Below are 1,153,433 nucleotides of genomic sequence, written 5' to 3'. Positions count from 1 at the left end.
GAAATTTTAGACTATTGTCTGCAAGCACAACAGAGTATCATTAATAGTGTCAGGAATTGGTGTTTTCCTATGGGATGGGTCTCAAGTTAGTTAATGGCTGGCCATTCCCTCAGTCTCTGGTCCATATCCCATATCTATATTTTTTTAAGAAAGACAAATTTTGGTTCAAAAGTTTTGTGGCTGGATTGGTGTCATTATCACTCCACTGGGGTTCCTGCCTGGTTACAGGAGGTGACCTCTTCAGTTTCCATATCCCCATTGAGTTAGAGATAAGGTCACGCCCATTGATCTTTAGGTTCCCCCCTTATCCTGGGTCTCTGCCTTTTCCTGAAGATGACCCTTACCTCCCCATCTTAACATCTACAGCTGACCCTAGACCTCCCCACACATATGTAGCAGATGTGCAGCTTGGTCTTCATGTGAATCCGAAAAACTAGAGCGAGGTCTAACCCAACATCTGTTGCCTGTAGTGGGGTTTGTTCTTCTATCTGGCCTCCCTTGTATGGCCTCACTGGGAGAGGAAGCACCTGGCCTGGAAGAGACTTGAAGTGCCAGGGTGGGGAAGATACGCATGGGGAACCCCAGCTATTCAGAAGAGAAGGGAAGGTGGGTTGAGAAGAAGGATTGTGGAAGGGGTGATCAGGAGAGGGACAGTGAGCACTGATGTAAAGTGGATAAGTAAAAATAAATTAAGTAAATAAATTATTTTTAAAAAGTATTCAACATCCTTAGTCATCAGGGAAATGAAAATCAAAACAATCCTGCGATTCTACCTTACACCAATCAGAATGACTAAGTATAAAATCTCTAGGGACAGTGCATGCTGGTAGGGATGTGGTAAAGTGGTAAAACTTCTCCATTGCTTGTGGGATGGCAAACTTGTACAACCACTCTGGAGGTCAATCTGGCAATTTCTTAGAAAACTGCAAATAGTTCTACCTATTACTGTTTTCTTTTGGGCTTTTACTTGAGATAGAATGTCAATATTCTACCCTTTACACTCACCATCTCGTCTAAGTTATGCTTCCTAAACTCCATCAGATCACCTACCATAAGTTGACAATCCCCTTTTCTATCTACCATCTATCTATCTATCTACCTACCTACCTATCTATCTATCTATCTATCTATCTATCTATCTATCTATCTATCTATCTATCTATCTATGTGTATGCTGTGTGTGTGTGTGTCTGTGTGTGTGTGTGTGTGTGTGTGTGTGTGTGTGTGTGTGTGTGTGTGTGTGGTTTCCAGACTGGCCTTATATCTGCGAGAGACACAGTACTTGCAAACACCTAAGACTACTGTCCATTATTGAGTATCTACTATTAAAAACTAGCTTTTCTTCACTTAACATTATTCATTTTCTTAAAACTGCTGAAATTTTTGCCATCAGAACAATATAATTTTTATGTTGATAAATTTAGCTCTGAAAAGAAACTCAGCATATTTCCTTGATTCTCCCACTTCCCACCAAATATAAAAGGTCTTTTATCAAAAATTAGCACAAGATGACCATCACAGGATTCCCATATTGTTTTCAGCCCCATCAGATCTTAACACCCCAAATTTAAGCAGAGTATTTGATCAAGATGAAAAACATATTACAGATTGAAAAAAATGAGATTCTGGAAATCACACATGATTCAAAGCTTCATTTTAGACATAAATTCAATTCTATCAGTTAATAAAAACAATTGTTATACTCAGAGCTCATAACTAAGTTGTCTGCTCTATTCTTGCCCAATTTAGGGTTCCTCTCCTCACTCTACACATGCTAAGTTCCTCTGTTTGTCTTAAGTATAGCATGACAAATGGAAACGTGACATCTTAGAACACAATTCATCATTTATGAAGTGTTGTGCTAATGTGTGCTTATGTGTGTCTGTCTGGATGGGGGTGAGGAAGAAACCCTGAGTGACGGGAATCAAGAGTGACTGCTGACATGGACTTGGTCATGTTCAGAACTCCAGGGTCACCTTCCAAGTTGACTATATTGTTTCCCAAGAAAGCATTACCTATACTTACTATTTTCATTAGACTTCCAGAAAATTCCTCAGAGTTCTTATACTTTTTGGTGATTATTTCTTCTTGTATATATTTTCAAAATCTGCATAAGTTACATGAATTGGACTTTTCTAGGTTATATCAAAGTAGGGCTAGTACTTAAGGAATATAACATAAAGTAATACTTACGAAGTGATACTATGCACAATGACCACGAGCTTCAGTGAAAGACTAAATAAGGTAAAAAATTTAACTGCTCAGATTAAAAATCTATTGAAATTATTTTTGGCTACTTGGGGTGAGTCAGCATAAAAGCATGTGTGTAACAAGCAAGGATTTGAAATAAATTCTAAGCAATGCACATACATTACAAATTCCAAAAGTAAGGTCACAAAGGTCTTCTACAAGCTCATAAAAATATTGTCTTAATTTGTTGTATTGCTAAATATAAAGTGGACCACAATGGGGACATAAAAATCAAACATTAAGGCTAGGTCTGGGTTCCAGTGAATAGAGCTCATGACTAACATGCTTGAAGCCCCAGGTTTTGTTAGCAGCACCGCATAAAACCTGCCGTGCTTGTGATATAAAGCTAGAAGTGTCATAAGTTCAAGATCCTCTTCAGCTAGTAAAAGAGTTCCAAGCTATCTTAGAATACATGAGACTCTGTCTCAAAAAGAAAAAAAAATGAAGTATTAATTTCTTATCAGTCTGGGAGAGTTCTAAATCAGTAAGCCAGAATGCCTGGTGTCTCATAAATGCCATTTATTGACAAATGGAATGTCTATTGATAAAAATTCTCACATCTGAAGGAACAGAAATGACAAACAGAGAAGGATGTGTCTTTGACAAATTGAAAGTAGGGACTTTATTGTCCCTCTCTAAGGTTTCTCTCTCCCATATTTATGTACTTTGAGGTGAACTTCCTCTTTACATCACCACAAAGAGAGAGATTTTGGAGGGAACACATTCAAACCATATGGATTATTTAATATTTTGTAATATATTTAAAGTCTAGATGCCAAGGTAAACTGTGTAATTTTATATCATACATAATCACTTAACTTTATACATGGTGAGCAAAGCCAATGCAGGTGGATATCAAAGGAGTGAGAGATGAATTCACTAGTTTACCACACTGGCATTCTGAATGGCAATCTTTGAGTTGCTTATGGAAATCTCTTGTGAGCAAAAGACAGCTGAAATTTGAGAGGCTAAAACAGACAAAAAGCAAAGCAAAACAAAACAAGACAAAAACCACAGTGGGGACATTTGTTTTGTTTAGGAAAGCACTTGTTTCCCTAATGGCAGTTAATCAGGAAAAAAATGCTTTTAAACATCAAGGTTTTAAAGGGAGAGAAAGGCTCTTGTTCATGAGGACTGGAAATAGAACAATAAAATTCACCCAAGAGAGCCAGGCTGCAATAGGAGCTGCTAATAGTAGAACGATCGAGCTAGGAAGGGGCCAAGAGCAGAAGGAAGTTAAATTGTACAGAAGAAATAACAGAAAAGTCAACCTAATAGCCTACCTTTTAAGCTCTCGTGCGGGCACGTATACACACACAAATAAAACAACAAAAACAAACAAAAAACACAACCAAACAACAACAAAGAACAGCAACAATAGCAAAATAGAAAACCAACCAAACAAAAAACCTAGAGACTGGTCCGGTAGGGCAGTGAGTTTTGTGGAAACAGCATTTTCATCCTCTGAAATGAGCCAGCAGGGAAGACTAGAAACTATAAATCAAGACAGTCTTGAGGGACCATTCCCACCACATCCCCAGTTAGCGGCTTGGGAGGGAAAATTTAAGTCACCCTTGAGTGCTTCTGTAATTGGATTTAGAATATTTGCAGTGATAAATCGTCTAGTAAAAATATTGATTGGAAGAATAGTGAAAGTAGAAAGGCCTAGGGATATACAAGAGGACCAAAAAACCTGCTTAAATTCTCGCTCAGCTATTAATACAAATGATCCCTGGGCCAAGCATCTCAGCCTCATTGAGATAATTTTGTTGAGATATTTATCAAGATAAGCTTCCATTTTCTTATCTGTGAAATGACATTTTAACTGTTTCATTTTGGTTGGAGCAAAATTATGAAGCCTAATAAATTATAATAACTAGAAAGGCTCTTCCTTGGTGGCTGGGACCTTCCTGTTCCTCGTGACCCATGCAATGCTCTGCCTAATGTTAGTCACTGCATATTTCTTCAATTTCTTTCTAGAATCAAGAAATTTGAAGAAGAAATGGTAAATTAGTGGAATCTCATAATCAGTAATATTGTTAGACTCTTCGCATTTGGAAAACGGTGAGGTTATCACAAGACTTGGAAGAGGTTTTGCATATACTGGGCAAGAAACACTCTTAAGGCTTTATCTTTTATTTTACTTTAGCCCAGAGTACACTGATTTTTAATTTCATCATCTTCTTTATATATTCTTTAAAGGCAAGCAAGCATTAATATATTAATATATCGCATAGTTAATGTAATATTAGTTTCTTCTCAAAAATTTCTAATATAGTATTACAGTAATTAGAAAAAGACTTTTGTCTGTGCTTGGGAACTAGATGTTGGAATAAATGGACCCATGAGGAAGTGAGACTAGTGAAAGCTGAAGGTGAGGAGGTGACGGTAATAGTCAGATACTCCTGCACCCTCATAGTTAGCTCCATCTTCTCTATTCTACTGGTGTCATGTTACCTCATCTTAAATCTCCTAGCTTCCATGATTGAAAAAACATCATACTGGAACTCATTTTTCTGTATGTTAACAAAAGTTAACAGATTCATTAAACAACAAACAGAATCAGAATATAGCCTTACAAAATCATCTTAGAGTATTTTTTTACTAACAGTCTATGTACATGAACTAAGCATGTAACCCAGGTATTTTCCTAGAAGAAAAAGTATACTTTTTTCCCTGTATTAACCACTAGAGCATTCAAGAAAACAAAATACAGGAGAGATAGAGATGGGGGGGAGGTAAAGGAGGGAGGGAAGGAGGGAAGGAGAGAAGGGAATCTCCAACCTATTTATTCATTTTAAGGAGATTTTGATAATTAAATGAGTGAGGGTGTAGATCAGTATGACGTGCTATGATTGGGTATAGTTCGTTTGTTTGTTTGTTTGATTGTTTGTTTGTTTGCTTGCTTGTTCAAAAATACCTGGTGCACTTTACAGGATAAACAGCACTGGCATTAAAAGTAACTTAAAGAAAAATAGAACTGAATAGGAGTGCATTAGTTTGAAAGAAAACAGTTTAGTACATGGGATCTTCTTAGAATTATCAGCTTTTCACACATCTTTACACTTCATGATGAATAGTAGGTGCTCATTAAATAGTTCTTGCACTGACATAAATAAAGATAGAAATACAAGTACTAAGGGTTCCAAGGGGTCTGGGTCTAAGGGGTCTAAGAAATGCTCACAAGGATGCCAGCAACACTGGATGTACAATTCTACATATCCAATGGAAAAGGAGTTGATTATGAGGGCTTAGTAATTCCTGACTCAAACAATCATGTGAATTAAGAGATCAGGTATCAAAATAAGAAGTAGGAGTACATTTTGGATGGTGGTCAAATGGCTTTTTACAGTTCGAATGATCACACCTCTAAGACATTGAGTGAAAACTTACAGCATGGAACTGAAAAAAAAATATTCACAGCCATAGAAAGTCCTGAAAACTTTAATTTATGTAGCATAAGGGACTTAAACTTAGTACACATGGTTTAGTTCTCCTAAACAGTGGTTCTGTGTGTTTTAGGACTTGCTCCCCTGCTATCACTAATAGTTTCAGACTACTAGATCCTAGTAGAGAAGCTAAAAGGAACTCTGAATTTATCCCCAATGTGACAGAGGACCACAGCCATATGACTTCCCCTTCCATGTTTTCTTTCAGTACAACATGTGAATAGAAATGTGATTGCTCTCCTTCTTACTATATTAAAATACAGACACATAAAGCACAGAGGTATGGATATGCGTTTTGTGGGGCCAGCTGCGGTTCTGAATCCTTCACTTCCTCCCACTCAGGTTGTCTAAAAGTCACTGCACACCAGGCTGAAAGGATGAAGTCGAGTCCAGAATGGGTGGGTTTCTTCAGGATCCCTGTCAAGCTAGGAATGTGGGCCTGAGTACTAGGGGGCTTCTCTGGGGATCTTAGTGTTACAGCTCTCTTAGAGCAAAGCCTTCCCTGAAACTGCTCTCTGAGATCTTAGATTGTGTGCATACTTTTATTCTGGGTGGGTTTGAAAGTCATACACTTTATTTGGGGTGAGCCAGGGCTATATATGGTTCTTGGAGAATGGTAAGGAGTTTTCAGGGTAACTGAAAATCATTGGCTAGAATTTTAAAGTTCTGTGAATACCTCATTTGCATGGAGAGGCCTTCAGTGACTTACAGGTCATTGCTGGGCAGGTTCTTATTAGGGCGGATTGGGGGAGGAAGTTTGTAGGTCTGCCAAGGAGTATTCAACTTTCTCAAGGTAGAGAGTGTGGAGACTCAATATCACCAAACAAAGTCAGAGAAAGGGAAGCCTTTCTGATAAAAGGAATCCACCATTCTGCAAAGCTCAGATGTGCTATCAGATGTGCTTCGACCTTAATTACCAGGGTGTGCCCACAAAGGACCTTGTTATCACAAAAAGCAAGCACTTTTCTTCATTTTTTAAATATATAAAATAGTTCCATCTACCATTGTAAACTATTTACATTATTTTTTGCTTTTTCTTTTTTTAATTTTATTTAATCTCTTTTAATTTTTTAATTTAATCTTTTCTTACAGTCCAGATTATATCCCCCCCTCCCGGTCAACCCCTTGACTGTTCCACCTCCCATACCACCTTCCTCCTTCCTCCCCCCTGTCTCCATGAGGATGTCACAATCCCCATGCCCCATGCCTCACCCCCAACCCCTCACCCCACCAGACCTCCCCACTCCCTGGGATCTCCAGTCTCTTAAGAGTTAGATGCATCTTCTCTGACTAAACCCCCACTGTCCTTTGCTGTATATGTGTTGGGGAACCTCATACCAGCTGCCTGTTTGGTGGTCCAGTGTCTGAGAGATCTTGGGAGTCCAGGTTAATTGACACAGCTGTTCCTCCTATAGGGTTGCCCTCCTCAGCTTCCTCCAGCTTTTCCCTAATTCATAGGAGTCAGCAGTCTGTGGCTTCTAACTAGATCCAAGCTAGAGAGTGTGGAGTGTAAGGCAAAAACTTTTATTAGGAGTAAATATCTGCATTTGACTCTTTCAGCTGCTTGTTGGGTCTTTCAAAGGACAATCATAATAGGTCCCTTTTTGTGAGCACACCACAGCCTCAGAAACAGTGTCAGGCCTTGGGGCCTCCCATTTTTAAGAAGGTTTGGCTGGGAATTTGCAATCTAGCATTTAAAACTTTCTATCTAGTCAATTTGGTTGTATAGCATGGAGCTCAGATACCATCTGCTTTTCTCATACATAATGATTTTGTAAACCAAAAAACCTACATTTTCTATATTTCTTTACACATCAACTTCTACAATCAAGTACTTCTTACCAATTAAGATAAACTTTGTACCAATATTTATGATTCTGTCCACTAATATAACTCTTCTTAGTACCATGAACATTGCTTTTCTGAGTAGACTCTCTCACAAACACTCTGCACTAAGGCATCATGTTAAAATCCATCCTCAAAGTTAGGTTTTCTTGGGGAACCTTGAGCCTACCACTTCTTGCCTATACCTGTGGTACTAGACATATCATTTCACTGTTGTTAGCCATAGTTTCTCATCTTTCCTAAGAAAAATAGGCCTTCCTTTTTGTCGTGGGGCTTGGTGCCATTTGTATCTTCCCCCTAGATTTTCATCTGTACCTAGCTCTGGACTGTTGTCTGCATGGGGCTCCTACTCATCTGAGCTAGCCTACTGAGCTCTCTTGTCTGTGGCGTCTCCCTGGAAACAAGCTAGAGAAGATGGAGTGTAAGGCAAGAGCTTTTTTTTTTTTATTATTATTATTATTATTAACTTGAGTATTTTTTATATACATTTAATGTTATTCCCTTTCGGTTTCGGGCAAACATCCCCTCCCCCTCCCCTTCCTTATGGGTGTTCCCCTCCCACCCCTCCCCCCCATTGCTGCCCTCTCCCCAACAGTCTAGTTCACTAGGGGTTCAGTCTTAGCAGGACCCAGGGCTTCCCTTCCACTTCATGCTCTTACTAGGCTATTCATTGCAACCTCATGAGGTCAGAGTCCAGGGTCAGTCCATGTATAGTCTTTGGGTAGTGGCTTAGTCCCTGAAAGCTCTGGTTGGTTGGCATTGCTGTACATATGGGGTCTCGAGCTCCTTCAAGCTCTTCCAGTTCTTTCTCTGATTCCTTCAACAGGGGTCCTGTTCTCAGTTCAGTGGTTTCCTGCTTGCATACGCCTCTGTATTTGCTGTATTCTGGCTGTGTCTCTCATGAGCGATCTGCATTCACATTTTGATCATCCGTCTTGAGTTTCATTTGTTCTAGGCATCTAGGGTAATTCAAGCATTTGGGCTAATAGCCAAAGGCAAGAGCTTTTATTACCTTCTCTAATTTCTAGGCTACAACAGACTGATTGCATCCACATACAACACTTCTCAGCTTCTGCCTGGTTATACTAATGATAAACCCATGGTGCAGATCCAACTCATGCTCCCTGAATCACCGCTTCATCTGTCTTAGGCACACAAGTCCTTCCACTCGGCTAGCCCCGCATCATCACATTATAGAGAGAATTCATTTTCTGTTCATTGCTTTTTAAACTTCATCTTCATCCTGTTGGCGCCAAGGAAGTAATTCAAGAGATTAAGCAAAAGCACTATCTATCATTAATGATTTAGAATATCTGGTGTTCTACTGTGACTTAATAATGGCTGGCATTCATTATAGCTACCTAACATAAATTAGTTTTGTGCCACAAACCTATGAAATTGCTTCAATTGTTCTCTTTTTACGAAAAAGGAAACTGAAAAATAGAGAATCTAAGTAAGTTGCCAAGGATCTCGCCTTCCGTAAATGGCAGCCGTGGAATTTAACCTGTCAGTCAAGCTCTGTGGTATTTGCTCTTAAGTCTTCCTATATTGTTTCATCTACGTCCCCACTAAGCCAGGTATTCTGTGCTCTATTTTTGCACACGTCTTTGATTCAGAGTTGCTCTCTATACGTCTTTATTCTCTCTCTGTCTTTTATTTTACATTTCTCTTCTCATCTTCATGGCTGTATGCTGATTACTACTTAGATTGATTGATAAAATACGGTTACCTTGCCTTTGAAAGGATCAGGAGAATGATAATGTACATATATACTCATAAAGCTAAGGACCGAAGTGTCAGTGTTTATGTCACACAAAGAAATAGAACTCATGCGTCCTTACCTGATGTAAATATGGAGAGAAGGGGCAGGTGGAAGATAAGGAAGAAAAATAAGAGGAAAATGGACTGTTATGTACAACTATTCTTCCCATTTCAAAATAGTAGAGCTAATAATGTAGTCTTAAACATAAGGTTTTCTAAGCATTTTTGAAATATAGAATATCATTTAATTCATTTTACTTGTTTAAATAATGTGTGGTTATTAAATGATATTATGTCACTAGTAAATATTCAATAAACTCTTTATTCTAAAATATTAAATTCAAAAAATTACTTCTTCTAAGATAGAGGTATGTCTTTTTTTTCTGACAGTGGTGCTTTTCAAGCTTACGTGAAGAGGAAAGAAATTCTTATAGGTGTGCTTTGCAGAGGAGATTTCATATATTTTCATGTTTCCGTAAAGAAAGAGAAGAAATAGAAGAGGAAAGGAGGTGGAGTGAATGGAAATTAGGACTCCAGGCAGTAGGAGAATTTTATGAATATAATATAATTTATCAAAGTTATTTCACAGAAGAAGTCATATTGTTACTTTCATTTAATACTTTAAGTTTGGGGTGAATTGAATTGAATTAATTTTTATGTTCTATTATAAAATTCCTGAATAAACCTATTATTATGAATGATTTAAAAATATTTGGTAAAGATTTTTTTAACTTATAGGCTTATTATAATTTCACTCCATAAAATGGATCTAAGAAGGAAAAAGAAATAACATCTTTGAAGTTGTAAAAATCAGTTACAAAAATAGTTTAAATGGCCATATTTAATAATAGAATAATACTTCCCATTAGTGGAATACATTGCAGATCATTAGAGTGTGTATTATTTTAAAGAGAGGTAATTCCGGGAACATTAAAAAGTTAAATATATGAAGAAAATTGTAAAGAGAGCTTACCAACTCATCTTCATACAAATTTATAAAGCAGAAGAGAACTGAGGACTTCAGGACTATATTTCATATCACTATGAAATAATGGGAATGAAATTTCAGTAAAAAGGCAGTCACACCCATCCATTACAACAGCTTCCACGTCATATTCGTCAAAATTGGGATCTTTAAAATGATGGTGGGCCCTAGAACAATACCCAAAATATAGTGAGGAAAAGACACATCCTAATCATGTAGTATCTTGTAGGTTCTTAATTATATGAAGCATAATCTAGATATTAGAGGTAGCTAAAATAGACTAAAGAAAATAACGAAGGCATGCAAGAATGTTAGCTGTTACAGCTTCGGAATTTTGTGACTGACGGTTATCATCTTTGGTAGTTCTCTGCGTTCAAAACCAAGTCTGGTTTTTATAACGATGATAAAAATGGGGAGCCTGCCACCTGTGGGTGAACCTGTTGAAGAGAATTAGAGACATGGCTTAAGACAGAGCACCTTGGAAAATTCTCACATTCTCAAATACAAACACATTAACGGGAAAGAGTATGGGAGGAAATGGGAAGAGGGAGAGGAAGAGAGAATAAAAGAGAGAGACAGAGTAGGACAGAGATAGAGATAGACAGAGACAGAGATAGAGACAGAGATAGAGATAAGAGAAACATATAGAGAGACACTCAGGAAAAACTGAGAGTCAGAGAGACAGAGAAGCTAGTGCATGATTGGAGTAGTGACAAAAAAAAAGAAAGGAAGGAAGGAAGGAAGGAAGGAAGGAAGGAAGGAAGGAAGGAAGGAAGGAAGGAAGGAAGGAAGGAAGGAAGGAAGGAATCTTACAAAGTAATTTTGCTGCTCTAGAGCCCAAGATCCTTCTGCATGACTCACTCTTAGAATCCAGAACAAGTGTTGCAAGAACATTGAGACGTAGCCTACACAATACCTCTACTTACAAGCAGAAAACTGTAGGCACAATGCTCCATGATTCAAAAATATGGTATGAATAATATACTACAGTGAAAAGCTTAAAGACAGTGCTAACATCTGAGCGAACAGAGGTCAGCCCAGTACTCATTATCAAGGAAGAGACCACAAACCCACTCTCCACTGTTCTCCAGTTTTCTTTTACTTTAAGGGCTCAATTATTTAAGTGCAAAATTTCAACTTAACAAACCATATTTATTCTTTCTCCACTCATATTTTTTAAGAATTTTAACAAAAATTACAAGTTGGCAAGGGATTAAGGGTGCCCCTGTGGAAACCTCTCAAGTGATGGGATGTTCGGGGTTGTCTGATCGCATTTCTGTACCTGCCATGTCCTCATTCTACCCTAAGCTTCCAGGTTCCCTGTCTCCACCTCTGTTGTCCCTCTCTTTACTTACTTCCCCTCTTTGTGCTTTCTTACTTACTATAATACTAATCAACATATTTGACTGTCTTAGTACAGACAAGATCATGTGTTGTGATCACTCCACCTAACATTATTGCAGTTGAGAAACTGCTTGAATTTTTTTTTATTTGTGTTTGGAGTGAACCTGTGTGTGTGTGTGTGTGTGTGTGTGTGTGTGTGTGTGTGTGTGTGTGTGTGTGTGTGTGTTTGTACCCATATGCATGCTCATACATGGAAGGCAGAAGTTTTTATTCCTTAGGAGACACCTGCTCAATTTTCCGTTTTCTGTTTTGATTTGTTTTGTTTTGTTTTTGATTGTTTGTTTTCTGTTTTTAAGGCAAGGCCTCTCATTGGTCTAGAGTTCCTGGAGTAGGGTGGAATGAATAGCTTGCATGCCTTTGCTGTCATTCTCTGTTTCTGCTCTCCCCAATCTGGGATTACCTGTGAACATCAGCACAGGCTTCCTGTAAGGCACTTTATAACCTTAACTGACCTTCTAGTCTGAGTTGATCGCTTTTAATGGTTAATATTTTATTTTCTTAGTGGACATGAACATCTTTTATTGTTTTTGTGTAATTAGCATTGTGCATTTCAAGAGGAGTTGAAGCTTGAGACTGATGCTTTGAGCATTGATCTACAATCCTACTCAGGGAAAAAATACCACCTCAAGCCAAGGACAACTTAGTACCATCAAAAATACTGTGAGCACTTCAAATGGAATAACATAGAGGGTCTGCAGCCTTTTCCCTCCATGTTGTTAAAAAAAATCCTATAAGTTACTTAATTCCAGCTTTAAACATTACAATGGAGAAACAAAACATAAATGAAAATTGAAGGCCACATTGCTTCTTTGAAAATCAATAATCCCATAGTATTGGATTCCAAAGAAAGAGACTTAGAATTGAAAATAATATTTATAAGAATGATAAGTGAAATAAAACATATATAAACATGAATTTAAAGGGAAATACAAACATGAATAAAATAAGTCAAAATAGGATATGAAAGAATAATCCAATAACGATTACTGCTAAAATATAATTGAAAATTTGAAAGTGAAATGCTACAAAAGCTAATGGATGAAAAATCATCCAATAAATAAAACCGAAGGAAAATCAAATCTCTCCCAGAGAGAATGAAAATAAAAAAAATACATAGGATGTATGGGATGGGCTCAAAGTGAAAGTAAGTATATATTTATGAATTTCATCATTAAAAATCAGAGACACCACAAATAAATAAGTTAATGTACCTCAAAGTCTTGGACAGGAATATAGAGACATAAATAACTGGAGGCAGAAATAAATAACAAATATGGGGGTAAAATACAAAAGCAAATTGAAAACCAAAATAGTAATGCAAAAATATATAAAAAAAAAACTAATAAAACGTTTATTCATTGAAGGACAAACAAAACTTATAAATTTTTAGCCAAACTGACAGAAAGATCTGGAAAACCTCAGAAAAATAAAATTAGAGACAAAAAGAAAAATAACACACAATGGAATACAATTAAGACATACTTTGTAAACTTCTATTCCAATAAATTAAAATATCTAGAATAAAACCTGCATAATTACCAAGCCACATGAACAAGCAAATTAAACTAAGAGCAAATAAACACGTACATATGTAAAATTCAATAAAATTGAATGATTGGTTATAAAATAATCTCCTAGTAAAGAAAACTTAGACCTAGATAGGAACAAATAATACCATTATTCCTCAAATTATTACATAAAAGACAGAGAAGCGGTGTTATTAAACTCTGTTTTCAAATCCAGTATTACTCTAAACTGAATTTGGATATAATGAAGGAAAATTATATTTCAGATTCCCCGATAAACATGCAAGTAAAATTCCACAATAAGACGCATAGCATATGAGTTTAAATATTGTTTAAGATATTATCTATTGTAACCAAGAGTACTGCAGGGTTGGCTTCAAATATGTAAATCAACAAACCAAATACATCTTCTTAATAGCTTCAAAGATAAATCACATTATTACCCAGTAGATATCAAAGAGGCTTCTGACAAAATTAAATATTTCTTTATGATAAAGCCTTAAAGAAACACCCGGAGAGAGGGCACAATGGTTAAGAGTGTTTGCTGCTCTTCCTGAGGACCCAAGTTAATTTCTAACACTCATGCTGGGCAGCTAACTACAGCCTGTAACTCTAGTGCTGTAGGACATGATTCCCTCTTGTGGGCTTTGTGTGCAATCTTCTCTCTCTCTCTCTCTCTCTCTCTCTCTCTCTCTCTCCTCTCTCTCTCTTCCATGCCCTTTTCTTCCCTTTCCCTTTCTCCTTACCTCCCTACACACATACACACACACACACACACACACACACACACACACACACACACACACACAGAGAGAGAGAGAGAGAGAGAGAGAGAGAGAGAGAGAGAGAAATCAGCACTGAGCTTCCCCTTCAATGAAAATAGAATGTATGCCACCCCGGTCACATAGACAATAAGACCAAGTCAGCATTTAATGGAGATACCTGCCTACCTGTGTACATTGTAGCACTGTTCATAGTAGTCAGAACATGGAATGAGACTAGATGCCCACCAAGGTGAATAGACAAAAAGTGTTGCATATGTGTACAATGTAATATTGTTCATCCATAAAACAATAAAATCATGACATCTGCATCAAAATAGATGCAATTGGGTTGTTTACTGTAAGAAAAATAAGACAGTTGCATCAAGATGAATATTTTGTATTTTTTGTCAGAAATTGAATCTTTGTTAAAATCACACACACACACACACACACACACACACACACACACGAAAAGAGAAATGGGTCTACATTGTAAATTAATATGTGTTAATTATATTAACCTAAAAGAGAAGAAAATAAAAATGTAACTACTGACCTATCAAATGGACTCAGAATTTATTAACATCATTTTGCTAGAAAATGTTGCCCAATATGCAAATCAATTAGGAGGAGCTAGTTACATGCTGCTCCCCCACATTTTCACATATTACTATTTGGGAATACTTGTTGACTGAGTGATGGAATTGACTGACAGACTCTACTGTGTCCCCTCAGTCTGGCTTTGAACTTGCTACCTCACAGAAAATAATCTTGAACTTATTTGCCTGCTATTGTCTATCAGCTGTTACTATGGCAGGCATGAACCGTCACCCCTACTTTATGTTGTGTTAGTATGGCAGGCATGAACCGTCACCCCTACTTTATGTTGTGCTAGTAATTATGTCTACTACTTGAATGCCAGGCAAGCACTTTGCCCCATGTCTTCAGCCCATATTTGGGAAATTTTAAAAATGTATTCTTTTATCCTGACCATGATTTCCTCTCTCTCCTCTCCTACCAGTCTCTCCCTCCTACCTCCCTTCTCCCGCAGATCCACTCCTTCTTCATTTCCCTTCAGAAAACAGTAGGCCTTCCAGGAATATCAACCAAACATAGCATAACTAGTTACAATAAGACTAGCCACGAACCCCCATATCAAGGCTGAATGAGGCAAGCTAGTGTGAGGAAATGGGTCCCAAGAGCAAGGGAAGGAGCAGAGATACCACTGCTCTCATTGTCAGGAGTCCTTCAAAAACACAAAGCTAGTTACCATAACACATTTACTGAGGGCCAACACAAACCTATGCAGGCTCTGTGATTGTCAAGACAGTCTCAACGATATCAGTCAGTATGAGCCCTTCCTACTTGCTTCTGTGGGCCATGTTCTCCTGGTCTCTGACTTCTCCAGCTCCTACTGTCCTTCCCCAGAATTTTCTGAGTTCCTGCCTACTGGTTGAGTGTGGGTCTCTGCATCCTGTCCTATCAGCTGCTGGATAAAGCTTTTCTGATGACGAGTATGCCAGGTTCCAGTCTACAAGTATACCAGAATATTCCACATATAAATTGCATGTTTATTTGTTGTCTTAGACATGCCTGAACATATTTCTTTTTAATTTTTATCTATGCAGATAATTGAAGATCCTTTCTGTAAAGTTACTATTTGCAAAATCAAATTTGTGTTCCTTCGAAAAATGTCTTATTTCAGCTAAAATTGGAATTGATCATGAGAATTTGTTGAAATTGACATCTGTGCCCAGAAGATAATATTGTCACATTATAAGATAATATTGTCACATTATATTTAAGACTGCAGTTTTTATGCATATGTACAATATGTTTTGCTCATGCGTACTGTCCATTTCTCCTCCTATCTCCTTCCTAAGTCTACTTCCCACTTCTCAAACTCTCTGAGCTTTCAAGGCGCATTTGTGTGTGTGTGTGTGTGTGTGTGTGTGTGTGTGTGTGTGTGTGTGTGTAGTGTAACAACTTCCTGTATTCAACTTGTGCTACTTAATAGACTTTCCCCTCTCCCTCAGTGAAGCAGATATAGGCCAGATTAGACCAGATTAAAAGTAAATAAAGAGCTTTTAGAAGGCAGCTCTCTGATGGGTTTACTGATCTCACAGGACGCTACAAATAGAGTCACACATCCAGGCTAAAGCAAGGAGGTTTATCATGTCAGCTATGAGCCTACATATGGTCAAAACTGAGCCCCTGGGCAGCCACTTTGGGGGGGGTCGCCAGAAACATTGAGACAAGGAGTAATGCTCTGTGAGCCCAGAGTTTTCTCTGTGTAGGTGGTGTAGGGGATGGAGGAAAGATAGGGTTTCCCAGCTTGTACAGGAGAAGCAGGCCTTCCAGTCTAATACTGCCTATAATCACAAATGAGAGACTTTCATATAGAGCATAATTGTCCTACCAGTGTCCAGACCCTTACAGAAAGCTGTCTTTCCTTCCCCGGAAGTTAAATCAAGAACTTGCAAGTTGCTCTGCTCTTAGTGCGTGAATACTGACTGGCATGATTTTGTTCAAGTCATGGGCAGGTAATCACAGCTGTGGTGGATTCATGCATACAATGGTCTTTTTCTTAACATGTAAGGTATATCTGTCTGACAAAGTGAAGTATCTTCATGGCAAATGTAGTTCTTCCTCAATACTTTCATTCCAACATGTCTTTATGATTTTGAGAGAAATGGAAGGAATTACTGACTTGGTGAACAAGGAACACACACACACACACACACACACACACAGACACACACACACACACACACACACACACACACACCTCTGGGGTATACACAAATGAAAATGACACTTAAAACACAAATTGCCTTCTTAATTATAATTTGACACAAAAATTTCAAATTAATAAAAATATCATATTACATTGATTATATTATAAATTAAAATATAAATAACTGAATCATGTTCAAGTAACATTTCTCCTTCACAATTGACTAAAAAGCACATAGCAGTGATCTATAAACACTGAAAGTTTATGACTATCCCTTCGTTTTCCGAGGCCTAGCTTATCCCTCGAATTATCAAAAACTACTTTATGCAGTTGACTTAAAATGTTCTTAGAATGTTTCAAAACTGAGAAGTCCTCCAAATAGACTTAGAAATGGACTTCATTAAAAGATAAAATCGCTGTGATTCAAATTTACTTCCACACCACTTTCAGTACCTTTATTGATACTTTGATGTTATTTGGGAAACTCTCCTGGGAGTCACAGCATCAGTGAACATAAAAGTGATCCCGAGCTTCTTAACTATGGAAAGATGCCCTCCGAATGAAACCCTACTTGTGCCCATTTATAACTGCATAAAAGGACAGTCATTTCCAGTAAGAAAAACGTATTAAAAAAGAGGAAGTAACAGTAGAACTCCTCGGTAGTTCTTAATCCTTTCACCTTGTACCTCAAACAGGAACTCTGAGAAGAGCGCCACCACAAGGAACTGTGAGAAATTGCGTCTTCTCCAGGAACTTCACTAGGAATCACAATGGGATTCCTAAATTCTTTTGAATCATTCTTTTTGGGAAACACATGCACAAAAACTATTATTATTCTTAATACCTCACTCTATCAGTTTTAGATGTGCAATATTATCACAGAGCAGTGGAAATGTTCTGCACATTCTTCTCCCAGAATTACACACAGAATTAGGAGGGAAAGTCATTTCTGCTCAGGGTGTTAAGAAGGAGAAAGCATAGAAAAGGTGATTGGACATTTTTAAACATGAAATGCTATGCTATGGTGATTTTTCTTCCTTCCTTCCTTTCTTCTTTCCTTCCTTCCTTTTTTTCTTCCTTCCTTCCTTTCTTTCTTTTTTTTTTTTTCTTTCTTTCCTTTCTTTTTTCTTTTCTTTTTCTTTTTTTTTTGGTTTGTCTTTTCTATTTATGCTGCAGGCAGTTTCTGTTTTCAGGAACTGGGGAGTTTGCCGTAGGCATCGGTTTGGCTAGGTTACCAGCTTCCCGTTATCTTTTAAACTCTAATCTTGGTGTTGCTAGGAAGGTATTTTGTAAAGGTGTCAGCATCCACAGTCAGATGACTTGAAGGGTAATCTCCTTGAGAATATGGTTGCGTGTCACTAAAACAGCTGAAGGCTTTTGAGGAAAAACGAGGTTTCCTGGAGAGAAGACAGCCTGTTTCGGTGGACATCCCCTCTCACGGCATTTCTAGCCAGCTGGCCTGCCTGACGCATTTGAACTTGGCATTTCTCACAAGCTCATAACCCACTGGTCGCATAAGATGCATAATCCATTTTCTAAAAAAACAAACCCCAAACTCAAAGCTTCTCCCCACCCCTTCTCATACACGGTGTAGCTTTTTTAGAGGTTTGAAGGTTCAGGACGCATTCAGTAGCCTAAGCTCTCCTGGAACTCATGGTGTAGTTTAACCTGCCCTCAAACCCAAGCGCTAGAGGTCCTTCTGCCTTGTTTCTCTCAGTCCCCAAATTATAAGTGGAACTCACCAACCTCAGCTCTTGTATTTCTATCTATTACATGTTTCAAAGGTTTTATAACAAAAAGACTACCAGAAACTATATAGGAAATAGTCAAAGAAGGATGAAAAAATTCAAGATAATGTTAAAGCATAAATAGTGTACAAGGTTGAACTAATAAGTAAAAAGATATGCAAGTCCCTAAATGTGCAATAACCAAGAAAAATTCAAGTTAATGCACAAATAAAACTCAAACTAATGCCGAAAGGATGGCTTTGGAGGTTAGAGTCAAAGTGTACAAACAATGAACATATGTCAAATACATAGAAAGAAAAATTCATCCTATCAAAGAAGTGTTAGAGGAAAAAATTTTAAATTACTTTAATTAGCAACTGGCATGTAAATCAGATGGTCAATTTATGAATTTTATATACCTGTAAAAGAAAACTGTATCTACTGACTAAAATGAATGCAGTCCAGAGATTTATTTGCCAATTAAATTATTATTGAAAAAAATCTAAAAGCAAAATTCAATATCATACAATACCTAGGCAGAGTTTGTAGAACTGTAGGGTTATATAAAGAAACCTTGACATTACTATATGATAGACTATATCAAAATAAAACTGAATCCAAGGAAGAAAGGAGCACACTGTAACAATTTATAAAGTCAAATCTAATGATGAACTAACATAAATACCAACTTAGGACCGTAAAATAACTTAGAAGCTTCAGTAATTGAACACAGAAAAACAAATTCTTGTACCTTACCCCATATCATTTTTATGACATGGTAAAAATAATCACTAATTTTAAAATTAAACAATCACTGCTTTTAGTTAAAAATAGAAGATAAACAAATCCAATTAAAAGCATTTATGATTTTTTTAAAACCAATAAATACCAAAAAGACAATTGACCAGAATCTTCATTGCCCAATTCATAAATAAGTTATAAAATGATCAGCAAGTTTGGGAACTATTGGTAGCATCACTTGGCAAGTCAGTTCAACCTACAGTGAGATACTTCTTCAGATCCACTAGACGTTTGGAACCAGAAAAGACAGGCAACACCAAACATGGATCAGGAGTTATGTTTCACTCTTAAAGAGTCCTTAAAATCTCACTTTGTAAATCCTGTAATATTTAAATATACTTTCTATAGCCAACTAATTACTCTTTTAGGTATTTACATGAGAGGAGTTAAAGCATATGTAGAAAGATGTCTCCAAAATGACATTCACAATAGCAATATCCACTGTCCATGACTGAAATCTGGCTAATTTCCATCTGTAGGTAAATGAATAAGACAAATGTGGGATGTCCACTTAATGAACTATCAGTGTAGTATTTAATATCCCACTGCAGATAAACTCCTCAAATGAAAGATTATGAAAGTCTCACATGAATTAGGAACAATAATCAGAGAGGTGACAAATCTGCTAATAAATGGATTGCCACTTTGAATTCTAAGAGCAACCCATTTCAATCCTTAGAAATCCTGCCTTTCCCAATGAATGCTCTAAATTTAAAAGACACAAAACAGTTATGAAGCCAACTTAGTTTGTAATTTGGCTGCCCACAGGATAAGCCTTTGACTTTTTTTGTGGGTGAAAAAGAAAAAAGATAGATTCCATTAGAAGGTTTCATAGAATACCTCACCCTCTGAATATCCAATGAGAATGACATCTAAATTCCTAAGATTATTTCCATACACACATTACTTTCATAGGAAAATAAAAAGTAGCCAGTCTTCTGTAGTGTGTTACTCTTCACTTGTCCTGTTGCTGTGAAAATCTCCTCACAAACGAAGCTTAAGTGAGGAAGGGTTTACTTTGGTTCACAGCCATCCATCGTGACTGGGAAGTCATGGCAGCAGAAGCTTGAGGAAACTGTCCACATCACATTAGCAATCAGGAATCAGAAGGTGATGAATCCCAGAGCTCAGCTCAAAGCAGTAATTCCTCCCGTTGTAGAAGGTCCCAAGTAGGCTTTTCCCTGAAAGAATGGGGACAATTTGAACTGTATCAAAATTTTGACTCTTTTGTTTATTATCTCAGATGAGCCAAAAATGTATCAGGATGCCTGACTGTGTTAGCTTTTTTTTCGCTGTGACAAAATACTCTAAAAAAATGAATCTAAGAAATCTATTTGGTTTGATGTTTTATAAGTTTCACTCCATAATTACTGGGTAACCAGGAAGCAGATGGTGATGAACATGGTACTTAGCCTGTTGCCTTCTTTTCCTTCAGCAGAGAACCGCACTGTATGGAATGATGCCATCAACAGTTAAAGTGTGTCTTTACACCTCCTTTATCTAATCTAGACAGTGACACACGGGTTCACATTCATGCTTTCTTCCAGGTAATTCTAGATACTGTTAAGTTGTCAACTATATAAATAATATTTATATTACATAAGCTCTTCACTACTGGTGACCCAAAGTAAATACACGGGCAGAACAAATGGCTAGACCTAGGTGCTTGGAGAGACGATCCTTGAGTATATCCTGGGGCAGCTGAAACTCAGTCACTCTCTAATCAAAAGTATAAAACTATACATATATATATATATAATGAGCTACTCTTACCCCTCTTTAGATACTCAATTATAAAGTCTATCTCTAAGAATACTTTCTAGTTTCAAATCTTCCAAATTCAAACAGCATTTTAGGAAACTTGGCGTTCATTTTTCTTAAGAATGTCAAGCCTCCAACACCTTCATCTAATAAAGTGAAAACAAGAACCTAGTATAGTATAGCACACACTGAAAGACCATTTATAACTGTCATTCAGGGTTTCTGTTTTCCTTTTTTACTTTTCTTTCATTCTTCTTTCTTTTATTATTATAATTTTTTTTTTAGAATTTCGCATGATAATATTGTATTTTAATTTTCTTTTCTTCCTTCAACTTCTCCCATATCCTTAAATTCCAATTTAAATCCATGGCCTTTTATTACTCAAATTATATTTTCACACATACAAGTGTATATGTGTAAATTTATAAATACAGCATATTAAGTTTACTTGGTGTGGCTCATAAGTAGATGTGCTTAGGGTTGACTGCTTGGAATTGTGTATACTCTATCAGGGATCTTCTTAATGGAGCAGATTGGTACGTCTGCACTAAGCAGTCATTAATAGCATTTAACTTCTCATCTAGGAGTGGGGCTTTGTAAGACTTCCCTTATCCATATCTCAAAATGTATTGTTATTTTCCAGGTCCTGTATGGCCAACATGTTATTCAATTTCATTTATAAACATGCCTCTTACAGAGAGGGCATTATCTCTCAACCAGTGTTCAATTAAACAGCAGCTGGTTACTCCCAAGATACCAAGTGAGGGAAGAAAACTTTCCCAAATAAGGGAAGACACACCCATACAGGTACAAGAAACACAGGAACACCAAGTAGATAGGACAAGCAAAGAAAGTCCCCATATTAGGAACCCCAAGGAACCAACTCAGATGGCTGCCCCTCCCACCAAAGCTACAACACCACCGGGGTAGAGCTACTCGACAGGTCTTAGCCACTAAGTAGATATGAAATTTTTTTAAAAAATGGGGGCCGGTGCTATATCTCCACGGTAGAGTACTTGCCTAATGCATGTGGTCCTGGATTCAATCCCAAGTATTAAAAAATAATAATAAAAAAAATCAACTTTAAGTAAAAAAAAAAAAAAAAAGTCCCCATAGCATCTATAAAGCATTTACTATATTGAACAAAGAAGAGAAAATTACATCACTTATAAAGGAAAAGCATCATAATAGTACCAGATTTCTCAGTGAAAAATTTAAACTAAGGAGGAGCTTGGGCAGCACAAGAAGCAGAACAGATGGCTAGACCTAGGAGCCTGGAGAGAAGATCCTTGAGCATATCCTGGGGCAGCGGAAACTCAGTCACTCTCTGATCATGAGGATAAAACTTAATTACTAGCATTCAAACCACTGAGTTTTAGCTTTGTTTGCTATGCAGCACATTATAGTAATTGTTAATATAAAACATTTTAATCATGTGGTTTTATTGTAGGCTATATAATTCATCAACTGTGCTAACATACCATAACAATTTTAAAATTAGTACAATTTTAAAATTAGTATAAAAAAATTGGAAAAGTATTTTCAATCATTACAACAAAATGTGGAATAAGACTCTTAATGTGTCTAGCAATTTCTAACCATATTGAAATCTTTCTTCTTTTTTTCAAAATATTTCCCATTTTGTATTATTGAGGACTAAATAAAATCATCTTCATGGAAGAAAAAACCTACACTAAGACAGTAGATCTCTAAGGAAGATTATGTGTGTATGAGAAGAATTTTATCAGAACAACTTATGGGTGAGGCAACCCAGGGCCAGAAAGACAGACATTTTTTTTTCTCTCATCTCCAGTTCCTAGTTCCAAATCCTCATGTGAGTTAACAACATGGAGTAACCACCAAACCCAGGAAACTATAAAGGTATCATAGGCACCAGGGAGAAGGCTTGAGAGTGGAATAGCAGGATATGGATGATGGGTGATTTACACCAGAAAAGCAGAGGAGGGGTATTAGTGGGGAGGAGGGAAAGACATCAACATAAATGAATGAACAAGGAGCAAACGGCATAGAGACTTACATTTATTTATGAATGCTTAGGCGTTATACCCTAGGCTTGTCCCCAACTAACTTATGTAACATAATAAACCTATTTATTCAAATCTACATTTTGTCCATCTCTCCTGCAGTTCAGCACCTACTTCTTCCTCCCTGTCTGGCTGGCAAGATCTACAACTGATTTCTTTCCCAGAGTTCCTATTTCTGCTTGGATACTCCGCCTTTCCTCTCCTGTCCTGCTATAGGCTCCCCATGTCTTTATTAAACCAATCAGAAGATGACAGGGAGGAATGCTTACATATTCTGATGCAGGTGCTGGGCAATTAGTTCACCAATACCAAAGTCTAGAAAACATTCAGTTCTCTGTACATAGATCATCATTTGAAAACACAAAGATAGTCTTTACACACGCACAGAATGATTATACCAACAATAATTTCTACCCAGTGGCTGGTAACCAAACAGATACCTAAATGGATTTAAGGCCCACTCAGCAGAAGAGAAAGTGATGCCCAGTACTGGAAATCTAGATAGTTTCCCAGAGCTAGTGAAATGATCATGGAATTTAGAAAAGGATCTACTGCCACAATATTGCTAGATCAGCTTTATTCCTTGCTACTCTCAAACTTTTATCTTTACACCCACAGATAGATGGAACTACCACCCCTTTTCAAAAAAGCCTCTCTCCATAAAAATTGGAAATGTCACAGAAAATCACCACTGAACACAAGGCAGAGATCAACAGGTTGTGGAAAAACCAGATCTAATAAGTATATTTATGTCCTCCATCTGTGGCTTAGGTAGCATCCTAAAAGAAGGGGTGAAAACATGGAAAGAACTTATGAACCAGAATGCCAGGAAGTCTGCTGTAAAACAATATTTCCTAGCAGTGATGGCATTAAAAGCCCAGGCACTTATCGATGTGCACACTAATGCAGAAGACGATTTCATGGGGTTCCATCCTAAGATGAAGAACTGCAGGCCACTAACGTCTACTGGGATAGTAGTAAGGGATACTCACCCTCTGCCAGGCATAAGCTCCCGTATTGGTTGTTCATTGCAGAGTGACCAGGCCTGAAACTCCATTTACCCAAGCGACAACAACAACAAAATGGATTTAGCATGTTGTGTTTATATATTGATATATACATATCTCGATAATTTAAAATAGATAAGGAATTTATCATCTTGACTAAGGGGACAGGGGAGATTTGAAGATAAAACACGATGATTGGATGGAATAAAGTGAAGAAAGACAGTATTATAATTCTACTTAAACTAAAATTTATTGTAAGCAATTTCATGAATAGAGCACTTTAATTATGTCGTCCCTAATGAATATTCATGAAATAAAATTAATTCTATTTTAAGCTATCTTTAAGATATTGATATTATCTTACTTGATGTTCGTTATCATTTTGAAATTTTTCAATTAAATCATTATTCCTATTTTGTTATTAAGAAAAATTAAAATATCTTGCTAAAAATGTTAATAAACAATGTTTACCGTGAAACATTCTTTTAATCTTCTATTTAATATTTGTCGAAGACAAATGAAAAATTTTAACTTTATACAAGTTATAATCTTATTTTCCCCTGCCATTTTAAAAATAGGTATTTGAGCCACTCTCATAAAATCAATACTACATATGTGCTAAAGAGAACATGAGTAAAATTTAACTTAAAGATTCCATTAAATCTGCCTCTAGAATAGCTCTTGAAAGTAAGAATATAATTCTCCTAAGGAAAAAATCTGAATATTAAAATCAGTTCGCCCAAATTAGTGACCCCTGATTTCAGAAAAAAAAATGTTTTGAGGAAATACTGCTTACACCTTTATTCAAATGTTAACTGCCCCAAGTTATTTAATGTGAAAAAGAAAAAGACAATTCACATTGAAAACTTCAAAATAGGATATTGTTTTAACAAAACTAAGGAAGATCTGAAAAAGTCATATTGAAATGTACTATTTTATAGGCTAATTAAAAAATATTACTATATTATTTTTTAAAATCAGAGTTTAAATGCAGGTATGCTGTGTGGTTCAATAAGTAGTAGTCCCTTCCAAATCCATGTTTTTAAACAAAAATTCTACAGTCAGGTGCAGTATGCCTCACTATGAATCTACTGTAATTGTTCTTAATTGCCCATTGCAGCTAGAATGTAAAACTCTATTCCTGAAAAAAAAAAAACAGCACCATTTGAATGAGTACACAAAGAAAGCAACCATGAACAGAGCTCCGTGTGTCTTCCTCCTGACTGGTATTCATTAGCACCTTAATTTACTATGAAGGTTACTGGGAGAGAAAGAACATGACTGGCCCAGCTCCACTTTTGACTCAGCCAATGCTCTTATTAGTTAAATTCCTGTTGCTATGATAAAACACCATGAACAAGACTGCTTGTAAAAGAAAGAGCTTGTTTGTGCCTTTGGTTCCAGACAGATAAGAATTCCCCATGGCTGGGAGATAAGACAGATGCAGTAGACAGAACAGCTTGAAATTTCCTCCAACAAGGCCACACCTCCTAAGCCTCCCCGAAACAGGGTCTACCATTGGTGGAGATCAAGTGTTCAAATATATGAGCTTATGGAAGACATCTTCATTCAAATCACTACAGCTAATAGGGAGGAATTTACTGTTTTTATTTTGCTAAATGGACATGTGCTCAATTCCCTTATAATTATTTTGATTTATACCAAATGATCTCATCCTTAAACATAGAAACATCGTTTGTTTGTTTTTTTTTTTCAAAGAATGACTACAAATCCAACAACTAACATTTGAGCAAAGTGGTGAGAATAAATTGGGCAATCATTCCTAAACAGAATGCTTTTATCCTTTCCAAGGCTCAGAGAACCTTGAGAAAAAGGAGGTGGAAAGATTGTCAGAGACAAGAGGATGGGGAGACATGCTATCAAATGAAAGCAGTGCTGAGAGGAAAACTCATAGTTCTGAGTGCTTCCAAAAAGAAACTGGAGAAAGCATACACTAACAGCTTGATAGCACACCTGAAAGCTCTAGAACAAAAAGAAGAAAAATCACCCAAGAGGAGTAGATGACAGGAAATAATCAAATTCGGAGCTAAAATCAACCAAGTAGAAATAAAAATAACTATACAAATAGCCAACAAAACCAGGAGCTGGTTCTTTGAGGAAATCAACAAGATAGAAAAACCCTTAGCCAGATGAAACAGAGGGCAGATAGACAGTATCCAAATTAATAACATTAGAAATGAAAAGGGAGACAGAATAACAGAAACTGAGGAAATTCAAAAAAATTATCAGATCTTACTACAAAAGCCTATACTGAAGAAACCAGGAAAATCTGGAGGAAATGGACAATTGTCCATACAGATACCAGGCACCTGATTTTAATTAAATCAGGATCCAATAAGCCATCTAAAGAGTCCCATAATTCCTAAAGAAATATAAGCAGTCATTAACAGTCTCCCAACCAAAGGAAAAAAAAGTTCAGGGCCAGATGGATTTAGTGTAGAATTCTATCAGACCTTCAAGAAGACCTAAGACCAATACTCTTCAAACTACTCAACAAAATAGAAACAGAAGGAACACTGCCCAATTTGTTCTTTCAAGCCATGATTACTCTTACACCTAAGCCATACAAAGACCCTACAAAGAAAGAGATCCTTAGACTATTTTCCCTCATAAATATTGATTTAAAAATACTAAATAAAATTCTTGAAAGCTGAAAGAAAACATCAAAATGATCATTCACCATGATGAAGTAAACTTCATCCCGGGATGCAAGGATGGTTCAATATATGGAAACATAATCCACTACATAAACAAACTCAAGGAAAAGAAAAACATGATCATTTCATTAGATGTGGAGAAAGCATTTGACAAAACACAACACCTCATCATGACAAAAGTCTTGAAAAGATCAGGAATTCAAGGCCCATACCTAAACATAGTAAAAGCAACTTACAGCAAACCAGTAGCCAACATGGAACTAAATGAAGAGAAACTTGAAGCAATCCCACTACAATCAGGGACTGTAGAAGGCTGCCCACTCTCTCTCTACTTATTCAGTATAGTACTTAAAATCCTAGCCAGAGTAATTAGCCAGCAAATAGAGGTCAAAGGAAGAAAGGAAGAAGACAAAATATCACTCACTATTTGCAGAAGATATGATAGTATACTTAAGTGACCCCAAAGGGTCCACCAGAGAACTAAGCCTGATAAACAACTTCAGCAAAGTGGACTTGAACAAGGGGACCCCAGTGGAGCAGTTAGAGAAAAGACTGAAGAAGCTGAAGGCATCTGTAACACCATAGGAAGAACAACAGTATCAACTAGCCAAACCCCACCACAGCTCCCAGGGACTAAACCGCCAATAAATGGGTACACATGGTAGTACTCATGATTCCAGCCACATATGTAGCACTGTCCGGCATCAATAGGAGGAAAACCCTTGGTCCTGTGAAGGCTCCTTTCCCCAATGTAGAGGAATGTCAGGGCATTGAGGTGGGAATGGGTGGGTGGGATTGTGAGCATCCTCATAGAAGCAGGGGGAGGGGGAGGGAGTATGGGAGAGTGGGGAAAGGGAGTAACATTTGAAATGTTAATACATATAATATCCAAGAAAATTTTTTAAAAAGAGTAAAAGAGAAAAGATGTAAATGTAAAAAACCAAAATTAGAAGATATTATAAAATATAGGAGCCATTCACTTAATATATTAAGAATGACATGGGGCTAGGATATGGGTCATGAGCTAGAAACTCTAGTTGTTCTTCCAGAGAGCCCAGTTTTAATCATAACATCCACATGGCAGCTCATAGTGTATATCACTTCTGTCTCAAAGGATCCAATGTTCTCTTCTAGACTTCATGGACAGAAAAACCATATGTTGTGCACAAATATACATGCAGGCAAAACACCATACACATAAAAATAGCAAAATATTTGGATTTAAAATAGCAAAATATGAGCAAAGGAGAGTCAGTACAAGGCAAGTTCTGTCAGAGTGGAGTAATAGACCTGTGCATTCTGAGCACCGTCGGATCTTATGCCTTTGAAATGTGACCAGAGCCCTGTCATGCTCTAATACTCTGTAGGGCAGCAGAATGATTGGAGAAAATATTAATTCAGACAGTTCTGGAGAGTCTCTATTTAGCAACAGCTGTATGACTTGCACAAACCTAATATTGTAGAAGAGGATTGATAGTGAAGCGACACATAATCTTTTGGTCATGGGGCACTGTTACATAAGTGCATCTGTTTTGTTCATTTCAAGACTGCCAGCAATAGTTTATTAGATTAAAATAAAGGGGTTGAAGTCAAACTACACGGTGTGCAACTGGAATGATCTCTTACAGCCTGTTCGAATGCGCTAGTGTGGAGCATCCATCCATCTATTAACGTGCATTTGTGCTTCTTGATGAAACAGTGCGGAAGGCTTGCAGAACTGCATAACAACTCAGTGTCTTGTGAAAAATGACCTATGTTAACTGACAGAAAAACAATTTTGCAACCTTCTTAAAGTGTGTGTGTGTGTGTGTGTGTGTGTGTGTGTGTGTGTGTATCTGTCTGTCTCTCTGTCTGTTTGCATGTACTTACATTTATTCATTGAGATGGGTAGAAAAAAACTTTGTCTTGTTTAATAACTCATTTTCCTACTATTTCCCCAGTATGTAAAGTGTTTTCACTCTTCATATTTTATTGTTCATAAGTAGAAATTAACGACTCTAACATCCTTAGAGGAAAAGATAAATGGACAGAAATGAAGACAAGGAGAAAAAGGATGATATGAGTCCCATAAGACAAAAGACCTTAGTACTTGTAAAATATTTTATTGTTTGTTTTGTCCTATTTTGATGTGTTTATTTTTGTTTAATCTTATTATATTTGTTTTATTAATATCCCTTAGAAGCCGTTTAGTTTCCTAATGATATACAGGAAGGGTATGGATCCATATTTATAGGAAACAGAGGGTAAAATTCTTTAGGATAGCCAAAATCATACATTATCAATACGAGAATAAATATAACACACAAAATGTGAAGAAGCAATATTATGTATTAGGAAATAGATCGAGAAATTAACGCCAGTGATTGGATTCTTGATCCTCTGTGAATAGACTTGAACATAGGAAACAACTCAGTATAGTAAATATAGAGACATTTTTAAAAAGACATATTCAAGATTCCAAGAAAACCAGCCTTTGTCCACTTAGTGTTTGTTTCTTTTTGGTAGGGTCTTATTTAGGGTTTCTACAAACAAAATGCTACAACAAAATATTATGAACAAAAGCAAGTTGAGAGGTACATGGTTTATTTTGCTTATACTTTCATATCCTACTTTGTCAGAAGCCATAATGGGACAAGATGATGACTGGCAGTTGATCTTCCTGAGATGGCCTGCTTCAGATTATTACAGAAGCTGCAACAGGTTCACCCTTACTTTGAAAGGCCATAAGGGACTTCACTTTAGGAAAGATTCCTGCTATTAATATGCTTTTCCTGTTATTATTAAGTATATATAGGAATCACTAAGTATTAGCACACCTCTTTGGAGCAAATTTCTGCATATCTATGAAGATGTACAGTCTTGTAGTGATGCTGTAAAAACACATAGATAACAAGTCTTAATGATGATCCTCCCACGTGTCATCAGTTAATTGTTCTTAGATAGTAACCAGATTTTTTTCTATTCAAAGCACATTCCAAGAGGTTGTAAAACAATTAACAAAAGGTCACAAAAAGGGAACTAATAATTTATTATAGGTGCTAGGACAGAAGATAAAATATTGACTGGGTTTATCTATACAAAACTTCACTAATAACTTAGCTATGGTTTTAAACCTTCAGTGAACCTGTCGAGCTGAGACAGGTGATGGATGTTTAGCCAGGTAATCATTCCTAATGGATATGCATGTAAACATTCTCTGTTGTACACTTCTATTTCAATTTATAATTTGATTTTTGTGTGAGAACTTGTGATGAAATTTGTAGCATGTGATCATGTATTCTGAAAGATGTATAAGTACTGAGGACAAAGAAATGAGAAAGAAGAGCAGAATTTTTTCCCTTATTAGAATTGTTTGCCTTTCCCTGCTTAGTGAAGAAATTTTTCCTTTTTCCTACTTAGAAGAACTTTTACCTTCCTCCCCACCACAAACTTAGAATCTTTTCACTTTTCCCTTTAGATAGCTTTCACAAGAAACGTTTTATAACTTAGTAATAAACTTTATAATCTCTTCTCAAAGTGTAACTTTTTCTTCCTGTGACTTCTAACTAGCAGGCTGGAAGTTAGAGTTCCTTAGCTCCTGTTGAGACAGAACAAAGGTCACTTTCCTTAATCCTCCTCTGTTACGTTACAGGTGTCAATTGCCTAAACCAGCAGCCTTTTGTTGCCCTCAGGAAGAGCAGTAAAGATTTTAGGACTTTTTAGGAGAAAGAGGAACACTCCTCCACTGTTGGTGAGATTGCAAGCAGGTACAACCACTCTGGAAATCAGTCTGGAGGTTCCTCAGAAAATTGGACATTGTACTACCTGAAGACCCAGCTATACCACTCCTAGGCATACACCCAAAAGATGCTCCAACATATAACAAAGACACATGCTCCACTATGTTCATAGCAGCCTTATTTATAATAGCCAGAAGCTGGAAAGAACCCAGATGCCCTTCAACAGAGGAATGGATACAGAAAATGTGGTACATCTACACAATGGGGTACTACTCAGCTATTAAAAACAATGACTTCATGAAATTCATAAACAAATGGTTGGAACTAGAAAATATCATCCTGAGTGAGTTAACACAATCACAAAAAAAGGCACATAGTATACACTGACTGATAAGTGGATATTAGCCCAAAAGCTCCGATTACCCAAGATACAATCCACAGACTACATGAAGCTGAAGAAGAAGGACGACCAAAGTGCAGATCCTTCAGTCTTTCTTAGAAGGGGAACAAAAATATTCATAGGAGGGGATATGGAGCAGAGACTGAAGGAATGGCCATTCAGAGCCTGCCCCACCTGGGGATCCAGCCTATTTGCATGCTGCCACCAAATCCTGACAATATTGCTGATGCCAAGAAATGCAGGCTGACAGGAGCCTGATATAGCTGTCTCCTGAGAAGCTTTGCCAGACCATGACAAATACAGAGGCGCATGCTAGCAGCCAACCATTGAACTGAGAATGGGGTCCCCATTGGAGGAATTAGAGAAAGGATTGAAGGAGCTGAAGGGGCTTGCAACCCCATAAGAAAAACAGTACCAATCAACCAGAGCTCCTAGGGACTAAACCACCATCCAAAGAGTACACATGGACAGACCCATGGCTCCAGCTGCATATGTAGCAGAGGATAGCCTTGTTGAACACCAATGGAAGGAGAAGTCCTTGGTCCTGTCAAGGCTGGACCCTCCAGTGTAAGGCAATGTCAGGGTAGGGAGGCAGGAAGGGGTGGGTGGTTAGGTGTGGGAAAGGGGATGATAACATTTGAAATGCAAAAAAAAAAAAAAAAAAGGATCCAATAAGAAAAGTTATCATCAGCATTTCAGTACAGTTAGAGAACAAGAACATCTAGAGAGCCTCAGACTTTAAGGCCATCACCAGAGTCCTACTGTGTACTCTGCCGCCACCCTTTCCTGGCTGGAGGCTCCAGGCAATAGTCCATCACTAAAGGAAATCAGAACAGGAATTCAGCAGGGAAAGAACATAGAGGCAGGAGCTGACGCAGAGGCCATGCAGGGCTACTGCTTACTTACTTGCTCCTCACAACTGGCTAAACCTGGTTTCTTATACAACCCAGAATCACCAAGGGATGGCATGACCTACAATAGGCCCCTTTCTCACCAATCACTGTTTAAGAAAATACCATATAAGCTTGCCTATAGCCTGATCTTATGTGGACATTTCTAAGTTGAGGCTCCTTCCTCTCAAATGACTTTAGTTTGCGTTGCCAGGTAGACATTAAAATAGCCAACACAGGTAGGAAAACTAATAGAAGTAATAAATGAAACTGTAGACCTGTGCTGTATAATATGAAACTACAAATATGTTATTTTCATAGAATATTTAGTATAGCCAGGACTTGCAGAATTTATATTAATGTTATATAATTATGCATACTAAAACCAAAAGGACTATAAAATATTCTTAGTGATGTCTACACTGACTAATTAGTTTAAAAGAGAATCTGAGGATTATAGTATTTTAAGTTTAATACACAGCTAATTTAAAGTTAATGTTCTGAGGTTCTGTTTCCTCTTTTAAATGCGATTGTAAAATTTTTAGATGTTAGATGGGCCTTGTTGAGAAAACATCATCATGACTATGTACATGTAGCAGACACAGAATAGTATAAATGAGTATTGAGCTAGTTGGGGGAATAGGCCTAGCTGAAGGCCTAGGTGCTTATTCATAAATAAGTAAGCCTCCACGAAATTATCCAAGAACAGAGCAGGACATAGAAAGCAAATAGTTACAGGGATTCATGTTTATTCTTTGCATTATACTTCCATAACAGAGTGTAGTTTTAAAAGCACAGAATCAGAGGCCTCTGAACAATTTTATCATATCAGTGATTAATAATGAGTCTTCTTCCGAAGACAAAACTATAATATTGTCTTTTATTATTTTTTCTTTTTGTCAAATTAGCTTTCACTTGCCATATTCAATTGCCATCGGTCATCATTATTGCTGAATAAGCTCACCCTTTCTTGTTCATTTTGAGCTCTGGCTGGCTGAATCAACTCAGCTGTTCTGCCTCAAACTCCTCTTGACTGATTCAATTCGGCTTCTCTCAGCTTCTCATCAAATTGCTATGCTTGGCCTCAAACTAACTCTGGTAATTTGTTCTAATCTTCTGGCAACTTGTTACTCTCTGGCATTAACAAACTCTGCACAAACTTACAGACAAGTTCAACTTCACTGCACTGACTGAACAAATTGAATGGACTAAACAGAACTCAGCTCCAATCAACTGAACTGACTATCTCTCTTCCTGCTCTGCTTTTAATTGGGCCCTTCCTCCTGCAGATTCTTGTGAGAGTTAGGCATATCCTCTCTGACTCATTCTCTCAAATATTTCTCTAAGTCATGTCTATGTCAGCTCCTCAAGTAGACATCATTGTTTTGCATTACTAGTGTGAACTAAGGGCATGTCTGTTTTCTTGCCAGATCATACTATAATCCCGTGTGTCTGCATCACGCCTGGGTCATATAAACTTAGAATGTCTTTAGATGTTATCCCTTGCCAAAGCAGCCATGTTACAGCCCTGAAACACGGAACACTTAAATATGTAATTTCTAAAATCTAAATTTATTTCTGTAACAAAAATTACATATGTATAAATGTGTCTCTACATAAAAATCATCTAATTTTTAAATAGTATCATGAAATTTCCTGAGAATTCCGAATTTGATGTAGTCTACCTATAAGAGCTGTTTAATGTGAGGTAATCTCTCTTTTCCCCTGCTACACATATTGCTCTGTAGAATTTCTTTTGCAGAAGATGACTACAGTCTAAATCACTTTCAATCAAACCTGTAAAAAAATCTAAAGTCAATTATTTTATTCCAAAGAAGACAGTACATCTTGACAGCATCTGAAACCACTCACAATTAGAATGATTTGTTAAAAGTAAGTCCTTTAGACTATAAAAACTTTAGTTTTTACTTAACTCAATTGAATCTATTTGAAAATTTTGGCTAAAAGTTTTGTTTCTTAGCACTTTCAATGAATTAAACCCTCAATCTAATTTTGTATAGTAAACCATTTTTTTAATTCTCATTTATTTTTCTCAACTAAAAACAAGTTATTATTTGTCTAACATCTTCAGTGGTAAAAGAAGAAAAACAGTGAAAATCCTTGATGTGTAAATTAATTTTAAGTGTTTATTGGAAAATCTTATGATGACTCTATTTAGTCTATGATTTGTCATTTTTCTAGCAGTTTGCAAATGACCCCATTTAACTTTTCAAATAGAAAATGGTAACTGCAAGATGATATCATTGTTTTTGTGATGATTCCATTATAGTGCTTACTCTTACTGTTATAGTGAATTACAACATTTTGGGTACCTTTAGCAGTAGAGATGCATTGAATTCTCGCCATCTAATCTCAATTTTTTTATCATTACCATTGTGACATTTTCTTCCTAATTTTGTCATAATTTTGGATATTATATCCATTGTTTTGAAGCATTTCTTATGTTCTAGTAATATCACGAAATAGTACAAGTTACTAAAGCACCTAGAGGTGTTTCTAAAGACTATTTTATTTTAATTCATGTGTCCAGGTGTATGTATCAATTTGTGTGTATGAGCACATGTGTACAGGTTCTTCCAGAATCCAGAGGAAGGCAGCTGATAAGCATGTGATGTGTGTGGTGGGAACTGAACTCTGGCTCTCTGCCAGAGCTACATGAGATCTTAAACACATTTCTCTTTCCCCATCTTTGACCTAGTTTTGTTGACTCCAAACTTTCTTGGTCGATCCCTCATTGCCTGAGCCAAACCAGGCACACTTGTAAAACTAAAATATTTTGCCATGGAGTACAGTTATGACATTTAAGGATTAGTAATTCTCTTCACATTTGTTTGCACTGTTTCTGAAGGTAGCAATTCTTTATTGCTTTTTGACATTTATTAACCCTATAAGTTGTGCCTAAAATAAATGTAGTAATAATCCATGTTGACATAACACATCCATCCATTATATGAAATTTTGTTTGAATTTGTTTTCCTGTCTAGTGAGTTTTGACATTTTTACAATCTCATCATGCATGCTCAATACAGTATTTTCTATTATTTTGTTCTTCTCTTTTACATTAAATTGATAAGCTTTTGTGTAATGGTAAGGGTGTTCTTTAGTTATTTTAATCTATATTACATTTACTGTTGTGCTCACTACTCTATTGTATATAACATAAATATCTTCTCTAGACCCTTCAAGTGTCAGGGTGCACAGTTGTGATCTTATGACCTAGGACTGGGAGGCAGAAACACAAGATTTGAAGCCTTATACATAGCAAGACCTTCACATTTTTCTTTTGTCAAGAAAGTCAATTAATGTAAACATTTCAGCCAGAAGCTGAAAACAACTCAGATATTCCAGAACAGAAAATTGATACAAAAAATGTGCTTCATCTACCCAATGGATACTACTCAGCTGTTAAGAATGAGTACATCCTGAGTTTTGTAGGCAAATTAATGGAATATCATCCTGAGTGAGAAATCATACCCAAAAGGACATGCACTCACTAATAAGCAGATATTAGCCAAAAAGTAGAGAAAACCCAGGATATAATCCACAGAATTCATGAGGGTTAACAAGCTGAAGGGCCCAAGTAAGAATGCCTCAATCTCACTTGGGAGGGAGAAGAAAGCACTCACAGGAGGGGAGAGAGGGAGGGACCTGGGTTGGGTAAGGGGACAGGGAAGTGAAGAAGGGGACATGATCAGGTATTGGATGGGGGGGGGGCAGGACTGGAGCCCTGAGGGCCAGCAGAAAACAAATGGAAACAGCAAACTCTGGAGGTAGGAGGTGGAGGGACCCTCAGGACTGAAAGGGAGGGACCTTAGATGAAATGCCCTGCAGTCCAGAGAGGGAAATTGTAGGGTCCCCCTCCAGTAGAAAGACAGGGCATCAGGTGAGGGATGGGGTTGCCATCCCACAGGCAAAAACTCTGACCCATAATTGCTCCTGTCTGAAAGAACTGCAGGGACAGAAATGAAGAAGCTGAGGAAAAGGAGATCCAGTGAGGGCCCAAATTGGGATCCAGCTCAAAGGGAGGTCCCAAGGCCTGACACTATTACTGATGTTTTGGTGTGCTAACAGACAGGGGCCTGTCATGACTGCCCTTCAAAAGACCCAACAAACAACTGAGTCAGATGCAGATATTTGATCCCAAACAATGGACAGAAGCTGGTGACTGAATTAGGGAAGCCTATGATTGAATTATGGAAAAGCTGGAAGAAGTTGAGAAGAAGGGGTACTCTATAGGAGAACCAGCAGTCTCAGTTAACCTGGACCCTGAGATCTCTCAGACAGGGAACCAGCAACCACGCAGCATATAGCAGCTGATATGAGGCCCCCAACACATATACAGCAGAGGACTGCCATGTCTCAGTTCAGTCAAAGAAGATGCACCCACCCTCAAGAGACTTGAGTCCCCAGGGAGTTGGGTGATCTGGTGAGGTAGAGGTGGGACATCCTTTAGTGACAGGATTGGGGAGAAGAGGTTTGGGATATGAAATCCATAGGGTCATAGGGTGGATGAAGACGGGGATAAAGTCTGGGATGTAAAAAAAGATTAAAAATAAAGATTAAAGAATAAATAAATAATAAAATAATTTTAAAAGGATTTTAATGCTTGATGCCCCAGTGTAGGGAGCTCCTAGGGCAGAGAGTCAGGAGGCAGTGGGTGAGTGGGTGGAGGAGCACCCTCATAGACACAAGGGGGAGGGAAGGGTGATAGAGAGGATGGGATGTGAGGGGTTTGCAAGGGGTAACCGGGAAGGCGATGTCATCTGAAAGGTAAGTGAATGAAATGATTTATAAAAGACTTTTTAAGATTTTAAGCATTGAAAGTAATTTTTAGTTCATCATATAAATATAATCTTAGTAAACTTGTAAACCAATGCATGTCAATGAACCTCTTTTATACAACCAACAATTATTATTAGCAAATGCTAGAGTGATCCAAATAAATATACTTGACATGAGGATCATCCACATAAATTTTCTCTATGAAACACAAAAACACTCCTATTTGTGTGCTTCCCTCAAATAGAGGGTAGCAACAGTTTCACACACATAATGTTAGCAAAATGTTAAAATTCTCATTTAATCCTTATAAAAATCGGAAGAAACTGTTTTAAAATGAAGAACTACCGTGCTTCTATGTTTTACTTTTGTTACAGTGTTCAGGCACTGCTGGACACCAGGCAGGGAAGGAGGAAGCAGTGTCCGGAGCAGGTCCATTAGGATTCAGGATGGCAGTGTTACAGCTCTTAGAAAATAGCTCTCTTAGACGAGTTTCAGTGCAACAGCTTGTGTGCATACACTTCATTCGAATCAAGGGCTATATATATATGAACCTCAGAGGGTATAAAGGAGTTCTTAGGGTGAACTTTCATTGAATGAGGCTTATGGTTCTAGGGATACCACATTTGAGTGGAGAGGCATTCAAGGAAGTTGACCCTGTAGTTTCTCCCAGGACACTGAGAGGATCCCCAGATCAGAAAGAGAAGAGGAAGCTCCACTAAAAAAAGGGAATCCTCCATTTTGTGTTGAACTCAGGGAAACTGTTCAGACATGGCAACTACAACCTTATTTGTGAGGTACATCAAACTATGTGTCAGGTGTTTAAATGAGTCTGTGAAGGCCATAGTGAATGGGCGGTTTACTTGAGTACTACTTTGTAACTATGCCTTAAGTTCAGTGCATTGAGTGCACCAAACTGTTCCTTTTAGGAGAATCCTAAATATATATCACAAATATATAACAAAATGACATAGTGTTCCTTATTCCAGAATAGCAATAGTTTTGACAGTTGTGTACACTTAGTCTATTATTACGATTGCTAATATTGGAAGGTTCCGTTCCAGTTAGCAGTTATCACTCCACTCTACTTTTTCTAACTTAGGACTATTGAAGCTTCTTGTTCAACTAAATAGTATAATTTTCATTATTCTAGTGATGCTATGGAAAGATGACATGTGGCACACTTCCTCTCAACTATGTGTTGTGCTGTATAGATTGATTAGTATGATGCCTTTTTAAAAAATAGACCAAGCATTGGTAATTACAGTACTTCACAAAGCACTGAAATAAATTGAATTCACTTAAAAAATAAGTTAATCAGTTGGATCATGAAGGGAATATTATTTTAATTTTATATGTTTCTTATGTAAATGCTTGAATGTTTTAACTACATGAATGGGTACATGTCAAGTATATTCCTGGTTTCTATAAAAGTAAGAAGGGGCAGCAACTCTCCTGAAATTAGAGAGAGGGAGTGGGTCCGGAAGGGAGGCAAAGTGTCAAGAAGCTATGAGGTGTAGAAGGAAAGACCATAATAGAGTATATTATGTGAGAAAACCTATTTTCAATAAAAGGAAAAATAAAAACCCAACTTTACTTATAGGAAAAAACATAATAGTGTTTCTGTCATGTGGGTGTGCCTGTTTGTGAGTGAGTTCAGAGGTCATCTTCATTTCTGATCTTTGTTTCCTTATTTACTTCATGACAAGCTCAGTATTTCAGAGATCTATTGCATTTGTTGCATAGAATAATTGTTAGAATACTAAGAGGGCAAGATTAACTGAATTGTTTATTTCCATCGGGAGTGTGATCATATTTAAGTTTCCATGTTGGTAATACAACACCAGAAGATTGTTTTTATTAATTCAAAACATTCAAAAGGGTCTTAAATTCAGTGAAATAAAAAAGTAAAACACTGACACTTAATCTCATGGTGGAAAAAAATAGTCTCTCCCTCTTCACCTTCCTCTCTTTTTCTCTTCCCTAGTCCAGGCTGCTCTCAAAGTCTAGTTCTCCTTGAATTTTGGAATTATAAATGTTGTGCCTGACTTCTAGTATTATTTCTGACATGCAATATCAGTGCATATTCGAGTAATGTATGTACTATGGACTAAGGGTTGTTCTAATGAAATCTTCAAAAGATAAATAGAAATTAGAAAATAAAGACAATAACTGGTTTTTGAAAGATAATAGGCAACACTAGCTAAAACAGACCGCATGAAGCAAACAATTCAGTCAATAGTGAGATAGTCCGAAAAAATTGAAACACTGGTTTAAGAAATTTCATATACTATCAAATTACTTCATCAATACTTTCAGTCTTAAATATTTAAATCCATAGAAGAAAACAAGTACAACAACTTTCAAAAACAAAGTCTTACAATTAATTTCTAATATAAGAAAATAAAAATAAAACAACCATATAATAAACTATTTGCTTGTCTAAGAAAGACATAATCATTAAAATTAATATCAATTGCCAGCTTATTCCAAATTTTCATATATATACAATGGGAAAATTGCTTTTGATTTGGAATGACTGAAAGTAATTTTAACACATTTTATACAGTAAGCAGATATCCACAGGATATTAGTAACCGTACATCCACAGGAACACAAGCATTCCAGGATAGAACAAGTTCACTGTCTACTGAATTATTTTCCATGCTGTACTAAGGCTTCCTGCTGCTTTCATTGATTTCTTTAGAGCAGAGGAACCATCCGCCTGTCTGCTAAGGTTTACTTTATGACAGGAATGTCTGGAGTGTAATGTCCTTGAAGAGCAAAACATATAATATATTTAAAATGTTCAATTTCACTGAAAATTGGGCAAAAAGTGATACAATAGTTCTCTTACAAATAATGGTAAAGATATAAATATTTAATATAACAAAAATCCTTGTTAGCTGAAATAATGAGATAGTAACATACCTTATAAATTCATAAAATATAATATAGCATGCATAAATGTTAACATGACTAAGATGTTCTAAGTGGTGTAGAACAATACTATAGAATAAGTAAAAGTAAAAACAGTGAAATTTTACATTTTTTCTGAGTAAAATACTCTGTTAATCCACAAAATTGATGTCAACAGAAATAAACAGTTTTTGAGAAAGGCTTTCATGTAGAACAGGCTGACTTTGAACTCACTATATAGGTGAAGATGACTTTAACTTTTTTAGCTCCATACCTTCATTTTCCCACAGACACTATGCCCAGTTCTATACTAATGATGAACTCTACTGCTTTATACATGGTAGTAAGCTCTCTGTGAGATGAATTCCATCTCCAACTCCCCAAGATGATTGATGATAATTGATTTTAAGACGGAATATAATTTGTATGTTAGAAGATTACAGCTCTAAAGTTTTACAACATACAATGTTGTTAATTAAATAAATACTCACTAGGGAAATAAACAGAACAAAGACATTATAGATAAAGTCAAAACGTTAAGCCTATTTTCCTCTATTTAAGGCAAATCTTGTATGGAGAAAGGAGAGTGACTTTTCCTTACACTTCACATTATAAAACAAAACAAAAGAAAACAAAAACAAACAAACAGACAAAAAACCCAATGCATTCCACTAAATATCTCCATGCTTCCATGAGCAGGAGATCCAACAATGGAAGCTAATTCTAGGCAAGGGATTCAAAGCAGAAATGATGCTTGGGTTAGAGTATTAAACAAAATGGGAGCTGTCCCTGTGCTTGTCTCTACTTCTCTAGCCCAAGGTTCTGAGTAGAGTCTTTGTGGATATACTAGTGACCCTGATGATATACACTGGCATGCACAGAGCAAAACTAATATCTGGGCTGAAATCTCCAACATCATTAACTACCATGCTTCTACCTCTATATGATATTTGCAGTCCATGAGTGCAGACTTTACCTGCCCCAACAGAAAGCCTTGGGGTCCACCTATCACTCTGATGATTCAGAAGATCTCTGATTTCACTAATACAATCTAAACACTTGGGGTTACAGTCAATCCTAAGCATTGTGTGTATACATTTCAGTATGAACTTCTTACTGCTTACTGTGATCTCAGGGAATCGGCATATAAGGGCTGCATTTTTTCTCTATGTATAACCATAGATTATACTATTGAAAATACAATACCTAGATTCAAATATTTGTCTCTCCACTTATCAGTTGTGCAAACTTGAATAAGTAACCAAACTTGTCTATCTTGAAATTAGAATAAAGAGAGCAAAAAATCCAGCTCCCATAGAGCAGGCATTTTGATGTAATCAAATATCATATGAAATAACTTACCCCAGTGTCTAGCACAAAGAGCTAGCAGGCTACATCTGTTTACTAAGGGCTTAGTAAGTTGTGGCTACTGTAAACATTGTGCTAATTCTTCACCAATACTATCATTTAATAATGTATGTGGAGTATGGACTGATTAAAGGTACGTACCTGGGTGCTTTTTGATTGGAGTTGAAATCCCATCAAGTAGAATTACATCCCTGGTCCTGAAAACCACAAATGGAATATCTGTACCACATTATCCTCAAAAGACTCAGAGACCATCACTGGAAAAGAGAGAAAGATTCTAAATGCCAGTGACCAGGAAGGACAGGAGATAAACAGTGTCTTCAGGACACAGCAGGACTGCTGTGCTCATGACCTCACAACAGTAGTTGTTTCCTGTACAAAAAAAGCCAGTTAATATTATAGCATGGATGTGTAAGACTGTCATGAATAGTCAACAGCAAATAGCTTCTGAGAGAGGGAGAGCTAGTTTTCCATAAGGTCGCTCAAATTGATGGCCACAGTCCCTCAAAATATAGACAATAAAGCTGGAGTTAATGTGTAGTGGGTAGAAAAGACACAAAGTTGGGGGCAAGGGATATGGCAATAGATCTTGGAGAAGTTAGCGAAAGAAGTATTGAATGAATATGACCAAAATAAATCAGATAAAATTCTAAAAACAATATTAGAAATTGAAAGAATTATCATAGATTCATTGTTTCATTTAATTAAAATCTCTTAACATTACATTTTATTTATGATCGTATATAAATTCTGACTAAATATCTTAATAAATGTTTAAAGTAATTTTAAACATTTATTAAATGAATAAATGAATGTCTGATCCACAATAGTATTTTCTTAAAAGACATTTTATGTTGGGATATGATTATGTACATTGTATATTTAGATGTTGATTTATATGCCGAAAAATCTAGTTGCAGACTAAACACTGGCATGGTTAACCATCACTGGTTACAATGTTATATAAACATTGGTTTCCCTCACCTCTGATAGGTTAATTAGATGTTGATCAGCCGATTAACTGGGTAGAAGAAAATAGAGCAGCACTTCAGATCCCAGTCAGGGGGTTTTAGGGGGATGAAGAGAAGAGGGATGAATTATGGGGAAACCATGTGGATGGACTAGGAGATTCACCATGATGTCTTGGTGAGAGAGCAGTCATGAGTACACACATGGACCAGAGCCAACCAGGGTAAGACCATTGGCAAGTAATGGGATATGCTGCTGGATAGTAGGCAGCCTAGTCAAGTTAGAACAGTTCAGCTTATTGCCACAAGCATGTTAACAAAAATGCCAGGTCTCTGTGACATTTATTCAGACACTAAAACGGGATGGAGTGGGAGGAAAAATAGCCATGAAGTTATTTGGGAGCAGAAGGGGCAAAGAGAAACCCTCAAGAACTACATTCACAGTTTTCTGGTTAATGAAACTAATCTATCACTATTTCTAGTGGCATGTCATTTTAGCATATAGACAGGATAAATGGACTCAAGAATTCTTCCATTACTCATTACGATGCCTACATATCACTCCATGGCACCCCAGCCATGTAAGGGAAAGAGTGAAGATGGGTAGAGATGCTGATGGAAAAATGAGCAGTGGCGTTGAAATCCTGAATCCTGGGGCGGGACTGCTCCCCACTTACCATCCCTACTGCTCACCACTGAGGTGACTGAGACTACACATGTCCTCTCAGAATACTTACAAGGACCTGAACCTATCCACATTCACTTTTGTTCCACTTTTAACTGAATTTTCAAGGATCCATATCCTTTGACAAGTGAGCTCTTTTCTTCTCTGAATATAGGCTTAAATTCTCACAATATTAAAAATAATTCATTTAACACCTACAGAACTTCTAAAAAGCATACACTTCTTGCTTTTCAGATAGAGTACTGCAGGGCAGCGGACAGTTACAAAATATCCTATTTTTCCTTTTCAACCACAAAAGCACATGGGTTCTAGATATCAGCATGTCTTCTCTTGGAAATCTGCTCTGTATCGGAGGATCTTCAAGTCAAGTGATTTTGCCAACAAAATCCATCCCTTTCCTATTCTTAGGTGGGAGCCTTCAGTACAGTGTGATTTTGAGCATCCTGGGAAACCAATCACTTCTGTATTGTTGAGAGCCTCTGTGTGTGTCCAACTCATAGCTCTCACCTGCTGCTTGTCCCTTCCAGAGCAACCTTGATTACAAGGGGCCTTAGTGCAGGATAGTGCTGTAGGTTTGTATTCTGTTTTTAGTATATGTTTTCTCTCTTACAGTTGTTATGACTTACGAAGATAAAATATGTTTGCGTAAATGTGTGTATACATGTATATATTCAGATTCTATTTTGTTAGTAACTTAATTTATTGTAAATTATTGTGATATGCTAATGAGAAAAGTTTTGATTTTTTTCGAAATTCTATGAAACCGTGTTCTTTTATTTGACACACTTCAACATGAATTAATCTTACTTCTCTTTAAATATTTTTAGAAATTACAAAGCTTCCAAATTCCCCCTTAATATTTTTTGAAGATATATGTAGAAAACACTTACAAAACTACATAACATGGTAAGTAGGTCACATAGATCTCCTGGAGGGAAGAAAACTGAATCATTTTAGTACGCTAAAGTATACTTGAAGCCCATCTTAAATCTTATTAGTGCTGAGGAGGAGGAAGCTTCTTTCTCTTTCCCTTTGGCTGAAAACTTATTTCCATAACAACTTGTTCCATAGGACTTGGATGGGGCAATAAATGGGAATTGGATCAAAAAACTAAAGTGGCATTCATAAATGTCCTCTACTGGAGATCTTTCCTTGGTTTGATTACCAAATTTGAAGTGACCATTGTGTCATGAACTAATTGCTAAGTGGCAAAGAGCTTCTGAGTCAGCATTGTTCATGTCTGGCAGGATCACATAGGCATGGGATTTGCAAATGCCAGCTTTGGCTCATGCTGGCTTAGTGTAATGTGTGAAAATCAGAAATGGGTGTGTCAGGCCAAGAAAATTCAACTCCGATTTTACATACATGGATAGGAGTGACTTATGCGACAAAGTGAAATGAATTTAGTAGTTTTCATAGTATTTTTATATGAGCACTTAATGGAATAAGAGATATATGCTGAACCTTTCCCCCTCAAATTTTATGTGTTTCTAGATAATTATACTGGTAACACAGTTAATATAGGGTGTACTATAAATCACACCCCAAAGATGGTTTACAGATATGCACCTTTCCATACACTCTACCTTCTGCTATTGATCTGCTTGCAATTAAGGTGGTCACAAATTAAAACAATAGTTTTAACTCGAGCCCTCTGCTCCATGAAATCAACATTGTTACTTAGCTTGTTACCTACCTCATACAGTAAAAAAACTGAAGTATTATCCCTCCACAGCAACTTGTTGCCTAATATACCTTATTGCATCTTAGTGACACTTAGCAATTGACAGCTTCAGATACATACTGCAGAAATATAAAGTTAGAAAGAACATGTTTCCAAAACTACTACAACACTATATATATATACATATGTGTGTGTGTGTGTGTGTAATTAAATGTGCATATTACAGGTTAATGGACACTGTCATGCACAAATTTTACTGTCTATAGAATAAAGTAATTTCCTAGCCAAGAACTATTCCTACCCAACTATACTCAGCAAACGATCCTCATACGTAGATTGATATTTTAAAATAATACATCATGGCATCATAATCTACTTAGAAAGAAGACTTACAATTTCAGTTGCAATTACCTATAGAATCAAAAGATGACAATGCAAAATATCTCAAATTTGATTAATCTAGGCTGTCTGAAAAGATTACATGTATACTGAGCCTTCTGACTATATGAGAGCTTTCCTAGGGTTACCACATTTAAAATTTATCTGTGACAATATGAAATGTTTACTTCATAAACTTTTGGAGAAATCAACTGTCTTGCAGAAATTTGAATAATTTATGAAGGAAAGAGCTAGCATTGTATTTCAGGACCCTGTCATATATGTATGCTGGTGTATTTTTCCCAGCCACTGCAGATTGAAGGAAATAAAATTAATGGATAATAATTATATGTTGGCTATTTGTGTAACAAACAAATACTGTAACTCAATTTCAGTTTCCGATCAGGAAATGTATGTAATGCAACCAATTTTGATTCCCTGGCTTCCAGATTCCCTACACTACGTTGTCGGAAGGAATATTTTAAAACTGAATGAACAATTCCAGTCTGTTAGTGGAGCTTGGGTTCTCAGGCTTACACGGCTTGTGCTCCTATCTGCTGAACCATCATCTGACCATTTGGAATGGGTTTTAAGAACTAGTCATTGCCATTGTTGAGGACAAAAGATGTTTCCTGGATGTGTTTCAGGGAAAAAGTTGGCAATCTTAGAGAACAATCAAGGTTACTAGTATAGCAAGCATATAACAACAAAGGAAGAAGTAAATTACCCACGAGCATTCGGCGTTGTGTTCTTGCTTCTATTTCTCTCTAACCAATGACTTCTCAAATACCAAAATCCCAAGGATTCATCTTATCTCCATAGCACCTGAGCACATAGATTATATCCTCTCAAGCTTATGCCATTCTCCAACTCTTTGGTTTTTGTTTTGTTTTTTTCTTTCTTTTCTGTTTGTTTGTTTGTTTTTTGTTTGTTTGTTTTCAAGATAGGTTTCCTTATGAAACAGTCCTGGATGTCTTATAACTCACTCTATAGATCAGACTAACCTCAAACCCACCGGCCTGCACCTGCCCCTGACTCCTTAGTGGTTGGATTGAGGCAATGAACCACCACCACTGGACTTCCCACCTTTATTGTTTCCTTTCATCTTTATTATTATATGGCCCATTACCATTCATGGTGAACCAAAACAAAGGCAATGCTCACTGGATTGTTATATATTCTGATTTTCACCTCTATATTTGATTTACTGAGTGTGGTCTGACTTTAATATATTCAACTTTTTCATAAATGTCATCAAATTCTATGATACATAATTTCTTATAATTTACTAATCACATATATATTTGAAAAGAAATTTTAATTAAGTAAATTATTGCTGCCCTCTCAAAGATAGTACATAATATTTCATAATTATAAAATTCCAGCATTTATTCATCTTTCTTTCACTAAATGTTTCTATGTTTATTTATAAAATTTTTCTGACAATTATATGTTAGGCATGTTTTTGAAGAAAAAATTTTCCAGAATATATTCTTCTGGAAATGTCTTTCTGTAGTTATTTGACTTCTATTTCAAAAAATACTATGGTATTTGATAGAGGAAAGAAAAATAGCTAGTGAAATATAAGCCTCCATGAGTAGTGCCAAAAATATATTCTGCTTTTCTTCCCAGCACTTTCTCTTTACTTCCAGCTCTTATGCTAGTTTCAACTATAATGTAAGGTATATGTAATTTAAAAAAAAATTAAGTCTACGTAATTATCAATCATCTCTTTTTGGAAATCACTTTGTTTTCCCACAACCTCCTTGGCTCTTGTGTCAGAGTATTTGAAAATTACAGGAGCTGGTTTGTTAGTTAAATTTCCTTCTATTCTTTTGTCCTATGGTCTGCTGTCTACAAATACCACAATGTCTTGATTACTTAATGAGTATTGAGATTCATGTCAATTAGAGTAGTTCTTTAAGCCTATCCTTTCGATTAATTTTGCTAATTTGCTGTATAAATGTTAAGCCTGGTGTGTCAGTTTTCTCATAAATTCTTTTGAGGTAACTGAAGCTCAATAGAACCTATTCATAAACCTGTGAAAATAGAAGCATTCGCAATGTAAAGCTGACTGCATGCGAGAACATGCCATGATCATTATTTCTTGTTTTGTTCATTTCTCTTTGATTCCACAAATATTTATGATTTAATATGAAGTTTGATAAGACTTTGTCAATGTTATATTGTTGATGTATGTTGTATGTCTCTCATAAAGTGTACTATTACATAGTGTAGTGTGTGGTTTTGAAACTTTTAGTCTTTCAAGTGTTCCTTTTTAATTTATTATTGTTACTGTATGGAAATTGGGTTGATTTTTGGATATCGATTGAGGGTCTGTGGTAGTCAATTTTTGCTAGCAACATGGCTGGGCTTAGAAGCAACTGGCAAGCACAACTTTGGGCATATCTCTGAGCATATTTTCATAAATTCATAGAGGTTTAACTGAAGAGAAATGTGGGCAGTGCCACCCTGTATGCTGGGGAAACTTACTGGAATTACAGAGGGCAACACTCACATTGTCATCAATTTGAAGCAAGAACAAAAGCTCTTTTGAGGGACTTTTATAAAGTCACTACTGCATTTCACGAGGTCCCCATCCTGGTGACATAGTTACCTCCCAAGTTTTCTCACTTCAATAAAGTCACTAGCAATAAATTTCATTTCCTATTTGAAATTTTGGCTAACACATTCAGATTGTAGTTCTAAGTAGCCTGAATTGATAATGGATTCGATAACAATCTCTATTCGATTTTAAAAATAAAATTCTAATTTTATTTTTCCCAATTTAAGCTGATATCGTTAAGACATAGACCTGAAACACTGCTACATTCATTTTTAACTTCACTGGGATTGCTTGATAGGTTCTACTAGATATGAAAAAGATTTTCTCCCCAATTTTTATACAACTTATTTCTTTTCTTTGCCATGTCAAGCTCCCCAATATTTTCCCATAATGCGGCATTACAAAGTTAGTGGTGTGGCCTTCCCTGGGAAGATTACTCCTCCTATGCTCATAATTCTTTAGGTGCTCTATACTACGCTATGAAGGATTCAGGCCTCCTGGATTGCTCCCAGTTCACATTACCATGTCTATTTGATTGGACCTGGTTAGCTCTTGTTTAAAGAGTAATATTGGTAAGTATGTGTGTAGCTTCAGGCACTCTTTGGCAGAATTCTTTTAAGTGGTACGTAGTTGAATAAACAAAAAAGAAAGAACTAGATTAATCTCATGGTAGGACCTTTTGTCAGCTAGAAAAAAGAGCTCATAAGGATACTGAGCTTGAACCTGGGTTATGGGGTAAGTTCTTTCCCTAGACTATGCCTGAATAAATAATCCACAAAATAAAAAATAAAATAAAATAAAGGATTGTGAAACTCTTTGCTATGTTCTTGATTTCAATTTTCAAGAAAATTTCAGACTATTTGAATGTAAGAATGACATCACTTTCCACAATACTTAGATGCTTCATAAAATTAGAAATAGTTCATTCCATCCTTAGCTCAATGAGAAGTTTGTCTGGACTGAATCTTTAATTTTGTCATAAGTGTTCATGAATTAAGGGGTGTGTATATTTCAAAACTAATACAGTAACTACATTAAATGATCTTCGTATATTGTCATGGATTGGGTGAAAGCTATATTCCTGGAACAATCATATATTCTTGAAAATGTTTATGATGGGAAGAATTCAGTTTGCTAATAATTTGTGTATATATTGGTTTTGAGAAAAATAACAATATTAGCTTCATTTGGCCTTGAATTCCTTCATCCTCATGCTTCACCCTCTACTGTACTGGGAATCCATATTGGTAACAATTTTCTAAAGTATTTTCAATAATGTTTACATTTTGTTTACTAAGAATATCTTCAAATTTATCAAGTATAATTATCTGCTTTTATAATCAGAAATATACATGCATACTAAGTTCCTAACACTCCTTTCTTCTCAAATTTGTATTAATTTTCTATTATACAATTCTGTGAGATAAATTTTATATATATATATATATATATATATACTGATTTATTGGATTTATCTGCAAAAACGTGTTTAGTCAATTCATTTCTCTTAATGTACATAAAATTTGTTTAAATATTCATAGATTCAACTTGTGATTTGCTAATTTTTGCCTTGCCTTTTTCTAGAGAATATACTGTTTACTAATCTATCAAGTATCAGACCATTTTTTTGTTGACACTCTGTCCACTCTTGATTTCCGGGATTGATGCATTTCAATTGTTTCTTTATGTTTTGCATGCTTCCTATGTCAGAGGCCTGGATCCTAAAACTTACATACTTTTACCTGTTAAAAAAAATCCAGTCTCTAGATGATTTAAATTACTCGATTGGAAATAGATATGCCTCACATACATTAAAAATGGGGTTTTATTATTTTTAAATTTTATTATCAAGTATCCCTTGTTATGTTTCTTTTCTTTGATATATGGTCTGAATATTGTTTCATTTTCACAAACTTGATGTTTAAAAAAGAAAAAAAACCTTACCGTTACTTCTCATTTAGTCCCAATGCATTTAAAGATTCGTCTGTTATTGTCTTCCTTTTGAAACGCAAGAAAGAAACACATCCTTGTATATTGTACTCACTTTGTACAGTTCTTAACTCCATTATATAACGTATGTCTTTTAACATCAAGTATATATGTTTTATCTTAGAACATAGCAGGAACAGGAGCAAGGAATTGGTGCATACAATAGCGTTGAATTTTTTTTCTCTCAATTTGATCTGTAAATTCAACGCAATCTCAAAGTCTCAGCAAACTTCTTTTTAGATGTCCTGTTGATAAAATCATTCAATATTTATATGGCAAGAAGAAGTACTAAAATAATGAAAATGACTCTTCACAAGGGAAGTGTGAAGTCTCACACTACCAGCCTTTCAACACTGCTCCAATAATCAGACTGCTATCGAAAGCAGCACAGGCATGGTGATCAATGAAACAGAACAGAGACCTCGCAGTGGACTCACACAAATGGAGGCAACTTATTTTGCCCAAACACAAAGCAAAATAAGCAAAGTAGTTGTGGCTCCCTATGCAAATAAATGAAGCTAGACACAGCTCGCGTTTTACGTCAAAAATGACTACACAGTGATCGCAGACCTAAGTGCAAATTGCAAACACACAAATCTTTTAGTAGAAACTATCTATCAAATATAATTTACAAATATGGTCAGACCCTGAGGTCTGACCATTAAATTCTAACCAGAATAATAAAATTAAAGAAAATGATGATAAATCTTATTCAAAACTTTAAAAATGTGCACTGCAAAGGAAACAGTTATAGAAATGAGGCTTCAAGCCAATTGGGCGGAAATGTTTGTAAGAGGTACAGTTGCTAAGAGCCTTATGTATGGCGCTGTGTGTATGTATATATGCCCAAATATGCATACATATACCCTGTTGACAAATAATTTGATGTTTACATAAGTTACTAAAATAATGAAAACAGTTCTATAAAGTGAAATGAAAAATTTTGACTCACTCTACCTGAATTTATATTTATTAACAAGCAGCAATAATCAAAATCATTATTGGCAAAAGGAAAAACATACTGATCGATCCTGCAGAATAACACAGGACAGACTCATACAGATATGATATTTATTCTTGAAACTAAAAGATTTGATTAATAGATAATAGATCTGAGCAGACACCTCATTAAACATTCCAAATGTTGCCAAGGACTCAGAGCATGTAGAACTCTGATGCATTGCTAATAAGAGCACAAGGTGGCAGCAAGCAAAGGCACTTCACGTCGTCTTTAAAAACTTACCGACAAGTGTGCAATGATGCTCCTTGATGAAGCTGGGATTGATGCATGTCAAAGAGGTGCAAGCCCCACTCAATGAGCTCTAGATGTCCAGTGCTTTGACAATTTGAGCAGTTAAAAAATGTGATATTGAATTATATCATAATATATACAGCAAATATCTATGAGATTTAATAATAATTAACATACAAACAAATATAGAAAGAGATTAATCCACTTATATGGCTTTTAGCAATTACAATTTTTCCTAAAAATGAATCTTCCTGGTATGGTCTAAATTGTCCCAAACACTACAGTAATTATTCATCTAGGCAAACCTTAGGAGGTGGAACCATTTGAAAGTGGTGAGTTTGCCTTCATAAACTGGTTTGTGTCTTCAAAAGAAATAACTTAGAAATTTCTTCATACCTGTCCTTCACCTCAGAAAGCAGGAAGGTCTTACTTAAGGACAAGCATACATCCCTCCACTGGACACCACATCAGCCAGCACACTGATTAATTTCATCCTCCAGAGCTAGAAAAAATAAATTTCTGTAGTTTACCCTCACTCTTTTGTTGTTGGAGAATCAGCCTGAACAGTTACTACTCCTGAATGATGGCTTGCTCTCAAAGGAATACCAGGAAGGGGGAAAAGAAGTCTTTATGGGTGGGAGATCAGCGAATCAAGGCTTTGACCAGGTAAGTCAGGGTAGCATCAACAATACCCCACAACAATAGTTTGATATTCTGTGCTATGAAAAGGGTATTTCCCAAGTCAAGCTACCTTCACACAACCTATTTCCCTTCTCTTCCTAGATTTGCTAACACTACATTTGCATGAACAGCAACAAAAGCCTTCGTTTTTATTCCCGCTGTGTTCCTCTTTATTATTCACAGGCATTTTCATGAATAAACATATTATTTGTCTCTTTACCTTGAGTAAATATCTCTAACTTCTGCTCTGCCTTGTGTAAACTTTCTAGAAAAACCAAATGGCATTTGCTTTGAACATATAATTGGTATGTTTGTGTTTAAGTTCACTACCATGGTATTTGGTTTCCAGCTCCGGAGCAGATTGCTGTTTCCACTATTCCACTCTGTCTCTTCTGTTTGACTTTTAGTTGTGTCTCTTTTGTTATTTATTTCTGTAGTTTTTTTATCCATCTTTAATTTACTACAATTTATCTTCACAGCCTTCTTTTTACTCACTATTTTGTGAACAAGCAAGTCTTTTTTCTTTAATTTTGTGAATTTTTTAACATTTTTAATTGTTTTCTTTAAATTTACATTTCAAACCCTTTCCCAGTTTCCCATCCATAACCCCCCCATCTTATCCCCTCACCCCCTTCTTCTTTGAGGATGTTCCCCCACCCATCCACCTACCCCTTCCAGTCTCCCTGCCCTGCCATTCTCCTGCACTGGGGGGATCCAGCCTTGGCAGGTCCAAGGGCTTTTCCTCCCATTGGTGTCTGACTTGGCCATCCTCTGCTACACATGCAGCTGGAGCCATGGGTCTGTCCATGTGTACTCTTTGGATGGTTTTAGTCCCTGGGAGTTCTGGTTGGTTGGTATTATTGTTCTTATGGGTCTGCAAACCCCTTCAGCTCCTTCAATCCTTTCTTTAATTTCTCCAATGGGTATGACTCAGGGGTTAAGAACACTGACTGCTCTTCCAGAGGTCCTGAATTCAATTCCAAGCAACTACATGGTGGCTCACAACCATCTGTAATGGGATCCGATACCCTCTTCCGGTGTGTCTGAAAACAGCTACAGTGTACTCATAAATAAACAATTCTTAAAGAAACAGAATTAATTAGCACTGCCCTGTTCTCTGTACTCTTACCATCTCTTTAATGCCTCATTGCTAAGACATGCCATAAAAGCAGGACTTATTAAACTACATGCAGTCTTCTATTCCCTTACACAGATGCTGCAGCTTCTGATGTTGCAGACTGGGGTTGTGTGGGTCTAAGCCTCTGCTCTTCCGTCATTTACAACACTTTTAGCCTGTGATAGTGCATATTTGCTACAGACAAAAATATTTGAAACTTTGCCTATGTGAAAATATCTTATTTTACCTTCATATTTAATGAATATTGATCTGTAGATATAGAAGTCTTCATGAATATTAGTTTTTCCTAATTTTGTTCAGATGCCACCTCAATATTTCTAGCTTCAGTCTTTCACTGGGTTTAATGTAATTATGTCTTTGTTTCCTAAATCTTTTCACTATAACTGACTTTCTTTTTCTTTCTCTCTCTTTTTCTTTTTTCTTCTTTCTTTCCATCCTTCCTTCCTCCTTCCATTCTTTCCTCTTTACATTTTGTTAGAATATGATTTTCTTTTCTTTTATTCATGCTTTTAGTATTTCAATCTGATAATTTCCCACAGTCAGTCAGTTTATAAGCATGTCAGTAAAATCCTTTAGTTCTGTGTTTTCAGATTTCTGGCTGTTTTTATATTTACTGCTTTTCATAGTTGCTTCTCCTACATGTTCTCATCTTCTTTTTGCATACAATGTTTCATGCATTTTTTATGGCTACTTTAAAATAGCTGATATTTCAACAAGATCTTTTAAACATATTATAGTTATTTTAAATTACTGGTTAAAATTTTATATATTTTTGGGTTGATTTTATCTGGATTAGTCTTAGTTGATTCTTCTTCATTTTTCTAAGAAAGTTTGCATATTTGCCAGAAAATTATTACCAATATATACTTAAATATTAATATATAATATATTAGTTATATATTATACTTTATTATATTAATATAAACAAACTTGACTACACCTGACAAGAGTAACTTATAAAAGGGTTCATTTTAAGTAATGATCCAAAGTTATGGCCCAACATAAAAATGAAGACCTCGTAGTGACAGAAGCCGTATGCAACTGGTCACGTCATTTCTGTGGTCAGAGTGGAATGCTGACTCTCAACACACTTTCCCCTTTTGGTTCAGTCTAGAACCCAAGCCAGAGAAATGCTGTCATCCTCAAAGTGGTTAGATCTTCTCCCTTTGCAGATGTGCAGAGAGATTTGTCTTCAAAATTATTCTTGATCTTGTTTAGTTGACTACCCACCACATATGTCTGCCAGTGAGCTGGGTCGATTACTTTTTATTATTATAGTTAGACTTATTTCAATATAGGTTTCAAGCTATCTGACAGTGGATTTTAAATATTTTTCAGGGGGTGAAGATATAGCTCAGATTTAAGAGCATTCCCTTTTGTTGTAGAAATCTTCTGACTTCTTTGAATACACTTGCAATGCCCATACACATATAGGCAAAACACGTATACACATAAAATTAAAAATTAAAAGAATTCCACCATGTCTCTTTGGCAAGTATGAAACTTACATATCTGAACATCTTTGTCTCCCTATCATAAGACTTCACATTCACAAACCCTGGAGAAATTGTGTGTGTGTGTGTGTGTGTGTGTGTGTGTGTGTGTGTGTGTGTGAGATAGCTGTGCATACTAGTTCACATGTCCCTGTATTTCATACATATGCATGCTCACGAAAATACCAAGGATCAGAGTCGAGTGTCTTTCTGTGTTGTGGTTTACATTAGTGTTTTGTAACAGGGCAACTCACTGAAACTGGGCGTCATGAATTCAGCATGATTCTCTTACCAAGGTGTTTCAAAGATCCTCCCATCTCTTCTTCCCCAGAGCTGGGAATATAGGATTATGCCATCATGCCTGCCCTGACCTTTCACAACCTTTGAGAAATTTCATTCACTTTGATTTCCCCACATCCAGCCAGATGGATTCTGCTTTGTGCTATTTGGAATGCCCAGCAAATCTGGAGCGATTCCTTCCCCTGTTCTGTGTGGTCCTCAGGCTTCAGGGATCTCTATGCATCTATCTGCACTGGAGCATTACTCACAGGTGTTCTCAGCTGTATTTCCTTCTAAACACAGGACACGGCTAGCTAGAATACTTTCTCCTAACTACCTGTTCTATTCTCATGACTCGTGCCTACTATATTAGTGCTCGATGAATACCTGCATTGTGTATATGTGTATATATGACTCCCTCAGGGTTCTAGTTTTCCATTCAGAATTTTGCATCCCCAACATATCTGAAACTCACAAGGAGGATACCTAATTATTCTTTCTGCCTACATTCTCTCCAATGCCTTTTCAGTGATGCCATGAGTTCACATCGTACACTCTTTATCTTTTCTTTGGGTACCATTCCAACCTAATTTCCAAACTATGGCATCTTATTAAACATATAAGCATGTTTTTCTTAGTCATAGCTATGGTGGCCCCTTCTCTCATTAAATGCTTCATTGTGTATAAAAGCAATAATGGATGATTTTCTCTAGACTGGGCTAAGTACTTTATAAGTTATAATTGAGCATGTTTCTTTACATTCTCAGAGTACTGATGAGTTTAAGAAACTATAACTCCTAGTTTGAGTGGGAGAAGCATCTTTTCCCAATTCTCTGTGTATCCTAAGTGGGACCACCATTTTTCTTCCATTGTTTATAATGTTTTCATAATTATCTTGAAACAATAGTTCAAGAAAGATGTCTTTAAATTGCAAGACTGTGATCTATTTTATTAGTAAGGGCTTACTGATATCAATCAGTCTAAAACCATTGAAAAGTAAATGGTTGTTTTGCTGTGTAAATTATGTCTTGATCCTTAGTTTGCTATGTCCCAGTGGTAAATCTGAATTACAGTAGCTGAAAAATACTAACATGGCTACCAACTATTAAGAGAAAATCCTGGCTTCCCATCAAGAGTGAAGAGGAAATTTTCTCTACACGTGAAACTGGAACAATATTGCTATAGAGCTTAGGGAAGATGAAGAATTCTAAAGTGTAAGTACAAAAGTCTAGGTAGGATTAAGGTAATTATGCAGACATGAAAAGTCACATTGAATACAAAGATTTATTGCTTAAGCCTAATCCTCGGGATAATAGAACACCAGTGCAATTCATTGAAATAATGAAGGGTCCATTCCTTAGACCTTATATAAAGCAATGTTTAAAGCCTACGAGAAGCTAAATAGTGTGCTTGACATAACCTGAATATTAAATACCGTTTCTACTTTTAAAGATATCCCTTTGAATACAAGCTTAATATCTTCAGATTATAAATTCTTAAGTGCTGATGAATTGCTTCATTGTTAAAACAAATTTATTCAATAAATTTCCCCAATGCACAACAGCCAAGTGCGTAGGAAAGTTGGTGCTACTGATTTTCAACAATGCATTTCTAGGTTCAAGTCACATACTTTCCTACCATTCGGGAACGTTCTTGAATACACATTAAGAATCAGAGTCCAAAAAAGGAAACAAATTTCTTGCTTAATTCTGAGTACAGATACATATATATTCAACAATTAAGGCTAATTCTCAGTAGTTAAATGAACTTGTTCTTATTGGGGACCTGGGCTTAATTAGCAGTACACACAGGGTGGAATACAACTGTCTGTTGTCCTCTTCTTCCTTTTGTGGGCATTACAAATGTGTGAATTACAAATATCCAGGCAAAATATTTAAACACATAAAAGTGAACAAAATAAACCATATTTTAAAAATACCTGGTTAGTTAAAAACACTACAGCCATAGTCGTTAGCATTCTGTCTAGGCTCTGCCCCACAGGTACCTGTCAATAGCCAGGTGTGCCTGACTCACTATAAAAGGGACTGCGTGCCTGCTCTGCTCTCTCCTGCCTTCTTGTTCTTGCTCTGTTCTCTTGTCCTTTCCCCCCCCCCTCTCCATTCCCCTCCCTACTCTCTCTCCACATCTCATGACTGGCCTCTAGTCTCTCTCTCTCTCTCTCTCTCTCTCTCTCTCTCTCTCTCTCTCTCTCTCTCTCTCTCTCTTTCTCTGTCCCTACTAACCTCCTCGACTCCCCTCCCCATGCCCTGATAAACTCTATTCTATATTGCACCATTATGTGGACGGTCCTTCCAGGGGAAGGAATGTCTCATCATGGGCCCACAGAGGCGCCTCCTTCCCCCCAGTCTCATTGCACATCCGCCCAACATATGCCTTCTCTTTATTTTTATAAAACACAACAATAGTTTAAAAAAATAAAGGGAAGAAGATAGATTTTATTTTTCCTAAGGACCTCTTTGCCAGACACTGTTACATCACTTTGGACTCCCAGCATACACATTTGAACCTGGTGATGCAGAGATCGGCATGCAACCTGAGCAAACACTAGGGTTAGTTTGAAAGTCGTGTGTGGGTGATTTCAAATTCTGTATTTAAGCGGAAACATGATTGTGGCAGGATCAGAAAGATAAATAGATAAGATCTGACTTAAAAGATAGTAAGTTTTCTCCTAAGCCCCCCCAAACAGACCTCAGAATGGGGAAAGGCACCAAACCATACAATTCTCCCAGAGAACATTAAATCAGCTCTTTCGCAGAGACAAGACTACAAACATCCTGGCAAGCCTATCCAACGATTTTCTCAAAGTAAACCAACTTAAACTGGGATTTAAGGTTACCAAATTATTGATGTCTCTGTCTGGGACAATCAATCAAATGAGGTATAAAATTGCTTCTTACTATAGCCTAAGGACACTTTATAAAATAAACTTTGGTTAAAATTTAGCTAGAAATCAGCAAGTAGCTTGGCTATCCCCCAGCCATGCTCAAGGCAATGAAAGAGTTGTCTGAATTTATGTATACAACTCCTAGACAGTGAATGAATAGGGAGACCTTCGGTTTAAAGACATTGGATTACCCTAAACTCCTACTCAGCTAGGAAAGACAACATCCTTTCTTTCCCTAAATAATGACCTTCCTCAAGCTATTGTCTGCAGATGTTCTTTAGAAAAGTAATTAAGAATCAGATTTATATGTTTTGATAAAACACTTAATTATACCTGCACTGAATAAGTAATGTCTCAAAGGAAGGATATATTTACCTAACATCTCTTTTATTTATGCCACTAAGATATGAATATTTTAATAAAACAATTAATTTTTATAATGAGGTTTATAATAACAAACTACATGTTCCCTAGAAACAGAAATTTGGTTTTTAAAAACTTAAAATGTACATTTAAACATACACATACAAAACCAAGTACCAAATTAAACAAAAAGTATCCTAAATTGCTAACATGTTTTCCATATAATTTTGAAATATTTAAGTTTAAATACTGTTTTCTAAGAAGAATTACATTTTCTCCTTTTCTTCTACACCCCCATCTTTCTTCTCCCTCCTGCATCCTTCCTCTCCTCCCCTCTCCCTCCTTGTCTCTCTGTTTCACTATATGGCTCAGGTTGGCCTCAAACTCAGGTAAGTATATGTAAAGTACACCCCTGCACTCCTGGAAAAAGGTAAGGCCCTGAAACAGCTCAAAGTTCCAGGAAGTCAGGTATTTGAGGATTACAGAAGAAGAGCAGTTGACACCTGTCCCTGATACCTGTAGATTGCAAAAGGAGACAACGACGCTACAGTTGCCTAAGGAAAACAATTTTCTGATCAATCACCCTTACCAAACCCTTATTCCAAAAAGCCCATCCCATCTTGATGCAATCTCGGTTCTCTTAAATTCTTGGCAGTGAGCGAGTGAGGAGTTTTATGACCTGACCATGGCATGGCCAGAGCTGTAGATGCAGATCCTGTTCTAGCTGGTCCAGATCATGGTAAAGTTGCATCCTTTTTCCTTCCTGCACACTTAACTCTTACTTAGCCTCAGACCCCATCCTCAGCCTCCCCAGGGCTGGTATCTTCAGCGTGCACCACCGCGCAGTGTTTGGAAGGTTCATTTCCTTTAAAAGCCTACGAATACCAGTACAAGTGGTTGGACGTTAGTTGTTCTCGCAAGTGTTATTTCATTTCAACATGTTCGCCGGCAGGATCAGTTCTAATGAATTTCCCAATCTTTTTTTTTCCCCCTCACGTAGGAGCTTGGTTTAAAAGAAGTAAGTCTAGTTGTACATGTTTGTGAATTTACCTATGAAGTTTTTATTTTTGAACCCAGGGGAAAAAATTTCCTGTAATTAAAAAAAAAAAAAAAAAAAAAAAAACATAAAACCAAAACCAACTAACTATCAAGGGACTTTCATTTCCTTGACCACTGAAGCAGATACTCCTTTCATTATGTGGCTCGATGCACAGAGAACCAAAGTAAATATCAATCCTGGCTAAACATGTGAGTTTAACTCTTACTTGTGTCAAATTTCAGATGAATGTTCCATGTTTAGAGCAGAGATCTGCAGTATTAGATAAAATGGTGCTTCCACCATGCTAGGTTCTTTTTAACAGATTCTATTACAGGCTGTCTGTATGATCCAGAAGGATTATCCCCGTCTCAGCCACAGTCATATTGTCTTCATTCAAGAAAAAGAAAAGTAGGAAACTGACACAAAATAAACAATTCCAAGTTGAAAATCTCCTGCTAGCATTTCAGAATGTGAGAACTAATCAATCAAGTAGTGTTGACACACAGAGACTTTATTCCAAGTAGTCGTCAGACAAATAAAATTTAATCTGTTACTACAAGGACAGATAATACTTCATTATTTCTACAATTTTATTGTGTCGTCTAGATTATCATATGATAGTCATTGCTTCAGACACCAAAAATTCAGGAGGTTTCAACAAATTGAAGGATGGAGGGAAGGAAAGAGCTATCCTCACATACTACCCTTTTTTATGTGAGATTTTTTATCTAAGGTGTTTTCTGCTGTCATCAGGGGGTTTTTATTTGCAGCTCACTGGACACAACTAAGTCCCATGAACACAACGGTGAGTTTGTAGAAGTAAAGATTGTAAGCGAAATGACTTTGCCTTAAATAAGGTTCTACCTTTTAAAGGAAGAACATTGGTGTTGAACTGAAATTTCAGTTTTGTCCATAAGAAATCTTATGAATAGGTACTGGTTAAGGCAGCCACGGTACTTACCACTGGAACAACAATGCTTTGCTGGTACAATGTGAAATTTCAATGAAATAAAGATACCAAAAACATAAAATTACAAATGTTATGACTGTATTAATTAGTGTAAAAGAGCAAATTCGAGCATGAAAGGATTTGTAAATATTTACTGAACAAGCTATTTGTATATGTTATAAACTGTTAAAATTTAACTAAAAGATATAACATAAAAATTTTATGTGATTTTTAAAATTTATTTTTCATTCCCTTACAACCAAATATCATCCCTTCCTCTTGTTCCAGTGTCCCATCACATAAGTACACATTCCACCTTTCCCTTTCCTTGAGAAGAGGAAACACGCATTTGGGTGTCACTCCCACCACCAACGACCCCCACCCCGTCCCTTCTACACCAAGTCAGTGCAGGACTTGGTCCATCCTCTCCCACTGAGGCCAGAAAGGCAGTCCATTTAGAGGAACAGGATCCACAGGCAGACAGGCAACAGAGTCAGGGACAGTCTCTGTTCTAGGCTTTGGAGAATGTGCATGAAGACCAAGCTCACCATCTGTCACATATGTGCATGGGGCCTAGATCCAGCCCATACTTGCTCTTTGGTTGGTGATTCAGACTCTGAAAGCCTCCAAGGGTATGGTAGATTAGTGACTCTGTGGATCTTCCTGTGGGGTCCTTCAACTCTTCCATAAGTCTCCCTGAGCTCTATCTAATGTTTGGGTGTACATCTTTGCATCTCTTTCTATTGACTGTTTGGTAGAGCCTCTCAGAGGACAGTTATGCTAGGTTCCTCTCTGCAAACTTGACAGAGTATCATTAATAATGTCAGGGATTGGTTACTTGACCATGGGATGGGTTTAAATGTGGAGCAACCATTGGTTGGCAATTCCCTCTGTCTCTGCTCTGTACTTGCCCCTGCACTTCTCGTAGGCAAGACACATTTTGAGTCAAAGATTTTGTGTGTGGGTTCCTGTCCTTATCTCTCCACTGGGCTACATGAAGTCACCACTTCGGAATCTATATGCCCTACTGCTAGGAGTCTCAGCTAGAGTCACCCCCTTAGACTCTCTGAGGTCTCTCCAATTCCAGATCTCTGGCATATCCTAGAGATTGCTCCCCTACCAATTTTCCTTCACTCTCCTGTGTTCTCCCTATACCTGATCTCTCTTTCCTTCCCCCTCCCTCTTCCACCAACTTCCTTTCCTCTATCTGCATCTGATATCTATTTTATTTCCCCTTCTGATAATGATTCAACCATTCTCCCTTGGACGCTCCTTGTTACTTGACATTTTGGGGATCTGTTGATTATAGCATGGTTATCTTGTATTTTATGGCAAATACCCACGTATAAGTCAGAACATACCTTATCCTTTTGGGTTTGGGTTAACTCACTTAAGATGATATTTTCTAGCTCCATCAATTTGCCTACAAAATTCATGATGTCCTTGTTTTAAATAGCTGAATAATATTCCATTGTGTAAATGAACCACATTTTCTTTATCCATTTTTTTTTTCAGTTGAGAGGAATCTAGGTTGTTTCCAGTTTCTGGCTATTGTAAATGAAGCTACTGTGAACATCGTGGGGCACGTGTCCTTGTGAGGTGATAGAGCATTTTTTCAGTATATTTCCAGGAGTGATGTAGCTCAGTCTTGAGGTAGAACCATTCCCAGTTTCCTGAGAAACTGCCAAATTGATTTCCACAGTGGTCGTACAAGTTTACACTCCTACCATCGATGCAGAAGTGTTCCCATTGTCCCACATCCTCCCACCACGAGCTCTCTCTCTCTTCTTAGCCATTCTGAGGGATGTAAGATGGAGCCTGGAAGTTGTTTTGATTCGCATTTCTTTGATTACCAAGAACTTGAAGTTTTCTTTAAGAGCTTCTCAGCTATTTGAGATTCCTCTTTTGAGAATTCTCTGTTTAGCTCTATACCCCATTTTTAATCCCATTATTTGATTTGTTGGTGACTTTATATATCCTGAATATTAGACCTCTGTCAGATGTAGGGTTGGCGAAGATCTTTTCACCATCTGTAGGCTCTAGTATTACCCTAGTGACAGTGTCCTTTGCCTTACAGAAGCTTTTTAGTTTCATGACATCCCATTTTTCAATTGTTGACCCTAGTGCCTGAGCCACTGGTGGTTTTTTTTTTTCCTTTTTTTTTTTTTTTTGAGGAAGTTGTCTCCTGTACCAACAGTTCAAGGCTATTCCTCATTTTCTATTCTATTAGATTTAGTGTATCTGATTTTATGTTGAGGTCTTTGATCCATTTGGACTTGTTTTTAATGACTGAGTAGCATTCCATTATATAAATATACCACATTTTCTGTATCCCTTCTTCAGCTGAAAGACATCTAGGTTTCTTTTGGATATTATGAATAAACTTGCTATGAACATGGTAGAGCAAGTATCCTTGTGGTTGGGGATTTAGCTCAGTGGTAGAGCATTTGCCTAGGAAGTGCAAGGCCCTGGGTTCGGTCCCCAGCTCCAGAAAAAAAAAAAAGGAAAAGAAAAGAAAGAAGTATCTTTGTGGGATAGTGAAGCATCTTGTGGTTATATGCCAGAAGTTGAGAGACAGTGTCATTGCCAGATAAACTCACAATGTCTGAGACTGTACACACAAGATCAAGCAAGTAAATCCAATATGTGGAAGGAGCTTCCCAAGTCCCACTCCTAGCTGAGGGAATAGAGAGCTGAGGGGAAAAGGAGACTCTAGATTTTTCAGGGAGATAGCCCTTTGTAGGCTATTCATGGTAGAGTGGATAACCCTCCATTTGTGCACATACCTGAATTACCAAGTTAACTAAGTAGGTACACACATACATACACATGCGTGTATGCACACACACACACACACACACACACACACAGTATGTGAAATTGGGAGAGAAATGTATCAAATAGAATAGGAAGAAGTTGGAGAGAATGGGTAAGAGAATGTGGAGTTGATCAGACCACCTTATATTCATATATAAAATGTTCAACTGTTAAAATGTATATAAATATATCTGCAATTTCTATAATGTATTAGATGAAATAAGAATATATAAATTTTATATTATTAGATGATAAAAATATTCATAAGTGGTAAGAAAATTCTTATTATAGTGAACACAAAAACAATGCCTGAAATAACCACCATTATTCACATGAAGTATAATTGAATTTATACCATCCAATATAACTCAGATTGATGGATTTCCCTGGAATATGACCTTTACATCGTTCCTGAAACTCAATCTAGAGAGACTGTACAGTCAGCAAATAAATAGCTAATCTTATAAACAACAAATGTGTCCTAAGTCTGACAATGTATATCAAAAGATATACATTGAAGCATTATGGTTAGGCAAAATAATCCATGGTTTTCATCATCCCCTTCACATATAAACAAAATCTATAGGTCCAATGGACACATATTCCATGAAATAGCGTTGGATAGAGCATCTCTTCACAGTAGGTAATTCCACTTGGAGAAACTGTAGGGAAAGTTTTTAGTGACTAATAGTTCCACTGAGGCAGGACAGATATTGTAGACCCAATAAAAACTCTAAGGCAATTTTTAAAAGAATAGTTTATTTTTGTTTTATATGTATATGTGAGGGTCTGCATGTATGTATGTGTGCCGTGTGCATTGTTGGAACCCAAGGAGGCCAGAAGAGAGTATCAGATCCCTTAGAACTACTTTTTCAAATAGTTGTGTGCTACCATGTGGGTACTATCAAGATAAAATTGAAACCCCTCCAGAAAGAGTACACGCTCTTGACCACAGAGACATTTCTACAAACATCTAAACCAACTGTTTCAAGTTGGGAAAATTATTCTAACACTAATCTGAAACATCAAATCTGTAAATTCTGAAGAATAATTAGGGAATTTCCCCAACTAAAGTAAGAAATATAAAGCTATTGAAAACTAAAGCCTGAGCCACAGTGTGATAAAAATTGATCAGTGGGACAAAACAGAAAGACAAAAAATTCATAAAGAAAGTGCCGAATAATTTGATGAAGTCTTAAAAGACATAATATGCATATTATGGTTTAAAAATTATTTTCAAATATCATGTCAAAGTTTGAGACTGTAACGATACTCAAAGGTGGGAGCTTTAAAAGTTGATTAGGGTACAAAGGCTCTCACCTCATGAATGATTTGGTCCTATTGTTGTAGAAACACGTTAGTCATTATAGGAGTAGAGGCAACAAAAATAGTCTGTGTTTGGCTCAAACATGTGCAAGGCCAGCCTCTGCCATGTATGCTATTCAAAAGAGATCTCTTCAGAGTAGCAGATTTAAATTAGGTCTTCCCATCTTGAAAATGACCAATTTCAGTTTGTATTTGTACAAGGGGAAGGCATGTGCAGCACACACACACACCCACCCACACACACACACACACGTGTGTGTGTGTGTGGGTGGGTGTGTGTGTGTGCGTGCAGAGGCAACAGTAAGTAGAGACTAGAGGATAATCACCATAATGTTCCTCAGGCAATCCTAGTTTTTCTGAAAGGATCTCAGACCTTACCAAGTAGGCTAAGCTGATGGCCCAAGGGAACCCCAAGGCTCTGCCTATCTCTGCTTCCCCAGCACTGACATTACAAGCATGTCTCATATAACTCACTTTTTAGACATGGCCTCTCATGATGAAACTCAAGACTCCATGCTTATAATGCATGCAGTTTACAAACAGACCTATCAGATGGCCACAGATAAGTTTTTATCACTTAAAAATTATTCTCTTTGTAATATTACGTTTTAAAGCAGAAAATGAACTGTGACAGTGTTCCTAATATAAGTGTGGCTAAAATTTTAAGGAAAATATCAATGATATCTTTTCCTTATACCATAAGCTAAACAGATAAGAAACAGTGAGTTCTTGTTCCCCTTTTAAAGAAGGAGTGAAGCATCCGCATTTTGGTCATGAAAGGGAATAACATTTGAAATGTAAATAAGAAATACCCAATTTAATCAAGATGGAAAAAATTTTAGTTATCAAATAAAAAAACAGTGAGTTATGACTAAAAATATTAAACATTTCAAAAACAAAAATACAACACAAATTATTATAATAATATGTGACAACTATTCTGAAAGCATGTTTTATAGATTTAATTTGATCAGAAACAATGGAAGAATACAATAAATGGCTATAAAGCACCTGGCCATGGCACACCTTTCGAAAGCTCAGAAAATACTAGGGTTTGAGAAATCACATTTCTTCATGCCTGTGTATGTTTATTCTTCTGCTTCCAAGTCGACAATTTGAGATTTTCATTAGTCATTTAAAATACAAATGGTTTATGCTGTAATGTTCCTAAATAATTTTTGATTCATATATCCATTCCATTTTGAGAAGCAAAGTGATTAACACCTTCTTATATTAACAACCCATCTTCATTTTATCACAAAATTTGTACACACACTAACCTCTTAAGATTTTTCTTTTATCCATTACTAAATTAGCTCTCTTTCTGATTAGATTATACAATATTTGCCTTTTATTGTAAAATTAAACTTAGCAACACAAGCATATTAGAAATCTATTAAGAAATTTTAGCATAAATTATTCATTTAAGAAAATGGAATGTGTCATCTATGAGAAAAACAGGTTATCAAATTCCATGTCCCTTGAACCTCTTCTTCAGTGAGCCAAACCAAGGTTAAAGAACTGTGGCAAGAAGTCACAAAGGGCCAAACCCAGAATGTGATGATAAAGTTACAAGTGCATTGGGGACTGAGCCAACTACTATCATCTATAGAGGGAACCTGATTCCAGTACATATATAAACATTCAATCATTATCTGCGATACTGTTTATATAAAAAGGTAAGCTGAAAGTGAAAGACCAGATCTTGGGTTTGGACTCCATCTTAGAGAACCTGACTTAAGGCTGAACTCAAGTTAAGCAGCAGGTCAGAACTTAGCCCTAGTCTCCAGGTTACTCCTCAACAAACCTGTGTCTAACACCAGTCTCCAGGTTATTCCCCAACCAATCTGTGCCCCTCAGGTTACAAGCCAGCCATGGTACTTCACTTCCGAACAACCACCAATCATGAAGAAAGCAGTCGTTAAGTTTATGGTTTGGATCCCAGCACCAGCCAATTATTTTTAAGGGCAAAAAAATCCATAATAACCCCCTAATAAGATGTATGCAAGGCTAGAAATACCCTTGGTTGGTTGCTTACCTCTAAAAGAATGCTTGCTTGAAACTGGGTTCAGGGCCTCATCCTCCCATCCTCCTGCATCAGAGAGGGCAGAGTAGCCCAATCTCAAGCTTGAATAAAGACCCTAGTACAATTGCACTAGGAATTGGCTCCTTAGTGGTCTTTGGGGCTCAGGAAATGGGCACAACAAACGAAGTCATTGCAAACTTTATCTAAACTATTAAACCCTCAACTTCCTCCTCTGCTACAAGCAGCACTGTGTAGCCACACCAAGGACAGAAGTAGTGATATGGGTTTAGCCAATTGAACTTCTGGCTTCAGCATATAGGAGATGTGGATCCTAGTTTAACTGTTAGCCAAGCCTAGGAATTTTCTGGTAATACAGTTTCAAAAAGAAACCCTTCTGGTCACTGATTTCAGTTGATTCTGATGACATTGAAATTTCCATGTCCTCAGTAAGCTGCTGTCTCCTGTTAGCTTCTGGAATAGTAAATTACATTAAATTTTAATCTCCAATGATACCTCAGGGTGCTCAATGCTACCCCATTGCCTCATTCCAGCTGTCCTATGAAGAAGTTACTGCACATCTTAAGATTGATAAGGCTTGTTTTTCTGTTATTAAGGATGAAATTGATTCATATTTTTCCTTTATTTCTTGTTTTAATATGACGATATTTGATGAAATAAATAAAAGGTCAGCATTAGGTAACATTGATATCATTTAACATTTCTGAAAGGTGACACAATACATACAGGTAGTAATTTCATAACCACAGAGGTTTCACTTCAGAATCGGTAAAAGTGCATGAGTGAGTAAAAGGCATAGGTGACCATGCAATGATGAAGTAGAATGATGTTTGAATAATGGAAATGCACACATTAAGTTGTATAAGCATTATGCTAACTCTTCATTAATTATGGATAGGTACATTATCACTTGTTTATATGTGTTATGTGTGCAAATTGATAAGTGTGCTTGTTAGGTTGTTTTCTTTGTGAACTTGACACAAGCTAGAGTAATCTAGAAAAACAAACATCAGTTGAGAAATTGGACTCTGTAGATTTGCCTGTAGGCAAACCTATGGGACATCTTCATTATTAGTTATTGATGTGACATGAGAGGGACCTGCTTACTAAGATGGCTCCACCCCTGGGAAGGTGATCCTCGTTGCATAGGAAAGCAATCTGCAAAACCAGGAAGATTAAGCCAGTAATCAGAGTTCCTCCACGGTCTCTGCCTCATTTCCTGTTTGCAGTTTCCTGCCTTGAGTTCCTTTTCCAACTACCATTCATGATAGACTGTACATTGTAAGATGAAATAAACCCTTTCACACCCTCCAAGGCACTTTTAGACTTTTGTGTTTTATCACATTGCATCCCAATCACAGCCCCCACCCTCCTCTCCTCCTAGACCCACCCTTACAAATATCTCCTCCCACTACCCTTCCCCCTCCTCCTCAGGGAAAGGAAAGCCCTTGGAGCCACCCCACCCTGGGACATCTAATCCCAGCAGAACTAAGCACATCCTCTCTCACTGAGGCCCAACCATGCATTGGTTATTCTTTAAAATATCTTCATTATCTTACTAGTCTGATTTTACATTTTGAAAATGCTTATCATTTGAGGAAAGATACTAAAAATAACTGAAGGGAATTGTGTAAGTTTAAACCAGGGTCACAAAGGGGGAAGGGTGTTCTAAATTTCCATTGATGTCTTTATGTTTTCCTAAAACTCACAGAGTTCTCACTTAGATGTGATGCATCTCTTATTAGTTGCTAGGAATTAGACGAGGAAATGCTATTAAGAGAAAATTTTCCACAGTATCAACCCTTCCATATCAGATCAGATTCATTTTATTGTACATAAGTTCAAGTGTCATTTTCCAATGAGCAGTTTACATGCAACACATACCTCATTCATAAATGCCATATTTCTGACAGAAGTTAAAACACTAATCTCCTGGGTTGGCATGCAGTAATTAAATTATTGAAAACTAGTCATGTTCCTTTAATGTCCAAAGATTATCAATGTATTTTCCTGATGAAGGTCACCTCAGAAGTCTAAAAATTCAGTTTTTTTGGTTTTTTTTTAGAAATATTCTCAGAGTACATGCAGATAGTGTGAATAGTGCATACATCCTTAGCTAAGAGAGGACTGACTTTGCACTCAGCTACTGCAGGACAATTCCTATTCATTTGAAAAGCCTCTTTAAAGGATGCCTTTGTTACAGGAGGCCTGGCCAGTTAGATGTCTTGCAATGTGAATTATCATGAGTGGAGCAATGTGGCATCCATTTAGTCCCCAATAGTCTGCACAGCTCAACCCTATGGCTAATCAAACGTGAAGTTCCAGTGAAATATTCAGATGCTGGTGGTGGAAGGAGCTCCCCTGACTGCCTATTGTCACCCAAGGAGTGCAAAAGGATAAAACTTCCTGCAGACAACAGAAGATCACCATCCTAAAGTACTCTTTCTCTGAACTGTGCCCTGCTGATCTTGTCCCTTGGCTCCTTATCATGTTTTCTTTTTCTATAACTTGCCATAGCTGCATGGTTTAAGAATATTACTTTCAATGAGCACTGTAAGTTTTACTTTGTGTAAGTTTCTCAAAATTTTGCTTAGATTTGGGAAAACGACAAACTGTAACTGGCAATTGGTATCAACAGTGAGTCTACTCTTAAGGATTGTCTCTCTTAACTTGACAGAGTCCCTTACATGTCACGCCCTCTACAAAGAACCACTTTGTTAATGATACTGTAGCAAATAACAATGCATGCAGGGATACATGAAGAATTTAGTGTTACAAAGCAATAATATACCTTCTAGCGAGAGATGTATGAAGTAGACAGAAACTATGAGACTTCCAAAGGTATCAGTGGTAGGACGAAAGAAAACTTCTGGTGCCAGAACCTGTACAGTGAGGACATATTGACTGGACGTCTACATATCAGATAATAACCTGTAAATAACAACAGTATGGAAGACCCAGCTATCTGAACATATGAGCATGAGCAGCAGAGAATGGCAATGATACATATTGAGCCTGAAATGCCCCTTAACCATGCTGAATCTTTGAGTCTTTGGATATTGATTGATTCAATCCAGAGGGCTGTGCGGTGACCAGTGGATTATTTCATCTATGAAGTCATGATTTAATGGCATTATTAGCAGGTGACAGAGCCTAGAGATTGGGCTCTGGCTAGAGGAAGTAGGTCACTGGGCTTGTCTTTGAAGTGTGCTATTTTGTTCCAACCCTTTCTGTCACTGCCTCTCTGCCTCCCAGCTGCCAGGAGATGATCAGCTCAGATCCATGCAGCACTCTCTGATATTGCATTCTGCCTCACTTCAGTCCCATAGCAATGGAGCCAGCTTATTGTGGGCTGAAACCTTGAGGCCATAAGCCAAAGAAACTTTTCCAGCTTCAAGTTGCTTTCACAAATATTTGTCAGACTAATATAAAAAAACAAAACAAAACAAAAAACCTACAATCTGGCTTCACAGAAGGTGAGCTCATTCTCCAATAAGCTTATTAGGTTTTCATGATTCATAGAAAATGATAAAAATCTTAGGACTATAGTACTTATGGAACATATAATCTGTTAAAAGCACTATTGGGTAGTCTAGCTGTTTTTTTAATATAAAATTAAAAGTTCAGTTACTTTGAAACTTACTTGCTTCTAAGAATTGTAAAATATCAAACACTTACTAGTCAAGGTGAATTTAAAAAATATAGCCATATGAAAAATTATATACGTTTAAACAATTTTAAACTATTTAGAAAAGTTGCAACTGTATTTAGACAATGTACATTCAGCAGATTAGTTTAAACATACCAAAAACTTAAGCTCCAGCAAACCTACATGATTCACTTTACAGAGTTTGAGCATGCAGCATAGTCTTGGGTTAATCATGATTTGATGTTTCTAGCAAATGGGTACTAAAAAGATCATCCTTTGAGCTTCTGGGGGCAAATATTAGAATTATTTGAAAGCTGGCTATTATAGAATACACTTGTAATTATATCACTCAGGAAATTATGCAAGAGTACTGCAAGTTCAAGGCTAGCCAGAGTTTTAAGAAGAGATCTTGTCACAACAATTAATAAGAATATAAATGACCAAAATAAGTTAATTCAAATATGTAAACTCAAGATCAGTGAATAATTAATCATTCACTGCTTTACATCTGTAATAGTAAATTTCTAAATGTTGTTTCCCTGTAATAAGACATACTTGTGACAACTATTTATTTTCAATGATGTCCTGGTTAGATTTTGTCAACTTGATCAAAGCTATAATCTTCTGGGATGAGGGAATCTTGAGAAAATACCCTCATCAAGTTGGATTGTGGACAAACCTGCGGCCATTTTTCTTGGATAATTACTGATACAGGAAGGTATGGCCCACTGGAGGTGGGACTATCCTTGTGTAGGTGGTTCTGGTAATAAAAGAAAGCAAACTGAGCAAGTTATTAGGCCAGTAACCAGCACTCCTCCAGGGCCTCTGCTTCAGTTCCTGTGTCTAATTCCTACTCTGCTTGAAATTCTGCTCTGACGTGCTGTTACTTAGACTTATAAGATGAAACAAATTCTTTCCTTTTCAAGTTAACTTTGGCCGTGGTATTTTATCACAGTAAAAGAAGCTCTAAATAGAACATGTATTGATCCCAGGTTCATGGGACATGGCCGTTGACAGACATGACCTCATGTTATGAGGAAAGATAATGTTGTATCATTTAAAGTACAGATTGCTCAGCACTCATAGAAATGTTCAATTGAAGTTTGGAAGTTAAGAATGTTGATATCGCCCTGTTCCCAAACCCCATGGGAGAGAGCTGATTGCCCAGATGTGTGGGCAATCCTGAGACTGCAGGGCAGGAGAGACCACCACTTCTGCCCACCTTTGCCCACAACCCTGGCCCAAGAGGAAACTGTATAGGGACTCTGGCCACAGGCAGATAGGGCAGTCAAGCTGTAGGAGCCCTGAGGTACAGACTGCGCCCAGAACTGAAGAGACCAGGTCAAAGAGCTCCCTGCACCCAAATCCCATGGGAGAGAGAGCTAGACCTTGAGAGGGGCAGACACACCTGGGAAACCAGAGGAGACTACTCTTTGTCCACACTTCTGACTCTAGAGGAAAACCCCTAGCACCATCTGGGCCCCCTGCTCACAGAGACCCAGAAGAAGTAGGAGCAGGCCCTTCTGGTTCCCGCCCACAGGGACAGCTGAAAGCCATTGGTCAGGAACTACTATAGGCCTGAAAGCCTATACCCTGTTCCCATAACTGGCTGAAAGAAAACAGTAAAACAGGTCTATAGCACTCCTGACACACAGGCCTATAGGATGGTCAAGCCACTGTCAGAAATAGCAAAACAAGGTAACACCAGAGACAACCTGAAGACAACAGGCAAGCACAGGAACCTAAGCAACAGAAAAAAAGACTGCATGGCATCATCAGAGCCCAATTCTCCCACCAAAGCAAACAATTTAGTGAAAATGAAGGTACAACATACCCAAACTTATGGGACACAATGAAAGCTGTCCTAAGAAGAAAACACATAGCTATGAGTGCCTACAGAAAGAAATCAGAGAGAGCGTGTATCAGCAGCTTGACAGCACACCTAAAAGCTCTAGAACAAAAAGTAGCAAATACACCCAGGAGGAGTAGAAGGTAGGAAATAAATTTAGGGCTGAAATCAACCTAGTAGAAACAAAAAGGACTATACAAAGAATCAACAGAGCAAAAAGCTGGTTCTTTGAGAAAATCAACAAGAGAGATAAACCCTTAGCCAGAGTAACCAGAGGGCACAGAGAGTGTGTCCAAATTAAGAAAACAAGAAATGAAAAGGGAGACATAACAAGAGAATCAGAGGAAATTTAAAAAATCATCAGATCCTACTACAAAAGCCTATATTCAACAAAACTTGAAAACCTTCAGGAAATGGACAATTTCCTAGACAGATACCAGGTACCGAAGCTAAATCAGGAACAAATAAACCATTTAAACAACCTCATAACTCCTAAAGAAATAGAAGCAGCCATTAAAAGTCTCCCAAACAAATAGAGCCCAGGTCCAGATGGGTTCAGTGCAGAATTCTTTCAGACCTTCATAGAAGACCTCATACCAATACTACCCAAACTATTCCACAAAATTCAGACAGATGGAGCACTTCCGAATTACTTCTATGAAGACACAATTACTCTTTTGCCTAAACCACACAAAGACCCAACAAAGAAAGAGAACTTCAGACCAATTTTTCTTATGAATATCGATGGAAAAATACTCAATAAAATTCTTGCAAACCAATCCAAGAACACATCAAAACAATTATCCATCATGATCAAGTAGGCTTCATCCCAGGCATGCAGGGATGGTTTAATATAAGGGAAACCAACAATGTAATCCGATATGTAAACAAACTGAAAGATGAAAGCCACATGATCACTTCATTAGATGCTGAGAAAACATTTGTCAAAATTCAACACCCCTTCATTATAAAAGACATGGAATGAACAGGAATTCAAGGCTCATATCTAAACATAGTAAAAGCCATATACGGCAAACCAGTAGCTAACATTAAACTAAATGGAGAGAAACTTGAAGCAATCCCATTAAAATCAGGGACTAGACTAGGTTGTCCACTCTCTCTCTACTTATTCAATATAGTTCTTGAAGTTCTAGCCAGAGCAAAAAGACAACAAAAGGAGATCAAAGGGATACAGATTGGAAAGGAAGAAGTCAAAATATCACTATTTGCAGATGATATGATAGTATATTTAAGTAATCCTGAACATTCCAACAGAGAACTACTTAACCTGATAAACAACTTCAGCAAAGTGGCTGGGTATAAAATTAACTCAAATAAATCAGTAGCCTTCCTATACAAAAAAGAGAAACAAGTTGAGAACGAAATTAGGGAAACAATACCCTTCATAATATTCCCAAATAATATAAAATACCTCGGAGTGACTTTAACCAAGCAAGTGAAAGATCTGTATGAAAAGAACTTCAAGCCTCTGAAGAAAGAAATTGAAGATCTCAGAAGATGGAAAGATCTCCCATGCTCATGGATTGGCAGGATTAATATAGTAAAAATGGCCATTTTAACCAGTGGAAGGGGAAGCCCTGGGTCCTGCTAAGACTGAACCCCCAGTGAACCAGACTGTTGGGGGGAGGGCGGCAATGGGGGGAGGGTGGGGAGGGGAACACCCATAAGGAAGGGGAGGGGGGAAGGGATGTTTGCCCGGAAACCGGGAAAGGGAATAACACTGAAATGTATATAAGAAATATTCAAGTTAATAAAAAAAAAAAAATGGCCATTTTACCAAAAGTGATCTACAGATTCAATGCAAATCCCCAACCAAAATTCCAATCCAATTCTTCATAGAGTTATGCAGAACAATTTCCAAATTCATCTGGAATAACAAAAAACCCAGGATAGCTAAAACTATCCTCAACAATAAAAGGACTTCTAGGGGGAATCACTATCCCTGAACTCAAGCAGTATTACAGAGCAATAGTGATAAAAACAAAACAAAACTGTATGGTATTGGTACAGAGACAGGCAGATAGACCAGTGGAATAGAATTTAAGACCCTGAAACAAACCCAAACACCTATGGTCACTTGATTTTTGACAAAGGAGTCAACACCATCCAATGGAAAAAAGATAGCATTTTCAGCAAATGGTGCTGCTTCAACTGGAGATCAGCATGTAGAAGAATGCAGATCGATACATTGTTATTACCCTGTACAAAGCTTAAGTCCAAGTGGATCAAAGACCTCCACCTCAAACCAGATTCACTCAAACTAATAGAAGAAAACTTGGGGAAGAATCTCGAACACATGGGCACTGGAGAAAATTTCCTGAACAAAACAACAATGGCTTATGCTCTAATCAAGAATGGGATCTCATAAAACTGCAAAGCTTCTGTAAGGCAAAGGACACTGTGGTTAGGACAAAACGGCAACCAACAGATTGGGAAAAGATCTTTACCAATCCTACAACAGATAGAGGGCTTATATCGAAAATATACAAAGAATTCACGAAATTAGACTGCAGGGAGACAAATAACCCTATTAAAAATGGGGTTCAGAACTAAACAAAGAATTCACAGCTGAGGAATATCGAATGGCTGAGAAGCACCTAAAGAAATGTTTAGCATCTTTAGTCATAAGGGAAATGCAAATCGAAACAACCCAGAGATTCCACCTCACACCAGTCAGAATGGCTAAGATCAACACCTCTGGCGACAACAGATACTGGTGAGGATGTGGAGAAAGAGGAACACTCCTCCATTGTTGGTGGGATTGCAGACTGGTACAACCATTCTGGAAATCAGTCTGGAGGTTCCTCAGAAAATTGGATATTGTACTACTGAGGACCCAGCTATACCTCTCTTGGGCATATACCCAAATGATGCTTCAACATACAACAAAGACACATGCTCCACTATGTTCATCGCAGCCTTATTTACAATAGCCAGAAGCTGGAAAGAACCCAGATGCCCTTCAACAAAGGAATGGATACACAATATGTGATACATCTACACAATGGAGTACTACTTAGCTATCAAAAACAATGACTTCATGAAATTCATAGGCAAATGAATGGAACTGGAAAATATCATCCTGAGTGAGGTAACTGAATCACAGAAAAGCACACATGGTATGCACTCATTGATAAGTGACTATTAGCCCAAATGCTCGAATTACCCTAGATGTACAGAACACCTGAAACTCAAGAAGAATGACCAAAATGCAGATGCTTCACTCCTTCTTTAAAAGGGGAACAAGAATACTTTTAGGAGGGGATAGGGAGGCAAAGTTTAGAACAGAGACTGGAAGAAAGCCCATTAAGAGCCTGCCCCATACGTGGCCCATACATATACAGCCACCAAACTAGATAAGATGGATGAAGCAAAGAAGTGCAGACTGACAGGAACCAGGTGTAGATCTCTCCTGAGAGACAGGCAGTATACGGCAAATACAGAGGCGAATCCCAGCAGCAAACCACTGAACTGAGAACAGGACCCCTGTTGAAGGAATCAGAGAAAGGACTGAAAGAGCTGAAGGGGCTTGAGACCCCAAATGAACAACAATGTCAACAAATCAGAGTTTCCAGGGACTAAGCCACTACCCAAAGACTATACATGGACTGACCCTGGGCTCCAACTGCATAGGTAGCAATGAATAGCCTAGTAAGGGCACCAGTGGAAGGGGAAGCCCTTGGTCCTGCCAAGGCTGGACCCCCAGTGCATGGGATTCTTGGGGGGAGGACGGTAATGGGGGTAGAATGGGAAGGGGAACACCCATATAGAAGGGAAGGGAGAAGGGTTAGAGGGATGTTGGCCTGGAAACCGGGAAAGGTAGTAACAATTGAAATGTTAATAAGAAATACCCAATTTAATAAAGATGGAAATAAAAAAGAGCTCTAAAAAAAGAGTGTTGATATCAAGGCAGATAGTGGATAACTGGTTTGTGATGTCTTAGTGGAAAGCAAAGGCTCTATGGGAGCCATATATGCTATTTTGAATTAAGAATATGTGTTTCTGGTCTTCTACAACTGAAAAAAAAAAGGCTATCTTTAACAAGAGAATATGTCCACTAATGTGGAACTTTTGCTTAGACAACTGATGAGGTTCTGGTCTGCTGGGGCTAAAGAACCAGCTGTATTTAGAAGAGGTCAGCATACTTGACTCTAAAGTCTGGAAGGTGTTTCCTCAGCACACTGAAACTGTGGTCAGAGGGACCCAAGGCTTTGTGCTGACAGGCAAGCTTAGTGATAGGTAAGAATTTTCCAGATGGTACTTTTCCAGGCATGAAGGGGTCATAGGGAGCAGTATATGAAGCCACGAGAGGCCCTTGAGGAAGCTGTAACCTCAGTTGCCATAAACGCCCCAGGGTTCGAGGAGTCACAAAGAGGCTTGGCGACCTGCACTAGGGTCAGAGTTTCTGTAAAGAGACCAGAACATAGATTACTGGTGAAGATACAGATCAATTACAACAGAACCTTCAGCATGTTAGAGAGCTGCAGCTGCAGGATGGAGTCAACTTTATCCTAGGAGACAAGCTTTAAGTGCTTTAGAGAGGAGAACAGGGGAAATAGAACTGCTCAGACCCTTTGGAGTATAGGACATCTTGAGTCCCATAAATCTGACACCGAAGTTCACATTTTGGTTTCACTTTGATCTGATCCTAACTCTAACCTGATTCTTCTGTCTTGAAATAAAGTATTTAACTTTTTTTTTTTAAATAGAAGCCCCTGGTTGAGAGTCTTTGGAAATCTTAGAGAGGATTTAAATTTTGAAAGAGACTTAGGATGTTTTAAAGTGTATGTGTTTTTAAAGACTGTAGAACTTTTAAAAGGTGAAATGCATTTTATAGTGAGATACTGTTATTAATATGAATTCTTGGAGATAAATAATAAAACAAAGTTTATAGTTTAATAGTAATAGATAATGGCATGTCAAACTGACAAAGGGTCAATTATCTTTGTTTTACTTGTTTTTTTGCTTTTGTGTTGTTTTGTTTTGTTTTTTTGTAAATAAGACATAGTAATCATTTGGATAATCAATTGAGAAATACCACCACACAACTATCCTGTTGGTAGGCCTGTGAAATTCTTTTCTTGAATATTGACTGATAAAGGCCCAGCCCACTAGGAGCGTTGGCATTCTTGGGAGGTGCAAGAAGGCAGGCTTAGCAAGCCACAAAGAGCAAAGTAAAGCAGTATTCCTTCAGGATGTCTGCCTCCAGGTTCCTGCTCTGACTTCCCTCGGTAATGGACTGTTACCTGGATGTATAAGATAAAATGAACCCTTTCCTCCTTCAACTTTCTCTTGTGTCTGGTGCTTTATCACAGCAATAAAACTCCTAACTAAGACAAATGTTAAAGCTGTCCAAGCATGCCAAGGGAAGTCACTAAGCTGCTTATCCAGGAACTCCCACTGGGTGACAAAGGATACTTAAGAGCTGTCGGGTTGGGGGTGGGGGGAATCAATCGAAAATCTAGTCAACAGCTTTGTGCATTTTCCAGTTCTAAACCCTAGGCTAAGTATTTCCCATGCCTTGCTTTAAAGGAAATTTAAACTGTTGATGATATCTGGCCAATAGAGTGATCTGTTAGAAGTACTATTCAGAAGCATTATCTGCCTCTTCAAACCACACTCCACCTTCTGAAGGCTGGAAGATGGAATGAAGAGGCTTCTTATTTTTACATTTAAGAAATCAAATTAAATGATCTTTACACTTTGCTATATATTTTATGATAGTACCTTCTTTTTGGGTCTTATAAGTTGGCTTACTTTAATTGCAAAGCCATAGTCAGACAAAATATGTATTCCTAATGGGCATAGGAGGGTTTTGCAGTTTCTCCTCCTTGGAGTTACACTGCAGTGAATGACAGCAAGGTGACAAAGGAGGCTGAGGTCCAGTACAGATCATTAAACATGTTCAAGGAAACTGGTAGACAGATGTGATCTGATATTTCAACCAGGTTCTTAAATCATTGCATTGTGGCAATAGATCTGAACTGAAGGAGTGAGAAGGAAGAAGCAACAGGAGAGGGAGAGGAAGATGGAGAAGAGAGAAGGAGGGAGGGAGGGAGGGAGGGAGGGAGAGAGAGAGAGAGAGAGAGAGAGGAGAGAGAGAGAGAGAGAGAGAGAGAGAGAGAGAACAGAAACTGAAATTAAAAAGTCATAGGAATTCCAGATTGTTTAAACCATTTTCATCAAATCTCACCTATGTAGGCAAGGTCGTGTTATTTAACATAACAGTAGAGAAGCAAGTGGTTATTATTGACGGCTGCCCAGGTTTTTTCAGCAGGCGACAGAGCTGAGCACCTCCCTGCTTTGGAGCCTTATCTCTGGAAAGCAGAAGCCTTGAGAACACAACTCACTCCATCTGTGTTACATGTTCTGATCCTAGCAGCTGAGGAACACAGCAGGTGATAGACTCCTAACCCCTGGGGAACTGGAGCAGTCAGACAGCAAAGAAATAAATACTTGGCACAGATACTTCCTTCCATCAGCTGTGTTTACACACAGGCTGCACTGTGAGATGCATGCCCTGCACCTTAAGTCACCTGATGTTTGAGGCTGTTGCAGAGTCTGGCTGACAGTTTACATTGTAGTGCACGTATAGATTCAAGAACCTTTAAATAATATGTCCTAGATGCTCGTTTCATTTCATGATAGATGACAATGGTGGCTATTGGATATGTTGCATTTTGCATCACTGTTCTGTGTGCACAAACATGGTCTTTGAACACTTACTTGTCCAAGCCACACACCGAGGCTCTCAGTAGCTGCTGTTTTCAAATTGCTTACTAGCTGTTTGTTATTGTTGCTTCATGGTGGTATCGCTATTGCTTTCGTTTCTCCTTGTTACCGCCAAATGGAAAGAGAGTAGGGTGTTCTTACTTCACACTTTTGTCACCTGATAACATATTCAAGCTGGAAAATGCACACGATGCGACAACTTCAGACTAGATGAGGGATCTGTGTAATTCTCATACGTGCTCATTTTATATATATTTATGCAGCATGTAAATATATTCAATCTTTTAAGGGTATGCGGATTGAATTATGTGAAATAAAATTCTGCTTTCCGATCATGAGGGATGGAAGACTTAATGACTGAGCGAGAAAAAGGGAAAGGATACTTGAGGTGGAAGTTGGTGACAGGGTGATAAGGGAGTTAGGAGCAGATGTTAGAGCTCTGGTATACCCAGTCATTTTCCCAAATGAGCATACAGATCTGCAGGCTTTCCTCTACATACAAATGATGTGGAGACGGAAAAGGAACTTTATATTTTTCTAGGTTCATAACTGAAATTCCTCCAAACAGCAGGTAAACAAGGAGGAAATATTAATTTATTAATTACATCTTTAAGCCTTTAAGCTATATTTATTTTATTTGGTATAGGTACAGCATGCTTTCGGAGGTCAGAGGAAAGCATTAGGTCAGATATTTGCAAGTCGCCATATGGGTATTGGGAACTGAAACAAGGTCACCTCCAAGAGCACCAAATGATCTTAATAATCAAGCCATCTCTCTTTTGTCTCTAGAAGTCGAGAAATAAAAACCCAAAGATAAGTTTGGAAAAATTATTTCATACTAAGTTTATAGAATTAGCAACACACTATAGAGAAACATGTCCAGGTGAAGAGAGTATGAAGAAATGATAATAAAGTTAGCAAGGACTTAGCAGCCCCTCTCCCACCCCCTCCCTTTCTCCTTTGAGAAGTTGGATGCACCTCCTGGGTGTTACCCCATTCTGCATATCAAGTCACTGAAGGACTAGGCATATCCTCTTACACTGAGGCCAGACAAGGCAGCCTGGGATCCATAGGCAGGCAACAGATTCAGGGACAGCTCCCTGCTCTTCGGGGACTCACATGAAAACCAAGCTGCATATCTGCTACATATGTGTGGGGGACGGGTTTGGGGGGTAGGCACAGCCCATGCTTAGTCTTTGGTTGATGGTTCAATCTCTGGAACTCCCCAACAGTCAGAGGTAGTTGACTCGGTTGTTTTTTTTTATGGAGTCCCTATCCCCTTTGGGTTCCTCTATCCTCCCCCAACAATTCCACAAGATTTCCCCAGGTGAAGGCAGGTATAAGATAGAACAAGACCTGTCATCGGATGAGAAGGAAGGATGGGCAGGAGGAAAGTTTAGGAGGAAGAGAGTGAAGCAAAAGGAGAGAGCAGTAGAGAGAACATGGCAGTGGATGTTAAGATTCCTCTCTGCCTATCTACAGGTTGTTATGATTATTCTTAAGAGGTGAATGTGTACAGGGTTTTGTATGTCTAGATGAGCAAATTATATGTTATTTAAGTGGGCAATTATATCTTATCAATTGGAAGAGAGGTGTTGTGTGTTCTTTCATGTGGCGACTTAATTGAAGTCAAGAGAGTGTGTGGTGGCTGGAGACACTAGGTCACCATGGAATTGGGATGTGTGTTTCTGGCATGGTGGCGACCTGCCTTGGGAACTAGATGGGTAGAGAGATTGTTGCCAGGCTCAGAGAGTAGCCATCAGAAGTGTGATATGGGATGGAGCAAAGCGGGTGAGACACTTGGCTGACTGAGATGAAAATATCAAACAGATGTAATGTGGCCACACGGTTCTGGCATTAAAGCAGGTTAAAAGAAAACCTTGTTTTAATTTTACAGCAACAGGTTATAGCATGGTTATCCTGCACTTTATGGCTAATATCCACTTATAGATGAGTACATACAATACTTGTCTTCCTGGCTCTGAGTTATGGCACTCGGGATGATATTTCCAAGTTCCACCTTTTGACTGAAAAATTCATGAAGTCTTTCTTTTTTTGGTTTTACTCTTTCATAACTGAGATTTTATTGGTCGAGGAGTAGAGTACACAGACATTCCAATTCTTATCACAAGTACCCAAACTCTGAAGGGTCACATTGTGTTCAGCATGCAAATGAAGAGCTATATATTGTTTTTCTTTGAACTTATTCCAGTGATGTTCCAGATTCAAACTTGGCAACTTTCCTTAAGACATCTCATAACAATCAAATGCTCATAATCCTCAATTCCACCAATTCACAATTTTATGCCACACACAGAACATACTCAAAATTTCCATCTTTCACAGCACATTTTCACAACTGTTACTAAATGGACTTCCATGACCACAGACACCACAGTTCTGACAGGGCAAGGGCCAAAGACAGGCTTTCTAACAAAATGGTTCTACTAGAAACAGGAGACCAGATATAACTGAAAATATTCACAGCCTCTTCTGATTCAGTCTCCTGTTATTTTCTGTTTGTACCAAAAAATAAACAACCAGCAAATGATTTAACCTCTTAAAGAAAACAAAACAAAAACAAAAGAAAAAAAAAACAAAAAAAAATCAAACCCTTACACTTAAAAAATGGGAAGAGGTGGGATTCACTCACCTTTTAAAAATGTTTCTAGAGCTATTAAAAAACTCGCATTTACAGAAAAGTCGATAAAAAAAAAAATCCCTCTGGATTGTGCAAGGAGGCGGGGCCACTGATAGTCGGACCTGGCTTCTTTCTCTTCTTCAGAGGTTGGACTCAGGTTTTCCGCCGTCTCTCCATTTTCTTACAGGCAGATCTGTAGTTTGCTGGCCGGTCACTTCAGTCTGTTTGCCCTTCGCTCCCCTCTTCCCTTTTATCTGCATTTTTGTCTGATTCTTTTCCTTTTTGGCTTTATGTCCACATTGGTAGTGGCAGACTTGGCTGACAGCCTCTAGGAGCAGTGCATGGGCTCCGCCTTCCCTGCTCCATTGGTGCTAACCTCCTTCTTGAGCATCTACCTTAGCTAGCAGCTCCGACTGGGAGTCACTTGCGACGCTGCACTGCCTAGCCGACACCACACGAACTGTTGCGACCCTGAAGTCTTTCTTTTTAATAGCTGAATAATATTCCATTGTGTAGATGAGCCACGTTTTCTTTATCCATTCTATAGTTGAGAAGAATCTGGGTTGTTTCCATTTTCAGGGGATTACAAATAAAGTTGCTATCAACATAGTTGAACAAGTGTTAGGTACACCGTCAGCAGTGGTATAGGTGGGTCGTGAGGTAGAAGTATTCCCAATTTTCTGAGAAACCACCAATTTGATTTCCAGAATTCATGTTCAAGTTTACACTCCCACCAGCAATGGCGGACTATTCTCCTTGCTTCGAATTTTTGCCAGCATTTGCTGTTGTTTGAGATTTTGATCTTACCCGTTCTGAAGGGTATAAAGTGAAATCTCAGCACCACTTTGATTTGAATTTACCTGATGACTAAGGATACTGAATATCTTGAAGCGTTCCTCAGTCATTCGAAATTCCTCTGTTAGTTAGATGCTTTTTGTATTGCTGGGTAATGGTCCCCATAACATCTATCTCCAGATCTCAAATCCCCTCTTAGTAGAAGATCAAACATAGGTCAAATGACCATTTCAGGAGCAGAGGGGTAAAGAAGGAATTCTGCTTTGTTTTCCTGATTCACTCCATGCATGAGGGGTCAGGAAAGAGAGACAGACCGATGAAGCTGTAAGCTGTGATTTCCAGGTTACTCCGCACTAAAATATTCATGCTTCAGGGTAGTGTGACCCTCCATCACTGTGTGAGGTTGGGTATACTTCATAGTCTATATACATCCCAGGTTCTCCACATTGAAACATGTCGGAAGAGAAGGTGAGAAGACAGTTATGAAAAGTAATTAAGAAAATTATCAGCATTTTTGAATCACATCACATAGGTATGCTAAATCTTTCCATCCCTGACTCATTCCTCCAAGCAATAAAGCCAACTCATCTGAATTACCAGTCCAGTCAACTAATTCCAATCCTTGGGATTTTGTCATAGAAAAATTTATTTTTGTTTGGCAAAGTGTATTCGTGATGTACTTCATAAAATTTGCATCCAGTACTACTCCCCTGTTTACTCCAGTCTTCAATGCCTGTCATTCAGGTTTCTGGAAGCAGACAGGCATTCAGAAGGGAATAAGAGGCACTGAAAACAGGACAACATTTGGTAGATGAAGAGACTTTTGAAGTCTCTCGTGGTATTGGTACACATTGCCTATTTTAGATTTAATTAAGGACTTAATTTTCTTAGAAGTATTCTTCTGATATCTGCAACCAGATACATTACTTTATAAATAAAGCTAAGTCCTTAGAAGAAAGTCATGCAATTTTGGTCTATTATATTCTAAACACGGCTTTATGCACATTTTGAAAAGAAATAACAGTTACGAAAATGTTAAGGAACTACAAAAGAGCTTCACTTGTGCATCTGCAGACTAATAGTTAAGGCTTAATACTCTCTGTTTTATTTTAGCTAGCAAAATTCTGGTTTTCTGTGCTGAATGGATTGGGTCCACGTAGCTGATTTTTCAGTCTTCAAGGTGAGTACATGTTAGGGATTCCTCATTATTTACAGATGATAAAAAGGTAAACTACTATGATTCAGTGGATCAGAATAAGATAGCAGCAAAAATGTCAATTTAGAATCAGCTAATAAAAACAGCTTTGCCTATTTCATAATTTATCAAGTTCTGCTATTTTCTGTGCAGGAGCCTTCAAAGCCACTCGTGAAAAGAAGACCAATGGGGTCCCTGAAGAGCAACAGTGTGGGAAAGGATTGAATTCCACTCAATTAGGCCACAGAGATATGGGGAAGAATGCCCGGCATTAGGGCTCTCAGAGTTAGAAAGAATTAGGTTGTTCTACTGTGCCAGGCAGGAAAAATCTGAGCCAGAGGACAAGGAAAACAGACTTTACCTGTGAGCACTGGTACAATACAGAAGCCTTTCCCGCATTGAAACAAAGGTTGGAAGTGAGGAGGCTGACGAAAAGGTACTAAGTTTTAATTCCAGAAAGAAGTTTAGGTGGGCCTTTGCAGATAAAGACAGCTGTATAACCAGACATGCGTGTCCAAAGCTCTAAGATTGTCACATGACATGTCATGATCTAAGTTCACAATCAAAAACTGCATAAGTGTCTCTCTGTCTCTCTCTCTCTCTCTGTCTCTCTCTCTGTGTCTCTGTCTCTCTCTCTCTTTCTCTCTCTAACACACACGCACACATACACACACACACACACACAGAGAGAGAGAGAGAGAGAGAGAGCTTTTTAAAATCATCACATATTTTAACAATACTATTATAACATTTCTCAAATCACCTTCTCAGTATTGTTCATTTAAGTTTTACTAATTGAATTTATGAACCAAGTGTGAGGTCACTAACATCTTGACTGTACTGTCTTCAGCTCCATCACTATAAACTATGCCTGTATTTATTTAATCTTACTGTGATTTAGCAAAATTAATCTTCCTGTGTAGCACTTGTACATATTTTCTTGAGATTATAATTAAACTTTTAATGACTATAATAACTTAAATGTTATAGTTTTTGTTTTTCAAATTGAACTAATTGTTGTAGGTCTCTTTTGCTACATTTTGGATTCTTCTATTTTCCAATCCTTCTCCTCTCCTTTTCTTCCCCTAACACTAGATAAGAGAGAAAAATATGATAGAGGGGACAGAGAAGAGATCCCTGAATAAAGTCAGAGGTTGGAAAAAGTGGAATTATTGTTAGAATACTTGTTATTAATTAGGGGAGTTGTGCTCCTTGGGGCAAGTTTGATCTTTGCTATCAAGATAATTCTTTTTCTTTCTTTTTGCACATGATTAATTAACAAGCCATAACCAACAGCAAACAAAAAACAACCAACAAGCCACCTATCAGGGCTCTCACATTTATATAACCTCTGAAAAGTCCCCAGATTTCCAGATGTCACACAGTCACAGAAGTTATCTGCAGTTGGCAAAATCAAGTCACTGCTAAAGCATGAGGGAAAATCATGGCTGCTGTGGACAGTTTGAAGCAGCCCATATCCCACACCTGGGATTAAAATGAAAACTTATTCTTATGATATTTCAGGGTTTTTCAAGGAAACCAAAAATCCATAATTCTCACTACTAATTGCGGCTGGCTTAGGGAAAACAGGATTGGTGTTTTTATGCTGCTTTTTAAGATTGTTTTTTGAGATCCCAAGATAATTACATACTTTCCCATTCCTTTATTAATTTTGCTTTGTGTAAATGTTGTATAAAAATATGAGAATCTTGCCTGCCTTGGTTTCTCTGCTCCCTTAATGTTGGGCAGAGGTCAGCCCTCATTTGCTTCATTCTCCTTTAAGCTTCCCTAAGTCTCACAGGACAAGGTTAACAGAGCATTTGTGAAGTATCATAGAGTAAACAGCATTGTGTAAGGTGTGACCCATATTATCTTCCTTTTCTGGTTTTGGGTATTTCATTTACAGTGTGATTTTGCATTGATGAGTCTTCAGTTCCCATGTTGATTTAAAGCAGAGACATTCTTCATTTTTGTCACAACTGTGGTACTTAAGGACATATTTCTAACATTTTCTCAGATGATTATTACTATAGATAGTTGCCAATTGTCATTGATCAGGTTAAAGTTGCCTCATCTTTTTTGGCTGGGGGATTTTATGAGGCAAACATGCCAAGTTTTGTTAGAAGCATTTTTCTGTTACTAGAATAAGTAATATTCCCATTAACCTGTTATTAGATAATATACTAATTGATTTTCTAGCACTAAACTACTATATCATGTTGTGGTCCATCTTGAATTAGAGCTCTCAATATTTTATTTGACATATTTCCTTTTCATCTGTACAAATTTTTCTTATTGTACTATTACTTGATATATATATATATATATATATGACATACTAAAGTGGATAATAGAGGATCCATTTTTAAAATTCAAGTGTTTTTTGTATAGTTTAAATAACTTATTTCTTAACATCGTGATTGCTTTTACTATAAAACAATTGATCCTGGAATTTTCTTTACAAGTAAATCATTAAATTTTAGTACACTAGTACAATTGCTGAAGGTATTTTCTTTCATTTTAAATGCTATGCCTCTCCAATTACTTTTTTCTTTTTGTGTCAAAGTTTGGGTTTTTTTTCTTCACACACACACACACACACACACACACACACACACACACGTATTTAATGGTTTGTTTTTGTCTCTTGTTTGTGAATAGTCTTCAATAAACAAATTCTCAGGCAGATGCTTCAGCTCATGGGTCAAGTACAAATTCATACTTCAAGGGATCAAAGTTCTGTCTCCAGGAGTATGAAAGTATAGAGCAGAGGGAGGACAGGACAGGATAAAAAAGAGAATTGAGGAAGGAAAAAAGGGAGCAGGATTGTTCACTGGCTAGGCAAGAGCTGTTGATCACGCTGTAGGATCCCCTATTTACTTTTATTTTGAGACATTCTCTCTGGAAGCTTCCCAGCCTGGATTTGAAAACTCTATATAATAAAAGCAGACCTCAAGTTTGCAGTGCTCCTGCCTCACAAGTATGAAGTACCTTAGATTATAGATTTCCACTAACAGGTCCAGCTCTCATCAGTAAGATTTCAGATTGTGTTGAGACAAGTTGTTCCCATACTTAATAGCTTTAGGGTCTATAATGTTTTCTTTTCTTCTTATATTTTTTTTCTTCTTTGTCCAAAATTAAGTGGGAACAGCTTGTGTGTTTTATTTCCAGGTCATCTATCCTATTCCATTGGTCTGCCTACTGTGTTTATGCTGATAGCAGGCTACATTTATTACTATAGCTGTGTAGAATAAATATGAATTTCTATATTTAGTATTACTTTGGCTATTCCTGAAAAAAATAAAAACAGATCTACCATATGATCTCATTACTTCACTCCTGGGCATATATGCAGAGAAATTCATATCATGACAGATATATTTGTCCTCTCATGTTTATTGATGATTTATTGTGTTTCCAATAGAGCTAACCTAGTTTTCCATCTACAGGTGAATGTATAATTAAAAAATCTGTTACATACGTAAAACGGAACATGCACAGCTCTAAATAAATACCATTGTTCATAGCATCCTTGTTCGTAATAGCCAGAAACTGGAAGAAACTCAGATCTTCCTCAACCAAAGAGTGGATACAGAAAACGAGGTTCATTTACACAGTGGAATACTATTCAGCTATTAAAAACAAGGAAATCATGATTTTTGCAGGCAAATGCATGGAGCAAGAACATATCATCCTGAATGAAGGAACCCAGAATCAAAAGGACACAAATGATATGCATTCACTTATAGGAGTCTAATTAGCCAAAAAGTACAGAATACCCATGATACACCCAACAGACCCAAAGACAGTAATCAAGAAGGAAGGCCCAAGTAAGGATGCTCGAGGAGAGGAGAACAAAATGATCATGGGAGGGATAGAGAGGGAGGTGCCTGGGTGAGGGAAGACTGGAGGAGGAGAACAGAGGGACAGGATCAGGTATGGGAGAGAGAGGAGAAAGGCCCAGAAGTCAGAAGAACGAGTGGAAATATGCAGCCACCGGAGGTGGGGGATGGGGTAGGAATCTCTAATAAGTCCCAAAGACCTGGGATGTGGCAGGTTCTCAGGACTCAATACAGGTGACCTTAGCTGAAATGCGCAACAATGGGGAAATGGAACTGAAGAGACCACCTTCAGTAGTCAAGTAGGACCCCAAGTGGTGAGATGGGGATGCCAAATCATCTACCAAACCTTCAATTCCTAATTGCTCCTGTCTAAAAGAAATTCAGGGTCAAAAATGGAGCGGAGACTGGAGGAATGACTGACCAGTGACAGGCCCAACTCGGGATCCATCCCATGGGCAATCACCAATCCCTAACACTATTACTGATGCTATGTTGTGCTTGCAGACCGGAACCTCAGTTGTTCTCTGAGAGGCTCTGCCCAGGATCTGACTGAGACAAATGCAGATACCCATAGTGAAGCATTGGAAGGAGGTTAGGAATCCCTATGTAAGATTTAGGGGAAGGATTGAAGGAACCGAAGGGAGCGGCACAACCCACAGGAAGACCAACAGTATTAACTAACCTGGAGCCCCGCGTGCTCCCAGAGGCTTAGCCACCAACCAAAGAGCATAGGCAGGCTGGTCCTAGGACCCCCAGCACACATAGAGCAGAGGGCAGTCTTGTCTGGCTACAGTGGGAGAGGATGTGCCTAATCCTGTAGAGATTTTATGCCGCAGGGTGGTGGATACCTGTTTGCGGGGGGAGGGGCGGGGAGTGCTACCTTCTCAGACGTGAAGGGGAGGAAGGATGGGGGAAAGAACTCTGGGAGAGGTGGGAGTAGGGAAGGGCTACATTTGGAATGTAAATAAATAAAATAATTAATTAATTAAAAATAGAAAAGACAAAAATATCAAATTAGAATTTTTTTTTCAGCTAAACGACTGGACCTAGTATAATGTTAGGCAGCATATGTATGTAACATGTAAAGTGTAGCATGTAACATGTGGGCTGGAAGAGAATCCTCAGATATGAATTCTGTAGCTTCTTTATCCAAAAAGAGAACTACATTCTTCTGGTGAGAGCAATAAATGATTGTCCCTTACTTTGCACAGGGTCCACCATGTGTAAATCACTGAAATTCTAAATTTCATTGATTGGATAGGTATAATCCTCTGTAATATAAGGGAGAGTCATTCACTTTTTCTATGTTGATATTTGCTATCTCAGTGCCATTTTTCTCATTAACTTACATTGTCAAGTCAGATAAAAATTCACAGATTGAATATGCATGCACTTTTCATGAATATATTGTTCCATAAGTCTACATATGGATACATATGTTGATATTTTACTGTATTACAATATGAGTCTTGTGATCAGGAAGAATAAATTCTTCAACCCGATTCTTTATTCTTAAAAGCACTCTGATGATACTAAATGGTTCACATTTCATAAAAGTTTTAGAATCTGCTAGTCAATTCATATAAAAGTCTTGGTGGTATTTTAGTTGGAATTCTGCCTGGTATGTAGCTCACACTGAGAAAAATTATATTAACAAAGTTGAGCTATTAAATCTGTTAACATGTTGTACATCTTCATTTAGAACTTTTTCTAAATTTCTCTCTTATTAAGATGAATGTTGTATATTTTAGTATTATTTTCACTTTAGTTCTTTACTTAGTACCTCTGTCTTCTGATGTATTCATCATGGTTCTTCTGTTTAAAATATTTTTCATGTTGTATCATGATAATTTAGCAAAAGTGCATACTAAGTTACAATTACAGAAAAATTTACTTCTATATACATCTCTTTCCTACCTCTCAACCTTCCATTTACTGTTGATGTTCCTTTTTTTCCAAATGTAATAACCACCAGAATGTATTGTTATCTCTTATTTTAACATTATATTTACACACATGTATAAGCAATACAATCTCATTGTTTTCTGGTTTAAAATGTTTGATGTAAGAAATGTACTAATATCCCAATTTTACTATTCAGTAATTAATATATAATTTGAATCCAGAAATTTTTGTCAGAGAAGGAAATATGCTTATTCCACGGAGTCAGGAAGTCATTGTCCCAGGTCTTCCTCTGTTTTATTCCACCTTGTTTGTGGAGAGAGGTTCTCTTGAATCTGGAGCCCGACTTAGCTCACAAGCCCTAGAGCACCCCCTATTTTCACTTCCCAAGTGTTAGGATTACATGCTCACATCAAGAGTCTTAACACATGGCCTCTGACTTTTTATTCCAGTCCTTTCTCTGGAAGCCCTTTCAGACTGTGTCATCTCCACAGAACCCATCTAGCTACTTTTAAGGTGTATTCTTACTGATTTTCATTTTTGTAATTATTATGCTCCTCGATGCAATGCTGTCCTTACTCTGCTTGAAGTTATCAGAGATTTTAGAACTTATGACGCATAAAATTTATTAAAAGAATGCAATTATTGTAGAATGGCACTAATTTTTGCCTTTAGTGTTTATTCCACATTGAGTTGACTTGCTTTTCATTTTCCCTGTATTTCAAATTTGGATGATATTTTTGAATTCACTGGTCTTTCATGATTTATCTATGTGAGATTATAAGTCAGGAGTATGTGTGTGTGTGTTATATGTTAATGTATGTGTTATATTTTTAGATTTTTGTCACTTTTCTTCAAATGTGTGAATATCCAAAAATCTTTTTTAAAAGTCTTTCTCTTCTCAGACTACTATGTCCTTAAGTTCTATTTGAATTACTTTTATTGATTTTCCTCACTGAATTGCCACACAATTTTCTCCTTCTTTGCATGTATAGTTTCTATATGGAGTATCCAAATTCTGTAAATAATATTGCATATTATTTGAGTTCTTATTCTTCCCCTTTTAAAACATTTATTTTCCTAGGCAAACACATAATTATGGACTAGCAGGATCACTGAAAGACTTGTTTTAAAAACTTTTGAAGTTGGAGTCATAAGGGATCCTTTACCTAAGATCTGTCTTAGTTCTCTGCTAAGGTCTGCCCCCTGTGATGCCGCCACTAGATGCCCTAGATGTTCAGCGTGTTGCGGATGATAGCAGAACAATGCTGTCCAGCTCTGCCTCGTCTCTGGAATTACTCAGCTCAAAGTTCTTAGTACACTTTCCTGTGCATTAACGATTTCATACTTAGTCCCATGCTTGAGAGAATCCTTTCCATGTTCCTGGGGATCTGCCTTCTGATACTTGCGTTCTCATAGGTAATCTACTTATACTTTATATTGTAGGTACCTCAGACTTCGCTAACCTGTTTCTTCATCTTAGTGAGATAATAGGAAATCATAGGATCACATGATTTGCTTCCTTAGACCATTCCTGTGTTATCCATAATGATATATCTGAAAATTTAAACTCCTATTCTCCACATTTGTTGTGTTTTAATGTTTGAAATCACCACAGCCAGAAACTGAATACTGTATCTATTCATTCTCAATAATATTTTGTTATTTGCTGATTTTGCGATTTTACATGTCTTATTTACTCTAAAAGTATCTTTTATTTGTCTGTATAATTGTTGTTGCTGATGTCTATGCCTCAGTCTACCAACCTAGTCCTAGTTCTGGAAGCTTCTAGCTTCTGTACAATCTAATCTAGGTCTAAATGTTTCCAGCTTCTGCGATCTACTGCTGAATAAGCTCACCTTTTCTTATTCTTTCTTAACTCTGGCTGGCTGGTACACTTAGCTGTTGTGCCCCAAACCCTTCTCCAAGTTGACTTATTCAAACTGGCTTCTCTCTGTCCCCTATCTTTTTGCTCTGCTTGTCCTCATACTAACTGTGACAATCTATTCTGTTCTTCTGTCTTCTCATTCCCAGTCTTCACTGTTATCTAGCTTTTCTCTCTGTACTGCTCCCTCTTAAGTAACTCCTCTTTCCTCTCTTTTCTCATGAGAGTTGGGTAAATCCGATTCTGTCAAATCTTTCTCTGATTCTTCACTTTGTCTGTCACTAAATTAGACATCACTTTGCAACATGAGTGCTTCCTTCTACACATGTACTTACCTTCATTGTTTGGGATTAAAGGTGTGTACTAAGGGCTTGTCTGTATTCCAGCCAGAGGGACTGAAGGTGTGAGCTAAGGGCTGAACCACACCATAACACAATCTCAAGGTTCACAGTCTGATCAAAGATCCTGTAACAATTTACTCAGACAAATGTGTTTGTAGTCATTTTTCTTCCATTTCTGATCATCTCCATCTCAGAAGCCCTTAGGAAGTGTAGTTCTGTGTATGCCACTCGTTTCTGCCAGCTCACAGTACCTTCCTTGACTTCTTTCCTCTCAGTCTTGAACTCCTAGGTTCACGTTTCTCTCTAGGGAGTATTTGAGGTCATTTCTGCTAGGAGGTTGATGTAGTGAGAAACGGGACCAGTTTACAGATAGAACGCTCCATTGCTTTGGATCTAATCTCCAGATACTAATACCAACAGTTTTCTCAGGCTAGCTGCAAGGTTCCCATGGTTTGTTTCAGGGAACACACTATCATTTAATTGCTTCTTGAGATTCAGGTCATATTTCTTTTGTGTGTATATTGGTTTATTAAAACGTGCACATTTCCCTATAAGCAACAAACTCACGTCCTTATTTCAGGGCATAAGTGTTGAAATACGATGTAGATTTTGTAGATTTTATGGAGCACCCAGTAGTTTTCCACATAGCCCATTTATGTTAATTTTGAAGACATTCTCTCTGTCTTTTCTGCTTTGGTTTTATGACAGTGTCCTTATGACTCTGTGTGTGTGTGTGTGTGTGTGTGTGTGTTTCTTTGTGTGTGTCTGTGTGTGTTGTGGTATGTTTATGTGTGTTTATGTGTATGTGTATTTATATGTGTATGTGTGTTTGTGTGTGAATGTGTGTATCTGCTATTTTGTGTGTGTGTGTGTGTGTGTGTGTGTGTGTTGTGTGAATTGCTTATACCTTTCCAGATGATTATGTTCAAACTCTTATCCCAAGTGATGATATTTAGGGATGATGTTTTCAGAAGATGATTGAATTACAATGATAGAGATTAATTAAATGAGATCCATTTCCTTACAAAACAAAACAAAATCAAAGCAAAACAAACATGCCAGTGATGGGCACATTGGAATGCACCTATGGATCAGGAGAGGAGCTGGGAGCAGGAGGATTAGAAGTTCAGGGAAATCATCTATATATGTAGAAAATGCAATTCGAGGTCAGTCTGGGGTATATGAACCCTGGATCTAAAAGATAAAATCAGCAGAAGTAATGATGGAAAGGATGGAGGGAGTAAGAAAAGGAAAGAAGGGGGATAGAAGGAGGCAGGGCATAGAAAGAAGAAAAAGATCCCAGAGAGTAGCTATATGCCATGTCAGTACAGACAGAAGTTTACTCTCTCTAAATCAAGAAATAACCAAAACACTGAATCCACCTGAACATTGACAATCTCAGTCATGAGAAACTTAAATAAATGTTACTTAAGTCATTCAGTCTATGTAATTCATTGTAATTACTTAGACTAATTCTGACATTCAGATTTGGGTAGTACAGAGGTGATGGCTAGATATGGAATAACCTTTCTGGGCATAGACATAGAAACTTATTTGCGGTGTCATAAAAAAACATAAATTGATTTCCTGCCAATACAGAAGTGTTTTATTAGTTGTGGATATCATAAGTTTCATGCATTTATTTAAAAAGTCAGAAAAAACTATTAGAACTGCTGTTGATTTGAAATTTCTTCAAAGCTACCTATATCCTAAGTGTATACCAAAGTAATAAACTGTTACATAGGAAGATTGTCCTTTATTTAATATATTTCCACTTTTATAACTTCTCTCTGGAATCTTTTCAAATATATCTACATTTAATGTCATTTACCTCTTATCACAACCAATTTCTTCTTTCTTGCTTCCTTCAATTTAAAACTACTTATTTTATAGTCCTTGTGTCAATCAAAGGCTTACCCAAGAAATAGAAATAGCAGATTTGTGTAAAAGAAGGGATTTATGATAGGGATTTGCCATTTGTATTTTTGGGTTCTGGGCATAAAGTCTTCATGGTCTTATTGTTTTTGTTTCAGGTGCTGGAATCATTCAAACAAGCAAAAAGGAAGAAACAATGAGTTTGAAACATTGGTGTCTTAGTTAGGGTTTTAGTGCTCTGAATAGACACTATGACCAAGGCAACTCTTCATGGGCTGCCTTATGGGTTTAAAGGTACAATCCATTATCATCAAAGCAGGAACATGGCAGTATCCAAACAGGCATGGTGTAGCAAGAGCTGAGAGTTATACATCTTGTTCTAAAAGCAAACAGGAGAAGACTAGCTTCCAGGCAGCTAGGACTAGAGTCTTAAAGCCCATAACCACAGTGACACAGTACTGCTAATAAGGCCACACCTATTCCAACAAGGCCACACCTCCTAATAGTGCTACACCCTAGGCCAGGCATATTCAAACCACCACAGTTGTTATCAGAACTTCTAAAACATACTAGAACTTATGAGGCCTGCCATTGCTCCTAGTGTCCAATTCCAAGGTGGGACCGTCTGCTTGAGTTGCTAACATGAGCTGAAATGCACCTGTCTCAGAAGGCAGAAGTATTAAAAGAGGTGATCTAGCAAGAGCAGTATTTCTGTGGCCTCACACCAAGAAGATCAACTAGCTAGCACACGGCTACCTAAAAGAGCCACAACACTAGCTGGAAGGTAGAGAAGGAATCTACTCATTTGTTTTCAAATCTTATACAAAATATCTATCCTGGCCTTCACTAATACTTTCAAGGGATAGGAAATTCTGAAAAAACATTTCCAGGTTTATTATACATGCCCTTTACAGTCTCTTCCTAATCATTTTCTAAGATCCATTACCCCCAACACACACACACACACACACACACACACACACACACACACACAAACTCGCACAAACTCCACATGTTTTCTTTGCAACATGCTTGTACATTTAATACGACTATTAAATCGATCTATTTGACACAGGCTGTTTCAGAAGTGACAGCATGTGACTGAGGAGGCTACCCCAAAGAGAATATGACATTCTTCTCCTTGGTATTTTTCTCACACATTCTGGGATAAATCAGCTACAAAATTACAAAGACCTTTAAGCAGTTCTGTGCAGCAAATTCTGTCACCAAAAAAGTGGAACCTCCCAGCAGGTAGTTAGAAGACTCCGGCAGTCATTTGAGTCAGCTAGCTTGGAAGCAAACACAAAATCACCTCTTGGTCTCTCAGCTTCCGCTAATTCTAGCTAGTCAGCCCTGACCTCTATCAGTGTACACATGGAATGGCAAACATGAGGGAACGTAAGCCACCTCCATCCTACTATATACTGAGTGCAGGAGGCACAGAAACTGAGGAAAAACAATTAGTCTCTAAGGCACTATAGAAGAAAACAATTAAATAGTACAATCTTCAGTCCTTGATATAACCTTTAATACCTTTGCATTTTTGTTACATATTTTAATTTATTTTAAAAGGAATTTACTGGAAACCTAAGTAGGTAGTTTTGTGTGAGAGTGCTTACCAACAGTATTCTACAATTCTTTTCTCCCAGATGCATGATGGGATGTACTGATATGATTTAATATAATTTGATATAGTTTTTTTCAGCTTGAAGATGTCTGGGTTACATGCATACAGTGTGTGTGTGTGTGTGTGTGTGTGTGTGTGTGTGTGTGTGTGTGTGTGTGTGCGCGCGCGCGCGCAAGCATGGTCAGTGTGTACCACAATACATCAACACATGTATATAAGTCAAGGGACAACTTTATTTATTTATTATTATTATTATTATTATTATTATTATTATTATTATTATTATTAACTTGAGTATTTCTTATATACATTTAGTGTTATTCCCTTTCCGGTCTCCGGGCAACATCCCCCCCCCTTCCTTCCTTATGGGTGTTCCCCCAACCCTCCCCCCCATTGCTGCCCTCTCCCCAACAGTCTAGTTCACTGGGGGTTCAGTCTTAGCAGGACCAGGGCTTCCCCTTCCACTGGTGCTCTTACTAGGATATTCATTGCTACCTATGAGGTCAGAGTCCAGGGTCAGTCCATGTATACTCTTTGGGTAGTGGCTTAGAAGGGACAACTTTATGGAGGTAGGTCTTTCCTTTCATTATGGGAACCAGGAATTATATTTAGATTGTCAGGATCATGAGGCAATTGCTTTAACCAGCTGAGCCATCTTTCTGGTCCCAGTACTGTAAACTTGAAAGCCACACTTACTCAGGGTTAGATTTACTGTTTTAGTTTGCATTTATCTAAGGAAATTACCTGATACAATGACTTGCTTGTGAATGAAGTGTTGGTGAATCAATCCTAGGAAGTCAAAATGAAAGAAGAAACACAGAGGGAGATGTGATCCATATGAGGCATCCACCATTTGGTCACAAGCGTAGCTTCTTGCTGTTGGAGAGGCTAGGGAAAAACTTGGGATTCTACACAGAAGGTTCTCAGGAAAGGAGCTGAGAGATATATTTGGGTTATTTTGTTGTTGTTGTTGTTTCATTTTTTCCAGCTTTTGACAACCATTGGTTGAACACCAGTGGATGTTATGCGCTTCTCAGAAAAAGCTGAGTGTTTTCAGTTTCCATGAGATTAGAAATTCATTCAATGTGTGGAAACTATTGACCACAGCTGCAGATAAAACCAATGACTGATTCAGAGCATACAATATAGAACATCAGAGTATTTCCTACATATTCTAAAAAGAACTTATTTTTATTTTCTTCTCTCTCTCTCTCTCTCTCTCCTCCCTCCCTCCCCTCCCTCCCTCCTCTCCTCTCTCTCTCTCTCCCTCTTGTGTGTGTGTGTGTGTGTGTGTGTGTGTGTGTGTGTGTGTGTGTGTAAGTTTAACTTCCGGCATCATTCAGAAGTTTTTCCATCCTTTTTAGGATTGCTTTCAGAGAGTCTCTCACTGGGATCTGAGAGTCTCTGCTCAGGCTAAGCTGACTGGCTACTGAGTCCCACGAATCCAGCTATTTCCACACCCCACACTGGCACTGAAAACATGTTGCATCAGACTCAGTTTTTACATGACTCATTGGGTCTGAATTTAAATTTGCATTCATACAGGGCAAACATTACACCAACAACCTATTCTCCAGTCTCCTGCCTGTAAAATTTTCTTATGGTTTAAATGTTCATTGCAATGTTTACTACTCTGTCTTAATTTGTTGTACTTGTGATCAAGACTAACCTCTCCCATGTTAGACCGCTCCCATGTTAGACCTCTCCCATGTTAGACCTCTCCCATGTTAGACCTCTCCCATGTTAGACCTCTCCCATGTTACACCTCTCCCATGTTACACCTCTCCCATGTTAGACCTCTCCCATGTTAGACCTCCCCCATGTTAGACCTCTCCCATGTTAGACCTCTCCCATGTTAGACCTCTCCCATGTTAGACCTCACCCATGTTAGACCTCTCCCATGTTAGACCTCTCCCATGTTAAACCTCTCCCATGTTAGACCTCTCCCATGTTAGACCTCTCCCATGTTAGACCTCTCCCATGTTAACCAGCTGTTCTTTTGGAGCAGCATTTCCAGCTCTTTTGGCACGTTTTAATCCATAACTTTGCATGTTTTAGTATAAGAATATATTCAGTATATCTAGACCAATACATTGGCAGAATGAATACGCCTGATCTTGCTTCATTACAGTGTGCAAATTGTCTAAAGAAAATACTTGCTAAGTTCTCTATCATTAAATTAGAATTTCTTTCCTCCATAGAGAAGGAAGTTTGCATGAAATCACACTTGATAGTATTTGTTAATGAAAAACTATTTTCCATTTAATATACTTTAATTATTTCCTCTCCCTCAATTCCTTCCAGATACTTCTCAACCTCCTCACCTCTCCAAAGTTATATTAAGATTGAGTCCTAATTGGCCATGTCAGGGATGATAGTGTGTTCTTGCTCCTGTAACAGAGGTATCAGTGTGTGGACTTCCATGAGTGTCATCGGTGGGTATGGGTATAAGGTTTGTTTGTATAAATATATATATATATATATATATATATATATATATATATATATATATATATAATAGTTCCCTTCTAATTAAAAATAGCAACTGTCTAGGAGTCAAGGGTGTTTCGGTCTCAGCAAAATGGTAAGCGCTGAGACTTTCAGAACAGTCTTAAGGTTGTAGGAAAGAATTGATGGGGCCTGACCTTTGACAATAGGTACCAATATCAATTGGCTTCTTGGTTACAAGGGGGGCCAAATCCCCCTCTTGGTGCTGTAACCCCATTTGGCTTGAACTCCTGCAGGTCTTATAGAGTCTCTGTAAGTTCATATATGGATGTATCCTGTTGTGTCAAGAAGACATTGTTTCCTTGGAGTCATCTATTACATCTGGCTCTTAAAATCATCTTTGCCTCCTCTTCTACATAAATTTTCTGATTCTTTTATTCTCTCCCCCACCCATTGGATATTTTTTAATTTGCATTTCAAATGTTATCCCCTTTCCCAGTTTCCCATCCATAAACCTTCTATCCCATTTCCCCTTCCCATGTTTCTGTGAGGGTGTCCTCCCCACCCCTTCCTGCCTCCCTACTCTGACATTCCCCTACATCGGGGCATCAAGCCTCGTCAGGACCAAGGGCTTCTCCTCCCATTGATGCTCAACAAGGCCATCCTCTGCTACACATGCATCTGGAGTCATCGGTCTGTCCATGTGTACCATTTGGGTGCTTGTAGAGAGCGGCGCGGCAAAACAAAGATGGCGCCGACATCCAACCTTGTCTGGATATAAACGACTTACAGCGCATGTGCAGGCTTGTCCCCTTGCTAGGGCTCCCTCTAGTGGTGAACAGCGGTACTGCACATGTGCAGTTTATGCACCAGGTGTCAGTTAACCGTTATTATGCTAATGAGGTGATTCATTCTCCACCAATCCCTGGAGGACAAGTAGTGGGGTGATCCAAGCCCCACCAATCCCTGAGAGATAATTAGCATACTGTTGTCTATATAAGTCGAGCGATTTGGCTGCTCGGGGTCCCTGTTCAAGAGAGCTGTAACACTAAGAAGAGCTGTAACACTAAGAAGAGCTGTAACACTAAGAAGAGCTGTAACACAGTAAAGGCTTGCTCACAGAAGAATCCTGTTGCCTCGCGTCGTTCTTGTTGGCGGGACATTGGGCGCGCGACAGGTGCTGGTTTAGTCCCTGAGAGCACTAGTTGGTTGGTATTGTTGTTCTTGTGGGGTTGAAAGCCCCTTCATTTTCCTTCAGTCCTTTCTCTAATTCCCTCATTGGGGTCCCCATTCTAAGTTCAATGGTTGACTGCAGCATCCACCTCTGTATTTGCCAGGCTCTGGCAGAGCCTTTCAGGAGACAGCTATATCAGGCTCTTGTCAGCTTGCACTTGTTGGCATCGACAATATTGTCTGGGTTTGGTTAGATGCATATGGGCTGGATTCCCAGGTGTGGCAGTCTCTGGATGGCCTTTCCTGCAGCCTCTGCGACAAACTTTGTCTCCGTATTTCTTCCTGTGAATAATTTTGTTCCCCCTTCTAAGAAGGACCGAATGGGTCTGCCTTTATTTGTGAACTGGTCTCTTGTATTTGCAGCTATTAATATTTGGTCTGTACATTTACTTTGATCATTTTGTATCATGAGGAATTTTTTTTCTGGTCCAGTTTATTTGGTGTTTCTTGTATATTGATAAATACCTCCTTCTTTAAGGTGAGGAATTTTTCTTCTATAACTTCTAATATTTGACTGGATATTCAATTCAACATTTTTGTCTTCAGTGACTTAGAGTCTCTTCTCCATGGTTTATAATCTGTTGGTGATGTTCACTTCTGAAGTTTTAGTTTGCTATTCTAAATTTTTCATTTACAGTTTTATTTCCATTTGAGTTTTCTTTGGTGATTCTATTTTTGTGTCTGGGAATGTTTTCTTTGCTCCATTCAAGTGGTTTTGTGTGTGTGTGTGGGGGGGTGTCTGTTTTCAAGGTCTTCATTAATACATTTGTTCAGATACTCTTTAAGGTCCTTGAACATATTCATAATTGCTATTTTGAAGACCCTATGTTGAGTTACATTTCTTCAGGGCCTATTGCAATGGGATTACTGTCTTTTGGAGGAGGTCTAGTGTCTTTACTGTTCATGTTTGTTTTGTACTAGGAGCTAGTCCTCTGGATCTATAATGTTTGAAGTACTTTTAGTGTAGATATCTTGTCTTGTTTTCCATGTGTAGGTATTCTCTTCTTTGGTTGTTGTTGCCCATGCTGGATCTTATACTAGTGTGCTGGCTATGGGATTCATGGAAAATCATGTTTCTGCAGATCTGCCGGAGATACTGAAGGATGAAGATGGGGTAGCAGGATAGGCAAAAAGCTGGGAGAGCACTGTTCTACTCCTCTGCTATGAGGTGGAGTTCCCAGGGCGTGGAGGTAGAGTTGGAGGAGAACTCAGCAGTCATGTTGCTACAGAACTAAGAGTAATTCTGGAGAGAACAGAATGGAGGGCAGGAAGAATGATGAAACCACGTATTTGTATTCCAGCCCTGTAAAGAAACTGGTGGATGGATCCTGGTAAAAAGTGTTTTTGTGGATAGGTAACTGACCCAAACGAATAGAGAGGGCCTGTAAAGAAAGGCTGAGAGATTGATAATAAAGAGCTAAGGGGGTGCTGGTTCCTCACTGGAGGCAGAATCTTCAGGGAACAGAGGGAGAGTGGGAAAGGGGGCCCCTGGAGAGACCAAATGAAAGTAGCAATACATTTGTTCAGATACTCTTTAAGGTCCTTGAACATATTCATAACTGCTATTTGATAAAAAAGTGGAAAGTATTATTTTATTAGAAGTAAAATAATTTCATCTCAAATTTGTCCTTAAAAGAATTCCTTGAGGGGTTGGGGATTTAGCTCAGTGGTAGAGCGCTTGCCTAGCAAGAGCAAGGCCCTGGCAAGGCCCTGGGTTTGGTCCCCAGCTCCGAAAAAAAGAAGAAAAGAAAAAAAAAAGGAAAAAAAAGAATTCCTTGATGTTTAGCTTAATATTAAAACTAATTCTTAATTTTAAGTGGTCATGTTACTAATTAACACCAATATAAGATATAAATTTATTTTGTCTATATTATAAAACTAATTGAGGATTTATCAATTTTTTGTTGTTGTTGAGAGACACAGCATAGCTATGAAGTTGCCCCATAATCCTAGAGTGCTACAAATATAGGTTAAGTATATCATTCTATTGTGTACACTATAAATACGTGGGTTAAATAAGTTCCTTCCACAAGTCACTTTATACTCATGGGAACTTCGTACAATATTCTTCTATTCCTTCTGTAGCTAGAGACCTTAGTTTTTCTTACTTTTTTGCCTAAATTGGAAACAATCAATTGAGCTTTCGCTTAGAAGAAACACATATGAATCTTCTTGATGCCCTAAATTGATGCACATCCTTTTATTGAGATTTTTCAAGTTCTTTCTAGTTTTTACTGCCTCCAAAGACACCATAATATTCAAATATGGCCAGTGGATACCAAGACTGGCAGTGCATTAAACAATGTGCTAGAGCTTTAGAGAATGTTCTTCATATCTAATGACAGTTTATAATGGTGACAAATACTGATCTTTTTAATAGATTTTCTCAGAGGTTACATACTCATTCAGCTGAGATTATGAGGCAACTTTATACCTGTGCTGTGACCCTACAAAAATCAATGACTCTGAATACCTCTATATGAGGAAAACAAATTTGAGAGTGTGAAGAACTATTACTTCAAACATGTTTCTTATCAAATTTATTCAAACTTAGTTGTCAAGTTGCCAGTTACTAAATTATAACTGATCAATTAAAATTAGAGATAAATACAAAATGAATCAAGGAAATTTTGGATTAGAATTTTTATTTACTTCCTGTGTCCTGGTATAATACACTCTAAAATAAACAAGAGAGAGCTTAGAGCAGTGGAATAAGCATTAATATTGTCACAAATAAGGATCCAGTAAATTCGTTCAGAGGAAAACAACTGTGGCCATGTTTAGACTGAGAAGTTGATGTGCTGTATTATTTGACCTTGACAGTGGTAAGACCAAAAGGAAATTACTTTGAACAAGATAAGCATATGCTGGACATTGGTGGCACACCTTGGGAATACCCTCAGGAAAGCAGGGGCAGGCACATCTTTGTTAGTTCACAGCTTACCTGGTCTACACAGTGAGGTCTAGAATAGCCAAGAATACACAGAGAAACCCTATCTTAAAAAAAAAGAAGGGGTGGGGGAAGAAAGAAAGAAACATAAGCACATTCATCCCCAGGGTAAAATGTTTGTGCTAACCCATTATTTTTTGATCAAATGTTTTTATATGTAAGCATACCATATGCATTTTGTTTTTGAATTTACTAATTTCATATTTTTATCTTTAATTGATGTTTTGACATAAGCCATTTTCAAATACTCAGTGTGAAATGTTTAGCATATGTAGACGCTCAGGGAACCATCATCATAATCACAGCAGTAAACATGCCCATTATCCCCAGACATGTCTTCTTTCTTGGTAAGGCCCCCTCCTTCTTCTTTGCATGGAACCATGGAGTACTTACTGTCACTGTAGATTGATTTGCATTTATGTAATTTATGTAAATGGAATCAAAGGATATGAAATCATTTTTGCCCAGCTTCTTTCACATAGTATAATGGTGTTTAGATTTGCCCTTGCTAATGTTTGTGTCAGTAGTTCATTGTAAGCTGCGTAGAATGATTTTTACAAATACACAAATATTCATTTATCCTCCAACCTACTGACAAAGATCTTGATCATTTCCAGGTCAGTACAATGGGACTGATGAGAGCACTGATTCATAACTACATTGATGAATGCACTGGTTATTAGTTTTGGAGATTTCTGATGTTAAATTTTATTTGGCTTTTACTTTGTAATTTTGGCACAGCATCTTCAATGTAATAGAACTCAATGTGTAATTAGACACAACCTGGATCTTCCTGCTTGACCTTCTTGAGTACTCGGGCAATAAGTATACAACATCCCTCCTTGTTCTTTTTAAGTTTAGAGGGTATGTTGTAGCTTTCAACAAATTCTTCATAGATGAGCAAACTATCTCCTAATAAAGAAGTTGAACTATGTTCCTCCTAGTTTTTCTTGTTGTTTAACTTTTATTTTACAATAGCTAGATCTTGTAGTACAATGCTACAGAGAAGTGGGAGAAGTGTGATGAAATATCTTCATCTTTTCATTTTGTAAAAATCAACTGGCATTTCACGATTAGTTATGATACTTCTGTGAATTCCAATGCATATATGTTTAAAGACCTTAGATCAGTGTTTATTCATTTAGTAATAATTTTCATGTCTTTGTTCATTCAGATTTATAGTGATGTTGACCCAGGATATCAGTTGAAAATGATTACTTCCTAAAATTAAGAGTTTATGTGGAATTAATACTAAGATATGCAATTAATATGATTAATATTATTATTCCTTAATATTTGATAAAATTGACCAGTAAAGGCACATGGAGCCCAGACTTTACATTTTGAAGTCAAGTGTTTAATGGAAAATTCACTTTCCTTAATATATAGGAACATTTAAATTACCCGTTTTGTTTCCAGGATATTCGGTAGATGATAGCTCTTTAGGAATCAGTCCACTTATTGAAATGTACTTACTGTTGTTTAATATCTAAGAACCTAAATATCTATGTTGCTCTCTCTCTCTCTCTCTCACACACACACACACACACACACACACACACACACACACACACACACAAAGATGGACAACTTAGTCTGTGTTGCTGTGTTGTCATTTGCTTTTCCTCTGTGATTAAAAACATTCTGACCAAAAGAAATTTGGAGGGGGAAAGTTTCTTTTTTTCCTAACCTGTTCTAAGTATAGTCCTCCATTGAGGGCAGTCAGGAAAGGGATTAAATTAGGAGCAGAGGCAGAAATCACAGAGAGAAGTCGCTTAATGTCTTTCACTCCATGGTTCACTCAGCTTGCTTTCCTGTAAAACGAAGTACCACCTGCCCAAGCATAGCACCACACACAGTAGTCTGGGTCCTCCTACATCAATCATTAATCTAATTCCACACAGAGATGCCTTTAGGTTATTCTGAAGGAGGCGTTTCTTCAGTAGAAGTTCTGCCTTCCAGATGATTATAGTTTGTGTCAAGATAAACTAATCGGGCCAGGCCATCTAGAATTTATCCTGGTGGAGGTCTGATTAACGTTAACTTGTTAAAATTTGCTTTACAAGTAAGCATAACATAATCACTGCATTTTAGAATGTCTAGAAATTTTTAAGTTTTGTTTCTATGTCTAATGGCCATGCAGCTGGTTATGAGGGTTTCTGAGGTGTGGTTTACAGTACCTTGTTAATGCTGGATCTGATTGTGTTCGCCTTCTCAGGGACTCTCAGTCTTGAGCTCTGAGAAAGTCAGCAGAATTTGTTTAGAATTTGTTTTCTAAATGAAAGGATCAATGGATCCTCACATGGCTGCAGAGTTGTAAGGCAGAGCTCTTAAGCTTAAGGTTGGGGCAATGACTCCTTTAGATGATGACAATAAAGTAAATATTGGTAATGTTTTCTACAAGTATTGCTTTAAAGACAAGGTTTGAGATATTTACATTGAGAGGTTAGTCAGCCAAGCTGAAGGATCAGAGAAATACTGTGCATTTATTGTAACATTGTCAACAGTAAATAAGGAAAAAAGATAGGTATTCAACACCAGGGGAACTGATAAAGAAAAAGAAAATGTAATTGTGTAGACAATTACATTTGGTGTAATTTGGTGTAATTCCGTTGCAAACTGGCACAACCACTCTGTAAATCGATCTGGAATTTCCTCAGAAAACTAGAAATCGATCTATCTGAAAACACAGCAGTATTTGGGAATATACCCAAAAGATGCTCCTACAGGGCACAGGGCATATGTTCATAGAGGCCTTGTTTGTGAAAGCAGAAGTTGGGAACAAGTCAGATATCACATGACAGAAGAATGGATACAGAAAATGTGGTTCATTTATACAACGGAATACAACTTAGCTATTAAGAATGAGGACATTCAGAGTTTTGGAGGCAAATAGATGGAACGAGAAAATATCATCCTGAGTGAGGTAACTCAGACCCAAAAGGATATGCATGGTATGTACTCACTAATAAGTGGATATTGGCCAAAGCAAAAAAGTACAGATTACCCAGGATACAGTCCACAGAAGTCAAATAGGACAACAAGCTGAATGGTGCAAGTGAGAGGACCTCAGTCCCACTTGGGAGGGAGAAGGAAGCAATCACGAAGGGGGGAGGGAGGCACCTGGGTCTGAAAGGGCAGTGGGGGTGGAGGAAAAGGGGAACATGATCTGGTTTGGGGTAGGGGGGAAAGGATTGAGGCCCCTGAAGGGCAGCAGAAAGGATGGAAACAGGAACCTTGGGAGGTAGGAAGTGGTGGGACCCTCCAGAATGTAAGATCTCCCTTGCTCATGGATTGGCAGGATAAATATAGTAAAAATGGCCATCTTGCCAAAAGCAATCTACAGATTCAAAATTCCAACTCAATTCTTCATAGATTTAGAAAGAACAATTTGCAAGTTCATTTGGAATAACAAAAAACCCAGGATGGCAAAAACTATTCTCAACCATAAAAGAACTTCTAGGGGAGTCACCATCCCTGACCTCAAGCTGTATTACAGAGCAATAGTGACAAAACCTATATGGTATTGGTACAGAGACAGGTAGGTAGATCAATGGAATAGAATTGAAGACCCAGAAATGAACCCACACACTTATGGTCACTTGATCTTTGACAAAGAAATTAAAATCATCCAGTGGAAGAAAAAAACAGCATTGAACTGGGGCTGGTTCAATTGGAGGTAGCATGTAGAAGAATGAAAATTGATCCATTCTTATCACCTTGTACAAAGCTCAAGTCCAAGTGAATCAAGGACCTCCACATAAAAACAGATACATTGAAACTAATAGAGGAGAAAGTGAGGTAGAGGCTGGAACACATGTGCAGGGGCTTGGGGAGATTTTCCTGAAGAGAACACCAATGGGTTATGCTCTAAGATCAACAATCTACAAATGCGACTTCATAAAATTGCAAAGCTTCTGGAAGGAAAAGGACACTGTCACATTAGGAGAAAATGGCACTACCACAGATTGGGAAAAGATCTTTATCAATACTATATCTAATAGAGGGCTAATATTCAATGTATACAAAGAACTCACGAAGTTAGACTCCAGAGAATCAAACAATCCTATTATAAAAAATGGGGTGCAGAGCTAAATAAAGACTTCTTAACTGAGGAATAATGAATAGTCATAAAGCACATAAAGAAATATTCAGCATCTTTGGTTATCAGGGAAATGCAAATCCAAACAACCCTGAGATTCCACCTTATATCAGTCAGAATGGCTAAGATCAAAAACCCGGGTGACTGCAGATGCTGGTGAGGATGTGAAGAAATAGGAGCATGCTTCCATTGTTAGTGGAATTGCAAGCTGGTACAAGCACTCTGTAGATCAGTATGGAGGTTCCTCAGAGACCTGGAAATAGTACTATCTGAGGACCCAACTATACCATCCCTGCTTATATACCCCAAAGATGCTCCAACATATAACAAGGACACATGCTCCACTGTGTTCATAGCAGCTTTATTTATAATAGCCAGAAGCTGGATGCCCTTCAACAGAGGAATGGATACAGAGAATGGATACATTTAAATAGTGGGGTACTACGTAGCTATTAAAAACAATGACTTTATGAAATTCTTAGGCAAATGGATGGAACTAGAAAATATCCTGTGTGAGGTAACCCAATCACAAAAGAAAACACATGGTATGTACGCACTGATAAGAGGATATTAGCCCAAAAGCTCAGAATACCCAAAATACTATTCACAGATAACATGAAGCTCAAGAAGAAGGAAGACCAAAAGGTGGATGCTTCAGTCCTTCTTAGAAGGGGGAACAAAATACTCACAGGAGAAAATTAGGGGACTAAGTATGGAGCAGACACTGAAGGAAAGGCCATCCAAAGACTGCCCCACCTGGAGATCCATCCCATATACAGTCACCAAACTCAGACATTATTGAGGATGCCAAGAAGTGCATGCTGACAGGAGACTGACATACTGGCTCCTGAGAGGCTCTGCCAGAATCTGACAAATACAGAGGCAGATGCTTGCTGCCAATGATTGTACTGAGAACAGAACCCCAATGGAGGAGTTAGATAAAGGACTGAACTAGCTAACAGGGTTTGCAATCCCATAGGAAGAACAAAGATATCAACCAACCAGACTCCCCCCAGAGCTCCCAGGGACTAAACAACCAACAGAAGACTACACATGGAGTGAATCATGGCTCCAGCCACCTATGTAGCAAAGGATGGTTTGTCAGCCATCAGTGGGAGGAGTGGCCCTTGGTCCTGAGAAGGATCAATACCACAGTGTAAGGGAATGCCAGGGCGAGGAGGCTGGGTGGGTGGGTGGGCAAGCACCCTCATAGAAGCAGGAGGAGGGGGAATCAGATATGGGTTTTCTGGATGGGAATCCGGGAAATGAGATAACATTTGAAATGTAAATAAAGAAAATATCTAATAAAAAATACTTAAGAACAAAAGAGGACTCAAAAGGAGTCCTTTAGATGAAAGGCCCTACAATGTGGAGAGGAAACTTGTAGAGCCCACCTCCAGCAGAAAGACAGGGCATCAGGTGAGGGATGGGGTTGCTATCCCATGGTCAAAACTCTGACCCATAATTGTTCCTGTCTGAAAGAACTGCAGGGATGGAAATGGAGAAGAGCCTGAGGAAAAGAAGGTCCAGCAACAGGCCCAAAGTGGGATCCAGCTCAAGAGGAGACCCCAGGATCTGACACCATTATTGAGGCTATGGAGAGCTCACAAAAAGGGACCTACCATGACTGCCCTCAAAAAGACCCAATAAGCAGCTGAAAGGGTCAGATGCAGATATGTACACCCATCCATTGAACAGAAGCTGCTGACCCATGTGTTTGAATTCCAGAAAAGCTTTGGAGGTGCTGAGATGGAAGGCCACCCTGTAAAAGGACCAACAGTCTCAATTTTCCTGGACCCCTGAGGTCTCTAAGATACTAGACCTTCAACCAGGCAGCATACACCAGCTGATATGAGGCCCCCAACATATGTACAGCAGAGGACTCACAGGTCTGGGTTCAGTCAGAGAAAATGCACCTAACCCTCCAGAGAATGAAGGCACCAGGAAATTTAGAGGTCTGATGGGTTGGTGTATGGAGTGGGAACATCCTTGTGGATTCAAGGGGTGGGGAGGAGCTATGTGATGGTGAACCGAGGGGTGGACCAAGAGGGGAGTAAAATCTGGAGGATAAAAAAAAATATTAACTAAAATTTAAGAAGGCAAAAAAAAAAAGGGGTGGTTGGGGATTTAGCTCAGTGGTAGAGCACTTGCCTAGGAAGCACAAGGCCCTGGGTTCGGTCCCCAGCTCCGAAAAAAAGAACCAAAAAAAAAAAAAAAAAAAAAGAAGGCAAAAAAAAGACTAGAAACAAAACAAACAACTATGTACCTAAAAAACTATAACATGTGTAAGTCTGTGTATAAATACACATGTGTTTAAATAAATCTTTCCTTTCTAAACTGACAATGCTCCTCTCAAGAAAATAAATCATTTAATAAAAATTCCAACACCAGGAAAAAAAAGGAAAAAAGGAAAAGAATTGCTGTTTTAAATTTTTGGTTGTTAACCTGAACCAACACTTTAGACAAGAACTTTGCTTCTGTCCCTTTGAATATTTATTCTAAACATTTAAAAAGAAATGTTTTGTGTTTTGCTTTCTAATTATAACTTCAAGGTTTAGCCAATTTCTCTCCAAAGATGTGTTATTATTTTCTTTGGGAAATAAAACAAAGAGGCCTTTCTTTTTAGCTATACACAGAAAATCTGTCATTTAATTTGTATCAAATTTAATGAGAAATTATCCAGTGTGTTATAAGACAATCTGCTGTTAATGAAGAATAGCAATTTCTGCTTAATGACTACTAAATAGCTTTATTGCCAAAATGCATCATTAATACACATTATTAAGTTGGCATGAATCTGAAATACAAACTGCACTAATCGCTTCCTTTTCATCGTCTCTGTTTTCCCTCTGTATCGTTGCATGCAGGTAACACCCACAGAGAGCTGATTACTCTCTCACTAACTTCTCGGAAAGCAGATGTCCACCACAGCTCGGTGGGCACAACAGCATTGCTCAAGTTGCCTCATTTAGACCATTCGAGAAATTAATCACAGAGGATGGGAAAGCACGTGTGTGTGTGTGTGTGTGTGTGTGTGTGTGTGTGTGTGTGTGTGTGTGTGTGTGTGTGTGTGTGTGTGTGTGTATTAAATTTGCCCTGGAAATTTTAAGTTTATAAATAAAAAGATAAGGCAGGCATTTTGCCTGTTTCCTCACAAAGTAAGTGGGAAGGCCAATCACAAATGTATGTCACACAGTGAGATGACTCTGGCCTGGAGCTCTACAGGCTCCAATGGGCAGAAAACGCTTTCCGAGGTATGAAAGTCAGAGCAAAATAAAGCTTAAATGTTAATTTCTTTTTCCTATTGTATTTCCTATTGGTGCTTTATTATGTCTCATGATTTCTTCTAGAGATGTCATACTTCAGTGAGAACAGATGTGATAGCATCATCATAGAATAAGTTCAATCGAGGAGGAGAGTAAAGTGAAGAAGCATCAGGAGTCACACAGAGATTTGATTACAGGGTAAAAGCAGGCTTTGCAGAATGCCATGGCAAAGCATGACAACTTCCCAGTCTTTCCCCTGCCTCCCATTATATTTTTCTTCTGAATAGAAGGTTCTCGGTCACTCTTTCCAGTCATTAGAATAATTCTTTGCAATGGGACAAAAAGTACAGCAATAATATTATTATTCCTTTTGAAGAAAATAATACATGAAAAAACAAAAATATTTCCTTAGATTTCAGATCTGAACCAAGTGTATTTAATTGATTGCTGGATAATGGTTAATTATGCATTAACATATAATTCTCAAAGTGTATGTCATTCTCACACACATGTGCGTGTACATATGTTACATAAATTATAACTTGCTTCGTACGGTCCTTTGTTTTCAGTGGCATATTGCCAATGAAATGAAGTAGTAATGGACTACTTTTCACAGAAGATTCTCTAGATTATTTTTAAATCTATACAATTAGAGACTGGAACTGTATTTATCCCTTTTACATTAAGCTTGTAAATCAGAAGCTCTCATTTTTATTTTCTGAAAATTTCTATTACTGTGTCCCAGTTTAGCCTATCTGCATTTGTAATGGATATATTGTGTTTTGAACGCGTTAAGTACTGTAACTTGACCTAATATGTCATCCACATTCGATATGTATGTTCTATATGGATAATCTCAAGCTAAATTTAGAAAGCTTACCTCTAGGTCAAAAACATTAGGCACAATCGTACATTAATTATAACTAGTGGCTGTATATTAAGTTGCATAGAAATGGTGAAAAAAATATTATAACATACTTGTGAATTTTTTATCTGTAGAAATCTTGATTGCTACTGTAGACTACAGCCATGTTTCTGTTGCTTACTGAAGAGTGTTAGCTCTTTTGTTAGCTTTGTTTAGCTCTGAACCCCATTGGATTGGCAGGATTAATATAGTAAAAATGGCCATTTTACCAAAAGCGATCTACAGATTCAATGCAATCCCCATCAAAATACCAATCCAATTCTTCAAAGAGTTAGACAGAACAATTTGCAAATTCATCTGGAATAACAAAAAACCCAGGATAGCTAAAACTATCCTCAACAATAAAAGGACTTCAGGGGGAATCGCTATCCCTGAACTCAAGCAGTATTACAGAGCAATAGTGATAAAAAACTGCATGGTATTGGTACAGAGACAGACAGATAGACCAATGGAACAGAATTGAAGACCCAGAAATGAACCCACACACCTATGGTCACTTGATTTTTGACAAAGGAGCCAAATCCATCCAATGGAAAAAAGATAGCATTTTCAGCAAATGGTGCTGGTTCAACTGGAGGTCAACATGTAGAAGAATGCAGATCGATCCATGCTTATCACCCTGTACAAAGCTTAAGTCCAAGTGGATCAAGGACCTCCACATCAAACCAGACACACTCAAACTAATAGAAGAAAAACTAGGGAAGCATCTGGAACACATGGGCACTGGAAAAAAATTCCTGAACAAAACACCAATGGCTTATGCTCTAAGATCAAGAATCGACAATTGGGATCTCATAAAACTACAAAGCTTCTGTAAGGCAAAGGACACTGTGGTCAGGACAAAACGGCAACCAACAGATTGGGAAAAGATCTTTACCAATCCTACAACAGATAGAGGCCTTATATCCAAAATATACAAAGAACTCAAAAAGTTAGACCGCAGGGAGACAAATAACCCTATTAAAAAATGGGGTTCAGAGCTAAACAAAGAATTCACAGCTGAGGAATGCCGAATGGCTGAGACACACCTAAAGAAATGTTCAACATCTTTAGTCATAAGGGAAATGCAAATCAAAACAACCCTGAGATTTCACCTCACACCAGTGAGAATGGCTAAGATCAAAAACTCAGGTGACAGCAAATGCTGGCGAGGATGCGGAGAAAGAGGAACACTCCTCCATTGTTGGTGGGGTTGCAGACTGGTACAACCATTCTGGAAATCAGTCTGGAGGTTTCTCAGAAAATTGGACATTGAACTGCCTGAGGATCCAGCTATACCTCTCTTGGGCATATACCAAAAGATGCCCCAACATATAAAAAAAGACACGTGCTCCACTATGTTCATCAGCCTTATTTATAATAGCCAGAAGCTGGAAAGAACCCAGATGCCCTTCAACAGAGGAATGGATACAGAAAATGTGGTACATCTACACAATGGAATATTACTCAGCTATCAAAAACAACGAGTTTATGAAATTTGTAGGCAAATGGTTGGAACTGGAAAATATCATCCTGAGTGAGCTAACCCAATCACAGAAAGACATACATGGTATGCACTCACTGATAAGTGGCTATTAGCCCAAATGCTTGAATTACCCTAGTTGCCTAGAACAAATGAAACTCAAGACGGATGATCAAAATGTGAAGGCTTCACTCCTTCTTTAAAAGGGGAACAAGAATACCCTTGGCAGGGAAGAGAGAGGCAAAGATTAAAACAGAGACTGAAGGAACACCCATTCAGAGCCTGCCCCACATGTGGCCCATACATATAGAGCCACCCAATTAGACAAGATGGATGAAGCAAAGAAGTGCAGACCGACAGGAGCCGGATGTAGATCGCTCCTGAGAGACACAGCCAGAATACAGCAAATACAGAGGCGAATGCCAGCAGCAAACCACTGAACTGAGAACGGGACCCCCGTTGAAGGAATCAGAGAATGAACTGGAAGAGCTTGAAGGGGCTTGAGACCCCATATGTACAACAATGCCAAGCAACCAGAGCTTCCAGGGACTAAGCCACTACCTAAAGACTATACATGGACTGACCCTGGACTCTGACCTCATAGGTAGCAATGAATATCCTAGTAAGAGCACCAGTTAAAGGGGAAGCCCTGGGTCCTGCTAAGACTGAACCCCCAGTGAACTAGACTGTCAATGGGGGAGGGCGGCAATGGGGGGGAGGGTGGGGAGGGAACACCCATAAGGAAGGGGGAGGAAGGGATGTTTGCCCGGAAACTGGGAAAGGAATAACACTCGAAATGTACATAAGAAATACTCAAGTTAATAAAAAAAAAAGAAATGTAAAAAGAAATACTTAATTTAATAAAGATAAAAAAAAGAAAACAAAACAAAACAAAAAAAGAGTGTTAACAAACCATCTGGCTGAGAAACTCCTATTCTACCTGGATAGAAATTGTGGGTAAACAAGAAGATATTCTTCAACTTCCCCTCTTCCATAGCTTCTGTGGGCCTAAGCATTTGACAATAGGGGTGACAGGCAAGTAGCAAGAGCAGCAAGTGACACCCTGTAGTGTTAGGGCTCTTGTGCAGGCCTTTCGCTATGGCTCTTAGCTAGTCTAAGGAAGTGGGCAGTTGCGGTCGTTGACACTAGCAGGTACAGAACCTGCTGAACAGGCGTAGACACATAATTTCTTTCCAGCCTTCTGTCCTTTCCCATTCCTAGTTCTCCATCTTCCCTGTACTTCTTCAGTCCCCTTAACTCCTGCCCTGGGCACTGTCTTGTCCTATTTAGATGCCTCTCGTTATTGGGTGCTATTTAGGATGTTTTTGCTCTTGCTTTGTGACTGCTGCTCCTTCTGTTGTTGGCTGACTGTCTCATTCTCATGTCTTCCTCTCTCTGTAGCTATCAACTCTGCTACTTCTGCCACTCGGTTTGTTGGTGTGCATTGTCCCTTCCTTCTTCCTCTGTCAAACAGCTGGCCACTGTATTCCCTCTGAAAGTGTGTTAAATATTCTACCTATGCTGTCATCCCACTTTATTCTGAAAGTGTGTTAAATATTCTACCTATGCTGTCATCTCACCATTTATTCTGATAATTTTAAATGTTGCTAACCTGGCACACACAATTACAATTAAGCATCAATAAATGTTTTCTTAGTATTTGAAACCACTGACTGTTAATCTATAGGACTGTTCATCAGTATTTGCGGCACCCATGTAAGAGCTCCCAACTCTGTAACTCTGGTTTCTTGTTACCTAATACCTTTTTTGTTCTCTAATCTCCTGCACACATGTGGTTCACATATACACATTAAGGAAAATAAACACACACACACACACACACACACACACACACACATACACAGGCAATAAATTTTAAGCAGGAGAAAAAGCACAGGAAAATTTTGCTTTTATCTTGACTCAAAAGGGAAAGAGTATAGGATGCTGTTTCACGGCACATTTCTCAAGGGAAACCAAAAGACCATATATGTAGGGAGAGAAAGAGCTTTTGAACAATGATAGCAAGTCAGAGCTTGTTTTTTGTTTGTTTGTTTGTTTGTTTGTTTGTTTGTTTTACAAGTAGCAATACTCATGCAAATTGAGGTTTGTTGTTAAACCAATCACCACATTGTCATGTCCCAGTACAATGCTAAACCACCAAGGAAACAGCTACCAGTTCTCTTGCTGGATCATTCAGAGTTTACCAAATAACAGAGTCTGGTACAAAGTTTCCAAAATGGTACTAATTGGGCCTAGACACCAATGTAGAAGCAATCATCTGTATTCATTTTGTCTATGTTTCTATGGAGTGTTTAAAACCATTACTCTGGCCTTAAGGTGGTTCATGGAGTGTTTAAAAACATCAGCTGTTTGACTCACAGTCCCGTCCACCAGCCTAAGACCACCAGCATGGCAAGGAATATTCCAGTAGTTTCCAATTGAGGAGATAAGTTACACACTTCCAAATATCTTTATTTTCAGGAGAGTTTTTATGAAAAAGAACTTAGTAATGATAACATGTTTTAGCAATGCTCTAATATTTAATACTCACCCAATGTCCCACAAAGAGATAAATCCCTCTCTTCTGTTTCTGTAATAAATCAATAAAGTAATAGGGAAGAAATCATTAAAAGATATATATATATATATGTGTGTGTGTATATATATATATGTATATATATATATGACTTTCTAATTATTCTCAACTTGTTTGCTGTATAATTATTCTCCAGCTTTCTAACTTGACTTAGGTAATTAGCTCAAATGTGAACAGAAATAGCAAACAAGTGATTGGATACCTCTCATCCCAGCAGGTCTTCCTTGTCTGTGATTAATAATCCTAATGTAAGATGCTACTCTGTGCTCATGAACTAAATTCTCACTCAAAACTCAATATCCTAGTCACTGCCATAAAATCATCTCATCAAACCCTGCTGATACTTTCCTTCTTCTGTGATTAGTTTGATGAGTCCTCATGGCTGGGATGACACTCAAAGTCTTCAGTTCTCTTCTCCTTGGGATACTTCCTTATATTCCCTGAGCAGTAGCCCTGGAAGGACCCAGAGGTTGAGGATGTGATGATTTTGACAGATGATTTTAAACTATATATTTTACTAAATAAACCATCTTTGTGAGGAAAGGATGATGTCCTGAGAGTGAATGTATCTGGCTCAGAGTAATGGCAAAGCCTTACCCTGCTCCACATACAGATCTTAAAGTGATTCACATTTATCCCAAACAACTGTATGCAGAAACTACTTGCCTGTCGAGGATTCCTACTGCGGTCATCTAACCCTCCTTCTCCGTAAATAAAAGCATTTCCTTGTTAAACCCACCCCTCCCTCAGTGGTACATAATAAATACGCATCACCATCAGAGCATAAAACCCACCTAAGCCACGCTCTTCTGTAAACGTGTCTGTCTTTTCTTCATTCCTTCCTTACCCCAGTCAGGTCAATTCCAAAGATGTGAAGACCTCCCCAGTACATCGAACCTTAATACAAACACTAGAAACAATGTTTGCTTGTGGAACCAGAGGTGCCATGTCTTACTTTGCAAAGATGTTAGTCCGGAAAAAAAAAAAAAAAAAAAAACAGTGATAATCGATGCTTGTGGTGTTAAACTGACAGGTGATGTAATCCCTTGAGAGCTGCGCCTCTGACCATATCTGTTGGGGATTATCTTGATTGCATTCATAGCTGTCACAAGACAGATCTTATTTGTAGATGATACCATTCCTTGAGCAGGAATCCTGACTTGTATAATATGGATAAAATAACCTGTATGCTAACAAAGATTCAGCCATTGTTCTTTGCCTCTTTATTATGGTTGATATGACTTTCCTCAACTTCCTATTGTAAGATGTTTCTGTCAGGGAACTTTATTATAGCAATAGAAAAAAAAACACCTTACTATATTTATGCTTGATCTCAATTTTGAATTCCCTCCATTTAAATAAAAACATCTTTGATGAAGACAATACAGCAGAATATCAAAAAAAAAAAAAAGTACACAGACTTTGAACTGAGTAGTGTGAAAAAGCAGAAGCCAGGTCATATAAGAAAACACATTTTAAAAATAATTAAACCTTCTACATAGGCAATGAGAAAACCTAGGGACAGGAGACTTTGAAGATATTCATACATATGAGAGGATCACAGGTGATAAAGCTATGTGGGTTTTCATAAGGCAGAAAAATAACAATTTGAATACAAATGCTAATCAGAGTCATCCAAAACTTTGCTTTTATCTCATGTAATGGTAGAAATCAAATGACATTTCAGTCATAAACCCAGTCCTTTCACAAATCATACACATTAAAAGGTGGCTAAACCTTTGCTTCTTGGTACACCTAATATCAAACATTGTTACAGTTATGAATTGTTTCAGTACTATTGTGAAGATAAAAATGAAGTTTCTAAAAATGATTTTGTATTTATTTTTAAGAATTCATAACTGTATTAAACAGATTTGATCATACCCAACTCCCCTTTCCAAAACCTTCCAGACTTACTCCCACATGATCCTGTCATTGTCATGTCCTTTTTGTAAAATTAACTAACACTCTGTGTATTTCAATCATATTAATCCCCTGTCCCTAGTAATTACAGTTCCAGCTCTCCCTTCCCTACTCACCCAACTTTATAAACCACTAAGTCCAATATTCTCTTGCCTGTACCTCCATGGAAGTACTGCCATATTGGTAACCCATGAAAGGCCATGTCCTTAATCATACACTCCCTATTACAAGTTGAGTCCTTGTGAGACTTTCCCCTATATGGAGAGTTTTAAAATTTCTTGGGAACTTTACTTGGAGGCTGACTTTTAATACCATTATAATTGTTAGAGTAAAGATCATTGAATGAGACTCTAAAGGTCATCTATTCTAGACCCTTTTTTAAGTTTTTAAGTTTTTTAAATAAATTATATCTAGATAATTACTAAATTCAGTAGCTACAAATTTTTAAAACACTATTTTTATTTTAATTTTGAAATTTACTGAACATTAGTAGATTTCCCCAGAATGGTAAAAGCTAACCAGGGTCATTTCTTGTTTTGTTTATTTGTTGTAGAGTCTTAGAAAACAAATATAGGCCTTTAAAATGCCAGTCAAATATTGAAACATTGATCTGCATCCCTAATCCTTCACCATTTTAAAATTAGTCTTATATTTCCTATCATAATATCTTCCAATATCATATATCTATTCAGAAAGAAATCATACTTTCTGCCACTTCCTTTCAGGCTGATGGTTCAATGTTTGAGGAAATATATAGCAAGACTCCACATTCCACCAAATAGTTTCCTCAATATTAAAGCAAAGTTAATTTCTCCAAGCGTTTGGTTTTCAAAATTAAAACTCACTGTCTTAAAGATGTATTCATACTATCTTCTCATTCCTTTTTTATATTAATGGTTCCGCTATTTTGTTTTATTTAACTCTTTATATTTTATTTATTTATTTATTTATTTATTTTGTGTGTGTGTGTGTGTGTGTGTGTGTGTGTTTGTATGGTGTATAACACCAAGTGACATACTCTATTGTAGTTCACCTCAACTGATGAAATAAGGTTTCTAAATGAACCTAAAACTCAATGTTTTAATTATTCTGGGTCATCAGCAAACTCTTGAAATCTACTCCCAATAGTTGTGTTGGTGGTATATATAACCTTACCTTTGTTTACTTTGTTCTGGGGCTTTGAATTTAGCTCTGCTTGCTTCCATGGAGACACTCTTACCCAATAAACCATTTCCACAAACTATTGCTGGTTTTTATTTTGATGGTTTTTTATTATTATTAATTATTATTTATTATTTTAATTATTTTTTTTGTGACAGGGTTTCACTTCATAGTCATACATAGTGTGGTACTATGTAGCTTAAGTCTGCCTCAGTCTCTCAACAGTTGACTTAATAGGCATGAATCATCAAACAGAGCAGGTTGTTTATTGTATACATTTGTGTATGGGAGGAGTTTATTGAGTACACAGAGAGAGGCACATGTAATGATACATGTACTGTCTGCCTGTTTTACTTATCTACATATTGCCACTTTTAATGCTCATTGTAATTTTGATTCACAGAAAGCATTATCAAGTTGTGTTTTCACTAAGTCTCAAAACATTAGCTGAAGATATATTTTCCTGAAATTATATTCTGATCACTGATCCTAATATTTCTGACAACTAGAAGTTCTAAGACATTTATATACTCTATCAGAATGCAGTTCAAGAATGGAGTCCTATGAGGAGAATTCTGGGTGCTCATTTATAAATATAACTTTTATTCACAAGATGTAATTATAATCTCAGAGGCTAATTGCTGAGTAAATTCACCCATTCTCCCTCTTTCTGAACTCTGGCTGGCTGGATCAACTCAGCTATTCTGGCTCAAACTCATCTGAAAGCTGATGGGTTCAATGTGGATTCTCTCAGCTTTTCACCGAAACTTCTCTGCTTGGCCTCAAACTAACTCTGGCTCCTTGCTATTCTCAAGCTTTAATTTCCTCTGTTGACCTGAACTGAACATCATGAATTAACAGATAATCTCATCTCCATTGCTCTGCACTCACTGCACTGACTCCCAACTCTCTGACTCTCGCTGCACTGCTCTGAAATGTCTCCCTTTCCTGCTGTGTCCTCATGTGAGTTTGACAGATCCTATCATTGAGTCAATTTGTCAATCTCTCTCTAGTCTGTCACTTTGTCTGACCCTCAATTAGGTGTTACTTTCAAACATGGCTGTTTTCTTCTACAAACTAATTTTACCTTTATGGTATATTCAAACGGCCAGGCTGCATCACAGCTGGATTACAAAGACCTGGGCTTTAGAATGTGATCCCTTGCCAGAACAGTCATGGTGCTGGATTAAAATTCCTCTACACTACCGAGAAAAGTCCAAGAAAACATGACAAGTATTTTATGACCTCAGTTTCTTAAAACACATAAAATTGTTCTTGGACTGTGGTTTGGTGCCCGTCCCTAGTAGAGCAGATAGGGGTTAGTGTCCTTCAGATTATTCATTACAGTTGATTATTGTTATTTGTTTATATGCGTCTATGAAAAAGCATGTTTTGGCCATATTAAGTTTGTCCTTGTGATTGTTTATACCTTGAACTCAAGAGAATATAACTCATGTGACCTTCCTTAACCCTAAGAGGATAAATTGTGTGATGCTCTGAATAAAGTTGGCCATTCACAAGACTTCAGTCTGTCTCAGTTTTAGACTCCAATCTCCCAATTTCCACCACCGTTAAGTCAGTAAACATTCTGTACTGCTAAAATCTACCAGTTCTATAAGGGAAAGTTAATTTTATAAATACAATTTTGCAAACAAAAAAGTGTTTAATAATAAGGAATATTTTGTACTTAAAATATTCAATTAGTATAAAGAAAAGTAAAGTTAAATATTTCAAAATCATGTAGTAGTCCAACATAAGTTTTAAAGAATTGTTATATTTTCATTTTCATCAGTAACAAGAAGAGAAATGTTTATGCTAATAATGCTTGATTCTCTGTAAGGAAGATGATGCAGTAAAATGAAAAGAGAACATGATATCATGGTGGTCTCTAGATTTATGACTTAAAAGTAAGATAACCGTTATCGAAAGTACATCCATTTCAGACATAGAACATGTAGAAATAGAACTGGAAATCACCTGGAAAGCCTGCTCTCTGAGGACTAAGTTTATAATATCAGAAAGTATTATGCAAGATACCAAGAGAGAAAAGCAAACACTAGTCCTACTCAGTAATAAAATCTCTGCACTACAGCAATGATGAACTTTCCAGTGTTTACAGTGGCGATATTGGTAACCAAAAAATATCTAGTTAAATTTATGGCTTACCCAATAGGAGGAAAACCATGCTCGTTACTATAAACATAGCCAACAGCCTGGGACTAGAGAAATTATAGACCCTAGAGAGGAATCTATTATCATTTTCCTAAATCATTATAATTTTCAAATGTATTTTAAATGCTTATCTTTATGCCTATAGAGGACTGTGATTCCCATTCCTTATCAAAACCCTTCTTTTTCACAGGAGACAAAAACTATGAGAAAGATGTATAACTGGTGATTTTTGATTATGGGGCTTCCATCACTAATTGATACACATACTGCCAAGTCCTGCATGACCCTGGAAGTGATAGTGTGATACAGTTTCCTGCCCCTGGGATGCTCAGAGCTAGCAAGACTTGGGTCTCCACAAGTGTTGACAATTGCTAGGTTTAAGGTTTGTTTGTATAATAATGTACATATTTTCATGTTCTTCCCTTCAGGGAATGCTCTCCCTGTTAAGGTTAATGACTCCATGATAACTGTGAACAGCTTGACTCCAGGAAGTGAAAATATGTCTCTGTGATGCTGAAACCTCTAGGACAGCCCTTAAGGCTATGCGGAAGAACTCTGAAAAACATGAGTTAAAAAACAAAAAACCAGAAAACCAAATATATATATATATATATATATATATATATATATATATGCAGGATTTCTCACCTATGGAAAGTATAAGGATGAAATATGAATTATATGAGGGGCTTCATGAACCTAAAGAACAGAGTCAGAAGATATTCAGGAAGGAGATAAAGAAATTTAGGGAGTGGTAGTCACAGGACAAAATCCTACCCAGCTAAACTTATTTGTGTTTACAAAGGCAGAGAGACCTCTGAGTTAATTTGCTATGTTAAAAGGAAAAAAAAAAAGGTACTTGCTGTCTCTTTCTAAGAATCGGGGAGCTAAGGTCTTCAAATGCTGATTCATAGGATAATCAGAAGGGAACTTGGGGTAGTGATTGAACTGATATGTAAATTAAAGATTGGTCCTTGGTCTGCAGGAGCTGAGCTATCTACAAAGCTGTCTGGAGAGCCATTTGTAGCAGAATGCAGGGTTGTCACCTGGTAACCACAACTGACTTTGAGTTGTTCTTCCACAGCTCCCAAGCTCCCATTCCTTAGGAAGTCCTCTTCAAGCCTACACTGGTTCTTTGGCAAAGTACTATTCAACCCCCTACACCTAAAACTCATTGAACATTGGAAGAAAAGTAACAAAAAGAATGTAAAAGCCAGAAGACCCTGATGTCTACTGTGAGACAGTATCTTTTAGACATAACAGAGTAGCTGCACTCATGAAATCTCAAAAATTTGATTGTCTAAACAAGACCTCCATAATGACAACATCTACTAACATGAAAAGACAGATGATTGAAATTTCACAAGGCCCCACACATCAACGAGAAGCTACAGGTAAACAGCAGGACTAAGAAAATGAGAATAATTTTTCTCCAGTTTTGAGACACCAAATAGATTATTCATTCACAAAGCACACATATGCATGAACAACACTAAATAGATTCAGTAGTTTTGTTTTTGTTTTTTTATATGTGTGTGTGTGTGTGTGTATTTGTGAAAAAAATTATGAAAGAAGACTTCATAAATTTGAGAGGTTATAAGGGAGCATAGGAAAAGTTGTAGGGGAGAAAATTATATATAGTACTCATGTGTGAAATTCTTAAAGAATAAAAAAAAATATTAAACATCAATGATTGTAGATTATGAGACTGTGATTTGCTAATATTTAACATTTTATTTTGTTTAAATTCTAAAATATAATTTTAATTAAATTATATATAATATAAATAAATAATATAAATAAATATAATATAAATTTTTTTAATTCCAAACAATAAAATAAATGATTAAAAATGTCTCAGAGAAGAAAGAGAAAGAAAAATGAAGAAAGCAAAGAAGAAAAGGAGAAAGAGAGTTGTAAGAAAGAAGTAGATCATAAAAGGCAGGAAGAAGATGGAGATACGACCAAAAGATCTTCCATGGAACTTCGTATAAAGCAGGAAGAAGCAAAGCCCTTTTTTTGTTGTTGTTGTTGTTGATGTTGAAGTTAAATTACTTTAGTGTTCTCCTTGGCTTCTCTCTGCTATGACAGAAGTCTGTATTTGTGGTCTTATTTCTCACTGATGTGTTCTGTGTATACATGTAACCCTAGGCAATATCCACTCTGATACCACATTAGTTTATAAATTTGGTTGAGGGAGAGGAGTTAAAATGAACTACCTTTGGAACTACCCACTCGCTGTACATAGGTTTTCTACTTGAAGATTAATGAAGGTTCATGGCATTCCTTCACTAAATTACACAGGTGTTAGAGTTGAGGAAATAAAATCTCAATAACAAAAATAATAAATTCTGTAATATAACATCTAGCAGAAAAAAATCTATAATGGGAAGTAATATAAAGATAAGTAGGAAGTTTTCTATGTCCCTTTTGCTCCCAAATACAATCAGGGCATTTCTATGCCCGCTCTAGCCCATTTTAGTTCCTGAATAAATGACACGGAGACATATTAAATTTATAACAATTGAAATAAAATAAATAAAATAACCAATAAAATAAAGTATTGTCAAAGCCTATAGTGCATTAAAAAATAAACAAACATAAAAGTAAAAGACTGTAAACCCTAAAACCAAACAGATGCTCATCAATTCTAAGACTCTGTAACCTGCCTGCTTCCAGCCTTGTGGTACTTTACTTGAAATCTGAGTCTTGACCAGCTTGCTTTCCTACATGCGTGTCCTCATAGTAAGTCCTCTTTTTCCCTCCAAATGGTCTGTCCACATGGTCTAACTTCTCTCTTTCCTTCCTCTGTGCTTGTTCTCTGTCTGTCTCTGTCTGTCTCTGTCTGTCTCTGTCTGTCTCTGTCTGTCTCTGTCTCTGTCTCTGTCTCTGTCTCTGTCTCTGTCTCTGTCTCTGTCTCTCTCTCTCTCTCTCTCTCTCTCCATATATATATATATATATATATATATAATATATCCCTCCCTCCCTTTCTGACCTCTTTGGGACACCCTGATTGGGACTGGAAGTCCCTCCTTCTCTCTCTCCTCCGTCCAGTTATTGACTGAGTCAGCTCCTTATTAACCAATGACAGGTGAAGGAAAACATTTTTTACATAACATTGAGATCTGAGATGTTTGACTATGCCAACATTCAGACTACAACCAAATGTCTTGGCATTTGAATACTCAGTGCACAGAACCTTCTCCCATCCAAAGTAATGTTTATTTTTTTGTTGTAGGGACACATAAATTAATATTTTAACAGTATGTGAACATTATAAAAGAAATTAAAAAAAATGTCATAGGCTCAGGTATTTGAATACTTGGTCTCCAAATGGTGATAGTATTTGGAGAGGCTATGAAACCTTTCTAGAAACAGTGGCATGCTAGAGGAACTATGCCTCTAGAGTTGGATATTAAAATTTTATAGTATTTCTGGGAATCATTGCTTTCTTTGTTTTGTGTTTATGGTTGGAGATGGGTACCTCACTCTCCTGACTCAGATGCCTGAAATTAAACTTCCCTTGCTGTTAGAGACTTCCTTTCATATCTGTAAAGTGAATAGGTTTTCATTTAGGAAAATTTTGGTCATTGTACTTTATCTCAGCAAGATAAAAATATTGAAATTAACTCTAGATATTTATTATAAAGTGAAAAAACTAAAATAAGAGGTATAAATGCTGAATTCCTTTAATTATAAAAAGTAAATGGAAAGCATGTTTCTAAAATAAATTTACATAACAGTCTGAAAAACTGCTAGAAAGAAGACACAGTATGACCAAATATTAATATACTATGTAGGTAGCTACAGTTATTATTGCTGAGGAAAGATGATTTCATGCAAAGCAGTCATAGTGGCCAATCACTTAATTCACTGGTCTAGTTTTTGTTTCATCAATATTTTGTTTTAATGCATCAAAGAAGCTGTAATAAAATGGAAATAAAGTGCTTAAGCCTCTGATATTATAAAACTAAAGTGTGAAATAATACTAAGTAACTTCTTTAGTCAGGATTAAGGTTACTAGTATAAATGGTTCAGAAGAAAGAGTGTCCATAATGCCTCTAATCTTTAATGTTTGGTTGCAGGAAGAGGAGGGACCAGTAGTGGTTTTCGTTTTCATGGCTGCTGGAAAGATTTCTCCAGTGGAAAGATTATCATCATGACAGGATGCTATCATAGGGGAAGAGTACGTTAGCAGTTGCTGAAGGGAAATCAAAAGTTCACATCTTGATTATTTAAATATGGCAAAAGTTTTATTCCATAAATCATTAAAAATGTGATAGGCAGTAAGAGTGGGGATAGATTAAGAGAAATAGGGATCAAGATAGATAAGGTGGGAAAATGAGTGCCTAAATAACTAGATGGCACAAGGAGGGATACATCAATTAACAGACAGACTACAGCTAACACTCTCTTATTTAAATAGAAAATGCTTTTTGTAGGGTATAGTTTCCCTCTTTGTGTTGGAGCTTTCTATCTCTTATCCTCTGGAGGACTGGATTTGTGGGAAGATATTATGTAAATTTGTTTTCTTCATAGAAGGTCTTAGTTTCTCCATCTATGGTAATTGAGAGTTCTGCTGGGTATTGCACTTGTGTTCTCTTAGGGTCTATATGACATCTGCCCAGGATCTTCTGGCTTTCATAGTCTCTGTTGAGAAGTCTGGTGCAGTTATGATAGGTCTGCCTTTATATGTTACTTGAACTATTTTCCTTACTGCTTTTAATATTCTTTCTTTTCTTTCAACAAACCAAAATGAAGATAGCAGCACAAACATAATTCTACTTCTAACAACAAAACAGGAAGTAGCAATCACTTTTCCTTAATATTTCTTAATACTAATAGAATTAATTCTGCAATAAAACTACATAGAATAACAGACTGGATACATAAACCGGACCCAGCATTGTGCTGCATACAAGAAACACATCTCAGTGACAAAGTCAGATATTACCTAAGAGTAAAAGGCTGGGGAAAAATTTTCCAAGCAAATGGTCTCAAGAACAAGCTGGAGTAGACATTCTATATTGAATAAAATCGACTTTCAACCAAAAGTTATCAAAAAAGGTAACTTCATAAAAGGAAATATCCACCAAGACAAACTCTCAACTCTGAACATCTGTGCTCCAAATGCAAGGGCATTGACATTCATAAAAGAAATTTTTCTAAAGCTCAAAGCATTCATTGCACCACACAAAATAATAGTAGGAGACTTCAACAAACCACTCTCATCAATGGACAAATCATGGAAGCGGAAAGTAAACATAGACACATAGAAAGAAACAGAAGTTATGAACCAAATGGTTTTAATAGAAATCTATAGAACATTTCATTCTAAAACAAAAGAATATACCTTCTTCTCAGCACCTCATGGTACTTTCTAAAATATTGCCAATATGATTGGTCACAAAACAGGCCTCAATAGATACAAGAAGATTGAAACAGTCCCATGCATCCTATAAGATCATGATGGACTAAGTCTGGTCTTCAATACAAACAAAAACAAGAGAAATCCTACATACATAGACAAATTGAACAATGCTCTACTTAATGACAACTTAGTCAAGAAAGAAATAAAGAAATAAAGAAAGAGAACTCCAAACCAATTTCTCTCATGAATATCAATGCAAAAATACTCAATAAAATTCTTGCAAACTGAATTCAAGAAAACATTAAAACATTCATTACCATGATCAAGTAGGCTGATCAAATCGAAGCAGGTCTCAGAAGATGGAAAGAACTTCCATGCTCTTGGATTGACAGTAAAAATAGCACTGGTGATGAAAAAAGCAATCTACAGATTCAATGCAACCCCATCAAAATTCTCACTCAATTCTTCATAGAGTTAGAAAGAACAATTTGAAAATTCATTTGGAATAACAAAAAAATAAAAATAAAAAAAAGGATAGTGAAAACTATGCTCAACAATGAAGGAATTTACAGGAGAATCACCACCTTTAACCTCAAGCTGTATTACAGAGCAATAGTGATAAAAATTGTATAGTATTGGTACAGAAACAGGAAGGTAGATCAATGGAATAAAATTGAAGACCTAGAAATGGATGCACAAACCTATGGTCACTTGATCTTTGACAAAAGAGCCAAAACCATCCAGTGGAAAATAAAAATAGCATTTTTAATAAATGGTGCTGGTTCAAGTGGAGGTCAGCATGTAGATGGATACAAATGGAAACATACTTATTACCTGTACAAGCTCAAGTCCAAGTGGATCAGGGACCTCCACATAAAACCAGATACACTGAAACTAATAGAAGAAAAAGTGGGGAAGAGTCTTGAGCACATGGGCACAGAGGAAACTTTCCTGAACAGAACATCAATGCCTTATGCTTTATGATTATTCAACAATCAGCAAATGGGACCTCATAAAATTGCAAAGATTCTGTAAGCAAAGGACACTATCATTAGGAAAACACTACAACCAAGAGATTGGGAAAAGTTCTTTACCAATCCTACATTTAATAGAGGGTTATCATCTAATATATGCAAAGAATTCTAGAAGTTGGACTCCAGAGAACTAAATAATACTATTAAAATATAGGGTACAGAGTAACTAAAGAATTCTAGCTGAGCAATACTAAATGTCTGAAGAAATACTGAACACCTAAAGAAACGTTCAACATCCTTAGTCAGCAGGGAAATGCAAATCAAAACAGTCCTGAGATTCCACCTCACACCAGTCAGAATGGCTAAGAACAAAAACTCAGGTGACAGCAGATGCTGGCGAGGATGTAGAGAAAGAAGAACACTCCTCCATTGTTGGTGTGATTGCAAGCTGGTACAACTACTCTGGAAATCAATCTGGCAGTTTCTCTGAAAATCGGACATAATACTGCCTAAGAACCCAGCTATCCTCCTCCTGGGCATATACCCAAAAGATGCTCCAACATATAACAAGGACACATGCTCCACTATGTTCATAGCAGCCTTATTTATAATAGCCAGAAGCTGGAAGGAACTCAGATGCCCTTCAACAGAGGAATAGATACAGAAAATATGGTACATTTACACAATGGAGTACTACTCACCTATTAAAAACAATAACTTTATGAAATTCTTATGCAAATGTATGGAATTAGAAAATAGGCACAAAATAACACACATGGTATGCACTCACTGGTAAGTGAATACTATCACAAACCTAGGAATACCCACGATATAATTCACAGACCATATGAAGCTCAAGAAGATGGAAAACCGAAGTATGGATGCTTCAGTTCCCCTTAAAGAGGGTAACAAAATACTTACAGGAGGTAAAGGGTGGGAGGGACTTGGGAGGAAAAGAGGAAGATTGTGAGTTGGCAGGTGGTGAAAGATACCCTGATTCCTGGATGAGATAGGCCGAATTCCCAAGGACCCTAAAAGGGATGGCAGATGACAGGAACATTCTCAGTCTCCCAGGAGATCAGGCCCCTCTCATGTAGTTACAGCCCCACAAAACCCTCTACAGAGAAGTTTGAGACAGATCAGTCACATTGGTCAACACCCCAATCCCCTCATCCACAGGTAAGGATGTGACCACAGGTGATGTAGGCTGAAGACAGATCAGTCATGTAGAATCAGGACCATGCCGCCAGATATCTAAATGAGGTACTCCCAAGCTCTCAGGCAAAGTCAATATGAAATACCTACTGTCAGACACTGACCCATCCTGAGTCTGTATTTAAGAATCCTATTCAGAAGCATTAAGTGTGTGCAGGAATTATTCCATTGTCTGAGAGCTTCTATCATAAGAGCTGTAACACCACTGCTTGGAGAAGAGATCTGCTCTCTAAAATCGCCATCAGAAGCTCCCCTGCACCCTTCACCAGCTAATCATTCTGCTGGCTCAGCCTGGCCCAAGCAAAGTAAGCAGCAGCAACGGAAACCAGTGCACAAGAATCACTCTGTCATCTGAGCGCTTCTGTCATAAGGACTGTAACACTTCTGCTTGTGGAAGAGATCTGCTCTCTTGAAATCGCCACCAGAAGTTTTCCTGCACCCCTGGAAGGCTAGTCAGTTCCCTGCTGCCTCAGCGGAGTCAGAAATGGAGGTGAAAGATGCCCCAACATATAAAAAGACCGTGCTCCACTATGTTCATCGCAGCCTTATTTATAATAGCCAGAAGCTGGAAAGAACCCAGATGCCCTTCAACAGAGGAATGGATACAGAAAATGTGGTACATCTACACAATGGAATATTACTCAGCTATCAAAAACAACGACTTTATGAAATTAAATGAGGCAAATGGTTTGGAACTGGAAAATATCATCCTGAGTGAGCTAACCCAATCACAGAAAGACATACATGGTATGCACTCATTGATAAGTGGCTATTAGCCCAAATGCTTGAATTACCCTAGATGCCTAGAACAAATGAAACTCAAGACAGAGGATCAAAATGTGAATGCTTCACTCCTTCTTTAAAAAGGGGAACAAGAATACCCTTGGCAGGGAATAGAGAGGCAAAGATTAAAACAGACACAGAAGGAACACCCATTCAGAGCCTGCCCCGCATGTGGCCCATACATATACAGCCACCCAATTAGACAAGATGGATGAAGCAAAGAAGTGCGGGCTGACAGGAACCGGATGTAGATCGCTCCTGAGAGACACAGCCAGAATACAGCAAATACAGAGGCGAATGCAGCAGCAAACCACTGAACTGAGAATAGGGACCCGTTGAAGGAATCAGAGAAAGAACTGGAAGAGCTTGAAGGGGCTTGAGACCCCATATGTACAACAATGCCAAGCAACCAGAGCTTCCAGGGACTAAGCCACTACCTAAAGACTATGCATGGACTGACCCCTGGACTCTGACCTCATAGGTAGCAATGAATATCCTAGTAAGAGCACCAGTGGAAGGGGAAGCCCTGGGTCCTGCTAAGACTGAACCCCAGTGAACTAGACTGTTGGGGAGGGCGGCAATGGGGGAGGATGGGGGGGAACACCCATAAAGAGGGGGAGGGGGAGGGGGATGTTTGCCCGGAAACCGGGAAAGGGAATAACACTCGAAATGTACATAAGAAATAATCAAATTAATAAAAAAAAAAAAAAAAAAAGAAATGGAGGTGGAGCAGCACCAGCAGTGGAGGCGGAAAAAAGCCCTCCCTCCCCTCCTCCCTTCCTTCCTTCCTTCCTTCCTTCCCTTCCTTCCTTCCCTTCCCTTCCTTCCTTCCCTTCCTTCCCTTCCCTTCCTTCCCTTCCTTCCCTTCCTTCCTTCCTTCCTTCCTTCCCTTCCTTCCTTCCCTTCCCTCCCTCCCTCCCCTCCCTTCCTTCCCTCCTTCCTTCCCTGTCCAAGTTCTCTTCCTTCTGAACCCACACACCTGGCTGGATCAGAGATCCTGTACAAAACCCCACAGAAAGGAAGAGAGGAGGCGGGCAGGATCAGGCATGGGAGACAGGGATGATACAGGGGGACAGGAATTTGAACAGTATATTGTAGCAATGAGATACGGTGAACTGGGTTTAGCCACCAGCAAGTCCCAGATGCCGGGAAAGCAAGTGATCCCATGACCCAACAGGGATGAGATTAGCTGAAATGCCCAACAAAAGGGAGGGAAAACCTATAGAGAACATGTCCAGAGCCCTGGTAAGGGGGTGGGGCCACTCACTCATCTCCAAATTTTTAACCCAGAATTGTTCCTGTTTAAAGGAAATACGGGGACAAAGTATAGAGCAGAGATGGAAGGAAAGGCCATTCAGAGACTGCCCCACCTGGGGATCCATCCCATATACAGAACCAAACCCAGACACTATTGAGGATGCCAAGAAGTGCCTGCTGACAGGAGCCTGTTGTAGCTGTCTCATGAGAGACTCTAACAGAACTTGACAAATACAGAGAAGGAGGCTCACTGTCATTGGACTGAGCACAGGGACCTCAATGGAGGAGTTAGAGAAAGGACTAGAGGAGCTGAAGGGGTTTGCAACCCCGTAGGAAGAACAACAATATCAACCAACCAGACCCCCCCCCCCAGAACTCCCAGGGACTAAACCACCAACCAAAGAGTACACATAGAGGCATTGTCTGGCATCCATAGGCAGAGAGGCCCTTCATCCTAAGAAGGCAGGATTCCCAAGTATAGGGGAATACCAAGTTGGTGTGGTGGGAATGGGTAGATGGGTAGAAGGGGGGAGCACCCTCATAGAAGCAGAGGGAAATTTGCTAAATTTTGAAGGTAGTGGAGCATTGATAAGTGATGGATATATTGTAAATAATTTTATTTTTCTCTAAATAGATAAGCATTTCATCAGTGGGAATTCTCATGATTCTACCCCCTAGGCACCGTATACCACTATCGTCTTAGTAACATATAGTCAAATGTCTGCTTCTTCTCCCATACATACTAAAATATGTCTCTTCCATGCTTTGAGCCCTAAGTATATGAGTTTTTGTAATCTCCGTCCTTTGATATAACCAGAAGAGTTCTCATGACTAGTTACACATGACAAAGCACTGTACTAGCTTACATGGCATTGGATGATCCTCAAAAGTCTCTACATCGTTCAATTGCCTGATACTGAGAAAAGAGAACAGAGAACACCCTCGGAGCTGACCATACCACCCGCACAGTCCTCACACTCCTTTCATTGTGAGCCTTACTAGCAAGTGATAATGTTATCTTCATAGATGGCTGCTGTTATGTCTTTGTTCAGGTTAACTCTGGTCTTGAATTTTGTTTTATGTTTATTTCTATTCAATCGGAAAACTTAACTTTTGTTTTCAAGGGCATTTTTTTCTTCAAATAAAATAGTTTTTTTTTCTTTTAAAAAGCTTTGTCTTTCAGAATGATTTTACTGTTGTGGCTCAGGCAACCCGAAACATATTATCAATAAGCTGTTTTCTTTGCATTTCTGCAACAGGAAGCTTGTTCACTTACAGATAATGTAGGCGTCACTGATCACATAGGGGAAAATGCATACCGTATTATTTCTGTAGCTTATCTAACTATAGATATTTTACTCAATTCTCTCCTCTACCACAGAGGGCTAGAATATGTACCTTGGGAATTCCAAGTTTGTCCTTTGCTTTCATAGTTAATAGGCATGTACCTGTGAGCAACATCTCCATCATCTGAGGAACAAAAGCTTCAGCTGCTTCTGTCACACATGTTAGCATTGGATCATGAAGGCAGTAAATTATATCTGGAAACTACTCCTCCTAAGAGAAATCTATTGGTTACCTAAGTTTCTGCCAACAGAAATAACTATAATCATGGAAAACTGCATTATGAAATGTGGCTTTTTTGTTTGCTCTTCCCACATGATTTGCTGTTGTTCCCCTGTTTTGTTTCTTTATATTTTTAACTTCTATGTCTGATGTACATCATTGCATATTTTTAAATTGGTATTATTCATAAGAGTTCCTATGTGTATATTTAGAACAAGATAATACATAAACTAGAAACCATTGGAAAGGCGAAATCAGAGCTGTAGAGGAATTGTAATCCACAGCACAGTTGCTCTGAAGGGGGTCTCATCAAAAGACCAAGGTCTGTGTGATTCAGCTGGGATGCAGTCAGGCCACACACCTTTAATCCCTCTGGATACATTACAGAAACGCACATAGGGCAGACTTTTAAGATTAAAGACGTTTGTAGCAGGAATCAGCCATGTTTGAAAGTTGTGTCTAATTGAAGGGCAGAAAAAGTGATGAATCAGAGAAAGATTTGACTGAATGAGTCAGAGATAGTATATGTCCACCTCTCATGAGAAAATCACAGGAATGAAAAGCTATTTAAGAGCAGTGCAGATAATGAAAGAAGAGAGAGAGGAGAGAGGAGAGAGCCCAACCAGAGCAACTCAGTGAGAAGCTAAGAGATTCCAGATTTAACAAATTAGCTTGGAGAGGAGTTTGAACCAGAACAACTGATTTGACTCAGTCAACAAGAGTTCAGATAAAAACTAGAAAGGGTGTGCCTTTCTAGGGTGTAGGAGGAATGATGGCCAGCCACCACCTTAACATAAAAGGGGCCTCAGAGCCACAAAGGTGACTCCTGCAGGAGGACCTAACTGCAAACTGCCTGACAGACTAAGACTCTATTGACTATTGTGATGTAGACAATGCCAGTCAGTTGGGAACTGCTGCTTGGAAGAGATGCTTGCTTTGGACCAGTGGGATGTGGGTGGAGGCTATAAAGGGCACCCTGGTGGATTTTAAAGGAGCTCCCGGCAATGCAGCCTCATTCAGAGAAGCTTGCTGTGAGGTTCTCACCCTCTAGGAGTCTGCCATTGATTCTTCGCCACCTCATCAGTCTGTCAGACTGGGGCACAGGCAGCATTTATTCAGCGGTACATCTGAGAGGAAACAAGCCTAGGTGAGCAGACTGAGGCTGGAAGCTGAAGCCTTCAAGGTCTGGGCTTACAGAAGATTTGGTCGTATGGAGGCCAGAAGCTTCCAGGCCTAGGCATACTGATATTGAGGTAGAAATGTTCAGAGCTCAGCTTAAGCTGTGTGATTGTACTGCTTGAGCGTGGCTCTCATCTCACCCCACATCTGAGGAAATAAACACATTTACACATAGCCTCTGGAAGAACTATTCACACGCATTTAGATCGTGAAAGAAATGAGGTAAATGATGACACCAGAGAATTAACAAGAGATTCATCGATGCAGGAAAAACAAATGCGTCCAGGATGCACATACCATCCTCAAGATCAAAACAAGGGGAGGTGAAAAGGAAAGACAACACTTAATTTCTACCTCTACACTTTAAATTAATGATAGCACACTAGACACAATTTAAAGGGAAGGTCGTAGGGTCTAGCAGAATGACTCAGTGATAAAGAACACTGACTGCTCTTCAAGAGAACCCAGATTTGATTCCCATAACTCACACAATGGCTCGTAACTGTAATTCTAGACTCAGTGATTAGCTGTCCTCCTTTGGGGTGTGAAAACACAAGATAGGCACTTGAGTGGTGCCCAAAGATTCACCTAAGTGTCAAGAACTCATCTTTCATGATAAAGGATGAAAACTAAATGATATATTGTTCTCATGAAAGAAATTTAGAAGCACAAAGAAAGAAGATGGAAATTGAAAAAAACCACAGCTATCAAAGATATAATATTTAAGTGCTCAGGTGTATGCTAGAGATTCTTTCAATAGGATAGCTATAATGGTGTGATAAATATCTACAGTGTAGAATAATAAAAAAGTTTAGGAATTAGAAGACTTCAAAAGAGCACTATTTGGGGACCTGGAAAGTTATCAGTCAGTAAAATTCTTGTCATGCAAGCATGAGAATCTGAGTTAGGTCAGATATAAGATATTATTCCAGTCTACTTCATATGATGTCTCTGAAATCTAATCTTTATGATCAATAGTTAAAATATGGATTGGTATAAATAGAATACACACACACACAGAGAAAGAGAAAAGATTTACCTTCATTATTACTAACAGAAAGTAGTCACAGCAAGACTGACATTTTCTTGAGGATGGAGGAATCTGTATGACCTTCCTGCAGGTTGAGCTGCAGAAGAAACAGATACATATAGGGAATCAAGAAATCATAAATGAATTACTCTGAAACTGGGCTTTCCTGTACATTTGCATCAAATTTTCTTGCCTTCTTTCTCAACCTGCTCATCTGTTACCTGTCAATTCTCTAATGTTTATATGTACATCTCAGACAGCTGAAGGCAAGGGGAAGTTACTTAATTTTTTAGAAATCTCCCAGTTCCCATTCAATGAGTAATATCATTAGTTTCCCATTTTTAAAAGTAATTTTTAAAATGTGGAAATAACTTTCAGATATTTCATAAGTATCAGCACACATGGTCTTTAATGGCTTTGCTCTATTTAGTTACTTTTGACCCATTTTGATTCTTAAATTGAATATTGCATTTGTCACTTCAAAAATACACTATTATTTATTGTAAAAATCTCATATACAGAATCTGTGAAAATGTGTAGATGGTAGGTTTCCTTCAGTCACATATTTGTACACAGACTTCTGTGTTTTCCAAAGTAGAAGAATATTTTGACTTTCAATGGCCATTTCAATGTTTCGTTGTGATATGTCAGCTTCCCAAAGAAATTCTTATGTGATATTGTGTGTTAGTCCACAGATGTCCTCAAAGGATTTGAGTACGGCTTCTTAGTAATAGTAATAGTTACTATCATCTCAAATGCGTATTCTTGAACTGTAAGTTCTTCAGCTACCCCTTGAACATTGTCTTCTTTGAAAAAATATCTTGTTCATGATTTTCCCCCTGAGTAAATAAGATACAAACAGGACATTAGTTACACTTATCTGTGACATCAGCCACCAGATTCACTGACAGTCTGTGGCAATGAAACTAAAGATAAGCCTTTAAGAAAAAAAAAAGCATTAAAAGCCTGTCAAAGATCCATTAAGTGCTGATTCCTCTGGGAGAGACGCATTCATAGCTTCTAGTTCCTGACGTTGATTAGAAGCATAGGATGTGAGGCAGCTCACTATTTGTTAGCCCCCAAAATTACACTCAAAAACATAAACAGCATCTGGCCGAATTCTGCTATCACGAGTTCTTTTAAAGCCAGGACAGAAAGGAAGATTCTCTATCTTATTTCTGTGTCCAACAAACTGCTAATTTCTAATCCTCTACAAAGACCTGATTAGTCAATGAACATATTTTGTTGATAAAATCTCCCCCAAACAATCAAAATGCAAACTACTTTATTTTGGAAACTATTGAAAATGTCTAAAAGACTTACATCTGGCACCCCAAACATTTCAACTCTCATCAAAACTCTGCATGGCCTAGTTTTTGGCCATCTTTCCTCATGATTATTCCCAATCTTTTTGGAAATAACCAAAGGACTAATTAGGTCACTTGTAGTTTGGCTTTCATGCCAGTCTAGGATCCCAGCTGGAAGCGAAGGCCCTTAGGAGAGCAATCACCATGTCTAACACTGCTGCTTGGCTTTGGGGATGATTGACATTTCAAGAGCTGAACAAGCTTAACGTTGACTGAAATGCATTGAGGCAGAGCTGACACTAGGAAATGAACACATTTGTTCTACAAATATTTGCCAAGCATTTGGTATGTGCTAGCCATTGTGCTAGGTGCTTGGTATGGGAGGAATGAAATGAAATAGTCTCCATACAAAACAATAACAACAAAAAAGCCATAAACTATAGAGTGTGACAACTGTGTGATTTACAATATTATATGGTGCATGCTATCCTTGATCCCAGGATAGAAGAGTTTCTAGAATACAATAAAGAGTATAAAATAAATGTTAAATAGAAAAGGAGAAAATCTTGGAAGAAGGAAAATATATAGGTACTATGGATATTTGTAGGAAAGCATAAAATAGGGAAAAGCATAAGCTGACAGGACATGCATTACCTTAAGAAAAACCAAAATATATAATTGCAGTATAATCTCATCCCCTTGAATCTCAGTTCCACAGGGTATGTGCTTCTTATTTTCTCTAGGATCATTCAGATGTTCCACATTTTTGGGGGGGAAGGGGAATGCCACAATTACACTTCACATAATACCAAATAAAATCCCAGTGTCCGGAATGAGTACATGTTTTTATATCATTCACCAGTGGGGTCCAGTATATGTCCAAATATTAAAAGCTATTTCCAGTGTTATTTGTTACCCTCGACAGCTTGATGATAAGACCCTATTTATTGCTGAAGACATCACATACTTTTGTCACAGAACATGGATAAATCGAGCTGGAACTCAGCGGGAATTTTCATTGTTAGGGAACTAGCATTAATTGAATTGGTAGATGTTATATATGCTATGCGATAAGAAAATAACCATTACCTTTGAAACGTAAGTAAAGAAATATATCTAATAAAAAATTAAAAAAAAGAAAAAGAATCATTAATCTCACACATATACAAACCCTGTGAGACACACTAAGGATATCTTTGCAAGATATGCCCACATATACAAGAGTGGAATAAATGTTATTTGACAAGCTCACTACTTTTTAATTGGTTTAAGAGGTGCTCTATGAGATAGGATACATATATAACACTGCCCAATAAGTTAAGGACCTAGGACTAGACATACTATGGGCCCTAGAGGAACACCTCATGGTAATTTTTTCCTAATTAGACATAGCAATAAATGGCTTCTGAAGCCCTGTTGCTGTATGTGTACATATGTGTACTACTCACTTGTCACCAGAAAAGCCTCTTCTTGCAGCAGATAATAAATAAACCAGAAAATCACAGAAATCCCCTAGTCTTCATATCTTTAGGTATGCGTTTAAATCTTTCAGATCTCCATGCTCTTTTCTGAACCGAGTTTGCTTGCCATCCACTGAGCTGTGTACAAAATGGGCAATACTCATAAGTTATTAAAATTTAATCCCATACTTTTATGAGATTCATGTAACTTAAAAATCCTATATCTTTCTAAAATTATCATCATTACACCATGCAAAATTTTATTATTAGTAAAGGAAACATTCAATACTCCCTTATTTAGGCTATATATGTTCATTGTTTGTCTTCTTCAGATCTCCATCACTACTAAATGATGCAGTTTTTATAATTTTACAATATAAATATTATCAACATACGTATGTTTAGGAAGCAAAAGAATATTTTTGCTTCTTCACACTAATGTTTCAATATAGCATAGGTAATACACCATACCTTTGTTTGTATTCTCAAATGTTAGTCAGGTCTTGACCCAAAATAGTCAGGAAAAACCTGTTGGTTGGTTGAATAGATGCATAGCTTGTGGAGAGTAGTGGAAGATTGCAATGAGGAGGTGAGTCAAAAACCAGTAAACCCTTTAGCCTTGCTGAGACATTTAAATCTCACATGAGAACAATATGGGAAAATGGACAACTTTAAATTTTGACAAACTAAAAATTTACATTATGATTCCCAGCAAAATTGTCATATGAAATAAAAATAATAAAATATAGTAAACTGTGGAAATGTTCTAGAGAAAACTCTGTATGCATCATAGCAACTTTGAGCTGAACATAAAACATTCTAAGATAATAATAATACTATTGAAGAATGCTCCCTCATGGACACTTTGCCTACATCTGTCCTGGCTGTGCATGTAATATTTTTTATTATTTATGTCAAAATCTTTTGTTGTATAGAGCATCAAAGGAATGTTTTGACACTAAAGCAAATTTATCTCAGTACATGAGAGGTATATCGGGAAGAGACAGCTTTGATCTCAAAAGTATATGCCTTTATTAATATTTGCCTATATGTTGCAGGCTTTGACATTTTATTTTAGAAATATCCAAGGCAGACTACCAACACATCTTACAAAATTCATTGAAAAGGCGTGATTGCCCCTTCTGACTCCATCTTTACATTCCTATCAATAAGATGTATTTATTTAATACTGAGGAAACCTTCATTTGGCAAGGGCAATGCCCCTTAGCCAATTTACTTTCTTTTGAGCCTCTAACTTAGAATGGTTTAGCTATATTTGTAAACTTGCTATTATGCCAAATAATAGAAATCCCATTGATTTATTAAATCTTACATATATCGTATATAAATTGTAAAATATACATGGTACTATGGTCATTTTGTATTTACCATTTAGAAAACTATTAACAAATATCTTGAAATTGTACTTAAAATTTAACTGTGGGTTTGAAGAGAAATATATCGGCTGAGCGTGTAGCCCTTACACATACAAGAGGGGTGTCAGCTTAAGAAATCCTTAGCTAGCAAGTCTGTGTCCTTTGCTACTAAACAAAAGGTTAATTGAAAAACATGTAAAGGCACCTTTTGTGTGCTTTTGTTTAAGAGACAATGTCTATTGCCACTTCAGTGTAGGTAGAGGTCAGAATGTCATACTAATGTTTCATGCAGTAGAGCTGAGAATGAAAAACACATTACTTTCACATAGAGCTTGGTTTAGTCTGAAACAATCTTGGTTTCTCTTTATCTGTTTGCTTAGTATCTCTCAGATTCATCAGACAAAGGTCTTTCACAAAGAAATTTCTCTTCCAACAATATCTCATAATTATTTGCATGAAGCAGTACACGAGTGGTATTTGCTCATATCCCAAGTCGTATAAAAATCATAAATACTAATGTGATACAAAATAATAAAAAATAGAACGGAATATTAAAATAAAAACTAAGCAAAAGTGATGTAGCCAATAACTAACAAAATTAAAAATTGGATAATACCAAAGTAGAACATTAGAAATATTCTCAAAAATAACTATTAATGATGGAGAAATCTTGTAACAAACAACATTTTTGTTTCTGTATTTAAACCAAACTTCCTTAAGCTTAAAAGGATATTAAATTACCAAAATATTATGACTATGGATTTTCAAATCCTATAACTTCATTCAAGTATTATGAAACAAAATTTATTTTCAATTACACATTTTATTTATGCTTTATGGACTTTACTTAACAAAAGTGAGTCTACTGATAGAAATATTTGGAATATGAGTGAGAACTCCGTAAGAAATACAGCATGAAATTTAATCTATGGTCCCAACACAAGGCATATTCAGGAAATACCATCTACATGTCATGCCAGAGTCAAAGTATACATGTGCATTGTATTTAGATATATGCAAATAATGTATCGATGAGAAACACCAATGACTATTCTACAGAGAATGTACATTAATGGTAAATCAAAACATCTTAAGTATAGAAACAAAAAATATTGCTTGAGATCATAATTTCCTTTCCATAATTCATTATCAGGGTTAAAAGATACTAGGAAAATCTATTGAGAATGAGGTTGACATTGATATGTATATTACGTATATAATATTTTAAAGTATGTTATCAATGAACAACCACAAAAGTTTTAGCAGCAAGAACAATAATAACTAATGTTTCTAAGAGTAGTATTATATTTACATTATATTTAAAATCTCTAGAAAATAATCTCCAAATAAGTTTAAATCACCCATTATTTTAAGTCATCAAAAATGTGAAAGTGTTTATTTATGACCAGTAACATCTGCCAACTAGCAAATGCTCATTGAAAAATATTTTACATTCTAATGTTACCCTAGCATTTTGTCTGAATTTATTAATAACTCCTAATGCCAAGTTCTGCAGGCATTACATTCTAGAAACTGTGGGTAGCATCAAACCATATGTGTACTATGTATTTTCTATATATACACATATGAGAACTAAAGTTTAATTTAATGATTGTACATAGTTGAAAATTAACAATAACTAATAAATGAATGGAAAAATATAAGAATACATGTCACATAATTTCTGACACCTCTGCCTTGCACTTTGGAGCCATTGTTTTACAAAATGAGGATGAAGTATATATAAACATTATGGAACTATAATAACACAGCTGCAAAATGATTAAGAAATAGCCAGCCTGGAACTGGAGAGGTGACTCATCGGTTAAGAGCACAGTCTGCCATTCCAGAGCTCCTGAGTATTTCCCAGAAACCACTTGGTGGCTCACAACCATCTCTCCTAGGATCTGATGGCTTCTTCTAGCATGCAGGTGTACATACATATAGAGCACTCACATATATTAAATAAATAAATTGTTATTTTTAAAAGTAGACAGCCTACATAGCATGAATTCCTTCAGAAAAGAAGGAATGACAAACATATTAAGTAGGACAAGATAGGACAACAAAAATTCCACCACAGCCAACAGGGAGCATACATGGGCCATTATGTATATCAGAGGTCTGCCTGGTCAGGCCACAGTGGGAGAAGATGTGCTTTATCCTCAAGCGGGAGGCTTGGTGTGTGTGTGTGTGTGTGGTGGGGGAGCACCTTCTTGGAGGCAAGTGGCAGGAAGAGTAGGATGAGGAACTTTGGGAGGGATGATCATGAGGAGAGCCAGTGACTGGAATGTTAAAAAAAAAAAAGACATGAAATGTGGACTCCCACATGCACTTCATAGTAACTTAGTGACCACTCAGGCTAGAGAATCAGTTCCCCTAATTCAACCCCCAGTCGTATACAGACTGCCTGTATAAGCCCCTTTCTCTCTGCCCCCATTTCCACGGTTCTAGTCAGATCCTGATAGGATACTGAGCTTTCCTCCATCTTGTGGGCCTTTCTGCAACCCATGTCCTCGTCTATACCCATTATTTATAGCCAGCTCCCTATACAGAGATACACATTCTATGACAGCCAACTAGTGGCCACAACTCATAGGATCACAAAAGCATTCCCTACTGAGCAATCTACAGCTACTCCACCTTCCTCTGAACCGGAGAAGATAGCGCAACCAAAGAACAAAACATACACCTAACAAACACAAGATATCAGTACCTCGTATGGTAGCCATCCCTATATCAGATGACTCAATGCAAGTACAATATGCAATCAATAACCAACAGGACTATATGTCTACACTAGAGTCCAGCAACACTATTACAGTAAGCCTGGACAAATGCAATATAACTGAAATACAAGACAGGAAATTTCAAATAACTATTACACACATGTTCAAGATTCTTACGGAGGTCATGGAAATAAAAAAAAAATCCATGAAAACACAAACTAAGAATTGACTGTAATGAAGAACATTGTTAAAGACATGGAAGTGGAATTATAATTAATAGAGTTCCCAAACTGAGGGAAAATGAAATGAAAAGTTTAAGACCTAGAACAGGCACCACAAAGACAAGACTCACCAACAAGAGATGAAAGACAGAATCTCAGTATTGAATGTTAATGACAAGAGAGATACCCCAGTCAAAAAAATGCTGTTTTAAAAAATTCAGACACAAAACATTCAAGAGACCTGAGACATCATCGAAAGATATACTCTAAGAAGAATATGAATAAAGGAAGGATAAAACTCAGACCATATTCACATAAGATATGAAAATGAAATCATGAGGAAAAATTTCCAAACCTTAGGAAAGAATTGCCTATCAAGATACAATAAGCATCCAGAACATCAGTCTACCCCACAAAGAAATTGCTCATGACATATAATAATCAAAACACCAAGTGTACAAAACAAAGAATTGTAAAAGGTACAAGAACAAACAACTTATGAAGGCAAATTGAATAAAACAATACCTGACTTTTTAATGGAGTCTCTAATAGTCAGAAAGGTCTGGAAAGATGTCATACAAACTCTGAGAGAGCACTGGTGCCAGCCTATAGTAATACACTCAACAAAACTTCCAATCACAATGCATACATAAAGACATTCCTAGATAAAATAAAAATTCAGCTCTACGGAAATCTCTAGAAAAACTCTCAAACTGCAAAGTTAACCAGAACTAAGAAAACACAAGGAATAAATAATCTAAGACTGGAAAATCAAAATAGGGAGGGAAACCCACAACAATAAAATAGCAGAAATATATAAGCGCTGCTCACTGATAACTCTCAATGCTAATGACCTCAATTTCCCAATAAAAAGGCACAGACTAACAGTTTAGATCCTTCCACTGAGTCCAATAAACACACTTTCATATCATCGATAAATGTCACTTCAGGTTAAAGTATTGGAAAAAAATTACTTTAAACAAACAGACTTAAGAGGCAAGCTACTACAGCCATTTTAATATCCAAAAAAATAGACTTCAAACCAAAACCAATCAGAAGAGACAAAGAAGAGCACTACCTACATACCACAGGAAAATCCCAGCAAGATTTTATTACAATTCTTTAACATCTATGCACCAAACACAAGGGTACCCAAGTTTATAAATGAAACCCTACTTTCAGCTTAAATCACATTTTATTAGTTAGGGTTTCTATTGCTATGAGGAAACACCATGAGGAAATCAACTTGTGCAGGAAAGGATTTATTTGGCTTATTTTCCACATCACTGTTCATCATCAAAGAAGTCAGAACAGGAACTCAAGCAGGACAGAAACCTGGAGGCAGGAGTTGATGGAAAGGCCATGCAAAGGTGCGGCTTATTAGTTAGCTTTCATGACTCTCTTGGCCTTCTTTCTTATAGAATCCAGGACCATCAGCCCAGGGGCAGCACCTTCAATTGACTGAGCCTTCTTCCATCACTCATTCAGTAAGAAGTGCCTTATGACTTGATCTTAAGGAGGCATTTTCTCAGTTGAGATTCCCTCTTTTTAGATGACACCAGAGTATCAAGCTAACATAAAACTAGCCAGGACACACACATTCATCCTCACATATTGCTAGTATATGAATTCTGTACCCCACTTTCACAGGTAAGTCATCCTGACAAAATCCTAAAAGGAGAAATGCATGATAAAACAAAGAACCTAAAAGGTATTTTTAGAACATTTCACCAAAACTCAAAAGAATATACCTTCTTCTCAGCACCTCATGGAACTTTATGCAGAACTGACCATATTCTCAGACACAAAGCATATCACAACAGATACAAGAAAATTGAAATAACATGCTGCTTCCTGTCTTATCTGAATGAGATGACCCAGGCCCATAAAGACAATAGGGCATGTAGTTTTTATATGTGGATGATAGCTGTTAAATCTTTTATGGGCAAGCCACAATCTATAAAATTTTAGAGACTAGGTATAGAGCAAGGGACTAGGAGAGAGATATGCCTTCTTAGGAAGAGGAAATAGAAAAGATAATTATGAATTGAAGAGAGGAAGGACTGGAATGGGGATATCAAATGGGAAGAGTGATGGAAGAGGGGTGAATGAAGCTCCTAAGGGTAAGCCAAGCTAAAGCTATGGGCCATTCGAAGACTCCTATAACAATCAATGAAGTAGAATACATACCAATACATAAATATATGGAGACAATATAAATAAAATCACCTTAAAATAGGAAAGATGGGGGCCAACATGACATCTCTTATCCCAAAGTGAAGCTTCTAGGACAAGGAATAAGTCCCATATAATCAAGTGCTTGGCCAAAGAGGTCCCATGGAACACCCAAACATCTGAAGCTATTTCCGAGGCAATTGGTTCCAGTAAGTAGGTAAGTTCCTGTGAGCAAGTTAAGTAAATGAGTGAGTGAGTGAGTGAGTGAGTGAGTGAGTGAGTGAGTGAGTGAGTGAGTGAGTGAGAGAGTGGGAGAGTGGGTGGGTGAGTAGTCAAGTGAGTGAGTGAGAAAGAAAGTTTGTAAGTGAGTGAGTGAATGAGTGAGAAAGGTAGTAAGTTAGTGAGAAAGTGAGTAAGTATGTAAGTTAGTAGGTAAGTTAAGTGAGTGAGGAAGTAAGTTAGTGAGTGAGGAAGTTAAGTAAGCAGGTCAGTTAAGTTAAGGAAGTAAGTAGGAAGTAAGGAAGTACAAAGACTGACAGTAAGGCCCCACCGCTGAAGACGATATTAAAACTTAGAATTAAAGCTGGTGCCTAGCTAGAGTCTTCGCTATTACTGACTAGTGTTTATGGTACTGGGGGGAGGATTCTGTACTACCAAAGGAGAAAGGTAAAGACTAACACAGCTACAAACCCTTACATCCACAATTTTGCCACCCTGAAAGATTTGCTAGTGTGATAGTGACAAAAAGTGTGTGCGACTAACGAACCAATATCTGATTTGACTTAAGGTCCACTCTGAGTTGGAACCCATTCAGACCAGGGACCTAAAAGAAAACCAAATACTAATGTTCTACTAAAGAAAGATAGCAATGGAATGACATTTGCATATACTCATAGATAGGTGTGTTGTTTGGTCATCATCAGAGTTTTCTCCTGTAATAGAAACAAATACAGAGCTCAGTAGGCAGTTAATGAACAGAGAGTGAGAGATCTTGTAACACTTAACCCTAACTGGGATGTCTCCATCAAATCCTTCCCTTCAGGTATGAGGGAACCCTGGAGAAAAACTGAAAGAAAGATTGTAAGAACCAGAGGGGATGGAAGACACCTAGGCCTTCTGAACTCAGCAGGACTGCCATGTATGTGAATGAGTGAGACTCAATGCACAGAGACATGAATGCACAGAGACTGTGGCAGCATCTGAAAGATTGTACAGGTCTGGAGCAGGTAGACTTCCAGTGCTGACAGAAGTAGACACAACTACCAGTAACCTACATCCCTAACCCAGGAGCTATTTTTAATAGACAATGTTCAGAAAAAAAATGCTGTCTAAGAGAGTCTTACTGGGAATACAAAACACTCCTAAGAGCTAACGCCATGCCAAGCAGTAGATGGCCAATATAAAATAAATTCAGTGTCAGGCTTTGAGATTCTAGGACACATAATGTTTTGTCAGTGCATTCATTTGTTAATTTAGTTTTTAAGCTTACAGATCCTAAACGCACGCACGCGCGCACACACACACACACACACACACACACACACACACACACACAATATCTTCCAGTTTTGTGTTTTTATATGATCCTCTGTTTATATGAGCATGTGTGTTTCTGTATCTATATGCGTGTCTTCTGCTTTTGGGGGGGATCTTTTTATGGTGTTTGTTTTTTTCCTATTCTCATATGTTTTATTCTGTTTTATTTTATTATTATTCTTTAGATGACTATCTGCTTTCTAAAAAGAAAAGGGGATTTGGATGGGAGAAGAGGTGGGAAGATCTCAGAAGTGTTGGGGGATGAAAAGAATGCATTTTCAATAAAAATATAGAAAAAATCAAATATAATCACTGTGTTATTTAACAAACAGTGAATACATCATGCCAAGAGAATTGGTCTTTGTAGTCAATGACAACTTTTTAAACGTTCTTTTTTTTCTTTTTCCTTTCTTTTTTATTTCTTTTATTCATGATGAGTTCCAAGAAGAGTTTAAATTGGATACTCATACTGCAGTGGAAAGTTTGTATTCATGTTTTAAAACAAAAATTACAGATGTGGAATGCTCAAGGAGAAAGAGCATGATGCTTCCAAAGACTTCATACAGACAATTTGTGTGTTGCTTCCTTTACACTGGAGGGCAGGACTAAGGATTGAACCTGTGATCTCATGCAAGCCAGTCAGGAATATTGTTCATTTGGCAAACGTGTACATCTCTGTAAGAAAATATATGCTTTGGTAGCTCTTATTAATCCTGGAATTAACAAAATCATTATTTTAATTTTTATTTTATTTTCTGTTAATTCAGATGTCGGTAGTCGGTCATGTGCTACTGACACTGTAGGAAACTCAACGAGAACTACCACGTTACCACATGAATGAGTTTAAAAAAATTTAGTGTCATGGCAAAGCTTATCCACTTACATGTAGGAGTGTTTTTGTGGCAATCATACAAGTAACAACTAGTGAAGTTTACAATTTTTATAAAATGTAGGACAAATGGGTAAGCAGCAGCTTTTAAATGTATTTGATTTGGAGAAACAGGGTTGATCAAAATGTTTTTTAAATCATCTTTTATGTTTGCATGCATCAGCAGGAAAGGACAAACCAGTGACCTGTTTATCTCCTGCTCTGAAATAGATTGGTAATCCATTATAATACATGCACAAATACTGCGCATTGCCGTCAGAAGACACGCATGAGCCTGCATGACAGGAGCTCTTCCCTTAAAGACAGCAAATAATAATGCAAACTGTTCATCATGTTCAGCGTTTCAATTTAAAAAGCGTGGCAGATTAAGGAATGAGAAAGGAGTTTGTAAGATGACTGGGTTGAAGGGCTAGATTAGGGATCCACATAAACCATGTAGATGTCAAGTGAGCTTGACAGCCTGCCTGCAATTCCAGCCTTGGAAGGTAGAGTAAAAACAGACATTTCCCCCACCTGTGTGCACAAATACACACAAATATGAATGCACACATACATAACACACAAATGAAATTGTAAGAAAATTTTTATAAAATACATTTCACTTATAAAAAATATCCACCTTCAAAGCAAAATATGTAACTAAGAACGGTATCAGGTAATAGTTCTTTCAAAATCTGGTGAATAAATATGATTCTGTGGTTTGTATAACAGGAGCTCATTACAGAGAAACAACATTTAAATTGATCTGTGCCGCAATTGCTGCCTTACTCAAGTGATCATTCTTCTTTACTGGGTTTTGGTTTTATCTGCACAACTGAGGAAAATTATTGAGCAAATAAATCACTCAGGAGCTCGGTAAAAGAACTAATTATGAAATAGACTTTACTTTTACAATTGCTGGGGACTGGAGTTCATGTACAACTCAGTGAGAGAACAATTGCCCGATATTTGTGACAGCCCAGGTTCTATTCATAGGACCACACACTCTTCTTATACACACACACACACACACACACACACACACACACACACACACACACTCATAAACACACAGATAAATGATAGATAATGAGAGTTAGCAATAACAAGGATACTTTGTGCAAGTGTCGAATTATTGTTCAAAAATAATCAAAATTTCAATGCATATCAATTTTATTCTGAATTATAAAATCTGATATAAGAAATACTTGTGTTACAAAAAATCCAATAAAAATGTTCTGACAAGGCCATTTGTGAGAAGTGCTAAGTCATAGGCTGAAGTTTAAGACATGGAGGGTATTTATAGTAAGGAGAGTCTGTATTCAATTTTAACATTTCACTGGAGATTCAGGAGTATTTATTGGTTCAACAATTTCAGCCCTTACCTGTCTGTGTAAAAATAAAAGTCAGGTTGACCATTAACCCTGAATTTTGCACCTTCAGGATTTGAATCTTCACTCCTTCCAAAAGGCTTTCCCCTTCTACCGTCAGTATAACTGGATTCTATCATACACTCAAACCTCAGAATCAGGACTAGGCCAGCTGCCCTGGGCAAATTTCTTCAGACAATGCTCAACCTATACAAACAATCCCTCTGCTTCCCCTAAGGAAACTAAACAGAGCAACATTTAGACCTCTATAGAGCTCTATAGATTGTTCTTAACCCCATAGCATTGATATCCATTCAGCATTTCATAATGCAACAATTTATAATTGCTGAGTAGAACAGTTAAAACTGCTTGTCAACTTGACAGTGCCTAGAATTAATCAGTGCATACGGCTATCTAGCTTCTGTTATCCTCTGGTACCGCCTACAAGAGAGTGTTCTAATGATCTGAGGTGAGAAGACTCACAATAATGACTTTTTTTTTCCCATTCTCTGGATTGGAGTCAAGAAGTCCATAAAAAAGGCAACGCTAACCGAGCAGCTGCTGCCACTATGATTACCCCAACATGACAGACCGTCCACGGAGCCACATTCACCCTTTCTACCTTACTTTGCTCTTATCAGAGTATTTCAACCACAGAGACATTACTGTTTGGTTCTCCATTCATTCTAAGTGCTTAGGAACATTTTTGTTGTGCAAAGGGCACTTAAGGAAATATGTGTTAAATTAAGAAAAATGTATCTCCTTTCATTGTTTGCTGTAACAAAATACATTGATTGGCTTAAAGTTAGAAATTTATTTTCTTTTGCCTTTCTTAGCTGTAGGTGCCACATCTCAGAATCAGCAGGTTTAGTTCCTTCTGAGGTCTCCTTCCTTGATTTTCACATAGCCTGGCTACTCTCACTTTGTGTTCTCACATGGCCACTTTCCTATGGACTTTCAGCCTACTGTCTTTTATTCTATTCTAATTATTCTTCGTTCGTGAACACTTCTCAGATTAGATTAAGGTCCACGTTATGAACCTCATTTAAAATGAATCATCTCTTTCAAGATCCTGTTTTCACATAGAGCCACAATCTGATACTCAACATACGAATGATCTGCTATGAGCATTTATCTTATTTGTTAAAATTTAAATATTGCAGTGAGGTAAAAGAGCCATGGCTTACTTACGAATAAATTCATCATCATCTGTTTAGTCTATCAATAACAATCTAATGTGACTAACAGGAGAAATTTAAAGAAAAATAATCTACAATAAGAAAATTAGTTCCCATTCATATACTTGTGAAAGAACCCCATTATTTTTTATGGTCATAAAAATTATTTTAGGTAAGTAGTCTTGATAAACACTTAAGACTGAGTATAAGAGAACTGGCGGAAAGGTCAAAGATGGATTCTGAAGTGACTGTGGCCAAGGGCAACATCACAGCTGTGGATGAAATCACACGGCAGAGAAATGTACCTGAATCCCATTCCAGAGACTCAAAGATGGTGATATTTCAAACTGCTGTCTCTTTTTCAGAAGTGGCTGTTAATTTGAGATTAAAATAAAGAAAATAAGTAAACAGTTTGCAAAGTGCCACAGAAACAGAGAATGTTCAATAAATGACAGAGATAAAAGAGTAGGCTATGAAAAGAGCTGAGTATAAAATATTACATTTATACTGGTAGATATATGGTTATGGATTGACGGTTTGTGTTGCATGTGCTTAGCATCTTTTCAGACTAAAACTATCAAAGGAAATGATCACATTTTCCTCTTCATATCCATTACCAGCCTCAACAAATTTTAGCATAACTAAGTTTCAAAGTCTCTCTAAATAGACACACACACACACACACATGCACGCACACACACACACACACACACACAGAGAGAGAGAGAGAGAGAGAGAGAGAGAGAGAGAGAGAGAGAGAGAGAGAGATTCATTTCAGCTGATAAGTGTGGCACATGGAATGCTCAATCCAGAAGAAATGTCTGTGCTTCTTACCTGTCTAAGACCTTCATATTTAGAGAATGACCCAAAGGTCATGCTCTTCTCATGGATGTCAATCACTAATTGGAAATTTGTGATATTTAAAGGCAGCATAATTGATGTCATGAAACCAAATGGCAACCATCCTAGACATAGTACTTTCTAGAACATTGGGAAAGAAGCTATCAGAATTCCTTATTAAAATTCTTGACTTACTTTCAGTGTTCTCTAAGTCAGGTTTATATGTGATTTCCCCTCTTCTCAGTATTGTGTATACATGTGCTTCTGTATGTCATACGTGTGGAGGTACCAGGGAGGTCAGAAGAAGCCCCTGTCATTGCTTTCTCTTATGGAGAGCTGAAAGCTTGCCTTAGAGGTCCAAATGAACTTCACTAGATAAAAGTTGTGAATATTAGAATTTGAATTAATTGTGAGAACTCCTTGAACTGATTCACTTTCCTCTAGGTCACTTGTAAGCTTATTATAATTTTTCCTAAGGAAAAATAGGTTATAATTTTAGAACAGAAAATAGAAAAAATTATTCTTACACAACACTGTTTATATCTATGACTAAATTAACAAAAAGGCCCTTGGCAAAAAAGAAAAGTCCCAGCATAGGTAATTTCACAGATGATGATGTGAATTTTTCTCATGCAGTTGTTTTAATGAGTCCATTGCCCATAAAGCAATTGTTCTTTTCCATTCTCAGACTGATGCCAGGACAAATTTAAAGGAAAATAAAAAATGCCTGCTGTCATCATTTGAAATGATTGCTTTGCTTTAAAAATGCATTTACTTTCTGTGTATACTCTTTCATCATCGTTGATATAAGAATTCACTCTATCTTTCTGCAAAAACTGTCACACAGTGTATTCTCAGTGAAGACTATTTATTCAAAATCTGAAGCCTTGCCTGGCTGTGAACCATGTGTAATGCTGCTGCTGCTGCTCTCCATGGTACTTATTATCTCTGGAACACTTTCTCAAGTTTTTGAGCTATCATCAGAGGATCACACCGTGCTCTGGCCTCTAGTCATCTGTGCCATCATTGAAACTTCTTTTAAGGGCAATAAAAAGAACAAGCAAAAACATTCCAAAGGCAATAAATAAAAGAATAAATAAATAAATAAATAAATAATTTTAAAAGATGCTTCTTTCCCCCTAAGAGAGTTATAGCACAAGAGTTTAAGGCAGAACTGAGCATTTACACAGGTACTTGAACTGAGAAAAATCATCACTGACTGGATGTATATTTGTTGTCCACAAACTACATAAAATAGGCATTTTTAAGAAAATGTAAATAGTAATGTTATGAAACAGATTAAATACGCATGTGCATCTATAACTTCAGCACTGTTTGAGAATGGTGGTGTTTCCTTTTCTAAAATATATGGAAGGCTATGAAATCTCTGAAGAAAGATGATGTGCTACAGGGCTCACCTATTCGTGACAAACATTTAAACTTTTAGCCCATATCTTTTGATACATGCTTTGTTCTACAGCTGTTCATCAAAAAGCATGCCCCTGGGTTTGTAACCATGTGGTACCACATAGTCTAAAAATTATTTATCAAAGATCTGCCATCGAGTAATGGCAGACTTAAGGAATGGAAGCCTGCCGATAACCACACGAGCTTGAAAGCCATGTTGGTTAAAAGTAACAACGACTTGAAGATTGATATCAGTATCCTCTCGGTAGCATTTGCAGCTTATGGTCTATCAGTCTGAGTATGGATTAAAAGTAACCGTTTAAATTAGAAAATTTGATCATTATCTGTATTTTCATGACCTTATGGTAACAGAGTCACCACAACAAGGGACTCTTTTTTGGTCTATCTAAGGAGGTTCCTAAATACTCTTTTCTGCCTTACCATTTGTCTATATTCAGGTTTCTTAATAATAATAATAACTAAATAATAACTAAGTTAAGATAATTAAATAAAATGATGGGAAAATGTTCTTATTTGACTGTGTGTAAAAAATTTAATTTCTTTCTTAATGTGTTAAACATGATACAATACTATTTATATTAAATAATAATGTGTATCCTGGGTATTCTGTCCTTTTTTGGCTAATATTCATACACTCAAAAACTTTGACCCAGAATTGCTCCTGTCTAAAAGAACTGCAGGGACTAAAATGGAGAATAGACTGTGGGAAAGGAGCTCCAGTGACTGCCCAACTTGGGATCCATCTCAAGGGGAGGAGCCAAGGCCTGACGATGTTACTGATGTTATGGCATGCTTACAGGCAGGAGCCTAGCATCGCTGTCATCTGAGAGGCCCAACAAACAATTGACTGAGACAGGCACATATACGTGCACCCAATCAATGGACTGACATTGGGGACCCCTGTGGTTGAATGATGGAAATGCTGGAAGAAGCTAAGAAGGAGGGTGACCCCCACAGAAAGACCAGCAATCTCAACTAACTTGGAGCCATGAGATCTGCAAGATGCTGCGCTACCAAGGAGGCAGCATACACTAACCAGCATGAGATCCCTGAAACATGTGCAGCAGAGGAATCAGCAGTGAGCGCAGATGCACCTAACCCTTGAGAGACTTGATGCCCTGGGGAATGGGGAGGCCTGGCAGGTGGGGGTGGGTTGAAGTAGGGTACAGACATCCTCTTGGAGATGGGGAGGAGGGATGAGATGAGGAACTGTGGGAGGGCAGACCAGGAGGAGTATAATGCATGGATTATAAAACAAGATTAAAGGTAATTTTTAAAAAGGTTAATCTGCAGTATAAAATCTAAAGAAGGAATTAAAAGAGAATAAAGACAGGTATAAAAAATATATAATAAATATAAGGTAATCAATCTTTATGGACACAAGAATATGTTGAATCTTGTACTGAAATAAAATATTTCATTCAGTCAAGACACAATTTATTAAAATTTTACCTGTTTATAATTATTTTATATTTAAATAATGTCCAACATGCAGCTAACCAAGTATAGAATATAGTATGTGTATTAATAGTTTGTTGGTTTACACTTTCAAACTTGGTCCATTTTTATCATCTCTAAGTTATTATTTGTAAGTAAATAATTTGACGACATATAGTTTCTCTGAGCTAGCATAATGTTCTTATGTCATCACGTAATTTTTCTATCAGGATATCGAGTTGCTTATTTCCTTGTTATTTATTTAAGACAGGTCTATATGTACATGAACAAAACACTTTGTTTTGTACCCTCCAAATCTAGCCTATTGACCGTGTTAAGTCTTTTTTTACTTTTAAAGGAAAAGTATTCTTGTGATCCACCATATTTTACGTAATTGATTTTGATGATCAATTTAATAGTTTCCAGGTGGTACTTTTTATTTAGGCCACAGGTGCTGAAAACAAATTGAGGACATTGTTTTTATTCTTTTATATATTTCCTGAACCATGAGTTTGATTACCTCTACAGTCTTGACTACAGCTAGTCAATTTCTTTGCTGATGTACTAGGAGTCCTGTTGCAAAGCATATTAACAGTCTCCAAAAACAATGTGAAGCCATATCAAAAGCATCTCAAGAGCACCTTAGTTATGCATTTCCTAAGTAGTATTAGTGCATTTGTCACCATAAAGAATGTATAATTATGCTTCTGGTTTCTGCCTGTGCCTGGAGCCTAACCGGTCCCACAGCTCTCTGTACCCAAATCCCCTGAAAGAGAGAGCTGGACTCTCAGAAGTGTGGAAAATCCTGAGAGCTCAGGGAGGACCTCAACTTCTGCTCACATTTCTGGCCCAAGAGTAACCCACCTAGTGCCCTCTGGGCAAAGGAAGCTAGGAGCAGTCAGGGGCAGATTTCCACACCCAGAGCTGAAAGCCAGTTGCCAGGAGCACTGAGACACCTGAGAGCAAAGGGAATTCCAACTCTTTGGCTCTAAGCAACCCACCTGGAGGCCTCAGGACACAAACCCAGGAGCAGTTTGGGACAGGACTCTTCCAGCTCCTGCCTGCGCCCAGAGCTGAACCAGTCCTACAGCTTTCTATACCCAGATCCAACTGTAAGAAAACAGGTTTAAAGGAGTGCTGACACACAGGCTTACAGGAGGGTCAAAGCACTGCCAGAGACAAGACAAGCTAACACCAGAGACAATCTGATGGTGAGAGGCAAGCACAGGAACCTAAGCAACAGAAACCAAGACTACTTTTCATCATCAGATCCCAGTTCTACCACCAAAGCAAATACTGGATATACAAACACACTAGAAAAGCAAGATTTGGAGTTAAAAACACATCTCATGATGATAATAGAAGACTTTAAGAAGGACATAAAAAGCTCCCTTAAGGAAGTACAAGACAACACAGGTAAATAAGTAGAAGCCTTTAAAGAGGAAACACAAAAATCCCTTAAAGGATTACAGGAAAACACACAACCAAACAGATGAAGGAATTGAGCAAAACCATTCAGGTTCTAAAAATGAAAATAGAAACAATAAATAAATCAAGAAGGGAGACAACCCTGGAGATAGAAAACCTAGGAAAACTCTCAGGAATGAAAGATGCAAGCATTACTAGCAGAATACAAGAGATAGAAGAGAGAATCTCAGGAGCAGAAGATACCAAGGAAAACATTCACAAAACCATCAAAGAAAATGCAAAACACAAAAAAATCCAACCCAAAACATTCAGGAAAACCGGGACACTATGAGAAGATCAAACCTAAGGATAAGAGGCATAGAAGAGAGCAAAGACTCCCAACTTTAAGGGCCAGTAAATACCTTCAACTAAGTTATAGAAGAAAACTTCCCTAACCTAAAGAAAGAGATGCCCATAAACAGACAAGAAGCCTAAAGAACTCCAAATAGATTGGACCAGAAAAGAAATTCCTCCCATCACATAATAGTCAAAACACCAAATAAACAAAACAAAGAAAGAATATTAAAAACAGTAAGGGAAAAAGGTCAAGTAACATACAAAGGGAGGGTTATCAGAATTACAACAGACTTCACAGCAGAGAATATGAAAGCCAGAAGATCCTGAGCAGAAGTTATACAGACCCCTATCAATTAGCATAGATGGAGATACCAAAATATTCCATGACAAAACCAAGTTTTACATAAAATTTTCCCACAAATCCAGCCCTACAAAAGATAATAGATGGAAAACTCCAACACAAGGAGGAAAGCAACACCCTAGAAAAAGCAAGAAAGTAATCTCCTTGCAATGACTCCGAAAGAAGAAAGATACCCAAACGTAATTCCACCTCTAACAACAAAAATAACAAGAAACAACAATCACTATTCCTTAATATCTCTTAACATCGATGGACTCAACTCCCCAATAAAGACAGATTAACAAACTGGACACAGAAAGCAGACCCAGTATTTTGCTAGCATACAAGTGTCTCGGTGACAAAGACAGACACTACCTCAGAGTAAAAAGCTGGAAAACAATTTCCAAAGCAAATGGTCCAAACAAACAAACTGGAGTAACCATTCTAATATTGAATAAAATTGACTTTCGACCACAAGTTATCAAAAAAGACAAGGAAGGACACTTCATGTTCATCAAAGGAAAAACCCACCAAGACGAACTCTTAATCCTGAATATCTGTGCTCCAAATGCAAGGGCATTTGCATTCATGATGAAACCTTACTAAAGCTCAAAGAACATATTGCACCTCACACAATAATAGTGGGAGATTTCAATGCCCCCCTCTTATCAATTTACAGATCATGGAAACAGAAACTAAAGAGAGATATAGAGAAACTAACAGAAGTTATGAACTAAATGGATTTAACAGATATTTATAGAACATTTTATCCTCAAACCAAAGAATATACCTTCTTCTCAGAACTTCATGGTACCTTCTCCATAACTGACCATAAAATCAGTCATATAACAGGCCTCAACAGATACAAGAAGATAGAAATAATGCATCCTTTCAGTTTACCGTGGACTAAGGCTGGTCTTCAATAACAAGAAAAACAACAGAAAGCCCATATAGACATGAAAGTTGTACAAAGCTCTACTCAATGATAACTTGATCAAGGAAAAAATAAAGAAAGAAATTAAAGACTTTTTAAAAGTTAATGACAATGAAGGCACAACATACCCAAACATATGGGACATAAGGAAAGCAGTGCTAAGAGGAAAACTCATAGCTCTGAGTGCCTCCAAAAAGAAACTGGAGAGAACATACATTAGCAGCTTGACAGCACATCTAAAAGCTATAGAACAAAAAGAAGGACATATACCAAAGAAGAGTACAGAGAAGGAAATAATCAAACTCAGGGCTAATATTGCCCAAGTAGAAACAAAAGGAACTATACAAAGAATCAGCAAATCCAGGAGCTGTTTCGTTGAGAAAATCAACAAGATACATAAACCCTTAGCCAGACTAATCAGAAGGCACAAAGAGTGTATCCAAATTAACAAAATCAGAAACAAAAAGTGAAACATAACAACAGAAAATGAGGAAATTCAAAAAAACCACATCAAATCCTACTATAAAGGCCTATATTCAACAAAACCAGAAAATCTAGAGGAAATGGAAAATTTTCTAAGCAGATATCAGGTACCAAAGTTAAATCAGAATCAGATAAACCATCTAAACAGTCCAATGACTCCTAGAGCAATAGAAACAGTTATTAAAATCTTGCAAATGGGTTTAGTGAGTAATTTTATCAGACATTCCTAGAAGACATAATACAAATATTGTCCAAACTATTTCACAACATAGAAACAGAAGGGACACTACCCAATACTTTCTATGAAGCCACAATTACCTTTATACCTAAAACACAAAGACCCAACAAAGGAAGAGAACGTCAGACCAAATTCCTTTATGAATATCAACACAAAAATGCTCAATAAAATTCTCAAAAACCAAATCCAAGAACACATGAAAACAATCATCAACCATGATTTAATAGGATTCATTCTAAGTATGGTTCAATATATGGAAATCCATCAACGTAATCCACTGAATAAAGAAATTCAAAGAAAAAAACACATGATCATCTCATTAGATGCTGAGAAAACATTTGACAAAACTCAACACTGTTTCATGTTAAAAGTCTTGTAAAGATTAGGAATTCAAAGCCCATACCTAAACACAGTAAAAGCAATATAGAGCAAATCAGTTGCCAACATCAATCTAAATGGAGAGAAACTTGAAGAAATCCCACTAAAATCTTGGACTAGACAAGGCTGCCCACTCTCTCCCTACTTATTCCATATAGTACTCGAAGTCCTAGCCAGAGCAATCAGACAACAAAAGGAGGTCAAAGGGATACAAATTTGGAAAGTCAGAAGTCAAAATTTCACTCTTTGCATATGATATGATAGTATATTTAAACGACACCAAAAGTTCCACCAGAGACCTACTAAGCCTGATAAACAATTTTGGCCAAGTGGCTGGATGTAAAATTAACTCAAACAAGTAGCTAGCCTTCCTCTACTCAAATGATAAACAGGCTGAGAAAGAAATTAGGGAAATGACATCCTTTACAATAGCTACAAATAACATAAAATACCTCGTTGTGACTCTAACCAAGAAAGTGAAAGATCTGTGCTCCATGGGCAGAAACAAGGGATCCACAGAACAAAATGGCTTTCTAGGCAAACGAAACCAATGTGCACATACACCAGACCAATACACATGTGTGCTTACACACACACACACACACACACACACACACACACACACACACACAAAATTGAATTTCATGTAAAGCGTGAGAACTGATTTTATAGAACAGCAATTGATAAGTTAAAACTGATTTATAATGACTGTCCAAATTCATGAAGGAAATAGGGGAAACTGCAGAACAGTTTTGCTGCCAAAGCAAAGGAAGCAAAATTAAAAAGAAACAGCTTTCTATTATTTCCCAAATCTTTGTGTAAAAATATCTAAGTGAACCTAAAAAAAAAAAAAATGAGATGCTGGATTTTGTAGGAAGATTGAAACCAAGTAGAAGGTACAACAACCTTTCCCAAGGTCATACGAAATTAAATAGGTATTCAAATACTAAAATACCAGCATAAAGGCTAAAGATTGAGGACCACAGTATTTGATTTTAGTATACTAGATCTAAAAGACTTATTGAAAAAAGCAGGAAGAGTTGCCTGAGTTACAACACCAAGCATCCCAACATGGAGATAGGGATTTTCTGCCTGGGAAAGGGAAAGAGAGTTAAGTATATGCCTTAGACTTCAAAAAAATTACACCAGGGGTTGGGGATTTAGCTCAGTGGTAGAGCGCTTGCCTAGTGAGCGCAAGGCCCTGGGTTCGGTCCCCAGCTCCGGAAAAAAAAAAATTACACCAACCTATCCAGAACTAGATCTAAAACTTGCAAAATCCAGTGGACTTCCACAATCAGTAGAAACTGAAAAGAATCTACATTAGGCCAGGTCACTGATAGTCCTCACTAACTCTACATGAACTATGACAACTATGACTAGCACAGTACAAAATCAGACTCCACTCACTGGGAAGCAGAGAAAGAAATTAATGAGAGATTCTTTTCTTGGAACACAGTAGCAGCTGCACTGCTGTTAGACTCAGTCCTCAATGGAAACTGAGGGAGGCTGCTTACAGAGGTCACAGCTCAGAGTCTCTGGACTGGCTTTACCTTCAGAGAGAGAAATCTGTATATCAGTGGGACAAACGACATTTGGCCACATAGGCATCAGCCTTGAAGTAATCCTGAGAAGTACCAATATCTTCTCCAGAGACCCTGCAGTCTCCTGCTAATATGAGACATGAGTTGTACCCAGTTTAGCTTCTGCCAAGGTAGACAAGAAACCGTCTTCACCAAAATTTTCCCAACACTAAGTAACAGTGTAGGGGCCCACTTGCTGGGCGTAGAGAAAGGATGAGAACACAAGATATGTCCTGGGAGTTAGTGGAACCTATGATGATGTCAACCTCAAGTACCTACATTCCAGATCTACTCACAGATAGTTACTAGAGCGACTCTAGTGCCGTGAAAGATATACAGTCTAGTTCATAAGAATTATATTCATCCAATATTATTCATAGATGCTATAGTAATCTCAGTATATGGGTCCACTCCAGCAATAGGAAGCCAATAATATCATTCACTGTGATTAGAATATAATATTATGCTGGTCTTTGGTTATATACTTAGGTCTGATATAGCTTGATCACTATGGTGGCCACAGATGTAAGACCAGTTCATCCTTGGTGAATCCAATGAGGCTTGTCTATAGTAACAAGTTAGCAACCATAGGCAAAGAATTTGGTCTCAGATGGCCAGTAAGGGAATAAATTTATTTTAAAAACATACTCATCTGATTCTGATCAGTAAGTCAGCACAGTGTCTGGGGGAACACATGGTCCTGGATTGCCTTGTAAACATTGACACAATGGCATGGGCCTGGTAAATCTGAGTGGGAATCCCCATCTTGTGCTAAAAAGAGTAGAATTGTATTTCCAGAGAATATAAATAGTATTCTCAAAATTTCTAAAAGCATACAAGCAAAGTCAGACCAGGAGACTATAAAAACTATCTGTTATGCCAGGAACCAGATAATATACCACTAACTGTGAAAATTTTTCAGGAAACCGTGACTTCACTGATATAGAAACTGTCTGGCCAGCAATCAGTGAGAGAGAACCAACAAAAACTTATCTATTCTAATGAACTCAAAAAGGTGAAACTTCAAAGAAAAACACAGTGAAACATTTCAATATTTTTAAAGGTTTTTTTATTTTATGTGAGTACACTGTCTTTAGACACACCAGAAGAGGGCATCGGATCCCCATTACAGATGGTTGTGTGGTACCATGTGGTTGCTGAGAATTTAACTCTCACCTCTGGAAGAGCAGTCAGTGCTCTTAACCTTTGAGCTCTCTCTCCAGCCCCTAACATTTCAATATTTTAATGGGGAAACTTGAAAAGTTGGAAGCAATGTTAAATTTTAAAGTACAATCCCTTTTTGTTGTTTCTGTTTATTTTTAACAAGACAGGGGGTGATTACAGGGTAAAAATTTCAGTTTACAGTCCACCATTTCCAAGAAGTCATGGCAGGAACTCAAAGCTATTTGTTGTATTACATTTGAAAACAGATAATGAATGTCTGCAAGCCTGCTTGTTCTTACTCATTGGCAAACCCCACGTCTTTCTACAGGTTCACAGTCCAAGACCTCAACAACACCAAAAACAAAATGTGACACATTAATAGGGTATTTCTACATTAATGAACATACCATGAATACAATCATTCCACAGATATACCCATAGACCAACCTGATCATGGTCAACCCTCATTGAGGCTCTCTTCCCAAGGACAAATTAGATATGGAGAAAGGAACACTCCTCCATTGTTGGTAGGATTGCAGACTGACACAACCATTCTGGAAATCAGTCTGTAGGTTCCTCAGAAAATTGGACAGTGAACTGCCTGAGGATCCAGCTATACCACCCTTGGGCATATACTCAAAAGATGCTCCAACATGTAACAAAGACACATGCTCCACTATGTTCATAGCAGCCTTATTTATAATAGCCAGAAGCTGGAAAGATCCCAGATGCCCTTCAACAGAGGAATGGATACAGAAAATGTGGTATATCTACACAATGGAGTGCTACACAGCTATCAAAAACAATGACTTCATGAAATTCATAGGCAAATGAATGGAACTGGAAAATATCATCCTGAGTGAGGTAACCCAATCACAGAAAAACACACATGGTATGCACTCATTGATAAGTGGATATTAGCCCAAATGCTCAAATTACCCAAGATGCACAGAACACATGAAACTCAAGAAGGATGACGAAAATGCAAATGCTTCACTTCTTCTTTAAAAGGGGAACAAGAATACCATTAGGAGGGAATAGGGAGGAAAAGTGTAGAACAGAGGCTGAAGGGACGCCCATTCAGAGCCTGCCCCACATGTGGCCCACCAAACTAGATAAGATGGATGAAGCAAAGAGGTACAGGCTGAGAGAAACCGGATGGTGTTTATCTCTTCTGAGAGACACAGCCAGAATATGGCAAATACATAGGCGAATGCCAGCAACAAACCACTGAACTGAGAAAGGGACCCCAGTTGAAGGAATCAGAGAAAGGGCTGAAAGAGCTGAAGGGGTTTGAGACCCCATATGAACAACAATACCAACCAACCAGAGCTTCGAGGGACTAAGCCACTACTCATGGACTGACCCTGGGCTCCAAAATTCATAGGTAGCAATGAATAGCCTAGTAGGGGCACCAGTGGAAGGGGAAGTCCTTAGTCCTGCCAAGGCTGGACCCCAGGTGAACCGGATCCTTGGGGGGAGGGCGGTAATGGGGAGGGGAACACCCACATAGAAGGGGAGGGAGAGGGGTTAGGGGGATGTTGGCCTGGAAACTGGGAAAGGAATAACATTTGAAATGTAAAGAAAAACCCCATAAAAATAATAAAAAAAAAAAAAAAAAAAGAGGCAAAATAAAAACTGCATTTCTACAAAAAAAAAAAAAAGAAGAGAGAAGAACAAGGGCATAGTTACAATCAAATCTAAGCAAAACCAAAGTTTACACCACACACACACACACACACACACACACACACACCCTCAGTTCTTGATGTCTGGGACCCACTCAGCATCATCTGGGCTTTAAAGGGGCCTGGCAGCTGCTAGCTTTGCTTTTGGGGCCTGCAATCTGCAGCACTCGCACGTTTCCTTTTTGTTTAGGTCGAATCTGCCCCATGGTTGCTGCTGTCCTTGGCCGTCATTCCATGGTGCTGGTATCTCTAAAATGCTGACTCTTCTACTGTGATTGCACTACCCTTTCCCCAGTAGCTTCTTTTGGGCTTTCTTTAGGGTCTCTATGCCTGGCACATGGTGTCAAGCCTCAGTTTCTCAGAATGGCCCCTTCAATCCTGGGCAATGTACTGCAACTGAAGCTGCACCTTCACCCGTAGCCTCCTCTCCTTGACTCTTTTCAGGGAACCCAGCCTTGCCACACACTACCAACTCTTGGCTGCTCTCTATAACCCTTTTATGCCTTCAAAACCAGTATCAACTGGGTGAACCTCACACTGCTAGGTTTGACTGCCAGCACCAAGTACAATGTTGGCCACCTCTGGAACAAAGCTTTGTGTGCTGACTCTAATAAAATACTCCCAGACAATTTCAAAAAAAAAAAAAAGAAAAAGAAAAAAAGAAATTCTTTACTTAATAAATATACCCCGAAACTAAACATGAAAGATGATGTTTCCCACATGGTGTTTTCATCAATGGGAATAGTTATTGGGTTAGCAAATAAGTAAAAGCTTTATTTATTAAAATAAATTAGTATACAAATAAACATACTGCCAACACAATATTTTGATACACATTGATATCCTTGTGAATATAATGTACTATATCACTCTGGTACTCAGAAATGTATTCTAAATTATTTTTATTTAATTTTCCTTCTTCAAAATTGGAATAGGTGTATGGGGACCACATTTTTAAGCTGCACTCATACTAAGAATGAGGGTGTCTAAAGGTTTGTTCAGATTTTGTTATTTAACTAATAACCACTTGTCTTAGAGACTTGAACAATTACGTTCAAAACATTTGTAAAATGTATTTAGAATAAGTGATTTATATTCATGTCATAAATTTTCTGTTGGGAGGCCTCTTCATATCGATATCTACTTTCTATGTAAGAAAAGTCCAGTCATGACTGGAAGCAAAATTATTTCAATTAAAGAAGGTATGGATAGAAAATTCTTATGTGCCCATTCCTTCTGACAGAATGGATTTAGGGATGTAATTTAGATTTATCTTCAAGACATGTTTTGAACTAACAGCGCAATGAATTTGGCCTTATGGAAGCTTTCATATAGAATTTTTAATAGATGGGGGACATAAGATATTTGAAAGAATATCATTGAATTACAAGAACTTTTATTGTTGTCAGACGATGTTTCAAACAATGAAAAGAGTTACTTAGGAAAAATTTCATCCAATAACACCTCTCTGTTTTCTTGTGAATTTTAGAAGAATAAGCACACCCTAACATACCTGTGTGAGATCCTTCATATATGTATAGGCATTATATAGGCATTAAAATATTACATATTTTAATTTATGTAAATATAAAAGGGTCAGATCATAATAGTTGCCAGTCAGGAATCTAACTGATAAGGATGTACATTAAGTAGGAACATTATGTCTGAGGAAAACAAGAATACCATGGGTGGTTACGTTTTAATTGTTTTCTAATGCATGTAACTATACCACACACATCATTGTGTTTTACTCAGCTTAGTACATCTCAGTTTGTTTGTTTTTTCCAGGATGATTCCTCTGGGATCTTCCTTCATGCTGATGGGTCACATGTAGATATTTCATTTGAGAGGCTTAGATGAGTTCCTTCATTGCTTCTAATCTCCAACCCATGTGAGAGAGTGGTCTTGGTCATCCTGGTAGCAATGCTTCATAGTCCTCCAAGCAAAAACTGTCACCTGATTGTGTCAAGTCCCACAACCATGACTAACACTAACAGACGATGATGTCAGGCTAACAAGCCTTGGAGTGTTTTTCTATACAGTGATAGATACATAAAAGCAGTGACATCTCAGAAAACAGAAGGAGTTGGGAACCATTTTTACAGGAGAATGTATTTAGGGGGTCTATTAACTAGCAAAATAAGGATAATCGCTGAAATGTAAATACTGATTCAAAGCCTATGAAATCAGAACAGCAAATTGTTCTTAAGCTAAGACTGAGAGAAAGGAAACAAACTATAGACAATTCTCATAGAAGTAACTACATTCGTTCTTTCCCTGAAAATTAAAGGACATGAACTGTTGGTACATAAATGAATATTCAATACATTGAAAGTCCTGTTGCATTTACTTTAAAAAGTATAAAACATATTAAGAGTTAGTTGTTTTTAAAATTATAAATACTCCTGTATGAGAGAGGGTGAGGTAGGGGTATTAAGCAAAAGGGAAAGTTGCAGTCTTGAAATAGTTTTCTCATCCTAGAATTCTTGCAGTCTGTTGCTATGGTGTCTTTTTGTTTACTCAGAGCAAATGCACCCCTTAGGATCATGATAATGCTTTCATTCTCTTTGAAGTAATCAATTGAAGTAATCAGTTATAAATAAGTATCTCACTTCTATTTCCAAGGATTACTTTATATTTCAAATCTTCATTGCTGTGTTAAGCAGGTGTGGTATTTCATTGAGTATGGAAAGCATTGTTAACAGTTTTTAATTTTATTTCTTTTGGAAACAAGGTCTCACTAAGCTGTCTAGACTGGCTTTGAACTAACTTTCTGTGTAGTTTATGCAGTTGGTGAACTTGCTATCCTTCTACACTGATGACCCAATTCAATGGGGCTGCAAGAGTATGCTACCAGGATCAGCGCTGCTATTTTATGTTATTTTCTATTATAGTCTAACAACGGTCATAGATATTTCAAAAAACTTTGATTCTGAATTCCAGAAATAACCTTCTTTGGTCTATCTTGTAGCAGTAACCTCTAATTTTATAATAATTAGAATAAATTATTACACTTAGTGAAGTATCTCCTTTTTCTAGTCACTTAGGGGCACATGAAGAACCAGATTGTTCTTAACAATTTATTCTTAAAAGCAAATGCAAGCAGCGTTGTATTTTCAGAAGCTGCTCCTCTGAGACCCACAGACCAAGAGGTTCCAGGAGGAAAAGCAAACATCTGTGTTTGTTGTACTAGGTAAACAGTGAGTGAAGCTACGTTCTACCGTTGTTTTTTGGATCTATCATTCGGACAGATGAAGAAGCAGCATAATAATATTTGTGATTTGAAGCATGTACTAGATCTATGAGACCACACAATTTTTAACAGCACTTTGCAATGCACAATAAAAGATTACTCAACTGGACATCCACCCACCCCATAAAGCTTTTAGGCCAACTATTTCTAGATGACACATTTTATACTGAGACCAATTAAATCTGTAAGATTACTGGAACTGAGAAATTTGTTACTCAATTAGATTAGATGTTGACAAAATTTCATCCCAGAGATTAAATGACTGAATGCTGTCAGGTGGCTAGGTGAGGTATGTACCATCGTCATTGAAAGAAAGTCCATAGGAAAAAAAAAGTGTAAAAAGGGGTTGGAGATTTAGCTCAGTGATAGAGCGCTTGCCTGGGTTCGGTCCCCAGCTCCGAAAAAGAAAAGAAAAGAAAGAAAGTCCATTTTCAGCAACTATTTTCCACACAGCAAGGCCAATTCTGTTTTGCTTTCATAAAAAAAAAAAAAAAAAAAAACCAAATGATTCAAGTTGCTTCCTAGAGGTATGATAATGAACACAAGGAGATATGCCTTGAATGTATTTTAAGGTACAGATATTTTACCAGTCAATTATGCCTTGAACTGTGATGATTATAGACAACAACCTTAGAAAGAGGAAGTTCTTATTATTGGAGTACGTATTTCAACCCTACCTCTCTGGGTCCTTTGAAGACAGAAGCTACCAATATGAACAAGGACATTTGTCTGCCTTATTATGGAGTCTGTCCACTAAACCAAATGGCCTTCAGTATGCATTCGACAAGGAACAAAAGTGCCTTCTTAGTTCATTTCCTTTCAGAGATATCCCTCCATACACCTCTCTCTGAATTCCTTCTAACAAACCTCTCTTTCCTTTTTTTTTTTTTTTCAAATTCCCAACCATCTGGACAAACTACTAACAGCTATTTAATTCTCACAGCCTTTCTATGTCTAGTTGTCTCTTAGTACATCCAAAAAAAACCAACCAAACGAAAAACAAACAACAACAACAACAAATGACACTGCTTTTTGATGTATATAGTAGAAGGTCACACCTCACTACTGAAAATGAGTGACCATTTTTTAAAACCAATTATTTACTTTACGTATAATCACAGCTTCCCTTTCTTCCTCTCCTCTACTCCCACTCCCTCTCTCTCCCTTTACCCCACACCCCTTTCCCATCCTTCTCCTATGAAAAGGAAAGTCCTCCCATGGACAGCCATCAGCCCTGGCATATCCAGTTACCACAGAGCTAGGCACATCTTCTACTGAGGTAGCCCAGTTCCGGGAAAAGGATCCAAAGGTAGAGAATGTAGACGGAGACAGTCCCAGCTTTTACGTTAGGAGTCCTACATGAAGACCCAGCTGCACAACTGTTGCATATGTTCAGAGAGCTGAGGTAGATCCTGTGTATGCTCTCTGGTAGTCAGTTCAGTCTCTATGAGCTTCAATGGATCCGGTTTAGTTGAAGCTGTAAATTTCCTTTTGGACCCCTCTGACTCCTTCAATATTTCCTCCTCTCTTCCACAGGATTCCCCAAGCTTCACTTAATGTTTTCTGTGAGTCCCTGAATCAGTTTCCATTAATTTCTGAGTAAAGTCTCTCTGAGAACAATTATGCTAGGCTACTGTCTGTAAATAAAGCAGAATTTCATTGTTTCTGGATAAGTTTCTTCTCATAGGTCTCAAGCTGGTCCAGTCAGTGGTTAACTATTCCTTCAAATTCTGCTGCATCTTTTATCCTTGCACATCTTGTAGGCAGGACAAATTATGGGTCTAAGAATTTTTGGCTGGATTGGGATCTTGATTGCTTTATTGCAAGTCTTGTCTATCTCATGGAACCAAGTGATTTTAGTGTAGAATTGCAAGTTTCTAACTATTAGCTATTAAACTGTGTAAGCATATTAATCACAGCCGTGTAGCAAACAGTGAAACAAATTTTCTTTTTCTATAAAGTCATCCTATAAATCATAAGATATTCCACCAGGAAGCCAGATGTGCAGGCCCCAAAAGATGGGGCAACACAGAAAGAACTGGCTTGAAATAAGTGAGCTACATTTGCTTATCCAATTTCTCTGGGCCTTCAGAAACTTCCTGAGCCAAGTCTCCTGTCTTCTCTGTCTATTTTATATATTGCCTTTGCTCACACTCAGGGTTCAGCCTGGAGAAACAGAAATATCTAGCTGATGATAGAAAGCTCATCTTTGTGGTACGTATATGTGCAAAGAGCATCAAATTCTTACCAGAGCCAGGGATCAAGTCAGAAACTGTTTCTCAAACAGAAAGTGGTTATCTGACAAATGAAGTATCAGATCACTTTCCTGCAAAATGGCTGAGGGTTGCACTGTGGTTCTTCTACAGGTTGATAGATTCTCTTGAGAACATTCTCATCTGCTCCAGAAACTCAAGCGTCATTAGATCAGCTGGACTCTAATTCCCAAGGGAAAACTACACTACACTGAAGCTTGGACTAATTCCTGATTCCTTATTTCTCTCTCTGGGAGATCAAGCAGAGTAGCAATTAGTGTACAGATTAAAGTGAGATGCAAAGTGAACTGTCTTTCTTTTCAAACTCCCAAAGCATCAACCAAATGTTTCTTCCCTAGGGTTTGGAAGAAAGCTGGTTATCAGTGACCATACATTTCACTCTAAAGTGTGGACGTTCTGCTCCTGACCACCAGGCCCTCAGACATTTCCTAGGAATAGTAATTAAGCCTGAAGCTTTATGAGGTTTGTCTTTGACTCTTTGACCAACATTACTGAAGCATCTAAAGTGTCTACTATTTCCAGCTTATCCAATGCACTTTGAATAACATCATCAATATATACATTAATGTTGATTACATGGGCAGTGTAATATTTTTCAAAGTTTCAAGGTGATCAAGATCTCTAGAGACTGCAATTAGAGCTGAACAATGAGTGTAACCTGGTTGTACACCTGTGCAAATTCTTTCTTGGGCTTGCTAAAAATAACAAAACAAAACCAAACAACCAAACAACCACACAAAAAAGAAACCACAAAAAGATCCTCAAACTCTTGGTGGTCCATGTACTTTCCTGATAAAAACACACAAACCAAAACCAAATCTCAGTCTGAATCATTAACTACAGTAGTCAAATAAATTATTGTCTAAGGTATGTTAAATCTCCCTCTCTCTCTCTCTCTCTCTCTCTCTCTCTCTCTCTCTCTCTCTCTCTGTGTATGTGTGTGTGTGTGTGTGTGTGTGTGTGTGTGTGTGTGTGTGTGTTTCGGAGGAGTACAGAGATTAAGAAATGACTCAGCAATTAAGAGTACTCAGTGCTCTTTCTGTGTACCAACACCTTGACCAGGTGTCTCACAACCACTTGTAATCCAGCTCCTTGGAACCCAATGCCCCTTTGTGGTCCCCTTTTGTGGGGGGAGCCCCCATACAGGTGCACATACTTACACATGCACAGATAAACAAATATACATAAACAAAATAAAAATAAAATCTTTCCAAAATTTTTTTAAAAAGATATAGTTAAATTAAATGAATATGTGATGCATATCACTAAGCTTTGTTTGTTCTTATTACCCTGTCTCTGTCTGTCTGTCTATCTGTCTTTGTCTGTCTGCCTGTCTTGCTCTGTGTGTGTGTGTGTGTGTGTGTGTGTGTGTGTGTGTGTTTGAGATATAACCTCATAACTTTAACAATCTTTCTGAAAATGTAGAAATGTTAAATTCCCTTGAGGATGTAATACTATTTATGGCTTAACAGCTGAATAGGCGCTCTGTACATTAAGGAAGAGGGAAGATACATTCAGGCTTAATATTACTATGAGTTATTTGAGGGCCCAGCATTGTTCTGGTAAGAACCTAGAAGAAAGGAATCCTGAGAGGAAGGATGATAGTGGATTCCCACCTCAAGAAATTTCCGAGGGGAAAGGAGACTCTATGTGAATGAAGCCGGGATGGCTAGAGACTACTCTTGTTATATTATGGTAAAAGTCTCTTTTGGTTTGGAACTTGAGATGGGTTGTTTAGAGGAATAATGGACAAAATTATTCAGTGGAGAGAATTTCTAGGTAAGAGAACCTTCAGACCATGGCATAGCTACTGTCTGCCACCCCTATCCCGGTCAACACTGAGAGAGAACAAAAGAGTGAAGCATAAAATAATATTAAAATTTTGCAGTTTGACGGCAGAGAACAAGTGATGTCAATTTGAAAGCAGAAGTAACTATTGGAGATCAACTGTCTTTAAGAGAAATCTTGTGTTTTGAACATGGAAAACAGGAAAGGTATAAAGCCCATTCTAAGTTACCACATTATAAACACCTTATACATAAACCACATGCATAGTCTATGTCACAGTGAATCAAAACGAGTATATGAATGAAAGCATGCATTCTATTACATTTATTACAATTGTTAGACATTCTGGAACTTCTCAGACTAAACAGCCACTACTTTAGATTCATTGAGGATTCCTTCTGGTATAACGCCCATCTAAAATTATGATTCAGTCACAGGCAAGTCAGAGCCACCTACGGCTCATCAGCACTCTCCACAGCCTGCCCAGGTTTCCCCAATAGCACCTTCTCCTCTCATTACAATATCCTGATCCACAAACTCAGCAAAATAACCTTTTCTACCAAAGACCCTGTCACCAAAAACCAAGGGCCACAAGTGACTCAGGCCAAAAGACCAGAAAACAGAAACCAAGGGAAAAAATACCCAACTTAAGACAAATCAAGAAATCCGCACCAACACCTATCATTACTGGAAAATCAGCTGCAGAGAGACCAGCATAGGAACACAATCGGCAACAGCCAGGGGAATACGTCACCACCACAGCCTCAGGATCCTGTTACATCACACACCGAATATTCAAACAGAGCTGAGGCACAAGAATATAACCTTAAAATCAACTTTACGAAGATGATAAATATCCAGGAAAACACAAACAAAGGAAGGGAAAAAAAAATCCCTTAAAGAAAGCTAAGAAAAAAAAACCCAAATAAGTGAAAGAAATGAATAAAACTGTTAAAGACATGAAAGTAGAAATTTAAGCAATAAAAAAACAACCATAAACTGGAGAAATCCTGAAAAGGGAAAACCTAGGTAAGTGAAGTGAACAGGAACAGTTGCAAGCTTCACCAACAGAACACAGGAGATGGAAGAAAAAATCTCAGGTGTAGGAGATAAGCTAAATTGATACATTGGTCAAAGAAAATGTTAAATTGAAAACATTCTATACATAAAACAGTCAGGTAATCTGGGAAACTCTGAAAAGACCAAATCTAAGAATGATAGGAATAGATGAAGGAAAAAAATCCAAGCCCAAAGACCCAGAAAATACTTTTTAAAAATCATAGACTAATTTTCTCTTAATCTTAATTAGGACATTTCTACAAAGGTAGAAGAAACTTAAAGAAAACCAATTATTGGACTAGAAAAGTCCCCTTTCCACTCAGTAATGAAAACACTAGACATATATAACAAAGAAAGATTATTAAAAGCTTCAAGGGTAAAAGACCAAGAGATCTCTAAAGGCAGACCTATTCAAAGAAGATCCTGCTTCTCCACATAGAATCTAAAAGCCAGAAAGTCCCATACAGATGTAAGGCAGACTCTTAAGAGAATACAGATGCCAGCTCAGACTACTATGCCCAGCAAAATTTTTAATTACCATAAAAAGCATTCCATGACAAAGTCAATTTAAACAATTCTGATTCACAAATCAAGTCCTACAGAAGGTACAAGAAGAAAAATTGCTACCCTAGAAGGTTAACTATACCCTGATAACCCAGGCAGTAAATAATATCACAATAACACAAACAAAAGAAGGGAGGCACACAACACAACACACACACAGACACACAGACACACACACACACACACACACTCTAACACCACCACCAATGACAAAATGACAGGAATTAACAATTATTGAATATTAATATCTCTTAATATCAGTTGACTCAATTCCCCTTTATAAAGATACAGGTTAACAGAATGGATGCAGAAACAGGATCCACTCTTCTTTTGCATACAAAATACACACCTCAACATCAAAGACAGCCATCGACTCAGAGTTAAGAGTTGGAAAAACAATTTTCCAATCTAATGGACCCAAAAAAGCCCATTGGTGTAGTCATTTTCATATCTAACAAAATAGACTTCCAATCAAAATAAATCAAAAGTGATGGGGAAGGACATTTCATACTCATCCAGGGAAAAATTCACCAAGATGGCATTTCAATTCTGAACATTTATGCTCCAAATGCAAGGGCACCCACATTCATTAAAGAAACACTACTTACTCCCCCATACCCACTAATAGTAGGAAGACTTCAATATCTCATTCTCACTAATATAATGTTATCTAGACAAAAACTAAACAGAGAAATAATGATTCTAACACATGTTATGACTCAAATGGATCTAACATATCTATAGAACGTTTCACCCAAACAGAAAAGAATATACCTTCTTCTCAGCACCTTACGAAATTTTCCACAAAACTGACCTCATATTCAGCCACAAAGCAAGTCTCAACATATATAAGAAAATTGAAATAATCTCCTGTATCTTATTAGATCACTTTTGATTAAAGCTGGATTTCAACAATAGAAAAGAAACAACAGGAAGCCTACAAACTTAGGGAAAGAGAACGACTCTCTATGGCTATTGGATCGATGCAAATATAAAGAAATTAAAAACTAGAATTCCATGAAAATATAGAGGCAGCATACTCAAACTTAGGGCTCACAATGAAAACAGTGTTAAGCGGAAAGTTCATAGTGATAGAGCACAAAGATATTCCTTATGTGACTCTGTTAGCCATGGTAACAAGGGCATAAAGAAGGAACACAACCTCAAGCATTGTTTTTCACTGATACAAAATTCGAGTACATAGATTCACTTTAGTGGCATCTTTTATTAGTTAGTTAATTAGTTAATTTTTACATTCCAGATTTTATTCCCCCCTCAGAGCACCCCCAGGGTTCCATATTCCATACCTCCCTGCCCTCCATTAAACCACACCCTCCCATCCCAGTCGCACAGGATGTCCTCACCCCACCTACCCCAGCAGAACTCTAAACTTTCTGGGGCCTCCAGTCTCTTGAGGGTTAGGTGCATCTTCTCTGATTGAACCCAGACCCTGTAGTTCTCTGCTGTATATGTGTTGGAGGCCTCATCTCGCTGGTGCATGCTGCCTTGTTGGTGATCCAGTGTTTAAGAGATCTCAGGGATCCAGGTTAATTTAGACTTCTGGTCATCCTATAGGGTTGCCCTCCTCCTTAGCTTCCTCTAGCGTTTCCCTAATTCGACCAGAGGGGTCAGCAGCTTCTGTTCATTGGTTGGGTGCACATATCTGCATCTGACTCTTTCAGCTGCTTTTTGGGTCTTTTGGAGGGCAGTCATGATAGGTCTCTTTTTGTGATTGCCCCACAGCTTCAGTAATGGTGTCAGGTCTTGGGGTCTCCCCTTGAGCTAGAACCCACTTTGGACCTGTCGCTGGACCTTCTTTTCTACAGGCTCTTCTCCATTTCCATCCTTGCATATCTTTCATACAGGAAGAATTGTGGGTCTGAGTTTTGGCTGTGGGATAGCAACCTCATCCCTCACTTGATGCCTGTCTTTCTGCTAGAGGTGGATTCAATAAGCTCCCTCTCCTCATTGTAGGGCCTTTCATCTAGTGTTGCCTCCCCTTTTAGATCTGAGAGTCTTTCACTCCCCAGGTCTCTGATACGTTCTATAGGTTGTTCCCAACCTCCCGAGGTCACCTGTTTCCATTTTTTCTTCTGGCCCTCAGAACTTCAGTCCCCCACTACCCCCATACCAGATCATGTTTCCCTCTCCCCCAACCACATCCCGTTTCCCTTCCCAACCCTTTGTGTTTGCTTTCTTCTCCCTCCCAAGTAGAACGGAGACATCCTCACTTGGGCCCTTCAGCTTTTATTCAGTTCTGTGGACTGTATCTTGGGTATTCTGTACTTTATGGTTTTTTGGGTTTTTTTTTTTTTTTGGTTTTTGTTTGTTTGTTTGTTTGGCTAATGTCCAATTTTTAGTGAAAACATACTGTGCATTACCTTGTCTGTGTTACATCACTCAGGATGAGATTTTCTAGTTCTGTCCATTTGCCTGCAGAACTCAGGCTGTCCTCCTTCTAAATAGCTAAGTAGTATTCCATCGTGTAAATGAACCACATTTCCTGTATCCATTCTTCTGTCGTGGGACATCTGAATTGTTTCCAGCTTCTGACTATCACAAATAATCTGCATTAAAAAGGTTCACTTTAAAATGAGTAGATGTATTTCAAAATGATAATTTCTTTTTGTTTAATGTTATACACAAAATGATTAAAATAATCTTTATGCTAACATAGTGGGTTACTTTTCAGGAGAATTTGGGGATATGATTACTGAAAATTTATGCTCTTAATTTTTTTTTGTTTAGACAAATAGAACACGTTTGAGTCAATCAGTTTGGTTAAAATGCATGTAATTTGGTTGCTTGAGAAGTCAGGAAAATAAATATTCAGGAAAATAAAAGTCATAAAAATATATATTATTTGCAGAATAAAACAGGAGAAGTTGTTTCTTTCCTGAAATCTTTTGACAGCTATAAAATTGAAGCCAAGAGAGCAGTATGAGTAATTTCCAATAAATTAATATAATGTTAATATGTCTTAGGTGTATTTTATTTTATTTTTGTTACATTTAAATGATGTGCATTGATGTAATATTTATTTGTTGTCTCTTTTATTATACAATTAGATGATATTACTTGACTAGGGAGACAGTGTATATATTTTCTCTGCATTATTGATTGAGAAAAGCCACCGAGATTTTCCTACAAATATGTCTTTCAAATGATGATTGACCAGAACATTTTAAAGGAACTTCCTGTCTACATATTTTCCTTTACAAACATTATTGATTTAGGACCTTGAGAGAGAACTCAGTCAGTGAAGAATGTGCCTTGCGAACCCAAGCATGAGTTTGATTTCCATAACTCACAAGTTAGAGTCCAAGAACTCACAAAATAAATAAATAAAGAAAGAAAGAAATATAGAAGGAAAGAAAGAAAGAAAGAAAGAAAGAAAGAAAGAAAGAAGGAAAGAAAGAAAGAAGGAAAGAAAGAAAGGAAGGCTTAGAGTAGTACCAAAGGTTTGTAATCTCAGGCTTATGAAGGTGGAAACACAGAGTTCCTTTACAGCAATGGTTCTGAATCTATGGATTGTGACCCAAAGGGATCACATGTCAAAGTCAAATATTTAAATTATAATTCAGAACAGTAGGAAAATTATAGTTCTGGACTAGCAATGAAATAATTTTATGGCTGTGAGGTCCCACCCTGGAGGAAGTGTATTAAACAGTGACAGTTTTAGGAAGGTTGAGAACCACTGTCCTCGAGGCTCACTCTTCAGAGAGATCACCCTATGTGCCAACTTCCCGGCCAGAGAACTGTGAGCAAATTCACCTTGCTTTTCCCCTTAAGCTTCTTGGATCAGGGAATTTTATCACACCAAAATTTAATTCAAACAGGCAGGGTATGGGTGATCAGAAAGTCTATTTTCACGCTTTACACTATTAAATACCTATGAAGCCCAAGTTTATATACTCAAAGCTTGATTTTTCATCCTGCATTATCATTGATTTTAAGTTCATTAATTATAGACTTAGGCTTGGTTCTACTTGAAAGTGGTTTTTTTTTTCCCCAATAAAGAACTTTAGAAAAAGTAAGTTGTCTGTGAAACACAGTGGAGTTAAGGTGGGACTTTGTCTTTAGACAATCATATACAATATGGTATTGTACATAAATGTTTGAAATGATGAGATTGTGTTATTTACTTAAAATACATATGATTAGAAGCTAAAATAATGTTTACTTATGTTAACATCAGAATTATCTGAAGGAAAATTTTATGAAATTGGCAATATTCCGTTGTTTTATCTGCATTCTGATAACTTCAGTTTTGAGAAAATTTATTTGCATTGATCTGTGTATATTAAATTTCATGAAGATTTTACAAAGGTAGAATGTGAAACTTAATGATAACAAATTTCGACATTTGTTGAAATTGTTTAACAGACCATGTGGGGTTTCTTATCCTTAGAGGATTGATGTTTGTACTTAATGATATAAACTTTTCATTTCATTGCCTTCATTTTATCCCAAAGATATTTAATATACTGTGGTTTTATTTTTATTCAGATCTAAAAATTTCATGTTTACTTTCTGATAGCTTCCCTGGCCCAATCATTATTCGAGTATTGTTTAGTTCCCATGAGTTTGTGTACAGTAGGCAATTTATATTTTGTTGTCATCAAGTCTTCTTACATTGGCGTAAGAGAACATAGCATGTTATTTCAATTTTACTTCATGTTTACGTCTTGCTTTGTGCCTTACTATTTGACAAATTTTGGAGAAAGTTTCATCATGTACTGAAAAGAATATGTATTTTTTTAATGTTTGGGTGGAAATTTCCATAGATATGTGTTAGGTCCATTTGATTTATGCCCTCATTTAATTCCATAGTTCCATTGTGGATTCCTTTTCTAGGTGTCCTGTCTACAGAGAGAGTGAGGCATTGAAGTCACTCTCTCTATAGTAGTGTGAATCTAAGGTTTGTATTGAAAAGGGTTTATCATGTGAAGCTAGATGCCTTTGTGTTTGATGCATATATGTTTAGTATTGCAAAATTCTTTGGTGGATTTTTCTTTTAAATAATATGATGTACCTTTCCTATTTATTCTGACAAGTTTTGGGTTGAAGTCTTCTTATCAAATATTAAAACTATGCTATTAGGGAGCTAAGAAGAGCCTGAGCTAATGAGTATTATTTGGATGAGTCTACCATGTTAGGGTCTCAAGGTGTTAACCTCAGAGAAATGGTGAAGACAAGCCAGAATGAAGCTCAGTAGGATAACAAAGTTTTCCTCAGGAATGAAGTCTGAGTCTTCATGTAGAATTGATCATGTATAGAGACTAGCAGCTGCTGACTCCTCCTCCTGGAAGTATACAGCCAAAGATTATTACCTTCAGAGAACTCTTACAGCTACTAGCTAACTCTTGCCTCTGTGACATAACTGATTCATGCAGGCGGGCACACACACACACACACACACACACACACACACACACACACACACACACACACACACACAAGTTCCAGGTAACAGAACCTAACATGATAATCTCCCTTCTACCTCCATTCCCTCACTGCTTCTAGTCTAGGTTCTAGAACACAAGTCATGTGAATAGCATAAATCTGCTTGTTTCTTAGTTCCATTTGCTTTGATCCTCCTTTCCATTCTTTTACAAAAAAAGGATGGTATTTATTGTTGATTAGGTGTGTTTCTCAGAGTCAGCCAAAAAACATCTATTGTTTTTAAATTGAGGAATTGAGACTAGTAATATTTGGAGGGATTTTTAAAAAGGTTTATATTAATTTCTGTCATCATACTGAAGTGGTGATTTTTTATGACATTGCTTTTGATTACCTGCTTCAATATTATTTGTGTGTTTTCTGTGATCTGTTGAGTATGTTTATTCTTCATTCTTCTATTAAATATTCCTTTTAGCATTTTGTGGGGGGGGTTGGGAGGGGGTATTACCATGGATGCAAATTAGGTGGATATTCTACAACAAAATATTCCTTGTTTTGTTTATTTTTCTTTCTTGTTGAACGATTAATAAATGAAATAGAAGAGTGGTCAATACATCAGAAGTACTAATTCTGTATGCTTTGAGAATTCTAACCACAAGATTGAAATAAAATAAAAATCCATTTTCAAAGCTGGCAACATGTCAAGTCCATTCAAGTTTCTTTTCTCTTGTTGTAGTGGGAGATATTTTATTCCTTCTCTTTTGGATATTTCAGAAACAATGAGAAGAGTGAGACAGAATTTTTCAAATATCTGTAGAAGACAAAGCCAGGCAAATTATTTAAGACTACCTGGTCACAACATGAGAAATATAGCCTCCAGCTCTGGGCTCCCAACAGCTCTGGGAGGAGGAAGAATAACTTACTCTGAAAGATCTAGAAACTTAAGTGTGCTAAGCCTCATCTTGAGAAACCACTAATGAAGCCTTCTGCACATAGATGTATTTCAGAGAGGACAATGCCAAAAATCAAGTACAAAAATAATACTTAAACTTAGGCCAGAATTAAAAAATATTGACACATTTAAAACTTAAGGAGAAATAGTTGAGAAGTTTGGCTAGAGAAAAGAAAGGAAGAGAAGGATGAATGGTGCGAGAGGGGAGGAACAGAATGGTGGAGAGAGGGAAGGGGAGGGAGAGAAGATGGAAGAAGAGAAGAAGGGAGGGAAGGAGAGAGGGAGGTAGGGAAGGACGGAGAAAGGGAAGGCAAGAGGGAGAAGAGGGAGGGAAGGATAGAGGGAAGAATGAGTAAAGGAGGGAAAGATGGAGGGAGGCAAAGAGGGAGGAGGGAAGGAAGGAGGAAAGGATGGAGGGAGGGAAGGACTGAAGGAGGAAAGGATGGAGGGAGGGAAAGAGAAAGAGGAACTGAAGGAAGGAGGAACTGAAGAGGGAGGGAGGGAGGGAAGGAGGGCAGACAGGAAGGAAGGGTAGAGGGAAGGAAGGGGAAAGGATGGAGGGCAGGAGGGAGGGGGAAGAAGATGGAGGGAAGGGAGGAAGGAAGGAAGGAAGGAAGGGAAACTAACAAAATAATATTTTCTGATTTTAGTCCTGAACTAAACTAAAGAATCTTTTTTTCAAAAGAAAGATAAGGAAAATCATAACACGTGCCCTGTTTCTGAGTTTGCAGTAACCAAATATTAAGTGGCCACCAAAGTTCACTTTTAGAGAAAAGTTTGCAGAGGCTCTATACTTTCTAGAAAATGTGTAACTGGGATGGAAAAGGTATAAGAACGCTGCATGCTACAAGTTACCATTTTGCTTATATTAATTTAGAGTCAAGAAAATCAATTTTATTCAAATACTGGACTATGTTCCAGGCAGCACTGCACGGCTTGCAAGATGCTGATACCACAGTAGTTTACCTGAGCCATGATACTCGTCAGGAAATTTTCACGCTTTACAAGCAGAGGAAGACACAACCTAAGACATCACTTCAGTCTGTTAATGAAGACCCAACCCTCATAGACACAAACCATCTTTTAGTAGAAAAATAGTATTTTTCTAATACACTTTTTGCAACATAAGGGTAAGGAACTGGAGTATAATGAGCACATCTCGTACAATAAATTTTTTGCAAGATGAAAATTAGTTACTTATTAAATGAGGTTTATGACATCTCGCATGTCATAGAAGAATGTAAAAAGGAAATAAAATGAAGTTATGAACATAATCGATGAATTACCAAAGACTTCAAGAAAAATTACAAATCAGTATCAGTAACACTCTAGAAATATTCACTTGAATCTGCAGTGGATTAAATGAAAACACGAAGGAACAGTAAGTAGACTCCTAGAGTGGATGAAAACTCAGGCTGGACTAAGTGCTACTTCTCAGCATGAATGAATGAATGACCAAATCAATTTCTGGAGCAGACGTCACTTGTATGTATTAATTCAAGGTGTATTATACCAATACATACATAATATAGGTTGATTCTATACAGTTAAATTACATAAAACTTTTATATCTAACATGAAAAGATACTTTCTATGTTCTTAAAATATTTACATGGTAAAATTCTTCCAAAAGACTGCATAGAAAATTTCAATAAAATTATAAAAACCACAGAGAGGTAAACATACATTAATCCAGTACAGTGTATTTGGTGCACCAGATAGATAATGTTGAAAAAAATTAAAAGCTTTTCCATGAAAATGTTAGTTAATAAAAATTTCAAAACAATCATTTTCGTATTACGTAAAAGAACTATAACGTATTTCAAAACACAGTAAAACAGCAAATTCCACTCTCAGGCCATCATCTGTCTGATGTGATAAATTCTTCTGTAAATAAGTGAAGATAGAAATAAATCAATTACTCAACCAGAACAGGTTTGACTGAAGTGGCACATATATTTTGAGTAAACAGAAAGAAGAATCATCAGAATGAAAGCAAAACAAAAAGATTAATTAGAAAATAAAGAAGAGTCATTCGCAAGCTCATTTGAAAACATAGACATTATTTCTTTGGGATCTCATGCTCTCCTGCAGCAAGTAACAAGTCTCACAGTTGTGGAAAGTCCTGTGCTGCAGAGACCATTTGATCTGCTCAGAGTATGAAAGGAAGATCTATAAGGCCCAATAAAAATCACCCCAAAGAAAAGATGTTGGTGACAGGCTGCAGCCAGAATCCTCTGCCAGTATAACATATTGTCCCATATGACTCCAGTCTGAGTGGCTTTAAGCAATGTCTGGGTTGTTTTCTTATAGCTGGAATTGCTTTCTCTCTAGAGTTGCTGGAAGTTCTTTGTATCTTTGACTTGAAGACTCATCTCTTCTGTCTCCCCCTCCGTTGAGTGGTTTTATTCTCTATGTCTATTCACTTTTCATCTTTGAGTTCCATGCCTTTTCCTTGCTGATCATTGAACTAGACCCTCACACATGCTAGGCAATATCTGCTTTGACTTACCTACATATCTACTCCTCTGTCTTCTCTTCACATGAAGGCATCTGCCGTTCTAGAATAAAGCCCCACTACCCCAGTATGATTTCATCATAACTAACCTTTATCTGCAACAGGTTTATTTCCAAATAAGATCAAGCCTGAGATTCCCTGAAGGACCTGATGGGGGACACCCCTCTTGCCCCCGTCACATCTTTTCTTCACTTTGTTCTCCTGCCTTCATGCTTTTTAAGCCACATATGGTGACGTGTTTGTGTAGTCTGATTTTCTTGGTTCCCAATTCCTTCCCTGGAAGTCTTCCACCTCCCTGAAGGTACCAATTTTCACTGATTTCCTTGGACTGTACTCTCTGCTAAGCCTTAAACTCCTTTGAATCTGCTCCTGGATTTCTAAGATAATGCCTTTAGTTCTTAGTCTGCCTTAAATAGTTTGTCTCTGATATTAGTAGTATATTTATAGAGGATTGGGATACTAGCAATAGTTAACATTTTAAAAAATATTTTGCTTTTCATTCTACATGTGCCACATAATCAAGAGAGGAAAAACATATAGTGAGGCATACACTGGAATGAATATATATATATATATATATATATATATATATATATGGAGAGAAGGAGAGAGAGAGAGAGAGAGAGAGAGAGAGAGAGAGAGAAAGAGAGAGACCAGAATCAAGTTTTCATTAATAAGCTGCACATTAGATGATTTAAACTATAGCAGCGTTTCGTTTCTATAAACCAGAAAGTGGAAGAAGCAGAAGATTGAATTAGCATGCATTTTAATATCTTTACAAGGAAGTTAAGATCCTTTTGACCTGGTGGGAGTACTACAATGAGCGGGGCCAAGTAGGGGGAGAAGAAGCATGTTAGATGTTGGAGGGAGCAGACACAGGGAGAGAGGCATGTTCTTTATACTTCACAAATTGAATGTGCAGAAAGTTTCTTCGAATCTTGCTTTATCTCTGAGATGAATGCTTCCAAAGCTGCAAATGAGATGCCCTTCAGTGGCTGGAGGGCTGGGGAAGCCTGACACTGAAAGGGGAGAACATTGGATTATTCTGATTCAGTGGCTGTAGTGAACATGGGAGACTCAGATGCATTAGGGTAAGTGCCAGAGTTGAAGTAGAGACAGTCAGTGGTGCAGGGCACATGGAGACTATTTCCCCCAGTACCACCCAACAAACCAACACTTAATAAGAACAAAAGGAGAAGTGTGCACGAACAATCCAGAAACCTACATTGTGGTTCCTATTTACATTTTACAACCATTGGCTGAGAGAATAGTTTGTCAGCAGGCTGGATAATCTGGTGGAGAATGTGAAATATAACATTTCTCTAGATATTATGCTGTAATGGCCAATCAAAACCATCCCCTGTTTAGGATCTAAATTTCCTTCCCTTTATTTTCTATTGCCTACACATCTGCATACTATTTCAAATCTCCTGGAAATTTTTTGTTAATCTCTATTTATGTCCAAACTTATTCACCAGAAACTGTATATTTATTTATGTTTTCAACAACATTTCTGATGTAACTTGGATACTGGTCTTTAATCTGCCTTTAACCTGGATTATTGTTGCCCCCAACATCATAGCTTCTTGTCATACCGACGCGTTTTTTTGTCAAGCAAGTTAGCCAAGCACAGTGACACACAGGAACTTCTCTCTATTAATATTTAAGCTGTGGAGTTCTCCCAGGATACAACAGGAAATGGAACATTTGAAAAAATAATCTTGAAGCAGAACTATGCTCTCAATTTTTCAAGTCTTCGGGAGCTATTAAGCTATTCCTAAGTACTGAACTTCCAAAACCTTTCAGATAAAGTACAAGAAAATCTGCAGGATTCGATGCGAGTGGACAGAAGTGGGGCAGATGAACTCTGACTAAAGCAAGTCATGTAATACTTCACCATATTCGTGCAACTGGAGATTGTAAGATGTCAGCTTATGCAAGACAGAAATCACATGTCATTAACCTCACACGTGAAAGGTCCCATATAATGGATATTATCAGAACAATATTGCAATTAATTCCTTGAGTGCCCCTTGCCCGATCCTGAGTACGGCATCTAATTTTCCTCCTGCGTTATGTCGTAAGGATCTTAAGGTCATGCTGTAGAGGTCGGGGCCAGGGTCTGCTGATGCCGGTGCTCAGATTTTCCCTAACGGAATTCATCCTCTTGCCCCACACTGAATATTGCCTTTGCAGTCCATAAAATGGTATCAGAATAATAAGAGTTCAAAGGAGCCAGAATTAATCTAAGGCAGGTTACTAAAACTACCAAAGCTATAATATGTAAGGGTAGGCTTTTAATCAGGGGCTCAAGATTAAAATTGGTACAGAAATCTGGAGTGGGACCTAAAATCCCGGACATCTAGAACTGAGGCCTAGAGTGCTTTGCTTTCCTAATGTACGGTTTATAAGACAATAACACTCTGCCAAATGAGTGACGGCTCCCTGAATTGTATTACTGCTTTTAAGCTGAAAATAGACTGTGGAGAGCTTCAACATTCTTGATTTCCTCCAGCTAGCCAGGCCCCCCTTAGCAGCAGCCATGCTGAGTATGAGGCCCTAGCCCTCCCTACCCCCTGCATCCTCCCAGACCAACATGTGCATATCGTCTTTGCCAGGCTCCTATCTTTCTTACTGGACTCTGGATTTGCTTCGTTCAGGGCTTCCTTTTGGGTGTTTTGTTTCTCTCTCTCTCTTTTTTTTTCTTTTTTCTTTTCTTTTCTCCATCTTTATTAAATTGGGTATTTCTTATTTATATTTCAATTGTTATTACCTTTCCCGGTTTCTAGGCAAACATCCCTCTAACCGCTCTCCCTCCCCTTCTTTATGGGTGTTCCCCTCCCCATCCTCCCCCCATTGCCGCCCTCCCCCCAACAATCTAGTTCACTTGGGGTTCAGTCTTAGCAGGACCCAGGGCTTCCCCTTCCACTGGTGCTCTTACTAGGATATTCAATGCTACTATGAGGTCAGAGTCCAGGGTCAGTCCATGTATAGTCTTTGAGTAGTGGCTTAGTCCCTGGAAGCTCTGGTTGGGTGGCATTGTTGTACATATGGGGTCTCGAGCCCCTTCAAGCTCTTCCGTTCTTTCTCTGATTCCTTCAACGGGGTCCCGTTCTCAGTTCAGTGGTTTGCTGCTGGTATTTGCCTATGTATTTGCTGTATTCTGGGTGTGTCTCTCAGGAGAGATCTACATCCGGTTCCTGTCAGCCTGCACTTTGCTTCATCCATCTTATCTAGTTTGGTGGCTGTATATGTATGGACCACATGTGGGGCAGGCTCTGAATGGGCATTGAGGCTGATTGCCTCCCTTTAGTCCTCTTCAGTCCATTTAAGGGGCATCCATCTTAATTTCTTATTTCTAGTTTTAACACTTACTCTTTTCATTCCCCTTTTTCCCCTCACACTAAATCCTCATTCAAAGCCCATAATATTTCCTCAAACTAGTTATTATCTTACACCTAACACTGCTGGGGAGATTCCAGTGCTCTAGGGTCACTACTTGCCCCCTGCCTTTTGGACACCCAGGACATCTCTAATACCATGTCATACTTCCTGTCTTTCCTAATTATCTGAAATCATCAGTTGTGAGTGATAACGCTTAGAGGTTTGTTTTGTTTTGTTTTGGGGGGAGGAAAGGGTTTATTCAGTTTCCACCTCCAGATCATAGTCCATCATTGAAGGAAACCAGTCAAGAACTAGCCTGGAGATAAGAGCTGATCCAGAGGCCATGGAGAGGTGATGCTCCCAAGCTGCCTCCTTCTCATGGCTGGCTCAGCCTGCTCTCTTATAAAACCCAGAAATACCATCTGAGGCCTGGCACCACCCACAGTGGGCTGTGCCCTCTTCCACTGATCACTAACTGAGAAGTGCCTTACAGCTGGACCTCATGGAAGCATTTCTTCCACTGCAGCTTCTTTCTGATGACTCTAACTTCTGTCAAGTTGAAACACAAAACAAGCGAGAATGCCTGCATGTGGAGTCTGAGCCAGAAGGCTAGGAAATTTGAGTCCACCTTGGGTTACTTCATGAGTTCTAAGTCACTACGGAGCATATGCGAGCTGCTCAGAGCAACAGATTGTAAAAAGTGAAACAATCAAACAGCTATGGGCAGATACCTAGAACTAGACTGGTGAGTAGAGACTGGGATGTGCATAAGCCTGTTAGTGAAGCCAGCCCTGAAGGTTTAATGGGATGCTCGTGGCACTGTACAATTTATCTTCCACTCTTCACCCACACCTTTTTCGTTTCCCTACAGTGTACTCTGACTTCTTGCCAGTTAGGTGGATGGTTTTACAGCTTTCTGCTACTTTTATTTTATCTAAGAATGTCCACATGACTTCCTTTCTCCATTAGACAACCCCCCCAATAAAACTGATTGCTGGGTAAAATGTCTCCTGTAGGAAAAAGAAACATGCATTAACTGTTAAAAGCCTAGGAAAGAAATTTCAAGACATTGTCTTCAATCTGGTAGGCGTGAACAGGAGTTGTCCAATGGATGCGTAGAGTTTTAAGATTGGAATCTATTGCTAAATAAAAAGAATGAAAGCCTGAGGAACAATGACTTTTGCTAAATTTTTTTATTGATAGAGATGATTTTGTATAGTGAGAAGGGTGGTTCCAATTTGGGAGATTTATCTACATTTATTATAATCTGGGGTAGTTTTTTTAAATGATTTGCTTTTTGGTCAAGGATATTTGGATCTCAGTTGTATAACTGAGTTATAGAACAATGGAGCTTACCAAGATTTAGAAATCAGAAGTGAACTTAGCTAAGACAGACGTTCAGACATGTAGCATATCAGGCTGGCTAATAGCCACACCAACGTGTGGTGTGGGTCAGGAATCTGTGAGCAAGAACTATAAAATAAACGTAGGTAGCTATGGGCTTTGTCTTTGTGTAGACTTTCATGGAGAAAAATAATGATTTTCTCATCCCTTTTTCCTTTTATAAAATAGCTCTGGGAGTAGTGTGGATGAGAGTTTGTGTGCTATAACTAGCTTCCAGAGGAATAGGAAGTAGAATAAATATAGCATGGTATTTGTATTATGATAAGGGACTAGATTGGAAAATGAAGACAGATTTGTCATTGAAGCTCTGTGTTTTTCCCTTCTGAGCTCTATATACAAATTAGTATCTCAATTTTTCCCTATTTTTTGAGACAGGGCTTTACTGTGTAGTTCATGTTGAACTTGAACTCATCACCCCACTTCCTCGACTCTCTGAATACTGAACTTACAGGCATATATCATCAGATCTTTCCTGTCTTATTTCTGTTCTACTAACTTGAGTGGATCCTATGAATCCTTCAGTAACATGTCTGGCCCATTCTATTTAGGTTAAAAACATAATCGAGAATAAAGATGAAATTAGTAAATATTAAATGAACACTTAATTAGGGGAATCTGTAGTTAATAAAAGTGCAACAGGTGACTAAACTGATTCAAGCTGTCAGGGGATAGCATCCAAATTTTGGTGAGCTGTTACCGCAACTGATAGGGTCCACAATTTTACATGCAAAAAAAGACAGAATGCTGTTGAATGGATCATGCTAGCGATGCCATGAGATTTGCTTAAGTTGATAGATCCCCTATAACACACATTCAGTACATAAGTATAAAGAAAAATCCCAGTGATCTAAAATATGAATCGCATTACTTCTGCAGTAAGCTTCCCTAATTGGGCTGATTCTGTAATAAGTTCTGTGATGTTGACCACAGTACCTTCTATGTGCTGAGCCATCTCCTGCCTGTCTCTCAGGCTCAGCTCAGGTTCACCACCTGGAGGCCTGAAGTAGCCAGTGCTAAGGTATGACTACAAAATCATGCCTGTTTGGTTAGTGCAGCATGAAGAACGGTAAGTTTCAAGAAGGAATTAATATGTTGGCTAAATAAGCTAGTTAGTTTATTTTGTAAATTATCTATAAAATGTTTTATAAGAGAAGAAAAGCCTCTATGGAGAGTTTTTCTTTTTACTGTTGTGCAATGCAATATGTGGTTGCACGTAACATTGTCCCTATCCTGTTTTATAAGATTTTGTGCATATCGCTTGCAGGCATGATACACATATTGGCCAGCACATGCTGGCCCCTAAAAGCTGAGTGAAGGAAAGAGTTACGTATGTTGGTCCTTTATTCAGTTGTTTAGGATGGTGTCTGCCACACGATAGGTGTGTGGGTGTACCCAACTATTTCCTCAATTCTTATCTCTACTAGTCAAACAAATTCGGAAGTCACAGGTTATCTACGTAGTTTCCAAACTTCTACACTTCACCCAGGGATCGCTGAGGGGGTCTGTGGTGACATTTTTAAATCTATGCAGAGATATGTAATATACATTCTGTGGAAATTAAGTCCCCATGTCTCTGGTGCTGAGTATTAAATTCTGACCACATTAGAACTATAAATATTTCTGAGTGCCTTTACCACAGTGACTGATCAGGATGATAGCATTTCCAATCGAGATTTGCAAAGGCTCACTGAGCGTATGGTTTCACAACTAAGAGTTAGAATGTGGGGTGCAATAAGGACGTGAAGTATGGGATAAAAACAGTTCACAGAGTCCTGTGCAAGATACACTCTGAGCCTGAACTTGAGAAAACTGGAGTCCCTGGAAGCCTCTGTGCTGTGATATGTGGGAGCAAAATACTTCTAAAAGGCCCAAAACATAAAAAAAAAAGACCCCCTCTGCAGCTCAGGTGACAAGTAAGTGAACAGCAGTCATTTTCTTTCGGAAACACCACACATTGAATTTGCTTCTCACGTGATACTTCACTCCATCTCGTCAAAGTGTCATCTCTTAAATGCAGGGTCTTCTACACTGTGAGCCATCCTTTGAGACCCTGTAGGATTCTTGTTTTTTTTTCATACCATGTAAACGCAGAGAGCAAGTACTAGCCCACACCCTATAAACATCATATTCACGATTCACCAAGCGAGGAAAGGGCCATAGAAATACTGAGGGCTATTCATTCCCAGTGCTTGGGAGTCCTTTCCCTCCCAGCCTCCAGCAGAAGCACTGCATGGACAGAGAGAGCCCACAATGGCACTGTATTATACCAGTTTATTATGGAGACAAATAAATAAATACTGCGCTCAAGATATCCCTGAAAATAACTTTCCACGTGTATAAATGCACACTTTTCCCCATTTCACTGACGTCCCTACCATATTTTGGCTAAGTGGACCTAGACAGTAAGACCTAATTTGAATAGGAAACATACTTGTGTAACTCAGATAGTCTTAGATATTCCCCATTATGTTTTAGATTATTAGTTTTACAACTGTTCTAGTGTAAATTAAAGATGCTTTCTCTTTCTGCTTATTTTGCAACAGGGAAATTTTTAAGTTCCTATCTCAAAGAACCCTGTCTTTCATGTAAGAGGGGCTTTTCCAAGCATTTAACTTTAGGAGGCATTATATATAAAACCGACTGTCTCTGAACTCCTGGTGTTCTTCCCTCCCCCCACAGCCTTCCTCTGTTATGATGACCATATTTCCACTAAAATATGACAGGGATGGAGAAGAATGAAGTGGCTTCCAATGACTTGGCCTGTTCTGCCCTCTAGCCAAGCAGAATGGTTCCTGGAAGACCTTGGACAGCAGAAAGGGGATTAAAGGTGTCCTGTAATTACCGCGTGTCTGAGGACGTAGCCGGCCCCTTCCTTTCCGTGTGCAAGCACCAGCGGCGGCATCGGAAATGAATTACCGGCCCTCGCCCCCGCGGAGCTAGGGAGAACCAGGGACTGCCTCGGCGGGGTGGAAGAGAGGCTGGGTGCCACTACCCCGCTGAGCCCATCACTGCTGTCCAAACTGATGAGCACCAGTGCTGAACCTGGTGAGCAGAGCTGGGGAGGCAGAGGAGGCTCAGAGGAAGGCGGCTGAGCCCTGCACTTGGCTTTGACGTCGCCGGGCTGCGGCTAGCAGCCTCGCGCTCTCAGCACGTAGCGCACAACGTGACCACACACAGCCTTCCTCCCCGGCAGCCCGGCAGCCTGCGCTCCGCGTCCGCCGTTTCTCCATCCTCCTCCTCCTCTTCCTCCTCCTCCTCCCTCCTATCGCCTCCGCGGTGCGCAAGCCCCAGAGTCAACCCAGGGATCCCGGGCGAGCGTAGGGCCCCGGACGCTCCTCTGCCCAGCTTGGGCATCTCTGCGGCAACTGCGGCCCACAAGGCGGCCGCGCAGCCGGGGTGCCCTCAGCAGGCGGCCGCTTCTCTGATCCGCTCCGGATGCCAGCACTCCGTTTGCCCGGGTGGGGAAAGCCCTTCTGCGGCTCCCGGGTCTAAACTCCCGCCAGTCTCCACCGCCCCCACCCCCTCCACCTGGCGGGGGCGGCGCGGAAGCGAAGAGGACGCGCGGTACGGGTGGGCACGCGTGGACGGTGTGCGGATCTGCTCTGCGCTCGGCATCCTCCCTCTCCTGCAAGTGGTGGTGCTCGGACTCTGTTTTCAGCTCCCGGGATTGGTGCTGCCACCAGGAGCACCCTCTTTGCTTGCGGGGCGCTCAAGGCTGTTTGGAAGAGCCGTGGCGGCGGCGGCAGCGGCAGAGGCTGGTGCCTGGCGAGCTCCAGACGGGCGCTTCGCTCCCGCTTGGACCCTTTGGTCCTCCTCTCTCCTCCTCCGCTCCCTCCTCCCCATCCCCCGTTTCCCACTCCTCCTCTTCCTCCTCCTCCTCTTCCTCTCCCCGCTCGGCGATGCGAGTCTGTGTCGTGTAACAGGATTGGCGTTGCAATGGCAACTGATGGAATGGGGGAAGGCAAGACAGCAGGGCTGGGGGCTCCGGACTGCGGGCGGGCGAGCCGCTGCCGCCGCTTGACGCTCCTCTGGGGACCTTCGCGAGTTACTTTGTAAAGGCGAACCGGGGCGAGGGAGCCCCGCTTCGTGCCCGGGTCAGAGGCCACTTCCTGCTCCCTGGCTGTCCAGCGCGGTTCGCATCGCGCGGCGACCCCGGGGCTTCTGCCCGCTCCTGCCACTTGCCTGCGACCGGAGCCTGGAGCCGCTTCCCCGAAGAACACTTGTCCTCGCAGCTCTGCTTCCCATCACCGCCCCCTGCTCCTCCCAGGCGTCTGCGATTTTTCCCAGGCGCCCGGTGTGAGTGCGGCTTGCGTGTGAGTGCGTGTATCAGGGTATTGTGTAGTGGGAGTGTGTTCGCGCGTGTGTGTGCTTGTACGTGTGTGTGCTTGTGCATGTGTGTGTGTGCGTGTGTGAGTGTGAGTGTGTGAGTGAGTGTGTGTGTGTGTGTGTGTGCGTGTGTGTGCACGAGTGTGGGGTGTGTAAGGCTCCAGCGCTCCGCTCACGGCCGCTGCTAGGGAAGGACAGACAGACAGCGCTTCCTCCCATTGCTAGCAGTTCCCGGGCACCTCGACTCGGCCCGGACACAAGTGGAGCGCGCCTTGCTGGCCGCTGCCCTCCAGAAGGTCCCACTGCGTCCCCCTTGGGCTGGATATGTTCATGTTCACGTGAAGATGGATTTAGTGTACGGTCTCGTGTGGCTGCTGACAGTCCTCCTGGAGGGAATCTCTGGCCAAGGAGTGTACGGTGAGTGGAATCGCGACGCTATCGTGACCTTGTGATTCCTAGGCAAGATAGGCTGCTGAGCTAAGATACACGACTCGCGCCGTTCCGGGGCCCCTCCTGGTGTGGCATTTGATTTACACTTCATCACGTTATTGGGAGCTGAAAGGAGGCTGCGAGCGCGCTGCGGATTGGGCTGCGAGCGGCTCCCCTGGCTCTTCCACTGGGGCTCTGAGTTGGGTCGGGCCAACAGCATCGCACTCAGAGGAACGAGTGGCTTTGCACTTGATTTATCCCCGCGGGGAAACATGGGCTCTTGCAGTCTTGGATTTAATAATGGTTTGGCGCGGTGTCACTGCCGCGGTTTCCCCTGAAGGGAAGCTTGGAATGTGACCCCCCTGAGTCCCGTAAACCTCTTTACTCCTTAATTCCTGAGAGGCCCCTCTCCCTGCAGGCGATCTCTTCCTTTCCACCTTTTAATCATTTTTTTTTATATATAAAAAAGTCTTTTTTTCCTCCTTTCTGTGGATGTCTACAGGACTTGATTTTCTGGCTCAGGAAGTGGGGTGACAGTTGAGTCGTATTCTGCACCAGCAGTTGCCATGAGCACTGACTTGGGCAGGGGAAATAGCAGGCAAGATTCTCAGTGCCAGACATAATTAAGGGACATGTTTGTGTGAATGGATGAGCAAATGCATGAATGAACTGAAGAAGTCCGTGCGTTGCAGCTCCAGGGCAGGACACCACTCTTTACAAACAGAACAAAATCTCAGCTCTTCACGGAAAGCCCATATCCAGGATGCTTCAGACCTAGGAAGGGGGAGCTTATTAATTGGAAGGCTTTGAAGTGCTCCCAAACAAATCCAGGTTCCTTTGCCTGTCAGCAGTTGGCACTCTTGTGTTTAGTCACTGAAGTCTCTCTCTCTCTCTCTCTCTCTCTCTCTCTCTCTCTCTCTCTCTCTCTCTCTCTCTCTCTCTCTCTCCCCCCGCTCACCTTTTACACATGTTCTCCTTGGTTGATAATAGTGACTTGTAATATCCTTATCTTCTAGGACAAGTTGATAATGCCCTAAAAGAAAAGGAACTTTTTGGGTCTTCAAAATATATTGCAAGGCTAATTTTAAAAGGGATAGTTTAGAGGATAGATCCGGCCAAGACTCCCCCAGAGCACACACCCTCATGTACTTGTAAAACGTGGAGTAGAAAACCCATGCAGTGCCTTAGACTCCATGTGGTCTAGTAACTGCCCCAAGGCAAATAGCCGAGTATCTGGGAAGTGTCAGCGATTTCCCTTCAGTTTCAGAACTGCCTGCTGAGTGGTTACTGGTGTCAGTGGAACTGGACTCCTCAAACTCTCTGGGAACCATGTGTGTGCGGCAGCTGGGGGTGAATGAGTTCGGCAGATCCCTCTGAGAACTTTCTTTCGGCTGTGTGTGTTTGTTTCATTCTTGGCAAACAACTACATCGTGTGTGTGTGTGTGTGTGTGTGTGTGTGTGTGTGTGTGTGTGTGTGTGTGTGTGTGTGTGTGTGTGTGTGTGTGTTGGGGAGCAGAATAGGGAGGTCCCCAACTGAGAACATAGATTCCTGCTGCTGCCACCTAGTTTCTTGTCTTCACAGTTCTTTTCTAGGCTCACTTTCTCCCACCTCTAAACATCTTCCGTTCCCCTTTTTTTTTCTCCCCTCTATTTTCCAAATCAAAGCAACTTGCTTGGCTGCAGCAGAGCCCTCATAAGACTTAGTGGTGAATGTTGGTCTTGGTCTGCTTAAATATGAGAGATAGAAAGCTTGACTGCTGATACCAGGAGGCGGGGCCTGGGGAGAACTAGGATTCACTCAGATCTCTGCTAGACTCTCCCCTAGCCCTAAGCAGCAGAGAAATGGAAGCTGGGCTTCCACCTAGGGTCAAAGACTGCTGGAGAGAAGAGCTGTTCCCCGGATTTCCTGTCGCCTCCTGTCCAAGTTTGTCTTTGTTTCTAATTAGACCAGATCTTTCCAACTGAAAGCAGTTTTTGCTTTATTATTATTATTATTATTATTATTATTATTATTATTATTATTATTATTTTATTTTAAAGTATGTGAGGTGTAGAGGTTGGAAAAGGGTGAGGAATGTTGGGATTGTAAAGGTTAGAGAGGAAATGTTCCATTTTTCTGACACTCTCAGTCTTCCGGGTTCCTTAGGCAAGTCCCCTGTTGGCCAGAAGAAAAAGGCAGTTGTAGATAACTAGGAACTGATAATTTAAATAAGATAATTTAAATTGTCTATGTCATTTATCAGTACAAGAGATTGCCTTTCCATTACTGAGTTCATCATAGTGACCAATGTTTTATTTTAATATAGATGTGTCTGTTAGTCACTTAGCTAGGAGTACACTTGGCTTTGTATTAAAAAAAAAATAATGAGTATCCTTATTCCATGATGTGTCACAGGCTATTAGGTGGATGAAGGAAACAGTGAAATATTAATTTTCAAATCTGTTTTATAGATCATAGGAGGTAGTCTTCCTAAACATTATCTTGTAACTTGCTAGAAGTGCAGAGTCAGGAGTAGGCCTCTCTCAATATCCTGCATCATGACCTCAACGGGTCTGCTCTAGAAGTCCTTACCCATCACTTTCCAGTGATTCCCACAATGTCCACTAAAGCCAGGGAACACTAGCACAGACTTCCACATCCTTGCTTTGACTTTGTAGATCAAGGTCTTTCTTCAACTAAAGTAATCTCACCTTTATGTTTAAGTTATTAATGATAAAGGAAACAGTTTATATTTAGTTAGTTGGAAAACAATTGATTTTAAAGAGATTGATAAAAGATTCTGTTTAAAGCTTTGAAGTGTTTTGAAAATTTTATATTAAGATCTTTGAAAAAAGATTGATTGAGAATCATGACGACTTGAAATACAAACTTAAAAAAATGTAGAAATTTAACTAGTATAAGTGTCGGCAACCCTCTAAACCTGCTATCCCCTTATTTACCCTCATTCACCAGATGCAAAACCATCCCCAATGCACATTGGGGATTTTGTTTATTATTTTTATTGGCATTAATTTTAATAACCAGCACTAAGAGAAAATAAGCATTTTCTGCTAAAGTGGGAAATGGCTTTCCTCTCCCACTTCCCAAATGAGAAATCCTGAGCACAAAATTTTTAAAAATCAGGTTTCAAGTTTTAGTAAATTGATATATTTGTTTTAATGTATGGATTATATCACATTGTTGAATATAATTTTCTCATTATGTTCAATTATCTTGAGTTAAAACTTAGTTAAATATAAAAGCTTTTTTTCCCCCAAAGGTAGGAACTTACACACATCAATCTTGGGAGTTGCTTCGTAAATTAGTAATATAGAGTTAGTATGTTGTGTGGCATTTGATTAAAAGAGACTTGCCTGTAAGTACCTGTCTGCCCTCTACTGATAATTCTGGTGGAATTATATTTTTAAATGGGAATTGTCCTCTATATTTAGTCCATATTTTGAATATTATGTAACATTAAGCTAATATAAATTATTTATATACACTTCTGAAAAGAAACCAGAAAGTATATAATAGAGTAACATAACAAGTGAACAGTTTGGGATGAATATTTTAATAAGGTAACACCTATTTTTATATCTTTTAATGATTTTTACATTAACATACCATCTTGAATATACAAAGTTGCTTGTTAGAAAATTACCCCAAATACTGTTAGGGGTTAACTTTTGTTTAAATTTCCCTTTTGCTCACATATAATCCAACCTAACATCTCATTAAATAAACGATGATCAGATACTTCTTTTTCTGGGATTATGACTTTGGTGCAGTCATCGTACCTTGTACTTGGGGAATTTATTAGGTACAGCTGGAATGTCAGAACGTGAACTCCAAAAATGTTAGGTGATTCTTGAAATACCTTGAGTTGGGTGTTCTGAAACATTTTCCTGCTAAAACATGTTTTGTGGATGTAATTTTTAATAACCCAATATAAAGAATTGTATTTATTTGCTTAAAAAAAATAGGAAAAAATTGGTCCATTGGCACACATTGCATTGTTACTCAGAAGCACCATTCCCATAACTTCTATGAGACTTAGTGCAGTCTTGTTACTGTATTAGCACAGAAAAATCCCCCTTACAATGCATACTCAAGCTAGGTCTAGATGGTTTGTATGGAAATAAGTCAATTACTCAGAACTGTGAAATAGTTAAAGTACTATCTATGCACAACTCCCGAGATGAAGACCAGTAAGTGGAATATGTTCATCAAACACAAGCGCTTGACACCTTGGCTGTCTTATATTAACTCATTTCAAGTAATATCAGCAAATCTCACACAGTTTAAACATGACACTGCAGGCAGTAACAGAAATGACTCGGTGGAATTGAGAACGAGGAGATAAGTAAGGCAGGAAGGTTCTGGGAGAGATTTCCAGCTGTCAGTGGGTTGAAGCTGATAAACAATTGATCAGAAAGGATAAGGTTGCAGCTGAAGGTCGGCCATTCATTAGGCCCAGTCCCAGGATGTTGCCTGCTCATAGCGAAGCTATCTTAAGGTGTGTTGATGAGGTTCTGCCCAGTGTGTATACAGATACTGCCTTTGATTGAAACATTTTAGGATGCCAGCCAGTGGACGAACTGATTTCAGCTATTTAGAGAACTTAACCTGAAACCACACTCCACACAATCAACTTTGACCTCTTTTCCTAATCTTTACCCACTGCCATACATTGGAGCCTTTGTCCATAGGCTAACCGACAAAGTTCTTCAGCACTACCGAAGGAAAGGATCTTGGTTGTTCTGCTTATCTGGGACATTTTGGAGGAATGCTTGGGATTATTTGGTGGTTATATTATTAATTATTAATTAATTAATTATATCCCACATGGCAAACAAGCTGGTTATTTTACAGTGTCATGAGCTCATTAGGACCTGTATGTCATTCCTGGATAAGTCTCCCAGTTGACTGAGAAGTATTTTAGATTGAGCGGGTTTTAAACCAAGGCCAACGTGTCACTTTATAGTGGACAAGTTGATATTGGTGGGAGGGTTCAAATCACAGAGGTGAAGACAGGGAAGTTGGGTAATACTGGTGAATCCATGACACACATGAAATACTATGAAAACGTTTTTCATTGTTGTAATTTGCTTGCTTAATTTTATTGATTCTGATAACGATCCTTTATGTTTATTTTGTGTATCGTGGAATGTTTGTTTTGTACTGTGAACCACCTAAAAACTTTCGTGAGAAGCCAAGACAAGTCTCTTTTGCTAAGAGAGGGATTGTTATTGTCCGCAAAATGTGTTATTTTAATATATTTTGGACTGGCTTTATAGAGATGTTATGCCTGATCCTTGTGGCTTCAGTTTGTGTCTCATTCAGAAAGCGATGGGAAGTCTTGGGTTGCTCTACACATAGTGAGGTAATTCATCATGCACCACCACTGGCCTGGTTCTCAGGTCTCTCAAAGAGTACCACAAGAATGGTGCTTGAGTATCGTAATCTGCAAAGGAAATATAAGCAAGTACATGTACCAGTTTAATCCTGCAACTGACTTTTACAACTGTGCTCTTCAGCAACTTAAGGCAACCTATAGATATGGACGTAAAAGTGGCAGATGCCTTACTGTATTGGATCCATTGATAGGTATTTTGGAGGAATATTCAAAGTATTCTTTTGAATGAATTTCAAGTAAAAATATATGAACATCTTCACTCATTATTTTTGCTATCTACTGAATGGTCTCACAAAATGAAATTTGCTTCGGTGACTGTCAATGTAAATATATCACTTAGACTGAATAAATTACTACATTCACAGAAATTGGTGCCACATTTTCCTTTTCAAATTGAATTTAAAAACTTTTATTATGTAAATTCATAAAGTTGTAAGAATAGACTGTAATATATGATTGAATCTGACTAGGACACATTATGTCAAGTTGGACAGTAGTTGGACGTACTATGCTCCTGGTGAAGTCTTATTTTTTTTCAGGTTATGCCTATTCCTTGAGTAGATATCTTTCTATACAAATTACCAAAACCATGAAGGCTTCATTGTCAGGGCTTATACTTAGCTCTTTGAGTTTTTATTCTTGTTTAATTCCATTTTCTCTTCTAACCTTGCACAAAGTCTGTGTAGATTCTCCAATTATCAGTTTATTTCTTCTTTTCTTCCAACACATTTATTATCCTTGTTTTAAAACATTTTGTTTTTTCCTCATTGATACCAACTATTGAATAAAGAAGGTTATTTATATTTTATAATACAGACCATATATTCTCTTAGAAGTCCGTAATAACAGACGATAATTTCTACTATTAAAATCATACTGTTTGCTGCTGTTTTTTTTTCATTTAATCCATATTATGGTAGAATAAAATGTGTTAGAAAATTTCACATCATGTATTCTGTCTCTAAGGGTTCTATGTCTACAATTCTTCTCAAAGAATTAAATGTTTTTAATGATCAAATCTATAATAAGGAATGGTACTTACCAAATGGGGTCACATTAGTGGCATGTTACCATATCATCAAAGAGAAAGTTTATTAATTTTCTTGTTGTAAACAGGATTAAATATTTGCAAATATTTGAGTGATTCAGTGGCATAGGAAACATGCCTCTGTGAAAGAGAAATGGTGCGTTCTTCATTAGGTACTTCAGATATTTAACAGACAGCATATAGGTATCTGATATATAAAAAAAATGAATAGGAGGTAAAGGCTGGTAGACGAATGTATTTGGCCTTAAATAATGGCAAAACAGAAAAATAATAATTTATTTTCTGAAGTAACTAGAACTTTGCTCAAGTGTATCCGAGCAGGTGAAAAAGAAAGAAAAAAATGCCTGTCGTTTGGCTGAAGGACTTCTTCAGGGAAGCCATTAATTAATTAAGATTGCCGGTCTGAAAAGAAGGGTGGGCCGGCAAGAGGCTCCTAAAGAGAACTTGTGGATTCTCTGGAACAGACCAGTTTCTGTTAACTGTGTTTAGGGCATGCGGAAAAGAGGCCTATCTTAAGCATCAGGGCCTTCCCTCTGCTCCTTCTGACTTTACTTGTAAACTCTGTCCATGATGGGGTAGATGACCTACTCAGGAGGATGGAGCTATTGTGTATGTTATAAGAAGACATCCTACATACCTAAATTTGTGGCTCGGTTGAGATTTAGGCTAGTATGGGGTAAATTCAGTCAATAAACCAACACAGATGCTATGTGTACTTGATGTGGTTATGTGATAAAACCCATAAACGCTGAAAGTAGATGTGTGAGAAATGCACCTTTTTCGGTGGGGGAAGGAATTACAGATAAATGCCGGTGTAGTTAGAGGAAGCAGACAGGTGGTCCTTCTAAGGGTTTGAAAATAGGTTGGCATGATATATGTAAAGAGGGGGAACACTGCTCCCCGACTTTTAGCTGGAGGGAAACTGACACAGAAGGGAAAGTACACCTAAAGTGGACACACAGCAAATAACAAGTAAGTTATTCAGAGCTTGTCTCAGTTAGAAGAGACATCGGTCTTCTAAGGCAATGCCATCATCCTGCAAAAATTCCAAGCATGATCTGTGAAATTAATTTTATTTTATGGAATTCCTAAAATATACTATGCTCAGATATACTATGTCTGTCATGATTCAGATTCGGTATATATACACGTAACTGAGCTGTTCCTTAGGTAGTAGAAGAGTTATCTCTCATTTCCTGGGAGATACTGAACTTTCGCCAAATCTTGGCACATTTGGAAAGCTTAAAACTTACACCCAATTCCTTTTGGAAGTAGAATAAAAACATCTTTTTAAAGGCTTTTTAAAATGTTGAAGAGAAGTTCTGTTCAAATGCAGAGAAGCATGGATGCAGAAGGTTCTAGAACATCCTGTTCTGTCCACATAGAGCCACTGAGGTGAATGCTTTGATGAGGTGAGATGTATGTCCACTAGAGTGCATTATTCTTATTCAGGGCAGTCTGCTGCCTTGGAAAATATTTAGGCCATGGGGCTTTCCTGCCCAGTTTGTGGTATCGCCTCAATTTTCGTGGGAAACTCAGGAGAGGGGTAGGGGTCAGTGTGCAGAGAAAATGGAATTACAGCCAAGGATTTGAATTGTGGCTTCATTTTCTCATTCACAGGATAGGAAGGAGCAAATGTGAAGAGTTTTCCCTCTTCTGACATCTACTTGCCAATTCTCTGGAAGTTGACCCACATCTGCCAAGTGTTTTTAAAGAAAGAATAAGAGGCAGGAAGTAACAAAGACGAAGTAACAGTTGCCCTTTTTCTCCTGGAAAATAATTTAATGTGTCAGTCCATCTGAAAATGACTAATTTTTATGATTATTTGAAAATTTAATCTTACATCAATATACGTGTGTTGAAATAGATCCATGAACCCTGTTTTTGCCTTAAGGAAAAAGAAAATTTTTCTTATCTTTTATTCTGAGATTAGTTGAAATGATGCAGTATAAACTTGATCAACTTGAATGAGATGAATATTATGGATGTGATGTAAAATAATTACAATTCCTAATTTAAAGATTAAAACAGATAGTGAGAAAAATAATTTCAAGAAAGATCAGATTCATTAGGGGGCAACTCATTCTGATATAAAATGACCAATATTGATCTCGCCCCAAATTTTCACCCAATCTTTTATAAAAGTCTATTAACTATATTTAACTGAAATAGCAAACTATTATTTAACTTCAAGCCATTATAATAGCCATATACAACTAGGAAGTGCTTTTGCTCATCATGCATTTAAATAAACATACACATACACGTATAGACACAACAATAATTAAAAATAAAGATGACATGAGTCTGAAAGAGAGCAGACAGGGGTGTATGGTAGGGTTCTGAGAGAGGACATGGAAAGGGAAGTGATATAATTACATTAAAAATCTCAAAAAATAATTAAAAGTTACCTTTTGCAAATACTGTTTCTATTTCTTGCAAATTAATAAATGCTCATGTTTAGAACTCTTATTTATATTCATAAAATTAATGAGATGAGTAAATCTCATGTTACCTGATGTGTTTATAAAAAGATAAAGAGAGGAGGAATATGTTTTGGTGGAGGTGTGGAATGGGGCAGTGGGGTAGCTTGGTGGGTCCATGCGGAGGCATCCCTTCCCTTGAGGGACCAGGCTCAGGACTGTACAGTATCGATAGAGTTTATTCAAGGCATGGGGAGGGGAGTTAAGAGGATAGTAGAGGCAGAGAAAGGCTGAGAGAGAGACAGAGACAGAGACAGAGAGAGACAGAGACAGAGAGAGACAGAGAGACAGAGAGAGACAGAGAGACAGAGAGAGACGAGGCTATGAAGACATGGTGAAAGAGGGAGGAGAGGACAGAGGAGGGCAGGAAGGCAAGAGCAAGAGAGATCAAGAGAGTGAGGAGGGAGAGGCAAGCAGCCCCTTTACAGTGAGCTAGGCACACCTGGATGTTGTGTGGTAACTGTGGGGTTTAGACAGAATGCTAAAGTTACCCATCTGAGTACTAGAATATAATGCATTTATGGATCAGGACAATTTTACTTAGCACCTACTGCAACACAGACTGATGTCATTACTTGTCAGGAATGTCTTCATCGTATGAAGTGAACAATGTTGAATCTCCTTCAGCAACTGAACACATCTACACAGTAAGAGTGAGACATGAAGAGCCACATTTTCAGTTAGCTTTGGAGTTCACTGACCTCATTTCTCAGATCTCAGAATTTGTGAACTTATTATGAAGAAGCAGTGTGGTTAAAGTTTTTCTGTTATTCTTGTGTTTGTGCCTTTCAGTTCATGCTTACTCACACAGTTACTGCATTTTTCCTTCCATTTTATTTTTTAAAAAATGTTTATATTGTATGTATGTATGTATGTACGTATGTATGTTGTATGCATGTATATAGGCACACGGGGAAGTCAGAGGACAACTGAGAAAAGTCATTTGTCTCCCACCATAATGTGGGTTCCAGGGGTCAAACTCAAGATTTTGCAGTTGCTGGCAGGGACACGTGCCCACACAGTTATTGTGCTCCCAGCTTTCTATAGGTTTATGTTTTATTATGATCTATGAGAATACCCTTGCCTTTCTTTATGCCAGAAACAATACATTCATCTTAAAGTCGTTTTTGTCTGTTTTACCTCACAGCTAAGGAGAGCTCAATCTTTAGTTGATACACCTCTTTTCTTTGTGAAGATTTTCCTAAATATGTATGGTTGTTTGTTTTTTTTTTTTTTTTTTGGTTCTTTTTTTCGGAGCTGGGGACCGAACCCAGGGCCTTGCGCTTCCTAGGTAAGCGCTCTACCACTGAGCTAAATCCCCAGCCCAATATGTATGGTTGGACTGGTGGGCGTCCCACCCTCCATTGCGACCATTCTTTCCTGAACAGTGAAGTGAATACTGACACAATGGCACTGAAGACTGGAGTTTAGAAGGCTGGGTCCCGTCCTAAAGCAAGAGTAGTTCATACTGGCCAGCAGCCTGAGATAATCCAGCCTGTTCCTCAGCCTGGGTATTCTCTGTTGGTTTCCTGTACTCCCTGTCACATTCCTCCAGACACTGTCTCCCTGTTCACTCTGATGTTGCTCTTGAAATCTTTTATCAGTACATTATTTTGGATAATGTTTCAAAAAGCATTTTTCCTGCCATCATTGAACTTTACTTGCTAATGCCTTAATGCTCTCAGATTATTTATTGGAAAAAAGGTTTTGAACCCTTATGTTTCACCTTGCCAGGTTCAGAGAACTAAAGAAGATACACACAAACACACATATACACCGCAAAAATATTTCTCTGTCTACAATGCATGCATGTTTTCCATAATAGAGTCATAAACATAATTCATAACTAGGCATAAAAAATCATAAATGTCCATCTTACAATTTTCCTTCCATTTTGAATTATCATAGTGGAAATATTCTTGGTTGGAGAGTACAATGCTTTTACGGATTATTCTATTTTGAAACCAAAGTGTCACTTGCATTTTCAGAAGTCACTCTTGGTTCTTCTATTAGTCTGGGCACTATCATTCTTTTCTATCTTCTGTAAGTTTGCAATTCACCAAACGTTTCTGCGATCAAAGGTACACACTCTAAAATACATCTACAAACCAAAATTTTGTAACTTGTTATTTTCCATGAGTTATTGAAGGCAATTTAACATAAAATATGCAGTTCTTTAAAATAAAATTATTGCTATACAAAAAATGCCATTACTCACATTAGTAAATCCCAATACTCTGAATTAGAATTCTATAAATAATATATACTATACCCTGATTTTTCCATCTTTATTGAATTGGGTATTTCTTATTTACATTTCAAATGTTATTCCCTTTCCTGGTTTCCATGCCAACATTCCCCTAACCCCTCCCCATCCCATTCTATATGGGTGTTCCCCTCCCCATCCTCCCCCATTACTGCCCTCCCCCAAGAATCTGTTCACTGGGGGTCCAGCCTCGGCAGGACCAAGGGCTTCCCCTTCCATAAGATATATTTAGAATTTGAAATTCAAACTGTTTCAATTACTACTGTCAAGTTTTTGGTGACTAAATTTAGAATGAAATATGATACCTATCTAAAAATAAGTGTTTGTATAAATTCAATGATTTGTGAAAGTTATCCTCAGGTAATTAATGCTTTTGCTTCTTGTGATTAAAACATGCAAATCTCAAGTAATATATGGAATTTAACTTGAGGGAAAATTTTAAGCATTAACCAAAGACAGACAGACAGACAGACACACACACACACACACACACACACACACAGAGTATCCCCAGTTCTTAGCATACAATTTTTATTTTTGGAATTGAAAGATGTGATTTTTTAAAAGATATTTTGAGTATTAGCATACATATACTGAAGGGTTTTTCTGACTCTGTTTTGGGGCAGATAGGGTATTTTAAGCCTATTCCTAGTTAGTAAGCACAGTATAGTGACCTACAAGAATGAAGACATGCCTCTACTGGGCATTTTGCAGAAGTTGTCTTCCTCCATCTAAAGCCATAGCATGTGGTTAAAAAAACGTCAGGAGTAGGACCTCATTTTCCCCACGCCGATGAACAATTACTGGCCTTGGAAGGATTGATAGTTAAATGTCATGTTTGGCCTGATTTTTGCCTTTGAGTTCCCTCTGGATACTACTGGAGCAGATACTTTGCACAGAGTTAATTGAGGAGACAATACCAGTGGTTTTCATTTCTTGAAAATCGTGTTGTGCTGAGGGAGAACGGTGTTGACTGCAAGCTCTGCTCTCCCCTTAGCTAAGTGAGTTCCTCAATCCTCAAAGCGTACAAAGGAGTGCAGCGTGGTGATTTGTTTAGGTGTTTAACTAGAGCACCGCCACTGCAAACGCCGTTTTCCTCTGCTTATGAATGCACTTATTGTGTCACGTACTATAAGCCATTTTGACTGTTGTGTAATTGATACAGAAACTGCTTCGATGGGAAACGAGTCCTAGCGAGAACAGGAAAGGTATTATGTTCAGCTCTCCTGCCATGCATTTCTAAGCAGCTGATATTTTCTTTAACTCATCAGCACCCGTAAGTTTTCAAAGGTGATTGAGTCACTCAGAATCTTAACTCTTATTTCAGTCTTTCTGTAAGAGAAGTGTCCCGATATTTATTGTACAGCTGTGGCTTATACTTGAAGATTAATCTGTTCTCTAGTCTAGTAAGTTCATATTGTCTTTCAAAGCAAGATCTCTTTATTTTTTTTTAAAAAAAGTGGACAAGTGTTTCCATTGAGAATTCATTCTCAAAACGTTTATTCTTTAACACTTTCCCCACATGGGATATGCTGGCTTATGCACACTGAGCATTGCGATCACATTGCCAAGTGATGTGGACCACCACTGTTTTATAAACATACTTCAAGTTAAAAATACAATCCTATGATAAAGAGTAGAGTAGAATAATGAACTAAGTGCAAGTTGAGACGAGTTCTCCCATGTTTGAGAGTACTTGCAGGATAATACTTTTGGCCCCTGTGTCTTGGTCTTCTTTAAGTTTATTCACTACACCAGATCTTAGATGCGTGCTCTGTTTTGGATGAAATCGAACAATGACTTTAGCGCTGAGGTATAAAATTATATACATAATAGTCAAGTGTATCTAAGTTATTATTTTTCTCATCTCTGATTATCATGTGCTGTTAATAATTGACAAATAAGTGAAGTCATTGTCTACAAAAGCTATAATGAACACTTGTAATCAAGATAAATGATGAACTATCTTATATATCTGAAAAAATGAAATTCTTGTGTGCAAAATCTAAAGCCCAGGTTTCTTAGAACTTGTTTTTAATTGATCCATAAACACATCGGGGACTTAAGTATTAAATTCTTGTCATTCACTTTCTATACTGTCATCTTCCCAGCCAACATGAGAGCATTATACAAGTATACGGCAAGGGCAGTGTTTTGTGCCATAAGTTTACTTTCTCAGGGAGTATTTATATACAGGTACTTATCACAGTATTATCAAGGAATGAATCTCTTAAAGGAAAGAGAGTTTGGAATAACAAAATAGGGAAGGCTGTTTCAACGTCAGGTGCAAGAGAGTTTTACACGGAGTGGGTAGGATTCTGTGACATTGGTGAAGGTTTTCAGGTATGTCCCAAAAGGATCCATGTACTAATTCCTGTCAATCACAGTTATAGGCTACTTTCAGAACACATATCAGTATATTTGAAATTTCAGGGAGAATGCCAGCTATGCATGGTCATGAGGTAAGACTCTTCTCTTCATACAAGAGGGGTCCTGCCTGATGCACTACCATCCACACTTTACATCTGCACTGCTCACACATAGCTGCTTACTGGCACCATTCATCTTCAAGCAGTTAGCAGGGGTAGGCCTATTGTCCTGGGAACCTAATAGAAAAGAGGTCATCAAGATGTACACCAGCCCCTTCCATTCTATCTAGTCTCAGAACGGTAATGGGTACACACCCAATGACTCCTTCTGGATGCCTCTTCCCATCAATTGAAGACTTGATGGCACAAATGGAAATGTTCACTGGATAATTCTGAAAGACATGAGTTTCTGAGTACCATGTCTTTTCTAAAGCCACAGCCTGAATGGATCATTTCTTGATTTTTTAAATTAACTAATTAACTAATTATTTTTTGTAAGATGTGACTAAGGAAGCATGGATATATTCTTAAGTGAGACACCTTCAAACCAGGGCCTCTTAAAACCCATCAGCGTTAATTAGGCTTGCTTAAAGGAAATTACCTCATTTCCATGTTTATTTGATATAAGGAGATCAAAGCAAACAGGTGTCAACTGTCAAAGAGTTTGAGATTTTTCACTGTGTACTCTGGGAAGGTCTTCTCATTCTAGAAAACAAATCTTTTTAGTCCCATAAAGCCTAGAATTCCATAGACAGGTGACACAAATACAAATTGGCTTCCTGGGAGCAGCCAGGAACCATATATATATACACCTTAGTTCTTAGACAAGCATATTCTACTTCACATTTATTCCACATACGGAGCCAATCTATCTGAACTGAGCTGTGGCTTGGTGGTTTTACTAAATTTCCCAGGAAACCAGGAGGCAAGTTGAGGGGGCTTAGTCATGGCATCACAGTAAATAGAGGTGACTTGGCCACCTTGGCCTGTGACTCACATGTCCAATCTCTTTGTCCTTGTTCTCTGTCTCAAATGTGCCATTTTCATCTAATAATAACAGATTGCTGTAGAAACCTGCTTGATTTTACGGATTGGCTGACCAAACACTGCTTATAATAAGTACTTTTGGCACCACTGCCTCTTAATAGCTTGTTTCCAGGCACTCTGCCTAAACAAAGGCTCCGTTGAATACCATCAATTGCTTTTAAATGATTTGCAGTTCTTGAAAATGGCTTGGGCTTACTTAAAACCATTAGATGTTTTTAGTTTGGGATCTCTTTTGTACCCTTGCTTGCTATGAACTCTATGAGATGCAATTTTGTTCATATCATTTATCAAAGAATTTTTTGTTTGTTTGTGGTCCTATGATGAGAGCAGTAGATTTCTTCAGAGAAACCTGTCCTCTGTGTGTGTGTGTGTGTATGTGTGTGTGTGTGTGTGTGTGTGTGTGTGTGTGTGTTGATCAGCATTCTTTCATTCTTTTGTGGTATTGGGTAATAGAATGATCATGTTATCTTTTGAACCCACTTAAATCTGTTGGAGATTGCGCTGCCTTCTTATTGATTGGCAATGTAAAATATAACAACTTGTCCTTTCATTTGGAAAGTTGTTCTTCACATGACCCAGTCTTGAGATCCTATAACTTTCACTAATGTTTCATTTGTCCTTTTATGGCTTCCAAAATGCTTGCTACTTTGTCCTTATCTAATACATATTATAAATTCTCTTGATATAAGAGAATGTAATATTCTTAACATCTATTGAGTACAGTATATATTTTCTTCTACTGAATTTATTATATAGAAGATAACAGAATTTTTTAAATCTTGGTTCTGGATAGGGGATGTGTACTGTTGTTTTTACCATGGGAGTGAGTGAATTTGTTTTTTCTCTATAGTTGTGGACAATAACTATGTGTTAGACAAATTTCACTGTATCATGAATTAAATTAGTATGAATTCTGCCATTGCAAAGGTAACACATCAACCTAGATTCCTATGAATGGAACTTCTTTTTATTTGACATTTTTTGAGCATTTTTGGTTGTTCTATTAATTAGACAGGCAACAAAGCAGAGGGCATCTGGATACTAAACACCTGCGTCTTGAGGTCATTACAGGTGGGGTTCTTGGCTTCTATTATTCCTTGAATGATTTACAGGCGCTGATTTCTTGTCTGTTTAAAGATGGAAGAATAGTTAACTAAGAAAAATGCCTCCACTGTACCATCACTTTTAGTCTGTAGTTTCTTATAATAATTCTTCACCACTGTTGAGAGTTAAGCACCCCAGATTGGTCTCTGCGGTTTAAGAAACCCTAATTTCCCACTGAATTTACAGACCCCTACAGATATATTTTTTGCTGTCATATGCTCACCAATGCAAAGGCCCTTGTCACTAATTCAGACATAGTGTTTTGGCAAAGAGGAAAGACCATGGCAAGGTAAGCAAGAAGACAGCCGTTTGAAAATCAAATAGGGTGGCTTTTGAGGAAACCAGTACATCTGGTATATTTATCCTAGACCTTGGATCATTAGAGTTGTGAGAAAATATTTTCTAAGCAGTTACATTAACTACTATGTTATTTTGTTCCTCACAACCCAGAGTAACACAAGAGTCAGGAATAGAAATTGATTGTAATAGCACTAATCTATCCCATTTTTAGGAATAGCATATATTTTGATTTTCAGCACTCACATCTACTGGATAGCCGGGCACCTTCTTCTCTCCAGGTGAGCACTTACCATGATGTAGGAGACTTTCTGTTAAATCAAGTTTTATCCAAAATTCTTGTTTATACGATTATGCACTGATCAGATACTCAGGAATCTTCCCTCAGGAACCTTCTCTATTCTTTGCAAAGTTGAGATTATTTCTATTTTTCACGATAGAGAAGCTCTATGCCAGAAGTAAATTACATTAAACTCATGATTATATTAGTTTTCTATTGCTATTGTACTAAATTACTACAAACATAGATATTTAGAGGCATAAAAATGTCTACCATATCTGTAAATTGGAAGACTGAGATGGGTCTTATCAAGGATTTAGCAGAAGTTTATTATTTTCCAGAGGCTGTAATGGAGAACTGAATCTTTACCTGTCCATGTTTCTGTAGGCTTCATATCTGCCTTGTCTTGTGGCTTTGGTTATTTTCCTCTCTAGTGGTAGCACATTGCTTCTCTGTGCTTTTCTTTAGTAGTCATATGTGGACTCTTCTTCCTTCCACTTTGAAGGACTCTAAAGCTTATATTGGACTTGATCAGATAACCCATGATAATCTACTTTAAAGTTTGCGAGGTAGTAACTGTAATTACATGAGCAACTTTAATTTCTGTTTCCCAAGCACTAAAGCATATTGGCTGTATCCATGGATTAAGGCATGAACAGTGTGTGAGGCAGGAGATGGAGCCTTATTCTGCCTTCCAGAGTAATGTATAGATTCTAAGTATGCAGACTTTTTAAATACATGAGTGCACCCCAGAAGTAGCCATCTAAGATTATTCTTCTTAAAATTATTATAACCTTAGCCTTTCAAATATTGCATATATTTGCTTCTGGTGTATTTATTCAAGTTCACATGGGAAAGACAGAATAACATGCAGTTTAAGAAATCTGTCATAGATTATAATAAAAATTTACTAGACAATTACTTTGTTGAAAACTACAGTCTACTCTTTTTGAGTAATTCATTGGTGACTATCATGTTCATGTGTATTGAGTTGTTTTTTATATCAAAAGAGATTTTTGTATTTTAGTGTATTAACTGCTTATATTTGGAATTTTGTACTGTGAAGGTTTAATTCCATTCTTCTCAGATTCTCAGTGTACACTGAGGTCTACTAGGAGAGCATTCGTTACTACATGGCGGTTGTACACATGCAGCTCCAGGATAGCACGCATGCCCACGTGGCTCCGTGATAGAACTTATACCTACACGGCTCCAGGATAACACTCAGACCACACAACTCCATGAGTTGTTTGCTGGAAATTAGGAGAATAAAAATGGAGAGAACATGGAGAATGATAGGCTGTCTCCTCTTTAACCTGGACCTAGAATCTGCCTCAGATTTCTTGTTAATTTTTGTGCTATGTGCTAATAATCATATCCAAACAGGCTACATTTTTTTTAAATTCATATGGTTATGTGTGCATAAAAATGGATTGTTTTGTGTGATTATGGAGGCTGATTAATTCCAAGATCTTCAGTTACAAATGGGAGGAGAACCTATGGTTTATGGTAGCCAGATCCAGGGTGCGTGAGACCCAAAAAGATATGTTTAAACTTGAATTTCTGTGTTAAGAATAACAGTGAACTTCTACCTCAAAGACAGATAAGAGGTATTCTGGATTATTAAGGGGGAAATCAGTTTTTGGTTTTTTGTTTTTTGTTGTTGTTGTTGTTGTTGTTGTTGTTTACTTGGTTGGATGAAGCCTGGTCATATCAGAAAAGGCATGGCTATATCTTTTCAAGTTTTAAACATGTAACACAACTCAAATGTAAATTCAAAAATCTTCACTTTAGTGAAGTTTAACCAAACATCTCAATATCTTGTTACTTAGATCAATTTATACAATACAATCAAATATCACATTTGCTTTCCTTTTTCTAAAACCTTCAACTTAATTCATTTTAGTTGTTTTATTATTACCTCATTAAACAGTTTATATCACCTTATTATTACTTCATAAAACATTTTTTATAGTTACCTGATTTAGGTTTCAATCTGCTTTGAAATTTATCAGATTATCATACATCGTGTCCTTGAGCAGTCATCCTAGTTTTTGTTGAATATGTTTGCGTGTGTGTGTGTGTGTGTGTGTGTGTGTGTGTGCATCTGTCAACTCATATGTTATATCTCTTTTCTGTTAAATTGTATACTATGCCCTCCCTCCCTTGCCTATCTCATTCTGTATGTTTATAGCACGCAGTACTTAACCTGATCCGACACAGTCATTTTGCATTTACTGGAGCTGAAGAATCACTGCATGGCTGCTGAAGTAATTTTTTTTTAAAGTTTTCTGTCATTAACCAATTTTATTACTTTTGTGCTAGGGATTAAACCCAAAACTATGAGGACTAATATAACACTGAGATGTATTTCCTGACCTTTTCTTTGGAAATAGGGTCTCAGTTTCACTAGTCTCAAATTGTAATCTTCTTGCTTCAGTCTTTAAAGTAGCTGAAATTATTGGTTCTTTCCATTATGCCCGAATCTTTAGTTAAATTTCAAGTTGTTATAAAAGCCTCAAAAATAACCCAATGGTAATTTCCATTTAAAACTCCTTCCCTAGTCTATTTAGAAGAGCAAATTATCCAATGCATTTTTTGATATAAGACTCATAATTTTGAAAGTAACTATTGAATATTCAATGTGCACAAACATTGTATATGACTAATTTTAAGCATTTCTAAACGTTTCTATTATTTTAAAATAAATGAATGATCTATCTATATATAAAATAATAATCCATAAACTGTCATTTATAATATTATTCTATTCATGTTTTGAGATAAAACAATATTATCTTTTAGCCATTTTTATCTGCATTCTTAAGAGAATATACAATGAGAATATAGTTCTATGTATTGAATACATAGAACAAGATCACAAAATTTGGTGATATTTTGAGCTTTATTTTATTTCCAATTTTACTGTGGTGAAAATAAAGTTATGGAATTTATCCTGCTGAGTATATTATTATATTTGTCTCATCTTTGTTTGTCTAGAAAACACTCTACCTTTTCATTCTTGTTTGCCATTGGTCTTTCCCTGTCTTTTCAAACCACTCGTGTGTCAGTCTTTGAAGCTGAGCTTTTCTTGTATTTCAGTATATCATGGTTTAGCAGCTAATTGATCTCTATTCACTTTCTGTTACAATTTTTTGTTGAGAAAAATCATAATGAGACATAATGTGCGTATCATACTACTCTGTAGGTATTTATGAAAACATTTGAAGAATCATAACAATGGTCTTTGTATTTATATAATATATAGTGTCTGTGACAAGACAAGGGAAGTTGTCATCAAGCTCATTATACTATTTATTTTGAATGTTGTTCTATGAATCAGGTACTTTGTTTAATAAATTTTTGAGAATGGGACCCCCGTTGAAGGAATCAGAGAAAGAAGTGGAAGAGCTTGAAGGAACTCGAGACCCCTTATGAACAACAATGCCAAGCAACCAGAGCTTCCAGGGACTAAGCCACTACCTAAAGACTATACATGGACTGACCCTGGGCTCCAACCTCATAGGTAGCAATGAATATCCTAGTAAGATCACCAGTGGAAGGGGAAGCCTTTGGTCCTGCTAAGACTGAACCCCCAGTGAATGTGATTGTTGGGGGGAGGGCGGCAATGGGGGGAGGGCGGCAATGGGGAGAGGATGGGGAGGGGAACACCCATAAAGAAGGGGAGGGAGAGGGATTAGGGGGATGTTTGCCCAGAAACCAGGAAAGGGAATAACACTCGAAATGTAAATAAGAAATACTCAAGTTAATAAAAAAATTTGAAATATAACCTCAATAGTATCCCAAAATTCATAGAGGAAAGGCCTGGGCCTGAGCCAGATTGCATAATATGTAGTTAGACAAGACTAGTAAAACCCAGGTAAGGCTCAAGAAACTCACACAGTGTGTCTTCAAGGCTATTTAGCAGTGGAATACTGCACATCTGGGATGAAGACATGCAATCAAAACAGGAATTGGTATTTGAAAATAAAATATCTCATTGGTCAAGAGTCGATCATTTTTATTTTTTTGTACTTTATAGGAAGGTCTCTGTGATGATCGTATATTATAGGATTGAAGAACAAATGAGATGATGGCATTAATAGAATGGTGTTTGTAGCTCAGTGTGTATTGGGTAAGATCTCACAGTTAGTGTTCCGAGGTGTCAAAGCAACGAAGGAACCTTATGTTTGGGACACATAAGGAGCATCCTCTACCCCAAATAACTACTGTACTGCATGCAACAGGGAAATTAAATGCCAAGTGAGATGGTGTGGTTATTTGTCCGCAAGAGAATACTGTCACTGCTTGCTTTTGTAAATCTAATTTTGTTTCTTCATTTACGTTTTAATCATTTAAAATGAAAAATTTTATGATCTCCACCCTTTGAGGCAAATGGTAAAGTCAAGTTGCATTTTGAAGGAATTATGTTTTTTTTGCATTATTAGCTTGTACTTAATGTTAATACATATTATTATGGAGAAAGCTATCCCTAAAATGGCATTTCAAAGATGAATATTATGCAAAATGTAATAATTCTTTTGAAATAGGACATTTGCATAACTATTGATATATAATTCAGATAGTAGAAGACCTTTGAAAATTTATAATGTGTGATTTCAAAAATATATGCACACACTTAAAATTTCTTAGTTAACTAAAGGTTTAGAGTAGAAAAAAAAGTGAGGCTCTCATTTCAGAGTCAAACATACCAAAGCAAACAGACAAACCAAAAAATTAGAAAGGAAGAAGAAAAAGGAGAGAAAATAAAAGAAAGTAGAAGCAAAGTGAAAAAGTATTCCTGGTTCATACACAGTTTGTCAATGAATAAAAATAATATGCTCATTTGAGACATTAGAACACAGGAGCAGGGAATTAGTCTAAACAGTACGTTCCATAATCAGCCTTCTTCTGAGAGGACAAAGTATTTCATCAGTCAGGTAGTGCCTCAAACTCTCCATATCACAGTGCAGTAGAATGTTAGAGTGAGTTGGCCAAAATAGTACCGAAAATTTCAGTGTTACACATAGCTCTGTGAACATACAAAACAATGTGGAATTAAAAGGCGAGTAGGTGTTAAATTTAAATTTTGCTCTCTAAACACAGTTTACGTAAGATTTCTTAAATTTAGAATTCATTCCTAATCTCAGTATCACCATGTATTTGTTGCACAAGTGTCAGAATCTGTCCATTCAACAGTATGAATCACACTTGCAATTGTATGAGTTCTTTATATGTTGCCATTTACGTTCCGCAAAAATTAATTCACTAATAATTCTGATCCTCCCTGATTGGTTAACATACTCAAAAAATAGCCTGTCCAAGTTCCAAGTTCATGTACGTAGCCGAGGTAGGACTGAGGGTCCAGATCCCGGTAATATGAGTCTGCAGCCTTTTATGTCAATCATGCTGTTTCTAGTCTCAGAATTCTAATCCGGAGTCAGAATATAGATAGAAGAATGCATAAGTATTAGAGGATTCATGTAGAGAGACTTCTCAGGTATACACAGAAAGTACAGTTTGATAATTTATATAGGTGTTTGTCAGGCGAAACAAAAACTACCGATGTGTGTAATCAAGTCTTGCAATTTGCCATTAAGCACATTTCAGAACAGAAATTTTCTTACTCAATGTGATAAGACTGAGAAAGATTAGGTCCATTTTTATATTGGTTGTCATTGATTTGTCTTGAAATACTTGATAATTATATGCAATGGCGTGGTTATACTCTGATTAAATCTTATTTGATCAGTTACATTTGTAAATTAGGGCTACAGTTAGATTTATGAAAACAGAAATTGCGAGAAATACAGGCAGGCATCCTACCTTGACTTATAGGCTTGTGTGAGGATGAGCCACACAAACAAGGAACACTACCTCCTCAGTGCTGCTATAGCCAGTCATGGCAAGGAATGTAAAGCAACCAGGTATAGTATTGTATAATCTAAGGTTGGAATCTAAAATGAGGCTTTTTTATTTTTCTTTATTCTCTCATAAAAACATATTTCTATTGGAACCTACTCTCCCTTCCCTCTGCCCAATCTTCCCCTCCCTTGGATCTGTTGCTTCTCCATTTGCCTTCAGAAAAGAGCAAGACTCCCTAGTATATCAACCAAACATGGCATAACAGCTTCCAGCAAACTAGGCACAAACCCTCATATTAAGGCTGGATGAGGTAATGCAGTAGGAGGAAAAGGGTCCTGTGGGCAGACAAACACAGTTAGGGATACCACCCCCCCAACACACACACATCCTTTCACTGTTAGGTACCAAACAAAAACCCTAAACAACCTCAGCTTGTGTACACAGGGCCTTGTAGAGACCCATGCAGGCTCTGTGACTGCTGCTTCAGTCTTTGAGCTCCTATGAAGGCTGCCCAGTTGGATTTGTGGGTCCTGTTGACTTGGCGCCCTCTAACCTGCGGGGCTCTCTTCTTTCTTGAAGCTTTAGGGAGATGCTGCTTTACTGACTCTCACATTTGAGAGGCTACTTCTTGTTAACTCTTCAACTTCAGTCAAAGAGTAGCATTTTTAAATATATCTGGCCTATTCTGTAACCCCTTCACAATTTATATAAGCCAATGCGATTATCTTTAGGCCCTCCCAACTATGAAAACAATTTCCACATCATAAAATCTTTAATTATGTAGAAAAAGTCTTTTTTTTTTCTCTGCAGAAGGTACATATTCCCAGACTTCTGGAATGAGTTGTGGAAATCTTCAAGGAGCCTGGATGTTGGCTACCACAGCCAGATCCTGCTGTTCAGAGGAACAGTTTTCCTATGAATTGTGCAACCTTACTCATCTTGATGTGCATGTGCAGATGCTTTGGTAAAGTAATTTAAGATCAGAGGTGAGAAAACTCATCTGCTCTACACTCTGATCCAGCAGATGACCTTTTAATAGCTCATTTCCTCCTGTTCACGATGCAAATTGTACCCTAGAAGGAGAGCCCTTCCTGATGAGCTTTGAGCTATTACTGTATTTTAAAAACTGACTTAATCTTTTCAATACATCCTTTAAACATTTAAACTAAAATTACTGAGGAGATCTAAAGTACTGCATTTTTATTTCAGCACTGGTTGCCCCCAAGTTTATCTTGGTGAATAAAATGATAAGTAAAATATTTCTATTATTCAATCAAAAGAAGACTGCTCTTGTACAAAGAAAATGCCAAATTATGAATTCTTGATATTTTATATGCACAGCAGAACCCTTAAGGAGGGATTAACTGCTCCTGTCTGGTAGGTTGTCAGTCAGTGGTTGCTTGCCTTCCTGTGTTGGAATGGGTGTGAGAAAAAGATGCCAGGTTTCATTCCATAACGAGGAGGCTGTTTCCTTGAATATTGAACTATTTCAATATAAGGGATGAGAATTAGGAACGATTGAGAAGCCATTGACATTTCTGTTTACTTCAGTACCCTCCCTTCAATAAATCTGATGCGCTTGGATGAATCATTGATTTACATGTTAAAAATGGTGAATTAATGATTTCTGCATAATTTTAAAATGTTCGACAGGAAGCACCAGAGATAAAACATTCTGCTTATTAAAAATCTTTAATATATTTCCATTTATTTATTTATTTATTTATTTATTTATTTATTTATTCTTCACTTTACATCCCAATATCACCCCTACCAGTCCTCCACCATACAGCCCTTCCTCCTAATCCCCCCTTTATCTTCTGAGAAGGAGACAGCACATGTCTAGTAACCCACCATGGCATATTGAGTCATATGACTAAGTAAGCACCTCCTCTCCCACTGAGACCAGACCACAGAACCCACTTAGGGTATAAGGATTCCCAAGCAGGCAACAGAGTCAGGGACAGTCTCTACTCCAGTGGTTGGGGAACTCACATAAAGACCAAGCTACACATAGGCTACATATGTGTGGGTATAGCCCATTTTACTATCTTTAACACTTCTGATAGACATTTTATTAAGATGGTATCGTGTAGTACTTAAAACATTTTCTTGATTTTTTTAAATTCATATTTTATGGAGGAAGCTTAAAATAAAATTGTACAGGCTCTATATTTGTCTATTTGCTTAATAGTAGAATATAATTTCTTAATATAGCATCTGGGCTTCAACCAGTAAAAGAACAATACTAGAGAGAGTGACTATTTGGAAAAATGCTTTTTAGTTGTTAGATAATATCCTAAGTGACTTATATCTATGCAAATATGTGCATATTTGTATAGCCACATATATATACATATATACATACATATATACATATATATGTGTACCTACTTGGTGAACTGTAAGTGGGAAAAACAGTGTAAAAAATCAGAGATGATGTTTAAAAAAAGTTAAGGCTCTTTTGGGACATGTATGATATGCTAGGAAATTAATTTTTCAATATTATAGAAATATATAGGCAACTTTCAGAACATTATATGGCATGGTTAGCTTTACCAAAATTACAAAAAGCAAAGCCAAAACAACAACAACAACAACAACAACAACAACAACAACAACAGCAAACCCCAGAAATATATAAGGAAGTTTCTAGAACAAACTGGGAGTAAAGAGGACAGTAAGGAAGACATTGAAGTTAGTCTAATAAATTATAAGGACATGAATCAACAGAATTGTGGCAGTGGAAAATGGAGTTTTTGCTAAAGACACAAGTAGAAGATGCTTACAAAAGTTTTAAAGAAAACTCTATATGCATGGTTATGCAGAGGCAAATTCCAAAGTTTTATCTCTTGTGAGTGGATAGCAAATGGATGGGACGTGTGCAGACGAGACCAGAGGTCACAAGTACATTGCACAAAATCAAAACAAATAGCATCTCGGTTGCATGCAAAGTGCAAGTAGGCAGAGGAGAAAGGCTGAGTTGCTTTGTTGGGTTAGAATGGGTCAATGAGTGAAGTACCCACAGTCAGGATGCAGAATATGGAAAGGGAGTCCCAGGAGAGCACATACCTTCATCATGTTTTATGTTTCATGTTTCATGTTTCTAACTAAAAATAAATAGATATTTGTGTTCTTAGAGGAAAATCTGTGAGGGTGTTGAGACAACAAAATTATGTCTATATGTGTGCGTACTGACATAAGTATATATTATGCAGTAATAAAAGCTTTAAAGACAATAATCAAGATTAGAAGATCAGGACTAGAGACATGGCTCAGTTGTTAAGAGCAAATGCTGCTCTTGCAGAGGACCCTAATTTGGTTCCTAGCACTTAAACCTGCCAGTAGCTCCAGTTCTGGGGACTCAATGCTTCTGGCCTCTGTGAGCAACTGCAAAACTGCAATCAGCACACACACACACACACACACACACACACACACACACACACACACACACACACACACACACACAGATATACACACACAAGCACACACACTAATACACATATGCATTTAAAAATAAACATATCTTTATAAAGGAAAAAGAGCAGCTGGTTTCTTTTTAAATGAGGTAGGCATTCATTGAAAACCCAAGTTATGCAAAGATGGTAAAATGGAGTGTTCCAGCCTGAAGGAGCTCTGATTATTAGGACTCCAAGTAGATGTGTCTGAAATTCTGAAGGAACAAGAAACTCCATAGAAGTAGATAAAGTAATAGAGGTTATGACCAGCGATGTAAATAACATCTGACGATATAAGCCTTGGTGGCCATTCTAAAATGTTCTGTGTGTACTCTGAGGAGATTTTCAGGAGCCATAGTGTCTGGACAGAGCTGTGGGGCTGTCATTAGAAGGGTCTTCCTGGATGCAATATGGAGACCAGAGTACAAATTACTGACCTTGGGTTGCACAGTTCCCTTAGAAAGCATTTACTATAGTTTAAGAGAAAGAAGGTATAGTTTTACCTAAGTGTAAATTGGCACAAAGATTTAAAATGTATTTTTTTAAGTGGCAAACATAATCTCATGTTTCCCAGTGAACACTTTGGGAAAGGTTACCAGGAAGCTGAGCAGTGGTGCAGAATTAGGCTGAAGAAATCTTAGGGAGAAATTTCTATGTGTTGTCAAAGATTGAGGATTACAACCAACACATAATATGGCCAAAAGTAAGCAATTCACGAATAATTCCTTTAGATTCAACTTCATTCTTAATGAAAGAGAGAGAGAGAGCAAATGGTGTTGTGGTAAGAAATGTCGCTATAGGGTTCTGCTGCTGCTATATTCTCTTGCAGTAAAACTAGATATCCAGTTTGTCGTCCTTGAAACAATGAACTGTTTCTCTTGCTTACTGCTTCTATTAAATTTATTTTGAATGAGGTTGATCGCAGAATGGTTCTTGTGTTTATGTATTATGGAATGTATATGTCTGAGCATATTATATACACACACATGTTCTGTGTTTGTGCACACCTGTAGGCACCAAGCCATTCAGTGCTAGAATCAGAGTTGTGCTATCGCATCTTGAGTAACCACATAGACAATGAATGTGAAGGTTAGCATTCAACTTGCCAAGGCCAGTGTAAGCATAGAGGTGTAATTTACACAATAATTCATTCAGAAGGAACAATGAAATAAGAGCAGTTAACATTTTGGGAAAATATATACTTGGAAATATGAGACTTTGCTCTGTCTAAAACACTTTTGCAGCCAATTTTTTGTGGTGACATTGTGGTTTGTGTTTCAAATAGCAGGCTATTTGAGGTCATGTTAGTAGCAAAGTTACAGACATTTGAACTATTAGGTTTGCAGCTCCCTTTCTTGGAAGTTTTGTCATCGTCAACAATTATTTTCTCAAATATCGTCAACAACGTTGTTTCTAGAAAATTCCTTAAAATGTTTTATAGTTATTTTACATTGCATACACTATCTCAGACTGGATACAACTATGAAAAAGTGATATTTCAAAAAACAAGCTGTACCAGTGAAAATACAATTGTTTTCTCTCTCTCTCTCTCTCTCTCTCTCTCTCTCTCTCTCTCTCTCTCTCTGTGTGTGTGTGTGTGTGTGTGTGTGTGTGTGTTTGTGTGTGTGTATTTATGTGTTTTGAGTTAGAATTTTTGATTGGATATTTTTTATATCTACAATTCAAATGTTATCCCCTTCCTGGTTTCCCATACATAAACCCCTATCACATCCCTCCTCTCCTTGCGTCCATGAGGCTACTCTTCCACCTACTCATGCAACTCCATTCCTGCCTCCCTGCCCTGGTATTCCCCTACATTAGGAGATTGAGCTATCATACAATCAAGGGCCTCTCTTCCCATTGATGCCATCCCCTGCTACATATGCAGCTAGAGACATGGGACACTACATGTGTACTCTTTGAATGGTGGTTTAGTCTCTGGGAGCTCTGGGATATCTGGTTGGTTGAAATTGTTGTTCTTCCTATAGAGTTGCAAAACCCCTAAGCTACTTAGTCCTTTCTCTAACTCCTCCATTGGAGACCCCATTCTCAGTTCAATGGTTGGCTCTGAGCATCTGCCTCTGTCTTTGTTGTGCTCTGGCAGAGCCTCTCAAGAGACAGCCATATCAGACTCTTCTCAGGATACACCTCTTAGTATCCCCAAAAGTGTCTGAGCTTGATGACTGTATATGGGATGAATCCCCATGTGCAGCGGTCTCTAGATGACCTAACATTCAGGCTCTTCTCCACACACTTTGTCTCCATATTTCATCATGTAAGCATTTTTCCCCCTTCTAAGAAATACTAAAGCTTGCACACTTTGGTCTTTCTTCTTTTTGAGCTTTATATAATCTATGAATTGTATCTTGATTATTCCGAGCTTTTGGGCTAATATCCACTTATCAATGACGGCGTATCATGTGTGGTTGGTCTTTTGTTATTGGTTTACCTCACTCTGAGTGATATTTTCTAGTTGCATCCATTTGCCTAAGAATTCCATGAACATTGTTTTTATAGCTGAATAGTACTCCATTGTGTAGATGTACCACATTTTCTGTATCCATTCCTCTGTTGAAGGACATCTGGGATCTTTCCAGCTTCTGTACAGCAAACTAATAGCCAACATCAAACTAAATGGAGAGAAACTTGAAGCAATCCCACTAAAATCAGGGACTAGATAAGGCTGCCCACTCTCTCCCTACCTATTGAATATAGTACTCAAAGTCCTAGCAAGAGCAATTAGACAAAAAAAGGAGGTCAAAGGGATACAAATTGGAAAGGAAGAAGTCAAGGTATCACTATTCGCAGATGATATGATAGTATACTAAAGTGTCCCTAAAATTTCCACCAGAGAACTCCCAAACCTGAAAAAACAACTTCAGCAAAGCAGCTGGATATAAAAGTAACTCAAACAAATCAGTAGCCTTCTTCTACTCAAAGGATAAAGAGTCTGAGAAAGAAGTTATGGAAACAACACCCTTTTCAATAGTCACAAATAATATAAAATACCTTGGCATGACTCTAACCAAACAAGTGAATGATCTTTGTGACAAGAACTTCAAGTCTCTGAAGAAAGAAGTCGAAGATCTCAGAAAATGGAAAGACCTCCCATCCTCATGGACTGGCAGGATTAGTATAGTAAAAATGGCCATCTTTGGAAAAGCAATCTACAGGTTCAATGCAATCCTCATCAAAATTCCAACTCAATTCTTCATAGAATTTTGCAATTTGCAAATTCATTTGAAATAACAAAAAACACTAGATAACAATAACAACTATTCTCAATAATAAAAGAACTTCTGGGGGAATTACCATCCCTAACCTCCAGCTGTTATCACAGAGCAATAGTGATAAAAACTGTATTGGTACAGAGACAGGCAGGTAGATCAATGGAATAGAATTGAAGACCCAGAAAAGAACCCACACACCTATGGTCACTTGATCTTTGACAAAAGAGGTAAAACCATCCAGTGGAAAAAAGACAGCACATAGAAAAATGCAAATTGACCCATTCTTATCTCCTTGTGAAAAGCTGAAGTCCAAGTAGACCAAAGACCTCCACATAAAACTAGATACACTTAAACTAATAGAAGAGGAAGAAGGGAAGAGCTTTGAACACATAGGTACAGGGGAAAACTTCATGAAGGGAACACCAAATGGCTTATGCTCTAAGATCAAGAATCAACAAATGGGACCTCATAAAATTTCAAAGATTCTATGAGGCAAAGGACACTGTCATTAAGAAAAAAAAGAAACCAACAAATTGGGAAATGATCTTTACTAATTCTACATCCTATAGAGGGCTAATTTATAATCTATATAAGAACTCAAGAAGTTAGACTCTAGAGAATCAAATAATCCAATTAAAATGGGGTACAGAATTCTCAACGGAGGAATACTGAATGGTTGGAAAGCACCTAAAGAAATGTTCAATCCTTATTCATCAGGGAAATTGCAAATCAAAACAACCCTGAGATTTGATCTCACACCAATCAGAATGGCTAAGATCCAAAACTTTGGCAACAACAGATACTGGCAAGGGTGTGCAGAAAGAGGAACGCTCCTCCATTATTGGTGGGATTGCAGACTGGTACAACCATTCTGGAAATCAGTCTGGTTGTTGCTCAGAAAATTGGACATATTATTACCTGAGGACCCAGCTCTACCACTCCTGGGCATATAACCAAAAGATGCTCCAACATACAACAAAGACACATGCTCTACTATGTTCATAGCAGCCTTATTTTAATAGAGTTAGAATTTTTGACTTGGACTTGTTACTTGTCCTGAGTTATAGTCAGTCTGTGATCTTCAGTGAGGCATTCAACCTACATGTAATCAGTGTACCTTTATCACTCATGAGCAGATTGAGAATTGTTTTATGAGTTGAAATACTAAAATGCCACTCTAAGGACATATAGACTATTTTAAGTATTTAGCCTTCTTTTAATTTTTATTTAAAGCTTCAATGACATACTACCTTAGGGTCCAAATTCTTCCACAAATCTAAACTTCTGTTTTTCTGGGTTTGCCTCATCTCTGTCTGCTGCTGAACTCCTGACTTTACATGTCACTCACCATTCCCTGTACCCATGTACCTAATGCTGTTTGCATTCACAGTAGCAAAATGCCACGTACCTCATATCTGCCATCTTTCATCTATCTAAATTTATTTTCTTAAAAAATAAGAAAAAAATATATAGCCACAGTAATAAGGTTTAAGCATTTAAGTATTCAGTATGTTTTAAACAAAAGTTATTCTAAATGGTAAACACAAATTGATGTTTAGACATATAAATAGTGTCATTTGTCAGATTGTTCTTAAAGAGCAATCCTAACACTCAAAGGATTTTATTAAGTTTATTTGCAACATAAAAAATTATTATGAGATGATTTTAACTCATTCCTTAAGAAACCACTATACTGCCCCACCTGGGGACCCATTCCATATACAGACACCAAACCCAGGCACTATTGCAGATGCCAGGAAGTGCTTGCTGACAGGAGCCTGATACAGCTCTCCTGAGAGGCTCTTCTAGAGTCTGACAAATGCAGAGGGGGATGCATGCAGTCAACCATTGGACTGAGAATGGGGTCTCCAAAAGAAGAGTTAGAGAAAGAACTGAAGGAGCTGAAGGAGTTCAAACAATCAGATACCCCAAAGCTCACAGGAACTAAACCACCAACCATAGACTATACATAGAGGGACCCATAGCTCCAGCCACATATGTAGCAGAGGATGAACTTGTAGGACATTAATTGGAGGAGAGGCCCTTGGTCCTGTGAAGGCTTGAAGCTCCAGTGTGTAGGGGAATGCCAGGGCGAGGGCAGAGAGGCAAGAGTGGTTGAGTAGGTGAGTTGAGGAGCACCTCATAGAATTAGGGGTACGGGGAGGGGATAAGGGTTTTATGGATGGGAAATCATGAAAGGGGATAAATTTTGAAATGTAAATAAATAAAATGTCCAATAAAAATAAATAAATTATGAAAAAAGAAACCACTGCACATTTAAAAAGATCTATTCAAAAAAGATTATTGTTAGTCTAGAGTAAGGACCTGTTTTTTGTAAAATGAAGAAAATTGTGTCGTGGAACATGTTTTTGTCAGTGTTTATAGATATGTCGGTGTAGGATCAGTGATGAGATATCCCATGAAAGTAATATGTCAAAGTAGTGAATGGAATTGAGAGTGTGAAGTGAGGCAGATGGCTGTTTATATCAATAATTAGTGTAAGGAACAGGGAAACTCTGCTCTTCAGGGTTGTTCATGGACGCAGCAAATGTGACTTACATCTTCTGTTATTTTCTGAATTCCTATGGAGTCGATTTAATTTTGAAATAGCCTACATTCTCAATGGGAGGTGCTGTGCATAACTTTCCATTTTTCAGTGTTCATTGGACAAGTTAACTGGTGGTGAGAGGTTTTAGATGAAATTTCTACATGGGAATGACTAAAGAAAATTATAATGCAGCTATCATTTTTAGAACATATTTCTATAAGTAGCTCCTCTTATTTTTTTTTTTTAGAAAGAGAAAGAAAGCTTTCAATGTGGAAGATACATTCTTTCATATTATTAGGAGAATATTTTCCCACTGATATTTTGTGTAGAATAAGAGAAATTTATACATTCTATATTTATATCCAGTTTACAGTTAAGCATACACTTTGGCAAGATCAAGATGTTTTAATTTGATGATTGTTCATGATTGCAAAATTTTCCTGAATCCAGTGTGAGAGTGGAAGGAAAAACCAAGCATTCACTTTAGTGGTGATTTTGTTAAATACCTCTGTGTGTGGCATGAGTGCATACCAGTTTCTGATTATTTTTATGCTCATTTGTTTATTATTGGCTCAGATCGGACACTTGTTAAGAGTTTACTGGTTCCAATTAGAATGCTAACAGATGTGTAGCAAATTATGAAAAAAAATTAAAATTTACGTTTGTCTTCAATTGCTGTCTTATATTTGCATTTAAAAATAAGTTGGTCTTTCATAACTAAATCTCTAGTATCAATTGTTTATTTTTGTAATAATGAAAAATCGTATTTAGACATTTAATCACTTCAAATTGTTTTGCATATGTACATGCATCTACTCGTGCTGGATTCTGGGGGACAGATAGCTTCAATTGGTGTAACTCTCTCTGACCTTAGAACAATTTTAGCGGATTTAACTTCGATGATCACTTCAAACCTAGAAATCGACATAATCTTTCTCTCGTGTACAGGAAAGGCATGGTTGAGCTGCAGTGTGGACTCATGCATATTCTAGTCATGCTTAGCTATTGCTCCCAGCGGCAATTGTTGTTGTCCTTGTTCTTAAAATTGAATATACCTTTAAGACTATGCATATACTTCAGGAGTCTTTGAATCTAGAGTATCAAAGTCTTTGAAAGTATAATATCACTATTAAAAGATCATATACATGATAAGAATCTGTGTTGCAAGAAATAACTATGCGTTACTGGCAAGCCTCATTCCCTAAGCAGTGTTCTCAAAAAACATTTCATTTTATGTTGCTTCCTCTTAGTTGCTCATTGAGATTTTTAAGCTGGAAAATTTTGAATGAATATATTGAATGAAAATTTTGTGTCTGGACATCCTTCTCTCAGATTCTGTTTTGCATAAGGTGTGTCTATTTTTATCTCTTCTTATTTAACACCTTCCCACAGTATTCTTGAATATTTCACACACTGCCTTAGATGAAACCTATGCTCTCTAGAAGACAACAATAGGTGTGGATATTTTTCTTGGCAGAAAATCATCTTGGTGAGGGCGTGATTTTTCTGAAGGCTAAGTTGCTCCTGACTTCAGAGACCATTGCGTTTTAGAGGTTAATTGTTCCTTGTGATGAGCACTGTTCTTGCTTTCTACACAGTGATATTTTTCACATACTCCAGCATAGGTATCAGCATCTGGTGTAAGAGAAATAGAATTTGTAGCAGATAATGACAATTTGTAACTTTTGGTTTCTGACCTTTACATATTATAAGTTAAATTCATTCTCCCTGGAGAAATGGTTCTGTGGCACTTCCTTTTGAAAAGCATCATTAGTTAGCCTACTCTCTTAGATAGCATGACATGCTGTATTAAATTTAAGACATAGTTAATTCATTTTAATGTTCTGGATTGTATTGTATTTCTTATCCTATTCTAAATAATATCTTAAATTTTGTTCTGTAGATATTAATTGCATTTTTTGAAGAGCTTGATAAAGAAATAAGTGTTTCCCCTCAATGTTAACTTTTCTAAACGTAGAATTACTAATACTTCTGATTTTACAAACAATGTAAACCTTATTTTTGCCCATCCTTTAGAACACATTATATTTAAAAAGGCATATATCCAAAATTTGAGAAATGTTAGGTACGAATGTAAGGACCATAGGAAGCACCAGATGCCTGCCTATCAATAGTGGTTTTAAATGTTTCTCATCTGTAAGCACATGAAGAACTTACCACCAATCTTCCGGGTAGATTTTATACTTAATAGTCTGGTTGAGTAAGGCATGTCAAGAACACAGGTGTTCTTTGACCTGCTTATTGTCATTCAGATTGGGAGGAGCTGAGATACAGAATCAGAGTTATGCATCCTTGAAATCAGCTTTCTTAGATCAGTGGGCTCATTTAAAATCAATTTAGATGATATGGATGTAGTAATGGTTAAGAGAAAGGATCTCGGAACAGGTTACTTTTCTTCAATATTAGCAATACCAATAAGTAAAAATATGTTTCAATCTATATAGACAATGATTTTAGAATTCAGTAACTAAAGTCACACAACATGACACAGAAATCTGTGAATATTTATAAGTAAAGCCTATATATTGGGCATTTGTGGAAGAGAGATATTTATTTTCTGCAAATTGTGGTTTGATAGAAAACATGAAAAGAGTGGTTGGTACTGTAGCACATTGTAGAGTGACTTCCTAGCATACATCTAGTCCTGAGTTTTATCCCAGCACTGCATGAATTGGATAAGGTAATATATGACCATACTCTTGCTCAGAAAGTGGAGAAAGAATGATTAGAAATCCAACATAAGCCTCAGATATTCATAACAGATTTGAGGGCACCCTAGGATATATGACTTTTTTTTTTCAGGATGTTAAAAACAGAAGGATATAATTTCATTGATCATTTTTATATTATATAAAGTATGAGAATACAGTTTATAAAACTCTTATCTACTAAAGGCCAGATTTAGAAATAACATTTCACGATCATATCATAAATCTAGGAATTAAAATTTTTTGGTTTTTAATATACATTTAAGAGATATAATTATTATAGTATTTATTAGTAATATTTACTATTATATAAGTCTAATACCTTATCTTTCATGTGCATTCCTATTTAGTAATTATTGATATACACACATAATTAACTTCTAATAAAAATCAATACAAAACAAGTGCTTATGTCTGTTTTTATAAGCTGTCAGGATAATTTTATGCATTGAAGTTAGAATGATGTTTTTATGGGTTGCACACACCCAACACAATACACTAAATCATTCCACATTTGAAATCTAGGTGGATTTTATTTTTTCCTCTAAATTTTGAGAAATACTGTAATGCACATTTGGCTTTTTTCTTCTTTCAAAATATTTCTTGAGGTGAATTTCAAGAAGAAGGATTACTAGGTCGAACTATACAAATATTTTTCCAAATTGCCTTCTAAGAGACATGTACCTTGTTTTCTTCCTAAAGTGTCCATTTACTGGTTGGCACATACTGCTCTGTGCTTCCTCATACAAAAGGACAAAAATATGGTTTTCAACCCTTTAACCTTTGCAGTATTTCAACATGGAGACTTCCTCACCTAAACCTTTCACCACTTATATCAGTTTGCATCATTCTCTGAGATACAGAAGCCAGGATCTTGTGGTCTAATTCCTGATTGCTCACTGGAAGGCCCTTCCCAGAAGAGCCTTATGTAAGAGGGTCTACCTTATGATGAGAGGTTACTCAGCAATAAAATAAAATTTCTATAGTTTTATCACAGAAATGTTGCAATATTTGTAGACTTTTGTAGCTTTCATGTAGATTTTAGAAAAAAGAATGTTCAGTGTAGTTCATTGAGGAAGTTATTGACATATTCTCAATATTTCCAAATATAACAATTATTTAAAGTTTAAATCTATGGTTTTTGTTTATATGCATTCTTCCTGTCTAATAATATGTTTGGATGCTCTTTTGAAAAAATACTTTTATTTTATTTTTTAATGTGTTTGGTTGTTTTTCCTGCTTGTGTGTCTATGCTCTATATGTGGTGTGTATTCACACAGATCTAAAGACAGCATCAGAACTTTTGACAGTCTTGAATATATATATATATATATACATATACATATATATATAATTGAATTCTCTGGTTCTCTGGAAAAGCAAACATTGCTTTTAACTACTGAGTCATCTCTGTAGCCCTACTAATATTTGTTTATGAATTTATTTACATTTTACATGCAGTAAGAACATTTGTGACAAATTATTTTCTCAAATTTAAAGCTCATCTCCAATAGCAAATGAATTACACCTAATATTTGATTTTTTTCCTGGTGTGTTTAAAGGTCAGGCATCTACACATGCATACATACTGTGCAATGTGCTTCTTTGAAAAGTGCTGCCCTGGTGCAGTTGGAAAGAATCCCTTTAAATCTTGAAGCCCCCCCTTTTTTTTATTACAGTGTTAACTGCTGCTGCTAAAGAGTTATCCCTGTGCTAGATGTCAGGCATGCAGCAGTAAATAAAACAGATATCATTTTGATCGTAAAGCACTTCCTTATATAGAAGGCTCAGGACATTAGGAAATGAGATACAAAGGTGCATACACTGGGGACAATGATGGCAGCAGTGCTGAGGGATGATGAGAAGAGTTGGGACAGTGACCCAGAATAGTTTGTAGACAGTGATGCCATTCCAGGAGCATATGAGATATAAGGGTTATTAATATTGTATACCAAGAACTGGGCCAAGCTTTTTGCAAGCATCCTTTCAATTAATGTTCACAATGTTCTATGACGTACACATTTCTGCTATCTTTAAAGAGAAATGACTGCAATCAGGAAGGTTAACCAAATGCGCAACCTTATCCGCACAAAAGAACACAGCAGCCCTTTTCAAAGTTAGACTGTGTTCCAGAATCTGAGCTGTCGCTATTATACAAACCCTGAATGAGGATTCACGTGGTACCCAGAAAGTATGGTGTTCAGGAAAGAATAAATGGAAAAAGAAACTAAAAATTAACCATATAACACTAGTGCCACATTGCAATAGCCTTTCAGAATCATAGCTGAAGGGAACTTCAGTGTTATATTTGAAGGAAAATCCCAGATGAAGCTAAAGTGTAAAGTAATGGTGAATTGGTGAAGGGAGAGTTTTACAGAAGGAACCCTACATCTGAATATTATACCCAGGGGCCTTTGAAGGGTGCTGTTAAGGGAAATAACATTTTACTGTTGGCCTCTTGGAGGGCTCTCCATGTCTTTTGAATGTAGACTGGGGTACAGAGCACAAACGTGAAGAACACTGGGGATAATAATCAAGATATCAGATAACAGCAGCCACACTGTGGGTTCCAGGATGACGTCATATGACATAATAGCAAACGAGAACTACAGGTTGATGTTAGAGAGGAAGAGGCCGCAGGAATACATTTATATTTCTGGGACTAAGTTGACTCATGGTGCCATTCGTTGCTTTCAGGAATACTGAGTGTTCTTTTGGGAAGACTCTGACTTCATTTTTGGACATATTACAGAAGCCTGGGACTATTAGAATGGGTCGTATGAATCCACACATCAAGACAGATTCAACAGATATAGCATTGCATACTATGAGAAATATATAAGTGCCTCAACTGAACTTAAAGAATATCAATATCTCAGGGGCAAGAAACTTACAACATGACTAAGGAGGGCCATTTTTATATAAGAAGAAATCCCGGAGCAGTGTACTGTTGTATATACGGTTGGACAAAAATCTTGATTTGAATAATGAAGTTTCAGACAGTGTAGCTTTCGTGACTTTTGACATTGTTGTGTCCTAAGGGTAGAAGTCACACTGATACATGGGTGAGAGAAAACTTTGTCATTCAGTTGTAGTTGAAAGAAAAGTCTGGCCACAATGGTCACAGAATCACCTAAAAAGTGTATATGTATCCCAGAGGTTTGCATTTTGCTTTAGAAAAATGACAGAGGGAGTGGGACATAACTCATGGGATAGAATGTTTGCTAAGAATGTGTTGGACTGAAAGTTTCATCTATTGTATCATATAAGCTGGTTGTAGTGGTGAGTGCCCATAATTCCAGCAATAAGGAGATGGACACAGAACAACCAGGTAAAACCAGAATTGCCAGGAGTCCAAGGTCATCCTAGGTACATCTCAAAATCAAGGCCAGAATGAGATACTTGAGACTGTCTCAAAAAACCAAAACCAACCAACCAACCAAACAAACAAACAAACAAGAAAGGGAACAAAGCATTATTTTTATTGTAAGATGTGTTTACACCCACAAAGAATCAGCCTAGATGATGGAGACACAACAATGTTTTAAATACATTTCCAGTAGAAGAACGGGATTAGAGGCAACATTCAGTACCAAGTAGCAAGGACTAGTGTTAGTTGTAGTGGTGAATGAAAACAGAGTATGACAAAATGTGGGAGGGAAAGCCATCTGATACAAAGCAGGTGGTCAGTAGCGAGCACATGGGACAGACTAGTGGTAACCAGCTGAGCAGGTGCCCATTTAGAGTTCCTGCTCCCTTGTGAAACAGAAAACAAGGTAACTGGCTTAAAATGGATTAGGTGGATGTTGAACAGAGATGTTCATAGGTTCCATACAATATCTCCCAGCCTTGAAACATGCTAAGATCATCTAAGGGATATAAAAAACAAACTGTAGACCTTTAAGTTGGAACTTCTGAATACTGGAATCTAGGACTCCAGAGGATGCTTTTGTTTTCTCTTTGCAAATCCATGGTTGAGAGCTATTAAGAAAGCTTCAATTTTTTGAGAGAAAAGTAGGAGCTGTCTTCTTCTTGTAAATATGCAGAATGCGTAAAATTTTTGTTTCTTTTAGTGTTTTGTTTTCTAAATGGGATCCTAGTGTTACTCTGCTTAGGGTCGCAGCTTGCGCCCTATCTAGACAGCTTCTACCGGCCATTCAGATATTCCAATTGAAAGAGGAGACTTAAGGGTGAAAAGAAGACAAAGAAATTATTGAATGTGAACATATTGAAAAGAAAGAGCCAAAGAGATCAGTGGCACCATCCACCACGTCCATCCTCAGGGTCCTGAAGTGAGGTTATGTAGTGGTCCACAGTAATACAGATCTAAGCAGTTCTCATCAAGAGTGTGCTCTCTACCAGTGATCCTTCATTATCTCCTCTGGAAAGTGGTATAAGAAGTTGTGAACCTCTTTCCAGGAGGAAAATAATTGCCCACTGGCTGGGTCAGGCTTCACTTTTCTTCTTTTTAAGGGATGAGATTCCAGAAAGAATTCAAGTTTCATGGAGTCTGTTGTTTCAGTAGTTTTATTGCCAGGGTAAGGGGTGTGTATTCTTAGCCGAACTTTATTGCTGGCACACCACTAGAAGGCTAAACTCATGGGTCACAGAGAAAACCAAAACCACAAGACTGCTGGAAGTGGACTTGTATGGTGGGGTTGACTGGGGTGGGAGACAGGGAAATAAGAGGAGGTGGGTAATGATATGCAATACATTATTACATTATTAAATTATTAAATAGTATGCTTGATTAAAGAAGACAGGCTCCCCCACCACAAAAGAGAAACAAAATGTCTCAAGAAATAGTGACTGTGTTGCGTTTCATGTGTATACATGAAAATAATTTTAAGTAGGTTTATTTTTGGTATTATGCCATTGCATATACTTAGGACTCATGGAGCTAATTCTATATCACTGGAATGAGCAAACAGATACTCAGATGTGTTTATTTTCCACTCTCACAGAGATCGTCTTCAGGTTTGTGTAGTGCATATGTTTATTTGGTTTTGTGTTTGACTCTCAATATCCTATCTTTCCATGTCTCTGTTTCTATGCCTCTTCCTCTCTCTGTTCCTTCCCCTGTATGTGTATGTGCATGTGTATGTGCATGTGTGTGTGTGTGCGTGCGTGCGTGTGTGTGTGTGTGTGTGTGTGTGTGTGTGTGTGTGTTCAGATACCCAAAAGGACACATTCCCTCCAGAAACAACATTATATTCACCAGCACTATATCCACAAACACAGAAAGTGTGATATTTAGTGCTGAAGCAGTCATGAAACAAGAATAGCATTTCCATCATTTGTTTACCTCAGCTGTCACTGAAATGTACCATGTAATCATTGAGAGAAAATTGTGTGAGATACACCCCCCACACAGAAATTCACAAATTATGTGTCTGACATCCACATGAGGCACATTCATTTTGTATCTAAAATACAATCTAAAATTTAGTTCTTAGAGTAAGGAAATAACCCACCCAAGACTTTTATTGCCATATGTGGTCCGTATTTATAAAAATGCATAACATTTTATGGTATACATTACAGAAGCAGTTTTCATTTTCTACCACAAGTACTCATTACGGCTGACTAGGCTTTCTATGATGTGTTCATTTTATAAGTACAGTAGTTAAGCAGCTAAGTGACTTCTTCAAGTCTTGTGCTATATTTTGCATGTATATGTGATTTTATCCTTCATAAAGATGAAATCTATGCCCCCGACACACTTACATACTGAGCAATGCATCATAGGTAATCCTTTCTTATCTAAGCCATTTGCTCTGAGCTGGGCCCATATGTTCCTGTTTTCCCTTAAACCTTGCCACTCATCATGACCTAGAGACTAGCACATCAGTAACACCTTGATGTTTATTGAAAATGTGGAATCTTTACTGTTGGAACTCTTGAATTAGAAACTGCATTTTAATGAAATCCTTCCAGTGATTTATGCTCACAGATAACTTTGAGAAGCTGAAGGGCCACAAGGAAAACCTGTGCTTCCCAGCTAGACAGTCTCTAATGAACTACAAAGCAGACTGTTTGCTCCCTCAGGAAGGTCTCTGCTTAATTTTAATTGCTGAACTACAAAATATGCAAAATTAAGTTATAAGGAAAAATAATAAGGGTTAAGTTTGAGCTAGCTTGCTAAAAACAACTGCAAATGTCAGCTGGATAATTATTTTATTTTAATGAGAAACATGTCTTCCTATTTTTTATAGGTGATCACTTCTTAGCCCAAGATAATTGCATCTCTAGTCTGTAGTACTTTCTTTCTAACCAGTCTGTTTATAAGGATACAGTTTTTTTTCAATTCTAGGTTTAAAAGGATGACTTTAATGTGTCAGTATCCAAGCACACCCACTATCCACCACTTCCTTCCTCAACATAAGACATTTATAGGAATGTATTCTCTTTAATAGCACAGTAAAGTACTTGATTGTACTGGCTGCTTTTGTGTGTCAACTTGACACAAGTTAGAGTCATCAGTGAGGCAGGATCTTCAGTTGAGAAAATACATCCATGAGATCTGAATCAGTGATCAACAGGGGGTTGTGGTCCTGGGTTCTATAAGAAAGTAGACTGAGCAAGATATGGGAAGCAAGCCAGTAAGCATGATCTCTCCATGGCCTCTGTATCAGTTTGGGCCTCCAGGTTCCAGTCCTGCTTGAGTTTTTGTCTGGACTTCCTCCAATGATGAATTATTATCTGGAAGTTTAAGAAAAACATACCCTTTCTTCCTCTACTTGCTTTTTGGTCATAGTGTTTTGTCATAGTAATAGAAACCCAGCTAAGACATTAATGACACTTTTAAAACACAAAATGCATAATATCAGCATATAGACAAGTATAATTTTTTTTTCAAAGTGGCCATTAGTAAGCTTCAGTGGAAAGAGTTTGTGGCCATCTTCTAATGACTCAGACATTTCATAATATGGAAACATTCATAACACTGATGAACAACAAATTAATTATTAACTTGATCTGGGTGGCCTTTGTAACAGTTTCTACTAACATGAATGAGGGGATGGTAAGTGTGAACAGAAAGAGCTACTGGGTGATGACACAGTGGTTGTGCCAGCACCAGTGACCTCCATCAGAAACTCTGGCAAGAGGATGGTCTTTCAGACTTGTTCCTGTGACAGGGCCTCAGGCAATATTCCTGTCTCAGTATCCCAGGTGCTAGATATACATTGAGTATTTAGATCTTTATACTAATGGTAAATATCCATGGAAGGAAGGAAGACTTAAAAGTAGTACCGTTCTTCAACCGAGGTAATCTACAAAGTGCTCACCCAGACCTCTTATCAGCCAGGGGAGCAAGTCTGTATTTCTGATAGGACTCAGGGAGAGTGATGTATAGTGAGATTCTGATTTCTTTCCACAGTTTAAACCCAAAGCATTTTATGGTCCTTCAGTATGTCTAGATAAGAAACAGAAGGTGAATACTGTTTACACTAGTTTAAATCTTTAAATCCATGCATTTGTGGTGCAATATTTAGTGAGGATACTGCATGAAGAAATTTTCACTGCGTGTGTGTGTGTGTGTGTGTGTGTGTGCGCGCGTGCCAGAAGGCTAAAGACTGACTGTAGAAGATCAGAGAAGGACTACAAGGCTGTTGAACTCTGGAGACCAGTCTAGATTGTTTTTAATAAGCATTGGGTGTGCATTAGAAAAGCAACAGTTGCCATGCATAAAATGAATTTCAGCATAGATTACTGACTGATAGAATGAATATTCATGTCCTGCACCGAGAATGCATAGGAGAGCATCTAATCAGACAGGGTGAAGCAATGTTTCAGCAAGGGCTTAGCAACGTGAGTGAGCTGAATGGTACCCAAGAGAGGAAGGAAAGGATGCTAACATGAAAAGCACAGTGGGATTTATAGACAAGAGCGATATCATCTGTTTGTTCTCTCTTTGTTTGTAAAGAACTTTATAGGAATAACAGATGATCTTTAGAGAGGGCAGAAGTTACATTTTAGAGACATTTAGAATGAGGCTTTTCATTCTAAAAAAATTGGCTGGTAGAAAGCATAAAAGTGGCCTTCAAAAGAGTATCTTAGAGAAATAATTGGATCTCTTAGAATAAGTATTGGAGAGTTTTTAGATTAGAAAGCATCAAGTGACATCTTGTGAAATACACCTGCATCCCAGTTTTTGGGAAGCAAAAGTCAGAATACCGGGGATTTGTGGTTCATCCTCAGCTCCCCAGTTCTAGGCTAGCTTGGGCTCAATGGGATATTGCCTTAAAACAACAGAAAAAACATAAATAAACAAAGTAATAGCAGTTGGGGGATATCTCAAAATCTTCTTTACATGCATGAGGACCCAAGCTAGGCACTGCAACCTGTAGTTATAACCCCATCACTGAGGGCAGAAGTATATGCATTCTGGAGATGCTGTTGCCATCCATTCTAACATAAATAAATAGCTTACTGTTCACTGTCTCAATAAATAAGGAAGAAAATTGTAGAGGAAAACATTTCTCTTGGATATTTGAAAACACACACACACACACACATACACACACACACTTTCCCATTTCTCACATACAAACAGACACACTTTCTCTCTGTCACACACAAACATGCACACACACTTTCTTTCTCACATACACAAGTAAACAATCTCTCTCTGTCTCTGTCTCTGTCTCTGTCTCTGTCTCTGTCTCTGTCTCTGTCTCTCTCTCTCTCTCTCTCTCTCTCTCCCTCTCACACACACAAACACAAGCAAGGTAGAGGAAGAAAAAGAATAAAAATGATTGATGTTTGAAGAATCACATAGACACATGTTGGAGAGAGAAAAAATCATTAGGAATGATAGGTGTTTGAAGAAATATATCAATACTCCAGATAATTAATGTTCTAAAGTGTCTAATTTTAAAGGAAAGAAAATGAATATGAATGACCATGATATAAGATTAAGGAAACCATATGTTTGTTCCAACTGCCAGATTTATTTAATAACCAAAAGTCATTGAGCACTTCTGGTAGCTGGGGACCACAGTCACTCTAAGTATTAAAATTACAATATGAAATTTGTGTGTAGAAGTGACTTTGTACATAGGGAACTATTATGAACATTAGCACTTGTGTGTGATTAGGAGGACCCATTTCACTATGTAAATTTTTAAAATGAGAGGTTACAGCAAAGCTTTCAGTGTGGCAAAGGATATTGTATTTTGAAGTTAATTGAAATTATTAACAAGAAATATCTTTATTTGGTTTGCCTTCATTTTGGAAAATCTATGTTCTTTACCTCCACTCTACTGCAAATATAAGGAACTTAGTCAATTTTTAATGAAATTATTCAAAAATGAATTAAAAGCCAATTTGAGAAACAAATTGTCATAACTTGTTTTGAAGAAGTATTCAGGAGCAATGACTTATAATGCCTTGTGTTCTCACTTAATAATTGTGTCTTTTAAGGAAAATAACTAAGTGTAAAACCAGTGAATTCAAACTTGAGCGTATTTGTTGGTTTCTTATCATTATGATTGTATTGATCTCATATATATGAGGTTGGTGAAGTTAGATTTCTTATGGTATCATAGAAACATTTTATGAATAAACATTAAAGGTCTACACAATAAAATTATTCTGCATTTAAAAAACTATAGTGTGGTTTCATACATGGAGTTCATTAGTCTCTTTAATGCAGGTTTGTTAAATAAAAAATTATTGAGTACAATGAATCCAAACAGAAGTATATGTTTCTGGGGTTGAGATCAGAGGAATTAATTGGTTTTGACTTCTACCAGTTTACTGTGACCTCAATTTTAATTTAAAATAAGAAGCATGTAGCAAAGTTGTTTATCATTTATCTTATAGCCTAGGGCCTTTTTGATTTTGCTTCTTAACTTTTCATATAATACTCTGAATTTATTTTGGGACACTGGAACCAACCCCTTTGCTCCACTTACAGGATCATAATTGACAAGATATCTAGAGGTTTTCTTGAGATTAAATAAAATTACTCCAGTAAAAACAAAAGCCTTCAAATATACCCGCCTGTAGAGTCATCCTTCACAACTTCCAATGACTAAATTTTAAAAAGCATTTATATTATTTAGATAGACTTTAAAGACAAGTCAAAGTTTCAGAAAAAAAGGGCATGATAAAAATTGATATCACGGCAAGATATAAAGTACCTGATCTAAACTTTGCCTCCCTATTCCCTCCTAAGGGTATAGTTGTTCCCCTTTTAAAGAAGGAGTGAAGGATTCGCATTTTGGTCATCCTTCTTGAGTTTCATGTGTTCTGTGCATCTAGGGTAATTCGAGCATTTGGGCTAATATCGACTTATCAATGAGTGCATACCATGTGTGTGTTTCTGTGATTGAGTTACCTCACTCAAGATGATATTTTCCAGTTCCATCCATTTGCCTATGAATTTCATAAAGTCATTGTTTTTGATAGTGGAGTAGTATTCCATTGTGTAGATCCCTCCTGAGAAACACAGCCAGAATATGGCAAATACATAGGCAAATGCCAGCAGCAAACCACTGAACTGAGAACGGGACCCCCATTGAAGGAAACAGAGAAAGGACTGAAAGAGCTTGAAGGAGCTTGAGACCCCCATATGAACAACAATGCCAACCAACCAGAGCTTCCAGGGACTAAGCTACTACCCAAAGACTATATATGGACTGACCCTGTGCTCCAACTGCATAGGTAGCAATGAATAGCCTAGTAAGAGCACCAGTGGAACGGGGAAGCCCTTGGTCCTGCCAAGGCTGAACCCCCAGTGAACGTGATTGTTGGGGGGAGGACGGTAATGGGGGGAAGATGGGAGGGGAACACCCATATAGAAAGGGAGGGGGAGTGGTTAGGTGGATGTTGGCCTGGAACTCGGGAAAGGTAATAAAAATGGAAATGTAAATAATAAATACCCAATTTAATAACGATGGAGAAAAGAAAAAATAAGTACCTGAACACATTTTTCTGACCTAACCAAAGTAAGCCATTCATGAGCCTGTAGATTCTGGGTCAAATAAGAAAACTTCTTTGAACTGATGGATAATTTAACATGTACTGGAGTTTCACTTTATGGATTTCCATTGTTTATGAATTTTGCTCAAGAAGTAGACATCAAAAGATTAATTAATAGGTCTCTAGTGCTAAAATCAACCCAAAACATACTTAGGGATTTAGACAAGTTTAAAAACCCACAAAACAGTAAAAGCTCAATTTTTATTCTACACAATGAGGATATTCTGGCTGGTTTATGTAACTCAAAAGAATATAGGGCCAGACAAATTAGGTATTTTCAATGAATGGCACATATTTGAAAGGAAACAGAATATTGTGTTTGTAAATGTTGCAATAATGGCCCTGTAAACATTGGAAGTTTAGTGGTATTTGATGTCATATATGTGTTAAGCTTCATTATGAACAGAAGTTCTCACAATATTTGTTTCTGTAGCACTGATCCAAGAGAGGAACTCTTATCCCCAGCATTTCTTTCATTTTCCTGACCTAGACCTCACATTCCAGAGAAGCAGCCAGTATTCAAAAGCCTAATTTCATGTCCATAGTGCAGCCATCTGGCCTTAGAAGCTACCTTGGCACAAGCCACATGCCTACTGTGGTCAGTCTGAGTGTGTGTCGCAATATCAGCTGGCTCTGGGGATCAGTAGTCTGGGTGTTCCACTAGGCTGCACCTGTGCCTTGGACACTGTTCATTCTCCACTTAGCTTCTTGGCTTGTTTTCTGTATCGCCTATGACAAACCTCATTTGACTTCTGAAGATTAGGTGTACCGTTCCACTTTGCCCCCTTTTCTGACAACAGATGTTCTATTGGGAAATAATTAGAGAAGTGTGCCCGTCATGAATATCTTCCTAGACCCACAAACTCTGGTTCTCTCCCTAGGTCTTATTTCTTCATGAGGTTATAACTTAAAGGGAACTTCCTCAAATCTAGAGTTGGGTTATATTTCACTGTGTCTTTTCCCATTGGTGGCAGGCAGCACCCGTGTAATAACTGAAATTACAGAATTGCCTCATTCAAAGTTGTTTTCTTGGTATTTCTCATTGACTGTGATTTGTTGTTCAATGCTCAGTAAACACTTAATAGAAAGGTGATGTCATTTGTTCTATTCCTCCTCTTTTTCTCTGCTATGGCTCTCCTTATGTGACCTTACCTGTTATACCTTTCTTGTGTGTGTGTGTGTGTGTGTGTGTGTGTGTGTGTGTGTGTGTGTGTGTGTGTATAGTCATATTTTGAGGCATCGTGCAATGACTCTTGGAGAAATATATAGTTCTGTCCTTTAAATGACACAAAGAATGAGACAACTCAGTGAATTCAGTTCTAGGCAATACATGGAGACTGCCAATGAGAAAAAAGTGCACAGTGAATTACACACCAACAAAGGATGCATATTCAACTACTGAAGCATTGAATTATTTCTGCATAGAGGGCATGTGGCTGATCAACATACACAACATCTCCTTTGTTTATTAATGTAAACCCATGAGACATATTAATTTTCTCCATTATTTAGAGTGTCAAATAAGCCAGACTTTATTGTCTTAAAAGAGAAAGCCTCTTTCTAAACATGTGTGTGGGCTATTGGTTTTATTGTGACTCTGCCTTTCTCATCTTCTTTCATGAAAACTAAATGGAAGGATCATCCCTATTTGAAATATGTCTTATGTGTTTGCAGGAACATCAACACTCAGACAATCAAGATATGATATTCTTGTAGCAGAAAGACAAGAAAGCAAGTGATAGATGCTGGTGATTTCTTAGCACATTTCATTGGCCACAACAAATTGCTTGATCAATCCCAATTTTCATGTTTTCGTGTAATATATATATATATATATATATATATATATATATGTCATTGTTATAGGTAGGTATGTGAACAAGAGAGTTCATACTAAGAAGCAAGAATCTATTATTAATTAATAAAGAGTGAGAAAAATTCACCTGTGCACACCTGAGTATTGTCAAAATTGAGGGAGACTGGAAGATGTGACAAAAATAATTACTAAGTATGTCAACTTCATGGTGTTAATAAAGAGTTTAAGATTTGAGATGAGACTAGAGATTGTAGAACAAAGAAAAATAAAGTTCTACTTTGCACTAGTGTGTGTTGTGGGAAGGGCTGTTGGGAGTTCATGAGAGAAATCAATAATTACAAACATATATACATATATGTATGTATGTATATGTATGTGGATGTATATTCAGACTGAGATATTACATTTGATAACTAGTATGAGGGTGATGAATATTTCAAAAGGTTGAACATTGTCTATGTAATCTTCACACATTTTGTTATATCAGTATATGTTTCAGGTATGTGGCTAAACACATCTTTTATCCTTGAGTTTGCTTCGTGTTTACCATTGTGATTGTGCTTTATGTGACCAACTAGCGGACAGTTTTGCAAACTTGGGGGTTATACTATCCTGATTAATGATGCGTCTCAGCCACCCAGACAGATTGCCAGTGCTGTACTGTGGGTGGAAAGTCTCTTGCTCCCCCTTTTCTTCATGCCTATTACATCAAAGCTTTGTTTGGAATTTGAGCCATGTATAGAAGCTCATTTTTTATTTCCTTGTATATTAGTGATGCTTTGCAGAGTCTTGCATAGGAGAATCACTGAGAAATGAGAATATACATACAATTCGAGGAACATTTATGACAGAGGTAGTCAGCAATTAAGTCATGCTTCCTCAACATTTGAAGGAGGAAATATAAGAACAAGATCATACAGTACATAATATTAAATGAAATGTACTCACATTTGAATTTAAGGATGCAGAATTCATATTAAAAGTTTTGAAATTTTATCAGGTATGCATATGATACATAGATTTTGTTTTTGATATTGGTAAAATAAGAATTTAATACATAATTTCTTAAATTTTGAAACCTTAACTTCATAGGATAATTTAATTTTCATTTGCTGAATACTTCTCCTATTTTTTTGCAGACTATCTTAATTTCTGTCCAACTAGATGTGTGTCCTAAAACAGGCCATGGTACACTGGTTGCTGATTATTTTTCTAAATAAAAATATAATTACTAATATCCTCTTGAATAATAATCAATGGTTAATGAGGAGGCAGATATTATGTTGTTATTAGCTTCTTGGTGTTTCATGTATTGCTAAAGCTTGGCATCTACTTGTTGCCTTGGAATTCACAGTGAATAACTGCCAGAGCTCATGAAATCATGATTGAGGCAAGGATTACACGTATATTTGTGAGTAAATAACATCCTGTGAAACTGTTTTTATTTATTTTTCTTTTTGTTTGCTTTACCTCTTGAGAAATGGTGTAAACATTGCCGGACTTACACGCTGGACAATTCTTCTGCCTCTGTCTCATAAATGTTGTTATTATATCTGTGAATGATACGTTGCAACCCTTTCTGTAGCAAAACCACAAGAGACAGTTTCGGCCTTCAGAACCGAGTAGGTAGCTACAGGTACCTGTAAGCTGCTATGCAGATAGATGTAGATAAGTCCATTAGTCAATCATTCTCAGTGTTGAGATTGGGGAAGTAGTAGATAGCCAGGCAATCAGTTAAATGTCCATGAGATGACCGAATTTGTGACTAGAAACAAAATATAAAATCCACAGTCTTTGTAAATGTCAGGACCATGCTTGAAAAGGGCAATATAGCCCTCTTGTTTGAGTGAGCACAGGGGAAGACATACTCATCTCTGTAATATCTTGAGAGCTATCAGGGCTGTCCATTCTGGGATTCCATTTCTTCCATCTAGAGGGAACAAATCTCATTACGAAGGGGAAATAGAATAGATGGATGAATGGGAGGCAGTCTGCAATGGGAGGGGAAATATGTATGGAAAGGGGAGAGGTGGTAGGGAATATGAAGAAAGACAGCTATAATTCAAGGGCATTTGAGGGGTAGTATGGAAACCTAGTACAGTGGAAACCTCCTAAAGTTTTTACATATTGAAGACAATCTAAATGAAATCACCAAATAATGCGAGATACAGAATATCAACCAGCCATCTCCTGTCAACAAACAAAGTTTCTAATACAGATTTTAGGTTACATGTAATTGAGTTGTTGTCCAGAAAGTCCGTAAGGGAGTTTCTGAGCAATCCAGGCTGTTGACAAGATTGATGATAGGTTGTTCTGCACAAACTGACAGCAAGGTCCATTGCTGAAGACAATACTTATACAACCCATTGAAAATGGAGATGAGGAGATGTTTAACTGGTGCAGAATAGAGCCCTCACTACTGCGTTCTGGCATCTTTGTTGCAGGGACGTACTCAGTACACTATCAGAAGAGAACTGTAAACACCAAGCCAGCCACAACTATCTATAATGCTCTATTACCTTAAAGATACGCTAGGACAATAGTAGCACTTCCAAAGCTTATGGACGTAACCAACCTATGAACTTAAGGCCCACTCCACAAGATAGAACTCATATCCCACCGCACTTGGATCACCAAGAACATGTGACGAGATAAACCAGGGACCTAAAACAAAAGCCAAATAATAATGGTATTAAAAAAGAAAAATGAAAAGAAAAGAACAGAAAAGATAAACTAGTGATAGAATGGCTCCTAGTGACATTCTGCTCTACTCAGTTCAATGCCTTGTTCAACCACAAATTATGATGATTCCTCCTGCTACATAAGGCAGCAAATAAGACCCAAGCCAGACATTACACAGAGAACGAGAGACCTTGAAACAGTCAGCCAGAAATGGAGCGTCTCCATCATATCCCTATTCTCAGAGCTCAGGAGTCCACATGGATGTGGAGACAGAAAGAGTGTAAGAGGTAGACAGGATACAAGAAAACAAAGCCCCTTAAATCAACCGAGCAAGGCTCATACTAACTCACAGAGACTGAGGCAGAGTGCATATGTCCTACCTGTATCTGTACCAATTTCTCTCCACTTTCTTTTATGGCTTCCACTTTAGTGTTTGTCTAGGATTCCCGAGAGTATGATTGAGTGGCTCTCTGAATCTTGTGACCTCACAGGCTTTTCTCCTTCTGTTGGTCTATCTTGTTCAACGTCCATGTGATAGGTTTTGTTTTCTCTTATTGCATTTTATTTGTTTTTTTACATTTGGCACTACAGTAAAGTTAATAATGGAACTGTCATTTATAGCTTCTGAGAGAGGGGAAAAAATCACTTTTCTTCAATGGAATGGCAATGAAGTATATCAAACAGTCCGGGATCAATCTCCTCTTTATCAATAGTTGACCAACAAATAAAAGATTCACCATCACTCCCCAAAATGTACTACTGCTATATTATTTAAATATATTAAACTTAGTTAAAATAACCACCACACTATGTCCAGGATCTGAGTGCTTTCAAATCCAGTGGATACAGTTGCATAATAAATACACAAAAATAATTTATTCAGGATTAAATTGTTGGCATCTGGTATCATCTCATGAATTGAATTGAGTGTATATCATAAATATAAGGATTTTTATTGCTTTTGGCATATTTTGAAGTGAGAACTCATCCATTTAATTATTTTTCTTCATTTTCTTCATTTTTTGTTATTATGAAATCAGATGTTTATTTCCATTATAGAGGATTCATTTGCTGCTTTCCTGCTTCCTTTCTCTTTACATTTTTAATCTTGAACTAAATCCCAAGAGGACGTTGTGCAATTTGGGGTTCTACTGACAATTGTATCCAGTTCATTTCCTGAGGCCTTTAAAGCCATTTCTTTCCTACAGTCTTCTCCCCTGAGTCTTTTCCCTCTAAAGTTCTCTTTCTGTTTATTATAACCTTAAATGTTGCTCCTCATGCATCTCCTTCCCATGTCTCATTTCAGACTGTTTCTCACTGGCCTGGAACTTTGCTAAGTAAGCCAGGTTTGCTGGACAGCAAACTCAAGGAATCTGTTAGTCTGTAAATCTCCAGAGTTTGTATTCTGCAAGAAACATCACATTCAACTTTTACTTGCTTTCTGAATATCTTACCTCAGGACCTCACAATTATGAGGCTACACACTCCCCACTCTAATTGTTTATCATTTAAAGTGACTTATTAATTATTTAAAATTAACAGTCATTAATTATCATTTCTTGTCAATATAAGTTAAATTTATTGGTCTAATTAGACTTAACACTATTGTGATGCTAATCTCACAGCTTTCAGGGTTGCCAAATAACTTAGGTGTGTTATGTGGGTAGCTTCTGCTTTTGTCTTAACAAGCAGCATCAGCATAGCATGCTGGGCCAGTTGTGATTTAGAAATCTTGAGCCTAGACGGATAAGAAGAGAAGCATGAAATAGGAAGATAATGAACGAGGGGCAATTCCCTGCTTGGGAAACCACAATAACCAACACTCATCTTGTCTAATAGAGTTGGCAACACCATGCCATGGGCTACATGATTCACAATGAGTAGAAACGTATCTGCTCACAATGGTGAAGGTTAGGATGTCCAATGTCAAGAAGAAGCCATGTAATACGTGCTCTGTAGTCTGGAGGGCTGTAATGTGTCTGGGAAAAAGCCCCATGGAGATTCCTACTCCATGGAGGCAGTGAAGTAGGATTTCTGCAATTGATTGTTATGGAGCGTATGTGCGTTGGACATTTGGACCTGTCTAGACCTATCACCTCAATGAAAATTTGTTTTAAATGAGCCATTTGTGCTTTTGCTCATGTCAAGACTATTTTGTACACTCTCTGTGAATGTTGAGACATTTTTATGTTAAATAAGTGTCCTTTTCTTTCTTTTCAGTTACTTATTTCTTTATATTATATGTGTGGAGTTTAGTTTACTACAAGGTATTAGTGTTCCTACTATTCCTTTCCATGCATTTAGACCCTATTTTGTATATCCATGTGCTTAATACTAAGGGCTAATGTTTTAAAAGTTAATGTAATACTATTTCTCCTCTGAGCTTTTTGGTTTGGGATCTATTTTTAAAATTTCCTTTTTTCCATTTTAACCAATAAGCCCTTCTCTATTATTCTTCCTCCTTCTCCTTTATGCACTTTTAAACACAGAAACATTGAGGAGAAACTCTAGAGCCCACATATCTCCCACATTAATCATCATTAATTTAAAAAAGTGTGATATTTTTCCAATGAATGGTCTTTGCCTCTTTACAAAAGATTACTCTACATTTTTCCCCCACTGGGCTTCTTTTGGGCTTATTGCCATAATGACTAGTCTGTTGTGATAATAGATCTTTTAACCTAACCAATCTTCTGACAACTAATCTGGTGACCAGTCTGATATCGTAATGCCTGGTCCATTGTGATTACATTGCACACTGTTGTTTTGATTATGCCAGTGTTGTTGTGATAACTATGCCCACTATATATGCGGTCAGGATGAGTATGCCCACTCTCTTGATTATAAATTTGGAAGTTGCTTAGTGAATGATTTCAAATATTCTTTTCATTTAATGTTATCTTAGCCATCCTGGGTCTTTAGACACCACATCAACTCTAGATCAGTTTGTCAGTCAAAACAAACTAATGAAAGCATACATGCTCTTTAACAGGCATTTTATTGAATTTACAAATCAAATTGGATACTTGACAATATTAAATTTTCCTGTCTATGTGCAAGAAATAGAACTTTCCATATTAATAATTTTGTATTTGCTTCATAAGATTTATTATTTTGTTCTATAGAAATATGTAGTCTGGTTGAGATATGCTAAAATGTTTATTTGAACTAATGTTAATAGCATTACTTTAAACTTATTTAAATGAATTATTTTATTTATTTACATCCCAAATGTTGCCCTCTTCTCAGTCCCTCCTCCCAGACTTTTTCACCCCATCCTCCTTCCTCTTTGCCTCTGAGAGGGTGCCCCATCTGCTGATATCCCTTCCCTGGGGGTATATCAAGTATCTACAGGATTAGGTTCATTCTCTCCCACTGACGCCAGACAAGGCAGTCCTCTGCTATATATGTGTCAGGGTATGGGGGAAGGCTCAGACCAGCCTGTGTATGCTCTTAGGTTGGTGGCTTAGTCTCTGGGAGATCCCAGGGGTCCAGAATAGTTGACAGTGTTGGTCTTCCTATGGTGTTGCCTTCTCTTCAGCTCCTTAATCCTTCCCCTAACTCTCCCAGACCCGCATCAATGATTTTCTGTAAGTATCTGCATCTGTTTCAGTCAGTTTCTGGTAGAGCCTCACAGAAGACAACCATGCTAGCTTCCTGTCCTAGAAAATATGGTCATGACTCAGGTAACCCTGAGCCAAGCAGCATGCATGGTATATACTCACTGATAAGTGGATACTGGCTGAAAAGTATAGCTGAATATCCATGATACACCCCACAGACCCTAAGAAGTTAAGTCCAAGTGAGGATGTTCCAATTTATAAATTAGCCCTTTATTCTGAAAAGGTAGTTTAATTGTTTATTAAATTTAAAGTTTTACCTCTTGATCCTTTGGAATTTCCTGTAATGAAAATCATGCACTCTGTGTTGAAAGACAGTTTTGTATTGTCTTTCCCAGCCAGCATATCTTTTATGTTCTTTGCTTGTCTTACTGCTTTAGTTAATATGTCTAGTAAGGTGCCAAATGAGACTGATGGGAACAGGTTTCCCTGCCTTGTTGTGATAGGAGACAGTGTCCAGCTTTTCATTGTTGAAATGAGGTTATCAGTAGGTTGTGAACATGTTCTTTACCAGTTGGAGGCTGTTGCTTATGTTATAACTTGCTAAGAGCTTTTATTATAAGTGGTTGTTAGATTTAGATAAATACTTTCTGTATTTATTGATATGATCTCATCATAATTTTTTTCTTTAGTTATTATGATTGATGACCTTAATTGATTTTCAAATATTGAAAACCACATTGCATTTTTGGAATATGTTTTTATAATTCATGATATATAATCTTAGAAATTGTTAAATTAAATTTTTATATTCTTATATCCAGAAAACACCTGGGACAATAACTGAGTTCTGACTTATGGTCATATCCACCCTTTGTGATATAGAGGATCCTTTCAATTGCCTTTAAATATATCAACTATTTATTAAAATAATTTTTCTTATAATAGCCATATACATCATAACAAAGATACAAGTGATTGGTCGTTCATGTGAAGGACAGTTTGTTTTCATATGACATATTTGAGGTATTTTTATTAGTCACTAAAATCATTAGGTGTTACTCATGAATAGTTACTTAGTATGTAAGATATTGTAAAAAAAATTTTAAATTCACTTTCCAGTCTTAATTGTTAGTTTATAAAATATTGCTATATAATTAAAAATCAAAAAACTCAACAAGACGAGAGGTGCTATATTATCAATGTACAAAAGACACTGTAACCAGAAGTTTTATTCCAGGCGTGTGTATGCCAATATTTTCAATTTCTCAGCCTTTGGACATGTGTAGAGAAGGTCTGGGGAAATCAGCCACTGGGTTGGTCATTGGACATCACTAAGCTTCTTTGTTCTCCCAATGTACCATCAACTTTATGTACACATAAACTATGGGAAGCTGTAAGCCTACTGGACTATGCTATTCAAATTTCAGCTTAAGTATGCATGAATCAAAACCAAATTGTGTTATCTAATAATGGCTAACTTGTGTTTTGATTTAATTTATATCTGTAAGCTGATTTTGTTCATGGTTTTGTTGAAAATAGTATAAAAGCTGATGTAAAAGTCCTAGTGAAAAGGAAACATCTAAGGGAGGTTAATACAAACTTGTATTAGTTATACAGAAAGGTTGCCAAAATAAGTAATTTAAAGTGCCTATTTTTAATCAATATAAAATGTATTAAGTATTTTTCAATGGAATTTCATTGAATATAGTAAGCAGTCTCTGGGGCAGGCTACATTCTCCAGGGTATTTGATCAACACGAATTTGATTCCATGTTTTGTTTTGTTTGTGCATGAGTGCATGTGTGCATGCATGCATGCAAGCATGCCTGTGTTTTTATGTTATGTATGTGTTTTAAGAGACCAAGACAGAACATGTCTTAGGTGGATGAGTGATGAGTGAAGATCTGGGAGGAGTTGGGAGAAGAGAAAGAATCAAAATAATCCTACATAATAGTTCCTTTCTACCTTTTCAAGTGTTAATATTGTATTCCATCAGAAGTCAGAGTCATTGCAAACACATTTGCCTCACAAGCTGACTTCCTGGGATTGATCTCCAGAATCAAAGATGGGATAAAACAACTGCTCCTTACCCCAAAAGTTGTCATCTTTCCTCTACAGGTGAACCATAGTCTGTGATACACACTCTTAAATGTATTAATAATTGTACACAGATTCATGCATGTAGACCAAGTCAGGAAAAAAAAACCAAGTGGTCACTTGGGAGTTGGAAACAGATTGGTAGATATCCACAGACATGGGTAATTGGATAGGCTTCTAAGGAGAAATCAAGTGGACACTCGGCAAATGGAACAGAACAATCCATAAAAGGGTACAATGTAGGTAATGTGTAGGAGCTTTGTAGAATTCAATTATCTTCTATTTTGTAAATTTCTTGTGCAGTAAAATACAGAATAACTGGAACTGTGACATTTATCAGCCTCAGAAGGGTATTTAAGAATTACTGTGATAAAGTTACTGGTTAGAAGAAGCCTCTCAAATGAGATGGGCTATTTGTGTGATTACATGTTTTTGTCCTTGAGAATCAAGGAAGTAACAAGAGCAATTAGTTTCTGCTTTTAAAAATCACTCTTTACTTTTTGATTTTTCATTTTTACTTTGCATAGTGACTTAGTGAAGAAGTAAAAGAAAAACAAATTCTTAGCAGAATGTAGATAGTATTACAAATTTTACATTTAATTCTTTTGGGGATCTTTTCATTTGATTGGATTGTTCTGTTACAAATGTTTTATTAACCCATTCATTTCATGCACTGCACGTGAAACCCATAACACATCATATAGCCCTTTCTTAAGCTTTTTTCATAAGTCATTTATACAGAAATTGCCCTGAGAAACTCAATACATATGAAATTTATGAACTTTAGTACAGAAATAACGTTTATAATGATTATAATTTATTGTGATTACTAAGCAGGTGCTTTGGTCTTTACATTTGAAGAAGACTAATGAACATTTGAATGTTATGAGAAATATGTCACTATTCTCTGTTTACTTACTGGATCCTATCCATTCTTGACCATGTAGGAATACTTGGTCCTTTAGAGACAAGTTAACTTACTTCTTCTGAGAGTCCTTGCCTTGCCAAGGCATACTGACAGTGGATCTTTGAGATCAGAGCTATTATGTATGGCCTGAGAAGATGGAAGGGTTTTTTTTGGTTTTTTTTTTTTGGTACTAATACTGTACAACGGAAAATACAGAGATCACATTTTGAGCATTTGAAATGAGGGTAGTAAGAATCAAGGAGTGGGTTTTTATTTGATTTAATTAACTTAAATTTAGTATATGTGATTAAGTGACTCTATATTGGAAAGTACAGTGTTAAATGATACCTCACGTTCTATTCTTACATTTGGGAACAAATGTGTCTTGTGAAAATTCCATATGGGAACTTATTCAAACATAAACATGGAAATTACTTTAAATTATTGTATCTTCTAAAATGGGTGCTGTTATTTTGACATCTACTTACTGAGGTCTAAATGTCAGAACTCAGTGATATATTTTTTTATCCCATTTGGGTGACAGTCTCATGATTGTCAGAAGTCAACACATTGTGTTTGAAGCAGAGCCAGTACCTATCAGGAAAAGGTTTTGGAAACTCTGGTATTACTCAAGACCAAAGTTTAAGAAATTAGAAAGTTTCTGACTTAAGCATTCAAATGGTAGGAGAATTAGGAGGAAACAAAATTTAATAACACTTTCCAATGAATCTCCTTTTCTCTCATGTTAGTCATGCACTGGAAACAGTCTCAGCATAGATTCAGTAACGGAAATTTATAGGCAAACCTTTGTGAAGTCAGCCCTCTAGCTGGTCAATTCAAAGTTTTCTGTGAGGAGCAATGTCTTTGGAGGTATAAGCAGACCATCAAGGAGGCTTAGACAATATGCCAACATTCATTTTATATCTCTTGCCAACTTTGACAGTTGTAACCCTTATTTCACTGCCTACTTTAAAATTCAGAATCAAGTATATTTTTGATGTAGTATAGAAATTTGTGGCATTTGGTTATGTTCTGAAGTTTTCATGCCCTCAGTCATTTGTCTGCACTGGCTTTGACCCTCACTTATGCTTTCTGGGGAATATAGAGTCAGTTTTCTACGTTGTGAGATTAGAAAGAGGAAAATGTTAGTGCTTTTTATTTCCTTCTTCACAGCTGCTGATCAAGAAACTGGCTCTCAGGTTGTAACCACTGACCACCACCATACGAATGTGCAGTGGACTTGATGTGGGAGTCAGTATTAGTCAGAACTCAGTGATATATTTTTTATCCCATTTGGGTGACAGTCTCATGATTGCCAGAAGTCACCACATTGTGCTTCAAGTAGAGCCAGTACCTATCAGGACAAAGATAGGAAAAGGTGTTGGAAACTCTGGTATTACTCAAGACAAAAGTTTAAGAAATTAGAAAGTTTCTAACTTAAACATTCAAAGGGTAGGAGAGTTAGGAGGAAACAAAATATAATAGCACTTTACAAGGAATCTCCTTTTGTGTCATGTCCTGAGATAACAACAGTGTGTTATTGCTTCAGCTGCATTAATCTGAAGGGTCACGTGAGGCATGGTGTCACATAGCTTATACCCAAGCACTTGGGAGGCAGAAGCATGTGTATCTTTGAGTTTGAGGGTAGCCTGATCTACAGAATGAGTTTCATCCCAGCCAAGGCTACATAGAGAGACTATGTCTCAACAAAGAAAAATAGTAAAGCTCAAGTTCTCCACTTCCATAGTTAGTTCAGGCTGAGGAAAAGGAGGGTCTCGACTATGTTAATTGAAATTGTGTGTGTGTGTGTGTGTGTGTGTGTGTGTGTGTGTGTGCGCGCGTGTGTGTGTGTGTGTGTGTGTGTGTGTGTTTGTGTTTCTTGAGGTGGTAAAATGAGTGAGCTTTAGGTTTTGAGATCCTTTATTTAATCCTAGAGTACTTGATAGGGTTCGCTTGACCTTGCCCTTTGCTTTTCTGTTCACTGATCTCACTGTTCTGCTCCCTCTCTAAAATCTCCACTGTGACCTGGACAAAATAATGGGAAGACCCCCTTATGATTTTGCTTAGTTTATGAATACACAACCTACATTTCTAACTCTACCACGCTACTGTACATGAGATTGTCTGTCTATTGTCTCATGCTCAAATTATGTCATTTTAATCAATATTTAATGTAAATACTAATCTTAGCAATTGGAGTTACCCAATTCATGAGTTTCACATGATGCATTAATTTGTAGTAAATATGTTTCATTATAAATTGTTAACATCATCAATTTCATAAGAATTGGGAGCACCATTATAGCAAGTCACTCTTTATACCTTAGATGGGATTTACACCAGTGAATTTGCTTTACATTGGACAAAATACCGGTTAGAAACAAAAACACAAGGATTGATTTTTTTGCTCATGAATTCAGAGGGTTTGTCCATCAGGATGTGAAGACTGAGGCACAGATGAACAATTGACATTCTGATTGTCAGGGGACAGTAAAATAAGGAAGGTTGAGGGAAAGATTAATCTCCAAGGACATTTCCCTGGTGATCCATCTTTTCCAGCAAGTCTGAACTTCTTACTTTTCACTACTTCCCAAAAAGACACCACATTATGAGTCCCTCAAGGTATTAATGTATGAATTTTGCAGCAGAGCCTGCGTGATCTAATTACCTCTTGAAATACCATCAGAGATGCAGTTAGAACTGTGCTTTAACCATCCCCTAGATGGTTCTAGATGAACTATTGAAGTTGGCAATAAATATTAACGATCATGGTATCATTTTATTTTAATTAAGTTTCTACCTTGGAGAATGTAAAGTATAAAATATATTCTTGTATTTCTGATGACCATTAGTCCATGAAAGAGAATCAAATAAACAAAAAAGTAAACACGAGCACACATGTGCACACCCTAGGAAGATAGACGAAAGCAATTAAAAGTCACATTAAAATTTAATAAGTTAATATGCCCAGGAAAAAATTCACATTTTCATATGATGATGATGATGGTCGTGGTGGTGGTGGTGATGATGGTGATGATGGTGGTGGTGGTAGTGATGGTGATGAAGAACTTGGAGTGTATATTAGACAACAGATGTTAGGTTGAATTCTTAAATGATAGTATCTACTTTCATCCAAACCACATAAGAAACTAGTCCTATTGCCAGCAGTCTTCAGTGATAGCAGGAACACAGAGTCATTGCAGCATAACTAAGCTTTGGAGCTGAGCATCCTGATATCATTTGATGTGGAACTGGTTCATATCTCAGGTGTATTAAACAATTGCTAATTTTAATTTTCTCTTACTTTTTTAAGCAATAAAAACTGTAAGTCTACAATTTTGATTTGCACAGGTTGCTTTAGAACACTGTACTATGATTTTCCATCTATTTGTATTCGAAATAGGCATTGCTAAGGCACATTTTGTGTCATCTCTAATTAATGTGGACTTATGAAGTATATTATGTTACAATTGTCTGTAATTTCTCTGCCAGCTTAAAAAATAATACTTTTTGTACTCTGTGAGTACAAAATAAATAAAATGTGTTTGTTGTGTACATTTGAATGAGTATAAGTCAATATTCTTGAGTACACATGCATTTGTGTGTACACACACCGTGTGTGTAGGCATGTGCATGTGTCTGTCTGTGTACCTGTGTATCTGTGTGTGCATGTACACTAGTTACTAGCCCTAAGATAAGTAAACATCCTACTGCATGAGCCTATGTAGAATATATATGAGGAAAAACATGGATTTATATAGAGAATTAACCATTTTGAACAAGTGTATCTAAATTTTTGTGTGACAGAATGCTCTCTAATGGGGAAAATTTTATTTTAGCTATAAATGGAATACATTGATTACTTTTGGGGTGCTAAAAATGTCATTATCAGACCTCCATTAGAACTACAAAAGAAGCCATAGTTAAGAGAATACACATGTTGTAAAGGTATTTTAAATTCAATAATATCTGATGATTTGAATGACACAAAGCGACACATATGAACGTGTTTGGAGGGAAAAAGAAAAAAGGAAGGGGAAATCATATAATTATAATCCTAAAAACTAAAAGATTAGGTTTTCACACTAAGCTACTATATTGTTATATACATGCATACACACACACACACATACACACACACACACACACACACACACGAATATAGATAGATATAGCAGCAAGCATAGAGACGATACTATATATAAAATACATATAAAGACCTTCAGTATGAACAGTGAATTAGTAAACATCTGACCTAAGGGCTTTTATATTATACTGCCTTTTATTACATTGCTTGAAGAAATTTTTTTCAACTTATTGTCACATTCCCAAACCTTATGTCAAAGAAAACAAAAAGCAAGTCTGTAGAAATGTGTGTGTGTGTGTGTGTGTGTGTGTGTGTGTGTGTGTGTGTGTGTTTGTGCAGGCGTGTGAGTGCATGCCTGCTATGGCTTCCCTGTGGAGGTCAAAGACAAATTTCAAACACTTTCTCCTCCCATCTTGTAGAACCTGCAGATCCAACTGAGACCCTGAGGCAAGCTTCTGGCAAGTGCTTGGAGCTACATGCGGTCTGCATGTCTAACATTTGTTGTTTTAAAGAGTGTACTGTCTTCAGAATGCCATTTAAGAAACTTTCTCCCTAAATAGACGTGGTTGTTGTTATTGTTGTCATCACTGTCATTGTTGTTGTTGTTGTTGTTTTGTCTCTTGGTAAATTCCACCTAGACCTTGTTTTGTTTGACTCAAGATTTTGCTAATGTAACGTTCAATTGGATAGAAATATTTTAGGCGATTTGCAGTGTAATAAAAGGCAGTATAATATGGAAAATCCCTTAGGTCACACATAGCTGATGTTTACTAGTTCAGGGTTCATACTGAAGATGTTTATCCACTGAAGCCTTCAGGTACTGCTTTAAGGAAACAGGGTAACTGTAGTTAACTCAGAGTTTTTGTAGAGAAAATAAGCAAACTAGCAATTGTCATAGTGGCCAGCATAGAGAAGGTTCTAAAACTCGAATGTGAATGGCTGTTCAGCCTGGCAGAGAACAGTAAAATAAGCATGAGATTTCTAAGTCTACAAACATGCAGAGTGCCAGAGACCCATGATAAAGGAAATCCTGTGTCCCTCCAGATAGGAAGGCTGCATCCCCTTCCAGACAGGAGGGGAGGAGCATGCTAAGATTTTCAGGGTATATTTAACTAGTTTATCCCCTGGTAGCAGCATATTTTAACTAGATGTGAATTTCATTTTGTATGTTTTTAACGAGTGGAGATAGAATATGTTCAAAGTACACTTAACTTCTGTGTATAACATATTTCCTGCAGGATGCTATTTTAGTGCCTTTGTGGAAAAAAAAATGGATAGTGTGTTAAAAGCATCAACAGTAGCACTGTGCTTGGAGAAAGCTTAACACTTTTCAAATTGCAAAGCAGTTGCCACAATTTTTAGCATAAAAACTGGTTTCCAGACTTCCCAGCACCTGTCTCGTTCTGCTAGTCAGAGGGATGACAATGCTACAAAGCAGAGAAAGAGGATTGATTTAGTGTGGTCACACGGGGAAGAGGAACAGTTGGTCTATGAGTACTGGCATGAAGTTTGGGTTTAAACACAGAGCAGTGTCTGTGTGTACGTGTGCATGGGCGTGTGTGCATGTGTGTGTGTGTGTGTGTATGTGTGTTTGTGTGTGTGTGTGTGTGTGTGTGTGTGTGTGTGTGTGTGTGTACACATGCGCAAGCACCGGTGTTTATGTGTGTGTGTGGGGGTGTGGTCCCACTTGTCAGTGCCCCATCATTTTCTCAGATAAATTACAAGACTGAGGATGGACTCTTAACTTCACGATTGTTCTCCGCCATGATTCTGTTTATCCTATATGGTTTTGCTTTTCGAAGAGTTTAATGTGAAGTAAGAGATGTTTATTTGGGCAAAGGAGAGAACAGAAACTGAAGGCAGAGAGGCATTTCATCCTGATTTGTTTTTCCTTGTAGGTTCAAGTTAGGAATCAATATATTTTAGCAAAAAATGCTTCTCAGAGACTTTTAGAAGTCTTTTAGACCTAAGTAGATTTTTAATTATCCGACAATGGGGTAAAACTTTCTAAAAGTAGTTTAAGAAGATTGAAAAACATCTACATTTAAATTCTAATAGGGCATTTTTTAAGTATTTATTTGTTTAATTTTATGTCTCTCCCTCTCCTCCTCCCACTTTTACCTCCCCTCCCCCTCCCCCTTTCTGTGTGTGTGTGTGTGTGTGTGTGTGTGTGTGTGTGTGTGTGTATGCACCATATACATGCAGTAGCCTGCAGTCAGAGAGGGCAGATCTCCTAGAACTGCAGTTGTGAAAGGATGTCTCAATTGGGCCCTCCAACAACTGGAGCTGAGGCTGTCCTTAAAGCTGTATCCTGATTGTAGAATCCATTCCCCTACATGACTGCTTTGCCTGACTTGATATGCCAGGATTCGGGGGGATAACAAGAGGGGGCCCACCCTCTCAGAGAAGAGCGGGAGGATAGGGAAAGGCCCTCTGTGACATGGACCGAGAGGGGAAGCAGTGTTTGCAGAATGAATGAATGAATGAATGAATGAATGAATGAATTAATATTTTTAAAAAGAAAATAATAGAGGATGGCATGGTGTTGCATGCTTTTAATCGTAGCCCCTGGACAAAAGAAGCACATGTAGGGAGATTCCCATAGGTTTCAGACTACCCTGCCTCATAGGATGAGATTCAGCACAACCAGGGCTACAAAGAAGAAACCATGTCTCAACCATAATGATTAAAAACACCATAAAACTTATTTCTTCTGTTGTTTTTCATTATATTATATTTGCTCAACATTTCTATTTTAAAGCTTCAGTAATATAAGTGAAAATTAGTTATTTTTGCATGCTTTGTCCTATGGGGCTATACAAACTCCTAAATTGCTTACATTAATTGCATGCATTAATTATGTGGCATGTATTGGATATAACACTTCATGAAAGGCACATTTGCTAATGAGGCACAGAAGACAGATACATAACCATGTATTTAAAATATCAACTAATGTGTGGCAAGAATAATGGTGTAGTAGTATTGAGGCACAAATTAGGAGAACGAGTGTTTAGACAAACTCCTCTTTTGGAGACTTGAGACATACTTTTGAAATAAGAGCACCAGAGGATTTTTCCTTCTAAATGTTGTGCTCAGTATCTCATGTAAATTTTATGCAAATGATGCTGTGTCCACCTGCTTGAGTACATTATACAGCCCTTAAGGTATGTATCTTCCCCTCTCTAGCTTTACAATGTGAGTGACCACATGATTTATTTTTACGTACTGTGTTGTGCTGTTGGAAACATTGTGCTTGATCAGAGGGCCTTGTCTTTCTTGGTTCCCTGTACTGTCCATACTTTGGGTATGTATCTTCAACCATCTCATATTTGAGATAACTCAAACTTATTATGAAAACAGATGCTTGCCTTACCTCCACTGAACTTGCTGTGTAGAGCTTGTTCCTTCTCAGTAAATGCTGAGGATAAAAAATGTGAGTCCTTTAGTTCCTACCTAGATTAAATGACTGTGCATCTATCCTGACCCCCATAAATACCCTTGCCCTCCTCTACCTTGGTTCCCTATAGCATTGACTTATTCTTATTCAGATGCAATAATTGTACATATGTATAGGGTACAATATGACAGAGCGATATATTACCCTAGGTCTTATCACTTCTAAACAAGTCCCTATCTCTTTACATCTTTCCTATAGTTAATACCTTATAGATTGAAAGTTTATTTTTCTTCTGTTTAGAATGCCCCAATGCTTCTTACCTTAGAGTGATAACCTCATTAGGATTTTTCTTTTCTTTTACATAGTAATATCTATAGGTTCAGGCCTTTGGTGCCTTTCTGACATTATCTCCAAATATGTTTGTTTGCTTGCTTGCTTGCGTGCCTGCATGCATGCATGTGTGCATGTATGTGCACCTTCGCATGTCCATATTTCTGCATATGTGTCAGCATGGGCACGGGAATTGTTGTTCTCAAGTTGTATAGGTCAGAGGACATCCTTGGATGTCATTACTTGCCTGCTACCTTGTTTGAGACAGGATGCTTTGTTTTTTATCTGATAACACTGACAGACTAGTGGTCCTTGAGTTGGAGGATTACCTGTCTATGACTCCTATCTCTCCTCTAGAAGTGATGGACTAATAGATTCTGACATTTCATATTCAACATTTATGTGGGTATTGGGGATTCAAATTCAGGTCCTTCTGTTTATTTGTTAAATTATGTTAGACACTAAACCAACTCTGTAGCCTAGGATATCTCACTAATGGTAATCATTACTCACAGATCTCGACACACAGACTTTCCACACGTTCATCTTCCGATGCCAGTCTGTACTGTGCAGACTGCATGTTTGCTATTCCTTCTTTGAGATGATTTTTCCTGATTGTTTTATCACTTACATAGTAGAGTCAGCATGTCCTGGTTTTCCTGACTGCTCTGATCTCAGTGTTTCCTCCATTTCTACTGTTATGCATTCTCTCTTGCCTCATATTATTCATTACCATCAGGTATAGTATATATAAGATATATCTTTTTTCTCCCTCCTTTTGTTTCTCATCTAAGCTTGATGAGAACAATGACATTTGTAGATCTGTTCATTGTCTGCTGTGATTACAATTATTTCTTGATTATTATCCATACTACTTATAATAATGAATAAATTTTGTGGTTTCTATATGAAAGTGGACCTGTAGCTTGCCTGGGTGCTGTCTGTTTGAGGAACATCATATATAATTATCACTATAACTCATGTTACTATGACACACTTTGTCTACTATCTGTTGTGAGTTAGTGATGAACAAAGATGTCTGATTTGTTAATGCCTATAAGTCATGACCCAGTGATGCACAGAAGCATGTCTCTGCTATGGTACCTGCCCTTCTGTGATGCCCAGTAGTGCTAAACATTGAAAATTTTTAATTTTGTTGCATTTATATTTAATCTCTTTTACCATTACCGATGCCATTGCTGTGGTAGGATCACAAAAGAAAATTATTGTAATTTAGATAATGGTAAGTATTTTAGATTTTGTACCATTCCCCATTGAATAAAACTCAATCGATATAATAAGTATATTAGAAAAAATAGCCATGATGCAACCTAGAGTCTGGCTTTGATACTTGATCTTGTCACATTATAAACATAGCAGTCCCCTTGGGACAGATTAAGCCATTTCTTTCATATGTAAGATCATTAACCTGCTTTAGTTAATGGAATGACTATCGACTATTTATTTGAACATGATGAATTCAGTTTGAGTAGTAGCCACTTTTCTAAAGCGCACATCCTATATTCTCTATGATCTACATGATTAAGTCAAAACCATTTATTCTGTACTCAGGCCTCTTCTGCCTTTACTGAGCCCAATGACCTTAACTCACTATGGCTTAGGAGGAACCTCCACCTACCTGCTGTTTGCCTTTTGATACTGATGCTTGACTAAAATTGCCTACTCTGGTATCTGCTACCTAACTGTGCAATGTTTGTAAGTGCTTTCTATTTAAACATATACATCTTTAACCTAAAGGTGTGGAACATTATATTTAACTTTTAAAGAGAAAGAAATGTCTTTTCATATATAGCAAGTATATATTTTCAGTCCCAAGTAGTAAGCAGATGGTATTACTTGAAAAAAATTATGTATTGCAATGAAAAATTCAGCAAAGAGTCTGCAGAATGGGAGAAAACCTTTACCCAACAAAAGGCTAATATCAGGAATCTACAAAGATATGTTTTATCATGCGAGGTGGAGGTAAATTTATTCAAGATTTTGACAAAAAATGACCCCCAAAGTTATATAAATTTAGACACCTTAAAAAAAGTTTAGATGTGAATTCAAAACAAAATTGTTTCAGTTTCAAATCAAATTCAAGTCAAAAGTCTAACAAAATTTACAAATCATAAATATTAGTTTCCTTCTTAAATTCATTACATTTTTCAAAGAAAGAAGAATTTCAAAGCTTGAATACCAAGAAAATAAAATTACTAATCAATAAACAGAAAAATGAACTAAACAGAAACTTAAACAGACAAACAAAATTACGAATAGTCAGTACCTGTTTTTAGATGTGTCAGGGGAAATGCAGATATACATGTCACCATATAGCATGGAGAAAATAGAAAGAGTAAACATTAGGGAATGAGGAAGGACTGAATCCAGGTAATAGATAGGAACTTTGAAAGAGGATATATAGATAACTGTTTCTCTAGTTCTAACCCTATCATGATTTTTCTTCATTTTTGGTGTTGGATAAGTGTTTAAATATGTTCAATAGTAAAAGCATGAAATTGAGTGTGAAGATCCACAACTTTGATGTTAAATTAGCCACTCTAACTATGTAGAAGTTCAATTAATTGTAGAAACTTTGGGACTGGTTCATTTTTTGTGTCATGTTTTTCCATTTGCTACTTTTAAAATAATAACATTAAAAATATTTTTATGATTATAATTTAATTACAACATTTCTCCCTTCTCTTCCCTACCTCCAAACACTCCCTTATACTTTTATACTCACTTTCCTTCATATTTAAACGTACATGATCCTAAATATAATCTATTGAGTCCTTATAACGCTAGCTGTATGAATGTTTTCATGATTGAATATTTAGCTGTGAACAGTCAATTGGTGTGCTATCCCCTACCCCATACATAAACTGGAAAAGAAATAAAGAAAGATGTCAACTATAAGACACTTCATTAGTTCAAGTTCATAACCACGTGATCTCTTAATATGATTAGGTTCACATGTAAAGGAGTGAAAATCAGTAGGTTAAAGACTTGGCTCTGTCCCCTGGGCTTATTGCCTGAATTATTTACAGTAGCCAATGTATGGAATCAACAAAGAATCTGGCAATGTGTAAATAAAGGCACAATGAAATATGACTTAACACAAAAATATATATGTGCTCCAGGCACATATGTAGTAGAAGATTGCTTTGTCTGTCCTCAGTAGATGAGGATGGACCTAATTCTGTAGAGACTTTATGCTGTGGGGAAGGGGAATGCCGGGGAAGGGAGTGCCCTCTCAGAGGTGAAGGGGAGGGAGAATGTGTTGAAGAACCCTAGGAGGGGACCAGGATGGAGGGCAACATTTGGAATGTATATAAACAAAATTATTAATTAAAAATAATAAAATAGTTTTAAATCTTAAAAAAATAATATATAACAATCAAAATTGTTTATGATATTGATGGAAAATGTGGGGCTAAAAGGTTCAGTTATTTTTACTTGTTCTATTCCCTATTGTTTATGCAACGTTGAGATTCTCACCATTGTAAACATAACTCATTTTTGACATTCTGCTATTGAAGGGAAGTTACACAAGTTTAGAAACAACATGTACCTGGTGCTAAGCAAATCGTTATTGTGCTATGCCTTAAAGTAGAGAAATATAAGCTGTTTACTTGAACATTAATTTCTTATAACAAGTTACTGTTAAGTATAAATTTGACTTTTGATAGTCATTACTAAAATAAATAGCATAAATTAACAAATATATATTAAAATAAAATTATCCCTTCTAATTACATTTTATTATAATTTCATTATTGTACTACATGCATATTTCTTCAAACAAAAGTCTTATTTTTGTTCACTTGATTGATAATAAATTGACAGCATATATACAATATAAAACGTAGCAAATTAAAAAGAAGTCCTCTGTTGTTCATGAGCCTAGCATTTCTGTTTTGCGCGAGATGCATGCTCTCTGACTCACTCACAGCAGCTCTCTCTGTCCTACAGACCATTTCCTCACAGTGGGAAGCAAATCATATCATACATCTTCATAAGTGCAGTGTGCACTGTAGGGGAGGGCCGTGCGTTTTCAAGCTGGTGTGGGTGGATCTGCTGACATAGGGAGAAGAGAGCTTTTGCTGGAGGCTGAATTTTTGTGACTGCTACACATAAACAATATACAATTACTTCTACTAATGGAAAAGTAGGGGATGGTTTTCTCCTGTTCCACCATTAGTTTATGAAAATATGTATAAGTGTATCTATCTATATATGTTTGTAAACATGTATGTTTGTATGTATGTATGTATGTTTTTATGTATGTTTATATATTTGTATGCATGTGTGTTTTTATGTATGTATGTGTATATCTATCTATCATCTGTCTATTTATTTCACTAGCCACTGGTATAAAAGCTTTTACACTGAATTATGTTTTTTCCAGTGTCTGTCAACTTAAAAGTTTATTGATTCCCATACAAAAAGATGCATTTTTAAAACCTTTATGTTTTTACAAAAAAGAGAAGTAATTTCCTATTATCTTATGTGATTAAAATAAAAACAATGAGATTAAGTATTTTAGTTTTACCAACTCTCTATTTCTAATTAGTTGATTTGTGCCTCGTTTAAGTAGCATAGATTTTTTTTTTGTACTCATAACACACACAGCAAAGGGCCCATTAAAAGGAGTCCTTGATTTCACAGACTATAATTTAGTTGAGGAAAAAATTAGCAGTGAACAAGGAAAACAATTCCAGCTAGTTATTTTTGCTATTTTTTTTCAGATTAACTTGCAGGACACTTACTTGGGGAGATTCACCGCTAGTTATATCATAGCGTTTAATGATGACGCCTGTATGATAGTGTCATGAAGGAGGAGACGCCCAAGGATAACATTGGTCAGTAGTGTGTGTGGGTAGGGAGGACACAATGAGGAAACCAAGTCCACAATAAAGCAAGGGAATCAGAAAAGAAGACAGTGTTCAGGAAGATCTTGGACAAACTGCTATAAAATATTTATTGATTCATTTGTTTATTTATTCATTTATTGGAGGTATTGGCTCCTATTTTGTCAACTGGAATGTCATAAATATTCCTCCATTAAGCCAGTACTAAAGAGACTTGAAGGAATTCTGGCAGTTCATTTCTTCAATCATTATTATCATGACGTTTAATAACAGAATAGTAAAAACATTAGGTGTTACCTCGGTCCTGTTAAAAACAATACAAAATACTACTATAGTCCTGTAGCAGTAAATATTAAGGAAAGAATTTCTACCATCCCGTGTTATTGTGGTCACTGCTGGGCCACATGGCATCTGCAGGGTATTTTTATCTCAGCAAACATCTCACCTGCTAAGCTCCCAATCTCTGCCCCACGTTGCTGGTTGCTGGCTACTATCTGAGCCCAGCAGAGGCCGCCATCTTGCACCTCTATCATCTAGTTCCCACGGGGGGCCCTGCCATGCCAGGTTCATATAGTGTCCCCTTATCTCTCTTACTGTGGACTCTTCTCACCTTCCCAGCATCCACCTCCTTTGGTTATGGTCACAGCCCCCAGTAACCTGTTAAAATCAAAACTCAGTAAGATGGTAATTTAGCAATCAGATTTATATCTTAAATTCTAAATCCACTAAATGTCCTAATAAAAAACCAATTGGTAATGATATAAACTGCCCACCTAGATAGGACAAATTGTCCTATAAAAGTCCATGCCTTGGGGTTGGGGATTTAGCTCAGTGGTAGAGCGCTTGCCTAGCAATAGCAAGGCCCTGGGTTCGGTCCCCAGCTCCAAAAAAAAGAAAAGAAAAAAAAAGTCCATGCCTTAAGAAATATTCATAACTACCTCTGACTGTTTTTTTTTTTTTTTATTAACTTGAGTATTTCTTATATACATTTGAATGTTATTCCCTTTCCGGTTTCGGGCAAACATCCCCCCCCTCCCCTTCCTTATGGGTGTTCCTCCCAACCCTCCCCCATTGCTGTCCTCTCCCCAACAGTCTAGTTCACTAGGGGTTCAGTCTTAGCAGGACCCAGGGCTTCCCCTTCCACTGGTGCTCTTACTAGGATATTCATTGCAACCTACGAGGTCAGAGTCCAGGGTCAGTCCATGTATAGTCTTTGGGTAGTGGCTTAGTCCCTGGAAGCTCTGGTTGGTTGGCATTGCTGTACATATGGGGTCTCGAGCTCCTACTACCTCTGACTGTTAAAGGTCACACAGATCTCTTCTCTGCCACCATCTTGGTTCTTCTCTCTTTCTCCTCTCTCTCACCTTACAAAAAAACTATGTCCCCACCTTACTTTTTCACTGTCCAGTCACAGGCCTTGCCTTATTTTGTGCCTGTCTTCACCTGCATAAAGACAACAATATACATATTCCTTTGTTTATTTTTGTATATATGTGGGTGTGTGCATGCCTTACCTTTGGAGGTGAAAATATTATTTTAAGAAAGTTAGTACTTTTCTTCCAACATGTAGGTTTCGGAGATCCAATGTGAGTTGTCAGGGCTAGTAATCATTGTTACTTAATAACCTGTCTTGCTGTCCCTAATTTAAAAATTTAATAGGCTAATTCAATGTGATTTTCCATATTCTAGTAAATTATATAAAAGTCTCTGATGTATAGCAATGATATTTTTTTTAAAAAACCTGTGAATGATACAGCAGTTTTAAATTTTCTCTCTGTCTGCCTGATGACTCATTCATCCCTATGGGCCAATGTGCCTTTCTTCCACTGAGAACGTCATAAATTTTAGTATATAAAATCATTATAGCTGTGGATAAAAAAAGTTCATTCTTGGTGTGAACGTGAGAAAAGATATCTTTTCTCATAACTGTTTTACATATTTTAAGTGAAAAGCAGTAATAGATTAAACTATTCAAAAATATTACTGTTATCACTAAGTCTATATGATAAGGTGATTTTACTAAACACGAGGAAGCATCACTAGAGTGGTGTATTTTGCTTTAGTAACCCAAGAGATATTAATTTGTGCAAAAAAAATGAAAAAGGACAGAAACTGAAAACTGAATATGTAAGTTGTACATTCCCTCTTTACAACCCACTCAAAATGTAGTGGTTTACAAGTTTAACTTAGGAATTGTGATTTTGTGGATTGTTTGATGACCCTGCTGGTCTGTTCTACACTCTCTCATGATGACGCTGAAACAGATGGGCTGACAAACATTAATGCACCACAGACTGTGCAGTCAAGGAAGGTCATCAGTCACGGATTCTCTGAATTTAGTGAGATGATGAAAATAGGGTTTTGTTGGGAATGGAAGAGTGCATTTCCATTCTTATTTAGGAAGGGGTTATAAAAATATATGATCACCGTTAGTGTCAATTTATTCTAAGGTTAAGAGTATAACTGAGCAAGGAAACAGTTGATAATGGTAGTTGGAGAGAGTGAGGGAAGAAAAGAAGAGAAGGGGAAGGAAAATGATGATTGGACTTGCCAAAGACTGCTAATTTGTTGTGTTTCACCTTGATGTTTCTCAGAAAACATCGGTCATTCACATGGGTTTCATCAATGTCTTTGATGCTATACTCTGAATGTTGAACAAGAGGAGAAAACATGAAGTACAGGGAAGATAGCAGGGGTTTATAAAGAGTGGGGAGCAATTGGAACTACAAATAAACCCACAGTCTAATTTTAGCCAAGTTGAAGACAAATGGAAACATTTGTTAATCAGCAGCATGCAGGAGATCAGTCTCTTGGCTCAGAGGGGCAACCCGCCATAACAACGCATTATATGGACATCAAACAGTGCTACTTCTGAAGTAACTTTATGACAAGTTCTGGTTTCATATCTAGTGTACATATAGTTTGAGGGTATACTGTGATATTTTTGGCTAATGCACCACTGTGTGGAAGTATTTCTGATAATGCTTTAGTTTAAGAAAGCATTCTAAAGAAGTCTGATAGTTACATTAGTTACTGGGAAAGGATTCCCAAAGCAGAAGCAGCAGTGAAACAGAAAAAAAAATCAGAATATCTTTATATAAATCATTGAAGGCAGAAGGAATGAAAAAAATCCCACATTTGTGCAACTTGGCAGATAGAATATATGGCTGTGTAGAGGCTTTGGTTAGTGATTTTTGTTGGGGTTTTATAGGTCTCATCGATCTACTCCCCTAAATTGGTCAGAAGAACTTGCAAGGATAAGACCCTCCTTGTGGGTTTGTGTACACATCATATGCATGAAAGTTTTATATAGTGTCTTTTTAACATAAAACTTATGATCTGTGTTACTTTACTTCTTACAGATAATACTAAAATTTCGGAGTTACTGAGACCTCACCTAAACTCCTATGATACATTCGATCAGAACAAAGTTGAAAAGAGTTAGTGATATGCATCCCAAACGTCTGCACTGTGCAGACCTTTTATAAAGCATGGCATTTTCCATGGTTTCTGAGTTCAAAACTAGGGAAGCATGGGCTTTGAGCATGCTAGATTTTAGCCAAGGTTTACCATTTGCCAAAGTCAAGACTGATAATTTGCTTGCTGTATTTACTTGACATTTCTCAGAGAATATCAGTCATTCACAGGGGTTTCATCAACATCCTTGATGCTATAGAGACTGAATTTTGAGCAAGAGGAGAAAACATGGAATACAGGGAAGAAGGCAGGGGGTTATGAAGAACAGGGAAGGAATTCAGCCAAGTTGGCAGATGTGACTTTCCCGATATCAAGGGCCCGATACAAGTACCCAGCAGTGTCACCACATATTTTAACACTTGAAGAAGCAAAGTGCATCAGACTCCTGCTCTAACTCTTGTTTTCTGCAAATTGTTTTATATAAAGTAGAAAATCAGTATATTCAAATTTCAACCTAGTAAGGTGAGGGTACGTGTAGGTGTCCTCTTTGCCTTATGACATTAGAGGAACTGTAATTATTTGTATTTTATACAGCTTCATAATTGTGTAAACATATTTAAAAGTAAAATGGAATTATTCCCCTCTTACGATGATTTATTCATTTGATCTAAGTTATCACTACTCATGTTTTGGTATCACCTGATCTAAAAGGTGCCATTCATTAATGCTGTTAATACATTGGCCTTGGGCTGGGATTCCTGGTCTCACATGTTAAATTGTCCCAGAAAGGTTGTCAGTAGCAAGCATCTTAGAGACCAGGTCTATTGGTTACTTGGCTAGTTTACTAAAATGGTAAAATGATTAATATTGTCCTTTCATAGGAATATTAAACTGACTGTACATGACTGAGAACAAAACATGTTAAAATATTCCTTCTCCTCAGATCAAATCCACCAGAGGTTTCTAAGTTTCTTTTTGAAAAACAAAACAACAACAAAAAATACCTCAAAACTTTCTTTGGTTAATTACACAACTTGGTTAATTACACAGCTTGTGCTGTGGTTTTTTTTTTTTGTCTGAATGAATGAATTTCCTACAAAACATATGCATAGCTATCTGCAGTAACTTCACGATCATAGTCTCAAAGCAGAATTCCAAAGCTGCAGGAAAGTTTATAATCCCTGTCAAGTTGTATTCATTCAGGAGAGTAACTTGAAGTCAATGTAATTCTCAGTTTGATTTAATATCTACTACTACAGCCTAATCCATACATTGAGTTGGTTTTCTCCCAAAAACTAAACGTAATTGGGCTAAAACATCTAAGTATTGTGTATCAATGTAGTTGACAATACCTTATTTCGGGATAAATTTGAAGCCAAATATCTTTTACTTACATATCTGAGTTTTCTATGTCAACAATGTTTATACCTCTGACAGAATATTTCCATTTATAGCTTAAAAAGTTAAAATCACATTGTTTCCATATTTTGAGTACTAGAAAAAGAAATTGATACAACTTAAGAGTTTGAAATTAATTAGTTTGTTTTGAGTCCTGTTCTCTGATCTATACATGAAATCCTTTGCCTCATCCTCCTGAAAGATGAAGTGACATTCTCCTACAACAGTGCCTGGATTCAAAGCAGGTTTATTATATAAACATACATTATAATTTAAGATTCATCTTTTAAACTCTTTTTCTCCATTCACATATAATCTTTCAAAGGAAATTTAACAGCTCTGGATACACAACTTAGATTTTTTTCTTCGAGGCTCAGGGCGTAGGCCTGCTGGATGAGTTATAAAAGCAGAAAAGATCCAGGGAGAACAAAAGAGCAAAACAAATGTTGACACAATGGCTCCCATTCCTTTGTATGCTAATGAAAGCAACAGAGGTCTCAGGAGATGCTTCAGTGGATAAAGAACCAACAGGCAGGTGAAAGAAACGAGCCAACTCCACAAAGTTATCTCCAGGCCTCCTGTGACACATGTGCCCAAACACACACATCATCTGTTTGCACATGTGTGTGTACTTTTGTGCACACACACCCACACACTTAAACACACAGAAAGAGATGGTAAAGTCATTTTTAAATTCGAAAGTATAAAAGCATTGATTCATTTGCAGCAGGCTTCCAGCTCATCACTTCTTTATCTTCTTCTGTAACATGTTGCAGATAACCTCTCCTAGTTATTTTCTGTCAGCGTTTAAGATCTTTTTTTTTAATTTTATTCACTGTCCCTTGTTGACTCCTCATATGTACGAGACTACAACGGGTGTTTACCCTACAGAGCAAAAGGAACATACATATAACAATACCATCAACACAGGGCATGATCGGTGCTTAAGAATCTATGCTAAACTAAGATGCTTTGTGTTCCAGTTTGACTGGATATAAAATATTCTGTCAGCCTGTATTCTTTGAAAAACCCGTGAAGAGTGACTGGTGTTGTGGCTTGACATAGCTCTCTAGTCTCTCAGAATTTTAAAAAATAGATAGTTTTTACTGCACATTCTTGCGTACTGAAAAAAAAAATCAGTGCTAGCAATAACACCATGTAATTTTGGTATCACTAAATTTAAAATTTGTGTTAAACTTGCCCATTAAGTCAGGGAAAACTTACTGGATGACAACTTTTTTTTTTCCGTGTTTGAAAATGGCTTTTATAAAAAGCTTTCAGACAGATGCTTAATTGAAAGCTGCCTTTTAGCGGTAGTGATGCACTTATTTCTTTAAGGTAGACACTTATTTAAGGTAGACGCATATCTATAATGTAAGTTTTAAGACGTGACTTGACTGAGGTTGTGATTGTGGAGTGCATACTCTCCTCGTTATGGGTTTAGATGTGTTTCTCCGTCCTCACCAGCCTGAGGCTGTAACGAAGGGAAGAGATCAGCAGAAGGTATAGAGTATATCTCAAAGGAACCCTATGGTCATCAAGGTACCAAGAATTAAGTATCAGAATACCACCCTGTCATATACAAGCACAGTTGGAAGGGGGAAGACAAGTGCAAGCCTGAGTCCTGTGTGTCGGCAATTCACACTTCTCTTATCCTTACTAGTTTGCATTTTCATCCCACCTTCCTTGCGTTGCTATCTGAGACAGTGCTCATTTATTTACCCTACCACACAGAGCAACAAATTAGTCAGATTATTTGAAATCATAATAAACAATGCCCTGGCCTGAGTTACTTAACAGAGGAAGAGGTGAGGACAAACTTATTTATAAAATGCATTCCAGTTATAAATTAATGTATTTTTATAGTACAAATTTTCAAAGAATGTAGAGGGTATATTTGATTTCTCACATAGGGAAAATTCTGAAGGCAAACAAAATCAATAACTTTTTACAGCCCTTCCCTGGGCAGGAGGTTAATGGACTTAAATGAGCAACTCCTGCCTCCTCATACCAAGTATGAGCTACATTTTATTTCTAGAAGTCTGAATATTCAGGTGCCTGTATGTGCTTTGAACTTCAGGTATTCATGTTTTTATGTCTAAGTATGAATCAGTAATTATCCTAATTTGATTTACTGCCATTAAAGTGTAATGAATAAAGGAAAAAATACCATAAGCACTTTGTCTCAGCTTCAAACTGAATTTATTCCTCCTTGGATTTTTCTGACTAGCTTTGTTTCTGTTGGAACACCTTTACACATCCCTTTAGTTAAAATTTGACTAAGTTATGGAATGTCCTCTGTGCACAATGGTATTATGAGGCAGAGAATAAGATGGGATGATACTTTACAGATGATCCAATGACCTGGTTCAGCAGGTGATACAGGCCTATGAGGAAGATGACTGTATCATTCCAATTTTCAAACTGTATATGGAATACACTGCTTATTATTTTACCTGTCTTTAGAAATACAAACTTAATAACATTCAATGTGTTCACTATGAGGTCCTAAATTTAGAGAATTTCTGCCAGGAGCCTGTCTGGCCTGGAATGGATGCAGGATTAGACGTATAGGTAGCTATAACGACTTATGATCTATGTAGGTAGAGGTTTCATTCCTCCGCTGGGGTGCAAGGCAGATGAAATGCACTAATTCTGCACTGCAACACTGACACAACACTCAAGGGGTGGGAAAATGGGGGAGGCCGAAGCTGGAGTTACCAAAGCTCTTAGGTGTTCAGTAGCCGAATGAAGTCAGAACAAAGGGTCAGGGGTTCACAGGTCTGCGATGAGGAGCCAGGGACCAGGGGCTCCCCAAGTCCTGGATATCCAGATGCCACTGGGTTGCAGGGAATTAGGAAAGGAGCAGTCCTAAAGATTTTGGAATCCACAGCTGGAAGAGGGGAACTCCAGCTTAGCTCGTAGTCAAAAGTCCTTAGCTTAGAGGCAGTTGTCTGGGATCATGGTAATGGGGAAGCGGGATTCTGCAGAAAGGTTAGGCAGCACAGTTCTGTAATCTAAGGCTTTCTCTCTGCTTCCCATAGTATTTCTTAATGAAAGAGACAGACCTTGGTTCCAAATTGTTCACTAATTGTTCATCATGGGAAATGGATGTGTATCAATTCCTCACTATAGACCAGTCATTAAATATGTTTTTCAGAAAGTAATGTCCAGGAAGGAACGCTTATTGGCTAAACTGTCAGGGCTTCTAGATATATCATTATTATGGATAACTCTGTTCTGGGCCTACATGACTACAGGTCACGTTTCCTATATGGAACATGTGACATGTGTTCCAGGCTAGGAATCCAGCAGGGAGCAGGGAACCACATACCATCTCAGGTAGGTACCTGTGTGCCAGGGACTCTGAACCAGCTCAGCCTTACCACGGTTCCTGGCAAGGGCCATTGTCCCACAGTCTCTGGCCATCTAGCTCTCTAACTTTATTGAATGCTTGCTGCTAACTTCTAAAAAAAATCCCAAAATCTTCCTTGCTCATTCTGAGGGTTAAAATCTCATGGCTTAGAGATATTAACACCTGTCATTAAACAGGCAGTTGGGAGTTAGGCAAGCAGCCTTTGTTCTTATCTCATAGTAACTTTGAGGCTTAACTCAAAGCCTGCAAGTGAAGAGCTTAGGGGGAAAAATGGGACACTTTGAAAAGTGGTTTTAATCTCTAGTTCTAAGTTCTTCTATTCCAAAAACTGTTCCTTTTCCTTTTTGTCCTCAGCACTTATACCATATATGATCACATGGTAAAAAGTTCAGCACAAGTTTACACGTAAATCCAAATAATGTGAAGAAGAAGTTTGCAACAGAGATGTTTACATATATATTCATTAAGATTGGCATTCGTTATCTGTCACTAGCTCTACAGGTTCATGGACAATGAAAGTCCACAACTAAGTTATTCTTGAAGTTTTGTATAGATAAACTCAGTCAATATTTTATCTCCTGTCCTTGCACTTACAATAAATCCTTAGTTTTCTTCTTTCTTTCTTTCTTTCTTTCTTTCTTTCTTTCTTTCTTTCTTTCTTTCTTTCTTTCTACCTTTGGTTTTACAAGTTGTGGAAACTGTTCTAAGTTGTAAATGCCCTCTTTCTATCTCAGAAGCAATTAACTCATGACATTTGAAGACTGGCAGAGTTCTCATTGCAGTTTTAATATCAGGGAGGACTTAATAACTCTCCTCTTATAAAGGGATTAAGATTTACTAGTATAATTTTAGGCATTCTTATAGAATCATTACTATTACTAAGACTTAAGAAATCAAAAATTTGTTTATATGGCATCACTATAAGATGGTACATTCTCATTGTTCTGCAAAGTCTTCTCAAAATGATAGCAATTATAAATAAAGCATATTAACATGATCTTTCCTCAAATGTTCTCTCCAGACTTGCCTGGAAGAGCAAATCCATCATGGTTTTACAGTCTATGGTGAAATCATCCCAGGTTGACTACCTGCTAATTTTTGCTTCTCCTAGATGGCTCCTGGAAAATTTCTCTATAAAAGATAACTATAAATCAACTGAAAAGGCCCACTCCACAATGGGATAAAATCTTTGTCAGCTATATATCGAACAGAGGATTGGTATTTACAATATACAAAGAATGTACAAAACTAAACAGCAAGGAAACAGCCCAACTAATAAATAGACTTTAGAACTGATTGAAAAGTTCTCAAAACAAAAATGCATATCAAATTGTATAAATAGCCAATTATTTTAGTTGAGGTGTCACTTTTTTTGTAACTGCTTATTGAAAAATGTGTATTATTGTTTTAGATACTTTCTAAATCTATTATTGTTATCTAAAATTTATAGTAGTCCTGCTCCAGGAAAAGTTAAGCAGATTTTCTCATGTAATATTTTAGAGTCAATGGCTTTGATGGAGTTTTCAGTGCAGAAAAGCAGTCAATCAAAAATGCCTTGACCTGGGTCCTTTAGTTTTTTAGGTACCACTTAATATAAAACAGTCATCTTATAGAATGCTGGTATTTTGGTACATATTTGTTATGGAAACCAGTTTCTAATATAGACTCAAGTCAAGCCTTTGAGTTACTTACTTTTAGAGGGTAAGAAAGCTGTCTAAACTCTAACACTAATATCTTTACCTGTAGAAAAAAAAAGCAGTATAAACTCAGCATATGGCAGTATTTTAAAGATTCAGTAATCTATTCTACTTATCAAGCTAAATCATATCAGTATAACATGTTAGTTGTTGTTATTGTTGTTGTTGTTGTTGTTGTTGTTGTTAATATTAGTAACGTTTTGTGGGGCGATGGACCAAGGGGGAAGAAAGTGCAAAGTTCTAGAAATTATCAATAGAGAGGGCTACAAAATAGCTTGTGAAGTCACTGGATTGTCTGAAAAAGTGCAGAGTGGAGGTTGAAGAGATAATGAAAGTGGAACTGGATGGTGATCAAATCAAATTTCACAATGATTCTCAACCTTAGAAACTTCAAAGAGATTTATAAATAAGGACATAAGTCATTAAAATCGACTTTCAAAGGTGACTCATAAATACTTTCTGAAGATGATGAGCCAAACGGTTCTCTTTTCAGGCTAGTTATTAGGAAGAATCAACTGACTAACCTTAGTTAATTTTTATATAAATCTTCATAACTCTATGCTTTATATTTATTTAACTTTTATGTGAATTTTATTATGAAACAATTAGCATACAACTAAATTGATGTATTGTAAGTGTGTTGGTTCATGATCTTTGAGAAAAGCATATACATTCATAAGCACTTTCTTAAAATACAGAATACATCCATGATTACTATCACCAAACTTTATATTTTCCTCTGTGTCCAGCCTCTGTGATACAATCATAGCAACAGCTAAATTAATTTTTTTGTCTCTATAGGTTAACTTTGTGTGTTCCTGTATGCTGTGATGTAAAATGCTATTTTTAAAATTTGGCTTATTTCATTTGATTTGAATATTCACTAAAAGTCAAGTCTGAGCCTATAGAAAATAAATATAGCACATCAACCAAAAAGTCGGTACCTTTAGTGAAAGCTTTGAAAGGGAACAAATTGTAGAAAAATTGAGTCATGGGGCAGTGAGCATTGTAGGCCCACACAACTTAACTTTGCCTGGTGTAGGCACTGCCTCTATGTGACTCATTTCAGGTATTAAGAATTTAAGATGCATGGGTGAGGGTGGTTCCTTCAGCATAATTGTCATGTCCTTGAGTCAATCCTTCATGTGAACATTCACATGGATTGGAGTGATTTGTGAGTCTCTTTCCCTTTCAATCTTCAGAATACATCTGATATGTTTTTACTTTTTATTTTTGGCTTATATGGGTATTGGTCAAAACTAAATGTTTGGAATGTTCTAATTGTCTTTTGAAGTTTCCCATTCCTGTGTTAGCCACTTAGAATCATCATGCTTCCACAAGTGTGTTAGTCCGTTTTGGGAATGGCAAAGAAACTAAAGTTATGGTCTTTGTTCTGGAGAGAAATGTATGTGTCAGGATGGAATCTGTGAAATGAAGCAGGGCCTCAGCCACACCTTGAAAGTGGGTAAGATTTCAGTTGTAGGGAGGGTGAAGCATTCTCACTTGAAAAAAAATGCATTAAAATAAAGACAAAGTCTTTGGAGAAACATGGAGGAAATTGGGACACAAGCATAACATATTTACTGTAATTATCTTATACTGTAGAAGTGGCCTGTAAAAAACAAACAAAACAAAACAACAACAGCAGCAACAACAACAACAAAACACAAAACGGTTCTGTTTTAGGCATCTGTCTCTAGCATCTGGTGCAGTGCTGGTCTCTTAGTAGGTACATGATTCACACTAATTGGAGAATTGAAGAAATGAATGGAATCTCATGACCAGAACAGGTCTTAGAAAGAACAGGTCCCATTGATCAACTGTACCCACACAGTTAAGACACCCAACCATGCTACTGCTTAAAAAATGAACATGATTATAAGACTAATAAGAATATAAAGACCATTGCTCATCAGAGGCCTGCATCTAAAAATTTGTTTCCTAACAGTGACAGAGACCCACCCTTTGTCACCCCAAGACTCAGTCATCTATCACAGAGTTCCCTTGTGAATGTTGCCTCCTTTGGAGGACTTTGTAGAAGAATATGTCCTTTACTGGTAAATTGAATTTGTTAACAGGGTCTCAGTATCTGCATTATATGCTCTAGTACTTCATGATTGAGTCTGAGAGTAGGATCAGTCATCCGTATCAGAAAATTGTTACTAAAATGGGAACAGGCTTTATTTCAAGAGTTAATTGTACTTTATACAGGACTACTGTTTACAGTACACAGTGGATCTGAATTTATTTTGAAGAGAGAAAAAATATACTAACTTTTGTTATTTTGAATAGCTTATAAATTTATTAATTTGTTCTACATTTTGAATTTTACTGGTTTCAGATTAAGTTATACTTGGATATGATTTAAATGGCAAACTTCTCTATGAGATATGCTTTGCAGCAGCTGAATTCAGAAATAATCAAGCAGGGTCTTAACTAAACTTCTGCTTTAGCCTGGCATAGATTTTCAGTTAGTGCAACTCCTGCCAAACTTTAACAAATAAGTGTGAGAGTGTGAATGGCAGATACCCAATCCTAGCAACAAGACTCAGGATTTCTTCACATCAGGGATTAGCAGTTTTTCTTTGCCACAAAGATGAGCCCATATATTCTGCTTTGTAAAACTGGCAGTAAAATTTAATGCAATATCATGAAACAAAGCAATTTTGAGAACTTATCAGATTTCTGTTCAATGCCAGTACAATGATGAAATATCCTGTCTTGGCCCCAAATTAGGCTATAATTGAGTTAGAGAGACATTTTCCGCAACAGTTCATCATTATTTGTTGATTAGTCATCATACTTAAAAATAATGCTTGCTGATGTCAGTGGAAAATTCCCTTTTCTTGACCTTAGGTAGACAACTAAAACATTACAAAATAATACATAATGCAGTTTTATCCTATTTTTTCTAATGTAATGCCTATGAAAATGTCTTGGTCTTGCTGCTGTGTATGCTTTTATTAGTATTTTAGTAAATCAAATTAAGAATTCTTAAAGTATCGTTAGTAACAGTTTGATTAGTTTTGCAACAGAAAGGTGCATAAATTGCTGATGTGATTTTTTTGCATTTTATTTGTTGGTTAACCTTCTATATATCCTAAGAAAACCAAGGCACAAAATTTATTAAAGTATACTGAAGACAAAAAGACATACTTCTATATTTTTATGCTTATGAAAATAATTAGTTATATCACCTATCATTACCATCTGTGTTTCATGTGTCTCTAAATCGTTTTGATAACACTTTCACTCTGCTATAATGTACCTCACTGTTTTTTAACTTCAACTAATTCTATAAGATCTGGTTTATGATTCTAAAATTTATGTAGATTAGAAAAGAAATAAAAGTATATATCTTTGTCAATAATCTTGTGTATAGAAAACTCTAAGGAATACACACACATATACATGTATATATACACACAAATTGTGAGAATTAGTAACATATTAATATGTTAGAGTAAAAAAATTCAGTGTATAAATGTCATCTGTGTTCCCATGTCTGAGCAATGAACAATTCAAAATTAAATGAATAAAGAAATTCAGTTTGTAATGCTTTGAAAAACACCTAGGAATAATCTAATAGTTTAAGGAAGATACATACAATGAAAACTAAAAACGTTATATAGTAAACTAAAACAGACATAAGTAAACACATGAAAAATGTTTTAAATATAAAATTTGAGATGTGAGATTGATGGACATATAGAATTTCTGAGTTTATTGACTCAAATTACTTTTGTTTAGCAGAAAATAAAACTTTATATTATTATTATTATTATTATTATTATTATTATTATTAATTATATAGTAGCCCACTAAATCTAATTTAAGCTACCTATGATATGGAAAATCCACAGAGGCTTGGGAACTTACCTGATATCACAATCCAAAAGGAATATATTTAATGTACATCTTATCAGTCTTCACCTCTCAGCATGTTCTCAGAAATGATGTTTGGTATTTGGGTCCCTCATGATGTTAGAGACAGGCAGTTCTGCTTGAATAAGGTTAAAGTATAGTACATCTGTATTAACTTAAAAGTATGAATTTAAAATATTAAATGAAGACATATTTTCCCTGAAATAAGTTGTCGAACTCTTTCAAAATTCAAAGTGAAATCATTGTAACAGTTAAAAAAGTCTTGAAAAACTAATATTATCTGATGTTAAATTTTACTGTGAAAGTATAGAAATCATGATTATATAATATTAGACATAAATCAATGATTTGAAATCTGGCAAATGACTTGTCATGTTATTAAATTCACTTTTGATGATTTTGTTGACAAGGGTTTTAAGATAATTATGTGGAGAATCATTAGTCTTTTGAATTAATGGTGCTAAGAAAACCATATATACATATAAAACAGAATGGTATTGGACCTGTCTCTTTATGGATCACTCACATGAATCCATCCCAAGCATATCAGTGCACAAAAGGGACTAAGCAGGTCATGAACGTGAAATGAGATGGAGGAATGCAGGAGGAATTCAAAGAGGAAAAAAAGTGGAATGGAATGCAAACATAATGTTTATTTATATATAATTTTCTCTAGGCTGTGGCATTGGACAGTCTGCCTATAAAGATAAAATTTCCAGGTTCTGCTGGAATTTATCCCTAGTCTCCATGAGCACTAATTGCTGATATCAAACCATTCGCAGACCATTCACAGTGTAGAGAGGATTGAGCCTCCTCTTTGGAGGGTACATGTCCTGTTTTCTTATTTCCCCTTTACCTGGTGTTTTAAGTTTTTGTTCTGTGGGGTCCCCATTGAAGGAGTTAGAGAAATGATTGAAGGAGCTGAAGGGGTTTCCAATCCCATAAGAACAGTAATACCAACCAACCAGAGCTCCCAGGAACTAAACCACCATCCAAAGATTACACATGGACAGACCCATGCTTCCAGCTGCATGTGTAGCAGAGGATGTTGGGCACCAATGGAATAAGAAGCCCTTGGTCCTGCCAAGGCTCAAAACCCCAGTGTAGGGGAATGTCAGGGTGGGGAGGAGGGAAGGGAGGAAGGGGTTGGTGGGTGGGTGAGGGAACACCATGATAGAAGAAGGGGGAAGGAGGTTTGGATAGGTGGTTTATGATTGGGAAACTGGGAAAGGGTGATATGTAAATACACACCACACACACACACACACACACACACACACACACACACACACACACACACACACACACACACACACACACACATGGGCTGCTTATGGGCTCCACTTAGCAGGGGCTGATCTGAGTGCTCACTTAGAGTAGTCATCTGTATACTTTAAATGCTAATATTTAATGAATGTAAGTGTTCATATTGTTGCTGTTCCTGCATTTAAAAATGGTTGTAGACTATTGAAATTCTTTGTTCAACTGTGAGGGGCATAGTCTAAATAGATCCGTTTTACTCAGGTATAGGTTTGACACACAGGATAGACCTAACTTCTTATATTAGAAGTGTCTGCACTAAAATCATTCTTATTATGTAATCATTTTTACACAGTTTTTGTATAGTAAATGTGTATTTTTAGTGTATCTGTTAGATAATTTTAATTTTAGGAATAAAATTTGATTGAGAGGCAAACAAATAGAAGTATCTTAATATTTTCTTAAAGAAAATATATAGTGCCAACGCACTTGAAAAGATGTCACATATCATTAATTATTATGAAAATGAAAAACAAGACTGCAATGAGGTCTTGTTACAACCTGTAGAAAGGACTTTAAAAAAAATGAAACATAGCAGTGTTGTTGTGTTGATGCGGACATAAGGTCCTGGAGTTATTGTCCATTGTAGTTGGAGTATAAAGTTGTTATGCTGATTCAGAAAGCTTTAATGAATGGACTCTTTTGTCTTTTAATGTAACACGTGTGTAGATAGAGAAGAAGGAGGAGTAAACAAGATGATTTGGAGGGCTGCAAGGAAAGGGAGAAATTATGTAATTATATTTATTTCAAAAAGAAAAGAAAAGGTGGGAAAAAAGAAAAACCAAAATTAAAAATGTTAAAGGGTACCACCGAATGACCGAATGATACTAGTTTTGGGGCTCTACTTAAAAGAATAAAAATAGACCTGCAGAAGGTCTTATACCTGGATGTTTGCAGCAGCATTGTTTGTGATGCTCTAAGAATGCAAACAACCCAAATACAAGTCAGTGTATTAATGGGTAAATAAAATATACCAAGGATATACAAATACCTTGGAAATAGTTAAGAAAAAAGACGTGGAAAGCTAAGCCTCCTGTGATCCCACTGACAAAAGCCTAGAAAAGACAAACTCATAAAAGAAGAAGTTTGGATGGCTAGTGAGCTCTTGGGATCTTTGTCTGCACCTTCAGATGCTGAGTTTACAGACACTCAAAGCTTTTGACGTGGGTGCTGAGCATTCTAACTCAAGTGCGCATGCGTTCCCAGTGAATGTTCTTACCCATTGGCTCATCTCCTCCTCCAAGGTGTGTATTATTTTGTGATAGAGGATTGGTAAGCAGGTGACTTAGAAATGGCTTATTCCCAAACAGGCTGAAATGTCATTGTAGTGGAGCATATAGATCAGACTACATTCAAGTGTTCTGGAGAAATAGTTTGGTGATTAAGAGCATGACATTGTCTTGAAGAGGCTTCTGTCCATGGTTTCCACACAGCAACTCACATGCTTCTCTCTCTACCTCTTCCTTTAAGGAATTTGGGGTCTTCTTCTGACCTCTGTCAGCACCAGACATGCATGTGGTCCACATTCATTCAGAAAAACTCTCAAACAAATAAAATAAAAATAGAATGTATCTTTAAGTGTACTGTCCAAAGTGAAGATCCCATGGATTATGGTTAAATATGCTCATAATAAGACAATAAATTTCAGAAGAAATACAATGTAAGGTGGACAATGACCACTAAGAAAGTTCTAATAGGGTGGGTCAAGAATAGATTTTTTTTTATAAAAAAATGTTATTAGAGAGAACAAAGGGCACTTAATATTCATAAGATATAAAGGCAAAAGCGTTTGTACAGAGCTGTATCTGTCATGTCTCACAGCCCCTTGACATTCTCTATCTCCATATTGATCTCCAAATTCAAGTCTCTGCCTTTTGGCTGAGAGGGCTTTCTTAAATTTCTCACAGGAAGGATGCTAAAAGTATATAAGATTGCATATACCCGAACTCCTGGAAAAGATTTATAGTGGAAAATAATTTTAAAAATATGACATCATTCCTTGGCGAAACATATGAGGCAAAACATAACCCAAGCCACCTCTCACGTGTTGTCAATGACGCCTACAGAAATAATTTATTCTTTAAACACACAACACTGGAAAGCATCCACTCCTTACTTTGCTGTCCATTTCTAGAATGATGCTTCCTAAGATTATTTTACAAAAAAACAGTTTTACAGACATATAATTATTTTACATCCTTAACTGGAAATAAAGGCAGCTTTAGAAACAGTATTAGGAGGCAGACAAAATGATACATTAAATCAAACCAGTAGCAGAAGTGGACAGAAAGGAGCATAACCAAGGTTGTGAAATCATCTGTATTAAATGCAGTATGATGCCCGTATGTGATCACAGGTGACACTTAATTGGGGCTAATCAATTAAAAGGAAAAATGACCTAATTTAACCAACATCAATGTTATTAAGGAGAATCTAACAACTATGGATTGCATCTGTCTAATCTAATGTCTTACTAGTCTGCTAATTAAATTCACAAAAACTAACTGTGAGGTCTAGGCCGGTCACATTTTATCTTCCTTCTTGAGCTGTAGTGTTCAGGCCCAGTATGCCCAGTGGTAAGTCTTCCTAGAGATTGCATACAAGAGCAATGAAAGGACATTGTCACTTGTTTTCTGACATGGGGTTGATAGACACTAATATAATTGAAATACTGAGTGAGGAAAAACCTATAGCTAACATGTTCTGTTGCATACGAACATGATCATTAAAAATAATAAATACTACTGTTACTACTAATAATAATGTACTTTATACATATTTCAAAAGCTAAAAGAAAAGCAATTGGAAGTTCTGATAAGTTAATTGATTAATTAATTTAAAGAAGTAATAAATTTTGAAATCATATATACATTCTTATCCTAGTTTGACAATATCTATTATATTGGAGCATTGCATGGACCCTGATATGCAAGTTAAATTCCTTAAAATCTATAAACCCCAAACAGAACAATCTATATATGGATGTCCTTAAAGGGTAAGATGGATCATGAAAGAGAGATGGACTGGGCCTTAAAATGAAGAAAAGTTGAGTGAGGGTAGGTAGCTCATTCGATTTTCAACATGTGCTGGTTATGAGAGCCAATCAAATTCCATTTTTTAAACTGCCTTCATCTGCTATGCGTTTAGTCTGTGTACCCAAATATCTGTTTTAATCATTTTAAAATGATATTTTTTATTTTTTAAATTTTATTTAACTTTTTTTACACTCCAGATTTTATCCCCCTCTCAGTCCATCCTTAGTCTGTTCTACATCCCATATGCCCCCTCTCCACCTCTGTCTTCACAAGGATGTCCCCACCCTTCCCACACCCCAACCCCACCTTACCAGACCTCCCTACTCCCTGGAGCCTCCAGTCTCTCAAGGGTTAGGTACATCATCTCTGACTGAACCCAGACCACATATTGTATATGTGTTGGGGGCCTCATATAGGCTGGTGTATGCTGCATGGTCAGTGGTCCAATGTCTGAGAAATCTTGGGTGTCCAGGTTAATTGAGACTGATGGTCCTCCTACAGGGTTGCCCACCTCCTCAGCTTCTTCTGGCTTTAGGTCTTTAGTGGGCAGTCATGAGAGGTCCCTATTTTTAGCACTCTCTAGCCTCAGTAATATTCAGGCCTTGGGCTCTCTTCTTGAGCTGGATCCCACTTTGAGCTGTCTTTGGACCTCCTTTCCCTTATATTTTTCTCCATTTTTATCCCTGCAGTTCTTTCAGACAGGAACAATTCTGGGTCAGAGTTTTTGACTATGGGATCCCTCCTTGATGCCCTGTCTTTCTACTAGAGGTTGGCTCTACAAATTTGTCTCTCTCCCCACTGTAGGGAATTTCATCTAAGGTCCGTCCCTTTGAGTCCTGAGGGTCTTTCACCTCCCGGGTCTCTGGTAAATTCTGGAGGGTCCCCCACCTCCTACCTCCAGATCTTACCTGTTTCTATTCTTTAATATCTCAGAGTTTAGTGGTTCAAGGACCTCCACATCAAACCAGATACACTCAAACTAATAGAAGAAAAATTGAGGAAGAGTCTTGAACACATGGGCACTGGGGGAAATTTGCTGAACAAAACACCAATGGCTCATGCTCTAAGATCAAGAATCGACAAATGGAACCTCAAAAAACTGCAAAGATTTTGTAAAGCAAAAGACACTGTCATTAGGACAAAACAGCCACCAACAGATTGGGAAACGATCTTTACCAATCCTACATCTGATAGAGGGCTAATATCCAAAATATGCAAAGAACTCAAAAAGTAAGACTCCAGAGAGCCAAATAACACTATTAAAAATGGGGTACAGGCTAAACAAAATATTCTCAACTGAGGATTATTGAATGGCCAAAAAGCACCTAAAGAAATGTTCAACATCCTAAGACATCAGGGAAATGCAAATCAAAACAACCCTGAGATCCCACCTCACACCACTCAGAATGGCTAAGATTAAAAATCTCAGGTCACAGCAGATGCTGGCAAGGATGTGGAGAAAGAGGAACACTCCTCCATTGTTGGTGGGATTGCAAACCTGTACAACCATTCTGGAAATCAGTCTGGAGTTTCATCAGAAAATTGGACATTGAACTACCTGAGGACCCAGCAGTACCTCTCTTGGGCATATACCCAAAAGATGCTCTGCTATGTTCATAGCAGCCTTATTTATAATAGCCAGAAGCTGGAAAGAACCCAGATGTCTTTCAACAGAGGAACAGATTTAAAAAATGTGGTACATATACACAATGGAGTACTACTCAGCTATCAAAAACAGTGACTTCATAAAATTCATAGGCAAATGGAATGAACTAGAAAATATCATCCTGAGTAAGGTTACTCAGTAACAGAAATACACACTTGGTATGCACTCATTGATAAGTGGATATTAGCCAAAAAGCTCGAAGTACCCAAGATATAATCCACAGACCACAGGAAGCTCAAGAAGAAGGATGACCAAAATGCAGATGCTCCCACTCCTTCTTAAAAGGGGGAAAATATCCATAGGAGGGCATATGGAAACAAAGTTTAGAGCAGCAACTCAAGGCCCATATATATACAGCCACCAAAACTAGATAAGATTGATGAAGCTAGAAAATGCATGCTGAAAGGGTGCGGATATAGATCTCTCCTGAGAGACACATCCAGAGCATGTCCAATACAGAGGTCAGTGCTAGCAGCAAACCACCGAACTGAGAATAGGACCCCCTTGGGAGGAATTAGAGGAAATATTGAAAGAGTAGAAGGAGCTTGCAACCCCATAAAAACAACAATGCCAATCAACCAGAGCTTCCAGGGACTAAACCACTACCGAAGGACTATACATGGACTGACCCAGGGTTCCAACTGCATATGTAGCAGAGAATATCCTTTTAGGGGCAAAAGTCGAAGGGTAAGTCCTTGGTCCTGCCAAGGTTGGATCCCCAGTGCAGGGGAATAGAGAGAGGGGGCAATAAGGGGGATGTGTATGGGGAATACCCATATGAGGGACGGGAAGGGGAGGGAATGGGGGCTTATGTACAGGAATCTGGGAAGGGGAATAACCTTTGAAATGTAAGTAAATAAATATATCTTTGCACTCTGTTTGCATTCTTGTTTAACTCTTACATCATCTTTTGAGTTGCATATTGTATCTCCATTGTATACATGGAAAAAAGAAAAGAAATACAGCTATAAATAATTTGCTCAAATGCAGGTACCTACAGTGAGTGGACAAGCAGAATGTCTGACATAGGTTAAAAGGCCCTTTACTATCCTGCTATTGTCCTTCAACCTAATCAGTAGTCATCACTAAGAGGTCATTGGTTATGTATGTATGTATGTATGTATGTATGTATATATATATATATATATATATATATATATTTGTTGTGTTTTAGAGTAAAAACAAGTCACAGGATATTTTATTGGTTAATAAAATACATAAAATAAAATTAAAGAGCCTGTATCTATAATTGATCATGGTCAGGTATCTCAGTATACAGATGCAAGTCTGAGATGATTGTTAAAACATATATTAGATGTGGTAAAGTACATTAAAGGGGAAATAAAATTTAACTTAAATGGAGAAGTAGAATTTAGAAAATGTTTTATAAGACTTTTTTTGAAAATTCTTTACTTGACCACTGATTCACTTCATTTATGCCTCTCCCTTTTCCTACTTCAGCTCCTCTTGTGTCCCCACCCCAAAATTAATGATCCCTTCTTTAATTATTGTTTTATATGCATGGCTGCAGTGGATGTAGATGTGCCTGCAAGCACACATATTCACATTCGACTTAACCAGCTGATTTAGTTTTAGTCCTATAAATGTGTCTAAGATTGAATAACTAGCGATCTCATCTTTGGAGAAGGCTGTTCCCTCCTTTCTCAGCAGTCTTTTATTGCCTAGAGTTCTTCACCTCAAAGTGGCACCCAGTGAGAATTCCTCCATCTAAGTTGGAGTGTCACTTGGTGTCATCATCATTCAGGTGGTGCTTAGGCTCCTATATTCCATAGGAGAAACTTCTCTGTCATCTTTCAGAAGTCATTCTAGTCCTCTGACTTTTATAATTTTTCTGTCCTCTCTTCAAGATGTTTCCTCAGCCTAAGTTATAGGTGGTACATCATATATGTATCAGTTGTCTATGGCCTGTTCTGTGACTTTGACATGCTATGGATTTCTGTAATACCCTTTAAATACTGAAAAACAAAACCAACTAACCAAACAAACATGCTTCTATGATGAGAGATTATGGCTACACTTAACTGTGGATACATGGACAAGCTTTTAAAATGGTATTAAAATTAGATTGATTTAGGAAATTGGTAGTAGTAGGTGTTCTTTAGGTTCTATGCCTCACTAGCCATGGGTAGGTGGCTAGGTAACAATACCTGGCATGAATCTTCTGTTGAATGTGCCTTAAGTCTAACTAGAGAGCTGTTGGTTAACCCCAAGATAAAACTTTCACTATTGCATCACTGAAGATCTCTTAAACTGATCATGCTCTGTTCATAAGTTTTAGAGCATGTGGAAAATACTGATTATTGATCTCTCTACGCACCTTCTATAGAATCTTTAGCTTCTATGACAGATGGTTCTCAGGGAAGAGATGTCTATACTGTTACCCTTAGTTTCACTAAAGCCTTTGCTCAAAGCAAGTTATCATCATCATTACCATCAGTAGCAGTAGCAGTAGCAGTAGTAGTAGTAGTTAGTACTAGAAATGGTAGTAGTTATTTTTTTGTTTTCTTTCTTTGTCTTAATTTTCGTCAAGTAAACCAAGTGCAGTGGAATAGCCTGTATTGTTATGAGTGTCTTGGATTTCCCAGACCAAGAATTTGAAGGGAAATTTCCTGTTGTCAATAGTTATTACTTTTGAGTAATCACCCCAAATGGCATTACTTTACACACACACACACACACACACACACACACACACACACACACACACACCACACACCTACCTACCTACTTATATATATTTTACCTAAGTAGAAAATAATTTTTCAATTATGGATTTTTCAAATGACCTTAGTGGTATTTGTCCATCCATACCCTTCCCCTGCATTTATTACCCTCCTTCTCTTCCAAGCAAAGTAATCTTCTTTTTCCCTTCATAGGGCCCATGTCTCATGGTATTCCTCTCTAGAGATCATCCCCATGGTGGTCCCTTAAATAGGATTTTATAGAGAGCTCTTTCTCTACAGGAAGAGAAACAACTGACTGAGTAAAGAGGAAGAGTAGAAAGGAAATCTTTGCCAGCTATACAACTGTTAGAAGATTAACATCCAGAATAATTAAATAACTCAAAAACAAAATCTTGAGAAAACAAATGACCCAATTTAAAAATGGGGAATGGATTTCAACACAGAGTTCTTGAAAGAAGAAATAAAAATCAATGAAATACTCTTTTAAAATATGATCAACATCTTTAGCAATTAGAGATATACAAATAAACTACTTACAGGTTTCATTTCACATAGGTCATGATGACCAACCCCAAGAAAATTACTGATATCAAATATTTGCAAAGATGTGTGGAAGGGGGATTCTCCTTAACTGTTGATTTGATTACAATCTGATGCAGGTGCTACAAAAATCATAACAGAGAATTCTCAACCAAAACTAAAGGGATATTTACTATATGACAACTCCTTGACATATACCTAAAGGTATCATCCTAATCTACAGACATGTCAGCTCTGTTTATTGTTGCTGTTTTCTCAATATCAGAAATAGCCTAAATACTTGTCAAGTGTTGAATGAATAATATAAATTTGGTTCTTATACGCAATAGAATTCTATTCAAATCTAAGGAAAAGTTAAACATGAATATTTTAGGTGAATGGATGGAACTAGAAAATATTACAATGAATGATATAACCTACATGGAGAAAGACTAATGCATGTTATCTCTTATTTTATTTGGTCCCATAATTTATTGATTTTTATTTACAGTACATCCCAATTGCAGCCCTTCCTCAGTCCCAGCCTTACAAATCCCTTGCCCCATTACTCCATCCCCTCTTCCTCAGAGAATTGGATGCCCCTCCTAAGGTACCATCCACCCTGAGACATCTAGTTCTAACATCTCCTTTCCCACTGAAGCCCAACTAGGCAATACAGATAGGCAACAGAGTCAGAGACAGCCTCACTTCAATTGTTAGGAAACCCACAAGAACACCAAGCTGCACATCTACAAATTTGTAGAGGGTCTACGTACAGTGTGATCCTTGGTTGGTGGTTCATTATCTGTGAGTCCCCATGGGCCTAGGTTAGTTTACTCAGGAGGTCATCTTGTGGTGTCCTTGACCTGTCTGGCTCTTTCGGTTGTATTGTCCACTTTTTCATAAGACTTCCTGAGATTTGTCCTAAGTTTGGCTATATGTCACTGCATCTTTTTCCACTTGTGGAGTCATCTCTGGCACTATCAGGAGTCCTGGGAGAGGGGAGGAGGCTTCAGGGAGTTCATAGGGGTGACACTATCTGAGATTGCTACAAGTGGAGTATATAGAGACAGAAGTAGTCACCTCCTGTACCCAGGAGGACTTCCAGTTGAAGAAGATGGACATTAGCCCAGCCTTAAAACCTTCAATCCAAATTTTGTTCTGGTTACAAGATGTGCAGGGATAAAGATGGATCAGGGACTGTGGAAATGGCTCACCAATAAGTGGCTATACTTGAGACTCATCCCATGGGCAAGAATCAATCCCTCACAGAAGTAATGATACTTTGTTATGCTTGCAGACAGGAGCCTAGAGTAAATGTCTCCTGAGAGATTAGTGTCTTATTCCAGTGGAGTTGTGCTATGAATTTATGTGCGTCATTTATACTGAAGAGAAAGATATTCTGAACACAGCAAACAGATGGCAAAAGGATGAACCAGTGAGGAAGAATGAGTGTTCTATAAATTGTCTAGGCTAACATTGACTGTGGACTACAAGAGGTGGTCCCTTCAAAAGTTCTTGGCCTAAAATTTATCACTAGGGAAGGAGGAACCATTAAATACTTGTATTCACAAAGATAATCTAAGAAAGACTTACAAAAAGTAGAACAGTTTTGGCTGATGCAAGAAGCTTTGCTAATTTATACAAAATTCTCCAAACTGGTGGGCAAAGAGAAAGAATAGGGAGGGTGGCAGTTGTTAGGGCAGTCATCTAGGAATTTCTGTCTTGGGAAGGTCAGTGATATGTTCCCAAAATAGATAAACACTTTCCCCTGTGAAGGACTTGTAAATTTATTATTTTTTTCCAACTTCATTTTATTTATTTTTTTATCTTTATTAACTTGAGTATTTCTTATTTACATTTCAGTTGTTATTCCCCTTCCTGGTTTCCGGTTCAACATCCCCCTAACCCCTCCCCCTCCTCTTCTATATGGGTGTCCCCTCCCCATCCTCCACCCATTACCATTCTCCCCCCAACAATCACATTCACTGGGGGGTTCAGTCTTGGCAGGACCAAGGGCTTCCCCTTCCACTCATGCTCTTACTAGGCTATTCATTGCTACCTGTAAGTTTATTCTTATTTGTGGTCTTTATATTGATATTCTATCTGCAGAGACAAATAGTATCAGTCAGTGTTAAGTGAATATTCATTGTCCATGCAGATTTACCAAAGACCAGCTTTGACACTACAGGGTAAATCGAGGTAGTCAGTGAATTGTGACATTGGTGATCTGGGTCAGTGCTAATGACAACTGGCAAGGACTGCTGTTTATGGCAGCTGGTGATTAGAGCAAAGAAAAGGGAGGGAATTCAAACACACATACACACACACGCACACACACACACACACACACACACACACACACAGATAGAGACATACATACTCAGAATTGTTGAAGCAGAGACAGGCTCAGCAACGTATATGTCTCCTATAACTTACATATCACACATTCAAATACATGCATACATATCTACATACAAACATACACACACATACACACACACACATACACACAAACACACATAGCACATATATACACAGAGTTTGTGAAAGGAGCAAGCTCCAACACACATCCACATAAACTTCACATATATACATACATACACACATGCATACAGATTTGATGTTTGATGAATGGAACAGAGTTACAGCATATACACATATGTACACACATATTTGGTGGGTAGAAGGGTAGAAGGAACAGTGTTTTAAAAACTTGATTTTTTTCAAAGCTTATATATCCCAACAAAATCTACAAAAAATATAAAATGTATAAAATTAAAATGTAGTTATGTTCCAGCTTTCTTCTAGTGAATTACTACTAAACAACAGTATGCTCCCAATAAGTTTACAAGAAATAGCATTGCATAGTACAGGTAAAGAAAACAAATTATTCCCACGAACCTATGTACATTCATAACTAAGCAACTTGTTATAAATTAACAAATGTGAACAAGGAAGGACATTCTCCAAGCCTGTTTCTCTTACGGGTAGTCAGCAATTTGGTACAAAGAAGGGCTCCTTTGTTTTATTATTTATCATTAAAGTTAGTCTTTTAGTTAATTATTTTATTTATTTACATCCCAAATGTTGCCCACCCCCAAAAAATTCTTAAAGAATGATAAACCTATACTTTTCTATAAAAATAAGTTGTATTTACCCTAAATCCTCAGAATGCATAGCTACTCATCAGCAATTCTTATTAAATCATATCAAGAAGCTAAGGGAAAAGTGGATATAAAAAATTAATCATCACCAGTCCAGCCTCAGTGAGAATCACTTCAGCCAGCACTGCCTTTGTTCTTGTTCCCTGACCTCAAAAAGTCCCATGCTTAACTACTAAGAGTGGGCTAAACTTCAAATTGTTGTCTAAGATTTTCTACATCAGATGCAGTAGCAAATACTATTTTTACCTAACTTCACCAACAATTTTATTAGTTGAAATGTTTTCTAAGGGGGATGGTCATTGCTGACAATCTACATCTCTTAAGTTCTTTCTGAGGGTGATGATTGAATCATTAATCTGCTCCAGCAGCCAGAATGAGTTCAAGCATCATTATTGTGAATGCCAGAGATGCTACTCAGTGAGGGCAGAAACCCCCTTAAATTGTATGATTCTTAGATTAAGAGCAATGTGAGGGTAACAAGCAAAGCAGAATTCCTTAAGAATAGGAAGTCCTGAGGACATGTGGTCCTCTCGTTTGTGATATGTCTGATGCTCAACATGGCTGTGCTAACTGTTGGGTTGCATTCCATGTGTTCTAAAGCTGTTTTTTACTCCTCCTGTATGTCTGGCCATCAGCACAGATTAAAGGTTAATTTCTAAAAAATGGGATACAGAGCTAAGAATTCTAAACTAGGGAAATCTCAAATGGCTGAGAAGCACCTAAAGAAATGGTCAACATCCTTAGTCTTCAGGAAAATGCAAAGCAAAGCGACCCTGAGATTTCACCTCACACCAGTGAGAATGGCTAAGATGAAAAACTCAGGTGACAGCAGATGCTGGTGAGGATTTGGAGAAAGAGGAACACTCCTCCATTGCTAGTGGGATTGTAAGCTTGTAAAACCATTTTGGAAAACAATCTGGCAGTTCCTCAGAAAATTGGAAATAGTTCTACCTGAAGACCCATTTATACCACTTCTGGGCATATACCCAAAAGATGCTCCAACATATGTCAAGGACATATACACCACTATGTTCATAGCACCCTTATTTACAGTGGCCAGAAGCTGGAAAGAACCCAGATGTCCTTCAACAGAGGAATGGATACAGAAAATGCGGTATATTAATACCATGTAGTACTATTCAGCCATTAAAATCAAAGACTTCATGATAGTCTTAGACAAATGGATGGAACTAGAAAATATCATCCTGAGATAGGTAACCAAACCACAAAAGAACACACATGGTATGCACTCACTGATAAGTGAATATTAGCTCAAAGCCTCGGAATACCCAAGATACAATTCACAGACCACATGAAGCTCAAGAAGGAAGACCAAAGTGTGGATGCTTCAGTCCAACATAGAAGGGGGAGCAAAATAATCATAGGATGCAAAGGGAGGGAGGGGCCTGGGAGGAAAAGAGGACAAGGAGGGAAAAATTTTAAAATAAAGGTTAATTTCTGAAAAGATGAGTATTTTAAATGTCACTATTCTTTACTCCCAACAACTTAAAATCTTAGAAATAAGTCATTAATCAAAAGAGGCCACACTTAATTTGCATTTGCATCATCAATGCTTACAGTGGATGCTTGCCTGGTGAGTGTACAGTGAGTATACTTTATGGATTTATGGATTAAAATACTAAATATTTTATAAAAAATGAAATGTGTAATTAATAAAGATAGATTATATTTCTTAAGTCAACACCATCTTGTACTCAAGGAGACAACAGAAAAGGGAGAAATGCTTCATCCAGATTTTTGAGACAGTGCAAATGTGTGCTACAGAGTAACTAAAAAAAGCCCAGGGCCAGATGGTTTCAGTGCAGAATTCTATCAGACCTTCAAAGAAGACCTAATACCAATAATTCTCAAAGTCTTTCAAAAAATAAAAACAGAAAGAACACTACCCAATACATTCTATAAATCCACAGTAATACTGATACATAAATCACACAAAGATTCTGTTTATACTTTAGTACAGTAGTGATAAGTGTGTCTTCTCTTAATACCAGGCTGATTTAATTATGTATTAGTGAAATTAAGAAATGAAGCCTTGAGAAAATGTGATTATACACAAGGTATCCATTTCCCTTTCTAAAAATCAGTTAATTAAGAATAATCTTAGAAAAACCATTATATATTATATTATATAGGTTCATATTTTACCTTGAAGAAAGAAATGTAATTTTATATTATTTAACCTAAAACCATATAAACAGACTTAAGTGAGGAACATATAGTTATTAATAAACAGGTATGTTTTTTCTTTTATTGAATTTTTTTTTTTACTTACATTTCAAATGTTCTTCTGTTTCCTGGTTTTCCGGACATAAGACCCCTATCCCATCCTCCTCCCCTTCTTCTATAAGGGTGTTCCCCTCACCATTCATCCCCCGTTCCTGCCCTCCCCTAAGATTCCCCTGCAATGGGTGGGGTTCAGCCTTGGCAGGACCAAGGGTTTCTCCTCCCATTGGAGCCCAACAAGGCCATGCTCTGCTACATATGCATCTGGTAAACACAATTTCCTCAATCATCTTGAAAACTAAAGAAAGTTGATTTTGTTCCTGGAGCTTAAAATATTCAACACTGTTTTTAAGTAGAGTAGATTCAAGAAATGTATTAAAACATATTTTCATGAGCATTTAACATTGCAACACCAAAAATGTGGTACCCTATGTCTTTGGAGATAAATTATATATCAGTTAAATGTGTTAAGGAAGCTTTGTCAAAGGTCCATGTTCATCCTTAAGCCAAGTGTCAGATTACATTATTCTCATTTGCTGGAAGCTAACTGCTGCTCATAGCTCAGCTTAAACATCGTTCCCTGAGAGATACACTTGCTTTGACCATGCATTCTTGTAGAACTGATTTCCATTGCTTGACTCATACCGATGTCTCCATCTCAGACTACATTTCTCATTATCTACTTTCCCATAACCTTTTCTCACTAAACCTAGGAAAACAGAGATCCCGTCTATCTTGATTCTGCCTTTGATGAAAGACAAAGGACAAAAGAAATAATGAATCCAAGAGTCTCAGAAAAGTTTGTTGAATTAATGCACTATGGATAATCATAGTTTTCATATTAAGATATTAATATTATTACTCATTGAAAAAATGCTGAGGCTAGCAGAATGAGGTGTAGAGTTGCTCACTGGCAAGAGTTCGAAGTCTGTATATAAGAAAGACTGAGTTGAATGTGACAGAGAGATTGAAATGATATATTTGAAATAAAAGATGGGTTTAGAATAATGTTACAGTGTTAATAGATTATAATAAAAAGTTACTTTTTGAGAAGATCAAATAAGAGAAAATTGCTTCATCTTTATATGAACTAATTCTTTTGAGCAGAGTCGCAGACATAGAGCCACTTATATCTAAGTGCTGCACTGTACTGTGATTTAAGCTAAACATATTACTATAATCTGGGATGTAAGCTTTGACTTTAACCTAGGATCAGCACTGATGTCTGTAACATATTAAAATGGGAAACATTACAATTACCAAAAATAAACAACAAACTAAAACATAGATGGAAAAAAGAACCCTATTAAAATTGGGGTTCAGAAATAAACAAAGAATTACCAACTGAGGAACAGCAAATGGCTGAGAAGTACCTAAAGAAATGTTCAATATCCTTAGTCATCAGGGAAATGCAAATCAAAATCCTGAGATTCCACCTGACACCAGTAAGAATGGCTAAGATCAAAACCTCGGGTGACAGCAGATGCTGGTGAGGATGTGGAAAAAGAGGAACACTCCTCCATTGTTGGTGGGATTGCAGACTGGTACAACCATTCTGGAAATCAGTCTGGAGGTTCCTCAGGAAATTGGACATTGCACTACCTAAGAACCCAGCTATACCTCTCTTGGGCATATACCCAAAAGATGCCCCAACATATAACAAAGACACATGCTCCGCTATGTTCATAGCAGCCTATTTATAATAGCCAGAAGCTGGAAAGAACCCAGATGCCCTTCAACAGAGGAATGGATACAGAAAATGTGGTACATCTAAACAATGGATTACTACTCAGCTATTAAATACAATGACCATGAAATTCACAGGCAAATGGATGGGACTAGAAAATATCATCCTGAGTGAGGTAACCCAGTCACAAAAGATCACACATGGTATGGACTCACTGATAAGTTGATATTAGTCGAAAAGCTCAGAATACCCAAGATACAATTCACAAATCACATGAAGCTCAAAAAGAAGGAAGACCAATGTATGCATGGTTCAGTTCATCAGAATCCTCTTCTGCCAAAGAATACACATGGATGGACCCATGGCTCCAGCTGTATATGTAGCAGAGGATGGTCATATCTGGAATCAATGTTAGGAGAGGCTTTTTGTCCTATGAAGGATTGATACTTCAGTGTAGGGGAATGCCAAGGCAGGAAGGTGGGAATGGGTAGGTGGGTGGGGGAGCACCTTCATATAAACAGTGGGAGGGATGATTGGATAGGGTGTTTGTGGAGGGAAAACTGGGAAAGGTGATAAGATTTAAAATGTTAACAAATAAGATATCCAATTAAAAACAATAAAGAAAAGTTAAAGTTTCTTTTAAAATTTACATATCAGGAAAGTCACATTTAGATCAAAATTTGGGAACCTATGAATTAAGATTTAAATTTTTTTTGTGAAATAACTCGTCTTTTATGAATGTCATTCTCAACACTGCATTTTTAAAGCATGAATTTGTGAGTATGCTTGTTACATTTTGAAGTGAAAATTTTAAGTGTTAAGACCCACTTTTGATTCTGAAATGTGATAGTAATGTGAATTTATTTGTCATTGGTAGGCCCATATCTTTCCACTTCTCCTACTTTCATTTCCGATTTCCTGTGCTTTAAGCCTCCTCTGGCATGATAATATGGCAGTAAGTAAAATGCAAGTAACCAATGGACAATGTTCCAACAGTCAACATTTAGTCAGTGCTTATTGAATGCCACATCCTAGACTAAGGACTTTAGGGCATGAACTGTGCTCCATATGATAGCTGTGTGGGATAGAAGTTGTTTGCTAACTGACAATAAGTGCATTTAGAGAAGTTATTTAAGGAAGGCTCATCTTATTATAGAGAGTCCATGCTTAAACACAGCACCTAGAATAGGGAACTGATTGGTCATAAGGTAATGAACATAATGGGTAGTTTGCAGGAAAGAATTATAGAAACAGATTTTTGAAATATAGTGAAGTAAGCTTATGTAATAGGGATCCTCCTCTGTCTTAAGTTGAGGTTGCTCTTTAAGTCCACTGGCTTCTGAGCACCCTGTTCTTATTAAAGGACAGACATGTTGTAAACAAATTAAAGCATTTCATCATAGTCATCTTACCACATCCAAATTCCACACAGAGAAAGAAAACCTGTCACTCCTGCAAAGTGATAAGTAAGAGTATCAGGCAGAGTCTAAATTACCATTGGTACAGCCTTTCACTCTCTCCCTATATAGTCCAGATAAGCTTATTTTAAAGTATAACTTATGGATTAGGTCATATTTGAGCATATTACCACTACAAACTACTCATTTGTTAACAAATTTCATTTCTCATACATGCTAGGTATCCATATAATCATCTTCAACCAGTAACTGGGTTACCAGAAATGATGACTTCCCTAAATAAACTGTAGAGGTAGTAAATATGTGATGTCTCCATGTCTTAGCCTTTTTCTCCACTACTCTTATAAAAGAGGAAATATAGAGGGACAGTATGCTCAACATACAGTGTATACACATATAAATATAAAACCTAACAACAGCATGCTGTGTTTTCCAAACAAAGGAAAAAAAGGAAGGAAGAAAGAGGAGAGAGAGAGAGAGAGAGAGAGAAGAGAGAGAGAGAGAGAGAGAGAGAGAGAGAGAGAGAGAGAGAGAGACAGAGACAGAGAGAGACAGAGAGAGAGAGAGAGACAGAGAGAGACAGTAAGAGAGAGACAGACAGACAGACAGACAGAGAGACAGACAGACAGAGAGACAGAGAGATGAGAAGAGTTGTTGGAGACCAAATGCTCATTCCTACGTGTCATAAAAATACATCCTTATGGCTCTTTTGCTCTTTAAGCAAAGTGAAGTGATAAATGCTTTTAAAGCAAATTGTCAAAGAAATAAGGGGCTTTGTAGCAAGTTGGACTGCTTCCTGCATCACGGGATTCAAATTGTGTCTGACCCAGCAATTGGGCCTTTGCTGATTTAGAATTATTAGCATGCATTTTTCTCTTCTAAACAACACAAGTTATAGAAGCTGGCTCAGCCAGGCAACCACTGTGGACGTGTGCCCTTTGATGTGTGGCCTGTGGTGAAAGCTATTGTTACTAGGTTGGCTGAGAGGTCCCAGACAGCATGGAGTAACAGAGGCATTATTCCTAATAATGGCAAACCGCCGGTCAAAAACACTGAGGCCTGTGGTTCTAACTTCAAATCTCAGCAAAAATGCATATACCTGCTACTGCACACAAAGAAGAAAAAGCCTGGCAAGGAACATGCTCACATTTTTCTTCCTTTAATTTAAATATATAGAGACCCTTTATACTCTTGTCTTTGGAAAGACTAGTGCCAGGCAGAATGTTTTCTTCCTGTATTTTTGTTTTCATAACCACAAACATTTTACTCACACAGTTTATAGTAGTCACTGTGAAAAACCTTTTTTTTATATGATCATATTTTGTAAATTTTAACTTCTCTGGTCTGAATGCGTCTGTGTTTTCAGAAGTCATATACTGAAACTCAATGCCCCATGTGGTAAGCTAGGAGGTGGGGGCTTTCAACTTGAGAAGAATAGATAGAATTAAAACCAAAAGGGCTCTAGGGAACTTTTTAGCCTCTTGTACCCATGGACACATTCAAGGTGTCCATCTATAAGGACTTGAACACTACTAGTTACTAAACTTGCTGATGATCTTTGACTTCTTAGCCCTGACGGGTGGATATGTATATTCATACATTATTTTATAATGAGTTGCTTTATAGCAGCGCAAATCAACTCGGCTCCTTAGACACATGTGAAAGCTTCTCTTTGTAGAGTTGATAGCTAACTGTGTTCAAATTCTTGCTTATTTGATCATGATGGAATTTGGCAGAGGATGTCCTGCTATGTAAATTAAATGTGACTATACATTTCATAAACCTGTGAAAACATTCACATGATACAATGACTTCTATAATATAGGTGCTCAATAATTTATTCTCTTAATTTTTAAATTGATTCTTACTAAATTTTACATCATAGACTCCAATGTTACTCATCTCCCCTTCCCTTGATATCTGGCCTCTGCCTTTGCAAACTTCCCCTGAAAGGAAAACAAACAAAAAATAATGAAATTAAAACCAAAAAAATTAAATTATATAAAAAAAACCCGTATCTCTGTGGAAGCTGCAGCGTGTTATGATAAAACCTTTTGCCCAAACAACTTTACCTGCAAATGTTCACTATACTGAGTCTTTGCTCTGGTTTGAGACCTCTGGCTTCTGTTCCACTATCAATCCTGGATCCACCAGACTCTTCTTAAATGTTCTGTTGTTGCCCTGAGTCATGGAGAACCTGTAGCTTTGATTCGGACAAATCAGCCCCTTCATGTGCTCCACCAGTTCATAGATGGGGTAGGTTTTGGGGTAGATTAAGTCCTGAATCAGCCTGGATGTAGCTAAGCTTTCTTGTGCTCACGTCACAAGGGCCAGTTCTTTAGCACTGCTCCGTCCACGGGTAAGGCCAGCTACTCCTCTCTCATGCCCTTCAGGTGATCTCTCCTATGCTCACAACCACAAGGGCCAGGTCTCCCAAGCTACCCAGGCTTGCTAGGTTTCTTTTTTATCATGTTTGCTCTTACTGAAAAACCTTAATCAAAGCATGGATATGTAGCTGGATCTATGAATTTTCCATATTTTCTGTCAGGTAAATAGAGTCCAATTTTAGTTTTCCATATGTTTGACAGAAATATTAACATATTTTATTCTATTAGTATTTCTTTATCAACCATTAAATTACAGGTAATACAAATAGACTAAAAATAAAATTGAAAGACATTTACAGGTATCAAATGAAAAAGTAGGAGGATGGAAGATACAAAAATTCTATACCATAATTGTATTGCTAACATAATACAAATGAAACTTACCTTAAATACAAAGTTCAGTCAGGATACCTGTCTGAAAACATAGCAGACAATACTATAATAATTTATGATGTACCATTAGAATAGCCTATTGTGTCACCTTCAACAGTAATAGTTGTGGAGACTTATTTGGTAATATATTTATGACAGTTATAGGAAACTACAACACATTTAAAAACAGTTTACAAAGTAGACACGTTCAAATGAAAACCATGAGCCTTGTTATTTATTTCAAATGTCAGGAAGAAAGCATAATTATCAGAATCAGCTAGGTTTAAGTTGCCCTAAATTTATCATGTCTTATTATCATCTTTGTTCCAGTAAACAAAGACTTGGCTTATTTTCAGACTATAAAAAAGTCACCATGTACTTGGAATATTGCAAGTCATTTCCACTCACAGAGTCTGAACACCCTCTCCTTTAAATGAAGTTATTAAAAGTCAGAACAATGCATGTTGTCACCACTGCCATATTCCTCCAGAATGTGCTCCCTAGGGATGGAAGTGGAGTTCTAAAGGCCAAGATTGTTTTGTCTAATCTTGTGAAACATAACACCTCTACTTCACAATCAATTATATTTCCAAACCATTAGATTGTAAACTCTCTTAAGGTAGAGATTCTTTCTAGTATTGTTGACCTACAGTAAATGCATAAAAATATTTGAATGAATTTACTTGTTTCTCTGAGAACAAACTCCGTATCATAAGAAAAATGAACCTGAAGACAGGAGAACATTTATGGAAACTAATGTATTAGCTGGCCATTGATGAAATGTACCAATCATGGAGATAAAATTTTTACATTGATTGTAGTTATTTCACGAAAATCTATAGAGCACTTGCTGCTATATCCATAAATCATTTATGGTGTCTTTTATTACATTATAAAGTTTATTTTTAAAAATATGGTATGTTCAAGGTCACTATCATAGACATTTTCTAGACTGACATTTGTCTTCCCTTATAAATGGACTCTTACAAACTATGAAAAGGTAGGGAGATAAACATATTATCTATTGCACAGGTTATCCTCTGTGACAGGTGACATAATTATCTGGCTGTCACTTTGTAGAAATGAAAAAACCTGGAAATACATAACTATCTGTTTAATCAAACTTCATTGAAGAGTACTTTGGGTTAAAAAAAAGTGGTTTCAATAATTTTGTTTCAGTTGCTAACAAAACCAACAAACTAATCAACCAATCAACCAAACAACAACAAACAAACAAACAAACAAACAAACAAAAAGCAGTATAAGGAATGGGTTACGTCTTTTTGAGATATTAACCAGTGGTGTCCTAATATCATGTGCTATTGAGAATACAATTAACCACCTTCCAGATCTTGATAGTAGGACTTTGCTGCTAAAGAGATCACATACTTAAGTAACAAATGTGGAGAATTCAAGTTGGTATGGACATAGAAGCTTCATTACTTAAAGCTAAATTTTACAGTGCTAGAAAGTGTTAGGGAAAAAATTGATTATGAGTCAATAACCTGAGAGTGAATAACTACCTGCTGGGAAAGATGTGGCCATTGACAATAGTGGCACAAATATCGTAGGGGTAATCAAACACTTTCTGATTGGATTTAAGTCCTGATCTATGACATAGAATCCACATCTATCACTATTACCAAGGCTAAAATCATGTGGCTAAATACATCAGAGCCCTAGGGGGAAACCTACTATTATTATTCTGTTAAACTTACATAACAGTAAAACAACTCTTAATGACTTAGTGTAATAATCACAGATCACCATACTTCTCAATACTCATCAGAAGGGTTTTTTGTTGGTGGTATTTGTTTCTTGTAGTGAATATTAATTAGCACAGAGAATTCCAAGTGTTCAGTGCCGGAAAATAAGAGACTTCATAGTGTTCATCATGAATGGAATGTCTCAATCACATCCCTCCCTCTAAGACTTGGGGATCTTCTTTCAAGAATGGTCAGGAAGAGTACTGGAAATGGATGAAACTTAAATTTTTTCAAAACCTATATTTAACGAAGGTGTTTTTAAATGTTTTAACCTCCTTTTTAGCCCACTACCCACCAGAGGTAGTGGGAAAGAAAAAATATGGGGGAAGTGGACCTGTTTAGAAAGGTTCTTTGGATCAACTCTCATCTGTGTAGTCTAGCAGCTCAGTTCGCAGGTTAGCAATGACAGCTCCATCCACCAACAACCCAGTACAAACAGGAATCAGCAGACAAAGCCAGGCCTTGGCCTAGAATGCCAGGAGAAGTAGCTATGCCTCTTTCAGCAAAGCAAAATCAGCTAAAGCACGAGGCCTGTACAAGTGTTGCATATTAGTTCTATAAGCAAGCTTAACTCAATCTCAGTTACTGTCTGTTCAGTCCTATTTTACCCTCTAAACATCATGTGTCCTCCACGAGCCTTGCTTCAGTATGTGTCTTGCCGCAGCACGTGTATCTGTCTGCCTCACCTGACATCAACCCACCAATCAGCACAAGTCTGTGGAAGTGCCAAGAACCTGCAGCACACCACCGGAAGGGGTTTGATGTTTCTATTGAGTCCCAGCAAATGCCCAGCTACACAATGTAAAGCAGACCAATAAATGTATGTTGCTAACAAGAATTCTACAACAAGTGTACTTTCATGTTCTTGCTTTGGCAGAACATCCTTTCTTCTGTGTTTGCTACAGCTGAACATTCATTCCTTCATGTGTTTTCCTCAGCAAAACACTATCCAAGCGAGTTTCCAAAGAACCCTTAAGTTTCTACTTCAAACCAAGATGGTAGATAACTTCCAAAAAGCTTAGTGTGAATGTGTGTGGGAGGAGGAAAGAGGGAGAGAGGGAGGAGAGAGAGAGAGAGAGAGAGAGAGAGAGAGAGAGAGAGAACACAAAGTTAGGTTGGTAGGCAGATAGGGATAGATCTCAGCAAAGAAATTGGAAGAAAGGAGTGACTAGACTCATAATACAACATATGAAATTCTCAAAGCCATGATAAAAATATTTAGAAAGCAGAAGACAGATATGGTGGCACATGTTTTTAATTGTAGCATTTGGGAGGCAAAGGCAAATAGATCTCTGTGAGTTTGTGGCCAGCTGGGATTATACTGGGAGATCCAAGCCAGCTAATATTACATCATGAGAGTATCTCAAACAAACAATTTAATTGGCAAACTTAAAGATATTGATCTCAACTTTTTTTTTAAATGATTTTGTGGTCTTATTAAATATGCATGCATGAATATACCAGCTTGATACCATTATGATATATCCCATTATTACTTGGAGTTGTAAGGTAAATAGCATAGCTGTTGGTATATGCCATTTATTAATAAAGTTCTAATAAGTGATAATTATATATATAATTCTATATAGTAACTTAGGTTACTATGGATAATTCTTTCTGACTTTTTTTCTCTATGTTCATTAGGAGAAAACATTTTTCTAATCTCTCTTTATAAACTCTGTACAAAGTTACAAAGACAGCTTGGGAAGTGCATTTGCAGAATTTTATTTAAGAAGACCACAGCCAATCAAACTCCAGAGTTTGGGCTCTCAGTCACAAATGGATGCATCTACAAAACACTTCTTCAGCTAAGGTTCAGGAAATAGTGGCAAAAACAGGGTGGAGAGATTGTAAGAGGAGGAATATCAGCTTTTTTGGAGGGAGACGTATCTTCCAGTACCATCAGAAACTACACGCAAGTCTCATTGACATGATCATCCAAATGTGACATGAACAAGGATAGCACCAGTCTCCAAAGTCGTTGGGAGAAAAGCCCAAGAGGTTTCAATCCTACACAACTATAGGCAATTAAAGGAAGGGCACACCTTTCCTAGTTGGTTTTGCAGTCCAAATCTGTCCTCATATACAAATACATACATACATGCAATAATAATAATTAGTAAAAAATGAGATCATGAATTTAAAGGATAGAGAGGAAGAGTATATTGGATGTTGCAAAGGAAAGAAAGAGAAGAGAAAAAAGTCACAGTTAAATTATAATTTATCATTTTTATATTTTAGTTGCTTTTTATTTATATTTGAAATGTTATTCCATTTTCTGGTTTCCCCTCCAGGCACCCACTATCCCACCTTCCCTGTTTCTATGAGGGTGCACCTTCACTCACCCACCAACTCCCTCCCACCTCTGTATCCTGATATTCCCCTACACTGTGCCATTGAACTTTGACAGAAGTTAGGGCCTCTCCTCCCATTGATGCCTGACAAGGCCATCCTCTGCTACATATGTGGATGGAGCCATAAGTCCATTCCTGTGTTCTGTTGGGATGGTGGTTTCATACCCGGGAGCTCTGAGGGGATCTGGTTGGTTGATACTGTGTTATTCTTATGGGGTTGCACACCCCTTCAGCTATTTCAATCCTTTTTCTAACTACTCCATTAGGGACCCTGTTCTCAGTTCAATGGTTGCCTGCAAGCATCCCCCTCTGTATTTGTAAGGCTCTGACAAAGCCTCTCAGGAGACAGCTATATCAGGCTCCTGTCATCATGCATTTCTTGGCATTCACAATATTGTCTGGGTTTGGAGGCTGTATATGGGATGCATCCTCATGTGGGGCAGTCTCGGGATGGCCTTTCAGTCTCCACTCCACACTTTGTCTCTGTATTTCCTCCTGTGAGTATTTTAGTTCCCCCTTCTAAGAAGGTCTGAAGCATCCATACTTTGCTCTTCCTTTTTCTTGAGCTTCATGTGGTTTGTGAATTGTATCATGGGTATTCTGAGTTTTTGGGCTAATAGCCTCTTATCAGTGAGTGCATACCATGTGTGTCCTTTTGTGATTGAGTTACCTCATTCGGGATGATATATTCAAACTCTATCCATTTGCCTGAAAATTTCATGAAGTCATTGCTTTTAATAGCTAAGTAGTATTCCATTGTGTAGATGTACAACCTTTTCTGTATCCATTCCTCTGTTGAAGGACACTTGGTATCTTTTCAGATAAATAAGGCTGCTATGAACATGAGTTGAGGTTGTCACAGAACTTGCTTTGTAGACCAGGATGGCCTGGTACTCAGAGATCTGTCTGTTTCTACTCCCTATATGCTATGATTAAAAGTGGGACCCACCTACATTTTCAAAAAAGGTAAAATTCTGCTAGAAATTCTTATACAATCAACAAATGCTCAGAAATAGTCTCAAGCTGGTATTCTGTCTATTTGTTTTGACCTCATAAGAATCTTGTTTTCCCCTCTATACTTAATAATGCTTCTCAAATTACATCAGCAAATTGTGGATCTTGTGAAGAGCAGAGTCTGTGATGAGCACACTCCTGAAACCTGTGCGGTGGAAGGAACTGAAGAGGACATGTTGATAGAAGGAAGAATAAAGCATTATTTTATGCGGGGATTATCACTTCAATGAGTGGGGAACCCCTAGTAAGAAGTTGGTAGTATTATTGCAAACATTTACATTCCCCATTCCATAACACCCATATGTGAGAGATGATCCCTCCTCATCTCTGCTCCTATCTAATTTCTTTTGCTCTTTCCTTAAAATTATATCAATACGATCATTAGAAGTATGAAAATAATTTTAATAACACTAATCTGTGATCAAGATACATATATTAATTATTTTAATGTCAAGAATTGAAGCACCCACCTCGACCAGCAAGGAAGACGCAACACCGTTGGATTTTTCTCAACAGCCTTTATTGCAGGAACACCTCATTCTTGATACGGGGGACCCCGCGGAACAAAGGCACCAGCCTTATATACAAGACAGGCTGTGGCTGTAAACTTGTCCTGTAGGGATTGGTGGAGCATGAAATACCTTATTAACATGAATATCACTCCAGTCTGATAACTGCCGGATAAATGCCAACACATACGCATTGCAGGTGTTTATCACCAATGACCACCGGATGTTGGCGCCATCTTTAGCCGCTCCCTACAAAGAATCCTTTTATATTCATCTGTTTTGGTTTCAGCCATAGCTATTTCACAAAATTAATATAGGTGGAAAATAAGAGGTGTATAATTATTGGAAAGGAAATAGTAAAAGATGAACTGAATGAGAAAGTTAATTCCAAATATAATATAACAAATAATAAATGTATGATTAAATGAGAAATAATCATTGGTCAGCATGTTGATTTGTCTCCATAGATATTAGTATTGAATATTCCATTAATACACAGGAGGATATGTATATATATATGCACACATATACATACCAGTTTTTCAGAAAAAGATGCTTATATTACTTTCTCAGTGAATCCTGTAATTCAACAAGTGTATTTTTATGTACAATATATAAATTTAGATATTGCATCTTAGAGTTTATATTGCTCATAATTTTTTCATTTATCTTTTTTCTTCCATTTTTATTAAATTGGGTATTTCTTATTTACATTTCAATTGTTATTTCATTTCCTGGTTTCATCAGAACCCTAACCCTCCCCCTCCTCTTCTATATGGGTGTTCCTCTCCCCATTCACCCCCCATTATTGCCCCCAGAACAATCCCCTACACTGGTGTACAACCTTGGCAGGACCAAGGGCTTCCCCTTCCACTGGTGCCCCTACAAGGCTATTCATTGTTACCTATGAATTTTGAGCCCAGGGTCAGTCCATGTATAGTCTTTAGGTAGTGGTTTAGTCCCTGGAAGCTCTGGTTGGTTGGCATTGTTGTTTTATAGGGTCTCAAGCCCCTTTAGCTCTTTCAGACCTTACTCTAATTATACATACATAAAAGAAACCTTACTAAAGCTCAAAGCACACATTGCACCTCACACAATAATAGTAGGAGATTTCAACACCCCACTCTCATCAATGGACAGATCATGGAAACAGAAATTAAACAGAGACATAGACAGACTAACAGAAGTTATGAACCAAATGAACTTAACAAATATTTATAAAACATTCTACCCTAAAACAAAAGGATATACTTTCTTCTCACCACCTTATGCTACCTTCTCCAAAATTGACCACATAATTGGTCACAAAACAGACCTCAACAGATACAGAAAGATAAAAATAATCCCATGTGTCCTATCAGACCACCACAGACTAAGGCTGCTCTTCAATAACAACAATAAGGAAAGAACACCCACATGTACATGGAAGTTGAACAATGCTCTACTCAATGATAATTTTCACAAGGAAGAAATAAAGAAAGAAATTAAAGACTTCTTAGAATTTAATGAAAATGAAGGCATAGAACACTGCAACTTATGGGACACAATGAAAGCTGTGCTAAGAGGAAAACTCATAGCTCTGAGTGCCTGCAGAAAGAAACAGGAGAGTGCATATATCAGCAGCTTGACAGCACACTTAAAAGCTCTAGAACAAGAAGAAGCAAATATACCCAGGAGGAGTAGAAGGTAGGAAATAATCAAACAGGGCTGAAATCAACCAAGTAGAAACAAAAAGGATGATACAAAGAATCAACAGAACCAAAAGTTTTTTGAGAAAATCAACAGGATAGATAAACCATTAGGCAGACTAACCAGAGGGCACAGAGAGTGTGTCCAAATTAACAAAATCATAAATGAAAAGGTAGACATCAGAGGAAATTCAAAAAATCATCAGATCCTGCTACAAAAGTCTATATTCATCAAAACTTGAAAATCTGGAGGAAATGGACAATGTTATAGACAAATACCAAAGTTAAATCATGAACAGATAAACCATTTAAACAACCCCATAACTCCTAAAGAAATAGAAGCAGTCATTAAAAGTCTCCCAACCAAAAAGATCCCAGGACCAGATGGCTTTAGTGCAGAATTTTACCAGACCTTCATAGAAGGCCACATATCAATACTCTCCAAACTATTCCACAACATTGAAACAGATGGAGCACTACCAAATTCCTTCTATGAAGGCACAATTACTCGTTTACCTAAACCACACAAAGACCCAACAAAGAGAGAGAACTTCAGGCCAATTTTACTTATGAATATTGACACAAAAATACTCAATAAAATTCTTGCAAACCAAATTCAAGAACACATCAAAATGGTCATACATTATCATCCAGTAGGCTTTATCTTAGGTATGCAGGGATGGTTCAATATATGGAAAACCACCAATGTAATCCACTATATAAACAAACTCAAAGAAAAAAACCACATGATCATTTCATTAGATGCTGAGAAAGCATTTGACAAAATTCAACACTCCTTCATGATAAAAGTCCTGGAAAGAATAGGAATTCAAGGCCCATATGTAAACATAGTAAAAGCCATATACAGCAAATCAGTCACTAACATTAAACTAAATGGAGAGAAACTTTAAGCAAACCTACTAAAATCAGGCACTAGAAAAGGCTGCCCACTCTTTCCCCACTTATTTAAAATAATTCTTGAAGTCCTAGCCAGAGCAATCAGACAACAAAAGGAGGTCAAAGGGATATAATTTGGAAAGGAAGAATTCAAAATATCACTATTTGCAGATGATATGATAGTATAATTGAGTGATCCCAAAAGTTCCACTTGAGAACTACTAAAGCTGATAAACACCTTCAGCAAAGTGGCTGGGTATAAAATTAACTCAAATAAATCTGTAGCCTTCCTCGACACAAGAGAAACAGGCTGAGAAAGAGATTAGGGAAACGACACCCTTCATAATAGTCCCAGATAATATAAAATACTTCGGTGTGACTTTAACCAAGCAAGTGAAAGATGTGTATGATAAGAACTTCAAGTATCTGAAGAAAGAAATTGAAGAAGATCTCAGAAAATGGAAAGATCTCCCATGCTCATAGATAGGCATGATTAATATAGTAAAAATGGCCATTTTACCAAAGCGATCTACAGAGCCGATGCAATCCCCATCAAAATTCCATTCCGATTCTTCAGAGAGACAGAACACTTTGAAAATTCACCTAGAATAGCAAAAAACCCAAAATAGCTAAAACTATCCTCAACAATAAAAGAACTTCCAGGGGAATCACTATCCCTGAACTCAAGCCTTATTACAGAGCAATAGTGATAAAAACTCTATGGTATTGGTACAGAGACAGGCAGATAGAAGAGTGGAATAGATTTGAAGGCCCAAAAAGGAAGCCACACACCTATGATCACTTGATTTTTGACAAAGGAGCCAAAACCATCCAGTGGAAACAAAGATTGCATTTTCAAAAATTGGTGTTGGTTCAACTAGAGGTCAGCATCTAGAAGAATACAAATTGATCCATTCTTATGACCCTGTTTAAAGCTTAAGTCCAAGTGGATTGAGGACCTCCACATCAAACCAGATACACTCAAACTAATAGAAGAAAAAGTGGGGAAGAATCTTGAACACATGGGAACTGGAGAAAATTTCCTGAACAGAACACTAATGGCTTATGGTCTAATATCAAGAATCAATAAATGGGATCTCATAAAGTTACAAAGTTTCTGCATGGCAAAGGACACTGTCCTTAGGACAAAACGGCAACCAACAGATTGGAAAAAGGTCTATACCAATCCTACAACTGACAGAGGACTAATTTCCAAAATATACAAAGAACTCATGAAGTTAGACTGTAGAGAGTCAAATAACCCTATTAAAAATGGGGTACAGAGTCAAACGAAGAATTCACAGGTGAGAAATATCGAATGGCTGAGAAGCATTGAAAGAAATGTTCAACGTCTGTAGTCATAAGGGAAATGCAAATCAGAACAACCCTGAGATTCCACCTCACACCAGTCAGAATGGCTAAGATCAAAAACTCAGGTGACAGCAGATGCTGGCGAGGATGTGGAGAAAGAGGAACACTCCTCCATTGTTGGTGGGATTGCAAACTGGTACAACCATTCTGGAAATCAGTCTGGAGGTTCCTCAGAAAATTGGACATTGCACTACCTAAGGATCCAGCTATACCTCTCTTGGGCATATACCCAAAAGATGCCCCAACATTTAACAATGACACGTGCTCCACTATGTTCATTGCAGCCTTATTTATAATAGCCAGAAGCTGGAAAGGTCCCAGATGCCCTTCAACAGAGGAATGGATACAGAAAATGTGGTACATCTACACAATGGAGTACTACTCAGCTATCAAGAACAATGACTTCATGAAGTTCATAGGCAAATGGAATGAACTAGAAAATATCATCCTGAGTGAAATAACCCAATCACAGAAAAACACACATGGTGTGCACTCATTGATAAGTGGCTATTAGCCCAAATGCTCAAATTACCCAAGATGCACAGACCACATGAAACTCAAGAAGGATGACCAAAATGCGGATGCTTCACTCCTTTAAAAGGGGAAGAAAAATACCCATAGGAGGGGATAGGGAGGCAAAGTTTAGAACAGAGACTGAAGGAACTCCCATTCAGAGTCTGCCCCACATGTGGTTCATACATATACAGCCACCCAATTAGATAAGATGGATGAAGCAACGAAGTGCAGGCCGACAGGAACCAGATGTAGATCTCTCCTGAGAGACACAGCTAGAATATAGCAAATACAGAGGTGAATGTCAGCAGGAAACCAATATTCCTCATATTTTTATATGTTCTTCAACATTAGGGATACAATATTAAGACAAACCTTAATAAACGACCTTATGAAGAACAAAACTAATGTAACTTAAATTGATGTCCTTGTAGTAGCTCATCTCTGATAAAATACTCAGCCCCAAGAGGAAATGATCACTCAGAGGGCAGTCCATAAAATAACCCTCCGCATCTTTGATGAGACCACCTGCTTTTATTTTCAAGTAATATTTTCCCTTTCAACTGAATTAAAACAGAAGTCTTAATCTTTCAACATTGAAGCAGTTGGCCCATATTTTTTACTGTTTGCCATTTTATGTGGAAATATTCACAAAGATTGTAAAAATCATGTCATCACTATGTAAAGTGGGATTTCATTGTACTATTTGCTTTGTACTGTATTAACTGTCTAATGAAAAGTTCTTTTACAGTGTGTGTAAAGATGGATTGGTGCAGACAGTAGAGTGCTGTTCTCTGAAGAGCTAGTGAATGGACTACATTTTTAAATGAATGTGATGGGTAGCACACACTTCCTAACTCTTTTGGTTGATAAACTCAGAAATTACTTGCAGCCACAGATGCAGCAGCAAACAAGCAGGCTTGATTGCATTCTACACAGACCCACATACTGGTGTGAACTTTTGTACCATTGTGGTATGTGTTCCAGGCCCTCATTTTTTCTGCAGCATGTGCTGGTGTGGGGCCACAAAACAACCAAATGGAGTGGTCTGGGTTCAGTTTCAGTTCTCCTCCTTGCTTGCAGATCCAGGGCTGATACTTTTATTCTCTGGGGCCTAAATTTCTTTATTTATTAAATGAGAAATTATGTTCATTATGAGTAGCTACCATCTCAAAGATTTGATGTCATGGTTAGATACCTATTATGTCTTGAAAACGGATACATTTTTAGTTTATCCTTATCAATGAATAAATTCTATACACTATTTTTCTGCATTTATGACAAAACTATTAATGGTTATAAGAAACATTCCTTATTTTAAAGGAAGACATTAGATACTGCAGATATTGCATTATGACTAAATTAATTATAATTGGGATACATTCCCACATAAGAAAACCAAAGCAAATTGTTTGATTACAATTGTTTTGGAGATCTTTTTATGGCTTCAAGCTAAATAAACAAATCTGGGTTGTGAGTGAAATGTGTTACAGAACCAAGGTTATTGATGAAGATGCTGCTGTCATACATACAGGAACCAGGAAGGAGGATGTTGAATTGGTTTATCGATAGGATTCATAGGACCCTAGAAGGTGACACAGGAAATGAGAATGGAAATAAGTAGCAGAGTTTGGCTCATGGTATGGTTGTGAACATTGATGCCCACTTTTTTCAAGGCATGGTCTGGTTATCTACATTGCTTAATATAAGGTTTCATGGTCGTACTTGGCCTTGCAGAACAACCCACAGGTAGGGATACCATTTTCTTCCTTGTTACATGTGGTCAGCATAACCTAGTGTCTGCTTTTCCCAGTACTTCTCATCTCAGTTTTGTCAGAATGAAGAGAAAGTAGATTGAGATGTCTGTTTGGCTTCCAAAGCATCCGAGCATTCCATGGAGTTCCAATATTTCTCTCTCTGTCAGTTTTAAAGCTGTCGCTCTTCCTTGTTTTAAGTTTCTAAGATATTTAAAGGCAGCGGCAGTCCACAATGAAGTCACTGGTTAATTTTTAGAAAAGGCTAATAAACTCGTGCGTTGTGAAACACTCCTTTCATTCGGCTTCCTGCAATCGCCTCTTCACATGCTCTAAGCTGATTTTTTTTTCCTTGCCTTTGAAGAGCAGCTGTGTTTAAGCAGCTGGAGCGGGTTGGCCACTAAATGCAGGCTCTATAGATATTTAATACTACTTGGTGCTTTATCAGCTTTTGCAACCTTTAATTAGTTAAACCACCAAATGCCCGATCACATTAGGTAGTTATTACTCCTCATTCCCCCCCCCCCATTTTTCAGATACAAAAACTGAATACAGGGCAGATTGCTTTTGTACTGGTGTCATCCTTGTTCAGGTATTGATGAGAAAAGTCTTGTTGAAACTTTGGGTGTGGCTTCCCTGACATTTCTTGGAGATGGACTCGTAGAGCAGATTTCCAGTTGCTCTAATTTCTTGACTTCCATGATACTCTGTGAGCTGAGGATACAGGAATTGTGTTAAACATATATCTTTTGGGGGCTATTTATGCTATATTCTATTGGTTAAATAAAGATGAATAGAAGCTGAATACTATATATGTAAAAACAATATTTCTTCCTTGGAGTACTATCAGTGAAATGGTAGCAGCATTTATATTACCATATTACTTCATCAACTATGTGGTTATTAACAAACAGATTTTGTAATAGGCTATATACACTTTTAGGTACAGTGTGCTGGGCTTTCTGTCTTAATTGTTTGTAAAACACTGGAGTAAGACATACAAATTTGTGATGTGGCAGGAGTTAGTATCCCCATCCAAGAATAAGGCTTATTTTCTTGGTGCTATAAGTGAAATTGAGTGGGTTATGCTTTCACCGATAATTTGATAGAATTGATGTCATTAGTATTTCCTGAGATACACAATGAAGCAGAGAAGCAGACTATTTAATTTTGTTACAAAAATATGTGTTTAATTAGGGAAATAATCAGTTACAGAGAGTTGGTCATTGGAGTAATTTCTTAGGGACCTGCTCAAAACAAACACCCAAAGAGAAACCATGGTAAGTGAATTAAATTGAATCACCATAATTTCTGCTTGTAATTATTGCTTTGTGTTAAACATAAGGAAATGTAAAAATAACCAACCAGAAGATAAAAGAGCATTTACTTTAAAAAGAAAAGTGGGAAAATTTGATACTTCTGTACATTGCTCATTTTTAATAGATGTTGGTGCTAGGAAGGCATTTCTGGTCTCCTTTATAAATGTTTGGACCACTACATTTTCCAATGAACATTCTCCTTCTGTGGTCTCTCAGCTCTAGGTATTTGTTTCTATCACAGGCTTTGGTTTAATTTCTACGTGGATGATTTCCTTTTTTTATAATCAATTGAGCAAAAAGCCAAGTATTTACTTAGGAATATTAACAGTTTACCATGACTCATTCTTATCCATGACCAAGTCTTATGTTCAAATCATAGTGTTTTAACACTATCCACTCAGTTTAATAATTCCATTATATATTCTAAGGCATATATTCTAAGAAATGCTGTGATGCCAAATACTTTTATTTCAAGAAGGATGTGTGGCTAATAATTATGAAACTCCTAAGACATCACATGCCCTGTGGTTCATGTGAAGTTTGAATAGGCCCATTAGAAATATACTTGTGATTGTCTGAGTAATTATGAATAGCACATGTAGGCAGTATTGCTGCTCATGGTTCCAGCACATCAGATTATCTTTAGTTTTTCAGATTGGAACATTGCCAGTGCAGGAAATCGAATATGCTACAGATAGTGAAATACTCTGAAGAAGAACAACATGATCTGATTGGCTGTCCTAGGTTTCTCTTAGAACAGTTTTCCTCCTAAAGAATATTGGTTGTGGATTGCTGGTTTTCTCTGCTCCCTAAAGAGGGTGCCCCTACTCAGGTGAGGTCAGGTGAAACCTTAATTGGTCAAATGAGGCTAGATTCTGGAATTGGGCAGTGGAAAGGAAAGGTGGAGCTGAAAGTTTAGAGAGGGAACAGAGAGCTGGAGAGGGAGATAAGAGGGAACAGAGGAGAAGACAGAGCTGACCCACTTGGTCTGGAGAAGCCACAAGTACCTAGGGATTGTATAGATGGGCAATAAGCAGTGTAGGGTATATTTTCCCGATCTAGGGGTGTAGCTTGTATTTTCGTATCAATTGAATTTTGTGTTCTTTGCGTGGACATTCTGGAGTTGGAGATTTACCATTATAAGTATGGCTGGTTATTACAAATCTCTAGTGTTATCATTTTACAGGGCTAAGGGGATCTGAGTGAGCAGTATCCTGCTTTCTACAGGCTACCATAGCGGGTAGATGGCCTTGGCATCATCTGGCCACAGGGACCATGGGGGTGGGCGAGATCGCTGATGCCAAATGCCAAACTAGTTTAGCGTGTTTCTTTTGGGGGGGGGATTGGATATTTTATTTATTTACATTTCAAATGTTATCCCCTTTCCCTGTTTCCCCTCTGGAAAACCTCTATTCCATCCCCCTCCCCCTGCATCAGTAAGAGAACTCTCCCACTCACATACCCATTCCTGCCTCCCCATCCTGCCATTACCCTACACTGGGGCCTCTCCTCCCATTGATGCTCGACAAGGCCATCTTCTGCTACATATGTGGCTGGAGTCCTGAGGTCATCCTTGTGTACTCTTTGGTTCATGGTTTAGTCCCTGGGAGTTCTGGGGGGTCTGATTAGTTGATATTGTTGTTCTTCCTATGGTGTTGCAAACCCCTTCAGCTCCTTCAGTTCTTTCTTCTTAACTCTGCTACTTGGGTACCCACGCTCAGTCCACTGTCTGTGAGTATCCTCCTATGTATTTGTCAGGTTCTGGCAGAGTCTCTCAGGAGACAGCTATATCAGGCTCCTGTCAGCAATCATTTCTTGGCATCTGCAATAATATCTGGGTTTGGTGTCTACATATGGAATGGATCCCCATTTGAAACTATATGCTACGAACATTGAAGTATAAAATGCACTATGTAGAAGGAATAAAAGGAGAAATCGCAGAGTAAAAAATTATCAGGTATTATATTACTGCTCTGTTTACTATAATAGTGTACCACTTGAGAAATTTGTGTATAGTGCAGGTGTTGTTATGCCATGTTCAGGTATCCATATGCCATAAATATATATATATATATATATATATATATATATATATCTTTAGCTGGAAATTTGCAATGGGAAGCAGGGGGAAATTTTCTCATTTCTCATGTCATATAACATTTATTCTCTGACATCTCTGTGGATATCATTATTTTATTGTTGCTTGTCAGAGTCATAAACAGTAATATGGGAGTGAAGAAACTCATCTCTCCGAGCTGAAAATTATATCTCTAACTTCAAACTATTTTTACTTTCTTGGATATTTTACTGATAGTGTAGGATTCAAGTTCACATTTTGAGATAATTTAAAATACTCCAGAAAACACAATGTTAAAAGCATTTTTTTTTCTTTTTTTTTCAGGGCTGGGGATCGAACCCAGGATCTTGCGCTTCCTAGGCAAGCGCTCTACCACTGAGCCAAATCCCCAACCCCAAAAGCATTTTTTTAAAGTGGCAAAACACTCCTTTAATTTTTTAGTTTTCAGGTAATGCTGTACTATACTTGAGAAAAATATGATAAACAATTTACAATATATGAACTGGACCTATTTATATATGTGGGTGAAAATGTTTCTCCTCACTCATGAAATCAGATCAATATGTGGAAAGAAGTTTAATACCATTTAAAATATTTTCTTTCATAACCAATAATGAAATTGTTTTGTTGTCTGAAAATATCATTAATATTTTATTAGGGGTTTTTATTTGATCTTAAAGATTGTCTTTATACTTTTCAATACTAATTGTTGATCCATATCTGAAGCTGAACTTTTTGAAGTTAAGATCTTAGGATTTCTTTCTAGTACTTCAGTGAAATATAAAGCCACAGAGATCAGTATCTAAAATATACTTGCTGTGAACCTCAACTTCATAATTATGTTGCTGCATTGAAATGGGATTAAGAAATAGAAATTCTGACAAACTGGTATAAGCAGTGAGGGGATTGCCAATCAGTAGAAGATCCCTACCCTTCTTTTTGTAAATAGATTTTTTTCTCACATAATATATACTACTTATGGTTTTGCCACTCTCTTCTCTGCCTAAGTTCTCATTACACACCCATCTTTATCTACTCCCTTTGTCACTCATTAGAAAACAAACAGCATCTAAGGCTACTAATAAAATATAATCAAATAAAACAAGATAAAACAAAAACAATCACATAGAAGTTGGATAAGACAAATAGAAGTGAAAGAGCTGAAAAGTACACACAAGAATCAGAGTTCCTTTTATTACCACACCCATAAATTCCATAAAAACACTAAACTGGATGCCATAATATGCAGAGGGCCTGGTATAGACCTGTGCTGGGTCCATGAATGCTGCTTCAGTCTCTCGGGTCCGTATGGGCTTTGATCGTGTTTATTTAGAGGGCCTTGTTTTTCTGCTGTCCTCCACTCTGACTCTTCCAGTTTTTCTGTCTCCTCTTCTGAGGGATTCCTTGAATCCAGACAAGAGAGATTAGACAGAGACATCCTTTCAGGCTATTGTTCTCAGGACCCTTGCTCTCTGCATAATGTCTGGCTGTAGAGTAGGTCTCTGTATTTGTTCCCATCTCTGCAAGAGGAAGCTACTCTGATGAGGCTGAACGAGGAGGCACTGATCTATGAGTATAACAATTTCATCATGCCATTTTCACTACTCTTTGCTTGTTTCTGACCAGTAGTATTTGATTATGGCCTAGGTACCAGTCTCTGATTCTTTAGCATCAAAGCAGTGTTTTGTTATGGCTTCCATCTTGTGGAGTGGGTCTTAAGTCAAATCAGGTATTAGTTGGTTTCTCCCCATAAACTTTGTATCTCTGCTTTTCTAGCATGTCTTGCAGTCAAGGAACTATTGATATGAAAGGGGTTGTGAATGGCCTGTTGTTTATGTTTCTCTTTTGGAAGCCTACAGAGTATTCTTTTTATAGCAAAGATAGCTAGCATGTAGCATGTATGTGGTTACCAGTTGCCTTCTCCATGTAAAATGGGTTGTGTAGGTGCTGTCATCAGCAATGGGCCTTGTCAATGATATGGTTGTTTGGGGATTTCATGGGGACTGCTTTGGCTAACAACTCAATTAGATAATAAACTAAGTCACAGTATCAGTAGCTTCATATGTTTGCAAGAGATGACTAGTTTCTCCAGAAGCTTTTGATGTTCAGTTGTTGAATGACAACTGCATCTTTAGGTACAAAGCTATAGTACAAATTCTTATGGAGAATGAAGCAGGAAATTTACAAATAAAAGACCTTCCTGGTCTTTAGAACAAATTCAAGGTCTGGCTTAACTACTAGGTGGCACTTCTCTCTTCTGGAAGGAATGAAGGAAGGAAGGAAGAAAGAAGGAAGAAAGGAAGGAAGGAAGGAAGGAAGGAAAGAAAGAAAGAAAAGAAGGAAAGAAAGAAGGAAGAAAAAAGGAAAAAAGAAAGAAAGAAAGAAGGAAGGAAGGAAGGAAGAAAAGAAAGAAAGAAATGCTGGTGACAGATAGGAGACACAGCTCAGTGGTAGACAGCAGTTTGCCTAACATGTGAGAATCCCAAAATACAATCACCACTAGAAACAAGTTTTAGTTCATCACTGGATAATATGGTCACAGCTTGTAGAGCTCACTGGTCTGCTGCTTTTGAGGCTGGTTTTCATGATGGCTGTGAGGTTGCCTGAGCATATGAGTGGCTGTGTTTGCTTTTGCTGAAGGATAAAAGGCATATTCCTCAAACATAAGTTCCTCATTTTCTTTTTATTCCACATCTGTCAGATGAATAATAGCTTTGTTGAGTTAATATCTTGCATTAATTAGCCCAGAGTACTTCAGATTGCCTTCATTCTAATTCTACTTTTAATAATAATATTTTTTGAGTTTTAAAATGTCATTTTGAAAATAAAAAACAAGGAAAGGTAATTCAGATGTTTTGTCTTATCCCCAGTCATTTTTAAATGGACTAAAATATGTAAAAGGGGAAGTATGAGGGAAGAAGCTTGACTCTAAAACAATAAGAAAATCTCCAACCAGAGACTTAATAAATATAATTTCTAAATACAATATTTAAAAGTATGTTTTATAAGAGCTAAGCTAAATGTTATATAAAATTTGTTTTGTTTCTTAAGTTTCAACTTTAAAAGTTTAGACTCTAGTAATAATTTTGAATATGACAACTATTCTGATCCCATTAGTAGAAAGAAAAATTTACCAGCATAGAAAGAGTTTCTTACAAAAAACAAATAAGGATCCTTGGAGGAGGGAGGAGATTTTGAAACCTCTGGTAAGTACCAGACACTCAGGAGGTGAGAACTCTCAGGGATAAATGGGGGTGACCTTAGCCAAAATGCCCAACAATGGGTAGAGGGAACTTGAAGAGTCCACCTCTGATAGATAGACAGGCCTCAGTGGAGGGATGCGGTTACTAACCCATAGTTAAAATTTCTGACCCAGAATTGTACCTTTCTAAAAGAACTGCAGGGACAAAAAATGGAAAAGAGACTGAAGATAGGAATCTAGCATGGCTGTCCTCTGAAAAGCTCTACCAACAGTTGACTGAAACATATGCAGATACTTACCCCATTTGACTGAAGTCAGGAACCCCTGTGGTGGAATTAGGGCAAGAATTGAAGAAGCTGAAGGGGAGGGAGGCCACATAGGAGACCAGCAGTCTCAACTAACCAGGGAGCTCCCAGAGACTCAGCCACCAACCAGGCAGCAGAGGGCTATTCCAAGGCCCCCAGCACCTATGTCTTAGAGGCCTACTTCATCTGGCCTCACTGAGAGAAGATGAGTCTAATCCTGGAGAGATTTGAGGCCCCACGGACAGGGAGGCCTGTTGAGGGTGAGTACCAGCTCAGAGGTGGGTAGGGGGAGGAGTGAGATGAGAAATGGTGGGAAGGGTGGGATGTCAATGGCTGGAATGAAATTAAAAAAAAAACAATTAAACTTTTTATTACTGTTCTCTGCAGAGTGTATAAGGTTATCATCCTGTTTGAGGCAGTTTCTGTCCAATGGACAATGGAGTAATGAGACCCATAAAGTAGCTATTCAGTAGTCTAAGGCATTGTATTACCTTTCCACAGATATATTTTAAATAGGTCAGCATAGCAGGGAGATTATTTTTTCTTTTCTTTTTCTATTTGGTAGCATATTTTTAATGACACTACTTAGTAGTTTATATCCAGTACTGGCATAGTCAATATTTAGATTCAGTTGTTACCAAAGCAAGATGCAGAACGACTGCATTTTATTGAGATGATTCGTTCTTTGCTATGTTTTATTTTAGTGTTTTAAAAGACCTCTGTTGAATACTTTAACTTCCAGGAGTAAGGGAAGCTGAAAAGCCTTAACACTTGTACTTGTGGTACAGGAATAAAATTCCCCAGAACAGCAGTGGGTTGATGACTTTCGTCTATATAGACAGCATGGGGTCCATAAAATCCACATGTGATTTGAAAACTTTTAACTTTAATAACCTTGCTTGTGTCATAACTCAGGCAGGCTGGAACATAATCCACACTATTAGGGCCCCAGCAGTACTGGGTAGCACAGAAAGAGTCAGAAATGGGATTCTGTACTGGAGACTGGAGGCTGAAGCCGTAAGGGGTGAGCTAATAACAGCACAGCCAGGAGAGCCAGAGGACAGCATCCAGATATTCGTGACATATGTTCAGGCCAAGTGAGGGAAGGTATTAGAAAATCTGACAATTGGTAGAGGAACTCCAGCCATTTCTAGATGAACAACCAAGTTCATTTTCTTTGTTTCTGATGACTTAGATTTTTAAATCTCAACCCTTTGGTTGTTTAGGAATATATTCCAAACAAACACTTCCGAAAGGAAAAAAAAATAAAGAAGACAAACAGTATATGACCGAAGCCTTAACTGAATGAATTCTCTTATCCCAAACATTTGGTTCAGTAAGAACAGACATCTTGAAGAAATGAATCAGATGCAGGGCCATCTCTGCATCCAACAAGTAAACTGAAGCAGACCCATTCCAGAAAAATGTAACCCTGAGCCTTCCCCAAAATTCTATGGTGCCAGGATCACCTAAGGCAAGCCTCTTTCTTGATTAGTATGTAATTTTTAAAAACTTTTTATTAGATATATTTCTACACTTACATTTCAAATGTTATTCCCTGTCCTGGTTTCCTGTCCATAAGCCCTCATTCTCTCCCCCTCCCCCTCCCTCTCCCCCATCTCCTTTACTGCCCCCCCCATATTCCCCTGCACTGGGGGTCCAACCTTGGCAGGAAAAAGCCTCACCAATGCAGTCTCTAGTGTGCTTGCGTTAGGCTCAGAAGTTGGATAAGATTTGGATTCTAGACAAAGAAAAATGTTTCCCTATGTAATTGCTGAATGATTACACAGCTTCATACTTCAAGGTTGTCGCTTTTATAGAGTAGTAAAAGCTTTTCTCCCGTTTAAATTGGACCTTCTCCTTTTAGGTGCTTTTGAAAGTGTTTTTTTGAAATTTTCAAATATAAGTACTGTATTTACAGCATTTCACTCTACCCAATCCATGATCTCTTCTTACTCAACTACTGTTTCACACCACAGACATAGATACCTACATACACATGTGTATAAATGAATATAGCCTCCTGAGTCCATTTGCTGTTACCTAGATCTGTATGTGTTTGGTACTGCCCATTGCAAATTAGCTAACCTCTCAGGGAACTCATTCCTAGAGAGGAATGGTTATTTTCAGCAGCTTTTATCATTCTAGAGTTTTCATTATGTAAATCTTCCTGTCTCAATTTTGCACAGATTTTATAAAGCAAACAAACAAACCCAATGACAAGACCAAACAATTTTAATACCATGAATTCCTTGGTAGATATCTTTTAAATGGTTTTATACAAAAATACTATTTTCCAAAATCTTATCCATTAATCCCTTAAGTACTAAATGATTTGCAATTTCTATAAAAACACCAATAGATTTCATTTAAAAGCCTTGCACAAAGGAATATGAATGAATTTAAGATATATTTACTAATGTTAAGGAAAATGAAGTTGAGTTTATGGAGTATAGCTGCCACTTTTACTCGCTTTATTTTTATTATTGAATAATTTTTATTTACATTTCAAATGTTATTCCCTTTCCCAGTTTCCCATTCATAAGCCCCCTCCCCTTCTTCTACATGGGTGTTCCCCCCTCCTCAACCACGGCCCCTTCCACCTCCCTGCCCTGACAGTCCCCTACACTGTGGGTCCAGCCTTGGCAGGACCAAGGGCTTCTCCTCCATTGGTGCCCCAAAATGCCATCCTCTGCTACATACGCAGCTGGTTTTACTCACTTTATAAGGAAAGTATATATAAGTAGCAATGATAGAAGGTTTCACAATTATGGTTTCCTGTAAAATATCTTCGTTAAAAATTATTATTTTGCTTTAAATTCACATATACTTTATGATAATTACAACTATATCCCCCATAAAGAAAAAAATAATTTAATACATATCTTAAATAGTACAAAGTCACTGAGTTGCAGGCAACAGTTACTATAACAAAGGCAAGAGGCATTTGAACAGGAAAAAAAGGACGCACACACATATACCTTATTAAAACCAGAGACTAATTACAAAATTCCTCTCTAAAGGGCCTGCATGTTTTCTTCATTCAGATCACTTATTTATTCCTGAAATGCAGACAAGTTTACTCATTAGTTTTGGAATTTTGACAGTTCTTTTTCATTTTGTTTGAGTACAGTTAATGTACTCCCCCAGAAAGCTGCATGATGAGTCAGTAATTTTCAGTAAACAGTGCTTCATCCAGATGCTGCGCTATAGCCAAAGCTGGCGTTCTACAGTCTAGCCTTAACTGGCACCCTTCCAGGGTAACAGTCAACTTTACTTTCCTTTCAATAATTAAACCTAGCCTCACTGCTACTATAACTTAAAAAAAAATTTAAGTTCTTTGAAGAGTAATGCTACTTTAGAGGACATTACATTTTTGTCACTAGGCATAATGCCAATATGCTTTCTGCTGTCACTCCTAAGTGTTCTTTCCTAGGAGTAGAAGGATGGTCTCTTAACTAATTGGTTAGGCTTTCTTCCTGGGGTGCTCTCTCCTGGCTGCAAATTATACCGTAGTTTATGGGATTCTTTGTAAATTCATGGGCACTCCTAACTTTTTATAAAGCAGATACTTTGATGCAGTTTTAGGAAGCCAATGATTTAGACTGATACTTCTATTGCCTATGAAAACTAGCTTTAATGACTGTGCAGAATCTGAAAACCAAGTTACTTAGTTTATTAATTTCTAGATAAAGTTTTTAAATGAGAATGTGTAGAAGTGATTTTTTTCATGTACTAAATAATCCATGGAAGCCAAATTGAACCATTTTAAAGGTCACTTGTATCACAAACACAAGCACATATACATGTATGTGTGGTCATGAGGGCCAAGTTCTAGGAAATAGATATTTTTGTTCCCTGTATTATCCATGGCTGATATAGAATGTGACATTGGTAGTTATTAGTGCAAGTTTGATGATGAACAAATAAAGAAACTACTTTCTTTTTATATACTTAAATATTGGCCATAGGTATGACTCTGGAGGCAGGGGAGATGGATTTGTAAGCAAAACCTCTTGTCATGAGCTCAACATCCCCAGTACCAAATAAAAGCTAGATATGGTTGCATTATCTGTAACACAAGCAATGGTGTATAGAGACAGGGAGATCGTAGAAATATGCTGATTATCCTGGCTGGCTGGAGTGGGGAGAGCCGGTTTTAAGGCAGTATGGTAAGGAGCAGCAGCGGAACACCTGCATTCCTCATGAGCACACACATGTATCACACACCCATGTATTGCACACACATGTACTGCACACACAGACCACATGGGGCAGGGAATATCTATTGAGGGACTTGGATAGAGGCAGTCAAATGAAGGGGGAATTTTCTGATTGAATTTTTTATGCTGCCTCAAGCTCTGAAACAGTGTCGACCCCACCTTTCCTCTATCACAGTCTGCTCATATGTTTGAAATAGCTTTTTTCCTTTTGTGTTTCTTAAAGTGTGTATATAGAGTGAACATTCCTCATATCAGATTGATGAGTCTAGATGTCAGGAATTTTTATAAACTCAAAACAAAATGTAAGAGACTGGAAAACAAAGCCAATGTATTTTTTTTTTTTAATACTCTTGATCCAACTTTTTTCCATGCTAAGAGGCTAGCTTTTTTCGTGAGAGGTCCTGGTCTTACTAGACTATGTAGAAGCCATTATGTACTAAAAACGTATCAACCACACAGTTTTACAAATTTTGCTTCCATTGAGGCTATGATTCTCTATCTACCATGATGCAGATTTTCTTCCTACCAACCACAGGTTGGATTTGTTTTTCTAAAAGAAAATATTTTATAGTTATTTCCCAATCTTCAGGAGTAGAGTAAGATTTATTTTGTGCTGTAGAGGATACAAAGACTCCAACATTGCAATGTTCTCTACCCAGAAACCTACATGATAGAATAGCATTTGTATGCATTCCTGTCAGGTCTTCTGTCACCATGGAGGTTTTCCTTATTGTGGAATGAGGATAATTTCCAAATCAGAATAATTCTATAGATTATTGTTTGAATTAAAAACAGGAAAATGCAAAATACATCAAACAAAACAATAAATATCTCAGAAGATCTTTTAAAATGAGGAAACATATAACATATATAACATATATATAACATATAACAAAGACACATGCTCCACTATGCTCATAGCAGCCTTATTTATAATAGCCAGAAGCTGGAAAGAACCCATATGCCCTTCAACAGAGGAACGGATACAGAAAGTGTGGTACATCTACACAATGGAATATTATTCAGCTATCAAAAACAATGACATCATGAAATTCATAGACAAATGGATGGAACTGGAAAATATCATACTGAGTGAGGTAACCCAATCATAGAAAAGAACACATGGTATGCACTCATTGATAAGTGGCTATTAGCTCAAGTGCTTGAATTACCCTAGATGTACAGAACACATGAAACTCAAGAAGGATGACAAAAATGACAATGCTTCACTCCTTCTTTAAAAGGGGGAACAAGAAAACCCTTGGCAGGGAATAGGGAGGCAAAGTTTAGAGCAGAGGCAGAAGGAACGTCCATTCAGAGCCTGCCCCACATGTGGCCCATACATATACAGCCACCCAATTAGATAAGATGGATGAAGCAAAGAAGTGCAGCCTGACAGGAACCAGATGTAGATCTCTCCTGAGAGACACACCCAGAATACAGCAAATACATAGGCGAATGCCAGCAGCAAACCACTGAACTGAGATCGGGACCCACATTGAAGGAATCAGAGAAAGGACTGGAAGAGCTTGAAGGGGCTCAAGACCTCATATGAACAACAATGTCAACCAACCAGAGCTTCCAGGGACTAAGCCACTACCCAAAAACTATACATGGACTGACCCTGGGCTCCAACCACATAGGTAGCAATGAATAGCCTAGTAAGAGCACCAGTGGAAGGGGAAGCCCTTGGTCCTGCCAAGACTGAACCCCCAGTGAACGTGACTGTTGGGGGAGGGTGGTAATGGGGGGAGGATGGGGAGGGGAAGCCTACATAGAAGGGGAGGGGCAGGGGTTAGAGGGATGTTGGCTGGAAACCGGGAAGGGGAATAATAATCAAAATGTAAATAAGAAATACTCAAGTTAATAAAGATAAAAAAATAAATGCAAAGGGGACGTGAAAAAAATAAAATGAGGAGAGTAATGTATACCTGCTAAATGTTTTATTGATTTTTATTGGCTAAAGTACCTTAGTGGTATAATGTAATTTTGGACATTTACTGGGCATCTATCACGTCCCAGATTCTTTTCATTTTACATTCATATTATCATCCCAATAAAGGCTCAATGAGGGACACTTAAAGGATGAAAGGACTTGAGCCGGTTTGGTTGCTTAGTGCTCTTGTGTGTAGACAACTGGAGAGGTTATGACTTTTAAACTCTAATATTTGTATTAGATCATGTTGAGTCTCACCTCTCAGTGGCTGGGGTTTATGTTTGATTTGGTGAGGAACAGAGCTTCCTAGTCTGAGTGGCACTTCCTTTGACAAAACTATGAAGCTAGAGTTGGGGCATAAACTAAGCTCAGTAGCCTATGCTACTGAGACTGATAAGCGAGCCCACTCACCTGAATTCAGCTAGAGAGACATCGGAGCTACAGCTCAGGTGTGTGCAGAAGTCTCTCGATAGGAGGAACTGAGAGAACGTGAGGCCTTAAGTTGAAAAAAACATTAAGACATAAGACAATCAATCTTCCAATCATGGAAGGTGATTTCTTAGGTTGCTATCTTTAAAGAGCTGCTGCTCTCTCACTGGAGAGTACGTGGCTTATATGTGGGTATGGAAAGGAAGGTAAAAGACAGAGTAATGTTTGCAGAAAAATCAATATGACCCAGGTACATTTGGTAGGAGAACATGGAGGTAAGGAGAAGTTTAACAAGGAATCTAGCCTTCTTTAGCCAGCTGGATTATTGCACAGGTTGAGAAGAGATGGGCTCTCATTTTTATAGGCTTACAGTCTCTTCTTGCAATGTAGAAGCCTCTTTTAAAAATCCTTAAGATATTATTTTGATGAATGGTTAGATGGCTTCTGAGGATATAGGGTGACTATCATTTTGTACATGGCCACCATGTGTCAACACTAAGTGTGCTACATCATGTCCTCAGCAGACATGTTGATTAAAATAAAATGCTCTGTCTTTCCCATCAGTTTTCATACTTATCTATAAAATCTCTGTGCCCTCACACTCTGAGCTTCTTAAACATGAGCCGCTAATGACGGAGAAGGTTTAAGCATTAATGAAGATAAATAAAGAAAAGGTCAATTCTTATGGCTCTAATTCTGGTGCTATTGTTAGGTTGTTGACTGTACTTTAAAGATTATAACACCATTGACTTCAATTTGTTTGTAGAATGAAACCCCAAAGACTTGTTCATCAATTTTTACTTCAGTCAGTGGGAGTGCACTCATAGTATCAAACCAGTTTCTTGGCTTGTACTTTTAGGTAAATGCTCTGGGCTAATAATCTCCTTTCCCATAACTTTTACAGAAGAGTTGAATGCTTATAATATTTTGTCTTTTGTTTCTTTGATATATATATATATATGTATGTATATACCACCACACACACACACACACACACACACACACACACACACATGTCCCAGGCTGTCATCGTCATCAAATATGCTTTGTACCTGAGGCTGATTCTCATGCCTCTACCAGCCATGTCCTGGAATTATTTCCTCTAACTCTGTGCTTGGCCCCAATACTTGTTAATAACTGAGTTAAAGTTAAGCACATTTAATTGTGTAGGTTGGACTTGAGTCTCTAACCTCTCTGAAGAAAATTAGAGAAGGGATTAAGAATAAAAATATTAGGAAGGCATAATAGACAGTGAAATGTGTGATAGCATAGCAGTGTTTGTCAGACTCTTTTTGATCTCCATCTTCCTATGAATAAGAGAAAGGAACTGAAGGAACAATTGTTACATCCATTTGAAATGTAAACTTGTAGGACTGTATTTGAAGGTAGCAATGTTATAGAGATGGTGGATTAGGATCAAAAGAGTAAGATCTCAAGGCTCACTTCTACATGAAATAGGGAACCAATGCATTTCCTCTGAGAACTAGAAAGTTGAATAAGCTCATTAACAAAACACCCAGTGTTAAACGTACTCTTTTCTTATGAGTATGCTTAAGAAACAAATTTTCCTTTAAAAAAATCTGTAATCAAATTAGCCTGCTTCTTCGAAACTTTCCCAAAGAATGGATAACACACCAGATATCGGGCAGAATGGCAGGTTCACATTGTCATCATTTGAGACTGTGTAAATCTAAGATTTGTAGATTGGTTGTAGGAGGCAAACTGATTTTCACTGCTTTTCCATGCTTCCTTTAAGGATATTTTCATCCTTCTCCAAAAGCAAATAAAATTTAAAAAGTCCAAGATTTTTCTTGCTCCTCCCTCCTCCTCCTTCCTCCCCCCTCCTCCTTTTTTTTCCAACAGTTTTTTTCTATTCCCACATTTGTTTCTCAGTGAATGAAATACAAGCTCCTGGTTGTGTGATGTGCCCATCATCAGACAGTCAGATGGCAGGCTGCAGACTGCAATTCAGAGAAAAGAACACAGACAAATCAATAGCACCTGTAATGGAACTCACCCGACACAAACCGGCACACAAGCATCTAAAAGTCGGGTGCGCTTCCATAATGGAGAGCGATTTCAGTGCCTGAAGAGTCAGCAAAGATAAATGGATTTCTTAAATGATAACAGAAAAAAAAATAGGAGGAAAGGCTAAAGCAACAAGGCTGAGAGTAAGGTGTATAAAAGGGATATTTCTATCTCTCCATTTTTTCCTTTAAATCAACAAACAGGCTGTAATTGGCTTTTCTTTCATGTATGGCTTTGTTATTAGGAAAATAAAGCACACTAAAATAGTATATTATTAATAAAATATTTGTTGAACATCTAATAAGTAGAAAACACTGACAGGTTCTAGGAAAAGTAAGAGCCACATATGACAACACTTATCTTTGTACCATACCCAAGTAAACTATAATATGAATAGTCTTTGAATGATTCTGAGTAGATGAAGAACGGGTCACTATAGAGTGAGAAAAAAATAGATGAATGAATCAGATGTGAATTGGTCCTCATATAACATAAATTCTAGTAAGAGAGCATTCTTATATATATATAAAAATATATATATACAATATATTAAACAATAATGATACAATATCATTTGACAGAGAGCTACTAACCTAAAAATTAATACAAGTCGATTTCCTTTTATGTTCCAAACTCTGTAACACCACATGTAAAGGCATTCATACATGCAGAATAGACAAGTTTCAAAATAAACAATTATGGGGATAAAGGTCATATTTCTATTTTCTATGTTCACAAGAACTTTCAAATATATGATTTGAATTTGAGCCATTGAAACTTTAAAAGAGAGGATGGGGAGCAGGCTCAGTGGTTAACCACAAATCCTTCTTTTGTCAAGGACCTAAGTTCATTTCCCAGTATTCATGCCGGGCGGCTCAGGATCGTCTACCTCTCCAACTCCAGCGAATCTGAATTCTGGCTTAAGCAAGCACCTGCATTCTATAAGCAGAACTATAAACAAACACAAACATACACACAATTAAAAACAAAATAAAATAAATTTAATGTAATGAAGAACTCAGATATTTAAGTATTAGAGTTAATATTTATCACATAATAATATCTATTGTCTTGCAAGAGCTCTGTAGAACATAATATAATTTATAATTTTAAGACACCTTTAGATTTCACCATTGGAATTTTAAAAGTGATTATCAGTCAAGTATTCTGTACCCAAACTTATTTTATTGAACCTTGGGAGCAAAACCGACCAACCAGACGAACAAGAGCAGAAGAATGCATGCTACTCTTTACCATGGCTAAGCCACTAACCATTAATCATTAGGTCATGACAATTAAACGCTGCTGCAGGACTCACTAGTTGCAAGCACAGAGTGGTGAAATGACCCAGAGCATGCTGAGAGAGGTCAGGCTTCACACGTTATAAAATATGGCTACTAGGGAAGTATTATTTAAGAGGGTGGCATTTGAATAAAAATCTTTGTGATGTGAGAGAGTCAGCTGAGAGCCACCTGAGAAAGTCAATTCAAAAGTGTAAAGGCCTGAGGCAAGAAGTTGCACAGTGATTCGAAGGATAAAAAGGGAACAAATAACCTTGTTCAAAAGTCAAGGTTACAAGTGTTAAGATGTAGTGCAGTGTAAGCCCTTGTAGAAATCTGTCACCTTAGATTACAATGAAGTTCTAGGCAGATGGGTCAGTGGCTAACGTGAGTTCTTCTCTCTAGAACTCATGCAAATTTGGGCATAGTAATATGTCTGCAATCCCAGGGCTTGTATGACAAAATGGGAGATACAGATAGAATATTCAATTTCCATAGGCCACCTAAATCAGTTATAAAGTGGCAATCATCAAAAAGACAGGGTCTCAAACAAAATGTTAGGAGATGACGGACATCTGAATGACACGTAGAGATTTTCTTTGATCTTCATATACTTCATAGGCTATGAGCTGCATCTTATTGTAGTAGTTAGACACAAATACACAGATGTCACACACACACACACACACACACACACACACACACACACGTAGAAGAAGCTATACTCACAGGCAGGGATAGGAGGCATACATAACCAAGCAGGTGAAATAGACTCACAGAGGCATGCATGCATGCATGCACGGATGCACACACTCATGCATGCAGGCATGCAGACAGGCATGGGGAAGAGCCTGAGGACAGGAGTAGCAGTCACCAACCACCACTGGTAGGTTTGACTGAATGAGTTGAATGTGAGCTGAATAGATTTCTCTCCCTTTTTATTTACTTTTCAATTAAAAAAAACAGTTAAAACACATTTAGGGAGCTAGTCACATAGGAAAAGTGATGTTGAATGGGTAGTGGCGCTTTGAACTAATAATGGAAAGTAGTGTAAGTGTGATGGAATCAGAAATTATATGAATACATTTGACCTCAAAATTGAAAGCAATTAAATTTTAACTTACTGAGAAAACATGTACTCAGAATATTTTTGTTGTTGTTGCTATTGAAAAATCTAGGTAGATCCTAGAATAGGTAGCTTCCTAGTCTAGTCTGGAATCAGTGGATGCTGAAGATAAGAGAGATTGGTACTTGTCACTGACAAATGTAACACTCAGGAAGGCTGTCTTCCATACACTAGAAAACTTGAGAATGGCAGGGCCACTCCATTGGTACCAGTGCCAAAGGAAACTTAAGAGGAGTGACTTCTGAAGAGGGAAGAACTTTCAAGTGTTGTTCTTGAAATGCTGTACCATAAAGATACTTGATCAACTATGTTCATAGCAGCTTTATTCATAATATCCATTAACTGGAAACAGCTGAGATGTCCCTCACCAGAAGAATACATAAAGAAAATGTGGTATATTTACACAATGAAATACTTCTCAGCTATTAAAAACAAGAACATCATGAGATTTCCAGGCAAATGGATGGAAATAGAAAATATCCTGAGTGAGGTAACCCAAATCCAAAAAGACACACATGATATGTACTCACTAATAAGTGGATATTAGCCACAAATTACAGGGTAACCATACTATAATCCACCGACCTATGAAAGCTAAGTAACAAGGAGAGCTAAAGAGAGGATGCTTAAGTATCACTCAAAAAGGAAAAATAAAATAAACATTTCAAATAGAGCAATGGAGAACACTGAGTAGCAGGAGGGTGGGAAGGAAACAGGGTGTAGATCAAATGTGGGAAAGAAGAGCAATTGATGGGTAGCAACCCTGGGAATGAAAAGACTCCCTGGAGTCTTAAGTGGTACCCCTAGTGGAAACTGCTAGCAGTGGGTGATATAGTGCCTGAAGATGCCACTTCCTGGCTAAGGACTTTCAGTGGCTGGAGGGGAAACCACCCACAAAACCTTCAACCCAAAATGTGTCCTGTCTAAAACAAGTGCAGGGATAAAGATGGAGAGAAGATTAAGAGAATGGCGAGGATGGCGAACCAATGACTGGCCCAAGTTAAGACCCTCCCATGGGAGAGAGAAAACCCCTATTATTAATGGTATTCTGCTATGCTTGCAGACAGAAGCCTAACACAACTGTCTTCTGAGAGTGTTCATCCAGCAGCTGACAGACACCAATACAGAGACCCACAACCAAATTATAGGCAGAGCTCAAGGAGTCTTGCACTGGAAGAGAAATGAAGGAACTGGAGGGGCAACAACAAGATCTACACAGTTGACCAACTTGGGCCCATGAGGGCTCACAGAGACTGGACCACTAGCCAGAATTTGCCTGTGGGGGCCTAGGCCCATTATACATATGTAGCAGTTGTGCAGCTTGCTCTTCATGTGAATTCCCTACCAATTGGGGCATGGGCTATCTCTGACTCTGTTGTGAGCCTTTGGGTCCCTTTCCTGTACCAGGGTTGTCTCATGTACTGTCTTCAGTAGGAGAGGATGTGTTTAGTCTTCAATAGACTTGATGTACCAGGGTGAGTAGATACCCATGGGTGCCTCCCCTTCTCTGAGAAGGGGAAGGGAAGATTGGAGGGGTTGGAAAGAGGGGGCCTTTGATCAGGCTATAAAATGAATAAATAAATAAGTTAATGGTAAAACCATAGTAAAATATCAAAAAAACTATTTTCAATAAAAGATAGAAAAATAAAAATAGACCCATAAATACTTATGCCTTTTTAGAAATGAAATATAGTTTTCTCTCTATTGCTGTTTTGGTTTTTCAAGACTGGTTTTCTCTATATAGCAGTCTTGCCTGTCCTGGAACTTGCTATGTATATCAGGCTGATCTCAAAACTCCACTTGCTTTTGCCTACCTAGTACTGGTATTAAAGGCATGTGCCACCATTGCTAGGCTGAAATATACTTTCTTATTTAAGGGGCCAATGCAAACCGGTTCCTTTTGTAAATACTACTTTTGTTGATGTTATACTAGGAGTGTTTCTCCCCTTTCTCTGATATATATATATATATATATATATATATATATATATATATAATTTTCTTGTTTGTTTTTTCTAAGCAATCAAGATAGGAGATGACTGTGAGGGACAAGCAGAGTTGTCTTTACCACCTTCTAACCATTCTATGGATGCTTAGAAACTTCTTTTAGAAATATGCTTACTGGAGTTGGAGAGATGGCTTTGTGGTTCAGAGCATTTATTGCTCTTGCAGAGAATGGGGATAAGATTCCCAGCCCCCAGATGGGGGACCACATGGAGCTGATGTTGCCTTTTGATCTCTGCAGGCAGCAACCCCACATACACTGCAGAAGAAAGTGTGCAGGCAAAACAGCCATACATAAAATAAAATGAATTATTATGTTTGAATATTTTGAAGTTTTTGATTTGCTTTCTAATACATCAAAGGAGAGATATGAATATTTTTAAGATCCTTGGAGAGTTAGCCCTAGGTGTTTATCCATTACTTTACTGGGGAATAACAGTTCAATTATGGAAATCTCTGATCATGAACAGACCTCTTCTTCCTCCCTCTATTTTTATTAATCATTTTATTCATTTACATCTTAAATGATATCGCCCATTCCTCTTTCCCCTCTGCAAACCCTCCACTCCATGCCCCCTCTCCTATGCCTGTATGAGGGTGCTCCTGCACCCATTCACCCACTCCCAGCTCACAGGTCTAGCATCCCACTACACTAGGGTATCACGTCTCCTCAGAAACAAGGGCCTCCCCTCCCACTGATGTCATATAAGACTATCCTCTTCTACATATGTAGCTGGGGACATGGATCCCTCCATGTACACTCTTTGGTTGGTGGTTTCGTCCCTGGGAACTCTGGGTGGTCAGGTTACTTGATATCGTTCTTCCTACTGGGTTGAAATCTTCTTTAGCTCCTTCTGTCCTTCCACTAACTCTTCCATTTGGGTCCCTGGGCTCAGTCCAATGGTTGGCTCTGGGAGAGCCTCTTGGGAACAGCCATACTAGGCAGGGTCTTGTCAGTAAGTGCTTCTTGGCATCAGCAATAGCTTTGGGATTTGCTGTCTGTAGATGGGATGAAGCCCTAGGTGGAGTGGTCTCTGGATGGCCTTTTCTTCAGTCTCTGCTCTTTTTTTGGTCCCTGTGTTTCCTTTAAATAGGAACCATTCTGAGTTAAAATTTTTAAGATGGGTAGGTGGCCTCATACCTCACGTAGGGGCTGTGCCTATCTACTGGAGATGGAAGAGATCTCTTCTTAAAGGATTAATATGACTGAGAAGAGTGTTAAAGTAGTGCACTAGAGACACATTTTGGTAAATTACAAAAGCTTCAGATGGTGCATGGGGACTCAGAGCAGAAACATGCACACATGAAGGTGTGAGGAGAAGCGGGAATATCCTGACATTCACTCTGAATGCAGCTGCATCTGGGAGAAATGTTTCAATAGAATAGAAAAGCATAGAAAGCAAATGTGTTTATCCCCAGGCAAAAAGCAGGAACAGTGTTTTTCTGATGTGGTAATCAGAAATCGCTATAATACGTTAAAGGCTGGCATGTGATAAAGGTAAAAGAAAACCAGCTACCTAAGCGGTCTATAGGATTGGCTTTTCCCCATCACCTTAATACCAGGGATTACAATTCTTGGACACACTGGGTGAGTCTTACACCAGTGTATCACCCAGCATTTTTATTATGTTTTATTTGGAGATTTGAGCCTGTGCCACCATTGCAGCATTCAAGGTAGAGCTGCGGTGATGAATATATATATATATATATATATATATATATATATATATATATATATATATATATATATTTCACGTGTTTTGCCCCTAAATGTTTGTGCACATACATTCCAAGAGCCTATAGAAGTGAGAAGTGGGTATCAGATTTTTTGCAGCAGTAGCTGTAGATGGTTAGGAGCTGCCATGTGAGTGCTTGGAATTGAATTTGGGTCTTCTGCAAGAGGAACAAGTATTTTAATCTCAGGGACATCTCCCCAGGTCCTGAAGGATTTGTTAAATCAGAACAACAAATAAACACTTCCATATGTTAGAAGCCTTTTAAAGTGTAGTTTAATAAAATTTGGAAGATATTACATTGTTCCTGGTTGATAAGACTATAATTTGAGCATTAAAAATACAATTTAAGTCAATTAATATGTTTATCACTTCAACAAATACTTTAGAGTTTATTGGAATAGATGACAAATATAAGCAGGTGGGACTGAGTGTGTTCCTAGAAAGTAGTCAGGTTGTCTTGCTTCCTTGGTTTATCAGTGGGATCCGTTTGGCACAGTGGCCATAGCTCAGCTAGAGTTATCAAAATAGCAGAAGGAGCCACTGAGGCTTCCTTTATGTGTAGTATAAGTCTGTCAATGAAGTATAAATTCAACAAGGGAGTATTTTCTTTATATGCTATCTGGTTATCAAAAATGAGATTACCCCAGACAGAATTTGATATAACTTGTAACAGAAACAAAACTGTTGTTCCTTTTGGCAATTTTCATGTTATTCCAGGAATTTTTATTTACTGCTCAATGCAGGGCAGTGTCTTCTTACAAAAGTATAGTCCCGTGAAGAATATGGTTAGGTACAAACTTATTCTCAATTTGCTTCAGAATAGTGACTTTAAAAGTGAAAAAGAAACCCAGTGAATGAATCACAGATTGACTTAGGAGACATCCGAGAATTGCAGTGATTGTGTTTCTCCTCCAGAAACGTCTGTCCTGATGGCTTGTTTACAGCTGCGGTACATACAGATTTAAGTCATGTGCACACTCCTTGCAGTCTAAGTGGCTTGCTAGTGGATTTCTATTCAGAGAGCATGATTGTGTATTCTAGATGCTACTGATTTGAAGACTATTAGCATATGGAGGTAGTTTCACAAACACAGTGTACTCATATTTATAGTCATAGACATAGGGGAACAGAAATAATCCTAATCACAAAGAATTTCTTAGTAAAGAAAAATATATTGTATGCCCTTGAATCATTGGCATAGAGTAGTCTCAGGAACATTTGATAAAATCAACATTACTAGTGCATGGATGCCTGAGAGAGGGAGTTATTATTCACAGAAGGGAAGGGGTGGGGTTGGGAAAGGAGCAGGTGGACAGTTGCGAGTTCCAGGTGGAACATGTTGAGATTATAAGGAAGAATAGAAACAGCAGTACAGGGCAAGAAACTCAAAATTATTGGGAAATTCACTTGTTCTCTTACAAGGTCAGAAACAGATTGAAAGGAGCAGCCGTAAGTCAGTCTCAGCTTCTTCAACAAAATGCTACAGACAGAGTGATTTAAACAATAGACACCTTCATTTTGCCTCCATCCTGGAGGTTAGAAGTCAGTTGGGGAATCAGTATGGCCAGTCTCTGGTAAGACTATTCTTAGAGGGTTGTAGACAGCCGCTATTTGGCTCTAGGATCACAGAGACTTACTTACACTTGTACGGTGTGTGGTGCGGACAGAGTAGTTGAAGTAAAGATAGGGAGACAGATACTAAGGGAGAAAAAGAAAGGGAGAAAACTAATTCTTCATTGTTTCTGCTCAGAACAAAGCAAATTATATCCTGTTAGAGCTTCAAATTCAACTTTGCACTGTGCAACCTCAGTTGGACCCTTGCATAGACCATATCTTTAAGTGTGTGACAGTGGCTTCCAATATGTGAATTTGTTGGAAGGGGCACAGCTCACTCCATAGAAGTAGCTAAAGCCCAGGCGTGGGAGATTCATGCTATGAGTGTAGAAAGAGTAGTTTATAGTGCTGGATGTTGAGAGCTAAAGAAAGCTGGTGAGTCTGGGTTTTACAAAATCATCCTGAGGAAATTTCTTTCAGATTGGGAAAATTCGAGGACCTCCAAGTAAATACATCCTTTCATTTAACAAAACAAACAAATACTGATAAAAAAAATCTCTATCAAAAATGTTTACAAACTGTGGGAATATGATGTCTGCTACCTCAAGCCATGTTGATATCTGGGGTCCATGCTGTAGCCAGAAACCATGTGGAAGCCCAGGATCCATGCTGCTGATGAATATAAAAGGCAGGGGGGATTTCTCTTGCAGTCGTATTAACGAATGTAGACGCACAGTTGAGACATAAATGATTTTTGTGACAACCTTCCCATTTCCCACCCAAATAGAAAATAGTTTAGATAGGACTCTATTGAAAAGAATCTTAAAAATTGTGCCTGGGGGAGGGGTGAGTGAGGCATGGAGATGGCTCAGTGGTTAAGAGCATTGACTGCTCTTCCAAAGGTCCTGAGTTCAATTCCCAGCTACTACTTGGTGGCTTACTATCATCTGTAACAGGATCTGATGTTCTCTTTTGATATGTCTGAAGAGAACAACAGTGTATTCATAAGCAAAAGAATAAATAAATCTTTTTTAAAATTTGTCACTGGGATGCTGGCTTCTGGCCAGGGGTAAGGTGGGTAGAGTTGGGGGAAGGACTTCATTGTTTTTAAACACAGTTTTCTTTAAGGGGATGGCCACTGGAAGTTTAACCATGCTCCAAAGGGTATATGGGCAACACAAATTGGACTTGGTTTATTTTTATTTTATTTTTCTTCTTCTTTTGTTTTGGACAAGGTCACAAGTGTCAGCTGGATCTGAAAGGACGAGGGTGAATGTGGTCTAGGTGCATAATGTGAAATTTCCAAGAAATAGGTAAAAACATTATGTTAATAAAAAGTTGGGAATAAAGCATCGAGTTACAGCAGTCCAGGGGTTATTTAAGAAAAAAATTGACTTTCAAAAAGAATAGCAGGATTTCTGACATCACTAGTCTCTATTACTCTTTTACCCATTCTCCAAAGTAGTATGAAGGACATTGACATTCTGAAAAAAGCATCTATAGTTCAGTGTGTATTTACCACTATTGAGGGAAAAAATACATTCGGAGTCCTCTACAAAGATCCATCCTATTGAACAGCCAGTAATTATCACAACTAGTATATACCTGAGGGAGATCAAGCCATATTGCTTTTTGTTATTTAACCTGACTTAGATCATGCCGTGAAAATAGCCCTCTCAATAATGAGTTTACATGAAATAACAAGAACAACAACAACAACAACACACCCACAAACACACACACACACAAATCGACCACAACTAAAAATTTTTCTCCCCAACCCTCAACTACAGTTGTGTATATAGAATTGTCTGTAATGCTGATATCATTTGTGCCAAGTAGAATGACCAGAAACTCGTGAAAGAAACCTTGAGCAGTGAGTGATCCACAGGACATGAGAACACTTATGCCACATTGCCAGGGCCTAAGCGGCCCTGCCATATAGAGGGCTGGGAAGCAATCTGGACAGGAGCAAAGCAAACCTTAATTTCTAATCTCATGCTGACCTTGAAACTTTGCAGAAACAAGAACTAAATACAAGGATAGATTTTTGAAATGGTGGAGTTTTGAAAGCAGGCCTCTAACACATAAAAATGGTCCTCTTTAAAGGATGAGGTATTTATCTGTTTAAAGCTACTAAGAGGTGCTGAGAGGTATGTTTTTTTTTTAGGGCTAATATCCAATTTATACAAAGAATTCAGGATGTTGGACTCCAGAGAACTAAATAAACCTATTAAAAATGGGGTAGAGAGTTAAACAAAGAGTTCTCAACTGAGGGATATCAAATGGCTGAGAAGCACCATAATGAAATGTTCAACATCCTTCTTTAGTCATCAAGGAAATGCAAACTAAAAGAGCACTGAGATTCTACCTCACACCAGTCAGAATGGCTAAGATCAAAAACTCAGATGACAGCCATCAGATGCCGTTAAGGATGTGGACATAGAAGAACACTACTCCATTGTTGATTGCAAGCTGAAACAACCACTCTGGAAATCAGTCTGGAGGTTCCTCAGAAAATTGGACATAGTGCTACCTGCGGACCCAGCTATACCACTCCTGGGCATATACCCAAAAGATGCTCCAACATATAATAAGGATACATTCTCCACTATGTTCATAGCAGTCTCATTTATGAAGAAGCTGGAAGGAACCCAGGTGTCCTTCAACAGAGGAATGGGTACAGAAAATGTGGTACATCTACACAATGGAGTACTACTCAGCTATTAAAAAATGACTTCATTATATTCTTATGCATATGGATGGAATTAGAAAATATCTAACTCTGTGAGTGAGTGAGTGAGGTAACCCAGTCAAAAAGAACATATATGATATATACTCACTGATAAGTGAATATTAGATCAAAAGCTTAGAATATCCAAGTTACAATTCACAGACCACATGAAGCTCAAGAAGAAAGAAGACCAAAGTGTGAATGTTTCAGTCCTTCTTAAAAGGGGGAACAAAACACTCAAGAGAAGAAATACAGAGACAAAGTGTGGAGCAGAGACTGAAGGAAATGCCATCCAGAGACTGCCCCAGCTGGGGAGCCATCCCATATACAGACACCAAACTCAGATTCTACAGTGGATGGCAAGAAGTGCATGCTGACAGGAGCCTGATATTGCTGTCTCCTGAGAGGCTCTTCTAGAGCTTGACAAATACAGAGGTGGATGCTTGCAGCTAACCTTTGGACTGAACACCAGGTTCCTAATGGAGGAGTTAGAGAAAGGACTGATGGAGCTGAAGGGGTTTGCAACCCACAGGAAGAACAATAGCAACCAACTGGACACCCCAGAGCTCCCAGGGACTAAACCACCAAACAAAGAGTGCAGGTGAAAGGACTCATGGCTCTAGCTGCATATATAGCAGAAGATAGTCTTGTGGGGCATCAATGGGAGGAGAGGCCCTTGGTCCTATGAAGACTATGCTCCAGTGTAGGGGAATGCTGGGGCAGGGAGGCAGGAGTGGATGGGTGAGTGGAGGAGCAACCTCTAGGAGAATAGGGAGGAAGGATGGGATAGGGTGTTTCAGGAGGGGAAATCAGGAAAGGGGATAACATTTGAAATGTAAATAAATAAAATATCTAAAAATAAGCTACTAAGAAATTTCTTTCTAGCCATTTGTTGCTCTTTAGGATAATAAAACAGAGACTCCACTAGCTATCTACAATAAAGAATATCCATGGTTTTGTTTTCTAGTTAACCACTAAGCAAAAACACTGACAACTGAAATAGAAAATGTGAGTTCTTAAACTGTCCAGTTGTCTACTTAAAAACAGCAATCTGCAAAAGAACAGAGAAACCTGTCTTCTAAGTTTGAAAAGCTGATGGAGAGACTTCTCCTGAGGAAGCTCAAATGATGTGCTCACAAGTTGAAGACCATATTAGCTGTTAAAAATACACTCGTGAAACTAAAGAAAGTTTTGTTTAATAAACTCATCGGAAGTATAAAGATAATGTGTGTAAGAGTTACTTATCTTGTTGTTGTGACTAAATGCCCAACAGGGACAGTATAAGCAGAAAAGGGTTATTTTGCTCACAGTTCTAGGATGTAATCATTATGATGGTGAGATCCTGGCAACAGGAACCTGAGGCATCTAGTCACATTGTGTCTGCATCAATGAAGTCTGCTGTTGCTTTTTCTTCTTCTTTTTATTCAGTCTGGTAATGAAGGCATATATGGTGCTGCCTGCATGTAGGGTGTATGTCCTCATGCTCTTAACATAATTTAGGAAACCCATCACAGACAAACCCACAGGTTTGTGTCTGTGATGTTGCTAAATCCTGTCAAGTTAAGAATGACATAGAAGGGGATCTCATTAGACATATCTTTATTTTTATTTTGCATCTATAAGTGTTTTGCTTGCATTTATGTCCATGCTCTACACACATGACTAAAGCCTGTGAAGGCCTGAAGAGGGTATCAGATAACTAAAACTGGACTCACAGTTGGCTGCCATGGGGTTCTTGATCCTCCACAAAAGAAACAAGTACTTGTAACTCCGAAGCCATCTCTTCAGCCCCTAATTACAACTTTTAAAAGACAGTAAGTAAGGAGTTTGGAATTGAAAGTGCAATAGCTAAGATGAAAATATTAATAAAGTATCTCAATAGATTTGAACTGGCACAGGAAATAACAAACATATTAAAATGCAGGTGAGTTGAGTGTTTTTCACTCTGAGAAAAACAGAAAGGGAAATGTGAACCAATGGAGACTCGGAAGCCTGTCAAGTGACACAGCTTTAGTGATCCTAAAATACATGTATTGGAAGTCTCAAAGGAGAGCAAACACAGACACACATAGAGAATATTTTAAGATAAGATCCACTTGTCAAATTTGATAAAAAAAAATCTTAATCTGTATATCCAAAACACCAGTGATCTCTGTCTGAGTACAGCACAGCCAAAGCATCAAAAGCACACACACACACACACACACACACACACACACACACACACACACACACACACACACACACACACCATGGAGATCAGAAGGGGCGTGGCTTATGGGAATCTAACCATGGTTGTCTGGAAGAATAGCCAATGCTCTTAACTGCTTATCCATCTCTCCAGCCCAGAAAGAAAATTTTCAATACAGCTTGGTAATGCACCACCTTGACAATATTTCTTCAGATCCAGGGACTCTCTGTAAACTGAACGACCTATGTAACCAAAAAACCAGTAGATTGTAGAGGTGGATTCAAAGTCCTGAGGAAAAATAGATTGTTAGCAAGGAATTATATGTACAGCCAAATTAGTGCATTGAAATTTGAGGAAAATTAAGAAATTCCAAGATTAACAATAGCATCTGTGTGAATAAAAATTGTAGCTAATAGAGACTAACATAAAAGGGCATTGGACAGAGAGTACGTTCACATGAATAAACAAAGGAACATATAAAATGGTAATTCTGCATGTCAAAAATAGCGTAAGGACATTTTCATTTGTGATTCTTTCCTCACTTAAATGAAGCTATAGCATTTTAAAACACAAACACCTACCATGAAAAAAACATTTATTTAAATCTGATCTGCATGTTAAACAAACAAAGAAGAACAAAGGGAACAAATTAATATTAGGGTAGAAATGAATGGAATGGTGAGTAGAAAAAAAATAATAAAACAGTCAAAACAAAAGTTAGTTCTTTGAAAATATCAAAAAAAATTAACGAAGTATAAAGACAGATGAAGAAGAAAGTGAAGACCTAAATTATTAAACACAGGCCATGAAGGTGGAATGTACCCTACAAACTTCGTGAAATATAGAATATCACATGTATGCAATTGCAGCTCATATGTTTGGTTACTGCACCAAGCTACTACAAAGCTAAGAGAAGGAAAGTCATTTCCGCTGTTATTTTTCTTTCAAAAGACTGAAACGAGCTCATTCCATTCAGACCTGGGTGTGTCCATTCCCTAAACTGTGAAGTTGGGGCGGGGAGCGTCCGTGCTCCCCTTCTAGATTGCTCCATCTTTTGCTTTCATCTTCCCTCATCTCCATACCCGGAAATAGCTGGTAGTGTCGACTCTAAGCTCAGGATCGCTCTGCCGACTCTTCTTAGTGTAGGAGCTCTTCTGGACTCACCCAAATACTCCAGGTTTGACGCCTATTTTAAACTCAGATAATCAGCTTTCCTAATTAAGTTCTCAAGTCAGTCACTCTATCCTGTCTCCTTTTCTCCTCAACGGTTGAAGACCTAAAGGTTACATCCAATCCAGCTTCATCACCCCGGCGACTGTCCTTATTTTAAGGTCAAGCAATTAGCAACTTTAATTCCATCTGTCATCATTATCCCTCTTTGCCAAGATACTCACAGGTTCTGTAGATTGTGATTTGATATTTTAGAGGCCCATGATTCTGCCTGCCAAAAAAACTATGAATAATGTATGCTAACAAATTAGATAACTTAAATGAAGCAGACAGATCCCTAGAAAGATGAACACTGGAAATTATCTGAAAAGGAAGCAGAAAAATCTGAACAGATGTATAAGTTAAAGAGAGTTCATTTACATGAACAGGATTATTTTAAACTGTCTACAATTAGCTCGAGCATAGAGTGCATCAATGGTAGATTTCACCAAACTTTCAAGTCGATTATTAAGATCCCTTGTTATTCTGACCATACCTTCGAAAAACAAAACAAAAGAAAACAAAAAACAAAATCAGTAAAAAAAAAAAAAAAAAAAAACTGGAAATACTCTGCAAATCATTCTATTGGCATACTATTATCTTGTTGCCTCAAAACCATAATTTTACTAGGAAAATAAAAGGCTAATGTCATTTACAGATAAGAATAAAAAAAGGCAAAAAGAAAACACCAGGAAACAGCACAGTACAGCAGATAGAGTACCTCAAGATCAGGTAGGATCCATTAGAACTCAAGTTTATTCACCATCTAAAAATCAATGACTATTAAAGGGAAAAAATAATTCCACATGTTCATTTCAACAGATTCAGAGAAGCAATTGAAGAAATTATAAAAGAGAGAAAATCCAGAAATAGAAATGAACTTTCTTGAACCTCGAGAGATAGCGCACTTGCAGAGGACCCTCATTGGGCCACTCAACAACCACTTGCAAATCCAACGCGGGAGCACTGATGCTCTCCAAGCCTCCTTGGCCACTGTGCACAATGGATGTTGAGCATCTTGTGTAGACTTGAAAAGAAGAATAAAATTATAGACAGAAAACATCTAGGAGTGAGCGAATTTGTTAATTTTATTTTAGGTGAAAAATTTCAGGTTTCTTTTAATACAGAAACATTTTTCTGATTATGATTAATAAGTAATATTATCAAATTAAGCCTCTTTATATGACCAGTTTAAATACTTGCTTGCCTTTCTACCTCCAAGCCAGGAAGGATTCCCAGTAGAGGGGTAAAACAACCCACCCGTAATACAGTTCTTAAATGTCATGATTTCATCAGTTGACATACACTTTGGGGAAGAAAGCTTTGTCGATAGAGAGCCACTGTGGTTAGTAATACATTATAAACATGGCATTTCACTGTTTTTGTTTGCTTGGATATGTGCAGCCCTTTAATATGTGGTTTTCACTTTTGTTGATGGTTCATACGATATGATAAACATAGTCCTTTTTGCAAACTGCCGTGTGTCTTGCACCTCTCACATGATTCTTTCTCTTGCTCTGATCTTGACTAAGCTATGAAAACATCTTACATTTTTCAGCCAAATATTGAATGGTTTTGACCACAAATTAAAGATTTCCCCTTTAAATAAAAGTTAATGTTTATATTCATTCAGAATGCACTTCAAACTACTTCATAGACTTTATATTGGAGACAAATATATTTTGAGGTTATATATTCACCATCGTTTTTACTGACATCACCCTTTCTATTTTGTTCTGTTATTTGCACAGTCACAAAGAACAGCATTGGCTGGGAATTAGTTCATTGCTGTGGAATTTATTTGTCAAAGAATTTGGCAGATTTTTATAGAGTAATGTGAGACAAAGATATTTCATTGAATGTGATGTTACACAGCTGACTAATTCAAGTAATTGATCAGCTAAGAACACTAAAATCACAAGTCATCACGGATAAAATATAGACAGTTATTTTATACTTACTTGTTTCTATCCATTACTTTCTGTTTGCAAAGTAGATTAAAAGCAAGAAGGTCATGTTTAGTTTTAAATAACCCTAATTTGAATTTGTAGTATTTCTTGTAACCAAGAATAGATTTAAGTATCAACTCTTCTGTGACATTTTTATTTTTTTATATAAGCTACATCCCATTAAACTGTCTTACTTGTATTCTCCCTTGTGTATCTTCTAGAGACACATGTGTGTGTGTTTGTGTGTGTGTGTGTGCGTGTGCGTGTGTGTGTGTAACTTCTTTCCACCAATGAGTTGGCCTGTGAGGGAGGGCAGTCCTTATAGCTTTGAACTTAAAAGGAAATTAGCATGTTAATTTGAAATTCAGGGCCTGCTCAGAAACCGTGGGTGACCAATGCTTTATATAATAAAATCCCAACAAGATCAATAATAACAAAGCAAACACAAAGAGTAAACAGCATAGCTCTGTTCATTGTATGAGAAACTGTCTTACTGGGGAGAGGACTTAGACCAATCACAGAGCTGTGATTGATGTGTATAGTTTACTCATTCATTCAAGGATAAATTTAAAGTGACACTGATTACTTTGCATGTATCTTTCTGACAATTAGAAAACATATGTTATTTAGGAAGTGTATATTTTCTTATTATTGTCAATGCATGAGTATGCAGTCGAAGTATCCAAGTTGTGTGTTTTATATTAACAAGTTAATGAAGGGTAGTTCAGTCTGCTAATGGGTTTGTAAAAAATCAAGACTGTAAATATAATTAGATGTCTGATAACTCATATTCTGATGAGAGTAACACCAGTGTTTATTCTTCAACATATTACCTTCTTTATTTTAAATGGGTGTATTTTTCCATCTGTAATGCCCTTAGGTATGTTCAGTACTGTAATTTTATGCAAGCCAATATATTCTTCAAAATATTCTTCAGGCATAACATGTAGTTTGACTAAATATTTCAAGATAAATGTAATGTATATTGAATTCATTTAGAAAAATGAAATTAACCATGTTTGCTTACAACCGAGTTCTATTTTTAATCTTTGTATATTAGTATGCAACATACTTTAGGATTTTTGAGTAGATAGTCATCTGATATTCTGGCCTTTTCTGAGAAATCTAAATGGATCAGGTCATTGCACTATTCACTTTTTGAATGATATTTTATTTAATCTCCTAGACAATATCTTTCAAAGACCTCTGTCTTGATGACTTGTAAATTCCTGTGGTGTCTGGTGGGTAGATTACATGTTACATATTCTCAGCTGTACATAAGCAAATGCAAGATATTTTTGAAGCATTTGAGAAAATTCATTTGGAGTGGCAAAGACAAGGGTCATTAACTTATTAACCATGAGTAAAACTGGGAAATTGATGGTGTCCCCTGGCAGAAATTGCCTTAAATTCTGCACTTGGGATCATGCCATTTTCATTGTCTCTGAGAAAGCAGACTAGTAACAATATGACCAGCTGTCTCTTTGTACTAGAGATGGTGTTTTATTCCAGTTTATCACCTTGAATCAATAATGGTAAGTGATCTAGGAGGTAATGAACTTGTCCTCTTTATCAGTAACTTTTAAATGGTTATTAATATTTTAACTTCAGTTAGTATTTTACGTACTTACTGTATGGAAGCCTGTGTTTCAAAAACATTTATATGCATTGTTCTTTATTACCTAGATTAATAAGTTCAAAAAATATACAACACCTCATCTTTGAGGTACCATTTTCTTTTTTTTTTTTTTTTTTTTTTGGAACTGGGGACTGAACCCAGAGCCTTGCGCTTGCGCTTCCTAGGCAAGCGCTCTACCACTGAGCTAAATCCCCAACCCGAGGTACCATTTTCTAATACCAACAATTTAGATGAAAACTTAAAAAGTAAGAATGAGGTATTGTTTTTATTGTAAAACAGATACTTTACATCAGAAAATAATTTAACTTCAATATATTTTATCAAAGTAACTTGAGGATAGACAGATCTTTTTAAAATATTTTTATAAATATGAATTACTGCATGTTCGAGTATGAAATTGGTTCTTTGGACACATTTATTTGAGTGCTTGGTTCCCAACTGGTCTTGGTGGTGTTGGTGTTTGTGGAATCTTGACACGAGGGACATGATTGGGTATAAAGCATGGTAGACAGGAGGCATGGTTACTGGAGGTACATCAATGGGGGTAGGCTTTAATAGTTATAGCTCAGTCCAGTTCAGTTACAGCTTTCTACTTCACTTATACTGAATCAGTTTCCCTAGCAAGAACCTCCTATAGCCATGGACTGAGTTCAGCCCATCTGTGTTAAGAAAAAAAAATCATTCTTCCTTTAAGTTGCTACTGTCAGATGCTTGTCACAGCAGTAAAAGAAAAACAAAACCAAAACGAACCACACTAATGTACAAAACATTATATTTTCTATCAGAGAATAATGTTAAATGCTACAAGGTTTACAGTAGAGTGTGATCAGAAGGCCATGACAATTTTGACAGAACTTACCACAAATGATGAACATCACCACAATAAAGGAAAGCAAAAAGAGTATCAACTGGACCAGCATCAGCCTTGCCTCCCATTGTTTAGCAAACAACTAATTAGCTATGATTTCAAAGGGATTTAACAGAGCAGAAAGTAGTCAGAAAAAAAAGCGTGAGTGTAGCATCTGTTGAAAACAGAAGACATTGTGAATGAATATCTATTTTATGAACTTGTAATCAGAAACAACTTTTTGACAAACAAATCTTTTGGGTCACATAAAGCAATATTTTCTCATAACTGTTTATTTTGATTGTACAGACACAGAACTGCAGAACACAACTGATGCCTTGAAACTATATGATCTATTCTGATAACTCAACATGGGATATTAGGGGAAAATGCTGCTTCTGCTGCTTCTTCTTCCTCTTCTTCCTCCTCCTCCTCCTCCTCCTCCTCTTCTCCTTTTCCTTCTCCTTCTCCTTCTCCTCCTCCTCCTCCTTCTTCTCTCTTGTAATTTTTCTTTCTGCCTTCTCAATTGAAGAAATGAAATGATAATGAACATGGCTTCTAGTTGTAACATATGTGGTAAAACAGATTAGTAGGGTAAACTTTTTTTATTTTTTGAGAAGAAAAATAAGCCTATTGTGATTCTCCCTCCTTGGGAGAGATAGAGTCAGGATAGCAAGAAGATAAGTAACCTCAGCCACTAGACAACACCCATAGGATGACTACAAGGAAGTAGTGTCTAGCTTTACAAAAACTATAAGGATAAGGATTCAGGGAACCCAAACACCATGAGATAACTCAGAGTAGATATTTATCTCCATTTTCACAGAAACTAAGTAGGTTTCAGAAATATACTTCAACTGTTGAAGGAAGCTTCCAAAACAAATAAATGGTGCTCTGAAACCTTACTGCATGAGGGAGGTGGATGTAAAAGACATAAATGATGAAGATATTGATAAAGAGGGGGCAAGAAGAAAGGATGTAGGCGTACTTGATAAGAGAAAATTCAGAAACAGTAAGAATTTAAGTATCAGTTCAACAGGAGTGGATTTAGAATCCAAACAAGGCATATCCTAATGTGTTTTTTGAAGAAGGATTGTGACTTCCTGGCAGTATACAAAGGTCCTGAGTCTACCTCAGACAGATTTTATTTCACAGGATGTTTTTGGTTTTGTGCTTCAGCTTTTTTTTTTTTAACTCTTGAATTACTGTCTCCATTTACAGAGTGGGATTTGTACTCCAAAGTTCTTTTTGTTGCCCTCTTTTGAAAAGTCTAAAAATGACTAAGATTGATTCCTCTTCCTCTGTGGCTCCAGATTTCAATAGAGCTGTTGAGTGGCATGTATCTTCAGTCAAGACAACTTCACTAGCTCACCCTGTCTGGCTTCAATCTACACACACACACACACACACACACACACACACACACACACACACACACCACCACCACCACCACCACCACCATCACCACCATCACCACCACAACCCACCTCACCCCCCCACCACACACAATACAAATATTTTTTTGTTTGGATTCTATATCTATTCTCTTTGAACTCATGTTGAAATGTTCATGATTTCTGATCTGTGTCTTATAGATATATATCATACACTATGTAATTTATGTAGATATATCTACATATTTATGTAGATAGATATTATAGATATAAATAGATGTTTATAAACTATATATGAAATATATATATACATATATATATATACACTGCTTGATGTATCATTGGAATTATTTTAATCTAAATTAAACAACAAGTACACAGCTCACAACCCTTTGTCCCAGCACTGTAAAGGGAGTGGTAGGTGGATTTCTGTAAATTCAAGGCCAGCCTCATGGGCATAGTAGTTTTCAGGTCATGTGGAGGAGATACAGCGTGAGCCTCTGTATCTAAAGAAGGAAAGCCATAGTCTTTTCTGAGATACAAGATAAAAGTTATTCTGTACATTTTATTATTCACCCAGTGTTTGTTAGACTGATTATAGATGTTGAAGAGAAACAGAGAATAAGTCATGAGATTATATATTTAGATAGGAAAAACTAGCCAAATAACCAATTACAGCATATAGAATGCTGCTGATAAATGTCATGAGAAATATATCAGTGATTTTCTGTTTTAGGTAATATCATCAAAAAGAGTCATATCAAGAAGGTGACATTTAAAGGAAATGACTGGACATACCTGTACCACATTGAGAGGAAATTGTTCTGGCATGAATGAAAAATGTGTTTTATATCTTATAGACTAACTACTGTGGTATAGAAGCCTTAAGTCAGTTGTAGGGAAAGGGAATCAGTCTGTATGTGCATTAATAAAAAAGATCCAGTTCTGAAATGTCACACAAATTCCTCTTAATGACCAAACTGAGTATGACTACATAATCATGGATGAAAACTATCAAGAAAATAAATTCATGTAAAACCTACACCAAGAAACTAAGTAAAATTTACCTTGTGTGAATAAATATCCTTCATATCTCTCAGCTTAGTAAATAACCACTTGCTTTTAATTTTATGTGTATATTTCAGAAACATTGGTCGTAAGAAAGCATTCTGGTAGAATAAACATTAGAACTCTCATGTACTAATATGAGATATTTGTTGAGAATAAATATTTCTTTTGATAACTGAGTGATATTCTAAGTATTACTTCATTGTAACCCTTTTTAATATGCTGAATTATAATAGGAAAAAGACCTTTAAGCATTTCTCTTATTTAGTTTTCTTGAAAAAGAGCTTCTCGGTAGAGGACAATAAAGAGTAGAAGGAGAAACATTTCTCTTTTGAATTCTGGAACAGTTAGGATTTACACCAAGGATAAATACTTTGGTTCCTGGCTTTTCTCAACTGCTATATACAGTGTGACTGTGACCCTTTATTGAAACAGACATACTTCATTTAATATGGTAAATATAGTATTTTATAGAGATATAAAGTTTTAAAATATAAACAGACAGAGATAGGGAGAAAAGAGAGAGAAAGAGAGAGGCTGAGAGAGAAAAAGAGAGAGTAAAATCTGTTATTTGTATAAAAGGGTAACTGTTTTGCAATTAGAATAAGTGAAGATTGAATGTATAAGAGAGGAAAGAAAACACACACACACACACACACACGTATTACATTGTGATGAGATAAAATCTAAGCTGGGAGTAATAAAATCAACATGTTATTTTGTGACTTTCCTTGAAAAAATATAGAGAAACCTATATTCAATACAGATAGGGAGCTGCTGAAAAACCAAATATTAATATCTACCTCAGAAAATTAGTGAGTTTATAGAGCTATTATCACAAATATAGATGAGGGCTTACGTACTGGAATATGGATGCTCAAAGAACTGATGACTTAATATAAGTTGCATCCCTAGGTCATTGTTGTGTGACTCTATTCTTGCAAGGTATGAACAAATGCCTATTCACCCCAGTTAGGGATTTGATGACAAATCAAATAGGGATATCACCAAAGTCTTGTGTTTATTGACAAGAATATGTATGAGAGGTTCCTTATAGGAGAAGAAATTATGTGCAGACAGCTGTATAACCAAAGCCCAATGCAGAATGGGTGACACATCCCAAATGCTAAAAATATGAATTGCACCTGATAACCTGCAGGCAGGTCAGCCGACTGCAGCATATCCTTGCCATATAGCTTATTTGGTCTATGCCTCTTCCCAGCAGCTTGGCTGCTCTCTGCTCTTAGGCATTTCAGTGGGCTTCTTCCATCAAGCTATTTAGTTGGTCTCTTTTAGACAGTTCATTTTGCCTGAGTATGCCTCTTAGCATTTCTTATGCTTATATATGCTTGAGGAAGAGGTGTGTGTGTGTGTGTGTGTGTGTGTGTGTGTGTGTGTGTCTTTGTTTCAGGTACTTCCTGAAGTCTATGAGTTCTTTATTTCTTGCCCTTACAGAGCTTTCCTGCCTGGTGAAATCTTTTATCTCACCTTAGAATATTTTCTGTTACCCAGATTTCTTGGTGGGATGGAATACTTCTCTTCTTATAACACACTGTTGTTTTAACTCCATTCTAACATCCCATGCCCTAATAATGCATTTTCCTCCAAGATTGTAGATTTTAATCTTAGAAGAAAGTACTATAAAATATTCACCTTATAAGACTGGCAGGCAAGTCTAACATATCTCAGCAAAAATTACTGTTTATATAAAGTTGGGTAGGGTGCTGTGAATTTTCTTTGGTTTCTGAAACTTATTTATGCTTGAGAGTTATTTCCTGAAATTTGTAAGTGTCATGTTTTTGTAAGTCATATGGAGCCTGCTTAATGATCCAATATTTCAATTTTGGAAGAAATTGCTATACTACAGAAGTAATAGGAAGATCATGTGTGTCTGTCAGTGAGAGTTAGAGATGCTTTAACTGTGGGAAACACTTCTGTTAAGGATTTTCTGGTGAGATGTTGCTTTCTTGGCTCTTTCTGTTAAAATCATACTTCAGTGGAAAGATGATATATGAGAACACTCACTCAGGTTTCATACTGAAGTACCTGATCTACGATTAAGTGTGACAGAATTATGTGTGGTGTACCATTTTCTGCTAGAAGAAGGAAGTTAATGTCATTGGGTGTTCACATGATACTCATGCAATAATTTGCAGACCACGTCTTATTAACTATAAGAAAAAACGCAAATGTGACAGTATGCCTACCAAAGTTTAAGAAGATAATTTGATGCAGGGCAACTTCTTGGTAACTTGATTTAATCCCTAAGACAACACACAGTAAATGTTTTTGTTTAAGTTGTCCCATCTGAGAATCTATCTTACTGAAGTATCGTTTTCACAAAGGATTGATATTTAATTGATCTGTTAAATTACAAAATCTATGATAATTTATAAATTATAACATAAATGGAACATATTAGATAATAAAATAAATATTTAATTCAGAAATGGATTATAATTACAAAATAAAACAGAAAGAATCTGAATTGATACTTTCTTAAACATTGGTTCTGATAACACTGTTTTTCATGTAGCAAACTTTTATTAGGTTAGAAAATATTTGAGAATATAAAACTATTTATCTGCACTGATCATGCCTATTATTCATTATGCTGTTCTTGAGAAGTCTGGTACCTAAAAGTTTACCAGTATAAACTCATCCAATTGTTTTAATCTTTGAAGAAAATGTTGAAATAGTACTCTTTTTCTTTTGAGATTTAGCAAACCTGGAATTATCGTGGAATCTGAAGTAGTGAAGGGAGGTTAGACCGTCTTTTTTGGCTTAAGATCAATGGATCAGTTCCAGTGTAAACGAAGGTTGGTTTAGTCAAATTAGCCATCTGTCTCTGAGGAGTTTAAACAGTAACATGACACATTTTACTACTGTCACCAGCTTTTGCCTATTTTTAAATTTCCCTGAGAGAGAGGAGTTACAGAGGATAATAGCAGCCCCCAGGATTCCTCTTCAGATTAATTCTTCAATATCACAGTAGCATTGATTCTCCTGGGTCAACAGCTGGTATATTGTGTGACAGTTGCACATTTAAAGAAACTCCTTTTTGTAGATTTCACAGTTCTTAAATTCTTCTACAGTCACATGACCTCTATTCCACTTCTTGCTTTTCTTCATGGAGTCTCTAATTAAAATTGTTATTCTTTGTGGAGTGGACTTACCTACTTGAATTACCTGCTTAGAGTTAGTGCTACATTTTACCACTGAAAGGGTGCCCAAAAGATGTATATTTCTGCTACATGGCTACCTTGTAGACGAGGTTATATATTCTTGGGAATTTAGAAAGATTTTAGGTAAGGCTATAAACTCTTCATAGTAAGCTGTCAATTTAAAGAAAGCTAGCTGTTTACTTCTTATAAAGAGGTTCATAGTAACTCTGCATTGTCCTGTTACAACATACTCACTTTATACAATTCTCAATGATTTTATTAAAATAATATTGATATGTTCTGGTTCTTATATTTTTAACATTCCAAGTCGTTGGAATTTTGACTATGTAAATAAGTACTGAGTGGAGTGGAGTGAGACACATTCAGTGACAAAATGTTTGGAATTCCCATTGCTTCCAGCAATGTAAATCTCACAGGGTACTCCTTCATAAGGGGCAGGAAGCAGAGCAAGTCATTGGCTTTCATTGTGTTGTATCGATATTTATATTATGTTTGTGTATGTGTACCAAGGGAGGCAGATGTGGTCCATAAATACAAATCTATCTGCTAAAGAAGCAACATACATCAATTGTGTACTTAATAATCCATTTTCATATTTCATTTGGCAATTTCTATTTGCCTGCATCCTTGTGTATTAAATTATTGGAATCAATTGGTTATCTTGTCCTTTATCATCACTTGTTGCATTCTCATTGAACTTGAGATAGAAAACATTTTGGTTTTCATTTTTTATTGGATATTTTATTTATTTACATTTTAAATATTACCCCTTTCCTAGTTTCCCCTCCACAAATCCCCATCCTCCTGCTTCTGTGTGGGTGCTCACTCACTCCACTCACCCTCCTCCCACTCACTCACTCCTCCTCTCTCACTCCTCCCTCCTCCTCACTCCTCCCACTCCTCCCTCCTCCCATTCCCGCCTCACTCCTCCTCCTCCCTCCCTCCTCACCTCACCAACCTCCTCCTCCCTCCACTCCTCCACCTCCACCCTTGCCCACTCCTCCACTCCTCTCTCCACTCTCACCTCCCTTAACACACTCCTCACACTCACCCTCCTCCTCCACACTCACTCCTCCCTCCTCCTCACTCCCTCCACCACTCCTCACACACTCACCTCCTCACTCACTCCTCACTCACCTCCACCTCCTCACTCCTCCTCTACCTCCCCTGCCCTGGCACTCCCTCTACACTAGGCATTGAGCCTTCCCACAGGATCAAGGCCTTTCCTCCCATTGATGCCAGATAAGGCCATCCTCTGCTACATATGCATCTGAAGCCATGAATCCCTCCATGTATACTCTTTGGTTGATGGTTTAGTCCCTGGGAGTTCTGGGGGATCTGATTGGTTGATATCATTGTTCTTCCTATGGGGTTGCAAACCTCTTCAGCTCCTTCAGTGCTTTATCTAACTACTCCATTGGGTTCCCATGTTCAATCCAATGGTTGACTGCTAGCATGCACCTCTGAATTTGTCAGGCTCTTGCAGATCCTCTCAGTAAACAGCTATATCTGGCTTCTATATCAGCATTTCTTGGCATAAGCAATAGTGTCTGGTAGTGTCTGGTTTTGGTGTCTCTATATGAGATGGATCCACAGGTAGGGTAGTCTGTGAAAGACCTTTCCTTTAGTCACAGCTCTGCAATTTGTCCCTATATTTCCTTTATACAGGAGCAATTCTGGGTTAAAAATTTGGAGATGAGTGGGTGGCCCCATCCCGTTACTGGGAGCCTTGCCTAACCTCTGGATATGGTGTCTACAGGTTCTTCTTCCCCTTTGTTGGGGCCCTTGGGTCCTGGGAGCCTCTTATTTTCCTGGCATCTGGGACTTAATGGTGGCTATCCCCAATTCCCCACCCCCCCATTGCTACATACCTCTGTTCAAATTCCTGGCCATCTCCATATCATCCCATACCTGATTCTTCCCTGCTTTCCCCTTCCCCTTTCTTCTTCCCAAGGCCCTCCCACCTTCTACCTCCTGTGAGTGTTTTGTTCCCCCTTCTAAGAAAGACTGAAGCTTCCACACTTTGGGCTCCTTCTCTTGAGCTTCATATGGTGTGTGAATTGTATAGTCGGTATTTTGAGCTTTTTTGCTAATAGCCACTTCTCAGTGAGTGCATACTGTGTGTGTTCTTTTGTAACTGGGTTACCTTGCTCAGGATCATATTTTCTGGTTTCATCCATTTACCTAAGAGTTGTTTTTACTAGCTGAGTAGTACTCCATTTTGTAAATGTACCACATTTTCTGTATCCATTCCTCTGTTGAAAGACATCTGGGTTCTTTCCAGCTTCTGGCTATTATAAATAAGGCTGCTATGAGCATAGTGGAGCATGTATTCTTGTTATATGTTGGAGCATCTTTGGGGTATATGCCCAGGAGTGGAAAAAACACTTTCTTAACCTTCAGAGAGCCACATTATTTACATGGTTCATTGGAATAGTCACAGATCCACATCTGTGACAGAAACATAACTTTCACTGTGTGGCTGGCCATGGACCCTGTGTTTGCCACTGGTACTACCTGGCAAGCTTGTTATTCTAAGAAGAATGGGAGCTTTGAGGAACCTATATAGAAGACTAGCCAAAAGCACCCTAATCCAGACAATTCTCAGCTAAACTGAGTGATACTTGGATGTGTTTTTAAACATTAGGTTTGGTTGTGGTTGTTTATGCATCATTTCTGTGGCTGAAAACTTATCCAATTTAGTGACTTTATCATGAAGTTCATTCATTTTGTAACTATTATTCAGGAATATAATGATGAAATTTTTCACTCTCTTTCTTTACCCTTATTGCTCTTGTCCCCCTTTCTCTGCCTATAAATTACATGTGTGAGATGGCACTGAACCTAGGACATGTTCTATGAGTTTGACTCAGTCTGTTGCTATATTAGAGACCTTTACTCCCCACAAGTCGAAAGCACTTTTTATACTTTCTTTTGGCACAAGGCTAGTAAGCTTTGCCTAATGATTTAGAGGAAGCAGCAAAACCATCGCAGTGACTACACATCCTCTCCATTCACTTTTAGAAAAGCAGCGCTTTCCACTGACTGCCAATGTAGGACATGACATTACTTCCATGCCATTTAAACTTTGTATTTTACTTAATGTTCCAAAATTAGGAGTTAACCTCAATAAACTAAGTAGCTGACTTACATTTGAATGCTCAAGGGAGAAAAATGAAATGGCTCTTTGAAGAACAAAGAATATATTCCAAGAAAATGGTTTCTGAACAGTTACAGCAGAACCAAATGGCATGCAGGTTTAGGTAGAGCAGGATGATTTCTGATTGTACTTGAAAGTTTTCAGGAACATGTATATTTCTGAGCATCATGTGCATAAAACCATGTAAGTGACATGAATCAAATTTACTAAATTGATTTTTATTTTATTTTTCTAGACATGAATTCCGATATGAGACTGCTTGTATGTCAAATACTGGGTAATTCTAATGATGCCAAATAAACTTCAGAAATCAACATAAACTCATTCAAATGACTAATTTTGACTCTCAGTCTATGTTGTCTAGCATTTGACTATACCTTTCTAGGATTGAAACGGCATAAGAGGTCTGATTTTCCTTTGGCTTCACAAATCGATCAATAAGACATTGATTGATTTCTTTCCAGATAAATTTGAAGTTCCTGGGGTGTACTTTCATACCTGTTTAAGTATAGCCCTCAGAGGCTTCCTCACAGTCTTTCTGCTATTGTTCTGCCAGTATTATATCAGATGCTCCGAGGCCTGTGTCAGAGAGCCAGTGTCTTTCCTAAGACAGCCATGCTCTCGGTTGATGCTGAAGCAGCCAGATCTAAAGCCAAACCATTTCATTGTTGCTTGTTCATTTATTGAACTTTCTAGCTGTCCACTTACACCGCCATTATGGAATATATGGCTCTATGAAAACAAAACTCTAGGTCAATCTGTGACAGCTATGATCACCCTTTTACATAACTCTCTTTTCCAACAGTAGCTCACACTTCCTTTTCTCCTCACTTCTCACCTGTCCAGGACTTATAGACCCAGTTTTACTATGCTCAGAAAGGTTGACAGTGCTTAAACTAAAATCTTCGGTAAACATCAAGAAACTCTTCACTCTTTGGATTAGGTGGACTCAGCTGTGTTTACCATGACAAAAGAAGCTGAAATTTTACTTTTTTTTGTCCTAGATTTCGAATAGCCAACCCAACAATAACTAATGCTACAAATAGGCATTGGGAACCAACTTTACATCCCTTTCCTTCCTGAACTCTGGAGCTAATATACGTAAATGTCTGTGTCTACTAGTGGTACAGGCCAATTATGTCAGCCTCGTAGGAGGCTGAGGTAAGAAGACTGCAGTGGAACAAGGACTCTTCTGGGCTACAGGTCAAGCATAATGTCAGAGGCCCTTTCTCAAACCAAAATGCAAATTAAAAATGGATTTGGTTAAGTGCTAGAGTACTTACTTGTCATGTGTGAGGTCTAGCTTCAATACCTAGTATTATTAATTAAAATTCCAACATAGTCATGATAACAGAGGTGTATTGAAGATTATAATCTACATTTGTTGGCTTTGAGGACACATTCTATGTATATAGAAGTGGAAACACCAGTGAAATATTCATCCTAAACTATTGCCATTTTTCTTAGTTTCCTTCCTGATGCTAAGACAATATACCCCTGCGGGAAAATAAAACAACTCACACTTTAAGGTACAGTTTCCACATGACTGATAAACCAGGGACTGGAGCATAAGGTTACTAGGGACATCGTATGTGTAGACAGGAACAGAGAACAATGAATTACTTCATACTAGTGCTTAACAGGTTTCTCTATTTGTGCTGTTTAGAAGCCTGTGCTCAGAAATGGTAGCATACACATGTAAAGTGATTCTTACATATGGATTAATATGAACAAGATGAATGGGGATAAAGTAATACCTCATGGTTAAGAGTTCTCCCTTCTCTCCTAGAGGATCCAAGTGAGGCATCAAGTGTCTGAGAGATTTCAAGGGTCCAGGTTAATTGAGACTTCTGGTCCTCTTACAGGGTCACCCTCCTCCTCAGCTTCTTCCAGCTTTTCTTTATTTCAACCATAGAGGTCAGCAGCTTCTGTTCATTGGTTGGGTGCAAATATCTACATCTGACTCTTTCAGCTGCTTCTTGGGTCTTTCGGAGGGCAGTCATGATAGGTCCCTTTTGTGAGTGCTCCATAGCCTCAGTAATAGTGTCAGGCCTTGGGGTCTCCCCTTGAACTGGATCCTACTTTGGGGCTATTTTTGAACTGGTTTCTCAGAAAATTAGAAATTGATCTACCTGAAGACCCAGCAATATCACTCTTGCATACTTACACAAAAGATGCCCCACCAATGCCACAGGGGCACATGTGGCCTTAATTGTGATAGCTAGAAACTGGAAACAACCCTGATGTCCCACAACAGAAAAATGGATACAGAAAATGTGGTTCATTTACACAATGGAATACTACTCCACTATTAAAAACGAGGACATCCTGAGTTTTGCAGGTAAGTAGATGGAACTAAAAAATATCCTGAGTGAAGTTCTCAGACGCAAAAGGACATGCACCGTATGTACTCACTAATCAGTGAATATTAGCCAAAACGAAAAGTACAGAATACCCGAGACGGTCCACAGAATTCAGAAAGGTCAACAAGCTGAAGGGCCTAAGTGAGGACACCTCAGTCCCACTTGGGAGGGAAAACAAAGCAACCACTAGGGGTGAGACAGGAAGGGAAATGGGAGAGAAAAGGCAGGTGGAGAGAGGGGAACATGGTCTTGTATTTAGTAGGGGAAAAGGACTGAAGCCCTGAGGGCCAGCGGAAAGAATGGCAACAGGCAACCTTGGGAGGTAGGAGGTTGGGATGACTGTCCAGAATGTATCAGACACCTGGGAAGTGAGAGACTCATAAGGAGGGACCCTGGATGAAATTCCCTACAATAAAGCCCACCTCCAGCAGGAAGACAGGGCCTTAAGTATAGGTCACAACCAAAGCTGTGACCTATAATTGTTCCTGTCTGAAAAAGGTAATTCTAGATTTTATAAAGTTGACAACATGAATCGTAACATGCTTCAAATACTTGACCTGGTACTCAATGATTTTGTATGATTCATTTAATCCCAGATATGTCTTTGCAAATAATTCCAATGAATGAGTTAATACTAGTACTAAAAGTTAGCTAATGGGTCTTCTGCAGTGCTGCAGACTGGAGAGAAATGGAGAAATATAACAATGAAGACTTGGATGTACCTACTTAATCTGGCTCAGAGAATGTTATAACACTGGGATGTGCTAGTCCTGTTTGTTACTTTCCTATAGAGAATCATTGCCTATTTCCTTTTCTCCAACACACTGATTTTTCTTGTACAGTTTCTTTCTGTGTCATTCACAAGTTAGGTATTGTGGGAAAATTGATGAAAACTTAATCTTTTGATATAGTAGTTTCATATAATATAAGTTAGAATAAGGATAACAGCATTTTATGTGTTAAATCATGGCAAAACTGGTGGCTACTTTTCTGACCAGAAGGGTCATATATGGGTTAAAGAACTTTGGCTGAGATGTTCATGTTGTAGTGATGAGGGAGCCATGGTGTTGATATTGGAATCATGAAAGAATGCCAGAGATGCAGACTTTACTCCAAAAGTAGGAGAGAGGAAGATATAGTAGCATCCTTGACAACATAGGTATCTATAAAACCTTACATCAAAGAAAAGACAAGATGTACTAATAGCTGAATGATATAATTCATGATATAAATTCACTCGTTTCTACTGTAATATATAAGAAATCTTTTTAATGTACGCAAAGAAACGTATGATCTTAGAAATACTAAGTAAATGTCCAATTGTCCAAAATAACATCAATTGTGACATAAAGTAGCTTTACGCAGGGTGTAAGGAGATGACTATCATGTAATGAGAATGAATTGCAGAAGCTTTGCTCAATACATACCTAAAAATGCAGTTTGTAGAATAGGAGTAAAGGATTCTTCAGATACTAATTAAGATAGAACTTAAATTTGTGAGTGATTAACTTCCGGAATATATACTTAATTAAATCCAGTTGACTTCTTGAGGAATCCCAACTTTTATTGGAGACTTGAATGGTAGGGAAATAAAAATGTAGGTAGAAGGGAACAAAAGCCCAAGTCATAAGCTGTCCAGAGCATAAGATTTAAAATAGAGACACACAACCAGTTAAGAAGAGTGGATGTGACATATTTTTTAATACTAACTACTAAAAGAGTAATTAACATATAAAATTAAAACTGGAAAACTACTTGCTTTTACACAGTGGTGCAATTAGTCAAAAGTGTGTACACAGGGAAGATGAACATATATATTTCCTCTCTGGGCCTTTAGCTTCTTGTTGTCTGTTGTCTGGGAGGGTCAAAACGCTGTCAGAACATTTTTTTGATGTATTTGAGACTTTGAATACTATGATTCTGTTCAGCAGTCTCTGGTGGTCAAGTTCTGTAATGTTTGACTACTACTGACTTTTTGTCTTCTTTAAAGTTTTAAAATTTCTGTCTCCTAGGATTTAGCATACTTTTAAATAAAAATACTATGCTCTCCTTAAACAACCTGATATATTTAGTTTCAAATGTAGATTGTACAAATGTCAATGGTGATGCCCAGCATAAATAATATAGTTATTTTCTTAATTGCAAAGGGCAAATACATTCTGCATTGCTGACCTCATTGGACAAGTCCTCACAAGTCTCGAGTCTACGAACTAACTAAGGGTGAAGCTTTAGAATAGCAACAGAGAGCCTGTTCTCCTGACATGGTTGGAAAGGTTTGTTATGAATCAGCTCCTTAACCTTTAGAACATATTGTGTCGTAGTAGTTTTCGATTTTACTTTTTATTTCTCACAAGAAAAGAACTGAAATTTTAAGTTGTTAAGAAGCTTCACACCTAGTAATACTGCACTTATCTAGTATCCACCTAAAATGGTTCAAATACTTCCTCTCTCATTTTAGTACTTTAGTATGGGTCTCAGTCAGCACTGACTTCTGATGAACAGTGAACACTGTTGATATTTATGAGAATATATCATCCATTCTTATGGCTTGAAGTTTTGCTGAATAGTGTTAAATCTTTTAATCTAAAATGAAATGTCAGTTTCTAAGCATTTTATCTCATTTTGAAAATTATCTTAACCTGCCAAATTAATAAAATGTACACTATATGATCTTAATTCATTTTTATTTTAGATAAGATGATCCCTAAAATAATATTGGTCTTCACTTTATTTTGCCTATCTTTTCTTTGTTGTTATTCCTTTTTACTTTTTAATAGAAAAAAGAAAAACAAAATTCATAAAATTTCACTTTACATAACTTCTGCGACTATCTGAGGACTTTGAATAGTGAGAAGTAGTTGGAAGTGCATAAATATGTCAAAGTCATGCATATCTTACTTTGTATGATAAGATTTTGATATTAGAAAGTCACTGACAGTGTCATGTGTAATAAGTCTTAGTTACTATCAGACACTTCTTTGAATACGGGTCTAGTGAGAAAGAAAATATTTTAAAAGTTTCAATCAAGTCTTCTGGAAGCTGGAATAGAGCTCTGCTTAGGGCTACCAAAAAATATGAATCAATGAGGGCTTGTTAGATTCCTCAGCAACTAAAGGCCATTGCAGTCAAACCCAAGGACCTGAGTTGAGTTCCTGGAACCACTGTGATAGAAGTAATGGACTTACATGAGAGTTAACCTGTGCCCTTCACATATGCACCACAGTGTGTGTGTGTGTGTGTGTGTGTGTGTGTATGTGTATGTGTATGTGTGTGTGTCTGTCCATAAACACATATATTAAATCAAAAACAAGTAAATAATGTTTAAAAAGAATATGGAAAATTAAAGAAGAACAGTTTAGAATTTACTTTAACAAATATATATTTGTTAATCTAAATGAAATCTTTACTTTAAAACCACAAACAAAGACTTACAGCAGACTTTTCTTGGCAAGACATTTGTGAGTAACTGTCTCTGATTTGTAGACTACCTAGTAATAAAATAGTCACAGTGAACTGCACAGATGCCCATTAACAAAAGTCTCAGTGTTTCAGGAGTTAATGATATATGAATCTTTGCTGGAAGATTTCATGAATATATAAATGTATTTCTACCTAAGAATGGAAATTTAGTTACTCTTCTCTGTAATATATGGGTCATTTATAAAATAAGATGAATTGAAAATATTAACTATTAGTTACATAAATAAATGAACTTTATCTTGGGGTATAGTTAGTCAATTTGGTCTAGAAAGCCAACATGTTGAAAGAAAGTAGATGGCATCTAAAGAATGCTAAGGGCTGGGTAAATTGTCTTTGCCAGAGAAACTCATACCAATTAGTTTCCCAATACCAAGTGACCAGTCATGAAAACAGTATAAATGTCTTCAAATTTATCAATGTAGAAGGCAAAGGTTATTCTTGGACTGTCAAATACTGCTTGCTTTAGTGTTTAGGGCTCAACATAGCTAGCATAATTCACCATCATTACAATCTCTCTAAAGAAGAAACTACCCATTAATATGTCGCAAGGAGCCCTTATGTGAAGGGAAAAAAATAGCAAGTCCACAGCATTCAACTTAAACTTTACTGTCTTGTTATCCCACATATCCTGCACACAAGTGCAATATATTAGTCTGAAAAAAAAACACAGTAAGAAAATATGGAGAGATGGCTCAATGATTAAGAGCATTTTCTACTCACAGAAGACCTACCTTTGACCCCTACTATCTACATCATGGCACAGAATCATCTGTAACTCCAGTTCTAGGAGTATCTGACATCATCTTTTTGCCTATTGAGGCGCCAGGTATGATGCAGTGCATAATAATACATGTAGATAAAACACTAATATTCCTACAATAAAAGTAAGTCTATTTTGAAGAGAAAGTAAAGAGGGGGTTGCAGAACATCCTAAACTTTAGCTTAGAGAATTAAGCACAGCAAAGAAAACTGCCAGGAACAGATTTGTAAGAGACTTAATCAGTCCTCAGAGAACTTCTATTTGTACACCTTATCAGAAAGAAGATATAATACATAATTTCTTATTGCATTCTAAATCTGATCCTAATACCCACAAGTATGTGTAGGCACCTCCCCTGATCAAAGAAGGTTCTCTTAAGTAGAGAACACCACAGAAAACAACATCTGCACACAATGTTGAGATCAACAGATCATAAAAAGCCCAGCCCTAAAATATATATTTATATCACAGTCCAGGGAACATGGTGAGAGAGGGGATAAAAGACAATTAATAGGCAAAATACCAGGAAGTCCTCTGTGAAACAGTATCTCCTAGAAATGACTGCATAAACAAGACTGGAATAATGCTAGTATCAATGGACATGTTAATATAGAAGGGTAAATTTTGTGCGTTTCTACCCTTAGTTAAAGAACTATAGTAAATAATGACTAAACGGAGAAGAATTAGCTTTCCCAGGATATGTATCAGTGACTCAGTGTGGAATGGTCAGCCCTGGAACAGTATACACATAAGCAACAAAAAATGGACTCATCAGATTATATTTATTTGCACATATGCAAACATACATAAGCCCATGCATGTATGCATACATATATACATACATGCATATATATGTATATAACAAGGACAGTCAAAGAAACGAAGTAATCAACTTCAGAGAAGGTAGGTTGGGACAGGTTTGATGTTAGAAGGACCGGAGGGACAAAGTGATTTAAATATATTTCATTTAAAGACAAAGTTTAAAGACTAAATTTAAACAGAGCTCTCCAAAGTAACTAATAATCAGAACTGGAAAAATAAAAAAAAAAACACAACTGCTTACTTATATCTTCTAAAATATGTGTTTTATTAATGTCGTTGTCATGTGTGACTATAATTTTGGTGGTGCCTATTTTCTACTTCTATTGCCTAAAAACGTGTTGTAATTTATCCTTAAGCAATGACTAGAAATTACATGGCCATTTTCTTTAACTGGAAGATGGAAAGTTGCCATAGTTACTAACCCGAATGTCTGTGCTTTGATCCTACTATCAATATTCAGGCTGACTGGTCAGTCTTCTCACTAAGTCAGCACAAGTAAGATGAAGCCTAACCTGAATCCAAATCATGGGGGAAATTCTTGCTTTTCTTAGTTTAATGTATTCTGGCTCTGAAGCAAAGATACAAAAGTGGCCAGGGTTAATTATACCCTCGTGACAACATCCAAACTAGAGGCCATGTTTTGTTACCACTATAGTCTCACGCCAACATTTGCCTTTCAATATCCTCAGCCCTTAGTTTCTGAATATGTCCAAGTCCCTTCACAACTAAAACTGTAAGAAAATGATTCCTTGTATCTGCTTTGTCTCTCCCCAATGTCCCAATTATTAAGAAGAATAATTATTAGTAAATTTCATTAAAGCCTCTATTTTTTCCTTGTAACACCTTTTCAGTCTGGTTTTGTTATACCTAATATGCTCAAAATAGTTTAACCCACTAGAGCTGATGGAATTAGGATCATAAACAGCAGATAAATGATATAAAACTTCACCGTACTAGAGACTTCATATGGTTCTCATCAGGTTCCGTCCTGATGCTTTCTGGGACTTCAGTATCCTCTTTCTCTTCTAATCTCAACAAAACAAAAATAAAAACAAACAAAGCAATTTCATAGTTTACCTTTCCATGTATTCTGCCTTTAGAATCACTGGTTTTTATCCTTACACTCATAATTCATCAATAAGTCTTTCTACCATGTTTGGGTCTTCATGTCTATGTGATTAGTGTTTTCCTGCATTCTCGCATTCAGTTTTCTGTGACTTCCCCCCTCTTTATTTCTTTTGTTCCTTCTATCTATCCATCATTGAAAGTGAGTGGACACTAAAACAGTATATCCCGATGGAAGTCATTGAGGTTAGACTCTTTTCTGTAGTAGCATTCTGGAGAATATTTTGCAGTAATGTCGATTACTTTTATAAGCTGCAAGTAAACATTGAAATTGTTCCCAACTAAAAACAACAAAAGGAATCCTTCTCAATAAATTTTGATTGCCTCACAATCATGTCACACACCTAGCCTTCCCTGTCTAAAGTGAATGGGATGGCCTATATTTTATTCATTTTAATGGGATGATAAAATGCTTAGTATTTGGAAAATCTTTGATGAACATTTTAATAAAGTCATTGCATTTTGCACAGTTGAAATCACTGATTAAAATATTAGGAGATGCTGATGACCAGCCACGTAGATGACAGCATTTTGGCTAGTACGGAGAAGACAAAACAACAGCCACAACAAAAATTACCATATTGATCTTTATGGTTCTTCTTATCCCTTATAGAAATTGTTCACTTTGAGTGATGGTGAGAAACTGAGGAGAAAGTATCAGGCAGAATTGTGCAAGAGATTTCCTGGTTTGAAGAGAAAGAACAGCAGTAAGTCTGCAGAGTAGATTAGAGCATGAGGATGAAGAAGGAATCTTGAGACCGGAACTAGAAATGATAAATGTGCAGTGTAAGACTCTTAGAAATCAATACAGAACCCCTTACCAAGAGATCAAAGCACAGAGCACAGTCATCAGCACTCTCCGGCTCTTCAGAGAGAATGTGTAGCTTATTGCCAAATGGTAGGACCTACTTATGGTCTACAAGGCCGTAATTTCCTTCAGAGTAATTCAATGACCTTGGAATGAGAACTAACCAGAAGTAAAACACATACATTTATTCCTACCAAAGTCTAAAACCTGCATTTAATAAAATAAGGTCAGAATTCTATTCGTGTTCTGAGATAAATTCAACTTTGAGAGACCGAAGACCAACAGGCACCTTTTCATTATGACATGTACCATAATTCATGTTTATTTAAAATTTTGTGAATATGAACAAGTCATTATAAATAACAAGAATAAAGCAGAAATTGACTTGAAATAGTTTCCCCACAGAAATGGAATTAAGACAATTCTAGAACTTGATAGTTGAACTGGTAACAGGTTTGGCAAATGGACCTGGTGAACTGAAAAATAAAGGACTCAAATGTCAACATTAGAGATCAGAGAGAGAGAGAGGGAGAAGCCTAATGTTTTTAGAAAAGGAAAAATTAGGAAAGCCTGTGTTGTGTGTCTTACATCCTATCTGGAATTCTGTAAAAGAACATGAGTATGGGATAGAAGAGGTGATAAAATTTAAGCACTGGTAATTAAGCCACAGGTCTATAATGATCAGATACCTCAGGGGAAGAGGCAGTAAAAATACAAAATAAAATAAATAAACGTAATATAACATAGTAAAATCGCAATGAGCCAAATAAAAACATGTGCCTTAAAAAGAATGAGAAGTAACTTAAAAAAATGATCACACGACATTTAAATTTTCCTCTGATTTGAGCTTTAGGTCTGTAGAATATAACTGAAAACTAAAAAGAAGAAAGTATCTGGAGATCATAAAAGACCTAGACTTTTAGAAACTAGAAAATAATAAAAATATGAGAGAAGTGGGATCATTGATTCAGGATAGCATAAGTGAAAACATTATGACAGTCTTATATTTTTGAAGTGTTTTCATGGAGAAAGCCAATTTGTTTGTTTTTCTGTGTTGGGTCAGAGAACAGCCTAGACTCAAGTTTCAGGAAAGTAATTTTTGTCTGAACAAAGAAAATGTAACAAATTGTTCTGAATAAAAATGAATGAATTTCATTCATTGAATGAATACTCAATCATTGACATTCTAAATTGACCATGTGTCACATTTGCAGAAAGTGTTCTTAAACTGAATCTGAGTTTAATGAGCTCTCCTGGAAGATGCCTTATAACATCAAGGTTAAATAATTCCATAATGCACACTCTAGTGTTGGACTGCTGTATGTTCATGACTACAACTGACTTAGGATGCCTTTCATTTAATCATGAACTCTGCAAATATTATTGAATAGCTAGCACATGGAAGATCCTACTACTGGCAGTGAAAATACCAAGAGATGTAAAACATAGTTCCTGACTATGAACAAGAGAAAACCTGCTGAGATGTGGTTATAACTTATTTAAGTTAATATAATAAAGTTACACATTATTAAAATGTAGCTTAATGGCATCAAAGAACAATCCATTAAATCAGTATGTGATTCTTTTTGTTTCAGAAGAGATTACATGCTCTTTGTCAAATATTTAACTAAAAAGCCATAAATATGTCCCCCTTTGGGGGTACTTTTTTATTATTCTCTGCCTTAGTGGTATAGAAGTAGTGCTAAGGATGTCAGTGTTCTTAGCTCAGAAAATCATGCATTCCTCAGTTCCACTTTCTTTTTTGGTTGCCAATGTAATAATCTCCACTTTTCTGGTATGCAATTATCAAATAAAATTTTTATGAAACAACAGAAGAAAAGTGCTCACAGTAATTTTTAAGTGCATTTTCTGCACTCTTCAAATCCTCTCCATTTATTTCCTGACCCCAAACATTTCCCATTTCTAACTACAATGGATTTGAAAATCCTTAATCCCATTGTTTTAATAACCTAAGATGAACGGTTGAATTATGGTATAATATGGAGAGATATGAATAGATATCTCCAAACACATGCTTTTGCATCAGAATCTATTCTTTTTTTATCTTTATTAACTTGAGTATTTCTTTACATTTCGATTGTTATTCCCCTTCCCAGTTTCCGGGCCAACATCCCCCTAACCCCTCCCACTCCCCTTCTATATGGGCTTCCCTTCCCCATCCTCCCCCCATTACCACCCTCCTCCCAACAATCCAGTTCACTAGGCATTCAGTCTTGGCAGGACCAAGGGCTTCCCCTTCCACTGGTGATCTTACTAGGCTATTCATTGCTACCTATGCGGTTGGAGACAAGGATCAGTCCATGTATAGTCTTTGGGTAGTGGCTTAGCCCTGGAAGCTCTGGTTGATTGGCATTGTTGTTCATATGGGATCTCAAGCCCCTTCAAGAATCTATTCTTAAAATCATCATCCAGTGGAAAGAATGGTTTGCATCGGAACACACTTTTTCACTGGAGAGCATGAAATACCACAAATATCAGGTCTTTGTTTTCTTAAATCTGTCCTTGATTTACCCTCAAGCATTCCTGAAAACTATTGTCATCTCCACTGCTTGAAGATTGTTTTGTGGGAAAACATAAAAGTTTCATCTGTGATGTTGTGTTCTCATTTGATACGCCTTTTTACCTGTAAGCTCCTTGGGGGAAGAGAGTGACATTTTGTTGCAGTGGCAAACTCAGTCTCAGCGGTTTCTCATATGATGGATCACAAAATGAAAATGTAGATGTCTCTGCTGTAGTTGTGTGTGGCAGGCTTAATGAAACCACGCACTTCTCTGCCAAGTCTGTATGGAGGCAGGTACGCAGACATTTGGTTACCCTGAGACTGAGCCTCTCTAGAGAGTACAGCAGAGCTCAGTCGACTATGCCCTACCTGTCTTCCTAAATGTCTCTTCTCTATGTCAGCCTTCAAGCGATTCTTACGACTTTATATTTAGGAAAAGATTCTAATAACAGATATGAACCACCCATAGCACAGATTTCAGTATCTGCCATCCTACATTTTTCTACTTTCAGCGCATTATTTAAAAAGAAAGTGGTCAAACGGTAATCTCTAAATTGATTTAAATTTTTAAATTAAAATTACAATTATAGTTAGTAATTTTTGGTCAATATAAATTAAATTATAATCATACTCTACTGTTTGAATTAACCTGGTTTGTATACACATTTATTTTTGTAGTTCTGAAAATTGTATAATTTTTTTCACTTACTGTGCACTTCGTCATCTGAAAAAGAAATAAGTAGGATGGATGGAGTTATTGAATACATTTTCATTGTCACCACTGTCATTACCACCACCATCTTCATCACCATCATCATTACCACCATCATCCTCCTCCTCATAATCTTTGTGATTATTGCTGTCCGTGGCCTCTGTCTAACTGACATACCCTACACAGGAGGCCGAGCCTTCTTCTATATCAGGAACCAATTGTCTGTGTTTGACAACTTTATGGATATACATAACAATACTGAATGGTCAAAGGAATTAAGCTTTGCAAAGGGCACTGTTAATTTGGTGATTCATAATTAGGAATCATGGGAAATTCTCTGATTAAGTAATGCTCTTGAATGTTTAATGTGTGGCTCCATCTCCCTTGATTAGTGCATCAATTCCCTATGCATTATATTATTTAACAGATTGAATTATCACCGGAATTGTGGAGATTACACAACAAAGAATCAGTCATTTTGAGAAAATGGAATCCTAGCATCTTAATACAACCAATTTCTGGAGATACTATATAAGGATAATGGGTTATAAAAATATCAATTAGGTGTAAACTTCTTAATATAACAGTTATTTAAAATTATTATAGGAATATATTATTGTCATAGTCCCTCTGCATTCAGGAAATGCCTGTCTATCACAGCAAGTTCTATGTTTTCTGATTAGTGACATTTAAGACTTAGCTAACACGTCATCCAGATACGTTCTGCCTTGTTTCTTCAATACTGCTCTTACTTTACAACTTTAAGATTCTCATTAGGAAAAATGGCAACCAAGGGATCCAAAATTAATACTTAAATTGTTTAGTTCATCCAGGTAGCACAAAGCTAGATGGAAGCAGAGTGAGATCAATCAATATTCAGCCACAAAAACATGAAACAGAGAAAGTAATTTCTTTGGTGAGCATAATCAAGTTCATATGACATTTCTACTTATGTTTGATTATGCATATATACAAATCCTTGATACTCAAATATTGAAAGACAACGTCAAACCATTTTATTAACCTATTTTATAAAACAAACTTGAGAGTGGAAATATAATTTCATTATATTAGGTAGCCTGTGGAAACAAGAATGTAAGAGCTTCAGATCATCTTTTATTTCTTCAATTAGTACACGTCCTTATGCTTCAGTTTGTTGTAGCATTTAAAGGAAAGATGGAGATAAAAGAAAATACGTTCTACTGAAAATGCATGCAGGCGATTGATACATTAACCAGTGGGAATATAAAAATTTTTAAATGGGCATTTTACTTTTCATACATAAAAGTGTAGGATATCATTGTCAACGAACTTACAGTTAAAATATAAAGAAACTAAGAGTCATTCATTATAGCATCCAAAATTTATATCATCCCAGTTAAATTTTAAACTCCCTTCAATTTTAGTCCTTTCATATTGGGAAAAACTATTGGTTTCTCAAAAGTTCAATTTTCTTACAAAATAAGGCCAATTACTAATAGTCTGTAATTTTTTTGTTTGTGGAAGAGGACAGTAACTGATCTAAGAGCTAAGGAACATATAGAAGGAACAATACAGCTTAATACAACACATGCTCTTTGGCACAGGAAGGTTTGGGGCAAGGAAATGGAGAAAGGAAATGATATAATTATATTTAAAATATAATTTATAAATGAGAAATTCTTTTTTGACATACGCCATTATGTTTGAAATCATAACACTGAGGAAAATGAGGTAGGGTTTTCAAGAATGTGAGATCATTCTAAGGTATATAGCAAATTGCAAGCCAGCTTCTACAGATTGAGATCTAATCTTTTTTATTATAATTGTTATTTCTAGTCAACACATAGTAATTACATCTACTAATTGAGTTTAATGTGATATTGTCATCTGCATACAATGTACACTGATCAAATCCAGTCTCCTGTCTGTGTGTCCCTCATCCTTTCCAACCTCTCTGCTAAATCCCTATTCTATGTTCTGGTCAATGGTTCATTTTGACAGAACATGGAGTGCTTGTTTGTGTGTCATTTAGTTCATGTAACATACTGACTTCCAATTGCAAACCTATGTTAATAATTACATTATTTTATTTTTTATATTTGAATACTACATTGTGTGCTTACAGTACACTTTCTTTAACTCTCTACCTTTTGATGGTAACAGAAACTGATTCTATAAGGAATGGCACTATGATAAATGTGGATAGGCAGATATTTCTGACACGCTGAACTAATTTCACATACATACTATGTATGTATGTATGCATGCATGCATGTATGTATGATGTATGTATGTATGTATGTATGTATGTATGTATGTATATCCAATGATGTGGTTTTGAGGTAGATCTATGTCTTGTTTATTGAGGATAACTCCATTTTTTTTACTTGAAAGTTGCTGTACTAATTTAATTTCTACAAATCATTTTAAATAATTTGTAGGGATCTTAAAATTACATTATTTTATTCTCTTAACAGTCTACATAGGTCAAATTCCCATTATCTCTGCAACTTTACCAGAAGTAGCTATTTTATTGTTTCATGTTTTAGGCAATATTCTGTCTGATTGGGGAGAGATATGAGGAAAATTACTTGATGTATATGATTTAATTTGCTAAATCATTTGACTTTTGGGGTGCAGCGAACTTTATTGATGGTATTCAAGAGAGAAAGGAGGGCTCTCTAGGCCCCTCCTGTCATTATGGGGATCTGGGATGGAATTGTGAGGGAGATGCTCAGTGTTGGGGGCTGGGTTAGGATGGGGACTCCTCAGCAACTGAGGGACTTTCTCTTGCTCTCAGTATCCTTGCTGGGCTGGGGTGGGTGGTCCAGGATTTCTTACTCCTTGGAGGCCATGAAGGCCATGAGGTCCACTATCCCGATGCTGTAGCCGTATTCATTGTCATACCAGGAAATGAGCTTTATAAAGTTCTCATTGAGAGCAATGCCAGCCCCAGCATCAAAGGTGGAAGAGTGGGAGTTGCTGTTTAAGTTGCAGGAGACAACCTGGTCCTCAGTGAAGTACAGGATGCCATTTAGTGGGCCCTCAGATGTCTGATTTACCACCTTCTTGATGTCGTCATACTTGTCAATTTTCTCCAGGTGGCATGTCAGATCCACAACAGATACATTGGGGGTAGGAACACAGAAGGCCATGCCAGTGAGTTTCCTGTTCAGCTCTGGGATGACCTTCCGACAGACTTGGCAGCAGCAGTGGATTCAGGGATGATGTTCTGGGCTGCCCCATGGCCATCCCACCTCAGCTTTCCGGAGGGGCCATCCACAGTCTTCTGAGTGACAGTGATGGCATGGACTGTGGTCATGAGCACTTCCACGATGCCAAAGTTGTCATGGATGACTTTGGCTAGGAGGGCTAAGCAGTTGGTGGTGCAGGATGCATTGCTGACAATCTTGAACGAGTTGTCATATTTCTCATGGTTCATACCCATCACAAACATGGGGACATTGGCCAAAGGGGCAGAGGTGATGACCCTTTTGGTCCCATCCTTCAAGTGAGTCCCAGTCTTCTCCATGGTGATGATGACACCAGTAGGCTCCATGACATACTCAGCACCAGTATCACCCCATTTGATGTTAGCGGGATCTTGCTTCTAGAAGATGGTGATAAGCTTCCCCTTGATGAAAAGCTTCCCATTCTCAACTTTTACTGTGCCATTGAACTTGCTATGGGTAGAGTCATACTGGAACATGTAGACCATGTAGTTGAGGTCAAGGAAGGGGTCGTTGATGGCAACAATCTCCACTTTGTTAGATGCAGAGAAGGCAGCCCTGATAACCAGGCACCCAATACGGCCAAATCAATTCACACCTACCTTCACTATCTTGTCTATGGAATGAAGCTGACACTGCACAAGAAGATGTGGCTGTCTCTGGAACAGGGTGGCCCTATTTTTCTTCTTAGAAGTGTCTATTCAAATCTTTCCTATGTTCTCACATTGAATCACAAGATTTATGATTGTTAACATTTCTGAGGTTTTGTTTTATATATTCTAGATTTTAATTCTTTGTCCAATAACAAATCTTTCCTTCTTTGCATTGTCTATTCTCAATATCAAACTGCTTTTAGTGAATTTTGAGCCATGTAATTTTGGAAGCACCTCAAGTATCCTGGAAGAATGCTATGTTTGCACCTTTAAATCAAAACTCCAGTTTACATAAGCAACATGCCTTGGAAGGTTGAGGTTTCATTGAACGATTGAGGTTACTTGAGTTACAGGGTATGTGTGCCAACCTAGGGAAGTCATCGTTTACAAATGTTATATCCATGGCATATTCTTATTACTGAATTTAAATCAATGATAAAATATCAATGCTTTCTACTCAAAATCAAAGAGAACATTCCCAGCAATTTGAAACTCGTACTGTTTTACAGATATTAATAATTTTCTCTTCATTCTTCAAGACAATATTTTAGAGTGGGGACAGCTGGGACAGCACCAGTTTTAGTTGGATTCATCTTTGAGAGAACTCCACTTGAGTCGTTCATGCCATGAATCTCATAGTATGGAATTGTACTGGATTTATCCTGGGTTCCTTGAGTGTCTTGATATGCCCAGTATTAATTCCCAACATGTCAAGTGCTTAAATTAAAGCACTCATTGATTTTTGATTTTTTTCTTGGCTATGAGCTCATTTATTTTAACGGAATTGTTAATAAAATGTCAAGTCACTCCTGTTCTATGTCCTGTATTATTTTGTGACTACACTTACTTGTGTTCTGTGACTGAAAAAAAATTGACTAATATAATTTTTCAGGCTTTGCAAACTACTTACACTTTAATGTCCTTATTATGGATTTTTGCATTAGAAAGTTCATATGGGTTCATAGCATGCCACTTTACTTACCACTGACATCAGTCTATTCTGGGAAATAAAGCCCGGGGATTGCTTCTAATTGGATATTAGCCAGAACTGTGCTTTTAGATGGGCAGTACCTGGGTTTTGAGATTTTTTTAAGCATTCGTATCTTTCCTCATATATTCTGAGTACATTGTGTTTTGTTTTTTTATAAGAAGAGTCACATTCCTTAAATCTGAGGCATTGCCTGACTTACATAAAAGATGAAAAACACCATAAAGAGAGAATAGGTGAGAATGAATACAATTCCACATGGAACTTCTAGTTAGCATGAAGAAACAAATGAAGTATGATTTGAAAACTGTGAGACTTAATAGGGAACATGACCAAGAGATCTGCACATACTCCTGTTTCAAATCCGGAATGAACATATCTTCTGAGCTGAGTGCATTGGGATGTTCTTTTTGAAATCAAAAATGATTGCAGCAACAGGAACCATTGGCTTCCCATTCTTTTCTATGGAACCCCCTGGATGTAAGAAGCAGGCTCCCCTGGTTTAATAAAGTTTCTTGTTGAGGAGCATAGTGATCTTTTGATTTTTGTTGCACTGATTTACATTGAATAACACTGATGGAGGTAGGAAATCATCACAATTTTCATTGACCCTTTTATGCTAATAGAGAAGAAAAAAGAATGTTTAGTGCCTTGAAATGCTTTTCTGAGAAATAATTTCACAGCACAGGCAGCTGACATGGGAAGGCAGGAAGGTCTAATATATGTGTAGTATGTGATTAGCGTCCCGCTCACAGGCACTCCAGAAAATGGAGACAAGGGGACTTGGAAAGTAATCAGGGCAGTGATAAAACTCCCCTGACAGCTCTTCTAGAGAACCATGGATGAAGATTTGAGAGTCTAACCTCTTCCTTTGCTGCACTCGCTTTACATCTACCTTTCCCAGAGAAAATCCATCAGCCATGTAAATTAAACTTTGTATTCAAGTGAAGATACTTTTCCTAGTAGATTGACATTTAATTCCAAGTTGTGTGTTTTCATTGTATACAAGGAAACATGTTGAAAGAATTACAAAATATATGTATACATTGTGTGTGTGTGTGTGTGTGTGTGTGTGTGTGTAAACATGGCCTACAACATCTTTTCTCACATGATAAAAATAGAGTAGAAACTACTATGAATTATGAATGAAATATACACTAGGGCATGAAATGAAAATTTAAAAAGATTTATTATTTATTTTGTGTGTATTTCTGCATATCTGGATGCATACAGGTGCCCACAGATGCCAAAATAAGATATCAGATCCCCTAAACTGAAGTGACAGGGGCTGGCGAACTATCTGATATGGATGAAAGGCACTGAACCTAGATCCTCTGCCCAATCAGTAAGCACTTTTTAAGGCCCACAGGCTACAACATTTTAATTTACGTATTTTAGATTGTATGGATCTTAGAATTACTAATTGTTCTGGTTCTGAAAATTATGGAGTGAAAATGAATATTTCATGACTATGTGTGGTAAAATATGAAAAGTACCACTAATAAAGACATTTAAATTTGGTAATATTGTTTTCAATGTAAACGGGACAGGACTATCAGTGAAGGGAATCATTCCAAGTGGTGATCTAGCACCTTCCCTGATTGTCTATCTGCTGATGTGTGTTTGACGGCCCTTACTGTCATCAGAACTCATATAAGTTTCAATGGTGGCATGGATGGCTTACGAATTTTAGGTAGATATATTTCAAGTCCCTCTAAATCCAAGTTTAATTTTAAAAAACCACTCTTCAGAGGTGTACAGTGACTCACAGTTGTAGACAGGGAACACAATACAAACAGGTGTAAATGAGAGAAGTGCAAGTACATCGTCTCAGTTATGCATAGATTCTTTTCTGCTGCAACTACTTATTCTTTTCTGTTTTGTTGTGTTAGATGTATATTGAGGAAAGTAATCCTAAAAAAAAAGAAGAAAAGCTTTATTTGACCTGCTCTATTAGTGTCACACAACAACATATAAGATTTTTTATAAGTATAAAACATGCAAATACGACTATAATACAATTGTAAAGTATATTGCTTCAGAAATGATTTATCTATACACAGGTATATTAAAGTTGTATTTAGGTTTCTTTTTCCCACTAAAAGACAATTTAATAAATCTCCTCTGCCTCTGTGTATATGAAATCTGTTGAACATATCTGTCTGCCAATCTACCTCCACAAACATAACTGGGTTATGAGGGTAGAACGTCCTATTCGAGGATACCCCTTGTTAGTGGCTAGGGAAGATTTCTTTCTTTGTGTAGAGTGATATATCATTGGTGTGCCATGCTCACTTCATACAGTGAGGTGAACTCTCTACACTCTATTGTAGTATTACATGATAGTGTTAATTTTATGATGTTTTTCTACCCAACTCCAGTCCACCACAAAACATATTGATATATGTCTACTATTTTATCCTAGCAACCATCATATTGATTTCCTACAATATTGAAACAATTAAAAACACGAAAGTGAGGAAATCTGACATGAGGCAGGGTATGCTGAGCATCCCTTTGCTTAGAAAATAGGGATCAGTGAAGTCTTGTAAATAGCTGTTTACCCATGACAGTTATATGCAAACGTTCAGGCACACTACTGTCTGTATTTGAGTGAGGTGACATTACTCAAGAGCTTTGTGTTCAAAATTGTAGGAAACTAATGATAGAAATGTGTTTGTGGTACCCAAGTTCACTGAGCTGACTGCGAGGCAGAATCCAAGTGATAGTCCTGTGTGTCTGTACGATGAGTATTAATATGAAACACAATCTAGAACATGTTTTATATTTATTAGCTATGTAATTTTTAACTATATGAAATTTACATATTGCTTTATGAAATGAAAGTTAATAGTTTGTAAAGTTGATTTCCCTTCTCTCTTTTGGTACCGTTGGGTATGTGTATGTCTGTACAAATTGCTCAATAGCTTTTTCTAGATGGTGTGTTTGACTTCATAATCTCCCTTTGAATTATACAGAGTGTTAAGCTTCACTTGGTTAGAGTTCTTGTTTCAAGACAACCCTGGCCTGTCAAAATTAAAATTCTATATTTACTTGTAAGTTTTACTAGCTTAATTATTCAATTTAACATGTCATTCACCTGATGCTTTTATATATATATATATTCATATGTGAATATTTATAGTAATTGTTGACATTACAAGCACCCTGATTCCCAATGGTAGTCCCTTTCAATTGTTCATTTTGTGAAGTGAGTGGTTCTACATAATAATGTCAAGGCAGAAGGAAGTTTGCCTCTTGACAGGTATCATTCATCTCTGATCATTCACAAATTCATGATTACTAGAGACATAATTTACCTGTGAGGCAAGTAGGCCTTTATTTAATGAAACAGCACTCCACAATGTCAGTACACTAGAAAATACACTGAATCTTGAAATTGATGTTAGTGTTCAAGCTATGACTATTTTCCATTGGTCCTGTGAATCAATATTCACTGGCTTTGAGTTCCTAACAGTGAAAGTTACAATACACAGACCATCTTCAATTTAACAAATGATTGAGGTTCCAATGTTTGTGATATTTTAAACTTAAAATGAACATATAGAGTTTGACTCTGACACTCTCTCCTCTCTCTCTTTCTCTCTCTCTTTCTCTCTCTCTCTCTCTCTCTCTCTCTCTCTCTCTCTCTGTGTGTGTGTGTGTGTGTGTGTATCTTTAAACAACAGTTATATTCTTTGTGTTTTCATCTTGGACCACACTGTCTTCTTTATCTCTTTATATTCGTAAGCAAATATTCTGAAATTTGAAATTTTTTTTTCATGAGGACTGAAGCGCTGAGGGCCAGCATAAAGAATGGAAACAGGTAACCTTGGGAGGCAGAAGGTTGGGATGACTCTCCAGAGTGTACCAGAGACCTGGAGAGTGAGAAACTCTCAGGACTCAAAGGAAGGGAACCCTAGATAAAATGCTGTACAGTGGGGAAAGGGAACTTGTTGAGCCTACCTACAGTAGAAAGACAGGGCATCAAGTGAGAGATGGGATTGCTATCCCACAGTCAAAACTCTGACCCATAATTCTTCCTGTCTGAAAGAACCTCAGGGATGGAAATGGAGAAGAGCCTGAGGAAAAGAAAGTCCCAAGCGGGATCCAGCTCAAGGGGAGGCCCCAAGACCTGACATCATTGCTGAGGCTATGGGGTACTCACAAAAAGAGACCAATCATGACTGCCCTCCAAAAGATCCAACAAGCAGCTGAAAGAGTCAGATGCAGATATGTGCACCCAACCAATGAACAGAAGCTGCTGACCCTTCTGGTTGAATTAGGGAAAAGCTGGAGGAAAATGAGGAGGAGGACAACCCTGTAGGAGGACCAGCAGTGTCAATTAACCTGGATCCCCAAGATCTCTCAGACACTGGATCACCAACCAGGCAGCATACACCAGCTGATATGAGGCCCCCAACACATATACAGCTGAGGACTTTTGGGTCTGGTTTCAGTCAGAGAAGATGTACCTAACCCTCAAGAGACTGAAGGTCCCAGGAAGTTTAGATGTCTGGTGTGGTGGGTGGGGTGGAGACATCCTTGTGGAAATGTTGTTTGGGGGTGAGGAGGAAGTATGAGATTTGGAACAGGGTGGACTTGGAGGGGAAGAGGGGAATAAAATCTGGAGTGTAAAAATAAAACATAAAAAAATGTCTTTAATTGACAACCTCCACAGTTCCTTGTTCCAATTTTAATTATGTGTCTCTTATTTTCTTCCCTCCAACCCCTCCCATATACACCCTCTTGCTTACTTTCAAGTTCCTGCCTTCTGTAAGAATTGGTTTGTTACATACATACATAGTTACGCATACATATGTATTCCAAAATACATAAATACCATCTGCTTAGTCTTTGTAACATTACTTGTATATATGCTTTCAGGGTATTTGGTATTGGATAAGCAATTAGTATGTGGTTACCTGAGATAGATGATTTTCCAACTTCTCAGTATTTCTCAGTTGTTTTCAGTTCTTTGCATAGGCTTAAGCACTCTTGTGTTCTCCTCAACGCCAACTACAATAACATGGTCTTTATTCCTGTCAGGCTCATAGTTTGTAGTCCTGTTGATAGAACTTTATGGGTTTAACTTCTAACATGCTTAGCAGACAGAGTCTCACAGCATACTATTAGATTCTGTATCTTTTATAATCTTTCTGGCTCTCTACTCCAGTTAGCCCTGAGACTTATGTGGGAGACTTGTCCTTCTATCTCAGCTTCCTAATTTATGGTATTGTAGATCACTGCATATTCCATTATAATCTGGGCGCCAGGACTTGAAATTAACCCCCCAAAACTGAAGATTCTCTTTCAATCTCTGTCTTGAAGACTTATCACCCAGCCACTAAATATTTATTGTTTCCAGTTTGTGTGAGGGAACATTGGGAAGGATCAGGAAATGGTATCCTGATGCCCTCAGTGTCAGCACTGTTGTCTAAAGGCTTGGCTTAGTAGAGGTGATCTTTATATCACTATATGTGTAGTCTACTCACCACTACACTAAGTTACAAAATTAAGAGTTTGGAGGGTCACCTCTAATAATTTTGGTGATCAAGCTGGATGGAAAGCATTTAAATATGTATTATTTTTTGGTTCAGTCCATGCCTAGCTTTCTAGTCTGCTATGCAAGTCTTTGAGCCTGTCTAAATCCTAAAATAAACTCTTTTTGGATAAAAGGTCATCTTGATTACTTTCTAATGCTGACTGGCAGAGCCTCCTTTTCTACTTCCCTTTCGTCAACTAATCTTGTTTATTCAGTGAACTTTACAAGAAAATGCAAAGTGATTATAGGCATGAAAGTACAACTTTCAGGTGCATAAAGAGATAAAATGCAGTTAATTCATATTTCAAAGGTAATCACGGGTTGACTCAAGCTTTTCATCACAGGAGATGAACCGGATGCACCAATCTCCCAGGGAAAGAAGAATAGCATGGGTAGTAAGAAAGTAGAGGGGGCAATATTTCATTGTGACCTTACAGTCAAGTGTAGGCTGATAAGGTCTATCTGAGAGGATAAGAGAAAACACATCATGATCCTTTTCTTATCAGTGGAGAGCATCAGGGCTTCTTCATTTTTCCACTACATAGTAAACTTTGTTGTGGCATTATCACAAAATCACAAGGCTTTTGATTTTTGTAGAAAACATTTCAGAAATCTCTAGAGGTTTAATTTTTAAAACATGGTTTCCTCTTGGTCCCTAAAAATCATCAGTAATAAGACGGAATTCCAGAAGTTAAATTTAGCCTGCTGTGGCTTTTACATGACTCTGAATTTCATCTAGGATGTGTTTATGCAGAATTCGTTAAAGTAAGTACCCTATTCTCCAGAAACTGTGATGTATATATGGCATCTTTCTTAGACTGGAAGCTGAGATATAGTGCTCGCAACAAAGGGGGCAAATGTATCAAGGTCTTTTGTTTCTTTTTCAACTACAGCTAGTAGCCATAGAAATTATTCCCCATATCTTTCTCAAAACAAACAAACAAAAAACCAAAATAAAAAACAAAACACAATCAATGCTGCCTCTGATTCCTTGTTGTGAAGTTGACTGTAGGTTGCTTTCCTGACAGAATCTGAGGAAGAGTCCTCACCAGTGTCTTTGCTTGAAACACTGCTTATTCATCTTTATTATATCCTAGTGAAAGGTGATTAATTTTGTAAAGATGTGAGGTACATGAGAAATGCTTACTGGTCTGAATTACAGAATGTTAATTTGGAATACCCATTTAATATTCACCTCTACAACATTAAAAACGGGTCAATTAATCTTTATATCAGGATGAGTGCTAGTAAATACTAATATACTTTGATTTTCTTATATTTCCAACACTGGGAAACTAGCTGGTTTTAGTAGTAGTTGTAGCTTTCAAATTGTATTAAAAGTAAAATTCTTCTGTACTGGAATTTAATCTGTATTCATTTGGTTGCCTCCCACCTCCTCAATTAGGGACAATGTGTGTTGGATTGTTTCTTACAGGACACATTTCCCTGTAATTTATTTCACTTTCTATTCCTGCCAAAACTTTCATTTGTTGAATAATTGACTAAGATCTTTAACTTACCAGTCTGTTTCTCTACCTGCTTAGGAAAAGATCACTAATAGGAAGTAAGAGAAAAGTCTAATAATCCAACTTCCTTTTTCAGTTTAGGAACTGTAACACAAAGCGTATATTACCACAGATGAATTGATATCTTTAAACTGTATTTGAGATATAGAAATCACATATTAGTGAGTGTGGTTATGGTGTTTATACTTTCTCCCATCCTTTAAATAATGAGTACTGAGTAATTTATGGATTTTTATGCATTATTTTGAACTACAATGGAGTTGAGATGACGCTGAATGTCTATATCCAGTGAATTATTTTATACATAAATCACTTTTTAAACTTTTCTAATTAGAGATCTACAATGGGTAACTTTAAAGGTAACTTTTGTTTCTAACACTTACTAAAATCTTCCTCTCCATTAGAAAACTGTGTCAAGTATTTACACTTAGTCAAAGATGGCTACCATGTTCACAGTGAATGCGTGGTTTTTGTGTAGCCCAAAGGGAACCTGATTTATAAGAGATGCTATCAATAATTTCAACATCATGCTGTTATGGCTTAAAGAAATCACTGAACTGTGGATTGGAATTAGCATTTCACAGCTGAAGTAATGTTAAGTGTAGACCTTGGCCTTGGCTATGATATATTTATGATATTTACAGAACAAAGCATCCCTTCACAACTCATGCAAATCTTTGGACCCAGAAAGGTCAATACTATTTTTGGAAATAAAGTGAAGAATTTGATTTATGATTTTATGGTCTTCTAATTTTGGTAATCTCTGCATCGTTTTGAATGATTTTGAACTGTAGTGGATTTGAAACATATTGACTGTTTATGTCCAGTGACTCATTTTGTATGTAGCACACATTTTGTTGGCATACCTAATTAAAGAACTACAATGGGTAGTTTTATGGGCCTTACCTTCTATTTCTGACACTTACCAAATTCTTCCTCACCTTTAGCGAACTGTGTCAGATGGAAACAGCCAAGAGTTTCCACCTTAGCATTCTTATTACTTGAATATAATATGAACAATCATTTGAACAATATTGTATCATCTAAGAAATTTTTCTGAGTTGTGTGACATGGTAGCTTTTGACAGTCCCATGACACTTGGTAAGGGCTGAACGTTACTGCACCAAAATTATATTATTTTCATTGCTGTATTTATGTGTTAAATGGCTTGAACTTTTTATTTGGGTTTTGGGAGATGTGGATATTCATCATTCAGAAAACTACAGCTGGTCCTGTAGGGCAAGACCTGGTTATATGTAGCTATCTATAGCTTGCTAAGCTGAGAGTCTATGTTTCCTGTTCTTGGCCATGCTCTTCCTGCATATTGAGCATATTGAAGATCAACCCCCCTCTTGAGTTGCATGCTCCCTAAGTTGCACTGGCATTTCTTCTTCAAACAAGCATGTTTTACTGTGCATTTATGGCCTGGATTGATTTTGCTTCCCTTGTGTATATTGCATAATAGTTTTAATTAATACATTGATGAAAACATTTGGTTTTTTTTTAGAAAGATATAATTCATGAGTAGATCTATTAGATTTGGAATGTTGAAAAGAACAAAAACATAAAAAAGTTAAAAAGCTCACATGTTCACTTAATCCACATAAGAAATTGTCGTAAAAAAATGCTTATTTACTATGTCATAACTGTTGTAAATGTATGGGCTGGCTTTAAATGAACTGCTTCCAAATATAGAAAATAATATATTTAATTATTAAATAATTGTTTTGTTATTGCAAATGAATGTGACGGTTTTCCTGTAAGTACATGTATTGCTGATTTCATAGTACATATTTTCGAAATTCATTATTTCAAATCTGTATTGAGGTTCCTTTCAGACTAAAGAATAAATTGTTTTCAGTAAGTCACTAATTTATTTTGCTGGGGCTTATTATTTACTGAGAGCCTTCCACCCACCAGGCATTCTTACAAAATCTGTAAAGGCACCTGTAAATGAAATAGGTCTTGCTTTCTTTGAAGGTAGATTTGCAGACATAAAACAGTTGACTAAAAACAATACCGACCACCAGACAAACCATAAGGAAGTTAAGACTGTACAATAGAATAGTACAACTTGTAAGAAACAGCTGTTTTATGATCATGATAGTGAAGTCAATGCTGTGGAAGTAGTCTTTGAGCCCAAATCTGAAGTATGGGAATAAGTTGCTTACATTTTAGACTGAGTAGATGTTAGGAACAAAAATCCCAGAGGCAGGGGTACACTCAAGCAGGGTCAGAAAGAAGTTACGCTTAATGGAAGGTAAGAAGTGATGAGTTCAGAGAGGCAGCAGCCAGCTCTGGGAGGACTTATCAACAAAAGTGCAAGGAGTTTGGATTTTAGCTTAATCACAATGGGAAGTCACTGGCATGTGGCCCGTGTATCCTCACATCACCCTAGAGATATCAGTCCTTCACAGCAGCATGGAAGGGGAGGGCTGGTGACATCATGGATATTTGAGGCTCTGCTTGGTACTTCAGGTTGTTAAATAGGATGGGGCATCAGGGTATAGATTAAAATTAAAATCATATAAAACCCTTAAGTTACTATTAAAAAAGTAAAGGCCAAGTAAGGGGAGGGCCTCACAATTCTAGAAAAAGTTTTGTTTGTGTTCTTTTAATAAATAAATAAAACAAACAAAAAGAATGTTTTCACCTTCCTTTCCTTGAATAGTTTGATTTATATTTGTGCGTTATCATGGTTTCTATAATGTCCAGTCATAGAAGGGTTCCTTCCTCCCATTTTCCTTAGGTAAATGGTAAATATTCCAAAACTTTGACTAGGTATATCGAAAGACAACCTTACTCATTTTAGCAACACTTTTACTAGTAATCTACTTTTGTCCATGTTAGAGTCGATCCTGTTGTGTAGTATAGATTAAATTCTTTCTCACCTGAGCGTTTTGATTTTTTTTTTTTTGGGCAGGTCTCTGTAAATAACAAATATTGACTTTTGCCACTGTGTTGCCCTCAATAATTCAATTTTCTTCCCCAAACTTACTTGGATCTGCAAACATCTTAACTCAGCTCTTATTCAAGTTTTATGCTTTTTTTTTGCCAAATTTCACTATTGATACATTCATTTATATTATTTTTAATATATTGAACATGTCATGATTTATGACTTACCTACCAGATCATCAATTCACATTGAAAAAAAATAAAAGTTAAAAACATTAATAAAACTATACCCTTTACCATATTTACCTGATGAATTAGCCATCTTACCAATAATTAGTAGGAATAAAAACACCTCTTCTTCTCTTCCTCTTGATCCTCCTTTTCCTCATGATGTTCTTCCTTTTCATTCATAGTGAAAAAAAATCAATAAAGGTAGTAGTAGAAATAAAATCAAGGCATATAAAAATTTAAGACATGTGTGAAATTAATTAATTCTGTATTACTCAGATAATTTTAGAGGAATTGCTTGAGCACTGACAAATCACATGCTTTGTATAATTTTTCCCAAGAACAAAAGGAATAGCACAGTGGTGTTATTTCTTTCATAGTACAGGTTAGCATAGAATACCGGTGATGCTGTTGCCTTCATGGTAGTGTTTACCATTGTTTATTTTCCTTTTTAATTGGATGAGCCACCGGTTCTTAAGAAGAGACTTATTATATCCTAACCTATCTCACTAGAAATAAATCACGGGACAGTATATCGATATCTTGCTATTTTTATTATTGTTCATTTCTATTTCTGTGTTAATTAGATGAGTAAAAATTGAAAATTTTCCAGTAGTATCATATTTAGTATATTTCAACCTAAACGTATTTTACAACAAAATGAGCTGATAAAATTTTCACTTATATGTATTAGCAATTTCTAGCTGAGAAAATAAAGTATGATACATATAAAAATAGTAAGTTACCCTGGGACTTTTGTTGTTGTAGGTTTTATTTTTTGCTATGACCTAATATTATGAGGGCTGAGAAGTTGAAGAGTATGGTGCCAGCATCTACTTGGATACAGTGACTGTTTTCTTGCTGGCTCACAATATGGCGCACATTGTGGGGACATGAGAGGATAGGGACGAAGCATCGTGGAAGAGGTGTCTGCTCCTGGTCTCTTGAGGTTTCTTTCCTGCCATTTTGAAAACACTTGTTTGTTCCGAAGGAGCATAAAAACGCAACAATGAGCCAACATCACAGTTCATAACAAAGATGGGACTCTCTGCACAAAAGACAGGATGAAGCAATTTAAGGGAAACTTAGTGGAAATGAATAGAAAATTTTAAAATTAATTTTGTTTCCCGTCTATACACTACAGTGCTTTTTGAAGTATTTTCAGAGTGTTTTTGGGAACAGTTTATTTTTTATAACCCTTCCACTTTTTAAGTAAATTTTGAACCGTTTTTATTTGTGGCAGCTAGAAGTGTAGTTTGAGACTCAAAAGACATCAAAAAAAATTTATTACATTGGTTTGATGATAAGATGAGTCCTTAATTCTTTTCTACAGACATTGCTTAACTCGCTAATACATTCTAGAGATCAACAGAGTCTGGAATACAGACATTTGCTCCAGAATAAATGGCAGAGTAGTGAAAGAGTTATATAAGCAATGGTTACATAGCTGAAAATGTTCAAACTGAAAAGATTTATAGGAGAAAGGGGTCTCTGCAAATATTTAGAAATGAAATCATGCTGCAGAGGAATTTTTCTTATAGAGTGGGCCTGCTACACATTATTCTCTGATATTTTAGTGCAGCATTAGGAAGGCTTCCTAATGCACAGAGCCATTCAAGATAGCCTTCTCTTTCTGAAGTCAATATTTCATGGTGATGTGAAGACGCAGGAAATGCTTGTAAGGAGAGGTGTAGATGGACTCCTGCCTGAGGATATGTTGAACTCCATTAGACTTACAATCACTGTTTGAATCAAAGCTTCAGCTTTCAGAATCTATTCAAGCAGAGTAAGAGCAACCTGGGTAATCAGCTTGGTGATCTTAAGCCAAAATTTAATTTTCCTCAGCTACTGACGTAATCTTGGCAGAAACAAAATTTCTGTATGAATTATTTAGGCAACTCTGACAGTAAAGATAAGATCCATGTAAGCATTATCTGGGATGGAATAAAGGAATATATTAAGAGAATAAAGCATTATTTTTATCGGTAGAGAAACCTTGAAATCACTACTCAAAACCTTTCTTCTAGAACCTGATTATGTACAGCTAACTTGTCATGACTACTTACCAACTCTTTCTTATTTAGGATCAGACTTGGATATGTATAATCCTGTCCTGCTCCTTTGTGATCTACTGCTTGGGACCCCATTTTGGTTGGTATTGGAACTGAGCTTGTTTTCTGAGCAGTTTTTATGCAAACAGTAGTAGAAATGGATAATTCATTCCTTCTGTGGTATTGGTGACTCTGCTAAAGTTCAAACACTCCAGGACAAAGAGCTGCATTTGTTTTCAATCATTAGATCTAGTTCTCTTTTCTAATTTTTGGTTTTTATTTCTAATTATACGGTTTTACATAATTGGAATTTAGTACATGTCCCTTGAATTTAGGATAATATATTAAACAGGTAGTCTTCTGTTACAATCACAATTTTACATTCTGGACAGTTGACCTGTCTCTTTTACATTCTCATTTATAATATTAATTGAATTGATAGTGTCACCTGTACTTTTGGCAATTCATCAAACACAGAAATGTCAGCAAACATTTTTCCTTGAGTTACAGTGAAATGATTTCGAAAACCACGGTAGTACCTCACAGTAATCATGCCAAATAAAAAATGTTTTTTCCTCTCATGTCTTTGTTGATCTTGTAAGGATTAGATTATCAAAGCAGACAAAGGTCTTCAATGCATTAAAAATGTCAAAGTCAAAAAATACATTCAAAGACATAGGGGCAATGCAGGATGCCAAAGGTCCAGATTCACCACAGGTCATGTAGAGAACTGACTTCCATCATCCTTGTGACAATTAGAGAACTGCTTCCCCATTCATATTTAATGTCCAGTGCTGTGTCAGAAATGTCTAGCCCATAAGAAATGCAGGGAGGAAAACAAAGGTAACCTGGAGTCAGTGATCTAATTCAGGGAAGCAACAAGGGGCTTGGTTACTCATGGTGCTTGGACAAGAGGATGCTTACCTAGTTATGTCTACTGGTAAGCAAGTCGTAGTAGCAAGGTTTCTATATGGGTGATTAAGGAAAATGGAGTATTGAAAGTATAATGAACTGTATCAGAACTTCTCTGTTTCCTATAGGCCTTGGTCTGTGTTTTAGACTACAGACTATGCTGTATGGGTTTACTATCCTGCTCAGCATATCTTTATGTCAGCTTGAAGTCTAACCTCTAGTAGCCTCAACTTTTCATGTCTCAAAGCTCCTTAGAATAAATAGAAATAAGAAGATCTTCCCAGTCTTAGAATCCACTGAACTCTTACAGCTTTATAGTTTTCCATTGGTTTTATTCCTACCATGGGAATGTAAAATGCAAGTTTAAATGAGGGGCTTATTGAATATAAGGGATGACTTAGTTAGTCTATGATTCAAATAATGACATAACATACACTTTAATTTGGACTGTGAGAGATTCTAATAGCCTTGATAATTCTCTTGCAAATTAGCACTGTAATGGGCATCATTCTTATACTTAAGAATGAAATATTTCACATGCAACCCTTTGATTTCTTCCTTACAGTGTTACCATGAAAGATGTGATGCAGAAGTTAACCATGTAGATGTACATAAATGTGGTTCCTCGCCAAAGCTTCTGATCAGTGTCAGAACTGTTGACTACTAGTAGGTCCTTATTTACAATTCACTATGTGCTCAAAAATGTTTGTCACAACCAGCTAATGCTTGTGAATCTTCCTGTCGAAGATAGAAACTTTTAGCATGAAAATATAACAAGTGTATAACTAAGCATATAAATTCTGAGGTCTCAAGTTAATTTGTTTAGATTGTATTAATGTCAATTGGTCTATGAGTTACTTCCTATAACTTTTTTTTTTCCGGAGCTGGGGACCGAACCCAGGGCCTTGCGCTTCCTAGGCAAGCGCTCTACCACTGAGCTAAATTCCCAACCCCTACTTCCTATAACTTTAAACCACATTTCTATTAGTTTCATTATGGAAGAAGCATTTAATGCTGTGGTTCTCAAATCTGTGAAATAGTACCAAATAGCAGCTACAATCCTTGGAAAACCTTTAGACATATAAGATACACACACACACACACACACACACACACACACACACACACGTTCACATATGTAAGTATATTTTTCTATACAATGATAGGATCTATATTTGTAGTGGGATCCAAGAACTCCACATTCCAAACCTGATACAGGTTCACCACTTTTCAAGAGAATTACAGGTAGGCAGTAAAAGAGAAAATTCAATTGACCCTTAAAGGCCTGTGCAATTTATTCATACTCTAGAGACTGTATCCCATATTGACAGCCAGTTACGGGCAAAACAAAGCTTCTATGATAGGATTCAGATAACAGAGCATAGTGTGGTGAGAGCAGTACCTCGATTTGATGAACAATATTCCTTTACAGACAATTTTAACCAAATTCTCAGTTTTAAAATGACATATAAAATATACTTTACTCGGTGATTCTTTGACTATTCAAAAAACTAATATTGACCTGAAGCTCACCTTCTCTGATGACTATTAAAGTTTAAAATGCCTTTACATTTCAAATATTATTTTTTACAATGTAAAAATGATGATCCCAGTGTACTACAGTCTAGTGGAAAAACGTGTGATATCTAAGTACTTCTTCAGAGGAAGGGCTTGCTCCTTGAGTTAGTAAGTCTACTTTGCTTTGCATTGATTTTCATCTTTCTTTGAAGTATGCAAGCTTAGTAACCGTGGCACAATTGCATACAAAGGCACACACATGAACACATGCACACGCAAATACACACCCATATATAATTTTAAGTGTATATATGTTCACATACAAACACACACTCTCTCTCTCTGTCTCTCTCTGTCTCTCTGTCTCTCTCTCTGTCTCTCTCTCTGTCTCTCTCTCTCTCTCTCTCTCTCTCTCTCTCTCTCTCTCTCTCTCTCTCTCTCTCTCTCCCACACACACACACATACACACACACAAACAACACACACACGTTTATATATGCATGGTTTCTTTCTTTTTTTTTGTTTTTTTGCAAAACATTTTTATTGAATATTTTATGTATTTACATTTCAAATGTTATCCCCTTTCTCACCTCTCCCATTCACCCTCCCCTTTCCCCTGCTTCTATGAAGGTGCTTCCACTCCCACCCACCACTCCCACCTTTTCACCCTGGCCTTCCCCTACACTGGGACATTGAGCCTTCACAGGACCAAGGGCTTCTCCTCCTATTGATACCAGACAATGCTATCCGCTCCTACATATGTGGCTGTAGCCATGGGTCTGTCCATGTGTACTCATTTGTTGGCGGTTTTGTCCCTGGGAGCTCTGGGGAGGGGGGGTTGGTTGGTTGATATTGGTGTTCTTCCTATGGGATTGCAAACCACTTTAGCACCTTCAGTCCTTTCTCTAGCTCCCACATTGGAGTTCCCTTGCTTAGTCCAACGGTAAGCTGCAAGCATCCTCATCTGTATCAGTAAGCAGAGCCTCTCAGGAGACATCCATATCAGGTTCCTGTCAGCCAGCACTTCTTGGCATCAGCAATATGACTGGGTTTGGTGGGTACATATGGGATGGATCCTCAGGTCGGTCTTTGATGTTGAACTTTGGTGCTTTCCAAAATGTCAGACTGCAGCATAGGAAGAATCTTTAAAATTTAGCTGTGTTTATGCTTAAATCCCCAAAGTAATATTCTTGGTTTACTCACTTGTTTTAAACGTTTCTTTTGGATTCAAGAATATAGAAATCAACTCCCTGTAACCTTAATTCAGCTTCAATAATTATGAGAATTTCCCATTTTCTTCCAATTCTTTAATGCCTCCTGGTTTTTTTTTTTTTTTTTTTTTTTTACTAGCTAATTTTTCCTAGAAATATTATGCCTATCACTCTGGGCATAAGTACTTCAGAAAACATTTCCAGCTCTTGAGCATAGTTGAATTGTTTGTAAGTTTTGCCGTGTTGCCATATAAGAACTTTAAGTAGCTTAAACAGAAGAAATAAGTATATAGCATTTTAGCGGGGTGAAAGCTCAAAATCATCACCTTGATAGCCATGCTGCCCTTGAGATCACTGTGCAGAAACTGCTCATGCCTCTTGTCTTACCCTATGTATGGCTTCTGTTCTTAGTGTTTTGATGTATTTCTTCTATTTCTGTTCATCTCTGTTGCACTTTTGGTGGATATGAGTCATATTGGATTAGAGCCCACCCTAATTGCTTCAAATTGAGTTAATTTAACCTCATTTAGCACTACTTTGTTATGTTTCTATCCTAATAAGGTCCCCTTCTGAATTTAGGGGGTTAGGACTTCATGTAATTTTTTGAACTTTATTAAATACTATACTTAATTCCACACTGCACTAAAAAATCCCTTAATAACATCTATAACCACATTCTCATTTAAAATTCTTAAGTGTTTCTCAAAAATATATTTGTAGACTCGATTCGTTCAAATCAGGAGCCAAATAGTATGATTTAATTTTATCCACTTGTGATATTTTAAAGGTAAATGTTAGGCATATATTTCTGCATTATTTTGAATTAATTGTTTTGAAGCAGTGGTTCTCTAAACTTGACCAGATGGGAACTCATGATCTTTCTGCCTCAGTCTTCCAAGGTTTTGGATTACAAGTCACCAAAGCACAGGCTGTGTCTGACTAATTCATATACTTTAAAACTATACATAGAAATTTCAAACTGTCCTAATATTTTCATAGGGTATAGGATTTAAGATGAGTTCAGTACATCGTTCTAATGGTTTATCAATGTTTTATGTTTAAAAATATCTTGTTTTGTCTTTCTGAAATGCATGTCACTTATCCATGTGCTGCATGGCTAGAATACCTTGCTCCTTTTAAATACCACATCTTTCCTGTTTACTAAAGGAACACACCCTGCCTTTTTTTGTTAAATGTTATTGCATTATCAAGAAACAGACATATTCATCCTAAATGATTTGCTACATTTTGTAACTGACTGCTCATTTCTCTTGATGTCTGTTATTCATTTTGTTACCAACAGTTACCACTATAGAGGCAGATACAGCCAAAGGTGGGATCACTTTCATGCTCAGATGTTTTTCAACTTATCATCCTATACGGAATCATATACTTTCTAATATCTGACTTTCACTGACATCAAATTTGTCCTTAGTGATTTTAAATGAGGTTCCCCTTATTTCTCTATTATATATATATATATATATATATATATGTAATTGATAATCATTATCTAAATTCATTATTTGATTAGTATTTCTCAACAATGATGTCTACTTTTTTGAAGCATTATTTCTACTATGTTAATCCTGATGATCCATGAGCATGGGAGATCTTTCCATTTTCTGAGATCTTATTCAATTTCTTTCTTCAGAGACTTGAAGTTCTTGTCATACAGATCTTTCACTTGCTTGGTTAGAGTCACACCAAGATATTTCATATTGTTTGTGACTATTGTAAAGGGTGACATTTCCCTAATTTCTTTCTCAGCCCATTTGTCCTTTTGGTAGAAGAAAGATACTTAAATGTTTAGTTAATTTTGTATCCAGCCACCTTGCTGAAGTTGTTTATCACTTGTAGAAGTACTCTCATGGATTCTTTTGTCACTTATGTTTACTATCATATCAACTGCAAATAGTGATATCTTGACTTCCTCCTTTCCAATATTTATCCCTTTGATCTCCTTTTGTTGCCTAGTTGCTCTGCCTAGAACTTCAAGTACTATCTTGAAGAGATAGGCAGAGAGTGCAGCCTTGTCTTGTCCCTGATTTTAGTGGAATTACTTCAAGTTTCTCTCCATTTAGTTTGATGTTGGCTATTGGCTTGCTGTATATGGCTTTTATTATATTTAAGTATGGACATTGAATTCCTATCCTCTCAAATACTTTTAGCTTGAATGGCTGCTGTATTTTTCAAAGGTTTTTTTCAGCATGTAATGAGATGATCATGTGGTTTTTTTTCCTTTGAGTTTGTTTATATAGTGGATTATGTTGATGGATTCCGGTATATTGCACCCTCCCTGAAACCCTGAGATGAAGCCTACTTGATCATGATGAATGATCATTCTGATGTGTTCTTGGATTTTGTTTGCAAGAATTTTATTGAGTATTTTTTTATCAATGTTCATGAGGGAAATTGGTCTGAAGTTCTTCTTTGTTGGGTCTTTGTGTGGCTTAGGTATTAGTGTAACTGTAACTTCATAGAATGTATTACGTAGTGTCTCTTCTGTTTCTATTTTATGAAATACTTTGAGGAGTATTGGTATTGAGCCTTCTTTGAAGGTATGATAGAATTCTGCCCTAAATCTATGTGGGACCGAAGTTGCTTTATTGAGTCTTTTCTTTTTTCTAGAGGTAGAGCTTGACTACCCAAGCTAAGCATAGGTTTTCATTCGGTTATACAACTGATCCTGGTCCTTACCTTTGCAATAGTCGTTAAGTACTGATCTCTGTTTCTGGAAGCTATAGGTGTGTAAGTTGTATATAAATTCATTGTGGGGGGACCACACCATGACTGCATTGTTTAATGTTTTAAAAATACACAATAATACAGATTACTTGCATGCTTGTACTAGGTCATGATTATGTGTATTTTGATTGTTAGTAGAAGGACATTACTTGAGTTGAATTGTAACTTTGCTCAAGTTCTCCTTGTATGCTTGGTTAGAGATATTAGGACAATAATTTCCCATAACTATGAAATTGGTACTCAAAATCCAAAAAGAATGAAGTGCTTTTGACATAAACACTAAGACTTTCTATGAATTTAAGGTATCACAGACGATCAGAGAGTGGCCATCAGGAAGGTAGCCAGAAACACTTTATGGAACGCTGTTCCATTATACTATGGACCAGATCCAGTTAGGATAATTAGGAAGAAATATGCCTATATAATGAACATACACCTATGGTTTCATGAACTATGATCTATCCTAGAGAAATGTGATCGAGCAGCTCATTATAGAAACCCACAGGTAAGAAAAGTACCTACGTTATTTCATGTAAAATTTTGGAATGCTGCATCACAGCTATATGATTCATAAACTATTGCTTCGCGAACTGAAAATGGTAACGTAGTAGCAATAAATAAGGAAAGTATTTGCTTCTCCTTAAACATTTCAAGGCACACACTGATCTACAGTATATACGCTAAAATGCTATATTAAAATATTCATGGTAAGTATATTGTTTTTCAACCTTTCAATTCAGCCAAAATATCTAAAATTTGTTTTCTTTGTTATGTATTCGGTTTCTTTTGTATGAGATATTCTAGATGAAATATTTGTACATTTAATAACTGTTTAAATACCGTTGTCATCTTTTTCTGACTTCTGAATTTCATATAAATGCATCCTTTCAGTGAAAACCTGGGAGTATATTTTCATATGATAAATTGAAACACTGTCCCTTTTGTGCTTGTAAAAATGAAAATTTTCTTCAAGCACACATAGTAACAAGAATGAGAACTGCTTCATAATAATACATAAGTACTCAGAAATAAAGATTTTTTTCCCGTCCACTTTTTTGATTAAAATGTATTGGTCTGTCCATTGCTCAGAATTTTATTGTAGGAATATTAACTTGAAGAACAAGTTGTAATACAGAGAGTAAGAGCTGATAAGAGGACAACAGACACAGAACAACATTAAATTGATAACTGTTGTTTACAGCATAGCAGAAAAGTGTTATTTTAAAGATGCTGATGTATTGATATTAGTAGAAATGTTTTTAGTCTATAATTAATGTAACAGATTTTCTGTACAGTGTCCTTAATCCCATTTATGCTGGTTTTACTGTTTGCTGTTTTCCGTGTGGGAAGAGCAGGGCGATCATCTAACTTTCCAAAAAAGCATGAATAAAATATTATGCCTGATACTTATATTAATAATGCTTTCCAAAAATTAATATAAATATGAATTAATATGAGAATGCTATATTTTACCATGTCACACTAACAATTCTTACATCCTTTGCAGAACTGTTAACTATAAGCAGACCTCTGACTATGTAAATTAATTAACCTCCCAACTTGCTTGCACCAGAAATTATAAGGCTTTAACATATACTTTTTAGGTAAAACAACAACGTAAAGGGAATGTTGATTTAGTAGTTGTAAAGAGCTCTAAGAACATCTGAGACTATGTACTAGCATATTTCTTTTAGTTTGGATTCTAGTGTTTTGTTCTACCTGGAACATACTCTATTCATAAATTTAAGATTAATTTTAAATCTCTTAATCTGGAGACAGGCTTACTTGGTGAGTTTTCTAAGATCTTTCACAAAATCAAGTAGTAATGAGTGGCTTGGCCTTTACAAATAACTCCGTGTACTAAAGATTCCGTAGCGAAATACCAAGTTTATTCACATGTTGTTTTTCATTGAATATTTTAGTGGTTGCTAAGTTTAGAGCATGCAAAAGAATTGTGAGAAAAATAACTGATGCTAACTTCAGTATTTTAGTGTTACTGAGGCTATATTTATTTGTATTAAATACGTACATTGCTAGTGTCTTATTCATAAAATTAAGATGTTCTTTAAATTCTGTAAAGATTTTATGTTAATTTTCCCATGGGAAAAAGTTGTACACAAATAACTAGAAGCAATTAAGAAATGCTGAGAACTGAAATGGAGAGAAATAGTTTCCCTCAAGGTAGAACACATCAATTGACTCTCTCTCTCTCTCTCTCTCTCTCTCTCTCTCTATCTCTCTCTCTCTCTCTCTGTGTGTGTGTGTGTGTGTGTGTGTGCATGCACAATAAAGTGAAAAAAAGAGAACATAGTTTTGAAATAGAGCAAGGAAGAATATGTGGGAGGGAACGGAGGGAGAAAAAGGAAGAGTGAAAAGATGTAATTACAATAAAATTTCAAAAAGAAAGTAAAGATCAAAGATCATGCTTTCAGAACCCCCTGATGATGCTGATGGTAGGAAGTAGTTTTGTAAGTATTCATTAATTCATTCATTCGCTCCAAGTGTTTAGGATGGTTAAAAGTGTAACATCTGTAATAGAGCATATATATGCATAAAACTACCCCAGTTTTTAAACATATCAAATATGTAAAGGAATCATTTGCAAAACTGTAAATGCCAGTACAACTTTGAAAAATATATATTTTTACTACCTTCAAAGAAATTGAGACAGAAGAGATGGCTTAGCACTTAGAACATTGGCTGTTCTTCCAGGGGATCCAGGTTTGATTCCCAGGAGTCATGAGGGAGCTCACAGCTGTCTGTCACTCTGTTTGTAGAAATAATACCTTTATTCTGGCCTCTGCAGGAACCAGGCATACAAGTAGTGCAAGGATATTCATCAGACAAAACACCCATACACATAAAATAAAATAAAATAAACAAATTTAAAATTGCAAAGAAAATATTAAAACTAGAAGTCATGCCAGATACTGTTAATATACATCCTGAGGCCATGAATTTTAAGAGTGGCTCTACTAGTTTTGTTTGCTAAGTGGCTATAATGTCAATCTGCCTTCTACATTCTTATATTTATACCCATAGATTAGTGCAGCTCTAAACTCTCAAAGAATAGGCCTTCTTTTGTCGTGGTTGGCATGGCTATGTTTCTGCAATCGTAGTACCAAATGTTTATCTAAAGTCTCACCTCCCGGTTCCCTAGAGAACTGCAGCTTTGGCTATCTGGTTAGTCTTAAAATATTAGTGCACTGTTCACTACCAAGAGAAATTTGAGAAATAAATGGTAAAGACTTCCTGCACCAAGATTTCTATGATGTCCATTAACTGAGTTGAATGGTTTATTTTTCTATACAGACCAATTGATGACTTCGGGCACAGTGTACTTTAAACTTTAACCAAAACTTCCATGAGGGTTAGCACATGCATTGTTAATCAAAAATAAACCAAATACAGGAATATTATTTTTCATTATCTCCATATAAGAAATTATTTAATTATTTTTGGATTGTGTTTTTAGAGAGTTAACATTAAGTCACAAAGATTTAAGATGATCCTTGCATAACAATTTGTAAGCATTATAATATCAAAGTAATGTATCCATCTACTAAAATATTGTAGAAAAGGGGAGAAAATGAGTAAGTCTTAAGTATTCTATATTTGACTTCTCCTTAGAGGTTTTACCTGATAGCTAGCAATTATTATATTAAATAATACATAAGTTAAAGTGCAGAAATATTAAATCCAAGGAGCCACCTACATGTCAGTTCTGCACAATATGGCCTTGGTTATGGTCATGAGGCCTTATTAGAAGTGGAGGGATACTTCAGGAACTCCTCTTGGTTACATCTGAAAACATTTTAAACGTAAATGTATTTTTGTATACAACAGAAAGTAAAACAGTTGTTGTAGCTTAACAATTTAAGATATAAACGTCTGCCCTTGAATTATAAACTAGAAGACTAAGAAGTTAGGGCAAGGACAGAAGGAGCTCAATTCTGTCCTGATTTATAATTTGTAGTCTTATCGTGTGTACTTACATTGTGAGCTGACTGTGATCGTGGTTGTCTCCTCGATGCTTACACTGTCTGTAGAAACAAGCATAAGCTTGAACACTATTTAAGTATGCAACCTATACCAATGTTATTTTTCAGTGACAGAATGCTTTTCTATGTGTGCAAGGCCTTGGACTTGAATCACAACACTACAGGTTCTAAAAAGGGAAAAAAACTAAAACAACAGCAGAAACTCAGCAATATCACAGACTCAAGAGGAAGAATGTTTGCTATAAAGATGATTGGGCATATCACTCTTCTCCAAATGAAGATTAGAGCATTACAGATTTGACTAGAGTGTGTGTTTGCTTTATAAAAGAATTGTTAATTTATTAATTGCATTGTTAATTTATTAATCCTGGAAAATGAAGAGTAAGGCTGGAAAATGGTGTGAATTACTCAGATTCATTTGCACACTCTTGGGGAAGCAGCTGGAAGGAAAGAGGAATGTATAGTTCAAAGAGATAAATAGTCGCAAATCATTGTCAACTGCTCCAGACCTCCAACAAATGACCTCACCAGTCTGACTCAGGATCTGGATAATGAAATTACCATAATAAGTAAAGCAATTATGGTTTGCTCCAATAAAATGAGTATTACTCTAAGAAATAGAAATGCTGTGACAGTTCTGCGACCAAATGTGATAACTTTCATGTTAGATTCATTTTAGGCCCTGATTATCACATTCTTTGAAAAAAAATTGATTCTTTTCTTCTTAAATTTCACTTGTCATAAAGCAATCACATGGTCACAGAATAATAAGAATTACAACACTGGAACTTTACTGATGATAGACAATGATAATCCTAGTGGTGTTCGTGTGAAGAAAGTAAATCATTAGTTAAACATAACTTTATGTCTAGATCACCAATATAGCTTCAAAACAAAACAAAACAAAAGCACGAGAGCACATCTTTATTTCTGAATTCATCAGCTTAGGTCCAACCCTTTTTTCTTCACCAAAGGTTTTCCTGGAGAGGCTCTAATTTCCTTAGCATTCATGAATGATATATTATTGACCTTTGCTATTTGGGCTATTTGAGTGCATAATTCCCACTACCCTCTTGTTTTCCCATAGGAAAGGTAACAAGCTCTCACTGGGAAGGTTCACTATGAAGTTCCTTAACCTTGCAGGAAACTCTATGAGGTTTGGTACATTGTGGTTTGGGATTGATGGGTTGAGCTCTTTCCTATTCAGATAACCCTGGCTATATAATCTTTGTTTCCAACAACAGTATTGCACATTGCTGTAGAATGTGAGGTAATCAATGAACTGCCTTCTTCCTGTTCATTTTGTTATTCCCATGATCTGAGATCTAATTCTAGGGAAACAGAAAAAAAATGCAAACTTTTTGATTTATTCCTAAAATTCATTTCTTTACAAAGTAATTTTATATTATATGATGGCATTGTTATATTTGATGTTGCCAACTAGATTACATCAATAGACCTATTTCAGAAAAGCAAGAGCTAGTTCTGCTAGGTCTTTAATAGTTTGAGTACTGAATAGTTTTGAGCATACTGAACAAAGCACAAATGTTATCCCAAGTCTTGTGAGATATTCTTCTTTCTCATTATATACATGCAGCTAGTTCCTGGAATAGGACTCTACTCTAGAGTTAACCATCTCATTGCATGAGAAGAGATGAGCCTCAGTGCCCTCCACCCCCTGTAGAAGAATGGTAGGGTGGGGAGATTGGAGAGAGAGAGAGTAGGTGGGTGGGGGAACACTCTCATAGAGACAGGGGGAGGGGGAAGGGATAGGGGAATTTCAGAGGGGAAATCAGGAACTGGGATAACATTTGAAATGTAAGAACAGAAAATATCCAATAAAACAAAACAAAAGAGACACCTTGACCCAGGATACTCTTATAAAAGCAAACATTTACTTGGGACTGGATTACAGTTTCAAAGGTTTAGTCCATTATCATCATATCAGGAAGTGTGGTAGCATTTAGGCAGATGTGGGGCTGGAGAAGAAGCTAAGACTTCTGCATCTTGAATCGTAAGCATCTTGGGGAGGACTGTCATTCTCAGAGAGTGGTAAGCTCAGGTTTTAAATGGATAGAGAGTGAGCATAGGAGGAGACCTCCAAAGTCCACCCTCACAGTAACATACTTTGTCCAATAAGGCCACATCTTCTATCAGTTCCTGGGGGCCAAGCACATTCCAGTCACTACACACTCAACTCATTGGCCTAGCACTCACTAAATACACTAGGTAAGATACAATCCCTTGATGTTACCTTTACCTCCTATTTCTCAGCATTTCACAAGTATTCTGGGAATCAAACACATGTTGTGTTGACTGTATGGCAGGCATATCACCAGATGAGACATCTTTCCATTATTAATGTAAATGTAAATTCATTGTAGTAGGTGAAGTTCACATAATATACTGCTAATCACTTTTATGATAATCTAAAATGGCAAACTTAGGATGAACTCTTTGGTAACAATTAAGATATTCACAGTGCCTAGCAACTAACACCTCCACCAAATGTCAATACATCCCCACCATTTCAAAGAAAGAACCGGTTCCATTAATCCATGTTCTTTGCCCACATAAATTCCTACAACACTAGCCTGAGTTCTACATCCCTGAATTTATTCTCAGAAATAACGTACTTGTGGATTTACAAGACTTTGCTGTGTGTGGCTAGCTTTCTGAGTTAGAATAAAGGTTTTGTTTTTTTTTATTCATTTTACTGATTCCCTGTGAGTTTCACATCGCATACCACAGTCCCTTTCCTCCCCCATCTTCTCATATTTTCCCTTCACCCTTGCAACCACTCCCATAATAAAATACACACAAATGTGTAAAAAACAGCACAAAAGATCATAATAAAAAAAAGAAGAGATGAGCAGAATGGAATGTTGGTGAGTCACAGGAGTCTAGAAAGGGATTACAGAGTTCTTTGCATAATGTGCAACTTTGTCTAGTATATTGAATTTGAAAAATTTATGATACTTTACTTATAGTTTTACATTTTTACTTTATTTGTAAACTTTATTTCTTACACTAATATTATACTAGGTAACTAGTTTAACACTGCTACTGCTTCTTTTGTGATAGTTTTAAAAGAATACTATAAGTATTTAGCTCCCTTCTGTTTCTGTCTCTCTCTATATCTGCCTCTCTCTGTCTCTATCTGTCTCTGTCATCCCCTCTCCCTCTCCCTTCCCCTTCCCCTCCCTTTCTCTCTCCTTCTCCTTTTCCTCCTCTTCTGTATGCACACTTCCCAACATCTCATACACCTGATGGAATGGGTTCTCTTACTGGTTTAGAGGATCAAAATCAAATTTTCAGTTTTGACAGCAGGTGTCTTTCCAACTAAGCCTACATCTGATGACTTTTCAGCATTAATTTTATTGCTACAAATACAAGTAGGAATGGGAATTCCTGAGTTAATATGATATGTATAAAGAAGGTAGATGCACTTTATTATGTGGCTTGAAGAAAAGTTATTGCTTATTCCTCAAAGAGTTTTATGTGATACTGTTATCGAACAGCAGATTATTTCCTTAAATTCTATTCAGAAGTGTTTCTTTTCTAGTTCCTTTATTTTTTTTTTAGCTTTTCTGGTATTATTTGCTTGAAATAAGTATTTTCAAATTACCAAAAATTATTTCTGTGTATGTATAGAAACTTTTGTTAAATTAGACAATGAAGTTAAAGATTTCTGCTGGTGATAAATTTGACTAACATGAGAAACAGAATTCTGCAATGTTTTCTGTCAATTAAACCTACGTTTTAGTTTCTTTTCTATTACTGTGAAAAAAAATATCATGACCAAGGCAACTTTCAGCGGAAAGAAATTACATGGCCTCAAATTGGAACTGATGATCATTGTGGCAGGGAGCTCCAGAGCACGTAGGCAGGATTGACAACAGTAGTAGTTGAGACTTCACATTTCATCCACAGCAGGAGAGAAACTGGAAATGTTTGGGCTTTATGGAACCTCAAGGCCTGCCCTCAGTGACGTACTTCTTTCAACAAGGTCCCATTTACTAATCCTTTCCAAATGGTTCCACCAACTGTGAACCAAGCATTATCTATATGAACATATGAATATTCTCCTTCAAACTGCCACGGCCATTTGTAGGAACTTGTTCAACATGAGCAACAGGCACACTGTACATTTTTCCCATTAGCATTCACTAAAAGCTATAAAGGACAGAAACATTGTGTGTTCGGCTCCTGTACCTCATGTCAAATTTGAACAATTATTTTGGGCTGTAGGAATTTCTAGTAGCTTAATAGTAGCAATACAATTACTAAGTAGTATTGTATTTATTGACAATTTGAAGAAAAAATTTAAAAGTCAAACTTTCTCTCAAATTAACAGACATCTTTGAATTCCCCCACAAATCACCTTCACACTCGTTAGATGTTAATTTGGGCCTCACTCCTTTAGATTAACTCATTGCCTTCAAAAGTTCTTCTGTTATCAATGTGAGTGTTGAACTTTATTCGGTCGCCTAGTGAAGCATGCTTCTGCATTTGCATGAAGAGGAAATCTAATGTGCAGTCTTTCCCATCTAAGTTAACCTATAAAAATAGTGTCTTTGGGGATAAATATGTATTTAATTCAAATTTCTTGCCTGTTTTTGTATAATAATCATGATATGGGACATAAGGTAAAGTTGATGAAATTAAAATATTGTAGCATGTTTTAAGTAAGCAAGAATGTATGTGGACTATATACAATACCATATGTGATAGAGATGTATGTATCCATGTAGATATGTATCCATGCTCTTCCTGCTATACATTTCCCCTTAAATTAAGTTTTAAAACGACTTTGGAAATTTTATTTTGTACTTGGAGACATCCACATGATTGCCCAATGGAGAAAGTTTGTTTAGTCGTTGTTTTCTATTTTGATAGGATGAGAGCAGGTCCGTTATTCTCCTGTAGAGTTATTTAACTAAAATCTACAGAACAACGGGAAACTCAAATACTTCTCGGGAGCTAGAATAGGTCTTGGACATTTATCTGAATTATACCTTGCTGTTTAGAAAATGGATACTCAAGAACTACTAAGAGATGAAAATAGATGCCAGCCACTTGCTGCCTGCTGGGATTTGCCAGTGTGCATGGAGAGGAGAGAGGAGTGTTTGTGGAAAATGAGGCAGCTATGAATATGTTAACAGATGGAAAGGCACCGTGAGTTTGACTCTGCAATGTACTCACGAGGTTTCAGCTTTGTCTGTCGCCATCTGTAATTCCCTGTACACACGTGGTGCTGGACCTCAATGCTGCAAGTGAGGAGAGTTAGAGCAGATGTATGTTGTGACTGCCTGAAATATTGGATTGTAGATAAGTACGAGAATGAGGCTAGAGACTGAGCTTTCTTAGAGTTGAAGGTCAGCTTTGGGTAGGAGAATTATGGGATGAGACTACAAAGAAAGGAAAAGACAGGCTCGTGATCCTGATTACAGTGCCTAAGCATCTGAGAGAAGCAGGCACTTGCTCCTGAGTGTTTGTGTTAGAGCAGGAACAGTCAGAACAATTGCCGGGATGAGGAGAGAGAACCATATGGAGCATATGAAATGTACGGTTATTGTATGTAAGCAGAATGTTGAAGAGAAGCAAGGAAAAACTACCTTATTTTTTTTAAAACAGTCCCTTAGGTTTTACAGAATTGCGGCAAGGAAAACACAGCCAATAAAGGAATTTGAAATTACATTCTATGCTCTGTGTGTGTGTGTGTGTGTGTGTGTGTGTGTGTGTGTGTGTGTGTGTGTGTGTGTGTGTGTGTGTGTGTGTGTGTGCTTTTCTTTTTCATTTTCTGCATGTCTATATTGTGAGTGGACGTGTGTGAATGTTGTGCCATTGTGCATCAGTCTGTCTGTCCATCTGTCCACCTGTCTGTTTGTATATCTGTGTGTGTGTGTGTGTGTGTGTAGGGCCAAAGGTAACCTCAGATATACCTTTTGGGAAGAAAAATGTATCAGCTCAAGGCTCCCAAGAACAAGTTCTCAGCAGAAAGATTTACTGTCCCAGAGGGACAGAGGTCAGGGACTAAGAGACAAGGCAGGACAAGGGAGAAGGGCAAGGGGACAAGAGAGAGGGGCTGGTAGTAAGAGCACCAGTGGAAGGGGAAGCCCTGGGTCCTGCTAAGACTGAACCCCTAGTGAACGTGATTGTTGGGGGAGGGCGATAATTGGGGGGAGGATGGGGAGGGAACAACTATAGAGCAGGGGAGAGGGGGTTAGGGGGATGTTGGCCCAGAAACCAGGAAAGGGAATAACACTCGAAATGTAAATAAGAAATACCCAAGTTAATAAAGATGAAAAAAAGAGGGGGGGCAGGGATTTTTGTCTGGAGGACTACCTCTGAAAAGAGAGGAGACACAAGAAAATGGCAGTTTATAAAGGTAAAGGGAAAAATCGCATGTTAGGATGAGGCATTTAAATTTAATTGGGCATGTTAATTAGCTGAGCCAAAGGGGCCTTTTGATTGCTGAACTTCATTACTTTGATAGCTGGACCTTAGTAGTCAGCCTCAGGAGAAGGAAGTGGCCCAATAAGGGACTAGACTTTCGCAGCTAGCTTCAGGAATGTAATCTAACTATTTTTAGCAATGATTGAGAGACTGAGGAGATGGACAAGCCTGACAGAGCCATGCTCACCAATCTCAAGCTGTCCAGAGTCCCTTCACTCCTCACATGCTGTCCACCTCAGTTATGAGACGGGGTCTCACACTGATTTGTAACTCACCCAGTAAGTGAGGCATACATGTCAGAAAGCCCCAATAAACTGCCTGCCCCGTTTCTCTGTTTAGATTATAGGTATGCACCATCATGCCTGGCCTTTTTGCGTCAGAATGTATTTCCTTGTGCTTTCAAGATAAGCACTTTACAGACTGAGCTTTTTCCCTGGCCCTCAAAATGGTATTCTTAAAGTTTAAATTGCTATTATCGTGAATAATATGATTTTTTGAAAACCCTTTTTAAAAATAGTCCTTTTTAACTTTTTAAAAATTTAAAAGTATGTCATAAAATGTCAGTTCTATATTTAAAAGGATGCTTTTGAGAAAGGGAAAACTAATTGTCTTCAGACAAGAAAAAGTAAAATCGTGACAATGAAATTTTCACAAGCATCCCTCCCTTTTTCTGTCCCTCTCTTCTTTCCTGTCTTGCCCTCCCTTCTCCATTTACCTTCTAACCTTCCTCCTATCTCTTTTCCCTTTGCCTTTCTAGCCCATCCTTCAGCAAAACTCAGTGCTTTCATAATTTGTACATATATAGCCTCTTCACCCACTTCTGCTAACAATGCTTTGGTCACAGGCCCAGAGTATTCCCACAGTCTCCAAACAATCCTCTCTGGTCCCACCACATTCTCTGTGTTTCATTATCACAGGAGGAGAATGAGCATTTGCAGATGTCAAGTAATATATGAGCAGTGGATTGAATGAGCAGACAATTAAATGAGCTGCAGATCACTCCTTTTGTTGTTCTTGTTTTATAAGACACAGTTGCATGTAGATCAGGCTTGCCTAAAATTCTCCATGTAGCTGAGTATGTCTTTGAATTCCTGACCTCTTTTGCTTCCCTACCTCTCAAATATTGGGTTTCTAAGCACTTGTGAATTTATCTTCTTCATACAAGGTTTCCTTGTATCATAATCTTGAAATTTGCATTCAGTTCCTTTTTATAATAAATTAACTTTATATTTCAAATTAGATATATGTAGAATCTTAGGTTGGAAGGAACACTAAATATTCTTTATGCCAAATGAGGAAACGGAGGCTCCTTGAATGCTATCGTGGGTAATACATACTATGACATAGTTTGCTTAGGCCTATAACTGATTTCCAGTCTAGTGTTCTTTCCATCCATTGGAACAAATCATCCTCAACAAAAAGTTGTGACTTGTGAGAAGAAATTGACTCTCTGATGTATGCTGTTGACTTGCAAACTGTACCTCAGTAGGAATTCACAATTCCTTTGCACCATTTTCAGATTTTGGAAACTCTTTCTCTCGTCTTTGTTTATGTATTGATCTCCTTCCTAGGACCGTAATATTCTCTTCTCTACATTGAAGTGAAAATGACCAGAGCTAATGCCTCTGGCCTTGCTTTCCTGTAATTGTACCACACTCAGGCATTGCTGGTGACACTCCATTCTGTTCACAGCTATGAACTTATATTTTCCCACTCCTTAGGCTTCTCACCGAGGGCTTCCTCTAGGGAAAGGTGATATAACTGATTCATTATGAATATATGTCAGATAAGAATTCAGTATCACCACCTCTACATATCACTAGGATTGTGAAAGTGTACAGAACCGATTCATCATCAAAATTTATTTATCGTTGAAAGTATAGGTACCCTAGAAGCCGTACAATTTAGATAATTTTTCATAAAGTGTGATTCATCTGCTGAAGTTTTTTAAAGATTGTTTTTTAACCTGGGAAAAGATAATCTTGATATGATGTTTATTATAATATTTCAAAGCCAAATCTTAATTATTACTCTGCCTTTGGAAGGACATTGGTTTTAGGTGGACAAAAATAAAGAGAAACATAGTCTGTCATGTGTGTCTAACTTACCTCATGAGCAAAAAATGGGAGAATTTTTTGACTGGGAAGCAGTGTATGGCACTGAGAGAATGTGACTGCTTTTATCTGTAGGTGATTGTTGGGTCTATAACACTCTGTCAAGACACAGAGAAATGTTAGACTGTGGTTCAGGATATTAGTGTCTGTCAGAACTCGCTCTTCTTGCCTATTGATATATTGGACAGAATCACCTTGCATTAATAAGTATTTTTGCCTTTTAGACAGAACATGTCATTTACGACTTTCATTTCCTGTAAATGTGTGTGTATTGTTAGAATTCTCGAGCAAAACTCTGATAGTCAACCCGGATGCTGGCTTAAAAGTTTCTAAGTTAAATTTGCTTTATTTTCCACACTGGAAATAGTACAAGTTCTTTGCCAAGTCAGACGTCCTCCCACGTATATTGCTGTATGTGCAAGAAACGGAGTAAATCAGAAGTAGGAGATGAAGAGCAGAGACTTTCCTCAGCACCACATGAACTTAAGCACGGAACTGAGCCCTGTGGACTCACACGGGCACTGGGGCTATCTGAGTATCTTTTAGGGATATTAGTTCTCAATTAGAAAGGAGAGCTACAAAAAGAGATCTCATGTTTCCTGGCTTCCCTGACTTCTTCATTTCCATTCTCATGAAACGTGAAGATTACCATTCAGTAGTGAGGTCAGTACTGCCATCAGAATCATTATCTGTGACTGTTTTTAATTTCTCAGTGTAAAAATAAATCATATAATCTTTCTATAGTTTTGGGAACTTTTAAAATAACATTTTAAATTATTAAATAAGAACTTATGATATTTTTACTGGTTTTCTAGTAGGAGTTTGGGAGTGCTTCTTCCGTTTATTGTTTTAGTTTATTTTTTAATTTTTTTTTTTTGTCGGAGCTGAGGACCGAACCCAGGGCCTTGTGCTTGCTAGGCACGCGCTCTACCACTGAGCTAAATCCCCAACCCCAATTTTTTAATTATTTTTAATATTTTACTTATATACTTTAGAGCTTGCTCACTGCCCCCCTCAGTTATCCCCTCCCACAATCCTTCCCCCTTCTCCCTCATCTTCTGAAGGGGTAGAACCCGCTGGGTATCCCCCTACCCTGGAACTTGAAATCCCGCAAGGATAGGTGCATCCATCCTCTCTCGCTGAGGCCAGACACGGCAGCCCAGCTAGTAGAACGGATCCCAACTATAGGCAACTGGTTTTGGGTAGCCCCTGTTCCAGTTGTTCAGGGCCCACACGAAGACCAAGCTGCACATCTGCTACACATGTGCGGGGAGGCCTAGGTCCAGCCGTGTATTTTCTTTGGTTGGTGGTTCAGACTCTGAGAGCCCCAAGAGTCCAGGTTAGTTGACTGTGTTGGTCTTCCTGTGGAGTTCCTATCCCCTTGAGGGCCAGCAATCCTTCCCCTTCTTCTCCCATCAGAGTTCCAATGTTAGAAGATGGGGGGAAGGGAATAGGGGACTTATGTCCGGAAACCAGGAAAGGTAATAACATTTGAAATGTAAATAAAAAAAATAATCCAATAAAATAAAATGACCTAAAAAAAAAGAAAAGAAAAAAAAGGACAGAGTTCCAATGCACCATCCACTATTTGACTGTGGGTGGCTGTATTACATTTTAAAGATTCCTATTTGAGCCAATAATGTCTAAGTTTTATACTAACAATAATAATAATAATAATAATAATAATAGTAGTAGTAGTAGTAATAATTTCATTTTATTATACTTGTGTATGCGTTTCTGTATTCATATTTGTCTGTGTACCATGTGTATAGCTGGTAGTCATGAGGCCAGAAGAGGGCATCAGATCCCCTGCCACATGTTGTGGGCTGCCATGCAGGATTTCCAAACGTCACCCAAGTCCTTCAGAAGAGCAGCGAGTACTATAAACCATGAAACTGTTCCACCTCAGTTTGCTCTTGGTAGTAGGTGTTAGAAGTCAAAGAATGTGTTCAGGGTTCAGCTCTATCAGATGGGATTAATTATGTCCTATCCTGTAAACAATCTACAGAAAGGAACTCCATCTTTATTACTTTAAAATAATAAACAAATAAAATAGGTAAGTCAAAGTTTTTGGTGTTCTTTGTGTTCTTCATAATATAAATGTTAAATGTATGTTAAATAATATAAGTAAAAAACTCAAGGTTTTTTTGGTATAAAATATTGGATCATTTGAATTCTGAACTTTAAATACCAACTTTATACCCTTATATTGAAATGAAGCAAGAATAATTTTTAAATATTACTTTCTTTTTATGATTGCTGCTAAACTTAGCAAACATATTCTAGGAATAAGCACTTTTGTGGTGGCCAATATCTTTAAAATATTTACAAAGTTACTCAGTGCTGAGTATCTCTAAGATAATTTGTTTGAATTCCTTCATTTTTAAGCCTAAGTTCTAGACGCATATACTTTAAATGTTAATATATTCAATTCCTTTCTCAAATGTGGGTGCGCTTATTGTTGTTATTGCTGTGATTTTTGTAGTGCCTTAATTACTCAGCCTTCCAATATTTCTGATAATGAAGTTTTAAGAAGTCTAATTTGGTTCAGTTTTGGCAGTTTGAGCCATGATTGGTGTCCCCAGCGATTCTGCTTCTGTGGTGAAGTTGTATCTGTATTGTGAGTGAGTAAGGAAAGAGAATGTGCCTACCTCAGGGGAGGAAAGAAAAAGAGAAGCAATTAAGGTCTGGGCCTCACCGTCTATTTCAACAGTAGGTTGTAAATCTTGAAAATCTCCATCCCCTATTTGTCCCCAACTCTTTCAGGTACTGGTTTCCTCCTAGAAATACCACTCTGGATATGAAACTATTTAACACATGAGAATTCTAGAAACATTTCAGACCCAAACTCTAGTAATATGAATGAAATTTGCATGTGCCAAAGCATGACTAATTTTTAATAATCCCTGAGAAATTTCAGATGGAAATGATTACATATGAAATTATTTCTAAACACTGTAATCTTTGAAGCTTTCATTCTGATTTTTAAAAACCTCAACTTATTTGCAATGTTCATGCCCAGTTTGCCATACAAAAATGGAAATAAATGAAGAGTGGAGAGAGGGAACAGAAAGCACGTTTCAGTGGTATGAAATCTAAAAAGTCATGTATGGGTTTGAGCTTTATCAAGGGGAGGAGAAATGGAGCAGATGGGATGGGATAGAGAACAGTGGTAGAAGCTGGACAGGGTTAACATTTGGCGGTTTTATAAGATTGGCTGTAGGAGTTGGGGTTTGGGGACATCACCAAGAGCGTGATTATGGACGTGTCTCAGATTATCATCTTAAGGGGACTGTTGTGTTGTGCCATCATTGTTTTCTTACTTGTGAGATAGTGCATATTTTCCTGTAGTTATTTAGAAGAATATTTTGCAATAATAGTGTTTGCCTATTTAAAACAATCTCTCCTATTTTTACAGCAGTTTTGACTTTTGAATGTTTGTGTTGTTGATGTGAGGCAAGTGGAGGCAGGAGACCCGAACTTGTGTTTCCCAGTTTCAGCTTTGGGATTTCAGGTTACAGCATTACCAGTGAGTCATGGTCCCTGCTCATGAGACCTTGCTCTCTAAGTGATTCAAGGCTTATTTGAAAATTAAATAATTGTGCCTATCAGTGTAGATAATCATTTACTGCCCACCCCACATCAAGCTGTTTCAGAGTTTATCTAAGTATTTGAAGTTATATGCACAAATTGTCTTTTGAAAATTTAGTTTTAAAGAGAAATTTATTACCACCATAGAATGTGCTATTATAACTGTTGATTTTGTAGAAATGCTTGTTTTAAAAGAACAATTGTATCTATTTCCCTTTGATGATGCAGTGTATGGGAAATCTGAATGCCTAGAGAACACTATTGGGAAGTCTCTAAAAATGAGCTACAACTTCAAAGGCTTAAATGCATGGAAAGATTTCCAGTGCCTCAAACTCATGTCTTTTTCTTATTTAGTTACTTTCCAAGTACTGGTTAAGTATTCTCTGCTGAATTTCTCATTTGCATTAGATTTTACTCAGTGTTCATGTCTATCAGAGGACAGCTTCCAGTGCTCACAACTCTTGGAAAGATACTACTCTTATACTTGAAAAGATACACGCAGATCTATTGGCAGCTGAGTATGATAGCTAGTGCGTGTATTGCCAACATGTGGGGTACTGAGACAGGAGGATTGAGATGTGTTTGATACCAGTCTGGCTCCTTGGTCTGTTCAAGGTTTGCCTAGGAGTCTAAGAAAACAAAATATCAGTTGATTCAAACAAGTGACTAGTGACAGGGTAAAGGAATGCACTGCCTGACATTACATAGCCATCTCTATATTGAATAGCTGTGTGTTGCTATAATGTGCAGGGAATCTGCAGTTTGGAAGAGATACTTTCTACGAGAAAGCTTGCACCAAAATTTGCCTATCTTGGCAGGTGGAAGAAAAACTAAAACTTTTAAACTAAAAATCTTTCCTTCTTTTCTCCTTGCCTTCTTGCCTTATTTTCTTCTTTTTTTCCTTCCTTCCTTTTTTCCTTCCTTCCTTCCTTTATTATAGAAAAGGAATAAATGTAGGATCAAAGTTCGCCTTAGGAAATGAGGATGACACTTCAGAGATTTTTGTTTAATTTAGATAGAAAAGCAATATATCAGCAACATTTGAGTGTAGTTTCTAGTACTTTACAAATGGCTTGAGAACAAGAGTGGAGTGGTTTACCATTCTACCCAGGTTAGCAGTGGACAAGAACTTTAGCCTGAAAAGACAGAATTTTCTTCTCTTTAAAGGAAGGAGATTGCCACCCAACACTGCTCCAAACTACCTTTCAACTGGTTATACAGCCTTAACTCTTCCAGGAAAGTCCTAGAGCAATCATTTGATGAGATTGTATGCTGTCATTACAAACAATATTAGCAAAGGTAAACAGAAGAGATAGATATTAAGTGAAAATGCACAATTGTGTATGCATATGCCAATAAATGTATAATGAATATGGATTTTAGTTTATAGTTAAGGTATGCATATAATAAAAGCACAAACTCGATTAAATAAAGTTAAAAAGAATTATGTTTCTGTAGTGAGTTTGTATACTTTTTTTCAGTTTTTTTTTTTTTACCATTAGCTTTGGTGTGTAATTTCTAAAACTGTATAAAAAAAGAAATTAGCTGTGTTGTGTTTTATTGTTTCTTCATTTCTATTCTATAATATACTATATATTACTACCTTATTTTGTTCTAAAACCATTTGGTTTAGAATATGCTGTAAACATAACAGTAAACATTTTATTTATGGAGACCTTTCTTGCCTTCTCCTAAAGTGATTTAAACATTTTTTTCAGTATCATTTTCTAATTTAATAGATTTTATTCTAATACAAATTTAGTATTATTACAGGGCACAAAAATAACTATAGTCACATATTTCAATCTTTCATCCGCTGTCATAGACCTTACTATTAGATTAACTCATAAATGGTAAAAATAACAAGAAGACAATATTGTATTTCAAAATATGAAATTAATTAAGAATTATCATTACCTAATATTTAGTATAATTTAGTTGAATAAGCCAGTTGAACTAATAATAGGTGTTTTTCAACTATAAAAGTATGTTGCCATAGAGGATAAATTATATATCCAAAAATATAGCTACTATGCTTAAATATTTGTAATTATACCTATACAGATAAATCTGTTTCTTAAACTTGTGCATATGATAATTTTTCTCCTGTATCCCACATAGTTGACTTTTAAACATGTTTCACTCGTTTAAACTAGAGAAGGAATAAGGTGATACTTTTTAAATGTCAAGAAAATTTTGCAGCTTTCTCACTACTAAAGGATGATGCTTTGAGTCTGTGTAAAAATGGTACTGTGACAACACTCAAGCTGCTTAACATAGAGTGATAAAAATCCTCTTTTAATACTGTTAATTGTAGGAACCCAAAGAAAACTCAAGGGTGTCCTTCTTTCTTCTCAGGTTTCTGTGCTGTAGTTAAGTGAGGAGCACTGGACAACTTCCCAATATTTGAATTTCAGTGTTCTTATTTTCTGCACACCCTCAGTATGGGGGCAGGGTAGAGCAATGGTGGGCGTGGCCTAGAGTTTCCTCCCCAGCATCAGTCCAGAGTTCCAAGTGAGACAACATGGCATCATTTGCCCCTTCCTGCAAACCTTGAGGTGACATTTGCTTTATATACCTGCTGCTGCTGGAACCCGATAGTATCCCTCTCTATCATTTTCTTCATAGACTTTGGAGAGGAAACCTGTTTTCTTAGCTGAGTTCGAACTTGTTTGTGTGCTTTCATTAGCTGATGCTTCGTTAAGTACAAAGAATAGCTATTCTTGAGAGTGTTCTTTATTCTTAATCTTGACACAAATAGTAAACCTTTCGTGGAAGTTGCGTTAAACATAGAAATCCAAAGTTTACAGCACAGAATAATCATAGTTACTGACAACAAACACCTCCAAAAAGATGCTGCGATAAGGGAAAGAAAGGACCTTGTCTATTTCCATTTTAAAGACATGATCAATGTTTCAGAAAACACATCCTCCTTGATTTGAATATTAGACATTGAATATCTAATGGGAAATAAATCTCATAGGACTTCATAAATGTGTGACATTATGTCAATTGAAATAAAATAAAACAAAAACATAAGGACACCTCATAAAATCTTTGTCTGTTAGAGTACTAGACCTGAATTTCACAGTGACCTTGCCAATAGTTTTGTAACTTGACTCGTGCCCTTTTCCATTTTTTTCTCTATGTTAAAAAGACCAGGGGAGTGGGGCAGACCTGCTCCTTGTGTAACTTTGTAGATACCTGCCTTCTGGTTGGCTTTCTAATACACCATCAAGAGCTAATTTCTTTCTGAATCTAATTTACAATCATGTTAAATAAGCCTGATAAAGGTAGCAGCACTTGGATATTTATATCATTATATTGGGTCATTGTATATGATTTTCACTTTCTTTGGAGTAATCCATGTATGTAGCAATCAAATAAAATGGAACCATTCATTTCTAGAGCTTTCTCAATGATACAAAATATGAGAAAATTATTTTCTTAAGTTCCCAGCCTTCAGTATGAAGCAGATTTGACATTTCAAAGACACTTTTAAGTGATTATTATTTGCATAGCAAATTCTCAAGATTCACTATATGCTAAGGCACTTTGCAAGAAGCTGAAGTCATCTGAAAAGCAACGCACCTGGCATTTGTATCCAAAAGAGGTACCAAGTTTACTTAGAGTATTCAGGCTTAAAAAAAATCTACCTTCATGTAAACCTGAATTAAACACCAATTTAACTCCTAAATTAAAACTACCCATAAGAAATTCAATTTCTGTGATCAAGAGAAATTTGCTGGGAATAGATTAGCCTCCAGTTGACATTTCATTTTTCTTGATTTATGATGTAACTGTTAGAATTGGTTTAATTTGACCTTGGCTGCCTGTCCTCTTCATAAAGAAAACTGCTACCCTCCTGTCCTTCTGTATTGAGAATGCAGAAAGAAAAACATACTCCATTCTGCTCTGATCAAGAATTTGTTCTTATAGAAACACAGAGCTGTTGTGAGACTGTCCATCTTAGATTTATATGAGGGTACAATATATTTTGAAGCTATTCGAAGGATATTCAGCTTGTAACTCACTTAAATAATCAGTTTCTACATCTTTTTGTTTTATCTTCAAATTTTTTCTAGATCATGAAGTAGGGCTTTAGGAAACTGTGCCAACTTTCATGAATCTAGTTTGAGGGGCGCTCTTGTCTCTGTTTCCTCTCTAGTACATTTAGATTATTGAATTTTTGTGATGCTTTCTGAAGTGCCTTCATCCCTTGGCTCTTCCTCCTTCTTGTATGCAGTAATGTAACATAAAGATCAATTTTAATGTCCCTAAAGGCTCCCACCCTCCACCTCTGCCCTTCCTTATAGGACAGGACAGCTCTCTAATGCTTTCCAGATTTTCCCACTTTTTGTCCCATGTTTAAGAATTTGTCTAAAGTAGACGATACTGTGTAAATATTTAACTTTAGTTTTACTTTAAAAGTGGAGTTAAATTTTATTTCATACAGTTTTCCTAATATAAAACATCACAGAATTTTAGTATCAAATAATACTAAGCTGTACTAGGTATTAAATGTGTGGCAAACTTTACACACACACACACACACACACACACACAAAACATATACGCCTGTGTGGAACAATTCTCTTCATCCTTCAATTCAAACATAAGGAAACAGTCTATGAGGACTGGGTGATTCAGCCCAAAGCAAATGACTAGTGTGGTGTATGGAAAGGAGCTACACAAGCAATGTGGCTTTGTTATACTTCCATGTCTGCTTCAGTGTCCTGATGCCTTTTTAGCTACTTATGATATTGAAAATTATGTGTTGCCATTAAAACCACCAGGTGTCTTTGTTCATGTGATTGAGAAAGAATACAGAAGGTGACAGTGTCCCTCACTACAGCCTCATCTAGAGCCTTCATTTTGTGACATTATGCTAGAATCATGTGTCTCCACTCCTTGATTTATTTTTTGCTAAAAACTTTTAATGTGTTACCTTTTCATTTGGACAATGAACGCTTTGCCTCTGCCATTGTTTTGGTCTGTGCTGCCTACAGTCAGCAGTTGATGAATGGCACGTATTAATCTTTGGAAGGGGAAAAGAAACCCTTCTCCCTTACTGAGAAACTCTATCTTTCTTCAACTGCCTGCCCGTCTTGGCTCCTGTTGCCTGTTTTGGCATTTATCATAAATCTTCCTGGTTTCTTTTGAGGAAGTAGTAATTAATGATCTTGATTCAACTTTAGAGAACAGAGATTCTGCCATCATGGTACCTTCACTATTTCTCTTAAATACAGCCTCCCAGCAGAGGGTGTGCCCCCAAACTAGGCCTCGTTCCTTCAAGTAGAAGTGTGCCATGCCCCTTCTTCATTCCCACATCACTCTCTACAGAACTTCAAATTGCAAGTTGCAGATAGTGTTTGAGAAGATGCTTAAAAAGTGAAAGGATGTGTACGTACAAGTTTGCATTGTCATCATTCATACCCTAGTACTACAGTAGGACATCATACCTCAAATACCATGGTTACTTGCAAATACGCATGTGTGTTTAAAAGGAGAAATTTGTAAACTTCACATTGAAATAATATTTCATCACGTAGGTATTCCCATAAATAGAGAATGAGAACCCATCCATTCAAATATATACTTTTTAATGAATATCAAACTCTCTGACATTTGAGTCACAGAGAGAAAACAAAACATTGTAACAGGGAGAGTGGAATTAATGTTAAAAAAAGAAAAATAAAAGCAGATTTCTGTGTGTCTAGAGGATAAGGCCAGAGTCTGTTCCCTTCCTCCTTCCTTTCTTCCTCTCTCTTGCTCCTCTGAATTCCAGTTCTTCCTATTGCTCTATCTGTTTTCACGTAGTATCAAATGAGTACGTCAGTCTCAGCTTTCTAATAAGGATCACTGGGTAATTACTATTAAAAATACAATTTAATTGATATAAAACAGCAGTACCTGTTTAAGGGGAAAGTGACAATTTAGTATGGGTGTCCACCATGTCGTGAGCAGACCAGCGTAATCTATCTCCCCTCCGAACGTGTCAATTCTTGCTGTTGATAACACTAAGTTCTTCTATTAGCCACTTTGCTATAAATTAGTGAGTGAATTATACATTTAATTCAAATAATTGCAAAAACAGGAATTATTGTTGTTGTTTCATAATTTAAATAGTATTTTCTCCTGAATTTGATGTTTAGCTTTGGTCTACCTCTGATGCCTTCACCTCTAGTGAGAGTCAGCCTCGCATCAGCAAGCATCATTGTCACTACATTAGGACGTGTGTGTGTGTGTGTGCGTGCATGCATGCGTGCGTGCATGTGAGTGGTGTGGGGTATGTGTGTGTGTGTGTGTGTGTGTGTTGGAAGGGGTTTTAAAGCCAAACCTGTTATCCCTTGCAGCATTTGCTCTATGGGCCACCTTGGTTGTTGCCATAACATCCTAAGTTCATGTCACCTGAGAACCTGTCTGAAGCCATCCTCTGAGTGAGCTTTTGGTCTTTAAATCACCATCATATAGAAATAGGAGAGAATGAGAATGCTGTTACTAAGTGAGGAGTAGCTTTGAAGTTTCCCTACTACTTACTTAGGTAATAGATATAGTCAGTGCTGAGAGAATTAGATACATGTTTAGCATACTCAACTTGATTTATGTCACACACATTTTGAGCTTCAGTTGTTACTTTCTAGGTCAAAACCTGACTGGTCCTTCAAGACTCATACTCCTCAAACGTAATGCATTTTATTTCCTCATTAGGTGCCATATTGGATGGCATTAGATATTTCTATATTGGATTGATTATGCCCATTAATGACTTTCACTTTTGCGTTTATGATCTATTTTAGTAATCTTTAGATGCTGTGCCCTCCCTTTCTATACCCAAATTGTGCATTGTTGCAAATCTAAGAAAAAATTGCAAAGAAATAGAGTTTCTAAAATATTTATCATAATCAGATATGTGTGGGGCTAGTATTTATATGATCTATTTTAGTAATTTGTAGATAAATTTAAATGGCCTTTCTAGTAGAAAGAGAGAAAAAATATGAAAATAATTTTAATAGATTTTCAGTGTAAAATTTAAACTTGCCTGAGGCTGTTTTCCAACATATTTTTTTGGCAGGTGGGAGGTGGTAAGGTAGAATTTCCTACCTCCCAAAAGGTCCTGGATTTTGATAAATTAGTGTGATCTTGAACTTTTAGTTCCTCTGACTTCTGCCCTGAGTGCTAGGATTCAGGTATGTGTCACCACGACCAACTCAGTTATGTGTTTTTCTTAAGAATTAAATATCTGCAGAATATTATTATTTTTTGTAAGACTTAATTCATTTACATACATGTTCATGAGGTTTCTATTGTAAGTGTTCACTTACTCCTCTTGAACCTTGTTTGTTGACCTGGCATATGACATTATGTATGAATGGTTCATATCTCCTAATAAAGCTCGATGTCTAACTTCCTCCTTTTGCTTTGAACAGTAATGACTAATATGTTGCTTATATACTCAACAGTTTTTAAAGGGAAACTGATGGATGGAGAATTATGCATAAGTCTTCATGATCTACTTTTAAGCCAAAAAAATGTATTTGTGTCTAATCAATTACTTCAACTTGAGCACGACCAACTTTTAGCATACGTGCTTCCAAAATATATTCATCTGGAATAATTACTTCGCTCACTCAATACAGCATTCTGTACCATCTAGTGATTTGCTCATGAGTGAGCACTACAATTTTGACATGAATTGGTACTTTTTTAAACACAACTTCTATTCTGGGAGAATTTCATATTGTGACAAGTACCCTAGGCAACATTTCTCATTCAGTAACTCCGGAGAAGCATCCCTGTAGAGCACCCTGCCTTTCCATGTGCTTCTGTAACTCCTGGTTACAGACATTTGCGAACATTCTCCAACAGTCACTGGTTTTTATCAAGATCATCTTCAGCAAGCTAAATATAAAGGCAGCAGTGCAATTAGAGTTTATTAAGTTTTCCTTATTGGAAAGGAACATCACTCACCTAACAGTATTGTTAGTTCTTGAATTATCTTCATGGCTTATATTTTTAATTAAATAGTTTACTGTCTTTAATCAATTTTCCAGGGATCTCAGAGATTCGGAAATCAGAACTTTGTTGATAGCATGTTTACTGTCTATTCCCTTTATTATTGCTCTTTTGATGTTTTCAAGGTGTCCTTCTCTGAAATAATTTGAAATTTATTTCCTAGAAAAAGAGAACAACTTTGAACTGCAATAATGTGTTCACATGAAAATAAAGAATCCGGAATTGCATGTTGGTCAAATCTTATTCATTAACTTCTATCTTTGAGTTTTCCTTCTAATTCCAATGCCTTATTTTGCTTTTGAGTCTGCCATCCACAATAACTTTTAGAACTTTGGGGACTGTATATTTTAAATACAGAATACAGTCTGCAAATGAGAGAATGTTCACAGTAGGAAGCCACTTTCCTGAGAAGTAAATGTACCACTGAAAATTTAAATAGTGCCCATTTCAAAGGGCTATTCTGTTTATAATCCTAGGATGTGCTTCTGTTATTATTTCCAGATGGGAATCCTATTAAGGCTGAAGTCTTCATAATTCTCTGTCTTACTTCTATTTTCAATAATATATTTTGGCCAAATGTTTGTCAACTGCCACATTCCTGCTGTGTTTTTCCCACCTCGTTTGTCTGAATACTCAAATATACATACATACATACATATGTGTGCACATGCAAGCACAGACACACACGCATGCTAATATATATTTCATTTTATTGAATTTTGAAAATACTCCATTTGACCCTGTTTCATAGATATAATCCATAATTAATGCTTTTGGGGAATATTTTGATGAGTTCATATGTGGTTTGCACCCTCATCCTCCTGGCTGGCAGTGATGGAACATTACTATTTGTTTAGGGGAGGGTTCTTCGAGTAAAGTTGCGATTGACAAGCAGTTTTTCACTCTTGCAAAGAAAAACTCTGCTGTCACACTAGAAACTCAAAGGTTGACATTTCTTCCACATCCGTTTAAGAAAACACATTATGTGCTTTATGAAAAATAAGTTGTCGGGGTTGGGGATTTAGCTCAGTGGTAGAGCGCTTGCCTAGAAAGCGCAAGGCCCTGGGTTCGGTCCCCACCTCCGAAAAAAAGAAAAAAGAAAAAAAAAGAAAAAAAAAAGAAAGAAAAATAAGTTGTCATGATATTCCTTTCTAATTTAAATATTTATGTTACTTTTTATATTAGTACAAATTGACTACATGCTCTCATTCAAGTAACTGAATCCTTCAGTAGCTTTCAAATCCACCTGGGACTTTCCATCTCGCGGGACTTATACATAAAGTGATATACAATGAAAATGAGATTATGTCTTTCATAAACAAGTAGAATCATGCGAAGTGAACCTATTCAATGTTTAAATTAGAGAATTAAAGAGCAAATTCAAATAAACAGACAGAGCTACCAGAACATTTAAAGACCCATCAGAGGACACTTAGTGATACATACTCAGGTTCTAAAGATAAAGTCAACCATTACTTCATCCTGCTTCTTCCCAGGCCTTTGAAAATAATTCTGCTTGTTCATCCTTTTGAACAGAACTTAGGAACAGTAACTACCACAACTCATAAATAATCTTTTTATGCATTCACCTACTCTCATGATGTTAATAAATTTGTTAGTCCATGAGAATCTCGTTATACGTATACAATGTATTTTGACTCTAATTGTCTCATACTATTCCACTGGACTAATCCTTGTCCATCCATACCCTCACACCCTGCAAATTTCTTTTCCCTATTCTTTTTTATATGGGGAGAGACATGGTGAATTCAGTTTGTAGGTCCATGGAAGTAGAATTATCCAATACTACATGGTCAACCTCCCAGGGACCAACACCTTAGGAAAAACTGATCTGTCTCCCTGCCTTCCCAACAGCCGTCAACTGAAAGCAGTTCCTCTGCTAGGGTGGAGCTTGTGATCCTTTCCCCCTCCCCTCTTCCACTCAGGAAGCTTGAATGGCCTCATCTGTGCAGATCTTGCACTGGTCACTACAGATTTTCTGAGTTTACAAATGATAAGAAAAACAATGAATACATTGTTTATCACTGTCTTTTTTTTTCTGGTCCCTGCCTACCTCTGGCCATTACAGTCTTTCCAGCCTTCTTCTGTAGTATTCCTTGAATCATGTTGGGTGGGAGGATGGTATAGATATCCCACTTGTGGCTGTACACATCGCAGAAACTTGATTTTGAAAAGTAGATTTTTGAGAGAGAAATCATAAAAGTGGGGGAACTGGGGAGGACCTGTGAGGAGTTAGGGAAGGGTAAAGTATATAATCAAACTATATTGTATGCAATAAAACAAAATAAAAATGCCGTTACTATAAAAAAGTAGATTTTTAAAAGATTCTTCTTAATATGAAATTAAACTTGAAGAAATTGAAATATCTGTATAATGCTCTCTTGATTATCAACAGAGTCACATACACACTCACATATGTACACACATACCACACACATGCACACACACACACACACACACACACACACACACACTGTAAAATAACAAAAGTAAACTAATTAAAAGAGAAAGAAGGAAAAGGAGATGTTTGATAGATTTACCACATATGTATTTTTCAAAAAAAATGAAACTAAGGTTTAAATCATATAATATAGGAGGGATTGTTCACTCTTTAAAACAATGGATCACAGTCTCGATTATTCTCCTGTATGCCAAAATCTTACTGAGGAGAAAGCTAGGTTTCTTTTTGTTACCCCTAGAACCCCTGCCTGCATGTGCTTCTATAGAAAGGTGAGATTTGCTTTTCCATCAACACTAAGTCAACTACTCACATCCATCAATGAGAATAATGGAGCTGAAATGGATGACACCACCTTGCTCATAAAGGCATGTTTTCAGCGGATGAGGTTCTGTAGAATAGAACAAACAAGGTGAGACACAGGAATTTAGGGATTATTTTCTGGTCAAACAATTAGACTTCTTAAAATTCACTGAGACATAGGTACTTGTCCTTCCTAGCTAATGAAACAATCGAGGGCAAAAGAAAATATGCTTTCATCCCATAGAACACAGTAAACAAATTTCTAGTCAGTCCTGGGCAACTGAACTAGAAGCATGTTCTCAGGTCAAAGTATTTCAAAAATGATTTCACCTCTCCTGTCTGTCTGACTGGCTACTGTATCAACTTAAACGCAATTGAATAAATAAGCATAAGACTCCCTAAAATAAGGACTTCTAGAAAGACAGAGCAGAGATCTTTAACACTGGAAAGAAATGGCAAAGATTTTAACACTGGTCTTGGCAAATATCATAAGTGGTTTTATGCACATGATACCAGACGCACGGTGAGTGAGTTTGCATCAAACTAAGAACCCACTACTCAGCAAAAGATATAATCAAGCAAAAGAAAATCTCCAAAAATGTGAGACATTTGCTTACATATTTTCATATTGTCTATATTAATCTACACCCCTTAAGAAGAGTAATAAATAAGGGTTCCTCTTAGTCCTAAATACTTTCTAGCATTAGTTGGCATATTTCTGAATGGTATCTGTTCTGACTGGAGTGAGGCAGTATCTCAAGGTAGTTTTAATTTTAATTTTCTTTATGATTAGGGAATCATTTCTGGGAATTTGTATTTCATTTTTCTTTTAATTTATTTTCAAACTGTTGATTCAGTAAATTCACCCATTTTTAGATTAGTAGTTTTACATTTTTGATATATTGTGTGTAGTGTAGGTAAAAAAAATGGCCTTTTGCTGTGCTGAAACACAAATGGAGTCCTGTCTCTGTCTCTGAGTAATCTTGAGCCAGTTTCTGTGCTATCAGTGTCTACTCTCAAAGTTCCTGCCTACCCCAGTGTCCTAAAGACTATTCCCTAAGTTTTTGTCATTGTTTTTAGTAGTTTCAGTTTTCAGGTTTAAATCAATGTCTTTGATTCATTTTAATTTGATTTTTAAAGTAGATGCAAGATATTAACCTATTTTCACTCTCCTATTGGTGGATATCTAGTTTTGCCAGCACCATTTGAGGGATGAATTATCTTTTTTTCAATATATGTTTTTGACCTATTTGTCACAAATTAAGTGGGTATAACTTTATTTGTTAATTATCTGGTCATCTATTCTTCTTTCATTTGTTTCTTTCACCAATACGAGGTCGTCTATTAGAGTAGGTCTAGGGTAGAGTTTGAGGTCTGGTATTGTGATACCTCCTACTACATTCTTACTCTTTAGGATTTTTGCCTTGATGGTTATCTTCTTTTGTGGTTCTATTAAGAGTTCTTGGATTATGTTTTCTAAATCAGTGAAATATAACATTAAACATTTATAGGTTTATTTTAAATCTATAGATTAATTTTACAGTATATCTCTTTTTTATAACGTAAGTTCTGCAAATTCAGACTTGTGTTAGTTTTCCACTAGTGTCTTTGATTTCTTATTTTAATACGTGTGAAATTTGCATGATATGTTCTCCCCCACCAATTTCTTTCTCCATTAGTGAATGTTCTTATACTTGAAATGTTCTATTTTATATTGATTTAGATCCTAAACTTCAGATTTGTTAGGTCTAAGAATTCTCTAGCGTGTTCTATGAAGTGGTGTGTAACTAGGAATAGTATGGCATCATCCTTTCTCATTTCACTCCCTTCGTGTCCTTACTCAATTGCTATATTTAAGACTTTGAATACTACATCAAATAAGAGGAGAGAGTAGGCCTCATTGCTTCATTATAATTTTACAGGAAAAGCTCTCAACTTACATCTGTTTAATAGTGATGGCTATGGGTTTGTCAGGCATAGTCTTTATTATTTTGATTTATGCTCAATCTAACCCTACTTTCCTAGATTCTTATTATGAAAGCAGTTTGAACTCTGTTTATACATCAGTTGAGATGATTATGTGAGTAATGTCTTTAAGTTTGTTTATATGATATATTACATTTCTTGATTTACATCTATTGAACCAACTTTGATTTTCTGAGATGAAGCCCACTGGTCATATCATATGATCTTAATGGATCCCTGAATTCAGTTTACAAATATATTCTGAGGCTTGTATTCAAGATCCTTACCACATTAAAGTCCTTCAAGAACTCACATTATTGAATATTCTAAGCACTTTGGATTTAGTTCAATATATCTTCCATTACATACTTTAATGCACAACTAAAAGTTAAGACTACCTTCAAATTCATACTGGTTCATTATTTTGTACAAGAGGAAGAATATGATTTGCCTTAGGATTCTCTTCTTTACACATTTAGATTCCGTATAATTGAGTGTTTATATCTTATGGGTATTGTGTAATATCTTTCATCTTCAGATAACATTGAGCAAGGCTGAATGAAGTGGTATTTGCATGTTTGCGCATAATATTTATATTCACAAAGCTCTGTTGATACTCATGTTCATTTGTTAGTGGGATTTTCCCCCAAACCCCATTTATTTCTGGGATATATTAGCTCTCCATATAATTAACTTTTTATCTCTTTTCATTAATCATTTTTCCAATTAGAAGAATGTGCAGATATCTTATCCAGAAGTTTAAGTTCCAGTTCTGAGTAGATACTATAAGGTATTTGTCTTTCTTACAGATTCATACTAACTTTTGCCTCCTCTGGCCCAGGTATTTTATTAGGAATTATTAATCTACTTCTCAATTGGGAAAAGTCAATTATGGGTCAAGTATGAGCCTAAACTGGGAATGAGCTATAAGCCTAAAAGCATATTTTTATTGAACATGTATAAAGCTTCTTCTGCTGAAGGTGTGATGATGGGCAGTTTAGAACTAAATAACACAAGACTGGATACTTATGTTACTTGAAGCTTAAAGGACATCAACTATTATGAAATTATTCTATGCATAGTTTTGGTCTTATATTTTGTCTGATCAAACTCTTAAAGAAATTTTAAAGTTGAAAATATGTTTTGTTTTAAATTGTACAGACTAGCAATCCCCCCCATACAAAACAGAATATGAAACGTGATGATATATAAAAAGAAGCACTTTCCACCCAGCTCTTTTTCATCATAAATAAATATTGGAACAGTTTAGGTGTGAGCAAAAGTCCCATGTGCATGTCATTTGTTATCATAATTCAGGACTTTCAGAGCACACCGCCGATGATAAAATCCCACCACTTTAATGATAGAGAACAGTATCAATCACATGGGTCAGAGTTCAAGGAATGAAATGATTACATTATTAGGACAGACCTCCTTATCAGGCCTCATTTTCCCAATTGTAGTAGCACAAGGAGGACATAACCTATAACCTGACAAATCAAAAAATTTCAAAGTACTCTATGCTATAACTACAGCATGACGTGTAGCATCTGTTACCTCATCCTTTTTAACTCTTCATCCATGTAGCTTGATTTTCCATGAAATTAACAGTGGGAGGAGCAGCAAGCAGCCGTATATCTCCATCTATGAACCTCAGCTCCTGGAAGTCTACACTGGATGTGTGCAAGTCACCCTTGAGGTCAGACCCTATCAGACATCACCTAGTTTTCTCTCTCTTAGATCTTCTATCAGCTCTTTACAGCCAGACAATTATGCAGCAATTCCTAAGCATTTCGGCTCTACTATAATTCTGTTATTAAAACTGGAGTAAGAGTGACTTTTGTAACTTTTATTGACCTAATATTCTGCAAGGTCTTTACTATTTTGCTTTGGAAATGTATGTGATTTTAAACTTTGTACTGTTCAGCTTGACCTATAGATAAAAGATTGATATTTAGTGAGGTCCACTCAGCAGGAAAGAGATCTCTAAACAAAAGGAAAAAATTGGTAAAACAAGACCATTCAATGTTTACTCCAAATTTTATGAAACTTCTATGTAGCTGTTATCTTCATTGACCCTCAGACTACATATATGTAGTACCTTATAATGACTCAAATGGTATTAAAATACAAAATTAAGTAAGAAATTTATCAAAATGTTATTTTACTTTTGAGATCTTCAGCAACATTTTATTATAAAATATATTTTATTTTTAAAAATAGAGAATGCAAAGCAGTCATAGGAAATATAACGCAGCTGAAACAACTAAATTTGAAAATCAGGTGTAGCTTAAGTTTTTGTATGTGAAGAACAAAAATGTAACCTTTACTTAATGTTTTTTGGCTTCCATTGTGGTGTGTGCTGTAATACACTAGATAATAAATTACCTTTTTATTACAAGCCAAACCATGCAAAGTACTTTAAACATCATTAGAGGAGCAATTATTATAATTTTATTACCCAAATTTGGATAGCCTGCTAAAACAAATTAACCTTAAATTGTTAGTGACATGTAAGAGAATTTTACTTTCATGAATGTAACAACTGAAATGTGCATGTAGAGTTAGTGGTATTCTGCACACTGATTGATGCTCTCCCATTCCGTGAATCTCAATCTCTTTCCGATTCCCCAGATCCTTAGACTTTTCCTTAGTGGTTGGAAAAACAGCTTCTTAGCTATTCTACATTAGATCTAATACTGAACATGGCTGTTAGCATTTTTAAAACATTGAGCCACAAGATCCTCTCTGGATGAGTAAGGCTGGAAATGTGTCTCCTCAGTGGGCTGGGGTTTTCTTATGGCAATCCTGTAAGTCACAAATCTTTGTTTTCTCTGGTTTTCACTGTTACAATTTGATAACATGTTTGTTTGGGTCAAACTCTGGAAATCATATTACATCATTACACTTTCAGTACCTGAATTGCTAGAAAATCAGGAAAGAGACAACACTTTCAGAATATAGCAATCGAAACACAAACATCAGGAAATAAGTTTAAGAAGATACTGTAAATTAGTAAGTTTTGTCATAAATGAGTGAATTCATTAACTACCGTCTTCCCTCAGATTCATTTACATAATTTTTGCCCAAGTAATACAGGGGGCATTCTATAAAGCTTATATATTAGGTAATCTGTGCATTGGTTTCTTTCTTCAAAATCTGGGCTAATTGTGAGCATATTGCTAACATCACATTATAAACCTTATGAGGAAATAACATGAGAAAGTCATAAGCATCCAAAGAAATTTTATTTTACTTAAGATTCTTCAAAATAATAGGTGATCTATACTCCATGGATTTTCATTTTTCTTTTTGTAATAATGGTATTCCTTCCATTTTCTTAGAGTATCTTCCCTGTTTTGTTTAATGTCAGTGCTATAAAATATTTTATTATACACTACATGTTTTTATTTATATGGAGGATGTAAATAAAATATATTGGCCAAATCCAAATCTCATTGCATTAAACAGATAGCTGTCAAATGTACTCACCATCGCCTATGCAGAATTTGAAAGGTTCTTGGCGAATTACAGGACATGCATGACTTAGTTTCTTTGTTAGTTTTATCTATGTCTTCCTAATAAGGCAGATTACTATAACTGTTTACCTCAAAAGTCTTTAATTTTATATTAAGAATGTGCTTTCTCCAGCAATTTCCGAAAAGTAAACTTGGGTTATCTATGTGATTATCAAGGGCACAGAATCTTAAGGAGGCAACACATACTCTCCTTTTAACACCAAGACGAAAGTGATGGAAATACTGAGAGTGACAAGGAAATCCATCAAAACTAAAATGGAACAAAATAAAAGAAACAAAAAAAATAATAAAATATGCATCCCAGATCAAACAAAACTCTTAAAAGTGCTCCCCTATCCTAACAGACCATTTGGAATCTTTCTCAAGAGCTCTTAGAAGACTTGATCCATATCAAGAGATCTTTCTCCTTGTAGAGCAGAGGAGGGGCTTAGATATTGCTGTTCATGTCTGTGAAAAGGCACAAGAAACAGAGACCCGCTCATCTTCATACTCACAAATTCCAGAAGGAAAAAAAAAACAAACCACTAAACTGAATTCATGATATATACACAAAAAAAAAGATCCTAGGTAAAAAGAGAAAAGAAAAATAGTATAAAAATAATAAAACTATAAAATAAGAAGATAAAATGTAAAGAAACACTGAAGAGACATGCCATGGTATTGTGAGACAATGAACTTTCACTTTCTCTTTGCCATCCATTGCAGGGTGTGCAGCCCAGCCTTAAGGCTAGTTTGTTTTTCCAGTGATACTCCCTTGAAGTTCTGTAAGTGGGTATCAGTTGGCAATCACTTCTGTATTAGGGATGGGGGCTTGTGCCCACTTCTCTCAGTGCTGTAACCTCATCTGTATCAGACCCATACAGGCCCTGGGCATATTGCCACAGTCTGTGAATTCATTGTGTATCAGTCCTGCTGTGTTAAGAAGACTGTCCTTCATCCTCATCCTCCATTCCCTCTGATTCTTACAATCTTTCTGACTCTTCAGGAGTGGTCTCTGAGTCCTGAGGGGAGGGGTTTTGTTGAGAATTCCTGAGAATATGATTGAGTGCTTCAAGCTCTTTCACTTTCTGCATAATGTCTGCCTGTAGGGACTTCTAATTATTCCTATCTGCAGCAGGAAGAAGCTTCTGTGATGATGGTTTATTAACACACTGATCTAAGAGTGTTAAAAAAATGGCTTTAGGAGTCATGTTATGGTTCTTTTTTTTCCTCTATGTGTAGCTTGGATTATCTTGAACTCTCTTTGTACACCAGGGTGTCCTGGAAACTACAGAGATCTGACTGCCTCTACTCCTTGATTTCTGGAATTAAAGGCATGTAACAGTATTGTCTGACTTATTTTTAACAATAGTATTTGGGTTTACTCTGGTCCCTGAGCTATCTGATCTCTGCTTCTTGGTCACCCAAGCAGTATTGTATATGTGTTCCATCTCATGGACTGGGCCTTGAATCAAATCAGATGTTGGCCACTCCCACAAGCTTTGTGCCACCATCGCATTAGCATATTTTGAGGGAGGACACCGTTATACATCAAAAGTTTGTGGTTGGATTGGTGTCTAAGTTTCTCCCTTGGTAGCTGCTGTAGTTTTGGGTTGTTTGTGGGTCCCCATGAGATCTCTTTATCCAACAACTCTTTGAGATGTAATCCAGTCCTGGTTCTAGAAGCTTTGTTTGGTGAAAATTGATGTCTAATTGGTGCTCTGTCTCCCTGAAGTTTTGGAGTTTTTTGAAAAGCAAATATTTAAGTTTTTTATCCTGTTAACCTTTATTATGAATTATAATATAATATAAAAGAATACAGCATTCACAATTATGTGCAAAAGTATGCTTTCTTGTAGCCCTCCTCAAATATGGAATCCTATTGCACATTCATGAATGCATTTCTTCTTTTTGCCCTATATGAAACTTTTCTTTCTATTGTATCACATTGCAGTGTGATGCATTATTCTCAAACATCCTAATGCGTGATCATAAAAAGAACTGTCCTAAATAACAGCAGATTAAAAAGGGATAATATTTGACATAGGTATTAAAATATTATTTTAACAACAGCTCTGAAAATATTCTTCCGTGCTGCTGCTGATGCTAAGTAAGCGATATTCAGTGTGCACTTATCAATGCTGAGAAGTTCCTCTTAATTCTAGCCCCTCTGCAACTACCTGTCAAAAAAATGATGACTCACTTATTAAGACTGATATTATTTTTTTCACTTGTATAGGTTACTGAATGATTTTTTTCAGAGGATTTTACTTAAGGAAAGGAGAGAGGAAAGGGGGAGAGAGCTCCATAAAGTGTTGGTTAGATATACCCATAGTCTAATAATTGGTAAAAAGTTCCATGTAAAAGGATGAGTCATTTTCAAAAAGAGCCAAAAGGGGAGCTGCTTGTTTGCAGAAGACTTTCAAAGAAAGATACCAATTCAGAACAGAAGTATGCACGTATATATGTATGAAGACTTTGTGTTTGGGTGGGTGTGGTGGCCTGTGAGGCAGAAGGAACAAGCCAGTGGCTCTTTTTCTGTCCCCCATTTTGTCTCAAGGCTTTTCCCCCCAGATAAGGTCTATTATTAAATAGGCAGTCTCTACTTGTGCTGACCAGTGAGTTAGTAGACTCCTCTCCCAGAAGCCATGTCTGCTGTTTGATGTGAATTTTGGGAATTTAAACTTGGGTGCTCATACCCATTGAGTCATCTTCCTATCCCCCATTCTAGATTTCATAGTTCTTTTGTCTCAAATGAATCCTGCATAGAGAGAAACACAGAGTCTTTCTAATATAGACAAAACATAAGTGAATTACTTCTACATTTTTGGACATGCTACTGGGCTACAGGACATGATTCTAACTGCCCATGTAGTACCATGGTGCAGAAGAAGGCAAAGAATCCAAAAATTAGCAGTACTCTGTGAAGAATGACAAGACAGCGCTTTTTCATTCATTCCAATCTGATTTACCTCAAAAGCCCTTCTGCTACTATGGTTGAGCGTTTTCTTCCCACCAATGGGCTGCTCTCCAGTTCTCCAGAAGCTCACTAGGCTTTCTATAAATTAATTCTTTTCTGGCACCAATTACTCAGGGTTGGTATTACATCTACAATTTGGGGCTCAGTTTCATAAATTGCCCTCACTTCAGCTGTCAATTTTCAGTCCTGTAAGAGGAGGCCTTTTGACACCTGGCTACAAATTCAAGAAATTGCCACAACCTCTTCCTGAGATTATATACTGTATTTAAATGGCTGGCAAATCTTAGGAGAAGTGCCACCAACTTAATATGCATCCTGTAGACTAGCTGCCAGTTACAAGGAACACAGGGTGAGTTCCAGAATGGTGCAGAGTTAAGGGTGTTCCTCTATTGAGGCCCTCCTGGTCTACGGACCAGTTCTCCAACCAAGGAAGCCGTTGAACTTCCTTGAAGAGGAATGGCTGGAGCTGTCTTCGTATAGTTGTGATTTGTTATTAGCCCAGCTTCTCCAGCTTTCAGAAATTGAGAGAATGGTTATGAAAGAATGTTCTAGGCTTCTGAGAAAGACTTTTCATTATTGAAAGTTATAAGCTATAGAGGTCTGGCTGAAAGTCCTCTAGTTAAACAAGAGACTCTTTTTAGCCTGGAGATTTTGGTGGATTCAAATGATTCTCTGTGGAAAAAAAAAGAGCCTGTGTGCCATTCCTGTCACTGGAGAAGTGGAATCATTTTCTACTGGTGATTATGCATGAGTCCAGATTGGCAGGGATACTGTTTACAGATAGCAAGACTGTGGTGTAGACAGCTCTATGCCTCAGTATACTTCTTAGACTACCCATGCCGAGATGAGCTAGATCATGAAAGGGAGAAAGTTCTTCATTCTGTTAAATTTGATGTTCCCCAAACTAGATCTTACTTCTATTAAAATGATGATATTCAGTATGTAAGAGCAACATCAAAATATTGTGTATCTGGATATAATTGGGAAATATTTCATCAAGGGTTAAGGGAAGCAGTATACAGGTGAGACCTAGAAAACTACGTGGGACAAAATTAAATTATTGTTTGATTACATGCTTTTGTATTCAGGCCATTTAATGCAACGAGTAGAACTGCTTTGAAGATTCATCCACAATATACAGACAGTATGCTAGCTGGCAACGTTTAAGTCTGCAAGAGAGGCAGGCTAAAATAACTGAGACATTAACATTGCCAACTTAAATTTAACTTTAGAATGTGGCTGCCCGCCAATCTGTGTCTCCCTCACTATTTTTGATTTTTAATTTTCTTTCTTTCTCTTTCCTTCTTCTCCCCCACAGAGGAGCCTCAGTTCTTTTATTCAACTTAATCCTAGGACTAAGCTATGTAAATGAAAGGGGGACAATCTCAGTGACAAGTAGAGACCACTATACTTCTTCCTTTTTTTAAAAAAAATTAATTTACATCCCACTCACTGTCCCCTAGTGCTTCCTGTGCCTTGGACAATTTGCCACCTGACCCTACCTGCTCTTGTGTGTTGGAGGTGAGGTGGTGCAGAGGCAACAACAAAGTCCCTGGGAGCAAGTCAGAAACTCTGCTGCAAAGTCCTTTAATACCCTCCACCTTTGCCCCAGTGGCCCCAGGAAAGCATCTCTTTTAAACAGCAGCTCCCAATTGGCTGGCATTGTCTACACGTGCAATCCTTGGCCTCTCAATCCTTGGTCCTCACTGTTCTGCTATACCCCACCTGTACCCCCTCCCACAATTCTTCCCTAGATCCATTTCCCTTCTCTTCTGAGTGCATGGGGGATTATCTGTCCCCCACCCCACCCTGTCATATCAAGTCTTTGTGAGGCTAGAAGCATCCTTTTCCACTGAGGCCAACAAGGCAGCTAAACTAGAAGAACTTACCTCAGGACTAGCAACAGGTCCAAGGCACAGGTAGCACTAGGGGACAGTGAGTGGGATGTAAATTAAATTTAATAAAAGGAAGAAATATAGTGGTCTCTACTTGCACTGAGATTGTCCCCCTTTCATTTTGGAAGACCAAACTGCACATCTGGTACATATGTGCAGGGGACCTAGGTCCAGCCTGTGTATGCTCTTTAGTTGGTGGTTCAGTCTCTGAGAGCTCTTAAGGGTCCACATTAGTTGACTGTATCGGTCACTTAATTCTGAATGTCACTTAAGTCTTTCAAGCCTTCATGAAAAGAAAAAAATCATTTTTTCTCTATTTCCCACAAATCCCCAGGAAATCGCCAAAGATTATTTTGTTTGTTTGTTTACAAAGAATTTCCTTTAAAAAGAAACCACCAATCTGATTGTTTTTAAATTTTTTATTTCTACCTCTATGACCGCAAATCACACCCCAAAAGAGAGTGAAGGAATATTCATCTGCTCAGTCAGAAGCTTGCATATTCTAAGCCTCATGGATTCCTCAGGGCCAATGTGAGACTCATAGACAGGCAGTCATCATTCTAATAGTGATTGACTATAAACTCTTCCACTGACTTCCTTTGTAAGATGCTTGTGCCGGATTCCCCAAGGTGTGTTTGTTGTTGTTGTATTGTATCAGTCCAGGTCCTAACACACAAGTTCACATCAAACTTGTCAGTGACAAATGCACCATTAATATACAGCGATGACACTGTGGTAATTAAAAAAATGCCTAAAGTGGTGGGTGATGATTCCTTTTATGATTACTTACAATGATTTTTAAAAGCCATAACTTTTCCCATCTGTAAATGGAGATGGGATCCAACGGGAGGGGGTAGATTTCTGAGCTTCTCTTGAAACGTGTAATTGCTAAATGATTTTGCAGGATAAAAATACAAAGTTATGCATTTGCAACATGAAGAAAGTGTTGGTTCTGGCTGCCTTCTGTGTCTCTACAAGAATTATGGAAATAAAATATATTTGGTGCTATTGTATGTTCTTTTGTTCTCTGTCATCTGTAGTACATCTATTATAGTGTGGCAAGAATTTCAGTTCCATTTCCAACTCAATGCCTTGCTTTGCCCAATTGTGCTTATCACTGTCTTGGCCCATTTACAAAGGAAGTACCAGGCAGAGCTGCTGAAGGCCGCTCTCTTACTTCTGTCTTCTGTCTCTTCTCCTTGTCCTCCAGCATTTTCTTCCTTTCGCCATTTTCTCTATTTCATAAGGTCATCTTTTACTGATTCGCGTAAGAATGTCTTATTGCACTAGGTGATCTGAGAAGATCAGGAAAATCTATAAAAATGTATAAAATTAGTTTTACCTGTCTCTTTGTTATTTTTTTCAGGAAATCATTCCTTACATAGTTTTAAAAATGTGAGTGGAACTGAGGTCACTAATAAAAAATGTTCTAAGTCATAAGAGTAATTAAAAGTAATGTTTCTCATTTTAGTAATTGCATTAGTTAATTTTGCTAGAATTTTTTAAAAATGTAAATCGTTATCATTAGTGTGGTAGGGGTGTATGCTTGTGTGCATGAATGCGTGTGTGTGTGTGTGTGTGTGTGTGTGTGTGTGTGTGTGTGTGTGTAGCTCACTTCGCACATGTAGAAGTCAAATACTCAATTTAACTTGGGCTCTAGGCATCATGGTTTCAAAGCAAGCACTCTTCCTCCTCAGCTATCTGAGCCAACTTCTGATATTCTTTTGAATGTCAAAATATACACAAAACATACATGCAAAAGAACTTTGCTTTTGGGACCCCTGGGTTATCTCCTGAACTATATGAAGTTTATCTAAGAGATCGAAGACGGAAAGAGTTTCTCTTTTTGACTCCTCCGTGCTTGCCTTCTGTCCTGCGTCTTTCCCCTCTCTCTATTGTACATCTTGTAATTTATTGGACATTCAGGCATTTTAAGTAGACAAAGCAGTCATAGAACATAATTTAATTATTCTACCTAATCATTTCAATATATAATTTCTATTTCCAAGTGAAAGAAGTGAGATGCCATCACTGGACCCATGATATAATGCATGATTTCTCCACTGTTAATACCAAGGCCATGAGACTAATAGCCTATGGTAGCTGAAGACTGGCAATTGCAGAGTCTTTTCTAAGTAGTGAATAAATAAGACTCTCATACAAGGTCAGTCCTGAAAAAGACAAGAGGACTTATATGGATCATGAACTTCAGAGTTTTAATCTTGAGGGAGATTTCAGGAATCAAGACTGCTTTTAGGAAGGAAGATAATCCACCACTTAAACATATACTTACTTGTTTAGGATCTTGTATGAGAGTATTCTCCATAAAAAAAATAAAGAAAATATTTTCTTTAGTGAAATTATAATTTGGGAATTGTAGAAAACAATTGAGTCACAAAGGCAAGCACAGGTTCCATGTAGAACTTAATAAAGACATTATTGAAGGATACCCAAAGAACTGTGTGGCATGCCTTGGGCCCTATACTATATATAGGTCAGCCTGCATTCCAAGACTGACCTGAGACATCTCTATCAACCTGTAAGGTGAGAAGTATCTCCTGTTGCAGGAGCCAGTTCAGTAGCATCTCAGTTTTAGTCCTAGATACTGAAATAAATTGAATTAATTGGTAGTTTTTCTAGAGATGCTTAATACTGGATTCAACTTAGGTATAGTTGTGTTGGGAATGAAATTGAGAAATTAACAACTATATCTGGTATTTTACTATAAAAGTAAAAATATGATGCATAAAAATACTTCACAAAGTTAAATCTGTTACAGTAGATTTTAGAACCAAATATTATATAATAATAAATTCTCATGCAATATAAATATATATTTATGTTATATATATATATATGCACACACACACACACACACAGAGAGAGAGAGAGAGAGAGAGAGAGAGAGAGAGAGAGAGAGAGTAATGACTCAGTTCAGAATTTATGTTTGTCACCCCTGGCACCTATGAGCTCCTAATAATCATTCACTTAGAAGCGGGTGTTTTGTCCTCAGACTATGTTTGTTGTGCACAGACATGTCCCCAATTGGACTTTAATATAGCTGACGATTTGATTTTCTTAAATTCTATTTGTCATGTCCCCAAATCTAATCATGACTTGGCATGATTTAACTGTCAGTAGTGGCTCTGACATTATTTCCACCTTTGGAAGGGGAAAGGGATTATAATGGAATAAGTGAGTGAGGTGCCATAAAACTAGCACCCTGGGTTTCAGGGGAAAGAATTGTGTTTCTCAATCTTCTGAACCCAGATTTGGGGTCTAGGGATAAGAAAGTGGCCTTTTGGTTCACATTGTTTGAGCTGTCATCTTTGTGGTGACACTTTGTAAGCCTGTGGACAGTACGGTACCGTGCTGATTGAGATCACAATTTTGTATTACCTTTTTGTTTGTTTGTTTGTTGATGGTTTCTACTGCAGATGCAGAATAGAAGACTCTTAACATTTCATTCTTCCTTGGAGTAGGAAAGATGCAATTGTCCTGTGATTTTCAAGGTTGTTTGCATTAGTGTCACCTCTGTTACCCAAGGAGACACCAAAATGAGATTGCATGTTATGACTAGTAAGATATTTCTCAGCGTGAGGATGGCACATGGAAAGAAAGGACAAGTAAGGTTGTATTATAGAGCCCTGTAGACCCAAACACTCAGGAGGTGATGATGCCAGTAAGAAGCAAATCTCAGAGGTACCATAGCAAGTGCATGGCATTTCCATACATTTGCTGAGATCTGACTTTTGTCTCTCTGTGTTCAAGGGAAGCAGCTTTGCTTTGCTGAGGGGCAAGCCAGGGTTCAGGGAGTCATCAGTTGGTTCTTGTGAGGGAGAGCAACTTTGTAGCTAGTGAATGTGATTATAAAGGAATCACAGGATATTGGGAGTAAAAGGAATGCGCTTGCAACATGTACTCATGGTCACATGGCCAGGTTTCTTCTCAAAATTATTGCTCAAGCAAAGTAAATAAGAATTGTGTGCCCCAAGTACCAGCAGAAAATTGGTATGTTGTCTGTTGAACTCTTATAGAAAAGTAAAATAGTCTAAAAACAGTTCATCCTTATTGTCATGCACTAACAGTTTGTATAGCTGTTAGGGATAACATAAGTTACATTTTGTCTTTGGTGTATATGCACACACACACACACACACTCATATATATATATATATATATATATATATATATATATATATATCCATAGACACAAACACAAATGTGTGGGTGCCATGCATGTAGAAACATTTCTCAGAGCACCACTGTTCTGGTCACTCGAGTTCTTATATTTTTGTTTCAACTTTGCCATATTAAAGAATACTATTTGAACAAGATGTGCTTTTTTATAAAGAAAGAAGAAAGCAGCTGAATACCTGTAGGCATAAGTTTTTTTGAGTATTCTTCTGCCACATTAAGATAGAGCCAAACCAAGATTTTTTTATACCTCTGAAGCATTGGTATGCTTGTATTACTGAATCACCACAGAAATGGAGCTTGTTGGGAGGGGCAATAGAAATGGAATGCCATGTAACAAGTCAGAATGTTGAACCAGCATTTCATCTTGTTTGAAACATGGTTCAGGAATGACAACCAGGTAGATTCTAGATGTTGCTCATAATATAAGCTTTGTAATAAAAACTCTTCTACTAAAACTTATAGGATAATGATATATAAATAATATGTATATTTACATGCAATGTATTTATTTTTATATATTTCATATACACATGAACTATGTGATTATTGGTCTACCTTTAGTTCATTTCCTTAGTTTATTTAATTCACTCACTGCCCTGTCTCTTGATATAACCTGATGTCAAACCCAATTTTTATTGACAGATTCTTTTTATGTCTGGAATAACATATTATTATTATTATTATTATTATTATTATTATTATTATTATTATTTAACAGATTAAAACTGGAGTTCCCTTCAGTAACCTGAATAAGGCAAAAGAACCTTATTCATTAGACAAGCCTAGTGGGTAGCTAAATTCTGCAGATTATTTGCAAGTGAGTCAGCCTATTTACCAAGATAATTCAACTTGCAAATTAGTCATGTAGAAAGATTGAGTTGGCGAAGATAGAGTAGGCACATTTGCCCTAAAAATAGACACACTATGCTTGTTCCTGAAGCAGTACAGTAGCAGCACACATAAAGAGACACATGAGGCAGCTAGGAAAAAAATTTTTTTTTCTTACACAAATGAACAAATCCGTTTCCTGATAGAGCTGAGCAAACATTGCCAGGCATTGGTGCCAGCTTCTTTCTGCTCTGGAGAATGAAGCCTGGCCCATGCTAATGAGCCAGGCAGGAGCGGCACCAATCGCTCCAGTTTTCCCTTTGCTTTGCATTACTGACATTTCCTCTTTCCAGCTTGGGAGTCGCAGCTGCAGGAATAGAACTGCAGCATATTTCTGACCACTGTCTCATTAAAATGGCATCCTGGACCTAGAGGGAGAAAGTGGTTGCACTGGTTCATAAGCATAAGACATAGCAGCCATTTAGACCTTGATTGAGGGTATTTAAATTCCTTTGAAGAAATGCGTTGTGCTGGGCTGCAGGGTTGTAAGGCAGTGTTCCCCTTATATCCAGTGATATTTCTCTCAGGGTGGAATGTTGAGCCTGAAGCTTGTCACTCCTTTCCAGAGTGTCACAGGTGTCACTTCTTTCCAGAGTGATATCTAGTGAGATAGTGGCTTTCATTACACTGTTGCAGAATCTATCCTTCCTCTTGTATTGACAACGAATTAAAATTACTTGTTTTACTTTTCTTTTTCTATTTTCAATTTGCCAATGTGGTTGGAAGTTAACAGTAGATAAGCTCCAACTGTTCTGAAGTGGAGAGGCCATACTCACCCATCAAAGAGCGGTTCACCTTGAAGTAAAATGCATTGTAACAACCGTGTCTAAAGAAAGCAAAAATGAGGTACAGAACTTGTCGTGACTCTGTTGGCTTGACAGGTTTCCTATGACAACAGAAAGTTCCAGACACGAAGATTGATATGTTTTGAGGAAAGGCACTGTTTCCATGGTATGACCTTATGTGGAACCCAGAAAATTGTGACTCTATTAGAGTATAACATGATTGCTTGAAACTCATTGAGGCTAGAGTTCATTAATGAGGCAACTTCAGAAAATTACCCTTACTGTGGATGTGCTTGCATATCGCTGGACCAAAATACCAAAATTTGCATGTGTTTTTCGAGCTGTGCTGGTTTTTTTTTTTTTCATTTAAAAGATCAGCTGCAGAGAAAAAATATGATCATATTCTCAAATTAGGATTTGGCCGCAGATCCCTGATCATATTGGAAAGCTGAGTCATTTCACAGAGTAACTTCCTGTCACTTCTTGCCTCTACTCTACCCTATACTCAGTTTGAAGTTTAATGAACAATTTTATTTAAAAACCAGAGTATAAACCATAAGAAAACTAAGTACTATGTAAATGAGGGCATATGTCCATTCCATATTGTCAATGTATATATATATCTAATACTCTATGCAATTTGTGTAATATTTTGAGTGACACAGAAGCAGTGTGTAGAAGATATGAAACAAGATCTAGATGATAGTTTTACACTTCCTGGCATTAAGCATGTCCCATGAACTGGGTAAACGTTAGCTATATCATCACCTTTGAACTTTGCAATTCAATACAGAAGGAATTCTTCTTCTCCATCTGAGGTATCTCAAACACAAGGAAGTATATGATTAGCCAGGATCATATAAAATCAAACCCTTATAAACTGTTTCAACAAGAAGAATTACTCTGAATTTATGCATAACAAAAATAAATCAATTCTTTCTCCTATTTTAGAAAAAGTCTAGAAGCATGCATCTGCGACTGATGAAGTTCCTCCACTCTTTACAATCTGACTCTCTTATCAGTTTCAACTTAACATTCTTAGAAGAGGAATCTCTTAAGGAAAGAAATGAAAATACTGGACAAGTCAATGATTTATTCATACATGAGTTTTCCCTGAGATGTCCCATTTGAGAAACATTATAAAGTTTGTATGGTAACTACTGATGTGTTGTGAGCACAGATTACATTCATCAAAATCGAGGAGCTGACAGTGATGACATGTTCCGTAATTAGGCATGACCAGTTACAGAGTGTAAGCTTGGAAACAGAAAAAGAACCCTAGAAAATGTCTTGGGTTCTCCAGATGGGTCACTTGGGAACACTGGATTTTTCTAGGTAAAAACTGAATGTTATTAACATTGTTTGATGGGCTTCATTCTGGCAAATTCAGGAAGGATTAGAATTGGAAGAGTTGAGCCCAAAAGCATAAAATGGGAACTTTTGCAGCAACCTAGACATATGGGAATAAAACTATCACTGTGTTGCTGGCAAGAACATGCAGGCATATGCTCCAGTGTACTAGAGTGGATTGGCAGGACAAGTGTTTTTCAATGAGCTTTTCGTATTTGTGAATCCCTACTATAAATGACAATTTATGGTGACTTGAGAAAGTTTTAGGAAATTTCATAAATGCTGTTATGAATGCAACGGAAACCACATTGTGTGGTTCAAAGGCAGTGATCATTCATGTTGTTGAGTATAGGCAAGGGGTTGGTTCCGTGAGTCAATTTACTGTTGTCTAAAATCACTGGTTTCTGTGTTGCATTCAGACATGCAGCTTGAAACCCTACTTCAAAGTGAAGGCGATGGATAACATGTAAGTTCGAGTGAAAACGTGCATAAATTAGGACATGATGGAAATCTGGGAAGAGCATGTGGCAGTCAAAGCTACAAGCATTGCGGTAACGGATTCAAGATATTTATGGCAGAACATAAAAGACAATCTTGGCTTCCTTAACAATTAAAACACTGATAATTTTTGGGAATTGCACATGCTCTTCCTTTTGAATGATGTTCCCCTTAGAGACAAGTAGAGCAGTGGATAGATTGAGTGCATAAAGTACTGTTGTACTCTGCAGGTTGGTTTTATGGACAACAATATGATGTCTCACTCCCTTGATATACCAAGGTCCAGAGTAACTAGTCCAAAACTTATATTCTCCGGAATCAAATAATTTTAATTGAAAGATAAGAATGGAATCATCCTTTTAAATTTAAGTGATAGATGCATATCTCTATCTTGTACTGAAAATCTTACCTACCACGGGGAGACCTTAACATTTTTGGTTAAATACTCCTTTATGTCATAATAAAAATATGATGAAGTCTCCTTGAACAAAGGGGATGGGATTAGTCTCACACAATGTTCTAGGATTGAATTTTTAAATTCAAAATTACTTGATAAGACATGAGATCCAAATAAAATGCATTCAGGTCATGTTTGTGTTCTGGTATTGAATGAATTAAAGGACCACACTGACAGCCCTGATAGGAGAAAGAAATTCATCACTCATGATGAGTTAGTTATTGAAGCATGTTTAAGGAGTAATTTCAACATGACCTGTATATTGTGGCAGTTGAACTTTATCCAAAAGTAAAAGACTTAAGACCAAAAACTCTTGCTTTTTGCTATCAAGGTGACTACCAGCAAGGTGACTACTTGATTCCCTTTCAGAAACAAAAACAAAACAAAACAAAAAAATCTTCAATTTTCCTCTTGGGAGAGATGATTAAATCAAGATCCCTTTGTATAGCATTGGTTCAGAAATAATTGAAGATTGTCTCCTCATGGATAACTGTCCTGATTTCTTATTTGTCCACTATGATTAAAATTTTCAGACATGCAGAGAGTTAGCAATGACTAATAACTTGATTCTTGACCACATCATGCATATGCTCTTGGAAGCTTCAACACAGTCCTGAATAGGACCATGCATTAGCTTTCTGCACAACTGCAGAATATATATTTAAATGGAAGAGAAAGCTTTGAATAACAAGAGATGATTCCACTTTTCTCAATGCACTTATAATGCCTGGCTACAGCTTTCTTCTCTTTTTATGAAATAACAGCACATATGACAGCATCAGCCTCACAATATTTTAAGTCTGCAACTTCTTGAAACTAGAAGTTCTAATTTCCTTTATTGAATAGCTTTCCACAAACCTCTTCAATCTGTGACTATTTCCATTAAGCCATCAGGCTATTGTTTCCTTCATAATTGGTATTAGTCACCTTGATTGTTTTATAAGGCATAAACATCCTTCAAGGTGAATTTAAATTATTCTACTTCTCTCGTCCTCTTATTTTTCTCTGCAGTTTGATTTGGAGAATGTAAGTGTAGTCCAAAGAAACTCAATCAGATGGAAGGTCACTTGCTCTTAGAATTCAGTGCTTTGTGTTTCTACAAGACACTCCTAATTAAAAAGCCAAGGACAGCAAGGAGCTTCCTGTAGCTTCCAGTATGACTACTGTTGTCTCTAAGGGTTCTGAGGCGAGTGGTATCAAAATGCTTTTGATGAAAAGCTATTTATTGTGGTTATGGTCATTTTATAATTAACCAAATTAATGTTCCCTCAAACACTATTTTCTTTTTTTTTTTTTTTTTTTTTTTATTAACTTGAGTATTTCTTATGTACATTTGGCAAACATCCCTTCCTCCCCCCTTCCTTATGGGTGTTCCTCCCCCCTCCCCCCATTGCCGCCCTCCCCGACAGTCTAGTTCACTGGGGGTTCAGTCTTAGCAGGACCCAGGGCTACTCCTTCCACTGGTGCTCTTACTAGGATATTCATTGCTACCTATGAGGTCAGGAGTCCAGGGTCAGTCCATGTATAGTCTTTAGGTAGTGGCTTAGTCCCTGGAAGCTCTGGTTGCTTGGCATTGTTGTACATATATGGAGTCTCGAGCCCCTTCAAGCTCTTCCAGTTCATTCTCTGATTCCTTCAACGGGGGTCCCGTTCTCAGTTCAGTGGTTTGCTGCTGTCATTCGCCTCTGTTTTTGCTGTATTCTGGTTTCTAAGACTTCATATGCTCTCTTTACATCCTGCCCTCTTTCCTTTGAAAAGGCAAATTGTATCTACAATCATTGCCTGCTGCATGCCTTTCTCGCTTGCCCTTGAGGGCAGCTCTCTCAGAACATGGACACGAAAGTTATTTCATTGCATCTCTTTGTCTCAATATTGGCACATTTCTTGGTATATATTAAGTTGTCTTTGAATAAGGAAAACATAAGTGAAATTAAATCAATACTGTGGTCCTGATCTGCAGCAAATATCTAAAATCATCACTAACCTTTAAACCTTTTATATATTTACCCCATTTGTGCAACACATTGAAATAAAAATGATCATGTCAATTTGTGTTTTCTAAAATATTTTCATAAAAATGAATAATAATTAGCAGTTGTATATATTTGGCTGTATTATATATATTTGTGATCTTAAGATACGCAGGGCAATTTTCCAAAGTGTTTCCACTTGCAATTTATTCTCTCAGGCTTTATATTCAATATTAGCAGTTTTTGTTTCTTTAATTTCAGGGGTGCATAGAACATCTTAGGTATTTAATGAAGCATTTATTCGTCTAAGTCTGTACAAACTGTATAAATGATGTGCAATTTTTTCACTCTTTAAGCATTTATTTTCAAATTTTCCCTACACATTATTGAAATAAGTACGAGCCAGAATGTATATAAAAAATAAGATGAATTTATACAGTCTTGCCTCAGGGCATAAGTCTAATTTTACATATATATGTGTATATACACATATATATATGACAGCATAATATCAAAATGAGCTCAAGCATATATGTTAGTATTTGGTTTCTGTAACCACCAGGAAAGCATGGCAATTCAGTAATATATGTTTTCTCTGAATATTAAAATGGTCTTTAAATCAAATTAAGATGGCTCATATTATTCTACAAGATCTTCAATAGCAAAGCAAGACAGGAGCATAAACGTGAGCACTCTTGTCAGTCGGCATCTTTGGACATAATGAGTATTATCTTTCAGGAATGGCTAATTTGCGTTAATTTTCTTTGGTCAATCAAATTGATTGAAAAGGAATGCTTTTCTTCTCTCCCGTTCTCACATGACATTCCTTAAAGCAGTAATGTTCCAAGTTGGTACCAAGTGCCTCTGAAGGAGCATGCTGACCGTCCAGTATACAGGCAGATTTAGAGATGGTTTTACCGCAACAGCATTTAGATGTTTCTGTCACTGCAGTGTGTCAGGTATTTCTCCAACATGATGTTTCCTGTAGAAAGGGAGACTTCACAGCACTCTCTCTGCTTATGCACTGGCTGCCACCTAACAAGCAGAGTCATATGTAAATTTGACCAGTCTTATATTTAGGTACTCTATCTCTGTGCTACTCAGGACTTATGACTGCTTGGACAAATCTATTAACATATCTGCATTTTGTAAAAAAAAAATTTAAACAGAATTTGGGATGTTTGTAATGAGGCTTCTCCACAAATTGCATGATTAATGTATTCATTGAGTAAATCCCCATAACTAACTGATGACTCATTAACAATGGCAATAATGACAATGAGAAGCTCGCCTTGTTTGTTGTTAGCATGGTAGATACTCAGCAGATATTAGAGTAAATAATGTGTATTTTATGTTTGTGTAGACACACCTGCACACACACAAGAAATGTTCTGGCATACTATATAGCCACATAAAATGTATATTTGTGTCTACATATGTATATATTTCATGTGTAAATACATGGATTTCCAGCGATTATTGCTATATAATAATTTCTTATATGTATTTCATGTATATATGCCAAGAATCCACATATATACAATTATGTGTGAAAACTAGAAAATTGCCTGTATAGTCACACTTTATTATGAGCTTAGGAATGATTCTGCCTACGTGGGAAAGACACCCCTAGAACAAAACAAGATTGTACAAAAATACTTGAAAAGACTGGCTAAATTCTTCCTGCACTGTTCTACATTTCACATGAATTGGTATATACTGACTCCATCTGTATATAATGAGAAAGAGACCATGAATTTGAAGGATATGAAGAAGGGGTATATGGAAGGGTTTAGAGTGAGAAAAGTGAAAGGAATTTTGTAATTATAACATAATCTCAGAAATAGAAAATAAGTTTTAAAAAGACAAACAATACTTTGTGCTACATACCATTAATCAACTGATAGAGAAAATTAAATGAAATTAATTAACACAATTAGGTAAACTAGAAGGAAGAGAACAACCAGCATTTGAATTTCAATAATTTTACTTGGTCATCATTTATTCAACATTGGGTAAAAACAAACAGACCATGATCTGAAAGACTTTGCACCTTAATATAGAACAGCATTGAAAGCTTGTTTGGTGAAGGATTACTTGTATTTCAGCAGAAACAACTTGGAGACCTGTTGTTTGAAAAGACAGTATCTCTTGTAGCTCAGTCTGGCCTTGACTGTCGTGAGTACTCGATTGTGTTTCTGATTTCTTTATTGCACTGAATTTATCTTCTTACCACCAAAGTACAGTTATACACGTCCATACCCGACCAAAACAGTTCATTCGTGCTGTACAGATTATGTGTATTATGTTGGGGTAAGATTTTAATCGTGAATAATCAAATAATAAAATGGTCTCCCAATCAAGTCTGTAAAGTATATATTATCTTTAGTATAAACCACGGATTGAGCCTAAGATGTTCTTGGAAGGGGGCTGCAGACAGCACAGATGCTGAGGACTGATGGAAATTTGATATTCGCACTACCACCTGCTCAGTTCTTCTGGGGGAGAATTTACTTTTTGTTCTCCCTTTAGTTCATCAACGTGTCCTGATGGTTTACCTTCCACATGTGGAATTAATGTTCAATTTATGTTCTGGCATCATCTCAGTTGTCTCCCAGCTGCTCCTCACTGAACAGTGGGCCTCTGTAAACAGATCTCAATCACGTCAGTTTTATGTATTTTGGGATATTTTACAGTAAATTTAGTTCTTTTTTAGCGAAGTAGCAATATACTGGAGAATCTCAGCCCTGTCTTCAATTTAATTTTCCATATATTCTTTGCATTTGTGAAATATAGTTCTTCTATAACCCTTTTTGGGGTCAATATTTTTTCCTTATAGAAGTCTTATTTTACAGTATTATTCCAAGCCTTGGAAAATGTGAAATTGCAGGTGTCTCACTTCTCCCGTCCATTGCCAATTTCACATTATTCATTTTTTTATTTTGAGAATTCATACTTACATAGATGTCATTATTTATCCATCATTAACACTAAACATAAATCTTGAATTTTTTGTATATTTTTTAAATATTGTTCTAAGGATGCTGCATGGAACAAAGAAGAGTTTCTTATGCGTGAAGAAATCTATTACATTATGTTTAAATGAGTGACACTGACACTGAATGCTAAGGTGGAAAAGTGAGTTTGCAAAATCTGCCTTAGGTGCTGAGGTGAGGCATAGATCCACAGACCAAGTGTGCAAGCCTGAGCATCTGACTTCCGTCAAATACACATGTGACTGCAGACGGAGGAAAGAAACAGGAATTCTGGGTATTTGCAGACAATCTGGTCTAGTTCAATGAGAAACCTTACCTCAAAAACTAAAGTAGCCAGTGACTGAAGAGGACACCTGAAGTTGAACTTTGACCTCCATATGCCCATGCACACAGATGTAAACACACATACACATACACACAGGCCTGTGTTATAAATAATGCACCTAAAGGAAAATTTGAGAATTTGACATTTCAAAATGCAGAGATGTAGAAGACAGTGAATACCTTGAGACAAGAATAAGACTATTCCTGAAGATAATGCAGTGAGAGTGTGAAAGACAACTCTGAAAAAGACAGAAGCTTGGTAGAGCAAGCATGGAATGGAGGTGCTTAACACCATGTCTGGACTAAATTTGCTGAAGATGATAATAACATCCTTAGTGCGAAGAACTTGAACTAAATCTTCTTTTGTGTGTCTATATACATATATACATACATATCGATAGACAGATAAATGGCAGAAACATAGACAGACAGACAGATCGTGAGTTTCTTAGTTTTATTATAGCATATGCAAAGCTTTTTTCTTAGGTAGAACATTGAATTCAATTAAATGCATTTTATGATTATTCTACAGGATTGCCCTAAATAGCAATAAAAAACATTATCAGGTCAAGTGTTTGATTTTTTATGGATATTGTAAACATATATTTGATATATGTTATATATATGAGGTGAATAAAAATATTGAACCCATTTAATATATTCTTTATGCTTTGAACTCATTTTACATGTTCTTTATAAGATGAAATTTCTAACCTAGAAATAACAAATTTCAAAAATCTGAAATCAATATAAATTTAATTCTGATAATTAATTATTACATCATCCAACCAGGATTCCCATTATTTTGTGTTAAAATTGAGTAATAACTTATAAAAATATCCTGTGCTACTTTACTACTACAGGAGAAAGACAGCTAATTAAAACATATTAAGCAATCTATAGCAAGAAGTTAAGAATTTAAGAATGCATATAATTTTTTAGGATATTAAGAGAACTTAATGTTTTTGGCATAGTGTTTTCCAGAAAAATTACCCTTACTCAGTAAAATGTACACAAAATATAATAAACACTTTAATGTTTTCTTCTTTCCCAATTCAGTGATCTATTTTAAAGCCATAAATCCTTTCCCAAAGTTTCCCTGTTAAGCCACCAACAAATTAAAATGGCAATTCTTAAAATGGAAAGAAAAAAAAATCTGGTACAATCAATAAATGTACTTTAGCAAAATCAAGGAATAATTTATCTCTCTTAGAATTTTATCACCAGCTTATTTCTTTCTTAGGTTGCAGCTAATCCATAGATCCTTACTAACTGCATGATAAATTTTAATCTTGACATGTGCAAAGGATAGATCTCTTAATAATGAGAAACACATCTCCCCCACGATCTGCACTATTTAGTCAGAGCCTGTGAAGATTCCTGCTAACGCCCTCCTCGTTGGCAGTGCTTCAGACAGGAAGAATTGCTAGACAATGGAAACACCCTCCACTTGAGAAAGCAACTTGCATCACGCTGAATGCTAGGGAAAGGAAGGATGATTTCCCATTTCTGATCCGTCTCTTGGCTGAAAAAAGGGCCTGTTCCTCAGTTGCATGTGATTCTTCCTTCCTCTGAGAGTGTTGGAGAGGGAAGAGAGGACTGCAGAATGAGGAGGAGGAGGATGTGTGCACTGGTGTGTGAACTAAAGGTAAAATAAAGTAGACTTGTCATAAAAGCTGCCGTGTCTTATTGCCATTATTAAGTCAGCAAGTCAAAGTGTTTAGAACACAGCGACTCCAGTGGTACCTAAACATGTATGGATGGTATATAGACGTTTTTCTGTGCGTCCATAGCTAGGATGAAGTTTTCTTTTCAAAGCCAGCATATTAATATATTAATGGTGTCTGGGGCTGTGGCAGCACATGTCTTCAATCCCAGCACCCAGGAGGCAGAAGTAGGCAGATCTCTGAGGTCACAGCCAGCCTGGTCTACAGAGCACCTTCAAGGACAGACGGGATTTCATGTTGAAACCATCTCTCAAAAACACAAAGAGACAGACAGAAAGACAGACAGATAGACACACAAACAACTCACAAGACAGAGTCAGTAAAAAAGAATATAACTATATTACAGAGTCCTCTCTCGTTGTTCTGGAAAAAGGGGTGAAAGGAATTGAGGGGAAGTGAACTTATTATTCTGAGCAGCATTAGTGGTACCTCTCACTTCAGAGGAACCTGGAAAACATTTTTAATTGGATAAATGCTATGGCTGCGTAAGTGAGAGACAGTGAGGTAGGACATGCTGTGGGATTCACCTTGGAGACAGAATAGAGGAAATTGGCTATCATCACATCACTTAGATTGACACACAAATTAAATGTGTCCATTGTGGGATCCTCAGATTTTTCAGCTAATATTTCTAAGGCCCAGTTCTCCATCAATAATGGGAAGAGCAGAAAGCAAAATCAAGTTATCAGTGGAAATATTCAGTTTTCTTTTCATTTTTATTAATTTTATTTTTTCTTGCATATTTTATGTATTTGCATTTCAAATATTATCTCCTTTCCTCCCTCTCCATAGCCTCTCCCTGTCCCCTGCTTCTAAGGAGGATGCCCATTCCCCACCCACACTCCATCTCGCTCCTGGCATTGCCCTACACTGGGGAAGCGAACCTGCAGTAGTAACTGAAATATAGAACCTGAATGCCCTAGCTGCCATCTGATAACCATGGATCCCTGCGTTTACATTCATCCAGCAAACTTCACTCAAGCCCTTTTTGTTCCACACTGTAAAGCAACCACATTGTCTTTTTACATTTATTCTCTACATTCCTGTTGGATTAGGTATTTATTTGGAGGATATTTTATTTATAGTCTCAGGCAACACAATTAAACCACTTTTAAAAACATCTGTAAAAGCAATGGCCTTAAAAAAAAAACTATTTATTGTATTGTCACCAATAATATTGTGGCTATTGATATCCGATTTGCAGACTTTGATGGAACTGGGTTATTGAATACTTTCAATGTAGAAACAGCTTAATTATGCAATATTCTTAAAGTGTCACACAGTTAAAATCTTGCATACCGTCCACCAACCAAAATTGACTATTGACTGCTTTGATCCTTTTCAATCGAATTCATTTCCCCAGTGTTAAAAAGAAACACTATACAATGCAATCCGACACAGGGCCCCAAACCTCATAGGTAGCAAATGAATAGCCTAATAAGACACCAGTGGAAGGGAAGCCCTTGGTCCTGCCAGACTTGAACCCCTACAAGTGAACATGGTTGTTGGGGGAGGCGGTAATATGGGGAGAATGGGGAGGGGCTGTATCAATAAAGAAAGGGAGGGGGAGTTAGGGGGATGTTGGCCTGAAACTGGGAAAGGGAATAACATTTGAAATGTAAATAAGAAATACCCAATTAATAAAGATTTAAAAAAAACAAAACATAGAAAGTGAATACAACACATAAAAAATTCAACACTTGCTTTTTCTTCACAAATTAGAGTATTGTGTTTGCCTATCCCTTTCTGCATATATGGACTTTCAGTAACACATTTTATAGTGAAAGAGTATGAGATACCATACTGCAGTAAACATGTTCACTGAACAGCGAGACACATCACTGTTTGGGTGCCCATGCGCATTGGGTTTTTAAAAATCGTTTTCTCCAAGATATTAATTACTTCTCTGGAAAATGATTTTAGTTTTTCTTTTATAAATAAAGTATCTTATATTATAGAAAGGTATTTTGTGCTTGTTATATTTCATGGTTCAAAGAGATACAGTAATTATGCAAAAGTACAATCTGTGAAAAAAAAAATAAGGCAGTACTCCAAACACAAAATAGCCAGAAAGAATTATCAGAGTGTATGAACAGGGCACAGGAGTAACTGTGAGTAAGATTAAGACGATCAAATTATAAATAACTGATTCATAAATCAGTAATCAGACTATTGATTATTATCTGAAGAAGCAAATCAATAACATAATTTTATACATACATAACTATTTGGAATAATAAATAGATGGGTTAAAAATAACAATTATTTCTTCGGTAACTATTTCATTAATAAAATATAGGAAACAGAGAAGATGTATCATCTTAGGTCATTGCTCTAATAATTGTCATCCCTCTGGGAGGGATTTAAATTAGTCAGAAACATTTAGTGTACAGAAACAAGATACCCATTAGAATACGGCAATGGGATGGGGAGATATCTCGGTGGATAAATACTTGCTGTATAGCCAGGAGATCATAGTTCAGAACATACACATTTATTCATGGCATTTCTTCTGGGTTATCATCACAAACTCTCTTTTTCTTCTAATTTCAATGATGAGAAAAGCACAGTGACACACTGACAGAAAGCCGTTAAAATGTTTCCTTTCTTGATATTTTATCCTAGAGCCCATGGTTAGTAGAGAGTAAGCTGTCCTGCACTCAGATTTTTCCCAATGGGACATGTGTCCCACATCCTACAGCCTCATTGGATGATAAATGGGTATAATTATAATTTTAAGTTACATTCGTGGATATAATCTGTTTAGGATCATTAAAATAGATGATTGCTAATTACATGGAGCAAAAGAAATTTATTTTAGAGATTACTGGTATCATAGTTAGTTTCAGTTGTCAACTTGACAAAGTCCAAAATCATCTCATGAAGTCTCAATTGGGAGATTGCCTGGATTAGATTGCCCTGTGGAATCTTTGATGGATGAGTGTTGTCTTGAGTTTGAAATGACATAGAAGGGTCCAGTCAACTGTGAGTGGCACTTTTCCTAGACGGTCCTAAGCTAAAAGGAAAACTAAGCATAGCCTTTTTCCAGCTTTTGAGCAGCATCTCCATGGTTTGTGTTTTTAGTTCCTGCTTGAATTCCTGCCCTGATTTCGTTTAGTGGTAGACCAATGCACTTGAGCCAAAATACATCATTCTCTTCCCTATGTTGCCTTTGTTGGTGATATTTGCCATAGCAACAGAATAAATTAGAGCACCTGGCAGCACACATTAGTAAAGTGGTCTTCAATATAGATCACCAACATGCACAGTAATTAGGACATGATGAGTAAACATTTAATCTGTGCAGTATTCTCAATGATGCATGGCCTCAAAATCAAACCATGAGAAAATATTAAACAAAACTAAATTGAGAGATGTTCACAAAACAAGCAATCAGTGCCCTTTGAAGATAACAAGGCTGGGAGAGCCAGAGTTTCCTCACAGATTGGAAAGTGGTGCATGTAACAAAACCCAAAATTCAGTATGGGAGCCAGCAATGTTTTCTATGGTATTAAAGGGCATTAGAGGAGTAAAATAAAAAATTAATTGCAAAAAACCCCTGTATTTTTGTTAATTCAGTATGGAAAGTTAGAAGATTTTATTATATGGCCTCATAAGAGGAAGCAAAGTAAAAGACACATAAAAACTGTGTACACCTCTGTAACTCATTCTAGCAACATGTTAACATTTTGGCCTCTCTCTGTGTCTCTCTGTCTCTGTTTGTCTGTCTGCCTGTCTCTGTCTCTGTGTCTCTCTGTGTCTCTCTGTCTCTCTGTCTCTCTGTGTCTCTGTCTCTTTCTGTGTAGGTGTATGTGTGTATGGGTGTGTGTGTATGTGTGTGTGTGTGTGTGTGTGTACTCTGGAATATTATATAATGATATTATTGTAATGGTAGACTAAAACAATGATTATTTTCTTGAGATCATGGGAATGAATTCTCTAACATTATACTTCACTGAACAATGTCTTTGTACTCCTTGATATTTCTAAAAACTCATACTGTTCCTCTTCCTGAGAGATTGTAGTTGATGTGATCTTTCTTCATGTAGTCTTTAATAAGTGTTTTATTTCTAATTGTTTTTAGGATACCCTTTCTCTTAGTACTCCTGGCTATTTAGAAACATTTCTTAGGGTTTCATGGTAATATTTACTACTACTTTGTTCCTTTGGATGCCTTTTTCTACATGTATGTCTCACTGATCTTAAGCATCGGTTAAGTCATCCGAATTGTAGTTCTTATTTGACAAATTTTGTTTTATAGTGCTGAAACTGATATCTTTGAATCTGAAATTAATAAGTGAATGTCTTCCTTCATCCAGCCACTCCCAAGAAGACATTAACATTGAATCATAATCTTCAAGGACGAGGACTTTTCACATTTACAGAAATACACAAGGGATGCTAGGGGCTTATCAGATAAGCTAAATTTAAACTGCCTGATAATTTAAATGAGAAATTCTGTTTGAAGCTCTGTCATGGGAACTGCTCCAATTCCCACACTACTTGACCGCTTCTCTCTGATCTTCCTGATTCTTTCACACTTTCTGATATCTACCTGTCTGTGCACAATCCTTGATTCCTTCTACTCACAGTAGCAAAACATGATTTTCTTTACTGTTTCCTTCAACATTAGAAAATAAAAAAAGGAAGTTATTTCTTATTGCTTGTTTTGAACAATTGGTACAATTGGTCACTGGGCAGTAAGAGTAGAGTTGCAGTAAAGAAGCAGTTGTCTTACTGAATACAATCATGAGATTTTTGTCATGGAAATCATAAGTGTGAAGGACTCAGGTGTTCCTATACCATGTGAGAAAACCTCTGACTAGCATAGGTGGTGCTCAGTATAAGTGTCTCCATTCTTCAGCATCCATGCAAACTCCAGAGTTTCATTGTCTACTGAAGTAAGAGCTGGAATAGCTATCATCATAATTGTACTTAGACAAAATATACTCCTAATGAGTTATAATGTTGACAGATTTGGATATTAGAACACTTCTTTTAAAGATATATCCAGATGTCCCCCTAGATAATCATTTAGTGGACACATTTTTCCTTTGTCCCAATAATTTATGTTTATTCACTTTACTTCCCAAACCTAGCCCCCACTTTCCTCTGTACTCTCCTGGTCCTCCCTCAGAATGCCTTACCCCTTCCCCTTCTCCTCTGAGAATGGAGATGCCCCCACACCCAGTTATCAACCCACCCAGCCACATCAACTCAGTAGTGGACTAGGCATATCCTCTGCCACTGAGGCCAGACAAGTCACCCCAGTTAGTGAAACAAGATCCATAGACAGACAACAGAGTCAGTAATAGCCCCTGCTTCAGTTCTTGGGTGATTTGCATAAAGACCAAGCTGCTCATCTGATGCGTATGTGAGGGAGACCTAAGTTTAGCCCTCGTATGCTCTTTGGTTGGTGGTTCAGTCTCTAGGAGCTGGCTCAGGTTAGTTGACTGTTCGTATTCCTATGGAGTTGCTAACCCCTTTGGGATGGATCCCTCAATCCCAACCCCAAATCCTTCTGAACAATCCCTCAGCACCATCTAATGTTTAGCTTAGCTGAGGGCCTTTGTACGTGTTTTAGTTAATTGCTAGGTGAAGCCTCTCAGTATTATGATAGGCTCCTGTCTGCAAGTGTTTCAGAGTATCATTAATTGTTGGGTCAGTCATTGGTTAGCCATATGCCCAGTTTCTGATCCATCTTTGTCCCTACACTTCTTGTAGACAACAAAAATTTGGGGTCAGAGGTTTTATGGGTGGGTTGGTGTCCTTATCCCTCTACTGGGAGTCATGCTTGGCTATAGGAGGTGGCTACTTCAGTTCCCTATCCCTCATTACTAGGATTCTTAGCTAGAGTTACTCTGTTAGACTCCATGGAGCCTCAACCCCAGGTCTCTAGCATGTTCTACAGATGTTCACCCCATCCATGTCCTTGTCAATTTCCATTTAGTCTCCTGGCCCTTTCTCCTGCTCTCCCTACACATGATTTCTATTCCCCTTCCCATATCCTCTTCCATCTAGTTCCCGTACTCTCTCTTAACTCCAAAAAAACTATTTTATTTCCCCATCTGAATGAGATTCAAATATTATCCTTTAGGCCCTCCACGTTACTTAGTTTATTTGGGTCTGTGGATTGTAGCTCGGGTATACTATTCTTTATGGTTTATATCCACTTATGAGTACATATCATGCTTGTCCTTTTGGGTCATGGATACCTCACTCAGGATGATGCTTACTAGTTCCATCCATTTGCCCAAAAATTTCATGATGTTCTTGTATTCCATTAAGTAAATGAACTTCACCTTCGTATGGAAAGCCAAGAAAACCCAGGATAGTTAAAATAACCCTGAACAATAAAAGGACTTCAGGTACCACTATTTCTGATTTCAAGCTGTACTAAGAGCAACAGTGATAAAAAAGAAAACTACATGGTATTGATCTAGAAATGACAGGTTTGTCAATGGATAAGAATCAAAGACCAAAAATCAAAGACACAGACCTATGGATGCTTGATGTTTGACAAAGAAGCCAAAACAATTCTTTGGAAAAAAGAAAGCATCTTCAACAAATGGTGGAGGTCTAACAGGATGTCTGTATGTAAAAGAAGGCAAATAGCTCCATATATATCACCCTGAACAAAACTCAAGTCCAAATGAATAAAAGATCTCAACATAAAACTGGGTACATTAAATCTAATAAAAATATAGTGAGTAGCTTTGAAAGCATTGAGTGATAAAGGAGGCAACTTTCTGAACAAAACAACAACCAACTCAGGCTCTAAAATGAGCAGTAAATGGAACTTTGTGAAACTGAAAAGCTTATGTTATTCAAAGGACACCATAAATAGTACAAATGACAGTCTACTGATTAGGGAAAGATCTTCACCAATCCTACATCTGGCAAAGGGCTAATATCCAAAGTATAGAGCTAAATAGAGAAGTCTTAACAGAAGAATCTCTAATGGCCAGGAAACACTTAAAGAAATGATTAACGTTCTTTTTCATCAGGGAAATGCAAGTCAAAATAACCCTGAGATTTCCTCTCACACCCTGATGTGTATCAAAATGACTAAGATCAAAAACTCAAGTGACAGCGCATGCTGGCGAACAAGGCAAACACTCCTCTACTTCTGGTGGTAGTGCAAATTTGCACAACCACTCTAGAAATCAATTTGGCAGTTTCTCAAAATATTTGGAATAGTTCTACCTGAAGACCCAGCTATACCACAACTTTGTATATACCCAAAATATGTCCCACCATCCCACAGGTGCACATGCTCCACTATGTTCACAGCTACTTTTTTTTTTTTTTTGTAATAGCTTCAAACTGGAAACAACCCAGATGTCACTTAGCCAAAGAATGGACAAAGAATATTACACAATGGTGGTCACATTTGAAGAAAGAAGATAGTCCCTCTGGACCTCATTTGATTTCTTTCTTACAAACTAAAATGACAGTAAATGAATCACGCTGTGTGGATGTTTTCGAACACCACCTCCTCACAAATATCTCCTGTCTTAACAATCTTAATCACTGTAAAATTCAGTAGGAAAAGTAAACTGTATCCCATAATATATCATTAAAAGCTACATGAGTAATAATGGTAGAAAGATTTAATGTGGGGGCAGGAGAAACCTGGATTCCAGGTTGTGCCTAAAAACTAGATGGCATTTGAAGGATATAATGAGAATGAACACAGAATTAATTCAAACCAAGTATGATGATCACTTGTGGTCTTGGAACTTAATTCTCAGCTCAGCAATGTCTCCTCGTGTGTAATCACTCACAGCGATGAGTAAATGTGACAAATAACGCCTACAACATGTATAATTTACTCTCTGACACAAGACTACACTTTTGACATGTATTTGTTTCCTGGACTTGTTTATAACTATTTGGTACAGTTATCTCAATGTGGAAGAGTGAGGAACTGACTCATCAAAATGTACCACAAACTGATTGAAACCATTTTCTTACTGCTTTAAAAAAGATTTACCAATTACTTTCTAATCAATACAAAGAGAAATGTTTATGATACAGCAAATAATATAATATGTATTGCATAGATATCAGTCACTATGTTATATATTTGAGACTCATAAGGAAAGAGAACAGGAATAAAATATATATAAAATCACAGAGTTGCAGAAGTATTCTCTACACATATAAAATATTCACTTCAGGTATAAAAGAGAAACTTGGGTATTTCATTATTGATCACATATTAGTTAAGTTTATTATTGCTGTGGTTGAATATCACGACCAAAGCAACTTGGAGAGAAAGGTTTATTTTGTTAACTCTTACATATTCATCATTGAAGTAGGTTAACAAAAGGTCCTGAAACAGGCAGGTACCTAGAGGCAGATACTGATACAGAGGACATGAAGGGCTACCATTTACTGGCTTGGTCCTCCTGGTTTGTTCAAGCTGCTTTCTGAAAGAACACAGAACCATCAGCCCAGGAATGGTAGGATGCTCACACAATGATCACCAATTAAGAAAACAACCTACAGGAGTGCCTACAGCCAGTCACTGTAAGGCACATTCTCAGTTGAGCTCCCTCTCCTCGCATGACCATATCCGTGTCAAATAGACAAAGATCTAGCATAGTATTCAGAGTCTTGTATAAAATTGAACCACCTGGGCAAATTTTTCTTCTCATCAGCACATAATTCTTTTTTTGCTTGTTTGTTTTCTTTTCCTTTGTTTTTGTTTGTTTGTTTTATTGGATATTTTTTATTTATTTACATTTCAAATCTTATCCCTTTTCCTGGTTTCCCATCCACAACCCCCCCTAACTCATACCCCCTCTACCTTCTATCAACGTGTCCATCCACCCCTTCCTGACTCCCCGCCCTGACATTCCCCTACATTGGAGAGTCCAGCCTCGGCAGGACTAAGGGCTTTTCCACCCATTGGTGCCCAACAGGGCCTTCCTCTGCTACAGGACGCCATGCTGCTGGAGCCATGGCCCCATGCAGGGGTAGTCTTTGGATGGTGGTTTAGTCCCTAGGAACTATGGTTGGTTAGTATTGTTGTTCTTATGGGGTTGCAAACCCCTTCAGCTCCTTCGATCCTTTCTCTAACTCTTTCAGTGGGGACACCATTTTCAGTTCAATGGCTAGCTGCGAGCATTTGCTTCTGTGTTTGTAATGCTCTGGCAGAGCCTCTCAGGACACAGCTCTATCAGGCTCCTGTCAGCATTCAGTTCTTGGTAGTCTCAGGACAGCCTTTCCTTCAGTCTCTGCTCCACACTTTGTCTCCTTATTTCCTCCTATTAATATTTTGGTTCCCCCTTCTAAGAAGGAGTGAAGCATCCTCACCTTGGTCATCCTTCTTGAGCTTCATGTGGTCTGTGGATTGTATCTTGGGTAAACCAAGCTTTTGGGCTAATAGCCACTTATCAGTGAGTACACATCATGTATGTTTTTCTGTGATTGGGTTACCTCACTCAGCATATTTTCTAGTTCCATCCACTTGCCTAAGAATTTCACAGCTCAGGATTCTGAAGTCTGTTTTACAGCTCTGTTCAGGAAGAAAATGCCAGTGTTTTTTAGGTGAATCGTCTTTGCTCTTGGCTTCCCTCTTGACATCATTTCCCTCATTACACTTCCCCTTCCCTACACCACATGCCCTTTCATTCTCTTCACTTTACCTCTTTGTTCTCTGAGTTAAAGACCTTTTATATTAACCGAGTACCTAAATATTACTGAAATATTTAAATTTTGGATTCACAGTCAATCCTGACATGATTAAAATAGAACACCAGGAGATATTTTAAACCCAGTCTGTTTCTCTCCTTCCCCATTGGAAGCTTTTATCATTCATCTTCATCTTGTTCCAGGAACATGTTACTATGGCAGACTTATTTCTGAAAAGATTTCCCTGAATTGAATTTCAATTACCACACTTACATTGCTTGAGTTGATTTTAATGTAGCCTCATTTTTATTAACATTATTTTTAAAAGTATAATTTATGTGTAAAAACTTAATGATGAAATTCATTAATTTATATGCTGCTTAAAATTAATAACATGTATTAACATAAACCTAGAATATATATTTTATAGTTATGCTCGTGCAGGTGAATGCATATGAATATTGCATTATATCTTATTTTGTATTCATTTCCCTCCTATATAAACTCTTACTTGAACCATTTTACTAAGTATTGTGAAAGGACTACTGTATCATTGGAATTGTTTGTACCATAAGTAAAATATATATTATTGACCACCCGTGTTTAATTTATATATTAAAATAAATATAATACTATCAGTGCCTTCCTTGAAGAGATTTCAACCTCTCGTAAGTATTTCTGTCACTATAGAAAACAAAAATGATTCTTCCTTACTCTCTTTTGGATTACCAAATCTATTCCATATCCATATATATATGGGGAGAGAGAGAGAGAGAGAGAGAGAGAGAGAGAGAGAGAGAGAGAGATCTTTATTCAAATCCTTCCAGCACAAATGTAGTTAACACCAAATTTAGGCCATGAATATGAGGCATGTTTAGTTCAAAGTCATGATCTGTGGATACAAGAATATGCTTGACCTAGAGAATGAAACATTCTTCTCTTCTTCTATATTCATCTTTTTTAGAAGTTAATCGTTAATTTTAGCTGGCTTCAAATAAATGTTTCATGATGGCATTTTCATTTATTCTTTCATTTCTTTGCTTCTCCTTCTCCCTCTTTTGTCTCCTGTTTCTATGATCAGGTACAAAAGCAATATACTACCCCCATTCATTTACAATATTATATTACTAAATATCCCCTTCCTTAAACTTTCCCTCCTCTCTCTATGGTGTACTTTCCAGTTTCATACATATACCGATATAAAATTAAAATCTAGGATCCACATATAAAAGGAAGCATTCAATAACTGTCAATTACTTCATTTAATAAGATTTTCAGAGTCATACACTTTCTTGAAATTTTCATAATCTTGCTATTTTTGCAGATTTTTACAGGTAATCACGACATTTTTGTTCTATTATGAATAGAGTATCAGTGACTGTGGATGTAAAATTATCTCTGTGGTATTATTTAGATTCCTTTGCATATAAACTCAGGAGTGGAACAGTTAAGTCATATTGTTTTTCTGGTTTTTTTATTTATTTATGAGCACTCCTGTCATATAACTTATGTAGTAGATGCATCATTTCAAATGTGCACAAACATGGAATTAGTGTTTCTCTTTTCCTACATCAACCACAGCATATTTTAAATTAAATTTTATTATACTTTTTACTTAATCACTTTATACTCTGCTCACTGCCCCTTCTTGGCCCTCCTACAATCCTTCCCCCATCCACTGACCCTTCTCTGAATGTGTAGGACCCCCTAGATATCCCCACATACTCGCACTTCAAGTTTCTGTGAGGCTAGGACCCTTAGTACTCTAAGAGTCTGAAGCACCAACCAAAGAACATACACAGGCCTGACCTAGGCCTTCCCACACATAAGTAGGAGATGTGCAACTTAGTCTTTGTGGAATGGGGGCTATTACAAAAGCTATCACCACAGCATGTTTTATTATTTGTGTTCTTCATGAGAGCCATGAAGACTAGGTGAGATGGAATTTCAAAGTTCTTTTAGTTTTCAATGCCCTGATGGCTGAAGGTTTTGATTGATTTTTTTATATATAAAATAATTTGGTTATTTGTGTTTCTTTTTCTGAAAATCATGCTTCCAGCATGAAATCTCCTTTTTTGATTGACAGTCTTGTTCTTTTGATCTTTATTTTATTCAGTTCTTAACATAGTCTAAATAGTAACATATTCATCTGAAATATAGATGACAGAAATTTTGTACCATTCTCTAAGCTATATTTTCACTTTTGTGACAGAATTGTTTTGTTATACATAAGGTTTTGAATTTTAGATAATCATATTTGTCAATTATTGGGTTATTCCTTGTGCCAGTTGAATCCTATTTGAAAAGAAGTTCATGCCAATGCTTGCATCTTGAAGCATTTTCTCTACATTTTTCTTTGAACATGCTCAACATTTCATATGCTGGTAAAAGGTCTTAGATCCATTTTGAATTGATTTTTCTGCCTGCTGAGACATAGAGATCTAATTTGATTTTTTTCTTGCAATATTGCCAGCACAATATATCAAATAAACATATTTCACTGAATTTTTAATACTTTTTCAAATTTAGACATCCTTAACTGTTTGGGGTTCTTTTCTTTATCTACCTGCCATTCTGTGTGATAGCAACCAGGCTGATTTGTCCCCATGGCTCTGTAGTATAAGTTCAAGGCAGGATAGATAGGACTCTATGGTTGTCACTCTGCTCAGCATTGCTTTGGTTATCCACGGTCTTTTTGTATCTTCATATTAACTTATTAAAGTAGTTACTTGGTTCTAAGAAGAATGAATAGGAATTTGGATGAGAGTTTAGTTGAATCTGATGGTTAGTCTTGATAGTATAGCCATTTCCATGATATAAATTCTGCCAATCTAGGAACAAGAAAGTACTTTTCCAATGCCTAATGTCTTCCTCATTTTTTTTATGTTTAGTGCCTTAAATTTTTTATTGTAAATATTTTTACCTTTATAAGGAGGTTTATTTCTAGACAAGTTATTATGTTCAAGCTATTATATATGGGATATTTTTCTCTAATTCCTTTTTCAGGAAGTTTGTTAATGGTTCATTCAAAAATATTTTGCATATTTTACATCTTGTAACTTTACAGGAAGTAATGTATTTAAACATTTCCTGATGCAAGTCTTTAAATATGAAATCATTCCACCTGCACATAAGGATTGCACAGGAGTTGATTTTTATTCTTTTCCAACTTGAGTCTTCTGTGGTGTATTGACATGAATATTCTTATATACTCAGGCATACTCTTCAAATGTAAGCTACAGTACAGATATATTTAATATTTTGTTCTCATAATTCTTTAACCATGTGGTTTGTTTTGAACACTTTGCTTTCTTTGGTATATAGTCTTTCATTCCTTTGCATCAGTAAGTCTGAAGTAAACACAATTTCCAACTTTCATAGGAACAGCTCCAAGAAAACTATGAGCCAAAATATTTCTGTGAAATTCTTATCTCAAATAATATTGATAATAGAGGGACTGTATAACCATATTTTTGCACTCAATATTATGTTAGTCTGAAGTCAACTTTCTTTGATGATTACATTTGCCAATCCCTTTGTTAATGTAATCTCATTATATGTGCATGTCAAATATAGAATTAAGTTTTGTCATGAGCATAGGCAACTGATTTTTCTCTAAGTGAATGACTTGCTTAATATTGTACTTCTTCAAAATGAAGTATAATTATTTAGATATGTAACTGTCTCCCTTTATTTTAATCTCCCCTAAATCTCTTTGATCCTTCAAAGGACATGGAGTAAATATTATTCTACATTTGATATCCAAAATTCCTAATTGCTTAGAGTCTGATAGTATGAAAACTTTTGGGAAATAATTCCTTCACAGTAATGTGAGTATTGAGATAACGTTTCTGGCCTCGTGATTTTCCGGTTCCTCTCACACTAGTTATACCTAGTTTTGTTTTGTTTTTTAAATTGGGGATTATAAAGTATGTGGTAGTAACATATTAATAAAAAATATTTAGAAATATTTTCTTAATGAAACCATTTCTATGGATTGATTTGGTATGTCCCTTCAAAAAATATATGTTGAAATATCAATCATTCATTGTAATGGTGCTAAGGTACTAAATTTGTCAGTAGTAATCAGGTCATAAGGGTTAAAACCTCACAAATGCTATTAATAAGGTGATAAATGATACTTGTTTGCCCTTTCTGTTCTATGAGGGCACACAAAACAGGCACTGTCTATAATAGAGATAGTGGGCTCTGTATGACACTACATACTATCTGGGCACCTCCATCTTGCAACTTCCAAGCCTATAAACACTAACAATATAGAATTTAAATATCTATTTATTATAAGCCATAAATCAATTCTACTTTATAAAGTAGTTCAAAGAATCTAAGGTAGAAAACTTGTTATCTATTTTGGAGTGTCTTTAAAAAAAATTCTAAAAACCTAGGAGTATTTCAGAACTGGGTGAACTTGAATGGGAGAATTTTTCAAAATAAGCTATAAGAAAAAAGTTGATTTTCTGTGACTGCAACATTAAAAGGGATTCTGGAGTAAGTCAAAGACAATAGAAGGGTGGAAGTGAGAAACTCAGCTGTCTCAGAAAATACATGTGTCATCAAGATCACGATATAAGAGAAATGTAGACAAAACTAGCCTTTCTGATGAAAACCTAGACCAGATGAAGAGCATGTTATTAAAGAGTGGGGAAAGGCCCTAAGTATCTCCATGAGAACTTAGAAAGAGATTCACACAGCCTTGTGGTTTGGAGAAAGCAGAACATATAGGAGATGAACTGCTATATAGCCCAAGTATCTAGAAAGAAATGAAAGGTAGTATGCTCTGATCTTAAAAGTTTGCTTACAAACATGTGAAAAGCAAAATTAGAGATGGACATTTTTAATCAAAAAAGCAGTAGAACATTTGAAAATGGGAGAATTTATGAATCTATGAGCATAGATTACTGATGCTCATAAAATGAGAAATTAGGTTCCAAAATAAATAAAGGTGTGGCTAAGTAAGAAAATGTAGAGAGCCTGAAATAGGGTCTGCAGAATGATTTCAAATCTCTACTCAGTGCATTCCTCTGCAGTGTATTTTGTCTCCCTCACTCCATTGGGATCATGTGAAGTGTAGAACATGGGAGCCATTGTGAAACCGCATGCTGGCACTATTCTGAAATGCTCAGCTTTTGCCCTGGGAGAATATGGCAGCAAGTGGATACTACAGTGGGAGTCTGAAAAAAAACTAGTACAATTGTTAAGGGAAAAGTGAGTACATCTAAGCTGGAATTTTGAATCATATTAGTCTCGTATCAAAGAAGCCATGCTGTTCCTAGTTCCAGGGTGCCAGAAAGCACTTCATTGATTGGGTTCATTTTCATGATGCTGAGAAACTACAAGGCTGAGGTTTCCTCACTGTAGGCCTCAAAACCTCCATATGCATGTCAAACTGAATCCCTCTACTATAGCCTCCAGAATAATGAGAAATCATTTTTATTTGATTGAAATCCCCTGATTTATAATATATTACTATATGCCTTGAGTGCGCTATACTACAACGTGCACAAAATTCTTTCCTTCTTAATGGTTTTATTTATTTACATCCCAAATGTCGTCCACTTCCTCCAGGTCTTTCCCTCCCAGAATTCCCCACCAGATCCTCTACCCCCTTGCTTTTGAGAGGGTACCATCACCACCCCACATGTACAAAACTTCCTATAATGTTAACAGTTTAAAGACTTCTGGAATAAAATGAAAACTTTTCCGAATTAAAATCTGCGATGAATTTAAAACCAAATATTTAATCTTTCTTAGTATTTTGAGTATAAGCTTTGCTGTACTGAGGTATAATTGTATTTACTCTGTATATAAGATATATTTTAAAGAAGATATGACAATGGTTAAGGAAGTGGCTCCCTTGATATAGTACTTGCCATGCAGACATGAAGGCTGACCTCAGTTTGAGTATTTGCATGTCTGTGACAATGCTGGACTCCACAGTTTGGGTCTAGAAGATGAGAACTCTGAACAGAAGTTATCAACCTGTGGGTCACAACCCCTATAGAGCTTCCATATCAGATATTTTGCATATCAGATATTTATAATATGATTCATAACAGCAGCAAAATTATAGTTATGAGATAGAAACTAATGATTTATGATTTGAGGTTACCACAGTGTGAGGAACTTTATTAAAGTGTTACAGAATTAAGAATGTTGAGAACCACTAACTCTGTAAGAGTAGTAATTGAATAGATTGGACTTATTTGGTAACCATTGTAGTAGAATTATAATCTTCAATTTCAGTGAGAGACACTACCTCTCAATATAAGTTAGAGAGCTGTTGAGGAAGATCTCTAACACTAATCTCTATCCTTCACATGTATACATATACAGACACAGACAAAAGGTGCAGTGTCTAATTTGTTTATAACACATGATGGTGCTGTTTATGACTGTGAGAGAAAGATGGTCACTAGTTTTGTCATTTAGAAAGCTACAGTGTTTGATCTGTGTATTTTCATAATATATTTTCAACCATAAGCATATGCTAAATTATCTGATTTGTCTCTAGTTTAACTCCCTAAATAGAGTTCGACATGTCAGAGAGCAACATTAGTTGATTAGTTCTGAATGAAGCCGTCCCGATGGAAAACACTCAAAATCATAAGTAATTATATACAACTATTTATATACTCAAGCAAAGATTGTTTGAAAATTATTTCTTTGTTATGTGTTTTATTTGCAATGGAATTAAATTTGATTTTTGCAATCCTATTAAAGAGGGAAATCAGATCACTTTTATGATTATTCTTTCACTTACTTTTATGTCTTTTCAATATCTACTTTGTCACATCTAAATTTTTGAGTCTTTGTTCCATGGTGAGAATTGAAATCAGTACAAAACTTCATAAATCTTAGTGACATCCCAGTGTTTGATGTGGTGCAATGTGTACAAATGAAACCTGAAACAAGGATAGTATTTTGAAAACTCCAACCTCAGTAAATCATATATATATATATATATATATATATATATATATATGATTTTTTTACATTTTGTAATTTTACTTGAGTATATTCTTGAGTATATAATTTTACTTGTATATATTTTACACATATATATAATTTTTACATTTTGTAATTTTACTTGAGTTAAATAATTAAGAATACATCTGGCTTAATTTTCATTGTCTTTCGCATGTGTTATATGTGTTCATATTCCCCCCAAACTCATAAATAAAGAAATTTGTTGCAAAACATTCATCTGTAACTCAACAAAGGAAACTAATTCCATTGACAGCTAACATTGGTATAAGCACTATTTTATACTAGTTTATAATTGTATATTTATGAACCCAATACTATAATTCTATAATACTATAATTCTTTTAACTAGGTAATTAAGTTATACTTCTAACATGTAGTATTGGAAAGATTCAATTATAAGGTAAAGGTCATACAACTTGTAACTGATGAGTATTTGATTATAATAAGGTGCTATTTGTTCCTGGCCTGTGCTTGAAGCTACAAATTTTTAGACTCACAGAGATGGATTTTCATCTATGTACATCTGGCTACCACTCTAGGACTATCATGTCATGATACAGCAGGATTTTTTTTAACTAGTCCACTGTGCCTCACCCTGCATTTCCAATATGACCTTTCATTTGCTCTCTTTATTGTACACCTTAAGAGATGTTATCCGCCATTTTCTGTACAATTGTATAATCTATGAATTCAAGTTATAGAATGCCATTGCTGCATCCTTTAATTTACTCTTGTTTGTTTGTATATGTTTACATCATAAAACTACCATCTCCCTGCCCCCCTCACAGAGCCCATCTCCCTTCCCCTCTTCCCTTTTACTCTGAGTGGGTGAGACCCTCCTGGTTATCACCCAACCTGGCACATCAAGTACCTGAAGGATTAGGTACATCCTCTCTCACTAAAGCCAGACAAGGCGACCCTGTTGGAGCATGGATTTCACATCACTCTACAGCTTTATGGGCAGTCATCCACACTAGTTGCCCCCAACCTCTTTCACCTAGGCAGCTGCAGATTTCCACTCATTCTCCTGGATCTGTGGCCCTCTCTCTTGTCTCTCCTCAAACCTATTCCTGCCTTTTCCCCATTCTCCTCCCCCTCCCCTCTCCTAACCAGTTCCCTGCTTCCCTCTGCCCTTACAATTATTTTATTCCATCCTTTAAGTGAAATTCAAATCATTGCTGGGGCCTTCATTCTTGTTTAACTTCTTTAGGTCTTTAGAGTTTATTATGGGTCTCTGATACTTTATTGCTAATATCTACTTATCAGTTAGTTCATACCATGCATGTCTTCTTGGGTCTGGGTTACCTTAGTCAGGATATTTTCTAGTTCCACTCATTTGCCTGCAAAATTCATGTTCTTGTTTTAATAGCTGAATAGTAGTCCATTGTGTAAATGAACTATATTTTCTGTATTCATTCTTCTGTTAAGGGACATCTAGATAGCTTCCAGTTTCTGGCTATTTATGAAGAAGGCTTCTATAAATATAATGGAGTACTTGTCCTTGTTGTATGGTTGAACATCATTTAGGTATATGCCCAGGAGTGATATAGCTGGATCTTCAGATAGAAATATTGCTACCTTTCTGAGAAAAACAGCAGATTGCTTTTCAGAGTGTTTGCAAAGTTTGCAACCCCACCACCAGTGGAAGAGTGTTCCACTTTCTTCACGTCCTCACTAGCATTTGCTGTTGTTTGAGTTTTGGATCTTAGACATTTTGATTGGTGGGAGATAGACTCTTGGGGTCATTTTGATTTTCACCTCCCTGATAACCCAGGACTTTGAATATGACTTTAGTTGCCACTCAGACATTTGAGACTCTTCTGCTGTTTAGCTCTGTACCTCATTTTTAATTGGATTATTGGTTTGTTTGCATCTCCCTTCTTAAGTTCTTGATATATTTTGGATGTAGGATTAGTGAAGGTCTTTTCCCAATCTGTAAGCTACCATTTGGCCTTATCAGCCCTGTCTTTTGCCATATAGAAGCTTTTCAGTTTTATGACGTCCGATTTATTAATAGTTGATCTTAGAGACTGAGTCATTGGTGTTCTATTCAGAAAAAAATTTTCTCCTTTACCAATGCATTCAAGGCTATTTACCACTTTCTCTTCTATTAGATTCAGTGTATAGAGTTTTATGTTGAGGTCCTTGATTCACTTGGACTTGAGTTTTGGGCAGGGTCATAAAAAAATGGATCTACTTGCCTTCTTTTACAAACAGACATCCAGTGTGACCAGCACCATATGTTAAAGATGCTTGCCCTTATCCATCATATGGTTTTTACTTCTTTATCTGACATCAAGTGTCCACAGGTATCTCTGTTTATTTTGGAGTATTTGATTGAATTCCTTTGATCAATCTGTTTCTGTGCCAATGCCTTGTGGTTTTCATTAATACTATAGCTTGAGACCAGGAATGATGATTCCTCCAGAAATTCATTGTTCAGGATGGCTTTAGCTCTCCTGGGTTTTTACACATGAACTTGAGAATTATTCTTTCAAGGTCTGTAATGAATTCTGTTGGAATGCCAACCAACCAGAGCTTCCAGGGAATAAAAAACTATGCAAAGACTATATGTGGACTGACCCAGGGCTCCAACTACGTATACAGCAGAGGATGGCCTTGTTGGGCACCAGTGGAAGGGGAAGCCCTTGGTCCTGCCAATGTTGGACTCCCAGTGCAGGGGAATGCAGAGGGTGGTGGTAAGGGGGTGGTGGTGGTGGTGAACACCCTTATGGGAGAGGGGAAGGGGAAGATAATGGGGCTTATGGACAGGAAACTGGGAGAGGGAATAACATTTGAAATGTAAAAAAAGAAATGTATCCAATAAAAAATGATGATTCAATACATACCAGAAATTAAAAAACAAAACAAAAAAGAAACACCCAATTGTTTTGGAATTTTGATGGAAATTGCACCAAATCTATAGATTGTTTTTAGTAAGATGACTATTTTTCCTATATTATGATATGGCACTGACCCATGAGCATGAGGGATCTTTCTTTCTTCTGATATATTCTTTAATTTGTTTTTCAGAGACTTTAAGTTCTTGTGATAAAGACCTTTCACTTGCTTGATTAGAGTTACTTCAACATATTTTATATAATTTGTAGGTATTTTGAAGACTGTTGTTTGCTAATTTCTTTCTGAGATCACTTATCATTTGTATAAAAGAGGGCCACTGATTTTTTTTTACTTAATTTTATATCCAGCTTCTTTGCTGAAGTTGTTTATTAGGTATAGGAGTTCTCTAGTAGAATTTTGGGGGATTTTTATGTATACCATCACCTAATCCTTGAATGATGATACCTTGACTTCTTTCTTTACAATTTATATCCATTTGATCTCCTTTTGTTGTTTTATTGCTTTAGCTAGGTCTTCAAGCCCTATATTGAATAGTTAGAGAGAGAGAGTGGGCAGCCTTGTCATATTCCTAATATTAGTAGGATTGCTTCATGTTTTTCTCTATTTAATTTGATGTTGGCCATTGGCTTGCTATTTATTGCTTATATTGTGATTACATATGTACCTTGAACCCCTGATCTCTAAGACAATTAACATGAAGACATTGTATTTTTTCAAAGCCTTTTTAGCTTCTAATAAGATGATTATGTGATATGTTTATTGAGTGCATTACATTGATGACATTTCATATATTGAACGATCCCTGAATTCCTGGGATGAAGCCTGCTTGATTGTGAATGAGACTTTTGATGTGTTCTTGGATTTCATTCTCAAGAATTTTTTTAAATGGGTTTTCTTTTTTTTATGTTTTTTCCCATCTTTATTAAATTGGTTATTTCTTATTTACGTTTCAATTGTTATTCCCTTTCCCGGTTTCCAGGCCAACATCCCCCTAAACCCTCCCCATCCCCCTCCCCTTATATATGGGTGTTCCCCTCCCCATCCTTCACCCATTACTGCCCACCCCCCAACAATCCCGTTCACTGTGGGTTCAGTCTTGGCAGGACCAAGGCCTTCCCCCTTCAACTGGTGCCCTTACTAGGCTATTCATTGCCTATATATGCAGTTGGAGCCCAGGGTCAGTCCATGTATATATAGTCTTTGGCTTAGTCCCTGGAAGCTCTGCATATACAGCCACCAAACTAGATAAGATGGATGAAGCAAAGAAGTGCAGTCTGACAGGAACCAGATGTAGATCTCTCCTGAGAGACACAGCCAGAACATGGCAAATACATAGGCAAATGCCAGCAGTAACCCATGGAACTGAGAACGGACCCCCATTGAAGGATTCAGAGAAAGGACTGAAAGAACTTGAAGGGGCTTGAGACCCTATATGAACAACATTCTCAAGAATTTTATTGAGCATTATTGTATAGATGTTCATAAGTGAATTTAGTCTAAAGCTCTCTTTCTTTGTTGAATCTTTATGTAGCTTAGGTAGTAGAGTGAATTTGGCCTCATAGAATAAATTATGCAGTGTTCCTTTTGTTTCTATATTAAGGAGTAGTTTGATGATTATTGGAATTTGGTCTTTGAAAGTTTGGTAGAATTGTGCACTAAAACCTGGGCTTTATTGTGGGAGACTTAATGACTCCTATTTCCTTAACAGTTTTGGGACTCTTTAGATTGTTTATGGGATCTTGATTTAATTTTGGCAAGTGGCATCTGTCCAGGATATTATTCATTTTATTTAAAGCCTATAAAGTTAAAAATTCTAAATGAAATGAATTTTCCAAAAGAACTTGCTTCTGGTTTTGTTGATTCTTTGTATTGTCTCTTTGCTTCTAATTGATTGATTTCATCTCTAACTAATTTTTTGCTTTCCACTCCTCATGGGTGTGTTTGCTTCTATTTGTTCTAGAGTCTCCAGGTGTGCGGTAAAGTTACTAGTATGAGATTTCTCTAATGTCTTTATGAAGGCACTTTGTGCTATAACTTTTCCCTTTAGCACTGTTTTCACTGTGTCTCATGAGTTTGGTTATGGTATGTTGTCACCCTTCATTGAATTCTTGAAAGTTTTTAGTTTCTTTCTTTATTTCTTCCCTGATAGAGTGATCATTGGTAGAGAATTGGTTGCTGTGTCTGCTGTGACTGAAGTTCAGCTTTAATCCATCATGATCTGATAAGCTTCATGAGGGTATTTCTCACATCTGTTGAGACTTACTTTATTGACAACTATATACTTAGAGAAGGACCAGAAAGATGGATCAACCAACAAGATAGATGGATCAACTGTCAAAGTCTATTTCGTGCCAAAAATATTTCCTTAATTTTAAAAATAGGGAATAGATTATTTTTTCATACTTTAAGTCCAGACCACTGTTTTGCTCTCTCCCCTAAACCTAGATCCCCACTACCTTCCCTCTCCCCCAGAACTACTCTTTCAATTTCCCTTCAAAAAAGAACAGACCTCCATGAAGCAACAAACAAACATTAGCAAACAAGATACAATAAGACACCGCAATAGCCCTTATGTCAAGCCTTGACAAAGCAAACCAAAGGAGGAAAAGCATAGAGTACAGTACTTAGGCAATATGTCATGTTGATAACGTGGAAGATTGAAGTAAATTTTCTCCTTCCCCTTGAATGCCTATATATCTCTAATCTTATATTGTTCCTTCATTATGTTAATAATAATTTCATAAATTATGTTTATTTGCATCTAGAAACTTTCAGTTTCTATTTAGTTAGATCCTAGATATACTGATGAGTACATTTTCTTTCTTAATTAAAAATTGCTGGCCATTTTTATAATGATTATATTATATATAATTATATATAAACATGTAATATATATTTTTTAGATCATCTTTATGATTTACAGGTATTTTTGAAGATCTATTACAGTCCTTACCTTAGGAAGTATGTCAATTTATTCTGGAGTTCCTTCAGCTTTGTTGTAGAAATAATTTTCAGTCTTTGTGTCAGAGCCATTGAGAATGTTGACAACACCTTCTTTACTCTTCCATATCTGTTTTTTTTTTAGTAATTTCTGTCAGTCTTGTTATTTTTGAAATAGGAAAGTCATATCATTGACTTGAATTCAGAAATTTGAACAATGAATGGAATACATGCTATAATAAGGAATTAATAATGATTTTTAAATATATTTGTAAAAATACAGTTACCAATCTTAGAAACTCACTAATCCCATGTTAACTGATCCATAAAAACCCAAGTAATTTAATATGCCCTTTCCTTGATGCTTAATGTTTCCTCTCATTCAAGTAGTTTGTAGCTGAATGGAAACTTTTAAAAAAAATTTTTTTATTAGATATATTTCTTTACTTACATTTCAAACATATTCCCCTTCCGGGTTTCCTGTCCATAAGCCCCCATTCCCTCCCCTTGCCTCCCCTCCCCTCCCCCTATGGGTATTCACCCTTTACATCACCCTTATTGCTCCCCCATATTGCCCTGCACTGGGAGTACAACCTTGGCAGGATCAAGGGCTTCCACTGGTGCCCCAACAAGGCTATTCTCTGCTACATATGCAGTTGGAGCCCTGGGTCAGTCCACGTATAGTCTTTCGGTAGTGGTTTAGTCCCTAGAAGCTCTGGTTGGTTGGCATTGTTGTTTTTATGGGGTTGCAAGCTCCTTCAACTCTTTCAATCCTTCCTCTAACTCCCCCCATGGGGGTCTCTATTCTCAGTTCACTGGTTTGCTGCTAGCATTGACCTCTGTATTGGACATGCTCTGGATGTGTCTCTCAGGAGAGATCTATATCCGGTCCTTTCAGCATGAATTTTTAGCTTCATCAATTTATCTAGTTTTGGTGGCTGTATATATATGGGCCACATGTGTGTCAGGTTCTGAATGGCCATTCCTTGAGTCCCTGCTCTAAACTTTGCTTTCATATCCCCTCCTATGGATATTTTTCCCCTTTTAAGGAGTGGGAGCTTCCGCATTTTGATCATCCTTCTTCTTGAGATTCCTGTGGTCTGTGGATTGCATCTTGGGTAATTCGAGCTTTTTTGGCTAATATCCATTTATTGATGAGTTCATACCAAGTGTGTTTTTCTGTGATTGAGTAACCTCACTCAAGATGATATTTTCTAGTTCATTCCATTTGCCTATGAATTTCATGAAGTCATTGTTTTTTTATAGCTGAGTAGTACTCCATTGTGTAGATGTACCACATTTAAAGTTGGACTTTCTGGCTTGTAATAATAGTTATTTTTGAAGCACTGAATTATCTCTCAGATGCTAATCAGATATATGGAAAATAGCTCACATGACTTTTAAATACTTCAACAATACATTTTCTGCACTGATAATGTTTCAGTGGAAAGTCTTAAGAAGTTTCAATGAGATGTTGGTTATATTTAAAGTCACATTAATGAATTATCAAACTATTTCTTTATTACAATGTATTCAATGAAACATTGACTAAAGTCATTGACCTTTTCATTAGGATAAATGTAAAGGTATTTAACCAAAGACCATTTCCACTTTAAAATTGCATGAGCAACCTGTGGTTGATGCACATACATAGATAAAATTCAGGACCTTCAGGGATTCTGTGTGGGAGAAGGTACAAATTGATTTGGTAATAGTATCACATCCTTGGTTGGCACTGTGGACACTTTTTCTATTTCATTCTACCTTCTTCCTCTTCTACTCTAGTACCAAGAGAGTTAGAACAGTTATGTAGGAGCTGGAGAAATTGTATACTGGTTAAGAGCAACTATTGCTCCAAAACAGGATATGAGTTGGGAATTTACAGCCTATTGTACCTCCAGCTTAAAATGATACAGCAGCATCTTATGGACTCGTATATAGGTGTATTCACATATATACTTTTCAGTGAAGTCATATATTCAGAAATTCAAACAATGAATGCAATGCATGATACAGCAGAGAATCAATAATGATCATTTAAACTTAATTTTGCTAAAATATAGTTCTCAATCTTAGAAATTCAGAAGTACGTGCATGTAATGCTCACAAAGTTATGTTGTGTGCATTTGGCACTTTATTAAACATCTTGCTATGGCCAAAAACCTGGTTAGGAACCTAAACTTAAAGAGCCATGCTATAATATAAATTGAAAGGTTAAACTCATTGATTTGACAGAGCTAAAATACTGTTGGCTGTGTCTTGTCCCCCTTTGTAGTAATTGGCACTGGCATTTTCTTATCTATATTTTTGAAAGTATTTCAAGCTAAGAGTTTTTATTTCTGTTGATTTATATTTCTAGCTTTTGATCAAGTGGGTGTTTTGCTTTATAGTTTTCTTTTTAATTTAAGATCTTTGATATGTTTTCAGAGTTGTGGTGAATATTAAGTGATGGATGGCCAGAGTTAAAATGGTTACATTTTTACCATTTCTATCTTGTACATTTAGCTATCATTTCCCTACCAGACATGGATATGAATGGCTTTACTTCTGTCTGTGAATGTGCTCAGGGTCGTAGATTATTCTAGAAAGTTACAGCCCAAGCACATAAGACAGTGTGGTTTCTTCCTTTGTTTACATTCCCAATGACATCATGTACTTAAGAATACGAAGAAGGCTTTGCAGTATTTCATTTTCTAACTACGAAAATCATTTCAATATAGAAAAGCAAACTTTTGTTATTTATATTACAATTATCCTTACATAACTATGTACTGACTTTTTTTCTCATTTCCACCTACATATACCTTTTTCTGGGTTCTCTTGTTCCTGGAATTCATCTGCTTTTCTCCCTTCATAAGCTATGAAGTAACTATGTCTATAGGAAGCATTTTGTTTCCATGCTCAAGAAAGATTCAGTTACAGAGTTATATTAAGTTTTATAGTACTCTACCAAGCAAGTTTAAATAACATTTGAGCTGCAGATGATATGTTTGACATAGTTTAAATCTTGTTTAACAATGTTGAATTGGGACTATGTGTTAAATTCTCAAAAGTAAAATCAGTCTTAAACATCTTTTATTTCTAATATTTTTATTGATGCTTGTTGGCATTATGAAGATAGATGTTGACGAACTGTTTAAATAAACTAGTTAAGTATTTAAATCAAGTTTAACTAGCATAACCTATTAAATTTGCCTTTAAGAAAACATGATAAAAAGCAATAAATTATATCTATGTGCATCTATCTCTATCTCTATATCTATCTATCTATCTATCTATATATATATATATGTATGTATATATATCTGTTTTCATAAAAATGGGAATTGAAAAATTCTTTTCCCCTAAAAAGACATCTTTCTTCTGACTCTCATTCTTTTGCTTTCTTTTTATCAATATTGAAAGTTCAAAGTATGTGTGTACCTGATTCACAATTAGTGTAAATGAATACGAATGACATGCCATTCTTGAATGGAATCATTTTTTCCCTTACTACCAATATGTTTAAAATCAAATTGAATGTGAAAAAGGGTGTATATATATATATATATATATATATATATATATATATATATGAAGAAAACATAAACAGCAAAATCAGCTTAGAACATTGAAGGTGAGGCCAAACTCTATGTAGAGTTTGAGAGGGCAGAAATATCAGATTAAAGGGAGCAAAGGTTAACTGGAAAAGGAAAAAGAAAATAGAGAGATACTGAAAAGATAAAGGGAAAAATATAATCAAAGTATGTCACATGTATGCATAATAATGATATAATATTGTTTACTTTGCACAAATGAACCATGTTAATAAAACTGGGGAGGGAAGATATACATGACACCTTTGACATATGTACACAAGCATTTTCTCTTGTAAGTGTTAGATTAGGTAAATATCATTGTACTCCTATTTCATCACTTTCTTCTATGAACCCAGAAAATGAAAGTATATTTCATGTTCACTTTGCCTCTTTTGATGGCAAATGGTTAGAGCTATTGTTATTATGGTTAATTCATACTCACGTCTTCTATACTTTTAATAATTGAATACAAAATGGTCCTTGCATAGAAGCAGACAACATCTCTAACCTAGTAGCAAATATTCCTTGGCTTTTGTCGTTTTTACATATGAGGAAAGATATCAGGAATGTGGAAAGATAATGCTTTAGGGACAGTCTTGTAAAAGAAAGACTTGTGAAACAAAATGAAACTAATGTCCACCATGCATAGTATTAAGTGAAAGTTGGTTCCTGCACAGAATTCACAGACTTAAGACCGTTTCACTTTGTTCTTAGTAATAAGTAAAAATCATATGGCTCACTACATAAAACATTTGGATTATTCTAGACTATTTATAACCCCATACTGGGGGATAGGGACATTTTATAATGTAAAAGCAACATCAAGGTGGCATCTTCTACTGATCATCTTTCCACATATTTGACATCTTCTTCCCACTGGAAACAGAACTCAGGACATTGTGAGTCTGAGTTTCTCATCTAGGTGCCATTTAGTTTCTTGCTGTGCCATAAAAATTTATACTTCTTAGCAACCTAAAGTGGCCCTACCATCTAGATAAGAAGCAGATATGACAATGAGTAGATTTTCATTAGCCTCACCTGATAGAAATATGCCATCCCTTTTCTCAGATTTCAGTTTTCAGTTCAGAAAACAAAACTTAATGAGTACCTAGTAATCCAGATCTATTGACAAAGGGTTGGAAGTTCATCTGGAATATTATTATAACTAAGTAAAACTATCTTGTAGTACTCCTCTATTTTTTTTCTGTGTACTAAGAGAATAGTGTTTGTATGTCAAAAATCAAAGGAGAGAAAAAGGTAATTTAGGGAAATTTTGCATCTCTACCTATCTTCAGTTAGGATGTATTGCTATAAAATTAGGAGGTGTAATTACTCAAAACATGATATAAGAGTACATCTTATGTCCAATGTAACCCAGAAGGTTCACTCGTTCATGAATATTTGCTCTGTTTCTATCTGGCAAATAAAACTAATAGAGATACAGAGAAAAAGTGGACCAATTATCTTTTTTAAAAATTTTATTATATATTTCTTTACTTACATTTCAAAGGTTATTCACCTTCCTGGTTCCTGTCCATAAGCCTCCGATACAGGTATTCTGCTTATACACCCACCTTATTGCCCTCCCCCATATTCCCCTGCACTGGGGGTCCAATCTTGGCAAGACCAAGGGCTTTCCCTTCCATTGGTGCCCAAACAAGGCTATTCTCTGCTACATGTGCAGTTGGAGCCCTGGGTCAGTCCATGTATAGTCTTTCAGTAGTGGTTTAGACTTTGGAAGCTCTGGTTGGTTGACATTGTTGTTTTTATGGGGTTGCAAGCTCCTTCAACTCTTTCATTCCTTCCTCTAATTTCCCCCAAGGGGGAATTCTCAGTTCGGTGGTTTGCTGATAGCATTGACCTCTGTATTGGACATGCTCTGGATGTGTCTTTCAGGAAAGATCTATATCCTGTCACTTTATGCATGCATTTTTTAGCTTCATCAATCTTATCTAGTTTTGGTGGCTATATATATATGGGCCCCATGTGTGTCAGGTTCTGAATGGCCATCCTTGAGTCCCTGCTCTAAACTTTGCTTCCATATCCCCTCCTCTGAATATTTTCCCCCTTTTAAGAAGGAGTGGGAAAATCTGCATTTTGGTCATCCTTCTTGAAATTCCTGTGGTCTGTGGATTGCATCTTGGGTAATTTGAGCTTTTTGGCTAATATCCATTTATCAATGAGTGCATACCAAGTGTGTTTTTCTGTGCTTGAGTAACCTCACTCAGGGCGATAATTTCTAGTTCATTCTATTTGCCTATGAATTTCATGAACTCATTGTTTTTGATAGCTGAGTAGTACTCCATTGTGTAGATGTACACATTTTCTGTATCCATTCCTCTGTTGAAGGGCATCTGGGTCCTTTCCAGCTTCTGGCTATTATAAATAAGGCTGCTATGGACATAATGGCGCATGTATCTTTGTTGTATGTTGGAGCATCTTTGGGGTATATGTCCGAGAGAAGTATAGCTGGGTCCTCAAGTAGTGGAATGTCCAATTTTCTGAGGAACCTCCAGACTGATTTCCAGAGTGGTTGTACCAGTTTGCAATCCCACCAACAATGGAGGAGTGTTCCTCTTTCTCCACATCCTCGCGAGCATCTGCTGTCACCTGAGTTTTTTATCTTAACCATTCTGACTGGTGTGAGGTGGAATCTCAGGGTTGTTTTGATTTGCATTTCCCTGATGACTAAAGATGTTTAACATTTCTTTAGGTGCTTTTTAGCCATTCGATAACCCTCAGATGAGAATCTTTTGTTTAGCTCTGTACCCCATGTTTAATAGGGTGATTTGGCTCTCTGAAGTCTAACTTCTTGAGTTCTTTGTATATTTTGGTTATTAACCCTCTATCAGATGTAGGATTGGTAAAGATCTTTTCCCAATCTGTTGGTAGTTGTTTTGTCCTAATGACAGTGTCTTTTGCTTTACAAAAGCTTTGAGATTTATGAGGACCCATTTGTTGATTCTTGATCTTAGAGCATAACCCACTGGTGTTTTGTTCAGGAAATTTTCCCCAGTGTCCATGTGTTGGAGACTTTTCCCACTTTTTCTTCTATTAGTTTGAGTGTATCTGGTTTGATGTGGAGGTCTTTGATCCACTTGGACTTAAGCTTTGTACATGGTGATAAGAATGGATCGATTTGCATTCTTCTGCATGCTGACCTCCAGTTGAACCAATACCATTTGTTGAAAATGCTATCTTTCTTCCATTGGATGGTTTGAGCTCCTTTGTCAAAGATCTAGTATGTATAGGTGTGTGGTTTTATTTCCAGGTTTCAATTCTGTTCCACTGATCAGCTATCCTGTCTCTGTACCAATACCATACAGTTTTTATGACTATTTCTCTGTAATACTGCTTGAATTCAGGGATGCAGATTCCCCTAGACATTTTTTCTTATTGTTGAGTATAGTTTTCGCTATCCTGGGTTTTCTGTTATTCCAATTGAATTTGCAAATTTTTCTTTCTATCTCTATAAAGAATTGAGTAGGAATTTTGATGGGGATAGCATTGAATCTGTAGATTGCTTTGACAAAATGGCCATCTTTACTGTATTAATCCTGCTAATCCATGAGCATGGAAGATCTTTCCATATTCTGAGATCTTCCTCAATTTCTTTCTTCAGAGACTTGAAGTTCTTGTCATACAGGCTCTCTGATTGCTCTGGCTAGGACTTCGAGTACTATATTGAATAAGAAGGGAGAAAGTGGGCAGCCTTGTCTAGTCCCTGATTTTAGTGGGATTGCTTCAAGTTTCTCTCCATTTAGTTTAATGCTAGCTACTGGTTTGCTGTATATGGCTTTTACTATGTTTAGATATGGGCCTTGAATTCCTGGTTTTTCCAGGACCTTTATCATGAAGGGGTGTTGAATTTTGTCAAATGCTTTCTCAGCATCTAATGAAATGGCCATGTGGTTCTTATCTTTGAGTTTGTTCATATAGTGAATTGCATTGATGGATTTTTGTATATTAAACCATCTCTGCATCCCTGAGATGAAGCCTACTTCATCATGATGGATGATCATTTTGATGTGTTCCTGGATTCGTTTTCAAGAATTTCACTGAGTATTTTTGCATAAATATTCATAAGGGAAATTGGTCTGAAGTTCTATTTCTTTGTTGGGTCATTATGTGGTTTTGGTATAAGAGTAATTATAGCTTCATAGAAGGAATTTGGTAGTGCTCTGTCTGGTTCAATTTTGTGGATTAATTTGGACAATATTGGTATGAGGTCTTCTATTAAGGTCTGATAGAATTCAGTACTGGAACCATCTGAACCTGGGCTCTTTTTGGTTGGGAGACTTTTAATAACTGCTTCTATTCCTTTAGGAATTATGGAGTTGTTTAGATGATTTATTTGTTCCTGGTTTAACTTTGGTACCCAGTATCCATCTAGAAAATTGTCCATTTCCTCCAGATTTTCCAGTTTTGTTGAATAAGCTTTTGTAGTAGGATCTGATGTTTTTTTTTAAATTTCTTCAGATTCTGTTGTTATAACTCCCTTTTCATTTCTGATTTTCTTAATTTGGATACACTATCTGTGACCTCTGGTTAATCTGGCTAAGGGTTTATCTATCTTGTTGATTTTCTCAAAGAACCAGCTCCTGCTTTTGTTGATTCCTTTTCATTTCTACTTGTTTGATTTCAGCTCTGAGTTTGATTATTTCCTGCCTTCTACTCCTCCTGGGTTTATTTATTTCTTTTGTTCTAGAGCTTTAAGGTGTGCTGTCAAGCTGCTGACACATGCTCTCTCCTGCTTCATTTGCAGGCACATAGAGCTATGATTTTTCCTCTTATTACCACTTTCGTTGTGTTCCATAATTTTGGGAATGCTGTATCTTCATTTTCATTAAATTCTAAGAAGTCTTTAATTTCTTTCTTTATTTCTTCCTTGACCAAGTTGTCATTGAGTACAGCATTATTCAACTTCCATGTATATGAGGGCTTTCTGCCATTATTTTTGTTATTGAAGACCAGTCTTAGTGTGTGGTGATCTGATTGGATGCATAGGATTATTTCTATCTTCCTGTATCTGTTGAGGCCTGTTTTGTGACCAATTATTTGGTCAATTTTGGAGAAGGTTTCATGAACTGCTAAGAAGAAGGTATATACTTTTGTTTTAAGATGAATGTTCTATAAATATCATTAAATCCAATTAGTTCATAACTTCTGTTAGTTTCTCTATGTCTCTGTTTAATTTCTGTTTCCATGATCTGTCCAGTGATGACAGTATGGTGTTGAACTCTCCTACTATTATCATATGAGATGCAATGTGTGCTTTGAACTTTAGTAAGGTTTCTTTTATGAATGTAGGTTCCCTTGCATTTGGAGCACAGATATTTAGAATTGGGAGTTCATCTTGGTGGATTTTTACTTTGATGAATATGAAGTGTCCTTCCTTATCTTTTTTTAATGACTCTTGGTTGAAAGTCAATTTTATTTGATTTTAGAATGGCAACTACAGCTTGTTTCTTCGGCCATTTGCTTGGAAAATTGTTTTCCAGCCATTTACTCTGATGTAGTGTCTGTCTCTGTCTTTGTCTTTGAGGTGTGTTTCCTGCATGCTTCAAAATGCTGGGTCCTCTTTACCTATCCAGTCTGTTAGTCTATATCTTTTTTTGGGTAATTGAGTCCGTTGATGTTGAGCGATATTAAGGAATAGTCGCTTCCTGTTATTTTCATTGTTAGAGTGAAATTATGTTTGTTTGTCTCTCTTTTAGTTTCATTGCAAGGAAATTATATTCTTGCTTTCTGTACAGTGTAGTTTCTCTCCTTGTTTTGGAGTTTTCCATCTATTATCCTTTGTAAGGCTGGATTTGTAGAAAGATATTGCATAAATTTGGTTTTGTCATGGAATATTTTGGTTTCTCCATCTATGTTAATTGAAAGTTTTGCTGGATACAGTAATCTGGGCTGGCATTTGTGTTCTCTTAGGGTCTGTATGACATCTGTCTAGGATCTTCTGGCTTTCATAGTCTCTGGTGGGAAGTCTGGTGTAATTCTTATAGGTCTGCCTTTAATGTTACTTGACCTTTTTCCCTTACTGCTTTTAATATTATTTCTTTGTTTTGTGCATTAGCTGTTTTAACTATTATGTGACAGGAGAAATTTCTCTTCTGGTCCAATCTATTTAGAGTTCTGTATGCTTCTTGTGTGTCTTATGGGCATCTCTTTCTTTAGGTTAGGGAAGTTTTCTTCTATGATTTTGTTGAAGATATTTACTGGTCCTTTGAGCTGGGAGTCTTCACTTTCTTCAAGACCTATTATACTTAGGTTTGATCTTCTCATTGTGTCCTGGATTTCCTGTATGTTTTTGGCTAGGAGCTTTTTGCGTTTTACATTATCTTTGACAGTTGTGTCGATGCTTTCTATGGTATCTTCTGCCCCTGAGATTCTCTCTTCTATCTCTTGTATTCTGTTGGTGATGCTTATGTCTACGGCTCCTTGTCTCTTCCTTTGGTTTTCTATATCCAGGGTTGTCTTTCTTTGTGCTTTCTTTATTGTTTCTATTTCCATTTTCAATTCCTTCACCTGTTTGGTTGTGTTTTCCTGTAATTCTTTCAGTGATTTTTGTGTTTTCTCTCTAAGGGCTTCTACTTGTTTACTTCTGCTTTCCTACATTTCTCTAAAATGGTTCTTTATGTCTTTCTTAAAGTCCTCTATCATTAACAAAAAATGTGATTTCAAATTTAAATCTTGCTTTATCTGGTGTGTTTGGATATCCAGCATTTTCTTTGATGGGAGACCTGGGCTCTGATGATGCCAAGTAGTCTTGGTTTCTGTTCATTATGTTCTTGAGCTTGCCTCTAGCCATTGGCTTATCTCTGATGTTTGCTTGTGTTGCTGTTTCTTGGAGTGACTTGGCCCTGCTGTAGGCCTATGTGTCAGCACTCCTGTAGAACTGTTTTCCTGTTTTCTTTCAGCTTTTCCTGAGAACAGATGCTCTACTCTTAGCTATGGCAGCGCTCCTCAAAACTGTTTTCCAGTTCTAGGCGAGGGCAGGAATCAAAGGGTCCTGCCCCTGATTGCTCATGTAGGTCCTTGCACCCCTTGTTCAATATGCAGTTCCCTCTTGGGTCTGGACTATGGGCAGAAGGTATTCTTCTCTGACTTCTCAGGAGTATCCCAACTTCTGAGGTTCCAGCTCTCTCCCCCATGGGATTTGGGTGCAGGGAGATGTTTGACTGGGTCAGTTTGGTCCTGGGCACAGACCAGAACTGCAGATATTGGTGGCTGTCTGTTCCTGTATCCCTCTGTCCAGAGGCACTGTGCAGTTTTCCCTTGGACCGGGGATTTGTGTCGAGATGTGCAGAGGTGGCAGTCTGTCCTGTGGCATTGGGATGTCTGCATTTCTGGGTGGTCCACTCTCTTCCCCACGGGATTTGGCTGCAGGGAACTGTAAGATCCAATTATCTTGTTATGTTTTTTTTTAATCTTTCTATCTATCATTTTAACTGATATAGGAAAGTTTGAGAAAAAATATATAAAGAGGAGGAATGTCATGATTTCTTCTTGTTCCAATACTTTCTTGGAAAATTATGTTTCTCAGACATTTAATTGTCTTTATTCCTATCATTACTACTAAATGCTTCTGCATAACAAAATATCCCAAATTTCTGGTAGCACATTGTATACTTTTGGTGATGTATCAGGTATGTATGTTTATTATTTACATGATTTTGTTATTTAAAGCTGCTTCATTTTTGTTAGCCTGATAAAATATAATATTTTATTCAAAGTTATTTCTGAGTTTCTTTCCAAAATTTGTTGTCAATTTATTATTCTGCCAGTCCATTGAGGCTGTTTTTATTTGTATTAATTATTGGAACTAAGCATTTACTGTAGTATTCCTTCCAGCATTATCTGTTATGAAGCCATGTGCATAGAATTTCTACCTAAAGAAATAAGAAAAAAATCAATGTTATGTATCTAGGCTTTGAAATTTTTACTTTGCATGGTATTTCTCCTCACATTGATAGTTATTTGAAAGAAAAACCTAAAGTAATCTTTGCTGTTCTTGACTGCCTGCCTCCTTTCAAATATCAACTCTGAAAATGCTGTTTCTAATGTTGAGCCATGCATGGACATAGATAATATTTGGAAAGATTCTTTGTAGAGGTGAATGTGTTGATTGAATTTAAGATTGCTTCATGTGTCATTTATACTCTGGTGGTTCAAGCTCTATAAATGTTCCCTGTATGGTCTTCATGCTCCATGCACATAGAAGATTATGCATAATTGTGTGACAAAAGGCACAGATTCTAAAAATAGAGCATGCAACTGTCAAAGTGATTTTGCTTTTCAAAATTCAAGAAAGGTATTAGGAAGACTATGAAATTGGACAGACGTTTGCACCTGCCAAGTCGAGTACATAGCTGTTGTGTTGGCCTTGATAGGCTCATTTCTTCTACCATCAGGAGTAGTAACAGTACTTAATAGTCCTACTCTACTTATCTTCAAGGAACATGCAGATCATAAAAGTCATGGCAGGAAAGGGAAGTAAATGATTAATTCTCAGACATTTTTGAAAACAGCATGAAGCTATCTTTTTAATGACTGAAGACTTATGGAATTCATAGATATGAAAGAATGTTACGTTTTGGCACTAATGCATCAAAGTTATGCTAATCACAGTATGGCCGCATAAAAACAAATGAAATAAGAACATACATTATGTTTTACTTAGGAATTCAATTAATAAATGGAAGGTAAAGAGCACATCATGCTTCTATGATATAAAGACATTTTAATTACTTTGTTGCCTTTATAAAGCTGCATTAAAGTATGCTCATCATTTATTATTTGATATAAATAGAATATATGTATGAATCAGAGATGTGCAAAAGAAAATGCTCTATGAGGTATTGCTTGAGGACCCTGATTTGTTAATTATTGCGATGAACATCATCTCTTTTCTTTCTACACTTATGTTTCGAGATTTTCAAACATCTTATTTGTGGTTGTTGTTTGAAACAGAATCTTTGCAACAAAGACCAGGGGCTGACTTTTTAATGTATCAGAGGTTAGACGTGAAGTCGTATTCTTCATGTTTATACTATCCCAGTGCAAACAGTACAGGCATGCTGTACCATGCAAGATAAGGAGTTATTTTTTAATGAGTATATAAAGTGGACTGCAGTTTTTCATCATTACTGTCCTGAGAAAAGCACTCATGATAAAAAGGAATAATATACTATTCATTTTGTGGATCAGTAAAGACATTTGCTTAAGTTCTTTAAAATATAACTGTCATAATAACATCATCAAAATATGTATTGGAGGCAAATGAGCCAGGAGTCCAGTAATAGCTTTAGAAATCAAACCATATTTTGAGAGAAAAAAAAAAAACAAGAGACTTTTCTCACTCATCACTGTTGAGTTCTTCTAAAACAAATGACAGATTAAGAAGACAAAGGCATAGGTTTAATAGAAAGATTGCATGATGTAGTAACATTCAAAAATGAGGCTCCAATGAGCTAGGAAGCCTGTGTATTTTTCTTCTGCATCTACATTCACATGAGGATTTGCTCATGTCTTTCTCTCTCTCTCTTTTTCTCTCTCTCTCTCTCTCTCTCTCTCTCTCTCTGTGTGTGTGTGTTTGTGTGTATGTGTGTGTGTTATGTGTGTTTATACATACTTGTAATAGTTATGAGACTAGAAATCCATACCATCTTGTATCTTCCTCTAAATTTCTCCACCTTATTTTTTGGGATAGCATCTCCCTCTGAAACTGGAGCTCACGGATTCTACAAAACATATTGTGGATATTATGGGGGTTCTGCTTGGGGTTTAATAACAAAGACTTAGAGACATCTCTATAGTATAAGGCAGTCAGCCTGTTTTCTGGGGCAGATCCTCAGCTAGTCCACCAGACTCAGTTGCATCCCTCCAAATGACTCTGTCTGCTCTACCTCCCTGGCCTGCTCCTGCTTCTCTCCCTGTCTCTCTATTCTTGCCTCAGATTCAGCAACCAGTACTTTATTGCTCAAATGTCACACTTTTTTCTCACACACAAAACAAGGAAAAATATATCATTAGCATGTTGGGAGAGATTCCTCCCTCATGGCAGTTTGCCTTTCTTTTTGGACATGTGAAGAAATGACAGATCCTGCCAGCCTGGAATGGTATTGTGACACAGCAGTCAACAATTAGGAATACAGGGGAATAGTTTCATAGTCACTTGATAATACGTGTGAGGGTGGCTTACCCCAGGACAGACTAGCAATCTTGGATGCACCAGTAATCTGCCTCTTTCCATTCCCCAGATCCGTGGTTACAAATGAGGGCTACAGTGCCAACCTTTTTATTTCGCTTCTGGAAGCAAAAATCATGTTCCTAAGCTGGCAGAACAAGATCTTTAGTCATTGATCCAACTCCTTAGCCCCAAACCTGTGTAGTTTTGTGCTAATTTCTTAGAAGAATGGATGGTTAGGAAAATGTGTGATTGGACCAAATGGGGGTGACCTACTAATAAATGGGGACAATGTAGAAAGTCCTATGCATTCAGAATCATCTACTCTGTGTGCCGGTGTCAAAGATGAAGTTATTTCTTTCTCTAGGTATTGGGTGTGCTTCCGATGAGAGGCCAACCATGCTTTTCTGGTCTGTCACAGGGAAGAAGAATGCCGGGTGTCAGGTGCTTTCTGCTTGTCTTGCTGGCTCAAATGTCAAATTGTTATATTTTGGGTTAGTGTGTCCTGAACCTATTACTATAAAATGCAAAGTGACTCGAATTCAAACCCAATTTCAGATGCTCAGAAAATTTGTGATGGTGAGAAGAACACAATTCTTTGAAGACAAATGACATACAGGACACTACTTGTACAATGTAGGACCTGCATATGATAGGAAGCATGAGAGAGAAGCTGAGACTAACTCTGAACCAGACCTTTGTGTGGCTGGAGCAAAGAATGTGTGTCTGAAATTACCAGTGGGTGACTCTCAAAGCAAACAAACATAAACCATACAATTGTTTTTTTTTTCTCCTTTAGAGAAATCCAGCAACAAGGCTGCACGCTAGCCAGAGAATGAGAATGAGCCAGAAGGTTAGAACAAATTGTTCTAATCTATTTGAAAAATAGATGGGGGCCAAGCAAAACAATTTAGTGAGAAGCCCAGAGAAGCCAGTTTGAATCAGTTAGCATGGAGAAGAGTTTAGTCCAGAGCAGCTGAGTTGAACCAGCCAGCCAGAGTTCAGAAAGAAATAGAAAGAATGAGCTTATTCAGCCTTAAACCTCCAAGGGGAAACATATAAGGAATATAAATTTAAAATTATGTTTAAACACTTAAAAGAGTTCTCTCTTTCTATATGATTAAGCGTAGTTGAAAATGTGAACACTTATTTTCAACTTCATGAAAAGGATTGTTTTTGTTCTCTTGGGGTTTTGTTTGTTGCTTTTTGGTGGTGGTAGCAATAATAGTTTAGGAAAAAAAACAGAAAACACAGTAGCAAACTATGTGGTCATCAGAATAATAAAGGAGTGGAAGTAGTGAAACCAGATTAGTTGCAATAAATAAATAAATAAATAAATAAATAAATAAATAAATGACAAACTGCAATGAGAAGTAGTTGGTCCTGGTGGTGTTGAACTGTAAATAGTAGTGGAACGGAAATACAGCAATACTGGTCATGAATATATCTATATGTTCTACATTTAGACAATAGAGAAGAGAAAGTCCAAAAGGAAAACAAGGACAAGGAATTTAATGTAAAAATGATGTTCAGATGTCATAAGGCAAATTTAAAAAATAAAGGAGGGTGTCAAAATGGCAGATATATTAACATAGGTTTAAAGAGAAAGGTTTGAATTGACTTGGGAGTCAGATACTTGTAAAGAATGTACTTAAGGAACAGGAAAGGATGAAGTTAGGTCGCCAGTAAATGGTGCTAGGTTTGGAAGGTGATGACTGGACCTTACAGGGTATAAAGGAAGAGGCAGCATAGTAGGATGGTAGCTGTGAAGAAAGGGTTCATATTTTCTGTTTGCTTTGTTTCTTTATGAAAAAATCTAGAAGAATTTAAAGTACAAGGAAGAGAATTTACCAAAGTATTATATGACACTAATAAATAATGTTTGCAATGGAAGATAATAAAATAGTGCAAAAAATACTTGTAGAGGAAAACCCTTATTCTTCATTTCTTCTTTGCATTCCCCGCTATTTACTCTTCCAGTTTTGTTTCAGGAACATAACAGAACATGCATGCTTTATTACATAAAGTGTAAATCTGTTCCAGTTTACAGTATTGAACTAGAACCATAAAGTACTCCTCGGTCCCTCAGGACTATTGCAATTCTGTGTGAAACAAATCAGAAAGGTCTGTAAGAGTCGCACCGTTCTCCTTTCACTCACTGTACTCTTGCACTTTCCTCTTCTCTTTTTTCTGCCTGCTCCTTTTCTTCCTTATCCCTGATTTGTTCTTTCTCCCATGTATTCTAAGCCATTAGTTATTTTAATCAAACCATGACATTAATACATCAATATGACTTACTTTGTGGATTTAATGTTTTTCATTCTTCCCAAGTATGGAGAAAGTGTTGCTTTTGAGCTTAGAAAGCCCCTCATAATGTCTGCCAGAGATGTGGCAATGTAAACATGGATGAGTTACAAATGAGTAGAGGAAAAATGTAATTCACTAGGTATATAAGAAACGACACAATAGCTTGTGTATTTCTTCTAGCGCCTATGAGATAGACATGCAAAAACCCCGAAATAAAATATGGTCATACTAATTTTCAGGCTTTTAAACCTCACAGTCTTAGCCCAGGGATTTGCTTGCTTGTGACATACTTAACTATTTCTCACTCACTGCTCCTAACTCTCGTGGCGTCACTGTGTTGATGCTACTTTATATTAAGAAGAATTTTTCCTTCAATACACTTCAGATTTCTCACCTCATTTTCAGTGGATCACATAATTTTCTAGTGCCAGCCCAGGAAGACCTGACCTATGGTATTTTGTGTTTCTAGAAAGGGAACGCTCATATAACTGTGTAGGTGCCATGACTCCAGATGTCAGATCTCATATTTCTGAGAAAACTGATCTGTATGAGCATGTAGCTTTAGAACAGCTGTAGGCATTCTAGGTTTCATTTGCTTTCATGCAGCATGAGTGCTAAATATGATCATGATGTATTTATCATGAGTTCTAAATATAAATAGGAATATGTATATGTGTGTATATATATACCATATATATATAAACATGAGTTCTAAACTCATGGTTTGTCTCATTTAATCATTTAATGTTGATATGTTGACATGATCATTTGATGAAGCAATTTGTTGATAGAACTCTGAGCAATTTTGCAAATACTTACATGTATGAATGATGATGACAAGTCATAATTAGACCTTCCCAGAAGTTCCCTTCCTTCCCTGAAATCCCCTACCGCAGCCTTGCATTTTAAGCTACTATATACTTTCAATACCTGCCTTAATTATAATAGAGTTTCATGTTAATCTTTCATTGTATCTTTTTACCCTCCCCCAGTTGCTTGTGCAATTCAGTAGATATTAGCATTAAAGACAAATTACACAGAAAACAAAAATGAGAAGTGATTTTAAATTTATTTGGGTCATTTGTTTACTTGTTTTTCATGTTCCTATCACTATTTTACTGCTAGTTAGGCAGAGAAAACTCTCTGAACACTATAGGTCATCTAGAAAATGATCATATTCCTATGCCAAGAGCTTTTTGTATTTTATGCGCTATTACCTTTCAATGGTTTACTCACTGCTGCTGCTGGCTATGTAACACCTACACATTATTGAAGAAAATATAATGAATGATGTAATAATGTCTAGCCATTTATAAACGTACAACTAGAAGAGGACAGAGAGGGCAGTCTGAAAGTCACTTCTTCATAAGCATCAAGTGGAGTGAGGTAAGATATACAGGAAACAGCATAGAACTTGTGGTCACGAAAAGCAAGAAATTCATCACTGAGTAGAAAGCTGGTTAGTTTGGGGGCAATGCAGAATAATAACACTCATAGTTTTATGCCATTATCGAAGTATATGAACAAGTTTGGTCTGGGCTATAAAGTAATCTGAAGGCCAGTGAGGTAACTTAGTAAAGATTTGTCCCCTCAAAGAAGCAAAAAGAGAGCTGGGAATATGGGTCTTAGGTATAAAGATGGTTAACCATGTGTAAAGCCCTAGGATCAGTCCCTAGTACCTATCACACGCAAATAAATAAATAAACCGTTATGCAGTTACAAGGACTTAGAAAACATACTGTGGGGATCTTTATTTCAGTATGAATTCTTTAATAACGAATGGGGAGTTTTAAAGTGCTGTGTATTTCAAATTATTTTCTCTATATATCCTAGAACTGTCAACAAGACTATTTTTACCATGGCATTATGAATTCAGACTGGAAGAAAATAGTCAGAAAATGGAAGTAAGTCAAAGGTACATCCTATTATTATACCACAGGCCACGATTTTAGGTGTCACAGCTTAATTACATATTCTTGGTGTCACACAAAGGTACTTGGATAATAACCAGACCCACCTCCATGTGGTTGCCTTATCTGACCATATCAACTGACCCATGGTGATTTTCTTTTCCTGTGAAGTCCGAAAGGTTGGGTTTTTTTTATCCTTTATTTTATCATAACTCTTCATCGTTATACATCTTCACCTTTGTTATAAACCCTGCATTTTCTACTGAACTTTTTATAAAGTCCTATGGAAGTGATGCATCATTTAGTAACGAATCAGTATGTGCTGGGCAGCTCACTACACACTTGCACACTACACTGAATGTATTCTCCATCTCTGGGTTCTATGAGTTCTGTACAATAGAAAGCCATTTTCCAAGAGCCAGACAAGCTAATCTAGCTACTCTTCAATGGTATGCAAAGTGGATTTAGAATCTGGTTCAATCATATTAGGGTTTCCTGAGGACTCATAATGGAAGGAATTAAATCTATGGGAAAATGGAGAGGTAACTACTAGAGAGTACAGGAACTATATGGATCTATTATTTCCCTTCATGAAAATTGATGTCCTATGTCCTTTCTTTTACATAATTTTCCCATCCAGAATTTGTGAGTCCTTTATCATCCCACCTCCACACTTCAGGGTTCAGGGAAACTTTTGATCAAACCTATTTCTTCTCCATTTCTGTTTCTGACTTCCTTTGTTATGGTCTGTCTTTTCATAAGAACTAAGGAATATGTTTTCTTCCATCTTTTGACATTAATATTTTAGTTATTTTACTTCTGTACAGACCCATATTATCTGTTTACGTAATTAAATCGTTATCAATTGTTTTTCAGAAGAAAAAAGTCGGTTAACAGTTTGTTTCTTTCTTAGAGAAATGAAAACAGCCTACAGAGATAAGTGATCTGTCCTGTTAATACAAGAAGACCGTCATTAAGTCTTAAGTTGTAAACTTAGATCCACTAAAGGTACTCATGTAGCACACTGCTCAAGATGGATACAGATGTTATATGTAATCCTTCTTCCAGGTAATTTTCAGTGATTTTGTTGAAGGAATTACATAAAAAGCATTCAAAATCTTCAGTATTAAAATACTTCTAAGAAACTGCAGAATGTATAGAAGTTCAAAGTAAACAAAATGTTAAATTTTACTAAAAATATTAAAAGTAATTTGAATGAAATAAGTGAGAAAATAAACTATAAAGATAGTTTGTGCTAAGTACTGGAGAAATGTTTAAAGCATAGACAAGGAGTTCAATATAAAAGAAACAAATCTTATGGCCATAAGGAAATATTTTATACCATCTAATATTCCATTTTTTCATAAGTAAACAAAAAGGCATATTGAATAATACTCCCTTTTATAAACTCCCTTTCATGTTCTTGGAAATGTGTATATCATCCCTGTCATCCCCCATAAGAAGTTGGATAAATATATGCATTTAACACTGTATAAAGAAGTGAGTTAGACTGAAGAAAGATGAAAAAAATTCAGTTTCCTGATGCAGAATATAATACCTTAGTTTTAGGACCTGGATGTGCCTGATTTTATACTGATTATTCAAAGATTCTTAAGGTAATTAATATAGATGATATTATCCTTTTTTGAAGACTCACTTTATTTTGAACGATGTGTTTGTGTGTGTGTGTGTGTGTGTGTGTGTGTGTGTGTGTGTGTGTGTGTGTGTGTGTACAGAAGTGCAGGTGCCTAAGTACCTAGATGCCTCTGAATCTGAAGGTACAGACAGTTATACTTGGGTGCTGATAACTTAACTCATGAACTCTGCAAGAGCGCTACACTCCTTTAACTGTCGAGCCACTTTTCCAGAAACTTCTGATAGTTGTAAGCCTCCATGTAAATGATGGTATTCAAACTCTGCTCCTCTGGAAGATTAGTGCTTATAACTGTTGAGCAGTCTTACCATTCACTAATTGCAACATTTAATCTCTTTGTATATTTCAATAGTCCCAACTTACAAGTAGCCTGAATATAACATATAGATTTAATTTTTTATTAAATTATTTTATATATTTACATTTCAAATATTGCCCTCTTCCAATCCCCCCTCTCATAGTTCTTAATCTCATCACCCTCCTCTTTTATTCTGAGAGGGTGCTCCCCCTCCTATCTACCACCCTCACCCTCCCACCCATGCCCACCCCCAGCATCCTCCTTCCCTAGAGCAAGTCTCTACAGTGTTAGGTGCATTTTCTCCCACTGAGGCCAGACAAGGAAGTCCTCTGCTACATGTGTACTGGGGTCCATGGACTATCCCATGTGTGCTCTTTTGTTGGTGGCTTAGTCTCTGTGAGCTCTGGGGGCTCCATGTTAGTTGATACTCTTGTTTTTTCTATTGAATTGCCACCCCTTCAATCCTCCCCTCAACTCTTCAAAGGGGCCTGCCACCTCTGTTCAATGGTTAGCTGTAAGTTTCTGCATGTCTCAGTCAGCTGCTGGTAGAGCCTCTCAGAGGACTCATGCTAGGCTACTGTCTGCAAACATAACATGGCATCAGTAATAGTGTCAGGGTTTGGTGCCTGCCCATTGGATGGATCCCAAGTTGGGCCAGTCACTAGATGGCCTTTCCTCCATTCTCTACCCCATTTTTGTTCCTGCATTTCTTTTAGACAGGAAAAATGCTGGGTCAAAGAGTTTGAAGGTAGGGTGGTAACCCCATTCCTCCACTGGGAGCCCTGTTTATTGACTAGAGATGGTTTTTTCAGGTTTGATCTTCCCAATGTTGGGTATTAAGCCATTCCATTGTGTCCTAGGAGCCTCTCCCTAAATCTCTAGCACTTTCTAGAGGTTCCCCCACCCTCTGCCACTCCCCAAAATCTGTATTTCCATTCATTCCCCTGGCCCTCTGGGCTTCTCTTCTGTCTCGCTCCAGACTTGTCCTGCCCCCATTTCCCTTTCTCCTAAACAGGTCCCTCCCTCCCTCTGCCTCCCATGATTAAAACAATTGGGATTGAAGTATCCTCACCTGGGCGTTCCATCATGTTAAATTTTATATGGTCTGTGAATTATATCATGGGTATTCTGTACATTTTGGTCACACAGCTCTATCTGCCTTCAAGGAGCCCTGCTGAGTCTGAGACACCTAGGCTAATTAACACCAGAGATAAACAGAAGGTAAACAGAAGCACAGGAACATAAGCAACAGAAGCAGTGTAATTTGGTGTCACCAGAACCCAGGTCTGCTACCACAACAAGTCCTGAATACCCTAAGACAACCGATGAGCAAGATTCTGACCTAAAATCTCACCTCTATATCCTCTTTTTAAGGAGGGTATAGATAACTCTCTTAAAGAAATACAGCAAGACACTGGCAAACAGGTAAAGGAATTGAACAAAACAGTCTAAGACCTAAAAATGGAAAGAAAGATGCTTAAATCCAGATGATCTTGGACAGATGTCATAGAAACCCTAAGAGACCACAGTATATATAATATACTATATTTAAAATTTTCATTTCTATCATGTAAACTCAGGATTTAAGAGGTAGAAAAGCATCACAGTTTGGAAATCAGGCTCACCGATGAGATGGTTGTACTGTCATTTAACTTTATGGCGTCTCATGGCTCCCTCTGTAAAACAAAGATGACAATAATAACTTCTCAAAGGCTTACTATAAGTATAAACTATTATATCAAAATTCTGTCTTATTAGCTTTTCCTGCCAACTTGACACAACCTAGTATCACCTGAGAAGGGGACTTCAAGTTATGGGCATGGCTGGAGCAGATTGACCTGTATGGCTATATCTATTGTTGGTTGTCCTGATTATTAACTGATAATTGGTGGGTGGCTCATCCCACACTAGGCTGTACCATGCCTAGGCATGTGTTTCTAAAAAATATATAGCATTACTTTGAGAATCAGCAGATCTGGGGCCTAGAAAGCAACAGCATGCTCCATGCTTCCTCCTGTACATCTTCAATGAGAAGTGGTTTACTTGGTTAGAGGTAATTTGTGAGAAATAGCAAGTAGGCATTATTTAACATCCTGTCGAAGTGTGCCTGCCTTGACTTTCCCGAGTGGTGGACAGTGACGTAAAGTCACAAACTTAAGTAAGCCTTTTTTTCTTGGACACTATTTGTCATAGCATTGGAAACAAAACTAGAACACATTCTTAGAACAATGCCCCTTCATTGAAAGGGGATAGCTGTTATTTATGAGATATTGTTAATCATTAAATCATCAGAATAACTAATATGGGTTCAGATAACTAACCATAGGAACTCTGATGTTATTTCCCATATGTCTAATAATTTGAGACTTTTCATGCAACCCCAATTATTCTAAGAAACACCTGCCTCCTAGTTTTAGTATCTATCTATCTATCTATCAATCTATCAATCTATCTATCTATCTATCTATCTATCTATCTATCTATCTATGCTCATATTAACTTATCTTAAGGTACATGTGCATCTAGTATATAACTTCTTGGAAATGTCAATTTTTCAATTAATAAGCAATTGTTTGTTGAACTATAGGGAAAAGTCCTATACATTTTTTCCAAAATTTAGATGCTAACTTAGGACATTTTCCATCACAGTTCAGCATTGTTTTAGCCTACTCATGGAATACTTCCTTACAAGAATCTGCAAGTAGACATGTGCATACAATATGGAACTTTGGAAAGTACAACAAAAAGGGATACTTCCAAAATGTCTTAACTTGAAAAATATGCTTCTAGAAGAGTTTTATTTACTTACTATTTTAGTATATTTGTTTTTGAAATTTAGTTGGTATATTCATCTATGAATATGCAGAAACTAGAAACTTTCACTTTTCAATTGGACTCACAAAAAGCTGAAAGACTGTGTTTTCCTCAATGTATGTTGTTCTCCATGCTTACTGCATGGGAAAGTTAACGTGGACAATTGAAGTATAAATTGCTAGATAGCCATCAGATCAAAGAGAAAAATGTATGTTCTTAACATATTTTAAATGTTAACGTGATTATTTTTATATAAACATAATTTATAAAATATTCTTATGGATTCATTCAATTTCCATAATATATGTGCATTATTAAGATGTTTAGTGTGTTTTGTGATACTAATTTAGTTCTGCTTATTATCCTTTGATCATGTATATATACTTATTGTTTAAGTGTTTTTGTTATAGCTGACACTAATTACATTTCATATAAAAATGCCTGTTGTCTAAAGCCTTATTTATTTTAGGCTAATATTTTAAACATTGATTCTCAGCACATCTGATATTATGTTGATAATTTTCATAAAGTAATCAATTTACTTACAATATGTACAACCAAAATAACTTATGCTTGTATGCATGTATATATTATGGTATGAGCATATTATATTGTGTACTCTAGATGAGTACAGAGAAATCTATACAAATTTGGAGGGGTTACTTATACATGAAAAACATATTTTCAAACTCAATATGAGCAATCAGAGCAGACATTTGGCATTAGAAACTACCTTCTTTATCAGATTTATGGTTTATTTAAGTCATTAACATACTTGTAAATGTTTTTCATGGAGAATGAATCATTAAAGCAGTACTAACATTGGCTTTGACTATAATTATTTTTCTAATATACTTTTATTCTAATTGGCCACTTGAAGTTTGATTATGCAAATACATCTCCTCTTTTCACTATTGTGAAATCCTCAATTAGCCTCGTGTAAAATTTAAAGGACCATCTATAGAAAGAAAGTGTTCATACTAACATATGTGAAGGGAAGTATTAAATGTTCTTTGCCTTTAATTTAATGTTGCTCACCCATTTAGAAATTCAGTAGTATCTCTCAAAGGATCAAGAAAGATATAATTGGATGTTTGCTTAGGTAAACTGCATTTTCAGTTTGGTTTTTAATATATTTCTGCAAGAGTCGCATGCAGGTGGCTCTTACTGATAAATATTTGGGGTCTAGACATTTGGAGGAGGATTCAGAGCATGTGTTTTTCTGATTTTCTGTGATTCAACAGGTTTGGTGCTGGCTAAGTCTCCAAAAACAACAAGACATGGAGCTGTTAGTTCAAGCCACAGTGGCTCCATTGCCTTTGTATTTTAAAAAACAAATATATGGATCCCAGTATCCCAGTATTGTAATTCAGACAAAATCTTGGGAACCAAATGGATGCTGTTAACTGATTATCAATGTAATACTTACATGAAAATAAACATTTATTTACAGTGTTTAAACTTTTAATTGAAAAATATGTTCATACATTGAATAAATGGTTTTAATATTAAATTATATAGGTAGAATTAAATACTAAAAATTTAGATTAAAGTTTTAAATAAAGAAATAGGGAATGTATGGAAGAAAGCTGAGGCAGGGGGATGACCCCATAGGAAGACCAGCAATCTCAACTAACCCAGACCCCTGAGATCAATCAGAGACTGAGTCACCAACCAGGCAGCATACAGGAGCTGGTCCCAGGACTGTGACACATATATGACCAGTCTAGCCTCAGTGGGAGAAGACTTGGTTAACCCTCAAGAGACTTGAGTGGGGAGACCTCTGGGGCATCCTCTTGGAGACAGGGGGTGGAAGAATGGGATGAGGAACTGTGAGTGAGGGTACTGAAGGGGGGCAGCGTCTAAACTGTAAAAAAAGTAATAATAACAATGATAATAATAATTAATAATAATAATAATAAAAATAAACAGGCATTCTTTAGATTCCTTAGGTTCCTTATGTATGCTTGTGTATGTGAGTTGGGGGCAGGGTTCGTGTATTTGGGTGAACATGTGCATGTTGGTATCCATCTGTATGTTGGGGGCAGTGTGTTTGTGTGTGTGTGTGTGTGTGTGTGTGTGTGTGTGTGTGTGTGCACATAGCTGCATGGTAGACACAGTATTTTGTCAAGTGTATTTCGCCTCTCCCTGAATCTGGACAACAGCGATGAGGTTAAGCTGTCTGACGAGAATGCTGCAGGATCTGCTTATTTCTCTCTCCTCAGCATGGAGAATATGAAAACAACCTACTTCTGCCTAGTCCATGGGTTATGGGCATATATACTCAGGTCCCAGTGTTTGTGAGCAAGCAGGTTGGATGTCTGAGTCACCCTGCCAGCAAGAAATAAGGATTCTTTAGAAGTGAATTTTAATACCACAGCATGTGCGTTGATTTTTTAAACATGCATGTGAAATAGATGGTTTGCATTGCACAATTAAATGCATTCTTACTTACATCCATCTGATTATCAAGTTTTAAGAAATAGACTTTTGTCACAGGTAGCTATTTGTATTCACAAGTATAATTTTTTTTACAAAAATATCTACTCCATTTGGTTGGCAGACCTTTAAATCTCTTGTAACAAACATTTTAACTGTGAAGAATTTCGAAGAGTAAATTCTAGTCATAATTTGTTCTCAGAAACCTATGGCTGATGAAGAACTAAGAGTACAAACTCCCCCAGATTCCCAATCTTCCCACACCTCACAGATAACTTCTCCCAATGTGATCTTTATTTATTTCCATTCAGACTCATGTATCTTCGTGTTTAATTTCAGAAGTCTCACTCATATGACAGTTCTAAAATGTTTGTGGTTCTTCGGCCATACATTTATCTCTGTGGGATTGGAGAGCTGCATGGGGAGTTAGGTATGCATTCTACTTTGCAGAGGGCCTGAATTCAGTTACCTCTCCTACATCAAACAACCCACAGCCCCATCCCTTAGAGCCCCAGCGCCAGGAGTCAGATGACCACCCTCTGCAGTCAGATACTCTCACAAGAACATACTCACCCATAGACCCACACACAGGCACATAATTAAAATTAAAACAAATCATTTAAACTGACAGTCAACTCATGTGCTAATATCAGTAAAGTCACAGAACTTTGTGTGCAGATAGCCCAAGGTTATTAACATGTGGAGCTTAGATTTTCATTGACTTTTATCATTTTGCAAAGGAGATAATTCAGAACTGATATTGATGGGTGGTGGAGCCATTGCGCAATATATGTAAGTCCTAACTTTTGCTTCAGAGAAATGTCAGCAAAACTTTCCTCCTGGCTTTTTTTTCCCCTGAAGTTTCAGAAACATGGAGAATGTCCATATCAGCAAAGGATCTGACCTCTCTCCTTATCATTGGCCTGTTAACTGAAGATCATTGTATCTTCCATTTAAAGATATTTCTTGAAAAATAACTTTGAAGAAATTTGGTCAGGGGTCAAAGGCCTGGTGGCCCTAATTTATATACCAGCAAGCACTTAGTGAGCCTCCCTGTAACATCAGCAGAAGTTAGGGCTTACACCCTGGCTACAGTGCCAGTGCTGAATCATCTGCCTTGGGAAAAGGTAAATGTTGATGATGATGTAATCAGCACAGGTTGATAGGCTTTAGATGTCATCAGCTGAGATTCAGCCTCATCCTAAACAATGTACTTATTTATTCAGTCATATATTTCTTCATGGTGTGCATGTGTGTATGTGTGTGTGTGCATGTGTATGTGTAAATGTATGTGTGTGTGAGTGCGTGTGTGTGTGTGTGTGTCCAAGTGTGTGTGTGTGTATGGGTGTGTGTGTGTGCACGCACACACATGTGTGTGTAAGTGTATGTGTGTAAATGTGTGTGAGTGTGTGTGTAAGTGTGTGTGTGTATGTATGTGTGAGTGTGTGTGTGTGTGAGTGTGTGTGTTCCCATGTATGCGACTGTTTCCTGTAGCCTATGCTACCCTTGATTTCTGAGCTTTCATTTATTCACTTTTGGCTTATACCCTCCATGTGACACACCCTTCACAGAAGCCTCAGTGATTAAATCATAAAGTTTTGAAAAGGCAGCAGGCAACTTAGTTTAAGAACAGGGTCTGCCTCAGCCTTGTCTCACATCAGCTTTGGCCTCCTTCAGCCCTCTCACCTTTGGAGTGGTGTATATGAGAATAATGAGTAAATAAAATTAAGTAGAGAATAAGGAAATGACTTCTTAAAAAGGAGAATGGGTATAGAAATATGACTGGAATAAAATTAAAGGAAACACCCTGTAATATTGCTTTCTGAGTTCAGATGTCATTCTTGGGTTTTCTCATCATAACAGCTTCACTGAAGCCAATATTGAATTTCTGACACTAAGCATGTCTACCTAGTTGTTTCCAGTAATTTGTTGACATTGCATGTTAGAAAATCATTTTCGGGATCATATGCCTTTCTACCAAAATGGCTTTTGGAGATAATCACGATCAGATTTGACATTTTATAATTGACAAACTCACGATGGGAGGAATGGGTTGTCTGGGTTAGTAAATTATATTTATAGGCTTGTATTTGAGTCAGACAAGTACAAGTAATGTAGGTGTGAAAGTGGGGTGAAGTGGGCATGGAAACAGTGAAACCCCTCAGCCTGAAGTCAGTCTCTCAGGGTAATTTCACAGACACAGAGACTGGCTGCTTACATCTTGCTTTTCTTGGCAGTTTTGCACTTACCTGCTTATAGAAAGTGGTTCATACACACTTTGGAAAACTCTGCCAGATGGTTTTATAATGCAACGGAACTGTCAAATGAACAGAAATCCTGCATTTAGATCCATAGTGTATGCACTACATTCAGGAAATTGTACAGTCCAAATCCAAATAGTGTTTGTACTGTACTTAATATAATAATTAACTGTTACCAGAGTCTGGTCCAGAAATGGTTCCAACAAGCCAGAAGGCAGCAGTAAATCTTGCCAGAAGAAGGGAGCAGATGATTCTAGCAAGAAAAGAGATGGCTGAACAGCATAGGAGTTAAAATGTCTCTGTCTCTAAAAACTCGTTACATTGAGAGGGCTAGTTAGTAGAGCATGATTAGAAAGGTTAGAGGAGAAAGGAGAAAGAACATAGACCTTACAACATACATCTAATTCTGTGGCAGGATAGGAAATTCAGCCAAAGAACAGGAAAAAGACTGACAGTTGGAAACATTTTTGGAGGAACTGTTATCTTAGAAGTCAAGAGCAGGTATGTCATTTGAGAATGTTGACCTCTGTAGCCTGAGTAGGAAAGAGTCTAAGTGGTCACAGAGGTGACAGGCTTCAAGTGATGGTCCTGGGAAGATCTCTTAGAATAGGTGTAAGCTATTCAGAAAGCCAAATACTTGGATAGCGGTATAAGCATTATGAAAGTGCACAAAGGCCCCATTGGTTATATGAGAGGAAAAGAAACACTGACTTATTGGTGTGCCATTCCATGAACCAGGGTTTATTTTAGAGAAGAGTATCTTAAATAAAGCTTATGTCTGATGATGCTGTACTGTGAAAACACAAATAACAAAGTAAAGAAACAATGGTGGTAAAAACAATGTTTCCCCTCCATAGAGGAAATACCAAAGCATGAGTTGTACGGCCAAGAGTCAGGGCATGGGTCTCTTCTGGATGTCCGAGTCTTCAGAGCCTATGTCTGGAACACAAGCCAATCAACAAGGCTTCAGGATAGAAGTGCGGTCTGTGAATCAGGCCAATCGTTGTGTGCAGTGAAGGGCATCAAAGTCCTACAAGAGTAACCTATATGAGGTGCTTTGTCTATAATAGAGTGAGCTGATCTTTATAAGAAGAATGGATCATGGACACATAGTTTATTTAATAGGAGAAGCTAACAATAAAGAGACGAGAAGCAGGATAGTTCCCGGAAGTATATATGTCTTGAACCTTGGACATATCTAGGAGTCAGAAGCATACTGAGAATGAATTTAAACCAAAATGAATTGAATAATGATCAAAGGAAGGTAAAAGGAGAATGAATGAGATGGATATTTAGTGTGTTGGATAGGCTAAAAGGAACTTTGTATCCATGCTAATTTTCCCCTGGCATTAAAGCTGATGCTGATCTAGGCCAGCTTTTCCACAGCCACATATCTGGAAACCAACCAATGGATTCTTCAGTGTATACATACGCATGTGCACAGAGGTAGTGAGTGTAGGTCTATCCTTTGCTGTGCACTGCACAAACAACTAGAACAGTGTTTTTCAACCTGTGGGCTACAACCCTTTAGAGGTCGAATATCAGATATTCTGCATAGCAGATATTTACATTTTGATTCATAACAGTAACAAAATTATAGTTATGAAGTAGCAAAGAAAATAATTTTATGGTTGGGAGGAACTGTATTAAAGTGTCAAGGTTTTAGGAAGGTTGAGAACCACTAGTCTAGAGCACCATAGCTCCAGTAAAGGAGAGATTTATGTGCTACTATTTTTTAATAATCCTGTGTATTATGCATAGTATTGTTTTCATGGTAGAAAAATTGCTCTACCAGTGAACTGTGTCTTCAGTCATCCTTTTCTATTTGTCTTGTCTTTTCTTTCACTGTGTTCACTGCATAGCCAAGAATGACACAGATTCACTAACCCTCATGTGTCTGCTTTCTGAGTGTTGGAGTCACAGGACTTTACTAGCATATCCATCTTTTGGTGGCTTGGTGTAGGTCCTCTACAAGTTTCATGGCTTATCATTGAACTCACTCATTCATCTAGAAAGGACCTGGGTTTACAATCTAACTGCCTCCACATCCTTCCTTCCTAGAACTCTAAGTCTGTGTAAGCCTGACCTATGAACACTAGTGTGTATCCAAACTGATGGCATTTGAACCACGAGGTTTTGAACAAGTGAGTGTTTCAGTTAATATACAGATAGCAGATAATTTAGAGTAACCACTGAAATGGTATTTTTATTCCTTTGAATTTTATTTAGCTGAAATTTCTTCACGCAATCAAGTATAAGTAAAAGGAGTAGAAAGAGCTATTCGGTAGGCACAGAAGTAGCTGGAAGACAGTGAGGAGACAGGAATGCTGAGCTGCTTCTGAACATTGCTCACAATGATGAGAGCACAGCAGGCACAAGACAACTTCATTCTCTGCTTTCTGTCTTCAGTCATTCCTTCTGAGGAGTAGGGCGGGTTCTTAGGGCGGCAGAACAGTGGTGAGACTGAAGCAACCCACTTCTCCGTGTCTCAGCCCCAAGTGTGTTAGACTATTTCTGCAATTCTCAGTGCCTGTTCATGGGTTGGAGGAAGGAAGCTGATTCCTGGATCAACTTGACCTATTTAAAAATACATTTTAGAGAACTCTTTAATCTTAGCTTGGGTTGCTGTAACCACTTCCATTTTAAAAATAGGTGTTCTAAAAATAGGAGCACAAATGACAGACAGAATCAGGCCTCCTTAGAAGGTAAATTTAAGGACTTACCCTCATTGACCTGTGTAGTCTACACAGACTGGTCATGGTCACTGTTGTTATATTGTTGTCGTCATTGTTATATACTTGGAGCGGCCATTTGTATTGATTACTATTCTTCCTGTGCATATGATTAAAACAAAATACTTGCTAAGATCTGTAGTTAGTATGTGGAAGAGGATATGAAGCCTGTTTTGCATTCTTTATCGCAAATACTCCTCTACCCTGGTCAAACTATGACTTCTCTAGAGTTTCCAAATCACACACACACACACACACACACACACACACACACACACACACATGCACACCCACCACCACCACCACCACCACCCCCACCATTGTAGACCCTCTCTTCATTTGTCAGATCTCTAGAGGACAGCCTCAGCAAGAATTGATAGTGTGGGCACTTACCTGATTTTGTTTTTGTTTGGTTTTGTTATTTGGTTTCTTTGGGGGTTGGGGGCCTAGGGTTTGCTATCCCGTCTTTACTTCCATAGCTCCTCAATATTTTCAGCCGGCTCACATTTCCTATTGTCAATTTCAGAGGACTCCTTCACTTCGTAATTATCACTTTTGTTGCAATTTTTTTGATGTGATTACCACACTCATGTCTTGGAGGTCTGATGACTGCTTTATTGAGAAATTGATGGTGATGAGTGTGTCACTTGTTAACTGTGTGCTTCCAATCAGTAGTTCATTCTTTCTTTCTTTTTTCTTCATAATATCCACCGTAATCAATTCCAATGAGATCATGATAATCATTGAAATATACAAAGTCCTCACATATATAAATTTAAAAAATAAATTTTAACAACTCTAATGATATGTTAGGTGACCTTATTTCTGAATGCTACTGTGACTCATCACATCTATTTTTTCTATACTGCATTTATAATCACTGTAGTTCTGAGATTTATTGCTGATAGAATGATAGGAAGAAGCTGTCTCAGTTGGTAGCTGCTTTCCTTAGAACATCTTGGGCATTTTTTTTATGTGGACTTCCCCACTGCTTTCAAGCTTAGCCACTCCTACTTCCCTCTGCAGAAGGCAAATATGTATTCCACTGCTTTGGGCTTGTGAGGAAACATGGGCAGCACTGCAAAAGAGAGGAGGAGGAGAGTGAAGGGAGAGGTGATGAAGCTAACCGGCCTTTCATCACAACCATCTAAAGCTTGAGAAAGAAGGGAACTTAGGTTTCATTACCAGTATTTTATCATGTTTACACATCTGTTAAATAGCATTACTGCGATTTCATTTCTAAAACAATAATTTAAATGCTATTCTGAAAAATATGTCTAGGTGCTCAGGATATGGTTATAGATTTTCTGCATAAGCATGAAGTCCAGAATTCAATTCTTAGACCCAGGTATAAGGTCAAGAAGTATGCTGCACATCCCAGTTATCTCAGCCTGGGAAGCAGAGACTGGAGGATTTCAAAGGTTTTGTGGAGAACCAGTATAGCTGTATCAGCAAAATCCAGTCTTAGGGAGAGACTCTGCCTCAAAATGGTAAGGTAGTAAGTGACTGATGTATGCCCACAAATACAGAAGGAATATCTTATGTTTGAATTTAGTGCATAATGCATAATTTAGTAATAAGATACAAAGTATCTGCTAGTTTGTGTCACTCTCCACACATTTCTTTGTCACTTTGATATTCTTTTTCATTATTTGCTGACATCATTTTGCTAGAATTAAGGAATGAATGCCAAATCCTGATCTTGTAAATGTAGCCGTCCTTAGCAGATTCCTTCCGAATATAGAAAGTACCAGGGACAAAGTAGCTGCTTGTACCTGTAAGTCTGTAGTATTTGGGATATAATTAATATAAGTGTTTCTTTAGTATGATTTTGTACTTCTGATTGCTTGTCACGCACTATTAGATAAGCATAATACACATGAGATGGATTTCTATTATATCTACGGAGACATTATAAGCAGTTTGGGAATGGTTTGCTTTTCCCGGAATTACAGACACAACTATTAGCTCAGCTCATCTTTGAAGCTATGTATGCTCACACTAAGATCAGTGTTTGCCAGCATTTAGGACACCATGGTAAGATGTCTTTGAACTAACTGGAGGTATCAGACACATGCATCGCGAGGCTCTTCCACTGTTATAGACTCAGCTCTTTTTGTGTTTTCAGGTTGTATGGTTCCCTGATTAACTCGGCAGTGTTCTGTTCATCTAGTCCACCCCACTGGGCTTAACACCCTCATTTGTTCAGTGACTTTCAATTTGTTTTTGCAATATTTGGTTCTCCACTGGAGAGTGTCTAAGTGGGTATATCAGGTGGGATGGAGCCACTGGGAGCTGTACGGAAATACTGTGGCACCCACCCAAGCAATCAGGAGCAGTGATTTCAATGGCAGCATGTGGTAAAGTTGCCCTCTTGAGCCACACAGTAGAACATAAAAGTCTGAAACATGTGATGTCAGAGCAGAGGGAAAGCAAATAATGGGAAGCGAGAGCTGTACTTTCTAGTGCAGTCCGTAGAATTCAAGAAGACACAGAAGGGGCACAATGGGGGTTTAATCAGTTAACTGTAAGAACTGATTGTGGAGAATTAATTCCAAAGCAAGCAAAAATAACAAGTCTTATGTTACAAGTTGCCTAGAATTGAGATTATTCCAAGGTTTAACATCATTAGGAGGCTGCATCGAACTGTAGGAGACTCTGCACATGGCTGGTGGTCCATGTATCAGTGGAAACTGACAATGTTTGGTTTCTAGGACTATGCAGTTTTGCTTCTATTGATGGGCTCCCTATATCACCCAACATAAGTACCTTTTTATGTTGTGCTTACATGATTAGCAGGTTCTGTTGTCTAATATTTTTGTAAGCTTCTGTGTTATTTCTGACATTCAAATATACGTAAGAGGACTTCCTTGTATTAATCACTTACTAATAAATATGAATCACAATTATGTTCAGATTATCTATTTATACCCCGATTTCGAATAGAGAGCGTGTGGGTGAAGCTGCAGTTAGCTTCAGGTACCCCATAGATGATGTTTATGTGAAATCATAATGCCAAATGATCCCCTCTTCATTGCCCATTTCTTTTTTCAAGTAATGTAGTTTCTTCTTCTTCAACTTCACTATCTTTATCCTTGAGAATTAGCTACTCCAACTAAAATCAGTGAGCTTTACACTCAGTTTTAGTTCCCATATGCTTGAGTTAAATGTAGCATGTCTAAAGTCCACATGTGAGTGTTGCAGTGTTTGCCACAGCAGAAGTATTGTAGTTTTAGAGATTTTAAGTACTTCAAATGGGCATTCAGACAGTTCTAGAAAAACTAGACAACCAAGATTGACTTGTACCTACCCTCTCTTCCTTTCATGTCTGTGGTCACTCTTGCATCAGTTCACAATAACATGAATTAAAGTGTGATTTATTCAGATCTTCCTAATCAGAGCTGCTCTCATGTTCTTTGACTCCTTCGTGTCCAAAACTATAAATCAAATAACCTCCATTTCTTTACATAGTATCTAGCTTTGGATGTTGTTCTCTAGTCCAGGAACATGGACTAAAGTATTATTTCCATTTTTTTTGCATTTTCAGTCAGCAATCTCATTCTGAAAAGCTCCCTCTGTCCTTTGCTTTCTTTAATCAAGATAAAAGCACAACTCTATTATCATCTTTATTTGTGCCATCGCAACCCAGGTTTGCTGCTTATAAACTTGACCTCCAAGAAATTAAACCTTCTTTAAACCTAGGCCTATCTTCATTTCCTCTTCTAATAACAGTTTTATTTTTATTTTACCTTGTGTTTATGTAGAACACAGTCTCCAATAAAACATTTTTTCACAATGAGAAGTCCATCATCATTTGGCAACTTGACTGGTTCACCTTTGGTCAATTCTCTTTCAATGTGATTATCCAGGCAAGCAACATGTACATATAGGAGACCTTTCAAAGTAATTAAGCTTTGGAATCATCAAGAATATAAAATCCCATCATATAACTTCAAAACAATCAAAAAACATTCTTCAATTTAAAAATATGATAGAAATAGTCTTTTATTACAGTGTTTCAGTCTCAAGGGAAAGCTATCTATCTTTGATAGAATTAGTTTTGATACATTTGGTACATAATAATGAGAAAAAGACTGAATAACAGTAAGAAGTGAAGTAATGTAACTAATGTAAGACCAACTAATTTTATACCAACCTACTAAGTGTTTTTCCTGTTTAAATGTTGTTGATTTTATCTATATTTACCCGTTGAAAATTTCACTGATCCAAATACCTTGGGGTTTAAGTAAACTGCAAAAATAATTTATAAATCAAAAATTTCTCATGAACACTAATTTAATTTCAGAAAAATTTTTGCTTAATGGTATGTGTGTGTGTGTGTGTGTGTGTGTGTGTGTGTGTGTGTGTGTGTGTGTGTGTGTGTGTGTTATGCAGGTACATGTGCACACATTTGTGTGCAGGTGCAGACTCCAGAACCTGATGTCAGGCATTTTCTTCTATCAGTGTTCTCTTTTATTTTTGGAGACCGGGCCTCTAATAATTGAACCTGAAACTGCCAACTCCCCAATGTAGGTTAATGCCAGGGCATTGAGGTTGGAGTGGGTGGGAGTGGGAACATCCACATAGAAGCAGTGTAAGGGATATGAGAGAGGAGTGAAAGGGGATAACATTTGAAATGTAAATACATCAAATATCCAAGAAATATAAAATGAAAATAAAAACAGACAAGCTGCTCAGGGAGCTCCATGGGGCCTTCTCCTTTAGTTCCCCAAACTGGAGTTATAGGCACACAGCCATATCTGTCTTATTGTGGGTTCTGAAAATCTAAATGCAGGCCCAATGCTTAGGTGGCAAGGATTTTTATAAGTGCACTAATTCTCTCATTTCTTAATGCTTACTCTGTCCTGCCTTCCCCCTTGCTTTGCCTTACAATAGGAGAGAATTTTGAAGAAATAAAAATAGATTCTGTTCCCTTCAGCTCCTTTATTTTGGGGATATTCTTTAAACAATCCATTCTCCTTTTTTCTTTGGACTCGTATCTGTCATATAGACTTAGGACACATGTGTCAATCTATTCTAACAAAGTCATATATGACTTCCAAAGTTCAAGCTTAATAAAGAGTCTCTTTTTAGAGGACTCTAGGGTATTAAAGAAGAGTATGAAAAACAAACATAGCTGTGCTTAAAGTGGTTTTGAAGTTCATTCTTAACTATTAATTATAGCTAATTTGAAGTTTTATATATCTATCTATATATATATATATGTGTGTATATAATGTTATACATAAAGTAAATGAACACAAACAATAGTAAATAGTTTCTGGAAAAATTGTTAAATAAAAATATAGTATGTTTCTAGACTCTAAAAACTGACATTTTGGAGACTTGAAAAGGAGAAACATGGCTTCTAAGTAGAAATTTAAAATTTTGACAAGTATGTAAACTCTAAGGAAGACTATTGTAAGGATTAGAATAAATAAGATTTCATTTATTTATTGTTTTAATGGAACAGGAAACTGGAAAATATAGGTAGACATAGATAATGGGAGAAAGAAGTTGAAAATTAATATGGTTAGTCTTCTTTAAGAATCACTTTAGACAAATGACAAAATTAGAGAAAATGAGTTGTTACCAATACTATGTATGTGTGAATTTTAATGGAATAACAGGATGATGAGACTACGTAAAGAGAAAATTTAAAGGTCATGCTAAAGCCTTTAGAGTTTATTTCCCATAACCATGCATTGTTTTTGAAGAGTAAAGACGTAAAGTGGGTGATAGGATGATAAAGTTGGGAGGATGTGTTTTTCTAAAAATAGGATCAAGCCAGGAGTGATTAAGTGGTAAGTTGTAGGCTAAATTAGGAAACAGAGAAGGAACTACTACTGAGTTGTTTTTAGAGGCATTGAAGGCCTCTATTAGTGAAGGCTGAAGAACCAGCAAAGAGTCTCAAAGCAGATGTAATTTTGTACATAGGATATTGGTTTGGAAAAGTTAAGTAAGTAACCAAGGAAATGCTTAGAAAGCACTTGAGCCAGAATGCAAGATAAGCTCAATTTGACCTAAAAATGCAAGCTCTTATCAAGTAAGTACACAGAAGAAACTATGTTTTGTATTTGATATGATTAGCTATGGGCAAGGGGATGCTGGTTAAACACTGTATACACCCCTGCCATAACTGAAAGCCAGACTATTATAAATCCAATTATATGCTTTTGCAATAGGGGCTTTCGTGCTTTAACTCAGGCTAGCTTAGAACTCCCCATATGAATCAGATTGTCCTTGAAATTAAAACAAATCCACCTGACTTAATATTTCAAGCCAGTCTCTCATATAAATATATATATATAATGTATATATATGTACACATATATATTATCATATATATATATACATATTATCTCTAGCAATAATACTTATGAAGAACAGACCTAGAATCAAAGCTGGAGGAAAAGGCATATAATTAGTCACAGTTGACCTTACAATATATAAACACTGTGGGTGTGAATCAGCTTTTCTCTTACACAGATCTTACTGACTTCACCGTTATTTAAATAGAGCTTTGTTTGTCTAATACACCTGAAGAGTCAGAAGAGATAGATAGATAGTTAGGTCTACTCTAACCCCCATGGTTTAGTGACCCACTTACGCTATGTTGCACCATAGTACTACATCTGTACTCAAGTGGACCTCGGTTTCCAAGAAAAGCTTCATGAATCCTTGATAGTCATTTAGGGAAAGTCCAGTGGTGTTATGATAAACTTTAAAGGCTTCCTTACATTCAAAATTTGATATTTAAAAAAAAAGTATTGACAAGTGAAACCAAAACTTGTGTCCTCCCATTTTTCTTGGCTTTCTGCTTTCATTTCTCTCCTCTTCTAAGACAGTCTCACTATATCCCTGGCTGGCCTGGGACTACAGGGTAGCCCAGAAGGACTTCAAATTGTGCAGATCATTGCCTTCTGCTGGGAGAGCTGGGATTACAAATTCATGCCACCATGTGAAGATCTGAGTAAAGATTTTTAAACAGTAACTTTTCCTTGCATGGGATTCCATCTGATTAGATGCCAGGATATACAATGTATATGCTCAGTTGAATGAGTGTAACCTGACATTTATAAATAAAATTTGTAACTTCTATGCTACGTGCACTGTACACTGCTTTCAGCATTACCACGATACTATTGCACAGTGTATATTTCACTCAACTAAAGTGGACAGTGGATATTGACAAAGCCATGCAGCTATCACAACCATTTAATATTAGAAATTCTCCCCAAGACACACCTGCCATGCAAGAAAAATGATGAAAGAAACATTCCTTACCAACACAGTGTCACTGTCTTGTTGGTCCAAAAAGCCTAGATAGTCACATTCTATCAATGATACACTGGCCATCTGGATGTCTCCATAAAAGGCAAATATATATGAAGTCATAGGGATATGTCACATATTATTTAGCAGTTTTAAAGCAAATATGTACTTGGTTATTTCTCATCTTTCATTGCTTTGAATTATAAGTCTATGGATGTCTTTCTATGGGTATATGCCTGTTGTTTTCTTGGATGTATACGTAGTATCACAGACACTTTCAACTTATACTTTGGTAGGGATTCAAAAACTTGCATAATTTTTAAATGTGGCAAATTTTCTTAAAGGTGATTAAAGCAATTAGTGTTTCTTTGTTTAAGAAATTAATATTTTCTTCTTTCTATCTATTAGATCCTTTAAATAATCAAAAATAACATCCTATTTTATATGACATTCTCCTGCTATACTGGCAAACATAAAGATGTATATGATTACCACATATTTTTAGATAGATAGGTGATAGATAGATAGATAGATAGATAGATAGATAGGCATACACATACAGTTTTCATGGATTCTCAAGATAGAATGATGCTATTTACAATTCACTGTATTGCAAATTTCTATTCTCATTTAAAAACATGTGATTATTCCTCTAGGGTGAAAGAAGTAACTTGATATCCTTTTTAATAATCTCATAAAATCATTATAGTAAAAAATAAATAAACATCTCGCTCTCATTAGATATTTAAATTAAGTTAATTTTTCTCTGCATTTGTCCTAACTGCAAAGCTTCAGGAATCATGCTTGAGCTTATGTTCTTCACATGTAAAATAATACTCCCCTTGGGCTAAATTTCACCAAGCAGATTTCATTTGTACATATTCATGAATGCATTATAATCTATAGATAATTTTATATCCAAACATAGAAGTAACAATTCCTAACCCAACCAGATTTTCCAGAAGCACCTTTGACAAAACATTAATAATAAAGGACATAGTAAAAATGTTAGATTATCCATGTTTTTTATTTCAATATTGTTTTGATTTGCATTTCACTGACTAGAAATGAGAGAAAACATTTTTATATGTTGACTAGAAATATAAATAGCATCCTCTATGTAATGCTAATTATTTCCCTTTGCCCGTTTCTACTGTCTCTTTACTTCTTATAATTTATTAACATTTGTTTATCAGTTGCATTATAAATATTTTTATAAATTGAGATTTTTATTATTTCATTGTTTCTGAGATTCCAGTCATTCGTGGTTTGATATATATATATATATATATATATATATATATATATATATATATTTTTTTTTTTCCGAGCGATGTTTTCTAAGGAAGCTTTACACTACCATTAAGAGATAGAGATAGGGTTGAGATTTAGCTCAGTGGTAGAGCGCTTGCCTAGCGAGAGCAAGGCCCTGGGTTCAGTCCCCAGCTCCGGGAAAAAAAAAAAGAAAAAAAAAAAAAAAGAGAAAGAGAGATAAACATAGTTTTTCTTACTAATGGTTTTCCAAATAATACAATGTTTAACCAAAAGCATATAAGGTCCCTAAGTTATTCAATGATACCATCCTAATGTTAAAGATATGTCCAAGTTACTTTGCACATTCCCTTATTCTGTATTCAATTATTTCAATATTCTAAATATTGAGTAATTTACATTATCTTACTTAGGTTATAAAGTCAGACTATATTATTTTTCTATGTGGTCTCAGAAGAGAATTTAAAGTTAGAAACATGGGATGTGAATATTTGAAACACACAGGCTATTTAAATAGTCCTAATATATAAAAGAAAAATTGTTTTTATTAAAAAGGGGCATCCACACAAAGTTCTATCATCAAAGTTTTGCTTATGAATCTAGAAATTACTTTGGTGTTCATTATTTTGTGGACTAATATCAATTGAGGTAGAATCTGTGATTTTTATTTTAATACTTATAAATAGCAGAAGACTGTAGAAAGCTTGAAATGCCGATGTACCTCAAATAAATTATTTTAAAATGCAGGGTGTGCATGATCTCACTACCTAGAAAACAACCTTTGTCATTACATCTCTAAGCTGCTTCACTGGATCTGTGCTTTCCCTGATTCTCTTTAGAATATTAAAATGTACCTAAGGTTGCATGATTAATTATTGTGATGTTAATATTTTATGAGAAAATATATTAAATCCTGTTTCGAATTGAATGCAATTTATGCCTGAATAGAGTCAGTGCGTTTATTTAGATGAATAAAAGAGATTAGTAATTCTAAATAAGTAGCTAGGGTGTTTTGAACCTTTGAATAATGCATTTAGGTTTAATAATCTTAAATGAGAATGGCATCGTGTTTTCCTTCACCACACTGGGAGTATCAGTGTTTCAAAGTAACTCGTGCATTAATTTTTAAATATCATAATTGTAGCAGTAATAGAACAGCTATACATCCCATACAACAAATCCATGGACACTCACATTCTTCACTCAGAATAGAAGATGCAGTATTTAGAATTCGATGGCCATTGCAAACGTAAGCAAGAGTCCGATTTGCATTGATTATTTATACAATGGCCTTTCCCTTGGAATAGAAAGGTACAGAGGAAAATGAATAGCAGCTATACTTAGTTGGATGGCAAACGTTTGAAAGTCAAGTTCTGCAGCAGTGTTGACGGTTATGGATGGAGCACAATGGTTAATATAAAGTGGCTCTAACTATGGCTCAGCCACAATCACTAAAACATTGTGGTTCACTATTTTGTTATTCATACGACAGAGATTTGTGAAATAGAGTGCAGTGTGCACCTAAATTCCTGCCTAATTGATAAAACCAAATTCTGACCCATGAATTTATAGGGAGAAAGATAGTAAATGATGCAACACAGTGGTCCTTTATATACATGGATGATAGCTCTTTCCCAGAGTGGCCTTTTGTCGCCTGTGATGTTTCCCCTATACCTAGAAGTATCCAATCTTCTCGCTGCATACTCTGCCTTTTCTCTGTAAAACATTTGTCTACACTTGGTATTACAGTCCATACTTACTTTTTTCTTATTCTTAAATGTAATTTCTCAAGAGGATAGGCTGTGCTTTTACCACTGGACCCACTACCTACCACAGTCTTAGCTCACAGTTTACAATGTCCTCCTTGAATGTTTTACTTTGGGATCCAGTTATTCATTCTGAAAAGACCTGGTGCATTTGGGGTGGTATGGCTGTAGGTCATTTTTCCCCACTAAGGAGGACAAGTTTGCCACTGGAGAAAAAACATACTGGAAAACGTATACAGTTCTATGCCTTTCCCTTCATACCTTCTTATGGATGTCAGAATTACTAATGATGTTTTTAAATTCAAAAATGAAATACAAGATTTACATTTTAGGTATTAAAGTATATGATCCCTCACAGGGAAAATCTCTGGAATTGAAATATCTAGAATGTTATGTAGACATAAATACTATAAACAAAATAAGGACTAAAGGCTTATCTGCTAGTCTGTCTAACAATATAAAGGGTTTGATGTTATTAAATAAAATGAGGTTTTACAAATCAGGTCACAAACATTATCTGCCTTTATCAAAGAGATTACTTTGAAAGTTAAGTGAAAAATATCTTTATGATTTCTAAAATAAATAGAAAATTGCATGCTTTAATGGAAAATATTATATCATTATTCTAATCATGTCATCTTCAAATACGACTGTAATGAACATTGTTTTTCATATGTCACTGTGACCCCTTTGGGGAGAGAGGGAGTATTGTGAGCTTTCTCATCCAGTGCTAGTAGAAGACGTGAAAATCATTACCATGTCTTTAAAAGGCAGTTCAGTTTTGATGTTATTTACATTTGGTCCTGTACTTTTCATCTCAAAATATATTATAGACATTTTGATATAAATTGAAAAACATATATATCAATATCTTTTTTTCTGTGAGTGCTCATGATTTCTAGGCTCGCATGGGTTACATTTACGTGCTCATTAGGTAGTTTAGTTTCTTTGTGTTTTGTCTACCTGACGTATCATTATTTTATTTATTTACATTTCAGTCAGTTGTTGCCCTCCCTCTTGTTATACCATACCACAGCTCCTCATCCCATTCTTCCTCTGACTTGCCTCTGAGAGGGTAGTCAACTCCCCAAGCCTCCCCTTCCTTGGGGTCTCAAGTTTCTCTAGGATTAAATGTATCTTCTCCTACTAAGGCCAGACAAGTCAGGCTTCTGCTATATTTTTGAGAGGGGCATCTGACTAGCGCGTCTATGCTCCTGCTTGGTGGATCAGTCCCTGGGACCTCCCTGGGATCTGGGTTAGTTGAAACTGCTAGTCTTCCTATGGGGCTGCCCTCCTCTTCAGCCTCTGCAATCCTTCCCCTAATTCAACCATAAGGGTCCCTGACATTAGTACAATATTTGGGTGTAAGTATCTGTTTCTGTCTCAGTCAGCTCTTGGTAGGGCCTCCCAAAGGACAGTCATGCTAGTCTCCTGTTTAAATCACATCATAGCATCAGTAATAGTATCAGGTCTTGGTGTCCAACCATGAGATGGATCCCAAGTTGGGCAAGCCATTGAACTGCCTTTGCTTCAGTATCTTCTCAATTTTTGTCTCTACAATTCTTTTAGAAAGGAACAGTCCTGGGTCAGAAATTTTGACTGTGGATCAGTAACCCTGTCCTTCTGCTTGAGGCTCTGCCTGTCTACTGGAGATAAACACTTCAAGTTCCTTCTCCACAATGTTGGGCATTGTGGCTAAGGTAGCCCCATTGAGTCCTTATAGTCTCTCACCTCCTGGGTCTCTGGTGCTTTCTAGAGGGGCCCCAACCTCTCACCCCACGTACTGTTTTATCTCCATACTTTCTCTTGGCCTCTTGGCTTTGCTTCTATCCCCCTGCCTCGCATCTGATCCTGTTCCTCGTTTCACCTTTCCCATCCAGGTCCCTCCATCCCTCTGCCTTCCTTGATTATTTCCTTCCCCCTTCTAAGCTGAATTGAAGCATCCTCACTTGGGCCTTTCTACTTGATATCCTTCTTATGGTCTGTGGGTTGCATCCTAGGTATTCTGTACTGTTTTGGCTAATATCCACTAATCAATATTCATACATGCCATGCATTTCCTCACTGAGGATGATATGTTCTAGTTCCATTTGTCTGAAAAATTCATGATGTCCTCATTTTTAGTAGCTGAATAGTATTCCATTTTGTAAATGAATCACATTTTTTGTATCCATTCTTCAGTTGACGGACATCTGAGTTGTTTGTATCTTATAACTATTATATACTAGGCTTCTGCGAACATGATGAAGCACATATCCTTGTGGTATGATGAGGCACCTTTTGGGTATGTGCCAAGAAGTGGCATAACTGGCTCTTCAGTTAGAACTATTTCCAATTTTCTCAGGAACCAGCCGATTGCTTTCCAGAGTGTGTGCAAAATTTGTAATCCTACAAGCAATTTAGGAGTATTCTTATTTTTCCACATCCTGGACAGCATGTGCTGTCACTTTAGTTTTTGATCTTAGCCATTCTGGTTGGTGTAAGGTGGACTCTCAGAGTCATTTTTATTTGCATTTCTCTGATGACTAAAAACTTTGAACATTTCTTTAAATGCTTCTTGGTCATGTTAGATTCTGCCATGGGAATTCTCTGTTTCGCTCTGTACCCCATTTTTCAATTCTGTTATTTGGTTTTTGTGGATGTTCCCTTTTTGAGTACTTTATATATTTTGAATATTAGCACTCTATAGGATGTAGGGTTAGTGAAGATTTTTTTTCCCAATCTTTAGGTTGCCAATTTGTCCAATTGAAGGTGTCTTTTGCCTTACAGAAGTTTTTCAGCTTTATGAAGTCCCATTTATCAATTCTTGATCTTAGAACCTGAACCATTGGTCTTATAGTCAGGAAATTCCCCCCTGTGCCAATGAGTTTGATGCTCTTTGCCACTTTCTCTTCTAATAGATTCAGTATATCTGGTTTTATGTTGAAGTTCCTGATCTTCTTGGACTTGAGCTTTGTGATAAATATGATCTATTTTCATTTTCTACAGATAGCCCTCCAGTTTGACTCACACAATTTATTGAAGATGAATTCTTTTTTCCACTGTGTGTGTTTTTGGCTTCTTTGTCAAAGATCAAGTATCCATTAGGTGTACATGTTTACTTCTGGGTATTTGATTCTATTCCATTGACCAACCTGTCTATTTCTGTACAAATACCATGTAGTTTTTATCACTATGTCTTTGTAGTACAGCTTGAGGTCAAGAATGGTAATTCCCCCTGGAAGTTCTTTTATTGTTAAGGATAGTTTTTACTCTCTTGTTTGTTTTTGTTTTTCCAAATGAAGTTGAGAATTTCTCTTTTCTTGTCTGTAAAGAATTGTGTTGGAATTTTGATTGGGATTGCATTGACTTTGTAGATTGATTTTGGTAAAATGGCCATTTTCTCTATGTTAATCCTACCAGTTCATGAACAGGGAAGATCTTTCTATCTTCTTGGGTCTTCTTCAATTTCGTTTTACAGAGATTTGAAGCTCTTTTGAACAGATTTTTGCTTGCTTGGTAAGAGTTACACCAAGATATTAAGAACCATTTTTGTCTGTTAGGAAGGGAGTTGCTTCCCTACTTTCTTTTTCAACCTGTTTATCATTTATGAAAAGGAAGGCTACTGATTTGTTTGAGTTAAGTTTACATCCTGCTACTTTGCTGAAGATGTTTATCAGCTATAGGAGTTTTCTGGGAGAATTGTGGTGGTCGCTAATGTATACTATCGTATCATCTGAAACACAAAGACCCAAAAAGAGAGAGAACTTTAGATCAAACTGTCTTATGAAAATCAATGCAAAAATACTCAGTAAAATTCACCACAATCAAGTAAACTGAATCTCAGGAATGTAGGGCTGGTTCAACAAATGAAAGTCCATCAACATAATACACTAAATAAACAAACTCAAGGCAAACGGCCACATGATCATTAGATGCCAAAAAAGGCTTCAACAAAATACAACACCCCTTCATGTTAAAAGTCTTTAAGAGATCAGAATTCATGGAACATGCCTAAATATAATAAAATAAATATATAGCAAACCAACAGCCAACATCAAATTAAATGAAGAGAAACTAGAAGCAATCCCACTAAAATCTGGGACAAGACAAGGTTGCCTACTCTAGTCCTATCTATTCAATAGAGTACTCAAAGTTAGAGCTAGAGCAACTATACAACCAAGTGGGATCAATGGGATACAAATTAGAAAGAAATATATTTTCATATATTTTAAAAATTATGTATTAAAACATTTAATGTATACTATGCTTATAACCTAGAAAATGAGGAGGTGCTTGCTCTTTAAACTTCATGTTACATAGGAAAGTGTATACAGGGGTTCAGTGGTTAAGAGCACGTACTGTTCTTGCAGAAGACCTGAATTTAATTCTTAGCATCCATATCAAGTAGTACATAACTACCTATTAAGATTAGTAGACACAGTGGACTTATCAAGAAACTGTTCTCCAGAGTACACAGCACCAGACACACACACACACACACACACACACACACACACACACACACACACACGTTAGTTTAATAATTTTTTAAAAATGTATTTTGAAAACGAATGTGAATATTTTATATAAAATTGAAGGAATACAACTCTAGCTTTTGAAGGAATAACTTTTTAATTGAGTAAGCAACAAACTAAAATTTTCAGATACTTTCTATTATTACAAACTCTCTAAACACATACATACTATTTGGCAAAAATCCTAGTTTTGACATTTAAAGTTTACATAAAAGGTTTAAAATTTCTGATTAAGCATAACATGTATTTGTGATCTAGTGTAAACGATGTCATTATATGTGAAAATTAGATAAAATAAGTGAGATTGAATATTGTAGATCTTAAGTAACAAGTGATGTAAGATTGGCATCAGTTATCATCCTGTATTGTTTCATTATGTAAGCCTGACTTTGAAAAAATTCCTAAATTAGTTTTAACTCTTTTCTTTTTTCCCTTTAACCATGTAAGAATATCTTTCTTTCCTATCAAAAAAGAACAGTCTTTTCTTACGGTATGTGATGATTTAAGTGTATCATTTCTGTATTACCTTAAAACCTAGGTGACAAATATATTAAATTTTGTGAAAACATTTCTTCAAAGTTTGCATAAGCCAGGCCTTCAGTGCCATTTATTTTGGTTTTAGATCAATGCAGGCTACAGTCATTTTCCTTTCCTTGGAAGAGCATAGCTAACAGGTTACTATGGATTTTTAGGAGCAAAATACAAAACATTATATTTCAGAACCATCATTGCCTTTATTTTCTATTATAATGAGTAATAAGAGTAATAAATTTGAAGGCAGGCCATTCAGGACCATGGTCAAGTGAGAGAATTAACAAGAGCAGAGAAAGATGAATTTCAAAGGGGACTACCAGGTGAGGAAACATGTGTTTGCAATTGTTGAGTCGGTTTAATCTTACTCATTTTGGGTTTATATGCTGGAAAAGAGAAATACTATATTTGCTAAAAATGTCTTTGCCATAAAAGTCTCCAAAATGTATGGGCTTTCTTTCCATAAATTTATTTTGGATGGTGTTGTTCACAGTTAAGAAGTATCACTGGGTTGCCAAACACAGAATAGCCCTTTGAAATGAATTCCTGGAATATCATGAAAAGTTTATTATAGTAATCTGTGCACATTTAAGTGACATAAACTCATTTGATTCCTTTCTTCTGTATGGTGGAAACAAAGACAGATCCATTTAGAAGTACAGACTTACAGGAAAGATTTAGATTTTCTTGAAAATTCTAAAATGTTATATCTGAATCAAAGATGCTTTGTAAGACTAAATATTTCTTTACAGAATTATATGTTAGTGGTATATACTTGTACAAATACAATTTTAAAAACAATGATATGAAGAGAGAACAGGTAACATCATACATCAGATGTTTCCACAACATAATATAAATGTGAATTGTTTTACTAGTATCACACACTTACATCTTCCCTATTTTGTATTTTTCAATGTATTTTGATTATATTTTCTTCTCCCCCTGATTTTCCTCTACCTCCCTTCCCTACATACCCAACTTTATTCTCTTAGTATACATACATACATACATACATACATACATACATACATACATACATACATAGATTCTAAAACAAAACAGGAAATGCATGCAAAGTAATGCAAAAGTCAAAAACAGAAAGGCAAACAATTAAAAGGCAGAGAAGGCAATAAATGCCCAACTGACATAAAATGAAAGAAAAGGTCAGCAAAAATGGTAATTTGTGTTGCCTAAATGCTCCTGGACATGGGGTCTACCCTGCAGCATATTTGCATGCCCATTGGCACTCCATTGGAAAAAAAAAAAGCAATTTTACCTTTGACAGCAGATATCAATTGTCAATAGCTTCTTGGTTGGGGTGGGATTTGTTTCCACTAATCCAGCCTAGTGCTAGGTCGTAGCTTGAACTTCAATAAATCTGTGCAGGCTTCCCCAGTCTGTGAGTTCCTGTGTGCCTCAGACCGATTGTTTCTGGAAGGCAACGTCTTCTTGAACTCTCATTATCCCTGGCTCTAGCAATATCTCTGTCCTCTTCTGCTTCAATCCATGAACCCTGAGAGGCGGGGCTTGATGAAGACATTCATTTAGAACTGAGTATTCCAAAGGTCCTCACTTTCTGTATATTATACACTTACAGTCTCTATGTTAACTCCCATCTACTGCAAGACAATGTTTGTCTGATGGAGACTGAGCAAGGCACTGACTTATGGGTAAAAGCAGTATCATTGTGAGTCATTTTATTGTTATTTTAAGTTTGAAATTATATTATTTCTTCTTTTCCTTTCTCCTCTTCAACCTCTTATATGTATCCATCCCTTGCTTTCATTCATGGCTTCTGTTTTGAAGTTGTTTTACAAATACACACACACACACATGCATGCACACACACACACACACACACATGCATGCACACACACACACACACGCATGCACACACACACGCATGCATACACACCTTCTTGTCCCTTTATCTAGAATTGGAGACTCAAAAACTATATCCTGCTATATTAGCAAGCCTCTAGGTGTCTTTCCTGTTAGGTTAGGTCATGCTGGTGAGACTTAATGGATTTAGGAGACATAATCTGACAATGTTCTTAGATAACTGTGTTCTTTAGCTTTTACATTCTTCCCCACTGGTTTTTATTTTAAACTGGTTACTAGAGCACAAAACAAGACAGCTTCATTATATTTGATTTTCCCTGAAAATGTGAACAGAAATAGGCTAAAAAGTTCTGCATTCTTAAACAGCTGAAGTATTCTTATTTGATTGACAGTATAGGCAAACTACACATACATAATCTGTAACACTTTTAATAATGTATATTAAGACTCTGTTCATTTTATACAAACAAATAATGACTTTTTTCAGTTATAAGGAAAACTAGTGGACCAAAGTCAAGCAAAATATTGTAACAAATTTTGTTGAACTTTACTCATCAATCCTGACCCCCTCAGACATGCTGCAGTCTGAGGATGGATGGAGACACTGACAAGAGTATTTCGAACTCTCCTTCCCGCTGAGGATCAAAGGCCCAGCTCCACATGTGATGACCTGCATTTTCCTACTGAGCTACATCTCCAGAATTTTAAACATTACTTCCAAAATGTCATCTGTTCCTTAAAGCAAAAACCATCAATGCTACAAAAATTACGAAAAACTATACTGAATTTGGACTTCATAATGACAATTGAGACACATGAAATATTTCCATATTGCTGAAAACAAAAACAACCTATGTTTTAATTTAGAAGGTTACATTCTCTGGTTTCTTGCAAAGGAGAGCATTGACTGAAGTATAGATTCACAATGAAGCCAACCAGATTAAGAAAAGATCCTAGGGAAGATCAATAGACTGTTCTTGGTGCCATCACAATAAAGGACAAGGAAGAACTGTTTTACCAGGGACAAATCCAAAGAGGCTCAAAGAATTGTCATTTCTGTAGAAACCTCAAGAAAACATTCTTCTTTTGCATGGACTGTTGAGGGATATCTGAGTCAGATGTTCTTGTACATACATACTTCAAGATTTCTTATACCTCTTGTGTTTTGTAGAACGGATATTACTGTGTAACCAGAGATGGAGAACTGGTGTTTTAAGACTCTACAGTCCAGTAGTATTTTAGTAATTGTCCTGACTCTCTTCCAATTGCTTTGTAAGAGATTCTTCACATGATCCTAGGCTTTGGAAAGAAGAGGCCTTATAATAAGAACTGCCCCGGCAGAAGTCTGAGTTCTTACAGTGGCTCGAGCTGGATTCTACCCTTTTTATTTTCCCCTTCATGCATGGTTATTGAGATTGCCTGTATGATTGAGTTCTTGGCACCTCAGCTCTAAAAAAAGATTTAGATAAATTAAAAGAGCTTCCGAGAAAAGCCACAAAAAATGATGAAAGAGTTAGTAGTATTGATTTATGAGGAAAGATTAAAAGAATGACTTTCTTTGGCATGGCATCAAATTAAGCTCTGGTGGCACACTATGACTATAAATATTTGTAAACAGAGGGGGGGGACATTCTTTTATTGGTCTAGTGAGGCAATGTGTTATGCAAAATAGAGAAGGTTAGTATTGACTATAAAGGTCCCTCCTTCTGCCTTTTCTCTTTAAATCTGCTGCTGTATTTCTCCTAGGAAAGGAACAGCCATCATTTAGTGTTTAGAAGTCACTGCCTTACTCTGGCTATACGTGGAGGAAAACAAGAAAGAAAAAGCTATAGCACGGTTTCTTATCAGTTTCTAAAAATGTTGAACAATGTTTATGAGCTTTCTAAATCTTTGAGGTTCTGCCATCCAATGGTGGCCTTAATAACCGAGCTACTATTAAAATTTTAAACATTGTGCTACCAGATTCTCATGCCTTAATGTTTCTTTCTACGCAAGTGCTACCAAACTTCTGTATTCCACACAGTGAAGGGATACACTCTTTCTTATTGAAGAGATGTCTTCACCATAACAGCTGTGCACAAGGCAAGCTACTGTGCCATCTGGAAACTTAAGATATGATAAAGTCAAGGTTGAGCATTTGATGAACACCGTCCTACTGCGTTCAAAAAGGCACAAGCCTCTTCTAATCCAGACAGTGAAAGGACCCAAGCTTTGTCCTCCTTCTACAGTGTACTTGAGCAATTATTTAAAGCGGATCCTATTCAAAGTATAAATTCCCTCACAAAGGACTTTTTATTTTATGTATACAGGCTTCCTTTAAATTGACTTAAGCTGTTTCTTGAAATTTTTGCATATCATGTCATGAAAACATCATAATTAACTTCATCTTAAATGAAGGCATGAAACTATACATTACTTATAAATCTGAATAATCCATCTTGACTCTGCTAGGCAACTTTTCTCATATTGTTTATATAAGGAAATGAACTTTAAGACCCAACTTTGAAGAGCAGTATGACATTCTTCTAGAGGTCCAATTCCCACGGTGAAGCTTTGTGTGGGACAGGTTAGTGTCAATCATGTTAATTATGTGAATTTGCTTTAGTGAAAGGACCTCATTTGGTTGTCATTCACTAGAACTGCGCTCTAACAAGCATTATAATTCATGATTAGCAAATTAGTATTTCAGTATTGAAGAATTACCTGTGTACCTAGCCTTTGAAGATGATTCATGCATATTGTAAAACCGGAATTAATAAAATTAAAAAAACCCACTAGACTTATCGTTTCAAATAAAGAGATGAAGTCAAACACTTAGAAGTGCCAAGATTCTACTTAAAATTTATCTCTTTATTAGCATGTGATTTGGTATGGATAACTTTTCATTTCTTTTCTTTAACATTGAACTCCCATAAGCTTACCTCTGTCTTTTCAGAAATAATTGAACATTTATGTTTATAGTCTATACCTAAGAATTGCAAAGCAAACGAAGATTATGGTAGAATTGCCATAGTATTAATATACATACAACTTTCCAGAAACAATCCCTCAATTCTCTCTCACCCACTCTCTATAAAACAATAATCTTAAAGAAAGATACATATAATTATAAAGCTTTATTAATTTGTAATACAATGAAAATATTCAGTAAAAATAAAATTGTCACATTTTTCTTAATCTAAGTACTCATGAAAAAAATTAAGATTTTCTTCAAAAGATTTAATGCCTTAACACTATTGTATTCGGTGCACTTATTTTCAATAGTTTAAGATATATAAAATAAAATAATGCCTATTGTAAGAAAACTTCATTTTGTATACAGTAACAGCAAGTAAAACTTCAAACCTATAAGACATCTCAAAGCAGGGAAAAGAATCATTGTTTGAGACTGCGGAAAGACCTAATAATTTATTAGTTTTGCTTCATGCAATTTTAACCAAAATTTTCAAGTAATAATTTAGAAAAAAATTGCAAAATTGAAAAATCTCTAAGATTGATGAAATCAAAAATAAATGTAATTGTTACAAAAATAAATGAATAAAATTAATCACAATTAACAATTCATAATCTTGATTTTTCAACTTGCGTAGAACATAGTGTAGCAGATTTTTTTATTTGCTAATGAACACTGTATAAGAAATAATTAATTAATTGAAAGTGGAAGTCTGTTCACATTTATATATATATACATGCATATATATGTACATATATTTAATATGTGTATATGTATGTATATATGATGTAATGTACTTATATGTGTGTGTGTGTGTGTGTGTGTGTGTGAGAGAGAGAGAGAGAGAGAGAGAGAGAGAGAGAGAGAGAGAGAGTATTCCTTGGAATGTAGATAGTAGTTCCAGCAACATTTGCTGAAGGCCAGGAATATGTATTTAGGTTACTATTAAAAATCCGTTAGCCATAAATACTTGGATATTTTTCCATGCTTCTTTTTTTTCTGTGTTAAGGGTTCTTTTTTAATGTATAAAATTATTTATTGTAAATAAATTTTTACTTAAGGTGTTGGTTTGATTTCTTTGCTGTCCATCCAGGGCGTCTAAAAATAGCCCTTTCTGTGCTTTCAGCCCTGCATAATAAGAACATGGGAGTAATGCGATGAGCACTCTAGGACCATCTACATATAAAGTAACAACTGGATAAAGATTTGCTCAAAAAGTGTTCCCAACAGGTTAACTGCTAATCAAGTAGCATATGGAAAACCTAATGAGAATTTTTCTTTATGGTCATGTCCACAGCAAATGAGAAACTTTTCTTATTCTACGATGGGACCTATATTTCTGTTTTTGTTACAGTACTATGGTTTCTTGTGAGATAATTTAAAATTAGTAAACATTATACCTAGATATTTTTTTCTCAAGCTAAGATTAGCTACTTGCTGTCTCTTAAGGCAAACTATTAATTATTTTACTTTATTTTTAAGATTTATTTATTTTATGTATATGAGTACACTGTTGCTGCCTTCAGACACACCAGGAAAGGGCATCAGGTCCCATTACAGATGGTTGCAAGCCACCATGTGGATGCTGGGAATTGAACTCAGTACTTCTGAAAAAGCAGTTGGTGCTCTTAACCACTGAGCCATCTCTCTAGCCCCTGTTAATTGTTTTAGACAGAGGGTTTTTTTTTTATGGAAACTGTCGCTGGAATTGTGAATGACATTGCACAAAATCTGCTTATTTCTTTTGTTGGCACGGGCAGTTTAAAAATGACAATTTTGATCACTGAGTAATTAATAACTTTCCATTATTTGTGTCTTCTTTGGTTACATTCATCAATGTCTTACAGTTTTCACTTCACAACTTTTATTCCTTGTTAAAATGTATTAAAAACTATTTTATTCATTATAATTCAATCAGGAATTAATGGTTGTCTTGGTTTCTCTTGAAATAAATCACTCACATAAAGCAATGTTAACTGATGATCGTATGCCTGTCTTTTATCCTCCAAATGGTTCTAAATTCATATCTTCTAACTTTTGAAGGTCTCTTTAATATTTTATAAGTTGATCATAATTCCTACACTAAGTATTCACACACTCCCTTCAATCTTTATGATTTGGGACCCCTTTACCATCTTTGTTATTATTCTTGCTAGTGCTGTGAGTTTGATGCTGAACTAAGGTGAGAAGAATTAACCTTCTTGCATTGTATTTAATATCAAGTACTTTTTGGTTTTGCAAACAGTTATATGTGTGGGCTTTTTGTAAATTTCCTCTGTTATTTTGAAGAAAATTCTCCTTTCCTTTAATTTGTGGAGAATTTTAATAATAATAATAAGCTGTTGATTCTAGTCAAATATATTTATAAAGATGATATTAGTTTTATTTCTCTCATCATTCATACCATATACCACATTGCCTTGCATATGGCTTTCACTATAGGATGAGTTCAGTTTTTGATTTGTTGTGCAATTTAGTTTGCTAGTATGTAGTTGAGAACTTGGGCAACTTTGATAATCAGGGCAATGGCTTGTAGATTTCTTTTCTCTATAAATGTTGGGTGTGACATCAGATGATGCTGACCTGACACAATGAGCTTGGAAGTGTTCTTACTTCTTCTACTTCTTTTTTTTACTGGACATTTTATTTATTTACATTTAAAATATTTCCCCTTTCCCAGTTTCCACTCTGCAAACCCCCTATCCCATACCCCCTCCCTTCTTCTATGAAGGTGCTCCCCGACACATCCATTCTCATCTTCCCGCCCTGGCATTCCCCTACACTGGGGCATCGAGCCTTCACAGGACCAAGGACCTCCCTTCCCATTGATGCCAGACAAGGTCATCTTCTGCTACATATGCAGCTGGAGCCATGGGTTTCCCTATGAATATTGTTTTATTGGTGGTTTAGTCCCTGGGAGCTCTTGTGGGGGTGGGAGGTCTGGTTGCTTGACATTACTGTTCTTCCTATGGGGTTGCAAACCCCTTCATCTCCTTCAGTCCTCCCTCTAACTCCTCCAATGGGGACCCTGTTCTCAGTCCAGTGGTTGGCTGCAAGCATCCACCTCTGTATTTGTCAGGCTCTATCAAAGCCTCTCATGAGACAACTATATCAGGCTCCGGTCAAGCACTTCTTGGCATCCACAATAGTGTCTGGGTTTGGTGTCTGTATATGAGAAGGAATCCTGGTGGGGCAGTCTCTGGATGGCCTTTCCCTCAATTTATGCCCCACACCTTGTCCCTGTATTTCATTTAGACAGGAGCAATTCAGGGTTAAAAATTTGGAGATGAGCATGGCCCCATCCCCCAACTGGAGGCCTTGCCCAAGCTCTGGATATGTTCTGGTGGCTACATGGTGTTCCTACTTCTTTAAAATACTTCTTTAATGTGCCTCTTCTTAGAAGAATTTAAGAGGACTAATATTAATATTTCTTTGATTTTGGACAGAATTAAACTATGACCACATCTGGTCGTAAATTTATAATTGTTGGAAGATATTTGCTATTTCAATGTCTTCATTTGCCCTTGTTTTGCTTAGATTTTTCTACTTATTTCTTTATAAAGGTGGTAGACTCATGTAAGAGAATCATCCTAATTTAAATAACCTTCCACCTTTTTGCCAGATATACTCATTTTGTGAGGTACTAATAATTAGGGCTTTACTCTGAATCTTGAGGTCATAGTTCAACCAATTTTATCTATGTGAATTTTGCTATATCAATAACCATTTCTCAGAGAACACTTGATATACCCAATACCACTGTCAAAACAAAGATGCCTATATAAACGCTTTTAAACCATAGATAGGAAAAACTTATCTTTTCCAAAAGTTCTTATTAATTTGCGAAGAAAATTTATAAATATTATCATTTTTCTGGCAATATCCTTATGACAGAGGTAATACTAAATATAATAATATGCAATATTCATGTTTAAAATCATCTGTCTGATATTGTGCTGTACATTTCATAAACATTATTAGAGATAATACCTCCTTATCTTTAAATAGGAAGGTTTCCAAACTATGAGAAACTGGAAAATAATATTTTCTTATAATGTTTTTTATTATATGTCATTCAGCTTTATATATGTACATATATAAAGGTATATATGTATATATAGGTATCTATGCATTTTTACCTGTAATGTACATATATCTTTAAGGTCTATCATGAGTAGCTGAAGACATCGAGAGACCTTACTAATTAAATTAACACTTTGTATCTTCAAGTTTTCTGAGTGTTTTTCCTTATTTTTTGAAACGATTTATGAAATATGTCTATTATAACTCGGTTAGCAATTCATGATAATTAAAAGGATGATTATCTTATTTTCTAGGTATTGACATGAGACCTATTAGAGACTGGCATAGTCAATCTAGGGCTGTGTTTTCAGTAATGTAGATCAGATAACAGATGTGCACAGCATGCACGGCAGACTGTCTTATAAGTCCAGGAGGATGATTTTTTAGAGCTTCTATCACATCTAACAAAACCTTACTCTGAATTCACAAAGAAAAGTAGCAATTTTAGAGTCAGGGAATCTTTGCCCTTCACATTACAATTTGCTAAATAAGATTAAAACTATAAATGAAGTGACAGATAGTTATTGTTTCTGTCAGTTTGGTGCCTGTCACGAAAATGAAACAAATACTTAGTCCCATGATAATAATCCATATTCACAGAAGAGCACTTTTCTTCGCAAACACCCAGCAGTCTGTTGGCTTCTGTTAAATCTTAGATGAATAAAATTATGCTCTCTGTATCCATTCACCCAAAATACCTATGAATGTTGTCTTAGTTAGGCTTTTACTGCTGCGAACAGACTCCATGACCAATGCAAGTCTTATAAAGGAAAATATTTAATTGAGGCTGGCTTACAGGTTCAGAAGTGCAGTCCATCATTAAGGTAGGAGCATGGCAGCGTCCAAGCAGGCATGGTGCAGGAAGAGCTGAGAGTTCTACATCTTCATCTGAGGGCTGCTAGTAGAATACTGACGTAGGCAGCTAGGATGAGGGTCTTAAAGCCCACACCCACAGTGACACACCTACTCCAACAATGTTACACCTCCAAAAGGTGCCACTCCCTGTGCCAAGCATATTCAAGCCATGTAAAAGGTGAAAGCTACCGAAATTGAAAATCTCTATAATAGGGTTATATATCAACCCCTGCGTCAAAGACATATTCTTTCAGTGTGATTTCAGATGAGAATTTATTCTTAAAATTTATTATTCATATTGCCTTCTGTATGATTGTTTATAAACACAATACCATAAAGGGCAATTTTATTTTGATAATATTTAGAATTTAATTTAGAGCAGATATTGTTAAATATGTAACATAACATGATTCAAATAATCCCTCAATATCATTGCTTCCACTTATAATTTAATCTATTTTCTTATCATTTTCAAATTCCTGTGTGTGTGTTCTTCATGATGGAAAGGTATTATAGATCAATAATATCTTGAATTACTTTCACTCATCATTACCCCTGTTAGACAAGTAGAATGAAATTATGCAAAAGTTGATTTTATATGGAGCCAAGAAATGCACTGATGCCCTAAAACCAGGAATAAACAGGATTATGGTTCATCATATAGCAAGGAAAAGTTGGTTATTACTTAAAGGGATGTAGATTCTTTAACAGAAATAACAAGAATAGTTTCAGAATGTGATCAGAAAAGAATTAGAATTGGATTCCAAACAAATATTCAGAGGAAACAATGGAAACAATATTAAATATATGTTGTGTAGGGTTCTAATACCTCAAATAACCCTTCAAAGATGTTACCTAGCAAAGGCAAGTCTGGCTTCTGTGAACTGATGTGTATGAAATACCACCAAGCAAAGTACAACCAAAGTATAGGACAGGTCAAGGTGCAGTTTTTACACGTTTAGGTTTAGAGGAGTCCCTTGACAAACACATCATTATTAATTTCTTTTATGTTGAAAATTATGGGATCTCATTAAGGATTAAAGAATTCTCTATTATGCTGAGATCTGGGCTCTTTCTTCAAACCTGAATGTTATCTTGACCCAAGATGTTTATAGGAGCTTTCACCATTGCTGCCTGATTTGGTCCTCAGGTAAGAAGATTGTTCCAAAATCTTCAGCACCACTACCTCCCACAAGGTCATGCTTGTAAGTCCTATATGTCACTTTTGTTTATAGCATACTGGAAAATCCTTGCTTTTATGAAAATAATAAGCAGCAAGAGAGAGTTGAAAATATATTGTTTTATTTTTTATTCAAAAATCTTGGTAACAGATTAAAATTTAAAGTCAAGTTTGAGAACAAAATGCTATCAAACATTAAGGTAACATGGTGATTTGTCATAGATTTGGGATAGAAATCACCATTCTGAAAGTATATGGTAAAGGAAGGAGCTCTCAGAAAGGCTAGCGTAGGCATGCATATTTTACTTACATATCTGTTTCTCAATTTTCCCAACAGGATAAGGAAAGTCATAGAATTTGATGCATGCTGTGTTTTTAATCATTTTTTGAACATCTATAACTGTCGTCTAAAGTTATGTGGACATTGCAAATCTAGCACCAAACTTCCAAAATTTACATTTGTGTATAAGATGACCAGTAATAAAAAATGAACTTAGGAGATATATATATATATATATATATATATATATATCTTTCATTAAATTCTACAACCCTTAATGATATAATAAAGATAGAATCTTTGCCAAAAAATGGTTAAGCTTTAATAAAACCTTGTTAAAGGATCAACACATTTTTAAAATTCACCATAGGCATTTAGGTCAATGATGTAGTTAATTTGATTTGTTCCTTAACAATAAAAGAAGACTGCGTTGGTGAATTCCAGGTATGTGACCACTCATGCAAGGTAATTAGTATAACTTCCTTTCTCTGTGAAGTTTCAAAATGTAAGAAGACAAAAGAGAATGAAACAAGAACATTTCTACTGTGAGAAGTTGCAGTTAGGATGTGTACCGAAATGGCAAGGGAAAGGTGTGATTCTCTCTACAATGTGTCACAATGTAAGAGGGGTCACTCAACCGTGACTCTGAATTTCAAGAGAAAAACATAGCCACTACATATCCTTGTCTACTTCATAGAGGGAAAGGCAAGGACATATAATTTAGTTTTGTTTCTTTTCTACGTTTCATATTGTCAGTGTCCTAATAGAATGCTACATGGACTAATGATCTTAAAAGTCTACCTTTTAAGAATAGAAGTGCACACTTGAGAGGCAGACACTAGTGGATCTCTAGGCTCAAGGTCATTTGGGTCTACATAGTCAGTTACAGTATAGCCGAGGCTACATAGAGAAACCCTGTCTCAAACAAAAGAAAACAAGAATCAAACTGACAGGAAAAGAAGGAAGTTTAAAGAATAATGGTGATCTTGCATCACAGGGAAAATACACATTAAAAAATGACACTATCATTTATTCACTTTTATTGCTCAATACTTCAGAATCAGGCTTTAGATAACAACTGGTGTGTGTTTCTGCATGTGCACATTTGTGTGCATGCAGGCACACAAACATGTGCATGTTTGTGGGTTCCAGATTTCAGGCTCCAGTATCATCGCAGGGATGTACCTGCTTCTGTCCCTCCAACTGAAGCATTACAAAACAAGTGTGTCTGGCTTTTTCTTTTTGTTCTTTTTTCATCATTTCTTTTTTAATATAGGTTTGTTAATGATAAAATTTTTGTTTGTAAGGCAGGTATTTTATAAATTAAACCACATCCCTAGCCCTAGATTATTTTTCTTACTTTAAAACTGTTAGTGGATTGTTTTATTTGGATGTTAAATGATATCCCCTATCCTGATTTTCCCTCCCTGTTATTCCATCCCCCGCCCCTGCTTCTATGAAGGTGCTTCCCCCACCAATCCACTCACTCCCAACTCTCTGCCCTGACATTTGGGCACTGAGCCTTGACAGGACCAAGGGCCTCTCCTCCCATTGATGCCATCCTCTGCTCCATATGCAAAGGGAGCCATAGGTTCATCTCTGTGTTCCCTTGGAATGGCCGTTTAGCCCTGGGAGCTCTGGTGTGTCTGGTTGGTCTTGGGTCAAAAATTTTGAAGATGGATGGGTGGCCCCATACCTCAACTGGGGGTTTTTGTCTATGTAGTTCCTTTAGGTTCGATCTCCCTACTATTGGGCATTTTGGTTAAGGTCATCCCTAATGAGTCCTGGAAACATCTTACATCCCTGGGACTTTCTAGAGGTTCCCCTGCCCCATCCCCCACTGAAACATATTTTCATTCATTCTTCTGGCCCTCTCGGCTTCTCTCCTGTCTGCCTCCATACCTGATCCTGTCCCCATTTCCTCCTCCCATTGCTATCTTTGTCTCTGGTCCCTGCCTCCCTCTGCATCCCATTAATATTCCCCCTACTAAGTGGAATCGAAGTATCCATACCTGGGCCTTCCTTGTTAAGCTTCATACTGTCTCTGAGTTGTGTCATGTGTATCTGTACTATTTGGCTAATATCCACTTATCATTGAGAACACACCATGCATATCCTTTTGGATGTGGGCTACCTTGCTCAAAATGATATCTATTATTTCCATCCATTTGCCTGCAAAATTCATTATGTCCTTGTTTTTAATAACTGAGTAGTATTTCATTGTGTAAATGAACCACATTTTCTGTATCCATTCTTTGGTTGAGGGACGTCTGGACTGTTTCCAGCTTCTGGAAAACAATACAAGTTCATTGTTCCTGTCCTTTTTTTTTATTAATCATTTTATTCATTTACATTTCAAAAAACCCCACTCCTGGTTCTCCCTCCACCACCCCTCCAAATTATGCCCCCCTCTTTGTCTCTATGACGGTGCTCCTCCACTCACTCACCCATTCCTGCCTCACCACTCTAGCCTCACCCTATGTTGGGGGATCCAGCCTCCACAGGATCAAGGGCCTCCCCTCCCACTAATAGCAGATAAGATAATCCTTTGCTACATATGTAGCTGGAGCCATGGATCCTTCCATGTATACTCTTTGATTTGTGGTATAGTCCCTGGGAGCTCTGGTTGGTCAGATTAGTTGATATTGTTCTTGCTGTGGGGTTGCAATTCCTTCAACTCCTCCAGTCCTTCCTCTAGCTCTTCCATTGGAATCCCTGGGCGCAGTCTGATGGTTGACTGTGAGGATCTGCCTCTGTATTAGTCAGGCGCAGGCAGCAGAACCTCACATGGGACAACCAAACCACGCTCCTGTCAGCAATCGCTTCTTGGCATCAGCAATAATAGTGTTGGAGTTTGATCGCTAGATGGGATGGATCTGGAGATGATTTTAGCTGAAATATCCAACAGAGGACGGATAGAACCTGTAAAGACCACCTGCAGTAGATAGGCACACTCCCCAGTTGAGGGATGGGGCCATCCACCTATCTTAAAAATTTTAACACAGAATTGTTCCTGTCCGAAGGAAAGACAGGGACAAAAAATGCACAGGAAGTCTTCTCAGAAACTCTTTAATATTCTATCAATTCCACCCATGCTGGCATCGCTAATAATAACATCTGTAACACTTTACTCTTCTTTGTGCCTTGCCAATGACCTATTAAATTTCCATGTCTAATTTCCACAGTATGTTTGTGATTCCAACATTGTTATCACCAATCACAATTTCCATCTTCTGCTTTGGGCTACGAGCATATTAGAATTGTAGATGTTGAAATTTGAACACAGTCTTCTGAAACGACTGTTCCCTTCTGTTTTCTCTAGTACACTATGGGTACTACAAACTCATGAATTTGTAAAGCATATACTTTGTCTTATTCTTGTTTATTTGATTCTTAATCAATTTTAACCCTTCTTCATGCCTTTTCGTCTTATAGGCCATTAAAACACCTAATTTGTAAAATTCTACTGTCTAAAATACCTAAATGTTTGTTGCGTTTATCACTCTTTGTGCTCTCATTCGCACATTTTCTACCTTGCTATCTCATTAAGAACCACCCTTATCACTTACTGAATTATTATCTGCCTCCTGAACAATGTTTCTATTTTAGTACTTGCTTATGCCCTTCTCCACACCTAAGCTCAGAAATGGCTTTCAAAGGTGAACTTCCAACTGTGCCTTGCTAAAAATCCATTGTCCTTAAATAAATTCAAAGCTTTTTATGGAGGGTATAGAGATTTGTTTTAAGGGCTTGTAGTACATGCACTTAACAATTCCTTTCTCTAAACACCATAGCATCATTCCCAAGGATGCAGTGATCCCTTATTGATATGCATGCATGGCTGTCTGGCAGCGTGTACATTCTTCACAGATCTCATACTACCAGGTGCAGCTTTCCATTGTCCCATAGCGATCTCTCCCCACATTCTCATGAATTATACTCATCCCCCCATAAATTGCACTAAATCTCTCTGTTGAATATATCACTGTCTTTTATCTTGCTGTCTCACAATTCTTATTTTCTCCGTTTATTTTCCACCCGTGTTCATAGTCTTCATTAGTTATAAGTTGTTGGGACTCAAAAAGTATTTCCTACCTGATCATCATTAAACCTCCAGCACTAGGAACTGTGTCAGGTATAATAAATGCTTACTCAATATTATAGATATTCTAAGAAAAAATAATAGCCAATGTACTCCAGTTTATAGATAATTAATACCTAACATATATTTTCGCATGTAAAATTTGTGCAATATTAGCAATAATTCTATGAGCAAGAAAGACTGTATTAGAGATGAGAGGAGTGAAATTGCTGGATTTAAATTTTTAGGTAGGGTCACTATGTAGAGATAAGAGCTTGTGGTGTGCTCAGCCCCAATTGGACACTGTATCGCCATTTAACCCAAGGCTTAAGGATCATCATAGATGAATAGGCAGAAATATTGTAGGAACCATAGGTCATAAATGAAGATAGCATTTTTTTCACTCAAGACATGGCAGTTGAGCACATGGACTAACAGTGATTGTGACAATATGTATGCACACAACTGTCTAATATTAAACTCCTCAAATTTTAGCATGGGTGGGGAGAGTGCCATCAAATACTACACCAAGCTAAGGATCTATTGTCAGTTGATGTCTGGGATAGAAATACATTTTTCTTCATAAATATGGTCCCTGAGAAAGTACTTAGGCATATACTGACAGGACTAAGTAAACTAGTTAAACAATCAAACAGATCTCACTAATTTTGGTGGAAATGGTGTTGGAGGATGGGAGAGAATGAGTGGCAGATTTGATCAGAACATGCTGTATCTATGTATAGAATTCTTAATTATTTTTAAATGAAGTTTGGAAGTACGAAAAAAAACTTAGTTCAGGTTTTCTTCAACAGATCCATATTGGCAAAAATTCTGAAGCCTGAAAAGTGCAAAATTTGCATAAATGATTCCACTAGACAGTGGTTCAAGCAATAATCAATCAAGAATAATAATTAACATTTAGTGAATATTTGCTAGATTATTCTCTACTTGTCTTCTAACTAATATGAACTTGTCCATTTGAGCCAAACTACTTTAGACTTGACTCACTTACATAACAGAAGATAGAAGGCAGCATCCACCATACTTCTATAGAATATAAAGTATCTAGTGCTCAGGCTAGCTAATTTATGGCCATTCTTTAAGCCTCATTGAAATTCATCTTCAGTATTACAGTTGAAAATGCTTCATATTGTGGGATTGTCACTTCTCTGTGGTTTTATTATTTAACCAGTAGCTTGATGTGGGACTGAGACGAGTGGAGGAGGGGTGATGAGGTCGAGGACAATTGTAAATTTGAAGAAACATTGTGTAGTTTAGAGCTGTCTTCAAGAATTGCCAGAAGGAGGACTCACCTTTGAGATTATATTCTTTGATTTTCTTGATACTTCACTTGTAATGAATTTGAAAACTGTCGTTGGAAGTGATATTTGTTTCAGTGAAGAATTTTGGAAAAGTCTGTCAACTCTCATTTCATTATAAAGCAAGCTTATAGTTCTTACTTCTCTTACTATAGCATGCATGTGACATATATTTTAATAGACAGTTTGACTTAGGGGCAGCTTGAGAAGTGTTTTAGTTTCCTGTTGGGAGATTTCCAGATGGGATGAGAACTAAAAAGAGCCATGTGTTGAATATTTAGTATTCAGAACTGTGGAAATACTCTTGGCATCTGCTTTTGGCCAAGTCTTAGCTAAACTAATAGGGGTTTTCTTCTCCCATTGTTTATTTTCACTTGCCTTGAGGAAGTTTTATATTTCTTAGGGACAGAGATGTAGAAAAAAATAAATGTTATTGTTTAATTTTTTTATTTTCATTCATAAAAATTTAGACTGAATTTTCAAAACAAATAGGCCAAGGCATTTCTTTTTTAGGTCTTTCTCTCTTACAACAGTTTTTCTAAGAGCTGATGTAGTGATTACCAATCCATTGATTGTGTGCGTCATGCACATCTGCTCTCATGGGAGGTTTGTACACTAAATTAATGGAATAAAAAAAAACAAGTTTTACTATGTAAATGGCTGCTGAAGAAGTGGTTTTTATTTAACTAGTCATTGGTGAAGAGAATACACAGCTTTCTAGCTGCTCTATGCCTTAGTCTGAACCCCTTAGATAGAAGAAAGCCTTGTAAACATTCACCTATTTTGATTAAAAATAGATTTTTCAAAGTTTCATGAAAAATTAAGATATAGTAAACCCTTTGGTAAAAGTTAGAAGTATTAGTTATATACAATGAGATAATCTGTGTTCTCTGAGATCATAGGTAGAACATGCTTGTGGGGATCCAAGAACTAGATTATTTAAAATATGGTAAGCCATCACAAATATTTGCTGTAGCTTTGTAATACACTCCAAGAACCATACAGTATTTGCAGCTTGATGTTGTAACCTATCTCTCATGTCTCTACAACTGAGAATGGCTTCAAAGACAACAGGTGGAAGGGGCTTATAGCCTTTAATCATTTTGTGGGACTATAATTAGTGTTTAAAGAAGAATAAACCAGATTCGCAAATGGCTTTGCCTTTGCCCAGCAAAACACTACATCAAATGTGTTTGTTTTTGTATTATCAAGAAGAGGTTCCTCTTACAAAACACCATCAGTGAGCTCCACCCTGGACGATCTTGAACAATAGGATGAGAGGAAAAACATTTGTCCTGACAATGTGGCATTGTGAAAAATTCTTGGCTTTGCACAAGCCAAAGCTAAAAATGCTACTCTCTTTAGGAAATAAAGGAATCTCTTATCCAACAGATGAGATTTTTTTTGATAACTGCCAAGGAAAAAAAGGCAGAAGGAAATTTTCAAGAAATTGAGAGGAAAAATTGGGGTTCAGTGTGAATGTGTGGTAAACAATGATGGGCTGTTTGGAGTCTAAAGGGGCGGGACTGACAACTCAGTTAATTCTAGATGTTAGGAGGCACGCCCTTCTGATGTCTCTGCGAATCAGCTGTAGAGTGCTGAGGCCCATTGTTAAACTCAACTGTGAATAGCTCTTGCTTTTTACTATTGCTCTGGGTTTTTGTTTGTTTTTTAGATACATATGGCAGTTTTATTCCGAAGTATTATATTCTGCCTCATCTAATTCCTTTTTAATGTATTTTGAAATAAATATAGTTTATCCGATTGTCTGATGTATAAATATGCAGAAGCAATACAGGCATAAAGTCCCCAGGAAAGCTTTACATATCTATTAGCAAAGCAATCTGAAATTAAAATAAGTGTTAAGACTATTTTACGGGGACAAACAAACGGCCCTGTTTTGTGTCATTTTATTTAGATAATGAATGTAAATGGCGTCTTTGTTCCTTGGGGTCTGCCTTTGTTGTTAGATAAGTTATTTTCACCCTGTGCCAGTTAATTATGCTGTATCAACTCAAGATATATCTCAAACGAAATCATTATGAAAGCCACTGGGAGGGACATGACAAGCGGAGTGTAAGAGAGAGTCTGGCAGTGTCTACATGAGGCTGATAAGTGAAAGTTTAGTAATGCCAATGCAATGAACACAAACCAACTTAGTGAGCTGTTGGAGTGGTCAGCCCATCACAGAACCAAGAATCTCATTTCTTCTCTAGATCCATCACATTGCCTTTCTGAGGGAGTGCACTGCTTAGGATTTACCCCTCTGTACCTAGAATAGTGGGACACTTTTTTCCAAAACACTTATCAAAAAGTACATGAAGGTAAACTTGTCACATATTTATTTACACCTTCTAGTGGCTCAAGCATCATGTGCTCTGAGGTGTTGCCTCAGGGCTCCACGCTGCTTGTGTTTTCTCCTCTCCCCACCTCCATGTGGATAGATATCTCAAGTTCAAGGTCTCCCAATCAATGTACCTTTTCATATTCCTACCCTTATTCTGCCACGTGAATGTGGTTTCCAATAATTGTAAGTATGATGATATAAGCACCTTTCCTTCTTTTTTGCCACTTCCTGTATCAGAACTCTAGCCTTTATAGATAGTTTTTTAGTCAAAAGATATACAAAATATTTGTCTCTACAATATCCTCCTTTCAAACAATCCCAGGCCAGACACGTTCAAGCTGCTGTTTACCCCACTCAAAAGACCACTGTCTGTTTAGTACCTGAACCGTTAATCATCTCTCAGAATATCTTCATCTGATTATTGGTTTTAAACCAGTAGTTCACCTGGAACATATTCCTGCCTTTAGTTACATCTGCATTTGAGCGCACAATTCCTTCCCTATGATAGAGACCACCCTAGAAGATTCAAAGCTACATTCCTACTTCCTTCATGGCAAACTCAACTTCCTCCACATATTTATGAAAATGATAATTAGAAACAAATTCATTTTTTTATCCTGTATTCAAAGTGAGGTAAGAAATTGTATAAAGCCTTGGCCTACAGGATAAGGATTGCGAAACCAAGTTTCACTCTTGGCTTTATGACTTTCTTCCTCGACCTTCTCTTCTGTCATCTGCATAAGTTTATAAAATAATGCTTTCCTCTATCTCATATCACAGTTTATTTTCTATTACCTTATGGTTACAAGCAGAAATGAAAATATCGACCCAGATTTAGTCACTTCTCTCTGTGACATCTTTAGTGTTCACTTATGGGGTTAAATGCTAGCATGGCCAAAATGCTATGTTATTATGTTACGGTAGATTAATTTTATTTGTACCACAAAAAATGGAGTTTCTAAAAACATTGTTTCCCTATGAACATTATTTTTTGAAATCTAGTTATTCTTTGCTTACCACTTAATAAAATGTTTTCTTTAGGATGTTTAGAACAAGGTCTGTGTACAGGGAATTACAGAGCTGTGGACCAGTAGAAGGAGCTAAATACAATTAATACAGGGAGCATCAGAAGCTGCTCTCTGAATTTGAGAATAAAGTCCTTATTAAGAATGAAGTAATAGCCAAGAAACCAGGAATGGACAGTCAGTGATCAGCATATCAACTAAGTCAGAATTTTCTAAGTTTGGTCTAAACTCACACAAGAAACAAGATCAAATCGGGAAGAATTCTACAATATTGAATATTGAATGCTTGAATATACAGTGTCCATTAACTGACTATGAATTTGGTAAGGTGACAGCAATTATAAGCAACTGCTCGTGATTGTTCAATTTGGGAAATAGTCTAAAACCTAATCCACACTTTATGTTTTTCAGAAACGAAAGTTACGGTCTCTCCTGCCTGTTAGAATGATATATACATTACTAATCCTCTTATTATGTCTCATGAAAGGATGTCTACACTTCTGACAGAATAGAAAAACTTCATTCGTTTATATTTTTGTGATGCAGAGGAATTAACTTAGAACCTTTTCAAAGCTGGATACACAATCTTTTATTGAACTACACCTCAGCCCCAGTGACAGTGTTTGAAAAACAATTGGAAATAAATTGATTTAGTTCTGATGCCAACAAATGATATTACTGCCACTGTCAAAGATCTCCCTGGGGGATTAGCCCCAAGATTGGCATAAATTCCCAAGAATGGTGTAATGAGAGGAGCTAAGTATTGATGTCATCTACCTGGGTCTTCTCTATCATGAAATAATGCTTAAAAATCAATATTTTGTATATTTTTGATTTCTCATTTGGGTTTTCAAACTGGCAAAGACTAACCTGATCTCCATTGGTTTGTTTGGCATCAACATTTCTCATTATAAATTAGCCAGCAGGAAATGTATTTGTAGATTGTATTATGAATTGGTGTCCTGAGAGTTTTGCTAGCCAGAATCATTGCAATTGAGTAAACCCTGTGGTGATCTCAGGTTTTGCTGACAAAATTAAATTGTTACTTATAAAAGTGAGGACCCTAAACTCAGAGTACCAAACTATCTCTGGAAATGTTTCAGGAGTGATTGACTAGCAATCCCCTATAATCTTTCTTTTCTGTTGCATATATATTCCTTAGATCAATCAACTTTATCTATGCATCTAATTTCAGGAAATGCTTGATAAATTCTATCCTTCCTTTAGATTGTCTTTATAATAAATAATAAATAATATGAAATATATAACTATAAGATAAGATATTATATATGGCATATGACCAGAGGGCCAGGAGAATGAATGGAAATCTGCAGCTGTTGGGGGATAGTTTGGGTATTATCTGTAGGAAATGCCAGAGACCTGGAATGAGAAAGGCTCCCAGGAGTCAATGTCCATGACCTTAGCCAAAATGCCTAACACTGGGGACATTGAACCTGAAGAGACCATATACTAGGCAGGACCCCCAGTGGAGATAAGGGTGCCAACCCACTCACTAAACTTTTGCCCTAAAATTTGTCCTGTCTAAGAGAAATGTGGAGACAAAGATGGAGCAGAAACTGAAGGAATGGCTAACCAATAAACAACAGGTTCAACTTGAGATCCATGCCATAAGTAAGCACCAATACCTGACGCTATTAATGATACTCTGTTATGCTTGCAGACCAGAGCCTAGCATAACTGACCTCCGAGAGGTTCTACCTAGCAGCTGACTGAAACAGAAGCAGATACCCACAGTCAAACATTTGGACAGAGATTGGAGACTTGTTGAAGAGTTGGAGAAGAATCAAAGGCCCTAAATGGGATAGAAACTCCATAGGAAAAGCAATAGAGTCAGCTGAAACTGGATCCCTGGGAGCTCTTAGAATCTGAGCCATCAACCAAAGAGCACACCCGGGCTGTACTGAGACCCCTCAGCACATAGGTAGCAAACGTGCAGCTCAGTCTTCCCGTTGTTCCAACAACTGGAGTGGAGACGGTAGCCTAACTGGGAAATCCTTTCCCCAACATGACTGCCTTCTCTGGCCTCAGTGAGAGATTATGAATCTAATTCTTTAGAGTCTTAATATGTTCACCAGGGTGCCTGAATACCTGAGGGGAAGCACCCTCATAGAGAAGAAGTGGAAGAGAAAGGCAAAGAGCAATTCAGGGTAAATCAGGAGGGGGTCAGCAATTGGGATGAAATAAATAAATTAATTAATTAATTAATGTAAACTGCATATTACATATGTTATATTATATAGAATTAGCATTTAATAAATAACATATAATATTTCCCTTTTAATTTTAATCATATGGCATTTATTTAAAAACATAAATGATAAAATTATTGGAGAAAATTTTTACATGAATATGACTGCATAAACTATCCTCCTATGCCTATAAAACTACATCCATACTTTAAATGTTTTGAAAGAATATTAGGTTTACAAATCATGCTTCCACAGTTTTAAATGTGTTCAGCTGTCCTATGCATCATGATATTTTCAAAAGTCATTACTGAGCAGGGGTCATATCACAGTCCTTGGGAGGCAGGGAAATAGAGCTACCTGAGTATACATTTTGCCTAGTCAATAGAGAAAGTTCCACACCATCAAGAGTTCAAGAGTTACACGGTGAAACCCGACCTGAAAAGAATTCCTTAAATACCATTTAATTAGTAAAATTCAGTTAAGCAATCAAAGAAATGCCACTTTCTCTTACTACTCTACACTATTTCCTCACCCTTTTATCCCTTCATGGACTGGCAATTAGTCATAATTTGGAGCCTGAGTGGTTAAAAATTAAGCAAGCATTTCTTGGCATCAGTAATAGTGACTGGGTTTGGTGGTTGCATATGGGATAGAAGCCAAGAAGTGGTTGCTCCACTAACCAATGAGTACACATGGGGGACTCATGGCTCCAGTCATATATGTAGCATAGGATGGCATTGTCTGGTATCAATAGGAGGAGAAGCCCTTGGTCCAATGAAGGTTCATTTCCCCAGTGTAGGGGAAAGCCAGGGCATTGAGGTAGGAGTAGATGGGTGGGAGTAGGAGTATCCTCATAGAGGCAGGGGGAGGGGGAGGAGATGGGAAAGGGAGGGTAACATTTGAAATGTAAAGACATAAAATATCCAATAAAAATAAAAGAAAAAAGAAAAAAATTAAGGTGTTAAGTTGTAAGTGGACTGTTCTTTAGAAGGATACAAAGATGTATTACCCATGATAAAATTCAAACCGAAGAAATAGCATACGGTTATATTTCTGTCTCAATGGTAACAATTACATATCTCAAAATTGGAAATCTCTAATGAGGAATATATATATATACATATTCATTATATACATATATACATTATTCAACCCTGTGGCCCAGTTGGAATGGCAACTCACATATGAACAGCAACATGCTCTTGGCACTGCTCAGAATCATCTCTGAGGAATGAATGCACTCATTTTTGGCTTTCACACACTTGTAAATGTTTCAGCATCAAAGTAATAAATTATAGTAACTGGTAGTTCTAAAACGTACCTCCTGAATTATAATGTCTCACCGAAATATCATTTTTTGTCCTTGCATAGTTTTCTGTAAAAGAAAATGGACTGTGAGTAGAAATTTGAGACACAAATGGACCTCTGCTTCACAGCTGTGAGATTAGAGTGTCCACCTCTATCCAGCAATTGTTCCATCAAGTATTTTTTTCCAGAAGTGATTGCTGCTATGCATTGTGGGAATACTGGTGTGGGTTATGATTGTAAACAACCAAGAAGGATATCATAAGGTTTTTTTTTTAAGACAAAGACAAATGTTTTTGCTCTCAAAAAACAATAGGCTAAATTAATACAAAATCGAACCATGCTGGCAATGCCTGGAGGGTATTCTCTCTTTTGTGTGAAAACCGGCAGATGTTTGAGTAATAGCTACAACTGTGAAGGCAGCCTATGCACTTGAGTAAGCCATTTATGATGTAATCAAGATTTTTATTATTGCCCTTTACAACCAAAATCTAATAAATATGTCAAATTCTCCTCTCTGGAAGATCTAGGAAGCTTTATAATCTATGAGGCACTTTAAAATTGTTATGATTGTTTAATCATGCTATAAATTTGCACAGATTAGTGAGGTTGAGATCATTCTTTTGTTCTTGGCATTGAACATCAGAGGCAAGCATGCGCATGTTGCATATGAAACATACAACAATTGTATCTCAGTTTGCCATGAGCTAAAATCTCTCTAGATAGTCCCTGTGTTTTGTAACATCCTGTTGTATCTGCCTGGTGACTTGAAAGAGTTACCAGGATCTACCCAATTAATGTATACTCTCTAGTCTGTAAGCTTGCACAGACTGTTTAAGCCAACTATATCAAATATAGTGAAATATCATTACTCATTCTAATCCATATGATCTCATTTGGTGACAAGCTAACTAAAACAATGAGAAGACAATTAAGGAATCATAACTATTGAGAATTAAGATCATCTCACCTAGATTACTTAAAAAGAATACAGTAAGCTCACAGATTAAGATACATTCAAAATGAAATTTTTCTCTTGAACAATGCAATGATTTAACCAGCTCCCATGGGGAAATTAGCATTTATAAAAGAAAATTCAGCTTAGTTTTGTAATGCTAGTGCAGGTTCAAACATCTTATCATGAAGGCATAAGTCAGCTTAAAATAATAGATATTATAGACTGACATTTTAAACAAAATATAGATTATAATGGCATACATTTTTCTTGGTGCGTTCATGAATTAAATCCTATAAAAAGATATAAATTTGTTCATGGAATATTCAAGACTATATTTGTGTTAGTTTTCTGAAGTGATAGTATATGATGCCTTAAAGTGAATATTACAAATAAGGTCACAAAAAGCATTAGCCAGAGGCATTTCTTCTGTAGTACCTACTCAAATAGGTGTGCTCATTCCACACAAACTATTCTCTTACCCACGAATTCTACCTATGATGGTACAGCCCAGTGGGTAGTGGTAAAGAAGGGACTGGTGGTCTATGATACTCTCTGGCAAACATTACCACCCATAGAAGTGATACATTACATAACTTGGTTTGTATTTGTTACGCTAGTATGTGGTGACTAATTGGTGCATTGCTGTCATTTGTGCCAGCACTTATTTTCATTTGTTTAGTTCATTTAAAATCTTAGACATTCTCCCAAACAATAGCACTGAATTAATATATCCCCCTTAAATCCCCAAATCTCAAATAAATGATCTAATGTAGTGACTTAAAGTACTAAATCATTTAAAGAGAATATGGTCTTATATCATTTTAGAGTTTATAAACATATATATGTCTATACACATATATGCTTATGTAATATACTCTACTCTATATTCTATGCTCTGTGTTTTTTGCTAAGTTCTATATTCTATATGTAATTATATAGAAATATAATCTATGGCAAATTATTTACGTGTAGAATGTGAACATAACGCCAACTCAGAACGTCACTACTCGACTAGGATGTAGTCATCTCTGTCTTTGATGGCTTCCTTCTTTCCTCATGAACCACCACCACGACTCAATTTGCTTGTCCAAAGCAGCTGCAGTCTTGAGGTGGCTGTACACTTCCTGAAGCTTATTTTCAAATCATTTCTTTAATTCGCCGTGTCAAGGTCAGTGATAGCTTTCCTGTTGTTTATGTTATGGTAAATTCTAGTTTGTGTCTAGTTTTTATTTTAAAAATCCATGTGAAGTATTAAAGCAATGTACTATATATTGCCAATCCAGGGTTTCTTATCTTCCCTGGCCTCTTTTCTATTATCGTCCTTATCTAGATTTATCACGGTTCCATCATTCTGTGAGTTATTTGAAAAGTCATGATGCTATCCCTTAATTCTCTACAAGAGTTTACATTCATAAATCTTGTATACTTAGATTAGTATTTGTTCTCACTAGATTAAATAGTAAATCCATGGAAAACTTACACCAATATTTTTATTTTAATTGAACATAGCAATCAACTTAGTTAAATAAATCCTCTCTCTCTTACATTTGGAATTTTGCCCCAATTCAATTCCCATCAACTCTTGCCTGAGTCAAATCAATATCATTCTTCTGTTCTTACTGTAAGTTTTCACCCTTTGAATGAATTTTCCCCACAGTAGCCAGCCACAGTGACCATGTATGTATGTGTTTAAGATCATATGATAAATCCCTACATATACAAAGTAATGCAGATATTAAAGTGACATATGCATTCAGGTCTCCTTGACTAATTACATTACTTTCTAAACCCTGCCTTCAGTTTACCAGTTCTATCAAATCTGTTGAAATCCAGGCTTTTCTGTTGCTGTTTCTATCATTTGAAAAGTTCTTTACCCTACATACCTTTATAGCTCTTTCCTTCATCTGTCTCAGGACCTCTTGCAAATACATGTTTTAAGAAAAATAGTATATAAACATTCTACAGTATGGAAGCCATATGATCTTATGTATATTTTTTGAGAAAGATTATCTACATTAGGCTGGCCTTAAATTCCCTGGTTAGCTGAGAAAGATTTTAACTTTGATTCCTTCTAACTCTGCCTCCATGTGCTGTGATTATAGGCATATTCTCTGATACCTGTTTTTTTTTTTTTGTTTTTTGTGTGTGTGTGTGTGTGTGTGTGTGTGTGTGTGTGTGTGTGTGTCCCTAAGGATTAAACCAGGACTTTTCTGTATTTTTCCAGACTTTGAAATCCTTTTCTATTCTATGTATTTCCCCATTGAAGTAATGGTCACCAAAACATGATATATATATTATTTAAATTACAATTATATATTATTTAGATAATTTAAAATGTCTGATACTACTATGTAGGAATTATGTGGGTGGAGATTTTGATTCCTTTGTACTAACTCAACAAAATACAAAGCATTTAAAGGCTATTGCTTGGACAGTGTTTTGCAGAAAATTTAATGAAATTAAAGAAGAAATGTACATAAAGCATATTTGGTGTGCCAACTCAACAACAATTAATAAATATTAAAACTCCAAACATTCACAACAGAGCACATTTATTTTAGGGGTTTTATTATCTATTTCCCTGATATTTTAAAAGATAGTTTTAGATTTGTTTATTTCATTTTATGTGTCTGAGTGTTTTGACTGTATATATTAACGTGCACCACAGATAGACCTAGTGATTGCAGAAGCTGGAAGAGAGTTTAAGATCCCTTAGAACGAGAGTTACATATGACTGTAAACCATTTCTTGGTGCTGAGAACTGAACCTTTGTCTTCTGCAAGAGTAGCAAATGCTGTTAAGTCCTAGGCCATCCCTACAACATCATTTCTAGTTTTTAAAAAGATTCATAAGACTGTAATATTTTAAGTAGCCACTGTCACATCTTTCTTATTTAATGTGTGGATCTAGTTCATATCTCTCTACCATAGGGAGCCTTCTATCACGTGGCAAATTAGCTTTCTGAGTAGACACACTCTCTTAATACATTAATATACTGGAATTATCAATTATGACATAGCGTATATCATGCTTAATTTAAAATGTTGTCAAAGAGATATAAGTAAGAGGTTGACTTGGAGCATAACCAAATGTACAGCTCCTATAATATATTTGTTATCAGTTTTTAGTCTTCAAATAATACATGACAATAATAGCATATACTAAACAGATTTTTTCTATTTATATTTATACTAAACAGGAAATGAAATGTAGTAACTATTGTAAGCTTGTCATCTTGTAAGCACACCCATCAAGTGTTATTTTGAGGTTCTGTTGTCTCTATATTAAAGTCAGGAAACAAATCTTGTATTAAGGGAAGCTCTGGGACTTGTCTGTGAAAGTCCTGTAGTGAATAAAGTATGAAGTCAAACCCTACGTGATCTGCCCTCAGAACCTGGATTTAAAGACTCTCCTACTGTGAAACGGATTTGGTACACTCAAGTGGCAAATTTCCTTTCTAATCTTTTAAAATTCATGTTTGTATAATTTGAATTTCTCAAGATATGTGACCTGTGTTTGAAAACAGGCCTAATAGTCGTTATATCTAGGTAGACTGTTTTAACTTTTTCTTTGGTTCCTGTGCTGTGGAGAACTCAAAGACAATTTATTGCATAGATCTCCCTGTGACTCTAACAGCTGTCCATATCGCAGTGGACAGGGAGACACGGTTACTTAATAAAGTTCCTTTCAGCTTGTGCTAACTGCCTTCTTGAGTTTGTTTCCCTTCAATTCTGAACAACATTTTCCTAGAAGGAATTTCTCCACCACAACCAAAATGATGAAAGCGAAAGTGCAGAAACAATCTTTGTATGTGTGTGTTACTGACCACTAAGCAATCATTTCAAATACAAACTAAAACCACTAACATTACTTGCATCTTTAAAATGAGGGCTGAGAATATGTTTTTTGGTAAGTCATTGAGCAAGTGAAAATAAAATGTAAATCAGTACATATTACTGATTAAAATAGACTTTGAGTTGCTTAATAATGGAACCATTTTCTCCTACTGTTAAATATTGACTCACAGTTAAACACTCTTGGTAGAGATGTTTTTTACTACTTTTATTTTTTTACAGTCTAAGCCTTACCCCTTCCCTGTCTGACCTCCCACAGTTCCTCATCTCCTCTCCCACTCCCCCAACCCCCCATTCCATCTCCAAGAGGATGGCCCCCTACCAGGCCTCCCCAATCCCTAGGGCCTCAAGTCTCTCAAGAGTTAGGTGTCTCTTCCACTGAGGCCAGACCAGGCAATCATCTGCTGTATATGTGTCTAGGGCCTCGAACCATCTAGTACATGCTGCGTGGTTGGTGGCTCAGTGTAGTTGACACTGCTAGTCTTCCTATGGGGTTGCCCTCCTGAGCTTCTTCCAACCTTCCCCTCATTCAACCACAGGTTCTCTGACGTCACTCCAATGGGTATAAGTATCTGTTTCCATCTCAGTCAGCTGCTTGTTGGGCTTCTCAGAGGACAGCCATGCTAGGGTCCTGTCTGTAAACACACCATAGCATCAGTAATAGTGCCAGGTCTTGGATCCTCCCTCTGAGACCAAGTCGGGCTTGTCCTTGGACTTCCTTTCCCTCAGTCTCTTCTCCAGTTTTGTCCCTGCAGTTCTTTTAGAGAGGAACAATTGTGGGTCAGAAGTTTTTGGCTGTGGAATGGCACCCCATCCCTCCACTTGATGCCCTGTCTTTCTACTGGAGGTGGACTTTATAAGTTCCTTCTCTCCACTGTCATTGATGGTAGACATTTAAGATGAGTGGGAAAGACATTATTATTTATCCATTACTAATAGTGTAATGACAATATTTAGAGTTTGTTCTTTTTATAATTATAAAATTACCAAAACCAAAATTCATGTTGTTGAAGCAACAATTGTTATGCTATTCTGTTGAGACATCACAGATTTAAAAAAAAAAAAGATTTTTGCTAGTTGTGGCAAAAATGGGTAAAAATATACACTATTCAAATTAAGTACCATGAAAATATAACAGTATAAAGTTGTTTTCAAAACAATTGAAATAATGACATACTTCCTACTGAAATGTTTTAAGTAAAATATTGCCAAATAAAATTAATTTAAAACTTGAGATTTAAGTCTAAAACCTGTTATTCTCTCATTTTGTTCTTTAAGATTTATTTATTTTGTGTATGTGTACACTTTAGCTATCTTCAGACACACCAGAAGAGGGTATCGGATCCCATTACAGATGGTTGTGAGCCACCATGTGGTTGCTGGGAATTGAACTCATGACCTCTGGAAGAACAGTCAGTGCTCATAACCACTGAGACATCTCTCCAGTCACAAACCTGTTATTATTTTGAAAGTCATTTAACATTAAATTGTCTTAGTGTTAATCTCCTTCCCTATCTCCATTTCTTTTTCCCTTTCTTCAGTTATTTGTTTAGTTTTGCTATCAGTATTGGGGAATGAGCATAGGACTTTGCTTACTTTGGCCTTGAACTAAGGATCTTTTTGTTACATCTTCTTTAATAACTTGGATTGCAAACTTCTGCCATAGGTCTGGCTCTCTCTCTCTTCCTCCCTCCTCCCCTCCCTCCCTCTTTTTCTTGAGATTCTTACATAGGGCATATAAATTTGCCTTGCACTAAGTTTTGAGATTTTTATAAAGGACTTTATAACTTTTTCCTGGACTAGGTCATAGTGATGACCCAGTTTCTGTATTGTATAAGATATATAGACATTTTTCTCCTTAGAGAGTTACAATTTCCTGTATAAACTCAGACTGCCGATATTATTTTTGGTGCCACATATAAATATTGTTTGGAGAAAAAAGCATGTCTAAACTAAATTTTGTTCCAGTTGAGCTGATGTGGTGTTTCCAAAGTGTCTGGGGTGAGGCCAGTGGTCACTTGGCCAGTTTCTAAATGCAAACCAATTGCTGATTAACAAATCTAGGACCTTACAGAAATGACTGACCTCCGGGTTCCCATAAGTAAACTGAGCTTAATGAATATGATCACCTTTTATAGGATTTCACTGAGAGTTAAAGGAAAGAATAGACCTGCAACCAAGGTGTATGAGGTGAATGAAATGACTCCTGTAGTCCACCCTAAATGTGTTTTATCATAGTTGAAAAAATTTACATATGTCCGTATCTGAGAATCACAGGATTTGATTTCTCACTTCCATTTCCACTCTTCACACCTTATTTGTTTAACTTCCTTCTCCTGAAATGTCCATAGATACTGAATAAGGTTTCCCTTTAGAAGCATGTACCAGTAGCCAATTATTACAGAGAACAAAGGAGTCTTTTTGAAATGTCTGAGATTCAGAGGTGGAAGTTACCTAATGAAATGATTTAATCACTAATCAGGAAAGTCTTGCTGATCTACTTAAACTAATGAGGGAGTACAAAATAAAGCAAGAATCTTTATTAATCCTATTACCATGTAATATAATAAAGTTCTCTCCCTTATTCCTGATTGGCTAATGTGTTAACAAAAAGAGCAAGCTGTTCTAAGATGTTTTCCAGACAAACATTAAAATAACCTAGCAAAATATCAAGTGCTTTGAGAAAAAAATATAAAAATTTATATTCATAAGTATTTAAAAGAACAAGAAAGCATATAAGGGATTTGAGCAAAAGCCACATTGTTATGAAACAGAGCTTCCTTCAGCTGCCTGGATTTTAAAATTAAATTAAACATGTGTAGATCAGCATACTAGCGTCTACAGTATACATTTTATTTTAGCACTTTTCTGTTCCTTGTTATAATGACATGTATAGTAATTTTCTTGTTGATTTTTTTCTTCTTTCTCATGCTTCACACCAAACTGCTCAGGACTAAGTACAGAAAATTGTATTTTTCTTTCTAATCTCAACATTTGATTGAAGAAATATGTCACCTTCCTTCATATAAAAAGCTTATTTTCATAAAAGTAAGCTTCCTCTAATGTTGAAAGCAGCATTGGATTTTGCCATTTAAATTATTTATTTATGTATGTTTGCAGCAAAATACATTCACTGTTAATATTAATTTCTTTCATTGATCTTTAATAAAATTCTTCATGGATTAATACTGTGGCCCACACAATTGTTATCTTATAAGGCTTTTGGAATCACCAATTGTACCGGACTTTTTAAACACGAACACTAGTCAGCTCCATTTGTGTTTCATTAATGGTGGTAAGTTCTTGGTCCAGACATCACACAAACAGGATAAAAGCCTTTAAGTACATAATTTTTTTTCTTAGATACCGCTTTCCACATCTACGTTTTAGATATGTAAAATTTCGTAGATAAGGAATCAGAAAAGGTGTTGTTCAAGAGAACCATTTACGCCACCTCTTCATTTCATTCATACATTTTTTAAATGTCAAAGGCAAACCATCTCTGTGTGGTTTTGAGAAGCCGTTCAGAGACAGTTTTCAAGCAGAGTTTGCTGTAACTGCAGTTTAGTTGCTGACAGCTACAAGGAATTATTAAGAATCATCATGTGATAGATTAGTGCTCACTGTGGTTTACGCCCTCAGATTCTAATGGGAAGTGACTTGGAAACAACATAAGAAATACGTACTGTGAATGCAATCCTTTCTCTTCAAGGACACAGACTCATTTCTGCATTTCAAACAAGTCTTGTCCAATTATCCACTCTTGTGTTTATTGCATTATAACGGGTCGTTATGAGATTATTTGAGCTGTGTGGCTTTTTTACCCTGTGCATGGCCCAGCGATTAAAAACCTAGGCACATGGGCCGAACTATTACATATGATAGCTCCAGTAGGAATTGCACCATAGGCTAATATATTACAGGTATATAAGTGATTAATAAGAACTTCACTTTGGTATTTGGACCGAATGTAAAGTATGCTGAAATTTTAAAGAAAAGTGTTTTGTTGGCTGGAGGAGAGGGAGAAATTAACTAAAATTTTCAACTAAAGAAGGAACCAGAAGCCTCTATTTTCCCATTCCTAGAAATGTAATTTGAGCTTGTCTCAAGCCCTCTCCTAGTATGTGGACTTTTCTCCACATCTCGTTTTCTTTTCTTTTGTGTTTAAGAAGATATGTTTAGGAATGTAAGTTCTCAGTTTTACAAGTACGATTTCTAAGGGTTAGGGTTAGGATTAGAGTTAAGGTTAGCGTTAGGGTTAGGGTTAAGGTCTTTGGTCCTAGGTAGGTATTAGACATTATAACATGAAGTACAATGGCTTTTTATCCTTCTTGAATCTAATGACAATGATAATAGTACAAAATTAAATATTCTTTCCTTGGCTTTCAAAATTTCTGGAGTAAAAATATCAATTCAGTTAAATAATTTATTACAGTGAAAACAGGTAGTTGGAGTCTTGTTGCTGGATAATAAATTTCAAACTTACAATGTTTTAAAAAGCAGTAGAGGAAACAAAATCACACCAGGCAACTGATCTTAGAAAGAACAGTTCCTAAGAATGATGGCCTTTATCTATAATTGAGGGCACAATTGGAATCCTGTGGTCTGTTATCAAACCATTGCTATGTGTGGGTTTAAGGACAGAATGTCTGTTTGCACCAGGGTTTTAGGTAATTTTTTTGTATTTATTGCAATACTTTAAAATGGGAACAACATATTTTACCTAATCTTTTTAAAAGGAGGAACACGTACGCACAATGATTCTTGAAGAAGGGCACATTGGTTCAGTGGTCTACCCACTTGTTGAGTGCTTGTTGAGCAAGTGTGAGGATCTAAACAAGATTTCCCAGATGCCACTTAATGCCACGTGTAATCCTACTACCGAGATAAGGGAGGCTAAATGGAGGATCTGCTAAGCCAGCCATGCTACTACTGTACATAGCATTGAGCAATGAAAACCTTAAAGAAGGTGGGGGACAGGTGTTGACTACCAATGTCATTCACTGACTTTCCTGTGTACAATGACATGCCTACATTCACACAAAAATGCACCACACACACACACACACACAATTTAAAAATAAGAAAATATAAATATTTATTTCAAAAATTCTAAAACTAAACCCTGATCTCCTCTGAAACCATATTCTTCCTAGTCTTAGCAAAGACCACATATCTTCTCTGGTTTTCAACACATGATCTTTTACATGTTTTACATATTACCTCTGGAATATTACCTTAGAACATCAATTAAATATTCTTTTCTAGTTAATAATTGCATCCCATTGATAAAATCAATTAAATTAATGGAATGGTGACTATAAGTTGTTCAGTATGCAAGCAACTAATAATGAATCTGAGACCACACTTTCTATCAACTTCTCTGTTTAATACATCAATAATGAGAGTAAAAAGATGCCGTGATTCTCAGCTGCTTGATATACAGTTACTACACCTGCTTCAACACAGTCCTAGCTGGCTACTTTAAGAACAGTTTCAAAAGAAGAAGAAAATAAACAGAAATGTATACATCAGTAATAATCAGTTTGCTTACTTTCCTTATAAACTTGATTTTTAAATTTTCTATTTGTGTGCGCCACATGCACTCCTGGTGCTTGTGATGGCCAGAGGAGAACACGGGACAACTTGAAACAGGAGTTCCAAACAATTATGGGTGCCAAGCATTGATACTGTGTCCTCAGCAAGAACAGCTGGTGCTCATACCCATTGATCCATAGCCAAATTGCCTGCTTACTTTCTTTTATCTCCTTTGTACATTGTGAACTTATTTCAAAGAACGTTTAGGTGAAGAGCGTTTTCTCTCAAGGTAATGTTTACTCTTATATGTAACACATGAGAAAAGGGTAAAATCAAAATTGGAGAAATAAAATCCAGAATTGAATCAACTGGGCATATACATAAAGGGTAGTTGTTCAGGACACAGCTGTGGATTTGCATTTACACATCTGTCCCAGGACTCCAGGCTGCAGGAATGTTCAGTGAGATAAAGGCACTTCTGACAATGTCCAGCATGAGGCCGAATAGGCTCTGACCTTCAAAGCTATGTGTTATAGAAAATTTTGGTTGTGGTTCCTAAAATAACACCAGATATAAAGTTTTTTTCTGCTCACTTCTTTGTGTTGTATTTTTTATAGAATTTTTTTCTATAATGTTTGCAAAGATCATATTCTGATCCCAGGTTTCTCCTCTCACAGCTGCTCCCAGGTTATTCTCATCTCCCTCCCTACCGAAGTCCCTGCCCTTTTCCCCCTTGTTTTTAGAAATCAAACAGAGGAAATAAACTTGAATAATAAATAAAATGAAAAATATAAAAAATACATACAACCAAACTTATGAAAATCACAAGACTGGAAACCGTAATACACAACCAATGACTAACAAGACAAAAAAAAAATACCCCAAAATGCAATATGAGATAAAAGTTCACAAAAACAGCACTGAGTATATTTTATTTTGGCCTTCTACTGTTGGCCTGGGACGCACCTTTAAATATGTAATATACCTAGTGGGACTCTGTTGGAGAAAACTACGTTTTTCTTTACAAGTGTGCATCAGTTGCAGATAGCTTTTGGGTTAGTGTATAGGAGCTCCCATGTACTTCATGTCCTAGACCAAAACTTGTGCGGGCCCTGTGCGTGCTATCACAGGTCCTGTTGCATTGCTCCTGTTGTGTCCAGAAGACATTGTTTCCTTGGAGTCATCCATACCTTCTGACCCTTATAATATTTTTGACTCCTCTTCTGCCTACGTCTCTGAACCCTGATGGGGAGGAGTTTAGTGAAAACATACCATTGAAGACTGAGTGTTCCAAAGTTTCTTACTCTCTGCACATCACCCAGTCGTGGTTCTCTGTGTTAGTTCTCATCTACTGCAGGAAGAACCTTCTCTGAAGCTGGATGAACAAAACACTGATCTATCAGCACAGCAGAATGTCCTTATGCGTCATTTTATTGCTCGATCCCCCTCTTCAATTATGCTGGACTCAATTGACTACAAAAAGTTGCTGTAGGTGTGAGAAGACATAGGCATTGACAGAGGGTAGAAAGCATGGTGAGGAATAGAAATAATTCTTTGTATGCTTCTTTAGGGATTTATATCCAAATTCAAATTGCCTTCCACATAATGATTGAATTTTTCCTCCTCCATCACTGTGAAGTGTTCAGACCATGGAATTATAGAGATGTCAAGTGATGCTGAAGTAGTCCTCTCAGTCCTTATATCGCGAAAGCAGTTCAGGAAAATGAATTTAAGGTTATTGTGGGGTAGGCAGCATTTGTCCTTGTTTGCTTTCCAAAAGCAAAGGCTACAATAGTATATTACTCTGTGATTTGGCGACTGAAGGCAGCAACTCTTGAGTCCAACAACATTTGGTTCCTTCCAACCTCACTATACTGTGCTACTTTTCTTTAGTGTGTGAACTTTTGTGATTCATTTATCCTACCTGTGCTTTATGATTATGATGCATGTATGAACAATAACACATACTATCTAAGATCATGGGAACTGGAAACAGGTGACTTCATGGGCCATAAATAACATTAGGTCTGGACAATTTAAAAGCACTTCAATGCTTACACACACAAGCATATACTAGTTTCAGTGTGCCTGCTGTATGAATTTACATTATCCATTCTAAATAGGGAATTATGGAAAACAATTCAGTGTCATGAGAAGGACAGTGCTACCTTGGTATTGCTTGACATTAGGATTTATGGTGTTTTCAGTCATGGCTTATTCATCTTTCTACCAGTCAACAGCAGGATAGGGTAACAGAGACACAGGGCTATGCTATCATTATAATGTTGAGAAAGGAAACACATTAACCCTTTATTTTGTACATAGCATTTGCGTGTGTGTGTGTGTTTGTATACATTACATATATATATATGTATATATATATATACATGTATGTATATATATGCTCATCATATATGAACAATGACGAGTACATGCCACATCCAGGCTTCCTTGTTACTCTCTGGCTTATTCTGCTCCACATGGGACTGGTTCATCTGGGCTATAGTAAATGTCCATTGTAGTTGAACAGGTCGAGGGAGTTTATTTCCCTATCAGACTCTCAGAGAGAGTATTGTACAAGGTTATTTCTCTGCTCGGTTAGTGGTTCCTCTCTGAGGCTCTATTCTGGCTACAATCTGGAGGGAACTAGATCCCTGCACATATAGCCTGGACCAGATAGGAAAGAGTTCCCCACCTCATATTTTCCCCAGGGCTGTGTGCAGTTCCTGCTGGTTTTTTTTTATTAACTTGAGTATTTCTTATATACATTTCGAGTGTTATTCCCTTTCCCGAATAACACTCGAAATGTATATAAGAAATGACCCCTTCCAGTTCTCAATTTTCCTCTCATTAGTACTTCCTCAATCAAAGGTTTTTAGTGGGCACTCTGATTCCTAACAGGAGTTTGAATGATACAAATCTCTTCAATGAAACAAAATTAATGATTTCTCTGCAGAGAGGAAGGAATAATAAATTATACAACCACAGGGATCAATAACACTTAATGTCTCTATTTCTAAAGTCAAGACAAGCTGTAAGTGATTTGTCTGAATCGCTCCCACTCTGTCTTTGTTGGGAGTTTCTAAGCATGGTGCAAATGTTTGTATGTGCATGCTTCCTTTGTGTCCTATTCTCAAGAGTTGTATTATGGTTAACATCTGGAACTGGACACATTTATGTACAGTGTTGGATGTGTGGCCTTTTCCCACAGCCAATCAGAGTTGAGGTAGAGACATTAGTAACTTGAGATTGTTCTTGGCCAAATTGTAAGTTGTAGACAGGCCTAGGCTACACTGTCAGGTTCTATTATTTAAAAAAAAAATAAAACTCACAAAAGTAGAGTGAACTGAGGTTCTAATTGCTGAATGAAAAGCCCATATCTACTATACATTAGGCTTTCAATTCAATCCTTACTATCTCAGAATAACAACAGACTGCACTGGAAATTGCTTTTGTATTTTAGGTACGACAGTGAGTAAGAGGGAAGATGTACTAAAGGGAACAGTGGAAAGCTACTAAAGGGGACTACAGTATAGAGATTAAGAAACTTGTCACCCTTCTGAGGTCAATTTCTTCTTAATCTTTTCAGAATTAGGAAATTGAAGCCTATCTTTCAGACTGACTTTAAGAGGTAAATCTATTCATTTGTTTATATACTGTCTACAAAATAGCTGTTGAATAATCCTTGCAGCTAATAAGCATAACCAATATGCCCAGTATTATATTTTTGTTAATTCCATATAGTTTTTTTCCCTCCAGTATTTCATTGGTGTTAGATAATGCCTAATGTCACTACGCTCAAACTATCTAAACAACCTCTAATTCCCTGGTTTATATTTCCAGGTACTTGCAATAAGGTTTCTGCTATAGATGTGTTGAACCATTTCTACTCAGTAGAGTCATTTCTATTGCCTTACTGCAACTTTCCTTTCATACTGTCTAAAGTGGTTTCTCTGTAACTTTATCTTACTTAGTTTGATGAATCTTCAGAAGCTGTATGTTTCTCTCTGTTATTTTCTGGGTGCATTACCATAGTCTAGTATCTAGATCCCCTTCCAGCTGAGTTACCAGTTTATGGGTGTATTCCTTCATTGTGTCTTGTTGTCATGCCTTTAAATATTCTTCAGAAAATCTTTATCCAGTTCATAATCAAATCATATTTCACTCTGTGTATCAGAAAGACCCTCAGATCATCCCTTAGTGGTACTTTTTAATTCATTTCTCTATCTTATACCGTTTTACCTATAAATACACAACAGTAGTTTTCCAAGGATTTGTGTATATGTGCATATGATGTACCATATGCATGCACATATGTATGCATTTTTTTACATGTGCAGGTAGCTGGCACATAGTTTTGCATGTTCTAGTAGCCAGAGGTGGAATGTCTTCCTCAATCACGTTCCAGCATATTACTTATTTGTGGTCTCTTACTTAAACAGAGAGCTAGCTGATTAGCTAACTTGCTAAAGGGATCACTTGTCTGTTTTCCAGGACATGAGATCATATTAGCTGTCACACTAAAATAGCATATATACAAAGACTGGGACTCGACTGTGTTTCTCATGTTTTGGACAAGCTCTTTATTCACTAAGCATTTCTCTAGCTTCTCAAAGTAGGTTTATATAAGAAAAAAATGTATCCCTAGATGTCTTGGATAATAACAGTATAGTTTCTAGGATTCAGATCCAAGAGATTCTGAGTGAGAACTTCTCCCAGTGTTCAAGTTCACTTTCCAACTGAAGTGGACTGACTACACATTGCTGTCCTTAGCTCCTCTTGCTGACAGTGTCATGGATTTTCATGATTCTCATATCACCCAGAGTATCATGGGAGGACTCCATATTCTATTACATTGACTAATGACTTGAATGTGACTGAATTGTCAATCTTCCTTTTATAATCAAGACGACAGTAGGAAAACAAATCAGGTTTTGATGTCCAAACCAAAACACATCACATTCCTAACTTCCATAATATTTCTTGCTTCACAACTTATATTGATATATTTCCTACATGTCCCCCTTACTTGTGCAAGTTTTACTGCCAAAATTGTGCTTCAGTGATGCAATCATATCAGGCTAGGTGTATAACCTTTAGGCCTTTATAACACTTTCCTTTTTCGTTAGTTTTTGATTTATGTACATTTTCATGAGGTACATTGTGATACCATATTGATTCATATATGTATGTATATGATGTATATATATATATACATATATATCAGAGTAATTATGTTCGTGATACTAAATATTTTATACTGCAAATACTACAAAGAACTCGTTTTTAGATATACAATGGATTGTAGGCAAGTATATTTGGCCTACTGTTCCAAGCAGAACACAAGATTTTATTAATTCTAAGAAACTCTGCAGAAAGTAGTCTAATGATAATGCCTCCCCCTTTCCAACCCTGACTTTCTTCAGGGACCTCTCTCCTTTGGACTTTTTAGTTGATATACACATGCTACAGCCCTGAGAGTGAGTGATTGTTAATCGGTTGTTATTGTTATTGTTGTTGTTATTGTTTGCTGTCAGTCCTGGTTTGTTAAGTAGTTAAGAAGAAAAGGAAAGCAGGTATCTCCTTTGTGAATGGCTCCATTTTGTAAACAGGGTGATGAGGTCAATCAGGCAAGTTCAGCAGCATACATGCATTCATTCTCCCTGATATTGACTATGAATGTGATGGGACCAACTGCACCAAGCTTCTACATCTACGACTCCCACATATTGATAGTATGTAACCTGGAATTATGGGGTAAAATAAACTCTTTCCTAACTTGCTTTTAAAAGTCCAGGTGTTTTGTCACAACAGATAGGAAATTAGCACACATGTATATGATATATTATGGTCACACTCATCCCTTAGCCTGTATTGTCAACCCCATCTCTCCCCTTCTTCCCAAGTCTTCATTGCATATTATGATGTTTTTGTTTTGCTTTTGCTTTGTGACCCACTGATTTTTACATAGGTTTGAAGCTATTCATTAGACCGCAAGCTATTTAAAAGTGGCCACGTCTCTGAAGATGATGACTTCTCTTCCATCAGCCTTCAGTGGATTAGGGCCCCATTAGCCCCCCTAATCTGTGCCTGAGTGTTTATTACCTCAGTCTACACAGGTCCTACTCAGGCCGTTGCAGCTGTTATAAGTTCATGAATACCAAAGCCCATCAGACGGCATTTCACATTCCTCCTCTCTAATATTCCTTATGAATATGAAGTAGCTGGCCCATAGGCAGCAATTTGTCTGATCTGCCTAACCTGTGAGATTCTGGGAGACAGAATGCCTTGTGAATTTTTGTACCCATCACAGACCTTAAAAATTTAGTTTTACCCCTTCTTAATTAAGAATTTGCTAAATTGCATTGTACCCATTATTGAAGTTTACTCTTCTCATAATCTGACTGATTCATGCTTTCATTCTTATCACATTTCTTTCTGATACTTTCCCTGTTTGGCTCATTCCTTGCCATCCCTCTGATAGCTTCAGCTTTCAAAGCTGTGGTACAGACCGCTTTCATCATTCCTGAGGCTGATGCTTATTAATTCGTTTTAAGTTACAGGCAACTTCGTTTTCTCTTTTTCTTTGTGTAAGAAATCAATCATTTATTTTTAACGTATCTGTCAATCAAGCCCAGCCATGAATCATTTAAAATAATTATAGTTGAGACCTTTACTTGGAATTCTCCTTCAAAGTATCATCATGAGTCACCCATCACATAACTATCCTGGGACAAAGGGTGAGGTTCGTAATTAGAGTACATATAACTCTTCAGATGTTTCTGTCCACATCTGTGACATAGCTGTAAGAACTCTTTCTACTTTGTTTCTTGTGGGGACTTTAAGTACTTTATTAACATTTCTAGAATGAGGGTTGCTTTGTGGGAGAGGACGGTAGTAGTGGGAGCAGCCATGATGGGAGGCAGAGGTGAAGGCACCATGGGTAGTCAATGCAGTCTGAGAGGAGTAAATACTTCCTGCATTAGTACTACGGCTCATGAATCAGGAAAAAAAAAACTACTAATCAGGTGAAGAGAAAGAAATTACAATTTGTAGGAAAATGGATGTAACTGGATGTCTCCTAAACAAATAACCTAGATTAAGAAAGTCAAATACTGCTTGTATATTCTTATATGTAAGTGTGGGAATATGTAGAGGTGGAGTTATGAAACTCTAAGGAGATAAAGGGAGGGAAGAAGAAATCGTAAGGGGAAACCAAGTAATAAAATACCTGTGGTGCGAAAGCAAAAGCAAGTCGTTGAGGGCGAAAGTGGAAAGTATTAGGATGGTACCGGAATGACCGAGGCCAGTGAGGTCAAGGAAACAGAACAGAAATAAAGTCCTTATGAAAATGCATAATGGAAACCATTGATGTCTGTGCTAATTTTAAAAATTAAGCAACTTGAAGGAAATATGCCTACTTTTCATCGTAAAACCATCACAAATCAAGCAAAAACCCACCAAAGGCAGAAAATATCAGACACATCTGGTCCTGCAGCACCTCTATCCCCACGTACTGCTCGTCGGCCTTAAATTACATGAGTAAGCTTCATTGTCATTTCGTGGGAGATATCACTTACTGTTAAAACGATAATGAAAACAAAATAAATTACATCAGAAAATTACTTTAAAAGCTAGTAGAGAATGCCCTCAATTTATAAAACTTAATTTCAAATATATATTAGAGAAAGCAGCCTTTTGAATGTCGCATCCCTTAGCGTCCCCCGTTCCGGGTGGTTACTCTGCTGCCCGTGGTAATTCCTGCTGGGGATGTTTTAAAACCATATGCTGTAGAGCATATGGCATGTCTGTCAGAGGCTGTTTCTGCGGTGACAGGGAATCATTCCAAATAGAAGGTTGTTAACAGAAAAGCTCTTCCTATGGGGTATTTTGGAATCTCTGACTCTGTTGATTTCTTCCCTCAGTTTACTATTACATTTGAAATTGAGTACAGGGGTGGGGCAGTTTTGTTTTTTTTTTATCATTTTAAGCACAAATACTGTGACTAACATAGAGTGCATGCAGATATCACATCATAAACTCTCGGACCAACAAGGTCTCCTAAAATAAATTGTTAAATTTCAATGATTAAATAATAGCAATTTTTTCTGTATATGTCTGGTCAATAACTATAGACACGAGAGAAGACGAAAATAATAACATAACAATTTTTCAGACTGAAAGAGGGAAAAAAAAACCAGAATGATGATAGTTGTGGGCTTGGCACTGCAATGTCATGTAAGACCTCCTTTTCTTCTTTTTCACTTGATAGCCAATTTTAAAAAAAAAAAAAAAAAATTTTTTTTTACTCTCTCTGGTAATGATAAAACCAGTGTAGGGTAAATACTTTTGGGTGGTTAATTAGCTCAAATAGTTCTCACGGGGTCAGGGTCTAACTCAGAGGAAGCCACAGAATAGGAGAAGGTAATACAGTCTCTGGTTGGAGAACGCTGGCACCGAGCACTGATATTCTTAGCAGGCAGCGGCTGGGTTTCAATTACCAGGCTTTAGGGCAATCAATGGATAACAGGCAGAAATGGAATGCATCATTTGAGTAAGACATGCACTTGAAAATAAAATCTGCAGGAGCTATTACATGTGATGCTGATGATGCTATATTGAATACCAGCTGTGTCAAAAAGATAGTAATTAAATGACAACTGAAAATATCAACAAAGCCTCTGCTTGCTGCTGTGACCTTGGCTAGGTCTGTGACATAAGAAACCTCACGAGCAAATGTCTAAGATTCTGAGTATTGATTACAGTGTGCTGTTCATGTATGTGAGTGTTTCAACTCTGCAAATAAGAGAAAAGCACCCATTGAAATGCATAGGAGGTACAGTACTTAATCCTAACCCTTCCCTTAGATCATTCTTTGTGTGCTTAGTGGTATGGTGTGCATGTCATGGGAAAGTCACAGCTTACCAGAATATTAGAAGGTAGCCTGGAGACTCTTCTCCAATATCCCTGTTAGCCATCATCCCTGAAAAGTTTTGGTGACCAGTGATGCTGGTCGAGTGTATTGGCCAAATGACAAAGAGAGAGGGCAGTGCACAGACATACAGAAACAGAGACACAGAGAGATATCCCTCTCTGTGGTGGAAATAGTGGAACAGAGATGTGTGTTCATGGCAATCATAAACCCTTTAGTTTAATTTTTTTTTTCCTTCTGAGAAAAATATGTTCTATGAGAGAGTACGTTTTGGGTTTTGTAATCATCCCTTTTCTCTTTTGACATTAAATTTCAGAAAAAGGGACATCTTTCCTGTGAATCCCAACATATTATTTTCTTTGAGACTTAGATTATTATTTACCATGCTATCTGGGGGAAAAGGGGAAGAAAACAAGAAAGAAGGGACAGAAACAGGAAGCGATAAAGAATAATGAAAGGAAGGAAAATTGGGATAAGGGAATGAGAAAGGAAGGACCCTAGGAGGCTGGAGACCTGGGAAAGGAAGGAAACACCCGTTGGTGGAGATAACCAGGTACAGGTTCATAGCAGCTCTAACGAGTGCAGGATTTATTTCTCAACTTCTGGACAATGTATCTCTGAAACCAGATGACTCTGGGTCTCCGTTCCAAAATTCTCAAAGAACCTTGTCCATTTGTCAGTAATGTCCTTTGCTCTTTAGCTTAACTAATCAATCAGCCTAATGGCCTCGATACTCCCAAAAGATTCCCTTTATACACTGATATTTTTCTCAAACATCCCCTTTTTAACGATGACAATTTTTGGTTGCTAAAAATAGTTCCTGAAGTTCTCAATGTGATGTCCACTGTTTGGTCAGTCCTGAAATATGCACATACAAGTAGAGAATGAGTAGTTGTGTTTATGTATTTAGGAAGACACACACACACATATACACACATGTGGAAAAGGGGAAACATCATATGTAGAATCTCAAAAAGGAAACAAATTAAAAGAGGTAAAAAGATTAGAGAACCCTCTTTAACAGTCATTTTCAAAAGGTCACATGTATAATTTTGAAGGAAAACTATGAGACAAATATTGAATCCATGTTGTTAGATATTTCCCTAAAGACGTACATTGATATCATGTTTATGGTCCCATATTTATTTTCCGAAAAGATTTTTGTCCTACTTGTTTTAGAAGGAAGCCCACTTCTGAAATAGACAATAGAATCCTCTTTCTAAATCCCAACTTTAAAAATACCATGGAAGCCCCTTTGACTGTTTAGCATTAGCTCTATTTTTTTCTTCAGTTTCTCTTGTCTAATGAGTAAGGTAGGGACAAGGGTTTGGATGACATTGCAGTTGAGGTGCGCTTTATTTGGCAGGAGCTTGCAATCTGAATAATTATGATGCTCATTCATTAACTTGCTGTCATTATTTGATATATTAATGTAGGTCAACGACAAAACAGCACTTAACAGTACTGATAGCTCGTCGGAACACAGAGGCAGGAGATGGCGTCAAACAGACCTTTCACTGTAAATTAAGGAACGCCTGATGTATGTCAAAACAGCTCTGGAATTAGACCCTCAGGTCTCTTATTCTCAGCCCTTAATTAAAATGGAGTTTTCATCTGCATAATACCATTCCTGGCTTATGTCATTTTTGGAGTATTTATTTATTTTTGATATTGAAGCTTCAAGATGTTTTATAAGAGTTCAAAATTTTTTCTTCTTCATTTTCTGTTTCTTTCTGTTTTTGTTTTGTTTGGTTTGGTTTTGATATGTTTGACCCTTCTTGAGACATAATAGAATCAAATACATTTTGTAAAGACTGAGTATTCACAAGTTATTTTTTAAATATTAATTTTTGTTACAAATAGGAAATAAGTTTATTGTTTTTTCAGCTTCCCTGATTACAAATTTGCTAGTCATTCACTAATCATTCCTTATCGTACTTTGTTTAGAAAGGGTTAGTGACATTAAATAAATAGCAAGTATTTACCTCAAGGAGTATTGACCATGCTTCTTTTCCGATAGCCAAACTTCAGGTGAAAATTTTAACAATTTTCATTCATTCTATTATCACAAATTAGTTTGATGACAGATTTTTGATTCAACTTTGTTTAATATTTATGTTTGTTTGTTTGTTTGTTTATTGTGTAACTATCTTCAGACACACCAGAATAGGGCATTAGATCCCATTACACATGTAATTACACATGTAAGCCAACGTCTGGTTACTGGGAATTGAACTCAAGACCTATAGGATTGCAGCCAGTGCTCTTATATGCTGAGCCATCTCTCAAGCCCTGATGACAGATTTTTATCATTTTGTTATGCTTGTGATTTGTGTATAGTTGACATTGTGCTTTCAAATGTTTTTTTCTAGCTTTTTAGATTTTTTATAACAATTATTGTGATGAAAATTATCAAAATGTGTTATATGAAATCTTAAATTAATATAATATTATATTAGAAAAAGAATATGTAATTATCCTAAGATTCAGTGGTATGCATATTTTTATACATCAGTCTCATACATGAAGATGCCACATTTCCAACAAAAACCAAAACTTTGAATGAACCACCTCCACCTCACACCTCCACCAATCCCCTTCCCTCAGGCTTCAAGTCTCTAGAGGATTAGGCACAGCCTCGCCCACTGAGGCCACACAAGGCAGGCCTCTGGTATCAGCAATAGTTAGTATCAATGGTATCTGGGTTTGATACGTGCACATGGCATGGATCCCAAATTGGGCTGGTCACTGGGTGGCCTTTCCTTCAGTCTGGCTCCATTTTTGTCCCTGGATTTCCTATAGATAGAAACAATTCTAGGTCAAACATTTTTAATGTAGGTGTGTGACCCTACTGAGATCCCTGTCTATCAAAAGGAAGTAGTTTCTTCAGATTCCATCTTCCTACCGTTGAGCATTTGTTTAAGGTTGCTCCCATTGAGTTCTGGGAGCCTCGCACATCCCAGGTCTCTGCGACTTTCTAGAGGTTTTCCCTGGACGCCCCTCCCACCCCCAAACACAATGCATATTTCCATTTATACTCCTGGCCCTCTAGGCTTTTCTCCTGTTTCCTGCCATACCTGATCATTTCCCTCTTTTCCTTTACCCCCTTCTCCCACCCATGCCTCTCCTCCTTCTGCCTCCTATGATTATTTTGTTCCTGATCCTGAGTGGGATTGAAGCATCAGCTTGGCTATTTTATGCCACCAAGTTAAAAGCTTCATTTATCTTCCTTGACTGAATGTTTTAACTGGAACTTTTATTTAACCACAGTGTCTGATTTTATATCAGCCTCTGTGAGCCACTTAGACTTTCACTGTGAACTCTTCTTTATGTCCTACAAGGAGTCAATTCTCATGTCAGGGTCATGAAAATAAATACCTGAAATCATCAGCATTAACATTCTTCACACAGGCATTTTAGACACACAGTTCGTTTTATTCTTATTAGTAGCAATAATTTGTAGAGTGTTTTCTCTTCTTGAGAGAGAGAGAGAGAGAGAGAGAGAGAGAGAGAGAGAGAGAGAGAGAGAGAGAGAGAGAGAGAGACTGTTTGTCATGTATGGACAGGTAACTTTAGAGACTAGAAAAAGGTGCTGGATTCCTTGCAGAAGGAATTACCTATTGCTGTGAATCACCCAAAATGAATGTTGGGAAACAAAACTCAGGTCTTCTGGAAAATAGCAAGTGCTCTAAAATGCTGACCTCTCTCTACAGCTCCTTGGAGTTTTTCCTTTGTGAACAATTTGTGTCAGTTTGCACTCATAATAGAAAATTTATGGATTTTTTCCATATTTTATTTTTAATCTAATAGATGTTTAATATCTAATAATATTTTGAGTTTAATCAATCTTCCAAAAATAAAGCCACAGCTATGGTTATACCTACATTTTTGTCTCGTTATTTCTATTAATCGTTTAGTTTAAAACATTCTCATAGAACTCTTGTGGATTACCCTTTCTTTACATAAAGACTATATGTACACAAATGTCAATATATTCATGAATTCCATCTTTTCCAACTCTTCATGACAGTTATACTGGACATTAGTTACCATATCATAAAAGTAGAGATAAAGTAAATCACTAGTTTTACAGATAGTTGTATAACGCTTCTGGAGAATTTAAACAAAATTATACTCACTGGTTAGGGGACCAATGACAGAAAAATGTAGGGGTTCCACCAAGTTGTCCATACTGAAAAACTAATGGGTTTATTGGGATTAAATTACTATGAGTGAGAAATTACAGGAGCTTGTTTGACTGAAAGTTAGCAGCATCACTGAAAAGCCCATTTCTCTGTGTAAGTTTTCAAGAAAACTGCAACCATTGACAGCTTCACAGGCCAGAGTCTCCTCTCTGCAAGAGCTGCTACTTCTTGAGAAGATAAGAATTTTGTAAGCTTTAGGAACTTCCTGGCCTTAAGGAGCCTCTCTTCCTGACAGACAATTAAAATGCAATTGCTTTGCAACATAGAAATAAAGACAGAAAAGTCAAGCTTGTTTTCTGTGCAGTGTCACAGTTGAGGTCAGAGTGAGATTTTGGAAAAAGGCATACCAAAGTGTTAGTTGAACCGCTTTACATCCACTTTCTTCTTCAGGCTCTACTTTTGAAAGTCAAACACTGCAAGTATTTTGTCCACCAATAAATATATTTGGGGATACAGATGTAGATTTGTTTGTATGCTGATATTTCAAGTTCAACTCTTCATGCATATGAAATGACTGCGTTTATTAATACATCTTTCTGAAATTTGTCTCTTCAGATCAGATCAATTTCCTTAGAGATGGACCCAAAGCTGTGTGCATTTAGTAATTAAAATTACATTAGCAAACCTATTTCCAGAGAAGCCTACCTATTCTACCCATCGAAAAGGGTTATTTAAATTTTATCATCATTATCTCAAAATTAGTACTAATCACTTAGTAGTAACTACGACAAAAAAAACTGAATTATTCACATTAGTGAGTGAGACGTGGCAGAGACAGGTAAAAGAGAGGTTCATAAACCCATGTCCTGCAATTTCACTGCCCCATCCTCAGTGAATTTAACCACGTTGTTTGAGAAGAGAATTAGGTCAATTGCACACTGTGTTCATTTCTACCAAATAAAGAAAATTGCTATTTTAAAAACTTAGAGTTGATTGATAACACTTACTGATAAATACTAGCATCTTACATTGTGTAATCTAGACAGATTATTCCCTTTGAACTCTTATGGCATGAAGTATTTAGTAAATTGTTCTTCATGTATAAAATTATGAATGATGACAATTTTTCATTTTTCTGAATTGTATTCTCAATCCCTAAATCCAAGAGAGAAAAATCTAAAGCTTTAAAATTAGAATACATTGCATTAAAATGAGTAGACCAGCAGTAAAATGAGTAGAATACCAATAAAATAATTAATTTTATTTGTAGTGAAAGGGAGGAATGCAGAGAAAACTTGGCAAGTCACTACAATACCTGGCAGCATTTATATAGTCACATGAAAGTAAAAATGTGCTTCTTAGAATTTGAGAAAAAACTAGAGATCATCAGGAGAAGCTCTTAGAGTTCCTTGAACTCAGAGTCCTTGAAAGCATCGTCCCACTAGATTATACATCAATCCTCATCGCAATAATTGTGCTTCTGTTGGTTAGACTATAGTTGTGTATCCTGACTGTACTGTTTCCACTCTTCTGAGGTCTAATGGCATTGACCCAATTTGCTGAAGAACTTGCCCTCTTTTGAACTAGTCCCAGATAATGGATGCAATTTCTCAATGGAAAGAGGCTTTGGAGATATTAGTAGGACAGATTCTGCTATTTCTGTGTGCTATTGCCATTCTTGGAAAAACAAATTGAAGTTTTCATTTTTGGCGCATTTTGTAATAAATCTCATTTGTTTTTTGATGAGATTGGCTGGGAGAAAGAATGGTTTTCTCTAAATATCAAATTTATGATTAGAGCTGGGAAATAATGGGAGTTAGATCATTTTGATTATTATATGCTGAGGACTTGTAGCTATTTCAAAGGAAGCAGAAAACCTCTAACTTTAGGGAAGTATAAATACCATGTCACACTTTTCAGCAAAGAAAAAATGATGTTCTGCATATAATACTCTATCTCTTACTGTAATGGTAGTGATTTCTGAGGCACAAAAGATTTAAATCTAAAGACAGTGCATGGAACGCATGACATATGGCTTCTGATATTTGGCCTACATTGAACTTGAGGAGGAGATCCCTTTAAACAGTTACGGAACGCTTTGTGTTCAATCTCCACACTGTCTTACACCAGTCTTTTCCTTTTACTGTGCCTACATAAAGAATGGTGTCCAATGAGCAACAGTAAGGCTACTTCGTGTTTATCTTAAATTTAAAACAAACACTTCTTTGATTTTTTTGTGTGACGGTCATTGACCTACTTTCCAAACTATTGGAGTAATGTATTTGTTTAAGACATATCAAATTGCATATGTGTCTATACTTATGTGTCTGTGTATGAATATGTGTACATGAGTGTGATCCATCGGATCCCCTGGGAGCTGAAGTAAGAGGTGGTTATAAGCTGTCTGAAGCGAGTCTTGGGAACCAAATTTCAGTCCTCAGGAAAAAGCAGTAAGTGCTCTTAACAACTGAGCCATATGTCAACCTCTTTTTTTTTTCATTTAAAGTAATAAAACCATGAGCTAGGGACAAATCAGGATATTTTAGAGGATCTCATGTAAAATCAGAGCCCAGATACAAATATCAAATTCCTACCCTAGCATAGGAAGCTTTGTTGTTCCTCATGTTTGTTTTCATATTGGACTTCTTTGCAGAACACATTCGATTCCTTCTCAACATTTGATTAATAATATGTGTGATTTAGTCTCCAATGGGACAAGAAAAAATCAAAATATTTTTTCTCTCAGAAATGCTGGGATGAAGGTAGAAGGCTTAGAGAGGGCATCTTCGTAAATATGGCCAGCCCTGTCTCTGACTGACTTTATTGGCCACATTTCTTCTCTAGCTCACAAGTCAAACAAGGTGACACTTGGCAAGTGCTAGGCATGAAAGGAACGCAGGAGACTTATTGTTATTTGTATGTGTAGGTCTCTTCTTCTATGAGACATACAAATGAGTTTCAGGTTTGGCTTTAGATCTTAATAGGTGACACATATGAGTGAAAAAATGAAGAATATATTTGTTAAAATTTGCATAGCATTGATTGAAAAGAACACATGTATGTGACTTGGGGAAGATAAATCTTTTTTTGTTATATTTTGCATTTAACTTTTGATGTTGTATTACAGGAAAACATTTCTCTTCTTAATGTTTAACATTATTTCATAAGATACATCTCTTCAACATTAAAATTATTCATAGATATCATTGTTTTGCTTTGATGGTAATCTTTTATAGACTTTAGCTTATAAATGAATACTTAGCTTTAAACTTGTAGAAAAGACTAAATCAAAAATTGTACATACTACTGACCACTTGCTAAAAAGAAACCAATAGTTCTATGCTTAAATTCCTTATTTGCCTTTGAGCCCTGGAATCTCCTGGGTGATTCAACATATTTATAACAATGTTGAAGAGATTAATACAAAATATCCGAAATCTGACACAGTGAGTTTTTCATCACAGCCATGAGGTTAGAACAATCTTTTCCTTACATTGGATTTAATCAATAGGCTCTTACCTTGTATCTCGTATTATTTATTAGATTAGAACCTTTAGAACATTTTTTCTCTCTAGTGACCAGGCATATAGTATTAGCCATAATTGGAGGGTGTGCTAAAGCTCTTAGGGGATGAGCTCACACTGATTCTTAAACTGATTAAGTCCAAGCAACAACTGGAAGGGAAACAGAAAGTGAACTAAAGACAGATTGAAACCAATGTCTGTGTTATTTATATATCAGAGTATTGCCTTGTGGAGATTATGGAAATGAGGATAAGAGCAGATGTTAGCCACGTTTTTGAGATAATTATTAAAAGCCATCCTTGAAGTCTGCCTTTGTGCATGTTTGCCTATTTGTCTGCTTTCACTGCTGCAGTGAGCACTGGATGAGAAAATGTCACTTACATTGTTTTGAAGTGTTAGATGGATGTGGTGTTCCAAAAGGTCCTTGCGGAGGAAGTAGAACAAAGACTGAGAAACTGGAAAAAGAACATAGTGGCAGCAAAGAGAAAAGACAAACACCCCTACTGAAGTAGGATGCTTGACTTTCGCTCTTACTTTCTGAGTACTAACAGGACAGAAGACAGACTGCACAGAGCAGTATAGCCAAGCATGCACGTAGCCCATCACTTATGAATGTCCACTGTAATGTCTAATCACCGAAAGGTAAAACGAAAGCAGGCCTGGTGAGAAGATATATATTGTTTTGCTTGCTTTCTTTGCATGCGTAAGATTTACTATATTTACACACTGTGGAGTCAAATCTTGATTGCCTGTTCTTTCATAGAAGTGATGAGAAAGCTTTGAGAAATACTGTGTATGTTAAGAAACGAATAAGAGCTACACATGTTAACAAATAAAAGGAAAGAAAGAAACACAATAGATATTTAAGGAATGTTATTTTAAGAGAAGAGTAGATGTTCCCCTCCCCATCCTCTCCCCAAGGGGGAGATGTTGACCTGGAAACCGGGAAATAGAATAACAATTGACATGTAAATAAGAAATACCCAAGTTAATAAAGATGGAGGGAAAAGAAGAAAAGAAGAATAGAATCATTAAAAAAAGAGAAGAGTAGAAGTTTCTATGAACTTCTGTGTTGGCAAACAGTTGTTGTATTGGCAGCAGAGACATGTGGTATGTGTCTCAATTATACTTCTAGCATGATGGTGTGCTCCTTGTTTGTTTGTATGCATTCCTCATCCTCAATGGTAGTTTCGCTTTATGCTATGATGATTTCCCCTACCAAGATTTTTTTTCCTCCATCAAACCTCGTATCACTCACCTTTATACCCCTTCTCTGTAGCCACTCAGAATTCACTAGCACATCTAAACTCTCAGGGGTGACGATTGTTTGTCTCCTCTCATCTTAAATGACAACCCTGTCAAAACTCTCCTCTAGCTTCCCTTTGGATAACTTCTGAAGCATGTATTTCCCTTGATTTCCTTCCACTTCTTGGTCTTGGTAAAGCCTATCTTTTCTCCTTGCCTTACATGCTTACGTGTTTCCATTGCTGTTGTTTGATCACTAACCTCTTAATTTTACACTCTCCACGGTCTGCCAGGCAGATTTCATTTGTTTGGTTATTAAAAGTTCTAAGACTTCATAACCATCACCAACTGCCCAGGCATTAGACAGCCTATCAGTATCATCCAAGACTATGTTCTTTATTTCTCCTCACATTTTTATATTCTCCATCTCTGTATCAGTGTTCATGACAAAAGAATTATGTTCTGTAACTAGTCTGATTACAATTGAGCGTCAGGGAGTTTAGGACTAACTGGACAGGATCTCTAGCACGTTTAAAGGCCAGTTTATAAAATAGTCATGAAAAGAGGAGTAGGCAAAGCGTTCACATACTATTGACAAGGAAAAGCAGTACAGAGAGGAAGAACAGAGCCGACTGTGTCCCAGAAGTATTGTGCACACATGCTACATGGGGCGGGGTAGAATAAGGAGATCAAATGTCAGTAATGCTGTTTAGCTAAGTGTAAAATGATGTAGAAAATGGAATTCAATTTAGAAAAACTATGTTAGCTTAAATCAATTGTAAAATGGAAGGAAATTTTGAATATGATGGCGTTTGATTTTCATGAGCAAAAGTGAATGACAGGAGGGAGATTGGGATGAAGAATATGGGCTGATTCTATCGCCTCCGGCCATGTGAGAGCAGTTTTCTCTTCTCTCTTTTGTCACCTCTGTTTACTTTCTTTCCTCTCTATCCCCCCTCCTCTAACTGCCTTCAGCTCTCTCACAGTGTGTGAGCAGTGATTATGCACATTGATTTACTGAGCCCAATATCGCAGTTAACAAGACAAGGGATCCTGGTCAACCATCTCCAGCTGTGTTTCATGGAAACCTTTACCCGCCACAGGATCCTAAGTCGAGTTGCTCTGGTGGTGAGCCAACATTCTAGTGGCAATCTGAATGGAACAGAGCAACTTTGTGAGGAATTGAAGGTATCTACTCAACTATAAGGCTATCATTTAGGATTCTTAGAGGAGTGACAACTAATACCAAAATAATTGCTGCATTATGACAGCATGGACTCCTGGAAGTGAGCTTTTTAGATGAAAAGTCTTACCTTTTAAAACATTTTTCCTCAAAATCTTTACTCTAACACACTGCACTGACTTCGGTAGATGATCCCTCGTTTCAGGCTTCTCCTGTCAGACAGTTAGGTGCACTCTCAGGTGGTTAAGACTGAACATTCTATTAAGTTGTTTTTCTCAATATGGTACATAAGGTGGATTTTTATGCAGCTGTAAAGAAAAATGGCATTGTGACATTTCAGGTAAACAGATGGAACTAGAAATAACCAGATGACCTTGACTCATATAAACAAATATTTCATATTCATATCTTCTCCCCCATGCCTCCAAATCCCATTCTATTTCTGCTGTTAACTGGAAACCCACTCTGTAGTCCACTTGTGAGATTTCACTTACCTCTGCCTTCGGAGGACCGGGTAAAGTGGGTTTGCTCCAATATTCCTGGTCCATATACTGTCTTTCATATATGGACCCCGAATTTTAATGTTTATAAGCAAATATAAAAGTGTGTGTGAATGTGGCTGTAAGCAAAAAGCCACAACGGAGGTCATGAGAAGGGAACAAGTGGTTTAGGAAGGTGGAAAGAAAGCAAGGCCATAAGAAACATTTGACCTGAAAACCCTAGACAGGATGCTGGCTATGAATGCATATGAGGCAGAATGAAGGGGGAAGGGGAGGAAGAGGCACAACAAAAGAAAAATGTTTAAAATGTTCTGATGAAACTTAATATTTTGTTTTTCATTTAAAATGAATTAGTCAAGTGAAAGAACGATAGTAGCTTTTAACTGAATTATTAATTCTGGGAAATGTAGTGTTGACAGTTTCCTTCCATCTACTTTACTGGACCTATTTTACTTTATAGGTTATTGATCTCTGGAATGAATAAGCGTTTTGTCACCTTACTCTCATTCTGAGTAAATGAGTGGATTTTTCTCTTAGCAAGGCAGGGTAAACCACAGTGCCTTCCTGACCACTCCCCTTCACCTTCGCATTGGTACAATGAAGACCTATTTTATCAAGACCTTGAACTATCTCTCTCCCCTATCCCTCCCAGGCATTGAAAGGCATCTGTCCTGAGCCCACACATAGATTGTTAAGTTGAGAGATTCACATTCAAGTCGAAACATAGGGAAAATTACTCTTTAGTGCATAAGCCACATGCTCATCGGGTGCTTAATTGTATCTGTTTTTCCAGTCTGCAGCTCCTGTATGCTGCAAGCTCTTTGAAATACAGCTCTGTATATACACTAGTACATTTCATATAGACCCTAACCTTCATGTATAGCCTCATTACATTATGTTGATGTGACATAAGAGGATAAGTGTTCTTCTGGATATTGATATTGGGAAATATTTTCTGTTATATTTTTCAACTGAATGAATATAAATTGGTTTTAACTTTCAAAACTGTACCTTAACAAGATAAAATAAAAGTCCCTGTTTTCCCTTTTATTCTGACCCCTAGAACACAAAAGCAACTTACTCTAATTGAGGTACCTAGTAGGATTAGTGTTTCGAAAGTAATGAGATTTGGTTTACTTCAAGAAAATTTGGATGAATATGAGTCTCATGCAATATTTTAAACTAATTATTGAATATATAGGGCAAAGGAACTCATAACCTTTGCTCCAATTTCAAGAAGATGAATTGAGGTTTTTTCCCAAAAGCGCAGAGGACAAAGCCATGGTGGGATTTTTTTTCTTTTTTTTAATGTTATGTAGTATATTTCATTTGATATAAATAAATCCAGTACCCTAATAACTGGTATTTTATTAAAAGACAAAACTAATGTCTTTATAGATTTAGTAAATATTTACTAAATAACAGATAATATTAATGATCTGAATTAGGTGATATGTAGCAGATATTAAATGTCACGTTTACCTAGCATTGAATTACTTAAATTTTCTTAGGTGTGTGTGTATGTGTATGTGTGTGTGTGTGTGTGTGTGTGTGTGTGTGTGGTTTTGGACTATTTTACATACATTCAAGTGTATCTGTAGAGGCCAGAAAAGGATGTTGGATCCCATGGAGCTGAAGTTATAGATGGTTGTAAGCTTCTTAACATGAATACTGGGAGACAAACCTCTGGTCTGCACAAAGAATAACAAACGTTCTTAACTTCTGAGCCATCTCTCTAGCTTTCAAAATGACGAACATTAAGTTAGATTGTTAGGAAACAAAGAACAAATCAGAAACAATAGGTGTCGTCTGGGAGAAAGAAGAAAATTATTTTGCTTGGTAATCTAAGACCTCTTGGTGAACACAGGTACAGATGGCCATGATAGAAGACCATGATAGATAGAAAACCATCACAAGCAGACATGGTTCAAATGTCACTGCTCCGTACTCTGTTACTGACAGGGAAGTGTTACAGAATGACGACATCTTCACAGTTGTCCTTGTCTGGGACTTGAAAGGGTTCGGGGACAGGATACTGAAATGGGAGTGTGCTTTACTTGTTGTATTTGGAGCAGTTACACCACTGATATTAGTCTAGTTATGATGCTTGACTTCATACATAGTTTCCCAGTGTTCTCCTATTTATTAGTCGAGTCTAAGTCTACTGTGAGAGTTATTAAGAATCACAAATATAACAATTCCAGACCGAGCTTCCATAGACAATGAATCAAAGAGAACAAAGAACCAGTGATTTACTTTGTTTGTTTGTTTGTTTATTGCTTGTTTGCTCGCATGCTTGCTTTATCTCATTTATGCTACAAAGAGCAAATGGCCTGTGTCAGGCACCTGATAGCCTCAAGTTTTTCTTTCTCTAATTTGGAAATTCACCTGGGTGAGTTCTAAAGCCCTGTCAGCTGTACTTTCTCTGGAAAAGTAACTAACGTAAACATCCAAAGTATTCACCTTAGCCTTGTGCGTCCAAATTGCTAAGAATATATTTAATGGTTACCAGGAACATAAGCTAAAAACTAAACTTTGTAGACTGTCACGACTTCCACAGGATAGGTGGTAGGTTCATGCTGAGAGTGCAGAAACAGCTACCTTTTCCAAGAATGTGTTAAAATATAGAAGAAAATAGTAGAAAATTAACCCTTATAAATGTCAAATTTTGCCTACTGTATAATTTAAATTGTTTAAATAAAGTTGCTTATTTGCATAATGAAGCATTTGAAAGATAGATCTTAAAAATAACAATACTAGGTATTGATTTGAAATATAAACAAAACATAACAAGTACAAATTAGTCTAGAGAGAATGTCATGTAACTGTGTAATTAGGTGTATTACTATATGTGGACTATTATTTATAAGACTAAATTTAGCATAGGTATTTATTTAAAGAAACATATCTGTATTTTATATTTAAATCTTTTCTATTTTGTTTTGTAGGCTTTTATTGCCATCAGCGTGTGTATAATTAAATCAGACAGATGCATTAAAATTAGTACCATGTCAGGATTAGTTGTCTAAATTGAATGCTAAATTTGATCACTGTCTGCAGTGATTTGCGGAAACATTGCAGGAGACACCAGAGCACCGAGAGCATCATAAGAGTATCCACTGTCACAAGAGCTCAGAAATTGTTTCATGTCTAGACAGAGTCCAAAGCAATGGTACAAATTTCGAAATAAGCAATTCGACATCCCAAACTAAACATGTAATGCATTTAAGTTTTATTGATTTTGAACAAATAAAGTGATGTAACGTGTTTGGTTATATTTTGGTTTTATTTTTTAATAAAATACAATTGCATCAGTTACCCTCTTCCTTTTCCTCTGTCCAACCCCTCCCATGACTCCTACTCCCTCTCAAATTGATGGCCTCCTTCTTTGGAATTACTATTGTTACACAGACAGAAAGGGGGTGGAGGGAGGGAAAGAGAGAGAATGATACGCTCACTTAGTGAGGCTTATGTTGATGTTGTTTTTGGGTTGACCACTTTGTCTTTGATAATTAATTAGTGGGATTTCCCAGGAGAAGCTAATTATCTATCTCCTAGTTGTCATTAGTGGTAAACATGTTTTTTTGTTTTGTTTTGTTTTCTCTAGATTCCTTCTTCTGTGTTAGCATGTCTACTGATATTATTACTATTCAGGTCATGTTTTTTTTATTTTTTAAACATTTTTTTATTTGATGTTTATGGACATTTTGCATGTGTGTGGACCTAGGTGCTGCTTAAGTTTCTGGTGCTTACAGAAGCTAAAGGAGGATGTCACGTACCCTGGAACCATAGTGGCAAATGATTGTGAACTCTTTTGTGGGTATTGGAACAGAACCCTGATCTTCAGTAAGAGCAGCCAGTGCTCTAAATTGGGGAATCCCATTGTTTTGTTATTTTAAAAAATAAAAGAATACTTATGTTTATAAGATCTGCAGATATATTTCTAGTAATGTAGTCTGGGTAGTAGTACCATTACAATTACATGAACAGATGGTAAAAATGCAAAGTCCCAGAGTTTTCTGCAAAATGTTAGGTTATTCTGTGTATCTAGTAAATACATTCCGAGCAAGCACTGTGTGCAAAATTACTACGCACTTGGAGTGTTGCAACTATCCGTCTTAAAATGGCTTTCATTCCCAGTCTGCCTTGTAGCTTCTCAGGATCAATATTGGAGAGCAGCCAGATTTTTTAAAATTAAATATCAGGTTTGTCTGCAAAGAATACAAACATTTGTTGCTTTTTGATTTGTTGTTTATATTTTGGGTATTTTTTTAATTTTATTTTTGCACCAAATGGATGTATGTATCTGCATTTCCATTAAAATTTAGAAATATAAAAATGTACACCCTTTTGCTTATTCATCTCTGTCAGTGTGCTATGAATCTAAGTGGTGTATGTGAGAACATTAAATACTAGAAATAGTTTTCCCTTCAAAAGATGAATTTTCCAGAAGAGAATTTTTCATAAATTGAGTGCAGTCCTTTTCTTCTTCATGGAATCACCAGGATCATTTTCAAGAAATATATGACTTCTGATGTTTTTATGTCATTTTCTTTAAATTCAAGCATTCTAACATTCTTTTCTTTGGTGAGGGGCTGGGGGAATTGATAGCTTCTATTAAGGGCACTGCTGTCTAGAATGGAGATTCTTGTCAGGATTGTCTGTGATTGCTGCCCTCTACGTATACAGGCAATCTTCTTTCCATGTCTCCTTCAGTTAAGATAATTTTCTTTCACCTCCAAATATATTACATGCAAAACCGTGGTGTCCAAAAACGGTGATGGCCTCCACTCTGAAGTTCCTAGATGTCAGTTTGTATTTGATTGTAGACACGCGCGATTAGCTAAGTATTTCTCATCACTTGAGCAGTTTCTGACTGGGATAAGTAATATAACAAGAACTAGTCATGTTCCTTAAAGTCTTGTGCACTGACAGGAGAGAAAGTTGGGATTTAGACAGTTCTGTAACTGTTAAGTTATGCTTCGATTAAAATTTTAGAATACGATATCAATAACTTGCTGCCATCGCCAGTGCTTTTATTCAGAGACTGCCTTTGTCGGACCGATGCTCTAGATGCTGCTCACTTAGCTGAAATCCAGCCCTGCTCAGGAATCTCCCCTAAGTTCTCACTTGCCCCACGGGACTTCAAAACGAGTGTACTGATGCCTACGTCTTTAGTCCAAATCACTTGTCCTCTTCTAATTGTCTTCCGGCTTCTGTACTCCATATTCCAAGTAACTCATTACTTATCTTTTCCAAGTTTTAGTTTCAGAAACAAGGCGGCCTTCTGAGTTTAACAATCAGCTTAATCACAGGGCCCATAATGACACGGTTTTCAAGAGGCAACAATTTTCTCCCACTTCTGGGTTCTCCTTTGTCATTTTCAGAAGGTTGTGATGACTCTTAGATAAGTTAGAAATGTTTTGCCAAGAAAATATCGAATCACTTGGGCAAGTTCAAAATGTTGGGCTAGTGGGTCTGGCTATGGTGGAGTCTAATAAGAATTCATTCTCCAATCGGGATGGATCGTATGGAGATGACTTACTCAGGGTTTCATGTACTTTGTGTCTTCCTCACTAAACAGCTCCCCCGACGGTTCGGATTGTGCACTCAGGATTGGCCTGTAATATAGAGGAGGAGCGCTACTCGGAAAGGGTCTATACCATCCGGGAAGGAGAAACGCTAGAGTTGACCTGTCTGGTTACTGGACATCCACGCCCACAGGTGAGTCCTGAGCTGCGTGGGACGCTGGAGAGGACTATGACTTTTCTTAGAAGTTGAAATTCATTTTACAAAAAAATTCTAGAATCCCTCTCTCTCTCTTTCTCTGTGTGTGTGTGTGTGTGTGTGTGTGTGCGCGCGTGTGTGCGCGCGCGCACGCGCGCACGGATACGCTCACGTATGTTCAAGTTTTTATTTGCAACTTCGATGTAAACAAAGAGAATGGAAGATAAGGGAAATAATTTCCAAAAATCAATCAGGATTTTCGGTGCTTAAGTTGAAACAAGAATTTTTTGGTTTTATGGTGTGAGAAATTTAGAATACACTTCCAAGAAAGCTGTTAAAAAGACAACTATAAAAATAGCTTAGGAAGATAACAATTCATATGGCGGGGAGTTTATTTTAGAATGTGGAAAACATGACTTCATGATGACGTAATTGTCCCCGAGGAGGCTTTGTTTTGAAGAATGTGATCCATGGCATCACATGCACCTTTCTTATTCTTAGCCATTATATTCATAAATGTTTCAAATAAATGTTTCTAAGTGTGAATAACTCTGAACTTTCATATTAATCAGCTTAATTAAGCATAATTAAGCATCCTGAAGTGATTAGGTGCCATTGCTAATCACTAGTAAAATGTTACTATATCATAAATAATAATAATAATAATTGTATTATTATTATTGTAGAAATTTAAAAGGCACAAAAATAACAAATAATGTATGAAAATAAACATTCAGAACCAAAGAATTGTTCATAAATTCATGCAGTTATACATGTAATATAAAGATTAATTTGTATACAAAACACTCAAATGTTTTTACTCATGAAGTACTTCTTATTTTCATATATTAATTTGACCCTTCGGAGCTCTCACTTGTATTTAAATATAACAGAGAAAGTAAGTTGATCGATTAAAAAGTTTTGTGTGTGTGTGTGTGTGTGTGTGTGTGAGAGTGTGCGTGTGTGTGTGTGTGTGTGTGTGCGCGCGCGCACACGTGTTTGTTATCAAAACAAGAAGTCTAGGTGACAAAGGTACAGAAGAGAATGGAGAAAAAATGGGGATTTTTATGAATTCCGCCCCCCATAGCCTTGTCATTGGCTTCTGCAACTCTTCACTCTAACTACTTAAGAAAATCATGATTCCATCCTGATGAGCAAATAAACAGAATCCTGTGATACGAAGAGCTATTGGATAGGTAGGTTGATTGGCAGATAGATAGATGATAGAAGACAGGACCATTATAATGACTGAAATGGTAAACTATATTTTGTGAATTTAAGCTTCTGGGTAAAGTCTAAATGTGTAAAATAACTAAAACAATGTCTAAAGTTTTAAAAATAAAAATTACAATAGTTAAAATTGTGAATAATTATATTTGCTATTAACAAAATATTAGTCGAAGAAGAGTTCTCTTAGTAAAATTAAATTTCATAAAATTGCATTTAGCATAATTAAACATGCTACAATGGTTAAAAAATTAGAAAAGAAGTCAAAGTTGATAATTATAAAATTAGATGTTAGAAAAGTCAAGAAAAATACTGTGTTCAGTGAAATAATTTTATCAAATATTTCAAAACCATGATATTGTTGCAATTTAATTTTTTAAATTAAAAGACTTAATAAGATATCTAAAATCAAATTTGGGATCAAAATAGATTAAATTATCAGAAGAGACAAGAAGGTTGGAAAGAGAGAGTTCCCAGAATAAACCGACCACTGGGCCCCATTGTTACCATGTTGGGTTGCACCTGCATGTATTTTGAATTGTAAACTCCAGTTTAAAATGGAGCTTTTGTCTGGCCCTGCCATCCCTTAACTTCTCAGAGCGCTCTGTAACAGCTCTCATTCCCCTTTAACCTTAGAACTATCTTACTTTGGCAGTGAGACCTCTCTTTCAACATTCACACTTCAGAGTGCCATCTTGTTCTCTGGCTAATCTGAAATGAATTCTGGGAAAAAAAATAGGAGTGATTTTCTTTTTTTCTTATTTTCTTTCTTTTTTTTTCCCTAACCAGTTCCTTTTAGGGGACTTTTGGAATTCGCTTCCTTAGTTAAAAAATAAAACAAACAACAAGACAACAAACAACAGTAACAAAACCTACCATTTTGTTATATTGTCTTTTGATTCATTCCTAGAAGTAACTGTTGCATTTGTAGGCTCATCAGTTGGAGTTGATATTTCCTCTTTGCAATAGTTGCCTGGGTGCCGTCTCTGCCAGCAGGCTGTCTAGAGCAGGCTGACTGAACAGCTGGGGCTTGGAGTTTTGGCCAAAGTCTAAAGGGCAGACTATTGGCAGCTGCCCCTGAAGAAGATTTTTCTCTGGCTTACAGCAACTTGCTGAAGAGAATTACTTCTGTATCTAGTCTGGCACTGGGGATCTGGACATGCAGACCAGGGCTGTCTTATCCACTTGTCCTCGTAGTGTGTAGTCTCCTATCTCTTTTCATAACTTTTAAAGTTTAAAGACTGCCCATATCCAAAAATATTACATGCTCTTAAAAAACTGTAATTTGGAGATTATTGTAAGTATACCAAGAATACTGACATATACAAAGCTAATCAAATAAGAAGGATTCACTCAAGTGGATTAGACAGCGACATTATCACCAGAATACTTATGAGATTTCAGCTTCCCCTTCTAACAGTAATGTTGGGGAAATTTTCTAACCTCTCTGTTTCTTATATCTCAGGATTTTGTTCAAATAACAGAAATTGAGACTATTATAAATATGTCGTTTTGAATCAAATTTATATTATACATGTGCATATATACATACACATATATGTATATAAAACATATGTGCACATATATAATGTGAATATACAAACTTTATATAATGTTTGAGAAAATAGACTCCATTACAATTTGAAGCCTAGTCGTGAACATTTTTCTACACACTTAATGATTTCTACATCCTTGCTTTTTGGATGTTTATATTGTCTCTTATTTTCTCCTCAGTTTTGTATGTATCTCTTTAAAGACTTGAGAATTTCACATAATAAGTAAATTCTACTGCTGAAAAAATATATTATACATTTTTCTTCTGGGGTGTTAGTTTTGGTTGAAATTTAGCTTTTAAAAGATAAATAGTTTTACTGTTATTTCATTTTGATTCTATAAATTTCTAATACAATTTGACATTTTGGAGGCCAAGAGTCTTTAATAGACATTGTTCAGTATGCCCTTGGCTGGGCTAAGCCGTTTATTTCTTCTTTATGAATTAAAAAAATAAGTATTTCAACTACACATTATGATCTCAAATTTTCTTCATTTACTCTGTAAAATCATATGAGAAAAATTATATGACAGACTTTTCAAAGGATCTTCTAAGGAGGATATTTTCCAGAATAAAAGCCAATTCTCAGATTCAGTTGGCTAGCAAAAAATGTAATATGTGCATATGAAAAGTAGATATACTGTATTTAGACACCTACACACATGCATGTACACACACACACACACACACACACACAGACACAGGGTAGAATTAGGTTCTGTTATTCTACAAATAGTCCTCAGATACTTTTTCATGGTTTAAAAATGCAATATAATTTATTTTTCGTAAGCCATATATCTGTTAGACTGGATCTGTATTCACTTTTATTATGGGAGAATTGCCACTACAAGTAATTTTTTGTGTTAATCTTTGGATGTGGTTGGCATGATAATAAGGTACAAAAGAATGCTCAAAAGTTATTGTCTCAAATCCTACATGCATGCTACTTTCATATGCCCTCCATAAACATACACCTCATTCTACTCAAAAGTGACTAATATCCTTATTAAGTTCAAATATATATGTATATATATATTTAAAGGTATCAAGCAGCTTTTAATGACAGATATCATATCTTCAATAATTTTGTTTCATTCATTTAGAGAGTATGAGGAAGACTTATATCGAGTCAATTTTATATATTTAAAAGGTTGCTGATTCCTTTTACTCTAAATATATTATCAACATTTTAAATTAAAACTTGTATGTTTTCAATGTTTCTTTTGTTCTTTGGATGATATAAGTGTATTTAGTATTATCTCAGAATTTATAGTTGCTTATTCCTATGAATAACAGTTAAGAACCAGCTAATATCTATATCTATCTATCTCTATTATATAAAGAGAGACATATAAATATATAATATTTAGACTAAATCTGTCTTCTAAAATAGTCTGTGAACTTTCTTAAAATACCTTAGCTAATATGATTAGTCAAAGTACTTTATAGGACAATATGTGCAGATTATAGTTGGTTATAAGGAAATTTTTTTCTATTTGAATTTATATATTTTTGGATTTTTTTCCAGCTTTTTACATAGTATATTTTCTTTATCTACATTTCAAATATTATCCCCCTTCCTGGTTTCTCCTCTGAAAACCCCCTGTCCCATTCCCACCCCCTGCCTCCATGAGGGTGCTCCCCCACCCACGTACTCCCTCCTGATTCCCTACCCTGGCATTCCCCTACACTGGGGCATCTAGCCTTCACAGGACCAAGGGCCTCTCCTCCTTACAAGACCATCCTCTGCTACATATGGCTGTAGCCATGGGTGGCTCAGTGTTTATTGTTTCGTTGATGGAAGTTCCTGGTAGTTCTGAGGGGGTTTGTTTGGTTGATACTGTTGTTCTTCTTACAACCCTCTCAGCTTCCTCTGTCCTTTCTCTAACTCCTCCACTGGGCACCCCATTCTCAGGTCAATGGTTGGCTATGAGCATCCTCCTCTGTATTTGCCAGGACAGCTATATCAGGCTCCTGTCAGCATGCACCTCTTCGCATCCCCATTGTGACAGGGTTTGGAGAATGCATGTGGGATGGATCCCCATGTGTGGCAGTATCAGGACGGCCTTTGTTTCACACTTTATCTCCATAAAACCTCCTGTGAGTATTTTGTTCCCCCTTCTAAGAAATACTGAAGCACCCACACTTTGGTCTTTTTTCTTCTTGAGCTTCATGTGCTCTGCAAATTGTATCTTGAGCAATCCAAGCTTTTGGGCTAATAGTCACTTATCAGTGAGTGCATATCATGTGTGTTCTTTTGAGATTGGATAACCCAGTTTGCATGTGGTACAGCTGAACACGAGAAATCCCCTAGAGTCACAGAACTAAAGTTTAGAGTCTTCTGCAAAGCCTCATGGAGTTTAGGATTCTCATTAACTGTCTTGGAATCATGACTGAAAGTTGGCTTCATTCTTCTTGCACAACTTGCTCCCATTAAATTTTTTCCATTTTTAGGTTGACACAAAATAGAGCTTTACTTAATGGCCTTGAAACACTAACTTTTAAAGGACCGCACCTCTTGTAGAAATATGTAAGAGATGAATTGAAATCTAAAAGTTAGAGTGGGTTTTACTCAGAAATGCGTAGTGAAGTTTACAAGCCTTAAGTTAGACTTTCCTACTCCTCACAGAATAGGAAACTGTCATTCTCACTAAGGAGAAGGTTCTCAAATTTTGCTCTCATGACTAAAGCAAAAGTCTACCTTTCATAATCAGATAAACCTGTGAGTCTGTGTATGTAGTACAGTGGTGTAGCCCTATGTAGAATACAAAGTCCCAGATTTGGTGCCACTGTTACATAAAGGAAATATAATTACTTTTAATTTTAATTTGATAATAATCAATCCATTCTTACCTTCCCTTTCCTATTTTTAAACCCTTCCATTACCCTTCCTTACTTTCTTTCAAATTTGTACCTTCTTTTTATTAATTGTTCACACACATTCTAAATACATATATACTTCCTGCTCAACCTGCATAATTTTACCTGTGTATATGGGTTTTCAGAGATGAGCATTTGATATTGGATAACCAGTTAGTATACTTTTCCTGGGGAAGACTATTTCTCCTAATCTCAGCATTTCTTATTTGACTATTGTTGTTTGTGTTGATTTAAGGACTCATGGTTTTTTTCCAGCAAATTTGGTGTGTCTGTTATCATCATTTTTGTTCAGGTTTGATGGGGCAGCTATGTTGATGAGATTTTATGGATGTAGTTTCTGACATGAGTAAGACTATAATTTTATAGCAAACTCCCTGTTTGCTGGCCTTTTCCTGTCCTTTCTCTCATAATAATCTCTGAACCTTAGGCGCTAGAGTTAGGATAGAATATTTGCAATATGGACTGGGCTCCAAATGTTACATAGATGTATTAACAATGCCTGGCATGTTTAAATGTTAAGCAGACATCAATCATCTGTGATTCAGTTGTAAATGCAAAATAATTTTTCTATAAACACAATTTAAGCTTTTACTCTCACTATGAGATTGTTGCAGTTAACCCATTAGAATATGCAGATTGTTCTCCTATTTGCGACAATTTCATTAGCCTAGTGTAGCATATACACTAGCAACAAGTGAATATTGAGTTAGGTAGTACATGAGTCCTCATTTTGATGGAATTGAATAGGCCCAAAAAAGTTAAGGTGGAAAAGTTCTTTCAATGACTTGGATGTTATTAGTCACAGAATTCCTGGAACTTATTTTAATATGATGTTATGATAGTTCTTTTTGACATTTAGACATCACAGTGACTTATTCTAAGTGATGCTGGGTGTCATTGAGCAACCTCCACAGAGAACTGAAGCACTCAAATGGCTCAGAGCAGTAGCAACCTTACCACATATTTGTTTTGTGAGCTTGTGTTAGAGAATTCACGGAGGTTCCTCACTATAGAAAATTCACTGCACAGAAGGTCACTGCCATTGTCAAGAGGTTTAGAGGAGAGAGACCTGTAAGAAAGCTAGCAATGTTGGCTTGGCAATGGGATCTGTAAGGAGATAAAGATGATTGCATTCTTGAATAACAAGTGTTGGGCAGTATGACTTTGCCAATATTCTTCATATGGTATAAATAGGTGGAAAGGTTGGTTTAAGAGCTAGTTATGTATGTGGTATTTATTATTTATTTTAATTGAGACAGTATAGCTACATAAACATAGAAATTATACATTTCAGTTTTATTGTCAGAATAATACCTTTACTGACATATACAAAATATACTATATAACTGGAGATTATTAATTAGTTGACATTTCACAATATGATTTTTCATAGTTTTATATTTTATAGTATTTTAGACCTCTCAACATATTCTAAATATATTAGCCTTATCATCACTGGGGTGATTTTTTCTTATAGAATGATAATTAACCTATTTTTAATAGATTTAATGTGTTTGTTCGCTCCATTTTGTTTGCTTTGTGTGTGTGTGTGTGTGTGTGTGTGTGTGTGTGTGTGTGTGTGTATAAAACCTTATAGTCATTTTATTGGATTTGTTATGTTACAAATGTTCACTTACAGTGATTAATCACGCCTACCTCTCCCTGAAGAGTAGCTTAAAAGTGAATATAGTTAGGATTTTCTTAAATCAAACTCATCCTATTATATTAAGACATTTGAATTGACAAGATTTCATATATTTACTTCAGTGAAGTGATCATTGGAGGTATACAATAAGGTGAAAATTTCACCCTCAACTTTATTTTACGTAAAAGGGAAAATGTGTGCACAATGTTATAGAATATAACCTACAGAAGAGCTGACTGTAAGCTAGTGAAATGTATTCTACATTAGGCTCACCACAGCCTTCTGCTGGAAGCTCTAGATGCTCCAGATACATCAGTGAAGAATAAAAATTAGCACGAAACATTAATCTGGTACATAAGAAAAGTGCTTATGAAATGGAGTGTTTCCCTGACTGATAAATAAGGAAACAGTTATTAAAGATCAACTGTAGACATTCATTTTTTAGTAATTGTTAATCTTTAAATTTTATCTTGCTGTCAGGATCTTAACAAAGGGGTAAAAATACCATTTATTTTCTCAATAGTTTTATCTTTTTCCATCAGCAAACATTGATTTCTAGCCTTTTCCGCCTCCTTGTGTTACACGAAGAAACATTGTCCTTTACAAGCCAACCCCTTCCTACTTACTTGCCTTTGGCACAAATCATTAAATGATGCAGGGCAGGATTGACCAGAACAAAGTCTTTGGTTAATTAGTACTTTTCCTCTGGGCATCATGAAATTTGCAGTTTTGTAAAAGATTAAACTTAAGTGTCTAGGGTTGTGGTATAGTACAATCTGTCTTGTTCATTGTCACTAGAGGAAGACACCACTTTGAAATGCTATGTGGTACTTTCTAGAAGAACTGCAGTCCATCAAAGCTGCAATGTATGCCTAAAGCTGTTTTTAGAGATATAGTAAAAATACTTACTTGAGCTAGTATAAAGAAAAAATGTAAACACGTTTCATGAGGTCTATAAACTCTGTCAGCTGAAATCCACACTTACTCATTGTTTTAGTTTCCTATGGCTATCTTGAGAAAGTCACACAAATGTTTAGCAACAAAAACAACAACAACTAAAACAAAAGAACAGTCATCTCTTACAGTTTGAATATTAAGCTTCTAGAGTTTGGATGACCATATGATATGTTTGGGGAGGAGACAAGGGGTAATATTTTCTTCTTTCTTTTCCCCTGTCCTAGCTTCTGGTAATGGCCATCAAACCCCAGTATTCCTTGGCTTCCATCTGAGTATCTGTCCAATTTCACTCCAATTTCTGTCTTTATCACTGTGTGTGTGTGTGTGTGTGTGTGTGTACGTGTGTGTGTGTGCGCACTTGTGTGTGTAAGTGTGTTGATTCTGAGTTTTCATCTTCTTCTCAGACCCCATTTGTATTGAATTATGGGATCTCCCCACTCCGTTATCCTCATCTTAAGTAACTGTGGAAAACATCTTACTTCCAAGTGTCAGCCTGAATAACAATCTGAGAGAGATTCTCTGAGAACTGATGAAGGATATTCCTCTGCAGAGAGCAAAAGCCCTGCGATGGGACCATCTGTTCAATAGTACCTTTGGGTATGGTCAAAGGTAATCCTGCCAGGGCTCCTTTTTGAAAGTGAATTAATGAACATGACAGACACATTGAATGATCCTTGTAGCAAAGACGTTGTCGGTTTAAGATTAAACAGACAATTGTTTGCCAACTGTATTTGAAAAATCTATGTTTGTTTGCTGTTTGTTACAGGGGGTAGAGCCCTTTGTGCAGGATCGTTGCTCTGCCTGATCTGTGGAAACATAGGCTTCCATTATGAGTTCTTTTATAACTTTTCTGTCAGCATTACTTTGTCTGTTTTTTATTGCAGTCTGATATGAATGGCTTCATTTTGGTGGTAAACACTTCTTAGAGTTAGGATTTCACAGGACTTGGAGGGGTACAATATGTAATCCATACTGTACATAAATGTTTTATGTTTATGTTTTACTCCAGCCCAAGAGATGTCTCAGTGGATAAATGTGTCTGGCACTTAGTCTGATGGCCCAAGTGTGATCACCAGGTCCTACATGATAAAGGGATATAAGGAAATTCTACCAGTTTACACACACACACACACACACACACACACACACACACATTCAAATCAATTAATTAATTAACCTCTATGGACTGAGCAATATAAGAGATATTTGTATTTACTGTATCTGGAAGCTGCTGTCAGAATCATGTATATCTATGGCTATAGAAATGTATAAAGTGTTACTATGGCAGTCTTGAAGATTTAATGCACCTTCCTATTGTACTTCCCACCAGGAACTACAAGAACCTTAGGAAATAGAATTCCATAACACATAGCTATCCCAGGCAAGCAGTTAGAGAAAAACCAGATGTTATACACTCCATGTACTTTTGACAGAATATCCATTTTTCAGAACCATCCAATATTAAACATTAGTACCACAAGCATCTGTGGCAAATTTACAAAGTATCAGGTATAAACAGGAAATCCAATGATAACATCAGACTACAGATTCATAGCTCTCTGTCTAAACAATAGAGAAGAAATGGAAGACAGGTTTCCATGCAGAATGAGAAAAATCAATAGCTGAGAATACGAGAGAATTGGAAAAAGCAGTTTTGGACACATTCAGATCCTTGTCAGCATCTAGCCAGTTTGTTCTAAGAGATGTTGGGGAGAGAAAAGTTTGGTCACGTAACACAGAACCAAAACCTCTGGAATTGGAGATTTTTCTTCATAGGCAAAGGGAATTTGCATGCATCAGTGTACACTCTGTAAGGGATAAACTTTCTTCCCATATTTGAAATCTCCTTCCTGGAGTTAGTAAATATGTCTTATATTAAAACTGGGAAAGCATTTCCTATTTAGCCAATGTCCCTGGACTATCATATTAATTCCAAATCCAGATCGGTCTTATATGATCATGAGTCAATCCAAAAAGGACATTTAAGTGTTTTTGTATTTATACAAACACAGTCCACAAATCACATAACAACCTTTCACCTACTTGAAATCTTAATTCCTCCTTACAATTAAAAGTCAAACCAATTCAATGCAGAAGCATGGATTTTAGCTGATGAAGAATTTATAGCTTTTCTGAGTGTTTTTAAATTTCTTCTGTACACTGGTTTAAATCGGAGGTGACTGCCTAGCCTAACTTACCAAAAAACAAAAAGGCAAAATCAAAATGTCGTGGACTTAAATATTTCATTCTGAATGTCTCTTTGTGGATTCATAATGCTTGCTTAATGTTCCCTGAAGAAGTGATTTCATTTACTCTTAGTCTGTAATGCCTACACTATATCAAGTCAAACGGAATATGCAGAGCAGAAACTATACTGACTTTGTCTTAAAACTTCCAATTTAGGGATTGGAGAGATGGCTCAGTTGTCAGGCACTTCTCAACTGCCTGTAACTTCACCTCATGAGGAACTGATACCAACTCTGATGGCTGGGGGTGAGGCTTTCAATGTATAGGCAAACCACGCAGACAGACACAAAGACACAGAGGACACACATGCCCATACATACACTTCACACACACAATTAAAATAAAATTAGCAGTTTAAAACTAGTGAAGTTTAATATGGGGAATGGTTTAATCTGAAGTTATATTGGAGAAGAGAAAAGTTCAGTAGCATGAATTAGTGGACCATCTGGGCCATGGCTGGCCCTCACAGTCAGTGAACGGCCACCACCTGTGAATATATCCCTGCTTTCTTATACAGTGCGTCACAAAGCAACAGTCTTCTTGCTCAAAATTGCACCCTGGATCCTAAAGCTGATTATTTTAGGCTCATAAACCTGGTTTTATTGATTCAAATGAGCAGATTAAGGATTGATTTGGTTTTTCCAAAATTCATAAAAGGTAATATGCATGCAAACAATCCGAGAATCAGGTTTGGTGCTTGTGATGAGAGGTGCAAACGTAGATATAGAAGGCTTTTCTGCTTGTCAGTCTCAGAAGGCAAGGTGAGATACAGAAAAATTATAATCAAAACATCGTTTCAAAACTTGGAATGGAAAATGGATTGGACGTGGCCCTTGCAAAGCAGGACTTTACTTCTAGCAAACCAGCTAAGAAGCCAAACAACTGATATTGGGGAGCAAGGCTTGTGAGCAGGGGCACCTGAGGCTCTCTCATCTGCCAAAGGATAGGAATCATAAGTCTGAATCCAAGAGGAATATCTCTTAGTCATAAGAGACTTGATTATAGTCATAGAAATATAGTCATAGAAACTTGATTTCTACTAACAAGGTTGATTATTTCCTATTCTGCTCTATGCATTGTTTCTTTATATATATTAGTGGTAGTACATATATTCATATAATGCTTGTATCTCAGAGGTGCGTTGATATTGATGAATCAGTATTCTTTCTATATTAAACTGATTTTGCATCTCTGTTGTGAATTCCACTTGATGAATCAACTGTCCTTTTCTAAGGAGAGTCTTATTTTCTGTATGTGTGATTTATTTATGATTTCTGCAGCTGATTATAATCCATTAGAAAGACATAATTCAAATGCAGTTTTGATTATACCCTATTATCTTCTTTGTATCTCAAAATAATTTGGACACAGACTTTTAAAATTTCTGATATGACCAAGAGCACACTCTGCAGGGGACAGACACTAGAGAGGCAGCAGTATGCCGACCCCACATTCTTTTCAAGTCCTATGTGTTTTCAAATATTAGTGTTGCTTCTATTCTATTTCTTGCATAATTTTTAACGTTGGCTACTGTGAATGACATTACTTGATTGGGTGATATTTTATCTTTTTAATTCATCATGGACGTAGCTCATGGAGCTTTCTGTAAGATACATGTTCACACTTGTTATTACCTTGCTTATATGGTTGCAGAAAAAGGAAAGCTGCAAATTAATTTAAATTATTAACCTTTTAATTATTAATTAATCTTATTAACCTTAGGAGATGCCATATTTGCTTTTTAATCACTGTCTTATTTTCTTCTAATTCTATCCATATTGCAACACGTAAGAGGATGTCAGTCTCTTGTAGGCTTTAATAATATTCAGTTGTGCTTACACATTGCATTTTCTTTAACCATTCATCTGTGATGAAAACCTCACTGATTCTACAAGCTGAATATTGTGGATAGTAATTGAAGAAACACGAACATCTATGAATGTAGTGACTTCATTTGCTCTAAGAAGATGAGAACGTTGCATCATATGATGCCTTTTTAGCCACGTTTTCTAGGCACCTCCATGCTACTATCCATAAAGTCTATATTTATTTATGTTTCTATAAACAGTGCACAAGATTTCAGTAGAGGGTAGGCAAGGAAGAGGTAATGGGCAAGGGCTGAATAATGAATTTCAAAGTATAGTTAGATAAAAGGAAAAATTCTAGTGTGCTTTAATACTACACGGTGACTTTATTTTATAAAACGTATTTATTAACTAGAAAACAGCAGTATAAACATTTCCAAACTATGAAATGCTGATTATATTGATTTTGCCCTTATACAATATAGACATGTAAATCACATGGTATTAAAGTATAGTGCATACTTTTTTTCTCTTTGGCTGTTTGTTTGTTTTGCAGTTCACATAGTTGGTGTTGGAATTTATACCCAAAATAAGAAAATAAGTGCTAGAAGACAGCTCAACGCATAAAGTACTTGCCCCCAAGTGTGAAGACCTAGGTTTAGACCCTCAGAATTCACATAAATCTAGAAGCAGTAGCACGTGGCTAGAATTTCAGGAAATCAGTCAAAATAGCTGACTCCCTGGACATTCACAGGCCTAATCTCCAATGTGAAAAAGTGACTTTTTCAAATAAGGTGAAAGGCCTGAGGTTATGTTTTGATTTCTCCTGCCCACTGCAGCACCTGCACTGTGGGGCATATGTGGAGGTCGGAATACAATTTGTAGAAGGCACTCTCTGCTCTCATCTACTTGCATTTTGAACACTGAACCCATCTTACCACAGCAGGCAATTTTGTCCTTTGAGTTTTCTTTTCAACCAATAAATATGCGGATTTATATGGGGTAAGGTAGCCAAATTCCTGACATTTGTCTATCTTCTTTTTTTCCTGTTCTTTCCTTCTTTCTTACTTCCTTTCTTACTTCCTTTCTTTTTTCTATTTTCTCCTGATAGAATTTCTATTGTAGTTTATGTAGCAAGGATAATCTTCATATTCCGATCTCCCTGCCTCTATTTCCCTATTTCAAGGATTAGAAGCACCACCAATCATTCTTGGCCATCCTTGCATATTTAACCATAGATTTCTAAGTCTTCACATCAACTCTTCATATTTACATTTTACATGCCAAAAGACAATGCTTTTAGCAAGACAAAAACATGTCCTATTAAAAGGGAACGTATAACCTAAGAATAGTCCAAGAATAGTAGAGGCGGACATTTCAGACCAAACACACATTTTAATGATGTGATATTGAATAAGCTTGATGAAAGTGGAGAATAAGGACACGTTTTGAAAACTCTCAAGCAGGTAGATCGCAAATAGTAACACAATCTATGGTCAGCAAGTATATGAAGGAACACACTATCACATACATACTTGATGAGGGAATAAACTGTAAATTTGACAATTTGGACACATGGATGAAGACTAATGGATCTAATACTACAAGGATGCTTCAGTGGTTAAGAGCACTAACTGCTATTGCAAAGGATCCAGGATTGATTCGAAGCATCCAGATGGCAGTTCACAACTGCCTGTAGCCCGGTTCCAGCAGATCACACTTTCTCTTCTAACCTCCATGTTATTGGTTCACAGACGCACAGAGGCAAAATACCTCTGAACGCTAAGTAAAGTTTGTAAAAGTTACTCTGTACTTCAACTTTTTGACAGCAATGTCAAAGAACAGATATGATTAGCATGTGTTGCTAGGGTGCATTATACAATCTACATACATGAAGTTTTTTGGATGCATCTTAAATTTAAATTTTAGGGAATTAAATAAATATTTTAAATGAAAACTATGGAAAGATTAGAGCCTAATTTTCTGAAATTCAGTCAGGAAAATAAAATTGTACAGTACTGAAAGCAGAGACAAAACAAAAAGTTATTGCTCTCAGTTGTCTTGAAAAGTCATGGAATGTTCCTAAAAGACCAACAGTAGTAAGTTCTAGTACTCTAGAAAAAAATTGTTAGGAAATGTGTCAGGTCTGTATCGCAGTACATTGAATTTCAAATTATGAACTATATGTCCTCTGCATCTTCATGCTCAGGTGACCCAGAATATTTTTTGCAACATAAAATATTCTGACACATACAGTGCTGTTTTGGATATTACTGTTTGTGTTGTAGTAGATATTATACACCACATGGAGAACACTGAAATAATAAGAGAAAATGTTTTAAGTATTGTGCTTTGTTACATAAGAGACATGTGTATCTGTAGATTGTGCACTTTTTGGGTGGTTTAGACAAAAGTACCCCTCAGAAACTGAGAATACAATATTAATAACTGACACATTCAAAATTGTATAATATTCTCTAGAAATTAGAAGGAAAACATTGTCCTTTTATATGACTTGTTCCACTAAACCTCTATGCTTGATGCACTCATATAAATGACTGGGCCACAGTTAGACCTGTTCCAGAGACATGGATGCCTAGCTGTTCTCACTCAATCTGTGCTTCAGCATCCCAGGTTGCCAGTTTGCGGTGGGAGTGGGTCTTGCACACAGGTCATCGCTAGGGGCCAATATTTCCTAGAGTCGTTGCTTTCTCATTTCTGGACTCAAAACAAAAATAACCATCCATTTTGATTAGTCACATTCTTCATACTAAATTTAATCCCCATAGATGAGGTTGTTTCATTTCCTTTTCCATGTTCACTTCAATTTTTGTTTCCTTACCCTTTAGATCCACTTCACTCTTCTCAATTCCCTTTTTACAAACCCTTTCCCTCCCTTCCCATGGCTGCTACCTAGGATCGCCAACTGTGTCCTCCATTTCCTCTTTATTCCTTCTTGGGCTAGTTCAGGCCATCTTCAGGTCTGTGTGCCACATAACTGCTCCCTTGAAACAATCACTTTGAATCATGTTAGTAGTTAGCCCTGTATCCAGCAAACACACGGTAGATATTGTATAGTGTTGTCTGATGTTCAAGGCTAAGGCTGGTTACCTACACATTCTAGAACATTGCATGAACAATTATCCCTCCCTTAATTTTAAATCACCATCCTCATTTCGTTTCATCTGGCCAACCATTTCCTATTTTGGCAGTTAGATTCAAGTGACTTAAGAAGCTTTCTCCTGAGAGACACAGCCAGAATACAGCAAATACAGAGGCGTATGCCAGCAGGAAACCACTGAACTGAGAACAGGACCCCCGTTGAAGGAATCAGAGAAAGAACTGGAAGAGCTTGAAGGGGCTCGAGACCCCATATGTACAATAATGCCAAGCAACCAGAGCTTCCAGGGACTAAGCCACTACCCAAAGACTATACATGGACTGACCCTGGACTCTGACCTCATAGGTAGCAATGAATATCCTAGTAAGAGCACCAGTGGAAGGGAAGCCCTGGGTCCTGCTAAGACTGAACCCCAGTGAACTAGACTGTTGGGGGAGAGGGAAGCAAGGGGAGGGTTGGAGGAACACCCATAAGGAAGGGGAGGGGAGGATTTTTGGAAACCGGGAAAGGGAATAACACTCGAAATGTATATAAGAAATACTCAAGTTAATAATAATAAAAAATAAAAAAGAAACTTTCTCCAAACAAGTAATTCAATTTCTAAAATTATATTTATCTCACCGTATTTTCTACCTACTATTAATAAATTTCTTTTTGAAGCCCCAGAAGATCAGAAGGACTGCAGCCAACTGCATAGGAATTACTGAGTATATATGTGTTTCCCATGTGTTGGCTAATTTAATGATTTATGATTGTTTCCCAAACATATATTTATGGAGTTTTTCCTAGTACAATAGTGGGCAAACCAACTAATAAAGTGAAGCAAATATTAATCACTTACTTAATTATAACTCTCTTTAAAAAGGCAATGGCCACCCTGAACATTATTCATTCTACCTTACAGTGGCATTTCACTGTTGATTGTCTATGTCCTTAGTTAAGGCTCCCTCAAAGCAGTTTCTGAAGTAAGATTAGGCTTACAGACATTTCATCAAGGAAGTGTATCCATGTGGTAGGAAAAAGAATAGGGAACCAGGCAGAGCAGTAAGATGCAAATGATCTCAGGTAGAGCAACCCAGATGATGAAGGTTTCAGAGAGCTTTGCGGTGTGAATAATGCCAGTGTTTTCCCATCCCAGCATCTTTCACTCATGGTCAAGTCCTGGCCTGACTAGCAAAGGCAGAGCGATTCTACTTTAATCTTGCTGTTCTGGTGTTTTGCTCCACACATAGCTATGCTGATTATAAGTTTCAGATAAATGAACAATAGACCTGGTGTGTGATAGCATGTTTAATTTCTAAGAGTGGAAAGGTAATGGTGAGTATGGCCAAAGTTGTAAGAGTACTAAGTTCTTGTTGGAGTTCAGAAGAAGAAAATAAAAAGATGTGTACTTTAGATTGAGCCAACCAAAGCCACCGTCAAATTCAAAAGACACATAGCTGAGGCAGAATTCCCATCAGCAGTTGTACAGATATACAGTCACAGGGATACAGTTTGTCATTTTCTACTACCTTTCTAAAGTAAAAATAAAAAAATCCTAGATTCTAAAGCCATGTACACCGGAAAAACAGCGTGAGTTACCAATCCTAACTTAGGGAATCAATAGAGTTTGTGTCATAAGAATGGTTTACTCTATTAAAACTAAGCTACTCTCATAAAAATTAGGTAACTTATAAGACACCCTAATATATTAATTTACGACTATCTAGTATCCTGTATAGATGTTTGTATCTATATATTATATAATTGTTAAAGGTTTATTTCTCATCTAAGTAGTCTGGGAAGACATGAAGCAGAAAGAAACATGATTATTTTTTACTGTATTTCCACATTTACATATATAGAAATACTGAAGTACCTTAGCAGAATATTGGGATTAAGCATCAAATTAATGATGATAGGGATTAGCTAGATATAGTTTCTTTATCTACTTATTATTTTTAAGACTTTAGAGTCCTTGTCTGTCTAAATAGTGTTCCAATTATGGAGAAAGTATTTCAAAGCATAATTTTAAAACAGGAAGTATAGGCTGACTTTTATAAAAAATATCAGATCATGTTTGCATAAGAGACAAATATAAGAAGAATGCTTCTGAGAACCCACCTGGCACTCTGAAGTCAATCCACAATGGCGGAAGAACTGTCTGCATGCCCAGGCTGTCTTCGATGGAGGTATTCACACCTCACTTTACCCTTAGCATCTCCTCATACACCTCATACAAGGAAGACACAACTGGTGGGGTTTTTCAGTGAAATCTAATTGTCCAGGGGAGAAAGTGTTAGTGTGGTAGGTATAAGTGATGCACCAGAAAATGGCAACCGGCACTGGGAAGCAAAGGAACTTCATGTGGCCTCTTCGGCTTCAGCTCCGTGCATCCTATAGACCTGTTGTCATGAAGAAGCAGATCACTTCTCGTCTGAAAAACAAGATGATGGGGCCCTTGTCCACTTCACATCAATTTCCTAAGGACTAACAAACTGAAGAGACATTTCATACTTGAGAAGAATGCTAGAATGTAAACTTGCCTCGGATACAAGTGGTGAACACAATGCTGTACAAGGAAAGTTCTACTCTTTAAGACCTATGTTCTCTCTAATATGATGTTAAAACATCAAATAACATGTTAGTCACCTACAGAAGGAAGCTTCAGTTTATTCAAATTGCAAGATGTTATGCTATAATAAGATTTTCAAAGTCAGCAAGACTACTACACCTGTATCCCAGTGCTCCTAGGCAAAAAGAGGGAGATCACTGTTAAGTTTGAGGCCAGCCTGATTTGCGTAGCAAGTTCCAAGTTAGCCAGAGCTACATAGTAAACCCCTCCCCCGACTCAAAGAAAAAAAGGAAGAAAAAGAAAGAAAGAGATAAAGAAAACAAAAAACAGGAAAGAAAGAAAAGAAAACATTTAAACAAAGTCTCACGGTATGCGAAACATTTATAAATTGTATAAAACAAAAATCTCTAATATAGTGTATAAAAGGCACATTTAAAACTTAATGTTAAAAAGATTGACACAATTTATAGTGGGGATAGAGTCTGAATCATCTCCCTGGTAGGATAAGAATGCCCCGTAAGCACAAAAAGTAGGTAGTTAATATTCTCAGTCGTTAGGAAAATCCAAAACAAAACTATCAAGACATTGGTGTTCTCAAAGCATTTTTGAAATTTAATTTGTAATAAAGTATTATTAATCAATACAGAGGATATTAAAATTTTGACTTCTTAATTATTACTACATGAGGGAATTTAAAATGTTGCTGAGAAAGAAAATAATTATATAATTGGGAAATCTATGGGAAAACCACTTCTATTTAAATTTGTGGTAAGTATGAATACGTTTGAGAAGGAATCATACTTAACTCTTCAGGCTGTCTCACAATTCAATCCCCCTGTAATAGCTTCCTGAGTAGCAGGGGCTATGTGTATAAACCACATCAACAAGCAAAGTATTCTTAATAATTAAATGCTTATATTTTTAAAGAGCCCATTTGAGTTGTTCGTTTTTTTAACATTATCGGGCTCACTAAACATTAAGAGGGAAAATAATGGTCTGTGATCCCTGAGATTTTAGCAGAGTCACCACAGGAAGGAGATGAGGGCTCAGGTTTGTAATAGGTTTGCTGCGGAAGCACTTCTAGGACTTTTTCACATCACAGACTCTGTTTCACAGGCTCTACCTGAACTTGTTACCCATTCCTGTCAGCCCAATCACCCTTTGCACAGGGACCTGGCACCACGTTTTCAGCTTTTAAATTTTATCCACAGTTTTATCTTTTTGTGAAATGTCCTAACACAAACGTTTAAATAACCAGCCAACAAACTTGTTCATACAATTCCCTACATTTTTGGTTCTGTGTTTCCTCCAAACTTGGTCATGGGGCAAAAGGGAAGAAGTCACGTGTTTAAATTTTTTAAACTAAAAGAAAGGAAGGGCTACAGAAATGCTGCTCTTGTGAATAGTGGAGCAGTGTTTATTCCATTGAAGTAGAGAAGACAAAGGGGAAGACAGGAAGTTAGGGATACAAACAGTAGGGTTTAGACTAATTTTTAACGTCACCCTTTAATAATGTGGTCAAGTAAGACAGAAGGGAAACTTCTTTCCCATGATGGAAGCTTCTAGGGACAGCTTTAATCCTTGTCATTTTTCATTCCTCTATAAAGTGGTCATAGGGAATACCATTCAAGTAAACAAATCCCATGAGTTTGGAAATTAGTTATAATACATTTCTCTTTTTTATGTCATTTTATTACTTGGGTTGTATCTCACCTCCAATAAGCACACACACACACACACACACACACACACACACTCACACACACACATACACACATACTCACAGACTGTGTATATGCACAGAGACTCAAATACACACACACACACACATACACATATACACTCACATACACACACACACACACATACACTCACACACACACACATACACACACACACACACACACACACACATACACACACACACACACACACACACACACACATATACACACACACACACACAGACACACACACACACACAGACACACACACACACACACACACACACACACACACACACACACACACACTCACACACATACATATAGACATACACACACACACACTCACACACACACACTCGTGCACACACACACACACACACTCGCACACACACACAGTTAAATACACAACACATGCAATTATGGTTAGCCTTTCTCAGGCTTGATAAGAGAGGGACTTAGAGTTGCCATATAGTGTTTATCCATCCCCTGCCAAATGCTGAAATTAGTTTAGTCTTCCTTCTCAACTACACTTTGACTTAAAAACCACTGTGAAAGAGCTTATCTTACGCCTTATCTCCAGACACCTTGTCATTTGAGCCACATGGGAAACAAACTGACATGAAGGATGGGGTGGTCATTCCTTTCCTTCTGTAACACCAAACAATATGTTTAAAACACCATTTTAAATGATTATTATTATTATCATCATTGTCATCATTATTATTATTATTATTAATGTTATAGATGTTCTTAGCTTTCTTTTTTTCTTTTTTCTTTTTTTTTTTTTTTTGGAGCTGGGACCAAACTCAGGGCCTTGCGCTTGCTAGGCAATCGCTCTACCACTGAGCTAAATCCCCAACCCCTGTTCTTAGCTTTCTAAATGACAGTAACCTAGTTTCCTTCCCTCTGTTTGCATAAATAGCACACACCCATTTGTGAACATGGTCCCCTCTGTTGTGGTTTCTCAGGTCTGCCACTTAGTATGATGGAAATTCTCTGTGGAGCCACTTCCGTCTGCCAGGGAAAATATCAAGATTGCAAATATACTCAATACCAAACTCTGGTATTCTGGAAAATGAGTAGAAAAAATTACATTACGCTCCCCCTCCTTTTATTAGAGCACAAATAACCTCGATATAGTGTATAACCATCTAACATTACTTAATAGAAAAGTCCATGGTACAAACTAAATGATAATGATGTGAGCTGCGGTACCCTTCAAACAGCATCTTAAGAAGATGCTTATGCACTTCACCGTCCAACCCCACCAGTGGCCGGGCAACATCAGAGCTCGTTATGGACTTTCATATTCCTTTAATGGAAATGGCCCCATGTTGTGCTTTCAGTTTTCCAACTGTGGCAATAATAGTTAGTAATCAAGTAGTAATGTAATAATCACAACTACAGGGAAATATAGCCCGGTGTAATGGGCTGCAAGGGGGAAGACATTGGTTCTGTTCCAGGCTTTATTTCTTGTGTCTTTTTAGTGCAGGTAGAACAACTGTAGCCTTGTAGGTGAAAACAGACACTCAAAGGCATCTCCCCAGAGAGCCCAGGTCTGCTTGCTTCACTGTATTCAATTTTTCTCACCTATTTTCTACAGAAGTCAAAGATGTGGCAAATTTATGTTCAAATTTGATAAAGAACTTGTACCCGTAATGAGCCTAGTTTGTTCCTGATTCTAGTTTCTCATACTTTTTACTCACAGTTTTTAGAGACAAGCATTAACAGTATATTTTAGATCTATACCTTACAAACTTTAAATTTTCTTTGAAGCTGAAAGGTCATAATGTTGTAAACTTCTGCATAACAAAACGCTGTCTGCTATCTGTCGTGAGTTGTCTCTTTTGCTTCTCACTATGAATTGTGGGTCTTGAAATTGTACCAGCAGTAAAGACACAGTGCCCTTTTATGGAAAAATGAAAATATATTTGTATTATGAAAGGTATATGTTCCAATTTTTTAAAAAAAATCTCAAGTAAGGACCCTGGCTGCTGAGAAGGCAACTGGCTAAATATTCTTTATATGCAGAGTGGCCTGAGGGGACAGAGCCGATGCTGATAATGAGCCATTTCCAATGCTCCACTGCTTCTCTTGTAAGAATAAATATGTAATGTAGCTTAGTCAGGGAAAATAGATGTGCAGTGGTCTGTTGTTCAGGGAGTTAGCTGAGATCTTAAACTTACTATGCAAGTTTTCTATCAAAGGAGACAAAACATAACATACCAAAACCAAACAAAAAACCAAACCAATAGTTCCACTTACTTTGTGTTGAGCAGTGCAAATCATGGCGAAGCATCCTGTTTCTCTCCAGTGTACTATCTTACTGGAAGGAGTCACTGCAGGGCTTCCTGGTGTCTTGGACATACAGGAACTTCTGGTCTGGTTTCCATGATGGAGGTCATGGTAATGATGGATCCATGGCAGAATTGAAGAAAGACTTTGGCATCATTTGTTTAGTTGTGTAGGCTTTTTCTTGTGGAATCACAAGATAGGATACTGATAGTTCAAGGAAGCTCTTACCCAGGGGGGAATTCCATGGCATTATTAGAAGGATAAGCGTGCTTGAACCATTATCACGTTGAAAGCTCCCACAGTGCCACTGATCATCTGTGCAAATCAAGTCATTGTAACTACAGAAATCCTTATCAGTGATTTCCAAAATGTACAGTGTATTTTCTTCAGCCTCACAATAACACTCATGATAACCCAACTTGAGACCTATGTTCAGCCCAATGGGTGTTAGTGTTTCTACAACACATACACCCAGAAGTCAAGGGGTGAAGGTTCTTTCCACTGTGCCTCTATCTGTACATGCCAGCTTTATCTGCAGAAAGAACACTTCCTATGGACACAAGTATTGTTTCCTACAGTTAGGGAAATGTTCAGAAACTATTCCATGACAACACGCCTGATCTCCTGCTAGATTAACAAATTTGTGCAGCGCCCAGGATGTTCTGTCCAAACCCAGAATGCTTTCCAAATGAAAGGCTGCTGCTTCCACTGTGTCTGTCAAAAGCAAAATATGGTTTCCCCTCTACCACAGACTCTGTGTGCCATTGAGGTCTGACAACAATTTTGGACAAATATCTTCAAGGTTTTCATATATACCCCCATACCAGTAACATGATTTTCTTGGGAGCCATGTGTGATTAGCCCTGGCTTCTTATAGCTTTAGGATGTATTCCCTGGGATACCACATACTGTGTTTCTACTGCCCAGGGATTTTTAAAGGTGTTATTGAATTTGGGTACAAGCTCCACCTTCTGGACAGCCATAGTTCTGTGAAAAGCATTCTGGTCCTCATACTGGCAGCTGATGAACCTTACTGATCAATCAGGAGAGAGTCCGTGAATTACAGAGATAGCAGGGAGACTTGCTAACAGCACGCTTTACTGCCTTGTTTTCGTCCTGAAATAGTTAGTCCTTTCATGACCTGCTTGATTGCACACTTATCAGAGACAAAAGTCGGTAATGGTTAGAAACACAATCCCATGATTACACACATATTTGTTTCCTTGGCTACTCCAGTAGCCTCCTGGTCCTCGACTCTACCCAGTCACCTGAACTGCTGTGCCTCTCATGATTGTTCTTTCCTTTCTTTGTCTACTTATCTCAATGGTAAGCCAGCTATGCCACACCCAGCCCATTCTCCACTTCATAGTGAATATCGCTTTTCTTTTTCTTCTTAAAAAGGTACTCATTCAAACTGTACTTTCCCTTTATGACTGTTTTGGATGACAGCTTAGATCCCTCATGACGGATTCTCATTAAACCAGCTTATCTGTTTGTAGAATCTGCTCTTTACAACTGTGAATCACATTTTGAGAACAGTGATGAATGATATTATACTGTTAGTAAAACACGGCAACTTTTAACCCAAATTACATTCCTGTAACTAAATAAAAAGTAATTATATAGGTTGACATCAAATAAATTGGAACTCCACTTATACTCCTGATTGAGTAGTTCTGATTATAAGAAATGAAAGTTTGAACGCAGTTAGCACATGGCTTACTCAGTTTGGGAGATTCAGGATGAAATGTTTCTGATTTGCTGTATCATTCTTGCTTTTATAATTTTGAAATTGTTTAATCGATAGCAGACCTTTGTGGGGTTTGGTATCACATTTTTGTAAATAAATTTTTCAATTTTTATTTAACTTTAAATTGAACCAAACATTATGAGAATACAATATATCAATATATAGAGCAGGCAGAGTCTTTGTTGTACTGTGTTTCCTACTTCTGCGCATAGATGTCTACAACTCATGACAAAAGAATGGCTTGCAATATGTAGTATAATCATTAATTAAACAACATTTTGATCACTGAAACACCAAAAAGTATCCCATCGAGCCACTCCAGGGCACAAATCACAAAATATAGATACCAACACTGAAGAGGATGAAATCTGATTCCCAGTAGGTATCTCTTACATAACTAGGATATCCATAACTACGATAGGCTCCTGCATAGACACTTCTCTGTCCACTTGATCTGCCTGCTTATTGACTTGACCCCTGAGTACCTTCCCTTCTGATGTCCCAGACAATGAATTCTTAAAATTGCTGACTTCATCAGGGCATCCAAGAGATGCAAGATTTCCTGCTTTTTTTTTTTATTTCAGTGTGAAATCTGAAAAGAAACAGATTATTTCCTCTGATGTAATGTTCAGAGCTACATTTCTGTATAAGCAATAGTTTGGTAAAGCTGGTATTGGTGAGGTACTCAACCAATAAGAAAAATAGTCTGAGAAAATAAATGAATAATGAAATGTCTACTTATTAAATTTGTTCTATAAAGTAAGGACACAGGAGTCACAGTCATCACAAAAGGAGGGAAATGGAAGAAGAAATTAATATGTGATATAAACAAAATCAAATAGCTGAATCAAATACCTCTAAAATAATTAGCAGCAGTGGTGGTATGCAAATAAAAACAGTAAACAAGGCAAATGTTAGTGGAATTTCACATAATTTAATTTTTTCAAGACATTGAATTGTTTTTGAAATCTTCATTTTAGTGCTACTTTTCACACCTAAATATACTAATGTTGGTGTAATTGTGATTAAAAGCTTTGCTTTTATAAAAGACGCCTACTGAGAGACTGAAAATACTACAGTCAACCAAAAATTTGCACAAAATATTAACATGGGTATTTTAAATATGAATTTTAATATCATAAAAATGTATAGCTTTAAATACTTCTATTTTAAATTTGTTGCATCTTATTTAATTGGGATTTCAATTTTATTTGTGTGTGTGTGTGTGTGTGTGTGTGTGTGTGTGTGTATGTCTAAGCAGTCAGACCAGGCCTATGATTTTTCAAAACAAAATCTCTGTTTTGATACTTTTTGTACTCTGTGTTGATACTTTTTGTAGTCGAGGATTATCCTAAATGCTTGATACCAATGTTACCATTTCATGCATGTTGGGATTACAGGCATGTGCCACCAGACTAGATTTATGAGAAATTTTGGTCTTCCTCAATGATTGCCAAGTGCCCTCTGCCAACTGAGTTGCATCCCCTATACAGTCTTAAGTCTTATTTACCTACTGAAAAATAGGCTGTGATGAATCTGACTTGGTTCTTGGAAAAAGAGAGATAAAGGTTAAAGATACTATTAAAAATTAAACAATATTTCTTTAGGTGCTTCTCAGCCATTCATAATTCCTCAGTTGAGAATTCTTTGTTTAGCTCTGTACTCCATTTTTTAATAGGATTACTTGGTTCTCTGGAGTCTAATTTCTTGAGTTCTTTGTATATAGTAGATATTAGCCCTCTGTCAGATGTAGGATTCGTAAAGACATTTTTCCCAATCTATTGATTACCACTTTGTCCTATTCACAGTGTCCTTTGCCTTACAGAAGCTTTGCAATTTTATGGGGTTCCATTTGTTATTGTTGATCATAGAGCATAAGCCATTGGTGTTCTGCTAAGGAAATTTTCCCCTGTTCCTATGTGTTTGAGGCTTTTCCCCAATTTCTCTTCAATTAGTTTCAGTCAGTTTATCTGGTTTTATGTGGAGGTCTTTGATCCACTCGGATTGGAGCTTTGTACAAGGAGTTAAGAATGGGTCAATTTGCATTCTTCTGTATGCTGACATCTAGTTGAACCAGCACCATATTTTGAAAATGCTGTCCTTTTTCCATTGGACAGTTTTAGCTCTGTTGTCAAAGATTAAGTGACCATACGTGTGTGGGTTCTTTTCTGGGTCTTCAATTCTATTCCATTGATCAATCTATCTGCTTGTCTCTGTAACAACAAAATGCAGTTTTTATCATGATTGTTCTGTAATATAACTTGAGGTCAGGGATGGTGATATCCCTAGAAGTTTTTTTATTGTTGAGAATAGTTTTTACTATCCTGGATTTTTTGATTTTCCAAATGAATTTGCAAATTGCTCTTTCTAATTTTATGAAGAATGGAGTTGAAATTTTGATGGGGATTGCATTGAATCTGTGGATTGCTTTTTCTAAATAACCCTGAGACACTGCCTTATACCAGTCAGAATGGCTAAGAATCAAAAACTCTGGTGACAATAGATGCAGGCAAGGGTGTGGAGAAAGAGGAACACTTCTCCATTGTTGGTGGGATTGCAACTGGTACAACCACTGTGGAAATCAGTCTGGACGTTCCTCAGAAAATTGGACATAGTACTACCTGTGGACCCAGCTATACCACACCCAAAAGATGTTCCAACATATAATAAGGACACATGCTCCACTATATTCATAGAAGCCTTATTAATAATAGCCAGAAGCTGGAAAGAACCCAGATGTCCTTCAACAGAAGAATGGATACAGAAAATGTGGTTCATTTACACAATGGAATACTACTCAGCTATTAAAAGCAATGACTTCATGAAATTCATAGGCAAACGGATGGAACTAGAAAATATCATCCTGAGTGAGGTAACCCAATCGCAAAAGAACACACACGGTATGTACTCACTAATAAGTGGATATTAGCCCAAAAGCTTGGAATACCTAAGAAAAAATTCACAGATCATCTGAAGCTCAAGAAGAAGGAAGACCAAAATGTGGATGCTTCATTTCTTCTTAAAAGAGAGGACAAAGTTCTCATGGAAAGAAATACAGTGACAAAGAGTGGAGTAGGGACTGAAGAAAAGGTCATCCAGAGACTGCCCCGGAGATCCATCCCATAGGCAGCCAAAACACCCAGTTACTGTTGCTGACACCAAGAAGTGCTTGCTGACAAGAGCCAGATACAGGTGTCTCCTGAGAGTCTCTGCCAGAGCCCTACTGATACAGATGAGAATGTTTGAAGCTAACCATTGGACTGAAGGAGACCCCAGTGGAGGAGTTAGAGAAAACACTGAAGAAGCTGAAGGGGTTTGCAACACCATAGGAAGAACAACAATATCAACCAACCAGAGCCCACCAGAGCTCTCAGGGACTAAACCACCAACCAATGAGTGCACATGGAGGGACCCATGACTCCAGCCACATATTTAGCAGAGGATGGCATTGTCCAGCATCAAAGGAGGAAAGTCCTTGGTCCTGTGAAAACTTGTTTCCCCAATGTACCCGAATGCCAGAGCATTAGATGAGAGTGGATGGCTGGGATTGGGAGCATCCTCATAGAAACTGGGGAAGGTTAGAGGGGGTATAGGAGAGGGAGGGATAACATTTGAAATGTGAATACATACAATATCCAAGTAAAATAAAATTAAACAATATGATCATCTAATTTGATAAGATATACTAAAACAAAAGGCAACCCTCAGAAGTCATTACTAATTATTTTACTGAATTTTATGTTCTGTAGAATTTAATGAATATATATACATATATATGTACACATATATATGGTAGTAATGTTACTGAATATTTTTCAACATGGTTCCTAACACTATACTTAATGTCTTTCTATTGCCTTTCGAAAGCAGTCCCATCAGTTATATGTATACATCAAAATTGCCAAATGCTCCAAATCTAGGATTATGTTTTGCTTTGTATGGTTTTACTTAAAAGATTACTGTTCATTTGCTTCCCAGTAAGGCACTACACATATGCACTGCTGGTTTTGTGTGTCAACTTGACACAAGCTGGAGTTATCACAGAGAAAAGAGGCCCCCCCTTGAAGAAATGTCTCCATGAGTTCCAGTTTTAAGGCATTTTCTCAATTATTGATCAAGGAAGAGAGGGCCCCTTGTGGTTCGTGCCATCCATGGGCTAGTAGTCCTGGGTTCTATAAGAAAGCAAGCTGAGCTTGCCAGGGGAAGCAAGCCAGTAAGTAACATCCCTCCATGGCCTCTGAATCTGCTCCTACTTCCTGACCTGCTTGTGTTCCTGTCCTGCTCTCCTTTGGTGATGAACAGCGATATGGAAGTGTAAGCTGAATAAACCCTTCCTCTACAACTTGCTTCTTGGTCATGATGTTTGTGAAGGAATAGAAACCCTGACTAAGACAACATATGTTACCCTTTACTACAATATTACAAAAAGAAGACAGAATATTTTTGTAGGAGAAGATGTTGTGATATTTTGAGTTAAGAGGAAAAGTATTCGTTGGAAAGATGATGATATAGATACCACTAATCAGCATGCAAAACTTAGAACCCTTGGAGCTTTGTAAGAAGGTAAAATGTACATGTCAAACATTTTCTTCAGTCCTGCCCTCTATATGAGATTGAGAACAGAGTGCTTGTGAAAGATTTTAAGCATATGTGTGTGTGGGTGATTTTTCCAAATGCAGGGACCAAGCACCACAAAAGCACAAGTATGGAAAAGAGGATTTATTTGAGCTTAGAGTTGGAGGATATTCACCATGGCAGTAAGGATAGAGGACATTAGCTAGTAGGAGCTGCTTACATTATGTCCACTGTGAGAACCCAGACAAAGATGAATGCTGGAACTCACTTCTTTTTTCATTTGGTTTGAAACTCAATTCTATGATATTACCAAGTTCTAGATGTGTCATCTCTCAACATCTAAGTGCTTGGCAGACAGTCTCGCAGATGTACCTACAGGCATTTCTTGTAGGTGATTCCAAATCAAGTGACATTGTTAAGGAAGATTAACCACAGTGGTAGCACCTTTGAGCTGTACTTCAAAAGACAACTTTACTATAGTTTTACAAACATGCTATAGACATTGATTGCACCATTTTTAGGAAGTATCAGCCTACTCGGGGTATAGAAGTATTTTAAAGACTGCTATTCATTATGTTTGTTTACTGTTATTTTAAATGAGAACATCCATAGCTACATTTCATTTGCCAAGAATCTCAGACCAGAGAAAGTGGTGAAGAATTTTAATGATGTTCAATTTTTAGTCAGTGTGTTAGAGATGGATCGTAGAAGTACAAATATAGGAATGGTTTCAGAAATAGCACTTTTCTCCTCTTCCAGAAAAACTGTGCTTATTAAATTATTCTACAAGGGCACCTTGACATATAATGCCTACTTCCTGATTTTCTTTATAGGTTCAGGAAATAGTAATAAAGGTAAATCTTACAAACTAAAAAGTGTTTGACTATGTGTTATGTAAGTCTCTTTCAAACTTGAATATATATGACTGAAGATTAAGCTTTTCCATGAAAACAGCCTGGCTCAGAAGATGTTTCTCATCACAAGTTGGTCTTAATCATTAATGTCCTTATGTTTATTATAAACTTAGGATTGAGTTGATATTTTTCTTTATGAAAGAGAGCAGGAGATATGACGATCAACAGTAAATTATTAAGAAGTAGGATAAAATGCATGAACTAATATTTTTATCAAATTGTATTGGATGGCTCATAGCATTGTCCTTTAGGTGAATATTTGCAAAGGCAAATCACCCTGAAATATCTCAAGAGCAAATGTGATATTTTGCTATAATAGTGGTGATCACCACTATGAGATTAAGTGTGAAGGTTGCACTGAGGTCTAACATGGATGACTCTCTATAGTCCAAATCCTTTAAATGACTAGTAAGCATAGTCAAATGATAAGAAAACAAATGACATTTAATTGTTCACATCACTCTCTAAAAGTTGACTACTTAATGAGGACCTCTACTGAAATACACCCCCCCACACACACCACCATCACCACCATCACCACCACCACCACCACCACCACCACCACAAGCACAGTAGCAGCAGATCGAAGATCTTTTCAATTCAAACAATGACTTCTCATCAAGAAAATATTACAGGTCCTTTTTCTCAACAAAATTTGAAAAAAAATATGTTTATATTACTCAAACTTTACCCTGCCGTCCTCCCTTTAATGAGCATTTCAGTGAGACTATCACGTTTTAGGGAAAAGCCAAACCCAACAACAGAAAGAATCCAAACATTTTAGTGAATCCTTGAGGTTGTGTGACACGAAAGAATGAAAGAGAGAGTTTCTACTGAGTTATCCAATTGTGCAGCACCAGGTACCCATGCTTACTTAACCTAGGAGAATCACAAGAAACAACATCAACAAACTTTGTTGGCAGAATGGTGCAGTCCGGGCCCGCAACAGAAAGACTGAAATACCATTGAATTATCCTTCCCGCATAGTCTGTATGACAGGCTCATGTGTGGCAGTGCTCAAATTTCACTGTGAATTTGGAGACCAACTCTTGCTTATAAAACCTGTAGTGCTTCAAAACATGTAGAAGGATTAATAACTTAACAGTGATGACTATAATGGTGGTAATTTCATTCTTAAACTTGAACATCCTCATCTTGCTGGATAGCTGTGGGAAAAGCAGAATTTTAGAAGTAAAGCAGTTATTTTATCCAACATAGGAGAGCCTTGGGTTTTTAAATTTTTTTCTGTTCATCTCTGTGAAGACCAAGTCCATGACATCAGGGCCTGTCAGCTAAACATTGGGTTCCTTTTAAAAATTATTTTATTTATTTATATCCCAAATGTTGCTCCCTCCCAGAGTTCTTGACCCCTTTCCCCGTCTCCTTAATCTCTGAGAGGGTGCTTCTCCTCATACCCCACACCCAGGGGTTCCCTCTAATCTGGGATATTAGCACATCCTCTCTCACTGAGGACAGACAAGCCAGTCCTCTGTTACATGTGTGCTAAGGGCCTCTGACCAGTGCGGGTGTGCTCTATGGTTGGTTTGGTGTGGTTGCTCTTTGGTATTCAAGTGTCCCAGAGCACTGGGTTAGTTGACAATGTTGGTCTTCCCCTTCAGCTTCTTCAATCCTTCCCCTCAGTTCAATGGTTGTCTTGGCATCAGTAATAGCATCAGGGTTTGCTGCCCACCCATGGGATAGATCTCAAATTGGGCTTATTACTATATGATCTTTTCTTCGGTCTCTGCTCCATTTTGTCCCTGAATTTCTTTAAGGCAGGAAAAATTCTGGGTCAAAAATTTTGAAGGTGGGTTGGTAATCTAATTCCTCCACTGGGACTATGTGTATCTGCTGGAGGTGGTTTCTTCAGGTTCCTTCTCCCCACTGACAAAATCACAGACACTGAAGAAATTCAAAGAACCATAAGGTCTTACCTCAAAAGCCTGAACTCCACAAAATTGTAAAATCTTAATGAAATCAATGGTTTTTCTAGACAGATACCACTTACAAACATTAAACCAAGATCAGGTAAACTATTTAAACAGCCCTGCAATCCCTAAAGAAATAGAAGCAGTAATTAAAACTCTACCAGACACCCAACCAAATAAAACCCATCCATGCCCTCAACAAAATGCCCCGGGCCAGATGGTTTTAGTGCACGTTTCTCAGAGCGTTCAACTGTCCTTCGGAATAACAGCTTGCAGCTGGGGGGGGGGGGCATAATCACAACCAAAGGAGGAAAATATTAGAATGTGCATTTGTGCTCATCATTCTATTCTTTCTATTTATGTATATTTATGCAGTGCCATACACTGAAGCTTTCAACGTTTGAGACAGTTGAGGTACACCTATTCATCATAGAATAGTTCATATTGGAAGAGTTGAGACTCATACCTGGGTAGTGTAGGTTCCAGTCTTAGGCTTTTTACCCTCATTTTAGAATTTGTTTTCCCTAGTGCATTGTCTGGGTGGACATTTCGAGTGAACATGTCAGTGAGTGTTATTTATTTATAAGGCCATGTGGGAAAACACAGTGACCCGCTCAAGACTATTATTATTAGCTATTTGAGAAAGGATTCCACAAATCTTCAAGTACCTGCTCTGATCTTCTTGGGCAATGCACTTAGGGAGAAATGTTCTGTGAGTAAATCCAGGTCCCTCTTTTTAGTACAGTGCAAAGTGGGTCCACATTCTGCCATCGAGTCTTGATATCACTTTCAATAATTTTGAAGTCACCCGGGAAAAGTTTCGTGTCATCACTCTTCCTGAGTGGCCTCTTCTTTATGTTTCATTAAGTCGAAGGCCTAAAAAAGTCCCTGCAAGTACGCACAAAACATACAAGTACATGAGCCCGTGTGTTGCTTCTCTAGTTTCTTCTTACTGTTCTCTATCTCACAGATGGATACAGAGAGAGCTAAGAAGCCTGTTTTACGGAAAGAGGTTAGTTTCTTTCATCTGATTGTGGCAAGCACCCAGACACTTAAACATGTGCACAAGAGCAATAGCAATTCAGAAAATAGCAGCAAGGGAAGAGAAAAAAAATTATTAAAATTAGATTACTTCCTAAAGGTATCTTTGCTACTGTATATCTTTTACTGTGCATCCTGCTTAAAAAAAAAAAAAAAAAGACGACTCGGGCTAGGGCTATTTTAGTTGTGGAGTGCACACTGGTGTGATTAAGCAGTGTGACTCGGGCCATCTGCCTCAATGTCTGATGAGGCATCAATCTCACTGTTTTTAGCAGATGACTCTCAAACAGAAGTTCACGAAATTTGATCCTGATTTCCTTATTGTGTCTTTTTCCCCCCTTCCTGATGAAAGCCTTCCCATGGTCCAGATCTAACGTGACAGTTCCTCTTGACCACGGGGCTGAGATGAAAATGGTAGCGTTAGGAAAGGAGCAGCCTTGGAGTTGTGAACGATGCTGGGTATCCACTTCCCGCTCCAATTTAACTTTGCATTTATGTTGCCTCAGATCCCAAGTTCAGAGTTTATAAACGCTTGAAGAATGTGATATTACCAAATCTCTGTAAGGCATCGCTAGTTGTAAATAAGAATCTTTACAACCTCCCTATCAGATTGTACTCATAACTTCGCTTTTCCAGGGCTCAGAAACCTCTTAAGTCTTTCTGGAACTCATTGACACTACTGTGATGTGACGTTAAAGCAATTTGCTTTTCTTCAACTTTCATGTCACTCCTGCCCATATTATTAACTCAGTGGGCTAGAATGCTAGCAACTTTAAAAAGCCCATAGGTCGTCATAGTAACTGATATTCAAAGTAAATATAATCAGTCTTTTGGGTATCACATTTAAATCATTGCTGGTATTTTCATCCTTCTTTAAATCTCTTCACTGACCACCCAGTGTGGCCCAATAAGGTCTTGAAAACGCAGATTTGTTTGAAATGATCCAAGACATATAGTTTTAGTTATACTTTATCATCTGTTTTGAGCCAGTTCAGTTCCATCAAATGAACATCCAGAGACTCCTGAGATGTGCAGTCGTGCTTATGAAATCCTGGAGGTGCTATAACACAAGTCTTATAAACTGTGGTTATACATTGCATGTACTTCCTGTGCCCTCTCTTTTTCCTTCCCTTCACACATCTTTTCAATGTTTTCTATGTTTCAAAAATTATAAAACTTATACTCTAGATACTTAGGATGGGATGTGTCTTTTATAGGAAGCTTTTTAAGAAGGATGTCTCCTATGCAGGCCCTATATGCTTTGTGCTCTGTGAGTCGCTTATCTGAGGGTTTTGTCAACTTCAGTTTCTATTTCATGCTTCACCCTCTCCTTCTCCTCTCCTGCATTACTTTATTCTTTTTTTTATATTCTTCTTTAAGAAACCATAATTTCATTGTCATTCAAAGGAATCATAGAAACAAAATAGGTAACAAGTGAAAGTAAATAAAAAGAGCTTTGAGTTTATCTTACTTCACATGCTAGCTCTTCTTGCATCCATTCATAATGCATTGAATTCATCTGGACTGTGGAATCCTTCCTCTCAGGTCTTTCTCCTTCTTACACAGACTAATTTGACAGGCCATGCTCTCCTTCATCTCCATCCCAGAGCACCATTTCTTTTTTCAGTTAGCACCATTCAAGCTTTAGTGAATTTTTGGTTCCATGTCTCCAGAGAGGCAGTTCTTTTCTAAGTTTCCCTTCCACCTCCAGCTTCCAGAAGAAAGAACATTATTATCAGCAGCATCTCATCTGTTGAATATGCATGAGATGTTCTGATGGTTGGATCATCTTGTCAAAGTCTCTTATATAATAGATTGGTGGTGACACTATGTCCTCTCCCTCCCCAACCCCCAGTTCTCAAACCAGTCCTTTATCTCTTCTGAATATTCGTTTACTGGGTCCCTTTCTATGCTCTCAAATTCTTTGTTTTTAAATATTCTCTTTCCTGTGGTTTCAGAAGTCTCATCAGATCCATATCTTCTAAAGCTACTTTCACTCTCAAAGCTCTTACTAAGTAGAGAACGAGATATTTCATGCTTATATGTATAATCATGTATTAGCAATATCTAGCGCAAGTTTAGACATGTAGCCCTGTCTACATTCTGTACGTTTTCAATGTCACAAAGGAGGAGAAGTTTTATCTTCAAATATTACTTTTAAAATGTGGATCAAGAAGGGGATCACCCTCATAGAGGCAGGGAGAGGGAGGAGGGAATAAGGGGCTTGTGTAGGGGAAACTGGGAAGGGGATAACATTTGAAATGAAAATAAATAAAAAACAATAAAAAGGACAACAACAACAAAAAAAAAGAAATAGAGTTTCTATTCCAAGGAGCACTCTTGTGTTCTTTACAGACTCATGATGTCTGGGCATTTAAAATCTATTAATAAAAAGAGCACCAGCGCTCCCAGGGACTAAACCACCAACCAATGAGTACACATGTGGGAATCCATGGCTCTAGCTGCTTATGTAGCAGAGGATGGCATTGTCTAGCATCAATAGGAGAAAAAGCCCTCGGTCTTATGAAGGGTCCTTTCTCCAATATAGGGGAATGCCAGGGGATTGAAGTGGGTGGATGGGAGTGGGAGCATCCTCATAGAAGCAGGGAGAGGGAAGAGGGGGTATAGGAGGGGGAAGGGAATAATATTTGAAATGTAAATATATAAAATACCCAAGAAAAATAATAAAGAAAAACAGCAAAGGCAACCATTCCCTGCCATCTTTACCTTGTATTTGTTTCAGGATCTTCATTAGCTGATGGTTTCTTTTATTTTAAAATTCTTCCAAAGCAGCAGCAACCTCCAAGCAAGGACATGTTTGGAGAGGCAGTTAGGGGAATCAACCTGAGTACCTTTACCTCCACGTGTGCGAGGGCTGAAACTGACTGAAGTGCTAAGGAATTGGCAGCATTTCTGTTTCTTGTTCCCATCCTTAATAACGACTCTTATTCCTCTAAACCATGGGGAAAAATCCACTTAGTAACCTCAATCTCGTTATTGCTACATTAGTCCAGCATGAAATATTTGGCAAAGCACCATACACATAGGATTTGTTCTTGGATGGAGAGAACATGAGGGACTTTCAGGTCTAAGTAGCTGCTTCTGCAGCGAAGGTGACTTCTTTGTTTTGTCCTTCAATAACATTTAAATTAGACCTGTTGGGGTAACCTACTAAAAAGTTATGAGAAATATGTTTTGTGTAGGATAGTACTATATGGTATTCTTCAGTTTCTTTGAGAGTGAAATATCTGTGGTTAAAAATCTCCTGTTTTATACTTTAGCAGGTTTCTTAGTTTTCAATAGAAAAATTAAGTATTTAATAGGGAACACGCTGAATCCGCTGTATTACTAGAAATACGCTATGAGCATTCAAGTGTGTGAATTAATTAGAAAAATGTCTTTAGCTGATTAAGAGATGTATTTCTGGTCAACAATTTTATAGTAGAGAGTATAATTACATTGCTTGGCTCAATTATACACTAATATAATTTTAGTTAGAATTCAGAGCTACATTTGAATCCCAAAGGTGTGCTAATATTTTTTGCTCAGATAATGTTAAAAGTGGGCAATATATTATTTATAAACAAATAAATGTTTTATAATATAATGCCTTGGCTAAAAGAAGAATGAAGAATACTTCAAATAAAATGTAAATGATGTAAAATTTCTATCTACTAAATAAATTTATATTCTCATATTTTAACAGATTTTGAGTATGAAAATTTGTTGATTTCATAGGTTTGTGTAAAGTGTTTAACGTGTACTTAGAACTATCAGTAGCTAAAATGAATAATTATTACTAATTAAATTTATGGGATTAATTTTAGATGGCACATCTAAAATTCTGTAATGACTACTCCAGTACAAAATGTTTTCTGGGTTCTGTATGAACTGAAAATGCTACAAAACACAGGTCCAATAAGCATCTTTATGAGCATGAATGTAGATGTCCAGAGTTTTCTTTCATCCTTGCTTTCTCCTATTTTTCTGCCCTTCTCAGGTCTCTTCTTTGACCTATCTTGAATTGAAAATGTGACCAAAAAGCAAACCAATAAAGTCAGTTTAGATAAGTGATGATATTAATAGATTTTAAGCTCAAACATTACTAAAATTTCAGAAGCAACGGAAGACACATGGAATGCTAGATAAAGAACCAGTGAACAAGAGGGCATAAACCTTTGGCCTAACAGGAAGGAAAGTCTGTGGATAGATGCAGATTCTGTACATATCTGGGAGAGACATTAAGAGCAATATGTAGTAATAGAAGGAAGATCAGGGCTATTCCAAATTTCCTTGAAATGTTTGTGTAAAGCCTTCACAAGGAACTAAAATTTGAGCTAGATACAGCTAAAGGACATAAAAAGTGAAATATGAAAATAGCTGAGGTAAACATTTTGTGAAGAAGAAGGAGGAGGAGGAGAGGAGAAAGGAGGAAGAGAAAGAAGAAGAAAAAGAAGTAGAAAAAACAAGAAAATGTGTCAAATATCACTAAGGAAGTGTCAGTATGCATGGACTTGAGCTGTCATCAGAGGAGGTGAGTTTGGGGAAGCAATCCAACAGAATACATAGAAGTTGAGCCTTGGCAGATGGGCTATCCTGGCAGGGTATCCTGTCATCAACAAAGGAGTGTTGCTCTTCATTGTAAGATGGGAGCTCTTTGGACTGTTTTGAACAGAGGCTAGAAAAAACCCAAGCATTGTCATGGCTAAGTTAATTTTCCATATTGGCTGTCTCCACCAAAGTGTCCTTATACACATTTTTTGCTCTCATGTGGTTACTTTTTAGGTCCCCAACCTTTTCATATTTAGTCCTTGACTTTTTTTTTACACCCTCCTTTTCTTTTAGACCCATATTTAACGAGATGATACATCTGATTTTTTTAGTAATCTATTTTGCCTGTTATCTCCTCACAAAAGGCCTACCTAATTAAGTTTGGATAAGAAATTAAATATTGTACCTAGAATCCCAAATAGAGTGACTTGTTGTAACAGCTTACCGGGAAATCCGATACAGAAGAAGTTTGTTTAACATAATATCTTACGGCGACAAGGTGAGGGCTGGGTGCATGGTGTGGTTGGGAAAATAAAAAGAATCAAATGGTAATTTTAAAAGGACAGAAGTGATAGGCCAGAGAACAGCAGAAACAAGTCGGGGGTTTGGGAGGGAGAAGGTCTGTGTGAGGGCTGAAGTGGTGCTCCTTACCGCCAGCTGCTGTGCAGAACAGACAGGTTCACTGCTAATGCCCTGATGAGGGAGGCAGGGGAAAGGAGCACCTACAGCTGTGTTGGTTTGCTTGATGATGTGTTGTCTAAGAGCAGATCCTACTAACCATTTCTCCCAAGTTTATTTGAGAGAAATGTATTTCCCATGCATGTTCCATATTCATTTAAATCAGGGGAAATATATAGATTTTCGTAGTCAGGAAAAGCAAAAATGTAACATTTACTTGGTAGTATCATAGTCATGGAAATGGGAAATATAATCAGGCACAAAACAGGTGTCTAGAATAAAAACCAGATAATAACTTGAAACGCACATACAACACACACACACACACACACACACACACACACACACACACACACAGTCTCTCTCTCTCTCTCTCTCTCTCAAAATTTTTTAGAAATCTCACTTTGTCCCTAGGCGTCACGCTTAATGAAAACAATGGGCAATAAAAAGGGCAAGTGTGTGTTCTTCAATGCCTTACCAGTGTTGGATGACTTTAATAGATACCTGGGCTATGAAAACATGTACAGTGCATGCTTACTTTCAAGTCTCCCTAAGCTAACAAGTATCTAGTACTCAGACAGAAAAGCAAACACTTATAATGTTATTCTGTGTTAGAGCTTCATTGAATGAAACCAAGTGATATGAGAATAAGAAGTGTATGACTTTGGGACGCAAAACTGAATAGTCTGCCAGCATTAACCCCAAACAACATACTTAGCAAGGCAAATACAACACAATCTGGTTAAAGCAACATCTCATCCAAACTGAGCACAGCAAATGGAAAGTGGAGACAAAAAGAGAAGTGAGTGCAGGTTGGTGACTCTCACTTGGAGAAAGTAGCTGCCAGTATGTTTCTTTAGTGTGTCTATTGGTCAAAGCATAAGCCAGTTGAGCAAAGCTAATGCTTACAGTCTGAACACAGGAACAGGTACACACACACAGTGAACACAGAGATCAGATCATTCCATCCTCTCTCTGAATCCCACTTATGAGACACATGGAAAGGATCTTGTCATCTACCACTTGGCCTTCACAGTCCATAGAAATTCCCAAAAAGATGGTAACTAGAGAAATTGAAGACATACAAAGTAAAAGAAGATAGCTAAAACCTCAGCAGGACATAGCTGCATAAAGGAATAAGCCACAGGGTAAGTGTCTGGAATGGGCTTGACTGGAACACAGACAACCTTACAGAAAGCTATGGACTGGGAAGGCTGACTAGTAGAGGACAAGGGTTTTTCGATAACACAAGAATTTGGAAAGCTCGCATGCACGAGTTGTTTCATTTTGAGTTACTCTCCTGTCTTCTAGTGGAGAAAGGAGTTCTTGTTACATTCAGTGTTTTTGTTTGTGTTTTTTTTTTTAGTTTTATTTTTTCAAGACAGGGTTTCTCGGTGTAGCTGTGGTTGGAACTCACTCAGTAGACCAGGTTAGCCTGGAACTCAAAAGAGATCCTCCTGCCTCTGCCTGTCTCCCGTGTGCTGATGAAAGGCGTGCGCCACCACCACCCTTTCATGTTCAGTACATTTTAATGAGCAAAAAAGCCTAAAGCCTGTGAAATCACCTGAAATGTTACAAAAAAAGTAGGGGCACGAGTAATCCTCTAATCCCAGGTAAAATTAATACTTGCATGCAAACATTAAGACTATTGCTACATCACGTAGTTTTAAAAGTGATGACCAGAAGCAAGGGGAAGACCCCAGGAAACACATCCCTGAAAGATAAGGCACAACTTGTCAGCAGAGATGGGGAGGGGAAGGCCAAATTCAAAACCAGTATTCTCACAATGGAAGGAAATACGATTTACATCGCAGACTTCACCAAAGGCTAAGGAACCTGTAATGTCATGCCTTCCACATCCAGGGATATGAAACACTGCAGGCTGAAAACCTAAGAAGTTTCTCTCCAGACTGCATAGTTAAGTGATCATTTATCCATTCTTTCAGAAGATAAAAGACTTATATTTTTAAGAGGGTAAATAGGATAATCTCTGTAAGGAAATAACACATTTAAACGTGGTAAGAGGTGAGCATTATCCCATGACTTTGAGATGTCCAAAACAGCCCCAATCTTCTACTACAGTGTACAGACTATGTTAGGAGCAGTATAAGTACACTGGGGAGGGAATTGGATATGTTTTCTCAGTCAGCGTGCATAGGAGCAGATTCTAAAAATTTTAATATGTCCCAGAAATGGTCTAGGATATTGTCACAGATCACACCTGAAATAAATTTCTACATCTTCTTAGTGTTCTACTCTTGAACTAAATGTCAAAGGAATAAATAATGCAATCAATGAAATGTGCATGAACCGAACATGAAATTCTCAGTAGAGGTGAAGCATCTCCGTTCGTATTCCTGTCACTGAGGAAGGAACAGGGGCATCTTGTGTTTGAAGCCAGCCTGATTGCATAGTAATACCCATAGAGCAAAAAAGAAGTGAGAAATATATTTAGAATAACAATAGCATCTTTAGCTATGTGGGAAATACAAATCAAATCTATACTGAAATTCCATTTTACCCCAGTCAGAAGTTTTATTATCAATAAAACATAAAAATATAACTTTCTAACATCATTAAAGAGGTTACCATAGTTGTTAGAATGTAAATTAGTCCAATCACTAATGAAAATCAAGATTAAGGGTCCTCAAAAATCTAAGGAAAAGCTACCTATAAATCCCAAATGCACTACTCCTGTTGTATCCTTAGAAGAACAAGGATTGCCACAAAGTGGAAAGACCCATGTGCTCGATTTTATTGTTATTACAATATTGAAGATACTGAATCATCAGCTCATGAATGGCATATGTGCACACAGTCTATATACACAGTAGAAATTGTACCAGTCCTAAATGAAGTAAAAATCATATTATTTTTACAACAGGCTATAATTGCATTAACTGAAATAACCCAAACTTAGAAAACAAGTATCATGATTGCTCTCATATGTAGTATTTAGATGTTTTAAGACATCAAAGTACAGAGTTGCTGCTTATTTTTATTTTGTGTACATGATTATTTTGATAGCATGCACAGGCATGCTGGTCTGCAAAGGCTAGCAGAGGGCTTTGGATCTCCTAGAATTTTTGTTAGAGTTGAAAGTCCTGTTGTGGGTGCTGGGAACCATAACTTGGTTCCCAGTATGTACATATATATTTCCATACATTACGTGGAAATATTGTTTCCCAACATTTAAATATACATGGAAATATATTTTAATAATGCAGCACATATATAAAAATTTCTAGAGTTCTCAATTGAATATATAGAGATTGTTCTATTTAATAACTTTTCAAATACAGAAAGTGCTCTTTAGCTCTGAGCTAGCCCTACAGTGACTATTTGAAATTAGGTAGTCAAATGAGAGAACAACAAAAATTAGTGTAGATGAAATTTTATCTGTCCATTATATATCTATATTAATATGGCATCCTGAAATCCATTATATTAACACACACACAAATATGTATATGTATGTATATATATATATATATACATAGAGAGAGAGAGAAAGAGAGAGAGAGACAGAGACAGAGACAGAGAGACAGAGAGAGACAGAGAGAGACAGAGAGACAAAAGAATGATCTTCCTTTCTACTCAGATCTGAATATTTATCATAATAAACTTATAATATTTTATATTGTGTATGTTAAACTGTTTCCCCCACTACTGCTCTAATCTTTCCAATTTGTTTTTAGAAGTGAATCTAATTCCTTACCTTACTAAATCAAGTAAAATATATCTATATAAGACCTTCAACAGTAAATTTTTATGGAGAAGTTAGCTGCTTTTCTGACTGCACCTTTTTCTTTTCTTCAAATATTGGGCATTGTTCCTCTGTCCTTGAACACGCAAGATGAGCTATCTGGCAAATACACATCGTGTGGCTGCCTAGTATCAATCGGTGTCTTATAGTCATTTTTTTTTCTGTTCTTATACTCTCACCTTTATGTCTGACATGATTTTGTCTCTTCCGTTTCTATCAGCACACAGTATTATTTGCAAGAAACCTAGGGACCAAAATAACTGTATGGAGCTCGTATGTAAAAACATCCTGACCTCAAGTCAGCACGTTCGATAGTCTTTTCATAAGACTACTTCTTCTACACCTTAAGCAAAATGTTAGGTCACTGAAATATGCCAGCTGGCTGTGTGCTCTGACCTACACAACAACGCATTTACCTCCAATGCTTGGTTCTCTTCTGTAGAAGATTTGAAAATCAGCAAAGGAAGATAGAACAGGTCTTTAAGAACGCAGAGACAAATCCAAGTGGTAAACAGAGGAAATTTTTGAAGGATTGGCTAATAGTTAATTGAAATTTTCTGAACAGCCATCTTTTAACATATACATATAATATAATATAATATGTAAAGTATAATATACAATATATAATATATACTGTATGACACATAACATATGGCATATAGCATATAATGTATAATATGTAATATAAAATATATCCAGAGAATATGTTAGATTGTTAGACACTGGAGGCCAGGTTGGCAAGAAGGTTCTGTAAAAAAGGCAAAAGTATCATGAAAACATGTATTTTTAACCATGTTTACTATGAGTAAAATATATTTACCTGTATTTTATTAATAGAGTACATAAATAAAAATTTCTAGAGTTTTCAATTGAATATAGAGATTTGTTTATTCAATTCCAGTGACTGCCTATCATATGTTGAAAAGACATTGCTTTAAAGAAAAACAGCTTAAGCACATAAAAATTAATGCAAACATATTATCTTCTCTACTGTAAAATAAGGGTCACTTGTTCATTAATTATCCAAATTCTTATAATTCCAATGGTGGTGTTTAAAGCCTTCTGTGTAGAGGGCATTTTCCTGTCAGCTGAGGTAGAAGAGATAAGCTTCTCCCTTTAAGACAGACTCTCCTGGGAGATACTGATCCATAAAACACAATTCCTCTCTAGGCACATATGACTCTAAACTTGTCACTGGGCAGCAAAAGGCTGAGATAGTTCATTACTAATTTGCAAGTTCAAAGTCAGTCTAGTCTATGTAGCAAATTCTAGGCTAGTCATGGCCATAGAGGGAAAATCTACCTCACGAAAACCCAGAATAACTGTCACGTAAGAGTAATTATAATCTAGGCACGACAGTGCATGCCTTTAATCCCAGATCAACAAGAGGAATGAGAGTTCCTGTCCAGCCTGGGTTAAATAATAAGACCCTGTATACAAATAAAGTCATAAATAAATAAATAAATAAATAAATAAATAAATAAATAGCAAATATCAAATGTGTAAACTACCAGTAAAGGAAAAAAATCACTAGTTTTTTGTTTTTTATTTTAACTTTCAAGTAATAAGAGTAGAAAGCCTTACAGTAGATCACCTGACATTTCTATGTCACAGTAAACTGTGATTTGGAGAGAATAATGACATAGCTAAAGACAGAGGCCAACCTCTAATATGCATGTATGTGCTCTGTTACTATTTTAACATAGTCTGTAGGAACTATAGAAAGGGATAGAATTTTGGCTTTCAACATGTAATATGATCTAGACAAGGTAATGTCAATGAATATGTAGTCACTGTACAATTATTAATATATATAATTGCATCATGTATGGTTTGTGGTGGTAATCTATATGAACTATTGTTCTAAACAAAATATCTGTAGTTTCAATAGAAATGGGTTTTGGAAGAAAAAAATATTTTCTTGAGTGATAAAAAAGCAGTAGAGAAACTAATGTCAGTGAATCACTCCATTTAGGGAAATAGCTCTGCATGAGTCCAGTAACAAGAGATTGTGTGCTGTTGACATAGGCATGGCCATGACAAGGACTTAATTAGAGAACAAAATGGCAAAGCCTTTGTCAGTGGACCACGTACCAGTTTTCACAAGGTTTCCAGAAAATGTCCACAATAGCTTTCTCTCGCTGGTTATTTACAGCCTGGAGACTGCTTTCTTACAGAGGCTGGTCCTACTGAGATCAGCTTAAGTGTCTTCTTGGCCTAGATGTATCGCATGACCTCTGTCACCTCATTTAGCTTTGTGTAACCCTGCCTATTTGTAATAACTTCAGCTCTCTGTTCAACTGTATATAATAGATATACTGAACTTTCAGAGTGTCACGGTCTCTCCAGCAATAAGTGCAGATTTCAGGTTTGTGTCTGTGTATTTGCCTTTCTTCATTCCTTTAAAATTTCCAATCAATACTGGAGGCCATGTACAGGCACAGCAACTGCTATCGTTGTTTGGTGTCTACTATTTCTTGTTTTTCTTCAAAGCAATTGTATGGTTTGAGTATAATAATCTTCACTTTGCTGATGTACTGTGCTGGGTTCTAAGAGAGAGGATAACTTCCTCAATATTACAAAATGATTCACTGGTAAAAAGTGAATTTGTCACTGGTTTTGGCTTGTCAGTTCCCAGTCTAAAATTATTTGTGGAATAAGGTGTCATCCTGTTAGTTTGTATGTTAACCATTATTTCATACCAGTGGGTTCCATGATGCTGGAAAATAGATGGGAAATGGGAAGCCATTCAAAAAAAGAGTATCCAGATGTGTGTCTGCAGGGTTTATAAGTGGACACATAAAAAAAAAACTTTCCTGGAGCTAGGAGTATGTTTATGATGGCCCCATAGCTCTGGGAAGTGTGAACATGTTTCTGGTTCTATAAAAGAAAAAAGGAAATGGGGCTATGAATGAGACCTGTGTCTCACTTTTGTGCCAGGGCCCTGTGTACAGCCTTAGAACACGAAGTTAGCTTCTATTTAATTGTTCCCCAAGGCAACATAAGATGTCTAAGACCGGAGTTGCATTCCTTCCACCAAACTGTTAAAGTAGAATTTTAAGGAGACAATTTTGCAAGCCTCATAAATCTGAAACCCTCTCTTCTGGGATGAGCATCCACTTATCAAGTTTTGGGTAATGGAATTTGAAATTGCTCAATGATTCAGCAGATTTTTGTTTGGTTTTGTTTTAGAATATCTCTCCTTTCTTTCCCCCAGCTTCTTTCTCTCTCTCTCTTCTTTCTTTCTTTCTTTCTTTCTTTCTTTCTTTCTTTCTTTCTTTCTTTCTTTCTTTCCTTCCTTCCTTCCTTTCTTTCTTTCTTTTTCCCTCCTTCTGTTCCTCCCTCCTTCTCTCTCTCTCTCTCTCTCTCTCTCTCTCACACACACACACACACTCTTTTAATACTATCATACATACAGAACTCTCAAAAGCTGACTTAGCTGATTCTATAGGGAAAATATCTATTTTAAGTATTTGACCAAATAACTGAATATATTGATTAACTAAATAACCAATTAATAATCAACACCCCTCTCCTTGGTGGGTCTGTGATTTCCAGAGGATTGGAAAGAGCTCCACAATCATAGCCTCAAAATATAGCAGCAGCAAGTTATCCCCTGCCTCTGCCTCGGCTATTTTGGCATCAGTAACACTGTTTTTCTTTGAGTGTCGCTGTTCAATATGTTCTAAAACATGTCTTACCTAAAAATGTATTTTTTCACCCACTTCTACCCATGACTTTTGTAACATCTTTTCATTTTTTTCTCCTTTCTACCATTCCACAATCCTCTTCATTTCCAGTCTGTGCTTTCTCTCACATGGGATGTCCTAGAGACAGACATTTTGATGGAGATTCTTGAGTGCTGACAAGTGCTATGGTTCCCAAATTTCCTCTTATCCAGATGCTCTTTATTATGATGAAGACAATTTCATTGAGTGTTCAGTGACTCAACACACATCTCTAACCCAACTCAAGAAACTGGACGTTGACTACACAATATCCCTACGTAGTGGACCATGGTTTTATCTTTTTCTGAAATCAGTCTACCTTTGATACATATTTCAGTGATAAGAAGACTAAATATGTCCAGGATGTTTCATGATTGATATGTTTATAAAAAAGATTGCTACTACACTCCAGAAAGAGAACAAAGATGTGCCAGATATACACCATAAAAATATTATATAAAACCTGTTTTTTTTAAAAAATGAGAAGCAACAGCAGTTCTAACTGTAGAAAATAAAAATAAAACAAATAAGAGCTGAGGCACTAACACACCTATTGAAATAGAGAATGTCCAAGCGTGTACTTTCATTTAGAATATCACAGTACATAAGTGTTAGAGCAGTATTTTTCTAATGAAAACATATTTATTCTTGTAAAGGAACCAACAAAATGGCCATGAACTTAAAGCTCATTTTGGTGTGAATTCCGCACAATATTAAAAATTGATAAAAGTATTTTGTAATTATAGTTGTATTCCTGATGTCTTTCCTATGAACAAAGATCTTTTTATGTCCCTCATCAAATTAATCAAAGCAAATTACTTGCCTTTTTCTAGGCAAACAGTTTTGAGAAGGCAATTTTCTCTCATGTTAGAAATGTATTGAAAATTTTTATGCAATATAAAGTAATGTTCATTATCCTCTTAATATGGATCCTGGTAATGAAATATTTATCAATAAAATAAAAGTATTTTTCCTCAACTCATTGTCCCTGGTCCATGAAACTATAGATTCATGATAGATATTCTTCTTAATTTTATGGAGCACAGTGGTATTTATTTTCTTATGAATTTGGACTCCCACAAAAAATTGGCCCTTCACAGTCACAAAATGTCTTTTGTCTACCAAATTGGTAGGAGTTTCATATTAGATGCTCAATAAACCTTTTAATGATGGCAACAAGAAACAGAACTTTGTGGGAAGGAATTCATACTTCATAATAATATATATGAGCTTGCATTTAGGAAGCTACTAAAACATGATAAATTCCAGTATCTAGGAAACAGAAGCAAGTAAGTCAAGTATACAAAGTCCTCTACAATATATGGGGTTCAAGTAGCCAGATGTACTGACTGGTTCTGTGTATCAACTTGACATAATCTGGAGTTATCACTGAGAAAGGAGCCTCCCTTGAGGAAATGCCTCCATGAGACCCAGCTATAAGACATATAGTAGTTAAAGGGGGAAGGCCTAGCCCATTGTGGGTGGTGCCATCCCTAAGCTAGGGTCTTGGGTTCTGAAAGAAAGCAAGCTGAGCAAGCCAGGGGAAGCAAGCCAGTAAGCAGCATTCCTCCATGTCTTCTACATGTGTGAGTTCTTGCCATAAATCCCTTTGGTGATGAACAACTGAATAAACCCTTTCCTCCTCAACTTGTTTCTTGGTCATGACATTTTGTGCAGGAATAGAAACCCTAAGACACCAGACATCGACAAGAACTTATTTGAAAACTTCAACAGAAACATGGACAACATGGCATGCCACGTGTCCAACAGCAACATCTTTTCCTACCTACTTTTGACTTTCTATTTTTTAACTCACCCTTGGTTAGGGGTAGGGAATGAATTAGTGATCTTTTACCAGCAACAGGATTTTTTTTCTTTAAAGTTTTTCTAGTTTTGGTATCTTTAATTGTGAAGGAGTTGGTGGGCAAGCTTCCTTTTTTCTGTACTTCTCAATTTCTTTTCTTCCTAGAACTGCTGAACTTTTAAGTCTTTCCAGAATACCTCTAAATAAAATGCTCTGCTATGAACACAGTATTTCTACATGTGTATGGAGAGGTCTATAGGGTGACTTAAACCACAAATGTTTTAATTAATAATGTGATGTTTTATAGCTGAGGGGGTAACACATTTTGTTAGCACAAATTAAATTGAGCTTTCTAGAGTAGATATTTACCTCGGAATTACATAGGGCATTAATGAGGTCCTTTCTGTTTTATAATGCTTCCTAGGGAATTGTAAAGAAACTGAACGAGCGGTATGCTCCAGTAAGGAAGGAGAAGAGTGTTAAGTCCCTGAGTATTGAGAAATACTAGTTTGGGGCTGTGACAAAAAATGCATAAAGTGTTACCTTATTTCAGACACCATAGCAGTTTTGTTTTGTTCCATCTTGTTTTGTTTTAGAGAGAAAAATAAGCATCAAGCTCCATTTGATTTCTGGTATCGATGTTTTCTGAATATAACTTCAATGGGTAAAGCGAACTCTGGATAGCAGACACTACTACAAAGGAGGTTTTGGGGTTTTCCTTTTGGGAAATTTAAATGGGTGCAGTTAAGAAGAGAGGCAAGAAGCTGGTGAGTGGACTCCACAGCTCTAAGGGGCAGAAGGTGAAATGATGAGGCTCACTTCTACCCAGCCACTTTGGCTATAATTTGGGAAACAAGAAGGTACCCTGGAAGCTGGGTATCCAGTGAGAGTGTCGAGGAAACAAAATATGTTTCCAGATGGCATTTTTGAGTGAAGGCTTAATTGAAGAATTGAGTATGGGGACAAGAAAACAAGCAATGACAGATGCTGTAGATTTAGTCTGAGAAGCTGGGTGATGAGTAAGGACCATTCAAACGGACAAGAGTACATTAAGAAGACTTTTGCCAAGTCTTAAGCTTTAATAGTTATGTGACATAATATATAACTTGTCTATTCCACAAAGAATATCTTGCTTCTTTTTCATCTTTGCATTTAGGAGCTGGGGAGAAATGTTTCGTTCCTTTTACCTGTTTGATAATACAAGCTCTGGCTTCATTTTCAGTCATTCCTTCCACCGTGAATGAGAAATATAGAGACGCTGTTTCTGGAGGCTGTCTGGCAGATGTGGGTGAAAAAATATGAGTAGGAGGTATTATGAATCATTGGTGATATCAAAGGCTTGATTTTTGTCACATTGCCTCATCTGATTTTAATATTTTAATCAGGGAAATAAGCTTATATTTTAAGCTTGACCTTGGATAAGATCCAAGAAAGGAACAATATTTTTTTCTTTGCTTCTATCTTTATGAAGGATTTTTTTTGGCATTCTAAATTAATAGCAAGTTCTGTCTAAATTAGATATAGGTTGTGCAAAAAAGGAAGACTTCAATTACTCCGGGACAGGCAGTAGCTATTTTTATAAGAACCTGAGTATTGTGAGCACTGCATATTTGGGCTATGTGCCCTCTTAAGGTATTAATAGGTGACTTGAGAGGAAACTTCTAAGAACTGGGTCAAAGAAAGATTCAAAGTGAGTGCTTTAAAAGGCTCACAGTAGGTACGGCTGTTGCAGTTTACAAACAAACAGCGCATCTGTGCCACGCATTTGCCATGCTGTGCTTCCCTACACAGTTTGGGATTTCCTGATCACTCTGTTCGTCTTCATGAATAAGAGGCGATGTGGCCTGTTACATTATTTGAATCATTTTCTAACAAGTTGATTATTAGGTATTTAACACATTGCTAATGGGACAAGCCAGCATATGTTTTTTTGGCTTCTTAGAGGGTACTAGTGTGGCTCTTCATTGTTTTGGCAGTCATCTATGGGGTGGTAAAGGGTGCCAATGCTCACTCCACCATCAATCTTCACCCAGAAAAAAGAACTCATTTGGAAAAGGGTATTAACTGAGTTATTGGCTTGATATATTGCTTGTAAGAAAGTATGGGTTAGCACTTCCCTTTTCCATGATGCCACACCGCTTTCAAACTTCTCCATTACCACCCGCTGTCAATCATGGTCTTCCAACACTAACTACCATAAACTTTTCCTTCTGAGATGGAGTGTATCCCCCAGCTTCTCATTGGTGCAGTTCTGCTGTTATCTCCCTCCAGAGAAGTTGTCTCTATCAGCTCTGACTAGAGTAAAACGTTGACTTTTCTCTTCTTTTTTGTCCTGGACTTTGGGCACTGCCTTTGAAAAAGTTTGTGGTTTCCAATACCATTTCAGATGTTCAAAGATTTGCTCTCAGTTTAGCCAGGTAGCTCAGGGGTCAAACAGAACTGTGGAAGAGTTTCTTCTTTTTGACAAGCATTAGGACAAATAGGAAACAGGAAATGGTGTAGACAAACAAATTAGGGTTTTTGGTTTTGTTTGGTTTGGTTTTATCTTGTCAGAGAACTGTAGTGGAGAAAGAGTCCTCCTTGAATACATCCCCAGCAATTCCTCACAAACAAACATTATGCATGTCAAGCAGGATCTCGTCTCAGGGACTCTAGTCTTTCCTAGTGCAGACAACCTTTCTCAATCTCTTCCTCCTTCATCTTCATTTTAGTTAGTGTTTGGACCTTTCAAAGGCAGTGCTAGGACACTATTCTTTCCTTCACACTCTATTTTGCTTTAAATAAACTAGCTGTGGCTAGTTTACTAAAGTGCCACTAAGGTGGCAAGGATCGTTTTCTATTCATTTAGCAACAATTATGAAGAATAGAGCAGTTTATGACAGTTTACAAACAAAAGCAGTTAACACTACAGTGTCTGTATTGATATCAGTTGTTCACATTCCCCATTCAATGAGGTTTCTGGAAAAGATAAAAACAAAACAGTCATTCCTCTTAAAAGATGTGAACCTTGGCATTCCTAATGTTATTTCAAGATTCTTTTTAAATGGCTCACCAGTCAAAATATTCAGATAAATCTATAATAGTGGCACATACCTGTAATTCTCTCACTTGGCTGGGGAAGGGTTTGAAAGACGATGATTCTGAGTTTGAGGCCATCCTTGGCAAGTTTTCAAGGCAATGATTCCAAAAAAGAATCAGATTCAAAACAAATCCTTACAAATAATAGATGTTTAGTTAATAAGTGGAAGAGTTAAATCAAGGTGTGTTAATTCATTGTTAATATGTATTTTTTCATGTCATAATATTAGCAGACCACTGTGCCCATGGGGGAATCATATAATTTATCCTGTAATTTCCTTCTGAATTTTGTTTCTAAAATAAGCATTTGGAAGGACAGTTGATTTAGTGAATCCTCATCCTTTGTATTTTGGATCATTAATACCTATTATAGTGGGCTAAGAATCAATACCATAATGATGATTTTGATTCATCATCATGACTACCCTGTAATCATGTAATCATATCATATGAATGCATATTCAAATGATTATACATAGGAGCATTACTTCATTTATTAAATACAATTTTACTAATATTATAAATGTACAGTAGTTAGCTGAAGTGACTAAATGTTCAAGAAAATATTCCTATCAAAATGTTGGAGAAAATAAAATGTATAACCATTATAAGATGACTTTAATATGCTGTGCTGTTTGTTTTTTATAAGAGGTCTGATCTGAATTATATTTATTTTTCTAGTGAGATTTCTATTAATTTGTCCAATACAAGATAACAATGCTTGTCAGTCAGAAACGGCTTGTGGATTAGAGATGTGGGCATGTGTCTAGTTCTCTTTTTGACTCTAGAACCCATCTGGCTCAGACCAAGACAGGCCCTTTGCATGCTGCCACAGACTCTGTGACTCTGTGTGGTCATTATTAATACCATTCATTTACGAGGTCTTAGTGTTCCGTATCATTTCTGCCTCTTCTGTTCTTTTCTATGAGTCTTCCACAGGGTTCCCTGAGTACTCCACAGTCTCTTGCTCTTTGCATATTGCCTAGCAGTGGGTCTCAATGCTTGTTTCCATAGTGTACATGGGTCTGTGAGTCTATATAAGAAAAAAGGAACAAAGGATAAAATGATTGCATCTATAATCTTTTGGGGGGCAGTTGAATATAATTTTAGATTAATGTTTATAATACATGTAAGAGAATATTACTTATCTGCCCAACCCTGAGTAAACTTACCAGTTGAGAGGAATCTACACTATTATTTTCATAAAGAGAATAAAAAGATAGCAAATCTTTATGTGTCAAAGCTATTACTAGTAGTCTATAAGTGTATGGCTTTACATTGTTTTTCTCTTTAAATGCATGGAGTTCATTTGATTACCTTATGAATAAATGTAAATACAGCTTCAGTAGATTGCTGTTCTGGAGTGAATGGAACAGAGCAATTTATTTTTTATTGCATTTCTAATACTCTGCAGTGTGTGCAATACTGTTAATTTAGATTATATTTTATTATAAAAGACATTAAAGAAATTACTGCTTCACTTCCAACAAGATTGAGAATGATGGTGAGAAAAAGTCCCCCAGGAAACCTATAAAAAGAAGATGGAATGCCATTCAGCTGTGGTTTTTAAGGAAAGTCCTTGATTTGTAAATTGTGTGGAAAATCAATATTGATTAATAATAGTACAAGTGTTAGTTTAAGTCATGGAACCCTTTAAAGTTCTAGAAGAAGCATTATAATAAAAGTTGAATACCAACCATATTTATTCCTAGTACCATAACTAAATGTGTTTGGAATATACTGACTGTCATTACAGCACTTCCCCTACATAAAAATGACTTAGTGATGTTTAAACTGTGATATTCCACTAGAGGATATTAACGTCTTAGTTTAACGATTTCTAAAACTAGTAGTTTATTCCTTCATTCCTGAGATATTTAATATTCCCAGTGCATAAAGTTTACTTAATTTATTTGATCAGTTCTAGTTAATTTTTGAAGAGTATTACTTTTATTATTTTACATTACAGTACAGATCCTACTACCTTTTCTTCATAAAATCTTCAAAATTTTAAATATATTTTTTATATTTTGGCTAAATTTCATGACAAAATTGCACTTGGCTGCTAATTTCAAAATGGAGAAATACAGTAGCTTCAACAAGAAAGTGGGATTCAGTGCCATGGAGAATTCTAGTTGTGAAGAATGTTGAACTGGCATGTACCTCTAGGGCACTACTAGGGCTCAGTATATAGCCTATGTCTTCTATTTAGGAATAGACCTGCAGCCTATCATGGATCGAGAAAAACTGGCTAAATCATTTGCTCTTAAACCTCCAGAGTCCGATAGGTGAAAGCAAAAATAAGTCCATTTCCTTCTTTTTTAGGAACTTTTGGAGGATGCCTGTTTAAACATGATATACATGTGTGCTGAGTAGTTACTCCCAATAGCCTGGGGATACCACACTCAGAGGACCCTGTTTGTGAGGTCTAACTTTCACTATCATCTAGGAATCTGAATTTCAAAGAATACCTGTCATTTACTAACTGCGCAGGGCTGCATCGTGCCTCAGTTGCTTATGCCAGTAATATGTTTATGCTGAACACTCTTGTGTTATTTGTGAGAAAATGACATCTTGACATATAAGAGAGGTAGAGGATGACTGGTTCCCAGTGAATGATTTGGGAACTGGGTCTCTAATGATTTCCTAAGAGTTGTTATAATTCAGTGCTGGGAGAACTAAACTTAATCCTGTGTGACTCATTGCTTCTTTTACCCTTTTTTCCCCATTGCTTATTTTCTTGGGTCTTTTATCTGTACTATGTCACTCTCATCACTGTGATTTTAAACTGAGTCCCGAGACTCCATCATGAATCACTGAACCTAAGTGAGATTTCTTAGTTTTCTGAAAAATATGAGGAATGAATAAATGACTATGTTACCAATTCATCACTTATAAAAACCTATTTTAAATTCTATCACAAGAGCTGGAGCATGCTGGTAATGTAATTTCAACTCTATTAGATAGAGACTTGAGGAGCTCAAAGCTAGGCCAGTATATATAGTGAGTTTAAGGCCAGACTTGGTTACATGAAACTATGTCTCAAAAACACAAACAAATATATAAAAAGGAAAGCAAACAAGCAAATTAAGTTTATCAGAAATCTAGTTGTTCTGGTTTAGTTTTTGAGCAAAGATGGGGAGTAGCTAGGAATTAAACCAGGGCTCCTCGGGTGTTAAGTAAGTGTACTACAACTGAACTGTATCTCCAGAAACTGTGTTTCATCTTCGTTTGGGTATTCGTTTTATTTTATTGTGTTTTAAAAAAGATAAGTGATATGACTTTGTAGTTTTATTTAAATCCTCTTTCTCTTCGAGGTGGCATGCCATGGAAAGTTTTTAGGTTCAATGACAAGAACAGTAGCATTGCTAATAATTGGATGAGGAAGAATGTGAAGACCAGTTTGGAGGATAGATCAAGTGTTGATATTGATATGCTGGGCTGCAGATGCAAGATAAGCAGTCAGTAGACAAAAATCTGGGACTCAGGCAAGAGGTCTGACCTATGGTAATTATTTTGAGTCATCCTTGCACAAAACTATTTAAAAGTGGTGTTTGAGATGTCTGAGGAATTGAGTGCTGTGGAGAAGGGTCACAGGACAAGTCACCTGGGCAGGAAGAGATCGGTAATGGAGCAGAAGCCATCAAGAAAGACCAAGAGGGAATAAGGTATGAGGAGGCAACTCAATGCTTTTCATTTTGCTTGGAAAAAACCAAGACCATCTTCATTTTTCTTGAATTTGCCTATTGGTATGAAATGGTTTGTTAAAAATGAGTCTCTGATAAAATGAAAGTTGAATATTTGCATTTTAATCATAATCAAATTCTTTTTGCCACTTGATATAGATCTATCCTACCTGCATTACCCTACTTGATGGTCTTCATGAATTTGCTGCTTTTCACTTATTTGTGTTTATTTTAATCCAATCCAATACTCCTATTTTTAAATTCAATAATTATTTATAAATTGGTACACAAAAGTTGCCTTTTGTTATTTTCCCCAACATCAGCTAACCTATTCATAATACCAGCCCATATTTTCAAGAGGAATAAGAAAATCACTGTCCATATTCTGTACTGTAACTGAACTGTACTTCATTTAAGGAAGTATCCAGTAAGAGATAAACATTTCAATGTACTGATGCCCATCATGTTCTGGATGCCTTATAGGATGGACTTTTCCTATTTCATATTGGTGTTGTCAGAAGGGTTGACTAGGTATCCATTCAAACCATGATGCCATTGTTAATATTTAGTACATACGAGGCTCAGTTCTTTGAGTAACATATGCAAGAAATAAAATTTGTTGTAATAAGTATAGAATTCATTAGAGCAAAAAGAATGTCTCCTAGAATCTTTTTAAAAAAATAGTGGTTGAAATGATAATCCAAGTACTACTGATTTCATTAAGGATTTGATCTTAGGGTATCTGCCAATAGACAGGAAAGGAAGAAATACCCAGAAAGAAGGTAGGTGAGAATATAATTGCTGTATATACCCGCAAACAAATTCAATAAGATAAGTGAGACGTTGGAGTTGTTTCCAACCAGAATGGGAAGGCAGGGGCTCCATATCCACAATAATCATTTCTTTGAAAAATAAAATTCAAGTTTTAAAACTCATAAGATTAGCAAGGTTCTAATTCCCCTTGGTAGTCAAGTGAACACATAACTGACACGGAGACCTAAGTGTAGGAAGGGTTGGACTCTCAGAGAATCAGGTAAGCCTGAATTATCTCCTTCCTGTCTATGATGAATACTGCCAAAAAGGTAGGACGCTATGGCAACACAGATGTTGTAGACAATGAAAAGCTTTCAGACAAAATGATCTTTGGAGGACCAGAGGGCATTGACCGGGCATTAAGTGAGGACTCAGGTGGACTTAAGGTGAGAAGAAATGCAGTGCCTGAAACCACAGAGTGACAAGGGTGTGGAACATTAGCCAAATAAACTTAAGAGAGAAATAGTTACTAACTTTTAAGCCTCTCATATTATTTTATACACTTTTTATAAATTAAACTCATGATGCCGATGCTTGAGATCACATAGATAGTGTATCTTTTACGTTCTAAAACGCTTATACATGCAATTAGAAAAACAACAACTTTAGCATTTGTTAATGTTACTTGTATTGTTTGTGAACTTCCAGGTCCTCTCAGGCCAAGAAACATTCATAAAGAGGCATCCTACACCTGGTACTGAGAAACGTAATTGATAATCAATGCTTCTGGAAGTGGCATGGGACACCCATGCATGGTATTTCTCTTCTCAATCATTTGTTAAGTGATATGTCTTTAATCAGCTTACAGATAAGTTTCAATTGCCTTTTTCATACACTTTGGCTAATGCCCTTTTTTGCCATCACATTATTCCAATCCCCATCCACATCCTTGCTTGTTCTCTTTCATTCCCAGTGCTTTACCTCTTTACTCTGATCTCATCTATTTCCTACTACCTCCACTTTTGTAAAACCATCAACTATGGATGGGATCTTCCTAGTTCCTTGGATTCTAAAAATCCAGAAACCATAGATTTGAAGCAATTGTCCAAATGTGAGAGAAAACATGTGTTTCTTGTTTCTCGTGACTTGACTCACTGTAATTTTTCGTGGTTTATTTATTTGCAAACTTCAAAAGTCCATCTTTCTTAACAACTAAGTAAAATTCCACCGTATGCTTGTAATGTATTTTCATTATCTATTCATCTGTGGATGGATACATAGGCGGACTCTTATTTCCTAGTTGTTGCAAATAGAGCAGCTATGACCAGAAATAAGTATCTATGTAGTAGGATATAGAGTCCTTTAGCCATGATCTCAGAACTACTTCAGCTGAGTCACATGTTTATTCTATCTTTAGCTTCAAGAGGATCCTCCAGATGATTTCTGTAGGAACCACATTAGTCTACACTTCTACCAAAGGATTCGCATTCCTCATATATTATATGAATTTACTCTCATTGATTTTTTATAATAATCACTCAACCTGGGTGATATGGAACCTCAGAATAGTTTCAACTTGCATTTCCCTCATAAAAATATTGAATGCTTTTTAAAGTGTCATTAAGCATTAATATTTCTTTATTTGATAATCTCTTTGCAGGTTTTTGGTTGGGTGTTTGTTTTCTTTATAAATAGTTTATTTAGTATATTCTAGGTAAAAATCCTCTGCTATATGTATGTTGCAAATATATGTTGGCAAATACTTTCTTCCATTCTATTGGCTGCCTCTTTACTTGTCAAAAGTCATGTGTCTGTAGTCATGCTGTCTTATATCTGGGTATATTGCTGTGCTATGCTGGCTTCAATACTATGATTCTACATTATAACTTGAACCCTTTCATTTTAATAACTCCAGCACATAGGACTTTCCATGTGAATTTTTTCTAATTTTTTCTGTAAAGAATGTAACTGCAATTTAATTGAAATTGCACTCAATTTGTAATTGCCTTTCATAGGATGGCTATTTTTACAATATTAATTTTGCCCGACTATGATCATGGGAGATCATTTCATTTTCTAGTGTCTTCCTATTTCTCTTTTCAGTGGTTTTAAGGTTTTATGAAACAAATATTCCACTTGATTAGATAGATTTATATCACAGTATTTTATTTATTTGTTTAGCTATGGTGATGAGACTTTTCCCCTGATATATTTTCGGTGTGATTTTCTTTGGTCTGCGGGGAGGGTATTCATTTTTGTATGCTACTTTTGTACACTGCCGTTTAGCTGAAAGTGTTCACCAGTTGTAGTTTTCTTGAAGAGTCACTGGGGTCCTTTATTTATAGAGTCCATCTTTCTTCAAATAAGTATACTTTTGCTGATCTGTTTCAGTTTATGTGAGCACTCCTTTTATCTCCTTTTTTTTTTGATCTTATTGTTCTAACAATAACTTCAACTACCGTTGAAAGAAGTGCAGAGAGTAAACACACTTGTCTTGCTCCTGATTTTAGTGAAAATGCACCATGCCTATCTCTAAACGATGCATTTATATCATCTACTCTAAGGCTCAGGTAGTTCTGAGGAAAGGAAGTAGAAAGAATGCACGAGTGAAGCGCCAGAGATGGGAATAAGGACTGCTAAATGCTGTATTCAGGCATTCCACAGTTATCACAAACATGATTTCACAGCAAGTGCAGTAGCTTTAAACTTGTGTGATATGCACAAGACTGGCCTATCAGTGACCAATGGTAGATCAGAAAGGGGCTCATAGGCTCTATCCCACCCTAATGAACTACTGGGAACGGATGGATTCTCAGGGAGGGACAGCCATTGCTCTCAGCTGCACACAAGTAGGCTCACCAAGCCCCATAGTTACAAACCTGTTGCTACACAGATGCGCTTAGTAAAAATAACAAGTCTTGAAACAAAGAGAAAAGCATGAATACAGGAAAATGACCTGTAGTGGGGAGGAGACATCAAGGATGAGAGTTCCCTCTAGCAGTGGTGGTTTTCCTCTAGCAGAAGATGGGGACAAGTGTAAACAGAGTTCATTATATATAGATATGAAATTTTCATAGAACAACCTATTCAGTTAAAAGGTATTAAAACAAAGTTTGTGTTGTTTGTGATAAGCACTAAATTTCTGTGGAATATTCCAACTTCTCAGTTTAACTGCAGAGAAAGGGCATATGGAATAGCCTTTGCACATTTATGAGTAATATGTGTTAATCATAGTTTTAAAAGTAAAAACAAATAGTACCTTCTGGTTTTGGAATACTTTGTGTTAGGATTAATCATTATTTTTACATCACTGGGTCCTTATATTTCTCCATTTATTTATTTATTCACTTCGCATCCCAATCATTGCCCCCTTTCTCACCTCTCCTCACACAATCCCTCCCCCACATCCCTCATCTTTTCCTCTGAGAGCAAGGAGGCTCCCCCTGAGTACCCCACAGCCTAGCACATCAAGTCTCTGCCAGGCTAGGTGCATCTCCTTCCAACGAGGCCAGACAAGGCAGTCCAGTTGGGGGGATGGATTCCACAGACAGGCAAGAGTGTTAGGGACAGCCCCAGCTCCAATTGTTAGGCACCCACATAAATGTTGAGCTGCACATCTGGTACATATATACATGGAGCCTAGATGCAACCCATGTATGCTCTTTGGTTGGTGTTTCTGTCTGAGAACCTTCAAGGGTCCAGGTTAGATGACTCTGTTGGTCTTCCTGTAGAATCCCTATCCCCTTTGGATATCCCCTCAATCCTTCCCCCAACTCTTCCATAAACTCCCAGAGGTCCCACCAGTGTTAGGCTGTGGATCTCTGCATGTTTCCGTCGGCTGCCTGGTGGAGCCTTGCAGAGGACAGTTATGCTAGGCTCCTGTCTATGAGTATAACAGAATCTTAATAGTTTCTGGAATTGGAGTTTGCCCATGGGATGGTCTCACGTTGGGACAATTATTGGTTGGCCAACCCATCAGTCTCTCCTGCCTGAGTGAAGTAACACAGACCCCAAAGGACATGCATGGTATGTACTCACTTAAAAGTGAATGTTAGTCATAAGTACATATCCTCACTATACTACACAGACCCAAATAAACTAAACAGGAAGGAAGCCCAAGCAAGGATTCTTGAATCTCACTGAAAAGGGGGAATAAAGTAGTCACAGGAGGTATATGGAGGGAGGGATTTGGGTGGGAGAAGAAACTGGGAAGAAAATGGAGGATGTTTTGGAATCAGGTGCAGGGAGGGACAGGAGAGAGGGAGAGGAGAATGAATGGACATTGGTAGCTGGCCGGGGTGCAGCTTGGGGAGCATCTCTAGGATATGCCAGAGACCCAGAGATGGGAGTGACTTTAGCTGAGATTCCCAGCTAGCAGTGGGGATATGGATCCTGAAATGCCTCCCTCCCCCGTATCCAGGCAGTACCCCCCCCACTCTGCAGTGGAAGGATAAGAGCACCAACCCACCCACAAGAAATGCAGAAACAAAGTCTCCCCATCCCTATTCTCTCTCTCTCTCTCTCTCTCTCTCTCTCTCTCTCTCTCTCCCCCTCCTGTGTGTGTCTGTGTGTCTGTGTGTCTGTGTGTGTGTGTGTGAGAGAGAGAGAGAGAGAGAGAGAGTATTTTGTGTGTGAACATAAAAGTATGTCCATGTGTGTATGTCTCTATGTCTGAATGTGAGTGTATTTGTTGGTGTGTACGTATGTATCATACACACATATGTTTAGCATGCTTTAAACCCATACATTATGTGTAGGTTTAGTATGTAGAATCGTGGCAGTAGTCATGATCCCTAACAGTCTGGTTTTAGGGCAAATAAAACATCCAGAGTTTTATTCATTGTACATAGAAATTTTCAGGTTAAATTTTCATCACATTGTCAGAAAATTGTAGTTCTTACAAAAGCAGCATTGGAATCAGAAGTGCCACGATTCCATAATTCATTGTAGACTGATAGAATTTATTAAAAATTTAACCTGGATTATTGAGAGCCTTGTGCCATTTGGTATTCTATTTATTGTACTAAATAATTCAGAGATAATGTATTTCTCTGTAATTTTCCCTGATACCAGTACAAGAAGCGAGGATAACCTTTATTTTCAAAGCTTTAATGAACAGTGCCTGCTCATAATTGCCACGCTGGATATCCCTTTATACCCTTTCAAGCTGATACTCTGTAAGTGGACTTTCAGGTTCAGTCTCTCATGACTCTGGTACCAAATTTCCTGATAATTATGGCAGCTGCATTGATGCATTATGTTATTTCTTTTTCTGGTCATATTTGCTGCTGCAGAATGCTTTTTGAGAGCCCAAACAATTTTCTGGCAAACTTAGCTTCCTCTCTGTCGACTGTCCTGAGTATATTTGGATTTACTTATTAACAACTAATAAAAAGTAATTCTAGTTGAAGTACCCTCATGTAGTGGGTATCAGAGAAAGGACAGAAATTAGGTCTCAGAAATGCCAAGTTCTAAGTTCATGCTCTCTGTGTAGCATCTGTGTAATACGCTTAATAAAACCAGACAATTTATGCTATGATTTGTGTTTTAAGATTTTTAATGATTTCCTAAATTTATCTGAGTGAACAAAGATTTCATTTAAAGCTGTGTAAAGCAGTACTTACTGTCCTAGTGACTTCGTGACATCACAAGTCAGAACAGGATTTTTTTTTTTTAAGCACCATCTTGCCCTAAGTTAGGTTCTGTAATGTGAACCCTAAGTGGATCTCCTTTCTTCTCTTCTTTCTATTTAAAGATTCTGATATTGTACCATTATAACAGGATTTAAACTCAAGAAAATTAATAATTCATTTATCTAAAAATTGTATACTGTGTGTGACCCATGTGGAATTAGTAATTGTTTCAAACAACCATTTCCTGTTTTTCAAAATTATAGGACCATCAGATTATAACAGAGAGATTCTCTTCATAGAGAAATGTTTACTTTCCAAACTTTCTTGTAGCTAAGTATTTTGATTCAACTATGTTACATGGCAGCTTATCAGAATTTGTAAGGGATCAGTAGCAGGTGTCATTATATTTTCTGCTTTCTTTATACTAGGTAAGAGACTGGAGTAGTTCATGCAAACTTTCATCCTGCACTTGAACTCAAACAACACAACAAGAGATATGTCCCCACAGAAACTAAATTCCCAATTAGTTAGTGTCACAGGACAATTAAATAATCATGGGCAGCCTAACACATTAGATTTGTGTTGCCTACCATAGACTATCTTTCCCTTTGTATGACTAACTGTTAGGGCATCTTATTTCTTTATAGCTAACTTGTTCCACGGCTATACATCCCACAAATCCCTGAGTTTTAATTTAAATATTATATATATTCATATTCATATTCTAAGTGCTAGTGACACAGCACTGAATTACTCAAGGAGCCTTGATTGTGTGTTTTATGCCCAGTTTACCCTGAAGACCACCACCTATTTTATGGCATCCTCTCATACAAGATACTACAGAAAAATGATGAAAATAACAATCAATTCTATTTCTCCTGTTGAACATTGAGTAATTTGGAGTAGTACCCAGTAAACCCATGTCCAATTAGAGAAGTGCTGTTTGTTCATTCATTTGTCTCTCCCTGCATATGGTTGATTATTTTCTATTTTCCTCTATGGACTGCTTTAACTCAGTAATAGGTTCTTCTCCAGAAATAGCTTTCTACCTGTTGATTTTACCATAAGGAATTTCTGCTCAAATTTTGTCTTTAAACAATGGTTGTGTTTCATCTACTAGTCACTCCTTCAAGCATATTTATAACCGGGGGTTGGAGAGTTTGCTCAGCAGTTAAGAGCGCTGACTGTTTTTCTAGAAGTTCTACGTTCAATTTTCAGCAACCATAGGGTGACTCATAATCATCTATAATGAGACCTGGTGCCTTCTTCTGGCCTGGAGGCATAAATGCAGGCAGAATGCTAATAAATAAATAGATCTTTAAAAAAAACATATTTATCACCACATTGAATTAAATCCATTAACACTCTATCACTCCTTAAAAATTGTGATTAGGATTTCTTTTCTTCTCGGTTATATGTTCAAATTAGAAAGCATTTAAAAACTATAAGAAAACATCAATGTATGGAATGCTTTGTATTTCTTGATATGTTTTTTGTGTTTCAAAAATTTTGCTGTCTGTCCTGATCTTTACTTTACTGAATGGTAGTTTTCTTTAACTTAGTGTTAAAGTTTAACTTAGTTTAACTTAGTGTTAAACATGATTGATTCGGTTTATATATGTCTCTGACCATTTCAAAATGCCTTAATTTCCAATACCGGTTTCCAACCTTTTATTATTATCGTATACATGGAGTGTATGATATAATATGCATATATGTAAATGTATGTATGTGTATATGTAAATGTAGCATTATAAAATTTATAAATGACAAGATACAAATGCTTAACTTTTAATTATTAAATGTTAGTCTAAAAATCTACTTATGTTGTGTCATGAAGCGTTTTGAACCTCAAAAGACCAACAAGGATATGAATCTGCTGTAATCGCATTAGGGTCTCTTTATTCAAGCTCGAGCTTGGACTACACTGCCCTCTCTGATGCAGGAGAAAGGGAGGAGGAAGCCCTAAGCATGGTTTCAGGAAAGCATTTATAGATTCGAGAGAGGGTTATCTAGCCCGGTATCTGATTAGGAGGCCATTATGGCCTTTAGCATGACTGGCTGGTGCTGTGAGTCAAACCATAAATTTAACGTCTGCTTTCCTTTCATTGGTGGTCATTATGAAGTGAAGTGTCAGGGTAGGTTTGTAGTCTGAAGTGTAGGTTTGTAGTCTGGAAGTGTAGGGTTGTTGGGGAATAACCTTAAAACTGGTGCTGGACGCAAGACTTATTTGGGGGATAACCTGGAAACTGGTTCTAGGTATCGACGTGTGAGTTAACTCAAGTTTAAACTTAGGTCAGGTTCTCTAAGATGAAGAGTCCACTAAACCCAAAATATCTGCTCGTTCTCTCTCTCTCTCTCTCTCTCTCTCTCTCTCTCTCTCTCTCACACACACACACACACACACACACACACACACACACACACACACACACACACACAATTTGTTAGATGTATGCATATATATGTTAAAACAATTAAAGGAAAAAGGAAGAAGCGGCCATAAAATTGAAATGGAGCAAAGAAGTAAACAGGGGAATTTGAAGGGAGGAAGGGAAAGGGGAAATTATGTAATCATATTATAATCTCAAAAATACAAGAACTTACTTTTTAAAATCTTTTCAATTGCTTTATTTATTTGTATTCCAAATGTTGCTCTCCTTCCCGGTCTCCCCTCTAAGAGTTCTTTACCCCATCTCCCCTCCCCTCTTACCCACCCATCACTACATCAACTCCCCAGCATTCCCCTTTCCTGAGGCATCAAATCTCTACAAGATTACCTGCATCCTCTCTCACTGCGGCCAGATAAGCCAGTTCTCTGCTACATATGTTCTGGGAGTCACATACCAGCCCAGTTTGGCTCTTTTGTAAAACAGAATTCTGTAATTGTCAGACTCAAAGAAGTTATACACCAGAACTGAAGGTGAAACAGATTAACAGAGAAATATTCCTTTTGTATCATCGACCATTTTGTTGTTGCTGTTATTGTTGTTGCTATTTTTGTTGTTGTTATTGTTATTGTTTTCAAGGCAGCTTTCTCTGTGTAACCCCAGCTGTCCTGGAACATGCTCTCTAGAGCAGGTTAGCCTCAAAGTCACAGAGATCCACCTGCCTCTGCTGCCTTTTACTTGGAACAAGAGCTGATTTGTTATGAAAGCTAGCTCATTGTAACATTGAATCAGAGAAAATATATCTCTATTTCTGTGGATATTTGCTTATCAAGACTAGAATGCTTCCCTTCCATTGGTGCCCCTACTAGGCTATTCATTGCTACCTATGCAGTTGGATCCCAGGGTCAGTCCATGTATAGTCTTTAGGTAGTGGCTTATTCCCTGGAAGCTCTGGTTGGTTGGCATTGTTGTTCATATGGAGTCTCGAGCCCCTTCAAGCTCTTTCAGTCCTTTCTCTGATTCCTTCACTGGGAAATTGAAATGTAAATAAGAAATACCCAAGTTAATACAGATGGAAAAAAAAAGACTAGAATGCTTATAGTCTTAGTACTGAGGAGAAAGTCCACCATCTTGCATTGTTCTTTTCTTGGTTAATGTGTGACCAACAGCCAAAGCCAGTTTCCAGGACAGTCACACAGTTCCTGGGAGGGAACAAGAAAAATCACCTCCAAGACCTCCCAAAACTGAGACTTATGAAGAGTGAACTAACACTAAACTTCTGAAAAACATCAAGAGGTGTCCTCTTTTCAATATACAGATCTCCTTTAAGAGCAAAACTAGGGGAAAGGCCCATAAAACACATAATTTTGAATTAAATAATCTTAGTTTGGGATTATTCTAATCGAAAAGCAAGAATACACTGACATGCAATTCATGCCATTCTGGTGAGACTTTGTGGGTGTTCTGATATTTCTTGGAGAAAGTTTCATAGCGAACTCCATATTCCTTTGACTTTTAAATTCTTTCTGATGATCCCAGAGTCTTAGACTCAGAAGTCATGTTGGCGTGTCTTTGGAACGAGGCTCTGTAATTCTGTGTTATACTTGGATGTGGTTTTCTATAATGGCCTCTGTCTGTTGCAAAGAGACATGTCACTAATGAGTGGTGAGGACTACACTTATCTGTGGGTATAGGGAGAAACTTTGAATAGAGTTTGGAGGTATGCCAATTTAACAAAGTAGCGGTGGTGTGCTCTTCTCCTACATCCTTGACTTCAGCAGCCCTGGGTAGTTGGCTCTGTTTCCAGCCATACTCATGATTGCTCCCTTGTTGATTCTGTAAATGGAACACAGCACCTGAAGCACAATAAGCAAGTACTCCACAATTGACCTAATTTTCTCCGAATTCTTTTCTGTCTTTGCCGTAGGTTCATTTTATCTGTTCTTACACAAATAGACCAATAATATAAGTTGTAGTTAGACAATTGCTAAGTTAAATTTAGAATATTTGCATCTATCCCATTGTTCATAAAGTTTATGTAAAGAATTTTTGCCAATTCATTCTTGAAGTCCTACTAGGTTATCATTGTTTGTGACTGGCAGACAAACTTTATTTCCTCTGTATTTTTAGGAATATACATCAGATGAAAATGCTGAGAAAATTTTCACCTGCCTCATGTCCATTTTCTTTCACTTTAAACACCAACTTTCTAATCTTGCTATATTTATTCACTTACCACAATATAAAAAATGCATATGCAAAAATAATGTACATGATTAAATGCTGTCCATGAGTTCTGACATTCTTTGTGATGTATACAAAAATCTACTAAAATGATTGGTATATTCATTGAATTACTCTTTTAAGATTTGAGAGCATCTTAGATTAGAAGTTTTGGATACCACAGTATTGCAATAGACTACTGTTTGATCTTAGGGAGAGTTAAGATATCAGTTTTCTACGTTTAAACCTCCAGTGGACCTAGAACTTGTCTTAGCATAAATAGCTCTTTCCTCCTTCTGCGTATACATTCCACTCTTGCCACACTGCTTTGTAAGCAATCTTCCTGTCTTTTCCTTACCTGTGTGATGTCCTTTCTTTCCTGTTTGTGTGACTGTCTCTGTACTTTTAAGAGAAAGTGTTTTCAAGGTGTTGACTTTAAGTCTCTCTGGGGGTGGCTTGTGATCCCTGTGGTGATTTTCAGGAAAAATGACACATTGTTGCTGTGTAGCCTTTGCAATGATGGTGCAAACGACTGAGTGGTAAGCTGATGTCACTCAAGCAAAAGAAAAGTACTGATATCAACTTAATACAAAACTTTATCCCTGACCATCACAAAACTATAATGCTTCTAAATATATCTGGTGGATCCACAAAGAATGAACAATGTTAACTTCCTGAAGCTTGAATATTTTTACTACTCTTAGTGACAAAACAGAAAATGTCTTAGAAAAAAGAACTTATTGTTGGCAAAAACTGGTAAAGGGATTCCTGTGGTTATGTTTTTTTTTAATAACCTTGCCACTTCATCTTCTTTAATATTTTATTTAAAATGCTGTTTCCTATTTTAAATGTGGTGACTTAGACTTGTACATTTTCTCAACATTTTTTGATGAATGTAATGCCCATTCCCACCAAATATATATATATATATATATGTATACATATATATATAAATTTATATTATATGTGTTATATATAATATATTGTGATTTTATAGTATAAAAATATTACAGTTATAAGAGAATAATAATAATTTTAGAAAGTTAATATAATGGCTTTCTAACAATTAAAGGCTCTACTGAAGAGACAGGTGAGAGGACTATTATATGTATTTTCAATTGCATCTTACAATGGTGAAATTTGGTAATAGAAACCTGTTTTGGACTCTTATAGTTCAGTGGTTATCTTCCAAAAGACTAATGCACAATGTTTAAAAAAAATGCAGAATAAAAGTTTCATTCAAAGAGCATAGTGACTGATGGGTTATATAATGGAATAGAGAAAGTCTTTCTGTGTGGTTTTAAATTATCCTGTGCAAAAATGTTAAAAACCTACCACTTGCAGAGTTTTAGTGTGTATGGTACATGATTCTCTGAAGAGGCTTTTGAATAATCATGCTTTTCTGAATAAATATGTTCGGATTCAAATTTTCTTTGTATGTTTGTAAAAAACAAACCATTAAAAATCTGCCTTGAATTGACCACATGCAGGAGGTAACATAAGATTTGGGCTTATATGGTTCCCCTAAACTGATACTAAAGAAAATCAAAGCATGATGAACCATGTCATTTATTTAGGAAAATATGAAATTTTGATTATTAATTTTTATTGGATATTTTCTTTATTTACATTTCAAGTGTTATTCCATTTCCTGGTTTCCCCTCTGGAAACCCCCTCTCCCATCCCCCATCGCCTGCCTCCATAAGGGTGCACCCCCACCCACCCACCACCCAGCCTTGGCATTCACCTACACAGGAGCACTGAGCCTTCACAGTACCAAGAGCCTCTCCTCCCTTTGATGCCCATGTGTCCTTCCATGTGTACTCTTTAGTTGTTGGTTTAGTTCCTGGGAGCTCTGGGGTATCTGGTGGTTGATACTGTTGTCCTTCCTATGAGATTGGAAACCCCCTCAGATACCTCAGTCCTTTCTCTAACTCCTCCATTGGGGAACATTTTCTTAGTCCAATGATTGACTACAAGCAACTGCCTCTGTATTTGTCAGATTCTGGCAGAGCCTCTCAGGAGACAGACATATCAGGCTCCTGTCAACATGCACATCTTCGCATCCACAACAGGCACTGGTTTTGGTGACTGCAGGTGGGATGGATGTCCATATGTGGCGGGCTCTGGAGGTCTTTTCCTTCACACTGCTCCACACTTTGTCTCCATAAAACCTCTTCTGAGTATTCTGTTCCCCTTTCTAAGAAGTACTGAAGCATCTACAATTCGCTTTCTTCTTCTTGAGCTTATGTGCTCTGTAAATGGTATCTTGGGTATTCCAAGCTTTGGGGCTAATATTCACTTAACAGTGAGTACATATCATGTGTGTTCTTTTGTGATTGGGTTACCTCACTCAGGATGATATTTTCTAGTTCCAAACATTTGCCTAAAAATCTCATGAAGTCATTGTTTTTGATAGCTGAGTAGTACTCCATTGTGTAGATGTACCACATTTTCTGTATCCATTCTTCTGTTGAAAGGCATCTGAATTCTTTCCAGTTTCTGGTTATTATAAATGAGGCTGCTATTGACATAGTGGAGCATGTGTGACTTAGTCACGGTTCCTATTCCTGCACAAACATCATGGCCAAGAAGCAAGTTGGGGAGGAAATGGATTATTCAGCTTATTTCCATACTGTTCATCACCAAAGGAAGTCAGGACTGGAACTCAAGCAGACCAGGAAGCAGAAGCTGATGCAAAGGCCATGGAGGGATGTTTGTTATTGACTTGCTTCCCCTAGCTTGCTCAGCTTCTCTCTAATAGAACCCAAGACTACCAGCACAGGGGCAGTGCCACCCACAATGGGCTGTGCTATCCCGCCTTGATCACTAGTTGAGAAAATACCTTAGAGCGGGGTCTCACAGAAGCATTTCCTCAATGGAGGCTCCTTTCTCTGGGATAATTTCAGCTTGTGTCAAGTTGACACACAAAATCAGCTAGTACAATGTATCCTCATTATATGTTAGAGCATCATTTGGGTATATTCCCAGGAGTAATATAACTGGGTCCTTAGATAGTCCAATGTCCAATTTTCTGAGGAAACTCAAGACTGATTTCCAGAGCGGTTTTACCAGCTTGGAATCCCACCAACAATAGAGGAGTATTCCTCTTTCTCCACATTCTTGCCAGCATCTGGTGTTACCTGAGTTTTTGATCTTAGCTATTTTGACTGGTGTGAATTCATTCTGGCATTTTTCTGAGAACTAAGCATGTGGAACATTTCATTAGGCACTTCTCAGCCATTTGATATTCCTCATCTGAGAATTCTTTGTTTAGCTCTGTACCCCAATTTTAATAGGGTTACTTGATTCTCTGGAGTCTAACTTCTTGAGTTGTTTGTATATATTGAATATTAGCCCTCTATCGGATGTAAGATAGGTAAATACTTTTCCAATCTGTTGGTTGCCAATTTATTCTAATATCAGTGTTTTTTGCCTTACAGAAGGTTTGCAAATTTATGAGGTCCCATTTGTCAATTCCTGATCTTACAGCATAAGCCATTGGTGCTCTGTTCAGGAAAAATTTCCCAGTGCCCATGTGTTTGAGACTCTTCCCTACTTTTTCTTCTATTAGTTTCAGTGTATCTGGTTTGATGTGGAGGTCCTTGATTCACTTGTACAGGGAGATAAGAAAGGATCAATTTGAATTCTTCTAGAAGCTGACCTTCAGTTGAACCAGCACCATTTGTTTAAAATGCTGTCTTTTTTTCCACTGGATGGTTTTAGCTCCTTTGTCAAAGATCAAGTGACCACAGGTGTGTGGGTTCATTTCTGGGTCTTCAGTTCTATTCCATTGATCTACCTGCCTGTCTCTGTACCAATACCATACAGTTTTTATCATTATTTCTCTGTAATACAGCTGGAGGTTAGAGTTGGTGATTCCCCCAGTAGTTTTTTTTTATTGTTGAGGATAATGTTTGCTATCCTGGGTTTTTTGTAATTCTAAATGAATTTGCATATTGCTCTTTCAAACTCTATGAAGAATTGAGTTGGAATGTTGATGGATTGCTTTTGGCAAAATGGCCATTTTTTTGCTATATTAATCCTGCCACTCCATGAGTATTGGGGGTCTTTCCATCTTCTGGGATCTTCCTTCATTTCTTTCTTCAGAACCTTGAAGTTCTTGTCATACAGATCTTTCATTTGCTTGGTTAGAGTGACACCAAAGTATTTTGTTATTTGTAACTATTGTGAAGGGTGTCATTTCCCTAATTTCTTTCTTAGCCTTTTTATCCTTTGAGCAAATGTAGGCTGCTATTTGTTTGAGTTAATTTTATACCCAGCCACTTTACTGAAGTTGTTTATCAGGTTTAGGAATTCTCTGATGGATTTTTTGGGGTCACTTAAATATACTACCATATCATTTACAAATAGTAATATTTTTACTCCCACCTTTCCAATTTGTATTCCTTTGACCTCCTTTTCTTGTCTAATTTCTTTGTCTCAGATTTTGAGTACTTTATTGAATTGGTAGGTACAGAGTGGGCAGTCTTGTATAGTCCCTGGATTTAGTGGGATTATTTCAAGTTTCTCTCCATTTAGTTTGATGTTGGCTACTGGTTTGCTGTATATGGCTTTTACTATGGTTAATTATGGGCCTTGAATTCTTGATCTTTTCAAGCCTTTAACATGAAGGCATGTAGAATTTTGTCAAATACTTTCTCAGCATCTAATAATCGTGTGTTTTTTTTCCTTTGAGTTTGTTTACATAGTGGGTTACATTGATGGATTTCCATATATTGAACCATCCTGCATCCCTGCAATGAAGCCTACTTGATCATAATGATGATCGTTTTGAGGTATTCTTGGATTTGGTTTGTGAGAATTTTATTGAGTATTTTCGCATCAATAATCATAAGGGAAATTAGTCTGAAGTTCTCTTTCTTTGATGGATCTTTGTGTGGTTTAGGTATAAGCATAATTGTGGCTTCATAGAAAGATTTTGGTAGTGCTCCTTCTGGTTCTATTTTGTGGAATAGTTTGAAGAGTATTAGGTCATCTTTGAAGGTCTGATAGAATGCTGCACTAAACTCATCTAGTCCTGGGCTTTTTTTTTTTTTTTTTTTTTTTTTTGGTTGTGAGACTTTTAGTGACTGCTTCTTTGTTGAGTATACATTTTTGTAGTAGGATCTGATAATTCTTTGAATTTCCTCAGTTTCTGTTGTCTCCCTTTTCATTTCTGATTTTGTTAACATAGCATAGCTTTAACAATATGTCTAGATCAGAGATTGTATAGATTAACAATATCTGTTATTTTAAGAATAAATGGATAAATAAAGTTGAAAAAATTTCTGTGTATACATATATTTACCACGTATTTGTTATCTATTCATCTGTTGAAACACATTTATACTGTTTCTATTTCCTGACTATTTCAAATTCAGTGGTAGTGAACATTGCTAAGAAAATGTCTGCGAGCATGATCTTGAGTCTTTTGAGCATATGTCAATGAGTATAGTATGTAGGAGATTTATTTTTAGTTTCTGGAGAATTGCCCACACTCACTTCAGGAGGGTCTGCAACAATTTCCTCCATACCTAAATAAAGGAGTATTTCTCTTTCTTTACAAAGTCACCACTGTTGTTGTCAGGAGACTTGTTGATCTTAGTCTTTCTAACTAGAGTGAGATAAAATCCCAAACTTGTACTAATTTGCATTGCACATGCACACACACACACACACACACACACACACACACACACAAACACAAAGACAGAGAGAGTTGCACACACATGCCCACACGTATGTATGTATGTGTGTATGTATGTATGTATGTATATGTGTATATATGTGGGTATGTATCTAGCTATCTATTTATATCTATTTATATACAATAATAGAGAAAATAGGCTATGAACTTAAGAGTAAGGAGAACTTGGAGAGGGATGTCATTGGGAGGGGGAGAAGGGAGAAAGGAGGGTAACGTGATTTTACTTTTAAATATAAAGAATTTATAAAGATGTATAAAGAATAATCACAAATAAACAAGTAAATTAAAAAAGAACAAAATAGTTTAGGAGTTTCAACAACTATTAAAAATGTGTCAGTGTTTTGTGATTAAAAATTGTTTCTCAATTCTCTGTATTTTGATTGCCTCTCTCTCCTGTTTTCCATCCATTCTCTCCCCGGTCTCTCATACATACTTCTCCATCTTTCTTTAACCATATATAGTACTAAAACAATTTTGTCCAAAGAAATCATGTATATCAGCAACATATTCATTTTCAAATGAATAAAAACCTAGGTCATTTCTTTAACTTTTTAATTCAGAGATTTTTTTATTTTGAAACATTTAGTTTTCTGCATTAGCTTTAATGTGATGTTGAAATGTTTTCAAAAATTGCTGTATAGCAACTAGAAATTTAGTGCATGCTATGCTAAAGACAGCAATATATTTTCTTAAATAAAACACGAATCTCTACCTAAAAGCAAAATTATTATTTATTTAAATTTTAAATAGTCTTTATTTTTAAACGTAGATATTAAAATTTAAAGGAAAACAAAATGCTGGATATTTCACTAGAACAATCATGATCATTACAGTTTGTTCTGTTAAGATAACCAGTAAACTGCTTGGTTATGAATTGTACATTTACTTTCTGAATTTCTCCATGCATACACAAAGATTTGAAAATATATTCATTATTTCTTTTAGTTTAGTGATCTCTAGGTAACACTGTTTTTTCATTTACAGTGTAGAATAAGCATGATTATACTTATCCTGCTATTTTATATATGACAAACTTTTTAAAGACAGCTTAATTCCATTACATTATGAACTTGGTGTATTGTGTGTGGAAGTAATATTAATAAGAGTAGCATTATATGGCTTCAAGCTTGAGAACTCCTATTTCAGCTTTTCCATGTTCAGCATATATATCCATTTCCATATTTGAGCAGAGTATTTCAACTGGTTGTTTCTAAACCTTAAATGATTTTAAAAGATACATAGACGGGAAAGGCAAGGAGAAAATCAGAAACAAGAAGTTTTCATTTTCTATTTTGTAACACTATACAGTATCAGCATGTGGTTTTGTTCAGGTTTTATATATGAAAACACACAAAATTTAAGTTGAATACCAGTAGTAATTGCCAGCAAACACAAAATCTGTTGCGCACAGCTGTGTTTAAAAGAATGGTATTGTTTATAATGGATGGTTTTAGATATTCAAATTGTTTTGACAGTTTAATAGGATTGCACTTCTTGAAAAAGTTTACACATTTTTGAAAATAATTATTGATGTAAAGTGAATTCCAGTTTTCAAAATAGCAAATCATTTGTAGGCTTATTAAAGCAATGCCATTAAATGAAAAAAAAAAACTCTTTTAAAACCCAGGTGTATAAAATTATACATAATCTCAATAAGCCATTATGGTAATATGCCTGCATTATCTAAACCATCAAGAAATTTCTAAATAAAATAATGAGGCTTGTCCAAAATGAAATGAGTCTATTTCTTTTAAATACATAAAAAAGTACTTACCAAAGTTCAGAGATGCATGAGAAAAATGAAATGCACAGTAGACACAGAAACTGAATCATGTTTCTGCTGTGTTTTGCCTCCAACCTGATTAGACTATTGATACATTTCATGCAGCTGAATCGAAGTGATGTGCACTCTACAGTGATGGCCTTGGTGCTTGCAATTTTGGAACTCAATTGGGTACATATATTTTAATGTCCCACTAACATGATGGGAAGTGGGCACGGCGGCTCTGAAAGGCATCTCTTCGGATGACGAGCTGCTGTGTGATGGTCTATGGAAAACCAACCTAAAGTAACAATCTTTGTTGATGCTTGCTCAGATCAGGTGGACCAAAACAGCAGGAAGCGCCTCTGACAGATTCCAAGACTCGAGTGTCTTCAATGAGACTTTGAGGATTACAAGCATTCAGAGACACCAAGGAGGCCGATATTACTGTAAAGCAGAGAATGGCTTGGGGTCCCCAGCAATAAAGTCGATCCGAGTGGATGTGTACTGTAAGTAAACTTCAGCCATCTATTGTTCCAATTAACTTATTTCTATGCTTAACTATGGTTTTCTGAAAACAAGGATATAGATTGTTCATTTAGTTGTGACTGAAAATTTTATTGGAGAGTGGTGGTGCTTTAAGGAATGTCGTTTTTATTGCGTTTCTGTGTATGGATGGATATATAGAGAGGTCAGACGTCAACCTCAGGAATTTTTGTCTGTGTTCACACTTCATGTGTGTGCTGCCACACCTGACATTTTTCTCATGGGTTTTAAGGACCCAAATCGGGTCTTAAGCTTGTGCAGGAAACCATTTCTCAACTGAGCTGCTTCCTAACTTGCTCTAAGACATTTTGAAAGTTCACTTCACAGTTTCATAATTTATAACTTGATACATATTTAGGATGGGGTTAGTAGTATCACATTAATAAGATGATAAATATTATCAGTAACACCAGTAGTCTTTTTGTCTTTGGAGTATATACACATAGACGTGTACTTTTTACATGTACACGTAACTACATACATGTATCTCTATATCTTAATTTTGTTATAAAGAAAGAATCTTGCCATAATGTAATCTCACTTGTTTGTTCACTTTTCCTGTGCACAAGGTCAACCACTCTCATTTTTATGCCAATTTTTTAAGCGAGCACAGTTATTTGCATCCTTGCATGACGTGACCAACACTGACCCTCAATGTACTGTGCCTTCTGACATGTTTCCTTCTGTCGCATTCCATCCTTACAACTTACTGAGAGCCTTCTGCTCTCTTTTTTGCCCAACAGAGAACCGAAGTGCCTGCATTCAGTTTTACTCAGCTTCATCTGGCACTCCTGTTGTTTTCACAAGGAACCGCACTTATTTTAACGTCTCTAATATTAGAATGCATTTTTCTCCCCTTAGAGTAACTCAGACATAATAACAATTGAGGAGTTCCTGTTTTCCAGCCTGCTTTTCCCCCCTTTCCTGTTCTTTCAACAGTGCAGGTGTTACATAGTTAGGGTGAGGCTAGAAATTATCAATGGTCTATTCACGGAGCCTATCCCGGGCTCATTTATTTATGGAGACAATAGGAAAGGAAGTAGTGACAGCAGCATCCGTGATTCATCTTCCACAGATAAATGCTCATTGCCCTCTTGTTTATGACATAAGCCTGGGTTCCGTTCTGTCAGGATCTCCTAACACCAAGACAGCCACTGACATGATCCTGGCAGTCTCAACCCATGTGGCACACTTTTCTTCTGTATAGCCCGATCTGTGATGCCTGCATATTTTCCATCCAAGGTCAAGCACCAAACCTCCACATATGTTCTGTGAAGTTTGAGTATAATTGTAAATTAAACTAAATTTGACTTAAATGAATTTGATACTCTGTGATTTACTTATTGTATACCATTTAACTAAATATTCTTATTCCCTGACATTATAGGTCATAAATGTTACATACAAATCTCTAGTTTCTTGAATACAATGCAAAGATCTAAAATGTTCTAGAAGTGAATACATGGCTCTCTTTGATTTGCCTTGCTTTGTTTTGGTAATGGTTGGCAGCTTTATGTAAACTAGGTTGGTAGCAAAATGTGACTGGAAACTCCTTTAATAGGTAATTTTAATTTTTAATGTTCCCTTCGTCTACTTTATATTGTAGAGACAAACACATCTTGTGCATGGATTTTTTTGATTAGCATATTGCCATCAGTACTGAAGGTACTGGATTTTTCTAAATGAAATCCTAAAACTTCTCATGCACAGAAGCAACTAGTTTGAATAAGAGTTTCTGACTACACTGCTAATATATGTACTTGATGACAATAAAATATGTACCTTGCAGACTTAAAAACTCATAAACAAAGAAAGAAATAATCTTTGAGGAATTTTAAAAGGCCTTTTTTTCTATGACCAGGCTTTTCAGGGCCATCCTGTGTTACTATTTTGTACCTTGGTCCTCAGCCTAGTAGTTGAAACTGCCTAACTTCCTAGGATAATAGCGCTGTCCTTTCCGTCTCCAGTTTATTAAATGCATATCAACCTCATGTAGCCACGTTACCGTCTTCCTTTAGACTTTCCTTTGGGGATTTTAGATGTAATTTGAGCTTCATATACATCTGTTCTACATGATATGGATGAAATATTACTAAGTATGTGCCATACTTAGGTTTTACTATTTCCCGTGCCTTTCTGATAGAGAATCAATGAGATAGTCATCTAAATTTGAGAAAATAGCATTAAACTTTGGATTCTGTGAACAATTGTAGCATCGCACTGGGAAGAATTCCCCAGGTAATACGCTCACGATAAGTTCATAGTGTAGGAATCTGGTATTGTTTGCTCTAATCATGCCTATTCATAAGGCTCGGAATAAATTCTCATTTATAGCATATTTAAAGAGTTTTGAATGATAAAAATATATCTCTGTAAAGATAACTAACCAGATTGAAAATTCTGTTCTCAAAACACAACTCTCGGGAAGAAGCAGAGTATTTAGGTTCATATGTTTCCATTTCCTACATGAATCTTTTTAATTTATAACTCACTCCATCGCTAACTAACACATAACTTAGCAATGATGTGGAAACTCTCCACACTGTAACAGAGCTGAACAATTTAACTGAGCAATGGTACTTGCGTCTGGTTGGTTGGCTCTTTTTTTTTTTTTACTACTTTTGATAACATCCTCGTGTCCCTGTGTATAGCAGAGTAGACTGTTCCCCTTAGAGCAACAAACAAGCAAAAATCCAGAGTATAGTGACAGTCTTCTGTAGAAATATCTCTTACACTGCACCATTTGCTGGACATCTCAGCAAAGTTAATAATATGCCTTGACATCACTTAAGATTTAGCATGCTACCTACAGTGCACTCAGCCTCCATGGGTTTAACCAGCCCCTAAGACAGAAGTACTCTAATACCTTTAATTTCCTCTAGGTGAAGGTTTGAATGTGAATGGCCAAAAGAGACTCAAATATTTGAATGCTATGTCCTTAGCTGTGAAATTGTAGAAAGGATTAGGGGGTGTGGCCTTAGAAGAACTGTGTCACTGGGGATGGTCTTTGAGGTTTCAAAAGCATACCCAAGGCTTACTCTCTCATTCTCTGTTTCCAAGTTATAAGGATAGGATATAGCCTCTCAAATACTGCCCTAGTGCCAGGCCTTCCTGCTTGCTGACTTGCTTTTGCCAGGATGGTCATGGATAGCCCTCTAAAAGTGGGAGCAACCCCTAATTCGTAACTAAATGCTTTCTCTTATAAGTTGTCTTTGTCACTATATCTCCTAACACCAGTAAAAAAGTAACTACAACACCATATAGTTTTTACAACCTAAATTATTGTATAGCTTTAATCTTAAATTATGTAGTCTTTTATCCCCTGACCCAGAGTAATATACGTGTGTTTTGGTAATCCTTTGCTGAAAGTAGCCAAAAGGTTGACAGCAACCTTATATAATAATAAATATCCACCATAAACATGAGCAAAATGGATATATCTTGATAATGTCTGCTTGCAGTGCGGTTTACTACTTTGGGTTATTTCAGGTCAGTAAGGTGATTTCTTCCCTTGTAAAACTCTGTTAAAAATGTTTAGAAGGAATGCCTTATCTCTTCCACCAGGCCATGGTTTCTGTGTTGCTCAATAAATGCAGAATGGAGCTCTTTGTTAGGAACAGGAAAGACATAGACAATGTGTCTCAGACAGAGGACAGGCAGACTGTCAGACACCAAAGAGACATACATAACCCAAAGGCTACAGACAAGCTGAAGTTACAAGCAGAGAAGTAGAGAAGTCAAATTTAGACTTGATCTTGGTCAAATTAATCCCAGAGGATGTGCTATGTTTACATCCTCAATGCAAGGTGAGCACATTCTGGTCTCTGTGAGGTTATCTTTAATATGGTCACTGACACAAGAAAAACACAGCCTGGAACAAGATAGTCATGGGACCCATTCAGAGTGCCCTGCATACTCCAGTGCAAACAGCTTCCCTAAGTTTTCAGATAACACTGTTAGCTTCACACAAAGCCCTCAGTAACAAGCATCTGGGGTACAGGATTCGTATTCAAATCGTAGCAAGTAGCTTACATGATGCTTAGAAAAGATTATTCACTTCTCATTATAAGCTTAAAAAGTAGTAATCATAGTACATGCAAAATAAACTATAGGAAATGTGCACGATGTCAACAGAAGGTTCTAACAAGCTGTATGGGAAAAAAAGCGAAATCAAAATATGCTGCAAGGTTCAACAGCGAAAAGTACTTGCATAAATACGACAACAGCAGCACCTGATCTAACAAAGTGTGATGTAAATATGTAGGGAGTAGGAGAGAATTAGTGTATGGGAGCAAAGTGATTCTTTTCCAGGGAATGGAATTTAAAACCCAATGTGAATGGAGAAAAATATAATTATAAAGACAGTGGAGAACATTGCAGCAAAATCAAATGTGAATAGGATGTGTTAAGATAGGACATGTGTTAGTTAGTAAGCATGTAAAATCCCCAGTCAGTTCTTTCATATACAGTAATTTAGACGTGAAACTGAATTCTAGATTTTTTTTAAAGCTAAACTTTAGCATCTATATTAAACCTTGTAGATCCTTGGTACTCAACCTGCAATTCCAAACTAGTTTATCCCAAATCTTCTTCAGACCAACTTCTGTAAACTAAAGAGGAAGTTTCTTCTTACACTTTTAATAATTGGTTAGAATTGTGGGTATTTGCTACTTAAAAAAATAAAATGTTGACCTCTCAGGTATGTTATCAGTAACACAGAGACAGCAGCTTTGGAAGTGTCTGCACCACATTCTTATAATTAATAATTTCCCTAACTTTTAAAAATAAACTCTTTCAGAATCATCTTAGTACTATTTGTTTATGTAATGTTTATGATGAAATACTTTTAATATTTGAAATATTATATTTGAAGTATTTTGATATTATATTATATATGATAATATATAATATTATACAACTGATTAGATTCTTTAAGCCTAAAATGGAATGTCTTAATTATTCTGCATTTACAGTGACTTTCATCAGCTTTAAGAGACAAAAAGTATATGAATTTATTTAAACTGTTCGTAACAGCTAAGGAACGCTCATACATTGAATAGTGAGCCACTGTAACAGAAAATGTATTTCCAAGAGGAAAAGGTTAGTGTGACTTCTTAGCATGAAAGAAGTCGTGTAAGAGCAGCTGCTTCCAGACATTTCTGCAAGTTTTCAAACAGTTTGAATTCTGAAATCTCTTCTCACTGGGTGTTTATGGAGCACACAGACTTGCACAATAGAGACATTGCTTTTATTAAGAGGAGAGGGAAGTTCTGTTTCCTAACCAAGATCATGAAGGTAAGGTCTTCCTAAAGAGAAAGTGGAGGCCAGTTTCATTCAGGGTTTTTAAAAAATAAGCAATTTTGAATGCTCAGGGTTTCTTGGCTGAGTTATAAAAATACTGTTTTTAAGGAGCACACACTTTGGTTGCCCCATCTTGACCTCATAAAAATTTAGGGGAATGATAGCATATGAAAGCATGAAGCTGCTATTTCCATCTGAAATCTTATTAACAGTGTCTTTATGCCCCAGAAGACCCTTGTCTACAGGCATCCATGAAAGTATGGTAGGCTTCATATAACCAACATATAGATAAAATATCAGTCTTCACACTTCCTGACCTAACAAATGTCAAAATACATTTTAAAAAAGGATTAAGTAAGTAAAAGAGGTCAAACACATTATTTAACAGATGAAATTTTTGATTAGAGACATAAAATAGAGAATTACAGAACATCATCCAGGGGAATACTGATTATGATATTGAGTTGCAGGACGAGTGAGACATTAATTTGAAAGACAGGATATTAAGTTGTGTTGATCTATTACCGAGAATGCCTTATACCTAATGAATATGCTGGACATTGTAGAATAAGGAATTATAGCATTATGGCTGCAGACTTCCTGATACCTAGCATTCTCTCTATTTCCGTGTTGCTTTATTTGTTATAAAAAAGCAATTGTCACTCATGATTCCTCCACATTCCGTGTGGGGAAGGAAGGGACTCAGTCCACACAGGACCTGAGCTTCTGGACTTTCATGCTCTCACCCCTAAATATGTTTGTCACTTGACGAATCTTGAGGCTATTTGAACAGTATTCTAAGAATGTGATCATCTAATTCCTTTACTTATTTTCAGCCATGACTGTGTGCTCACAGGGTAATAGAGGTCATACAACCTGAAAGGTTAGGCTTTGATTAAAACGTATTCTTACTTCAAAAAGAAATTGGATTTGGAAGCATTAGCTTAATAAGTTTTCATGTGTGCAGACACTGTTCACACGTGAGACAAATCTTTCCCCAATATTCATTAAACATTTGCAAGCATTCTCATTTCAATAATATCTCCTTCGCCCTCATTCCACTTAGATAGGTGGTCACATTTCGTTGCATTTACAACAAGGCTTCTCTTTTTAGTCTATGAGGTATATTATTTATTGCGTTTACACCCAAGAAATTAGTTGAAGAGTTGCAGGCAATCTATCAGTTTATTCATGAGGTATAATTAAAAACGGTACAAACAATTTACCTATGTTAGAGTTATAAACTATACAATTAAAACAATGACAATGAATTGCTGTTAGTTTTAATTTTATGAGGGTTTCAACATGACTTTTGAACAGAAAACCTTAGAAAAAAGATAGAATAACTGATGAGAATTCTGAAAGCATCCCATTGTCAAGAGGAGCATGATTCCCAGATCGAGCCCATCAAGCTTCTGTTTCTCTTCCACTACCCACCTTTCCCAAATAGTAACCCTTTGCTTACAAAGTCTGAAGAATGTTTGATATGGTAACTACAGTATCCATTCAATGGATAGATCTTGTTCTAATCACCCTATTAATAATAGTCAAGACAGGATTTTTCAATTCAAAGTATGTTATAATGAAAAGAAAAGGTTCTTGTCAATGTTATTTACTGGTCATTTCTGCACTAACATACTATCTCGATAGCAGTCTAAGTCTCAACAAAAGACCTTAGAAATAGACAAACTTGCAAACACATAACAATTTCAATGTGGGTTTTCTAAGTGCCATACTCTGCTCTTGCTGAGCTTAATTTGCAATGAGAGAGTCCCAGATTATCATCAACCATCAACCACCTTGAGCTGTGAGTTCATAGTTTCACAATCAAATTGAATAAGGAAGGGAATATTGATTTATTAGAAGAAAGTGAGAACTCCTAGTAGTGAGAGGGCGCCACGGAAGAGCTAGCCCCACACTCCAGGTGATTTTTGTGGATCTTATGGAGAGCAGTAAGTGGAGAGTGGAATCATCTATATTGAAAGTGGTCATTTGATGTTCCTGACTGAACTAGTGAGGAGTCCACACCCTATACATCCTCATGAGCTAATCATGAGAGTTACCCTCTTTGTAGGAGAGATTGTGTGTTCTATGTGACCAGCTCGTGATCCAGCCTAGACTTGCCCTTGTTTTGTGAGGGGAGCTTTCTCCTGTCTCACTCTCAAACATTTCTCTTGCTTCTTAAACTAAAGACATGGAGGTAGAGTTACTTTTGGATCAGATGAGGCCTCTCTTAATGAAGCTGATTACATTCAATTCATTATAAATCAAAAAAGTAGGCTCTTGAGAAGTATTAACAGAACGGGAACTTGACTGTTTCCAGAATCCCACAGATACACAGAATGGCAGCCAGCTTTTCTCTCGGGAACTCTGCACCTGACCTCTCTGACTTCATGCTCTCTGCTGACTCAACCACATTCTGAAAATCTCAGATATTGTAAGATCTACTTTGACCTGAAGCACTGGAAGCCACATCCAATTAGAATCTCTCTCTCTCTCTCTATTGCCAATGTTATTGAAGACTTGCTGTGCTTACTTAGTCTATTAGAAGCTTTGCTGAGAAAGAAAACCAAATTGCAAGGTCGTTCCCCTGAAGGAAGTTTATAATGAGCTAAAAATTTGAAAAATGTACACATAAAATACTTAGTTTAGTGAGTGTAGAACAGTAGTTTGCATATTGAAATTACTAACCAGGAAATTATATAAAAGATGACATTAATTCCTACTAAGTATATTAAAGGACACAAGGAAGTGAACAATTTTATTATGTGTTTATTTTCTATTTTATTATGTGGATAAGATCTAACGAATACTGAGCAACTGTGTTAGGTGAAAGTTTGTAATGTTTCCACACAGATGGATGGTTATCATCTCTTATTTCTGTTTATTTTTGTTCTTCTGGCTGTTGTTCCTTGTCCATCTTTTCAAAAGGTGTTCCAATTCCTTACTTAATTTTTTAAAATAAATGTTATTTGTAATTTTAAACAGTTCAATCTGATCAGATGAAACTGACCAACAGGCTCTTAAAATCACAGATCACAGCCCACGCGAGATTCTTTAGCTGAAGGTTAAATGGCCAGCAGATGCTTCTGCTGGGTTGGGCAGAGATTCCAGATTGGCATCCAGAGTTCTGGTCTCTAGTCAGTTCCTGAATGCCCTGAATGTAGCTCTGCCCTAAGGGCAAATCTGCTGCTGTCAACTCTGAGTTGCATGCACACTTTACTATATAGAAGTAAAACACAGAAAATATTATATGTAAATGAACTTGCAATGGCAAAATAGTTAAAAAATTTCAAGTACATGTGCTTAATTGTGATTCTTTCACATATTTAAAGATCCAGCAATTTCTTAGCTATACATGAGGTAAAGTAAAAGCAAAATTTAGCATGCATGTTTATTTATTTAATACCAGAAGCTATCCTGAAGCAACTTCTTTGATCCAAAGGATATTATGCTATTCAGTTTGAAATCATTAGGGTCCCAAGCAAATCTGGTAACCTTTGCTTCTACAGTCTGGCCAATACCACTCTCACAAGGGAAATTATGGCTTCCCTTTGAGTTTGTAGTAACCTTAATAAAAGATCTTACAAATATATTCTCCTGTAGTTCCTTACTCTTCAAAGAAATGTGCTTTGCATCTTAATTTTTAACTCAATCAACTTAATATTATTGTAGGTAGTCTGGCCTTTACGCATGGGCTTGCTGCTGTCTCCCATCCTGACCCTGCTGTGTAAATTAGCCTTCTTGCTATATGTTTCTAAATGAACATTTGAGAATTTGTCTTCATCCCTCTTTAGGCATATGGCTTCTCTTTTGTGACATTTCCATTCAAAGAAATAGCTATTGTTTTCAAAGTTAAAAATCTATTTCCCCCATACCCTGCATAACAATGATATATAAACATCTTAGTTTTTCATGTCAGGAAAGAGTCAAATAAATCAGCAAACTAGTTGATTTTTTTTCTCAAGTAGAGATGGTTGAGTAACATTTTGTCAATGAGATAATCTAATCAAAGTATCTGTCTATGTGTTACTAGCTTTATGGTACCATGCAAATTGCAAAACTCCTTAATAGAGGGTAGTAAAATCATCTAATCTATGTATTTGTATTATCTAATCAACCACATTAATAAATGTTATGCATGTGTTTGCTTCAAAAACTGATAGTGTTTTCTACTCTAATTTTTGTAAATACCAAAATGTTCATAGTGATATGGATTTGTGGTTGTGACTCTATCATAATAAAAGTTATCTTAAAGAAAATGTGAAGAACAGATGTAAAACACAGTGCTTTTATTTTTTATGTTTAACTGCAAAGTACTCCACCATATGTACCACTGTTTATACTATAGCAATTTTACCAGTAGAACTAAACCATTTCTGTGGTGGTTTCAATAGAAATGGCCCTTATGGTCTCATATATTTGATTGCTTAATTATTAGGGGATGGCACTACTTGACGAGCACTTGATGTTGTCTTTTTGGAGGAAGTGTGTCACTAAGGGGTGGCTTTGAGGTTTCAAATGATCAAATTATGGACAGTGTCTTCTGCCTTTAGATCTACATGTAGAACTCCCACCTAACACATCTGCTTGCATGCCATGAATGTTCCCCATCATGAAAACAATGGACTAACCCTCTGAAACAGTAAGTCCCAACTAAATGCTCTCTCTTATAAGACTTGCCATGGTCATGTTGTTTCCTCACAGCAAATAAACCTCAACAAAGTCAATGCCTCCTAGTGTTTAATATATGGCAAAAGTTACATCAAATAGATCGCATAAGGCCCTTCACATAGATCATTCCATGAGCACGGATAGTAGGTGATCAAATTGAGAAGCAAAGATGAATCTTATGGGACAGAACTAATATTTGATGGGATTGGAAATGTGGCAGGAATAGAAAAAGAATTTGAGACCCAGAGAGAAAACCAGCTTTTTATTGCCTCAGATTAAGTTGTTAAGAAGAATGGGTAATGTGTGACAGCAGAGGCTTTAACATTCAATTATATCATTGAGCTTTGCTGCATATGAAGCAACTGAAAGGGTATTTGCTGACAATGGAAGCAGGGATTGTGTAATGGGTTTGAAGAGGGTCCTTTAGAGTTGGACCTTACCCTGAGACACAGAAATCATATTCTCCTGGAGAAGGAAGAGTTTGTCAAACAAAATTAAAGATTCGGTAAACTTATTAAAGAGAAATACAAAGCAAGAATACATGAAAAATGCAATGAAAAGAAAGATACTGAACTCTGGGATCTTAAGGTCCAGGTGGAATCTTTAGAGAATTGCAAGTATAGACAGAGCTGAAAGTTCTGTCTCGAAGTAGTAATGAGAGAACAAAGATCTGGTTAAGACAGATTCCTCATTGATGAATTGAAATCCCACAACTTGGTAGTAAGAATCATGTCTACAAACTAGGATAAAAATGTATCAATAAAAGTTGAGAATATGAGCAAGTATTAGATGATGTAATAGACAACAGAGAAAATGATGGAAAGGTATTAAAGGCCAAGATAGTATTAAATTATGACGTTTCAGTAAACCCCAGCCAGCATGTGAAAATATTATACAAATATAATATTTGACTTAACTGTAGACATCAATTTTATTTCTAATTACAATTTATTCTTTTTGTACTTAATTTTTTCTTTTTTTCTTGAGGTGAGACTCAAAGTCTTCTTATGTAGCCAGACTGGCCTTGAACTCTTTACCAAAGAGTATTCCATGTGTAAGTCTCCATACCTAGCTTATAGGGTATTTTTTGTTGTTTTTGTTTGTTTACTTTTATTACAAGAGGTAAAAATACTTCACAAATTCCAGATGCAGGAAAAGATGGTGATTCTTTAAGCTAAGATGGAGTTTATCATTTATATATTTTTACTTTTCCCATTCCTCGATTGTAAATATTATTAAGTATATAGTTACAAGCATTCATGAGAATATACACATATGTCCATAAATCTAGGTGAATAATTTAAGTTGAAAACAATATCAACTAATTAGAAACACTCTGTGGTCTGAATCTACCCTCCAGTCCCTTAGCTTTTGTTTGTTTTCATGAAGTGAGACTCAATCATGTAACCGAGTCAATTATAACCAGCAATGGTTTTTAGGGTACTTTTCGCTCTTCCACTCTGTCAGATCCAACTTTTCCCTGATTGTATCCTAAGACTGCCATGAGATTAAAGAAAAAACATTATATCACTTCCATTTCTGAAACTTCTGTGTTTACTTATAATTCTGCAAAATATTCTGTGAAAATAATTCTTTGGAATTACTTATCATTGCAATGGAAATAATCTCGCACAAGATTGCTCAGGGGTAAAAATTCTAAACTATTCTCATATTCAAATATACCCATGCACATTACAAAAATAAAGAGCCTAGGTCTATGAGAAGCCTCAGAGGGGAGTTAAGAAACAAGCACGGGTTTCCTGTAAAACTTCTAAACCAGTACCTGAGGACTCCACCTCTATGGTCTAATTACCTCTCACAGGCAGTGTTTCCAAAAGTCTCATTGACAGGTTTCTGTATGAATTCTGTGGAAATACATCCCATCTGTAGCAGCAAGCTCTTACCATCATGTGTCATTAAGATCATCATTATAGGTGTTGTAATTATGTTCAGGGTTAAAAAGAAAGAGACCACCACTCCAAATGAAATGTCTGGGGGGAAAGGAAACTTTACTTTTGATCAAGAGTGTGTGTTTTGAAAAGCAAACACACAAGAGACAGAAAGTGGCTTTTGTTTTTATTCTAATTCAGGTAGTAGCTGTGTCATTTCCCCACTACTTGGGGTCGACCTTACAGTTTTATTAGTGAGATACTCTGAAAATAATTACCACACAGGACCTGAAGATGGACTAAGAAAGGGATCACCACTCCATGGAGAAAAGCATGACTGCTCCAGGCTATGAAATTCTTAGAATGTAGCAGTGGACCTTTGTATAAACCAGCAGTTCTCAACCTAAGAATTTCACCCCTTGAGGTTTAATGATATTTTCACAAAGATTACATATCATATATTTATATCACAACACATAGTAGTAGAAAATTACAGTTATGAAGTAGCAAGAAAGAAATTTTATAGTTGGGCTTCACTGCAACATGTATTAAAGGGCCACATCATAAGGAAGGTTGAGAATCACTGGGGCAGTAGGATTAAAACATTCACATAAAAGCCTTAAAAGGTGAGGAACACAAAAAGATTTTTTAATTATTTTATTTATTTACATTCCAATTGTTTCCCCCACCCACAGTTCCTCATCCTATTCCTCCTCCGCCTTGCCACCAAGAGGATAATCCTCCCCCTCACCAGTCCTCCTCCTTCAAGTCTCTCAAGGATTAAGCGAATCTTTTCCCACTGAGCCCAAATCAACCAGTCCTGCTATATTTGTGCCAGGGACCTCGGACCATCCTGTATATGCTCCTGGTTGGCGGCTCAGTCTCTGGAAGATCCCTAGGGTCTGGGTTAGTTAAGACTGCTGGTCTTCCTCTGGGATTGCCGTTCCTTTCAGCTTCTTCAAACCTTCCCCTAATTCAATCCTAGAGGTCCCTGATTTCAGTCCAATTGTTGGCTGTAAGTAACTGTGTCTGTCTTGGTTAGCTGCTGGTAGGGCCTCTCAGAGGACAGCCATAGCAAGTTCTCGTCTGCAAGCACATCACAGCATGGTAGTGTCAGGCCTTGGTGTCCCCCAACCTTCATGAGATGGATCCCAAGTTGGACTGGTCATTTGGAGTGCCTTTCCTACACTCACTTCTCCATTTTTGTCCCTGCAGTCCTTTAGACAGGAATATTTCCAGGTCAGGAAGTTTGACTGTGGTTTAGTTACCTTGTCCCTCCACTTGAGAACCTGTCTATCTACTGGAAGAGGGCTCTGCGAGTTCCCTTTCCCAAATGCTTGGCAATTTGCCTAAGGTCATCCCCAGTGAGTCCTCAGTGTCTCACCTCCTGGATCTCTGGTACTTTGTAGAGGCGATACCTCCCACTACCAGAGGTTCTTTATTTCCATTCACTCTTTTGGCCCTCTGGGATTCTCTTCTGCTCCACCCACCCATATCTGATCCTGTTCTACTTTTCCCTTCCCACTCCCCTCTTCCACCCATCCCCTCCCTCCCTCTCTGCTTCCCATGATTATTTTCTTCACCCTTCTAAGTGGGGTTGAAGCCTCCACCCTTGGGCATTTCTTATTGTTACAGTTCTTATGGTCTGTAGGTTATATCCTAGGTATTCTGTACTTTTTTTTAAACTAATATCCACTTTTTATTGAGCACATGCTATGCATGTCCTTTTGGGTCTGAGTTACCTCACTCAGAATGATGTCTTCCATTTTTTTCCCTGCAAAAATACATGTGTCCTTTTTAGTAGTTGAATATTATTCCATTTTTCTAAATTATCCACATTTTCTATGTCCATTCTTCAATCAAGGGACATCTGGGTGGTTTCCAGCTTATTTATTATAAATAAAACTGCTATGAGCATGATGGAGCATATGTCCCTGTGGTATGGTAGGGCATTTTTTGGGTATAGGCCCAAGAGTGATATAGCTGGTTCTTCAGGTAGAACTATTTCCAATTTTCTGAGGAACAGATTGATTTCCAAAGTTGTTGTAGAGTTTGCAATCCCACCCACAATGGAGGACTGTTCCTTTCTCCACATTCTCAACATCATATGCTGTCATGTGAGTTTTTTATTTCAGCCATTTTGATTGGTGGGAGATGAACTCTTAGGGTCGTTTTGATCTATATTTCTCTGATGGCTAAGGACTTTGAACATTTCATTAAGTGCTTCTTGGCCATTCAAGATTCTTTTGCTGGGAATTCTCTATTTTGCACTGCACCTAATTGCAGTATTTGCTTATTTGGAGGTTAGCTTCTTGAGTTCTTTATATATTTTGGATACTAGCCCTCTAATGGATGTAGGATTACTGAAGATTTCTTTTCCCAATCTGTAAGTTGCCAATTTGTCCTACTGATGATGTCTTTTGCCATACAGAAGCTTTTGAGTTTCATGAGGTCTAATTTATCAATTCTCGATCTTAGAACCTGGTGTTCTGTTCTGGAAAATTTCCTCTGTGCCAATGAATGGAGGACTCTTTCCTACTTTCTCTTCTATTAGATTTAGTGTATCTGGTTCTCTGTTGAGGTCCTTGATCCACTTGGACTTGAGCTTTGTGCAAGATAATAAACATGGATGTATTTTCATTCTCCTACATACAGACTGCAAGTTAGACTAACATCAATTATTGAAGATGCTTTCTTTTTTTCTTTGCATGTTTTTTAACTTCTTTGTCAACGATCAAGTGTCCATAGGTGTGTGGATAAACTTCTGGATCTTCAATTCTAATCTATTGGTCTACTTGTCTCTGTGCCAATGCAATAAAGTTTTTATCACTATGGTTCTGTAGTATAGCTTGAGGCCAGATATGGTGATTCTACCAGAAGTTCTTTTATGGTTGAGAATTGTCTTGGCTATCCTTGGCCTTTTATTTTTCCATATGAAGTTGGCTTTACAAATCTTTGAAAAAATGTTGGAATTTTGATCAGGATTGCATTGAATCTGTAGATTGCTTTTGGTAAGGTGGCCATTTTCACCGTGTTAATCCTACTAATCCATGAGCATGGGAGATTTTTCCATCTTCTGAGGTTTTCTTCAATTTCTTTTTTCAAGGATTTGAATTCCTTGTCCTACAGATCTTTCAGTTGCTTGGTAAGAATTACATTAGGACTTTTTATACTATTTGTGGCTATTAGAAAGCGTGTTGTTTCCCTAAATTCTTTCTCAGCCTGTTTGTAATTTATATATAAATGAAGTCTACTGATTTATTTGAGTTAATTTTATGTTCTGCCCCTTTGCTGAATTTGTTTATAAGCTGTAGTTGTTCTGTGGTGGGACTTTTGGGGGTCACTTATATATACTATCATATATGCAAAGAGTGATACTTTGACTTTTTCCTTTCCAATTTATGTACCCTTGATATCCTTTTGTTGTCTGATTGTTCTGGCTATAACTTTGAGTATTATATTGAATACATAGGAAGACAGTGGGTAGCCTTGTGTTGTCCCAGATTTCAGTGGAATTTCTTCTAGTTTCTCTGCATTTAATTTGATATTGTCTGTTGCTTTGCTATATATTGCTTGTTTCTGTTTAGATATGTGCTATGAATTCCTGATCTCTCCAGGACTTTTAAGATGACGGGGTGTTGTATTTTGTGGTGGGCTTTTTCAGCATCTAATGAGATGACCATGTAGGTCTTTTTCCTTGAGTTTGTTTATATCCTGTATTATGTTGATGGATTTTCATATACTGGACCATCCCTGCATACCTGGGATGAAGCCTCTTTGATTGTGGTGAATGATCGTTTTTATGTGTTCTTGGATTCAGTTTGTGAGAAATTTATTGAGTATTTTTGCATCGATATTCATAAGCGAAATTGGCCTGAAATTTTCTTTCTTTTTTGGTTGGGTCCTTGTGTGGTTTAGGTATCAAAGTAACTGTGGCTTCATACAATGTGTTAGATAGTTTTCTATATTGTGGAATACTTTGAGGAGTATTGTTATTAGGTCTTCTTTGAAGGTCTGAAAAATTCTGAACTAAAACTATCTGTCCCTGGGATTTTGGGGACGGGAAGGATTTGATGACTATTTCTATTTCTTTAGGGGTTATGGGACTGTTTAGATAGTTTACCTGATCTTGATTTAACTTTGGCATATGGTATATGTCTAGAAAAACCCTCCATTTCATCTATATTTTGTTGTTATGTTTCCTTTTCATTTCTGATTTTGTTAATTTGGATACAGTCTCTGTTCCCTTTAGTTAGTTTGGCGAAGAGTTTATCTATCTTGTAGATTTTCTCAAAGAACCAGCTCTTGGTTTTGTTGATTCTTTTTATAGTTCTCTTTATGTCTAACTGGTTGCCCTGAGTGTGACTGTTTCCTGCCTTCTACTTCCCTTGGGTGCATTTGCTTCTTTCAGTTCCAGCACTTTTAAGTGTGCTGTTAAGTTGCTTGTATGGGATCTCTCCAATTTCTTTATGAAGGCACTTAGTCCTATGAATTTTCCTTTTAATGCTGCTTTCATTGTGTTCCATAAATTTGGGTATGATGTCTCCTCATTTTTATTGAAATGTAAAAAGCTTTTGATTTCTTTATTTCTTCCCTGACCAAGTCATAATTGAGTAGAGAGTTGTTCAGTTTCTGTGAGTATGTGGGCTTTCTGTTGTTTTTGTTGTTATTGAAGACCAGTCTTAGGCCATGATGATCTGATAGGATGCATGGGATGGGGGGGGGTTGGAATTAAGCCCCAGCAGGGGTCTTCTTTCTTGCAGGTTCTTTTTGAGGCAACAGAGGAGGAAAAGCATTAGCAGAGGTAAGACTTTGTCTTACAAGATATTTAGGGTTGCTGTATAATAATAAAAAGTTGACTTATTTAAGTCTAAGCTACTGCAGCTGACCTGTCTTCTGTAATCCTCGGAGGCCATAAACTGCAGTCTCTGGCACTTAGCACCTCATCCCAAAACAGCAGAGGATAAAGTAAAGGATTAATTGCTAGAGCCTTTTCCCTTTTGTCCAGATGCATCTTGCTTGCTCCTTAGGGGGAAGTTTGGAAAAATAAACTTTTATTGAATCAAGAATAGAGAATATCTCTTGCAAAAAGAAAAACTTTTACATAGGCAAATATGCAAAAACTCACATGAGTTCATATACAGATTCATGAATGTGCATTTATACATTTCTACTCAAACAGTTGGATCCAACTTGCATACATTTCCACAATTACATACTTACACCCACATCCATACTTACATATGCATATGGAGCAAAAGACCAAGCACTGGTACAAAAAGAACTCACTCATGCTGGATAAACAATGAAGTCCAGTTTTTATTGCAAAGAGAAAGAAAAGGTTTCTACTCTTTTAATGCTAAATGAATTAAACTAAGTTTGTAAGGAAGAAAACTTGTTTCTTTTAATAAGACTAAGCCTACCTTGTTACTAAAAAAGGACCTGTTCTGTCCCAAGATGAGGAGGAGCCTGCCTGCTTCTGCTCTCTGCAGCTTCTTCTTTTTTCCTCTTTCCCTCTGCATTTTGCACAGTGCTCTCTTAGTATTTTATGTTACCTATAGTCTTTAAGTTATTCCACTTTGCATTCCTCTTCTAATCTCGCTCTCTCTTCCTGCTCTGATGACACAATGATGTTTTTACTTTCAATGCCTTTTCTCCCAATGCTATGGGTATACTTCTAAGTTCTTCTTGAGTTCAGTTCTGTCTAAAACCTGTTTTGTCTAAAAATTTCTCCTCAGCTAAGTTCCTATCTCAGCTTGATTCTTCTCATCTCAGTTCTTACTCTTCTCTTTGTCTTCAGCACTTAAACATTTTTCAGAATACATGATAACATGTTAAAAGTTCATCACAAGTTCACACAAAAATTAAGTTATAAATTGAAATAGAAGTTTCAATAGAGAATGTTTACATGCATATCCATTAGGAGCAATTATCTAAATATCCATCACCTGTCAGAGCTCCACAGGTTCACAGAAGGTTTAACACTATAACTAAGATATTAGTGAAGTTTTGTATAGATAAACCAAGTCAATATTTTATTTTATGTCCTAGCCCCTATAATAAATCATTGGCTCCCCTTTTATGACCTTTGGTTAATTGTTTTACAACCTCTTGGAATGTGCTCTGAATAGGAGAACGTCTTGCTCCTAAGAGCAACTTACTGGTGATGACACTTGGAAGACAGAGTTCTCATTGCAGTTTTGCCTAACAGAAAAGGACTTCTTAGCAGTCCCACTATAAAAGAGCTTAATAATCATGGTTATAATTTTAAGAATTCTTACAGGATCATCATTAAGTCTTAAGAAGTCATCTATTTGTCTATATAAGATCATTACTAGACAGAACATCTTTGTAGATCTGCAGAGCTCTGCTCCGAAGAGGTGTGCTATTACTTAGTGATTATTATATATGTTTAATAATAACAGGAAAAATCATATTAATAGCAGGAATCTTTTGGAAAATGAATTCCTTAACAGCCTTTCTAGATAAGGCCAAACCTGTTGCAGATTATATAATAATCTGAAACAGGCCATCTCAGAGAGATCACCCGCTGATTATGCTAGTTATTAGCTTGTCCTATTATGGCTCCTGACAATGGGATCATTCCAATCTTGTATCTCTTGCGGTTTTTTTTTTTTTTTTTTTTTGATTATATGGTCAGTTTTAGAGAAGGTTCCATGAAGTGCTGAGAGGAAGGTATATTGTCTTGTTTTGGGGTGAAATGTTCTGTAGATAGCTGTTAAATCCATTCGTTACATAACTTCTGTTACTTTCACTGTGTCCTAGTTTAGTTCCTGTTTCAGTGACCTGTGCAGTAGTGAGAGTGGGTTGTTGAAGTCTCCCATTATTTTTTTTTGTGAGATTTAATGTGTGTTTTGTTTAGTAACATTTCTTTTATAAATGTGATGTCCTTGCATTTGGGGCATTGATATTCAGAATTGAGATTTCCTCTTGGTGGAATTTTCCTTTGATGAATGTTTACTTACAAACTTTTGGTTGAAGTCTATTTTAATAGATATTAGAATGGTAATTCCAGCTTTTTTCTTGGGACCATTTTCTTGGAAAACTTTTTTCCATTGTTTTACTCTGAGGTAGCATCTATCTTTGTCACTGAGGTGTGTTTCTTGTATGCAGCAAAGTGCTGAATCCTATTTAGCCTGTGTCTTTTTATTGGGGAATTGAGTCCATTGATGTTAAGAGATATTAAAGACAGATAGATGACCCAAGAGGTTCCCAGAATTCAACAGGGAAGACATTAGTCTAAATACCCAACAAAGGGGAGATAGAACCTGTAGAGACTATATCCATTGAATAGGCAGGACCCCGTTTGAGGAATGGGACCACCCACCTACCTCAAAATATTAATTCAGAATTCCTCTTATCAAAAAGAAATGAAGAGACAAAGAGTAGATCAGAAACTAAAGGAAAGGCTATCCAAAGACTGCACTATGTAGAGATCCATCCTATCTGCAGATACCAAACCCAGACACTATTGCTGATACCAAGAAGTGCTTACTGGCAGAAGCCTGGTATAGCTGTCTTCTGAGAAGCTCTGCCAGAGCCAGATCAATACAGAGGTGGGTGTACACAGCCAAACATCAAGTCAAGCGTGGGGACCCCAGTGGAGAAGTTAGAGCAAGAACTGTAGGAGCTAAAGGGGTTTGCAACCCCATAGGAAGATCAACAATATCAAACAAACTATCCCCAAACTCCCAGGGACTAAACAACCAACCAAAGTGGAACCCATGGCTACAGCTGCATATTTAGCAGAGGATTGCCTTATCTGGCATCACTGGGAGGGGAGCCCCATGATCCTGTGGAGGCTTGATGACCCAGGGTAGGAGAATGCTAAGGCACTGAAGCAGGAATGGGTAGGTAGGTATGGAAACACCCTCATAGAGTCAGCAGGAGGGGCCAGGGGATAGGGGGCTTGTGGAGGGGAAACTGGGAAGGGGGATAATATTTGAAATATAAACATATAAAATAACCAATGAAAACTGAAAATAATGAGATCTGTGAATTAACTCCAAAATAAAATAAAATAAAAAATAAAATAAGATTGTCCTGTTGTATTTGTTACTAGAGGTGGTATTATATGTGTATGATTTGTCAGTATTTTCTATGGTATCTTCTATGCTTGAGATTCTTTCTTTTCTCTCTTGTATTCTTGCATCTTTAGCTACTGATCGCTTTCATAAGTTGTCCATCTCCAGGGTTCCTACCCTTGTGTTTTCTTTATTGTTTCTATTTCCATTCTTAGTTCTTGGATCATTTTGATCATTTGGTCAATTTCTTCACCAACTTCATTGTATTTTCCTGTATTTCTTTAAAAGATTTATTTGTTTCTTCCTTAAGAGCTTCTACGTGTTTGCCTCTATTTTCCTGTATTTGTTTAAGGGTATTCTTTGTATCCTCCTTAAAGGTCTCTAACAACTCCATGAGATGGATTTTTAAGTCACTATCTTGCTTTTTGTGCATGTTAGTGTAGCCAGGGCTTGCTGTAGTGGGAGAACTGGATTCTGATGGTGGCAAATTGCATTGGGTTCTGTTGTTTATGATCATGTGCTTGCCTCTAGCCATGTGGTTCTCTCTAGGTTAACTGGTCTGCATGTCTCTGACCCAAACCAGCCCCTTTGGAGGCAGGTAGAGCTCTGTGACCTGAATTACAGCTGCTATCCTTGGAGGCAGGCAGTGTGGTCTCTGGTTATTGTGGTCCTCTTGTATCTATTTAGATCAGGCCTCATGTGCTCCTGGTTACTGTGAACCTCCTGTGCCCTTTGTTACTGCAGATGATCTAGACCCATACAGGCCACTGATATGGCCCCTATGGGTATCTGGACAGAAGGAATACAGAGCTCAGGGGCTGGGGGATAGGTTCCACTACTCCTGGGTTGTGTAGGTGTCCCAACTGGTATGGATATTTGGGTAAAATTCTCACCTGTGTCCTTGTTAACTGTGGACCTCCTGGGAAGCAAGCAAACTGCAGCTTTTGGGTGGGGACCAGCCAGGCTACTGATCTGGCCCAGATGGAAACATGAGATAGAAATGACATAAAAAGATTTTAATTCCTTATTCTACATACTAGTTTTATAGTATTGACATAAAAGATGTAGATTATGATATATGACCCTTACATTGAGATGGGAATGTGAAATAAGGAAATGCAAAGTCTATTTTGACCAGTACATGATACATGAATAAAAGAAATAAAAATGAAGGACTGGACTTTTCCTGGGTATTGTGGAGGAAAAGGTTTATTGTTTATAGGAGGGAGAGTGTAGCAAGAGGCAGAAAGAAAGATATCTGGGGGAGCCCATAGTAAACACGCTAAACTGAGCTGGGCCACATGAGGAAAAGAGAGGGAAGAAGAGAGGAGATGCTGACTAAGAGTGGCAGCCTGGGCCACGAGATGACTGACATAGCCAAACTGGCTAAAATATATAGTAGCCAACAGAGCTGTGGAGAAAGAATCCCAGCTCAATACCTGGCTGAATAGTTCAGGGTAGGGGGTGGGTTATGTTAGCCAGGAGAACCATGTAATAGGTATAGACTGAAGGATGCTGGGCGAACCTGGATCTCCTATAATATGTTAATAATCACCTCGGCTTTGCGGGCAGTAGTGAGACCTAACACATATGAAATAGTTAAGGACTCACCAGGCCAGAAGCTCTCTTTTGATAGAAGATATTAAAAAACAAAAACTACTATGGCTGCTCCATCCAATGCCCTTACACTTGGGCTATGCTGCTTGCCATATCTCCTATAATATACTTAACAAGTAGTCACTGTTCCCAAGATATCATTGTTATGTGTAATAAATTTCTCAATTCAAGAGGAAGCTATTTAGTTTGCCTTATTTTATTGTAGCTCAGTTTTTTCTGAAAAATAGCATCTAAATCAAAACCATGTTTTCTTTTTCTATAACGGCATTTAATTTTTATTTATTAATTTTATTAGATGTTTATTTTTCATACAATATGTTCTGATTAGTTTCCTGTCCCCCAGTTTTTCACAGATCCTACCCACCTCCCCATCCATCCAAATTCACACCCTTCACCCATCATTAGAATACAAACAGGCATCTAAAAGTAATAACAATAATAAAAAAAAATAAGGTGAAAACATATTTTAAAAAGAGAAAAAGAAAAAGCACAAAATACACATACAGATGCTGAAACACACATATTCACATAGAGAGAAAACTCATAAAAACAAAATCAGAGAGCATAATATATAAGCAAAAGATTTTTAAGCAATGAAAAAATATGTCCAGATCAAACACTGTGAGACAAAACCTTCCAAAAATGCCATTAAGTTTGGTGTTTGTTGGCTATCTACTCATGGGCAAGGGGCTTGCCCTTAAGTGTGGTTTGTATGCCTGGTGATTCTCCTTAGGAAAAAAAAAAGTAATTTTTCTTTTTTATTGGAAGAGGAGGAAGAAAGATTGTGAGAGGCAGTAGGGATGAGATACACCAAGGGGAAAAAAAAGGTCTTTTAGACACAAAAGGGCTGACAAACATCTTGTCTCAAAGACTGTAACAGCATGTACAGGGCTTACCAGTATGTACCAGGTCTATGCCAGATGCTGTCCCAGCACTAAAAGGAGAAGTAGATTCAAGTGCCCCTCACTATACCAAAAGCTATCATCGACTAATAAGTGCATTTTTTAAATTTTGTGAAATAATAGCTTTTGGAGTCATTACATAAGAAGCTTCTCATTTTGAAATTTTTTTCCTTAGCCCAAAACTATAAAAGTAAGTCTTACTCACCTGCTGTAACTGACATCTCAGAGGCTTGCTGCTGAAGAAGCTCGCCCTTTCTTGCTCTTTCTGAACCCTGGCTGGCTGGTTCAACTCTGCTGTTCTGGCATAAACTCCTCTCCAAACTGACTTCTTTTCAGATTCTCACTAAATTGCTCTGTTTGGCCTCGAACTAACTCTAGCAATTTGTTTTATTCTTTAGGCTCCTTCTCATTCTCTGTCTCATTCTGTCTTCACCTGTAAACTGTCTCTGTCAAACAGATATCGCCCTCTCCCTCTCCCTCTCCCTCTCCCTCTCCCTCTCTCCCTCCCCCTCCCCCTCCCCCTCCCAACCCCTGCTCTCTTAAGTCACTTCTCTTTTCTGTGGTGTTCTATAGAGAATTGGGCATATCCTGTTCTGACTCATTCTGTCAAATCATTCTCCAGTTCATGACTGTGTTTGCTCCTCATTTAAACATAACTTTAAAGCATGTCTGTTTCATTTAGGGGATTAAAGCTTTGTAATAAGGGCATGTCTGTATGTGAAGAAAAGAAATTAAAGTTACGTGCCCCTTTTGCACTCCAGCAAGATTACACAGACCTAGGTCTTTGGATATGATATATGAACAAGTGCCAAGTACCAGAAGAGATGGAACAAAGCTTTCTTCTGGAAGGCACTTTTAGGCATGGCTCTTTTACAGGAAGGCCTCCTCCCTGGTGATCTTTTGTGAAACAGCTCTCTGAGATGATCCTTGCTTGTTCATCCTCCCTTTGTTAAGGGTGGATGTGAGTGTATGCACTTCATTCAGGGTGAGTCAGAGGACTATACACATCTTGGAGAAAGGGTGTGAGAACATCCAGGAAGGGAACGTCATTGGCTGAAGGTTAAGGCTATCATGGGGAAGCATTTCAGGAATCTCAAGTGCTAACTGGATAGGTTTTTTGTTTGCTTTTTGTTTTTTGGGTGGGTTGGTTTCTCTAAATAGCACATGCAGAGTTTGAAAAGTGAAATACAGTAAAATGCGTGGCTGTAGTGTTGGTAATATCAGCTTTTATCATAATAACTTGGGACTGACTACTATCTAATACTTTAAGAGATATTAAGACACAATTCCTGGCCTAGCTATATCTGCTACATAGTTGATGTTCAGTCAATGTCTGTAGTAGGGTGTTCGGCTGTCATTCATTTCCTGCCTTATTGAGGAGATTGTGTCAATTTGAAGGAAACCCACATTTCCTTCCACCTCCCTTGTACCTGTCTTTCCCATCCTTATCATTACTTCATGGTTCCTCCAAAAGGACCTATACCTCTTTATTCCACAGCAACAGCGCACCCCTCTAAGAATTCTGCCTTCTCTCCTAGTGGTTGTTCCATTCTCACTTCACGAACAATTCTTATGAGCACAGGAACAACACACTATACTTCCTTCTCTATACTTTCATATTTCTCTGTTTTCTTTTATTGAAAATCTACCCCCAGACATTTATCAACCCCTTTTCCCTTGTGTTAGTTCCTGTCACTTTTGTCTTGTTAGTTGAGTCTTGCTTGCCGGGACACTCTCAGGCTTTTGCTCCCAGTTCTTATCCAGGGAAAGGGAGTTGAACCTGTAACCTTAAGCAAGGCTCCAGGATATGTTGCAGGTAGGAGCATGTGGGGAAAGGTATTGCACTACCCAGGCAATGGTCAGAGAAGCCCTGCCATTGAAAAGATTTCTCCATATTGTGCAGAGCCTCAGGATGAAATCTGGACAAGAGTAGACTTTGATCTTAATTGGCAGGGCTGCAGGTATGTACAGGGCTATTGACACCACCAAGAAAAATGCAAAGAACCAAATGTAGTCACTGAAAGAAAAAATGCAATTTGATGTTGGATGAAAGAAAGCTCACCCAATTATTTTAAACACAATATGCTCTATGTTTAACCAATAAATTAATTAATGAACTCTGTATTGACTTTTAGAAATTTATTGTAAAATAGAGGGAAAACTGGGAGCTTATATCAAACACATTATTTGACAGTCACCCAAGGTTAGGTAAAATTAGGAAAATGTGGTATGCTATAATTCTTTAACAACTAAGTAGCTCTGAGAATATTGTGAAATCTAACTCGGATTTTATTACAAAAACAGGAATAAGAGCAAAAGGCCTCACAGTGCTTGTGAAGAGCCTTTATGAGAAGTAACTGTTGAGGTCCAAGGAAGTGCTGGGCAACTTAAACACCTTCACCTGCCCCTTCTGAGTCTTCATGTTGATGCTACAATTTTATTGTGAGCTTCAGGTTTACTTTGAGCTCATTTTATTTTCCAGATCCAAGTGCTGATGCTAAAACTGTTCTTCCTCAAGAGGCCCCAGTGACCAGTTAGACTCGTTGTATGACAATTTAATTCCTCGGGGTCCCATGGTTAGTGTTACTAGGTACTATGGGAATAGTGGAGAGAGAAAAGAAAAACAATAGAGGAAAAGAAAAGAGAAAAAAAGGAATTTACTAAAATGCTTCTCAAAAACTTTCTATTTTCCTATTAATTAAATGTTACATATTTGGTATAGAGATATACAATGACATGATAATAAAAGTACTTTTTAGAAAAAGCATTTACTATTGTTGCTAATCAATGACTTACATTTCTGTGTGAACTTTAGTCTGAACTGTCTTGGAGTACCATTGTTTTATTAAGGCAGACCTTTGTCTCAAAATATTAAAAGGCATTATTGTTTAAATATTCCTTCAGGTCATGTTTAACTCTATTATCAGAATGTAATCTTGCTATTCAGAACAAAGTAGCAAAATGGAATTATAGCTATGGGAAATATTTTAACATTTTTCTCTTTATCTCTTTTGAAATGCAGAATGCTGGCAAGTGTTTGCTGAGTTACTTATCTTAAAAGGGACTACAAGAATCATATTCTGCTGTTTATTTTAGTGTATAAACAGCTAATGTTGCATTCTGCTGAGCCTAATTATGATGCCTATTTGCCAAATATACTCTAGTTGAATTAACTGATGTATTAAGAAAAGGGTCTTGTTACTACTGTCTATGCATATAATATATTGAAAATAATTTTATAATGTATGATGGATAGTAAATGATATTCAGGGACCATTTGAATGAGGGACCAAAATATACCCAGGAAAATGACTATAATTCCATCTTTCTCTGAGCTCTGGCTTTGCTCTCAATCCAGATTGGATGCATTAAAGTTTTCTGATAATCAGATACTTACTTGGTTTTTGTCTACTTACATGTAAGACCCAGTGTTCTACATCTTTCTGTGCATTTTCTCAGTTATTGCTAGAATTTTCCTGTGAAGAATGGGCTAGCATGCTAACTACTACTTGGTTCATTTTTTGGTCTTTAGATTAGAACCAAATGTCTAATCACAACTTCCTAGTTCTGACATACGTATCAGACAGATAAATAGGAGGGCCTTGCTTTGACCTTCAAGATTAATTCAACAACTTCAATAAAATTAGAATTTGTGCAGAGTGGTATGTTTGAAACCTCATCAGGAAGTATTTTGGCCACATGTCTGCTCTATCTCAGTGATACATTGATCCAATCCTTAATTTCAGTATAACTAGTTATAGCACACTAGTAGAAATATCAAGTATAGAAACAGTTGTTATTAGAATGAAACATACCTTAATACTCTGCTATTTCAAGGTTTAGATGACTTTATATAATGTGATAAGAAGCTTCTTTAACTCTCAGTGTCAATTGATCAATTGCACCAGCTATTGTTCCTACTGAGGCCCCACCATCATTCTGGTTATAGTGGTAAAAGGAGGTAGCAATCGATTTTTGGAAGTTATTCTGCCAAAGAGGGTTGAGAAGGCTTCTATGGCCATTTCAGGTAGAAGGACAGAGTGTTGCTTGACGACCCATGAACAACACCTCTCTTTGAACATGTGCTATACAAGTGCTCTGACTAGGAAAATGTAGAAGATACATACTATCAGTCTTTTTCTGGAGGAGATCTTTAGAAGTCCGCATTGTTAAGCTTACTAGGAACATATATGTCTTCTTTAGGGTTCATTGCTGTGAAGAGGTACTATGACAACAGCGACTCTTATAAAGGACAACTTTAATTGGGGCTTACTTACAGGTTCAGAGGTGCAGTCCATTATCATTATTATGGGAAGCATGACCGCATCCAGGCAGGCGAGGTGCCGGTGGAGCTGAGAGCTCTACTGCTAGTTCAGAAGGCAGATAAGAGAAGACTGGCCATAGGGACAGGCTTCGTTCAACAAGACCACATCTACTCAACGCTACTCCCTGGACCAAGCATATCCAAACCACCACAATATGGTTCACCTCCATTGTTACACAACTTTCTAAGCTTGTCTTTTCTTTTCAATCTGTGTGTTGTGTTTATTGGCACTGTCCTGAACCCCCAGTTACCACATGCTGCAATTACAGGTATGACCTTATTTCTGGCTAATAGACAGACATATCCACTGCAAGGAATAAATACACACATCCTATAAGATAATAATTCTGCACAACTTGTTATATATAAAGTATTTTACAATAAACTCTAAACAAAATATTATGAAGATCTGTGATTATTAGTTTTATACATTTTTCAAAGATTTAGAAGAGAAGTTATTTGTCTCCTGCTCAGTAGAAAATGTCTCTTCATCACTAGTTATATTGGAATTATCATTTACTTGATCAGATTATTAATTAATAATTGCCAACATTTTAATATGTGTATGTATATAGACTTTAAACTTCCTATGCAGAATCCTCACTAATTCCATAGCTAAGGTATTTGCTTTCCCCAGTATGTTATATAAGGCATGAATAGTCACTTACTCTTCAGTTGGGATAGAACCTCTATGTGTGTTAGAGATTCTACACTGTGATTAACATCTGTGTTTTTCTGCCTTCATATTCACTTGCTATGTGCATATCACAGGTGGGTTCATTTCCCTCTGTTTGAGCCTAAAAAGGAAAGCTAAAATGGATCTGTGATATTACTACATCTCTCTGACTGCTGTACACCTGGAGGTTTTTCTCTTTCCCATCTGCCACTTAATTGCGGAGGTTAAATAGAAGAAAACAATCAGGGAGACAAGTAACAACCTGTTGTTCAAGGGAGAATTCATTAAGCATTGATATTACCCTTCCTTGGGTAATGTTGTTTCATAATCTTATAAAAAAAAAAAGTGGTGGTCAAGAGCTACTAAGGAGTTTTGGGTGAAAAACTAATTGCGAAACATTTAGATGGCAAAGTACAATAAGACAACTGAAATTGGCAGAAAAGTAATGGACACTGTAAACATTGGTAACAATAGCCCTTACCAATTTATAAGTATGAATGAATGCAGGCATACATATGTGTGAATTCAGAAATGATAGTAAGTCTTACTATGTTGGAATAAAATAAATAATCCTGTTTTGTATTATTTGCTCTGTAAAGAAAACAGATGTATAAAAAAAAAAGTGAAGACAATGCCATAGGTTTGTAGGACCTTTACGATTTTCTGAATTTAAAAATGCTAAATGCATTGAATACTAATCACAAAGGACAGAAAGTCTGCATAGACATGTATGTGCTGTGTGCATAAGGGGTAGTATGATAGGCAAATGTAGCTGTTATAGTTGTTTTGAAAATTCCAAAGTTACATGACTTTAACACTTTATTTGAAAACCTCTACATCTTCCCTAAACCAGACATATATTAACAAGTGTCAACAGACACATTTTGGATCATCTGTGTGAGTGGATGCATCCTGAACAGTTGAGGTTCTGTTGGGGAGATCTTGGACTAAGTCATCATCACAAACAAAACAGTGAGAAAACACGGTACATGCGCTTGTGCCCAGTACTAGATTTTCCCACTGAATGACATAAACGAGTCTCAGAGGATTTCCACTGTGGATATGGGAAGACAATTGTTTTAGATTGTTCCTTCATCAACTACATGTTCCCCCACACTGGAAAGATTGCTATTCACAAAGTTCATTCTCTTCTGGGATCAAAGAAATAAAAACTACTCAGTAATTTATATGAAATCATTATTTTGTGTATAACATTAGATTAAATGGCTCCTACTGTTATGCACACATAGCAGTCTTATAGAGGCACTCTTTGTTTGTTTGTAGCTAAACATGATGTCATCCTGGGATCCTTGGCCTTACATTGAAGTCACTCCATGAAACAACTTATTGGATTTGCTGATGCTTGTTTTTGTCTACTGATTGTGTGAAAGACTGCAATGGATACATTCCCATGGAGGAAATATGTTCACACTATATGGTCTGAGCACCCAAATTTTCAGCCCAAAGAACACAAGCCTTTTCACTCACTTGGTTAGTGTTGACCTAGCTCTCTCTGTGATGTTTGTCCATACTGCCATCAATTAGCATGGTGGCCGTGACAGCCATTACATGAGACCAGAAGGAAACTGTAGATTTCATTTATTTAGTATCAACCTTGGTCTCATTTTGATGTAGTGAGCAGGAAGTCAAACAGGCTTGAATTTTTCATGGCCTCTTTCACGACCCAATATTGGATTTAAAAATCTTTTTCTCAGGCATTCTCAGCAAGGACTCTATTAATAAGATATATTCTCAACATTCTTTATACTTGGAGACAGGCTCCTGTGATGGGATTGACCTTACCCAGTCATCTTTAAACCTGTAAATAAACATAGGACATTATCTTTAAATGATGATAGAGACAAAGACAATTTATATGGAGTCCAAGAATCTGCATTTTGAAGAGCAGAAATGACAGCATACTCAGGGAGAGTTGGTTTGGTTGCCAGAATTCCATTCCCATATACTTTTTCTTTGTTATTATAACTCTGCTGAGACTTAAGGATGGGTCTTTTTTTTTATTTTATATATATATATATATATATATATTATTAACTTGAGTATTTCTTATTTACATTTCGAGTGTTATTCCCTTTCCCGGTTTACGGGCCAACATCCCCCTAACCCCTCCCCATCCCCTTCTTTATGGGTGTTCCCCTCCCCATCATCCCCCCATTGCCGCCCTCGCCCCAACAATCACGTTCACTGGGGGTTCAGTCTTAGCAGGACCCAGGGCTTCCCCTTACACTGGTGATCTTACTAGGATATTCAATGCTACCTATGAGGTCAGAGTCCAGGGTCGGTCCATGTATAGTCTTTAGGTAGTGGCTTAGTCCCTGGAAGCTCTGGTTGTTTGGCATTGTTGTTCATATGGGGTCTCGAGCCCCTTCAAGCTCTTCCAGTTCTTTCTCTGATTCCTTCAACGGGGGTCCTGTTCTCAGTTCAGTGGTTTGCTGCTGGCATTCACCTCTGTATTTGCTGTATTCTGGCTGTGTCTCTCAGGAGAGATCTACATCCAGCTCCTGTCTGCCTGCACTTCTTTGCTTCATCCATCTTGTCTAATTGGGTGGCTGTATATGTATGGGCCACATGTGGGGCAGACTCTGAATGGGTGTTCCTTCTGTCTCTGTTTTAATCTTTGCCTCTCTATTCCCTGCCAAGGGTATTCTTGTTCCCCTTTTAAAGAAGGAGTGAAGCATTCACATTTTGATCATCCGTCTTGAGTTTCATGTGTTCTAGGCATCTAGGGTAATTCAAGCATTTGGGCTAATAGCCACTTATCAATGAGTACATACCATGTGTGTTTTTCTGTGATTGGGTTACCTCACTCAGGATGCTATTTTCCAGTTTCCTCCATTTGCCTATGAATTTCATAAAGGCATTGTTTTTGATAGCTGAGTAATATTCCATTGTTAAACTAAACAATTTCAATGTTCCTTTGTCAAGTCACTCTGATACTTGATAAGCTTTTTTTCATCTGTCAACTCTTATGCGCGTGGGAGTAGGGGAAGAAGGGACAGAGGGAGAGAGAAGAAAACAAGAATAATAACATGAGTAGAGAAGAAAGAAGGAAAGAGCAGGAAGAGAAGACAATGAAATGACAGTAGACTGAGTCGATGGATTCTGGTTCTCCTGTTTGTTAGTCTTTAACTGAAAGCATGTCAAATCAAGTCAACAAACTTGTGTCACCGAATGTTTTTGTTTCACTGGGTATGGTAGCATAGGTCTTTGGTCACAACACGCAGGAGGAAGGGTATTCTGTGAACTCAAAGCAATCATGGTACGCAAAACAAGTTCCAGGGCCATCTAGAGCTACATAGTGATACACTGTGTCTGTCACTTCATCCCCCAAGCCAATTAAAAACAAATCTTGTTCTTAGTACCTACACTGTACAGACACATTCTGGATAGGTAGAATACTTTTAGGGGATAAATAGTTCTTAACTCGTATGGCCAAGATCAATACAATACTTAAAAATATGTAGCCTTTGGAAAAAATAGATAAGTATTTAAAGTATCTTTGTTCTTAGACCTTCAAAAATACCCTATTCAATCATCTTTTGACCTCTATCAAGAATAATTGTTTCTATATTTTTGCATATGTGTCATATATAAACAAATATATACAAATGTATATACTTTTTCATAGCTTGGTTTATATTATTTTCCAAAGAATATGGCATTTGTTTTAAGTAAGAAACATTCAAACTGCATGGTATTGGTACAGAAACAGGCAGGTAGATCAATAGAATAGAATTGAAGACACAGAAATGAGCCCACACATCCATGGTCACTTGATCTTTGACAATGGAGCTAAAACCATCCAATGGAAAAAAGATAGCATTTTCAACAAATGGTGCTGGTTTAACTGGAGGTCAGCATGCAGAAGAATGCAAATCGACCTATCCTTATTGCTCTGTACAAAGCTCAAGTCCAAGTGGATTAAAGACCTCCACATTAAACCAGATACACTCAAACTAATAGAAGAAAAAGTGGGAAAATCCTCCGACACATGTGTAAAAGGGGAAATTTCCTGAACAGAACACCAACGGCTTATGCTCTAAGATCAACCATCAACAAATGGAACCTTATAAAATTGAAAAGCTTCTATAAGGCAAAAGATATTGTCAGTAGGACAAAAGGGCAATGAACAGATTGGAAAAGATCTTTACCAATCCTTTATCTATAAAGGTCTAATACCCAATATATACAAAGAATTCAAGAAGTTAAACTCCAGAGAATAAATAACCCTATTAAAGATGTGATGCAGAGCTAAAAAAAAAAAAAAAGAATTCTCAGCCGAGGAATACCAAATTGCTGAAAAGCACCTAAAGAAATGTTCAACGTGCTAAGAGGAAAACTCATAGCGCTGAGTGCCTGCAGAAAGAAACAGGAAGAGCATATGTCAGCAGCTTGACAGCACACCTAAAAGCTCTAGAACAAAAAGAAGCAAATACACCCAGGAGGAGTAGAAGGCAGGAAATAATCAAACTCAGAGCTGAAATCAACCAAGTAGAAACAAAAAGGACCATAGAAAGAATCAACAGAACCAAAAGTTGGTTCTTTGCGAAAATCAACAAGATAGATAAACCCTTAGCCAGACTAACGAGAGGACACAGAGAGTGTGTCCAAATTAACAAAATCAGAAATGAAAAGGGAGACATAACTACAGACTCAGAGGAAATTCAAAAAATCATCAGATCTTACTATAAAAGCCTATATTCAACAAAACTTGAAAATCTGCAGGAAATGGACAATTTCCTAGACAGATACCAGGTACCGAAGTTAAATCAGGAACAGATAAACCAGTTAAACAACCCCATAACTCCTAAGGAAATAGAAGAAGTCATTAAAGGTCTCCCAACCAAAAAGAGCCCAGGTTCAGACGGGTTTAGTGCAGAATTCTATCAGACCTTCATAGAAGACCTCATACCAATATTATCCAAACTATTCCACAAAATTGAAACAGATGGAGCACTACCGAATTCCTTCTATGAAGCCACAATTACTCTTATACCTAAACCACACAAAGACCCAACAAAGAAAGAGAACTTCAGACCAATTTCCCTTATGAATATCGAAATTTAAAAAATACTCAATAAAATTCTGGCAAACCGAATCCAAGAACACATCAAAACAATCATCCACCATGATCAAGTAGGCTTCATCCCAGGCATGCAGGGATGGTTTAATATACGGAAAACCATCAACGTGATCCATTATATAAACAAACTGAAAGAGCAAAACCACATGATCATTTCATTAGATGCTGAGAAAGCATTTGACAAAATTCAACACCCCTTCATGATAAAAGTCCTGGAAAGAATAGGAATTCAAGGCCCATACCTAAACATAGTAAAGCTACTTATACAGCAAAAACCAGTTGCTAACATTAAACTAAATGGAGAGAAACTTGAAGCAATCCCACTAAAATCAGGGACTAGACAAGGCTGCCCTCTCTCCCTACTTATTCAATATAGTTCTTGAAGTTCTAGCCAGAGCAATCAGACAACAAAAGGAGGTCAAGGGGATACAGATCGGAAAAGAAGAAGTCAAAAATATCACTATTTGCAGATGATATGATAGTATATTTAATGATCCCAAAAGTTCCACCAGAGAACTACTAAAGCTGATAAACAACTTCAGCAAAGTGGCTGGGTATAAAATTAACTCAAATAAATCAGTAGCCTTCCTCTACACAAAAGAGAAACAGGCTGAGAAAGAAATTAGGGAAATGACACCCTTCATAATAGACCCAAGTAAAATAAAGTACCTCGGTGTGACTTTAACCAAGCAAGGGAAAGATCTGTACAATAAGAACTTCAAGACTCTGAAGAAAGAAATTGAAGAAGATCTCAGAAGATGGAAAGATCTCCCATGCTCATGGATTGGCAGGATTAATATAGTAAAAATGGCCATTCTACCAAAAGCTTATCTACAGATTCAATGCAATCCCCATCAAAATACCAATCCAATTCTTCAAAGAGTTAGACAGAACAATTTGCAAATTCATCTGGAATAACAAAAACCCAGGATAGCTAAAACTATCCTCAACAATAAAAGGACTTCAGGGGGAATCACTATCCCAGAACTCAACCAGTATTATAGAGCAATAGTGATAAAACTGCATGGTATTGGTACAGAGACAGACAGATAGACCAATGGAACAGAATTGAAGACCCAGAAATGAACCCACACACCTATGGGCACTTGATTTTTGACAAAGGAGCCAAAACCATCCAATGGAAAAAGATAGCATTTTCAGCAAATGGTGCTGGTTCAACTGAGGTCAACATGTAGAAGAATGCAGATCGATCCATGCTTATCACCCTGTACAAAGCTTAAGTCCAAGTGGATAAAGGACCTCCACATCAAACCAGATACACTCAAACTAATAGAAGAAAAACTAGGGAAGCATTTGGAACACATGGGCACTGGAAAAAATTTCCTGAACAAAACACCAATGGCTTATGCTTTAAGATCAAGAATCGACAAATGGGATCTCATAAAACTGCAAAGCTTCTGTAAGGCAAAGGACACTGTGGTTAGGACAAAACGACAACCAACTGATTGGGAAAAGATCTTTACCAATCCTACAACAGATAGAGGGCTTATATCCAAAATATACAAAGAACTCAAGAAGTTAGACCGCAGGGAGACAAAATAACCCTATTAAAAAATGGGGTTCAGAGCTAAACAAAGAATTCACAGCTGAGGAATACCGAATGGCCGAGAAACACCTAAAGAAATGTTCAACATCGTTAGTCATAAGGGAAATGCAAATCAAAACAACCCTGAGATTTCACCTCACACCAGTGAGAATGGCTAAGATCAAAAACTCAGGTGACAGCAAATGCTGGCGAGGATGTGGAGAAAGGGGAACACTCCTCCATTGTTTGTGGGGTTGCAGACTGCTACAACCATTCTGGAAATCAGTCTGGAGGTTCCTCAGAAAATTGGACATTGAACTGCCTGAGGATCCAGCTATACCTCTCCTGGGCATATACCCAAAAGATGCCCCAACATATAAAAAAGACACGTGCTCCACTATGTTCATCGAGGCTTATTTATAATAGCCAGAAGCTGGAAAGAACCCAGATGCCCTTCAACAGAGGAATGGATACAGAAAATGTGGTACATCTACACAATGGAATATTACTCAGCTATCAAAAACAATGACTTTATGAAATTCGTAGGCAAATGGTTGGAACTGGAAAATATCATCCTGAGTGAGCTAACCCAATCACAGAAAGACATACATGGTATGTACTCATTGATAAGTGGCTATTAGCCCAAATGCTCGAATTACCCTAGATGCCTAGAACAAATGAAACTCAAGACGGATGATCAAAAAGTGAATGCATATCGCTCCTGAGAGACACAGCCAGAATACAGCAAATACAGAGGCGTATGCCAGCAGGAAACCACTGAACTGAGAACAGGACCCCCGTTGAAGGAATCAGAGAAAGAACTGGAAGAGCTTGAAGGAGCCTCGAGACCCCCATATGTACAGCAATGCCAACCAACCAGAGCTTCCAGGACTAAGCCACTACCCAAAGACTATACATGGACTGACCCTGACTCTGACCTCATAGGTAGCAATGAATATCCTAGTAAGAGCACCAGTGGAAGGGGAAGCCCTGGGTCCTGCTAAGACTGAACCCCAGTGAACTAGACTGTTGGGGAGAGGGAAGCAAGGGGGAGGTTGGGAGGAAACACCTATAAGGAAGGGAGGGGAGGGGATGTTTGCCCGTAAACCTTGGAAAGGGAATAACACTCAGAAATGTATATAAGAAATACTCAAGTTAATAAAAAAAAATATAAAAAAAATTAAAAAAAAAGAAAAAAGAAATGTTCAACATCCTTAGTCATCAGGGAAATGCAAGTCAAAACAACCCTGAGATTCCACCTCATACCAGTCAGAATGGCTAAGATCAACTCAGATAAAACCAGATGCTGGCAAGGATGTGGAGAGAGAGGAACACTCCTCCATTGTCGGTGGGATTGCAAGCTGGTACAACCACTCTGGAAATCAGAAATTTGGACATAGTACTACCTGAGGACTCAACAATACCACATCTGGGCATACACCTAAAAGATGTGCCAACCTAAAACAAGGATTCATGCTCCACTATGTTCCGAGCAGCCTCATTTATAATAGCCAAAAGCTGGAAAGAATCCAGATGTCTCTCAACAGAGGAATGGATACTGAAAATGTGGTACATTTACACCATGGAGTACTACTCAATTATTTAAAAAATGAAATTCATAGGCAAATGGATGGAACTGGAAAATATCATCCCGAGTGAGGTAACCCAATCACAAAAGAACACACGTGGTATGTACTCACTGATAAGTGGATCTTAGGCAAAAAGCTTAGAATACCCATGATACAACTCACAGACCATATGAAGCTCAAGAAGGAAGACCAAAGTGTGGATGTTTCTGTCCTTCTTAGAAGCAGAACAAAATACTCATGGAAGGTAGAGGGTGAGAAAGAATTGAGAGGAAGATAGGAGGAGGAAGGGAAAAAGGGGACGGGATCAGGTATGGGAGGAGAAAGGGATGCTATACAGAGGGTTAGGAAATAGAACAGAGGAGTGTAGCAATGAGGGATGGGGAACTGGGAGTAGCCACCAGAAAATCCCAGATGCCAGGAAAACAAGAGGATCTCAGGACCCTATGAGGATAAGACTAGCTGAAATGCCCAACAAGTTGGAGGGAGAACCTATAGAGACCATATCCAGAGGTTAGGCAAGGCCATCCTTTGGGGCATAGGGCTACCCACTCATATCCAAATGTTTAACCGAGAATTGCTCCTGTCTAAAGGAAATACAGGTACAAAGTGTGGAGCAGAGACTGAAGGAAAGGACATCCAGAGACTGTTCCACCAGGGGTCCATCCCATATACAGACACCAAAGCCAGACACTATTGTGGATGCCAAGAAGTGGATGCTGATAGGAGCCTGATATAGCTGTCTTCTGAGAGTTTCTGTCAGAACCTGACAAATACAGAGGTGGATGCTGGTAGCCAACCATTGGATTGAGCACAGGGCCCCAAATGGAGGAGTTAGGGAAAGGACTGAAGGAGCTGAAGGGGTTTACATGGCTCCAGCTGCATATTTAGCAGAGGATGGCCTCATGTGGCATCAATAGGAGGAAAGGCCCTTGGTCCTATGAAAGCTCAATGTCCCAGTATAGAGGAATGCCAGAATTGTGAGGTCGGACTGTGTGGGTAGGTGGGGAACACCCTTACAGAAGCGGGGGAAGGAGTATGGGATATATGGTTTATGATGGGAAAACTGAGAAAGGATATTTGAAATGTAAATATATAAAATATTCAAAAAAAGAAACCTTCATTATCTCACAATTTATGTGTCTTGGCTAGGTTTGTCTCCCAGTCTAACCTAAGGCTTATTGCTGTTATTCAGACTAGCATTTGTTTCCAATTCTGACTTAGAATTGAACCCAAGCTAATGACTCTTTGCTGATTTCATGAAGCCTAAGATATTTCTCATGTGGCAGCTTATAACATGGGTATCCATTCTCCTTTCATCAATCTATCAGGAGAGCAAGAGTGGACACCCAAAATGAAAACCAGATATTTTTGCAACATAATCTTTGAGAAGGAAACCTGTAGGCCATGTTCAATCTATGATGTTTGTGAGAAGTGTCAATGGATCTAAATTTCAAGAGAGAAATTGACACAAGGACCTGAATTTCAAAATAAAGGAATTACTGGGGATTGCTTTAGAAATGATGTGACATGGCTGAGAAGCACCTAAAGAAATGCTCAACATCTTTAGTCATCAGGGAAATGCAAATCAAAACAACCCTGAGATTCCACCTCACACCAGTCAGAATGGCTAAGATCAAAAACTCAGGTGACAGCAAATGCTGACGAGGATGTGGAGAAAGAGGAACACTCCTCCACTGTTGGTGGGGTTGCAGACTGGTACAACCATTCTGGAAATCAGTCTGGAGGTTCCTCAGAAAATTGGACATTGAACTGCCTGAGGACCCAGCTATACCTCTCTTGGGCATATACCCAAAAGATGCCCAAACATATAAAAAAGACACGTGCTCCACTATGTTCATAGCAGCCTTATTTATAATAGCCAGAAGCTGGAAAGAACCCAGATGCCCTTCAACAGAGGAATGGATACAGAAAATGTGGTACATCTACACAATGGAATACTATTCACCTATCAAAAACAATGACTTTATGAAATTCATAGGCAAATGGTTGGAACTGAAAAAGATCATCCTGAGTGATGTAACCCAATCATTGAAAAACACACATGGTATGTACTCATTGATAAGTGGATATTAGCCCAAATGCTTGAATTACCCTAAATGCACAGAACTCGTGAAACTCAAGAAGGATGACCAAAATGCGGATACTTCACTCCTTTAAAGGGGGAATAAGAATATCCTTGGGAGGGGATAGGGAAGCAAAGTTTAGAGCAGAGACTGAAGGAACGCCCATTCTGAGCCTGTCCCACATGTGGCCCATACATATACAGCCACCAAACTAGATAAGATGGATGAAGCAAAGAAGTGCAGGCTGACAGGAACCGGATGTAGATCTCTCCTGAGAGACACACCCAAAATACAGCAAATACATAGGCGAATGCCAGCTGCAAACCACGGAAGTGAGAACAGGACCCCCGTTGAAGGAATCAGAGAAAGGCCTGGAAGAGCTTGAAGGGGCTCGAGACCCCATATGAACAACAATGCCAAGCAACCAGAGCTTCCAGGGACTAAGCCACTACCCAAAGACTATACATGGACTGCCCCTGGGCTCCAACTGCATAGGTTGCAATGAATAGCCTAGTAAGGGCACCAGTGGAAGGGGAAGTCCTTGGTCCTGCCAAGACTGAACCCACAGTGAACAATGTTGTTGGGGAGGGGAGGGCGGTAATGAGGGGAGGATGGGGAGGAGTTAGGGGGATGCTGGCCTGGAAACCGGGAAAGAGAATAACAATTGAAATGTAAATAAGAAATACCCAATTTAATAAAGATGAAAAAAAAGAGCAGAAACCACATAACAACACATAGTGACATATAACCAAAAACTTTACCAAAATAAATAAATGAGTAAGGATAGAGAGAGATAAGTGGAGGGATGGGAAATTCAACATTTCAAAGTCACAATTACAAAATATGTAATCTGATTTGCCTTAGATTATTTGGTCATGCATTTTCACCAATTTCTCTTGATTTAACAGAGAATGAACTAGACTACGTATTAACTGGATTCATCTTACGGGAATTAGTGCAATGTCTTAACGGTACATTTTTACATTATGTTTTAACTGCTTAAATGTAATTCTTCGTTACTTGTTTACATTTATATGACATATATTTTCTGAAACTAAGTAAATTTTATTTTCTGGGCTTTTTTAATTGACAACTGTTTATATAGGTAATTTAAGCATAACATTTCTGATAACTCCTATGTACATTAAAAATTTTCAGTTCCTAGATCCAAGCCTAACATGATGTGTTCATCACACATGTTTAATGATGTTAAAATTGTACATAGATCCATCCAAATTGAAATATACTACCTTAGAAAAAATTTATAATTTCCCTTTTATATTTGTTTTGAATGACCATAAAATTGTATATATGTTTGTGTCCCCACCTTCCTAGATGATCTTTCTAACTCACAATTGGAATTTTTTTAAGTTTGAACAAAATGTAAATTATTATTTTGGCTCATTTGTACATAGCATCAAATCTCATGGCTACCCTTTTGGAAAGTAAAGAATAGCTTTTATGAACTGTAATTGTACATATTTTGTAATATTTATTTATTTACATTCCAAATGCTGGTGCCCTCCAGATCCCCCTTCAATGGAATCTCCCCAATGCCTCTCTTCTTCTCCTCTGAGAGGATTGGACCCACCTTGGTATCCCCCCACCCTGGCACAAGTCTCTGCCAGAGTAGGTGCATTCTCACCCCCTGAGGATAGACAAGGCAGGAATGGATATCATAGTCAGGCTACAGCTTTAGGGAGTTTCTTTGCTCCAGTTGTTGGGAAGCCCACATGGAAACTGAACTGCATTCTACTACATAAATGCTAGGAGCCTCGTTCCAGCCTATGCACGTTCTTTGGTTAGTGGCTCAGTCTTCGAGGTTCCCAGTGGTAAAGATTAGTTGACCCTTTTGTTGACCTAGGTTGTTTCCAGTTTATATATAGTATTTATAAAGCTACTATGAAAATAGTAAAAAACTCAACTGACAGCACATACTTGCAAAGATGGGTCCTGGCATCCTCTTGATCTCTTGGCAACCCCCAATTCTCTGATGGCTACCCCCAATTCCCCACCCCTCATTGCTACACACCTCTGTTCATTTTCCTGACCCTCTGCACATCTCCTCCATTTCCTCCCACACCTGATTCTGCCCCTCTTTTTCCTCTCCCCATCCTCTCTTCCTCCCAAGTCCCTCCAATCCTTTACTTCTCTTGATTACTTTGTTCCCCTTCTAAGTAGGACAAAAGCATCTACTTTTTGGTCTTCCTTGCTTTTGAGCTTCATGTGGTCCATGAGTTGTATTCTGGGTACGCCAAGATCTTTGCCTAATATCCACTTATCAGTGAGTACATACCATGAGTGTTCTTTTGTGACTGAGTTACCTGACTGAGGATGATATTTTCTAGATATATCCATTTGCCTGAGAATTTCATGAAGTCATTATTTTTAATAGCTGGGTAGTATTCCATTCTGTAAATGTACCACACTTTCTGTATCCATTCTTCTGTTGAGAGACATCTGGGTTGTTTCCAGTTTGGGGCTATTATAAATATGGCTAGGAACATAGTGGAACACGTATCCTTATTGGAGCATCTTTTGAGTTTATGCCCAGGAGAGGTATAGCTGGGTTCTCAGGTAGTACTGTATCCAATTTTCTGAGGAACCGCCAGACTGATTTCCATAATAGTTGTACCAGCTTGCAATCTCACCAGCAATGGAGGAGTGTTTTTCTTTCTTCACATACTCACCAGCATCTGCTGTCACCTCAGTTTTCGATCTTAGCCATTCTGACCGATGTGAGGGGGAATCTCAGGGTCACATAAAGTACTTTAAATAAGGGTGCTTAAATGTTTTAATGTTCTTTCTAGCCTACCACCCACCAGAGGTAGTGGAAAGGAAAGGTTAATAGAGCAAAGGAGGAAGTGGAAGTGTTTAGAAATATTTCCTTGGAGCAAATCCAATGTGCATTGTCATAATATCAGCAGTTCAGTTCACATGGGTCAGCAGCAGCAGCAGCTCAATCAATTAGAAAACACTATTCACAAATCTGCAAAGACAGGTCAAGCCTGAAGAAACAAAGATCTTCCAATTGGCCTGAGACCTCAGAAGGGGCAAGATACTCCTGGAGCACCACCGAAGTGTTTTTGTGTGTTTCTCTTTATGAAGTGATGATAAATGATGATCAACAAAGAATGGTAAGGCATACTAATACCTACTGTCCATGGGGCTATATATTTATATTGTTTCCAAACATCATGTTCTCTCAAGCATCTACTCTAGTCAAACATCACATGCCTTTTTCCAGCCTGTGTCCTGAAAAACACCATGACTCTGCTCTTAGCAAAACATCTTCTGATATGTCTACTTCAGCAAAACCATCCTCTTATAAGACGGTTTCCTGGAAAGCATTACATGACACAACTGAGGCACCAAGAAACCAAAAATTTCCACATCATACTATAAGTCAACTTAAGGTTTAATTCCAAAGTAGGACATCTACCCTTTCTTGTGTGTGTGTTTGTTTATTCACTTGAGACAAGTTCTCACAGTAGCCATTGACTTAGAGTTCACTATGTAAACTAGTCACTGCAACCCAGGGTTCTGTCTGTCTCTGCCTCCCCAGCCTCAGAATTACCTGGGAGTTCATTAAACAGGACCTTTTTCCTGGGTTCTGAAGATCAAATTCAGATCCACTTGCCTGTAAGGCAAGCACATTACCATCAGACAGATCCCTAGCCACAGAATAGTTATGTACTTCGATGTGTTCTAAGCCTCCAGAGTCATAACCAGCATGGATATAGTCTAAGTTAGAGAGCTCCTTTTTAAGTACAGGAAGCCCTAACTCATAAATCCAAGTCAAGTGAATGTTTTAACAGCGCAGTCTGCTACTCAAGGGAAGCAGAAAGCTAAGTGACTACGTATGATTGGATGCTGTAGCATCTTCGGACTGTTTGCTTCTGGGTTCCATGTTGGTGGTACATGTCAGTTCTAGGCCACATTCTGATTGGAGCATAGTTACTATCTCCCAAATTGAAGACACTCTTCACTTTATATATTTTTATGAGATACCTAAGTTAGCAGTAGAAACACAAAAATAGGTTAGCTTTAGAAACTGTTGTTCAATGAACACTGTGTAATTCTAGAATTATTTTTATTTAATTTTTAGTTTGACCTTTGGTTCTATATGAATATTCACAAATGTGCAGATACACCTGCACTTATACACACATGTATCAACACACACACACACACACACACACACACACACACACACACAAACACACACTGTAGACAGTGCTGATGATGACTATAGGTGAAGACAGAAGTATCATAAAATTGGGATCATTCTGAGCCAAGAAGAACTCAATATTTTTATGTATTTCTGGAAAGATTTAATTGTCTATGCAATATCAAATTTAAAATACATTTAATTTCTTTATGGCATCATTTCTGTCCTGTGCCTGACTGCAAAATCACTGTAATTATATTTTAACAATGCCTTGAAATTATCATGTGGATACTCTAAAGAATAGTGAAACCAAACTTTTCTCAACATAAAACAAACAAAAATCATTTTCAACAACAATAATAAGAAGAATAACTCAAAATACCCATGATACACCTCACAGACCTAAAGAAGTTAAACAACAAGGAAGCCACAAGTGAGACTGTAGAAAGGGGAACAAAATAGTCATAGGAGGTAGAAGGAAGGAGGGAAGTGTAGGAGTCTGAGGGAGAGGGGCCAGGAGAATGAATGGAAATCTGCAGCTGCTAGGGCTGGGGGGTGGGGAGAATCTTTAGGAAGTTCCAGAGACCTGAGATGGGGAAGGTTCCCACAGTTAGGAAAAGTATAATAGCTGTAACTTCAAATTTACATTTAAAATAGTAAGGCATGTAAGTAACATCTTTTTAACTTTTAATTTTGGTAGCAAAAATAAATACTGTTAGACCCACAGTTATTAGAACAGTGCCATATTCAGAATCAAATAGGACCAACGACCAGAAACTCATAATGAAACAAGAGAACAAATTAAAAAAGAAAACAGTAATGATGCTAAGCAACTGTGTGCAACAATTCAACAACACGAAAGAACATTTCCTGGAATTGTCTTCTGGGTAGGTTTGTCTCTAAACGCCAAGTTCCAATGTTAAGACCTTCGAGATGTATTCTAAAACTCAGGTCCCAGTGAATCTCAAAGTCAGTTCGTGCTTGAATCACTTTAAGAGAGAGCCAGGGGGTGAGTTGGGTGGAGGCAGAGGGGAAGGGAGTGAGGGAAACTGCAGTCTGGATTTACTATAGGAAAGAAGAATAAAAAATAAAATAAAATTACAAACTTCTCTGCAACACATTCACATGCAAAAGAGGTAAATATAGTTGGTTTGTGGGTTTTCTTAAATAAATAAATATTTAATTAATGAGTATTTATATTTATAATAATATATTTAATAAATATATAATCAAATTATGTAGTTTGATTTTCATGTTTATGAACTTCAGTATTAAGAGTTATTAGTAGGGGTTTATAGTAATTTAGCATTGAATAACTGAAGAATTTTGACACTTTACCAGATTCTTTGGATACAGTTATAATCACATGAAGTTTTAATAAGTATAAGATATGGTATAATAAGAAAATGGCACAGGTGCACATATAGAGACAAATATCCAAGCACAGATATCCCAGCATCATTTCAGAAATATGAATATTAACTAAGGTTAATATGTAATAAATGTGTGTGTGCAAGTGTGTGCATGTATGTGTGTGTGTGTGTACACACGTGTGGGCACATGCTTGCACTATCATAATCTGGCTATAGAATCAATTAAATTAGATGTAAGCTCTCACTCTTCCTAACCATTGGTCATGTGGTCAAGTTAAATATGCTATGCTTCATCGAAAGTTTCTGCTTACTATGCCCTCTTATGACTCATTCCCTCATTCACTGCAGTCACCATGCATTTTGTTAATATATGCCTTTGCCTATTACCAGGCTAGAGTAGATCTGATAGTTAAGTAGAGAGCTTCTAACTGACCACATCTTTCCAATAATCTCATTTTACATATTTTCCCATCAGTAGAAAATTGTTCTAGAAATGTTCATTGAATTCTCACCTATTTTTTTCACTATTCTTACTGTCCCCCTCCTTCATAAACTGATTGCTCCTCTATGCACCGATTTTCTTTGTGGTTCCCATTCTATCCCATTGGTCAGAAAATATATCTGAGCTGATACTGTAGTATACTAAGGTGACAATTATGATGGGCTGGGTTAGTTGTTTTCTTGTTATTTTATTTTTTAGTTTTTTTATGCATTTTCTATGTGATTTTTTTTTACCAGATCTTTAGCAGCTAAAGACTTTCCTCTGTACTGTAGGCTTCCCGATTACTCTAGTGACAGTGTCTTTAGTGTACAGAACCTTTTTAGTTTGTCAGTTTTCAGTTTGACAAATTTGAATAATCTGGCCGTTGTTTATCTTATTTCCTGCACACCTGAAGTTTGATACTGTATAATTATAGGCAATTTTCTTAATGTTTCTATTATGTTTCATGGTCTTCAAAATGAAAATTCTACCAACATCACAAAGATGCCATGGTTTAAAATAAAGTCAGTACATGCAAAGAATGCAACATAGTGGCTATCTCTACTACCTTCCTGAAAAATCACTCGTTCTTAGAAGAAATTCTATTATTTTAATTTTATTTATATATTTATATTTTAAGATTAAAATATAATTACAATATTTTCCACATGTTTCTTCCTTCTAAAACCTCCCTATAATTTTTGCTCTCTTTCAAGTTTGTGTCCTTTGTTTTTTCACAAATATCACAAATATATACAGATGTACTTGGTAATATAGTCTACATATTGTTTTCATACTTGGGAAGCAAAATTTTTGAGGATGAATAGTGTAAGTTAATCATTAAACAAATATCTCTTCTCTTAATAATATATATGATTTATATATTTTAACACCTAACTTCAATAATTTATTATATAAAATATTACACTTCTAATGAACTGTGTTGGCACTGACAATTAAATAGAAAATAGCATGCCACAGACTGGAAAACCATCTTTTTTAACTATGAAAGTGTAAATTTTGGGATTTGTGTATATAAGAAAAATGCAGAATGTTTGGAAGTAAGAAGGGTAAAAGGAAGGAAAACACAGAAAAACATACAAACAACATAGAAATTGAGAGGAAGAGAGCTTAAGAATACACAAGGACTAGAAACACGATGCATCTCGGCCATTTGATTATTTAAAATAGTTACAAATATATACCAATTTTAGTTTATAAATTTGTCATAATGTGGGTTGGTTTTAATGAACTACATGACTAAAAATGATTCTAATAAGTCCCACTAGCCATCCAATTGCAGATGGTTGATTGTTTTCCTTACTATTATCTACAAAGCAATTGTGCATGGATAAAGACTATTTGTCTAGCTTTCAAGGAAGTGCTAACTACTAATATATGTACATTAAAGATCACTGAGTCAAAAGAATGAGTCAAGAAGATATACAACACAAAGTTAGGATAAGTTTTCAATTCTAAGCAATGTATAACAAGAAAATTATACCTATCCCAGATTTGTACATACACATATACATGCATTTATGATATACAATTTCTCATAAACACACATACACACACACACAGGTGTGTGTGTGTGTATGTTATGTGTTTAATAAGTATTCACTCTTCTCTGGTATGGGACCATATACGAATTGATCTAAGATTATTTTTCAAGAGAAGGAATTATAGAGGTGGCTTATTATGGAATTTCTATCCAGGTTGAAACTTTTTATATATATTTTCACTCATTTTCTTTTCTTTTTTATTGGTTATTTTATTTATTTCCATCCTAAATGTTATCCCTCTCCACAATTTCCCCTCTGCAAACTGCCTATGCCATCCCCCTCCCCCTGGCTTCTATAAGGGAGCTCTTCCACCTGCTCACTCATGCCTCACCACGCTAGCATTCCCCTACATTGAAGCCAGATAAGGCAATCCTCTGCTACATATGCAACTGGAAGCCATGAGTCCCTTCATGTATACTCTTTGATTAGAGGTTTAGATTCTGGGAGCACTGAGGGCTCCAGTTGCTTGATATTGTTGTTCTTCCTATGGGGTTGCAAACTCCTTCAGCCCCTTCAGTCCTTCTCCTAACAGATCCATTGGGGTCCCAGTAACTCAGTCCAATGCATATGCATTGGACAGGCTCTGGGAGAGCCTTTCAAGGGACAGCCATACCAGGCTCCTATCAGCAAGTGCTTCTTGGCATCAACAATAGTGTCTGGATTTGGTGTCTGCAGATGGGATGGATCACTTAGTGGGGCAGTATATGGGTGGCCTTTCCTTTGGTCTCTGTTCCACTCTTTGACCCTATGGTTCCTTTAGACAAGAACAATTCTGGGTTAATATTTTTGAGATGGGTGGGTAGCCCCATCCCTCAGGTGGGGGCCATACCTCACCTCTGGATATGGTCTGTACAGGTTCTTTCCCCCCTCTGTTGGGTATTTCAGCTAATATCATCCCTGGAAACTTTATCCACTTCTGAGGATGTAAGGAATATGGAGAGTTATAGAAATAGCCTGTGAGACAAATAGACAGGAGAGTGCATGTATGTGATCTCCTACATTTTGTTGTAATGAAATCTAAATTTGGATTGTAGCATTGACACATACTGTAAAAGAGATTTTAGTTCACAGACAAAGTAAGTCCAATTATAATTTTATCTTAGAATTGTGTAGAGGTTTTGTAGTTTTAAACCCTTTTTGTTTTTTAAGCATTATGGGTATTTTGACTGCATTGTATGTCTATGCATGGCATGTTTGCCTGTGCAAAACATGTAGAAATCAAGTCCCCTGGGTTGTTAACCAAGTGTGTACTTGAAATAAAGCCAGTCCATTGGAAGAAAAGTCAGTGTTTCAAATTATTGAGCCATCACTCTAGTCCTGAGATTATATTTGTTTGTTTGTTTGCTAACGTGTTTGGTTGCTTCTTTTGAATATATGTATTCTTTTGGTTCCTAGTCCAAGGAAAGGTGCATGCTATATTTTTATCATTATTAAATTTTCTGTAGTCATTCGTACTCTACATGATGTCGTTTCAGTATGACAAAAAAAGAGCGATGAAACATCTTACAATCTTTAAAATATGTAAATATTACTTTCTAGTAGCATACAACTCTTGAAGTGTCAGAACTAAAATATGGAAAGTACTTGCTCTATCAGAAGGTAAGGCATGTGGAACAATCTGGAAGTGAAATACCTGGATCATGAGATAAAGATGGCTAATGCCTAAATCGTGGTGTGTACACTAGAGACAAATATCATTTGGTATATACTTAAGATGTAGAATGGGGCATGGTTAGAACTGTTGCAGGTTGAGTAGTCCAAGAGCAATGACTCAAAGAAAATCATGGCTTCATAGCGAACTAGGTAATACTACCTCTACTTGTAATAGTAACCACTGAAAGAAAAGACCATATGTGGTCCATATGTTAGAAAAACTGCTGGAGAAAATAAACAAATATAAATAAATGATATGTTTTGTTAAGTTAGATCTGTTTCAGATTTATTTCAACAGGAAGGAAAGGCTATACAAATTAAGATTAGAGTTGTAGAACTTGGCATTATCAGGTGGGTCGACCTTCACTTCTGAGGCTCAGGTGTGCAGATTAAGAGGTTAAAGATAGCTTAGGCTATGTGTTGAGTTTTTGGAAGGCTGTACTACATAGTGAAATGCTTCCTCACGTATCCCTCCAAAATGGAATGGACTGGAATGAATCATATTAACCTGATAAAACTGAAGAGATGTGTGGATTATGCAGCTGCATTTGAATATCGGACAGTATAAGAATAACTCACATAAAATGTCTAGAAACGAGGTCTGCTTTGAGAACTGTTGTTATAGAAATTGCCCCCTGCATGAACTAAAGTGCTTAAGTGTGTTCTTAAAGGTTTTCAGTTTATCAAAAACGTGAACTGTCATTGTAGCCGTTCTTTTAATTTCATACTAAAATATGCTTCTTTGCACAAGCTTGTATTTAAGATAGTAAAAAATAGCATGCCCTGTATAGTTCTGAAGTCTGACTGTTCAAGATCAAGGTGATGTGATTGTTTTCTGAGGAAGCATCTCTTCCTGCCACGCAGACAAACACCTTCTTACTCGGTCCTTTCTGGGCCCTCTTTTATGTCCTGTACTCATGGTTCTCTTTAGCTTCATATAGATACTTTCTTTCAGTTGGAGTAAGACCCCATCAGTTTGTAGGACTGCTTTTAACCTCACTTCTCTTCTTGACAATTTTGTATTCAAATAAAATTTCACTGAGGATCAGTACTTCAATATATAAAACTGAATTTATAGTAATGGTTCATAATTCAAGCAATAATAGTTAGGATATCAAAACAAGTTGAAAATTCAGGCACAATTCAATATCAAATTTGCTTTAATAAACAGTAGCTATAAAACAGAATCTATCTTTTAAGTGATCTTTATTGACAGATGTCAGAGTAACTTTCCTGATTCTTAGATAAACACAAAAGCAAAATTGCAAGGCAGGAGTTTCCTCTACACACTTAAAACATTTCCTGGCAGAGATTAAAATATAAGATACTTAGTTTTGGATGAGCATTGAGAAAGTGACTATCTGATTACTTCACCCAAATCTAAATGCATAAAATTGGGGCTCATATAGAAAGCTCAAATTCATCTTGCTTCAACTTAATCCAAATAGAAATGATATAAAAATAGAATATAATTGCTTTTCAAATGCTGTAACTATTTAGCAAAAAAATTGGGTTGGAATTCAGTCCTTCTCATTTTTACTTAACCTACATTATTCTGTGACGCATGATAGTTTAAAAGATAGAGGTATAAAGTGATTTTTCAGGAGAAGAGCATTAGACTAAAAGGAGAGATTAAAAGAGAAAATGATAATGGATAGTCACCAGTTTAACAGAAAAGAAAATTAATCATTGATAAAAAGAATATTTGAATGATTTCTGAAGTATAATGTGGACTGTAAAGTGTGAAGTGGACACGAGAAAGAGTACAGGTTATAAAAATCACAAGTCGAGATACTTTGAATATATTTATGTCTGAGTAAGATCAAAGCAAGAGAGACTGAAGGAGTAAAGAACCGAAATAGAGTTAATGACCCCGACATGTGAAGGTTGGTGAGTCGGTTCTGTGCTCACTTCAGCCCCGCGTGGTCCTGCCGCGAGGCTCGGCTTTGGTTGCCCTCGGTGGACCCCTAGCTGCAGCATTTCCCTGAGGTGGAGAAGCAGAAGCAGCGGCTTCCAGCAGCTGGTGCACCATATGACAGTCTTTGCTGGGAGAAGTGCAGGGATAAGCCTGGGCCTAAGTTGGGCAGTCGAACTGAGGCTTCTTTGGTGAGCTGCCTTGAACGCTTCATTGATACAAGCCACTTCATCTTAAATCGACTGGAGCAGACCCAGAAGTGCAAACCTGTCTTCTCAGAAAGTCTTCTAGAAGACTGATCTCAGCATTACCTCTTTGGAAAGTAGTTTAAGAAGTGAAGAACAGCTGATGTGATGGTTAGAGAAATGGCCATGGGGGGATTAACTCCCAATTTTCTTTATCATCTCGGGACATATTGTCACCTGAGAATGTATATGGGACTGTGCTTTCTCAAGGTCCTTTAACTGCTTCATAATTTGGATAGTGGAATTGCCTTCTAGAATTTGATAGTGGGACCACAAAGGTTAAATCTCAATTTGTATGGGTTTATTTCTGATTTTAGGGAGATTTTTGTGTCAGAAAACTTGGTACTGGGGAACCCTGGCACTGTTCAACTGTGAGCTTTCTTTCAAGTTTGACTTAGAGCTGAAAGTAAGTCCTATGACGTATTCATACAATCCACCTTCTTAGGTTGTCCCTTTCCCCTATACTGTGACTTAAATATCAAATTGAAAATACACTGTACTGAGAATGGGACGCCCGTTGAAGGAATCAGAGAAAGGACTGAAAGAGTTTGCAGGGGCTTGAGACCCCATAAGAACAGCAATGCCAACCAACCAGAGCTTCCAGGGACTAAGCCACTACCCAAAGACTATACATGGACTGACCCTGGGCTCCAACTGCATAGGTAGCAATGAATAGCCTAGTAAGGGCACAAGTGGAAGGGGAAGCCCTTGGTCCTGCCAAGACTGAACCAACAGTGAACGGGATCGTTGGGGGGAGGGCAGTAATGGGGGGGGGAGGATGGGGAAGGGAACAGCCATATAGAAGGGGAGGGGAAAGGGTTAGGGGGATGTTGGCCTGGAAACTGGGAAAGGTAATAACAATTGAAATGTAAATGCGAAATACCCAATTAAATAAAAATGGAGAAAAATATTTCAGATATAATAAATAAATAAATAAAAATAAAAAGTAACTGGCCAACAAAGAAAAAGAAAAAAGAAAAAAAAATACGGTCTCAAAGTAGAACAGGAAGCCTGAGAATCCAATTGCCTTTAGCCATAAAGGAATCTAGCTCATGAAAATTACGCTTACTATCAGACAGCCACAGGAAGAAGTTAACTTACTTTGTATATCAGGGTGCAAAGCATTCACAGATGTGCCTAAAGAAATGAGGATTTATGCCATTTCAAAACTAACAACAGTTTTAGGTAGAGGTGCAAACCTGATGTTAGCCATAAATTCCATTAACGGCATTCTTTTGGTCACTGAAATAAAAGCTTGCAAAATCAAAAGAAAGTCATAGATAGTGAGTTAGTGAGAAAAATGAGTCATTCATAAGAACACAGTAAAGTATATGGATACAACTAATAAAGGAATTTTTTCCATCTGTCAAAAAATTTGGTGTCAGGGTTATTTTAAAATATGATTTTTGACTAACAGAATAAAATGGGGTATTTCAGTATTTTAAATTTATAATGACTAAAATATATGATGAGAAATACCAAATTTGAAATATTTCAATTTGACAGTTCAAAATTTTCTTACAATAAACATTTGGCATTTTTTTTTTAATTAACTTGAGTATTTCTTATTTACATTTCAAGTGTTATTCCCTTTCCCGGTTTCCGGGCAAACATCCTCCTAGTCCCTCCCCCTCCCCTTCTTTATTGGTGTTCCTCCCCATCCCCCCCATTGCCGCCCTCCCCCAACAATCTAGTTCACTGTGGGTGATTCTGTTTGCATGAAATGGTACTGTGTTTAGTGGTTTTGTGAGACATACACAGTATAGACAACTACATAAAATAACAAAACACACACACAATGCATAAATATCCTTTATGTCAGTAATTTATTAGAATACCTGTTATTTTAGAAAAACATGATTTTTATTGGGAAAACAATTAGTGTTACATATGCAGGACTTGAATGATCTAAGTATACATTGTAGGGTAGGAATGGACTCTGAATTGTATAGAAATGCCAGTTCTTCACAAATATGACATATTTTATTTAAAATAATAGCTAAGAACAAAATATTACAAAGACAATATGAAGATATTTAGCTTTAATGAATTTGAACTATAGAATATAGAGATATGAGGGTAAATTCAAATGGAAAGATATCATAAAATGATATCCTTATCAAAAAAAGACTCTGAATAGAATTAATGAGTTAAATGTAGATATTCAAATGTTTGGCTACTTTTATTTGGCTGTCTCATAATTTTTAGTCACAGTGTTTTAAATTTTTAACATTATTTTGCCATAAAAATACTCCTTATGTTTTGTGATATTTGTCAAGCAAAGGTCAAATCTGGAAAATTTTCAACTAAAATTTGTTATATGACCTTGGTGACCCACCAGCCAAAAATAATGACATGGAGACCTTTTAATATTTCAAAGTGTAGGCCTTGGCTGGGCAGACTCTCAACTATTTCATCTGAGTTTACCTATGTCATCTGAGTTTAGGTGGTGACCTAGCCTGGTCCTGACACGTGGTTAGGCATACCTTCCAGTTCTGTCCTCACATCTTCTGGTGAAAAGCCCTTCTTTCTTCCTTCCTTCCTTTTTCTTCTTCCCAGAGTCCCTTTTCCCCAGATTCTCTTCTTCCCAATGTCCCAGCTCTCACTTTCTGCTCAGCTATTAGCCTCTAGCCTTTATTCTAAAAAAAAGAAAAAAAAAGAAAGAAAGAAAGAAAGAAAGAAAGAAAGAAAGAATGAAAAAAGAAAAAACCTGCATTTCAGTCTGAACAAATCAGCAGCAGGAAAATGTCAGAACCATTTTTTTGGTTGCTCTTTGGGTTGAGGGCTCAGTGACTTCCTTCAAGACAGCTTGCTTTTAAACAAGATAATCTCAGAGATTCATTTGGACAGGTGAGGAAGGACAAGCGTTCACATATAGAAAACTGGAACTGTGCTATTGAGAGGACAATTCTGTATATTCTGCCAACATTTAGCTCAATGCCCAGACCAGCAATTAACAATAGAATATAGACAGACATACCTTAGTACGATGGGAGTAAATGTCACCTCTACGAAAGTCCTTTGTCAAGCAAGCTCTTGCTCTGCTGGGTAGACGTGTTCTTTAGCAACTGTGTCTGGTTCATGGCTTCTTGAAAAATAATTCTATATACTACTCTGCTTATTGTGGATGTGTAGCTATGCCCAGAATATGTAACATTCGCCAATACTTCAAATCTTTGTATTGTTCCTTGTGTCCAGAGCTAAGCAGTGACTTTTTACTTCCCTAAACTCAGCGGAGGTGTCATTTTCTCAATCTCTTCTCTCAAAACCATTACTGTTTATTATTACTCAGTCCCTGCGTAAATTTGGGTAAGCCGTGTATGAATCACAGATTTCTAATATAATGGTCTCCAATAGTTTCCATGTCGTGGTCACACAATTTTTTTTGCCTCTTTCATGTTTTTAAACTGTACTTAATTTCTACCTCTTTGAAGATGGGAAGGTTCTTGTTTTCTTTTATGTTTCTCTCTGTACCTCCACGTCTGGAGCATAAATCATAGATGTGGAACACATTTATCAAGTAGGACACTTAAATGATCAACACATTTACAAAGGTATTTACACATAATCAAAGAAATTATGCTCTTTTCTTACCTTCCTAAACTGGGTTTGCCATCCTTAAATATCTTGAATACTTAGATCTTAAGTACACCCTTAGAAGAATACAAACTAACAAAACAAAAATTAGTTTAGAAATTTCTCTATAGAAATGTACTCATACGGAATGCTGATATGGTGTAGAAAGTTTTACCTATTTTCTATTTTAACATTATAATTGTGTTTAAAAGCATTCACAAACTCATAAACACATGGCTACAATTAAATATATGTGAGTATTTCTCCAAGAATGAAACAACTATATCATTCAATTTATGAACTTTTGTAGAAAGATCTTTGAGTTTATACAATATTTTCTTGAGTCTTTGGTGTCACCTCTTGGTCAAGTTCCTCAGCATCTCTGAGGGATGATGGAAGTATTTTGACTTTGAATTAGTAATGAGAGGGGGAGTGAGGTGATTCCACAGGTAAATGTTTGCTGCCAACCTGACTATCCCTAGTTGGAAAGGGAGAGGCTTCTGCCAAGATTGTCCTCTAATATTCATATAAGCATCATGGAACCTGCTGACTATCAACACACACACACACACACACACACACACACACACACACACACACACACAGACTATAAAACTGTAAATGGCAATGAGAGTGGGTAATTCACAGAACATTTTTACAAATTGGGTGGATAGTACAGTACATGTAAAATGACTAGCACATAGTGGGTTACTGTTAATTTCAGCAAATAATTTAGCCTCCTGATTTATGATCTCCTATCAGTTTTCCATTGTCAGTCTTTTCAAGGAAGACACTCTATTGCTGTAGTCCTTTTCACTTTTAACATACTTCTCTCTAATGTATTGATGATTTAGTGAGTATTCAAAGAACCAAACTGTGATTACAAAATTAAACACTGAATATTATTGTAAATCAAATAAAAGGTGCCACCAACCACCAGCGATGATGTCCATGACTTTATTCTCATGGTCATAATTTTTTTATTTTTATAAGTACTAGAATTCATTATGATGGTTGACACTAAAGCAAGATTAACATAGGAGAGTTGAAAATAGTCTCTAAACAAGTTGGGTTTGAATGCTACAGGGTCACTGGGGTAGATTGCTTTAATTTATTTGTCTTTGATAGGAACAATGTGACAGTTTAAAAGTGAGTGCATAGCCTAGAAATATTATTAAAATTAAAGGAAATGTAAGTGTGTCATTAATACTTATAGGTGACATTTTACTGTTTCATTTTCAATCATGAAACAAGCATTTATCACAGACTTGTTTGAATTGCCAAAGGATGCCTATAAACATGGACTTTACAGAGCTATTTAGTCAAGAGACACATAAACAAAAATAATGTTGCAGTATTAGATCACAAGGTCATAAAATTAGCTGTGATTATTCTGTACTACTGTGACAACTTGATCGACACTCATTCTGCTACTCTAGTGAGCCCAAATGCTCTGATATCTGCATAATGCAAAGCTGTAATGCTCTCGTTGGCTGGGAGCCATTTGAGGAAATTACGTATCTTCATTAAATCTGTCTCTTGTGGTTCTTGACACTATTACATCATGTATAATACATATATAACATAAAATATACCATGCTGGCCTATTTATATTATTGTCAAGGTTTTGTTTGTTAGTAGTGTTTTGCGCAAGCAATTTACATGTGCATTTCAGTGTTTTCTAATTCTCATGTTATTCAAAATGAACTGTATTATTATATGGACATGTGAGTATTTATTAAACCATCCTTGGTCCTGATCTGACTGGATGTTGAAAAATATTAAAAGAGGCCATTCTTTTACACAGTAACTTATTTTTTTTCAATTTTGTGTGGTTTTGCTTTGTTATATTTAATTTATACTTATTGAATTTCTTTTAATAAATCTGGACTCTATTATTTATTAGGTAATTTGTTGAACAACCAAACAAGATATTTTTGTTTTAATAAATTATATAAGTCTTTTGATATGTTTATTTTTGGTATTGGTTGAAACATCTTCTTAGTTAGGGAAAGGATTCGTGTTTACTTCTCCTTTTCCATGCTAGGGTTTTGCAGGCTTTGAACCTTTGCAGCTCTTGTATGTACTCATATATGCACAGTCCCTCCAAGCTCCTATGAGCATCAGCCCCACTGTGTCTGGAAGATTCTCTTTCCTTTGAGTCATCCATTCCCTCTGGCTCTTAAAATATTTCTGCCTCCTCTTCTGCTTAGATACCTGACATTGGGTGGAAGGGTTTGATAAAAATATTTTGGGCTTCCAATTGTCCAGTTGTGGATCTCTGTGGTAATAACCATGCACTTCAGAAGAAGCATCTCTGATGAGTTTGGAGTGATGCACTGACCTATAAGCACAGCAATATGTCTTTAGTATGTTCACTTGTAACTGAGGATGCCTTACCTAAGAACAGAGTGTGCCAGTGCCTGTGTTATACATAAAAGATCTCAGTTTTGTTTAAAGAATAGAAATGCAAGATTCATTTCCTTTGAGAAAATAGAAAATAAAATATTCAGAAACATATTTGTACTAAAAAAATAAGTACTATATATGTGTTAGCTATGAATATATTAAAATTTAAAGTACTAACTATAGCTGCTTATAAAAATTGAGGAAATAAAAACACAAACAAAATGAAATTATTTGACTTTTAGTCAATAATGTTATTTTTTATTGAATTGAATAATTTATTTACATTTTAAATGTTATCCCCTTTCCTGATTTCCCCTCTGGCAACCCCCTAAACCATCCCACCTCCCCCTGCTTCTCTGAGGGTGCTCCTCCACCCACCCACCCACTCCTTTCTGCATCCCTATCCTGGTATTCCCCTACACTGGAGCATGTAACCTTCACAGGACCAAGGTCCTCTCCTCCCATTTTATGCCCAACAAGTCCATCTTCTGCTACATATGCTGCTGGAGCCATCAGTCACTCCATGTATACACTTTTGTTGGTGGTTTAGTCCCTGGGAGTTCTGGGGTGTTTGGTTGATATTGTAATGCTTCCTATGGGGTTGTCACCATGCCAGACCTCAGGCTGCATTACAGAGCAATAGTGATAAAACCTGTATGGTATTGGCACAGAGACAGGCAGATAGATCAAGGAATATAATTGAAGACCCAGAAATGAATCCACACACCTACAGTCACTTGATCTTTGACAAAGGAGCTAAAACCATCCAGTGGAAAAAAGAACAAATAATGCTGGTTCAACTGACAGTCAGCATGTAGAAGAATGCAAAGAGAATTCTTATCACCCTGTAAAAAGCTCAAGTCCAAGTGGATCAAGGACCGCCACATAAAACTAGATACACTGAATCAAATAGAAGAGAAAGTGGGGGAGAGCCTTGAACACAGGTACAAGGGAAATTTTCCTGAACACAATGTCAATGGCTTATGCTCTAAGATCAAGAATCGACAAATGGGACCTCATAAAATTGCAAAGCTTCTATAAGGCAAAGGACACTGTCAATAGGACAAAACAGCAACCCACAGATTGGGAAAAGATCTACATCCTATAGAGGGCTAATGTCCAATATATACCAAGAACTCAAGAAGTTAGGCTCCAGAGAATCAATTCTTTTAAAAAAAATTTTAGTGTTATTTTATGTGTATGAGTATGTTAACTCATGGTTTTTAGGTATACCTCATGCAGGCAATGTTCAGAGAGGCCAGAAAGGAGAATCAAGTTCCCTATAACTGGAGTTGAAGACAATTGTGACCTGCTATGTGGTTGCTGGGAATTGAACCCAGATTCTCAGCAAGAGCAACAATCTTTATTAACTGTACCATTGAGCATCTCTCCAGCTACACCAATGTTACCCTTAGGTATACAAATCAATATTGGCTTATTTTTCTACAAAGGGTGGGGTTCTCTTTGCCCTTGCCTCTCACATTTCACTCATCTGTGTAGTCCCAAAGAGACTGGGCCCTGTGAGTAGTAAGTGTAGAAAGGAAGTGTCAGAGAACAAAATAGAAAGGAAAAACAAAACCCTAACCAATAATTGTCTGCTTTCCCTTTCCCCTCAGACTTAGCCTATCAAGCCTCAACTAGTACTCAGCTGTGCCTAATGGGGGACACATAAATTGGAAACTTCACAGGTCTTCTTTGTTAATTATTGAAGTGGTCATTTTAATTACAGAAGTGGGATTGTTCTTATGACTGACTACAGGGAACTGAGAAACTGTGAAATGTGTCTAAAATTTCATCCAAAGGAAGGAGAAAAATAAACAGCTCGTCAACTAGGCTTAGGGGCCAGTGGGAAAAGGAAGTTAACCTGTAGCTTCTTCCTATCAACAGTACTAATTATAAATGATTGCATAAAAGCAGTTGATAGAAAATCTGACTGGTTTAAATGCCTTTCTTTCTACCTACATAATAGACTGAACAACAGTAAATCAAGAAATGTGCACACTGAATTTTACAGAATCAATACAGCCGTAGCAGGATTAGCAATTAACCTGGGTAATGGTACTGTAATTGGGGGAAGCCTCACCTGTGTCCTCCCATAACCCTAGGAGGACAGGATGTCCATTTGTGCAGGCAGAGCACCCCGAGCTGCCATTCCTATTAAACAGCTAGTGTTGCTGCAACACAGTGGCCTTGTGTGCCAGGCAACTCCGCATTGTTGCTGCCTCACCATGTGCTACTGGAATAGATCTCCAATGGCAACAACTATTTCACATCAGTTTTTCCTGGTTCAATATTGGCGTTGGGTATATCTCATTGCCTGAGTAATCAAATCTCCCATAAACTGGACATTAAGATACTGAATGTAAATATATGTTATAAAGACTCAGTCTGTGAAGAAGAATTCAAATGGTAAGTTGTGAACTTGGTGAGTACAAACCAGAATACAGCAGCAGTGAAAATGTCCACTTACCAGTTTCATCACATCTTCAAATTCCATGACTGAGAAAGAACAATGCGGTAAGGTCAGTTTCTGAGGGGCTTCTTGGATGCCTCAGACAGTTCCATCTATGTGGAGTAGCTCCATCTATGACCTCATAATTATCAGGACCTGGGTTTCAATTGTAAAGTTCTAGTGATCCAGAATCTTCACTGCGAAATGTCAAATCAACCTGCACTATTTCATACAGTTAAACAGTAAGGTGTCATTGACCTGATGGCTCATTTCATAAAATCAGTTTTAAAATGCCATCTGTGTACAATGAATACAATATAATTTTTCCAGAGGCTTTGAAATTTATTTTATGTTATTATTGCATCTGCAGTATTATTACTGTCCTTTTAAATAATATCAGTTTCTACTGGTACACACCTTTACACTCAGACAACTCCAAAGCACTTACTTGGCCATCCCATATTCATTATTTTCCCTTTGGATACACTTTCAGCATCGTAGCTGTGACTTTTATAGAAAGGCAAATTAGTTTACAATGAAACCTGCCTGAACCATTCTGAAGGCTCAGCATTTCTCTGCCCCATAAGCCTTTGCTTTGAGAACCTTCTAGATTACAAGCTTCATTCCTGTTCCTTCACCTTTGCTTAAACATCATTTACCAAAGATGCTTTTGTTCCATTCAATAGACTCCACACTGCTTTTGCCTCTTCCAAGTCCTCTGCATCCACTTCCTTTACCTGAAATTCTTCACAAACAGCCACTATGGACTTGACTTTATGCACCCTGTACTTTGAGGGGAGTGTTCTGTGTGTTTACCTCATCCAGTCTCAAATCATGCTACGCCTTTGAAGTTCCATTTATTATATTCAGAAGTGTTCAAAAATATTTATGTGATTTATTATCTACTGTTTGTACATTTCAAAAGAACAAAAATTTCACAAGGGCAAAGTTAATATATTTTTTCTTTTGTTCTCTTTTTCTTAATCAAAAAAGAAATGACTAGGATATATTACATTCTGATTAAATTGAAGTTGACTGAGTGATGGAAAAATTTATGAAGAACAATTGGTATTAGACAATAATAGTCACCTGATAAATAGAAACAAAAGATTTGAAATTATATGAAATTTCATATATAAAACATTCATTTATTCAAACATTAACCTAGATGTGGATTTTTAAGTATATTTCCCCATATGTTTAATAGTGTCTGAAAGATATTTATGAAGGAAAAATGTTTGACTTCATCATTTCATCATTATTAATGATTATTTGCAGACTGGTAACTACTATCAACTCAAACGTTAAACATCTACAATTGATCACCTACCCCTTTATGCAAACCTGGGTAGTACATATAACACCAGTTTAAAGCATGTGATCTTAAAAATTGTTATCTTAAACATTTATTTATTGGTAATATATACATCAAGTAAGATGAGATTCTGGATCCTGAATTGACATTAACTGTGACAAGTCAACTTGTCAACCCCTAAATGCATCACTTAAGTCCTTTATTTTTTTCCCATAGGTTCAGAGTCATTTTATAAAGCAGAATTCATCCAGTCAGTCAGCCCAATTTCAAAAGTCCCTATACTTTTTAACAGCTCTAACGTGGTTCAAAAATGTAAGTGCAGAGTCTCATTCCACACTCAGTGGCAGAGATTAAATGTTCCCGTTTTGAATGGGAGCAATGGGAGCTTACCTAAAAAGACAGTATCAAAACAAGACCAAAGGCCAGCTGGCAAACACCAAATCTAGAAACCCTAAATCCACCATCTGAAGATCATTATTCAATTTTCTGTACCCCCAAAGCAGCCGTACCTCTCTATGTCTGACACATAAAGTATGCACAGCCTTTCCCTTGAGCCTGCTCCACTCCATGCCTGCAGATTTCCTTAGTGGATGTTGCCTCCTTCTAGCAGCTCCAGCACCATGGCGTCTCCTGACAACTTATGCTTCAAATTCACAGCTTCGCACATTGGCCTCCCCATGCTCTTTCAGGGAATCACACTTTTAGGAACATCATTTGGATGCAGTGCCTTTGGGGACCTTGGCTTAAGCTTTAATGAGCCCGACCCTCACCTCCAATCCCTTTTTGTGCTTCTATCCGAATGGTAAAGTCTGTATTGGGTGAATGATGTTGCCAAGTTTGCTGCCTGCTCAGGATGGAGGCTGACCCTATGGGACGTCAATGAAGTCAGTGTCTGTGAGCTTTAAACACCTGACCCACTGGAGCACTCCCCTTCTGTGGTTGTTTTCAAGCAAGAAACCCCTTAGTGACATTATCAGATTTTTCTCCGTTCAAATGAATTTTAATGTTTTTACAAATGATTTCTTTAATAGGTGAGGTATTGTCCTTTGAACATCACTCCCAGTGCCCCAATGTAGATCAGATTTCTCTTAAATGGTGTCATTTCTTCAACAATAAAAGCCGATTTCTCAGGACTAGTCTTATCCACAACTTTCCCTTCCTCACTAGGCTGCACATTCTTCTATCCCTTCTTGTTGTAGTCTCTTAATGCAGACCTGGAGAACAGAGAGTAGCAGCCATGACTTAGAAAAGAGCAGTATGATGGTTCTGAGTAAAACGTAAGAACAATTATAATAAAGGTAGAAGAAATGGAGAGGTGGACTAGCATATTTTAATGAATAATTGTTTTAGTAGGGGCTAAAAAGATGACTCAGCAATTAATACTTACAGCCCTTCTAGCAGACCTGAATTTGGTTCAGAATGCCCACATCGATGACTCACAGCCTCCTACAATCCCTGCTTCAGGGATCTGATGCTTTTCTCTTATGTCTGTGGAGTCTTGTATACATGTGCAGACACAGACAAACACGAATAAATACAATTTTTAAGAAGGATTGTTTAAAAGGTTAAATCTTTTCTTTGAATGTGCTACACTTTGTTTCTTGAAATGTAAGAATACAAATGTATCTGTGTATTTATGTGTGTCTCTGAATGCAATTTATATTAAAAGCAAATATACCTGGTTGCTCAAGGTAGCAGGAATGTTGGGAAAGACACATCAAATGTGTATTATGAAATTCATGAAAAGGTAAATCCAGAATTTGAAATACATTATTGATGCTCAGTATAAATGTGAGAGATGTGTCGTACTAATGTTTATATTTTTGATACTTGTGAAAGTATTCTTTTATACATAATCATAAACTGATCTGTATTGAATTTAAGATCCCTCTGTTACTTTATCAGCATTCTACTAGGGTTCTGAGCTTCTGATGGAGATCTGAGCTGTATATTCTCCTTCTCCTGACGGACCACTAAAGGGTATGTAGCACAGAACAGTCTGAGTTAGGCTCACAGTTTCTGCCTGTGAGGCTGACAACAACAGAGAGTATTGGATAGGGACACATTTCTCAAGGGAAGCTTTGAATGCTGACATTCCACTTGCTCTCAGTCAGGGATCTAACGCTGCTTCCCACACTTATCAAATTGTCTCCATTTGATATTAACAAACAGTATTACAGAACCTAATGTCCCCTGTGCTCAGAAAAAAGTTGTGTAAATGTAGATCTAGTGAAACAAGGTGTTTACCAAGTGTAATGAGTACAAACTAAGTTAAAACTGAAGTGGCATATTTAAGAAAAGGTGTGTGCTGGGCGGGGGCCCTTCTGTGTGTCAACACGTGTATTCACATATGTGCACTCAACTTCCTCGGGACAAAAAGGCACAAATTAAATTTATGTCATGCTTTGTAACATTTTGAGGGGATTAAATTAAAACTAAATCAGAAAAAAGATGATCACATAAACCAATGTAGTAATAATTCCAAAATTAAAAGAAGAAAATAAAAGTATATAGTGAAGAAGAACAAAGGAGGAATATATTTATATCCAAGTTCTTATTTTCAACATCAAGAGAAGACAGAGTAACTGAAACAAAGAGTGCCTGTAGGAATCCTATAGCCAGGGATGATGCCTCTCACTCTGGGAGAATATTAAAACAAGAATCACTGGCATGCTGAATTTCAGTGCAGACGTTACCCACTAAGTAAACAGAGGGCACTGGCTAAAAAAAGTCTGAAAGGAAAAGAAACAAAGAGACCTCAACCTGGGAGAGGGTGGGCTGAAAGAAATGGGATAAAACCTCTGTAAATGGTGAATAGCCTGCTCTGTATTCGATAAGAATCTGAATTGGGAAGCTGTGAACTTCCATAAAGTGAACTTATATACATGAGTTCTTGTCAGAGGCAAAGAACCTGCCATTAGGGTTATTCAAATGTTTTTCATTGACATGAAAAGAAAATGGAGACTGAGAATGAAAGATTTTGGAAAAGGTAAAGTTATCTTTGTAAATATATTAACTAATTTGTTCAGATTTTGAGAATCAAGCCTTGAGTCCTACTAAGTAAAGATTTGTAGAACATAAGTTCCAAACATAATGTTTTCTATAATAACCACATGATTAGCAGCTCTATTCTAATTGGATCTTCAAAACAGATCTTGATATCCACTGTGTTGCAGGGATATTAACAGTGTACTAGCTGTCACCTTGCAGCTTAAGCTCTCTACACACTCTGAACCCAATGGATATGATATGCAGCCTTTGTTACTAAAATATGAAACATAAATTAATGCTTGTCTTCAATATTTATAATCGAACACAAAGGATAGAATCATAGAGAACAGACACAAATAGGAAGTGTGAAAGCACAAATCTTGGCATGTTAACGTGCTGGACAAATATGCAGCTTTTAAAAGCATTTTCTGCTCTTGAAGGGGACCTAAGTCTGATTCTCATAGCCTGTGCCACATGACTCACAACCACATGCAACTCAAGCTCTAGAAATTCCAACACACTCTTCTGGCCTTCACATGCTTGCAGTACACACCCATGCACAGATAAACACAGACGTTTATAATAACAATGCTTAAAATAAAATTGTAATAAACACATAATAAAGGGCATCTAAAACAGACAAACCTATTGCAATTCAAATTAAGAAGGAAAACATATTTGGCAAATTTATAATAAAGAGACATAAATTAAGTTCTGATTTGTAGATGTAGAAACGTTGGAACATTAAGAGATAATAGACTCATCCCTTAATCACAATGGAAAAGGCAAAACATAAATGGTGAGATACTGTTCCCAACAATATAAATACACTTCTTTATTTGGCCCTGGAAATGTGATCAATTACTCAGTTTTTATGACTGCACACTTTCAGATGAGTTTCTCTCCTTTTTGCTTTGCTCTACTCCCAAAAATGAGCATAAATGTAATACAATCTCAATAAGGAATTTTTAATGTTTTTGTGTGTGTGTGTGTGTGTGTGTGTGTGTGCTTTTTAGTTTGAGTAAAATAAATACTCTAGACATTAACTCTAATACAGGAAGCAGAGAATAACCAACAATGTGTGAAATTGAACAGCACCAATGGACTAGGATCAGAGAAACTCTCTTAGCAGAGCTTGTAAGCTAGAAATCTTCCCTGTCACATTACTATGATTTTACATAGAATAGAAAAATTCATATGGCACAGAAAATAAAGCAGAAGGAGGTCCTATTATATGGTAGACTTTAATATACAGTAAAGGTGGGATTCAACTGCTTGTCAGAGAGTGAGCTATTAAATAGGGCTGCTGAGTATCTTCACACATCAGAAACAAAGAAATAAAACAATATCTAACTTATTAATCATATCACATTCATATTTCAAGTTTAGATGTAGTGAAATTTCATTTGCAATGTGGGGGAAAATTAGCCTTATTTAATGAATCATTCCTATACAAATAGAGACAGTCTATTATTTTGTCCAGGGGAACATCTATTAAATAACAACAAAGAAAACTTGCATATCAGTGATACACTGATATTTAAAAAAATATTTTAAATGGCAGGACAACTAATTCAGATGAAAACAAAAAATCTTCACAAGGAATTCAAAAGAAAACAAAAATATAGAAGGCTGTTTATGAACTCAAAAGCCACTCAAGGTCACAATAACCAGCAAAGTGCAATGTAAAATTGCAATGACCCATCACCTGATGCAGTCAAGTGCATAAAAATTAGGAACATGAAAAAATGTGACTGAGAGGCAGAAAAAAACAATTACACTCATGTGCTTCGCTGAGGTACATGTTTCTTTAGAAAAGCAATCAGGCAAACTTAGTTACAACGATTTACATGCCAGGTTCCCATGTAAACGAATTGTGCTGTCAAAATAAAGTCCATTTCCATAGACTATGAAGGTGGTGCTATTCTATAAACTACTATTAATTATAATAATAATTAAAATGCAATTAGTTACCCCTACACAACTTAACAGAGGTAAACTATTACTGAAGGAACCACAGAGAACACAGAGAGATCAAGCACACACTTGAAAGCTTCGTTCTTTGTGGAAAAGGCAACTTCCAGCACTTGGAAAAATAAACAATGATCTTTTCCTGCTGTAATCTGGGAGATCTAAAATAATTACTGACCTGGAAAGGCATACTTACTAATACAACAATGAAGTGATCATCATGGAAGCCACAAGACACTGTCCGATTGGATTAAGGACTCTTACACGAATGAAACCTATTATCTGGCGCCAGTATCAGGACAATACCTGTGGTTAGATATGCCATTTGTTATAGAGAATCTACAACTGTTATTGTGATAAATGGATGTATTTTTCAGTCAGCTCCTGGCAACTTCTCATTCCATTCATAAATGAGAATATTTCTCCAACCTTAGAATTCTATTTGCAAAAGATGGTGATTAACACAGAGACCCACAACTGGCCAATGGATAAAGATAAGAAGTTTCTGGACACCCAGCCCTAAATTGAGTAGCTATGCTTCCTTCTATCCTCCCAATGCCCCAGATCATTGTAGAAGGGAGGGCAGAAAGATTATAAGAGCCAGAAGTTATGGATGAGCACAAGCAAACACTCTCAGACATAGCATGGCATTTGCACATATGAACTCACAGTGTCTGTGATAGTATGCACAAGATCTGTGAGAGACCATATTCTAGCATGGAGAGAGAAGGTAGGCACTAAATCCCACCCCTAGCTGAGGGGCTGTTGGCAATTAACATGGGGGTAGAGGGAGCTTTCTCTAGGAGTGTATACCCTGTTAGGAAGACCATGCTCCAGTGGAAGTCCACACACCCAAGAATACATGGGAAGCACAAATAGATTCTATGGGTTTTAAAAAGAAAGAGAGAGAGAGAAACAAAGCTGGGTGTATGGAAATAGAGCTGCTTCTGAAAGGAGTTGGAGAAGGTGGGAAAATGAACAAAGTATAGTGCATGAAATTCTCAAAGAGCTAGTGAGAAAGTAGAAAGTGAGGAGAAACAGAGAGAACCGTACAAGGGTTATTTGTTATTCCAGGCCATTTGAAATTTGAAAAACCTCTCTCCCTAGAATGATATGCAGAACAATATTACCATGGATCTGTAAAACATGTAGATACATGTGTTTTGAAGGCTTTGCAGAAATGCAACGGATTCTAATTTGTTTGGATGACTAAGAGCGAAATTTCACACAAGAATGAATCTAAATTTTGTAGATAGTCTTAGTGTTGGAAATGTCTTCCCTCTGAGAAATAATGTCTCGCTTTGAGGAGCTGGCTCAGAGAATTCATTTTGTCTGTTTTCTTTTATGGGTTACCAGATAAAATTAGCTGTTGTTCAAAAATCACTATGCAGGAAAAATAGAAAATAGTTCTTCACGAGAATTATAGAAAATTTCTTATTGATTATTGAAGCAAACTTGCTTTTGTGTTGTTATCTACAGAAAATGATAAAACATCACTGGTTCGGATCCCTCACATGTACTAAAGTGTTTTGTTCTTAATTTTTAAGATATCTAAGGAAGATTTAATTAGCTTTTTTTTTCTCATTTGAAGGCTCCAGGGTAGTTCAATTTTATTCAAGTTGCGTTAACCAACAGACACATGTATGTACTTTGGCATTCTCTCTTTTATGCGCAGTCGTTCTACAAGTATTCAACTCTTGTCCCTAAACTGGCAAAATAATGCACTCAATCAATTGGCTCTGAGTGTATTGAATTCTTATTTTTCTGAAGAAAACCTATTTGTATATTTTCTCTATAGGATTTCTAGTCTGGAACTTCCCAGAGGAAAGATGCCATCCAATACAGTATTTATTGTGTCTTTGCCATCTGGGTTTTCAGATTCATTTGGTTTAATTCAAAGATTAAAAGACAGAAAAATTGGACCAAATGGTGGAAGAAACCCCTGTGGAAAACACACTTCTGCTGTGATTATTTCTTAGATTAATTGACTCCTTAACTTGCAACTACATCCCAGGACTTCAGCTGCAACTAATAACTGACCCTCATAATACTCATATGTACTCATTTGGACGGCACGTGCTAGCTGTAAGGTTAACTGTTTCATGTAACACTCAATAAACGTGCACTCAATGAATACATCAATATTGCATCAAACTGCCTTCTAAATATCAAGATCCACACTCTCAGGCTCAATCAAAGAATCCTTTCTTTCGAGTCAGTAACACTGGATGCCAAGACTCATGACAGTTTAAGATTCTAAGAATAAGTGATGGTTATGGCCATTCCTAAAGAGGATATTTATACCACCCTCTCCCAGCCACAGCAGTACTGTGGAAGTAGTGGGAAGTCTATTAAAAGCTGGGACGGCATATGAAATGCTGTCTTCTGGCCTTGGCTCAACCTCGGTAATCGCGAACACATGGTAGCATGCTGTTGGGGTTAGCTCTGCACAAGTCTGTCCTATCAATAACTAGTCACAAATTGAGGAGGGCTCCTAGGAGGCCTACTCCTTAAAGAGAAACTATTGGCTATTGATAAATTCTGTGAAGGGAGGAATCATTGTCTTTGATCGTACAGCCACTGCTAAGCCTGCCAGTTTCTAATGGCTGGTGTAGCCATACCCACCCATAGATGTCCTTGGCTAAACTCTGTGTCACAGAACGAAACAGAGAAACAGAAGTGAGAGAAAGAGATTATGGGACAATGTGTAAACAGAAATGGAGAGCGTTAAGGGAGATGGTAACCACTATGCATGATATACATGTATGAAACTGACAAAGGAAAATTTAATTAGTAAGCAACAAAAGCAAAAATCAGGGACTAAACCACTTCCGAATGACTACACATGGACTGACACAGGGCTCCAACTGCTTATGTAGCAGAGAATAGCCTTGTTGGGGCACCAGGGGAAGGGGAAGCCCTTGGTCCTGCCAAGGTTGGACCCCCCAGTGCAGGGGAATATGGGGGGCAATAAGGAGAATGTATAGGGGGAACACCTGTATGAGGAAGAGGGAGGGGGAGGGGAGGGGATGGGAGCTTATGGACAGGAAACAGGGAAGGGGAATAATGTTTGAAATGTAAGTAAAGGGTTGGGGGATTTAGCTCAGTGGTAGAGCACTTGCCTAGGAGCATAAAGGCCCTGGGTTGGTCCCCAGCTCCCAAAAAAAAAAAAAAAAAAAAAAAAGAACCAAAAAAAAAATGTAAGTAAAGAAAATATCAAACAAAAATTAAAATAAATAAATAAATAAATATCATCCTGGAAAAAAAGACAAATGTTATGAAATTATTAACTTGCAATCCATCTCATGTTCTATAAAATAAGGTATTTTATCTATTTCATGAATTTATTATGAAATAATGTGTACATCTATGAATACCTATTGCCCCCAAACTCAAATAAAGAAGCACAATGTGTCCAATCTAAAAATAAATAAATAAATAAATAAATAAATAAATAAATAAATAAATAAATAAATAAAAAACATAGAGAAAGAATTGGGACACTTTAAAACTCTATTAACTTTCAAAAGTGGACTGTCTTTTGGGGATTACATAAATTACTGTCATTGTTGAATATTTAAAATGTGGGATTTTCAACACAGCTATTATTATGTTTTTAAGAAGAGATCATATTAAAATCGCATCGATATTTAGTCAACTAACTAACTATAGAGTGCAGGAAAAACTAGTTATTTTAAGATAAAAAAAAGGACATCCGTAGCATGCTGTCAATTGTCATAACCTAGGAGATGAGGAAGATAAGGTAAAATATCTTTAAATGCAGAGAGGCATTGAAAAAGCAACCTTCCATGCATCAGCATTATAAAAATCTCCATCTAAAGCAGATAGTCCTTAATGATCATCATTCATTTAAATGACTATCGCCTGTATTCACCATTTGCTGGAGATGATGGCTTTTTAAAAAATAAGTTATTATGATTACTTACAAACTTCTGATTCTTCATTATTTGAATTTAAATGCAAATTTCTCCACTACAGGTTAGCAAGTCAAGGGCAAAGCAAGATCCTGTTGACCCCCAATTGCCCTATCACTGAACCCCACTTGCTTGTAGGAAATAAGGAGCGATTGTGAGCACATATCACAGTGTTTCTATCTAAGTTTAACTCAGTAAAGCACAGATAAATGACTTCTAAGCTCACCACTACATAATATACCAATCAAAGGCCCCTATGACTCATATAGGCAAAAGTTAGAGTTACTTTTTTTTTCTTGTTACTTTCATATCTCCTCATCATTTTCTCTGCTTTTCAACCTCCTCAGAACTGGGGGCTGGGGACGGAACCATTTAACTGCGTTTTCTTTATCCCTCCTTGTTTTGCCTCTGGCCACCCCATCACCTTCTCCTTAGTCTACGAACTCTTCATTTCTTGGGGACACTGGGCACTATCTCTAACTCCTTGGTTATTTGCTTTTGTTATCCTCAAAACTCCTTGACATTCCAGGCCACATAAACCATGCTTATGAATCTCAAATCCAAATCTTCAATTGAAAGTTTTTCTGTTTGTATAGTAATTTTATTTCCTTTTTAAAATATACATAAACACTGCATCTACAATGTTCCCATCCTATCTTCTCTCTCCACTCCTCTTATGCCACTCGTCTGAACTCATGATTTGTTCTTTAATTACTATTGCTCTGTGTGTGTGTGTGTGTGTGTGTGTGTGTGTGTGGTGTGTGTGTGTGTGTGTGTGTGTGTGTGTAAGGGCATGTGTATGTGTGAGAAAGAGAGAGAAAGACAATAGACAGAGACAGAGAAACAGAGAGACAGAGACATTTAACTTTGTTCATACGTGCGTGTATTGAGGGGTAAGAACGTGACATTGGAAAAATCTGTGTTAGGGCTCATTCCTGATTCCCTCCCTCCCTCCTTCCTCTTTCCCTTCCTCCCTCCCCTCCTCTCTCCCTCTCTCCTTCTCCCCCACACTGCCTCAGTAGGCATTAACCACCTATAGCTTTTCTTCTAGCGATGGAACCATGTGGACTTTTACCTATCTACAGTTGGCATGTCAACTGGTATTGCTGTCATGCTGTTTGTTTCCAGGCAAAAATATTTTTGAGAGCTCATGGGTTCAGTTTTTCTGTCATATATAGAAGACATTATTTTGCAGAAGGCACTCTGGTCTTCTGTCTCCTACAATCTCTCTGCTCTGTCTTCTGTGATTTCCCCTGAGCCACAGTGCAGGAATTTCATTGGAGGGCTTATCAGCAGGGCTTGAGCACACCATGATCATTTCTTGTGTGCGTTTTAAACAGCTGTGGTTCTCTATAATAGTTCTCATCTGTTATAACAAGAAGCTTATTTTATGAGGGGCGAGAGCTACATTTATCTGTGTATGTGGGGTGTGTGTGTGTGTGCGTGTGTGTGTGTGTGTGTGTGTGTGTGTGTGTGTGTGTGTGATGTATATGTATACAGGTAAGTATCAGAATTTAGTCAGAAGTTTACAGGTTTAGGAAAATGGCAATTGAAGTTTCTCCTTTTGGGTCTATGGCTGTGTCAAATGAGGGTAGTCGGTTAAGTTTACAGGACCAGGAATGAATTCCCTCCTGTTTAGCATGTTCAAGTCCAAATTCACAGCTGTGGGTTACTCCCAAGTCTCCAGGTCTTGTACATTATAACTGGGAGAAATGTAGTTTCCTAACATTCTGCATGATTCACATTGAGATAAGCTACCAGCTCCCTCCTCGCTCATCTTTCCCCACCATTCCCAAAGGCCAGACACATCTGTCACTGCACACTTTATAATTCATTCAATGGTGAATCCAGATAGGGAGTAACTTCCTCGACTCACTCCCTTCCTTCAGCACCATAGTTAGTCATACATATAGCTCATCCATTCAAACTTTCTCTCCATGCCCATTGACAAAGTCTTGTCTCAATGGTCTCTTGCAAGTTTATATAAACTACCACAGAATCCTCTTTTTATTCTTATTAATCTCCTCAACAGTACATTTGTCACATTAAATTCTCTCACGCAGAAAGAAGCTATTACAGTATCTCTGAAAAGAAAGCCTACATTCTCTAAAAGACAGTGTGATTTGATTTCCTATACTATCCATAAGACTGGTAATGCTTTAGTTCCTTTTTATCCATCAAATGTTCTATGGTATTATTATACTATTATATTATATGCCTTCTCTATATAGCAATATACAGTTTATTTCAAATTTACTGTGATATCTCACAAGGTTATGCATTCTATTTCTTTCTCCTATTTTATTCTCCTGAGAATTTGTTTCACATATCATTTTAAAAGCCTTTACTATTATTTTATTCAAGTTGTATTTAGTTGTCCTTCTTGCTCTTATTCGCTACAAAAATTTTATTTAATTCTAATGTTTTCTCATCTTTATTCATTTTATAACATAAATTACAGTGTTCTTGTAAATTGGAAAGTTTTTATAATAGTGAGTATGTTTGCAGATAAGGTAATATTATCAAAATATCATGTATAAAATTTTGATTTAGATAAATGTCCTTATAATGGTAGTCCTAATACTTCTGTAGTTACAAATTATTAATCCTTTCAAAAGTTAATTTTGTGAGATAATAAAAGACAAAATTTTGGTAAAGGACATCAGTTGCTTTTTAAGTTTCTACTAAAACAAGTTGTATCAAAATATATACTCAATAAACTGTAGGTCCATGACTGTTAGTTTGGGATTTGAACACTGTCTTGAACCCATAGCAATATACATGTGCCATAGCAACCCAGAAAATGTATGAAAAGTTGAAGAAGGCAAGTGACTCATTCCTCTTAATATACAAAGTGAAATGTGTGGGCTGTTCATACTGTTTTCCAACATTCCCTTCCCATTTTATGTAAAACTGGTTAAAGTGTTGTCATACTGTAAATTCTTTTGATGGACTTGTTCGTAAAGTGAATGAATATAGCAGACATCAGATTCTTTTTTCTTAGAATGACTTTAATCTGCTAGTGTCTGACATCTTTAATCAAGCAAAAGGTTTCAAGAAAATTACTTCAGTTATAAATGGCTAGCTGCCAAAGTTAAGAGTAAAAATAAATTCCCTTAGATAATTATTATGTTATATATGGGTAGTCTTGCAGAAAACTGACACTGGTCATATCACTGAGATTTATCTTACTTAAGATTGATTTATTGGGTCATTATTAAGTATTTATGTAGCTTATAGTGGTTTGTAGAAATAAAAATCTAACTAAAATAAGTGTCCTATACAGGTTAAAAGACTTGACAGGAAATCTTAAAAGATTTAGACATATTTAAAACACAGTTTTGCACACCCAATAATGCATTTGTTGATTCAAAGCATTTTATGAATTAAAAAATATTACTCACAGTTAAAGATTCAATTGTTTGATTCTCCTACTACTGCTTCTATCCAAAGACCACACCTCTTCATAATTGAGCAACTAATGACTTACAGTTTCCCTTATAGAAAAATTGTGTGACACCTCTGACAAGTATTTTTTTAATTAATCACTCCATTCATTTACATCTCAAATGATATCCCCCTTCTCAGTTACCCCTGCACAATCCCCTATCCGATATACCCTCCCCCCACTTCCCTTTGCCTCTACAAGAGTGGTCCCCCAACCACGCACTCACTCAGTCTCCCACTCCAGCATCCCCCTATGCCCTATGCCGGGGCATCAAACTTCCACAGGAACAATGGCCTCCCCTCCCATTGATGACAGGCAAGGCCATCCTCTGCTACATATGTATCTGGAGCCATGGATCCCTCCAGATACACTCCCTAGTTGGTGTTGACACTTCTTTAACTCAGGACCTCCATCCTGATTATGAAGAGCCTATGTAGTAATGCAGTACAGTTAAGTACTTCTCTCTGCCTAATCCTTGCTTGAAAACCATTTAATGCATTCAATCAACAGTTGATCCTTAGAGAACTTTGGGTTTTCTTTTGTTTTGTTTAAAGATGGTTGTTTTTCACACGTTCTTGAACCAAACCCAGGGATGCTTCATGCTAGGCAAGCAGTCTCCCACATTAAGTCTATTTGGGACAAAAGCTTATCTATTTTCTTAGTACATGATGATATTAAAATATAAGATTTGCCAAGTACCCCTTCAGTGTGGTCTAAAGAATTTGCATTTGAAATGGATTTTAATGAGACATCATCTATCAGACAACTAGTCAGCTGCCTGACACTCATGGGCTATCTACTGGCCTCAAGTGGAACACTGTTGATCCTTGAATGCTGCACGGTCTATGTGAAATCTTCATTTGTGGTAAGAAAGGACATCAGTGTAGAGTAGCACATTCTGAGTGCAGTGTTGTGATTCTTTGTGGATGTCATAGCTACAATATCTACCCCATGTATGAACTGCTGAAGCAAAGGGGCTGCACTAATGAACCAAAGATACAGTATCTCCAGACTCAGAGCAAACACAGAATATCTGAGAGGATCTCCAGTCAGGACCCAGTATTGATATCAGTCAGGTTGGGACAGTCAGGATCAAACAAACTCAGTCAGGACAAACAAACAATAATATTACTTTTCATGAAAACTGTTATGTCTTTAAAAGAGGAAAAAAAAATCTCAGCTTCTAGGAGAATGTAGAGTCCAGTACCAGGAGTTATTACAGTGTGTTCAGAGGGAGAGCCTAAGACTATGGAATTAAAGGTGATGGAGAATAAATTGAATGAGTTTGCATATAGAGGAAACCAAGTGAGGATGGAAAGTAAAAGCTTAATGATGTGTGAGCATTCTGGCATGACAAGCCACCTTTGAAGGTAGTAGGAAAGACAGAGTTCCCTAAATGAAGTTGTAACTACAACCATTGCAGAGCAGGCTGTTAAAAAATATATATTCTATGAAAGGATTTATGGAGTTGCTAAGGCGAATATAAGGTGAAATCCAGAAATAACAGCACTTGACCCTACTCTTTGTAAATATTTTGAATATACTGCACTGACTGAGATAGTAAGAATACACTCATAGCTGACATGTAGACTTTGTGGAGAATTTCATTGCCACAGTCCTTCCTAGACAATGTTGATGGACAGGAGATGCTTTCACATAATTGACCTTTACATGAGTGGGCGTGACAATTTCTCAAGGTCATAGATATCAGATGACAGTGATTAACTTTCACATGCAGGGTGAGTATACTTATCTGGATTAACAGCTAATTTGGATGCATCCAGCCCTCTAAGCTCCCAAAATATATAGAGACCATTAGGTCATACTACACCCAGGAGAAAAATAAGAAGCTGGTCACTAAGAAAGTAAATTATATACAGTTAAAATAAATCAAATGTGTATAATTAAAAGAGTAAATATTGACAATTAGAGAAAAATCTATTGTTTCTGGGTTAACTTCAGAATGTATTAATATTGACAAAACAGGAATCACTTTTGCGTATAAATTCGTGGTGATTCAATCAACAAATTCTTTCTAAGAACATACATACATTTAATTGCAAAACAACCTCCTGGAGAAAGGAAATCCTTGAAATATCTTTAGAGATGTCACATGTGGGATCTTTGTTGACCCTGATTTACAGATTCTTGAGTGGGCATGTTGCCATAGTATTATCTTGTTACGGCGTAACTCACATCACATAGCAATGCTAGCCTAGTAGAATGATAAAATGGCCTTTTGAAATGTCAATATAATCTCTAAAGCTAACATCCAGTGAGGAGCAGGGGCTTCTCCCAGGTACAGTGAAATTCCAAATCACTGATCATAATTAAATGATGATCTACTTTTTAAGAAGAATTCATGGGTCCAAGAAACAATGAGTGACCGCATTTACTACCATCACGTCCATTCACCCACTGAAGTCAATGCTTTACTTCATGCTTCGCCACTTCCGAGAGCCCAGTTCCCAGAGAAGGACAAAATTAAGTAACCCAGGAAGACCGCCTTTAATCTCTAAACCAGCCATTAGTTACTCTAGTATCCTGTATCAGGATGCATCACACAGAAGAGTCATGAACCTGAAAAGAACATACAGCATATACATTCCACAGAAATGAGATATAACAAGACAACAAAGAATGTACAATGTACTGTATGCCCACTTGCTCCACTGAGACCACTTGTGTTTGTTAGTTTGTTTGTTTGTATTCTCTTTTCCACATCTAGTGGTAAATAAGTCAACCATCAAGCATGTCTGAGAAAGGTATAGAGACCAAGATCTCTACTTTCTCTGCAAATAAAGTTATGAAGGCCACATAGGACAGCTGCCCCTGCCACACGATACACTATGCCATGGTGTGGAGCTTCTCAAGAAATAAAAGTACAAGGTAACTATGGATGTGATCCCAGCACAGATATTGCAGACATTTCACCCAGAAAATAAGACTGCCAGGTTTCTGGCTTAGTCTTTCTCAACTAGAAGCATCACATTTTAGAAGTGACTCAGGTGACAGCAGATGCTGGCAAGGATGTGGAGAAAGAGGAACACTCCTCCATTGTTGGTGGGGTTGCAGACTGGTACAACCATTCTGGAAATCAGTCTGGAGGTTCCTCAGAAAATTGGACAGTGAACTACCTGAGGACCCAGCTATACCTCTCTTGGGCATATACCCAAAAGATGCCCCAACATATAACAAAGACACATGCTCCACTATGTTCATAGAAGCCTTATTTATAATAGCCAGAAGCTGGAAAGAACCCAGATGCCCTTCATCAGAGGAATGGATACAGAAAATATGTTACATCTACACAATGGAATACTACTCAGCTATCAAAAACAATGCCTTTATGAAATTCATAGGCAAATGGAGGAAACTGGAAAATATCATCCTGAGTGAGGTAACCCAATCACAGAAAGACACACATGGTATGCACTTATTGATAAGTCGATATTAGCCCAAATGCTCTAATTATCCTCTATGCACAGAACACATGAAACTCAAGAAGGATGACCAAAATGTGAAGGCTTCACTCCTTCTTTAAAAGGGAAACAAGAATACCCTTGGCAGGGAATAGGGAGACAAAGTGTAGAACAGAAGCAGAAGGAACACCCACTCAGAGCCTGCCCCACATGTGGCCCATACATACACAGCCACCAAACTAGATAAGATGGATGAAGCAAAGAAGTGCAGACCGACAGGAGCCGGATGTAGATCGCTCCTGAGAGACACAGCCAGAATTCAGCAAATACAGAGGCGCATGCCAGCAGCAAACCACTGAACTGAGAATAGGACCCCTGTTGAAGGAATCAGAGAAAGAACTGGAAGAGCTTGAAGGGGCTCGAGACCCCATATGTACAACAATGCCAAGCAACCAGAGCTTCCAGGGTTAAGCCACTACCACAGACTATACATGGACTGACCCTGGACTCTGACCTCATAGGTAGCAATGAATAGCCTAATAAGGGCACCAGTGGAAGGGGAAGCCCTTGGTCCTGCCAAGACTGAACCCCCAGTGAATGGGATTGTTGGGGGGAGGGCGGTAATGGGGGGAGGATGGGGAGGGGAACACCATATAGAAGGGAGAATAGGGGGATGTTGGCCTGGAAACCAGGAAAGGGAATAACAATCGAAATGTAAATAAGAAATACCCAAGTCAATAAAGATGGAGAAAAAAAAGAAGTGGATTTCAGTAGTTATTCTAGTTGAAAGCCAGTTCCCTGCTTAGGACCACAGCCTACATTCCTCTTACTGCTGAGAGCATTGTAGCTGGTGACCATCAGCAAATTCCCTCTCTAGAAATCATCGCAATCCTCACAGTACTTGTACTTTCCAAAGGCCCTGTATCCTGGTAGGAAACAAAAGCAATTAACCAATGTTGATTTAGAAGGTGTTACCCAATGTAGTTGCTACATCAGCACATGTCCTCATTTCTTATTCTTATTTCACCTGTATAAAATACCTTTATTTAGTATTTAGGAATATGTAAAATATAAACTTAGGAGTATACGAATATACTATATTAAGAAATATTTAAGAAATTAATGTGTATTACTTAAACCATATGTACACACAAAATATATTTAGTAAATATATATTAATATATGCGTAGTTATTTATAACCTACTTATAATATTTGATATACCTACATGAGTCTTAGTCGGGATATTTTGTTTTAGTCTTGAACACAAAACATTATGGGTGATTCTGACAGAGAACTTTGCCAATAAAATGTTCAGGAAGCTGCTAGCAAAAGGTTGAATTGTCAAAAGGCCTGTGACCCATGACCCAACTTTTATTCACGACACTATAAAGGATCCATAAATGACTGTTAAGGTCTAGATTACTCCCATCTGAGCCTGATCACACCACCCCCAAAAATATAAGATCTAAGAATGCATCTAAAAGAAAGTGTTGGGAAGGATAACACTGTTGTTTTGATTTGAATATGAGTGCCCCATAAGCTCATGTATTTGAACACTTACGGATGACAGTGTGACAGGAGGTTATGGTAGCTATAGGAAGTTGAGCCTTTCTGGAAGAATAGCATGCATAGAGGCAGGCTTCTGGGGTCTTATAGCTGCATCTGCTTTCCTAGTCTCTCTCCTCTTACTATGAGAGCATGAAATGCCATACATTTGCTTTCTGCCTGCCAGAATAGTTTCACATTCCTGTTGCCGTGATGGACACTACCCTGTCTGGAACCATATAAACCCTCATTCTTATGTAGCTTTTGTCAATGTATCTCACCACAACAATAAAAAAAGAAAGTAATATAGCTATTAAGTATTCAAAGATTAAGGAGCCCCCATTGTTATGTCACCAGCCACTTGTTACTGGCCAATAGTGAAACTCTCTAATAGGAAAGGAAATGAAATGTTCACAATCACAGTATAGTCAGTCCCTAATTTGAGTGACTGAACTAAATTCACTTCATCAGTCTGATGTTGGATTAGGTTTAAGTGAAGAGCTAATCATTATGTGAATATTTCATAGACTTGAAAATCCCCAAATATCCCAGCTTATTAAGATCAGACAGCACATGTCTCTACACGGCCAGTAGAGTGAATTTGAACTGACAGTCCTTAATCTTTAGCAGAAAGCAGCAGTTGTTCTGTAAATTTGCACTACTAAAATTAGAGGCCTATGAGATAGCTGTGAAAAGATGCTAATGTCAGAAGAAATTTTAAAAAAAGTATAATGTTGCAAAACAAGAAATCAAAGTAGGACTGCCATGTAATTCACATTTTTAAGGGGTTGTCAACAGAATGGAGGAATTTTGCATCCTGTCTTTTTAATTTTTTTTGTCTCTATCACTAGAAATAACTTCACTAGTAGTGTTGGGTTTTTATTATTTTATGCATCAAAGGAATCATTTCTCAGGAACTGAGACTTTTAAACCTGCCGTGTTCTGTATGCTCACATCCTTCCCTGTTATGTATATGTGCACACCTCATCTTTCCTCCAGGCTTTGACTTAAAAGTACCTGTCATCTGGAGTCTTTGATAGCCTGAACAAATGGCCAAATGCCCCGTTTGTACTTATTTATAATGAGAGCTGAGTGCATATAGGGTTGTGAAATAAAGGCAAAAAAAACCAAAAAAAACCCAAAAAAACAAAAAAACCATGGACTGGATGCTGGATGGAAGTTATTACGAAAAGACTCTAATAGTGACAATTAAATATTAATGCTAAAAGCTAAACTGTGTTGACTATTTACTCTGTACCCATGGTTTTATAAGCTATATCATTAATTAATTCAACAACAGCTTTAATAATATAGGATCATTTTATGGATAAGGATGATCATTAAAATTAAATTGTCTTTCGAAGTTATATACCTCAAAGGACATTAAGAGGGTTGTGATAGTAATTAACAGGTAGTGCTTACCTCATTCCTGAGAGTGTATGTGGGGTTTGTTTCAGGATGGGGCTTACAGCTTGTCGTTGCTATGAGGAAGGTGTGTTTGTTACATATTTTTTTCTTAAGGAAAATCAACCAGGCTACACTATGTGAAGTACAGGCAAACTATGATCCCTCAGCCAAATCTGATAGGAGGAGCTATGTTTATTATAGTGTTTCTGCAACTCAGTGATGCCATCCATCTTCATTTACCTGGTGCCTTGGCTTCTGAGTAAAAAAAGTAATGAAACTCCAAGCTCTAAATGAGTTGGTCTTTCCCTATAGCTTGTCCCTTTGAATATATATATATTTATAATGCTATACATAAGCCAATACTCAGTAGAAGAGATCTCAATGCCTTTTAATAGTGCCTTCTGTTAGCACATTTCAAAATTTGCAACCATACTATGATATAAAATCCAAGATAAAGAGAAATTTTCACACACTCCAATGTCTTATTTTGTTACTATAAAGATTATAATAATTTACAAATACTTGTTTTATATAAATTTTTATAAGGTCTTACTAAATGAAAAGAGCCACTTGGGCTCTGTGATATTGAATTCTATGGTTGAATTGATTTCATTGTTTTGAATTTATTTTTAACTGTTTGAAAAGTTGAAATTGTAATTTAATTACATTTCTCCCTGATATTTCTTCCCTTCAAACTTTCCCATATAACCTTCGCTACTCTCCTTCAAATTCATGACCTCTTTTCTCATTAATTGTTATTGCATCATGCATGTTTGTAAGTATGTACGTGTGTGTGTGTGTGTGTTCCTAAAAATAACCTATTGAGAACATATAATATTAGTTGTATATGTGTTGTCAAGGCTGACTATTTGGATTTTTTTCATTTTCATGAAGTCTCTTATTATTGACTGCTTACAAAGGAGGTTGAAAAATTTAAGAATTTCCATACTGTCTCAAGAAATCTGAAGACAAAACTATCAATTGTTTTAAGTTGGAAATTTTTTGTTAATGAGTTTAGTAAGTGTAATTAAGTACTTAAAGTCACTACTATCGTTAGAAGCACGTATCGAACCAGGACATAAGTGTGCAACACTTTAGAAGTTGTACATCTTGTAATGTTTTCACTTGCCTGTTTTTTATTTCTTCTAGACTTGGATGATCCTGTAGTAACTGTTCATCAAAGTATAGGTGAAGCTAAAGAACAATTTTACTATGAGAGAACAGTGTTCCTCCGATGTGTGGCCAATTCCAACCCCCCTGTGCGCTACAGCTGGAGACGTGGCCAAGAGGTGTTGCTACAAGGATCTGACAAAGGAGTGGAGATTTACGAGCCCTTTTTTACCCAGGTAAGGGATTGTGAACAGTGTCCCTACCTCAGTTGACCATGATAATTTCTTGACTCTGGCAACATTCAATATTATAGCCATTTGAAAAGACGTTTTCTCCAAATGTACTCTTTTATAAAACAATGTATTTTTGGTTGAAAAGTCAGAACACTTAGATATAAAAGACAACTTGTTTATATGTGAAAATTTTGAAATGCTGATTCCTAATATAGTATTAAAGTCAGTGTACCCTGACAAATTTCTTTATCCATATATTTACCCATTTCCTTTGAAAAAGCATGACTTCACACTTCATTGACAAGTTTGATGAAAACATTTTTAAAACAATAATTGTAATATTCCAACTTGCAATGATATATTTAATTATTATGCCTTTTCTTGTAATCACCATAATTAGATAGATAGATAGATAGATAGATGAATAGATAGATAGATAGATAGATAGATAGATAGATAGATGATAGATGGATGAATAGATAGATAGATAGATAGATAGGCAAAAATACATTTCCATAAATGTCACCTGATATGCCCATTTAGTGTTATTTGTACGTATACATTTTCAGGGTTGACCACTTGATATTGGATCACCAGTTAGGGACTTTACCACTGTGGAAGATTAATTATCCCCATCCTAGTAGTCAGAAATTGCCTGTAGCTCTGGTCTAAGGCTAGGGCCAATGAGATTTTTTCCACGTCTACATTAGCATGCCTATTACTGTTGACTTTGGATTTTGTTTAAACAGCCATGTTGTTAAATCTTGGGAGTGGTTTCCCTTTTAATTCTAGATGATACACTTCATAGCTGCCTTCTTGATTTAATCGTTCTCCCCACCCCTCTTCCACAGTGTAACCTGAACCTTAGCTGTAAGGATTGAAATATAGATGTACTAACTAGACCTGGGGATCCATGTTCAAAGCATTTTGACTAGCTGTTGATTTCTGTGATGGTTTCCATCTATTGCAAAGTTAGTCTTCTTGGAAGTACATTTATTATGTATACATATTTACAATGAAGTTAGTAATTATAATGGCTTAGTTAAGTGGCATTAGTAAGTTCTGTAAGATAGATAACCTCACTATCTCACAGTAGTTGGCTCTTATTCAGATACCAGGCATGGGATCCTTCCTGGTAAGCATCCTAAAGTCTAACTAGCTGTTGGTAACCTCCAAGTTATGAATGCCACTATTATACCTTTATGTATATCTGGATTTGCTGTTCACTGTTCTGGTGTATAGGCATCAAAGCTGTAAAGGAATAGAGGTTGCCTTTCTCACTTGGCAGATTGTATAGCATTTTCATATACTATGTAAGCCAGTCCTGAGACTGGAAGCTCTCCCATTAGATTCAGCTGGGTTCCTTGTAGCCTGTGTCCAAACTACATTGTGTCTCTATTAGTAGGGACTTACATTACATTACTGGGAGGAAACCATGGACAACAGCAATATCTACATTTTTTAGGGTGTCTCATGAAATCCTCTGAACAAAAACTACATAGGATGCCTCTCTTTTTCTCTTCTTTAGTACTGAGATTTTTCTTAGTCTATAGATCTTAGAGAGGGAGAATAATGTCACCTCTAAGTATCATAACTTCATTTGGATTATATACATATATACATATGTATATATATATACATATGTACATATGATTTAGTCAAAATGTGTTTTTTTATAAAAATAAAGATCTATTTATTTAATATATGTGAGTGCACTCCTGCCATCTTTAGACACACCAGAATTGGGCATCAGATCCCATTACAGATGGTTATGAGATACCATGTGATTGCTGGGAATTGACAAGGACCTCTGGAAGAACAGTTGGTGCTTTTAACTGCTGAGCCATCTCTCCAGCCCCAAATGTGTTCTAAAAAACACTCATATAAAGAAATGCTACATCATGAGTTGGACTAAAGTCATGTATTCTAGTGGAAGTCCATGGTTTCTTTCTTGACTGGATAATATTTATCTAGCTTTATCACAGGCATCTCAAATGTAAATGGCTGTTGAGAGTAATGGGGCAAAAAACAGTATGTGACACTACCTGGGAGAATAACTAAGAACTGATAGTCCTGCAGGGCTGGAATGTGCACACCCACTCTTGTGTCTCTATTTGCACTGTGGGTGACCATTTTGAAACTCTGCTTGAATCCAAAGCTTATGTAGAATTGAGTTTGTGGCCCATTGTGTTTTATATAATTTTACAAATGAAGAGTTACAGACTATTCTGTTTCTTCAAAAATTGTGCTAACTGATGGAAATTACAATAGATTGAGACATTCAGGTCTAATTCTAACCTTCAAGCACAAGTTGATAATGCAGAAAAAAGTGATAAGGAGAACACTTTTACCTGCAAGTCTACTTAACAGCCACAGTGGCCTCATTTAGAGCTGGTAATTGCCAACATGGTCGAAAGTCCTTTGATTTTGCAGCCATCCTGTAATGGAAAGCAACGGAATCGATTAAACTTGTTTATTTGAGTATGAGAACTTTTGTCCCATAATTTACAAATAATCAACTTTTCTTTCTGCACTAGAAGGTTAAAAATATCACATACTCTAAACTAATTATACAGATCTTTGTGATGGAGCTAAGAACATCAATTATTCTTCCACCCAAAAATGTTGCTTTAGATTTAAAATTGATTATGTTTTAGTCTTAAAATATCATGTAAGGCTATATTTTCTTTGTGTGATGACTTTGTTCTTTCATATTCTATTGCTCCTTTAGTGATAATTTTATATACATATATTACAAGATTTACACATATACATAAATGCATATATATACACATATATTTATCTTGCATTAGTTTCTTCCCACACTTTCCATTGTGTGCCAACAATACCTTATGAACAACAATCTTTCAATGTTGACAATTCTTATATTGGAACATGTCTTTTTGAAGGGTACGGAAATATTCATTATAAAACATAAAAATATTCTTAAATTATTGGGACTGTGGATTTTTAAATAGTTCTATAGATTAATTTATAAAAATGATTGCTCGCAGATTCTTAAATCAGTGAGACAAATTACCATGGCAAAGAAACGCAACACTCTCCCATTTTATGCCAGAAAGAAAAATTCACAATTGTTAAGGGTGTGTTTGACACCATTCCATTTCTCTGTGTGTATATCCTGCAATATCTATGCCTCTTAATGACAATACATGGTGGAATTCACCGCTTATAATTATAAGTGACTTTGCTTCTGAAGATGAACTTTTAAACGCAGGACTATGGAAGTCACTTATCAGAGAGGTCTCAAGATAAAGGGAATCAAAGTTAAGGGCAAAAACTCTGCCTCTGTAATGACCATCTGAACACTTCATTTAAAATTTTTTTTCTCACAGTTCTAGATACTAGAAAGTTCATTCTAGGTGCATTGAAACACAGCAAAAGGATAGAAAAATGCATACTTCATAACAAAGTCAATACTATGATTGATATACTTACCTCTAAAATAAAGGAGTTAATTTATTATGAGGACATAGACATTGAGGTAAGGACCTAGGAAGGTCCCATTCCTAATGACTGTCACAGTAACCATTAAACCCAACCCACAGCTATTGTGGAGGATTTAGACAAACCACTGTGGATTTCTTTAGCTCTATAGCTTAGGATTCCTATGGTTGAAACTTCAGAAAGGTAACTTTGATCTGCCATGTACAGGATATGGAAAGAAATTTGCTAAAAGATGTAAAGGTTGGGGCAAGGCTCCAGTCTTCCTCCTAACATTGTTGATGTATATAGAAGTGGTTAAGGGAAAGAGGACTGTGGGATGAAACTAAAAGTTAAAATAAAGGAAAACAAAAACGTAATTGGAGCATGCAGAATACAAACATATGGCATCAAAATTAATAATCAAGCAAAGTGATTCCCTGATGATTTCTCATGCCTGAGAAACACTAGATAGTAATTTGTTGATGTGGGAGAAAGTTCACTGTGAAAATGGATGGGCATACTGGGAGAGCGTTAGGTAAGGATTCAGAGGTAAGGTCATATACCTCGTACACTTTTAATGTTCTGAAATTAAAGCTCTGGGAAAGATATTAGATTTTCACTATTAATGCTATTAAGTAATCTTATTTTTAATAAAAATAACTTCAAACATAATAAGATGCCTCTATCTTTTGTGCCTGTGCATACAGGCTAATAACAACATCAATTTGAACTGAATATTTATTTCACAATCCTCTTGAGCAATGAAATAATTTTTGGAGTTTTTTTAACTTATTATTTCCATAATGAAATTGGCATGTGTTTTTGAGGCTGAAATGAAACTTCTGCCACATAATAAGTTTAAAAGGAATAATTATTCTTTCACAACTTCATTCACTTAATGCTGAAAGGGAAAGGCATATATATATATATATATATTAAATTGAGGTATAAATTTATATAAATTGGAGGCTGTATGCTTTTTCCTGCAGCTCAGGATAATAATATATATTGAAAATAAATATTTTAAAGGTCTAGTCTATTTTGAAAGAAACTAAATATATCATTCACAGTTATAGATTTTTTCCTAGAAAATGTCAACATTGGAAAAGCCACAAGCTAATATATAATAATCTTTTCTATTTCATAAACAGCTTCAAATGCATTATATTTATTGTCAAGTACAAGGTACTTTTAAAACTAAATTATAAAATTTATGTGTGGTTGCAAAAATTGTGACTTTAAACTTTAGAAGTTGCATATTTATTTACTTGTCATTTTCCTATAATGTTTGCAAAATTGTTCATGACATCATCTTGTGTATTGTAATTACATCAACTAATTGAACATATTTACATCAATTATGTAATTAGTTACAATACAGCTAGTTAAGCTAAGTATATAATTAGATGATAATCAATTCAAATTTCTTTTTCTTAAATTGTGGAATTCACATGCCAAAATAATTTTAAAATCACAGAATATTATATTTTTATACATGACATTTGAAACTGTGCATGCATGCAGGACAATGCACATTCATGGTTATATGCGCACTCTCACACACATACACTCACACAAAAGCAAATAAATTTACTTTATAAACCATAAAATTGTTTTTATCCCTTAATGAATGTAATGCATTAAATGCATGAGGTACAAACATTTTAGAGTTCAGCCCGTAATTACCTTTATTCCTCCAACAAATTAGCATGATTTCCCAGCACCTCTTCTCTTCACAACTGTATAAATTATCCTTGCATATTACCTTGAGGAATTATTTTTATGTGGCCTCTATAGTTTCACTCCGTTTGGAATCTTGATTTGCAGCTAGAGAAAGTAGTCATCATCTAAGTTCAGTAGATCAGCCTGTCCATTACTGGGCAATTAAACCATAGAGAAATCAAATGTGAAAACACTTCACTGATCTGTAATGTACCCATTGTGCTCCTATGTTCTGCATAAAAGCTAACTGAGATATAGCTCTTCCCACCATAGTAATAACTAGGCCATCCTTCCTGATAGTCACATTTCATAGTAGCAAGAATTTTCTAAGTCTTAAAATAGCACTTCAACCCGAATACTAGCTCACTGTATTGTGACAGGATCCTAAAAGGAAGGATCACTTGATCTGAAAATAAGGTAGATTGAAAATTTGGGGTCAAGAAGTCATGCACAAGCAAGTTTATGAAGAAGTACAGCATCTTATATAGTTTTCAAATGGAGGTGCAATAAAATCACCAAAAAGCCATCACACAATGGGACAGTGTCAGCAGAGAGATAATGAAGCAATGTTGGGCAAGGGAAAACCCAATCAAGTGATTCACAGACCAAGCACTTAGAAGCCTTGAGACTGATAATTCCAAGGTAATAAATCATAGAGAGGGGTCAGTGGATGTTTTTTAGGGTATAAAACAATGAGATCAAACAGAGACAATATGTGTTTACTTATTAAAGCAACATTAAATTATGCATATGATTTAGCATGGAGATAGAATGATCTGATTTCATATTTAAAAACAGAGAGTCCACAAACGTGGTGGCACATACCTGTAGTGAATCTTTGATCATGAGAATTGCTTCAAGAAAGCTTACTCTATATATCTAGACTATCTCTCCTCTCTTGATACATTTGTAGGTTAGATAGATAAATAGATAGATAGATAGATAGATAGATAGATAGATAGATAGATAGATAGATAGATAGATAGATAGAGATAGACACACATACTCACATATATACATACATACATATATATGTACATACATACATACATACATGGATGGATGGATGACGGATGGATGAATGCATGTTATATAATTGGCAATAGAATCTAAGAGATTCAAAACAATGAGCAGCTTTATAAGATGGTGGTCAATCAGTTAGCTTGGTTGGTTTCTTATCTCACAAGATCAATGAAAACAAAACCTTGTATACCTTAAAGACATATAATTGCTATTTCTTACTTATGCATCAGTAATTCAAAGAAAATGGCTAAAATGTTGTTCATTTACCTCCATTCATCCTCTAAATCTGCTACATACATTTAAGAGTTTGTCAACTGAGTGTATGGTTAGAGGACTACAATTAGAAATAAATGAAGGATGATTTGGGATGGACATATCTAAGTGCCAATGAAAGAGCTAGTGGATGGAGATTCTGTACCTATGATGCATACTTGAAGGGGTTCGCAACCTTAATGCTGTGACCCTTAAATACAGTTCCTCATGTTGTAGTGACCCCAACCATAAAATTATCTTCATTGCCATTTTATAACTGGAATTTTGCTACTTTTATGAATCTCGATATAAATATCTGTATGTTCCAATGGTTTTTAGGGGGATGCAACCCACAGATAGAGAACTGCTTCTTTAGAGGAATACTTGTCAAGTTCATTTGAAGATACGTTAAGTTTCAATGTGAGTGAAGTATCAAATGCACATGCTGAAGCAAAATTTTGGACAGTGGGAGACAAGTATCTACCCAGAGCTGAAGGGAGCTCTGAAATGGACTGGGAGAAAGCAAAGCTTTCATTAGAAACTCGCAAGCACATTGTGCTAGCTATGGATCCTGGACAAAGTGAGGGGACAGAGCAGGACTAGGGACCCGGCTGACATTTACCTGTTTCCAGGAGTTTAAAAAAGAAAGACAAAAGACATTGTAAGCAGTAAACCTCTGAGGAAGGGAGCTAAGAGCTGGTAAAGTGGCAGGTAAAGACATGTGCTGCAAAACCTGATCATCTGAGTTTGAGTCCCAAGCCTTTCATGGTAGAAGGAGAGAAGCAGATACTTATAAGTTCTTCTATGACCTGTATATACATACGCACAGCCACATATGTAACTGCCCATAAATTCACACACGCACGCTGGCGTCACGCATGCACACACACACACACACACACACACATACACACAAACACACACACACACATTTAAAAATAACTTGAGTCTACTAATTCAAATGTAAAGGTCCCCCCCCACCCCAGATAGCTAAACACACTTTTCAAGACGTTTAATGTTGGATGCATGATAGCTGTGTCACAAGTGAACATGGTTAACTACATTATAAAACCATACTGATTCCCCTATATGTTTGCACAGAATCTTCGTTCTTTAAAAATGCAATGCAAAGTCTTTCCTAAAACAAGGCAAAAAAAAAAAAAAGCAATCTGCATGACTTATGGGAGAGGGTGAATCAGGTTTTACGTTTTTACAAAAAATGAAAATGTGACATTTATGTGAGGTGATACAAGACTTTTGTAGCTTAATTGTAGTGATTATTTCACAATATCAATCATGAAATAGAATTCTGCTTATTTAGCCTGAGGAAAATGTCATATATGTTAATGGTTTAAAATTGAAATTTGCCATGAATGCAAGGGTTGTTAGCGTGATTCCATGGTCACAGTTGTGGATTTCCATGTCATTTAAATACAGCTGTGTCTGAATAAGAGCCTTGCTTTCCTTTCTGTGTCTTTTTCTAAGTCACATGGTCCTACAGTTCATACTTGTGTATTGGATGTACAATGATTTTTGAGAATTAACTGGTATTATTTCAGCAAAGAAAAAGAAAAAAGGAAACACACTGACCTTCACAACTGAATATACGAAATAGGAAAAAGAATATTATGAGCGTATTCCCAGATAGGACACCGTTGAGAGCTATTTTGTCATGAAAAATACAATCCTAAACACAGGAGCTACTTTGAGAGGGGGCAGGGAAGGTTTTGCAAGAGACAAAGGAATTCCAAGGACGCTGGCCTGGGTTGAGCAGGAGGACCATTTCCAGCCTGGATGTGGGTTGTTGGTAGTCTTCCCACTTGTTCCGGTTTCATCCAATGCTTCTAGAGTGGGTGCCCCTCACTCAGCAGGAAGGTCTAGGGTAGGATGACCCCTTGTGAGTTAGTACCGTCTGCAATGCTCCACATGCACGTGGAAGCGCTAACCCTGAGGTTCTGTGTTAAAACAGCAAGGGCAGTAACAATCAAGAAACATCGCAAAACTTATTCCAGTCAGCGTTCAGTCTGTTATCTGCCATTGTTGCACTCTACCAAATATTTATGTATAATTTAGTATAATGGTCTATCATTAGATCTTCTCTAATTTGCTGTAAAACCAGTGTTTCGTGTGTTGGGTTGTCTTCAGAAGCCGGCTGTACAATAGTGTTTCCTGTTGAAGCCGGCATTAGACTGTGTGATTGGTAAATAACCTCTATGATTAAGTGTACTATTCAGAGCTTTGCCTAACTACTGCCAGAAGTAGGCTTTCCTCCCTAGGAAGCAAGTTTGCAAAGAAAACATTATGAATTTTCATTGTTGTCTGTTAGTTTTTACCTCTTAGCAGATATCAGTATTAAGCTTATGTGCAAAGTTTCTTTTTCACATTTAGGACACGTTCTTCTAATAATAATATGATTTAGTGCATTACAATGCTACATGTCAGTTCATTCCTCCTGGTTAGCGGTGACCTGTGCTGATGACCTCTTCTCCAATTTCAGGGGGAAACAAAGATCTTAAAGCTAAAGAATCTCCGACCTCAGGACTATGCTAACTACAGCTGCATTGCTTCAGTGAGGAACGTGTGTAATATTCCAGACAAGATGGTGTCTTTTAGACTTTCCAATAAAACCGGTATGGATCTATACTATATTTTATATGTGTGTTTTCCACAACTAGTTTATAAAAAACTTTTACCCTTCTTACAGTCCAGTTGATGGCTACAGATGAAGGAATTCATCTTTTATCCAAGAAATGCTTGGCATATTTCTAAAGCTTTTAACAAAGCAATAAGGGAAAAAAAAAAAAACAACTGAAAGGGACTGTGTGAAATATAGAGAATTCTAGTGTCTTAAAATACTGTAGTCATAAATTTTTACAAATTACCCCATATATCATCTAAAGAGATTTTTGAGGACTATTGGATATTTTTATATAAAAATTTATCATCTAATTTGCTGAAAATGTCTTTTGGTTGCAAAGCAAAGTAAGACTCTTTTACAATGCTATTTTTCAAATAAAAAATGTAACGGGTAAATTCAAGGAGTTCTTACCAAGATGGTACTTTTGTACAAGAAAGAATTAATGTGTTGATATGTCTGAAACACTTAGACCTCACATTATTTCTTTCCCAGCAAAGAACTACTCAGCAAATTCCAACAGAGTATTTAGTGAAAATATTAGAGTTAACATTTTATAAAAATATTTCCCAAAGTACATTTCTGCTTCTGTATTTGTTCCAACAAGTTGCTAAAACTTTCAATGTCTCTTCTGTTATTTATTTGTTCAGTTATTCATTTATTTATTCTGCATTAATTTCTTGAGCTCCATCTCTTAGTCAGATATATATTAGGTACGTAGGCCAATGGCCTTACAGAGGGAAGTATAGAATTAAGCACTTGTAGAAAGCCTGTAGAAGCAAATATAAAAATAACGTGTAAGGGAAAAGACAGCTTTATTAATGAGGATGTAAAACACCTGGTTGAATATATGCTTCAGACCAAAAATGAAATATAAATTCCTAATGGTTGTAAAACGTATAAGTTAATGACCTTGTGCTATTTTTTGAAGAAAGAATATATTATTAACTGAAATATATTGTTCTAGTCATAAAATATACTATAAATTATTCTAACTTTGTATATATTTTATTTGAATTTAATTTTGAATTTCTAAAACCAGCACACAAGGTATTGCTGTTAATATGGTGTTATTGAACAATGTATGGTTTAGCGATTCTCTTTTGCCTTAATCTAGTTTTTATAATTTTAAAGGGTATTTGTTTATTTATGTCTGTGTAGGAGAGAAATTGTATGTGTGTGAGTGCATGTGTGCATTTCACATATAAAGGCCAAGGACAGCTTTGCTGGGGTCTGCTCTCCTTTTCCAACTTGTTTAAGGATAGAGTCTCTCTTGTTTCTGCTGTTGTCCTGAAAATATTGATTTCTTACCAATTCTCTGTATCTGCTTTTTGGTCTCATCATAATAGTCCTGGTGGCATGAGTGACAAGTGGGGATAAACCATATCCTCCATCAATAGTGTGTGTGTGTTTGTATGTGTGTACGTGTGTGCATGTTTTGTGTGTGTGTGTGTGTGTGTGCGTGCGCGTGCGCATGTGCATGTGCGTGTTAGAAGTCAGGTGATCTATGAGAAAAAAAATAAAATGGAAGTGCTTCCTAGTAGAAAGGTAAAGATAGTACACTTGAGTGAAAAAGAACAAGGTAGTAAGTATGCCATTTATGTTTGGTCTCACATTTCTTACATTTGAACAATTCTTAATTAATCCTTAAAGTGTTCTCTGCTTATTTTATCACTATAGCTACTGAGGCAGAAGCCAATTATGACTTCATTTCTATGCGTTTGTTTTTATATTGTCCTTTTTTATGGTTTGACATATAGTAAATCGGTTCATATTGATTAAAATATATTCCTTTAGCTTAATCTGAGACTGAAACAAGTCAATGAAAACAAAAACTGTCTAAAGACACAAACTTAAAAAAAAACAAGCTTAGCATTTTATATGGTGGTGATCTATAGTTATTTTTCTTCTTTTATTTTTTTAATAAATTGAATATTTTATTTATTTACATTTCACATGTTATCCCACTTCCTATTTTCCCCTCTGGAAACCGCCTATCCCATCCCACTCCTATGAGAGTGCTCTCTCACACACCAACCCACTCCCTTTAACTCCCTGTCCTGACATTCTCCTACACTGGGCATTGAGACTTCAGAGGACCAAGGGCCTCTCCTCCCATTGATGGCCGACAAGGCCATCCTCTGCTACATGTGCGCTGGAGCCATGGGTCCTTCAATGTGTACTCTTTGGCTGGTGGTTTAGTCCCTAGGAGCTCTGGGAGGACTGGTTGGCTGATATGTTGTTCTTCCTCTAGGGTTGCAACCTCTTCAGCTCCTTCAGTCCTTCCTCTAACTCCTCCTCTGGGGTCCCCATCTCTGTATTTGTCAGACTCTGGTGATCTATAGTTTTTACTGTTGCATGTTCCATATGTTGGAGAAGACTGATTGACTCTCCAACCTGAGAGTTATTTTAAACTGACCAGCAACCAGCACTTTCGATTTTTTGGAGCTAGTAAAAGGGAATTCTAGCCGAAAGCAGAGTGATTTATTAGATACAAATAAAGACATCTTATTTCATTAGCAATATTAGAATAAAAACTGGCAGATTTCCTAAATCCTGTTAAAGCAGCTGGCTCCCTCTGTTGCAATGAGAAGAGTCATAGCTACCTTTTTCTACAGAGCGCGTAGTTGTGCTACCTTACAAGTTTCAACGCTGTGTTCTATGCCATTGGTCCCCACATTAATATGTATGTTTGAGATGAAAACAAATGTTTTCCTCCTTTATACATCATGCATTGGTAAATAATCTTTTATTTGCTACTTATTACAAACCGAGTATTGAAACTGTGGAAGATAGTTGAGATTATGGTAGTTGTTAAAGTCTTCCAACAACTTCCATATCAGATACGTCTTTGTGTAGCCTTTGATGCATTCAAACCAGATGTGCTTTGTCATCTTTCCTATGTGGTTTTGCTCGGTGTTGGAAGTTTGTGCACTTCAGATAGATGAAAGCACAGGAGCTCCCAAAGTGCGTCAGGAGCTGACCGTCATTAGGCATCAGGTCTTAAAACAATAGGTGCCTCTCAGCCCAGTTTATTATTCTTCTGACATGAAAGAGACACAAAAATCTCAGGGACACAAGCAATGTGTTATCAGGTGTTCTGTTCGAAACTGTTGTGGTACAGGCCAAAAATTAAACCTCTGTTGTGCAACACTTAATGGAAAATATGTACACTAGAGAAAGATAAAAAATATATTTTGAATTTTGCAACAAGTTTGGTTAACGTTCTTTGTAACAAATATGTTTCTAAAAATTGAATTTTGGACATTATAGCTCTGGTAAAGGACAAACAATAGATAAGTGTAGTTTTACTTTAAACAAACTTGTAATGAAAATATCTGCAGTTATTTCAAGTTATTAAGTAGCATCCATCTGAAGGCCTGTTTACAAAATGCCCAAGACACATAGCAAACTAACATAGAAATACAATCATTGGTAATAGTTCTTCAAATTTTTAGAGCAAAGCCATTTCACCTTGACTAAATTGCTGGGTCTATTTTTATACCTACTGAAGCAGGATTTTGAAGTGAGACCTAGGAATATAGACATTGGAAAAAGTTTAAAAGATTTCTTTGGATAACAAGATAATGTGTTTGTATGCAGAATGTTTTAATAAAATCACTCCATTCTGTATATATGGGCTTTTGTTAAAGAAATCAAGGTACTAGTGCAGCATCCATTGATCCTCTGAAATGACACAGCCATTAACAACAGGAGGTTGTCTTGGCTTTCCCAGAATGAATTGGCATTGCAGTTCAATTCTATATCTAACTAAGGAAAGTGTTCAATAATTTTGGACTCTTAATGATGACACTATTAAAATGTGTCTTGTCACAATACTATCACTGTATATTACATTACATTATATATTACATCAGCTAACCCTATTATACCCATTCATAGTATTTTATATAAAAATGATAACATAATGTGTTTATTTCCTGTCACTCACAAGAACCACGTGACTTGTGACCTATTCCAAACTTTGATGGTTGTTGTCTTGAAGAAAAATTACACTAGCCCTTTTCTGTTAAACTGCTGATGTAGTTTTATTTATCACAGCTGATTAAAATAAGTCCACTTAGAGGTGTAAATTTATAATCTCAATAAATATGTGTATTTTGAAATGATCATAATTATGGCAGCAAAGTATAAATTATTTAAAATATGTACCTACAACCTAAGGGTACATAGAAATTATGATAAATTTTTCATTTATTTTAATGTATTTCAAGTACTTATACGTTGATGCCTCATGATTTCAATGGCAAATAAGAATTAAGTAGTTGCCTATATTAGGATGGAAAAACATGTTTTGTGCCTGCCTATGGGGTGATGATGAAGGATATAAAGAAACAAGACAGGTGGGGCTAATTTTACTTAATTACATAGATCCCTTGATTCAGTCTACACAGCCTTGGCATTTATAAAAATTACTTAATTAAGATGTCTTCCTTAGCTGTGGATTACATCCAGAGAGAAATGCATTACAAAAGTGGTACTGTGTAAACACGGACTGAAGTCTCACACCTCCTCTGTCTTTCTCCTCTGTTTCTTCTTCCTTGTTCTCCTCCCTCAGATCCTTCTTCCTTGCACCTCCTTACCCACTTTTTCCATCTCTGCCTCTCTGTCTTTCTCTCTCATATTCTTCAGTCTGTCCATCACTTTTCACAGAAGTAAAGGTTTTAAGAAAACCATCTCTTGTGTTTTGGATCTGCCATGATTTTACTTAGTGTAAGTCATAGCTCATTCATAATCAGCACCTGATCTTTTCATATCAAACTTTGTACGCTCTGCCCTTCTTGTGATGGTCTCCTATGTTTAGAGGAATGAAGCCTATGCTTTATAAGATATAAAATATTGGGGCTGGGGATTTAGCTCAGTGGTAGAGCGCTTACCTAGGAAGCGCAAGGCCCTGGGTTTGGTCCCAGCTCCGAAAAAAAGAACAACAACAAAAAAAAGATATAAAATACTGTTTTAGTTGTTGCAATTTGATAGTCAAAGTTACGAAATAAAGTAAATAAACACTTCTTTGTATGATATCCACATTATCAGAGGTGCCGATTTTAGTTCGAGAGAAAGAAGTATAGGGAATTTTGTTCTTATACCTAAGCAGTAACCTTGGCCACTTTCCTTAGCCAAGGTTATTTATTTCTTATTTTCTTTTCTAAGTTACTGAATTCACCTGGCCATTACAGAATTTAAGTGATAATTGTTACTGACAAGAATCTAGGTATTTTATCTTATCAAACAGCATTTGTATTAGAAAGATTGGTTTTATGAGATATACCTAAAAGGGATGTGAGGGTATCCTGTCCCATCCTGATGGGCTGCATAAGCACAATGCCACACACTGGGAGGCACAAGCAACAGAAATATATATTTTTATGATTAGGGAGACTACAAATTGTAGGAACAAATTCCTTTCTTCACAGTTGTCTTCTGGTAAGAGCTGTCTTCCTGAGTTGCCATGACTTCGCCATGGTTGGGTGGTCACAGGCCTTTCCTCTGAGCTACATGAAATGAAAGGCTGGCACACCTTATTCATATAAAGATATTCATTCTTAGGCCAGCGCTACTCTTATTAAACATTAGTTACCATTTTTATTTCTATTAGTTCATTTCAAAATAGAAGTCTATTGTGACTTTGTATAGCTGTATATGCTTTGTTTTTGGAAAATAGGATAAAAGTAACTTTAAGGGAGAAGAAGGCTAAATCCTAAGAAAGACAGCCACTATTTTACACTATCATCATCATTATGTTTTGGAAGAAGAGTCAAGATGCTAATAGTGCTATTATATGAAAGTGAACTGTGCACTTTTCTGGTTATAATTTTTTTTACATTTTAAAATTTAGCATATAAAATACTAGGGGGACTTTTGTGTTTTAACCTTTGAATATTAGAACATTTATGATATTAGAAATGAGTATTTGATGTTACCTGGAACAACAGGGTTTACTAGTACAGATGCCAATATTTAATGGTACCTGTTGTTAGACTGTTGTTGATAATAAGATGTTTTCCTAATCACACATCGTGTTTTATACCTGCGATTTCAGTGTTCAAGATGCTGAGGCAGGAGGATTATGAAGAGTTTGAATCCAATCTGAACTGTGTAATGAGTACTAAGCCATTCAAGGCTAAAATATAGGACCTGTCTCTCTCAACAGGGCCCCTATAGGGTGGAGTATCTTTCAGAGAGCTTTTAGTAAGTGTTTTGATTCAGAAATTTAGGATGCAAATTCTAGTTTTGTAAGCTTAAGGACATTTATTAACTACTGTTTTTTTCTTTTTTAATTAACTACTGTATTTATTTACATTTCAAATGTTCTCCCTCCTCCCCCCTCCATTAGCACCCCACCCCATTCCCCTTCACCTCTAAGAGGTGCTTCCTCACCCACTCACTCCCACCTCACCTCTAGCATCCCCCTTTTATGGGGCAACAAGTCTCTACAGGACCAAGCATGTCCTCTCCTACTGAGGCCAGACAAGCAGTCCCTCTTCCACATATATAGTGGGGCCTACAGACCAGTCCAATGTATACTCTTTGGTTGATGGCTTAGTCCACGGGAGCTCTAAGGGATCCAGTTAGTTGATATTGGTCTTCTTTCTATAGGGCGGCAATCCCCTCCAGCTCCTTCAGTCCTTCCCCTAACTCTTCCATAGGGGTCCCCGAGTTCAGACCAATGGCTGGCTGTGAGTGCCTACATCTGTCTCGGTCGGTGCTGGTTTGGCTACTGTTTCTTAACTTCTTAAAATTAAGGATAACAAAAGCAAAATTATTCACAGTTTGCTTTTATAGGTAATAAATTCTAGATATATAAACCATAAAAGTATTTGATACAGTAATCTAAATAGTAGAAGAGAATATGCTTGCAATCGCCAATCAAGTTAAGATGGTGAAGAAAATCTCCAAATTTGCTGGATGGTTTTTTCGTTCACTAATGACTAGTCTGAAAGAAGATCATATCATCATGCTTTATGCTCATGATCAATGAGCTGCTCTCTTACAGGTGAATACTATTACCCACAGAAATTATACCAATTAATGCTTATGATAGGTATAATTTTTGTGACCTGTTCTTGACTGAAAATTTTAATATAAAAAGAGTTATGTTTGTGCATCCAACAGAAAACAAACTCAAAGCAATCATTAAAAGTTCTTTGTCTCACAATTCTGTATCAGGCTTTTTAAACTTTTTATATTATTATAAATTATTATTATTATTTGTTTTCTCCCTCTCTTTTTTACTCTACAGGTCCTTTACATATATATTATGGCTTTCAGTTTAGTATTTTTATGTGATTCTTTAGGGTGCAATGACTGCATTTCTGCCTCTATATCTGTTTCTTGTGCCTTTTCTTAGCCATTTTTCTTCTGTTTGTTTTTGTCCTATGCTGATGTGCTCGGTTTTATTTTGTCTTATATATTTTATTCTATTATTATTCCTTGGAAGCCTGTTGGTGTTCTAATGAGAAATAAAAAGTGGGAGGGGAAGTAGTAACAGACTAGGAGAAGTAGCAGGAAGGGAAACATAATCGGAATATATTACATGAGAAAAAATTATTTTTAATAAAAGACAAAAAAAAAGAACGTCAAGCAAATAGAGGTAACACACAAGGTTGTCTTTCTAAATGCCTTCTCGTTTCCTAAGGTAATCAAACCAGAATGTACCCCAGTCTCACTAATGCAACTTCAGATGTAGGAAAACATAGATGATGGCTTCGCCATCAATTGGGGAGAAAATGTAATGGTCATTACAAGGTTTCAACTTTACTCTTCCTGAGAGTTTCCACAGCAACAAGATGACCCAGATTTTGCAAAATTCTATTGCCATAGTAACAGAAAGTTTGCAAGTTGCTGGGTTCTTCCTCTACCTGTGTATTTTATTGTCCTCCCAATAAATTTTTTACATCCCTGGTATTCACATTTATTTTGGGACTGTAAATTCTTATATAAAACATACCCCATCCAAACTAGTAACATTCACAGAAGAAACAATAATTAAAAAAGGAATAAATGGGAAAAATACAAGGGCAAAATAACTTTATTGGTGGAATGAAAAGCCATAATACTATATGTACAGAAATGGAAGCAATCGATCAGAATGTTCTTTCAAAATCAAATGGATAATTTGGAATATCATCAAATAATCTGTTTGGTTAAAGACCTTTAAAATGGTCACGTATATGTTTCTCAAGGTAACAAAATTTAATTTAATATGCCACTTGAATTTAATTATAATAAAACATTTGCTTATGGGGCGAGTAGGGGTGGGAGTGGCAAAAGGTGCTTGAGTTCCACAGTGCACATGTAGCGACCAGAGGATAACTTTCAGGAGTTGGTTCTCTTCTCCCACGACTTGGGACCCGGGTAGAGAACTCTGTGGGGCTTGGAAACAAGGTCCTTTAAATACTATCCATTCAGCCAGCCATGAGAGCATTATAGTAGAAAGCCTTAGAGGAACTTAATACCACTCTGCTTCATAATTACATCCCTGAGTTGGCAAAGGTAAATTGAGCACTAGGTTTTAATTTTCTTAATCCCAAGAATATAATTTTTATTTTAAAACTGAGATTTGTGAACGTGGTACAGTTCTTTGCACATTTTTTATTATAAACATTTGTTGTATTGCAATTAGAATTAATTACAATGTCCATCATTAAGGGTTACAAACACAAAAAAGTAAAGAACTTTAAAATAGGAAATAGAGTAAAGAGTGTATATCAGAAAACAGAGACTCAGGGAATAGGTGAAATAATGAAGCTTGTTGAAGTTTAAAATTAGGAAAATCATTAAAAAAATTCCATAGTTATTAAATTTGGTAAACAATTTTGTTTTGTTTTGTTGGATATTTTCTTTATTTACATTTCAAATGTTAGTCCCTTTCCCAGTTTCCCCTCCAGTGCCTGAGGAACCTCTTAGGCATCCTATTGCCTGCCTGTCTTAACTAAAGCCACATGTGAGGTTGCGGCTCCTGAGACACAGTTACTGACTCCTTCCAGCCGCCATGTCAGTCAAGGCAGTCCAGTCTTTTCCGCTGGTCTGTTTCGGTCCACAGAATGTTTTTATAGATGGGGGGGATAGAGAAAAGAAAAGGAACTAGAGGAGAATAGGAAAGGAATGGGGAAAAAAGAGAGAGGAGATGGGGCCATGACAACTTGTGAAATTGTTTTTCTAAAAATGCTCTGATGGTGATACATATACACCCAAACCTTTAATGGTATATGCCCTGTGCAATAAGTGCACACTGCACACGCAAATCTTTAAACTCTTTGTAAACATTTATTTGTTGCTTATGATGTGGTTATCAATCTGCGGCTTTTATTCAGCTTAAGAGTTTCAATTTAAAGATAGTGGGAAACATCAATTGAAATTATGTAAAATAAAAATAAAAACAGTGCATGTATGTTCTTCATAGCACCATGTTTTTGTTTTGTCTTTTCCAAATGGTGCTATTTCTCTAAGGAAAGTAAGTATTATAAACTCACTTGTTATAAAATACAAAAATAAAAATATATTGAAGCTTGTGAATCCCTGTACTCTTGATTTTTTTATTTTCATTTTTCAAGAATCAACAAAGAGAATGAACACCACTTGTCAAGTTCTTTGACACCCACTCCACCTCACATAATCAGCTACAGTATACTAGAATGATAATTTGCATGTTAGCACACAGGTCAACACTGTTGAATCTGCAATGGTATTTTTTCATCTCATACAAAGTTCCCAGATACAGTCCCAATGAACCCCTTATACTGTAAGATTGCTCTCACTAAGGACTGTCTGAAAACCAGAGGTTGTCAGAGTTTTGTTTTTTCAGTAGAAAATAAGTCCCAGTTTTATTATCCTCTTTCTATATCTCAAATTACATGAGGTTTCTTTCTTTCTTTCTTTTTGTTCGTTTGTTTGTTTTTCTGGCTATTGGGAAAGTGAATGCTTCTAGGCAAAATTAGAAATTTTCTGAAATGCTGGGTTATCTATTTTTAAACAAGCAGTTGATTTAAAACTTAACTGGCAACTTCTAGTCTCCTGAGGGGTTTGGATTCTGTAACTTACTGACTCGATTAAACAAACCTTAGCTGTTGCATAGAGCTGGTCCTATTGCCTGTTCTCTTGATGTCTAGCACTCTGAAAGTCCCAGATGTTTTAAAGCCTTGTAGTTCTGAGAAAACCAGAACAATATAGGCTCTGAGTGATGTAATCTACCACCCAGATATCTCCGGGTGCTGCATCCTGTTATGTTGTTTTCTTTCTTCCTTTTGGTGTTTTTGTTGTTTATTTTTCGTTTGTCCTTGTCTTGGTTTTTCTGGTCGCGATATTGTCTCACTGTGTAGTTCTGACTGGCCTAAAACCTTCAATTCACTATGTAGACATTAATAACAGTCACTCACATTCGTCATAGTACCCCTACTTATGCTTCTTCAGTGCTGGGACTGCAGCTGTGCACCACCACCAATTGTCAATGATGGCTCACATAAAGGCTTAATCAGCTCTACATGAGAAAGCATTTATTTGAAAGAGCTGTTGTGCATTCTGTCTATTCCCTATAATGTGGTGATTTTTATCAATTCCTTCAAATCCATGGATTTGTTTTGCTGCTAAACCATATTGATAGTGTGATTGGTGGGAAATTTGATGAAAAGAAAAAATTTACAATAATATTTTACTTCTATTTATCAAGGTAATAATAGCAGTAACAAATTTAGAAGAAATGTGTCAGGAAATAGGTGAAGAACAGCCCAGTGACCCGTCAGCCTTAAGATCTTTGCATACAAAGTCAAAGCTTACAGAATTTGAGAATATTTCTACCTGATTGTTTGTCCTATTATATAAGAGATTTATAATATAATCCAGGAGAAAAGGGGTCAACAAATCACTTTTTAATTAAATCCAAAATTACCACATCAATACATTGGAAATCAACTTTAGATTAATATATATGTATGTTTATGTTTATGTATGTATGTGTATGCATATCTGTGTATATATGTATGTATAAATGTATGTATTAAGACAAAATTTTCTGTACTTAAAACAATGGTAAATATTTTCTCTGCATAGATATTTCAGCAGCTCATTATTCTAATAAGAATAAGAAATGTACTTTAACTAAAATTGGTATCAAATATGATGTATCTAGAATGTGAAAGCTTTATTTCTGGTAATGTTGGGATACCAAACACTGACAGAATATTATGTACATGCATTTCTGTGTAGACAGGAAGTAAATTAAGAAGTGATTTAGTGTTTCATCTTTCATTAGAAAATAGTATTGAGATGGTTTTATTGCTCTTAATTTACCTTAAGAAATATTCCATTTTGTGCATCTTAAATATTTTCTATACTGTGTATTTGGAAACTAAGCATCTTCCTTATCACATAGCAGAACTGTCCTAAAACACAGAACATATGTAAATATTCTATCTGAAGCCCCAAGATAAGAAATAGAGCTACTTAAGTGTTGGAATAGTCTCATTTGAACTAGATCCGTAATGCCAGAACTAGGCAGCATTTAGTGTTCACAGGAAGTCAACGTGATGCTTCAGTAACATGGAGTATAGGGTTCAAAGTTTCAAGATCCCACCTTCTTCAGTGAAAAGCACAACTTTGTGCTATTATTATTATTATTATTATTATTATTATTATTATTATTATTATAACTTGATCAAGGAAGAAATAAAGAAGGAAATTAAAGTCTTTTTAGAATTTAATGAAAATGAAGGCACAACATATCCAAAATTATGGGACACAATGAAAGCAGTGCTAAGAGAAAAACTCATAGCTCTGAGGTCCTCCAAAAAGAAACTAGAGACAACATACACTAGCAGCTTGACATCACACCTAAAAGCTCTAGAAAAAAAGAAGCAAATACACACAAAAGGAATAGAAGGCAGGAAATAATCAAACTCAGAAGGAACTATACAAAGAATGAACAAAATCAGGAGCTGGTTCTTTGAAAAAATCAACAAGGTAGATAAACCCTTAGCCAGACTAACCAGAGGGCACAATCCAATTTGTTGTTCAAATTAACAGAATCAGAAATGAAAAGGGAGACATAACAACAGAATCTGAAGAAATTTAAAAAATTATCAGATTTTACTTCAAAAGTCTATATTCAACAAAACTGGAAAATCTAAATGAAATGGATAACTTTCTAGACAGATACCAGGTGCCAGAGTTAAATCAGGATCAGATAAACCATCTAAACAGTCCCATAACTCCTAAAGAAATAGAAGCAGTTATTAAAAGTCTCCCAACCAAAAAGAGCCCAGGTCCAGATGGGTTCAGTGCAGAATTCTATCAGAACTTCATAGAAGACCTCATACCAATACTGTCCAAATTATTCCACAAAATATAAACAGAGCACTATCCAATTCCTTCTATGAAGCCACAATTACTCTTATACCTAAACCAACAAAGACCCAACAATGAAAGAGAACTTCAAATGGGACCTCATAAAACTGCAAAGCTTTTGTAAAGCAAAAGACACTGTCATTAGGACAAAACAGCAACCAACAGATTGGGAAAAGATCTTCACCAATCCTATATCTGATAGAGGGCTAATATCCAAAATACAAAAAGAACTCAAGAAGTTAGACTCCAGAGAGCCAAATAACCCTATTAAAAATGGGGTACAGAGCTAAACAAAATATTCTCAGCTGAAGATTATTGAATGGCCAAAAACACCTATAGAAATGTTCAACATCCTTAGTCATCAGGGAAATGCAAATCAAAACAACCCTGAGATTCCAGGGGGAGGGGAGGGAATAGGGGCTTATGGACAGGAAAGAGGGAAGGGGAATAATATTTGAAATGTAAGTAAAGAAATACATCTAATAAAAAAATTAAAGAAAAGAGCTTCAGACAAATTTCCCTTATGAATATCGATGCTAAAATTCTCACAAACTGAATCTAAGAACACATCAAAACAATCATCCATCACAGTTAAGTAAGCGTCATCCCAGGGATGCAGGGATGGTCCATTATGTGGAAATCCATCAACATAAACCACTATGTAAATAAACTCAAAATAAATCAATATGATCATCCCATCAGATGCTGAGAAAGCATTTGAGAAAATTCAACACCCCTTCATGTTAAAAGTCTTGGAAAGATCAAGAATTCAAGGCCCATACCTAAACATAGTAAAAGCAATATACAGCAAACCAGTAGCCAACATCAAACTAAACAGAGAGAAACTTGAAGCAATCCCACTAAATTGGGGACAAGACAAGGCTGCCCACTCTCTCCCTACTTATTCAATATAGTACTTGAAGTCTTAGCCAGAGCAATCAGACTTTGTGTCTTTGTATCCAATCCACTAAAATGACTTAACCTACATATAACACTTGGCATTACAGCCTTTTCTTTGGCTCTTTTTCCTCTTTTCTTTTTCTTTTCCTTTTTAAATAACACTTGTAAATCTGTTTCACTTAATTTGCGAGACAAAAAAATAAAGATAAAATGTACTCTTACATTTTATGTGTACACACAAACACACACACACACACACTATTGATGATTATCTATAGGTACACTGATGCACTGCATATCTTCAGAAGTTATTCATTTTGCTTAGTTAATACTCTAACAGCCATGATTAGTAGTGCTTACGTTCATTCTCCCTCAAACCCTGGCAAACACTGTTCCACACTTTGAGCCTGAATTTGATTGATTATGTTAGATACTATTTATGAGGAATACCATATAGTGTATGTTAACTGCTTATTTTTCTTATAAAAATGTTCATCCATGTTACCACATATTACAGTAATTTTCATTTTGAATCATATAATTTGTTATGTCATACGCCAATCTTACATTTACTATATCCACATATTAACTACTATATAATTTAGTTTTCCCCCTGATATTTTGACTATCATGGTGTAAGGAATATGAGTCCTTATATGTCTGAGTCTTGATTTAATTTTTTGGTACTATTCAGGATCCTCAAAAGAATTTCAAGGTAATCTGAAATTTAAATATGTTTTTATTGATTTTGATCCTCCATGCTAATTCTTACAACACTGTTTTGCACCATTCACAATGTGAAACCTTATTTTTCCAAAATATCACCATACCACTATGTATTAAAAACTAATTAGTATCCTGAAATGTATGGGTAATGTTATATTATTGCTTGTGTTATTCATTCTCTAGTTGTTGAAAACAAAGAAAATATTTGGCTATGCCTACTAGCCTTCAGTATGTCATTAAAGAAGTTTATTCAAGTCATTAGCCATTCTTAAAATTGGCTTATTAGGATATATGAATAAATAATATGAAATTGCAATTATTTCAGAGATTAACCCCCAATTGCATATGGGGTACAAGCATTTTCTTTCTTTCTATGGATTATATTTTCCTCCTGGTGATTTTTCTCTTTCTTGTGCAGAAATATTTGTTTAGTAAAACCCCTAATGTTTATTTTCCTGCCTCTTTATAAAACTACTACACTTGCATAAGTAAAGCTTCTTGGACATCGCCTCAGATGATATATTAACATCTCTAATTAGCTTTATCTAATGGCACATTTCAGAAGGACAGTATTATAATTGATTTATTATGACATTTTTCCAAGTCCAGGATAATTCCTAGTACACAACTGATACTCAGTAGATCTATATCAAATTGATATTTTTCATAAAATAATTTATAGAGAATTACATCAGATTTAAAAGTCTCCCAAACAGTGAAAGAAAGAAAGAAATGAGCAAAGAGAAAGCTTGTATAATGGGAAAAAACCTTTGTGAAATTCCCTACAGGGAATTAATATCTAAAATATATCAAAAGAAGAGTAATAGCAGCAGAAAATTAGAACTTTATCAAAGTACAATTTATGTATAGATTTATATATCATAACCCAACCTTAATCTGTCCAATCAATAACCACTGATACAAAAGAAAATCCATGTGCCCTTTCTTTATTGCAGTTCATATATTCTGCTGCTATCACTGACAAGGGTGCTTAGGCTCCTAATGTCACTTTTAATACTTGTTACAGCTTGAGGACTTGAGGACTAACTATACCCAAAGAAGTGGTTTTACACCCCAGGGTTTTCCCTTATCATGGCAGAATTTGCTTCAGGCACACCTTCTTAGAAACTAACTAATTTCCTTCCTGATTAGAGAAAAACCCTGGACTCCAGAGAATTATCAAAAATCCCACAATCAATATTCTGTGAATTGGAGTTATGCAATTATACAGGATTCAAACTATAACACTGAATAAATTGGTCCCAGGATAGACAATGAAAGCTAAAATAGCTGTATCAAACAAATGTAATAAATAATATGAAAATACTTTCTAATATAGCACAAAATTTAAAAAAAATAGCTAGCTGTATGATCAACAGCCGATGGTCTTTCTTTGTTCTATCCTCTTATTGATTTTATTTTACACTTAGAAGAGTTTTAAATCTTGGAAGATATTCACCTAAATTTTGGTATCTCACTATAACTGGCTGTATACTAGTTCTCCTCCAAAAATAATATGTTCCCTTTATTTTGGCTTCAGAGACACAAAGTAGCTTAATTGTTCCATTTACCAACAGTAGTCTTCAGAATTATAATTGAAGAAAGTGCTAACTGAGGAGGAGAGTAAGACAAAATCACTTGTTGAGCCGGATGTAATAATTATGTTAAACCAGTTATTTGCCATCACTATTATATATATATATATATATATATATATATACATATATATATGTATGTAGATAGATAGATAGATAGATAGATAGATAGATAGATAGATAGATAGATAGATAGATAGATAGATAGATAGATAGATAGATAGAGATATAGATATTATATAACATATAAGTGATTTTAGGTAGGTTTAACACTAAAAGAACTACTAAGTTTTTATAATTAATGTATGTTATAAAAAGTAAATAGTTCATGTTGTTTGTGGATTGGTTTGTTTACAAACAATTGATCCAGCTAGGCTTTGAAGTGATATTAATCCTTTCATCCTTAACCTCAAAAAGTATTCTGAGTACCAATGTGTGCCTCCATATCTGGCTCAGTTTTGTAAATGTTTTCTTCATGACAGCTTTATTAACCACCTAAATCTTTGTTGTGTCCTCTTCTGGGTCCTGTTCATACAAAATGTATATTAGTCTCCTCACCTTGATGTCCTCTTCCTAAAGATGTCACACAAAAAGGATATGAGTGAGTGTTTTACTAAGGATGATAAACAACTTCAGCAAAGTGGCTAGGTATAAAACAAATCAGTAGCCTTCCTCTACTCAAAGGATGAACAGGCTGAGAAAAAAATTAGGGAAATGACACCTGTCACAATAGTCCCAAATAACAAAAATTACATAGTGTGACTCTAACCAAACAAGTGAAAGATCTGTATGACAAGAACTTCAAGTCATTGAAGAACTTGAAGAAGATATCAGACGATGGAAAGATCTCCCATGTTCATGGATTGGCAGGATTAATATAGTAAAAATGGTTGTTTTGCCAAAAGCAATCTCCAGATTCAATGCAATCTCCATCAAAATTCCAACTCAGTTCTTCATAGAATTAGGAAGAGCAATTTGCAAATTCATTTGGAATAACAAAAACCCCAGAATAGCAAAAACTATTCTCAACAATAAAAGAACTTCTGGACGAATCACCATCCCTGACTTCAAGCAGTATTATAGAGCAATAGTGATAAAAACTGTATGGTATTGGTACAGAGACAGACAGGTAGATCAGTGGAATAGAATTGTAGACCCAGAAATGAACGCACACACCTATGATCACTTGATCTTTGACAAAGGAGCTAAAACCATCCAATGGAAAAAAGATAGCATATTGAAGAGCTGATGCTGGTTCAACTGCAGGTCAGCATGTAGAAGAATCAATCCACTCTTATCACCATGTACAAAGCTTAAGTCCAAGTGGATCAAGGATGTCCACATGAAGCCAGATACACTCAAACTAATAGAAGAAAAAGTGGGGAAGAGCTTTCATCATATAGGTACTGGAGAAAATTTCTTGAACAAAACACCAATGGCTTATGCTCTAAGATCAAGAATCGACAAATGGGACCTCATACAACTGCAGAGCAAAAGACACTGTCTTTAGAAAAAAACGGCAACCAACAGATTGGGAAAAGATGTTTACCAATCCTACATCTGATAGAGTGCTAGTATCCAAAATATACAAAGAACTCAATAAGTATACTCCAGACTGCCAAATAACCATATTAAAAATGGGGTACAGACCTAAATAAGGAATTCTCAGCTGAGGAATATAAAATGGCTGAGAAGCACCTAAAGAAATGTTCAACATCCTTAGTCATCAGGGAAATGCAAATCAAAACAATCCTGAGATTCCACCTCACACCAGTCAGAATGGCTAAGATCAAAAACTCAGGTGACACCAGATGCTGGCAAGGTTGCGGAGAAAGAGGAACACTCCTCCATTGTTGGTGGGATTGCAAACTGGTACAACAATTCTGGAAATCAGTGTGGAGGTTCCTCAGGAAATTAGACATTCTACTACCTGGGGACCCAGCTATACCTCTCCTGGGCATATACCCAAGAGATACCCCAACACACAATAAAGACACTGCCCCACTGTGTTCATAGCAGCCTTATTTATAATAGCCAGAAGCTGGAAAGAACCCAGATGCCCTTCAACAGAGGAATGGATACAGAATATGTTGTACATCTACACAATGGAGTACTACTCAACTATCAAAAATGATGACTTCATGAAATTCATAGGCAAATGGATTGAACTAGAAAATATCCTGACTGAGGGAACCCAGTCCCAGAAAAACACACATAGTATACACTCACTGATAAGTGTTCATTAGCCCAAAAGCTCGAATTACCCAAGATATAATCCACAGACCACATGAAGTTCAAGAAGAAGGATGACCAAACTGAGGATGCTTCACTCCTTCTTAAAAAGAGGAACAAAAATATTCAGAGGAGAGGATATGGAAGCAAAGTTTGGAGCAGAGACTGAAGGAATGGCCATTCAGAGCCTGCCACACACACACACACACACACACACACAGATATATATATATATATATATATATATATATATACACACACATATACACACACACACACCAAAACTAGGTAAGATTGATGAAGCTAAGAAGTACATGCTGCCAAGAACCAGATATAGATCTCTCCTGAGAGACACAGCCAAAGCATGTCAAATGCAGAGGCAAATGTTAGCAGCAAACCACTAAACTGAGGACAGGACCCACAATGGAGGAATTAGAAAAAGGATTAAAAGAGCTGAACAGGCTTGCAACTGCATAAAAACAAGAATGCCAACCAACCAGAGCTCTCAGGGATTAAACCACTACCCAAAGACTATACATGGACTGACTCATGGCTCCAGCTTCATATGTAGCAGAGGATAGCCTTGTTGGACACCAAAAGAAGGAGAAGCCTTTGCTCCTGCCAAGGTTGGGCCCCGAGTGTATGAGAATATTGGGGGAGATGGATGCGGGATGGGAACACCTTATAGAAGAAGGGCAGGAGGATGGGATAGGGAGCTTATATCCAGGAAACTAGGAAAGGGAATAACATTTGAAATGTAAATAAAAATATATCCAATAAAAGAAAAAATAAAAAATTAAAATATTCAGAGTGAGTCTTTTAGTGGTAGAGTATTATAATCATCCTTACTCCTGAAAAGGAGGAATCAAACAAATACCTTTGGTATAAGCTTTGGTCTTGGTGAAGAATTGACCTGGATATTTAAGTATAATAAGTTTAGTTAATGTTGTGCTTACTAAATGGTCAAACATTGGAAGTCAACTCCGACCAGCAGGGCCATTACCATTCTGCTTGGGTCATGATAAATACATCTTTACAATATAGTCTTACTCTCCAAATCCCAGTATCTTCTATACAGAACAAAATATTTTCATACATCACTGATGACTTAGTTGGAAATACTTAGCTTGGGTTTTCTTTCAGTGATGTCTATCTAAGCTTTTTGGTTCTCCTTTGAATTTGAATGAGACAAGGTCTAACAAGACTCTGCCTGATGAAAATAACAGGAAAGGATTGTGGACCAATAGAGGAAATCACACGCAATTCTAAAATTTGTCTTCACAATGTACTTCCATATTTTCAAAGATCTTTAAGGCCATTGGGTGTTTGTACTACTGTACCTGATTGACTGTGGACATTTTACTTTATTGAGTTTTGTACATCTTGAACATAAACAAGTTCCTCTGATTTTTGTACAAAGTTAGATTCAAATGAGTCATTTGTAAGATATTACAATGTCTTAATTCAGTACAGTACAGTTTGGCACTTTTTTTTCATAATTACTGTGTTCTTGTCAGGAGTCAAAAGCACACATAAATCCACAGAATTTGCAGATGATGTAACCATTTAAAGTCACCTGAGACAAATGTAGTTGTATCCAGAGGTTTCATTATTTTTGTTAAAGTGCATACTTCGGATTGTTGGTAAGCTCTGGTTGTTTTATTCATTGACACATTGTGTTACTTATTACTTGATACAAACTCTATATCTACTCAATAAATGAATAGGTAGGTGTTTCCCTGGGAAGAAGACATTCAGTCACTTATGATAAAAACAGTAACAATAATAAAGGAGATTGTGAAACAACCCCCAATTAAAAAGAATTCTAGAGACTCTCTTACTTAAGATTTACTGTACTGTGAAATTGATCCCTTTCTGAATCCTTTAATGCAATTTTCCATGAAGAAATGGATTGTGTTTCCTTGATCATTTCCAGAAATTTCTGTCATAAAAATTTCAATAGTAAAAATGTCTGTCAGTTTCAGCACTTTTAACAAAGGTTCACTCCTTCTGTAAGTACTATTTATGGATACTATTTCAAATACTTCAATATTCTTGACCATTTCAAATACACTTCCTCAGTATGATTTCATCCTTGGTCTTCCTGAGTTTCAGCAATGAGTGACTGATACCACTGAAATAATAAACTCACATATGTGAGTAGATCGTTCCATTTTCAAGTCAACTTCAAATATATACTCCCCTCTTAATATTATGAAATGTTCTGTTATGCACATTTGGCACAAAGTATGCATGGAGCATGGAATCACAATGAAGGATCTACCAAGACAACTATGTTTTCATCTCAGTGAAACAGAGGCTAATTCAAGCAAAGCATAATTTCTAGACATTTCTCTCCGTGTACAAGTTCACTTCAGATGTTAGTATTTTACATGTTTACTGCCAATTTACCAATGTCATGTTACAGAACAGAAAGGGGAAGTAAATTGCCTATTTTTATTACTGTTCACTGCTTCATACTGTACACTCACTCACTTCATCTGGCATCTATCTCTCGATTGCTAGCAGGGCTCCCCCATCTATGTTCTCTCTTTTTCCTTTACAGAGCATCTTCCCATGGCTAGTCACTGATTTTGAATGTACATGGAAACAGTGACCCGCAGACACCAAGCGTGCTGCCCTCTGTTCTTAGATTCTTAGGTTCTCCCAGCAATTAATGTACTTTGTGTGGACAGATTTCTGGTTTTATTTTTAGTTTTACTTTTTAAAAGTTACTACATTAATTTCTAATTGTACATTTTGAATCATAATTGTATCTACCCAGATTTCTTATATATTAATATGCTGGTAAGTTTTTACTGTCAACTTGACACAACCTTGTGTTACTTAGAGAGGGGTGTCAAAAAGGAGTCATTAAATCGTGGTGTCAGTACGAATCACCTTGATTGGTTATTGGTGGATCAGCCTATTCTGAGTTGCATCATTCTCTAGGCAGGAAGTCCTGAACAATATAAAAAAGGAAAGGATAGCTAAGAGCAAGAAAGCAAGGACCCGTGCCTATATTCTTTCCTTACACTTGACCATGGACACCATGCTTCACATTCCTGCCTTAACTACTCCACACTTATGCACTGTGACCTGGAATTGTAAGACAAGTAATCACTTTTCTTTCCTGATTTTTGGAGGGTCGGGGAGGTGGTCAGAGCATTTATCACAGCAACTGAAATGAAACTGAAATAAAAATCGCTCTGAGGCAAAACTTTCTCTGGATGCAGGGACAGCATGACCCTGGGGAGTTAAGTTCCAGTCAGCCCTAGATGCTAGTAAACTACTACAATGTTCCTAATCTCCCAGAGAGTTCTGAGGTACATACTCTCTCAGTTGCACATGCCAGAGTTAGGTTTTCCACTCTAATGCCTAACTATCACAGCAATTTTCCTGGTCTTTCTCTATTTCTACCCTCCCGCTTATCTTTATGAAAGTGCCCCCTCAATGCTCCCTCTGCGTGACAGTCTAGACCCATTTTGAAGGAATTTAATTAGGCAGATCCTGACAGGGAGAGCATATCTATCAAGTAATTCTTACTTGTGTTTCCTTCCTTGTCATTTTCCACATGAATCAATTCACTTTCTAATTCTTGAATTACTTCTGTCGCTTACTTGCAACATTTGATAGGTATATAGGAAGTAACAGCTTGTGCTGTTTAAATTATAGTCCAAGTGACAAACTAGGCTCTATTTTTAGAAGTTTCATGCCAGCTCCATGGAAGGTCAAAATCTGTGAGAATATACATATGATTAGCACTGTGGTGTAGTTTCAGGTTTTAAAGGATGTTTACCTATGTTTTCTTCTTATATGCTCGAGTAAGTAGTTCTCTCCCTCAGGGAATCTGTTCTCATTCAACCAGAACTTAATTGTTCAGATTTTACTCAAAATCTTTAATCTCCAGAGACAATAGCACTAATGACAGAGTTGCTAGGGTTTTGGTGGGCAAATTCCATTATGAATTCAGATTTGAATAATTTTCTTTTTATTTTTCGATTAATTTTTTTATTCAGGGGCTGGGATTTAGCTCAGTGGTAGGAAACACCTAGGAGAGCGCAAGGCCCTGGGTTCGGTCCCCAGCTCGAAAAAAAAAAACAAAAAAATAAAAAAAAAAAAAAAAAAAAAATTTTTTATTCAACTATGTACATTACCAAGATTTTAGAAGTTTATCTCAGCCCATTTACAGTAACCAGTAGTACTAGAGTACTCTAAAGATATTTTATTATCTTGTCATTTTTGATTTACTGGGGATGAACTCAAGTCTTCAGAATTCCAGGCAAGCATGTTTCCACGAGGCCACACTTACATCCATGTCAGCAAATTCCGATAGACGTATTTCTGACGATCTTGGAAGCTTCAGTTCTACCTGGCTGCTCTCTTCTCCGTCATCTTACAGCTTCGAGCTCTTTCCCAGGGCCGTAAGAATGCTGTAGCCCTTACTTCTAGTTGGCGGCACTCAGTACTGTCAAAAATAAAACAGCGCACAGAACCCCACTTCCTCTGTCATATCTGGTCTTAGTAGGTATGTATATGATAGTCAATAGGCCATTTTTCCCTCTGTGGGCCACTCGAGTATCTCCTCATCACCTGAAGAGGGAAAACAATCACTATTGTTTACTAGGGAAAAGGTGCTAACTGGGATATGGGAAGAAGGTCTTTCCTCAGTCACGCTTACTGATGAAGATGCTGGCTGGGCACAGTGGTGCACATCTGTACTGCTAGTACTTGGGTGAAGGAAGCAGGAGTCTCAAAAGATTGCCCTTCAACAGAGGAATGGATACAGAAAATGTGGTACATCTACACAATGGAATATTACTCAGCTATCAAAAACAATGACTTTGTGAAATTTAGGCAAATGGTTGGAACTGGAAACTATCATCCCGAGTGAGCTAACCCAATCACAGAAAGACATACATGGTATGTACTCATTGATAAGTGGCTATTAGCCCAAATGCTTGAATTACCCTAGATGCCTGAACAAATGAAACTCAGGCGGATGATCAAAATGTGAATGCAGATGGCTCATGAGAACACACCAGAATACAGCAAATACAGAGGCGTATGCCAGCAGGGAAACCACTGAACTGAGAACAGGACCCCTGTTGATGGAATCAGAGAAATAACTGGAAGAGCTTGAAGAAGCTCGAGACCCCATATGTACAGCAATGCCAACCAACCAGAGCTTCCAGGGACTAAGCCACTACCCAAAGACTATACATGGACTGACCCTGGACTCTGACCTCGTAGGTTGCAATGAATATCCTAGTAAGAGCACCAGTGGAAGGGGAAGCCCTGGGTCCTGCTAAGACTGAACCCCTAGTGAACTAGACTGTTGGGGAGAGGGCAGCAATGGGGGGAGGGTTGGGAGCGGAACACCCATAAGGAAGGGGAGGGGGGAGGGGGATGTTTGCCCGGAAACCGGGAAAGGGAATAACACTCGAAATGTATATAAGAAATACTCAAGTTAATAAAAAAAAAAAAAAAGATTAAAACCAGTCCTGAGCAACACCACAAGACACTGAGTTAGAACCAGACTGGAGGTGTGTAAGACAGTGTGTCACAAAAGACAGAACAGCACAGTTTAGAATTTGGGGAAACAGAAACTCGGCTTTTCTTGGCTCATCTCTGTTCTCATCCTTCTCCTTGACTCCTCTCTCTTTACCTCTCTTTCTCTCTGGACAGTCTGATGTACTCCTGTCTCTCCCAGGATTGCACTATCTATTATCTGTCCCCTGTGTGCCTGTTGTCTATTATCTGTCAGACTTTTCCAGTCAGGCTTTCATCATTTTAACAAACACCTGAAGCAAAGAACTCAAGGGACAGATGATTTATCTTAACTCACAGTTTCCAAGGTTTCAATCCATCATGGTAAGAGGTGCCTAGCAGAGCAGCACACCCCACATTAGGAAGAGAAAGGAGAGGGGGAGGGTGGGAGTGATCTATGACAAAATAAGATTAGATATAAACCTCAAGATAGCCCTCACCCCAGTGACAACTTACTCTTGTCACCTGCATCCTTCAGCTTTCCCCACCCAGCTCCTGAAATTCTCGACATACAGCTTTATCAGATGAAGCCCAAGGCTTGCCCCACACAACTCTGTGAAGACATTTCATATAAACCATATTATATTTTCCCCCTTAGCTTCTATTTTTATCTTTCTTATCTTCTTTTGTGATCTTCCTCCTTCCCTCATGCACTTACTCCTTTCATTTTTCATCTTTGTCCCTCTTTCTCCTATCCATCATTTATCTATGATGAACTATCTATCAGATTTCATCTGTCTATAATCTATTATCTCTCTACCTATTACCTTTCATTCAATTATTGGTCCTCTATATTGTTTATGATATTGATCTCTGTAACATTTATCATTTATCATCTATCTATCACCTATATACCTATTTATACATCCATCTGTACAACTGTTTAAGTATCATCTTTCTATCATCGTTATATCATCTATCATCTATCTCTCTGTCTAACAACTGTGTATCATCCATGCTATTCCCATCACAGAGCACATAACACATAACACATAATATGATGCTGTTCGACTCATCCTGAAGGAGGGTTCAAGTCTTCATAACTGGGACAACTAACTTCTATAATTAAGCACTGGCGTATTATCACCCTGATATCCTAACTTCATCATAGTCAAACATAAGAACTAAGTACAGAAAGACTATCTATACCTGATGGGACAGCTGTAATTATGTGCTTGGAGCACCTTTTGGCAATTTAGAAAGCATGGTTTCAATAATTTTGATGATGCAGATGGTGAAGCTCAAGCCAAAAAAAAACAACAACAACAAACAAAAAAAAAACAGACCCTCAAACTCTGCAATGTGAATTGTGAATTGTCAGCATAAGAGGCTGGGGGACTCAAAGAATACCTAAAAAGACACTCTAAGGATCCAGAGGGCTTAACAGGAGCTGCCTGAAAAGATACTAAAATATCATTTAACCATGAATGTAAGGAATGGAAGGCCTCACTCTACAGATCACCAAGGAGAACAAGGAAATGTGGAAAACATAATATTTGGGAACAAAATGAGCCTTCCCGATGTAAGAAATAGCACATTCCTGATCCTTGAGGTGGAGAATCTGTTGTACCGGTCATTTCCCCCGTGTTTAGTGTGCCAAGGGTCAGTGTGCCCTTAGCCACAGAATGCCTTTCTCTCACAGACAAGGCTATTGGCAGCCTTGACTAATATGAATGTTTAACTTTATTTGAAAGATTTCCTTTGTTTATATGATTCGTGTTCATTTGATTTTTATTTGAAGCATAATAACAATACATATTTATTAGGTATATACTTAATTTTATATATTTTATAATGTATGATTATTAAAATGCAATTAATTACCATTTCTTTTCTTAAACATTTGTTATATTGTTGTGCTGGAAGCTTTAGGTTTCTAGCTCTCCGTCCTTTCAAAGTGTGTACTGAAGTGCTGTGGCTAGAGGTGCTATCATCCTACAGTCTTGCAGGACACGGGAATTTAGAGTGTACTTTTCCATCCACTTCACCCTTTCTAGCGTCTAATGATCACTGGATGACTTTTTGTTCTATTAAGTCAGTTCTTCACTTGCACATCAGTGAGAATGAACCTCATACCTTTTGGTAACCATAACTTTCCACTTGGACCAGCATCTCAAATAATAATTTGATGATGACCTGCTCAGTATTTTTCTTGTTCTCTTCCATCCTTTATGTTTGTTTATTGGTTTAAAATGTTCCAAAGTCATCTTTACCACATGTTAAAAAAAAGAAATAAAAATATACGTCTTCTGATTTACAAATGAGGGGATATTTTATTTTGCTTCTTAGTTTTTTTTAAAGATAAAATTTCTTATAACTAAAGTTAGCCTCCAACTCTCTATGAAGTTGAAATTAACCTTGGGTTCCTGATTTCCTACTTCCACAGTTGAATTCCTTGAATTACAAGTTTCTGTCTCCAGGTCTAACTATGGATGTGTTTTAATGATTAACTCAGCCAACATATTTGGTAACACATACCTAATAATGAGTTAGGTTTATAATTTAATATAGTGGGCTTTGTCTGTCTTCATTTCCTGGATACTCACTAAACAGAAGAAAGGATGGTTATAATGTGTCACCACAAGGCGCTGGAACAATTACAGGACAGTTCTGAAAAACAGCATTCAGACTGAGGATGGAGATCCCAATGGAGGAGTTAAAGAACTCCTCCATTGGATTCATGGCTTCAACTGTACATGTAGCACAGGATGGCCTTATCTGACATCAATGAGAGGGGAGGTCCTTGGTCCTGTGATGTCACACCATAGGAGAATGCTAGGGCAGTGAGGTAGGAGTAGGTGGATGGGTTAGCACCCTCATAGAAGCAGGGGGGAGGTGGTGGGATGGGGTTTGTGGAAGAGTAACCAGAAGGGACATCACATTGGAAATGTAAATAAATAAAATAACCAATAAAATTTTTTTAAAATAGAATAGCACATGCCAGACCTAAGAGAATGAGTATTGAAATCCAGTGAGCTTTTCTTACAATATTATAAAATGAAATTAATATAGGCTCTTGTTCCTTCCAAATGAATTACTTTAAACATTATGAGTTACTGGACCTTCAAAAATTCAAAATGATCATTAAATATGCCTGCTGCATGTAATCAAAAAATCACATTTTATAGACCTTTTTTCTTGTACCAACCACAGTCCTTGTCAGGATACAACTAAGCTTGTGAGGGAGGAAAGAGAATGAATGAAACCAGCAAACATTATTTAGTGAATCTTTTGTAGTAAGTCCTAAAATAATGACTTTATGTTTATATTATCCATCAAAACGTATTTGTGTTCTCTGCGTTAACAATGCCAATGAGAAGTACTCGGAAGTGAAAGAACTTGCGTGGGTTCATAATCAGGTTGCTATATGACTGGATTTTGACTGAAGCGCTTCATTTGTTACTGGGGAAATATTATGCGATGTGTGGGAAGCTAATGAAGTTTTGAGTGAATGTAGATTGTGGAGATGAACACAGCCATGTCAACTACTCCAATGTCAGACCCATTGGAATGGAAAGTCCTTCCCCAGAACTGGCTCAGAGAATCTCAAAGCCTTTCCCTGGTCTAAGTATGGGTGTTGATTAAGAACTTTAACCTTTAGCTAAAACTATTATACGCAGCAGAAACTATCAATCACAACTTTCTCTTACTGGAAAAATTACCTTGCCTTTTCTGCTTTCATGCTGTACAGAATAAACACGCTGAGTTTCTGGGCTGCCTTCGGTGCACCTCCATACAGAACACAGCTCACACAATTCAGTTCTTCTAGACATTTGTCTGTCGATTCTTCCTTCCTTGTTGCCACATTTGGATCATTCCCTAAAGCTATACAGAGTGCAACCAGAAAGTGACACCAAAATGAGCAGCTAGGGCTGGAGGCATGGCTCTGCAAGGAAAGGCACTTGCCACCACACTGAGATCCTGAGTTCAAGCCTCAGCACCCACATGGTGAAAGGAGAGAACTAACTTCCTCAAGTTCATTTCTGGGCTTCTTATTGGTGTCATAGCACATGTGCATATACACTGACACCTACAAAATATATACATGAATACATGTTAACATGTGACTTTCAAAAAGAATTCGAAAACTGAAGTCAAATACAGTAAATACATACCTGTAAACCCAGACCTCAGGAGAGTAAAAAAGGAAGATGTTGAATTCAGTGCCCAGTTGTCTGCAGAGTGAGAGAGTAAATTTCTGCATTAGTCAAATCCTAAAATAAAAGAAGAAAGGCAGAACCTCACTTAGAATGTTTGCACACAACCCCAAATTAACATAAGAGCCATTCTATCTAAAAAATCTTTTAAAAATGATATTTATAAATTAAATGTTTTGTAAGCTTTAGTTTCCCTTTCTTGGTCATGATTCCATTACCCTCTAAGAATCACTTGTAATTCTTCAACAAAGCAGTATAGTTACAGAATGTTCACTAAATGTTACATGCGAATGCATGTGTTTTAAAAGTTTAAGGTTGTAATTTTCTTAAGCTTTAAAGTTATAAAATTCAGTGTAGCAAGTATATTTGAGTATTATTAAGGCTTAAAAATTGTTAGTCATATCATCAATAGTCTGATTGGGCTACTTTTTTCCATTTCAAGAACTGAGAAAAGAAAAGGGAACAATAAATCTAACATGCTTAGCACTGCTCTCATTCTAGGTTCATGAAGGAGAGCATCCACTGTAAATGTTCTTCTGTATAGCAAAGGAGTCAAAACAATAAATTTCTTGCTATATATGAAATGAGTTTTAACCTTTGAAATTCTCCTCTATTTTTCATTTTGCATAGTTTATTATGTAAAACTATGCCTCCTCCAATAGTCTTCAATTTAACGTAAATTTGTTATTTCTATAGTCCAAATACATATTCTTGAACTTTGGCTTGTGTTTTTTTTAGTATAATTTAAATGTGGTATTAAACAAATTAAATTAAACACAGTTTGATAAGCATTAGGATTTCTGAAATATTATTTCAAAAAAATTCTAGGTTTATGCTACTTATATCAGGATTTCATTTGCTTCTTGATGCTGATATATTAATAAGTAAGTTTAATATTTTATAAGATTTAATTAGTGGCAACGTCTACTCATAAGTTTAATATTTAATAATTTCTCAATACACTTTGTTTTCTCCCCAGCTGTGGTGGCTTTCACATATTACGTTTACTATGTATGTTTCCCAACATGTTCGTAATAATAAATCTTTATAATTTAATGCCAGAACAGTAAGGGAGCTGATGTTGTGACATTTTGAAAATCCCCATGCTATTTTAATGATGTTATAAAAGCCAGAAAGCAACAAGGATGTTTGAAAATGCCAAAGAGACTCCCTCCCCCCCTCTCTCTCATGGAGCCTCATCACAGAGCTGTCGCCTATCTTCTCCTGCCTTCATTGTTAAAGAAATATGGATTTTATTAAAACACACAATTGAATGGGTTGAATTCTAAGTTGCAACTCTAAGATGAGCTTAATAATTTTTAAATTAATGCAGTTGCATGAATTTCCATACATTAATCTATATTTTATAGGTAATATGTACATATTACTATATACTATATATACAAAATACAGACATACATTCATGCATATTAACATGAGATTTTTAAAAGAAAAAACTAAAGTCAAATATAGTAATGCCTACTATGTATATAATATATAGTATAAATATATGATATATATTATAAATATTTAGAGTATACATGTTAGTAGTATATATAACATATATGAATATATTATATATATATATTGCACACAATACTCTTGTCACTTTGTCATCAAACATTCCCAAAAATATTAACTTTAACATCAATAAGGTATTTGTCTACTACTTCTAGTTATGAAAATGTGTATGCTTACATTGCATCATAAGTAAATTATGCCTATATGAATGTAATATTTTATATTTTCTATATAGCTTCAATTTTAAGTATTTGTTGTAAAGGTGATTGTTTTTAATTGAGTGAATGTTTATATTTCTATTTTTTAACTTGAGGATTTGAAAAGACTTAATTTTTACCGTTGGCATTTTATGGTTAATCATAAAAAAGTGGTAGACTCAGTATTTCTCCTGGGGCATTTGTAATAGTTTCTTTGTGAATTTTAAAGCTGTGTTTATAAGAACTCACAACCTAACCTCCCTGACTAAGGAGGTTACACATAATTCTACACCTGAAGAATAGCAGTCAGGTTTTGCTATGTGGTAAGACTCCGATGATTTATGCTCTCTCTTGTTGCCTAAATTCATGTTGAAAGCATCCATCACTTCATTAAGTCAAAGGTGAAAGAATCTGACATTCACTCCATAAAAACACAAGGACTAAACAACTATGAATGAAATAGAGAAAAAGTAGCATATCACTAACAAGAAATGGATGCTGTGTTTGACAACGTTAGTCACTTTGGTGATTCTTGTGTCAGAACAATAAATTCATGGAAATGAATAATATTTGCATTCTCGTGGTGACTTTTTCTAGAGTGCCATGAACAAATAGCACTGACATTAGCCCATAGAAATAATTCTGAAAGTAACATCAGAATACTGTATGTGGTGTAAAAGATTTAATAATGTTCTATAAATTCATGATGCTTAATTAAGTACAGAAGTATTTCATCTGCTAAAGTAGTACATTATAATATTGTGAAAAGAATATTTCCATTTAACTGCTTCAGTGAATAATATAAAACTTGCTGTTGATTCCCATTTCAGCATATCTCAATAAACGCATGTCTTTTCTTTGTGTCTTTCAGCTTCTCCGTCAATTAAGCTCTTGGTGGATGACCCTATAGTTGTAAATCCTGGAGAGGCCATAACGTTAGTGTGTGTTACAACAGGGGGAGAGCCTATGCCCTCTCTCACCTGGGTCAGGTCCTTCGGGACTCTGCCTGAAAAGATTGTTTTGAATGGAGGGACATTGACCATACCTGCCATCACCTCTGATGATGCTGGGACTTACAGCTGCATTGCCAATAATAATGTGGGAAACCCTGCAAAAAAGTCCACCAACATCATTGTGAGAGGTGAGTTTATCTGCAAAGAAAATAAATACTGTCCTGCTTAATTTAAAGATATTTCCTCAAATATTAGTTCATATATCAAATATTGAAAACTATTTACAAATAATCATAATATCATAGCTAGAATCTAAAATCTTAAATCCTGATGATATTTTATTTACATGAAAGGAATTTATAGCATACTTACAATAATGTATTATTGACTTGCTCTTAAAATATGTTATCAATAAAATAAAATTATGAATGTATTATATAAAACAAAATATACTCAGAGCATATGTTAGCTTAGGGTTAATAAATGTATAAGCTTTATGATTTGTCAATATTTATAGAATCCCATTTATGAGAAGGCTTAACATTTTGATATATAAAGATTTATATATTTTCTCTTACTTAAAAAATTCTACTTACATATATTGAGTATAAAATATGTTGATGATTACATGAGGTCATTTGGAAAGCATAGACAATAATTATAAAAGTTTCAAAATTTCTCAAGTACTTTTTCACTGAGGTTATTAGGGAATATATAATTCATACTTAGAAGACTTCATAGTCAATTGAGCAAGGTTTCAGGAGGCCTCATTGATGGAAACACTTGGAAAAATCAGAAAAAGAAAGGCAACATCCATTTTAGGATTTGGAGCAAAATATAAGCCCCTAAATTAGCAGCAACAGGGATGCACAGGAATGGCTACCAGCTTGTATGTTGGTATGGTATGTAGCCCTACTGTTAGAAAAACAAAATGAGATTTAAGAAAGACCTCAAGTATAACTTATGCTTTGTGTCATACTAAACTAATAGGGTACTGGATAGCGATGAACCTAGATGGTGATGATTTTCAGGTTAACAGAGGTACCCACAGTGCCAAAAAGACCCTTTGCACACATACATGTGAGCAAAACAAAATTGAGTTCAGTGACATTATCTTGATGGTTTTATGGATTAGTGTAGTGATTTTAGTGAACCCAGATCTCTGTCAATGAAAAAAAATCATTAGAAATATACTCCTTGACAAAATTATATTGTTTTAAAACAATGTAGATTACTACAAGGTAAACCAAAATGCTATAGCCCAGATCCTTAGCTACAGAATTGTTGGTTCTCAGTAACTGTGAGATGTGTTAAAGCCATCTCTTTTTGCATCATGGTACAATAAAGTAGTACGAATAAAACTACCATAATGTTTAGTGATGGGATTAAAAAGGCTAGAATATGCTTTGAGTGTTAGTCCTGCGAAAACGTGATTCTCTTTAAGGACTGTTATGTTAAAGAAACAGAGAAAACTGTATACAGTCAATAGTATTGGTTTTCTCCTCATTTGTTTTTTAAGTGCTTATATTATCAAGAACATGAGAAATGGTCTGCAAAATCTTGCTGTGCAGTTGACACGAAAGCATTGCAATACTTAGCCTGAGGTATCACGGCCCCAATAGTGAATACCTTATTATTTGATTCTACCCAAGAAACAAGCTCACTTGAGAAAAAGTAGTAAGTTCTGTCTGGTTTACAGGGTAGAGTCATTTGTAAGGCTGGCTCGAAGGACAGCCAAGAACGTCTATTTCTCAGGCATCCTCCAGGAAGGAGTCAATGCAAGGAATATTCCCATATGTGCAAAGTATGTGCATATTCTCTTGTTTAAGGGTGAACTCCGTGTCCATTTCCCCTTCTCAGTATTGGGGCCTCATCTGGTTTAAACTTGTGCAGTCCCTATGAACGCTGCCACAGTCTCAGAGAATCCACGTGGAAAACAACCCTGCTGTATTTTCTAGATGCCATTTTCTTGGCCCTACAACCTTCTGCTTCCTTTTCCACATAGACCACTGAGTCCTGATCAAAAGGGTTTGATGAAGACATCCGATATAGAATTGAGTGTGTCACCATTACTCACTGTCTACACAATGTCCAGGTGCAGGTTTCTATGTTAATTTCTTTTTATTACAGGAAGAAGCTTCTGTGATGAGTATTGAACAAACCATAACAGTATGTCCTTAGGAGTCATTTTATTGATATATTCCTTCAGTAGAATAATAATAGTATCAAGTTTTCCCCTACAGGTTCCTGGCCACCGTATCAGTGCTGGTGACAGGGATAGGTTCCATCTCATGGAGTGGATAGGTGGTTTCACTGCTCCTATAACGTTTGCGTCACATTTGCCTAGCATTTCATCTAAAATTAAGAACACTGCTTTTTCTTAGAAATGTAAATTTTTAAAGTAAAGTATATGTGTGATTTATATATTTGTTTTCTGTATGCAATATCATTTCATAAATATAGCAAGCTCAAAATGAATATGAATTTAAAGTTTGATAATCTCAGTAGAAAAGTTACAACTAAGGCAGAAACACTTGTCATGTGATCGTAAAATAATTTACAGTGATTGAGACACATGTTTTTTTCTCCATCTTTATTAAATTGGGTATTTCTTATTTACATTTCAATTGTTATTTGCTTTCCCGATTTCCAGGCCAACATCCCCCTAACCCCTCCCCCTTCCCTTCTATATGGGTGTTCTCCTCCCCATCCTTCCCACATTACCGCCCTCCCCCCAAAAATCACGTTCACTGGGGGTTCAGTCTTGGCAGGAACAAGGGCTTCCCTTCCACTGGTGGTCTTCTAGGCTATTCATTGCTACCTATGAGGTTGGAGCCCAGGGTCAGTCCATGTATAGTCTTTGGGTAGTGGCTTAGTCCCTGAAAGCTCTGGTTGGTTGGCATTGTTGTTCATATGGGGTCTCAAGCCCCTTCAGCTTTTTCAGTCCTCTCTCTGATTCCTTCAACGGGGGTCCCGTTCTCAGTTCAGTGGTTTGCTGCTGGCATTCACCTATCTATTTGCTGTATTCTGGCTGTGTCTCTCAGGAGAGATCTACATCTGGTTCTTCTAAATGCAAATTCTTCAGTCCTTCTTTAAAAGGGGAACAAGAATACCCTTGGGATGGAATAGTGAGGCAAAGTTTAGAACAGAGGCTGAAGGAACACCCATTCAGAGCCTGCCCCACATGTGGCCCATACATATACAGCCACCAAACTAGATAAGATGGATGAAGCAAAGCAGTGGAGACACATGTTTTTAAGTCAAGCAAGAAATAGTTCCCTGATATGTGTGGGGAAAACTATGCTGGTTCCAAATCTCTTCCTGAGTGGCAGACCTCAGTGCATTCCACACTCCTACTAGATAACCTGTTGTTTCCATCTGAAATTTTCTATTGCTATTTACTAGGTTTAGAAATGCTCACACTTCTGTCACAAGCCACTACTGAACAAGCATGGATCACATCGTGGCCAAGAAATTTTCAGCATGTTGTGGAAATATTAATATGCTGCAGTGCAATCAAACACAAATGTACGCGTGATTCAAAATGACATAAAACTCCAGATGTATTTCCTTGGACCCATACAATTCAGGATCATTTGGGGTTGAAAACTTGAAGAAATAGCATTCAAGTCTCAGTGGGCTACCACTCTCCTTTGAGTATTAATATTATGTGAATGAGATTTCCTCTAAGGTTATTTCTTTAAACAACCAGAGTGTATCAGTATACCTCACTAAAACATAGTTTTAAAGTGTCCAATAAGTTAAGCACAATAAAGAATAATTATTTCAAAGCTCTGCTTGATTTCACAGAATAGAGAGATCCTTCACAGGACTGAGGGAAGATAGATACATGTCTAAATCCATTTAGAGTTTTCAAAAAGCATGAATCTCAGTACTCCCCATTGTTCTATCTGTAACTAAAGCTATTCTCTGATCTTCTGCTTTCATTCAGATATTCAATCTAAGAATAAAGAATGAGGTGTCTTCCACTTCTTTTGATAAACCCATAAATCACTTTTTGTGGAATTTTCTACATTGTATTTTTGGGTAAAGTGAGTCAGGAACATTCTATTATTAAGATTTATGAAAATAATAAATGATAAGGAAATTAAAAATGATCCTGTACTCTTGCATGACCTATAAAGTCTCTCCCTCCTCTATCTTCCAAAGATTATTATTTGACCCTCTTCTTCCACATTGGATGAAACCATTGTTATCCTTGACTGGTTAAACTAGTCTTCACAATGACATTTCTTCAACTCTAGTTCCTCTAGTATATACATTCCCATCAAATATGTTAAGGCAGAATATGCTGAGCCAACTAGTTCATAACTGTTATTTAAGAAAAGAAAAAAGAATAACTTAGAGCTATGTCCTTGAGTGCAACTTTTATTCTTAAAAAATCCATTGTGATTTAAGGATCAGTCATTGGTTTTGTACTTTCAGGAGTAGGTGAAGCCTTTAAAATGTGACATGTCGGGAGGTCCTTATATAATTGTTCGTTCTCCTGATCACCGCTTTGAGAGTACTCACGAGGTTGATCTTATAAATGAAGTATGTTAATCAACTTCCTACTGTGATAAAATGCCTGAGCAAAAACAACTTAAAGGAGCAAACGTGTTAATCTATCCATCTGTTTAAGAGGATCTGTGGAGACCTGACTCTATTGCATGTCAGCCTCTGTTTAGACAGGATATCAGGGCAGGGAGCTTGTATGAATGCGTGTCAGCATACCTCATGTTGGACGGAACAGGTGCTGAAAGGACAAAGCTCAAGATAACGCACAACCTTTCAGGCCAGAACCCCAAGGATCCAGTTCTCTTAGCTACTTCTCATGTGCATCTCTTTCTAATAGCTCATCAAAATATAATCCCATCGATGGGATTCATTGACAGGTTCAGAGTCTTCGTGATCTATTCACTTCGCCAAAGCTGCTAAGCATCTATAAAGGACATGACATTCAGAGGAAATTGCCAATATAAATCAAGACTAAGAAGGTAGCAAATGCTGCAGATGCCCTTTGATGGACCATGTGTCAAATAAATTACAGACATGTCTTACTGAAACTATTGTGTTCGTGCTACTCTGTAAATTATATGCTTCAAAGCATCATGCTCCCTGGATGCCTTAATACTAACTGTATGTTTCTATATTTTCCCTGCTCTCTTCATCTTTTATCAAATCCTTTTCCCAGACCTCTGTCAAATGGTAATGTCACCATTTTTCCCTTCAGTTTCAAAATTGTTTTGACATATTTGTTGTCATGATCTATTATGCTGACATAATTAAATAATTCCAATATTGAGTTAGAATTCACCATTTTTGAAAAAAGTCAATATGTATTCAGTGGAGCCTATATTTTCCTAGTTGCACAGAAATATAATGTAACCTCACAGAACATAATAACCTCTGTTCAGAAAAGTGCTAATATACCCTTTTCCAGATCATATACATGAAAGAACTGTACTTCAAAAATTTGACTTTTAATCTTAAACACTTATTCTGAAATTATTTCACTGAGAGATGTATTGGCACAGCAAATATTTCAAAATGTTCCTTTTTTATATGGATCAGGGTTGGGAGTAGTGAGAGGGGAAATTTCTCATTGTAAACGTCCATGGCTTAAACGACAAGCTTTAGAATTTACCAGTTTAAGGAATAACAGCCACTAGTATCAGGTAAGCACCAGATGGCATACACTAAAAGCATTAACATTTTAATGTATTCATAAGGGCTGGCAAGTTGATTCTTCGTCTTCTCGCAGAAGACAGGAGTTCAAACCCTACCCTACAGATGGAGTGCTTCAAAACCAACTGTATTCCCAGTTCCAAGGGATCTGAAATCCTGTTCTGGCCTCCACAGACATCTTCAGAAAAATGCACGACATAGAAGTGTGACTATTTTAAGGAAGTAAAATTTAGGAGAGATCTATTGAGCAATTTCTCAAATCAAGCTTCATTTCAGCAACAAAGCTAAGACTCAGAAATCAGCTCTAGAATCCCTGGCAGAACAGAGGTATTTACCAAAATTTAGTCAGATCTAAATAAGTCAATCCTCTCTCTCTCTCTCTCTCTCTCTCTCTCTCTCTCTCTCTCTCTCTCTCTCTCTCTCTCTCTCTCTCTCTCTCTCTCAGTTTGCAACCCAGGCAGCTCAATCTCTTTTCTTGACTCCCTATCTTTTCAGGAAAAGTAACCCTTAGCTGTGTAATACCAACTAAACCAACAAGTTTAGTTTGGAAACATGTATTCCCTTTATACTTGCTGTAAAATCTTCCTACAGGAATATTCCTACAATGTCTCATTTGGAATACACAGTCTCTTGAAATTGAAACAGGCTTTGGATTCCGCTTTTGTTTGCTTTTGTTCTGGGTGTTCAGTGCTGTTGTTGAAGTTCTTTCTTCGGTAAACACACACACACACACACACACACACACACACACACACACACTTATTGAATTTCCAGTGCTAACTAATATCATGCACAGTTTATTGCTTTCTGAACAAGAAGAATACATTCTGAAGGACTTGGAGTTACAATGGTTTTTGCTGGCTATCATTCAAGTTACTGTACAAAAACATCTAAAGAATTTCTGGTAATTGGATCAGTGGGATTGTTAAAGAAAGACACGAAAATATTTGTAAAACTAAAACCTTGAGTATAGCAAAGACTGAATAAAGTCCATCCTGTTGTGCCCCACCTGGGGATCCTTCCTATCTGCAGACACCAGACCCTGGCACTGTTGCTATTGCCAAGAGGAGCTTGCTGACAGGAACCTGTCCCTGGGAGGTTCAGCCAGCACTTGAACAATGCAGCTGTGGATGTTTGCAGCCAACCATCAGACTGGGAGCTGGGGAAAGACAGGAGGAGAGGGGGATTGCAACCACATGGGAAGAACAATGTGGGCATGGCCAGAACACTCAGTGTTCCCAGGGACTAGAATACCAACCAAGGATTGTACAGGGAGGGATCCATGACTCCAGATACATAGGTCTCAGAGGAATGGTTTTCAAACTGTCTGACATCAGTGGGAGGGGAGGCTTTTGGACCTGTGGAAGGTTGATGCCACAGTGTAGGGGGATGCTAGAGTGATGGGGTAGGAGTGTGTGGGTGTGTGGGGGAGCACCTTCAAGAGGCAAAGAGGAGGAGGGAGAGGGCAGATGGGGAGAGGAGTTATGGAGCGGTAACTGGGAAGGGAAAATCATTGATATGTAAATGAATAGATTGATTAATAATAATAATATAAATAAGCACAAATCAAAATGAGCTATATTCATTAATTGTTCATTAATTGTGAAAGGGCTATGTATTAAAGCTCTTGGTCAAAAAGTTAGCCCTAATTAGCTGGAATTTTCCATGTAGAATTGATCAGATTTTATACCCGCTGTATTTTTAATGGAAATTATTTATAAGTTTTAATTTTATAAATTTATAAATTTATAATTTTAGTCAGTACTTCACACATCCCTATGATTATCAACTTCAGTTTTCAGCCACCTATCTTCTCAATTTATGATACGTTATTAATAAAAACATCTAAAATGATAAAAGCCAACCATTTCCTGTCCCCAAGTCACAATGCCTGTTGGATGCAGCTTTTCCCAAGAGCCATGAACTGCAAATTCTTACTCTCTTTCCAACATTTAATATTCTGTACTGCTTCTAACTCTTTCCCAACTACCACCACGATATATATACCAAAGAGAATTATCTTACGTTGTTCTGTGGCTCTAGAATGATTTAGTGCTCTCTTTTAGATAATTGAACAGAGCTATATCAATTCTAAAAATGATCAGTTTTTATTCTTTTGAAATTGCTTTTCTTTTTTGTTTTTGTCTATCTATCTATCTATCTATCTATTTATTTATTTTTAATTTTTACACTCCAGATTTTATTTCCCTCCCGGTCCACCCTTGTACTGTTCCATATCACATACTTCCTCCCTGCCCCACCCCCACCCCACCCACCCCACCAGACCTCTAACCTTCCTGGGGCCTCCAGTCTCTTGAGGGTTAGGTGCATCTTCTCTGACTGAACCCAGACCCAGCAATCTTCTGCTGTATATGTGTTGGGGGCCTCATATCAGCTGGTGTATGCTGCCTGGTTGGTGATCCAGTGTCTAAGAGATCTCAGGGAATCCAGGTTAATTGAGACTTCTGGCCCTCCCACAGGGTTGCCCTCCTCCTCAGCTTCCTCCAGCTTTTCCCTAATTCAAACAGAGGGGTCAGCAGTTTCTGTTCATTGGTTGAGTGCACACATCTGCATCTTGCTCTTTCAGCTGCTTGTTGGATCTTTCAGAGGGCAGTCATGATAGGTCCCTTTTTGTGGGCACCCCATAGCTTCAGTAATGGTGTCAGGCCTGGGGCCTCCCCTTGAGCTGGATCCCACTTTGGGACTGTTGCCAGACCTCCTTTTCCTCAGGCTCTTCTCCTTTCTTTCAGAGAGGAACAATTATGGGTCAGAATTTTGACTACGGGATGGCAACCGATCCCTCACTTGATACCCTATTTTTCTGCTGAAGGTGGGGTCTACAAGTTTCCTCTATCCACTGTAGGGCCTTTCATCTAGGGTCCCTCTTTTTGAATCCTGAGAATCTCTCACTTCACAGTTCTCTGGTACATTCTGGAGGGACTTCCCAACCTCCTTCCTCTGGAGGTCGCCTGTTTCCATTCTTTCTGCTGGCCCTCATGCCTTCAGTCCTCCACCCAATACCAGATCATGTTCCCCCTCCTTTCTTCCCCTCCCTCCCCATCCCCTTGCCTCCCATGTCCCTGCCTTCCTCCCCACTTGTGGTTGCTTTCTTCTCCCTCTCAAGTGTGACTGAGGTGACCTCACTTGGGCCCTTCAGCTTGTTGAGCTTTCTGAGTTCTATCAACTGCATGTTGGGTATTCTGTGTTGTATGTGGTTGTTGTTGTTGTTGTTGGTTGGTTGGTTTTACTTTTTTTGGGGGAGGGGTTGGTGGGTTTCTTTTTTGGCTAATATCCATTTATTAGTGAGAGCATACTGTACATGTGCTTTTGGGTCTGAGTTACCTCACTCAGGATGATACTTTCTAGTTCCATCCATTTGCCTACAAAACTCAGGATGTCCTCATTCGTAATAGCTGAGTAGTATTCTATTGTGTAAATGAACCGCACTTTCTGTGCCCATTCTTTTGTCATGGGACATCTGGGTTGTAAATTTTGTATATTAGCCCTCTATCTTTTGTGGGGTTAATAATTTTCCCCCAATCTGTAGGTTGCCAATTTGTCTCATTAACTATGTCCTTTGCCTTCCCAAAGTTTGTTGTTCTGAATATAGATAGCTCAGTTTAATGTTCTAAAGTTTTTTTCTTTGTTCATTGAAATAGATGAAGAATTCCATATATGTTCTCTAAAAGGTTTATGTAGGTATTGTATGATTTTACACAACCTTTTGTGTTGTGATTGTGATTCATAACCATGTTATGTTTGTTTATATTACTAAAATCAATCCACTGGGAAGAGGTAACATAAGCCTTTAGTCCTAAAATCTTGAGGGCAGAGGCAGGCAGATCTTTGAGTTCAAGACCGATCCTGCCTACAAAGCAAGTTCCAAGAGTGCCAGGGTTACACAGGGAAAGTCTGTTTTAAAAAGTCAGAGCAAAGTCTAAAGTGCCTGCTTACAAAGAGAGCCTCCCTTATCTTCTTTACATTGAACAAAAGCAGTTATTCCAATTTTGGTAATGTTCTAAAAGTCAATACTGTTAAATACCTGAAAATAGGAAATATGCTTATTCATTGTTTTTCATTCTTAATTTTTGAAAGCATGGCAATCTTTGGAAGCCTTAACTATAAAATGATTTTGAAACAATGGATTCTTTGAAAACATAATTTAGCATCTTTATCCATTTCATTTCAAGATCCATTTTTTCCGAAAACTAGAGACTCTGTAAACTTAGTTTGTGTGATTTAAAGAGACAATGGGCAGGGGGGTAAGATACCCATATTATTCCATATTTTCTTAAATTAGATCTTACATCCTTGGCTTAGCTTTCTGTAGAGCTAGGGAATTGCCCTGTATAAACTCTAATACACATCGCTGCAATCATGCCTGGCTGTCACCTACCTCTGGACACTCTTATTTTTGCGCTATTTCTGGACTTCCTCATTCTGTTTCATTTGTTGGAGACTTACTCTTGCAAAAGCATGAGGATACATGGGTCCATACTTTTGCCTTTATTCACTTTTGACTTTCAAGGAAAACTTAAGTTTAAAATAAGGTTCCTTCTGCATAGGAAAGGGTGAGAAACATCCTTGGCAGAGTGGGTACTCAAGCCAGACTGTGGCAAATAAGATTTCTTGAACATTCAGGAAGTATTTCACTTGTGGCTGAGGGGCAAAATCAATTAGCTTTTAAAGTAACTCCATTTTCTTTTTATAAACTATTAAAAACTGCCTCCAGTGCTGTAGTCCTTTAAAGACAAATTCAACATTTAAAGTTCACCTTTCATGCTAGAATCTTTCCAGCATCCATATAATTAATACATTTACTGCTGTAAATGTAAAGAATCATTTAAGTTTATTCTTCTGGAATTCTGAATAGCACAAGGACTTTAAAAGTAATTAATTGATTAAAACGTTACTAAGCATACTATTATCTGTGTTTGTATATTTCCCCTTTTGTTTTATCTATTTCCTACAGTAGTGATCATTCTAAATGCTTCAGAGAAATCCTAGTCCATCAGAAAGAGTTTTAACAGACATTCTCATGTAGACATCATCATTTTTTAATGTTTTTTGGGGGAAGGGATTGCTCATCTCCTCCTCCTCTTGCTTCTTCTCTCTGTGTCAGTCATTCTGTCTCTCTGTCTCTCTGCCCGTAACTCTGTCTGTCTCTGTTTCTCTCTTTTCCTCCTCCTCTTCCTTCTCTCCCTCCTTCTCTCTTCCTCATCCCTATACTGTCCTTTGCCTAATTCTTTCAGCAGTTCAACTTTCTGAAATTTTAATGATCATGGAAATGAAATGAAGATGGAGATTAAATAATTATATAAAAATTTGTATCTATCTTAAAACAAAATCAACCAATAATTAGTGAACAGTGAGAAAAAAAGCTTACCTATTAAAAGTATTATTGAACTTGGGGTCACATTCCAGCCCCAAGTAAGATTGATCCACTTGTCCTCTCTAAGTCTATTAGGACAATCAGATTAAGAGTGGAAAGCAAGGCCAGGTGTGGTAGTGAGTGCCTTTAGTCCCATCTATACCAGTTCAAAGCCAGCATGGTCTTCAAAGCCAGTCAGGGCTACACATAGAACCCTGTTTAAAAAAAAAAAAAAAAGACAAGCCAAACAAACAACAAAGAAGCAGACTGACTCAATATATCACACTGGGAGAAGAGAAAGAGATTCAGCAACTCCCTCATGTGCATCTCAGGGGTGCTGAAGTTAGACTGTAGTTTAAAAAGGTGACATATATATTTTATTCCATTGTATTGTTGTTTTTAATCTAAAGGCATGAATGTGGCATTGAAGATGTCAAGTATCTGTAAATTTTTATGAACAGTTTTTTAAATATTGGGTTGATAAAATTATTCAGTGGGTAGAAATACTTAGTTATGGGCGTGGGGACCTGAATTTGTTCCCTAGGCTTCACATGGTAGGAAAAGAACCAACTCTGGGCAAGTTATTCTCTGACTGCCATCTACACACACACACATATCACACACACACACCACACACTCACACACACACTCATATACACATACACTCACATACACCACAAACACAGGCACACACTCACACTCACTCACACACACACATTCACACTCACACACACATACACACACCACACACATACCCACACACACACACACACACACACACACACACACACACACACACACACGCACGCACGCACACACACACACACACACACACACACACACACACACACACACACACACACAAACACACACACACACACACACACACACACACACACACACACACACACACACACACACACACACACACACACCACTCTCATGAACTCATGGACATGTGAGAAAAAGATTATTTTTAAAGGACTGTCATTTATTCAATATAGGATTTGTTTAAGATTATGGTGTTTATCTTCAGAAATATTTCTTTATCTTTTATTGTATCTATGCTAAGCAGCCGGTATGTTTATTCTCTCAGTCTACTTAAGATGAACAATTCAAGTTGGTTTGACAATTCATTTATAGTCATTCATATTCTTCTCTTTGCCTCTGTAACTTCCTGTCCTCCTTTTTTCTTCCTCTCCTTTTTTCTTCCTCCCTCTCCATCTCAAAAGTTTTACTCTGTAGCCCAGCTGACTTGTAACTGTCTGTACAGGCATGTGGACCAGGACATCCTCTAGCTCACAAAGGACTCCCTGCTTCTGTATCTAGCATTGAATGTCTGCACTCTCAAGCTTATAACAGTAGCTCTTGATACCATTGGTCCTTCACCCAGGGCACCATTCTTCAGTGCTTCTTCAGCACTCTTGGTTATTTTGTAAAGGCTCTGCCAGGCACTGGAGGATCTAACTAAATTACAGACACAAGAACAACTTGCATGAAAAGTATCTGCAATAAGTGAGTTTCCAAAGTGACTTAAAAAGCTAAAGAAAACCTCTTTCAGCTAAAAGTAGCAAAAAACAGCAAAAATAGAGAAACTTCATTGAATATTTTAAATAGTAATTTATTTGAAGTATCTGTTTTACTTTACATTTAACTATTTTAAAGATTGTACAACAGAGAAAATTGATATATTGTAAGCCAAGAAGAGAAGTGAATACCATGGGTTGGTTCACTTTTATTCTGCCATAAGTCTGTTATACTAAGCTGTCATGGTAAAGGACAATTTTTCATTATTAATCCTTTGAGAAACTCAAAAATGTACTTTGATCATATTCACTATTCAAGTCCTCCCAGATCAATACGCTATTTTCCCTACCTGGTTCACTTTAAAAAAAAACATTGATTACAGTTTGTACTTCCTTACTCTCTTGGGTGTATGGCCATCCTCAAGATCACAGTTAACCTGCTGGTCTGCACCATTAATGAAAGCGGACCATCCCACTCCCCGCCGCTACCAGTTACCAGTAGATGGTCAGCTAGAAGTGGGACTCCATGCCCACCTCCACACTGCATGCTGACACTCTGTCTGGCTTGAGAATGAATTCCTGGCTATGTATGGAAAACAGTTTCTTTGTACTTTTACTTGTCCTCTTTGTACTTGTCCTCTCTCTCTATGACATCCACAATGATGTCTAAGTCTTGGGAGGAAGGAGTGTAACATACATGTCCCATTTAGGGCTGAGCACACTGCAATTACTCATTCTCTGTCCAGTGACTAGTTATGTGACTGTGTTAACATCTATGTACTTTATAAAAGAAATCCTATGATGATCATTTAGAGTTATATTCATCAATGAATAAGAGATATTAGTAGGCAGTGTAATACTGGGGTGATGGAGCAGAATAATTTTTCAGCATAAAAATGTGATAGAATATTAAAATATTAAATACCCAATGCATTTTCATTTTAAAGGTGCAAACAGTAGCAAAATTTTATGATACAATTAGTAATCAACAACATATAAACAATAATTGGCAAATGGCACAATCATTAAACAATGAAAATTTAAATCGAGTAATAAATTTATATTCTTTTCTTCTATACACAACCTGTCTTAATTAGAGGTATTGTTTGCACTGAAAAGAATATGGTAATTGATATGTATTACCTCAATGATCATTTAGGAACTATTCATAGTTACTACTTAATATGTTGTATAATTTTGTGTCTAATTTGATCATTTCCTTTAAGAGAATTGTCATTTCCAAAATAAAGTCAGAGTATACTCCATTTCTGACTAAACTATATTAGGATTTATTTAGTTTTTATTATTAATTTATACTTTTAAAGCACATTGTGTCCAAATTCTCCTCCTAGTTTTTCTTATACTAGCATGAAGACACAAACGATGTGTATTAGTTTGAAAATTGCATGAATCTGAAATACTATTTTATGAAAGTTTTTCTATGACAGTATTTAAAATGTTACTTGAATAGAACACTTTAATTTATGACTTTGTTTTCAAAAAAGCTGTCCTAAGCCTGTGTTGAATCCTGCACTGACTAAGACAATATAGTGTAAACAAAGGAAAAATGAGGTTTGGTCTGAATTTAAAGGATAAAATAAAGTTTAAAGGAGTGAGCCAATCTTGTTTCAGAGACTTAAAAATACTTTCTAAGATGAAGGCATGATGAACGATGTAACGTGCCAGAAAGAGTTGAGATGGATAAGTTTCTGAACCCAGAAGGTAAGAGTGTTCCTCTGAGAGAGAGGTGAATCTGAAGGCAAATGTCAGCAGACTGTGACAGACAGGAACCTAAGAAACGCTGAACTTTTTAAAGCTGATATAAGAATATAAGAAATATGTAGGAATGTAAGAACGATTTCTTTTATGATAATAATGACTAGAGAACTGGTAAAATTTTGAGTTAATCAAACAGTGAAAAAGTAAAAGAAAAATTAATATTTTCATTATTTGAGGATATGCATCCTCCCCTTCTCCAAAATCTTCCAGATCCAACCTATTTCTCTATACTCACAACTTCAAATTTTCTTGGTTTTGAACCTTATTATTGTTAGTTATTATTATTAATCTGTCAAGTCCCATTTGTTTGCCCAACTAATCACCTGTGTAGCATTCCATAGAGTAGGCTCCACCTACCTAGGGTCACAAGAGTCAGGGAAACTAGAAGATCGTTCTCCATCTCCTAGCAGCTGTCACCTGCCAGTAGCTCCTCAGCTAGGGATAGGAATTTATGCTCAACTTCCTCCCTGTGTGCTAAGATTTTATCTTTCTCAAAGTTGCAAAAGTCTTGCATATCCTGTCACAATCAATATGAGTCCATACATAAAACTTTCCTGTTGTATCTGCAAAGCAGCTTCCTTGAAATAACAGACCACTTCTAGTTCTTAAATTATTTCTGTCCCATCTTCCAGGAAGAGTTCTGATCCTAGGATGGAATATTGCAATATGTACATGCCATTCGGGCACTAACACTTGGCAGTGCTAGGTATCCACTATGCTGTGCAAGTTGACCACTTGAGGACCTTTGTGTTACTTTCTATCAACTGTAAGGAAAGGCTTCTCCAATGAGGGTTGGAAGGTGCAGTGAACACAGCAATAACTCATTAGGGATAATATCTTCATACTCTGTCCATTTAGCAGAATAATAGTAGTATGTTTTCCCATAAGACCTATGGCCTGCCTATCTAGCCACTGATTTTTGATCCCATTAAGAGTCTCAGGTAACAGATTGCATTTTGTGCATTCAGCTTTTAGTCCAATCAGAAATTGATTGGTTACCCCCATGACATTCATGTTTCTGTTTCAACAATGAGAATAGCTTGTCAAACCTGTCCCTATTGTAGTTCTCAAGATTCACATAGGGGTGAGATTGCTTGCCAAATGCAACCTGGCTGTGACAAACTAACTAGGGGCAGTAAGAAAATGAAGAAAGGACAGTGGCACTAAATAAATGCTAGAAGAAAAATAAAAGCTGGGGTCAGTTGGGCTATGCATGATCTGATAGACACTTATAACTTCATCATACTAGAACCTCATCTGGTTATTATTTACAGCACATGGGAGGAGTAAGATAGACACAGGAGGAGGTTTCTATGGGCTACAGCTCTCATGGTGTAAATATCTAAGAGGAGGATGCTGAAGTTGCTATTTTTTTATACATCAGTTAATCATTTTCAAACACTGGTGCTTGGACCATGTTTTGCCGGAATGGCTTTGCTGGTTTTATATGGATCATATTCTTTGGTCCTTGACAAACCTGGCTCATATAAACAATATAGGTTGACTCAGAACTTTATTTATTCCCTGCAATTGAGGATTGCTTTTAACTCCAATAACATGTATAGTACCTTCTAACACATTAAAGCTAGCCAGTAGGGACAAAGTTTCTATGTGAATTAGAGCAAATTGTAGCAAAATTCAGCAAGCCTTGGGCAAAATAAATAACAAAAAATATAAAAGAGAATGAGTAGGTAGCTTTCCTTCATAAAATGTATTTTTTAATAAACCATCAAGATATTAACACTTCCTTGTCGAAGTTAAATTCTTACAAATCTCTTGTGGACAGAAACTTGATCTGTGTTCTACACCAAGGGACAGACATTTTTTTAAAACAGAAATTATTATTAAAAACATGAAAACCATTTAGGTTTATTCTTGTTGCTGTTGTCTCACATATTCAAGGTTTGGTTTAGAATTATTTTTTCCTTCTCTATCTGAAAGGATAAAGACGCTGCCCTGCTAAAGCTTCCATTATATAACTGATTCTGTCAGTTTAATTGCATCAGGAAACCCAAAAACCTTCACCTTCCTATCATTCCCTCACTGTTGAAATCTAGGTGAATTGCAAATAGAAATCATGGAAAAACAATAGTTGACCCAAATAGCCTAGACCATTTAACAATTCATCTTTTGTCAATATTGCCTAAAACTACTTATTATTGGCATTGATACAGATTTTTCAATAAATGCATTTTAGATAGTGAAACCACATTCAAAGGGATTTCTGTCTGCCCTTGTCACTAAGATTTATTACCAAATTTTAAATAATGATATACATATATATTTTCTCAACTGCATTTCATTATTTTATATTATGTAAAAAGAAAAATACAACACTTGAGTTATTATTTTATCAAACAGACACACTGGAGGGATGGACCTAATTTGTTTATTTATTTATTATATGTTGCAATATTTCACAGCATATAGATATAGATATAGATCAGGCTGACATTGAAGTTGTAGAGAAATTTTAATCCAGGAACATAGCTGTTCTGGCAAGGAATCACATCAAAAATCCAGCTTGGTCTGTGTAATCAGGCTACAATGACACATCTTTAATCTCTCTGGCTAGAACATGGGCATGCACTTAATACACATCTTTCATTTGAAACAATCAAAGTAAGGGTAGTTTATATATGGAAGAGAAGTTTATAAATGGAAAGTGACATTTAAGGGCAGATAAAGTTATGAATTATAGAAAGGTTTGGCAGAATGAGTCAAAGACAGGATATGCTCAACTCTGAAGAGGACAGACAGGAAAGAGAGGCTACGTAAGAGCAGCACAGGGAGGGTCAGACAGTTCACTTGAGTGCAGGTGAGTTCAGTGCAGATGAACTAAGTGAGTGCAGTGCAGTGGAGTTGAGATTGTTCAATAATTAATAATAATAATAATAATAATAATAATAATAATAATAAATACATAAAAAGAAAAAAAACAGACTATTAAAACAAACTGCAAGAGTTAGGTTGAAACCAAGCAGAGCAATTCAGTGAGAAGCTGAGAGAATCCAAATTTGAATCAGTCAACTTGGAGAGGAGTTTGATCCAGAAGAACTGATTTAAACCAGTCAGATAGAGTTTAGTAAAAATTAGAACAAGAGGCTAGCATGGGAGAAAGATAATATTTTATGTATGTGAGTACAGTACACTGTTCTTCTTATACACCAGAAGAGGGCATTGGGTCCCATTACAGATGGTTGTGAGCCACCATGTGGTTGCTGGGAATTGAACTCATGACCTCTAGAAGAGCAGTCGGTGCTCTTAACTGCTGAGCCATCTCTCCAGCTCCATAATTGCTGCCAATATTCTCTATAGAGCTGGCTTGCTGGTCATAAGCTCCTTTAATCTGTAGTTTGTTTGTTTGATCATGCAATGTTTCTCTTTCTCCTTCTTTTATAACTAATAGTTTTGCTGAGTATAGTAGTCTTCCTTAGTATTGATGGTTTTCTAGAACCTGAAGAACATCTGCCCAATCCTTTCTAGCTTTTAAAATCTCCATTGAGAAATTATGTTTTAATCTGATGGTCCTTACTTTACATGTGACTTAGTCTCTTTGTCTTGCATTATTAAATATTTTTTATTCTACATACTTAATATTCTAACTACTATATCTTGTGGTGAGTTTTTTCCAGTCCTGTGTATTTCTTGTTCTTTTCTCTTGCATAGTAAGTTGTTAATTAGATTTGGGAAATTTTCTTCTATGAATTTATTAAAAATAGTTATATACTTTTGAGCTGGGTTTATTTTTCTTCTTTATCTATGATTTGTAGGTTTGATCTTTCCATAGAGCTCCAAAGTTGCAGCGAATTCTGTGGGTTTTTTTCTGGATTTTAAATATATTTCCTGACTGAATCAAATCCAGTTCCTCTGTCTTGTCTTTAGACTTTCATATTCGTTCTTCTATTTGACACATTCTTGTTGGTGACATTTTCTATTAATCTTTTTATTCAAGTTTTTTTAACTCTTTCACTTCAAATTTTATTTTACCTTGGCTTTCATTTAGTAATTATTTAATTAAATTTATTTTCAGGTATTGAATTGTTTATTTTATTCAATTGTTAGCATTATCGTGGTCTTCATGTTGGTCTTTATTCATATCTTCTTTGAGTTTCTTGGAAGTATATATAATTGCTATATTAAAGTCACAGTTTTCTGTGTTACCTAAGTTATTCTCAGTGAACATTACTATTAGAAAATTAATTTTAGAGGAGACAAACATTTTGTCTTTCCTCTTCTTAGTCTTTATGTCTTTGTGTTGGGAGTACCCAACTCACCTTTGTTTAATGCATATTTGAATCACTGTAATGTTATCCAAGTTGTTTGGTTATAAACCTACAAAATTATCCGTGGACTCCGTCTTGGAGGAGCTTAATGTTGATGCACAAGTAAGACATTAGATTGGTCCCAGCTCGGCTGGTTCTAGGAATAGTTTGAAAAAAGAGGAATAAAACTTCTGTAGGGTTTGATGGTTCTCACAGCAGTCCTCAGAACTCTGTGGAAGGTACACAGGTTTCTAAGGTGATCGGTAGGTGGCAGAGGCTGAGATCATAGTGTAACTGAGATATACTACCTAGGGGAGTTGTGTAGGCTTAGAAACTTCATGTATCAGGGTGGAGTTACTAGGGGTGTGTGAATCCCATACCTGGAAGTGACATACAACACATCTAGTTCTTAAGTGGCACTACTGGGAGTCTCTACCCGAGGTGGCTCATAGGGCATCCTGTTCTCAAGCAGCAGGAATCAGAGAGGGATAGACGTCAGGCTTCTTTGGAAATTTCTATTCTACCATATGTTAACAGTAATAAGGAAAGTCTATTAAAACCTTGCTAGGTTAGAGAAAGACCTAACAGATGAGCTCTTGCTTCTAACTAGGTTAAATTCTATTACAGACTTTGCAAGGTACCATCATTAAAATGCCAAACAGAACTGGCTGAAAATGAAATGCAATAATAACAAAAGCTATCAGAGGAGCTACAGGAAGAGGTGTGAGGGCACATCATAAATCTGTGTGTTTTCTCATAAGAGGGAATGGTAACAGATTTAGAAAAAATGAATTTGTCCAAACACTATCATAATGATAAAACATACCAGTTAATGAGTGACCAATAAAGTAGTTGAAAAAAAATGCTGAAGACTAAAACGTATATATCATTTATTGAAGAAAAAGTTTTGGTTCCAATGAAAAGGAAGCCTAGTGCTGCGGTGTGAAGTTCAGTACAAATTACTGCCTCTAAATGCTTGATCATCTAAATTGTGGTTTTAAAGTTATATACAGTGCTTGCCAATGACATGTTTTTAATTTTGGCTGCAAACTCCTATTTAGTTGGTGATATTTACTTGTAAAAAGGGGCATGTAGATGTGTGCAAAATATTCCTTAAATGGGCCGTTAAAGAATAGTGTCTGGAGAATAGAGAGAGAACTCAGCAATTAAGAGTACTTGCTGCTCATGTTGATGACTGGGGTTTGGTTCCCTGCATCCTCATGTGGACTTGCAGCTGTGCAGCTTCAGTTCGAGCAGTTCCGGCATGCTTTTCTAGTTTCCACAGTCACCGGGCATGCACACAGCACGCTTATATATACAGGCAAAGAACTAACATATTTAAAATAAGAGCAACAGTTAGAAACAAAAATAAAAGAAAGAAATAATATAATCTCTAGGTGTCTTAGATATTTTTCTCTTGCTGTGTTAAAATACCATGACCAAAGGCGACTCTTGTAAAAGGAAGAGTTTGTTTTGACTCATGGTTCCAAAGAAAACTCAATTACAGCCGGGGACAAAGCATGAGGTGGTTATAGCTTCAAGATGAGGGGAATTTTATCAACAGAACACTCAAAAAGCAGAAGATATTCAAATAACTATGTAGACGCAGGACATCTTTTGTCATTCAAACCACTATAGTGAGTCAGCTAAATTCTACCTGATATTATGTATTTTTCCCATGAAAAATAAAAATGAAACATAAATTAAAAAATCAGAAACTAATCTATTAACATACAATTGATATCTCCAATTCAAAGGAGTAGACACAAAGAATTAATTCAGAGATTCATAATTCACAATTGCTTTATAAATTTGAATTGGTGTGATATCAAGTTTCATATAAATTACCAAATAAAGTTACCTTTTCACATAGTATGACTTCTGATATATATTTTTGTGTTATATTATATTTATAGATAACATTGGTAATACAAAGAGAACTTTGTGAAAATGTCTGGAAAACTAGTTTACACACACACACACACACACACACACACACACAGAGAGAGAGAGAGAGAGAGAGAGAGAGAGAGAGAGAGAATTCACAGACATGCACAGACATGCACAGATAGAGACATATCCACTCATATATACATGCATGTTTTTAAGTTATGTGCTACCCTAGTAAAACATCCTATTTATTTCTGATATTTCCTGTGGTCTGAGTTTCTGTAGGTTTATATATGGCCACATTTCTTAGTAAAATAAAGGGCTAGAGAGATGACTCAGTGATTAACAGCATTCACTGCTCTTCTGGAGGTCCTGAGTTCAAATCCCAGCAACCACATGGTGGCTCACAACATCTGTAATGAGATCTGATGTCCTCTTCTGGGGTGTACTTATATATAATAAATTAATAAATCTTAATAAGATAAAGAACAATGTGTCACCTCATTTTAATTCCCAAAAAGTTACAGATATTAGTGAAAAAATTACAGATAGTATATATGATCACATATTTATGGTTCTCCCTTTGAAATAGAGAATTATTAATTCTGGGTATTGCAAGACTTTGTGTTTTCTAAAGTATTTTTCAAAAATGACCAATCATGTGTTTTAATTTGACTAAGAAGAATTTTCTACAATAAGATTCTACAAGACTCTGAAGTAATTCACAAAAGGCACCTAACATTTATCATGTCCCTTCACTAATTGGCTTCCACTGTGCGTGGAGGATTAATCTATTTACTTGACAAATATTTTATTGAGAAAGTCAGTTTCCCAGCCTAATTTTTATTTGCAGTTTCATGGAGCTTATGTCAGTATTTGATAATGATTTTTTTCCTCTTGATAATTTTCAAAAGGTCATAAAATGTCTTTTTAGTTTAATATGAGAACAATCTTCTAGAGATGTAAAACATAAGCTGTTATGCGTTCATCAAGAGAACAGATATCAAATTTGTATGCGTAAATTAAGTCAACCTGTTGCTGTTTTTATTAACACTTGAAATATCTTCTTTACAAATTAAGACAGAATGAGGAATTCTCATGTTTATCAGTTCATATTCTATCTTCCATACAAATATATATATATATATATATATATATATATATATATATGGGTACACACATATATTTGATATATCTTACGAGTGTAGATTGGCTATATTGTGTCCTTTTAAGCAAAATATTTCAGTAAAATATTAAGCAAAATATTTCACATATGCTTACTATACAGGTACTAAATGTAGAAGTTTTGTTTTAGCACAAAACTCTCACCTGCAACCCATGTTCAAATTTTGCCAATTACTTTGTTATTGAGAAACTTGACCAAATTTGTAGTTGTTTATGTTCAGGTCATGATCACTGATGTCACAGCTACTTGGAAGTGGTTTCCACTCTGTTCCTAGTGGCCAAAGTTTCCACAGGTCTTTTCTCTGCTGTTTCTTGTTACAGGCTGACAAACTGTTAAGACTCAGGTTTTGAAGCGAGTGAACTCTCAGCAAGACAGAAATACAAGCTTCATTTGCAATCTTGAAAGTTCAGAGACGACTAAATATTTGGAAAATTAGTTACGTGAAAAACAGTTTTCTGACACGAAACAAATAGTGGAAATGCGTCAGTGTAATTACTTGAAATGGAATCTCAATCTCTCTGTTAGACCAACTTGGACACAAAGAAACAACAGAAACAATCAAAAGCCACACACCATGCTAGATAAATGAAACAGGAACGGAAAATACTGAAGGTCTAAAACTGGACAATAACAGAGCAGAAAAAGAATATGTGGAGGGTCACATTACTGATGAAATAAGAGAGAGAGAGGGGGAGGGAAGGAAGGAGGGAGAGAGAGAGGGAGGGGGAGGGAGGGAGGGGGAGGGGAGGGAGGGAGGGAGGGAGGGAGGGAGAGGAGGAGAGAGAGAGAGAGAGAGATTGTGGAGGGAAGAGATGAAGGAAAGGAGGTCAATCATGTCCTAAAAGTGGTGATTCCATGTTGTTAATGGCACATACGCTCTGAAGCACTGTATAGAACCAAAGCTACGGAGTTTGGCCCTATGGCTTTAGGAAAGAGTATCTGTTCTAAAATAGAAGTAATGTACATAAAACAAGTTGTGGACGTAAGCAGAAAGCAAGGGGAACTCGGCTTCAAGACAAACACAATAGAAATTCAAGATCTAGACAAACTGTCCCTAGCAAATGCATGGAGAGGCTGAACTGCCTTGGAAGTGTCCTGTGTCCTCACTGACTGTCGTTACCAGAAGAATTCTATTCTGATGGCAGCCAAGTCATGGGAAAGAGGCTTAAAGCGAGATGTCTGTTATGTTATGACACGTAAGTAGGAATGAGACTAAACAAAGAGCTTCAGGAGTTAGAGAATTTGAAGACAAGCTCTCTGTGTTTTGTTTGAGAGGTAGTTTTTTTTTTTCTTCCTTGCTTGCATATTTGTTAAGTTAGTGAAACTCTTACACTAATGTTTTTAGATAAATATTTTAATGGATTTTTAAATTATGAATTTAAGTATAGAAATAGCATTATATACAGACCTGGATTTGAATTCATAAGTTGAATTAAAGCAGTCAGCCCTAAAAAAGTACAGAGTATCCTTGGAAACTGGGAGTAAATATAAGTAAATGTTAGAACTTACAGAAAAAAAGGACTTACAGAAAAATGAGAATATTAACCATTTCGTAGAGGAAACTGTTGCAATGGTAAGACATTTCCACTTCCCCATGAGGTTATCACACCTGGAATTCCTTTCAGAAAAATGGATATCTCCTAAAGAACCTGGATTCTCAGACGTTGCCAAATGCAGGACAATTCTCTGATCCTTAGATAATTTTATATTTTCCTTATTTAGAATTTCCTTTCACTTTATTATAGTTAGAATTTCTAGTCTGAGCAAGATCTTCAATCAGGTAACACCATCACCAGTATCATGGCCAACTTTTCTAGTTGATTTTCAAAGAATGCAACGTGTACTCTTTCTACATTACGAAACAAGGTGATATTTAGAGATTTATCCTTGAATTAAAATTTTCCTGAACCACTCAGCACCCGGATGATACATGTTTTTCTGGTGTCACATGATGAACAGATTCATAAGCAGCCCTGAGATTTTTCACTGTTTATCAAGGACATGACAAATCAAATATCATAAATTGTTATCTTAAGATGACCACTCAACATTAATATTATTTAGTGAAAAATAACTAGAAATAAAAGTTTTCCCTCATCCTCAAGTTTTGTCTATAAAGAAGAAAATATTAGTCATTAATATTTTTATATTCAGTTTAGAACACTTTATCACTGATATTTCCAGAAGCTGTTTCTTGATACTATTTCAGGTTTTACCATCTTGAGAGTATGTTCTTGAAGGCCCTAAAGTCAAAAATAGATATTCTGACTACTGCTTTTTTTCTCTTTTTTTCCACTCCTTTTAGCAAGGCATCATGAAGATAGCAGTATGTCATTAAGCACCACTGTTGCTATGGTCTTTAACCGAATATCATATTAGGTTTTCTCATAGGTTCATGAACTATCAAGTCTCAGGTTTTGGCCATCAAAAATTAGTTGCTTACTTCCGTAACCTTTGAGCCACTCTTGCACCTCTGTTTCTTGTATGCAGGGGACTAATGCAGGTTGCAGTGGCTGTGGCTGGGAGATGTTGATGAACGTCAAACAGAATGCTGACTAAGGTCCACTGTCTCCAAAGCTTGTTAGTAGCAGTTACATGTCTAGTTAGGCACTCAATCCATTTCTTGTCTGATGACCTCTGTAAGTGTTATCTTTAGCATTAGGGCCTCATCAACATGTGTTGCTTATAACAAAATCTCAAATGTTCAATTTTACCAATAAAGTCTTGGGAGCCAGATTCTGGGGTGAAAGCCAGCCAGTTCATAGAGACAGAGAAAGCACCCAGCTGACCTTCCTCCTCAGCAGACATCCTAAAAGGGAGTTCTTCTCCACACTGTCTCAAAACAAAAACAAAAACAAAACAAAACAAAAAAACAACAACAACAACAAAAAACCCTTCAAATTGAATGTTCCTCCCTTCTATTTCCGGTGGGTCCCTCTATCTGTCCTCCTGACTCCCTCTTACTCTCTATGGTTTTTTTCCATATTCACTTCCTGCCACCTGGTTTGCTTCGTCTACCTCTTGACTTATGGTTGACTTTATTTAATTCTGTTTACAATAAACAAAATCCTCTTGCATTGAAGAGGTGTGGTAGGGTTAAGCCACACCACAATTAGAAACGATTTTTTTCCAGTAAATTACCCGATCTTGGGTTTCATAGTATGAGCAAATGTCCAGCAACATTTCCCCCTTGTTATCTAAATAAAAAGGAAAGACCTTAACTTTAACACAGTAAAACTATTTACAATAAGGAAGCTATTTCTCCCATGCTTTCCACAATGTCTAGCTGTGTTTGGCAGTCTTAGGATTAAGTATGTTTTAGTTCAATATTCTGTAAAATGTTCATGAGAGTCTCCTATGAGTGCAGCCGTTTAAATGACCCGAGCAGTTTGTAATCTGAAGCTGATCTTTGCATAGCATTTGTCAGATAGGTAAACCACAGTAGTCAACCCGGAAAAAAAAAATGGGGCAGTTTTTCCCCAGTGGATTTGTCATTGCAGAAGCTTCAAAGATTACTGTTAGGGATTACGGAAAACTAAAATACTTTAAATGCCATGCTCAACAAATGTCTGAAAGGTCTGAGGACCACGATCTATTAAATACATGTGAGGTACACATCTGAGGTACACAAACTTTACTTCTAGTTACCTGCTTCAGACTCAAACCAGCAGACAGGCACAGAAAGCTAAATGAAGCCTATTTCTAGGATTAGTTAGTATTCTATATGACTGCAGGAACACAACAGAAGTTAATATATACATAATATCTGAAATAATATTTATACCTTGAGAAAAGTTTACGAAAACAAAAAGATTATGAGATTAGTGACAATAGACTAGTCCCTTGCTTTTTGTTTTCCTTTGTCCCATACCAGGTGGCTCTTCTAATATGAGACAGATGTTTTGGGTTTTCCTTTAACAAGAAAGGAGAGAGCCACGCTTGAAACCCAAAGACAGTTTTCATCTTTTTATTAGATATATTTCTTTACTTATATTTCAAATGGTATTCCCTTTCCTGGTTTCCCGTCCACAAGCTCCCATCTCCTCTCCTCCCCCATAGGGGTGTTCTCCAGCCACCTCCCTTACTCCCCTGCACTAGGGATCCAATCATGGCAGGACCAAGGGGTTCCCCTGCCACTGTTGCCCAACAAGGCTTTTCTCTGCAACATATGCAGTTGGAGCCCTGGGTCAGTCCATGTATAGTCTTTCGGTAGTGGTTTAGTCCCTGGAAGCTCTGGTTGCTTGGCATCGTTCTTATGGGGTTGAAAGTTCCTTCAGCTCTTTCAGTCCTTCCTCTAATTTTCCCAAAGGCAGTCCTGTTCTCAGTTCAGTGGTTTGCTGCTAGCATTGATCTCTGTATTGGACATGCTCTGGATGTGTCTCTCAGGAGAGATCTATATCCGGTCCCTTTCAGCATGCACATTTTAGCTTCATCAATCTCATCTAGTTTGGGTGGCTGTATATATATGGGCCACATGTGGGGCAGGCTCTGAATGGCTGTTCCTTCAGTCGCTGCTCTAAACTTCGCTTTCATATCCCCTCCTATGGATATTCCCCCCCTTTTTTCTTTTTTTTTATTTTTATTAAATTGGGTATTTCTTTTTTACATTTCAAATGTTATTCCTTTTCCGGGTTTTCAGACCTACAACCCCTAACCCCTCTCCCTCCCCTACTATATGGGTGTTCCCCTCCCCATCCTCCCCCCATTACTGCCCTCCCCCCAACAATCCTGTTCACTGGGGGTCCAGTCTTGGCAGAACCAAGGGCTTCCCCTTCCACTGGTGCTCTTACTAGGATATTCATTGCTACCTATGAGGTTGGAGCCCAGGGTCAGTCCATGTATAGTCTTTGGGTAGTGGCTTAGTCCCTGGAAGCTCTGGTTTGTTGGCATTGTTGTTCATATGGGGTCTCAAGCCCATTCAGTTCTTTCAGTCCTTCCTCTGATTCCTTCAACGGGGGTCCTGTTCTCAGTTCAGTTGTTTGCTGCTGGCATTCGCCTATCTATTTGCTGTATTCTGGCTGGGTCTCTCAGGAGAGATCTACATCTGGTTCCTGTCAGCCTGCACTTCTCTGCTTCATCCATTTTATCTAGTTTAGTGGCTGTATATGTATGGGCCACATGTGGTGCAGGCTCTGAATGGGTGTTCCTTCAGCCTCTGTTCTAAACTTTGCCTCCCTATTCCCTGCCAAGTGTATTCTTGTTCTTGTTTTAAGGAGTGGGAGCATTCACGTTTTGGTCATTGAATTGTGACCACATAAAGACCATTTTCCACTTAGGTCTGTAGAGGGCAGCAGAGATGAGCTGGAGGTGGGTGATACCACTTGGCCAATTTACTCTTTTCCTCCGAACAAATTCTCTTGCATCATCTTTGTTCAGATGGTTCACTTATCCAGGGGTCTCCAGATTCCTTAATGGGATGCATTTAATCACCTGGAAAGATAAAATCAAACCCTGCCCCAATCCTGGTTGTTTCTTCTTTGGCATGATATGTTATCTCTCCTAGGAAAAAAATGTTTTTTGTTTGTTTATTTGTTTGGGTTTCTTTTTTTTTTTTGGTGGGTGGAAATAGTGAAAGTCTTATCTTACAATTGAAATTTTAAAACTTCACTTGAAAATGTGAAACTAAAATATACCGTAGTATATATGGGTAAATATACTTATATTCCCCTTTCTTTTTATATACAAATTCAAATTTTAAGTATATTGATTTTGGATCACAAAAAAATTACTTTGAACTTCAGCCTGTGTTCTGCAAATGACATTTAAATTTAAATATCTGTGATTCCTTACTTTTTATTGGTTATTTTACTGACATTTCAAGTGGTATCCCCCTTTCCCAGTTTTTCCTCCTATCCTCTCCCCTCTTGTAAGGGTGCTCCCCTACCTATCCACCCACTCCTGCTTCACCACTCTAGCATTCCCCTACACTGGGGCATCAAACCTTCAAAGGAACTAGGGCTTCTCCTCCCATTGATGCGTGACAAGTCAGGACATCCTCTGCTACATATGCAGCTGGAGTCATGGATCCCTCCATGTGAACTCTTTGGTTGGGGGTTTAGTCCCTGAGAGCTCTGTGGGGTCTGATTGGTTGATATTTTTCTTCTTCCAATGAGGTTGTAGAACCCCTTCAGCTTCTTCAGTCCTCCCTCTAACTCCTCCACTGGGGTCCCAGTGCTCGGTCAAATGATTGGCACAAGCATCTGCATCTGTATTTGTCAGGATCTGGCAGAGCCTCTCAGGAGACAGCTGTATCAGGCAAGCATGTCTTGAATCAGCAATAGTGTCTGGGTTTGGTGTCTGCATACTGTATGGATCCCCAGGTGGAGCAGTCTCTGGATGGCCTTTCCTTCAGCCTCTGCTCTATTCTTCGTCCCTGCACTTTGTTTTGACAGGAGCAATTCTGGGTTACAGTTTTGGAGATGGGTGGTGGGTCCCATCCCTCAACCGGGGCCGTGTCTAACTTCCGGATATGGTCTCTACAGGTTCTCTCTCCCTTTTGTTGGGTATTTCAGCTAATCTCAACCTTGTTAGGTCCTGGGAGCCTCTTGCTTTCCTGGTATCTGGCACTTTCTGGTGGTTACCACCCGTTCTCCATCCCCCATTGCTACACACCTCTGTTCAATTCCTTGACCCTCTGAACATCCCCTCCTCCGACTCCTCCCACACCTGATCCTGCCCCCCTTTTCCTCTTCCCCTCTTTCTCTCTCCCTCTGAAGTTCCTCCCACCCTCTACCTCCTGTGATTATTTTGTTCCCCCTTCTAAGGACCGCAGCCTATAATAGCAAACCAAATGAAGAGAAACTTGAAGCAATCCCACTAAAATCAGGGACTAGACAAGGCTGCCCACTCCCTCCCTATCTATTCAGTACAGTACTTAAAGTTCTAGCCGGAGCAATTAGACAACTAAAGGAGGTCAAAGGGATACAACTTGGAAAGGAAAAAGTCAAAATAACTGTGATTCTTATGCACCTGCCTCTGCCACCCAAGTGCTGGGATTAGAGATGTGAACCTCCACCTGGCTATCGATTGCTTATAATACTTTTTCTCATAGCGTTATTCTGGTTTAATTTGGTTCTCCATTTACTCTTATTTTTAGTGTTAATGGTAAACTTTCAAGTTTTTCGAATATGTAATCTATCATTCATGCTGATTTATTCCGAATTTGTTCCTTGGCAAATTTTAATATTCTAGTCTTTATTAAACATAATGTCAAAGTGTCCACTATTTCATTATTTTCAGACATTTTGTCTGTCTTGGCTGTATGAGCTAGATAAAATGTTTTATTCTTGCTAAGTTTTGCTAGGTTTTGACATTTTCATTTTGCCTCCCAGGACCAGATCTCTGCCATTTGTCTGCCAGTCGGTGGTTTTCTATCTTGATAACCAAAGAGCTATAACATTGCACATGCACCATGAACTAGAGAAAAAGAGAGATTTTCCTTTTGCTTTTCTATTTGTTTGTTTTATAGATAATAGTGCTGTGCCAATTTTGTGGCTCCTTCCTAAGTATTCGTATTCGCCATTCTGTGCCTGGTTTATAGGCTGCTCCTTCCATTAGTTTCGGTTTCATTAGAGGTTGACGAACCATCAGTAAACCATGTGTAAGTCAAATGTTGTGACCATTGCCTTGGTGCCCACAGTTTGATAAGTGGGAAGTGGCATAAAGCAGTTAAGGGATGGAGATTATAGGCAACTGACTCTTTCCTCAGTGCAGGAAGGCACAGACCTCTTTGCTACCTCATCCTGGTCATGAAGGAATTCAGATAGGGACTGGTTCTAGTGTAATACTTTTTCTCCTGTGGCTAAGGACTCTGTCTTCGAATGGTTCCAATCCATCATTATAAGGGGTTCACTTATGACCATAGGGTAGTTGACAATGACTGAGTAAAAGGTTCTCCATGCCACAAAAAAATGTTCAGATTTGTTTCTCAACGCTAAACTATTTATTTTCAGTATATGGAAAGTGTTTGCAATAGACATCAACAGGCAAATGTTGGTGGACTCATTTTTACTTTATGATGAGTCCTCAGTTGCCAATTCACCAATAAATATGGTGTACATAATTAGGGTAACATCTGTTTCAATATTGGAGGTTTGCAGTTACAGAGAAGACCTAACCGACATCGCAAAGGCTGCTCTTTATTCCTACCCACATTGGAAATTAACTCCCTTTCCAATAATCCTGTAGAGGGTTTCTATAATACTCTGTAAAATAGTATGTGATTGCTCTAGCATGCAAACATAAATATTCAGAGTTATATCTGAGCTTTTTCTTGGGTTGCAGGACTAGGTGTGCAGATTATCACACCCTTGTTCATTGTAACTCTAGAATTTAGAAAACAACTAATTTATAAAGATCTACCTGTCTCTGCTGGGATTAAAGGCACCACCAACCGGCTCAAATATTTTATCTTAGAGATTTAGGAAAGAAGTTTAAACTGTAGTAACTCTTTGAATTTACTTGAAATATTTTAAGTCTCTTAACTGTGTTTTTAATATTAAACAACAAAAAGATAATTTTTAACTTAAGAAGAAAACTCAAAAACTAATGTCCCAATGGTGTGGATTATGTAGCAACTTACAGTCTAGGATTCTCACATAGAATTAAGACACATGGTTTAAAAAATCCATCTTTCATTTCATGCCAATAAGATAAGTATGCCTTTGGTAAATTATTATTCAAAAACTATTATTATACAAGCAACCAGAACCCCCCAGAGCTCCCAGGGACTGAACCACCAATCAATGAGAACACATGGAGGGACCCGTGGCTCCAGCTGCATATGTAGCAGAGGACGGCATTGTCTGATATCAATAGGAGGAGAAGCCCTTGGTCCTGTGAAGGCTCGATGCCCCAGTGTAGGGGAATGCCAGGGCATTGAGGTAGAAGTGGGTGGATGGGAATGGGAGCATCTTCATAAAAGCACGGGGAGAAGGGAGGGGAGAGAAGGTAAGGGGATAACATTTGAAATGTAAATACATAAAGTATACAATAAAAATAAAATTAAAAAAAAGAGTGACTATGGGGCAAAAAGAAAAAATATTATTATGTTTATTTTTTTATGCCTGATCAAATGAAAAATATTTGTTAGCCTTTTATAGGTTAGTTTGGACTGAATAACCAAGCTGACTGATGAACTATCACCTTGCCTGTTCAGGAGATCTCTCCCTGTTCAAATCTAATCGGTATCAATTTTGATAGTATCCATAGCATTTCTTCTACTCTGAAAAAAAATATAAAGCCTCTCCCCCAATGTAACATATATCTCAGTTTATATTCTAAGGTCATCACGTCTTTAAAATCCACAAGCTGATTTAATTCAGTACATTTTTTTTTCTACCAATGTTTCTCCATAGCTGTTGTGCCCTGTTTATGGACAACCTGCTCAGTCTGCAACTGTTCGTGATAATGCCTTTTAGTATTTTTCTCACAAGCATTTTTTATTTTATGGTTTCTGAGATTGGGGAAATATTAATCTGTGTTTTTCCATTGCTGCAATGAATCATGTATTCACAAATTCATAGCTATGTTAGACACATATGGTTTTGATTTTCTGATTTGTCCTTCTGGCCCTATATACTCTACCCATCTTGCACTTTGTTTTACCTGAGATAAAGTTTCAATCCCTAGAAACTTCCTAAAGAGGCCATCAGGATGCCAAGATCATGGTGAAAGTACTGTGGCATCTGCTCCTATGTCAACTAAATCTTCCGTTTCAATGCCATTGACTTGTATTTTAAATTTTAGCCTCCAAACACTTAGAGCAGTTTGCCAAAATATTTGTTTTCTATCTCTTCTAAATATTTTGTTTTATCTACTGAAGCTGTTCTGTCCCTGAGTACATCCAGAACAGTGTTGTTTTTAACAACAGGTATTAAATCTTTTAATTGGTCTGTAGATGACTCTCTCTTATGCTGACAGGGAATAATTGAATCAAATTTGACATGGATGCCTGCAGGACAACCCCTAGATCATTTCCCCATGGAAAGGGGTTACCTTGACTGTCTCTTACTGATCTGCATTTATTAGTTCAATGCTACAACTTCTGTATTCTCCATATCTCTAGAAAAAAATACAGTTTCTAGGAGTTCCTTGCTTACAATCCCTTTTCAAATGACCTTTCATAACACAATTAAAGCATTCAACACTTGGATTTTTTAAAACACTTAGAAATTGCTTCTATCAGAGTAGCATCATAAAAGTGAGATCCAATATCAGCCATATTTCTAATCCATTCATCGATTAGGGCTAATCTTGCCTTTAATCTCCCTTTTGCATTCTAAATCAGAATTTTCAAAAGCCAAAAATAGTACCTTTTAACTTCTGAATTTCATACTATTCTATTTATAGGTGAAGTCAATATTTGCAAAAAATCAGTGAAGGCTTCTTTGGGTTCTAGTATAATTTTAGTAAATGTCTCAGAACTCTTTTCTGATTCTTAAGCTTTGTCCCAAGCATTTAAAGCTGTTAAATGACCTAATTCCAAGGAGTGTTCACCAAATTCAAATTTGTAACTGAGTACATTAACTTTCACCCAGAAGCTCATTCTGGGAAATGTGAATACTTCTAGCACGATTTCATTGTTGTGTGACACTAGCATCCTCTTTTGGGCTACTTTTTTTTTTTTTTTTTTTTTTGCTTTTTAATTGAAGACCACCTTTCAGTATTGCTGTTGCCAAATTTTTCCAGTTTTTAAGAATAATTCTGTTCTGAGTTATTCACAAATTTAATATCTGCTTCACATAGGGTTATGAGAACTATAAGAAACAACTGCTTCCTTAAACAGCCTCAAATTTAATGTGTCTATAGGATTCTATTTAATTTCTTCATAACCTTGAGGGTGCCTATTGTCTGCTGGTTGGTCTTTTATAGTAACTGGGTAAACTAAGGTTGGTTTTCTAACAATCTTGGGCCTCTCCAAGATTCATTATGCAATGGTGCAGTACATTCCTGTATAAATTCCTCTGTGTGTGAGTCTGAATATTTTTTCTTATTTTCATTTATAAGTCTTTCTAAGCCTTTTATTTTATCAATCTACTTACCACATGTTTTTTTTTTCTTTTTCTTGTATCTGTAAAGTTTTTGCCTTTGGGGATGTACAGAAAGCAACTATGGCTATCAAGGTTAAAATATTAAATATCAAAATGATAATCATAATGTCGAACCAATTTCAATTAGGTCATTTAGCTTTTCGTTTTTGTTTCTCTTTTCAAGCCTTCTAAAGTAGCACTGTACAGGGTCCTAGCACCTTGTATTATGGTTTTACCCCTCTTAACTCCCTCCTTGAGGAATGCCAAGGTGATATACCAAGTATGAGATCTTCTTAATTGTCTGCAGCTGGTGTGATTTCTCTGTCCATGTAGTCATGCCACATATTAGAGCACCAAATGTTTTAACAAAACCTTAAATGTTTGATTTTACTAATAAAGGCTCAGGAGCCAGATGCTGTGATGGAAGCCTGCTATCTCAGAGAAGCCATGAAAGCAGCCAGCTAACCTTCCTCTTCAGCAGACACCCCGAAAGGCAGTTAGTTCTCTTCTCCACACTCTTAGGACACCTTCAAACTGAACGTCTGCCCCTGCCCCTTCCTGTGCATCTCTCTATCTGTCTTCCTGACTTCCTCTTACTCATTCTCTTTCTCTCTCTCTCTCTCTCTCTCTCTCTCTCTCTCTCTCTCCCTCTATGTTCACTCCCTGTAAACTAGTTGCATGGTCTCCTGAGCTACGGTTGACTTTATTTATTCCTATTTACTAGAAACAGAAAGCTCTTGGACTAAAGGTGTGAGATAGAGCTGAGACACATCACAACTAGAAACAAGTTTTGATCCCAATCTCGGGGTTCAAAGTGTGATCAATTATCCTGCAACAAACACATTATGGAAAAAACCAGTAGACTTGCCAATAATTTGTGATGCTTGTAGGTGTCCATGGGCTGCTCTGGGCAATGCCTTAGTAAGATGTAACCCAAACCTGGCACTGGAGGTATCTAGTTGGGATATTTTCTCCGATCATTTTTTTGTTCCATTTAGATTCCTGAACTATATGTCTATATATTCAGGAAGCCTCTACTGTAGTACCTTCCAGTATGGCTTTTCAAACAGCCTTTAGTGTTAGTCAGTTACCTCCCCACTTATTTTCTCTTTTACCTTCCCTTCATCTCCCTTTCCTCTTAAAGTCCTAATCACTTCTTAAAGCACATATTTTAGCACAATGCTAACAAATAATATCAACAGTATGCTCCTGCCTTTATTATTAGGATCAACATTCACGTTTCTAGGTCAGTTTCATAAAATGTAGATTCATATTTACTTCTCCATTGCTTATGAGAACACTGCTTTTGAATTTATCTTTGTGTTAGGACTGAATCACTCAGTGTTTAGACAAATTGCATTTTCTTCCAAGGTAAAATTGTTGTTAGTAACTCACCTTGAGAAAGTCACTGCTGGTGCTGCTACAGGAAAAATGAGGCCTCTTTGAGCTTGATGAATGTGTTTATTTTTTAGCATCAGGTAGACTTTAATTCAGTTGTTAGTGTACCAGACACAAGCACACAACATTTCCAATGAATCGGTGGATTCAAAGGTTTTGGGAAATGGAGATAATGAACTTTTTGGACCCTGCAAGCATGAGATTAGAAAGGAACTTTGTTGCAGATTCAAAGGTTAAAGTCAAGAAAGCAAGTGAAGGGTTTATGGAGCCAGAGTGGTTCCTCTGAAATGGGATAGCACCAGACCAAGAGTCCAGGCATCGGGGGGTTTCTTTTTCCTTTTTCTTTGGTAGGACGCGTGGCAGAATTTGGAGAAAGGCGTAGGGTGACAGGGGACACAGTCAGTTCAGTTGGCCCAATTTTATGGTGTTCAGTAGTTTCTGTCAGTTGAGTCATTTCCTGACAGTACAGTATACAAGCAGAGGTGCTTCTGTGGAAGGTTCCAGAGAGAATCCAGAATTCCTCCTAGCATCTCTGCATGAAAGGCCTTTTGGTATAAACACTTCTTACACATCTGGCCTTAGGCAAAGACAAAATCCTCACTTGTCCAGTGACATTTTGGCTTTTAGCTAAAGAAAGCTTCGGTTTCAGAGCCCCCACCTTTAACCTATTTGCCCAGCTTCTAATTTTCCATTCTTGCTATCACTTACTCGCAAACATTTTCTTATTGGAAATGGAAACAGTCCTATAATTGTACTAATATAATCTTCTTTAAAGGCTTCAGAATAAGGAACATACATTCTATGAAAAAGAAAATATTCTACATGTTTAGTACTATATGTGTTAAACATTATATTTACTTTACTCTAGAGTTTCTCTATCCATCATTTTGTCAATTCTTCAACATGCTAGTAATCAACAAATTTAGGTTCTTTTCTGTGGATTATTATCAGGAACCTGAGAGCAAAAGAACATTAAATATTAAACCAAGTTTATTATTTTAAAAAGCCATGACTTAAAAGAAGCTCACCTTTCAAACGCTCAAATACTCCCTGTACTCATATGATATTCTGTCATTGAGGCACTTAGCATGTATGCTACTGCTAGTTTGTATATGAGCACGTGTACATTGTGACCATAAGCATTTTCTTTGGCATTTGAAATTTTGTTACCATAAAATTCTTAACATCTTCCTAATTCTTCTACCTTAACAGTTCAAAGGACTTAATTTAGTATTATAAAATCAAATTTACACTTAATACTTGCAGGTGCAAGACTTCATTAAGTATTTCTCCAATGAAGCACAGAGGTGGGACTCAATGTTAATGAAGCAAAAGGGGAGAAAAATTTAACTGCTGAGACAGTGAATGCAAAATTGGAGAGAAGGTCACTACATGTTATTAAGCCATCATTTACTGTCTCTTTTCTTGTTCAGAGTTAGGGCATTACTCTACACACATACTGGAGGGAAAGGGCAAGGATCTATAGTCAGAAAGAAAACCATCAAACATCAATCACCCTGAGGAAGGGTTATATGATATTGACTAGGTGGTACTAATATTTCATCTGTTCACCAAGTAGAAGAGAAAATAATTTCTGCCAATTTTTAAACAACAGAAGTATTTTATGTTTAATTAGTCAATATACCTATATTGTTCTCTTTGTTTTACAATGCAAAGTGAAAGAATATATTTAACTTATTTCAACATGTTTTCTCCTGTATTGAAATGTACATAAATATGGTTACAACATTTTTTCATCTTTGGAACCAAAACGAAGCACACAGTAATTTCATGTACCTGAGTACTAGGCAGCAAAACACAACATAGATATTAAGAAAATTCCATGTTTGCAGTTGTGTCACAGTAATTCAGAAATCATTCCTCCCTCGACAAGATTTGATTTTTATTTGTTGTTTGATAATTTGAATGGAGGTGCACGGAATGGCAATTGAGAAAAATCCACTTGCAGAATGTCTTAAATGTTACCTAACAATGAAGAAATTTAAAATAAAACATAAATAATATGTAAATGTGAAGGAACTAGAAATCTTTACTGTTAACCAGTCAAAAGGCCAGTACTACCCTCAGGGTCTTTAAGGTCAAAGTGCCTCAAGTTGTGTGTAACTGTCCAAGCGAATGAAGACTTGAGAACACTGAAGGCAAATGGTCTATCACCATTTTATCAAGAAATGGGCCACAGGCGGCTTGAGAAATGGGCATGGTAAAGAGAAATATTTAAGTGCGAGCTACACACATTCTTTGTCTGAAGAAATAGCTTAAGGAAGAAAAATACTGAAACTTAGGAAGTAGATGACTGGAGGAGAATTGAATGTAGGGAACAGTGAGAGAAGTTAGCAGATGGAAGCAATCATGTGAGAAAGGAAAGCCGTAACTCCAAAGACCAAAATCCAAAGTAAAACAAAGCACCTAATGCAATGAGAGCATTTTAGGTGGAGTTATTCTCCTCATTTTCTTCTTCTCTTTTCTTTAACTCTTTTGTTCCCCATTGTTCCCCATTCTCAAAAATAGTTTATTAAGTATATTTCAAGGAAGCAAGTAGATGATAGTAACTCCATATTCCTTCCAGTCTCACAAATTATGCCAGGTTTACAGTGAAGCATAATCACCTCCATAAATATTAAGGATATATTATTTTTAAAAGAATTTCAAAGGAATTATGCTATCCCAGGTATTTCTACCTCCATCTAATTGTATAATAGTTTCCAATCCTAATTTTTTAAAAACAATTTAGTAAGATAAATAACATTGGACACATTTTTCTAATAGTGAAGGGGCATTTTTGACATTTGATGGAAATATGAATTCAAAATACTAATTTTAAATATCAAAGGGTCAGCAAATAGTGCCTATTAATATGACTAATATGCTCCTATTTAAATAACTAGTGATAGCCATTAGGAAATGCCAACTGCCATTTACATGGTAGCCATAGTGTGAAAATAGTCTTACACATGGCACTTACGAGGCTATCGTGATATTTATGAGAATTCTATATTTCTTCTTAATATCAAACTGAAATGAAAGGAATGACAAAATGATGGTGACATTAATGATAAATAAATGATATAAATAAATCTACCTTTCTGCCTTTTAAAGGAAGGGCATGTTCCAAAAAGAATAATGTGGCCTACCGGAAGTAAGTTTTCCCCTTTTAAGTGGCCTCTACACACAGTTGTTCTATTGAGTAAGAAAAGTCAAATGACCATTACAATTCAGCCACACGTTGATTAAACAGTTTGAATGACTACTGCAGTGATTAACTTTGAGCAAACCCACAAAATAAATGGAGCCTTGATAATTTACAATAAAATAGAACTCACACTACCATTAAGCATGTAGTTCTGCCTTCAAATTGTTATGCCTGTTGTAGTTTGCTGGCTCTAGGAAGTGGTATAATTTGTTTTAGATGCACTGTTAATGAACTTCCACTCAGGTGGTCAATGGTTGGCAATTGGAGTCTTAAAGGGAAATAGAAAAATAATTACCGGCAGTGTGTTGCTGTAAAATTATAAAAAAATAAAATGGGGTCTTTTATCCCACACTAGACCCAGCACCGCAGTGCCCCAAAATATCTGGTAGATGTCTTCATCTCAGTCAGCAAAACCTCTCACCTGCTTTGCTCTACCCCATATCACACTGCCGATGGCCTCTCTCTAAGCCTGGCAACAATCCCTCTACCCATCCAGTTCCCAAGACAGGTTGCCACCAAGTCAGAAATATACATCCCAATTCCATGGAGGCCTAGTATCTCCAGCCACCACATACTCTCTTGAACTTAAATTGTCACATGAAAGAACACACAACACAATAACCTCTGATCCAATTGATAAGATATAATTGCCCCGCCCAGATAACATACAGTTTGCCCATCTAGACACACAAAATCCTGTACACATCCATCCCATAAGAATATTCATAACAACCTGTAAATGTGCAGAGAGGAATCTTAACATCTGCCTCCATGTTCTCTTGGCTCCTCTCTCTAAAACTTTTCTCCAACCCATCCTTCCTTCCTTGTTCAATGTCAGGCCTCGTTCTATCTTGCTCCTGCCTTCACCTGTATGACATCATCCTACATTGCAGTGCATAAAAAAATTCCCAACTATCCTTCAACAGCTCCATTCTTTTGACTCAAGCCATAGATTCTATGACATATAGTTTAAATTTAAATTATTTCTTAAAAAAATTAAGATTGACTTACCACAGTGATTCAACTCTTACAGCTTTACAACCACTATAGTATCATTTCTTGTTAATGTTGCTTATATATTCTGAAGTCTCTATTTCAAATATAGGAGCAAACTAAACTATGAATATTTTGTTAAAAAGTTTTGTCAATCATTGGTTCAGTAAAGCAAGATGCTTGAAAAATCTATCTTAATTTTTTAAGGAAGAAATAATTAAAGTTTATAGTGTATGTTCGAGAGTATGTTTGAGACTGTCTGTCTTAAGAATCAAAAAGGATGGAGCTGCTTAAGAACACCTGAAAATTAGGAAAAAAAATCAGTGTATCATGTAATACTTGACATAAAAAGTCAAAATCTTTTCTTTGTGTTTTGGCTTTCTTTTTATCATAAATTTAATTTTTCCTGGATGGTCTATCTTATTGATTATTTTGTGATGTTTATAATGGAAATGTTAGAGACATCAGGAATATAATACATTTTCAAAATGATTCCATGAGTCATCCTGTAGTCCTGTTTCCTCACTTGGTTTTCTGGGGCATGTGACTTAGAAAAAATTCCACAAAACATCAGAACTGTGAACCCAACCAACGAGCAGAAGCTGCTGACCCCTCTGGTTGAATTAGGGAAAAGCTGGAGGAAGCTAAGGAGGAGGGCAACCCTGTAGGAGGACCAGCAGTCTCAATTAACCTGGACCCACGAGATCTCTCAGACACTGGATCACCAACCAGACAGCATACGCCATCTGAGATGAGGCCCCCAACACATATAGCAGAGGACTGCAGGGTCTGGGTTCAGTCAGAGAAGATGCACCTACCCCTCAAGAGACTGGAGATCCCAGAAAGTTTTTGAGGTCTTGTGGGGTGGGTGGGGTAGGGATATGGGGATATCCTTGTGGTGACGGGGGGTGGGGGGTGAGCAGAGAAGGGAATAAATAAAATCTGGAGTGTACAATTAAGTAAATAAAAAAATGAAAAAAAAATGGTACAACTAACCTCCAGGAATGTGGCAACAAGAAAGCAAGCATATCCAAAGCTTTGAACAGTTCTGCACAAAAGTAAATTCCACTTAGAAGTCATACTTTTAATTTTGTTTTATTTCCTTAACACAACCATGATTAACTTTCTGAAGCAGAATTTTTTTTCTTTCTAATTTTTTCTTTTTATTGAATATTTTATTTATTTACATTTTAACTATCATCCCCTTTCCTGGATTACACCCCCACCACAAACTCCCTCTCCCATCCCCCTTCCTCCTTCTTCTATGAGGGTACTCACCCAACCACCTCACTGCCCTGACATTCTCCTACACTGGGGCATTGACCCTTGGAAGGATCAAGGGCCTCTCCTTCCATTGATACCAGACAAGACCATCCTCTGTTACATATGCAGCTGGACCCATGGGTCCCTCCATGTGTACTCTTTGGTTGGTAGTTTAGTCCCTGGGAGCTCTGGTTGGTTGATATTTTTGTTCTTCCTGTGGATTTGCAGAACCCCTTCAGCTCCTTAATCCTTTCTCTAACTTCTCTATTTGAGTCTGTATGCTCAGTCCAATGGTTGTTGGCTGTGAGCATCCCTATCTGTATTTGTCAGGCTCCGGCAGAGGCTCTCAGTAAATAGCTGTATCAGACTCCTGTCAGCAAGTATGTCTTGGCATCAACAATAGTGTCTGGGTTTGGGATCTGTATATGGGATGGATCCCCTGGCGGGGCAATCTCTACATGGCCTTTCCTTTAGTCTCTGCCCCACACATTGTTTCAGTGTTAACTTTAGACAGGAGCTATTCTGGGTTAAATATTGGAAATGAGTGGTGGCCTCATCCTCCTATCAGGGCCCTTGCCTAACCTCTGGATATGGTTTCTATAGGTCCTCCCTCCCCTTGTTGGGCATTTCAGCTAATCTCATCCCAACTGGGTCCTGGGAGCTTCTTGCTTACCTGGAATCTGGGACTTTCTGGTGGCTACACCCAGTTTCCCATCCACCATTGCTACACACCTATATTCAATTTCATGGATGTCTCTTTTCCTTCATCTTCCATCTTTCATTGGAATTGTTTATCTGCTGCTCTGATACACATAAGAGCACTCTGGCCTGAAGTTTATGTACCCTTCAGTGAATGCAATGTTAGACAGCTGATGTCTCATGATCATGGTATGCACTGATGATCCATGATGTACACACAACAGAACCTCCACTGGAATTAAGCTTTCTGTGTTAGTCTTTTTCTCACCAATAGGCTTGTATTAATAGAGTTTGATAATCATATATGGTTGGATCTTCACCTCTGTGTATTTCTTTGTTTCTTCTTCTCTCTCATTTCCCTGTAAATCTCAAGAATGCAAGACAGTAAAACAAAATCAAAATGAAAACAGACACCTCATGCTGAATGCAAATAATTAGTATCTGCAAAGCGATTGCTTTGAGATGCTCATTTATATTATGTTTAATTAAAATTGTTGAATATATATACATATACATTTACACACACACACACACACACACACACACACACACACACACACACATGGATTTGGATACAATACAAAAGAATGAGAATTGGCTTTGCTCCTAAGCTGTTCATCATCCCCTAAGGCAATGGGTTCCTAATTATAAAGGAAGATCTAAAATATGCTATTGTTAATTCCATTTCATATCTTTCCTGATGTAATCTATTTCCAACTGAATATTCATTTGGCATCTGGTGGGGTTGGAAAAATACCTCATTTCTTAAACAAATACTAAATTCCTTTTAGTAGAGTATATAAAAATGCCTTATTTATTTGATTATATCATTGGTCACTTTCTTTGTCTATTTCTCCTGATAATAGTTTGTAAAAAAAAAATCATTCAGAATACTATGGAGATCATAAGATGAGGTATATATGGAAAGGATTTCACTATTTGTGTAATGAATACAAATAGCATAATTTGTTCATTTACATGTCAGGTGTTTTGCTTTCATGTATGTCTGTGTACTACATGCATGCTTATTGCCTACAGAGTCCAAAAGGCAACAGATTCCCTAGAAATGACATTGCAGATGGTTTTGAGCTGCCAAGTAGACGCTGGGAATCAAACCTGGGACATGTTGAAGGGCTGCCAGTGCTCTTAACCATTGAACTATCTCTGCAACCTCATCTTTTCACTAATTAGCAACTTGGTTTGGTAATTGGAGGGAGGCCACTCTGTCTCATTATCTTTTTTGAAACAAATTTTAAGAAGTCCAAAAAGTAACATCTGATAATTTCCAAAAACGTACAATCTCAGTGGTTATTTTTATTGAGTTATCTCTATCAATTATTTTATTATTATGCTAATATTTATTATTTACATCGTGGAATACTTTATTAAATTTTATTCTCAATATTTCATTAATTTGTCTAGACTTTTATACAATGTGTTTTGATTTTAACACCCACCATCTAAACTCTTCCCCAGATCAACCCCCCTTTCCCTTCTCCCTTCCCTCTACCTCCATCCTCCTGGTCCACTCAACATTGATTTTTGTTTTGTGGGAGTGTTGGTTTGTTTGTTTGTTTGTTTGTTTGTTTGTTTTTTGTTAAGAGCACTTTGTGCTTCACAAGTATTATTGGATGTGTGACCTTCTGTTGGAGAGTGGTAGAGTTACCCACATCTACAGTCATACAAAAAAAAAAAATGAGTCTCCTTATGCCAAAAGTTGACAAACTGCCAATAAATTCTATACTAGGTGTAGGACTTAGTGCTCTTTCCTCTCTCCGAGCTGGGATTTTGGCTTGGGTGAACATGGGTCTTATGCATGCTGTCACAACCACTGTGAATTCAAATGTGAGTTGCCCTGTTGTGTATAGAAGCCATGGTTTCTTTGTGGTCTTCAACTGCCTCTGACTCATAGACTCTTTCTATTTTTCTTCCACAATCATTCCCAAGGCTAGAAAGACAGGATGTGGCATATATGTTCTATTTAGAGCTGACTGTCGTCAGTCTAAAAAAAGATATATTTTACAACTTTAAGCTGCTATCTACAGTGCAGATAAAATCTTATAGCCCCCTTCTGTGGAATCCACAATGTAGGCATCTTTCAAGCTGGTACTTTCACTCAGGCCTAAGGCAAAAGATTCAATCTATCATGATCATATTACAATGAGTCCAAACTGGCAAGAGTAGAGCTTAGCTTCATGCCAAACTTTTGCATGCACTGTCAGACTAACAAGTATCTTTCAAGGTCCATTCATTACAACTAATGATGCTTTAAGCCAAGTATAATGTTCACTTAGGATGATGTTAGGGGATTTTCAACATTCACCCAAGAAATTAATTTTGGGACAAGGAATTTGTCCTCTCTTTTTTAAAAATTTCTTTAGTGTTCTACAGTACCTAACATCTATTGGACACCTATAATACTTCAGTACTTAGCTCAGATTTATTTGAAAATGGTGAGGTCTTAACTGGAAAAAAGAAATGACATTAAATTAGCATTGTGTGAGCTACTAGAAATTATTCACTGCCAAAAGAATATGTTTAATTATAGAGGGACCTGATTTATAGCTTATTAACTATATTAATTGTTTTATATTTTTGAAGATCAAACATTATTGCTAATAAACTATTTCTTAGAGTAGGTCTTTGAGCTTTGAGGGAGCCTAGTACTTCACCTCCCAGTTTTATGAAGGACACACTTGATCCATAGAAATTAGGTAACCCATCTAGGACCTCAGCTAGTTACAAGTTGCTATTTACACACATGATATTCCTTTTTTTTCTTTTCTTTTCTGTTTTTTTTTGTTGGATATTTTTTATTTGCATTTTAAATGTTATTCCCTTTCCCAGTTTTCCTGACATAAGCCCCCTATCTGTAGAGGGCATAATAACATTCGCCACCACTAGATGGCGCTGGCTTCCCTGCACCCCACGTGGAAGGCCAGGTTGAACTCCGCCATTGCAAGATGGCGAAGGTCAGCGACCCCCCTTTCAGGAAGTTAAGGGTGCGCATGTGCAAGAGTGCCTTCGTGCTGGTCTTTGCCCATTCGGGGCGTGCCTAATGAGATCATGGGACCCGCGGCACTAGGGGGTTTATAAGCACACCATGTTGGCGTGGCAGGGGGCTTCCTCTTCTAAGATTAATAAAGTTGATCACAGTAAGGATTTCTAAATGTCCGCGTGCTCCTTGCCGGCGGGAAGTTGCGGGCGGGACACCTATCCCATCCCCATTCCCCTCTTCTATAAGGGTGTTCCCCTCCCTATTCACCCTCCTTCCTCCCCTGCCCCTGGACATTCCCCTACACTGGGGATCCAACCTTGGTAGGACCAAGGACTTCTCCTTCCAGTGATGCCCAACAAGGCCTTCCTCCTCTGCTACATATGCAGTTGGGGCCATGGGTCAGTCTATGTATAGTCTTTGGGTAGTGGCTTAGTCCCTGGAAGCTCTGGTTGGTTGGCATTGTTGTTCTTATAGGGTTTCAAGCCTCTTCAGTTCTTTCAGTCCTTTCTCTGATTCCTTCAACGGGGGTCCTGTACTCAGTTCAGTGGTTTGCTGCTAGCATTCGCCTCTGTATTTGACATGCTCTGGCTGTGTCTCTCAGGAGACATCTGTATCCGGTTCCTGTTAGCATGACCTTAATAGAGTCATCAATCTTATCTATTCTTGGTGGCTGTATATATATGGGACACATGTGGGGCAGGCTCTGAATGGCCGTTTTTTCAGTCACTGCTCCACACTCTGCCTCCATATTTCCTCCTATGAATATTTTTGTTCCCCCTTTTAAGAAAGAATGAACCATATGCACTTTGATCAACTTTGATCATCCTTCTTCTTGAGCTTCATGTGGTCTGTGTATTGTATCTTGGGTGACTTGAGATTTTGGAATAATATCCACTTAGAAGTAAGTGCATACCATGTGTATTTTTCTGTGATTGGGTCACCTCACTCAGGATGATATTTTATAGTTCAATCCATTTGCCTATGAATTTCATGAAGTCATTGTTTTGATAGCTGAGTAGTACTCCATTGTGTAGATGTACCACATTTTCTCTAACCATTCCCCATTGAAGGGCATCTGGGTTCTTTCCAGCTTCTGGCTATTATAAATAAGGCTGCTATGAACATAGTGGAGCATGTGTCCTTATTGTATTTTGGAGCATCTTTTGGGTGTATGCCCAGGAGAGGTATAGCTGGGTCCTCAGGAAGTGGAATGTCCAATTTTCTGAGGACCCTCCAGACTGATTTGCAGAGTGGTTGTGCCAGCTTGCAATCTGCACAAAATGGAGGGATTCAACTTTCTCCACATCCTTGGGAGCATCTGTTGTCACCTGAGTTTATGATCGTAGCCATTTTGACTGGTGTGATGTGGAATTTCAGGGCTGTTTTGATTTGCATTTCCCTTATGACTAAAGATGTTGAACATTTCTTTAGGTACTTCTCAGCCATTCAATATTCCTCAGCTGAGAATTCTTTGTTTAGCTGTGTACCCCATTTTAATAGGGTTATTTGGCTATCTGGACATGATATTTTAACAGAACTAGTCTTTTAGATTTCTAAACAAATTGAGTGAGAAAAATCTAATAAATTCCATTTTCCTATTAGTGTAGGTGAACATGCTTCATGTACTCCCAATTATATTTTATTTTCATTAGACTATTTCTCTTCTGTGTCTATAGCCAGTTGTTTAGATACAGGGAAAACAAACAAATGTAAAATAATTGCTTTGCAGCACTGTGACTCAAAGTCCTTATTCTGATATTCTTTACCTCAAGTTAAATACATAGGCTGGTTTCTTCGGGGTTTTTTTTCCCTTTGAATTTTGTATCATTTGGAAGTCTAGTGTGATTGGCTTAGGCCGACTGCTTGAATGATATTGTACTGAGATCAAATATCTTTTGGCATTATTCATTGTTTTTTAGTTAATTCATTAAAATACATTTTTATTATATTGCAATAAAATACTGCAATTATGTACAACATTTAATCTTATTGATTGCTGCTATATAATCTTTAATCTTTTTACTTAGGATTTAACAAATCGGTTTTCCATGAGTGAAACAGCCTGTAACATATAATGTGCATATTGATTTCACATGTTTTATCAGGTTTTTTTTTTTTTTTGAGTTTAGCAGTTTCAATCCAATTTGGATGATTAATGTGCATGGTTTTTGGTGTCAATAATACTTTAATGTATTATTCCTGTTCAGGAAAAAGGACTGAACAGCACAATAGTATTGTGTGCTAAGTGGATCTCAATCACAGGAATAGCTGAGTGTCAGCTACATCTGTTTTTATATGTCAATCAACAAACCACCGAGTAAAAAAGTCATTAAGAGTATGGAAATGTATCCTCCCATTAATAAAAAGTTATTTAATAAGTTAATGCATATAATTTAATTTTCACCATTATCACTATAAATAATAATTCTATTTAAATGCATGTATTTAGTTTAGAAGTGAAGAAAATATATGTTTAGAAATAAAAATTATTTATGAGTTATAATACTAAAAATCAAAATGTTCTAAGTATTTTTAATGTTTTTTTGTAAAGGGGATATTCCTTGCCCTCAAACTGTTTTGTACAGTACAACTATTATTTCACTTGAATTGTATGTACACACTATATTGTACCAAATATAGTATCCAGATGTTACTACTTTTTAAATTACATTTTGTTTTTGGAGACACTGGATTTACCTTCACTGCTTCTGAAAATGTAATACATTAGCCTGGGTAGTAGAATTTCTAATGGATCATCAATTTTTCCTCCAATAACTTACTTATAAGTGTGTGATTAAGCATAAATACTATTCATGGATTGCCTATTATCAAGAAAAATGTAAGAAACAATAGTATTAAATGTGCTAAAAATATTTGTCTTCTAATATTTTATTATCATCAAGAGTACCTTTTCTAAAGTTAATTTGTGGAGTTCTTTTGTGAGATTCAGATTACCTGAAGCATGTAAAATATTTCATAAGTATATGTGTCTAGTTTCCCTAGATGCGTATATAAGAATTTAACAAGTATATTTTGAGTAATTATAAATTAATGTAAATATTGACTACATATATTTCCATAAGGTTATTTCTATGTTCTTCATCTCAAATGATTAGAGCAGAATTGAGTTTTGGATAAGGTCCCCGTAACAATGGACTGAGTACAAAGAGAGAGGCAAACATTGTTTTTCATGGTTACCTACTTCTCCTGAGATACAGTGAACAAAGAAGACAAACCACTTAAGACTAACAAGGAAGGAAATCTAGATGAGATGTTTTAATTACAATTAAAAACATACTCATCTCTTGTTCATTCTGCACACATGTGCAGAGCTTCTGTGTTTCCCTTGGTCTTCCCAACACTAACTGAGGGAACGGTTGTTAAGTTCAGAGATGCCGTGCAAATGCTGCTGCAAAGCCTCTTGTGTCTCCAGATACACTACAGGTACTTGACTTCTGAAAGTATCAGTGTGATTGCAGCTTTGAAGTTGAGTGTGACCAATATATTCTGATACAGCTCCTTATACAGGTAGAGCACTATTGAGGTAAAGGGAAATACAGACAATAGGGTCAAACAAAAAAGTATGTTCACCTGGAAAGCAGCCATAAAAAACAAAACAAAACAAACAAACAAACAAACAAAAAAACCACACAACTTCTTCCCTGTTTTGTCTACACTTTCAATCCAAGTTCAGTTGCTTAGGAAGCCATAACCCTAGCCAGTCACCTTCAGTCAGCTGTTACAGCAGACTCAGCTTATCCCTCAACACTGACCCTAAACCCAGAGTGTTTTGTTATGAGGACATAAAAATGGCAGGTACTCTGAGCCATCTTCAAGAGGTTCTTTTGGTCTTCTGCAAGAAGGAGCCAGCATAGTTTTTTAACTGTAACTATCTACATGTTGTATGTTGCAAGACATTTGATCACACTGTAAACCCTGAGATTGCTACTGAAAAAATTCTCTCTAGTTGTGGCATGGCTCAACCCCATCACACACCTTTAATCTAACAGCTATCTTTTTCTTGTAAATAAGGTTGAATAAGCCAATCATAGGTCAAGAGGCAGAGCAAACAACCAGTAGAGGTGGAGGGAATATCAGAGAAAAACATAGAGAGTGAGAGGAAATCAGGAGCACAGATAGACGCACAGGAAATAGAAAGGAGGAACAGTTGGTTGCCATTGTTTTAAAGACAGTACGGCAATGGCGAACTGGGCTTTCTTCCTTCTGAGACTCTGCTCAAAGAGGAAGGTCGACTGGGTGCTTTCTCTGCCTCTTTAAGATTGCAGGCTTTCACCCCAGCATCTGGCTCGTGATTCTTCATTTAGTAAAATCAAACATTTGAGATTTTGTTTTTAAAACAACAGCTGTGGGATGAAGAAGAAGAAGCAAAAGTTAGGAGAATGTTTTACAGACATAATTTTCAACAGTTCACATTTTGCATATAGAAGTGCTTCATAAAAATGCATTGACTCAATTCTTTCTAAACTAGCTTTGTTCCTTATATGTAGATATATGTATATTATTATGTAGATATAATGTTAGAAGAGCTTCTCCTATTATGTTCTTTGTACAGCATGTGAGTTGCTTGAGAAATTATGAAGTACCAAAACCATGGTATTGGGAAGGTTTTAGGTTAGATGATCCATATTATATATTTACATTTTAGGACCCTATGACTTTAGGTAAACTATGTCCATGGTGATTTAAATTCTATGGTGATGATATTTAATTATAGTATGGCACAGTTAAATACAATTGTCATAGTTAGCTATTGTCAATGTGTCACACTTGGGAAGGCAGAACTTCAACTGAACTATTGACTGTGTTAGATTGACTTGTAGCCGTGTCAATGGAACACTTTTTAAGTGCTGCTTGATATAGGAGGGCCCAGTCCCTGTGTGTGATGTGATCCCTGTGAATGTGGGCTTAGAGTGCCTTTAAGGAGAGTTGCCCTGTAAGCCAGAGAGACCAAGCCAGTAAGCAACTGTGTTTTCCACGGCCAATGCTTCAATTTCTGCTTCAGCTGCCTGCTTCCCTCAATCTCAGGCTGTAAATGTAAGATGAATTAAAGACATCCGTTCCCCAGGCTGCTTTTGGTCAGTCTTTCATACCAACAACAAAAACATAATAGCTAGAGTAACAATTGTGAGTAGAATTAAAGTATTATATTTCTATCACTGCCACGCAGGACCTAATGTATCTAAAAAAGTCAGTGTAGAGAATGTTGAAATGAGTTCCTGTTTAGATTTATATTTTCTGGAGGACTTATTAAGATTTATAATGTACATGATTTAAAGGAAACAAATGCTCATTCTATTTTGCTTTGCTTTGATACTTCAGCCCAGAGACGATTACCTAGAGTGACCAAACCTTCACAATTATCAAAATGACACTAACTCCTTGTGGAATTTTTTTATATTTTAGCATTAAAAAAAGGACGATTTTGGATCACTCCTGATCCTTATCACAAAGATGACAACATCCAGATTGGGCGTGAGGTGAAAATATCTTGCCAAGTTGAAGCTGTTCCCTCTGAAGAGTTAACATTCAGTTGGTTTAAAAATGGCCGTCCATTAAGAAGTTCTGAGCGGATGGTTATTACACAGACTGACCCTGATGTGTCCCCCGGAACAACAAATTTGGATATCATTGATTTAAAATTCACGGACTTTGGGACTTACACATGCGTGGCCTCTCTGAAGGGAGGAGGAATATCTGATATCAGTATTGACGTTAACATTTCCAGCAGCACAGGTAAGAGGCTTGCTCGTGGTACAAAACTCCTTTAAACAAATTTGACTCTGATGTAATTAATGGAGCTAAGAAATCATTATTTTTTGAAGCTTACTAAATCTAAAAATTTTACCATTCTGAACACCTAGAAAATATCTGATTTGAGACATTGTTGCTTTCATTTTTATTTAGATTAATATATGAGGTTTTATAAAATTATGAACATAAAATCAATAGCAGTGACAAAGTTATGATTTAAGGTAAACTTATACCAATTTTTTAATGAACCCTTCTAGAGCTAGAAATTATATTAATAAAGTTAAACCAATGACTAAGGCTGAAATATTTTTTAACTTTAAAATTCAACAAAAATTATTTAGGCATAAGACATAAGCCTTGAGAAATGATTAAAGAGCACTTAAATAAAAAATGTAAGAAATGTTTTCACTGCTAAGGGATAGCTTTTGTTAAAGTTGGCATTAGATGTGACATCTCAGAAAATACCATGGTACTAAATCCTCACAATGCAAAGAGCTAGATGCAAGAATATATTGGAGCAGAATTATTTTAAAGTTAAAAATGAAAATGTGTTACCCTTTCTCTTGTGTTCAGCAAACATCTCTAGATAAGGAAACGTCCAGTGTTTTTATGATAGGTTAACATTCAGGATGTTTTAATGACCCAGTATACTTTGCCAATCTGTTATCAGATTGAGTTTTAATTGAAGACCCTCACATAAGTGAACTCATAGAGTTCAGTTACAGCGGAAAAGCTCCACGTTTGCAGGTGCTTAACAATTGGCGTTTCCTTCCAGTCAGGCATCATTTTCACTCCATATTGCTTCATTCACCTGTGACTTTATGTCTCTCATGGTTCCCAATTGCACTTCATGCTGAACTGGTTTTACTACTAAGTCCATAAGAAAGGCGAACAGAATGTGCTTACTTTCTGTTGTTCATTGTTATAAGGTATATTCAGTGTTTATCTGGTATACAATCTACATGAAAGTAATTTCACATAGATTGCCTTTAGAGTATTAAAGGTAAGAAGAAACATGTCTTCTACCCCAGGTTATGTAAAGCCTCTACCTGATCTCAAAATATTTGAACTAGCATGATCAGATAAATTTATTTATGATGTTGATGGAAAACTGTTGACAAGTGTTCAATCAACAGATACACATGCACTCCCCACGTTAGAATGAATGGTAGGCAAGCTTGTGCTCAATAATATCTTGTAAGATTTCCCTTTAAAAGTAAGAAAAACTCCAGGGTCATTTGCCTTTATTTTTATTGGATAATTTTTCAGAATTTTCAACCCATATACATCATCCCACATCGTTTGTTTGCTTTTCTTGTTTTGTTCACTTGTTTTTGTTTGAGAATTAGCAAACACACACACATACACACACACACACACACACACACACACACACACACACTCATTGCTTTTATTAAACTCATTTGAAGGGAACATGGCCCATTGGCTTTTGATCTTTGACAAATAGAGCACAGAACAACAGAAGGAACTTTGTAAAATTGTTAGTAGACTGTTCTGATTGTCCCTTAAATATGGTATCTACATTAAGACTCAAACTGGGAATTGTGGATGACAAAATAGAAGTGGCCAAATCTTCAGAGATTCTAAAAGGAAATTTTAAGTTATTCAGACAATAGATTTTGTTCAAGAAGAGTCTGGTAGACATTAGAATAGTCATAATAAATTATCTTAACTGTTTGCTTGGTTTCTAAAGATAGCAACAGTAGAAATAAAAAGTTTACTAAGCTTATAGAACCCTTCCCAATGCCATCTCTATCCAGTCATATCACGCAGATCTGATGTTCCCCAAGGGGAAACTGTGAAAGCTGAGGTTTTTTTTTTTTTTTTCTGTACTGTTCAATATAATCTAAGCATTAGGGAGAATATATGTCACATAGTCAGAACTCAATAAATAGTTGTTTGACAAAACTATGATCTAATTCGTGAACCAGACATTCTACATAAGTAGTTTTTTCTTATTCTACCTATGTTGACCACTAGTGTTCTTTCTCACTTTTCTATTGGCAAGACACAAAGTTCTTCAGCACCCGTATGTATAACTTGATTTAATGTTTCAGCCTCTGACAAGATAGGAGAAGCTGGATGTTGAAATCAGTCTAATAAAACTAAAAATGTAGGTCTCATCAAAAACCGTTAAGGTTTTCAAGGGACAAAAAATCAAAGGATTTAGTCAAGTTTAAGATTAGTGAGTTTATTTGAATATTCAAGTGCCATGTTCTTCAGTCTGGACATACAGAAAATTGTAACTTGAGAGAAGTACTTAAACTAATGAGTATGTCTCTCTTCATACTGAATCTGGCTTATATAAGTTACCTACAGTGCAGTGGCCCACCAAAGTAGTCTGTGCAGATCTCATGACTGAGAATTTGGGATTCTCTTTGTAACATTAGAAGTCTACACTCAAAATGGCTCTTCATGTGAAAACAGATGTTACAAGCCAGAGTTAGACAAAGGAGGTGCCACAAGCTACACCATATAAGAAATTTTCAGACTATGTGAATACAATAAAACCACTGAGAATATAGAAGGAATTTAGATGACTTGGTTGAGTGAGTGAATCAAAGACAATGGGACAATTTTTATAATTTTTTTTACATTTAAAGAAGTGGACATGTGCTTCCATGATAGAAAGCCAGTACCGCAAAAATGACAAATGCCTTTCAATTTCGGGTTTTCCTACTTATTACCATTTCAGGGAATTTTGCATTGGTCAAGTATTTTTATTACACTTAAACACTTTTATATTATTATATATTATATTATGATGTTAAATTTACACTATTCTAGGGTGATATTCTTTAATTCCAATTAAATTTTCTGAGTCTGTCATTTCACAGAAATCTTACATTGATTCTCAATTGTTCCTCTGTTTTAAGGGATATGTACATGACACTTAATGAGATGAGGCTTTGTTATCATGAGACATTTCTATATAGCACAGAAATCTTCCTTAGATCACAAACCCACAGTCAGCATATTTGTTAGATGACATTTAAGACTGAAATGGAAAATATCCCTGAAGGTAATTTGTCATTTGAAAGAATTATTAATAGTTTAAAAGACAATGATTTATGAAAATGGCAAGTTATGTTTAAGAGAGCATAGGAAAGGTATGTCTATTTGAGAATTTATGGAATACTAAGAAAATACAATGCACATGATATAAGTTATATATTATTTTCTAATTAGTTAAATATTCACATATACACACAAAGTTCTGTAAGTTTAGAAATTGTTCTTGTAACCATTTCTGTTTTCTCAATTTAAATTGACATTAATTTCCATTTCCTTTACTAAATTCTTTACATACTGTGGTGTGTACAGTATGGATATAGTTCAGTAAGATGCTACTCTTAGGTGATTCAAAGCAGAGTCCTCAGGAACCTGGGGTAGTCTGTAGTAGACAGACACTTTACCTGAACTTTGATCAGACTTCTGTCGATGCTCTGAGTACTTCTGCAATGTAGCCACAGTCAGTCTCGTGGAGAGCTGAGATTAGACTTGAACCTCAAGGGAAGCAAAAGAAGCAGAGGCTGGGGAAATGATAAAAATGATAAAGCAGATAGTTATGCTTTAGTTATAGCATTGATATTAATCTGAGAAAATCACATCGGTTTATTCTGGTCTTAATATTTCATTGCTAGAACTATATTTGACTTCAGGCAATTTAAAGTTCTCTCTGCGCATCGCTGTAACTGTCTCAGTTACAAATTTAAGTGTATCAAAGTCTAAATGCAACCATTCAGTTTTGTCAAATATAGATCCTTCATGTGCCTCCTAACGAAATTCATGCAAATTTAAGCCTAAATTATCAGCAGCTAAATTCAAATTTTAGAATATCATCAGAGGGTCACTACTCCTTTTTATGAGCATAATTGGTAGAGTGAAATATTACTTTTAGTGGTTTCTTTCTCTCTCTTTAACTTTCTATTGCTTCTTGCCATCGCTTCAGGGTGAAAGATCTGGTGCTCCTAAGCCTGAATAGACTCCTTCACGTGATTCAATAAAACTTGTATGTTTGTAGTAAAACTCAGAAACATGTGCATCAGTTCTTGAAAATGAAAGCACAACTAGTTGTCTTTAGAATGAATGGTGAAACATCTGGTGGGTGAACACAGGAGAAGACTCAGCATGGAACTGTAGGGTTGTGTTTCTCTCTTCTTAGCATACAAGGTGATTTTATATAACAGGGAGAATAAAGAGATTTTGTGGATCAAGCAAGATAGAGACATAAATGCACAAGCACAGTGATGCCCACCTTGAAGTGACTTGACAGTTTTAGGTTTCTGCTATGTGTCTAATTATTGTAACTGTGGAAGCCAGCAAGTGTCTGCATGGGTGCTCAAGGAAAGTTCATTAACATGGGACTGTGGTGTACAAAGAGAGAGAGAGTCAGAGGTAAACAGGAGGCTAAGGAGAGACTGATTGGGTCTATTCCATTGGATCTGCTTCTTTGCTCTTTTCTATTTCAAAAGGAAAGTATGGATCTACAGTGAGGGGTGATCTGTTTTCCCTAAGAAATTTGAACTATTATATTAACATGAAATGGTGCTTAGATTAGAAGAAAACACTATGCAGTTAAGATTTATGAATTAATACTTAAGTTACTAGATAGAATAAAATTCCCTTATTATTCCCCAAAACATAAAATATATGAATTTTATTGAATTAAGGACAGAGCCTTAAAACTATAAAATATATGCATATACATGTTGAATTAAGGACAGAGCCAACAGTCGTTGAAGAACTGGAGTGTAGCTCTCAGTTTCTCAAGCTATGCATATGGTTCAGCTATAACTATTCTACTTTATTATAATATATATTCTACCTACAATAGCAGCTAAGCTACCTAAATGAATGAATGGGTATAGCTGTTCTAAAATTTCATTGCCAAAAGAGTGAGCAAGGATATGTGCCCAGTGGGCATAGTATGCTGACCTGTGAGCTATAATTTTGAAACCTTATTCATTAAAATAAAATAACTAAAAAGATGGACTATATGGACTTGCCAGAAAACTAAATTAAACCAGTATGAAACTGCTATTTACCTATAAAATCGCTGTTGCAGTCTTTATAAAGATTGATGCAAAGTCTCGGACTTCTCTTGTGTCTTATTCAAGTGCACATTTTACAGAGTGCCTTGCTCAGCTGACTGCTATCTGCTGGAGTAGTCTGAACTGTAAAACTATACTGCAAATATCCTTCGGGTTATTTTGTTACTGCTCAACTCCTCCTGTCTCATCCATGAGACACTATTGTTGTCCTACCGCTGATGTTGTGGTGTTAGTAATTATCCCATTTGTCTGTTTATGTGAGTATATATGAACAGAGAGATATAATATATAGTACATATATATTTGAGTATATGTGTATTTTATAATATATATATGTATATATATATATATATATATATTGAGAGAGAGAGAGAGAGAGAGAGAGAGAGAGAGAGAGAGAGGCTTAAAAGTTGTAATACAAAGAAAATAAAGTCTTAGTAAAAGGGAAATAAAGAACTTGGAGTCTCCTGGTTAGAAGGCCATTTCTTTTTTTTTTAAGATTTATTCATATATTATATGTAAATACACTGTCGCTGTCTTCAGACACACCAGAAGAGGGCATAGGATCCCATTACAGACGGTTGTGAGACACTATGTGGTTGCTGGGAATTGAAGTCAGGACCTCTGGAAAGTAGTCAGGTGCTCTTAACCGCTGAGCCATCTCTCCAGCCGGAAGGCCATTTCTTTATAGGGTGGCTGACTAGAAACTTTCACATTGATCTCAGGCAGCATTGTTTTCATGCAAATTAAGCACAGTCTTTAAGTCATGAAGACTGGTGCTTGTGTTTATTTATAGGTGGTGTTACCAGGGTTCCGTGTCAGCACCTGAGCCCCGGAAAACAAGGTTGAGCTAGCCAACCATAATAAGTCAGTGAAAAAGGCCAACTTGATGGTGAAAATCAAACGGGAGATTTATTCAATATGGCCGTAAGGCAAGAAGGACCAAGATAGGCAGTGAAGCGTGGACATGAGCATTACAGGGAGAGCCACGTAAATGCATGTATGATGAAACAGCCTTCCATGGTTTCTCAGCTCCAAGTCTCTCTTGTAAGGTCTTCTGAAAAGTTAGAAATCTTTGTCCAGTGGGCAGTGTCCTCCTCTGGATTCTCCAAAGGCTCCAGTTGTTTCCTTTCCCAGTAGGAGAGTCCTGAGAAAATAGTAATTTCTTGGGATTATTCTTTCAATCGTGTGATACCAAGGACGTGAGCAACTAGTATGTTTCTGAGCATTTTCATGCCTGTCAACCAGGCTGGTGACAGCTTGTTGTACCTGTCCTTCATATAGGCCAGGGTGACACATAGCATTTGGACATGGTGACAGTAGGGATTTCCCTCTACAAAGAGTATTGCTTTTTCTGGAGCCTTTCCCATCTTCCTCCTTACAGACTGCCCTCTCCTCTGGGGAGGAAAGAGGCACAGCTGCAGAGGGGTGAGTCTCGAACAGCAGCTGACCTGAACTCTGACGTGCTAGTGTTTGAGTTTTAAGAGGACATTTTGTTCAGCGAATTTCCCAGGAGACACCTGACTACAATATAGCTTTTTACAGAGTACGTACTTTTCTTTCAGCATGTGCATAAATTAAGGGAATTTTTGATTAAGAGTACACACAGACATCCATCATTTTCACCTGTCCTCTGGAAAGGGTAGTATACATGTCGAGCAGTGTTACAGAGGCCTCAGTACATAATTCATACCGAGGTATATAAAGCTTACCAAGAAGAATGCTTCCCTGTTCCAATCGTTTATTCACGGAAAAGGTTTTGTTCCATAAATGTGTTTTATTAGAAATCTGAAAGCTCTTTATTAAAATTTAAAATGCCTTCAGAAATTATTAAACAGTCACCAGAGTTCTGCTGACTTGCATTAGCCCTGTATTGTTTAGTGTGTGGTACAGAAACAAATCAACAGCAAGGAATATCTAGGTGCCTTACCTTCATTTGTGTTTAAATAGATAATGCACTTGGCTAAAATTGCACGTTAGACAAAAGCAGCCAATCTCTGAAGATTTTAGTTTTATTTCGGCTTTCCACATACAATATTTTATTTAATCATACTTTTGGGCTTTGAAGGAGCTTATTGTGTCTGTAGCTACCATTCTTTTTCATGTGCTTTTAACATCTTCCTTCCAAAGGGTCAAGAAAGTGTTGAATATTTTAGGGTAAAAAAAAATGCCTTCAGAAGGCTAAGTGCCATGTTAAAATGTGCTAAATAATTTAAGATACGTTGTTAAACAACACAAAATAAATGTGGGACGTGGCAGGTTAGTTAAAAACTTACTAAAGTTTTGGAAATGGCTGAGTCAAGAGGAAAATCTGCCACAACATTGAACACAGTGGATATGCCTTGGAAATTCAAAATCAAGGAGCAAGGCTAACGGCAATGAGAAGGAGAGTGGGGGCTTTGTGAAGAACCTGTGTCAAAACGTAGGAATAATTAATGAATACAGTGCACATCTGATTAAATTATTTGTTCAATAACTATGATAGGAAAGTGGCCAGGAGAAAAATAGAAGAACATGGAGACTAATTCCTAATATTCCAGTGTGATCTACATTGACTAACCTTAACAACTCATGAACTGTGACATTTGCTTTAATGTCACTGACACTGGTCAGCAAGAATCTTGAAGCAAAGTTGGCACCTGAGCTAGATCAATAATGACACTGGACTTAAAGGAGAAATGTATTATCAGGCCTCATGAACTCAAGTTTACATAATTTTCAGCAAATGAAGAAGGGAAGGGAGGAAGAGAAGAAAGAAAGAAGGGAGAGAAGAGCGAGGAGGGGTGACAGGTGATCTACTCAATGGATGATGATCCAGAGGTTAAAAAACAAACAATTGACAAGAGGAATCTCAATGTCTCACTAGGGTTGCTAGTCTTATTAATAAAATGATTTCAGAATGGATTAAAACAGATATTAAGAGCAATTTTATTACATTAAAAGAAATACCCAAAGGACAGGCAGGATGTGAATCTCAACAGCTGCCTAGAGGGGAAAGGAAGCTAAAATAAGGTTTATACCATTTAAGCTATTCTAGAGATTAGACACACGGCTGACCAGTAGTCACATGTTACAGAGGGAGAATCAGGACGTTACTGCACTAAGGATTAGAGATTTTTAGAAGAAAAATGCAGCATTTCAGTGTCTTCATTTATTATTTTCTAAGTAGCTATTTTGCTTATCTCTAGCATGGCGTGGAGCCCACCTTCCTAGGGCTGATCACTGGGCCAGGTGACTGAACCAGCCCAACTGGACTGATAGGTTCCAGCCAAGCCAGACATTTTATACTCTTGCCTAGAGGTATTTCATTCTAACACCTTTAGAAGAAAATTGGTGGGGAACATAAGAATGATTTTACTAATGGTTTTCAAAGGTTTCTTCTACATCTGAAACAGTGAAAACCATTCCTATTAGGAGGAAACGTTACGGAAGGGGTCCAGACATAGGTAAACATAGGTGAGCAAAGGTGGTCAGCTGACACATTATTGCCCTTCCAGAATTAGTTTGGTTTTTTGTTGGTTGGTTGGTTGGTTGGTTGGTTGGTTGGTTGGTTGGTTTTGGTTTTAGTTTGGGTTTGGGTTTTGGGTTTTTTCAGGGAGAAAAAGGCCTTAATGAGGCCTTGAGATGGGTGAGCATTATCAAGAAAGGCTACAACTGCATTAAAAAACAGTCTACAGAGCCTTACAGGGAAGGAGAGGCTTCCTTTAAAACCCAAAGAGACACTTCATTAGAAATGATAACAAAATAAGATTAAGAGAGAGTATCTGTGAAAAGGCTGGGGACAAAGCCCCAGAAAAGATTCTTCAGAAGAAATCCCAGGGATAGAGGATAGTTACCGACTTTTAAATCTTTGATGTAATGGTGTGTGTGAAGGTTTGCACTTCACGGCATCGTTCACCATAGCCACTGACCAAAAAGAGAGAGAAAAGGTTTCGTGAATATCTCATTTCTAACAGTGTTCTGATCACAGCTACGCATTATTTGCAATGTTCTCAAGAGCTGCTAAGCTTCAAGGAGAAGGAAACTAAGTAGCTAAGAACTTTAAACCCTCTTTCTTCCAACTTGGATCTTAACAAAACAATTCTTTTTTGTATATAGATTGCATGTAAGATTATATTTACACATGTTTTCAAGTCTTTTTTTTTACACATACAAAAACATGTGTATGGAAACCTGTGTCTTGGGTGAGCCCTTCTTCACTCCCTCCTACGTGATTTGCGTCTGCAGTCCTAAGGTGTGGTCCCTTGCTGCAGAATGTGAGAAAGTGGAGTCTAAGGCCAGGTTAGATGATAAACTAGTTGGGATGCAGGGATGGAATATGCTCTAATTAACCAATAGAAAGTCAGGTCTGAGGCCAGGAATCGATCAGAATTTAGACATGAGTTTCATGGGTCGTTGCATTCATTTAGACACAGGGGGCTCATCCAAGAAGAGGGTAAAAATTAAAATTAAAAAATTGAAAAAATGATGGTGAGAAAACTAGGGGCTATGATCAGTTTGAAAGAGAATGAGCAATGGAAATAAAGGGAACCGCCCTCCTCCAGGTAACCCTTTTGTACAGAAAGAAGTGCCCAGCGTGTTTGTGAATGTGTGACTTTGGACATTTAATACCTCCAACTCAGGGCCGGGATATTCGAACTCATGCATATATTTTAAAGTAGAAAGAAGACCTTTTTCTCTATGAACAAAATACAATCTGAAGGCGTGAATAAAAACATTAAATGAAAGTAGGAACAGAGAGAGCTGGGGAAGGAGGGAAGAGATCATCAGAGCTTAAATGTGGTTTTTAGTTGAACACCATTTACTCTAACATTCTCACTATATCTAAAAGACTACAGATAACATTACAGAGCTTACATGAGATGGTAGTTGTCATTAATTATTCAATGACACTAATAAGAGCGATAAGAAAGTTTAAACACATTTTTAATTGTAAACTGTTTTGAGAGGCATAGATGACCAATGTGAGCTACCTAATTTTGAAATATCATATATGATTGTAAGAACTGGCTATATTAACTTAGATATTTATCCTATAATAGGTCAGTAAAGAGTAATCGTTAAAATTTGTATTTTTCACCGTTAAAATCCCCTGTATTTATCATCTTAAAATAATTAAGAACAAATTTCAGAACAAAGTTTCTACCTTAAAGGTTATAGTTTACCCCATATTTTATTAAAATAACTAATAAAATACAAATAATCAAAGACTAAATTATGCTTTCTCTAGCCTTTGTCCTTCAAAGAACTGAATTAAATTTTTGTTTTGTGTGTGTTGTGTGCATGTAGGCATATTTGTGTTTAAATGTGTGTGGGTACACCTATGTTTGAAGGCCCAAGTTTGTTGCCCCCTGTCATTCTGTTACATTTTCTGCTTTTTGGATTGAGACAGTTTCTCTACTTAAACTCAGAGCTTGCCCATCCTGCACAATGTAACTAGCTAGTTGCCACCAGCGATGCCTTGTCAATGCCTCCTTATTGCTAGTATTTCATGTATTACAGTCCACTGCAAGGACACATAAGTAGTCTACTTTCACAAAGCCTATGTAAAAAATATTTGTCAACATTTATATTAAGTTGATATTTTAACATTAATATTCTTGTTTGAAAATAAACTACAACATAAAATGTATCTCACACATATTAGATCAGAATGAGTTATATGTCTTTCCAATGAATGACATTCTATGATCCTCAGTGTGGTTTTAAAATTAGTCAGGTTTTTTTATTTTTTTATCGTAGCATTCTGTACCTCTCAGAAAGGCAAAATGCATTATGAAATGCTGTCATGATGCAGTACAATATTTGTTAGGGAAAACTCCATGTGTTATAAGAAAACTCCACTTCTATTTTCTTTTAATTGACCGGTTATCAGCCAGCAGATCTGTTAATTAAACCTCATTTGCTTTAAGGAACATGTGGCCCTGATCCGATGAGGGAACGCTGTGTTCACTGGTCCTTTTATTTTGCTCTTGATAAGACATAAAAGAACCAACTTCATCTCATGTCAAAAGGCTTATTAAGACGGTGATAGCGTCTGTTTCCAGAGAACAAGGCATCTCCGGTGGGGCACAATCAGTGATGTAATTAGGGAATTTGTAAACGACAGGAGTCATCCATAGTGATCATTTATAAGAGGCCTAACAATGTCACATGGGTTCTATAAGGCGATAAATGGCCTTTTCATTGTAGAAGCAAATTGATTTTTCTAGCTATTCTGTGTTGCAAAGTTTACTGGAGTGAGCAACGGTAGCTGTAGAAAATAAAATAAAATTTAGATTGCTTTGAAGCTTCTCACTATGCTTTCACAAGACACATCGGGTATATAATTTATTGCCTGTCATCCTTTTAATTCATAATTCTTTCACAATTGGAAAGCACTGCCATAATTAGCATGATCAGACAACCAGCTAGCTCCCTTCGCATTCTGGTCCATAGTTTTCATGGTAACACCCTGACCTTTCTGAAAATGGACAGCACTGACATTTTGTCAACCTCATAAGAGTGAAATGGATCTATTTAGGAATGTCCAGACCTTATTACTTTAGAGAAATAGAAAGAGAACTGGTTATCTGTGTTACCTGCCGTTTATGATATCATCAAAACCTAGAAATTAAATCATAACTGTAATGTCAGGCATATGTAAGCTTCTTCCCTTAGGACCTCTGTGGATGTGCCTCTGACTACTCAAGTTGGGTTCATTCTTTATCCTTCCCAAGACATTCTGTACACTCAAAGCATCTTTATCTAACATGTATCTTCTCAATGCCTGGTAATGACAAATGCATATGTGTGTGTGTGCACAGTGGATGTGTGCATGTGTGTGTGTCCATATGTGGTTGTGTGTGTTTGTTTATTTTTATAAATATTTGTTTGGTTGAATAGGGACCTGTGCTTAGTATTTGAGAATGCTGGTTTCAATAAAACATGATTTCTATAGCCTTACTATAGAGATGTATGTATAACAAAACCACAGTATATATTCCAGTACGCATGGCAGTGGGAGGAAGATGACTAATATGTACTATGTACTTGCTTTATCCTATGCCTTGTGTTTGATACAACATACTCATGAAGGAAACACAGATTGTGGGTATAGAAAAGTGCAAAAATAGGTATTATTATGTTAACTTTATGTACACTGACTGAAAGACTAGATAATGTTCTCAAAGTCATGAGCTTTTAAATCTGAGCATCCAAATTAAGCATCATTCTCTGCAAATACTTTTAGGGAAACACTTTTTTCCACACTGTACAACACTAGTTTTAAATTTATACTAAATACCCCTTTCATCAATATCATTTGCAGATGAAGAAACAAGTAAAGTCTTTTCTTTGCTGAGATTATGCATCTGGTATATGGCTTAACCTTTTGTCTGTGTCAAACTTTTAATCTTTTAAATGTTTAATTTGTTTCAAAGATGTACTCTTGTTCATCATGTACATTTGCTGTACATATGTGTATTCAATTACATATGCAGAGGTTTTTACATGCTGAGAAGGGTGTTGGACCCCTAAGAACTGAATTTACAGTGGTTTTTGAGCCACATGACATGGGTTCTGGGAACTTAATGTAGATATTCCTCTGGATGAGCAATTAGTGCTGTTAACCACTGCGCCATATCCCCAAGCCCCCTAGATTATTAACCCAATATAATTAAAATTCTTCCAAATCTTCCAAGCTCATTTTAAACAGTTTTCTAATTAATAATTATGAATAATTGCAGCTGTTAAGAAATCCCCATGTTTATCAATTTCCATAATACAGTATAATTCTTAAAGGATGTGAGTGGCCTGATGCATGTCCTCATTCACACTTGTAAATGTATTCACCTATTGAGGAGCTAAAAATACTTTTTAAAGTAATAGATATTAAATCTAGCATTGGGTATATATTTTTATAAGGTGTCTTGCTATCAGGTGAAGGAATAATGATGGTAGAATTCTCTATCAGCTGAAGAGATAATGCTGATAAATCTCTCTCTCCTACGTGTGCACGTACACACACACACACACACACACACACACACACATTTGAATAAATCATGGGTATCATATTTAAGAATAAATAAGCAGGTTGGAGACAAAGCTCAGCAGTTAACAGCACTGACTGCTCTCCTAGAAGTCCTGAATTCAATTCCCAGCAACCACAGGGTGTCTCACAACCATCTGTAATAAGATCTGATGCCCTCTTCTGGTGTGTCTGAAAACAGCTACGATATACTCATATAAATTTTAAAAAATGAACACATAAGCAAGGATGCAAACATGTTATGGGCTATAACTATTATAGGAACTTGGAACACACACACCAACCTACACACACACACACACACACACACACACCTCTGCTGTGAAAACATGTGTCTTATTATAGAAAGCATCACATGTGTCTGTTTATTTTTTCAATATTTTCACTATAAATTATAATCTTTGATTGCTACTTTTTCACATAATTTGAGTTTTAAGCAAGCTTAAAATCTTGTCCCTGTTTATTTAGCTGTTTAAGAAAAATAAAAGTTAACTTGTGAGTGTTGCCATCTCTAATCAGAAACCACCAATAATTCATGGATGTCAGTGCATAAGAAATACAAAGCAGAGAAGGAATTCGAGGAAGGGGGAAAAGGATGGGGGAGTAGGAAATTTTTATAATAGAGATTTATTTTAATAAGTCTACAAATATTCTATGAGAAACTCAAGTTAGATAATTAAATTGTGCAAGGATCATAGCAGCTCACGATACCTGAAAAATCTAACAAACAGTGCTAAAATTGACCCTAGCAGTCAATGAGGCAGCCACCACAGGGCCTGTGTTTATTTTCGACTAGTCTTTTGGCTCATGTAGCAGAGAAAATATAAATGCTGTGCAGAGAATGATTTTCCTGTTTTGTTCTTACACTTTGTGTGTTCTATGGAATCCCTTGGAGACTATTCTTATGCCATAGCAACACCTGCTGGGAGAGGGAAGTTGGAACAGCCATATCTGTTGCCTGCCAAACCTGTTTCCCCAATGAATGTCACTGCGTGTCATCCGTCTCCAATACCAAACCTTCACAATTACTACCTCCAGCACACTGCTGCTCCCCATATGCTCCAAACTCCTAACAATGCTCTTATAATAAGATTTTCCAACTCTTCAAAAATGAGCATTGTGTGTGGGGGGGGTGTATTAATGTTCTTTAACCTTCTCCTTAGAATTTTAGATGTTGGTCCTGGGGAATTTTAACCTTTTCTGTGTTTGCAACACAGGGTTTCTTTCTGCTCCGTTCTGAAATTTGTAAAACATCATTAATACTGTCTTGTTTGCAATATCCTAACTTACTATCTGTTAGACAGTGAAACGTGCAAAAACAAAAGGAAACTAATTACAGAATCGGGCAAGAGATGTATTTATACTAATTCTTATCGTAGACAGATACAGTAGGTATATATGAATACATGCTATAAATAAGTACTCATTCCTATGTGAACAGGACTGTAACTGATGCAAGTCTTAGAAGAAAATGCCACATGACCATTCTTGTGTAGATCAGACTAGCCTTTATTGGGTGCTAGATGCCAAACAAATGGGCAGATTACTCAGTACCACAGGTGCTCCCTTCCACATTTTAATGTGTTATTTCTTCTTCATTGTATTAATCTTGTGACAAAATTGAAATATACTAATATTACTAATAATATAAAAATCCACTGCTCGGGGCTTTTTAAAAATTAAAAGTGGGAAAGTACTCATATGAAAAAGATGATCTTTAGGGTATATGTTTCATCTTCAAATATCTGATAATCACAAGGTAAAACTTAGCCATAAGTAGACTTTTTTCTCACTGGTTGCTTAGGAACTCTGACTTATGACTATCTGTCAATCAGGACGTTACTAAACACTTATGAAGTACCTTAAAGTGTCACATGGTGTGAGGGCTGCCGAGAAGATAGAAAGCTTTGGTACTGATGTTAACATGCTTCAGCTGCATTTGATAAGACGTACACATTCTTCTATGTCATATATAAAACAAATATAATCCAGAAACACTAAAAATAAATAAAGGATACAGGAATTGGGGGATTTTAACACAGAACATTTAAATGATAGTGAGTCATTGAGTATGATAGCTTTGAACCCATTCATTAAAGCAGAAGAAAGTTTACAACCGAACAAAGCTATTTGGGAGATCAGTCTTGTCCTAACCAAGGAGGGAGCTTTGCCACACATGAATCCTTAAGATTAGGATGTGCATGTGCCTTCTAAGGCTTGGTTTGTAAAGTGGATGAGAATCAGTAAGCCTTGGACATTCTATCTCAGGAAATGAAGTTACTGAAGACATACAGTTGATAACATTCTTAAAAGATTAATTCAGAAATAGTAAGAGATTTTTAGAAGGAATATTTTAGCTAATTTAATTTGAGAACTTGTTTATAATACTAAAGATGATCCCAAAGGCAGTAGAGAAGTGAAATATGCACTGTTTACCTGCATCTCAGGAAAGTTCTGACACCGTTAAATAACTATGATGCTGGGAGTGGTGATGCTGGCAGATTGCTGCACATAGAAACCAAAAGCAAAGGGACAGTGAGTTCAAGGATAGCCTCAATTGCCTAGTTGGCTAGAGGTTTACCAGGGCTACAGTGATGGGTTGTCTTAACAATAAATGAATGAGTGAATGAATGAATGAATGAGCAAATTCATAAATACAACAGTAACCCCAAAGTTATAGGTCCTGAATATCATATAAATTACCTCTGCTTTCCTCTTCTGTTTGTACAAATTAAGAATTTTCCAGGAAGCAATGGGTAGCAATATTTATTTATTTAGTAATGCATGGCCAGTAATTTTCTTGGCTTATATCAAAAATCATTTGTAAACAACCAGATATGATGTCTAACAGGAAGGATATATCAGCGAGTCCACATGTAAGTGAGGAAATTTTATCATATCTAAGTATTTTTACCCCAAATAAATGAATTGCTTTCAGATATCCCTTACTATATTCCAACACATAAGTATTCACCATATTTAAAGTGAGTAAAAATTATTGTTGTAAAGAATTGATGTCAGGACTTAAGCTAGAGTTATTTTGAATTTGAAGAGAATTTTCTCATTTGTATTGTAGCATATGATCTCATCTACAGTGGTAACTAAACACATCTTCTTCTAACTTTGGATCATTATGGGACTTTTCAAAATCTTAACGATTTTTAAGATATTCAGTGAAATGAGTGGTCATCAGAATTTTCCAATATGATGATATAACTGTTTTGAAGAAGAAAGTATGATAATGCAGGAAGAATTTCTTTGTCAAATGGAAAAAGAACAAGCAGGTTGAAGTGTTTGTGCAGATGATGACACTTAGCTAGCATCTTCTTTCTATTATCCCACAGCCCATCATAAAATGCCATTACTAATGCCATAGTTACAATTATTGCAATGACAAAATATTTAGTTCTATTTCTCCCCCTATATATACATACATATAGGTGTGTGTGTCAAGTGAATATATATATGGTATATATTTCATAAGGTATATATATATATTTCTTTAAAAAATCTTTCTTATTTTCATTTTTATATTTTACTATTGATTATGCATTCTACTCAAAGAATATAAGCATCCAATATAAACTATTTTTCCTAAAACTTTACGTGTAACTGAATTAATGCCATATTCATTCATTATAAGAGTCTTTCAAATATGAGTCTAGTTATTCCAGTGCAGAAAATTCTATTTGATGAATTCTAAAAATAAAGTATACCATTTCATCTTCACATTCCTTTTCAAGTTCAACACCAGCAAATAAGCCAATAAGCATATCTTGATTTCCGGTTCATGATATTATTATTTACTTCAAATGGACCTACACATTTTGAATAATGACATTTTCCAAGTGAACACTAATGAGTTAATGCTCTGTTTGCTCCCAGAATGATATCAAAACATTTTCCTTTTTTTTTCAGTTTCTATTTACAGTCTGTGTGACAATGAGAAAGTTGTCATAAAACCAATTTATTCAAATTACCTTTTTTTAAATATCTGAAATGAGAAAAATTTATCTTTTAACAGGACTTTTCTAAATCTTTTGTCTGTAGAAACTCCAACTGCAGTATTTCAGTATGGACTGTGTCAGAAAATATATCTGTACTTTTATTTTCAGGGATTTGTTTTTTATCACAAGGTACAGGCATATCAGATTGTTGTCTTGTATTTGCTACACTCTTATTAAGGCACAATAAATAGTAAAATTCATATAAACCATCTTCAACACCCAGAATGCAATTAATTGTGTGCCTTTAAGCTGCCTCTCCTTTGATTTGCAATCAATTTGGAGCTTTCCCATTAGTATTCTTAAATGAAAGGTGACAGAAAAATAATATGGGGATCATTTTTTAAAACTCACCAAATGACAATACCTGTATCATAAATCTACCCAAACTTTATTCATTTCTTTTACAAGCTTTACTTATTTGAGTTACTAACTCCAAATTCAGTTTATTTTACTGTCTGTTGCGTTTTTAAGGTGCTCGTGCCTCGTGTCAGTGTATTTCTGCTGTATTTCAGTCAGGCTCTGTGACTCTGCTGACCTTTTCCTCTCTTCCTTAATCGGCTATTTCATGTGCTGTCAGTCTAGACAGCAGAGCCAGTCACCGCATTTTACTAACAACAACATCAAAGCCAGTGTCGGCAAAACCCTGACTATCTAGTTCCCCAAACACGAAGAACATACTCAGTAGAACAGGGAAGGGGGGGTGAATGATACTCCCACAGGCAAGAAGAATGGATTTCGGGGCAGTAAAAGGACAACAGAAGTTGAAAATAGTAACACCTGAGGTAGGGGAGGTGGCTCAATGTAAAAATGCTGGTATGTATGGGTAAAGGTGCAGTAAGTGTGGGTAATAGAATTCGGATGCCCATAATCTATATAAATACAGGGTATGTGGGTTAACAGCTCTGGATTCTGGTCAGAGTCTGCCTTGATATAAAAGGTACAGAAAGATTAAGAAAGACCTCTCAGGTCTATCCACACACACACACACACACACACACACACACACACACACACACACACACATGTAAACATGTGCTGACACACACATGCATGCATGTGTACATACACTTGTACTCTTACCGAAATATAAACTCAGGCACATGCAAACACATATGTACAGACATTGCCCGCACATCTACATGGAGAAAAAAGTAATAACATTTGAACTGAGTTTCAACATCGAGAGTAGGCAAGAGTGCTAGAAAACCCCAAGAACCCCATATGTTTAAACAGTGGAAAAGAAATTAGTAATAACTGCTTGCTCAAGAGCATCAGGCTTACCTGGTCAGTGAAACCTGAAGAACATAACATATTACTATGTCATTGAGAACACCATTTTGAGAGTGATTCCTTTGTAGCACCAAAAATATGCTTTTCATTGAATGAGATTTGAATATAGATTGTTTTAATAGTTTACATTTTTACGGGCTTTTTGAAACCTTGAAACCTTTGCTAATATGTTTCACAAACACTGGAGGAAAGTAAAAGTTGAAGCAAAATATATGAGGAAGAGCTGACTGTGCTACTGTATTTAAGCAAAAACACTGTTCTGGTAATGCTGATGCCCTTATAGACTTTTGTATTACTCCTGTACTTCCCTCTACTATGTCTCTCTTCCCTCCCCAATCATTGCCCGATAGCTCACTGTCACAATTTATTTGCTAGGAATAAACTATTTTTCTGCTTTCCCATTATGTATAAGATTGTTTCCTAGATGCTGACAATATAACAATGAAGTCTGTGAGTTCAGGAAGCTCTTGTTTTCATTTTGACGTGTAGAATATGCTGTTATAAGTTACATATGGACAACAAAACACTTACTGTTGTGAAACAAACGATGAGCTGTCATTTCATGTAGAAACCGAGGAGGTAGGAGACTAAAATCGGTCTGGATGAAATAGTTCATACAGCACAGCATCACATTCCACCTAACAATAGCAGCTGTAGTTATTCACACTGCTCGCCAACATTCTGTTCCTCTTCAATAATGCTCGCTTATGTATAGCTATAGGTAAATGCCACCATCATTTAAAAGCCTTTATCATGTCGCACTATGGCTTTTCCATGACTGAGCAAATCCACCATGCTGTTTTCAGACTTTCGTAAAACAGTGTGCTGATGAGAAACCTTACACGGGTATTGGATATCAGAGTAATCAGAACAAAAGGTGGTAGTGAAGGAAAAGCTAATGACGGGGCAGCAGAGAACTGGAAGAGTGAGATACCAGTGGCAAAGCGACTACATATGATACCATCACAAAAAAGCAAATGATGATGTTCCTGAGACATCTGCTAGTGGCTCTAAAATAATAGGTGTGGAAGACATTTTTAATAATATCTGATATATATATATACATATATATATATATTGCACACAAACATAAGCACACATAAGGATTAGATAGCATTTGGAAGGAGTAGGCAAGAGGACATGAGAAAACTAGAAAAACTACTATTTTAATTAGCAAATGGCATATGTTGGTGATTAACTATTCATTCAAGAAATGATTGGTATTTGAATTTGGAGATTTGGAAAACTTGGAATAGAAAAATAGATTGCAGTCAGGGACTAGAGGGATTTGGAAAAGATAAGAATCACCCCCGTAATCCTATGAATCAGGGAAAATTCCATAGGTGTAATCATGATCTGCCGTGGAAAACAAGTGATAATGCAGAGGTTAGTGGTTACGATATAGAAACTGTAGTCTAAGCAGAACGAGAGAAGCTTATAGAACATTTGGAAATTGTGGTCTTTTTTTTCCATCTTTATTAAATTGGGTATTTCTTATTTACATTTCAAATGTTATTCCCTTAACCGGTTTCCAGGCCAACATCCCACTAACCCCTCCCCCTCCCTTTCTCTATGGGTGTTCCCCAACCCATCCTCCCCTTGTTACCACCCTCCCCCCAACAATCAAGTTCACTGGGGGTTCAGTCTTGGCAGGACCAAGGGCTTCCCCTTCCACTGGTGCTCTTACTAGGCTATTCATTGCTACCTATGAGGTTGGAGCTCAGGGTCAGTCCATGTATAGTCTTTGGGTAGTGGCTTAGTCCCTGGAAGCTCTGGTTGGTTGGCATTGTTGTTCATAAGGGGTCTCAAAGCCCTTCAAGCTCTTTCAGTCCTTTCTCTGATTCCTTCAACCAGGGTTCCGTTCTCAGTTCAGTGGTTTGCTGCTGGCATTCACCTACGCATTTGCCATATTCTGGCTGTATCTCTCAGGAGAGATCTACATCCACTTCCTGTCAGACTGCATTTCTTTGCTTCATCAATCGTATCTAGTTTGGTGGCTGTGTATGTATGGGCCACATGTGAGACAGGCTCTGAATGGGTGTTCCTTCAGTCTCTTTTCTGGCAGGAAACTTTCCACCTCCTAGGATATTCATTGCCCTGAGGTCAAGGGTATTCTTGTTCCCCTTTTAAAGAAGGAGCCCCTTGAGCTCTTCCAGATTCCTTCAACGGGGGTCCTATTCTCAGTTCAGTGGTTTTGGTCATCCTTCTTGAGTTTCATACACATCTGCACTTTTGTTCCTTGCATATATCTTGGGGCAGGTGAATTTGATCATTTGAGTTCCCTTTTTTAAAGAAATATCCACGTATCAATGAGGGTAATTCAGGCATTTGGGCATACTTATCAATGAGTGTACCATGTTTTTTGTGGTTGGGTTAGCTCACTCAGGAAAATATTTTCCAGTTCCATTCATTTGTCTGTGAATTTTATAAAGTCATTGTTTTTGATAGCTGGGTAGTATTCCATTGTGTAGATGTACCATATTTCCTGTATCCATTCCTCTGTTGAAGGGCATCTGGGTTCTTTCCAGCTTCTGGCTATTATAAATAAGGCTGCTATGGACATAGTGGAGAATGTGTCTTTGTTGTATGTTGGGGCATCTTTTGGATATATGCCCAGGAGTTATATAGCTGGGTCCTCAGGTTGTTTAATGTCCAATTTTCTGAGGAACCTCCAGACTGATTTCCAGAATGGTTGTACCAGTTTGCAATCCCACCAACAATGGAGAAGTGCTTGTCTTTCTCAACATCCTCGCCAGCATCTGCTGTCACAGGAGTTTTTGTTCTTAGCCATTCTGACTGGTGTGAGGTGGAATCTCAGGGTTGTTTTGATTTGCATTTCTCTTATGACTAAAGATGTTGAACATTTCTTTAGGTGCTTCTCACCCATTTGATATTCCTCACCTGTGAATTCTTTGTTTCGCTCTGAACCCCATTTTTAATAGGGTTGTTTGTCCCCCTGCAGTCTAACTTTGTGACTCTTTGTGTATTTTGGATATAAGCCCTCTATCTGTTCTAGGATTCGTAAAGATCTTTTCCCAATCTGTTGGTTGCCGTTTTGTCCTAACAACAGTGTCCTTTGCCTTACAGAAGCTTTGTAGTTTTATGAGATCCCATTTGTCAATTCTTGATCTTGGAGCATAAGCAATTGTTGTTTTGTTCAGAAAATTTTCCCCAGTGCCCATGTGTTTGAGATTCTTCCCCAATTTTTCTTCTATTAGTTTGAGTATATCTGGTTTGATGTGGAGGTCCTTGATCCACTTGGACTTAAGCTTTGTACAGGGGGATAAGAATGGATCGATCTGCATTCTTCTACATGCTGACCTCCAGTTGAACAAGCATTATTTGCTGAAAATGCTATCTTTTCTCCATTGGGTGGTTTTGGCTCCTTTGTCAAAATTCAAGTGACCATAGGTGTGTGGGTTCATTTCTGGGTCTTCAGTTCTATTCCACTGGTCTATCTATCTGTCTCTGTACCAATACCATGCAGTTTTTATCACTATTGCTCTATAATACTGCTTGAGTTCAGGGATAGTGATTCCCCCTGAAGTCCTTTTATTGTTGAGGATAGTTTTAGCTGTCCTGGGTTTTTTGTTATTCCAGATGAATTCGCAAATTGTTCTGTCTAACTCTGTGAAGAATTGGATTCGAATTTTGATGGGGATTGCATTGAATCTGTAGATCGCTTTTTGTAAAACAGCCATTTTTACTATATTAATCCTGCCAATCCATGAGCATGGGAGATCTTTCCATCTTCTGAGGTCTTCTTCATTTTCTTTCTTTAGAAGCTTGAAGTTCTTATCATACAGATCTTTCACTTGCTTGGTTAAAGTCACACCGAGGTATTTTATATTATTTGGGACTATTATGAAGGGTGTCGTTCCCCTAATTTCTTTCTCAGCTTGTTTGTCTTTTGTGTAGAGGAAGGCTACTGATTTATTTGAGTTAATTTTATACCCAGCCACTTTGCTGAAGGTGTTTATCAGGTTTAGTAGCTCTCTGGTGGAACTTTTGGGATCACTTAAATATACTATTATCATATCATCTGCAAATAATGATATTTTGACTTCTTCCTTTCAGATCTGTATCCTTTTGATCTCCTTTGGTTGTCTGATTGCTCTGACTAGGACTTCGAGAACTATATTGAATAAGTAGGGAGAGATTGGGCAGTCTTGTCTAGTCCCTGGTTTTAATGAGATTGCTTCAAGTTTCTCTCCATTTAATTTAATGTTAATAAATTTTGATCTTTATTTTGTAATGTTGGCCAACAGAGCTGTTAACAAAGGCTTTCTCTGATTAAAAACTTAAAGTCCTGTGTAGTGTGCACTCCTGTAAGGCCAGCACTTGGGAGACCGTGGAAGTTTAGACTATGGACCCACATTTAGCATGGCAACAAGTATAAACAGAACGTCCTACAGAAGAAAAGGATAATAAAGTGTTCTTTAATGCATTTTTGTTGCTTAGTAAAACTCAAAGTAATACATAAAAAGATCTATTTTTAAGCTGTTGAAACTAAAACTGAATTCTGTTTCACTAACTTTAATTACACAAGCTTAAATGTTTTAAATAAATAAATAATGTACAAAGAAATAATTTAAAATACTCTTTTAAATTACATTGTTTTTTCATTTAATTCAGAGGTTAATTAAGCTTTAATACATACTTGTAATGATATATATTATAATAAATTTGACATATCCCAAATAACCTAATAGAGGATGATTTGATTAAAATAGTAAAGCATAAGACTGAAAATTTTGTGAACCACCATAAAGTCTCTCATATTTCTTGCCTCTTGTCAAAGACCAAGGCATTTAAAACAGTCCTGTTCATGACCCTATCGAGCCAGGAGGTATGGGAGCAAGGCAAGGAGTCCACTGCTAACTTGTAGAGACTATGACTTTTCAGACCAGCTTTCATGTCCTATAAAATTGTCAGTGTCTTCATTTTTGATCAAATTGATGTATTTGACTTCCTTAAATTTGGTGTTCTCATTGGATATATTTTAATATTAAATCTTTATTACTTAGGATTATTAAAAGAGTTGAGTAAAATGTAAAATCTTTAACTCCTTGGCATGTAGTAGGAAATTCATCATATTTGTTAAATATCAAGATCATTTTTGTTATTCTGTTTCATTTATTCTCACAAATATTATGCACTCAATTGGTTATTTTGTTAAAATACACTGCTTCAAATTGCATGACATTTTTGTGGTTTGCTTACAAAAAAGCAAATTATTTAACTAAATTATTAATAGCTTCTAAAGAAATTATTTAGTAAATTGTGTAATAATTGCTTTTTTTCTAAGTGTATCCATTTTTTACCATAAATTTTATTAATGGCAGTTCCCGTAATTTATATATTTACTGCAACAGGATGGTGGTTAATGCTCTAATGTATATTATAAAACTCATTTTTCTTAACATGGTGTAAAGAAAGGAGTCAAAATTAAAAAGTCCATGTGACACATTTGAATGCCAAAGTGATTCTGGTATCACTTTGATTTGAATTAATGTTTCTAAATGTTATAGAATCTCCATTCCAACATTAGTTTTAAAGTAATTTGAACCTGTTTGTTTTGCTGCCTTGGAACTGGAGTACAGTAAGACTAGTAATGTCTAATGGGAAAATAAAGTTTCCATGAACCTCCAATGCTTCCGTACCTTCCAAGTCATTCGTTAAAAATAAGTGCTTTGTGTCCCCATTTATTCTTATCACTAATATTATCTCAAGCTTACGTCTGTGGACTGACCCTTCACTGCATAGACCCATTTGAGTTAATTCAAGTACAATTGTATAATTAAAGCAACTTTGTTCACGGGATAGTGTTTGGGATACTGTTTGTAAAAATCATGGAGTGCTGTTTCTCTCACCACTTCATGTTTTTTACTAAAACCTAACAGGAGTTCAGTTCAGACCAGAAAACTTAGCTCCAATAAAACCGTTCAAGTATCATCCCAAGGACATTCAGTAAAATAACAAAGAAATAATTTGCTTGAAAAATTAACACTGCTTATAATCACTGAAAATGTTTTGAATTTTTTTCTTAAGAATATTTTGTGGGAAGAGTAGAAATATCTTGCCAAGTATCAATGTTGTTTCAAGCACAATAATTTGAAATCTCAAAAAATTCGAATTTCAAAAAAAATGGGAGACTGTAATGAACTCTCTGAATATGACACTGGTCAGCTATTCAATTAAACTCTCATCAGAGAGGAAATAGACCATTGTAGCATCCCCTTTTAACTTCTAATTCTATATCTCAGTTTCTTCTTTTTTCTACTCCTTCTCCCATGTATTGGGTTGTACACATACACATAAGTAAAATGAAGTGATTTTGAAACTGCACTAAACTGAAATTTTTCTTATGGTGTCCATTTGCCTTCAAATGCATTATTTGCTTATTGTGAAAATGTTTATGGTCTTCAGTTGAGAATATACAATGAAAGTTGTAGGGTTACTTTAAATGAGAGCATCTTCCCTTATTTCTGTAATATCTATATTTTATGTCATCTGCATTGTCATATTTCTTCAGTCAGAAGAAATTGTTTTCCTTATGATGTTCTGTGTCTGAATATATCTTACCAGTTTATACTAACCTTGAAAAATTTTCTTTTTCCCATTTCAAGTTCCACCCAATCTGACTGTTCCACAGGAAAAATCACCTTTGGTCACCAGAGAAGGGGACACAATAGAACTTCAGTGTCAAGTAACTGGGAAACCAAAACCAATCATCCTTTGGTCTAGAGCAGATAAAGAAGTTGCAATGCCTGATGGGACAATGCAAATGGAGAGTTATGATGGGACCCTCAGGATTGTGAACGTGTCAAGGGAAATGTCAGGGATGTACAGATGCCAGACCAGTCAGTACAATGGATTCAACGTGAAGCCCAGGGAAGCCTTGGTGCAGCTCATCGTGCAGTGTGAGTAAATTCCCTTTCCCTTGCTTTCTGTGTGGAGATAAAGATGATGCACTTCTGTATGAGTAAAAGACATGATTCTTAGCGTTCAGTCAGTGTGAAATATTTCTGCACAACTGCTGACCAAATCAAAGGGCAGTTGCCATTTATCTGGTTATTCTTTTGCTATTAGAAAACAGCTATTTTCGTGTACATGTTATGATTATGATGATGTTTAGGGCTGGAGGTTCAACAACTGTAGTGGTTAAAAACCATCCGAGTGCAAATTAAGCAAGGTGGAGATGTGAGTAACTGCTGATTCAGGTTACAAAGCTCTCTAGTTCTCATAGTTCATGTCTCTTTTAAATAATTGCATGCCTGTGGACCAAATCATCCATGTATTTAAAGAATCCCTTTGCATAAATGTGCATATCATTGAAATGCAACTTTTCCATGTATGAAGTTGTTGCAGTAGGCTGCATAATTATCTAGTAATAAAATTCATGAGGTTCTTATGTGATGAATTTCTGCCTATATTATCTAACATATAAGTGTTTAATTATGAACTAAATAAGATCATTCTCCAACTGCTTCTATTGAAATCATGGCTGCCACATTTCTTACAAAAAAAACTCTAGACACTGTTGGATTAATATTTACTCTTAAAAATAATTAAATCAATAAATTTAAAAATTGACAAAAACAGCAATATTGCCGGTGTTACTTACATTGAGAAAACGGTAAAAATCAGCACAAGAATGTAAAATTTGATCTTATAATAGCAGATGATGAGAAGTATTGTACTGTTGTTTCTATGGTGACAGGAATATGATTCAAAAAGATACCAATATGCATCATTAAGATTCAGCTCTTTTGATGTAAGTATAAAGGTACAAGACGCCATGATAGAGCAGGATGCCGGCTGTCAGCATTCCACTCTGAGTCCATTGCCCCACCCTTTCAACTCTGAAAGCCAATACCCACACTCTTCCCAGGTCCGTCAGGCATGTCACTGTGTCTTCCAAGAGTCTTTTTCCACATATTACTACTCCTTCTGAAGAATCTACTTATGTGTCTGAGACTTTTCCAAGCATAAGAAGCTGGTAACTTTCTAAATGCTCCTGTGAGAAACACTTTGTGTTCTAGGAACATCATGCTGTCTCTGGACACATATTCCATGTCTACATAAGACTTGCTGCTCCAAAACTAAAAGCGAAGAGATTCTAATAATACTTCACTATAAACAAACATTTGAAGATTTCACCATAGACTAATGTTGTATAACTATATTTTATAACTATAATACTTTAATATTATTGATATAAAAATAGAATACTATTCTACCATCCAAACACATGCATATACATGGATATACATGCAAGGTTCACTGCATCCTTCACAGCAAATTTTATAATTCTGCATAACTAAGTTCTGTTTATTTATATGTGCATGAGGGGTGGTATATTCATGTGTGTGCATATGTACACGCAAGTAGGCAAACACGAGTAAGCATCCATGTGGAAGCCAGAGGTTGATGTTGAGTGTCTTCTTTGGTCACTTTCCAAGTTATTTTTTAGACAGATTCCATAATTAAACATGGTCACCAACTATCTAGAGTGGCTGACTAAGGGTGAGCCTGTTTGTAACAACCTGGCACTTGGGTCACAGGTGCACGCTAGACTTTTGCACGGACGCTTAGGATCCAGCCTTCAGTAAGTACTTCATTGAGGGAGCCATAGCTTTAACCCACAAACCATTTTATGCTTTGTGTATTCCCAGCATAATTAGTTATGTCATGGCTAAGTGATGAGATTTATATCTATGTGAATACCAATTAACAAGTATATAAATATATATCGAAATATATAACCAAATACAATTATAGCTATACAAGCTTCCTGGTTCTGGTTTCTTTTTGAAATTAAGATGTCAGGAGTATGTGAGGATTTGTTGATTAGGGTTTCACTATGTACACGGTGAATCAGAGAGATCTACGTGCTTCTGCCTCTCAAGTTCTAAGATTAAGGCTTGTAACTCCATACCTGGAAATGTAATTTAATTTCTTCGTTATTTTTTAAAGTATCATTCCTAGCTATGGTCATCATTATAGCATTTCGTTCATACTATTCTCTTATTCATCCTTGTCCCTGTCCTTGCTGTCCCTATGTGTTGGTCCGTTTTCTTCCCCCATTAGTGTCTTTCTAGACTCTTGTTGATATACTCCACTATATTCTTTAAAAAATGTCTTTCTCACTTTCCATTGATTCCTTAGGATTGAAACATAAGAACATAAAAATGTAAATGAAAGTAAAATAAAAATAAAAGATACTATAACCTTCAGATGATGGAATTGCCTCCTTCTCTCCACTTTCTTCTGTTGCAGTTTTTGCATTTTCCGGGGAGGACTTTTAAACTTAGCGAATGGAACAGGTTGTTAGTTCAGCATCCTGACTTCTCTTTTGGAGAATCCAGTCTCATGTCTCAGGTCCCATGTTCAATACCCTGCCTACTACTTAAGACTTTCTGCTCAGGCTCTGAGGTAGTGTGTTTACCTGTATAAATAGATCAGTGGTTCCTGTGGGTCATGACTCCTTTGGGGGTCACATATCAAATATTCTCCATATTAGATATTTACATTACGATTCACAACAGTAACAAAATTACAGTTACGAAGTAGCAATAAAAATAATTCATTCTTCAGGGTCACCATAACATGAGTAATGTATTAAAAGGGTCACAGTATTAAAAAGGTGGAGAACCACTGAGCTATAGGAAAGTGATCACCACAATGATATCATTGGTTGTTATCATTTGCTTAGGCAGTGACAGGAATGGGCCCCGCCTTGATTCCTGCAACCCAATGAGTCTCTCTAGTGAGTCATTCTTCTCCGTTTTTTAAAAATCATTTCTTTATTCTGTAACTGACATATGGTAAACTGCAGTATTTGATTTGATGACTTCCACCACATATATACAACTGTTAACGCATTACCACAATAGAAACAAAGTCTATATCATTCCTATTCATTTCTGATGCCTTTTTAATTTTTATTGGCTTTTTAAAAATTGGATATTTGCTTTACTTACATTTCAATTGTTATCCCATTTCTTGACTTCCCCTTTGGAGTCCCCCTATCGTTCCCCCTCCCCTGCCTCTATGAGAGGGTTCTCCCACCCACCGACCCACTCCCCCTACCTCCCCATCCTGGCTTTCCCCTACACGAAGGCATTGAGCCTTTACAGGACCAAGAGCCTCTCCTCTCCTTGATGCCCAATAAGGCCATCCTCTGCTATACATGTGGCTAACGAGTCCCTCCATGTGTACTCTTTAGTCGATGGTTTAGTCTCTGGGAGCTCTGGGGGGCAGGGTCTGATTGGTTGTTGTTCTTCCTATGGGGTTGCAAACTCATTCAGCTACCTCAGTCCTTTATCTAACTCCTCCAATAGGGATCCCATTCTCACTTCAATGGTTGGCTGTGAGCACCTGCCTCTGTATTTGCCAGGCTCTTGCAGAGGCTCTCGGGAGACAGCTATATCAGGCTCCTGTCAGCATGCACTTCTTGGCATCAGCAATAGTGTCTGGGTTTGGTGACAGTATATGGGATGGATCCCCAGATGGGGCAGTTTCTGGATGACCTTTCCTTCAGTCTCATTCTTTTCCTATCCAGAGACTTTATAAGTGAAGGGACAGCATGATTCCTTATAACCAGAGCGATAGGAGGGTTTGAAGAGCTCTATCCTGCTAGACATGTTTCTTACTTTCTAGAATAATCTAGGCCATATCTCTCGGTCTTCTGAACATGACAGTTGTAGCACTGCCTCTCCGCCCCTGCCCCTGCTCCTGTTACTCTCTTTCCCTGTTCACACTAATTCTTCAATTCCCCTGAGTATGTTTATGTCTCATCCCATCTGGATGGACCTGGAGCCTTGAACTCGGAGTCAAACTAAGCATTCCTCCCTTACATTATTTTGCCAAGATATTTTATCACAGCAGGATGATGATTAGCTATGACAATTACCTCCCACAGAACCCTGCTGGGATTCTGTCTGTGGAGTTAATATGATCAGTACAGATACGTATGCGAACCGAGCTGTTTTTACAATAAATACCAATGTCAACTGAAGTTGCTTATTTCACTAATGTTTCTTGATTCTTATGACCTTTAGTTTCTTTTCATAAAATAAATTAGCTTTATAGATATAGAAAAGGCTGCATAAGAAGCATGAATGATGAGTTATGAGTTGGTTTTCAAATTCACATGCAAGGGTGGCAGGAAAACTCTACTCTTGGTGCTGCACTACCTCCCAAGAGATCATCCATATAAATACTTTCTTTAGCCATAGAATCTCGACTTTACAAAACAATTTATCACAATATATGTCTCATGGCACCTAGCTTCCTTTTCCTGGGTTTTACTTTTCTTATTTCCAGACAAGCAGAAATGTTTGCCGGTGCTGTTGGTATTTACAGTATCAAACTGTATTGACAAATGACAAGAGCCCTGAATATTACATAGAACAGAGTGGAAAATATGATTATCAGTATGACTCCCATTGTCTTAGCTTGTGACTTATGCAAAGTTTTGAGCTAAACATCCATTTTGTACTTGCAGTTTTCACCCAAATTCATACTTCTTAACTTAGTATGGCTACCATAACAAAAAAATTATAATCTAGTATCTTATACATAACATAAATTTCTTAAATTTCTGAAGCTGTGAATCCATGATCAAGTATAAAGTTCCTCTCTCTCTGCTTCATAGAGGGCACTAGTGGAGAGCACTATTTCTCTGGCCGCTGTTTTATAAGGACACTAATCTTATTCATGTGATAAGGTGCTGTCCAAAGCCCCTGTTTCCAGTCTCTTAAAACAGCCATTAGATTTCAACCTATGATCTAGGTACAGAGACATGCATTCAGATTATAACATGTGTTTGTAATATTTAAAGATAAATACATCCCTACTATACTCTTAACTCTATTATATGTCAAAGAAATGTGTGCGCATATGCACGCACATGTGTGCTTGTGTACACACACGTGTCGGTCTCTGTGTGTCTGTGTTTGTGTCTGTGTGAGGAGTAGGATAGGTAGATTTAGGCAGATATTCACCACCATTCAGAATTGAATTCAGATCTTCATGTAGCTTATAATTTTAACAACATAATACTTATATATATATATATACATAGGTAATTTTTTATTTATTGATCAGTAATCAGGTTTTACATGCCAGAGAAAAATTAAGCAATGGTTCCAAACTATGGGTCACCTCTATTTCCAAGCCTCTATCTCCAAAAATATTTATATTATGATTTACAACAGGAACAAAATTATAGTCATGAAGTAGGAATGAAAGTAATGTTATGGTTGGGGTCACCACAACATGTATTAAGGGGTCACAGAAACAGGAATGTTGAGAATCACTGGGCTAGATACAAATTCTGTTTGATAAATGTTAATTTTCTCTTCTCATTTTAAAATACACTCTGCATGAAAGTAGGCTGCGGAGAGCTTTTTGTTTCCTTGGAAGATATTAATACATTCAGTGTTCATTTTTTCCTATTTTTAATGTTAATGGTTATTAACGAGAACTTAGCATTTATTATACAGCATTTTTGTGTTTGGATTAAATGACTATATTAGCTCTTTCGTTGTTTTCAGTAGTTATTAGAAGCATTAATCAACTGAACCCTGAGGCAATGTTAATATTTTGAAAATATTAATATTTATGTTTTTTCCCAGACTTCCAACTGCCTCCTCCTTGTCACTAAGACCTTTTATTTATAAAAAGAGAAACATTTGAGCTTCTAAGATACTATTCCATTTAAACTCTGTATATTTAATTTGTGGAATATTACCTCAGCACCACAAATCCTGTATGTAAATATGCATATCTTCCTTAACTCATTTATGTATTTCCTTTACTCCTAAGTATTTGAAAATATAACTTCCTGTGCATACAAATTACATTTCCAGGAAATTTTTTGAATGAATTTACTCTAGCTAAACTGGCCTTGGATTCCCAACCGTTCTCTGGTTTAGGTTTCTTCCGGAGAATAGAACATCATTGATAATCACGTAAGAGATAAATGAATACCTTGGAAACTGTCCAAGAAAACATTAAGAGACTCTTCCTCTCTACAGGGCTTCTCAGAACAGAGCACTGACCCCATGCTTTAGGTTAAGCGTCACCTGGAAAAGGATGAGATCATCCAGCTTATGGCCCCTATGAAGAAAATCAGTACAGTTTCTTTTCTGCTTCACCCTCTGTTTCCTTCTGAATGTAGGTGCAAGAAGAGCTTGATTAGGGACATGCTCTTTAAAAGCCCTTGTACAAAATTGAAACAGGAAATATCTGGTTCTAACAGAATGATTAAAGTACAGCTTAAGCCAGCCAAGATTTGTGTTTCATTAAACCAATCAGCTAAATACTTTTGACCAACAGAACTGTGCAGAAAGGAATTCAAGAAGTGCCTACAAGTCACTTATCTGGGAAAGTTCTTCAGCATAAGCATTTCAGCTGTGGTCTGAAACTGTATATGTGAACTGAAACATTTATCTGTTTTTTTTAAGGAATGTTTTGCTCCTTGCTTTCTCTTGTTTTCATTTCATGGAAATGTTTCCTCTTCTTAAATAAAGGAACATAAACATATGTAACTGTCAAAATTCAGTTTCTTTGTATTCATTCTTAATATTTACCAGATCTTTTTTTTCCAAAACATAGAATTTAGGCATCACTAAATTCTTTGAGAGCCCTTATAAAATTAAAAATATAGTAATAATAAACCATAAAAATACATCATAGAGATGAACAACAGAATGTCACATGAACAAACCTTTGCCTTGGACTGTGAGTTGGTTCCAGAAGTATGGAGGAGGAGGAGGAGAACAAAAAACAAGTCACGTGTCTCAGTGAGTGAGCAGTAAATCAAGGAAGACATATCTGTGCAAGAAATGGGTGCCTTGTACCCATGGGGGTCAGAAGACGGCACTGGAACTCCTGTAACCGAAACAGATATAAACAATCATGTGGGTGCTAGCAATTGAACCCAGGTCTTCTGCAATAACAAGTATTCCTAATCACTGAGCTGTCTCTCTAACCCACATTTTAATATGTAACACCATGTATAGAATCTTGTTTTGTATATACTATATTAGGTGATATTATATTGCACTTATTTCTTTAGTTGTGCTTAAACACACCAAACATCTTTCTTGCTATAACTACTTTCTCCTGAATTCTTTCAGCTGAATTTAACATCAGATGGTCTCACAGAAACAGGAGAGAAAGTACAGATGGCCACCAGGCCTCCTAATGCCCCGTCTTGTAGGAAATCCTTACAGATATAGCTACTCAGGCATAGTGGCACACAGCTCTAATTTCAGTTCTCAAAATACAAGGGCAAGCTAGTCTCTGGGTTCAAGACCAACCTACATACACAGTTCCAGACCTGTCAGAACTATAAAGTAATACCCTGTCTCAAAACAACATAAAAAGGTTTTTTTTATGATTTGAGTAAGAATTCTTCTAGACTCTTGTGTGTAGAGACCAGGGCTCCTGCAAATCTGGAAGATGCTTTTAGTGCTTTCTTAACAGAACTTTCCTGCTAGATTTTAATTATTTGCTGGAAGAAGAGAAGGTCCCAGGCTGGTAAATGTAATGTTTGGAGACATCCCTAAATTTTAAATTCTGAGAGTTAACCATTCTGCATGCATAACAATAAAACGTATCTCTGTTTATGTTCAAATATCCCTTACTTGATAGAAGAATGCTACACCAAGAGCCACTGTCCCAGTGATGACGCATATCCAAGGAGACTAAAGGACTAAAGCAGAGGAGGTGAAATTGTGGTACATTATTCTTCCACAGACAACCTATGCTTAGAATCACTGCACATACATCGTTCCCAAAGCCCTTGAGGAGATCTGCCAGTTGCAAAAGTTACTTCACTAAGTTCAAAGCTGTGCAATATCACATACCAGCAACCTCCTCACCAAGAAGCAACTGAATACAGAAGTGGTGTGAGGACCACACCTTCCTTGTCATGTTCAGAGGACATTAGAGCTAGAATCATGCAGAAGGGGCTTGCAATGAGCAGGGACAGGGTTGAGCTTCTCCTCATGTCATTCTTTTTATTTCATCTACACACGCGTTTCCTAAGGAACCACAGCAGTTCCTGCACTGCACAGCATTGTTTTTTTTTTAAACTGTGGCCACATGTCCACTCACTGCACAAGCAAGAATGCTTCTGAGATGTGCCTTTCCCAATACACTGCTAGAATAGAAATTCTAAACTTCTCTTTCTATTCTGTGGAACGCTGTGTCTGTATTCTTTCTTGTAGGTCTTTTGGCTCCACGTTTGTATTCAGATGGGAAAAATCTATATTTCACACTGTTCTACCAACCCACTCTCCTTCTCCCTATGAATTCCTTTATTGTGGTGAACGGCTCCTTTTTTTTTAATCCTTCAACATTTTAGTAAACAATAGCAGAAGTTCTTCAAATTGAGACTCCTGCATTTAAGCTGAGCATACATTGTGAAATTTAAATAAGTTCCTCCTTGATTTGAAATTTTTAAGACTTGCTTTGAATGTGAAAATCACTTTCTCTTAGATTCCCAACAATTTTCTTTTTTAAAAAAATTTATTAGTCACTGTATTTATTTACATTTCAATGTTATTCCCCTTCCCAGTTAAACCTTCTATCCATTCCCCCATACTTCCTGCTTCCATAAGGGTGCTCCCCCAGCCACACACCCACTCTCACATCAGCACCCTAGCATTCCCCTACACTGGGCATCAAGCCTCCACAGGGCGAAAGGGCCTCCCTTCCCACTAATGCAGGATAAGGCCATCCTCTGCTACATATGTGGCTGGAGCCATGGCTCCTTCCATGTGTACTCTTTGGTTGTGGTTTACTACCTGAGAGCTTTGGGGGATCTGGTTGGCTGATTTGTTGTAACTCCTGTGGATTGCTAACCCAATTATTTTCAAAAAGAAAATTGTTATATCACATGAAACTCAAGAAGGATGACCAAAATGTGAATGCTTCACTCCTTCTTTAAAAGGGGAACAAGAATACCCTTGGCAGGGAATAGGGAGGCAAAGTTTAGAACAGAGGCAGAAGGAACACCCATTCAGAGCCTGCCCCACATGTGGCCCATACATATACAGCCATCAAACTAGGTAAGATGGATTAAGCAAAGAAGTGCAGGCCGACAGGAACCGGATGTAGATCTCTTCTGAAAGACACAGCCAGAATACAGCAAACACATAGCCGAATGCCAGCAGCAAACCACTGAACTGAGAACGGGATCCCCCGTTCTGAGAAGGAATCAGAGAAAGGACTGAAAAAGCTTGAAGGGGCTTGATACCCATATGAACAACAATGCCAACCAACCAGGGCTTCCAGGGACTAAGCTACAACCAAAGACTATACATGGACTGACCCTGGGCTCCAACCTCATAGGTAGCAATGAATATCCTAGTAAGAGCACCAGTGGAAGGGGAAGCCCTTGGTTCTGCCAAGACTGAACCCCCAGTGAACGTGATTGTTGTGGGGAGGGCGGTAATGGGGGAAAGATGGGAAGGGGAACACCCATAGAGAAGGGGAAGGGGAGGGGTTAGGGGGTTATTGGCCCGGAAACCGGGAAAGGGAATAACAATCGAAATGTAAATAAGAAATACCCGAGTTAATAAAGATGAAAAAAATAAAGTTAAATATTCTTAAAAATAAAAAAAGAGTACATATATTAGGAGTATTTGACTTGAAGTCAAGAAAAAAATAAAAAAAGCTTCAGTCTAAAAATTTGTTATATACTTTAAAATGAGTAAATGGGCTTTTTATATTTTATATCATCTTAGGCTTTCTTGAAAAAAATAAATAGTGTTAAGAACAGTTTTTGTTTTGAATTACATTGTGTGTGTGTGTGTGTGTGTGTGTGTGTGTGTGTGTGTGTGTGTGTGTCTAGGTCAGAGAATAATTTTGTTAGAGTTGGTTTTCTTATCATGGAGTCTCAGAGATTGGATGCATGTTATCAGCAAGCACCTTGCCTGCTGAGCCATCTCTTTGACACTTGAGTAGCATATTTAGAATAAGGAGATAATTATACAAAATTAATATAGAGAGAATTTTTAAAAGAATAGAGAGCTGTACATTAATTTAAAATGTGAATTTTTTATCATTTATTTGCTTTTGCATGATCTTCCTGCATGTAGTTTGTGCTACTTTTTGTCCATCATTATCAAAACTTTTGCTGAAGCTCTCATGTCTGAGCATGTGAACCCATCTACACTGTGCATTTTCCTAGTGTGAGGTAATTGATGCAGAATTTTATAGTTCAGTTAAAGATATGAATAATATCGGTAGTTGATATTTTTGTTTCACATACTCACATGAAACCCTAAGGTACAAGTGTATCAACCAATCAACTCCATATGTACATAAATGAGGATACATATGTTATATACCAGCAAATATGGCTGTGTATGCAATATATCTAGTCCCCTAACTATCCATCCATCTCTTTGCATCTGTATAAGTTTTAGTTGCATTTAAAGGCCATGTTGGTTGAGTTAACACTTGTTCTGGCTAATTCAGGCTTTCTCCCTTTTCTTTATGACAGCAAAGTTTATACTGATTCTATTTTAATCTCATAGTCATGCTTGGGTGGCTATTTATTCCTCCTATCTCCAAATCACATTTCGTTCCTACTGTCTCCTGTTCCATACTCTCTCTTACTTGGCAATGTAAAGGCTTATCAACACCGTGCAGATCTTCCCCAAAATGTGTATGTGAGATATTCAGCTGGCTTCTGCAAAATGTCAAGTGAGTTTCCTGATGAATTCTAAGATCTGATCTTACTAAAATAAAACTTATAGTAATTCTCCTGAGTTACCTTTTTCTCTTCTAGGAACTCATGTTGCAGCTGCCAGGGTTTGCCTCATCTAAAACCAAGCTACACTCTTCATTCGACTTTCCTTACCCCAAATATTCACATGAAACTCAGATATCAAATTCTGGAATTAGAGGCTTTATTTAATACATGCTCTTCTACATTCCTCATTATCTCCTTAAAAGATATTTTCATATTTTCACGTTTGAAATGTTTACAAAGAAGCACCAACTAACCAACCAAACAAATAATTCTAATTTGAATTAAATATGGTGATGCTTGAAAAGTACAAAGTTCAGTATTTGGCAAGACGTCAACATATACATTATTTTATATTTCAAAATCTCTCTCTGAATCTATTCCTAATTCTTGATTGTAATTTTCAGTTTTAGCTTGAAAACTTTATCCCATTTTCTCCACCTGTGATGTTCTCTTTTCTTACATACCACCACTGCCATGCGTTCATTCATATATGGGGACAAAGGCTGTCAACTGCAAGTAGTAGATGTTTGTTAAATGGTTTCAGGGAAGTACTCCCCTTGCATTTTATCCTAAAACTAAGTCTACCTAAATATGATTGGTTTGGCTTGGATAGATATATATGACAGAGAGGAAGAAATGTAAGCATTTTTTTTCTGCTCTAATGTTTTCCATGACTACATACTCAGGTCTCCTAACTGACAATGCCTTTTATCCTTTATGGAATTTATCATTCATATTGCAGTGGAGGTGAGGAGCTTATTAGCTCATTATCCTGAGTATTTCTAAACTTGGTACTTTGGTCACTGCATCTCTGTCACAAGTATAATTGAAGCCACATCTATGGATCCCATTCTTGACCCCCATTAAGGCATTACTGAGATGCCATGTCTTCCATTGCGTGGTCTGACTTCTCCAGCTGTATAGTCACTTTTTTTTCCCTTGCGGTTTTGTTAATAAAAGTAAGATACCACACACATTGTTTTGGCGCACACTGAAAAAGGCTATAGGTTAATCAGAATACAAGAATGCAGAAATGTGACTATATGGGGTAGAATCTAATTCTTGCAAAGGATTGTAAATGTTTGTGGTACTTGTCATAGTTATGCCAGCTTCCAGCGCTCTCCCTCTCCCTCCCTCCATCCTGCAACCTGTCTTGCCCACCCCCCTTCCAATAGCCACAAAGGAGACTGAGTCCTGTGCAAACAAAGGGTGAAGGAAAATAATCTTCAGAAAATCTTCAAGTTTAAACGTTACTACCAAAAAGAACTGTCTGACTTATATCTAATGTGTCAATAACAAAGTGTGGTGTGTGTGTGTGTGTGTGTGTGTGTGTGTGTGTGTGTGTGCGCGCGCACGCTACACACATGTGTAATGATTTCAGGACACTCTATGATATTGCATGCTTAAATTAAAAAAGAGAACCAAATTTATTTGTAATCAATTTTTAGTATAAAAATAATTCAGATATGTTATAGTGATGGAAAAGAATACAAGCCTACTTGTAAATTAACAGCACAGACAATTACATGCACTTGTCTTTGCCAAATGTGGCATCTAGAAAAAACAAAGTACATGACTGAGAAAAAATCAGAACAAGTGATAAGATTTAAGTGCCCGATGATCAGTTTTTAATTTATAAGACCCTTTTATCATAATCCTTCCTATTGTTTGCTTTCTGATTAACTCCCACTTAGACTAAGGATGGTTACTGAGTAGAACCATAAGTCCATGAACTCGTCCAAATGTCATTCACAGAGAATCATGCAATTTTCCAATTACTTGTTTTTAAAGAATATGAATTTTTGATATTATTAAATGTAACTTGTGAAGTTCATTCTTGATGTAACCAAACATCCACATAAATAAAAATTGAGAAATATTCTGTAGCGCTTTGAAAATCAGCTTAATTGATTTCATTTTGGCTCCACATCTGTCCCTGTGTAGATATTTTCTGTGCTTATCTGAAGAAAATAAAGTTCACAAAGGAATATAAAGATACTGCTGTCTGCAAATTAGTGTGCCTTTCTGAAATGCCATTTTAGGACAAATTCATTTAAATTTATATTTCAGTTTTCATTTAGCAATTATTTATTTTGAAAGGTTCATAACTTTTTTCCCTAAAAGTATCCTGTTTAAAAATAAAAGTCTGCTTTCCACTCTTTTAAATACACAATACAAGTTTGTTTGTTTGTTTGAATAAAACCATTAGTTGGTTCAGCAAAGACACATTGATATTCTTTAGCTGCTGAAAAGATTTGGCTTGAAATGACCATTTAAAAAATATATTGGACAGCACGTAGGGCTAGTAGAAATCATTCTTTTCTTGGGCATCTGTGTGTATGTGTGTGCGTGCGTGCGTGTGTGCTTAAGAAATAGAGACAGAAAGACAACAGAGTGCAGACACAAAGGAAGAGAACAACTTAACGATTGTTTATCAGGCCTGCCTTCCATCTTGCTTTCATCAATTTCATATCTATGTCTTGTTTTGTTTGATTGTTGGTTTTGCCACATCAAGTCTCATTGGTCTGCAGTTGGAAGACTGGCTAGGTTGTTTGCTAGTAAGCCTGAGGGTCTGCCTCCCTCCCCCTTCCCAGTGAAAGGGAGTGTGAGAGCCACCATGTTCATCTCTTTCACTGTGGGTTCTAGTATCAGTCCATGTACTCCCACTCACACAACTTATTTTTCCAATTCTCAGTCAGTTTTTCTTTCAGGAAGTCCCTTTCTCCCTCTTCCTTTCCTTCCCTTTCTTCATTCCTCTCTCCTCCCCATTACCTCTGTCTTTCTCCTCATTCTCTTCTACATTTGTCTCTTACTTTTTCTCCTTCCCCTCTTTTCTTTCTTCCTCACACTAATTCACACATTACACACCCACAATATATCTCCAACCTCATGTGTACTTAAATGTAGACATACATTTAGGAGATACAATTAGAATCTATTGCTCCTAGTTTGAAAATGGAACATAGTGCTAAGACTCGATCTCCCCCACCACACACACCCTTCAGTGTAGGGGAATGTCAGGATAGGGATGTGGGAAGGGGTAGGTGGGGTGGTGGGAAACACTCATAGAAGCAGGTGTAGAGGGGATGGGATAGGTGGTGTATGGATGGGGAAACTGGGAAAGGGGATAACATTTGAAATATAAATAAAAAAATCCAATAAAAAAAGAAAAAAGAGAAAAAAGAAAAGAAAATGGAACATACTTGTTACTTGTCCCATCTAACAAACAGGTTTGATTTCTGTCATAATCAGGAAGGAATTTTCATCTTTCCATTTTTACTGGCTCTTAAGAAGGACATCAGACCTATTGTTGTATTCTAATTAGATCTCCACCATGAATTTTTAGTTTGTGTATCAAGGCCTAAATAACCGAATGTGCATTAAGAGTTAATTTATCTAACACAGCTATACTTACTAACAGTGTCAGCTAGAATCCCTCAGCAATGAGGCGCACACATACAGATACACACAGAGACACTGGACATCTTTGTATGTATGTATATATGTGCTTATGTATGTGTTTGTATGTGTATCATTGATATCTTTATTATGTGTATAAATGTGTGTGTCATTGATAATTTTAGTGTGTGTATAAGTATCATTGATGTTTTATTATGTTTGTATATGTCTGTATGTCATTGATAATTTAGTGTGTGTGTGTATTTGTGTGTTATACCAGCTAATATTTGAATTAAAAATACAAGTGTTTTACAACATGTATTTTTTCACTTTTCTACTTTTGCTGTTGAGAAAGGACCTACAAAGTTAGGGCCATCATTTCTATAAAATTCAAGTATGAGCCTGAAATTAATGCTAGTAGAAATAAAATACAGCCTGACTCCTTGTCGCAATTGTAACCCTTCATAAGTTCCGTCATGATACTCCAGAATAACTCAAGATTTTTTCAGACAGATGTGATTTTGAATTCTATTTTCTATAAAAGAAAATGTTTCAAATCCCTTTACAAAGTTTTGAAAGGCAATGAAAACTGAAATCGCAATGAATTTACTTGAAGACAAATTGTAAACTGCATCTGATAGTAACTTATCTATTGTGTTTTGTATGACTATTTTATATATTTTCTTATTTCCTCAGCATTAGTCAGAAGGACTTTCTGTCAACACTATGGAAGCTCAGGATATTTACAGTGCTTTGAATCTTAAGGTGGTTACATAATGTATGTTGTTAAATAATTGATCCCTTCTGTTCCAAGGTAATTACGATATTGTATTTTCACTTAAAGCAGTATATAAATCAGACAACTGCAATAAATTATGTCAATAAATGTTTACTTTTGATTAGTTTGCTCAATAAATATTAATTCAGCCAATAAAATTTTATCAATTGTTTTTTGCTAGGCTAAGGGGTTCCCCATGAGAATTAAAGGTTATCTATGCTCTAATTTAGCATGTAAATAGACAAAAAAAAAAAACCCATGAATCTAAATGTCCAGACAGAGAGGGTATGTGAGCATCAAGCAAAGGATGATACAGGCAGTTACCCCCTAGTGCTGCTATGTATCTGCTGTGTGTTTTTACATCTCTGTCCATCCTTAGAAGCAGATGTAGTTATGCACAGTTAAAACATTTCCCTTGACCTCTTCTTTTGTTTTCCGTTTTCAGCTTAGTCTGTGTGCAAAATGACAGGAGCCTCTTAGTTAATTGGGAAATGGCTTGAGCCCCACCCTGCCTAGTATTTCTAAGATTTACTAGTGGCTCCCATTCCTCTTATGTCACTTAAAAGTGTCCAGTGTTTTCAACAGCTGTTTCTCATCATCCCTCACCAACTCCAATTTTCCACTTCCATCAACTTCCCTATTAGATGTGGTCCCTCCCCACACTTCTCCAGATAAGTTTAATCAGAGGTTAAAAATCTGGTATCAGAAAACAATCTGCCCATTCGAGAGAGGGTAAAGTAAAGGATGAGGAGAAAAGGGGACTCTTTGAAAGGGAATGATCACTGTCATTAGATCGCTCCCATTAGTCTTTGACTCCATGGATAGCTTCTCTTTGGTGGATTGTTCAATGCTCACAGAGCAACATCTATACTTCCTGACCCAGCACTGTGAATGGCAGGACGCACATGTGTGTGTGACGCTCTCTGTACAGTGGTATATTTGTTCTTATGATCAACAATCTTCTCTTCAGACTGCCTTGTCACACAGAGATGAATTGTTAAAGAAGTTTCTATAATAAGAAGCCAATTATCACTCTTGGTCTGTTATGTTTCCTCGGTTTATAATCACCTTGGTCTTGAAAAAATACAGATGTACTTCCTTTCTCTGTATTTATTAATATGTCCATGGTTTGTGTCTGTGTGTGTGTGTGTGCATGCATATGTGTGTGAATATCTTTGTCTATATTTGCGTGTATGTGTTTGCAAGGATACTAATCAAAATATCAAAGGAAGGATGAAGGAAGGAAAAGTATAGAACAATAAATGCCATAAATACTATGTCTAAAATTGAAGATAGTGACAGAAATGATAATATCAAAGCAAATACAGATATTTGTCCCAGATACCCTTTTGTACAGCATAACCTCATTCATGCCCTTTTTGAATGCCATGCTTTGTGAAGTTCCTTAGAATTTAAAGGAACAAAACATGACAGTGTTGGCCTGAGAAAATTAATCATCCATTTGCCAGACATGGAGTCAGGGCTTGTCTGTCTAACACTGAAGGAAGGACAAAACAAACTTTAAAAAAACAAGAAATACCTCTCTTTTTCTGACTTTATATGAAAGACAAAACCCATTCCCTAAGAAATGAGGAAAAATGTGTCTTCCTCCTCTCTAATGTGGAATATTGTGTATATATTTATAGATGTTGAAATGTCAACCTCAGAGATTGTGAAAATCCTAAGATATGTCATAATTCATCCTTCACTCTCTCCCCATTTTCTCTTCTGTTTTTGTATGTCTTTTGTAGCAGGACAGACTATAAGATTTAAAAACAATTATTGATTATAATATATTTGCAACTTAATTTAGTATATTGATCAGTAGAATATTCTCAGTAGAGATAATACAAAATAAAGTTCAATTTAAATTCCACTTAAAATATTTTATTATCTTTATTTTGATGTGTGTGGATGTTTTGCATAAGAACATGTCAGTTATCCACAGATGTGACTGTTGCCTGTAGAAAAAAAAAGGAGATGTCAGATCACCTCACCTGAAACTGGAGTCATAAGGATTTGTCACTCACCATATGAATCCCTAGATCAGAATCTGATCTGCTACAGGAGCGGCAAGTTCTCTTAACTGCTGAGCCCCTACATTCTCATTTTTAAATCTATCAATTAATCAGTTATATCTTCTTTAAATATGAGGCTACATTAATTCATTTTGAAGTTTAGTTTGGAGTCTCTTAATGAAGCTAGACTTCCCTGTCTCTGTGTAAAATAAAAACTTGTCTTTATGGGAAACAAGAAGTATAAAGTTAGGAAAATGCTTTACTGTGTTAAGTCTAGAATATCAATTTAAAAAATGGAATTCAAGAAGTAGAGGCTATGAATTTGAAAGAGAACAGTTAGGAAAGGGGAGGGGGAAAGGTTCAATTATAGTATAAACTCAAAAAATAGCAAAACTATTCTTTACAAGTGAATCAGAAAAATAAAAATTAAAAACAGAAACAGAAAGGAGAGACATGACACATGGCCCCTTCTACTTCCTGAAGTGGGAGGCAGGCATGCAAAATGCAGGTAGAAACAGAGCAGTACACAGCAGAAATTAGAACACAGGATAGAATCTGGAGGAAATAAATACATTCATGAACATGGGAAGTAGCCAAACAAATAATTTAGAAGCATTTTCCTGTGAATTATGCACATATATGACAATTCTCAACTTCACACACACACACACACACACACACAATCTTTGTTATTTTTATTCTTTGTGAATTTGTTTAGTATGGTACCCTTCATTGGCAGTCAGAAATTTAAGATTCTTCTTCACAGACTACAAATTAGTATTTGTATAACAAGATTTGTAAGGTTTTTTTTTTCTTAAAATTCAACTTACATAGTTTAGGGTAAGTCATTAACATTCACAAAGTTAGTGGCTTTTCTCCACTGAGCATGTTTTTAAGTTGCATGTCCAGAAATTACTTTTATATAGCATGATGCCTCTATATTGATCATAAAAATTAAATATGAAGAAATATTAGAAGAAATGCACTAGTGTCCTATTTAAAGCTTGAATATTTAACAAAGTTAAATATATATACTAGGCTTGAGAGATGGCTCAGCAGTTAACAGCACTGGCTGCTCTTCCAGAGGTCCTGAGTTCAAATCTCAGCAATCACAAGGTGGCTCACAACCAACTGTAATAGGATCTGATGCCCTCTTCTGGTGTGTCTGAAGACAGCTACAGTGGACTCATATTATAAAATAAACAAATATTTAATATATATGTATATATGTATGTATAATGATAGTATCTAGACTGTGAATACAGTATTTTAATTTTTAGGTTTTTATTAATATTTGTAAAACTGTATAAAATGCAACACATCATTTTGACACCCCATACATGCTCATGCATTACCTCAATTATATTTATTTTCTGCATTACTCTTATTTCTTCCCTACCTCTCTTGTTTGCCCTTCTTCTCAATGCCTAGTAACTGCCCATCCAACCCTCCTGATAAAATAGATTTAAGTACTTAACAATACAAAAGTGATTATGCCACACAATGTAAGAACCTTTTAGTACCCTGAAGTTACCCTATTGAAGCATACACACTCACCCCACCATCGTTTGATATTCAAGGATTTAGGAAGCCGAGGAAGCAATGTTCTGATTGGGCAGCGTAGCGTTAGAGAGACATGCAAGAGATCCAAAGGAAGGCTCCAGACTCTTTCTGATACCCCTTTCACCGAAGAATGTGTTAGACTCCCTAGTTGAATTCCTTAATTGATCCCCAGATTCTATTAAAGCTAAAGGTTTGAGGACAATTTTTTTCCAAGTTCTGACCAACAATATATATGCATACTAACAAAATAGAATGATAATAGGACCTTCCAAGCTTACAGGGGCAGTTCTGATTAGCTTGAAACTCTGCCCAAGAATTGTTTTTGTTTCCTTGCTGATCTTACCCCTTTCTCTATTGAGGTGTTTTGTTTTGTTTTGTTTAATTAATTATTTTATTTATTTACATTCCAAGTGTTGACACGCACCCCTGGTCCATCCTTTCAGAGGTCTTCTCATATTACCCCTCCCCTTTGCCTCTGAGGGGGTGCCGCCCACTCTCCAGGCTCTCCCCTGGGGCTTCAAGTCTCTATAGAATTAGAAGTACATCCTCTCTCACTGAGGCCAAGCAAGGCAATCCTCTGCTATATATGCCCAGAGACCTTGGACCTTGGACGAGCTTCTACTTCATTAGCTTCCTAAAGTTCTGCCTTCCTGGTAATGTTTTTTTAGTTTATTTTAGTCTTGTCACATCTTCAGATCCTCCATGTTTGAAGCATGAGTCTTAGTTCACAGCCTCTTTGCGTATTTTCTAACTGTCTCGGCCTCAGTTTGACAATCTAACTTAGTTCTGTGCTTTCCATTATGTCACAACACATCACTAACATTTAGTTCGGTATTAATGGTCCTTGCCGTGGGTCCAGAGCTTCTTAGTTTCACCTTTTTCTGTGCCCTCTTCATTCCTGCCATAGTGCTTAGCTTTCCTGTCTCTATGATTTCTGTGCTTCCTCCAATTTTTAAAGCTATTCGTTTCTTAGACTCCCCTTTGGCGCTTTCCTGATCATACTACATACCAGTTCAACCAGAATAATTATTTTGAATTTTTCACTAAAGTATATCGTCTTATCTCTAGACTCAAGTCATCAAAAGAGAATCAATAGCAAGAGAAATGGCATTTATGGAAAATGTGATACCAAATATTGCAATCATTACTTCTCTGCACCATTTTAAATGTTTATGCTGTTACACAGATACACACCACATTCTTACTCTGCTGTATGTACATCAAAGTCCAGTTTGTTTGTTTTTCTATCTACAGACTAAGCTTATTTGAAGTTGCTAAAGATGAGGTTTGATTTTACTATCTCTGAACTTTGCAGTACAAGAACTCAGTGGTGTACACTGCATTGTTGTCAGAAAATGATACAGTAAATGATTTAATGAAGTGATAAGTCAGTGGTCAGTGCTCACCTGAGAATTCAGGTTTCCAGGATGTTTGAACTGATTACCATTTGGGTCCCGGATGTTGATTCAATTGGTCATTTTATCAAGTCCAGGCTATTTTATCCTTTTCACACCTGTATTCATTTATAAGGCATTTCAGGAGCATTGAAATATATCTCCATTTTGTATTTGAATTTGTGTTTAATTCTTCTCTTTTTGTTTTTCAAACCTGCCATAAGAAAACATAAAAACTGGCAAAAATTAAAACTGTAATTTAAAAGGTAAGGATTTTAATATCTGAAGATAACAATATGAATCAAGATCTGTTAAAAATTACATAAAAGCCATGTACCTAGGCATCTAATAAATGCAGTTTAATTTGAAAGAAAATAAAGGAACAATTCTACATTTGTTCACTATTCCTCCTCTAAATAGTCTGCAAAATAAATCCCTTTGCTTGAACTACCAATTATTATAATTATTGTATGAAAATATGATTATTAGACATATTACTTATTTTTCAGTTTTTTCATATTCCTCTTAATGTACATCAGTTTAGCTTTATGGTGATATTTTTAATTGTCTTGGGATGTAACAGATTTTTTTTGTAATTTTCTTAAAACTAGAAGTAGCATACTGCAATATAACCTTTCCATGTCACAGGCAATTATAAATATATTTATATTGCTATATATATAAATGTTGTTTGTTGTTTACCTGACACTGAAGAAAGTTTTAAAACTTTGCTAGAGTATGATGTTAATAGAATATACATGTGCACTACTGGAATTATGAAAACTCATTTAGAAGCATGTTTTAATGAAATATTCTATAGTATAAATCTAAGTCCTAGGTTCATTTGAGCCATTCCACTCCACTCTTTACTTCCTTTTCAGCTCATAACAAGAACATAGAAACATTGATGTCCTGTTGTGATAAAACACCCTGAAAAACATAAGACTCCTAAATTCTTCCCCTGACTTTATGCCATTCAGCATGCACAGAAAGGAATCGAAGTACTGCCTCACAATTCAGCACAAGTTACTGTTGCACTAATAATGTCCATAGGTTCTCACCATTACACTAAAACACTTCACAAATGCTAGATTCTGTGGGTCAACCTTTCTTCCAGTTCAACCGTGTGTTGATAGAACTTAAACCGTACTTGCTTAGAGAAAAGTGGATATTGATTAGATTTTAATTGGAAGCAGAGTGGCAGAGAGACCAAGAACGATATCTGGATTCCATAATGCCCAGAGGAGAGGAAAAGCCAAATAATAGGATCCCTAAGGCACATGTAAAGAGTAGACCAATGGAAATCATTAGGGTTTATCTTTCTGTTTTATCTAAAATTTTCATAAGAAGACTATAGAATATTTTCATAATTACTTTAATTAGTTCATTTGAACACTTCCATACTGTGTCAATGTTCCATTGTTTATTGCAGAGAGAAATATAAATTATTTATACAAATATACATATAAAATATTTACATATAATATATTTATATATTTAAATAAACATATATACAGAACAAATAGTTGTGCTATCAACCTGACTTATGGGGAAAGTAATCTACAGGACCGTTTGTATAGTAATACTGTAGAATTTTTTTTACAACCAGTAAATGAATATGGCATTGACTTTTATAAAAAATAGTCAACTTGGTGACAGTCACTGACAACAAATTGACATTACCTTTTTTTTCTTTATTTACATCTCAAAAGCTGTCCCTCCTCCCATCCCTACTTCACTTAGTTCCTCCTTCATCCTCCTTCCTTTTGCCTCTGAGAGGGCATCCCCCTCACACATATGTGTGTGTATCCCACACACATACACTGGTGCTTCAAGTCTCTGCAGGATTAGGCCCATCCTTTCCCACTGAGGCCAAACAAGGCAGCCTTCTGTTGCATATGTGCCTGAAGCATGGACCAGCCTATGTATGCTGTTTGATTTGTGGCACAGTCTCTGAGAGCTCCCAAGGTTCCAAGATAGTTAACACTGTTGGTCTTCCTATGGGGTTGCCATCTCCTTGAGGGCCTTCAATCCTTCCCCTAACTCTTCTGTAGGGGTCAGCATTGTCTTATTTATGATCTGTGTGATTAGAACTATTCCCTGTAGTTCAGTGTTAGGTTCAAAGTGAAAAGGAACTAGGCAGAGCATGGTGGTACACCTTTAATGCCAGCACTTGGGAAGAAAAGGAAAGCACATATTGGTGGGTTTGAGACAAGCCAGCTCTATACAACTAGGTCCAGCACAGTCAAAATTCTCTTGGAAAAGCTAAGGAAGGAAGAAGAAGGAAGGAAGGAAAGAAGGAAGGAAGGAAGGAAGGAAAGAAGGAAGGAAGGAAGGAAGGAAGGGTGAAGGGAAGGTGAGAGACAGACTGACAGACAGACAGACAGAGAATTAATCTAGTTTTCTGAATAAAATTTAATCATTATGTACTTAACAGGTGTTCAGAAGAAATTCAAAACAGTTCTTAATGAGGATCTCAGATATGCTTTAAACATCTCTTATGAAAATATAAAGGAATCTATAATCATGTTCTGGAGGGTTATAATTCCTATAAACTTCTCCAAGCACATGGTTTCATTTTACCTGAACTCCTAGAACAGATGGTCAATAGATAGTGACACCATTTCTCAAGAGCTTAAGTGACTTAAATAAATCACATACCTGATTACTAGCAGAACTGGGACCAGGATCTTTGGTCCAATGACACTTTTCATTTTATGCTTTCAAAGTGCATAAAATATTTAGCTATCTAAGTCAAGATAAAATGGCCTTCCAGAGTAAATATATAAAATGCACTTTGCATCTTCATTGTATGTCCAAGGGATGTAAATCTGGGACACGGGAATGGAGGCTCTTTGAATAAGGGTAACTGGGTCCTATTGGTTAGCAAAGAGCAGTCAGTACTCACGAACCACATTCAGAAGAGCGTTGGCACCAACTAAAAGAACAACATGAGTTAGACTTTGGCATTTTCTCTAACACCAAGTATTAGGAACGTTTTGACCTTTTTTAGCTTTGAATTGTTTTTACACTTTATCTTTTAATTTTCTCATAACCCCTGTGTCCTAAAGTACTAAGATGATGTTGTTGCTATTCCTCTACCCCACATATTTCTAAACATGATGCCTACATAATATTTGCATAGGATAAAGCTTCAGCGCATATTTCTTTATTGTGGAATGTGGAAAGAGATCACTGTGCAGCCGTCATTTACCATTCTCAGTTGATAGTAAACAAAAAGAATGGATTGGAGATAGAAATGATTGCCTCAAATTGTCACACTTAGAAATTCATGCTTTTCAAAATAATTTTATCCTGTTATAATCTACTTTGCACTCCATTTATTCCTTCAGATCATATTGGAAGTGAACATAATTGAATGCTTTTAAAATTTCATTCACCCAAAGTTAATATAATTCTCACAAATAAAATAACCCACATTATTAAAGTGAATATATTAGCATGATAAGCAAAAAACTCAAACACATTATATTAGCAAAAGATTTTATCTTCTTGTATAATGGAAAGAAAAATGAACAATCCAGGGACATTAAGGTATAGCAGAACTTTCCAATGTAGAAACTGACTGTCCATAACTATGATAGTAATATATTTCTCATGTTTTGAATAGGTATACATGTGTTTGCATATTGGTGTTCACACTTGTGCATTTATGGTGTGGGTTTATGCATGTGGAGGCAAGAGGTTGATAACGACAATTTTTTTTTTCAAGACACGGTTTCTCCATGTAGCATTGGCTGTTCCGGAACTGTCTCTGTAGACCAAGCTGGCTTTGAACTCACCAAAATCTGCTTGCTTCTGCCTACCACGTGCTGAAATTAAACGCTTGTGACAACACCACTACCATAAGAAGTCTTTCTGCATCATTCTCCCTCTTATTCATTGAGGTACAATCTATCCATTAACCCCCAAACTTTCCCATATAGCAAATGTGGATAGCTTATATACTCAATGATCTCCTGTTTTGCCTTACAAGGACTAAAATTATAAGTGAACTGTAACATACACTCAGCCTTTATTTGTGTTATAGGGTTCTGAACTCGAGTCTTTATACTTGCAAGGCATGTGCTTTAACCACCAAGTTATCACCCCAACACCTTTATTTTCTAATTTAGCTCTGAAGTTATAATTTCTTCACATCAGTTCTCTCCTTTTTTTCCTCCAAATATAGCTTTCACCACTCCCATATACACCTCCTTTCTATCTTTCAAATCATGGCCTCATATTTTCATTAATTATTGTGATATGGTTATATGATAGATAGATGACAGATAGAGATAGATAGATAGATAGATAGATAGATAGATAGATAGATAGATAGATAGACAGACAGACAAAAGATAGATTTGTTCATAGATTTTTCTCATTTTGTTTTTTCCTAGGAGTACCAGGGAATTGAACTAATGGCCTTGTACATATGTTAGGCCAACACTCTATCCCTGAGCTACAGCAGAAGACCTGGATTTTCTTCCCACAAGCAATAGTGCTAGACACTAATAGCTCTAAATACTCTACATAATTTTCTTTACAGTAGGCATCTCGGCACTATCCCATCCTCTCTGAAACCTCTGACCTGCAGTTTAGCTCATCATACTCTTGGTCCCATATAGTACAAATCCTCAGAACTCCTCTGTGGCTAGAGTCTGCTATTTCAGTGCTCTTACTGGTTTATCAGTTCCAAATCACTAGGCTTTTTAAGGCAAATATTATTTCCCCTAAATCTATTGGTATGTATGTAATATTTAAAGGCAAATAATGGCACTAGGAAAGAGCGCTGCCTAAATTATTGTGCAGAAAACTCATTTAAATCTCCAGCCTGTTCCAGGTCACGTAGCAGTCTGTTGCAGTATTCTTTAGGATAAAGCAGATTTTTCTTTTTACATCTATAAAACTCAAAAGAGAGGCCTTAGCTGATATTTTCTGCCACATAAATATTGCTGAAAGATCGGTTTACCTTCTTCCTTTTAAGAAAAGAATTCTAATTTAAATGTCATTTTTAGATTGAAAATTATTTTAAAGGGTAAGTTTGTCCTTTTTAATTCTCATAAGTAATGTTGTGAACAAGTCATTTAATAAGAAAGAGAGAGAGATAGAGACAGACAGAGACAGAGAGAGAGAGAGAGAGAGAGAGAGAGAGAGAGAGAGAGAGAGAGAGAGAGAGAATTGGCTTCTATCTACAACCCTAATAGTGGGTACAATAAATTACTTCTATTTCTTCTATATTTGATTTGTACTATATAAAAATCAATGATATATTAAAATAATCAGCTGTGTTCAGATTCACAGTTTATTACCAAACTGAAATGTATTTAATTTCTTATATACTCAATCATTTACATTGTTACAAGTTTTAATTAAGTAGTTTGTCAGCATAATTCTAATTTGGTTTCCCTTGTGAAATGCAAACAGGACATTATTTAAAATTTAGCTCCAATCACTCTTATACTTAAGTATCTAGACAATCCTATGATGGCAAAAGAATTTGAGCTTGATGAACACAGAGACCTGAGATTTACTGATCATGACAGATGTAAAATTGAGCAATACTCAAAAATAAAAATACATCAATAGTTTTGAAGTATTTATTTTGTCATTTATTAATTTATTTTGAGATGGGATCTCACTATGTAGTCCTGGTTGGACTTCAGCTCTCTATGTAGAGCAGACCGGCAATAAACTTACAGAAATCTTTCTGAATCTGCTTCCTGTGCTGAGCACGATTGCTCTTCCAGAGGTCCTGAGTTCAATTCCCAGTAACTACAGAGTGGTTCACACCATCTGGAATGGGGTCCTATGCCGTCTTCTGGTGTGTCTGAAGATAGCTACAGTCTACTCATATACATAAATTAAATAATTCTTTTTTTAAAAATGTGTACATCCAGATCTGGTTTAAAAATATTTACTAATCATCCATTTTCTGTTGCTCAACAGAGGTAAAATATTTGGATTTACTTATTTCCTGGGAATAACTTCATCACTGGTGTCTATTTCATAGAATTTTGTCAAGCAGGAGTTTTCAAACCAGACTGAAAGGCATGGTTCACGCAATTTGCTAGAAATTCAGCCTACATTCACTCTTTTAGTTATATAATATTGTATTCATATTTTTATTGATAGAATTGAATAGTTTAAAAGACATATGTGTTTTATAAGCATCCAGTCAGTTTCTAAAGACAATTATAACCAGATCAACCTCAATTTCACTACTCAGCAGTAAGTGTATCTACACACATGCACACACATGAAAAATAGTTCAACAAATACATAGTTTTAAAAATTAAAATGAGATTTCCTGACCCTCTGTACCTCTCTCACATCTCCTGCAGTTCCTGATACTGCCCCCTCCCCTATTTCCTCAGCCTCCTCTGTCCCTCCCAGGACCCCCTCTCCCTCCAGCTCTTATGATCATCCTGTTCCTCCCTCAATGCAAGACTGAAATACCCACACCCTAGTCTTCTTTCCTTCTAAGTTCCATATGGTCTGTGGGTTGTATCATGGGCATTGTGTTCTTTTGTGCCTGGGTTACCTCACTCAGGATGAAATTTTCGAGTTCCATCCATTTGCCTAAGAATTTTGTGAAGTTATTGTTTTTAATAACTGTGTAGTACTCCACTGTGTATATGTACCACATTTTCTGTATTCATTCTTCTGTTGAGGGACATCTGGGTTTTTTCCAACTTCTGGCTATTATAAATAAGGCTGCTCTGAACATAGTGGAGCATATGTCCTTGTTATATGTTGGAGCATCTTTTGGGTATATGCCCAGGAGTCATATAGCTGGGTCCTCAGGTAGAACTATCTTACTTAGGGTTTTACTGCTGTGAATAGACACCATGACCAAGGCAAGTCTTATTAGGACAACATTTAATTGGTGCTGGCTTACAGGTTCAGTCCATTATTATCCAGGCAGGAACATGACATCATCCAGTCAGGCATAGTGTAGGAGGAGCTGAGAGTTCTACATCTTCATCTAAAGGCTGCTAGTGGAAGACTCGATTCCAGACAGGTAGAAGTATGATCTTAAAGCCCAGGCCCATCATGACACACCTATCATGACACATCTCCAATAAGGCCACATCTTCTAATCCCTGGGCCAAGCATATAAAAACCATCACAAGAATTATTTCAATTTTCACAGAAACTGCCAGACTGATTTTCAAAGTGGTTTTACCAGTTTTCAGTCCCACAAGCAATGGAGCAGTGTTCCTCTTTCTCCATATTATCGCCAACATCTGCTGTTACCTGCATTTTTATCTTAGCCATTCTGATTGGTGTGAAGTGGAATCTCACATCAATATGTAACCAGGGGCGGGCAGGAGGAGGGGTGTTTAGGAACTAGGGATAGCCACTGGAGGACTCCAGACACCAGGGAAACGTGAGACTCCCAAAACCTGTTGCTACCACCTCCAGTAGATAGACACAGACCATGGTGAAGGGATGGGGGTCACCCACCCATCTCAAAGTTTTTAACCCAGAAATGTTCCTATCCAAAGGAAAAACAGGACAAAAAATGGAACAGGGACTGTAGGAAGGGCCAACGGAGCACTGCCCCACCTAGGGATCTATCATGTCTGCAAACACCAAACTCAACACTGTTGCAGTGGTCAAGTGCTTGATGACAGAAACCTAGTATGGCGGTTCCTTGGGAGGTGCGGCCAGCAACTGACCAATGCAGATGTGGATACCTGGAGCCAACCATCAGACTGAGCTCAGGGACCCTGGTGGGGTAACTAGCCAAAGGACTGGAGGAGCAAAGGGGGATTGCAACTCCATTGGAAGAACAACATAGGCTGGGCTGCCCACCCAGTTCTCCAAGAGTCTAGACCACCAACCGAGGAGTATACCTGGAGGTATCCATGGCTCCAGATACATATGTAGTGGAGGATGGCCTTGCTTGACAGCAATAGGAGGAGAGGCCCTTGGTACTTGGGAGGTTTGATGCCCCAGCAGTGGGGGTGGAAAAGTTTGGTTGGGTGGGGGCGCACCCTTAAACAGGCAAAGGGGAGCGGGGAGGGCAGATGTGGGTTGGGGTGTTGGTGGAGGGGTAACCGAAAAGTGGGATATATGAGTAGAATTATTAATTAAAAAAATTAAAATGAGACCTCATCATATGTGACTTCATTCAGAAAACTAAAGTATCAAGAATAGATTTTTGCCAGTCATGGTGATTCATGCCTTTAATCCCAGCATTCCACAGACAGAGGCAGGTAAATATCTTAGTTAATAGCCAAGCTGGTCTAAATAGTGAGTTATAGGACAGTCAGAGGTACGTGGAGAGACCCTGTCTCAGAAATCAAACAGATGAAAAAGAATATTTTTTAATTCAATGCCAGCATTACTCTAGGAGAATGCTACAAATATCCTAAAGCTAAACAAAACTACAGACTAATGCCCTTCATGGAAGCAGGCATGAAAATCCTAAACAAAACTATAGAGTAATTGACTAGGAAAGTATATGAAAATAATATTGTGCCATGATGTAGTGGCTAACTACAGAACACAAAGTTGATTAAACACTAACCATCAATCAATCAAAATCGCTGTGCTGAGACTAAAGAAAAATTGCCGTACATATCTTCCTATGTTACTCAGAGCTTTGTTCTGAAATAAAACAATACTTCCTAAGATGGAGCTGTGAACCTAAAACACTAGCCATAGAGAGAAATTTGACCAACCTCATAAAACTTGATACCACAAATCTAAGGCTAACATTATGTTCTTTGACAAAGGCCAGATGATATAAGATGTAACCGAGTAAGGATATTTTCTCTTGGTGCATCTAGATATACTGATGTTCATGAGAATACAAGGTTATCTAAATAATAAACTAAATCAAGAAAAAGAGGTGAGTTACATCAGAGTGGAAAGAAATGAATCAAATTATCTAACTTTATCAACAGAAGATGTGATCATATCATTAAAAATCTGATCTAATCTATGAGATATTAAAACCAATAAGTTTTGAAAGAATACAAGATAAAAGATCACTTTACAAAAATTAGTTATAATTCAATAAATGAACATAGATTAGTTAAAATGAAAGAAATAACAGTATTTAATCACATTTAAATTATCATTGCTACATGACTAAGCAGAAAAATACCTACAAAAGGATGTGAAGATTCACATAATAAAATGTTATAAAATTTAGCTGGAATTAAGAGATAAATGGTATTTAAATATAGAATGATTCAATATAGTAATTAATATACATTTTAAAAGGAAACAAAAGGTTTTGTCATATTTTACTATGAGGAAGTCATGTTTGAGGATATAGATGTCATAAATTTTACTTAAACACCACACAGAATAGATGCATATCAATACACTGCATGGTATACCTATTAGGATGTAAATTTTTCATAATGTTATTTATATTATATACAAATTATTATGTATATATAAAAAATCTATATTATACATAATAAATTAAATATTAATTTGATCTAGATAGTTTTTAATAAATTTATTTGGAAATCCATAATATAGAGACTAAGAGTTTAATAAAATCTGACATTTCTGTTCTGAAATTTCTATGGTAATATAAAGGAACAATAGTCAGAATTTCAATAGAAAATGAAATAGCAAAACAAGATCATTAACATTAGCTGATCAATCTATCAACTCACTACAAAGGAAGACAAATGTTATTTACATACTGTTGTGCTGAACAATGGGATGATTTGACTCCTGGATATGTCAATCAAAAGTTTAAATTACAAAAGGAAGTGTGACATTGATATCTGGTAGGACAGATGAGATTGACATATATGTAGACAATTGATTATCTCTTATGTGTCAAAGAAATTTACCTTAAATAGCTTTTTTAATAGATTTTCTTTCCATATGCTTAAATGTGATTTTGGAACAAAATTTGAACCGTATAAAAAGAGGAAAAAGTAAGCAATAATCATTAATTTGGTATTGTCTGGAAGTAATGTGTTGAGTATCTTTTTAATTTCTGTTTTGAGACTGGGTTTCTTGCTGGCTTGGCTCTTTCCAAGTAGGCTAAGGAAGCCATCCGGTGAGTACCATCAGTCAGTTGGCCTCCACCTTCTCAGTGATGGGAGGGACTACCATTGAGTTCTAGATCTGAAAGCAACCATCTCCTGACCCCTAATTTTGATGAAGGATAATTTGCTATTTCTTTCTTTTTACAGGCTAATTTTAACATCATACTTAAGAAATCCACAACCTCAAGTATTTCTTTTCCTACAAGTCATGATGTTTCCTACCTTTCTAACTATAACACATAAATATAACCCATAAAGAAAGGATAGGCTAAATGGTGCTCAAAATGCCCACAAACTTCTATTCTTTGAAACAAACAAAAAATCTAAAATAAGCTTCCAGGTGAAAGAATATTCAAAAATGGAGATAGGACAATGATTTTCAAAGCTCAATGATCAGAAAGCACTATCCATATAGATAGTTCACTAAAAACCTGTGGATATCTGAAGAGGCCATTGAAACTACAACCCAACAGCACTGGCAATGTAGCTAATGCTGTACATGCAGGTCCTGCCAAGGGCTAGAACCTGAAGGGGGCAGAAGTCACCAGCCCTGTGGCTAACAAATAACAGTTGCATTTTTAAAACATTTTTATTACTAACGTTTATAAAGTGACCATCTTATTTCTAGATTTTTCTTCTTAGTAGATTAATCCTTACGTTTAAAAAAATGCAATAGTTGATCCCATTTATTGTGGATTCTTGAATACACCAACTGCATAGTGAAGGGCATATTATTTGCCCCTTAGGCATGAGACAGGGTAGAAGATGGGTGACCCCTTTACACACACACTATTCCATTGGCCCTTGCTATGAAATTGTATGTACCATGCCAACTGCTATGAATAGTTTCTTAAGCAGATTATTATAAGTCTTAGATAGTTGACAAACTACATCTTTACCATTCCAACTAGCATTCTCTAGGACAGGCACTGGTGCGGAATATTCTATTATATGTCACTTTCAAATAATGGATTATTTTGAGGGAAAAAAGACTATGTTTTAGTTACTTTTTAGTGTTATTTGTTCAAATGACGACTTCAGGAATACTTGGATTGTATAGAGTAATATTTTGACCTCCTGGTGTATTATTTCCATTCTGATGTACGAAACGTAGTCCCTCTTCTGTATAGACACACATGGGTCAAGAGTTTTAGTCACTTTAGTAACTCAGTTTTCAGTAATGTGCAGTTTGTTTTTTTATATTTTTAATATATTCATTTTTATCTTGGTTTTCAGTGATCGAATTATTTGTTGGGTTCAACTTCTCTTTTCATTCCATTGTGTGATTTTAACTGCTCATCGATGAATACTTATTTTTATAGAACTTAATTTTCTAAGATATCCTATTATGTAAATCACTAATAAAAATTTCTTCTATTTTCTGGGTTGTGCATTTTTTATTCAGCTGGATTTATTGTCCAAATTTGCATAATACATTATTCCTTCCTTGTAAAATCTTTGTTTATATTGTTTCCCAATCTGGTTGCATAACTGATATGATTTTTGTCCTTGACTTGGCAAATCAGAGTTGACAATTCTTTGTTGTGACATACAGCATTGACTTCTGCTGTTTGAAACAAAGTAATTTAAGCTCTATTCACTACCATAGATGCTTGGATTTCTACTTTAATCTAACTTAACATATCTGGAAAGGCTAAACATTATCTCTAGACTAATGATACAGTATGTATGCTGTATTCAGCTGTAATATTAGCAATGCCTGAAAGAGCACTTCAGCTATAAATATTATTTTCTTCCATATGTTAGCACTTGAAAGATTGTCCATAAAAAGCCAAACACTAAAAATGCAGCTTCTTTGAAGAAATCAAGAAAAGCCCAAGACCAGATGTCTAAGAAATTGACAGTCTTTCAAGATCTGCTACTAATTCGTTTGTGATTTTAAGCAATTCACCTAACTGCCTTGTGTCTCACTTTTGAACTTACAAATTACCGAGGCCTAGATGATCTCAAAAACAAGCTGTGATTCTAATATTCTGTAAACACTAGCCATCATTTTCAGAAGTTTTTTGGGAGACAAGGTCAGCACCTCTCCTTTTGAAAAATTATCATTCAAACATCATGTTCAAATCAATGATAACAACCTTCTTAGCAATATAATTCACAAAGCTCCTGCTCCCGTTTTCCATTATTATTATATTCCCACGGACCAGAATCTGGACAAGAAGGGTTTCTCTGCAGAGCAGTTTCATGCTTTCAAGTCAGGCTCTCTTTCCTTCAGCTTCTTGTGTATTAGATGTAACAGTGGTTAAGTCATAGTGTTTTGAGGACTAGATATATCGGGAATAGAGTAAATATCACATAAATGGTAACTATAAATTTTCATATAACTTTATAATCTATGTATTTGCAATTATTCTCAGGAAGAATAGCTAACTGTTGTAAAGAGAGATGTTGGCAGCTAATAAGCATTCATTCCAGGGTTCCGATCTAAGTACTTTACATTTGTCATCATTGTTAAATCCTTTTCATTATATCTAATGAGCGTGTATCATCCTTATAAAACCCAGCCACCTATGAGGGTGTGTAGGAAGGCAAGCCACATGACCTTAGACTTCCTTAACTGTGCCTATCTGTGTCCTCAGCTATCTCTTCATCAACTTAAATTTTGTCAGGGTGATCCAAAGATAAGAAGGGATTTGACACAAAGCAAAATGAGAGAGGGTAGGTGCCTTATTTGGATTTCTAAGTTGGCAGAGAAAGGAGAGTTATTAATCTGTTTCCCTTACTTCCTTCACACATGCCACAGCCAATACCGTAAATGTTTACATTATGGTGGATTTGTACTAATTCAATCATTCTTATGAGAATGAATTCTCCTTATAAATGTAAATTATATATGTTGCAAAGTAAATAACTGCGAAGTTTTTCTAGATTTTATTTATATTGAAAAGTACAGATTTTCTTTTGGAAACATTGAACCCAAATCCATTAATCTTGTAGTATATACTACAATGATGCATTTGTAGTTTTGTAAAACCTTCTTAAACAGTTGGTAGTAATGATTTAAAGAAAGAGTAAGTAAATGCACATTTCTTGTATTCCATTAATGTTTATGATCTCAGTGATTATAAAAACCACCTTTCTGCTGCTTTAATCTTGAAATTCGCTGTACTAGCATTTAGTGTAAAATAACTTCAACCTAATTTTTTAGCTTTGGATACCATAAAGTGTAGTCTCTTCATTTTATAGTTAAAATTTCAAGTTGCCTTAAAAGATAGAAAGTTTTAATTGGAACGAGAAAGTAAGAAAAAAAAAAAGCATGATCTGAATCTGCTAGAACCACTCTTTTATCTCCATTCAATTCTGCATATCTCTCACACTTTCCTTCTGTGAATATCAGGTTCCTCAAATTGACCCTGGCTGAACAATTTGTATCTGAGTAACTCCACTCCACAGTATATGGGACCGTAGAGAACAAGCAGCTTGTCACCCAAATCCCTTGGTGACCCTTTCTGCTGTGACTAACTCTTACCCTAAATCACACAGTCTGTGTGGCATGCCATGTTCTAACTTATCTGTACTCAGTTTGATCATCTCCCACTTTGAATAAAAACACTTCTTTAGAGTGCCTTGAAGGATCCCACCCAGAAACTGAGAACAGAGGTGAAGCCGCCCTGGCCAGTTCATCCTCTGACAGCTTAGTAAAGCAGAAAGATGAAAAGCTGTAAGGAATTGAATACTAAAGATAGTTAAAGAGGTTCTAATATATGGAGACAGAGGAACAAAGCAGAACTTATGTAACATTTATATAACAATTTATTATCAGTGACTTAAATGTACAGGATTTTGAACCAATTATTCAGCATAATGTACTGAGAACCAAACAAGATAACAAAGGATCAAACTAGAATACAGATAGCTTCCATTTGGTTTTTATAAACCTATTGGGGGGGTTGGTAAGCAGGATATGACATGATTAATAAGTAATTCTGTTTTAGGAAAAGTAATGTATTAACCATTGCAGTAGTATGGTAAGAAACCATTTTTACCCATTCCTTGTAACCTGTTGACATCTTTTTTATCAGAGATTCCTAGTGTATAGAGTGGCTATTTTTCTTTTACTAATGTGGGGTGTGTTTTGTTTTTACATGACTATTCATAATTAAGAGACTTAAAAAACTCTGGATTAAATATTTATAGCTATCTGGGTAACCGGCTATAAAGGTTTACAACATTGGGCAAATGTTTTCACATCATTCATTTCTCCTTGTCGATATTAAATGATTTATAAGTGATTGGGTATAGAAAGACCTAACACCATGCAATTAATGAGCTTCATGTGGGTCTCTGAAACCATCAGGACAGCTATGGAAGCTATTTTTGTCACTGAATGTTGTAAATCTAGCTCAAAATTCAAATTCCATTCAATTTTGTTTCAAAATTGAAACAACTTATGGAACTACACTAAATGTACAAGTGTACATTTAGCTTTTAGCTAAGTACCAATAAGTTTTATCAGTGGAGGATTCAGGATCTATGCAACTTCTATGAAAAATGCACCAATCGTTGCTCAGAAAGATTAGGCAGCATCTCCTTTTTAAGTTGAAAACTTTCATCTAATTACTTTAAAAGAAATATGCATGAACTGTTTCTGGTAATCTTGATAGAATTCTATTTATATTTTTCTTTTTAGTAAAAGCAAATTTATTCTCTTAGTAGACATTATAATAACATTTCACAGGTCTTAATTACAGATCCTGAGACTGATGTGCAATAGAACATTTGAGCTTTCCCCTTGCCCTGCTTGTGCTCATTTCAAAGATTTGAACTATGAGGATTTCTAAGCACTGTCACTGGGAACAATGTTATCACCATGATGTACCCCCAATGGTAGCAGACATTCCTTTAATATTTTGACAAAACCATTATGTTCAGGTCTAACTTTTCTTACCAAATCATGAAATCATAGATTTTTAATCATGAATTGAATATATATATATATATATATATATATATATATATATACCCTTCTGTAAAGATTACACTACTGCTTTGTCTGAGTCCATGATGAAGACCTAACCTGTACACAAGGTAGTTTCAGTTCTTAATTTTTGGGTGGACTCCAAGAAGTCTACACTGAACACTATGTTCATAGGCAGGCTGCAACATTCCAGTGTACTAAAGGAACACAGATCATTAACAGCTTTTTTTTTCAAAAATGCTAATTTATAATTTAACTATTTTATTACCTATTTTCATAGTTTTATTGTACAGTGATGAGATTTAACAATTTTTCCTCAGCACCATTCAAGTCTAGGAAGAAAAAAAATCAACGGAAACTAAATGATTGGAAATATTTTAAATATCATTAAGTGGAAAAATATTGGTTTCACAGGTATATTTAACTCTGTAAAATTAACAAATAACTTTAATATCAAGGCCATAGTGTGAAAATGTGTTACCTTAAATTTTAAGACATAAATGAAAAAGGGAGGGGCATAAAGAGGAATGACAAATGACTGAGGTGGTTGCCTGAGTATTCTCTTTGGTAAGAAAATTGAACAAATTACTAGTTTTCTAAATGCACAGATGAGCACACTACTGCTTTTTTAAAAAACAAAAAAGTCCCTTCTTTACTTTTCATACAAGATTTAAATAATCTCGAGATGACCTTTTGGAGTAGAGGATAGTTTGGCCATCCTGATGCCACATCCTGGAGTTTTTATTGAAGTCTATGGTATTTCCATGGGAATTTAGATGGAAATACAAAAGCAATAAGAAGCACATTCAAAATAATAAAACATATCTGGCCATTTGACCCAATAGGATAAGCTAGATATATTAACACTGCTTGTTCCATTTTGAAAGACCAGGTGGTAGTTAGAAAAAAATATCACAGAACATAAGTCTTAATCCAAAGTGTGGTCTTATATTGTGTGTTAATCCCATAATCATTTGGGAAAGGGACTGACAATCTCTTCTGCTCTCTTGACTGTGTTTGAATGTATGTAAATGAGCACACCTGTATCTCCATATGCACAAAAATATCAATAACTTAGAAACTATAGGCTTATATGTTCCTTAATGAATAGAATGCTAAGCATATTGCCACCAACAACTAAGTTGACCACAGTTTAAAATAGTATCCCAATGAAATGCAGACTTTTACCTGTATCTCACATCCAAGATCTTAGTTATTAATTTTTTAAATAGTGTGCCTCAATTGAAAAAAGCCATCTTTTTGCAACATGATTTATGTATAACCAAAACCTCAACAATAAATGAAAGAGTTAACTTCTTTTCTTCTTTAGAACTACTCATCAATCTGTATCAATAGATTTATCTTCATAATACACCTGCACCTGTTATACTGTTTCCCAGTATGTTGGTTTGTCAAAGCATTTCATTGATTTTCAAGAGAAGAGTTATACTTGAAGCATTCGCAGCAAATATTACTGTAAAATCATTTATACCTAATAATTTAATAAAAGTAATTTTAGTGAGTATTTTAATTTCCACAGTAAATAAGGCTATGAATGTTCTTGTTTCATGCATTTAATTCTAGCAGAGAAGTCTCATGGGATTAGTGCTATGTTGGACATTTACCACTTAGAGTAAGGGAATACATTCAATTTATATATGTTATATTTTATTGAAGAATAAACCTGTAAGTTAGCACTGTTGTCTTCTTGTAACCTCTTGTTTCTGGGTCATCAGATCTTGGGTTATGGATATGATAAAACATACACAGCTTTTGCTATTTATGTTATTTCTGAGGACCAGAACTCAGGCCTTCACGCTTATAGGTATGTTACAGACTGACCCATCTCCCTAGATAAATCCTTGAATTTTTCTTCAAATGTTTTTAACTGATATAGAGGAAAGAAAGCCACTACAAGTTTTTGGTAGAACCATGGAAATGCAGGTAGATTCAGAAAGCTGAAATGGTCTTTTAACCCAGAGTGTTTCATGAAGAGACACAAAGAAAAATGAAAACTGGACAAAAATTATTGATGACTACAATGGTACATTTCTAATACTATTTCCTAATAAAATGTGTGGCATAGTATTTGTTAACAGGACTTTGACAAACACGATTAGTGACACTTGTAGTAAAAATGGATATACTTTCTCTACAATGAAGAATGAGTCTCTCTAGTAGTCCAGGAACAGTGTATGGCATGGCACCATTTGGAATCATTATCCCTAATCTGAGAAAATAAAATATTTGGTTTTGTGAGGGATTGACACCAAAGCAGTAGAGAAATAGTTGCCAAGTAATCTTGTCCCCACCACACCACACAAACAATGATAGGACAGTAACTTCAATTTCAACTGAGGAAAGCTGTTAGTCTCATTTGAATTCTTTAGTGCATGTTTCAGTTGTCCCTTTCCTGGTCACACCAGGCATCCCAGGCCCATAGGCAGAAACTGGATCTGTGATGTCCCGTCATTATGATATACTGGGAAGAGGTAGTTTTGGTTTTTTACTGTTTTGGTTTTTGGTTTTATGAGGGTCACTTTGGCACACTTGCCTTCTTTCTAAACACAAAGCAGTTGTCATCAGAGTGAGGGATCTCTGCCGTCACCACAGCCAGCAGATTGCTATCCTCAAGGGTTAAAAGGGCAGTTTGGTTCAACACGACTCAGTAGTTGGTGTTGATTCAACCGTCAGGAGTTTGACCCTGAGTAGTACGTTAGGCATATTTAAGCACAACGCAATGTGATGAGAACTTTTCTGGTGATGATTAACTCATTCCCACGTGCACAGTAAGGCTGAAGACATGACTGCATTGAAACTCTTTGTAAAGTATATGTGATTGATTCAATGTGAAAGATGGGGTCTATAGATTGGCTACATGTGACACCTTTCATAAAGATAGGTTCTTTAGATTGACGAGCTCACAATCAGTTTTAGGGAGGATCCGTATGGCCTTAGCTACAAGGAGGCATCAGTCACAAGTCTATTGACCACATCTGCTTCCAATCTCCTGGCAGGACAGCAGGTTATGCATCACTTTCTTTGAAGAGACACTGTGTGTGCTTAGCATTCCTAGTTCCGCAAGTGCTTATCTTTGAGCACAACTCTCGTGCCTCCCACAGCAGGCCAAGGTGTTAGTATCTGACTCTGGTCCCTGTTTTCTGAGACTGTTTTCAGTTGATTATGCTCAAGTTGGAATTTCTGGCACTTTGACATGTGGAGTCAGAATTACAATACTTCTGCTATATGTTTTCCCTTCAATCCCTCTTTTTGCATCCATGCTGTGATGTCAATACAAATTTTCATAACTCTGTAGCCCTCTATTTCGCTCTAGTTTCTTATTCCCATTCTTAATAATGTATAGAATATATAGTATGATTTTACCACATAATAAACCACAGAAAAATGACAGCCTTGGCACACATCCCTAAGGCATCATCTTAGAAGTAATGTTCATAGTTGTTGTTCATAGTGCTATTTGTGAGAATATCATGTGAAATTGAAATCTTGTTTTAAAATATAAATTTTGAAATATTTTAGAATATTCTTTTCATTAATACTTGTCATTTATATTTTTATCATTTATTGATTTTGAAACAGTAGGAGTTGAAAATGGAACCTTGTGCATTCTGAAAAAGCTTCCTACCACAGAGCTATATCTGAAAATATTTTTACTTAGATTTGTGGTCCTTTTACACTTGAAAGTTATATTATCTTTTCTTATATTTTTGAGATTAGAAAATTTCTCTCTCCAAACATTCCCAATTAGTGTCACTAGGTCCAGGCCTCTCTTTTTGGAAGATATTTATTATCATGGTAATCAAACTTCATAAGTCAATAAGGATCATTTTATAATGATCATTTTATATTATGGTTTACTATTTTTCATATTCATTTGGATCTGTTTTTATGTCTTTCTTTCTTGTGTTGTTTTCAGACTGACATTGAATGTCAGAGATTAGAAAATGAGGGTCATGAATAAATAATAATGAAGAAGAGAGAAGCATGTTGGTTGGGGGTGGGAGGGAGCAGGGCCAGATGAGTGGCCCTGAAGAAACTGAGGTAGCTCGTGACAGGAGCATTGGTGTTTGGAGTTGTGGAGAGCAGAGTGCTCACTGGGAGGGGCACTTCTGTTTGATGGTCACTATATGCCTGCCTCCTTCCCTACTTTAAGAAACATGTTCAGACCAGCGAGTTATAAGAGAGAGCAAATGTCTAGATAGACACAGGTTCGCCAGTGTCTGATTGAACAAGTTCTGGAAACTCTCAGCTTGCAACTCTTCAAAGCTTGCATTTCTGCAAAGGCCAATTCATAATTCTTACTTTGAACTTTTAGAATTCTCACTGTTTTTCCTTTTAACCTGTTTTACCAAACACGGATCATCTTTATTCGTGTCTGTCAAACCCATCCCTTCTGTTTTAAACTTGACAATCAATGTATTATACTGTCTATTACACTGTCGTCAGCAGTCTGCTTTTCTTGGAAGGGCTGTGGAGATTAAACGTAGACCAATTCTTCCAGAGAGTTGTTGCAATGTTCTGTCTGTTAAGATTTCTTTCTCCTCTTAAGGTGTAGCCATTTATCTTTGCCTCTGAATTCTTTCTTTCTCATCTTGGTCTCCATGACTTATACTCAGTGCCCAGGAAACCCTAGAATCATCACATTTTCCCAGTTACCATCTGCTATGACCACTGCTTATCGTTTTTAGTCATGAGCTTTGCTTTGTACAACATAGTATTGGTGTATATCTTTGTTTCTTCTTCCTTCCTTCCTTCCTTCCTTCCTTCCTTCCTCCCTTCCTCCCTTCCTTCCTTCCTTCCTTCCTTCCTTTCTCTTGTTCTGTCTTTCTCTTTCTGTTTTCTTTGTGTTTCTTAGATAGAGTCTGTCCTGAAACCTACTATGTAGAGCACCCTAGCTTTGAATTTACAGAGATCTGCCTTTCTCTGCCCCCTGAATGCTAGAATTAAAGATAGGCACTACAATACCTGTTTATATTTCCTTATGGTTCTTTGCAAAGAGTACCTCTTCTGGAGGTCATGAAGAAAGCACTAAAAATAAGAATGGCAATTTTACCTTTAGACTATTAATGTAAAATTCTCTGTCACATCTAAGCAGCTAGGTCACTTTGTATGAGATAGATAGATAGATAGATAGATAGATAGATAGATAGATAGATAGATAGATAGTGTCTATATGTGTTTTTATCTCTACATATATATTACATGACTGAATGTGAGTGTGTGTATACTTGTGTATGTATGTGATATATGTATGTCTATGTATGTGTGTGTGTGTGTGTGTGTTATGAATAATCTAGTGAAAATGAAAGGAACTCACTCACTATAAAGTAGTAATGAAATCTATCTTAACCTTATTTTTTTATATTGTTCTTTTCCCAAAGACAAATTCTGGGTTTAAAAAGTACTTTGTCATTACATGAAAGACCTATCATTTGAAAATAAATGTGAATAAATTTCTTGAGCCAAAATACATGGTTATTTTTATGTCAGTTATCTTAGTTTGTGTTTCACTATCATGAACTAAAACAGGTAATTTGGGATATACACACATGTATATACATGCATACACACACACACACACACACACACATACACTTTTCAGTATATGCATGCATATGGAACTGACACAGCTTTTTAGAATGATTTTAATGGTTCTAAGTCAGACAAGGACGCCTTTGGGTCCTTTGGGTAATGAGAAAAGTTGCTACTAAGGGCCTTTAATGCCTATTTCTTAGAATGGTTCTAAAAATCAATATGTGCTCTTAACCAGGCTTTCTGGGTTATTATCAATACAAAATCAGACCCATTTAACATATTATGCTAAGAAGTAAAGATTGAATCATTTGTTTCTACTGACCTAAGCGTCCAATCGATCCTTTGCAGTAAAGCCCAGATTCTTACATATGCTTTGATACAACTGAGCAGTGCATTTATGGGTGATGTAAGTAGCACATTGAGCATCCAGTGCTCCCTCTCGAGTAGATGACTTTTGAGGAGACATCACATCCTTTAGTAAATGGATGTATTGAAAATTCATTAGTAGCTTATTGAAGAATAGCCAGGATTAAAACAACAATACTGATGATGCTTTATTGACCATGTTGAGGACCAAATTCAAGCCGCGTGAATGCTGTCTATACACGTGTCTGCCGCAGAGCCACGTGCCAAGACCTTAATCATGAACTTAATCAAACTACAGGTGAGAATTCACAAACCTAACACTGCTCTCAGGGACGGTTAGGAGATTCAAGGAAGATGGCTAGGAGATTCTGGAATCTCCTGCTGGCAGAGACATAGGCTGTTTCCCTTCAAGATTGTTTCCTGTTTTATGTGGCTATTAGTGTTGTGCAAAGCACCCCAGTGCTTTATAATTAAGTGGAGTAGCTCCACTTCAGGTAGCATCCCTGCTGAGGCTTTGTTAGTACAAACAATAAAGACACAGATGTAGAGGTACCTACTAAAACTTCTTTTACAAAAGGCTTCTGTAGCCTTTTGTGCATAATTGAGTTCTGTGTGTGACACTCTTCTTGAATGAAGAACAATTGATATCTTTGAGCCATCTGCTATTTTGTGTCAGTGCCAAGTGCTAACACCATAAGGGGAAAACAGTGGTTAGTGAGCATGGGAGTACAATGTTACTCACGTGGAACCTAATTCTCAAGCAAGTCTCCCAGGCTGCCAAAGGTACCAAAGCTCAGTGACATGCTTTAGTAGACGGTGATAGGACTAATAATAGTTTGCACAAATCACACTCTGGAGCAACTACGAAAACCAAAGAGCTTGTCTTAGAGTACTTTATTCCTTATAAAGAAATTCTCGGTAACCAATAGTTGATGCTGATTCTCAGTAATGCCGGTAGCAGTCATGTTGGTGCCTTAAAATGAGCTGTTGACACCTCTGGTTCCTATATCAAGTATACTCATTCTACAGAGTCACTGCTAATTGAAATTATGTGAGCTCTATTGACCTCTGCTACTTTCATAATGAATATATCATACCATCTCTTAGAAATCTCTAATGCTCAACTGTTTTAGCCCCACAGAACCCTGTTCAATCCAAGGTTTGCTCAGATGTCAGGGAAGATGACAAGTTCATTGATTAACTTTAATACCGATAATTCTTTTCTTTCTTTTCATATATATATATACTTTTATTATTCATTGATAACGAAAGCAGGCTTCTGTACTAATGAGCTGGATGTAGTGGCTTATGTCTGAATGAAGACTTTCATCATAGTCAAATACTTGACACTGCAGGGCAAAGAGAGCTCTCAATATTTTACAGAGTTAATTATAATGTTGAGAATGTTTCTTTGCTTCTAAATGTAATATAAAAGGGCAGATGTGTGTTTAGTAGCCTTTTAAGAAATTCTTGGAAATCCCAACCTAATCCCCAAACAAAATTGATCTGACATTTTTTTTTAATGAAACTCAAGCTAGCAACTCAGTCATTTTTTCAAGTGTAGCATTTAACACGGTACAGTTGTTATATTTTGCAAAGAAACAGCATGATACAGTGAGAGGGGATGGCTTACCAGGTCCATCCTGAGGCACGTCTCCACCAAAGATATCAGCCATGCAACAGATCTATGACCAAGCCAGCTTAGTCAGTCAACCAGGTCTCAAGGGAGGGGGCGAGGATTGAAAAGAAAGACAATCAGACAACATTATAACATGACTCAAGCCAGTTCTGAAACTGAAGTGGGTTTAAATTCTTCCAGTCTGTTTTATACCATTCTAAGTACATTCAAAGAATAAGGTCAGTTCTAGGTCAAGGAGCCAACACATCAGTAAATGGACTGAGAACCAAGCTGTTGTGAAGTCGCATGGGCAGTGCAGGCAGTGCTGCTGCCGAGTCATTGCATAATCGATGCGGAATTAATTTTTGGTTGTAATGTGTTATTGTAGTCAAACATTTCAGGACCTACTGCTTAAGAAGCTGGGCTCGAACCCATTTACCAGCTTGAGAAACAAGTTGACTCTTGGGGATTCTTAAGTATAGTTATGCTCTTTTCTTCTGCATTAAGTTATAACTCCCAAGACCCCTAAAGGAAAGATAGAACAAATGTGAACAGAGAGCAGACTGCTGAATATTGAAAGTACAATCTCCACCTGAAATAATACTTTATGGCAAATTTAGCAGATACCTTTTCAGAAAATTCAGGATTAATTGTAGTCTAGAATGACTATTCTCAGTTCTAACTTAAAGTTTTGTCAGTGTTCGAATAATTAGATGACAAGGAAAAACGGTGGGGCTAGGCCTAAAATTCATATTTTGATCACATAATTACAGCCCAAAAGAGATTTCCGGTTCTTTCGGGAGCTAGCAATAGTAAGTGTTTATCACACAATGTTATAGTTTCCAGGGCAGATCTGGTTCAATAGTAAAGGACAGTCTGTAGTGCAGAAACCAGCTGTGCCAGATGTCAGCCGGGAGTATTTATGTGCCGGGTGTGTGAGAAATATGAGAGGGAAACATGGGTGCAATATCCCACTGAGAAGTATCATCCTGTTTGAGTAAAATGAAATTGATATTCCCCTGACAAACATGCGATCATGATCATGGAATACTTACTTTCTATATGGTATATTCTGAGTGTTTTTGATTAGGTTTAAGTATCTGTAGGGTCCATAGGAATACTTTTTCTCGGCATTCTTAAGAAGATAAAAACACGTGTTTAAAGGAAAGCCACATTAACTGAAGATACGTCCTGCTGTGCTCAGAGACTCCAAGGTGCCCTTTTCTCTATGTTAACAGAACACCTAAATCAAAGGCATCTTTGTAAGATCTTTAGAAAAAGAAGAGGGAACAACAAGAAGTCTATGTATGAGGACTGATGCATGCTAGAAAGACTTGTGAGAAATGGAAGTGGGACTGTTTTTTCCTAGAATAATAATTCCGGGCTGTTCTACAACAGATGAGGGGTGAGAAACCAGTGTCAGCTTCTCATGGAAAAACTAAACACTGTCTCCAGTCTGGAGCACTCAGAAGCACAGAGGACAGAGGTGCTGATCTCCTTACAGATTGAAATAGAGTTCTCCTTGGAGTCATCCAGTGAAATCGTATAAAACATAGTGACAAATTTGTGAGAACTGGATATCCCATGGCTAAATATTACAGCACTACATTTATACTTAACAATGCCAACAATTAGGATAAATCTATATTCTTAAGTAACTTTATACTCCGATTTCTTTTATCGAACCTGTTAGTAGGTATGATGAGAGGAACAATTTGTTCCATTCTGAATCCTAAAGATAGGAGCTACAAAGATAACTAAGATTTAGCACACGGCTGAATCTATTCTTTCATCCTGTAGCTACCCCAACTCCGAAGTTTCTGAAGCTGTAGACACATTGGTATTACTGAAAACCTGGCCGAAGCCGAGAAGACACAGAAGTTTACTCCTACACAGCCTGGCAATATTAAAAAAGCTCATGTACTAACATGTGTCTCATTAGCTTGAGAATCTCTACAACGGCACTTTGAGGCACATCCACTTCTTTTTGTTTTGTTTTGTTCTGTTGTAGACAAAGTCTTCCCATGTAGTACTTGCTATTTACAGAGATCCTTCTGCCTCTGCTTCCTGGGTGCTAGGATTAAAGGCGTGTGACATCACACCAGCAAAGAGGTGTCCACTTTTCACAGGAAACTTTCTATTGAAGTTTTCTGGAAGCATACTTAAAGGCATTTTTAAAAAATATAACATGTTTATTGAGATTGAAAAGCAATTCAAGATTGTATTAATTCCAAATGTCTAAAATATGAAAATCAACCATGAGGAAAAATTGCAAGTAATCTTATTTTTAAAATTATATATATATATGAAAAATATTAGTAGCATTATCTTAGAGATAGTCTAATAAATGATAAATAATAGACTTCCTATAATTAACTGATGAAAATTAAATGACGCACAGTGTTCTATACTAAAATAATTATTTTTCTTTTGCTCATATTAATTGAAAAGTATCTCTATAAATGTAAACAATCTTATGGTATATTTTACTTTAAAAATATCTCAGAGTAATAACTAAAGAATGAATTTTTAACTCTACCAACAAGTATAAATTAATAGACGAGCTGATAAATATTTCAAAATACACAGCATTTAAATAATTTAGGAAAACAGTATAAGGTTTGGAAGAAAGCCCATAGTTATTCTGGTTGCAGTTTTTATATCAGTGTTTACATTGTGTGGTAATTTGTGCTGCTACAAAGAAGCGCCCATAAATGACCACTCAGACATAGCTGGTGCCAATTGAAGATATTTATTTCAGCTGACTGGGGCTATGCTCAGGTACTTGGGACCCAAGCATGGCCCCTAGCATTTAGGTCAAGGGACGTTTAAAAGCATAAACTATGTTCTGGTTTCTGGCTCTGCAGCTGAGTTGCACAAGCAAGCAGTTTCACAGAAGCTAAGGTAAGTTATCTGGGAAATCTCAGGTTCCTAGAACAGAGCTGGTTAATTTTCCATGGGATTCTCCATCCAGGAGATCAAATTCTAATTAAACCTCAGCAAGATAGAGAATGAAGGAAACTCTACACTGTCTTGCCTGTCACAGTATTATAGTATTTGATATGTAATATGGACAGCATAAAGTACACCATTTTGAATGAAAATTTGACCTATAGTAAGACAATGATTTTTTTTTTATATCTAGATAGTTTTGAAAAGAATGATTGATCCACAAATTTGGCTTTCTGTATACTACATGTTACTGATTTTGGAAACATGTTGCATGAGTGTTTATTATCTAACACTATTGCCTGCATGTTCTCTAGCTTACCATTATTATGATTACATTTAAAGACAATGCTGTAAGAAAGCTAGTTACAGATTCCAGCCTCGATCATGGAAACTCTCTAAGGGTTAGCTGTCTACTCTTCCCCCTTTCCATGCTAAGTACAACAGCCCCTCCTTAGAATTTAAATAAGCATATGGAAAGGTGGAGTTAGAAGGGCTTTGTTAAAGTAAATCACTTACCACTCCTCATCTGAAATGTAGCAACTGTGGGTCTACCTTAGGCTTTGGGCGAAAAAGTTACATAGTCTTGACTTCTATACACACTATGGACTCCTCCCAGAAGAGTTCATCTGACTGGGCGTGTCAGTCACCTGGCCCAGAAAGGTGGTTCACCTTCCTCAGATGACTCACTTCCCAGGAGCCAGTCTTTTGTTGCAGCTACTTAAAGAGCTCCTCCCACATAGCACTGCTGAGCCTGCCCGCTTTACTTGCCCACATAGTCTTCCTGTGCATGTTTTCCTGATCTTCTGAGGAAACTCTTTCCCTGACTCCCTTCTTCCCAAGCTCCACTGGTAAAATGCAGCAGCTGCCTTGGACCCACTGGCACAACTGTCTTCCTCTTACCATTCCTTCTTTAGGCAGCTACTAGGATTATGTCTGACTTGCCTACCACCCTTTGTTGGTTTTCTTTCACAAACTAATAAAATCAAATTATTTTACCAGTGAGACCAAGAATGCCAAACAGAACCCTCATGTCACCAATAGCAGTGTTTGCCTCTGAGGTAATGCCTAGTGACTGTAAGCAAAACACTGTGCCTGTCAGTAGACAAGATTCAGGTTTGGAATCCTAGCCCTTCTTCAAAGTTAAAGACACTTTCTTACAATTCTACCTGTGTTACAATTTGGTGGTAAAGACCCTCTTCCTGTCAACACACACACACAAACACACACACACAAACACACACACACAAACACACACACACACACACACACACATAAACAGGCACGCTCGCGCACAATTTAATGATTTTGGACATTTCTCTTCAGTTTCTATATGTTTTTTGTTCTGTGAATTACTTCTTGCCTGGTATTTGGGTATAGTAACAAGAAAAGTTATAAACACACCTTACCTTCTCTCTAATCTCTTAAGTATTTTTTTAGAAGCCAGGGTTAAGTCTCAAGCCCAGGGACAAAGGTCTAAGGATCAACTAAAGGCTTTTTAACGTATCAAAGCCACCTGGTTCTCCCAGCTTCTCCTAGTTACAGTATTCCTCTGGGCTGGCAAACCCTTCCCCTACCCTGAGAGCTACAGCCTAGGGGCTTGGGCCGCTCTCCCCTATATGAGTCAGTTTGGTTACCCCGCTCTCCTAAGCCCTCTATCTTTATCCTTTTGGCTGCTTCACCTCTCTCCCTTCTCCCTTCCCTTCCTCTCCCCATGTGCCACCTCAGTGTGGTCATGTTCACTCTGGACTGTCCCACAAGTCTGGATAAGCTCTCCACATATTTATAATAAGCGTTCTCTTCCACCATTCCTAGGAACAGTCATGTCTTTTCCTATTTATTTATTTATTGCTTTTGTTTGTTTGTTTCATTGATTGATTGATTTTTCATTCAGCCAAGTCATAAGAAGCTGTGTTCACACTAACACTCTATTCTAAATCAGAGCAGGAATACTCTGTTGCTTCCATTCCCACCTCCACTTCACGTTTCTGAACTTCCATTAAATGTATCAGTCTTAGTGTTTGCATGCTCTTGTAATCATGCTTTGGCTTCCAATGCTAGACCATCAGTCCTGTGGGGAAACGAACATACCACTTCTTACATTGGCTATAACACTGATTTACTTATACTAGTATTAAAATTTTGTAAGCATATATATTCTTGTCTAACCAAATTTGCTGAGTTTAATACTGTTCTTTTATTAGACCTTTCAGAATATATATAGCTATAGATAGGTATAAATATAGATATAGCTCAGAACCTAATATTTTCTTAATGCATAGTAAAAACACACAGTTTTTATGGTTAAATACATATTATTTATTTATTTATTTATTTATTTATTTATTGGTAGACATATGTAATTCATTTTAAATAAAATAAGGCTCTTTAAATCAGACATGGTCAAAAGTTTTCCAAATTTGAGATGCATAGATTTTTACAAAGAGATAATGTTGAACCCTGACTTGTATGTTTATACATACAGTAGATAGATTTTATATACAGAAAGTCTAAGGATAGACCTAAATGGCAACTTTTGTCTATGAACATAAATAATGTCATTACCAAATCAGTGAAACGTGTGGAGATGAAAAATGTTGTCTTGCCTCCAAGCCACTCTTTAAGAGAACCTGTGACTGTTGGCAGCATCTCTGTGTTCTTGGAGTCTGGAAGACAGAACCTCCCATGTCGCCTGTGGCTCTCAAAGGCTGAACCTGCAGCATCACTCACTCAGCAAATGAGGGTTTATACCGCATTACACAACGGTTTTCTTTTCTGGTCCTTGCTCTCAGAGGATTTAGTGAAAATGTCTGCTGTCTTTGTTACACTCATTGATGGTTTAGATTATTTAGAGTCTAGCAACTCTCAGCTCGACATACTGCTCTCTAAATTGGCACTAATAATTTTCCCTTTCATATAAATCCATTCGGCATCATGCTTGCTTTGAATGCTAGCACCTACGGTAGATGTTTGTGTAACAAATAATCCATTTTGCAGCATAATTAATCATCTCTTATGTATGAGCAGTTCCTGAGAAAAAAATTATTCAATTTTTATCTTAGAATAGGGAAAAGAGCACATTAACAGTGTGTGGTAACCATGTTTTGACATAATTGTATTGATGCTGAAAGTGAAATCATTTGGTGTTACAGCCTTTGTTTTGGTGTTTTGTCCTGTTTGTTTATATTGTTTCCTGTGGGAAGTTTTATAAATAAATAAAAAAGGCCGTCATCTTCAAAGAAAATAAAATATTGTATTGCTAAATTAAGAAAAAAACACTTTGAAGAAAGCCTATGAACTTAAGCTATGAGCACAAGGAGAAAAGAAGGAAAAAGAAATCTCAGTGTCTTCTTTCTCTTGTGTCTGGGACATATAGTCTATTTTCTGTTACTCCTAGTCACTGAATAAAGCACCTGATACACTTTGGCCTAAGATTTGACATTATAATACCATCAATAAAATTTGTAGTAACAACTTTCATGCTTTCCCAACATTTCGCTTAATTTCTAAAGACTTGAGGGCACTGAGATTGTGGGTAGGGGAAACAACTGTATTTCTTAGAACTTTTTTTAATCTATCAAGTTACTGTAAATGATATCTTTCTACAAATCTGTTTTTTTAGGGGGGATGTGCAGCGAACTTTATTGATGATATTCAGGAGAGAAGGGAGGGCTCTCTAGGCCCCTCCAGTTATTATGGGTGTCTGGGATGGAATTGTGAGGGAGATGCTCAGTGTTGGGGGCTGAGTTGGGATGGGGACTCCTCAGCAACTGAGGACCTCTCGCTTACTCTCAGTATCCTTGCTGGCCTGGTCCAGGGTTTCTTAGTCCTTGGAGGCCATGAGGTCCACCACCCTGTTGCTGTAGCCATATTCATTGTCATACCAGGAAATGAGCTTTACAAAGTTGTCATTGAGAGCAATGCCAGCCCCAGCATCAACAGTGGAAGAGTGGGAGTTGAAGTCACAGGAGACAACCTGGTCCTCAGTGTAGCCCAGGATACACTTTAGTGGGCCCTCAGATGCCTGCTTCACCACTTTCTTGATGTCATCATACTTGGCAGGTTTCTCCAGACAGCATACCAGATCCACAATGGATATACTGGGGATAAGAACATGGAAGGCCATGCCAACGAGTTTCCCATTCAGCTCTGGGATGACCTTGCCCACAGCCTTTGCAGCACCAGTGGATACAGGGATGATGTTCTGGGTTGCCCCACGGCCATCATGCCACAGGTTTCTAGAGGGGCCATCCAGTCTTGTAAGTGGCAATGATGGCATGGACTGTGGTCATGAGCCCTTCCACGATGCCAAAGTTGTCATGGATGACCTTGGCCAGGGGTGCTAAGCAGTTGGTGGTGCAGGATGCATTGCTGACAATTTTGAATGAGTTGTCATATTTCTCATGGTTCATATCCATCACCAACATGGGGGCATTGGCCTCACCCTTCAAGTGAGCCCCATCTTTCTCTATGCTGGTGAAGATACCAGTAGACTCCATGACATACTCAGCACCAGCCTCACCCCATCTCGCTCCTGGAAGATGGTGATGGCTTCCCTTTGATGACAAACTTCCCATTCTCAGCCTTGACTGTGCCGTTGAACTTGCCATGGGTATAGTCATACTGGAACATGTAGACCATGTAGTTGACGTCAATGAAAGGGTCGTTGATGACAATAATCTCCACTTTGCCAAATGCAGAGGAGAAGGCAGCCTTGGTAACCAAGTGCCCAATACAGCCAAATCCGTTTCACACTGACCTTCACCATCTTGACTATGGGACAAGGCTGTCTCTGGAACAGGGAGGAGCAGAGTACAAATCCATTTTTTAATGGCTGAATAGATTTATATGATAGTCATCTAAGGATATGTCTTTAAATTAAATACTGGATAATTAAAATTAAATGTATACTCATTTGTTTATGTATATAGGCTATAACACTGATGAACCATGAAAAGTTTGGGAACAAAATAATTTACTAGAAAATTTATGAGGGAAAGCAGCCAGCATATTGAATCATTGGGACTCTGTAGAACCAGACAGAAACTTGTAGTGCTAAGGAGGATTTTGTGAGAATGTAACATTTTGGAACCCTAGAAGTTGGAAGACCTTGTAAGACCAAAGATAGCACCATTGAAGTGAATATTAAAATACAAGGAAGGTTTATGATATGGGAGTACAACACAACCAAGTTATTTGACTATGTAGTCCCTCTTCAGTTGTATTTATAACAATATTTAAAATGTTTACAATTGATTATTTTACATATTAAAACAAACCTTAAAATAAAATAACCTTATCTAGCAGGGATATATTCTAAAACACATACTAATTTTTTTTTCATCTTTATTAACTTGAGTATTTCTTATTTACATTTCGATTGTTTTTCCCCTTCCGGGTTTCCGGGCCAACATCCCCCAACTCCTCCCCTTCCCTTTCTCTATACGTGTTCCCCTCCCCATCCTTCCCCCATTACCGCCCTCCCCCCAACATCACGTTCACTGGGGGTTCAGTCTTGGCAGAACCAAGGGCTTCCCCTTCCACTGGTGCTCTTACTAGGCTATTCATTGCTACCTATGCAGTTGGAGTCCAGGGTCAGTCCATGTATAGTCTTTGGGTAGTAGCTTAGTCCCTGGAAGCCCTGGTTGGTTGGCATTGTTGTTCATATGGGGTCTCGAGCCCCTTCCAGCTTTTTCAGTCCTTTCTAAGATTCTTTCAATGGGGGTCCCGTTCTCAGTTCAGTGGTTTAATGATGGCATTCGCCTATGTATTTGCTGTATTCTGGCTGTGTCTTTCAGAAGAGATCTACATCCAGTTCCTGTCAGCCTGCACTTCTTTGCTTCATCCATCTTACCTAGTTTGGTGGCAGTATATGTATGGGCCACATGTGGAGCAGGCTCTGAATGGGTGTTCCTTCTGCCTCTGTTCTAAAGTTTGCCTCCCTATTCCCTGCCAAGGGTATTCTTGTTCCCCTTTTAAAGAAGGAGTGAAGCATTCACATTTTGGTCATCCTTCTTGAGTTTCAACACATACTTATTTTTATGATTGGCTACTTCAAGGATCCCTCCATCTAATAGATTATTCCAAACCTTGACTTTTTGTGACCATCTCTAAATGTGAGTCTCATTTTCCTCTCCTAAAGCACCCAGGGTATCCTATTAATGGCTTATAAAGACACCTGGTAGTTTGCTTCAAATTTTTTCAAGTACGGTAGGATTTTATAGTCTAATAGACTGAGTTGAAAAGCATACCCAAATTGCATCAACCATTACTTGTATTTAAAAGGCTGTCAGAAACATTTGGATTTCAGGATGATTTTATCTCAGAAAGCTAGTGGATGTGAAACTGGAGTTCGTTCATTATAGTTCAGTGGAAATCTGCCTATGGAAACTCCCTTGATGATAGGCTCACCTTTGCCACACTAGGTATTAATGAGCTCTGCTCTTCACTTCCTTCAGTACCTAGGAGAAGGCTCAACCTCTGATGAAATGTACAGTAAGAAGTCAGCAAACATGGAAGAATCCGAAGGTGCTTAAAACATTAGCGTTAACTGAAGAGAACCAGTTTTTCATGCTGTAAACAATTCTTCTGGATATTTATTACAAAATATTTAGACGGGAGGGGATGGGAGAGGGGGAAAAAGGGAAATACCATTTGAAATGTAAATATATAAGATATCCAAAAAACAAATAAATAAATAATAAAAATACTATATAAAACCAATGTAAGTGTATGCAATGGCCAAAAGTAGGGTTATGTAAGATAAGTAACTTTTCTCAGTTGAGCAAAAATGATTCTTAAAGTAGTCAAGGTACATCCACACACGCTAAAGTTTCTACTTTAACATTATTTTAAATGCTATTAAAATAAACTGTATGTGCTGCCATTGAGTACTGACTCAGCCCTAGGCGTTAAGATTTCATAATGATTATACCTTTAGGAGAGTAACACATTTTTTAGAAAAGCCTAAAGAACAGAAGAGTTCAGAGTGTTGCTCATCTAAAAGCAGCAGGATAAAGAGTCAATCAAAGCAATTTGATTTCAGAATGTTTTCTCCCCTTTGCAATTTATGCTTTGCTATTTTGAAAAACTGGTACCAATTCATTATGGTTTAATTCTTTCACTCAAAGTGGACCATGAATAGAGTTCACCCAATCACACCAACACCAACAGTGAGAAACAGAAAACCATAATGGAAACATAAAGTCATTGGGTCAAAGCTTGTAGGTTAATGTTAGTAATAAATTTTAAATCAGAATCAACTTGTAGGTGGTGTACCAGTCTATGCAAAGAAATGAGTGTCTATGTCTGAATGTAAAAGTGTAACCTTTGAAAACCATGAATAAGCAATAAGCACATTACATAAAAGTATTTCTGAACTTATAATTTTTCTTCATATACCTACTAGCTCAAGATGTCTGGCCTACTGTTCAAAATGGAAGTCAGTGTTAATGATAAAAGGCAAATAAGCTGTCCTGCTTCTGAGGATGTCTGTAGGGAAATATCTGTTAGTATTTATTTCTTATAAGAGGGATCAGAGACAGCAGGTCAACTCTTTTGACATTGTATAAATAACAAACTCCTGAAAAGACAGTTGGACAACAATTGCCTGTTTTCAATGAGTAGCAGAGATATAAGGAAAGTGTACTTTGATTTTAAAAAACAATAATATATTTAAAGAATCATGAAAAATCTTGTGCTTTCTTTGGCAACACATACATTAAAATTAGAATAATACATAGATTACATGTATACCTCCTGCGCAATATACAGCATGAAAAAATATGAAGCCTTTATATTATATACATTACATATTATATAATAGAAGCATTTAAATAAAAATGTGCATGAAAACAAAATGAGGCAATTCTGTTTAACTCTATAAGAGTCTGCATAAATAAATCTTTATCCACTAAAGAATTATGGCAATCCTTAACGTAATATTGGTAACATTAATGGAATCTAGTCTTAAATCTTTAATGGGGTGCAGGATAGAGACTGAACATGCGTTGAGCTACCTTTAGTTGTGGGTCTTCCAAGAGTGCAGAGGGGCCCAATTAGGGAGACTCAGGTGGCAAGGATCGGTAACAAAGGCTTCCACCCATGGTGGATCTTGATGAGAGAGACAGTCCTTTTTTGTCCAAACTATTTATTCATGGTGGAAAATATGCATATGACTTACTCAGGGTGAACCAGAGATTAAATAACTTTTCCAGGAAGTAATATCTGGGAAGGGAAGCTTATTGGCTAAACACTCAAGCCAGCCTATCCAGATACCTCTGGAGAACTCTGGGCTCTCTACTATATGATCAGCTGTAATGGTACTCTTAGTGGGGTATCATGGTCACATGCTGCAGAACAGAAATCTGGACTGGAACAGAGGACTACATTTGTCACTTAACACCTTAGTGAAGAGAATGCTTACCACATGGAGCATTTCAATGCAGAAACAGAAAATAGTAGTAATGACTTAGACATTAATGGTAACTACTAAATAGAGCTACATTAGAGTTAATTCTTCAAATCACAAGACTTCCCCAGTAAACCATCTGTCATCTGTTTTATTTCTTGTCTTCAAAGGAGTAGGGAAAGTCTGTCTTAAACATGTATCAATAAGTTTGTAGGATCTTTCTAGCTTAGTATAGAAGAAAAATAAAATTGTAACATTTTATGGTTAATTTCTTTGACATTAATGTGATTGTATATTTCATTTAGTCCCCAAAATAACTTTGTAAAATGTCCTCATGATCTGTCATTTAAATAAGTGTGCATTGAGTGCATTGTACAAAGATACTTGTACCCACGTATCTCCAGAAGCACCAGAAATGTTAAGCACACAGCATTATCTTTCCAACTGAGAAAATGAAAATCGATTATTCCACCCAGAAAATGGATTAATAGCCTTGTATTATCTGCATTATCTGTTGGGCCAGGCCATATCAAGCTACTACAGCCAGGACCAGAAATGGCAAGTAATCCAAATGACCCTTCCAGTCACAGGCTCTTCCAAACTCGCACATCCAGAATCAGAGTTGGCTAATAGCCCAAAAGACCTCTGAGACCAGGTCAGACCCTTAGAACCTTAAGCTAGTACACACAGCCCAATCTCTAGAACCCACCTTCTTGGGGTAAATGAAATATATACTGAGTTCAGTTTCAATGTAATTATGATTATTACATTTATTACATATCATATTTAATATTTAACTGTTGAGTTTTTGTTGTTTGGTCATTGTTTGCTTGTTGAATAGTTGGTACCACCGTGTAGCTGAGGCTGGTCTCTAGACTTCAGTAAGCTTCATGCCTTTACCTCTAGATTTCTTGGATTATAGGTATACACCCCCATGATTGTCTCAAACTATGGAAGTGTGCGTGTGTGTGTGTGTGTGTGTGTGTGTGTGTGTTCTATTCATACAAATGTGCAGATACACATAGTAATGAATGCATGTGCAGTCCACAGCAGAACATGTCTTCTTTCATCACTCTGCCTTACTTGCTGAAACACTCTCACGGAAACGGAAACTCACAAACTTCATATAACTAGGTCAGCCAGCTTGTGGAATCTGCTTGTCTCTGCCTCATAAAGGCAGTTTGAGGGAAGTGAAGCTTTTATGTTGGTACTGGAGATTTGAACTCAGACCCTCATGCTTTATGCAGACACTCTTTTACCTACCAAACCATTTACACTCCACTGCAGCTACATGTTTTTAAGTAATAAAAGGTATATACGTTTCATGGAGTTCTTACTAAAAAACAAATGTGATATCAAGGAAATTCAAAGTAGCATTCTTCATTATAACCAGTTCTGTAAATGAGTAACAGACACAGAATTCTAAAGTCACAAAATCTAAAAGATGCAAAAAGCTAGCCACTGAAAGAACAGTAACTCAAAAGAAAGTCTGAGGGAGAAACAGCTATAGTCAGAATATTGACCTATGATTTTATTTTTTGATAAGGTTTTGTCTGCCTTTGGCATGGGGATGATATTGGCTTCATAAAATATTTAGGAAATGTTCCTTCATGTTCTATTTTATAGAATACATTGAGAGATTTTGATGTATGCTATCCTTTGAAGATCTGGAATAATTCTGCACTGAAGTTATCAGGCCCTGGATTTTTATTTGCATGTTTTCATGGTTGTTGGTATAAGATTTTTTAAAATTACTGCTTCGATCTCATTGCATGACAGGGTCTATTAAAATGTACTTATCTCACCTTGATTTAACTCACCCCAAGCAGAGGAGCTCCGGGCAATTGATAGTTACAGGAACAAGGAGAATGAGTTTTCTTTAAGAAAGTGAAAGACTACACATCCAAGAATATATAGGCAGCACCATTTAGACTTAATGGGTGTTAAAATCAAACAACAATAACAACAAAAACAAAATCACCACATATTTAGGTTGCATAGAAGTGGTGGTAGATATAGGAGAAGTACTAGAGGATTGGGCGCATATGGTCAAAACACAAAATTCCCATTAAATAGAGGACTAATATCCAATATATACAAAGAACCCAAGAAGTTAGACTCCAGAGAACCAAATAATCCTATTAAAAATGGGGTACAGTCTAAACAAAGAATTCTCAACTGAGGTATATTGAGTAGCCACCAAGCTACTAAAGAAATGTTCATCCTTACTCATCCTTAGTCTTCAGGGAAATGCAAATCAAAACAACCCTGAGATTCCACCTCACACCAGTCAGAATTGCTAAGATAAAAAACTCAGGTGACAACAGATGCTGGAGAAGATGTGGAGAAAGAGGAACACTCCTCCATTGTTGGTGGGATTGCAGACTGGTACAACCATTCTGGAAATCATTCTGGAGGTTCCTCAGAAAATTGGACATTGCACTACCTGAGGACCCAGCTATACCACTCCTGTGCATATACCCAAAAGATGTTTCAACATATATCAAGGTCACATGCTCCACTATATTCATAGCAACTTTATTTATAATAGCCAGAAGCTGGAAAGAATCCAGATGTCCTTCAAGAGAGGAATGGATACAGAAAATTTAGTACATCTATACAATGGAATACTACTCAGTTATTAAAAACAACTTCATGAAACTCATAGGCAAATGGATGGAACTAGAAAATGTCATCCTGAGTGAGGTAACCCAATCACAATAAAACTCACATGGTATGCACTCACTGATAAGTGGATATTAGCCCAAAAACTCAGATTACCCAAGGTATAATCCTCAGACCACATGAAGCTCAAGAAGAAGGACAACCAAAGTGTAGATGGTTCAGTGCTTCTTAGAGGGGTTAAAACATTAATAGGAAGAAATATGGAAACAAAGTTTGGAGCAGAGACTGAAGGAAAAGCCATCCAAGACTGCTCCACCTGGGGAGCCAGCCCATACACATGTAGCCACCAAACCCAGACAATATTGCTGATGCCAAGAAGTGCATGCTGACAGGAGCCTGATACAGCTGTCTCCTGAGAGGCTCTACCAGAGCATACCAAATACAGAGGTGGATGCTCGCAGCCAACCATTGAACTGAGAATGTGGTCCCCGTTGGAGGAGATAGAGAAGGGATTGAAGAAGATGAAGGGGTTTGCACCCCCATAAGAACAACAACAACATCAACCAACCAGATGCCCCAGAGCTTCAGGAGACTAAACCACCAACCAAAGTGTGCACATGGAGGAAACCGTGGCTCCAGCCGCACATGTAGCAGAGGATGGCATTGTCTGGCATTAATAGAAGAAGCTCTTGGTCCTGTGAAGGCTCGTTTTTTTTCAGTGTAGGGGAATGCTGGAGTGTTGAGGTGGGAGTGGGTGGGTTGGCGTGGGAGCATTTTCATAGAAGCAGGGGGAAGGGTGATGGGAGATGGGGAAAAGGAGATAACATTTGGAATGTAAATACATAAAATATTCAATAAAAATGAATAAATAAATAAATAAATAAATAAATAACACAAAATTCCCAAGGACTGATTATGTTTTTTATTTTAAAAAATAAAGTAAAATAGAAAGGACAGAGCTAGGCATTCAGCCAGGCACTGCAATTGTACATTCACAATGTTGCTGCTAGAACTTGTTCATGGACATGAATCATCTCTGCAGAAAAAAAAATCAACATCATTTAAGCTTCAAAGTATAGAAGAAGAATCAACATTTACTAACAGAATGAACTCTAAAGAAAAGGCAGCAGGAATATTCTCTTTGAGCTCTTCATTGTCAAACAGGAGGAAAGAGTGACTTTGATTAATGACATTAAAGATAGATCTGACCATGCTAGAAGATAATACAGAAATGTATAAACTGACATGGCAGCTGTGCAGAAAAATTGCATAGAATGTTTATAGATAAAATCTGAATTATTGAATTTAAAACACCATGCATATATTTAGTGGATTAGTAGAGATATAAAAAGAATTAAACTGTTTTCTCGGAGGAATTTATTAACACACAGAAAAACATGCAAACAGAAAGACTTTGGAAAAGAATTTTTAAATTTTGAAGATCTGTGAAGAAAGGATTTAAAGAAGACAAAAGAAGTTTTATTTGAAGGACTGATGATGAGAACATTCCAAGATATCGTAGATGAAAGACAGATATAAATGAGCAGCTCTAAGCACAACCTACAAGTAAGAAGAAACTTAGACCTGTAAACACGGAACCACAGGTGTCAAAAACCAAGTGAAAGGATCTAGGGAGAAGAAAAAGTAGCTCAAAATGTAAGGCTTTGAAATAACTTTTCAATAGGACGCATGACTATCCAAGGGCAGTGGAACTGTGTGTTGACAAAGAGAAAGAACTGCAAGCCTATAAAACTCTCTTCCTCGGAAATACTTTAATCAGGAAAATATGTCTTTGCCTACCAGCATCATAGAGATAAGCAAAGATGTATTGTGGAGTTCAGAATGGTGACTACAGAAATACAAACAATGATCACAGGTCACAGGCCTTAAAGCATTAAGGAACATGGGGCTAATGAACTCGGGATAGAAATGTTAACATTACAGCTGATGGGTAATAGAATTTTAAAAGCAAGGGAGAATTAAAATTCATGAGTCAGTAACATATGTTAGGATGAGACTTAAAGAATAAAAAAGAAATTCAGTATTAGCTTTTTTCAAATACCGTGATGATGGAATCAAAATATTAGAAAAATTAGGTAAATCCCAACTGGCAGCAAGGTAGAGGTTGGATAATTATATAAATCTAACAATCAAAAGGAAGGCAATCAAAAAACAAAAACTAAAAAAAAAAAAATTCAAAATGAGAAGAAACAATTTTAAGCTAAGTACCTGGGGAGAACAGCCAAGCAGTCTGGAAATGACAGGAGATGGGGACAGACTTATCTGAAGAAATGGCTGTGAAATGTAAGGAAGCTGGATGTTTCAGAATAAAACCTTCCAAAAATGTGAAATGCAAATATTACATAAGTGAATGCATGAGAAGCTACATGAATTGTATTTGAAAATACACTCTTAAAATCTAAATCTTAGAGATAAACATAGTTTACTGTATTAAAACAAGAACGTATGAAATTAAAATGTAAGTGATTTGTAATTTTAACTTTTTCAAATCCTATTTTCAATGAAGGTTCTTAAATGCTTTAACCTTCCCTGTAGCCCACTGCCCCCACAGAGGTAGTAGAAAGGAAAGTATAAGGGGGGATTGGCCCTGTTTAGAAAGGTTCTTTGGAGCAACGCCCATCTGTGTTGTCTGGAAATCGGCAGTTCAGTTCACAGGTCAGGAGGCAATAGCAGCTTCACCCACTCACAAACATTTCATGGATAGCAGACACAAATCAGCGGCAGTGAGTGGCACTAACTAGCAGGAACAGCCAGGTCTCAGCCTTGGCACAAGTCAACAGGATGGACCTGGAGGGACATCGTGAGAAGTTATCCGCTGTGACTCTCTCAGGGAGGCCAAGATCAGAGAAGAGTGGAGACCTACAAGCACTGTACAGCTAGCCAAGCTCAGCCTCCATTGCTCCATCGAGTCTTATTTATACCCTCCAAACATTATGTGTCCTCTATAGTCCTTGCCTCAGCGCGAGTATTGCCTCAGCACGTGTCCAATGAGCCCAAATCCCTGGAAGCGGCATCAACCTGCAGTACATCACCAGAAGTTGTTTGGTGTGTTTCTATGTTGTCCCAACAAATCAGCTCAACTACACAATGTAAGGCAGACCAATAAATGCATGTTGTCAACAAAGAATCAGTCGTGAATCCTTTCACATGCCTGCTCTAACAGAACTTCCTCTCTCCTGTGTCTGCTTCAGTGAAGCATTCCTTCATGAGTCTGCCTTAGCCTTTCACACCGGTGTCCACTTTAATGAAACGTCCCTTCTTGTGTTTGCCCCAGCGAAACACCATCCAACAGATTTTCCAAAGAACCCTTATGTTTTCTCTTCAATGATTTGATAATGCAATTGAGAAATAGGTAAAGCAAAAAGGAGATGGAGTTACAAGACAAAAACTTAAAACTACTAAAGTCTTTTAGATGATGTTAATACTAGTCAAAGTTAACCCAACTAAAATGAGTAGGTAATCACTCGATTAACCAACCAGTCAGTCCCACTACACAACCTGACCTATCAAACTACACTCTCACGTGGGGTAGTTCATTCTTCCTTCTCTGGGTGACAGCAAAACCCTGTCACACAGAAACATTAACACATAAGAAGGATTGGAAGAGTCTATATGGACTTTCATCTGACCATGAATCATCTAAGTAAAAACAATCAAGAAAGAAAATCAGAAATAGTCTGTAGGTTTGAAAAGAGACAAACTAGTTGGGGATCGAGGATAGCAGAAGCACTTTGCTATTAATGTGTCTCACATGTGCAGAGAATGAATATGACAACGATATTCATTCTCATTCTTCTCTTCCCATTTGTAGAATTGACATCACTGTACACCTCATTATGTAAGGTATTGATATTCCTGCTGCTCTCGTAGACAGGTGTTCACCTTTTATTTAAATTAATGTCATGATTTTTTTTCCACAACTTTCATTTTCCCCCTCTGGTCCATGCCCTCTTTTCTACTACAGATTTTTTTTCCGCAATGATGATAATATTAGGACTAATAGAGCTAATAGTTTGATCAGGTATGTCCTTTATTTCTTGTAATTTTCCTAATACTGACTCTGTAAAACCTAACTGTAACACAAGGCCCAAATATTGTTGGACAGCCTCTCCTATCTTTCTGCTGCCATTTTCTCCAGAGCCACAGTGGTATTTTACATACTACCTCTGGTTGTTGATTCGGATTTCTCTGAGCTTTTCCTCCTCATTGACTCCTTTACATGCAACCTCCTCTCATGCCTGGAATACCCTCCTTTCTGACATACCCACCTTACATGTGTTTCCTAAAAATCACAGCACAGGACCCACCTTTCTTAAATGCCTTACCAGTGTGGTAGCATGAAATACATTAAAAGCAAGTAACATTTTTTTTGTGCATGTAGAAAATTCCTTACTCCTTTTAGGGAAACAATCGCAAGAAAAAGATTGCATAGATAAAACTGAATTTGTGTGAATGACTTAAAAATCTTTGCTGACAGAGGTAAATCAGACCATTCAATAGACTGGTGATGAAAATAGAGACCAAAAATATGTAAGAAACAGCATAGCATGTAAAAGATTCCAGACTTAGTAATCAGTTCTGCAAACCTTTAAGCACTGTGAAGTGAGGCCTGCCAGGTGCAGCTGCACAGTTTTTATACACACAGTTTGCAAGGGGCCCATAAACATCTAGTAAAGGATGAACTCAGCAATTCTTTCAGCCCTGTATGGTGATACAGCTTCCTTGGTAAAAATGCACAGGTCGGGGTTGGGGATTTAGCTCAGTGGTAGAGCGCTTGCCTAGGATGTGCAAGGCCCTGGGTTCGGTCCCCAGCTCCGAAAAAAAGAATCAAAAAAAAAAAAAAATGCACAGGTCACATCGATTTCAGAGATGAACTTTTCATTGAAGATTATTAAAAGGTTTAATAAAGGTTTTTATTTTAGGTCCTTAAAAGTGAAAGACATGTATTTTGTATCCTTTAAGTGGTTTATTGGACATTTCATCTTCACAATAAAAAAAAGTTAGATGGCTTTCATAGCAAGTTTTAACTATATGAAAAAATCATAAAGATGTCAAAAAAGTGAGTTATTACAATATAAATGAAAACCACCTTAAACTGAGCTATAATTTACGAAGTGTGCTTAAGGTTTATACATGAATATCGTGGACTGTCAGTCCAAAGAAGTCAAATCAATCCCTTTAGAAAACTGATTTACTAATTAGTCTTACCCATTTTAGGAACCAATAACCATCGTATCTACAAACTGAGCTAAGCAAATGATAATTATAGTTGACAGATGAAGCAGAACTCTTCCTTCTGTACATTCTTACATGACTGTGAAGTCCTGTCTTGATTCTGTTTGTGGATCATAGCCTCATTAGTGCCTTACCATGTAAATGAATAATCATGACAATTATGTTTTCTTCTGAGAGCAGCTAGAAGGAAACAAAGAAATTTTTGTGGTTATTTTGTCTGTAAATGTTTTTTTGTAAAACAATGAGTCTTATTAATTGTCCATACTGAGAAAACTTTATTTTCTGGTTCAGTTTAAATACATTCTCCACCCACTTCTTATCCTTATTCCCTGTAACGTGTTATTAAAAAATAACCCGCTCACAATTAAAGAGCCAAGGAGATTGCTGTTTTGAAAGTCTGATCTGTTTTAACCTCTCTTTTCCCAGATCCCCCAGCTGTGGAACCAGCATTCTTGGAAATCCGTCAAGGACAGGACAGAAGTGTGACCATGAGCTGTAGGGTTCTAAGAGCCTATCCGATACGTGTGCTGACTTATGAATGGCGTCTGGGCAATAAATTATTACGGACCGGTCAGTTTGACTCTCAGGAGTATACCGAGTACCCACTAAAGAGTCTTTCCAATGAAAACTATGGAGTTTATAACTGCAGCATCATTAATGAAGCTGGAGCAGGGAGATGCAGCTTTCTTGTGACAGGTAGGACACTAAATTGCTTTGCTTTTTTTTTTTTTAAATCTGTGCCATTAAAGCAATGGATCGTAGGCTTACATGGATGTTGGATGTAAACACTTTGTAAATGGAAAGATTTGGAAAGCTGCGGTTTGGCTGTTCCAGTTGCAACTTTGACTTGATTACTTTCAGGGCAAGTCTGTCTTTCCGGTGAGAACAATGTCTGTACCTATAAAACAACACAGATGTTTGTCTGAATTCAAACGAAGTGCAGAAGTTCTCCTGACATTGTTTGTTCATTTCAGCGATAGCACAGATGATTGCGGTCAACAGTATTACTGTGATAAGATTGCAGGTGTAGATAGACCTGCACGGATTGATAGGTGGGTTTTTATGAGGTACAGAAATGGTTTGTTTTCTTACTATTTATTGCCTCTCAATGGACAAGGTTTTCCGTTTGTTCTCAGCTTGCCACATGTTCTCAGATATTTCAAGGCAGTGCCATAAACTATGTACAAAGTATGATAAATGGGAGAAGAACTGATGAGTTTTGATATCGTGAACAATTGAATGTCCCATTTTTATAATTTTAGGCCCTTGCTGAAATTATAAGAATATTCTCTACACTATGGTAAATATGTCCTTTTGCTATTTTGAACCAGAGTTTTTGAAATATATTAAGAGGAAACTACCTTTTCAATGTTATTTTCTCTTAGTAAAATTACATTTAACTGTTAGATCATTTGTGATATTGAATGAGGAAGCTGGCCCCTGGGTCAGTCATCTTTGAAATGCTGTTATAAAACATAAAAGTATTCTGGACTGACAACTTGTTCATTAATAAGAAATCTAGGTGTTAAGTTCTGGTTATGAGCAATCTCTCTAAGGCTGGATTTTCTTTGAACCATTTTTGCTTCCTGAAATATTATATTAGAGAGATAAAATTTGCTTTACTACCAAGGAACATGAAGCTGTGTCCTCTACTGGACTCTCCTTTTGATTTACAAGACTCTTTTATTTTGGCCCATGTCAATGAAATCCTTTTATACTTTGACTCTTAAATTAGACTATTAAGCCAACATGTCCTACAATGGTGCACTTCACTTGGGCCACAGGCATGGTCAGTGTAGTGAAATTTATAACAACTGGAGGGTTGTCTGTTATTCAACAGACAATTTATTCAATGCACTAGTTTACTCTCTACCCATTTTCAAAAATGTATTTTTTATTTATTTGCTTTGTGTGCTTATGTGTATGTCTGTGAGGGTGTGTACCTTACATGTATAGACAACAGAGGACAGTTTACAGGATTCAGTTCTCTTCTACCACATGAATTTGGGATGTCAGGGTTGGTTTCAAGTGAATCATCTGACTGTAAAAGTAATTTGGGGCTTTTTTATGTACTCCCTTGATCCCAAATAAAGGAAATGGAGCCCTAATAAATTTATTTTAAACTTCAGTATTATAGCAGGGCAGATACTCATTTATTCTTCCCCAACCATGAGAGCCTAGGCTACTTCCCAACCACGTGATCCAGTACTTGCCATCTCAGTCTTGCTCTGGATGTTTCTGCTCCAAATTGTCCTCCTTTGTGACGCCCCTGCTCATGACGAATATGTCACAGTGAATCTCGTTTCTCCTACCTGAGTCTTTCTCTTTCTCTCTCTCTCTCTCCGGGTGCAGAAGTCTCGCCTTCTCTCTCCTATCCAGCTAACAGACTGATCAGCTCTTTATAGAACAATAAAAAGATGAACAATGTTTTACAAAATACTGAGTCGGGAACTGTTTCATAATAATGACAATAACAAAGCCCGGACTACATCCATAACTCCCATATAGAAATCACCATCTGAATACACAGTGCACAAAACCATCCCCCAACTTGACCCACTTAGTCCTTTTCTACATATTAGTTTCAATAACAGTAGGAATCATGCAGAGGCAATTACTTTTCCTCATGTTTGCAAAAATAAAGAATATGACTTTCATTCATTAATAAAACAAAACAAAACAAAAAAAGTCATGAAATTAACTGCAAGGCTTTTTCAACTTTTTTTTTTTTTTTTTTTTTTTTTAGCTGTAGGCACTTTCGATTGTCTAATAAGATACTGGTCTTTAACTTTAGTACAGGATAAGGACCATGCTGCTTCTTTAAGATTTTCATTTGTCCCTCCCTATGTGACCCAACTTCCTTTTAAAAGGAGAAGACAAGCTGAGACCAGAAGAAGCTCTAAGCTCCATCCTTCCACTTCACATCCATGGGGTGTAGCAATTGGATTGTGATAACCACAGAAAGGAATAAATATGTTATGAGTTCCCTCACAGAGGGGAAGGAAATACCCACAGGCATTATTTTCTTTTCGTGGTATGTGCTCTTCAATCTCAGGTCAGCATTATTGTTCCAAGATTTCCACATAAAATGAAATATTAAAAAAAAAGAGGAAAAGATCAAAATAAAGTACAATTCAGGAAAATACATGGAGAGGTGGGAATTTCCATAGAGTATGTATCAGTGAAAAAGCTCTCAAAAGAGAATTATATCAGAGTTGGCATTCCTGATGAAAAGGGAAAAATGATGTAATTTTATATTACATAAAAATAGTAAAGGTAACATTCGCTATGAAGTATAATTTTATTTGCTTAGCCACTATTACCGATGTCTTAACTGATGAAACTTTTACAATGGGGAAAAGACTTGGTAAGTATTTATGAATACATAATAAACATGAGGCACTAACTATGACTTCCTTTTTCTGTTCTGGGTTTATAAAACTATAATCATAATTGGCTGGAATATGTCTATTGATAGGTTATCTTTGTCAATGAAATATGCCAATCCAAGTCCAATTAAAAGAAAATCTGGTAGGTTTTGGGGCAGAGCTACCAGCCAAGTTCACCAGCTTCAGGGAACAAAGAAAAAGTCACACAGAGATTATGGTTGTGAGGGGTTTTGTGGCTTCTAGGTGAAGGAAAATGCTATATCTGTGAATGGCTCCAGTTAATGTTAATGGTGCAGGCACTTGTAAGAGTGACTGAGAAGTCACATTTTATTAAGAATTTTGCAGAACAGTAAAAAGGCAAGGGAGATTTCCAAGACATATAAGGATTTAATAAAGAGACAGTAGAGATCTCAGAGACAGTGAGAGGGGTTCCACCAGGTCACTGTGGCAGACTGGCCAATGGACAGTTTATGAGATAATGGGGGAAGGCTGTGGTAATGTTATGGTTTGACAAATTAGAGGACCCCACAGTTTTTGCATGATTTCCTGGCAAAGAGAGAGGGACATGTTTTTAGTGTTAAACGCCAGGGCTGCATTGTTAATCTCTGACTCTGGCTTTGTTAATCTTGACCTTGACTATGAGCAGCCCTTAGGCACTGCCCGCTGATGCTCCTTTTGACCTTGTAGATGTCCTGAACACTGTCGATGACATTAAATCAAGTCATTTTTGTTCTCACAGCTACCCAGAAGAAGCAGCAGTGTTCATGGTCATCTTTCTGCTATAGGGTCTTTTGGGGGTAGAGTCAGGCTTACCAGCGGCCAACCTTACAATTTAGTCTACTGCAATTAGCTGCATTAGAAGTAATGTATTAAAATCATGAATATGTAAGAAGCAATAATGCTGACCTTAAATTTCCCAAAGGGGAAATGTCTCATGTAGCTAGTCATCCTGCCCACCATTCACCAGTGCCAGCCTGTCTCTTTCTTCTCAAGAGCACTCTGCTATCCCATAGCCAGCTGTACACATTTTTTTTTGGTTCCTCATCATTAGTGCTGCTGGCTTTGCTGTTTTAACCCTCACACTCTATTTTTACCTTACTATCCTTCCCCACTGCAGTGTCTGTGAGCAACTTGTAGGTCTCAGCATGGCCCCATTTCCTGTCCAGTCTACAATGAGTCAAACCCTGACTCAACAATAAGTTATAACAAGTGAGCCTAAGTCCATATTTATAACACTTTACCACAAAAATATGATAATATCAGTAAAGGGGAATGAGGACCGTCCTCAGGAAGTATGTTGATTACTGTGATACATTTAACTGGTGTAATAGGGATTATAACAGGAACTGACAAACTAAAATAGCATCATTTAAGCCAGCCAAAGACTCCTAAGTTTTAAAAATAGTACATGATAGAAAATCAAATATATTTGCATTTATTCAGAATTGTACAAGAATAGGGCAATAGATGAGAAGAACTCTAAAGAAATAAATGACAAACTCAGGTTTGTTAGTAAGTGCATTAAATGTGAGTGAAATTAGCATTCCCCTTAACTGTTAAGAGTGGTAGATTGAATAGTTTTAAAAGAAATGATTTAATACCCATATATATAGATAGAGACTGTCATGGACCAGATTCTCACCATACATACAAAGGCACAGGAAAAGTGCATGGAATACATAATTGGCACAGTGGCAGACAAGAGACAGCTGACATGGCTGTGTTATTATTTCAAAGGGAAAATCCAAGGTAGTGAATTGAATAAGAAGAGTAAAAAGTCACATTTAATAATCCTGAAAGGATTGTAAGTATATGTTCATATAATAATAGAACTTCAAAATTCATAAACTAAGAAGTCATACAAGGGTAGATTATTGTTGTGATTATTAGTTCCCATATATCAAAATTTGGAATAATATATAGATATAAAATTGTTAATTGTTTTAGAAGATATGAACTATTCCACTAAGCACATTTATTTGACTCATATCACTATAGTGCTCATCAGAGTGGATAATGTGCTAATGAAACAACTTACTTGTAATTGGAAAAAAGACAAAATTAGTCCTTCTAGAAATCATGTTATGCTGGAGGTCTTTGACACTGCAAACCTATAAGAAAGGAAATTGAGAAGAGCATATGACTTAGAGAAAGAAGTAGAACTACATTTTTCACAAAACATATTTTTAAAGAAAATCTAAGAAATTTGTTGAAAAATCAATATAAATTTATCATATATTTTAAGATTGGCATAATACAAGATTGCTTAAAATCAGCCTGTCCCTTGGCATTTGTAGGAGACTGATTTTGTATAAATGCATAGTGTTTGCATAAAATCTCTAGATGATCTCCTGCATACTTTAATAACTAGTTACTTATACCTAGTACAATGTCAATGATCAATAATAGTTACGAGTAATGTTCTTTAAGGAATAGTGACCAAGAAGGAGTTCTGTACGTGTTTAGGACAAACAAATTCTTTTATTAAATATTTCCAGCCCCTGACTATTTAAGACTACATTTCCAACCAATGGATATTCTGATCTAACTTCAATGACCATTTTGAATCTTCAGTTTAAAAATATACATCTAATGATCAAAATGGGAATACATTTAATAAAATGTGTGGAAAATACAAAATGAGAATTCCTTCAAACAAGCTAAATAAAAAATATTAAGCATTATCCTCTATTCATATTCATGGATGGAAAGAATAGGTATTATTTTGATGTATATTAATTCCAAACTTCTTTTTGGACTGAAACATTTCTAATAAAACTCCTAACATTTTTGTAGGAAATCAAATACTTATTCTAAGAAAAGGAAATCTGAAGAAAGTCATTTTATCCCACTTGAATGCCTCTATAAAGCCAAGTTAATCAAAGTGGTGCAATTTTGAATAATAATGTGTTGTGGTAAATACTAAAAAATAAAGGACCTTTTATCCTGTTCTGCTGCCGGCACCATTGGGCCCCATGGTACTGTGGGGTACTTTTATCTCAGCAGCTCCATGCTGCCTCCAAATACTCTCAGATGCAGGCAGTCTGTGAGTTGTTCCAGTATGGCAGCTTGTCACTCTGGTCCCTAGACTTAGTTCCAGCACCAGAGGACCATATGGAACTAACCATAGTTTATCTCTGGTTAGTATCTCTCTCCCATGGCGGCTCTCTACTAGCCATGAACTCTCTGGTTCCAGCTACCCAATAAAATCAGGGCTTTAGAAGTCCAGCATGGGCTGGCCTATTGCGGCTCCCTATCACAGACTCTGCCCATACTCTCAACAACCAACTCCTGGTAGTTAAAGTATAAACTCCCAACGACCCGGTGAAATCATGACCCAATAAACTGTAATTTAACAATCAGATTTATGTGTTAAATTCTTAATTCACAATACATCCACATAATAAACTCATAACTAATTGATAAATATATAAATGGCCCACCTAGATAAGATAAATTGACCTATAGAAATCCATCCCTTAAGAAATAGTTATAACTATCTGTATCTATATATGCATGGCGATGGATAGTTATGTCTGTCTCCATGTTGTTTCTCCTCCTTTCTCCTTCTCCCTCTCCATCTCTAAAACTTGGTTCCTTTCTACACTTCCTTCTTTTCCAATGATAGGCCTTGTTTTATCTTGTGTCTGTTTTCACCTGCATAATGACATCAACCTACACTTCACCCTTTCTGTCTTTAAAAAAAAGAGGAACTTTTCTCTCAAATATTTGTTGAGTATAACTGTTACCATTTTGTAATTTATAAAGCATAAAATACAACCTAACACCCAGTCTAATGTTGTATTAGTTAAACAGAACTTTTATTTATGTATTCCAGCTTGAGAAAGGCTTAAAATCCATGCCATGTCCTGGCTAGCTTGTATACGATCTGGTAACTATCCAATTAAATATGTACTCTCAAAGTTAAACAGCCTGGTTAGGTTATGAGACTATAACTAGTTTCAACCCCCTCAGAAATCTGAAAACAACCAATATTATCTGAAAATATAGGAAGCCTAAGCTTCCTGACCTGAGACAGGTTGAAGAGACAACTGTCTGCTGGTACAGTCCCCTGTTAGCAACATAAAAGAGCACCAATCTTCACCCTTCTGGCCAGGAATCTGACAGACCTTAGTGAAACAGGAATTAAGGATTAGCTCATTCTGTCTCTGCAGAACTAAGCTGTTCTACCCTGTAAATTGTGTCCTCTCGAGGACAGTACAAATCTGTAGGAGAAATAGGCCATTTCTGCTCAGTGGTCACCTAGCCACAATGTACCTCACCTGGAGGTAGAGATGCTCAGCTGTTTTTTGTTTGTTTGTTTGTTTTGTGTGTGTGTGTGTGTGTGTGTGTGTGTGTGTGTGTGTGTGTGTGTGTGTGTGTTCACACATGGGGAGATGTTAGGAGCAGTTATGTCTCAACAAGTGAATAAATAACATTAAATGTCACATTTTGTGGCTTTCTGAGTTTTTGAAAACCATCTAACTATGTAAGTAATCTGGACTGTTGTCTGTTAATTACCTTAATAAATTATCTTGAAAGCACTCTAACAATAAACTTAGAGCCATGAACTTGCTATCTGGCCCTTAACACACGTGTTTAATCATCTCAGATTTTTTTTTAGTAGCAGTAAATAACTGGGTATAAGCTTTGTATACTTATATGTGTTGTATAGGCACAATGCCTATGTATGAGAATAACGATATTAATTTTATTTTTAAATCAATAAGAAATTTATTACCAAAGAAAATCTAAACTTGTATCAAATAAATTCTGTACCAAGGTAAAAGATTATAACTTTAGATTAGTAATAAATATAAGGATTTCTACCAAATGAGATTATGGCTGTAGAATCAATTTGAGCTAATTTCTCCATATTAAATTATGACTATTTCTAAAAGTTTATGGAATTGGGGCGATGACTCTTCAATAACTTCTTTAAGCTGCATGTAATGAGATATCCTTGGTGGGAGGGCAGGAAAATGGGGGAGTTGTTTGGCCTAAAGAAGGCCACTCAATGACTGTTGTAGCCTGATGTCTGTCTTGACGTGGTCTGTCTGAAAGTCCCTGAGATCAGGAATCTAGGCAGGTCAGTTCAGCATTCTGATAATGAGCTTCACCAAAGCTGTACACTCTGCAATATATAAATCTCAAAACGAAATTTTAGTATCATCAAGGTATTCTTTTGTTTGATTCTCTTGAATCTAGTTTTTCAGGAGGTTTATGTCTATTGAATATGATCGGTATAACTCTGAAAGGTGTTCAGAGCCTAACCACCCTTTTTAAAAACACAAAGACGAAACCATTTTCCCCAGATAGCATGTTCTTTAGTCTGTAAACAGAAAAGCTGCCTTGCACTCTCTCCCAGAGAAATAACCACAAGACTCAAAATCACACCCATTATGAAAATATTAAAATAATTTAAGAAACTGAAGTAAACTAAACAAACTTGTACGAGCCTGTTAGACCTTTTTAATCTGCCATGTCAGGAAATCAACTCAAAATTCCCATGGAGCTCACATTAAGAGAATATGAGCCTCCTACTGTGGTAATTTTAAAATTAACCACAAACCCTTGCTAGCTGGCATTGACCAGCCATATGGCATATCGAGGTAATTCATAAAACAATTTAATCACACTTTTATTAATACCAATACCATATGATGTAAACAACTTGTCAAACGAAGACTTTAGCCCAATAAACAATCTGTTAAGCTCTCTCCCTGGAGCGTCAGACTTTTATTTATTAATAACTTCTATAATATATGTCTGTATTCACTCTGCCTGGTATACAGAGTTCTATTTTTTAACAACTTTTATAACTGGCACATATCACCACTCTCTATTTGCAGTCACTGACTAATCATTTCTATCCTAGTTCTGAACCATGAGTGAAAATCCCCACATGATTCAGATAGACTCTGTACTCACTCCTTCTAACTATAAAAACAAATCAAATTGAATCAAATTTCATTAATACCTGTCATTAAGAAGCATGCAGGTTGGGGTTGGGGATTTAGCTCAGTGGTAGGCGCTTGCCCAAGCAGGAGGCCCTGGGTTCGTCCCAGGTCCGAAAAAAAAAAAAAAAAAAAAGAAGCATGCAGCTTGTCTAACCAGGATTCTAACTCAAAATTCCTGTGGAGCCCACGTTAGAGAATATGGATATCCTGAAAGACTTAATAAAGCATTTTATCTTTATCTATCTGTTAAGCTCTCGATGGGATTGAATATAGAATACAGAAATAGATTTCTATGATTACATATCTAGAGTAGTTGACAGGTTAAAAACTCTAGCACAATCTATGGAGAAAAATGCTAGAAAAAAATAGGCAGGGAAGATGGTTGAGTATGTAAATGCTTGCTGAATAAATACTACAATCTAAGTGTGGATCCCTAACACCCATTTTTAAGTGCTAGCATAGAGGCATTTATTTATAACCCTTGCACTGGAGTATATGTGATCACACCTACACTTACACATGCACACACACACACACACACACACACACACACACACACACACACACACACACGGTATTCCTTGGATATATTGTACTGGAACACCTGGATATCTATATTAAAAACCCCAAAGCAATAATTCACATTACATATAAGAATAAAACTGACTAAAGATCTAATTATAAGGTAAACTACAATATTCTATAAGAGGAAATCAAAACAAATTCAGAAAATGTAAAGTCTTTTAAAAAACTGAGCATTAGATTCAGTTATTAAAATATTAGACTTTAATAAAAGTGCAGACTTCTCTTGTTCCAAAGATATTAAGAAATGAAAAGGAACATAATATCTCAAGGTTATAAAGAATTCTTATAACTCAATAAGAAAATATCTAACTTAAAATTGACAAAAACCTCCAGTAGACATTTTTTAAGGTAGTATATAATTGGCCAATGACCATATGAAAAAATTATCACCCTTGTTATGTATCATAGAAAAGAAATTTAAAACACAATGAGGTCATATGACATACACACATCAATCTTAATGACTAAAGTTTAAAAAACTGGCAATATCAAATGTTGAACATATCAAGGGACTGATTCTATCTCATACTGTTAGTAAAAATTCAAATTCAGATTAAGAAATGTAAACTTTGTCCCTAGAGGCATTGCAATTGTGGCTGCTGTCACATGTGCACATGTCACCTCAGTAGGTTGCAGGGGGGAGAGATGCTATGTCTATACTCATTGTTCTGACCTGTGAACATCTGAATGGTTAGTACACTAACATTCCCTGATAAAAGCAAAACTGAGACTGTCACCAGTCTGACACTGCATAGGCTCTGATGGGCTCCTAGGATAGGAACTAGACGAACCCTGCCTGGGACTGAGGGCCTGGGATGGAATGAGCTGGAGAGAGAGATAACCCTTGCATACAGCCATGCAGACAGGTCCAAACAAGGAATGAACCCAAGACTGAGATGACCACCAGATGGGTGTCATCTGGGAACTAACCTAAGCTGGCCACCAGACTTCTGTTGCACAGGCCTAGGAGATCAGACCATGCCCAAGATGACCTCAGTTCAGTGTCATAATGCATGAGTGGAATATAGCACTCCTGAGACAAGCCCAGCGACTCAAAGACCTTGAACACCACTAATAGGAGCAAGTAAGAGGGGGAAGAATGGGAGAGAAAGAGAAAAAGAAAGATGTGGGCATAATGAAGGAAGGGCAGAACTGGAGGCTCAAGGGTAGTGGGAAACAGCCTGATGTTAGTAGCTGGTGGTGCCACCTGGGACCATTGTAGAGTCCAGGCTTATGCTACCATAGGGGGTAATGTCTGAGTTTTGTGGCCTTGAAGCAGCAGGGGTCAGTTACCCAGGCAGATGTCCTTGTGTCACCATGGAGATAGGTTGATATCTGGGGGCTGTGCAGAAGTGGCCTAACCTCTTACCTGGGCATCTTTGGGGAGCTGGCCATGAGGACATGAGAGCTGACCTAATCCCTAGGTAGTTGCAGTACTCAGGAGAGTCAGATCACAGCACACCATGGGAGTTCACTGCCAGTGAGCTGTCCCAAAGATACAAGCATAAGAAAGAAGGCCCTGTCTACCATTCAGGGATATGGGCGTGAGAGAGATGCCCCCACCTCAACTCATGCCTTGCCACCTTCAGGAAGAGAAGAGTTTGCCCAGATGTCATCAGCATTAGAGAGCATTAGGATGGATCATTCAGGGAGAACATCTCTATACCTCACCTGAGTAGCACAGTACGGCTGGCCTGGGATGTGTGGGTTGTGGGTGAGCTGACCTTGAGGGAGTGACATGGAAGAGCTGGCCCTGCACTTGTCTGCTGTGCTATCGCATCAGAGAGAGAGAGTCCCCTTCCCTCCCTTTTGCCCTCACACTGTGGACAGGTGGTAGAATCGGCCTCATGGGGTCATAAGAACAGGAGAGCAGACCCTGACCCTCATTCGCTTCAGCACACAGGAGATTGGGCCCTTGCCTCATCTGGGCAGCAGTAGAGCTGGACCTGAATGTAGAGGTAGCCGGTGCCTAAGGGCATAAGCATAAGACAACTGCCCTGCCTCTTATCTGTTGGGCAATGGCTCATACAATGGAGAGAAGACCTCCTCCCTTCTCTTATCTATGGCAGATAGGACAGCTGGCCCTGGGGTCCTGAGAGTGGAAGAAGTGACCATATTCCTTTTGTACAGCAGCACCTGGGAGAGCAGGCCCTGCACATCCCCTGGGCTGGCCCTCATTATGGAGTTTGCTGGTAAGCCTCACCAAAGGCATGAGAGCAGGAGAGCCAGCTGGCTAACCAGCTCAGAAACCCTCAGGCCTAGAACCAGGGCTTTGAATTGGCCCTTCCAAACATCTTCCCCATGGAGAATTGCTGGAAGGAATAAAAGGATTGGTCCTACAAATCTAAAAACTACAGGATCTCCATGACACAGGGCAACAATAGGATATTCAAGAGACGTCTCAGTGAGATTCTAGTATTAATAGAGTAGCAGAAACCAGGGGCCTAAGACCAGACCAGTGAGATATTGCCATGAACATTTGCAAGCAAAGTAGTGTGGACAAATGAGTATACTGTGGGACACACTGATACCCTACAGCTTCCTCAAGGAGATTTTTTTCCCTCTGGTGGAGGGAGATTGTGAAGGTAGAAGGTAGGGGAGGGGAGGTAGATATGGGTATGGATAGAATTTGGGTGCATGATGTGAAATTCACAAAGAACCAATAATAACTTTTTTAAAGAAATATAAAACATCTCCTGCCCTTATCAAGATGGCCTAGCAATGAACCTAGATAAATACAGAGCACTAGTATACATAAATATGTACTAGTATATATAAGTATGGTATACATAAGTCTATATCTGCTTAATTTCTTGGCTGTGCTCCTTGAAATAGCATCAAACTTTGAGAAAAAAAATATCCACTGACAGGTGAAGTAAACAACTTTGAGTAGTTCAGGAAATGCATTTTACTTAGTCTTAGAGACTTAAAGAATGAGTGGTACATGCTGCAATGTGAGAGAGGTTCAAGCAGTATGGTTACTGAAAGGAAAGTTTATACTTCATGAGTATAGTGTGCGGAAAATTTAACAGATAACACTAATTTGTTAAAATAGAAAAAAGTGTTTCTTGTTTTCCTAACACCGAGGGTGCCTAAGAGTAATTTCAAAAAGGTAGGGTCTATGTCTTGCTTGAAGTACAGATTACGAAGTAATATATATATATTTCTAAATAATATATAACATTATAATATTATATTACAATATTTAATATATAATACTAATTTATATATAATTAATTTAATATATAATATTAAAATTATATAATATATAATATATATATTTCTAAATAATATATATATATATTTCTAAACTCAGGAAAATCTGCACTTAAAATGTGTGCAAGTGAGAGAAAAAGAGTGTAGCCCAATGTCAGAGAGCTATGCCAGCTTGCATGAGGCACTCAGTTCAGTCTCCAGCACTCCGACAATGAAATGCATTGTGTCTCAGCAAGGCCCTAGTGAGAATGTGGGTGATATTCACCAAATAAACCGCTGTGAGCATAGAAAATCCTTCATGATCTCTACATTATTCATGTATTCAAATTTCAAATTTACATTATGTTTATGTACGTTATCAAAAACTGTTTCCTAATACCCTGTGTTCTTTTTCCATCTAAACCTGTATCAAAATCCTTGTTTTTAGGGACATTAAATGGGCCATTCTTTGCAGCATTTTTCTTCCTCAGGATAACCATTATATTTTTCTCAATTATATGCCTTGTTTCAAAAGACAGAATGACCAAATAAATCAGTATCAAAAGACATAAGAATGTAAATTAGGTAGATATGGATCAAATTAGGTGTGATAACCCTTGTGTAGATGGACAGTTCCATGGCTGTTCAGATAACGGGCAAATAGTTATCAGCAAACCCCATGAGGGTTAAGCATTCCAAATTACTCCTCACAGCTTCCTTGCATGTTTTGGAGTATGCATGAGATGCAACCTGTGTAGGATAAACATCTGAAAGTTCAGTTTTCCTTGTGATAAAAGAATATATATTCCTTGGTGCCAGCGAAGTCTCTGTCTTCTTAAGGGCCATTTTAACATTAAGTACCTTAATAAAGCACTACCAACTGCCTGGATGATTTCCACCAACTAAACACCAACTAAATTGGCTGGAGCTTAGGAGGGGCTTCACATTATCTACATTAATCATATGTACGGGTTCATGCCTTGAGTTCCTACCCTGACTAACCCGGGGTTTGTAAGATGAAATAAGGCCTCTTCATTGGAAGTCCTTTATCCTGTTCTGAGAGTCAGGTTCATGGGTAGAGTTATTCTCAGGGGTTATAGTAAAATCTGCTGTACTGATTCAACTTATGTTTGGGAGAAAACAAGTGTTCCTAGAATGGCTTTTTACCTGGTGTTTAAAATCACTTTTGATTGCTATGATAAATACATTGACAAAGAGCAACATTGAGGGGAAAGGTTTTCTTTCATCTTGCAAGTCCCAGGTTATAGTTTATGACCCAGGGATGTCCGAATAGGATCTGAAGTCGGAAATGGAAGCAGAGGACAAGGATGAATGCTGCCACCAGCTTGCTGTCCAGTGCTTATGCTGCTTGGTTTCTAGTACAACCTACGTCCACCTGCCCAGGAGTAGCACTGTCCAGAATGAAGTAGGCCTTCCCACGTTAATCATTAATCAAGAAAATACCCCAGCGACATGTCCATACGCCTACTTGACATTTTCTCTTTCCAGATAGTTCTATTTTGTGTCAATTTGACAAAAAGCAACCAGCACCAGCACACATAGACATCGGATGATAATAAAACCAATCACTGAAAGAATCAAAGGACTTTTCAGATCAGTGGACTCGCAGGTGTCTCCCTAACCTCCAGTTATCTGCTTAATCACCTGGCATCTGTCCATTATCCTGACGAGATGTTTAATGGATGAGAACAATGCAGAAAATGTTTCAAGGGCATGCTAGAAATTAGACAAAGTAGTCAGGAAAAAGAGTCTTAACTGTAAAACATGCTGTGTCTTCTTCTGTAGTGGAGAGCATGTATGTGTGTGTGCACATGTGTGTGCCTGTGTGTGTGTGTGAGAGAGAGAGAGAGAGAGAGAGAGAGAGACAGAGACAGAGACAGAGAAAGAGACAGAGACAGAGAGACAGAGAGACAGAGATTTGGTGGAGCTGTAAATTGAAGAAATTAATAATATATTTTGTATATATTATTTTTGTTTCCAAACACAGGCAATAATCAATGTCATAGAATCTCACTGAAGAGATTATTTCTTGCTTCAGAAATCTTCTTACATTATTCTAGTAAACTTTTGTCTTAATTTTTTTTTATTAACTTGAGTATTTCTTATATACATTTCGAGTGTTATTCCCTTTCCTGGTTTCCGGGCAGCAATGGGGGGAGGATGGGGAGGGGAACACCCATAAAGAAGGGGAGGGGGAGGGGGATGTTTGTCTTAATTTTAAGATGCCATAAAGGCAGCAATTTATAGAAGCCCAAGGAACTAACTTTGAGCCAGTACCCATTTCAAATCAGAGCAAAACCAGAGCTTCTTAGTAAAGTGAAAGGAACTCTTAATTTGAAGTCCTTTCTTTATCCTGCTCTGAAAGTCACATTCACAGATGTTATAATTATTCTTGGGAGTTGTAGTGAAATCTACTTTATTAATTCGAGTAACGTGCTTTAGAGAAAACAAATGTTCCTAGAAAACAAGCAGCATGGCTTCTGCACTCCCCCTTCTTCTCAGGAACATTCTTTGTTCCCTGCCTGCTGGTCGTTGTTGCATTCAAATTCAGGAATGGGACACCCATGTGGGCAGCAGCAACCCTTGCCAAGAAGTTAATGCTCACACTGTGAACATTCAGTTCTCTCAGTCTGGGAGTTTCTAGGCCAGTTCATTTATTGGTTACCTCGATAAATACACCCCAAGAATGGTCCTTCAAATGAACGTAAGGCTTTTAGGTATCTTGATAATACTCAGTTTTAAGAAAGTACACTGAATACATTCATTGGCAGCTTATTATATATTCACTATTTCTGAGTTAAATGTTTAATAAAATATGTATAATTTTCACTTCAGAGATTTACTCAATCAATTGCTCTCTTTAAAAACTCTTGAGTTGATAATGTTTTGAGACAATGATACAATATGGTGTAGAAAAGAACTCCCAGGGACACAATAGTAATTTATGTTCCTTACATAAAGGAGGGTGGAGTACGTGGACAGAGGGCCTTTTTCTATTAGTGATAGTAACATCATAGCAGGTGTTTTACAACTGACTGTGTAAATTAGGGACATGGTGGCGCCATGTACCTTCTCTGTATAGATGCAACTCCTCTTGTAGGATATATGTTATTATAAAAGTGACAAAGTGTAGATTTGTGTACACACAAGCACACAATCAGATGTGAGCAACCACACACAGAGGTACTGGAAGCTAAAGTAGAAAACATCTGGACAGTGGTCGAGAACAAACCTTTTTGATTTGATAACCACGTATGTGCTGCTTAAGATAGCTCCTTTCTATTATTTAATACACGTTGTGCCACTCACTTGAAGATAAGGCAATTCTGATTTCAATGGGTTGGCTATGCTTTCTCCTCTCTCGGTAGAAGACCAAGAGTGTGTGTATTTGTGGTATATATGCATGGCAGTCTATAATGGATTGGCCACTGCTTTAGTCTTTATACAATTATATGACGACTCTGGTTCTCTCAATCACTTCACTAGTGCTGATTGTAAAAATACTGAAAATATACACAAGGGGAGACCCATGGCTCCTAAAATAATTTAACAGTTTTTTTCTTAAACAGCTTATCATCAGTGTTAGTGCTAAGTTAGCCATGATTTTAATATCTCGTCTTCTTATGTTAACAATACACACTTGGCAAGTTTTAGATTTACTCCTTTTGGTTTGAATTTTAAATGGTTTCTTGCTTTTATTATAATTATATTATTTCCCATTCAGTTAATTGTTAATAAGGAGGTGCTTTTCAAACTGGGAAGTGGAAATCAGAAAATATACTACAATTTCCCCCTCACTTATGAGTGAATAACTTCAGAATAGCTGAAATGATTCATCCTTTAATCTTATCACACATAGTTCTTAATAGTTCAACCCTGGATTATTATATCTACTTCAAGCACAGGCATTGTGTCAACCACCATAATAAGTAGCGACAAGACAGTCTCCTTAGAAGTGCATAGTCTGGTAAAGAGGATGAGAACCATATTACATCCATGTGGCCATTTTAAAAATGCTTTTCTCTTCCTGCTCACTCCTCATAAAGTAGAACATCGGCATCAAAAGCCACACCAATTATTCTTTCACAGAGAGCAGCAATGCCTGTTTCTAATACTCGATTGTATAATATCACCAGTTATAACATACTGATAATTTCCATTTCATGCTTCTATTATCTTATGTCCATTACTGCTGCAGATCCTTGGCCTTCCTGGCTGTACATAGTACAATACCTTTCATGTGTGTCTGTTTTGTTTGATTTTGAAATCCCAGTCATCGGAACAGGGGAGGGAGTGTTTGTATGGGAAGAATTCTAGAATGCCTTCTGGGTTGAGAGTATGTTCGTCTAATACCATGAAGCCTTGATTTTCTTGTGTCCTTCTTTGGAGTCAGTAGCAAAGGATTTTATATTCATACAAATACTCTTGCTCCTAATTGGTGAGTAATGATCTCTATCTAGAGCCCAGTACTGCGGAGGCCCTACATTTCACACATGTGGTGACACCTCTTATCCAATAGCGTCATCCCCTTTGGCCTAAATATGCAGCACATACCAACATATACACTCACACGAATATGAAAACAACACTTCCTCTTGTCACAGGCTCTCTTTCACTGTCTTGTTTTTAATTCTGTGCTCCTTGACCTCGGAAGAATTATTTTTTTTCTTTGCAAGCTTAAGCATACTTGGGCAAAGTTGTTTGATTATAATGTAGTCCGACATTCTTGGGCACAAATGTGAGAATAGTTAGTGTTTTAGCTAGCTCTGTCATGTCAGCAACTCATCAGGGTTTATTCTGGTGGGACACTTCCCTTTCAGTATCTTGGAATCTGAAGTAAAATGGAGTTGATTTCATTTGTGAGGATTTTATCAGTACATCCTAGGATAGTGACCTATATATGTAGGTTAATGATTTTTCAACAAATGAAAAATGAACTGATAGCCCTCATACATATTCAAGCATATTCTATAATTCATTCTCTAAGGTCAATTTACATATTGTTTATCTTCCTACAGCCTCTCTTATGAGAAATATTGATCTTACAGAGCATATATTTACTTTTGACCACTATCATTTCCATTCCTCTTTTGTCTTTATATACATATTCAATATAGCTTTATTAGTCTGTCCATGTAATCTAAAACACTTTAGTGCTTTAAGTGTGAATAATTATTTCAGTATATTTGTAACTTTGTGCTTGAAATCGTGTTTACAAAGCTCAGTTTAAAAGTTTTAAAAATTTTCCCTAAAATATCATGTTTGTATTATTATTAAAATTCCATGCGAAATTCTGAGCACTATAATCCCTTCTACATGGGTAGTTTAAAGATGTTTTAAAACCTAAGCTCTATATATTGACATGCATTGTATTTCTAAAAATGATGTCCAAGTTTGGGTAGTGGATAATGATTTAGGTCAGTTAGCCTAAAAATTTCAAACTGGAACATGCATAAAAATAAAATTAGAATATAAAAAAGTAAGAAAATATTCTTTATATTCTCACTAGAACTAGGGTAAAAATGAATGCTATATAAACAGCAATGTTGGGAATTCATTCTCCCTTCAGCCAGCAGATGTCATGTTTGAATGTCAGAGCTCAAACTGTATTTCCATCATGACTATATGTGTCTTATGATTGAGAGAGAACAAATATAAAGTATCAGAGAAGACAGTCCATATGTGTTTTTAAAACTAAGGAATATCTATGACCATGATGGCATTTATTTTATTATGAATAAATACAATTTATGTACCATGAAAATCTCATCTCTTCTTCAATTTTAGTATAGTTACACGATTAAAAGGAAAACTTTATTAAACAAGATTTTTGAATCAAAATTAAGATCTTATTTTATCTGATTATTTGTCTATATAATTTTCATATATCATTGATATGTCCGGTCCAGCTCAATATTCCTTTATCTGTAATATGAGCTATTCATTTAATTTCAAAACTATTTCTGAGATAATTTTAGTTTATTCATAGAATGACTTCAATTTTAGTTAGTCACGAATTGAAAACATCAGTTTACAGATACCAAAGCAGTTGTCATAAATTGAGTGGATTAAAACAATATTTATCTGTCACTGAATTCTCCTATCAGAAGTTCTAAATGAGCCGAAGAAACTAAAGCCAAGGCCAACATCAAGACAAAACTGATTCTGGATTTCACTGAACAATGAAATAAAAGACTGCACACAATAATTTTGTTAGGACTTGGATCCATGTTACTAGGATTCAGATATTTAATATGCCTTATCAAATCATTCCAGCCAAACCGGCAAGCATTGCACCCCTCTCCTGTCAGCACTGAGGAAATTCTTAAGGGTAATGACTACTGTGCTCAGCGTTTCCTGTACTTGTTGTGTCATTAGAGTTTGATAAAAGTAGGCCTTGTTGATTCAAAACTTTAAACCATACCTCAGACCTACTACCATAGGAAGCACAAATCCATGCTTCCTTTGTTTCAGGTGTTTTTCAAGGAAGTTGATCATGCATCTCCCTCTACACTTCTTTGATGATACTGCCTTTTTCTTTTCTCGTCTTTTTTCTTTTTTCTTTTCTTTTCCTTTCTTTTCATCTTTTATCTCTTTCAAGCTCGATGGCTCTTCCCTTCTTGTTTTCAGTCCTGGATTGTATTAGTACTCAGAACTTAATCTTTTCTCTGTTAGTAATCTTTTCAGTAATGCCCTCAATATCGGCCCTTTAATTTCTGTATGTCTTAAGCTAGCAAAACTGCACCTCCAATCCTTATTGTTCCCCTGTTCCAGTGTAGTTAAATCCTGGATATATTCAATTTATCAATCAAGTTTTTTAAAAACTCTTCTCCCTGAACTTCTCTCAAAAATTCAGTCTTTCAATAGCTTTCTCTCTCAATGGGTTGAAATTTCATTCTCTGAACTGTTTAGCCCATGACCTTGGGCTCATCAACGATTCTCCTACTGCCAGTCAAAGTCTCAAAGCTAACCAGGAAACGGATTTGACTTTAAAAATATGACTTTACAAGCAGAATAGTTCCTTATGGAAGAAGGAATATAAATTGTTAATAGGACCAAGAGAATAGTGAGTATGTAGAAGGCTTGATGTGTCTACAGTCACGCTGAGTCACTTTCTGTTTTCAGGAAAGGCCTATGCCCCAGAGTTCTACTATGACACCTACAACCCTGTGTGGCAGAACCGACACCGAGTGTACTCTTACAGTCTGCAGTGGACACAAATGAATCCCGATGCAGTGGATCGGATTGTCGCATACCGTTTGGGTATTCGGCAGGTAAGAATTTTGTGCCTATTTTGTTTTTGTTTTATTGTAGTCCCTTGTTGAGACTTTGTTGCTGTAATTTTTAATTAATGTATTGAATGTATTATAGAACTTATTATAATTTTTAATCTCTAAATTTATTTTATTTTATGACACTATTGCTTTTCAGAACTTCTCAGAATTCTTACTGATATATTAATCTATGCATTTTATATTACTGGAATAAACTTACTAAAGTAATTTCCTCTCAGCCTTCTGAAGTGCTACATCTTCAGATGTGCTCAAGAAATCATACTGTACACTGTTATGAAAGGAATATACGATGTTCTTGTGCATACTATTACTTTATGAATCCATTACCATTTTTTCTAGGATTCTAGGCACCTTAGATATTTTTATTGAAGGTTCAATATATATACAGAATGTTGTAAAAGTTCACATATCTGAAGAATATAAATAATTTAGTAATGAAAAGTAATGAAGTAAATTATTCTAATTTAGCTGAAGATTATAAATAATTGAATTGTATTCTTTACATGAACTCAATCCTTATTGATATAAGGGCGATTTTAAGTTATATGTCACTCCTCAACTTGTTTCTTATTAGATACATATTTTCAGGACGGATATTTCAATATTGCAAAATATTTTGACATAAAACTTTGAATGGCATATAGTTTTTTAGTATGTGTTCCAATTCCTTAAGTAAATCAGAGACTGAAAATCTGGCTTAGGATGATAAAAAACCAAAAATTGCCTGGTGATCAACTGCTTAATCCCCATCTATCCAGCCCATCCAATATTTTACCATAGAACTAATCATTGTATTGTGTTCAAATCATTTATAAGAAAATATCTAGTAATGCAGAGTTCAAGGTTCATTATAAGTTAAATGTTTTAATCATTACTGTTTTCAAAATTAGAAAAGTGAAATCATTCGAACAATACGCATTGGATAGATAAATCATTCTTATGCAGGTACTCAGAGTGCAGTGATCAGCTGACCCCAGACCATTCAGAACACATCTCTCTCAGTGTCATCCCATTTACAGGGGTACCTGGGTAACCCACAGGTTTATTTCAAGATAATTTGTCCTGATTTTTCCAATTTCATACTTTTGCTTAACATGATTGATAAACATCAGAAATTTCAGGTTAGCACATCCTTTCCCCTCAGCTGACAGAGTCAGCATTATAGCTTTGCTTTCTAAGAAAAACTACTTTAATTTAGTTGCTTTGCACACACGTGAGATTGTATACAAAGGACAGTATGCAGAAGACGGTTCTTTCAATCTGCATGTGAGTGGTGGATATCTAACTCAAGGTATAAGACTTATAGCCAAGCACCTTTACCCAGTAAACCACCTCAATGACTACTTCTGTACTCTTAATAAAATTATTAAGAGTAAATTATTTTCTATTTGACAAGTCTTTTTTGGCAATATGAATCACATGGTTTATTTTTTAAATTTTTTTATTATATATATTTTTCCATACATTTCAAATGTTATTCCCCTTCACGATTTCCTGTCCATAACCCCCACCTCCTCCTCCCCCCTTCCCCTCCCCCATATGGGTATTCCTCCATACATCCCCTTACTGCCCCCCCCATATTCTCCTGCACTGGGGGCCAATCTTTTTGCAGGACCAAGGGCTTCCCCTTCCACTGCTGCCCCAACAAGGCTATTCTCTACTACATATGCAGTTGGAGCCCTGGGTCAGTCCATGTATAGTCTTTCGGTAGTGGTTTAGTCCCTGGAAGTTCTGGTTGGTTGGCATTGTTGTTTTTATGGGGTTCCAAGCTCCTTCAACTCTTTCAATCCTTCCTCTAATTCCCCACAAGGGGCTCCTGTTCTCAGTTCAGTGGTTTGCTACTAGCATTGACCTCTGTATTGGACATGCTCTGGATGTGTCTCTTAGGAGAGATCTGAATCCAGTCCCTTTCAGCATGCATTTTTTAGCTTCATCAATCTTATCTAGTTTTGGTGGCTGTATATATATGGGCCACATGTGGGGCAGACTCTGAATGGCTGTTTCTTCAGTCGCTGCTCTAAACTTTGCTTCCATATCCCTTCCTATGGATATTTTTTCCCCTTTTAAGAAGGAGTGGGAGCATCCTCATTTTGGTCATCCTTCTTCTTGATCTTCCTGTGATCTGTGGATTGCATCTTGGGTAATTCGAGCTTTTGGGCTAATATCCACTTATCACTGGGTACATACCAAGTGTGTTTTTCTGTGATTGAGTTACCACACTCAGGATCATATTTTCTAGTTCATTCCATTTGCCTATGAATTTCATGAAGTCATTGTTTTTGATAGCTGAGTAGTACTCCATTGTGTAGATGTACCACATTTTTTGAATCCATTCCTCTGTTGAAGGGCATCTAGGTTCTTTCCATCTTCTGGCTATAATAAATAAGGCTACTATGAACATAGTGGAGCATGTGTCTTTGTTGTATGTTGGAGCATCTTTTGGGTATATACCTAGGAGAGGCAATGCCGAAATAGTTCATTTAGGAGAGCGTTAGACTGAAGATCTATTTGAGGAGTCTTAAAGCACTCTTATTTTTCACATCTCATTCTCCTTTATTCAAGTCCTTACACATTGCTTAATCATTACTGTTAATGTCCTATTATACACACATGTGTACGTGCATGTGTACATTTAAACATATAGACCTAAAAGCAAATGGTTATTTATAAGGAAAAATTATATTTGGTGTTCTTCAATGCTTTCTTTTACAGGTCTAGTGTTTTGTTGTTGCTGTTTTAATGCATGTGGGTGTTTTGCCTGTACGTGTGTCTGGGTACCACTTTTGTGCCTGGTGTCCCAAGAGGCCAAAAGAGAGTGTCAGATCGTCTGTAACTGGAGTTATAGAAGGCTATGAGCTACTTTGTGGAGAATCCAACCCTGATCTTCTGGGAAATCCCCAGCGTTCTTTGCCTCCAAGTCATCTCTCCGGCACACAGATCTGTTTCCAATGTTAAAGTCAGAAGTTCGTCTTTAGATTTTGACTTCTTCATTTATGTTTTCTTAGCGTGAACTCCCATTACAGTTGGGGAGCTAACTTCTTAAGTCAATGAGATTTGCACAATCCCCTGACTTTTTTTAATCTCAAAACTCGTGTTCAGACCCAATGTTTCCGATATGTATACAAGTCAGAATCCCTTCTTATAAATATATAAATGAATGAATAATTAAATAAATAAACCCTTTCCTCACACTCATTGTCTCAGTTTGCCCTGCAGTAGTTTTTGCTGGCATTGCTATGTGATTTTCCCAGTGACACCATCTCCCTTTAAAATTTGCTTTTCTGAAATGAATGTGTCCACAGAATCCATGCTGATAATATTTCATAGCCATAGTTCTGTTTTATAACCACCTAACATGCAGGAGCACACATAACCTCATCACTCTCCTGATCCTTTTCAACAAGTTCATTAAACAGTGTTCTTTTCTGCTTCTTTCCAAGATCATTCATATGTGATATGTGTACATAAATTTCCTCTTAGTCTTCCTTTGAAAATAATAATGAATTCTAGACACCTCTAGCTTCCAAGTCTAGACAGCCAAGCCTCATCATTTTTAGCTATATAATAACCCTGAGCATGTTTCTGACTTATTCCAGTCTGAGTTCCTATTCAGAGAATTAAACATAACAATATCTACCAGATGGACCGTGTCTCCACTTATCCACTTCAAGTGCTTTTGTACAAAACACCCCTGGAAAGTCTTTATGGGAGTTCTTGTACTAATTGGCAAGACAGTATAATGTTTTTATTTTTTTTCTGAGTGTACCGTAGCTCATATTTTTGTGTTGTATTTTACCAGGCAAGCCATTCAGCCCAGGCCTTGGTGTGATTTCTAGCCACACTTTTGAAATAAACTAATATGTAGACATGTTTTCGCCGTGACTTTCTTATTTTAATTTCAACCCTGTTATTCCCACATGAGATCCATTTTGCTGGTTCAGATTTTTTCTCATCCACTTTACTCCCATTCAAGCAATTTTTTCTCGACGTCGTCTGTGCTACTAATGCACAGCGCAGTCCTGCTGCAGCAAATCACATTTCTATCAAGCATCATCCAGACAACAAAGCAGTTTCCCCTCAGCGTTTTGAATCTGTTCGCTTGCCACACCATTTTTTTTCCTTATTTGTTTCTAGAATTTCTTGACAAATAAATGTTCTTTTTCTGGTGTGATTACTATGATACTCTGTCTTAACTGATCGTTTTGCCATGGAAGAGACACAATGCTTCTTTTGAGCACAGTGCTCAACGCAGGATCGTGTTCTTGTGTCATCCGCCTGTGTGAACAGGCAGGAGATGTTTGTTGGGATAAGAATATGTGCATAAGCTTCTCTTCCCACAGCATTGGTCATTGCACCCATCTTCAGGCAGAAGAGCAACATTTTTCTTGAAACCTCACTGATGGACAGAAATCTAACACAGGCAGGAAGCATTTCATATTAATGAAATTCATGCAGTGCTTTTTCTCAAAAACTTTTCAATTGTAGGGAAAAACGTTTCACTTAAGTCTTTCCCCCAATCATCTCAGAAATGTACGTTTATTTTCTGGCTCATGTGAAATAGCAGACTGACATTTTACTAGGACACAACCCCACATTTTGAAAAATTCAGACTTGAAGTTTAAACCGATTACTAGTTCCATGAGGAATTTTTATCACGTGTTTATGACACCAGTGAGCTCACTTGCGGTCCAGACTGTCCTTGAACTTAGAGCAATACTATTTATACATCTTCTCAAATTATATAGTTACATGATTGAATTTTCATGTCTACACATACTAAGTGTAGCTTGAATAATTTTTAAATAAACATAGTAGAAGTGTGGCTTAAGCAATTTTCTAATTAAAAAAATAATGTGAAAATACATCTAGGGCTGGAAGAATGGCTCAGTAGTTAAGAGCACGGACTGCTTTTCCAGAGGACCCAGGTATGATTCTCAGAACTCACATGGCTATTGACAACTTCAGTCTGGAAAGTTCTAAAGTTACTCTTACAAATTTAGTTCCAAGGGATTTGACACCCTCTTCTGGCTTTTGAGAGCACCAGTTGTGCTTGTTTCAGACGTGCATACAAGCAAAACATACATACAGAAAAAAATAAAACAGAGAAGGGAAATACTTTTAAAACTTTTTTAAAAAACAATGTATTTGAATAATTAATATATCCTAATCATTTTTAAGAAACAAAGTAAAATATAAATTTCCCTACAGAATTAGTGTTCATGTATTTTTACTGAGATCACCTCTCTGTAAAGTGTCTATAATTATGTTAAGCAATGACATTCTTTTCATTCTTTATTAGTTGCATTGTTATATATCAAATTCAGGGCCTCATTTGTCTCTGTGACTGACTAAGCTAGACCTTGTTTCATGATTTTAAAGTCATATAATCTTAGACCACATACTTATTTTAACCCTGCAAATCTAAGTACTATCTCCTACCCATAAATATATACACTATAAAATATAACATATTCCCTGTTGTTGCACAATAATACAGGCTGAACAACATGATAATTTACATATTAGTTGAAGGCTAGAGGAATTCATTCCTTGAATATCAGATGCAGTTATAAAGATCCTACTTTGTTTTTAATTCAGAAAACTTTAGAAATACCGTTAATTCTTCTTAAATTAACTATAATCATAGAATCATAGTAGTGTTATTAGTTAGCAAGCTGCTGGATATCAACATTAAACTGAGCCAAGAATTTTTTTTAGTTCTTCACTGAAATTTTAGCTTCGTCTTTTGGTTACAGTATGTGATCCATCACTAAATATGATTTAAAAAAAAACAAAAAACAAATTCTGAAGTCTTGAGAGTCATTTAATCACTTTGTTTACAAAAACATCCCAGTGTATCTGGGTAAGGCATCTAAATTGGGAAGTACTGCTTTAGGAACTTTCACAAGAATGAATAAGAGAAGCCAACAAACTAACTTCTGAAACAGGATTTCTCCAGAATCTTTATGTCTTTAAGTTATACTTTTGGGGCTCTGCTAAGCAATTGTTTAATCTCCTCAGACAGCTACTAGACTCCAATTACTTGCTTCATTTGTTGCTCAGGAGGGAAGAGAAAAGGTTATTTGAATGTCTGCTTTCTTTGGTATCAAAGGAATTAACTACGGAGAGTTCACGCTAAGCCATCTGAATATAGCAACAACATAAGTGTCACTGGAGTCCATTAGAAACCTATGCAATCGTAGTTTCTACCCCTAAAGAAATTTCACATTTTGTACAGTTTCTTTTAAATTTTCATATAGTGCGATCTTTGACATCTTTAGAAAGCAGGTCATTATTTTTTTTTTCAAACAAAATGACTTAATTGAGTCCGTTCTTGTCTTTTTAATTCATGACATATTAAAATTGCTGCAATTTTCATATTCATTTGTTCATTTATTCAGCCAAAATAGCATTGAGCAAATTAATCATACAATACTTTCCAGAAGTTAAAAAGTGCAATATTCTCTAAACACATTGCTAAACTGTGCATTAAAATAGGAATATGTGAATATATATAGTGGCTTCATTAGGGTTTTGTTGTTGCTGTTGTTGTTTTGACACAACCTGGAGAACATGCATCCATTTGATTGGCTTAGGATAATAAGGCATTTTCTTGGTTGATGACTGATATGGGGGAATCTGCTCACTGCATTCCTGGGCAGTCCTAGATTGTTCTGGAGTATATAAGAAAGCAAGCAGAGCAAGCAAGCAGGGGGAGCAAGTCAGTAATCAGTATTTCTCCATGGTGCTGCTTTTATTCTGGCCTTTAGTCCTGTTGTGACTTCTGTTGTTGATGGATTGCAAGTTATAAGATGAAATAAACCCTTTTCTTCCCCAAGTGGCTTTCGGCAGTGTTTCATCACAACAATAGAAAGTAAACTACAACATACAGGTTTGAGGGCACTGGGAACAATCAGCTTGTAAGCTAAAACATGATTTCTAAGATAGAATCTTTGTTAGTTTGATAGGTTTATTTCTGTCTATTTTGGTTTTAAAAGAATTTTACCATTATTAAATCCATTTGCATATTTTATATAGGAATGTGTAATATTTGACCTTTTAAATTTAACTAATACTTATACATAAAAGGGTAATTGTATTCTCTTAACTACATACAAAATAGCTATTTACAAGCTAGCTCTTTAGAAATCTCTTCCTATCTGTGTCATATTTCCTAGCTAGTCTACCTTTCTCTTGAGCTCCTTCAAACATTTGAGTGTTCCTTAGTTCTCTTTCCTAGAGTCCTGTTTAACCTATATTCTGCCAGCTGTGATTCCTGCAAGCTGCAGGAAAAATAAAAGTCCATCTTACTTGGAGCTCCTTACATAAGACTATTTCAAACCAAAAGAGAGCCAAGAAGGAGAGCTCTTAGAGATCCAATGGCTATAAAAGAAGTCTCTAGTTCCTTCCTTATATCCTTGGCCGACCAAACCATGTCATCATCATGTTAAGGGACTCCAAATCAAATTCGTAGGAGCTGAACCATTTCACCTTTATGGTGGGACAACTCAAGGCCACCCAGCTGACTTTGCCTAGGGTCATAGAAAAAGACCACAAGACCTCTATGAAGCAACTTGCCTTAAAATCGGCAGGAACCTCATATTCTTTAGCATTCTTATCTATCAAGGCTTTTATAAGGACAACCAAATTGCATCTCTACTGGACACACCTAACTGCATTTGACAAACACAGTATTTAAGTTTGTATATTTGCTAACAATTAGGATTTCTATGTATAATTGTAAGGGTTCATGATTCACCAAAGAATGATACCCTCGACTCACATAGTATGTAAAAGCAAAGAATGTTTTATTCTACAGAAGTCCAGCATGTTGGGGTCTCCCATTGTCAAGACCCTGGAGTGAGCTCACAACCTCTTTTAAACACATTAGGGGAATTCCTAGGGGTAGGTGACTTATATCTTAATATTGGCTCTATCTCTAAGGACACTCCAGAACCAGTGCTGGAGCCTAGGGGTCGGGGTATGGGGATGGAGGTGAGTATGGGGTGGGGCTGGAAATTGTTGCTGGGGAAGTTTGGAAAAAGTTTCTGAGGAAGTCTGGAAACTGCTGCTGACCCATTGCCCTTGCCTCAGGCAAGGTGGCCCAGCAACTTCTGATGGCAAGGCAGTTTCTCACTAGCTGCCTAAAGCCTAGGGTTTTTTCAAGCAACTGATTTGCCTGGACTTGCCCAGTTCTTGAAAACTGGCTCTTGAATTGCCAGTTTGAAGCCTGCCGTGAAGTCAGCCTAGACTTCTCATAATAGTCAAATATCCTATAAGAGGAATGTGCATGTAAATGCAAATATCTGTGGAAGCCAGGCGAAGGTATTGGATCCATTAAATCTGGAATTATATGGAGTTGTTAACCATCCACAAGGGAACTACAATTTAAACAAAACCAGAGCAGAATGTGCTCTTGTGCATGGAACCATCTTTTTAGGCCTTAGGCACATTTTCTTTTTAAAACAAAAATTACTAATGACCATTGATCAAAACCACTAATATATGTAATTATTATATTAATTATGAGATTTACTGAAGATTTTAATTATTCTTGTGAAAGACCCCCGGAGCGGGGAGACCCTCACTCAAGTCTCAGGATGATGCAACCCCCCAAGAACTCATGTGAGACTGTCCTTGCTGTAATAAACATGAGGTTTATTGATAGGAACCAGTGCACTGGGGTCGAGACTCATATCCCACACAGGGGCACTGGAGTTCGACCCCAAGAGGCTGGGAGAAAGGGTATTTAAAGGGAGAAACCACAACCCAAGAGGGCAGGGGTGGTGTCATTGGAAAATCACAAGAAGCTTCCTGTCTCTCAAGATTGCTGAACTTTATGGTCCGCTAGTTCCTAGGAGAAGCTTCCTGCTTCTCAAGGTTGTTCTCTAAGATTTTAATCTAACTTTATGGTCAGCTAGTTCCTGGGAGAAGCTTCCTCTTATCTTTACTAGGTCCGGATCACCTATCTAAGGGCCTTATCTTAAACCCTTTTATCTGGATCCTGGGAGAGCAGGCTCAAGAAATGTGACCCTTTACTTACAGGTAGAGGGCAGGGTCTGGAATTTGAGGTATTTAGGGCTTCTTAGGGGTGAGACAGCATTCCTAAACTTCTGGCTTTTTGGCTGTGTTTTTATTCTTTCACTTGATATACATTAATAGAATAATTGAGTAACTGCTTATTTTTTCTACAGATAAAGCATTTTAAAAGTGATTTTGGTAGACAATTCTTTGCTAATCCCTGTTTATTATTTATTATTAGATTATGTTCTATTAAATATAGTTTATGTTCTATTAAATATAGTTATGTATATATGGCATATATACATAATATATACATAAAATTAAGAAATTATTAGAATACAAGTTCATACTCCAAATGTGTAGTTGATTTTCTGTACCTATTCATACACTTAACACTCTTTTTGTCTAACAGAAGAGGTTCTCAAGCTGGAATGCCCCTCAGTCTATCTCTATGGCTCGTTAAACTGATTGCTACCTTACTGGACCTGGATTCAACACATATTTTTTACAACTTCTAGCATTATGGGGAAACAGCTAGTTGGGACCACACTGGGAAATGTGTTATTTTCACAGTATCTTAGGAGCCTGAGCTCAGACATCATTTTTGACACTTTTTTGAAGACATTCTTCTATAATATCAGGATTATAAATTATTCCAAGCATAGCATTGATTATATGTTGACAAAAACCTTTTATAGAATTAATAAATTTTTCAATTTGCCTGTTAATGGCTTTTATTCTTTTATTCTTCTCTCTGTGGAGTAGGAGTTGGTGTGCTGGGCAACATGCATGTTCAGCAAGCTCTATACAACACAGATGTACTCCAGTCTATGACTTCCAATTTATTAATAAATAGAACAATTTACTTTTATAATTGGAGTTATATTTCTTTTTTATGGATAAATATAATTTTAATCAACCTGGAAGGTAAACTCTGGGCATCTATCATCTTTGTGCCTAAAAATTAGAAACCAGTGGAGACAAACTGTTGAAACAAGGTAGTCTTCCCACACTTGCAACACTGCTCTGGAATTATATTTCTGAGATCATTCTGTGATCAGATAATTATTTCCAAGATGATTGATGAAGTTATCATTTTTATGATTTATCATACAATCTGGGAACTAATCATAATGAAAACATTTTCTTTAAATAAAACCAAGATATACAGTTTCCTGGGATGATATTTGTAAGAAAAACTTATTTACTTATTAATTTATTCATTTGCATTGTTTATCAGATATATGCATACATAAGTATTTATATGGATGCACATGTATTTGTGTATATACATGTGTGGTACTAGAGTTCAACTTTAAGTGTATTGCTCAATTGCCCTTCATCTTGTTCTTCTGAGAGCACCGTCTCCCATCCCTGGAGCTCACCAATTAGCTTTTCTGGCTCGAGTTAGCGACTACAGGCATCTGCCTGCCTGTCCCCACCTTCTCAGTACTGGGATTTCGGATGGGCAGATGGTCCTGACTTTTGTGTGGATGCTGGGAATTCGAATCAACTCATCATTCTTGCTTATCAAACACTCTACTGGTAGCCATCTTATCTTCCTAGCTTCCCAAGTCTGATCTTTATAAGAAATCTATTAATTCCTAAAGTTATTTAATTGTGGCTATGCAAACTATGATTTACGATTTGGTAGAGGCTTGATTACTAGCCATTGCTTCCTTCCTTCAGTGATGTGGTCACTTGGAACTGCAAGGGATAAAAATGCTTGCAAACTCTTAGGTTCTGATTTTCTTATATTTCAAGAAGAGTAACTGTTTCAATTAAACATCACTCTCATTATTTTTTTAAGATTTTAAGACTAGATTATAATTAACTTAGCTTCATCATCTTCAGTTGTATTTCTTGGTTTAATAATCTAATGTAAATTGTGAAGTCAATAATTTATCCCATTTTATGCAAGTAATATGAATAACTCCTTGCAGTTAGAATGTTTTCCAAAGATGGACAGTGTAACACAGCTTTTAAATAAGAATTGTTGACTATGGTGCCTTAAAAAAGTAATTGTAGAATGATAAATGCTGCACAATTACTCCTCAACAGACTGGTGCCTCCATGCTTCACTTTTTTTTCTTTATTAACTTGAGTATTTCTTATTTACATTTCATTGTTATTCCCCTTCCCGGTTTCCGGGCCAACATCCCCCTAACCTCTCCCCCTCCCCTTCTATATGGGCTTTTTCCCCATCCTCCCCCATTACCTCCCCAACAATCACGTTCCTGGGGTTCAGTCTTAGCAGGATAAGGGCTTCCCCTTCCACTGGTGCTCTTACTAGGATATTCATTTGCTACCTATGAGGGCAGAGTCAGGGTCCAGTCCATGTATAGTCTTTAGGTAGTGGCTTAGTCCTGGAAGCTCTGGTTGCTTGGCATTGTTGTACATATGGGGTCTCGAGCCCCTTCAAGCTCTTCCAGTCCTTTCTCTGATTCCTTCAACAAGGGTCCCGTTCTCAGTTCAGTGGTTTAATGATGGCATTCGCCTATGTATTTGTTGTATTCTGGTTGTGTCTCTCAGGAGAGATCTACATCCGGTTCCTGTCAGCCTGCACTTCTTTGCTTCATCCATCTTGTCTAATTGGGTGGCTGTATATGTGTATGGGCCACATGTGGGGCAGGCTCTGAATGGGCGTTCCTTCTGCCTCTGTTTTAATCTTTGCTCAGGCACTTTTCTTACTTTATTGTTTGTTTTCTTTTACAATTTTGTTTTATTTTAATTTTTGAGAATTTCATTCATGAGTAGAATACATTTTTATCTTTCATCCTGCATCTTCTTTAATTCCCCCAACATATTTTTAAATGCAAATAATTTTAGTCTATTGATATATATATATATATATTCTATTGATAATTGTTTATATATAATTATTTTAAATGTATAGACTACTGAGACCAGTTAGTGTAGTTAGTGTTGTCCGTATGCACATAGATATAGGAAGAATTACTGGGGTATGGGCAATCAAAGTTTTTACCTGCTGAAATTCTCTACTAATTAAGATAAACTTTACTTGCTATAAAGGTTTTAGTTTATATTTATAAATAAAGCATAAGCTTTAATAAGCTTAAAATATATTAACTTTGGATATATTAAGTATTACACATTATAATTTCATTCTTTTAATTTCTGACCCATGTTTGTGTGTTCGTGTGCTTTTTTTTCTAAACACTTGATACTCTGTCTAACATTCTAATGCTCTGGTTACATCTTCCTCAGTTTGATATTTTATAAATTATTCTGTTATGGCAGCCATTGTCATTGCAGGAGTTGCCTTTTGCAAATCTTGAAAATGGTTTTAACCAATAGTTCTGGCTGTAAGAAAGTTTACACCATGGAGATATACATTGGCCAAGCAGCCTGTAGTGAGCTGCACAGCAGATGCTATAATCGATTCTGTGATAAGGTTGCATAGAGGACACTGGAGGATGCTACCAGACAGTGTTAGCAGTCCGGAGATGAGTCAGGTCTACCTGCTGTACTAACCACCATCACATCACATTGAAAAGCTGAGTTTGGTGATATATACCTAATACTGGAGAAAAAGGAGGAAGTTAACACAAAGGGACAAACATCATGAGGGCAATTTGAACTGTAACAAGAAAAGTCACTTTGACCTTGGAAAGGGGAAGACAAAGGACAGACAAGCCAAGTGTTTGCTGTTAAGAAGTTAGATTCATATGAGAGAAGCAATGAGTGAAAGCAGTAGTTTTTCCCTTGTGATAAAATATAACCATCCATGCCAGGGAGTCTGCACTGAGCAGCAGGGAGAAATACACAGGGCAAAGTGTGTAAGGCCTGGTGATTGCATGGAGCTCGAGGGAAGACAGGAGCTGCACTAAGCCAGAATGAACCATGTTCACTTACATGCTTGACGTTTCAATGTGCTTTGCATTGATGCATTTCACCATCTTTGTTTTGCATATTAAAATGTATGCTTTAATGTAGTTGTTTGAAGAAGAAACTTAAACATTTTGGAGTTGAGTATCAGGCATGTGTTTAATGGAATATTTTCAAGGATATATGAGATGATAAAATTTAAGAACAAATCTAGAGGAAGTTTTATGTCTTGATATAAAGTAAATGAAATGTACATATATATCTATGAAATTATTTTCTTTTACATCTTAATATTCATAGACCAAAATATGTCATTTAGAAATACATGTTTTTGAAAATGACATAGTAAAAAATCATGGGTAGCTTCCTTAGATTTAATAAACAGCTTCTGCATTAAGGAAGTTATTTAAAATATGAACAGATTTTTACTAAAACATACTTTAATGATAGTTGTAAAAATATATTTAACCACACCATGAAAGCATTTTTTAAAAGAATAATTCTATCTTCAAAGCAATTTTAATTTTCTTCTTAAATTATCTCCTCTGTAATTTTCATATTATCTTGTCTTCGAATTATAAGTTATCTTTGGCCAACAGCTTTTATCTATATAAAACAAATTGTCCTGTATGATGTCAGTTATGATTGGTGGGAACTTGTAGAAACACCCCAGTCCATAAATCCTTCATTTTGAAGGGTCATGTGACACTGCTGTCCATCATTCTATGAGCAGGCCAGGGTCCACGGTGTTACAGTCAAAAGGGCAAGGAACCTCCAGTAAGCTCTGTCTTCTGGCTAACAATATTTGATCAATTATATTAATGACCTCTGAGTTTCTACTGCAAATATAGTCTCAGTAAGATCTGAATTTTACTCAACTTCTAATGTTATTCAAAGGAGAGAAAACAAATATTTAATTATGTAGTTGACTGTCTATTTCAAATAATGCAAGTATATATGAAGAGTTCAAAGATTATCATTACAACTTGTCAGTGAATGATTTAATAAATAAACCATTAGATAAATGTCTTGGTCTACATATGATCCATGTGATATAGCATTGAAGCATGACTACTCTTGGTAACAATTTAATGCAGCCGTGATGTTCTTTGATTAGTTTGTAGACAGATGTTATATACCAATGTTTGTAGATAGATGGTATATACCATTGTTTGTGGATAGATGTTATATACCATTTGAGGTATGTAGGAATGAACTGAGGCAGAGAAAGGCACATTCTTGACTTCATGAGTCCTACAGTTCGAGCAAACTAAAATAACTAAAAGACAGAGGCAAGTTCGAAAACAGAACATCACTTTATCCTAGATCCAGAATGGACGTTTGAAAAGACAGCAAAGACTGGGCTTTGTGTTTCCTACCTGTCCACTGATTTTTAAAACAATGTTTTATCTTACTGTTATCTTAATTCTATGTGTACGTTTGTGTGTGAGTAGGTTCAAATCACTGATTGCAGGTTTCAAGTTACAGGGGAGTATCACCCACCCAACCAAAATATGTCCTTTAGAAATACATGTTTTTGAAAATGACATAGTAAAAAATCATGGGTAGATTCCTTAATTTTGCAAATTAAATTCAGGTCCTCTGCAAGAGCAGTATGTACTCTTAATTGATGAGCCATTTCTCCTGTTCCCTATTTGCTCATTATTTTATGAAAGTTTTTAAATAATATTGAATGGAAAAGAAGATCATTGTTCGCACGCATGAGTTATGGATTAAAAATAATCAGCACTTTCTCTGTTTTTTGCTATTTTAATTAATCTTCGATAAACTAAAGGACCCAAAATTCAATGATTGCATTCATAGTTCTAAATCCAGCCTGAGTATAAGAAAAAAATCTCAAAAATGAAAAAAATTAGGTTATCATGGTATCTATATTAGGATGATTGCATTCTGTCAAAACATATTAGTAATTTACATGTAACTTTCATAGGAGAAATAGTCAACTAATAAGGATTTGTAATGGTCTAAGTGGCATTCCTGTAACAGCATGATCCCCACGGTTAGACTGAGGACTCCCAAATGCTTGAACCACAACTCTTAAATAGGATAGTCAGTGATGGCAAACACATCCACAATAACTCAGAGACACGTGACATCATCATAGAACTCACCAGACTCGTACAAGCAAGAAACCCACATCTGCTACTTCCCATCCTGGTCACACTGCTATGTGCAATGGGAATACCTTCTAAAACTAGAAACAGTTTCTGAAATTCTAGATGAAATTTTCACTGTTCTGGATAGTTTGTATTTTGTAATAAGTACCAATAGTGATTATGGCTATTTTAACTTTATTGCTCATGTGGCAGTAATGTGTCACTAATTGTTTGGTTCTTTGTGAAGCCTGTATCAGTATAAAATAGGGGTTCCTAGAGCCCTCCGTACTGACTTTAATCATGCAGATAAAATGAGGAGATTGGAAATGTGGTTACATTATACAAATTGTAGGTATATGTAGTGTGAGATTTCATTCTAGGTAGACTAATGAAGTGCTGGAGGGTCTAAAAGAGAGTGCATTGACACAGAGTAATAATCTCTTGTCACTTACAATTTTAGTAGCAAGATACATACATAGACTTTGCTTTGGTTTTTTATTAGATAATTTTTTATTTACTTACATTTCAAATGTTATCCCCTTTTCCGGTTTCCTGTTTATAAACCCCATATTCCCATTCCCCCTCCTCCTTCTTCTATGAGGGTGTCCCCCCCCCATTCACTCATCCCTTCTTGCCTCCCTGTCCTGACATTCCCCTACACTGGGGGTTTGAGCCTTGGCAGGACCAAGGGCTTCTCCTCCCACCAGTGCCCAACAAGGCTGTCCTCTGCCTCATATGTAGCTGGAGCCATGGGTCTGTCCAGTTGTACTCTTTGGATGGTGGTTTAGTCCCTGAGAGCTCTGGTTGGTTGGTATTGTTGTTCTTATGGGGCTGCAAACCCCTTCAGCTCCTTTAATACTTTGTCTAACTCCTCCAATGGGGATCCTGTTCTCAGTTCAATGGTTGGCTGCCAGAGTCCTCCTCTATATTTGTCAGACTCTGGCAGAGCCTCTCAGCAGCCAGCTATATCAGGTTCCTGTCAGCATGCACTTCTTAGCATCAGCAATATTGTCTGCGTTTAGTGGCTGTATGTATATGGGCTGGATCCCCATGTGGGGCAGTCTCTGAATGGCCTTTCCTACAGTCTCTGCTACAAACTTTATCTCCATATTTCCTTGTATGAATATTTTTGCCCCCCCCCCTTCTAAGAAGGACTGAAGCATCCACACTTTGGTCATCCTTCTTCTTGAGCTTAATGTGGTTTGTGGATTATATCTTGGGTAATCTGAGATTTGGGCTAATACCCATATCAGTGGTACATGCTGCTTTGTGTGTGTGTGTGTGTGTGTGTGTGTGTGTGTGTGTGAGAGAGAGAGAGAGAGAGATTGGGTTAAATCACTCAGGATGATATTTTCCAGTTCCATCCATTTGCCTATGAATTTCATGAAGTCATTGTTTTTGATAGCTGAGTAATATTCCATTGTGTAGATGTACCACATTTTCTGTATCCATTCCTCTGTTGAAGGACATTTGGGTTCTTTCCAGCTTCTGGCTATTATAAATAAGGCTGCTATGAGCATACTGGAGCATGTGTTCTTCTTATATGTTGGAGCATTTATATGCCCAGGAGTAGTATAGCTCAGTCCTCATTTCCAGGGCTCAGTTTGTCTGTCAAGTCCACTATTCATTCAGCCATTTTAAAATGTCTGCTCTGTTAACTCTTGAGAATGAATTTCGATTATTTTTGCATATTCATTAGTTATTTTAAATAAATGTAATAACTTTATTACATTTTTGAAATTTTACAACGTTGTCAATTAAATAATAAATATTGTTGAAGAACGATGACTTCACTGTAAGAGAATACCATGTAGGCAATTGTTTTTCATCTGCAAATGTTCTACAGGGAATTAAGTGAGGTGTACTCAAAAACAGAAACATCTCTCATCTTTCCTTAGCTTCTTGCTTTCTGCCTGCGAATCCATAGTGTACTATCTAGTCCAGAGTTGTGCAAGGTCGTTACCAATCTATTTAATGTCACTATTTGCCATAAAAGATCAGCTACTGATACTCTTTATATACTAGAACTTTAAAGTGCCCTCATTTTGAATTAAGAGAATTTCATAAATTTTGTCAATATAACATTTATTTATACTTTTTGAACAATTTGATCTATTCATCTTTGTATTGTTAAAATATCTGTAGAATTATTTGTGTTTACTTTCATCACTTCTGTAACTACCCATTAAAGTTAACTATTTCTTTCAATGAAATATAAAATGGACTCTTTATACATATACTATATCCTCATTATAATTCCTCATCCCTCTTCTTCTCCCAGTACCTCCTAACCCTCCTTTCTTTCTACCCACTCTACTTTGAGTTCTTATTAGAAAAGAACAGGCTTCTAAAAGATAACAACCAAACATGGTAAAAAAAAAATAGAAGATGAAGCAAAAACTATTATATCAAATAAGGGTAGAGCAATCCAATAGGAGGAAAAGTGTCCCAAGAACAAGCAAAAGAGTCAGAGACACGCTCATTCTCACAGTCAGGAGTCCCATAAAGTACTTAGTTAATAACTGTGATATATACACAGAGGACCTGGTTAGACCCATGTAGTAGGCTCTGTGCTTGTGACCTCAGTCTCTGTGACATCATCATCCCCTTGCTTGGCTGATTCAAAGAGCCCTGTTCTCTTGGTATTCCCTATCCTCTCTGACTCTTATTACTCTTTCCTTCTCCTCCATGGGCTTCCCTGTGATCTGAGGAAAAGGATTTGATGGAGACCTCCCATTTAGACCTCCCATGGTCTCTGGACAATGTCTACCTATGGGTCTCTGCATCTGTTCCAATCAGATGCTAGAAGACTCTCTGATGAAGCCTGGATGAGACTGTGATCAAAGTGTAGCAGAATATCATTAGGAGTCATTTTGTTGCTACTTTTATTTTTGAACAGTAGTTTTGGTTTCTGGACTCTCTAATCTCCGGTTCTTGTTCACCTAAGCAGCTTTGGCTATAGGTTTCTTTTCATAGACTGGTATAGGATATAGCCTTTCAGTGCTGAAAGAATAAGTTTCCTAATCACTAGATTGTATTGGGGAAATGGATGTGGGTACATTTTGAGAAAATCCACCTTCAACCAGAGTTTCTGTATAAGGCCCTAAGAAGAAGAGGAATTGTTTCAGGTAGTGGACTAAGCTTCCATTTGCCATTCTTATAGCCCTTCCTTTTGCTAACAATAAATTGAGTCAGATGCACAGTGCCCTTCTATAGTTTAGTAACTCCATTGGTGCGACAGGGCATGATTCCAGAGATCCTCTGAAGCTATGGGCCTGCTAGACTAGTGTATACTTTGCTGAACAATATAACCTATGTCAAACAAGGTGAAATGAGAGGACTGACATCTGAAGCTGTGCTTTGACCTCACAGCATGTGCAGCCACCTCCACTCATATGAATATGTGTGCACATATAGCATATGTTCATTTAAAAATTTTTAATACAAAAGTTTTAAGTTGTACTCAGCAAAAAAAAACCCATTATCTATGTAGTAATTACATTTGTTCCAACATTGTTTATATTTTTGCTCTTTAATTTGTATCATTTTTAGTGGGCCTTAAGTGAAATCAGATATCTGTTGACTCCTCTCTCAAGTTCTGTGCCACCAGTGCCCCAGCATATTCTGCAAAAAGAACGAAATGTACATCAAAGGTTTTGTGGCTGGGCTCCTGTCTGCCTTTCTCTTTCAATAACCTGTAAAGTACCTTCTTGCCCTAAAGAGACTAGAATATAGTGGTGACATCACCGTGTAGGCACCAGCTTAAGTTCTACATGTTCAATGAGTCATGCCGTTTTGAGATCAATGAGTTCAATGAGATGTTGTCCTAAGCAATGGGGCCCAACTCTTTGTTTGCCAAGAGAGCAATCCTTTGTCCTCGCAATAGGCTGGATTGTTTGGGAATTTCTATGGGACCCCTTTGTCCAACACTTCAATCAAATGCAACTCAGCTACACCACTGGGAGTCTCACCTGGAGATGAGAGATGGCTAGTTGAGGTCCTGTAACTCCCATTACTAGGAGTCATGAGGATTTCCCTTCATATATTCCAGGAAGTTTTCAGTGCTCTAAGTTTCCACTTCACCCTTCAAACACATCTCAACTCCAGATATCTCTCCACTGTACTCTCTTTCTATCCCATATCCCATCTCACATCTGATTCCCACCCACCTCTAGTCTGCCTGTAAAATTATTCTATTTCATCATTCCATGAAGGTCCATGCTGTAGGTCTATAGATTGTATCCTGGTTACCATTTACTTGACAGCTAATGTCCACATATAAGTGAGTACATACCATGTTTATCTGTCTAGTCTGGGTTGCCTCACTCAGGATGACTTTTTTCTAATTTCATCCATTTGCATGCAGATTTCACGATGGCATTTTTTCTTAAGAGCTGAATAATATTCTTTTGTGTAAATGTACCACAATTTCCTTTTCCATTCTTTTGTTCAAGGACATCTAGGTTTTTAGTTTTTGGCTACTATGAATAAAGCCACAATGGTTGACAGGTGTCCTTGTTGTATAGTGAAGCATCCTTTGGGTATAAGCCCAAGAGTGGAATAGCTAAATCTTGAGGTAGATTGATTCCCAATTTTCTGAGGAACAGCTATATTGAGTTCCATAGTGACTGTGCAAGTTGCATTCCCACCAGCAATGGAGGGGTTTCGCCTTGTTCCATATCCTTGCCAGCATGAGCTGTCACTTGTCACATTGATCTTAGCCATTAGGCAGGTATACAATGGAATCCCATCTTATAGTAGTTTTGATTTGTATTCCCCTCATGGTTGAAAATGGCAAACATTTCTTTAAGCCTTTCTCAACCATTTGAGATTTCCCTATTGAAAATTCTCTGTTTAGATCTGAGCCCCATTTTAAAATTTGATTATTTAGTTTTTGACATCAAGTTTCTTAAATTGTGCATATATTCTGAATATTAGTCCTCTTTCAGATATAGCATTGGTAAAAATCTTTCCCATTCTGTAGCCTGCCATTTTGTCCTATTGACCATATCCCCTTTTTCTTACAGAAGAATTTTAGCTTCCTGAGTCCCATTTATTAATTGTTGATCTTAGTGCCTGTGCTATCAGTGTGCTTACTGTTCAGGAAGTTGTCTCCTGTGTCAGTGAGCCTAAGGCTATTCTCTACCTTCTTGTCTATCAGGTTCAGTGTATCTGGTTCTATGTGAGGTCTTTGATCCACTTAAACTTGAGTTTTGTTGAAGACAATAATATTGGCCTATTTGCATTCTTCTAAATGCAACCACCCAGTTTAAACAGCACCATTTGCTAAAGATGCTGTCTTTCTGATTGAACTTATTTATATGATAGAACATTTTGATCCATCCATAGATTATACTGTATCAAATCAGAATAATTACCTCAAGAATATTTATCACTTCTCTGTGTTAAAATTTAAAACTATACTTTTTTTCTATTTTGACATAACAATAATTTGTTTATTACACAATAATGCAAGAAAATGTTATTTTTACTACTAAAATATAATTTCTACAGATTAAAAATAATATTTTAATGTGGTCTGGATTTGACCATTCTGATTATAAAAAATACAAAAAGATCTATAGGTAATTAATTTTATTTTAACAAAATACCAACTCCTTCTTAAGCCATTTTCTTGAATTTTACTTACATATCAGCAAATAAGGTCTTTGTTTTGTTACAGAAAAATACAGCAAAACCTAAACCACATTGCAGCCTCAAAAGCCATGTTTTGTTGAGTATGGCCATTAGTTTCTCATGCCCTGATGGACGATGCCATACCAGGGCATGTGGACAGCATTAATTGGTAGACAGACAGACAGACAGAGATTGAAAGGTAGACGTGATGGAGAATCATGGGAGGCTTTGAATGAGAAGTCAGAGCTATGTTGGATGTGAAAAAATATATTGAGTACATGAATGAAAAATTTGAAGAATATGTAAAACTTAAAATGAAAGCAGTGAAATTCACTGCTGAAGGAGAAGGACATGGGGGGCTATTTTACATCTTTGCATGTCTAGAAACTTTCACGTGGAGTCTTATTCCAGTACTTTAAAGGCCACTAAGTGCCAAGCAAGAACACTGAAAACAATTCCATATCCAACCTCTTTGATTCATCTATCAGCACATATTCCTGTTTTACATATTTGTATTTGATGCTAAAGTGCTGGTTTAGTTCTTTAATATATGTGTTCACTAGTGTTGTTTTGTTGCAACTGTAATGTTTATTTGTAAGATCTAGGCATTTTATATTTCATTACTACTGTAGATGAAGAATAACATACAAACCTTGATCTAGAAAATCTTGTGGATAAGGCATTTGGTAGGTTTATTTTAGTAAATTAATGATGAAGTAAGATTATATAAAATTCAACTACTTGTGTCTCATTTGGGATTAGTACGTTAAAAATACACGGTGATAACATTCTAAACATTTCAAAGTGGAAGTTTTATAGGCATGTTTGGAAAAAAAGAATTAAAATTGATTTTTAAATAAATGCACTCATGGATACGAATACCTTATACTTCTACATTGTTTTATGGCTTTTAGACAACCTTTGCTTTTAAGCAAGGAGAAAGCATTGATGGATAATGCTTTGCTTAAATGTTCTGGGATGTTTGTGAATGAGGATGAACAAAACACCAGTCCTGCTAGCTGTTATGAGGTTCAGTGGCCATAGCCCATCCCACATGAAGTTACTCTTTAAAAGTCTTCATCTCCTAGAGGCCACATTGTTCCTTATTGGAAGTAACAAGATCCTTATATGAGCCACTGTTTGCCATTTCAAGGTTTACTGCAAGGTTGGTAATACTTCTTGAATCAAGGTTGGTGTAACATGAGCATTTTGGGAAAATTGTCACCTCAGGTCATCAACTCAGCTCCAGTCATGATTGTAAGTAACTAATGCACAGAGAAAGAAGTGACTAGAGCTGTCTAGGGTGGCCAAAAAAATAGAGGAAATGTATTTGCCGTAGCACACAAGTGCAGCACTCGGGATTTTGTTCCACTCAGACGCTGTGCTGTTATTTCCAATACCAAGAGCTAAGCTTGACAAAAAGAACTGTAAATTTTGTTTGTGTGAGGAATCCTAGCTACTCGGTTACTTTGGGTTTGATTTTCTTCCTTTTTCATAGTTAAAATTGTCTGGCTACTGTTTTGTAAGCACTGATATTATTGAGAAACTGGATTTTTCAGTCCTTTGTTGTTAAATAACATCTGTTGGCTATAGCTTTTTAAAAGTATTTTTCCTTTACTACAAGTTTTGAAGGAAATTTTTCAACATAAAGATTTTTTTTTACATTAATGAAGAGTTATTTTCAAATAATGTAAACTCAGAACAGATTATATAAAATGTGCATGGACATGCTTTGGAGCACTCTGACATCAACTCCAACTTAATACATTACAAAACAAACAAACAAACAAAAGCACTAATCTCACACTGGTACAAGCTTCAGTATGTCATCAGAATTTTTCAGTTGTATACATATTCATGTGTTATATGTATGTGTTTGCTTGTACAGACATTGTGTGTGTAAAATAGCACATACATGGAGTGCTGTAAAACCACAGATCAAGACACCCTATTGTAGCATTACATATAGGCTTAGTTATGCTGCCTCATTTTTGCCACATTCATCTCCAGCTCTGGAAAAGCACTCATTTTCTCTCCATCTCTATAAGTAGCTCTTTTTCCTTCATCTATAGTTGGCCTCAGGTAACCCAGCCTGATTTCCTTGAGTTTCATCCAAGTTGCAGCATGTGTCAGTCTTCTTACCTTAATTTTTTGGATAGCTTTTTGTGTATAAATATACCTTTGAACTGTACTTAATTTGCACAAGTTTCTCTGTGTTTTCCAGCTCTGGGGGTAACTGAAGTTTAAATAGTAGCCTTTCCCCAGTTTAGAGAGAGAGAGAGAGAGAGAGAGAGAAGTAGAGAGAGAGAGAGCTACTCCCATAATGTAGCCAATCCCTAGCACTGCAGCCAGCTGTAATCCTGCTCATGCCCTTTTCTGTCCATTTAAGAAAACCTTGGTTATAGGTTATAGCTTTGGGATAATTCTTTATACCTCAACATTTTGAGGAGAGAGACTGGACAGAGGAGATACTCTGACTGTCAATTTGCTTGTAAGTGTTGTTCTTCACATGTGACCTTTTACCTGTGGGAGTCACTTGTTCATTTGTTTTTTGAAGGAAAAGTCTGAATAATGGCTGATTTATACTACAATGACAAGAAAAACAAAACACTCTCTGCTAATGTGTTTCCTGTTTGTAGCATGACCTTTTTCCATTAGGAGCTGCAATTTTCCTCCAATGACTGTCAATCTTGTTTTATGATATCTCTGAAGTAGGGTCTAGAACGAATAAAGAATGCTGTTATATTTCCTTCTTTTTCTTGAGAAATTCATGATGGACAAATAAAACCTACTTTTGGTTACACTGAGCTATTATTTTTGCACTGTGCTGCTGATATTTTTATGATTCTATCTGCTTAATTAGAATGATTCACACTCTTCACTCTTATTAGTTTTTTGACCTTGATAAAACCTATCATATTCTGCAAGTGCTTTGTCCCCATCCAATCTCATGGTCTCACATTTAAGTATTTGCTTTTAATCTCCCTTTCCTCCTGCCTTCTTTTATCTTCATTCTTTAAAGAAACCAGTATGATGTATATATGTGAAAAATACATATATATGTGCTTGTTGTTACTTTGCATTGTTTATGAAACATTTAAAACATAAGGCTAGATAGAATTGTTAAATCTGAGCATTATATATGCATTTGAAAAAGCTTTATCTTAGTCTTCTCAAATTGTGAAGTTCCATGTCCTAACCTATGATTTCTGAATCTTGCTCCTCCCACAGAAATGAAAGGGCATCGTGGATCCTATTGCATAGGCTAGAAAGAGCCTCCCTGTAATTCATTACTTGCATCCAAATCATCAATGAACACTGATAATTTTATATCTTGAATGTCCCTTAAGTGGTTTTATGCTTGTCAATCTCTATACACATCATCATGCCATATTTCTTACCAGATTCTTTCTGAATAAACTTATGCCTTTCTCCAAATTGTTTATCATAATTAGCTATAACGTTTTAAAACTCTATGTTTTTTTAAAAACTAATTATACAAATTGTACAAATTAAGAGTTCTGGCATATGTTTTGTAAATTACCATGAGTTCATCTTTGCCTTTCTAATTGTAATTGTACCTATTTTAAAAACTATGCAACTGAAATGTTGCTTTTTATGTCTTCTGAATGTTAGGTTCATTTTCTAAAACTAGCATATTTAAATATATTAAAAATTCTCAAATATTTACTATTAATACTTTAACAGTTTATTCTTAAGAAAAATGAAGATTGAAACATATTTCTGTAAACTTACAGTAATTTGAGTAAAGAGATAAGGATTTTATTAATTAAAATACCATTTAAAAATTAGGGTGTCACTCAGTAGTAAATCACTTGCCTATCATGCATGTGACTGAAGGTAAATTTTCAGCATAACAAATCAAAATGTAAATAAATAAAAATATTTGAATGTAGACAGATTTAGCTGGAGATGATATTAGATTATATATTTATAAAATATAAATACATTATGCTAGTAAAAATAATAATTTAGATACTAATTTAATGTAAGGATGAATATCAATAAAATACGGGTTTTTTTAAAAAATGTTCAAAATGTTTGTATCATGAGTTGTTACAAATATCAATTTATTTAATATCATTTTAGAGGCATATTTGTATTATTTAAATTAAACTAGATGAAATATTACTATTTCCTTAGGTCCCACTGAAGGGCTAATAAATATTTTTAAAAATTATCACTTGCAAAAATGTGAAATTAGTCTCATTTTATAAGAGGGGCATGTTGTATCTGTGTAAAGATCAGCCACAGTTGGGAGTATTTTAATGGCAAGTAGATGATCAGTTTTTTAAAACTTTTTTTTTTTTTATTAACTTGAGTATTTCTTATGTACATTTAGTGTTATTCCCTTTCCGGTTTCGGCAAACATCCCCTTCCTCCCCCCCTTCCTTATGGGTGTTCCCCTCCCCACCCTCCCCCCATTGCCGCCCTCCCCCCGACAGTCTAGTTCACTGTGGGTTCAGTCTTAGCAGGACCCAGGGCTTCCCCTTCCACTGGTGCTCTTACTAGTATATTCATTGCTACCTATGAGTTCAGAGTCCAGGGTCAGTCCATGTATAGTCTTCAGGTAGTGGCTTAGTCCCTGGAAGCTCTGGTTGCTTGGCATTGTTGTACATATGGGGTCTCAAGCCCCTTCAAGCTCTTCCAGTTCTTTCTCTGATTCCTTCAACGGGGGTCCCGTTTTCAGTTCAGTGGTTTGCTGCTGAGTTTTTAAAACTTTAATACATTAACGTTTTATTTTTTAATTTTGGTTGTGTAAAGGGATTATGGCATATAAGTCTAGAAAGATGGCTCAGCAGATAAGAAAACTTGTTAAGCAAGGATTCTGAGGTAAAATCTCTAGCACCCCTGCAAAAGGCTCGCATTCTGATGCCCCGACCACTGTCAAGAAGGAGCCAAATCACCTGGGATTGCTGGCTGCCAGCCTCCTTCCAGATTCACTGAATGATGCTGTGCCAAGGAAATAAGCCAAAAAGTTACAGAGGACCTCTGATGTACTCCTCTGGCCTCGGTATGCACCTGAACATACACATTTGCACGCATCACACATACATTATGTAAGAAAAATTAGGCATAAAAACAGACAAAATCAATCTCAAAAAGGCTGAGTCTGCTTTATTGGAACAGTGAGGGGTCCTACCCTGTTCATGGAATGGGAGTTGCTCTTAGAGTGTTTAGGAGATGCACACACACACACACACACACACACACACACACACACAAACACAAACAGAGAGAGAGAGAGAGAGAGAGAGAGAGAGAGAGAGAGAGAGAGAGAGAGAGAGAGTTATAAGTATGTTACAGTTGCTTTTTATGATTCGACTGGGAACAGGATAGGCTGTTTTTGATACACAGACATATTGATTCTTCGGATGGAGTAGAAGTCAGATTGGGGCTAAGCCATTCTCTCTGGCTAGGGGCTATTATCTAGAAAAGCCTGACTCAGTTCCTCATGACCTGAGGCTATTACTCAATACACATGCAATAAACATGTTCACACAAACACAGAAATTATAAATATACATTAAATGCCATTATTTCTGTAGGTACAAATAACTTAAGTATTTTGATGTTTTTTATTTGATAAAACTTTATGAGGAATCGTTTATCAACTCAAAACTTCTGAGAATCTTAAAGTATACTTTCTTAATCTCAGATTTATTTCTCTTAAAACCTTATCCATTATGGGAATATATCTCAGACGCACACAAGTTGAATATCTTGTGTGATTTGCTCCTTGTGGAGAAATGATAAGTGCCATTTCCCAACCAAGACATTAAAGGTATTTATAGAATCCTGTTCGTCTCTATAAATCCTATGAGATCAACAAGGAGAAAAATGTGTTTTGGCTAACTCATTCACAGGAAGTGAATCATGAGGTCAACCATGACTCTAAATGAGGCACATTCTGCCGTTTTTACAGGCTGACTTGGACAGTCTGCACACAAAGAAGAAACAAGGATTCATGTATTCCAAGAGACTTTTTGTCTATTGTAGTATATTCCTAGACAATTGCTAAGTGTCACTTTTACTATGATATATCTTAAATTGCTATATATCAACTAAACTTTAAATGTAAGACAATATTTATTAACGATAATGTGAATTAGGAAAAATATCTGTAAAAATGTTTTGCAATGTAAATAGATGAATGGTACCATCTGTTGTTAACATTACTACATATAACATTTAGGTAATATATTTAGTATATGAGTCTATAGGACTAAAACAAAATAAGAGAAGGGTCTATGAAATAAATGGGCATTTCTTTTTATAACTCTTTTTTATTGGATTTTTTATTTATTGACATTTAAAATGGTATCCCCTTTCCCAGTTTCCCATCCATAAACTCCTTATCCCATCCTCCCTCCCCCTTGTTCTATGAGGGTGTTCCCCCACCCATAAACCCACCACTTCCCACCTCCCCACCCTGACATTCCCCTATACTGGGGGGGTTGAGCCTTGGCAGGACCAAGGGCTTCTTCTCCTATTGGTGCCCAACAAGGCCATACTCTGCTACATAAGCAGCTGGAGCCATGGGTCTGTCCATGTGTAATCTTTGCATGGTGTTTTAGTTTCTGGGAGCTCTGGTTGGTTGGTATTGTTGTTATGGAGTTGCAAACCCCTTCAGTTCCTTCAATCCTTTCTCTAACTCCTCCAATGGGTACCCCATTCTCAGTTCAATGGTTGGCTGTGATCATACACCTCCCACTTTAGACAGCCACAGCTCACTGACAGCATGCTGCTTCATGGAAACAACCATCAGACACAGGTGCAGTTGATGTTCGATTTTTTTTTCTATCTTGTTTTCATGGTGTATATGGCTTCTAATGCTTGAATTTGCTTATTGAATTTAGAGCACCAGGCCAAAATTAAGAATATCTTCAAAGCATTAAAAACATAGAAACATTTCCACAAAACAAATGAACCCATTTCCAGCTTTGTATGTATTCTCCACTGACCTTTCAGAAATGTCACACAGTATCTTCATTCATGTACATGCTTTCCACAAAGGGCATGAAGAAAAGGAATGGACTAGTCACATTGACTCATATAATATAAACAATAAGTAGTTACTGAGTCTCCTAAGTCATAAAAATAATCTACCAAAATTGTGGCCTTTTATTTCAGATAATTTTTAAGTTCTTTTTTTTATTCTTTAATCTTTTTTTTTTACAGTCCAGTCTTTATCACCCACCTGGTCTGCCCTCTGACTGTTCCTCATTCCATAATTCCATACCTCCCCACCCCATCTCCAAGAAGATGTCACACATACCCCCCAACTTCCTACCCTCAGCCCACCAGACCTCCCCACTCCCTGGGGCCTCCAGTCTCTTGAAGGTTAGATACATCTTCTCTCATTGAGTCAAGACCCAGAAGTCCTCTGCTGTATATGTGTTGGAGGCCTCATATCAGCCGGTATATGTTGCCTGGTTGGTGGCTCAGTGTTTGGGAGATCTAATGGGTCCAGGTTAGCGGAGACTGTTGGTCTTCCTATAGGGTCATCCTGCTCCTCAGCTTTTTCCAGCTCTTTCCTAATTTGACCACAGGGGTCCTCACCTTCTGTCCATTGGTTGGGTGTACATATCTGCATCTGACTTGTTCAGCTGCTTGTTGGGTCTTTCACAGGGCAGTCATGCTAGGCTTCTGCCTGTAAGCACATCATACTATCAGTAATAATGTCAGGCCATGGAGCCTCCCCTTGAGCTGGATTCCAATTTGGAACGGTCACTGGACCTCCTTTCCCTCAGGCTCTTCTCCATTTTTGTTCCTGCAGTTCTTTCAGACAGGAACAATTCTGGGTCAGAGATTTGACTGTGGGGTGACAACCTCATTCCTCTACTTGATGCCCTGTGTTTCTACTGGAGGTGAGAACTCTACAAATTTCCCTCTCCCTACTATAGGACATTTCATCTCAGGTCCCTCTCTTTGAGTTCTGAGAGTCCCAGGTCTCTGGTACATTCTAGAGGGTCACCTTACCTCCTACCTCCCAAGGTTGCCTGTTTTCATTTTTTTCTGCTGACCCTTGGGGCTTCAGTCCTGCCCCCCACCCATACCTGATAGTGGTGTTTCCCTCTTCCCCTCTTTGTCCCCTTTTCCATCTTGTCAGCTCCCTGCCCCATTGCTTTCTTCTTCCTCTCAAGTGAGATTGAAGCATCTTCACTTGGGTCCTTTGGCTTGTTAACCTTCTTAGGTTCTGTGGACTGCACCTGGGTATTCTCTACTTTTTTGGCTTATATTGACTTCGTAGTGAGTACATACCATGTATGTCCTTTTGGGCCTGAGTTACTGCATTCAGGATGACATTTTCTAGTCCATCCATTTGCCTGTAAAACTCATGATATTCTCATTCTTAATAGCTGAGTAGTATTCCATTGTGTAAATGAACCACATTTTCTGTATCCATTCTTCTGTTGTGGGACATCTGGGTTGTTTCTGGCTATCGCAAACAAGGCCACTATTAGCATAGTGGAACATGTGCCCCTGAGGAATAGTGGGGCTCTTTTGGGTATATGTACAAGAGTGGTGTAGCTAGGTTTTCAGTTAGATCTACTTCCAATTTTCTGAGGAACTTTCAGACTGATCTCCTGAGTGGTTATACCAGCTTGCCATCCCATCATCAATGGAGAAGAGTGTTCCTCTCTCTACATCCTCTTTAACATATGCTGTCACCTGAGTCTTAAATTTTCTCTGGGTCAAGGAAAAGAGCACGGAACTCGACACAGCATTAAAAAATGGCTAAGAGTATTTTACAGGAGACTTTATATTCTGTGTGTTCTCTGTTTACTTCCCGGTTTAAGAGACAGACCGCACACAAAGATAGCTCATATTGATTCAATGGCTTGTTCATCACAGAAACCTAAGTTAGATGGCTTTGGAAAAATTACAAATGTTATCAGCCAGTGCTGTTTGGTGATTTTTAAGACCAGAGAATAATGTTCATATTTTTAATCTGAAATTCAGTAAGTAAGGCTAATCACTATTTCAACACTTGCTTGTGTAGTCGCTTTTTTTTTCTTGTTTTCCAAGCTAAGTCCATACATTTCAGATGTTATCATGTTGCCCATTGAATAAAAATAGTATATGACATCATATTAAAATTTACAAGGTATCTTTTCACTTCACTTTATAAAAACATACCAAGCTGAAGTCATTCCTGATGAATGACATGTTGAATTGAAGAGATTATTCTTCAATAACTATCAAGCCAAGGCAGTCTAGCTAGTCTTAGGAGATAGTCCTTATCCAGTTAGAGAAATTTTCTGAAGTAAATTGACACACGGTAGGTATTTAATAATATTGGCCATTATTATAAATGATTTTGCAAATTGATAATCAGCACAACAGTTTTAGAAAATATCTAAGATGGTAATAATGAGTCATGAGGAACAAACCAACAGGAAAATATAGCACAAAAAGAAAGGAAGACATGGAACAAAATTTGTATGAGTGTATCTTCTAATATATCCTTTATTTTCTCTCTCATTGTATTATTTTAGTTCTCAAAAATTCATATAGAAAAATGATAATCTATAAAATTTGATGAAAAGGATTGAATATAATATTGATACAACTTAAAGGTAGTTAAGTAGCAACCAAAATTGTTTTATGTTGAATTAACTAATCATTGAGATACATAGGATACACCGTACCTCATTAAATTTAATCAATAGATGTTGGCTGTGTTTAAATTATTCTGGGCAACTTCCCTAATCTTGAAGCTATCCTCTTGGGACTCTGAATTAATTTAAAATACACAGACGAACATTCCGGAATGTAAAGAGCTCGCCTTATTTCTAGCTGTTCAGCTCGGTTTTAGCTGTTTTAAAAGTACTGGCTTTGTTCAGGGTTTCAAAGGCTCTTTGTTCAAAGGCGTGTTCTGATTTTGTTTTCATTTTCATGGTGCTACAATCTGAACTTTGTTATAACAGCTTTAATCTAGGTTGAAAGTTCTGAGATGCATGTAGTCTTCCTTTTCCTTAATCTGTTCTTCCCCTTTCTATTTTTATTATCCCTGAGTAAGGACATTCTACCTGGCTGTCACAGAAGTCTGTTCTGACTCAGTAATATGTAGTACTTTTCCCTAAAAAGCATCATTGACTATACTTTGCCACTCTTCCTTTTATATGCTAGCATGTTTCCCGGACTCTGCCTGCACAGATATTTCACATTCCTCCAGACCGCAATCTCTTACTCAGAAAAACACAGAAGGAAAACACATGACCTGCTAGGGAGAGTGAAGCCATGGGCCTGCCCAGGGCTGTCTTCATCTGAGGCTTGTCGCAGTTTCTTGTTTTGTTAATCAAGTAACTACTGCTGGAAGAAATATAAATCAGGGATACGAAAGGAATCATTTTCAGGACATTGAAAATCAGGTTCATAGTAACTCACTACACACGTTAAAGTGTTTAAAGTGTTTTCTTTGGGAGATGGAGAAAAGGCTAAGGAATTAAGATGTAGCAGTCTTCCCTGCATCTCCTAGGGAGGTGTAGTCTTGCATAGATGTTCTGGATCCTGCACAGGGAGGGGATCCTTGGTAGCATTATATAGCAGATAGAATCAGATCTGGAGGCAATGGGACCTAGCGTCCCCTTCTCACTAGTATTCGAGATGCTGATAGAATATTAAAAATGTCTGAACAGGGCTGACATGTTGCTGTTCACACAGGACCTGTGGTTAACTTTAGAAACCCAAGGATTTCTGAACAAGGACCAAGACAAGTCCAGCTATATAAGAAATGAATTCTACATTCTAGAATAGGAGCAGAAAGTACAGATGAAGTGGACTAACCACTGTAGAGTAGTGGTTCCCAAACTGTCGGTCGCTACCCCTGTGGGATCATATATCAGATATCCTACATATCAGAAATTTACATTACTCTCATAACAGTATCAAAATTACATTTAGGAAGTAGCATATAATCAAAATAACCTTATGGTCTACTACAATATGAGGGACTATATTAAAGGGTTGCGGCATTAGGAGAACCACTGTCTTAGAGAATAAAAATGGGAAATGACCTCAAGATGGGCTTTATGCTACTTCCACTACTGTCATAGCTTATGAACTTCTCTGGAGTCCTCGGTCCCCAGCACACCTGAATACATACATAACTTGAATGTGTCAATTCCAAATCTTAAATCTACTAAGTTCAACTTAGCATAGCATGAGTTAATTATACGTTATCAGGAATGAAGTAAAAATGAGTCATAGAAACATCAGAATAGTCCTATTTGAGAAATTTGGTATAGAATTCACATTTCTCTAATTGCCTCTGAACATAACTTTCTGGTGCTCTTCAATTTCGTGATGTGACATTACTCTGAATCTCAAACTATGGGACCAAAATTTTAAGGTATTCCTTACATTTACTGTAGATCATTTCAGTAACCAGAAAATTATGTTTATATCTTCTTCCAATAATGAAAGAGTCTAGTTGACACACAGAGAGTTAACATGCGTACTAGTTCATGTCTGCTAAGCTGATTACTTATATCAAAACAGCATTAAAACTTGAATTCTGACTTCAATATGGATCCCCAATGCTTTCCAAGCTTCATTTTCATCATAGTCTGATTCCTATTAAAGCCATAGATAGTGTCAACCTGACAATGCCTTATTAAATTGGTGGCGATGGAAATGCAATGAGCAGAGATGGATGTTGCCCTCATTCCTCAGGAGATGATGGAAATTTTAATCGGCAAATGTGGATGCTTTCTATCGAGAGGCTAGGCATAAATCAGTCCATCAAAATGAAGTTGGCTTTCATGGAATGCTACTTAACTCTAATATAAAAATAATAGCCAGACTTCCAAAGAGATGTGGCAGACAAAAAGGAATAAACCTCCACACATTCCCTAGAGAAGACCTTGCCAGTAGCAAGGTTGATGAGAGTTTGAACTTATTCCCAACAGTTTATGAGAAGTAACTCTTAGTAAGAAGAGTTCCTACAAAAGTTCCTTTCTTTTACAAGATGTAGCTAAAAGAAATGAAAAATAAAAAAATAAAAACAAAACAAAACAAACAAAAAAGGACCTATGAAATCCATGGCATGTGTCTTTTATTTGGGACAATAAAAATATGGCACATGTGCATAGTAGAAAATAAAAGGATTCAACTTGAGACCCTTGTGTTAGATGAAATAAGTCTCATGAAAACAAATGTTGGATCTTCTCTATCATATGTAGATACTTGGGTGGGGTACGAAATTAAAAATGGGAATATACACGAGAAAGGGGCATAGGAGGATGACAGAGGGTGGTTAGGAAAGACTGACAAGATGGATGAATATAACCAAGGTACATGCACTAATGGAAACACCATATTGGAAACATTGTTAACTCTGTACCATCAGCATATGAGAATGATGGATCAGAAAATTATTTGCAGCCATGAAATAACATCTTAAAGACTTATTCTGTGGATAATGATATGGATGTATGGATTAGGCTCTGTAATGTTCATATTTTTACAACCTATTATTGTACTCCCTTGCAGAATGACTGGTGCACACAAATAGCCGTTCCTATGAGAGGGAGTGCCAATCTCTTTCTCAGCTAGTCACATTAAAACGAGAGAAATGCTGGTGTGCATATGATATGCATTTGTCTTATATTCAGTTAAAGTACCCGGAGTTCCCTGTTAGTTCTCCCTTATCCAGTCCTTGCCGTGGAGTCCATGAGAGCGCTGTTGGAGAGTCATCATCCAGATGGGATGACAAAGAAATGGTAGCATAGTTTCATTTCTCGCTTTCAATTTTAAGTCTTTTACAGACTTGTTGTCTAAGATGTTTAAAGTATCTCATTTTCTTCCTTTGAAAATTAAAGGAAGCATTTAATACTTACTTTTTCCTCCTTAGACCTTTCTATCAATAGCTGTTTAATTATCTCATGTGGTAAAAATTAAATAAACAAATAAAATCACCATTTTTAATAAAAATAGCCACATTGTGAGGACTTTGGGGCATCAGTAGTTCTATGTTATACAAAAGGAACATATCTATTAGGGAAGAGGAAATGGGTTTTTAAATTGACATGAAAAAGCATTTTAACACTTGAGTTCCTCAGCATACAGGAGGGACAAGTTGGGGACGTGGACTATATTTATGGTCTGGATCCCTCGTTTCCGATTGCTTGGTGGTGGTTTTGTCCTTAGCAAGTGGGTGTAATTGTGCATTCATGTGTATGTGAGAACAATGCCTTCCATTTTCCATCTGTGTATTTTGCACAGCTAGCTGATATGTAATACGTAGTATTCAATTGCTTATGCTTTCAATTACTGAAATATATACTTTCATCATAGCTTTAAATCAAAGGCTTGGAACAAAAGATATTGGGTTTTTAATAAACATGTGAAACTATGCACTTTGTAGTATATAACAACTTCGACACAGCTACACTAGCTGAAACAATTGAACAGAAACTTCATTGTACCAACAAAATACCTGTAGTCTCTCCATCTGCATGTGCACCATATTAAAGTGGTCTGAAGCTTACCTGTCCAGGAAATTGTATCTGGTTTCAACTATTCTCTCTTGACAATAATAGTAAAATAGATAATAAATAGTAAAACATTTGCTTTTATACATTTATCTGAAAGTTGATTTTTATCTACCTTTTGAGATAATTTTACCTTTGCCTTAAGCTCAGACATATAAAACTTAAAATCTAAAGACAGAAGAATTGTTATTACATTAAGTTATTTTGAAGAAACTGTGGCCTCTAGAGATATTTTAGGGATGGCCTATGATTTTATTATCGTCTATAATTTACTTATGCTTACATCATTTTTTTTATGTTTTTAATGTTTGAATATCCCTGTCACTGATTATGGGAATTCAACTGTTCAACCTGTAATGTGTTTGAATGTCTTGTAAACTTGGAGCAGTTTACATATCCAGCAGGGCTACATGCTTGCAAGATAGATTTTTATAAATATCTCCTTCTGAGTGTCATGTGTGGACAGACACACTTTGTCATTTTATTATGTCTATTTTTAAGTTCATATACACAGCAAACTCCCTTAGAGAATAATTTCCCTTTCTGAAATAGAGGGAAGATTTGATGTCCAGTGCAATAAAGATATAAATATGTTGGGCAAGCTTGGTTGCTGTCAGTTATACGATCTACAGATTTTAAAGCTCAGGGTCCCTCAGATGCACCAAGGCGTATGTGCCATCCACTTGGTGATTTCTTATCCCACGTGATGTGGAGCGAAAAGAAACCAAGGCTATCAGATAACTTATCACAGATGTCTACTGTGCCATAAATCCTCTACAGACTGAACATGTTCCAGGCGCCTATGTGAATCCTCAACACCTTTACAGCCTCATTTGTTAGTGAGGTGACCTCACATTCACTTTTCTTCCTTGCACATAGGTTCTGACCTCCTTAAAGTTTCTTATTGTTTTATAGCGGCTCCAAACTTTAACACTGCTCAATTTTAAATGTTTTCTTCTACCTGATTATGTGAAATAATATGGATTTAATTTCTATTTCATTGATTCATTGTGAAGACTTAGCTTTTCCTAATTAATTAGTCATTGGAGTTTCTTCATCTGTGAAATAGCTATTATCTGAGTCATTTTGCTACTCAACTCTGTTTCTTGTTTACTTAAAGGTATTTTTAATATACTCAGGTTATCTCTGTGTGGAACAGTTATTAAAAGTTAAGGCTTACACATTTCGCTAATGGGAAATGATAATGACAGCAAACTTTTAAAATGTACAATTTGATCAATTCTCTTAGCGTTTTGATTATAGTAACAGATACTGTTTTCATTATGTGCTTACAAATTCACACTTACCCCCAACTCCTCCCAAATTCTTTTCTCTTTAAAAAGGGTGTGGTGTTGACCTACCAGGGGCTACAGCCTTAAAGAACCAAAGACTCTCCTTCTAGCTCTCAGTTGTCCATATTTCCTCTGTCAGTCAGGGGATTATAAGCATCTTCACCATTCATATTGGGATGTTGTCTTAGTCAGGGTTTCTATTCCTGTACAAATATCATGATCAAGAAGCAAGTTGAGGAGGAAAGGGTTTATTCAGCTTACTCTTCCACATTGCTCTCCATCACCAAAGGAAGTCAGGACTGAAACTCAAGCAGGTCTGGAACCAGGTGCTGATGCAGAGGCCATGGAGGGATGTTACTCACTAGCTTGCTTCCCCTGGCTTGCTCAGCTTGACCCAAGACTACCAGCCCAGGGATGGCACCACCCACAATGGGTTGGGTCTTCCTCCCTTGATCACTAGTTGAGAAAATGCCTTACAGCTAGGTCTCATGGAGGCATTTCCTCAACTGAGGCTTCTTTCTCTGTGATAACTCCAGCTTGTGTCAAGTTGACACACAAACCAGCTAGAACAGATGTTGAATGTGATCCTGTGGGCTCTTGGGCAGGCAACCACAGAGCTGCTGTGAATTCATGAGTTCAGAGGCTTGGTCATTTCCAGAATACACTGTTTTCCTTTGGTGATCCCCAATCTATCGATTTTAAATTTTTTCCCCTTCTTCAATAGTCTCAGAGTTTTGAGAAGGGGCAGGACATAAAGATATCCTATATATGACTGAATATTCCTTTGACACTTACTCTTACGCTTTGATGCGTTTTAACTTCCTGCTTTAACCATAGTCACATTCATTATCTTCTATATTTTTATATTATCCCTATGCATTTATTTACTAAATTTAAATGTAACTACATTGTTTTTCCTCTTTTCCTTTCCTCTCTCCCAGTATTCCCTTATACCTACACCCTGGATCTCTCTTTGACTCATGGCTCCTGGCCTCTTTTTAAATTAATTGTTGTTACATGTGTGTATAATATATATTTATATGTTTGTAAGCATGTAAATATAATCTGATCTGTATGTATGATATTAACTGTACCCATATATTTTTCAGGGCTAAACATGTACATATATCCAAATGATGTGTTACTCTCAGAATCTCTCAGTTGTCTATAGTTTTTTTTCTAGGATCAAGACCCTGTGTGATTTCCCCCTCCATGTTACCATGCTTGTTGGTGTCATCCTTGATTGGGTCTTCTAGAGGCAGCCATGTTGGTGAGGCCTCATAGGTATAGCTTCACTGACAATTCTAGGAGATGCAATCACACAGGACATATCTTATCTTGTCTTTTATTGTTATTATATGAGCTTCCTGAGACCTAATACTCAGGTAAGGATGCATATATTCTTTTATTCTCCACACAGATCTCTTCCATAGCATGCTTTTTTCTCTCTTCTGTGAAGAGAGCTCTAAGAATTACATATGATGGTATCTTCTTAATTCCACCATTTGTTCATTATTTGTGAGAAAAAATAGTGAGAAACACTAACAGCACACATGTTGGAGAATTTCATTTCCAGAAGTTTAACAGTAGAGTAATTACAGCAGTGAGAATCCAAGCTATATAGTTAGGACTAAACACCCTTCAGAGAACAAATCAGTCTTTATATGAATATATGTACATACATATATGCATGCATACATACATACATATACATGTATGCATATATAGTGTATTAATATAATATGTATACATATAAAGAATTCATGCATATATGCGTACATATACATAAGAGAGAACTACCATGTGAAAATCTGAAAAAACATGGCTATCCTTGTTAGTAAGTGAAATTCCTACTCAAATAATTGTTGCCGTCACCTATTCACCATCAAGTCAAAATTGAACTTTGATCTTTAACACTTTGAGGGAAATAACAAATACCTAAGACCAATTGAAGACTAGGGAATTTTCTCCACCTTTATGTGAGTTATCAAAGGATTTTGAAGTCAAAGGACTGAATGGCATTATTAGATGCCCTTATGAGCATGTCCGAACAAAGTTATCTCTTGAAAATTCTGTATCATTGTTTTTAGTTCCAAAGAGCCCCTACCTAATAGGAGATTTTTAAAGCACATGATCAGCACATTTAAAAAATAACTATATCCAATATATGTTAACATAAACAAGAGTATATGTAATATATTTCAGATATGAACAGTATAAATAAACTATGCCTATTATATAACATTTGTCTATCATCTATATAGCAACTCATATATTGAGAATTGGATAAGCCAGCAAAATATGTTAAAAATAAAACAAAAAATATAATTTCCTATAGTAGATTAATCAATAATTATCTATCAAGAGCTCTAATGAACTAGATCCAATAACTTAATTAACAAAAATTTGAAATGTTAATAAAAGGCATTCATGTGAGTCAGAAATAAAGAAGAGGTATTATATGTATAAGGGAATTTCAAGTATAAGAAAGAAAGAGGGAAGGAAAGAGACTCAGAGAGACTGTTAAAAATACCAGGTGGTTCTGTACCTAAGCAGGCAGGACCACAGTCTCAATTACTGACTGTGTTTTTATTTGTATATGTGATTAGAGAAGCCTCAATAGTCTTTGCTCAGTTTGAGTTCCAAAATAAACAATTGTAGTACATGAAACAATATTGATAAAGTATCTTATAGATTTATGTTCAGTTTCACTCATAGAATTAATCTAGTTTTTATTTCTAGATTATTAATAAGTTCATTATAAATATTGGAGTTTGTTCAGTTTTTCCATATAAAAAGAAAAGAGCATATTCTACTTCCTTCAGCATATTACCTAATGTTGCACAATTCTTTATTGTCAGGGTCCAAATCACATTTAAGTGGCATCACAAAAATCAATGAATTTGTTTCATTTTCTTTATTTGTTGTCCTACTGGCTTTTTTTTTTTATTAACTTTTAACACTGAAATGAATTACTTGAAGAGATTTATTTTTGTTTTTGTTTCATTGTTGTTATTGTTTGGGGGGAATTTTATCTGGAAACGTCTTTAATAAGATCTCATTTACTTTGCTAGTCATTTATAGAACTGTTCTGTAAAATTGTCTGAGCAAGGCTGGAGTATGTACCTCAGGGATAGAATGTAACAGTAGTAACCTTCATTCACCTGATAAGTGTCCTCTCAGAGGCTTACTGCTGAATAAGCTGACCCTTTCTGGTTCTTTCTGAACTCTGGCTGGCTGGATCAAATCAGCTGTTCTGTCCCAAACTCCTCTCCAAGCAGACTGGTTCAAACTGCTTCTCTCAGCAGCTTCTGACTAAATTGCTCTGCTTGGCTTCAAACTAACTCTGGTAATCTGTTCTAATCTTTTGACTTCTTCTCATTCTCTGCTTGTTCTATCTTTACCTGCCACCTGTCTTTGTAAAAAATCTCCTTCTCTCCTCCCTCCCTCCTCTCTCTCTCTCTCTCTCTCTCTCTCTCTCTCTCTCTCTCTCTCTCCCTCTCTCCTGCTCTCTTAAGTCACATCTCCTGTCCTTTTGAAAGTTGGGCTTATCTTACCTTTGACTCAAGGTGTCAAATCTTTCTCTGATTCATCACTTTGTCTGCCCCTCAATTAGTTGTCATTTTCAAACATGGCTCCTTCCTTCCTCAAACTGACCTTATCTGCATTGTTTGGGAGTAAATGTGTGTATTAAGGACATGTCTGTTTTTCAATCAGATCATACTATATTCCAGGATATGTCTGCATCTGGTCAGATAATATCTTTGGATAAGATCCCTTGAGATTGCAGCCATGTTGATGGATTAAAATTTCTCTAATTAAAGTGCTTGCCATCATGTATGAAGGCCTTAATTCAGTACCTGGTGCCCCTCCCCCAAATAATCATAAAATTATCTGAGCATTGCATGTTTAGTGTAAGATACTATGTACCACTCATTCCTTTTTGGCTGGATCTAGTAGGGTTTTAATCCCTTTTGCTAAACTGAACAACTTATTGTCCATCCTGATTTTCATCTTATTTACTACCAAGCATCATTCTGATGCAACTGCCCTCTGATGACTTAGACATGGATCCTTCCCATTGACACTGAATCACTCTTGAACCCTTTGTTGTTTTAATTTTTTAAGCACATGTATGAGTTTTAGGAATCATTTTATAGTGAGTTTAATTTAAGTCTTCATTGTATTTCTGTTTTCAATGGACTAAACAGCTAAGGTTATAGTCATGTCTGTATCAAAACTCTAATACCTACAATTCACTCTGGAAATTATTTGGTATATAATAAATATGCTCATTGATGTGGTTAAAATGTGACCACTATTTAAGAATTTAATACATCATCAATAATTTATGTAAGATGTAGTTATATATACCCTTTTTTAAAATATCAGATGAAGGTGTTTGAGGTTCTTTCAATTAAACTAACCCATTAAAATCAACTGAGTCTATTTAATTAACCTCTGATAATTTTGCAGTTATCAAGAAACATTTGCGAGATGTAATACTTTATAAAATATATGTATATAATATGGCATGTTTATAAACTTACAAATTGCTTTTCATTTTCTTTGAACAATCAGAATCTTTTTGAATTAGATGCTAGAAACATTGCTATACAATTGTTTTGTTTTCAGGCTGGACAGCAACGTTGGTGGGAACAGGAGATTAAAATAAATGGGAATATTCAAAAGGGAGAACTAATTACATATAACTTGACTGAACTTATTAAACCAGAGGCCTATGAAGTCCGACTGACTCCTCTCACTAAATTTGGTGAAGGAGATTCAACAATTCGTGTAATTAAATATACGGGTAAGTAGGTTTTTAAAAAAATTTTACAAGTATTTATTTGTGCATGAAATTTTGTGGAATATTTATTTTGACAGTATCCACAAAGTAAAATTTAACATATTCTCTAAATCATCAGGAAATGAGATAAAAACAGCCAAACAAATAATCAAAAAGATTTTAGTCATTGCAAAGTTAATGTGAGGTTACAAATGTGTAATGTAAAAACCTTCAGCGAAAACTGAGCCCTGTGATCCTATCAAAAACATCCCTTTGTTTTTACTACCTTGACATAATATCAGTGTGTTGCCTTTTCAAGATTTTTCTTTTCCCCCCCTTTTCTCCTCCTCCTTTCCTTCCCCCATCCCTCCTCTCTTCTTTCCTTTCTTGGTTTAAAACTTCAATCATTAAGATGTTAGGAACCAAGATCCATTTTAATGTGATTTTAAATAGATTTTCAAAGTAGTTTTAAAGCTTCAGGAAACTGAGGAGGCACGTGGGGAGTCCTGTCCTGGGATGACGTTACTAAGTATCTCAGTATATTGAGTGCTTTTTGTAGACTAGTGAATACTGATATAATACAAGTCAATAGCATACATTAGGGCTCACTGTGAAGGATGAAGTTACTAAGTTTCTCAGTATATTGAGTGCTTTTTGTAGACTAGTGAATACTGATATAATACAAGTCAATAGCATACATTAGGGCTCGCTGTGCGCGTTGTTCCAAAAGTGCTCAATGTAGCTCACCATATCTCCAGTATTATACTGGAGAACTGGTGTGTTTAACTGCACTAAAAGTCCTTCAGTCTAGACCATTTGTCCCACCCTCTTGAACACTGGCAGCTGACAATATTTTTAATGTTTCTGTGGTTCCTATCATCTGAATGGTACGTTTTTAGAAAAACATAGGACACCTTTAGAATCAACTTATTTAACTTAACAGTACAATTAAACTTTGAAGTCCCTTTTGGAACCGACAGCTTGTATTTCTATGGCTGGCTAGTACCCAGTATTACTGCTGGTTCAAGTGTTGGAGGTCATCCTAGTTTTTGTTTCTATTTGTGGTAGTAGCCACGTGGGTTTTTGTTTGCTTCTTTGTTTCTTTGTTTTCCAGTGCTAATATTTAACGGGTGAATGTGTGTCTAAGTAATTGTTTACTTTGTAAGGTAAATGTAGAAAATATTTCCTCACTATTTCAATATCACAGTGAGTAAAAAATAGAAGTTTGAAAAATTAAGAGTTGATTCACAACTTTTTTTCTAGAATTGATAATATAAGGAAACTCTGAATATGTTCTGACGAGACTGATATTGTATTTTTTGATGCTATTCAGGATTCTAACATTCAATGAAAAGGCCTGCCTTCAGCATTGCAAAGCAGTTCCCAGGTCGAATGATCCATTTATTAAAGTGATGCTGAATGATATTTCACATTTGTTTTTAGCTGTTTTCCATCCTGCCTTTTATGTTACCTCTTCCTCTCTAGCACTTTTACTTTTTGTGCCTAATTTATGAGACTATATATGTTGATGGAGCCATTAACATATGTGGGCTGACATATAAAAATACTATACATTATGTGTAAAAACAGCAACGTATTCCTCACATTTGAAGACCTTTGGTTGTTCACAGCCAAAGATCATGGCTACGTTCTTCTGCACAGGATCCTCCTAGTTTGTCCATATGATCTGTGAATGTTCCCGTATGGCATAGTATTCTGGTATCTCTTCCTTATCTTAAGAGGACACCAAATCCATTGAATTACCCAGGTATAATTATGATCATACTCTGAGTCTGTCTGAAACATAAATTTATTAGGCAGATAAGATAGTTAAGATATAGATGTTGTTTCTGTTTAGAACCAATGCAAACAACCGAACAGGACAATTCTTGGAATTGGTCTAGGTGTTTTAGTGTAAGGATGAACGTGCTTCATGTACATGCTTATAGATTTTGCTTTCTTAGGAAGTTACAAGTTTACATAGTGGTTTGTGAGGCACCAGGGAAATGCTTTTTTAAAAGAGGGAGAGGAGGATAAAACAGAAGTTCCAGAAGGCATATTACAGCCCATTGTAATTCTGTGAAGGCACAGTAGGGCTGTTATGTCCAGAGCAATATTTGCGCTCAGTGCTAGCTGCTGATCCATAGAATCATTCTCTTTTAAATTGCAGATTAGAAGTAGTTTTTTTACTTGTTAGTAAAACTTCAAATCTATATCTCCCCTTCAATGGAAATCAGCTGGCATTTTTATGGAAGATATAATTGCTTTCTAAGACTAAGATTTGTTTTGAGTGTGTGCACAGAAAGTACAAATTGTGTCACATCACTTAAAATATGGTAACTCTATGTTCGGAAATTTCGACGTGTGTGTGTGTGTGTGTGTGTGTGTGTGTGTGTGTGTGCCTGCCTGCCTGCCTGTCTGTCTGTCTGTTTCTCTCTCTCTCTCTCTGTATCTGTCTGTCTTTCTCTCTCTTTTTCTCTCTTTTTCTCTCTTCTCTCTCTCTCTCTCTCTCTCTCTCTCTGTGTAGTGCATCTGTGTGTGTCTGTGTATATTTTAATTTAATTAAACCAAGCAGTATTGATGTATTTGTTTCTGATGCATGACATGATTTGAGAAATTCATTATTTATTATAACATTGTATTATATAATTATTAGTATATTGTAGTTATATTATTTTCAATAAAAGTGAATGCAGCAGAAAACACTGTATAATCCCTTACTTTTTCTTACTTACAATTGCTTACATTCTTAATTCATCTCGATTATAGATTGTTCTACCAATAGCTTCTTTGATTTCTGGGTTTCTTTAGCACGGGTTAAAATGTAAAAGGTTAGCATTGCATTCCTTGGAAAATGGACAACTCCCTCGTGATTTTTAACTCTGATCTTTGTGGTACTTGGACGTTCTTAATATAAATTCAAAGGGGACTGCACTGTGTCCCATAGAACAAAATGGACTGCAGATATAATTCTTATCTTTCTTTTTTTTTTTTATTAACTTGAATATTTCTTATATACATTTCGAGTGTTATTCCCTTTCCCGGTTTCCAGGCAAACATCCCCCTCCCCCTCCCCTTCCTTATGGGTGTTCCCTCCCACCTCCCCCATTGCTGCCCTCCCCCAACAGTCTAGTTCACTGGGGTTCAGTCTTAGCAGGACCCAGGGCTTCCCCTTCCACTGGTGCTCTTACTAGGATATTCATTGCTACCATGAAGTCAGAGTCCAGGGTCAGTCCATGTATAGTCTTTAGGTAGTGGCTTAGTCCCTGGAAGCTCTGGTTGAGCAGATATAATTCTTACAGTCATCATTAGATTCAGAAGAAACTACTGGTCTCTGAGTAGACTAATTAAACTTTTCTTTATAAAGAACATGTAAGTCTTCCTAATATATCTGTATTTTTTGCTTTCTTTCCAGCACCTGTAAATCCTCATTTGAGTAAGTATATCATTTTTACCTGAAAAATCATATTGTATTATACATTGTAAAGAAAAATGGATTATCTATAAATATGCAAATATTAAGTAAAATCTGTTCTTCCATAGTATAAAACAGTAATTTAAAAAACAAAGTAAAAGTGGCATTGTATATTAACTTTCAATTTCAAAGGCTATGGTAGAAAAACAAGTATTTTCATACTAATAACTGATGGTCATATATTTAACTAAATGGAGTCAGGTCCTCAAACTGATTAAATTTCATTGTTCTGTAACTTAAGAATTTCTTTTTCTTTTTTTTGTGGGTTATCTTTTGTGTTTTATTTTGTTAACATTGTTCTTTGATTTTATTCTTGGATTTGTTGTATTTTCTTCATAAAGACAAAGGTTCCTTATTAAAGCCAATTATAAACCACAAACCAAAGAGTACACAGGGATGGGCTTATGGCTTCAGCTGCATATGTACTCGATGCTCCCGTGTAGGGGAGGCCAGGATGGTGAGGTGGGAGTGGGTGAGTGAGTGGGGGAGCACCCTCATAGAAGCAGGGGCAGGGGGGGATGCAATAGGGTGTTTGCAGAGGGGAAACTGGGAAAGAGCATAACATTTGAAACGGAAATAAAAAAATCCAATAAAAATAATAATAATTACTGTTAATGAATGTATATATGTAATTGTGCATATAGTGCAGTAGAGTATAAGTGTGACCCTTTGCATCTATAGTGGAGACCAAAGAATAATTTTCAAGAGTCAGTTCTTCATTGATGCCATGATACCTTGGTTTTTAATTCAGCTCACCATGTAGATAAAATGTGTGATTTTACCCAAAAAAGCCATCTTTCCAGCCCTTGATTATTCATTAAGTTTGTACTTGAGTTTTTCCTCAGAGATAATATTATTTTAATTTGGCACTGTACTTAATAAAGGCAGGGTTTCACTGTGCACTCTAAAGTAGACTAGAGCATAAACTTATTCTGTCTTCTTCATTGAAGTGCAGGACTTTCAAAGATGCACCACCAGACCTGGTTATCAATCACTAAATTTATGTAATTTTACATTCCAATATTTTTAGTCTCATTTTGGTTTTGAATTCTGATTTACATTTTTCATTTTAAATACATGATAAAGAATAGTGTGCATATACCTGAAACTTAGTCCCACATGTAAACATGCCTCATATTCATTACACAGTAGAAGAAACTTGATAGAAGGACTCATGCTTTCTTATGGTATAATAACAATGCTGACCATCATGGAAGGAAGGCATGGCTATAGGATCTGAAGTCGGGAAAGAGATGAGCGAATGCTGGTGCCCATCTAGCTCTCCTCTTTCCCTTTTATTCAGTCACTGATTCCAGCCCATCAGGTTGAACCACCCACATTCAGGATCGATTTCCCTTCCTCAGTTAAACCTCTAATAAGAAACCCTAAGGAGGGTACCCAGAGATGTGTCTCCTAGGTGTTCTAAACCTAGTCGTGTAGGTAGTTGATGAAGATTATTAGCCTTATGCATCTCTGTCTCTAGCAAACCACATTAAAATAGGAAGAGGATTTACTATGAAATCTAATCTCAGTATTGATCCTTGAGAATACTTTATACTTAATATGAGGCTAGAATTTTGCATGTTCCAAGGAACTGCAAAAGAGTATAGGGTGACGCAAGAAGGTCAGGGAGTCCCAGACTTTTTATTCCTAATTTGCTAAATTGTTTCTTCACCATATTGGAATAGATCTGAGTGTCAGGGCAGGCAGGCAGGGGTTGGCGGGGTGGAGACAGTAGAGTGTTGGAAGTTATAGATTTCAAATTATTTAAAATTCTTTATCTCTGTGTATATTTGTCTTAGTTCCATTTCCATTGTTGTGAAGAGACAGCATGACCAAGGCACTAATAAAAGAAAACAACTTGAGTGTCATTGTTCTAGAGGGTAGTTGAGTCCATGAGTATCCTGGCAGGCAGCATGGTGGTAGGCAGGCAAGGCATGACACTGGCGCTGTAGTTAAGAGGTTAAATCTGATCCAGAAGCATGCTGTGGAGAAAGCATGGCAGGCCAAATAGAATGGCATGGGCATTTGAAACCTCAAAGTCCACCACACTGGCACACTTCCTCCAACAAGACCACATTTCCTGATCCTTCCCAATCAGATCCACCAACTGAGGTCTCAACATTCAGACACATCAATGTTCGCGGGCCATCCTCCTTTAAACCACACAGTCTTTAAATTAAATACTCAGAAGGTTTTCAAAAATTGAAAATGTTGTCAACAATCACTATTCTGTGTTACAGAAATTCTCAGACTCCCTTTTTTCATATTTATAAGATACCCAATATCACACTGACTTTTGCTAATAAGTTTATGCAGCTCAGTGAATGTGTGTGTTATGTGCTTCTAAGTGTTCTCTCATCAACATTTTACAAACTTCCAGTCAAGCATGAGTAATCTTAGTGTATTTTCAGAAAAGGGACCTCAAATTTATATGGATCTATGTCAGAAAAATAATTGTTTATTAAACTGGTGTGTTATCAAATACAACTAAAATATAAAAACCCTCATTTTACTTAATTTTCTAAAAACAGTTCCCACCAGCTCTTTTGTATTATACTTCTTTCATGTATGTGGATGTTATGCGCATGTCTGTGTTCTTTGTGTGTGAGGTATCCTGAGAAGCCAGAAGACAGTGTCAGACACCTAGGGACTGGAGCTACAGATGGTTGTGAGTCACCATGTAGGAGCTGCAAATTGAACTTGGGCACCGTGGTAGAGCAGCCAGTGCTCCTAACCACTGAGCCATTTCTTCAAACCACTCCAATTAATTTTAAATAACCTATAAGCATAATATGTCACAAGAGTTCTGAAATACACATTAAACAACTACAAGCAATTCAAAATGTTTCCTAACACCTCAAGGATGAATGCTGTAAACAAACACAAACACACATTTACCTGAATTAAAAACCAAGGTTTTAAACAAATATTCCGTGTCGAATATTATCCTTTTCAAACATATCCATCTAGATTGAATATAAATATAAATACATATCGCAGCTCTTTAATCTGACAGACAAAAGTAACTATAACAAAACGTATTCCTTAAATGTAAAGAAGGACTCACTTAACTCAGTCTTGTGATCACTACCAAATGCTTCTTCCTGGGACTCTCAATGCTTGCTCTCCAGGGGGAGAGTCTGTAGATGTGCTTTCCTTCGTGAACTTCAGCAAAGTCAGAATCTGTTTTACTTTATTTTTAATACGCAAAGCTGACTGAACCAAAGTTTTCTTTCCTATCTGAGAGACTCAGTGAAGATTATTGAGATCTTTGCAGAGTGCTTATTTTGCTGAATGGAAAAATGTGTACTACAGTCAATATTTTTTTCCCTGTGTTTCCAATACAATTCACCAACTCATCTATGTATACACTTTTGAAGCAGGATATATCCCAGAAAGAAAAATCTAGTCTAGAAATTGCAACCACCCACATTTAATGGCAATTTTAAGTCTCTCCTTGAACTCACGTTGTTTCTGGACTCAGCGTATAGCAGGCATCGAAATCCTTAGTCTTTTCTCGGAGTCTTCATAAACTTACTTTATAAAATGTACTTCAAATGGATGGCACACATCTGGCAAACCCACATTCAACTCAAGCATGAATGGTGACTACTTTAAAAGCAATTTTCCTTAAAACCCTTGCCCTAAGCAAAGTTATACCTTTGCAGATGTGTGTACAGAAGGTTATTTCTAGAGGATAGGAAATAAAGACTTACATGCTCCAGGTATACGTGTTTGAAATGCCATCAGATCAATTCAAAAATTCATTTTTTTTCCTTTTCTTTCTAAAGACAAGGCTTTATGTATGATAAAGTCTGGCTTGGGATGCTTTGTGCTTTGAGGTCATGGTGTCAGCCTATTGCAACTCCTGCAGTACTGAGGTTATGGGCTTGCACCCCCTCTTCTGTTTTAGAAAGCTTATTTCCCAATTGACGCTTTGGTCTCAACTGTTAGAATGCATTAAAGTAAAAGTTAGGAAACTTCCCCATTCATAAGACAAATGTGACTTATTTTTTTAATTGGAATTAAATCTGGTTGTTCCTGATCAAGAGATGTGGTCTTAATTGTGTAGTAAGATACTGGCTTAACATAAAGAGAGTTGTTACTCTAAAACCTGGACAGTAGGGAATGCAGAAAGAGAAAAGCAGAAAGAGGATGATAGATGGACAGGGAGTGATATGATGGAAGGACATTGCATGTACATGCAGAAATGCCTGAGTACAACCACTTACTTCATAAAATTAAAATATGCCAATAAAACCATTACTCTTCTTCATCAAATTCTAATGGTTTTATGTTTAGTGATAACTGTGCCATTAAGGCTCTGATGTCGTTGCTGCACTATTATTACATTGTAATATTTGACGTTTTTCTAATAAGACATTACAACATTTCTAATAGGACTATTTAATCAATACTCATTACTTTAATTAAAATGTGTTAACAGGAGAATTTCACTGTGGATTTGAAGATGGTAATATATGCTTATTCACCCAAGATGATACAGATAACTTTGACTGGACAAAGCAAAGTACTGCAACAAGAAATACAAAATACACCCCTAACACAGGTCCCAATGCAGATCGGAGTGGTTCCAAAGAAGGTAGGAAGCTTTCTAGGACTAAGCTTACAGCACCTGGAGAGCTGGAAGTGTTCTCAACGTGAAGCGCAAGTGGGCAGTGAGCTATGCATTTGAGAATCTTTCTTTTTATCGGATATTTTATTTACATTTCAAGTGTTCTCATTAGAATAAAACATTGTATCTTACACATACTATCAGCAATTCAGGTATTTCTGAAGTCTGTGCTCATTAATGTTTCCTCACTCCTCAGTGATAAACACAGTTGAGAGATCAGGCTGGTTTTATTCTGTGTTATTTCAGCTCCAAAATTTCCACTTCTCTCAGTTCTTTCTATCTTAATCTTTTCTCTGTTAAAGTTGTGGTTGTGTGTAGCCGTGCAGCTTTTATAAATGAGATATAAAACATTAGTTTTTATTTTCAATCAAAGCTCTGAAGTGTCACAATATCGTTTCATGTTTCCTTGTATGTGCTTCATCACTCGCTTCTCCTGCCTTCAGGTTTTTATATGTACATCGAGACATCGCGACCCAGACTAGAAGGAGAAAAGGCTCGACTTCTCAGCCCTGTGTTCAGCATAGCTCCCAAAAATCCATATGGACCTACCAATAGTGCATATTGTTTCAGTTTCTTCTATCACATGTATGGGCAACATATAGGTAAGGTAACAGACTGCTCTATTTTCTCTTTACCAAGCCTAATAAAAGTTTCACACAGAGCATGAAGATAGCTTTTGTCAGAGAATACTATAATTTAGTTTTATTAAATTACTTGGCTACAAATTGGAAGGAAAGACAGATATCCTCCCATCATCCAGTTCCAAAGCTCACATGAGAGTTCGGGGACTCTGAGCATCATCCTTCCTTTGCATCCCGAGTTAGGGGGCCATCAGTAGACTATGCCCTGTATGCGGTCTTCTGTGACACTGGCATGCCATAATTTTAGGTTTTCTTTCCTAAAAAATATGGCTGATTAATGACAATGCACATTAGTGATTGTAAAAAGGAATATTGTCACATTGATAAGTACTTTTAGCCCTGTCCACATACTAATAACAGTGTTATGATTATTTTTATATGGATGCATTATATTAATTGGATTTTAAGGACATCCTGGTCCTTGAAGGGAATACTAAACTGAAGGCATCTACATTTGGATATTTTGCACAGTAGTAATGAAAAGTTGCTATGAATCATCTCTCAACTCTGCTAAGAAGAGTACCATTGCAGCAACAGGTGAACTTCAAATTCCTCAACGGGAGCAAAGATTGTCCAAGTTTCCAGGTTTTTGTATACAATGCTGAATCCAGAGAACTGAACACCAAATTTATAAACAAGTAACCATTAGACAGTACAGTCAATACGAAGGACTGGTCTGCGTATGTTGGAAGTATTTGACAAAGTGCTCTGCACCTATAGTTATTATGCAAGAACATTAAAAATATAACTGCAGCCTAGCTATTGTTATATTAAATTGTGGCCCTGTGTCATTGTTATCTACTATACTATAGGTACACATGTATCACCTAAACTAAGACAGAGTCCTGAGTAGTAGAGCATGTCTAGCCCCACAGAGCTTGGTCAAGGGATTAAATGTGTATCAAAGTTAGAAGTTAAGTGATGCTTCCAAACAAAGAAAGTCCTTCATTTTAATAGTCAGTGGTTAGGTATATTTAACACACTGCTCAAAAATGTAAAGTTAGAGTGACCGTAGGGTCTTCATACATATTAATAAAAATGATGTAAATATGCACTGACTTCCAAAATTAGTCACATAGTATATATACCAACTATCATATTGTTTAAGCTGCTATCCTCACTGGAAAAGTAAGCATCATGGTCTGTTGTTTACAGTGGAGAAACTGAAACTAACGATGTTGATGTGGATGGACCTGTTATGTTATGCCCTCACTCTCGTGTCTGACCTACACCAGTGTTCTTTACAGTAGACCAGCAAATGACAAACCAGGACAGATGGCAAATAAAGTAATAAGTGCCCCAATCTGAAACCCAGCAGACCCAGGGGAAACCAGGGCGGAAGCATAGTCTTCATAGACTATGCATAGTCTTCATAGTGATTTCTTCATAGAAATCACTTTGTATAACTCCTTTTAGCTCCCTCCTATACAAAATGGGAATGATGATTTCTCCTTCAGAAAGCTCTGGTTTGGATTTATAAGATCATAATCCCCACCTTCTCTCAGGTAACAGACAGCAATCTCATGTTCATTGAAGATTCAAATGGCCCTGGGACAGGGCATTGCATGGTTATTTCTTTTAATTTGCACAATGATCACTTAGCTTCATTTAGATAATTATCCTGTTTCTCAGACGATGACACTGAAACACAAAAGCTTTGGTTATCATGCCTAACACATAGTTTACAAATAGCAGTCATAATTCTACCTGGGAAATTGGACTCTGTCATGGCTCTGCAGGAGGACTTACTGGAGGGTCATAAAAGTCAGGCTAAGTATGTGACAGTCCGTTGGTATTCACAGTTAGTTATCACAGACTCTACAGGTGAAAGCATGTGATTTAGGATTATAGAAGTAAATACACTAGGGATGAATAATACCTTTGTGGTACAGAACAGACACAGGAAACTGCTGTAGGGCTTCGGCATTAGTTGTCACAGTCTCATTCTGCATTAACTGTGAGAGGATCATCTCATGTCAGAATTCTCACTCCTCTCATTTAGTGTCAGAAGAAACTATTAAGAGTGGCAATTTCAATTAGCTCAGATGTATTATTTTCTTTTTAGTTGATCCTGTCAACTTAACTTGCTATCCTTTTTAATATTCATTTCAAACTTCCTCTACCCTTTCCCAATTTACTAGAAAAAATAAGATATATAATTCTATTCTATTTGTGTGTGTATATATGTACATTCAATTTATATATAAATACAAAGATGTATATATAGCTTAGAATGATATATCATACACATAGGTATATATGGCACAAAATATGTACCTCATACATGAGATCAGCACTTTTAGTGCATCCTTTAAAACTATCCATGTATTTATGAGATGCAAAATACTTCTGAGAACGTCTAACTTCCCCTTTGTTCCTCTTACTTCTCTTGGCAAATGCCCATCAGTGTTTCTGTTGCTCTTATTCTGACTATCTAGGCACTGGGTTCTCTTTCTGAGTAAAGATCTCTTCTGTTGAGCCTATAGGTGTCATTTCTCAGTTTCTGCAGATGGTCACGAGTAGCAGGTTAGGTTCCAAGTCTATTACTTGGATTATCTAAACAGAGAACAGGCACAAAAATTGCTAAAAATTTAAATAAATATACTTGTCCCATGCTGTGCAGTAAACTAAAACCAAATGTAATTTAGGCATGATTTTTTTCTAGTATACTTGCTTTTATGACATCTCACAGATACTGCATTGTTTAGAAATGGAAAATTTGGACAACTCTCAATGGAGCAAGTTTGTGTCAATGTAAACACACTGTTCTCACCTCAAATAGGAGAGGTACTTTATTCTGGAACCAAGTATAAAGGATCATGTCCCAGGAACATAGATTTAGGTATTCAGTGCCATTATAGTACCAGAACAAACCAAGATACTTTTTCAGACACATTATACCTTATTAAGGTTTTATTGCTATGATGGGATCCTGTGACTATGGCAACTCTTATAAAGGAAAACATTTCACTGGAGCTGGCTTTAAGTTTTAGAGGTTTAGTCCATTAGGACCATGTCAGGAAGCATGGCAGCAACCAGGCCAACATGGTTCAGGGGACAGAGCCAAGAGTTTTACATCTTGATCTACAGGAAGTAAGGAGAGACTGTGTTCCACACTGGGCAGAGACTGAGCATAGGAAACCTCAAAGTCCACCCCGACAGTGACAGAATTCCCCCAACAAGGCCATTCCTACTCCAACAATGACACACAATGACACATGTCATTCCCCGTGGGCCAAGCAGTCAAACACATGAGTCTATGGAGGCCAGACCTATTCAAACTACCATACACTGGTAGAAATATTAGCTGCTGGGCTATAGCAGAGCAGGGGAGTCTAGCTCTAGCCATCACATGCCATCTGACTGCACTCTTAGCCCTTCAGTTGGTTGTAAAAGGTTTCTGTTCATACATTCTATGAGATTTATCTGATGGTTGTAAAGGTCAGGTACAGAGAAAGGCAATAAACGGCTATAAAGTCTAGTGCTAAAGATGCCCAAGATAATTTAACTGTGGACTTGCAACCTTCCAAATTCTCCACATCTTTTGAAATTATGAACAGTTAGGCAGCTTTGCAAAGGGCTCAGTGGAAGATGTGTTTTCACCTTTTCAGGAATCTTTTTCAGGTTTGTGAATTCCACTGTCCTAAAGACAGGGATTCCCTCCGTCCTTTTGTGTATGCTGTGTTTTGCTAGTTGTCAAAATATATGAACATATTTCTTTTTTTGTTACTTTTACAATATTTATTGTAGTGATCCTTAGTCTATTGCCTTTGGTGGAACTGCTGGAATTGTTTGAAATCACCACAAACCCAACCATACCCCAAGGGTTACCTGATCTGTTTGTTACTTCCGCAATATCTCTGTCTCCTTGGGTTTCTTAGGCCATGAGCCTCAACCTCACTGACATTAGCTTAGTCAACATCACTAAAGTGAAATGTTCACATGTGTCTTGCTTTTCTTTAGAATTAGAAATGATAAGGCTTAGAGAAGGTCTGAGAGGAGCTCAGGTAGGTTACCTTTTAAGCTCCTTGAAGCAAACCATTAGCAAGTTGTCAATATGGAGGAAAAACAGTTGGACACTTTAAAAGTGCTGCTTCTTGAGCACAGAAATGTAAACAAACCAGGCTTGAGGCTGATGCAAGGAAACCTTCAGTGATCTGTCAGGTCAAACCAGCTACAGCATCCAGCCTTTAGTCTTTAGGTCAAAGACTAAAGCAGAAGAGTTTAACTCTTTACAACACTACAATGGTTATGAATGTGTAAGAAGCAAAAATTAACATGAAAGTTTATGGTAGGAAACTGTACCTATATCACAACAATGACAAAAATAATAATTCAGTATGAAACAAGTGCTAGCATAAGAACTCCAGTAGGCTTCCCCAGGATTTTTTTAAAGATGATTAAACAGCAGTGAGTAGATTAATGAGTAGACTTTCAAAGTAGACCACTCAGGGCTACACAGAGTCAAAGAGCAGAAAGGACTTTCATAGCTAGAGAGGCTAATTCAACTCTGTCTTCAATGCTTCAAAGGTCAGATTAACACTCTTGTTAGCAATAAAGCAATGTTTCTCGACCTGTGGGTTTAGACCCCCTTTGGAGCAGATGGATCTTTCCACAGGGGTTGCCTAAGACCATCCTGACTATCAGATATTTACATTACAATTTGTAGCAGTAACAACATTACAGTTATGAAGTAGCAACAAAAATAATTTTATGATTGGGGTCACCACACATGAAGAACTATACTAAAGAGTTGCAGCATTAGGAAGTTTGAAACACTGGACTAGAGGATTAATGCAGCTGGTGACTTCACACTGAAGTCAAGACTCACAATACCATCTGGGGTTCCTAAAGATATTATGAATTTTAAATTTATGGCTCACAGGACTGAACCACCAGCAAAAGACCATGCAGAGGTTGGACCTAGGCCACACACACATTTGGAGCAGATGTGTGGCTTGATCTTCGTATGAGAGCCCCAACAATTGGAGTGGGGGCTATCTTTGACTCTGTTCCCTGCCATTAGATTCCTCTTCCCCTAAATGGATTGCCTGGTTGGGCCTCAATGGGAGATGTGCTTACTCCCACTGGGACTAGATATCCCAGGGTGGGGTGGTACCCAAGGCGGGGGGGCTTCCCCTTCTCTGAGGAGAAAATGAGGGAATAATGGGGAAGGGGGGATTTGCAAGGGCAGGACTGTGAAGAGAAGAGGGAGGGGCTACAACTGGGATATGATGTGAGTGAAAAAATAATTATGGAAAAATATTACAGCTCAATGATAATGTGTCTGATCACTCAAGAGTTCTGACGGTGAAAGGCAACTTCCTGTTCACTACATACCTGCTTACACATTCATTCTGTAGGCCATGGAAAAAATATCAACTTGGTACTTAAGTAAATTTTAACACTTCCACTGCTAGACTACAATTGATTACGATGTGCACAATCAATTGAAAGTCTGGTAAGGACTCACTGTGGAGATGTGACTTCCTCCACAGGAGGAGTTGCTGCACATAGATAAGTTTATAAGTAGAATCTGAAAGCTGAAAAGGCACTGAAGATGTTGACATGGCAACTAAAGATCTAAGGAAGCTTAGTCGATAAAAGGGTGACAAGGTTGGGACTGGTGCTTGGGTTGATGTTAATTTTGAAAAAAAAATTTCTACTGTGAATCACATCTGTCAAACAGCATCACATTCCACACCCCCTGCAAAATCTTTTGTAAAAGAAAAAGTCAATCAATGTTCCAAACTTTCTTGCTGTCTACTTTAAGAAATTGACTTAGTTACCCAACCTTTGAAACCACCATATTGATCAGTTAGCAGCCATCAACATCAAGATAAGACCTTGTGTTAATGAATGTTTCTATGAAGGCCTGTGATTATTAAAGTGTTTTAAGCAAAAAGAGCATGTTAATTAAGCTATAGATATTGTGTACAAGCATAATGCATTACATAATTAGTAAACTACAAGGTAATATAAACATGGACTTCGTGTGTACTGGGACAGGAAGAGAAAAGGCCTGCACTCTGTGTGTCGACATTTCCGTTATTGAAATAATTGAGAATTGAACTTGCATGAGCTTCGAGGCATGTTTAAAGTCTTTGTACATTAACTCAGGTCCTCCTTTATCTGTAAATCAAAGGTATCTACAGTTACTCATTTTGCAACTGGTATTCTTGGTTGTGTGGACTCCTTTGAAAATCTAGATTCAAAAATGACTTTTTCTAAATGTCTAATATTCTAATTTTATTATTACTTGTAGGTTAAATGTAATTAAGTCTTGTGGTCTTAACTAACAGGTAATATTAACATTGAACATTTCCATCATCTAACAATTCAAAAACTTAGAGATTCTACCTCAGAGTAAAGTCGTGTTTTGTATTAGTTAGCCCTTGCTGCATGAGTAATTCATGCAACACCACTCACCACTACCTGCCCCAACAAAAGCCAAAAAATTTCTGTGACTAAAACCAAACTATTTTCTCACAGTGTCTGTGAATCCTGAATTTGTATAATCTGCCTCAGTGTCCGTGACTCAATATCATTTGGGAAGTTATAACCAGTATGACAAGAAAGGACTCTAGTCTAATGTCAAGAATCAGCTTGGGAAGCATCCACATTAGAAGACACTTATATAATGCCCTTAGGCCTTAGAATATTAAGATTTTCCTCCTAGCAAGCACAAGGCCCTGGGTTCGGTCCCCAGCTCCGAAAAAAAAAAAGATTTCCTGGCTGTTGTCCAGAGATTTTCCTTCATTCTCTAGTGATCTATCCTATACCATAAAATAGGATTCCTTCATACCACAGAGAAAACAAATGAACGCTGAACAACTTTATAATTTAATCTTCAAATTGACTTTACATTGTTTGGATTTATTTTTATCATCATAGCTAATCCCCTACCCAAGGAGAGAGAATTATACAAGAATGTAAATGCTAGAAGGTTTAGCTTACTAAGTGCAACGTAAAGGCTGGATGCTACATTGGTACAATTGTAGGGTTGTTAGGTGCTTTCTCAAAATTAACCAAGAAAAGGGTTTTCCAATCAAAAACACGATCTGTGGACATTTAAATGTTAACTTACCTATAAACGATTTATGTATGTAGTTTCATTTCTGTTACTGTGATAAAACACTCTGAAAAAATCACTACAGGAGATGAGACTTATTTTATTTTAGTTCACAATGTCAGATTTTTGTCTAGCCTTGTAAGGAAGTTGCAGCAGCAGGATCTTAAGAAAGCTGGTCACATAACTTCAACAATAAAGACGAAAGGGGGAATTGCCTATATGTTTATTTTCATCTTGCTTATGCTCCATGAATATCTCTACTCTTACACAGTTTATGATCCCTGACTTATCAAGTGTCCCCTAATAGTAAATTAAGTTATCAGCTGACATAAATTGTTTAAGATAATCCCATAAAAGAAATGCCTATAGACCAACCTGATCAAGCCAGTACCTCACTGAGTCTTTTATCCCAGTTGATTCTGGGTCCTGCCAATCTACCCACTATGATTAACTCTCACAGTGTGATATTTATCTATTAAAAATATATATCAGCATTTCTGTGTTTCCTAGTGAACTAGTTAATTCTTAACAGATCAAAGGAACTTCTAAAGTTCTAAAGAAATAAAATCTCATTGAAGTCACTAAAAAATGATAAAAGTTTGTTAAATAAAAAAATGTGTGAGCTAGAAGCATCACGCTGTCCCAGAAAATTACAAGTAAATACAGCATACATATTATGAATATGTCCTTTGAGGTTGGTGAGAATTAGACAATGTTCTGCCTCTGAAAAACTTATTTCACAATGAAGCAAAAAAGAGGAATGCAAAAAGAATTCATGAATGAATTTATTCTTTGATTCTAATAACCATAAGGGTGAAGAAGAAATGATAGAAGAAAGAGATATAGGTACACAGAGAGTCTGATTTATGAAGGGAGGTTGACAATGCTATAAATCCACAGAAAAGGAATGCTTATGAAAAGAGGAGTATGCAATGCCTTGATAATAAAATTATCCCCAAAGAAGGGAACTAATACCAGGTACATGAAGTGAGGAAAAAATACTTATGTAAGAACATGGCCTCTGGTATATTCTGAAAGCAGGAACAGCAGGCAACATGAAAGTCTCATCTTCTCTCTAAAATAAGTATGAAGTACATGCTCCAAGAATGGATAGTGTTAGTAGTAGAAGGTAAATTGAAATAAAACATGATCAGTAGAGAGGCTAGAGTAAGGACCAAAGTCCTTCAGGCTCTGAAATACATCTCAGGCTAAGAAAGAGAAGCTCACTTCCAGTCTTATTACTTCCATAAACAGTCCTGAATCAGACTCCTGATTTTCATCCTTTCCCTGGCCCACTACAAAATTCATCCTTTAAAACTTGTAACATAAAAGCCTCAGTACACACTCCCCTATGTATAGCCAACCTGACCTGTGGTGGGCAACTTGTGCTCAAGAGTTCGATGAGTGCAACTCAACACAAAATCATTAACTTAAAGAATTTTTAAAAAGAACTTTATTTTGTAACTCAACTATGTAGTTCTTGAATGTGAACTTTGTAATTGACAATATTGTATTACAATTCTGAAAGGTTGGCCATGCCCTCACGGACAGTCCTGATAATATCTGACACTCTTCAAATCAAGTTCTGTGGAGCATCCTAGCCTCTGACTTTCTTCCTTCTGAACTGTGTTTCATGAGGGTAGACAAAATGACTCTTCCTGTGATGCAGTGAACTGATGCAGTACAAATATTAACTTAGGCACTCAATAAATATTCACTTACAAATATTTTTCATTGAAAAAAATTTAAGAAAAGGTATGGAATCAGTACCTTTTCTCGTTCTTAATCATCTCTGAATTTGTATTTTCCTCCAGAAAACAGCTGAAGGACAACTCTGGTGTTTGTTGTAGGTTCTCTCAGCTCCCTTTGTTTTCAAAGGTCCTGGTGCAAATATCTGCATTTGTCACACTGACGTTTGTTCCATTGTTGTGTCCCTGAGAACAATAACCCTGATGTATTTATATGTAGTTCTTCAGAACAGCAAGTGCTTAAAAGGTTTAAAAGATGACCTAAAGTAGCTACATTAGTTTTTGCTTGTATTAAAAGAATAAAAGTACTGAAGGGTTATGGAGTGCAGACAGGAAATAGAAGACACTTCATGAAAACTTCTTATGTTATATAATGAGGAAATTCTAAATTGTTGTTCCCAAATCAATTTGTATCTAGTGCTCTGGCACGTGAAGCATAGTATGTGGAAAACCGTCAGTTGTGCCCTAATAATTAATTCATGTTAATAACTTCATAAAAGTAGCCCTGAGTACTGTCACTAGCAACTTATATAAATAAAACTAACACATATTGATAAGCCATGTGCATAAGAAAATGAAAACTGTGTCTGAAATACTATGGTTCAGCTATGACCTGTTATGATGATATAACAACATAGAAATAGCATTTATGGATCTGGAGTTAACTTCTTCTCAACCTTTTCTTCATAAAAATATGTTGAATTATTCTTTCTCATGAATTGTATTCATGTTTTTGGGCTATGTGATGTGTTGCAGTTTAAATATTTTAAAATAGTGCTATAAACATTTTGTGCAGACATCAGTAAAAATCAACTGTTTTTGTATAATTTAGGGAGCCTGACTTTTTTTTTTCCAGTTTTGGTTAAAGGCTACATTTCTTTTATCTGGAATTAAGGATATCAAGATTTTGGCTTATATTTGAACATATTTTTCAAGCAGGAAAATTTCTTTCTCTCTCTCTCTCTCTCTCTCTCTCTCTCTCTCTCACACACACACACACACACACACACACACACAAACGGATTTCCTGGAGTGATCCCATTACTCATAGTTTTTTAATACATTATTTAGAAGAGTTAAAAAGAGATAAATATTTAATATAAATACTATTCTATGGGACAAAGGCACATGATTATAAGTATATTTAATGTGTGTAATAAAACAATTATTTTCAAGAGTCTTCTTTGTTTGGAGAGATGCTTAGAAGTTAAGAGGACCAAGATCAGGTTCATAGCAACCCTACTAGGTCAGCCAGAATTGATTCCAATGGCCAAGAGATCCAATGCCTTATTCTGACCTCCATGGGCAGCTTCATGAACATAGTGCACGTACAGACAATCAAGAGCAGACACATGTGTATTTTGAAAATATAAATAAATAGTTAAAAATTTCTTCCATATTGATCATTCTCAAAGTTAAGTTCCATGACAATTGAAATTTCTAGATTGTTTAGGAAATACAAAAGAAAGAACAGCACATTTTGATAGAAGTCAGTAGAAGAGAGCAGAAAGCAAAGGTTGCAAAGTGAGACTCAGCAGAAGCTAAGGTGTGAGAATATAGAACAGTCTTTCAGGGGAAAATATTAAAGCTGAAGAGCCAAAAGATGTGTAAGATCTGAGATATCATACAAGTAGAAAGCCTGAGTAGGGTGCCACCATAGGAAATTTTGTTGTATAAATTCAGTTGGATTCCAGAAGCATTGTAATAATTGAACTGACTTTTTTGTGTTAAGATTCTGTTGCAATTACATGTTGAAAAACAGTTTCAATGAAGCCATTTCTATTCAAGCAGAAAATAATGACTTTATAATTTCTCACTTTGTATGTGTGCATAAAACAAATGATACTAACAATTACCTATCAATACACATAGATCGTGCCTAAAGTCAGATAATTTGGAGGCATTATTATCTTCTCATAGAATGTGAAACTTCAATTAATGAGACTATGTTACTGATTATAATAAATATGTTATTTATATGCAATACTGACATCCAGACCTTAGAATAAACCAATTACAAATTAATCCATGAAAACTCAATTTCAAGTAGCTATGGTAAAGGTGGATGGATATACAGTTTTGTATCTATCATTAAATTATATTCTAAAACATCTATTTTAGATAAATAATCAGAAAACAATTGTGTGAGACAAAGACTGATTATAACGAGGTAATAGTGATGGTGAATAAGACTTTATAAAATACTTTAAATTATATAATAGTAAATATGAAGGATGGATATTACAAAATGGAAGCACAAATGTTGGTCATTATTTACAATATAAAACAACTAAGGTCATTTAGCTTCTGAGTACAGGGAGCCAAGCAAGAGAAATGAATGGTTTTCTTTGCTAATTTCAGCTTTTATCATACAATACATAACATTAAAAGTTCCTTAGAGATGGCTGAAATTCATACATCCTGGCATTTGGTGCCTACTCAAGCACAAACCATCTCTCTGAGGATTTCAAATTACTTTTAAAGGGTATTAACACAATCCATCATATATACAATGGAATAAAACAATGTGCTGAATCAGTGCTGTTGACTCTAACTTCTCCCAAGGAGCTTTATTCTGTTGCACAAGTTCTAATTTTGTTGACCAAGATGACCCTGAATAGGGTTAAATGTTTTTTGACAGCAGATTCTGTTTTAGGAACTAAAATGAGAAATTCTAGGGGGCAAGTTTGCAAGTCATTTGTTTATTCATGAGCTTTTGTTATCGTCTCAGAATAAGAATCTAAGAAAAAAAATCCATGTTATTTTGGGGGATAATACAATCATTGTTAGCACCCACAGAAGAAGGTGTTTAAAGTTTAACACAGGTGGAAGCTATGCTTCAAAAAATGATAGTATATCTTTTCTTATAAAATAAATATTTTACTTTTAAAATATAAGCTGGTCACAATAAATTATAATTCATCTTGTTTATTATAAATCTAATTTTAACTCTGTGAGATTATTTAGTTTTGTATTCTTTAGATGTAAGCATTTTTTCATTAAAATATTGTCAGGAGCTTCCTGGTCTGGAAAGTGTAGTTTCAGGGACATAGAGTAGGACTCTGGTGTGGCTTTAAAGTCTGAGGGTCTCCAGAGGTTCTGTTCTAGCTCTTTAACTATACTGAAATGCTGATGCAAACTTGTAAAAACCCTAAAAAACCTTTCTTGCTCTTTCTAAGGTTAAAAAGCTGCTGGCCTATGCGATTGACACTTGTATCCTCATAGCACAGCAGGGTGGGGGTGAATGGGAGGGGTGGGAGTGGGGATTAAGTAGTGAGAGCTTTGTTCTATCTCAGCAGGAACTGAGGCCTGCTAGTTGGAAGTCTCAGGAATAAAAAAAGGGCACTTTGAGAAGTGATTATAGTTTATTATAATTAAGTTGTAAAAAGTTTCCTATGAAAGCCATCTAAAAGAAAAAAACATAAAGATCCTAAGCAGGGAAAGGGAAAAATTCTTCTCTGTGGGGGAAAGGAAAAAAAATTGTTTCCTCTCTTTGTCCTCAGTACTTATACATCTTTCAGAATACATGATCACATGTTAAAAAGTTCATCACAAGTTCACACAAAAAATAAAATTATAAATTGAAATAAAAGTTTACAACAGAGAATGTTTACATGCATATCCTTAGGATTAATTATCTGGCTAAACATCCATCACCTGTCAAAAATCCACAGGTTCATTGAAAGTCAAAAACCATAACTAAGATATTAGTGAAATTTTGTGTAGATAAAGCCAGTAAATATTTTATCTTCTGTCTTAACACCTATAATAAATCATTAGTTCTCTTTTTATGACCTTTTATTTAATTGTTTTACAACCTCTTGGAATGTGCTCTGAGTAATAGAAAGTCTGGTTACTATTTAAGAGGAATTAACTGGTAACACATGGAAGACTGACAGATTTCTCGTTGCAGTTTGGACTATCAGAAAAGGACCTAATAGCAGTCCCACTATAAAAGAGCTTAATAATCACTGATATATTTTAGGAGTTCTTATAGGACCATCATTAAGACTTAAGAAGTCATATTTCTCTATATAGCATCACTATGAGACAGTACATCTTTGTAGATATTCAGAGTTCTGCTCAAAATAGGTGGACTAATACCTGATGATTGTTAAATATGTTTAATAATAGCAGGAAAAGCATATTAATAGCAGGAATCTTTCCTAAAATATAAAATGAATTCTCCTGGGCCTTGCCTGTAAGAATGAATCTGTCTTGGATTATGTTATAATCCAAAGCAGGCCATCTCAGGAAGATCACCTGCTAGTTATTAGCTTGTCCTATTATGGCTACTGACAAAATATCGTTTAAATCATAAACAAAATAAATAACTAGTGTGAATTTAATCTACATGCTAACATTTTTCTTAATCAAGAAATTGTAAACATGTATAGAATAAGGCATATTCATGACAAAAGCTATTAAACGCAGAAACAATGCCATATAATTATTTATATAACATCATTGTTAGTCAGTTGTTTTGTGTGTGACAAATCACCTAAAATAAACAACTTGGAAAAGGAAAGATTTATTGTGGCTCCTGTTTCAAATTTTCTGTCTAGTGTTACTTGACTTCATGCTTGAGGTCCTATGGTAAAGCACTAACATGATAGAGGGGGAGACTGGAGAAAATCTACTCACCTCATGGAAGCCAGGAATCACAGAGAGATGGGGACAAAAAGGCTGGGACAAGACGCATTTTTCTGAAGCAGCCCAGAATGACCCACTTCTTGCATGCTGACTCCATCTCTTAGTCTATTTCCTCACGCTCCAATCACTTCATCAAATACAAATCTAATCATATATTAAGTCAAAATTCTCATGATCTGTTCACTTCCACATATGCATAACTCTGAAAAAACTTTGTCACAAACTCTATTGTGGGGCATTTAGAACCAAACTGCAACATTTATTAATTTTTATAATTATGCGTTTCACCAAAGTAAATTATAATCTCTAACAAATTTTGACAGATTTCTCACCCTCACTATTTGTTATTTCTAATGATAATTATCATACATAAAACTGTCACTTTTAACATTTAGCCAATCCATTTACAAATATGGTTGCAAGATCAATACCCTTTAAAGATTAATCAAAATATTACATCTTACTTCCACATTAAAATGTGAAAGAGAAGTATTAAAGGGATAAAGAATGTGGGGATGGAGACAGAAAGTAAAAGAGAGTGTGAGAAATGCAGAGACAGAACCTAGAGAAGCATAGCTGTTGAAAAAGGCTCACTGACCTTAAGTACATTTTCAGTTTTTATTAATATACATAAAATATGAAACAAAACAAATTGAGAGATGGAATAGTGTATAATGGAAAAGGAGAAGCTAAATAGAAATAGGAAGAATAGGAAAGTTGTTAAGGAAAGTTCTAATGTGGCATTAGAATATAATGACTGGATAACGGGTGATGTTTTTAACAACTAAAGAGGATCATTCACACCATGGACATTAAAGTAAATACTGTGGGAGAAGATATTTGTGTGTAGAAATATATAAATATCCTCTACAATTAAAGAGAAGATATAGAAAAACTTGAAGTAGAACATGAAAACAAGAAACAGAGCACAATAAAAATCCATGTTGTTTTATGGATGAATTCACATATGTTATCTTCATCTATGTACTTAAAGGAATAAACATTAGGATGAAAGCAGTCTCATCTATTAGCAAGTAAAATGTATTCTTATAACATGATCTCTGTTCAACATAATAATAAAATACAATATTTCAGTGCAGTAGACTTTTAAAAATTATCTCTTAAAATATTGATAGCATACAGATTTAGGACATAAAAATTTGAGCTCTGCATTCAAATCCTGCCTCTGCTCTTCTCTCATTACATTACATAGAGAAAATTGCTTAATTCCTAAATGCTCTTATTTGTAATGTGGAATATTTGCCATAAGTACTTTGAAGAGGTGTTGAGTGGAGTCCTAAGATGCATTATATTCTATCAAAACTATTGTTATCACTGCTTTTTTGGTGTGTACAAAATAGAAAATTAAATAGATGTATTAAACGATGAGATAAAAAAGCTATCTCTTATGTTCAATACTTTCTTCAGAAGAAAAATGAGATGTAGATGAAAACAAATGTGATTTCTTTCAGAGAAAGATGCAGTATGATAGTACAAGTCAAATGAAGGTCAAATCGCATGTGGACCATTTAGTAAAAGAGTAAATGCTGTGTTGGCTCTCCACAGCTATTGTAACAGACGACAACAAATTGGGCCCCAAAGTAGGCTAAGTGCATTCTCTTCTGGTTCTGGGAAACAGAATAAATAGTAAAAGATCTTTGTGCTGAAATTAAGAGGGGTATTCTTCTGATAGATTTTGGGAAAAATCTACCTCTTCTTCTGCCTTGTATTCTTTGACTGGTAGATCCTGCTCTATCTTCAAAAGTAGAAAACATACTTCACAAAGCCCATCTTCTTTCCTGAATCAAAATGCTTTTTTCCCTGGTTCATATAACAACTGTGGTTGCATTTAGAACGCATCAAGATAGTCTAGACCAGCCTGTCTGCCTCAGCCACCTTAATCTTCACAGCAAAGTCATTCTGGAAACATATCACTTTCAGGTTCTAGGCAATGTAATGTGCTTATTGTGTAATGTGTATTGGATCACAGCATCATACCAAGATAAGAAATTGGAGGAGAGCAAAAGACACTAGGATGTTCTGCAAGATTTAATTTTAAATGCTTGTAAATGATTGACCAAGGAGAAACAAACTTGAAGCACACACAAATATACAACATAAACTCCCATTGTTATTTTAGGTGTTTTAAATGTATATCTACGTTTGAAAGGGCAGACAACAATAGAGAATCCTCTATGGTCTTCGAGTGGGAACAAAGGACAACGATGGAATGAAGCTCATGTTAATATATATCCAATTACTTCATTTCAGGTAAGAAATAACTTCACTCATAGATTGATGTGTCATCAGTGCAACATTAAACGCATATCTTAAAGAAGCAGTAAATAAAATATTAATAGTCAAATTCTGTATAAGACGAATAAAAGTTTATCCTCACTTTGAAAAGCTATTTTATGAAGACAGATGCATCTGTATTAGCATCTATCGTGTAGAATGATAACATGAGGCATTGCCTAGCATCGTGACACGCGCCTTCAATCCTGCAGTTTGGGAAGCAGATGTAGATGCATCTCTGAGTTTGAGGCTAGCCTGAGTACAAAGCATACTCTAGGACATGGAGAACTGCACAGAGAAAACCTATCTCAGGGAAAAAATGAAACAAAATAAACAAACAAACCATACTCATGTTTGCATAGTCATCTATTTCTATATAATCATTTGTATGTATTTTATTTCCTACAGAAAATAATGCAGATTTTCACTAAAATGGGCATCAATACTCTATCTAATTTGTTGGATAATTCTACATGGAATTTGAAACACGTTTTCTACTTCAGTTATTTATCATTTTAATCAAAGTCAAGAAGTTTAAACAAATTATTTTTCTTTCTGTAAACTGAAGTTAGACTTCAGTTAAAAAGCAAAGCGGCGTTTATAAAGATATCAAGAATTTAATGACTTAAGATTTTTAATTGAAATAAATGTTAATAATCCTTATCAAAGATTATATATCTATAATCAATTTTGTGAAGTTGGAAGCATGGATTTAGTGATTTAAATAACTATAGCCCAACATATGTATATGAATGTGTATGTATGCATACCTATGCTTTCATACACTTCTAGCCGATATATACCAAATATTATTGTTTGTTCAAAATAATAAAAATCTTTAAAGTCTAATGACATGTAATATAGTCTATGGCTTTATCCTTATTTTAAAATACTCAAATCCACTTAATGATAACATGAATGCATTTCATGGCTTACTTTTAAGGGTATAGATAATCAGACTGATCTAATTACACAATTTTTTTCATTGAATGTGGACCATGACTCTTTGAGAGGCTGAATTCTAAAGCTAACCAAGTTGATAAAATGAATAAACTATTTGCAAGAATAGGGGATAAGAAATTAAGAATACAAGGAATCATATGACTATGAAAGCACAGAAATGTTTTACATCTATGAAGGATAATACAGTTGTAAACGCTGAAATAACTTAGGAGGGCAGAACTCGAAGTACAACAAATATTAAAGTGTGTGTGTGTGTGTGTGTGTGTGTGTGTGTGTGTGTGTGTGTGTGGACATTGAAGCTAATTTCTTTAAAATATTTTGCTTTCTAAATGGGCTTCCTCTTCATCACAAATGGTTAAATTAAATACATATACAATAAGGATTTACGTTATGGTAATGTTATACTCAAGACAATTCTTTCTTGACATTTATTTAAATTTAATGAGCATTTGTTAAGTTCCTCCAGGACAATCATTTATTTCCTTAGATACTAGTTGAAAAAAAGCGACTCCTGCTTTCTGTCTCATTGAGAGACTGGAAGATTTAGTAAAAATTCTGTGGTAAGTGATGCTGGAGGTTAACCTGCAGACCTGGCAGACAGGGATGATAGAGATTTCAGGATATACTAAGATGTGAGCAGGAACAGAACAGTTTTCATGGTAGAAATCTTGAAGTAGACATTAATGACTAAGAAATTTTGGCTTACAAATTGTCAAATAATGCCTGAACTACAGATTGGTTTACACAAAAAAAAGGGAGGTAGACGAGGTCAGATTCAGAAACATATGATTACTTTTGTCTTAAACTCATTGACCAAAAAAATAAAATGTCTGAGAAAAACCATGTTAAAGACATGGGAGAAGTGATAAATATCAGTCTGAAGTTTTGAATACATGGGTATTGGGTGTGTTATCAGATTATATATGTCTTACTAAAAACTGTCTAAATAAACAAGGAGAGGTTTACATACTCAAGTGAGCAAATCAATGATGAAACCATACAAAACCATACATTAAGATTAACTGTGGCAAGCATGCTCATCCTAAGTCGTGTCTTAAAGGAACTCATATATTCATTGACTTTTAAAAAAAAGAAGAGGAAAAGAAAAAAGTGACAAACTCAAATTAGAAAGCCAGTACAATACTGGTAGAATGTACTTTCTTGTAACATAATTTATAAAATTCTCTTGCAGGAGAAATTGAGCTTCTAAATCTAACCAAACAAAATGAATACATGTCTTTGCAATTGGTAGAAGGTAACTGACAAGCTTGGGTTTTAGTTAAGTCAAAGATATAGAAGTTATATTTTAAAGGGGATACAATGTCCACTCCAGAAAGTTTTTCAATGTTCGGTTGCCTTTAATTACCCTTAGCTCAGGGGGAGGGTGGGTACAGGCAGCTAAGTGACAAGACATATTCACTTGATGATCTTGTCTTGATTGGTCATATGTTCCAAGCGCCCCAGGAAACGTACTCTATAACCAGAGTCTGGATCTCCTCATTACCAGGATCCAGTTTCCACCATGTATATGACTAATAGTTCATCTGCCAATCCGGACTCAGCTAGGGCGGCCCTTTGGCCTTAGAATATCCAAATAGCAGATATCTTCTTTGTTGTTTTCAAAGAGGATGACAGTAGAAAGGAATTCTTCCTCAGTTTGTAAAATACCTGGAACATTCCAATGATGAGTTTGCTATTCATGAAATTCTGGGTGAGTTACTCGATGAAGCCATACTCAGCGTACCACAGGGATGAGCCATCCTTTCAAAAATGCTTCCTAATTTGGCAATGACACAGAAAGAGTGTGTATCCTCGTTACACTTGAACTCATCCAACACAAAGGTATTGTTGGGCAGGTGAGCTGAGGGACCCTTGGCCTTGGGTTCAGCAGCACCAGTGCCTACTCACATTAATCCATCTCTACCGGAGCTGAGGTAGCTGGCTTTTTGTCTTCTCTTTGCTCAACCTCAGGGCTTCTCTTTCTCTTCCCGTGAACTCTTTTCTTTCCTTGGTATATCCTTTTAGAGAAGAATTAGGCAAACTTCTCAGCATCAAACTAGCAACTCACACAGCTTCAGGAAGACAGCCCTGAAATGGGTTTGATTAATGCAGGTAAGGAACCAGCCTTTGGTATTAGGGAAGGTCTGGGAAAAGAAGGCTCTAAGACCTATTTATAGAGCCACAGCAGAGTGCAGACAATACCATAAGTATCATTTACTATCATGCAAACTCCTCGTCTTCAAGAGAGACTCCAACAGCCTTACCTCCCCTGTGCATTTGCATTTTCAGTAGCCCGTTTTCTTGTGCATGATTCCCAAGGTAGGGAGCACTCAGGTGCTGTAGATAGAAATGTCACTGTTGGGAAAGCTCACCCATATATCATCTGAGCTGCTGCCTCTGGAGTCCTTCCTGGCAGCTCCTTCTTGCTTACATACTGGGGAATACCATTGCTCTCAAACGCACAGAATCCACAGTCACCCTCAATTACCGGAACCCTCATAACAGGAAGTTTTCTGAGAAATTCCAGGGCTCAGTTGGCTCTGCCAACATGGAAATGGTATAGGGCAGAGATCATGGGGCCACACTGTACTGAGCACCTAAAGTTTTCCTATGTTCAGGATGCATGTACAGGGTCATAGGCACAGAAGGGGCAAGAAATTTACATGAGAGCATTAGAAAATTAACTAAAACGCTTTCAATATTTAATTAATAGAATTGAGTGCAGGAAAGTATTAAATTATAATAAGATTTATTGAATAACCTCCTCTTCTGTCAGTTTTTCACATTAAGGAAAGTATATAATTTGCTTATTGGATAATGTTTTTGCAAGAAAACCTGGTTCCCTAACCTAGAGGCAGCATGGAAACTCTAGAAAGCAGTTGCCCCTGAACATGGGAAGAAATGGAGGCAGAGCAAGAGTCTGACTCTGAAATTGCAGGCTTCCATAGATGAGTCTCCGTTTCTTCTAATTTGGCCAACTTCAGTCCACTGGACCTGGTTTCTCACATGTTGATTAAAAAAAGGAATGTAAGGAACTTTTGTAATCAAAACTGAAAGGGGTTGTTTAAACTTTAAAAGTTGTACAGGTTCACTACTGATGAAAATATGTTTCTGTATCTGCAGATATTTGCATAAAATTCACAGAGGCATATGAACAGGAACATACAGAGATATTCAGGAATATTTAAAGTTAATCAAACTTTATTCATAATTGTCTATGTAAGTAAGCCTTGGAGAAATTCTCTCTGCTGTACTCAGCTCTGTTTGATTTTAATTAGGTTATATTTTACCTTTATATTCACTGACCGTTTGTTTGGGGATATAGTAACCAGGATTGCCTTGTTCAGTTGGTTCCCAATGTGCTTTCCATTCCTTATGTTTCTTGGACTTTTCCATAGATTTATTGCACCGGGAAGTTTCTACTTTTGTCTGCTATCGGTGTTGATTAGCCTGAAGGACTTCATTTGACAATTCTTGAAGTGCGGGTCTGTTGAGGATGGATTCTTTTCACCTTCTGTGCTTTGAAAAATTGATTTGTTCACCCTCATTTTTCAAAAAAAAAAATCATTTCCTCTTGGCATAGCTTAGTAGTTTTTCTTTTAGAACTTTGAGGATGTCCTTCTCCTGTCTTTCTGTTGTTCTCAAGTGTGATTTTCTGGCTATGCGCACACTTCTTACAACTCGGAGTTCATTTAAGATTTTTCTCATTGTTGATGGTTTGAAGAACTGAGATTCAGATATGTTATCATATGCTGATATGTGCTCTCCTCTTTCTGTGTACTTGGTGATTTCCTGAGCTCACTATACCTATGGGTTCACTGTTGTATGAAAATTGAGGATTGTCGAGCTAGTTTCTTCCTATCTCTTTTTTTTTTTTTTCTTTTTTCTTTTTTTCGGAGCTGGGGACCGAACCCAGGCCCTTGCGTTTGCTAGGCAAGCGCTCTACCACTGAGCTAAATCCCCAACCCCTTCCTATCCCTTTGTTCTCCCATGTTATCCTTAGAGAATTCTGTTAGAACATTGGTTTTGATTTTAATTAGGTTATATTTTACCTTTATATTCACTGACCACTTGTTTGGGAATGGCGACTCTGCATTTATTCTCCTTTGGTGAACTTTGAATCTTAGAATTGCATATATCATCTATATAAATTCGATGTTGGTCCTTTGACAAAATATTTTTATTTCCCTTGTTGATGACTGGAGCAGATAAAACTTAACTGTTTTGAGTCACTGCCTGCTCATACACATCCATATCAGTCTTGGTTGGCTTTAATAAATTGATTCTTCTCCCCTTTATGGGTCATTATCTAATTTTCACTTGAAAATCTAGTAATTTGGGTGATAGACATTATGAATTTTAACTTAATAGATGCTGGATATTTATAAAACTTCAGAAGTAGTGTAAAGCTTTTACAATGATGTGTTCGAAGTAGAAATAATCCATATATTTTAAGGAGTTAGAGAAAGCCACATTTTCTCTTTTCTCTTTCGTCTCTCCTCCCTACCTCCCTGCTATCTATCCCTCTTTTCTTTCACTAGCTGTCTCCTGTGCTTCCTCTCTAGCATTGATCTTGTGCTTTATCACATTTACTTTATTGTTTCTTCCTATTGTGCTTTAAAGAAGCCTAAAATACTAAGAACGAAGCTTTATGCTTAAAAATTACATCACCAAATATGTTGTCAGCCTTATCAGCGTAACTTGATGAACAAATGTTATCAAATCCAGACATGGTTAAGTGAAACAAAACTTTATAGCATGCTTTAAAGGCCATTCATGTGTAATACTTTTTAAACTGCCTTTGTCTGTGTTGGTTCTCCATTCAATCTCTTCAGAGTCAGATTTTCTTCCAGGTGTCAAACTGGTTCTGTTTACAGTGACCTGAAAACTCTATTCAGGGCAAACATAGGATGACTTGATTTCCATTTCTAATGGATATCTCTTGGATTTACATCATGGTCAGATACACTATGCCCTAAACCCCATTGTTTAGTCTATTTTCTCCAGTAATTTGTTTTCTCAAGTGGGGGAAAATTATCTGACTTCAATTGCTTTCATTTGAGGCTACCAAAAGTAAAAAACTTGGATCAGTACAATTTTATCTAAATTACCAGTAAGAAATCATGGTAAGCAAATTTTTTGTTATGAAATTTCTGTTCTTTAATTTCACAATGTATTGCTAGACCTATTGACTGTTTATTTCATCTCATAAATCTTGACTGTGCAAGAAACCTACTCATGCCCTGACATAATATGCCCTTTTAATTTGTTTATTTTCTCTATTGTTACTTAGAATTATTTAAAATTAATAATTTTTAACTCTGAAATAATTTATACAGTAGCAAGATATTTAAAATACTTTCTTTGCTATGCCATGCCTACCAAAAAACATTGTCACATTAATATATACTAATGTATTGTCATACAATTTAAGTGTAAGCAATAATAATATCATTCATACCTAGATTTATGAATTTGAAAATATTTTTAAGTCAAGTAGAAAGCATGATGCTCACTTTTTTTTGGAGCAGTAAATTGAATATGAGTGGTTTGAATTTCTCTTTCACTAAGATTTATGTACTTTTATTGATTGACCTTTTAAGTATGTTTATGTAAAGCCTATTAAAATTTACACACTTGCCAGGTCTCTTGAGCATCATCAATGAATTTTCTTGGGGAAAATAGTATTGCATTGTGAGTCAAAATAAAAGTTTTATTATACTGAAATTTCTTTGTTGGCTTTTTCATAAAATTAATTTAGCATCATTAGTGCTTGTAAGGATAATAAAGTTTGCTATATGTTAGAGATAAGAGCAAAACTTACAAAAACTCAAAATCAATATAATATTAACCATGTAAAATCTTCTATAATGTACACACTATGTAACAAGGAAAATAACTCATTTCTTCTTTTGGTACTGTACTTTGTTTATAATCTGGCCTAATTTTCCCCCAGGAATCATTTAATAAAAAGACATTATAAAACAATACTATTTACAGATCATTATTTTGCTAAAAGCAATTAAACATCTTTTACACTTGCATTCTCATTTAAATATTTGGAGATATATTTTAAGAAATTTAAATATAAGTAATTATTACTAATGAGCATGTTCTTCTCAATATGACTACAGTCTAATAATAAAAATTACCTCAAAATAATCTTGATCACCAAAGTCATATTCTCATGCAGGTCTAAATCTTACATGGCAAATCAAATTCCAGGACAACGATACAGATATCATGATTGTGGCTGAATTCACCATTTAAAAATGTTTTAAAGGGATGCAGAGAAGGTTCATTGGTTATGATTACATATGCATCTTGGAGAAAACCTTAGTTCAATTCCTTGCACACACATCAGGCAATTCACAACAACCTGTAACTCCAACTCTATGGAATTCAATACTTCTAGTGTCCTTGGAAACCAGCATAACATATATGAGGTACTCATATGCATATACATAAATAGCAAAATAAATCTTCAGGTAAATACCTCCCATTTATAGCTCACAATTTACTGTGTTTCTCTGTCTTCCATTCTGATTCAAATTTGTTATTAAAGACTTTGAGACTTGACATCCAGCCAGTTGAACTGGAACCTTGTAAAGTTATACTCATAGTTAATATTGGAATAGTTTCTCAAGAGAAGAATCCAAGACTACCCTGACTAGTGGATTGTACCACCTCATAGCTTTTTAAATGGTTGAGCATGGTTCAGTTAATTTGTTGAACCAATAAGATAAATATCATTCTTAGCTCTAACTGCTATACATAAATTTATTAAAATCATGTTTTTGTCAATTATATTCATAATAATTTTTTCAAATTGTACCATTAAACTTCAACATTTCATTTAACTTGTAACAGCCAGACGGTATCTGTCTCTTGTCAGAAAGAAAATACTTGTGAACATTTGCAAACGCTTCCCTGAACAGTGAAGTCAATATCTGAAGATATTGTATTATTTGAACCATTAACTACTTGGATTCATTAGCTCTCCGCACAGATCTTCTTTGCTTAGTGATGACATCTGAAGACAATGGTTTAATCTATCTGTGTCCGTGGAGTCAACTGCACATTGTTAAAAGAGCTGTATTTGTCAGAAACCATTAATCTATTACTTGAGGCAAGTGTGTGTGCTTGGTGTAATTTTAAGGCAGAAATTCATATAATGTGAAAATTCCATCTGAAGTTATCCACCAAGAGTTAATATTACTTTTTAATTTAAAATAGTTTATATCTTTGGGCGTTTTGCCTGCATGTATGTCTGGGCACCATGTACATGCCTCTGTCAGTGAGGCCAAAAGAAATGACTATACTCCATTGAAACTGAGGAAATGAATAGCCGTGGGCTGCCATGTGGGTGTTGGGATTTGAACCCTGCTTATCTGAAAGAGCAGCAAGGGCTCTTAACCTTTAAGCCATCTCTCCAGCCTCAGTGTTAATTCTCTAATGAGGTGTTTGTTACATCTTTATTTGTTTGCATTCTATGCACGCTATATGAAAACATTAAATTGTAAATTTTTTTATCTAAGGAACTATTTAACATAATGTCAACCTGGTCATGTAGGAAAAGTCAGTTTTACATAATTTTATCTCTTAGGAAACCCAAACCTTGGCACCGTCTCCTTATATCCACATGCTATTAACTCCTTTGAATCCATTAAGCCAAACACACTGCAAAAGTGCACAATAAGGAACATTGTTAACACGGCAGTGAAATAGTAGAATAATAATGAAACTTTCAAACGGGTGGCAGAATACAGCATTTTAAACAGAGATTCTTCCTTCTCCGAGGGAATATAATTTGCAGTTTATTCATATCATCTACACTGGAAAACATAAAATTCAATGTTCTGTGACTGTCTCTTGATTTTATACTTGAAAGTTGCTACCAAAGACATATTTTTTATAAAGGCTTGAAATGCCAAATATGACACACTCTTTGGCAAGTACAACTAAACAGATTTTTGTAATCTACATTTTTCTGTAACGTATATTCATCCCCAAGACCTTGGTCTTAATATCATCAATAAATCTACTATGACCTATGTGTTTTAATTTGCAGTTACAATTAAATGCATAAACATAGTGTAATAAATGCTTCTTGGAGAACCTATCAGTTCAAAAGCACTCGATATATTCTCAGTAGTAAACTATCACAAACCAAGCAGCTAGGACACCATTAGACATGACAAAGTAGGCAGGAAAATGCCTACAAAGCCTCAACCCTATACAAAGAGCTACAGGCAACTGAGGAAAGCTGGGAGCAGGCAGGAGAGGTGGTCTTCTCCATGGAAGATCACCCCATTGGTTTGTCCAGGGCCAAATGAACTGTCCCGAAAATAAAGCATACACCTAGCCTACTTACTGAGCAGTTGATATATAGGAATAGAAGTGAATATGTAATTGGTGCCATCTGTAACCTCCTGTTTTTCTGATATATAAATAAATGCCTCCACCAATAACTTGGGCATGTTCCACAACTAGCTCATTCCATAATTATCTATTGATTCTATTTTATATCATGCCACGTGGCTGGTTACCTGGTCCTCGGTTTCATATGACTGTCTTCCTCTATCTCTGGGGAGAATATCCTTCTTGTGCCTTCCTGCATCCCAGAATCTCTCCACTCCTCCACCCACTCCCCCTGCGTTCTCTCTGCTAGAATTCCCACTTCCTATTTCCTGACTCAGATCACTGGCCATAGGCTTTTCTATTGACAGGTGAATGCTTTGACACAGTGCACAAGAGATTATCTTTCAACATGTATTCACATAGATGCTTGAGAAAAACCATTAATGAAAGAAGAGGACTTGAATTTGAAGAAGAGTGGAGAGGGATCTATCGAAAGGTTCAAAGGAAGAAAAGGAGAGAAATGCTGTAATTGTATTAAACTCTCAAAATTACAAATAGTCAAGCAACCATGCCTGACTTTCTGATTTTTCTGAGACTGTAAGATCTCTGTACCCAACAGGATTGGATTTCCAATAATCACAAAATTACAAATAATTATTAAAAACACTGTACATGCAGTAAGAGTTTTGTCAAGAAAACATTGTTATCATATCAATAAAGGATGAGGTTTCCTATTTAAGACTTATGCTAGGTTTCCAAAAAAAAAAAAAATCAACCTGCTACATTTAGTGGTCAATGATATTATCAATAGTTATAAATGTCAGTGACATTAATGAGTCTGCAAATCAGCCAACTTTTATTACCACCCACTAATTCAGTATCTTGAAGGGATAAAATAGTCCTATAAAAATTGCTCTAGAGATAGACAGCCCTCTTTCTTGGTCAAGTACGGTTCAGTTTTTATTGATTTGTAAATTAAGCATGTAATACGACCTTTTGCTAGTAAGCAGACAGCACACATATTAAATTATTTTAGATGGTCTCTCCCCATCACTCCCTTGCAATCTACCCATAAAAATAGTGTCTTTCACATCTCTACTGATTCAAGACTTTGCCTTCAATGTAAACGTAGACCTGAGCCTGCAACTCTGATAAAGGAAAATTTATAATTTTGAAATAATTGAATCAGGAGGAGTGATCAGTATTAGAAGGCAATGACTACACAGTATTTTATAGTGATGGATCATTACAATTAAAATATAGCTTCCCAGGAAAGCAGCTGCAAGAAAGTGGCAGACGATTTTGAGAATATGTTTACTTTCATTTTTATTTTTATATATAATCCTATTGACTTATATTGGCCCCTGACTATAGATAATGAGAATTTACTAGGTGAACATAATTGTATACTTCAAGGAAACCAGCCACTTTTTACAGCTAAGAAAATCTGTATACTACTAAAGCTGATGCTAGCAAACCTTTGCAATGAAGAATTTGATTCCAGATGCTGATGTTTAAATCCCAAATGGCTGCACATGTAGACTTTCTTACCTAGCCCTGAGTGGACTTTCACTCTTAGATCACTTCCTCACATAAAGCATAGCCTCACATAAGGAATGCAGAATCCTCTTCTACACGTCCGCATTGTAAGCCCCGTGTCTTCCTCCATAAATGCTATCAGCTGGTGTCCTTCTCTTCCTACTAACTATGGTCATCTGTTCAAAGTTAAATTCCAAGTAATTGAGGGAAACTGTAAGAAAAGTCTAGACAATTGTGGATAGTTAATAATTATACCAACATACAACACTTCTCACTTTTTCTGCTCTCTAAAATTAACATGACAGCCCACAAGAAATCTGTACAGTAACATATTCAATGATGTACATAAAATAAACACATAAAATAAAACCCTATTCTTATAACAGCACATCGTAGGGCCTATATCTAAGGCCACCCAAATTATTTACATCACCCACCACTTTGCCAGCATTTCTCTGACCACTTCATATTTAAAATCCAGACAATAATACAACTTCTTATTTCCCAGCATATAAAATTACTCCTTTTTGCCCATTTCATCTGCATATTCAAAATCCATAAACTGAAACCTTGGTTCTGAGTCTCTGAACTTCAGCCTGCCCTTGTACTTCTCTTCAGTGATGCAGGTTATCTGGAATATTCTCCAGAGATGGCTTTGTACAATTTTAATTATCATGAATAAATAATAAGGAAAAGCAGAAGTATTAAAATATTAAATCTGTTAATTAAGACATCACAAAACATTTCCCTTACTAAGTTGCAGAGAGTGTCTACCTGGCTGCCTGTAGGTAAAGGGCAGGGGTCTAAGAAAAGGCGTGAAGACAAAAGTCTTTGCTTACTAATTGGAAACTTTCATTGAGAAAATGATCACAGCATACCACGCAGTATTGGTGAGCCTAGTGAAAGTAACCTAAACTTTCTAAGGATAATCTTAAATTTATCTTTAATGAACTACTTTCAAAGATAAACCAAAAATAAGGGCAAACCTGTTGCACTGTAAAACACATTTTCACTCAAATATTACTAAAATAAGGTAGCTTTATAAAATGCATACATTACTGTTATCTTTTTAAGAAAGATTTATTTTATGTATGAGTGTTCTCCCTACATGTACAACTGCATGCCAGAAGAGGGCATCCGTTTCCATTACAGTTGATTGTGAACTACCGTGTGGGGTTTGAACTCAGGACCTGTAGAAGGTCTGCCGGTGCTCTTAACCACTTCACCATCTCTTCAGCCTACATTAGTATTATCTTACATTAGAGTAATTTATTACATTAATGTTTCTTTGGGAAGACCAAATTAATATATTTTTTCAAAATTTCTTTGAAAGTATAAATTGCTAAGTACATAGGTTACATTTTAGCACGTAAAGAAATTTATTTTTCTGGAAGAAAGAAAATTTGAGGATTAAAAAAAAAACAATTCTAAAGGTCTGGTCTCCTTCAAGAGTAAATAATTAAATTTTTGTAAACATGGCTTTTTTTGTTATCATAGCCAGAATTAATAATGAATTTTATCTGACATCACTCATTCAGCCTCAGTACTCAGCTATTGTAAATACTGGATATTCAAGGGCTTTTGACTAGATTCTAATTTATTAGTCTATGTTCCTATATACAATCAAGTTTTAGATGTACAGTTCCAAAGCAAAATTACAGCAGGAAGTCCAAAGGTGAGTAAAATGAGCTTGAGGAGCCTGTACTCTGTGCCTGCAAACTATCAAAGCATTTCGACAGTGTATGCTATAGTTCTCTTCTAGACTTTAAAAAAATACTGATAAAAGCATATTGATTTGCTCCTTAAGATATTTCTTGAAGAGTTGTGCTGTGTGATTAGAGAAAACTGAGGAAATACATTTCTGCATAATAAAACCACTCTAATAAATCTGTCATGTTTGTAGTTAATTTTTGAAGGCATTCGGGGTCCTGGGATAGAAGGTGACATCGCCATTGACGATGTGTCAATTGCAGAAGGAGAATGTGCAAAACAAGACCTACCAACTAAGAGTAAGTGTTTCTCTTCTTGAGTACCACTTGATACATGTGGATGTGATACAACAATTATTAGAGTAAAATGTTTCCATTTCTCAGAAAATGTTTAGTTTTAGTTAAAACTTTATTTTTGACTGAATCATTCATGCTATGATTAAATCAAATGGCAAGTGCAATGTGGCTATATTTTCAGCAACAAAATGATAGTAATTTCTACTTAATTCTATGTAAGACTAAATCACTGACTTTAAAAAACAGATTTAAAATTTATTAAGTTATGCTATTTTGTCAGGGGGTGGAAAACTTTTATTAAAAGATTTGACAAATCTATAAACATAATAGTCAGTTATGTAGCAAAGGTGCCTTTAAGTCCAAATAGTTGAAATATGAATTTTCTAGAGCTAATATTGTTCTTTTTACAGATGTAATTATATGGAAATTTAGTAGGTGAATTTAGTAATGGAATAGCACTATTTATTCTGACACGATCTACTTCATATCTACCCCATGATCTTGTAAAATAATTTTATTTTCATCTAAGAATAGTTTAGATATTATACATTAATGGTGTCTTAAATTTCAAGTTTTTTTTCAGGCCCATTTTAAAATAAATATAAAATGATATTTATAGAGTATTCTGGGCCCCTAAGTCTTCATCTCACATTATCCATTTGAAACATGTATTCAGAATCATTGTTGGAATGCATTTTAACTTCAATATTTTCTTAGACCTATCTGGAAACTTCAATTCTATGATCACACAATGAGGGAGTAATCAAGCTAAATTTCCACAAATAATTCATCAATAATTTAGTATATTCAAAGTGTATTGAAATTCTATGTGACTAAAGGGTTCAATGCACCAGAGCTCTTCAACCCAATATATTTATGGAAAAATTATTACAGTCTACACAGTGAAAGTCAAGAATGCAGTTACAGCTTAATGGGCATAATTAACTCCATTATTTGGCATTGTTGAAAATTTTAAAAAAGTGGCAATGAGCTGTGGTCATTCGTTATGAAACTCAGCATTGAAGATACACATTTTGTAAAAACTTCCTGGATTTTTATTTCAGAAAAGGCTCAGCGGCACCCACATAAACACAGTCTGCTTAGAACACAGAGAATCATGTATTCTCTTCAGAACAGCTCACCTACAGCGAAGCTAACCTTACCCTAAACGAAAGCCATGCCTACATTGCATACAAATTTTATATTTTCATATTTAATCAAAACTAAATAGGTGCAATTTGATAAATTGAGGTAAACTTTCCAAATGGGAAAAGAAAAAAGAGAAAGCAGGAATGAGCATAGTCACGGGCTGGGAAAGTCTGCCTCGCTTTTGTTGCCATGCTCTAGAACATTCTCATGGATGGGATTTTTAAATTAGTAAATCCACAGTAATATGTGTCTGCCATATTGATAACTGCAGATCCAGCTTGCTTCCTCCTTCTGCATGCCTTCAAAATAAAATGACATCTAATGCAAAACCTAGTTTTCTCCCAAATTATTTTCCTCGGTTTAAATTTCTTTAGATCAGAAACGCTGCATTCTGATGGAATGATTCATGATGGCGTCATGGAATGTTTATGGCCTTAATGTCAGTGTTGGGTACCTATCTTCTTTATTTCTAGATTCCGTGGATGGTGCTGTTGGGATCTTAGTTCATATATGGCTTTTTCCAGTTATCATCCTCATCTCGATCTTAAGCCCTCGAAGGTGACCTTATCCTGGCAGAGGCTATAAATGATTCACCAGGCACTGGCATGAAGAAAGAGTCTTTGTAAATGGACACTGAAAAAAAACAAACTACCAAAGATTCCTCCACTGACTACTGACTCAAAAATTAAATAATAAGAACAACATTTTTTAAGCACTGGGGATAAAAAAAAAAGACATCATGGAAATATAACTTATTCCAAACTACATATAGAAGATATTCTTGGCCTGGGTACAAAAGAGCCCTTCAGGTGCTTTTGTGGCTAAAATGATTACAGCTTCATCTGGTTGAACTCTGGAAAAAGAAAATAAAAGAAAAAGAAAGAAAGAAAAAGAAGAAGAAGAAGAAAAAGAGCTATAGAAATCCTCGTCAAAGCACAAAGTCATGGCTGGTTTTGTTTCAAATGAATAGTTTGCTTGTTACCATGGAAACCTAATGGCCTGCCAACAAAAACCTCACTGTAAACAGGGTACGTGGAGAGCTGGCGTTTATTTTCCTTTCAAGAAGGTTTTATGTAGAGAATTAAATAAATGTAGGCCCTTTTACCTTGGCTGTTACCCTTCCTTGAAAATACTCCAAACTCGGAATTATTTAAAGGTTTCATATCCCTGCCCGCCTTACCCCACCCCACTTTTACTGTTGTTTGGGTTTTGTTGTCGTTGTTGTTGTTGTTATTGTTGTTACTGTTTGTTGTAGTTATTTTCTTTTTTCTTTTTTTTCTCCCTCCCATGGCTAAGCTAGATAACTGTATGATGTCTCTTTTTGCATGCACTGCTATCCAGGATGGTAAACCTGGGCTTACATATTACACAGGCTTATCGGAGTTTGCTTGCGGCCACTTGACACCCAAACTACGTCATCTGTTCCTATGAAGAAACCAAACCACCATCTTTTATAAATTGCCATGGAAACCAAGTGCCTTCAATGAAACAAGCCTGAATAATTTTCAACTCAGAAGCTTGCACTGCTAACAATGGTTTGTGTAAAACTATTTTGTAACCAGACGACACAGCCTAAATGTGCAAATTACAGGCAAGACACCCTAGCCGCTTCTGAAGAAGAAAGGACCCACGTGCTGCGTAAACCCACGCAGACAAGATTATTTGTTTCACCTCCTAGACAGCCATGGCCTTTCGGCTTAATGTCCATAGAAAGTAACTTCCATTGAGACCAAACATGGGAGCAACACTTTTTTCTTCCAGGTTATTAATGGGTCAACCAGAGCAAAAGGTTGTTGAGATAATACTTAGCACAGAAGGTGGTAAAACACAGAAGTGATTTTTACTCTAACCTCCATTTCAAATGAGATTGGCTTTGCCTTTAGAGAGAACAAGGAAATGTTTGCGATTGCCGTGCATACAAACTCTGCCGCGGAACTGGGCCTGAAAACAATCTGCCTTTATTCTAAACACTGAGGGGAATAGGCCTCTGCCCTTTAGTCAGACTCTGTGCAAATTGTGAAATATTATTTTATTATTTTAACAAGATTAAAAAACACTTTTACAAAAAAACAAAAACCTGTAAAAATGATTTTGAGCTACCTGAGGACAAACCATAACTTTAACCAGCCAGTTTTCCAATGCATTGTAAATTTCACTTAAACCTGTTGGTTATGACAATTTGAAGATCTTTTTCCTTAAATTATCACAACTTTTAACTTCATTTAAAAAAGACTTTTGTCTAAAGAAGAATATTATTATTATCTGTTCTTTCAACACCCCAGGATTTAAAAAAAATACTGATTATGCAAGTAATTGGGATCTAAGTATTAAATTGCAGCATTTGCAAATATTAATATAAAAAGCACAACAAAATGTAGTGGAAATGACAAAGCTTGATTTTTTAAAACAACTGTAGAGATGTTTGTGCAAATTCAATAATTCAACTTAAAATATAATTTTACAGCTCTGTTCAATAAAGCCTCTTTCCAGGTAAGGTATGAGAAACAGTGTGTGTGTTTGTTGGGCAATAGTCACCCTTTCATTTAATGAGATTAGTTATGCAATTTATTGGTTTTATTATCTTGGGATAAATCTTCAGTTCTTCATACACAATTAATGTCTGCAGGAACAAATTTGAAAAAAACACACCATGCATTCTCCTTTTATTTTTGTTAAACCTGTTAAAATGTTGTACCTCTGTAGGTAAAATGCAAACTGAAATACAAGTGGAAATTTACTATCAAATTTCATAGTCAGCTCAAAAGGGGACATATCAGAATACTTACATAGGGATAGAATCAAAATAACCCGTGTCCCATAAATCACACAAAGGAAGCAAATGATTAACCTAATTGATTTTAATTAATTAGCTATATTGAAAATCTTTTTTAAATTTCCAAGTCATCCATCTAGTTTCTCAAACCAAACATTTACAGTAGGTAATATCTGGGCACTTAGCATGGGAAAGATCTGCATTCACCTGCACGTCCGCCATATTGCCACCAACAATAGTTCTGCACTACCCAGGATGAGTAAAACACAAATTTATTAGGTCTTACTTTTTGCATTCTCTCTGCCAGGTCGACAGTACGTGTCTTCTGTTTAAAGAGAGGCTCGACTTGTTATCATCTTTCAATTACGTTTAAATTGATTTGAGTGAGGCTTTTGTAAATGAATTTAAAGGAAAAAGACCCCTAAATTCTGAATATCGGAAGGCATATATGTCATTTCAAGACAACTTAGGTTTTTTTTTTTCTCCTCAGTTATCCTGAGCAAAGAAGTCGATATGAAAGTTTCAGTTGTGTCATTAAAGCATTTATCGAATGTAAAAATCCTAAATTTTCACATAGTAAGAGAACACACTCTGGAAGTTAAAGAGAACTGGCTGGTACTTCAAAATTAATTTTTATTAAACTTCTAAGAAGTTGCAGATGGTTGTGAAGAACACGGGGCTATCAGAGGTGAGAGCAGGTGGACGAGAGAGGTGGAGAGAAACACGATTTCTCACATGAGAGTCACATCATTTAGACTCGCCAACCGACATAATCACTGTTTTTACATCAGATCAAATGCTCAGTTGCTTTAATGAAAGTAAATGGCTAAAACTGTGGAAAGTTCTAAATGATTTGGATACATGAACTGGAAACATTGTAAAATCACCTTGTCTTTAGTAGAAGAAATGGTGGTGGAACCCTTAAACACCTTCCCATTCCTAACACTGTTATGTTTATCAGAACTGTACCCAATGCCACCTTCCCCTTACCATTTTGCTAATGTGTCAGCGTATAATTTGAGGAGCCTTTTGGGTCCTTTTTTTTTTTTAATGGGGAAGCATTTAGCAATCAGGGTTTTATTTTTGGGAGAAACAACACGCTGTGTAATCTCCAGTTACTCACGATAACTGATCCACGTTAGTTAGGAGTGGTACCACTTTCATGGGTTCAGTGATGTTTCTTCACGGGCTAACATTTCTACAGTTGGGTCGGCTTTCATTGCAGTTAGCAGCACTGTCATGTAGTGATATGAACATGCACACGGGAGCTGAGAAGACCTGAGTAAGAACATGTAACACTTTGACGAAAGTTGCCAGAATGGTCAAACAATGCCAAATATGATATTTCCTTGGGAGCTAAGAGTGAGAAAAAATATTGCCCAATCACACTTATCAGATGTATAAATAATCATGGACTATGCAGTTTTGAAAAAAAATAACCTACTTACCTTTCTTTTAAAATAAGTTTTTTTTAAAGATGCTTTGCATACATACCTACCCCTGCTTTTCCATTTCCTACCTACTTTTCTGTTATGTGTTTTTATAGTTCCATCCTGGAAATATGTATCCCTGGTCTGCTGTGCTCCCAGGTTCCATAGGGCTCGTGGTATTCAACAGATCATGAGTTTGGCCCATGATCAGTTCCTCTAAGAGAACTGATAGATGCTTGGTTACAATGTCAGGCAGTGGACCTTGACACTAATGGCACTTCACTTCACATTTCCCCCAGAATTGGCTCAGTATAACAATGGATTATATCTGAATTAGGACCTAATTTACCTAGTCTGTTTTACCATGTAATATACAGTGAAAATAATTCCATTCTTTACTTGGATATATGATAAAATATAAATTACAGCTGTACTAACTTTTCATCAAACATGCAATATTATTTTAAATACTTTATAATAATAAACTTATCTGCCAATGAAATGTGTAATTTGAATAATAATTCATTCATTTCTATACTTGAGACTCTAAACATGACTGTGGTATTACTCAGAATCATTTAATTTTGTGTTTCTCTTGGTAATTTTAAATTTGTGACAAATTGATTTGATTTTGGAAAACCTTTTCAAATGGTCCTCCTAAATTTGTGACTTATGTTCCTTATTACAGAACATTTTTTTTCTGTGCCTTTCAAATATCAGGGCCACTGAAATAGACATTTAAACTGGAAAAAATTGACCTTCCCCAAATACATTCTAAATTAATACGACATTCAGCCGTGTCTCAACAAAGCAGAGGGTATACTCTTCTTGCAACTGGGCAGTTGATCTCAATGAGGAGTTATTGCATTTTCTGTGAAAACAATAAAGTCATAGGGTTCAATCCCAAGCTGCTTCTTTCCTACAGCATTCCCTCTGTGGCTAGCCCATTTAACTCATTTTCTTAGCATTGTTTTTAGAAAGGAATGTCTGTCCTTTTCTACTGTCTTAGAAAGAAAATTGCTACAAAATCATTTGATTTTTTCTCAAATCTCATAGAAAGTTTGCTGTATATTCATAGTATATCTACATACAATTGTGTATGTTATTATGTGAGCAATGAAAAACATAAAAGCTTGACACTATAATGGGAAGCATGTCAGCCAAGAAAGTCCCTAGTGGATTACTTAATGTCTGTTGGAATAGAAGTGAGAAATTACGGTAAAGCTTCCGCATATTTCTATAGGAATTACTTTTTGAGCATATGGCCGTTTGAAGATTAATAAGACTGTGAGCAGTGCTTTCACTGCTCTGAACCCATATTGAGAATCTCAAACTGGAATCCAAAATTTGGAAGAGGGCTGAGGTTAAACTCTGGGTAGAAACTGCAATAGTTTTCTCAAGGATATATTTGCAACTGATTGAATTTCATTTCAACAGTACTAATTTTCCATGAGTTGATTTGAAATGTGTTCTTATTTTTCAAGCGTCGGGAACTTCTACGAGTAGGGCTAAGCTTGGTAGTTTCGCTGGTTTTCATGGGGCTCTTTATCGTTGTCCTGGCGCTCCAGGCTTCCCTTTTTATTTCTTGAGTCTCACCAGTGTATTTAAATGTATAAGTTTAATCAAATATGCATTGTGTTAAATTTATATAAAACATTGGAGACCATAAAATTTAGATTGAACTTAATTTACATTTTGATATTTTCCTTCTTCCAAATAGTTTCAGATAGCTGTATGTTATTTTCCTTGGAATTTTTTTCAATAAATGAAATTATGTTAAATACTCTATTAGTGTTTGGGGAAATTTTCTGCTGTCAATAAGTATTTAACTTAAAAAAAAAAACAACAAAGAATGTCATTTAGAATGGCAATTAAAACTAAAGTACCATGATTTCTTTTGCAATTAAGAAGCCTTTATAGACTTACTACTACAGTGAACACAACTAGACTATCAAGATTTGTGTTGATTTTTACATCCTTTGCGATAGATCATTTTATTCTATTGTATTAAACTACCAGACACTAAAATCTTTCTGAACCGATGTAATTTAAGAATCATGGTATTATGATGTGGTGTATCAGCTAGGCTTCTGTATGACACATGAAATGATCACAGCTGGATGATGCAAAGATTGCAGCTGGATGATGTAATGATCGCAGCTGGATGATGCTAACCAGATTCAGAGACATTGTTTTAATCACATGTTCCCAAGGACACTGTCAGCTAAACACACTGATCTGCAGTGATGAGTGAGAATCTGAGTGTAAATGTAATTCTGAAAACCATGACATGTTGCTGTTACTTTACTGCCTATTCAGCTTAATTGTGTGTTACCTTTGCTATGATTATTCCTCTAAGTAAACCCTTGAGCATTTGGAAATGGAGTTATAATTAATATTTAAACCCATTAATTGTTTTTGAAAAGTCATTTCTCTCCAAATGACTCCTTCACTCTGTGTAAATGACTGTTTCTTCAGTCTGTGTTAAATGACTGTTTATTCTCCATGAGCTGTTTTAAGTTAATATTCATTTTGTAGATCTTAAGACTTTTCCCTAAGATACTAGGAATTATTCCTTAGTTATATGTATTTTTACTTCTCTGAAGAAACTGTAACCTCATCTGTGGCGACGCTGCCCATCCATGTCTTTATATCTACAATAGAAAGGAGGTAAGGTATAAGTTTGGGTTCTAGGAAGAATGTAGCACGATTTATTACTGTTTAACTTATATTTGAACTGTATTCAAAAGATTAGGAAACAATCAAAACATTTACCTTTCAATGACAAAATCATTGAAATTTTACAAACAGAATGTATGTCATGTGTATTAGGAAAAGAAGAAAATCCAATTATTGCAAAACTTTTGTTTTTAACACAAATATCTGGCATTTTTTAATTTTACAGGCAATATTATTATTTCATTCTTCCTGTCTTTCTTTCTTTTTCATTCTTTTTTTTTTTGATACAGATGATGATATAGCCCAGACTGAATTCAAACTCACTTTATAGGGGAGGCATGTGTTGAACTCTGGATCTTCTAGAATCTAGCACCCTAAAACGAGGCATTTTATGTGTTTAAATTTGCTAATGAAGTAAAATTAAAATAAAATAAGATAAAATTAAAATTAGAGGCATGCACCATAAAACCAGCACAGGTAAAACACAAATGTTGATATTGTCTTTGCAAAGAAAACTTACGTTAACCTAGAGCAAATTAGACTAATTACATGTTTATGGAAGCCCAAAATAAACAAGGGAATGATAATTTCTAGGGTCTATAGTTTTTTAAATGAGCTTTGTTTGAGGACATATGAGTTCCATCTTGATTCAAAGTCTAGGGGTTTTTTTTTTTTTTGTTTTGCTCTAGGCTCCAGTCACCTAGTAAATGTAAATACAGTATGCGACAAACATTTTCATTTTCAGACACAATTGATAATTTAAATTACAAAACAAAATTGTAAAAAATAGTAGGATAGCACTCAGGAGGATCATCACAATTTCTGTTCACACTGAGAGACACAGTCAGTTCTATGCCAGCCTGCACTGCAGAGTGTGACCTCATCTCAAATGTAAACCAAACCCCCCAAAAAAGAAATTTCTGAAAATATATGGCAAAGAATAAATGGTACAAAGGTAAGGAACAAAGAGTTGAAATCAAAATAGTACTGAGAAGAGATAGCTCACATCCTTTTAAATTTGTTTCTGTATTATATTACATATCTAAATTCACTAGACTACACAATTTAGCAAGTCAATGAACTCAAAATGAGAGAATGGGATAATGGGTCTTATGCAGCAGAATAAGGCACTTAAGTAAATGCTGGGGGTGTTTTGTATGTTGAAATTTGCTAACGAAATAAACATATTGTTGTTGGTTAAGTTCTCATGAAATGAATTTAATAAAGTGGAATCATTTCAAATTAAATGATTTCCATAGAATTTTGCAAGTATCTCAAAGGCCTTTACAGTGTTGAGGTATTGAGGGTACTAGATGGGCACTGGTCCAAATCAGAAAGCTCCATGAAGCTTGTAATTTCTTAATCACCAGTCCATTCCTGTGCCCTTAGCAATGATTTCTCTATTTTGGCCTCTTTCAAGATATAAACACCTCGCAGAGCCAGGTCCTACTATTAAAGGATAGCAGTTGTCCATCCACACAGCCTTTCAAGTAGAAAACTAGAAAGATCAACCAGTGGACTTTCTGGCAAGAGCTAAGGAACAAGAAATAGAAGCATAAAATGAAGAAAGGCACACACTGTCCAAGACATTATTTCCATAGTTGTCCCAAGAACAGGTGAGGCTTCCTACCCGGTACAGAGAGGGTAGATGGAGTTACAGGCAAGGAAGGCTTCTGAGACAGCTCAAGCTATCTCAGAGTGGTGAGGATGGTAGTGTGAAACTCACAGTGGTTCCCAGAGAGATGAGTACCAAGAAAGTCTATGGATAACGTATCTTACAATGAACTAAAATACACTATCCACATCAGTAGAAAAGAGAAGAAAATTTATCAACTAAATGTTTTTGAATAGGTACACATTGCTATAAAATAAAAATAAAGTTTTAATGAATTAAATAAACTTTTAAAATATTTATAATAATTTTTGTGAATATTTGACTATATGCACACCTTTCTCTTCTTGTGTTTCTGCCTAATCTAAGATCAACTAAACTGCTATGTGGATCTTGTCATTCTGATGCGAATTCATAGCAAGCTGTTGACTAGTCTAGAGTTCATGTCACTTGAATGTCTTTCATCAAGCAAGTCCCATCACAGACTGCTTCTATTCAAACTCCTCATCAATTTCTCATATGAGTTTCTGTTTTTATGTCCCTACAACCCTCTCTCTTTCCTGTAAAATAAAGACCTGGCAACCCTGTAATATGGTATATGATTGATGGAAATAGAGTTTGGAAAGCACTTAAACAGCTTTAAACTATGGATGTCAGAACATCATTGAGCCATTTGCTATGTCTCAATGTGCTAATGGGTTATAAAGAAAAACTTTCTTACTGAAAATCACCTGTATGTCAGCTTGCACACATCTCATATTTCAGTATAAGCCTTTTGAATTATTCCCAATTTTTCCAACATTATTTACTCACGCACACATGCTATTTACATGATTTGTCATTTTCAAAGTAATTCCAGATATGTTATTTCATCTACGATAAGCCCTAATTACTAACACTAATTACTCACTCATGAGCGATGTGAAAATACAAACATGGATAACCTATTCCCTATCCAGCATTATGCCTCTTATGACATGACTAAACACAATATCATTTGCAGTCCAGGATTTAAATAAACATGTAATAAAGATGGTTCTATAGTCTATTATCTAGTGACCCTCTATGCACTAGCATATTTAAGACAGTTACTCTTTGTACTACAAAAAAAGGTATTTGCTTTTATTTGGCAATAATAAAATACTACCAGTTATAATAGGCAGTCCTATTTCAATGACAGCAAATTGTAAACAAAGCCTGAATTTTATAATTAATAAAGTAATGCGGCAGCAGGACAGATGTCTGAGAAATTAAGAGTGCATACTGTTCTTCCATAGCACCTAAGTTCAGTTACCAGCATTCCTTGTTGGACAGCTAACAACAGCCTATAACTCTAGCTGCAAGAGATCCAACTTCCTCTTCCACTGATGCAGGCATTTGTATGCATAAAGCATTCACACACACACGCGCGCGCATGCACACAACACACAAGATAAATAAATAGATTAATGAATGAATAAATGAATAAATAAATAAATAAGTTTGACAATACTTTTTCTTTTCTTTCTGAAACATAGCATTATGTATAAATTGACCAGTCATTGTATTTGTGTCTGACAGTAAAACCCCTAGGACTCAGAAAACAGTTGGCCTCACATTGTAATGTTAATTATAATCTCTGGAGACATGCCTTGAAAATTAAGATCCCATGGTTTTAGCAGGAGGAAATTTTGGTTCCACAGACTTAGAAGAATGGGAGGGACAGTACTTAAAACACTTAGTTAATTCTGATACTTTCACAGTGGGCTAGTGAAGACAGGAAGATCCTTGAAATTCATTGACTTGGCAGCCTAGCCAAATCTATGTGCTTTGGGTTTAGGGAAAGATCCTGCATCAAAATATAATGATGAAGAGTGATTGAGGAAAGATAATGTCCACCTTTGACCCAAATGCATGTGCACACACACAAGCATTCATTCTTGAATGTTCGTGTATACACACACTAACATCTACATACATCACATAGACAAATGCAGCACTTATTCAAATTTTAAAAGAAATAATTCCAATCTATCTAATGTACAGTTTGAAAAGCATCAATGTTGTGGGCAGAACATAATGTCATATTCTGATTTTACCCCCACTACTTCTTGAAAGTATAAGGCAAGAAGATTATTGTAAGGACAATATTTACTCAGTCTCTCTCTCTCTCTCTCTCTCTCTCTCTCTCTCTCTCTCTCTCTCTCTCTCTCTCTCTCCATATATATATACATATATATAATAGTAGCCTAGTGTCCACTGCATAAGCTCCCACATTTCCCTTGTTTATGGATGGGAGAAGATGCTCTAAGAAGTTCATATATGTAAACCATGACTCGAACCCTGATTGGCATGTAACAAGTATTCACACAAATGTCTACTCACATATGGCAATATTTCAATAATATTTTCTTTGCTCGGGGTTGGGGATTTAGCTCAGCGGTAGAGCGCTTGCCTAGCGAGCACAAGGCCCTGGGTTCGGTTCCCAGCTCCGAAAAAAAGAAAAGAAAAAAAAAAATATTTTCTTTGCTCAATGACACTCTAATTAAATAAATTGACCAATTTTAACTAAGTATTTACAGTGGTCTTGGACTTTTAGATATTGACATAATAAGGTGACATATTTTAAACAATTTCTCTGAAAATTATTTTCACAAATAATTTTTCTTGCTGTTCTTTGCTTTGCATTAAACATAGACAATGAATAATTTTCCATGATATTTTATTGATTTAAATATCTTAATATATTTTCTTAAGCTTACATGAATTACATTAGCCCAGAAATTAAGAAAATTCTCTTGTAGGGGAGTTTTGAATAGTCATGTTTATTTTAAAAGAAACTTTAAAATAAATTTAAGAAATTTAAACTATTTTTATCGAATAAGGAGAAGCTGAAAATCAATATCTATATTTATATACGTGCTTATATTCTGCACATAAAGATTAACCTCTTTTAATCTAACTCTTTAGGGTCATAATTTCACATGCACTTAGTAGCAAGTAATACAAAGATTTGATACGTTTTTTTTCTATTTTTTTCAAAGGATGTCCTGCAAAACAGCAGTAAAGTGTTACAACTTCACCCCTCATGCTAGCCAGAACCATTGGTCATGTTCCCAAGTATTGATTATGCTTGTGTGTGTGTGTGTGTGTGTGTGTGTGTTGCTATGTTATCACTTCTGTAGTAGATTCAGGTGTGCATTACCATAGTCAAACACAGTATTTCAATTGCAGGAGTCTCTTCAATGCTGCGTTTCTGGAAACCACTGTCCTCTCATTTTGTCATTGCAAGAGTATATAGAAATGATATTGCAATTTTACATGTTAGCTGTTTCTTCCCTCACCATAATTCTATGAAGATTGATCAGTAGGTTTACATTTCATTACTGAATGTAGCATAGTTTAGCTGCGGGACGATTTGTGTAAGCATTCACCCAAAGAAAGGAATTTGTTGTTTCCATTATGGGACTATTTAAAAAACAAACAAAAACCAAAAACATAGAAAAAACATTCTTGTCCAAATTATTTTTGTAAATGTTGTTGTTTTTTTTTTCTTTTTCTTAATAAATGTCTTTAAAGACATCTGCTGGGTTATATGGTAATTGCCTATTTGGTTTTATAAATAACTACAAGTTCCTCCAGGGTTGCCTGCCATCTTTTATTCCTATCTGTAATGAATTAATGCCTCATTTAGTATATTCTCAAAAGCATTGATGGTCATTGCTCTTCCATTTCAATAATCCTGGCTTTAATTTTCACTTTTCTAAAGGCAAATGAAGAGAATGTTTTCCAGTCTGAGGACTGACAATGGAGAGGTTTCTTCATAGCCCGTCCCTATACTCATGATGGTCGTTCCAAATGTTTTATGAGCCTTTTTAGATGCCCCACCTACTCTACTTCATGCTTGCTACCTGTCACTCTCAACCACTTGCTCACAACCAAGTCACTCCTCTCCCAACCCTATGCCTGCCACCAGCTGCCTTTCACTCTGACAGTGCCCACCCTCTGCCCTGTACCAGCCACCGTCAGCCACTCTGCCACAAACAAACGACGCTCCATCCTATCCACCTTTCCTACACAAACTGCCCTAAAACACAGCTGGAAGCTGCCAGCCTTGGGGAGGACAACTATGTCTGTTTGAAACCTTCCAGAGTTCCCCAGTGAAGTCAAGTTTACCATCTACAGTGCCCTTGGATTAAGAGCAGTTTTTCATCAGTTACCTTAATTTCCTTTCCTCACTTCCTCAGATCTCTACTGGAACCTTCTGGAATCACACCATCATGATAAAATTTGCCTTTTGGTTTAAAGACAGATTTAGAAAATTCAAACTGAAAACTGGCTTAGATTGGAGTACCAAGATTCTGTTTTCAAAAAATAAGCAGAGCACTTTTTAATCTATTAATATTCCAAAATTTCACTATATACAGTCTAGTTATAAACATGTCTAACATTATATATATATTACTCAAAATAAGTTTGTCTTATTCCTCTGTCCTCCTGTCTGTTTGGACTTATCTTGTCTTCCCTACCTCCTCTAGTATTAAACATGTTATACTAGAATTAAGAAAAAGTCAGAGGGGGTGAGAGTAAAACGAGGACATGGTTTGTTATCAATGGAGGAATTCATGTGTATATCGGGAGAGTCTTATCTAAAGGAGGTTCTGTACTAGATTCAGATATGCTGAAAATATAGCATTTTATTTTCTATACAGAAGTTTAATGCAGGCAAGAACATCACAGTTTCCTGTTCATGTCTTAGGGATTAGTTAGAACAATGGAAGCAGAAACAAAATGGTCCATAATTATACACGCTGACAGAGGAAAGCAAGTAAGTTAAACAGAATATTCTGTATTTATTGAAACACACTTAATACAGAGTTTGAGTTTGAAAAATTAATTGTTCATAAAAAAGTGAAAATCACATTTAAAAGGTATTGAAAATGACAATGTATACATAAGCAGTGGCAATAACGAACACTATGCATGCTGGGAAAGATATCGATCTCTGTGAGAGCATATATTTAAAACATAGTCTTTAAGACCATTTTTTTACATGTCTATCTATTCCCACTTGTACACTAATTACTTTTTGGGCCTCAATTATAAATTTTCATTGTATTTATTCTTCCTGGGAGACAGCGCATTGAACATAAAAGCAGTCCACAGTCCCACTACATTTTTTTTTATCTTTATGGCCCAGATAGCTCAAATGATTTGAATGTGTGCTAATAACATCCTTTCTGTGGACTCAAAAACTATCTTAATTAGTGAAACATATTTCATGGATACATACTGCTAGTTTCCTCCAACCGTCTGAGCAATCCTTACAGTCAGTCAGAAATGAGACCAAGACAGATTGTATGGCTAAAATTAGGTTTATCACTATTCCTGACAAATAAAGATATGATATTTTTTCTTCGTTTACCCTGCCACTTCTCCAGCTTCCCTTATAGCTAAAACAGCACAGAGTCGCTGACAAACACCTGTGAATCAACCTTGAGAAGCCTCACTGTTCACCTTGTACATTCAACCCATTAACACAGCTTTTGAATTTTGCTTCTTGAGTATATTTTAAATATATTTTGTCATTATTCATCTCCAATGTGCCTACTGTAGACCGAGTTACTATGAAATCTTGCTAGGAAACAAGGCCTCTTGTAGACTTCTACATCCTGTCGCGGCATCATACCTCACATTGTAAACTAGTTGATTGTCTTACAATATAAATAAGCAAGTAAATATGTTTCCTTTATATTTTAATGGATTCTCATTGCTCACCAAATAAGGACAGAATTATTAAAGTAATAAAATGTTTATCTGATCTACTTTCTACCATTTTCCCTCCTGACAGCAGCTCTCTCTTTTTGTTTTGGAAACTGAGGTCTCCAATATGGCCTCTATACCCTTAAGGCTATTGTGCCTAACCCTAAACATGGCTTCCATTTCTTGCTCTCATTGAATACATATATCTCAAAATTCTATTTCAGCATTTACATCAAATCAGTTTATATTGCATGTTCACTCTCAGGTTTCCCTTTTCTGAAGTTTAATTGAATGCTGGTGTGTTTTATTACGAGTACCTACTTAATACTGGGTGAGCACCAGAAAGCCAGGTGGAGCACATTTTTTTTGCTTATGATTTATTCAAATATTTCTGAGCAAAACAGTGTCAATGATTGCTTTTGCCACTTAAGGGTCTCTCAGAAGTCAATTCCAAGGATTTTTCTCTGACATCTGTTCCCTTCATCATGTTATTTCCAGTAATTCCATTCATCACACTTTCAATTGTAAGATTTAAAACACCAGTATATGTCAACAGCATTTTATGAACTTTCCAGATGATATGGGATATTATCTGTTTTGTCTCATGCTGCATGTTATTCTAACTCAACCATAGACATTCCAAAGGTTCTATGTTAATTTTGTCATGTTCCAACTCACCTAGTATAAAAATTTTAGCTCAGTAGATGATTTCCAAATTGACCTTATTCTTCTGGTCTTCATATCTTAAAACACAGACATGAGGTTAGTGTGAAATCCCTGAATTGAGAATCCTAAGAAATAGCTTCCTCTTCATATTTAAGAAAAGAAGTTTTACAATGTTGTGTTTCAACAGATTCCTTAAATAATCTTAGACCTTCTTTGGATACCATCACTAGAAACAAATTGAAACCCAGAAAAACAAATTTTCATCCAACAGCTTGATGTGTTTGTAACCTGTGTGTGCACACTCACAATAAACACATTTACAAATTTCTGTTTTCCAGGTTTATAAGAGTATCTTCATCTGAATCATTAGTTAAAAACATTACAATAAGTCTGTCTTAATAGGACATGAATAAAAATCTTCACATAATTTAAAAAAACAGAAAAAATTGAATTCTGAAATTCTCCTGCACACTGTCTTGTTGATATGGCCACCATAACCCCATCTCCCACTTTCCCGTGAATTACGTTTAACTGTGAGTAAACCCATTTAGTCATCAGGGACTTCATTTCCTTCGTGTCCTCAGTCTGATCATCATTGTCTTCCATTTCAAATGTCTTTGACTTTTCTTACCCCACTCTGTCTACACAGATCCGGACTTTGTCACAACATGGTAACTTATGTCTCTGACTTTATGCCCCATTCTCAAATCTACCATCATAATCCCATTAAGTTGGTATTCCTGAATAGAGTCCCACTCACTTATCAGAACAAGAATATGGCACCTCAAGGCTACTGGTTCCCTCTCAGGGATCCTCACTGTCTACCTATTGCATACTGACTATAGTACAAATGCCTACATGTATAGCCACACTTTAAAAAAAATAGTTATAACTTCCCATACCACAATATAGTATACTTTTACAGAAAAGAATACTATCTCTAGAATGGATTCACTTTTTCTAAACTCTTTGAATTGGACTTATGTGATGTCTTCAAGCTTAGGATGTCTTCTAGCTTATGTTCCTGGGACAGGGGGAGATTTGTTTAATCTAAAACAGATGTCGAATGCTGGCTTTTTACCTGATAATTTTGTTAAAACCCATATCACCTTTTAGTATCTCTTTTACAAAATAAATACTTTGCTTTATAGTATGACTAATTGGTACTTTCTTATTCCTTAGTGAAGACTGTAAGCTCCACAGGAGCAGGCATTATCTCCTATTTCATGTTCCCTGCAATGACAGCATCAGGGATTAGTGTATACTAGGTGCTCAACTAATATTTGTTAAATTTAACTAAATATGTAGGAAACCAAACTAATAAAAATGTGTACATATATTTAAAAATTCAAGAAATAAGAAAAATTTGTATATCAGAATGTACAGAATAAAGAATTTATTGCTCCTGCTGTATCATTTGTTTTATTGCTATATTTACTATCATTCATGTTTATATGATTCGATTTATACAAACTTTTTAATAAAATATTAACATACTGTTGGAAATCCTGTATAATATAGAAAAATAATCCTCATTGTATGAATCAGTTAACTTGAACATTTCATTATTGACCTACATAAGTCAGAGCAACTATTAACAGACTTAGAACTCAAGCCAGAGGGTTGTCTGTCACTATTATATACCCTCATCTTTTCATAGTATTATTTATTTACAGATATAAAGTGTATCACTACACTAGTGGAGTTTGAGAGTTCCAGTCATTTAACAAGAAGTATTATGTTCCATTAAACATATTGCTTTAAATTCTGAAAGATGAGAAAACAGAGAAGACACCAACTGGAAAAAGAATGAATGCTCTTATGAGAGCATCTCAGGTATATGATTGTGTGTATGTTTGATGCCCTGTTTGCACAATGTGTACATAAGTGAGTACAACCAGTTGTGTACCTATATGTATATATTGCTCAGCATTTTACTAAAAATTGTAGTTGCTGATTTATTTCAATTTTCTTATGATTTTAAGACAATAAATTTAGTTATTTTCTTAGGGACTAACTTAATGTCCTAGCAAGGAATCAAATATGTATGCCCCATAGTCATTCTCAAGAAATAAAATTAGGAAACATTTCTTTTCAACAAACTGAATCACACTCATGTTATTTTGAGGACGCTTGTATCAGCATAAATGAGGTTCATACAACTGGAGTCTTTACACTGATCTCAGTGTTAGCTATTGTGTACAGCAGTCTGAGAATGGATAGCACTAACTGGAATCCCCTGTGACACCTGGCCATTGGAATGTAAAGTTACATTAGATATTGACTTGGTGCTTACACTTTGACATTGTCATCCATCCTTAGCAATGAACCCGGGTTGAAGGAAAAAACTGGACATGTCATGGTTACTAACGTGAAATGCCTAGTAGCAAAAATGTCTAAAAGATGGGTTTCTGATACACTTTCACTGACAACCTGGTGTGACTAACTGGTTTAAGCAAAAGAACTGATCTTGTTAAAGAAATGACATGACTTAGCTCTAAGAAAAATCTCTTTCTGTGATTTCTCTTCCAAAAGGGACTACCAACTTGTTGAGTACTGTGTCTGATTCCATTAGGTTATTCTGTTCCAAATAGATATGGCTAGTGCATTGATTCAATGTTGAAACTGAGGAGAGAAATTTTATCAAGTCAGAGTTTCAGAGGGTCTAAGACAATGTTAATTTGCATTTACATCACAAACTTATCATTTGTGAATAACCCATAGAGAATACCACATCAGTCCTCAAGTGACTTCACAACATATCTGCTGCCCAACTGTTCCTTTAAATACATTTTCTTTTATACTTTTAATATAAAGAAAATGTTATTTTCTACTAATCAAAGAGCAATGTCCTGTTTGAAACGCCATACACTCTATGAATGGAAAGCACTGACATAACTATTCGGTAACAAACAAAATATTTCAGATTTTAAAATTACTTTTAATAATAGTATTTGGTTTGTTGGGTTTATTTTCTATAATTATAAAAGTTGGATGAGTCTTTAATGTTGAGAGATAAATATGAGACAGGATAAATTTCTGGCATAATCCTAACTTTACCAGTCAGTCACACTGAGCTTTACTCTTTTGCTTCTGGTTCCTCTTTCCTCTTGATGTCATTCCTCCAAGCTCCATTCATTCACCAGAAGTATATAGCATCCATGTAAGAGCTACGCTTGCTGCTTAGCTCTAGAAATCCAGTGGATGATATTATCCACTCTTAATTCCACCAATTTGCGTATGCTTTATGGCAATCTTCTGGGGAGAAAATGAACAGCAATAACTCTTTAATAAAATATATATGCTTCCATTTTCCATAGCACTGTTGGGTTTTCACTGCCTATCTTCATAAATATCCTCAGCTCACCTTGTCTCTCTGCATGTTGGTTCAGCTTCTGTGGTGCATCACAAGAAGTAAGAGGACCACACTGGAAATAAAGGACTCTATTTCCTCACACCATTAGTACTAGCTCATTAGCCCAAAAGTTCTTTATAAAGTTAATCTGATATTATCCAAAATAGGGAGATCACAAAGTGAGCAAAGACTACAGCTCTGGAGAAAGGATGTGGTGATGCTCAATGAAGGCCAATTGTTCCGAAAGCACTCATATCTTTCCGATCAGAAATTTTACACAATCATAAGCACAAGTTACAAAGTAAATGCATTAAAAAAATTTTGAAGCTATAACATAAGTAAATTATCACTTGTGAAACTTAAATTATTTTCAAAAAGTAGCCTTGCTGTAAGCCTAATGAAACCTGTGATGCTGTGAACTCAATTGAGAAAGGAACAATATTTGAAGAGTCTATGATTAGATACATCCATTTTTAAAGGCGACATTAAAACCCTGATTCTCTTTACCCTTAGGTAAAGTAAAACTTACCTCATTAGGCTCTTCAAGGAACGTTTCAGAACTGGCTTACAAGTACAAAGAAAGAACACCATAGAAATTAAATCCTTGCATTCAAAGCACCATCTTTTTTTCTTTTTTCTTTTTTTTTTTTTCTTCTTTTTTTGGAGCTGGGAACCGAACCCAGGGCCTTGCACTTCCTAGGCAAGAGCTCTACCACTGAGCTAAATCCCCAACCCCCAAAGCACCATCTTAATCTGGCTATGATGTATTCTGTTTTCCATTTATAAAGGAACATAGAATTGGTAAAGATTCCTGAATTTTGTGAATATTAGCCCTCATGGTGAGCCCACTCCTCATTTTCAAACAATTATTACATTGTAGTAAGAGGAGTCTGACCAAAAATACATTGGCGAACTATTTTCAAATATGATACAAGCATGAATAATCTACCTATTCATTCATCATGAACAAGGAAGTGATTATGATATGACGAGCTTTCAGTCTTTTAATTGATTTGTATTTATTCATGTATGTATGTACACCAGACATTGTGTCCAGGTGGACGGCAGAAGACAACTTGAGAAGTCTGTTCTCTGTACCATGTCCCAGGAATTGAACTCAGGTGGACAAGCTTGGTGATAAGTGACTTCACCCACTGACCAACCATAGCAAGGTTCTAAGAATTCTGTGTTCATTCTGTGTTTAAGAATGCAATGGTGGAAATATATTAAAAATATTTTTGTGATAAGATTTTTCTAGTAGAAATTCTGCCACTGCTATCACCACAAAATTGTATATTTTATTCTTTTCTCTTTTTAAATTTATCTTTAATCATTTTTATACTCCAGACTTTATCCCCCTTCACCCTCAGACTGTTCCACATCTACACTTCCTCCCCTGTCTTCAAAAGGATGCCCCCAACTCTACCCCTACCCTATCAGACCTCCCCACTCCCTGAGGCCCCAAGTTTCTTAAGGGTTAAGTGCATTCTCTCTGACTGAGTCCGGACCCAGCAATCCTCTGCTGTATATGTGTTGGGGACCTTATATTACTTGGTGTATGTTGCCTGGTTGGTGATCCAGTGTCTGAGAGATCCTGACACTAGTTGAGACTTCTGGTCCTCCTACAGGATCACCCTCCTCCTCAGCTTCTTCCAGCTTTTCCCTATTTCAACCAAAGAGCTCACCAACTCCTGTTCATTGGTTGGGTGTAAATATCTGCATCTCACTCTTCCAGCTACTTGTTGGGCAGTCAGGATAGGCCCTTGTTTGCAAGCACACCGTAGCATCAGTAGCATAATGTCAGGCCTTAGAGCCTCCCCCTGAGCTTGATCCAACTTTGGGTCTGTCACTGGACTTCCTTTTCCTCAGGTTCTTCTCCATTTTTGTTCTTGTTCTTTCAGACAGGAACAATTCTGGGTCAGAGATTTTGAGTATGGAATGACAACCCTATCCCTCCACTTGATGCCCTGTCTTTTTGCTGGAAGTGGCAATGTAGTACATTTCATCTAAGGTCCATCCATCCCTTTGAGTCCTAAGAGTTCTTCACCTCTCAGGTCTCTGGTACATCCCACCTCCTACCTTCTGAGGTTTCCAGTTTAGATTTTTTTCCTGCTGGCTCTTAGGGCTTCAGTCCTGTTCCCCACCCCCACCCTCCAGCCCCCAACCCTCAATGCCTGACCATTTTCCACTCTTCCACTCCCTTTCCACTTTCCCATCCAATCCCTCCCTCCCCTCTTCCTGTGATTGCTTTTTTCTCCCTCCCAAGTGAGTTTGGGGCAGCCTTACTTGGGCCCTTTGCCTTTTTAGCCTTCTTGAGTTCTGTAGATTGCATTCTGGAAATTCTATACTTTTTGGCTAATATTCAGTTATTAGTGAGTACACACAATACCATGGATATCATTTGGATCTGAGTTACCTCACTTAGGATGACATTTTCTAGTTCCATCCATTTGCCTGCAAAACTCATGTTGTCCTCGTTCTTAATAATTAAGTAGTATTCCATTGTATAAATGAACCACATTTTCTGTATCCATTCTTCTGTTGTGGGACATCTGGGTTGTTTCCAGCTTCTGGATATCACAAACAACCCAATCAAAAAATGGGGTATAGAACTAAACAGAGAATTAACAAAAGAGAAATCTCAAATGGCTGAGAAGCATATAAAGAAATGTTCAAAGTCCTTAGTGATCAGGGAACTACAAATCAAATTACCCTGAGATTCCACCTCACACCAGTCAGAATGGCTAAGATAAAAAACTCAGGTAACAGCACATGTTTTTGAGGATGTGCAGAAAGAGGAACACTCCTCCATTGCTGGTGGGATTACAAACTGGTAAAACCACTCTGGAAATCAGTCCGGAGGTTCCTCAGAAAATTATAAATATATCTATGTGAAGAAGCAGCTATACCATACCATATCACTCTTGGGAATATACACAAAATATGTCCCACCATGCCACAGGGGCAGGTATTTCACTATGTTCATAGCAAAATTGTCTATTTTAAACTGTAGCAAGTAGTACAGAGTGAGGAAGTTAACAACGCTAGTAGGGGACGTGTACTGGTATTAGGGTAGATTGTAGGATCACTTGTCTGTCAGATTTGAAACTACTTTAAGAAATAGATAAGCTATATTCTGTTTCAAGAAGGACAGAAAAATAACCATTCATTCTCCTTCTAAAACCTGATGGGTATTACATAAATCTTCCTGTTTCCTTCTTTTCCTCTAATGGGTAGATGTCACAAGCAGAAGTTGAAGCAAAGATTTAAAAATATGTAGAATGTATTACAAGTGAAATTGGGTTGAAATGATGAATAAAATCTTGGATTAATTTTAATAAAAACATTTCAAATGTGTAATTCTTCATTGTTAAATCAACGTGAGTAGATGTTGTCCCCATCTACATTCTGCAGCACACCATGGATTTTTAAGAAAATTTTATTCCACTTATTTCATTTCTGTGTGTAAGCAAATGTGTAGGCCACAGCACATTCAGAAGACAAATTGCAGACATCAGTCTTCTCCAATACCGCGCGGTTGCAGGGAGGGCACACAGGTCTTCTGTGTTGGTGGCAGGGGTTATTAACCTGCTGAGCCATCTCACTGGCTCCTGAACTACAGTTTCTTTAAAAATAACAGATAAAATATGCTTAAATATGCTTTTCATCCAAAAATAAGTAATTTAGTGAAAAAAACCTAAAAGTATGATCAATTATAAGTAGTTAAATATTGAGTTTAATATTGATTACCTTGCATTTGCAGTGTTCGGGATTTGAAAATTGTGTATTGGTTTACTGGACATTCTTCACTAACTATACATCACTTACTTCTCCATAGCAGTTGTTTACTGTGTCCCAATTGTAACCTAAGTTCTCCTATATGCCAATTTGTTGTCATATTGCCTCTCTCTAAACGGAATAAAGGAAAAAAATCTATGAGAAAATTAATAATTTTAGTTCAATTTGACTTGTCCATATACAATCTTCCTTTAATTTTTGTCTTTCCTTCAGTCTGTATTCCCAAATGTGACATTCAAGAGGCTACAAAGGTGGCTGTGCAGTGAAAAACTCATTCTGCTCTCGGAGAGGCCCAGAATTCATTTCCAGGCATCCACACCTTTCAACCCACAACTGCCTGTAGCTTCAGCTCCAGGGAATTTGATGCCGCCTTCTGGCATCCATGGACGCCTGTACATCTATGGCATATACACCTGTGGTACATACCCAGACCTACAACACACACAGAGACCCACATTTATACACAAGCACGGAGGCCTCCATGATGGACTCAATAAAGAAGAACGGTGATCAAGCACACCAGTCTTGTTTAATGAGTTGTACACAATCTTTGTGACTGAATCAGATTGCTTTAACAAAACCAAGGAGAACCAGACAGAGCTGACAGAAAACAACATTCAGAAACTAGTGCTTTCAACCAGAATAGAATTAATTGTAGGGGAAATAGGGATCTTACCTTTCTACTTGAATAAGAAGAAACTTTTGTTCCAGTCTTTAGCAAGAAATTGACACATGAACAGTAACAAAGTAATTTCATTTCAAGCTGCAAAGCTAACTAAGGATGAATATAAGTTATATTTAATGACATTATGATGGATATCTTGTTCCTCTAAGGAAAAACTAACTTCCAAGTAATTCTAGACCTCAACATAAACCCAGATCTTACATCAACCACCCTTAGAATTACAGAGGCTACTATATTCTTTTTTCTTTTTGCTTTTTTTTTCGGAGCTCGGGACCGAACCCAGGGCCTTGCACTTGCTAGGCAAGCGCTCTACCACTTAGCTAAATCCCCAACCCCTACTATATTCTTCATAACGAATTAAAAATGGAAGAGCTGGAAATCAGGATGTCCGAAAATATATGATGCATTTTAAATGTGGGAATGTAGAGAGTGAATCCCATCACCATGACACTTACCAATACTTTGGAAAGTGCAGCTTAATGAAGAATCCCCGTTCTGTGATCAGTACATCTGCAAGATTGACACAAGGCACAATGGTTGACTTAATGAGTCATAAGTCAAGTTTATTTACTAAAAATACTTATTTAGTATCAATGTCTGCCTTTGATAAGCAAACCCTCAACACAGAAAATCGTATTGTGATTATTACTTCAACTTTGGAGGGTAGGTAGCTGAAAATCTGGCATCCCTAGAGTCCATGAAGAGATTCAACAAGAGAATTTCAATTATCACTATGAACTTGGAATCTATTAAAAACCAGATTATTCCATTTGCCTGACTAGTTTCTCATAACGCTACTGGATTCTAATCAGTAAGCAAAGGTTCTATATGTTTAAGGTGCATGATACAAGGTTTTCACATACATCTATGGATGCCATCATTAAATTAATCATGGTATTTATTAAATTAATCATGGTATCATCTTTATGTAGTAGAATTTAACATCCACTTTCTTGATAATTTTAAAACAACAATTGGTGTTAGGAATACATAATTAGTTCTCCAAACCTTGAAAACCCTTTACAGCAAAAACTTTCTGGTGACATGTTCATTTCTACAAGTGTTTTATAAACCCTTTTCCCATTCCGTGAGGTTTTAAAAATGGCAATCGCATTAAATTTGAGAAAAAAAGTACGACATGAAATGAAGTATGCGTGTGGTTTCTTCCATTGTTTGGAAGAATCTACTTTGCATTTTAAGAAGCAAAATCTTTGGCAGTATCTTCTGAAATAGCCATTATTTAACAGTGGATGTCAGAGAGGTTTATTATAAATTGAAAAAAAGTCTATATAATACTAATAGCTAACCATGTAATTCTTTGGGCACAAATTCTTCCTTTCTAATCATTACTGTGAAACTCTGAAAGCAAATGCACCACCATCACTGGCAATTACAAGTGCCAAGTTATTAAGTGCATTAAGGATTTTAGACTACTGGAGTCCCACTTAGTGCACGAGGGGAGCAATTTACTAAATGGACTCAAGTGGCCTGTAAGATCTAATGCACCCCGCAAAGGTGTGCACTCAATCATTTTATTACCATTTGGATCATCTGTATATTCATGAAGAAGAAAATAATGAAAGCAAAATAAATTGTCATCAAGAAAAGAGAATGTGTCATAGCATAAGCAATCTAGGAATTATAATGTTTCCGGCAGTCAGAAGTTTTTAAATCCTTTTTTTAATTAGAATATTTATTAAATATAATGGCAAAATTGTAGTTGGCAAATTTAATCTTCTTTGAGTACTTAAAATTTGAAGTAAGAAATATTCTGAAATCTCCCTGCAAATAAACATCATAATGTTAAAAAGGTTTCAATGTAGAAATAGTAGAAAACTTTAAAAAAATCAGTGTTATTCCATTAACAAGGAAGAAATATATTGTGCATTATAGACTGAATTTTAATTTTATAAGGCTATGCAAAGTACAAGGTACAGAAACAGTATATATAATAAATGAAGAGTTTTGATTATTGAGTTTTTAAGTTAATGCTTCAAAATACTTTAAAGACGATAACACATATAATCTCCCCCATTTTTTATGAAAACAAATTTACTCTGAAAATTATTGATTCTGAATATTAGGGAAGTGGTAATTTGATAATTTGATAGGAAAATGGTAAGCTAGCTGCCTCACCTGATCCTATGTCCTAATTTTGTTGTTGTTGCACTGAGTTTAACCAGGGCATCTACATGGAGAGAAGGGTGGAATCGAATGGGCCTGTCAGTTCACATAAATCTGAAGACAATCATTTCTCCTCCTCCAGGATTCATCAAAATCTCAACAGCAAATAGCTCGCCAGAAAGAAACATGGCCCCTTAATCCATTCCCCTATCTATGACTGACTGGTCACTAACTGAGTCTTATATAAACTAAGTACAGATCGTCAAAGCTGATGAATTTATGACTGTAATGGCTGAGTCCTGTCCATAGCATAGTAATTCACAGTCTTTCTTCATATCATCTATTCTTATATTCTCTTCACTCCACTCTGAATATTCCTCAAGCCTTAGAGAAAGTGACGGAAACATTCTGGTTAGGGCTCAGAACTCAGCTGATATTTATCCTCTGCATCTTGTGTAACTTTTAGTCTCTGTGTTCATCATACTTCACTGCAAACTAAGGTTCCTCTAATCAAGGCTGAGAGTAGCATTTGATAATGGGCATAAACAAAATATTTAGAAGGTAGTTTAATACCATACCCATATCACAAAACCACAGTATCAAGTTCTCTTCCTAGGTTTAAGATAACCCCAGCCATAAGGTTTTACTAGAGTTACATGTAATGTCTCAAAGAGAGTGGGCCTCAGATCCAATATAATAATCTTGCAATTACATCTCTGGAGATATATATATATATATATATATATATATATATATATATATATATATAATTTTCCCTATCAACAGCTTTCATAGCACCTTCTATCCCGGAGTGATGGCCACCAAGCGAGAAGCTTCCATATCAGTTCAAACCACATTTTATTATAGTCAGAAGTTTCATGAATACTTATCCATCACTAATTCTTGTACTTCAAGGTAGCAGTGTTCCTGACTCTTCATTTCACACAAGACCAGACCTTTAGTTCATTGTTTCTCTAGCCATTTCTGCCCAGCCACAGGTGCTAGACTTTTAATACCCAACTAAAGATTACCGGGTACCACATTGGTTAATATAATGGCCACGTCTGAACTGCAACATGATCTTGGGGCACAGAAGTGACTATCTGAAGACACAGCACACAAGACCAACCCTAACATCATCTGAAGGCCTGTCCAAACCTCAGAGTTTGCTGAAAAAACAAAATCCCTCCTATGGTTGATACTGGGAGAGTCAGTTTCTTTATCCCTTTTGACAGAATGCAATGAATCTTCACACATGAGTTTCTTGCCATACTGTAATATGTATTTGGCATGAGTGTCACAGGCTGAGAATAGAGAAGGCCATACTTCCTGTACTTTCAGGTATCAAATCCACACAATTACCACAGGACTTCAGTAAGAACCTAGCTCCATCCCTTAGAAAGAATTAAATGTCACCTCCCATCTCTTAAGGGAGTATTATTAAGTTTATAGGTAGATGTTTCAGAATTTCTTTCTTTATTTCTTCATTGACCAAGTTATCATCAAGTAAAGTGTTGTGCAACTTCCAAGTATATGTGTGCTTTTTGTTATTTTTGTTGTTATTGAAGACCAGCCATAGTCCGCGGTGATCTGATAGGATGTACAGGATTATTTCATTCTTCTTGTATCTGTTGAGGCCTGTTTTGTGACCAATTATATGGTCAATTTTGGAGAAGTTACCATGAGGTGCTGAGAAGAAGGTATATTCTTTTGTTTTAGGATGAAATGTTCTATAAATATCTGTGAAATCTGTTTGCTTCAAAACTTCTGTTAGTTTCTCTGTGTCTTTGTTTAGTTTCTGTTTCCATGATCTGTCCATTGATGAGAGTGGGGTGTTGAAATCTCCTACTATTATTGTGTGAGGTACAATGTGTGCTTTGAGCTTTAGTAAGGTTTCTTTTATGAATGTAGGTACCTTGCATTTGGAACATAGATATTCAGAATTGAGGGTTCATCTTGTTGGTTTGTTTCCTTTGATGAATATCTTTTTTGATAACTTTGGTTGAAAGTCCGTTTTATTCTATATTAGAATGGTTACTCCAGCTTGTTTCTTGAGAACATTTGCTTCTAAAATTGTTTTCCAACCTTTTACTCTGAGGTACTCTCTGTCTTTGTGACTGAGGTGTGTTTCCTGTAAGCAGCAAAATGCTGGGTCCTACTTATGTATCCAGGTTGTTATTCAATTGACATTAGGATATATCAAAGAATAGTGATTGTTCCTTCCTGTTATTTTTCTTGTAAAAGGTGGAATTATGTTAGTGTGACTTGCTTCTTTTGGTTTTATTGTTAGACGATTACTTTCTTGCTTTTTCTAGGGTTTAGTTTCCCCCTTCTGTTCGAGTTTTTCATCTATTATCCTTTGTATGGCTGGATTTGTAGAAAGATACTGTGTAAATTTGGTTTTACCATGGAATATCTTGGTTTCTCCATCTATGTTAATTGAGAGTTTTGCTGGATACAGTAGCCTGGGCTGGCATTTGTGTTCTCTTAGGGTCTGTATGACATCTGTCCAGGATCTTCTGGTTTTCATAGTCTCTGGTGAGAAGTCTGGTGTAATTCTTATAGGTCTGCCTTTATGTGTTACTTGACCTTTTTCTCTTTGTTTTGTACGTTTGGTGTTTTGACTATTATGTGACAGGAGGAATTTCTTTTCTTGTCCAATATATTTGAAGTTCTGTAGGCTTTTTGTATGTTTATGGACATCTCTTTCTTTAGATTAGGAATTTTTCTTCTATAATTTTGTTGGAGATATTTACTGTTCCTTTAATTTGGGAATCTTTGCTCTCTTCTATAACTATTATCCTTAGGTTTGATCTCCTCATTGTGTCCTGGAATTCCTGAATGTTTTGAGTTAGAAGCTTTTTGCATTTTATATTTTCCTTGATGGTTGTGTCAATGTTTTCTCTGGTATCTTCTGCCCCTGAGATTCTCTTTTATCTCTTGTATTCTCTTGGTGATGCTTGCATCTATGGCTCCTGATCTCTTTCCTAGGTTTTCTATCTCCAGGGTTGTCTCCCTTTGTGATTTCTTTATTGTTTCCATTTCCATTTTTAAACCCTGGATGGTTTTGTTCAATTCCTTCGCCTGTTTGATTGTGTTTTCTTTAAAAGATTTTTGTGTTTCCTCTTTAAGATCTTCTACTTGCTTACTTGTATTTTCTTATATTTCTTTAATGATGGTATTTATGTCCTTCGTAAAGTCCTCTATCATCATCATGAGATGTGACTTTAAATTCAAATCTTGTTTTTCTGGTTTGTTGGGACATCCAGTATTTGCTTTGGTGGCAGAACTGAACCCTGATGATGCCATGTAGTCTTGGTTTCTGTTGCTTAGGTTCTTGCCCTTGCCTCTTGCCATCAGGTTGGTCTTGCTGACTCCTGTTAGCCTGTGTGTCAGCACTCCTGAAGACCCACTTTCTCCCAGCTGTATCTGTGTACAGAGGGTGTTGTCACAGGATCAGCTCCAGGCACAGGTGGAAACTGGAAAGATCCTGTTCCAGTCTGCTCCTAAGCTCCTGTGTCCAGAGGGTTCCTGTCAGGTTCCTCTTGTGATAGAAATATGAGCCCTCTTACCTCTGAGCTTAGGACTCAGGTATATCAGAGCTCCTGCAGACTGGCTTTCAACTCAGGACACAGAAAGAGACTGGAAGGAACCTCTCCCTCTAGGTTCCTCTGCTCCTAGGTTCCTATGTCCAGAGGGCTATATATGGGTTCCTCTTGGGCAAGGAATGTGAGCAGAAGTGGTGGTCTCCCTGACCTCTCAGGATTGTCCACACTTCTGAGAGTTCAGCTCTCTCCCCCATGGGATCTGGGTAAATCCATCAGAAATTTTAAGGTTCATATTTACTCAGCAAGGCTAAAAGCCAGCAAGCCTCAGCAATTCTCATACCTCTGTTCAACTTGTAGCTGAGGTTGCAGGCATGCAATTTTTCCCAGCTTATTAGATGGAATTTGGGGTTTGAAATTTTGTCTGGAAAACTGTACACACACACACACACACACACACACACACAAATTATTACTACTATAGCACTAGTATTATCATTCTAGAAGTATACTAACAAGTCTAAAAGAGAACTAAGAAAATTAATCTTATTAACAGTTCTTTTCTAATTTTATTTTTTGGATATTTTATTTATTTACATTTCAAATGTTATCCCCTTACCTTCTCTCCCCTCCATGTTCCCCCTGCTTATGATCATTTTGCATTTGTTTTGAGACATTTCAAATCTAGAGGAAAGTTATCACTAATATTTCCTGGTAAAGTTTGATGCAGAAGTGTCTTAGTTTGGGTTTTACTGCCATGAAGAGCTAATATGACTGTGTTAACTCTTATAAAGGCAAACATTTAATTGGGGTTGGCTTAGAGTTTCAGTTTAGTCCATTTTGGTGGGAAGAATGGCAGCATGCAAGCCGACATGATATTGGAGGAGCCTAGGGTCTGCATCTTGATTTGAATGCAGGAGAAGGAGACTGATAACTTACTGTGTATAGCTTGAGCATAGGAGACCTCAAAGCCTGCCCCTACAGTGATATACTTCCTCTAACAAGGCTATGCCTACTTCAACAAGGCCACACCTCCTAGTAGTGCCACTTCCAATGGCTAAGCATTCCTGTGCATTAGGAGTGTATTAACATGTAGAAAAAGGAGCTTTTTAAAAATACTTTTGTGGTAATCTTTTTCCAAATGTCTTGCTATGTGGCCTCAACTCATAGTCATTCTTCTGCCTTGCTCTTAATAGTTCTGACACACATGTGTGGCACCAGTGCCTGCTACAGTTTTTGGTAGAAAACCACCAAAGGGACAGACAGTTGACAATGTTGGAACAATTAAGTGAACATCGAGAGATGAAAGGAACATTTTGCACACTGACAAAAATACCTTGCCCTATGGGTATAAGTCCTATAGACAGAACCCTTGAATGTTTCCTGTTTAGAAAACAGCAAAGATATCTTTGTGAAAAACTTGGATATACACAAAAAGTAGAAAACCAAAAAAGTGCAGTAGGAGAAGTGTATTGGAATTCAGATAGATTGGAAGATCACATGGCATTGGCGGGTTTGAACAACCTGCTAGGAAATTGGCAACCGCAAGAATGTTTAAGATCAAATGGTTGTTATACCTTCATAATGTTTGCAATTATTAGAATACATTTTTGAAAGTTAGAAGAATATTTAGTGAATAGGAATAAGATTTTGAATTCTAAACATTCAGTAAGGCAGATGGTAATGTCTATGAGTAATTTTCCAAACTATGTTAAATAGTTTCTTATAAACTCAGGATGACTCTTTAAGGGCAACATGCTACACTCTACAGTTATATTTCAGTTAGTGTCCAGGTAAAAGTATAAGCAGACTGCATTAGCAAAAAGGATGTTCAGCAGAAAAGAGAGCAGAAGTAAGACCATCCACTCCTTACTCGATTTTTCTTCTTTTCTCATTTTCCTACACCATGACAACTCACAGAAACTAGAATTTCTCCGCCAAGGTGAGTGTTAGACTCTAGAAATCCTTCCTGTAAAAGTGATATAGAAATCTAGAAACTTCCTCTAAGTCCCCTTCTTTTCAATAAGAGCTGGGCACAAAAGATCTCTCATTGAACTCTCTTTCAGAGTTTTGTATGTAGAAGGAAGAAACAACAAGAAAGCATCATGCCTGGACTCCCTTCACAGCCAAGAATTAGATGACACCCGTTGACATTCTGTGACTGCAATGCATTCTTTACCACGCTTAAACCTAAAATCAGAAAACATTCATGGGATATTTTTTGCACTTTTGCAAGCTTTGTGCAGCATGTGAAAACTTTGAATAGATAAATAGAGAATGCTTTCCTCTTGTTAATAGGTTCTTTGTGGGTTTCATCTCAACTCTAGCCAGGATCCCTGTGAGTGTTAATGAAACCTCTCCTTTCCTACATTACTAAAATTGATGTGACTTTTCAATATTTAATTGTTCATCTCCTGAAAATATTTATATGTGACTCTTTGTCATTTGGACATTCAGAATAAGATAATTTGTATATATTTCAATGCTTTAGTTACTGTTTGTTTACAATAATTGAATGTGTTTATCTGCAAGCAAAAGACCAGTAAAATAGGAAGAGTAGAAGTTTCTTAACCCAATAGTCAAGTGAAAAATTCAGTTTTTAAAGTTTTCTTTGATGTTCACATATTATATTTTAACCAGTGGGCACATGTCAGCATTTCCTGAGCTGTTCACAGAAGCCCTGTGCTTCCGATTGCTTCTCTTAATTTATTAAAATTGATATGATAGTCAGAAAAGTTAAATAAAGATAAACAGAAACTGTCAAAACATTTTCTAAAACAAGATACAATCAGAATTTAAATTTAATACACACTTGATCCTGGCTTAGGAATGAACTTAACCCTTGTCCTACATGGGCTTCTCTGGATTTGGAAGAGAACACTGACCATGTATGTACAACACTGACAGTGATCTCTTTCCAAATTCCTAGAAGCATCTACACATAGACTGTGTGGCGATCCAAGAACTAAAGAAACTGGATTTCTTAAAAGTTCTCAAATTACAGCCTTCTCTGTCGAGCCCTTGCAGAGTTCCAGAGGCTTGACCTGACTGGTGTGGTTAAGTGATATGAAGACAAGAAAAAACCATGGACACATAAACACAGAGAAGTTGAGATTGGCAAGAATCGTCTTTCTGCTGGATGCTTAGCACTCCAGAGCTTCAGCATATTTATTATATATAGCTCAACAAGGAGGTAATGTCACCGTGTACAGATAGACAATGAGGTGGAATTTATAGTGTGAAACTGGCTCAAGAAGATAGTTTAGCTCATTTCAGTAAAAGCAGTCTCTATAGCGGAATAGTCTTCAAGCTCTAACTATATAGAGGGAGAAAGCTATGGTGGGCGATTTGTGCATGCACTGTCAACAACCTGCACACAGACCACAGAAAGGCTCTGCCATTCTCTGAACCTTACCCCAAGGGGAAACTTCTGCCATTTTTTATAGCTCTAATGCTATGATCCTTGCCAAGACCAGCTCATGTCAAAAACACACATTTACTCAAGACTTCACACACTCATAGATTCCTCCACTCCCCGTATTTATGGTTAAATATCAGACGGTGGCAGACAGGATTGAAGCTGCAAGGTTCCCAAACAGGCATGGTGTGTAGTCAAATCTAGAGAACCGTTCAGTTGATTTCCCTCTTCTTGCATTCACTTAGGCTTAATAGTCAGTCTTAAACATTGCCATTGATAGCAATAAAGCCTTTAATTAGTCAGTATACAGAATAAATGACTTTTTTCTTTATGTGAACTATCAGTGCATCAGCAAAAGAGAGCCTTTCAGCTACTTATTGAATCATAATGTGGACCTCATGAATGATTTAAAAATATGGAGTTTAAGGTGAAAAGATATGGATTTCAATTTAAAAACATTTGCTAACAAAGACAAATATGTGAAATTTTCTTAGGGGATCTTATCTTCAGTTTAGTCAACTAAAAAATAGATGTAATGGTATCAGTTTCTGTGAAATTATCTTGATGAATCAGATCTTTAAAAATGTACTGTGTTCAGTATGGAAACTAGCGAAGTTACCAGTCCACATGGTTCCACATGGTTCCTAGTGGTGAAAGAGTTAACTTCAAACACTATCAGCAGTGGTTCTCTATAGGCAGTCACCACCCCTTTGGGCTCTTTCACAGGGTGCCCTAGGACCATCAGAAAACAGATATTTATATTCCTACTCATAACAGCAGCAAAATTACAGTTATTACATAGCAACAAAAATAATTTTATGGTTGCAGGTCACCACGACATGAGGAACTGTATCAAAGAGTCACAGCCTTAGGAAGGTTGAGAACCACTGCTACCAGAATGAAAGAGAAAATAATTTGTGACTTTCAGTAAAACATTTTTACAGTAATTTTAATAATGGGGAAAACACAACAGAACCTGAAAAAAATCCCAGCTCTTAAAATGAGCATGAAAATTCATGAATGATAGAAAAGAAAAAAAGGTTTGCATATTGTCTATTGATATGCAAATAAAATATCAATAATGGATCTAAAAAGCAGCATGTTAGATTTTACTGTATGCAATTTTAGAATAACCAATGAGAGAAATAAATTAGAGAGTTGAAGCTGCATAAAACTTTATTTATGAAACAAGGCACCCTGAACCATGTGGAAAGCAATAGCAAGGAAAACTAGGATTTTGGCAAACTGAAAGCAAACAAAACCAAGCCTGGAAATGTAGGTGGTAAATAAGGAAGATGTCTTAGCACAAACAGAAAGGAGTGCTGACTCCGCAATAATGTCTGAACAACCGTAACCAGGACTGGGATGAGTCAACTACCTGGAATAGAATTAATTACAAATCAACACAGAGTCAGGGCACGGTATCTAGTTATGTAGTAGTGACGTCAAATTTCTCTGAGGATTGCTTCCTCTTTCATAATCACCAACTTGTTAATACGAGGAACAGAAACCACATCACTCTGATTATTGCCTCAAAACCATGGAATCCAAATCTTGCCTTTGGCCCTAGGCGGAGATGTGCCTTTCTAAACTGCCTGTACCAGTGTATGTGCCTGGATATTTCCTGATGAACAACAAAGGAACCATCATGTTCTTTCTTAGGAATTAATCTAAGCAGATTTTGCCAATCACCTGGGCAGAAAAACAACCCTCAGTTTTATACCCTTTAAAAAACAGTATAGAATCTACCTGACCACGTATGCTTGTAAACAAATACAAGAGCTTCACAAATTGAGGATTGGTGTCTCAGTTAGGGTTTCATTGCTGTGAAGAAACACCATGACCAAAGCAACTCATATAATGAGTTTCATATAAAACTGTAAACAGTTTCAGAGGTTCAGTCCATTATCATCACGGCAGGAAGCATGCCTTCGTGCAACAGATACTGTGCTGGAGGAGCTAAGAGTTCTACATCTTGATCCAAAGGAATTCAGGGGAGAGATTCTCTTCTACACTGGACGGAGGCTGAGTGTAGAAGCCTCAAAGCTCACCGCCACAGTTACTACTTTCTCCAACGAGGACATAGCTACTCCAACAAGGCTACACTTCCTAACAGTGCCACTTCCTTGGCCAAGCATGTTTAAACCAGCACAAAAGGAAAGCCAAAAACTACACAATACTATAAAGTGTGGCAGGAGAGCACAGTGCTAATGTCAGCCTGCTTTTCCCAAGCCATGGGAAACCTGAACAGATTCATTTGGCTGAAGCATGTTGGGGGAGGGACTATTCCTGCACATGTTGATTTTAAGATACACATGCCTGAGCATGCTCACTATGAGTCATAATTCAAGATAAAATGTGACAAAAAGAGCACCTCTATGTAGGTAGGAGTGATTTCAAAAGCTGCTGGTGACATTGAGTCCCTAGGTTCATTTAGCTTGCATTGCAGGCACTCAAAAGAATAAGAAATTTGTTGGTCACTTCTGGCTTCCATCTCAGTCACCAAGAACAGTGGTGGCTGTGAGAAAGTAAAGTGGGAGGCTAGGGCTGGAGAGATGGCTCAGTGGTTAACATCCCCTACTGCTCTTACACAGGATTCCGGTTTGGTTTCCACTACCCAGTTCCTGGCTTCCTGTAACTCCAGTTCCAGAATACCTGATTGTTGTCAATTTTATTGTGGTCAAACTTTCACCTTTGTGTGTTCCTCTCTCTTAGGTTTAGGTTCATGTATGAAATATCCTTTCTGTTGACGGTGTCTCAGCTGCATACAATTCTAAACCTAGTTGTGTACTCTGCCTTGTTATTTTGGGGAACATACACCTCGTGTAGACATTTGTTTCCTGATAAATCAAACAACTTAACTCAAGTGCCTTTTTCCAGAGGGTAAGAAATCTGTGTCTTAGTTAGGGCTTCTACTGCTATAAAGAGACACTATGGCCTTGGCCCCTCCTATAAAGAAAAGCATTTATTTAAGACTCGTTCACAGTTTCAGGGTTTTAGTCCACTATCATCATGGCAGCCAATAAGAAGGTGTATGGGCAGACATGGTGCTGTTAAAGGATTTGAAAGTTCTACATCTTGCTCCAAAGCAGCAGGAGATTGAGTCTTCAAAGCCCACCCCCCAAAGTGATAAACTTCTCTCAACAAGGTCACACCTACTTCAACAAGGTCACACCTACTTCAACAAGGTCACACCTCCTGAAAGCATTATTTCCTACGAGGCAAGCATTCAAACATATGAGTCAGTGAGGGCCATTCCTATTCAATTCACCACAGTATGCTCATACAATGATACTTTGGGTGTCCCTTATGCATCTTTTATATCAGATTAAAAAAGTAAGACTAGACATCAAGTGATGGCACTCTTCTGTAAGGAGACATTTATTTTACATTAAAATACTAACACTGTGGCTGGAAGGAACCCTTGTAGGTATGAGCTTGATACACTGTGACCAGGATGAGTAAATCTGATTTTTCATTTATAAACAATTTCTCCAGAACATTACAAGACTGAAATCCACACTATATCTGAGAGGTAATTATACTTTTACTCTGGACAAAGTAAACAAATAAACGAAAAGATAAAGAATGAAAATTGGTCCCAATAAACTAAGGCCTCCTGAGATGAGACAGAGCACCTGATTAGTGAAGCTTAGAGAACTTGTTCCCTGCTGACCAATGTAACTCTAGAATTGGGTCACTTTTGTGCTCTAATTACACCTCTACTCTACTCAACTCTAGGATACATCTTTTTTTTTTCTTTTTTTGAGTCTGTAAGCATTTATATAAAATTAGCGATATACAAGGATATACTTCTGGAATGTATACTGCAAACCTATAAAAGCAGACATGAAAAGTAATTTCACCCATTCCTGTGTATTAGAAACTTCTCTGCAATAAAGAATCTCAACTTCTGTTAAATATAAATATAAAATTTGCTATGAGTAAAAACAATGAAAGTATTTACTTAAAAATGTGATATCTATGAAATCCTTTGAAAAGCAAACAAGAAGCCAGGCTTGGTGACTCTCACCTCTTTAGGCTTAGGGGTTTTTTTTTTTTTGTTTGTTTGTTTTGTCTTATTTTCTTACGTTTACTTTATTTAGGATCTTTAATGCTTCAGCCTTCCATGTATCCCACCAACCAAAGGTAGGGAAGAAAGATGGTTAAAAAGACAAGGGGGTTGTGGATCTGTTTAGAAGTAGTTCTCTGGGAGGGGATTCCAATCTTGTTTGTTAGGATAGCAGCAGGCCAGCCCAATAACAAACACCAACCAGGAATCAGTGGAAACCACAAGGCTCCGCCTAATTAGCACAAGGCTGCGGAAGAGACAAGAAGCAGCTGGAATAACGTGAGAAGTCCTTGGCATGTTTCTCTCTGTAAAGTCACAAGTGAAGATCAGTGAAGACCAGGAGAGTGCTGCATGGCGAGCCAGGGCCAGCGAAGATCTGCAAAGATCAGTAAAGCGTTGGAAGGCATAGCAATGCCAGAGCCTCCTTTCACCGTCTGTGGGGTTCTACTTACGCTCTTTCCAAACATCGTGTGCCCTCTCACATGTTCCTTTCAACAAAACATCCTCTCAGAAGACAGCTTCCAGAAAAACAACACCTGACACAACTGAGTCTCCAAAGAAACCAGACATTTCCCATTCACACCTCTAATTCCATAACTTTGGAGGCAGAGGCAGGAGGATTAGGTTTTTAAGTCCAGACCATTCTACAGGCATAGCTCTTTCTAAACAGTAAAAAAGTTTAAATTAAAACTTTAATGTCCTGACTGTCCAGTACAACAAGAAGCATCTTTTGATGCACGACTATGTACATGAATATCATGATTCCCTCATGAAAACCGCCCTAATTGTGTATGTCCTATAATTTTCATCATTCTTTTGACAAGCATATCCAAAAATGGAAGCTGTGGATAGAAACATTATGCTTTATGTAAATGTTATGAATCTGTAATTATTTTATATTCATTTTTATAATCTCTGCAAATTTATAAAGTTGAGGTAGGTTGAATATAAGGCATTTGTTTCCACAATAATCGATCTCTAAACCTAAATAGGAATGTGACATTTTGTACTAAAATATTTAAAGCAAAGACTAACTTAAATCGTCATATTATAAAAGCATGATGTAATATAAAACTATAACAATTCCAGATACTTAAAATTAGTAATATGTCTAGTTGTATTAAATAAGCCTTCACTACATGTGATAAAGTTAGAAATTATTTACCCATTTAATACTATTTCTTTGATGTAACACCTAGTAGCAACTGTTTATAATTGTTTGGCTATACAGACACATCATTCAGTTCATATACCTGTATGCATATTTTTCTTAAATTTTACTCTAGACAAGATCTTGCAATGTTGTCTGGGCTGGTCTCAAACTTAGAATTCTTGTGCTGCAGCTTCTAGAGTATTAAGACTGCAGTACCATTACTCAGTTTACTTCATTTGAAGTGCTTTAAGTGAACTAATTTTAAACTTACAGAGAACAGCAACAGTAAAGCATCTTGCTTATAGTCTTCATTTTACATATTAACAGTAGGTACATATTTATAATATTAACATCTTTCAAAAGCATAATAAAATCATCAAGGAGCTTCTCAAACTAAAGAAACACACTCCCAACTTTACATAGAACAAGGCATTTCATATAGTATTTATTTCTGAGGAGAAATAAGTATTTCTGAGGAAATCCTTACATATTTCTTAAAGAATTTTCTTATAATTGTGACTTACCCCACATAGCTATTCCTCCTGCTGATTCCCAACTCCCAGTTAGAGTCGTATCTTTAGCCACTATTTGTTTGAATACTTAACTTGCCTGTGTTCATACAGATAGCTAACTAGCTAATCCTTACTTTAATCTTGAAGTACCTTGCTAATGCATGTCTTTGAATTGTCCTTTTTGGAGCTTTATGACTTAAATATGGTTAGAAAACATGTACATATGCTGATAAATTTATGAATAGTAAAAACAGTTTAAACATAATAAAAATAGAATGGTTCAGTGACGAGATGTTTTTTTCATAAATATTTTGAGCAAGTAACACTGAATATAATTCCATATAGGTATCACTTTAAGGTCACAGTAATGACATTTAAAATTGATTTTGGTGATAGCGAGATGGGCCAGAAATTTAAATGGCACATTGTTCTTGAGGCTCCAAATCTGGTTTCCAGCGCTTACATTGAGTAGTTCACAAACTGCCTGAAATCCCAGGTTCCAGAAATCCACTGCATGCTTCTGGCCTTTTAGGGAACCTGCACTAAGGTTCATATAGCCACACATAGACATATACGATTCAAAATAAAACTGATGTTAACAACTAAATTTCACAGCTTCATTTTAGCAATATGCTATGTGCCAAATATTTCATTTATATAATCAGTAACTACTCCTATGATCACAGTTTGCATGTTCTTGTCTTAGGTCAAAATGTCTGTGGCTTTTGTCTTAGATAATAATCTCTTAAATACTATTTTGCACATAAGAAAAGTATAATTGTTTAGAATTACCCTGCCATTGATTGGCAGGTGCCATGCAGGAAGAGCTACAGTGGGTAAGTGAGCTCCCTGGCGACAGCCCACGGCCAGCTGCAGTGGGTGAGATGTGGAAGGCACGGCCCTAAAGACTTCCAGGATTGCTTCTTGCTGCTGATGTGTTCTTTTCCTGTTTGTCATTGACAGTCTTCTCATTTACTTGGTTTGGTGTGAGTGAACACCTGGAGATTCCCACCGCCCATCACGCGGTGTAATTACTTCCTGGGTGATCACCCACTTAGTTGGGCAAGTTCCTTGCAGATCGAAATGAGAAGGAAGGTTCTTGAGATAAATCCGTCCAGATGAATTAGTGATTTTATGGAATATCTGACTTGAGTAGTTTGAAGAAGTTATCTTGATTTAAATAATTTTGAGAATGTAGGATAATTGGCAGAAAATATAAAGGTAGGAAGTTAGGACAGTTGATAAAATGTTTTAAGTCAGAATCAAGAATAAAGCATGGTCCTTCCTCATAGAATTGTAGAAGCTGCTTGGCTAGAGAAAGAAGTACAGGGAGCATTCATGTATTACAGGCATGTAATTACAGACGAGGGGAGAGTAGGCTTGGGACAACAAATGATCAAAGAAAGCGTACACTCTAGGTTGGGCCTGAGTTCCTTCATCTAGGATCCAGGGATGAGGTAATAGGTTTTTGGTGTGTTCCAGGAAATACTAAACTTATAATAAAGAGCCAATAATTCTATGATGAGTATAAGAACAGAAAACAGATGTTTCACCATCTTAGCATATAAGAACTTCAAGGTTAAACTTAAGAAAGACAACCTGTTCCTTAGTAACTACAGGTTTGCGTCAACCAAGCATAGGGAGAAAATTGCTTCTACAGACTGGGCCTGCTTAAACTTTGTTAACAAATAACTAAAAACATTACTGCTTTGATTGATGTCACAGTGAACTTATGGAAAGAATGCAAGATTAGAATAGTTTAGTTAAAGTTCCATATAAGAAATACATAATTACTACCCTATTGTAAGTTCCTTTTATATAATGATTTTAATCTGTTTTTGAAGAATATGTTTTTCCAGTGATTATGCCTGGAAAATGTGTGACTTGTGGCTAGGAGGTAATATTTTTCCTCATAAAAGAACCTTTGTCTTAAGGGATATAAAAGATGGTTAAGAGAAGAAATAAATCACTGTAGCTTGTCTTTGCTTCAACCATTCTCTGTGTGTGTGTGTGTGTGTGTGTGTGCGTGTGCGTGTGTGTGTGTGTTTGATTTACCCCACTTTCTTTTCTCTAACCACCGGCTGCCATAGGCAGCAGGCACAAAGGTATCTGGACTGATCCCTGTCAGCGTCTCTCAGTCCTGACTCCCACTGGCTGCCTGCCTTGGTTTATCCTGTGATGTCAAAGATGGATTTTGCCAATAGATTGTCTTCTCATCTAGTTAGCAGAACAGTCTTAAACAGCAAAATCCCTGGCAGTTAGCTAACATTCAACATGGAAGAAGAATAAAAAAGGGCTGAGAGTCGAGATGTCAGTAAGGATCATAGTTCTCTTTGTGTGCTGGAAAGTTTGTAAAGGATTTTATCAATCCCTTCTGTCTACTAAATAATACATGGTGAGTAAAGAAAATAAAAAACATCAACCTAATTGACTTTAAAATTAACCCCTTAAAGTGACTGTGAGGTGCTGATCATCTAATCATTACAGACTATACATCAAGTTTCTTTTTTTTTTTTTTAGATTTAATGTATGAGATTAAGCATATTCCTATCAGTGTAATGAAATATAAAAATGGCAAAGAATAAATTTGAGTGTTAAAATTTGACTGAATTTTAAATAGTCACCAGAGCAGGTACTTCCTATAATAACATCCAGAAACAATAATGTATATATCGGATATAAGTGAGGGGCTGAATAATGTAATGTGTAAATTATCTAGCAGAAAACATTCTAAGTTCAAGGAAATAGTCCTACTACTACTGGCTCTAACAACTTGAACCTATCCATTACGCCTTTCAGAAAATGTTGTCTGTTAATTTTCCCCTTATGTCTTCCCTGACAGTCCATGTTCTAGGACAAGAATATATTTAATGTATACATCAAGTTTCTTATAACCCTATCTTGATTGCCTATGTAGAAAATCATTTTAAAAGCAGGCTATATACTAATAAAATGTAGTTTACAAAGTTGATACTCCTTTTCTCTAACTAACATAAGTATATAAACATCACTTAGTTTTCTTTTTGCACTGACATGATGACAGGATTAAGTTTTTCTATTATCCAAAGAAAAACTCACTAATTAATAAATTCAAAATACATCATGTCAATAAAGGCCAATTTTTATCTCTGCTTCCCTATGTCAGCTGCCCTTGGTATAACATTTTAAACACCGCAAACTTGGCTTTGCCAGTGCTTCTGAAGCCCATGACCTCACTTTATAACAAAAACCAAAGAGCATACGTTGGTTTTGAAGTAAATTAACTGCCCAATTGTTATCAACTATTTCTGAAGAAATAATTAAAACATATGTATATGAAGTGAGAAATAAATAATTTTGGTCAAAATGATTTTTATTTTAAACCTGAGGGAAAATCATTTATTACAAGTATGCAAGTTCACATGAAATTGAGTTTCCAGATGTTAAGTGATGCAGCTTAAGTGATGTCTTCCAAATATTATATTGATTAAAGTGATTTTATGCAAAACTCAGAGAAAAAAGTCAAAATTGTATCTGTAAATAGAGATTTTCTACAGTGATCCTTTCCTCCCTGTGACCTCGAAAAAATACATAAAATATTTTTTACTCCACGATAATACTGTGAGGGATCTTCTGCTGCTATTTAGACACAGCTTAGATTTGTTCGAACATTAATGCTCTGTATCTCTTACTCTGTGGATTTACTGTGACTTATAACTTACATGTGTTACAGTTAATTTTTAAACATAAAAGCATAAATCTCTTGTAATTGTTCAAGTGGTGATAATCATACTTCCATTATTATTTTAATCGTTTTCCCCAAACACTACCATGTGTTTAATTCTCTAATAATCCTCCATTGTATTTTTAGCTAGATAATTCAGCATCTGTTTAGTATGTGGTTAGCTTTTTTCATTGAGATCACACTTGCATAAAGCTAAATAACTTTCAATGTACATGCAGAGCATAGATGCTTTTTACATCATTTTGCACTCTGAGATCTACCATTATTGTAGAAAATCCTCTTCTGCCTTTCCCAGTAAAACCCTGAGTCCACTTTTCCTGAAATGGTTTAACAGATTTTGTTAAAAATCTTAATGTAAAGGACATAATAATGCATGTACACGCACATGCGCGCGCGCGCACACACACACACACACACAAACACACACACACACACACACACACACACACACACACACACGCCTGATAAGCCATTATATGATACTGAGGAAATGCTTGGATTGTTTTGGAGAGCCAAAGATGTTGGAGATGCCAAAGTTGTGGGATACCCGCCGAGGAAAGCTGTAGACAGGTGTGGAGTCAGCTCTAAAGGAAGAAGCAGCTTTCAGTTGAGAACCGTGAAAGGACCTGGAGCTGTGAAGAGCACTTTGAAATCTGACATGGAAATGCACAGTTTGGAGTTTGCTTTGTTAGGTTTCAGTCTTGCTTTGGTCTAGTATTTCCTCACTAAGCTTCCTTCCTCTCTTTTGGAATGGTAATGTATATTTTGTGCCATTGTATGTTAGAAGTATGTGATCTTTTCACTTTGACTTTACAGGGGATTACAATTAAGAGATTGTGTGAGTCTTAGAAGACACTTTGAACTTTTAAACCCTTGAAATTGTTGAAAGATTATGTGAACCTTTGAGGTTGGACTAAATGTATTTTTGTATTATGGTATATACATATATATGTCATAATTTATCAAAAGATTCATATATATGCTGTATAATATATATGCTATAAATATATATATGCATATATATACATATTCCTTTTATCCATGCATATGCATGAATCTATCTACAAGCTTATATGTTACATTTCTTTTGCTGAAAAGTGTTACACTTTCTGGCTGCCTAGAATTTTATTTATACATGTTCCACAGAATTTCCCTTCTCAAATTACTATATACTTGGCTTGTTTATCAATTTGGGTTATTTCTTTTTTTCCAGGATAGAAGATTGAACCAATAGAAGATTGCACATACATGGCAAGCGTTCCTTCCCATGAGACACACTCTTCCCATTTTACTCTTTCCTTCTGTGTAGACAAATTTTTATCCAGCAATATGGCTGCTCTGTCAGGGGATCCCATCCAAAGGTGTTATTGGTCTATAGTATCTGGCCAGAATGTAGACACACCCTTAGTACATATCTTCAATTCCTACAAATGAAGGTGAGGCTAGTTTGTAGAAAGAAGTGGCCATGTTTGAAATTTATATCAAATTGCGTGGCAAAGTGATCAATCAGAGAAAGATTTGACAGAAAAAGAGGCTGTCAGAGAGAGAGAGAGAGAGAGAAAGAGAGAGAGAATGGAGTATGCAGTATGTGTGTGTATGGCAGGTGTACTGGGACAGTTTTACCGAGACAGGTTTCAGAGAGAACAAACTAGACACCAGTGAAGACAGAAGGAGCCAGAGACGAGAAGGAACCCGAAAATCATACCATACTGCCGAAGTTAGTGTAGGTCCAGACAGAGCAATCCACCCAGAAGCCCAGAGAAGCTTGAGTGAATTGGCTTGGAAGACTAGGTGACACAAAGGGTAGAGGCTTCTAGACCTTGGCCTAGCGATACTTAGAAAACTGAAGAAAAAGCTCTGGGCTCAGTCTAAGTTTGTGTATTTGAATAGCTTGGATATGGCTCTCACCTCATCGCTTCATTTGAGGAAATAAAAGTGACATTTCCAATTCTGGATCATTAATAGGTATTTGTTGTTTTATTTTGGTGATATCCATGACCCCAAGGAATTTAATATACCATACTCATACTTTGCTGCTGAACTGTAAGTGATGAACCCATTATTTTATTAAAATTTTCAACATTCATTTTGTTTATATCTTTGTTTCTTGATGTTCACTTTTAGTTATTACTTTATTAGTCAAATGTTATAACTTATACAGTAATAAGTTAACATTCCTCACACTCTTTATATAACTTAAGTTTGTTTTATAATGATATGATTTTTTAAAATTTATCCCATTTTAGGAAATTGTGTGGTAACATTTTATTTGCAAATGCTATAATGGTATTAATGACATTGGTCTAAAACAATTCCAAACACCTTGATACCAGCTTCCACATTTTCTAATCAAAATGAAAAGTGACTTTGAGAAACTGGTGATAAGGCAAACAAGGACAAACTTACAATGTTTGAATCTAAGTGAGACATGGTTGGGTGTTCATTTTACTATCCTTGAGATAGTGCTGTACTTTTAATGTTCTAACAGAAAATGTCAGGAAACTATGTTGAGATGTTTATCAGTTTGATAACATAATAAACCAAAGCAAAAGTTGCCTCTTCTAGAACAAATAGTTCAAAAGTGATGAAATTTCCATAATTAAGTGGATTCTATTATTTGTTACTAATTGTTATTTGATTGTGCTTTGCTGGTTATCAACACACAAATCATTTTGAAAATGGATGTACCCTGTCCTCTACTGGCATCACTTGCTTCCTAGTCTGTTACCTATGGTCTGAGCCTTATTAAACAAGAATTTGAATTGCCATGCCTTGCCACCCAACATTTGTCTTTATGTCTTATATTTATTATATACATCGGGAAATACTTCCAAGGGGCGTAGTATTAGAATGACTCCCGATGACTTGGCATCACATTCAGGTTGGTGTATGCCTCAAAGTGCGTCAGAGAGATGCATGACTGTGGACGTGCAGGGTGCTCAGCTGTAAATAGGATACCTACATCACACCCATCCTCCCAAGACTCAGGGACAATCACAGAAGGGCGATGGAAAGCTTATATGAGCCAAAAAGACAGTGGATAGCTACAAAAAAAAATGGTTAATTTTCAGTTGTCCATGTGAACTCACCACAAGTGTGACAACACATATAGACCTTAGACAGACATCATTCTCAGCATGAACTGAGGTAAGCATGAAGTCCTACCCCTAATAGAGGAACTGTTGGTCACTGATAGTCATAGAGACAAAAGTCAGTTTTATTTATTAGTATTACCCTTGGTAGGATGACCAGTCAGTGTCCAACATCAAAGAATGTACAGACAATACTAATTTGACAAAACAGATGCAGTAGTTTGAATAAGAATGGCCCCTGTAGAGTCATATAGTGGGCTGCTTAGTCAACATGAAGTGACACTATTTGGAAGACTTAGAAGTATTAGAAGGTGTGGTCTTCTGGAGAATTGTGTCACTGAAAGTGGGCTTTGAGGTTTCAAAACTCATGTCGAGTCCATCTGTCTCTCTTTCTGTCTTTGCCTATGGTGCAGGATGTGGCTCTTAGGTACTGTTCCAGCACCTGCTTGCATGCGTCTATGCCCTCTGCCATGACAATAACTGACGAAACACATTTCATTCAGATTTTCTAGTTTTGTTGAGTATAGGCTTTTGTAGTAGGATCTGATTTTTTTTTAATTTCCTCAGTTTCTGTTATGTCTTTCTTTTCACTTCTGATCTTGTTAATTTGGATACACTCTATGTGCCCTCTGATTAGTCTGGCTAAGGGTTTATTTATTTTGTTGATTTTTCTCAAAGAACTAGCTCCTGGTTTTGTTGATTCCTTATATAGTTCTTTTTGTTACTTCTTGGTTGATTTTAGTCATGAGTTTGATTATTTCCTGCCATCTACTTCTCTTGGGTGTATTTGCTTTTTTATTTTTTTAAATTTTTATTTTTTATTAATTTTGCATTGCTCATTTATTTTACTGGATATTTTTATTTACATTTCAAATGTTATCCCTTTTCCCAGTTTCTGGTCCATAAACTCCCTATCCCATTTCCCCACCTGCTTCTATGAGGGTGTTCCCTCACCCGACCACCCACCCCTTCCCAACTTCCTGCCCTGACATTCCCCTACACTAGGGGGTCCAGACTTGGCAGGACCAAGGGCTTCTCCTCCCATTGGTGACCAAACAAGGCCATCCTCTGCTACATATGCAACTGGAGCCATGCGTCTGTCCATGTATACTCTTTGGATGGTGGTTAAGTCCCTGGGAGCTCTGGTTGGTTGGTATTGTTCTTAAGAGGTTGCAAACCCCTTTAGCTCCTTTACTCCTCTAACTAATTCCTCCAAGGGGAACCCTGTTCTTAGTTCAATGGTTAGCTGCGAGCATTCGCCTCTGTAATTGTCATGCTCTAGCATAGCCTCTCAGGAGACAGCTATATCAGGCTCCTGTCATCATGCACTTCTTGGTATCAGCAATATTGTCTGGGTTTGGTAGCTATATGTATATGTACTGGATCCCCAGGTGGGGCAGGCTCTGAATGGTTGTTCCTTCAGTCTCTGCTCCAAACTTTGTCTCCATGAATATTTTTGTTCCTCCTTTTAAGAAGGACTGAAGCATCCACACTTTTGTCATCTTTCTTAAGCTTCATGTGGTCTGTGGATTGTATCTTGGATAATCTGAACTAATTTGCAACTCCGTAAGAGCAATACTAACCAACCAGAGCTCCCATGGACTAAATCACCATCCAAAGAGTACACATGGACAGACCCATGACTTCAGCTGCATATGTAAGCAGAGGATGGCCATGTTGGGCATCAATGGTAGGAGAAGTCCTTGGTCCTAACAAGGTTCAATGCCTCAGTGTAGGGGAATGTCAGGGCAGTGGGGGAAGGCGTGCATGGGGGTTTGGGGGAACAGCCTCATAGAAGCAGGGGGAGGGGGTATGGGATGGGAGATTATGAACAGGAAATCTGGAAAGGGGATAGTATCTGAAATGTAAATAAATTATCAAATTAAAAAAAGGAAAAAATTGATAAAACTTCTTAAACTCCAAGCAAGCTTCAGTTGAATTTTTCCTTTTATATGTATTGCCTTGGTCATGGTATTTCTTCATAGTGATAGAATGGTGACTAAGATAATGGATTTAAAAATTAATACTAATAAGGACACAAAAATAGATCTGGGGCATGCTTAAATACAATATATTAAATTGCAAATTACAATAAGTTCAACGTGTAGAACATTAAATTCTCATAGAATTAATACAAATTAAAAATACTGCTAAGCACTGTTCTCTGTATTAGACATTTATCAAGAAAAAAAGAGGAAATATTTAAATACCTGTTCTCAATGATATTATATTTCAATGTATTGGTATAAACATTAAATAAGCAAATTATGAAGAAATTTATATGGTAAAAATTAATTCAGAGAAAAATATTCTTGAATAGAGTTTGAGAATAAAAAGTTTTGGGAGGTTGTGGTAAGATTAGATTTTTAAGTAGGGAAGAACTCAAAAGTATAACCTTCTAGCAAACTCTAAGACACTGCATTATAAAACATGCTTATCTATGTGTGAACTGGCTTTATTTGTCTGCCTATTCAAGTGTCTGTTATTTCTGTGTTAGATTCTCCATATGACCGTTTTCACATTATTGTTTATCCTCTAACTCCAGAGATAGATTATATCCCTTACATCTTTTAGAATTCATAGAAAGATAAAGTGTAAGAAACATGATTATAAGATAAAGTTCTCAAATCTCCCAACTTTAGTAACAAAGTCTATGTATTGTTTTACCTACTGTACAGAAAACTTGAGTTTTGCTCTCTGGGTAATTTTTCAAGCTCTATATCATGCAACTTTTGCTAAAATCCAATTTTTTTCATATAAAATGACTACACAGAAGCATAGTAAAGAATTAATTTGTTATGAATTTCACTGTTTTAATGGAATAGTTGTGAATACAATAAGCAACTCCAGGATGCCCTATTGCTTATATTAATCTACTTGACAAGCTTACCTAGTAATTTTACAGAAAATTATTTATAAATTATCTCCTACGTTGGTACTTTAGAAATACTAGAAAACTTGTACATTTATTTTCTTCTACCTTTTTGTCTTTTTTATTATTAATGGTAATAATAAATATAAATTCAAGAGCCATTCATATTTTGCATACACTTTATTCCCCTAAAATTCTGCTAATAGAAAATGTCAATAAAAATTAAGATTTAAAGGAGATAGAAAATACTTCAGTGAGTAAAGTGTCATCTGGAAAATATAAATACCTGAACTGTGATCTGTAAGATGTATAACCTACATCTGTAATCGATGTTGATTGAATTGCATGGGAGGTGTGGAAAAGAGAACCCTAGGAATCTTGCAGGCAATGTATTATGATGCATGAAGCATTAAACCATGAAGATGCCTTTCTACAAACAAGTTGGAAAGCAGGGAGTGATCCCCAAGATCATCCTGTAGCCTCCACCTTCTCACCATGGCATGTGTGTGCCTATACACAAATGTATACACACACATACACACATGTCATACATATATCAACAAAATAATATTTAAAAATTAAGGATAATTAACGCTATCCTCATTTACATATAGTAATAGGTGTTTGTTTATAACGTGTTGAACATTTTAAAGTAAAACATTACATGGAATTTTTACATAGGAAAAGATTCATGTATTTTACTGAAATCTACAATTTGGGGGTTGGAGAGATGGCTCAGAGGATAAGAGCACCGTCGGCTCTTCCAGAGGTCCTGAGTTCACCGCATGGTTGCTCATAAGCATTTATAATGATGTCTGGTGTCCTCTTCTGACCGTGTAGGCAGAACATTGTTTACATAATATATAAATAAGTAAACAAACAAACACACAGAAACTGAATTACAGTTTAACCAAGAACTACATATATGACTTGTTTTAATCATGATGCTATGTTGAAAAGGATTGAAATGTTTCCACTGAGGTGAAGGTGATTTTTTTTTTTAAATTTAATGTTGCAGAAGACAAAAACTTTTCAAATTTCATTTTAATTAAAACTACAGATCAGGAATTGGAAGATGGCTCATTCCCTAACAGCACTTGTTCTTGCAGAGAAACCGGGTTCGTTTCCCAGCACTTCTGTGGTAGCTCACAGCCATCCGTAAGTGCGGTTCTAGGAGATCTGATGTCCTCTTCTGACTTAATGGGTCATATAGCCAAACTCTCATACACATAAAATAAAACAAAACTAAAAAATAATAATAATATGTACAAATTAGATCACAAGTTACGAAATTAAAGCACAAAAAACTCGGATGGGGGAAAGGGAGAGAGGTGACTTCGTGGCTATAAACACTGTTTTTACAGAAGCCTGAGATCAGATTCCAGCACTCACAGCAATCAGCCTTGTAACTCAAGCTCCAAGAGACTTGATGCCCTCTTATACCCTCCATGGGTACCTATCTTCATGTTATGAAACTAAGGGAGACATAGGTACGATGCAAGCATATGAGATTCCAGTCAAGGGGAATGAAAACAATAGAATATGAATTAATGCCAGACATTTCCTGGAAAAACAGAACAACCCACTACAATTTGTAAACCAAATTTCTAAACCAACAATTTGTAAGAGAAAAATCAGATGAGGGAAAACATAGGATGATAAAAGATATAGTCCTCATTCTTTGTGTGGATTATGGCACAAATAAGCAACTTGTTTAAAAAATGGACATTTGTAAAAAACGAATAGACTTTTGACTTCTAGCAATTTGTTGCATAAAAGAAATAATTTTGGTAGTGGAGTAAAAAGTATTGAAATAGTTTTCCTTTAAAATTTTTATTTTAATTTTTAATCACCTGCCTATACATGTGTCTGTGTGTGGGTACATGCATGTAAATGCCTGTGTCCATGGAGGCTAGTGATGTTGGAGGCCCTGCAACTGTAGATACAGGCTGGTGCGCACAGCCAGATGTAAATGCAGGGAATGAGATGGACTATATTCAGGAATGTTTATTTTCATATAATAAAATTCCCATCAAATCAGTTTATAATATGATTTAGACTAGTTAAAATGGTTATTTACAATATATAATTTTTGAATATTACAGATTAATAATTATATTCACTTCATGATCTGTTTATAAGATGTGCATATTTTTGTTGTCTAATTAAAGTATAAAAGGATGTTCAGTTTTTTTTAATGCAACACAGTTATAATTACATGAAAACCTAGATTAGTTATTGGTTGCTAGGTAACAATATTATCATAAACTCCATGGCTTAAAACAACAAACATTCATAGCTTTTGTGGTGTAGGAGTTGGAGCACTGCATTAGCTGGGCCATCTTCTAAACTGGAATTAAGGATTCACCCTGGGCTGAGCTTTGATTTGATGCTTGACTAAGAAAGTACTTGTTTTCACTCATCCAGTCATCTACAGGACTTAGTTGCTTAATGGGCAGACTGAGTGCTACTGACAGCCAAAGAGATAATTCATCTATAGGACAACTATCAAGAGTTGTTACCATGAACACCACCACAGAATCTATCTGCCATCAAAGAGGCTTAAAAGTCAGAATAAACATTTATAATAAACTGCAGAATAAACTTGTGTTTTTTTATTAAATATGAATTTATTTAACAGAAAAATACTTAAAATATATTCATTGTGGAACATTAGTCTTAATGCTTCTCTTTGATTTTGTTTATTTGAGGGAAAGATGGTTGCTGTGGAAAATATTGTTATTTCTATTGACATTTTAAAAGTTATTTTTGCATGCATTTTATCTACTCATAATCAGGACTAGGAATTCTTGTATTGAGAGAGTACATACTATTTAATAATGATCTTTAATATCTTTATTCATTATAAACACCACTTAGTTGCTTATAAGAGCCTAAGAAAGACAAGTACATTTGTATTTAATAAAACAATTTCCCATTCTTTGTAGTTTCACAAGGAAAGAACAGTGTAGGAAGATCTATCAGCTGCAGACAGATTTCCTTGGAGAGTCCAAAACCATCTGTTCACATGTCATTTCAGCTTGTTTATAAGTTGGCATATGCCACTCTGTCATCATTTACATAAACTCATAACTAGCTTTATTATTAGACAAATTTGAAATAAAACAGTCCATCCTAAAGAGCCCTCGAGTGGCATGTACATATCAAACTACAAAACTTCTCTAAGTTGGTCCATTTTCTGATGCAATTAAATGTTTTCTAGTTAGTGTTAGAGGGAAGCTTAGTTATACCACCATTTGCAGACCTGGAAAAAATTCTAGATTGTATTTCCAGAAAATGTCTGTAGCAACAAAAAAAATTGTATCATTCACAATTAGGAATGTTTTGAAATAACATTCCTAATTAAAACATGTCAAGTGGCCTGTTGAACAAAGTCATTAAGACAATTCCTGTGTCTGTTTTATGTACGTGCACATATTCATGTGCATGCCTACAGGTACATATTTATACATAGGTGCATGGATGAGGAAGCCAGAAATTGACTTTTGTTATCTTCCTCTATTATTTTACATCCTATTTTTGAGGCAGAATAACTCATTGAACCTGGAGCTCTTCAATTCTGAATGAATAAATTACTATAACTTCTTAATCCAGAATATCAAGGTCTCACTTAGAGACTTTATGCTATACAATCTTGCTGAATCCAGAGAGTCTGCTTCACAGTCTCAGAGGTGAATAACCTTAGCACAATGCCAAAATCCTGAAACATTAATCTATGGAGCCAATCTTGTTGAATTTTCAATCAACAATGAATGATTCACATAATAATACTTTATGTCATATGTGACTTCATCCCTTTGATGTGTCTTCTTACTTAAATATAAACTGCATCCATCACTATTCAAGTTTGAACAATCTCTGTAGGTCCTACTCTATGAATGGAAATGGGGAAACATGAAAACAAACAGAGCAGCCTGATATTAAATAAGTTGTCCTTGTCCTCAAGTGTGCTCTCCCGTAGGGAAAATGCCATTGCACATTAGCATCCTGCTGACCAGTTGACTTTTTCCTCAATGACTTTCCAGAACATGGATTGAGTCTGTAAGAGCAAATAAACTTGAAAAGTGACAATTGCAGCACGCAAATGCCAAAACAGCTAACACTCTTCTCAAGCCTTTCTTTAACAAGAAGTGATACAAATAGAAGGACAATAACATTGCAACTATGAACAACTCTGCTGGATATAAAACTTAGAATTCAAATGCAAGGACATGTGTGAAGTTCTTAACCTTTGTATAATTAAACCCACATTTTCTCTCTAATCTCCATTTAGGTCTGTTGAAATGATATTGAATTTTGTAACTTGAAGTAAGCTCAGCAATTTGGATCTTAAAGCCCCGCTATATTTCAGTAAATATTCAATTAGATATTTCTACACGAAAGCAGAGGGGCAAGGCACTGTTTCCTACCCACTTTCTTGGCTTGCATCAAAGCTCTGATTCAATATGCTTTCGTCAACTTATGAGCCTCTTGGGAATACCAAATAAAACCTTTGTGCAGCCTGCAAGGGCAACTGATTCTTAGCTTCATCTGCTCACGACCACAATGCCATCAGACTGCATCAATGAGAGGAGAGATCCTTGGTCCTATGAAAGCTCAGTGCCCCAATGTAGAGGACTGCCAGGGCAGGGAGGTGACAGGGAGTGGGTGCGTAGGTAGAGGAGCACCCTCATGGAGGCTCGGACTGGGGGAATGGGATGGGGAGTTCTGGAGGGGAAACTGAAAAGGCAGATAACATTTGAAATGTAAATAAAGAAAATATCCAGTAAATATATCCAGTAAAGCAAAAAAGGAGCAATATTTTAGTTAGAATCTTTCTTTTTGAGACAGGTCTCTCCCTCAGTGAGCCAAGATCTCACCAGTTGGCTAGACTAGCTAAACAGCAAGCCCTTGGCAACATCCTGTCTTTTTCTCCTTGGGCTGGGATTGTGGGTACACCCTGCCCACACCAATCTTTACAGGTCAGTGCTGAGGATCCAAACTAAGTCCTTATGGTTACCAACTAAGCAGCCTCTGCATCCCCTAATCTTATTTTCAAATCTTATCCTGCTATCCCACAGATTGCCAAAAGTAAATTTCAGTCTCCGGTGTGAGATATTGGTCCTGAAAATATAGGTCAGGGCTGTCTCAGAGAATTGTTTACCCTCAAAAAAACAAAACAAAACAAAACAAAACAAAAAAAAAAACAACTGTACAGCCAATTGCTGCATACAATCTCAATGCTGAAGATGCCACACACTTTGGAAACGGGACATAAACAAATCAAGTTGCTTCTCTAAAATTTCACTTGTCATTCCATTACCTGTGATATTTGGACATTATAGTGGTTCTTCTAAACTTACTACATAAGTAGTGAAGGAATCACAAACATATTAATCCATTAATACTAAAAGAACAGAATGAGGGATAAGAACAAGAAAGTTCATATTTTTTTAGAAGATGGAAACAGAGGGCAGAAATTATGATTGACATGAGTTGTAAATAAGAAAGAACAACTCCAGAGCAAAGTCCAGCAGGACAATAACACATGCTGAACATAAAAAAACAAACAAAACAAAACAAACAAACAAAAAATGAACCCTCAGAAATCATTATCAAGTAGGTAGAGGTAAACAAACAGGTAAAAGCTAAGATGATGATTTAGAGTTTATGAGTAACAGTTAACCTCTGTTATCTCTTTAAGTTTCTTAAAGACAAAGGTCATGATTTTGTCTTTTCTGCGGAAGCAATGGAACTGGAGAACCAGTGTCATGGGAAGATTAGGCAGTGTGCTGCAAATAACTCAGTTGAATCAATGACTGCAGAGAGAATAATGTTTCCTCCTCTTCCTATCTCAGTTCACCATGCTCTATAATTCAGTATGTAAGCCTTTATGAAAGGTAGATCAGGTGGAGAGTATATATATATATATATATATATATATATATATATATATATATATATATATATATAGAGAGAGAGAGAGAGAGAGAGAGAGAGAGAGACATATGGACATACTGACAAGCCACTATGAGCTTTCTCACAGATCATCTACCTTGATATTTTCAGAGGCCAATTCCTAGTATGCAGACAAGTCAAGTAGATATCAAAGGAAGGCATACAATATGTAAGACTAAAATTTAAATGAAAGGAGTAACAATGCCAGAAGCAAGAAAACATCACAAAATATGTCATAACTATTCTTAAAGAGACAATGGGGGCACTGGGGGGAGGGGAGGATGTTCAAAATTCAGCAAACACATCACAAGAACAAAAAGAGGCTAAACCTTAAAATGAACAAAAATGCTGTAGAGCTATTTAAAAGAACAACCATGGGGCCCAATTTTAAGTTTTGCAGAAATGGTAAACAAAGGCAATAAAAAAGCAATACGAGGTGACTATAAAAACAGAAGTCAGACTGAGAGAAGCCCACAGCAGCAATTAGTAAACCAAGAATATAATTGTAAAAATTTAGTTAACCAGAAATAACTAAATGTGTGTGTTCACTTGTATACACACATGAATATGGTTTGTGTGGGGGAGGCAACAAAGAAAGCTTAGAAATGCAGAGGGATTTGGGTTCTGCTGTGGTATAAATGAGAATATGAAGTGGAATTTTAATCCAGTAATATGGCTGATCTGTGTACATCCACCTGGAATACAGGCATGCCGTAAGTGGACACTTTAATCCCTCTGGCTGGAATCCTTTAGTACACACTTAATAGATATTCTCATAGAGTTGTTCTGGTTAAAATTGGTTCTCTACTTCCGCTTACTTTTTAGTGTTAGGGGGTAAACTTTCACATTTTTAGAATCTATTATTCTTGCTGATTTAGTCTGAATTCGTTCCCTGGCAAATTTCAATATTCTAGTCTTAATTAAATATGAATTGAATTTGTCCACTATTTCATTATTTTCAGATATTCTCTCTCTCTTGCCTGTATGGGCTGCATAAAATTTGATGTCTTTGCTAAGTTTTACTAGGTTTTGTCATTTCTATTCATGCCTCCCATGATCTTTGCCATTTATCTGCCAGTTAGTGGTTTTCCATTTTGATAACCATATGCTTATACCATTGCATATGCACCATGATTTGGAGAAGATGGAGATTTTCTTTTTGCTTTCCTAGTTGTTTGTCTTATAGCCAATAGTGCTGTGCTAATTTCTTGGTTCCTTCCTAAGTATTGGCCATTCTACCCTATGGTCTATTAGGTGCTCTTTCCATTAGTTTTGGTTCCAACAGTGGTGGATGAACCATCAGTAAACCATGCATTAGCCAAATATTCTGAACATTTTATTGGTCTCCACAGTTCAATAGATGCCTCTTTAGGGAGAGGCAAGAGCTGTTTCCTCAATGCAAGAAGGCATAAAGCCCTTTGCTTCACATCCTGGTTATGAAGCAATTCAGATAGGTACCAGTTTGACTGTAATCCCTTTCTTTCCACGACTAAGCCTTCAAAGGACTCTGACTTCAAATGGATCCAATCTATCACTATAAGGATTGCTCTTATGGCCATAGTATAGTTGGCAATGACTAAGTATAAGGTTCTACATGTCTTGTAAATGTCCAGATCTGTTTCTCAATGTGAGAATATTTATCCTTCTTATATGGAAAACATTTGCAATAGAGGCAAATGCTGTTGGACTTCATTTTGTTTTATGAGTAGTCCTCAGTTGCCAATTCATCGATAAATATGATACTCATAATTAGGCTATCATCTGATTCAATATATGTCAGAGTTGCATGCACAGAGATAAGCTTACTGGTAGTTGCAAAAGCTGCTCTTTGTTCCAGCCCTCATTGGAAATTAGCTGCTAGCCACGCCGTAGAGGGCTTTTACAATAATCTGTAAATATGATATGATTTCTCTACTGTGCAAAAATACCAATTATGAGCTATACGTGAATTTGTTCCTGGGTGATAGAATCAAAGACACACACCCTCACCATTTTGTTCACTATAATTTTTAAATTTAGGAAACAACTAATTTATAGAGAGCCATCCTCCTCAAATATTTTATCTTGGCTCCAAAATTGCTCCAACTCTTAGAGACTTAAAAAACAATATTGAACTATAGTAACCCCTTGGATTTATTTAACACATAAAATCATTTTTGATTTTGATTTATTTTAAAAGATATAATCAAAAATTTGATCTTTTAAATCAATCACTATAATAGAGCATCCCTTAGGTAATAAAGAAGGCAAGGGAATTCGAGGCTGTAAAGAGCTCATTGGCTGAATCACCCTATTTATGACTCTTAAACCTGTTAATATTCTGTTTTCCAGATTTCTTTTCAATGACAAATATAGGATAATCACAAGAATTGGTCAATTCTTCAATATGTTGGGCATTCAGCTGATCCTGTACCAATTATTGTCTTAGTGGCTGAATTTTTCTGATGTTAAAGGTCATTGTTCCATCCACACAAGTTTGCCAATTAATCATTTTAAAGGTAGGACAGTTGATAACTTTGAAAGACCAACAGCTATTGTGCCCTGCTTATATACAACATGAAGAGTCTGTGAATATTCTTGATAATACCTTTAATATTTTTCTCAGAAGCATTTTTTATCTTATGGTTTGCTTTGGAAATTGGAGGAATGTTAATCTCATTTTCCATTGCTGCAACAAATCACATCCCCATAAATTCATGGCTATATTAGTCACATGTGGCTTTAATATTTTATATTTTTCCTTCTAGCACTTTATATTCAACACATCTTTCATTTGTGTTTTACCCAAGATAAAGTTCCAAGCCCTTGAAACTGAATATCTCCTGAAGAGGTCAGTCTTTATGCCAAGCTTTTGGTGAAATTATTGTCACATCTGCTCCTATGCCAAGTAAACCTTAAATTTCAATGCCGTTCATTTGTATTTTTAGCTTTGGTCTCTTATAATTTCTAGCAGTTTGCAAAATCATTGTTTTCTGGTCTCTCCTGAGTATTTGGCTTTATCTACTGAAGCTGTTCTGCTTTTTATTACATCCAGAGCAATGTTGTTTTCAACAATAGGTATTAAATTTTTTCAGTTACTCTTTAGATGAGTTTGTCTGATGCTGACAGGGAATGATTGAATCAAATTTTATACTGGGTCTTGCAGGAGGCCCCCTAGGGTATTTTCCAATGGCAAAACATTATCTTGTCTGCCCCTTGTTGATCTGCATTCATTAGTCCAATGCAGTCTTCTGCATACTCTGTAAAACTGGAGCCTTCTTTTTGGATTATCTCTAGAAAAATTATTGTTTCTAGTAACGTCTTACCTACAATTACTTTCCAAATAACATTCCTTATCATGACTAAAACATATGACATTTTGATTTTTCTTAAATTTTTTAGAAATTACTTCTCCTTTCAGATTAACATCATAAATGTGAGATCCAATAACAACTGTAATCCTAATCCATAAATTGAATGTCCACAGGATTCAATTTAACTTCTCCACAACTGCGGAGTGCCTACTGTCTGCTCGTAGTTCCTCTACAGTAACTCCACACACTAGGGTTGGCTTTGCTAACAGCCTTGAACCAGCTCTCTTCACTTTCATCATGGGGTGGCACAGCAAGTTCTTGTCTAAACTTCTCTGTGTCAGAGTATCTTCTTATTTCCATCTACAGTTCTTTCTAAGGCTTATGCTTATCAGCCCACTTTTCATATATGACACAAAAAACACTATGGCTATTAAGAATTAATATGAATCACAAGATGAATAGTGATTATAATTTGTATATATGTCAATCTCACTTAAGCCATTTATCTTTTCATTTTCTGCTTCTATATTCAAACCATCTGAAGTAACACTACACATGGTTCTAAACTCTATATTATTATATATCTTGTCAGCATAGGAAAAAGTTTCTTCTTTTAATATTATTTGATTCTCTCCTTGAGGGCTTCCCAGGTATCTTATCAAATCTGATCACTTTTCTGTGTGACTAAAGTTGGAGTGATTTCTCTGTCCATTCGGCCATGCTAAATTTGGAAAAATAAAATTTTTAATTTTATTTTTAGCAAAATATCAATCATTTGATTTTACCAATGAAAACTTGGGAGCCAGATGTTGGAGTGAAAGCATGCTAACTCCAAGAGGCACAGAAAGCGCCCAAGTGATCATCCTCCTTAGCTGATATCCCAGAAGCAATGCCCCTATCTCCCACTAGCTCAAACAAAACAAAACAAAACAAAACAAAACAAAACAGCAACAACAACAACAGCAACAACAACAACAACAAAACCTTCAAAGTGAACGTCCCTCTCTTCTACTTCCCTTGCATCTTTCTGTATGTTCTCTTGACTACCTTTTACTTGCTACACTTTTTTTCTTAATAATCCTATGTTCACTTCCTGTCAACTGATTGTCTGCTTTACCTGTTGATCTATGGTTTACTTTATTTAATCTTGTTTACAATATTCAGGCAGAAAGAGCTTTGATTAAAGACATGTCCTAAGGCTGAGCCATGCTACAACTAAAAATAGACTTTTCCAGTATATAACACAATCTTAGGTGTTCACAATGAGGTCAAATATCCTGTAACAGTTGAGTTCAGTGCAGTTCTGTTGAATACAGGTGAAATACAGTTGAGTTCATGAAGTTCCATTTGTTTCCTGCAGTCAGCGCAGTTCAGTTTATGGAGTTCAGAGGCAGTTTTTTCACGCAGAGCAATTCAGTCAGAGGCCAATTTGATTCAGTCAGCTTGGAGAGGAGTTTGAGCCAGAACAGAGAAAGGGTAAATTTATTCTACAGTAAGACTTGGAGGCAGAAACATTCTAGGTCTAGGATGGAGGCTAGAAGCTGCAGCCTTCAGGTTTGGACTCAGCCCAATCCTTGTATTTTTTTTTTTTTTTTTTTTTTTTTTTTTTATTAACTTGAGTATTTCTTATTTACATTTGGCAAACATCCCCTTCCCCCCCCCCTTCCTTATGGGTTTTCCCCCATCCCTCCCGACAGTCTAGTTCACTGGGGGGTTCAGTCTTAGCAGGACCCAGGGCTTCCCCTTCCACTGGTGCTCTTACTAGGATATTCATTGCTACCTATGAGGTCAGAGTCCAGGGTCAGTCCATGTATAGTCTTGGGGTAGTGGCTTAGTCCCTGGAAGCTCTGGTTGCTTGGCATTGTTGTTCATATGGGGTCTGAGCCCTTCAAGCTCTTCCAGTTCATTCTCTGATTCCTTCAACGGGGCGTCCGTTCTCAGTTCAGTGGTTTGCTGCTGGCATTCGCCTCTGTATTTGCTGTATTCTGGCTGTGTCTAACATCCGGCTCCTGTCGGTCTGCACTTCTTGCTTCATCCATCTTGTTCAATTGGGTGGCTCTATATGTATGGGCCACATGTGGGCAGGCTCTGAATGGGTGTTCCTTCAGTCTCTGTTGTAACCTTTGCCTCTCTCTTCCCTGCCAAGGGTATTCTTGTTCCCCTTTTAAAGAAGGAGTGAAGCCTTCACATTTTGATCATCCGTCTTGAGTTTCATTTGTTCTAGGCCACTAGGGTAATTCAAGCATTTGGGCTAATAGCCACTTATCAGTGAGTGCATACCATGTATGTCTTTCTGTGATTGGGTTAGCTCACTCAGAATGATATTGTATTTTTACACCTTGTATACAGTTTTCATCTCATCCCTTCATCTAAGGAAAAAAAGTGACATTTATATTTCAAGAGTAAACAGTGGTGTTTTAAATGAGACTGGCACCCAGGTTCATATACTATGAACTAAATACTAAATGCTATGTCACCAGGTTTTGGAACTGTTCAAGAAGGATTAGGAGGTGTGGCCTTTTGTTACCAGGACTTGTGTTACCAGGAGTAGGCTTTGGGGTTTTAAGGGATTGTCACTGTCAGTGAGCAGTCTGTGTTTCATGCTTGTGGATTAAAATACAAATTCTCAGCTATTTTTCAAGCACCATGCCTGTCTGCTGTGCCATGATGACCATGGACTCTAATACTCTGGAATTGTGAGCCATAAACTTAATGCTTTATTTTCTAAGTTTATCTGGTCATGGTGCTTTGTAATTGAAAATTAAAACTTATGGTCTTGGGTTCCTCAAACAAGTTTTAGACACTAAAGTACATTCTAATGACAACTTTTAAAATGTACTAATAATGTAATTATCTTATCAAAACACATATACATACATTTGATCAGATAGGCTAGGAGGTAATCAAGGAAAATTGCTACTTTGTCTTGGTAGTTATATTTTCTGATGGTCAGAATGATCCTTCGTGCTAAAATACATTTGAAATTTTGGTTATATTTTCTTTTCACTATATCAAAATGTAAGATGACAGACAATCCTCCTAAATTCAACACTTACACTCTAGTAAAGGGTCTGCATCTGAAAAACATCCATACTACATTATAATATCTCTTGCGCTGTGTAGTTGACACTATTCCCCATGCTTTTCATGTCATGGAAATACACTTTAGAGCCAATCTACCATGATTTAGAAGGGAAATAGGGTCATCTTCTTTAATGAATATGCTACACACATACTAAATATGCATTAAAGTAATTTTTTAAATATACAGCACAAAACCCAGTGGGCTGCTAATTCACCCTTCAGGTGACCTTATTCCAATTTGGCCCCTGGAGTGTCCCATTTGACAGGCTTTGCTAAATATGCTTCTGCTTAAGCTGTATATCTTGGATGAATTTTTTTTCTCAGAGAATCAAGGAGAAATTTCCACCTAGAAAATTATTATTCAAACACCATACTGATTGAATAAAGCTATTTTCCAATGTACACAGCTTCAGAAATGTTCACTTCTGTACATGATTCCTTATGCAGCTTCCAAATGATATTCACGATTCTAAAAGTGGTGGAGGGGGGACTGAAGAGCTGTAAGTTTAACTTTTATTTTCCATCAGGAATTGTCATCTCATAGGTTACTGCTGGATACACTCACCCCTTTTAAATCTCCAAGAACTCTGACTGAACTCTTCTCTCTCTCTCTCTCTCTCTCTCTCTCTCTCTCTCTCTCTCTCTCTCTCTCTCTCTGTGTGTGTGTGTGTGTGTGTGTGTGTGTGTGTGTGTGTTCTAAGTCACCTCTCTTTCCTCTGATGTTCTTGTCTGTTGGGTGTATCCTATCTCTTACTCATTTTGTCAAATCTTTCTTCATTTAACCACTTTGTCTGCCCTTCACTTAGACACTTTCAAACTTGACTGCATCTTTCTATAAACTTACCGTATCTACATTGTTTAGGAAGATTTAAGGTATGAACTAAGGGTGTGTCTATATTCCAGTTTGATAACACAGACCTACAGGGTCTGGATGTGATCCTTTGCTAGATAGCCATGTCACTAAGTTAAAATTTCTTTACAAAAAGCTATTGGTAATGCTCAATAATGTATGCATAAATCTATAATTAATGAATCAAATGTGCTTTCTTGAAACATCTTACTAATATAAAAATTTAAGAAAATAAATGCAATTATATTTTATGTTTGTTTTACATATTCAAGTTCAAATTACACACTCCATAATATTGTGGGAAGTTTTAGGTAGTTATTTGAAGCACATGATTCAGCATTTGTATTGGTCTGACTAGATAGGAGATCTAGATATATCAGTTCCCTAAGAAGCTGTGTAATTCAATTTTAGCAATTTTGGAACACAAGAAACAACTAAGTAAATACAGTGCTACATTTTGCTTGTTCTTTAAGAGCACAATTTATTAAAGTGTTAAAATGTTCCAGGTTAAATTCAAAAGTGCAAAATGTAAGAACTAATTTATTAGGAAAAATCACATACATTTAAAATTAGCCTAAAAGTTTCATATTTTCCAAAGTAGACTGTAATTGTCTAAAATAATTGTAGTATTCAATGTATTTATCCCACAAAGAATATGGTCAGTCACAGCATTCCAAAAGGATTAAAAATATAATGGAGTTTTTAAATTCCCACTATTTTTATGGCTTCAGATTGGTATGAGAGGCCAGAAATATTTAATACCATGGTTGTCATAAAATGCACTTATGAGGTAGCAGACTTGCTGCTGGGTAAATCAATATTCCTATTTTATATGAATACTTACATTTGAAGTCTTTTACCCCAAGTGGCATGTCACATTCAAAAGTGACATTGTTCTGTAAAAGTCTTGATAATTGTATTGTGCTTCTAAGAGTAGTTGATGCTATACATAAATCCTTCCCAGAAACCTATTAGTTTCTTCTGTCGATTAGAAAGATATCAATAAAAATCCCAGAGGACATGGTTATGATGGTGTTTCCTGATGTTTTTGACTGATAGTCTTGAAAAGAATGCACTTTAACAAAGATTGTGATTTTATTTCCTTATTCAATTTTATCTATACTAACCATGAATCCTTCGATAGCTGCCATGGAGGATGGTAGTTTGTGTTGGTAAAAGAAAGTGTGTATTATTTTCACAGATCATTAGAGAGCAGACACTTCTCACGTCATATCAAAATATGGCAATTTGAAATTTGAAACATATGTACAAAAGTAATATAATTGTTCATAATAGGTACAAAATAGCTTACAGAAACAAATACACATATGTATGTAGAGTTGCCATTATACAGAAGAGGGAAACATAGACTTATGGATTAGATATTTGTAAAACAACAATTTTGGGATGTGATGGTGGTTTTTGTTTTGGGTTGGTTTTGATTTTGGTTTGTTTGTTTGATTGTTTGTTTGAGAAAATAATCATGGGACCTCTTCTCTCCTTTAACTCCTGCCAGTCTCTACGTGTTGTGATTGTAGTACACCAACTCACCCAGCTAAGAAATTATAACAGTTAAATATGTAAGATGTCAATAAAGTTATGTCTTCACTAAGTTTCCTTGTCCAGATCAAAATAATTCTAATATTTCATTTATACTTACTAAAAGAAGAAAATGGCTTATTAACTGACAAGAAAGTCTGTGTTAGCATAGACATTTCCTATGAACTTAAAATCACATGTCTTCAGCTATATCTGCCCATATTTCCTGCCCCACTAGGGTCCTTGCCATTCATGTAGTTTTGCAATCTTTTACTTCAATCATTTTCTTTATTCACTGGGCCTCAAAATATTTGTGCCTACAATCAAGAAGTGGCACCGTGAATGTTTGGGACTCCCTAGCTTAGAAAATTTCTAAGTCAGGTCACAAATCACTTATTTTATTCGTAAGCACTCCATAGCAATCAAATACATAATAGCAAAGTATTTGCTAAGTATTTTGGCAACTAAATATGATTTATTTTTCTAATTTTCTTTGCTGTTGAATAAGTCATTGAAAATTTTCATAACTCAATAGAATTGAATAGTGCAGTTGGTAAATGAAAAGATCATATGTAAGTTAAGCTGTTCTATTGTCTAGAATCGAGAGATGTTAGGAAATGTTATAAGGCAAATACAACCTAGTTTATCATTATGATAAGATATCTCCACTCCTTAAATAATATAATAAAATGTGTGGTTGACTGCTCCAAAACAAACAGAAGTTCTTTCTTTAGTAATTGCAGTTAGTAGACTAGGAGTCAAGTTTAAATGTATCCACATACCTACTTACTACAGGTCTTCACTGTGCTCCTGCAAATTCATTTGTTGGCATTCTAATTTCTAACACCCCTGAATATGCTATATTTGGGCATAAGACATTTAAAGAGGTTAACAAGTTAAGGGCAGGCCACTGTGGCACTCCTTAATCCAAAGTAGATGGTGTCTTTATAAAGAAAGGCAAGTTTAGATACTCTAAGTTACCAAGGGATGCATGCACAGAACAATACTAAAAAAGTCACAGTGACAAGGTAGTTCTCTCCAAGAGAAGGTAGGCCTGAGAAGAAACTGATTGGCCTACACCTTGGACTTGACATCAAGACTCCAAAAATATGAAAAATAGATTTCCAATGAAGAAACCAGCCAGAGTGTTGCATTTTATTACGGTAAACTCTGGCAAACTTAAAACTTAATAACACTAATTCCAACCCTATGCCATCAAGTTCCTTCTAAAAGTATTAAGAATTTGTAACTCCATTCTCTAAAGTGAGGAATCGACATCTTATATGTTTTTACATGCTGATGAAAGTATCCTTGAGGTGAATCTCCAGTTTCTGACCACCCACTGTATACCTTACCCACTGTAGCTGGAGCACAGCATACTACTCTAACCTATGGGGCTCTCATGCTACAGGTGAGTCAATCTCAGCTGCATCTGGGTTGTGTGCAGCGACACTTCTTGATTCAGTAATTTCTTCACACAGGTGTGGCTCTGTTTCCACTGGCCATGCCCCAAACACCTTTTGAGTAGCCATTCATTCCAAAGTACTGTGGCTTCACAGATAATTGCACATTCTATATTCCTTATGAACCACATTCCTCCTTCCCTTGAACACCATAACATAGAAACCCTGTTTGTAACTTGGGACCCTTGAGTACTTTCTCATTCACATGTCCTATTACTTGTCTGAAGCATATCTGATCCACACTATCACCTTAAGTGAAATTTTATTGTCTGAGGTTATAATTGTATCAGTTACCCTTCCCTTTCCTCCATTCAAAATCACCCATATGTTCCTCCATTCTATTGCTATTAAAAAAAAGTCTCCTTCATACTCTGCAGTCTGTGTACTCCTTAATTTCAGTTACTTGAAGAAGACACTAAGAACTATAGTCTACAATAACGTTTTAAATATATTCTCCAACTGTAGACAATGTAGGGTACCCAAGCAATGATGAAAGAGAAAGGCCATTACAAAGTAGGAAATAATATAAAAAAAGTTACTGGGTGGTAACTTGCCTGGGTTATAGTTAAGGAAATCACAGGAGAAATTCTTGAGTGCAAGATTCTGTCCAAGAGGACAGACAGAATATGGTCTGTTATGATAATTGATACTTAGATGAGGAAACCTAGCAGGTTCTTGAAGAAGGAGGATGAGAGGGGAGGCCTGCATGTCCACATGTTATTACTCCTCAGTCTGGCAAGACCGATTATTTTGTCAGACTGATCCAAAGGGCAGTATAGTTCACTGTGTTGTAATCACAGGCTGCATCTTGTTTGGCCAGCAAATTGCAGTAGGTGTTTGTAGTGTATGTAATGTAGGCAGAATCTTAATATCTATTTAAAATGTTTAACAATCTGTTTATATGAACTATTTTGAAAAGAACCAGATGTGTAAAATTTTGCATGTGCAGCCTGTGAGATGTTGATCAGACACATCTGAGTTTATAATGAGCAAATATACAAGCTTCTGCTCAAAACATAGTGCTCATTTTTATTGCTTTATGTATGTGACTGCTGAAAAGTATGGGGACATGTATTATATATGACTCTACAGATAATGGGACAGAGCAGGATCCACAAAGGATCCTATGATCCTGATTGATAAGCTGCAGACACTTAAGCTCCTTATATTAAAACAAGAGTATTTGTGTGGAATCTACATATGCTCCATACATATTAAATTATCTCTATATTATTTACAGTACTTAATGCAGTGTTTACTATCCTATATTGTTTAGAGATAATAAGAAGTCAAAAAAGTATATAGACAATCAGTACCATGCCATTTTTATCCTAAGGATATTGTTTGGACAGTATCTGCCAGAAGCAACTTAAGGAAAGGAAGGTTTGTTTTGGATCACAGTTGGAAGGTACATGATAGGAAAGGTGCAGTGGGAAGGGAAGATGTATGTAGCTGAGGTCACAGCATCATGGGGCAGGTGGTCACAGCATCCATTGTCATGTATCAGGAAGAGATAAAGAATGGTGTTCAGCAGGCTTTTCCTTTTGCTCTTACTGACTCAGTGTAGGGCTCTAACCCATAGGATCACGTATACTCAGGCTGGGTGCACACCCTTCAGCTAGAGCTTTCTGGAATACTTGCAGACTAGGAAATTATAAATCCAGTGCCAATTATCTATCAAAGTCTACACCTTGTCTATTTGACACAAAAATATATCACTTAAATTACAAAATTCTGCCCTGACCCTAGAGCCTTATACTCATTTTATAAAGCAACTATATTTAGGAAATGCATACGAATGTCCCCAAAGCCCTAACATTTTCAATACTATTCAAAGACCTATGTGAGCCATTTGTACTGAGACTCAGATAATTTTTTATCTCTAAATCCTTGTAAAATTAAAAGTAAAATATATGATATTATTTCGAATAGTCATCATCACAGAGTAAACTATTTTAATTTTAAAATGTAGGGATGGGTAAATGTAAAGGGAAGATAGGATCAAAACAAGAGCAAAATCCACCTGAAGTTCATGTCTTTCATCTGGAGACTGTGGTAACATGACCTGCGTTAGAGTAGATCTAAAAATGCACACCGCTTTGAGTCTGCTGTCTATAGCATACTCAGCCTCTCTGTGTTCTGGTCCACTCAATGCTTGCAACCTTCCTCATTAGCTGACATGGGCCACCGGAAGCTCCAGAGTCCTGGGGTCTCTCTTCTTCAACTTCAGCTTCACTTTTACATCATAACCCAACAGCATCTCCCAGGCTCCTGGTACAGAAAAGACCCAATCACACAGTTCCTAGCCTCTGGAGTTGTCTGGAACTTAGTGAAAGCCTCTGTGACCCATACCTCTTGCATTTTGAGTGCATCCAAGAACAGCATCCTGTAGACAATGTTATGAAGTTCTGTTGCTAACTTATGGTGTTCTCTTCGCTCCTTATACTACTACAGCTTTAGTGGCCTTTGTGTACCTTAGCAGTTAGAACTGCAAAAACACATCATTAGGTGTGTCCAGAGACATTCTCAGTTTAAGCACTCAATATGTGGTTAATTAGCACTTTTACAAATTGGAGAATTTGAGTAGTTGCATATATTATATAATATATATAGTAGATTAAAAGAGGAAGGATCACAATATATCTATCAAAGACATTTTCTTAATTGCTTACTTTTTCCAAGATGGACCCACCTTCTAGAGTTTCCACTACCAATAGCATCAGTGGCAGCTGGAGAGCAAGCTTTCAGCTCATGAGTTTTGGGAAATCACTTAAGATCCAGAAAATAACATAATGATAAATAGATTAAAGTTACAACAAATATTTAGTTAAATGTCTCAAAAAATAAAAAAAAGAAACAACAACAACAAAACAACAACCAGCACCACTATGACAAAAACTAATATTTGCTTTAACTAGGGAATTAGTTAATTATAAATTTTGGTTTTCAAATACTATCAAAACATTCTGACCCTATTCTATAGTTTACACACAATGCTTTCTTGCCACAAAATGCTAAGAATATGCTCCAAAATGAATATATACATTTGTATTATAAAATGAAAGACTTATTGCAGCCATATTTTTAAAAGTAGAACACTGCTTCTTATAAAGTAATTCATCTCAAAGTGGACATTGTAAGAATCACAATTCTCATACCTCAACTGTCCATGTTTGTGTTTGAATTCATGGCCTCGTGTATACCAGATGAGTGCTCTACCACTGAACTCTGTCTTTAATGAAACATATAAAGGGCAAATCCTTGTCTACAAATAATTGACCTTTTTATTTTCCACATTGAATTTTATTTTTACCACACCATTGTTTCTTGACTTCCAACCTCCCTTGAACACTCTAGACTGTTATATTTGCTGGCTTATATTTTGCATTCAGATTCTTAATTCTCTTTCCCTTTATTCTTATGGCTGAAAAACAACATCTTAAGCAGAAAGGGTTGTTCCTAGATCACTGAGCTTGTTTCCATGTGCCTGAAGGAATAATGTTGCATTCTTAGGTTTGAGACCTTTGAAGATTGGATTCAATCTGCCTATTTAATTTAACTTAAGTCTTTTTTCCCCATTTGTTCTCTACACTGGCACACTGAAATATGAATCATTCTCTGAGTCTCTCTTGTTCTTGCAAACCCTTTAATGGGAAATGAGACTGTGCTATGTTAGGATTTAGTCCAACTTGAGTACAGGTAAACACTCTAATGATGTCTGCACCAATTTTATTTTCTCTCAAAATACTTTTTTGTCTCCCTTTAAGTTTTAATCAAGCCCCAGTACTAAGAGTTCATAAAGATTGGAAGAATGATAACAAGCTGTAGAATGAGTCCTGTTGAATCCTCAACACTTCGACAAACATGAAAGGACATAGAACATAGCCTTCCCTAGGGGCTACAATATATCCTTCCATAGAGGTACAACCCATTTTTCCAGAGGGATTATAGCACATCTTTCCATAGAGGGTGTGGTGACAGTTGCTTCTGGTACATAGAATACCAGCATGTTTTCCTAATTATTTTCTTTAGAAAGCCCTCCATTTTATATCTCATTGGATCAGAGAAAAAACAATGATTGCAAGATTCTTGAGCAACTTATAGTACATCTAAAGAAAATAGCATGTTGCCAAAATATGATATACTATTGATTCTGATATGGACTCGAAGATTTAAGAGTGGTTCTCAGAACTTGAAGCAATCCCACTAAAATCAGGGACTAGACAAGGCTGCCCACTCTCTCCCTACTTATTCAATATAGTTCTTGAAGTTCTAGCCAGAGCAATCAGACAACAAAAGGAGGTCAAGGGGATACAGATCGGAAAAGAAGAAGTCAAAATATCACTATTTGCAGATGATATGATAGTATATTAAGTGATCCCAAAAGTTCCACCAGAGAACTACTAAAGCTGATAAACAACTTCAGCAAAGTGGCTGGGTATAAAATTAACTCAAATAAATCAGTAGCCTTCCTCTACACAAAAAGAGAAACAAGCGAGAAAGAAATTAGGGAAACGACACCTTCATAATAGACCCAAATAATATAAAGTACCTCGGTGTGACTTTAACCAAGCAAGTAAAAGATTTGTACAACAAGAACTTCAAGACTCTGAAGAAGACCTCAGAAGATGGAAAGATCTCCAATGCTCATGGATTGGCAGGATTAATATAGTAAAAATGGCCATTTTACCAAAAGCGATCTACAGATTCAATGCAATCCCCATCAAAATACCAATCCAATTCTTCAAAGAGTTAGACAGAACAATTTGCAAATTCATCTGGAATAACAAAAAACCCAGAATAGCTAAAACTATCCTCAACAATAAAAGGACTTCAGGGGGAATCGCTATCCCTGAACTCAAGCAGTATTACAGAGCAATAGTGATAAAAACTGCATGGTATTGGTACAGAGACAGACAGATAGACCAGTGGAATAGAATTGAAGACCCAGAAATGAACCCACACACCTATGGGCACTTGATTTTTTGACAAAGGAGCCAAAACCATCCAATGGAAAAAAAGATAGCATTTTTCAGCAAATGGTGCTGGTTCAACTGGAGGTCAACATGTAGAAGAATGCAGATCGATCCATGCTTATCACCCTGTACAAAGCTTAAGTCCAAGTGGATCAAGGACCTCCACATCAAACCAGACACACTCAAACTAATAGAAGAAAAACTAGGGAAGCATCTGGAACACATGGGCACTGGAAAAAATTTCCTGAACAAAACACCAATGGCTTATGCTCTAAGATCAAGAATCGACAAATGGGATCTCATAAAACTACAAAGCTTCTGTAAGGCAAAGGACACTGTGGTTAGGACAAAACGGCAACCAACAGATTGGGAAAAAGATCTTTACCAATCCTACAACAGATAGAGGCCTTATATCCAAAATATACAAAGAACTCAAAAGTTAGACCAAGAGGGAGACAAATAACCCTATTAAAAAATGGGGTTCAGAGCTAAACAAACAATTCACAGCTGAGGAATGCCGAATGGCTGAAAAACACCTAAAGAAATGTTCAACATCTTTAGTCATCAGGGAAATGCAAATCAAAACAACCCTGATATTTCACCTCACACCAGTGAGAATGGCTAAGATCAAAAACTCAGGTGACAGCAAATGCTGGCGAGGATGTGGAGAAAGAGGAACACTCCTCCATTGTTGGTGGGGTTGCAGACTGGTACAACCATTCTGGAAATCAGTCTGGAGGTTCCTCAGAAAATTGGACATTGAACTGCCTGAGGATCCAGCTATACCTCTCTTGGGCATATACCCAAAAGATGCCCCAACATATAAAAAAAGACACGTGCTCCACTATGTTCATAGCAGCCTTATTTATAATAGCCAGAAGCTGGAAAGAACCCAGATGCCCTTCAACAGAGGAATGGATACAGAAAATGTGGTACATCTACACAATGGAATATTACTCAGCTATCAAAAAAACAACGACTTTATGAAATTGTGAGGCAAATGGTTGGAACTGGAAAATATCATCCTGAGTGAGCTAACCCAATCACAGAAAGACATACATGGTATGCATCATTGATAAGTGGCTATTAGCCCAAATGCTTGAATTACCCTAGATGCCTAGAACAAATGAAACTCAAGACGGATGATCAAAATGTGAATGCTTCTACCCTTCTTTAAAAGGAACAAGAATACCTTTGGCAGGGAAGAGAGAGGCAAAAGATTAAAACAGAGACTGAAGGAACACCCATTCAGAGCCTGCCCACATGTGGCCCATACATATACAGCCACCCAATTAGACAAGATGGATGAAGCAAAGAAGTGCAGACCGACAGGAGCCGGATGTAGATCGATCCTGAGAGACACAGCCAGAATACAGCAAATACAGAGGCGAATGCCAGCAGCAAACCCTGAACTGAGAACGGGACCCCGTTGAAGGAATCAGAGAAAGAACTGGAAGAGCTTGAAGGGGCTTGAGACCCCATATGTACAACAATGCCAAGCAACCAGAGCTTCCAGGGACTAAGCCACTACCTAAAAGACTATACATGGACTGACCCTGGACTCTGACCTCATAGGTAGCAATGAATATCCTAGTAAGAGCACCAGTGGAAGTGGAAGCCCTGGGTCCTGCTAAGACTGAACCCACAGTGAACTAGACTGTCGGGGGAGGGCGGCAATGGGGAGGGTTGGGAGGAACACCCATAAGGAAGGGGGAGGGAAGGGATGTTTGTCGGAAAGGGAAAGGGAAAGGAATGTACATAAGAAATACTCAAGTTAATAAAAAAAAAAAAAGAGTGGTTCTCAGAGTTCAGTTGTCTCTGAAGAATCTTACTTTTGAAACTTTTCATCTAATATTGACTTCTTTTTTATTTATTTTTCCATTTTTAAATTGGGTATTTCTTATTTACATTTCAAATGTTATTCCCTTTCCCAGTTTCTTAATATCTGGCTAGCGACTTAGAGTCATCTAAAGGGTTTCATTGGTTATCTAGTTTGTATTTAGCTTAAGCATTTGTTTTAACATTATGTTATCTGTAATTTTTTATGTAGCAGTAACTCAAGTTTTTCAGATGCAGATAAAATGTACATTTCTGTGGAAACCTTTGGTCTTCATCTGCTTTTTATTGCTAAGTAGAATAAATCACAGTTAAAGAACCTTTCATTGTTTTTAGTAACAGTCAGTTTTACATTTTAAGTGTCTAGACTATTGCCTGGAATTCAGGCTCTATACTTTTGGCAGAAACTGAATGCTTCAATAGCTTAAAAAAAAATAGAAACTACCTCATTTTTTTAGAGAGGGTTCAGCAGAATTAATGTATTTTCTTTTGATGTTTATACATCTAGTGGTTAACCTAAGTGTCCAGACCTTAAAACGATTTTAGTTTATCTAGAAATGCCTGAAATTTGTGACTGATGATATGGCAAATTAACTTTTAAGATTAACTTTTACACTCTCAATATATTAGTTTATACTGTAAAATATAGCTATCAAGGAGACACAAAGCTTCATGTACTTCTGTATTATATTTTGATTTTTAAGGGTCATTCCAAAGAAAACAAAATTTGATTAGAAACTGTTTGCCAAACATGAGTGTGTAGTAATCCAAACCTAGATTATTTTGTTTCCCCTTCTAAGTAGAATTGAAGCATCCTCATGCAGACCTTCTTTGTTGTTTAACTTCTTGTGGTCTATGGGATGTATTATGGGTATTCTCGTTTTAGGCTAATATCCACTTATTAGTGAGTACATACCATGCTTGTCCTTTTGAGTCTGCAGTACTTCACTCAAAATGATTTTTTTCTAATTTCATCCATTTGCCTGCAAAATTTTTACTAGCTGAATAGTATTCTGTTGTGTAAAAGAACCACATTTTCTGTATCCATTCTTCATTCGAGAGACATCTGGGTTGCTTCTAGTTTCTGACTATAATGAATAAAGCTGCTATGAACATAGTGGAGCATGTGTCCATGTGGTATAGTGGAGCAACTTTGGTGTATAAGCCTAGGAGTGATATAGCTAGGTCTACAGATAGAACTATTTCCAATTTTCTAAGGAATCTCCAGGTTCATTTCCAGAATATTTGTATCAGTTTGGAATCCCACCAGCAAAATAAGAGTGTTCCCCTTTTTCCATATCCTTGGCAGCATGTGCTGTCACTTGAGTTTTTTATCTTAGCCATGCTGATTGGTATAAGGTAGAATCTCAGTGTTATTTGGATTTGCCTTTCCCTGAATATTAAGGATGTTCAACATTACTTTAAGTGCTTCTTAGTAATCATGGGAGGCAGAGGAAGGGGGAGAAGAGGGGGGAAGGGGAAAAGCAGCTAATTCTCAATTGAGGAAACTTGAATGGCCGAGAAACACCAAAAGAAATTTCCAACATCATTAGTCATCAGGGAAATACAAATTAAAACAACCCTGAGATTCCAACTCACAACAGTCAGAAAAGCTAAGATAAAAAATTCAGGTGACAGCAGATGCTAGCAAGGATATAGAGAAAGAGGAACACTCCTCCATTGCTGGTGGGATAGCAAGGTGACACAACCACTCTGGAAATCAGTCTGGCAGTACCTCAGAAAATTGGACATAGTACTATCTGAGGACCCAGCTATACTACTCCTGGGCATATACCCAAAAAATGATCCAACATGTAATAAGGACACATGTTCCACTATGTTCATAGCAGTCATATTTATAATAGCCAGAAGCTGGGAAGAACACAGATGTCCTTCAACAGAAGAATGGATATAGAAAATATGGTATATTTACCCAATGGAATACTACTCAGCTATTAAAAACAATGACTTCATGAAATTTTCAGGCAAATGGATAGATCTAGAAAATACCATCCTGAGTAAGGTAAGTCAGTCACAAAAGAACACACATGATATGTCCTCACTGATAAGTGAATATTAGGCAAAGAACTTGGAATACCCACAATACAACTCACAGACCACATGAAACTTAAGAGAAAGGAAGACCAAAGAGTGGATGCTCCAGTCCTACTTAGAAGGGGAAACAAAGTAATCAAGGGAGTAGAGGGTGGGAGGGACTTGAGAGCTATAGAGGAGGGGGAGGGGAAAGAGAGGCAGAATCAGGTATGGGAGAAGATGGAGAAGATGTCCAGAGGGTCAAGAAATTGAACATAGTTGTGTAGCAATGAGGAATGGGGAACTAGTGGTAGCAACCAGAAAGTCCCAGATACCGGGAAAACAAAGCCCTCCTAGGACCCCACAGGGATGACACTAGTTGAAATACCCCACAAAGGGGAAGGAGGGAGAACTTGTCAAGACCATAGCCAGAGGTTAGGCATGGACCCACAGTTAAGGGATGGGGCCACTCTCCCATCTCCAAAATTTTAATGCAGACTTGCTCCTGTCTAGAGGAAATACAGCGACAAAAAGTGAAACAGACTGAAGGAAAGGCCATCCAGAGACTGCCTCATCTGGGGATCCATCCCACATGAGACACCAAATCCAGACACTATTGCCCATGTCAAGAAGTGCCTGCTGACAGGAGCCTGATACATCTGTATCCTGAGAGGCTTTGCCAGATCCTGACCAATACAGATGCATATGCTCAAAGCCAACCATCTGATTGATAACAGGGACCCCAATGGAGGAGTTAGGGGAAGGACTGAAAGAGCTGAAGGGGCCTTATCTGACATCAATGGGAGTGGAGGCCCTAGGTCCTTAATGTCCCAAGGTAGAGTAATGCTAGGCTGGTGAGGCAGGAGGGAGTGGGTGGGTGGGGGAAACACCCTCATAAAAGCAGTGTAAGGGAGGATGGGATAAGGGGTTTCTGGAGGGCAAACCGAGAAAGTGATAACATTTGAAATATAAATAAATAGGGGCTGGGGATTTAGCTCAGTGGTAGAGCACTTGCCTAGCAGCACAAGGCCCTGGGTTCGGTCCCCAGCTCAAAAAAAAAAAAAAAAAAGAAAAAAAAAAAAAAAAAAAAAAAAAAAAAAAAATAAATAAAATGTCCTATTTAAAAAAATAATTAGGTGTAGGAGACATAAAAAAATTCAACCCTTCCAATTGGGATACTATGATTCTTTTTTTTTTTTCTTCTTTTTTTTTTTTTTCAGAGCTGGGGACCGAACCCAGGGCCTTTGCTTGCTAGGCAAGCGCCCTACCACTGAGCTAAATCCCCAACCCCGGATACTATGATTCTTAAATATTTCTGGAAAAAATTTAGAGTTCCCAATCAACTATATCAATTTTTATGCATAGTATTAATCATTTACTTTATCAGAATTACTATTGTGTAGTTTATGGAGACAACAATTTTCACAGTCACAATGTTCTTAGAAATCCCACAATTATGTATACTGTAAACCAATCTCATTAAGAGTCTACACAAGACAGTGTGCTATTTTATGGCTCACAAGTATACTTTTCTATGTGCTCATTTTTGTGGTTTTTAGTTTCAGATAGAAATTTTCACCTTGATATTTTGTGACTCAACAGGATTGTCTGCAATGAATGATACTATGAAACTTTGTTCTGGAAAAAGGAAGTAGCTTTGCCCTATTGAGACAAGGTAGCCATATATTTCAGCACTGTAAAATAAAATGACTAAGTATATTGTTAAAATAAGAAATCAGATATATTTCTTTACTGGGAAATTGGACCATAAAATAGTTTCTCTTGGGAATTTTTCTGTAAATTTGAGAATAATTGCTGTATTGGTTTTATTTTGAGCTAAACAATTTGTTGACTTTGAGACTAAGAAAGAAGTAATCCAAGAAAAAAATCTGTGATACATTAAAATCTGCAAACTTCTTTGTCCGTTTACTATATCCTTAGAGTTAAACCTAAAACAATATAGCTATTATGTTTCTTACAATATATTTTTCTTCCTTCAAAAAGTTTGCTTTTAGTTAAACAGTGGGAAATTATACTTCCTCTCATGTTTGAGTTGAATAAAATTGTCATCATGTCTCGATATATTAGAGTATGGTTCAAATCATCAAATGAAATTTTAATAGTTTCAATAAACACAGCTACACTAAGCCTTGCCTCTCTTATCTCAAAAATGAACCTTGTAGTTTATTTTATACACACAGGAAGGTGCTGTTTTTGTAAAAAGTAGTCTGAAGATGAAATGAGGTTCCTGCTGAGGTTTTAGAAAGGGAAGTTGTTTTGCAAGTACCTAACTTTCAACTGACAAGTTTCTAGACACAAGACCCCTGCTGTCACAGTTGCACCCCTCCTAAGTGTAGCTTCTCAAATGGAGAGTGTAATGTTTTATTTCCTCTGAATGAAATCTCTCTATAGTTGTTACATAAGGACTTTTTGCTTAACTGAAACTTAGTAAATAGATTTTAAAAGCAAATTTCTACTATTTTCTTAAAGGAAAATCTCAGCGAAATGTATATTGCAAATCAGGAGACTTAGTAGATCGTCTAGGATGACACTGCTCTTGTCCATTAGAGCCCTTTTCTTTTTCTCATTCTTTTGTATGTAAAAAAATGTAATTTTCTCCCAAACCTAAGAACTATTTTTCTTTGTAGGTAGAATGTATACCACTGTCTAGTAAATGTAAGCTTTATTTGCCAAATTGTCATCTTGGTGGCTTACTACTGAATATACTCAGTCTTTCTAGCTCTTTCTGAACTCTGACTGGCTGGTTTAACTCAGCTGCTCTAGGCCAAATTCCTCTGCAAGCTGACTGATTCAATCTGACTTCACTCCAGATTCTAACTGAATTGCTCTGCTTGGCCTCATACTAACTTTGGCAATATATTCAAGACTTCTGACTCCTTCTCATTTTGTCTTTCTGTTTTCACCTTCAACCTGTCTCTAAATTTATCCCAGTATAACTGTTTCTCTTTCTTTCTCCTCTCTCTTCTCTCTCTCTCTCCCCCTCCGTCCCTCCTTCCCTCCCCTTCCCTTCTCTCTCTCTCTGTCCTATTCTTTTTTTTTAATTGCATTTTTATTTATATTTTAAATGTTATCCCATTTTCCAGTTTCCCCTTCAGAAACCCACTAACCCACTCCAACCCACCCTGCTTCTATGAGGGTGCTATCTGACCCACCCACCAACTCCCTCCCACTTCCCCGCTATGACATTTCCCTACACTTGGGCATTGAGCCTTGACAGGACCAAGGACCTCTCCTCTCACTGATGCCCAACAAGGCCATCCTCTGTCACATATGTGGATGGAGCTATAGGTCCATCCCTGTGTTCTCTAGGGATAGAGGTTTGGTCCCTAGGAGCTCGGGAGTGGATGGGTCTGGTTGGTTGATTTTGTGTTCTTCTTAAGGGGTTGCAAACCCCTATTGTCTGGGTTTGGTGGCTGTAGGTAAATGGGCTGAATTCCCAGGTGGGGGAGTCTCTTGAAGGCCTTTCGGTCTCTGCCACACACTTTCTCTCTGTATTTCCTCCTGTTACTAGTTTTGTTCCCACTTTTAAGGAGGGTTGAAGCATTCACACTTTGGTCTTCCTTCTTGAGCTTCATGTCATTTGTGAATTGTATCTTGGGTATTCTGAGTTTTGGGATAATATCCACTTATAAGTTAGTACATACCATGTGTGGTTTTTTTTTGTGATTGGATTACCTCTTTCAGGATGATATTTTCAAGTTCCTTCCATGTGCCTAAGAATTTCGTTAAGTCATTGTTTTTAATAGCTGAGTAATATTCTACTGTGTAAATGTACCATATATACTTTGTATCCATTCCTCTGTTGAGGGACCTCTGAGTTCTTTCTAGCTTCTGACTGTTATAAAGAAGACTGCTAAAAACATAGTGGATCATGTGGCCTTGTTATATGTTGAAGCATCTTTTGGGTATATGCCCAGGAGTGGTATAGCTGGGTCCTCAGGTAGTACTATATCCAATATTCTGAGGAACTGCCAGACTGATTCCCAGAGTGGTTGTACCAACTTATAATCCCATCAACAATACAGGAGTATTCCTCTTTCTCCACATCCTCAACAGCATCTACTGTCATTTGAGTTTTTGATCTTAGATCATTTGACTGGTGTGAGGTGGGATCTCAGAGTTGTTTTGATTTGCATTTCCCTGATGATTAAGGATGGTGAACATTTCTTTAGGTGCTTCTAGGCCATTTAATATTCCTCAGTTGAGGATTATCTGATTAGCTCTGTAGCACATTTTTTTAAAATGATTATTTTATTCTCTGGAGTCTAACTTCTTGAGTTGTTTTTATATATTGGATATTAGCCCTTTATTTTTCCAATGTGTTGGTTGACATTTTGTCCTATTGACAGTGTCCTTTACCTTATAGACTTTTTTTTTTAATTTTATGAGGTCCCATTTGTATATTCTTGATCTTAGAGCATAAGCCATTGGTGTTCTGTTTAGGAAATTTCCCCCTGTACCCATGTGTTTGAGGCTCTTGCCCACCTTCTCTTCTATTAGTTTCAGTGTATCTGGTTTTATGTGGAGGTCCAAAATCTACTTGGACTTGGTCTTTGTACAAGGAGATAAAATGGATTGATTTGCATTCTTCTGTATGCTGACCTCCAGTTAAACCAGAAGTATTTTTTGAAAATGCTGTCTTTTTCCCACTGGATGGCTTTAGCTTCTTTGTCAAAGGTCAAGTGATCCTAGGTGTGTGAGTTCATTTCAGGGTCTTTGACTGTATTTCACTGATCTACCTGCCTGAGTCTGTACTAATACCATACAGCTTTTGTGACTAATGCACTGTAATACAGCTAGAGTTTAGGGACAGTTATCCTCCCAGAAGTTCTTTTATTGATGAGTATAGTTTTGGCTATCCTGGGTTTTTTGTTATTCCAAATGAATTTGCAAATTGCTCGTTCTAATTCTGTAAAGAATTGACATGGGATTTTGATGGGGATTGCTTTGAATCTATAATAGCTTTCAGCAAGATATCCATTTTTACTATATTGATTATGCCAATCCATGAGCACGGAAGATCTTTCCATCTTCTGAGATCATCTTCAATTTCTTTCTTCAAAGACTTGAAGTTCTTGTCATACAGATCTTTCACTTGCTTGATTAGAGTCACACCAACTTATTTTATATTATTAGGAAACCATTGTGAAGGGTCTTGTTTTATTAATTTCTTTCTCAGCCAGTTTATCCTTTGAGTTGCAGGCTACTGATTTGTTTGAGTTAATTTTATATCCAGCCACTTTGCTGAAGTTGTCTATCAGGTTAAGTAGTTCTCTGGTGGAACTTTTGGGGTCACTTAAATATATCATCATATCATCTGCAAATAGTGATATTTTGGTTTCTTCCTTTCTAATTTGTATCCCTTTGATCTCCTTTTATTGTCTGATTGCTTTGGCTAGGACTTTGAGTACTATATTGAATAGGTAGGGAGAGAGTGGGCAGCCTTGTCTACTCCCTTATTTTAGTGGGATTGCCTCAAATTTCTCTCCATTTAGCTTGATGTTGGCTACTGGTTTGCTGTATATTGCTTTTACTATGTTTAGGTATGGGCCTTGAATTCCTGATTCCAAGACTGCCCTGTTCTTTTAAGTCGCCTGTCTTTCCTGTGCTGTTCTTCTGAAAGATGGGCATATTCTATCTCTGACTCATTCTGTCAAATCTTTCTCTGATTCATTACTTTTTCTGCCTCTCCATTAGTCATCACTTTTAAACATGGTTGTTTTAGTGTACAAACTAACTTTCCCTTCATTGTTTGTGTTTAAAAGTGTATACTAAGGGCATACCTATATACCAACCAGAAAAATTAAAGATGTGTCATTCCAGCCAGATTATACAGACCTAGAGGGTCATTGGATGTGATTCCTTGCCAGATCAGCTATGTTGCTGGATTAAAGTTCCTCTACACAGTGCTATAAAACCTAGCTACTGGGGATAGCATTTCCAGGTGAGTATCAACTGATTTCTCCATGTTTTATGATTCAAGCATGTGTTATCTTCAGCAGCAAGTCTGAAAGGTAGCCAAGAACATTGTCAATATATTGTGATGTTTTGGTATCAGTGAACTTTCACTAGCTAATACAATAAACCTAACTGACTTCTGACACTGAGATGTTTATTTGGTAGCCTGTGGTCTTTAGTGGGGTCATTGCTATAATATAATTTGCTCTTCATACTTTGATGACTATGCTGAGTTACATCTAATATACCAAAATGTATGGTACCACAGTTATATCTAACATGGGATGATTAGACCACATACCTCTGAGATGTTTTACTTAAGGAGAACAAAAAGGGTAATCATGCTTTTTATGGCCCTGAAATAAGAACCAGATGTCTGATAAAGTTTTACATTAGCAATCCCAAAGTTAGTATGGGCCCAAAGAGAGAAGATGTGTGTTGGTATGTAGGTTGCTGGTTTGATGGAGTATAGTATACTAATGGATCAACAGGGAGAGGGGATAGTCATATACAAGAGAAAGTTTTTGACTAAAATGGTATATGTAAGATTAAAGGTAAGTCTAGGTACATTAATTGATTATTGCTTAAGGGTAGTCATGTTGGCAATAGTGTTAAGTGATGATTTTTAGTCTGGGATGTGGATTACCCCATTTAATCTACCTTAAATAAATAGAATATATATGATATTTGTATAAAATATCATATCATATATAATATTATGTAATATTATATATACACATACCATATTCCCTTTCTGCATAGTTATGCCAGCATGTATTATATAAAGTATATATAGTATAATTTATATATTATAATATAATGTATATCATATAATATAATGTATATATTATATATTGTATGTTAATATTTTAAGAATCTTTGGCAGTATTCATTTTTTATATGACATTCTCAGAATGTCTTTAATGCTAATTACTCCTCTCTGCATTTCCTTTTCTGCTTTGCCCTCCCATCCCCCACAATATTTAACCCTTTCTGCTCCATTATCCCCTTTCCTACTTTATATAACTGTCTACTTTATTTTCTCCCTTGAAAACAGCACCTTCCCCACAGGTGCCTCTCTAATTTCCTGATTTCTATTAGTATTCTAAATGAAATACAAATTTATCTAAAGAGTCAACACTAATGTACACACATGAGAGAAACAAGGCAGCTTTTGTCTTCCTGGACCTAGGTTATCTGACTCAGAATGGTGTTTCAAGCTCTAACCATTTATCTAAAGTATTCATTTACCCTAACAGTAGGTTAATAGTCAACTACGTGGGCAGGGAGAGGACCAACTAGCTGCTTCTGAGAGCTTCCTGGAGATCGTAGGTTCCATGGGCAGCAATCCCCGCGAGGCCCATGGGATTTCCTCGCTGAGTCCTTAATAATCTGTCCTCGACCCGCCACCCCACCCCTGCCTGCATCCTGGAGTTTAGAGTTAGGTAGGCATCCCTGCAGGTCCTGTGCTGTTAAGCCCCAGGAGTCCAAACTTTAAAGAGAAAACAATGAAGAAGTTAAAGCTTAAGAACTAGAGTCACCTGCAAGAAGTGGATGGATTCGAAAAACACAAGTTACTTCCAGAACAGTGTGCCTCCAGGGCGCACATTACAGATTTCGACAATCCATAATACATACCATGACACTGAAAATAAAGCAATTACAGATCTGGGATGTGGCTGTGGAGAAACTAGTATCAGAGCTGCAATGTTAGGAGCAGGGTTATGTGTTGGATTGGTCATAGATGGAGATACACTGGAAATATTTGATAAAAATGTGGAAGAGTTTGAGTTAACAAATATTAATATGATTAAGTGAGATGTGTACTCATTATCTAGCAGAATGTCCAAGTTATTTGATTCAGTAATTATGAATCCTCCCTTTGGGACCAAAAATAATAAAGGGACAACAAATATGGCTTTTCTGAAGACTACTTTGGGAATGGCAAGAACAGCAGTTATTCTTTATACAAGTCCTCAACTAGAGAAGTAAGCTCATTATATTATTATTTTAGGTGGCCAACACACACCTCTAATCCCAGTGCTCAGGAGGCTGAGCCAGGCAGATATCTGAATCCAAGGCCAGCCTAGTATATGGAATGAGTTCCCGGATAGCCAGGGCTACAGAAAGAAACTCTCTGAGAAAACAATGACAAACAATAGTTGCTTTTATTATTTTATTTACTGATTGATTTTCATGTATATGTGTAAGCATGTATGTCAGCATACATGTGGAGGTCAGAAATCAACCTTCAGGAATCAGTTCTCTTCACCATGAAGATCTCAAGGGCCAAACTCAGATCCAACATCAGGCTGGGCAGCAAATGACATTTACCCACTGACCCATCTCACTCATCCAAGGGTTAATTTAAAAATAAAGCAAAACATAGCTTAAAGCAAACTAAGTCTGAGTTCAGAAACCACCTATTCTAGGCTGGTGAGATGGCTCAGTGGACAAGGGACTGGGTTGCTGGCAAGCAAGACTACCCTAATCAGATCTTTAGAACCCATGTATGCTCTGGGATACATCACACAAATATATGAATGTTATGAAAAGAAAAAGCTATCTATTCTATTATTCTTTGAAGCTCATATAGTACCATGTACACAATGTATTTCAGGACACTGACGAGTTAGTATTTGAATGTTACTATAGTGTGACTCTAATTCCAGACCGTTCTGAATTAGCACATAAGCTCTTCCCCATCTTAGCTCTTACCCTGCTGAAAGTACTTGGGTTTCAATACCATCATTACTATATGACCCGGTGCTTTAAGGAACTAAGAATAGACTGTACTTCATATACTTTTCTGAATTAAATGAGTTAGTATTTATCAAAAAATATTCAACCGCATGGACATTTTTATTACTCAATAAATTGCTGATGGAAATCTGGACTGTTTCCATTCCTTGGCTATTCTGAATAAAGCAGTAAAGAACATGGATGGATAAACAAGTGCCTGTACAGTAGGATAGAGAGTGCTTTGGGTATAAGCCCAAATGGTATAATTGGATCAGTTTGGATCTGTTTCCATATCTTCACACTGATTTCTGTAGTGGCTTCAGCACTTTACAATCCCCCCAGCAATGACTAAGTATCCCTTTCTGCACATGCATGACAGTGTGTGCTCTTACTTGTCACCTGTGGATCTTTGACATTTTGAATTGGTTATGCTGAAATCTCAAAGTTGAGGTTGTTGGTTTGTAAAAATATATTACTTCTAAAGATACAATGCATGTGAGTTGACTTTCAACAATCTTATCGACAAATATAAATATTTATGATTTTTGCATATTTCCATCATTGAGGCTTTTTCTATTTCATAATACTGATTTTTAAACTACCTTTTCTTTCTGTTCATAAGGTCACAATTAATAAAGGAACATATCTTATTCATCATGCTTTACTTTGCCTGCGTGGGCTTTGATGTCATATAGATCATATTATCTTGAAGGTCAAAGACTGTCTGTTGTAATATAATAAATGTCCTAAAATTATTGCTGTTGTAATATAATAAATGTCCTAAAATGATTGTTTCATTGATCAGAATTCAATTCCTGATAAATGTAGCTTATTGGAATTGATGTGCTTTATGTAGCTAAACATCTGTCCGATTTTAAAAACAAAGCTTTTTAATTGTCAAAGTCGGAGGCATCTTTTTCGGTTTTAAGCTACTGCAATCATCTTAGTTAATTTTCATATTACTGCTTTGCCACTTTAGAAAATTATTTTCTCCAAATTTATTTAATTAAAATAGGCAGTTCCCAACTATAGGCTTAAACTTTAAAAAAAAAAAAAAAAAGGTATGGATAAGGAGGCTCAGTGCATAAAGGCATAACCTAGCAAGGCTTGCTGACACGATCCTTAGAACTCATATAAAGGTTTAAGGAAAGGATCAACAGAACTGACCTCCATATATATGCCCACCTCCCTAGCACACACACATGAATTTTTAAAAATGATATTATTTTTCAAGTAATGGTATTTCTTAGAAACTGTTATGTTAGTTACATAGTTGTTATCTATAATACTCTGAAATTTGTATTGACATATGGCATTGTTTGGATCTTGACCAAATGCCAAGATCAAAGACTGACTTAAAGTCCTCATCAGATAGACACACTATGATTCTGCATAGTGAAAAGGACATAAAGGGATAGGCTCACACAATGAAATCCAGATAAAACCAGTCATGAACTCACAGTCTTCTCAATGAAGTTGCATATAAATTGATCAATTTCTCTACGGACCACTGTGAAACCCATGTGAAATACTATCTGTATGGGTAGCTAGCTTCCCTGAATTTAAGAGTCTAGGCTAGTCATGTGATTAACCTCAATGAATAAAATGTTTCAGAGAAAATGTGGTCAGAAAAAAATACAGGAAGAAGAAGAAGAGGAGGAAGAGGAGGAGGAAGAAGAGGATGAGGAGGAGGAAAAGGAGGAGGAGGAGGAAACAAAATCACATACTTTGTACAGTTTAAATCCAGACAGTGAATATTACTATTATGAGATAATCACTTTAAGAAATTACCAAACAAGCTTCCAACTGAGGGACAATATAGCCAATGGCCTGTCAAAGGATCATCTCAAGCCTGGTATGTTGTATTCTATATTTGGAAAGAAAATGAAAGTTCAAGTATCGACATCTATGTGGCAAAATCTCATATCACATCTAAGAATGTTGAAAGTCAAATAATATGTGTAGGTAGCGGACAGCACATGTTAGGTACGCTGCCTTCTACTCTTCTTTCCTGACTCACCGTTCAATCTGCCCTGGGTCTTGAGGGGAATATCTAAATTACACCAGTCTCCAACCTTCTGGCTTCTACCTGTGATTAAAATTGGAAAGTATAACGAAAGGCCGAGTAGTAATAAGGAGTGAGTTCATGATGTCAATACCCTATCTCATTCATAGGGCTTCTCCCCAGTGCCTGATTGAAGTTTTCCCAGAGCCCAGGAATGGCTCCAGGATAGTACCTCAGGAAATTCTGTTAGCCTTCTCTGAGAAGCAAAGTGGATAACATTCTTTCTGAGAAGTAATGATAATTTTGCAAGCCATGCTTCCTAGTGCAATTGCTGTCAATCAAATCATTACCTGTGATGTTATAGGATGGCAGGTAAACAAATAGCCAAGTCTTCAAAGATCAAGGAGCTTTGGAAGGAAGTCAGTCTGGTTACATACCTTGGCTTCCTCTATGGCCATGAGCACCATGTGAAAAAAAAAGGAAAAAATTAACTGCTGTGAATATGCAACACAGAAAACAACTGGGAAAGTCAGAAAACTTTGAGGTAGCTCAAAGAGCAACCACATCTCTTATGGCAGTATACACAACTGAAGTTCCCACCTTTGTCTTCATGTCAGAATTGTAGCCTCAATTAAATAGTCAACTGTGGGACAATATAATATATGGTAATTAGAAGGAATACTGGAGGTATCTTAGGTCATGTGAATGAGGCCAAAACCTACCATTCCAGCAAACCCTAAAACTTCTCTGCTGCTATAAGTAGCTGGTACCCATATCTACTATTTTGAGAACACCCATCTCCTCCTCTATAAGCTTTTTATTAATAGCACCTATGATATTTGTCATATGGGGAGACATATGCTTACCTTTAGTCTTATGTTCCCTAACATGAGATGAAATAAAAATGACATGCAAATGTCTGAGTCTAATCCCCTAATCTAACCAGCTAACTAATCAGCTAATCTCCCAAAACATTGCTGGCCTGTATATGTAGAAGGCTTGGAAACACACCCATCAACAGATTCTAAGTCGGCTACACCAAGAGAGATGAGCACTAACTTAAGTTTAAAGTCATGAATTCTGATGCTGGCTTGAGTATCTAGGGATAATATTAATAATCTAGTAGACTGGATATTTGAAGTGTGAAAAAAACTTGTCATCTAAAGTGGATGCCAGTGAATATATGGAACTACTCTGATGTCCCAAAGAATGCTGATTTTAAAGAGTGTGGGAAACTGGAACTAATGAAAAGGGTTTTGTTGTTGTTGTTGTTTTTTGTTGTTGGTGGTGGCGTTTGATTGTTTGTTGGGTTTTTCTTTTTCTTTTTTTTTTTGGTTGTTTGTCTTTTTTTTTTTTTTTGTATTGCTTCTTTTAATGCCTGGAGTAATACCTGAAAATTTACATTCCTAACAAAATTTCCAAGTGGTCCTTATTATTACTAGTGCTGAGCGCCCACATTTTGAGTAAGCTTTAAACTGCCAGGACAACTAAAAATAAAAAATAAACTCTTAATTCCCTCTGCGGAAAACAGGAAAAAATAGTCTCCTTTTGTATTAAAGGAACTACTTATAACTGTAAGTAGTTTCTTTTCTCTTTGAAATGTGTATAAATCTTTTTGAAAATTATCAGGGCCTTTGTCAGGTCTATGACCCAGGAACTGTCTTTCAAAGGCCTGGGTGTGATCCCTTTGAAATGTAAATATCAAAGAGGACAGTATGTATGCTCCCTGCTCTCCTTCCTTTTCTGTGGGAGGGTTATGGAACTTAGGTGGGCTTCTTAGCACAGTTGCAAATCTATCACTTCTGAAGAACCCAGAAAGTTATTTTCCTTTGCTCAAAGCCAATTAGACATCCCTAATGAATACCCAACTACAACATGAACTGAGAGTAAATTGCTTGTGGGGCGCAGTGTCCTTAAGTATGCTTATGTGAGGATAAGTTACTGTTTATTTGGAAAATGTGCATGTCAGGAATGTATATGATGAGTAACATAAAAGGGTGCTTTTTTCCACTTGAAGACTCTATTTTGAATTATGTGTATATATGTGAGTCCATGTGTGAGTATGTACACACATGATCATAGGTGTGCACAAAGTCCAGAATACAGTGCCAGATGCACTGAATAGAATTAGAAGTGGTTATGTATGGTGTGATGTATGGGAAGTGAAAGCTAAACTGGAATCCTCTGGAAGAGCAGCACACTCCCTTAAGCACTGAGCCTTCTCTCCAATCTTCTTCAAACTCCTAATCACTTACATGCTATGCTCATCATCTTCTGATTTCTACTTATGTAAAATAAAGACTTTTTTGCTCCAATTGCTTTTGTTGGGAGGTTTCTGAGCTTGGAATGGATTTTACTTTTTAGTTAAGTTCTCCAAAATCCTAACTACATTAGCCCCAATGCAGACTTTCATGTCTGATCGTCATCATATATACCTTAGGTGTTCTTGTTTCTTCAAGGGACAATTATAATATCACAGTTCAATGCAGTTGTGTCAGAATGCTCTCATGCCACATCATTTCCCACATTGTGTCATGTCTCACAGGGCTTCTTTTATTCAACTAGGCTTCAGGTTAATGACTTATGCAAAACCTGCTTTTGCCATTGTTGAACATTTTAATTTAGTAAAATCCTGACATTATTGCACTTGGCAGAAAGAGTACTAGTGACTGTGACAAACTCAAGAATGTATGCATGTTTTAAAGAGATGTGAAAGGCCAAAGTTTCTATAATAGAAGATCATTTCAAATAATGTGAATGCCTGAGTTTCAGATCCAGAGAGACATTACCTTACACTACAAAGGTTCTGTGTACAGGAAGGAACAGGTAAATTATGACACCTTGTGTTGTGCTTACGGAGCCTCTAAATTCAAACCAGGTTTCAGTGAGCAACTAAGGTGGCAGGTAACATTACAACTATCTTTGTTAAATCTTTCAAAGCCTCAATATTAACCTAGAAAAATTTTATAATGTCTGACATTCAAAAATTGTTATCGTGAATGAACGCAAAGAAATAATAAAGTATGAGTATAGATAGAAGAAAAACTCAAAACTCAAATATGGTGACGTTAACCAAGATATGACATTTGTGGCAGATAAGAAGACATACAGTAAACTGGCCATGATGGGTTCCAGAAACTCAACATGCTACATGAGTCAACAGAGGCAAGAAAAATACTTTTAAAAGAAGACTTGAAATATGATGATAAAAATCTATGGTTTATGGCTTGGAAAATATATTTAAAGGAATGTATTAAGTTCATATTGATTTTGAAGAGGAAAATAAGTTAGGGAACTTGAAGACACAACAATAAAAGCTAATTAAAATGGAGAGAAATGCAACTTACAAGAAGAGGATGTGGTCACTCTGGACCCAGGTCCCACACTCTCCATCCAGCACAGCCCTCTGGGCTTACATCTGAGATCTGATGTGTAAAGCTTTATCCTTTTTCATTGGATAATCTCAGCAGATCAGAAATTGTCCCTGAGACCCAGAAATATGTCACCACGTTTTGAACTTCTCAACTGGGAAACTCAGAGGTAAGGAGAAAAGGTATTGCCAATGTCCAAGAAGAAATTGAGTGACGTTGTGTAAGTCTCTAGCCCAAGCTCTCCATCTCAGCCTGGAGATGTAAGAAGTCTTCACATTCACATCAGACTCTCCAAGACACTGAACTAGAACCATTCAATGAGCCTCTGCCTGCATCCCTCACCCCAAAATAATAAATATCAGTTGTCTTAGCAGTAGTTTTTAAGTCTACTAAGAGTGAATAATTGAAATTGTAAAATAATAAACAGTACAAATTACAACAACATCAACAGTTGAAACACTTATGAATATATCTAGTCAAAGGTGTATAGGATTTAAAGTCTAAGAGGTACAAAAACTTTTTAAGGTACCATTGGATATATAACTCATTTTAAAACATATACCTCCTGAGTCCAAGGACATGGCTCCCTCTGATGCCCTTCTACCCTAGCTTCCTCTCTTCATGTAATCTCCATGATTGAAAAGGGGAGTGTTCCTCTTTGCTATTTTTCTCTTTCTTTTTCTTTTTAATTGCCAAACCCTCAGCTTTGACACTCCTATTATCAGACTAAATCACTTGATTTTGGTCATTTTCAGTGTACATTATCAGTTTACAGTCAGGGCAATGCCTCACAGACTTGACCCAGAACCATCTGATAAAGACAATTCTTCAACGGGATTCTCTTTTCAGAGGTCCTTAGGCTATGTTAAGCAGACAAAGACAAAAACTAAATTGGATATCTTTAGTAGTAAACAATATCAGTCTTTGAAAATATTCTTCTGGCTCTTTCCCAGTGTAGCAGAATGCTGGGGTGATGAAGTGAGAGGGGGTGGGTGAGAGGAGGAGCATCCTAATAGAAGTAGAAGAACGGGGGATGGGAGAAGGGGGAACCAGGAAACAAGATAACATTTGAAGTGCAAATAAATAAACTATCCAATTTAAAAAAAAAGAAAATATTCTTTCCAGGTAGTTCATATTATGTTTTATATTTTTAGATCTATTTTTAGCTTTATTATATTCTTTGGTAGGGGGTGCTTGTAAGTATTTCATTGTTAAAGATCTTTGCTGAATTTATACTATCTTTATCTTAGTCTTCAGACAACCATGCATGTAAATTTTACCTTCAGGGCACTTGGAAAATGTCTTCTCTCAGTGACTTACTTCCTGAACATAGGTCTACTGAGCCAGCACTGTTGTGGAGTTCTGTCTTCCATCTTGCTGAGACACATTTGTGCCCTTGGCTAGATTCCTGTGTGTTAAAAAGGCGCTGTAGCAAAGTGTAAGATTATAATTCAATTTCTTTTGACAGAAAGATTAAATTTCATATTGGTTCCCACCTGAAAAGAATTCTTTCATGTACAGAAACATGAGCTCCATGTAGCGTGCTGTGCAACACCATCACACACTGCTTCTGACAGTAGCAACCCACAGCACGACCTTTTCATCCTAGTCTTATTGCCTTGACTGTGTGTGTTTGTATTGGGGGGACGGGGGCAAATGTTTTCTTTTAGACTTTGTAACTCCCTGAAGATATCAGGGCCACAGAGAACATGCACCTGAGTCTTCTTTCTTTCTCTGAGTAGTCTGCCTTTTAACTTAATACAGGTAAAAGGAAAATGCCATCCCTCAGAGTAGTATTACAACAGTTTAACTGGCATTTCCATTATCAGGAAACTTATTACCACAGAGTTATCTAGGTCATGTACCTCAGAATTTTAATTCACTAATTCTGTGTGCTGGTGTTTGTGTGAGAACTTGAATGTGTTTGTGCTTGTACATTGGCCAGAAGAACACATGAAAATGAGAAAATGAATGTGGCACCATCTCTACTTGGACCACATTCACTATAAGTACAGAAGCATTAATATTTATATTATTTTAATGCACGATATTTGGAGTACAGTAAATAGTTTTTCAGTTTAGTTTTGAGGTGGTACAAGAAATGATGAACAATTAATTAATAAGTCATAGGCTAGAAGAGTGGCACTTAAACTCAACTGCCCATTAAAATAAACTGAGAAAGCATGAAAAAAGAAAATCTTTTGCAGTTAGTCCCTCCTATCATCAAATTGTACAGTCTTCAGATGAGGCCAAGATATCAGTTGGTCTTCTGTTTCTTCGTTTAATTGACTTTAGGTTTTTTTTGGTTTTTTGTTTTTTTTTTTTAACTTTTGGGTGTACACAGTGAACAAACAAACAAACAACAACAACAACAACAAAAACCCTTGAGATATTTATAGTAATTCATTTTGAGAGAGGAAAGTTAAAGACAAAATTACTATGATTAGTTCTAAGATCTAATTTCTTCTTTCTCTTACTTGAATGTGACAGTTACACTGTTTTCATTTTCTGTGGTTCAGTTCTATTTACCCAGGGTCAAACATCATCCAGTAAGTAGAAAATTGAAGAAACAATCACAGATTTTAAATGAAATCATGCAGCCACTGAGGTTGTATGATAGAATCCTGTGGTGAGAGCCATGCTGATCCAAGCCTTTCTCAGAGGCCTGCATGAAAGACAAACGAAAACCTAGCTCTGGACTTTCACAAGGGGGGGGATTTCAAAGATCAGATTGTGACTGGGGTCCAGGGCCTTAAAAGAAAGCTTTAAGCTTTTAATTCCTGGAAACTTGGCTTTTCCCTGGAAGTGTTAGGAATTATCTGTCCCCAAAACACTGTGTGCTTGGTTTGTAACATTCTTAAGATAGTCTGTGTTCTGCTTGTGCAACATTGCTTGGGTAGCTTTCTGCTATTTTCATATCATTTCTCCCTGAAATATGATGCTGTACTTCCTAATAAGCTTTTTGGTATAAGACACAGCTTGTGCAAGACCAGGTGTTCTATATTCTTTATCTCAGATTCTCTTCATTCTCAGGACCTGTCATTGAAGAGCAACCTGCTTGTCCAGATCAATCTTGCACTACAATTTGGAGTATGAATTACCTCTTTCTCTAGCAATTCAGTGTGGGTATGAAATATTTCCTTACTCGCTTAGTAGCTATCTTTGTAATATCAACTATAAATTATTATAGTGTTTGTGTTAAAATAAGATTGAGAATTGCTTAACATAAGACCACAAAGTCTTATATGATTTACATTACTCCAATCCAATAGGAAGGCATTACTAGCTAGGGTAATTTAGGAAAGGTTAAGTCTCTCTCTCTCTCTCTCTCTCTCTCTCTCTCTCTCTCACACACACACACACACACACACACACACACACACACACACACACTAAAATGTGTGTCAGTACAAGTTTATGGAGACAGGGGAGGTATAAGTGTGCTCATGATGCATGAGGACAGAAGTCAACCTCAGGAATCATTTAGGTGCTGCCTGCCATGTTTTTTTTTTTTTTTATTTTAAACCAATTCTCTCACTAGCCAGAAGCTTATGAAGTATGGCATACTGACTGGCCAAAGACTTCAAGAAAACTACCTTTAGTCATCTGACCAGCTCTGAAATTACTACTCTGTGGCACCATACTTTCATATGTAGGTTCTTTCTTGGGATTTAACTCAGCTCTCCGTGTTTTAACAGCAAACACTTATAATTTAGCTATCTCTCTAAACCTGTAAGATTTTATTATGTGCTGTTATAATTATCTTGTCTTATTATCATTGCTAATTTTTTATTATATCTAGTTTAGAGATTAAACTTTATTACAGATATGCAATCATAATAATAACATAAAATGCATACAGACATGAAATCTATTTTTCTTGGATAAGGGTGAAATAGCACTCTTGTTCAAACCAATGCTGCATGATGTACTAAACTGATCTATTTCTTCCATTAATATTTTTCTACCTCTCCTTTGAGTGTAACCAGCTTTTCAACAGATAGAAAGCTGATGAATTTTAAAACACTTAAATGATCAATCAGTTCCAAATATCAAGTACCTATATAACTCTCTTAAAAGTAATTGCTAGCCCTTCTGGCCTGCACTTTCTGCTGGGGCAGATCACCAGCATGTCTAACCCTCTGAAAACCCCATAGTCTTAGGGCCTCCAGGGACAACTGCTGCACCCAAGGCAAGAGACCCCAAAGTCCAAAGGCCTCTCAGGAGATCTACTGAACCCAGGGCAACAGACTCCACAGTCTGAAATCTTCCCAGGAGATCTGCTGCAGCCAGAGCCACAGGTCTCCCAGGAGACCTGCAGCAACCCAAAGGCACAGGAGTCAAGTTCCAGACAAAGACATCCAGGCCAGTTAACACCAGAGATAACCAGATGGCAAGAGGCAAGAGCAAGACCAAAAGCAACAGAAGCCAATATACTTTGGCACCACCAGAACCTAGTTCTCCTACCACAGCAAGCCTTGGATACACCATCACACCTGAAAACCGGGATGCTAACTTAAAATCCTAGCTCGTGAAAGTAACAGAGTCCTTTAATGAGCATATAAATAACTCACTGAAAGACATACAGGAAAACACAATCAAACAGGTGAATGAATTGAATAATGCTGTCTAAAACCTAAAAATGGAAGTAGAATCAATAAAGAAATCACAAATGGAGGCAATCCTGGAAACGGAAAACCTTGAAGAGGGGTTAGGAGCTACAGATCAACAACAGAACACAAGGGATAGAAGAGAGAATCTCAGGCATAGAAGATACCTTAGAAGATATTCACACAACGGTCAAAAAACATTCAAAACATAAAAAATACTCCTAACCCAAAACATCCAGGAAAACTAGGACACAGTGAGAAGATGAAATCTAAGAATAATAGGAATAGAAGAAAGCAAAAGATTCCTAGCTCAAAGGACCAGAAAACATCTTCAGCAAAATCAAAGAAAACTTCCCCAACCTAAAGAGATGGCCATAAATGTACAAGAACCCTTTAGAACACCAAATAGATTGGGTCAGAAAAGAAAATCCTCTCATCACACAACAATCAAAATACTAAAAGCACAGAATAAAGAAAGAGTATGAAAAGTTGTAAGGGAAAAAGGTCAAGTAACATATAAAGGCAGACCTATCAGAATTACACCAGACTTCTCAACAGAGACCCTAAATGCCAGGAGAGCCTGGACAGAGTTCATGCAAATGATAAGAAAACACAAATGCCAGCCCAGGCTTCTATACCCTGCAAAATTCTTAACTGTCATAAATGGAGAAACCAAATATCCCATGACAAAACTGAATTTACAAAATACCTATCCATCCCTACAAAGGATTCTAGAAGAAAAACTCCAGCACAAGGAGAGTACCTAAACCCATGAAAAAACAAGATTTTAATCATCTTGCAACCAAATCAAAAGGACAGAAATATATATATATATATATATATATATATGTATATATATGTATATATATATATTGCCAGCTACAACAAACATAACAGAAACTAACAATCAATCATCTATCTTTAATATCTCTCAATATCAACAGACTCAATTCCACAATAAAAACACATAAGCTAACAGACTGGAATGCAAGCAGGATCCATCATGTTACTACATACAAGAAACACAGCTCAATAACAGAGACAGACACTATCTCAGAGTAAAAGGCTGGAAAAATTTCTTCTGAGCAAGTGGTCTCAAGAAATAAGCTAGAGTTGCCATCCTCATATCCAATTAAATAGAATTTCAATCAAAAGTTATCAAGCAATATGGGGAAGGACAGTTCATATTCATCAAGAAAAAATCCACCAAGAGAAAGTCTTAATTCTGAACATCTTTGCCCCAAATGTAAGAATACCCACATTCATAAAAGAAACTTTACTAAAGCTCAAAATACACATTGAACCTGTACAATAATAGTGGGAGACTTCAAGATTCCACTCTCAGCAATAGACAGGTCACTGAAAGAGAAACTAAAAAAAGACATGGTTAAATTAATAGAAGTTATGAACCAAATGGATTTGACAAATATATAGGGAACATTTTACCCTAAAAACAAAAGAATATAACTTCTTCTCAGCACCTCATGGTACCCTCTCGAAAACTGACCATATAATTGGACACAAAACAAGCCTCAACAGACATAAGAAGATTGAAATAATCTCATGCATCCTATCAGATCACCATGGACTAAGGCTGGTATTCCATAACAACAAAAACAACAGAAAGTCCACATACACATAAGAACAATTGACATTATGAGTTTTGTAGGCAAATTGATGGAACTAGAAAACATCATCCTGATTGAGGTAATTCAGACCCAAAAGGACATGCATAGTATGTACTCACTGATAAGTGGATATTAGCCAAAAATAGTACAGACTACTTAGAATAAAATCCACAAAAGTCAAGAAAGTTAACAAGCAGAAGGGCCCAAGCAAGGATGCTTCTTCAATCCCACTTGAGAGGGAGAAGAAAACAATCATGGGAGACAGAGGGAGGGAGGAATCAGGGTGGGAGAGGGGAATGGAAAGAAAAAAGGGGAATATGGTTAGGTGTTGGGCTGGGAGTTGGTGGGGCAGATAGGAGAGGATTCCTGAAGGCCATCAGAATGAATTGAAACATACAACTTCGGGGAAGGGGGGGTTTCCTCTAAAGAGTACCTGAGACCTGGAAGGTGAGATTCTCAGGACTCAGAGGGAGAGGCCTTAGATGAAATGCACAACAGTGGGGAAAAGAAACTCACAGAGTCTACCTCCAGTAGAAAGACAAGGCATCAAATGGAGGGATGGGGTTGCCATTCCACAGTCAAAAACTCTGACCCAGAATTGTTCCTGTCTGAAAGAACTGTAGGGACAAAAACAGAGAAGAGTCTGAGGGAGTGACCAGCCCAACTTAGGATCTATCTCAAAGGGAGGCTGCAAGGCCTCACAATATTACTGATGCTATGGTGTGCTTACAAGCAGGATTCTAGCATGGCTGTCTTCCAAAAGGCCCAAAAAGCAGTTGACTGAGACAGACATAGATACTTATACCCAACCATTGAACTGAAGTCAGGGACCTCTGTGGTTGAATTAGGGAAATGCTGGAAGAAACTGAGGAAGTCGGCCCCATAAAAGACCTGCAGTTTCGTCTAACCAGGATAATAATGACACTCTCAGACACTGAGCCACCAACCAGGCAGCACAAACTAGCTGGTTCAAGGCCCCAGACACATATACAGCAGTGGACTGGCTGGTCTGTCCTCAGTGGGAGGAGGTATGCCTAACCATTGAGAAATTTGAGGCCCCAAGGAATGGGGAGGCCTGGCAGGGGCTGGAGGGTAGGGGACATCCTCTTGGAGACAGTGGGGAGGAGGAATGGGATGAGGAACTTTGGGAGGGCAGACCAGAAGTGGGCAACAACTGGATTGTAAAAAAAAAGAAAGAAAAATTAAAGTAACAAAACTTTAAAAGTAGTAAATACACATGGTAAAAGTAAAAAAATGAAGTAATATCTAAAGCCACATTTTTTCCTCTAATGTGTTTTTACAATGGTAAATTACTGTTTGAGAACTGGAAAAATATTTTTTCAATAAATCATGTCGCCACAATCAATTTTTCATCCATTTACAGATTATTTTACTAGTAATTATTGAACGTTACAAAAATGTTGATGAGAACTTTTCGAAATAACTGAAGCTGAATTTCAAATCTGAAAGTATCTTTCTGCTCCTGTAAGTCATAGTATCATTTTATTTGAAATAATATGTAGCACACATTTATTAAATATATACTTACAGATTGTCTAGTGTTGAGCCTGACAAAGTGGTGAGATGAGAAAATGATTTTACCTGTCAAGTTGTATTGAACGGAAAGGAAGTCTTTCCACCTGACTATGGAGTAGAGACATTTTTTTCTGGGGTTCTGTAAATAGCTTTGGGGCTTATTTCTTAAGGAGTAAAATTGGTATTAATAATGCTCATGTAAATATTATGCTTTAGATACATTTTATACGAAAGGTTGGTATCAATCTACTGTAGTGAAAACCACCATATAGCTAATAGCATCTTTTAAAGTTCAAAACTTAAGTGTAGTAAGTCACCATTATAGGGCTTTACTTTAAGGGTCAAAACATGCAATGCTTATAAAAATAAAACCAATGGATTCATCAGACATGAGACCCTAAGGGATTCAGAATGTTGTTAGGGGAGAATATAAATGTTTTGCTGCTATATTCATTTGTTGAAAATGAATAATGACTTGGAAAGTCCACAAGAAATTGACTTTTCAAAAAATTAGTTTATAGTAGCAACCATAAAAACATGTTCCTGGAGGGCAACAATTAGTAAGTCCTCAGATTTGAAACTTTTGTATAACACAGACAAGTTTGACATTCTGATGAGGCCTGTGAAACTCTTCTAGAAAAAAATCTTAATAATGCATAAAATAGATTAAGTGGATTGAAAAGGAAATAGCTAAATTTATAAATAACAACAGAAATAAAAACAAAGTTGTGCTTCTGTTTCAATATGTCAATTACGATGATGAATGAAAGTGTAATGATTACTGTAATTCTAAAAAGGTGATCATTTTTGAAACATTTGCAAGAACTGTAATTTAATATCAAAATATTTAATTTTAAAATTAGTAAAGAGCCCCCTAAGTGCTGTTTTTACCACTTGAATGTATAGATAAGGCAGTTTTGAAAATGTCAATTATTTTCTCGAAATTCACTGACCCTTTGAATTTCATTGAAAGGTTCTTACAGATAAGAAACCTCCATAAATCACTTTTCCCAAATAACCAGGTAATCCATGGAAAATGTATGACCACATAGCAACGCATGGAAGTTTACTGAGGCCTGCTTATATGTCACAATAGTAAAATTATACTAGTCTGCCTTCTGCTAGAGGACATGTGGTAGTTTTCTCAGTTAGAAAGGAGAAACTTTTACAGAGTACGATAATCCTCTGCTGTGGAACTTGGCCCTTAGTCATTGATGTACCTTGTAAGCTTTCTTCAAAATTACTGACGGTACAGGTAAAACTTCTGACGTAAAACCGTATGGTCCTAGTAAGCCTGATTTCAGATGATATATTTATTGCCCCCATTTATATTTTATATTTTGCCAATACACCTTAGCTAAGGTAGCCATATCTGAGCATTGATTTATTATCCTCCTACAGTTACTGGGAAACCCACAATTGGACAATGTGCCAAAAGTGAGAGACTTTGGGAAATGCAGGTGTAAATAGAATTTCTTCATCAAAATCTCCCGTCAAGGGCTCTGGGAGCTATGAGGAAGAGGACACACAAAGACTGTAGGAGCCAGAGGATAATACCAAGGAAATCAGTGTCTTTCAGATACAACAGAACTGATCCGCATATGAATTCACAGCATCTATGGCAGTGTGCACAGGGCCTGCATAGTTCTAAGTCAGATGGAGTTCCAGCACTTAGAGGGAGAGTAGACACAGCCTCTTAGCCCTAACCCAGAAGCTATTTCCAACTGACAGCCAGAAAGAATGGATGCTGGCCACCGTACTGTCCTGTCCCTGGGATATGACAGCACAAGGAGGAAAAGTACACAAGGGAGGCCCTGATTAGATTTGTTGCAGAAATAAACCAAAGGAAGAGAAAGTCCAAAATCTATGCTATTAATAATTTAACTCAAGATAAACTGGCCTTCAAAATAAAGGAGAAAAAGAACATATGACCTAATTAGTGATATAAATAAAATAGAAATATTTTTGTATAAAAATGAACTGATTAAGTCATTTTGTATTCAAAAACAAATACTTCCCTGTCAATAAGTGTCTTGATGTTATATTGTTTTATAATTATGCTTATGAACTAGGATGAGTAAAAATAGCATTGTTTCAAGGAAAAGGAACAGTGCAAAACATGACCAGAGGCTGAACACCTACTACTTTTAGGATTCTAAAAGTGCATAGGAAATTAAATTTTTACTTAAACTTCTAAGAGAATCACATTGCAACATATGTACTTGATAATAAACATTCATTGTACAGTTTGGAGAGAATTTAGAGCCTGCAGACCTACCCAGCTATAGAAAGCAAATTCACTATATTGTAATGTGTAATGTATATGCCATCAGCTCCTTTGCAATTATTAGGGAATATTATTGACTTATATTTATTAATCTTTACCAGGAAATAAGATTATGATGCTTATAATGTAGTAATTAAGCTCCGAGTCCATGACAGATACATCATATACATCAATATGCATGTACATAGATGCATATGCATATATATTGTATATAAACACTGTGTATAAGGTGAATATATGTATATATAAAAACTATATATACATAGCAAACACATATGCATATGTATATAATGGAAAGGTATGAGTAGATATATAAATATGAGAATGTGGACAGGAATTCAAAATGGGTTACCCTGGGAAAAGTCATGTAACTCTTTGTCTTTGCATTTCCTAAATTCCGATACTGAGCAGACATTACTATCATGAAGAAGAACAATCTTAAGAGAGAGCACATTAAAATGATAAAGGTGATACAATAGATTTGATACAGCATTTTTCTAACCATTTCCTTTGTACTTACTTTATTTTAAGGGCTCTTTTTCCTTCAGCAAATCTTTATGTAGGAATAAATCATAAAATAGATGAGTATGGGAAATCATAAGACCAGAATCATCAATTAAGAAGTGTGATTTAACAGATGGGAACTGGAAATTAACACCACTGGTACCATTTTAGCCATAAATAACATGTAATTTATTATTTAAAATGTTTGATGTTTGTTTTTAGGCACAATGGCATTGAGCATGAATTTAATATCATGCATGCTTTCTAGTGATATGATGGCCTTTTTATAATGGCTTGTGATTTGTTTAAAGAGAATATGAACCACTTAAACTTTACATCACAAAAATTATTGGACGTTAATAACTATACAATAACTATACTTTCCTTGGTTATAATTTAAGTAGGCAATCTTTAAAGATGTGTTGTCTACATTTCTATTTCCATTGTTATTGTGAAGAAGTCTGCACAAATCAGGTGATTTTGCAAGAGAATTTACTGTTGACCCTGTATTCTTTCCACCTCTTACTTACAAATATATACACACACCATATGTTAATATTGAAAAATAGCTCAGATGTTAACACATGTTAATTAATTAAATGTATGATTTTCAGGTGTAGAAGTGTGATTATATCAACTGTGACAGAAATATTGTTAGATTTTTAATTGAATATAAATTAACCATTTAGGAAATATAAAAGAGAATGCATTTTTATCACTTCCTGGAATATTATGGAGGTGTGTTTTTATATGTAAATCTGCGAACAGGAACATCAAGACATCTCAGTAGGCAGAATCTTGCTACCAAGCCTGAAGCCCTGACTTCACATGGTAGAACAGAATGGACTCCCACGAGTGGTTGTCAGATCTTCATATGAGCAACATGACATCTGCGCTCGCACATACTCAGCCATCTACCCCTCCTCACAAATAAATAAATAAATATATGTAAAAGATGTTCTTAGGGAGAAACATCAAAGTTTTCGCTCCAAAGCAATAGAAATATTTTGTAAAAAAGTCAAAAGCACCTGTTCCAGGATATAGAACAGAATAATTATTACAACTATTCTTAGGGATCCTAGTGAAAGAATTTATACTATTTAATATCTATTATTATAGATAGGGAAATAACAATGTAGCTATTCATTGTTGTGGCACTAATCACCTAGATCTTTCTAAAGTTGTTTGATCTAGAGTTTTCTAGGGTTTGAGTAACTATTCTACACCTAATATCAAAGACTGGAAATCATAGGAAAGAATTGACAGACACTTTCAGTTTTAGTATCCTTCATGGCTATTGCTATTGCCAGCTGATATCTTCATAGTATTCACTCTAGAGGGAAAATAAATCCTATTTAGAAAGATTATTTTATGTATTATGGTCTCTATTATGAACATTAAAACATTTTATTTCAATGTAAAAATTCAATCTTACAATCATCCCAAAGTTTTGTCAAAGGTATATACAATATTTATCAAAAATCATTCAAAATATAATACTAACATATACTTTTAAATTAAATTTTCTTTCAGATGTAGTAGACTAGTAGTTTTTAAAATAGACCTTTTAGTGCAGGCATATTTAGAGTAAGTCATGTTTTGCTTTTTATTTAGAAAAAAAGACTTTATCATTTAATATGTTTGTTCTTTAAGAGTGATTAACTGTCACTTTATAGTTTTCCTCATAAGGATTTATAACTGATTACATAATATTATACATCAAGTTAGAAGTGGTGGGAAATATCTGTAAATTCAGCCTTTAGGAGGCTGAGACAGAGGTGTCATAAAATCCATAACTTAATAAGTGTAGTTTTTAGTTTGTTGGTGTCATGTGTCTCATATACTCCTGTGGAGTAACAGACCACCGATTAACACTCAGAAGACAAATGTTCTGGTGATACTGGTGAGGTCATCATTAGATCTGAGTGTCTTGTGTACCCTTATGTACACTCATTTTACATTGATCTTTTCCAGCATTTCTGACCCAAACATAGACTCGACATAGATGATGTCTTAGGATTCTTCCTCACCTAAAAGTGAGTCTCAGAACCAAGGAGAATAAAGCTTTATCCCAGGGACTCATTTAATAGCACAAAGCACACTTTTCTGTAAGTAGAAGCACCTGACAAAAAACAGGTACAATTCTAACATATCTTAGAAGACCTATTTACTTTTTTGTCTTTGCAGTTTCTATGGTTGTTGTTGTTGTTGTTATCATAACCTTATTTTATTCATTATTATTGTCCTGTGTGTGTGTGTGTGTGTGTGTGTGTGTGTGTGTGTGTGTGTGTGTGTGTGTGTGCGTGTGACCTGTATGTGGTAAGAGGACAAAATGGAGTCAGTTCATTCCTTTCACTCCTTCAGCTTTACATGGGTTTCAGAGAGCAAACTCACAGGCTTGGGTATGAACTGCACTGATGAGCATCTCACTGACCTTATCTTTGCTTTTTCTGGATTTTTAGTTAATTAATTTTATCTTCTTCTCATTGTTAAGATGAATAGAACCATAAAGTAAGACGTTGGGGGTTGGTCTGCTGCTTTAGTATTTGTTGGTCAAATACTAAATACTGGCCCCCAAGATCTGCTTACAGTTCTGACAAGCACATTCTCACATATACCAAAAGCTATTATGCAAATTTCACTCACCTGTTGTGGATTGCCCTGGTACTGTTTTGTATTTTGATGCTAATTCTCCTTCCTGAAGAGAGGTTGCTGGTACCACTGACTGTATTACATAGTAATTTTATAGTCACCTTAGTTTGTGTAAGCATCCTATGATGATTCTATAACACAAAATCCCTTAAAGAGACATTTATCATAGTGCACTCTAAGGGTTAGAAGAAAGGAAGTTCCTCCTCCTCCAACTTCAACTCCAGAGGAACCTGGGAAGCTCTCCGATGAGCATGCAATGAAGATAAGATGAGTAGATAGAGGAATACTTCATACTCCAGTTATTTTTTTAAATTAATTAATTATTTTTTAGTTGAAAATAGATTCTTCTCTCATAGAATATACCACAGCCACAGTTTCGCTCCTCCCATCTGCCTCTCATATTTCCTTTTTCCTAGACCCACTCCTCCTTCATTTCATCTTCAGAAAAGATCAGGTCTCTAAGAGTTGACAGCCAAACAGGACAAAACAGGAGACAGTATGACAAGTCAAAGGCCCAAGAGCAGGCACCATTTGGAGTTTCAAAAAACACCAAGCCATCAGCCTCAAAATAGACAGAAGACCTAGTTCAGACCCAGGTAAGCTCCGAATTTGCTGCTTCAATCATTCTGAGCCCATGGGAACACTGCTTAGCTGCTTAAGTAGGCCATGTTCTAGTATCCTCCACTCTCTCTGACTTCTACAATCTTCCTCCCAATCTTCATGGATTTTCAGATCTTCCTCCCACTCTGTCTTTGTGTGGGTTCTGGGGTCTCATCTGCTGTGGAGAATCTCTGATGACAACTAGAAGGAGGGTATAGCAGAATACCATTAGGAAGATTTTCTTGACTTGCTTGTTTGTTTGGTCAGTCATGTTTGGTTCTAATCTAGGTCTCTGGGATTTATCCAGTTCAGAGTCTCCAGTTCCGGCCATCAAGCATTGTGGGTATCCCCTCCTCCTGGTATGGCCCTTGAGCAAATAATGTGGCCACTCCCACAATTTCTGTGGTACATCTTCCAGGAAGGAAGATGTAGGTCAAGGGATTTTTGGCTGGGTTGTTGTCCCATCTTTTTGCTGTAGCCTGCAGGAATCTATCGAGGCTAGATGAAAATCTCCCTGGTTGACAAGCTAGAACCAATTTCAATGAGCTTTTAGTGGATAGCATGGGGTCCACCAGTTTTAGTGGGAATTAACTTGAGTTTTTTTGACATTTCGAGTGTTTTTTTGTTTGCTTGCTTGTTTGTTTGCTGCCCTCTCAGTCTAGTTTGGGGTTCTAAGCTTCCCCCTTCCACTAGGTCTCTGGGCTATCCAGTTCAGAGAGTCTCCAGTTCCTGGCCAGTCCTGGAAGCATCTGTTGGTTGGCATGGAGCTCTTCCAGTTCTTTCTCTGATATGGTCCCTTGAGTTCCACCAATTTGCTGTATTCTGGCTGGCTCAGGAGCGATCCCACATTTTGATCATCCGTCTTGAGTTTCATTTGTTCTAGGCATCAGTACATCTTCCAGGAAGGAAAGGATGGTTAATTTCATAAAGGATGTTTTTGGCAATATTCCATTGTGTAGTTGTTGTCCCATCTGGTTCTTTTTCCAGCTTTGGCTATTATGTAAATCTTGCATGTAGCCTGCTTTTTTATATGTAGAATATGCCCAGGAGAGGTATTTGGATCCTCAGGCAGTTCAATATCCAAGAGGAAAGATATTAGAAAATGAAATAAAAGGAGGTTCTTTCCAGGTTGACAGCCATTCTCAGAAACCACATTTCTTTATGACTAACAATGTTCAATGAGCTCAGCTGTGAATTCTTTGTTTGCTCTTTGGGTCAAAAACAGACAGAGTTCTTTGTATATATAAGCCTATTTTGTAGGATTGTAAAGATCTTTTCCCAATCTGTTGGGGGTCCTTTTCCAACTTTGCAGTTTTTGAGTTTTCTTGATCTTAGAGAGCCATTGAAATTTTTCCAGTGCCCATGTGTTCTGTCCTAGAATCATCCTGGATTATTTAGAGATGGATCGATTGCATTCTTCTACATTGGTTGAGTTCTTTTTTTTAATGGTTTTGTCTCAAAAAATAACCTTATAAAACATGATATTGCTTGCAGCCATTCTCAGTAGATATATTTATTTGTTTGTTTATCTGTATCTTAGGGGAATCAGCAGTAGACACAGCAGACTTAGTCCAGTAGTCCTTCAGACATTCTCAGACAAGAGTGAACACAGCAGAGAGCCTATGCATTCAATTTAGGCAAAGGAACTGACATTAGAATGCATGGGGGTGCATCCATCCAAATAGTGATATTTTGCTTCTCTCTATCTTATGGTTTCCATTCCATTCAAGTTATAACTCCATTTAGTTTATATTTAAAAGTATCTGGATTATTTGGATATCACCTTATGACATGATATTGCCATAGGAACTGTATCTTTCACAGTTTCATTCTCAGACTCATATTCAATTGGAGTGCTTAGAAAAATAAAGTTTCCATTCCATTAGGTCTGGATAAATATGCCTCAGAGCCTATTCTCTCAAATATGCCTCAGAACTGTTTTCTTTCAAACAGTAGTCCTCTGTTTCATTTCAAGACCATTCATCCTAAACCCTCCTCTCTCTCTCTCTCTCTCTCTCTCTCTCTCTCTCTCTCTCTCTCTCTCTCTGTCTCGCATTGACCATCAGAAACTAATTTCTTATTTTTAGTCATAATACGATCCCAAAGTTTTTCTATGTATTTGACTTGGCTACCTGCAAATATACTGAAGGAGTTTATATACACTCCCAAATTATATCCTCTCAAATGTGTAAAAAATATTTACCATAGTCACTGTATTTTGCTCACTTACTCATTTTGGAAGTTTTATCGAATCACAATTGACAAATATATTGCTGTCCTAGCCTCCAGAAATGCCGTAGCCCTCAAAAGTCTCACATCTGGGCATGAGTTTGGAGACAACAGTGGATCTTCTGGCAGAAACGAATCTCTTTTAGACATTATATGACTCTGAAGAATTTTAGGTGCCATCCTGAGAAACAATCTATTTTTAAAAACTTGATGGCCCCAGTAACCTGCGATCAAGTAACACCCACAGATTAAGGAACATAAGTCTGGTCTGTCACAGGCAAAGCAGCTGTGAGAGGCAGAGGGCTGGACATCAACACGCTGACAGCATCAGCTAGCAGCAGGCTGGGTCAGTCAGCAGGCATTAGCCGAGTCCTTAGTATGAGCACAGATTTACTGTGAATAGCCTTGGAGTGTGATACCTCTGAGTCTGAAGTCAGAGGATGAATCAAGTTTGGGAGCCCCAAATTCACTGCTGTACATTCTAAGAATTCCCACTGATATACATGATTCACAATGGTACCCTTTCTGCAGAGACATCAACAGTCGGGAGACCTTGAAAATGCAAAGGTAGGTCCTTAGCCTGTACTGAACTGAGCGCTGTAGGTGCTTTCCACGTTTTCAGTGCCCTTGGAAGACACCCCCAGCTGAAAATTAGCTACCTTAGAGATACATGTTAGAGGCTCTCAGAAGGGTGAAACTCTACCAAGATATCAAATACATTTGATATCAATATCAATCATATCAATATCAATATCAAAGATATCAAAAACTCTACCAAGATACAAAGCTACATTTGGCCAGCAGAAGTCTGAAATACACAAAGGAAGAAAAGAACCACTGTGAAAACAGCTCTCGTGGACAACAGGCACTTGTCTAATACAAACTCAGGAACAAGAATCTGTAATTCACCAGCTCCCCTACATCCTATGTGTATAATTCTCACTGTTCAATTTTTGATAACCCAGAGGCTGTCTCCATTTCTACTTTTTTTCTATGTCTTTTCCCTCATATATTTAACAGAGTTTTAAATGTATCCTAATTTGTGTGTCATTCATGTCTGTACTCTTACCTAATTTTGTTTAACTGTTTCCCTTCATTGGTGGCAGTTTTTCTTTTCCTTAGTTTCCTTTCTTTCTTTTCTCTGCAATTCCTGCTCTTTCTACCCACTCTTCTTTCTTAAGAAATTTATCTTTAACATTTCATTATATTTATTTTTTCAGTCTCTTTTTCTCTCTCCTCTGCGTGTGTGCGCATATATGAGTGCATTTGTGTGTGGTGAGTGTGTGTGTGTGTGTGTGTGTGTGTGTGTGTTCATGCATGACACAGCCTGTGTATGGAGGTCATAGAACATTTCATAGCAATTGGTTCTTTCCTTCTGCCTTGTGGCTCTTGAGGATTGAACTGAAATAGCCAGGCTTGATGGTGTCTTTTCACCTGCTGAGCCACGTCACTGGTTCTGTAAGTTTACGTTCACTTTCCTTTTCAGTTAATTTCTACTTTTCCCCCATAATTTCCTACTGCCTTCTTACTTTTATTTAATTACACTCCCGTCTCCCCTTATTCTTCCCTCTTTATCTAGAGTCCTCCAGTTATATCGTTCATTTACTACTTCCTCAATTATGCTAAGTGACTTAAACTTCTTAACACATTTTCTGAGTTTCTTGCACATTGGTGGTATTTAAGTAGGCTGAAATCTGCTGTCAGTGTATTTCTACAGTTCATATGGCTTGATATCTCCTTCACAGGAATTTTTTTTGTCACCAAGTAGAACTTTGAATGATCCTGTTTACTAGGAAAATTCCCCATCCTTCAATATCAGAAGAGATGCCAAAGCCAACTGATGCACTCATAATGGAATGTAAATGCAAAGACACAAAGAAGCAGAAGAGCTCCTTAAAACATCAGAACTCATTATACGGTGAGCTCAAATTATACTGAAACAGGCAAAATGCTAGGTGAATGTTTCAAATGATTTTGAAGAAGGATACAAACAAACAGATGAATTCACTTTAGAACCTAGAAAGAAATGACAGAAACAGAGAAAAAAATCACCAAAATAAATGTGGAAATCAGGAATAAGGATGAAAGAATGTGCAACACAAAAACAAATTCAACAAGAAAACTGGAAAAAAAAGAGGGAAATATCAGACACGAATATCTCTGTGACGCAAATAAAAATCACAGTAAAAAAAAATCTCTATCAATAGACTCAACTAAGCATAAAAAATACTACCAAGGACAGACAGCTAGGTTGAAGAAATATTCTATTCACAGGACTGGGTGATTTTACTCTGTCAGTAAAATGCTTGATGCACAAGCATTAGCATCTCAGCTTGTATCCCTGATACCCATATGAAAAGTCAGGTACAGCAGACACAGCCCATTACTAGGGAAGCAGACACAGCAGGATCTCTGCAGTTTGCTATACAGCCAACCTTATTGAATCAATGTGTTCTAGGTTCATTAAGAGACCGTGACTCAAAACAAGGTGAAGAAATAATTGAGGAACACTCAGTACTGACATCTGTACTCCACATGTGAATACCCCCCCACACACATCCATGTACACAGACACACATACACATGATAACTATCAAGTGTTAATAAGGAGAAACACTGAATAGACTCAGTGTACAAAATTCTGTAATGTGAGCAATAGACAAATAGGAAGCCATGGGGGAAGAGGGAACTTAGATAAATACTAAAAGATAGAGAATCTATTCAGTGAAATTTTAGCAGAAAACAAATCTTCAGAAATAGACATTCAAACAGAAGTGGAATGTAGAATAGAAAATGAACATGTCCAGAAAATTTTTCTCCATAACATGTTCGGACAAGACATACAAAAAGGGACCAGTGAGGAGATAGCACAGTAGGTAAGAACACTTGGTAAAAAGCCTGAACACCTGAGTTTAATACCTAAGTCCCACATGACAAATGGAGAGAACAAAGGTCCTGAAAGTTATTATTAAACCTTCACATGAGTACTGTGGCACATGTAAGTAACACACTTGCCCTATACCACACACACACATCAATAAAATGTAAAAAAATTAAATATACAAAGCAAATAGTATTCAAGGGTATGAGAGAAAACACCTATTCATCAGCAAATGCAGATGCTCAGATTAACATCAGATATCTCTGTAGCAAATTGCAAAGCCATGAAGCATGAAACAATATATTTCAAATGTAAGAGTAAATAACTGTCAACTAAGATTACAAAATTTAGTAAAGCTATCCTTTTAAAATGATGGTTAATAAATATTTCAAGATAATCACAAATTTAAAAAAATCGCAAATTTTTATGACAATGTAGAAAATGCTTAAAATACTGTGAAGAAGAAGAAGGAGGAGGAGGAGGGGGGAGGAGGAGGAGGAGGGGGGAGGAGGAGGAGGAGGAGGAGGAGGAGGAGGAGGAGAAGAAGAAGAAGAAGAAGAAGAAGAAGAAGAAGAAGAAGAAGAAGAAGAAGAAGAAGAAGAAGAAGAAGAAGGGCAGCCTTACTCCTGACAGCATTGTAATGAATATATTTTTTGAGAGGAATAGATGAACAACACAGTAAACAAACAAATTATGGATACTAACAGTGAAGAAAACAAATAAAATAAAAAATAAAATAGAGATAATATTCCAACACATCAGAAAAACAACATCCAAATGTTGTAGGGATTATTATTTGTATAGTATCAATATTATAACATCAACTTACCAATAAAAGACACAGATTCATTGACTAAATGAATAACTAGATTCAGATTATAGAACATCTCAATGGTTAAGAGCACCAGCTGCTCTTCCAGAGGACCCAGGTTTGATTGCCAGCACCACACAGCTCAAAACCATATGTAATTCTAGTTCCATTGGATCTGATGCCCTCTTCTGACCTCTACAGGCACCAGGCACACATAGTACAAGATATACATGTAAATAAAACACATGTACACATAAAATGAACATAAGAACAAATAGTTTTAAAACGAGAATTGCACTATCTCACCTCACTGGTAAAAGCAGTCTATCAATTGAATGAAAACCTAGATAGCTATTCTAATATCTGAAAAAGTAGATGTCTAATTGAATTAGAAAAGATAAAGAAGTCCACTACATAATTAATGTAAGAAACTACTCATCAAATGTCATGTCTCCCAGTTTGAGAAAACAAACAATAAAGAGCACAATCGGTCAAAAAGAATCTTATACTATAGTAGTGGGTGATCTCAATACCTTACTCTTCCCTCTAGTCAGAGTCTCCAAACTAAAAATCAACAAATAAATCCTAGAGTTGAAATATATCATAGACAAATGGAATAATTTATTTCTTATGAAATAACTACAGAATATTCTATTCAATACATATATCTCAGGCAAGTCTTCTCTATAATACACCAATCCTAGGCCAGAAGTCTTGGCTTACCAAATACAAAATAAATTCAATAATCTTTTTATATCATCAGATTATAGTATAATAAATCTAGAGACAGATAGTAAGAAATACTTTGGAAAGCACACAAGCATTAGAGTCTGGATCATACACCCTCAAATGACTAGTAATGGGTCATTGAAAAAATAATCAGAGAGGAATGGAAAGCTGTAGAAACAAATGAAAATGAAATCACAACCTACCGAATTTTAGTATCATAACTAAGGATGTTGTAAAAGGAACGGTTATAACTGTGTACACTAATGTTGTTTTCAGCCTTCATTACAAAAGCTTCTTTTTCTCAGTGGGGAAGGAAGGTTAACTCAGACTCTCATAACTAGCCAGAGTACTGAAGAGTTAAGTGCTTTGCCTTAAACTGAACATCTATGTCACTTCCTCCAGAGCTCAGGGAGCATCACATGAGATGGGGAAGAAAGAACATATGAGGGAGAAGTTGAGGAGAAATTGAAAAACAGACTCTTCTGGATATAACATGGCCACTTCACTCATGAACTCACTGGAATACAGTTACCCACATAAGATATGCAAAATATTAGGCCAATTGATCTTTCTTCATGAATAGTGGATTTAAAAGGTTGGACTTAAGACCCACTTCATGAAATAAAACCCAGACCTTTCACTGTCCATGAAGCTAATAACCTATGAAAAGAAAAGTCACAGAAACTGGGAGGAAACCTATTATTATTATTATGGTAGGTATGTTTGTTTGTTTGTTTTTTGTTTACTTTTCTTTTTCATGAGGTTCACAAGGCCCACTACTAAACTAATTCTGCAAAGCAAACATTGTCAGATATAAAATTCAAGCAAAGTCACAACAGCAACAATAAAAAAAATCTGCAGACTAGTTTTTCCAATGAGGACAGAGACAAAAGTAAAAACACCTTCAAGAGTCTGTCTTAAACAAGTCAAAATGGCTAACACCAACAAAACAAATGTCAACAAAAGATGGCAAGGATTCAGGGAAAGAATTGTTACATGCTGTTGGATGGAATATAGTTTTTCATTCACTCTAGAAATCAGTTAAGGAAGTTCTTCAAAAAAAAAATAGAACTACCAGATTAATAAGAGTAGAATTTTCCCCCAGTAACTATGACTTATCCTGTCAAGGCTATTAGCTTCATTTGTGTCTAAGGGAATATAGCAGTTCCCTCAATATTAGGGATAGAAGGTACTAGAAGCACAGCTGTTGTGGCCCATACTATATCAATGAAAAGAAAAGTCACAAAAACATATCTATATATTTACAATGAGAGATCTTGAAACATGAGAGTTACCAAATTTAGATGCCAAGATATAAGATGTGTCCTTATTTAAAACTGATACCAATGGACTTCCTTGACATAATAAACTAATTTGTAAAGACTGAAATATCTGCAAAGCACTGCAAAGAGTACAGCACAGTAAGAGTGGGGCTTGCACAAGAAATTGTACTGGACAGGAAACTGCCATTCAGGAATCTTGTGTAATGAAACTTCATTCAAGAATAACTCCGATAAAAATAGTAATTTGCTTTTTAGCTTAAATAAATACAGAGTGATCAAGATGATCTATATGTGACACATATTCTGAGTTTCTCTGTGTATTAGTTTATGTAATTCTTGACTGAATTTAAAATATCAAATATTTAAATGTACCTTAGGTATTTTTTTATTTTTAAAGAAGCTCATTTTATTGAAAATATTTTCATTTTGCAGTTAAGAATATGAGCATGTTGAATTCTGAATTCCTCATTCATATATGCTAATTAAAAATAATTTCAGGCAAACAGAAGCTAAAATCTCACTGGCTTTACCTTAAAACTATACTAACAGGCTATTATAATTCCAGTCATCTTTTCACTAATTAGTTTCTCCTGATATTCAGATAGAAAATGCTACGTAAGTGACTTTTCTCTTTGCTCACCAAATTGCTCCTGAGATCTAACACATCTCAGTCAGAATGCTTCATCCAGGACAAGATATCAAATCTGACACGAGGACTGGAACCTTACAACTCTAAATGAAACAGTCAAGAGGAAGTGCTCTTTCCTTACAGTCTTTATTGAGCCTATTAAATTGTTTCAACATGGTCCTGATCACTGAGAATTACAGAGCAAATTAAATCAAGATTTCATTTTGTAGTTTACAGTTTATATTTTTGGTATGTATTATTCAACCCAGTTCTTAATATAAAAAACAGTATAACACCAGTTTTGTATAGTGATAAGGGAATTGATCTTAATTCACATCCCCTGTGTTCACTGAAAATGAAGAATTCACTCATGATTACCATATTTGTGCCAAGTTATACTATAACTTAGCAGCTGGTTTCACAATTTGATATATGTTAACAAGGAGGAAGAGAAGTGATGGAAATATTTCAATATTTTAAAATTTGGCAATATTTCTCTCTGCTTTTAGAACATACAATATAGAATTGTGCTGATAATACTACTTCGAATATTACTCTTCATTTAGTTTTTATGTGCTAAAATATACTTTGTGACAAATTCTCACAGGATAAGTGCTTCAGATATCATAATGCACTCAAGAATGTACGATGCTATAGCTACATAATTACACCCAGGTAAGTGAGGTAGTCTTTAGACAAGTGAAAGCCAATGATGTTCTGAGATGTTAATGTATCTGGTTATGAAAGCTTTAGATTAAAAAAATCAGGTTTAATATTTTTTGACTTGTATAAGTTTGGACTTATTTTTTATCTGCTTGGTTATCATGCAATCATTTAAATGATATATAATAAACTACCAACCTCAAGTTTTTTGCACTACTTACATAAGACATGAACATTACAAGGATTTTTGTCTGTTCTGGTCATGATATCATTGCAGGGCTTGGCACAGTACAAGAAGTAGGTTTCAATTTTCATTTTGCTGAATAAATAAATCCATGTATGATTAGCATATAGATTATTCAATAAGTATGTCTCTTGTTATTAGGCATACATCTTCCTTCATTCTCCACATCATTAGGTTTCCTTCTGCTTTTATAAATACCAGATATCAGATACTTGAATTACTATAATGTATATTCCTATTTCTTGCATTGCTTTGCATATGAATATGAAGAAAATGTATACATTTACATTCATTAAAATAATGATAGGTGCTCTAGTCTGTTAGCCTTGAGGTTTCAGGGATGTAACCCAGTAGAAATTCATCATGTTTTCCTGTAATATCTAATTATATATGCAAGGCAGATGAACACTGTGCTTCAGACTTCTTTAATACCTGGCCTAATTTTCTCCTTTCTGTAAGCTTTTCTGTATGTTTCATGTTCTTCTCTATCCTCCCAGTGGCTCAGGAAGAGAAATGAAAAATTCTCCCACTTTCCATGTTCTCTATTTAGTACGTAGCCATACAACCCAAAAAGGAGATCGGAAACAGACTATGGCTATGTGTAGAGAAGGAGAAACCAGGCTAGTCAACAACTGGCTAATCTCTATCATGACCTGTCCTTGTGGTGAGGAATTTTCTGTCATTTCTCCTCAAACACATGCTCATAAGAAACACAGTTCTGCGGATGTAGATCTCTCCCGAGAGACACAGCCAGAATACAGCAAACACAGAGGCGTATGCCAGCAGCAAACCACTGATTTGAGAATAGGACCCCATTGAAGGAATCAGAGAAAGAACTGGAAGAGCTTGAAGGGGCTCGAGACCCCATATGTACAACAATGCCAAGCAACCAGAGCTTCAGGGACTAAGCCACTGCACCCAAAGACTATACATGGACTGACCCTGGACTCCTGACCTCATAGGTAGCAATGAATATCCTAGTAAGAGCACCAGTGGAAGGGGAAGCCCTGGGTCCCTAAGACTGAACCCCAGTGAACTAGACTGTGGGGGGGAGGGCGGCAATGGGGGAGGGTTGGGAGGGAACACCCATAAGGAAGGGGGGGGGGAGGAGGATGTTTGCCTGGAAACAGGAAAGGAATAACACTCGAAATGTATATAAGAAATACTCAAGTTAATAAAAAAAGAAAAAAAAAAAAAAAAACACAGTTCTGAGTGGAAAAGCTGAAAGCTGCCCCTTCTAATGCTGGCACCAAGAAACAGTGCAGGCTCCCTGAATGTCAGGATGCTCTTTCCATGAGTCACTTAAAAACTGAAGAATGTACAGAGATAAAGAAAGCTTATTTTCTTCCCTAAATACTCAGTAGTGACTGTTGGAACACTAGGGAAACAGCAATGAAATCTCCTACTTAAAAAGGAGATGGGGAACCCAAAGTAGCCTTTTGTATTCTGCTGGGCAGGGAATTTTTTGTAGTGCTTTGCCTGGGGGACAGCTGAAAGAATTTAATTACCCTCAGGCTTTAAACTCTGAAAGTCTACTATTTTTATTGCCTTCTGTAGGCCTAAGTGTTGAGAAATACTCCTCAAATAATGTCTCAGAATTCAGAGCCAATTTCCTATTTAAACAAGTTTGGGAGTTTGAGAATTATGCTGAAATCTAAACAAATCAAGATGTTTAAAGTGGGCTGTGAAGACTTGTGGATGCAAGTGTGTGTGTTTGTTTCTGTGTGTGTGTGTGTGTGTGTGTGTGTGTGTGTGTGTGTGTGTGTGTGTGTGTATTCTTATGCATGTGTTACAGTTCCCTCAATATTTACAGTTAACTTCTGGTCTTAGTCAATAGCTATGAATGTGCTGGGAACTACACCTAATGCTTTCTTTGATGTAATTGCCTTTGTTTTATTTCTTTGATCCTTTGCCTTGATGCCATCTCTTTCAATGTAATGGACTAATTTGAGGTCATCTGGAGAACTAGTTGATGGGCATATAACACTCATAGCTGATCCTTTCTTTACTTCAGAGTATCTTTGTTCAGTTGAGGAGTTCCATTGTGACTGGAAACATTTCATCTTTTATTCTGAATACTTTCCCTCTAGTAACAGATGGTTTTTCTAAGCCATTGGCCTGTATTCTCTTAACTTCAGTAGTATCTTTGATCTCTGAAAAGATTTTTTTTTCTTAGCACATTTACCCATGAAATGCATCTTGAAAAGAGTAAAGTAAAAGCCATGCACATATCCCTTCACTTTCTAACCACTGTTTCCCAAGCTGCAGGCAATTAGTCTGAATCCAGCCAACTAACTCTTTTGCAGTACATAATATAGATTTCCCTACTTATGAATTACAATGAATATTTTAATAGTTTGGCTTTATAAATCATCATTAAGGTAATATAGTAGAAGTTTACTATAATATCTTTATTGTTAACACAAGATACAAATACATCTTGCCCTCTTAATATTTTGTTGGCAGAAGGAAATAAAAACACTACTCAGCAAAAGACATTCTTCTTTTCAAATGTGAAGCTGCTACATTGATTTGTTGTTGTTGTTGTTGTTGTTATTGGTGGTGGTGGTGGTGGTGGTGGTGGTGGTGGAGGTGGTGGTGGTGGTGGTGGTGGTGGTGTGATTGTGTGTACACATGTGCATGTGTTTGTACACAGAGGTGATTATTGGAGTTTGAACCCAGAGCCTTATGAATTCAAGGGAAGAAACATTTTAGCATTAAGCAATACTCTTAGCCCAGGAGTTCTCTTAATAGGCAGTTAAGTATAGACAGGAGGATATAAAAAGGATAGACATTAAGAAAATTGTGCTGTGTGAAATTTGAATAATTGTATTACCTATTCCAGTATACTGGCATTCAGAGTCCACCTGAATGCACCTCACTGTGATACATCTTAGTGAAGGTCATCTAGCTATATGCTCAAAGGAAACCAGAAACAAAACAGTTTGGCTAAAAGCTAGCTAGCCTTTCCATTACAGTGATTCTCACACTCTTTCCCAGCTTTATGTGATTGGAATTTTGATAGAAAGCATTGGGATAAGTGTGGCCATATGGCTGTCAATCTAATAACAATTTCTCAAGGTTGGTGGAATAAAGCACAGTCATTGCAAGGGTACAGAAAAACTTCTGTTCAATTCTGACTTGTTCCAGAAAGTATAGGCAAACATTGCTTTCTCAACTTGATTTAATTTCTACCTGAAACAATGTATTGTTTTGTTGTTTCAGTATATTCTTGGCTGTTGCCAATTTACAGTAGCAAAGAGGCAGAGAAGAAAAAGCATCCACTTCTCTGCTGTTGGCACATTCCCTAAGTTGATTGGAAGCATAGTCTTTAAGTTATGTTGTCAAGAGCTCGACAGGAAGCTATACCTTAACATCAATTATATTAACATTTCTCAGTGTTAACATCAAATCTCAAGTATAGAATTCAGGAAGTCACCTTATCCTAAAACATCAAAACACTGTTACACATTTCCAATTTTTCCCTGGAAGCTCTTTAATGTTGTAAAATTATAAAAAAAATAAAATAAAATAAAATGCTGTCTTTTATCCCCCACTAGGTCCATCACCGCAGTGCCCCAAGATATCTGCTAGATATCTTAATTCTCCGTCGGCAAAGCCTCTCACCTGCTTTGTTCCATCCCATATCACACTGCTGAAGGCCTCTCTCTGAGCCTGGCAGCAATCTCTCTACCTATCTCGTTCCCAAGGCAGGTTTCCATTCGAGAAACACGCATCCCAATTCCGCAGCGGCCCAGTGTCTTCAGCCTCTGCACACTTTCCTACACTCAAACCGTCACATAAAAGAACACACAACATAATAATCTTTGACCCAATTGACATGATATAATTGCCCACCTAAACATACAAAGCCCAGTACACATCCATCCCTTAAAAACATTATTAACAACCTGTAAATACACAGAGTGGAATCTTTTTTTTTTCTTTATTAACTTTAGTATTTCTTATTTACATTTGATTGTCATTCCCTTTCCGGTTTCCAGGCCAACATCAACCCTCCCCTTCCCTTCCTATATGAGTGTCCCCTCCCCATCCTCCCCCATTACCGTCCTCCCCCCAACAATCACGTTCACTGGGGGTTCAGTCTTGGCAGGACCAAGGGCTTCCCCTTCCACCGGTGCTCTTACTAGGCTATTCATTGCTAACTATGAGGTTGGAGCCCAGGGTCAGTCCATGTATAGTCTTTGGGTAGTGGCTTAGTCCCTGGAAGCTCTGGTTGCTTGGCCTTGTTGTTCATATGGGGTCTCAAGCCCCTTCAAGCTCTTCCAGTTCTTTCTCTGATTCATTCAATGGGTCCTGTTCTCAGTTCAGTGGATTGCTGCTGGCATTCGCCTATGTATTTGCTGTATTCTGGCTGTGTCTCTCAGGAGAGATCTACATCCGGTTCCTGTCTGCCTGCACTTCTTTGCTTCATCCATCTTGTCTAATTGGGTGGCTGTATATGTATGGGCCACATGTGGGGCAGGCTCTGAATGGGTGTTCCTTCTGCTTCTATTTTAATCTTTGCCTCTCTATTCCCTGCCAAGGGTATTCCTGTTCCCCTTTTAAAGAAGGAGTGAAGCATTCGCATTTTGGTCATCCTTCTTGAGTTTCATGTGTTCTATGCATCTAGGGCAATTCAAGCATTTGGGCTAATAGCCACTTACCAATGAGTGCATACCATGTGTGTTTTTCTGTGATTGGGTTAGCTCACTCAGGATGATATTTTCCAGTTCCATCCATTCGCCTATGAATTTCATAAAGTCATTTTTTTGATAGCTGAGTGATATTCCATTGTGTAGATGTACCACATTTTCTGTATCCATTCCTCTGTTGAAGGGCATCTGGGTTCTTTCCAGCTTCTGGCTATTATAAATAGCCATAGTAGAGCATGTGTCTTTGTTATATGTTGGTGCATCTTTTGGGTATATGCCCAAGAGAGGTATAGCTGGGTCCTCAGGTGTTCAACGTCCAATTTTCTGAGGAACCTCCAGACTGATTTCTAGAATGGTTGTACCAGTCTGCAATCCCACCAACAATGGAGGAGTGTTCCTCTTTCTCCACATCCTCGCCAGCATTTGCTGTCACCTGAGTTTTTGATCTTAGCCATTCTCACTGGTGTGAGGTGAAATCTCACACCAGTTTTGATTTGCATTTCCCTTATGACTAAAGATGTTGAACATTTCTTTAGGTGTTTCTCAGCCATTCGGCATTCTTCAGCTGTGAATTCTTTGTCTTAAAGTCAGCTTCTATTTTCTCTCTGCTGTGACTACCCTCTCTGTCCCTCTTGTCTCTCCTCTTTCTGTTCCAGTCTCCTCCTCTTCCTTCAAACTTTTCTCCCACTTATCCTTCTCATCCAAGGACAGGCCTCCTTCTATCCTGTACCTGCCCTCATAGGTATTTTACAAATTAAATGGGAAGAAGATTCTAGTGAAGTCACCTGAGTCCTGAGTACATGACTAAGCAGCCATCCTTAGGGCAGTGGAATTAGCATCAAAATACAGATAACTCCAGGGCAGACCACAACGCTTTAATATAACTTATTAAAGAAAGGAAGGAAAGCGTGCAGGCAGGCAGGCAAACAAGACAATATTACTGGCACTGAAGGTTTTGACACAACATTTTTCAGTGTCTGTCAACCTGTGAGTCAAGACTTCTTTAGTGGTCAAATGACCCTTTCATAGGGGTTGCATAAGACCATTGGAAAACACAGATATTTACATAGCAATTCTTAACACTAACACAATTAGTTAAAAAGTAGCAAAGAAATACTCTTATGGTTGAGGGTCACCACAACATGAGAACTATATTGAAGGCTTGCAGCATCAGGAAGGTTGAGAACCACTATTTACATGATTTTCAATGTGAAGTGAAAGGCAAGCACAGTCTCCTAGTTTCACAACAAAGCTGTCATCTTCCAAATGAGCCTAGAATTTAAGACTTGTATCTCCTTACTGAGAAGCAACTAGTTCTTGGCATTTGCTCTCAGTGGAACACTGTGAAATTAGACCCATGTGAGCCACTTTCCAGATGCTGCACATCTCTGCAGGACTGTGCTCTGCAAGTCAGGGGGACAGAGAAAAAGAGAGCCCCGAAGACTCTCTATTTCTTCTGGAAATAAAATTCTTATTATAACTGAGAGGGAGAACCAGGGTTTTAGAAATTCCTGCTGAGGAGTGGCGACAGAAAGTACAATAGAGGGACACTCAGAGAATAATGTTAGAGAAAAGGGAGCAATGTTGGGAACAAGCTTCAGAGACTCCATGAAACCCCTCTTGGTTCTTCTCCTAATTGCTGTACACTGGGTGCAATTCCAGGAGGTCATGAAGAGAAGAATTTCCAGGAAACAAGCTGAACAATTTTTTAAGCTTCCACAGATACAAGTGTTACTCAAATTTGACCCATCTGGATTAAGAAATATACTGAATACATGGAGCAGAGACTAAAAGCCCAAATCATGTCTAAAGAGAAAGCATAAATTAGGGCAGAATGAAATGTATTTATACTCACACCAATGCCCAGCTTTACAAGTGAACTTATACAACTGATGTCACGGTGAAGCCTGAATGGGAGGGAGCTGATAAGATGGTAGCTTGGAACTTGACCTAGATGTTCATAATTATTAGGACAACTTGTACTGTTACAGTCACTTGAAGAGCTTCCGATATCTGCACCTCCCTCATGTCATTTTTAGTTGATAGTTGGCTCTCTATACGCAAAATATATTATTTTGTGTATCATAGTAAACCAAGTGAAAATAGCTTTAGTGTTTAAAGTATAAGCCTATCAAATGTAGAATATATTTGTTCAATATTCTTCTCAGAGAAGAATTAAGTACGAAAATACAGGTTTCCGAGGGCTGGAAATACAAGTAGCAGAGCTCTTGTTATCAAGTGCATGGACCAAGGTTCAAATCCCAACACTGCCAAACAAACAAATGAAAGCAAAACAAAAAGAACAAGGGAGACCTCTGGTCTTTCAGAATCTTCCTTTCTTGTTCACATATATGTGATTATATATGTATACATTGAAGATAATCATAATCCTGGGAAATAACCATGTGTTTTTGAAAAATAATAAAATGTAATGATATTGTAATTAAATTAGAATGGAGGAAAGAAGCAGACAAACTAGAATATTAGTCACACAAGACTCAAGACATGATTTTATTAATAACTCTGTTGAAACAGCCATCTCAAGCCTTTACCTTTCACCTAAGGGATGCTTCTTCATTGCACTGGCAGAGATGAGCTTGAAATACTGCACAAGAGGCACAAAGTGTTTGTTATTTTTCTCTACAGAAAATGTTTGCTAAGCTCTGTTCTTGATTATCATACAAAAATTAAAAATTAACTTTTTCACTTAATTTACTGTTTGTTTTGCCTAGATCATGTCAATGTGTTACATGAACATAAAATAATTTCTGTTCTTAAGTATTATATAAGAAAGTGGGGCTGGAAAGATGGCTGAGCAGTTTGGAGTACATGCTGCTATCACAGAGGACTTAGTTCAATTCCAAGCACCTAAGACTAGAGGCATAAAACTATATTTAGCTCTAACTACAGGAAGATTTAAAACTTCTGCTTTCTTTTTTCCTTTTTTTTTTCTCCTTCATGTCTTTTTTCCCTCTTCCCCATATTAAATACCTAACTGGGACCATGCCACATACCAGTATGTGAATGCTTCCATTTTACCTAGGCATGAGTATGCCTAGTTGTAGGGTGCCATAGACACTTAGCAGAGAATTCCTTGGCATCCAAAGTTTAAAATTTTTAAAATAAAAAGAACATGATTTAAATAATTGTGTTGTATATGGGGATATAACTTCCCCTTTTTATTTTATGAAGTTATTGTTTTAAAGTTCCACATACCTATATCATGAGAAATATAAGAAATCCCAGCAATATGGGTAATATCAAATTGTCCCAACAACATCTCAAATGCTTGACTGCAATAGCTAGTTCCATTATCTGTTTTAATCTGATTTGGAACACCAAGCACAAGACCCTGGGTTCAGTCTTCAGCTCTGGAAAAACAAAAAGAACACAATGTGTATACTATATGAAGTCAAACTCATCAGTCTGACAATTCACACTCATGTTCACAAAGTTTAGAGTGTATTTTCAGCTTGGTTTTCATGTGGATCCTTATCATGAGCCATATAGGAACTTTCTGGATATGTCCACCATTTTGCATGGCTTAACCACAATGGCCATTCAGAGCCTGCCACACCTGGGTATACAGCTCATTTATATACAGCCACCAAAACTAGATAATATTGGTGAAGTCAAGAAGTGCAAGCTAACAGGAGCCTGATATAGCTGTCTCCTGAGAGGCTCAGTCAGAGAATGACAAATACAAAGGCAAATGCTAGCAGCAAACCATTGAACTGAGAACAGGGTCCCTGTTGGAGGAATTAAAGAAAGAATTGAAGGTGCTGAAGGGGCTTGTAACCTATAAGAACAACAATAGCAATCAACCAGAGAACCCAGGGACTAAACCACTACCCAAAGAGTACACATGGACAGACCCATGGCTCCTATTGGGCACCAATAGGAGGAGAAGCCCTTGGTCCTGCCAAGACTGGACCCCCCAATACAGGGGAATGTCAGGGGGTGGAAAGGGGAGGTGGTTGGGGAGGGGGAACACCCTCATAGAAGAAGGGGAGGAGGATGGAATAGGGGGCTTATGGCCAGGAAACTGTGAAAAAGGATAACATTTGAAACATAAATAAAAATTATCGAACTTATCTACAACTCTTTAGCACTGAGATTACAAAATCACACCCTCACAGCTGGATTTTTATTTGGCTTCTGAAGATCAGACCAAAGGCATTGTGTTTGCACTGCAAGCACTTTACTAATTGAACTCTCTCTTTAGTCCCAGTTAAAGTTTTGAAATCAAACATGGTGATTTGGAAAGAATGATACTGGCCCTATAGCACCAGGAAACCGTCTGTCTGATTGCTGTCCTGTGGGAATGAAGGCATTAGACCACACTAAATCTCCCTCAGAGCAAACTCATGGGTCCTGATAGTCCCAGCAACTCAGCTAAGCCTGCCACATAACAGCTCAGTCCGAGGATCAAGCACAGCATTATGTGAGTAAAGCAGATGAAATTTCACTACTGTTTTATTGGCAGGTCAGGAAGATTCAAGTCTCTGGAGGGGAGGTTTCGTTGTACAAAAGCATAATGTTAAATCTGAGCTGAGATTGTCGTTTCTCTTGAGAAAAAAAAAAACCTTCTCTTGACAAACACTGCAGATTATTCTCCTTGTTCTCCATAAAAAGTTTGTCAAAGTGTACCAAAGTTGCGCTTGGACAAGACATATAAATAGAAAAGCTCCACTTAATTGCAGTTAATATTTTCATACAAAGAACTTAAAAATTAATGAGAGGGTTTTCAATGTTTTTCCCATATCCCCTACTCAAATGATAAGAATGTGACATCCTAAATGTGGTGACAACTTTGATTTGTTCTTTTTACCATTGTCTTTGCTGGTTTTTTGTCACCTTGTCACAAGCTAGAGTCATCTGAGAGGAAGGAAACTCAATTGAGAATCCCTCCATAGACCAGACTATAGGAAAGCCTGTATGGCATTTTCTTAATTAGTGTTTTCTGGAAGAGAGATCAACACTGTTTTCCACAGTGGATAATGACACCCCGTGACTGGTGGTCAGGAGTGCTATAAAAGGAAAACCAAGAGAATCATAAGGAGGAAGCCAATAATCAGCACCCCTCCATGTCCTCTGCATCAGCTTTTGCCTCTAGGTTCCTGCTCTGACTTCCTTAAATGAGGGACTACAAGCTATAAAATGAAATAAACTTTTTCCTTCCCAAATTAATTTCAGCCATAGTATTTTATCCCAGCAGTAGAAATACCAACTAAGAAACAATTATCCGTATACTAAAGTATTCTCTTGTGTACTCTAAGTGTACATAATTCATATTTTTGCCAATTATACCCTAATAAAGCAGGTAAATACAATTTATGAGTTGAGTGAGTTAAGTATTGATTGGCTAATGTTCTGTACAAATCCTACAGCTGCAACAAATAACAGATATAAAGAACCTTATGGAAAGGATCAATGTATAATATAGCATGCCCAGCTCCATTGAGATAGAGGAAGAACCATTCACATGCACACACACTCCCTGAGATACAGAATGTGCACTGTTTTAAGTTCTGACTTCAGATTAATTCAAGCATCGCTTAGCACTTTCCATAAATGCCAGGTAATTTGAAGTAGTGTGTGATGGTAATGCTATAGACTGACATATAATTTTCTTGAAGGACCTATTTTCAAGTACTAAATTATCACAGTTTTCTGTAAAATCATTTTCAAGTATTTTAGCTTAAAATCATTTTTTTAAAAAGTAATACTATACCCAAAATTTCTAGATGAAAAACTTCAATAATAGTCTACTTTTCAAGGAACATAGCAATTAAGAGTAAAGGAGTTATATTTTATTGAAGTAGCAATTAATTTTTATTGCTTATTAATGACATTATCCATGGATATTCAATTATTCAGGTTTGTCTGTGTCTAGAGAAAAGAAATCACAGAATTTCTGGCAAAGATCAACATTGTATGTCTCTCTCTCTTTCTCTCTCTCTGTGTGTGTGTGTGTGTCTGTGTGTCTGTGTGTCTGTGTGTCTGTGTGTATGTGACTTCTTAACTTTTTGTTTATAGTTGTGACATGATATATACAGATATATACATATATATAAAATTTTGTTCTGTAAAATGTTTATATGAATATGTCTTCCTAACATTGTAATGCCTCTCCTACATATTTTAAAAAGGCTTACTCATTTTTAATAACAGAAGTCTAACCAAGTATGTACAAAAATGAGAAAACACATTCAGATACAAAAGAAAATGCAGGAAGACAATTTAAGGAAAAACTTTGAAAAGCAAAATCTAAGACAACAGTAGTTGTCAACAAAGGAAAGGAGTAAGATATCCATAGCTTGGGTATTGATGCTTAGGTGAGCATGGATCTGAAATACTAGCTGCAGTGGGTGGTTTCTCACAATTTATCTAAGTTATAATTAGCTGACAGCATAGTGTTTACTTCAACTAATGTCCTACACATTCACCAAGAAAAAATGCGAAAGAAAACTTGAAAGGCTTACAAAGTGTACTATACAGAATCAAGGCTAAAATACCTATCAAATGAAATATGAATATTTTCCATAGCTTTTAGGCATCTTAGTGTAAATTTAGTGTCCTACTTACCTGAACAGATAGCACCTGGAAGTACATGTCTTAATTTCATCTCTGATTTTTTTCAGAGAGTGCACTGCATTACAGAAAGAATGTTTTTTGTTCCTCATTCATCTGTCCATTTGTTGAGTGACTTTGTTCCTTTAGAAGAGTTGGTATGTTTTTATATGAAACATGAAAACCTAAGAATTTGAGTCCTTAAACTTTATACAAGTCTAAAGTTCAATATAAATATTTAATAAAATTGTTCAAATAAAACATTTGTTCTATAAATGCCCACTGTGTACTTTGTTCATATGAATATAATTTTTAGGAAGGCAATTTAGTTTTTAATAACCAATGGCTTTCAACTATTACAGCTGATAAATATTTATAAGATTATGGATTTTAGCTGTGCTATGATTATACTCGGGAAACCAATATTTGTGTTATAATCTTTGCATATAAGTAAATATTGTATAAGTACACTTTTAGGAGCTAGGTTAAGACTTCTACAAATAGGTACATTGTTTTCTGAAGACAAATAAAATGGAATAACTTTTGCCTCTTCAATGTTGAAGTGGAAAAGACCATGGAGGAACAGTTCAGTCAGCTTGGCCATTTATACCAAATATTATAATCTTGCTGGTTTATAGTTAAAAGAAGTGAATTCTCACAACTCTGAAGGCTTAGCATTCTAGATTAAAGTCCAGGAAGACACAGTGACCTGTGAGTGACAGCTTCCTGCTTCATAGTTGACCGTCGTTTTCTGTATATTCACATCTTTGATTGGCAAGACAAATATCTGAGAATTGTTCCATCAGACTACTTCCCTTACAACCTGAATCAGCTCTCACAAATATTAGCTGGCTATTACATTGCTGCCTTGAGGATCCTGATGTCAACATATGAGCAGGGAGTGAGTCAGTCCCAGCAAGAAGAAAACCAAACAAAGTAGCTAATCACAGTGTTACTGCTTTGAAAGCATCATCTGGGATATACTTTCCTTATATACACCATTCAGGCCTTCACTATTCCATTAAAGTTTAACATGCAAGTGCTATTTAAATCCTATAAAAACAACTTCTGCTTCAAATAACAACAACAGAAAAAAAGATCTAAAGCTCAGAAAGCTTTTTCCATATAGAACTGGGTTCAGTTTTATGTAGAATACAACTAGAGAGGGCAACTTCTGAGCCAGACAGAATATTTTGACAAGAGACATGAAGAACACCTGCGGGCATGATAAAACTGTTGATTCAAAATCTGACACATCAAAACCTTATGCAAAGATGTTCATTAAACCAGATTGGGGAGAACCATTTCCTACATGTCTAATTTCTAAGTTCTTAAATGATAACAGAACAGGAGAAAGAGATATAGCAACTTTCCATGATGCTAAAAAAGAAACAACAACAACAACAAAAAACCCAAACTCTTTTTATGCACCTCCCTATAATAAGTGAAGCTGTGTTCTGCTCACATGCTCTCTAATACATTATGAATGATAATAAAAGTTCTTTCACGAGGTGTATTAGTTACTTTTCTGGTGTTGTGGTAAAACAGTATAATCAAGGCAGTGTATAGAATGAAGAACCTATGTGACCTTAAGGTTTCAGAAGAATGAGAGTTCATCATGTCTAGAAAGGGCAGCAAAGCACAGGAATGGAGACTGGAACAGGAAGCTGAGTCGTTACACTGCCTGTCCCCAGTGACTTACTTCCTCCAGCAAATCTGTCCACACCCACGCCTCTACAAACAACGCTATCAGTCAGGGACCATGAGTCCAAATGCTTGAGACTATGTGGGACAGGTATTATTGAAATTACTACATTTGGTAAAACTGGAACACAGGAACTTATGGGAATGAATAATTTAAAAATCTATAATATTGCTCACTTACAAAACAAAGAGAATGTTATTGGGCAAGATTAGATGAGCTAACATAGAAAACCACATTGAACAAGTATACTTAGTCAGTTCCTGATATCATTGGTTATAAAACTACATTGATGTAGGTATCCAGGAAGAAAAATCACTCCAGGTTGGAAAATGTATAAAATGAAGCTAAAATTGTTGATTTGGTGCAAGGAGTAATGCTTTTTCTCTGTGTACTAGGATATAATCATTTCACTAGAAAATTTAAAGAAAACAGAAAAACACAAATGTGATTCACAAAATTGATATCCATGCAGGACTTGTATTCCAGAGAGAGAGAGAGAGAGAGAGAGAGAGAGAGAGAGAGAGAGAGAGAGAGAGAGAGAGAGATTACAATACAATTCCTATTAAACAGCACACTACTGCTTAATATTACTGCTTGAAACCTTGCTGGTGTCAAATTACTTTTGACAAAATAGTATCAGAAATTTTCAGTTTTGAGAAAACCACAGCTTGTGTTACAATCGGATATTCTGCAGATTGACTAGAATGCTTACAACTGAGGTAAACCCGAAAGGTTAATGATACAGTGTGAAGGGCATGTTTGACAAGCATCGTTAACTTATATATCAACTTGACTGGGTTAAGTCTTATCAAGATGGCTGATAAAAACAATATTTCTGAGTATGTCTGTTACAGTGTTACAGAAGATATTAACATTTGAATGAAAAAATATACATGTAGCTTGACATGGTGACTCATTTTGCTTATCCCAGCTACACGGGGCTCTGAAGCAAGAGTACAGGTTCAAAGCCTATTGGGCTGTAGAAGGTATTCACAGTGAGCCTGGGCATCTTAGCCACCTCATGCTTCAGAATAACAAATAATAATATTAGTTAAAAAAAAAGGTTCAGTAGCACAGTGATCAAAAATTAGAGAAAGATAATTCATTCCCTTTCACAGCACAAGAATATGCATGTTGTGTCCATTACTAGATTCGAAATCCTTGAGCCTTCAGAGTCTAGGACTTTCAGCAGCAATGCCCCCGGCCCTAAATTCATAGCCCTTCAGCTTCAGTAATAGAACTTTACAATCAGCATGTCTGGTTCTTGGTCCTACAGATCTAGGTTGAATTCTATTTGCCTCCCTTTTACTCCAGTGTATAGTCAATATATCATGACTTCTTGTCCTACATAATTACCTTACCCAGTTTTCACAATAAACAGACTCTTAGGTATCTGTATATACCACTGATCTTCTTTCCTTGCAGGTCTCTAACTGACACTCTGGCTATATTTCAGAATTTAAGGTTCAGAAGTGCAAAAGGAATATCATGGTCTTTAAATCTGGAAAGTAAGCTTTCTGAAATAGAAGTAGATATGGAGAGGAAGGAGAATGCTTAAGGTACATACAGCAAATATAGTTTTCTTGCTCTGTATTTGAACCACATTCTCCATAATTCTAGTTGTCTAAATCTGGTTTCAGTTATCTCTACCAATATGTTATCAAGGCAGTAATGTTAAGAAATAGAACCTTTGGCACAAACACCTTTCTTGGGACACTGGGTCAGAGGTGTAGGAGTAGTGGGAGGATGTGTAGTTACAAAGTGAGGCGATTCCTTCTCTCTGTTCTACACATAAACACATATTTTTTTTTCATTCTGCTTTTCCTCCTAAAAGGGCAGCAAATGACTCTCATCAGAAGATGAGAAGATGCAGCCATCTAATCATGAACTATGAGCAAAGTTTACATTACTAAACAGACCAAGGTTTCATTGTCTACATTTCTAAAATTTGCTCTCTCTTCTAACTTTTCTGAAACCGGGAGTAATTTTATTCCCTGCTTATGAATATTTGTTATGCCTACTACTTCATGAGTGGCAGCTCTCTTTCAACCCTATGTTCAACTCACATGCAAGAACTAAATCATATTTAATCTTTATCTATCCTAGGACCTTTTATTTTTTTTAATGTTATCACTCTCTTTCTTATGTCTGTGGTGAGTCAAAATTACTTGTAGAAACAATTTATGCTTCATACTTCATTCCAAAAGAGCTACCATTGTTTCTTTAGGTGCTTAATGTATTTTACTCATTAAATTACTTAATGCCTATTTCTGACACATGAATTGATAAGTTATAAACATAGGTTTAGGGGGACCCCGAAGATGGCCTTCAGGTAGTCCGATGCCAGGCAGTTCATTGCCAGCATACTTTAAACAGTACAATTTGGAAAGTTTCCTCACGTATAACAATTCTCAGTGCACAAGGAAGTGTAATTACATAAAAACTCAACTCAGGGTGCCTGCTGTTTCTTTCAAGAAGATAGATTCTAGAGATAGGCTACCTGTACTAGCTTAAGGGCAAGAGAAGCTATCAGGCCTGGTCTAGGTTGTACCGATAGAGGTGGTGTAGAGGTCATTTGGACTATTAGCTATTGGTTCTGGTTGTAGAAACTTGGGGAAACCTCTGGCTATACAAATGATGTGGGGGTCGTTTAGACTGTTAAGTATCTCCAGTCTTGTTTGTAGGAGCTTGATTTAGCCTGTCCGAACAGATAACACCTATCAACAGGCTATTAGTCACTTCCAATCCCCAGCTCTCGGGATGGAAGAGCAGGCTTTTCATCTTTCCTATTGGAAAGACAATCCTGCCTGCTTAACATTCCTGGGTTCTCCAGAGATCTGAACCTTCATGCTGTGTTCCCAACAACAGATAAGAAAAAGAAGAGACACTATTTGGGGGTGAATAAAAAGCTAGACAGAACTGGCTTTCGACCTCTGGCTCTCTCAGCATCCATTTTCACACAATTCTTTCCTTTGTCTGTACATCCACCATGCATCCGGCGATGGATAATACTCAAAACACTAACCAGGTCATATCATTCTTTTTTACAAAACCTTGATCCGTTAATGTGTCATTATATCAATTTAAACCCAAACTTCTAAGCACATCAAAAGATAAACCATTATTAGCTTATATATGATTTTCCAGTTTTCTTGTATTTTTTCACAAAACTATTATATACTTTGCTTTTGAGCAATCTTTTTCCTATCATGATAATGAGGCAAACCCCATTGGTCCAAATCCTTTTTAAATCCCCTTTTGACACCTTGAGCTAATTAATCAACACAGCATTAAATATTCTCACTGTCCTAGTTATCTTTTCTGTTGCTGTGATAAAATACTCTGAAAAAAAGCAACTTAAAGGATAAAAAGAATTATTTTGCTTTACCAGTCAAGGGTGCTGTCTATCATATGAAGGAAATCCTGAAAGATGATCCAGGCATCCAGTTATACTCCATTTTCACATTGGACACAATTATACATGTTTGTTGAATTAAAAATAATTCTAACTTCTTCAGTTCTTTATAAATTTTAGATATTAGTCCTCTGTCAGATATGGGGTTGGTGAAGATCCTTTCCCAATCTTTAGGCAGTTGTTTTGTCTTATTGACAGTGACCTTTGCCTTACAGAAGCCTTGCAATTTTATGAGTCCCATTTATCAACTGTCTATCATACAGCCTGAGTGATTGGTGTTCTTGGCAGGAAGTTGTATCCTGTACTAATGCATTCAAAGGTATTTTTCCCACCTTCTCTTCTATGAGATTTAGTGTACCCAGTTTTATGTTGACATTTTTGATCCACTTGGACTTGAGTTTTGTGCAGGGTGATAAATATTAATCTATTTGGATTATTCTACATGTAGCTATCCAGTTATACCAGCACCATTTGTTGAGGGTGATGAGTACATACTTGTACAACTACTTTGGAAATCAATTTGGCAGTTTCTCAGAAAACTGGGAATAGTTCTACCTCAAGACCCAGATATACTACTGGACATGTACTTCAAAGATATTCTACTATCTCACGAAGACACTTGCTCAATTCTGTTCATAGCAGCTTTATTCTGGAAACAACCCAGATGTTCCTCAACTGAAGAAGAGATACAGAAAATGTGGTACATCTACACAATGGAATACTCCTTAGCTATTAAATAAAAGGCATCATGAATTTTGTAGTCAAATGGATGGAACTAGAGAATATAATCCTGAGTGAGGTAACTTAGTACCCAAAAGATGTTCATCATATGTATTCACTTATAAGTGGATATTAGCTATATATTAGCTATAAAACACAGGATGCCCATGCTACCCTCCAAAGACCCAAACAAGCTAAAAAGAAAGAAGACTCAAGCAAGGATGCTTGAATCTCACTCAGAAGAGGGACTAAGATAATGATAAGAAGCAAGTGGAAGGAGGGAGCAGGCAGTGGGAGTGCGGATAAGGAGGGGAATATCAGGGTCAGGATCAGGTATGAATAGGGACAGGATAGATGGCCAGATGTCTATGATAATGAATGGAATTCTGTAACTGATGCAGGTGGAGAGGTGGAGGTATCCACAGGACAAGACAAGGACCTGGGAAAAGGGAAGCACCCAAGAATCAATTGGGGGTGTCCTTAGCTGTTACTCACTGCATTGCATATATAGAACCTGAAGAGGCCACCTCCTGTAGCCAGGCAGGAACCCCAGTGGAGGAATAGGGAAACCAGCCCACCCACAAAACTTCCTACCCAAAATGTATCCTGTCTACAAGAAATGCAGGGATGGGGGATGGAGCAGAGACTTAGAGAGTGGCCAACCATTAACTGGCCCAAAATGAACCCATCTCATGGGCAAGCACCAACCCCTGACACTATTAATGATACTCTGTAACCCTTGCAGACCAGAATCTAGCATGGCTGTCCTCTGAGAGTCTCCACCTAGTAGCTGACTCAGATGGATGCAGACACTCATAGCCAAAGAGTAGATGGAGCTTGGGGGATCTTATGGAAGAATAGGAGGAAGGATTGAGGGACCTGAAGGGGATAGGTACTTCACAGGAAGACCAACATAGTTAACTCACCTGGACCATTGCGGTTCTCAGAGTCTCAACCACCAACCAAAGAACATACACAGATATAGGCCTCCCTGTACATATGTAGCTGGTGTGCAGCTAGGTCTTCATGTGGATCCTGAACAATTGGAATGGGGCTATCCCCAAAAGCTGTTATCTGTCTGTGGGATGCGTTCTTCTAGCTGGGCTGCCTTGTCAGGTCTCAGTGGGAGAAGATTCACCTAGTCTCAAAGAGACTTGATGTGACAGGGTCGGTGTATAACCAAAGGGGTGCCACCCACTCCGAGGAGAAGGAGAGGGAGAATGGAGGGAAGGATGTGGAAGGGAGTGACTGGGGATGGGGCAGTAAGCAGGATGTAAAGTGAATATATAAAATAAATAGTTTTAAAAGTTGACATATTAAAAAATGTCCTAAAGTGAAATTTCCCAGGCAAGAAAAACTGAGGGAAGAAGCCCAGTTTCAGACAAGGTGTTGGGCATTCAAGTGAATTACTATTCTTTTCATTAATTTTAGAAATTGTCAGCAATGTTGAATATGAGACAGGAAAAAAAGTGAATTTTTAATGGCAGAGGAACTTGTTACGTTTCCTGACTGACACTAAACTACTTATTCCTTGTACCCAACCCTTGGCAATAAAGAAACATTCCCAAAACCAGATGAAAGTGGTTTTATTTTCCCTTTGGAATAAATTGGTTTAAATCAGTATAAATTTTCAACATTTAATAAGCTGCAGACAAGCTCCCCCCTTGAGTTTCAGCAATACCACCACGTATGCAGGTTGGTCACGATGGCATTTTGTAATAACAGATACAACAGCAATTGAAGTCTAAGTGTTTGGGCATATACCCACAGAGGTGACAGAAGAGGAAGAGGATGGTATGACATACCTGATTGCCTAGAGGAGACACGTCCACTCACACATAACCATCAGTGCTTGCTTGCTTTCAGCCTCTGGTAGACTATTACCAAGCAATCAGCATGGCCTAGAAAACCTTTATGAGAAATGAAAAGATATGAATGCCAGGTGTTTAAGTAAAAGCTTGAAGGTAGGCCCACAGATAGGTTCCAAATTGAGTGAAACCAAGGCAGCAATTGGTAACACTACCCAAGACTAGTTACGATGTCAATAAAGACTATCCGAGAACACATCACTGCTATTTTCCAGACATTTAAGAGGATTTGCTAAGTGTGTACTAGAAGGATATTAGACTATGTGCTGTTTGCTCTCACTACAATGAAGCTCAGTCGGTCTAACATTGCTGTTGGGACATCAGAGTGGCAGTTAACAGAAAATGGCAGGTTTTATAGTTCACTTTAATTTAAAAATGTTTAGTATCAACTAAAATATATGTAGGGAATGAAATAAAGAATGAAATTTATTTTCTGTTTGGTTGGAGATTACATCTGCAAGAACATAATTTTATCATAACACATTAAACACAATTACAGCTAATTTAATGGTTTAATCAAGTAAAACAGAAAAATGGATTTTTTATTGAAATTATTAAGGCTTACAACAATGACCACTGAAAGAGAAACAAAGGCTATATCTTTAGAAACACGAGAGAGAAAAAAAAAAACAGAAGTAGACATTTTGAATGTTTCTTTTCAAGACTCCTGGAATTATACCAATCATCCCTGAATTATATTTAGTATGATAATAATATCCATCAAAGAATTAATTTTAAAAATAAAACTCCCAAATCTTTGGTTAACTTGGAGAGTCACAAAATGTAGTCCCCCAGTATAACCCATTCCCCCCCCAACAATCACATTCACTGGGGGTTCAGTCTTGGCAGGACCAAGGACTTCCCCTTCCACTGGTGCTCTTACTAGGCTATTCATTGCTAACTATGAGGTTGGAGCCCAGGGTCAGTCCATATATAGTCTTTGGGTAGTGGCTTAGTCCCTGGAAGCTCTGGTTGGTTGGCCTTGTTGTTCATATGGAGTCTCCAGCCCCTTCAAGCTCTTCCAGTCCTTTCTCTGATTCCTTCAACGGGGGTCCCATTCTCAGTTCAGTGGATTGCTGCTGGCATTCGCCTATGTATTTGCTGTATTTTTGGGTGTGTCTCTCAGGAGAGATCTACATCCGGTTCCTGTCGGCCTGCACTTCTTTGCTTTATCCATCTTATCTAGTTTGGTGGCTGTATATGTATGGGCCACATGTGGGGCAGGCTCTGAATGGGTGTTCCTTCTGCCTCTGTTCTAAACTTTGCCTCCCTATTCCCTGCCAAGGGTATTCTTGTTCCCCTTTTAAAGAAGGAGTGAAGCATTCGCATTTTGGTCATCCTTCTTGAGTTTCATGTGTTCTGTGCATCTAGGGTAATTCAAGCATTTGAGCTAATAGCCACTTATCAATGAGTGCATACCATGTGTGTTTTTCTGTGATTGGGTTACCTCACTCAGGATGATATGTTCCAGTTGAAATATATCACTCTTATTCTTACAATTTTTCCCTAATGCCTGCCCTCTTGCAGGTCCTCTTGGTTCACAGCAGATACCTCCTCAGTCTTACCTTATTTAATATTTTGCATAATGTGTTCAAATAAAATTCTTCATAATCTGTAAAATTCAGCTTTCATTTGTTGCGATGTTTTGTAGAGAACTAGAACATCCAGGTACAGACAGACACTTTCACAATATCACCAAACATGGTCCACACAAATGGCAGCCTTCAAAAGGAAATCCTTGTACATCCAGGATTTGGTTTTTAAATTGTAGCAGATACTTTATTACCATGTACAGCACTGCGGCATAGTTCAGTCAGTAGTAGAGTGCTGTCAGTCGTGGGTGCTACAAATATATCGATATCCCAGAATTTCTCCTGTCCTGCCGTATGGTTGACTTCAGTAAGAAATTCTTTCTCAGATACTCTCAACTTTCAAGTCTCCATTATTTGAATTGGTATATCATATAATTTTGACTGATGGGATATGAAAAGGGAACTACTGAAAAGTTTCTTACACGTTTTTCCTCCTCCTTTAAAATAATGCATAAAGTCAGTACCTTCTAAAACAGTTGGCTTTGTGATGAAAGAATGCTTAGAAATATGAAAATTATCCTGAAACTATGGATGGGCCAGTTAAAGAAGAAAATCAATTCATTAAATAGCAGATTACGGGATTATGGTGTCTTCTGGAATGCAAAGAATAGAGGAAAAAATCCATATACTATGAACAAAATAGACAAGGATTCTTCAGTGAGATTTCATCGTACAGGATGCTGATCAAAGAGGTGATCAAGCCACCTATCAACAGAGGACAAGGTGTTATTGATTCCTGTGGAAGACTAGAGTTTAATAATTTTCCAGTCACCATCGGTATAGCTTTGAAAGATACTTTTCTTTGTATAAACATTCTAGCCTCTAAGTTTGCAAGTTAAAAAACAAGTAACTTAGTTTAAGAACAGCTGGTTTAACCCAAGAATGACAAAGTTTACCTTCCAGCTAGTATCATGCACTTTATAAATGACTTGGTCTTGTGATTCACTTGGTCTGGTACTTATGATCAAATTGAGTTGTTATGAAAACACAAAGGTATCATGGAAGAAGCACATAGTGGGTTCAGATTATCTTGGACTACAGTCTTGGACAGAAAGGGTCAAATTAATATTGTACTATAGTCTTGATAGAATAATTTTCAATGATGAACATATTTACATGTAGAAAGATTAAGACAGAAAAGGAGTAAACACAATATGAAGATAAGAGTCACAATGCCTTTTTTCTTGTAATGGTGATGCATTAAATATCTACTGAATTAAGTAGAAACGTTTTGCTGTTTGGAGGGCTTTTTGTTTTGTTGTTGTATTAGGGAAAGTATAGTTTGACCACTTCCAAAATAATCCCATCAAGCATACCCTATTATGCTAAATATAATATGCTTATTTACCTTCCAGTCTCATTCTGTGCCCCAGAGGCTGTGCCACAGCTCTCTGAACCCAAATCCTGCTGGAGAGAGCTGGTCTCCCAGAAGTGCTGTCACTCCTAAGTTCACAGGTGGGACAACCACTTTTGTTCCAATAACTGGCCAAAGAGGGACCCACCAGGAAAGCATAGGGCACAGGAACTGTGGAGCAAGGAACAGGATCCTTCCAGTTTCCATCAGAACCTCAGTGCTAACCCTGTGACACAGCTCTCCACACCCAAATCCCACCTTAAGAGAACTAGTCTGCCTGGAGTTCTGACACACCTCAGATTACAGGCTCACAGGCTGACAGGAGGGACAAGCTCCAGTCAGAGACAGCAAGACCAACTAATATCAGAGATAACCAAAGGCAAGCACAAGAACAAAAGCAACAGAATCCAAGGCCACTTGGCATCATCAGAACCCAGTTCTTCCACCACAGCAAGTCCAGGATACCCCAACAGACTGGAAAAGCAAGATTTAGATTTAAAACCCCATCTCATGATGATGATAGAGAACTTTAAGAAGGACACAAATAGCTCCCTTAAAGAAATGTAGGAGAACTCAAGTAAACAGGTAGAAGTCCTTAAAGAAGGAACACAAAAATCTCTTATAGAATTACAGGAATGCCAGTGTGATGAGGTGGGAGTGGGTGGGTGGAATGGGGAGCATCCTCATAGAAGCAAGGGAAGGGGAGTTCCAAAAGAGAAACTGGGAAACTGGGAAATGCAAATCCATAAAATATCCAATGAAAAAAAGTAAAGACAAGAAAAAAAGAAAGAAAGTAAAAGGAATTACAGGAAAACACAACCAAACAGGTGAAGGAACTGAACAAAAGCACCCAGGATCTAAAAATGGAAATAGAAACAATAAAGAAATCACTGAGGGAGAAGACCCTGGAGATAGAAAACCTAAGGAAAAGATCAGAAGGCATAGATGCAAGTATCACCAACAGAATAAAAAGAATAGAAGTAAGAATCTCATTTGCAGAATATACCATAGAAAACATTGATATAACAGATAAAGAAAATGTAAAAAGCAAAAAGTTCCTAACCCAAAACATCCAGGAAATCCAGGACACAATGAGAAGACCAAAGCTAAAGATAATAGGTATAAAAGAGAGCAAAGATTCCCAAATTAGAGAGCCAGCAAATATTTTCAACAAAATTATAGGAGAAAAAAAAATCCCTAACCTAAAGAACATACAAGAAGACCACAGACTTCCAAATAGTCTGGACCAGAAAATAAATTCCTCCTGTCACATAATAATCAAAACACTAAATGCATAAAACAAAGGAAGAATATTAAAAGCAGTAATGAAAAAAAGGTCAAGTAACATATAAACACAGACCTATCAGAATTATACCAGACTTCTCAAGAGAGACTTTAAAAGCCAGACAATTCTAAGCAGATGTCATACAGATCCTAAGAGAACACAAATGCAAGCCTAGGCTATTATACCCAGTAAAACTCTCAGTTACCATAAATGGAGAAACCAAGACAGTCTGTGACAAACCCAAATTTTCACAGTATCTTTCTACAAATCCAGCCCTACAAAGGATAATAGGTGAGAAACTCCAATACAAGGAGGGAAAGTACTCCCTAGAAAAAGCAAGAAAGTAATCTTTCAGCAAGTCCGAAAGAAGATAGACATAGGAATATAATTCCACTTCTAACAACAAAAATAACAGGAAGCAACAATCACTGTTCCTTGACATATCTTACCATCAATGGATTCAATTCCCCAATAAAAAGACATAAACTAACACACTGGATACATAAACAGGACCCAGCATTTTGCTACATACAGGAAAAGAACGTCAGTGACAAAGACAGACACTACCCCATAGTAAAAGGCTGGGAAAAATTTTTCCAAGCAAATAGTCCCAAGACACAAGCTGCAGTAGCCATTCTGATATCAAATAAAATCGACTTTCAACTACAAGTTAGCAACAAAGGTAAGGAAGAACATTCTCCTCAAAGGGAAAATCTACCGATATGAACTCTCAATCCTGAATATCTATGCTCCAAATGCTAGGGCACCAACATTCATAAAAGATAGTTTACTAAAGCTCAAAACACACATTGCACCTCACACAATAATAGTGGGAGACTTCAACACTGCACTCTCATCAATGGACAGATCATGGAAACAAAAACTGAACAGAGACACAGTGAAACTAAAAGGAGTTATGAACCAAATGGATTTAATAGATATCTACAGAACATTTCATCCTAAAACAAAAGAATATACCTTCTTCTCAGCCCCTCATCCTACCTTCTCCAAAATTAACCCCAGAGATCTCTCAGTCACTAGACAACCAACCAGGCAGCATATACCAGGTGGATGTGAGATCACCAGCGCATATACAGCAGAGGACTGCCATGTCTGGGTTCAGTCAGAGAAGATGCACCTAACCCTTGAGAGACTGGAGGTTGCAGGGAATGGAGAGGTCTGGTGGGGTGGGGGAGAGGAAGTAGAGACATCCTAGTGGAGCAGGGGTCAGGGATGGCAGGGGATGGGAGAGTTGTAGGGGAGCTGAGGAGTTATGGGATGTGGAACAGTCAGAGGGTGGTCTGGAGGGGGATAAAGTCTGAACTGTACAAACAATTTTTAAAAAATATATATAAAAATATATAAAAATCACATTGAATGTAGGGAACAAAAGTAAAATATGAAAAGCTGCAAAAGAAAAAAGAAAAAAAACAGATTTAACAAAAGTCTTTCATGTTCATTGTTTGCTTTTTCTTAGATCTCAGAGAAAGAACAACACTATTTTAGAGAGATTTGTGTGTAAAATCTTGGAGTTTATTTTGTTTTGTTTTGGGGGTGGGTTTTGTTTGTTTGCTTGTTTGTTTTGTTTGATTGATTGCTTAAATCACTGAGTGGCTGAGCACATCAAGACAATGCATCAGGATTCTGTGTGACTCCATCTCTCAAACTAACTGCCATATTAATAGGCACAAGAGGTCAGGTGGGAGAAAATTATTTCACCTCAAACCTCTATAATCTCAACATATTTCAAGTCATCTCTTCCGCTTCACGAACGTGGTGTTGCGAGAGCAGGCTGCCTTAACCTGGGGTGGAGCTTTTATGCGGTTTCTCAGGCTTGTATTCTGTTGCTTTGTGTTATAAGTCAAAAAAAAAAAACTTTTCAGGAATTTTACATAATCTTTCTAAGCAAAAATCTAACATCATTATTTTCCTTTTTTCTCTACTAAAAGATTAATCCTGCATAGTGATTATTAATACACAGAGAAATTCCCCTCCCCACAACCTCTTCACTCAAGTTTTTGTGAGAAAATATATTCTAATTTAGACTTTCCTATACACAGACAATATTTCCAAACATTCTTTCTAAATATACATTCTACTAAAACTAAGTTTGCTAATAAATTTACATTTTCTATGGTTTAATTTTGATATTGTAAAGACTTCATTTGTGTGTATTTGAAATTTTCAAGCCTGACATGCTATTTTAAAGTTTTATTAATCATTCTAAATTAAATGCCTTGTGGACAAGTTCAATTTATAATATAGGCCATTCTTTCTTAGAAAAACTTTCTTCATCATAAATTTGTGTTCCTTGCTCATTCATTTTTTTAAAAAAGTAATTTTGTGTCTTTTGTTACTTAATGAGTTTTTTAAGGTACATAAGTATCTTAACATTTTATAAATAAAATTAAATTCAAAATATCGCTTAATTGGAATCTCATTAAATAGTTCCCCTGCTAGAGAGATGAAAGAATGATTTTAAAAAGCTCCAATCATTGTTTTTGACTAGTGCCATTAAAAGAAACAGATTGAAACTGTTTTAAGATATGGAACCTGCCTTAAGTTAAAATGAGTAAACAAAAAAAGCACTCAGGAACAAAAAGATAACATCTACAGCTTTGCCTGAATCTTAAAAATTATGCTTAGGGAGATGATTGCATAGTGGCTGATAATGAGTTATTATATAATTTAAGTATATCTGTGATTATTTAAATGCACATCTTATGCTAAGACCACTACCAAAGAAACAGGTTAGCAAACAAAAATGACCATTTTATCTCTCTTTCAGCTCATGTAAAAAGCTGAAAGAGAAAATCATATGTGGCAGAATAGTTTGTTTACTCAACTTTTTTCACATATTGTTGAACTGTGAACCCTGGCTTTTGCTTATACTCCCATTGAACAGAGCCATGTGCACTCTACATCCAAAAGTAGAATTCCATTGAAATACTGGGGATTCCCTACATCACTGAGAATCCATGCATAAATGAGAACTATCAAACAAGCTACACCATCTTGCTTTCACAGGCAATTGGTTTTTGGCACAAGACACAAAAACAAAATGATTGAAATAACATGGCTACATAAAACATCCACTAATATGCAGGAATATCTCTAATAATACAATTAAACTGTGAGGTTAATAAAATTAGATTGTTAATAACAACAAGCCTATGTATTTAATGCAAAAGAAGATTCACACACATATGTCATATATGGTATATCATTTCAACCTTATAAATGTATAATTATTTACCTCATTTTTTCACAGTTGCATACATGTGTGTGTGTGTGTGTGTGTGTGAGAGAGAGAGAGAGAGAGAGAGAGAGAGAGAGAGAGAGAGAGAGAGAGAGATCTTCTCTCCTCTCTTGTCATCCTCTTTTATCACCCTCTGTTCCAACAGGTCCAACTTCTACTTTATGCCGTATATGCATAAGTCCCATTAAGTTTAATTAGATCTTTATGTGTTTTTATTTTTTTGAGGTCAATTAATCAGTGGCTATTCCACTGAAAAACAGGACTCCTCTTCCCACAGCACACTGTCTGCCTATAGCTCCTCAGGGAAGGCTGAGGCCTCATGAACTCTACCCATCCATGATGGACTGTTGAACGGTACAATATTGTGCAGATCTTTTACAGGTAACCACTGCTACTGTCACTTCTTGGCTGAAATGGTATTCATTTTTAAAACACAGGGAACCTATATTCAATGCCAATTCCATGCCACTGTCTGGCCTTCAGTTATAAGATCAATTTTCCTTATTTCCCGATACATTTAAATCTTGAAGGTCATGACCAAAGTAGAGATTTTTTTATTTGTTTTATCTCTGTAAAATACACTAAATGTTAAAGTACAGGAAATCCCCATAATACTTCTTTTCAGTTGTGTACATGTATAAGGACACAACTATAAGGCTTGGAGGATTAGTTTGGACTTGAACACGATACTTCACTGTGATAGGTGTTCATTCACCCAATAAATGATTACCCATCTCCTGTTCTATCCCAGCAGTTAGAATAGGTATTGTTACAGGAAAGAAAAAACAATGACCTTTTCCAGTCCAAAGGCATATAGGGAGCAGAACGCTTGAATGCAGTCAGTTCTTTTCAACAGTTCACAATAAACTTCACAAGCTCAGCAGCTATGCAAGCTCTGCATGGAGAAAACATATATTACTTTCCTGAAATTTGTATTCCATCTTCAGGCAAGATAGAAAAACAGTAAAATTATGGGGATATGAGAAGAAAAAAAGAGCCTGCATCCTGCTGAATCCTCTACTGTCAAGGTTGCCTACAAAGATGCAATGTTTAAGATTTAAAATAGCAATGAAAACATCAAATAATTCTTAGGTCGAATTGAATATGCTCTAAAGTGTGAACATTCTCCTTCCCCAAGCAATTTCTGGGAATCTCAACAAGATAACTAACTTTTGTTTGGAGTGCACATATTCGATCTTCTTATATCCCAGAGATCAAGAAGTCTGCCTTATCAATTATAATTTTGTCATCCTATGATCTCACTTCAACTTCTCCGCAGCTTTTTGAGGGCAATTCACCAAAATCCTATAGAGAGATAAATGTAAAGAGAGACAAATGAGATTCTGTCTGAGAGTTACATCTCTCTTTTTTTATTTTTTTATTTACATTTCAAATGTTACTCCCTTTCCCAGTTTCCCAGACCTAAGTCCCCTATCTCCTCCCCTTCCCCTTCTTCTATTAGGGTGTTCCTCTCCCCATCCATCCCCCTTCCCGCCCCCGGACAGTCCCCTACACTGGGGCATCCAGCCTTGGCAGGGCCAAGGGCTTCTCCTTCCACTGGTGCCCAACAAGGCCGTCCTCTGCTACCTATGCAGCTGGAGCCATGGGTCAGTCCATGTATAGTCTTTGGGTAGTGGTTTAGTCCCTGGGAGCTCTGGTTAGTTGACATTGTTGTTCTTATGGGGTTGCAAGCTCCTTCAAGTCTTTCAATCCTTTCTCTAATTCCTCCAACGGGGGTCCTGTTCTCAGTTCAGTGGTTTGCTGCTAGCATTACCTCTGTATTTGACAGCTCTGACAGAGCAACCCAGGACAGCTATATCAGACTCCTGTCAGCAGTATGCATTTCTTTCTTTTTTTTTTTTTTTTTTTTTTTTTGCTTCACTTTTTTTTTTTCTTTATTAACTTGAATATTTCTTATTTACATTTCGATTGTTATTCCTTTCCCCCAGACCATCCCCCTAATCCCTCCCCTTCTATATGGGTGTTCCCCTCCCCATCCTCCCCCCCTTACCGCCCTCCCCCAAACAATCACATTCACTGGGGGTTCAGTTTTGGCAGGACCAAGGGTTTCCCCTTCCACTGGTGCTCTTACTAGGCTATTCATTGCTACCTATGCAGTTGGACTCCAGGGTCAGTCCATGTATAGTCTTTGGGTAGTGGCTTAGTCCCTGGAAGCTCTGGTTGCTTGGCATTGTTGTTCATATGGGGTCTCGAGCCCTTTGCTCTTCCAGTCCTTTCTCTGATTCCTTCAACAGGGGTCCCGTTCTCAGTTCAGTGGTTTGCTGCTGGCATTTGCCTATGTATTTAGCAGCATGCATTTCTTGACTTCATCAGTATTATCTAGTTTTGGTGGAAATATATATATATATATATATATTTCTCTCTCTCTCTCTCTCTCTCTCTCTATATATATATATATATATATATATATATATATATATATATATATATATATATATATATATTCCCAGGCATGGCAGGCTCTGCTCCAAACTTTGTCTCCCCTCCTATGAATATTTTTGTTCACCCTTTTAAGAAGGAGTGAAGCATCCACACTTTGGTCATCCTTCTTCTTGAGTGTCATGTGTTTTGTGGATTCTATCTTGGGTAATTCAAGCTTTTGGACTAATACCCACTTATCAGTGAGTGCATATCATATATGTCTTTTTGTGATTAGGTTACCTGACTCAGGATGATATTTTCTAGTTCCATCCATTTGTCTATGAATTTCACAAAGTCATTATTCTTGATAGCTGAGTAGTACTCCATTGTGTAGATGTACTACATTTTCTGTATCCATTCCTCTGTTGAAGGGCATCTGGGTTCTTTCCAGCTTCTGGCTATTATAAATAGGGGTTCTATGTATATAGTGAAACATGTGTCTTTGTTGTATGTTGGAGCATCTTTTGGGTATATGCCAAAGAGAGGTATAGCTGTGTCCTCAGGTAGTGCAATGTCCAATTTTCTGAGGAACCTCCAGACTGATTGCTAGAGTAGCTGTACCAGTTTGTAATCCTGCCAACAATGGAGGAGTGTTCCTCTTTCTCCACATCCTTACCAGCATCTGCTGTCACCTGAGTTTTTGATCTTATCCATTCTGACTGGTGTGAGGTGGAATCTCAGGGTGGTTTTGATTTGTATTTCCCTGATGACTAAGGATGTTGAACATTTCTTTAGGTACTTCTCAGATATTCGATATTCCTCAGTTGAGAATTCTTTGTTTAGCTCTGAACCCCATTTTTAATAGGGTTATTTGTCTCCCTGTAGTCTAGATTCTTGAGTTCTTTGTATATTTTGGATATAAGCCCTCTATCAGATGTAGAATTGGTAAAGATCTTTTCCCAATCCGTCGGTTGCCATTTTGTCCTAATGAAGTGTCTTTTGCCTTACAGAAGTTTTGCAGTTTTATGGGGTCCCATTTGTTGATTCTTGATCTTAGAGCATAAGCCATTGGTGTTTTGTTCAGTAAATTTTCCAATTTAATACATATACTTTAGTCTAAACTTTAAACATAAAGTTTAAATATAAAAGAATATTGAAGGGATGGAAAAGTGAGAAATGGCTCAGTGGTTAAGAGCACTGCCTGCTCTTCCAGAAGTCCTGAGTTCAATTCCTAGCAACCACATGGTGAATCATAGCCACGCCCAAGAAAATAGAGGGAACAAAGGTGTATTTCATTGCTGGTTCCAGATTGGCCTTGGGCTGGTGTGTGAGTACGACCACTCAGGAGTACAAAGGAGTTTGTTTAATTCTCAGCAGCAATTATCATGGCAGGAAGCATGACAACCTCCAAGCAAGCATAGCACAGGAAGAGATAAGAGTTCTACATCTTGTTCTGCAGGCAAACAGAAGACTGTTTTCCATGCAACTAGGAAGAAGGTTTCTCAAAGCATACCCCAAGAGTGACACACTTCCACCAACAAGGCCTTGCCTCCACTGTCTGACCTGAGCATATTCAAATCACCACACTAACTACATATCTAATAGAAGGCTCATATCCAAAATATATAAAGAAGTTTTAAAAAATTTGGACATCAAAAAAATAAAAACAAAAAACCACAAAAATCAATTTAAAAATGGGGTAGAGATCTAACAGAGAATTCTCAAAAGAGGAAAGGTGACTGAAAAATACTGAAAGAAATGTTCAACATCCTTGGCTATCAGGGAAATGCAAATCAAAACTGTCACAATTCCATCTTACCCCTGTCAGAATGACTAACTTCAATAAAAAAAGTGGCAAGTTCATACCAATGAGGAAGTGGAGTAATGAGAACACTCCTCCATTGCTGGTGGGAATGCAAACTTACACAGTCACTACGGAAATTAGTGTGGCACTTCCTCAGAAAAAGGAGAATCAGTCTACTTCAAGACCCAACTATACCAATCCTGTCCGTATACCCAAAGATGCTCTATCCTACCACAAGGATAATGGATCAATCATGTTTGTTGCAATGTTATTCATAATAGCGGGAAATTGAAAATAACTAGCTGTTATTCTTCAACAGATGAGCAGATATAAAAAATGTGGCATGTTCACACAATAGAGTATTACTCAGATGCTAAAAATTGAAATCATAATATTCACAGGTAAATGAATAGAACTAGAAAACATCATAAAATATGGTTATCAGTTGGAGTCATTTTTATAAAATGAATAATGGAAATCTTATGTGCATTTATATAGGGTTGATTATTATTGATGACACAAATGAAATAGTATTACAAATTTTTCTACTTCACATGGCCAGATAATACTATCAGAGATGAAAAAAATTTCAGGATAATGAGATATATTAATTGCAAAATCTTTGATCATATTATTTTTAAATATAAATAATGGTAGATTATTTTAATATATTTATGTTATAATGAAGTAAGTAAAATAGGAAATGGAAATCTAAACAATATTGAACATCCATCTGACTTCAGTCATAATCACTATAAAAGCGAATAGAAAGAATGATGGACAGTAATTAAGTGATGGATAGAGTCTAAGTTAATTGTATGCATATTAAAATGTCCTGAAAATTAATTTGGAATCATTTTTTTACTTAGCTTGATTTGTTTTCCTTTATTCTTTCTTTCCTTCCCTTTATCCATTCTTCCCCCTTCTATCTTCCTTGTCCTCTTTATCCCCTCCTTCTCTTCTTCCCTCCGTTTCTTTCTACCTCTTTTATTTTTTTTCTCTTTTATTGACAATTTTTGATCTATGATATCATGTGTTTATATGTATATATTGTATAAAGACACAATCAACCAACTTAAAATATTACATCATTAATTTACAAAAAAAATTTCCCCTAGTGTTCATGTGATCGAGACTCTTCCGTACTTTTTCTTCTTTTAGTTTGAGTGTATCTGGTTTTATGTGGAGGTCCTTGATCCATTTGGACTTAAGCTCTGGCATCTTTTTATTTTTGCTTATCCTTGTTCAAATCTATGGTAAAAAATCAAACATTTCCTTAAATAAATTCTAAATTTGCTTTCATATCGGTTTGCCCTTCAACTCTTTTCTACCTAAGTAAGGGTCTCTGAAAATACATAGGTTGTGTTAATTAATGTTTTAAGTTTAAATTACTGTGCTTAAGAGATCTATAAACAAAAGCAAAAAAAAAAAAAAAAGAAAAGAAAAGAAAAACTTCTAATTGGTCAGTCACACTTGCCCAAGGAAGGATAAGTCCCTGAAATGTTGGCAGCTGTTTTTCATGTAAGATAACAAGCCAGGTATTTCATTTCTGTAAACAATCTTGTTTGCTCCAACTGTCCAGGGTGAGCTTGATCACATCCAGGCAGGAAGTATATTAGGATGTATGCTTGCCCTGATTGGACGGGTTAAAGTATGTAGCCTTATGGGTTTTTTTTTTTTTTTTTATTAACTTGAATATTTCTTATATACATTTGAGTGTTATTCCTTTCCGGTTTCGGGCAAACATCCCCTCCCCCTCCCCCCTTCCTTATGGGTGTCCCCTCCCCACCCTCCCCCATTGCCGCCCCTCCCCCAACAGTCTAGTTCACTGGGGTTCAGTCTTAGCAGGACCCAGGGCTTCCCCTTCCACTGGTGCTCTTACTAGGATATTCATTGCTACCTATGAGGTCAGAGTCCAGGGTCAGTCCATGTATAGTCTTTAGGTAGTGGCTTAGTCCCTGGAAGCTCTGGTTGCTTGGCATTGTTGTACATATGGGGTCTCGAGCCCCTTCAAGCTCTTCCAGTTCTTTCTCTGATTCCTTCAACGGGGTCCCTATTCTCAGTTCAGTGGTTTGCTGCTGACATTCGCCTCTGTATTTGCTGTATTCTGGCTGTGTCTCTCAGTAGCGATCTACACTTCTGCACTTCTTTCCTTCATCCATCTTGTCTAATTGGTGGCTGTATATATATGGGCCACATGTGGGGCAGGCTCTGAATGGGTGTTCCTTCAGTCTCTGTTTTAATCTTTGCCTCTCTCTTCCCTGCCAAGGGTATTCTTGTTCCCCTTTTAAAGAAGGAGTGAAGCATTCACATTTTGATCATCCGTCTTGAGTTTCATTTGTTCTAGGCATCTAGGGTAATTCAGGCATTTGGGCTAATAGCCACTTATCAATGAGTGCATACCATGTATGTCTTTCTGTGATTGGGTTAACTCACTCAGGATGATATTTTCCAGTTCCAACCATTTGCCTACAAATTTCATAAACTCGTTGTTTTTTTGATAGCTGAGTAATATTCCATTGTGTAGATGTACCACATTTTCTGTATCCATTCCTCTGTTGAAGGGCATCTGGGTTCTTTCCAGCTTCTGGCTATTATAAATAAGGCTACGATGAACATAGTGGAGCACGTGTCTTTTTTATATGTTGGGGCATCTTTTGGGTATATGCCCAAGAGAGGTATAGCTGGATCCTCAGGCAGTTTAATGTCCAATTTTCTGAGGAACCTCCAGACTGATTTCCAGAATGGTTGTACCAGTCTGCAATCCCACCAACAATGGAGGAGTTCTCTTTCTCCACATCCTCGCCAGCATTTGCTGTCACCTGAGTTTTTGATCTTAGCCATTCTCACTGGTGTGAGGTGAAATCTCAGGGTTGTTTTGATTTGCATTTCCTGATGACTAAAGATGTTGAACATTTCTTTAGGTGTTTCTCAGCCATTCCGCATTCCTCAGCTGTGAATTCTTTGTTTAGCTCTGAACCCCATTTTTTAACAGTGTTATTTGTCTCCCTGCAGTCTAACTTTTTGAGTTCTTTGTATATTTTGGATATAAGGCCTCTATCTGTTGTAGGATTGGTAAAGATCTTTTCCCAATCTCTTGGTTGCCGTTTTGTCCTAACCACAGTGTCCTTTGCCTTACAGAAGCTTTGCAGTTTTATGAGATCCCATTTGTCGATTCTTGATCTTAGAGCATAAGCCATTGGTGTTTTGTTCAGGAAATTTTTTCCAGTGCCCATGTGTTCCAGATGCTTCCCTAGTTTTTCTTCTATTAGTTTGAGTGTGTCTGGTTTGATGTGGAGGTCCTTGATCCACTTGGACTTAAGCTTTGTACAGGGTGATAAGCATGGATCGATCTGCATTCTTATACATGTTGACCTCAATTGAACCAGCACCATTTGCTGAAAATGCTATCTTTTTTTCCATTGGATGGATTTGGCTCCTTTGTCAAAAATCAAGTGACCATAGGTGTGTGGGTTCATTTCTGGGTCTTCAATTCTGTTCCATTGGTCTATCTGTCTGTCTCTGTACCAATACCATGCAGTTTTTATCACTATTGCTCTGTAATACTGCTTGGGTTCAGGGATAGTGATTCCCCCTGAAGTCCTTTTATTGTTGAGGATAGTTTTAGCTATCCTGGGTTTTTTGTTATTCCAGATGAATTTGCAAATTGTTCTGTCTAACTCTTTGAAGAATTGGATTGGTATTTTGATGGGGATTGCATTGAATCTGTAGATCGCTTTTGGTAAAATGGCCATTTTTACTATATTAATCCTGCCAATCCATGAGCATGGGAGATCTTTCCACCTTCTGAGGTCTTCTTCAATTTCTTTCTTCAGTGTCTTGAAGTTCTTATTGTACAGATCTTTTACTTGCTTGGTTAAAGTCACACCGAGGTATTTTATATTATTTGGGTCTATTATGAAGGGTGTCGTTTCCCTAATTTCTTTCTCGGCTTGTTTCTCTTTTGTGTAGAGGAAGGCTACTGATTTATTTGAGTTAATTTTATACCCAGCCACTTTGCTGAAGTTGTTTATCAGCTTTAGTAGTTCTCTGGTGGAACTTTTGGGATCACTTAAATATACTATCATATCATCTGCAAATAGTGATATTTTGACTTCTTCTTTTCCGATCTGTATCCCCTTGACCTCCTTTTGTTGTCTGATTGCTCTGGCTAGAACTTCAAGAACTATATTGAATAAGTAGGGAGAGAGTGGGCAGCCTTGTCTAGTCCCTGATTTTAGTGGGATTGCTTCAAGTTTCTCTCCATTTAGTTTAATGTTAGCAACTGGTTTGCTGTATATGGCTTTTACTATGTTTAGGTATGGGCCTTGAATTCCTATTCTTTCCAGGACTTTTATCATGAAGGGGTGTTGAATTTTGTCAAATGCTTTCTCAGCATCTAATGAAATGATCATGTGGTTTTGTTCTTTCAGTTTGTTTATATAATGGATCACGTTGATGGTTTTCCAGATATTAAACCATCCCTGCATGCCTGGGATGAAACCTACTTGATCATGGTGGATGATTGTTTTGATGTGCTCTTGGATTGGTTTGCCAGAATTTTGTTGAGTATTTTTGTCGATGTTCATAAGGGAAATTGGTCTGAAGTTCTCTTTCTTTGTTGGGTCTTTTTGTGGTTTAGTTATAATATTAATTATTGCTTCATAGAAGTAGTTCTGTAGTGCTCCATCTGTTTCAATTTTGTGGAATAGTTTGGATAATATTGGTATGAGGTCTTCTATGAAGGTCTGATAGAATTCTGCACTAAACCCGTCTGGACCTGGGCTCTTTTTGGTTGGGAGACCTTTAATGACTTCTTCTATTTCCTTAGGAGTTATGGGGTTGTTTAACTGGTTTATCTGTTCCTGATTTAACCCGCCTGGTATCTGTCTAGGAAATTGTCCATTTCCTGTAGATTTTCAAGTTTTGTTGAATATAGGCTTTTATAGTAAGATCTGATGATTTTTTGAATTTCCTCTGAATCTGTAGTTATGTCTCCCTTTTCATTTCTGATTTTGTTAATTTGGACACACTCTCTGTGTCCTCTCGTTAGTCTGCTTAGGGGTTTATCTATCTTGTTGATTTTCTCAAAGAACCAACTTTTGGTTCTGTTGATTCTTTCTATGGTCCTTTTGTTTCTACTTGGTTGATTTCAGCTCTGAGTTTGATTATTTCCTGCCTTCTACTCCTCCTGGGTGTATTTGCTTCTTTTTTGTTCTAGAGCTTTTAGTGTGCTGTCAAGCTGCTGACATATGCTCTTTCCTGTTTCTTTCTGCAGGCACTCAGCGCTATGAATTTTCCTCTTAGCACAGCTTTCATTGTGTCCCATAAGTTTGGGTATGTTGTACCTTCATTTTCATTAAATTCTAAAAAGTTTTTAATTTCTTTCTTTATTTCTTCCTTGACCAGGTTATCATTGAGTAGAGCATTGTTCAATTTCCACGTATATGTGGGCATTCTTCCCTTATTGTTATTGAAAACCAGCTTTAGGCTGTGGTGGTCTGATAGCACACATGGGATTATTTCTATCTTTCTGTACCTGTTGAGGCCCGTTTTTTGACCAATTATATGATCAATTTTGGAGAAAGTACCATGAGTAGCTGAGAAGAAGGTATATCCTTTTGCTTTAGGGTAGAACATTCTATAAATATCCGTTAAGTCCATTTGGCTCATGACTTCTCTTAGTCTGTCTATGTCTCTGTTTAATTTCTGTTTCCATGATCTGTCCATTGATGAGAGTGGGGTGTTGAAATCTCCTACTATTATTGTGTGAGGTGCAATGTGTGTTTTTGAGCTTTAGTAAGGTTTCTTTTTGCATTTATGTAGGTGCCCTTGTATTTGGGGCATAGATATTTAGGATTGAGAGTTCATCTTGGTGGATTTTTTTCCTTTGATGAATATAAAGTGTCCTTCCTTATCTTTTTTGATGACTTTTAGTTGGAAATTGATTTTATTTGATATTAGAATGGCTACTCCAGCTTGCTTCTTCTGACCATTTGCTTGGAAAGTTGTTTTCCAGCCTTTCACTCTGAGGTAGTGTCTGTCTTTGTATCTGAGGTGTGTTTCCTGTAGGCAGCAGAATGCAGGGTCCTCGTTGCGTATCCAGTTTGTTAATCTATGTCTTTTTATTGGGGAGTTGAGGCCATTGATGTTGAGAGATATTAAGGAATAGTGATTATTGCTTCCTGTTATATTCATATTTGGATGTGAGGTTGTGTTTGTGTGCTTTTCTTCTCTTTGTTTTGTTGCCAAGACGATTAGATTCTTGCCTCTTCTTGGGTATAGCTTGCCTCCTTATGTTGGGCTTTACCATTTATTATCCTTTGTAGTGCTGGATTTGTAGAAAGATATTGTGTAAATTTGGTTTTGTCATGGAATATCTTGGTTTCTCCATCTATGTTAATTGAGAGTTTTGCAGGATACAGTAGCCTGGGCTGGCATATGTGTTCTCTTGGGGTCTGTATGACATCTGTCCAGGATCTTCTGGCCTTCATAGTTTCTGGCGAAAAGTCTGGTGTGATTCTGATAGGTCTGCCTTTTTATGTTACTTGACCTTTTTCCCTTACTGCTTTTAATATTCTTTGTTTATTTTGTGCGTTTGGTGTTTTGACTATTATGTGACGGGAGGTGTTTCTTTTCTGGTCCAATCTATTTGGAGTTCTGTAGGTTTCTTGTATGCCTATGGGTATCTCTTTTTTTAGGTTAGGGAAGTTTTCTTCTATGATTTTGTTGAAGATATGTACTGGTCCTTTGAGCTGGGAGTCTTCACTCTCTTCTATACCTATTATCCTTAGGTTTGATCTTCTCATTGAGTCCTGGATTTCCTGTATGTTTTGGACCAGTAGCTTTTTTCCGCTTTTACATTATCTTTGACAGTTGAGTCAATGATTTCTATGGAATCTTCTGCCCTGAGATTCTCTCTTCCATCTCTTGTATTCTGTTGGTGAAGCTTGTATCTACAGCTCCTTGTCTCTTCTTTTGGTTTTCTATATCCAGGGTTATTTCCATGTGTTCTTTCTTGATTGCTTCTATTTCCATTTTAATTCCTTCAACTGTTTGATTGTGTTTTCCTGGAATTCTTTCAGGGATTTTTTTATTCCTCTCTGTAGGCTTCTACTTGTTCTCTAAGGGAGTTCTTCACGTCTTTCTTGAAGTCCTCCAGCATCATGATCAAATATGATTTTGAAACTAGATCTTGCTTTTCTGGTGTGTTTGGATATTCCATGTTTGTTTTGGTGGGAGAATTGGGCTCCGATGATGCCATGTAGTCTTGGTTTCTGTTGCTTGTGTTCCTGCGCTTGCCTCTCGCCATCAGGTTATCTCTAGTGTTACTTTGTTCTGCTATTTCTGACAGTGGCTAGACTGTCCTATAAGCCTGTGTGTCAGGAGTGCTGTAGACCTGTTTTCCTGTTTTCTTTCAGCCAGTTATGGGGACAGAGTGTTCTGCTTTCGTGTGTGTAGTTTTGCCCTCTACAGGTCTTCAGCTGTTCCTGTGGGCCTGTGTCTTGAGTTCACCAGGCAGGTCACTTGAAGCAGTGTTGGTCTTACCTGTGGTCCCGAGGCCAAGTTCGCTCGAGGGGTGCTGCCCACGGGTTCTCTGAGGTGGCAGCAACGGGGAAGATCTGGGCCGCCTCTTCCGGGAGCCTACGTGCACCAGGGTTCCAGATGGCCTCCGGTGTTTTCCTCTGGAATCAGTAATGTGTGCAGAGAGCAGTCTCTTCTGGTTTCGCAGGCGTGTCTGCCTCTCTGAAGGTTTAGCTCTCCCTCCCACGGGATTTGGGTGCAGAGAACTATTTATCCGGTCTGTTTCCTTCAGGTTCCGGCGGTATTTCAGGCAGGGGTCCTGCCTCTCCTGAGCCCTCTCCCACGGGAGCCCAGAGGCCTTATACAGTTTCCTCTTGGGCCAGGGATGTGGGCAGGGGTGGGCAGTGTTGGTGGTCTCTTCCACTCTGCAGCCTCAGGCGTGCCCACCTGACCAGGCGGTGAGGTCTCTCTCCCACGGGTTTTGGGAGCAGAGAGCTGCTGCGGGCCGGGATCCGCGGGTCGGGTTTTGTCTTTATAAGCAAATTACATTATGACAAATGTAATTCATGGTCATACTCTGGGAATCCTGAGAATGGACACAGCCAATGTCCACTCTACTGGCCAGTACTGAATAAAGCTTGGTTCAAAATTGGCTCAAAATTTTTGGTATTGGTCTTACTCTCACGCTGTGGGATTAACAGTGTGGTAGTATAAGATTGTGCCTCTGCCTATCCCTTAACATGGTGGATAATTTGACACACACTAATGCACTTTAGAAGAAAGAGACTCCAGAGCCTTTTTTCTAGTAGCAGTTGGATCCCCTGTGATGTATCTTTGGCTCAAGGGTTTTTCCACTGTATGGCTTTCCCTTGGTTTGCTTGCATAGTATTACTGTTAAAGAAAAGGGGTAAAACTGGTTTAAGAAAGACTTAAATGTAAAGATCGTCACAACATAACAGGACGTTGACTATGAGAGCTGTAAAATAATGAAACAAGAATCTCAGAAGTTGAGATTAATTATACATTAATAATGTCATCTGGATTTTTGCTTGATTTGAGTCACATTAATATGTCTAAAGTTTGCCACTACATAGTTGCCTCTGCAATTTCTTTTGGCAAGGGGTTCTCTTTTGTTTAGAGATGGTTTGAGCCATCTTCTAGGTCTTAGCCTTCTTCTTAGTCCTTTTGTCTCAGCCTCTCAAATCTTATGATTGCAGCTAAGACATCACATCTAGTTTGGGATAATATGCACAGAAAAAGCACAACATGTTGGGGTCCATGTAAATTTTTCTCAGTGCCCACCCCACACACAAGAACACTCTATCCAAACTACCAGTCAACAGGCTGAACTAATAGTTCTTACCCATGCCTTTCAACTGGCACATGGACAATCTCTAAATATCTATACAGGCTCCAAATATGCCTTCCATATCCTCCTGTCCCACGGTTATCTGGAAGGAGCAGGGGTAAAGGAGGATCAGTAACTAATACAAATCAAGTTATAGCCATGCCAAAGGTTTCCCATTGTGGGGAGCCACAGCTATTGGATAATCCACTGCAGATCCCACCAGAAAGATGACTCTATTGCCTCCTAAGGACCTGCACTGTCCCCATCAGTCTTGTTTCTCCAGACATGCCAACCTGCATCCTACATTGATTTTATTGAGTGTAACTCTAGGCACTATTACCACTGGACACAACTTCATGTAAGAGTAATGGTATTTATTTTTTCTCTATCATGTATGTCTGTTTTGTCTAACGAGGAGTCTTTGAAGAAAATGGACGTGTTTTATCTCAATACAGCAACACCTACATACAAACCAATCAAAGATTTTCTAAAACAAGCATCTTTCTCATCTGGGTAGAGGAGGAGGTGGGAACTACAAACATAATGGATAGGCTGCTTTTGTGGAGAAAAGTTGCCCCATTCTGTGAGGAAAGAATGATAGAAGAAAGTATGTCTGTTTTGTGGGTGACCTGAAATAGCCACCACAATGAGTGCAGCCAAGAGTTCCAAGAGATCTAGAATGATATATTGAAGACTTTATACATGTAGGAAAAAAATCTATATTTGCTGACTTGGGGGATAGAATGAAGAGAACGAAGCCAAAAGAGGGATAAATGGCTTAATGATTATTCCAGGCATAGAGCCAGACCTTTGAAAAAACTAATTTCTTTGATTCTTGCTGCTGTTTTACACTGAGATCAACCTTGCTGATGGGAGGTCAGACTCCTCTGTGGCAGTAAGAATGCACCAAGTGTCTTCAGGAGCCATTTGAAAGTTGTCAAAAAACATAAAACGAATCTGAAAAGGTAAGTAATAAAAGACAGGAGCCTGGGTATCATTAAATCTGATTTTAGAGCATTAGGACTATGCTCCTCTGGGATATAAATATCTTAGAAAAATAGTCACAATTTAATATAGTTTTATTATAATATTTTCTTTTTAAAATTTCACCCCCCCCAAAAAAGTGTAACTCAATGAAACTCTATCAGATAATATGTAAACTTTTCCATAATTTTGCAGATACTTCTTACTGGATAGAAGTGACTTGGTGGTTTTAGGCAGTTTGAAGTGCTTCCATTTTTGTTTTCAGAGAACATAATTTGTGTCAGAAGAAAGTCTAGAAAATGATGGCTTCTGATTATATAGTTATGCCTGGATACAAAGAGGCAAGCTTGTAAAATCAATGATCGTTCACTAGACTGTGTACAGGTACTGATGGATTTTTTAATCCACAACTTACTTGATAGGAAAAACAGCACTTGGTTTGTTTATTGTTATCTGAATTATACAGTTCTTTTCTTTAAAGATTCATTTATTTATTATATATAAGTACATTGCAGCTACCTTTAGACACACCAGAAGAGGGCATCAGATCTCATTAAAGATGGTTGTGAGCAACCATTTGGTTGCTGGGATTTGAACTCAGGACCTCTGGAAGAGCAGTCAATGCTCTTAACCACTGAGCCATCTCTCCAGCCTGAATTATACAGTTCTATAAGTGGACAATAGATTATAGACTCACAATAGCAAAATGGGGAAGACCTTGAATCAATGGGAATAAGTATTTAGTGTACTATGAGTCAAAATTTTAAAGTACTCATCAAATTCTATTCTCTAAATCTCAAAATGTTGTTTTCCAAATAAACAACATAAAGTTCAAATGGGTTCAAGAAGAAAAATTCCAGCAATACCCTGAAATTATCTATAAGATCTAAATTTTGGCTACACCATGAAATCATTCAGCTATGATACACATGAGTCAGACCAGAAAACAAAGAATACCTAGCAAATTTATGATAAGATATTGTCCTTTGGGAATAACTAATTGACCAAAAGCCTATCATTAGAAAAAGGTACCATTAGGAAGAGAGTCTTGCAGAGAGTAAATGGGGCAAGTTTGAATTTCTTAAGGCCAAGAGATCTTCTTAGCTGAATCCATTGAAATCTTCAAACTTGTTTAAGATGATATTCTGATCCACTTAAAATATCTTGGAAATAGGAACATGTTAACATTGCATAGGTGGGGCTGAGGCATCCAGAATAAATTTGACAATGGAGGTCAAATAATGTTCCTTTTGAAAAAGAAGTCTATGTTACTGCATCAAGTGCTCAGCGGAACACAACTGAGAAACAACGGAACAAGGTAAGTGTAAGAAGTATTTCCAAGTGTTCAGGGAAAGATATATTGAACTTACCATAGGAGAATGAAGGATTTAACACCATCCAGAGGTTCAGAATAAAATTGCCTAAGAAATGAAGACAATGTATTGAACAGTGGTTCTTTTTTTAAATTTTTTTAATTGGATATTATTTTACTTACATTTCAAATGTTATTCCCTTTTCCAGTTTCCCAGACATAAGCCCCCTATCCCATCCTCCTCCCCTTCTTCTATAAGACTGTTCCCCTCCCCATCTGCCCCCTCCTTTCCACCCCCTGACATTCCCCTACACTGGAGTATCTAGCCTTGGCAGGACCAAGGGCTCCTCCTTCCATTGGTGCCCAACAAGACTATCCTCTACTACATGTGCAGCTGGAGCCATGGGTCTGTCCATGTATAGTCTTTGGGTAGTGGTTTAGTCCCTGAGAGCTCTGGTAGGTTGACATTGTTGTTCTTATGGGGTTGCAAGTTCCTTTAGCTCTTTCAATCCTTTCTCTAATTCCTCCAATGGGGGTCCCATTCTCAGTTCAATGGTTTGCTGCTAGCATTCGCCTCTGTATTTGACATGCTCTGACTGAGCCTCTCAGGAGAGATCTATATCTAGCTCCTGCTTCACTCCTTCTTAAAAGGGTGAACAGTGGTTCTTAAGTGGTGCTTCTCAACACAATCCTTTCCTGGAGTTACATATCCAATATCCTATATTTCATATATACAATGAATAACAATAGTAAAATTACAGTTATGAAGCAGCAATGAAATAATTTTATGGTTTGGGGACACCACAACATGAGGAACTATACTAAAGGCTCAAAGCATTAGGAAGGTTGAGAATCACTGTATTAAAATTTAAATCAATATTCACAAGAATTTTCATTATCAGTAAATTTTGATGATCTTATATATCCCAAATCAGAAATTTTATATGACTTTTCTGTTGCTGCTATAACAAATTACTACCCTCTTCATTGTTATTATTATAGTTTGAACATTAAGGGCTTGGCTACCAGCTTGTGATGCTATTAGAAGGTGATAAAACCTTTAGGAGGAAAGGATTGGTGAAAGGACTTAGCTTTTTGGGGGCATGTACTTTTGGAGGATACAAAGCCCTGGTTCTTTTCTTCCTTGCCTACTTCTTTTGGGGGTACTTTTCCTCCTCTTGCATGTAACACTACCCAGATTAGGGTTCAAGTTGTCCAAAAATATCTTGAGATTTTGCTGTTGTTTTTAAGATTCATGTACTTTCACATATACAAGTGAAAATATGCAAATAAGTGTTTTGCTTACATTCTTATCAATACAGCATGTGAGTACCTGGTTCCTGGAGGTGCTCTTGGCGGTCAACCAATTCCATAAAGCTGGAATTACAGTGGGTTATGACCACCCTCTAGGTGCTGCGATCTAAACCTGTGTCCTCTTCATAATCCACAAATGCTCCTAACCACTGGGCTATGTTTTCTGCCCCCAAAGAACTGCTTTCTTAGTAAATACAGTGAGATAAGAAAGAAAGACTCTAAGTGAACTAGTAAGCAGTCTCTGATGTGGTGGGCAGCAGTCATAGTTGTAAAAGCAGAGGTTTTTGCAAAAGATAGCTAAGTGTGAAAATTTTGCAAGATCACAGAACTAGTAATGCCTAGTATTACTGACTAGATAAAGCTGTTGAACTGAGAGTAGATTGCAGATGGTTGTTGGAAAATATTAACTGACAGAATAGCAGCAATTCTAAGGAAACTGTAGTTTGAAGAAGAGTTGTGTGAACAGACTACAAAGGTGAAAGTCACTAGGAATGGTTATTGGAGGAGTTGGCAGAAATAAGTGCTTCATCTTGGGATTGTATAAGGACTAGGCTCAGGATAAACTGCTTTCTGGGACGAGTTCTTAATTACATGTTTTCAAAACATTCAGTTAAACTTCAACACGTTAAGAGCAAAGTAGACAACTAGATAACCCTTCATTCAATAAAAACTCTATTTGCCGGTTTTTTTTTTTTTTTTTTTTTTTTTTTAGTTTTTATATATGGGCTACTGTTGTAATCACAGTTCGTATCTCTTCCTGTGTGCTCTAGTTCCTGTGTCTTTAAGTTTCAGGAAGTCATTGCGGTCAGCATCGAGGACTAGCTTTGATCTTTTCTTTCCGTGGTTATTTTCATTTTTATTGGCCCATGATATTAGATTCGATAGAAGAAAAAAATGTTTCTTTAAAATATCAAACAAAATTAAATAAAAAATGATATTTTTATGTAAATACAAAGGGTTAGACAGGAATTCAAGTATCTTATTGAAAAAGGAATTTAAACTAAATAATTTTTATATTCACCTTTAATTATATAAATTTAAGGCTCAGAAAATTTATCCAGGGTAAGTTAAATAATTATAATGTAGAAAGACATATATTAGAGTTATCTCAAAAATACACTTTTTAAAAATATTATTTGAAAGTCATTTTAAAGCTTTTTCCTTAGGTTTAAATTTCATTTTTTCATATTGCAACCCATGCAAATAACAGATGGAAATGCAGATAAAGCCCAAGAGTATTTCTTTCTTATTCACTTTTCTGGAAGAAGACATTTAGTATGAATTTGGGCTTCATAATTTGCTTTATAATGAGGAGAAATTCATTCCCATATGAAGGAAAGAAGCGATCATTTCTAAGCTTGAAATGAAACATTTAGGAAGCTTACCTTTTGTAGCAAACACATAATCCTAAAATTGACAGTTGATAGATTTTACAAATACCTCAGTGTATGGAAATCCATCAGGAAAATGACAAAATGATAAAGGAGAATGTTGCACAGGAATATTAGTGAAGATTGAAACTTGTGCTAAAAAAGCCATCCTACCACTGAGAACATCATTAGCACTATTAACCAACCAGTATGCAATGCCAAAGCCACGCACTTGCAGTGATGGATTAGGAGGTAACTCAATTTATATTTTGTGCACTCACCTACAAGAACAGAAATCATATAAAGCTACTGTAAAGTACCAAGCTTTTTATAATCGAGGAAGCTTGTATACTTAATGCAGTGAAAAATGAAAAAATGCATTTGCAGTTAGAATGTTGCCAAGAGTCCTAAGACAGAGTCAGTAGAGTAGAAAACAGGGATAGGACAGTTGATAGGGGCAGCACATAAACATCCTTGGTATCTACCATTTCTTTCATTATAGTAGCTGACATTAGCTGCACACTTTTGTAGAGTTCCATATATGGAGAGCAGGCTATGTAGATCAGAAGATGATCGTGGATAGTTCCATCTCTCCTTTCACCCTGTGCATCCCAACGACCCAATTCAGGCTGTCAGATCTCACAGGACATTAACCCACTGTGCCATCTGACCAGTCTTATGTGTATATTTTCTATGCCTTCATCAGAAATCCTGTATAGTCATTAACCATTATCACAGAGACACGATACTACTGGTCTGTACATTTTGTGGGTAAGGGTTTAAGTGCTGGCCATTCTTCAGATTGAGGTAGTACAGGACACAATTGCAGATCAGAGTTTTCCCATATGCTTTATTGTTTAACCACTGCACAACGGTGGGTCCAATTATGCCCAAATAATTTTGTATAAAAAAACCTCTCATCCTAAAACATTCTAATGTAGTAACCTTGGAAAGGGAGCATTTGCATAGGAAAAACACACTTGGCTTTCTTAATTAGTTGCAGCTCTCTATTCAGTGTTTTGAGCAATTTTTCTAAATGGTTTAGAAAAAAAAGATTATACACTATAATAAAAACCATTATAACTTATTAAATTCTTAAAGAAAAGCAACAGGGAAGGAGTAAGGTAAGCTGTATTAGTTTTATAAGGAAATAATATGAATTTCTTAGTGACATTAAAAATCCAGGGCCCATTCCTGGATACCCCACACAGACCACAGCTTAGGTGCTCAGAAGCTGTGTAGATGTGGATATGTCACTGCAGTCTCAGTGACCTTGTATGTTCAATAGGAAGGATCAATTCATTTATTGTGGACAACTCTAGCAGTTTGTGTTCTCACGGTAATTATGTTACCCAAATACTTATTTGCAGTATCCCTCACAATGGACTGAAGGAAGCCTGCCCCCAGGTTTCTGACTAGTCAATAAAGTTACTCGGGGCCAATGGCTGGGCAGGGAGACAGGATTTTAGGATTCCTGGGAAGGGATGGAGGAGGAAGGAAGAGGAAATTCCGCCATGGCAGGGGTGTTGGAGACAGGGTGCTCCAGTGGACCATGCTGGAAAACTGCAGGAGGGATTGAGCTGCTTAGGGCATCTTAAAAATAAGTGTGCATATGTGTGTCTTCCACTCATGAGTCCAAACATCTGGATATGAGAAGTGCGCCCACCTGTCGAGGAGTTCAGAGGGGATTAACAAATTACTGCTTCAGATAATTTACTTGTTTTTAAAGTTACATGGTTAATGGGAGTTTTAATATTTAGTAAAATATCTGACAAATTGTCATTTTAAGAGCACAAAAGTTAAAAACATACATTAGAATAAGTGGTCATATTGCTTTCCTGTTGAAGTAAAAATGGGTATGAGAATAACATCAGGTGTATTTATTCAGCAAACAGCATATTTAAGGGTACTATAATACATCCACTATTTTCAGTATTTATATCACTTACTATGAAATTTAAGAGTATTATAATCACGCACAACCTAAGAATTTCAGAACACTGAAACAGTTGCGTTTAAGAATCATAAGCAGTGCAGAATTCTGTCAGACCTTCATAGAAGACCTCATACCAATACTGTCCAAACTATTCCACAAAGTTGAAACAGACAGAGCACTACCAAATTCCTTCTATGAAGCCACAATTACTCTTATACTAAAACCACACAAAGACCCAACAAAGAACAAGAACTTCAGACCAATTTCCCTTATGAATATTGCCGCAAAAATACTCAATAAAGTTCTTGCAAACTGAATCCAAGAACATCAAAATGATCATCCATCATGATCAAGTAGGCTTCATCCCAGGGATGCAGGGCTGGTTTAATATATGAAAATCCATCAATGTAATCCACCATATAAACAAACTCAAAGATAAGAACCACATGATCATTTCATTAGATGCTGAGAAAGCATTTGATGAAATTCAACACCCCTTCATGATAAAAGTCCTGGAAAGATCAGGAATTCAAGGCCCATATCTAAACATAGTGAAAACAATATACAGCAAACCAGTAGTTTACATCAAACTAAATGGAGAGAAACTTGAAGCAATCCCACTAAAATCAGGGACTAGACAAAGTTGCCCACTCTCTCCCTACTTATTCAACATAGTACTCGAAGTCCTAGCCAGAACAATCAGACAGCAAAAAGAGGTCAAAGGGATCAAATTGGAAGGGAAGAAATCAAAATAACACTATTTGCAGGTGATATGATAGTGTACTTAAGCGACCCCAAAAGTTCCACCAGAGAACTACTTAACCTGATAAACAACTTCAGCCAAGTGTCAGGGTATAAAATTAACTAAAACAAATCAGTAGTCTTCCTCTACTCAAAGGATAAACAGGCTGAGAAAGAAATTAAGGAAATGACACCCTTCACAATAGTCCCAAATAACATAAAATATCTTGGTGTGACTTTAACCAAGCAAGTGAAAAACCTGTATGAAAACTTCAAATCTCTGAAGAAAGAAGTTGAGGAAGATTTCAGAAGATGGAAAGATCTTCCATGCTCATGGATTAGTGGGATTAATATAGTGAAGATGGCCATTTTGCAAAAGTAATCTACAGGTTCAATATTATCTCCATTAAAATTCCTACTCGATTCTTTGTAGAGATAGAAAGAACAATTTGCAAATTCATTTGGAAGAACAAAAAACCCAGAATAGTGAAAACTATACTCAACAATAAAAGAACTTCTGGGGTAATCACCATCCCTGGCTTCAAGCAGTATTACAGAGCAATAGTTATAAAAACTGTATGGTATTGGTACAGAGACAGGTAGATAGATATAGAATTAAAGACCCAGAAATGAACCCACACACCTATAGCCACTTGATCTTTGACAAAGGAGCTAAAACCATCCAGTGGAAGAAAGATAGCATTTTCAACAAATGATGCTGGTTCAACTGGACATCAGTATGTAGAAGTATGCAAATTGATCCATTCTTATCACCATGTACCAAGCTTAAGTCCAAGTGGATCAAGGACCTCCACATCAAACCAGATACACTCAAACTAATAGAAGAAAAAGTGGGGAAGAGTCTCGAACACATGGGCACTGGGGAAAATTTCCTGAACAAAACACCAATGGCTTATGCTCTAAGATCAAGACTCGACAGATGGGACTGCATTAAACTGCAAAGCTTTAGTAAAGAAAAGATACTGTCATTAGGACAAACCAACAGATTGGAAAAAGATCTTTACCAATCCTACATCTGATAGAGGGCTAATATCCAAAATACACTCAAGAAGTTAGACTCCAGAGAGCCAAATAACCCTATTAAAAACGGGGTACAGAGCTAAACAAAACATTCTCACCTGAAGATTATCGGATGGCCAAAAAGCACCTAAAGAAATGCTCAACATCCTTAGTCACCAGGGAAATGCAAATCAAAACAACCCTGAGATTCCACCTCACACCAGTCAGAATGGCTAAGATCAAAAACTCAGATGACAGCAGATGCTGGCAAGGATGTGGAGAAAGAGGAACACTCCTCCATTGTTGGTGGCATTGCAGACTGGTACAACCACTCTGGAAATCAGTCTGGAGGTTCCTCAGAAAATTGGACTTTGAACTACCTGAGGACCCAGCTATAACTATCTTGGGCATATACCCAAAAGATGCCCCAGAATACTACAAAGAGACATGCTCCACTATGTTCATTGCAGCCTTATTTATAATAGCCAGAAACTGGAAAGATACCAGATGCCCTTCAACAGAGGAGTGGATACAGAAAATGTGGTACATCTACACAATGGAATATTACTCAGCTATCAAAAACAATGACTTCATGAAATTCATAGGCAAATGGATGGAACTGGAAAATATCATCCTGGGTGAGGTTACTCAATCACAGAAAAACACACATGATATGCACTCATTGATAAGTGGATATTAGCCCAAATGCTCAAAGGGAATGGGGACTTATGGACAGGAAACTGGGAGGGGGATTAACCTTTGAGATGTAAGTAAAGAAATATATAATAAAAATTTTTTAAAAAATAAAAATAAAAACGAAAGAATCATAAGCATCAATTTGTGCAGTTCAAGTTGAGAGTAGCTTTTTTTGTAGCTGGAAGAAACTAATTTAGTATTTGACTTTGTATTAAGTGCCTATTTGTACTGAGAGACACAGGTAGGAAGACCTCATCATCCTCATCCATAGATCAATAAATCAGCAATTTGTACTGGAAGTTAACACCTCTACATGCTATGCTTTGCTTTTAGGGTTTTTTTTTATCATATTCTATTATACAGAGTGCACTACCAACATTCTAGTTAATGTTCTTATTGTTTTTATAACAGATACTAGCATGTACTGTGACTGTACGTGTGTCACACACACCTAGGCCAAGGGCAGACATAAAATATTGCTCTGTGGGTTCTCACTATAGGCAAGACTATACGTGACAGCTGGAAAGAAAACAATTTTATTTGGAAATTAAGCCCAGAACCTTGTTCAAAGCTTTTAGATGTAAACAGAACATATTGTATAGCCTTCGTAGCTAGATTTTTACAGTAGGGGAGATACACTTTAAGGCACACAAGGAGAGAACATGGGCCAGAATCATCCCAGTCCCATTGGATTCTAAGTTATTATTGACTAAGTGTTACTGTCAAGCATATTAACTATTACTTCAGATCCATGGAGCAACAGATAGCCTCTAGTCACCTGCAGAAATCACAGGCAACTGGGTGGAAGCCATCTCCGAGAACCCAGTATATATACATCATACTTCCTGTCACTCTTTAAAAATTTAGTCTAATTCAATAGCTTTCATATTGGTATAGCCTTGTCATTTTCACATCCTTATCAATATATCAACATTACAATAGTACATCATATTATTTCTATTTCCTCTTGCAGAATTTTTACTTTTTCACAAATTTCCCATTTTAATCAAAATGCAAAGACTTCTTTTCACTTTATATTGGAACCTTGGAAGTAGAATAGTGAATTCAGAGTTTATGCTTTATAAGTTTTGGTTAACATTCCGGATTACATATTCTTAAAAATAGGATGCTGGGCTGGAGAGATGGCTCAGCAGTTAAGAGCACTGACTGTTCTTCCAGAGGTCCTGAGTTCAATTCCCAGAAACTACATGGTGACTCATAACCATCTGTAATGGGATCTGATCCCCTCTTCTGGTGTGTCTGAAAAAAAGGTACAGTATAATCAAATAAATAAAATAAATAAACCTTTAAAATTTTTAAATGGATGCTTCTACACTTCAACAACAGAGCAATTACAGGCCTGGTTTATTACACCTCTTCATCGTGTTTCAATAAACTTTAGGTAGTTTAATCTTTAGTTTGGTTCTTCTAAATTTGTATTATTCATCTATTCTTATGACTAAGGGCCAACTGTCCACTTATTCTTATATCGTATTATCTATAAAGATGTTAAGTTTCAATTCTCTGTAAGCCTAAGAGCACAGATACCATATTCCTCATACTGGCATGCTCCAGATACCACAGACCCTTGACACTTAATTTCTTTTACAAAAGGGCAGTACTAATGCATTCTCCACTTGAATTTTCCAAACCAGAGTATTGATCTTGTCATTTGTTTTTTCTTGTTGACCTCAGCCTGCTTTTAAAACTTTAATTCAAGGTATAAGACCAAGAGACATAGTACAGACACAGACCATCATCAGTAAGTCAGTCTTCAAGGCAAACCAGGATGGTTTTCATCTAGATGTGTGCATGTTTGTTTGCTATTGTTGGTTTTGGTTTGTTTGTTTTGCTTTTGAGACAGAGTCCCACTGGGTAGCCCCGACTTTCATGGCGCTTTCTATGTAGACCTGGCTTGCCTTGGCAGAGACCTATGAGATTCTTTCTCCAGAGTGCTGGGAGTAAAGGTGTGTGTCACTATACCTGTCCTAAGATGTGTTTTCTACAACTGGAATTAATTACACACATTTAGAATGAAGACACGTTGAAGGTTGCTTTCATGGCTATTGCTCAGAAGGCTGCTTTAAGAGCGTATCTCCCTGAATGTGATGTAAAAACATTTGTAGCTTGCTGGTGATTGTGGGACACCTCCACTGGGCACTCACAAACAGCACTGAAGCAATAAATCATCCACTGAACAATTTTAACAGCCTGAAATTCTCCTAAGCGTTAAAAGCATATTTTACATGAAATACATTTTCTAAGTGTTTCTAGGTAGAGAGTTCTGAATTAAAGGCAACATATTGTGCCACTAAGGCTAGCTAGAGATATGGTTTAATAATTATCCTGTACTCCCGAGGAACAATTTTATGGCTTTGAGTTACAGAATCTCATATATCCTGTGACATTAAGGAAGTTTTCTGTCAAACTATGTGATTAACATTCGTTTAAAAAGTCATACATTCCACTAAACAGGTGTAACACTTGATAGTACTAACATTAAGCAGACTTGGTTAGAGGTCCTCGGAGGCTGGCTAGGTGCTTTTTGTGGCTTTTCTCTGCCTCTTGGACCTAAGTGAAGTAAATGCCTTTTACACATTGACTCCAGGCACATAATGCATAAGTAAACCCTTTATAGCCTGGCACTGTGATGTACTGTTTCTTATGCAACTGTAACCACATCAGTGAGCTAACACAGTGTCTGCATAACTTGTAATCCAAAAGTCAGAATGTGCATAGTCAAAATGCAGAACTCAGCAACAGGGTTTCCTCCAGCATTCTAGTTGTTTTCCTTTTCTAGTTCTTTGTTTGATATCCCAACATCTTCTGTCTACATTTAAATTTTAAATTGACTTCTGTCCTGAATAAGAACTCTTTGAAGCCATTACATTTCTAAGAGTGTCAAATGAGGGAAAACATACTGTTTAATAATGGTGTGCAAATATTTGCATTTATCAGAAACAGATAACTATTAATACTAAGAAAATATCCATCTCCATAGTAGCAAGGTCCCTGTGGCCTCCCAGGTCCTTTCCTAATGCCACTTTTATTTCTCACTGATCAACCTCTCAAAGGCCATCCCATATGTCACTTCACCACTAAGAGCTTTGGCATCCCTTCCTCTCCCACAGGCTGCACTGCCATATTATTGATCTTTCATGGTCATGCCCAACATAGAAAAATACTCAGATAATTTTTTTAATGAATTATCTCTACTTTGCTTAAAGATATAAATAGGAATGTGTGTCAATCGATGTATCCATATTAAGCACTTCCATCTGTTATTAGATATCTAAGAAGCAACTTGATGGAGAACATATTGTGGCTCCTGGTTTGAAGGCACAGTCCCTGGTTTGAGTGTGTCTGCTCTCATCTGTTGTTGAATGACAACTGAGGTAGGCCTCAATTTGTGAGTACAACAGAATATCAGTAGGATTCATCTAATTGACAGTTTGTTTTTTCCTATTGTGTTTGGTACTATCCTGGTTTGGTTTCTGGGCTGTCTGGACTCTGGTTCCTGGCTATCCTGTCATGGGCCTCCTCTTGTGACATCGATCCTCAAGTTGAATCAGTCATTGGTTGGTCACTCACACACACGTTCTGAACCAGCATTGCCTCAGAACATCTTACAGATTGTAATTCAAAGGTTTTGTGTCTGGGTTGACATACAACCCACTTCTAAAAACCATACCTGATGTTAGAAGATGGCTGCTTCAGCTTTTGTATCACCCATTACTAGGAGTCCTCCCTAGGATCACTCTGGGAGTTTTTACCTCACTCAGTTTCCACATAATCCCTCTAATCCTTCCAATTCCAGTCATCTCTCTCAGTACTCTCTCCCTCACTCTCCAGAAACCCCCTTCCTCCTGTTCCCATCTCAACTTGCCTGCAGACCACCTGCAAACTCTAATTCTCCTACTCATGGAGTTCCATGCATCAACACTTGAGCCCTCTTTGTTCCTTGGCCTCTTTGTGTCTGTGGGTTATAGCACGATTATACCGTACATAACAGTTAATGCCTACTTATAAGTGAGTGTATACCATGTTTGTCTTACTGGTTCTTGGTTTTCTCACGCAGTATGTTTATTCTCTAGTTTCAACCATTTGCCTGCAAATTTCATGATGTTATTGTTTTTAACAGCTGAGTAATATTCTATCATATAAATGTGCCATATTTTCTTTATCCATGCTTGAGGATGGTACTGTGACTGGAGAAATAAACCCATTGCTGTTTGTATTTCCCTACTTCATTCCAACACACACAATGAGAAAGCTTTCTCTACATTAGCATTTCATTAAATTCCCAGGAGGCCAGCAATGGATGAGACAGAGTGGCCTGAGGAGGATTGAGAGTTTTATCAGTTGGGCATCTCTTCTCCAGAATTTGTGAATCAGCTGCACAGCCATTCTACTCTAGGCATGTTTACCAAAAAGATAACCTCCCTTTCAAATCAACCTAATCATAGTTTTAAAATAGTATTTTATTACAATATATTATATATAATTTTATATTTTATAATAGTAATTTAAAAGTTCACATTTAGTAAGCTTGAATTTCTTACTATATACTTCAGTGTGAACAAACCTAAATCAACAAGTAGAACATTTTTAGTCATCAGAATTATCCTCCTTGCCTCTCTAGTCATGAACCACCCTCTGGCAATGATAACTGCATCCTGATTTATAAATAAACTGACAGTTTAGATAGTTAACACATTTCCGTACTTAATTTAAAAGGAATAGATGCTCATTTGTTGAGAACAATTTCTGAGAGTGGTCTAAAAGGTCAATCTTGTGTTCTGACACCGTTTGCCATTTCAGGTTTTGTAACTAGTTCCATAGCCCACACTGCCAAGAGAAACTGAAACTGCTAAAGTAAGCTGCTCTTGGCATCAGAAAATACACACGCGGAAAGTTATATCCAGCTAATAGTTTCATTAATGTATTTTCCTAACTCATTTCTACAGAAAGATCCAACTTTGAAGTCGAACGTGTTGAAGGCAGAGGGAATGTTGAACAGGACCAAGTATCACAAGTAGAAATGGCTTACAAACCCCTAACAATGGGACCCCAATGGAGGAGTTAAAAGACTGAAGGAGCTGAAGGGGTTTGCAACCCCATAGCAAGAACAATATCAACCAACAGACCCCACCAGACCTCCCAGGGACTAAATCATCAACCAATGAGTACACGTGTAGGGACCCATGGCTCTAGCTGCACATGTAGCAGAGGATGGCCTTGTTAGACATTGATGGGAGGAGAGAAGGCTCCACGCCCCAGTGTAGAGGAATGCCAGGGCTGGGGGGAGGGAGAAGGTGGGAGGGTGGGCGGGGGAACACCCTTATAGAAGCAGGGGGAGAGGAATGGGGTCGGGGAGAGGGGGAAAGGGGATAACCTTTGAAATGTAAATACATAAAATATTCAAGAAAAATAAAATTAAAAAAAAGAGGTTATGTTCTGAAGTGCAAAACATAAGCATGAGCTGAAGACATTCATCCTGGTAAAGAGAAAAGGTATTTATACAGCTAGAGCAGTTAGGAAAAAACACGGAAGGACTCAAAACAGATACTGATTTACTCACTGGTGATCCAGATACAGGCCAACTCAAAGATTCTGAGAACTACATGGACAAAAGTTTGTATGCCTGCATTATTGTTGATTATTAAATATATTGAGAGAACTTGGTTTTTGTGCTTTGTTAGTAATATCAAAATTTCTGTCCAAGTATGTATATATATAGTAGAAAAGAATCACATCTGTTTCAACAGACTGTAGTATAATAAAACCGAACCAAAAAAAAAAAAAAAGACAGATAACTAAAAACAAGTTTCCTGACTAATTACTGATGTCACTACAGAAAAAGACATGGAGGATGGATTTGTTTGATTCATAACTGGATACTTTTTTTTAGTTTATTTGTAGTGTGTGTGTGTGTGTGTGTGTGTGTGTGTGTGTGTGTGTGTATGAGTAATATGCCCATGTATCATATATGTGGAAGTTAGAGGACAGTGTCCTGTAGTTGGTTTTCTCCTGTCATCTTATGACAACTCTGGAATCGCAATGAAGTCGTCAGGCCTCTGTGCAAGTGTTCTACCTGTGCAGTCACCTCATGGTTCCCACAACTGAACATGTAAACCACCTGTATTAGTGAGCTGTATATTACTATACGAAATAACAGAGTTTACTCAGATTAGTTTTCAAGTTTATTTTGGTCACAACTTAGGCAGTTTCAGTATATAACTGGTTACTTTTCTTACATCTGAGCCTATGGTAAAAGCATGTATTTCATGACTAGGTTTCAAAGGAAAAGAGAAAGGGGCCGTGATCCCAATAATCCTTTGAGGTATACCTATAAAGAAAAGAAACTGATGTCAGGCTCCACCTCTACAAAATTCTCAAAGAATGAACCAAAACATAAAAGCACAAAGATACTCTTTACCTCTCCCAATAGTCCAACTGACTTTGGGCTTTGGAAGACATAACCGATCCACAATTCCACTGAAGTTGAACGAAATATTACTTTCTCCAATTTTTATATCTCTGGTATGAAAAGCAATTATAAGCATCAAAGTGTATTGAGTTTTTACTCGTTTTTTCATGTGCACACATCTTATCTCTCAAATTAGATTTCCCTTACAGTTGCTCCCACACATGGGAACGCAGCAGAACAGAAGTGAACCGGTGGCACTTGTTGGATCCTTGCTTATTAACCGAGTAGGTCCTTTTAACTCAGCTTTGACTTTAATTCAATTCAGATAGTCAAGGAAATAATAACTATTTATGAGCAGAGATGCTGTGAAAGTTTTGCTGTAAGGATTAATCTACAGATTGGATTCCATAGCCTGTGTTCTCCACTTTCTCAAAAATTTTGTCTGATGGATAACTAACTTTGCTAAAAACCTAAGAATTATCTCAAGATAAATCTGAAAACTGAAAATTTTGCTTAGTAAACATATAAATACATAACACTGAGATGAAGTGAACTTGGGACGCATGCATCCATGTGCCAGAATGGAAGATGACCTCACGCATTTTATCACTGATTGTACAAAGTGACATTTATAATTAGTAAAATGTGCCAGATGGCAAAATCGCATCCATATCACTTCGGGGAGGATGAAAGTACATACAGCATATAGTAACAGTACGTATACAGGAGTGCTATAGTGCATGAGTGAGAGGAGATAGAAATTATGATGCCTTATTACCGTGTTTCCAGAGACTTTGATTCTAAATTTATGTTGCTCATCAGAAGGGGCCAATGAACTGTTGTATAACTAGTTACTTCCACTAATTCTGTCAGTCATGGGGTTATTCTGGATAATACAGAAATGCTTATGGGACTAAAAGATGGTACAGAACTCACAATGTTCTTTCAGAGGACCAGAGTTCAGTTCCCACAACCCATGTCTAGCTTACAATCATCTTTAACTCCAGCTCCAGAAATCTAAACCCCTCTTCTGGCCACTGCAGGCACCTGCATGTATAAGTGAAGAAACAAAACATACAAACACACACACACACACACACACACACACACACACACACACACATGCATGCACGCACATGTACACACACATGCATGTGCACAGGGATAAATGATTATGTCCTTTGAAAACAATATTTTATGAAAAAAATGATTGAATTCTTGGGTATTTACCTTCGAAATAATGAGTCAGTGTAAAGAAAACTACTAAGACTTGATTAATTGTATAATTTCATATTATTGCAATTGATTAATAACTCATTTACTCAATTTCTTATACTAAAGGATTATTTTTTGATTTGATACTAGTTTTTAGTTATTTAAAATAAACTCAAAGCAAATATGATTATATTTATTCTTGGGATGGGAAGATTAAAACTAAACAAAATAGGGTTCTTCAAAACACACTTTTTTCCTTTCTTCAAGATATTATATTGTTTGTGTTAGATTCTTCAAAAGAAAATGGATACATCCAAGCCAACCATGCTCATGTGATATTCGAATAACAAATACACTTCATTTCCAGCCTTCTGCAGTGTTACAATTATTAAAATGTATTTTTGAAGCATTTCCAATGTTTATTATCATTTGGTTTCAAAACATTTAAGGGCTACTTACAGTTCAAATCTACAAACAAAGAACTACAACATGTGTGTGTATGTGTGTATGTGTATATATGTGTGTGTGCAAGAAATTTTGCCCAAATTTTGAATTTTCACATCTCTGACAATCTCAATTTATCTAGCTTTTCCTTTATCATTTGAATGTTGAACATTTTTAAACAATCACGTAGTTTGTATTTTCTTAGAATAGCCACACATTTTTGGGTGTTACATTTTGGTCTATGTTTCATTTGAGGGCCCTATCTGTCTGTCTGTCTGTTTATCTATCTATCTATCTATCTATCTATCTATCTATCTATCTATCTATCTATCTACCTATCTAACTTTTATTCATATATTGCGTAAAGTCCGGGATCATTCGTTTGTGTCATTTGTTGAAAAGATGTCTTTATTTTCCCTTTGAATTATTTTGATTCTTTTGTGAAAATATAAGTATTATATATATATGTACAAATATATATGTATTCATATTCATATATATAAGCACAAACTTATATAATTAAAACTATGAATCCTGAAACTGTCTTTTTCAAAATAATAGTGACAATTCTGGATTCCTTACAGAATAGAGTCATGTATTTTTATAAGTAGGGAGCAGCTGTGACATATTTGAAACTGGATTTTAAATTCCAGACCAGTGTGAGGAATCCTGTTATTTTAGTACTACTGGCTCGTCTGACCCATGAATACAAAGTTTTTGTTTTGTTTTATTTCATTATGGGATATAAGATTTTAATTGGCTGACGACACCTCCATCCTATTTCACTTTAGTGCAATAAAATTATCAATGCAATACAACTGTGTTGTATACTGGGCTATTCATTGCCAGAGTAAAAAAACACAAGGGCCTTTATATATTATTCCACATTAGAACATTACCAAGTTTATGTCCAAGTTCTAATTGATTCTTTAATATTTTTTGATTCCCTAGGATTTCTTAAATATAAGCTAAAATCTGAAAATAAAAATAATTTTACTTCTTTTATTTCTGTCTGTATACTTTGCATCTGTCTTGTTAGGGACGGAACCTGAAGCTTCACATGAGTGAAGCACGGGCTCTCCCACTGAAGCAAGGGCTCTCCCGCTGAAGCACGGTCTCTCCCACTGAAGCACGGGCTCTCCCACTGAAGCACAGTTTCTACCACTGAAGCACGGGCTCTATCACTGAAGCACAGGTTCTACCACTGAAGCACGGGCTTTCCCACTGAAGCAAGGGCTCTCCCACTGAAGCAAGGGCTCTTCCACTGAAGCACAGGTTCTACCACTGAAGCACGGGTTCTCTCACTGAGCTGTTCCCAAACCATGTTACTTGCATTTTATATTTTGTATTTTTGCCTATTACTCTGGCTACTTCTCTGCTACAATACTGAGTAGATGTAGGAGAGAAAATATCTTGGTTATTACTTCTTAATTTGGGAAAATCTAATTTTCCTCATTAAATAGTATATTAGTTGAATGTTTTTCAAGATGCTCTTTATCTAGTCTAGTAGGTATTAGGTTTGTCAAATATATTTATCATGTATCTATTGGAATATTCAAATGTTTTTCATTCTTTATTCTTACTTTTCTGCATTGTAGAACAATTCATATTTGATTATACTATCTAATTCTTGCTGTATAATCCTAGCCTTGGTTTACAAAGTTTACTCAAGATCTAAATAAAGAATTTTTTCTATAATTTTTATTTATTTTGATTTGTAGGTCTGGTTAACAAGGTAATACTGGTAATAACTGCTGCTTTCAAAGCAGTTTACTAAGGTTGATATAAATATTTGATATAAAGAACTATCTAGATATATGTTTTATTTGTGAGGAATTTACAAATTACTAATTCACAAATTGAACTTAATTGCTTATTTATCTTTCTTTACTTATAGACCTACTCAGAATTTCTCTCTCTGTTTAAAGTTAGTTTGGGTATTTTTTTTCCTTCTTTTCTATCATTATTATAATTTTCTCTTTCTTGACAGGATCTTTCCATATGATCAGACTTGATGAATGAATAATTTCTTGCCTTGGTGCAGTTAGTATTAGTATAAATCTTAGGATCTGTCCATTTCCCAACCACTATTACCCATTTTATTGTAATTACTCATCTGCTGCCATGAAAACAGGACATCATGATTCTTTTGTTGCCTGTTTGTTT

At 36.8% G+C, this 1,153,433-nt stretch overlaps 1 protein-coding gene, 1 non-coding gene and 3 pseudogenes across 5 annotated transcripts; 3 read left to right on the top strand and 2 right to left on the bottom strand.

The window, feature by feature from the left end:
* Positions 1-75,191: 75,191 nt before the first annotated feature.
* Positions 75,192-80,675, bottom strand: LOC116906113 (annotated as a pseudogene).
* A 104,219-nt stretch (positions 80,676-184,894) lies between these two features.
* Positions 184,895-987,159, top strand: Mdga2 (MAM domain containing glycosylphosphatidylinositol anchor 2). 4 transcript variants are annotated; one of them, XR_004388487.1, is made up of 18 exons: positions 184,895-185,194; positions 558,369-558,508; positions 630,826-631,000; positions 709,814-710,010; positions 718,949-719,081; positions 749,196-749,465; positions 797,999-798,328; positions 823,380-823,673; positions 885,864-886,133; positions 905,713-905,861; positions 945,960-946,137; positions 949,529-949,549; positions 954,039-954,194; positions 954,671-954,829; positions 970,482-970,612; positions 983,403-983,508; positions 985,128-985,682; positions 986,027-987,159. XR_004388487.1 is itself a non-coding variant. In XM_032907845.1 (17 exons), exons 1-17 carry the CDS (start codon positions 185,122-185,124, stop codon positions 985,214-985,216), a joined length of 2,871 nt encoding a protein of 956 aa, XP_032763736.1. In that variant the 5' UTR covers positions 184,895-185,121; the 3' UTR covers positions 985,217-987,150. The 4 variants fall into 4 exon arrangements, 2 of the variants coding, with proteins under 2 accessions (XP_032763736.1, XP_032763737.1); XR_004388486.1 differs by having other exon boundaries at positions 985,996-987,159; XM_032907845.1 differs by having other exon boundaries at positions 985,128-987,150.
* LOC116906426 lies at positions 505,436-505,553 on the bottom strand. The gene has a single exon (XR_004388687.1). It is a non-coding gene; the product is annotated as a small nucleolar RNA SNORA32 (small nucleolar RNA).
* LOC116906466 lies at positions 895,940-896,078 on the top strand (annotated as a pseudogene).
* Positions 987,160-1,064,426: 77,267 nt separating the features above from the next.
* Positions 1,064,427-1,065,736, top strand: LOC116906112 (annotated as a pseudogene).
* The last annotated feature ends 87,697 nt before the right edge of the window (positions 1,065,737-1,153,433 follow it).

This window comes from Rattus rattus, chromosome 7 (assembly GCF_011064425.1).
Source record: "Rattus rattus isolate New Zealand chromosome 7, Rrattus_CSIRO_v1, whole genome shotgun sequence".
Taxonomy (NCBI): domain Eukaryota; kingdom Metazoa; phylum Chordata; class Mammalia; order Rodentia; family Muridae; genus Rattus; species Rattus rattus.
This window is presented reverse-complemented; position numbering and strand designations above follow the sequence as displayed.

What these genes read in the sequence shown, in the direction of transcription:
- Mdga2 (XM_032907845.1), top strand. Translation starts at nt 185,122, where the DNA reads ATGGATTTAGTGTACGGTCTCGTGTGGCTGCTGACAGTCCTCCTGGAG. An exon ending in GATCCGAGTGGATGTGTACT is followed by an intron (nt 631,001 to 709,813) that starts GTAAGTAAACTT and finishes TATTTCTTCTAG; the next exon opens with ACTTGGATGATCCTGTAGTA. An exon ending in TAACATTTCCAGCAGCACAG is followed by an intron (nt 798,329 to 823,379) that starts GTAAGAGGCTTG and finishes TCCCATTTCAAG; the next exon opens with TTCCACCCAATCTGACTGTT.